At 21.3% G+C, this 1,099,493-nt stretch overlaps 316 protein-coding genes, 1 non-coding gene and 5 pseudogenes across 317 annotated transcripts, besides 5 other annotated features; 129 read left to right on the top strand and 193 right to left on the bottom strand.

Annotated features, from left to right (window-relative positions):
• Window positions 1-2,571: 2,571 nt before the first annotated feature.
• PY17X_0847701 (uncharacterized protein) lies at window positions 2,572-3,659 on the bottom strand (the record flags this gene model as incomplete). The annotated part of the gene is made up of 3 exons (XM_725912.3): window positions 2,572-2,658; window positions 2,746-3,507; window positions 3,645-3,659. 3 exons carry the CDS (start codon window positions 3,657-3,659, stop codon window positions 2,572-2,574), a joined length of 864 nt encoding a protein of 287 aa, XP_731005.3.
• Window positions 3,660-6,178: 2,519 nt separating this feature from the next.
• PY17X_0847601 (PIR protein) lies at window positions 6,179-7,259 on the bottom strand (the record flags this gene model as incomplete). The annotated part of the gene is made up of 3 exons (XM_022957922.1): window positions 6,179-6,265; window positions 6,354-7,136; window positions 7,245-7,259. The coding sequence occupies 3 exons, from the start codon at window positions 7,257-7,259 to the stop codon at window positions 6,179-6,181; spliced, it is 885 nt and encodes a 294-aa protein (XP_022810826.1).
• A 2,655-nt stretch (window positions 7,260-9,914) lies between these two features.
• Window positions 9,915-10,996, bottom strand: PY17X_0847501 (PIR protein; the record flags this gene model as incomplete). Its single annotated transcript, XM_034637523.1, has 3 exons — window positions 9,915-10,013; window positions 10,104-10,856; window positions 10,982-10,996. 3 exons carry the CDS (start codon window positions 10,994-10,996, stop codon window positions 9,915-9,917), a joined length of 867 nt encoding a protein of 288 aa, XP_034493478.1.
• A 2,871-nt stretch (window positions 10,997-13,867) lies between these two features.
• On the bottom strand, window positions 13,868-14,749 carry PY17X_0847401 (fam-b protein; the record flags this gene model as incomplete). Its single annotated transcript, XM_022957025.2, has 2 exons — window positions 13,868-14,551; window positions 14,681-14,749. 2 exons carry the CDS (start codon window positions 14,747-14,749, stop codon window positions 13,868-13,870), a joined length of 753 nt encoding a protein of 250 aa, XP_022810808.2.
• Window positions 14,750-16,954: 2,205 nt separating this feature from the next.
• On the bottom strand, window positions 16,955-18,084 carry PY17X_0847301 (PIR protein; the record flags this gene model as incomplete). Its single annotated transcript, XM_022956977.1, has 3 exons — window positions 16,955-17,017; window positions 17,104-17,961; window positions 18,070-18,084. 3 exons carry the CDS (start codon window positions 18,082-18,084, stop codon window positions 16,955-16,957), a joined length of 936 nt encoding a protein of 311 aa, XP_022811048.1.
• Window positions 18,085-20,316: 2,232 nt separating this feature from the next.
• On the bottom strand, window positions 20,317-21,387 carry PY17X_0847201 (PIR protein; the record flags this gene model as incomplete). Its single annotated transcript, XM_022956967.1, has 3 exons — window positions 20,317-20,415; window positions 20,505-21,248; window positions 21,373-21,387. The coding sequence occupies 3 exons, from the start codon at window positions 21,385-21,387 to the stop codon at window positions 20,317-20,319; spliced, it is 858 nt and encodes a 285-aa protein (XP_022811047.1).
• Window positions 21,388-24,807: 3,420 nt separating this feature from the next.
• Window positions 24,808-26,161, top strand: PY17X_0847101 (fam-a protein; the record flags this gene model as incomplete). The annotated part of the gene is made up of 6 exons (XM_034637522.1): window positions 24,808-24,944; window positions 25,065-25,311; window positions 25,402-25,471; window positions 25,592-25,701; window positions 25,782-26,022; window positions 26,157-26,161. 6 exons carry the CDS (start codon window positions 24,808-24,810, stop codon window positions 26,159-26,161), a joined length of 810 nt encoding a protein of 269 aa, XP_034493477.1.
• Window positions 26,162-27,602: 1,441 nt separating this feature from the next.
• Window positions 27,603-29,088, top strand: PY17X_0847001 (fam-a protein; the record flags this gene model as incomplete). Its single annotated transcript, XM_034637521.1, has 6 exons — window positions 27,603-27,730; window positions 27,868-28,105; window positions 28,200-28,269; window positions 28,439-28,542; window positions 28,623-28,856; window positions 29,014-29,088. 6 exons carry the CDS (start codon window positions 27,603-27,605, stop codon window positions 29,086-29,088), a joined length of 849 nt encoding a protein of 282 aa, XP_034493476.1.
• An 880-nt stretch (window positions 29,089-29,968) lies between these two features.
• Window positions 29,969-31,113, bottom strand: PY17X_0846901 (uncharacterized protein; the record flags this gene model as incomplete). The annotated part of the gene is made up of 3 exons (XM_720141.2): window positions 29,969-30,055; window positions 30,145-30,987; window positions 31,099-31,113. The coding sequence occupies 3 exons, from the start codon at window positions 31,111-31,113 to the stop codon at window positions 29,969-29,971; spliced, it is 945 nt and encodes a 314-aa protein (XP_725234.2).
• Window positions 31,114-33,502: 2,389 nt separating this feature from the next.
• Window positions 33,503-34,419, bottom strand: PY17X_0846801 (fam-b protein; the record flags this gene model as incomplete). Its single annotated transcript, XM_034637520.1, has 2 exons — window positions 33,503-34,237; window positions 34,351-34,419. The coding sequence occupies 2 exons, from the start codon at window positions 34,417-34,419 to the stop codon at window positions 33,503-33,505; spliced, it is 804 nt and encodes a 267-aa protein (XP_034493475.1).
• A 4,452-nt stretch (window positions 34,420-38,871) lies between these two features.
• Window positions 38,872-41,076, bottom strand: PY17X_0846701 (PIR protein; the record flags this gene model as incomplete). The annotated part of the gene is made up of 3 exons (XM_034637519.1): window positions 38,872-38,979; window positions 39,074-40,918; window positions 41,059-41,076. 3 exons carry the CDS (start codon window positions 41,074-41,076, stop codon window positions 38,872-38,874), a joined length of 1,971 nt encoding a protein of 656 aa, XP_034493474.1.
• A 2,809-nt stretch (window positions 41,077-43,885) lies between these two features.
• On the bottom strand, window positions 43,886-45,002 carry PY17X_0846601 (uncharacterized protein; the record flags this gene model as incomplete). Its single annotated transcript, XM_723793.1, has 3 exons — window positions 43,886-43,951; window positions 44,039-44,866; window positions 44,988-45,002. 3 exons carry the CDS (start codon window positions 45,000-45,002, stop codon window positions 43,886-43,888), a joined length of 909 nt encoding a protein of 302 aa, XP_728886.1.
• Window positions 45,003-47,218: 2,216 nt separating this feature from the next.
• Window positions 47,219-48,299, bottom strand: PY17X_0846501 (uncharacterized protein; the record flags this gene model as incomplete). Its single annotated transcript, XM_719631.2, has 3 exons — window positions 47,219-47,317; window positions 47,408-48,160; window positions 48,285-48,299. 3 exons carry the CDS (start codon window positions 48,297-48,299, stop codon window positions 47,219-47,221), a joined length of 867 nt encoding a protein of 288 aa, XP_724724.2.
• A 3,712-nt stretch (window positions 48,300-52,011) lies between these two features.
• Window positions 52,012-53,437, top strand: PY17X_0846401 (fam-a protein; the record flags this gene model as incomplete). The annotated part of the gene is made up of 6 exons (XM_022956907.1): window positions 52,012-52,166; window positions 52,311-52,545; window positions 52,642-52,711; window positions 52,832-52,941; window positions 53,035-53,244; window positions 53,414-53,437. 6 exons carry the CDS (start codon window positions 52,012-52,014, stop codon window positions 53,435-53,437), a joined length of 804 nt encoding a protein of 267 aa, XP_022811042.1.
• Window positions 53,438-55,925: 2,488 nt separating this feature from the next.
• Window positions 55,926-56,885, bottom strand: PY17X_0846301 (fam-b protein; the record flags this gene model as incomplete). Its single annotated transcript, XM_022956903.2, has 2 exons — window positions 55,926-56,651; window positions 56,817-56,885. The coding sequence occupies 2 exons, from the start codon at window positions 56,883-56,885 to the stop codon at window positions 55,926-55,928; spliced, it is 795 nt and encodes a 264-aa protein (XP_022811041.2).
• Window positions 56,886-59,821: 2,936 nt separating this feature from the next.
• On the top strand, window positions 59,822-61,209 carry PY17X_0846201 (fam-a protein; the record flags this gene model as incomplete). The annotated part of the gene is made up of 6 exons (XM_034637518.1): window positions 59,822-59,949; window positions 60,095-60,317; window positions 60,408-60,477; window positions 60,567-60,676; window positions 60,761-60,982; window positions 61,114-61,209. 6 exons carry the CDS (start codon window positions 59,822-59,824, stop codon window positions 61,207-61,209), a joined length of 849 nt encoding a protein of 282 aa, XP_034493473.1.
• Window positions 61,210-62,441: 1,232 nt separating this feature from the next.
• Window positions 62,442-63,560, bottom strand: PY17X_0846101 (PIR protein; the record flags this gene model as incomplete). Its single annotated transcript, XM_022956413.2, has 3 exons — window positions 62,442-62,534; window positions 62,623-63,414; window positions 63,546-63,560. 3 exons carry the CDS (start codon window positions 63,558-63,560, stop codon window positions 62,442-62,444), a joined length of 900 nt encoding a protein of 299 aa, XP_022810683.2.
• Window positions 63,561-66,576: 3,016 nt separating this feature from the next.
• Window positions 66,577-67,934, top strand: PY17X_0846001 (fam-a protein; the record flags this gene model as incomplete). Its single annotated transcript, XM_022956890.1, has 6 exons — window positions 66,577-66,692; window positions 66,841-67,078; window positions 67,175-67,244; window positions 67,366-67,475; window positions 67,560-67,793; window positions 67,911-67,934. 6 exons carry the CDS (start codon window positions 66,577-66,579, stop codon window positions 67,932-67,934), a joined length of 792 nt encoding a protein of 263 aa, XP_022811039.1.
• A 1,056-nt stretch (window positions 67,935-68,990) lies between these two features.
• PY17X_0845901 (fam-a protein) lies at window positions 68,991-70,443 on the top strand (the record flags this gene model as incomplete). Its single annotated transcript, XM_034637517.1, has 6 exons — window positions 68,991-69,121; window positions 69,268-69,490; window positions 69,581-69,650; window positions 69,795-69,904; window positions 69,998-70,216; window positions 70,348-70,443. 6 exons carry the CDS (start codon window positions 68,991-68,993, stop codon window positions 70,441-70,443), a joined length of 849 nt encoding a protein of 282 aa, XP_034493472.1.
• A 1,129-nt stretch (window positions 70,444-71,572) lies between these two features.
• Window positions 71,573-72,740, bottom strand: PY17X_0845801 (uncharacterized protein; the record flags this gene model as incomplete). The annotated part of the gene is made up of 3 exons (XM_724909.2): window positions 71,573-71,659; window positions 71,749-72,588; window positions 72,726-72,740. 3 exons carry the CDS (start codon window positions 72,738-72,740, stop codon window positions 71,573-71,575), a joined length of 942 nt encoding a protein of 313 aa, XP_730002.2.
• Window positions 72,741-75,119: 2,379 nt separating this feature from the next.
• PY17X_0845701 (uncharacterized protein) lies at window positions 75,120-76,178 on the bottom strand (the record flags this gene model as incomplete). Its single annotated transcript, XM_720042.3, has 3 exons — window positions 75,120-75,209; window positions 75,294-76,043; window positions 76,164-76,178. 3 exons carry the CDS (start codon window positions 76,176-76,178, stop codon window positions 75,120-75,122), a joined length of 855 nt encoding a protein of 284 aa, XP_725135.3.
• A 3,039-nt stretch (window positions 76,179-79,217) lies between these two features.
• PY17X_0845601 (fam-a protein) lies at window positions 79,218-80,624 on the top strand (the record flags this gene model as incomplete). Its single annotated transcript, XM_034637516.1, has 6 exons — window positions 79,218-79,372; window positions 79,504-79,750; window positions 79,847-79,916; window positions 80,038-80,147; window positions 80,239-80,472; window positions 80,601-80,624. The coding sequence occupies 6 exons, from the start codon at window positions 79,218-79,220 to the stop codon at window positions 80,622-80,624; spliced, it is 840 nt and encodes a 279-aa protein (XP_034493471.1).
• Window positions 80,625-81,684: 1,060 nt separating this feature from the next.
• On the bottom strand, window positions 81,685-82,802 carry PY17X_0845501 (uncharacterized protein; the record flags this gene model as incomplete). The annotated part of the gene is made up of 3 exons (XM_726263.2): window positions 81,685-81,750; window positions 81,840-82,682; window positions 82,788-82,802. The coding sequence occupies 3 exons, from the start codon at window positions 82,800-82,802 to the stop codon at window positions 81,685-81,687; spliced, it is 924 nt and encodes a 307-aa protein (XP_731356.2).
• Window positions 82,803-85,125: 2,323 nt separating this feature from the next.
• On the bottom strand, window positions 85,126-86,246 carry PY17X_0845401 (PIR protein; the record flags this gene model as incomplete). The annotated part of the gene is made up of 3 exons (XM_022956840.2): window positions 85,126-85,212; window positions 85,302-86,123; window positions 86,232-86,246. The coding sequence occupies 3 exons, from the start codon at window positions 86,244-86,246 to the stop codon at window positions 85,126-85,128; spliced, it is 924 nt and encodes a 307-aa protein (XP_022810805.2).
• Window positions 86,247-88,679: 2,433 nt separating this feature from the next.
• PY17X_0845301 (PIR protein) lies at window positions 88,680-89,755 on the bottom strand (the record flags this gene model as incomplete). The annotated part of the gene is made up of 3 exons (XM_022956854.1): window positions 88,680-88,766; window positions 88,856-89,632; window positions 89,741-89,755. The coding sequence occupies 3 exons, from the start codon at window positions 89,753-89,755 to the stop codon at window positions 88,680-88,682; spliced, it is 879 nt and encodes a 292-aa protein (XP_022811035.1).
• A 2,794-nt stretch (window positions 89,756-92,549) lies between these two features.
• Window positions 92,550-93,700, bottom strand: PY17X_0845201 (uncharacterized protein; the record flags this gene model as incomplete). The annotated part of the gene is made up of 3 exons (XM_721071.3): window positions 92,550-92,615; window positions 92,705-93,553; window positions 93,686-93,700. 3 exons carry the CDS (start codon window positions 93,698-93,700, stop codon window positions 92,550-92,552), a joined length of 930 nt encoding a protein of 309 aa, XP_726164.3.
• Window positions 93,701-96,056: 2,356 nt separating this feature from the next.
• On the bottom strand, window positions 96,057-97,189 carry PY17X_0845101 (PIR protein; the record flags this gene model as incomplete). The annotated part of the gene is made up of 3 exons (XM_022956841.1): window positions 96,057-96,143; window positions 96,233-97,036; window positions 97,175-97,189. 3 exons carry the CDS (start codon window positions 97,187-97,189, stop codon window positions 96,057-96,059), a joined length of 906 nt encoding a protein of 301 aa, XP_022811034.1.
• Window positions 97,190-99,523: 2,334 nt separating this feature from the next.
• Window positions 99,524-100,666, bottom strand: PY17X_0845001 (uncharacterized protein; the record flags this gene model as incomplete). Its single annotated transcript, XM_721827.1, has 3 exons — window positions 99,524-99,610; window positions 99,700-100,515; window positions 100,652-100,666. 3 exons carry the CDS (start codon window positions 100,664-100,666, stop codon window positions 99,524-99,526), a joined length of 918 nt encoding a protein of 305 aa, XP_726920.1.
• Window positions 100,667-103,288: 2,622 nt separating this feature from the next.
• PY17X_0844901 (PIR protein) lies at window positions 103,289-104,492 on the bottom strand (the record flags this gene model as incomplete). Its single annotated transcript, XM_022957757.1, has 3 exons — window positions 103,289-103,375; window positions 103,459-104,352; window positions 104,478-104,492. 3 exons carry the CDS (start codon window positions 104,490-104,492, stop codon window positions 103,289-103,291), a joined length of 996 nt encoding a protein of 331 aa, XP_022811149.1.
• A 2,412-nt stretch (window positions 104,493-106,904) lies between these two features.
• Window positions 106,905-107,927, bottom strand: PY17X_0844801 (uncharacterized protein; the record flags this gene model as incomplete). Its single annotated transcript, XM_723363.2, has 3 exons — window positions 106,905-106,970; window positions 107,062-107,793; window positions 107,913-107,927. The coding sequence occupies 3 exons, from the start codon at window positions 107,925-107,927 to the stop codon at window positions 106,905-106,907; spliced, it is 813 nt and encodes a 270-aa protein (XP_728456.2).
• A 2,594-nt stretch (window positions 107,928-110,521) lies between these two features.
• PY17X_0844701 (PIR protein) lies at window positions 110,522-111,719 on the bottom strand (the record flags this gene model as incomplete). The annotated part of the gene is made up of 3 exons (XM_022956132.1): window positions 110,522-110,587; window positions 110,675-111,568; window positions 111,705-111,719. 3 exons carry the CDS (start codon window positions 111,717-111,719, stop codon window positions 110,522-110,524), a joined length of 975 nt encoding a protein of 324 aa, XP_022812309.1.
• A 2,342-nt stretch (window positions 111,720-114,061) lies between these two features.
• On the bottom strand, window positions 114,062-115,075 carry PY17X_0844601 (uncharacterized protein; the record flags this gene model as incomplete). The annotated part of the gene is made up of 3 exons (XM_720881.1): window positions 114,062-114,127; window positions 114,215-114,940; window positions 115,061-115,075. The coding sequence occupies 3 exons, from the start codon at window positions 115,073-115,075 to the stop codon at window positions 114,062-114,064; spliced, it is 807 nt and encodes a 268-aa protein (XP_725974.1).
• A 2,400-nt stretch (window positions 115,076-117,475) lies between these two features.
• PY17X_0844501 (PIR protein) lies at window positions 117,476-118,555 on the bottom strand (the record flags this gene model as incomplete). Its single annotated transcript, XM_022956131.1, has 3 exons — window positions 117,476-117,562; window positions 117,644-118,408; window positions 118,541-118,555. The coding sequence occupies 3 exons, from the start codon at window positions 118,553-118,555 to the stop codon at window positions 117,476-117,478; spliced, it is 867 nt and encodes a 288-aa protein (XP_022812308.1).
• A 2,322-nt stretch (window positions 118,556-120,877) lies between these two features.
• PY17X_0844401 (uncharacterized protein) lies at window positions 120,878-122,048 on the bottom strand (the record flags this gene model as incomplete). Its single annotated transcript, XM_718852.1, has 3 exons — window positions 120,878-120,964; window positions 121,054-121,896; window positions 122,034-122,048. 3 exons carry the CDS (start codon window positions 122,046-122,048, stop codon window positions 120,878-120,880), a joined length of 945 nt encoding a protein of 314 aa, XP_723945.1.
• A 2,813-nt stretch (window positions 122,049-124,861) lies between these two features.
• On the bottom strand, window positions 124,862-126,032 carry PY17X_0844301 (uncharacterized protein; the record flags this gene model as incomplete). The annotated part of the gene is made up of 3 exons (XM_722143.2): window positions 124,862-124,927; window positions 125,014-125,892; window positions 126,018-126,032. 3 exons carry the CDS (start codon window positions 126,030-126,032, stop codon window positions 124,862-124,864), a joined length of 960 nt encoding a protein of 319 aa, XP_727236.2.
• Window positions 126,033-128,258: 2,226 nt separating this feature from the next.
• PY17X_0844201 (PIR protein) lies at window positions 128,259-129,328 on the bottom strand (the record flags this gene model as incomplete). The annotated part of the gene is made up of 3 exons (XM_034637515.1): window positions 128,259-128,357; window positions 128,448-129,191; window positions 129,314-129,328. The coding sequence occupies 3 exons, from the start codon at window positions 129,326-129,328 to the stop codon at window positions 128,259-128,261; spliced, it is 858 nt and encodes a 285-aa protein (XP_034493470.1).
• A 2,398-nt stretch (window positions 129,329-131,726) lies between these two features.
• PY17X_0844101 (PIR protein) lies at window positions 131,727-132,837 on the bottom strand (the record flags this gene model as incomplete). Its single annotated transcript, XM_022956202.2, has 3 exons — window positions 131,727-131,813; window positions 131,902-132,714; window positions 132,823-132,837. 3 exons carry the CDS (start codon window positions 132,835-132,837, stop codon window positions 131,727-131,729), a joined length of 915 nt encoding a protein of 304 aa, XP_022810962.2.
• A 2,758-nt stretch (window positions 132,838-135,595) lies between these two features.
• Window positions 135,596-136,674, bottom strand: PY17X_0844001 (PIR protein; the record flags this gene model as incomplete). Its single annotated transcript, XM_022956130.1, has 3 exons — window positions 135,596-135,682; window positions 135,771-136,550; window positions 136,660-136,674. 3 exons carry the CDS (start codon window positions 136,672-136,674, stop codon window positions 135,596-135,598), a joined length of 882 nt encoding a protein of 293 aa, XP_022812307.1.
• A 2,726-nt stretch (window positions 136,675-139,400) lies between these two features.
• On the bottom strand, window positions 139,401-140,595 carry PY17X_0843901 (PIR protein; the record flags this gene model as incomplete). The annotated part of the gene is made up of 3 exons (XM_022956128.1): window positions 139,401-139,463; window positions 139,553-140,443; window positions 140,581-140,595. The coding sequence occupies 3 exons, from the start codon at window positions 140,593-140,595 to the stop codon at window positions 139,401-139,403; spliced, it is 969 nt and encodes a 322-aa protein (XP_022812306.1).
• Window positions 140,596-142,752: 2,157 nt separating this feature from the next.
• Window positions 142,753-143,786, bottom strand: PY17X_0843801 (PIR protein; the record flags this gene model as incomplete). Its single annotated transcript, XM_022956127.1, has 3 exons — window positions 142,753-142,818; window positions 142,906-143,652; window positions 143,772-143,786. The coding sequence occupies 3 exons, from the start codon at window positions 143,784-143,786 to the stop codon at window positions 142,753-142,755; spliced, it is 828 nt and encodes a 275-aa protein (XP_022812305.1).
• Window positions 143,787-146,214: 2,428 nt separating this feature from the next.
• PY17X_0843701 (uncharacterized protein) lies at window positions 146,215-147,384 on the bottom strand (the record flags this gene model as incomplete). The annotated part of the gene is made up of 3 exons (XM_721102.2): window positions 146,215-146,280; window positions 146,369-147,241; window positions 147,367-147,384. 3 exons carry the CDS (start codon window positions 147,382-147,384, stop codon window positions 146,215-146,217), a joined length of 957 nt encoding a protein of 318 aa, XP_726195.2.
• Window positions 147,385-150,457: 3,073 nt separating this feature from the next.
• PY17X_0843601 (PIR protein) lies at window positions 150,458-151,655 on the bottom strand (the record flags this gene model as incomplete). The annotated part of the gene is made up of 3 exons (XM_022955387.1): window positions 150,458-150,523; window positions 150,614-151,504; window positions 151,641-151,655. The coding sequence occupies 3 exons, from the start codon at window positions 151,653-151,655 to the stop codon at window positions 150,458-150,460; spliced, it is 972 nt and encodes a 323-aa protein (XP_022810855.1).
• Window positions 151,656-153,919: 2,264 nt separating this feature from the next.
• PY17X_0843501 (PIR protein) lies at window positions 153,920-155,074 on the bottom strand (the record flags this gene model as incomplete). Its single annotated transcript, XM_034637513.1, has 3 exons — window positions 153,920-153,985; window positions 154,071-154,931; window positions 155,057-155,074. The coding sequence occupies 3 exons, from the start codon at window positions 155,072-155,074 to the stop codon at window positions 153,920-153,922; spliced, it is 945 nt and encodes a 314-aa protein (XP_034493469.1).
• Window positions 155,075-157,491: 2,417 nt separating this feature from the next.
• On the bottom strand, window positions 157,492-158,631 carry PY17X_0843401 (uncharacterized protein; the record flags this gene model as incomplete). Its single annotated transcript, XM_722466.1, has 3 exons — window positions 157,492-157,578; window positions 157,666-158,508; window positions 158,617-158,631. 3 exons carry the CDS (start codon window positions 158,629-158,631, stop codon window positions 157,492-157,494), a joined length of 945 nt encoding a protein of 314 aa, XP_727559.1.
• A 2,552-nt stretch (window positions 158,632-161,183) lies between these two features.
• PY17X_0843301 (uncharacterized protein) lies at window positions 161,184-162,275 on the bottom strand (the record flags this gene model as incomplete). Its single annotated transcript, XM_722586.1, has 3 exons — window positions 161,184-161,270; window positions 161,355-162,125; window positions 162,261-162,275. The coding sequence occupies 3 exons, from the start codon at window positions 162,273-162,275 to the stop codon at window positions 161,184-161,186; spliced, it is 873 nt and encodes a 290-aa protein (XP_727679.1).
• Window positions 162,276-164,706: 2,431 nt separating this feature from the next.
• Window positions 164,707-165,873, bottom strand: PY17X_0843201 (PIR protein; the record flags this gene model as incomplete). Its single annotated transcript, XM_022956505.2, has 3 exons — window positions 164,707-164,772; window positions 164,861-165,730; window positions 165,856-165,873. The coding sequence occupies 3 exons, from the start codon at window positions 165,871-165,873 to the stop codon at window positions 164,707-164,709; spliced, it is 954 nt and encodes a 317-aa protein (XP_022810772.2).
• A 2,381-nt stretch (window positions 165,874-168,254) lies between these two features.
• PY17X_0843101 (PIR protein) lies at window positions 168,255-169,403 on the bottom strand (the record flags this gene model as incomplete). The annotated part of the gene is made up of 3 exons (XM_022955368.1): window positions 168,255-168,341; window positions 168,431-169,252; window positions 169,389-169,403. The coding sequence occupies 3 exons, from the start codon at window positions 169,401-169,403 to the stop codon at window positions 168,255-168,257; spliced, it is 924 nt and encodes a 307-aa protein (XP_022810853.1).
• Window positions 169,404-172,018: 2,615 nt separating this feature from the next.
• PY17X_0843001 (PIR protein) lies at window positions 172,019-173,094 on the bottom strand (the record flags this gene model as incomplete). Its single annotated transcript, XM_022955363.1, has 3 exons — window positions 172,019-172,084; window positions 172,173-172,946; window positions 173,080-173,094. 3 exons carry the CDS (start codon window positions 173,092-173,094, stop codon window positions 172,019-172,021), a joined length of 855 nt encoding a protein of 284 aa, XP_022810852.1.
• Window positions 173,095-175,321: 2,227 nt separating this feature from the next.
• On the bottom strand, window positions 175,322-176,339 carry PY17X_0842901 (PIR protein; the record flags this gene model as incomplete). The annotated part of the gene is made up of 3 exons (XM_022955357.2): window positions 175,322-175,387; window positions 175,470-176,204; window positions 176,325-176,339. The coding sequence occupies 3 exons, from the start codon at window positions 176,337-176,339 to the stop codon at window positions 175,322-175,324; spliced, it is 816 nt and encodes a 271-aa protein (XP_022810851.2).
• A 2,311-nt stretch (window positions 176,340-178,650) lies between these two features.
• On the bottom strand, window positions 178,651-179,698 carry PY17X_0842801 (PIR protein; the record flags this gene model as incomplete). The annotated part of the gene is made up of 3 exons (XM_022955350.1): window positions 178,651-178,734; window positions 178,823-179,545; window positions 179,684-179,698. 3 exons carry the CDS (start codon window positions 179,696-179,698, stop codon window positions 178,651-178,653), a joined length of 822 nt encoding a protein of 273 aa, XP_022810850.1.
• Window positions 179,699-182,008: 2,310 nt separating this feature from the next.
• Window positions 182,009-183,101, bottom strand: PY17X_0842701 (PIR protein; the record flags this gene model as incomplete). Its single annotated transcript, XM_022955347.1, has 3 exons — window positions 182,009-182,095; window positions 182,181-182,957; window positions 183,087-183,101. 3 exons carry the CDS (start codon window positions 183,099-183,101, stop codon window positions 182,009-182,011), a joined length of 879 nt encoding a protein of 292 aa, XP_022810849.1.
• Window positions 183,102-185,644: 2,543 nt separating this feature from the next.
• Window positions 185,645-186,678, bottom strand: PY17X_0842601 (annotated as a pseudogene).
• Window positions 185,645-186,678: a sequence feature (YIR protein, pseudogene;~PIR protein, pseudogene).
• A 2,821-nt stretch (window positions 186,679-189,499) lies between these two features.
• On the bottom strand, window positions 189,500-189,988 carry PY17X_0842501 (annotated as a pseudogene).
• Window positions 189,500-189,988: a sequence feature (PIR protein, pseudogene;~YIR protein, pseudogene).
• Window positions 189,989-192,484: 2,496 nt separating this feature from the next.
• On the bottom strand, window positions 192,485-194,968 carry PY17X_0842401 (PIR protein; the record flags this gene model as incomplete). The annotated part of the gene is made up of 3 exons (XM_022958008.2): window positions 192,485-192,598; window positions 192,709-194,844; window positions 194,951-194,968. The coding sequence occupies 3 exons, from the start codon at window positions 194,966-194,968 to the stop codon at window positions 192,485-192,487; spliced, it is 2,268 nt and encodes a 755-aa protein (XP_022811406.2).
• Window positions 194,969-197,868: 2,900 nt separating this feature from the next.
• PY17X_0842301 (fam-a protein) lies at window positions 197,869-199,343 on the top strand (the record flags this gene model as incomplete). Its single annotated transcript, XM_719821.3, has 6 exons — window positions 197,869-197,999; window positions 198,143-198,380; window positions 198,476-198,545; window positions 198,716-198,819; window positions 198,900-199,130; window positions 199,287-199,343. The coding sequence occupies 6 exons, from the start codon at window positions 197,869-197,871 to the stop codon at window positions 199,341-199,343; spliced, it is 831 nt and encodes a 276-aa protein (XP_724914.3).
• Window positions 199,344-199,824: 481 nt separating this feature from the next.
• Window positions 199,825-201,717, bottom strand: PY17X_0842201 (PIR protein; the record flags this gene model as incomplete). The annotated part of the gene is made up of 3 exons (XM_022958007.2): window positions 199,825-200,328; window positions 200,417-201,580; window positions 201,703-201,717. The coding sequence occupies 3 exons, from the start codon at window positions 201,715-201,717 to the stop codon at window positions 199,825-199,827; spliced, it is 1,683 nt and encodes a 560-aa protein (XP_022811405.2).
• A 7,990-nt stretch (window positions 201,718-209,707) lies between these two features.
• On the top strand, window positions 209,708-214,663 carry PY17X_0842101 (conserved rodent malaria protein, unknown function; the record flags this gene model as incomplete). Its single annotated transcript, XM_034637511.1, has 1 exon — window positions 209,708-214,663. The coding sequence occupies one exon, from the start codon at window positions 209,708-209,710 to the stop codon at window positions 214,661-214,663; it is 4,956 nt and encodes a 1,651-aa protein (XP_034493468.1).
• A 6,105-nt stretch (window positions 214,664-220,768) lies between these two features.
• On the bottom strand, window positions 220,769-221,933 carry PY17X_0842000 (PIR protein; the record flags this gene model as incomplete). The annotated part of the gene is made up of 3 exons (XM_022955860.1): window positions 220,769-220,834; window positions 220,923-221,795; window positions 221,919-221,933. The coding sequence occupies 3 exons, from the start codon at window positions 221,931-221,933 to the stop codon at window positions 220,769-220,771; spliced, it is 954 nt and encodes a 317-aa protein (XP_022812082.1).
• A 2,415-nt stretch (window positions 221,934-224,348) lies between these two features.
• PY17X_0841900 (uncharacterized protein) lies at window positions 224,349-225,485 on the bottom strand (the record flags this gene model as incomplete). Its single annotated transcript, XM_726266.2, has 3 exons — window positions 224,349-224,435; window positions 224,540-225,337; window positions 225,471-225,485. The coding sequence occupies 3 exons, from the start codon at window positions 225,483-225,485 to the stop codon at window positions 224,349-224,351; spliced, it is 900 nt and encodes a 299-aa protein (XP_731359.2).
• Window positions 225,486-228,331: 2,846 nt separating this feature from the next.
• PY17X_0841800 (PIR protein) lies at window positions 228,332-229,410 on the bottom strand (the record flags this gene model as incomplete). Its single annotated transcript, XM_022955859.1, has 3 exons — window positions 228,332-228,418; window positions 228,509-229,258; window positions 229,396-229,410. 3 exons carry the CDS (start codon window positions 229,408-229,410, stop codon window positions 228,332-228,334), a joined length of 852 nt encoding a protein of 283 aa, XP_022812081.1.
• Window positions 229,411-232,252: 2,842 nt separating this feature from the next.
• Window positions 232,253-233,423, bottom strand: PY17X_0841700 (uncharacterized protein; the record flags this gene model as incomplete). Its single annotated transcript, XM_726351.2, has 3 exons — window positions 232,253-232,312; window positions 232,402-233,295; window positions 233,421-233,423. The coding sequence occupies 3 exons, from the start codon at window positions 233,421-233,423 to the stop codon at window positions 232,253-232,255; spliced, it is 957 nt and encodes a 318-aa protein (XP_731444.2).
• A 2,507-nt stretch (window positions 233,424-235,930) lies between these two features.
• On the bottom strand, window positions 235,931-236,933 carry PY17X_0841600 (PIR protein; the record flags this gene model as incomplete). The annotated part of the gene is made up of 3 exons (XM_022955857.1): window positions 235,931-236,017; window positions 236,107-236,799; window positions 236,919-236,933. 3 exons carry the CDS (start codon window positions 236,931-236,933, stop codon window positions 235,931-235,933), a joined length of 795 nt encoding a protein of 264 aa, XP_022812080.1.
• A 2,486-nt stretch (window positions 236,934-239,419) lies between these two features.
• On the bottom strand, window positions 239,420-240,501 carry PY17X_0841500 (PIR protein; the record flags this gene model as incomplete). Its single annotated transcript, XM_022955856.1, has 3 exons — window positions 239,420-239,506; window positions 239,596-240,378; window positions 240,487-240,501. The coding sequence occupies 3 exons, from the start codon at window positions 240,499-240,501 to the stop codon at window positions 239,420-239,422; spliced, it is 885 nt and encodes a 294-aa protein (XP_022812079.1).
• Window positions 240,502-243,298: 2,797 nt separating this feature from the next.
• Window positions 243,299-244,330, bottom strand: PY17X_0841400 (annotated as a pseudogene).
• Window positions 243,299-244,330: a sequence feature (YIR protein, pseudogene;~PIR protein, pseudogene).
• A 2,417-nt stretch (window positions 244,331-246,747) lies between these two features.
• Window positions 246,748-247,973, bottom strand: PY17X_0841300 (PIR protein; the record flags this gene model as incomplete). Its single annotated transcript, XM_022955855.1, has 3 exons — window positions 246,748-246,813; window positions 246,904-247,830; window positions 247,956-247,973. The coding sequence occupies 3 exons, from the start codon at window positions 247,971-247,973 to the stop codon at window positions 246,748-246,750; spliced, it is 1,011 nt and encodes a 336-aa protein (XP_022812078.1).
• A 3,569-nt stretch (window positions 247,974-251,542) lies between these two features.
• On the top strand, window positions 251,543-253,009 carry PY17X_0841200 (fam-a protein; the record flags this gene model as incomplete). Its single annotated transcript, XM_022955854.1, has 6 exons — window positions 251,543-251,670; window positions 251,814-252,051; window positions 252,147-252,216; window positions 252,387-252,490; window positions 252,584-252,814; window positions 252,959-253,009. 6 exons carry the CDS (start codon window positions 251,543-251,545, stop codon window positions 253,007-253,009), a joined length of 822 nt encoding a protein of 273 aa, XP_022812077.1.
• A 1,711-nt stretch (window positions 253,010-254,720) lies between these two features.
• PY17X_0841100 (uncharacterized protein) lies at window positions 254,721-256,308 on the top strand (the record flags this gene model as incomplete). The annotated part of the gene is made up of 6 exons (XM_720165.1): window positions 254,721-254,851; window positions 254,986-255,241; window positions 255,338-255,404; window positions 255,564-255,673; window positions 255,775-256,008; window positions 256,204-256,308. 6 exons carry the CDS (start codon window positions 254,721-254,723, stop codon window positions 256,306-256,308), a joined length of 903 nt encoding a protein of 300 aa, XP_725258.1.
• Window positions 256,309-257,780: 1,472 nt separating this feature from the next.
• Window positions 257,781-258,856, bottom strand: PY17X_0841000 (PIR protein; the record flags this gene model as incomplete). The annotated part of the gene is made up of 3 exons (XM_022955853.1): window positions 257,781-257,861; window positions 257,951-258,733; window positions 258,842-258,856. 3 exons carry the CDS (start codon window positions 258,854-258,856, stop codon window positions 257,781-257,783), a joined length of 879 nt encoding a protein of 292 aa, XP_022812076.1.
• A 4,082-nt stretch (window positions 258,857-262,938) lies between these two features.
• PY17X_0840900 (fam-a protein) lies at window positions 262,939-264,465 on the top strand (the record flags this gene model as incomplete). The annotated part of the gene is made up of 6 exons (XM_022955852.1): window positions 262,939-263,039; window positions 263,239-263,458; window positions 263,550-263,619; window positions 263,776-263,885; window positions 263,983-264,216; window positions 264,367-264,465. 6 exons carry the CDS (start codon window positions 262,939-262,941, stop codon window positions 264,463-264,465), a joined length of 834 nt encoding a protein of 277 aa, XP_022812075.1.
• Window positions 264,466-266,053: 1,588 nt separating this feature from the next.
• Window positions 266,054-266,887, bottom strand: PY17X_0840800 (fam-c protein; the record flags this gene model as incomplete). Its single annotated transcript, XM_022955851.1, has 2 exons — window positions 266,054-266,638; window positions 266,807-266,887. 2 exons carry the CDS (start codon window positions 266,885-266,887, stop codon window positions 266,054-266,056), a joined length of 666 nt encoding a protein of 221 aa, XP_022812074.1.
• Window positions 266,888-268,410: 1,523 nt separating this feature from the next.
• PY17X_0840700 (PIR protein) lies at window positions 268,411-270,533 on the bottom strand (the record flags this gene model as incomplete). The annotated part of the gene is made up of 3 exons (XM_022955850.1): window positions 268,411-268,527; window positions 268,624-270,375; window positions 270,516-270,533. The coding sequence occupies 3 exons, from the start codon at window positions 270,531-270,533 to the stop codon at window positions 268,411-268,413; spliced, it is 1,887 nt and encodes a 628-aa protein (XP_022812073.1).
• A 2,787-nt stretch (window positions 270,534-273,320) lies between these two features.
• PY17X_0840600 (PIR protein) lies at window positions 273,321-274,504 on the bottom strand (the record flags this gene model as incomplete). The annotated part of the gene is made up of 3 exons (XM_022955849.1): window positions 273,321-273,386; window positions 273,475-274,353; window positions 274,490-274,504. 3 exons carry the CDS (start codon window positions 274,502-274,504, stop codon window positions 273,321-273,323), a joined length of 960 nt encoding a protein of 319 aa, XP_022812072.1.
• Window positions 274,505-276,938: 2,434 nt separating this feature from the next.
• PY17X_0840500 (PIR protein) lies at window positions 276,939-278,128 on the bottom strand (the record flags this gene model as incomplete). The annotated part of the gene is made up of 3 exons (XM_022955848.1): window positions 276,939-277,004; window positions 277,095-277,976; window positions 278,114-278,128. 3 exons carry the CDS (start codon window positions 278,126-278,128, stop codon window positions 276,939-276,941), a joined length of 963 nt encoding a protein of 320 aa, XP_022812071.1.
• Window positions 278,129-281,627: 3,499 nt separating this feature from the next.
• On the top strand, window positions 281,628-282,919 carry PY17X_0840400 (fam-a protein; the record flags this gene model as incomplete). Its single annotated transcript, XM_022955847.1, has 4 exons — window positions 281,628-281,755; window positions 281,897-282,131; window positions 282,226-282,288; window positions 282,647-282,919. The coding sequence occupies 4 exons, from the start codon at window positions 281,628-281,630 to the stop codon at window positions 282,917-282,919; spliced, it is 699 nt and encodes a 232-aa protein (XP_022812070.1).
• Window positions 282,920-284,155: 1,236 nt separating this feature from the next.
• Window positions 284,156-286,065, top strand: PY17X_0840300 (uncharacterized protein; the record flags this gene model as incomplete). The annotated part of the gene is made up of 6 exons (XM_719925.2): window positions 284,156-284,592; window positions 284,794-285,031; window positions 285,136-285,205; window positions 285,364-285,473; window positions 285,575-285,805; window positions 285,961-286,065. The coding sequence occupies 6 exons, from the start codon at window positions 284,156-284,158 to the stop codon at window positions 286,063-286,065; spliced, it is 1,191 nt and encodes a 396-aa protein (XP_725018.2).
• A 1,148-nt stretch (window positions 286,066-287,213) lies between these two features.
• On the top strand, window positions 287,214-289,829 carry PY17X_0840200 (fam-a protein; the record flags this gene model as incomplete). Its single annotated transcript, XM_022955846.1, has 6 exons — window positions 287,214-288,367; window positions 288,532-288,790; window positions 288,901-288,970; window positions 289,131-289,240; window positions 289,328-289,543; window positions 289,689-289,829. The coding sequence occupies 6 exons, from the start codon at window positions 287,214-287,216 to the stop codon at window positions 289,827-289,829; spliced, it is 1,950 nt and encodes a 649-aa protein (XP_022812069.1).
• A 1,200-nt stretch (window positions 289,830-291,029) lies between these two features.
• PY17X_0840100 (fam-b protein) lies at window positions 291,030-291,742 on the bottom strand (the record flags this gene model as incomplete). Its single annotated transcript, XM_022955845.1, has 2 exons — window positions 291,030-291,515; window positions 291,668-291,742. 2 exons carry the CDS (start codon window positions 291,740-291,742, stop codon window positions 291,030-291,032), a joined length of 561 nt encoding a protein of 186 aa, XP_022812068.1.
• Window positions 291,743-293,128: 1,386 nt separating this feature from the next.
• PY17X_0840000 (PIR protein, fragment) lies at window positions 293,129-293,296 on the bottom strand (the record flags this gene model as incomplete). The annotated part of the gene is made up of 1 exon (XM_022955844.1): window positions 293,129-293,296. One exon carries the CDS (start codon window positions 293,294-293,296, stop codon window positions 293,129-293,131), a length of 168 nt encoding a protein of 55 aa, XP_022812067.1.
• A 2,278-nt stretch (window positions 293,297-295,574) lies between these two features.
• PY17X_0839900 (conserved rodent malaria protein, unknown function) lies at window positions 295,575-296,240 on the bottom strand (the record flags this gene model as incomplete). The annotated part of the gene is made up of 1 exon (XM_721984.2): window positions 295,575-296,240. One exon carries the CDS (start codon window positions 296,238-296,240, stop codon window positions 295,575-295,577), a length of 666 nt encoding a protein of 221 aa, XP_727077.2.
• Window positions 296,241-297,700: 1,460 nt separating this feature from the next.
• PY17X_0839800 (Plasmodium exported protein, unknown function) lies at window positions 297,701-298,319 on the bottom strand (the record flags this gene model as incomplete). Its single annotated transcript, XM_022955843.1, has 2 exons — window positions 297,701-297,982; window positions 298,245-298,319. 2 exons carry the CDS (start codon window positions 298,317-298,319, stop codon window positions 297,701-297,703), a joined length of 357 nt encoding a protein of 118 aa, XP_022812066.1.
• A 2,992-nt stretch (window positions 298,320-301,311) lies between these two features.
• Window positions 301,312-306,460, top strand: PY17X_0839700 (cytoadherence linked asexual protein 9; the record flags this gene model as incomplete). Its single annotated transcript, XM_022955842.1, has 9 exons — window positions 301,312-302,086; window positions 302,285-302,884; window positions 303,047-303,100; window positions 303,192-303,254; window positions 303,405-303,530; window positions 303,665-303,850; window positions 303,972-304,130; window positions 304,222-305,066; window positions 305,138-306,460. 9 exons carry the CDS (start codon window positions 301,312-301,314, stop codon window positions 306,458-306,460), a joined length of 4,131 nt encoding a protein of 1,376 aa, XP_022812065.1.
• Window positions 306,461-307,665: 1,205 nt separating this feature from the next.
• PY17X_0839600 (conserved Plasmodium protein, unknown function) lies at window positions 307,666-310,504 on the bottom strand (the record flags this gene model as incomplete). The annotated part of the gene is made up of 3 exons (XM_022955840.1): window positions 307,666-309,954; window positions 310,114-310,322; window positions 310,474-310,504. The coding sequence occupies 3 exons, from the start codon at window positions 310,502-310,504 to the stop codon at window positions 307,666-307,668; spliced, it is 2,529 nt and encodes an 842-aa protein (XP_022812064.1).
• A 1,036-nt stretch (window positions 310,505-311,540) lies between these two features.
• PY17X_0839500 (phosphatidylinositol N-acetylglucosaminyltransferase subunit P, putative) lies at window positions 311,541-312,372 on the bottom strand (the record flags this gene model as incomplete). Its single annotated transcript, XM_022955839.1, has 4 exons — window positions 311,541-311,656; window positions 311,799-311,917; window positions 312,013-312,082; window positions 312,309-312,372. 4 exons carry the CDS (start codon window positions 312,370-312,372, stop codon window positions 311,541-311,543), a joined length of 369 nt encoding a protein of 122 aa, XP_022812063.1.
• Window positions 312,373-313,260: 888 nt separating this feature from the next.
• On the top strand, window positions 313,261-316,812 carry PY17X_0839400 (vacuolar protein sorting-associated protein 33, putative; the record flags this gene model as incomplete). The annotated part of the gene is made up of 1 exon (XM_723828.2): window positions 313,261-316,812. The coding sequence occupies one exon, from the start codon at window positions 313,261-313,263 to the stop codon at window positions 316,810-316,812; it is 3,552 nt and encodes a 1,183-aa protein (XP_728921.2).
• Window positions 316,813-318,220: 1,408 nt separating this feature from the next.
• On the top strand, window positions 318,221-318,439 carry PY17X_0839300 (protein kish, putative; the record flags this gene model as incomplete). The annotated part of the gene is made up of 1 exon (XM_022955838.1): window positions 318,221-318,439. One exon carries the CDS (start codon window positions 318,221-318,223, stop codon window positions 318,437-318,439), a length of 219 nt encoding a protein of 72 aa, XP_022812062.1.
• A 117-nt stretch (window positions 318,440-318,556) lies between these two features.
• Window positions 318,557-319,135, top strand: PY17X_0839200 (U2 small nuclear ribonucleoprotein B'', putative; the record flags this gene model as incomplete). The annotated part of the gene is made up of 1 exon (XM_723827.2): window positions 318,557-319,135. One exon carries the CDS (start codon window positions 318,557-318,559, stop codon window positions 319,133-319,135), a length of 579 nt encoding a protein of 192 aa, XP_728920.2.
• Window positions 319,136-319,860: 725 nt separating this feature from the next.
• PY17X_0839100 (conserved Plasmodium protein, unknown function) lies at window positions 319,861-321,398 on the top strand (the record flags this gene model as incomplete). The annotated part of the gene is made up of 2 exons (XM_022955837.1): window positions 319,861-320,698; window positions 320,845-321,398. 2 exons carry the CDS (start codon window positions 319,861-319,863, stop codon window positions 321,396-321,398), a joined length of 1,392 nt encoding a protein of 463 aa, XP_022812061.1.
• Window positions 321,399-322,324: 926 nt separating this feature from the next.
• Window positions 322,325-323,917, bottom strand: PY17X_0839000 (uncharacterized protein; the record flags this gene model as incomplete). Its single annotated transcript, XM_720576.1, has 5 exons — window positions 322,325-322,723; window positions 322,847-323,006; window positions 323,145-323,329; window positions 323,551-323,708; window positions 323,794-323,917. The coding sequence occupies 5 exons, from the start codon at window positions 323,915-323,917 to the stop codon at window positions 322,325-322,327; spliced, it is 1,026 nt and encodes a 341-aa protein (XP_725669.1).
• Window positions 323,918-326,503: 2,586 nt separating this feature from the next.
• PY17X_0838900 (uncharacterized protein) lies at window positions 326,504-327,966 on the bottom strand (the record flags this gene model as incomplete). The annotated part of the gene is made up of 2 exons (XM_720577.2): window positions 326,504-327,790; window positions 327,877-327,966. The coding sequence occupies 2 exons, from the start codon at window positions 327,964-327,966 to the stop codon at window positions 326,504-326,506; spliced, it is 1,377 nt and encodes a 458-aa protein (XP_725670.2).
• An 815-nt stretch (window positions 327,967-328,781) lies between these two features.
• PY17X_0838800 (conserved Plasmodium protein, unknown function) lies at window positions 328,782-329,749 on the bottom strand (the record flags this gene model as incomplete). Its single annotated transcript, XM_022955836.1, has 3 exons — window positions 328,782-329,055; window positions 329,163-329,374; window positions 329,663-329,749. 3 exons carry the CDS (start codon window positions 329,747-329,749, stop codon window positions 328,782-328,784), a joined length of 573 nt encoding a protein of 190 aa, XP_022812060.1.
• Window positions 329,750-331,668: 1,919 nt separating this feature from the next.
• Window positions 331,669-332,591, top strand: PY17X_0838700 (V-type proton ATPase subunit E, putative; the record flags this gene model as incomplete). Its single annotated transcript, XM_022955835.1, has 2 exons — window positions 331,669-331,677; window positions 331,893-332,591. The coding sequence occupies 2 exons, from the start codon at window positions 331,669-331,671 to the stop codon at window positions 332,589-332,591; spliced, it is 708 nt and encodes a 235-aa protein (XP_022812059.1).
• Window positions 332,592-332,968: 377 nt separating this feature from the next.
• On the bottom strand, window positions 332,969-333,604 carry PY17X_0838600 (AP2 domain transcription factor, putative; the record flags this gene model as incomplete). The annotated part of the gene is made up of 1 exon (XM_721594.1): window positions 332,969-333,604. One exon carries the CDS (start codon window positions 333,602-333,604, stop codon window positions 332,969-332,971), a length of 636 nt encoding a protein of 211 aa, XP_726687.1.
• A 1,019-nt stretch (window positions 333,605-334,623) lies between these two features.
• Window positions 334,624-335,040, bottom strand: PY17X_0838500 (ATP synthase-associated protein, putative; the record flags this gene model as incomplete). The annotated part of the gene is made up of 1 exon (XM_721593.1): window positions 334,624-335,040. One exon carries the CDS (start codon window positions 335,038-335,040, stop codon window positions 334,624-334,626), a length of 417 nt encoding a protein of 138 aa, XP_726686.1.
• Window positions 335,041-336,117: 1,077 nt separating this feature from the next.
• PY17X_0838400 (conserved protein, unknown function) lies at window positions 336,118-336,564 on the top strand (the record flags this gene model as incomplete). The annotated part of the gene is made up of 1 exon (XM_022955834.1): window positions 336,118-336,564. The coding sequence occupies one exon, from the start codon at window positions 336,118-336,120 to the stop codon at window positions 336,562-336,564; it is 447 nt and encodes a 148-aa protein (XP_022812058.1).
• Window positions 336,565-336,854: 290 nt separating this feature from the next.
• PY17X_0838300 (RAD3-like DNA helicase) lies at window positions 336,855-339,953 on the bottom strand (the record flags this gene model as incomplete). The annotated part of the gene is made up of 1 exon (XM_721436.1): window positions 336,855-339,953. One exon carries the CDS (start codon window positions 339,951-339,953, stop codon window positions 336,855-336,857), a length of 3,099 nt encoding a protein of 1,032 aa, XP_726529.1.
• Window positions 339,954-341,037: 1,084 nt separating this feature from the next.
• On the top strand, window positions 341,038-342,684 carry PY17X_0838200 (histidine--tRNA ligase, putative; the record flags this gene model as incomplete). Its single annotated transcript, XM_022955833.1, has 1 exon — window positions 341,038-342,684. The coding sequence occupies one exon, from the start codon at window positions 341,038-341,040 to the stop codon at window positions 342,682-342,684; it is 1,647 nt and encodes a 548-aa protein (XP_022812057.1).
• A 1,062-nt stretch (window positions 342,685-343,746) lies between these two features.
• PY17X_0838100 (conserved Plasmodium protein, unknown function) lies at window positions 343,747-344,998 on the top strand (the record flags this gene model as incomplete). The annotated part of the gene is made up of 4 exons (XM_022955832.1): window positions 343,747-343,779; window positions 343,885-343,963; window positions 344,077-344,123; window positions 344,225-344,998. 4 exons carry the CDS (start codon window positions 343,747-343,749, stop codon window positions 344,996-344,998), a joined length of 933 nt encoding a protein of 310 aa, XP_022812056.1.
• Window positions 344,999-345,105: 107 nt separating this feature from the next.
• On the bottom strand, window positions 345,106-347,169 carry PY17X_0838000 (delta-tubulin; the record flags this gene model as incomplete). The annotated part of the gene is made up of 1 exon (XM_724543.2): window positions 345,106-347,169. The coding sequence occupies one exon, from the start codon at window positions 347,167-347,169 to the stop codon at window positions 345,106-345,108; it is 2,064 nt and encodes a 687-aa protein (XP_729636.2).
• Window positions 347,170-348,102: 933 nt separating this feature from the next.
• On the top strand, window positions 348,103-348,911 carry PY17X_0837900 (conserved Plasmodium protein, unknown function; the record flags this gene model as incomplete). Its single annotated transcript, XM_724544.1, has 2 exons — window positions 348,103-348,519; window positions 348,726-348,911. The coding sequence occupies 2 exons, from the start codon at window positions 348,103-348,105 to the stop codon at window positions 348,909-348,911; spliced, it is 603 nt and encodes a 200-aa protein (XP_729637.1).
• A 1,902-nt stretch (window positions 348,912-350,813) lies between these two features.
• On the top strand, window positions 350,814-352,253 carry PY17X_0837800 (mitochondrial-processing peptidase subunit beta, putative; the record flags this gene model as incomplete). The annotated part of the gene is made up of 1 exon (XM_724545.1): window positions 350,814-352,253. The coding sequence occupies one exon, from the start codon at window positions 350,814-350,816 to the stop codon at window positions 352,251-352,253; it is 1,440 nt and encodes a 479-aa protein (XP_729638.1).
• Window positions 352,254-353,657: 1,404 nt separating this feature from the next.
• On the top strand, window positions 353,658-357,398 carry PY17X_0837700 (gamma-tubulin complex component, putative; the record flags this gene model as incomplete). The annotated part of the gene is made up of 1 exon (XM_719040.2): window positions 353,658-357,398. One exon carries the CDS (start codon window positions 353,658-353,660, stop codon window positions 357,396-357,398), a length of 3,741 nt encoding a protein of 1,246 aa, XP_724133.2.
• Window positions 357,399-357,975: 577 nt separating this feature from the next.
• On the bottom strand, window positions 357,976-358,794 carry PY17X_0837600 (conserved Plasmodium protein, unknown function; the record flags this gene model as incomplete). The annotated part of the gene is made up of 1 exon (XM_022955830.1): window positions 357,976-358,794. The coding sequence occupies one exon, from the start codon at window positions 358,792-358,794 to the stop codon at window positions 357,976-357,978; it is 819 nt and encodes a 272-aa protein (XP_022812055.1).
• A 650-nt stretch (window positions 358,795-359,444) lies between these two features.
• PY17X_0837500 (conserved Plasmodium protein, unknown function) lies at window positions 359,445-362,075 on the bottom strand (the record flags this gene model as incomplete). Its single annotated transcript, XM_022955829.1, has 1 exon — window positions 359,445-362,075. One exon carries the CDS (start codon window positions 362,073-362,075, stop codon window positions 359,445-359,447), a length of 2,631 nt encoding a protein of 876 aa, XP_022812054.1.
• Window positions 362,076-362,886: 811 nt separating this feature from the next.
• PY17X_0837400 (calcyclin-binding protein, putative) lies at window positions 362,887-364,589 on the top strand (the record flags this gene model as incomplete). The annotated part of the gene is made up of 9 exons (XM_022955828.1): window positions 362,887-362,890; window positions 363,006-363,099; window positions 363,219-363,340; window positions 363,457-363,533; window positions 363,631-363,667; window positions 363,833-363,948; window positions 364,063-364,164; window positions 364,333-364,398; window positions 364,563-364,589. 9 exons carry the CDS (start codon window positions 362,887-362,889, stop codon window positions 364,587-364,589), a joined length of 645 nt encoding a protein of 214 aa, XP_022812053.1.
• A 199-nt stretch (window positions 364,590-364,788) lies between these two features.
• On the bottom strand, window positions 364,789-367,652 carry PY17X_0837300 (conserved Plasmodium protein, unknown function; the record flags this gene model as incomplete). Its single annotated transcript, XM_022955827.1, has 4 exons — window positions 364,789-365,941; window positions 366,091-366,184; window positions 366,421-366,504; window positions 366,752-367,652. 4 exons carry the CDS (start codon window positions 367,650-367,652, stop codon window positions 364,789-364,791), a joined length of 2,232 nt encoding a protein of 743 aa, XP_022812052.1.
• An 871-nt stretch (window positions 367,653-368,523) lies between these two features.
• On the bottom strand, window positions 368,524-370,692 carry PY17X_0837200 (uncharacterized protein; the record flags this gene model as incomplete). Its single annotated transcript, XM_725412.2, has 1 exon — window positions 368,524-370,692. The coding sequence occupies one exon, from the start codon at window positions 370,690-370,692 to the stop codon at window positions 368,524-368,526; it is 2,169 nt and encodes a 722-aa protein (XP_730505.2).
• A 1,513-nt stretch (window positions 370,693-372,205) lies between these two features.
• Window positions 372,206-372,955, top strand: PY17X_0837100 (annotated as a pseudogene).
• Window positions 372,206-372,955: a sequence feature (conserved Plasmodium protein, unknown function, pseudogene).
• A 1,880-nt stretch (window positions 372,956-374,835) lies between these two features.
• Window positions 374,836-378,896, top strand: PY17X_0837000 (importin alpha re-exporter, putative; the record flags this gene model as incomplete). The annotated part of the gene is made up of 3 exons (XM_022955826.1): window positions 374,836-378,283; window positions 378,386-378,690; window positions 378,780-378,896. 3 exons carry the CDS (start codon window positions 374,836-374,838, stop codon window positions 378,894-378,896), a joined length of 3,870 nt encoding a protein of 1,289 aa, XP_022812051.1.
• Window positions 378,897-379,467: 571 nt separating this feature from the next.
• On the top strand, window positions 379,468-382,632 carry PY17X_0836900 (conserved Plasmodium protein, unknown function; the record flags this gene model as incomplete). Its single annotated transcript, XM_022955825.1, has 1 exon — window positions 379,468-382,632. One exon carries the CDS (start codon window positions 379,468-379,470, stop codon window positions 382,630-382,632), a length of 3,165 nt encoding a protein of 1,054 aa, XP_022812050.1.
• Window positions 382,633-383,433: 801 nt separating this feature from the next.
• On the top strand, window positions 383,434-384,275 carry PY17X_0836800 (apicoplast ribosomal protein S6, putative; the record flags this gene model as incomplete). The annotated part of the gene is made up of 2 exons (XM_022955824.1): window positions 383,434-383,981; window positions 384,158-384,275. 2 exons carry the CDS (start codon window positions 383,434-383,436, stop codon window positions 384,273-384,275), a joined length of 666 nt encoding a protein of 221 aa, XP_022812049.1.
• An 810-nt stretch (window positions 384,276-385,085) lies between these two features.
• PY17X_0836700 (palmitoyltransferase DHHC6, putative) lies at window positions 385,086-387,352 on the top strand (the record flags this gene model as incomplete). The annotated part of the gene is made up of 6 exons (XM_022955823.1): window positions 385,086-385,252; window positions 385,416-385,606; window positions 385,749-386,338; window positions 386,427-386,623; window positions 386,766-386,865; window positions 386,966-387,352. The coding sequence occupies 6 exons, from the start codon at window positions 385,086-385,088 to the stop codon at window positions 387,350-387,352; spliced, it is 1,632 nt and encodes a 543-aa protein (XP_022812048.1).
• Window positions 387,353-387,594: 242 nt separating this feature from the next.
• PY17X_0836600 (peptide chain release factor 1, putative) lies at window positions 387,595-388,990 on the top strand (the record flags this gene model as incomplete). The annotated part of the gene is made up of 2 exons (XM_022955822.1): window positions 387,595-388,083; window positions 388,220-388,990. 2 exons carry the CDS (start codon window positions 387,595-387,597, stop codon window positions 388,988-388,990), a joined length of 1,260 nt encoding a protein of 419 aa, XP_022812047.1.
• Window positions 388,991-390,325: 1,335 nt separating this feature from the next.
• PY17X_0836500 (M18 aspartyl aminopeptidase, putative) lies at window positions 390,326-391,831 on the top strand (the record flags this gene model as incomplete). The annotated part of the gene is made up of 1 exon (XM_726101.2): window positions 390,326-391,831. One exon carries the CDS (start codon window positions 390,326-390,328, stop codon window positions 391,829-391,831), a length of 1,506 nt encoding a protein of 501 aa, XP_731194.2.
• Window positions 391,832-392,657: 826 nt separating this feature from the next.
• PY17X_0836400 (profilin, putative) lies at window positions 392,658-394,056 on the bottom strand (the record flags this gene model as incomplete). The annotated part of the gene is made up of 4 exons (XM_022955820.1): window positions 392,658-392,728; window positions 392,956-393,214; window positions 393,573-393,686; window positions 393,976-394,056. The coding sequence occupies 4 exons, from the start codon at window positions 394,054-394,056 to the stop codon at window positions 392,658-392,660; spliced, it is 525 nt and encodes a 174-aa protein (XP_022812046.1).
• Window positions 394,057-396,728: 2,672 nt separating this feature from the next.
• On the top strand, window positions 396,729-400,236 carry PY17X_0836300 (protein MAM3, putative; the record flags this gene model as incomplete). The annotated part of the gene is made up of 5 exons (XM_022955819.2): window positions 396,729-396,792; window positions 396,921-397,316; window positions 397,525-399,852; window positions 400,031-400,087; window positions 400,190-400,236. 5 exons carry the CDS (start codon window positions 396,729-396,731, stop codon window positions 400,234-400,236), a joined length of 2,892 nt encoding a protein of 963 aa, XP_022812045.2.
• A 142-nt stretch (window positions 400,237-400,378) lies between these two features.
• PY17X_0836200 (conserved Plasmodium protein, unknown function) lies at window positions 400,379-401,537 on the bottom strand (the record flags this gene model as incomplete). The annotated part of the gene is made up of 5 exons (XM_022955818.1): window positions 400,379-400,518; window positions 400,699-400,734; window positions 400,879-400,918; window positions 401,305-401,344; window positions 401,488-401,537. 5 exons carry the CDS (start codon window positions 401,535-401,537, stop codon window positions 400,379-400,381), a joined length of 306 nt encoding a protein of 101 aa, XP_022812044.1.
• A 1,905-nt stretch (window positions 401,538-403,442) lies between these two features.
• Window positions 403,443-404,695, top strand: PY17X_0836100 (adenylate kinase-like protein 2, putative; the record flags this gene model as incomplete). Its single annotated transcript, XM_022955817.1, has 4 exons — window positions 403,443-403,785; window positions 403,951-404,263; window positions 404,395-404,488; window positions 404,621-404,695. 4 exons carry the CDS (start codon window positions 403,443-403,445, stop codon window positions 404,693-404,695), a joined length of 825 nt encoding a protein of 274 aa, XP_022812043.1.
• A 1,431-nt stretch (window positions 404,696-406,126) lies between these two features.
• Window positions 406,127-406,954, top strand: PY17X_0836000 (proteasome subunit beta; the record flags this gene model as incomplete). The annotated part of the gene is made up of 1 exon (XM_726108.1): window positions 406,127-406,954. The coding sequence occupies one exon, from the start codon at window positions 406,127-406,129 to the stop codon at window positions 406,952-406,954; it is 828 nt and encodes a 275-aa protein (XP_731201.1).
• Window positions 406,955-407,412: 458 nt separating this feature from the next.
• PY17X_0835900 (PIH1 domain-containing protein, putative) lies at window positions 407,413-409,687 on the bottom strand (the record flags this gene model as incomplete). The annotated part of the gene is made up of 2 exons (XM_726109.1): window positions 407,413-409,022; window positions 409,321-409,687. The coding sequence occupies 2 exons, from the start codon at window positions 409,685-409,687 to the stop codon at window positions 407,413-407,415; spliced, it is 1,977 nt and encodes a 658-aa protein (XP_731202.1).
• Window positions 409,688-410,326: 639 nt separating this feature from the next.
• PY17X_0835800 (conserved protein, unknown function) lies at window positions 410,327-411,189 on the bottom strand (the record flags this gene model as incomplete). Its single annotated transcript, XM_022955816.1, has 2 exons — window positions 410,327-410,983; window positions 411,094-411,189. The coding sequence occupies 2 exons, from the start codon at window positions 411,187-411,189 to the stop codon at window positions 410,327-410,329; spliced, it is 753 nt and encodes a 250-aa protein (XP_022812042.1).
• Window positions 411,190-413,282: 2,093 nt separating this feature from the next.
• On the top strand, window positions 413,283-414,269 carry PY17X_0835700 (conserved Plasmodium protein, unknown function; the record flags this gene model as incomplete). Its single annotated transcript, XM_022955815.1, has 3 exons — window positions 413,283-413,520; window positions 413,718-413,848; window positions 414,012-414,269. The coding sequence occupies 3 exons, from the start codon at window positions 413,283-413,285 to the stop codon at window positions 414,267-414,269; spliced, it is 627 nt and encodes a 208-aa protein (XP_022812041.1).
• Window positions 414,270-414,665: 396 nt separating this feature from the next.
• Window positions 414,666-416,157, bottom strand: PY17X_0835600 (PUB domain-containing protein, putative; the record flags this gene model as incomplete). The annotated part of the gene is made up of 4 exons (XM_022955814.1): window positions 414,666-414,760; window positions 414,917-415,645; window positions 415,863-415,941; window positions 416,140-416,157. 4 exons carry the CDS (start codon window positions 416,155-416,157, stop codon window positions 414,666-414,668), a joined length of 921 nt encoding a protein of 306 aa, XP_022812040.1.
• Window positions 416,158-417,788: 1,631 nt separating this feature from the next.
• Window positions 417,789-418,988, bottom strand: PY17X_0835500 (conserved Plasmodium protein, unknown function; the record flags this gene model as incomplete). The annotated part of the gene is made up of 1 exon (XM_723101.3): window positions 417,789-418,988. One exon carries the CDS (start codon window positions 418,986-418,988, stop codon window positions 417,789-417,791), a length of 1,200 nt encoding a protein of 399 aa, XP_728194.3.
• Window positions 418,989-420,364: 1,376 nt separating this feature from the next.
• On the bottom strand, window positions 420,365-421,123 carry PY17X_0835400 (selenoprotein, putative; the record flags this gene model as incomplete). Its single annotated transcript, XM_022955811.1, has 1 exon — window positions 420,365-421,123. One exon carries the CDS (start codon window positions 421,121-421,123, stop codon window positions 420,365-420,367), a length of 759 nt encoding a protein of 252 aa, XP_022812039.1.
• A 540-nt stretch (window positions 421,124-421,663) lies between these two features.
• On the bottom strand, window positions 421,664-423,562 carry PY17X_0835300 (nucleolar protein Nop52, putative; the record flags this gene model as incomplete). Its single annotated transcript, XM_720938.2, has 1 exon — window positions 421,664-423,562. The coding sequence occupies one exon, from the start codon at window positions 423,560-423,562 to the stop codon at window positions 421,664-421,666; it is 1,899 nt and encodes a 632-aa protein (XP_726031.2).
• Window positions 423,563-425,358: 1,796 nt separating this feature from the next.
• Window positions 425,359-427,800, top strand: PY17X_0835200 (elongation factor Tu; the record flags this gene model as incomplete). The annotated part of the gene is made up of 1 exon (XM_723395.2): window positions 425,359-427,800. One exon carries the CDS (start codon window positions 425,359-425,361, stop codon window positions 427,798-427,800), a length of 2,442 nt encoding a protein of 813 aa, XP_728488.2.
• Window positions 427,801-428,813: 1,013 nt separating this feature from the next.
• PY17X_0835100 (NifU-like protein, putative) lies at window positions 428,814-429,503 on the top strand (the record flags this gene model as incomplete). The annotated part of the gene is made up of 2 exons (XM_022955810.1): window positions 428,814-429,240; window positions 429,355-429,503. The coding sequence occupies 2 exons, from the start codon at window positions 428,814-428,816 to the stop codon at window positions 429,501-429,503; spliced, it is 576 nt and encodes a 191-aa protein (XP_022812038.1).
• A 1,551-nt stretch (window positions 429,504-431,054) lies between these two features.
• PY17X_0835000 (conserved Plasmodium protein, unknown function) lies at window positions 431,055-432,317 on the top strand (the record flags this gene model as incomplete). The annotated part of the gene is made up of 1 exon (XM_722541.2): window positions 431,055-432,317. The coding sequence occupies one exon, from the start codon at window positions 431,055-431,057 to the stop codon at window positions 432,315-432,317; it is 1,263 nt and encodes a 420-aa protein (XP_727634.2).
• Window positions 432,318-437,044: 4,727 nt separating this feature from the next.
• On the bottom strand, window positions 437,045-449,907 carry PY17X_0834900 (conserved Plasmodium protein, unknown function; the record flags this gene model as incomplete). Its single annotated transcript, XM_022955809.1, has 3 exons — window positions 437,045-437,125; window positions 437,247-449,521; window positions 449,769-449,907. The coding sequence occupies 3 exons, from the start codon at window positions 449,905-449,907 to the stop codon at window positions 437,045-437,047; spliced, it is 12,495 nt and encodes a 4,164-aa protein (XP_022812037.1).
• Window positions 449,908-451,409: 1,502 nt separating this feature from the next.
• On the bottom strand, window positions 451,410-452,951 carry PY17X_0834800 (conserved Plasmodium protein, unknown function; the record flags this gene model as incomplete). The annotated part of the gene is made up of 3 exons (XM_726064.1): window positions 451,410-451,511; window positions 451,626-451,844; window positions 452,034-452,951. The coding sequence occupies 3 exons, from the start codon at window positions 452,949-452,951 to the stop codon at window positions 451,410-451,412; spliced, it is 1,239 nt and encodes a 412-aa protein (XP_731157.1).
• A 625-nt stretch (window positions 452,952-453,576) lies between these two features.
• PY17X_0834700 (peptidyl-prolyl cis-trans isomerase, putative) lies at window positions 453,577-455,928 on the top strand (the record flags this gene model as incomplete). Its single annotated transcript, XM_022955808.1, has 4 exons — window positions 453,577-453,698; window positions 453,998-455,274; window positions 455,443-455,504; window positions 455,617-455,928. The coding sequence occupies 4 exons, from the start codon at window positions 453,577-453,579 to the stop codon at window positions 455,926-455,928; spliced, it is 1,773 nt and encodes a 590-aa protein (XP_022812036.1).
• A 1,508-nt stretch (window positions 455,929-457,436) lies between these two features.
• On the top strand, window positions 457,437-461,422 carry PY17X_0834600 (diacylglycerol kinase, putative; the record flags this gene model as incomplete). Its single annotated transcript, XM_022955807.1, has 2 exons — window positions 457,437-461,269; window positions 461,380-461,422. 2 exons carry the CDS (start codon window positions 457,437-457,439, stop codon window positions 461,420-461,422), a joined length of 3,876 nt encoding a protein of 1,291 aa, XP_022812035.1.
• A 404-nt stretch (window positions 461,423-461,826) lies between these two features.
• Window positions 461,827-465,026, bottom strand: PY17X_0834500 (zinc finger protein, putative; the record flags this gene model as incomplete). The annotated part of the gene is made up of 8 exons (XM_022955805.1): window positions 461,827-461,925; window positions 462,033-462,191; window positions 462,284-462,476; window positions 462,578-462,686; window positions 462,779-462,854; window positions 462,973-463,085; window positions 463,212-463,285; window positions 463,384-465,026. The coding sequence occupies 8 exons, from the start codon at window positions 465,024-465,026 to the stop codon at window positions 461,827-461,829; spliced, it is 2,466 nt and encodes an 821-aa protein (XP_022812034.1).
• A 1,076-nt stretch (window positions 465,027-466,102) lies between these two features.
• On the bottom strand, window positions 466,103-471,421 carry PY17X_0834400 (merozoite surface protein 1; the record flags this gene model as incomplete). The annotated part of the gene is made up of 1 exon (XM_721164.1): window positions 466,103-471,421. One exon carries the CDS (start codon window positions 471,419-471,421, stop codon window positions 466,103-466,105), a length of 5,319 nt encoding a protein of 1,772 aa, XP_726257.1.
• A 3,011-nt stretch (window positions 471,422-474,432) lies between these two features.
• On the top strand, window positions 474,433-477,276 carry PY17X_0834300 (leucine-rich repeat protein; the record flags this gene model as incomplete). Its single annotated transcript, XM_022955804.1, has 5 exons — window positions 474,433-474,772; window positions 475,068-475,704; window positions 475,853-476,028; window positions 476,173-476,695; window positions 477,045-477,276. 5 exons carry the CDS (start codon window positions 474,433-474,435, stop codon window positions 477,274-477,276), a joined length of 1,908 nt encoding a protein of 635 aa, XP_022812033.1.
• Window positions 477,277-477,881: 605 nt separating this feature from the next.
• On the top strand, window positions 477,882-481,187 carry PY17X_0834200 (heptatricopeptide repeat-containing protein, putative; the record flags this gene model as incomplete). Its single annotated transcript, XM_719457.2, has 1 exon — window positions 477,882-481,187. The coding sequence occupies one exon, from the start codon at window positions 477,882-477,884 to the stop codon at window positions 481,185-481,187; it is 3,306 nt and encodes a 1,101-aa protein (XP_724550.2).
• A 97-nt stretch (window positions 481,188-481,284) lies between these two features.
• On the bottom strand, window positions 481,285-482,857 carry PY17X_0834100 (annotated as a pseudogene).
• Window positions 481,285-482,857: a sequence feature (procollagen lysine 5-dioxygenase, pseudogene).
• Window positions 482,858-483,442: 585 nt separating this feature from the next.
• Window positions 483,443-484,447, bottom strand: PY17X_0834000 (conserved Plasmodium protein, unknown function; the record flags this gene model as incomplete). Its single annotated transcript, XM_719455.1, has 5 exons — window positions 483,443-483,502; window positions 483,635-483,746; window positions 483,837-483,914; window positions 484,038-484,089; window positions 484,249-484,447. The coding sequence occupies 5 exons, from the start codon at window positions 484,445-484,447 to the stop codon at window positions 483,443-483,445; spliced, it is 501 nt and encodes a 166-aa protein (XP_724548.1).
• Window positions 484,448-485,244: 797 nt separating this feature from the next.
• On the top strand, window positions 485,245-485,541 carry PY17X_0833900 (conserved Plasmodium protein, unknown function; the record flags this gene model as incomplete). The annotated part of the gene is made up of 1 exon (XM_022955802.1): window positions 485,245-485,541. The coding sequence occupies one exon, from the start codon at window positions 485,245-485,247 to the stop codon at window positions 485,539-485,541; it is 297 nt and encodes a 98-aa protein (XP_022812031.1).
• Window positions 485,542-486,172: 631 nt separating this feature from the next.
• PY17X_0833800 (conserved Plasmodium protein, unknown function) lies at window positions 486,173-487,207 on the top strand (the record flags this gene model as incomplete). Its single annotated transcript, XM_720635.2, has 1 exon — window positions 486,173-487,207. The coding sequence occupies one exon, from the start codon at window positions 486,173-486,175 to the stop codon at window positions 487,205-487,207; it is 1,035 nt and encodes a 344-aa protein (XP_725728.2).
• A 1,641-nt stretch (window positions 487,208-488,848) lies between these two features.
• PY17X_0833700 (G2 protein, putative) lies at window positions 488,849-489,791 on the top strand (the record flags this gene model as incomplete). The annotated part of the gene is made up of 2 exons (XM_022955801.1): window positions 488,849-489,062; window positions 489,187-489,791. The coding sequence occupies 2 exons, from the start codon at window positions 488,849-488,851 to the stop codon at window positions 489,789-489,791; spliced, it is 819 nt and encodes a 272-aa protein (XP_022812030.1).
• A 1,087-nt stretch (window positions 489,792-490,878) lies between these two features.
• On the top strand, window positions 490,879-491,897 carry PY17X_0833600 (conserved protein, unknown function; the record flags this gene model as incomplete). The annotated part of the gene is made up of 3 exons (XM_022955800.1): window positions 490,879-491,355; window positions 491,455-491,541; window positions 491,844-491,897. The coding sequence occupies 3 exons, from the start codon at window positions 490,879-490,881 to the stop codon at window positions 491,895-491,897; spliced, it is 618 nt and encodes a 205-aa protein (XP_022812029.1).
• A 286-nt stretch (window positions 491,898-492,183) lies between these two features.
• PY17X_0833500 (high molecular weight rhoptry protein 2) lies at window positions 492,184-497,426 on the bottom strand (the record flags this gene model as incomplete). Its single annotated transcript, XM_022955798.1, has 9 exons — window positions 492,184-492,254; window positions 492,349-493,146; window positions 493,496-494,083; window positions 494,257-494,577; window positions 494,671-495,177; window positions 495,286-495,354; window positions 495,474-495,536; window positions 495,679-496,098; window positions 496,286-497,426. The coding sequence occupies 9 exons, from the start codon at window positions 497,424-497,426 to the stop codon at window positions 492,184-492,186; spliced, it is 3,978 nt and encodes a 1,325-aa protein (XP_022812028.1).
• Window positions 497,427-498,963: 1,537 nt separating this feature from the next.
• PY17X_0833400 (conserved Plasmodium protein, unknown function) lies at window positions 498,964-500,646 on the bottom strand (the record flags this gene model as incomplete). The annotated part of the gene is made up of 1 exon (XM_720640.2): window positions 498,964-500,646. The coding sequence occupies one exon, from the start codon at window positions 500,644-500,646 to the stop codon at window positions 498,964-498,966; it is 1,683 nt and encodes a 560-aa protein (XP_725733.2).
• Window positions 500,647-502,101: 1,455 nt separating this feature from the next.
• PY17X_0833300 (RNA-binding protein, putative) lies at window positions 502,102-503,788 on the bottom strand (the record flags this gene model as incomplete). The annotated part of the gene is made up of 6 exons (XM_022955797.1): window positions 502,102-502,227; window positions 502,337-502,461; window positions 502,690-502,933; window positions 503,106-503,199; window positions 503,355-503,481; window positions 503,665-503,788. 6 exons carry the CDS (start codon window positions 503,786-503,788, stop codon window positions 502,102-502,104), a joined length of 840 nt encoding a protein of 279 aa, XP_022812027.1.
• A 1,572-nt stretch (window positions 503,789-505,360) lies between these two features.
• Window positions 505,361-506,767, bottom strand: PY17X_0833200 (conserved protein, unknown function; the record flags this gene model as incomplete). Its single annotated transcript, XM_022955796.1, has 6 exons — window positions 505,361-505,430; window positions 505,532-505,572; window positions 505,704-505,749; window positions 505,877-505,977; window positions 506,070-506,648; window positions 506,726-506,767. 6 exons carry the CDS (start codon window positions 506,765-506,767, stop codon window positions 505,361-505,363), a joined length of 879 nt encoding a protein of 292 aa, XP_022812026.1.
• Window positions 506,768-508,028: 1,261 nt separating this feature from the next.
• Window positions 508,029-509,451, bottom strand: PY17X_0833100 (transcription initiation factor TFIID subunit 7, putative; the record flags this gene model as incomplete). Its single annotated transcript, XM_022955795.1, has 2 exons — window positions 508,029-509,058; window positions 509,312-509,451. 2 exons carry the CDS (start codon window positions 509,449-509,451, stop codon window positions 508,029-508,031), a joined length of 1,170 nt encoding a protein of 389 aa, XP_022812025.1.
• Window positions 509,452-510,209: 758 nt separating this feature from the next.
• PY17X_0833000 (guanylate kinase, putative) lies at window positions 510,210-510,806 on the bottom strand (the record flags this gene model as incomplete). The annotated part of the gene is made up of 1 exon (XM_719338.1): window positions 510,210-510,806. One exon carries the CDS (start codon window positions 510,804-510,806, stop codon window positions 510,210-510,212), a length of 597 nt encoding a protein of 198 aa, XP_724431.1.
• Window positions 510,807-511,805: 999 nt separating this feature from the next.
• On the bottom strand, window positions 511,806-513,635 carry PY17X_0832900 (serine/threonine protein kinase, putative; the record flags this gene model as incomplete). Its single annotated transcript, XM_719339.2, has 1 exon — window positions 511,806-513,635. The coding sequence occupies one exon, from the start codon at window positions 513,633-513,635 to the stop codon at window positions 511,806-511,808; it is 1,830 nt and encodes a 609-aa protein (XP_724432.2).
• A 1,410-nt stretch (window positions 513,636-515,045) lies between these two features.
• On the top strand, window positions 515,046-518,789 carry PY17X_0832800 (conserved Plasmodium protein, unknown function; the record flags this gene model as incomplete). The annotated part of the gene is made up of 1 exon (XM_719340.2): window positions 515,046-518,789. One exon carries the CDS (start codon window positions 515,046-515,048, stop codon window positions 518,787-518,789), a length of 3,744 nt encoding a protein of 1,247 aa, XP_724433.2.
• A 1,405-nt stretch (window positions 518,790-520,194) lies between these two features.
• PY17X_0832700 (conserved Plasmodium protein, unknown function) lies at window positions 520,195-520,536 on the top strand (the record flags this gene model as incomplete). The annotated part of the gene is made up of 1 exon (XM_022955794.1): window positions 520,195-520,536. One exon carries the CDS (start codon window positions 520,195-520,197, stop codon window positions 520,534-520,536), a length of 342 nt encoding a protein of 113 aa, XP_022812024.1.
• Window positions 520,537-521,389: 853 nt separating this feature from the next.
• On the top strand, window positions 521,390-522,215 carry PY17X_0832600 (conserved Plasmodium protein, unknown function; the record flags this gene model as incomplete). Its single annotated transcript, XM_022955793.1, has 4 exons — window positions 521,390-521,476; window positions 521,675-521,778; window positions 521,897-522,014; window positions 522,126-522,215. 4 exons carry the CDS (start codon window positions 521,390-521,392, stop codon window positions 522,213-522,215), a joined length of 399 nt encoding a protein of 132 aa, XP_022812023.1.
• Window positions 522,216-522,405: 190 nt separating this feature from the next.
• PY17X_0832500 (conserved protein, unknown function) lies at window positions 522,406-523,077 on the bottom strand (the record flags this gene model as incomplete). Its single annotated transcript, XM_022955791.1, has 1 exon — window positions 522,406-523,077. One exon carries the CDS (start codon window positions 523,075-523,077, stop codon window positions 522,406-522,408), a length of 672 nt encoding a protein of 223 aa, XP_022812022.1.
• A 1,031-nt stretch (window positions 523,078-524,108) lies between these two features.
• PY17X_0832400 (conserved Plasmodium protein, unknown function) lies at window positions 524,109-525,534 on the bottom strand (the record flags this gene model as incomplete). The annotated part of the gene is made up of 6 exons (XM_022955790.1): window positions 524,109-524,224; window positions 524,345-524,520; window positions 524,697-524,771; window positions 524,933-525,043; window positions 525,329-525,379; window positions 525,473-525,534. The coding sequence occupies 6 exons, from the start codon at window positions 525,532-525,534 to the stop codon at window positions 524,109-524,111; spliced, it is 591 nt and encodes a 196-aa protein (XP_022812021.1).
• An 809-nt stretch (window positions 525,535-526,343) lies between these two features.
• PY17X_0832300 (conserved Plasmodium protein, unknown function) lies at window positions 526,344-528,677 on the top strand (the record flags this gene model as incomplete). Its single annotated transcript, XM_022955789.1, has 3 exons — window positions 526,344-526,448; window positions 526,659-527,955; window positions 528,217-528,677. 3 exons carry the CDS (start codon window positions 526,344-526,346, stop codon window positions 528,675-528,677), a joined length of 1,863 nt encoding a protein of 620 aa, XP_022812020.1.
• A 764-nt stretch (window positions 528,678-529,441) lies between these two features.
• On the bottom strand, window positions 529,442-529,681 carry PY17X_0832250 (conserved Plasmodium protein, unknown function; the record flags this gene model as incomplete). The annotated part of the gene is made up of 1 exon (XM_034637508.1): window positions 529,442-529,681. One exon carries the CDS (start codon window positions 529,679-529,681, stop codon window positions 529,442-529,444), a length of 240 nt encoding a protein of 79 aa, XP_034493467.1.
• A 1,038-nt stretch (window positions 529,682-530,719) lies between these two features.
• Window positions 530,720-531,760, top strand: PY17X_0832200 (conserved Plasmodium protein, unknown function; the record flags this gene model as incomplete). The annotated part of the gene is made up of 1 exon (XM_022955788.1): window positions 530,720-531,760. One exon carries the CDS (start codon window positions 530,720-530,722, stop codon window positions 531,758-531,760), a length of 1,041 nt encoding a protein of 346 aa, XP_022812019.1.
• Window positions 531,761-532,261: 501 nt separating this feature from the next.
• Window positions 532,262-533,236, bottom strand: PY17X_0832100 (cytochrome c oxidase subunit 6B, putative; the record flags this gene model as incomplete). The annotated part of the gene is made up of 4 exons (XM_022955787.1): window positions 532,262-532,317; window positions 532,456-532,529; window positions 532,788-532,891; window positions 533,159-533,236. 4 exons carry the CDS (start codon window positions 533,234-533,236, stop codon window positions 532,262-532,264), a joined length of 312 nt encoding a protein of 103 aa, XP_022812018.1.
• Window positions 533,237-534,736: 1,500 nt separating this feature from the next.
• On the top strand, window positions 534,737-535,798 carry PY17X_0832000 (phosphatidylserine decarboxylase, putative; the record flags this gene model as incomplete). The annotated part of the gene is made up of 1 exon (XM_720968.1): window positions 534,737-535,798. The coding sequence occupies one exon, from the start codon at window positions 534,737-534,739 to the stop codon at window positions 535,796-535,798; it is 1,062 nt and encodes a 353-aa protein (XP_726061.1).
• Window positions 535,799-536,381: 583 nt separating this feature from the next.
• Window positions 536,382-537,393, bottom strand: PY17X_0831900 (cytochrome c oxidase subunit 5B, putative; the record flags this gene model as incomplete). The annotated part of the gene is made up of 2 exons (XM_022955786.1): window positions 536,382-536,861; window positions 537,058-537,393. 2 exons carry the CDS (start codon window positions 537,391-537,393, stop codon window positions 536,382-536,384), a joined length of 816 nt encoding a protein of 271 aa, XP_022812017.1.
• Window positions 537,394-539,038: 1,645 nt separating this feature from the next.
• PY17X_0831800 (serine/threonine protein phosphatase 4, putative) lies at window positions 539,039-539,965 on the top strand (the record flags this gene model as incomplete). The annotated part of the gene is made up of 1 exon (XM_719369.1): window positions 539,039-539,965. One exon carries the CDS (start codon window positions 539,039-539,041, stop codon window positions 539,963-539,965), a length of 927 nt encoding a protein of 308 aa, XP_724462.1.
• Window positions 539,966-540,991: 1,026 nt separating this feature from the next.
• On the bottom strand, window positions 540,992-542,911 carry PY17X_0831700 (RNA-binding protein, putative; the record flags this gene model as incomplete). The annotated part of the gene is made up of 2 exons (XM_022955785.1): window positions 540,992-542,490; window positions 542,869-542,911. 2 exons carry the CDS (start codon window positions 542,909-542,911, stop codon window positions 540,992-540,994), a joined length of 1,542 nt encoding a protein of 513 aa, XP_022812016.1.
• Window positions 542,912-545,183: 2,272 nt separating this feature from the next.
• On the top strand, window positions 545,184-546,488 carry PY17X_0831600 (dynein light chain, putative; the record flags this gene model as incomplete). Its single annotated transcript, XM_022955784.1, has 5 exons — window positions 545,184-545,207; window positions 545,481-545,522; window positions 545,688-545,811; window positions 546,048-546,125; window positions 546,418-546,488. The coding sequence occupies 5 exons, from the start codon at window positions 545,184-545,186 to the stop codon at window positions 546,486-546,488; spliced, it is 339 nt and encodes a 112-aa protein (XP_022812015.1).
• Window positions 546,489-546,930: 442 nt separating this feature from the next.
• PY17X_0831500 (conserved Plasmodium protein, unknown function) lies at window positions 546,931-550,313 on the top strand (the record flags this gene model as incomplete). The annotated part of the gene is made up of 5 exons (XM_022955782.1): window positions 546,931-547,167; window positions 547,301-547,396; window positions 547,552-547,683; window positions 547,967-548,287; window positions 548,502-550,313. 5 exons carry the CDS (start codon window positions 546,931-546,933, stop codon window positions 550,311-550,313), a joined length of 2,598 nt encoding a protein of 865 aa, XP_022812014.1.
• A 229-nt stretch (window positions 550,314-550,542) lies between these two features.
• Window positions 550,543-552,558, bottom strand: PY17X_0831400 (fumarate hydratase class I; the record flags this gene model as incomplete). Its single annotated transcript, XM_720511.2, has 1 exon — window positions 550,543-552,558. One exon carries the CDS (start codon window positions 552,556-552,558, stop codon window positions 550,543-550,545), a length of 2,016 nt encoding a protein of 671 aa, XP_725604.2.
• Window positions 552,559-553,980: 1,422 nt separating this feature from the next.
• Window positions 553,981-558,335, bottom strand: PY17X_0831300 (zinc finger protein, putative; the record flags this gene model as incomplete). The annotated part of the gene is made up of 5 exons (XM_022955781.1): window positions 553,981-556,931; window positions 557,186-557,728; window positions 557,825-557,954; window positions 558,076-558,190; window positions 558,334-558,335. Coding segments are annotated over 5 exons (3,741 nt in total).
• Window positions 558,336-565,620: 7,285 nt separating this feature from the next.
• Window positions 565,621-566,199, top strand: PY17X_0831200 (conserved protein, unknown function; the record flags this gene model as incomplete). The annotated part of the gene is made up of 1 exon (XM_725765.1): window positions 565,621-566,199. The coding sequence occupies one exon, from the start codon at window positions 565,621-565,623 to the stop codon at window positions 566,197-566,199; it is 579 nt and encodes a 192-aa protein (XP_730858.1).
• Window positions 566,200-566,779: 580 nt separating this feature from the next.
• On the bottom strand, window positions 566,780-567,439 carry PY17X_0831100 (HSP90 co-chaperone p23, putative; the record flags this gene model as incomplete). Its single annotated transcript, XM_022955780.1, has 2 exons — window positions 566,780-567,204; window positions 567,397-567,439. The coding sequence occupies 2 exons, from the start codon at window positions 567,437-567,439 to the stop codon at window positions 566,780-566,782; spliced, it is 468 nt and encodes a 155-aa protein (XP_022812012.1).
• Window positions 567,440-568,236: 797 nt separating this feature from the next.
• On the top strand, window positions 568,237-569,116 carry PY17X_0831000 (replication termination factor, putative; the record flags this gene model as incomplete). Its single annotated transcript, XM_725425.1, has 3 exons — window positions 568,237-568,419; window positions 568,515-568,820; window positions 568,958-569,116. 3 exons carry the CDS (start codon window positions 568,237-568,239, stop codon window positions 569,114-569,116), a joined length of 648 nt encoding a protein of 215 aa, XP_730518.1.
• A 1,065-nt stretch (window positions 569,117-570,181) lies between these two features.
• On the top strand, window positions 570,182-573,478 carry PY17X_0830900 (conserved Plasmodium protein, unknown function; the record flags this gene model as incomplete). Its single annotated transcript, XM_022955779.1, has 1 exon — window positions 570,182-573,478. The coding sequence occupies one exon, from the start codon at window positions 570,182-570,184 to the stop codon at window positions 573,476-573,478; it is 3,297 nt and encodes a 1,098-aa protein (XP_022812011.1).
• An 88-nt stretch (window positions 573,479-573,566) lies between these two features.
• On the bottom strand, window positions 573,567-576,140 carry PY17X_0830800 (glutamine-dependent NAD(+) synthetase; the record flags this gene model as incomplete). Its single annotated transcript, XM_725423.1, has 1 exon — window positions 573,567-576,140. One exon carries the CDS (start codon window positions 576,138-576,140, stop codon window positions 573,567-573,569), a length of 2,574 nt encoding a protein of 857 aa, XP_730516.1.
• Window positions 576,141-576,798: 658 nt separating this feature from the next.
• PY17X_0830700 (conserved Plasmodium protein, unknown function) lies at window positions 576,799-581,115 on the bottom strand (the record flags this gene model as incomplete). The annotated part of the gene is made up of 3 exons (XM_022955778.1): window positions 576,799-576,928; window positions 577,103-580,283; window positions 580,440-581,115. The coding sequence occupies 3 exons, from the start codon at window positions 581,113-581,115 to the stop codon at window positions 576,799-576,801; spliced, it is 3,987 nt and encodes a 1,328-aa protein (XP_022812010.1).
• Window positions 581,116-584,271: 3,156 nt separating this feature from the next.
• PY17X_0830600 (tetratricopeptide repeat protein, putative) lies at window positions 584,272-589,173 on the top strand (the record flags this gene model as incomplete). The annotated part of the gene is made up of 1 exon (XM_725421.3): window positions 584,272-589,173. One exon carries the CDS (start codon window positions 584,272-584,274, stop codon window positions 589,171-589,173), a length of 4,902 nt encoding a protein of 1,633 aa, XP_730514.3.
• Window positions 589,174-591,278: 2,105 nt separating this feature from the next.
• On the top strand, window positions 591,279-592,911 carry PY17X_0830500 (monocarboxylate transporter, putative; the record flags this gene model as incomplete). The annotated part of the gene is made up of 2 exons (XM_719545.1): window positions 591,279-591,351; window positions 591,443-592,911. The coding sequence occupies 2 exons, from the start codon at window positions 591,279-591,281 to the stop codon at window positions 592,909-592,911; spliced, it is 1,542 nt and encodes a 513-aa protein (XP_724638.1).
• Window positions 592,912-593,513: 602 nt separating this feature from the next.
• On the bottom strand, window positions 593,514-599,236 carry PY17X_0830400 (protein kinase, putative; the record flags this gene model as incomplete). The annotated part of the gene is made up of 15 exons (XM_034637507.1): window positions 593,514-593,586; window positions 593,771-593,850; window positions 593,975-594,220; window positions 594,303-594,387; window positions 594,611-594,683; window positions 594,819-594,905; window positions 595,010-595,089; window positions 595,218-595,406; window positions 595,572-595,722; window positions 595,814-595,913; window positions 596,034-596,946; window positions 597,105-597,627; window positions 597,725-597,998; window positions 598,155-598,325; window positions 598,748-599,236. The coding sequence occupies 15 exons, from the start codon at window positions 599,234-599,236 to the stop codon at window positions 593,514-593,516; spliced, it is 3,534 nt and encodes a 1,177-aa protein (XP_034493466.1).
• Window positions 599,237-600,675: 1,439 nt separating this feature from the next.
• PY17X_0830300 (conserved Plasmodium protein, unknown function) lies at window positions 600,676-600,831 on the bottom strand (the record flags this gene model as incomplete). Its single annotated transcript, XM_022955775.1, has 1 exon — window positions 600,676-600,831. One exon carries the CDS (start codon window positions 600,829-600,831, stop codon window positions 600,676-600,678), a length of 156 nt encoding a protein of 51 aa, XP_022812008.1.
• Window positions 600,832-605,174: 4,343 nt separating this feature from the next.
• Window positions 605,175-614,000, top strand: PY17X_0830200 (uncharacterized protein; the record flags this gene model as incomplete). The annotated part of the gene is made up of 1 exon (XM_721654.1): window positions 605,175-614,000. One exon carries the CDS (start codon window positions 605,175-605,177, stop codon window positions 613,998-614,000), a length of 8,826 nt encoding a protein of 2,941 aa, XP_726747.1.
• A 1,144-nt stretch (window positions 614,001-615,144) lies between these two features.
• On the bottom strand, window positions 615,145-619,739 carry PY17X_0830100 (protein kinase, putative; the record flags this gene model as incomplete). Its single annotated transcript, XM_022955774.2, has 4 exons — window positions 615,145-618,821; window positions 619,057-619,124; window positions 619,293-619,396; window positions 619,635-619,739. The coding sequence occupies 4 exons, from the start codon at window positions 619,737-619,739 to the stop codon at window positions 615,145-615,147; spliced, it is 3,954 nt and encodes a 1,317-aa protein (XP_022812007.2).
• A 1,505-nt stretch (window positions 619,740-621,244) lies between these two features.
• On the bottom strand, window positions 621,245-622,382 carry PY17X_0830000 (parasitophorous vacuolar protein 5, putative; the record flags this gene model as incomplete). Its single annotated transcript, XM_721656.1, has 2 exons — window positions 621,245-621,805; window positions 622,275-622,382. 2 exons carry the CDS (start codon window positions 622,380-622,382, stop codon window positions 621,245-621,247), a joined length of 669 nt encoding a protein of 222 aa, XP_726749.1.
• A 1,944-nt stretch (window positions 622,383-624,326) lies between these two features.
• PY17X_0829900 (armadillo repeat protein, putative) lies at window positions 624,327-628,751 on the bottom strand (the record flags this gene model as incomplete). The annotated part of the gene is made up of 1 exon (XM_022955773.2): window positions 624,327-628,751. The coding sequence occupies one exon, from the start codon at window positions 628,749-628,751 to the stop codon at window positions 624,327-624,329; it is 4,425 nt and encodes a 1,474-aa protein (XP_022812006.2).
• Window positions 628,752-631,544: 2,793 nt separating this feature from the next.
• Window positions 631,545-632,888, top strand: PY17X_0829800 (histone deacetylase 1, putative; the record flags this gene model as incomplete). Its single annotated transcript, XM_719000.1, has 1 exon — window positions 631,545-632,888. The coding sequence occupies one exon, from the start codon at window positions 631,545-631,547 to the stop codon at window positions 632,886-632,888; it is 1,344 nt and encodes a 447-aa protein (XP_724093.1).
• Window positions 632,889-633,923: 1,035 nt separating this feature from the next.
• PY17X_0829700 (zinc binding protein (Yippee), putative) lies at window positions 633,924-634,803 on the bottom strand (the record flags this gene model as incomplete). Its single annotated transcript, XM_022955772.1, has 2 exons — window positions 633,924-634,266; window positions 634,760-634,803. 2 exons carry the CDS (start codon window positions 634,801-634,803, stop codon window positions 633,924-633,926), a joined length of 387 nt encoding a protein of 128 aa, XP_022812005.1.
• A 1,013-nt stretch (window positions 634,804-635,816) lies between these two features.
• PY17X_0829600 (thioredoxin-like protein 2, putative) lies at window positions 635,817-636,786 on the bottom strand (the record flags this gene model as incomplete). The annotated part of the gene is made up of 5 exons (XM_022955771.1): window positions 635,817-635,869; window positions 635,983-636,063; window positions 636,202-636,268; window positions 636,479-636,586; window positions 636,712-636,786. The coding sequence occupies 5 exons, from the start codon at window positions 636,784-636,786 to the stop codon at window positions 635,817-635,819; spliced, it is 384 nt and encodes a 127-aa protein (XP_022812004.1).
• Window positions 636,787-639,035: 2,249 nt separating this feature from the next.
• Window positions 639,036-640,569, top strand: PY17X_0829500 (protein phosphatase-beta, putative; the record flags this gene model as incomplete). The annotated part of the gene is made up of 2 exons (XM_022955769.1): window positions 639,036-639,753; window positions 639,836-640,569. 2 exons carry the CDS (start codon window positions 639,036-639,038, stop codon window positions 640,567-640,569), a joined length of 1,452 nt encoding a protein of 483 aa, XP_022812003.1.
• Window positions 640,570-641,337: 768 nt separating this feature from the next.
• On the top strand, window positions 641,338-643,089 carry PY17X_0829400 (prolyl-tRNA synthetase; the record flags this gene model as incomplete). The annotated part of the gene is made up of 1 exon (XM_722693.1): window positions 641,338-643,089. The coding sequence occupies one exon, from the start codon at window positions 641,338-641,340 to the stop codon at window positions 643,087-643,089; it is 1,752 nt and encodes a 583-aa protein (XP_727786.1).
• Window positions 643,090-643,230: 141 nt separating this feature from the next.
• On the bottom strand, window positions 643,231-644,566 carry PY17X_0829300 (ribosomal RNA-processing protein 8, putative; the record flags this gene model as incomplete). Its single annotated transcript, XM_722694.1, has 3 exons — window positions 643,231-643,368; window positions 643,479-643,575; window positions 643,731-644,566. The coding sequence occupies 3 exons, from the start codon at window positions 644,564-644,566 to the stop codon at window positions 643,231-643,233; spliced, it is 1,071 nt and encodes a 356-aa protein (XP_727787.1).
• Window positions 644,567-646,984: 2,418 nt separating this feature from the next.
• Window positions 646,985-648,073, top strand: PY17X_0829200 (conserved Plasmodium protein, unknown function; the record flags this gene model as incomplete). The annotated part of the gene is made up of 1 exon (XM_022955768.1): window positions 646,985-648,073. The coding sequence occupies one exon, from the start codon at window positions 646,985-646,987 to the stop codon at window positions 648,071-648,073; it is 1,089 nt and encodes a 362-aa protein (XP_022812002.1).
• Window positions 648,074-648,738: 665 nt separating this feature from the next.
• Window positions 648,739-650,396, bottom strand: PY17X_0829100 (conserved Plasmodium protein, unknown function; the record flags this gene model as incomplete). The annotated part of the gene is made up of 9 exons (XM_022955767.1): window positions 648,739-648,797; window positions 648,947-649,054; window positions 649,193-649,274; window positions 649,389-649,442; window positions 649,611-649,664; window positions 649,788-649,840; window positions 649,941-649,992; window positions 650,101-650,223; window positions 650,319-650,396. The coding sequence occupies 9 exons, from the start codon at window positions 650,394-650,396 to the stop codon at window positions 648,739-648,741; spliced, it is 663 nt and encodes a 220-aa protein (XP_022812001.1).
• Window positions 650,397-651,104: 708 nt separating this feature from the next.
• Window positions 651,105-651,857, bottom strand: PY17X_0829000 (telomeric repeat binding factor 1, putative; the record flags this gene model as incomplete). The annotated part of the gene is made up of 5 exons (XM_022955766.1): window positions 651,105-651,162; window positions 651,279-651,337; window positions 651,457-651,522; window positions 651,597-651,673; window positions 651,854-651,857. The coding sequence occupies 5 exons, from the start codon at window positions 651,855-651,857 to the stop codon at window positions 651,105-651,107; spliced, it is 264 nt and encodes an 87-aa protein (XP_022812000.1).
• A 733-nt stretch (window positions 651,858-652,590) lies between these two features.
• Window positions 652,591-654,309, bottom strand: PY17X_0828900 (splicing factor 3A subunit 3, putative; the record flags this gene model as incomplete). The annotated part of the gene is made up of 1 exon (XM_723030.2): window positions 652,591-654,309. One exon carries the CDS (start codon window positions 654,307-654,309, stop codon window positions 652,591-652,593), a length of 1,719 nt encoding a protein of 572 aa, XP_728123.2.
• A 1,004-nt stretch (window positions 654,310-655,313) lies between these two features.
• PY17X_0828800 (conserved Plasmodium protein, unknown function) lies at window positions 655,314-660,796 on the bottom strand (the record flags this gene model as incomplete). The annotated part of the gene is made up of 2 exons (XM_022955765.2): window positions 655,314-658,655; window positions 658,847-660,796. The coding sequence occupies 2 exons, from the start codon at window positions 660,794-660,796 to the stop codon at window positions 655,314-655,316; spliced, it is 5,292 nt and encodes a 1,763-aa protein (XP_022811999.2).
• A 1,699-nt stretch (window positions 660,797-662,495) lies between these two features.
• Window positions 662,496-666,314, top strand: PY17X_0828700 (conserved Plasmodium protein, unknown function; the record flags this gene model as incomplete). The annotated part of the gene is made up of 4 exons (XM_022955764.2): window positions 662,496-663,859; window positions 663,949-665,591; window positions 665,733-666,191; window positions 666,289-666,314. 4 exons carry the CDS (start codon window positions 662,496-662,498, stop codon window positions 666,312-666,314), a joined length of 3,492 nt encoding a protein of 1,163 aa, XP_022811998.2.
• A 1,284-nt stretch (window positions 666,315-667,598) lies between these two features.
• Window positions 667,599-669,859, bottom strand: PY17X_0828600 (conserved Plasmodium protein, unknown function; the record flags this gene model as incomplete). The annotated part of the gene is made up of 2 exons (XM_720536.1): window positions 667,599-669,481; window positions 669,619-669,859. The coding sequence occupies 2 exons, from the start codon at window positions 669,857-669,859 to the stop codon at window positions 667,599-667,601; spliced, it is 2,124 nt and encodes a 707-aa protein (XP_725629.1).
• Window positions 669,860-672,106: 2,247 nt separating this feature from the next.
• Window positions 672,107-673,219, top strand: PY17X_0828500 (uncharacterized protein; the record flags this gene model as incomplete). Its single annotated transcript, XM_720535.2, has 1 exon — window positions 672,107-673,219. The coding sequence occupies one exon, from the start codon at window positions 672,107-672,109 to the stop codon at window positions 673,217-673,219; it is 1,113 nt and encodes a 370-aa protein (XP_725628.2).
• A 584-nt stretch (window positions 673,220-673,803) lies between these two features.
• PY17X_0828400 (heptatricopeptide repeat-containing protein, putative) lies at window positions 673,804-676,449 on the bottom strand (the record flags this gene model as incomplete). Its single annotated transcript, XM_720534.2, has 1 exon — window positions 673,804-676,449. The coding sequence occupies one exon, from the start codon at window positions 676,447-676,449 to the stop codon at window positions 673,804-673,806; it is 2,646 nt and encodes an 881-aa protein (XP_725627.2).
• Window positions 676,450-677,700: 1,251 nt separating this feature from the next.
• On the top strand, window positions 677,701-679,653 carry PY17X_0828300 (conserved Plasmodium protein, unknown function; the record flags this gene model as incomplete). The annotated part of the gene is made up of 1 exon (XM_022955763.1): window positions 677,701-679,653. One exon carries the CDS (start codon window positions 677,701-677,703, stop codon window positions 679,651-679,653), a length of 1,953 nt encoding a protein of 650 aa, XP_022811997.1.
• Window positions 679,654-680,804: 1,151 nt separating this feature from the next.
• PY17X_0828200 (patatin-like phospholipase, putative) lies at window positions 680,805-684,123 on the bottom strand (the record flags this gene model as incomplete). The annotated part of the gene is made up of 2 exons (XM_022955762.1): window positions 680,805-681,002; window positions 681,130-684,123. The coding sequence occupies 2 exons, from the start codon at window positions 684,121-684,123 to the stop codon at window positions 680,805-680,807; spliced, it is 3,192 nt and encodes a 1,063-aa protein (XP_022811996.1).
• Window positions 684,124-687,405: 3,282 nt separating this feature from the next.
• On the top strand, window positions 687,406-688,931 carry PY17X_0828100 (polyadenylate-binding protein 2; the record flags this gene model as incomplete). The annotated part of the gene is made up of 6 exons (XM_022955761.1): window positions 687,406-687,516; window positions 687,694-687,798; window positions 688,010-688,116; window positions 688,303-688,390; window positions 688,635-688,738; window positions 688,847-688,931. The coding sequence occupies 6 exons, from the start codon at window positions 687,406-687,408 to the stop codon at window positions 688,929-688,931; spliced, it is 600 nt and encodes a 199-aa protein (XP_022811995.1).
• Window positions 688,932-691,241: 2,310 nt separating this feature from the next.
• PY17X_0828000 (thioredoxin reductase, putative) lies at window positions 691,242-693,158 on the top strand (the record flags this gene model as incomplete). Its single annotated transcript, XM_725181.1, has 1 exon — window positions 691,242-693,158. One exon carries the CDS (start codon window positions 691,242-691,244, stop codon window positions 693,156-693,158), a length of 1,917 nt encoding a protein of 638 aa, XP_730274.1.
• A 1,146-nt stretch (window positions 693,159-694,304) lies between these two features.
• On the top strand, window positions 694,305-695,554 carry PY17X_0827900 (conserved protein, unknown function; the record flags this gene model as incomplete). The annotated part of the gene is made up of 4 exons (XM_725180.2): window positions 694,305-694,508; window positions 694,613-694,747; window positions 694,890-695,039; window positions 695,228-695,554. The coding sequence occupies 4 exons, from the start codon at window positions 694,305-694,307 to the stop codon at window positions 695,552-695,554; spliced, it is 816 nt and encodes a 271-aa protein (XP_730273.2).
• A 362-nt stretch (window positions 695,555-695,916) lies between these two features.
• PY17X_0827800 (lipoate-protein ligase) lies at window positions 695,917-697,110 on the bottom strand (the record flags this gene model as incomplete). The annotated part of the gene is made up of 1 exon (XM_725179.1): window positions 695,917-697,110. The coding sequence occupies one exon, from the start codon at window positions 697,108-697,110 to the stop codon at window positions 695,917-695,919; it is 1,194 nt and encodes a 397-aa protein (XP_730272.1).
• A 904-nt stretch (window positions 697,111-698,014) lies between these two features.
• PY17X_0827700 (cyclin-dependent kinases regulatory subunit, putative) lies at window positions 698,015-699,277 on the bottom strand (the record flags this gene model as incomplete). Its single annotated transcript, XM_725178.2, has 2 exons — window positions 698,015-698,292; window positions 698,629-699,277. The coding sequence occupies 2 exons, from the start codon at window positions 699,275-699,277 to the stop codon at window positions 698,015-698,017; spliced, it is 927 nt and encodes a 308-aa protein (XP_730271.2).
• Window positions 699,278-701,997: 2,720 nt separating this feature from the next.
• On the bottom strand, window positions 701,998-705,078 carry PY17X_0827600 (conserved Plasmodium protein, unknown function; the record flags this gene model as incomplete). The annotated part of the gene is made up of 1 exon (XM_725177.2): window positions 701,998-705,078. One exon carries the CDS (start codon window positions 705,076-705,078, stop codon window positions 701,998-702,000), a length of 3,081 nt encoding a protein of 1,026 aa, XP_730270.2.
• A 967-nt stretch (window positions 705,079-706,045) lies between these two features.
• Window positions 706,046-708,484, bottom strand: PY17X_0827500 (membrane attack ookinete protein, putative; the record flags this gene model as incomplete). Its single annotated transcript, XM_022955759.1, has 1 exon — window positions 706,046-708,484. One exon carries the CDS (start codon window positions 708,482-708,484, stop codon window positions 706,046-706,048), a length of 2,439 nt encoding a protein of 812 aa, XP_022811994.1.
• An 847-nt stretch (window positions 708,485-709,331) lies between these two features.
• PY17X_0827400 (uncharacterized protein) lies at window positions 709,332-711,581 on the bottom strand (the record flags this gene model as incomplete). The annotated part of the gene is made up of 1 exon (XM_720508.2): window positions 709,332-711,581. One exon carries the CDS (start codon window positions 711,579-711,581, stop codon window positions 709,332-709,334), a length of 2,250 nt encoding a protein of 749 aa, XP_725601.2.
• Window positions 711,582-712,963: 1,382 nt separating this feature from the next.
• On the top strand, window positions 712,964-713,662 carry PY17X_0827300 (OTU domain-containing protein, putative; the record flags this gene model as incomplete). Its single annotated transcript, XM_725199.2, has 1 exon — window positions 712,964-713,662. One exon carries the CDS (start codon window positions 712,964-712,966, stop codon window positions 713,660-713,662), a length of 699 nt encoding a protein of 232 aa, XP_730292.2.
• An 819-nt stretch (window positions 713,663-714,481) lies between these two features.
• PY17X_0827200 (DNA-directed RNA polymerase II subunit RPB3, putative) lies at window positions 714,482-715,489 on the top strand (the record flags this gene model as incomplete). Its single annotated transcript, XM_725200.1, has 1 exon — window positions 714,482-715,489. The coding sequence occupies one exon, from the start codon at window positions 714,482-714,484 to the stop codon at window positions 715,487-715,489; it is 1,008 nt and encodes a 335-aa protein (XP_730293.1).
• Window positions 715,490-716,656: 1,167 nt separating this feature from the next.
• On the top strand, window positions 716,657-718,045 carry PY17X_0827100 (3-oxoacyl-[acyl-carrier-protein] reductase; the record flags this gene model as incomplete). Its single annotated transcript, XM_022955758.1, has 5 exons — window positions 716,657-716,746; window positions 716,821-717,009; window positions 717,163-717,645; window positions 717,793-717,843; window positions 717,956-718,045. The coding sequence occupies 5 exons, from the start codon at window positions 716,657-716,659 to the stop codon at window positions 718,043-718,045; spliced, it is 903 nt and encodes a 300-aa protein (XP_022811993.1).
• A 1,319-nt stretch (window positions 718,046-719,364) lies between these two features.
• PY17X_0827000 (conserved Plasmodium protein, unknown function) lies at window positions 719,365-731,126 on the top strand (the record flags this gene model as incomplete). Its single annotated transcript, XM_022955757.1, has 3 exons — window positions 719,365-719,466; window positions 719,636-719,719; window positions 719,826-731,126. 3 exons carry the CDS (start codon window positions 719,365-719,367, stop codon window positions 731,124-731,126), a joined length of 11,487 nt encoding a protein of 3,828 aa, XP_022811992.1.
• Window positions 731,127-732,276: 1,150 nt separating this feature from the next.
• Window positions 732,277-734,496, top strand: PY17X_0826900 (pre-mRNA-splicing factor 18, putative; the record flags this gene model as incomplete). Its single annotated transcript, XM_022955756.1, has 10 exons — window positions 732,277-732,325; window positions 732,454-732,578; window positions 732,696-732,768; window positions 732,922-733,009; window positions 733,102-733,188; window positions 733,287-733,580; window positions 733,708-733,788; window positions 733,920-734,019; window positions 734,209-734,264; window positions 734,421-734,496. The coding sequence occupies 10 exons, from the start codon at window positions 732,277-732,279 to the stop codon at window positions 734,494-734,496; spliced, it is 1,029 nt and encodes a 342-aa protein (XP_022811991.1).
• Window positions 734,497-735,019: 523 nt separating this feature from the next.
• On the bottom strand, window positions 735,020-737,159 carry PY17X_0826800 (glutamine synthetase, putative; the record flags this gene model as incomplete). The annotated part of the gene is made up of 3 exons (XM_022955755.1): window positions 735,020-735,118; window positions 735,287-736,842; window positions 737,156-737,159. 3 exons carry the CDS (start codon window positions 737,157-737,159, stop codon window positions 735,020-735,022), a joined length of 1,659 nt encoding a protein of 552 aa, XP_022811990.1.
• Window positions 737,160-738,739: 1,580 nt separating this feature from the next.
• Window positions 738,740-739,990, bottom strand: PY17X_0826700 (phosphoglycerate kinase, putative; the record flags this gene model as incomplete). Its single annotated transcript, XM_719766.1, has 1 exon — window positions 738,740-739,990. One exon carries the CDS (start codon window positions 739,988-739,990, stop codon window positions 738,740-738,742), a length of 1,251 nt encoding a protein of 416 aa, XP_724859.1.
• A 1,288-nt stretch (window positions 739,991-741,278) lies between these two features.
• Window positions 741,279-744,755, bottom strand: PY17X_0826600 (para-aminobenzoic acid synthetase, putative; the record flags this gene model as incomplete). Its single annotated transcript, XM_022955754.2, has 4 exons — window positions 741,279-741,327; window positions 741,528-741,628; window positions 741,772-741,883; window positions 742,000-744,755. The coding sequence occupies 4 exons, from the start codon at window positions 744,753-744,755 to the stop codon at window positions 741,279-741,281; spliced, it is 3,018 nt and encodes a 1,005-aa protein (XP_022811989.2).
• A 519-nt stretch (window positions 744,756-745,274) lies between these two features.
• On the bottom strand, window positions 745,275-748,038 carry PY17X_0826500 (conserved protein, unknown function; the record flags this gene model as incomplete). The annotated part of the gene is made up of 12 exons (XM_022955752.1): window positions 745,275-745,321; window positions 745,543-745,651; window positions 745,745-745,795; window positions 746,075-746,232; window positions 746,454-746,610; window positions 746,708-746,753; window positions 746,867-746,901; window positions 747,043-747,131; window positions 747,227-747,273; window positions 747,381-747,384; window positions 747,528-747,577; window positions 747,905-748,038. 12 exons carry the CDS (start codon window positions 748,036-748,038, stop codon window positions 745,275-745,277), a joined length of 927 nt encoding a protein of 308 aa, XP_022811988.1.
• A 1,070-nt stretch (window positions 748,039-749,108) lies between these two features.
• On the bottom strand, window positions 749,109-750,317 carry PY17X_0826400 (S-adenosylmethionine synthetase, putative; the record flags this gene model as incomplete). Its single annotated transcript, XM_721766.1, has 1 exon — window positions 749,109-750,317. One exon carries the CDS (start codon window positions 750,315-750,317, stop codon window positions 749,109-749,111), a length of 1,209 nt encoding a protein of 402 aa, XP_726859.1.
• A 2,033-nt stretch (window positions 750,318-752,350) lies between these two features.
• PY17X_0826300 (ubiquitin-like protein, putative) lies at window positions 752,351-757,121 on the bottom strand (the record flags this gene model as incomplete). The annotated part of the gene is made up of 6 exons (XM_022955751.1): window positions 752,351-752,397; window positions 752,493-752,589; window positions 752,668-752,722; window positions 752,834-752,934; window positions 753,071-753,145; window positions 753,258-757,121. The coding sequence occupies 6 exons, from the start codon at window positions 757,119-757,121 to the stop codon at window positions 752,351-752,353; spliced, it is 4,239 nt and encodes a 1,412-aa protein (XP_022811987.1).
• A 2,093-nt stretch (window positions 757,122-759,214) lies between these two features.
• PY17X_0826200 (dynein intermediate chain, putative) lies at window positions 759,215-762,603 on the bottom strand (the record flags this gene model as incomplete). Its single annotated transcript, XM_022955750.1, has 8 exons — window positions 759,215-759,544; window positions 759,695-761,200; window positions 761,344-761,414; window positions 761,556-761,608; window positions 761,699-761,774; window positions 761,925-762,025; window positions 762,130-762,269; window positions 762,484-762,603. 8 exons carry the CDS (start codon window positions 762,601-762,603, stop codon window positions 759,215-759,217), a joined length of 2,397 nt encoding a protein of 798 aa, XP_022811986.1.
• A 607-nt stretch (window positions 762,604-763,210) lies between these two features.
• PY17X_0826100 (conserved Plasmodium protein, unknown function) lies at window positions 763,211-763,909 on the bottom strand (the record flags this gene model as incomplete). Its single annotated transcript, XM_022955749.1, has 1 exon — window positions 763,211-763,909. The coding sequence occupies one exon, from the start codon at window positions 763,907-763,909 to the stop codon at window positions 763,211-763,213; it is 699 nt and encodes a 232-aa protein (XP_022811985.1).
• A 1,340-nt stretch (window positions 763,910-765,249) lies between these two features.
• Window positions 765,250-766,583, top strand: PY17X_0826000 (ribosome production factor 1, putative; the record flags this gene model as incomplete). Its single annotated transcript, XM_022955748.1, has 3 exons — window positions 765,250-766,085; window positions 766,220-766,298; window positions 766,497-766,583. The coding sequence occupies 3 exons, from the start codon at window positions 765,250-765,252 to the stop codon at window positions 766,581-766,583; spliced, it is 1,002 nt and encodes a 333-aa protein (XP_022811984.1).
• Window positions 766,584-767,413: 830 nt separating this feature from the next.
• Window positions 767,414-769,204, top strand: PY17X_0825900 (conserved protein, unknown function; the record flags this gene model as incomplete). The annotated part of the gene is made up of 3 exons (XM_022955747.1): window positions 767,414-768,370; window positions 768,652-768,776; window positions 768,994-769,204. 3 exons carry the CDS (start codon window positions 767,414-767,416, stop codon window positions 769,202-769,204), a joined length of 1,293 nt encoding a protein of 430 aa, XP_022811983.1.
• A 359-nt stretch (window positions 769,205-769,563) lies between these two features.
• On the bottom strand, window positions 769,564-774,611 carry PY17X_0825800 (tetratricopeptide repeat protein, putative; the record flags this gene model as incomplete). The annotated part of the gene is made up of 2 exons (XM_719906.2): window positions 769,564-770,147; window positions 770,294-774,611. The coding sequence occupies 2 exons, from the start codon at window positions 774,609-774,611 to the stop codon at window positions 769,564-769,566; spliced, it is 4,902 nt and encodes a 1,633-aa protein (XP_724999.2).
• A 1,279-nt stretch (window positions 774,612-775,890) lies between these two features.
• Window positions 775,891-777,201, bottom strand: PY17X_0825700 (conserved Plasmodium protein, unknown function; the record flags this gene model as incomplete). Its single annotated transcript, XM_022955746.1, has 1 exon — window positions 775,891-777,201. The coding sequence occupies one exon, from the start codon at window positions 777,199-777,201 to the stop codon at window positions 775,891-775,893; it is 1,311 nt and encodes a 436-aa protein (XP_022811982.1).
• Window positions 777,202-777,831: 630 nt separating this feature from the next.
• Window positions 777,832-778,790, top strand: PY17X_0825600 (NifU-like scaffold protein, putative; the record flags this gene model as incomplete). The annotated part of the gene is made up of 2 exons (XM_725279.2): window positions 777,832-778,378; window positions 778,606-778,790. 2 exons carry the CDS (start codon window positions 777,832-777,834, stop codon window positions 778,788-778,790), a joined length of 732 nt encoding a protein of 243 aa, XP_730372.2.
• Window positions 778,791-779,099: 309 nt separating this feature from the next.
• On the bottom strand, window positions 779,100-780,713 carry PY17X_0825500 (conserved protein, unknown function; the record flags this gene model as incomplete). The annotated part of the gene is made up of 2 exons (XM_725278.1): window positions 779,100-780,324; window positions 780,481-780,713. 2 exons carry the CDS (start codon window positions 780,711-780,713, stop codon window positions 779,100-779,102), a joined length of 1,458 nt encoding a protein of 485 aa, XP_730371.1.
• A 1,125-nt stretch (window positions 780,714-781,838) lies between these two features.
• Window positions 781,839-789,271, top strand: PY17X_0825400 (conserved Plasmodium protein, unknown function; the record flags this gene model as incomplete). The annotated part of the gene is made up of 7 exons (XM_022955744.1): window positions 781,839-785,376; window positions 785,520-787,303; window positions 787,448-787,958; window positions 788,068-788,140; window positions 788,306-788,475; window positions 788,608-788,725; window positions 788,980-789,271. 7 exons carry the CDS (start codon window positions 781,839-781,841, stop codon window positions 789,269-789,271), a joined length of 6,486 nt encoding a protein of 2,161 aa, XP_022811981.1.
• On the bottom strand, window positions 789,268-790,591 carry PY17X_0825300 (conserved Plasmodium protein, unknown function; the record flags this gene model as incomplete). The annotated part of the gene is made up of 5 exons (XM_022955743.1): window positions 789,268-789,304; window positions 789,539-789,579; window positions 789,754-789,935; window positions 790,051-790,125; window positions 790,210-790,591. 5 exons carry the CDS (start codon window positions 790,589-790,591, stop codon window positions 789,268-789,270), a joined length of 717 nt encoding a protein of 238 aa, XP_022811980.1.
• A 1,664-nt stretch (window positions 790,592-792,255) lies between these two features.
• Window positions 792,256-793,534, top strand: PY17X_0825200 (ubiquitin-conjugating enzyme E2, putative; the record flags this gene model as incomplete). Its single annotated transcript, XM_022955742.1, has 6 exons — window positions 792,256-792,298; window positions 792,521-792,628; window positions 792,808-792,900; window positions 793,044-793,088; window positions 793,224-793,360; window positions 793,469-793,534. The coding sequence occupies 6 exons, from the start codon at window positions 792,256-792,258 to the stop codon at window positions 793,532-793,534; spliced, it is 492 nt and encodes a 163-aa protein (XP_022811979.1).
• A 177-nt stretch (window positions 793,535-793,711) lies between these two features.
• PY17X_0825100 (U4/U6 snRNA-associated-splicing factor, putative) lies at window positions 793,712-795,393 on the bottom strand (the record flags this gene model as incomplete). Its single annotated transcript, XM_718690.1, has 2 exons — window positions 793,712-794,468; window positions 794,756-795,393. The coding sequence occupies 2 exons, from the start codon at window positions 795,391-795,393 to the stop codon at window positions 793,712-793,714; spliced, it is 1,395 nt and encodes a 464-aa protein (XP_723783.1).
• Window positions 795,394-796,378: 985 nt separating this feature from the next.
• On the top strand, window positions 796,379-797,902 carry PY17X_0825000 (inosine-5'-monophosphate dehydrogenase, putative; the record flags this gene model as incomplete). The annotated part of the gene is made up of 1 exon (XM_718689.1): window positions 796,379-797,902. One exon carries the CDS (start codon window positions 796,379-796,381, stop codon window positions 797,900-797,902), a length of 1,524 nt encoding a protein of 507 aa, XP_723782.1.
• Window positions 797,903-798,744: 842 nt separating this feature from the next.
• Window positions 798,745-800,256, bottom strand: PY17X_0824900 (uncharacterized protein; the record flags this gene model as incomplete). The annotated part of the gene is made up of 1 exon (XM_718688.2): window positions 798,745-800,256. One exon carries the CDS (start codon window positions 800,254-800,256, stop codon window positions 798,745-798,747), a length of 1,512 nt encoding a protein of 503 aa, XP_723781.2.
• Window positions 800,257-801,724: 1,468 nt separating this feature from the next.
• Window positions 801,725-805,201, bottom strand: PY17X_0824800 (conserved Plasmodium protein, unknown function; the record flags this gene model as incomplete). Its single annotated transcript, XM_022955741.1, has 1 exon — window positions 801,725-805,201. The coding sequence occupies one exon, from the start codon at window positions 805,199-805,201 to the stop codon at window positions 801,725-801,727; it is 3,477 nt and encodes a 1,158-aa protein (XP_022811978.1).
• Window positions 805,202-805,794: 593 nt separating this feature from the next.
• Window positions 805,795-806,881, bottom strand: PY17X_0824700 (ADP-ribosylation factor, putative; the record flags this gene model as incomplete). Its single annotated transcript, XM_022955740.1, has 5 exons — window positions 805,795-805,906; window positions 806,045-806,192; window positions 806,287-806,362; window positions 806,519-806,595; window positions 806,719-806,881. 5 exons carry the CDS (start codon window positions 806,879-806,881, stop codon window positions 805,795-805,797), a joined length of 576 nt encoding a protein of 191 aa, XP_022811977.1.
• A 1,355-nt stretch (window positions 806,882-808,236) lies between these two features.
• Window positions 808,237-812,727, bottom strand: PY17X_0824600 (conserved Plasmodium protein, unknown function; the record flags this gene model as incomplete). Its single annotated transcript, XM_720832.2, has 1 exon — window positions 808,237-812,727. One exon carries the CDS (start codon window positions 812,725-812,727, stop codon window positions 808,237-808,239), a length of 4,491 nt encoding a protein of 1,496 aa, XP_725925.2.
• Window positions 812,728-813,559: 832 nt separating this feature from the next.
• On the bottom strand, window positions 813,560-814,522 carry PY17X_0824500 (conserved Plasmodium protein, unknown function; the record flags this gene model as incomplete). Its single annotated transcript, XM_022955738.1, has 4 exons — window positions 813,560-813,616; window positions 813,776-813,849; window positions 813,996-814,106; window positions 814,204-814,522. The coding sequence occupies 4 exons, from the start codon at window positions 814,520-814,522 to the stop codon at window positions 813,560-813,562; spliced, it is 561 nt and encodes a 186-aa protein (XP_022811976.1).
• Window positions 814,523-815,468: 946 nt separating this feature from the next.
• On the top strand, window positions 815,469-818,267 carry PY17X_0824400 (CS domain protein, putative; the record flags this gene model as incomplete). The annotated part of the gene is made up of 1 exon (XM_720591.1): window positions 815,469-818,267. The coding sequence occupies one exon, from the start codon at window positions 815,469-815,471 to the stop codon at window positions 818,265-818,267; it is 2,799 nt and encodes a 932-aa protein (XP_725684.1).
• A 604-nt stretch (window positions 818,268-818,871) lies between these two features.
• Window positions 818,872-820,704, top strand: PY17X_0824300 (chaperone, putative; the record flags this gene model as incomplete). Its single annotated transcript, XM_022955737.1, has 9 exons — window positions 818,872-818,980; window positions 819,108-819,223; window positions 819,381-819,445; window positions 819,568-819,664; window positions 819,825-819,932; window positions 820,076-820,129; window positions 820,222-820,271; window positions 820,391-820,451; window positions 820,627-820,704. The coding sequence occupies 9 exons, from the start codon at window positions 818,872-818,874 to the stop codon at window positions 820,702-820,704; spliced, it is 738 nt and encodes a 245-aa protein (XP_022811975.1).
• A 535-nt stretch (window positions 820,705-821,239) lies between these two features.
• PY17X_0824200 (long chain fatty acid elongation enzyme, putative) lies at window positions 821,240-822,889 on the bottom strand (the record flags this gene model as incomplete). The annotated part of the gene is made up of 1 exon (XM_720590.1): window positions 821,240-822,889. The coding sequence occupies one exon, from the start codon at window positions 822,887-822,889 to the stop codon at window positions 821,240-821,242; it is 1,650 nt and encodes a 549-aa protein (XP_725683.1).
• Window positions 822,890-826,317: 3,428 nt separating this feature from the next.
• PY17X_0824100 (regulator of chromosome condensation-PP1-interacting protein, putative) lies at window positions 826,318-834,378 on the top strand (the record flags this gene model as incomplete). The annotated part of the gene is made up of 1 exon (XM_022955736.2): window positions 826,318-834,378. The coding sequence occupies one exon, from the start codon at window positions 826,318-826,320 to the stop codon at window positions 834,376-834,378; it is 8,061 nt and encodes a 2,686-aa protein (XP_022811974.2).
• Window positions 834,379-836,233: 1,855 nt separating this feature from the next.
• On the top strand, window positions 836,234-839,455 carry PY17X_0824000 (TLD domain-containing protein; the record flags this gene model as incomplete). The annotated part of the gene is made up of 2 exons (XM_720736.1): window positions 836,234-836,329; window positions 836,441-839,455. 2 exons carry the CDS (start codon window positions 836,234-836,236, stop codon window positions 839,453-839,455), a joined length of 3,111 nt encoding a protein of 1,036 aa, XP_725829.1.
• Window positions 839,456-840,178: 723 nt separating this feature from the next.
• On the bottom strand, window positions 840,179-840,907 carry PY17X_0823900 (pyridoxal phosphate homeostasis protein, putative; the record flags this gene model as incomplete). Its single annotated transcript, XM_022955735.1, has 1 exon — window positions 840,179-840,907. The coding sequence occupies one exon, from the start codon at window positions 840,905-840,907 to the stop codon at window positions 840,179-840,181; it is 729 nt and encodes a 242-aa protein (XP_022811973.1).
• A 649-nt stretch (window positions 840,908-841,556) lies between these two features.
• PY17X_0823800 (dolichyl-diphosphooligosaccharide--protein glycosyltransferase subunit WBP1, putative) lies at window positions 841,557-843,119 on the bottom strand (the record flags this gene model as incomplete). The annotated part of the gene is made up of 1 exon (XM_022955734.1): window positions 841,557-843,119. One exon carries the CDS (start codon window positions 843,117-843,119, stop codon window positions 841,557-841,559), a length of 1,563 nt encoding a protein of 520 aa, XP_022811972.1.
• A 787-nt stretch (window positions 843,120-843,906) lies between these two features.
• Window positions 843,907-845,376, bottom strand: PY17X_0823700 (major facilitator superfamily domain-containing protein, putative; the record flags this gene model as incomplete). Its single annotated transcript, XM_022955733.1, has 1 exon — window positions 843,907-845,376. One exon carries the CDS (start codon window positions 845,374-845,376, stop codon window positions 843,907-843,909), a length of 1,470 nt encoding a protein of 489 aa, XP_022811971.1.
• Window positions 845,377-846,302: 926 nt separating this feature from the next.
• PY17X_0823600 (protein disulfide isomerase, putative) lies at window positions 846,303-848,127 on the bottom strand (the record flags this gene model as incomplete). Its single annotated transcript, XM_022955732.1, has 3 exons — window positions 846,303-846,412; window positions 846,604-847,114; window positions 847,222-848,127. 3 exons carry the CDS (start codon window positions 848,125-848,127, stop codon window positions 846,303-846,305), a joined length of 1,527 nt encoding a protein of 508 aa, XP_022811970.1.
• A 1,266-nt stretch (window positions 848,128-849,393) lies between these two features.
• PY17X_0823500 (uncharacterized protein) lies at window positions 849,394-850,331 on the bottom strand (the record flags this gene model as incomplete). Its single annotated transcript, XM_720686.1, has 3 exons — window positions 849,394-849,753; window positions 849,956-850,101; window positions 850,217-850,331. The coding sequence occupies 3 exons, from the start codon at window positions 850,329-850,331 to the stop codon at window positions 849,394-849,396; spliced, it is 621 nt and encodes a 206-aa protein (XP_725779.1).
• Window positions 850,332-853,169: 2,838 nt separating this feature from the next.
• On the top strand, window positions 853,170-854,023 carry PY17X_0823400 (PPPDE peptidase, putative; the record flags this gene model as incomplete). The annotated part of the gene is made up of 2 exons (XM_022955730.1): window positions 853,170-853,236; window positions 853,359-854,023. The coding sequence occupies 2 exons, from the start codon at window positions 853,170-853,172 to the stop codon at window positions 854,021-854,023; spliced, it is 732 nt and encodes a 243-aa protein (XP_022811969.1).
• A 788-nt stretch (window positions 854,024-854,811) lies between these two features.
• Window positions 854,812-856,668, bottom strand: PY17X_0823300 (DnaJ protein, putative; the record flags this gene model as incomplete). The annotated part of the gene is made up of 5 exons (XM_022955729.1): window positions 854,812-855,489; window positions 855,667-855,785; window positions 855,885-856,002; window positions 856,124-856,278; window positions 856,578-856,668. The coding sequence occupies 5 exons, from the start codon at window positions 856,666-856,668 to the stop codon at window positions 854,812-854,814; spliced, it is 1,161 nt and encodes a 386-aa protein (XP_022811968.1).
• Window positions 856,669-860,515: 3,847 nt separating this feature from the next.
• Window positions 860,516-862,120, top strand: PY17X_0823200 (nucleosome assembly protein, putative; the record flags this gene model as incomplete). Its single annotated transcript, XM_022955728.1, has 3 exons — window positions 860,516-860,571; window positions 861,104-861,156; window positions 861,426-862,120. The coding sequence occupies 3 exons, from the start codon at window positions 860,516-860,518 to the stop codon at window positions 862,118-862,120; spliced, it is 804 nt and encodes a 267-aa protein (XP_022811967.1).
• Window positions 862,121-862,800: 680 nt separating this feature from the next.
• Window positions 862,801-865,800, bottom strand: PY17X_0823100 (gamma-glutamylcysteine synthetase; the record flags this gene model as incomplete). The annotated part of the gene is made up of 1 exon (XM_724297.1): window positions 862,801-865,800. The coding sequence occupies one exon, from the start codon at window positions 865,798-865,800 to the stop codon at window positions 862,801-862,803; it is 3,000 nt and encodes a 999-aa protein (XP_729390.1).
• A 2,550-nt stretch (window positions 865,801-868,350) lies between these two features.
• Window positions 868,351-869,946, top strand: PY17X_0823000 (uncharacterized protein; the record flags this gene model as incomplete). Its single annotated transcript, XM_722431.1, has 1 exon — window positions 868,351-869,946. The coding sequence occupies one exon, from the start codon at window positions 868,351-868,353 to the stop codon at window positions 869,944-869,946; it is 1,596 nt and encodes a 531-aa protein (XP_727524.1).
• A 681-nt stretch (window positions 869,947-870,627) lies between these two features.
• Window positions 870,628-873,035, bottom strand: PY17X_0822900 (conserved Plasmodium protein, unknown function; the record flags this gene model as incomplete). Its single annotated transcript, XM_022955727.1, has 4 exons — window positions 870,628-870,685; window positions 870,783-870,862; window positions 871,015-871,123; window positions 871,525-873,035. 4 exons carry the CDS (start codon window positions 873,033-873,035, stop codon window positions 870,628-870,630), a joined length of 1,758 nt encoding a protein of 585 aa, XP_022811966.1.
• A 1,951-nt stretch (window positions 873,036-874,986) lies between these two features.
• Window positions 874,987-877,167, bottom strand: PY17X_0822800 (ATP-dependent DNA helicase; the record flags this gene model as incomplete). The annotated part of the gene is made up of 1 exon (XM_722921.3): window positions 874,987-877,167. One exon carries the CDS (start codon window positions 877,165-877,167, stop codon window positions 874,987-874,989), a length of 2,181 nt encoding a protein of 726 aa, XP_728014.3.
• Window positions 877,168-879,229: 2,062 nt separating this feature from the next.
• On the bottom strand, window positions 879,230-880,638 carry PY17X_0822750. Its single transcript, XR_004618860.1, has one exon. It is a non-coding gene; the product is annotated as a telomerase RNA (non-coding RNA).
• An 810-nt stretch (window positions 880,639-881,448) lies between these two features.
• PY17X_0822700 (conserved Plasmodium protein, unknown function) lies at window positions 881,449-887,143 on the bottom strand (the record flags this gene model as incomplete). The annotated part of the gene is made up of 5 exons (XM_022955726.1): window positions 881,449-881,901; window positions 882,084-884,303; window positions 884,443-884,541; window positions 884,684-885,260; window positions 885,504-887,143. 5 exons carry the CDS (start codon window positions 887,141-887,143, stop codon window positions 881,449-881,451), a joined length of 4,989 nt encoding a protein of 1,662 aa, XP_022811965.1.
• Window positions 887,144-888,787: 1,644 nt separating this feature from the next.
• PY17X_0822600 (uncharacterized protein) lies at window positions 888,788-889,863 on the top strand (the record flags this gene model as incomplete). The annotated part of the gene is made up of 2 exons (XM_725478.2): window positions 888,788-889,045; window positions 889,183-889,863. 2 exons carry the CDS (start codon window positions 888,788-888,790, stop codon window positions 889,861-889,863), a joined length of 939 nt encoding a protein of 312 aa, XP_730571.2.
• A 1,340-nt stretch (window positions 889,864-891,203) lies between these two features.
• PY17X_0822500 (50S ribosomal protein L3, apicoplast, putative) lies at window positions 891,204-893,201 on the top strand (the record flags this gene model as incomplete). The annotated part of the gene is made up of 5 exons (XM_722681.1): window positions 891,204-891,303; window positions 891,394-891,455; window positions 891,660-891,773; window positions 891,986-892,356; window positions 892,901-893,201. The coding sequence occupies 5 exons, from the start codon at window positions 891,204-891,206 to the stop codon at window positions 893,199-893,201; spliced, it is 948 nt and encodes a 315-aa protein (XP_727774.1).
• Window positions 893,202-893,293: 92 nt separating this feature from the next.
• PY17X_0822400 (cytochrome b5, putative) lies at window positions 893,294-894,618 on the bottom strand (the record flags this gene model as incomplete). The annotated part of the gene is made up of 6 exons (XM_034637502.1): window positions 893,294-893,310; window positions 893,624-893,728; window positions 893,821-893,911; window positions 894,028-894,110; window positions 894,205-894,274; window positions 894,538-894,618. 6 exons carry the CDS (start codon window positions 894,616-894,618, stop codon window positions 893,294-893,296), a joined length of 447 nt encoding a protein of 148 aa, XP_034493465.1.
• A 2,872-nt stretch (window positions 894,619-897,490) lies between these two features.
• Window positions 897,491-898,678, top strand: PY17X_0822300 (glideosome-associated protein 50, putative; the record flags this gene model as incomplete). The annotated part of the gene is made up of 1 exon (XM_720299.1): window positions 897,491-898,678. One exon carries the CDS (start codon window positions 897,491-897,493, stop codon window positions 898,676-898,678), a length of 1,188 nt encoding a protein of 395 aa, XP_725392.1.
• Window positions 898,679-900,397: 1,719 nt separating this feature from the next.
• On the bottom strand, window positions 900,398-902,758 carry PY17X_0822200 (endoplasmic reticulum chaperone BiP, putative; the record flags this gene model as incomplete). The annotated part of the gene is made up of 2 exons (XM_022955724.1): window positions 900,398-902,277; window positions 902,683-902,758. The coding sequence occupies 2 exons, from the start codon at window positions 902,756-902,758 to the stop codon at window positions 900,398-900,400; spliced, it is 1,956 nt and encodes a 651-aa protein (XP_022811963.1).
• A 2,042-nt stretch (window positions 902,759-904,800) lies between these two features.
• PY17X_0822100 (conserved Plasmodium protein, unknown function) lies at window positions 904,801-906,159 on the bottom strand (the record flags this gene model as incomplete). The annotated part of the gene is made up of 1 exon (XM_721570.2): window positions 904,801-906,159. The coding sequence occupies one exon, from the start codon at window positions 906,157-906,159 to the stop codon at window positions 904,801-904,803; it is 1,359 nt and encodes a 452-aa protein (XP_726663.2).
• A 1,068-nt stretch (window positions 906,160-907,227) lies between these two features.
• On the bottom strand, window positions 907,228-908,229 carry PY17X_0822000 (uncharacterized protein; the record flags this gene model as incomplete). Its single annotated transcript, XM_721571.1, has 1 exon — window positions 907,228-908,229. The coding sequence occupies one exon, from the start codon at window positions 908,227-908,229 to the stop codon at window positions 907,228-907,230; it is 1,002 nt and encodes a 333-aa protein (XP_726664.1).
• Window positions 908,230-909,754: 1,525 nt separating this feature from the next.
• Window positions 909,755-912,112, top strand: PY17X_0821900 (ATP-dependent RNA helicase protein; the record flags this gene model as incomplete). The annotated part of the gene is made up of 1 exon (XM_721572.1): window positions 909,755-912,112. One exon carries the CDS (start codon window positions 909,755-909,757, stop codon window positions 912,110-912,112), a length of 2,358 nt encoding a protein of 785 aa, XP_726665.1.
• Window positions 912,113-912,460: 348 nt separating this feature from the next.
• PY17X_0821800 (conserved protein, unknown function) lies at window positions 912,461-914,461 on the bottom strand (the record flags this gene model as incomplete). Its single annotated transcript, XM_721573.2, has 1 exon — window positions 912,461-914,461. The coding sequence occupies one exon, from the start codon at window positions 914,459-914,461 to the stop codon at window positions 912,461-912,463; it is 2,001 nt and encodes a 666-aa protein (XP_726666.2).
• A 1,655-nt stretch (window positions 914,462-916,116) lies between these two features.
• Window positions 916,117-920,523, bottom strand: PY17X_0821700 (conserved Plasmodium protein, unknown function; the record flags this gene model as incomplete). The annotated part of the gene is made up of 1 exon (XM_022955723.1): window positions 916,117-920,523. One exon carries the CDS (start codon window positions 920,521-920,523, stop codon window positions 916,117-916,119), a length of 4,407 nt encoding a protein of 1,468 aa, XP_022811962.1.
• Window positions 920,524-921,526: 1,003 nt separating this feature from the next.
• Window positions 921,527-922,540, bottom strand: PY17X_0821600 (conserved protein, unknown function; the record flags this gene model as incomplete). Its single annotated transcript, XM_722892.1, has 1 exon — window positions 921,527-922,540. The coding sequence occupies one exon, from the start codon at window positions 922,538-922,540 to the stop codon at window positions 921,527-921,529; it is 1,014 nt and encodes a 337-aa protein (XP_727985.1).
• A 991-nt stretch (window positions 922,541-923,531) lies between these two features.
• PY17X_0821500 (conserved protein, unknown function) lies at window positions 923,532-924,694 on the bottom strand (the record flags this gene model as incomplete). The annotated part of the gene is made up of 2 exons (XM_022955721.1): window positions 923,532-923,971; window positions 924,160-924,694. 2 exons carry the CDS (start codon window positions 924,692-924,694, stop codon window positions 923,532-923,534), a joined length of 975 nt encoding a protein of 324 aa, XP_022811961.1.
• Window positions 924,695-925,616: 922 nt separating this feature from the next.
• Window positions 925,617-927,401, top strand: PY17X_0821400 (uncharacterized protein; the record flags this gene model as incomplete). Its single annotated transcript, XM_722890.2, has 1 exon — window positions 925,617-927,401. The coding sequence occupies one exon, from the start codon at window positions 925,617-925,619 to the stop codon at window positions 927,399-927,401; it is 1,785 nt and encodes a 594-aa protein (XP_727983.2).
• Window positions 927,402-929,015: 1,614 nt separating this feature from the next.
• Window positions 929,016-934,391, top strand: PY17X_0821300 (reticulocyte binding protein 2; the record flags this gene model as incomplete). Its single annotated transcript, XM_726167.2, has 1 exon — window positions 929,016-934,391. The coding sequence occupies one exon, from the start codon at window positions 929,016-929,018 to the stop codon at window positions 934,389-934,391; it is 5,376 nt and encodes a 1,791-aa protein (XP_731260.2).
• A 410-nt stretch (window positions 934,392-934,801) lies between these two features.
• Window positions 934,802-935,710, bottom strand: PY17X_0821200 (zinc finger protein, putative; the record flags this gene model as incomplete). The annotated part of the gene is made up of 1 exon (XM_726168.1): window positions 934,802-935,710. One exon carries the CDS (start codon window positions 935,708-935,710, stop codon window positions 934,802-934,804), a length of 909 nt encoding a protein of 302 aa, XP_731261.1.
• A 1,616-nt stretch (window positions 935,711-937,326) lies between these two features.
• On the bottom strand, window positions 937,327-937,473 carry PY17X_0821100 (conserved Plasmodium protein, unknown function; the record flags this gene model as incomplete). Its single annotated transcript, XM_723289.1, has 1 exon — window positions 937,327-937,473. The coding sequence occupies one exon, from the start codon at window positions 937,471-937,473 to the stop codon at window positions 937,327-937,329; it is 147 nt and encodes a 48-aa protein (XP_728382.1).
• Window positions 937,474-942,527: 5,054 nt separating this feature from the next.
• Window positions 942,528-943,562, top strand: PY17X_0821000 (RNA-binding protein musashi, putative; the record flags this gene model as incomplete). The annotated part of the gene is made up of 1 exon (XM_722634.1): window positions 942,528-943,562. The coding sequence occupies one exon, from the start codon at window positions 942,528-942,530 to the stop codon at window positions 943,560-943,562; it is 1,035 nt and encodes a 344-aa protein (XP_727727.1).
• A 1,376-nt stretch (window positions 943,563-944,938) lies between these two features.
• PY17X_0820900 (uncharacterized protein) lies at window positions 944,939-945,601 on the top strand (the record flags this gene model as incomplete). The annotated part of the gene is made up of 1 exon (XM_722635.2): window positions 944,939-945,601. The coding sequence occupies one exon, from the start codon at window positions 944,939-944,941 to the stop codon at window positions 945,599-945,601; it is 663 nt and encodes a 220-aa protein (XP_727728.2).
• A 724-nt stretch (window positions 945,602-946,325) lies between these two features.
• PY17X_0820800 (ubiquitin fusion degradation protein 1, putative) lies at window positions 946,326-948,303 on the top strand (the record flags this gene model as incomplete). Its single annotated transcript, XM_022955720.1, has 9 exons — window positions 946,326-946,374; window positions 946,569-946,714; window positions 946,827-946,932; window positions 947,056-947,123; window positions 947,302-947,431; window positions 947,512-947,605; window positions 947,768-947,870; window positions 948,004-948,115; window positions 948,224-948,303. 9 exons carry the CDS (start codon window positions 946,326-946,328, stop codon window positions 948,301-948,303), a joined length of 888 nt encoding a protein of 295 aa, XP_022811960.1.
• A 587-nt stretch (window positions 948,304-948,890) lies between these two features.
• PY17X_0820700 (conserved Plasmodium protein, unknown function) lies at window positions 948,891-954,733 on the bottom strand (the record flags this gene model as incomplete). The annotated part of the gene is given in 3 exon segments (XM_034637500.1): window positions 948,891-952,145; window positions 952,159-952,251; window positions 952,268-954,733. The coding sequence occupies 3 exon segments, from the start codon at window positions 954,731-954,733 to the stop codon at window positions 948,891-948,893; spliced, it is 5,814 nt and encodes a 1,937-aa protein (XP_034493464.1).
• Window positions 954,734-956,559: 1,826 nt separating this feature from the next.
• Window positions 956,560-958,439, top strand: PY17X_0820600 (conserved Plasmodium protein, unknown function; the record flags this gene model as incomplete). Its single annotated transcript, XM_022955718.1, has 7 exons — window positions 956,560-956,658; window positions 956,799-956,909; window positions 957,085-957,180; window positions 957,347-957,543; window positions 957,765-957,854; window positions 957,961-958,088; window positions 958,321-958,439. 7 exons carry the CDS (start codon window positions 956,560-956,562, stop codon window positions 958,437-958,439), a joined length of 840 nt encoding a protein of 279 aa, XP_022811958.1.
• A 286-nt stretch (window positions 958,440-958,725) lies between these two features.
• PY17X_0820500 (conserved Plasmodium protein, unknown function) lies at window positions 958,726-962,123 on the bottom strand (the record flags this gene model as incomplete). Its single annotated transcript, XM_724908.2, has 2 exons — window positions 958,726-961,749; window positions 961,959-962,123. 2 exons carry the CDS (start codon window positions 962,121-962,123, stop codon window positions 958,726-958,728), a joined length of 3,189 nt encoding a protein of 1,062 aa, XP_730001.2.
• An 838-nt stretch (window positions 962,124-962,961) lies between these two features.
• On the bottom strand, window positions 962,962-964,065 carry PY17X_0820400 (thioredoxin 3, putative; the record flags this gene model as incomplete). The annotated part of the gene is made up of 5 exons (XM_022955717.1): window positions 962,962-963,030; window positions 963,188-963,331; window positions 963,429-963,569; window positions 963,657-963,709; window positions 963,936-964,065. The coding sequence occupies 5 exons, from the start codon at window positions 964,063-964,065 to the stop codon at window positions 962,962-962,964; spliced, it is 537 nt and encodes a 178-aa protein (XP_022811957.1).
• A 2,597-nt stretch (window positions 964,066-966,662) lies between these two features.
• PY17X_0820300 (uncharacterized protein) lies at window positions 966,663-970,695 on the top strand (the record flags this gene model as incomplete). Its single annotated transcript, XM_722858.2, has 4 exons — window positions 966,663-970,038; window positions 970,153-970,312; window positions 970,460-970,529; window positions 970,636-970,695. 4 exons carry the CDS (start codon window positions 966,663-966,665, stop codon window positions 970,693-970,695), a joined length of 3,666 nt encoding a protein of 1,221 aa, XP_727951.2.
• An 831-nt stretch (window positions 970,696-971,526) lies between these two features.
• On the bottom strand, window positions 971,527-971,997 carry PY17X_0820200 (conserved Plasmodium protein, unknown function; the record flags this gene model as incomplete). Its single annotated transcript, XM_722857.1, has 1 exon — window positions 971,527-971,997. The coding sequence occupies one exon, from the start codon at window positions 971,995-971,997 to the stop codon at window positions 971,527-971,529; it is 471 nt and encodes a 156-aa protein (XP_727950.1).
• A 1,293-nt stretch (window positions 971,998-973,290) lies between these two features.
• On the bottom strand, window positions 973,291-973,944 carry PY17X_0820100 (uncharacterized protein; the record flags this gene model as incomplete). Its single annotated transcript, XM_723298.1, has 1 exon — window positions 973,291-973,944. The coding sequence occupies one exon, from the start codon at window positions 973,942-973,944 to the stop codon at window positions 973,291-973,293; it is 654 nt and encodes a 217-aa protein (XP_728391.1).
• A 1,343-nt stretch (window positions 973,945-975,287) lies between these two features.
• On the top strand, window positions 975,288-976,095 carry PY17X_0820000 (cytochrome c oxidase subunit ApiCOX30, putative; the record flags this gene model as incomplete). The annotated part of the gene is made up of 2 exons (XM_723299.1): window positions 975,288-975,387; window positions 975,623-976,095. 2 exons carry the CDS (start codon window positions 975,288-975,290, stop codon window positions 976,093-976,095), a joined length of 573 nt encoding a protein of 190 aa, XP_728392.1.
• A 694-nt stretch (window positions 976,096-976,789) lies between these two features.
• On the bottom strand, window positions 976,790-977,545 carry PY17X_0819900 (conserved Plasmodium protein, unknown function; the record flags this gene model as incomplete). Its single annotated transcript, XM_723300.2, has 1 exon — window positions 976,790-977,545. The coding sequence occupies one exon, from the start codon at window positions 977,543-977,545 to the stop codon at window positions 976,790-976,792; it is 756 nt and encodes a 251-aa protein (XP_728393.2).
• A 621-nt stretch (window positions 977,546-978,166) lies between these two features.
• Window positions 978,167-980,248, bottom strand: PY17X_0819800 (conserved Plasmodium protein, unknown function; the record flags this gene model as incomplete). The annotated part of the gene is made up of 1 exon (XM_723961.1): window positions 978,167-980,248. The coding sequence occupies one exon, from the start codon at window positions 980,246-980,248 to the stop codon at window positions 978,167-978,169; it is 2,082 nt and encodes a 693-aa protein (XP_729054.1).
• Window positions 980,249-983,007: 2,759 nt separating this feature from the next.
• On the top strand, window positions 983,008-986,937 carry PY17X_0819700 (ATP-dependent 6-phosphofructokinase, putative; the record flags this gene model as incomplete). The annotated part of the gene is made up of 1 exon (XM_723960.1): window positions 983,008-986,937. One exon carries the CDS (start codon window positions 983,008-983,010, stop codon window positions 986,935-986,937), a length of 3,930 nt encoding a protein of 1,309 aa, XP_729053.1.
• Window positions 986,938-988,222: 1,285 nt separating this feature from the next.
• On the top strand, window positions 988,223-990,346 carry PY17X_0819600 (heptatricopeptide repeat-containing protein, putative; the record flags this gene model as incomplete). The annotated part of the gene is made up of 1 exon (XM_723959.2): window positions 988,223-990,346. One exon carries the CDS (start codon window positions 988,223-988,225, stop codon window positions 990,344-990,346), a length of 2,124 nt encoding a protein of 707 aa, XP_729052.2.
• Window positions 990,347-990,539: 193 nt separating this feature from the next.
• Window positions 990,540-991,523, bottom strand: PY17X_0819500 (ribonuclease H2 subunit C, putative; the record flags this gene model as incomplete). Its single annotated transcript, XM_022955715.1, has 1 exon — window positions 990,540-991,523. One exon carries the CDS (start codon window positions 991,521-991,523, stop codon window positions 990,540-990,542), a length of 984 nt encoding a protein of 327 aa, XP_022811956.1.
• A 1,744-nt stretch (window positions 991,524-993,267) lies between these two features.
• On the top strand, window positions 993,268-994,325 carry PY17X_0819400 (SUMO-conjugating enzyme UBC9, putative; the record flags this gene model as incomplete). The annotated part of the gene is made up of 4 exons (XM_022955714.1): window positions 993,268-993,414; window positions 993,734-993,854; window positions 994,006-994,088; window positions 994,197-994,325. 4 exons carry the CDS (start codon window positions 993,268-993,270, stop codon window positions 994,323-994,325), a joined length of 480 nt encoding a protein of 159 aa, XP_022811955.1.
• A 1,955-nt stretch (window positions 994,326-996,280) lies between these two features.
• Window positions 996,281-997,990, top strand: PY17X_0819300 (type II NADH:ubiquinone oxidoreductase, putative; the record flags this gene model as incomplete). Its single annotated transcript, XM_726330.2, has 1 exon — window positions 996,281-997,990. The coding sequence occupies one exon, from the start codon at window positions 996,281-996,283 to the stop codon at window positions 997,988-997,990; it is 1,710 nt and encodes a 569-aa protein (XP_731423.2).
• An 896-nt stretch (window positions 997,991-998,886) lies between these two features.
• On the bottom strand, window positions 998,887-1,000,581 carry PY17X_0819200 (BSD-domain protein, putative; the record flags this gene model as incomplete). Its single annotated transcript, XM_726331.1, has 1 exon — window positions 998,887-1,000,581. The coding sequence occupies one exon, from the start codon at window positions 1,000,579-1,000,581 to the stop codon at window positions 998,887-998,889; it is 1,695 nt and encodes a 564-aa protein (XP_731424.1).
• Window positions 1,000,582-1,002,082: 1,501 nt separating this feature from the next.
• On the top strand, window positions 1,002,083-1,002,706 carry PY17X_0819100 (GINS complex subunit Psf3, putative; the record flags this gene model as incomplete). The annotated part of the gene is made up of 1 exon (XM_725473.1): window positions 1,002,083-1,002,706. The coding sequence occupies one exon, from the start codon at window positions 1,002,083-1,002,085 to the stop codon at window positions 1,002,704-1,002,706; it is 624 nt and encodes a 207-aa protein (XP_730566.1).
• A 1,098-nt stretch (window positions 1,002,707-1,003,804) lies between these two features.
• Window positions 1,003,805-1,005,277, bottom strand: PY17X_0819000 (apicomplexan amino acid transporter ApiAT2, putative; the record flags this gene model as incomplete). Its single annotated transcript, XM_725472.2, has 1 exon — window positions 1,003,805-1,005,277. The coding sequence occupies one exon, from the start codon at window positions 1,005,275-1,005,277 to the stop codon at window positions 1,003,805-1,003,807; it is 1,473 nt and encodes a 490-aa protein (XP_730565.2).
• A 2,114-nt stretch (window positions 1,005,278-1,007,391) lies between these two features.
• On the bottom strand, window positions 1,007,392-1,007,898 carry PY17X_0818900 (transcription elongation factor 1, putative; the record flags this gene model as incomplete). Its single annotated transcript, XM_721921.1, has 2 exons — window positions 1,007,392-1,007,587; window positions 1,007,786-1,007,898. The coding sequence occupies 2 exons, from the start codon at window positions 1,007,896-1,007,898 to the stop codon at window positions 1,007,392-1,007,394; spliced, it is 309 nt and encodes a 102-aa protein (XP_727014.1).
• Window positions 1,007,899-1,009,673: 1,775 nt separating this feature from the next.
• On the top strand, window positions 1,009,674-1,014,422 carry PY17X_0818800 (conserved Plasmodium protein, unknown function; the record flags this gene model as incomplete). The annotated part of the gene is made up of 2 exons (XM_725174.2): window positions 1,009,674-1,011,584; window positions 1,011,756-1,014,422. The coding sequence occupies 2 exons, from the start codon at window positions 1,009,674-1,009,676 to the stop codon at window positions 1,014,420-1,014,422; spliced, it is 4,578 nt and encodes a 1,525-aa protein (XP_730267.2).
• A 659-nt stretch (window positions 1,014,423-1,015,081) lies between these two features.
• PY17X_0818700 (conserved protein, unknown function) lies at window positions 1,015,082-1,016,487 on the bottom strand (the record flags this gene model as incomplete). Its single annotated transcript, XM_725175.1, has 6 exons — window positions 1,015,082-1,015,301; window positions 1,015,422-1,015,582; window positions 1,015,709-1,015,798; window positions 1,015,960-1,016,073; window positions 1,016,191-1,016,303; window positions 1,016,436-1,016,487. 6 exons carry the CDS (start codon window positions 1,016,485-1,016,487, stop codon window positions 1,015,082-1,015,084), a joined length of 750 nt encoding a protein of 249 aa, XP_730268.1.
• A 2,567-nt stretch (window positions 1,016,488-1,019,054) lies between these two features.
• Window positions 1,019,055-1,021,478, top strand: PY17X_0818600 (uncharacterized protein; the record flags this gene model as incomplete). Its single annotated transcript, XM_719321.2, has 2 exons — window positions 1,019,055-1,021,205; window positions 1,021,407-1,021,478. The coding sequence occupies 2 exons, from the start codon at window positions 1,019,055-1,019,057 to the stop codon at window positions 1,021,476-1,021,478; spliced, it is 2,223 nt and encodes a 740-aa protein (XP_724414.2).
• Window positions 1,021,479-1,023,204: 1,726 nt separating this feature from the next.
• Window positions 1,023,205-1,024,866, top strand: PY17X_0818500 (uncharacterized protein; the record flags this gene model as incomplete). Its single annotated transcript, XM_725276.1, has 4 exons — window positions 1,023,205-1,023,573; window positions 1,023,663-1,023,720; window positions 1,023,877-1,024,454; window positions 1,024,576-1,024,866. The coding sequence occupies 4 exons, from the start codon at window positions 1,023,205-1,023,207 to the stop codon at window positions 1,024,864-1,024,866; spliced, it is 1,296 nt and encodes a 431-aa protein (XP_730369.1).
• Window positions 1,024,867-1,026,896: 2,030 nt separating this feature from the next.
• On the top strand, window positions 1,026,897-1,030,172 carry PY17X_0818400 (conserved Plasmodium protein, unknown function; the record flags this gene model as incomplete). The annotated part of the gene is made up of 1 exon (XM_725275.3): window positions 1,026,897-1,030,172. The coding sequence occupies one exon, from the start codon at window positions 1,026,897-1,026,899 to the stop codon at window positions 1,030,170-1,030,172; it is 3,276 nt and encodes a 1,091-aa protein (XP_730368.3).
• Window positions 1,030,173-1,030,443: 271 nt separating this feature from the next.
• PY17X_0818300 (pseudouridylate synthase, putative) lies at window positions 1,030,444-1,032,750 on the bottom strand (the record flags this gene model as incomplete). The annotated part of the gene is made up of 1 exon (XM_725274.2): window positions 1,030,444-1,032,750. One exon carries the CDS (start codon window positions 1,032,748-1,032,750, stop codon window positions 1,030,444-1,030,446), a length of 2,307 nt encoding a protein of 768 aa, XP_730367.2.
• Window positions 1,032,751-1,033,583: 833 nt separating this feature from the next.
• On the top strand, window positions 1,033,584-1,036,504 carry PY17X_0818200 (arginine--tRNA ligase, putative; the record flags this gene model as incomplete). Its single annotated transcript, XM_022955712.1, has 2 exons — window positions 1,033,584-1,034,855; window positions 1,034,984-1,036,504. The coding sequence occupies 2 exons, from the start codon at window positions 1,033,584-1,033,586 to the stop codon at window positions 1,036,502-1,036,504; spliced, it is 2,793 nt and encodes a 930-aa protein (XP_022811954.1).
• Window positions 1,036,505-1,037,200: 696 nt separating this feature from the next.
• Window positions 1,037,201-1,037,679, bottom strand: PY17X_0818100 (conserved Plasmodium protein, unknown function; the record flags this gene model as incomplete). The annotated part of the gene is made up of 2 exons (XM_022955711.1): window positions 1,037,201-1,037,307; window positions 1,037,571-1,037,679. The coding sequence occupies 2 exons, from the start codon at window positions 1,037,677-1,037,679 to the stop codon at window positions 1,037,201-1,037,203; spliced, it is 216 nt and encodes a 71-aa protein (XP_022811953.1).
• A 2,008-nt stretch (window positions 1,037,680-1,039,687) lies between these two features.
• Window positions 1,039,688-1,041,532, bottom strand: PY17X_0818000 (erythrocyte binding protein; the record flags this gene model as incomplete). The annotated part of the gene is made up of 1 exon (XM_725270.2): window positions 1,039,688-1,041,532. The coding sequence occupies one exon, from the start codon at window positions 1,041,530-1,041,532 to the stop codon at window positions 1,039,688-1,039,690; it is 1,845 nt and encodes a 614-aa protein (XP_730363.2).
• Window positions 1,041,533-1,042,142: 610 nt separating this feature from the next.
• PY17X_0817900 (conserved Plasmodium protein, unknown function) lies at window positions 1,042,143-1,045,349 on the bottom strand (the record flags this gene model as incomplete). The annotated part of the gene is made up of 1 exon (XM_725268.2): window positions 1,042,143-1,045,349. One exon carries the CDS (start codon window positions 1,045,347-1,045,349, stop codon window positions 1,042,143-1,042,145), a length of 3,207 nt encoding a protein of 1,068 aa, XP_730361.2.
• Window positions 1,045,350-1,045,866: 517 nt separating this feature from the next.
• Window positions 1,045,867-1,047,501, top strand: PY17X_0817800 (protease, putative; the record flags this gene model as incomplete). The annotated part of the gene is made up of 3 exons (XM_022955710.1): window positions 1,045,867-1,046,524; window positions 1,046,713-1,046,801; window positions 1,046,938-1,047,501. 3 exons carry the CDS (start codon window positions 1,045,867-1,045,869, stop codon window positions 1,047,499-1,047,501), a joined length of 1,311 nt encoding a protein of 436 aa, XP_022811952.1.
• A 695-nt stretch (window positions 1,047,502-1,048,196) lies between these two features.
• On the top strand, window positions 1,048,197-1,048,951 carry PY17X_0817700 (conserved Plasmodium protein, unknown function; the record flags this gene model as incomplete). Its single annotated transcript, XM_022955709.1, has 2 exons — window positions 1,048,197-1,048,424; window positions 1,048,652-1,048,951. 2 exons carry the CDS (start codon window positions 1,048,197-1,048,199, stop codon window positions 1,048,949-1,048,951), a joined length of 528 nt encoding a protein of 175 aa, XP_022811951.1.
• An 822-nt stretch (window positions 1,048,952-1,049,773) lies between these two features.
• On the top strand, window positions 1,049,774-1,051,836 carry PY17X_0817600 (conserved protein, unknown function; the record flags this gene model as incomplete). Its single annotated transcript, XM_022955708.1, has 2 exons — window positions 1,049,774-1,050,323; window positions 1,050,620-1,051,836. 2 exons carry the CDS (start codon window positions 1,049,774-1,049,776, stop codon window positions 1,051,834-1,051,836), a joined length of 1,767 nt encoding a protein of 588 aa, XP_022811950.1.
• Window positions 1,051,837-1,052,951: 1,115 nt separating this feature from the next.
• PY17X_0817500 (translation elongation factor 1 beta) lies at window positions 1,052,952-1,053,725 on the bottom strand (the record flags this gene model as incomplete). The annotated part of the gene is made up of 1 exon (XM_721663.2): window positions 1,052,952-1,053,725. One exon carries the CDS (start codon window positions 1,053,723-1,053,725, stop codon window positions 1,052,952-1,052,954), a length of 774 nt encoding a protein of 257 aa, XP_726756.2.
• Window positions 1,053,726-1,055,195: 1,470 nt separating this feature from the next.
• On the top strand, window positions 1,055,196-1,055,342 carry PY17X_0817450 (conserved protein, unknown function; the record flags this gene model as incomplete). Its single annotated transcript, XM_034637497.1, has 1 exon — window positions 1,055,196-1,055,342. One exon carries the CDS (start codon window positions 1,055,196-1,055,198, stop codon window positions 1,055,340-1,055,342), a length of 147 nt encoding a protein of 48 aa, XP_034493463.1.
• Window positions 1,055,343-1,055,605: 263 nt separating this feature from the next.
• On the top strand, window positions 1,055,606-1,057,975 carry PY17X_0817400 (heptatricopeptide repeat-containing protein, putative; the record flags this gene model as incomplete). The annotated part of the gene is made up of 1 exon (XM_720359.2): window positions 1,055,606-1,057,975. The coding sequence occupies one exon, from the start codon at window positions 1,055,606-1,055,608 to the stop codon at window positions 1,057,973-1,057,975; it is 2,370 nt and encodes a 789-aa protein (XP_725452.2).
• An 896-nt stretch (window positions 1,057,976-1,058,871) lies between these two features.
• PY17X_0817300 (conserved protein, unknown function) lies at window positions 1,058,872-1,059,916 on the top strand (the record flags this gene model as incomplete). The annotated part of the gene is made up of 5 exons (XM_022955707.1): window positions 1,058,872-1,058,938; window positions 1,059,223-1,059,285; window positions 1,059,389-1,059,439; window positions 1,059,525-1,059,602; window positions 1,059,738-1,059,916. The coding sequence occupies 5 exons, from the start codon at window positions 1,058,872-1,058,874 to the stop codon at window positions 1,059,914-1,059,916; spliced, it is 438 nt and encodes a 145-aa protein (XP_022811949.1).
• A 1,016-nt stretch (window positions 1,059,917-1,060,932) lies between these two features.
• Window positions 1,060,933-1,062,090, bottom strand: PY17X_0817200 (26s proteasome regulatory subunit s12; the record flags this gene model as incomplete). The annotated part of the gene is made up of 2 exons (XM_720357.2): window positions 1,060,933-1,061,366; window positions 1,061,571-1,062,090. 2 exons carry the CDS (start codon window positions 1,062,088-1,062,090, stop codon window positions 1,060,933-1,060,935), a joined length of 954 nt encoding a protein of 317 aa, XP_725450.2.
• Window positions 1,062,091-1,063,864: 1,774 nt separating this feature from the next.
• On the top strand, window positions 1,063,865-1,065,592 carry PY17X_0817100 (uncharacterized protein; the record flags this gene model as incomplete). Its single annotated transcript, XM_726354.1, has 1 exon — window positions 1,063,865-1,065,592. The coding sequence occupies one exon, from the start codon at window positions 1,063,865-1,063,867 to the stop codon at window positions 1,065,590-1,065,592; it is 1,728 nt and encodes a 575-aa protein (XP_731447.1).
• A 187-nt stretch (window positions 1,065,593-1,065,779) lies between these two features.
• Window positions 1,065,780-1,066,040, bottom strand: PY17X_0817000 (conserved Plasmodium protein, unknown function; the record flags this gene model as incomplete). The annotated part of the gene is made up of 1 exon (XM_022955706.1): window positions 1,065,780-1,066,040. One exon carries the CDS (start codon window positions 1,066,038-1,066,040, stop codon window positions 1,065,780-1,065,782), a length of 261 nt encoding a protein of 86 aa, XP_022811948.1.
• A 593-nt stretch (window positions 1,066,041-1,066,633) lies between these two features.
• On the bottom strand, window positions 1,066,634-1,069,943 carry PY17X_0816900 (conserved Plasmodium protein, unknown function; the record flags this gene model as incomplete). The annotated part of the gene is made up of 2 exons (XM_022955705.1): window positions 1,066,634-1,067,965; window positions 1,068,108-1,069,943. The coding sequence occupies 2 exons, from the start codon at window positions 1,069,941-1,069,943 to the stop codon at window positions 1,066,634-1,066,636; spliced, it is 3,168 nt and encodes a 1,055-aa protein (XP_022811947.1).
• An 898-nt stretch (window positions 1,069,944-1,070,841) lies between these two features.
• On the bottom strand, window positions 1,070,842-1,072,849 carry PY17X_0816800 (SAP domain-containing protein, putative; the record flags this gene model as incomplete). The annotated part of the gene is made up of 8 exons (XM_022955704.1): window positions 1,070,842-1,070,889; window positions 1,070,995-1,071,057; window positions 1,071,202-1,071,274; window positions 1,071,482-1,071,530; window positions 1,071,676-1,071,732; window positions 1,071,979-1,072,263; window positions 1,072,386-1,072,479; window positions 1,072,772-1,072,849. The coding sequence occupies 8 exons, from the start codon at window positions 1,072,847-1,072,849 to the stop codon at window positions 1,070,842-1,070,844; spliced, it is 747 nt and encodes a 248-aa protein (XP_022811946.1).
• Window positions 1,072,850-1,074,028: 1,179 nt separating this feature from the next.
• PY17X_0816700 (uncharacterized protein) lies at window positions 1,074,029-1,075,515 on the top strand (the record flags this gene model as incomplete). Its single annotated transcript, XM_726332.2, has 2 exons — window positions 1,074,029-1,074,757; window positions 1,074,856-1,075,515. 2 exons carry the CDS (start codon window positions 1,074,029-1,074,031, stop codon window positions 1,075,513-1,075,515), a joined length of 1,389 nt encoding a protein of 462 aa, XP_731425.2.
• Window positions 1,075,516-1,076,358: 843 nt separating this feature from the next.
• On the top strand, window positions 1,076,359-1,077,750 carry PY17X_0816600 (conserved protein, unknown function; the record flags this gene model as incomplete). The annotated part of the gene is made up of 1 exon (XM_726333.2): window positions 1,076,359-1,077,750. The coding sequence occupies one exon, from the start codon at window positions 1,076,359-1,076,361 to the stop codon at window positions 1,077,748-1,077,750; it is 1,392 nt and encodes a 463-aa protein (XP_731426.2).
• Window positions 1,077,751-1,079,019: 1,269 nt separating this feature from the next.
• Window positions 1,079,020-1,080,276, top strand: PY17X_0816500 (zinc finger protein, putative; the record flags this gene model as incomplete). The annotated part of the gene is made up of 1 exon (XM_726334.1): window positions 1,079,020-1,080,276. The coding sequence occupies one exon, from the start codon at window positions 1,079,020-1,079,022 to the stop codon at window positions 1,080,274-1,080,276; it is 1,257 nt and encodes a 418-aa protein (XP_731427.1).
• Window positions 1,080,277-1,081,283: 1,007 nt separating this feature from the next.
• On the top strand, window positions 1,081,284-1,085,864 carry PY17X_0816400 (conserved Plasmodium protein, unknown function; the record flags this gene model as incomplete). Its single annotated transcript, XM_022955703.1, has 1 exon — window positions 1,081,284-1,085,864. The coding sequence occupies one exon, from the start codon at window positions 1,081,284-1,081,286 to the stop codon at window positions 1,085,862-1,085,864; it is 4,581 nt and encodes a 1,526-aa protein (XP_022811945.1).
• A 1,181-nt stretch (window positions 1,085,865-1,087,045) lies between these two features.
• On the top strand, window positions 1,087,046-1,088,598 carry PY17X_0816300 (inhibitor of cysteine proteases; the record flags this gene model as incomplete). Its single annotated transcript, XM_022955702.1, has 2 exons — window positions 1,087,046-1,087,112; window positions 1,087,592-1,088,598. 2 exons carry the CDS (start codon window positions 1,087,046-1,087,048, stop codon window positions 1,088,596-1,088,598), a joined length of 1,074 nt encoding a protein of 357 aa, XP_022811944.1.
• Window positions 1,088,599-1,089,758: 1,160 nt separating this feature from the next.
• On the top strand, window positions 1,089,759-1,090,559 carry PY17X_0816200 (conserved Plasmodium protein, unknown function; the record flags this gene model as incomplete). Its single annotated transcript, XM_726336.2, has 1 exon — window positions 1,089,759-1,090,559. One exon carries the CDS (start codon window positions 1,089,759-1,089,761, stop codon window positions 1,090,557-1,090,559), a length of 801 nt encoding a protein of 266 aa, XP_731429.2.
• Window positions 1,090,560-1,090,717: 158 nt separating this feature from the next.
• Window positions 1,090,718-1,093,552, bottom strand: PY17X_0816100 (elongation factor Tu; the record flags this gene model as incomplete). Its single annotated transcript, XM_726337.1, has 1 exon — window positions 1,090,718-1,093,552. The coding sequence occupies one exon, from the start codon at window positions 1,093,550-1,093,552 to the stop codon at window positions 1,090,718-1,090,720; it is 2,835 nt and encodes a 944-aa protein (XP_731430.1).
• Window positions 1,093,553-1,094,086: 534 nt separating this feature from the next.
• Window positions 1,094,087-1,095,295, bottom strand: PY17X_0816000 (conserved Plasmodium protein, unknown function; the record flags this gene model as incomplete). Its single annotated transcript, XM_022955701.1, has 1 exon — window positions 1,094,087-1,095,295. The coding sequence occupies one exon, from the start codon at window positions 1,095,293-1,095,295 to the stop codon at window positions 1,094,087-1,094,089; it is 1,209 nt and encodes a 402-aa protein (XP_022811943.1).
• Window positions 1,095,296-1,097,393: 2,098 nt separating this feature from the next.
• On the top strand, window positions 1,097,394-1,098,781 carry PY17X_0815900 (conserved Plasmodium protein, unknown function; the record flags this gene model as incomplete). Its single annotated transcript, XM_022955700.1, has 5 exons — window positions 1,097,394-1,097,598; window positions 1,097,940-1,098,087; window positions 1,098,228-1,098,267; window positions 1,098,443-1,098,649; window positions 1,098,749-1,098,781. The coding sequence occupies 5 exons, from the start codon at window positions 1,097,394-1,097,396 to the stop codon at window positions 1,098,779-1,098,781; spliced, it is 633 nt and encodes a 210-aa protein (XP_022811942.1).
• Window positions 1,098,782-1,099,493: the final 712 nt, after the last annotated feature.

Below are 1,099,493 nucleotides of genomic sequence, written 5' to 3'. Positions count from 1 at the left end.
CTGAAAACCCTAAACCCTGAACCCTGAACCCTAAACCCTGAACCCTGAACCCTAAACCCTGAACCCTGAACCCTAAACCCTGAACCCTAAACCCTGAACCCTGAACCCTAAAGTATCAAACTCTTTACACTAAGAAACAATTTTAAAAAATCGAATAAAAATGTCTATTAAAATGAACGTATTATTAATTTATAGATAGTACAATATCAAATATTTTTATTCAAGAAATTGTATGTACCACTGTACTAGTTAACATATTGGAAATTTATTTTTAAACTATAAATTAAGTATATCATATTAATTTCATATATTGCATCAAAATGGGGCATAAAATTGGATTCTCTATATAACAATTATCTGTAGTTAACCATATTTTATTTTTAGTATTAATTTAAAATTAATGTAAAGTAATAATACAATAGTAATACTATAGTAAGTTTATATATATATATTATTGAAATTATCTAAATTGCCTTAAATTGGAGATATTTGTTTTGGTCATATGTATAACATAAATTATGCTTAAATTTATGATTATTAATAATATTCATTCTAATTTTATTATAAAAATTTAAGGAATTTTATAATGGTTAAAAATGGATCTCCTTATAGTATGTCTCAATATAGAAAAATACAAATTTGTTTCTCATGTTTTAATAAATAGATTTATACTCATGAACCTGTAAATATCTAAAAATTAATAAATCTATTATTAGTATATTTTTTAAAAGTATATAAATAAATATTTTCTAATATATTTTAAATATTTAATACTTGTTTCGAATGCTACATACCACTGTTTTATTAAAATTATAGTATTTTCAAATTAAGTTACATGCTACATTTTCTATGCAAATTAAATAAATTTATATTGTTTTTAATGAATGTAGATAAATTCAAAATTAATTTTAATGTGCTCAATAACTTTATTATTATTCCAATATACCTTATTGGATAATTTTATAATATATTTTCCCATCTTTTCCATTCTTTAAAACAACAATTAGCACTGAACCCGTATTTATAAGCTTAAATAAGTCTTCGAATGCATATTGTTTTTAAAATAATGCTTATTAAATATTAACAAATAAATAAATATTGATGCAAATTTTAAAATATAATAGAAAACAATATGTATTAGGTTGTTATATTGCACTTTAAGAGGAGAGAGATAAGATATATTGCTATTTTAATATATAAATTTAAATAAATATTTGCTAAACATTCTACATAGTTCATTTTTATCTTATATATTTTATTGTTATATTTATCAATGTATATACAATTAAATAATTTATTAAAAATTCTATATTTTATTAATTCTATGGTAAAATCGTGATAATATAATACGCGTTAATATGGAATAATGAAAAGAAATTTAACGTTGATTGAGTCTTTATCATTTTCTTTATTTATTCAGTTTTTTAAAATATAATACTACAAATCCCAAATTGAATTTTTAACAAATATATAACATTGATACCTTTATAATATATTATTATGTGTCTTTTCGATAATATTAATATTTAATTATATGAAGTTTCCACAATAAAACAATATTTCAATATTAGTTACTAGTAGAGTAATTTATTATATTATATTTATAGGGGTATAATAATAATGTTATTCTATATATCATATTATTTATAATTATTAGAACAAAATATGATATGAAAATTTATTAATATACTTATATTCTATTTTTTAAATCTTTTAAAATATTATTTATTTATACCTCAAAATATAAAATTTAAAAATTAATAGTGATTAATCTATTATTATACCTTATGATAATTAAATTAATATATATATATAACTATTCCTACCAATATAAATTAGAACATTAGCATAAATTAAAATTATTGAAATGAAAAAAATGAGTATTATATATATTTATAATTTATAAATTTATTATAATATATTTATAGTACATTTTTTATGTATTACTAAAAATGTTAGATGCATAAAATGCCTTTTATAGATAACGCTGTATTTTCGATTCTCGATCGATCTTTTATAAATATCTATTATTACAGTTCAGTTGGATAACATGATTTAAATCAAAATAAATATGATACATGTTATAAGTTTTACTAAATAAAATTTTCATAAAATAAAGAAACTTTGTTATATGGATAATTCAATATAGTCTCTGATAAAAAGATTTATATAATATGAATTCATATATAGCAGATATCTATATTAATATATGCAATATAGACATTTTATTTTAATCATATTAAATCGGCATGAACACTCAATTATATATATTATAACTTATAAAACAGGTTGCGCAATTCATTAAATATTAGCTTATGCCCCTTCTTGGTTGCATATTTAGACTTTTGGTTTCATCTTGTGATTAAAAATACGAGTATAGTACACATATTAAATTAGTGTTTAATTATAAAAATTAAATAAATATATAATACTTAGCCCCAACCCGAATATGGGTTCCACAATACAACCCTGACCCATAACATAAAAACTATATAAAAATTATGCAAAAATTATTTCCCAATAGACAACTTCTTAACATATATTAATCATTATTAATCTTCGAATTATATATTATTGATTCATTTTCTTCTTTATATTTTTTAGTTTTTCTCTTATTTGTTGTTTTTTAAATCGTTTCCGAAATCCAAATAATGAATACTAATATAAAATGTTAAGAAATGTACGATTTTTTTGTTAATGTTTGCATATATATAATAATATTTTTTTTAATTCCTTATTATTTACCTTATAAGAAATTCCTAAAAAAATTCCTATTGCACCAAATATAGATAAAACTAGTAATAAATTGTTTGCTATCGACGAACTTGATGTAATTTGTGTTGATTTTATCGATGGAAGGGATGAACTATCTTTATATTTATCTTTTAATTTATTATAATCAGTTGATAAACTAGACAACATTTTATTATATGAACTGTTCCCAGTAATACTATAATTTCCATTAAGCTGTTCGTATTTTTTAACAAATTCTTTAGCTTTTTCTGAACATGATGTGCAATTTGAATTTTTATCAAATTCAGTATACATTTCACATAATATTTTAAATGCATCATATAATTCAGATATAATACTTTTATTCATATCTACATTCGTCAAATCGTGTTTTTTACTTATAAGTTCCATATAACTGCTATATTCATTAATACCAGATATAGTATTTGTATACCTTTCACCACCCTTTATATATATATTATAAAAAAAAACTAGACTTTCTTTTAATTCACTTTCCATTAGGCTTAACATATAACTTAACCATATAATAATGTAATCAACAATATTGATGTTATTTTTTGCAACCTTCTCAAACAAAGAAGAATCCTTAAAAAATGCATCAAAAAAATATAAGCACCCAGCATTAATTTTTTTGAAATCATTATCACAACCACCAGTACAATAATCTTTGAAATATTCATCTTTAAATGTATACTTTCCGTCACTGTTCAATTGATCGGGGAATTTCTCCCTTACTAAAAGGAAGTTCTTACACTAAAAAAATATTTAAAAATAATTATTAGAAATGTGCATTAATGAAAATTTTATTAAAATAAAGTTTAATGAAATTTATATATAATACAATATCAAAAATTGTAAAGGAAATTTTTATTATTAAAAAATGCATATACTATTTCGGCATCCATTATAATGGGATTTTATTTTTAATTTGTAAATTGAGTAGAATCATGCTGCTTTATATACGTTGTCCCCAATATGTGACGCAAATACTTTAACCCTATATATAACAACTGTCTGTAGTTAAATGTATTATAACTTTTTAATAATTAAATTATTATATATAATAAAATAATATTATTAGTAAAGAAACGTTATATTCCTGTTTATCATAATTAGCTAAATTACCTTAAATAGAGGGTTGCTTAATACATTTTTGATTAAATATAGATATGATGCATTTTATACAAAAATGCTATTCTTACTAGCATCTGGATAACTTTATTATAAAAATGGATATACTTTTATAATGAATTTAACGTATTTTTGAACATAGAAAAGGAATATATTTATATCTTCTGTTTTAGTGATTTCAATTCTAAAACTTAAGTACTATATAAATCTAAAAAATAAAAAATAATATTATTACTATAATCCTTAAAAGTATATAAATAGTCGCTTTTTAAAATATATTAAATTTTTATATAGTTTTTTCTTATAATATATAATACTGTTTTTTCTAAAATTATAGTATTTTCAAATTAAGTTACATGTTCCTCTTTCTATGCAAATTATATAATTTATATTTTTTTTATTTATTATAAATAAATTCGTAATTTATTTTAATGAGTCTTATAACATTATTTTTATTTCTATATACTTAAATTTATAAATATTCCGTATTAGATAATTATAGAATATATTTCGCGTATCATTTCCATAGTTTAAAACACCAATTAGTACTGAATCAGTACTTATGCTATTTATAAGCTTAAATAAGTCTTTGAATATAGATTGTTTTAAAAATCATACTCAGTAAATATTAAATATTAACAAATAAATAATTATTGGCGTAAATTTTAAAGTATAATAGAAAACTATGTGTATTATATTGATATATTGCACTTTGAGAGGAGAGAGATAAGATATATTTGCAATTTTAATATATAAATTTAGATAAATATTCGTTAAATGTTCTACAATGTTCATTTTTATCTTATATACTTTATTATTATTGTTATCAATGTATATACATTCAAATAGTTTATTAAAAGATCTATATTATATTAATTTTATGATAAAACAATGCTATTTGTAATTAAAGATTATTTATTAAACAATGATAATATAATACGCGTTAATATTGAATAATAAAAAGATATTTAACGTTGAGTCTTTATACTTTTTTTTATTTATCCATATTTTATAATATAAAATTATAAACCCAAATTGGATCTTTAACAAATATATAAAAATTATGCCTTTATAATGTATTATTATGTGTATTTTCGATAATATTAATATTTAATTATATGAAGGTTTCACAATAAAATAATATTTCAATATTAGCTATTAGTATAGTATTTATTAGATCATATGTATAGGCATATAATAATAACTATATTATATATATCAAATTATTTACAATTATTATAACAAACTATAACATTATATTTTATTAATATACTTATATTTTATTTTTTAAATCTTTTGAAATATAATTTATTTATACCTCAAAACTATAAAGTTTAAAAATTAATAATGATCAATCTAATATTATACCTTTATAGTAAATAAATTAATGTATATATAACTATTTCTATTAATATTAATTAAAACTTTAACATAAAATGATACTATATATAATCGAAAAATAAAAGGATTGTATACATATATCTATAATTTAATTTTTTGTTAATATGTATATTTTTATTGATTATTAAAAATGTTAGATGCATAAAATACAGTTTATAGATAACGTTGTGTTATCGAATCTCGATATACCACGGATCTACATTTCATGAATACCTAATATATATTGGTAATATGTTTAATTAACAATAAAAATATACCCATTAACCTGAAGGTATATTATATTGTAGGTGAATATTCAAAATGAATCAATTATAATTATACTTTGATATATAAAAGTATTATACTGTTCGGTTATAAAAATACGATTTGAATCTAAATAAATATGATACAAATAATAAGTTTTGCTAAATAAAATGTTTCATAAACCAAAGAAACATTTTATTTTATACATAATTAAATATAGCCCCTGATTAACAAGTTTTATATAATAGGCAATTATGACATAGCATAATATGAATTCATATATAATCAATATAGACATTTTATTTTAATCATATTAAATTGACATGAACACTCAATTTAATATATTATAACATATGAAAAAATATTATGCGACACATTTCATATTAATGGATATGTTCCTTGGGGGGCATATTTGGACTTTTGATTTCATCTTGTGATTAAACATGCGGAATGAAACATATATTAAATTAGTGTTCAAATTATAAAAAATTAAATAAAGATATAATACTTAGCTCTAACCCGAATATGGGTTCCGCAACATAAAAACTATATAAAAATTATGCAAAAATTGCTTCCCAATAGACAGTTTCTTAAAATATTTAAATCATTAATACTATTCCTGAAATAGACATTCTCTTCGAATCATATATTAACGATTCATTTTCTTCTTTATATTTTTTATTTTTTCTCTTATTTGTTGTTTTTTAAATCGTTTCCGAAATCCAAATAACGAATACTAATATAAAATGTTAAGAAATAGATGTTTTTTTGTTAACATTTGGATATATATAATGAAAATAATTTTTTAATTCCTTATTATTTACCTTATAAGATATTCCTAAAAAAAATGCTATTGCACCAAATATCGATAAAACTGTAAATAATTTGTTTCCTGTCGACGAACTTGATGATGTAAATTCATATGTAGATGCTAATGCAGAAAATTCTGTTATCTCTGGAAGGGATTGAATATGTTTACATCTATTTTTTAAATTATTATAATCAGTTGATAAAACAGACAATATTTTACTATGCGGGGAACCTTCATCATTATATGTATTTTTTAGCTCTGTATATTTTTTAACAAACTCTTTCACATTATTTGACAGTATTTCGCCTGTTTGACTCTGTGCAACATTACCATACATACTACATATTAATTTGGATGCATCATAAAATTTAGACAGATCTTTAATATTAATATTCAATAAATCTTTTTGTTTATCTATAAAATCATTAAGACCTGTATATCTACCAGAATCATTTATAAATTTTTCATATTTATCATTATTTTTTACATGACTATTATAAAAGTCGTATATTTTTGTGGTATTGTGTTTTGTGCTTTGATTTAATTGATAACTAAACCATGAAATAATATATAGAAAAAATGCATTAGTATTATTTTCATCATAACTTTTATTTTGGAGCATAGAATAATAATGTCCAAGTAACCATAAAAATCCAACCGTAATTTTTTCGGTTTCACTATTGCAGTTATTACCAGGGCAGTAATTTTTGTAATCTGTAATTTCTTCTAATTCAAAATCTGCCGCTTTATCTAATTCATCGGATAAATATTTCCTCAAAAGATCTAATTTTCCACACTAAAAAAACATTTAAAAAAAATTGATAAAAATATGTATTAAGAAAATGTTATTAAAATAAAACTTAATGAAATTTATAGGAAATATAATATCAAAAAATGTATATACCAATTCATCATTCATTATAATGGAATATAATTTATAATCTCTAGGTTAAGGGGGTATCATATTATATATATATACTAAAATAGATAATACAATTATTTAATCCTATATACAGCAATTATTTGTAGATAAAAATATTTTTATTATTCTTAATATCAATTTAAAGATAATATGGAACAATATATACTTTTATTGTAGTTAGATAAATTGCCTTATTTTGGGGGGGTTTAATACATTTGTTATTATTGTATATATAATACAATTTTGTATAAACTGTTATCCTTAATAACAATCATATGATCATTATTATAAAAATTAAAGCAACATTGTAATAAGTTAGAATATATCTCCTTATGCATGTGATTTAATATAGAAAATAAACGTCATATCTTTTGTTTTAATAAATGTCCTTCTAAAACATAAAAACTGTATAAATATAAAAAATAAAAAATATTATTATTAGTATAATTTCTAAAAGTATATAAATATATCTTTTCTAATATATTTGTTTCTTATAATATATAATACAGTTTTTTCTAAAATTATAACATTTATAAAATAAGTTGTATTGCTCTCTTTTTTAATTGCATATAAATAATTTTAATATTATTTTATTTAATATAGATAACTTTACAATATATGTTAATGAGTCCAATAACTTTATTTTTATTCTTATATAATTAAATTTAGAAATATACCTTATTATATAATTTTATAATATATTTTGCACATATTTCCCACGGTTTAAAACGACAATTAGAACTAAAACTGTATTTATAAGCTTATATAACTATTTTAATGCATATTGTTTTTAAAATAATACTTAGTAAATATTAAATATATAACACATAAATACGTATTGATGAAAATTTTTAAGTATAATAGAAAATTATGTGTATTATATTGGTATATTGCACTTTGAGAGGAGAGATAAGGGAAGTATGATTTTTTAAGACAAGGATGTAGCCATATAAGATTTATTTATATTTTATATTTTCTACCATTAAAACTTTCAATTAATGTATACATTAAAATTATTCATTAAAAATAACTTAGAGTTATTAATTTCTAAATATATGGTTTGCTTTTGTATTTATAATAAACTATATTTTTAAGTAAACTATAGAATTATTAATATTATTTTGCTTGATAGTGTTAATTCTAATATTATCGCATTAAAGCATATTTAAATGAATGTTATAATATTTCATTTTATCCTGTATGCATACAAATTTATTCTTATTACAAGTTTAATAATATATATCAATATATTTGAATCAAATGAATTTAATGATTTGTTCGTATTTAATACTTTATTTATTGTTATTACTATTATTATGTTTACTGTTATATCACTGTATAGTACAACGAAGTAATTAATTCACTCAAGAGGAATACTTTAATTCAATTAGTATTTTTCCTTGTTTCATTGTTTTAAAGTATAACATTTTAGATCATATTATTTCGCAATAACAATATATTTAAATTATATATTTGTAAATTTGTATATATATAATATCCTAATAAAAATATTATTAATTCAAATTAAATTAATTATTACATACCATTATATTTTGCATTAATATGTAATTGTATATGTTTCACAAATTTAACATATTTCAGTTTTAGTAATTTATACAATATTATATATATTATAACAATAACGTTAATTTTATATGCCAAGTTGTTTATAAGTATTATAGCAAACTATAACATTAAATTTTATTATATACTTACATTTTATTTTTTAACTATTTTAAAATATAATTATTTATACCTCAAAACTATAAAGTTTAAAAATTAATAGTAATTAATATAATGTTATAACTTTATGATAAATTAAAGCGTATAAAGAAACTCTATTAATACTAATTAATTTTAATACAAAAAAATAATAATTACTACAATTAAAACATAAAAAATATTGTATATATAGTGCGATTTGTTGTATTACTAAAAATGTTAGATGCATAAAATATATTTTATAGGCATTGTTGTATTATCGAATCTCGATCGATATACCATACGTCTATATTTTATGATTATCTATTATACATTGGTAATATGTTTAATTAATGTTAAAAACACATGTTAATCCGAATATATATTGTAATGTAGGCAATTGTTCCAAATGAATCATCATATAATGCTATTATTACAGTTCAGTTGGCGTAATATAATTTAAATTAAAACAAATATGATACAAATAATAAGTTTACTAAATAAAATGTTTCATCAAATAAAGAAATGTATTGTATATTATGATATGGATAATTCGATGTAACCATAGATTACCAACTTTTATATAATAGGCAATTATGATATAGCATAATATGAATTAATATATGCAACATAGACATTTTTTTAATCATATTAAATCGATATGAACACTCAATTATATATATTATAACTTATGACAAAATGTTATCCAGCCCTTTTCATATTAATGGCAATGCTCCTTTGGGAGTACATATTTTTAACTTCATCTCGAAATTAAACATACGGAATGATACATATATTGAATTAGTGTTCAAATTATAAAAAATGAATACAATATAATATTTAACCTTGACCCGAATGTGGGTTCCACAACATCAAAATTATGCAAAAATTATGATAAAAACTTATATATTTCCAAATAGATAGTTTCTTAAAATACATCAATCGTCATATTCAGAATAATTTATTAATGATCAGTTTCTTCTTTATATTTTTTATTCTTTCTCTTAAACATTGTTTTTGAGATCGTTTCCGAAATCCAAGTAACGAATACTAATATAAAAATTTTAAAAAATGTATAATTTATTTATATTCACAAATTAACCAGTGCTGAATATATTGTTTAATTGACTTATTATTTACCTTATATGCAATTCCCAAGAATATTGATACGGCAACAAATATAAATCCAATTGAAATTAGTGTGCTTTTTATTACATATTTTCGTGAATATGTTGGAAGTAATGGAAAATCATAACATATACTTTTTAAATTATAATAATCATCTGATAATGTAGATAATAATTGATTATAGGGGCTGTTTATACCATTATAATAATCTTCATTAAGTTCATCATATTTTTCAACAAATTCTTCAGCTTTTCCTAAATTATTATCGCAATTTGAGTTGTTTTCATTAACCCCAGTACAAATGTCACATAATAATATAAACGCATCATAAAATCTAGACATAACTTTAATATCAATACTCATCAAATCTTCTTTTATATCTATAAGTTCATTATAAGTCTGATAACCAGTAACCTCTTTTATTTTCTGATTATACTTATTATCTTTATCATCATTATTTATATATGTTTCATAAAAAAGGCCTATAGTGCCGTTTTCATTATTTTTGATACGGTTTAACATATACCCTAACCATATCAAAATGTAATCAACAATATTGATCTTTCTTTTTGCAACAGAATTAAACTGGGTAAAACCCGCAAAGAACTCATCAAACAAATATAAACATCCAGCATTAACTTTTCCGAAAGGATCATCACATGATCCATTATCACAATATTTTTCCAAATTTTTATTAATATTTGTATTAATTCCTACAACCAATCCATCGGAAATCCACTCCCATACATTATTGAACCTTTTACACTAAGCAAGCAGTTAAAACAATTAATAAAAACGCAAATTATTAAAATAAAGTTTAATGATATTTATATGTAATACAATATAAAAAAAATGTAAAGGGAACTATTATTATTAAAAAATGCATATACCACTTCCTTATTCATTATAATGGGGTTTTATTTTTGATTTGTAAATTGAGTAGAGGCATATTCTTTTATATGTACTGCACCAAATATGTGATGCAAATGTTTTAACTCAATATATTACAGCTGTCTGTAGTTAAATATATTATAAGTTTTTCAATAAATTAATATGGAATAATAAAATAATATTATTACTAAAAAAAGGTTTTATTTGTGTTTATACTAATTAGCTAAGCTACCTTAAATAGAGGGATGCTTAATAAACTTTTTATTAAATATATGATGCATTTTATACAATAAATACTATTCTTACTAACATCTGGTATAACTTTATTATAAAAATGTATATCCTTCTATAAAGAATTTAAAGTATTTTTGAACATAGAAAAGGAATATATATATATCTTATGTTTTAATGATTCTCCTTCAAAAAATTAAATGCTGTATAAATCTAAAAAAACAAAAATTATATTATTACTATAATCCTTAAAGTATATAAATAGTCATTTTTTTAAATATATTAAATATTTAAATACTTGTTTCTAATACAATAAACCACTGTTTTATTAAAATTATAGTATTTTCAAATTAAGTTATTTTACTTACATCTATATGCAAATTGTATAAATTTATATTGTTTTTAATGAATGTATATAAATTCATAATTAATTTTAATGAGTTCTATAACTTTATTTTTATTCCTACATATTCCAATTTAGAAGTATTATTTATTTAGTAATTTTATAATGTTTTCCATATTTTTCCACCTTTAAAGCGGCAATTAGCACTGAACCCGTATTTATAAGCTTAAATAAGTTTTTATATGTAGGTCTTTTTTAAAATAGTACTTAGTAAATGTTAAATATATAACACATAAATAAGTATTGATACAAATTTTAAAGTATAATATAAAACTATGTGTATTAGGTTAGTATATTGCCGTTTGAGAGGAGAGATAAGGGACGTATGCTTTTTTAAGACAATAATGTAGCCATATAAGATTTATCTATTCTACACAGTTTAATTATTTCTTATATTTTCTACCATTAAAATTTTTAATTCATGTATACATATTAAAATTGTTCATTTAAAATGGCTTAAATTATTTTCTAAATATGCAGTTTGCCTTTATATTTTAAGGAAACTATAGAATTATTAATATTATTTTGCTTGGTATTGGTAGTCTAATGTTATCGCATTAAGGCATACTTAAATAAATGTTATAATATTTCATTTTATATTGTATACATACAATTTAATCTGATAACACCTTTAATAATATATATAATGAATTTATACCCATGGAGTGTATCAAATGGATTTAATGATTTTTTCGTATTTAATACTTTATCTATTGTTATTACTATTATTATTGTTACTGCTATATCAATGTATAGTACAACGGAACAATTAGTGCACTCAATAAAAATCCTTTAAATCAATGTAGAATATTTCCGTATTTTGTTGTTTTAAATTAACTATTTTGGAACATATTATTTCACAATAACAATTTATTTAAATTATAGATTTATATTTTGTATATATAATAACCTAATAAAAATATTATTAGTTCAAATTAATTATTACATACTTTTTCTGTATACTTTGCATTAATATATAATTGTATATGTTTCCCAAATTTAACATATTTCAGTACTTATTTATTGATACAATATTATATATATTAGAACAATAGCGATATTCTATATATCATATTATTTATAATTATTAGAACTATAACATTATATTTAATATACTTATGTTTTTTCTTTTAACTATTTTAAAATATAATATATTTATACCTCAAAATTTAAAAATTAATAGTGATTAATATAATGTTCTACCTTTATGATAAGTTAAAGCGTATGGAGCAACTTCTATTAATACAAGAAGATAATAGTAACTACAATTAAAACTTCAAAAAATCTTAGAACCATAATAATATCTATAGACAACGTTATATTGTCGATATATATCAACCTATACTTTATCACTATCTATTATATGTCCCAAGTGTCCTTAATTAACAATAATAATATGCCCATATAATGCACAGCAATATTCAAAACCAATTATCTTATAATTCATATCCACCCTCACATATAATGCTATTATTACAACATATATTCCCGTAATACAATTTAAATCAAAATAATAATGACACAAATAATAACTTTTACTAAATAAAATCTCCATAAAATTAAGAAACATATTATGATGTGCATAATTCAATATACTCCCTCATTAACAAGTTTTATTTAATAAAAATTATTATATAGCAAATATCTATATTAATATATGCAATATAGACATTTTATTTTAATCATATTAAATCGACATGAACACTCAATTGTATATATTATACTTTATGGGAATTATGGTATTGCCCCTTTCATATTAGTTTATACCCCCATTTTGATTGCATATTTAGACGACATCCCGTAATTAAGCATACGAGGTAATAAATATTGTCAAATTATAAACAAACTAATAAAAATATAGTCCTAACCCAAAACAGAGATTACATAAAACAAAACTATAACTTATAGTACAGAACCCTGACACAAAATACGAGTTTCCCAAAATGCAACTCTAAACCTCACCATAGCTTATAATTTTATTAATAAGTGCGTTTAAATTATTACATAATATATATGCATGAAAATATGGACAAATGAGATTTTGACAAACACTAAACAAAGATATATTAATTATATATTAAATTAAATATATGTTAAATTAAATGTATATAATGAAACATACTATTAAATCATATTTCATTATTCTATATAACGTAAACAAATGTAACTTTTATGCCAAAAAATATTAAATATACTATTTTTAATCATTTAAACAGGTATAATAAAACATAATAATAAAGAGTGGTTATTTTCATGTTTTTGATTTTTTGGGTTTTATATATACTTTTTTGATTAATTTAATGTATTGACAAGACCTAATAAATGTTTCAAATGAAACCACGGAACATAAAACAGTAAATGCGATAGGAACGGTTCCTGATAGTATTATCACCAAAAAAAGAAAAACCAACAATATTGACCTCAATTTTAATCCTTCGTACAATTTGTTTATCTTTCGTTTATTTTTATAATTATCAATACTACTTAAATCGAACTGTTTATATTCTGTCTCCAAGGAATTTACATCATTTTCCAATTGGTTATAATCTTCACCTTCTGATACATAATTATTTTCATCTTTTTTTCTTATTCTTTTATTTTCTATCACTTTTGTTGTTATTCCACTATCCCCCATATTATCAATCTCTTTTTTTACTTCTTTTAATTCTTCTCGAATTTTATAAATTAACTTTTTAGTTCTTTTATCTAACTTATTTAAATCGGGTAATGTACTCTTGTCTTTATGATTCTTTATATATGAATTTATAGCATTTCGAATATGTATAATTTCTTCGTTATCATCATTGTACTCATTAAGTTGTTTTGTAAGACTAAAAGTTGATTCATAAAAATCATTTAAATCGAACTTCTTTTCTACATCTCCTAATATTCTATTGCTTCTAAATTTTATTATATTCCTTTCATCCCATATTTCCTGCAAAGAAATGAAATATTTATTAACATATTTCCAATTCATTTTAATTGTTTAACTTAAATGTTTTACAAATAGATACAAACACTATAATCAAATATTAATAATAAATGAAAATAATATGTAACTTACATTTTTCCCATATTCAAAAAAACAAATAATAATTGAAAAAAGAACGTATTTTAAAATATTCACTCTCATTTTTATCTTTATTTATTAAATAATTGAAATAATAAATTAGTTTGAAATAATGATGGTAACTTCATATTTATTCACAAAATAGTAATATTTACTACTTTTTTCTTCTTAAATTTATCAATAAATATATCTATAAAAAAACTATGCAATTTATTTCATTTATTAATTTTTTCAATTTCCAACAGAATTATGCAACCGTTGTTATAAACACCGTTATATTCATTAAAAGTATTTATCGATATACATATTATTATGTTATTTTTTTCTCAAAAAATACACCATTTTTATAAACTATTTTCCCTAAAATTTATTTTTTGAAAATTTGTTATACAAATCATTTTTTAATACAATTTATAATACATTAGCATATTTAGTGATATGGTCCTAATATTTTATGAACTTATATATTTCCATTATTCCTTACATATGAGAAACTAATAAATATCAATTAAAATAATAACATATTAGATACATATATATTTTTTATATGAATAAATACAAACATATAATGAAAACATTAACAAAACATCATTCTTATTTACATTTAAATGATTTTTAATCTATTATATTTTATTGTTATATTTCTCCAATTTTAAATATTAATAATATTCTCCACTTTATTTTCCCATTTTTTTGTAAATTTTTTTTTTTCATAGATTGATATCTAATCATTTTATTTATAAATATATCTCAGAATATACAACATCAAATATATTTTTTATATTCAAATAATGTAAAATATTCATATTTCCAAGTATACCTCCTATAAATCACAATGCATATATCAAATCAGAAAATCAAATACAATTAATAAGAAATCCTTTATTTTATCCTATTCATTAAACACATATTATAGTATATTTAATAGTTAAACATTATTTTGTCTTTATCTTTATAAATATACCACATTAGTTATCATAGTACATTTCCTCATATAAAAATAGGCTAAATCAACCTCAATATTCCTCACACATATTAAACCCATAATTATTTGTACTAATAACTGAAACCCAGTTTATTTAGTATTCTTTAAATTTATACATTTTTTTAATTTGACTTAAATATAAATTAATTAAATTTATCATTCCAAAGAATCTTACTTTTATAAACAAAAAAAATCAATTAATAAATGGTACATGATCGACCTGAATAAGTTTGTATATATTAATAATCCCAGTTTCTTATCGTCTCGATTTATAATATTTTTCATCTTTCTTTCTTACTTCCCCTTCTCCTCCAACTCATAAATACTAACATAAACACTAATGTAAAAATCACAAAAATGTATAATATTTTCCAGTGGACATATTTTTTAAATATTATACTAACTCCTAAAATAATGGATCTTAAAACAAATATCCCTTTAACGTAACTTATTTCACTTATATATATTTTCTCCAAATACCACTTTATACTTTTATTCCATTTATCATTGGTTCAGGTGTTACTGAGGAAGGAAATCATAATGAATTATTTTCTTCCATTCCCTTCCATCTCCCCCATTTTATTATATTATGCATTGTTAATATTTAAATCAACGTTTACTTTTTGGATCAAATCAATACTTTGGAATAATCTTTCTATATCTATTCCAATATTCGACCGATTCACCCATAAACCATTAACACAAAATTAACAATAAAATACAAAAAGTAAATAATTCATCAGATTTATCATAAGTTATATTAACACGAAATGCAATTCTTATAGTTTGTCAAAATATATTACTTGTTCCTTTTCATAGTAATTTTCATCCTCATTTTTTCTTACATATTTAGACTTAATATAAATATTAAAAACTACAACTTATCTTATACATATTATTATATCTTATTTCCTATATATATTTAAAACAATTCTTTAAACTAATAAATGTTGTCAAATTATAAAAAAATATTCAAAATTAAATGCAATGTAACACTTAACCTGAATACGGGGCCCCCCAAAGACAAACACAACCCTGACCCACAACATAAAAACTGTTTAAAAATTATACAAAAACAATATAAAAATGTTATAACTATATATATATAACATTATATATTATTGGTTATATTATTTAATTATTATTATAGACCCAATAATTATGTTCAAAAATTATGGTAAAAAATTATTTTCAAATAGACAGTTTCTTAAAATATATTAATATTATTACTATTCCTGAAATAGTCACTATTTGAATCCCATATTAATGATCCATTTTCTTCTTTATTTTTTTAGCTTTTTTCTTAAATGTTTTTGAACTCTTTTCCGAAATCCAAATAATGAATACTAATATAAAATTTTAAAAAACGTATAATTTGTTTAATGTTTGCATATATATAATGAAAATTATTTTTTAATTCCTTATTATTTACCTTATAAGCAATTCCAAAAAAAATTGGTATTGCACCAAGTATCAATAAAACTGGAATTAATTTGCTTACTATCGATGAACTTGATGATGTAACTTCAGAACTCGATTCAGGATTCGATTCATATTCTTGTCCAGAATATAGTTCAGAATATTGTTCAGAATATTGTTCAGGAGTTAGTCCATGATTTTCTTCTGTTTCTTTCGATAGAGAGGATAAAATACTGTTACATTCCCTTTTAAAATCATTATAATCATTTGATAAAGTAGACAATATTTCACTATAATAACTATTTTTAGTAATATTAGTATCTTCATTAAGATCCTTATATTTTTTTGAAAATTCATTATCATCATTCAAATAATTCATGCAATTTTGATTGCCATCATCAAGTTCATTATACAATTTACATAATGATTTTAATGCTTCATAAAATTTAGATACAATAGTTTTATCCATATTCAAAAAACCCTTTCTTTCATCTATAAGTTCCTCATAAGTATTATAACCAATTAAGCCATTTATATGCTCCTTATACGTACCACGTTTCGTTATGTAATTATCATACAAATACTTTATACCGTTGTAATTAATAGTTGTATCCATGTTTAACATATAACTTAACCATATAAAAATGTTATCAACAATATAGGGGTTACTTTTTGAAGGAGAGGGAAACATACCATCATGCTTATAGAATTGATCCAACAAATATAAACATCCAGCATTAATTTTATCTAAATTACTATTACATTTAGTAATACAATACTTTTGTAAATCTTCAGGATGTTTAAATTGATTCTCACCATCACTGCCCAATTCATCAAGAAACCAATCCTCAACATCCTGGAACTTTTTACACTAAGAAAACATTTTAAAACAATTATTAGAAATGTATATTATTGAACATTTTATTAAAATAAAGTTTAATGATATTTAAATATAATACAATATCAAAAATGCATATACCACTTTCTTATCCATTATAATGGAATTTTATTTTTGATTTCTAAATTGAATAAAATCATGCTGTTTTATATACACTGCCCCCAATATGTAACGCTAATACTTTAACCCTATATATAACATCTGTCTGTAGTTAAATATATTATAAGTTTTTCAATAATTAAATTAATATAGAATAATAAAATAATATTATACTTATTTTATGGCAATTAGCTAAATTACCTTAAATATATGACTGATTAGTACATATTTAACTAAATATATATATGATGCATTTTATACAAAAATTATTATTAATAAAATATGGTATAACTTTATTATAAAAATAATATACTTTTATAATGAATTTAAAAAATATATACATATCCTTTAATATAGAACACAAACAACGTCATAAAACTCAAATACTGTACAATATAAAAAATTAAAAATTATATTATTACTATAATCCATTAAATATATTAAACTTTTATATATTTGCTTCTAATACTATATACAATGCTTTATTAAAATTATAATATTTTCAAATTAAGTTATGTTACTTACATCTCTATGCAAATTATATAAATTTATATTGTTTTTAATGAATGTAGATAAATTCATAATCCATTTTAATGAGTTCGATAACTTTATTTTTATTCCTATATACTTCAATTTAGAAGTATATCTTATTGTGCAATTTTATAAACTATTTTATGCATATTTTCCATTCTTTAAAACAACAATTAGCATTGAACCCGTACCTATAAGATTAAATAAGTCTTTAAATGTAAATTGATTTTAAAATAATACTTAGTAAATATTAAACATATATACCTACTGATGATATTTAAAAGTATAATAGAAAACTACGTTTAATTAGGTTGTTATATTGTCCTTTAAGAGGAGAGAGATAAGATATATTGCTATTTTAATATATAAATTTAAATAAATATTTTCTAAATGTTTTACATAGTTCATTTTTATCACATATATTTTATTGTTATAGTTATCAATGTATATACATTCAAATAATTTACTAAAAATTCTATATTTTATTAATTCTACAAAAAACAATAATAATATAATACGCATTAATATTGAATAATAAAATGATATTTAATATTAATTAAGTATTTAACCCTTTCTCCATTAATCCATATTTTTAGAATATAAAACTAAAATTTCCAAATTGGATCATTAACAAATATATAATGTATTATTATGTTTTTTCGATAAAATTAATATTTAATTATATGAAGGTTTCACAATAAAACAATATTTCAATATTAGTTACTAGTAGAGTAATTTATTATATTATATTTATAGGGGTATAATAATGCATCATATCTATAATATTAAACTTTATTAATATATTTATATTTTATTTTTTAACTATTTTAAAATATAATTATTTATACCTCAAAACTATAAAGTTTACAAATTAATAGTGATTAATCTATTATTATACCTTATAATAAATAAATTAAAGCTTATGAAGCAACTTCTATTAATACAAGAAGATAATAGTAACTACAATTAAAAATTAAAAAAATCTTAGATGCATAATAATATTTTATAGATAATGTTGTATTGTCGATTATCGATCGATATCCCATGCATCTATATTTTATGAATATCTATTATATATTGGTAATATGCTTAATTAACATTAAAAATATAATCATTAATATGAAGGTATATTATAATGTAGGCAATTGTTCTAAATGAATCGAATTATAATAATACCCAACCTCATATATAATGCTATTATTACATTTCAATTGGCACAGTATAATTTAAATTAATTGTACCACAATTTATAAGTTTCACTAAATAAAATTTTAATTAAATAAAGAAACATATTATGATATGCATAATTCATTATAATTATGATTAACAAACTTTATATAATAAATAATTACGATATAGCATAATATGAATTAATATATGTAATATAATTATTTACTTTAATCATATTAAATATATATTAACACTCAATTATATATATTATAACTTATGAAAAAATGTTATACGACCCCATTTGTATTAGCTTATCCCCATTTGGGGTTGAATATTTGGCCATCATCTCTTGATTAAACATACGAAATGATACATATATTGAATTAGTGTTCAAATTATAAAAAATTAAATGAGATATAATACTTAGCCTTAACCCGAATATGGGTTCCACAACATAAAATCTATATAAAAATTATACAAAAATTATTTCCAAATAGACAGTTTCTTAAAATACATCAATCGTCATATTCAGAATAATTTATTAATGATCAGTTTCTTCTTTATATTTTTTATTCTTTCTCTTAAACATTGCTTTTGAGATCGTTTCCGAAATCCAAGTAACGAATACTAATATAAAAATTTTAAAAAATGTATAATTTATTTATATTCACAAATTAATCAGTGCTGAATATATTGTTTAATTACTTATTATTTACCTTATAAGCAATTCCCAAGAAAATTGATACGGCAACAAATATAAATCCAATTGAAATTAGTGTGCTTTTTATTACAAATTTTCGTGAATATGTTGGAAGTAATGGAAAATCATAACATATACTTTTTAAATTATAATAATCATCTAATAATGTAGATAATAATTGATTATAGGGGCTGTTTATACCATTATAATAATCTTCATTAAGTTCATCATATTTTTCAACAAATTCTTCAGCTTTTTCTAAATAATTATCGCAATTTTTCTTTTCTTCATTAACCCCAGTACAAATGTCACATAATAATATAAATGCATCATAAAATTTAGACATATCTTTAATATCAATACTCATCAAATCTTCTTTTTTATCTACAAGTTCATTATAAGTCTTATAACCAGTAACACCATTTATTTTGATGTTATACTTCTGATCATTATTTATATATGTTTCATAAAAAAGGTCTATAGTGGCGTTTTCATTCATTTTGATAAGGTTTAACATATACCCTAACCATATCAAAATGTAATCAACAATATTGATTTTTCTTTTTGCAACAGAATTAAACTTTTCATAATCCTTAAAGAGCTCATCAAACAAATATAAACATCCAGCATTAACTTTTCCGAAAGAAGCATCACATGATCCATTATCACAATAATTTTTCAATTTTTCATTAATATTTGTATTATTTCCTACAACCACATCATAAGATAACCATTCCCTTACATTCTTGAACCTTTTACACTAAGAAAACATTTAAAAACAATTAATAAAAACGCAAATTATTAAAATAAAGTTTAATGATATTTATATGTAATAAAATATCAAAAAATGTAAAGGAAATTATTATTATTAAAAAATTATATACCATTTCAACACTCATTATAATGGGATTTTATTTTTTATTTATAAATTGAATAAACTCATGCTGTTTTATATACAATGCCACTAATATGTGACATAAATACTTTAACCCAATATATAACAGCTGTCTGTAGTTAAATATATATATGTTTTTCAATAATTAAATTAATATAGAATAATAAAATAATGTTATTACTAAAAAAAGGTTTTATTAGTGTTTATGCTAATTAGCTAAGTTACCTTAAATAGAGAATTGCTTAATACAATTTTTATTAAATATATATGTAATGAATTTTATACAAAAAATGCTATTCTTACTAACATCTGGTATAACTTTATTATAAAAATAGATGTCCTTCTATAAAGAATTTAAAGTATGTTTGAACATAGAAAAGGAATATATTTATATCTTATGTTTTGATGATTGTCCTTCAAAAAATTTAATGCTGTATAAATCTAAAAAAATAAAAATTATATTATTACTATAATCCTTAAAGTATATAAATAGTCATTTTTTTAAATATATTAAACTTTTATATACTTGTTTCTAATACAATAAACCACAGTTTTACTAAAATTATAGTATTTTCAAATTAAGTTATTTTACTTACATCTCTATGCAAATTATATAAATTTATATTGTTTTTAATGAATGTATATAAATTCATAATTCATTTTAATCAGTTCTATAACTTTATTTTTATTCCTACATATTCCAATTTAGAAGTATTCTTTATTTAGTAATTTTATAATGTTTTCCATATTTTTCCACCGTTAAACCGGCAATTAGCACAGAACCCATATTTATTATTCTATTCATAAGCTTAAATAAGTTTTTATATGTAGGTCGTTTTTAAAATAATACTTAGGAAATTTTAAATATATAACACATAAATAAGTATTGATGAAATTTAAGTGTAATAGAAAACTGTGAGTTATTATATTGTCCTTTTAGATAGGAGAGATAAGGGACGTATGCTTTTTTAAGAAAAGAATGTAGCCATATAAGATTTACCTATTCTAAACAGTTTAATTATTTCTTATATTTTCTACCATTAAAGTTTTTAATTCATGTATACATATTAAAATAACTTAGAATTATTACTTTTATAAATATATAGTTTCCTTATATATTTTATAATAAACTATATTTAGTTCTATAATGTAAAAGTATATAATTATTAATATTATTTTGCTTGGTATTGGTAGTCTAATGTTATCACATTAAAGCATACTTAAATAAATGTTATAATATTTCATTTGATCTTGTATACATACAATTTAATCTGATAACACCTTAATAATATATATAATGAATTTATATCCATATAGTGTATCAAATGGATTTAATGATTTTTCGTATTTAATACTTTATCTATTGTTATTACTATTGTTATTAATATTATTATTGTCACTGCTATGTAACTATATAGTACAACGGAACAATTAGTGCACTCAATAAAAATCCTTTAAATCAATGTAGAATATTTCCGTATTTTGTTGTTTTAAATTAACTATTTTGGAACATATTATTTCGCAATAACAATATATTTAAATTATATATTTGTGAATTTGTATGTATATAATAACCTAATAAAAATATTATTTCAAATTAATTATTACATACTTTTGCTGTATACTTTGCATTAATATATAATTGTATATGTTTCCCAAATTTAACATTTTTCAATATTAGTAATTGGTATAATATTTTACTATATTAGAACAATAGCGATATTCTATATATCATATTATTTATAATTATTAGCACAAACTATAACATTATATTTAATATACTTATGTTTTTTCAATTTATTATTTATAACATATTTCCAATTTATATATACACCATATCATGAAAACTTACAAATTAATAGTGATTAATCTATTATTATACCTTGTGATAAATAAATTAACGTATATAATGCAACTTCTATTAATACAAAAGAATAGTAGCTACAATTAAAACTTAAAAAATGTTAGAAGCATAATAATATCTATAAACAACGTTATATTGTCGATATATATCAACCTATACTTTATCACTATCTATTATATATTAGTGATATGTTTAATTAATCTTAAAAACACACGTATTAATATGAAGGTATATTATATTGTAGACAATTGTTACAAATGAATCATCTTATAATTCATACCCACCCTCACATATAATCCTATTATTACAGCATACATTCCCGTAATATAATTTAAATCAAAATAACTTTTACTAAATAAAATTTTTCATCGAACAAAAATGCATTGCATATTATAATCTCCATAATTCAATATAGCCCCTGATTAACAAGTTTTATATAATAGACAATTGTCATATATAACCAATATTTATATATCTAATATATTATTTTAATCATTTTAAATCTATATATTATCACCTATTTCATATTAATCACACTACCCCTGTTTTCCTTCAATATTTACACATCATCTCCAGATTAAACATACACAATCATACATATATTTAATTATAAAAAATTAATTATAAAAATTTAATTATAAAAAAATTAATTATAAAAAATGTAATTACAATATCCCAGAACCATAAACATAACCTTGACCCATAATACATGAACATCTCGACATTAAGAATATTATAATTAAAAATCAAATTAATTACATTATATATTTCTTGACTTTACAACTTGATGTTTCATTATTTTATTTCATATTTTACTTCATATTTTATTTGTATTTTTTTTAACTTTATAATACTATATTTTGTTATTAAAAGGAAACTTATAATTTGCATTAATTTATAAAAAACATAGCCGTCAATATTGCTACCAATAAATAATTTTTACAAAATTAACAATTTTGCTAGAAAAATGTTTAGTAAAACTTGTACTAAAAGTGATACAAAATCACAAATGTATAATTATCACACTATTATTATGATGAGGTAAAAAATGTTGTTATTATAGTAGTATTAGTAATATATAGAATCAACTGCATTTCTCATATTAAATTATTTAATATAATATTTATATTACTATGCTTTTTTATTTATTAGTGTAAGCAATATGTGATTCCATACGTAATGAGCTGTTTTGTAATTTTAAATTGAGTTTGATCAATCATAAAATATGTGTATTCATAATGCTATATTTAAAAATATCAATTATATAATTAAAGTTATTTATTTTTCATATTCATTATTTATGAAAGATTCTTTTATTGATGTCGTTTTGTGGTTGAATTATTTAAATAAAAAATATATTAGACTTATAAATCTGATAAAAGCATACAAATTTGACTTTTAAATAATAATTTGTATTTTTTAAAATAAATATTTGTTTTTTATGATTTATTTGAGAAAATTATTTGCTTCAATTTTAATTATATTTGTTCTGTTTCGAGTTAATTTTTAATTAAAAAAATACTAATATATATTTTAATAGTTTGTTTGTAAAGTCCCCAAATGAATAAGTTTTATATTCAAATTGTTTTCTTTCTTTTAATCATCCCCCTATATGTGAATAATAAAACCCTTGCAACCGAGCTTTCTCCAAAAAAAGATACAAAACACAAATCAAAAAAAAATAAAAAACGTTATACGTAAGAAAATACTACAATATATATATTACATATTTCATTATGAAAATATTAAATGTGTACGTCTTTGAAAAAATACAATACCTTTATTTTTGGACGCATTAAAAATATGTTCTTTTTTAGCTATGATAATACACAAGAAATATATGAAAAAAACAAGCACCTATTATATACCGATATCAAAGAAACTAAAAATGCATGCAAAGTTATGAAAGAAGCTTTAAGACAATTAGAATATCATGTTACAAATACAGTTGATTATGGATTATATAATATATATTATACTGACTATATGCTTTTTGATGATATAAAATATCAATATAATACAAATGTTGAAAAAAAACAATATATAGTTGATAATCCGAATAAGGTATCAATTAACGAACAACATTAAAATTTATAAACCAAATTGAAATTAAAAAATGATTATAATATATATATTTCTCTTTATTTCCATTAGTATAATAAAATAATAAACAAGTATTGGAATCCCGATCATGCCAATTTGTTCAATGATGATAATGTTAAAAGTATACAAAACATAAATAATTACCCAAATTAACATATTATTGTTACTATTTATTCTTTCCCACATATTCAAACTCATCATATTTTAATTATATATATGCAATTTTATAATATACTTTTAGGAAAAATTGTCCGTGTATACAATCCAAATTTAGTAATAATACAACAACGTTCCAAAACATGGCCATGGTCTCGTCAGAAATATTTTTATGCTATAGCTGCAAAATTTAAAGTAAGGAAAGCTTTCCTCTTCTATTTCGTTGTAAATCGAAATTCTCATATTATTCAAATACACTTTTATTAATTTTGTAGATATCAGAAAACAAAATTATAATTGTCATGAGCTCAGCAAATATAAATGATAACAACTGTAAAAATAAAAGAAATTTTGAAAACATAATAGTAAAAAATGCAAATTTATTCGAAGCTAACATTGATTCTGAAGATGATATTAGAAATGGAAAATTAAAAAAAATTTTTGTTAACTTAAGTGGACACATTATTGAAAAAAAAACGGACCGTATTTATGTCACCTATTTCGAATCTATAAGCGGTATACAAATTTTAATAATATAATAATTTATTTCAATTGTTAAAAAAATATCGTTTTAAATAAGTGTAAATATTTATAATTTGCAACAAATTTAAACATTTTATATATTCATCCATTTATCTTTTTTTTCTTAGGTTGATGAACATGGTTCCATTTAACAAAAAAATATTATTGGAAAACCTTTATACTACTTTTTCCCTTATAAATAATCATATATTTTTCACCACCGTAATATTAGAGAATTTATGTTAATAGAACGATTTATTTTCATGAATGGTATTTATTTAAATTACCATCATAACATATTTTTTTGTTTTATGATTGTTTTTTTCGTGTGTGTTATTTGTTTATCTCTTTTAATATTAGAATGTATCTATATGTATTAATTTTTTGAATACTACAAATAGAACTGCTATAACTTATGAAGATCTTTTATTTAATAATTTCACCCTTTTTTGTTTACAAACATGGACATCATCTCATTATTAAACATACGGAATGAAACATATATTTAATTAGTGTTCAAATTATAAAAAATGTAATTACAATATCCCAGAACCATAAACAATCAACCATCAATCATAAACATAATTTTCCCCCATAAAAAATTAACACTCACCCATTAAGAATATTATAATAAAAAAACAAATGAATTACATTATATATTCTTGACTTTGCAACTTTATGTTTCATTATTTTATTTCATTTTTTATTTCATATTCTATTTCATATTCTATTTCATATTCTGTTTCATATTTTACTTCATATTTTATTTGTATTTTTTCTAATTTAATATATACTTTGTTTTATTATTAAAAGGGAAATTATAATTTGTATTCATTTATAAAAAGGCATCGTGTCAACATTACTACCAATAAATAATTTTTATGAAATTAACAATTTTGCTAGAAAATGTTTAGTAAAATTTGTATTAAAAGTGATAAAAAAATCACAGATTGTTTGATTCTCATAATATAAATTTTATCATACTACTATTATGATGAGGTAAAAAATGTTGTTATTATAGTAGTATTAGTAATATAGAGAATTAAATGCATTCATCATATTAAATTAATTATTTAATATAATATTTATAGTACTATAATCTTTTATTTATTAATATAAGTATATATGCAATTCCATACGTAACGTGATGATTTATAAATTTTAGACTGAATTTAATCAATTATAAAAATATAAAACTTGCGTACTCATAATGCTATATATTAAAAATATCATTTATATAATATAATTAAAATTATTTATTTTTAGATATTATAATACTAATGATATTATGAATAATAATGTTTTTGTTATTCATTATTTATGAAAGATTCTGTTGTTAACGTTGTTTTGTGATTGAATTAATTAAATAAAAAATATATTAAACTTATAAATCTGATAAAAGCATACATTTACCGTTTAAATAATAATTTTTATTTTTTAAAATAAATATTTGTTTTTTATACTTTATTGGAGAAAATTATTTGCTTCAATTTTAATTATACTTGTACAGATTTCCGACTTGTTAATTTTTAACTAAAAAATAATAATATATATTTTGTTTGTAAACATCAAAAATGAATAAATTTTGCATTCAAATTGTTTTATTTCTTTTAATAATCTCCGTATATGTTAATATTAAAATCCTTGCAACCGAAGCTGATCTAGGAGAAGATACATCCGAATCAACACCGAATTATCTTACGTAATAAAATACAACAACATATATATATTACATATTTCATTATGAACATATTAAATGTACGTCTTTGCAACAATGTTATAAATACAATAACTTTATTTTGTACGCATAAAAAATATGTCCATTCTGATCAATGATAGTTCAGAAGAAATATATGAAAAAAATAAGCACCTATTATATACCGAACCAGAAGAAACAATAAACGCCGATGAATTTATGAAAGAAGCTGTATCACAATTAGTATATCATGCTACAAGTAAAGATGATTATGAATTATGTGGAGTAAGTCCTGATTGTTATATAGCTTTATATAAAAAAAAACATGAAGGCCATACAACAGTTAAAAAAATTTATTATTCAGTTTATGATTTCGATCAGGTATCAATTAACGAACAATATTAAAGTTATATACCAAATTAAAATAAAAAATGATTATAATTTATATACATATATTTCTCTTTGTTTCCATTAGTATAATGAAATAATAAACGAGTTATGGGATCCAGATCATGCCAGTTTTTTAAATATTGGCTCTGTTAAAAGTATACAAAACATAAATAATTAGTCAAATTAATATATTATTGTTACTATTTATTCGAAATTTCGTGATTTATTATTCTATTGTTATATCATACTATTTATTGTTTCCCATATCTTCAAATTCATAATATTTTAATTTACATAATGCAAAATTATTATTTTTTTTAAAAGTTGTCCGTGTGTATAATCCAAATTTAGTAATGATACAACAGCGTTACCAAAATTTGTATGAGTCCGATCAGAAATATTTTTATGCTTTAGCTACAAAGGTTGAAGTAAGCAAAACTTTCATCTTCTATTTCGTTATAAATCATATTTTTCGTATTATTCAAATACACTTTTATTAATTTTGTAGATATCAAAAAACAAAACTATAGTTGCCATTTCTTCAGCAAATATAAATGATCACAACCGTAAAAATAAAAAATATTTTGAAAACACAATAGTAGAAAGTGCAAATTTATTCCAAGCTGAAGTTGATTCTGAAGAAGATATTAGAAAAGGAAAATTAAAAAAAACATTTGTTAACATAGCTGGATACCTCATTGAAAATAAAGGCGATTGTGTTAATATCACCTATATCGAATCTGTAAGCGATATACACATTTTATTAACATAATAATTTATTTCAACATTTGTTAACAAAATATTGTTTTAAATAAATGTAGATATTTATAATATATTCTATAATTTCCAAAATATTTAAACATTTTATATATTCATCCATTTATGTTTTTTTTTCTTAGTTTGGTTCCCATGTTCCCATTCCGTTAAAACGCATGATTGGAAAAGCTTTAGATTACTTTTTCACTCATAAATAAACATATATTTATATATTTTTTTTAATCACCGTATATTAGAGAATTTATGTTAATAGAACGATCTATTTTAATGAATGGTATTTATTTAAATTACCATCATAAAATTTTTTTTTGTTTTATGATTGTTTTTTTCTTGTGTGCTATTTGTTTATCTTTTTTAATATTATAATGCATATATATGTATTAATTTTTTGAGTAGTACGAATAGAACTGTTATAACTTATGAAGATCTTTCATTTAATCTTATCACCTTTTTTTGTTTACAAACATGGACATCATCTATAAACTAAAATTTGGGGGGATATCCCATATATTTAAACGATTCTTTATTTGTAAGTGATATTTGATCTTAATACAATTTATTGTAATGGAATTAATGAGATGATCAAAATGATTCAATGCAAATCTTACGTTATACGTAATAACTTTTTGTATTGCCATTTAAAGTATATTGCCAATATATTTTATACACATATATATGAACATTATAATAAACCAACTAAAACATTGTTTGCTTTAAAAAAAAATTCATATACATTCATAGAAAAAATAAAATATAACATAAATGTAGAATGAAAATAAGCAGTTTCGTTAAATACAAATATTCATAACATGACCATTTTATGAAATATATATATAATTCAATATAACCCTAAACCTTTAAAACAATTCCTTAAACTAATAAATATTATAAAATTATTCAAATTAAATGCAATATAACACTTAACCCGAATATGGGTTCTATAAACACAAACTCAACCCTGACCCACAACATAAAAACTATATAAAAATTGTGCAAAAATTACTTCCTAATAGACAGTTTGTTAACATATATAAATCATTATTATTATTCCTAAATTGTCACTCTTCGAATCATATATTAATGATTCATTCTCTTCTTTATATTTTTTAGCTTTTCTCTTAAATGTTGTTTTTTATCTCTTTTCCGTAATACAAATAACGAACACTAATATAAAATGTTAAGAAGTGTACGACTTTTTTGTTAACGTTTGCATATATTTAATGAAAATAATTTTTAAATTTCTTATTATTTACCTTATAAAAAATTCCCAAAAAGATTGTTATTGCACTGAATATTGATAAAGCTAGAATTAATTTTTTTACTATCGAAAAGCTTGATGATGTAACATCAGAACTTTGTACGTGATGTTGTGTTGTTTTTATCGATGGAAGCGATGGAATATTCATACAATTAATACCATTATATTTATTTTTAAAACTATCATAATCAGTTGATAAAGTAGACCATACTTGATTATATGAAGTGTTTCCAGTAGCACTAGAATTTTCATTAAGTTTTTTAAATTTTTCAACAATGTCATTTGCATATTCCAAATATTTCGTGCATTCTAGATTGTCTTCATCATTCTCAGTAGGAATTTTACATAATAATTTAAATGCTTCATAAAATTTAGATATATCTTCATAATTAATGTTCAACAAATCCTTTCTTTCAACCATGATTTCCTTAAAATTATTATATCCCGTGTTTTCTTTTAATGTACTATTACAATCTTTACTATGACGTTTACATTTAGTATAATTCGCATCCTTTTCTATATGTTTAGTATACAAATTATTTAGGTTGGTTTTGTCATCTTTCTTTAGGTTTAACATATAATTTAACCATATCATAATGTATATAATAAACACATTAATTTTTTCTTTACTTAAATCTTTAATCCTATAAGCAATATTTTCATTGAGAAACCATAAGCATAAAGCATTTATTTTATCGAGCTCAGTCTTACATTCTGGTTTCCCTGATCCTTCATCAAAGCAGTATGCATCAATACCCGATATCCTATAAAAACGATTTCCATCAGAATTATTTAATTCATCGGGATATTCTTCAATTACTGTATTAAAATTTTCACACTAAGAAAAAATTTATAAAAGTATAATAAAAATATATGTTAATGAATTTTATAGATAATATGACATCGAAAAATATAAGGAAAAGCAAATTTTATTAAAAAATGCAGATACCAGTTCATAATCCATTGTGATTTTATTTTGTTTATAATATGTAAATTATGTAACATAATATTGTTTTATATATTTTACGCTTAATAAATGACAAAATAATTGAAGTCTAATATAAAATCGTTTGTGTTTAAATAAATTCCTATCATTTTTAATATTAATTTAAAGGTAATTTGGAACAATATAATAGTTTTATGGAACTTAAATTCCCATAAATTAAGGTTATTTGGGGCATTATAGGTTATATGTATATAATTTTACCCATAAAATTATTTCCTTAATAAAACTCATATGGACATTATTATAAAAATTAACATTGTAATGAATTTAAAATATATTTTCTTTTACATATGCTTTAACATAAAAAATAAACAACATCATATCTTTTGTTTTAACAAATGGTGTCTCAAAATTAATATACTGAAAAAATCGAAACAATTAAGAAATCCATTATTACTATAATGTTTAAAAGTATATAAATAGTAATTTTTTTAAATATATTAAATTTGTATATACTTGTTTCTTATAATATATATTATAGTTTTTTCTAAAATAATAGTATTTTCAAATTAAGTTCCATGCTCCATTTTCTATGCAAATTATATAAATTTATATTATTTTTATTTAATATAGATAAATTAAAAAGTGATTTTAATGCGTTAAATAACTTTATTTTTATTCCTACATATCCCAATTTAGAAGTATTATCTGTTGACTAATTTTATAATATATTTTCCCATCTTTTCCATTCTTTAAAACAACAATTAGCACTGAACCCGTATTTATAAGCTTAAATAAGACTTTGAATGTAGATTTATTTTAAAATAATACATAGTAAATGTTAAATATTTATTATGCCTTTCTATTAATATTAAACATTAAAATATAAATAAGTATTGCTGGGAGTTTTAAAGTATAATATAAAACTAAGTATATTACTCTTTGGTGGGAAGAGATAAGATATATTTGCTCTTTTAATATATATATTTAGATAAATATTCGTTAAATGTTCTGCACTGTTCATTATTATCTTATATATTTTATTGTTATTATTATCATTGGATATACATTAAAATAATTCGTTAAATTTTTTATATTTTATTAATTATATGGTAAAATATTGCTATTTAAGATTAAAAAATGATGATTCATTAAACAATGATAATATAATATGTATTATTGAAATGGTATTTGGCATTAATTGAGTCTTTAACCTTTTCTCCATTGCCCATATTTTTAAAATATAAAACTACAAATCCCAAATTGGATCTTTAACAAAATATATAACATTGATACGTTTATAATGTATTATTCTGTGTCTTTTCGATAAAATTAATACATAATTGTATATTTTTCCCAAAAATTAACATATTTCAATATTAGTTATTGATAGAGTATTTTATTAGATGTATAGTCATATAATAACAACGCTATTCTATCTATCAAACTATAACATTATATTTTATTAATATTATTATATTTTTCAAATAACTACTTATAGTATATTTCCTATTTATTTATACCTCAAAATATTAAGTTTACAAATTAATAGTGATTAATATAATGTTCTACCTTTATGATAAGCTAAAGCGTACAAATCAACTTCTATTAATACAAAAGAATGGTAGCTACAATTACAACTTCAAAAAATGTTAGGAGCATAATAATATTTTATAGACAATGTTATATTGTTCAACCTCGATCAATATACCATACGTCTATATTTTATGATTATATATTATCACAGTTCAGTTTGATAAAATGATTTAGATTAAAATAAATATGATACAAGTTATAAGTTTTACTAAATAAAATTTTAGTCAAATGAAGAAACATGTGTGTTATACATAATTCGATATAACCACAGATTAACAAATTCTATATAATAGGCAATTATTATATATATAATTCAATATAACCCTAAACCTTTAAAACAATTCCTTAAACTAATAAATATTATAAAATTATTCAAATTAAATGCAATATATCACTTAACCCGAATATGGGTCCTATAAACACAAACTCAACCCTGACCCACGACATAAAAACTACATAAAAATTATGCAAAAACAGTAAAAAAATATTATAACTATACATATATAACATTATATATTATGATTATCTTCAAAAATTATGGTCAAAAATAAAAACTTTCTTATATCAATCATTATTACTATTCCTGGAATAACCACTACTATTCGAACCATATATAATGGTTCATTTTCTTTACTTGTTCTCTTAAATATCCTCGTTGAATTCGTTTATCAAATCCAAATAATATATGCTCTCCATAGATAAATATATAATCACTTTATATAATATATATATCAATATGTAACATCAAATATTAAATATGTTATTTTTATTCATTTGAAAAAGTATAACAAAACATAATAATAAAGAGTCCCTATCTTGATTTTTTTTTTTTTTTGTATGATTTATATTCTTTAAAAAAGAATTTAACATATTTACAACATTCAATAATTATTTCAATTGAAAGAACTACATTCATAATAACAAATACAAAATAAATCAATCCGGGTACCAATAACGACAAAACAAGCAGCGTCAACAACACCCCCCTCACCATTAATTTTTTGGTCAATTTTGTTAACTTTCGCTTAGTTTTTGATTCATTTTCGATATTTGAATCGACCCCATAATGCTCAGTCCCCACGATATTTCTTTCATTTTTCAATTGTTTAAAGTCTTCTTCTGATACAGGATTATTTTGTATCAGTTCTATTGCTAATTTATTATTCTTTATATTATCAAGCTCTTTTTTTGTTTCTTCTATTTCTTTGTGAAGTTCATCAATTAACTTTTTAGTTCTTTTATCTAAACTATTTAAATCGGGTAATGTATTATTTTCTTTATGCTTCTTTACATGTGAATCTATAATATTTCGAAGATATTTTATTTCTTCATCATCATCATTGTACTCATTAAGTTGATTTGCAAGACTCAAAGTTGATTCATAATAATAATTTAAATCGAATCGGTTATCTGTATCCCCTAATATCCTATTATTTCTAAAATTTGTTATATTCCTTTCATGATATATGTTTCTCTCATTTATATAATATAATTCCTGAAAAGAAATGAAATATTTATTAACATGTGTGTAATTAATTTTAATTAACTTAAATGTTTTACCAATACATCAAACAATAATATAAGGTTAATGCAAAACAATAAATACGATAATTATAATGAAATATTATTAATAATAAAAGAAGATAGTGTGTAACTTACATTTTTAACATATTCAAAAAAACAAATAATAATTGAAAAAAAAACAAATTTTAAAATACTGACTCTCATTTTTAGCTTTATTTATTAAATAAATGAATATATCTATAAAAAACATGGAATATATTTCATTTATTAACTTTTTCCACTTTCTATAAAATTTATAATTGTTATAATCAATTTCGTTATATTCATTAAAACCATTCATTGATATAAATATTAACCTTTCTATAAAAGATACACAATTTTTAATATAATTTATAATGCATTAGTACATTTAGTGATACGGCTCTAATATATTGTGAACTTTTATATTTCCATTATTCCTTACATATGAAAACTAATAAATATCAATTCAAATAATAAAATATTAGATACATATATATTTTATATATTAATACATACAAACATATAATGAAAACATTAACCATCGTTGCTATTTACATTTAAATGGTTTCTAATTTATTATATTTTATTGTTGCATTCCTCCAATTTTAAATATTACTTAATAATATTCTCCATTTTACTACCACTTTTTTGTAAAAATATTTTTTTTCATAGATTCCTATATAATCATTCTGTTTATAAATATATCTCATAATATACATCATCAAATAACAAAAATAATACACATGGAACCAGTTTATTTTTACCCCAAATCGAAAAATGAAACATACTTAATCATATTTATTTAACAGATTCTTAGACACTTTTCTCATTTAAACAATATTGTGACTTTTATAATTAATAATGAAATACAAACAAATATTATAATTCCATCATATAGAAAAATTATTTTTTATTATGAAATATGAAACAAACTCTTGACATGTACCATATATATATTATAGACAAATTTACTATTTATATTCTTTAAATTTGACTTCAAATATAAGTTAATTAAATTTATCATATAAATAATTTAGTTTTCTTTTATAAACAAAAAAAAAAAAAAAAAAAAATTAATAAATGGTACAGGGTCGGTCTCCATAACTTTGTGTATATTTAATAGTGATTTTTCCCCCGTGAATGGGTTTATAACAGGGGTTTTCATTTTTTTCACATCAACTGATTTTATAATTATTGCATCGCTCTTTCTCTCCAATTTCAGCTCGGTTAAAAATTAATACACACTTTCATTACAAAACCCCATTATAGTTGAAGGGAAATCCTTCATGCCAAATAATGCCATTTATTTTCTTTCACCATTTAATCAAATACTAAAAAAGCACAAAATTTTAATATAATTCCCAAATCCCTTAAAATAAAACCAGATGAAACACAATCATTTCCGTTTACAACATTATTAAACACCATACATATGATTCGATATCCAACATCAAAACAACAATTTAAATCAAAAAAACATAAATCCCTATTCCGAATTCGCCGAAAACATTTTAATTACAAACCATACTCATAATATGATAGCTATCAATATATCCCGAAGAAATTCAATTATTAAAAGAAAAATAATTTTATACTGATTTAAAATATGTAACCAGTCTATATACAAATAAAGATTTTAAAGAAGTTTATTATAACGAGTTTTAAAAAATTCATCCAAAAAATCCATTGTATCAATTTTCTCCCCAAATAAATCCACAAGGTGTTAATTATGACCAGTTTAATCAATTAGGTGATAATATACAAACACCATCTGGATATTCATTTAATTTTAAATATAATGCATCATTGCAAAAAGTTAAACAAAAATTTAAACAAAAAGTATATCCATCATTTCTTTATTTTCACCATTATATCAACATCACTTCTTTATTTTCAACATTATATGAACATCATTTCTTTATTTTCACCATTATATGAACATCACTGCTTTATTTTCACCATTATATGAACATCAATTCTTTATTTTCACCATTATATGAACATCACTTCTTCATTTTCACCATTATATGAACATCATTTCTTTATTTTCACCATTATATGAACATCATTTCTTTATTTTACCCCTTTACAAACCAAAATTTCCATTCACCATAACAATATTAATGTACATTTATATAAACTTTATTCAAAATCTAAGAAATTAATCATAAACAACGAAGATGTGTGCAATTTTCCAACATTATTCATTTCTTCCACTATTTAATGATACAATAACATAGTTACTTTCCTATTTCATTTTAATGATCCTAATTTTTTGCTTGTTTACTTCCCCATTATTAATTAATATCCTTATTCAAATAAGATAACACTATATATCCCCCAAAATACATTTCAATTTCAATTTCTTTCATGATTTTGCTTAATTTTGTTTTAATTTATGTGATTTTATAATACTTATTAATCTATATATAATTTATTGACCACTATTATAATAAAATAAAACTTCAATAACCATTACATACATTTTTATAATATTATTTTACACATTTACCACCATTTTAAATCAAAAATAAAAAAGTATATATCTACAAAATGATCAAAATTTAATTACTCTATTAACTTTTTATTTTTCTCATTTCACAAACATATATTATAACACCTATAACATTTAAACACTATATCACCTCTATTTTTACATATCTCAATCACAGAACAAAAAATACAACAAATAATTTAAATACAAAATCCCATCATACCAAATATATTGATTAATTCCTTCCTTTTTTAATCAAAATATACAGAAATTTGAATTATAATTATATTATAATTTTCTTTATAGATATTACACCACCATATTTATAATAATGAACAAAATATATCTGACTTATTTAAAATTTATATACCTTTTAAATTGGGACCCATAAATCTGCAACATTAAATCGGGACCCTGGACATTTTTTAATTACCAAAAAAATTAAATATTCCTATCTTAATATTATTTATTGGATTTTATTTTGTATTTTATTGTTATAATAAACTTTATAATTACATTAATTCGCTTTATACATTTATTATAATCATTTTACTTAATTATGCAAAAATCAAATTAACAAAAGCATTATATTGTTGCCTTTTTGTTGGCAATAAATGTATTAACCCCAGGATCCAATAATTATGTTGAAGCAAACCCAGAAATTATAAACAAAACAAAAAAAATGCTAAGTTGTTTATTAAAAAAGTTAAAAATAACAAAACTGCAGTTATATCTACTTTATTGCAACATTAGCATTAATATTTGATACTATGTTTGGTGTAATCCATTATCAAAAGAATGGAATTACTAAAAAACAATCATCCAACAATGAAACAAAACCCTTAACTGTTCCACGCGAAAACACAAACACAATATCAGATAATAAAAGTACATCATCAACAATAAAAAGTGATACCAAACCATCACCATATAATTATACAATAACATAGTATCCACCAATATCACATTGTAGTTACTGATTCATATTATGAAAATAAACCAAAAATTCAAGTATATCACACACTCTGTAAAAATTAATTGATATAATTGATATAATTAAACAAATCAATAAAATGTCAATAATTCGCGACATTTAAATATCTTTATGTTATAAATTTCCCTTTTTTGTAACATTTTATTTTAATTTGTATATCCCATATATATATGTAACCATATATTGGATTTATTAAAATGTGTCAATATTTAATATTGCAATTCAGAACTTATATATATCCGCATCCTTCCTTTATAATGATTTAATTCCGATTCATCATTGAAAAACCTTTTTGTTTTCCGATATTTCTCCATTTGTTACCATAAAAAACATATTCCCCATATAATACTTATATGTCCTGTTATTTGTGTCCTTTATAGTAAAAATAAACCATGATTTATTCTTTATTCCCAATAATATCACGTCTTATTGTTTATTGCAAATAGTATCATGACATATATTTTTATTTGTAAGTGATATTTGATTTTAATATTATTTATAGTAATGAAATTAATAAGATGATCAGAATGATTCAATATAAATGTTACGTTGATGTAATAATTTTTTATATTGTTATTTAAACCATATAATATCAATATATTTTATCAACATCTATATGAACATTATAATAAAATAACTAAAACTATGATTGCTTTAAAAAACAATTTCATAGCTATTAATAAAAAAAATAAAATATAACGTAAATATAAACAATATAAGATAACAGTTTATTTGTTTTCTTACAATTGTAACATCCCGTTCGGAAATTATAGTATTAAATAAAACATAAATGTAGAATAAAAATAAGCGGTTTTGTTAAATAAAAATATTCATAAAATGAACATATTATGATATATATAATTCAATATAACCCTCCCTAACCCTGAACCCTTGAAATTTTGGAATATGATATGTATATATTTTTATTTTTTATAATGTATTACTATATATATTTAAATTATTTTTTCTATTATAATCACATTTAGTAAACTTTCATAGACAAATAAATATTATCAAATTATAAAAAGTTAAATAAAAATATAACTCAGAACCCTGCCATATAATCTTCCTCTATATGTTTCTATATACTTAATAATATCATTATCTTATCTTTCACCTCAATTTATAATTATCCCATTGGTTATTTTCAATGAATGTATTGCAACATTTCGGTATTATTTTCATCACACAATTTTAAAACCTTTTTCATGTTTTTTTTTTTTTTCGCCTTTTTTCTCCGCCCAAATGCGAAATACTAACATAAAAATAGTAAAAATATATAGTTATTTGTTTTTTATCCATACACAAAATATGTAGTAATACATATTTTTTAATTTTCTTTATATTACCTTATACATAAATGCTAAAATAACGAGTATTGAAATAACTGTAATTAAATATGCAACTATGTTGTATCCTTTAAATAAATTTCTTGGAAATCCTATTTCATATGTGCCTTTTTCTACATCGACTCTAATGGCTCTTGTTTCAACATCAATACTAGAAAGTATATTACTATAACCCTCTGATGATTGAAGTTGTTCCTTAGAGAGAATATCTGAATTATTTTCTTGTTCACTACTTTTTGAGCCATTTTCTGGTGGAGAAAGTGATTCTTGTAAATTATTATTTCCTTGACCATCTGATATTTGTGTTTGTGTATCTTGTGCTTTTTGTTTTTCGGAATCTGATGTTCCGTTATCTGGTAAAGGGGGGATATTTTCTTCTCCATTCTCTTTACTTGGTAGATTATCCATTAATTTTTCAATTTTTTGTGGTCCATTTGCTTCCATTTCTTTAAGATATTCCATTATATTAAAATTTTTATAATAATCTGCATAAGTACTATAAGTCTCATATAAAGGAAGCCATATATCTTCGTATAAATGTTCTTGAATATCCTTAAGTGAACTAGTAACAGAGTTTTTGTATTCTTCAATATAGGTTTTAAATAATTTCTCATATTCTTCTAAAGTTGACAAATCAAAACCATCGTGATTGCCTTTTGGGCTTTGAGACATTTGTGTCTTATCTTGATTAGTTTCTAACTCATTGCTTTGATTTATTTTACCATTATCTGGACTTTCTTGACCATTTGGACTTTCTTGACCATTTGAACTTTCTTGACCAGTTGGACTTTCTTTACCAGTTGGACTTTCTTTATCAGTTAGACTTCCTTTATCAGTTAGACTTCCTTTATCAGTTTGATTTTCTTGACCAGTTGAACTTTTCTGAATATCTGGATCATTACTGACAAGCTTTAAGGAGTGAGGTTCATCTTTTAATAAAGAATTGTCAAGTTTTGGCAATTTAATGATTTGATTCCGTTGAGATTCAGATCCTGACCCGTTTAAACTATCATCTTTATTTTTAGGGGTAATTTTTTGACTACTTTGACCCCCCCCTTGAATTTTAATGTTTGGTATGGTTGTATGTTTTACTGGTGCTTTTCGAACAGTCGGAATATTATTTGTAGTTTTTACTTTACACGCTGGAGCACTGAAGTTAAATGTTTTAAATGTTTTCATAGAATATGAATCATTTACACCAGGCACTTTAAGTTCTCGAAAGCGTTTATCGAAATTCTTAATACTAGAATTATTCTCAATAGCAGAAGTTCTAATGTCATCATATATTTTTTTTAATTTGTTCAATAGATATAGATATGAATCACATTCAGGATAAGCCTTGTAAAGGGATATATATTGATTAAAACAATAGGTAGAATTGTGAGAAAGAGTCTTACTTAGGGCACCGTTTTTTTTATAATCTACAATTGTATTACATATATAGCCAAGTAACGTATACAATTCACGCAAATGCCTAAGATTACCATCTTTCAAACCCCTTAGATTATATAAACTATTCCAATATTTAAAATTAGCCATATGTTTCTTTAAATATTTGTCATAAGCTGAACTTAAAGTAATTTTACTAGCATTGTCTTTGTCTTTCTCTTTGATTGCATCAAATAATTTATTAGCTAACCACAGCATAATATAATCAGAATACTTGTTGTCTTTATCGTAAAGCTTCATAGATAAAGCCTCGAACAAACCAGCAATACTTTCAATCTTAGTTGTACACTTTCTTTGATTAGTGCAATAATCACGGAATTCTGCGGAATTGGTAATTTGCCTATGTGTGGAAACATTACCTTTAAAAAAATTATCCGCTTCAAGAAATAACTCACACTGAGAAAAAGTATATTTAAATTAATAAAAATATGTATTAATACAAAATTTATTGAATAAAATTTAATGTGATTTGTAAACAAATTAAACACAATAAAATAAAGGATAGCCATATTTTATTTTAAAATAAAATTATTTACCATTTTTAGATCCCCCATTGTAATAGAATTTTGTTCTTAATCTATAGATTAGTATCATATTGTTTTTATATAAAATATATATACTGACAAAAGAGGTTCTGTAAATGAGCCTCTTATATTACATTTATCGTATTAAAAACATTGAAAATTTAATAATAATTTAAAATTAATATGGAATAATAATACAATAATATTAATAAAGGAATATTATATTTACTATTATTGACATTTGCTAAATTGCCTTAAATTATGGTTGATTTAATGCATATTTAATCATATGTATATATAATAAAATTTATGCATAAAATCAATATTACTAATAATATTATACATAATTAATTTTATTATAAAATATTAAGGAATTTTATAATGAATTTAAAAAATATATACTTAAACATATGTTTTAATATAGAACATAAGCAATGACCTAAAACTTAATACTGTATGAATCAAAAAATTAAAAAAGTTGTTATTAGAATCCTTAAAAATATATAAATAGTCACTTATTAAAATATATTAAATTTTTATATACTTGTTTTTAATATTATATACCACTGTTTTATTAAAATTATAGTATTTTCAAATTAAGTTCCATGCTCCATTTTCTATCCAAATTATACAATTTTAATATTATTTTTATTTAATATAAATAAATTAAAAAATAATTTTAATTTATTAAATAACTTTATTTTTATTCCTATATATTCCAATTTAAAACTATTCTTTATTGAATAATTTTATAATATATTTTGCACATCTTTCCCTCGGTTCAAAACGACAGTTAACATCGAACCCGTATTTATTAAGCTATTTATAAGTTTAAATAAGCCTTAAAATGTAAATGTTTTTTAAAATAATACTTAGTAAATATTAAATATTAATATATAAATAACTATTATGCAAATTTTAAAGTATAATAGGAAACTACGTAATTAGGTTGTTTATTGCACGCCGAGAAGAGAGAGATAAGAGAAGTATCATTTTTTAGGACAAAACTATACCCATATAAGACTCACCTATTATACATAGTTTAATTATTCCTTATAGTTTCTACCATTAAAACTTTCAATTCATGTATATATTAAAAATGGTTTATAATTATTTTCTAAATATATAGTTTGCTTTTATATTTTATAATAAACTATATTTTAAGGGAACTATAGAATTATTAATATTATTTTACTTGGTAGTGTTAATTCTAATATTAGCACATTAAAAAAATACTAACCCCAAATTATAATATTTCATTTGATGTTTTATGCATATAATTTTAATATTATTACAAGTTTAATCATATATATCAACATATTCGAATCAAATGAATTTAATGATTTTTTCCTATTTAATACTTTATCTATTATTATTACTATTGTTATTTTGCTAATATATCACTGTATAGTGAAACGGAATAATTAACCCACTTAATACAAATATTTTGAATCAAATATAATATTTCCGTGTTCCATTGTTTAAAGTATAACATTTTAGAACATATATACTATCTCGTAAAACGATATATTTATAATACATATTTATTAATTTATATATGATAACATAATAAAAATAATATTAGTTCAAATTAAATTAATTATTATTTGCCTTTTCTATAAAATTAATATTAGTATTTAATTATAAGAAGTTTCCACAATAAAACAATATTTCAATATTAGTTATTACTAGGGCATTTTATTAAATTATATGCATAGATATATAATAATAACGCTATTCTATATATCATATTATTTATAATTATTATAACAAAATATGATATTAAATATTATTAATATATTTATATTTTTTTAACTATTTTAAATATAATATATTTCTAATTTATATATACTTCAAAACTATAAATTTTAAAAATGAATACTGATTAATCTAATGTTATACCTTTATAGTAAATAAATTAATGTATATATAAGTATCTCTATTATTTAAACTTAAAACTTTAGCATAAAATGAAACTATGTATAATCGAAAGTTAAAAGGATAATATACATATATCTATAATATAATTTTTTATTAATATGTATATTTTTATTGATTATTAAAAATGTTAGATGCATAAAATGCCTTTTATAGATAACGTTGTGTTATCGAATATCGATCGATATACCATACATCTATATTTTATGATTATCTATTATACATTGGTAATATGTTTAATTAATGTTAAAAACACATATATTAATCCGAATATATATTGTAATGTAGGCAATTGTTCCAAACAAATCTAATTATAATTTATACTCTGATATATAATATTATTATACTGTTCGGTTATCAAAATATGATTTAAATTAAAACAAATGATACAAGTTATAAGTTTTACTAAATAAAATTTTCATAAAATAAAGAAACATATTATGACATGCATAATTCAATATAGTTATGATTAACAAGCTTATATAATAAATAATTATGATATATCATAATATGAATTAATATATCCAATATAAACATTTTTTTAATCATATTAAATCGATATGAACACTAAATTATATATATTATAATTTATGAAAAAATTTTATGTGACCCTTTTCATATTAATGCTAATACCCCTTTTTTGGTTGCATATTTAGGCTTTATCGCGTGATTAAACATATGTGAATGGTCATATATTTAATTAGTGTTCAAATTATAAAAAATTAAATGAGATATAATACTTAGCCCTAACCCGAATATGGGTCCCACAGCATAAAAACTATATAAAAATTATGTAAAAATTACTTCGAAATAAACAATTTCTTAAAATATATCAATCATTATTATTATTCCTAAAATAGTCACTGCTCTTCGAATTATATATTAATGATCAGTTTCTTCTTTATTTTTTTAGCTTTTCTCTTAAATGTTGTTTTTGAGATCGTTTCCGAAATCCAAATAACGAATACTAATATAAAATGTTAAGAAGTAAATGATTTATTTGTTAAAATTTGCATATATAATCAAAATAATTTTTAAATTCCTTATTATTTACCTTATAAGAAATTCCAAAAAAAAATGATGCTACAACAAATATAATTGCAATTGGAATTAATATACTTTTTGTCACTGGACATTCTTTCACTGGACATTCTGTCACTGGAATTTCTTTCACTGAACATTCTTTCACTGGACTTTTTGTCACTGAACTTCGTAAACAAGCTTCAGGGAATTTTATATCATTACATTTAGCAATATATTTCTTTTTAAATTTGTCATAATCATTTGATAAACTATACAATAGTTGAAAATAAGAACTTCCTTTATTAATATCTAAAACATTTTTAAGTTTTTCATATTGTTCATAAAATTTTCCAGCATTTTTTAAACATGTATTGCATTGGATTTCCCTTTTATCAACTTCACCATCCATCTTACATAATAATTTAAATATTTCATAAAAATTTGATATATCTTTAATATTCATATTCATCGATTTTATTTTTGCATCTATAACATCTATCTTAATATTATTATTATCACTATCACCAAATGTTTTCTGATCATAATGACTATTTTTTTTTATATGATTATTATAAAAATCGTTTAATGTGGTGGCTCCATCATCTGTTTTTTGATTCAGTTTGTGACCTAACCATAAAATAGCGTATTCAGCAATTTTATCACTCTCTAAACTTTTAATATCATCATAATCCTTACAGAAACCTAGCAATCCTATAAAAGCAGAACTAATTTTTTTGTTATCATCATTACCACACTTATTACCAGGACAATACTTATTGGTATAACTTCCTGTGAACTCATAATTTTGAGATTTTCGATCGAAGATAAGACCATTATCACATAATTCAAGTGCATCACACTACGAATATATTTTACGAATTAAAAAAAAAAATTTATTAATATAAATGTTACTAAAATGAAAATTAATATAATTTATAGTTAATGCAACATCCAAATAATGTATGAAAAAGGATATATACCAGATTAATAGGCATTATAATGAAATTCCGTTATAATTTGGAGATTATGTGGGATGATGTTATTTATATATATTGCATAAATATATGCTATATTTACTTAAGCTCTTTACATACCAATTATCTTTCGTTAGATATATTCTTAATTTTAATTTCATATAAAATAATAATATAGTAGTATTACTAAAATCATATTATACTTATTTTATGACATTTAGCTAAATTACCTTAAATAGAGGGTTGCTTAATACATTTTATACAAAAAATACTATTCTTACTAACATTTGGTATAACTTTATTAAAAAAACGGATATACTTTTATAATGAATTTAAAAAATATATACTTATACATATGTTTTAATATAGAACGTAAACAACGTCCTAAAACTTAAATACTGTATAAATTTAAAAATAAAAAAGTTTTATTATTATTATTATAATCCTTAAAACCATATAAATATTAATTTTTTAAAATATATTAAATATTTATATACTTGTTTCTTATAATATATAATATAGTTTTTTTTAATTATAGTATTTTAAAGTTATATGCTCCATTTTCTATGCAAATTACATAATTTTAATATTACTTTTAATTAATATATATACATTCCAATTATATTTTAACATTTTAAATAACTTTATTTTTATTCCTACATATTCTAATTTATAAGTATTCCTTATTGGATAATTTTATAATATATTTTGCCATCTCTTCCATTCCTTAAAACAACAATTAGCACTGAACCCGTATTTACAAGCTTAAATAATTCTTTGAATGTATATTGTTTTTAAAATAATACTTAGTAAATATTAAACATATATATCTACTGATGATATTTTAAAGTATAATATAAAACTACGTTTAATTAGGTTGTTATATTATTCTTTAAGAGGAGAGAGATAAGATATATTAGTCATTTTAATATATAAATTAAGTTGAATATTCGCTAAATGTTTTGCACTCCTCATTCTTATATTATATATTTATTGTTATGGTTATCAATGTATATACATTCAAATAATTTATTAAAAATGATATATTTTATTAATTCTACAAAAAACAATTATAATATAATACGAGTTAATATTGAATAATAAAATGATATTTAATATTAATTAAGTATTTAACCCTTTCTTCATTAATCCATATTTTTAGAATATAAAACTAAAATTTCCAAATTGAATAATTAACAAATATATAATGTATTATTATGTCTTTTCGATATAATTAATATTTAATTATATGAAGGTTTCACAATAAAACAATATTTTAATATTAAATATTTGTAATTTCTAGATTATATGTATAGGAATATAATAATGCATCATATCTATAATATTAAACTTTATTAATATACTTATATTTTATTTTTTAACTATTTTAAAATATAATATATTTATGCCTCAAAATATAAAGTTTAAAAATTAATAGTGATTAATATAATTCTACCTTTATGATAAATTAAAGCGTATGAAGCAACTTCTATTAATACAATAAGATAATAGTAACTACAATTACAACTTCAAAAAATTTTAGAAGCATAACAATAATTTATAGATTATGTTATATTGTCGATTCTCGATCGATATTCATGAATCTATATTTTATAATTATCTATTATTTTATATTAGCACTATGCTTAATTAACATTAAAAATATAATCATTAATATGAATCGAATTATAACTATACTCTGATATATAAAATTATCATACTGTTCGGTTATAAAAATACGATTTGGATCAAAATAAATATCATACAAATAATAAGTTTTACTAAATAAAATGTTCATATAATAAAGAAACATATTATGATATGCATAATTCAATATAACCACATATTAACTTTTATATAGGCAATTATGATATAGCATAATATGAATTAATATATGTAATCTAGTTATTTTACTTTAATCATATTAAATATATATTAACACTCAATTATATATATTATAACTTATGACAAAATGTTATACATCCCTTTTCATATTAATGGTAATTCTCCTATGGGAATACATATTTTTAACCTCATCTCGAAATTAAACATACGGTATGATACATATATTTAATTAGTGTTCGAATTATAAAAAATTAAATGAGATATAATACTTAGCCCTAACCCGAATATGGGTACCACAAACACAACCTGACCCACAACATAAAAACTATATAAAAATTATACAAAAATTATTTCCAAATAGACAGTTTCTTAAAATACATCAATCGTCATATTCAGAATAATTTATTAATGATCAGTTTCTTCTTTATATTTTTTATTCTTTCTCTTAAACATTGCTTTTGAGATCGTTTCCGAAATCCAAATAACGAATACTAATATAAAAATTTAAAAAAATGTATAATTTATTTATATTCACAATTTAATCAGTGCTGAATATATTGTTTAATTGACTTATTATTTACCTTATATGCAATTCCCAAGAAAATTGATACTGCAACAAATATAAATCCAATTGAAATCAGTGTGCTTTTTATTACAAATTTTCGTGAATATGTTGGAAGTAATGGAAAATCATAACATATACTTTTTAAATTATAATAATCATTTGATAATGTAGATAATAATTGATTATAGGGGCTGTATCTACCATTATAATAATCTTCATTAAGCTCATCATATTTTTTAGCAAATTCATTAGCTTTTTCTAAATAATTACCGCAATTTGTGCTGTTTTCATCAACCCCAGTACAAATGTCACATAATAATATAAATACATCATAAAATTTAGACATAGCTTTAATACCAATACTCATCAAATCTTCTTTTATATATATAAGTTCATTATAAGTCTCATAACCAGTAACACCTGTTATTATCTTATTATACTTATTATCTGTATTATCATTATTTATATATGTATTATAAAAAGTCTCTATACTGCCATTGTCTTTATCTATGATAAGGTTTAACATATACCCTAACGATATCAAAATGTAATCAACAATATTGATGTTTCTATTTGCAACAGAAGTAAACTGTTTAAAACCCGCAAAGAGCTCATCAAACAAATATAAACATCCAGCACTAATTTTATCGAAAGGATCATAACATGATCCATTATCACAATATTTTTTCAAATTTTCATCAAAATTATTATTAAATCCTTTAATCACTTCATAAGATAACCATTCCCTTACATTCTTGAACCTTATACACTAAGAAAGCAGTTAAAAACAATTAATAAAAACGAGAATTATTAAAATAAAGTTTAATGATATTTATATGTAATACAATATAAAAAATGTAAAGGAAACTATTATTATTAAAAAATGCATATACCACTTCCTTATTCATTATAATGGGGTTTTATTTTTGATTTGTAAATTGAGTATAGGCATGTTCTTTTATATGTACTGCACCAAATATATGATGCAAATGTTTTAACTCAATATATTACAGCTGTCTGTAGTTAAATATATTATAAGTTTTTCAATAAATTAATATGGAATAATAAAATAATGTTATTACTAAAGAAAGGTTTTATTTGTGTTTATGATAATTAGCTAAGCTACCTTAAATAAAGAATTGCTTAATACAATTTTTATTAAATATAGATATGATGGATATTATGCAAAAAATGTTATTCTTACTAACATCTGGTATATCTTTATTATAAAAATGGATATCTTCCTATAAAGAATTTAAAGTAAGTTTGAATATAGAAAAGGTATATATCTATATTTTATGTTTTGTTGATTGTTCTTCAAAAAATTAAATGCTGTATAAATCTAAAAAAATAAAAATTATATTATTACTATAATCCTTAAAGTACATAAATAGTCATTTTTTTAAATATATTAAATATTTACATACTTATTTCTAATACAATAAACCACTGTTTTATTAAAATTATAGTATTTTCAAATTAAGTTATTTTACTACATCTATATGCAAATTATATAAATTTATATTGTTTTTAATGAATGTAAATAAATTCATAATTCATTTTAATCATTTCTATAACTTTATTTTTATTCCTACATATTCCAATTTAGAAGTATTCTTTATTTAGTAATTTTATAATGTTTTCCATATTTTTCCACCGTTAAAGCGATAATTAGCACTGAACCCGTATTTATAAGCTTAAATAAGTTTTTATATGTAGGTTGTTTTTAAAATAATACTTAGGAAATGTTAAATATATAACACATAAATAAGTATTGATACAAATTTTAAAGTATAATATAAAACTATGTGTATTAGGTTAGTATATTGCCGTTTGAGAGGAGAGATAAGGGACGTATGCTTTTTTAAGACAAGGATGTAGCCATAAAGATTTACCTATTCTACACAGTTTAATTATTTCTTATATTTTCTACCATTAAAGTTTTTAATTCATGTATAAATTAAAAATAACTTTGAATTATTACTTTTATAAATATATAGTTTCCTTTTATATTTTATAATAAACTATATTTTAAGGAAACTATAGAATTATTAATATTATTTTCCTTGGTACTGGTAGTCTAATATTATCACATTAAAGCATACTTAAATAAATGTTATAATATTTCATTTTATATTGTATACATACAATTTAATCTGATCACACCTTTAATAATATATAATGAATTTATATCCATATAGTGTACCAAATGAACATAATATATTAATCTAATATTATTATTGTTGTTACTAATGGTATATCACTGTATAGTACAACGGAACAATTAGTGCACTCAATAAAAATCCTTTAAACCAATGTAGAATATTTCCGTATTTTGTTGTTTTAAATTAAATATTTTGGAACATATTATTTCGCAATAACAATATATTTAAATTATATATTTGTGAATTTGTATGTATATAATAACCTAATAAAAATATTATTAGTTCAAATTAATTATTACATACTTTTTCCATGTACTTTGCATTAATATATAATTGTATATGTTTCCCAAATTTAACATTTTTCAATATTAGTAATTGGTATAATATTTTACTATATTAGAACAATAGCGATATTCTATATATCATATTATTTATAATTATTAGAACTATAACATAAATTTTAATATATACTTATATTTTTTCAATTTACTATTTATAATATATTCCCAATTTATATATACCTCAAAATATAAAGTTTAAAAATTAATAGTGATTAATATGTTAGTATACCTTATGATAAATAAATTAACGTATATAATGCAACTTCTATTAATACGAAAGAATAGTAGCTACAATTAAAACTTAAAAAATATTGTATATATAGTTCGATTTTTATTTTATTATTAAAAATGTTAGATGCATAAAACGTCTTTTATAGATATCGTTGTGTTGTTGGACTTCGGTCGATATTTTATCACTACCTATTATATATTACTGATCTGTTTAATTAATCTTAAAAACACACATATTAATATGAAGGTATATTATATTGTAGACAATTGTTACAAATGAATCATCTTATAATTCATACCCACCCTCACATATAATCCTATTATTACAACATATATTCCCGTAATATAATTTAAATCAAAATAACTTTTACTAAATAAAATTTTTCATCGAACAAACAAATCCATTGTATATTATAATGTGGATAATTCAATATAGCCCCTCATTAACAAGTTTTATATAATAGACAATTGTCATATATAACCAATATTTATATATCTAATATATTATTTTAATCATTTTAAATCTATATATTATACTTTATCAAACAAATATTATCACCTATTTCATATTAACCATCTATTTCATATTGATCACCTATTTCATATTGATCACCTATTTCATATTAACCACCTATTTCATATTAACCACCTATTTCATATTAACCATCTATTTCATATTAATTACCTATTTCATATTAATCACACTACCCCTTTTTTCCTTTTATATTTACACATCATCTCCAGATTAAACATACACAATCATAAATATATTTAATTATAAAAAATGTAATTATAAAAAAATTAATTATAAAAAATGTAATTACAATATCCCAGACCACAAATAATCAACCATCAAACATCAATCACAAACATAACCTTGACCCATAATACATGAACACCTCGACATTAAGAATATTATAATTAAAAAACAAATTAATTACATTATATATTTCTTGACTTTACAACTTTATGTTTCATTATTTTATTGCACATTTTATTTCATGTTTTATTTCATGTTTTATTTCATGTTTTATTTCATATTTTATTTCATATTTTACTTCATATTTTACTTCATATTTTATTTGTATCTTTTTTAACTTTATAATACTATGTTTTGTTATTAAAAGGAAAATTATAATTTCTATTAATTTACAAAAAAACATAACCATCAATATTAATACTAATAAATAATTTTTATAAAATTAACAATTTTGCTATAAAAATATTATTTAGTAAAATTTGTAATAAAAGTGATACAAAATCACAAATGTGTAATTATCATAATATAAATTTTATCATACTATTATTATGAAGTAAAAAATATTGTTATTATAGTAGTATTAGTAATATGTAGAATTAACTGTATTTCTCATATTAAATTAATTATTTAATATAATATTTATATTACTATGTTCTTTTATTTATTAATACAAGTATGTGTATTTCGATATGTAATGAACTGTTTTATAAATTTCAAATTGAGTTTGATCAATTATAAAAATATAAAATTTATGTATTCATAATGCTATATATTAAAAATATAATTTATATAATTAAAGTTATTTATTTTTAGATATTATGATATTGTGGATCATTACATTTTTGATATCCATTATTTATGAAAGCTTCTGTTATTGATGTCGTTTTGTGGTTGAATTATTTATATTAAAAATATATTAAACTTATCAATCTGATAAAAGTATCTAAATTTGTTATTTAAATAATAATTTGTATTTTTTAAAATAAATATTCGTTTTTTATCCTTTATTGGAGAAAATTCTTTGCTTCAATTTTAATTACACATCTCTAGATTTTCGAATTATTAATTTTTAATTAAAAAAAATACTAATATATATTTTAATATTTTGTTTTACAGTTTCAAAATGAATAAATTTTATATTCAAATTGTTTTTTTTCTTTTAATCATCCCCCTATATGTGAATAATAAAACCCTTGCAACTGAGCTTGTTCCAAAAAAAGATACAAAACACAAATCAAAAAAAGATAAAAAACACAAATCAACAAAACGTTATCCTACGTAAGAAAATACAACAATATATATAATATATATTACATATTTCATTATGAAAATATTAAATGTGTACATCTTTGCAAAAATATTAAAATACAATAACTTTATTTTTGTACACATTAAAAATATGTTCATTTTTATCAATGATAGTTCAGAAGAAATATATAAAAAAAACAAACACCTATTATATACCGATACCGAAGAAACTAGAAAAGCGTGCAGATTTATGAATGACGCTTTAAAACAATTAGAACATCATGCTACAAGTAAAGGCTATAAAAGGTGTTGTGCAATTCCTTCTAAGAATATAGTTTTTTATAAAAAAAAACATCAAGGTCGTACAAAAATTCTAAAAGCTGAATATTTAATTAAGGGTCCGAATAAGGTATCAATTAACGAACAACATCAAATGTTATAAACCAAATTGAAATTAAAAAATGATTATAATTTATATACATATATTTCTCTTTGCTTCCATTAGTATAATGAAATACTAAACGAGTTATGGGATCCCGATAGTGACCAATATATAAATAATTCCTCTGTTAAAAGTATACAAAACATAAATAATTAGTCGAATTAACATATTATTGTTATTATTTATTCTTTCCCATATCTTAAACTCGTGATATTTTAATTATATCTATTCAATTTTATAATATGTTTTTTAGAAAAAATTGTCCGTGTGTACACTCCAAATTTAGTAATGATACAACAACGTTGCAAAAAAATGCCGTGGTCTCGTCGTAAATATTTTTATGCTTTAGCTGCAAAATATAAAGTAAGGAAAACTTCCCTCTCCTATTTCGTTATAAATCATATTTTTCGCATTATTCACAATAATTTATGCAATATATTTTTATTAATTTTGTAGATATCAGAAAACAAAACTATGATTGTCATGGCTTCAGCAAATATAATTGACCACAACCGTAAAAATAAAAAATATTTTGAAAACAAAATGGTAGAAAGTGCAAATTTATTCCAAGCTGAAATTGATTCTGAAGATGATATTAGAAATGGAAAAATAAAAAAAACGTTTGTTAACTTAATTGGATACATTGTTGAAAAAAGAAAGGAGGGTGTTTATATCATATATATCGAATCTATGAACAGTATACATATTTTAATAATATAATAATTTATTTCAACAATTGTTAAAAAAAATATGGTTTTAAATAAGTGTACATATTTATAATTTGAAACAAATTTTAACATTTTATATATTAATCCATTTATTTTTTTTTTCTTAGAATGATGAACATGGTTCCATTTAACAAAAAAATATTATTGGAAAAGCTTTATACTACTTTTTCCCTTATAAATAATCATATATTTTTCACCACCGTAATATTAGAAGATTTATGTTAATAAAAATATTTATTTCCATGCATAAAGTCCGCTTTAAATTACCGTCATAAAACATATTTTTCCGTTTTGAAAAAGTTTATATATTTTTTTTTGTCTTTTAATATTATAATGTATCTATATGTATTAATTTTTTGAATACTACAAATAAAAATGTTATAACTTATGAAGATCTTTTATTTAATATTTAGAACCCTTTTTTGTTTACAAACATACACATCATCTATGTGCTAAAATATCGGGGGATATCCCATATATTTAAACAATTATTTATTTCAAATACTATCATGGCATTTATTTTTATTTGTAAGTGATATTTGATCTTAATACCATTATTGTGATGGAATTAATAAGATGGTCAGAATGATTCAATATAAATGTTACGTTGATGTAATCATTTTTTATACACATATATGTGAACATTATAATAAACTAACTAAAATACTGTTTGTTTTAAAAAAAATTCATATGCATTCATAGAAAAAATAAAAAATAAAATATAACATAAATGGAGAATGAAAATATTCATAAAATGAACATATAACATATTATCAAAATTAAAATCATAATACTTGGGTTGCTCTATAACTTGTATACGTTATTTTTTATCAATTCCTTGGATACCTTTTTGTTTCTATCTTAAATTTACTTATATAACTTCTTTTTACAACTTTTAAAACATTTTACTTATCAAATCCAACAATTAATATAACTTACATTAAGACCCTTTTTTTCTTTAAGCTTACTTCTATATCCCACCAATAACACACTTCCAACTGACCCTCCTCCAAATGTTGCTAATCTCAGAACCCCTGACCAAAAAAATGATATGTATGAAAATATCGAAAAATATTTACATATAGTATACATAATCATTAAATATTCCAACTTTCATTTTATAAATTCATTTCTTTCCTTTTATGCATTAAAATAATCTCACTTTCACCAATAATGTTTCGAATCCCAAATTTGAGGAATACAGAAACTTGCTATGTTATGACATTTATGAAGGTTTATTAGCAATGAATCATGCAAAAGATGATTCAGAACTTTAATAAAACTTTCTGAGATAGGTATAGATGATTATTCGACCCATTATACAGAAAATGGAGATAAAATTATATATTCTAAGAAGATTGGAAATATGGATATTGGAAAATTTCATCACACCTTCATTTAACCTATCAAATACCAAACAATATTTAATATATAAAAATAACTTCAAATTAAATAATCATTATTATATATATCCATTTTTTTCGTTTTAAAAGTCATTATTTAGTATGTAATTTCTCATTCCTCTTCTATTCAAATATATTCAATGTATTTAATTTTGTGACGAAATCAATGCTACAATTCGATCACTTTTTTTATTGTTAAAAATTTATCTTTCCTACTTTTATTACTATCATAAAACTTAAAACTTGATAGTAATTAATTGTATATCAATATACTTATCATTTTTATCTTTATTATTTATATTTTTTCCCTTAAATTTTCTCTTTCAAACCGTTTACACAATCCAAATAATCAATATAATATGAATATAACTTAAATGTGTATCCATATTTTTATTTCAGGAAGGTGTCATATATTAAATTCAAATAACTCTCCCATAAAATAAACCAAATATCTCTATATTGTGGTATCTATACATCAATTGACCCTTAAACTCCAATTAACACTTATATAAAAGAAATTATGATACATTTAATAAGAACTCTCAAATGGATTCCCACAAATTAACAATAAAATATAAAAATACATAATTCAACACATTTACCATTGAGTTGTATTAACACAAATCCAAATCATATAATTTGTCAAAATATATTTATTACTCCTTTTCAGAGTAATATTCACCCTCATTTTTTCTTACATATTTAGACTTAATATAAATATTAAAAACTCCAACTTATCCTTTACATATTTTTAATAATTTATTTCCTATATATATTTAAAACAAATCTTTAAACTAATAAATGTTATCAAATTATAAAAAATTATGCAAAATTATTCAAAATTAAATGCAATATAACACTTAACCCGAATATGGGTTCCACAACATAAAAATTATACAAAAACAGTGTAAACATATTATAAATATACATATATAACATTATATATTATGATTATCTTTAAAAATTATAATCAAAAATTATCTTCAAAAATTATGGTCAAAAATAAAAACTTTCTTATATCAATCATTATTACTATTCCTGGAATAACCACTCCCTTCGAATCATATATAATGATTCATTTTCTTTACTTGTTCTCTTAAATATCGCCTTTGAATTCGTTTATCAAATACAAATAATATATGCTCTCCATAGATAGATATGTAATCACTTTATATAATATATCAATATGTAACATCAAATATTAAATATATTATTTTTATTCATTTGATGTTTTTTTTTTGGGGGATTCTTTTTTTTTGAGGGATCTTTTATATACTTTAAAACGTAATTTAAGGTATTGATAAAATCTATAAAATATTTCAAATGAAAGGGCTACACTCATAATAATAAGTCCAATTTCAATCCATTCGTTTACCGATAACGCAAAAACAAGCATATTCAAAAACACCACCTTCGTAATTAATCCGTTGACCATTTTTTTTAACTCTAGTTTATCATTTAATTCGTCTTCGATACTTGAATTGATCTCATAATGCTCACTCACTACGACATTTCCTTCATTTTCCAATTCTTCAAAGTCTTCTTCTTCTGATACAGAATTATTTTCTATCGGTACTATTGCTAATTTATTGTTATTTGTATTATCAATCTCTTTTTCTGTTTCTTCTATTTCTTCTATTTCTTCTATTTCTTTGTGATGTCCATGAATTAACTTTTTCCTTTTTTTATCTACATTTTTTGAATAAAGTGATTTCTTACTTTTTTTATTCTTCTTTACATGTGAATCTACAGTATTTCGAATAGATATATTTTTTTCGTCATCATTATCGTGGTCATTAACTTGATTTTCAACACTCGAAGTTGATTCATAAAATTCATGTAAATTAAATTGGCTATCTCCATCTGCTAATATCCTATTATTACTAAAATTTATTATATTCCTTTCAAAACAGATGGTTCTTTCATTTACATAGTATAATTCCTGCAAAGAAATGAAATATTTATTTACATATTTCCAATTAATTTTAATTGTTTAACTTATTTTCCTTATCAACACATCAAACAATAATATAAAGTTAATGTAAAACAATAGGTATGAAAACTATAATGAAATATTAATAATAAATGAAAATAATCTGTAACTTACATTTTTCCCATATTCAAAAGAACAAATAATAATTGAAAAAAGAACATATTTTAAAGTACTGACTCTCATTTTTAGCTTTATTTGTTAAATAAATGAACTAATATATGGAGTTTGAAATAATCTTTATAACTTGACATTTATTCCCAAAATAGTAATATTTATGAATAAATTATATGTCTATAAAAAACATAATTTATTTCATTTATTAACTTTTTCCACTTTCTATAAAATTTATAAATGTATTGGTGTAATCAATTTCGTCATATTCATTAAAACCATTTATGGATATAAATATTATTTCTTTTTTCAAATAAATAGTAACCTTTCTATAAAAAATACACCATTTTAATATAATTTATAATACATTAATATATTTAGCGATACGATTCTAATATTTTATGAACTTGTATATGACAAAATAATAAATATAAATTCAAATAATAAAATATTAGATACATATATTTTTTTTATATGAATAAATACATATAATGAAAACATTAACCATCGTTGCTATTTACATTTAAACGGTTTCGTATTGTTATACTTCTCCAATTTTAAATTTTATTTAATAATATTCTCGATTTTATTTACTACTTTTTTGTAAAAATATATTTTTTCATAGATTGGTATATAATCAGTCTGTTTATAAATATATTTCATAATATACAACATCAAATATATTATTTCTATTCAAATCATATAAAATATGATACTCCCCAAATAAATCAGACATTATAACATTAAATACAACCAATAAAAAAATGGCATAAATTGTACAAATTGTATAAAAACGTTATATTCCATGGAATTACCGATTTATCATCATCCCCAAACCTTAAATCATAATTTAATTACTCTGTTAACTTTTTATTTTTCTCATTTCACAAACATATTATCACACGTATAACATTTAAACACTATATCACCTTTATTTTTACATATCTCAATCATAGTAAAAAATACAACAAAAATTTAAATACAAAATTCCATCATATACCAAATATATTGATTAATTCCCTCCTGTTTTAATCAAAATATGCAGAAATTTGAATTATAATTATATTATAATTTTCTTTATATATATTACACCACTATATTTATAATAATGAACAAAATATATCTGATTTATTTAAAATTTATATACCTTTTAAATCGGGACCCATAAATCTGCAACATTAAATTGGGACCCATAAATCTGCAACATTAAATCGGGACCCATAAATCTGCAACATTAAACCGGGACCCTGGACATTTTTTAATTACCAAAAATATTAAATATTCCTATCTTAATATTATTTATTGGATTTTATTTTGTATTTTATTGTTATAATCAACTTTATAATTACATTAATTCGCTTTATACATTTATTATATTGTAATCATTTTACTTAATTATGCAAAAATCAAATTAACAAAAGCATTATATTGTTGCCTTTTTGTTGGCAATAAATGTATTAACCTCAGGATCCAATAATTATGTTGAAGCAAACCCAGAAATTATAAACAAAATAAAAAAAATGCTAAGTCGTTTATTAAAAATAACAAAGCTGCAGTTATATCTACTTTATTTCAACATTAGCACTAACATTTGGTGTAATCCGTTATCAAAAGAATGAAATTACTAAAAAATAATATCCAACAGTGAAACAAAACCCTCAACTGTTCCACCGAACACACAATATCATATAATAAAAGTACATCATCAACAATAAAAAGTGATACCAAACTATCACCATATAATTATACCGAAACATAGTATCCACCAATATCACATTGTAGTTACTGATTCATATTATGAAAATAAACCAAAAATTCAAGTATATCACACACTCTGTAAAAATTAATTGATATAATATAATTAAACAAATGTCAATAATTCGAGACATTTAAGTATCTTTATGTTATAAATCTCCCTTTTTTGTAACATTTTATTTTAATTTGTATATCCCATATATATATGTAATCATATATTGGATTTATTAAAATGTGTCAATCTTTAATATTGCAATTCAGAACTTATATATATCCGCATCCTTCCTTTATAATGATTTAATTCCGATTCATCATTGAAAAAACTTTTTGTTTTCCGATATTTCCCCATTTGTTACCATAAAAAACATATTCCTCATATAATACTTATATGTCCTGTTACTTGTGTCATTATAGTAAAAATAAACCGTGATTTATTCATTATTCCCAGTAGCATCACGACTTATTGTTTATTCCCAGTAGCATCACGACTTATTGTTTATTCCAAATAGTATCATGGCATATATTTTTATTTGTATGTGATATTTGATCTTAATACCATTATTGTAATTGAATTAATAAATAATCAGAATGATTCAATACAAATGTTACATTATATGTAATAATTTTTTATGTTCTTATTTAAAGCATATAATACCAATGTATTTTATGCAAATATATATACACATTATAATAAACTAACTAAAACATTGTTTGCTTTAAAAAAAAATTCATATACATTCATATAAAAAATAAAATATAACATAAATATAAACAATATAAGATAACGGCTTATTTATTTTCTTACCATTGTAACACTACATTGGGAAATTACACTATTAAATAAAACATAAATGGAGAATAAAAATAAGCAATTTCATTAAATAAAATATTAATAAAATGAACGTATTATGATAATATAATTCAATATAACCATGAGCCCTGATCCCTTAAAATCATAATATTTTGTGTGCTTTATAATTTGTGTGTGCTATTTTTCTTCCATTGCAATGAGTTAATTTAAATAATTTCCCATTTAAATAATTTCACATTTAATAATTTCACATTTAATAATTTCACATTTAATAATTTCACATTTAAATAATCTCTCGTTTAATTAATTATATAAATTTATTTTTTATTTTTAAGTATTAATTTTTTATAAATTCCGTGCACATTCTTTTCCTTCCATTTCAAACCTACTTATATAACCTATTTTTACACTTTCTAAAATTTTTTACTTATCAAATCCAAAAATGAGTAAAGGATATATTAAGATTGCTTTGGTACTTTTAAGTCTCGTAGGATATACGCAGAATGTAGCATTTGCAAGCGAACAGCCTTCAGATGTTACTAAGGCCAACCCCGAACCCCAAAAAACAGTGTATGAAAATGTCGAGAAATATATACATATAATATAAATATCCATAATCATTAAATATTCTAAATCCCATTTATAAATTCATTTCTTTCTCTTTTTTTACCCATTAAAATAATCTCACTTTCACCAATAATATTTCGAATCAAAGATTTGAGGAATCCACAAACTTGATATGCACAGACCTTGATGAAATTTTATTAGCAATAAATCATATAATGGAAGCTTCAGAACTTTTAATAAAACTTTCCAAGACTGGTATAGACGATTATTCGTCCTATTCTACAGAAAATGGAGACAAAACTATATATTCTAAGAAAATTGGAAATATGGATATTGGAAGGCTTCATCTTACGATCCCATCTACCTCTAACGTATCAAATACCAAACAATATTTAACATGTAAAAATAACTTCAAATTAAATAATCATTATTATATATATCCATATTTTTTTTTTCATTAGTACTCTAACTTATTAAAGGACCTCTGGGATTTCGATGATAACAACAACTCTGGTGGCAAGTTTATTAATGGTACATAAAAAATAATCAATCAATTTAATATCTCCTTATCACTATTTACGCATCTTTCATTTATATCTCCAAAATAATCATCTTTTTAGGAAATCCTGTTCGTGTATACTCCAAATATTTAGTCATGCTTGAAAAACTTAACACAGATCCTAATTATACACCCCTCATAAAAAAATATGCTTTAGCCGCAAATTATAAAGTAACCCAATTTTTTTTTCATTATTCATATTATTATACATTCATTTACACAATACATATATTTTTTTATCCATTCATTTTGTAGCATTCAAGTGACACAATTATAATTCTTTGTCCTTCAAGAGCTCTAAATTATCTCGGTCAAAATGATGATAAAACTGATATAAAAGAAATGTTAGTAAGTACACAACCAATCCAAACTGACATTGATGCTGAGGAAGCATTAGCCAAATTGGATACTAACATAGCTGGATTTGTAATTAAAACAGGGGACAAAGATAAAGTTGATGTTACTTATATCAATGCTGTAAGCAATATCAAAAAATAATCATTTTTTTCTCATTTTAACATTTATTGAAAATATACTTTATAATTCATATATTTTATGATATTCACACACAAAATATTCACATATTTTATTTTCCATTTTTTTCGTAGATTTATGATTCTGGCAATTCTACCGACTTTGCCAACGATAAAAAAGAGAGAGGACTTGCATATACAAATATCCTAAGCATAGCACAACGCATTTGATCGAGTAAACACCAGTATACCACAAGTATAACTCTTTCAACACTTTAATATTGTAATCGATATTTTAATCAAATTAATTTATCTTTATATGTAGTCCCTATTTAAATTACCATCACAATATTTTGACCGCTTAAAAAATTATTGTTTAGTATGTAATTTCTCCTTCCGTTTGAATTAAAATATATTCAATGTATTCAATTTTGTGAAGAAATCAATTAATCAATGCTATAATTCAACTACATTTTCTCTATGATTGCCCTTTATATTAGTTCGATCATTTTTTTTACGTTAAAAATTTATGTTTCGTACTTTATTATTGTCATAAAACTTGTTAACAATTGTATATCAATATACAAATATCATAAAATATATCGATCACCATCCTCAAATAAAAAATACTTTATATATAAATATAACTTAAATATATATTTATATTTTTTGATTGTTTATTACAATAATGTGTAATTTATTTAATTGATATTAAAAATAAACTGACACCTATTTTAAATTATAATGTAAACAATCTATTAAAACACATTTTATTATAATTTATACCTTCATATATAATAATATTATACTGCTCGGTTATTAAAATATAATTTAAATTCAAATAATAAGTTTTAATAAATACAGTTACCCATCAAATAAAACAAATGTCTGTATATTATTGTACGTAAACCTCAATTGAACCTTAAATTCCGATCAACACTTCTTATACAATAGGGAATTATGATACAGTTAATAAGAGCTCTTAAATACATTTACCACCAATTTAACAATAAAACATAAAAATACATAATTCAATTCTTATAATTTATCAAAATATATTTATTACTCCTTTTCAGAGTAATATTCATCCTCATTTTTTCTTACATATTTAGACTTAATATAAATATTAAAATAGCCAACTTATCCTATACATATTTTTAATAACTTGTTTATTATATATATTTAAAACAAATATTTAAACTAATAAATATTATCAAATTATAAAAAATTAAGTAAAATACAATACTTAATCCTAATCCCAATATGGGTCCCACAACATAAAAACTATATAAAAATTATGCAAAAACTGTACAAACATATGACATTATATTTAATTGGTTATATTATTTAATTATTCTTATAAACCACCAAATTATGGTCAAAATTACTTATTTCAAAATAGACAATTTCTTAAAATATATCAACCATTATTGCTATTTCTGAAATAGTCACTGCTCTTCGAATCATATATTAATGGTCCATTCCTTCTTCATTTTTTTTAGTTTTTTCCTTAAATATTGGTTTTTAAGTCGATTCCGAAATCCAGATAACGAATACTAATATAAAATGTTAAGAAACGTATGATTTGTTTATTAGTGTTTCCACATATATAATAAAAATATTTTTTAATTTTCTTATTATTACCTTATAATAAATTCCTATAAAAACTATTATTATACCAAAAATCAATAAAAGTATATAAAAATTGTTTTCTATCAAGAAAATTAATGATGAAAATCCATATATTGGCATATAAATCTTTGTTTTTATCGATGGCAAGGATGAACTATTGTTATTTTTCTTTTTAAAATTATCATAGTCATTTGATAAAGTATATAAAATAGATAATATTTTACGATATAAACCATTTTTAGTAATATTAGAATCACTGATAACTCCTTCATAGTTTGTAACAAACCCATTTGCAGCTTTTGCACATTGCTCGCAATTTGGGACGTGCCCAGCATCGGTAACATGAATATTACATAATGATGTTAATGCATCATATAATTTAGATATAATGCTCTTATCCATACTTAAAAAATAATTATTTCTATCTATAAGATCCTTATAATTTTTATAAGCAGTAACACCTTCTATATTCTTTTTATACCAGTTGCTATTTTCTATATATTTATTATAAAATTCATTTATATTTTTTTCTCCATTTGTGGTTTTGTTTAACGTATAACTTAACCATATCATAATGTATTCAACAATATTGATGTTACTTTTTGCATTATATTTAAAATTATCAGAATCCTTAAAGAATTCATCAAACAAAAATAAACATCCAGCATTAATTTTTCCGAGATTACTATCACAACTATTATTAGTACAATACTTATCGAAATTGTGTCCACTATTAAAATAATGGCTTCCTCCTGTGTCCAAATGATCGGAAATCGAGGTCCTTACAGTATAGAGCAATTGACACTAAGAAAAAATTTTAAAACATTATTATAAATGTGCATTATTGAAAATTTTATTAAAGTTTAATGATATTTATATATAATACAATATCAAAAAATGTAAAGGAAAACATTATTATTAAAAAATCCATATACCATATACCCATCCATTGTGATAAGATTTTATTTTTGATTTGTAAATTGAGTAAAAGCATTCTGTTTTATATACACTGCATCAAATATGTGACGCAAATGTTTTAACCCAATATATAACAACTGTCTGTAGTTAAATATATTAAAAGTTTTTCAATAATTAATATAAAATAATATTATTACTAAAGAAATCCTGCATTCCTGGTTTATGATAATTAGCTAATTCACCTTAAATACAGGGTTGTTTAATACATTTTTTATAATATGTATATAAATTTATACATAAAATTATTATTCTTAATACCTTTCGGTATAATTCTATCACAAACTTATAGTGGCATTGTAATGAGTTTAAAATATATTTTCTTATATATATCCCTTAATAAAGAAAATAAACAATATCATATTTTTTGTTTTAATAAATGGCATCCAAAAACTAATATACTGCACAAATCGGAATAATTGAGAAATATATTATTGCTATAATCCTTAAAAGCATATAAATATTATTTAATAAGATTGATTAAATTTTTATATATTTGTTTCTTATAAAATATAATATATTTTCTCAAAAATTATAGTATTTTCAAATTAATTTATGTTACTTCTCTATGCAAATTATATAAATTGATATTATTTTTAATAAATATAGATAAATTAAAAAAAAATTTAATGCATTAAATAAATTTTTTTTATTCGTATATACTTCAACTTATATGTATACCTTATTGGGAAATTTATATTTTATTTTACGCATAATTTCCATTCTTTAAAACAATTAGCACTGAAATCCTATTTATAAGCTTAAATAAGTTTTTATATGTAAATTATTTTTAAAATAATCCTGAGTAAATATATAACACATAAATACCTACTGATGGAATTTTAAAGTATAATAGAAAACTATGTTTAATTAGGCTCTTATGTTGAGCTTTAAAAGGAGAAAGATAAGATATATTTTCTCTTTTAATATATAAATTTATGTAAATATTCGCTAATTTTTATGGATTGTCCATTTTTATCTTATATATTTTATTGTTATATTTATCAGTGTATACATATTCAAATAATTTGTTAAAAATCCTATATTTTATTAATTATATGGTAAAATAATGATAATATAAAACGCGTTAATATGGAATTTAACATGAATTGAGTCTTTAGCATTTTCTTTATTTATCCAGTTTTTTATAATATAAAGCCACATATCCCAAATTGGACCTTTAACAAATGTATAAAAATGATACCTTTATAATGTATTATGTGTCTTTTTGATAAAATTAATATTTAATTGTATAAAGTTCCCGCAATAAAACAACATTTCAATATTAATTATTGGTATTTTATAGATTATATGTATAGTCATATAATAATAACACATTTTATCTATCACATTTATAATTATTAGAACTATAACATTAAATTTTATTAATATACTTATGCTTTTTCAAATAACTACTTATAATATATTCCCAATTTATATATACCTCAAAAATATAAAGCTTAAAAATTAATAGTGATTAATCCATTATTATACCTTATGATAAATAAATTATGGCGTATAAATCAATTTCTATTAATACAAATGTAAAATACAAAAGAATAGTAGCTACAATTAAAACTTCAAAAAATCTTAGAAGCATAATAATATATATAGATAATGCTATATTGTCGATATATATCAACCTATACTTTATCACTATCTATTATATGTCCCTAATGTCCTTAATTAACAATAAAAATAACAATATATCCATATAATGCACACCAATATTCAAAATAATAACTTTTACTAAATAAAATCTTTCATCAAACAAACAAATCCATTGTATATTATAATGTGGATAATTCAATATAACCCCTGATTAACAAGTTTTATATAATAGACAATTCCATATACCATAATATCACTTCATATATAACCAATATTTATATATCTAATATACTATTTTAATAATTTTAAATTTATATATTATACTTTATCAAAAAAATATTATCATCTATTTCACATTAATCACACTACCCCTTTTTCCCTTCTATATTTACACACATCTCCAGATTATCATACACAATCATAAATATATTTAATTATAAAAATTTAATTACAATATCCCAGAACCATAAACAATCAACCATCAATCATAAACATAACCTTGATCCAGAATACATGAACACCTCGACATCAAGAATATTATAATTAAAAAAAAAATTAATTATATTAAATATATTCTTGACTTTACAACTTTATGTTTCATTATTTTATTTCATGTTTTATTTCATATTTTACTTCATATTTTATTTGTATTTTTTCTAATTTAATATATACTTTGTTTTATCATTAAAAGGAAAATTATAATTGTATTAATTTATAAAAAACATAGGTGTCAATATTACTACCAATAAATCATTTTTATAAAACTAACAATTTTGCTCCAAAAATTTTATTTAGTAAAATTTGCATTAAAAGTGATACAAAATCACAAATGTGTAATTATCATAATATAAATTTTATCATACTATTATTATGAAGTAAAAATATTGTTATTGTAGTAGTATTAGTAATATATAGAATTAACTGCATTTCTCATATTAAATTATTTAACATAATATTTATATTACTATAATCTTTTATTTATTAATCCAAGTATATGTGTATTTCGATATGTAATGAACTGTTTTATAAATTTTAAATTGAGTTTGATCAATCATAAAAATATAAAATATGTGTATTCATAATGCTATATTTAAAAATATCAATTATATAATTAAAGTTATTTATTTTTGATATTCATTATTTATGAAAGATTCTTTTATTGATGTCGCTTTGTGGTTGAATTATTTATATTAAAAATATATTAAACTTATAAATTTGATAAAAGAACACATTTACCGTTTAAATAATAGTTTTTATATTTTATTGGAGAAAATGATTAGCTTCAATTTTAATTACACGTCTCCATATTTCCGAGGTGTTAATTTTTAATTAAAAAAAATACTGATATATATTTTAATAGTTTGTTTGTAATGTTCCCAAATGAATAAGTTTTATATTAAAATTGTTTTTTTTCTTTTAATCATCCCCCTATATGTGAATAATAAAACCCTTGCAACTGAGCTTGTTCCAAAAAAAGATACAAAACGTTATCCTACGTAAGAAAATACAACAATATATATAATATATGTTACATATTTCATTATGAAAATATTAAATGTATGTCTTTGCAACAATGTTATAATATAAATACAATAACTTTATTTTTGTACACATTAAAAATATGTTCATTTTTATCAATGATAGTTCAGAAAAAATATATAAAAAAAACAAACACCTACTATGTACCAATCGCAATGAATCTAGAAAAGCGTGCAAATTTATGAATGACGCTTTAAAACATTTAGAACATCATGCTACAAGTAAAGATGGTTATAAAAAGTGTTGTGGAAATCCTTCTGAGTATATGGTTTTTTATAAAAAAAAACATAAAAAGCATACAAAAATTCAAAAAGTTAAATATATAATTGATGATCCGAATAAGGTATCAATCAACGAACAACATCAAAAGTTATAAACTAAATTGAAATTAAAAAATTATTATAATTTATATACATATATTTCTCTTTGCTTCCATTAGTATAATGAAATAATAAACGAGGTGTGGGATCCAAATAGTGGCAATTATTTTTATCCAGGCTCGGTTAAAAGTATACTAAACATAAATAATTACCCAAATTAACATATTATTGTTACTGTTTATTCTTTCCCATATCTTCAAAATCATGATATTTTAATTATATCTATGCAATTTTATAATATTTTTTTTAGAAAAAATTGTCCGTATGTACACTCCAAATTTAGTAATGATACAACAACGTTGGAAAAAACATCCGTGGTCTCGTGAGAAATATTTTTATGCTATAGCTGCAAAATATAAAGTAAGCTAACCTTTCCTCTTCTATTTCGTTATAAATCATATTATTCACAATAATTTATGCAATATATTTTTATTAATTTTGTAGATATCAAAAAACAAAACTATGATTGTCATGGCTTCAGCAAATATAATTGATCACAACCGTAAAAATAGAAAATATTTTGAAAATAAAATAGTAGAAAGTGCAAATTTATTCCAAGCTGAAATTGATTCTGAAGATGATATTAGAAATGGAGAATTAAAAAAAATGTTTGTTAACTTAAGTGGATACATTGTTGAAAAAAGAAAGAACCATATTTATATCATCTATGTCAACTCTGTAAACAGTATACATATTTTAATAATATAATAATTTATTTAAATAATTGTACATATTTATAATTTGAAACAAATTTTAACATTTTATATAATCATCCATTTATCTTTTTTTTCTTAGAATGATGAACATGGTTCCATTTAACAAAAAAATATTATTGGAAAAGCTTTATACTACTTTTTCCCTTATAAATAATCATATATTTAAATATATTTTTCAGTACCGTATATTAGAGAATTTTTGTTAATAAAACGATTTATTTTCATGAATGGTATTTATTTAAATTACCATCATAACATATTTTTTTGTTTTATGATTGTTTTGTTCTTGTCTGTTATTTGTTATGTCTTTTAATAATATAATGCATCTATATGTATTAATTTTTTGAATAATACAAATAAAACTGTTATAACTTATGAAGATCTTTTATTTGTCATATTCCTTTAATACTTATCACCCTTTTTTGTTTATAAACATAGACATCATATATATGCTAAAATTTGGGGGGATATCCCATATATTTAAACTATTCTTTATTTCAAATACTATCATGACATTTATTTTTGTTTGTAAGTGATATTTGATTTTAATATTATTTATAGTAATGAAATTAATAAGATGGTCAGAATGATTCAATACAAATGTTACATTATATGTAATAATTTTATATTGTTATTTAAAGCATATAATATCAATGTATTTTATGCAAATATATATACACATTATAATAAACTAACTAAAACATTGTTTGCTTTAAAAAACTATTTCATATTCATTCATATAAAAAATAAATATAACATAAATATAACATAAATGTAAACAATATAAGATAACAGTTTATTTATTTTCCTACCATTGTAACACCACATTGGGAAATTATACTATTAAATAAAACATAAATGGAGAATAAAAATAAGCAATTTCGTTAAATAAAAATATTCATAAAATGAACGTATTATGATATATATAATTCAATATAATCATGAGCCTTGATCCCTGAACCCTTAAAATCATAATGTTTTGTGTGCGCTATTCTTCTCACCTTGCAATGAGTCCATTTAAATAATTATATAAATTTACTTTTTATTTTTAAGTATTAATTTTTTATAAATTCCGTGGGCATTCTTTTCCTTCCATTTCAAATCTACATATATAACCTATTTTTACACTTTTTAAAATATTTTACTTATCAAATCCAAAATGAATAAAGGATATATTAAGATTGCTTTGGCACTTTTAAGTCTCGCAGGATATACGCAAAATGTAGCATTTGCAAGCGAACATGATGCAGATGTTACTATTAAGGCCAACCCCGCACGCAAAAAACTATTGTATGAAAATATCGAAAAACATATACATATTCGTCGAACCCCTCCATAATCATTAAATATTCTAAATCTCATTTATAAATTCATTTCTTTCTTTTTTTTACCCATTAAAATAATCTCACTTTCACCAATAATATTTCGAATCCAAGATTTGAGGAATTCCCAGAATTGGTATGTGAAGACATTGGTGAAGCTTTAGTAGCAATGAAGCATGCAATAGATGATTCAGAACTTTTAATAAAGCTTTCTGGGACTGGTATAGACGATTATTCGGCCTATTCTACAGAAGATGGAGACAAAACTATATATTCTAAGAAAATTGGAAATATGGATATTGGAAGATTTCATCTTACGATCCCATCTGCCTCTAACGTATCAAATACCAAACAATATTTAACATATAAAAATAACTTCAAATTAAATAATCATTATTATACATATCCATATTTTTTTTTTAATTAGTACTCTAAAGTATTAAAGAAACTCTGGGATTTCAATCATAACAAAAAACCCTATAAAAAGTTTATTAATGGTACATAAAAAATAATCAATCAATTTAATATCTGCTTCTCACTATTTACGCATCTTTCAATTTTACTATTCTTTACCATTTTTATTAACATTTTCTTATATTCATAATATTTCATTTATATCTTCAAAATAATCATTTTTTTAGGAAATCTTGCTCGTGTATACTCCAAATATTTAATTCTGCTTGAAAAATTTAACACAGATCTTAATTATACACCTCTCACAAAAAATTATGCTTTAGCCGCAAAAGTTAAAGTAAGGGAATTTTTTTCCATTATTCATATTATTATATATATTATACATTAATTTACACAATACATATATGTTTTGTATTCATTAATTTTGTAGAAATCAAATGACACAACTGTAATTATTTGTCCTTCAAGACCTCTAAATTATCTTGGTCAAATCGATGATGAAACTGATATGAAAGAAATGTTAGAAAATACACAATCAATCGAAACTGACATAGATCCTGAGGAAGCATTAACCAAATTGGGTACTAATATAGCCGGATTTGTAGTTAAAAAAGGGGACGATAACGTTCAAGTTACTTATATCAACGCTGTAAGCAATCTCAAAAAATAATCATTTTTTCTCATTTTAACATTTATCGAAAATCTACTTTATAATTCATATATTTTATAATATTCACACACAAAATATTGACATATTTTATTTATCAAATTTTTTCGTAGATTTATGACAGTAGTAATTCTACCGACTTTACCAACGATAAAAAAGAGAGAGGACTTGCATATACAAATATCCTAAGCTTAGCACAACGCATTTGATCTAGTAAACAACAATATAACTCTTTCAACACTTTAATATTGTAATCGATATTTTAATCAAATTAATTTATCTTTATATGTAATCCCTACTTAAATTACCATCGCAAAATTTTGGCCAATTTAAAAATTATTGTTTAGTATGTAATTTCCTCTTCCGTTTGAATTAAAATATATTCAATGTATTAAATTTTGTGATGAAATCAATGCTATAATTCAATTACATTTTCTCTATGATTGCCTCTTAATATTCGTTCGATCATTTTTTTTACGTTAAAAATTTATGTTTCGTACTTTATTATTGTCATAAAACTTGTTAGTAATTAATTCTATATCAATATACAAATATCATAAAATATATCGATCACCATCCTCAAATTAATATACTTATCATTTACTTTTATCCACTCAAATAATCAATATAATATGAATATAACTTAAATATGTATCCATATTTTTTTTATTTATTTTTAATTATAATCCAAACAATCTATTAAAATACATTTTATTATAATTTTATACCTTCACATATAAGACATATTCTATTTAAGGTACGAATCATATATTAAATTCAAATAACTCTCCCATCAAATAAATCAAATGTCTTTATATTGTGGTATGTATACATCAATCGAACCATATAATCCGATTAACACTTCTTATATAATAATAAATTATGATACAGTTAATAAGACCTCTTAAATATATTTACCACCAATTTAACAATCAAATATAAAAAGTCCATAGTTCAACATATTTAACATTAAGTTATATTAACATGAAATTCAATTCTTATAATTTATCAAAATATATTTCTTTATTGCTCCTTTTCATCCTCATTTTTTCTTACATATTTAGACTTAATTTAAATCTTAAAAACTCCAACTTATCCTATACATATTTTTAATAACATATTTTCTATATATATTTAAAACAATTCCTTAAACTAATAAATATTATAAAATCATTCAAAATTAAATACAATACAATATTTAACCCTGACCCACAACATAAAAACTATATAAAAATTGTGCAAAAATTATGACCAAAAATAACTTCGAAATAGACAGTTTGTTAACATATATAAATCATTATTATTATTCCTAAATTGTCACTCTCTTCGAATCATATATTAATGATTCATTCTCTTCTTTATATTTTTTAGCTTTTCTCTTAAATGTTGTTTTTGAGCTCTTTTCCGTAATACAAATAACGAACCCTAATATAAAATGTTAAGAAGTGTACGATTTTTTTGTTAACGTTTGCATATATTTAATGAAAATAATTTTTAAATTTCTTATTATTTACCTTATAAAAAATTCCCAAAAAGATTGTTATTGCACTGAATATTGATAAAGCTATAATTATTTTGTTTACTATCGACAAGCTTGATGATGTAACACCAGAACTTTGTATGTGATTTTGTGTTGATTTTATCGGTGGAAGCGATGGAATATTCGTACAATTAGTATCATTATAATTCTTTTTAAAATTATTATAATCAGTTGATAAAGTAGACCATACTAGACTATATGAAGTGTTTCCAGTAACACTAGAATTTTCATTAAGTTTTTTAAATTTGTCAACAATTTTATTTGCATATCCCAAATATTCCGTGCATCCTAGATTGTCTTCATATTCAGTATGCATTTTACATAAGAATTTAAATGCATCATACAATTTAGATATATCTTCAAATTTAATGTTCAACAAATCCTTTCTTTTATCTATGATTTCCTTAAAATTATTATATCCCGTTTTTTCTTTAAATTTACTATTACAATCTTTACCATTATCTTTACAATTGATATAATTCTCATCATTTTCTATATAATTAGCATACAAATTATTTAGGTTGGTTTTGTCATCTTTATTTAGGTTTAACTTATGATTTAACCATATCATAATGTATATAATAAACGCTTCAAACTGTTCATTACTTAATTCATCAAGCCTATAAGTAATATTTTTATTGAACAACCATAAGCATGCAGCATTTATTTTATCGAGCTCAGTAATGCATGTGTTGTATGTTGAATCCCCCCTAGGGCAGTAACCCCTAATACCTGCTATATTATGCATATCATGTTCTTCAGAATCGTTTAATTCATCGGGATAATGTTCCACTAATATATGAAACCTTTCACACTAAGAAAACATTCAAAAAGGTATAATAAAAATATACATCAATGAAACTCTTATAAAATAAAGTTTAATGAATTTTATAGATTATATAATATCAACAAATACAAGGAAAAGCAAATTTTATTAAAAAATGCAAATACCAGTTCAGGATCCATTGTGATTTTATTTTGTTTATAATATGTAAATTATGTAACATAATATTATTTTATATATTTTACGCTTAATAAATGACAAAATAATTGAAGTCTAATATAAAATCGTTTGTGTTTAAATAAATTCCTATCATTTTTAATATTAATTTAAAGGTAATTTGGAACAATATAATAGTTTTATGGAACTTAAATTCCCATAAATTTTGGTTATTTGATGCATTATTTGTTATTTGTATATAAATTTGTGCATAAATTGTTATTCTTAATACCTTTCAGTATAATTCTATAATAAAATCAAAATAAGATTATAATGAATTAAAAATGTATCATCTTATACACATGCTTTAATATATAAAATAAACAACGTCATATCTTTTGTTTTAATAAATGGTGTCTCAAAGTTATATACTGAAAAAATCGAAACAATTAAGAAATCCATTATTACTATAATGTTTAAAAGTATATAAATAGTCAATTTTTAAAATATATTAAATATTTACATTATTGTTTCTTATAATATATAATATAGTTTTTTCTAAAATTATAGTATCTTCAAATTAAGTTACATGTTCCATTTTCTATGCAAATTACATAAATTCATATTATTTTTATTTAATATAAATTAATTCATAATCCATTTTAATGATTTCTATAACTTTATTTTTATTCCTATATGTATCAATTTAGAAATATACCTTATTGGGTAATTTTATAATATATTTTCCCAACTTTTTCATTCTTTAAAACAACAATTAGCACTGAACCCGTATTTATAAGCTTAAATAAGCCATTGAATCTATATTATTTTTAAAATAATACTTAGTAAATGTTAAACATTTATTATGCCTTTCTATTAATATTAAATATATAACATATAAATACCTACTGATGAAATTTTAAAGTATAATAGAAAACTATGTGTATTAGATTCTTATATTCCCCTTTAAGAGGAGAGAGATAAGATATATTTTCTCTTTTAATATATATATTTAGATAAATATTTGTTAAATGTGTTCATAGCTCATTTTTGTTTTATGTATTCTACTGCTATATTTATCAATGTATATACATTCAGATAATTTATTAAAAATTCTATATTTTATTAATTATATGGTAAAATAATGCTATTTAAGATTAAAAAATGATGATTCATTAAACAATGATAATATAATATGTATTATTGAAATGGTATTTGAGATTAATTGAGTCTTTAACCTTTTCTCCATTGCCCATATTTTTAAAATATAAAACTACATATCCCAAAGTGGATCTTTAACAAATATATAAAAAGTATATCATTATAATGTATTATTATGTGTCTTTTCGATAAAATTAATATTTAATTATATGAATTTTCCACAATAAAACAATATTTTAATATTAGTTATTGGTAGAGTATTTTATTAGATGTATAGTCATATAATAATAACGCTATTCTATCTATCAAATTATAACATTATATTTTATTAATATTATTATATTTTTCAAATAACTACTTATAGTATATTTCCTATTTATTTATACCTCAAAATATTAAGTTTAAAAATTAATAGTGATTAATATAATGTTCTACCTTTATGATAAGCTAAAGCGTACAAATCAACTTCTATTAATACAAAAGAATGGTAGCTACAATTACAACTTCAAAAAATGTTAGGACCATAATAATATTTTATAGACAATGTTATATTGTTGAACCTCGATCAATATACCATACGTCTATATTTTATGATTATCTATTATATATTAGTAGTGTGTTTAATTAACATGAAGGTATATTATAATGTAGACAATTGTTCCAAATGAATCGAATTATAATTATACTCTGATATATAATATTATTATACTATTCGGTTATTAAAATATAATTTAAATTCAAATAAATATGATACAAATAATATGTTTTACCAAATAAAATGTTTCATCAAATAAAAAACATGTTGTGTTATACATAATTTGATATAACCATAGATTAAACAAATTTATATAATAGACAAATATGATATAGCATAATATGAATTCACATATAATCAATATCTATATTAATATATACAATATAGACATTTTTTTTAATTATATTAAATCAGAATGAACACTTATTATACTTTATGGAAAAATGTAATGTGACCCTTTTCATATTAATGGAAGTACCCTTTGCGGTTGCATATTTGTACTTCTCATTATTAAACATACAGAATGAAACATATATTTAATTAGTATTCAAATTATAAAAAATTAAATGCAATATAATACTTAACCCTAAACATGGGTTCCACAACATAAAAACTATATAACAATTATGCAAAATTATTTCCAAATAAACAGCTTCTTAGCATATATCAATCATTATTAGTATTCCTGAAATAGTCATTACTCTTCGAATCATATATCAATTAACCATTTTCTTCTTAATGATTTTAGCTTTCTTCTTAAACGTTTTTTAACTTTTTTCCGAAATCCAAATAACGAATACTAATATAAAATGTTAAGAAGTAAATGATTTTTTTGTTAATGTTTGCATATATATAATGTTTTTTTTATTTCTTTATTATTTACCTTATAAGAAACTCCAAATAAAATTGATGCTGCAACAAATATAATTGCAATTTTAATTAGTGTATTTTTTGTTACTGAACTTCGTGGACAAGCTACAGGTGATGAGACATAACCACACTTAACATTATTATATTTCTCTTTAAATTTATCATAATCATTTGATAAACTATACCATAGTTGTGAATAAGAACTTCCTTTAGAAATATCCAAAGTATTTTTAACTTTTTCACATTTTTCAAAAAATTCTCCAACATTTTCTAAACATGGCATGCATTGTTTATTGTTTGCATCAAGTTCACGATACAGGTTGCATAATGATTTAAATGGATCATAAAAATTAGATATATCTTTAATATTCATATTCATCGATTTTATTTTTTTTTCTATAACAGCCTTATTAATCTTATTACTACCACTATCAGTAGTTATATGCTTATCATAATAACTATTTTTTTCTATATGTTTAGTATAAAAATCGTATAATTTGATCGTTCCATTTTCTGTTTTTTGATTTAGTTTATAACTTAACCATAAAATAGCATATTCAGCAAGTTTATCACTCTCTAAATTTTCCACATCATCCATACCATTAAATAAAGGTATCAATGCTATAAAAGCAGAAATAATTTTTTTTTCATCAGTATCACACTTACTATTAGGGCAATAATAATCAAAATGACTAATAGAATTATATCCTTTCGAGTTCTTCGGATCATCAACATAATTATCAATCGCACTAATTATATCACACTACGAATATATTTTACGAATTAAACAAAAAAATGTATTGATATAAATGTTACTAAAATTAATATTAATATAATTTGTAGAAATGCAACATACGAATAATATAATATAAAATATATATACCACTTTATAAGACATAATGAAATTCTGTTATAATTTGGAGATTATGCGGGGTGATGTTGTTTATATATATTGCATAGAATATATGGTATATTTACTCAAGATATTTACATATCAATTATCTTTCGTTAGACATATTATTCTTAATTTTAACTTCATATAAAATAATAATATATTAATATTACTAAAATATTATACTCATTTTATGGCACTTAGCTAAATTACCTTAAATAGAAGGTTGCTTATACACTTTTGCCATATATATGATGCATTTTATACAAAAAAACAATTCTTACTAACATTTGGTATAACTATATTATAAAAATGGATATACTTTTATAATGAATCTAAAAAATGTATACTTATACATATGCTTTAATACAGAACACAAACAACGTCCTAAAACTTAAATACTGCACACATATAAAAAATTAAGAAAGCTATTATTAGAATCCTTAAAGTATATAAATAGTCATTTTTTAAAATATATTAAATATTTACATGATTGTTTCTTATAATATATAATATGGTTTTTTCTAAAATAATAGCATTCTCAAATTTAGTTACATGCACCATTTTCTATGCATATTATATAAATTTATATTATTTGTATTTAATATAGATAAATTAAAAAATAATTATAATGCGTTAAATAACTTGATTTTTATTCCTAAATATCCCAATTTAGATGTATTCTCTGTTGGGTAATTTTATTATATATTTTCCCATCTTTTCCATTCTTTAAAACAACAATTAGCACTGAACCCGTATTTATAAGCCTAAATAAGTCTTTGAATGTAGATTTATTTTAAAATAATACTTAATAAATATTAAATATATAACATATAAATAATTAATGATGAAATTTTAAAGTATAATAGAAAACTATGTTTAATTGGGTTCTTATATTGCACTTTAATAGGAGAGAGATAAGATATATTTTCTCCTTTAATATATAAATTTATGTAAATATTCGTACATTTTATTGATTGTCCATTTTTATCTTATATATTATATTTTTATAGTTATTAATGCATATACATTCAAATAATTTATTGAAAATTCTATATTTTATTAATTCTATGATAACATACTGTTGCCTGTAATTAAATACGATTCACTAAACATTGACAAAATGACATTTAACATGAATTGAGTCTTTAACCTTTTCTCCATTCCTCATATTTTTATAATATAAAACCATATATCCCAAAGTGGATCTTTAACAAAATATATAACATTGATACCTTTATAATGCATTATTATGTCTTTTCGATAATATTAATGTTTAATTATATGAAGGTTTCACAATGAAATAACATTTCAATATTAGTTTATATGTATAAGCATATAATAATAATGCATTTTGTCTATCATATTATTTATAATTACTAGAACTATAACATTAAATTTTATTAATATACTTATATTTTTTCAATTTACCATTTATAATATATTTCCAATTTATATATACACCATATCATTAAAACTTACAAATTAATAGTGATTAATCTACTATTATACCTTTATGAAAATAAATTAAAGCGTACAAATAAACTTCTATTAATACAAGAAGAGAATAGTAACTACAATTAAAACTTCAAAAATGTTAGAAGCATACTAATATCTATAGACAACGTTATATTACCGATATATATCAACCTATATTTTATCACTATATATTATATGTCCATAATGTCATTAATTAACACTAACAATATGCTCATATAATGCACGGGAATATTCAAAATTATAACTTTTACTAAATAAATCTGTTCACCAAACAAAGAAATGCACTGTATATTATAATGTGGATAATTCAATATAGCCCCTGATTAACAAGTTTCATATAATAGATAATTATCATATACCGCAATATCACTTCATATATAACCAATATTTATATATCTAATATATTGTTTTAATCATTTTAAATCTATGTATTATACTTTATCAAAAAAATATTATCACCTATTCCACATTAATCGCACTACCCCTTTTTTCGTTGTATATTTACACATCATCTCCAGATTAAACATACACAATCATAAATATATTTAATTATAAAAATGTAATTACAATATCCCAGAACCATAAACAATCAACCATCAATCATAAATATAACCTTGATCCAGAATACATGAACACCTCGACATCAAGAATATTATAATTAAAAAAAAAAATAATTTTATGTATGCATATATATTTCTTGACTTTACAACCTTATGTTTCATTATTTTATTTTCATGTTTTATTTCATATTTTACTTCATATTTTATTTGTATTTTGCTTAACTTTATAATACTATGTTTTGTTATTAAAAGGGAATTTATAATTTGTATTCATTTATAAAAAGGTATGCGTGTCAATATTACTATCAGTAAATAATTTTTATAAAATTAACGATTTTGCTAGAAAAATGTTAAGTAAAATTTGTATTCAAATTGATAAAAAAATCACAGATTGTTTGATTCTCATAATATAAATTTTAGCATACTATTATTATGATGAGGTGAAAAACGTTGTTATTATAGTAGTATTAGTAATATATAGAATTAACTGCATTCCTCATATTAAATTATTTAATATAATATTTTAGTACTATGATCTTTTATTTATTAATGTAAACATATGTATTTCCATACGTAATGACTGTTCTATAAATTTTAAATTGAGCTTGATCAATTATAAAATGTGTGTATTAATAATGCTATATATTAAAAATATCACTTATATAATTAAAGTTATTTATTTTTAGATATTATGATATTGTGAATCATTACATTTCTGATATTCATTATTTATGAAAGATTCTGTTATTAATGTTGTTTTGTGGTTGAATTATTTAAATAAAAAATATATTAAACTTATCAATCTGATAAAAGTATCCAAATTTGTTGTTTAAATAATAATTTGTATTTTTTAAAATAAATATTTGTTTTTTATACTTTATTGGAAAAAATTATTAGCTTCGATTTTAATTATACTTGTACAGATTTCCGAGCTAATTTTTAATTAAAAAAATACTAATATATATTTTGTTTGTAAACTTCAAAAATGAATAATTTTTATATTAAAATTTTTTTTTTTCTTTTAAGCATCTCCCTATGTGTGAATAATAAAACCCTTGCAACGGAGCTTGCTCCCAAAACATATACAAAACACAAATCAAAAAAATATACACCATTCAATTCAAAAAAATATTATCCTGGGTAAGAAAATACTACAATATATATATATTATATATTTCATTATGAAAATATTAAATGTGTACGTCCTTGCAAACATATTATAAATACAATAACTTTATTTTTGTACACATTAAAAATATGTTCATTTTTAGCAATGATAATACAGAAGAAATATATGAAAAAAACAAACACCTGTTATATACCGATACCAAAGAAACTATAAATGCAGAAAAATTTATGAAAGAAGCTATAACACATTTAGAATATCATGCTGCAAGTAAAGATGGTTATAAATTAGATGATGAATATGGATCTTACCGTGTCTTTTTTTATAAAAAAAAATATCGAGGTCATACGGATATTGAAAAAACTGAATATATATTTGATAATCCAAATAAGGTATCAATTAACAAACAACATTAAAAGTTATAAACCAAATTGAAATTAAAAAATGATTATAATTTATATAAATATATTTCTCTTTGCTTCCATTAGTATAATAAAATAATAAACAAGTTATGGAATCCAGATAGTAACAATTTTTTAAATACTGGCTCTTTTAAAAGTATACAAAACATAAATAATTACCCAAATTAACATATTATTGTTACTATTTATTCTTTCCCATATATTCAAAATCATCATATTTTAATTATATCTATGCAATTTTATAATATATTTTTTAGGAAAAATTGTTCGTGTATACGGTCCAAATTTAGTAATGATACAACAACGTTGCAAAAAATGGCCGTGGTCTCATTATAAATATTTTTATGCTATAGCTGCAAAATTTAAAGTAAGGAAAACATTCTTTCTATTTCGTTATAAATCATAATTCTCACATTATTCACAATAATTTATGCAATATATTTTTATTAATTTTGTAGATATCAGAAAACAAAACTATATTTGTCATGGCTTCAGCAAATATAATTGATCACAACCGTAAAAATAAAAAATATTTTGAAAATAAAATAGTAGAAAATGCAAATTTATTCCAGGCTGAAATTGATTCTGAAAATGATATTAGAAATGGAAAATTAGAAAAAATGTTTGTTAACTTAAATGGATACATTGTTGAAAAAAGAAATAAACATATTTATATCACCTATATCAACTCTGTAAACGGTATAAAGATTTTAATAAATAATAATTTATTTCAACCATTCTTTTTAATAAATGAAGATATTTATAATTTGAAACAAATCTTAACATTTTGTATAATCATCCATTTGTGTTTTTTTCTTAGAATGATGAACATGGTTCCATTTAACAAAAATGTATTATTGGAAAAGCTTTATATTACTTTTTCCCTCATGAATAACCATATATTTTTCACCACTGTGATATTAGAAGATTTATGTTAATAAAATGATTTATTTCCATACATAATGATTGCTTTAAATTACCATCATAACATATTTTTTTGTTTTATGATTGTTTTTTTCTTGTCTGTTATTTGTTTATCCCTTTTAATATTATAATGCATCTATATGTATTAATTTTTTGAATAATACAAATAAAACTGTTATAACTTATGAAGATCTTTCATTTAATACTTATCACCCTGTTTTGTTTACAAACATGGACATCATCATAGACTAAAATTTGGGGGAATATCCCATATATTTAAACTATTCTGTATTCCAAATATTATCATCACCTATTCTTTATTTCAAATACTATCATGACATTTATTTTTGTTTGTAAGTGGTATTTGATCTTAATACCGCTACTGTAATGAAATTAATAAGATGGTCAGAATGATTCAATATAAATGTTACGTTGATGTAATCATTTTTTATATTGTTATTTAAGCCATATAATACCAATATATTTTATACACATATATGTGAACATTATAATAAACCAACTAAAACATTCTTTCCTTTAAAAAAAATTCATATACATTCATAGAAAAAATAAAATATAACATAAATGTAGAATGAAAATAAGCAGTTTTGTTAAATAAAAATATTCATAACATGACCATTTTATGATATATATAATTCAATATAATCCTAAACCTTTAAAACAATTCCTTAAACTAACAAATATTATAAAATTATTCAAATTAAATACAATATAATACTTAACCCTAATTCGCAACATAAAAACTATATAAAAATTATGCAAAAATTGTACAAACATACAATAACTATAAATATACAACATTATATTTAACTGGTTATATTATTCAATTATTCTTATAAACCCCAAAATTATGGTCAAAAATTACTTCCAAATAGCCATTTTATTAAATATATCAATCATTGTTACTATTCCTGAAATACTCAATACTCTTCGAATAATATATTAATGATCCATTTTCTTTATTTTTTTACCTTTTCTTTTAAATATTCTTTTTGAGCTCTTTTCCGTAATACAAATAACGAACACTAATATAAAATGTTAAGAAGTGTACGATTTTTTTGTTGACGTTTGCATATATTTAATGAAAATAATTTTTAAATTTCTTATTATTTACCTTAAAAAAAATTCCCAAAAAGATTGATATTGCACTGAATATTAATAAAGCTAGAATTAATTTTTTTACTATCGACAAGCTTGGTGTATCATTACAAATCTTTTCAGAACTTTTCATAACAATTCCTTCTGTTTCTGTCGATGTAAGGGATGGAATATCGTTACAATCACCGCCATTACTATCACAAGAACTTTTAAAATCATTATAATCATTTGATAATGTAGACAATACTTGTTTACATGAACTGTCTCCACTAATGCTAGAATCGTCATTAAGTTCATTATACTTGTCAACAAATTGTTTGGCATAATTTAAATATTCTTTATTATTTGTGTTTGCATAAAGTTTAGTATACATGTTACATAATAATTTAAATGCATCATAAAATTTAGACATATTTTGAATATTAATATTCAACAATCCCTTTCTTGCATCTATGATATTCTTATAATTTGTATATCCTGTATTACTTTTTAATGACGTACTACAATCTTGATCATCTTGTTTACAATTAATATAATGCCTATTATTTTTTATACAGTTAGTGTAAAAATCATTTAGATCATTTATTCCGGCATACGTCTTTTGATTTAGTTTATAACTTAACCATATGATAATATATCCGACATTATTGATATTACTTTTTCCATTTTTCACAAACAATTGCTCAAACAACCATAAACATCCAGCCTTAATTTGGTCGAGCTCAGTCTTACATTCTGCTTCCTCTGAGTCTTCATTAGAACAATAATTCTTAGCATTCCCTAATTTATTAATATCACTAGTTGTAGAATTGCTTGAGTCATCGGGTAAATATTTTCTCAATGTATCAAACTGTTCACACTAAGAAAACATTTAAAAAAGTATAATAAAAATATATGTTAATGAAATTTATAGATTATATAATATCGACAAATACAAGCAAATTTTATTAAAAAATGCAGATACCAGGGTTTTATCCATTGCAATTTTATTTTGTTTATAATATGTAGATTATGTAACATCATATTTTATATATTTTATGCTTAATAAATGACAAAATAATTGAAGATTAATATAAAATTATATGTAATTGATCATGTTATTATCATTTTTAATATTAATTTAAAGATAATGTGGGACAATATAATAACTTTACGGTAGTTAGATAAATTATCGTGTTTTGGGGATGTTTAATACATGTTTTACCATATGTGTATAGATACAATTTTACATCAATTGTTATCCTTAATAACACTCATATGAGCATTATTATAAAAATTAAAACAACAATGTAAAGAATTAAAAATATATAGTTTTATACACATGCTTTAATATGGAAAATAAACAACGCCATATCTTTTGTTTTAATATACTGCAAAAATCGAAACAATTAAGAAACCCATTATTACTATAATCCTTAAAGTATGTAAATAGTTATTTTTTTAAATATATTAAATACGTATATACTTGTTTCTAATACTATATACCATATTTTATTAAAATTATAGTATTTTCAAAATAAATTGCATATACTTAAATTTATATTGTTTTTATTAATATATATCCATTCCAATTATAGTTAACATTTTCAATAACTTTATTTTTATTCTTACACATTCCGTTTTAGAAATATGCTTTATTGGGTAATTTTATAATATATTTTGTCATCCTTTCCATTTTTTAAAACACCAATTAACACTGAACCCGTACTTATAAGCTTAAATAAGTCTTTGAATCCATATTATTTTTAAAATAATGCTTAGTAAATATTAAACAAATATACCTACTGATGATATTTTAAAGTATAATATAAAACTATGTTTGATTATGTCATTATTTTACCCTATAATAGGAGAGAGATAAGATATATTAGCTCTTTAATATATATATATTTATATAAATATTATTTATGTGCTCTACATTGTTCATTCTTATCTTATATATTTTATTGTTATAATTATCAATGGATATACATTAAAATAATTCGTTAAATTTTCTATATTTTATTAATTCTATAGTAAAACAACAACAATATAATATGCGTTAATATGGAATAATAAAATGATATTTAACATGAATTGAGTATTTAACAGTTTCTTTATTTATCTATTTTTTTGAATATAAAACCACATATTCAAAATTGGACCTTTAACAAAAACATAACATTAATATCCTTATAATGTATTATTATTTGCCTTCTCTATAAAATTAATATCAGTATTTAATTATATGAAGGTTTCACAATATAACAATATTTCAGTATTAGTTATTGAATAATATTTTACCAGTTTATATGTATAGATATATAACATTAACGTTATTCTATCTATCATATTATTTATAATTATTAAAACAAAATATGATAAAAAATTTATTAATATACATATATTTTATTTTTTAACTATTTTAAAATATAATTTATTTATACCTCAAAACTATAAAGTTCAAAATTAATAGTGATTAATCCAATAGTATACCTTTATAGTAAATAAATTAATGTATATATTAATAACTCTATTATTTGAATTTAAAACTTTATCATAAAATAAAACTATATATAATCGAAAATTAAAAGGATAGTATACATATATCTATAATTTAATTTTTTACTAATATGCATATTTTTATTGATTATTAAAAATGTTAGGTGCATAAAACATCTTTTATAGATAATGTTGTATTGTCGATTCTCGATCGATATTTTATGTATCTATATTTTATGAATATCTATTATTACTGTTCAGTTGGATAACATGATTTAAATTAAAATAAATATGATACAAGTTATAAGTTTTACTAAATAATATTTTCATAAAATAAAAAAACATATTATGATATGCATAATTCAATATAGTCCCTGATTAACAAGTTTAATGTAATAGTCAATTATGATATTCAATAATATGAATTCATATATAATCAATATCTATATTAATATATGCAATATAGACATTTTATTTTAATCATATTAAATCGGTATAAACACACAATTGTATATATTATACTTTATGGGAAATATGGTATGTGGCCTCTTTCATATTATATTATTCCCCTTTTGGTTGCATATTTTGACTTTTTAACTTCATCTTGTGATTAAACATACGGAATGATACATATATTAAATTAATGTTTAAATTATAAAAAATTAAATAAAGATGTAATATTTGGCCCTAACCCGAATATGGGTTCCATAAACACAATCCTGACCCACAACATAAAAACTATATAAAAATTATGCAAAAATTATTTCCCAATAGACAACTTCTTAAAATATATTAATCATTATTAATCTTCGAATCATATATTATTGATTCATTTTCTTCTTTATATTTTTTATTTTTTCTCTTAATTTTTGTTTTTGAAATCGTTTCCGAAATCCAAATAACGAATACTAATATAAAATGTTAAGAAACATATGATTTTTTTGTTAATGTTTGGATATATATAATGAAAATAATTTTTTAATTCCTTATTATTTACCTTATAAGAAATTCCTAAAAAAAATGCTATTACACCAAATATCGATAAAACTGTAAATAATCTGGTTGTTATCGACGAACTTGATGGTGTATCTTCAGAACTTTGTGCAATTTTTTGTGCAAAATTTTGATTTTTTTCTATCGTTAGAAGGTCTGGATAGTCTTTACATTTATTACCTTTACTATTACAATATTCTTTAAAATTATTATAATCATTTGATAAAGTAGACAATAGTTCATTATAGGAACCATTACTAGTAATATCAGAATTCTGATTCATTTCTTTATATTTACTAACAAATTGAATAGCATTTTTCGAACATTTTGCGCAATATTGTGTTTTATCATCAAATTCAGCATACATTTCACATAATAATTTAAATGCTTCATAAAAATTAGATATAATTTTTTTATCCATATCCAAAAAATATTTTTTTTGATCTATAAGATCCTTATAATTGCTATACTCTGTAACGTCAGTTATAATCTTTTGATACCTATCATTATTTATAGTTGTATTATAAAAAAATGGCAGATTGCTATCATTTCCTTGTTGTTCCTTTAGGTTTAACATATAACTTAACCATATCAAAATGTAATCAACAATATTGATGTTACTATTTGCAACAGACTTAAACAATTCAGAACTCCCAAATATTTTATTAAAAAGATATAAACATCCACCATTAATTTTTTCGAAAGCAGTATCACAACTATCACTAACGCAATAACTATCTAAGAAATTTTCTGTTTTAAATTGATAGTTATTACTACTGTCCAATTTATCAGGAAATTTATCCCATAGATTCTCGAACTTTTCACACTAGGAAAACATTTAAAAACATTTATTAGATATGTATATTATTGAACACTTGATTAAAATAAAGTTTAATGATATTTAAATATAATACAATATCAAAAATGCATATACCACTTGCTTATTCATTGTGATAGAATTTTATTTTTGATTTCTAAATTGAATAAAATAATCCTGCTTTATATACACTGCCCCCAATATGTGACGCAAATACTTTAACCCTATATATAAAAATTGTCTGTAGTTAAGTATATTATAAGTTTTTCAATAATTAAATTAATATAAGATAATAACACAGTACTATTACTAAAATCATATTATACTTATTTTATAACAATTAGCTGAATTACCTTAAATATAGGATTGCTTAATACATTTTTGATTAAATATAGATATGATGCATTTTATACAAAAAATTATATTCTTACTAACATCTGGTACAACTTTATTATAAAAATGGATATACGTTTATAATGAATTTAAAGTATGTTTGAACATAGGAAAAAAATATGTTTATATCTTCTATTTTAATGATTTCAATTCTAAAACTTAAATACTGTATAAATTTAAAAATAAAAAATTTTTATTAATATTATTATTATAATCCTTAAAACCATATAAATAATAATTTTTTTAAATATATTAAATTTTTATATACTCGTTTCTTATAATATATAATATAGTTTTTTCTAAAATGATAATATCTTCAAATTAAGTTACATGCTCCACTTTATATGAAATTACATAATTTATATATTTTTTATTTAATATAAATAAATTCGTAATTTATTTTAATGAATCTTATAACATTATTTTTATTTCTATATACTTCAATTTATAAATGTTCCGTATTAGATAATTATAGAATATATTTCGCGTATCATTTCCATAGTTTAAAACACCAATTAGTACTGAACCCATATTTATTATGTTATTTATAAGCTTAAATAAGTCTTTGAATGTAGATTATTTTAAAAATAATACTTAGTAAATATTAAATATAGCATATAAATAACTATTGATGCAAATTTTAAAGTATAATAGAAAACTATATGTATTAGGTTGGTATATTGCACTTTGAGAGGAGAGAGATAGATATCTTTGTTCTTTTAATATATAAATTTAGATAAACATTCGCTAATTGTTCTGTATAGTTAATTTTATCTTATATATTTTATTGTTATAGTTATCAATGTATATACATTCAAATAATTTATTAAAAGATCTATATTTTATTAATTTTATGATAAAACAATGCTATATGCAATTAAAGATTATTTATTAAACAATTATAATATAATACGTGTTAATATGAAATAATAAAAAGACTTTTGATGTTAATTGAGTTTTTAACCTTTTCTTTATTTATCCAGTTTTTTAGAATATAAAACTATATCTCCCAAATTATATTTTTAACAAATATATAAAAATTGTATTATTATAATGTATTATTATGTGTCTTTTCGATAATATTAATATTTAATTATATGAAGGTTTCACAATAAAATAATATTTCAATATTAGTTATTAGTATAGTATTTATTAGATTATATGTATAGGCATATAATAATAACGATATTATATCTATCAAATTATTTACAATTATTATAACAAACTATAAAATTATATTTTATTAATACACTTATATTTTAATTTTTAAATCTTTTGAAATATAATTTATTTATACCTCAAAACTATAAAGTTTAAAAATTAATAATGATCAATCTAATATTATATCTTTATAGTAAATAAATTAATGTATATATAACAATTTCTATCAATATTAATTAAAAAATTAACATAAAATGATACTAAATACAATTGAAAATTAAAAGGATAGTATACACATATCTATAATTTAATTTTTTATTAATATGTATATTTTTAATGTATTATTAAAAATGTTTGATGCATAAAATACCTTTTATAGATATCGTTGTATTGTCGATACTCGATCGATATTTTATGAATATCTATTATTACTGTTCGGTTGTTAAAATACAATTTAAATAAAAATAATAATGACATAAATAATAAGTTTTACTAAATAAATGTGTTCACCAAACAAAGAAATGCATTGTATAATATGATGTGGATAATTCAATATAGCCCCTGATTAACAAGTTTTATATAATAGACAATTATGATATAACACAATATGAATTCATATATAATCAATATCTATATTAATATATACAATATAGACATTTTATTTTAATCATATTAAATTGACATGAACACTCAATTTAATATATTATAACATATGAAAAAATATTATGCGACACATTTCATATTAATGGATATGTTCCTTTGGGGGGGCATATTTGACTTTTGAATTTAATATCGTGATTAAACATACGGAATTATACATATATTAAATTAGTGTTCAAATTATAAAAAATTAAATAAAGATATAACACTTAGCTCTAACCCGATTATGGGTTCCGCAACATAAAAACTATATAAAAATTATGCAAAAATTACTTCCCAATAGACAGTTTCTTATCGTATACCAATCATTATTATTATTCCTGAAATAATAATTACTCTTCTAATCATATATTAACGATTCATTTTCTTCTTTACATTTTTTAGTTTTTCTCTTAATTTTTGTTTTTGAAATCGTTTCCGAAATCCAAATAGCGAATACTAATAAAAAATGTTAAGAAACATATGATTTTCTTGTTAATGTTTGGATATATATAATGAAAACAATTTTTTAATTCCTTATTATTTACCTTGTAAGAAATTCCTAAAAAAAATGCTATTGCACCAAATATCGATAAAACTGTAAATAATCTGTTTCCTATCGACGAACTTGATGTATCTTCAGATGTTAGTGCAAAACTGTTTGGTGACGTCTCTGGAATGGATGGAAAATCATTATATTTACTTTTTAATTTATTATAGTCAGTTGATAAAGCAGACAATATTTGACTATGTGGGGTACCTTCATTATTATATTTATTGTTGAGCTCTGTATATTTTTTAACAAAATCATTCGCATTATTTGACAGTATGTCGCTTTTTTGACTCTTTGCATCATTACTATAGATAATACATAATGATTTGAATGCATCATAAAATTTATACAGATCTTCAATATTAATATTCAACAAATTTTTTTTTTCATCTATGAATTCCTTAAGATTTGTAAATTTACTGGAATCATCTCTAAATTTTTTATATTTATCATTATCATTTACATGTTTAATATAAAAATCGTATATTTTGGTGCATTTGTTCTCTGAGCTTTGCTTCAATTTGTAACTAAACCATGAAATCATATATAGAAAAAATGCATTAGTATTATTTTGATCACAACTTCTATTTTGGGATATAGTAAAATATTGTCCAAGTAACCATAAAAATCCAATTGTAATTTTTTCGAGTTTACTGTTGCAGTTTTTACCAGGGCAATACTTATCGAAATTACTAATTTTTTCTAATCCCAATTCTGCTTCTTTATTTAATTCATCGGGTAAATGCTTCCTTAAATAATCAAATTTTCCACACTAAAAACCCATTTAAAAAAAATTTATAAAAATATGTATTAAGAAAATGTTTTTAAAATAAAACGTAATGAAATTTATAGGAAATATAATATCAAAAAATGTACATACTAAACTATCATCCATTATGCTGGAATATAATTTATAATCTCTAGGTTAAGGGGGTATCATATTATATGTATATACTAAAATAGGTAATACAATTATTTAACCATATATACAGCATTTATCTGTAGATAAAAATATTTTTATTAATATCAATTTAAAGATAATGTAGCACAATATATACTTTTATGGTAGTTAGATAAATTGCATTATTTTTGGGGTTGTTTAATACATGTTTTATCATATGTATATATAATACAATTTTACATAAATTATTATCCTTAATAACATTTATATGAGCATTATTATAAAAATTAAAGTAACATTGTAATGAATTTAGAATATATCTCCTTATACATGTGATTTAATATAGAAAATAAACAACTTCCTAAAACTTAAATACTGTATAAATTTTAAAAATAAAAAATTTTATTATTACTATAATCCTTAAAAGTATATAAATAATAATTTTCTAAAATATTTTAAATATTTATATACTTGTTTCTTATAATATATAATACAGTTTTTTCTAAAATTATAACATTTATAAAATAAATTGCATTGCTCCCTTTTTTAATTACATATACATGATTTTAATATTATTTTTATTTAATATATATCCATTCCAATTATATTTAACATTTTCAATAGCTTTATTTTTATTCCTACATATTCCAATTTATAAGTATTCTTTATTGGATAATTTTATAATATATTTTGCACATCTTTCCCACGGTTTAAAACGACAATTAGCACTAAAACTGTATTTATATGCTTAAATAAGACTTTTAATTCATATTGTTTTAAAATAATACTTAGTAAATATTAAATATATAACACATAAGTAACTATTGGTGAAAATTTTAAAGTATAATAGAAAATTATGTGTATTAGGTTGGTATATTGCACTTTGAGAGGAGAGATAAGGGAAGTATGATTTTTTAAGACAAGGATGTAGCCATATAAGATTTACTTATTCCACATAGTTTAATTATATTTTTTACCATTAAACCTTTTAACTCATGTATGTATATATTAAAATTATTCATTAAAAATAACTTAGAGTTATTAATTTCTAAATATATGGTTTGCTTTTGTATTTATAATAAACTATATTTTTAAGTAAACTATAGAATTATTAATATTATTTTGCTTGACAGTGTTAATTCTAATATTATCTCATTAAAGCATATTTAAATGGATTTTATAATATTTCATTTTATCTTGTATGCATACAATTTTAATCTGATAATACCTTTAATAATATATATAATTAATTTATACCCATGTAATGTATCAAATTAACATAATGTATTTTTCGTGTTTAATACTTTATCTATTGTTATTACTATTATTATTGTTACTGCTATATCACTGTATAGTACAACGAAATAATTAATTCACTCAAGAGGAGTACTTTAATTCAATTAGTATTTTTCCTTGTTTCATCGTTTTTAAATCAAACATTCTAGAACATATTTTATTTTGTAATAGCAATATATTTAATTATATATTTGTGAATTTGTATATATATAACCTAATAAAAATATTATTAATTCAAATTAAATTAATTATTACATACTTTTTATAAATACTTTTCATTGATATATAATTGTATATGCTTCCTAAATTTAACATATTTCAGTATTATTTATTGGTATAGCATTTTACTAGTTTATATGTATAAGTATATAATAATAACGCATTATATCTATGATATTATTTATAATTATAGAATAAAATATGATATTAAATTTTATTAATATATTTATATTTTTTCTTTTAACTATTTAAAAAATAATTTATTTGTGCCTCAAAACTATAAAGTTTAAAAATTAATAGTGATTAATCTAATATTATACCTTTATAGTAAATAAATTAATGTATATAGAACGATTTCCATAATTTTAATTTAAAACCGTAATATAAATATAAAGAAAATGATATTATATATAATCGAAAGTTAAAAGGATAATATGCCTATATCTATAACGTAATTATTTATTAATATGTATATTTTTATTGTATTACTAAAAATATTAGATAAATAAAACATCTTTTATAGATATCGTTGTATTGTCGATTTTATATCGATATGTATGAATCTATATTTTATAATTATCTATTATATATTAGTACTGTGCTTGTTAATGCCCAAAACACATATATTAATCTGAATATATATTGTAATGTGGACAAATATTTCAAACGAATATAATTATAATTCATACACTCATATAATAATATTATACAGTTCGGTTATCAAAATATAATTTAAATTAAAAAAAATGATACAAATAATAAGTTTTACTAAATAAAATGTTTTATCAAACAAAGAAACATATTATGTTATGCATAATTCAATATAATTATGATTAACAAGCTTTATATAATAAATAATTATGATATATCATAATATGAATTAATATATGCAATATAGACAATTTTTTTTAATCATATTAAATCGATATGAACACTAAATTATATATATTAGAAATTATGAAAAAATGTTATACAACCCCATTCATATTAATTTATATCACTCCTTGGTTGCATATTTGGGCTTTTGGATTTCATTTTGTGATTAAACATAAGGAATGATATATATTTAATTGGTGTTCAAATTATAAAAAATTAATACAATATAATGTTTAACCCTAACCCCAATATGGGTCCCACAACATAAAAACTATATAAAAATTATGACAAAAAATTACTTATTTCCAAATAGACAGTTTCTTAAAATTTATTAATCATTATTACTATTCCTGAAATAGCACTTCTCTTCGAATCATAAATTAATGATCAATTTTCTTTATTTTTTTAACTTGTTTCTTAAATGTTGTTTTTGAGCTCTTTTCCGAAATCCAAATAACGAATACTAATATAAAATGTTAAGAAGCGTATTATTTTTTTGTTAACGTTTACATATATATAATTAAAATAATATTTAAATCCCTTATTATTTACCTTATAAGCAATTCCCAAGAAAATTGGTATTGCAGCAAATATCAATAAAACCGGAATTAATTTGCTTGCTATCGACGAACTTGATGCAGCATCAGAATTATCTACATATTCTCCATAATGTTGTCCCAAATAATCTACATCTTGTTCAGAACTATGTACAAGAGTTTGACCATGATTTTGTTTTGTTTCTTCCGGTGGAGGAGATAAAATAACGTTACATTCCGTTTTAAAATTGTTATAATCATTTAACAAAGTGGACAATAGTTGGTTATATAGTTCATTTCCAGTAATATCAGAATCATTCTTAAGCTTTTCATATTTTTTAAAAAATTCATTATCATCATTCAAATAATTCTTGCAATTTTTATTGTTACCAAGTTCATTATACAAGTTACATAATAATTTAAGTGCTTGATAAAATTTAGATACAATATTACTATCCATATCCAACAAATACTTTCTTTCATCTATAAGTTCCTTATAATTATCATAACCAGCTAAATTATTTATTTGCGTCTTATATTTATCACAACTATCTATTTGATAATTATAAAAACTCTTTATGCTGTCATCTCTTTCACTTTTGTTCAGGTTTAACATATAACTTAACCATATCAAAATGTAATCAACAATATAGCGGTTATTATTTTTTGGAGAGGGGAATATACCAGAATCGTTATAGAATTGATACAACAAATATAAACATCCAGCACTTATTCTATCGTAATCACTAATACATTTCTTACTATCACAATAATTATTTAAAATATCATCATCGTCAAATTCAGGGATTCCATTACCTTTCAATTCATCGGAAATCGAGTTCCTTACTTCCTGGAACTTTTCACACTAAAAAAACATTTAAAAACAATTAATAAAAACGTGTATTATTTAAAATTTTATTAAAATATTGATGATATTTATATATGGTCAATATCAAAAAATGTAAAGGAAATTATTATTATTAAAAAATGCATATACCACTTGCTTATCCATTGTGATTATATTTCATTTTATATTTGTAAATTGAGTAGAATCATGCTATTTTATATACATTGCTCCTAATATGTGACGCAAATACTTTAACCCTTTATATGACAATTGTCTGTAGTTAAATATATTATAAGTTTTTCAATAATTAAATTAATATAGAATAATATAATAGTAGTATTACTAAAAAAATGTTTTATTTCTGTTTATGATAATTAACTAAATTACCTTAAATAGAGGGATGCTTAATAAACTTTTGATTAAATATATGATGCATTTTATACAATAAATACTATTCTTACTAACATTTGGCATAACTTTATTATAAAAATGAATATACATTTATAATGAATTTAAAGTATGATTGAACATAGAAAAGGAATATATTTATATCTTATGTTTTAATGATTGTCTTTCAAAAACTTAAATACTGTATAAATATAAAAAATTAAAAATTATATTATTGCTATAATCCTTAAAATATATAAATAGTCATTTTTTAAAATATATTAAACTTTTATATATTTGCTTCTAATACTATATACAATGCTTTATTAAAATTAAAGTATTTTCAAATTAAGTTGCATTGTTCCCTTTCTATGCAATTATATAAATTTATATTGTTTTTAATGAATGTAGATAAATTCATTTTAATGTGCTCAATAACTTCATTATTATTCCTATACTCTTCAATTTGAAATATATCTTATTGGGCAATTTTATAATATATGTTGCCATATTTTCCATTCTTTAAAACAATTTGCACTGAACCCGTACTTATAAGCTTAAATAAGACTTTGAATGCATATTATTTTTAAAAGAATGCATAGTAAATATTAACATATAAATATATATTAATAATATTTTAAAGTATAATAGAAAACTATGTTTAATTAGGTTGTTATATTACCTTTAAGAGGAGAGAGATAAGATATATTGCTATTTTAATATATAAATTTAAATAAATATTCATTAAATGTTCTACATAATTCATTTTATCTTATATATTTTATTTTTTTAGTTATCAATGTATATACATTCAAATAATTTATTAAAAGTTCTATATTTTATTAATTCTACAAAAAACTATGATAATATAATATTGAATAATAAAATGATATTTAATATTAATTAAGTATTTAGCCCTTTCTCCATTAATCCATATTTTTAGAATATAAAACTAGAAATTCCAAATTGAATAATTAACAAATATATAATGTATTATTATGTCTTTTCGATAAAATTAATATTAAATTATATGAAGGTTTCACAATAAAACAATATTTTAATATTAATTACTAGTATAATATTTTATTATATGTATAAGCATATAATAATATTGCATTATATCTATCATATTATTTATAATTATTAGAACAAAATGTGATATGAAAATTTATTAATATACTTATGTTTTATTTTTTAACTATTTTAAATATAATATGTTTCTAATTCATATATATCTCAAACTATAAAGTTTAAAATTAATAGTGATTAATTTAATATTATACCTTTATTGGAAATAAATTAATGTATAAAGAACTATTTCTATTATTTGAATTTAATACTTTAGCATAAAATGATACTATATATAACCGAAAATAAAAAGGATTGTATACATATATTTATAATGTAATTACTTATTAATATGCATATTTTTATTGATTATTAAAACTGTTAGATGCATAAAATACCTTTTATAGATAATGTTGTATTGTCGATTCTCGATCGACATTCCATGTATTTATATTTTATGAATATTTATTATTAGAGTTCAGTTGGATAACACGATTTAAATAAAAATAAATATGATACAAGTTATAAGTTTTACTAAATAAAATTTTCATAAAATAAAGAAACATATTATGTATGCATAACTCAATATAACACTAGGTTATCAAGGCTTATATAATAGGCAATTATGATATTGCATAATATGACTTCTTATATAGTCAACATCTATATTAATATATACAATATAAACACTTTATTTTAATCATATTAAATTGGCATGAACACTCAATTATATATATTATACTTTAAGGGAAAAATGTGATGTGGTTCTTTTCATATTAATGACATTACCCCTTTAGGGGTGCATATTTGGACTTCATCTCAATATTAAACATACGGGTATAGTATATATATTTAATTAGTGTTTAAATTATAAAAAATTAAATAAAGATATAATACTTAGCCCTACCCCCAACATGGGTTCCACAAATATAACCTCAATCCTGACCCATAGCATAAAAGCTATATAAAAATTATGATCAAAAATTACTTCCCAATAGACAGATTCTTAGCATATGTAAATCATCATTACTATTCCTGAAATAGTCACTACTCTTCGAATAATATATTAATGATTCATTCTCTTCTTTATATTTTTTAGTTTTTCTCTTAATTGTTGTTTTTGGAATCGTTTCCGAAATCCAAATAACGAATACTAATATAAAATTTTAAGAAGCGTATTATTTTTTTGTTAACGTTTACATATATATAATGAAAATAATATTTTAATTCTTTATTATTTACCTTATAAGCAATACCCAAGAAAATTGATACTGAAGCAAATATAAATGCAATTGAAATTAGTGTGTTTTTTATTACTGATATTCGTGAATATGTTGGAAGGGTTGGAAAATTACTAGATTGACAATCGATACATTTGTTTATAATATTATTATAATCGTTTGATAATGTAGACAATACTTGATAATAGGGACTATCTTCAGTAATATCAGAATATCCATTAAGTTCTTTATATTTTTCAACAAATTGATTAGCTATTCTTAAATATTCCTCGGAATTTGGATTGGCTACATTAACTCCATAAAACAGATTACATAATAATTTAAATGAATCATAAACTTTAGAAGCATCTTCAAATTTAATATTCAACAAAAATTTGTTTGCTTCTATGAACTCCTTAAAATTATTATATCCCGTTTTATCTTTTAATGCACTACCACAATCAATACCATCTGTTTTACAATATTCATAATTCGTATTTTTTTCTGTATATTTAATATAAAAATCATTTAAGTTGTTGGTGTCATTAACTTTTTTTAGGTTTAACATATAATTTAACCATATCATAATGTATATAATAAACGCTTTTGTCTGTTCTTTACTTGAAATATTAATATTATTAACAATAATTTGTTCAAATAAAAATAAAAATCCAGCCTTAATTTTATCGAGATCAGTCTCACATTTATTTTCTGAACCTACATTAGGGCAATAATTCTTAATATTCCCTAAACCATGAAAATCATGTCCTGTAGGATTATCTAATTCATCGGGTAAGTATTTTCTCAATCCACTGAATGGTTCACACTAAGAAAACATTTAAAAAAGTATAATAAAAATATATGTTAATGAAACTCTTATAAAATAAAATTTAATGAATTGTATAGGTAATGTAACATCGAAAAATGTAAAGGGAAAGCATATTTTATTAAAAAAATTATATACCAGGTAATGATACATTGCAATTTTATTTTGTTTATAATATGTAGATTATGTAACATCATATTATTTTATATATTTTACGCATAATAAGTGACAAAATAATTGAAGTCTAATATAAAATAGTTTGTGGTTAAATAAATTCCTATCATTTTTAATATTAATTTAAAGATAATATGGAACAATATATACTTTTATTGAAATTTGATAAATTGTCTTAGATTAAAGTTTGTTTAATACGTATTTGATCATATGTATATATAATACAATTTATGCATAAAATCAATATGACTAATAACATTCTACATATTTATATTATAAAATTCCTTAAAATTTTATAATGTATTTAAAAAATATATAATTATATATATGCTTTAATATAGAACATAACAACGTCCTAAAACTTAAATAATGAACAAATATAAAAATTTAAGAAAGTTATTATTATTATCCTTAAAAGTATATAAATAGTTATTTAGTAAGATAGATTAAATTTTTATATATTTGTTTCTTATAATGTATAATATATTCTTTCTAAAATTATAACATTTACAAAATAAGTTCCACTATTCCCTTTTCTAATTACATATACATAAATGTATATTGTTTTAATGAATATAGATAATTAAAAAAGAAATTTAGTGCGTTAAATAACTTTAGGTTTATTACAATATACCTTATTGGGTAATTTTATAATATATTTTTCCATTTTTTCCACTGTTAAAACACCAATTAACACTGAACCCGTATTTATAAGCTTAAATAAGTTTTTATATGTAGATTGTTTTTAAAATAATACTTAGTAAATATTAACATATAAATATATATTGATGATATTTTAAAGTATAATAGAAAACTAAGTTTAATTAGGTTGTTATGTTCCCCTTTAAGAGAAGAGAGATAAGATAGATTTGCTCTTTTAATATATAAATTTAGATAAATATTCGTTAAATGTTCTGCACTGCTCATTATTATCTTATATATTTTATTGTTATAGTTATCAATGTATATACATTCAAATAATTTATTAAAAGTTCTATATTTTATTAATTATATGGTAAAATAATTCTATTTAAGATTAAAAAATGATGATTCATTAAACAATGATAATATAATATGTATTATTGAAATGTCATTTGTCATTAATCGAGTCTTTAACCTTTTCTCCATTGCCCATATTTTTATAATATAAAACCACATATACCAAATTGGATTTTTAACAAATATATAACATTGATACCTTTATAATGTATTATTATTTATCTTTTCGATAATATTAATGTTTAATTATATGAAGGTTTCACAATAAAACATTATTTCAAAATTAGTTATTAGTAGACCATTTTACTAGTTTATATTTATAGGCATATAATGATAACGCTAATTTTATATACCAAATTGTTTAAAGTATTATAACAAACTATAACATAAAATTTTATTATATACTTATATTTTATTTTTTAACTATTTTAAATATGATATGAAAATTTATTAATATACTTGTATTTTTTCTTTTAACTATTTTAAATATAATATATTTCCAATTTGTTTATACCTCAAAATATAAAGTTTAAAAATTAATATTGATTAATCTATTATTATATCTTATGATAAATAAATTAAAGCGTATAAAACAACTTCTATTATTACTAATTAGTTTTAATACAAAAAAATAATAGTAACGACAATTACAACTTCAAAAAATGTTAGAAGCATAATTATATTTTATAGACTATGTTACAATGTCGATTCTCGATCGATATTCCATGCATCTATATTTTATTAACATCTATTATTACAGTTCAGTTGTATAACATGATATAAATAAAAATAAATATGATATAAATAATAAATTTTACTAAATAAAACCTTCATGAAATAAAGAAACATATTGTGTTATGCATAATTGAATATAGTTCTGGGCTTACAAGTCTTATATAATATATAATTATGGTTCTTATATATGGTTAGCCAAAAAATAGTAACAAAATATATAATGCGAAGTTATAATATATATGAACGAATTAGACATATGTATTGTAACTTACAAAATATGTTATGCCAATCCTTTCATATTATTGGATATATCCCCTTTTTTGTTACATATTTGGATTTTGTTTCGAGATTAAACATATGGGACGGTACATATATTTAATTAGTATTCAAATTGTAAAAAATTAAATATAAATATAATACTTAGCTCTAACCCGAATATGGACTCCATAAACACAACCCTGATCCACAACATAAAAGCTATATAAAATTATGCAAAAATTACTTTCCAATAGACAGTTTATTAAAATATATAAATCATTATTATTATTCCTGAAATAGTTACTTTCTTTGAATCATATATTAATGATTCATTTTCTTCTTTATATTTTTTATTTTTTCTCTTAAATATTGTTTTTGAACTCTTTTCCGAAATCCAAATAACGAATACTAATATAATATATTAAGAAACGTATGAATTTTGTGTTAACGTTTGCATATATATAATGAAAATAATTTTTAAATTCCATATTATTTACCTTGTAAGAAATTCCTAAAAAAAATCCTATTGCACCAAATATCGATAAAACTATAAATAAGTTCTTTGATATCGACGAACTTGATGATGCAACTTCAGAAACTAGTCCAGAAATTTCTACAGAATCGTTTTCAGAACTTTGTATTATTTCTATCGATGGAAAGGATGAATTACCGTTACATTTATTTTTTAAATTATCATAATCAGTCGATAAAGTAGATAATATTTTACTAAATGAACTGTTTTTAGTATTACTATAATATTTCTTAAGTTCTTCATATTTGTTAGCAAATTCATTAGCCTTTCCCAAACATTTTGCGCAATTTGATGTGTTATCATTAAAAACAGTATACATTCCACATAATAATTTAAATGCATCATGCAATGTAGATATAATATTTTTATCCATGTCCTCTTTCGTCAAATCATGTCTTTTATCTATAATATCCTTAAAATTATGACAATCTTTAACATTGTCTACAGTACTTTCATACTTTACATCACTCTTTATAAGTGTAGTATAAAAATATTTTATACTATTATTAAATGAATTTTCCTTTAGGGTTAACATATAAATTAACCATAGGATAATATAATCAACAATATTTATATTATTTTTCCCATAATGCGATAACTCAGAACTCCCAAAAAATTGATTAAGCAAATAAAAAAATCCGGCATTAATTTTTCCGAGATCACTATCACATTTATAATTAAAACAATAACTATTTAAAAAAGTTTTATCTTTAAGTTGATACTTTCCATCATCGGTCAGTGTATTGGGAAAATCATTCCATACATTCTCGAATTTTTCACACTAAGAAAACATTTAAAAACAATTAATAAAAATGTGTATTATTGAAAATTTATTAAAATAAAGTTTAATGATATTTATATATAATACAATGTCAAAAAATGTAAAGTAAATTATTATTATTAAAAATTGCATATACCACTTTGGCATCCATTATAATGGGATATTATTTTTGATTTGTAAATTGAATAAAATCATGCTGTTTTTATATACACTGCATCAAATATGAGACGCAAATACTTTAACCCTATATATAACTGTCTGTAGTTAAATATATTATAAGTTTTTCAATAATTAAATTAATATAAGATAATAACACAGTACTATTACTAAAATCATATTATACTTATTTTATGGCAATTAGCTAAATTACCTTAAATAGAGGGTTGTTTAATACATTTTAGTTAAATATAAATACGATGCATTTTATAAAAAAAATGCTATTCTTACTAACATCTGGTAAAACTCTGTTATAAAAATATATATAATTTTATAAACAATTTAAAGTATGTTTGAACATAGAAAAGGTATATATTTATATTTTATGTTTTAATGATTTCAATTCTAAAACTTAAATACTGTATAAATTTAAAAAATAAAAAATTATATTATTATAATCCTTAAAAGTATATAAATAGTGATTTTTAAAGATATATTAAATACTTATATAATTATTTCTAATATTATATAGCTTTTATTTTTATATAATTATAACATTTACAAAATAAGTTGCATTGTTCCCTTTTTTAATTGCATATACATAATTTTAATATTATTTTATTTAATATAGATAACTTTACAATCTATGTTAATGAGTCCAATAACTTTATTTTTATTCTTATATAATTAAATTTAGAAATATATCTTATTATATAATTTTATAATATATTTTGCACATCTTTCTCACGGTTTAAAACGACAATTAGTACTGGTCCCGTATTTATAAGCTTAAATAAGTCTTTAAATGTATATTGTTTTAAAAATAATACTTAGTAGATATTAATTATTAACATATAAATAACTATTGATGCAAATTTTAAAGTACAATAAAAAAATATGTGTAATTAGGTTGGTATATTTGCATTTTAGATAGGAGAGATAAGGGAAGTATGCTTTTTTAAGACAATTATGTAGCTATATAAGATTTACCTATTCTATATAGCTAATTATGTATTGTATTCCTTTAACATTAAACTTTCAGTTCATGTATACATTAAAAATAACTTAGAATTATTACTTTTTTAAATATATAGTTTGCTTTTATATTTTATAATAAACTATATTTTTAAGAAAACTATATAATTATTAATATTATTTTGCTTGGTAATGTTAGTCTAATGTTATCACATTAAGCATACTTAAATAAATGTTATAATATTTCATTGGATGTTTTGTGCATATAATTTTAATCTTATTACAAGTTTAATAATATATATCAACGTATTCAAATCAAATGAATTTAATGATTTGTTCGTATTTAATACTTTATCTATTGTTATTACTATTATTATTGTTACTTCTATATCACTGTATAGTACAACGAAATAATTAATACGCTTAATAAAATACTTTAAATCAATGTATAATATTTCCTCGTTTCATAGTTTTTAAATCAAGTATTTTATAACATATATTATTTAGCAATAACAATATATTTGTGAATTTTATATATATAATAACCTAATAAAAATATTATTAGTTCAAATTAATTATTACATACTTTTTATATATACTTTTCATTAATATATAATTGTATATGCTTCCTAAATTTAACATATTTCAGTATTATTTATTGGTATAGCATTTTACTAGTTTATATGTATAAGTATATAATAATAACGCATTATATCTATGATATTATTTATAATTATTAGAATAAAATATGATATTAAATTTTATTAATATATTTATATTTTTTCTTTTAACTATTTAAAAAATAATTTATTTGTGCCTCAAAACTATAAAGTTTAAAAATTAATAGTGATTAATATAATATTATACCTTTATAGTAGATACATTAATGTATATAGAACTATCTCTATTATTTGAATTTAAAACATTAGCATAAAATGAAACTATATATAATCGAAAGTTAAAAGGATAATATCCCTATATATACAATGTAATTATTTATTAATATGTACATTTTTATTTTATTACTAAAAATATTAGATACATAAAACATATTTTATAGATATCGTTGTATTTTCGATACTCGATCGATATTTTATGAACATCTATTATTACAGTTCGTTTATCAAAATATAATTTAAATTAAAAAAATGATACAAATAATTTTTGCTAAATAAAATGTTTTATCAAACAAAGAAACATATTATGTTATGCATAATTCAATATAATTATGATTAACAAGCTTTATATAATGAATAATTATGATATATCATAATATGAATTAATATATGCAATATAGACATTTTTTTTTAATCAAATTAAATCGGCATGAACACTCAATTATATATATTATAACTTATAAATATGTTATATAACCCCTTTCATATTAATGACAATGCTCCTTTGGGAGTACATATTTTTAACTTCATCTTGTGATTAAACATACGGAATGATACGTATATTTAATTAGTGTTCAAATTATAAAAAATTAATACAATATAATACTTAATCCTAACCCAAATATGGATTCCGCAAGCACAACCCTGACCTACAACATAAAAACAATATAAAAATTATGATTAAAAATTACTTCCCAATAGGCAGTTTCTTAAAATAAATCAATCGTCATATTCAGAATAATTTATTAATGATTCATTCTCTTCTTTACATTTTTTAGCTTTTCTCTTAATTTTTGTTTTTGAAATCGTTTCCGAAATCCAAATAACGAATACTAATATAAAATTTTAAGAAGCGTACGGTTGTTCGTTAATGTTTATATATATATAATATTTTTTTTAATTCCTTATTATTTACCTTATAAGAAATTCCCAAAAAAAATGCTATTGCAACAAATATCGATAAAACCGGAATTAATTTGCTTGCTAGTGATGATTCTGATAATGTAACCTCAGAAGTTTCTCCAGACAATTGTTCAGATCCTGTTACATTAGTTTGTTTAGAAGTTTGTTCAGAACATTTTGCATCATTTTTTGTATTTATTTCTGGAAGGGGGTTATCATCTTTATATTTATTTTTTAAATTATTATAATCATTTGATAATGTAGGTAATGTTTGACAATAGCCGATATATTTAGCATTATTAGGATCATTAAGTTCTTCATATATTTTAACAAATTCTTTAGCTTTTTCCAAACATTTTGTGCATTTTGACGTGTTTTCATCAAATTCAGTATACATTTCACATAATAATTTAAATGCTTTATAAAATTTAGGTGCAATATTACTATCCATATTCAACACATCATTTTTTTTATCTATAAGTTCCTTATAATTCTTATAATCAGTTAATTCACTTATTTCCGTCTTATACTTATCACAATTATATATGTATGCAATATAAAAACACGTTACATTGTCTTTTTCACTTTTATTTAGGTTTAACATATAATTTAACCATATCAAAATGTAATCAACAATATTGATGTGATCTTTTGCAGGAGAGGGAGCTACACCACAATCCTTAATGAATTCATCCAACAAATATAAAAATCCAGCATTTATTTTATAGAAATCACTTTGAAAATCAATATTACAATAACTATCTGAAAAATCATTATTATTACAATAATAATTTGAAAAATTATTATTATTACACTTATTATTTAAAGAATTATTATCATTAAATTGATATTTTCCTTCAATTAATTCATCGGGAAGCCATTTCCATATATTCTTGAACTTTTCACACTATGAAAACATTTAAAAAAAAATAATCAAAACGCGAATTATTAAAATAAAGTTTAATGATATTTATATGTAATACAATATAAAAAAATGTAAAGGAAACTATTATTATTAAAAAATGCATATACCACTTCCTTATTCATTATAATGGGGTTTTATTTTTGATTTGTAAATTAAGTAGAAGCATGTTATTTTATATGTACTACGCCAAATATGAGACGCAAATACTTTAACCCTATATATAACTGTCTGTAGTTAAATATACTATAAGTTTTTCAATAATTAAATTAATATAGAATAATATAATAATGTTATCACTAACGAAAAGTTACATTATTTTTTATGATAATTAGCTAAATTACCTTAAATAGAGGGTTGTTTAATACACTTTTGATTAAATATATATATGATGCATTTTATACAAGAAATGTATTCTTACTAACATTTTGCATAACTATATTATAAAAATGAATATACATTTATAATGAATTTAAAGTATGTTTGAACATAGAAAATAAATATATTTATATCTTATGTTTTAATGGTTTCAATTCTAAAACTTAAGTACTGTATAAATTTAAAAAATAAAAAATTATATTATTACTATAATCCTTAAAGTATACGAATAAGCGCTTTTAAAATATATTAAATTTATATATACTTGTTTCTTATAATATATAATATAGTTTTTTCTAAAATTATAGTATTTTCAAATTAAGTTGCATGCTCCACATTTTATGCAAATTATATAAATTTAATATTACTTTTAATTAATATGTATACATTCACAATTCATTTTAATGAGTCTTATAACATTATTTTTATTTCTATATACTTCAATTTATAAATAGTCCGTATTAAATAATTATAGAATATATTTCGCGTATCATTTCCATAGTTTAAAACACCAATTAGTACTGAATCCGTACGTATGCTATTTATAAGCTTAAATAAGTCTTTGAATGTAAATAGTTTTTAAAATAATACTTAGTAAATATTAAATATTAACAAATAAATAAGTATTGATGCAAATTTTAAAGTATAATAGAAAACTATATGTATTAGGTTGGTATATTGCACTTTGAGAGGAGAGAGATAAGATATCTTTGCTCTTTTAATATATAAATTTAGATAAATATTCGCTAATTGTTCTGTATAGTTAATTTTATCTTATATATTTTATTGTTATAGTTATCAATGTATATACATTCAAATAGTTTATTAAAAGATCTATATTATATTAATTTTATGATAAAACAATGCCGTTTATGATTAAAGATGATTCATTAAACAATGATAATATAATACATGCTAATATAGAATAATAAAATACAATTTAACATAAATTGAACCTTTAACCATTTCTTTATTTATCCAATTTTTTATAATATAAAACTACATAGCTCAAATTGGATCTTTAACAAATATATAATATTGATACCTTTATAATGTATTATTATTTGTCTTTTCGATAATATTAATATTTAATTATATGAAGGTTTCACAATAAAATAATATTTCAATATTAGTTATTAGTATAATATTTTACCAGTTTATATATATATAGGTATATAATAATAACGATATTATATCTATCGAATTATTTACAATTATTATAACAAATTATAATATTATATTTTATTAATATAATTTTATTCTATTTTTTAAATCTTTTAAAATATTATTTATTTATACCTCAAAATATAAAGCTTAAAAATTAATAGTGATTAATCTAATATTATATCAATATGGGAACTAAATTAAAATATATAAACTATTTCTATTATTTGAATTTAAAACATTAGGATAAATGATACTATATATAATAAAAAATTAAAATAATTATATACACATATATATAAAGTAATTTTTTATTAATATGCATATTTTTATTGATTATTAAAAATGGTAGATGCATAAAATGCCTTTTATAGATAACGTTATGTTGTCGACTCTTGATCGATATTTTATGAATCTATATTTTATGACTATCCATTATTACAGTTCAGTTGGATAACATGATTTAAATTAAAATCAATATGGTACAAATAATAAGATTTACTAAATAAAATATTTCATAAAATAAAGAAACATATTATGATATGCATAATTCAATATAACCACATATTAACTTTTATATAGGCAATTATAATATATCATAATATGAATTAATATATGCAATATAGACATTTCATTTTAATCGTATTAAATCGGCATGAACACTCAATTATATATATTATAACTTATAAATATGCTATGTAACCCATTTCATATTAATGGCAGTGCCCATTTGGGGGTACATATTTTGAAAATCACCTCGTGATTAAATATACGGATATAGTATATATATTTAATTAGTGTTCGAATTATAAAAAATTAAATGCAATATAATACTTATCCCTAACCTGAATATGGATTCCACAACATAAAAACTATATAAAAATTATGCAAAAATTACTTTGAAATAGACAATTTCTTAAAATATATCAACCATTATTACTATTCCTGGAATAATCACTACTCTTCGAATAATATATTAATGATCAGTTTCTTCTTTATTTTTTTACCATTTCTCTTAAATGTTGTTTTTGAGATCGTTTCCGAAAACCAAATAACGAATACTAATATAAAATGTTAAAAAACGTATGATTTTTTTGTTAACGTTTACATATATATATAATGAAAATAATTTTTAATTTCCTTATTATTTACCTTATAAGAAACTCCCAATAAAATTGATGCTGCAATAAATATAATTGCAATTGTAATTAGTATATTTTTTGTTACTGAACTTCGTGGACAAGCTACAAGTGGTGAGCTACGGCTACATTCAAGAGTATTATATTTCTCTTTAAATTTTTTATAATCATTTGATAAACTAGACAATAGTTCATAATAAGAACTTCCTTTATTAATATCTAAAGCATTTTTAAGTTTTTCATATTTTTCAAACAATTCTCCAGCATTTTCTAAACATGTCTTGCATTCAGTATTTTCTTCTGGATCAAATTCACTATACATGTTACATAATGATTTAAATGCATCATAAAAATTAGATATATCTTTAATATCAATATCCATCGATTTTATTTTTGTATCTATAACTTCCTTTTTAATCTTACTACCACTATCAGTACCTATATCCTCATTATATTTACTATTTTCTTTTATATGTTCAGTATAAAAATTGTTTAATGTGGTGGTTCCATTTTCTGTTTTTTGATTTAGTTTATAACTTAACCATAAAATAGCATATTCAGCAAGTTGATCACTCTCTAAATTGTCATCATTAATATATTCAAAATATTTTAGTAATTCTATAAAAGTAGAACTAATTTGTTTGTCATCAGTATCACAGTTATTATTAGGGCAATTAAAACTTAAAAGACCTCCAGAAGTATGTTCTCCCGGGCTGTTCGAATCAAACGTATTAATTATAGCACACTACGAATATATTTTATGAATTAAACAAAAAATGTATTAATATAAATGTTACTAAAATTAAAATTAATATAATTTATAGGAATGCAAAATCCGAATAATATAAGAAAAAGGATACATACCACATTAGAAGACATTATAATGAAATTCTGTTATAATTTGGAGATTACGCGGGGTGATATTATTTATATATATTGTATAAAATATATGGTATATTTACTTAATCTCTTTACATAGGAATTATCTTTCGTTAGACATATTATTCTTAATTTTAACTTCATATAAAATAATAATACATTAGTATTACTAAAATCATATTATACTTATTTTATGACATTTAGCTAAATTACCTTAAAAAGAAGGTTGCTTATACACTTTGCCATATGTATATATGATGCATTTTATACAAAAAATACTATTCTTACTAACATTTGGTATAACTTTATTATAAAAATTAATATACTTTTATAATGAATTTAAAAAATATATACTTATACATATCTTTTAATATAGAACACAAACACCGTCCTAAAACTTAAATAATGCACAAATATATAAATTTAAGAAAGTTATTATTACTATAATCCTTAAAAGTATATAAATAGTCATTTTTAAAAATATATTAAATACTATATACTTGTTTCTAATAATATATAATATAGTCTTTTCTAAAATTATAATATTTACAAAGTTGTATTGTTCCATTTCCTATGCAAAATACATAAATTTATATTGTTTTTAATGAATGTAGATAAATTAAAAAATAATTTTAATGCGTTAAATAACTTTATTTTTATTCTAATATATCTTATTGGATAATTTTATAATATATTTTACGCATAATTTCCACGGTTTAAAACGACAATTAACACTGAACCCGTATTTATAACCTTAAATAAGACTTTAAGTTCATATTGTTTTTAAAATCATACTTAGTAGAAATTAAATATTAACACATAAATAAGTATTGATACTAATTTTAAAGTATAATAGAAAACTATGTTTAATTATGCTATTATTTTACCCTTTAATAGGAGAGAGATAAGATATATTAGCTCTTTAATATATATATTTATATAAATATTTGCTAAATATTATACATAATTTTATCTTATATATTATACTGTTATAGTTAATGTATATCGTTCAAATAATTTATTAAAAATTCTATATTTTATTAATTCTATGATACAGTAATGTTGTTTTGGATTATAAAATGATTATTCACTAAACACTAATGTGAATAATAAAATACCATTTAATATGAATTGAGTCTTTAACCATTTCACCATTGATTCATATTTTTAGAATATTAAACCACATATCCCAAATTGAATCTTTAACAAATATATAGCACTGATACCTTTATAATGTATTATTATGTGTCTTTTCGATAAAATTAATATTTAATTATATGAATTTTCCACAATAAAACAATATTTTAATATCAATTATTGGTATAGTATTTTATTATATTATATTTATAGGCATATAATGATAACGTTAATTTTATATACCATATTATTTATAATTGTTAGAACAAACTATAACATAAAATTGTATTAATATAATTACATTTTATTTTTTAACAATTTTAAATGTAATACATTTATACTTCAAAACTATAAAGCTTAAAAATTAATAGTGATTAATCTAAGGTTATACCTTTATGCGAAATAAATTAATGTATAGATAACTATTTATATAATTTGAATTTAAAACCTTAGCATAAAATGAAACTATATATAATCGAAAATTAAAAGGATAATATACATATATCTATAATGTAATTTTTTATTAATATGTATATTTTTATTGTATTATTAAAAATGTTAGATGCATAAAACATCTTTTATAGATATCGTTGTGTTGTCGAACCTCGATTTATATTATATGAATATCTATTATATATTGGTAATATGTTTAATTAATATTAAAAGTATACTCATTAACCTGAAGATATATTATAATGTAGATGAATATTCAAAATGAATTTTATTATAATTCATATCCAACTTCATATATAATATTATTATACTCTTCGGTTATCAAAATGCAATTTAAATTAAAACAAATGATACAAATAATAAGTTTTACAAATAAAATGTTTTATCAAATAAAGAAACATATTGTGTTATGCATAATTCAATATAGCTATGATTATCAATCTTTACATAATAAATAATTATGACATATCATAATATGAATTAATATGTGCAATATAGACATTTTTTTTAATCATATAAAATCGATATGAACACCCAATTATATATGTTATAACTTATGAAAAAATGTTATGTGGTCCTTTTCATATTAGATTATGCCCTTTGGGGCTGCATATTTTAACTTTTGAACTTTATTTCCTGATTAAACATATACGGATGATGCATATATTTAATTAGTGTTTAAATTATAAAAAATTAATACAATATAATACTTAATCCTATCCCGAATATTGGGTTCACAAACACAACCCTGACCCACAACATAAAAACTGTTTAAAAATTATACAAAAACAGTATAAAAATATTATAACTATACATATATAACATTATATATTATTGATTATATTATTTAATTATTTTTATAGACCAAATAATTATGTTCAAAAATTATGGTAAAAAATTATTTATTTTCAAATAGACAATTTCTTAACATATATTAATCATTATTACTATTCCTGAGATAGTCATTACTCTTCGAATCATATATTAATGATCCATTTTCTTCTTTATTTTTTTATCTTTTCTCTTAAATGTTGTTTTTGAGATCGTTTACGAAATCCAAATAATGAATACTAATATAAAAATGGTAAACATATATATTTTTTGATAATCACATATAAGTAATCATGTAAATAATTTATAAATTCCTTATTATTTACCTTATAAAAAATTCCCAAGAATATTGGTATTGCAACAATTATCGATAAAACTGGAATTAATTTGTTTGTTATCGACGAACTTGATGATGTATCTTCAGAACTTTGTGCAAATTTTTGTATAGTTTCTTCAGAAACTTGTGCAGAATTTTGTGTTGTTTTTATCTCTGGAAGGACTGATACATCGCTACAATCAACTTTACTTTCATTACAATAATTTTTAAAATTATTATAACAATTTGATAATGTGGACAATACTTGATAATAGTCGCTATCTTTAGTATGATTAGGATCGTTAAGTCTTTCGTATTTTTTAACAAATTCTTCAGCATTTTCCAAATATTTCTTATTGTCTGTGTCGTTTGCATCAAGTTCAGTATACATATTACATAATGGTTTAAATGCATCATAAAAATTAGACATATCATTAATACCAATATTCATCAAATACTTGTTTTTTTCTATGAACTCCTTAAAATTATTATGTCCTGTTATTCCTTTTAATGAAACACTACAATCATCATACTTATCATCATTTCGTTTTTTACAACTAGTATAATGCGTATTATTCTTTATATGCCCTTCATAAAAATCATTTAGGTTTTTGATTTTGTCATCTTTCTTTAGGTTTAACATATGACCTAACCATATCATGACGTATATAATAAACACTTTAGAGTGATCTTTACTTAAAGTACTAATCCTATTAACAATATTTTGTTCGAACAGCCATAAACATCCAGCATTAATTTTATCGGCCTCAGTATTACATTTTGTTTCCCCTGAACCTCCATTAGGGCAATATTTCTTAAGATTATCATTTTTATGAAAATCCAATGTTGCAGAATTGTTTAAGTCATCAGGTAAATAGTTTCTCAATGCATCAAACCTTCCACACTAAGAAAACATTTAAAAAGTATAATAAAAATATATGTTAATGAAATTCTTATAAAATAAAATTTAATGAATTTTATGCGTAATATAACATCGAAAAATATAAGTAAAATCAAATTTTATTAAAAAAATTATTTACCAGGCGATTATCCATTGTAATTTCATTTTGTTTATAATATGTAAATTATGTAACATTATATTATTTTACGCTTAATAAATGACAAAATAATTGAACCATAATATATAATTGTCTTTGGTTAAACATGTTATTATTATTCTTAATATCAATTTAAATATAATATAGAACAATATATATTTATGGTAGTTAGGTAAATTGCCTTATTTGGGGGGGTTGTTTAATACATTTTTTATCATATGTATATATAATACAATTTTACATAAATTATTATTCTTAATATCTTTCCGTATAATTTTATAATGAATTAAAAATATATCATCTTATATATGTGTCCTAATATAGAAAATAAGCAACGTCATATCTTTTGTTTTAATAAGTGGTGCTCCAAAAGTAATATACTGGACAAGTCGAAATAATTAAGAAATTCATTATTACTATAGCACCTAAAAGTATATAAATAGTTATTTTTTTAAATATATTAAATTTTTATATACTTTTTCTTATAATATATAATACAGTTTTTTCTAAAATTATAACATTTATAAAATAAGTTGCATTGTTTCCATTTTTAATTGCATATACATAATTTTAATATTATTTTTATTTGATATATATCCATTATAATTATATTTAACATTTTCAATAACTTTATTTTTATACCTATATACTTCAATTTATAAATATTCTTTATTGGGTAATTTTATAAAACACTTTGCATATTTTTTCACTGTTAAAACAAAAACTAGTACTGAACCCATACGTATTATGCTATTTATTAGCTTAAATAAGTCTTTGAATGTATATTATTTTTAAAATACTTAATAAATATATATAACATAAATAAGTATTGATGCAAGTTTTAAAGTATAATAGAAAACTAAGTGTAATTAGGCTGTTATCTTGTCATTTAAGAGGAGAGAGATAAGATATATTTTCATTTTTAATATATAAATTTATATAAATATTTGTTAAATTTTCTACATAGTTATTTTTTATCTTATATATTCTACTGCTATAATTATTAATGTATGTATTCAATTAATTTATTAAAAACTCTATATTTTATTCATTCTACGATAATGTAATGTCATTTTGGATTAAAAAAATGATGATTCATTAAACAATGATAATATAATATAGAATAATAAAAATAAATGTAACGTTAATTGAGCCTTTGGTATTTTCTTTATCCAATTTTTTATAATATAAACTACATATCCTAAATTGAATCTTTAACATATATACAAAAATGACACATTTATAATGTATTATTATGTGTCTTTTAGAAAATATTAATATTTAATTATATGAAGGTTTCACAATATAATAATATTTCAATATTAGTTATTAGTAGAATATTTTATTAGTTTATATGTATAGGAATATAATAATAACATTATTTTATCATATTATTTATAATTATTAGAACAAAACATTAAATTTTATTAATATATTTATATTTTTTCAAATAACTAATAATATATTTCCAATTTATATATACTTCAAAACTACGAAGTTTAAAAATTAATAGTGATTAATCTATTATTATACTTTATGATAAATAAATTATGGCACATAAATCAATTTTTATTAGTATTAATTAATTATAATACAAATATAAAATCAAAAATATAATAGTAACTACAATTTAAACTTAAAAAAATATTATATATAATTCAATTTTTTATGTATTACAAAAAATGTTAGAAGCATAATAATATTTTATAGATTATGTTACATTGTCGATTCTCGATTGATATTCCATACATCTATATTTTATGAATATCTATTGTTACAGTTTAGTTGGATAACATGATTTGAATCAAAATGAATGTGATACATGTTATAAGTTTTACTAAATAAAATTTTCATCAAATAAAGAAACATATGATATGCATAATTCAATATAGTCTCTGAATAACAAGTTTTATATAATGAAAATTATTATATAGCAAATATCTATAGTAACATATGCAATATAGACATTTTATTTTAATCACATTAAATCAGCATGAAAATTCAATTATATGTATTATAACATATAAAACATGTTACGCAATTCATTACATATTAGCTTATGCTCCTTTTTGGTTGCATATTTGGGCTTTAGAACTTCATCTGGTAATTAAAAATACGGGATGTTACATATATATAATTAGTGTTCAAATTATAAATATTTAAATAAAGATATAATACTTAGCCCTAACCCGAATATGGGTTCCATAACATAAAAAATATATAAAAATTATGCAAAAATTACTTCCAAATAGACAATTTATTAACATATATCAACCATTATTACTATTCCTGGAATAATCACTACTCTTCGAATAATATATTAATAATCAGTTTCTTCTTTATTTTTTTAGCATTTCTCTTAAATGTTGTTTTTGAGATCGTTTCCGAAATCCAAATAACGAATACTAATATAAAATGTTAAGAAGTATACGATTTATTTGTTAAAATTTGCATATATAATGAAAATAATTTTTAATTTCCTTATTATTTACCTTATAAGAAACTCCCAATAAAATTGATGCTGCGACAAATATAATTGCAATTGTAATTAGTGTATTTGTTGTTACTGAACTTCGTGGACAAGCTACAACTGATGGGACATTATTACACCAAAGACTATTATAATTACTTTCAAATTCTTTATAATCTTTTGATAAACTTAACCATAGTTGTAAATAAGAACTTCCTTTAGTAATATCAAAAACATTTTTAACTTTTTCACATTTTTCAAAAAATTCTCCAGCATTTTCTAAACATGTCTTGCATTTTCCGTTTGCACTAATTTCACTACACATGTTACATAATGATTTAAATGCATCATAAAAATTAGATATATCTTTAATATTCATATTCATCGATTTTATTTTATTTTCTATAACATCCTTATTAACCTTATTATTATTAGGTATATTCCCCTTATAACAACTATTTGTTTCTATATTTTCAGTATAAAAATCGTATATTTTGGTGGTTCCATTTTGTGTTTTTTGGTTTAGTTTATAACTTAACCATAAGATAGCGTAATCAACAAGTTTTTCACTATCTATGTTTTCATTATCAATCATATTTAGTAACATTATAAAACCAGAGATAATCCTTTGTTCATCACTACTACAGGTGTCATCAGGACAATACGTATTTAATATATTCATATAATGTTCTCCCGAACTTTTCGGATAATTATCAAAATAATTATCAATCTCATTAATTGCATCACACTACGAATATATTTTACGAATTAAACAGAAGAATGTATTGATATAAATGTTACTATAATTAAAATTAATATAATTTATAGGAATACAACATACGAATAATATAAGAAAAAAGATAAATACCTCTTTATAAGACATTATAATGAAATTCTGTTATAATTTGGAGAATATGCGGGGTGATGTTATTTATATATATTGTATAAAATATATGGTATATTTACTCAATATTTTTACATATCAATTATCTTTAGTTAGACATATTATTCTTAATTTTAACTTCATATAAAATAATAATATAGTAGTATTATTAAAATCATATTATACTTATTTTATGACATTTAGCTAAATTACCTTAAATAGAGGGTTGCTTAATACAGTTTTGATTAAATATAAATATGATGCATTTTATAAATTTTTTTTAATTTTTACTAACACTTGGTAAAATTTATTGTAAAAATGGAAATAATTTTATAAATAATTTAAAAAATATGTACTTATACATATGCTTTAATATAGAACACAAACAACGTCATAAAACTCAAATACTGCAAAAATATAAAAAATTAAGAAAGTTATTATTATTAGAATTCTTAAAGTATATAAATAGTAATTTTTTAAATATATTAAATTTGTATATACTTGTTTCTTATAATATATATTATAGTTTTTTCTAAAATAATAACATTTTCAAATTAAGTTATGTTACTTACATCTCTATACAAATTACATAAATTTATATTATTTTTATTTAATATAGATAAATTAAAAAATAATTTTAATGCGTTAAATAACTTGATTTTTATTCCTACATATTTCAATTGAGAAGTATTTTCTATTGGGTAATTTTATAATATTTTTTACGCATAATTTCCACGCTTTAAAACAACAATTAGCACTGAACCAGTATTTATAAGCTTAAATAACCCTTTGAATGTAAATAGTTTTTAAAATCATACTTAGTAAATATTAAACATATAACACATAAATAACTATTATGCAAATTTTAAAGTATAATAGAAAACTATGCGTAATTAAGTTATTATATTGTCCTTTAAGAGGAGAGAGATAAGATATATTGCTCTTTTAATATATAAATTTAGATAAATATTTGCTAAATGTTCTACATAGTTCGTTTTTATCTTATATATTTTATTATTATTTTTATCAATGCATATACATTCAAATAATTTATTAAAAAATCTATATTTCATTAATTCTATGATAACGTAATGTTGTTTTAAATTAAAAAATTATTCAATAAAAACTAATAATATAATATGCGTTAATATGGAGTAATAAAATGTCATTTAACATAAATTGAGTCTTAATCCTTTTCTCTATTATCCAGTTTTTAAAAATATAAAACTACATAGCTCAATTTAGGTCTTTAACAAATATATAAAATCGATACCTTTATAATGTATTATTTGTCTTTTCGATAATATTAATGTTTAATTATATGAAGGTTCCACAATGAAACAATATTTCAATATTAATTATTGATAGAGTATTTTATTAAATTATATGTATAGGCATATAATAATAACGTATTATATTTATCATATTATTTATAATTACTAGAACTATAACATTAAATTTTATTAATATACTTATATTTTATTTTTTAAATATTTTAAAATATTATTTATTTATATTTCAAAATATAAAATTTAAAAATTAATAGTGATTAATCTATTATTATACCTTATGATAATTAAATTAATATATATATATAACTATTCCTATCAATATAAATTAGAACATTAGCATAAATTCAAATTATTGTAATAAAAAAAATGAGTATTATATATATTTATAATTTATAAATTTATTATAATATATCTATAGTACATTTTTTATGTATTACTAAAAATGTTAGATGCATAAAATGCCTTTTATAGATAACGTTGTATTTTCGATTCTCGATCGGTATTTCATGCATCTATATTTTATGAATATCTATTATTACAGTTCAGTTGGATAACATGATTTAAATCAAAATAAATATGATACAAGTTATAAGTTTTATTAAATAAAATGTTCACTAAATAAAAAAACATATTATGATATGCATAATTAATTATAATTATGATTAACAATCTTTATATAATAAATAATTATGATATAGAATAATATGAATTGATATATGCAACATAGACATTTTATTTTAATCATATAAAATCGGCATGAACACCCAATTATATATATTATAACTTATAAAACATGTTGCGCAATTCATTATATATTAGCTTATGCCCCTTCTTGGTTGTGTTTTGGACTTTTTATTTCATCTCGAAATTAAACATACGGAATGATACATATATTAATTAATATTTAATTATAAAAATTAAATAAAGATATAATACTTATCCCTAACCCGAATATGGGGTACATAAACACAACCCTGACCCACAACATAAAAACTATATAAAAATTATGCAAAAAATGTGACCAAAAATTACTTCCAAATAGACAGTTTCTTAAAATATATAAATCATTATTACTATTACTGAATTAGTAATCAATCTTCGAATCAAATTAATGACCCATTTTCTTCTTTATATTTTTTAGCTTTTCTCTTAATTTTTGTTTTTGAAATCGTTTCCGAAATCCAAATAACGAATACTAATATAAAATTTTAAGCGTACGGTTGTTTGTTAATGTTTTCATATATATAATAATTTTTTTAAATTCCTTATTATTTACCTTATACGAAATTCCAAAAAAAATTGCTATTGCAACTAATATCGATAAGATTGGAATTAATTTGCTTGCTATCGACGAACTTGATGTAACTTCAGAAATTATTTGTGTTATATCTGGAGCGGATGGGAAAATATTACATCTATTTTTTAAATTTTCATAATATATTAATAAAGTAAAAACTACATGCAAATGGGATTTCTCGTCAGTAGTGTTATGATATATGATAATTTTTTTATATGTTTCAACAAATTGATTAGCTTTTTGGGAACATTTCTCGCAATTTGAGTCATTTGTATCAAGCTCATTATATATATCACATAATATATTAAATGCATCATATAATTTAGATATAATGCTCATATCCATACTTAAAAAATATTTATTTGTATCTATAAGATCCTTATAATCAGTATAATCATCAGTATATTTTATACTAGTAGTATAATTACTACCATTCCTTATATATGTATTATAAAAATTCTCTATAAAGTTCTCGTCTCCACTTTTGTCCAGATTTAACATATAACTTAACCATATTAAAATGTATTGAACAATATAGATGTTTTTTTTTGCAACCTCATCGAACGCAGAAGAATCACGAAAGAATTCATTAAGCAAATATAAACATCCAGCATTAATTTTATCGAGAGGATCTTTACATTTATTAGTACAATATTCATTGAAATGCTTATCATCAATTTGATGCTCTCTCTTGCTGTCCAATTGATCGGGAAGCCATTCCCTTACGTTCTTGAACCTTTTACACTAAGAAAACATTTAAAAATAATTAATAAAAACGTGTATTATTGAAAATTTTATTAAAATATTAATGATATTTATATATGGTCAATATCAAAAAATATAAAGGAAACTATTATTATTAAAAAATGCATATACCACGTCCTTATTCATTGTAATGGAATTTTATTTTTGATTTGTAAATTGAGTAGAATCATGCTATTTTATATACACTGCCCCTAATATGTGACGTAAATACTTTAACCCTATATATAACAACTGTCTGTAGTTAAATATATTATAAGTTTTTCAATAATTAAATTAATATAGAATAATATTATTACTAAAGAAACGGTCTATTCCTTTTTTTGATAACTAATAAGTTGCCTTAAATTGGAGATATTTAATACATTTTGGTCAGATGTATAATATAATTTATGCTTAAATTTATGATTATTAATAACATCCATTATAATTTTATTATAAAAATTTAAGTAGTTTAGTAATGAATTTAAAACACTCCCTCTTATATTTGTGTCTCAATATAGAAAAATACAATTTTTTTTCTCATGCTTTAATAAATCTATTATTAGTATAATTTTTATAAGTATATAAATATATATTTATATACTTGTTTCTTATAATATATACCAATATTTATTTAAATTATAACATTTACAAAGTTCCATTTTTCTATTTTCTATGGAAATTATATACATTTATATTGTTTTTAATGAATATAGATAAATTCATAATCCATTTTAATGATTACGATAACTATATTTTGATTTCTACATACTTCAATTTATAAATATACCATAGAGTAATTTTACAATATATTTTACGCATAATTTTCACGGTTTAAAACAATTAGCACTGGACCTGTATTTGTAAGCTTAAATACGTTTTTATATGTATATTGTTTTTAAAATAATACTAATTAAATACTAAATATTAACATATAAATAACTATTGATGGAAATTTTAAAGATAATAGAAAACTATGTTTAATTAAGTTATTATATTTCACTTTAAGAGGAGAGAGATAAGATATATTAGCTCTTTAATATATATATTTATATAAATATTCGCTAAATATTACACATAATTTTATCTTATATATTATACTGTTATAGTCATCAATGCATATACATTCAAATAATTTATTAAAATTCTATATTTTATTAATTCTATGATAACGTAATGTTGTTTTAGATTAAAAAATTATTATTCAATAAAAACTAATAATATAATACGAGTTAATATGGAATAATAAAATGGAATTTAACATAAATTGAGTCTTTAACACTTCCATTAATCCATATTTTAGAATATAAAATTATAAATTGCAAATTGTATATTTAACAAGAATATAACATTGATACCTTTATAATGTATTATTATGTCTTTTCGAAAAAAATAATATTTAATTATATGAAGTTTTCACAATAAAATAATATTTAATATTAGTTATTAGTAGAGTATTTTATTATATTATATGTATAGTAATATAATAATAATGCATTCTATATATCATATTATTTATAATTGTTAGAACAAACTATAACATTCAATTTTATTAATATACTTATATTTTATTTTTTAACTATTTTAAATATAATATATTTTCAATTTATATATGCTTCAAAACTAAGAAGTTTAAAAATTAATAGTGATCAATCTATTATTATGCCTTTATGATAAATAAATTAAAGCGTATAAAGCAACTTCTATCAATACTAATTAATTTTAATGCAAATGTAAAATACAAAAAATAATAGTAATTACAATTAAATCTTAAAAAATATTGTATATATAGTGTATTTTTGATGTATTACTAAAAATGTTAGAAGCATAACAATCTTTTATAGACTATGTTATATTGTTGACTCTCGATCGATATTCATGAATCTATATTTTATGAACATCTATTATACTGTTCGGTTATCAAAATACGATTTGAATCAAAATAAATATGATACAAGTTATAAGTTTTACTAAATAAAATATTCCATGAAATAAAGAAACATATTATTATATGCATAATTCAATATAGCTCTGGGTTGTCAAGACTTATATAATAGGCAATTATGATATATATAATATGAATTCATATATAGTCAATATCTATATTAATATATCTAATATAGTTATTTTAATTTAACTATATTAAATCGATATGATCACTTAATTATATATATTATAACTTATGAAAAAATGTCATACAACCCAATTCATATTAGCTTATCCCAATTTTGGGGTGCATATTTGGGCATCATCTTTTGATTAAGCATACGGGATGGTATATATATTTAATTACTGTTCAAGTTATAAAAAATTAAATTACAATATAATATGGGTCCCACAACATAATAACTATATAAAAATTATGCAAAAATTATTATAAAAATTACTTATTTCCAAATAGACAATTTCTTAAAATATATCAACTATTATTACTATTCCTGGGATTATCACTACTCTTCGAATCACATATTAATGATTCATTTTCTTCTTTATTTTTTTTATTTTTTCTCTTAATTTTTGTTTTTGAAATCGTTTCCGAAATCCAAATAACGAATACTAATATAAAATGTTAAGAAACATATTATTTTTTTGTTAATGTTTTCATATTTATAATGAACATAATTTTAAAATTCCTTATTATTTACCTTGTAAGAAATTCCTAAAAAAAATGCTATTGCACCAAATATCGATAAAACTGTAAATACTTTGTTTGTTATCGATGAGCTTGATGATGCATCTTGAGAAAATTGTTCTAATCTTTGTACAGGTTGTTCAGGATTTTGTTTAAAAATTTCTACACAATTTTTTGGTTTTGCTATCGCTGGGAAGGATAAATTGGAACATTTAACATCACTATATTTCTTTTTAAAATTATCATAATCATTTGATAAAGTACACAATAGTTTATTACAGGAACTATCATTAGTAATACTAGAATCTCCATTAAGTTTATTATATGTTTTAACAAATTCATTAGCATCATTCAAACAGTTTGTGCAATCTGATGTTCTATCATTAAATCTACTATACATGTTACATAATGATTTAAATGGAGCATAAAATTTAGACAATTTTTCATTAGTAATTTCCATCAATTCTTTTTTTGTATATATAAGATCATTATAATTTCTACAACCATCAACACCATTTATAGGATTTTTATACTTTTCTTGATTATAAATATATACATTATAAAAAGTTTTTAGAATGTTTCCTTGTTTATCCTTTAGGTTTAGCATATGACTTAACCATATGAGAATGTATTCAACAGCATTGATATTATTTTTTACATTATTATTAAACAAACCAGAACTCCCAAAGAATTTATTAATCAAATGAAAAAATACAGCATTCATTTTTTCGAGAGGACCACCACATTCATATTTAAAACAATAACTATTTAAAAAAGTTTTATCATTAAATTGATACTTTTCATCATCGGTCAATGTATCGGGAAAATCCTCCCATATACTCACAAAGCTTTCACACTAAGAAAATATTTAAAAACAATTATTAGAAATGTATATTATTGAACATTTTATTAAAATAAAGTTTAATGATATTTAAATATAATAAAATATCAAAACATGTAAAGGAAATTATTATTATTAACAAATGTATATACCACTTCCTTATTCATTATAATGGAATCTTATTTTTGATTTCTAAATTGAGTAGAATCATTCTGTTTTATATAGACTCACCCCAACATGTGATGCAAATACTTTAACCCTATATATAACAACTGTTTGTAGTTAAATATATTATAAGTTTTTCAATAATTAAATTAATATAAAATAATAATACAGTAGTATTACTAAAATCATATTATACTTATTTTATGACAATTAGCTGAATTACCTTAAATATAGGATTGCTTAATACAGTTTTGATTAAATATAAATATAATGAATTTTATACAAAAAATGCTGTTCTTACTAACATCTGGTATAACTTTATTATAAAAATTAATATAATTTTATAAATAATTTAAAGTATGTTTGAATATAGGAAATGAATATATTTATATCTTATGTTTTAATGATTGTCCTTCTAAAACTTAAATATTGTATATATCTAAAAAATAAAAAGTTCTATTATTACTATAATCATTAAAAGTATATAAATAATCATTTTTTAAATATATTAAATTTTTATATACTTGTTTCTTATAATATATAATATAGTTTTTTCTAAAATGATATTATTTTCGAATTAAGTTGCATCGTTCCCTTTTTTAATTGCATATACATAATTTTAATATTATTTTTATTTAATATATATCAATTCCAATTATATTTAACATTTTCAATAACTTTAGTTTTATTCCTATATAATTAAATTTAGAAATATACCTTATTAGATAATTTTATAATATATTTTGCACATCTTTCTCACGGTTTAAAACGACAATTAGCACTGTAACCATATATTTATATGCTTAAATAAGACTTTTAATGCATATTGTTTTTAAAATGATACTTAGTAAATATTAATACATAAATAACTATTGATGCAAACTTTAAAGTATAATATAAAACTATGCGTAATTAAATTGTTATATTTACATTTTAGATAGGAGAGATAAGGGAATTATACTTTTTTAAGACAAGGATATGGCCATATAAAATTTACCTATTCTATATAGCTAATTATGTATTGTATTCCTTTAACATTAAAGCTTTCAATTCGTGTATACATTAAAAATTCCTTAGAATTATTTTCTAAATATATAGTTTGCTTTTATATTTTATAATAAACTATATTTAGTTTTATTATGAAAAACTATAAAATTATTAATATTATTTTTCTTGGTAGTGTTAATTCTAATATTATAGCATTAAATCTTACTTTAATAAGTGTTATAATATTTCATTTGATGTTTTGTGCATATAATTTTAATCTTATTACAAGTTTAATAATATATATCAACGTATTCGAATCAAATTAATTTAATGATTTTTTCGTATTTAATATTTTATCTATTGTTATTACTATTATTATTGTTACTGCTATATCGCTGTATAGTACAACGTAATAATTAATGCGCTTAATAAAAATAATTTAAATCAATGTATGATATTCCTACGTTTCATAGTTTTTAAATCAAGTGTTTTTAAACATTTATATTATTCCGTAATGACAATATATTTGTGAATTTGTATATATATAATAACCTAATAAAAATATTATTAGTTCAAATTAAATTAATTATTACATACTTTTTATATATACTTTTCATTAATATATAATTGTATATGCTTCCTAAATTTAACATATTTCAGTATTATTTATTGGTATAGCATTTTACTAGTTTATATATATATTATAACAATAACGTTAATTTTATATACCAAGTTGATTATAAGTATAACAAACTATAATATTAAATTTTATTAATATATTTATATTTTTTCTTTTAACTATTTAAAAATTAATTTATTTGTGCCTCAAAACTATAAAGTTTAAAAATTAATAATGATTAATCTAATATTATACCTTTATAGTAAATAAATTAATGTATATAGAACGATTTCTATAATTTGAATTTAAAAAACTAGCATAAAATGAAACTATATATAATCGAAAGTTAAAAGGATAGTATGTCTATATCTATAATGTAGTTATTAATATGTATATTTTTATTGTATTACTAAAAATGTTAGATACATAAAAAATCTTTTATAGATATCGTTGTGTTGTCGAACCTCGATCGGTATTTTATACATCTATATTTTATGACTACCTATTATATATTGGTAAATGTTTAATTAACAATATAAATATACCCATTAACCTGAAGGTATATTATAATGTAGGAAACCGTTCCAAATGAATCAAATTATAATTATACTCAGATATATAAAATTATTATACTGTTCGTTTATAAAAATACGATTTGAATCAAAACAAATATGATACAAATAATAAGTTTACTAAATAAAATGTTTCATCAAATAAAGAAATATATTATGACATGCATAATTCAATATAGCTCTGGGTTAACAAGTCTTATATAATAAATAATTATCATATATCATAATATGAATTAATATATGCAATATAGACATTTTTTTTTAATCATATTAAATCGATATGAACACTAAATTATATATATTATAATTTATGAAAAAAATTTGTGACTCTTTTCATATTAATGGTAGTACCCCTTTTTTGGTTGCATATTTAGGCTTTACCGCGTAATTAAACATGTATGAATGGTCATATATTTAATTAGTGCTCAAATTATAAAAAATTAAATGCAATATAATACTTAGCCCTAACCCGAATATGGGTTCCACGAACACAACTATGACCCACAACATAAAAACAATATAAAAACTATGATCAAAAATTACTTCGAAATAGACAACTTAAAATATATCAACCATTATTACTATTCCTGGAATAATCACTACTCTTCGAATAATACATTAATGATCAGTTTCTTCTTTACTTTTTTAGCTTTTCTCTTAAATGTTGTTTTTGAACTCTTTTCCGAAATCCAAATAATGAATACTAATATAAAATTTTAAAAAACGTATATTTTGTTTAATCTTTGCATATATATAATGAAAATTATTTTTTAATTCCTTATTATTTACCTTATAAGAAATTCCCAAAAAAATTGGTATTGCACCAAATATCAATAAAACTGGAATTAATTTGCTTACTATCGATGAACTTGATGATGTAACATCCAAATTTTGTACAGTTTGTTCATAATTTTGTCCAGAAATTTCTTCAGAACCATGTAAAAGAATTTCTTCAGAACTATCTGCAGGAGTTTGTCCATGAGTTAGTCCAGGATTTTGTTTTGTTTCTTTCGGTGGAGGGGATAAAGCAACTTCACATTCCCTTTTAAGACCATCATAATCTTTTAATAAAGTAGACATGATTTGACTGTATGAATCATCTTTAGTCATATCAGAACCATTCTTAAGATTTTCATATTTTTTTAAAAATTCATTATCTTCCAAATAATTCTTGCAATTTTGTTTGTATTCATCAAATTGAGTATACAAGTTACATAATGATTTAAATGCTTCATAAAATTTAGATACATTACTACTACCCATATACAACAAATTCTTTCTTGCATCTATAAGACCCTTATAATTCTCATAACCAGGTAAATCAATTATTTGCGTCTTATACTGATCACAACTATTTATTTGATAATTATAAAAATCATTTATATTGTTATGGTCTTTACTTTTGTCCAGATTTAATATATAACTTAACCATATCAAAATGTATTCAACAATATAGGGGTTACTATTTTTTGGAGAGGGAAACATACAAGAATCGTTATAGAATTGATCCAACAAATATAAACATCCAGCACTTATTCTATCGAAATAACTTTGACATTGACTACTATCACAATAATTATTTAAAAAATGACTATCATCAAATTCAGGGATTCCTTTATCTTTCGGTTCATCGGGAATCGAGTTCCTTACTTCCTGGAACTTTTCACACTAAAAAAACATTTAAAAACAATTAATAAAAACGCGAATTATAAAAATAAAGTTTAATGGTATTTATATGTAATACAATATAAAAAAATGTAAAGGAAACTATTATTATTAAAAAATGCATATACCACTTCCTTATTCATTATAATGGGGTTTTATTTTTGATTGGTAAATTGAATAAAATCATGCTGCTTTTATATACACTCCCCCCAATATGTGACGCAATACTTTAGCCTTATATATGACAATTGTCTGTAGTTAAATATATTATAAGTTTTTCAATAATTAAATTAATATAGAATAATAAAATAATATTATTACTAAAGGAAAGTTTTATTTCTTTTTTGACAATTATTTAAATTACCTTAAATAGGGGGTTGTTTAATACATTTTTGATTAAATATAGATATGATGCATTTTATACAAAAAATGCGATTCTTACTAACATCTGGTATAACTTTATTATATAAATTAATATAATTTTATAATTAATTTAAAGTATGTTTGAACATATAAAAGGAATATATTTATATCTTATGTTTTAATGATTGTCTTTCAAAAACTTAAATACTGTATAAATCTAAAAAAATAAAAATTATATTATTACTATAATCCATAAAATATATTAAACTTTTATATATTTGCTTCTAATACTATATACAATGCTTTATTAAAATTAAAGTATTTTCGAATTAAGTTACATGCTACATTTTCTATGAAAATTAAATAAATTTATATTGTTTTTAATGAATGTAGATAAATTTAAAATTCATTTTAATGTGCTCAATAACTTTATTTTTATTCCTATATACTTCAATTTAGAAGTATATCTTATTGGGAAAATTTATAATATATTTTGCCAAATTTTCCATTCTTTAAAACAATTTGCACTGAACCCGTACCTATAAGATTAAATAAGTCTTTGAATGCATGTTATTTTTAAAATAATGCTCAGTAAATATTAAACATATATACCTACTGATGATATTTTAAAGTATAATAGAAAACTATGTTTAATTAGGTTGTTATATTACCTTTAAGAGGAGAGAGATAAGATATATTGCTATTTTAATATATAAATTTAAATAAATATTTGCTAAATGTTCTGAATTATTCATTTTTTCCTATATAGTCTACTACTATAATTATCAATGTATATACATTCAAACAATTTATTAAAATTTCTATATTTTATTAATTCTACAAAAAACAATGATAATATAATATGGAATAATAAAAGGAAATTTAACGTTGATTAAGTCTTTAACCCTTTCTCCATTAATCCATATTTTTAGAATATAAAACTACAAATTCCAAATTGAATAATTAACAAATATATAATGTATTATTATGTCTTTTCGATCAAATTAATATTTAATTATATGAAGGTTTCACAATAAAACAATATTTTAATATTAACTATTGGTAATTTACTAGATTACATGTATAGGCATATAATAATGCATTATATCTATAATATTAAACTTTATTAATATACTTATATTTTATTTTTTAACTATTTTAAAATATAATATATTTATACCTCAAAATTTAAAAATTAATAATGATTAATCTATTATTATACCTTATTATAAATAAATTAAAGCATATGAAGCAACTTCTATTAATACAATTACAACTTCAAAAAATGTTAGAAGCATAACAATAATTTATAGATTATGTTATATTGTCGATTCTCGATCGATATTGCATGTATCTATATTTTATGAATATCTATTATATATTGGTAATATGCTTAATTAACATTAAAAATATAATCATTAATATGAAGGTATATTGTAATTTAGATGAATATTCAAAACTAATCGAATTATAATATATACCTCATATATAATAATATTATACTGTTCGGTTATAAAAATACGATTTAAATTAAAATAAATATGATACAAATAATACGTTTTACTAAATAAAATTTTCATAAAATAAAGAAACATATTATGATATGCATAATTCATTATAATTATGATTAACAAACTTTATATAATAAATAATTGCGATATAGCATAATATGAATTAATATATGTAATATAGTTATTTTACTTTAATCATATTAAATATATATTAACACTCAATTATATATATTATAACTTATGAACAAATATGATGTAACTATTTTCATATTAATAGCAATGCTCCTTTGGGAGTACATATTTTTAACTTCATCTCGAAATTAAACATACGGGATGATACATATATTAAATTAGTGTTTAAATTATAAAAAAATAAATGCAATGTAATACTTAGCTCTAACCCGAATATGGGTTCCACAACATAAAAACTATATAAAAATTATACAAAAATTATTTCCAAATAGACAGTTTCTTAAAATACATCAATCGTCATATTCAGAATAATTTATTAATGATCAGTTTCTTCTTTATATTTTTTATTCTTTCTCTTAAACATTGTTTTTGAAATCGTTTCCGAAATCCAAATAATGAATACTAATATAAAAATTTTAAAAAATGTATAATTTATTTATATTCACAAATTAACCAGTGCTGAATATATTGTTTAATTGACTTATTATTTACCTTATATGCAATTACAAAGAAAATTGATACGGCAACAAATATAAATCCAATTGAAATTAGTGTGCTTTTTATTACAAATTTTCGTGAATATGTTGGAAGTAATGGAAAATCATTACATATACTTTGAAAATTATAATAATCATCTGATAATGTAGATAATAATTGATTATAGGGGCTGTCTCTACCATTATTATAATCTTCATTAAGCTCATCATATTTTTTAGCAAATTCTTTAGCTTGTTCCGAAAATTTATTGCAATTTGAGCTATCTTCATTAACCCCAATACAAATCTCACATAATAATATAAATGCATCATAAAATTTAGACATATCTTTAATATCAATACTCATCAAATCTTCTTTTATATCTACAAGTTCATTATAAGTCTTATAACCAGTAACACCATCTATTGGGGTGTTATACTTCTGACCATTATATATATATGTTTCATAAAAAAGGTCTATAGTGCCATTTTCATTAATTTTGATAAGGTTTAACATATACCCTAACCATATCAAAATGTAATCAACAATATTGATGTTTCTATTTGCAACAGAATTAAACGGGGTATAACCCGCAAAGAACTCATCAAACAAATATAAACATCCAGCATTAACTTTTCCGAAAGGAGCATCACATGATCCATTATCACAATATTTGTTCAATTTTTCATTAATATTTATATTATGTCCTACAATCACTTCATGAGATAACCATTTCCTTACATCGTCGAACCTTTTACACTAAGAAAACATTTAAAAACAATTAATAAAAACGCGAATTATTAAAATAAAGTTTAATGATATTTATGTAATAAAATATCAAAAAATGTAAAGGAAATTATTATTATTAAAAAATTATATACCACTTCAACACTCATTATAATGGGATTTTATTTTTGATTTGTAAATTGAATAAACTCATGCTGTTTTATATACAATGCCCCCAATATGTGACATAAATACTTTAACCCAATATATAACAGCTGTCTGTAGTTAAATATATTATATGTTTTTCAATAATTAAATTAATATAGAATAATAAAATAATGTTATTACTAAAGAAACATTCTATTTGTGTTTATGCTAATTAGCTAAGTTACCTTAAATAGAGAGTTGCTTAATACAATTTTTATTAAATATATATGTAATGAATTTTATACAAAAAATGATATTCTTACTAACATCTGGTATATCTTTATTATAAAAATGGATATACTTTTATAATTAATTTAATGTATTTTTGAACATAGAAAAGGAATATATTTATATCTTATGTTTTGATGATTGTCCTTCAAAAAATTAAATGCTGTATAAATCTAAAAAAACAAAAATTATATTATTACTATAATCCTTAAAGTATATAAATAGTCATTTTTTTAAATATATTAAATATTTACATACTTGTTTCTAATACAATAAACCACAGTTTTATTAAAATTATAGTATTTTCAAATTAAGTTATTTTACTTACATCTATATGCAAATTATATAAATTTATATTGTTTTTAATGATTCCGATAACTATATTTTGATTTCTACATACTTCAATTTATAAATATACCATATTGGATAATTTTACAATATATTTTACGCATAATTTTCACGGTTCAAAACAATTAGCATTGAATCTGTATTTATTAAGCTATTTATAAGTTTAAATACGTTGTTATATGTAAATATTTTTTAAAATAATACTTAGTAAATATTAAATATTAGCATATAAATAAGTATGGATGGAAATTTTAAAGTATAATAGAAAATTATGTTTAATTAAGCTATTATATTTCACTTTAAGAGGAGAGAGATAAGATATCTTTGCTCTTTTATTATTTAAATTAAGTTGAATATCCGATAAATATTCAGCATTGTTCATTTTTATCTTATATATTATATTGTTATAATTATCAATGCATATACATTCAAATAATTTATTAAAATTCTATATTTTATTAATTCTATGATAACGTAATGTTGTTTTAGATTAAAAAATTATTATTCAATATAAACTAATAATATAATATGCGTTAATATGGAATAATAAATTGGAATTTAACATGAATTAAGTATTTCGTTTTTTCTCTATTTATCCAGTTTTTTAAAATATAAAACCATATATCCCAATTTATATCATTAACAAATATATAAAAATTATATCATTACAATGTATTATTATGTCTTTTCGAAAAAATAATATTTAATTATATGAAGTTTTCGCAATAAAATAATATTTCAATATTAGTTATTGGTAGAATATTTTACTATTTTATATGTATATAATAATAACGCATTCGATCTATCATATTATTTATAATTGTTAGAATAAACTATAGCATTCAATTTTATTAATATACATATATTTTACTTTTTAAATCTTTTAAAATATACTTAATTTATACCTAAAAATATAAAATTTAAAAATTAATACTGATCAATCTATTATTATGCCTTCATGATAAATAAATTAAAGCATATAAAGCAACTTCTATCAATACTAATTAATTTTAATACAAATGTAAAATACAAAAATAATAGTAATTACAATTAAATATTAAAAAATATTATATATAGTTCAATTTTTTATGTATTACAAAAAATGTTAGAAGCATAATAATATTTTATAGATTATGTTACATTGTCGATTCTCGATCGATACCAATGAACCTATATTTTATGTTTATCTATTATTACAGTTCAGTTGGATAAAATGATTTGAATCTAAATAACTATGATACAAATCATAAGTTTTACTAAATAAAATTTTCATAAAATAAAGAAATATATTATGATATGCATAATTCCATATAACTTTGGGTTATCAAGGCTTATATAATAGGCAATTATGATAAAGCATAATATAAATTCATATATAGCCAATATCTATATTAATACATGCAATATAGACATTTTATTTTAACCATATTAAATCGGAATAAGCACACAATTGTATATATTATACTTTATGGGAAAATTGGTATTGATTCCTTTCATGTTAGATTATTCCCCTTTTGGTTGCATATTTTAACTTTTTAACTTCATCTTCTGATTAAATATACGTGATGATACATATATTAAATTAGTATTAAAATTATAAAAAATTAAATGCAATGTAATACATAGCCCTAACCCGAATGTGGGTTCCACAAACATAACTTCAACCCCACAACATAAAACTATATAAAAATTATGCAAAAATTATTTATTTCTAAATAGACACTTTCTTAACATATATAAATCAGTATTACATTCCTGAAATAGTCACTCTCTTCGAATCATGTATTAATGATTTATTCTCTTCTTTATATTTTTTATTTTTTCTCTTAATTTTTGTTTTTGAAATCGTTTCCGAAATCCAAATAATGAATACTAACATAAAATTTTAATAAAGTATGTTTTGTATGTTAACGTTTGTATATATATTATGAAAAAATATTTTCAAGTCCATATTATTTACCTTATAAGAAATTCCTAAAAAAAATGCTATTGCACCAAATATCGATAAAACTGTAAATAATTTGTTTGTTACCGATGAACTTGATGATGTATCTCCAGAAATTTGTAGAATTTGTTGTGCAGAAGTTTGTATTTCTTCTATCGTTGGAAGAGGTGAAGATTTGAAATGTTGACTATTGTTATATTTATTTATAAAATTATCATAATCTTTTGATAAAGTAGACAAAAGTTGTTTATAGGAACCATTACTAGTAATATCAGAATTTTCATTCATTTCTTCATATTTTTTAGCAAACTTTTTGGCATTTTCCGAACAGTTTGCGCAATATTGTGAGTTATCATCAAATTCAGCATGCATTTCACATAATAATTTAAATGCTTCATAAAAATTAGATATAATTTTTTTATCCATATCCAAAAAATATTTTTTTTTATCTATAAGATACTTATAATTGCTATACTCTGGAACACCATTTATAGTATTTTTATATCTATCATTATCTATAGTTGTTTTATAAAAAAAATGTATATTGCTCATAGTTCCTTCTGGTTTTAAGTTTAACATATAACTTAACCATATCAAAATGTAGTCAACAATATTGATGTTACTATTTGCAACAGACTTAAACAATTCAGAAGTCCCAAATATTTGCTTAAAAAGATATAAACATCCACCATCAATTCTTCTGAAATCAGTATCACAACTTTTATCATCACAATAACTATCTAAAAAATTTTTTTCTTTAAATTGATAGTTATTATTACTATCCAATGTATCAGGAAATTTGTCCCATATACTCCTAAACTTTTCACACTAAGAAAACATTTAAAAACAAATATTATAAATGTATATTATTGAACATTTAATTAAAATAAAGTTTAATGATATTTAAATATAATACAATATCAAAAATGCATATACCACTTGCTTATTCATTGTGATAGAATTTTATTTTTGATTTGTAAATTGAGTAGAATCATGCTGTTTTATATACACTGTCCCCAATATGTGACGCAAATACTTTGGTCCTATATATAACAACTGTCTGTAGTTAAATATATTATAAGTTTTTCAATAATGAAATTAATATAGAATAATAAAATAATATTATTACTAAAGGAACGTTTTATTTCTTTTTGTTACAATTATTTAAATTACCTTAAATAGAGGGTTGCTTAATACATTTTAGTTAAATATAAATACGATGCATTTTATAAAAAAAATGCTATTCTTACTAACATCTGGTAAAACTCTGTTATAAAAATATATATACTTTTATAAATAATTTAAAGTATGTTTAAACATAGAAAAGGAATATATTTATATTTTATGTTTTAATGGTCGCCCTTCTAAAACTTAAATACTGTATATATCTAAAAAATAAAAAATTATATTATTACTATAATCCTTAAAGTATATAAATAGTAATTTTTTTAAAAATATTAAATATGTATATACTTGTTTCTTATAATATATAATATAGTTTTTTCTAAAATTATAGTATTTTCAAATTAAGTTATATGCTCTACTTTTTATGCAAATTATATAATTTTAATATAATTTTTATTTAATATATATCCATTCCAATTATATTTAACATTTTCAATAACTTTATTTTTATCCCTATATAATTCAATTTATAAATATATCTTATTAGATAATTTTATAATATATTTTGCACATCTTTCTCACGGTTTAAAACGACAATTAGCACTGGTCCCGTATTTATAAGCTTAAATAAGTCTTTAAATGTATATTGTTTTTAAAATAATACTTAGTAGATATTAATTATTAACATATAAATAACTATTGATGCAAATTATCAAGTATAATAAAAAACTATGTGTAATTAGATTGGTATATTTGCATTTTAGATAGGAGAGATAAGGGAAGTATGTTTTTTTAAGACAATTATGTAGCCATATAAGATTTACCTATTCTATATAACTAATTATGTCTTGTATTTCTTTAAAATTAAACTTTCAGTTCATGTATACATTAAAAATAACTTAGAATTATTACTTTTCTAAATATACAGTTTGCTTTTATATTTTATAATAAACTATATTTAGTTCTATGATGAAAAACTATAAAATTATTAATATTATTTTTCTTGGTATTGTTAATTCTAATATGATCGCATTAGAACTTGATTAAACAAATGTTATAATATTATAAAGTGTTTAATAATATGTATAATGAATTTATATCCATGTAGTGTATCAAATTAACATAATATATTTGTTCGTATTTAATACTTTATCTATTGTTATTACTATTATTATTGTTACTGCTACATCACTGTATAGTACAACGTAATAATTAATTCACTCAAGAGGAATACTTTAATTCAATTAGTATTATTCCTTGTTTCATCGTTTTTAAATCAAGCATTATAGAACATATTACTTCGTAATAGCAATATATTTAATTATATATTTGTGGATTTGTATATATATAATAACCTAATAAAAATATTATTAATTCAAATTAAATTAATTATTACATACCATTATAATTTGCATTAATATGTAATTGTATATGTTTCACAAATTTAACATATTTCAGTATTATTTATTGGTATAGCATTTTACTAGTTAATATGTATAAGTATATAATAATAACGCTAATTTTATATACCAAATTGTTTAAAGTATTATAACAAACTATAACATAAAATTTTATTATATACTTATATTTTATTTTTTAAATAGTTAAAAAATAAAATTTATTTATACTTCAAAACAATAAAGTTTAAAAATTAATAGTGATTAATCTATTATAATACCTTTATGATAAATAAATTAATGTATATATAACTATTTCTATCAATATTAATTAAAAATTTAACGTAAAATGATACTAAATATAATTGAAAATTAAAAGGATAATATACATATATCTATAATTTAATTTTTTATTAATATACATATTTTTATTGATTATTAAAAATGTTAGATGCATAAAATGCCTTTTATAGATAACGTTGTGTTATCGATCTTCGATCGATATTTTATGAATACTTATTATATGTTGGTAATATGTTTAATTAACAATAAAAATATACCCATTAACCTGAAGGTACATTATAATGTAGGAAACCGTTTCAAATGAATCAAATTATAATTATACTCCGATATATAAAATTATTATACTGTTCGTTTATAAAAATACGATTTGAATCAAAATAAATATGATACAAATAATAAGTTTTGCTAAATAAAATGTTTCATCAACCAAAGAAACATATTATTTTATACATAATTCAATATATCCCCTGATTAACAAGTTTTATATAATAAGAAATTATGATATAGCATAATATGAATTCATATATAATCAATATAGACATTTTATTTTAATCATATTAAATTGAGTGTTCATGTCAATTTAATATATTATAACATATGAAAAAATATTATGCGACACATTTCATATTAATGGATATGTTCCTCTGGGGGGGCATATTTGATTTTTGAATTTAATCTCGTGATTAAACATACGGAATTATACATATATTAAATTAGTGTTCAAATTATAAAAAATTAAATAAAGATATAATACTTAGCCCTAACCCGAATGTGGGGTCCACAACATAAAAACTATATAAAAATTACTCTTCAATAGACAGTTTCTTATCGTATAACAATCATTATTACGATTCCTGAAATTATCACTCTCTTCGAATCATATATTAACGATTCATTCTCTTCTTTATATTTTTTATTTTTTCTCTTAAATATTGTTTTTGAGCTCGTTTCCGAAATCCAAATAACGAATACTAATATAAAATGTTAATAAATATACGTTTTTTTGTTAACGTTTGCATATATTTAATGAAAATAACTTTTAAATTCCTTATTATTTACCTTATAAGAAATTCCTAAAAAAAATGCTATTGCACCAAATATCGATAAAACTGCAAATAATCTTTTTCCTATCGACGAACTTGATGATGTATCTCCAGTTATTAGTGCAGAAATTTCTGCTGTTATCTCTGGAATAGTTTGGATATCTTTACATTTCTCTTTTATATTACTATAATCATCTGATAAAGCAGACAATATTTGATTATTTGAGGTACCTTCAGTATTATTGCCATCTTTGAGCTCTTTATATTTTATAACAAAATTAGTAGCATCATTTAACAGTTTTTTGTCATCTGTATTCGTTGCTTTATTAGTATACATACTACATATTAATTTGGATGCTTCATAAAATGTAGATAGATCTTTAATATTAATATTCAACAAATCATTTTTTTTTTTTAAGATTTCCTCAAGATCTGTATATGTATAGGCATCACTTATAAATTGTTTATATTTACCACTTCCAATTACTTGATTAGTATAAAAATCGTTTATTTTTGTGAAGCTGTGTTTTTTATTTTGATTTAATTTGTAACTTAACCATAAAATAATATATAGAAAAAATGGTTGAGTATTATATGTATTATCACCTATCTTTGGGTATTTAGTAAAATATTGTTCAAGTAACCATAAAAATCCAATCGTAATTTGATCGAGTTCAGCATTACAATCTCCATTAGGACAGTACTTTTTGTAATTTTGAATAGTATTAAGTTCAGTTGTTGCGGGGGTCCCTAATTCATCGGGTAAACACATCCTCAAAAAATCAATGTTTGAACACTAAGAAACCATTTAAAAAAAAATTTATAAAAATATGTATTAAGAAAATGTTATTAAAATAAAACTTAATGAATATTGTAGGAAATATAATATCAAAAAATGTACATACTAGAGTATCATCCATTATGATGGAATATAATTTATAATTTCTAGGCTAAGGGGGTATCATATTATATATATATACTAAAATAGGTAATGCAATTATTTAACCCTATATACACCAATTATATGTATATAAAAATATGTTTATTATTATTAATTTAAATTTAAAATTAATGTGTAATAATAATATTATTACTAAAAGAATATTATATTTTTGTTTATTGGTAGTTAGATAAATTGCCTTATTAGGGGTGTTGTTTAATACATGTTTTATCATATGTATATATAATACAATTCTGGATAAATTGTTATCCTTAATAACATTCATGTGAGTATTACTATAAAAATTAAAGTAACATTGTAATGAATTTAAAATATATCTTCTTATACATATGCTTTAATATAGAAAATAAACCTCATTTCTTTTGTTTTAATGATTGCTCTTCTAAAAATTAAATACTGTATAAATCTAAAAAAATACAAATTATATTATTACTATAATCCTTAAAAGTATATAAATAGTAATTTTTTAAAATATATTAAATTTATATATACTTGTTTATTATAATATATACCAATATTTTATTAAAATTATAACATTTATAAAATAAGTTGTATTGCTCTCTTTATTAATAGCATATACATGATTTTAATATTATTTTTATTTAATATATATCCATTCCAATTATATTTAACATTTTCAATAACTTTATTTTTATTCCTACATAATTAAATTAAAAATATGCCTTATTAGATAATTATATAATATATTTTGCACATATTCCCCACGGTTTAAAACGACAATTAGCATTGGACCTGTATTTATAAACTTAAATAAAACTTAAAATGCATTTTTTTTTAAATCATACTTAGAAATATAAAATATTGATACAAATTTTAAAGTATAATAGAAAACTATGTGTATTAGGTTGGTATATTGCACTTTGAGAGGAGAGATAAGGGAAGTATGATTTTTTAAGACAAGGATGTAGCCATATAAGATTTACTTATTCTACATAGTTTAATTATATTTTCTACCTTTAAAACTTTCAATTAATTTGTACATTAAAAATAACTTAGAATTATTGCTTTTCTAAATATATAGTTTGCTTTTATATTTTATAATAAACTATATTTAGTTTTATGATGAAAAACTATATAATTATTAATATTATTTTGCTTGGTAGTGTTAATTCTAATATTATCGCATTAATGCATACTTAAATAAATGTTATAATATTTCATTTGATGGTTTTTGCATATAATTTTAATCTTATTACAAATTTAATAATATATATCAACTTATTCGAATCAAATGAATTTAATGATTTTTTCGTATTTAATACTTTATCTATTGTTATTACTATTATTATTACTGTTATATCACTGTATAGTACAACGGAATAATTAATGCGCTTAATCAAAATACTTTAAATCAATTAGTAATTTTTTTGTTTCATTGTTTTAAAGTATAGTATTTAGAACATATTATTTAGCAATAACAATATATTTGTGAATTTTATATATATAATAACCTAATAAAAATATTATTAATTCAAATTAAATTAATTATTACATACCATTATACTTTGCATTAATATGTAATTGTATATGTTTCACAAAATTAACATATTTCAGTTTTAGTCATTTATACAATATTATATATATTATAACAATAACGTTAATTTTAGATACCAAGTTGTTTATAAGTATTATGGCAAACTATAACATTATATTTTATTAATATACTTATGTTTTTTCTTTTAATTATTTTAAAATATAATATATTTCCAATTTATTTATACCTCAAAACTATAAAGTTTACAAATTAATAGTGATTAATATAATGTTATAACTTTATGATAAATTAAAGCGTATAAAGAAACTCTATTAATACTAATTAATTTTAATACAAAAAGAGAATAGTTACTACAATTAAAACATAAAAAATGTTGTATATATAGTGCTATTTGTTGTATTACTAAAAATGTTAGATGCATAAAATATATTTTATAGGCATTGTTGTATTGTCGAATCTCGATCGATATACCATACGTCTATATTTTATGATTATCTATTATATATTAGTACTGTACTTATTAATGCCAAAAACACATATGTTAATCCGAATATATATTGTAATGTAGGCAATTATTCCAAATGAATCATCATATAATTAATATCCAACCTCATATATAATTCTATTATTACAGTTCAGTTGGCGTAATATAATTGAAATTAAAACAAATATGATACAAATAATAAGTTTTACTAAATAAAATGTTTTATCAACAAAGAAACATATTGTGTTATGCATAATTCAATATAGTTATGAATAACAAGCTTTATATAATAAATAATTATCATATATCATAATATGAATTATATATCCAATATAGACATTTTATTTTAATCATATTAAATCGATATGAACACTAAATTATATATATTATAAATTATGAAAAAATATTATGTGACTCTTTTCATATTAATGGTAGTACCCCTTTTTTGGTTGCATATTTAGGCTTTACCGCGTGATTAAACATATGTGAATGATCATATATTTAATTAGTGTTCAAATTATAAAAAATTAAATGCAACATAATACTTAGCCCTAACCCGAATATGGGTCCCACAACATAAAAACAATATAAAAACTATGATCAAAAATTACTTCGAAATAGACACTTTCTTAAAATAAATCAATCGTCATATTCAGAATAATTTATTAATGATCAGTTTTCTTCTTTATTTTTTTAGCTTTTCTCTTAAATGTTTTGGAGATCGTTTCCGAAATCCAAATAACGAATACTAATATAAAATGTTAAGAAATGTATGATTTTTTTGTTAACGTTTACATATATATAATGAAAATAATTTTTTAATTCCTTATTATTTACCTTATAAGAAATTCCCAAAAAAATTGGTATTGCACCAATTATCAATAAAACTGGAATTAATTTGCTTACTATCGATGAACTTGATGATGCAACATCAGAATTATCTGCATTTTGTTCAAAACTATTTGTATCTTGTCCTAAACCACCTACATCTTGTCCCAAATAATCTACATTTTGTCCCAAATAATCTACATCTTGTCCAGAACTACGTACAAGAGTTTGTCCAAGATTTTCTTTTGTTTTTTCCGGTGGAGGGGATAAAATATGTTTACATTCCTTTTTAAAATGTTCATAATCAGTTGATAAAGTAGACAACATTTCTTTATATATACTGCTATTAGTAATATCAGAATCTTTAAGATCATTATATTTTTTATCAAATTCATTATCTTCCAAATAATTCTCGCAATTTTTATTGTTACCAAGTTCATTATACAATTTACATAATGATTTTAATGCTTCATAAAATTTAGATACAATATTACTATCCATATACAACAAATCCTTTCTTTCATCTATAAGATCCTTATAATTATCATAACCGGATAATTCATTTATTTGCGTCTTATACTGATCACAACTATTTATGTATGCACTATAAAAACTCTTTATATTGTCTTCTTCACTATTGGTCAGGTTTAACATATAACTTAACCATATCAAAATGTAATCAACAATATAGCGGTTATTATTTTTTGGAGAGGGGAATATACCAGAATCGTTATAGAATTGATACAACAAATATAAACATCCAGCACTTATTCTATCGAAATAACTTTGACATTGATTACTATTACAATAATCATTTAAAAATTTATCATCTTTAAAATTATAGCTTCCATTACTCAATTTATCGGAAAGTGAGTTCCTTACCTCCTGGAACTTTTCACACTAAAAAAACATTTAAAAACGATTAATAAAAACGCGAATTATTAAAAATTTTATTAAAATAAAGTTTAATGGTATTTATATGTAATACAATATAAAAAAATGTAAAAGAAATTATTATTATTAAAAAATGCATATACCACTTCCTTATTCATTATAATGGGGTTTTATTTTTGATTTGTAAATTGAGTAGAATCATGCTACTTTATATACGATGCACCAAATATGTGGCGCAAATACTTTAACCCTATATATGACAATTGTCTGTAGTTAAATATATTATATGTTTTTCAATAATTAAATTAATATGGAATAATAAGATAATGTTATTACTAAAGAAACGTTATATTTGTGTTTATGCTAATTAGCTAAGTTACCTTAAATAGAGAGTTGCTTAATACAATTTTTATTAAATATATATGTAATGAATTTTATACAAAAAATGATATTCTTACTATAACCCTTAAAATATACAAATAGTCATTTCTTAAAACATATTAAATAATTATACACTTGTTTCTAATACTATATACCATGTTTTATTAAAATTATAGTATTTTCAAATTAAGTTGCATTGTTTCCTTTCTATGCAATTATATAAATTTATATTGTTTTTAATGAATGTAGATAAATTTAAAATTCATTGTAATGAGTCCGATAACTTTATTTTTATTCCAATATACCTTATTGGGTAATTTTATAATATATTTTTCCATCTTTTCCATTCTTTAAAACAATTTGCACTGAATCTGTATTTATAAGCTTAAATAAGTATTTGAATGTAGATTGTTTTTAAAATAATGCTTAGTAAATATTAACATATAAATATATATTAATAATATTTTAAAGTATAATAGAAAACGATGTTTAATTAGGTTGTTATATTACCTTTAAGAGGAGAGAGATAAGATATATTGCTATTTTAATATATAAATTTAAATAAATATTTGTTAAATGTTCTACATAGTTCATTTTTATCTTATATATTTTATTTGTTTAGTTATCAATGTATATACATTCAAATGATTTACTAAAAATTCTATATTTTACTAATTCTACAAAAACAATAATAATATAATACGCGTTAATATTGAATAATAAAATGATATTTAATATTAATTAAGTATTTAACCCTTTCTCCATTAATCCATATTTTTAGAATATAAAACTACAATTTCCAAATTGAATCATTAACAAATATATAATGTATTATTATGTCTTTTCGATAAAATTAATATTTAATTATATGAAGGTTTTACAATAAAACAATATTTTAATATTAACTATTTGTAATTTCTAGATTATATGTATAGGCATATAATAATGCATCATATCTATAATATTAAACTTTATTAATATACTTATATTTTATTTTTTAATTATTTTAAAATATAATATATTTATACCTAAAAATATAAAGTTTAAAAATTAATAGTAATTAATATAATGTTCTATTTTTATGATAAGTTAAAGCGCACAAATAAATTTCTATTAATACAAAAAGATAATAGTAACTACAATTACAACTTCAAAAAATGTTAGAAGCATAACAATAATTTATAGATCATGTTATATTGTCGATTCTCGATCGATATTCATGAATCCATATTTTATGATTATCTATTATTTTATATTAGCAGTGTGATTAATTAACATTAAAAATATAATCATTAATATGAAGGTATATTGTAATGTAGATGAATATTCAAAACTAATCGAATTATAATATATACCTCATATATAATAATATTATACTGTTCGGTTATCAAAATACGATTTCAATCAAAATAAATATGATACAAGTTATAAGTTTTACTAAATAAAATATTCATATAATAAAGAAACATATTATGATATGCATAATTCATTATAATTATGATTAACAAACTTTATATAATAAATAATTACGATATATCATAATATGAATTAATATATGTAATATAGTTATTTTACTTTAATCATATTAAATATATATTAACATTCAATTATATATATTATAACTTATAAAATATGTTATGTAACCCATTCCACATTAATGGTTATATCCACTTTTTGGTTGCATATTTAGACTTTATATGTGATTAAACATACGGGATGATACATATATTAAATTAGTATTTAAGTTATAAAAAATTAAATGCAATGTAATACTTAGCCCTAACCCGAATATGGGTACCACAACATAAAAACTTTATAAAAATTATGCAAAAATTGCTTCGAAATAGACAGTTTATTAAAATATATTAATCATTATTACTATTCCTGGGATTATCACTACTCTTCGAATAATATATTAATGATCAGTTTCTTCTTTATTTTTTTAGCTTTTCTCTTAAATGGTGTTTTTGAGATCGTTTCCGAAATCCAAATAACGAATACTAATATAAAATGTTAAGAAGTGTACGATTTATTTGTTAAAATTTGCATATATAATGAAAATAATTTTTAATTTCCTTATTATTTACCTTATAAGAAACTCCCAATAAAATTGATGCTGCAACAAATATAATTGCAATTGTAATTAGTATATTTCTTGTTACTGAACTTCGTGGACAAGCTACAAGTGGTGATGAATTATCACATGCCATATTATATAATTGTTCAAAATTTTTATAATCATTTGATAAACTAGACAATAGTTTATAATAAGAACTTCCTTTATTAATATCTAAAGCATTTTTAAGTTTTTCATATTTTTCAAACAATTCTCTAGCATTTTCTAAACATTTATTGAATTCGTAGTCTTCTACACTAATTTCACTATACATGTTACATAATGATTTAAATGCATCATAAAAATTAGATATATCTTTAATATCGATATCCATCGATTTTATTTTTTTACATATAACATTCTTGTTAATCTTACTATCACTATCACTATCACTATCAGCAGCTATATTCTCCTTATAACAATTATTTGTTTCTATATCTTTGATATAAAAATCGTATAATTTGGTGGTTCCATTATGTGTTTTTTGATTTAGTTTATAACTTAACCATAAAATAGCGTATTCAACAATTTTATCACCATCTATATCTTCCTCACCAAACATATTTAGTAACAATATAAAACCATAGATAATATTTTCTTCATCACTACTACAGTTACTATCAGGGAAAAAAGTATTTAATTTATTCATAAAATTATATTCTTCTGGGTTGTTCGGATCATCAACAAAATAATTATCAATCTCATTAATTAATTTACACTACGAATATATTTTGCAAATTAAACAAAAGAATGTATTAATATAAATGTTACTAAAATTAAAATTAATATAATTTATAGGAATGCAACATACAAATGATATAAAAAAAAAATATATACCACTTTAGAATTCATTATAATGAAATTCTGTTATAATTTGGAGATTATGCGGGGTGATGTTGTTTATATATATTGCATAGAATATATGGTATATTTACTCAAGATCTTTACATAGCAGTTATCTTTCGTTAGACATATTATTCTTAATTTTAATTTCATATAAAATAATAATACATTAGTATTACTAAAATATTATACTTATTTTATGCCATTTAGCTAAACTATCTTAAATAGAGGGTTGCTTACACACTTTGCCATATGTATATATGATGCATTTTATACAAAAAATACTATTCTTACTAACATTTGGTATAACTTTATTATAAAAATTAATATACTTTTATAATGAATTTAAAAAATATATACATATGATTTAATATAGAACACAAACAATGTCATAAAACTTAAATAATGCATAAATATATAAATTTAAGAAAGTTATTATTATTACAATCCTTAAATTATATAAATAATTATTTAATAAGATAGACTAAATACTTATATACTTGTTTCTTATAATATATAATACAGTCTTTTCTAAAATAACACTTACAAAATAAGTTGAATTGTTCCATTTCCTATGCAAAATACATAAATTTATATTGTTTTTAATGAATGTAGATAAATTAAAAAATAATTTTAATGCGTTAAATAAATTTATGTTTATTCCAATATACTTCAATTTAGATGTATATTTTATTGGATAATTTTATAATATATTTTACACATAATTTCCACGGTTTAGAACGACAATTAGCACTGAACCCGTATTTGTAACCTTAAATAAGTCTTTAAGTTCATATTGTTTTTAAAACCATACTTAGCAAATATTAAATATTAATACATAAATAAGTATTTATGCTAATTTTAAAGTACAATAGAAAACTATGTTTGATTAGGTTATTATTTTACCCTTTAATAGGAGAGAGATAAGATATATTACCCTTTAATATATATATTTATATAAATATTATACATAATTTTATCTTATATATTCTAATGTTATAGTTAATGTATATCATTCAAATAATTTATTAAAAATTCTATATATTATTAATTCTATGGTAAAACAGCGACAATATAATATGCGTTAATATTGAATAATAAAATGATATTTAACATTAATTAAGTATTTAACCCTTTCTTCATTAATTCATATTTTTAGAATATAAAACTACAATTTCCAAATTTAATAATTAACAAATATATAATGTATTATTGTCTTTTCGATAAAATTAATATTTAATTATATGAAGTTTCCACAATAAAATAATATTTCAATATTAGTTATTAGTTTATATGTATAGGTATATGATAATAACGATATTATATCTATCAAATTATTTACAAATATTATAACAAACTATAACATTAAACTTTATTATATACTTATATCTTATTTTTTAACTATTTTAAATATATATTTCCAATTTGTATATACTTCAAAATATAAAATTTAAAAATTAATAGTAATTAATCAAATATTATACCTTTATAGTAAATAAATTAATATATATAGAACGATTTTTATTATTTGAATTTAAAACTTTAGCATAAAATTATATTATATATATCGAAAGTTAAAAGGATAGTATGCCTATATCTATAATGTAATTTTTATGTATTACTAAAAATGTTAGATGCATAAAACATCTTTTATAGGTATTGTTGTGTTGTTGAACCTCGATCGATATTTTATGACTACCTATTGTATATTGACGATATATTTAATTAACAATAAAAAAGTTTCCATTAACGCGAAGGTATAATATAATGTAGATGAATATTCAAAATGAATTTTATTATAATAATACCCAACCTCATATATAATGCTATTATTACAGTTCAGTTGGCGTAATATAATTTAAATTAAAACAAATATGATACAAATAATAAGTTTTACTAAATAAAATTTTCATCAAATAAAGAAACATTGCGTTATGAAATATTCGATATAACCGCAGATTAACAAATTTTATATAATAGACAATTATGATGTTGAATAATACGAATTAATATATAATCAATATCTTTATTAATATATACAATATAGACATTTTATTTTAATCATATTAAATTGACATGAACACTCAATTTAATATATTATAACTTATGAAAAAATGTTATGTGGGCCTTTTCATATTAATGGCAATATTCCTTTGGGGGGTACATATTTTGAACTTCATTTCGTGATTAAACATACGGGATGGTACATATATTTAATTAGTGTTCAAACTATACAAAATTAAATAAAGACATAATATTTAACCCCATCCCCAATATGGGTTCCACAACATAATAACTTTATAAAAATTATGCAAAAATTATGACCAAAAATTGTTTATTCCCCAATAGACAGTTTCTTATCATATATCAATAATTATTACTATTCCTGAAATAGTAATTATTCTTCGAATCATATATTAATGATCCATTTTCTTCTTTATTTTTTTAGCTTCTCTCTTAAATATTGTTTTTGAGATCGTTTCCGAAATCCAAATAATGAATACTAATATAAAAATTAAAAAAAATATATAATTTATTTATATTCATAAATTACTCAGTGTGAATATATTTTTAATTGACTTATTATTTACCTTATATGCAATTCCTAATAAAATTAATGTTGCAACAAATATAATTGGAATTAAAATTAATTTATTTAATATCGATGAACTTGATGATGTTGAATTAGAATCTAATATTTCAATTTTAGAACCTGATTCCGGCATTTCACTCGAGGAGACAGTTATTGTTTCTTTAGAATCTGATATACCAACATTTTCATCTGTTTTTTCTGTTGGTAGAGAAGGAAGATTTATTGATGTATTACCAATTTTGTTTTTTCCAAACCCATTATAATCATTTGATAATGTAGACAATAATTGACTGTATGAACTGTTTTCAGTATCAGTATTATTATTATTAATGAGTTTTTGATATTCAGTAACAAATTCATCAGCATATTCTAAATATGTTTTGCTAACGTCTTTCTTACCAGCATTATTAATCACATTGCATAAGATTTTAAATAAATTATAAAATTTAGACATATCACTAATATCAATATCCATCAATTTTTGTTTTTTATTCATAAGGTCAATATAACTTGTATATTCCGTAGAATCCTCTATAGAATTATTATATTCATCGACAGTTTTTATGTGTCTACTATAAAAATCGTTAAATTTGGTGATTCCGTCTTGCGGTTTTTGATTTAACTTATAACTTATCCATGTCATAATGTATGTAACAATATTCATATTTCCATTTGCATTACTCGAAAAATTATATGGACTTCCATAAAATTGTTTAAATAACCATAAACATCCAGCATTAATCTTATCGATATCATTTCCATATTTTTTATTAGGGAAGTAGCTATTGAGTGATCCACCTTTAAAATCATATTCTCCAGAATTCTTCAATTCATCGGGAAAAACCCTCCACATAGTATCAAACTGATCACACTAAGAAACCATTTTAAAAAATCATATAAAAATATCTATTAAAATGAACTTATTATTAATTTATAGATAATAAAATATCAAAATTGTGTAATAACAAACATTTTTATTCAAGAAATTGTATGTACCATTTTACTAGTCAACATATTGGAAAATTATTTTTGAACTATAAATTAAGTACATCATATTAATTTAATATATACTGCATCAAAATAGGGACGTAAAATTGGATTCTCTATATAACAATTATCTGTAGTTAATCACATTTTATTTTTAATGTTAATTTAAAATTAATGTAAAGTAATAATACAATAGTAACATCATAGTAAGTTTATATATATTTATGAAAATTAGCTAAACTGCCTTAAATTGGAGATATCTAATACATTTTAGTAATATTTATAACATAATTTATACTTAAATTTATGATTAATAATAATATCCATTATAATTTTATTATAATAATTTAAGGAAATTTGAATGAGTTTAAAATACATCCACTTATATTTGTCTCAATATAGAAAAATACAAATTTGTTTCTCATGCTTTAACAAATATATTTATATCCATGAGCCTGTAAATATGTAAAAATTAATAAATCTATTATTACTATAATCCTTAAAAGTATATAAATAGTCATTTAATAAGATAAATTAAATTTTTATATACTTGTTTCTTATAATATATAATATAGTTTTTTCTAAAATTATAGAATTTTCAAATTAAGTTATGTTACTTATATCTCTATGCAAATTATATAAATTTATATTGTTTTTAATGAATGTATATAAATTCATAATTCATTTTAATGATTTCTATAACTTTATTTTTATTCCTATATACTTAAATTTAGAAATATTCTTTATTGAGTAATTTTATAATACACTTTGCATATTTTTCCACTGTTAAAACGACAATTAGCGCTGAATCCGTATTTATAAGCTTAAATATGTTTTTATATGTAGATTTTTTTTAAAATAATACATAGTAAATATTAAATATATAACATATAAATAAATATTGATGCAAATTTTAAAGTATAATAGAAAAATATGTTTAATTAGGTTGTTATATTACCCTTTAAGAAGAAAAAGATAATATATATCTGCTCTTTTAATATTTAAATTTATATAAATATTCGTTAAATGTTCTGAATTGTTCATTTTTACCTTATATAATCTATTGTTATAGTTATTAATGCATATACATTCAAATAATTTATTAAAAATTATATACTTTATTAATTCTATGATAAAACAATGCTGTTTGTTATTAAAGATGGTTCATTAAATAATTATAATATAATATGCGTTCATATGAAATAATAAAATGAAATTTAACATTAAATGATCCTTTAACCTTTTCTCCATTGATTCAGTTTTTTATAATATAAAACCACATATTCCGAATTGATCTTTAACAATAATATAAAATTGATATCTTTATAATGCATTATTATATGTCATTGATTTTTTATTTCATAACACAACTTTTAATATAGGAAATATCCACTTTTATATTTTTTTTACTGAATATGCATAAAAAACAATTATATTTTGCAATGTATGATAGAGACGTAGAGGGTCACTGTTTATATTTTTTAAAAATATTATTATGAATTTTTTCAATAATAAATTATTTTATAAAATATATTTTTTTTATTCATTCATTATATTATTAATTATTTTATTCTTATAATTTTAGAGAAATATTATAATGGAAATCAAATGAATTGATTAAACAACATCGTTTTATATAGATTATTAAAATACATATATTTATATTATAATATTACACATATATATTTTTTGATGATACTTATGAGTTTATTTACCTATAATAATAATAAACGAATTTACTTATTTGTTATTTTTAATATTTATATTGAATTTTAAAGTCAGAATCATAAACACCTGAGCTTTGGTTATTTAACAAAAAATATAAGACATTAATTAAATTTATAATTCTAAAGAATTGTGATTTCTTTATAAACAAAAAAAATTAAAAAAAAATAAATTAATAAATGATACAGAATAGGCCTGCATAAGTTGGTACATATTTAACTATGGAGATTTTTCCACATAAACGGAATTTATTGATTTTTTAGTCTGTTTTTTTTGATTAGATGAATTTATAATTATTTGCATTTTATTTTTTTTCATCAGTTGAGTTTATAACCTCTTTCATGTTTTTTTTTCTTCAATTCCTTTCTCCATCCAAATGGCAAATACTAAAATAAAAATAGTAAAAATATATAATATTTGATAGTGAAGAAATATTTTAAAAATTGTATACTTCATAACTTTCTTTTTATTTACCTTGTACATAATTCATAAAATAATGTGTGTAAAATAAATATACCTTTAACGTAACTTATTTCACTATATATATTTTCTCCAAATACCACTTTATACTTTTATTTCATTCAAATTCATTCCTACATCACTTACTTCATTTATCATTTTGTTCAGTTGTCACTGAGAGAGGAAATCATAATAATTATTTTCTTCCAATTCCCTCTCTCCTTAATTTTTCATATTAAATGCTATAATTATTTAAATCAACCTTTTCTTCTAGGACCAAATCGATGCTTTGGAATCATCTTTTTATATCGATTCCAATATTCGATAAATTCCCCCATAAACCAATAACCCCAAATTAACAATAAAATACAAAAAGACTTAGTTAAACACATTTACCATTAAGTTATATTAACAAAAAATCAAATTCTTATTTGCCAAAATATATTATTTTATTCATTCCTTTTCATATTCATCTTTATTCTCATTTTTTCTTACATATTTAGACTTAATATAAATATTAAAAATTACAACTTATCCCTTACATATTTTAATAATTTATTTCCTATATATATTTAAAACAATTCTTTAAACTAATAAATGTTATCAAATTATAAAAAATTAAATGCAATATAACACTTAATCCTAATCCGAATATGGGGTCCAAAAACATAATCCTGACCCACAACATAAAATCTATTTAAAAATTATACAAAAACAGTATAAAAATATTATAACTATAAATATATAACATTATATATTATTGGTTATATTATTTAATTATTCTTATGCCCCCCAAAATTATGGTGAAAAATTATTTATTTTCAAACAGACAATTTCTTAACATATATCAATCACTATTACTATTCCTGAAATAGTCACTACTATTCGAATCATATATTATAGTCCATTTTATTCTTTATTTTTTTATCTTTTCTCTTAAATGTTGTTTTTGGGTTCGTTTCCGAAATCCAAATAACGAATACTAATATAAAAATGGTAAACATAATATATATTTTTTGATAATTGCATATAAGTAATCACGAAAATAATTTATAAATTCCTTATTATTTACCTTATAAAAAATTCCCAAGAATATTGGTATTGCAACAATTATCGATAAAATTGGAATTAATTTGTTTGTTATCGATGAACTTGATGATGTAACTTCAGAAATTTGTCCAGAACTCGGTTCAGAAATTTGCATACCATTTTCTTTTGTTTTTATATCTGGAAGGACTGGGATATCGCTACAATCAATGCTACTGATTTTACAAAAATTTTTAAAATTTTTATAATCATTTGATAATGTAGACAATACTTGATAATAAGGGCTATCCTTAATATTATTAGAATCGTTGTTAAGGTTTTCGAATTTTTTAACAAATTTTTTAGCATTTTCTAAATATCTCTTATCTGCTGTGTTGTTTGCATTAAGTTCAGTATACATGTTACATAATGGTTTAAATGCATCATAAAATTTAGACATATCATTAATACCAATATTCATCAAATACTCGTTTTTTTCTATGAACTCCTTAAAATTATTATATCCAGTTTTATTTTTTAATGAACCACTACAATCATCATAATTATCATTATTATTTTTTTTTTTACAATAAGTATAATGCGTATTAATCTTTATATGCCCTTCATAAAAATCATTTAAATTTTTGATTTTGTCATCATTCTTTAGGTTTAACATATGACCTAACCATATCATGACGTATATAATAAACACTTCAGAGTGATCTTTACTTAAAGTACTAATCCTATTAACAATATTTTGCTCAAACAACCATAAACATCCAGCATTAATTTTATCGGCCTCAGTACTACATTCTGTTTTCCCTGAGCCTCCATTAGAACAATAATTATTGAAATTATTAAGTTGTTTTAGTTCAAATTGTGCGGTTTGCCCTAATTCATCGGGTAAATATTTTCTCAATGTATCAAATCTTCCACACTAAAAAAAAAATTTTTTAAGTATAATAAAAATATATGTTAATAAAATTCTTATAAAATATATTTTAATGAATTTTATAGGTAATATAACATCGAAAATATAAGTAAAAGCAAATTTTATTAAAAAAATTATTTACCAGGCGATTATCCATTGTAATTTTATTTTATTTGTAATATGCATATTATGTAACATCATATTTTATATATTCTACGCTTAATAAATGATAACATAATTGAACCATAGCATAAAATTGTCTATGGTTAAACATGTTATTATCATTTTTAATAATAATTTAAAGATGATATGGACCAATATATACTTTTATGGTAGTTAGATAAATTGCCTTATTTTGGGGGTGTTTAATACATTTTTTATCATATGTATATAAATACAATTTTACATAAATTGTTATCCTTAATAACACTCATATGAGCATTATTATAAATTAAAAATATATCATCTTATACATATGCCTTAATATAGAAAATAAACAACATCATATCTTTTGTTTTAATAAGTGGTTCCCAAAAACTAATATACTGCAAAAATCGAAACAATTAAGAAGTCCATTATTACTATAACCCTTAAAAGTATATAAATAGTAAATTTTAAAATATATTAAATACTTATCTACTTGTTTCTAATACTATATACCATGTTTTATTAAAATTATAGTGTTTTCAAATTAAGTTATGTTACATCTTTATGCAAATTATATAAATTTATATTGTTTTTAATGAATGTAGATAAATTCATAATTCATTTTAATGAATCCTATAACTTTATTTTTATTCATACATATTCCAATTTATAAATATTCTTTATTGGGCAATTTTATAAACTATTTTATGCATATTTTTCATTCCTTAAAACAAATATTAGCACTGAACCCGTATTTATAAGATTAAATAAGTCTTTAAATGTAAATTGATTTTAAAATAATACATAGTAAATATTAATACATAAATAACTATTGATGCAATTTTTAAAGTATAATAGAAAAATATGTTTAATTAGGTTGTTATATTGTCCTTTAAGAGGAGAGAGATAAGATATATTTGCTCTTTTAATATATAAATTTAAATAAATATTTGCTAAATGTTCTGAATTGTTCATTTTTATCTTATATATTCTACTGCTATAGTTATCAATGTATATACATTCAAATAATTTATTAAAAATTCTATATTTTATTAATTCTACAAAAGACAATGATAATATAATATGGAATAATAAAAGGAAATTTAACGTTGATTGAGTCTTTAACACTTTCTCTATTTATCCAGTTTTTTAGAATATAAAATTACAAATCCCAAATTGGATCTTTAACAAATATATAAAAATTATCCCTTTATATATATTATTATATGTCTTTTCGATAAAATTCATATTAATATTTAATTATATGAAGTTTCCACAATAAAACAATATTTCAATATTAATTATTGGTGTTTTACTAGATTATATGTATAGTCATATAATTTTATCTATCATATTATTTATAATTATTAGAATAAAATATAAAATTAAATTTTATTAATATACTTATATTTCATTTTTTAACTATTTTAAATATAAAATATTTCCAATTTATTTATACCTCAAAATTATAAAATTTAAAAATTAATAGTGATTAATATATTATTATCCTTATGATAAATAAAATAAAGCATTTATAGCTACTTCTGTTAATATTAATTAATTTTAATACGAATGCAAAGGGAATACAAAAAGAAAATAGTAACTACAATTAAAACTTAAAAAATATTGTATATAATTCAATTTTTTATGTATTACAAAAAATGTTAGAAGCATAATAATATTTTATAGATTATGTTACATTGTCGATTCTCGATCGATACTAATGAACCTATATTTTATGTTTATCTATTATTATAGTTCAGTTGGATAACATTATTTAAATTAAATAAATATGATACAAGTTATAAGTTTTATTAAATAAAATTTTCACTAAATAAAAAAACATATTATGACATTCATAATTCAATATAATCCCTGATTAACAAGTTTTATATAATAGGCAATTATGACATATCATAATATGAATTAATATATACAATATAGACATTATTTTTTAATCATATTAAATCGTCATGAACACTAAATTATATATATTATAATTTATGAAAAAGTGTTGTGATCCTTTTTTGGTTGCATATTTGGAATTTTGAACTCCATCTCGTGATTAAACATACGGGATGGTACATATATTTAATTAATGTTAAAATTATAAAAAATGAATACAATATAATACATATCTCTAACCCGAATATGGATTCAACAACATAAAAACAATATAAAAACTATGATAAAAAATTACTTTGAAATAGACACTTTCTTAAAATAAATCAATCGTCATATTCAGAATAATTTATTAATGATCAGTTTTCTTCTTTATTTTTTTAGTTTTCCTCTTATTTGTTGTTTTTTAGATCGTTTCCGAAATCCAAATAACGAATACTAATATAAAATGTTAAGAAGCGTACGATTGTTTGTTAATGTTTGCATATACATAATAAATTTTTGTTAATTCCTTATTATTTACCTTATAAGAAATTCCTAAAAAAAATGCTATTGCACCAAATACCGATAAAACTAGAATTATTTTGTTTACTAGCGACGATCCTGATAATGCAGTATTAGAAATCGGGGGGTCCGTTAAAATATTTGTTTTTTCTGTTTCAGTAAAGGATTCAGTTGTTTGAATTTCTTTAGAATCTTTTACATCAACTTTTTGGGATGTTTTTTCTGTTGATAATGGAGGAAATTTCATTTCTGTTATAATATTAACTCTGTATTTTTCAAAATTATTATAATAATTAGATAAAACATGTAATATTTTATTGTATGAACTATTGTCAGTATTATTATCATGATCACGAAGCTTTCCATATTCTTCAACAAATTTTTCGGCATCTTGTATAAACTCTGTACTTTTATTATTCTTATAATAAATATCCATATTGCATAATAATTTAAGTAATTCATAAAATTTAGATATCTCATTAATATCAATATCCATATATTCCTTTATTTGATCTATGATTTCCTTATAACTTTTAAATTTTTTACCAATAATTTTTTGCTCAGTGTAATCCGGGTTATCTGCTATATTATTAGAATAATAATTGGTTAATTTGCTGTTTCCATTTTCTGTTTTTTGATTTAACTTATAACTTAACCATATCATAATACATATAACCACATGCTTATAAGAATCATTATAAAATGGAATACCACCGGTACCGAAAAAAATATCAAATAACCATAAACAACCAGCATTAATCTTCTTGATATTAGTGTCACAATTATCGTTATGGCAGTATTTCTTAAAAATTAGATCTCTAAATCCAGAATTGTCCGGTTTATCGGGAAAATAATTCCACAAATTTTTAAAGTTTTTGCACTAAGAAACCATTTTAAAAAATCAAATAAAAATGTCTATTAAAATGAACGTTTTATTAATTTATAGATAATAAAATATCAAAAATGTGTAATAACAAACGTTTATATTCAAGAAATTGTATGTACCACCCCTTCAATTGTCATATTAGAAAATTATTTTTGAACTATAAATTAAGCACATCATGTTAATTTCATATATTGCATCAGAATAGGGGACATAAAATTGGATTCTCTATATAAAAATTATCTGTAGTTAACCATATTTTATTTTTAGTATTAATTTAAAATTAATGTAAAGTAATATTACAATAGTAACATCATAGTAAGTTAATAAATAATTTATATAAATTAGCTAAACCGCCTTAAATTGGAGATATTTAATACATTTTCGTTATATGTATAACATAATTTATGCTAAAATTCATGATTATTAATAATATTCATTATAAAAATTTAAGGAATTTTGTGATGAGTTTAAAATGCATCCCATTATGTTATGTCTCAATATAGAAAAATACAATTTTGTTTCTCATGTTTTAATAAATAAGTTTATGCCTTTGAATCTGCAAATATGTAAAAACTAATAAATCTATAATTAGTATAATTTTTAAAAGTATATAAATAATTATTTAATAATATGATTAAATGCTTATATACTTGTTTCTTGTAATATATAATACAGTCTTTTCTAAAATTATGACATTTACAAAATAAGTTGCATTGTTCCTCTTTTTAATTGAATATACACAATTTCAATATTGTTTTTAATAAATATAGATAAATTCATAATCTATTTTAGTAAGTCCGATAAATTTATTTTTATTCCTACATATTCCAATTTATAATTGTACCTTTTGGGTAATTTTATAATATATTTTACGGATAATTTCCACGATTTAAAGCAACAATTAGCACTGAACCCATATTTATAAGCTTAAATAAGTCTTTGAATGCATATTATTTTTAAAATCATACTTAACATATATTAAACATTACCACATAAATAAGTATTAACGCAAATTTTAAAGTATAATATAAAACTATTTGTAAATAGGTTGTTGTATTGCCCATTAAGAGGAGAGAGATAAGATATATTTGTTCTTTAAATATATAAATTTATATAAATATTTGCTAAATGTTCTGAATTGTTCATTTTTATCTTATATATTTTACTGCTATAACTATCAATGTATATACATTCAAATAATTTATTAAAAATTCTATATTTTATGAATTCTATGGTAAAACAACGACAATATAATATTCGTTAATATGGAATAATAAAATGACATTTAACACGAATTGAGTCTTTAACCCTTTCATCATTGATTCATATTTTTATAATATAAAACTACAAATTCAAATTGGATATTTAACAAAATATATAAATTGATACCTTTATAATGGGTTATTATGTGTCTTTTCGATAAAATTAATATTTAATTATATGAAGTATTCGCAATAGAACAATATTTCAATATTAATTATTGGTAGAATATTTTACTAGTTTATATGTATAGGCATATAATAATAATGCATTATGCCTGTCATTTTATTTATAGTTGTTAGAACAAAATATAATATTAAACTTTATTAATATGCTTATTTTTTTCTTTTAACTATTTTAAAATACAATTTATTTATACACCAAAACTATAAAGTTTAAAAATTAATAGTGATTAATCTAATGTTATGCCTTATGATAAATAAATTAAGGCGTATAAAGCAACTTCTATTAATACTAATTAATTTTAATACAAATGCAAAATACAAAAAAAAATAGTAACTACAATTAAAACTTAAAAAAATGTTAGAAGCATAATAATATTTTATAGATAATGTTGTATTGTCGATTCTCGATTGATATTCCATGCATCTATATTTATGACTATCTATTATATATTGGTAATATGTTTAATTAATGTTAAAAACACATATATTAATCCGAATATATATTGTAATGTAGAGAAATATTCAAAATGAATTGAATTATAATTATACTCCTATATATAAAATTATTATACTGATCGGTTATAAAAATACGATTTGAATCAAAATAAATATGATACAAATCATAAATTTTACTAAATAAAATTTTCATCAACCAAAGAAACATATTGTGTTATACATAATTCAATATAGTTATGATTATCAAGCTTTATATAATAAATAATTATGATATATCATAATATGAATTAATATATGCAACATAGACATTTTATTTTAATCATATTAAATCGGCATGAACATACAATTATATATATTATAACTTATGAAAAAATGTGATATGGCCCTTTTCATATTAATGGCAGTACCCTTTGGGTGAATATTTTGAAATTATCTCGTGATTAAGCATACGGATATAGTACATATATTAAATTAATGTTCAAATTATAAAAAATTAAATAAAGATATAACACTTAACCCTAACACGAATATGGGTTCCACAACATAAAAACTATATAAAAATTATGCAAAAATTACTTCCCAATAGACAATTTCTTAAAATATATCAACCATTATTACTATTCCTGAAATAGTCACTCTCTTCGAATAATATATTAATGATTCATTCTCTTCTTTATATTTTTTATTTTTTCTCTTAAATATTGTTTTTGAACTCGTTTCCGAAATCCAAATAGCGAATACTAATATAAAAACGGTAAATGAATTATTTTTTTGTTAACGTTTGCATATATATAATGAAAATAATTTTTAATTTCCTTATTATTTACCTTATAAGAAATTCCTAAAAAAAATGCTATTGCACCAAATATTGACAAAACTATAAATAATTTGTTTCCTATCGATGAACTTGATGGTGCATCTTCAGAAGTTTGTGTAGAAATTAGTTGAGAAGTTTGTTCAAAACTTTGTACACAATTTTTTGGTTTTTCTATCGCTGGGAAGGATAAATTGGAACATTTAACATCACTATATTTCTTTTTAAAATTATCATAATCATTTGATAAAGTACACAATACTTGTCTATAAGAAATGTTATCAATATTATTAGGACCTTCATTAAATTCATTATATTTTTTAACAAATTCTTTAGCATTTTCTAAACATTTATCACAATTTGGTTTCGTTTCGTTAAATTCATTATACATGTTACATAATGATTTAAATGGACCATACAATTTAGACAATTTTTCATTAGTAATATTCATCAATTCATTTTTTGTATATATAAGATCATTATAATTTTTACAACCATCAACACCATCTATAGTATTTTTATACTTTTCTTGGTTTTTTATATATATATCATAAAAATTTTTTAGAATGTTTCCTTCTTTATCCTTTAGGTTTAACATATGACTTAACCATATGATAATGTATTCAACAGCATTGATATTACTTTTTGCATTATTATTAAACACACCAGAACTCCCAAAGAATTTATTAAACAAAAATAAACATCCAGCATTAATTTTGTCGAGAGGGTGACCACGACCACATTTATCTTTAAAACAATAACCATTTAAAAAACTACTATCATTAAATTCATGATATTCATTACTATTGGTCAATTTATCGGGAAAATCATCCCATACACTCTGAAAGCTTTCACACTAAGAAAACATTTAAAAACAGTTATTAGAAATGTATATTATTGAACATTTTATTAAAATAAAGTTTAATGATATTTAAATATAATACAATATCAAAAATGCATATACCACTTTCTTATTCATTATAATGGAATCTTATTTTTGATTGGTAAATTTAATAAAATCATGCTGTTTTATATACACTGCTCCTAATATGTGACGCAAATAATTTAACCCTATAAATAACAACTGTTTGTAGTTAAATATATTATAAGTTTTTCAATAATTAAATTAATATAAAATAATAATACAGTAGTATTACTAAAATCATATTATACTTATTTTATGACAATTAGCTAAATTACCTTAAATTGAGGGTTGCTTAATACATTTTTGATTAAATATAGATATGATGCATTTTATACAATAAATGCTATTCTTACTAGCATCTGCTATAACTTTATTATAAAAATTAATATACTTTTATTATGAATTTAAATTATGTTTGAACATAGAAAAGGAATATATTTATATTTTATGTTTTGATGATTTCTTTTCTAAAATTTAAATACTGTATAAATCTAAAAAATAAAAAGTTCTATTATTACTATAATACTTAAAAGTATATAAATAGTAATTTTTTAAAATATATTAAATATTTATATAGTTGTTTCTAATACTATATACAAATATTTTATTAAAATTATAACATTTAGAAATTAAGTTGTATCGTTTCATTTTCTATGCAAATTATATAAATTTATATTATTTACAATTAATATAGATAAATTTAAAAATAATTTTAATGCGTTAAATAACTTTATGTTTATTCCAATATACTCAAATTTATAAATATATCTTATTATATAATTTTATAATATATTTTGCACATCTTTCTCACGGTTTAAAACGACAATTAGCACTGAAACCGTATTTATAAGCTTAAATAGGTATTTTAATGCATATTGTTTTAAAAATAATACTTAGTAAATATTAATTATTAACATATAAATAACTATTGATGCAAATTATCAAGTATAATAATAAACTATGTGTAATTAGGTTGGTATATTTGCATTTTAGATAGGAGAGATAAGGGAAGTATGCTTTTTTAAGACAATTATGTAGTCATATAAGATTTACCTATTCTATATAACTAATTATGTCTTGTATTTCTTTAACATTAAACTTTCAATTCATGTATACATTAAAAATGCCTTAGAATTATTTTCTAAATATATATGTTCTTTTATATTTTATAATAAACTATATTTTTAAGAAAACTATATAATTATTAATATTATTTTGCTTGGTAATGTTAATCTAATGTTATCGCATTAAGCATACTTAAATAAATGTTATAATATTTCATTTGATGTTTTGTGCATATAATTTTAATCTTATTACAAGTTTAATAATATATATCAACTTATTCGAATCAAATAAATTTAATGATTTGTTCGTATTTAATACTTTATCTATTGTTATTGCTATTTTTATTACTGCTATATCACTGTATAGTACAACGGAATAATTAATGCGCTTAATCAAAATACTTTAAATCAATTAGTAATTTTTTTGTTTCATAGTTTTTAAATTATTTTAGTACATATATTATTTAGCAATAACAATATATTTGTGAATTTTATATAACCTAATAAAAATATTATTAATTCAAATTAAATTAATTATTACATACCATTATACTTTGCATTAATATGTAATTGTATATGTTTCACAAATTTAACATATTTCAGTTTTGCCATTGATAAAATATTATATATATTAGAACAATAACGTTAATTTTATATACCAAGTTGTTTATAAGTATTATGGCAAACTATAACATTATATTTTATTAATATACTTATGTTTTTTCTTTTAATTATTTTAAAATATAATATATTTCCAATTTATTTATACCTCAAAACTATAAAGTTTACAAATTAATAGTGATTAATATAATGTTATACCTTTATGATAAATTAAAGCGTATAAAACGACTTCTATTAATACTAATTAATTTTAATACAAAAAGAGAATAGTTACTACAATTAAAACTTAAAAAATGTTAGAAGCGTAATAATATTTTATAGACAATGTTATATTGTCGATTCTCGGTCGATATTCCATGCATCTATATTTTATGACTATCTATTACTGTTCAGTTGGATAACATGATTTAAATTAAAATAAATATGATACAAATAATAAGTTTTACTAAATAAAATTTTCATCAAATAAAGAAACATTGCGTTATGATTTATTCGATATAATCACTGATTAACAAATTTTATATAATAGACAATTATGATGTTGAATAATGCGAATTAATATATGCAATATAGACATTTTTTTTTAATCATATTAAATCCATATGAACACTCAATTATATATATTATAACTTATAAAATATGTTATGTAACCCCTTCCACATTAATGGTTATATCCACTTTTTGGTTGCATATTTGGACTTTATATGTGATGAAACATACGGAATGATACATATATTTAATTAATGTTTAAATTATAAAAAATTAAATAAAGATATAATACTTAGCTCTAACCCGAATATGGGTTCCATAAACATAACCCTGACCCTATAACTTAAAAACAATATAAAAACTATGATCAAAAATTACTCCCCAATAGACAGTTTCTTAAAATACATCAATCTGCATACTCGGAATAATTTATTAATGATCCATTTTCTTCTTTATATTTTTGAGCTTTTCTCTTAATTTTGGTTTTTGAAATCGTTTCCGAAATCCAAATAACGAATACTAATATAAAATGTTAAGAAGTGTACGGTTATTTGTTAATGTTTGGATATATATAATAATTTTTTTTAATTCCTTATTATTTACCTTATAAGAAATTCCTAAAAAAATTGTTATTGCAACTAATATCGATAAAATTGGAATTAATTTGCTTGCTATCGATGAACTTGATGTAACTTCAGAAATTATGTTTTCTATATCTGGAATGGATGGAAAATCTTCACATTCATTTTTTAAATTACCATAATCATTTAATAAATTAATCAATACATGAAAATAGGGGTTATCTTCACCAATTTTATGATCTATGATAATTTTTTTATATTTTTTAATAAATTGACTAGCTTTTCCCGAACATTGCGTGCAATTTGAGTAGTTTGTATCAAGCTCATTATATATGTCACATAATGTATTAAATGCATCATATAATTTAGATACAATGCTCATATCCATACTTAAAAAATAATCATTTCTATCTATAAGATCCTTATAACTATTATGACTATTAATATAATCTATATTTTTAGTATACTTATTACCATCCTCTATGTATGTTTTATAAAAAGAGCCTATACTGTCGTTTTCTTCAGTTTTGGTAAGGTTTAACATATAAATTAACCATATCAAAATGTATTGAACAATATAGATGTTTTCGTTTGCAGCCGTCTCAAACGCGGAAACATCCTTATAGAATGTATCAAAAAAATATAAACATCCAGCATTAATTTTGTCGAGATCAGTATCACAACTATCACCAGTACAATACTTTTTGAAATGTGTATCATCTTTAAATTGATACATTTTCTTATCGTCCAATTGATCAGGAAACCATTTCCTTACATCCTGGAACTTTTTACACTAAGAAAACATTTAAAAATAATTAATAAAAAGTATATTATTGAAAATTTTATTAAAATAAAGTTTAATGATATTTATATATGGTCAATATCAAAAAATGTAAAGGAAATTATTATTATTAAAAAATGCATATACCACATCCTTATCCATAGTGATGGGATTTTATTTTTGATTTGTAAATTGAGTAGGATCATTCTATTTTATATACGATGCACCAAATATGTGACGCAAATACTTTAATCCTATATATAACTGTCTGTAGTTAAATATATTATAAATTTTTCAATAATTAAATTAATATAGAATAATATAATAACATTATCACTAAAGAAACGTTTTATTCCTTTTTATGATAATTAGATAAATTACCTTAAATAGAGGGTTGTTTAATACATTCTTGATTAAATATATATATGATGTATTTTATACAAGAAATGCATTCTTACTAGCATCTTGTATAACTATGTTATAAAAATGAACATACATTTATAATAAATCTAAAGTATGTTTGAACATAGAAAAGGAATATATTTATATTTTATGTTTTAATGATTGCCTTTCTAAAACTTAAATACTGTATAAATCTAAAAAATGAAAATTCTATTATTACTATAATCCTTAAAAGCATATAAATAGTCTTTTTAAAAAATATATTAAATACTATATACTTGTTCCTAATATATATAATATAGTCTTTTCTAAAATTATAATATTTACAAAGTTGTATTGTTACATTTTCTATCCCTAATACATAAATTTATATTGTTTTTAATGAATGTAGATAAATTAAAAAATAATTTTAATGCGTTAAATAACTTTATTTTTATTCCAATATACCTTATTGGATAATTTTATAATATATTTTACGCATAATTTCCAAGGTTTAAAATGGCAATTAGCACTGGACCCATATTTATAACCTTAAATAAGTCTTTGAATGCATATTATTTTTAAAATCATACTTAGTATATATTAAATATTAACATATAAATAACTATTATGTTAATTTTAAAGTATAATAGAAAACTATGTTTTATTATGTCATTATTTTACCCTTTAATAGGAGAGAGATAAGATATATTAGCCTTTAATATATATATTTATATAAATATTTGCTAAATATTATACATAATTTTATCTTATATATTCTACTGTTATAGTTAATGTATATCATTCAAATAATTTATTAAAAATGATATATTTTATTAATTCTATGATACAGTAATGTTGTTTTGGATTATAAAATGATTATTCACTAAACACTAATGTGAATAATAAAATGACATTTAACGTTGATTGAGTCTTTAACCATTTCACCATTGATTCACATTTTTAGAATATTAAACCACATATCGCAAACTGAATATTTAACATATATATAGCATTGATACCTTTATAATATATTGTTATGTGTCTTTTCGATAAAATTAATATTTAATTATATGAAGTTTCCACAATAAAATAATATTTCAATATTAGTTATTAGTTTACATGTATAGGTATATGATAATAACGATATTATATCTATCAAATTATTTACAATTATTATAACAAACTATAACATTAAACTTTATTATATACTTATATTTTGTCTTTTAACTACTTTAAATATATATTTCCAATTTGTATATACTTCAAAATATAAAATTTACAAATTAATAGTGATTAATCTAATATTATACCTTTATAGTAAATAAATTAATGTATATAGAACGATTTATATTATTTGAATTTAAAACTTTAGCATAAAATTATATTATATATATCGAAAGTTAAAAGGATAGTATGCCTATATCTATAATGTAATTTTTATATATTACTAAAAATGTTAGATGCATAAAACATCTTTTATAGGTATTGTTGTGTTGTTGAACCTCGATCGATATTTTATGAATCTATATTTTATGACTACCTATTATATATTGGTAATATGTTTAATTAACAATAAAAATATTCCCATTAACATGAAGGTATATTATAATGTAGATGAATATTCAAAATGAATTTTATTATAATAATACCCAACCTCATATATAATGCTACTATTACAGTTCAGTTGGCGTAATATAATTTAAATTAAAACAAATATGATACAAATAATAAGTTTTACTAAATAAAATTTTCATTAAATAAAGAAACATATTATGATATGCATAATTCATTATAATTATTATTAACAATCTTTATATAATAAATAATTATGATATATCATAATATGAATTCATATATAATCAATATCTATATTAATATATACAATATAGACATTTTATTTTAATCATATTAAATTGACATGAACACTCAATTTAATATATTATAACTTATGAAAAAAATTTATGTGGGCCTTTTCATATTAATGGCAATATTCCTTTGGGGGTTACATATTTTGAACTTCATCTTGTGATTTGTTCAAACTATACAAAATTAAATAAAGACATTATATTTAACTCTAACCCGAATATGGGTTCTATAACATAAAAACTATATAAAAATTATGCAAAAATTACTTCCCAATAGACAGCTTCTTAACATATATTAATCATTATTAATATTCGAATCATATATTATTGGCTCATTTTCTTCTTTATTTTTTTAGCTTCTCTCTTAAATATTGTTTTTGAGATCGTTTCCGAAATCCAAATAATGAATACTAATGTAAAAAATAAAAAAAATGTATAATTTATTTATATTCATAAATTACTCAGTGTGAATATATTTTTAATTGAGTTATTATTTACCTTATATCCAATTCCTAATAAAATTAATGTTGCAACAAATATAATTGGAATTAAAATTAATTTATTTACTTGTGATGGACTTGGTAATGTTGAATCAGAATCTGATATTTTAGCTTTAGAACTTGATTCTGGCGTTACACTCAAGGAGACAGCTTTTTCTTCTTCAGAATTTGGTATGTCAACATTTTCAACTGTTTTTTTTGTTGGTAGTGAAGGAAATTCTATTGATTTACCATCAACTTTGTTTTTTTCAAAATTATAATAATCACTTGATAACGCAGACAATATTTTATTATATGAGCTCCCTTCATTATTATCATCATCATTAAAAAGTTTTTTGTATTCATTAGCAAAATTTTTAGCATATTCTAAATATATGCCGCCCTTGTTTTTTTTACCAATATTGATATACATATTGCATAAGTTTTTAAATAAATCATAAAATTTAGACATAACACTAATATCAATGTCCATCAATTCATTTTTTTGATTTATAAGATCCATATAACTACTATAATCATCAACACCATCTATATCCTTTTTATACTCCTCGGCATTTTGTATATGCTTACTATAAAAATCGTTAAATGTGGTGATTCCGTCTTGTGATTTTTGATTTAACTTATAACTTATCAATGTCATAATGTATGTAACAATATTCATATTTCCATTTGCATTACTCGAAAAATTATATGAACTTCCATAAAATTGTTTAAATAACCATAAACATCCAGCATTAATCTTATCGATATCACTTTCACATTTTCTATTAGGGCAGTAATTATTGATCGATCCAACTTTAAAATCATATTCTCCAGAAGTTTTTAATTCATCGGGAAAAAACCTCCAAAAAGTATCAAACTCTCCACACTAAGAAACAATTTTAAAAAATTAAATAAAAATGTCTATTAAAATGAGCTTATTATTAATTTATAAATAATACATTACAAAAAATGTGTAATAACAAACATTTTTATTCAAGAAATAGTATGTACCACTTTACTAGTTAACATATTGAATTTTTATTTTTGAACTATGAATTAAGTACATCATATTAATTTCATATATACTGCATCAAAATAGGGACGTAAAATTGGATTCTCTATATAACAATTATCTGTAGTTAATCACATTTTATTTTTATATTAATTAAAAATTAATGTAAAGTAATAATACAATAATACCATCATAGTAAGTTTATATATAATTTATTGAAATTAGCTAAACTGCCTTAAATTGGAGATATTTACTTTGGTCATATGTATAAAATAATTTATTCTGAAATTCATAATTATTAATAATATACATTATAAAAATTTAAGTAATTTTGTAATGAGTTTAAAATGCATCCCATTATGTCTCAATATAGAAAAATACAAATTTGTTTCTCATATTTTAATAAATAAATTTATCCCCATGAACCTATAAATATGTAAAAATTAATAAATTTATTATTAGTATATTTTTTAAAAGTATATAAATACCCATTTTTTAAAATATATTAAATACTTATATACTTATTTCTAATATTATATATCACGTCTTATTAAAATTATAGTATTTTTAAAATAAGTTGCATTGTTCCCCTTTATAATTACATGTATATAATTTTAATATTATTTTTATTTAATATAGATAAATTCATAATCCATTTAATGAGTCCGATAAATCTGTTTTTATTCCTATATACTTCAATTTAGAACTGTACCTTAATGAGTAATTTTATAATATATTTTGCATATTTTTCCATTGTTAAAACAACAATTAGCAATGAACCCATAGTTATTATGATATTTATAAGCTTAAATAAGTTTTTATATGTAGATTGATTTTCGAATAATACTTGGTAAATATATAACGTATAAATAACTATTGATTCAAATTTTAAAGTATAATAGAAAATTATGTTTAATTAGGTTGTTATATTGCACTTTAAGAGGAGAGAGATAAGATATATTTTCTCTTTTACTATATAAATTCCGTTAAATATTCGTAAATGTTCTACGTAGTTATTTTTATCTTATATATTCTACTGTTATAGTTATCAATGTATATACATTCAAATAATTTATTAAAAGTTCTATATTTTATTAATTATATGGTAAAACAACGACAATATAATATGCGTTAATATGGAATAAAAAAAACACATTTAACGTTAATTGAGTTTTTAGCCTTTTATCTATTGATTCATATTTTTAGAATATAAAACCAAATATCCAAAATTGAATCTTTAACAAATATACAAAAATGATACATTTGTAATGTATTATTATGTGTCTTTTCGATAATATTAATATTTAATTATATGAAGGTTTCACAATATAACAATATTTCAATATTAGTTATTGGTAGAATATTTTATTATATTATATGTATAGGCATATAATAATAACGTATTATATCTATCATATTATTTATAATTATTATAACAAAATATAATTAGAAATTTTATTAATATACTTATATTTTTTTTTTAAATTTTAAATGTAATGTATTTATACCTCAAAACTATAAAGTTCAAAATTAATAGTGATTAATCTAATAGTATACCTTTATAGTAAATAAATTAATGTATATATTAATATCTCTATTATTTGAATTTAAAACATTAGGATAAAATGATACTATGCATAATTGTTATTTTAAAGGATAGTATATATATATATATAGTTTAATTTTTTATTAATATGCATATTTTTATTGATTATTAAAAATGTTAGATGCATAAAATGCCTTTTATAGATAATGTTGTATTCTCGATTCTCGATCGATATTTTATGAATATCTATTATTACAGTTCAGTTGGATAACATGATTTACATTAAAATAAACATGATACAAATCATAAGTTCTACTAAATAAAATTTTCATAAAATAAAGCAACATATTATGATATGCATAATTCAATATAGCTCTGGGTTATCAAGGCTTATATAATAGGTAATTATGATATATATAATATGAATTCATATATAATCAATATCTATATTAATATATGCAATATAGACATTTTATTTTAATCATATTAAATCGGCATGAACACATAATTGTATATATTATACTTTATGAGAAATATGGTATTGGCCCCTTTCATATTAGATTATTCTCCTTTTGTTTGCACATTTTGATTTTTGAACTTCATCTTGTGATTAAACATACGGAAATGGTACATATATTTAATTAGTGTTCAAATTATAAAAAGTTGAATGCAATATAATACTTAGCCCTAACCCGAATATGGGTTCCATAAACACAACCCTGACCCTTAACATAAAAACTATATAAAATTATGCAAAAATTGGAAAAAAATTACTCCCCAATAGACAGTTTCTTAAAATATATCAATAATTATTACTATTCCTGGAATAATCATTATTCGTCGAATCTTATATTAATGATTTATTCTCTTCTTTATATTTTTTAGCTTTTCTCTTAATTTTTGTTTTTGAAATCGTTTCCGCAATCCAAATAACGAATACTAATATAAAATGTTAAGAAATGTACGATTTGGTTGTTAACGTTTGCATATATATAATGAAAATAATTTTTAAAGTCTTTATTATTTACCTTATAAGAAACTCCTAAAAGAAATGCTATTGCACCAAATATCGATAAAACTGTAAACAATTTGTTTGTTATCGACAAGCTTGATGATGCATCTTCAGAAATTAGTCCAGAACTTAGTGCATCATTTTCTTCTGTTTTTATAGGTGGAAGGGATGGAAAATTATTACATGTACCACCTTTTTTACCACAATAAATTTTAAAGTTATCATAATCAGTTGATAAAGTAGATAATATTTTATTATATGAACTACCATTAGTATTATTAGGATATTCATTAAGTTTTTTATAATTTTCAACAAATTGAAAAGCTTTTTCCGAACATTTTGCGCAATTTGACGTGTTTTCATCAAAATCAGTATACATTTCACATAATAATTTAAATGCATTATATAATTCAGATATAATCTTATTATCCATATCATCATTCGTTAAAGTATGTCTCTTTACTATAATATCCTTAAAATTATTACAACCTTCAACATAGTCTACAGTATTTTTATAATTTAAATCACTATTTATATATGTAGTATAAAAATGTTTTAGACTGTTTTTATTTGGATTGTCCTTTAGGCTTAACATATAAATTAACCATATCATAATGTAATCAACAAAAATTATATTATTTTTTGTCTTATTCGAAAGCCCAGAACTCCCAAAGAATTTATTAAGCAAAAATAAACATCCAGCATTAATTTTTTCGAGATCACCTTTACATTCATTTTTATAACAATAACTATCTAAGAAATTATTATCTTTAAATTCATATTCTCCATTTTTCAATTCATCAGGAAATTTATCCCATAGATTCTCGAACTTTTCAGACTAGGAAAAGATTTAAAAACATTTATTAGAAATGAATATTATTGAATATTTGATTAAAATAAAGTTTAATGATATATATAATACAATATCAAAAAATGTAAAGGAAATTATTATTATTATTAAAAAATGCATATACCACGTCCTTATCCATTGTGATGAAATTTTATTTTATATTTGTAAATTGAGTAGAATCATGCTATTTTATATACGATGTCCCCAATATGTGACGCTAATACTTTAACCCTATATATAGAAACTGTCTGTAGTTAAATATATTATAACTTTTTAATAAATAAATTATTATACATAATAAAATAATATTATTAGTAAAGAAACGTTCTATTTCTATTTATCATAATTAGCTAAATTACCTTAAATAGAGAGTTGCTTAATACATTTTAGTTAAATATAAACATGATGTATTTTATAAAAAAAATGCTATTCTTACTAAAATCTGGCAAAACTCTGTTATAAAAATATATATAATTTTATAAACAATTTAAAGTATGTTTGAACATAGAAAAGGTATATATTTATATCTTCTATTTTAATTATTTAAATTCTAAAACTTAAATACTGTATAAATCTAAAAAATAAAAAAATATATTATTATTATAATCCTTAAAAGTATATAAATAGTGATTTTTAAAGATATATTAAATACTTATATAATTGTTTCTAATATTATATAGCTTTTATTTTTATAAAATTATAACATTTACAAAATAAGTTGCATTGTTCCCTTTTTTAATTGCATATACATGATTTTAATATTATTTTTATTTAATATATATCAATTCCAATTATATTTAACATTTTCAATAGCTTTATTTTTATTCCTATATAATTAAATTTATAAATATATATTATTAGATAATTTTATAATATATTTTGCACATCTTTCTCACGGTTTAAAACGACAATTATCACTGAAACCATATTTATAAGCTTAAATAAGACTGTTAATGCATATCGTTTTTATAATCATACTTATTAAATATTAAATATATGACACATAAATTAGTATTGATACAATTTTTAAATTATAATAGAAAACTATATCTATTAGATTGGTATATTGCACTTTGAGGGGAGAGATAAGGGAAGTATGTTTTTTTAAGACAAGAATGTAGTCATATAAGATTTATTTATTCTACATATTTTAATTATATTTTCTACCTTTAAAACTTTCAATTAATGTACATAATAAAATTAATCATTAATAATGACTTAGAATTATTTTCTAAATATATAATTTGCTTTTATATTTTATAATAAACTATATTTAGTTTTATGATGAAAAACTATATTTTTAAGTAAACTATAGAATTATTAATATTATTTTGCTTGGTAATGTTAATTCTAATATTATCGCATGAATACATACTTAAATAAATGTTATAATATTTCATTTGATGTTTTGTGCATATAATTTTAATCTTATTACAAGTTTAATAATATATATCAACGTATTCGAATCAAATGAATTTAATGATTTGTTCGTATTTAATACTTTATCTATTGTTATTAATATTATTATTACTGCTACATCACTGTATAGTACAACGGAATAATTAATGCGCTTAATCAAAATACTTTAAATCAATATATAATATTTCCTTGTTTCATTGTTTTAAAGTATAACATTTAGAACATATTATTTCGTAATAAAAATATATTTAAATTATAAATTTAGAGTTTTTACATACATAATAACCTAATAAAAATATTATTAATTCAAATTAAATTAATTATTACATACCATTATACTTTGCATTAATATATAATTGTATATATTTCCAAAATTAACATATTTCAGTTTTAGTCATTTATACAATATTATATATATTATAACAATAACGTTAATTCATGTAATATATTGTTTATAAGCATTATATCAAACTATAACATTAAATTTTATTATATACTTACATTTTATTTTTTAACTATTTTAAAATATAATTATTTATACCTCAAACCTATGAATTTAAAAATTTATTGTATAGCGAACCTATTGTTATACCTTATGATAAATATATTAAAGCGTATAAATAAACTTCTATTAATACAAATGTAAGATACAAGAGAATAGTAACTACAATTAAAACTTAAAAAATGTTAGAAGCGTAATAATATTTTATAGACAATGTTATATTGTCGATTCTCGGTCGATATTTCATGCATCTATATTTTATGAATATCTATTATTACAGTTATGTTGGCGTAATATAATTTAAACTAAAATAAATATGATACAAATAATAACTTATACTAAATAAAATGTTTTATCAAATAAGAAACATTGCGTTATGAAATATTCGATATAACCGCAGATTAACAAATTTTATATAATAGACAATTATGATGTTGAATAATACGAATTAATATATGCAATATAGACATTTTTTTTAATCATATTAAATCCATATGAACACTTAATTATATATATTATAACTTATAAAATATGTTATGTAACCCCTTCCACATTAATGGTTATATCCACTTTTTGGTTGCATATTTGGACTTTATATGTGATTAAACATACGGAATGATACATATATTAAATTAGTGTTTAAATTATAAAAAATTAAATAAAGATATAATACTTAGCCCTAACCCGAATATGGGTTCCATAAACATAACCCTGACCCTATAACTTAAAAACAATATAAAAACTATGATCAAAAATTACTCCCCAATAGACAGTTTCTTAAAGTACATCAATCTTCATACTCGGAATAATTTATTAATAATCCATTTTCTTCTTTATTTTTTTAGCTTTTCTCTTAAATGTTGTTTTTGAAATCGTTTCCGAAATCCAAATAACGAATACTAATATAAAATGAAGAAATATATGATTTTGTTTGTCATTGTTTGCATATATATAATGAAAATAATTTTTTAATTCCTTATTATTTACCTTATAAGCAATTCCCAAGAAAATTGGTATTGCAACTAATATCGACAAAATTGGAATTAATTTGCTTGTTATCGAACTTGATGTAGCTTCAGAAACATGTTCAGAAATTATTTTTTTTATATCTGGAGTGGATGGGAATTTTTCACATTTTTTTTTTAAATTGTCATAATCAGTTAATAAATTAATCAATACATAAAAATAGTGGATATTTTCACCAATGTTATGATCTATGATAATTTTTTTATATGTTTCAACAAATTGATTAGCTTTTTCAGAAGATTTCTCGCAATTTGAGTTGCTTCCATCAACCTCAATATATATGTTACATAATGTACTAAATACATCATATAATTTAGATATAATGCTCTTATCCATACTTAAAATATATTTATTTTTATCTATAAGATCCTTATAATTTTTATTAGTAACCTCGTTTATTTCCTTTTTATAGCTATCGCCAGTTTCTATATATTTATTATAAAATTCATTTAGACTGCCTTTTTCTTCACTTTTGATCAGGCTGAACACATAACTTAACCATATCAAAATGTATTGAACAATATAGATGTTTCCTTTTGCATCTGTTTCAAACTCAGACTTATCCTTAAATAATGCATCAAAAATATGTAAACATCTAGCATTCATTTTATCGGTATCATCATTACAATTTCCACCAGTACAGTAATCTTTGTAATCATTATCATCTGTAAATCGATAACTTATACCATCGTCCGAATTGAAAATCACGTTCCTTAAAGGAGTGAACGTTTTACACTAAGAAAGCAATTAAAAACAATTAATAAAAACGCGAATTATTAAAAGTTTTATTAAAATAAAGTTTAATGATATTTATATATGGTCAATATCAAAAAATGTAAAGGAAATTATTATTAAAAAATGCATATACTATATCGGCATCCATTATAATGGGATTTTATTTTTGATTTGTAAATTGAGTAGAATCATGCTATTTTATATACGATGCACCAAATATGAGACGCAAATACTTTAACACTATATATAACTGTCTGTAGTTAAATATATTATAAGTTTTTCAATAATTAAATTAATATAAAATAATAATACAGTAGTATTACTAAAATCATATTATACTTATTTTATGACAATTAGCTAAATTACCTTAAATAGGGGTTGTTTAATACACTTTTGATTAAATATATATATGATGCATTTTATACAAGAAATGCATTCTTACTAACATTTTCTATAACTATATTATAAAAATTAATATACATTTATAATGAATTTAAAGTATGTTTGAACATAGAAAAGAAATATATTTATATTTTATGTTTTAATGAATGTCCTTCAAAAATTTAAATACTGTATAAATCTAAAAAATAAAAATTATATTATTACTATAATCCTTAAAATATATTAAACTTTTATATATTTGCTTCTAATACTATATACAATGCTTTATTAAAATTATATTGTTTTCAAATTAAGTTATGTTACTTACATCTCTATGCAAATTATATAAATTTATATTGTTTTTAATGAATGTAGATAAATTCAAAATTCATTTTAATGCGCTCAATAACTTTATTTTTATTCCAATATACCTTATTGGGTAATTTTATAATATATTTTGCCATATTTTCCATTCTTTAAAACAACAATTAGCACTGAACCCGTATTATAAGCTTAAATAATTCTTTGAATGTATATTGTTTTTAAAATAATACTTAGTAAATATTAACATATAAATATATATTGATGATATTTTAAAGTATAATAGAAAACTATGTTTAATTAGGTTGTTATATTGTCCTTTAAGAGGAGAGAGATAAGATATATTGCTATTTTAATATATAAATTTAGATAAATATTCACTAAATGTTCTACATAATTCATTTTATTTTATACATTTTATTGTTATAGTTATCAATGTATATACATTCTAATAATTTATTAAAAATACTATATTTTATTAATTCTACAAAAAACAATAATAATATAATACGCATTAATATTGAATAATAAAATGATATTTAATATTAATTAAGTATTTAACCCTTTCTCCATTAATCCATATTTTTAGAATATAAAACTAGAAATTCCAAATTGAATAATTAACAAATATATAATGTATTATTATGTCTTTTCGATAAAATTAATATTTAATTTATAAAGGTTTCACAATAAAACAATATTTAATATTAACTATTGGTAATTTACTAGATTATATGTATAGGCATATAATAATGCATCATATCTATAATATTAAACTTTATTAATATGCTTATATTTTATTTTTTAACTGTTTTAAAATATAATATATTTATATCTCAAAATATAAAGTTTAAAAATTAATAGTGATTAATATAATGTTCTACCTTTATGATAAGTTAAATATGGAGCAACTTCTATTAATACAAGAAGATAATAGTAACTACAATTACAACTTCAAAAAATGTTAGAAGCATAACAATAATTTATAGATTATGTTATATTGTCGATTCTCGATCGAAACTCTATACATCTATATGTTATGAAAATCTATTATACATTAGTAGTGTACTTAATTAACATTAAAAATATAATCATTAATATGAATCGAGTTATAATTATATTCTGATAATAAAATTATTATACTGTTCGGTTATAAAAATACGATTTAAATAAAAATCAATATGTCACAAATAATAAGTTTTACTAAATAACATTTTCATTAAATAAAGAAACATATTATGATATGCATAATTCAATATAACCACATATTAACTTTTATATAGGCAATTATGATATAGCATAATATGAATTAATATATGTAATATAGTTATTTTACTTTAATCATATTAAATATATATTGACACTCAATTATATATATTATAACTTATGACCAAATATGATGTAACCATTTTCATATTAATAGCAATGCTCCTTTGGGAGTACATATTTTTAACTTCATCTAGAAATTAAACATACGGGATGATACATATATTAAATTAGTGTTTAAGTTATAAAAAACTAAATGCAATATAATACTTAGCCCTAACCCCAATATGGGTTCCACAACATAAAAACTATATAAAAATTATACAAAAATTATTTCCAAATAGACAGTTTCTTAAAATACATCAATCATCATATTCAGAATAATTTATTAATGATCAGTTTCTTCTTTACTTTTTTAGATTTTCTCTTAATTTTTGTTTTTGAAATCGTTTCCGAAATCCAAATAACGAATACTAATATAAAATGTTAAGAAGCGTACGGTTGTTCGTCAATGTTTACATATATATAATATTTTTTTAATTCCTTATTATTTACCTTATAAGAAACTCCCAATAAAATTGATGATGCAACAAATATAATTGCAATTATAATTAGTGTATTTTTTGTTACTGAACTTCGTAGACAAGATACAAGTGGTGGGCCATTAATACATGCTAAACTATTATAACTATTTTCAAAATTTTTATAATCTTTTGATAAACTTAACCATAGTTGTAAATAAGAACTTCCTTTAGTAATATCAAAAACATTTTTAACTTTTTCACATTTTTCAAAAAATTCTCCAGCATTTTCTAAACATTTATTGCATTCAGTATCTGTTTTTGCACCAATTTCACTATACATGTTACATAATGATTTAAATGCATCATAAAAATTAGATATATCTTTAATATCAATATCCATCAATCTTATTTTTTTTTCTATAAAATTCATATTAATATTATCATTATTATTATTATATATTTTATCCTTATAAAAATCATTTGTTTCTATATGTTTAGTATAAAAATCGTTTAATGTGGTGGTTCCATTTTCTTTTTTTTGATTTAGTTTATAACTTAACCATAAAATAGCGTATTCAAAAATTTTATCACTTTCTAAACTTTCAAGATTATTTAGTAACAATATAAAACCAGAGATAATCTTTTCTTCATCACTACTACAGTTACTACCAGGGCAATACGTACTTAAAAAACTTCCAGAAATATCTTCTCTCGGGTTGTTCAGATCATCAAAAAAATATTTATCAATATCATTAATTATACCACACTACGAATATATTTTGCAAATTAAACAAAAGAATGTATTAATATAAATATTACTAAAATGAAAATTAATATAATTTATAGGAATACAACATACGAATAATATAAGAAAAAAGATATATACCTCATTATAAGACATAATGAAATTCTGTTATAGTTTGGAGATTATGCGGGGTAATGTTATTTATATGTATTGTATAAAATATATGGTATATTTACTTAATCTCTTTACGTATCAGTTATCTTTCGTTAGACATATTATTCTTAATTTTAACTTCATATAAAATAATAATACATTAGTATTACTAAAATCATATTATACTTATTTTATGACATTTAGCTAAACTATCTTAAATGGAGGGTTGCTTACACACTTTGTCATATGTATATATGATGCATTTTATACAAAAATACTATTCTTACTAACATTTGGTATAACTTTATTATAAAAATTAATATACTTTTATAATGAATTTAAAAAATATATACTTATACATATGCTTTAATATCGAAGATAAATGACGTCATAAAACTCAAATACTGCACAAATATAAAAAATTAAGAAAGTTATTATTATTGCAATCCTTAAAGTATATAAATAATTATTTAATAAGATAGATTAAATGCTTATATACTTGTTTCTTATAATATATAATACAGTCTTTTCTAAAATAACTCTTACAAAATAAGTTGAATTGTTCCATTTCTATGCAAAATACATAATTTTATATTGTTTTTAATGAATGTAGATAAATTAAAAAATAATTTTAATGCGTTAAATAACTTTATTTTTATTCCAATATACCTTATTGGATAATTTTATAATATATTTTACGTATAATTTCCACGGTTTAAAACGACAATTAGCACTGAACCCGTATTTATAACCTTAAATAAGTCTTTAAGTTCATATTGTTTTTAAAATCATACTTAGTAGATATTAAATGTTAGCACATAAATAAGTATTATGTAAATTTTAAAGTATAATAGAAAACTATGTTTGATTATGTCATTATTTTCCCCTTTAATAGGAGAGAGATAAGATATATTAGCCTTTAATATATATATTTATATAAATATTATATATAATTTTATCTTATATATTATACTGTTATAGTTAATGTATATCATTCAAATAATTTATTAAAAATTCTATATTTTATTAATTCTATGATACAGTAATGTTGTTTTGGATTATAAAATGATTATTCACTAAACACTAATGTGAATAATAAAATACCATTTAACATGAATTTAGTCTTTAACCCTTTTTCCATTGATTCATATTTTTAGAATATTAAACCACATATCCCAAATTGAATCTTTAACATATATATAGCATTGATACCTTTATAATGTATTGTTATGTGTCTTTTCGATAAAATTAATATTTAATTATATGAAATTTCCACAATAATACAATATTTTAATATTAATTGTTGGTATAGTATTTTATTATTTTATATGTATAAGCATATAATAATAACATTATTTTGTCATATTATTTATAATTATTAGAACAAAACATGAAATTTTATTAATATACTTATATTTTGTCTTTTAACTACTTTAAATATATATTTCCAATTTTTATATACCTCAAAATATAAAATTTAAAAATGAATAGTGATTGATCTAATATTATACCTTTATAGTAAATAAATTAATGTATATAGAACGATTTATATTATTTGAATTTAAAACGTTAGCATAAAATTATACTATATATAATCGAAAGTTAAAAGGATAGTATACATATATCTATAATGTAATTTTTATGTATTACTAAAAATGTTAGATACATAAAGCATCTTTTATAGATATCATTGTGTTGTCGATTCTCGATCGATACTCGTGCATCTATATTTTATGAATATCTATTATTACATTTCAGTTGGATAACATGATTTAAATCAAAATAGATATGAAACAAATCATAAGTTTTACTAAATAAAATTTTCATCAAATAAAAAAACATATTATTTTATACATAATTCAATAAAACCACATATTAACTTTTATATAGGCAATTATGATATATCATAATATGAATTAATATATACAATATAGACATTTTATTTTAATCATATTAAATCGGCATGAACACTCAATTATATACATTATAACATATGGGAAAATGTGATATTCACTCCTTTCATATTAGCTTATGCCTATTTTTGACTGCATATTTGAACTTTTGAACTTTATCTTATGATTAAACATACGGAAATGGTACATATATTTAATTAGTGTTCAAATTATAAAAAAATAAATAAAGATATAATACTTAATCCTAACCCGAATGTGGGAACCACAAACACAACTCTGGCCCACAACATAAAAACAATATAAAAACTATGATCAAAAATTACTTCGAAATAGACAGTTTCTTAACATATATCAATAATTATTAATATTCCTGAAATAGTCAATGTTCTTCGAATTATATATTAATGAATCATTTTCTTTATATTTTTTATTTTTTCTCTTAAATATTGTTTTTGAGCTCGTTTCCGAAATCCAAATAACGAATACTAATATAAAATTTTAAGAAGTGTACGTTTGTTTGTCAACGTTTGAATATATTTAATGGAAATAATTTTTAAATTCCTTAATATTTACCTTATAAGAAATTCCAAAAAAAATTGGTATTGCAACAAATATAAATGCAATTGAAATTAGTGAATAAGTTAGAAGAGATGAAAAAATATTACATTTATTTTTTAAATTATCATAATCATTTGATAATATAGAAAATATTTGACTATATGAGTCGTCTTTATTAATATCCGAATCTTTCTTAAGTTTATCATATTTTTTAACAAAATCATTATCACCTTCCAAATATTTCTCGCATTTTGGATTGTCTTCATCAAATTCAGTATACATTTCACATAATGATTTAAATGCATCATAAAATTTAGATATATCTTTAATATTCATGTTCATCAAATAATTTTTTTTATTTATAAGATCATCATAACTATTATAAGCACCACCATCGTCTATAGATTTTTGATACTCATTGACATTTTGCATATGAACAGTATAGAAATCCATCAATTTAGTGATTCCGTTATCTGTTTTTTGATTTAACTTATAACTTAACCACACCAAAATGTATACAACAACATTGATATTACTGTTTGCATACTTCTTGAACGAAAGAGAATTTCCAAAAATTGCATTAAACAACAATAAACACCAACCGTTAATTATATCAATATCAGTATATGTTTCTTTATTAAAATACTGTTTGTATTGATTATTATCTTTAAATTTATAATTTCCATCATTGGTCAATGTATCGGGAAACCATTCTCTTACAGCAAGGAACATACCACACTATGAAAACATTTAAAAAAGTATAATAAAAATATACGTTAATGAAACTCTTATAAAATAAAGTTTTATAATATTTATATATAATAAATATCATAAAATGTAAAGGAAATTATTATTATTATTAAAAAATGTATATACCAGATCCTTATTCATTATAATGGGATTTTATTTTTGATTTGTAAATTGAGTAAAATCATGCTGTTTTATATACACTTCCCCCAATATGTGACATAAATACTTTAATCCTATATATAGCAACGGTCTGTAGTTAAATATATTATAACTTTTTCAATAATTAAATTAATATAGAATAATATTATTACTAAAGAAACGGTTTATTCCTTTTTTTTGATAATTACTAAGCTGCCTTAAATTGGAGATATTTAATACATTGTGGTCAGATGTATAATATAATTTATGATTATTAGTAACATCCATTATAATTTTATTATAAAAAATTAAGTAGTTTAGTAATGAATTTAAAATACACCCTCTTATATTTATGTCTCAATATAGAAAAATACAATTTTTTTTCTCATGCTTTAATAAATCTATTATTAGTATAATTTTTAAAAGTATATAACTATTTTATATACTTGTTTCTTATAATATATACCAATATTTTATTTAAATTATAACATTTACAAAGTAAGTTACATTGTTCCATTTTCTATGCAAATTATATACATTTATATTGCTTTTAATGAATATAGATAAATTCATAATCCATTTTAATGATTCCGATAACTATATTTTGATTTCTACATACTTCAATTTATAAATATACCATATTGAGTAATTTTACAATATATTTTACGCATAATTTTCACGGTTTAAAACAATTAGCACTGAACCTATATTTGTAAGCTTAAATACGTTTTTTTATGTATATTGTTTTTAAAATAATACTAATTAAATACTAAATATTAACATATAAATAACTATTGATGGAAATTTTAAAGTATAATAGAAAACTATGTTTAATTAAGTTATTATATTTACTTTAAGAGGAGAGAGATAAGATATATTTTATCTTTTAATATATAAATTTATATAAATATTCTCTAAATGTTCTGAATTGTTCATTTTTATCTTATATAATCTATTATTATAGTTATTAATGCATATACATTCAAATAATTTATTAAAATTCTATATTTTATTAATTCTATGATAACGTAATGTTGTTTTAGATTAAAAAATTGTTATTCAATAAAAACTAATAATATAATAAGAGTTAATACGGAATAATAAAATGACAATTAACATGAATTGAGTCATTATCATTTTCTCCATGGGTCCAAATTTTTATAATATAAAACCACATATCCCGAAGTGGATCTTTAACAAATATATAAAAATTATATCATTATAATGCATTATTATTTGTCTTTCCGATAATATTAATGTTTATTATATGAAGGTTTCACAATAATATAATATTTCAATATTAGTTATTGATAGAGTATTTTATTAAATTATATATATAAGCATATAATAATGACATATTATATTTATTATATTATTTATAATTACTAGAACTATAACATTAAATTTTATTAATATATTTATATTTTATTTTTTAAAATTTTAAATATAATATATTTATACCTCAACTATAAAATTTAAAAATTAATAGTGATTAATCTATTATTATACCTTATGATAATTAAATTAATATATATATATAACTATTCCTATCAATATAAATTAGAACATTAATATAAATGCAAATTATTGAAATGAAAAAAATGATTATTATATATATTTATAATTTATAAATTTATTATAATATATCTATAGTACATTTTTTATGCATTACTAAAAATGTTAGATGCAAAAAATGCATTTTATAGATAACGTTGTATTGACGAATATAGATCGATATTTTATGAACCTATATTATTACATTTCAGTTGGATAACATGATTTAAATTAAAATAAATATGATGCAAGTTATAAGTTTTACTAAATAAAATTTTCATAAAATAAAGAAACATTATTATATGCATAATTCAATATAGTCTCTGATAAAAAGCTTTATATAATAGGAAATTATGATATAGATGATATGAATTAATATATGCAATATAGACATTTTTTTTAATCACATTAAATCGGGATGAACACTCAATTATATATATTATAACTTATAAAATATGTTATGCGACCCCTTTCATATTAGCTTATGCCCCTTTTTGGTTGCATATTTGGGATTTCGAACTTTAGCTTGTGATTAAACATACGGAAATGGTATATATATTTAGTGTTCAAATTATAAAAAATTAAATGCAATATAATACTTAGCCCTAACCCGAATGTAGGTTCCACAAGCATAACCCTGGCCCACAACATAAAAACTATATAAAAAATATGCAAAAATTACTCCCCAATAGACAGTTTCTTAAAATATTTAAATCATTATTACTATTCCTGAAATAGTCACTCTCTTTGAATCATATACTATTTATTCATTCTCTTCTTTATATTTTTTATTTTTTCTCTTATTTGTTGTTTTTTAAATCGTTTCCGAAATCCAAATAACGAATACTAATATAAAATGTTAAGAAGCATACGTTTTCTTTGTTAATTTTTGCATATATATAATAATTTTTTTTAATTCCATATTATTTACCTTATAAGAAATTCCTAAAAAAATTGCTATTGCAACTAATATCGATAAAATTGGAATTAATTTTCTTGCTATCGACGAACTTGATGTAACTTCAGAAACATGTTCAGAAATTATGTTTGTTATATATGGAATGGATGGGAAATCTTCACATTTATTTTTTAAATTAGCATAATCAATTAATAAAGTAAGAAATACATGAACATAGGGGTTACCTTCAGTAATTTTATGATCTATGATAAGTTTTTTATATTTTTCAACAAATTGGATAGCTTTTTCCGAATATTTCTCGCAATTTGAGTTGTTTGTATAAAGCTCATTATACATGTTACATAATGTATTAAATGCATCATATAATTTAGATACAATGCTCATATCCATACTTAAAAAATATTTATTTCTATCTATAAGATCCTTATAACCATTATAACCAACAATATATTTCATATTATTAGTATACTTACCACTATCCTTTATGAATGTATTATAAAAAAGTTCTATACTGTCGTATTCGTGAGTTTTTATAAGGTTTAACATATAACTTAACCATATCAAAATGTATTCAATAATATAGATGTTACTTTTTGCAACCACATCAAACGTAGAATCGTCCTTAAAGAATTCATTAAACAAATATAAGCATCCAGCACTAATTTTATCGAGAGAACTATCACACCCACTAGTACAATATCCATCGAGATGTTTATCTTTAATTTGATACTTTCCTTTGCTGTCCAATTGATCGGGAAGCCATTCCCATACATTCTTGAACCTTTTACACTAAGAAAACATTTAAAAACAATTAATAAAAACGTGTATTATTGAAAATTTTATTAAAATATTTATGATATTTATATATTATCAATATCAAAAAATGTAAAGGAAATTATTATTAAAAAATGCATATACTATATCTGGATCCATTATAATGGGATTTTATTTTTGATTTGTAAATTGAGTAGAATCATTCTATTTTATATATGATACACCAAATATGTAACGAAAATACTCTAACCCTATATATAACAGCTGTTTGTAGTTAAATATATTATAAGTTTTTCAATAATTAAATTAATATAGAATAATATAATAATATAATAATATTATCACTAAAGAAACGTTTTATTACTTTTTATGACAATTAACTAAATTGCCTTAAATAGAAGATTGTTTAATACATTTTTGAATAAATATATATATGATGCATTTTATACAAGAAATACATTCTTACTAACATCTTGTATAACTATGTTATAAAAATGAATATACATTTATAATGAATTTAAAGTATGTTTGAACATAAAAAACCTATAGCATCTTTTTTAGTAAAATATTTTCTAAAATTTAAATACTGTATAAATATAAAAAATAAAAATTATATTATTACTATAACTCTTAAAGGCATATAAATAGTCTTTTTTAAAAATATATTAAATACTATATACTTGTTTCTAATAATATATAATATAGTTTTTTCTAAAATTATAATATTTACAAAGTTGTATTGTTCCAGTTTCTATGCCCAATACATAAATTTATATTGTTTATAATGAATGTAGATAAATTAAAAAATAATTTTAATGCGTTAAATAACTTTATTTTTATTCCCATATACTTCAATTTGTAAGTATGCCTTATTGTGTAATTTTATAATATATTTTACGTATCATTTCCAAGGTTTAAAACGACATTTAGCACTGAACCTGTATTTATAACCTTAAATAAGTCTTTAAGTTCATATTGTTTTTAAAATCATACTTAGTAGATATTAAATATTAACACATAAATAAGTATTGGTGCTAATTTTAAAGTATAATAGAAAACTGTGTTTGATTATGTCATTATTTTACCCTTTAATAGGAGAGAGATAAGATATATTAGCCTTTAATATATATATTTATATAAATATTTGCTAAATATTATACATAATTTTATCTTATATATTCTACTGTTATAGTTAATGTATATCATTCAAATAATTTATTAATGTTCTATATTTTATTAATTCTATGACAAAGTAATGTTGTTTTAGATTAAAAAATGAGTATTCAATAAACACTAATAATATAATACGCATTAATGTGAAATAATAAAATGGAAATTAACATGAATTGAGTCTTTAACCATTTCACCATTTATTCATATTTTTAAAATATTAAACCACATATCCCAAATTGAATCTTTAACATATATATAGCATTGATACCTTTATAATGTATTGTTATGTGTCTTTTCGATAAAATTAATATTTAATTATATGAAGTTTCCACAATAAAATAATATTTAAATATTAATTATTGATAGAGTATTTTATTAGATTTTATGTATAGGTATATATAATAATGCATTTTACCTACCATATTATTTATAATTATCAGAACAAAATATAACATTAAATTTTATTAATATACTTATATTTTGTCTTTTAACTACTTTAAATATATATTTCCAATTTTTATGTACCTCAAAATATAAAATTTAAAAATGAATAGTGATTGATATAATATTATACCTTTATAGTAAATAAATTAATGTATATAGAACTATTTATATCAATAAAAATTAGAACTTTAACATAAATGGAAATTGTTGAAATGAAAAAAGTGAGTATTATATATTTTTATAATTTATAAATTTATTATATATATATAATGTATTTTTTATGTATTACTAAAAATGTTAGAAGAATAAAATATATTTTATAGACATCGTTGTATTGTCGAATCCCAATCGATATATTACGCATCTATATTTTATGATTATCTATTATATATTGGTAATATGTTTAATTAACAATATACATATACTCATTAACCTGAAGGTATATTATAATGTAGAGGAATATTCAAAATGAATATAATTATAATTTATACTATGATATATAACATTATTATACTGTTCGGTTATCAAAATATAATTTAAATTAAACAAATGATACAAATAATAAGTTTTACTAAATAAAATGTTTTATCAAATAAAGAAACATATTGTGTTATGCATAATTCAATATAGTTATGATTAACAAGCTTTATATAATAAATAATTATGATATATCATAATATGAATTAATATATGCAATATAGACATTTTTTTTAATCATATTAAATCTATATGAACACCCAATTATATATATTGTAATCTATGAAAAAATGTTATGTGGTTCCTTTCATATTGATGACAGTACTCCTTTTTTGGTTGCATATTTAAACTTCATCTCTTGATTAAACATACGGGATGGTACATATATTTAATTAGTGTTCAAAGATCAAAAATATTATAAAATTATTCAAAATTAAATAAAGATATAATACTTATCCCTAACACGAATATGGATTCCACAAACATAACTTCAACCCTGACACACAACATAAAAACTATATAAAAATTTGTTATTTCCAAATAAAAAAATATCTTATAGTATAATGATCATTATTCTCTGGGTTATATATTAATGATCAATTTCTTCTTTATTTTTTTAGCTTTTCTCTTAAATGTTGTTTTTGAGATCGTTTCCGAAATCCAAATAACGAATACTAATATAAAATGTTAAGCGCAAGGTTGTTTGTTAATGTTTACATATATATAATGAAAATCATTTTTAAATTCCTTATTATTTACCTTATAAGAAACTCCCAATAAAATTGATGCTGCAACAAATGTAATTGCAATTGTAATTAGTGTATTTTTTGTTACTGAACTTCGTGGACAAGCTACAAGTGGTGAGGAATTATACATCCAAAACTTTTATATTTCTCTTTAAATTTTTCATAATCATTTGTTAAACCAGACCATAGTTGAGAATAAGTACTTCCTTCAGTAGTATTAGAAAAATTTTCAAGTTTTTCATATTTTTCAAAAAATTCTCCCGCATTTTCAAAACATTTCTTGCATTGTTTTTTTTCTGGATCAAGTTCACTATACATGTTACATAATGATTTAAATGCATCATAAAAATTAGATATAATATTAATATCCATATTCATCAAATTATTTTTTTTATTTATAAGATTCTTATAACTATTATAATCACCAACATCATGTATTTCCTCATTATACTTAGCATTATTGTTTATATATTTATCAAAAAAATCATTTAAATCGTTGATATTGTGATGTGACTTTTGATTTAGTTTGTAACTTAACCATAAAATAGCGTATTCAGCAAATTTTGCACTCTCTAAGTTTTCCTTATTAACAATACCCTTAAATAAAGTTAGCAATGTTATAAAAGCACAGCTAAGTATTTTTTCATTACTATCATAGTTTTGATCAGGACAATTAGGTTTGAATATAGGATTAAAATTATATTTTCCTGGGGTATTCATATCATTGCCAAGATAATTATCGATTACGTTAATTACACCACACTACGAATATATTTTACGAATTAAACAAAAAAATGTATTAATATAAATGTTACTAAAATTAAAAGTAATATAATTATAGGAATGTAACGTACGAATAATGTAATAAAAAATATATATACCACATTAGAAGCCATTATAATGAAATTCTGTTATAATTTGGAGATTATGCGGGGTGATGTTATTTATATATGTTGCATTTACTTAAGCTCTTTGCATAGCAATTATCTTTCGTTAGACATATTATTCTTAATTTTAACCTCATATAAAAAAATAATACATTAGTATTACTAAAATCATATTATACTTATGACATTTAGCTAAATTATCTTAAATAGAAGGTTGCTTATACACTTTTTCCATATGTATGTATGATGCATTATATACAAAAAATACTATTCTTACTAACATTTGATATAACTTTATTATAAAAATGAATATACTTTTATAATGAATTTTAAAAAATACTTATACAGATGCTTTAATATAGAACATAAACAACGTCCTAAAACTTAAATTCTGTATAAATCTAAAAATTAATAAATATATTATTACTATAATCCTTAAAAGCATATAAATAATAATTTTTTAAAATGTATTAAATATTTATATACTTGTTTCTTATAATGTATATTATAGTTTTTTCTAAAATAATAGCATTTTCAAATTTAGTTACATGCTCCATTTTCTATGCAAATTATATAAATTTATATTATTTTTATTTAATATATATAAATTAAAAAACAATTCTAATGTGTTAAATAACTTTATTTTTATTCCTACATATTCCAATTTAGAAGTATTTTCTATTGGGTAATTTTATTATATATTTTCCCATCTTTTCAATTCTTTAAAACAACAATTAGCACTGAACCCGTATTTATAAGCTTAAATAAGTCTTTAATATAGATTGTTTTTAAAATAATATTTAGAAACATTAAATATTAATATATAAATAGCTATTGACGCAAGTTTTAAAGTATATATAAAACTATGTTTAATTATGTTGTTATATTGCCCTTTTAGATGAGAGAGATAAGATATATTTGCTCTTTTAATATATATATTTAGATAAATATTCGTTAAATTTTTTACATTGTTCATTTTTATCTTATATGTTTTATGGTTATTATTATCAATGTATATACATTCAAATAATTTATTAAAAATTCTATATTTTATTAATTCTATGATAAAGAAATGCTATTTTAAATTAAAAAAATGACATTTCATTAAACACTTATAATAGAATATGCGTTAATATAGAATTATAAAAAGACATTTAACGTGAATTGATTCGTTATCATTTTCTCCATGAATCCAAATTTTTATAATATAAAACCACATATCCCAAATCGAATCTTTAACAAAATATATAACATTGATACCTATGTAATGTATTATTATGTGTCTTTTCAACGATATTAATATTTGATTATATGAATTTCCCACAATAAAGCAATATTTCAATATTGGTTATTAGTAGAATATTTTACTAGTTTATATGTATAGGTATATAATAATAACGCTATTCTATCTATCATATTATTTATAATTATTAGAACACAATATAATATGAAATTTAATTAATATACTTATATTTTTTATTTTAACTATTTTAAAATATAATTTATTTATACCTCAAAACTATAAAGTTTAAAAATGAATAGTTAATAATTTAATATTATACATTTATAGAAAATAAATTAATGTATATAAAGCAACTTTTATTAATACTAATTAATTTTAATAAAAATGTAAAGGGAATACAAAAATATAATAGTATCTACAATTAAAACTTAAAAAATATTATATATAGTGTGATTTTTGTTGTATTACAAAAAATGTTAGATGCATAACATCATGTTGTAGATAATGTTGTATCGTCGAATTTCGATCGATATTTTATGAATCTATACTTTATGATTATCTATTATACATTATTAGTGTGTTTAATTAACATTAAAAATATAATCATTAATATGAAGGTATATTATAATGTAGGTAATTGTTCCAAATGAATCGAATTATAATTTATACCATAATATATAATAATGTTATACAGTTCGGTTATCAAGATAAAATTTAAATCAAAATAATTGATACAAATTAGAAGTTTTACTAAATAAAATATTTTGTCATATAAAGAAACATATTGTTTTATTCATGATTCAATATAGCTCTGGGTTAACAAATCTTATATAATAGATAATAATGGTTCTTATGTATATTAGCCAAAAATAGTAATAAAATATATATGAACTAATTAGACATAAGTATTATAGCTTATAAATATGTTATGCGATCCCTTTCATATTAGCGTATGCCCCTTGTTTGTTGAATATTTGTAACTTTTGAAATTCACCTCGTGATTAAACATACGGGATTGTACATATATTTAATTAGTGTTCAAATTATAAAAAATTAAATGTGATATAATACTTAATCCTAACCCGAATATGGGTCCTACAAACACAATCCTGACCCACAACATAAAAACTATATAAAAATTATGCAAAAATTATGATCAAAAATTGCCTATTTCCAAATGGAGAGCTTCTTAAAATATATCAATCATTATTAATCTTCGAATAATATATTAATGATCAGCTATATTCTGTGTTTATATTCACAAATCAATGCCGAATATATTTTTTAATTGACTTATTATTTACCTTATAAGAAATTCATAAAAAATTTTCTATTGCACCAAATGTCGATAAAACTATAAATAATTTATTTGCTATCGACGAACTTGATGAAATAACTTCAGAAGTTTGTGTTTTTTCTATCGTTGGGAAGAATGAAAGCTTGGAACAATTAACACTACTGCATTTTTTTTAAAATTATTATAATCAGTTGATTAAGTAAACAATACTTGATAACATGGACTATCTTCAGTAATATTGGGATCTTTGTTAAGTTCTTCATATTTTTCAACAAATTATTTAGATTTTTTTAAATAATTTTTGCAATCTGTATTTTCTTTTTTATACTCACTATACATATTACATAAATATTAGATATAATTCTCATATCCATATTAATCAAATCTTTTTTTTTATTTATAATATCCTTATAATCAGTAGCATCTTTTATAGCCTTATTATACTTTTCATCACTATTTATAAATGTACTATAAAAATATGTTAGATTGTTGGTTCCATCATTATTCTTTAGGCTCAACATACAACCTACCAGCATCAGAATGTATCCAACATATTCCTTATTGTTATTTTTAAAATTAATGTTTCCAGGAATTTTGTATACTTCAATAAATAAATACATGTACAGAGGGTTAAGTTCATCAAAAATCCTGTTACATTTATATTTTTTTGATTCTCTACCAAAAGGGGAATACCAAATTTAAGGTCCATTTTTCGAACGTATTGTATCCAAATCAAATTTGGCTTTATTAAAAAGATGATCACCATTTTGAAATATCATACACTAAGAAAATTTATTAAAATAAAGTTTAATAATAATATACAGGCAATATATCATATAAAATTTAAGGTGATCGTTTTTATTTAAAAATAATATATTTACCACTTAGCCATTGTAATGAAATTTTGTTTTTAATATGCATATTAAATGACATCGTATCATTTTTATATAAAACCTATATACTATACCAAAATAAGTTATACAATTACGTGTCTTTCTATATAAAATTTTTAGTTAATCATATTATTAATTTTAAATTAGTATATAATACAGTAGTGTATGGGGAATAACATATTTATTTTTATGATAGTTTAGATAAACCTTCTAAATTTTTCATTTTTTTGAAAAGCTTTGATCATACCCATAAAATCATTACACATATCTATATAATCTCAGAATAATAATATATATCATTGTATTTGTAGGTTTACATATGGGAACAAGATGTATTATATATTAGTTTGAATAAAGTGATTCTAACCTTATATAACTGTAAATATATAAAAAAATAAAAATGTATTATATCTCATTATTCAATATAATTTATTGATATTCGTTATTATTTTGTAAGGAATATTATATCTTTTAGTATTAGCTCTAGTAAATATAACATACATTTTATTTAAATTATAATACTTAAATATTAACTTAGTGTTATTTATTTTTCTAAATATATTACACATGGTTTTATATCTGTTTAATTTATCCATATTAATTAAAAGCATTTTTCATAATGTGCAATAAGTTTTTTTTCACCCTAATATTCCTTTATACACAAATACATTTAATGAATAATTTCGAGTGGGGTATTTTATGTATCTTTACAGAATTTAAAAAAACAAATAATATGCAGTTAGACTAATCGAGGTGATTATAAACTTAATAAACCACAGTATATAAATTCGATTTGTAATAATAGTTTGTATATTATACTTTCCATTATTTTAACCATTAACAAATAAGAAAACTTATTATAGTCTATAAAATGAAGTTGTTTTCATATATTTTTCTTAAACCAATTATTTCTTAATTTTAGAATTTATTCATACATTACTTTAATAATCAATTCATTTGGAAAGCAATATAACATGGTTTTACTTTTTCTTGTGTAAATTTCTTAAAATGACCTAAGTAAATATTATATATTGGATATTTTCTAACAAAATTATATTTATTTAATAATAGGAAAATGTTCATTCAAAGGAAAACTATATAATTGCTAATAGAATTAATAATACATGGTTTGATAGTGTTAATACTAATATCATCACATTAAAGCTTAAATAAATGTTGCAATATTTCATGTGATATTTATGCACACAATTTTGATTTTGTCACCCGTTTAATAATATATATAATGGATTTACACCCATATAGGTATATCAAATAAACATAATGCATTTGTTCGTATTTAATAATATATTCATCTAATATTGTTGTTTTGGTTATAGCATTGTATACTACTGTGGCATAATTAATGCACTCAATATAATTAATTTAAATAAATGCAGAATATTTTCATGATCCGTTGCTTATAATATAGATTTGTGTATGTATAATAGAAAAAATATAATATTCAAACATTAATTGGAACATAATTTTCCCATAGTATTTGCATTAATATATAATTATATTATTTTCCTGAATTAAATCATATTTTTATGTTTAATCAATAATACAATATTTTATATGTGCATATATTCGAATAATAACCCTAATTCTCTATACATAATTTTTTAATTTTTATAAAAATTATTAAAAACAAAATACATTAGGAAATTTTATTAATATACTTATATACTTCATTTTATTTAATTTAAAATATGATATATTTCATAGTTATATATATAACAACAAACCTTAAATGTTGATACGTTATATAATATTAAAATTTTATGCCAAATAAACAAATAATATAAAACAACTTATATTCATGTAAATTAAAATTTAAAAGAAGCATAAAATATTTAAATACAAAAAAATGAGCATTATTTATATTAAATTTTAAAAAAGTTATTATACATACACTATAATGTATTTTTGATATGAATACATGCATTAAGTATAATAACAAATTCCACATTAGTAATATCATTTGCATAAAATATTCATGTTGTGTTTTAATCATATTTAAATTGTAAGGACAAATCAAATATGAGTATTATATTTTATGAAATATGTTTCCTTTATGGGAATCTATAATATTAATATTCATTTCCTGTTTGTGTTAAAATATTCTTCACATAGATGCTTCAAATTTTGGAATATGACATGTATATTTTTTATTTTTTATAATGTATTACTATATATATTTAAACTGTGTTTTCTATTATAATCGAATTTAGAAAACTTTCATAGACAAATAAATATTATCACATTATAAAAAATTAAATAAAAATATAACTCAAAACCCTGCCATATAATTTTCCTCTATATGTTTCTATATACTTAATAATATCATTATCTTATCACCTCAATTTATAATTATCCCATTGGTTATTTTCGATGAATGCATTTCAACTTTTCGGTATTATTTTCATCACACATTTTTCTGATCTTTTTCATTTTTTTTTTTTTTTTCTCCTTTTTTCTCCGCCCAAATCCTAAACACTAACATAAAAATAGTAAAAATATATAGTTATTTGTCTTTTATGTATACATAAAATATGTAGTAATACATATTTTTTAATTTTCTATTTAATAATTTTTTATCTATTTACCTTATACATAACTGCTAACATAACGAGTATTGCAATAACTATAAATGAATATAAAATTAATTTTCTTTCTTTAAATAAATTTACTGGAAATCCTTTTTCAAATATGCCATTTTGTACCTTGATTTCAGATATGTCTCTTTGTACGTTGATTTCCGAAGGAATTTGCCCAATTTCTTGATAATATGTTATATTGATAGAATCCTTTGAGGAATCTTTAGGAGCTAGAATTGGTGTTAATTGTTCAGTTGCAATTATTTGTCCTTTACTTTCAGTTTCACTTATTTTGCCTTTATCTTCAAGATTTGTTTCGTGGATTCCACCTTCAGAATTTATTTCTTGGCTTCTACTTTCAGGTTCTTTTTCTTGGCTTACACCTCCAGGATTTGTTTCGTGGCTTCCACCTTCATGTTGTTTTCCATGGTTTTCATCAGTTTTTTTGTCAATAGATTCTGTCGATGAAGATAAGGGCATTTCTGATGGACTATCAGATGGAGGTAAATCATCTTCCGAATCTTCTAGTTGAATGCTATTATCAACTGATGGTAATGTAACAGTTACTTTATTTGATTGAGTAATTAAATCATTAGCAACATTATTAAATACAGAATAACCCTTTGTTAAGCTAGTTGATGCACTTTCATATAAACGATTTCCATATTTAGTAAGGTTTTTATAAAAAGATGAAACATGCAGTTTATAGAAATCATATAAAACATTCGTTTGTATGATTTTTTTTATAGTTTCATAGCTCGTCAATGAGTTTTCTTGTGTAGATGCAGGTTGTTCCACATTCTCTATAGTTTGCAACCCTGGCTGTGATATTGTTTGTGGTACTGGTTGTGATTCTAGCTGAGGTTCTGGTCCTGGCTCTTGCCCCAGCTGTGATTCTATCTGTAGTTGTGATTCTAACTGTGTTGGTGATTCTGTCTGTGGTTGTGATTCTAACTGTGTTGGTGATTCTGTCTGTGGTTGTGGTTCTGGGTGTGTTGGTGGTTCTGGATGTGTTGATGATTCTGTCTGTGTTGGTGATTCTGGCCGTGGTTGTGGTAATGGTGGTGATTCTGAATGTGGTTGTGGTTGTGGTTGTGGTTGCGGTTCTGGTTCTGGTGATGGTGGCTGTAATTTCGGTTCTAATTGAGGTAGTTCTTGAGATAGTGCTTGATCTTTTGTTTTCGGTGACAAAATTTCTTTTGTTGTTTCTATAGAAATTCCTTGAAATTTTCCATTATTTTCTGGTTCATTTCCTGAAATTTTTGATGCACCTTCTGAAACTGATTGTTCCTCTCTTTGGATTGATCTTTGATCCACTGTATTTTGTAGTTTGGTGGGTTCTACAATATTCTTCTCTTCGGTTTTATGATCTTTTTGCTCCTCTTGAGTGTTGTTTTCCTCCGGAATTTCGGATATATCCTCATCTTCCAATTGATCATTTGGATCATCGAAGTCAAATATGTTTAAATTGTCCGTAGAATGTGAATCTTTTTCATTCATTTTTGTAAGTTCTAGAAGACGTTTTTCTATCTTATTTTTTTTATCAGTATCATTCTCAATAGCCAAAGTTCTAAAGTCGTCATATATTTTTTTTAATTTGTCCAATAGATGTAGCTGTGAATCATGTTTAGAAAAGGCCTTGTAAATTTTTCTATATTGATTAAGACACTTGACAGAATACGTATAAATTTTCTTATGTTTTTCATTATTATTATTATAATATGAAATTATATTGCATATATGTTTAAGTAACGTATACAATTCATTCATATACCTAAGATTAGTATCTTTCACACCTCTTACATCATTTAAAATATCCCATTGTCTAAAATTCCCCATAGATGTCTCTAAATATTTTTCATAAGCCGAACTTAAAGTAATTTTATTGACGTCGGCATTTTTTCTGTTTTTAGCTATCTTAAATAAATTATGAGCTAACCACATCATAAAATGTTCATAATAACCGCTTTCTTGATTGTAAAAATTTGTAAACAAATACATGCTCAAGGCACCAATACTTTCAGCCCTATTTGAGCATGGTTTATTATTGGGGCAATATTCACGATATTCTGGCGAGTTGTTAATTTTTGTTTGTATCCCAGTACTACCACTCAAAATTTTATCAGCTTCAAGAAATAACTCACACTAAGAAAATTATATATAAATTAATAAAAATATGTATTCATACAAAATTTGTTGAATAAAATTTAATGTTATTTGTAGACAAATCAAACACAATAAAATTACTTACCACTGTTTCGTCGTCCATTGTAATGAAATTTTGTTCTTTATATGTAGATTGACATCATATTGTTTTTATATAAAATATATATCCTGTAAATGATTCTCCTATATCACATTTATAGTATTAAACCCATTGAAATTTTTAATAATAATACAATAATATTAATAGAGCAATATTATATTTACTATTATTACCATTTACTAAATTGTCTTAAATTATGGTTGATTTAATACATATTTAACCATATGTATATATAATACAATTTATGCATAAAATCAATATTACTAATAATATTATACATAATCAATTTTATTATAAAATATTAAGGAATTTTATAATGAATTTAAAAAATATATACATAAACATAGACTTTAATATAGAACATAAACAACGTCCTAAAACTTAAATACTGTACAAATATAAAAGATTAAGAAAGTTATTAGAATCCTTAAAAATATATTAAATTTTTATATACTTGTTTCTAATATTATATATCACTGTTTTATTAAAATTATAGTATTTTCAAATTAAGTTGCTACATGTTCTATCCAAATTACATAATTTTAATAGATTTTTATTTAATATAGATAAATCCATAATCCATTTTAATGAGTCCGACAACTTTATTTTTATTACTATATACTTCAATTTAGAATTATACTTTATTGGATAATTTTACAACCAATTTTGCGTATCACATCCACTGTTAAAACAACAATTAGCACTGAACCCGTTTTATTAAACTATTTATAAGCTTAAATAAGTTTTTATATGTAGATTGTTTTTAAAATAATAATTAGTAAATATTAAATATATAAAATATAAATAACTATTGATGCTAATTTTAAAGTATAATAGAAAACTATGCATAATTAGATTGTTATATTTACATTTTAAATAGGAGAGATCAGATAAGCATGTTTTTTAAGATAAAACTGTTGTCATATAAGATTTACCTATCCTACATAGTTTAATTATGTTTTATATTTTTTACCATTAAAATTTTCAACTCATGTATACATTAAAAATAACTTAGAATTATTACTTTTCTAAATATATAGTTTGCTTTTATATTTTATAATAAACTATATTTAGTTCTATGATGAAAAAATATAAAATTATTAATATTATTTTGCTTGGTAGCGTTAATTCTAATGTTGCAACATTAAAAAAACACCAAGCCAAAATTATAACATTTCATTTGATTTTTTGTGCATATAATTTTAATCTTATTACAAGTTTAATAGTATATATTAACGTATTTGAATCATATTAATTTAATGATTTTTTCGTATTTAATACTTGATCTATTGTTATTACTATTATGATGTTGTTTGTATATCACTGTATAGTACAACGAAACAATTAGTGCACTCAATAAAAATCCTTTAAATCAATGTACAATATTTCATAGTTTCATAGTTTTTAAATAAAATATTTTATAATATATATTATTTCGCAATAACAATATATTTAAATTATAAATTTAGAGTTTTTATATATACAATAACCTAATAAAAATATTATTAGTTCAAATTAATTATTACATACTTTTTCTGTATATTTTGCATTTATATATAATTGTATATACTTCCCAAATTTAACATATTTCAGTGCTTAGTCATGGGTACAATATTATATACATATTAGAACAATAACGTCATTCTATATATCATGTTATTTACAATTAATAGAACAAATTATTATAACAAAATATTAGAACAAAATATGATATGAAATTTATTAATATACTTATATTTTTTCTTTTAATAATTTTAAAATATAATTTATTTATACCTCAAAACTATAAAGTTTAAAAATTAATAATGATTAATCTAATATTATACCTTTATAATAAATAAATTAATGTATATAGAACAATTTTTATAATTTGAATTTAAAACATTAGGATAAAATGGTACTATATATAATCAAAAATTAAAAGGATAGTATACATATATTTATAATGTAGTTTTTATGTATTACTAAAAATGTTAGATGCATAAAACATATTTTATAAATAACATTGTGATATCGATTCTCTGTCTATATTATATGAATCTATATTTTATGACTATCTATTATATATTGATAAGATGTTTAATTAGCAATAAACATATACCCATTAACATGAAGGTATATTATAATGTAGACAATTGTTTCAAATGAATATAATTATAATTTGTATTCATTTATAAAAAAACATGGGCGTCAATATTACTACCAATAAATAATTTTTATAAAATTAACTGGAATTCTCAGATTAAATTAATTATTTTAATATTTAAAAATATAATAGATATGTTTTATTTAAAAAATTATCCATTATCAAAGATATTTTGTAAAACAAATGACAAAAATAGAAAAACAATTATTTTAGTATAATTATATTAAAACAAATATATATATTTATATTATTTTCTTACTTTTATATTTTTATTTTAAATTATTATTTTCTATTAGGTAAAAATAACAATTTTTTTTCTATTATATATAAATGCAAGTATATATGTAATTCCATACGTAACGGGATGTCTTATAAATTTTAATTTGAGTTTAGTCAATTATAAAAATATAAAACTAGCGTATTCATAATGCTATATATTAAAAATATCATATATATAGTATAACTAAAATTATTTATTTTTAGACATAATATTAATGATATTTTTGATATTCATTATTTATGAAAGCTTCTGTTATTGATGTCGTTTTGTGGTTGAATTATTTAAATAAAAAATGTATTAAACCTATAAATCTGATAAAAACATACATCTTTCCGTTTAAATAATAGTTTTTTATACTTTATTGGAGAAAATCATTAGCTTCAATTTTAATTATACTTGTCCAGATTTTCAAGTTGTTAACTTTTAACTAAAAAAATGCTAATATATATTTTAATATTTTGTTTGTAAAGTTCCAAAATGAATAAGTTTTATATTCAAATTGTTTTATTTCTTTTAACCACCTCCCTATATATGAATAATAAAACCCTTGCCATTGAACCTGCTCCAGGAGAAGATGCAGCACCCGAATTAACATATCATTATCTTACGTAATACAATACAACAATATATATAATATATATTACATATTTTATTATGAAAATATTAAATATACACTTGTGCAACGATGTTATAAATACAATAACTTTATTTTTGTACGCATACAAAATATGTCCATTTTGATCAATGATAGTCCAGAAGAAATATATGAAAAAAACAAGCACTTATTATGTACCAATTCAGAAGAAATTATACAAGCAGGTGAAGTTATGAACGAAGCTGTGGAACTTTTAAAATATCATGCTACAAGTATGGATGGTTATGAATTGTTTAATAAAAATCATAATAGTAGTATGCCTTTTTATAACAAAAAACATCAAGACTATATAAATGTTGAAAAAATTCATTTTAAAGTTGATGACCCCGATGATGTATAAATTAACAAACAATATTAAAGTTATATACCAAATTAAAATTAAATAATTATTATAATTTATATACATATATTTCTCTTTGTTTCCATTAGTATAATGAAGTAATAAACATGTTATGGGATCCAAATTATGCCATTTTTTTCAATACTGACTTTGTTAAAAGTATACAAAACATAAATAATTAGTCAAATAAACATATTATTGCTACTATATATTCGACACTTCATGTTTTATTATTGCCATTGTTATATGATACTATTTATTGTTTCCCATGTCTTCAAATTTATAATATTTTAATTTACATAATGCAAAATTATTATATTTTTTTAAAGTTGCCCGTGTATACACTCCAAATTTAGTAATGATACAACAACGTTACAAAAAAAAATTTGGACGCCGTCAGAGATATTTTTATGCTTTATTTACAAAGGCTGAAGTAAGGGAAGGTTTCCTTTTCTATTTCGTTATAAATCGTAATTCTCACATTATTCAAATACACTTTTATTAATTTTGTAGATATCAGAAAACAAAACTATAGTAGTCATGAGTTCAGCAAATATAAATGATCACAACCCTTCCAATAGAGAATATAAAAACGAAATTGTAAAAAGTGCAAATTTATTCAAAACTGACATTGATTCTGAAGAAGACATTAGAAAAGGAAAATTAAAAAAAATGTTTGCTAACTTAATTGGATACCTCATCGAAAAAAAAGACAGATATATTCATATCATCTATGTCGACTCTGTAAGTGATATACAAATTTTAATAATATAATAATTTATTTCAACAATTGTTAAAAAAAATATTGTTTTAAATAAATGTGCATATTTATAATGTATACTATAATTTGCAAAAAATTAAACATTTTATATATTAATCCATTTATTTTTTTTTTCTTAGATTGAAAGACATAGTTACGGTTTCCTAAAAGCATTATTGGAAAAGCTTTATATATAAACATATATTTCATATATATTTTTCAGAACCGTAATATTAGAAGATTTATGTTAATAAAACGATGTATTTTCATGAATGATATTTATTTATTGTTTCTATTGCTTTCATTTTTCTTATAAAACTCAAAATTTAAATTCAAAATTAGTTATTTTCAAATGAATTAATACTAATATAAAATGTCAAGAAACCTATGATTTTTTCGTTACTAAATAATTTTATAAACTAATATATTTTTAAAGTTATAGAAAAGGAAGTTATAATTGAAATCAAATGAATCAGTCATGTAACACTGTTATATATAGATTAATAAAATATATATATTTATATTATAATATTACAAAAAATACATTTTTTAATTGTCTATATAAGCCAAATTACTTATATTAATATGCAGTTTAATTATTATTTTTAATACTTATATTGAATTTTAAAGTCAGATTCAAAGAATCTGAACCCAAAACAAAAACTATAATTATATTTATTATTCTAAAGAATCGCCTTTTCTTTTATAAAGATAAAAAATAAACAACAAAAATAAAATTATAAATGGTACAGGATCGGCCTTCATAAGTTTATATATATTTAATAATGGATATTTTCCCCAATAAGTGGAATTTATAAAATCCTTAGTCTGTTTTTTTTTAGATGAATTTATAATTATTTCCACTTTTTTCTTTCGATCATTTGAGTTTATAAACTGTTTATCCTGTTTTTTTTGAGTAGATGAATTTATAAATTGTTTATCCTGTTTTTTGGGAGTAGATGAATTTATAAATTGTTTATCCTGTTTTTTTGGAGTAGATGAATTGGTAAGCTTTTTATCCTGTTTGTTTTGACTAGATAAATTTATAATTATTTTCATTTGTTTTTTTCGATCATTTGGGTTTATAACTTCTTCTGGTGTTTCATTTGTATCAAACATATTTATAGCCTTTTTCATCTTTTTTTTTTTATTTGATTTCTTTCTCCATCCAAATGGCAAATACTAACATAAAATTATGAAAAACATATAATATTTTATAGTGAGGAAATATTTTAAAAATTGTATACTTCGCAATTTTCTTTTTATTTACCTTGTACATAATAGCTAAAGCAATGGGTATTAAAAGAATTAGAATTGAAATTCCCATTTTCTTGTATACGTTGAGGGGATTATCACCTATTTCTGTTGTTCCATCTCTTGCTACTTCGGATACTGGAGCTTCTGGTTTCGTCACTGGACTTGACACTGTTATCTGAGATGATGGTGGTTTATTCCCTGGGTCTTTTTCCTCAGATATACAATTATTTGGTGCATATTTTTCTATTGTTTTTTTAAGTTCTTTCACATAATTAATCGTGTTATAAGAAAAATTTTTTAACGTTGGAAACACATTTTCATATAAGTCTTTGACACTATTAGTAAACATTTTACTAAAAAATAAACTATAAAATTTAAATGCATTTTTTAAATCTATATTTCTCGAGGTATCTTTCCCATTATCTACATCAGTTTTTTTATTCGGTAAGTCTTTTAATTCCACACCTATAACTTTCGATGAACTTGTTGCTTTTTCAACTAATTGCTTACAAGTTTTTATTTTTTCTATCTCTATAATTTCTGGAAAACAACTTTTGACATTATTATCTTTTTTAAATTTCTCATAAGCATTTTTTAAAGTCACTAATACATCACAATAATATTCATCTTCAAAAACTTTAGGTTTTTTTAAAAGAAGTTGTATGTATTGTATTATCCAATTGTTAACAAAATTTGAAAAATCAGAGTAATTTGAAGAATCGTTGTTATATTTAGTAATTGCATTACATAGGTTATTAAGTAACCCATAAAGTTTACGCATTCTATCAATATTAAGTCTCATTATTTTTTTGTTTATATTGATTTTATCACGATATAAATTATACTTTTGACTATTTTTTATAAATGTGAAATAAAAATCATCCACGCTTCCGTAGCTCCCTTTTGTAATTAGTTTCATTTTATTACTTAACCATAGCATAACATACGTGATATATTCGTTATTTTTATTTTCAGATTCTAGTTTTTTATTCGCAACGAATAATTTATGAAGTAATAATATAGTAACAGCGCTAACTACTTCACCGATAGTGAAACATTCTCCTTGCCATGTTCTCTTGTTAAATCTACAATAAGTTTTTATATCACTAGTTACTTTATTTTTATCGAAAGAATAATTATCAGGCAAACGTTTATCAACATCTTTAAATGCTTCACACTAAAAAAATATTATAAAAATCAATAAAATATGTATTAATGAAATATTATGAAATTTAAGTTAATTTATAAACAATGCAAAAATAATAAAATAAAATTAATTTTATTAAAAAATGTGTATACCACTTTGAGAGTCATTATGCTGGATTTTATTTTTAATCTGTAAACAATTTGTCATAATACTATTTTGTACATAAGGAATGTATTGTAATAAAATATTTTATCCGATTAATGGTCTTCTATATAATTAATATATATTTAAAGAAATTCTATTAGTTTTAATACTAAATTAGCGTGCAATTATAACATAATAATAGTATTAAAAAGGTATTTAATTTTTATTTATGACAATCACTAAATTTCCTTAAGAGGTTATTTGTTTAACATTTTTATATCTATATATAATACATTTTACACGTAATATAATTTTTTTAAATAATATCTTGAATAACTATAATGCACAAATTCATGGAATGTCATAAAAAAAATAGATTAAATTTGTTTCATATAATAATATATTTATATTATAGGTTTACACATGAAAATAAATATATATTATCTACCTTTTTAATAAATAAGTTTCAAAACTTATGTTAATATAAATATATTATTACTATAACTGTTAAAAGTTATTTTAATTTATTTTATTATTTGAATGTCAAATATTTATATATGTTATTATTCTATATTGGATATTACATTTTTTAATATCATATCTAATAATATAAAACAAATTACTTATTTATAGAATAGGATAGCACTAGTATTTTTCTAAATAAATTATATGTAGTTTGTATTTATAATATAATTAATATATATATATTATAAAGCCATTTTATAATATGTAATAACTTTATTTATACACAAATATGCTTTATTAATTTTAGATGTATCTTTTTAAAACTTGGATAATATAAAACTAATTTTAATTTATAAAAGAATCTATATGAAATTCATTTCATGTAGTTTACTTAAATTTTATAGGTTTATAATTTTAACATTTGCTTTTTATTTAGTGACGATAATAAACTTTTAGAAACAATATAACCGATTCTCCCATTATAGTGCACATTTCTATTTATAATATAAACATATTATATACTACATATTTTATAATAAAAAATTTAATTCAATATAGAAAACCCATATTTTTAAGAAAACTATAGAATCATTAATAAAGTTAATATTATTTTTTGGTGTTGTTAATTCTAATATTATCGTATTAAAAAAATACTTAGTTAAAGGTTATAATATTCATTTGATGTTTTGTGCATACAATTTTAATCTTATCTCCCGTTTAATAATATATATGACTACTGTATATCCATGGGATAGAATTAAATAAACATAATATATTAATCTAATATTATTATTGTAGTTACTAATGATATATCACTGTTTACTACAATGAAATAATTAATGCACTCAAGAGTAACACTTTAAAACAATTAATAATTTTCCTTGTTTCAGTGTTTTAAAGTATAACATTTTAAAAAATATATATTATCTCATAAAAAAATTGTATTTAAAATATATATTTATAAGTTTGTGCATATATAATAATCTAATATAAATATTATTAGTTCAAAGAAAATTAATTATTATATATTTTTTCTACATAATTTATATTAATATTTAATTATATGAAGTTTTTACAATAAAACAATATTTCAATATTAGTTATTGTAAATTATTTTACTATTTTATATGTATATATAGTAATAACTTTAGTTCTATTTATCATATTATTTATAATTATAAGAAAAATTATTAGAACAATTATTAGTACAATTATTAGAACAATTATTAGTACAATTATTAGTACAATTATTAGCACAATTATTAATACAATTATTAGCACAATTATTAATACAATTATTAGTACAATTATTAGAACAATTATTAGTACAATTATTAGAACAATTATTAGTACAATTATTAGAACAAAATGTGATATGAAATTTTATTAATATACTTATCTTTTAACTATTTTAAAATATAATTTATTTATACCTCAAAATATAAAATTTAAAAATTAATAATGATTAATCTAATATTATACCTTTATAGTAAATAAATTAATGTATATATAACTATTTCTATCAATATTAATTAAAACTTTAACATAAAATGATACTATATATAATCGAAAAATAAAAGGATTGTATACATATATCTATAGTGTATTTTTTATGTATTACTAAAAATGTTAGAATCATAATGATATTTTATAGATAACGTTGTATTGTCGATTATTGATTGATATTCCATGCATCTATATTTTATGGTTATCTATTATACATTTCAATTGGATAACATTATTTAAATTAAATAAATATGATACAAATAATAAGTTTTACTAAATAAAATGTTTCATCAAATAAAGAAACATATTGTATTATTCATGATTAAATATAACTATAGGCTAGCATGTTTTATATAATAGATAATAAGGGTTCTTATATATTGTCAGCCCCAAATTACCAATAAATATGTAATTGAAGTTATAATATTTCCAAATTTAATATATATGAACGAATTAAACATAAGTATTATAACTTATAAAATATGTTATACTACCCCTTTCATATTAATGGTAGTATCCCTTTGGGGGTTGCATATTTAGACTTCAGCTCGAGATTAAACATACGGATAAGTACATATATTTAATTAGCGTTCAAATTATAAAAAATTAAATAAAAATATAACCCGCTTTCTGAGAAAAGGAGTAAACCTTTAAGTTTATTGTCCGACTGTGCAATTGGTTTTTGTGCATTAATAATAAAATAAAAAACATATTTCGAACAATACCTTCACTGAGTTACATAAATTGCGTTTTGGCATTTTATAATTTCCTTATAGTAATAAAATGATACAAAATATCCTAAGTATGGGCAATGAAAAAATAAATTCCAAATGTGAGAAGGAAATTAAAAGTATATATAAAAAACAAATAATTCGTATGATTATAATACTTTTATTATTATCATTAGGTAAATGCCTATAATATATACATATAAAATAATCCTTATTAAAAATAGCATATGGATAAGCATTTGCGCTGTGTGTTCACGTTAATGTGTTTTTAATTAAAAATGTTATATGCAATGTAACTTATTACATTTCAAAGTTAAATTTATTTTAATATCTTTAAGTTCCAATGAGAATAACAGGATCATGCATATATATAGGCAATGATACATATAAATGCTTACACATATATGAAAGGTATTTGTTAATTGGTAAAAATATACAGTAGTGTATTAAACGAAAAGTGGAATACCAAATAAATATAATTATAATGACCTATGTAATATGTGACAAAGTGTAATACAAAGAAAATTTGTTTTAGCCTTTTTGGTGAATTTACAAAATTTTTGTAAAAGTACACATACTTAATGAAAAAAATTAATGAAAAAATATCTACCCCCATAAAAAAAAAGCTTAAGTCCACGTTCAAAATTAAAAAATATAAATATGTCAGTTTTCTTACCAAAACCTTTTATATATTGCGAATATTTAATCACATTTAAATGAACCTTTTCATAATATCGTTAACATTTCTCAGTTAAGCAAAAAAGGATAACCTATTTATTTTACATGTTTTGCGATCTTTATGTAATAAAAGTACTTTATGGAAAAAATGTACATCCATATAAATTCTCTACATATAGAGAACTTTTATGTATCCAAGAACAAAATAATGTTTTAAAGGTTTTGTTTTTTTGTAAAATACTATTCAGTATTAAATATGTTAGGCTTATCTATGTAATATTTATTTCATATATTTTTTTTGTAATTATCAAAGTTTAAAACATTAATAATATGAAGTTATTATAATAGTAACCTTTGCGTGTTTTAAAAGAATATAACAATATTAATGGTATATAATGTATCCTTAATATATTAAATTATTGAAATTTTATTATTTCTTTATAATAAGAAATGATGTCACAATACTAATCCGCATATAATTTTATGCAAAAATATTTTTACTTTGTAACTTGAGATAATGTGTAAACATATGCATGAATATTTTACATATGTTGTAACATATTATTGTTTATTTAATATACTACATAATTTTAGGGCCCTTTTAAGAAATAAATAAAAAATATATAATGCCTTCAAATAAGTTAAATATTCTTCTTTATAAAATACAAATTTAAGCACTTTTATTTGTTTTTTATATGTACATTCTGTTATGTCTTAATATGCATATGTACATATATTATTTTGATCCTCATGTAGCTGTATGTGGCAATATTTTATATATTATTCAAAAATACTTTTTATTTATTTCATTACATATTTATAGTAAATAAAAATATGAATTTATAAAGATTTTAAAAAGATAATTAAAATCATAATAAAGGATTAATTTTATAATTGATTCTTATACATATTTTTTGTGTAATGTTTATGTAATAAAATAATAAGTAAAAAATAACAAAATTATGTTAATATCTCATTATACAAGTATTTTTAATTTATATATGTATTTTTTATTTGATTTCGTTTGATATATATTCATTTATTTACTACTAATTTTGTTATACCAAATTAAATTATTTCTTTTTTATGTTCATTAATTAAAGAAAATATAATCTGAAGTTTCACAAATTAAAAATATTTATATTGTATTTTATATAAAAACAATTAATGAGCATACAGAAAAATCATATATGTTTTTGTTGTTATACAAAATTGAACTTTTAATTTGTATTTTCCTTTTTGTATTCTACTTCTCAATGTGACTCAGTGAATATAATCGTTTTTTATGCATTAGGAGGTTTTCATTCCCATATATATCGAATAATATCTCCTTATTTTTTTATAAATAAATAACAATTATTTGTATCACTTCCTAATTTATGAATATATAATGGAAGGTAAAAATAGTCGATGTGTTTATGTATAATATATTTTTTAATATATGCATATATTATAAATATGTATATATTTGTGTATCACATTTGTCAACACATACCCATTCATAAAAAAATACATATACCAATTATATGATATGTAAAAGCGAATTACACATTTTAAACAATCACAAACATAAAAACGGGAGTCATCCCCAAAATAATATTAAAAATTGGTATGTAAAAATATAGTCATGTTATGCATTATTTCATATATATGTAACTAGTATGGGAAATCTATGTTTGCACATATATTTTGAGTTTCAAGCAAATTAATACTCAATCAAATATGCAATAAGTTCATTTTGGAAGATATAAATACTTCACGATGAAAATAATTAGAAATAACAAAGAAACGAAAAAGAAAACAATCCAGTTTTTCTCATTCTTTGGTAAAAGGAAAAATGTAAGTACACACATTTAAAGTCAAGCGCAATATGCCATCATGTTTTAAAAATAAATTAAAAATACTTGTTACTTGACGAAGAAACACTTTTATAATGAGAATTTGATAAAATAGAATATCATAAAAGCTTATTTAATGATTATAAAATAATAATATTATTGTCATTACAATTAACATTATGATTAACCATCTTATTTTTGAAGGTTTATTATCGAAAGAAATTCACCGTTTCAAGATACTTTTAAAACACCCAATTGTATTGTAATAAATTCCATAGGGAAAGTAATACTAAGTAAAACATTATATAAAAAATAAGAAACTACACCTCGTAATTAAAAATAGCCGTAAAAGGAAGAGATTCCATATATTTTACAATAAATCAGTTTTTCTATTTAAGTAAAATTATATAGGAAGAAAAATATTATTCCAATTTTATATTTCGGTAAACATAATGTAATAAGTTATAAGTTTACACAAGTTAATAAAATTTATAATCCATATTCTTTCCCATTATTAATTTGTGTGAAATATAAATATAAAATGTATAACAATTCACAAAATGTTCAACACATTATTATATTTATAAAAAAAAAGAAACTTTAAGGAAGCAATTACCATAAATAATTTACTCTCTACATTAAATAAATACATTTGGAACATACGAAAAATAAATGAAAATTCAAGTATGAATGAGAATATGTCGTTAATTAAAGGGAATACCGACGATAATTCCCTTGAAAAAGGAAGCATACATGAAAAAAAATGTAAATGTGCTTAGCCTTTATTAAATAAAATTGCAAATTTAGTAAAACCACAAATATAAATAAAAATTTATGTATAATCCAAGTGTTCATATAAGTATCAATGTTAATATACATAAAAATCCTTATATAAATCCGAATGCCCATATAAGTATCAATGTTAATATAGGTAAAAATTTATATACAAATCCGAATATCCATATAAATAACAATGTTAATATACATAAAAATCCTTATATAAATCCGAATGCCCATATAAGTATCAATGTTAATATAGGTAAAAATTTATATACAAATCCGAATATCCATATAAATAACAATGTTAATATACATAAAAATCCTTATATAAATATAGATAATGATATATACATAAGTGATAATATAAGTAAAAATACTTACATAAATTCAGAGAATTATTTAATATATAATAAATATATATCTTCAAAAATAATAAAAAAATATAAAATATTATGAAAAATTCAATAAAATTTCATGTATAAGTGTTTATTTAAGAAGTCGGCATGTAAAAGGGATACTTTATTTGTTGAGAATACATATATAATCACCAATTTCTATGCATACATGGCTGAGGTTGCGTAATTTGCGTCCATGTATTTAATTAATATTGCATGTAGAAATATAAAGCACGCTGAAAAATTCAAGAACTCGGTATATAATTGTGTATGCACGAAATTTTGTGCACATATCAATATTTGGATATATATTTTTTTTGTAAAGTACGAAATACCACACTATAAGAAGAAATTTTCATGAAAATTTTTTCATAAGATTAAAGTTAATCACGAAAATAATACTATAAATAAATGTAAATAATTAAATGATAATTATACATATGTTATAAGGGTATGCTATCTAAAAAGAATAAATCATAATATCTCAGAACATATTAGTGTTTATTTGAGAATACACATTGAAACCCATAATGGCCCCATAAAGACATTAAAAAAAATAATGAACTCACCAAAATACCAAAACATAATTAAATAAAAATAAAAAAAATGCGTAATTTTTTTTTTTAAGTTGAAAAAATAGCTAGTCTTAAACACAAAAAATAATTCTCAAATTGTTGTATGCATAAATAATATTAAAAAAACAATATCAAAAATATATTTAAATTATTTTTTTACTTATTTAAATTATTTAAATTATTATTTTAATTATTTAAATTAAAATTTATATAAAATTTAAAAAAATATATTTATATTTAAGTATTTATTTATATCTTAAAGATTATCTTAATTAATACTAATTTATACCAAAACCCCAAAAAATACTTAAAAATATTTACACAAAAAAAATATTAAAAAGCATACTTATAAAAACAAACAAATATTATATATATATATATATATATATATATATATATATATATTTTATTATATATTATTACACTAAAATTTTTTACATTAATTTTTTACATTAATTTTTTTATTTGGTTTAAATTTTTGAATACTCTCAAAAAAACCTTTATTGCATGGATATTGAATTCACCAAAATTTTTTGACTGGAATTCAAGTATTCTCATATCCTTACCCCATTTTATATTATATTATATACATAATACATATATTACACGCACAACCATTTGGTTTTTCACATACATCGACTGCTATTACATTCTACATTATTATACAATTTGTACTATAAATCTGTCGTTATACTAATAATAATTTAATTGTTTTAGTTATATTGTTTGTAAAATATAAATTAATTTTATTCATAAAACATAGCATAATACCCCTATTTTTTTATTTTATATACCCCCATAATTTTTTTTATAGCATATGCATATATGTATGCGTATTTCATAATATATATATAAGTTTAACTATTTGAATGTTTGACAGTGTGTTGCAACGTATGCTTCACAAAACAATTCTCTAGCAACTATTTATTTATTCATAAACATTTATTATAGCCATTTGTTTATAAAACATATTTAATTATTTATTAACCATTTAAAATAATACACAAAAATACCCGAGGGGTCGAGTAGCCTGTTGTTTATTTAAATGGTATCATCTTCGATGATTAACGGTGATATACCACTTGCAAAAAATGCATGTGTTATTAGGCCGAAAGTTAATGTAAATCTACATATATCCTTAAAAAATAGAAAGAATCCAAAGGACGGTGCCGCAAATGTTTCTCATAATTTACAAAGACATGTTGAAAAGCGTATTAACGAAAGATCGCTGTATTATGCTGCTAAGGAAAAATACTATAGAAACAAAGGAAAGAAATATGATAAACTTCGTCAAAGTGTTGAATGTGGGGAATCCCATATATTGAAAGAATATTATCATTCACGTAATCGAGTTAAAAGATGCTCAAGAAAGCATAAGAAGCATAATTATGAAAAATGTTCCGTGTGTAAAAGTCTTGTACAACGATATCTTGTATTAGGGGAAAATGCCAATGAAATTGTTGAAAAAATTAATGAAAAGACAAATGACAGTATGTGCAATTCGATTTGTAACACAGATCGAAATTCCAAAATGAACGAATTGATCAAAGAGGAAGTCGAAGAAAACTATAGTACAACTAAACGGATTACACCGGCGGCACCAGTTCGAAAATTTGATATTGCTGAGAATATTCAAAATGATGATATCATTAGATTGCCAAAAAATGAGTCCTTAGATTTGGATATTAACAATGAAAAAGATTTGAATTCTTATAATTTGTCAAACATGAAACATATTGTACTTTCACATGATAAGAAATTAGGGGACACTTATATTATATCGAACAAAGATATACCTGATTTAGAAAATAGAGTAGAACAAAAAGACAATAGTTATCAATTGGTTAAGTGCGAGAATCAATCTAATGACATATCAACAAAGGAATACATGTACACAATTTTTGCTGACCTTAATGTTTCTGAAATGATAGATTTGATGAATGGAAAACCATCGAATATCACACCTGTTAAGGAAGAACAATCACAACTCAATATTGCTTTAGATGAAATAGAAAAAAAAATTAGTATAAAAAAGTTGGCTAATCAATCACTTAATTCAGAAAATTGCATAGTAGATGATAAGAAATCTGTGAAATTAGAAAAAAAAAGAAAGTTGAAGAAAAAAGCTTCAAATTTGGTTAAGCTTTCTGAAGAAGGTGATGTTGATAATGAATCAAATTGCTCAAGTAAAAGTTCTGGTAGTTCATCACGCTGTTTTAAAAGAGGAAAAACTATATTAAAAAAGAAATCGTCGTCGAGTTGTTATAATAGTGATAATAATAAGTTTACTCAGGTTGAAAAAAAAGAACTGAAGGAAAAGAAATCATATAAAAATAAGTATGCCTCAAATGAATTAATTGGTTCAAAAAATCACCAGTTTACCAAAAAGACATTTGTTTCTAGAAATCTTCAAATTGCTAAAGAAATTTATAATAAAGATGAAACTTTAAAAAACAATAAGGCTATGAAAAATAATATTAATAGTAATTCTGAAACAATAACATCATATGAGAAGGTTGAGAATGGAAAAGATGTATGTGACTCATTTAAGTTATCTAATCAATCAACAGCATTAGGAAGTAGTACGGTATTAGGAAAATATATCCCTTTGGAAATATATCAAAAAGAAAAATATTGTTGCAAACAGTTAGAGAGAGAAGTTGCTAGAGAGGATGAAATTGTTATTGAGGATGAAATTATTAGTGAGAATGTAATTGTTATTGAGGATGATATTATTAGTGAGAATGTAATTGTTATTGAGGATGATATTATTAGTGAGAATGAAGTTACTAACGAAGATGAAATTACTAGTGAAAATGAAAATGTTAGTGAAAATGAAAATGTTAGTGAAAATGAAATTGTTAGTGAAAATGAAATTGTTAGTGAGAATGAAATTGTTAGTGAGAATGAAGTTGCTAGTGAGAATGAAATTGTTAGTGAGAATGAAATTGTTAGTGAGAATGAAGTTGCTAGTGAAAATGAAATTGTTAGTGAGAATGAAAATGTTAGCGAAAATGATTGCAGTAATAAATCTGACTTAGGACACCATTATAGCGATGAGAAATTATTTTATGAAAGCTATAAATTAAAAGATAGTGATGCAAAGAAAATCGATGATGAACAACCAGAGGGAGAAACACCTATAAAAATGAGTAAGAGCGACAAGATTAAAGAAACCAATCATTCTAATACAAAGAAAACTCATGTCAATAATTTAACACAAGAAGAACACCGTAGATTACTTGAATATTATGACGGAAAATTGCCATCAACATTTTATAACGAGGAAAACTTTGAAAACCCATTTAAAGCAAACGACGAAGGTTCAGAAGAACCAGATTATTCAAATTTATTTTTGGGCTCTTTTGACATTAATAAGAAAGATGAAACTGAAGAAAATTCAGCTATAGAGTCAAACAATAACAAATTTACTAGTTCCTTTTTTCCATCAAGTTTTTTTAATTCAGATGAACCTATTATTGCTAATGAAATATTTGGATTACCCAATACTGAGAATAATGATGTAGATACACCTGTAAAATTTAAGAATTCATTTGAAACTACAAAAGATAATTTAAATACAAAGAAAGATAATAATAATGCAGTAGAAAAAAAAGATAGACAAATTATTAAAGAAGAAAAAAATTATTCACGTAAAAGAAGTAAAAATATTATATTTGATGAATCATCACCACAAAGTAATAAGAAATTTAAATACTCCAATAATTATATGGACATTAATAATGTAGTAGAAAAAAATGATGATCAAGATACTCAATATGAAGAAGAAAAAAAACAAAATTTACTTAAAAACACACGTGCTAAATCATATAGTTCAATAATTAAAAAAAACTGCAAGCTTATGTCTTATGGACAAAATAAGGATTACGATAGTATGCCAAAAACAAGTATTAAAAAAAAGGTTAGATTTCAAAAAGAAGTGACAATAATACCTAACTTACCCCTCAAAAAAAATAATATCGATTTTCCTAATTTAATTAATGAAAACAATAATATGCTTATTTCTTATGAACAAAATAGAAATATTAATAATGTAATAGAAAGACAGGGTAATCAAAATGTTTCAATTAAAAAAGAAATAAAAATTAATCCATCGAAATTGGATAATGTGAATAATAATATTATGAATTTAAATATTGTAACTAAGAATAATGCCAAAAATAAATATATGAATTCGGTTAATGATACGTGCCAAAATAGAGAAATATGTACTCCTATCCATATGACCCATAAAAATAATAACGAAATATTCAAAAGTAGAGAAACAGAAAGCCTTAGTAAATCGTTACAAAAAAGAGACATGTATATAAAGCAAGGGTTGTATAAAGATATCGGAATGGATCTTATTAATGTAATACATAAACTTAGAGAAGAAAAAGCCATTAGTGAACAACATGAAGAGAAAAAAATTGAACCCACTAATGAATTATCCAAAAATACAGGGATTGATTCGAATGATGAAGCTTCAATAACAACAGAATTTAAAACTGTTGATGAAATACTTGCAGAGAACGAACGTCGAATTCTTAATTATTATGCAATGTTAGACAAAGCTGAAGCCATTAAGAAAGAACAAGAAATTAAAAATAATACTAATGAAATTTTAATAAAGAAAGAACAAGAAATTAAAAATAGTACTGATGAAATTTTAATAAAGAAAGAAAAAGAAATTAAAAATAGTGCTGATGAAATTTTAATAAAGAAAGAAAAAGAAATTAAAAATAGTACTGATAAAATTTTAATAAAGAAAGAAAAAGAAATTAAAAATAGTATTGATAAAATTTTAATAAAGAAAGAAAAAGAAATTAAAAATAGTATTGATAAAAATTTAATAAAGAAAGAAAAAGAAATTAAAAATAGTATTGATAAAAATTTAATAAAGAAAGAAAAAGAAGAACCTATTGTAGTTAACAATAATAATTTAAGCCCTTTAAATTCAAGAAAACGAGCACTTAGTGAGAAACCTACGCCACCAAAAAAATATACAAAAAAAATACTGAAAAGAAATGTAAATAAGAGTGCCTCATGTTCACCATCTCAAAGCCGCCATTCTTTATCTGATAATAAAAATATATATGCCAAAAATGACATGAAAGACATAAAAACGCTAGAAAAATCCAACAATGTAAACGACCATAACGAAAATAGTCATTATAGCGAAGGTGGTGCTACAGATTCGTCTGCCGCAGCACAGTCGTCAGTAGATAAAATGTATGAAAGATACCTTAAATATGCTGGTACCAAACGAGATTGGGAAAATAGATTTGTAGAGGGTAAATCAAATCCATTTAGTAATGGCCAACCGTACCATAACGATATATTAGAAAAGCATACTTCCTGTTTAATATCGGAACGAACACAAAGACATTTAGAAAAACGATCGTATGAATTTCAAAAACAAAAAGAAAGAGAAAGAATGAATCGAAATTCGACAAGAAGACCCGTAGTAGAAGCTCCTAAAGTTAAAGAGTATAATTGTAAAGTACTTACAGAATATTGGGATTGGGATAATGAACAAACTAAAGAATTTTGGAGTTGGGATAAGAAAGATAATTTAAATTTTTGGAACATGGATTATGACAATGCTAAAAAATTTTGGATGTGGGAAAAAGAAAAACAAGAAACATGTGAAAATATATCAAATAACACAATGAATTTAGAAAATGAAGATATATTAAATATTATAAAAGAAATTATAGAATCTCGAAATATCAACATCCCAACTACAAATACCCAAAATCTCGAAAAAAATATAGACATATCAACAAGTACCCCAATTCTAGAAAAAAATTATATGCCACAAAAAAATATTCCCAAAACACCAAAAAATACTCCAACACCACCAAAAAATATTCAAACAACACCAAAAAATATTCCAAAAACACCAAAAAATACTCCAACATCAAAAAAAAATACTCCAACACCAACAAAAAATACTTCAACACCAACAAAAAAATATTCAAACAACATCAGAAAATAATACTCCAACACAAAAAAAATATTCAAACAGCAGAAAATACTTCAACACCAAAAAAAAATACTTCAAACAACAGAAAATACTTCAACACCAACAACAGCAGAAAACACTCCAACTCCAACAGCAACAGCAGAAAACACTCCAACAACAGCAACAGCAGAAAATACTCCAACAACAATAGCAACAGCAGAAAATACTCCAACAACAACAGCGACAGCAGAAAATACTCCAACAACAACAACAGCAGAAAATACTCCAACTCCAACAACAGCAGAAAATACTCCAACAACAACAGCGACAGCAGAAAATACTCCAACTCCAACAACAGCAGAAAATACTCCAACTCCAACAACAACAGCAGAAAATACTCCAACTCCAACAACAGCAGAAAATACTCCAACTCCAACAGCAACAGCAGAAAATACTCCAACTCCAACAGCAACAGCAGAAAACACTCCAACAACAGCAACAGCAGAAAATACTCCAACAACAGCAACAGCAGAAAATACTCCAACAACAATAGCAACAGCAGAAAATACTCCAACACCAACAACAACCTCAACACAAACAACCTCGACACCAACAAAAATACATTGCGCAAAAGTCATTGGAAATAAAATACTACCATAAGGGTTCGAAAATGAAAAAAAATATTAATATCTATCACTATGAGCTATATATATGATACAAAAAATTATGGAGAATAGAGAATTACTTAATTGTGTAATTTTCAATAAAAAATAAGGAATCAGGAAAAAATGCATTAGATAATATATTAAATAATCTAATGTAATAACGATGACATTTGAATTATCTTTAGAAAGGGATGCCTTGAGAAAGGTATGGTATTTTAAAAAATTCACTGATATTAAGCAATATTTGATTTATAAGAAAAGTATTGTTGCTAAGGAGTGGAGAAAGGGAAAGGTATTGATTACAATGATTACTCATTTCACTGAGAACGTATGTAACGCATCCGAAAACAGCAAAGGGATCCATATAAAGAAGAACGACGCCAAGTTGAAGTTGTTTTAAGATCTATTGATGAGCAATATTGTCATGTTTCTAAAAATTATTATATTCTGAAGAAGGGAGCCTGTGAAATAATATGATTTTAACGATATTTGTAATTATAAAAAATTTATACTGCATTTAAACTAACATCTAATCTATTAGTGTCGTATATTTCATTTACACCTGTTTATTACATTTACATTCGTTGATGACTTTCCACTAATTAAAGCTAGCTAAAACTTCTAATCTATGTTCATCTATTGATAATGCATTTCAAAATCTACATAATAAAATAAATGTGTATTACATTTGAATCTGTGTATTATATTTAAATGTGTATTGCATTTGAATCTGTGTATTGCATTTGAATCTATGTATTACATTTGAATCTATGTATTACATTTGAATTTATGTATTATATTTGAATATGTATTACATTCAATTTGTGTATTGCATTTGAATATGTGTATTATATTTGAATATGTATTATATTTAAATGTGTATTGCATTTGAATCTGTGTATTACATTTGAATCTGTGTATTACATTCAATTTGTGTATTACATTCAATTTGTGTATTACATTCAATTTGTGTATTACATTCAATTTGTGTATTACATTCAATTTGTGTATTACATTCAATTTGTGTATTACATTCAATTTGTGTATTACATTCAATTTGTGTATTACATTCAATTTGTGTATTACATTCAATTTGTGTATTACATTTGAATATGTTGATAATGTGTCTATGTCTAAGCTAGCTAATATTTTGAATGCTTCTATAAATCTATATAATTACAAAGATCCTAAAACATATTATGAACAGCGTATTCCATCGGATGATATAATAATTTTTAAAAACATAGAACTATTGCTGATCAATAGATTACGAACAACCTATCACTTGGGTCCTATTCTTGTATGGGGAAACTTTCTTTTTTGGATAACAAGTACAATGTTGAGATGAGTACAATGGGTACTCGTTTAATCGATACCAACTCAAGTTGCACAAAAAAGCAATATATACCTACTTAAGAATATAAGATTGTGAAAATATCAGTGTCAAACAAACAAAATACCATACTAAATAATCTAATACATTCCATTTTTATCGATAACTCAAATAGCTCAAAAAATATTAAAATTTCTTATAAGAGTCCAAATTCTCATAAACAGCCAAAAAAAAGAACTAATGAAAAAAAAGAACTAATGAAAAAAAAGAACTAATGAAAAAAAAGAACTAAAGAAAAAAAAGATGTGATAAAAAAGAAATAACAGATAAGGCAGAAAAAATAGTTGAGGAAATAACAGGTAAGTCAGAAAAAATAGTTGAGGAAATAACAGATAAGGCAGAAAAAATAGTTGAGGAAATAACAGGTAAGTCAGAAAAAGTAATTGAGGATAGAGCATATAAGGCAGAAGAAATAGTTGAGTATATAACAGGTAAGGCAGAAGAAATAGTTGAGTATATAACAGGTAAGTCAGAAAAAAACGTTGAAGAAATAACAGATAAGTCAGAAAAAATAGTTGAAGAAATAACAGGTAAGTCAGAAGAAATAGTTGAGTATATAACAGGTAAGGCAGAAGAAATAGTTGAGTATATAACAGGTAAGGCAGAAGAAATAGTTGAGTATATAACAGGTAAGTCAGAAAAAATAGTTGAGTATATAACAGGTAAGTCAGAAAAAATAGTTGAGTATATAACAGGTAAGGCAGAAGAAATAGTTGAGTATATAACAGGTAAGGCAGAAAAAGTAATTGAGGAAATAGCAGGTAAGTCAGAAGAAATAGTTGAGTATATAACAGATAAGATAAAAAAGGAATATGGATACTATGTTAGGCAAAAAATAATACAGGTACGAAGTTGGACAAATGAAATATAAATACATATAAAAATATATATACAAGGCATTTGGCAAAATATATGAAATAAAGGCACATAAACAAGATGCGTATAAATATTCAAACGCACTTTCTATATGATGATGAGAGCCATGTCAAGTAGGGAAAAAATATATTACATATAATGAAAAAAAAAAAAAAAAAAAAAAAAAAATATACATGTTAAAATAATAAAAAAAATCCTAATTGCAGATGTCTCGAATCAATATAGTTGGCCATATAAATAACTCTACTTTAGAAACAATACCATAGTAATGTGGAATAATAACTGACAAAAAATATTAAGGCACTTAACGGTTATAATAACTTCCCAATTGAAGAATATCCATTGGCACTGATACATATATCAATAGAATAATATTATCTCTTCAATCTAGTATCATTAAATTTAGACAATGCTTCCTAAAAGAAAAAATGGCATAATACAAAATAGCACATACAATATTTAATTATCACAATGTTTTTTGGCAATTTCAAACAAATTGACACTAATATGTATATATACATACATTTTTTAGCATTTTATGCAACTTAATTTTATTTTATTTATATAACTTTTATAACACTTTTTACATTTTATTTTATTTATATAACTTTTATAACACTTTTTACATTTTATTTTATTTATATAACTTTTACAACACTTTTTACATTTTATTTTATTTATATAACTTTTACAACACTTTTTACATTTTATTTTATTTATATAACTTTTACAACACTTTTTACATTTTATTTTATTTATATAACTTTTACAACACTTTTTACATTTTATTTTATTTATATAACTTTTACAACACTTTTTACATTTTATTTTATTTATATAACTTTTACAACACTTTTTACATTTTATTTTATTTATATAACTTTTACAACACTTTTTACATTTTATTTTATTTATATAACTTTTACAACACTTTTTACATTAAATTTTATTTATATAACTTTTACAACATTTTTTACATTAAATTTTATTTATATATTTTTAACTACCATTATAAAAAAACTTTAATTTTTTCTCTTAAAACTTTATATTATATATATCATTTAAACTATAACATAGCATTAACATATATAGTATGTTAAAAAAAGAATGAACATATATTATTCATTTTTTCCAAAGTCCACCTTTTGATTTAAGGGTGATCTCAAAAATTGCATACAGATATGTCCACAAATGTAAAACTCGATAAAGATATTTATCTATATTTTTCAGTAATTAAATATGCATAAGAACGATATAAAAGTATAAATTAGCATAACTACAACAAAATAAAATGTTCACTTTTGTGTGTGATGAACCTTGGTGTATTTAAATTTTTTTTGTAAATTACGAAATAGGAAATGAAAGGTAACCATGTTATTCATAAAAAGGAATCGATAAGTTGTGATATATCACACATAAGTTATATTAAAAAGAAATAACCATGTTAATCAAATAAACTAAATAAATGTATATTGTGGTATATATAAGAATCATCCTTTTTAAATAAATAGACATTTATAATATAACATATTCTGAGTTACATAATTAGCAAAATATTAACATGAAAATATCAAATAATGACATTATATATTAACAATATTTAATATTTATGTTATCTTGACATATCAAATGTGTATATACAATCTTTGAAAAGCATTTTTTTATTACATTCCGTTCATATTAATATTTATCTCCATTATGTGTTCCAGATTTAGACTTCATTTAGAGATTAATAAATTAGCGGGATAACATTTTTTTTATATTTTGGTATTTGTTACATTTAGTAATTTTATGTAGACCACGAAATATATCAACCCTAAAACAGAATCACAACACTTAACTTATATATATGCAGACGTTGCATATTGTTTATAACTTTATTAATAAATATATTTAAATTGAAATTATTTTAAAAATATTACAAAGTGTAATTAAATATAATTAACCATATTTAAAAAAATAATGAATGAATAAATTAAAATTTGCATTAATATATAATTGGATATGCTTCCCAAATTTAACATATTTCCATGATTGATCATTGATACAATATTATATAAATATTAGAATAATAACGCTACTCTATCTATCATATTATTTATAATTATTAGACAAACTATTAGAACAAAATATATCATTAAATTTTATTTACTTATATTTTATTTTTTAATTGTTTTAAAATATAATTTATTTATACCTCAAATCTTTAAAATTTAAAATTAATAATGATTAATCTAATATTATACCTTTATGAGAAATAAATTAAAATATATAGAACTATTTCTATTATTTGAATTTAATACTTTAGGATAAAATGATACTATACATAATCGAAAGTTAAAAGGGTAGTATACATATATCTATAATTTAATTTTTTATTAATATGTATATTTTTATTGTATTATTAAAAATATTAGATGCACAATACATATTTTATAGATATCGTTGTGTTGTCGAACCTCGACCGATATTTCATGCATCTATATTTTATGGCTATCATTATATATTGGTAATATGTTTAATTAACGTTGAAAACACACATATTAATCCGAATATATATTGTAATGTAGATGCATATTCAAAATTAATCATCTTATAGTTAATACCCAGATTCATATATAATGCTATTATTACAGTTCAATTGGTGTAATCTAATTTAAATCAAAACAAATATGATACAAATGATAAGTTTTACTAAATAAATTTTTCATCAAATAAAGAAATATATTGTGTTATGTATAATTCGATATAACCACATATTAACAAATTTTATATAATAGACAATTATGAAATAGCATAATATGAATTCATATATAGTCAATATCTATATTAATATATACAATATAGACATTTTATTTTAATCATATTAAATCGGTATGAACACTCAATTATATATATTATACTTTATGGGAAAATGTTATGTGGTCCTTTTCATATTAATGGCGGTACCCTTTTTTGTTGCATATTTAAACATCATCTCGTGATTAAACATACGGAATAATATATATATTAATTACTGTCAAAATTATACAAAATTAAATGCAATATAATACTTAACCCTAACCAACATAAAAACTATATAAAAATTATGTAAATTATGATCTAAAAAATTTCCAAATAAACAGTTACTTAACATAAATTAATCATTATTACTACTCCTAAAATAATCACTATTCTAATCATATTTATGACCCAGTTTCTTCTTTATTTTTTTAGCTTTTCTCTTAATTTTTGTTTTTGAGATCGTTTCCGAAATCCAAATAACGAATACTAATATAAAATGTTAAGAAGCGTATTATTTTTTTGTTAACGTTTGCATATATATAATTAAAATAATATTTAAATTCGTATTATTTACCTTATAAGCAATCCCCCAAAAAATTGCTATTGCAAATAATATCAATAAAACTGGAATTAATTTATTTACTAGTGATGAACCTGACAATGTGATGTTATAACTCGGGTTTTCCGTTACATGAGTTGGTTTATCAGTTCCACTCGATGATATAGTTATTTCAGTTACTTTAGAATTTACTGTTTCTCCTTTTTTGCCTGTTTTTTCTTTTGGTAATGAAGGAAGATCTTTTGGTGGATTATTAAAAAATGTGTTATTTCCAAAATTAGTATAATATTTGGAAAAAACACTTAATACTTTATTGTATGAATTATTGTCATTATTATTATCATCATTAAGGAGTTCTTTATATTTATCAACAAATTTATTAGCACATTGTAAAATAACACTATTATTATTTTTCTTCGTACTAGCAGTATTCATATTACATAACAATTTAAGTAATTCATAAAAATTAGACATATGACTAATATTAATATTCATATAGTCATTTATTTCATCTATCATTTTCTTATAACTGGTATACTTTTCATCATTAGGTTTATTCTTAATGTACTTCTCGTTATTTTGTATATGATTAGAATAAAAATCTTTTAATGTGGTGATGTTATCCGGTAAATTTAGACTTAATTTATAACTTAACCATATCATAATACATACAACCACATCTATATATCTATTTTCATAATTTGAAGTACCAGAATTACCAAAAAATGCATTAAATAACCATAAACAACCAGCGTTAATCTTATCGATATTAGTTTCACAATTATTATTAGGGCAGTATTTATTAAATGTTCCCTTTTGAAAACTATATCCTCCAGAATCGTTCAATTCATCAGAAAAAAGCTTCCATATACTTTCAAACTCTCTACACTAAGAAACAATTAAAAAAAATCAAATAAAATGGCGTTAAAAATAAATTTATTAATAATATATAGATAATAAATTATCAAATAATGCAATAAAATTAAATATTATTAAAAAAAACAAATGTACCAAAACATCAGCCATTATAATGGAATTTCATTTTTTATTTATAGGTTAATCTGCATCATGTTATTTTTATATAGAATATATATACTGACAAAATATATCTTGTAGATGAGTCCCTATATCACATTTATCGTATTAAACACATTGTTATTTTTAATAATAATATAGAATTGATATAGAATAATAATACAATAATATTACAAAGGAATATTATATTTACTTTATTGACATTTGTTAAATTGCCTTAAATTATGGTTGATTTAATACATATTTGATCATATGTATGTATAATGCAATTTATGCATAACATAATTATTACTAATAACATTCTACATAATTTTTTATAAAATTTTAAGGAGTTTTATAATGAATTTAAAAAGTATATACTTATACATATGCTTTAATATAGAACATAAACAACATCACATCTTTTATTATAATAAACAACGTCCTAAAACTTAAATACTGCACAAATATAAAAAATTAAAAAAGTTGTTATAATAATCCTCAAAAGTATATAAATAATTATTTAATAAGATAGATAAATACTTATATACTTGTTTCTTATAATATATAATACAGTCTTTTCTAAAATTATAAAATTACAAAATAGTTGTATTGTTCAATTTTCTATGCAGATTATATAAATTTATATTGTTTTTATTTAATATAGATAAATTTATAATACATTTTAATGCGTTAAATAACTTTATTTTTATTCATATATACTTCAATTTATAAATATAACTTATTAGGTAATTTTATAATTTATTTTACGTATATTTTCCTCTGTTAAAACAACGATTAACACTGAACCCGTACTTATTAATATATTTATAAGATTAAATAAATCTTTGAATGTAGATTGATTTTAAAATCATACTTAGTAAATATTAAATATATAACATATAAATAACTACTGATGCAAATTTTAAAGTATAATAAAAAACTATGCATAATTAAGTTGGTATATTCCCCTTTAAGAGGAGAGAGATAAGATATATTTTCTCTTTTAATATATAAATTTAGATAAATGTTTGCTAAATGTTCTACATAGTTCGTTTTTATCTTATATATTTTATTTTTATAGTTATCAATGTATATACGTTCAAATAATTTATTAAAATTCTATATTTTATTAATTATATGGTAAAACGATGATAATATAATACGCGTTAATATGAAATAATAAAAAGATTTTTAACGTGAATTGAGTATTTAGCCTTTTTTCTATTTATCCAGTTTTTTAGAATATAAAATTACATATCCCAAAAATCTTCAACAAATATATATAAATTATATTATTATAATGTATCATTATACGTCCTTTCTATAAAATTAATATTAATATTTAATTATATGAAGGTTTCACAATATAACAATATTTCAATAGTAGTTATTGGTATAGTATTTTATTATATTATATGTATAGGCATATAATAATAACGCATTCTATCATATTATTTACAATTGTTAAAGCAAAATATGATATGAAATTTTATTAATATACATTTTTTTTAATTATTTTAAATATAATATATTTATACCTTAAATCTTTATAATTTTAAAACAATAGTAATTAATCTAATATTATACCTTTATAGTAAATAAATTAAAATATATAGAACTATTTCTATTATTTGATTTAAAAAATTATCGCAAAATGATACTATATATAATCGAAATATAAAAGGATAGTGTACACATATTTATAGTGTAATTTTTATGTATTACTAAAAATGTTAAAAGCATAATAATATTTTATAGACTATGTTATATTGTCGATTATCGATCAATATTTCATGCACCTATATTTTATGAATATCTATTATTACAGTTCAACTGGATAACATGATTTAAATTAAAATAAATATGATACAGATAATAAGTTTTACTATATAAAATGTTTCATGAAATAAAAAAACATATTGTGCTATGCACAATTCAATATACTCCCTGATTAACAAGTTTTATATAATATATAATAAGGGTTCTTATGTATAGTTATCCCACATTAGCAATAAAATATATAATGTGAAGTTATGATATTGTCACATTTATTACATATGAACGAATTAGACATAAGTATTATAACTTATGAAAAAATTTTATGTGACCCTTTTCATATTAATAGCGGCACCCTTTTTTGTTGCATATTTTGACTTCATCTCGATATTAAGCATATGGGGATGGTAAATATATTTGATCAACATTTACAGACCAATAAATATTATAAAACTATTCAAAATTAAATACAATATAATACTTAACCATAACCCGAATATGGGTTTTACAAACATAACTTCACCCCTGATCCACAACATAAAATCTATATGCAAATTATGCAAAAATTACTTCCCAATAGACAGTTTTTTAAAATATATAAATCATTAATACGATTCCTGAAATAGTCACTACTCTTCGAATCATATATTAATGATTCATTCTCTTCTTTATATTTTTTATTTTTTCTCTTATTTGTTGTTTTTTAAATCGTTTCCGAAATCCAAATAATGAATACTAATATAAAACGTTAAGAAGTGTATTATTTTTTTGTTAACGTTTGCATATATATAATGAAAATAACATTTAAATATTGTATTTTTTAATTCCTTATTATTTACCTTATAAGAAATTCCCAAAAAAAATGCTATTGCACCAAATATTGATAAAACTATTAATAATTTGTTTCCTATCGACGAACTTGATGATGTATCTTCAGAAATTTGTCCAAAACTTTGCATAGAATTATTTGTTGTTTCTATCGATGGAAATGATGAACTATCGCTACATTTATCTTTTAAATTATTATAATCAGTTAATAAAGTAGACAATATTTTATTATATAAACTGTTTTCAGTAATACTAGAATCTCCCTTAAGTTTTTTATAATTTTTAACAAATTCTTTAGCTTTATCAGAATATTTTTTGCAATCTGGACTATCTTCATCAAATTCAACATACATCAAACATAATGTATTAAATGCATCATAAAATTTATATATAGATTTAATATCCATATTTATCAAATCACGTTTATCTATAAGATCCTTATAATCTTTATACACCGTAACACCATTTATAGAATTTTTATACTTATCATTATCTATATATGTCTTATAAAAAAATTCTATACTGTCGTTATTGTCATTTTTGATTGGGATTAACATATGACTTAACCATATGATAATGTACTCAACAATATTTATGTTACCTTTTGCAACAGATTCAAACACAGAAGAATCCTTAAAGAACGCATCAAACAAATATAAGCATCCAGCATTAATTTTTTCGAGATTATTACTACATTTTTTACTATTACAATACCCATTTAAAATGCTTTCATTAATAATAAATTGATAGTTTCCATTATTGTCCAATTTATTGGGAAGTGAGTTCCTTATAGCATAGAACAATTTAGACTAAGAAAACATTTAAAAACAATTATTATAAATGTGAATTATTACAAATTTTATTAAAATAAAGTTTAATAATATATATAATACAATATCAAAAAATGTAAAGGAAATTATTATTATTAAAAAATGCATATACCACTTGCTTATTCATTATGATGGAGTTTTATTTTTGATTTGTAAATTGAGTAAAATCATGCTGTTTTATACACGCTGTCCCCAATATGTGACGCAAATATTTTAACCCTATATATAAAAACTGTCTGTAGTTAAATATATTATATGTTTTTCAACAATTAAATTAATATAGAATAATATAATAATATTATTACAACGAAACGCTTTATTTTTGTTTATGATAATTACCTAAATTACCTTAAATATAGGGTTGCATAATACATTTTTTATTAAATATAGATATGATGGATTTTATACAAAAACTGGTATTCTTATTAACATCTAGTATAACTTTATTATAAAAATTAATATACTTTTATAAATAATTTAAAGTATGTTTGAACATAGAAAAGAAATATATTTATATTTTATGTTTGAATGATTGCCCTTCTAAAACTTAATACTGTATAAATCTAAAAAATATAAAATTCTATTATTACTATAATCCTTAAAAGTATATAAATAGTAATTTTTTAAAATATATTAAATATTTATACAATTATTTCTAATACTATATACCAATATTTTATTAAAATTATAACATTTACAAAATAAGTTGCATTATTCACTTTTTTAATTGCATATATATAATTTTAATATTATTTTTATTTAATATGGATAAATTTATAATATATTTTAGTAAATACAATAACTTTATTTTTATTCCTATATAATTCAATTTATAAATATATATTTTATGTAATTTATAATATATTTTGCACATCTTTCCCACGGTTTAAAACGGTAATTAGCACTGAAACCGTATTTATTATGTCATTTATAAGCTTAAATAAGCTTTTTAATGCATATTTTTTTTAAAATAATACTTATTAAATATTAAATATATAACATATAAATAAGTATTGATGCAAATTTTTAAGTATAATAAAAAACTATGTGTATTAGGTTGATATATTGCACTTTGAGAGGAGAGATAAGGGAATTATACTTTTTTAAGACAAGGATGTAGCCATATAAGATTTACCTATTCTACATAGTTTAATTATTCCTTATATTTTCTACCATTAAAACTTTCAATTCATGTATGCATTATAATTCTTCATTAAAAATGGCTTAGAATTATTTTCTAAATATATAGTCTGCTTTTATATTTTAAAAAATAATATTGTATTGCATGTTTAATAATAAACTATATTTAGTTCTATGATGAAAAACTGTAGAGTTATTAATATTATTTTACTTGGTAGCGTTAATTCTAATATTGCCACATTAAAAAACACTAAGCCAAAATTATAATATTTCATTTGATGTTTTGTGCATATAATTTTAATCTTATTACAAGTTTAATAATATATATCATCGTATTCGAATCAAATAAAAATAATATATTTTTTTCGTATTTAATAGTCTATCTATTGTTATTACTATTATTATTATACTGCTATACCACTGTATAGTACAATAGAATAATTAATGCGCTTAATAAAAATGCTTTAAATCAATGTATAATATTTCCTCGTTTCATAGTTTTTTAATCAAGTACTTTAGAATATTTATATTATTTCGTAATAAAAATACATTTAAATTATATATTTTTAGTTTTTATATATATAATAACCTAATAAAAATATTATTAATTAAATTAAATATTACATACTTTTTCTATATACTTTGCTAATATATAATTGTATATGTTTCCCAATTTTAACATATTTCAGTCCTTAGTCTTTGATAAAATATTATATATATATATATATATATTAGAACAATAACGCTATTCAATTATCATATTATTTATAATTATCAGAACAAACTATAACATTCAATTTTATTAATATATTTATATCTTATTTTTTAACTATTTTAAATATATATTTCCAATTTATATATACCTCAAAACTATATATCTTAAAAATTAATAATGATTAATATATTATTATACCTTTATGGCAAATAGATTAAAGCGTAAAAACAACTTCTATTAATATTAGTTAATTTTAATACAAATATAAAATACAAAAAATGAATAGCAGCACAATTAAAACTTAAAAAAATATTGTATATATAGTGCGATTTTTATTTTATTATTAAAAATGCTCGATGCATAAAACATCTTTTATATATATCGTTGTGTTGTTGAATCTCGATCGATATTTTATGAATATCTATTATATATTGGTAATATGTTTAATTAACAATAAAAATATTCCCATTAGCCTGAAGGTATATTATATTGTAGACAATTGTTCCAAATGAATCATCTTATAATTAATACCCAACCTCATATATAATGCTATTATTACAGTTCGGTTATCAAAATACGATTTAATTTAACATAAATCATACAAATAATAAGTTTACTAAATAAAATGTTTCATCAAATAAAGAAATATATTATATGTATAATTCAATATAACTTTGGGTTAACAAGTCTTATATAATAAATAATTATTATATATCATAATATGAATTAATATATCCAATATAAACACTTTTTTTTAATCATATTAAATCGATATAACAATCAATTATATATATTATAATTTATGAACAAAATGTGATGTGGCCCTTTTCATATTAATGGAAGTACCCCTTTGGGAGGCGCATATTTAGACTTCATCTCGAGATTAAACATACATGGATGGTACATATATTTAATTAGTGTTCAATTTATAAAAAATTAATACAATATAATACTTAATCCTAACCCGAATATGGGTCCCACAAACACAATCCTGACCCATAACATAAAAACTATATAAAAATGATGCAAAAATTACTTATTTACAAATGGACAGTTTCTTAAAATATATCAATCATTATTACTATTCTTGAAATAATTACTACTCTTTGAATCATATATTAATGATTCAGTTTCTTCTTTATTTTTTTTAGCTTTTCTCTTAAATGCTGTTTTTGTGATCGTTTCCGAAATCCAAATAATGAATACTAATATAAAAAATAAAAAAAATATATAATTTATTTATATTAAAAAATTACTCAGTGCTAAATATATTGTTCAATTGACTTATTATTTACCTTATAAGCAATTCCCAAAAAAATTGATACTGCAACAAATGTAAATGAAATTGAAATTAGTGCATTTTTTATTACTGATCTTCGTGAATATGTTGGAAGGGATGGGAAATTATTGCATCCAACGCTATCATAATCCTTTTTAAAATTATTATAATCGTTTGATAATGTAGACAATATTTTATTATATGAACTGCCTTTAGTATTATTATAATCTTCATTAAGTTCATCATATTTTTTAACAAATTCTTTAGCATTTTTCAAATAATTCCGGCAATCTGGGCTGTTTTTATCAAAATTAGTATACATACCACATAATGTTGTAAATGCATCATAAAATTTAGATATAATCTTCATATCCATACTTAAAAAATAATCATATATATCTATAAGATTCTTATAATTACTATAGGAACCTACACCAGATATATGCTTATTATAATCATTATTATTCTTTATATGGGTTTCATAATAATCATTTAGATTGTTGATTTTGTCATGTGATTTTAGACTTAACATATAACTTAACCATATCATAATATATTGGACAATATTGATGTTATTATGATTCGAAAGCACAGAAGCACTCTCAAAAAATACATTAAACAACCATAAACATACAGCATTAATTTTATCGATATCCTTATCACATTTATTAGTACAATGTGTTTTCAATTCATTATTTGTCAATTTATAGTTTCCATTAGTCAACATATCTGGAAAATTCAATCTTACTAAAAGGAACTTTCTACACTAAAAAAACATTTAAAAACAATTATTATAAACGTGTATTATTAAAAAATTTATTAAAATAAAGTTTAATAACATTTATATATAATACAATATCAAAAAAGGTAAAGGAAATTATTATTATTAAAAAATGCATCTACCGTATAGTCATTCATTGTGATAAAATTTTATTTTTTATTTGTAAATTGAGTAGAATCGTGCTGTTTTATATACACTTTCCCCAATATGTGACGCAAATAGTTTAATCCTATATATAACAACTGTCTATAGTTAAATATATTATATGTTTTTCAATAACTAAATTAATATAGAATAATAATATAGTAGTATTACTAAAGTAATATTATACTTATTTTATGGCAATTAGCTAAATGACCTTAAATAGAGAGTTTATTAGTACATATTTAACTAAATATATATATGATGCATTCTATACAAAAATGCTATTCTTAATAACATATGGTATAATTTTATTATAAAAATAGATATACTTTTATAATGAATTTAAAAAATATATACTTATACATATGCTTTAATATAGAACATAAACAGCATCATATCTTTTATTATAATAAACAATGTCTTGAAACTTAAATCATGCACAAATATAAAAAATTAAAAAAGTTATTATTATTATAATCCTTAAAGTATATAAATAATTATTTAATAAGATAGATTAAATACTTATATACTTGTTTCTTATAATATATAATACAGTCTTTTCTAAAATGATAACATTTACAAAAGGAGTTGCATTGTTCAATTTTCTATGCAAATTATATAAATTGATATTGTTTTTATTTAATACTGATAAATTCATAATCCATTTTAATGAGTCCTATAACTTTATTTTTATTCCTATATACTTCAATTTATAAGTATGCCTTATTGGGTAATTTTATAATATATTTTACGCATCATTTCCAAGGTTTAAAACGACAATTAGCACTGAACCCATATTTATAAGCTTAAATAAGCCTTTGAATGTAGACTTCTTTTAAAATAATACTTAGTAAATATTAAATATATAACATATAAATAAGTAATGATGTAAATTTTAAAGTATAATAGAAAAATATGCGTAATTAGGTTGTTATATTACCCTTTTAGATGAGAGAGATAAGATATATTTGATTTTTTAATATATATATTTAGATAAATATTCGTAAGTTTTTTACATAGTTCATTTTTATCTTATATATTTTATGGTTATAGTTATCAATGTATATACACTAAAATAATTTATTAAAATTCTATATTTTGTTAATTCTATGATAAAACAACGACAATATAATATGCGTTAATATGGAATAATAAAAAATTTTTTAACATTGAGCCTTTATCCTTTTCTCTATTTATCAGTTTTTTAGAATATAAAACTACAAATCCAAAATTGGGGCTTTAACAAAATATATAAATTGACACATTTATAATGTGTTATTATGTGTCTTTTCGATAAAATTAATATTTAATTATATGAAGGTTTCACAATAAAACAATATTTCATCATTATTTATTATTATAACATTTTACTAGTTTATATGTATAGGCATATAATAATAATGCATTATATATATCATATTATTTATAATTATTAAAACAAATATGATATGAATTTAATTAATATGCTTATATTTTATGTTTTAACCATTTTATAATATAATTTATTTATACCTCAAAACTATAAAGTTTAAAAATTAATAGTGATTAATCTAATATTATACCTTTATAGTAAATAAATTAATGTATATAAAGCAAATTTTATTAATACTAATTAAGTTTAATACAAATGTAAAAAAAATACAAAAAAATAGTAAATACAATTAAAACTTAAAAAATGTTAGAAGCATAATAATGTTTTATAGACTATGTTACATTGTCGATTCTTGATCGATATACCACGGATCTATATTTTATGAATATCTATTATTACAGTTCAGTTGGATAATATGATTTAAATCAAAATAAATATGATACAAATTAGAAGTTTTACTAAATAATATTTTAATCAAATAAAGAAACATTGCGTTATGAAATATTCGATATAACCGCAGATTAACAAATTTTATATAATAAATAATTATTATATATCATAATATGAATTAATATATCCAATATAAACATTTTTTTAATCATATTAAATCAATATAACACTCAATTATATAATAACTTAAGAAAAAATGTTATGTGGCCCCTTTCATATTAATGGAAGTACGCTTTTTTTGGTTGCATATTTAGACTTAATCTCGAGATAAAACATACGAGGATAGTACATATATTTAATTAGTGTTCAAATACCAATAAATTTGATTGAATTATAAAAAATTTATAAGAATGTAACCCAAAATATGGATTCCCCCAAATGAAACCCTAAACCCTGATCCTAAATTTATAATATATGACATACATCTCTTCAAAATTGGAATATTTATTTTACTCATTTTCGTTTTTTTTCGTAGATGGATAACACATATTCTTCTCAAAAATACTCTATTAAAAAAGCTAAATAACCGAGCATGGCATTTTGAATCCTCTTAATGAAAATATTTTCGAAGGAATTAATGTATATTCCGTGTAGTAGTTTTTTAACAGTTTAATACTTCAATATATACATTGGTAAACTTAATTTATGTTCATTGGTAGTATTTATTTTAATTTACACGATAAAATATATTTTTTTCTTTTAATAAAGACGGTTTGTATATAATATATCCATCCCCTTTAATTTGAAGATGTTCTACATCTATTTATATTTGTGAATAAATAAATATAAATATTATAATTTATGAAATATATTTTTTGTATCACTTTATATTCATGTTTACCACTTTTTTTTGTTAAAAATCTACAATTTTGTGCTTTTATTATTTTGGGTATTTTAATTGTTATTATTAAGCTTAAAATTTTGATAAAAGTTTGTTATTTCCAAATATGAAAATGTCTTAAAGTATATTGATCGTCATTCTCAGGATCATATATGAATGGTTTCTTTCATCTTTATTTTTTTTTCTTTTGTATGGGCCTGTGAAAGGGTTTCCGAGACTTAAATAATGAATACTATTATAAAAATTAAAAAAAATGTATAATTTATTTATATTCGCAAATTACTCAGTGTTGAATATATTTTTAATTGATTTATTATTTACCTTATATGCAATTCCTAATAAAATTAATGTTACAACAAATATAAATGGAATTGAAATGAATTTATTTAATGTCGATGAACTTGGTGCTGTAGTATCAGAAGTTGGTTCTGTAGTATCAGAAGTCGGTTCTGTAGTATCAGAACTTGATGTTGATATTCCACTCGAAGAACTATCCATTTGCGTTTCATTAGGACATGATTCAAAAACTTGTGGTATTTTTTTTTCCGTTATAAGTTGTGGATGTAATTTTTTTACATGACTATGAATAGTATACTTTCCATATTCAGTATAATCATTTGATAATGCAGACAATATTTTATTATATGAACTATCTTCAGTATCATTATCATTAAGGAGTTTTTGATATTCAATAACGAATTCATTAGCTTTTTCTAAATATGTTTTCCCATCGTCTTTTTTATCAGCATTAATAATCATTTTGCATAAAATTTTAAATGCATCATAAAGCTTAGACATATCTTTAATATCAATATCGATATATTCCTTTTTTTTATTTATAAGATCCTTATAACTACTATAATCATCAACATCATCTATATGATTATTATACTCATCGGCATTTTCTATATGTTTATTGTAAAATTCATTTAGATTTGGAAATTTTGTATTTAACTTTTGATTTAATTTATATCCTAACCATGTCATAATGTATATAACAATATCAATCTTGCCATTTGCATTATTCGAAAATTTATCATAATCCCCATAAAATTGATTCAATAACCATAAACATCCAGCATGAATCTTATTGATATCACTGTCACAATTTTTATTAGGGCAATATTTTTTGATTGTTCCACCACTGATATAATATTCTCCAGATTCATTTAATTCATCGGGAAAAAACCTCCACAAAGTATCAAACTCTCCACACTAAGAAACAATTATAAAAAATCAAATAAAAATCCTTATTAAAATGGACGTATTATTATTTTATAGATAATACAATATCAAAAATATGTAATAACAAACATTTTTATTCAAGAAATAGTATGTACCATTTTACTAGTTAACATATTGGAAATTTTGTTTCTGAACTATAAATTAAGTACTTCATATTAATTTTATATATACTACATCAAAGAAGGAAGCGTAAATTTATATTTTCTATATAACAATTATCTGTAGTTAAACACATTTTATTTTTAGTATTAATTTAAAATTACTGTAAAGTAATAATACAATAGTAACAGCATAGTAAGTTTATATCTAATTTATGGAGATTAGCTAAATTGCCTTAAATTGGAGATATTTATTTTGGTTTATGTATAACATAATTTATGCTTAAATTCATGATTATTAATAATATCCACTATAATTTTATTATAAAAATTTAAGGAACTTTATAATGAGTTTAAAATTCATCCCTTTATGTTATGCCTCAATATAGAAAAATACATATTTGTTTCTCATGCTTTAATAAATAGATTTATATCCCTGAACCTGTAAATATGCAAAAATTAATAAATATATTATTCTATAATTTTTAAAAGTATATAAATATATATTTTACAATATATTTAAAATATTTATGTACTTGTTTCTAATACTATATACCATGTTTTATTAAAATTATAGCATTTACAAAATAAGTTACATTGTTCCCTTATTTAATTGTATATTCACAATTTTTATATTATTTTTATTTAATATAAATAAATTAAAAAATAAATTTAGTGCGTTAAATAACTTTATGTTTATTCCAATATACTTCAATTTAAAAGTATTTCTATTGGGTAATTTTATAATATATTTTGCATATCTTTTCCATTCTTTAAAATAACAATCATCACTAAGCCCCTTCTTATTATTCTATTTATAAGCTTAAATAATCCTATGAATGTAAATAGTTTTAAAAATAATACATAGTAAATATTAAACATAACAAATAAATAAGTATTGATGCAATTTTTGAAGTACAATAAAAAACTATACGTAATTAGGTTGTTATATTACCCTTTGAGAGGAGAGAGATAAGATGTATTTTCTCTTTTAATATATAAATTTCGTTAAATATTCGTACATGCTCTACATAGTTATTTTTTATCTTATATATTTTATTGTTATAGTTATCAATGGATATACATTCAATTAATTTATTAAAAATTCTATATTTTGTTAATTCTACGATAAATTAATGTTGTTTTGGATTAAAAAATGATAATTCATTAAACAATGATAATATAATATGGAATAATAAAATGAAATTTAACGTTAATTGAATATATATCCTTTTCTCTGTTTATCCATATTTTTATAATATAAAACTACAAATCCCAAATTGAATCATTAACAAAATAAATAACATTGATGCCTTTATAATGTATTATTGTGTCTTTTCGATCATATTAATATCAATATTTAATTATATGAAGTTTACACAATAAAACAATATTTCAATATTAATTATTGGTATTTTACTATATTATATGTATAGTCATATACTAATAACGCATTTTATCTATCATATTATTTACAATTTTTAGAACAAAATAAATATGAAATTTTATTAAAATATTTATATTTTATTTTTTAATTGTTTTAAAATATAATTTATTTATACCTCAAATCTTAAAAATTAAAAATTAATAGTTATTAATCTTTATTATATCTTATGATAGATAAATTAGATCGTATATAGCAACTTTTATTAATACAAATGTAAAGAAATACCAAAAGAGAATAGTAAATACAATTAAAACATAAAAAATATTGTATATATACTGCAATTTTTATTGTATTATTAAAAATATTAGAAGCATAATAATATTTTATAGACAATGTTGTATTGTCGAACCTCGATCGATATTTTATGAATCGGTATTTTATGACTACCTATTATATATTGATAATATGTTTAATTAATCTTAAAAACATCCATATTAATATGAAGGTATATTATATTGTAGAGGAATATTCAAAATTGATCGAATTATAATTTATATCCTGATATATAAAATTATTATATTGTTCGGTTATAAAAATACGACTTGAATCAATAAATATCATACAAATCATAAGTTTTACTAAATAAAATTTTCATCAAATAAAGAAACATATTTTATATTGTATTATGCACAATTTAATATACCCCATGATTAACAAGTTTTATGTAATAGGAAATTATGATATAGAATAATATGAATTAATATATAACAACATCTATATTAATATAGTCATTTTACTTTAACCATATTAAATATATATTAACACTCAATTATTTATATTATAACTTATAAAATATGTTATGTACCTCCTTTCACGTTAATGACCATGTTCCTTTTGGAGGTGCATATTTAGACTTCATTTCGAGATTAAACATACAAGGATGATATATATATTTAATTAGTATTCAAATTATAAAAAATTAATACAATGTAATATTTAACTCTAACCCGAATATGGGTCCCACGAACTAAACCCTGACCCATAACATAAAAGCTACATAAAAATTATGCAAAAATTATAATCAAAAATTACTTCCTAATAGACAGTTTCTTAAAATATATTAATGATTCATTATCTTCTTTATATTTTTTATTTTTTCTCTTAATTTTTGTTTTTGAACTTTTTTCCGAAATCCAAATAACGAATACTAATATAAAATGTTAAGAAGCGTGTGATTTGTTTGTTAACGTTTGGATATATATAATGAAAATAATTTTTAAATTCCTTATTATTTACCTTATAAGAAACTCCTAAAAAAATTCCTATTGCACCAAATATCGATAAAACTATAAATAATTTGCTTGCTATTGATGGAAATGAAGTACCGTTACATTTATTTTTTAAATTATTATAATCATTTAATAAAGTAGACAATAGTTGTCTGTATGATTCGTTTTTAGTAATATTAGAATCATTCTTAAGCTTTTCATAATTTTTATTAAATTCGTTATCGTCTTTCAAATAATTCATGCAATTATGATTGTCTTTATCAATTTGAGTATACAAGTTGCATAATGATTTAAACGCATTATAAAATTTAGATATAATGCTCTTATCCATATTCAAAAAATATTTTTTTTTCTCTATAAGATTCTTATAACTATTATAATAACTACCACCATCTATATATACTTTAAAAAAATGGTCTAGATTGCTGACGCTGTTATCATTATTTTCGATTAGGCTTAACATATAACTTAACCATATCATAATATATTCAACAATATTGATTTTATTATGATTCTTAAATGAAGAAGATTCCCCAAAGAACTCATTAAACAAATATAAAGATACAGCATTAATTTTTCCGATATTATTATTACAATTATCATAACAATACTCTTTGAAATGTACATCGTCTACAAAATTATACTTTCCATCAACCAAATTATCGGGAAATTTCGTCGTTAAATAAACGAAGTTTCTACACTAAAAAAACGTTTAAAAACAATTAATAAAAACGCGAATTATTAAAATAAAGTTTAATGATATTTATATATAATACAATATGAAAAAATGTAAAGGAAATTATTAAAAAGTGCATATACTATTTCGGTATCCATTATAATTGGATTTTATTTTTGATTTGTAAATTTAGTAGAAACATGCTATTTTACATACACTATCCCAATATGTGACGCAAATACTTTAACCCTATATATAACAACTGTCTGTAGTTAAATATATTATAAGTTTTTCAATAATTAAATTAATATAGAATAATAAAATAGTATTATTAATAAATAAACGTTATATTTATGTTTATGATAAATAGCTAAATTACCTTAAATAGAGGGTTGTTTAATACATTTTTTGATTAAATATATATATGATGCATTTTATACAAAAAATTATATTCTTACTAGAATCTGGTATAACTTTATTATAAAAATTAATATGCTTTATAAAAAATTTAAAGTATGTTTGAACATAGAAAAGGAATATATTTATATCTTCTATTTTAATAGTTTCAATTCTAAAACTTAAATACTATATAAATATAAAAAATAAAAAATTTTATTATTAATATAATCCTTAAAAGTATATAAATAGTAATTTTTTTAAATATATTAAATTTTTATATACTTGTTTCTTATAATATATAATACAGCTTTTTCTAAAATTATAGCATTTACAAAATAAGTTGCATTGTTCCCTTTTTTAATTGCATATACATAAATTTAATATTATTTTTATTTAATATATATCAATTCCAATTATATTTTAACATTTTCAATAACTCTATTTTTATTCCTACATATTACAATTTATAACTATTCCCTATTTGGTAATTTTATAATATATTTTGCACATCTTTTCCACAGTTTAAAACACCAATTAGCACTGAGACCGTATTTATTAAGCTATTTATAATCTTAAATAAGCCTTTGAATATAGATTCATTTTAAAATACTACTTAGTAAATATTAAATATTAACGCATAAATAAGTATTTATGTAAATTTTAAAGTATAATAAAAAACTATGTTTATTTAGGTTTCTATATTCCCTTTAAGAGGAGAGAGATAAGATATATTTGCTCTTTTAATATATAAATTTAGATAAATGATCGCTAAATGTCCTACATAGTTTATTTTATTGTTATAGTTATCAATGTATATACATTCAAATAATTTATTAAGAATTCTATATTTTATTAATTCTATAGTAAAATAATGATAATATAATACAAGTTAATATGGAATAATAAAAATATTTTTAACGCGAATTGAGACTTTACCCTTTTTTCTATTTATCCAGCTTTTTAGAATATAAAACTACAAATCCCAAATTAGATCTTTAACAAAATATATAACATTGATACCCTTATAATGTATTATTATTTATCTTTTCGATAATATTAATGTTTAATTATATGAAAGTTTCACAATAAAATAATATTTCAATATTAGTTATTAGTATAATATTTTACTATTTTGTATGTATAAGCATATAATAATAACGCATTATATCTATCATATTATTTACAATTATTATAACATACTATAACATTATATTTTATTAATATACTTATATTTTATTTTTTAACAATTTTAAATGTAATATATTTATACCTCAAAACTATAAAGCTAAAAATTAATAGTGATTAATATAATATTATACCTTTATGGGAAATAAATTAATGTATAGAGGACTATCTCTATTATTTGAATTTAAAACTTTACCTTAAAGTGAAACTATATATAATCGAAAGTTAAAAGGATAGTATGCCTATATCTATAATGTAATTATTATTAATATGTACATTTTTATTGTATTACTAAAAATGTTAGATACATAAAACATCTTTTATAGATATCGTTGTATTTTCGATTTTATATCGATATACCATGCATCTATATTTTATGACTACCTATTATATATTGGTATATGTTTAATTAACAATAAGAATATACACATTAACCTTAAAGTATATTATACTGTAGGAAACAGTTTCAAATGAATAAAATTATAATTATACTCCAATATATAAAATTATTATACTGTTCAGTTATAAAAATACGATTTGAATCAAAATAAATATGATACAAATAATAAGTTTTGCTAAATAAAATGCTTTATCAACCAAAGAAACATTATTTTATGTATAATTCAATATAGCCCCTGATTAACAAGTTTTATATAATAGGAAATTATGATATAGCATAATATGAATTCATATATAATCAATATAGACATTTTATTTTAATCATATTAAATCGGCATGATCACTCAATTATATATATTATAACTTATAAAACATGTTGCGCAATTCATTACATATTACCTTATTCCCCTTCTTGGTTGGATATTTGGACTTTTTAATTCAATCTCGTGATTAAACATACGGAATTATACATATATTAAATTAGTGTTCAAATTATAAAAAATTAAATAAAGATATAATACTTAGCCCTAACCCGAACGTGAGGTCCACAACATAAAAACTATATAAAATTATGCAAAAATTGCTTCCCAATAAACAGGTTCTTAAAATATATAAACCATTATTACTATTCCTGAAATAATCACTATCCTCGAATCATATATTAATGATTCATTCTCTTCTTTATTTTTTTAATTTTTTCTTTTAAATATTGTTTTTGAGCTCGTTTCCGAAATCCAAATAATGAATACTAATATAAAATGTTAAGAAACGTATGATTTGTTTGTTAATGTTTGCGTATATATAATGAAAATTATTTTAAAATTCATTATTATTTACCTTATAAGAAATTCCTAAAAAAAATGCTATTGCACCAAATATCGATAAAACTGTAAATAATTTGTTTCCTATCGACGAACTTGATGATGTATCTCTAGATCTTAGTGCAGAAATGTTTGCTGTTATCTCTGGAAGAAATGTAATATCGCTACGTTTACTTTTTAAATTAGCATAATCAGTCGATAAATCAGACAATATTTGTTTACATACACTGTCATTAGTATTATTAGAATCTCCATCAAGTTCTTGATATTTTTTAACAAATTCAATCGCATTATTTAACAATTCATCCTCGTTTATATGCTTTGCAAAATTACCATACATATTACATATTAATTTGGATGCATCATAAAATTTAGACAGATCTTTAATATTAATATTAAACAAATCTTTTTGTCTATCTATGAATTCACTAAAACCTGTAAATTTATTGGAATCTTCTTTAAATTTATTATATTTATTACTACCATTTACATATTCAGTATAAAAATCGTTTATTGTGTTGAATTTCTTCTCTGTGATTTTATTTAATTTGTAACTTAACCATAAATTAATATATCGAAAAAATGGTTCAGTATTATATTCATTTTTACCTTTAATTGGGTATTTAGTAAAATATTGTGTAAGTAACCATAAAAATCCAACCGTAATTTTATCGAGCTCACTATTACAGTTTCTATTAGGGCAGTACTTTTCGTAATCTTTAATTTTTTCAAGTTCAGATTTTGATTTATCACCTAATTCATCAGGTAAACACTCCCTCAAAAAATCAAAGTTTGAACACTAAGAAACGATTTAAAAAAAATTTATAAAAATATGTATTAAGAAAATGTTATTAAAATAAAACTTAATGAAGTTTATAGGAGATATAATATAAAAGAATGTACATACTAGATCATCATTCATTATGATGGAATATAATTTATAATTTCTAGGTTAAGGGGATATCATATTATATACTAAAATAGGTAATACATTATTTAATCCTATATACAGAAATTTTCTGTAAATAAAAATATTTTTATTATTCTTAATATCAATTTAAATTAATATGGAACAATATATACTTTTGTGGTAGTTAGATAAATTATCTTGTTTTGGGGGATGTTTAATACATGTTTTATCATATGTATATATAATACAATTTTGCATAAGTTATTATAAAAATTAATATATTTTTATAATGAATTTAAAGTATATTTGAACATATAAAAGGAATATATTTATATTTCCTGTTTTAACGATTTCTCTTCTAAAACTTAAATACAGTATAAATCTAAAAAATACAAAATCCTATTATACTATAATCTTTAAAGGTATATAAATAGTTATTTTTTTAAATATATTAAATTTTTATATACTTGTTTCTTATAATATATAATATAGTTTTTTTTAAAATTACATTATTTTCGAATTAAGTTGTATTGTTCCTTTTTTTAATTGCATATACATGATTTTAATATTATTTTTATTTAATATATATCAATTCCAATTATATTTAACATTTTCAATAGCTTTATTTTTATTCCTATATAATTAAATTTATAAATATATATTATTAGATAATTTTATAATATATTTTGCACATCTTTTCCACGGTTTAGAACGACAATTAGCACTGGACCCGTATTTATAAGCTTAAATAAGTCTTTGAATGTATATTTCTTTTAAAATAATACTTAGTAAATATTAAATATATAATACATAAATAAGTATTGATACAAATTTTAAAGTATAATAGAAAACTATATGTATTAGATTGGTATATTGCACTTTGAGGGGAGAGATAAGGGAAGTATGTTTTTTTAAGACAAAGATGTAGCCATATAAGATTTATTTATTCTACATAGTTTAATTATATTATCTACCTTTAAAACTTTCAATTAATGTATACATTAAAATTCTTAATTAAAAATGGCTTAGAATTGTTTTATAAATATATAGTTTGCTTTTATATTTTATAATAAACTATATTTAGTTTTATGATGAAAAACTATATTTTTAAGTAAACTATAGAATTATTAATTTTATTTTGCTTGATAATGTTAGTTTTAATATTATCACATTAAAGACATACTTAGTTGAAGGCTATAATATTTCATATGATGTTTTGTGCATACAATTTTATTCTTATTAAAAGTTTAATAATATATATAATTAATATATATCAACGTATTCAAATCTAATGAATTTAATGATTTGTTCGTATATAATACTTTATCTATTGTTATTACTATTATTATTGTTACTGCTATATCACTGTATAGTACAGCGGAATAATTAATGCGCTTAATAAAAATACTTTAAAGCAATTAGTAATTTTTTTGTTTCATTGTTTTAAAGTATAACATTTTAAAAAATATATATTATCTCATAAAAACATTATATTTAAAATATATATTTATAAGTTTGTGCATATATAATAATCTAATATAAATATTATTAGTTCAAATAAAATTAATTATTATATATTTTTTCTATAAACTTTGCATTAATATATAATTGTATATGTTTCCCAAATTTAACGTATTTAGCGCTTGGCAATTTATACAATATTATATATATATTAGAACAATAACGTTAATTTTATATACCTAGTTGTTTATAAGTATTATAGCAAACTATAACATTAAATTTTATTAATATATTTTATTTTTTAACTATTTTAAAATATAATTTATTTATACCTCAAAATTATAAAGCTTAAAAATAAATAATGATTAATCTATTATTATACCTTTATGATAAATAAATTAAAGCATATAAATCAACTTCTATTAATAAAAATTATTTTTAATGCAAATGTAAAGGAAATACAAAAAGAGAATAGTAACACAATTCAAACTTAAAAAATATTGTATATATAGCGCGATTTTAATTGTATTATTAAAAATGTTAGATGCATAAAATGCATTTTGTAGATAACGTTGTACTGTCGAACCTCGATTTATATTTCATGACTACCTATTATATATTAGTAATATGTTTAATTAACAATAAAAATATATCCATTAACCTGAAGGTATATTATAATGTAGACGATTGCTCCAAATGAATCATCTTTTAATTAATATCCAACCTCATACATAATGCTATTATTACAGTTTAGTTGGATAACATGATTTAAATTAAAACAAATATGATACAAATTATAAGTTTTACTAAATAAAATTTTCATCAAATAAGGAAACATATTATGATATGTATAATTCAATATAACACTGGTCTTTCAAGTCTCATATAATAGGGAAATATGATATATATAATATTAATTTATATATAGTCAATATCTATATTAATATATATAACATAGACATTTTACTTTAACCATATAAAATCGATATGAACACTTATTATATATATTATAATTTATGAAAAAATGTTATGTGATCATTTTCATATTGATGGCGATACTCCTTTTTTTGGTTACATATTTTTACTTCATCATTTGATTAAACATACGGGATGGTACTTATATTTAATTAGCGTTCAAATTATAAAAAATTAAATAAAGACATAATACTTATCCCTAACCCGAATATGGGTTCCGAAAACATAACCTCAACCCTGACACACAGCATAAAAACTATATAAAAATTATGAACAAATTTTGATAAAAGTTTGTTATTTCCAAATATAAAAATATCTTAAAGTATGGTGATCGTTATTCTCAGCGTCATATATTAATGATCAGTTTTCTTCTTTATTTTTTTAGCTTTTTTCTTAAATGTTGTTTTTGAGGTCGTTTCCGAAATCCAAATAACGAATACTAATATAAAATGTTAAGAAGCGTACAGTTGTTCGTTAATGTTTACATGTATATAATATTTTTTTTTAATTCCTTATTATTTACCTTATAAGAAACTCCCAATAAAATTGATGCTGCAACAAATATAATTGCAATTGAAATTAGTGTATTTTTTGTTATTGAACTTCGTGGACAAGCTACAAGTGGTGAGAAATTACATCCAAGAGTTTTATATTCATTTTAAAATTTTTCATAATCATTTGATAAACTAGAAAATAGTTGAGAATAAGAACCTTTTTCAGTAATATCAGAATAATTTTGAAGTTGTTCATATTTTTCAAAAAAATCTCCAGCATTTTTTAAACATTTATTGCATTGGTAGTTTTCTTCACCAATTTCACTATGCATGTTACATAATGATTTAAATGCATCATAAAAATTAGATATAATATTAATTTTCATATTCATCAAATCTTTTTTTTTATCTATAACTTCCTTATTAATCTTAGTATCATTACCATCAGTTGTTTTCTTATTATAATTCGAATGTTTTTCTATATGTTCAGTATAAAAATCGTTTAATGTGATGGTTCCATTTTGTGTTTTTTGATTTAGTATATAACTTAACCATAAAATAGCGTATTCAGCAAGTTTATCACTCTCTAAAGTTTCCTTATCAGGAATACCATTAAATAAAGTTAGCAATGTTATAAAAGCAGAACTAACTTTTTTATCATCATTATCACAGTTTAGATTAGGACAATAACCATTGATTAATTGACCATTAAGCGTATAATTTTGAGAATTTTGATCGAAGACAATAGCTTTATTGATCACATTAAATACATCGCACTAAGAATATATTTTACGAATTAAACAAAAAAATGTGTTAATATAAATGCTACTAAAATTAAAATTAATATAATTTATAGGAATGCAACATACGAATAATATAATAAAAAGGATGTATACCACTTTAGAAGGCATTATAATGAAATTCCGTTATTATTTGGGGATTATGTGATATGGTGTTATTTATATATATTGAATAAAATATATGTTATATTTACTTAAGCTTTTTACATAACAGTTATCTTTAGTTAGACATATTATTCTTAATTTTAACTTCATATAAAATAATAATACATTACTATTACTAAAATCATATTATACTTATTTTATGGCATTTATCTAAATTATCTTAAATGTAGGGTTGCATAATACATTTTATACAAAAAATATTATTCTTACTAACATTTGGTATAACTTTATTATAAAAATGGATATACTTTTATAATGAATTTAAAAAATATATACATATTCTTTAATATAGAACACAAACAACGTCCTAAAACTTAAATACTGTATAAATCTAAAAAATTAAAAATTATATTATTACTATATCCTTAAAAGTATATAAATAATCATTTTTTAAAATATATTAAATTCTTATATACTTGTTTCTTATAATATATAATACAGTTTTTTCTAAAATTATAGTATTTTCAAATTAAGTTACATGCTCCATTTTCTATCAAATTACATAAATTTATATATTGTTTTTATTTAATATAGATACATTCATAATCTATTTTAATGAGTCCAATAACTTTATCTTTATTTCAATATACTTCAATTTAGAATTATACTTTATTGGATAATTTTACAATATATTTTGCGTATCATGTCCACTGTTAAAACAACAATTAACACTAAACCCGTACTTATTAAGCTATTTATAAGTTTAAATAAGTCTTTAAATGCATGTTTTTTTTAAATCATACTTTGTAAATATTAAACATAACAAATAAATAAGTATTGATGCAATTTTTGAAGTATAATAGAAAACTATACGTAATTAGGTTGTTATATTATCCTTTGAGAGGAGAGAGATAAGATGTATTTTCTCTTTTAATATATAAATTTCGTTAAATATTCGTAAGTTTTCTACATAGTTCATTTTTATCTTATATATTTTATTGTTGTAGTTATCAATGTATATACATTTAAATAATTTATTAAAATTCTATATTTTATTAATTCTATGATAAAACAGTGATATTTGTGATTAAAGATTATTCATTAAACAATGATAATATAATACGCGTTAATATAGAATAATAAAATGGAATTTAACATGAATCGAGTCTTTAACATTTTCTTTATTTATCCAGTTTTTTAGAATATAAAACTACAAATCCTCAATTGGATCATTAACAAATATATAATGTATTATTATGTCTTTTCGACAAAATTAATATTTAATTATATGAAGGCTCACAATAAAACAACATTTCAATATTAGTAAAGTATTTTATTAGATTATGTGTATAGACGTATAATAATAACGCTATTCTATCTATCATATTATTTATAATTATTAGAACAAAATATGATATGAAAATTTATTAATATACTTATATTTTATTTTTTAACAATTTTAAATATGATCTATTTCCAATTTATATATACCTAAAAACTATAAGTCTTAAAAATTAATGTGACAATGTATTATTATATCTTTATGATAAATTAAAGCGTATAAAGCAACTTATATTAATACTAATTAATTTTAATGCAAAAATGTAATATTAAATACAATTAAAACTTAAAAAATATTGTATATATAGTGCGATTTTTATTTTATTATTAAAAATGTTATAAGCATAATAATATTTTATAGACAATGTTATTTTCTCGATTCTTAATCGATATTCCATGCATCTATATTTTATGAATATCTATTATTGCGGTTCAGTTGGATAACATGATTTGAATTAAAACAAATATGATACAAATTATAAGTTTTACTAAATAAATATTTCATCAAATAATGAAACATATTATGTTATGCATAATTCAATATAGTTATGATTAACAAGCTTTATATAATAAATAATTATTATATATCATAATATGAATTAATATATGCAATATAAACATTTTGTTTTAATCATATTAAATTGTCGCGAAACTCAATTATATATATTACAATTTATGAAAAAATATTATGTGGTCCTTTTCATATTAATGGTAGTGCCGCTTTTTTGGTTCGATATTTGGACTTCATTTATAGATTAAACATACGGGATGGTACATATATTTAGTGTTAAAATTATACAAAATAAAATGCAATATAATATTTAACCCTAACCCGAATATGAATTTCACAATTTCAGCACTGATCCACAACATAAAAACTATATAAAAATTATGCAAAAACATACAAAATACAATAAATATACATATATAACATTATATTATTTAATTATTCTAATATACCCAAAAATTATGGTCAAAATTACTTATATCCAAATAGACAGCTTATTAACATATATCAATCATTATTAATATTCCTGGAACAATCATTACTCTTCGAATCTTATATTAATGGTTCATTTTCTTTATTTTTTTAGATTTTCTCTTAAATGTTGTTTTTGAGCTCGTTTCCGAAATCCAAATAACGAATACTAATATAAAAATTAAAAAAAGTGTATAATTTATTTATATTCACAAATTACTCGGTGTTGAATGTATTTTTTAATTGACTTATTATTTACCTTATATGTAATTCCTAATAAAATTAATGTTGCAACAAATATAAATGGAATTAAAATTAATTTATTTAACATTGATAAACTTGTTGATGTTGAATCAGAATCTGATACTTCAATTTCAGGGCCTAATGTTTCAGTTTCAGAACCTAATATTTCAGTTTCAGAACCTGATATTTCATTTTCAGAGCCTGATTCTGTCGTTTCACTCGGCGAGACATCTTGTGGTCCATTAGGACTTGAAGGAATTTCCATTTTTTTTTCCGTTATAAGTTCTGGAAGTGATGTTCGTATAGTAGGGTAAATATTATAGGTTTTAAAAGAATTATAATCATTTGATAATGTAGACAATATTTTATTATATGAACTATCTTTATTATCATTATCATTAAGGAGTTTTTGATATTCAACAACAAATTTATTAGCATGTTCTAAACATGTTTTGCCACCGTCTGTTTTATCAGCATTATTAATCATATTGCATAAGGTTTTAAATGCTTCATAAAATTTATATATATTTTCATTAGAAATATCCATCACATAATTGTGCTTATTTATAAGCTCAATATAGTTTTTATACTTCGTAACACCATCTATATGATTTTGATACTCATTGGCATTTTTCATATGTTTATTGTAAAATTTATTTATATTTGGAAATTCTGTATTTAACTTTTGATTTAATTTATATCCTAACCATGTCATAATGTATATAACAATATCAATCTTGTCATTTGCATTATTCGCAAATTTATCATAATCCCCATAAAATTGATTCAATAACCATAAACATCCAGCATGGATCTTATTGATATCAGTGTTACAATCATTATTAGGGCAATAATTTTTGATTGTTTTACCACTAATATAATATTCTCCAGATCCATTTAATTCATCGGGGAAAAACTTCCACAAAGTAGCAAACTCTCCACACTAAGAAACAATTTTAAAAAATCAAATAAAAATGTCTATTAAAATGAACGTATTATTAATTTATAGATAATACAATATCAAAAATGTGTAATAACAAACATTTTTATTCAATAAATTGTATGTACCACTTTACTAGTTAACATATTGGAAATTTATTTTTGAACTATAAATTAAGGCATCATATTAATTTCATATATACTGTATCAAAAAAGGGGACGTAAATTTGGATTCTCTATATAACAATTATCTGTAGTTAAACACATTTTATTTTTAGTATTAATTTAAAATTAATGTAAATTAATAATACAATAGTAAGTTTATATATAATTTATTGAAATTAGCTAAACTGCCTTAAATTGGAGATATCTAGTACATTTTGGTCATATCTATAACATAATTTATGCTTAAATTCATGATTATTAATAATATCCATTATAATTTTATTATAAAAATTTAAGTAATTTTGCAACGAGTTTAAAATACTTCCTCTTATATTTATGTCTCAATATAGAAAAATACAAATTTGTTTCTCATGTTTTAATAAATACATTTATGCCTCTGAACCTGTAAATATGTAAAAAATAATAAATCTATTATTACTATAATCATTAAAAGTATATAAATAGTAATTTTTAAAAAAATATTAAATACTTATATACTTGTTTCAAATACTATATACCACTGTTTTATTAAAATTATAATATTTTCAAATTAAATTACATACTCTATTTTCTATGCAAATTACATAAATTTATATTGTTTTAATGAATGTATATAAATTCATAATCCATTTTAATGATTCCTATAACTTTATTTTTATTCATATATACTTCAATTTATAAATATAACTTATTAGGTAATTTTATAATTTATTTTACGTATATTTTCCTCTGTTAAAACAACGATTAACACTGAACCCGTACTTATTAATATATTTATAAGATTAAATAAATCTTTGAATGTAGATTGATTTTAAAATCATACTTAGTAAATATTAAATATATAACATATAAATAAGTATTGATACAAATTTTAAAGTATAATAGAAAACGATGTTTAATTAAGTTGTCATATTGCCCTTTAAGAGAAGAGAGATAAGATATATTTGTTCTTTTAATATATAAATTTAGATAATTATTCGTTAAATTTCTAAATAGTTCATTTTATCTTATATATTTTATTGTTATAGTTACCAATGTATATGCATTCAAATAATTTATTAAAAATTCTATATTTTGTTCATTCTACGATAAAAAAATGATAATTCATTAATCAATGATAATATAATATGAAATAATAAAATGTCATTTAACGTTAATTAAGTCTATATCCTTTTCTCTATTTATCCAGTTTTTTATAATATAAAACCACACATCTCAAATTGGATCTTTAACAAATATATAAAAATGATACATTTATAATGTATTATTATGTGTCTTTTCGATAATATTAATGTTTAATTATATTAATTTTCCACAAAAAACAATATTTCAATATTAGTTACTAGTAGAGTAATTTATTATATTATATTATATTATATTTATAGGCATATAACAATAACGTTATTCTATATATCATATTACTTATAATTATTAGAACAAAATATAATATTAAACTTTATTAATATACTTATATTTTATTTTTTAACTATTTTAAAATATAATTTATTTATACCTCAAAATTATAAAGCTTAAAAATTAATAGTGATTAATCTATTATTATACATTTATGATAAATAAATTAAAGCATATAAAGCAACTTCTATTAACACTAATTTTAATACCAATACAAAGGGAATACAAAAAGAGAATAATAACTACAATTAAAACTTAAAAAATATTGTATATATAGTTCAATTTTATGTATTACTAAAAATGTTAAATGCATAAACATCTTCTATAGATATCGTTGTGTTGTCAAACCCCGATCGATATTTTGTGAATCTATATTTTATGACTACCTATTATATATTGGTAATATGTTTAATTAACAATAAAAATATTCCCATTAACATGAAGGTATATTATAATGTAGATGAATATTCAAAATGAATTTTATTATAATAATACCCAACCTCATATATAATGCTATTATTACAGTTCAGCTGGCGTAATATAATTTAAATTAAAACAAATATGATACAAATTATAAGTTTTACTAAATAAAATTTTGATCAAATAAAGAAACATATTATGATATGCATAATTCAATATATCTATGGGTTATCAAGGCTTATATAATAGGCAATTGGGATATTGCATAATACGACTTCATATATAGCCAATATCTATATTAATATATGAAATATAGATATTTTATTTTAATCATATTAAATTAATATTAGCACGCAATTGTATATATTATGCTTTATGGAAAATATGTTATACACACCCTCTCATATTAATGGCTATATCCCCTTTTTGTTGCATATTTAGACATAATCTCGAAGTTAAGCATACGGGGATGGTACATATATTTAATTAGTATCCAAAGACCACAAATATGGTAATATTATAAACAAATCAATAAAAATATACCTTAACCCAAAACATAGATTCCATAGAACAAATCTATAATCCATAGTACAGAACCCTGACCCATATAACATGAACACCTCGACATTAAGAATATATAATTAAAAAATAAATTAATTATATATATATTTCTTGAGTTTACAACTTTATGTTTCATTATTTTATTTTTAAATTTTATTTATTTGTATTATTTTTAATTTTTTGTATATTATGTTTTATTATTAAAAGGAAATTTATAATTTATATTAATTTATAAAAAAGCCTGGGCGTCAATATTACTACCAATAAATAATTTTTATAAAATTAAAAATTCTGCTAGAAAAATGTTATTTAGTAAAATTTGTATTAAAAGTGATAAAAAAATCATAAAATGTGTGATTCTCTTAATATAAATTTTAGCATACTATTATTATGATGAGGTAAAAAATATTGTTATTATAGTAGCTTAGTGATATATAAAATTAATTACATTCCTCAGATTAAATTAATTATTTTAATATTTAAAAATATTATAGACATGTTTTATATAAAAAATTATCCATTATCAAAGAAATTTTGTAAAACAAATGGGAAAATATATAAAAACAATTATTTTAATATAATTATTAATGCAAGTATATATAATTATATTAAAACAAATATATATTTTTATATTATTTTCTTATTTTTATATTTTATTTTAAATGATTGATCTTCTATTAGGTAAAAACAGCATTGTTTTTTTTTATTATATATAAATATAAGTATATATGTAATTCCATACATAATGGGATGCTTTATAAATTTTAAATTGAATTTAATCAATTATAAAAATATAAAACTTGAGTATTCATAATGCTATATGTTAAAAATATCATTTATATAATATAATTAAAATTTTTATTTTTAAATATTATAATATTAATGATATTATGAATAATAATATTTTTGATACTCATTATTATGAAAGCTTCTGTTATTGACGTTGTTTTGTGATTGGATTAATTAAATATAAAATATATTAACTTATAAATCTGATAAAAGCATACATTTTACCATTTAAATAATAGTTTTTTATACTTTATTGGAGAAAATTATTTGCTTCAATTTTAATTATACTTGTCCAGATTTTTGAGTTGTTAATTTTTAACTAAAAAAATGCTAATATATAATTTAAAATTTGTTTGTAAAGTTCAAAAATGAATAAATTTTATATTCAAATTGTTTTATTTCTTTTAATCATTTCCATATATGTGAATAATGAAACCCTTGCAGCTGAGTCAGCTCCAAGAAAAGATACAATACCAAAACCATTACATTGTTCTACGTAAGAAAATACAACAATATATATAATATATATTACATATTTCATTATGAAAATATTAAATATATGCTTGTGCATCAATGTTATAAATGCAATAACTTTATTTTTGTACACATTAAAAATATGTTCATTTTGATCAATGATAGCCCAGAAGAAATATATGAAAAAAACAAGCACTTATTATGTACCAAACCAGAAGAAACTATACAAGCAGGCGAATTTATGAATGAGGCTGTGGCACATTTAGACTATCATGCTAAAGATCTGTGTAAGTATAAATTATGTGGACGAAATCATAATTTTCGTATGTTTTTATATAAAAAAAAACATCAATACCATATAAATATTAAAAAAATAGAATATAAAGTTTATGATTCGGATAAGGTATCAATTAATAACCAATATTAAAGTTATAAACTAAATTAAAATTAAAAAATGATTAAAATTTATATGCATATATTTCTCTTTGTTTCCATTAGTACAATGAAATAATAAACGAGTTATGGGATCCTGATCATCCTAATTTTTTAAATACTGGCTCTGTTAAAAGTATACAAAACACAAATAATTAGTCAAATTAATATATTATTGTTACTATTTGTTCGACATTTCGTGATTTATTATTTCCATTGTTATGTGATACTATTTATTGTTTCCCATGTCTTCAAATTTATAATATTTTAATTTACATAATGCAAATTTATTATTTTTTTGAAAAGTTACCCGTGTGTACACTCCAAATTTAGTAATGATACAAAATCGTTACACAAGTTGTTGTTTTGGCCGTCAGAAATATTTTTATGCTTTAGCTACAAAGGTTGAAGTAAGGAAAACTTTCCTCTTCTATTTCGTTATAAATCATACTTTTCGTATTATTCACAATACTTTATGCAATATATTTTTATTAATTCTGTAGATATCAAAAGATACAACTGTAATTGCCATATCTTCAGCAAATATAAATGATCACAACCCTTCCAATGAAAATTATCAAAACAAAATCATAAAAGAAGCAAATTTATTCAAAACTGACATTGATTCTGAAGATGATATTAGAAAAGGAAAACTAAAAAAAACGTTTGTTAACATAGCTGGATACCTCATTAAAAAATGCAGCAAATATGTTGATATCACCTATATCGAATCTGTAATCGACATACAAATTTTAATAATATAACAATTTATTTCAACATTTGTTAAAAAAAATGTTGTTTTAAATAATGTAGATATTTATAATTTGCAAACAAATCAAACATTTTATATATTCATACATTTATCTTTTCTTTCTTAGATCGATGGACATCCTTCCCTTTATAAAAAATGCATTTTTAAAAAAATTTAAGATTATTTACTACCTCATAAATAAACATATATTTATATATATTTTTCATAACCATAACACTAGAAGATTTATTTCCAAGCATAATGGTCGCTTTAAATTACCATCATAAAACATATTTTTCCATTTTGAAAAAGTTTATATATATTTTTTTATGCCTTTTAATATTAGGATACATCTATATGTATTAATTTTGTAAATACTACAAATATAACTTTTATTATTTATGATATTCCTTTCATTTAATGCTTATCACCTTTGTTTGTTTAAAAACATAGACATCATATATAGCCTAAAATTTTGGCGGATATGCCATATATTTAAACGGTTTTTTATTTATGTATACTATTTAAGAAAATGTTAAACTAATAAGTGTTTCAAAATTAAATCAAACGAAACACATAAACCTCGGAAAAATACTATTATTAATACCATCAATTATTTCTTATTTTACTCATACATAATAACTCTTTGAAACTTTCAGCATAAATACAATATTCATGCTTTCTAAAAAAACAATGTATTTATGGTTATTAAATATACCTCATAAGAATCACACACATCACCATCTTATATATATATTTATTTAATAGATTTTCAGGCAGCCAAATATTATTAAATATGAACAATTAAACCAACTTGGGCCCAGAAATAGAACCATAAACATCTTAACACCGAGAAAATTATAACTAAAAAATGAAGATGTTTTATGTTGTATTTTAAGCTTTTTATTTTATATTATGTACCTTGCTAAATAAAAAATATGTTTTATAATTCACATAAATTTGCAAAAAATATGTATCAATACTACTAGCAATGCACAATTTTTATCGTCTTATGAACTGTATTAGAATATATAATATAGTGAAATTTTGATTAATATCGATAAAAAAATAATATAAAACAGGAGCTACCATAATGGAAATTTTATTAAACTATTTTATCACGAAATGAAAAATATTATTATTGTGGCATTGCACTATAAATAACACGCATGCACAATTGTGTTATAATTTTTGGATTAAGTCAAACCCTTTTGATATTTAAAAATATAAAAACCATAATTAAATTCAAAATAAACACATGCTTATTTTTTAATATAATTATTAATTTAGTATCCTTCCTATCATAGTCGTTCATTTACTAGTGTATGCATCAATAATTATATTAAAATGATGTTTATCAAATGTTGCATTAAAATTTATAATCTATATTTTAAATTATTAGTTACTAGTTAAAACAACACAGAAAAGGCTAATATAGGATTTTCGGCATATGTGCAAATATAACCCCACATATCGCCATATATATATATATATATATATATATTTTAGTTTTAATTCAAAGAACTATAAAATAAAAAAATTGTATATTAATAATGCAACATTAAAGATGCATAATTAAATTTATTTATTTTTATCATTATAACATTTGATAAACCAAAACCCATAATATTATACACATTCGTTATTTATGAAAGCTTCGGTTATCCTCTGCCTGCAACAAACTAATTAAATATAAAATATGTTGAATTTATAAATATAATAAAGTTATAAAAAACGGACATTTAAATATATATTTTTATTATTTTTTCGAATATTTGTTGCTTCGATTTCAATTTTATTTACACAACTTTTCGAATTCCTAATTTATAGTTTTTAATCTAAAAAAAATATAAATAAATTTATTATTATTTTGTTTATTAAAATCGAAAATGAGTAAAGGATATATTAAAATCATTTTTTCCCTTTTAATCTCATCCATATATGTGACCAATAAAGCCCTTGCAAGTGAGGCCGTTTCAAATATTGAAGCTTTACAAAGATTGATTCAATTATATAAGGAGTAAGAATATATGACAGTGTATATATTCGCATCGAATATAATGTGTATTTATGAAAATGTATATCTACATAAGATTGAATAATAAACATACCACTCTATAAATCCATTTATCTTTTTTCTTTACAAATTAAAAGAACGTTTCCTCCCTACAATGATTATTTAGAAAAAACAAGTGACCAACAACCCTTCAACTTATGTATGTGTCCTAAACAAACTGAAATAGCAGAACAATTTATGGATGAAGCTGAATTGTTATTACAACAGCATGCTGCAAGTACAGATGATTACAAATTATATCATAAATACGATGATGATTCAATTGAATATTCTAAGAGACATGGAAATACAATCATTTATAAATTTAATCATAAAATCAAATATCCCAATAAGGTATGAATTAACAAAGAAACATTTTTAAGTCATGAAATTAAGTTCAAATTAAAAAATAATTACTACATATATATATACTTTTTTTCTGTTCATTAGTATAATGATATAATCGACATGATATGGAATCCACGTGTCAACTATTTTGGTGATAGAATTATTAAAGGTATTAACCAAATAATCGATTAATTTATATACGATTCCCAATATCCATTATTTCGTCTTTTTTTATTTCCAATATTCTATAATACTGTTTTTTATTTGTCAGTCGTTAATTTTCGTAATATCCTAATTTACATATATGTAAAAATATAATTTTTTTTAGAAAAAATTGTACGTGAATACTCTCCAAATTTAATGATGATCCTTCACCGTTACAAAAATGATAATATATCGTTCCATGGATATTACTATGCTTTGGCCAAAAAAGTTAAAGTAAGGAAACGATTTTTTTCGTTCATCCCTCTAAAAATGAAAAATTCCACATTATATAGTACAATTTATACAAAACATATACATTTTTAATTCATTTTTAGGTATCAGACGACACAACTATAATTGTATATGCATCATCTGATATAAAAGACTTCGACCAGCTCGATGAAAACAAATATACAAACACTATTGTAGAAAGTGCAACCTCATTCAGACCAACAATTTGTTCAGAAAAGGATATTAGAAATGAAGAGTTGAGAAAAATGTTTGTTAACTTATCTGGATTTATAATTAAAAAAAAAACTGATTGCGTTGATATCACCTATCTCAACTCTGTAAGCAATCTACAAATTTTAATAACTTAATCATTTTATTCAACAATTTAATTTGTTATTTCGTTATACTATTTTAACATTTATAAAAAATACATACCATTTATATAAATGTAAATATTTATAATATATATTCATCCACATAAAACTATAATATTTTCTTTTATATATTTATCCATTTTTCTTTTTTGTTCACAGATTAATATTCATACCCCTGTTTTTGAAGATTTATTATTTAGAATAGTTCATTCATCACAAATACTAAATATTATGAATATAACCACCATAATTTCCAATAAATAAATGTGCATTCCTCATAATGTGTTTGATCATTTTAATGCTGTAATACATTATTAATAAAATAAATATGCTTTCACATATGATTTCTATTTTAAATTATTGCCATAACCACATTTTTTAATACAGTTTGATTTCTATATAATTTCTTTACATCATTTTAATATAAGGATGCATATATTTATTTTGGTGAACACCATAAATATAACCATTATAATTTGTGAAAAATATTTCTGTATTCTACCTTTTCATATTAATATTGATAATCCTTTTATATGTAAAAATGTATAAATTAGTAATTTTATGGTACTATTTCCCTTATTTTCATTATTCTTATACAACTCCTCATTGTTATTATCAAGCTTAGAAATAATTAACTATATCAATCACAATCCTCTAAATCATATATTAATGATTTGTTTTGTCTTTCTTTTTTTCTCTCTTAAATTTTCTCTTTGGAAGTCTTTTCAAATTCCAAATAATGAATACTAATATATTTTTAGAGTTATAGAAAAGGAAATTATAATTCGAAATAAAATGAATCGACTATACAACATTGTTTTATATATATTATTAAAATTCATATATTTATATTATAATGCTACACAAAATTACTTATATTAATAAGCAGTTTACTTATCATTTTTAATGTTTATATTGAGTTTTAAATACGAAGCCATATATTTTTAACACTAAAATAAAAGTTAATTAAATTTATCATTCTAAATAATCGTCTTTTCTTTTATAAAAAAAATTAACAAACAAAATAAATTATAAATGTACAGGGTTGACCTCCATGAGCTTGTATATATTTAATAATTCCATTTTCTCATTGATGCAATTTACGATTTTATCTTTTTTTCAATTTATAACTTTTTCATGTTTTTTCCTTCTCTTCATTCTCCCCCAGATTCTTATATTATACATTGTAATTATTTAAATCAGGGTTATCTTCTAGGACCAAAACGATTCCAATATTTGATTAATTGTCCATAAATTATTAACCCCAAATTAACAATAAAATACAAAAAGTAAACAGTTCATCGGATTTACCATTAAGTTATATTAACATGCAATGCAATTCTTATAATTTTTCAAAATATTTTTCTTTATTCGTTCCTTTTCATAGTCATTTTCGTCCTCATTTTTTCTCTTACATATTTAGATTTAATATGAATCTTAAAAACTAAAATTTATTCTATACATATTTTTAATAATTAGTTTCCTACATACATTTAAAACAGTTCCTTAAATTAATAAATATTATCAAATTATTAAAAATTATTCAAAATCAAATGCAATATAATATTTAATCCGAACACAAATATGGGTTCGACAAACATAATCTCAACCCTGTTCCACAACATAAAAACTATATAAAATTATGCAAAAACTACATATTTTCAAATAGACAGCTTCTTAGAATATATCAATCATTATTACTATTCCTAGATAGTCACTACTCTTCGAATCATATATTAATGATTTATTTTCTTCGTTATTTTTTTGATTCTTAAATTGAGTTTTTGAATCCTTTTCCGAAAGTCAAATGATGAACGCTAATATAAAAATAGTAAAAAATAAATGTTAATTTTATAGTGATGATATATATTTTAAATAATATATTTTTATTTGGTTTGTTATTTACCTTATACACAATTCCTAAATATATAAGTAATGCACAAAAAATAAATGTCATTGGGACTACTGAAATTTGTATAGATGACTGTCGTAAAAATGTTTTTGTTGCTCTTTCTGTTGGAAGAATTGGAAATTTTTTAGATTGATCCAAATTTTTATCACACTTAGTTTTTAAATTATTATAATCAGTTGATAAAAAAGACAATATTTTACTATATAGGGTATTTTCAATGTTATAATAATCGTTAATCTCTGAATATTTATTGAAAAAATGAATAGCATTGCCTGATAGTGTGTTGTCATATACATTCCTTGTAACATTATCATGTATATTACATAATAATTTGAATGCATCATAAAAATTAGACATATCTTCAATATTAATATTCAAAAAATCCTTTTGTTTATCTATGATTTTCTTAAAATTTGTACATTTACTGACATCATTTATAATACTAGTATACTGTTGATTATCATTTACATGTTTAGTATAAAAATCGTTTATTGTGGTGAAATTGTACTCTGAGTTTTGATTTAATTTATAAGATAACCATGAAATAATATATAGAAAAATTGTAATCATCTTATTTTCATCAGAAGGTGTCTTTTGGAATTTAGAACAATTTTCCTCAAATAACCATAAAAATCCAGCCATAATTTTATCGAGATTAGTATTGCAGTTTCCATTAGGGCAGTATTTTTTGAGACTACTACTACTTTTAAAATCAATTTTTGCGCTTTCGCCTAATTCATCGGGTAAATACGTCCTCAAAACAACAAAGTTTCCACACTAAGAAATCATTTTAAAAAAATTGATAAAAATATGTATTAATAAAATGTTATTAAAATAAAACTTAATGAGGTTTATAGGAAATATAATATAAAAAAGTGTATATACTATATCATCATCCATTATGATCGAATATAATTTATAATCTCTAGGTAAGGGGGTACCATATATATTAAAATAGGTAATACAATTATTTACCCCTATATGCAGCACTTATATGTAGATAAAAATATTTTTATTATTATTAATTTCAATTTAAAATTAATATGGAACAATGTACAATTTTATGGTAGTTAGATAAATTCCCTTATTTTTGGGGGTGTTTAAACAATTTTTATCATATGTGTATATAATGCAATTTTGCATAAATTGTTATCCTTAATAACACTTATATGAGAATTATTATAAAAATTAAAGTAGGATTGTAATGAGCTTAGAATATATCTTCTTATACATATGTTTTAATATAGAAAATAAACAACGTCATATATTTTGCTTTAATAAATGGTGCACCAAAACTTAAATACTGTATAAATCTAAAAAATATAAAATTCTATTATTACTATAATCCTTAAAAGTATATAAATAGTTGTTTAATATGATGGATTAAATTTTTATATACTTGTTTCTTATAATATATAATACATTTTTTTCTAAAATGATAACATTTACAAAATAAGTTGCATTGTTCCCTTTTTTAATTACATATACATAATTTTAATATTATTTTTATTTAATATATATCCATTCCAATTATATTTAACATTTTCAATAACTTTATTTTTATTCCTATATACTTAAATTTAAAAATATACCTTATTGGGTAATTTTATAATATATTTTGCACATCTTTTCCACGATTTAAAACGACGGATAGTACTGAACCCGTATTTATAAGCTTAAAAGCCTTTTAATGTAGATTGATTTTAAAATATTACTTAGTAAATATTAAATATATAACATATAAGTAACTATTGATGGAAATTTTAAAGTATAATAGAAAACTGTGTAATTAAGTTGTTATATTTATATTTTAGATAGGATAGATAAGGGAAGTATGTGTTTTTAAGACAAGGTTGTAATCATATATTATTTATCTATTCTATATAGGTTAATTATGTTTTATATTTTATACCATTAAAGCTTTGAATTTATGTATATATTAAAATTATTCATTAAAAATGACTTATAATTATTACTTTTCTAAATATGTAGTTTGCTTTTATATCTCATAATAAACTATATTTAGTTCTATAACAGAAAACTATAGAATTATTAATATTATTTAGCTTGGTAATACTAATTTTAATTTAACACGTTAAAAAAATACTGTTAGAATTGTAATATTTCATTTTATGTTTTGTGTATACAATTTTAATCTTATCATACCTTTGAGAATATATATAAATACTGTATATCTATGTAATCGAATTAAATAAACATAATATTTTTTTTCGGGGTTAATAATATATCGATCTAATATTATTATTGTTGTTTCGGTCATACCACTGTATACTACAATGAAATAATTAATTCAATCAAGAATAATATTTTAAATCAATTAATAATTTTCCTTGTTTCATAGTTTTTAAATCAAGTATTTTAGAACATATATTATTTCGCAATGACAATATATTTAAGTTATATATTTCTAGCTTTTATATATATAATAACCTAATAAAAATATTATTAATTCAAATTAAATTAATTATTACATATCTGTTCTATATACTTTTCAATAATATATAATTGTATATATTTCCCAAATTTAACATATTTCAGTGCTTAGTTATTGATACAATGTTATATATATATATTAAAAAAGTAACGCTATTCTATATGTCATATTAATTATAATCATTATAAAAATTATTAAAACAAACTATAACATTATATTTTATTATATATTTATATTTTATTTTTTAACTATTTTAAAATATAATTTATTTTACCATAAAACTACAAAGCTTAAAAATTAATGCTGATTAATCTAATATTATACCTTTCTAGTAAATAAATTAATGTATAGAGAACTATTTATATCAATATAAATCATAAATTTAAAATAAATGCAAAGTAATGAAATGGAAAAAGTGGGTATTATATATTTTTGTAATTTATAAATTTATTATACATATATCTATAGTGTATTTTTATTGTATTATTAAAAACGTTAGATGCATAATAATATTTTATAGACATCGTTGTATTGCCGAATCTCAACCGATATTCTATATGTCTATATTTGATGACTACTTATTATATATTGGTAATATGTTTAATTAATCTTAAAAATATATATTAATCAGAATATATATTGTAGCGTAGAGGAATATTCAAAATGAATCTAAATATATGTTATAGACTCATATATAAGATTATTATACTATTCGGTTATAAATATACGATTTGAATCACAATAAATATGATACAAATAATAAGTTTTACTAAATAAAATGTTTCACCAAATAAAGAAATATATTGTGTTATCCATAATTCAATATAGTTCTGATTAACAAGTTTTGTACAATAGACAATTATGATATAACATAATATGAATTCATATATAGCCAATATCTATATTAATATATGTATTATAACTTATAAAATATGTTACCCAAATTATTACATATTAGCTTATGCCCCTTTTTGTTTGCATATTTAGACTACATCTCGAGATCAAACATACTGGATGGTGCATATATTTAATTAGTTTTCAAATTATTCAAAATCAAATAAATATACCCCAAAATCTAACTCAAAACGCAAATTCAGTGAACGAAACTATAACTCATAATACATAACATTAGCCAATAATACAAATACATGATCCATAAAGGATGAACACTTCGGCATCAATAATATTATAATTAAAAAATAAATTAATTTTATGTGTGTATATATATATTTCTTGACTTTACAACTTTGTTTCATTATTTTATTTTTATATTTTATTTATTTGCATTTTTTAAAATTTTATATATGCTATGTTTTACTATTAAAAGGGAATTTATAATTTTTATTCATTTATAAAAAAGCCTGGGCGTCAATATTACTGCCAATAAATAATTTTTATAAAATTAACAATTTTGCTAGAAAAATGTTTAGTAAAATTTGTATTAAATGTGACAAAAAAATCACAGATGTGTGATTCTTATAATATAAATTTTATCAAGCTATTTTTATGAAACATTAGAAATAATTGCTGTAACAGTGGGGAATGCGTATAAATATAATGTAATATTCATCTTAAAATAAATTTCTTTAATATTTAAAATTATAAAAATTTGCTTTATACTTAAAAAAAACAGGAAGAAATAACTAAACAGCTGTTTTATATAATAATTATTACAGTTTGCATTTCTAGCATGGATATTTATTCATTAATATAATTGTCTGTGTATATTAGATCAAACCTAGTCAAGCATTGCATTAAAACTATATATATTTTTTATATTATTATCCTACCTGTATATTATCAACTTTCTATTAGGTAAATAAATGTTGGTGTCATATAATATACGTTTTTTCTATGCATCCATAAATTTCACATATAATACACAATTGAATAAATTTCAGTTTTATTAAGTTGTGAACTATAAAAATAAAAAGTTTGAGTACCTATAATGTCCATATGAATAATTTTATATATAACTAAAACAATTTTTTTAGATATATATTATAATATTTTTGATATTTAATATTTATAAAAGTTGCAACAATTACCGTTCCCTTATATGCAACGGTTTAAATAAAAAAAAATTAATTTGCACATTCTTTTAAAAAATTCTTTTACTTTAATTTTTATATATTATAATATATTATATTATATTTTATATATATAATTCTATATATAATTGCAATATTATTATATAAATTTCGACAATAATAATTAAATAGCTAGCATTTAAAGAGACGAAACTTAATTAATGTAGAGAACACAAAGCCACCACCAAATTTTATATTCTATGTGCATTTATTAGTATATAATAATATTTAAAAAAATTATTATTTTAAAAATCTGATAAATGCATGAAATAAATAAATAAATTTTAAAAATTATTTATATTATTTAAATAAATATTAAGTTTTATAATTTTTTCGAAAATTGATTGGCTCCGATTTAACATACTTATACAACCTTTATATTTGTTAATTTTCAATTTCTAAAAAATATATTAATATTTTACTTATCAAGTCCAAAAATGAATAAAATATATATTAAGATTGCTTTGGCACTTTTAAGTGTAGCCGGATATATGCAAAATATAGCATTTGCAAGCGAATATGCTCCAAGCGTCAATTCGTAAGAAAATAATGGCAACATATATATTTATATCGAGTATAAATATATATTTACTGTTTATTATGAGAATATTATATATATTTTGTGAATGTGTATATGTATAACAATTGAAAAATCAAAATAACTTTTTATAAATATATATTTTTTTAAATTAAAAATGCAAATAAATTTAAAAATATATTTCTTTCTCCATTTGTAGTTCAACTGAAGTTAAAGAATACATATTTATCGAGCCTAATGAAGCTGAACAAGCAGAATATATTATGGACGAAGCGTTAGATCTTGTACAACAACATGCCAAACATACAGATGACTACGAGTTATACTATAAGGAAGATGAAGGAGCAATTATATATTTTAAGAGCGTAAACGGTACCGAAATTGGAAAACTTGAACTTACAATCCCTAACCCTGATAGTGTATGAATTAACAAGCAATAATTTTTAATTCATGAAATTATTTTAAAATAAAAAAATATAATTGTTAATATATATTTTTTGTTATTATTAGTATTCTGATATAGTAAACATGTTATGGGATCCTAATGGCGCAAAGAACTTTGATAATTCATTCGTTAATGGTATATAATTAACATATTTAATGTGGTTATCAATTTTTATGATGCATTTCATGTTTTGTTATTATCAATGTCTAATCTGTTATTTAATATTTTTCATTTTGTTAAATTTAATTATGTTTTAATTTGCATATATGCAAAATTATAATTTTTTTTTAGGAAAATTTTCTCGAATATACAATAAAAATTTAGTAATTAGACAACAACGTTACGAAGGTCTTGTTAAACTATGGCACGTATATTATTATGCATTAGCCAGCAAATATGAAGTAAGGCAATTTTTCTTTTCCTTCATCCTTCTAGATATACTTTTTTTTCATATGATTATATCCTAATTTATGAAAATATACTTTTATTAATTTATAGTTATCAGAAGACACAACCGTAATAGTCTTGGCTTCATCAAATGTGAATGATGGTGATAACAGAACCTTTGAAACATATGTAAATCCTATCGTAAAAAGTGCAAGATCATTCAATCCTGAAGTTCATTCTGAAGAAGATATTAAAATTGGAAGATTATACAAAACATATATTAACTTAGTAGGATTCATCATTAAAAAGGAAGACGATTGTGTTAAAATTACCAATATCAGCTCTGTAAGCAATATACAAAATTTAGTAACATAATTTTATTTCACCATTATCAAAAATATATACTTTCTATATAAATGTGCATATTTATAATATATCTATTCATTCACAATAATAATGGAGCATTTTATATATTTATTAATTTTTTTTTCTCAGATTGATCATTGTCTTCTTCCTGATACCCCAGAAAAGGCTATTAGAAAATTGACAGCCAAGAGAATGTTAAATATGATCAATTTAAGGGATATCTTTTAAAATTTTTATACTTATATTAATAAAATAAACTTATTTTCATGGGTTATCCTTATTTTAAATTGTTGTTACAGAACACCATTTGGTTTTTAAATAGTGTTTGATTTGCATATATTTTGTTTTTAGTTTATATTGTAAAGATAAATATATATATTTGGAAACAACCATGTAATGTTTGTGTGTATTTATGTGACTATGAAAAACTAAATAATATGCTTCATGGGCACAAAATATTAAATAATGAATTTATATATTTTATTTTAAAGAAAATTTATGGGTTCTAGAGAAATAAAAAAACATATACACATATGTGTACAAAATGAGATAACAAAATGTTTATTATATGAATTATAAGCATAATATTCATTTAAATAAAGTCTAAAACAAAATTATTATGCTAATTGAACGCAATTCACATATATATGTACTTATTTTTTATTTAATAAAAAATGTCCTTTTTGGAAAGTCTATAAATCATGTTCCCTTTGAATATTTGTAGCACATATTTAAATTTATCTTTACCTTTATAGTTTTCAAAAAAAAAAATATATCTATATTATAATAATTTCCTGATCCTAATACTGCTATATTGCAAATATATTCACGTAATAATTGTACATGTATAAAATATTGAATGTATTCCGTCTAAAGGGAGATAGTATTGTTCATATAATGATCATTGCTATCATTGATATTTTTTAAAATATGATTGCTGATAATCTTTCTATATATTTTTTTTTTAATAATTTTTATATAAACAATAAATATTTATGAATAACTATAAAGCATTTGGATAAGTGTACATATAAAATATAATAATATTTCCTATAAATTCACACTTTTTTATTATTCTTCAATTTACAGAATACATTTTTATATTTTATTTAATGAGTCTTAAATGTTACAAAGTGATATTTATAAAAGTTAATTATTATTGTGTAGTATTGCAAAAAAAGACAAAAAATGCTAAATTGGTGTTTACAAAACAATGATTCCCCAAAATATATTAATAAAACAAATACACAGTGTCATATTCAAATTGTGTGTTTAAAGCTTACATTTTATGTAAAATAATAAAACAAACGTAAAAATATGTTATAAGACAAAACATAGATTGGAAATGCATAATCATGTATTTTATGAATATGCATGTAAAATATAAACATCCATATATAATATAAAATTATATTCATACAAATAATAAATACTATTACTATAGCAAACATATCAATATTATTTCAATTATTAATTATTTTCGAAACATTCTTTCACAAATTCTATACTGTAAATAAGTATAAGTAACGCAAAAATTCATACAAATATATATATTAGTACTTTCTTCAAATATATAATCAAAATATATTACATGTATTTTAATAATTACATGATAAAATTATAAACTTAAAATATGAGGTCGTAAATGTAGAAAAAACCACCATAATACATTCGTCTAGAGGTATCACATGTCAAGCATTGTAATTTAAGTGATAATTATAAATAATTATTTTGTTCGTTTTTTAGTTCGATATCACTTGAATTAATTACTATATGAAAATTATTCACTTGGTTTATCATTTGAAGGTTGTTTTCATTATAGTTGTTTAGAATCTAATAAAAGCTTTAAATGTTCTGGATTTTTTAAATAATAGCAACGATCCGCAACCTTCATCACCGATGTTATCATAGAAAGAGATTCATTGTTATTTGAAGATTTGTTTTCAAATTTTTCTTTATTTTTTGGAATACTGTCACCTAGAACAATTCCATATCGTAATTTTATCCTAGGAATAGATTCATTGTTATTTGAGTGGCTTTTTTCTAATTTTTCTTTTATATGTAATATTGACATTAAGCCCTCTTGATCACCTTCAAACAGGCTATGCAAAAAATCATTCCACTCCAATACTTCCTCAGGAAGACATTCATTGTTATCTGAAGATTGATTTTTTTTATCTCTTTTAAATATATTAAAACATTTAAAAAAATTAAATCCTTTAGACTTTTTATCATCTGAAGATTCTTGAATCTTGGTAGAACCTAAAATGTAATTATTTTCTACGGTACATTCTGAAAGATTTCTATATCTAAATTTTTCATTGTTATTTATATCTATATTGTTTATTTTATATTCATCATCTACTTTCTTATTTTTCTTGACATATTTATTTAAATCGGCCTGAATATCAATAAACGTATTAATAAATGTATTTATTCATGTATACATAATAATATGTAAACAACTATATTTGTTATATAAGATGAAATAAAAATAAATCAATGTTCAACATATATATGTATATAACTTTTCGATATATATTTTTATTTGTTGTGTTTTTTTCCTTACATTATTTTTAAAACAGTGTATTGTTACTATCGAAATGATATAAGAAAAAACGGTAACTAAACTATATATTTTTATATTCATTTTCGTCTTATTAAAAAATATTTCTACGAAGTAACATGTTTTAAATAACTTCTATTTACAATTTTTTAAAATTCTATTACTGTTGTAAAATTATAATACTAATGTTTATTGTTAATTATGAACATGTTTTTTATATATTTTTAATAGTTATAATTTATATAAACAAATTATTTCGTATGTATGAAAGTATATTATAATCAAATTATATGTTGCTTCTATTTTAAAGGATCCACAACATTATATCCTGCAATTATAAGTTAACAGAATTAGTAATTTTTTTTTTTTTAGTATAAATAATAACAATAAATAAATAATATAATTTATTTTAAATGCATAAAAATGTATATATTTGTTCTGAATATTTTTTGTTTATTTAAACCATTTATTAAATATAACAAAATTATTTTTAATATTTAAAATATAAATAAATTAATGTATTAATTTACATGTATATATCGTCATATAAATATATAATAACTGCTATCATCAGAGACATAAATATACAATTGCTAAAATTATTATATTTATGTTTTTTTTAAAATAACACCCCATTTTCGTATATAATACATTATTTTAATTATAATCAAATAATTTTATGTAACAGATTCAACCTAAAATATATTTTTTACATATTTTTATATAAATAAGTCTTTAGAATAATTTAAAGGTTCATTTAATAACATGCTTGATATTTTATAGACTTATACTTTTATATTGACATTTGTCTACAAGCAAATTAATATATATTAATTATGGTAATAAAAAATTAGATGCATATATATTGTAAATCAATATATGCAAACATATGCAAAATAATTAACAACAGTTGTTGTTTGCATCTAAATACTTTCTTGTATGTTATACTTCTCAAGTGTTTAATATTATTTAATAATATTCCATATATTTTTTTTTTTTCGTTTTTTAAAATATACAGTCTCTATAGATAGACATGCAATCATTTTATTTATGTAATATACTTTTGAATATACAATATGAAGTATATTATTTCTATTAAAATAATGTAACATATTCATATTTTCAAATATACCTCGTATAAATCACAACGAATAATACATATGAAACCAGAAAGTCAAATACACTTAATAACCAAACGCTTTATTTTGTCGTATTCATTAAACACATGTTATAATACCTTTAATAGTTAAACATTATATTGACTTTATTTTTATAAATACTATTTAAATATAACATAAATATATCACATTAGTTAACATATAGAAAATTTATTTTATGCTTTATTATAAAATAAGAAACAAACTCTTGACATGTATCATATATACACAATACATCTTTATATTAATAGACAAATTTACTATTTATATTCTTTAAATTTGACTTCAAATATAACTTAATTAAAATTATCACTTTGGATAATTTAGTTTTCTTTTATAAACAAAAAAATTAACAAAAACAATAAATTAATAAATGATACAGGGGTTCCCTGCACAAGTATGTATATATTTAATAATCCCATTTGTTCATTAACTCAATTTATAATTATATTATTCGATACTTTCGATGGATTCATTTGTAACTTCCCCTTCGTTTTCATTTTCATCACACATTTTTACAATCTCTCTCATTCTTTTCAATCTTTTTCTTCGATCAGATGCTAAATTCTAACATAAAAATAGTAAAAATATATAATTAATTGTTTTTTTATGCATACGCAAAATATGTGTAATACATATTTTTTTAATTTTCTTTTTATTTACCTTATATATAATTGCTAAAGTAATGGGTAATATAATAGCCATAACTGAATATATAATCAATTTGTATTCTTTAAATGGATCTTTTGGTAATTGTATTTCAGATACGTCTTTTCTTACAACGATTCCAGGGTTTCCTATTTCAATTTCTGGACTAGGTTCTATATTGGTAGATCCTCCTAATGATTGATGTTGGTCCTCATGGGGAGTATTTAAAGTTTTTTCTTGTTCACTATTTGTTGAGTCAATTTCTGATGTAGAAAGTAATTGTTGTGAATAATCATTTATTTGACCAACTAACATTTGTGTTTGGGGGTCTTGTGGTTCTGATTCTTCGGCATCTGGTGGTTCGCTATCTGATAAAGGAGACATATCATCTAGTCCATTACTTGGTGGGTTATCCTCTAATATTTCAGTTTTTGGTGTTTCATTTGATTGCGTTCCTTCTTTAAAATATTCCATTATATTAAGACTTTTATAATAATCTACATAAGTATTATAACCCTCATATAAAGTAGGTAATACATTATCGTATAATTTTTTTTGAATATCATTAAATGAATTGGTAACATATGTTCTGTATTCTTCAATATAAGTTGTAATTAAATTCCCATATTCTTTTAAAGTTGACAAATCAAAAACATCGTGATTGTCTTTTGGGCTTGTAGATATATCTATTTGATCTTTATTTGTTTCTGACTCACTCCCTGGATTTATTTGACCATTATCTGAACCTTTTTGACTATCTGGACCTTTTTGATTATCTGGACCTTTTTGACTATCTGGATCTTTATGAGTATCTGGACCATTACTGACAAGCTTTAAGGCTGTTGGCACATCTTTTAATTTGCTACCACCTTTTAATGAAGAATATTCAGTTTTGGGGAATTGAATGCCTTTCTGCTGTTGAGATTCAGGCTCTGAAACTTTTAAGTTATCAGCTTTGCCTTCATGGGTCCTCTGTTGACTACCTTGATTTGTACTCTTTGGTGTGATTTGTATAGGTTTTACTGCTTTATGTTGACCACTCTGGATATTATCTTTATTTTTTGGTTTACACTCTAGACAATTGAAGTCAAATTCTTTAAAATCTTTCGCAAAATATAAATCTTTTTTATTTGGTATTGTAAGTTTTTGAAGATGATTTTCGAATATTTTATTTTTTTTTTCATTAATAACAGAATCTCTAAATTTAGTATATATTTTTTTTAAATTATCCAATAAATACAGATATGAATTACATTTAGGAATGTTATTGTAAAGGTTTCGGTATTGATTAAGACAATTCGCAGAATACAGATAAAGTTTCTTATGTTTATCATCATTTTTTTTATAATATTCAATTGTATTACATATATGACTAAGTAACGTATACAATTCACTCATATATCTAAGATTAGCATCTTTCAAAGCCCCTACATTCAATAAAAAATTCCAATATTTAAAATTCCCTATATATTTCTCTAAATATTTTTTGTAAGCCAAATTTAAAGTAATATTATTGGCTTCGTTTTTGTCTTCGTTTAAATTATATAATTTATTAGCTAACCACATCATAAAATATTCATAATTGATGCTTTCAGGATTCCATAAATTCATAAATATATGCCTGCCCAAAGCACCAATACTTTCGACCTTATTTGAGCATCGTCTATAGTGAGGGCAATATTCGCGATATGTTGGGGTTTCGTTAACTTTCTTCGTTATGTCAATATTACTCTTAATAAGCTTATCAGCTTCAAGAAATAACTCACACTACGAGAAAATATATATAAATTAATAAAAATATGCATTAATGCAAAATTTATTAAATAAAAATTAATATGATTTGTAGACAAAACAAATACAATAAAATAAAGGATAGACATGTTTTATTTTAAAATAAAATTATTTACCATTCTTTGCTCGCCCATTTTAATGGAATTTTGTTCTTAATCTGTAGATTGGAATCATATTGTTTTTATATAAAATATATATACTTCAACAAAATAAGTTAAACAAAGGCTTGATTCCTCTATATAAAATTGTCAGTAGTTAAACGCACTATTAGTATTATTCTAAATAATAATATTAATTTTAAATTAATATACAATAATATAATGAAATAAAACTTATGTCCACTTTTATTCCAACTTAGATAAGTATCATTATTTTGTGATTTGTTTGAATCATTTTTATCATATGCGAAATATCGCTATTCTTAATAATATTTGGAATAGCTTCATTGTATAATTTTGTGTAACCTTTCAACAAGTTTAAATAAAATATACCTCCTATTTATTATACGTTTACACATAGAGTATAAAGATGCATTTTTTCGTTTTTTTAATAAATTAATTTTCAAATTTTGTATTATTATAAATATTTAAAGAACCAAAAATACATTGCTGTCCGGATTTTTAAAAACATGTTTATGTTTCATCATTATATACCCTTAATGTACTACTTATATAAGTTATTATTCCTCGTGATATATTAATCTTTAATATTATTTCCAATATATGAAAAAAAAAAATCGTTTAAATTATAATATTTAATAAATAAATTAATATTATTTTTTCTAATTAAATGATACATTGTGTGCATTTATATTTAACCAATATGTAAATTAATAATTTATTTTAAAATGTGTAATAACTTTGTGTGTATCTTAACACTATATATAAATAAAATTAATGAATAGTTTTTAGTGCATATCTTATTTTATTTTTAAAATTAAAAAACATAATGTACAATTAGGTTAATTGAACTATTACAATTAAAATATATCATGAACATAAATTGGTTTGGGGGTAACAGTTAGTATATATAAAATGTGTATTTTCTTTTCATTCTGATTATTTAATATATAAATGATTAAAGAATATATTTTAAACATTAAAGAAAATATATATAATTGTTTTTGTACAATTTAATTTAAATATATTAACTTTAATTTTAAAATTGCATTCATACTTTGGTTGCAATATGAATTAATCTGAGAAACAATATAACAACATGGGTTGCGATTTTAAGTACACATTTATACTTATAACCTATACATATATTATGTATTGTACATTTTATAATAAAAAAGTATTCATTTTTAAATATAAAAACAATATATTTAGGGAAAGTTTTATAATTATTAATAAAATGTGCATTATTTTGCTTGATGGTATTAATACAACACTATCCGACTAAAAGTATAATATTCATTTTTCATTTTATCCAGTTGTCAGGCAGGTTACAAGTTTAATAATATATATAACTACCGTATATCCATGTAATCGAATTAAATAAACATAATATATTTGTTTACTTTTATAAACATATTGATATATTATTATTGTTATTCCCGCTACATCATTATATGTTACAAAAACATATGATTGTACTCAACAGAAATAGTTTAAATCTATGTAAAAAGTTTCCTTATTTCATCGTTTTAGAATAAAATATTTTAAAACATGTATATTCTCCTTCGTAAAACGAAATATTTATAATACATATTTATATATGTATAATAACAAAAAATATCACTAATTCAAAAGAAAGTAATTAAAACATGTAAGCTCTATAAATATACTTTTATACAATAGATATATGATGTTGCCATAATCTAACAATATACCAGTGCCTAGTTATTGATACAATATTTTGTTCATTTATATCTATAGCTTTTATAATAATAACAATTTTATATACATAACCTTTTGGAGTTACTAGGAAATTTAATAACGAAATGTATTATAAAATATATATATGTTCATTTTAACTATTATAAAATGTATTATGTCTTAGATAAATTATATGTTTCGTAATATATATAAATTGTGAAAATATTATTTATTGTATGAATAATATAAAATTAAACCCAAATCAAAACAAAACATTAACTAATAAAATATAAGTTAATAATAAATGTGTAGCTTCAAAACAAAAAGTTGTTAATTAAATTTATCATATAAATAATCGTCTTTTCTTTTATAAACAAAAAAAATAAATTAATAAATGTACAGGATCGACCTTCATAACTTTCTATATATTTAATAATCTCATTTTCTCATTGACGCAATTTACGACTTTACCATTTCTTCAATTTATAACTTTTTTCATGCTTTTTCCTTACTTCTCTTCATTCTCCCCCAGATTCTCATATTATACATTGTAATTATTTAAACCAGGGTTATCTTCTAGGACCAAAACGATTCCAATATTTGATCAATTGTCCCATAAATTATTAACCCCAAATTAACAATAAAATACAAAAAGACATAGTATAGTTCAACACATTTGCCATTAAGTTATATTAACATACATGCAATTCTTATAATTTGTCAAAATATATTTCTTTATTCGTTTCTTTTCATAATTATCTTCATTTTCATTTTTTCTTACATATTTAAACTTAATATAAATATTAAAAACTACAACTTATCCTATACACATTTGTGATAAAATGTTTACTATATATATATTTAAAACAATTCCTTAAAATAATAAATGTTATCAAATTATTCAAAATTATAAAAAAATAAATAAAGATGTAATATTTAACCCTAACCCGAATATGAGTCCCAAAAAATAAAAGCTATATAAAAGTATGCAAAAACTACATATTTTCAAATAAACAACTTCTTGACATATATAAATCATTATTTATATTCCTTAAATAGTCACTACTCTTCGAATCATATATGGATGATCCATTTTCTTCTTTATTTTTTTATTTTTTCTCTTAAATGTTGCTTTTGATCTCGTTTTCGAAATCCAAATAACGAATACTAATATAAAATGTTAAGAAAATTGTAATTTTTTATTAACGTTTGGATATATGTAATGAAATTATTTTTTAAATTCCTTATTATTTACCTTATAAGCAATTCCCAAGAAAATTGGTATTGCAGCAAATATCGATAAAACTGGAATTAATTTGTTTGTTATCGACGAATTTGATAATGTAGCTCCAAAGCCTTGTACAGAATTCTCTTCAGATTTTTCTACAGACTTATCTTTAGAACTTTGTACATGGCCTTGTATTGTTGTTTTCTCTGGAAGGGGTGGAAACTCGTTACATCCAAGTTCATTACATTTTTTTTTTAAACTATTATAATCATTTGATAAAGTAAGAAATATTTGACTACATGAACTGTTTTCAGTAATACTAGAACCGTCACTAAGCTCTTTATATTTTTTAGCAAATTCTTGAGCAGTTTTCAAATTTTTCGTGCAACTTGATTTGTCTGTATTACCTCCAGCATAAATTTCACATAATAATTTAAATGCATCATAATATTTAGACATTTCTATAATACTAATACTCATAATACATTCATTTTCTTTTATGAACTCCTTAAAATTATCATATCCCAGTTTATCTTTTAATGAATCACTACAATCATCACCTGATTCATTACATTTAGTATAATGACTGTTATTCTTTATATGCTTTTCATAAAAATCTTTTAGGTAGTTGATGTTATTAACATTCTTTAGATTTAACATATAACTTAACCATATCATAATATATATAATAAACGCTTTAAGCTCTTCATTAGTTAAACTATCAATATTATTAACAATAGTTTGCTTGAGCAACCATAGACATGCAGCATTTATTTTATCGAGATCAGTATTGCAGTTCTGATTAGGGCAATAATTTTTAATCTTTCCATTATCATGAAATTTTAAATTTGTAGTTTTGCCTAATTCATCGGGCAAAAAGTTTCTCAATGTACTAAATCTTCCACACTAAGAAAACATTTAAAAAATAATAATAAAAATATATGTTAATGAAACTCTTATAAAATAAAATTGAATGAATTTTATAGGTAATATAATATCAACAAATATAAGGAAAACCCAATTTTATTAAAAAATTATATACCATGCGATGATACATTGCAATTTTATTTTGTTTATAATATGTAGATTATGTAACATCATATTATTTTATATATTTTATGCTTAATAAATGACAAAATAATTGAACCATAGCATAAAATTGTCTATGGTTAAACATGTTATTATCATTTTTAATATTAATTTAAAGACAATATGGAACAAGATAATACTTTTATAGTAGTTAGATAAATTGCCTTATTTGGGGGAAGGGTTAATACATTTTTTATCATATGTATATATAATACAATTTTACATAAATTATTATCCTTAATACCTTTCGTTATAATCATATTACAAAATTAAAGTGACATAGTAATGAGCTTAGAATATATATTCTTATACATATGGTTTAATATAGAAATAAGCAATGTCATATTTTTTGTTTTAATATACTGCAAAAATCGAAATAGTTAAGAAATTCATTATTACTATAATAATTAAAAGTATATAAATCGTAATTTTTTTTAAATATATTAAATACTTATATACTTGATTCTAATACTATATACCATGTTTTATTCAAATTATAGTATTTTCAAAATAAGTATCATTATTCTCTTTTTTAATTGAATATACATAATTTTATTATTATTTTTATTTAATATATATAAATTTATAATCCATTTTAATGAGTCCTATAACTTTATTTTATTCCTATATACCTCAATTTATAAATACACCTTATTGGGTAATTTTACAATATATTTTACGCATAATTCTCACGGTTTAAAACAATTAGCACTGAACCTGTATTTATTAAGCTATTTATAAGTTTAAATAAGTTTTTATATGTAGATTGCTTTTAAAATAATACTTAGTATATATTAAACATATATACCTACTGATGATATTTTAAAGTATAATAGAAAACTGTATTTGATTAGATTGTTATATTACCCTTTAAGAGGAGAGAGATAAGATATATTTGCTCTTTTAATATATAAATTAAGTTGAATATTCTTTAATTTTTCTACATTATTCATTTTATCTTATATCTTATATTGTTATAGTTATCAATGTATATACATTCAAATAATTTATTAAAAATTCTATATTTTATAAATTCTATGGTAAAACAACGACAATATAATATGCGTTAACATGGAATAATAAAAGGAAATTTAACATTGATTGACTCTTTAACACTTTCTCTATTTATATAGCTTTTTAGAATATAAAACTATAAATTCCAAATTGGATCATTAACAAATATATAACATTGATACCTTTATATTGTATTATTATTTGCCTTCTCGATAAAATTAATATTAGTATTTAATTATATTAAGTTTCCACAAAAAAACAATATTTCAATATTAGTTATTAATATAATATTTTAATAATTTATATTTATAGGTATATAATAATAACTCTAATTATATCTATCATATTATTTATAATTACTAGAACACAATATGATATGAAATTTTATTAATATACTTATATTTTTTCAATTAACTACTTATATTATAATATATTTCCAATTTATTTATACCTCAAAATGTAAAATTTAAAAATTAATAATGATTAATATATTATTATACCTTATGATAATTGAATTAAAGTGTATAAAACAACTCCTATTAATACTAATAATTTTAATACAAATGTAAAGGAAATACAAAAAGATAATAATAACTACAATTAAAACTAAAAAAATATTATATATAGTTCAATTTTTTATGTATTACTAAAAATGTTAGATACATAAAGTGCCTTTTGTAGATATCGTTGTGTTGTCGAACCTCGATCGATATTCCATGAATCTATATTTTATGACTACCTATTATATATTGGTAATATGTTTAATTAACAATCAAAATATACCCATTAACCTGAAGTTATATTATAATGTAGAGGGATATTCAAAATGAATTGAATTATAATTCATACCCAGCCCCATATATAATGCTATTATTACGGTTCAGTTAGGTAACATTATTTAAATTAAAACAAATCTGATACAAATTATAAGTTTTACTAAATAAAATTTTCATAAAATAAAGAAACATATTATGTTATACATAATTCAATATAACCACAAATTAACAAGTTTTATATAGGCAATTATAATATAGCATAATATGAATTAATATATAGTCAATATATATATTATAACTCATGAAAAAATATTATGGGACTCATTTTTGATTGTATATTTCGACTGTTGAACATCATCTCGTGATTAAACATACAAGATGGTGCATATATTTAATTAGTGTTCAAACTATAAAAAATTAAATAAAGGTATAATACTTAACCCTAATCCGAATATGGGGAACACAACATAAAAACCATATAAAAATTATGCAAAAATTATGATTAAAAATTGCTTATTTCCAATAGACATTTTCTTAACATATATCAATCATTATTACTACTCCTGGAATAATTATTACTATTGAATCATATATTGATGTTCATTTTCTTCTTTATTTTTTTAGCTTTTCTCTTAAATGCTGTTTTTGAGGTCGTTTCCTAAATCCAAATAACGAATACTAATGTAAAAATGGTAAAAATATTATATATTTTTTGATAATAGCATATAAGTAATCACGAAAATAAATTATAAATTCCTTATTATTTACCTTATAAAAAATTCCCAAGAATATTGGTATTGCAGCAAATGTCGATAAAACTGGAATTAATTTGTTTGTTATCGACGAACTTGATGATGTAGCTTCAGAACTTTGTCCATAAATTTGTTCAGAGTTATCTTTAGAACTTTTTACATGATCTTGTGTTGTTTTTATCTCTTGAAGGAGTGGAAAATCGTTACATCCAAGTTCATTACATTTTTTTTTTAAATTATTATAATCAGTTGATAAACTAGACAATATTTGACTACATGAACTGTTTTCAGCAATACTAGAATCTTCACTAAGCTCTTTATATTTTTCAACAAATTCTTTAGCATGTTCCAAACTTTTCGTGCAACTTGATTCGTCTGTATTACCTTCAGTATACATTTCACATAATAATTTAAATGCATTATAATATTTAGACATTTCTGTAATACTAATACTCATAAAGCATTCGTTTTCTTTTATAAACTCCTTAAAATTATTATATCCAAATTTATCTTTTAATGAACTACTACAATCATTATCACCTTTTTTACAATTAGTATAATGCGTATTATTTTCTATATAGTTTGTATAAAAATCTTTTAGGTTGTTGATGCCATTAACGTTCTTTAGTTTTAACATATGACTTAACCATATCATAATGTATATAATAAATACATTAGGTTGATCTTTACTTAAATCATTAATCCTATTAACAATAGTTTGCTCGAGCAACCATAGACATGCAGCATTTATTTTATCGAGCTCAGTCTTACATTCCTTTTCCCCTGAATCTCCATTAGGGCAATAATTCTTAATATTCCCATTATTATGAAATTGAAAACTTGTATTTTTGTTTAATTCATCGGGCAAAAAGTTTCTCAATGTACTAAATCTTCCACACTAAGAAAACATTTAAAAAATAATAATAAAAATATATGTTAATGTAACTCTTATAAAATAAAATTTAATGAATTTTATAGGTAATATAACATCGAAAAATATAATAAAAAGCAAAATTTATTAAAAAAATTATATACCATGCGATGATCCATTGTAATTTTATTTTGTTTATAATATGTAGATTATGTAACATCATATTATTTTATATATTTTACGGCTAATAAATGACAAAATTATTGAAATTTAATATAAAATTGTCTGTGGTTAAACATGTTATTATCATTTTTAATATCAATTTAAAGATAATATGGAACAATATATACTTTTATGGTAGTTAGATAAATTGCCTTATTTTGGGGAATGTTTAATCCATTTTTTGCCAAATGAATATATAATACAATTTTACATAAACAATTATCCTTAATAACACTCATATGAAAATTAAATCAGCATTGTAATGAGTTAGAATGTATCTTCTTATAAATATGCTTTAATATAGAAAATAACCAGCACCATATCTTTTGTTTTAATATACTGCAAAAATTGAAACAATTAAGAAACCCATTATTACTATAATATTAAAGTATATAAATAGTAATTTTTTAAAATACATTAAATATTTATATACTTGTTTCTAATATATATACCACTGTTTTATTAAAATTATAGTATTTCAAATTAAGTTGTATGCTACATGCTCTATCCAAATTACATAATTTTAATATGATTTTTATTTAATATATATAAATTTATAATCCATTTTAATGAGTCCTATAACTTTATTTTATTTTTATATACTTCAATTTATAAATATACCTTATTGGGTAATTTTACAATATATTTTCCATATTTTTTCCATTCTTTAAAACAACAATTAGTAATGAACCCGTATTTATAAGCTTAAATAAGTCTTCAAATGTAGATTGTTTTAAAAATAATACATAGTAAATATTAAACATTTATTATGCCTGTTATTTAATATTAAATATTAACAAATTAATAAGTATTAATGCAAATTTAAAGTATAATAGAAAACTATGCGTAATTACGTTGTTATATTTACATTTTAGATAGGAGAGATAAGAGAAGTACGTTTTTTTAAGACAAGGATGTAGCCATATAATATTTACTTATTCTACATAGCTTAATTATGCCTTATATTTTCTAAAATTAAAGCTTTTAATTCATGTATACATTAAAATTCTTAATTAAAAATAACTTAGAACTATTATTTTTCTAAATATATAGTTTGCTTTTATATTTTAATAAATAATATTATACTACATATTTTATAATAAACTATATTTTAAGGAAATTGTATAAATATTAATATTATTTTGATTGGTAACGTTAATTATAATATTAACACATTAAAAAATACAAAGTCAAAATTGTAATATTTCATCTTATGTTTTTCGCATACAATTTTAATATCATCATACCTTTGAGAATAAACATAACTGCTATATATCCATGTATCTGAATCAAATAAAATAATATATTAATCTATTGTTATTACTACTACTATTATTATTGCCATATCACTGTATAGTACAACGAAATAATTAATTCACTCAAGAGGAATACTTTAATCCAATTAATATTTTTCCTTGTTTTATTGTTTTAAAGTATAACATTTTAGAACATATTTTCTCGTAATAACATTATATTTAAATTGTATATTTATAATAACCTAATATAAATATTATTAGTTCAAATAAATTAATTATTATATACTTTTTCTATATAATTATATGAAGTTTTCACAATATAGCAATATTTCAATATTAGTTATCGGTAAAGTATTTTATTAGTTTATATGTATAGACGTATAATATTAACATATTCTATATATCATTATTTATAATTATTAGAACAAAATATGAAATTTTATTAATATACCTACATTCTATTTTTTAACCATTTTAAAATATAATTTATTTATACCGCAAATCTTTAAAACTTAAAAATTAATAGCTATTAATCTAATGTTATACCTTTATAATAAATAAAACATATAAAGCATCTTCTATTAATACTAATAATTTTAATACAAATGTAAAATACAAAAAGATAATAGTAACTACAATTAAAACTTAAAAAATTTTGCATATGTAATTCAATTTTATGTATTACTAAAAATTTTGAAATATAATAATATTTTATAGACATCGTTGTGTTGTCGAATCTCGATCGATATTTATGACTACCTATTATATATTGGTATATGTTTAATTAACAATAAAAATATACCCATTAACCTTAAAGTATATTATACTGTAGGAAACAGTTTCAAATGAATAAAATTATAATTTATACTCCGATATATAAAATTATTATACTGTTCGGTTATAAAAATACGATTTGAATAAAAACAAATATGATAAATATAATAAGTTTTACTAAATAAAATGTTTCACCAAATAAAGAAACATATTATGATATACATAATTCAATATAGATCCGGGTTAGCAAGTCTTATATAATAGACAACTATGATATTCCATAATACAACTTCATATATAGTCAATATCTATATTAATATATACAGTATAGACATTTTATTTTAACCATATTAAATCGGTATGAACACTTATCTATATATTATAACTTATAAAATATATTACCCAAATTATTACATATTAGCTTATGCCCCTTTTTGTTTGCATATTTAGACTACATCTCGAGATCAAACATACTGAATGATGCATATATTTAATTAGCGTTCAAATGATTCAAAATTAAATATAATATAACCCGAACCCTAATTCAAAACATAGATTTAATGAACGAAAATATAACACATAATACATAACCTTAACCCATAGAGGATGAACCCCCCGACATCAATAATATTATAATTAAAAAATAAATTAATTTTATGTGTGTATGTATATATATTTCTTGACTTTACAACTTTGTTTCATTATTTTATTTTTATATTTTTATATTTTATATATGCTCCGCTTTACTACTAAAAGGGAATTTATAATTTGTATTCATTTATAAAAAAACATGAGCGTCAATATTACTACCAATAAGTAATTTTTATAAAACTAACTGCACTTCTCAGATTAAATTAATTATTTTAATATTTAAAAATATAATAGACACACTTTATATTAAAAACTATGCATTATCAAAGAAATTTTGTAAGACAAATGGGAAAATATATCAAAACAATTATTTAATATAATACTATGGTTATTTATTTATTAATGTAAGTATATATATATTTCGTACATAACGGGATACTCTATAAATTTTAGACTGAGTTTAATCAATTATAAAAATATAAAACTTGTGTATTCATAATGTTATATATTAAAAATGTCATTTATATAATTAAATTTATTCGTTTTTAAATATTATAATATTATGGAAATTATGGATCATAATATTTTTGATATTCATTATTGATGATAACTTCTGTTATTGACACCGTCTTATGGTTGAATTATTTAAATAAAAATGTATTAAACCTATAAATCTGATAAAAACATACATCTTACCGTTTAAATATTAGTTTTAATATTTTATTGGAGAAAATTCTTTGCTTCAATTTTAATTACACATCTCCAGATTTTCGAATTATTAATTTTTAATTAAAAAAATACTAATATATATTTTAATAGTTTGCAAAGTTCCCAAATGAATAAGTTTTATATTCAAATTGTTTTATTTCTTTTAACCATCTCCCTATATGTGAATAATAAAACCCTTGCAACTGAACCTGCTCTAGGAGAAGATACAGCACCCAAACCACTACATTGTTCTACGTAAGAAAATGCAACAACATATATGTTACATATTTCATTATGAAAATATTAAATATACGCCTGTACAGCAATGTTATAATATAAATATAATAACTTTATTTTTTTACACATAAAAAATATGTTCATTTTTATCAATGATAGTTCAGAAGAAATATATGAAAAAAACAAGCACCTATTACGTAACGATCCCAAAGAAACTATACAAGCGTACATATATATGAATAAAGCTTTAAACCATTTAGACCATCATTCTACAAGTAAAGATTATAAATTATGTAAAAAATATAATTTCCATCGTGCGTTTTTTTATAAAAAAAAATATCAAGGTCATACCGATGTTGAAAAAATTCAATATACAATCGATGATCCGAATAAGGTATCAATTAACGAACAATATTAAAGTTATTTACCAAATTAAAATTAAAAAAATGATTATAATTTATATACATATATTTCTTTGTTTCCATTAGTACAATGAAATAATAAACGAGTTATGGGATCCTGATCATCCCAATTTTTTAAATACTGGTTCTGTTAAAAGTGTACAAAACATAAATAATTAGTAAAATCAAAACATTATTTTTACTATTTATTCGACATTTCATGATTTAGCATTTCCATCGTTATATGACACTATCTATTGTTTCCCATATCTTTAAATTCATAATATTTTATTTTACATAATGCAAAATTATTATATTTTTGAATAATTGTCCGCGTGCACAATCCAAATTTAATAATGATACAACGTTACAAAAAAAAATTTGGACACCGTCAGAAATATTTTTATGCTTTATTTACAAAGGTTGAAGTAAGGGAAGCTTTCTTTTTCTATTTCGTTATAAATCATATTTTTCATATTATTCAAATACACTTTTATTAATTTTGTAGATATCAGAAAACATAACTATAATTGCTTATGGGTCAGCAAATATAAATAATCACAACCCTTCCAATAAAAAATATAAAAACGAAATTGTAAAAGAAGCAAATTTATTAAAAACTAACATTGATTCCGAAGAAGGTATTAGAAAAGGAAAATTAAAAAAAACGTTTGTTAATTGGAACCTTATTAAAAAACGCAGCAAATGTGTTAATATCACCTATATCAAATATGTAAGCGATATCCAAATTTTAATAATAATTTATTTCAACAATTGTTAAAAAAATATTGTTTTAAATAAATGTACATATTTATAATTTTCAAAAAAATTTAAACATTTTATATATTTATCCATTTATGTTTTTTTTTTATTAGATTGATAGATATACTTCCATTTAACAAAAATGTATTTTTAAAAAAATTGGAAATTATTTATTACCTTAAAAATAAACATGTATTTCATATATATATTTTTTTCAACACAGTAATATTAGAAAATTCATATTAATAAAATGATTTATTTCAATATATAATAGTTTATTTAAATTACCATCATAATTTTTTTTTTGTTTTAAGAATGTTTTCCTTATATATAATAATATATTCATATATTTAATTTTAATCAATTTCCAAACATAAGTGTTATAATTTATGAAATTCCCTTTCATATTATTGTTTACCCATTTTTGTGCTAAATACTTAAGGATTATATAGAGGTTAAAAATTATAAAGTATTATTCATATGTTTTCTCCTTTATCAAGTATTATTCATATGTTTTCTCCTTTATCAAGTTATTACTATGTATTAAATATAATTTAATATAAAAATATAATCTCGACCCATAATACAAATTACAGGTTTCCCGAAACACAACCTTGATCCCCAACCCATAATCTATATTCCTAAAATTTTAAATTACCACATCGAGAAATTATAATTAAAAAATAAATATCTATATTCTTTATAGATATATCATAAGTTATTTGCACCTCAACTTATATGTATATATATATAATCACACACATGGTATCGTTTATAAATTATAGTTTTGGTTTAATGAACTATAAAAATATAAAACATGTGCATTAATAATGCTATATATTAAAAATATTATTTATATAATTAAAATTATTTATTTTTAGATATTATAATATTAATGAAATTATGAATAATAATATTTTTGATATTCCTTATTTATAAAAGTTTCCGTTTTTGATGTCGTTTTTTGATTGAATTATTTAAATAAAAAATATATTAAACTTATAAATATGATAAAAACATACATTTTACCATTTAAATAATAATTTGTATTTTTTAAAATTAATATTTGTTTTTTTACTTTATTGGAGAAAATTATTTATTTCGATTTTAATTATATTTATGCAACTTTTTAATTTTTTATTTTTAATTTTGAATTTTTTATTTTTAATTTTTTATTTTTAATTTTAATTTTTAGTTTTTAATTTTTAAAACAATAAATATATTTTTTTTATTTTATTACTAATAAAGCCAGAAAATGACTAAAATAAATATCAAAATATTTTTTTTTGCTTTAAACTTGCTTATACACCTAAATAATAAATCTTTTGCAAAAGACCATACTTCAAGTACCGATGGTGTATACGAAGATGAAGAGGCTTTAGTTAATACTACTTTGGAAGATTCGAATCCATTCAATGATGATACCCCCGATGGTAATACATTCCCTGACGATACCCCCGCTGACGATACATTCCCTGATGATACACCAGCTGATGATACACTCCCTGATGATACCCCAGCTGATGATACCCCAGCTGATGATACCCCAGCTGATGATACACTCCCCGACGATACCCCAGCTGATGATACACTCCCTGATGATACCCCAGCTGATGATACCCCAGCTGATGATACACTCCCCGACGATACCCCAGCTGATGATACACTCCCTGATGATACACCAAAACCTACGTAAGAAAATATACATACGTACATAATATATATAACTACGCGAGATATAACTGTGGATATGTTTGTATTATATATGATAATATTATGTACATATTTTCCCAAATAAACATTTACATGCCTATCTGACCATCAATATACCATCTTATAAATATATTAATCTCTTTTTTTACAAATTAAAATTAATTTCACTTTGATAAATAGCAGTTCGAATAAAAAACGTAAAAAAAAAAAATCACTAACATCATACATTAATCCTGAAGAACTCCAAAAATCAAAGGACATTATGGACGAAGCTGTATTTCACTTAAAACGATATTCTGATTATAATAATGGTCATAATTGTTATTATCTTGTCAGTAATGAGTTATATTTATGTTTTATGGAAGAGAACGGTATAAAATTTGAAAAATTCCATCTTGTAATCCCCAATCCCTATAAGGTATGAAATAAGAAACATATTTTTTTATGTTATAAAATTAAGTTTAAATAAAAAAATATATAATTATTATATATATCCATATATTATTTTTTTGTTTCCATTAGTATGGTGAAGTAGTAGACATGTTTAACAAATTTAAAGGAATTTCCTATGTGGGTGACATCGATGTTGAAAGTATGTGAAAAATAATCAATTAAACATTTTAATATATTATTATTATTTTCATGCTATATTTATTTTTTAATTTTATATGCTATCATTTTTCATATGACATATGTTATTTTTTGTAATATATTAATTTATATGATGAAAAATTATAATTTTTTTTTTAGCAAAAACTGTTCGCCAATATTGTCCAAATTTAGAATTGATGTATATTCGTTATAAAAGCTTCGAAGTTCCATTCAGTGGATATAGTTTTGTTTTATCTGCAGATATTAAAGTAAGGAAAAATTCTTTTTTTTTGCCCCTCTATATATATATCATATTTTTCATATTTACACAATTTATTCAAATAAAAATTCATTTGTATTAATTTTGTAGGGAGAAGACACAACAATGTTTGTTCAAACAGCAATAGATTTAGATGACCAAAATACTTTTGATACCAGAAGATATAAAAACGCTATTGTAAAAAGTGCAAATTCATTAAATATTAATGTTAATGCGAACGATTATGGCCAAATGAAAAGTAAAAAAAAAATGTTTCCTAATTTAACTGGACTTATCATTCAAAAAAAAAGTGACCACGTTTGTGTTACCTACATCAACTCTGTAAGCAATATAAAAATTATAATAACATAATAATTTTATTTCATCATTATCAAAGATATATATACCTTTTCTATAATTTGCCATATTTTAATATTTCTATTCATATACAAATTGACCTGTTTTATATATTTATTCATTCTTTTATTTTTTCGTAGATTTATAGTGGTAAATCTTTGCCCAAAAGTTTTCGTATCCCACGCCTTAAAGCAAAAAAAATGGTATATTTGGCCAATTTAATAAAAGATACTATTAATCAATAAACGGTTTAACTTACATAATGGTCTGGTCTTTATCACTTTAATATTGAAATAACATATTAATAAAATAAAATTATTTTCATATATCATGTTTATTTTAAATTGTCACCATAAAACAAAAAAAGATGTTTTGTGAAAGTTGAAATCATATAATTTATTCATTCATTTTAATGTAATGGTACTTCTACATGTATTTGATTATGTTTAACACTATAAATGCATCCGTTATAACTTATGAATTTTTTTTCGATATCCCGTTCCTTTATATTAGTATGTATTCACATTTTTTATTTACGTATTTAAACTTAAAATAAAGATTAATAAATTGCGTGTATGATTCACACACCTTTTTTAATACAAAATTGTATGTACAATCAAATACACCATAAAAAATAAAACCCTTAACAACATCCTAACCCTTCATCATTTCACTACCGAGAAAATTATAATTAAAAAATAAAAATATTGTTTGTGTATAAATATCCATGACACCCTTTATAACTTTATAATTCATTATTTGTGTCTTAATCTTTTTATTTTATATTTATATAGTATTTTGATACATAAAAAATATATTTTATATTCCGTATTAATTTGAAAAAATACATATGCGTCAATACTAATAGAAATACACATTTTTATTGACTTACAAATCATATATATATCAAATTTTAAATTAAAGTTAACATATTTTTTATACTCATTTCTCTTTCTATTTTAAATGGTAATTTTTCTATTAGGTGACATACAATATGGTAGCACATAATATTGATTCAATGTGTATGTGTATATAAGCTATATTAATAATTATACATATGAAATTTTATATATTTTAGTTTTTATTTTATCTTAATCAACTATAAGATAAAAAGATTGTGTATCCATAATGCAACTTATAAAAATATTATATTAATTAAAATCACACTAATTTTGAAATTCGTTATTTGTGATAACTTTTTTTATTGCCTTGTAATGAACCCATTTAAAAAAAATTATCTAATTTAACCTGTGCCAAACATACAAATTGAACAATTAAGATTATATAACTTTATCATTTAAATAATTATTTAAATTTATTTTTAATTAATTATTTTTTATTTTTAAATAAATATTTTTATCATTTTTTTGACATTTTCTTCAATTTTAATTTAATGCAACTTTTTTGTTTTCAAATTTGTTTTCATTTTTTTTGTTTTCATTTTTTTTGTTTTCAATTTTGTTTTCATTTTTTTTGTTTTCGATTGTTTTGTTTTCAAATTTGTTTTCGATTTTTTTTTTCGATTTTTTTGTTTTTATTTATCAAGTCTAAAATGAATAAAATACATATTAAGGTATTTTTTTTTGGTTTAAGCTTGTATATGTGTGCAAGCGACAAAGTCTTTGCCAATGAACCTTCTTTAGTCAATTTTACTCCACCAAAAGATGCTCCAACAAAAGATGTTCTAACAAAAGGTATTCTAACAAAAGGTATTCTAAACCCTGATACTGCAAAAAAACCTCCTCACGGTGAAGGTAATCTAACCAAAACGACTCCGCCAGATAACCCTTTTCAGACAGATGATATGTCACCAAATAACCCTTTTAACACAGATGATCTATCAGCAGATAACCCGTTTCATGAAGATGACATATCAGCAGGTGACATAGAACCAGATAACCCGTTTCATGAAGATGACATATCAGCAGATAATCCTTTTCATACAGATGATCTATCATTAGATGATTTATCATTAGATAACCCTTTTCATACAGATGCTATATCACCAGATAACCCTTTTCATACAGATGCTATATCACCAGATAACCCTTTTCAGACAGATAATATATCAGCAGGTGACATAGAACCAGATAACCCTTTCCAAACAAATGATCTATCATCAGGTGACATAGCATCAGATAACCCTTTTCATACAGATGATCTATCATTAGATGATTTATCATCAGATAACCCTTTTCAGACAGATGATATGTTACCAAATAACTCTATTCATACAGATGATACATCATCAGATAACTCTTTTCAAACCTATAAAAAAAAAAAAAAATCAATTTTAGTTAGATTGGTTCAAAGAATGTCAGCTATATTAATAGTTATTTTACGAGCATTTGCTTGTAAACAATCTAAACCCAAAAAGTATGATTTAAACAAACATATTCGAACAAAAAATGTTCCAGAAAATGCTACTCTAGGCAAGGCTACTCCAGACAAATCTACTACAGACAAATCTACTACAGACAAATCTACTACAGACAAATCTACTACAGACAAATCTACTACAGATAGTGTTAATCTAGACAATGATGTGTAATACAACATGGAAAAAATATATACATATCCATATGCTATATGTGGGACTGTTATATATATATATATATATATATATATATATATACATATACACCTGAATACTGTTTTAATAATAAAAATTTCATTTTATAAATGCATTTTGCTTCTTTTTTTTCCCAAAGTAAAAATGATATAATGTCGATCAATGATAGCTTCGATGAAATATATGAACATAACAAGAATCTAGTATGTAACGATTCTGAAGAAACTGAAAAAGTGACGAAATTTATGAACGAAGCTGTAACACTTTTACATAAACAAATTGAAACTACAGATGGTTACCAAAATCATTTTAACTATAATAATTCAGGTATATATACTAAAAAACAAGACGATAAGGACATTGGAAAACTTAATATTACAATCGAAAATCCAGATAAGGTATAAACTAACATACATATTTTTTATCTTATAAAATTTAATTAGAATAAAAAAAATTGCTATTATATCTGTGAATATATATATTTTTTTTTTTTTTTTTTTTTCATTAGTATGATGATATAAAAAACATGTTATGGGACCCCAATAATCCCCAAAATATCGATCACAGATTTCTTAATGGTAAATAAAAAAAATCAAATAATAAATGAACCAATCAATCAATTTAATATATTGTTATCATTTTATCTATTCACAATTTTTATGTTATTACATTTTTATCTTTCACTTTGTAAATTTTATAATATTTTAATTTATATGTATAAAAATTATTATTTTTCAGGAAAACCTATTCGTGTATACAATCCAAATTTAATGATTATTCAACAATGCTATATGAGTATTTCTCATTCATCCATAAAATATTTTCATTATTTAGCCAAAAGAGTTGAAGTAAGCAAGCCATTTATTTATTCAATTCATAAATGTTATTTTTCATATATTACATCGTAATATGAACATTATATATTTATTTTCCAGATATCAAAAGACAAAACTCTAATAGTATATATTTCAACAAATATGAGTGATGTTAATAATGACGTAGAAAGCAATATATCTACTCTCTTAGAAATTGCATATTCATTAGAATCTGGTTGTAATTTTGAAGAAGAACTTAAGAAAAAATTTGTTAACTTATCCGGATATAGCATTAAAAAAAAAGACACACACATTGATGTTACCTATTTCAACTCTGTAAGCAATACAAAAAGTTTAATAGTAAATAATTTTATTTCATCATTCATCAAGCATGCACACTTTTTCTATAAGTCAACATATTTATAATACATTCATTCATCTACAAACGACTTATTCATTCATTCTTTATTTTCTTTCCCAGATTATTGATAACTATATCTTAGCTCCACTTTATGACTTTAAAAGAGTTCGATCAAAAAATTATATTCTTCTTATGAACTTAAAGGAAATTTTTTCCCCCCAAAATAAATATATTCCCAATAGTACCTTTTTATTATCGTAATGTATATTTGAATAAAATTTATTAGCTTTATATATTATGTTTATTTTAAATTATCATACAAATCTATTGTTTTTTTTTTAAGAAATTTTGTTTTGTATATAATTAGTTTATTTATTTTTAATATAAAAATGTATTTATTAAATTTTGTGAATGTACAAATGAAAGGATTTTTAGTTATTATCATCTTTTCATATTAACATTCATAATTTTTTATGTTAAAAACCAATAAGTTTGTACATGTTTTTATACATTTTTTAATACATTTTTAATACATTTTTAATACATTTTTAATACATTTTTAATACATTTTTAATACATTTTTTATACAATTTTTATAAAATTCAACATTAAATATTTAGTCTTAATATTTGCCATACTATACAATAGAATCTTTTCTACAGATTATTTCTATAATAAAAAAAAGATCCTGACTCAATGGAGTACATATAATTAACCAAATATAATAATACTCACAAAGCAATCATATATATTATGATTTTATTTATGTCATATTAATATAGATATTACATATCTGCTTTACAATTTTGTTAATAGATATTTTCAAAATAAAAAAAATTAATATTACAAAATGTAACTAAATATAGTTGGTACTAATTAAGCATAGTTGGCACTAATTAAATATAGTTGGCACTAATTAAACATAGTTGGTAGTAATTAAAAACATTGTTAAAATTTATATTAAATATATGTATATGTGTATAAAAAACAACAAAATTAGTGTTCATATCAAATACAACTAAAACAAAAATGTATCAAATATGGGTCATATTAATATTCCAAATTAATTAAAAGTTATATTATAATAAACTTTAATTATCATCAAATAATAATTATTTTATATTTGTAACATTAAAAAATTTTTATTCATTTTTACAAAATATAATAATTAGCAAATATTTTTTTATAATACAAATAAATTCGGTTCACTTCAGTTCCTCTTCTCCATTTTTTAAGTCTTATAAAACTTCTATTTGCATCAATAGAAAGTATAAATGGAAAATATGATATATAACGATACTTTTCTTATATATACTGAATGTTTTAATATAACTAATACCGTATCGTTATTATTATCATTATTATTGTTAATATATTTATAATTTCTTATAATTTGGGCTTAAACATATTTTATAATATTCTTCTTCGAATCCATTATCATTATTCTTCACATCATGTTTATCAATGCCTGCATATATAAATTTTTGATAGGATAGCTCCAAATAAACTTGTCTTTTTTTTACAGTTATTACCAGATGATTTTTTATCACTATGTTTATCACTATGTTTATCGCTATTTTTATTATCACTATTTTTATCACTATTTTTATCATCACTATTTTTATCATAATTTTTGTTCACTCTCATTGATTTCCTCGAAGTATCACTTTTTGAAATTTCTGGCTCAGTAATTATTCCCCCTAAAATGTCAAATACATTAAATTTATTTTGGTTTTCATTTGAATATGCATTTTCTATAATACCGTTTGTTTCGCCACAATCTTCATTATTTTCATATATCTTAGCTGCAATATTTATAATTGAATCATAAGAATGTAATAAATCTAAAAAATAATCTCCTTTTTTTGGTAATTTACTAATTTTAAAATTTAATGAGTCTGGTTGTGTTATGGTCGTATTATTTGCTCTGCTTAAATTACATAAAACCTGAAAAAAAATAAAACATTTATTACCATTATGTGTATATACCATATCTTTTAATCGTATTTTAACATAAATAGTTTATACATTAAATATGGTAATAGTATAAAGTCTATTCAAAATAATAACCAGATACACACAAAAAATTAATAACTTACATTTTTAGTATGTTCCAAAGAATAAATAAAAATCGAAAAAAATATAATTTTTTTTAAAATATTCAATTCTTTCATTTTTAACGTGTTTTTTTTTATTAAATAAATATCGGTTATATATAAAATATGAAACTTATGATATAACTGATATTATTACCAATATTATTAATATTTACTATTTGTTGTTCTAAATCTAGCGAACATATTAATATATATAATAAGGAACATGCATAGTTAATCTATTTTATTATTTTGTACATTATTTAACTATAATATATATTATAAAATATATGATATTCATAAAAAGTACTTATGGATATAAATTTTTTTTTTTATTTATCTTTTATTATATTTTTCAAATAATGGAAACACTTTTGTAAAAAACCCAATATTGTTGTAATTATAGAAAAATCTGTTATAACAAATTAATTCAATAAAATTTATTTATACAATTTTTTAATTTATAGTTCAAATCACAATTTATAATAGCTTTTTAATATTTTCTAAACATATATTTTTTTCTATATTGACAAGCGAAATAACTAGTCAGCATTGTTAATAACAAATTTTGACTACATACATAATATTATAAATTAAAAAATATAAAAAGCTTTAGAAAAAAAAACGACATTTCATTAATTCTAGTTATAGAATTATTCTCTAAATTTTTATGTTTAATAAAATAACGTAATATATTTTATACAAAATGTCAAAAATTTCATTTTCAGATGTAAGAATGTATTCATTTTAATTATTTCATAATATAAAATATATTATTCTTTTAAAATGTACCAAAAATCAAACATCATATACCATTAAATCATAAAAATAATACATATAGAACAAATATATTGAATGATATACCAATTTATTTTTATCTCAAATCGGAAAATTAAATATACTTACTTCTATTAACTTTTATTTTTATCTCAATCGGAAAATGAAATATACTTCTATTAACTTTTATTTTTATCTCAATCGGAAAATGAAATATACTTCTATTAACTTTTATTTTCATCATATTCATCTAACAAATGCTAGGAACATTTTTGTATTTAAACAATCCAATATTTTGACTTTTATAAATTATAATTAAAGAAAAAGAAACATTATAATTCAGTATAATATATAATTTCATCATGTAGAAAAATTATTTTATGCTTTATTATAAAATAAGAAACAACCTCTTCCTCTGTATCATAATATATACATACAACACCTTTTATGTTAATAAACAAATTTACTATTTGTATTCTTTAAATTTATACATTTTTTAAATTCGACTTCAAATATAACTTAATTAAGTTTATCATATAAATAAGCCCTTTTCCTTTCATAAAAAAAATTAAAAAAATTAAAAAAATTAAAAAAAATTATCAAAAAAATTATCAAAAAAATAAATGGTACAGGGTTTCCCTGCACAAGTCTGTATAAACTTAATAATAATATTTTTTCTTGCAGGGTTTATAAATTTTTTAGTTTTTTTTTTGAATAAATGAATTTATAATTATGTGTGTCGGTCTGTTCCCTCCAATTGAATTTATAACCTTTTTCATTTTTTTTTTTTTTCGCCAAATAAAATATGTAAATTATTAATTTTACTAAAAAAAACATTAAATATAGAATAACCATTAGGTCAGGTAATATTTCGTCATTTAAACGATTGGCAAAATCAGTAGGGGTTTCATAAAAAGATAAAATTTGTGTACCTATGATTTCTATAAAATTTGTGTACCTATGATTTCTATAAAATTTATTGTTGCATCATTTTTATCAAAATATACTTTTTTATGTAGTTATTTTTGTAAAATACAACTCTCTGAAGGAAATTGTTCTTCTCTAAATCTTTTTTTGTAACCTTTTTTTGTTTCCCAATTTTAGAATCTAATTTAATGCGTCCTATAGTATTGAAATCAAATATTTGATCATAATTTTTCACAAACTTTTTATTCCAATTTTTTGTGGTAAGATTTCCAAAAGGAATATTTGAATCATTCATTGCATATTCGAATAATCAACTTATACTGTCTTTTTTTGGAGAGATGAAATAAAAAAATTTCTAAAATTATCATATATATTTTTTAAGTACTTTAATAAATAACACTCTTTGTCATTGGTTGGAAGTTTTTCCGATTTCACTCTTGTTCATATTTTTATTGTATTCATTAATTATATTACATATACAAATATTAAATAAGCTATATAATTCACACATATATCAAATATTAACTTTCTTATAAACCCTTTTACTATCTATAATGTTCCAATATTGAAAATTTAATGTATAATTTTTTAAATGATTTTTATAAGATTCTTTCATATTTTCATTAATTACATCATAAAAATATCAATAATCCTAGTTATTATCATTTTATATTCCATTTCAATTATTAAAAAAAATTGTATTTTTTTTATAACCACTCTCCAAATGTGTTAATTCTTTCATAATTATTTTTACAATCACAATGTTTATCATTTTCATAAGGACATTTATATTCGAATAAAACGGAATTATTAAATTTGTTCTTATCGACAACTCTATTTTTAAAATATTGATCACCATCGAGAAATAATTTACACTAATAAAAATTAATGCTAATAGAAATTAATGCTAATAAAAATGTTGGTGAATATATTTTATAGCCTTAATTATAATGATTAGCCCGTTTTAATATAGCTAGCCATTTTTAATCTAATATGTAAAAGGTCTTATATATTATTAACAATATAGCCAAAAACTATTGTTACAGCTGATAAAATAAATATAGTTCTGCACATATCAATTTATTTTAATTAAATCGATCGAATAAAATATTAACAATATAACTATATTTAAATTATAAAAATCAATATATGTGATCTAATTTCTAAAATATCTGCCTATTTTAACATTTTTAATATTAATTTCTATCGCCCCATTTGGAGTTACATATTTAAAATTAGTCTAGAAAATAAAAAATTAGAGATATACACATATTTTTCCTTTTAATAAGATATTATATACATTTAAATTTATATCTCCTATTATAATACCATTATTAAATTTGGATAGACAAATAAATATGATCAAACTTTTAAAATATAAACAATTCAATCAACATAAAACAGTTGGTGGAATCATAAAAATAATTTATTCCACAAAAGTTTTCTCTCTATAAATAAAATTACAATCTTTTTATTATATTATTATTACGGAAAATAAAAAATGTAGACAAAGTTTATAAATATATATATCAATACAAGTTTATATAATCTTATAACGATATTACTATTATTATTTGAAAGCATACAAAAACATTTTGAACATTAAATATAATACTTATTATATAAAAATAAGAAAAATATATGAACAAATTAATATTTATAAAGAAAAAACAGTAAAACATTGCTTTATTTTTAAACAAATTATACATAAATATGTATATATATATATACTACACAAAAATAAAAATTATGAATAAATATATTTTAATTTTAAAAAATTAATAAAAGGAAAACAAATAAAATTATAAAAATTAATTTATTATTATTTTATACACCATTTTTTATATAAAACATTCCACGATTCAACGATAGAATCATGTAAGGGGATACATATGTACATCTGTATAAATGTAATTTCCAAGTCATTACCCCAAAATAATTATATCAATCAATTTTGTGTCCATCTAATTAGTCATTTTATCTAACATTATATTCATTTACATTTACAATATGTTTCCATTTTTTTATTTCATACACAAATTTTAAAAAGTCTACATCTGGACCCACTTAAAAATATAATAAATATTCTCATTTCTGAATAAAAGCTTCAAAAAAAGAATCACTTATTAGTTATATATTTCTTCACATATTAATAATAAATAATAAATTATCTAATTATGCATAATATTATATTTTTTTTGTAAATTTAAAAAGTATAACTTTCGAGATGAATATGACTTGCTCTTTTATTTCCAAATGTAAACTCAAATTTAAAACCTAATGGATGTGGTAGATCTCTAGATATTTTTTTTTTAATAACTAGCCCCGAAACACGAATAGTTGAATTATTTATAATTGTATTCAAACATCTATATACTTCTCTCACTGCATTACTTAACATAATTTTACTTTTTTTAAAAAATATATCTTTTAATTCATTACCAAATTTGTTCATTACAGTTCCAAAATCTGATTCTTTATAATCTAATTCACGGTTTAAATCATGATTGATTATATTTAATTCATATAAATTTATCATAGTCATCAATTTATACTGTTTTAGTGCTGCATCTAATCTAAATTGATTTTGAGGATCTAATACCCGTTGAACCGCTCTAGAACCATTATCTATACATACATGCCAATCTGTTATAATAAAAGAATATCCTTCTTTTGAAATTGGATTATCAAAATCATTTTCACCTTCTTTTGCTAAAGAATCATTAATAATATTTAAATATTCTTCATCACCTTCTTCTGGTTCATTTAAACCTACAGATATTCGAACTTTATTTGGGCGTCTATTTAGGCCTGGTTCACTACAATATACAAAAGTAGCTAACAAAGCGGTTGGCAATATAAATTTAAACATTTTTAAAATAAACAAACTGAATTATATTTAATTTAATTTAACGTGTATTTTATAAAAGTTTTAAATTCGCCAAAAGTATTTATTTTAGAAAAAAAAATAAAATATTTTATTCGCAATATTAGATTAACCAGAGTTGTTAATGTTGAAATGTATATATATATATATAATATTTTTTAAATATTATTAACAAACATATAATAAAATTAATTATGAATATTTTAGTATTTACTATATGATTTTTTTTTTTTAATTATTATGCTACATTCCATGTTAGATTTATTCAAATGCAATGAAAAAATATTAATATGTAATATAAATGCATATACAATAAAAAAAAAAACAGGATCATGCATCTATTCTATATACTTGTACAACATTAAATAAATAATTATAAATTTGTAGCCACCGTTTTTTATTTAAAATAGCTAATAAACATGCTAGAAATTAAAAAATACAAATATAAAATATTATTAAAAATTATACGGTAAAAAATAAGTAGGTAATAAATATACCATCCTTAAATTTAAAACAAGTTAAAAAAAATTTATTACTTTGAATAATTCACTATTATATATAAATACCCAAAATATATTTAAAACATTAATAAATTATAAAAAAAAAAAAAGCTGTATAATGAAAACTTATACTTATCTAAATTATATTAATGCTAGATCATTTTCTAATCAAAAAATATATTTCAAACAACTCAGTATATTATATAATATTAATTGTTCTTTAAAAATAATTCCCATAAATAAACATATAGATTTATTTTTATTTTTTTTAAATGACTAACATAATTTATTATTAATACCATTTCTTTTTATTATATATCCGCAATAAAAGATACAATTTTTATGTAACCCTTAAAATGGGCCTAAAATTAGCCTAAAATTACTTAACAAATTACTTAACAAATTACTTAACAAACTAGTACTCCGATTTTGTGTTATTATTTTATGTATCACCTTTTTAGCGACCAGTTATCTGGGATATTTGGGGGAGCTTTATAATATTCACATGCACATATATATATACATATGTATACATATGTATGCATATGTATGCATGTATGTATTACCCTTTTCTTTGTCTTACAGTATGGGTGCTACCTATGGTTTTATAACCTTTTTAATAATCGTGTAAACGTTTTGGGAATTTTATTAATAAAACAATATTATAAAAAAAACACTTATTAATAATACAGACAAAAAAAAGACATTGTAATGATCTTAAAGGGTTTTAAATCAATCCCTCTTTAAAAAAAAAAAAAAAAAAAAAAAAAAATAGCCATACATTAATAGCCATACATTAATAGCCATATATTAATAGCCATATATAAATAGCCATATATAAATAGCCATATATAAATAGCCATATATAAATAGCCATATATAAATAGCCATATATTCATACATGCCTATATAATGAAAATAATTATATTATAAGGGTTATGGAAATCAATTTGGAAATTTATTTAAAAACAAAAACATAGTGAATCCTACATTTAATAACATTAACAATGTTCCCAAAATAAGTGTTATTGCAATTAATTTGTCATGTGAAATATCAATTGTTAGTTTGATTATATTTTTTCCATCACCATTTTTTTCGTTTGATTCCTTAACTTTTTTTGCATGTTTTTTTTTTTTGCATTCTGTTTCTTCTAAAATTCGATAAAAATGTCTATTTGAAAACCTACTTGTATTCTCTATTCTATTCAACGATTTATTAAGCCCATTCTAAAGTAAAAAAATGACAATATATATATATATATATATATATATATATATATATATATATATTTATATATATATATGGGTGCACACAGATAGTTCAAAAACCAATTTGATATATAAACATCTTTTCATTTATATCACCAAATACAATTGGTGAGGGGACATGTTTGTGGAGAGAAAACAAAATCGAATTCGATAGGTGTGTATAACATAAAAAAAATAATATTTAAAAAAATATTTAAAAAAGATATATTTAATTATTTACCTCATTATTATAATATAAGCATATCCATATTGAAAAGATAAATAAACAAATTTTAAATAAATTAAAATTTACCATTTTTTATTTTATATATTTAATTATAGTACAAACAATTGGCTAGTTACCAATGTAAACTATTCTGTTACAATATATCAATAACCTAGTTATTAGCCTTACAATAATACTTTGATATATCGAATATATATTTTTTAACCCAATAAAATAAATATATTAAAAACTTAAAAAAAATAGCCAGAGTGTGTAATGTTAATAATTTATAATATATACATTTTAGTCACTATATAGATACATACATAAGATTATTTGACAATATCTTTTATTTAAAAATTATTTTTACTCGAGGTGTGAACTAGCTTTAAAAAAAAATTAATAAATATATTATTATATTCAAACATTATGAAATTCTATTAGTGTAAAAAAATATATTTAGCTAGAATAATAATAACATAGTGGCAATATTATTTTCACACAATTATATATATACACACATATATATATATACACATATATCATGTAAAATATATGAACTGGTAATATATTTTTGTGTACAATTAAAAAATAAAATACACCAAAGCTATTACTTAAAATAATTTCAGAAAAAGATAGGAGATATCTCAATAAAACTAATGATAGCATTCATAAGTTACATCTAGACGATATACTATAATTTATGCTAATTAGAAACCATATATTGCATAATTGATACATTAAATGAAATATAATATAGATGCACAAACTGACGACCAAAACTTTTCTCTTATTTACATTAGGGTTTAAATAATAAAAATATCAGAATGATCATAATTTAATATATATTATTTAATAAACCCGCTAAAGAAAGTGTGCAAAAAAAAAAAAAAAAAAATAGCACCATTATAGGAATTACACTTATCAATATATTTAAAAAAAATATAATTTGATTAAGAAATTATTACATAATAATCTGTAGTATTATTTATAAAAATATATCAATAAAATTTAAATAAAATTTAAATAATATTAAATATGTTACTAATAAATATATAAAAAAAAAAATATCCAAACTAGTCTTACACAAATATACATTCTAATTAAAACGTTAGAAACTTATTATTCTATGTTCGGGTTACTACTATGAAAAGAAACAAAATAAATAGAATCACTATTATCACAAAAAATATATTTAAATTATTTTTAAGGAATATAAAATAATAATTTAGTTTCTCATTTTTTATAATTATCATTAATGAACTTATCTCAAAATAGTTACTTTTCTTTTAAGCAGGTCATAATTAAAACATATTTATTTTTATGTAGAATTTTATTATCCTATCATTAATATATATATATATATATGTATATATATATATTTGTTTCCTTATAATAGAACAAATTTATTTATATCATAATTTAACCATTTCGCTATTTTATTATTTTTATATATACACACCAATTTGATACCATAAAACCCATGTATGAAACCCCTTTTAAATAAATGTAAATAACCAATGAAAATATAGACAATCAAAACACTTTTATTTTTTTATTATTCTTATATATTTCTTTAGTTCGAAATTTATAAGATTGGAAATTTTTATTTATAGCTAACTATTAGATTAATGTTTTATATATATTTCTAGGACATATTTTATGAACGTACATATTTTTTTGCCTTTTCACATTTTATATAAAAATAATATTTTAAAATTCGTAAAGCCTCATTATAAAATTGAGAACATACAAACAAACACATCGTGCTCAAATGAATTAATTCCATATTCCGAATAGAGAAAATGAAATGAAATGAAATGAAATGAAATAAAATGAAATAAAATAAAATAAAATAAAATGTAAACATAAATATATGTATATATATGTATATATTTCCGATCTCCCAAGAATAATACCAATATATTAATTACACACAAAAATGTATTTATATTATATAATTCATGAAACTTGTATAAATATTTTCGAACTTTTGCATCGTTATATATTTCTTCATTTTTTTTGTCGAAAATGTTTAAAAAAAAAAAAAAAATGTATTATAAAATTTGATATATCATAATGTTTTGTGAAATATTATATATACACATATAATGTATACGGCTTATTTCATATAAAAGGGTATAATTTATATACAATTTCTTAAATCTTTTTTTTTCTTATTAGCAAACAATTAAATAAAAAAATAAAATATAGAGTAATGCATTTACCATATATATATAATATATATATATATTACATTTATTTTCAATTTATAAAAACATGCATACTAAAGATAATGCACATCTCTTTTTAATTTTTAATAAATAAGAGAATAATATATTACACATGTATTGTAAACTAATTAATATTTCTAGAGTGATAGTTCACTATTATTCTGTTTTTTTTTTTTTTTTCTTTTTATTGTTTACCTTTTATTTGTTATGCACATTAATATAATATATTTATTAGATCTAATTTCTTAAAACATAATATATATTATATATATCAAAAAATATAGTATTACAAAACAAGGAAAAAAGTATTATTTTATAAATATATATATATCAATAAAAAATATATAAACCTATATAATTCATTTTAAGTAATATTCCATATATTATCCATTTCACTATTCACACTATTTATGCATTGTTCATATTTATTTTTTATTAAACATAAATCATATATTTTTCTCTCTTTATATTCTTATTAATTTTATTTTAACAAATTATATATAAATTAACAGATTTATTTTATACACAAAATATACTATTCTTATTAAAACACCCATAATAATACATTTTTTTAATTCACACACAAAAAAAATTAATAACATTTTATACATTATACATGTGTATATAAAAAATAATTGTGAAAGTAAAAATTGTGAAAGTAAAAATTGTGAAAAAAAAATTGTGAAAAATAAGTTGTGAAAAATAAGTTGTGAAAAAAATATTCATATTCATATATATATATGAAATAAAGTGAATCACATAACGTGAAATGTAACGAAACAATATTTAAATAAGTTCTATTCATTACTCTTAAATAAAATATAAGAAAATGCCATAAATATTGTAAGATGATTTATTGGCTTGTTCAATCAATATTCTATATAGTAATACTATTTTTGAAAAATTCTTATTGTTTCTATATAGAGGAAAATATAAATGAATTAAAAAAAGTTATTAACAATGAATTGCTATATAACGAATTAAATAGATTACAAGACATGCTATTATATACAATAGAGCATGATGTGTTAAAGCTACCAATAAAAACAGATGATATAAAATATGAATATATTAATGATAATTATAATGAAATATCAATACATGATAACACATCTAATAAAAATGAATCTTATCTTACATTAAAACATAATGCCACAGTAGAAGATGTAATAAATTATGAACACATTTTAAAAGAACAAGTGGCTTTAAAATATGATCCTTCTATATCAGATAAAATTAAAAATAAAATTTTACTTATAAGAACATTAAAAATTGTTAAATTTATGTTGGTACCAATTGAAGAGTATAAAAAAAATAAAGATATAAAACAAGCCTTATACAAATTAAATAAATTTTTTATTTATGATCATAAAAAAAGTAAAAATTATGATCATTTTACTTCTAAATTAAAAACTGCAATTCGTGAAAATATGTTATATTCATCAAAATTTATTAAAATAAAAAATCAAATGTCTCAAAATGATGATATCAGTGAATATGATGTTGATTACAAAGATTTATTATTTTCATATCAGCCTAATGTTGAATATATGAAAAACCAAGATGCTCTATCTAATTATTATGGCATAGGTATATATAATCAAATCGGATCCCACTATATAGGTACTCTATAGATTTGTTACGCCACCTTATCACACCGCTTTGTTACCCCATTTTGTCACGCCATTTTGTCACGTCATTTTGTTACACCGTTTTGTCACGCCATTTTGTCACGCCATTTTGTCACGCCGTTTTATTACGTCTCTTTGTCACGCCGCTTTTTCATTGTCATCACCACCTTCGCTTCTTCTCGTTTCGCAGCGCTCGGCCATTTCATCACCCTCAAAATGGCATTTAAACATTTCAACAAGTATTTTGTAAATGGAGATTTAAAGTTTTATACATGGGGAATGATATTACAATTCACACCTGAAGATCGGTTTAAGGCTTTAGATTTAATATGTGATGATACATATCCCAAAAAAAATAAAATTAATAAAAAAAATACTATTATAAAAAGCAGAATAACAGGATCATCACAAGATTGTTCAGTATTAGAATTTCTTATACATCAATATAATATATATCAAATTGAATTATTCAAAAAAGCTAGCATTCTAAATTTGAATATGCAACTATTTTTAGATACAGATTCTTTAAAACAAAATTTTTTTAACTTTATGTGTAAAAAAAATAATGAATGTAATATATACAAAGGTCCACATTTTAAACAAGAAAATGATGATAAATATGATTTTATAGATAATAATCAAAAATTTAGTGATTATTTCATAGAAAATATTGAAAAAAATAATCCATATAGTGTATATACTAATTATTATTATTTTACAAAATATTATAATGAATTTAACCAAGATCAAGTTATTTATGTACATATTTTAAATTTAATTGGAATTTTATGTAAGACACAAATTTTATTCCATTTTTATACACACTTCAAAACAGTTTGTATATACATAACTATCCTTTTTTCAAATCTTTTATAATTTAAAAATGTACATATGTATATATGTATATGTATATGTATATGTTTTTTTTTTTTTTTTTTTTTTTTTTTTTTAGCTGGCAGTCCTAGTGCATTTGTTAGTTCCTTATATTTACCAGGATATTATAATGGTAAGCATAAATTGGCCAAAATAAAACGTCCAATTTGATTAAAAAAAATGTATATACTCAAATATACATAATATTTTACACATCTTTATAGCCATTCAGCTTTCTTATATCGAAAGCCAAGAAATAGCGGAACTTTATAATAACCTAGTAAAATGTAAGTCAAAAAAATTCACTTTTCAATGAAATAAATTATGAGTATTTGCCTTCAAAATTCTATTACGATTTATTCGATTTATTCGATTCATTACGATTTATTCGATTTATTCGATTCATTTGATTCATTACGATTCATTACTGTCTATAGGTTACAAAGTTTGCTATTCTAGAAGATCGAGCGCTTTAAAAAACAAAATAAAAAATATATTCACCGTTAGATATTATGATAGTTCCCAGTGCGGTATATGTGAAGGGACAATGTTCTACATAAATAGTAATAATATAACTGATCATAAAAATTACATCAAAAATTACATCAAAATGACAATAGATGCTTCCCCACTTTTACGCAAACATTCTCATTTTTTCACCACAATAATTATTTATTAATTTTTACCCACTTAACAGATCGAACTCAAGATACCACTCCTATGTTACAAAGATATTACAATTATGTAACCCAAATTTTAAATGTGAGCATTTTAAGCAATTTAACAGATAAAATGCACATTTACGAAAGTTATGATAACTTTTTAATGCACGATTTAAATTGGTTCACCTTTCTATTCTTATTTAGAATGACAACATATCAAGGTAAATTATTAAAAAATATTTTTTTCTTTAAATGATTAAAAAATGTTAATTCAAAAGAGAGACACAATTTTTCATTTTTTATCTCCACATCTATGTTTCATAATTTACATTCCCTTTTCAGATATACATAATAATACAATATCAAATGCCATGTTTCTAAATCTACATAATGAAACTAAGCCAAAACGAACTATGGTAACATTCCATTGGTATCCATCATATTTAAAAAAATTTATAATTCATTATATTCGAAAAAATAAGTCTATATCTTTGCTAAATGGTAAGTTTTAAAAATGGAAAAATAAATTTGCCTTTCCCTTCTTCTTTTTTCACACTTATCACACTTCTCTCACCCTTTTGCCCATTCACAGAATTAGAAAGTAAAGTGAAAAAAGAAACAATCGAAAAAATGAAAAACAGTATAAGATTTGTTATGCATATAAATTCAATACTACAACTAGACTTTTTTTATTACCTAAATGAAAAACCTCTCAAAAATAATCACCCATATGGATTAACTATGTTAATAGAAAATAAATTTAAAGATTGGTTTATGAATTATCTAACAGGGTTTACTATGGTTAATTATGATGATAATAAAGGGCGTTATAAATTACCTGAAAAACGTGAAAAGAGAGAATTTTTAGCATCAAAATTAAAAATGTGGACTATATATGTAAAAAAAATTATAACTGATGCATATGTTCAAAACTTTAATCAAAAACATGTTATAAATTTATATAAATATCATGATATATTCAATATAAATAACAAAATTATGGTAATGAGAGATTCATACGAACTTTATATCAAAAATTTTGATAAGGTATTTTTTACTGGTGATATTTTGATATACAATAAATTCTTTTCCTCTACACCCAAAATACAAATATTGAAAGATAGAGCACTTTATTATGTTCATGGTTTATGGGGGAATCAACTTAATTATTATAAATTTGGTGTTTTATATGCATATACTATAAATAAAAAACTTTTAAAAGAAATCGTAGAAGAATTACATACTATTTATGTTACGAATAAAAATGTTTTTAATGAAGTCTCTTTTATGCAAACTGTTCGACTATTGTTCAAAAAAATTCAACACAGTTTTTTTTCTCACCGTCGAAACGATGCCGTGGTAAGTCAGTTTCGCCTCGTTCGCTCATCCGTTTATTCGCTCGTCCGTTTATTCGCTCGTCCGTTTATTCGCTCGTCCGTTTATTCGCTTATTCACTTCGTTCATTTCATTCACTTCATTTTTTTTTCTTTCATTTTTCTGCCCCCCAGAGTATGAACAACATCTTCTTTTTCAACGTCCGAAACAACTACTCCAAACTGCCAAAAGAGGAAAGGTATCAAGAAATCCACGAATCATTGGCATCTCGTTTTTTCGAGAAAACGCTGTTCTCAATATTTCACATCATGTTTATTATTAAAATAAGCAAACATGTAGATAGACTTGACACGATATATGGAAAAGCAAATATGCTAAGAATAATCGTACATGAAGAACCCCATTTAAGATTAGAATATTTATATAATAGTAGTATGGTAGATAGTTTATTAAATGTTTTTTTTCCTTTATATATAAAAAAACCAACAGTACAACTAAAATATGGTAAAACATTTATTTTAGCTAACATGTTTAAATTAACATCGGAATTATTTGCTATTTATAATTTAAATAATTTAAGCATGTTATGTGAATATCAAGCTATAACAGGTGCTAATTATTATTCCTTCAAAAAATTAAATGATTTTATTGATAGAAAATTTGTACCTATCATTTTATTTGGCTATTATAAAAAATTAGCTAACGAAATTAACAATCCAGGTCAAAATAGATTTGTTGCACTTAGAGAACGGGCAGTAGATGATGGAGCAATTATGCTTACACTTCTTTATAAATCTCTATATATGGCTGGTAATATCTTATATCGAAATGGGGCTTTTTTTCCAAATCATTTACCAGAAGAATTACAAAAACAAATAGATTGGATACCACTTGATAAAATAGAAAATAAACCAAGTGCATTTTATTTTGATTTTCAAGCTTTATTTGCTACTGTTCATGGGGTTTGTTTAAAATCATTTATATATACATTAAGTGTATATTTTTGTTTCTTTGATTATAGTGTATTTTTATTCAGATTAACTACACGTATATTTGATAGATTCATAACTGTTATAGATACATATATAAATGCATATATTAGATCAATGTTTAATAGATGTACAATAGATGTTTTTTTAAAAGCTTTATCAAAAATTTATGATGAAACTAAAAAAGAAGGTTATTATAGAGAAATTATTGAATCTAGAATATATTCTAAAGATTATTGTAATAATGATACAGAATGTGAATTTCCACAAGCAAATACACAAATTATTGAACCTATTGATATTTCAGGAAGCCATTATGGAACATCATTTTTTTATAAAGATTATAATATAGATTTTGAAGAGTTGGATGAAAATGAGCTATTTTTAAATGATAAGAGTATTATAAATTATGAAAGCGATTTAAATTTTTATCAAAATGATATCGATTTCACTAATAAACCATTTAATCTATGTAGTACCAATGAACAACATAAGCCTGATGGATGATTTTCAAACAGTTCAAACAGTTCAAACGCTTCAAAAATTTAAAAAATTATTAATTATCATATTTTTCCGATCTCATTTTAAAATGATCCAAAGTATTTGTTTCTGTAGATGAAAAAAAATCAATAAGCATTTAACGTTTTTTTTTTTTTTTTTTTTCCATATTTTATTTAGTATATTTATTTAGTATATATATTTAGTATATTTATTTAGTATATTTATTTAGTATATATATTTAGTATATATATTTAGTATATATATTTAGTATATTCACATCTTCAATTCAATTATCATAAATTGTTGTAACATATTTATTAATGGAATAATAAGAGTATGGATATCAAAAATTAAAGAACGAATTATTTGCTTTATGTTTTATTTATAGACATTTATTTTTTTTTTTTCATCTGTTTATTATTTATGGCCTTGATTCTTTTCATGAAATTTATATATTTTTTTTAATTTATATATGTTTGTTTGAATAACCATTTTCAAGCTCATTTATATTTTTTTGTACTTTTTTACAACATCATAATGACTAACACACAATCTTAATGTTATGAAATATATACTATCTATATTTTTACCAAATTTATTTTTCCTTTTTATATTTTCATCATCCATCCAACTCAATTCACTTACGAAATGCTAGCACTAGCACTACCACTACCACTAACACCTTGCCAATTTAAAAATGCTACTTAATTTTATTAATTTTTAATCACAATTATATAGCATTGTGAGCTTTAATTGTTTAGTAATAAATATAAAAAATGAACTAAAATAAGATAAAATAAGCGAAATAAGCGAAATGAAATATATATTCACGAATAAAAATCGGTATTAAAAAGATGTAAAAATTTACTAAAATAAGTGGGGAATAAATAAAACAATAAATACCCATTTTGGCATGTATATAAAAAATGATGAATAGACATTGCATGTATATAAAAAATGATGAATAGACATTGCATGTATATAAAAAATGATGAATAAACATTGCATGTATATAAAAAACAATAGCCAATTTCGGCATATCTTTAAGAAAACATAGACAAAAATACTACACAAATTTAATATTGACATATTTTGTTTGTCATATAAATAAATTTTTAATTATTTTTTATACATGATGTAAACACATCATGAAATCTAACCCTTCACATTTGGAAGTTTTTTTCATTTTATTTATTTTCATCAAAATTAATTTAGTGGTCAAAATGCAAAATTCCAAAATCATCATCCTCATCATCATCATATAAATAAGAAAATTTTGATTCTTCTCGGACCCGTGAATTTAATGGTTCTTCACATTTTTCTTTAACTCTAGAAGTGTTATTATCATTATTTTCATTATAGCTTTCTGCTGTTGTTGAATTTGAACAAGATGCAATGGGTTCTGAATTATTTTTAGATTCAAAATATCCAAGAGATCCAGAATAGTCTTCATCACTATTATATTCAAAATTTGAAAGAGCATCAAAATATTCTGATTCATTACTTTCATTATCAGATTCATATGAATCTCTTTTATTATATAGTAAAGGTTGTAATTCAGAATCAGATCCAATATTATCGTTATCTAAATTCATAGAATCATATCTATTCATATTAACATTTCTTATATTATCACTATTTACATCTTCATCAAATAATCTATTTATTGGTCTTAAATTTCCAAAAGAATAATCTCCTAATGAACTTCTACTAAACATACTATCATTAAATGATGTCCCATTAATTGTTGTATCATTAAATATTAATCGACCCAAATTTATATTATCCATAGGCCCATCACCCAAATCAATTTCATCAAATATATCTTCACATGCCGCCACCTCATTCAGTATTTCTATATCATCATCATCATCATCAAATACTGGATTGTTTAACGACCCGCTATTTAATATTGTACTATTTAATGGTGTACTATTTAATGGTGTACTATTTAATGGTGCATTGGTTGACGACCCCCTATTTAACGATCCGCTATTTAATGGTGTACTATATAATGGTGTACTATATAATGGTGTACTATTTAATGGTGCATTATTTGATGGTGCATTATTTGATGGTGCATTATTTGATGGTGCATTATTTAAGGGGGTAAGATTTAATGCGGGTCGAGTTAAAGAAAAGGTACTTGGAGGAGTGTCGCCAAAAGTGAACTCTTGATTTGGTGGTTGTCTCAAATTCATACTGCTTCTATAATTTGTTTGGTAATTAGAAAAAGGATCTGCTTCTAAATTATCAGATTCATTTAATTCATCATTATCATAATCTAAAGAACTATCGAATGAAATCATGCCATCACCTCTAAATGAGACATAACTAGGTCTGGAATATGTAAATTCAAAATTTCCAAACTCATAATCATAATCATCATCATCATATCCATATGTATAATTAATACTTCCATAATTTCTAACATTAGAATTATTTTGATTAATTCTTGAACCCTCACCACCAATAGCATATTCTCTATCATTATAAAAAAATATATCACCATCATAATTTTCAGAAAAATTAAAAGATATATCTTCATTTGAATCTGTCTGAAGAGTAAATCTACCAGATCTATAAATATCACTAATAGGAATACGATTTGTATTTAAGTTTCTTCTTGCTTCTAGCATTTCATATTCTCGTTCATAATCATATTCATCTGAATCAACAGAACCCGTTATACTTCCTCCTCCATCTAATAAATATTTATCAGCAAATACTGCATTATCATAATCGTCATATTGGGTTCCTGTTAATGTTAAAGAACTTATTGGTGTTAATTCTATATCGTTATTTTCTGGTGAATGTGTATATTCAAAACGATCTGTTTCATGATTATAAGAATAATCACCATCCAAAATACGGCTTAATTCTGAGAACCCATTATCATTATTATTACTCTTTTGATTAATAGGTGTACTAGATCTAGAACCTCGTAAATTACTTTCACTTGGTTGATCATATATAGAATATGTATCTCCTTCTAATAAACGTATATACTCGGTTGCTGAATTAGATATTAATTCTGCTACTTCATCTTCTACATTTCTATTATAATTATAATTATATTCATTATCAGATATATTTATAGATACATTATCAGATGCATTTATAGATTCATTCTCAGATGCATTATCAGATACATTATCAGATACATTTTCAGATGCATTCTCAGGTACATTCTCAGCCGCATTCTCAACCGCATTCTCAACCGCATTCTCAGATACATTTTCACCTGCATTCTCAGATGCATTATCATCCTCTCTCTCATTTATATAATTAGATACATCAGAGGGGGCTGATTCATTATTGTTTTGAATTTCGGAAGTAATGCTCAAGCGTGTTGTTTCATTTCCATTATTTCGATTAATTCCTAACATACGAGTTTCAGATACATTTCTTGAATTAGTTTGACTCAAATTCATATGAACGAACATATTGTTATTCAAGAGTTGATTCACTAGACCACTGCTTTGCTGCCCCGTCAGTTGCTGTTTCGAAAGTTGAAAATGGAAAAATGGAAATGGAAATGGAAATGGAAGTGGAAAATGCAAAGTTCAAAGTGGAAAATGCAAGTTCAAAAACAGATGCAGATACAGATGCAGATACAGGTGCAGATACCGATGCAGAATCATCGAATTGCTACTTACATTTGCGACTAGCCCAGTTATCATTGAAATAATTAAGAGAGCGTTAGATCGACGGCCAGTTCTAGGGGGCGTTTCTCTCGTTGCGACAGCCTCAGAAGTTCTATTTTCAGAAACTTGATCATTTACATTTGGTTCAGTAGTACGTGATTCATTGTTATTAGATGTCGCTGAATCATCTAAAGGTTCATTTAAAGTAGAGTTTATTTCACCTATGAAATGAAAATGAAAATGAAAATGAAATTATAAATATAAAACGAAACAAATATAATAATATGTATACATAGATATATAAAGTTTTTTTTTCTAAACTATTTATATCACTATATTTAAAATTTTGAATGCTACTCAATAATATATTACCATATGTATTCCCATTTGAGTTTCTATCCATTTTTTTAATATGACACTTACTATATTTATTTTTTTCTATTTTTTTCTATATTATGTCTATAGATAATTAATTATAATTATTAAAAAAAGAAAAAAAAAATTAATACCTACATTTGGCTATATATATAAATATATACTATTAGATATATATTTTTTTTTTTTTGTTATTCCAATATGATTTGTATAAATATATTTAATTAAGATGGAGAGTATCTTAGTACTAAAAAAATATATATACTAAATTAATTTATATGAAATATTATGTTTTTTGTTTTTTGTTTTTTTTTTTATTATTTTTTATTCAATTATTTTTGTATGTGATCTCATTAATTTAGTTGCCGCAATATCTTTTCAAAAACGACGTTCTAATATATCAATTTTATTTTTTTTATTTTTTTATTTTTTTTTGATATTATTATAATAAAACTGATATTTTCTTTTATATATATTTTTAATATAATAATAATATAAACAATAATTCATCAAAATTATATTTTTAAATTAAAAAAAAAATGTTAAAAAAAATAATACTAATTATTCTATATTACTCATAAAATAAGTATATTCTATTTTTTTTTATTCTAAACTTATTAACTATATACATATAGCTACCGTTGCAAAAATACAAATTGTAAAGACATTCATATATGATATATGAAATATAATACCTTATTTAATAATTATGACCGAATTATATTAACCTAATTTAGTTATTTCGAGGTTTTAAGAAAAATATAATAATCAAAAAATTTCATATTTAATTTTAGCGATTCTACCCTTTTTTCAAATAGCCATTGTATTTGTTTTTCATTTTGTTTTTCATTTTGTTATTATTTTTGCTATTATTTTTGTTTTTCATTTTGTTATTATTTTCATTTTTATTTTGTTATTATTTTTATTTTTAAAAAATGCATGATCAGGGGCATAGCCAAAACATAATTTATATTTTCAGTCGTTTTATAATAAAACAAAAAAAAGGAAAAAAAAAAGGAAAAAAAAAAGGAAAAAAAAAAAGGAAAAAAAAAAAGGAAAAAAAACTAGTCGATATACAAAGATGTATCATATAACAGTTTGTTAATTTTCTCGATCTTTATATCATTCATATAATTTGTGGATTCTTTTGTAATTTGGGTTTGAAAAACTGAATATTCATCTAAAAAAAAAAAAAAAAAAAAAAAAAATATATATATAAATATATATATAAATATGTAACATTAAATATGTAATATGAAATGTGAAGTATTAGGAATCATGCCATATCCTTTGCTTCTTAATGCATTTGCGAAAACAAGTACCTTCTACCAGGTTAATTGAATTTGATGGTTCTGTTTTTAATAATGAATGTATAACCGTAAATAAAAAAATAAACTCTATAGTAAATAAAATAGAACAAGGGATAATAGCTGCCCAATACCTACAGAATTAACAAATATATCCAAAATAATACATGTACATATAAATAGCTACCTCACTATATATATTTATCATTCTATTTTTTTTTAAATTGACTTGGATGGAAATGGAAAATACGTTATCCTCAAAATATCATCAAACACATATGCCCATACTAGATATGATGCTACAAAAGTGTATAAAATGTATAAAATGCATAAAATGCATAAAATGTATAAATTATGTAAATTGTGTAAATTATGTAAAATGTATAAATTATATTAAGTTCACAAATATATAGACAACTTCTGAATAGCATCCATCTTGTTCTTTTTTCTCTCTCTTTTTTTTTCTCTCTTTTTTTTTCCTTTTTTTTTTTTTTTTTTTTTTTTTTTTTCCTTTTATTTATTAACCCCATAAAACCTGAATTAAACATAAAATAAAAAAGGCATATCCTTCCCAAATCGATTTCATCATATAAGAAAACCAACAATTTAAAACAATACCTAATGTTAATATTAATGATATTATATAAATATCTTGTATACCCTGATATTTATTTTTGTCATATATGTGTAAGAAATGTAAAATAACTTTGTAACTAAATTATTTTATTTATAACAGCATAAATTAATTTATTAAAAAAAAAATAAAACTTAAAATTGTGAATGAAAATAAGCATACATAAAATGTATACTAATGAACGGGAATTATATTAAATTGGGAAAAATAAAAATGCACAGTTTCGCCATTCATTTTGCTATTTTTTTTTTTTTTTTTTTTTTTTTTCCAACCTTTTGATCTTCCGCAATTAATAAGAATAAGCATGCTATTTATTTTTTCCACAAATTCGCAGTTTGTTGTGACATGTTTTACTTTCATTTTTTCTTTCTTTTTTATTTCCACATTTAATTAACTACCCCTAACATTAAACAATATTATACTAAATAAAATACTGTAAATTATAACTATTTTATAACAAGCTAATGCATTCCCCTCTATAAATCATCACACAATAATAATCACTGTTTTTATTAATACATACAACTCTATATTTATCATATTTTATTTGATAATTTCTCAGTAAAAATACAAATAAATGAAGTGTCCCTCTTTTCATAAGATTGATTACTAAAGAGAATCACCAATTTCTGTCATAATATATTATACTAAAAAATGAAGTTTTTTTTTTTTTTTTTTAAATAAAAAAATATACACATTCCTAAAAAAGAGGGGATTACAAACATACCATATATTATCAAAAGTTTGTGATCTGTATGTATGTATATATGTGTAGAAATAAATTAATATAAAATCAAGTTATCAAAAAAATCAAGTTATCAAAAAAATCACGTTATCAAAAAAATGAAGATTCTAGACGAATTAAGAGAGCAGGAAAGATTACAATTGCTATATATACTAAAAAAAAATAATGGAAAAAAAACTTTATTTTTTGAAAAGTCTCTTCATATTATTATTAATTTAATATTAACAGAACAAGATATAAAAAATGAAAAAATTGATAATGTTTTTTTTTATATGACAGATGAAATAAATACAATATCAGAGAAAGCAAATGTATCTAACAATATTATATTTTTTTTACGTCCATATTTTTATGAAATAGAACAAATATTTAAAATTATTGAAAATATAGAAAAAATTAAAACAGACAATAAAAATTATATATTTATTTTTATTCCTTATATGACATATATGTGTGAACAAGAAATATATAAATATAATGTTTTAGAACTTACAATTAAGGTTATTATTTATCCTTTATATTTTTTTCCTTTATATAATGATGTATTTAGTTTAGAAATAAAAAATATCTTTAAAGATTATTATGTAGATAATGATTTTAGTAACCTTATTTTTTGTTCATATGCTTTAATGTTTCTTCAATATATATTCAATGGTGTCTTTAGAAATATTAAATCTCTAGGTCATGTTTCACATTTTATTTCTGAACAGTTAATGCAATTAAGAAAAGAAATTGTTGCTAATAATTTTAACATACAAACTCCAAATGATTCACAAGATAATTTATTTCACATTTTAAATAATATTCAAAGTTTACAAGATTTAACAAATTTCAAAAATCCCAAAGAACCTTCTGTTGTACCTATCAAATATGCTTTACATAAATTTTTTCTATCCGAAAATATAAAAAAAAAAAAAAAAAAAAAAAAAAAAAACCCTCATACCAACCATAATAACTACATATATCATGACCACAATGAACAAATTAACATTAAAAAATATGAAACACCAAAAAATTATTCATATGATGAAGATGGAAATTCAATTTTACATAGTAATGAGTCACCTAGTGACCATACCAGCACAGATACGGATAATCATAACCATAGCCATAACCATAACCATAATCAAAATCAAAATCAAAACCTTAGTCTTACATCTAATTTAGAAAATTCAGAACCCATTAAATGTATCGAACGAAATGAGCTTAGTTCAAGTACCTCCACATACAAACGAGAACATATAGAAAACGATCATTTTTCAAATACCCATGAAATAACAAACCAATATAATAATCGTTCAAAAATAGAAAATCAAAAAAAAAATAATAATGAACAAATTAATGATGATGTTGGTAAAATTAAGAAAAGTGAAACTCCATTAAATGATTCTAATAAAGACATAGAAAAAGATACAAAACAATCTGACAACTTCAAAGAACCAAATAAAATAACAAATTCTACTAAAATTATTGATACTAATATAAATGGTTATTCTAATTATATAAATAATAATTATGATTATGATTATGATCATGTTAATAAATATAATTCACAAAAAATTTTGAATTTTGAAACGGATGAAAATAGTGTTAATTCAGATGATGCACATAAAGAACCTGATAAAATAAATTCAGAAAATTATAAAAATAATGAAAATAAAAGAGAAATTATAGATACTTATCAACAAAAATATAAAATTATGAATAAAGAAGAACACATAAATAGTAATGATAACCATACTACTAATCAAAATAATATTGATGCAGATAAAATTAATCACATCTTTTCAGACGAATCTGATTTTAATATTAGTGAACCCGATTTTGGAGAAGACGAAAAAAATAATTCTAATAAATTACTTTCAAATAATTTAAGAAGCAGTCACAATCGCCCTGTAAAAAAAGAAGCGAACAAAGAAGCGAACAAAGAAGCGAACAAAGAAGCGAATTCACGCGATAAAGATAAAACAAATGAACACTATAATTCAGACAATGATGAAGATAAAAAAATTCGAAAAAAAAACAAAATAAGCAAAATAAATAAAAAAACTAAAAAAAATAAAAAAATTGCTTATGGAACGGGTATACCTAATTTCATGACCGAGTTCGATAACACTAAATTTCTTATGAAAAAAAAAGATAAAGAAGAAGCCGAAAAACAAGAAAAAAAAGAAAAAAATTATTTATTAGAAAAACTTGGAATCAATCATTTTCTATTCTTATTAAATACATGTACAAAAATAGATTCATGTATAATTATTGATCGAAGAATTGACATGGTGACACCCTTTTGCACCCCTTTCACATATGAAGGTTTAATTGATCATATATTTTGTATTGAAAATCTACAAATAGAAATACCAAGATATATTATATTTAACACCGGAACAAACAAAATAGAAGCAGAAAATTCAAAAACCACAACTCAAAAAGGATATGCATCTAACGATTTAAATAATAAAAAAATTAGAGTCAAATTAAACAGTTCAATAGATGTATTATATAATGATATAAAAAATTTAAACCAAAATGAAGTAGGCATATTTCTACACAAAAAAGCTAGTGATATACAACAAACTTATAAAGAAAAAGATTCATTAAAAGATATAAGCCAAATAAATAAATTTATGATCAAATTTAAAGAAAAACATTATGAACATAATTCTTTATCTAGACATGTAAATATTGCATCATATATTTTAAACGAAATAAAAACAGAGCACACTTTTAATAAATTAAAATTAGAAGATGAAATTATACAATTAAATACAAATACAAATAAAAATATATTATCAAGTATAATTAAAAAAATACAAACATTAATATATACTGGTGAAAATATATACGAAATCTATAGATTAGCATCTCTATTCTCTTCGATAACTAATGGGTTTAATGATACTTACATGAACGAATTAAAAAAAGATATTATTGAACAATATGGTATAAATGAATTAACTCGATTAAATAAGTTACATATTTCTAATATTTTAAAATATCAACCTAAACAAAAATTTATATGGAACAATTTAAAGAACCATTTTAATCTTCTATCGAATGATGAAAATGATATATCGTATGTGTGTAATGGTTATGCTCCTTTATCAACTAGATTAATTGAATACATTGGTTTTTTTAAAAATAATATGCAAGTATTTCCAGAAGTTTTTAGTCTTATAAATGGTCCAACCTTTGATATAATACAAAATGCTGTAGGATATGAACATGTTCAGGTAAATAACAATGAAGACCTCGATGAATCTAGCTATAAAACCCTTGAAAGTTCTACTGAAACATATAGCCAATCATTTAGCGACAACACTAGTAATATTGATAATGACAACAATCCACAAACTCATAATAATATTGATCATCATAATAATATTGATCATAATAGTAGTGTTGAAGTTAGTATGGCTAGTCATAGTAGTGACAAAGATAGTATACAAAGTAATACTAGTGAACAAACTCATGATATTAATTCCAAAAAACATAAAAAATATGTTATTCTTTTTTATGTTGGTGGTATTACATATGCCGAAATTGCATCCATTAGGAAATTAAATCAGACCAACGAAAATTATCATTATTTAATTTTTACAACTGAAATTATTAGTTCAAAAAGGATATTCGATTCAATGGGTACTTAGTTTGATGAAAAAATAAACAAATTATTATTCTCCATAAAAAAAAATATTTTTATATCCCCATTTAATTGTGAAAACAACTACAATTTATTCACAAAATTGATATATATTTAATAATTAAAAAAAAATGACAAGTATAATATTTTCATTTTTTTTTTTTATTAATTACTAGCTACCAAATTCATAAATATGTTTAAATCACCATATTATTTTAAACATGTTAATAAAATTTTTCATAACTTTATGCAAATATTCTGACATGTTCATAAAATATTTTCAATTGGTCATATTTTTTTATTGAAATTTGTTACACACTTAGCTTTATTAATTTAGTTTTTGAAAAAAAATATGAAACATACCTAGTGGAATGTTTCACAAATAAACCTTACATTTGCTAATTTTTATCGTCCATTTTTATTATTATGATCATAATTCATATATTTTTTTTTTGTCTGTTTTTCCCACACAATTCACAATTAATATAACATTTTTATATTTAACTTTTGTAAATGCATTGCCTTATCTTAAATAAAGCATAATAAATTCTTTTTAAATAATTAAAAATGTAAAACTGTTTATTTAAAACAGAATGATTGCTATTTTATACTCAATATAATCCAAGGAAATTGTAATATATCTACGCATATTTGCATGATGAAAAATATGCAATATTTTACGAAAAATTTATAAGCGTCTTTGTTTATTTCACATTTTTTACTTTAAATTATAATTAATTTACAACACATTTTTCCAATCTACAAATTTTCAGATAAATGAATTTTTTATCTTAGCCTCCCCTATACCCTGGAAAAATAAATATGTAATGTAGATATTCATAAAAATGCACAATTGGCAAATAATATAGTAATAATAGTACAAAATGAAATACAATTGTAATAGTATTTTATAAAATAATACTTTTTTACAACAAATTACCTTAGCTATTTTTTATACGTATGTACATGCATATTGAAACCGATTTTATATACTTTTATTTAGAGGGATCCGGGTTTTATCACGTTTTACAGTATTTTTTTCCCCAAATGGGTAAATTTATATACATACATATATAATACATACAATATAATACATACATATATATGTATATTTTTTTTAATAAAATAATAAATATTCAAATAAATGTTCGAATAAATGTTCAAATAAATGTTCGAATAATGTTCAAATAAATGTTCAAATAAATATTCTGATAATTTTTTTATTTTTATAAATATATATATCGTAAAGCTGATATATAATGAATAAATTGAATTTTCATCGCTTTCAAAAATATTTATTTTTGAGGTAAAAAAAGAAAAGAGCACAAGAAGAGCAACAAACAAGCGAAACACTAATAACTGATAAAACAAGAAAAATAATAATATATAAAAAATACAAAATAAAAGAAGGAAGAATGTCAGCATTATTTAATTTAAATTCTATGGTAACTGTCATAATATTATGTATATGTACATGTACTTACTTAAAGCCAAGATTCCCAAACGTGTTTGACAATAAAAAAAACGGTTTTTTGGGTACATTAGGAAAGTTTGCAATTATAGGAGATCGTTTATCAATATATGTATCAATCTCCTGTATTATATTAGCATTTTTTAACTTATTTGTACGTTAAAATTGAGAAACGGGGACATGCTATGATCATATATACATGTACAAGCAATATATGAATGCTTGTAAATTTATAATTCCTTAACCTTTTTATTATTATATTAATATTTCCTTCAAGAAAATGGACAATTTTGATATACCCCCCAACCAAACCTTATATGTAAATAATTTAGAAGATAAAATAAATGTAAATGATTTGAAATATTTACTATATGAATTTTTTTGTCCATATGGAAATGTATTGGATGTAGTTATAAAAAAATCTAATAAATTAAGAGGACAAGCATTTGTTATTTTTAGCAATATAGCATCATCAACATTAGCTTATAAAAATTTAAAAGGAAAACCCTTTTTGAATAAAAATATAAATATTAATTATGCAAAAACTAAATCAAAAATAATTGAAAAATTGGATGGAACATATAACCCAATTAAAAATTATAAATCAGCTAATAATTATGAAAATAAAATAAATCAATTTACCTTATTTGTTCAGAATTTACCTGATGAAATTAATAAAAATGCTCTAGAAATTTTATTTAACCAATATCCTGGATTTTCTGAAGTTAGATATATACCAGGAAGAAATGTAGCTTTTATTGATTTTAACTCTTATCAAAATGGTGAAGTTGCTATGAATGGTTTGCAAAGTTTTAAAATTACACCAGACCATCCTATGAAAATATCATGGTCAAATTAATTTTTTTTTTTTTTTTTTTTTTTTTTTAAAGTTGTACAGAAAAAACACACACATAAAATATGTATCTTTATATGTGTGTACTGACTTAGTATGCATGAACATATAATAACCTGTCCAATTCATATATATTTAGCTACCTTTTTAATATGTATAAATTATTCATATTTATTTGTCTATATATGTAAAAATGCACACACAAATAAACAAAATCTACATTAATTTATATATCTATATATTTATTTTTAGTTAAAAATTTACAAACTTTTGTAATTTTTTCTATATTTTTTAAGTCATTTAAATTGAGTTACATATTTTTTAAATTAATCCAATCAAAAAAGATATATAAATATATGAACAAAAAATAAAAACACGAAATAAATAGGAACCAAACAATTTTCATTCTTTTTAATATTTTTCTCATTTTTATTTTTTCTTACTTTCATTCTTTTTAATATTTTTCTCATTTTTATTTTTTCTTACTTTCAACTTTTTTCTTAATACTTTATATAGACAAAAAGAAATCCATTTAATACTATATTACATAATGACAAAAATAAAAATTTTCTGAACGTACATATTAAATTGTCCATTACATACTAATGTTAATAAATTTTACAAAATTTTATTTGTCTCTTAAATTAGTTAGGAAATATAAAGTAGTGATCAAAATATAGACAAACAAATAAATAAAACAACCATCTTTATATATATATAATAATTTATCGATGGAAAATAAAAATAATATTAATTTTATTCCTTCAAGTAATAAAGAAATTACAAACTCGTTAGATATTTCTCTTCCAAATCTTATCTTATCGAAGATCTCAAAATATGCTAAACAAATAAACTGCTATACAAATAATTCAATTTTTGGGATAAATGAAAATAACAAAATTAATAGCAATTATTTTTCATGTCGTCCCAAAAATTATTATTCTCTCATCAAAATAAAATCAAATATTTCTTATTCCTTTAAAAATGTGTGTAACCAAAATTGTTGCAAAAAAAAATATGATAATATTTATAATTTAATAAAAACTAAATCAATAAAATCGAAATTGTTCAAATTAGACAGAAACAAAATTAATTATTTTAAGAAAAAAAGAGAAAAAGAGAAAAATATCTTTTATAAAAAAAAAAAATTTTATTTTAACAAAAAACACCAAAAAAATAGTAGGAATTATAATTATTTATCTTGTATCCATTTAAAAAAAAAAAGTGATGTAGAATATTATTTTCCTTCAGAAAGCCAAAATGATTATATGATTTATGACAAAAATGACAAACGTGATAAAATAAAATACACTAACCATTTCCAACTATTTGAATATAATAAATCTGAAGAAATAGATAAACAAAAGTATATAAATTCTATATCACGTTCAATTAAAAAACAAAAAAAAAAAATGTATTTATTAGAAAAGAATGCATGCCGAATTTTAGATATCATAGAACTTTTATTATATAAAAGAATGGATGAAATATTTACTTTAAAACAAAATATGTCGAATCATGATAAATATAAAGAAATCTGTCCAGACATTTTTTATTTTGACAACAATGGTAACTCTTTTCTCACACCACGTATTCATGTAAATAATATAAATGTATATATAATATGTATATATAATGTGTATATATAATATATTTTTTTTTTTTTTTTTTTTTTTTTTACAAAATGTTATATACATTTACTTCTCTTTAATTAGATGACCTTATTGAAACGATGGATAAAAAGTTGAAATTTTTGCCAAAGATTCCAGTTATTAAAAATTTGGTACCTTATTTTGGTCCTTCTCCTGAAAATATTTTTGGGAAATATTATTCCTTATATAAATATAATTATAAAATAATTGACATAAGATTAAAAATATATAAAATTCCTAATTTATTCAACCCGTTTACGTTTTGTAATCACATTAGATTCAATACTTGTGATCAGAATAGACAGAATTGTAAAATTAATTTACAAAAATATTATTATTTTTTCACCCATACTAATTTTCGAAAAGCGTGCAAAATAAAATCAGAAAAATTGGCCACGTCAGAAAAATTGGCCAAATCGACCAAATTAGCAAAACCCAATTCTAAAACGTCCTTTTTAAATTTGATCCCAAATTCAAACAAAAGTATAATTCCAAATAGCCAAATTGATTTCATTAGAATAGATAAAATACCACCCGATTTAATACAAATTTTGAATTATAAAATTTTAGAATTATCAAAAAAAAGAGAATCAACAATACATCTAAGTGCATCATAAAATAAATACCCATGATGTCTTATATTCTCAACTTATTTTTATGATTATTATAATTTCACAATTTTGATTCAATCAAACATAAACTAATATCAAACATCGAAACCATATTTGACTCATTATTTTTTCTTATTAATTTTGTTTTAATTTGTATTATTTTTAAGGTGGAAATGCATTTATGACATCTATACATATCCATGCATATGATGAAACGAAACGAAACGAAGTGAAGTGAAATAAAACGAAGTGAAATAAAATATGATGAAGTAAAATGATGAAGTGAAATAAAATGATGAAATGAAACGAAGTGAAATAAAATATGATGTAGTGAAAATGATGTAGTGAAAATGATGTAGTGAAAATGATGAAATAATATGATGTAGTGAAAATGATGAAGTGAAAATGATGTAGTGAAAATGATGAAGTGAAATGACGAAATGGACAAATAAATTAGAAAGGAAAAACATAACAAAATAATATGCACTTATAAATACACAACATCCTTCTATTGGTTCATTTTTTTTCATCTTTTTTTCACATGACGAAAACATAAAATAATTATTTTTCATAATTTTTTTTCATTCCATACATCATATATATATTTGTATATATAGTGTAGGGCACCCTAATATTCTGTACGTCTTCCAAAATAACTCGAAAGTATAAAATCAAAGGTAATAATAAAAATATACACACGCATATATATATATGCATACAATAATTTAACTTGAAAAAAACAAAAGAAAAAAAAAACTAAGCAAAAGCTGAAGAAAGGCTAAAGCAAAGCAAAACTAAAACTGAAGCAAAACTAAAACTAAAGCAAAACTAAAGCTAAAACTAAAGCTAAAACTAAAACTAAAACAATTTTTATATATCGTTGTTATATGTCGCTTCTGTTATATTGTAAAGTATGACCAAAACTCCCCTTTTTACCAATCAAAAAACGGATCATTTTCATTAATAACTTTATCTGCTATAGATAAATCTTCTTGAACCTTTTCAAAATTAGATGCATCAAATATATTTTTATATTTAGGCTTATATGGGACATCAACTTTTTTGTTCAATAAATTGTTCCATTCTATATTGGCAAACCATGGATGCTCTTTAACACTTTGAGCTCCTTTTTTTAAATTTCCATATCTTTTTGTAAGATCATGGGATAGTAATTTTTTCATTAAGTGCTTACAATTATTATCTAAAAATTTAGGGAAATAAATTATTCCTTCTAAAATCTTCTGATATATTAATAAAGGTTCATTTGCATAAAAAGGAGGGTATCCAACTAAAATTTCGTAAATGAAGATTCCCAATGTCCACCAATCCACCTAAAAATAAAAAAAAAAAAAAAAAAAAAATAATAAAATAAAAAAAAACCGAAAAAATGTATTAACTTTTATTTATTTATTTTTTATTTATTTATTTTTTTTTTTTTTGTCCACTTTTCATACCGCTTTTCCATGCCCAGCATTTAGCAATATTTCGGGGGCTATATATTCAGGTGTCCCACATAATGTGTAAGTTCTCGTATTTACAACTTTTGCAAAACCAAAATCAGTCATTTTTATGAATCCATCTTTATCCAGAAGTAAATTCTCAGGCTTTAAGTCTCTGCATAGGAGCGCGAACAAATAAAAGTGTAAAAAATGCAAAGTGTAAAAAATGCAAAGTGTAAAGTGGAAAAAGCGGAAAGAATGTAAAACGTGCCAAACGTTACAAACGTTACAAACGCTACAAAGGTGCCCCTACCTGTATACAATGTTTAAACTCTGCAAATATTCGAATATCAAAACAATTTGTGCTGCATAAAAGCATCCCACATCATTTGGGAATCTTTTATTTCGTCTCAAAAATGTAAAAAATTCACCTCCAATTACAAATTCAAGAACCAAATATAAATAAGATTCATCCTTAAACGACCCATATAATTTAACCTACCATTAAAAAAAAAAAAAAAAAATCAAAAAAATATACAAAATCAACAAAATCAAAAAAAAAAAAAAAAGAATAATAATATACACATTTACATGTACACATTATAAGCATTCCCAAATAGAATAACAACATCTTTCTTTAAACTCTAATGTTCAAATTATGAAACAAAAGATTTATAAACAAGATCATTTTTATATTTTATCTTCTCTAATTCACTTACACAAAATGGATGATTTATATAATTTAATATTTTTCTTTCAGAAAATACATGATCAACTTGTTTTTGTTTTATTATTTTACTTTTTTCAAATCGTTTTATTGCAACTGGTGGCAAGTCTTCATTTTTATATGTTGCTAAAATTACTCTCCCAAATGACCCTTCAAATTTAAAAAAAAAAAAAAAAAAAAAAATATATATACATATACATATATACATATCAACAGATAAAAATTACACACTTACCAGTTCCAAGCGTACGAATAAAATTAAAGTCCTCATATTTCATTTTACTTTTTTTTGTATTGGGTTTTATATCGGAAGTTTCCCTCTTTTTATATAACTGTAGATTTTTAAGAAATTGAATCATTTTAACAAAATGTATTTTAAATAAAAATTAAAACTGTTATGGAAATGGGAAATGGAACATTTGAATGTGTGGGCAGACTAAAAAAATGGAGGGGAAATGTATGAAAATGGTATGAAAATGGTTGTAAAATGGTATGAAAATGGTATGAAAATGGTTGTAAAATGGTATGAAAATGGTATGAAAATGGTTGTAAAATGGTATGAAAATGGTATGAAAATGGTATGAAAATGGTTATTCAATGGTTATTCAATGGTGTACAAATGGAGGGAAAAAATAATTTCTGCCAACTTATCAATCTTGAATGATGTGTGTGTTTTTAATACATATCGAAAATATATTTCAAATGGAAAAAATATACAAAAATAATACAAAATAATACAAAATAATACAAAAATAACACAAAATAATACAAAATAATGTTTATAACACAAAATAATGTTTATAACACAAATAAATGTTTATAATACATATGCACATAAAAAGGGAATAACCACCTTTCAATTTTATATTTTCCAAATAAATATGTCTTTATTATTTTTTTACAATTTTAGAGAAAATATTAAAAACTAATATATTTATTTCAAATGCACAATAACAAAAGGTACAACACATTTTTCCGTTTGCACATTATAAAAATATAAAAATATAAAAATAATAAAAATAATAAAAATATAAAAATAATAAAAATAATAAAAATAATAAAAATATAAAAATAATAAAAATAATAAAAAATATAAAAAATGTAAAAAATGTAAAAAACTATTTTACGTATAACAAATCATAATGTGCATCTTCCATATATTATTATATATATATGTATATAATATATACTTCACAATAATAAGACAATGAAATGCTACCAATTCAAATATATAGATATGATAAATTTATAATTCATTAAAACAGCCACGCACACATGTGTATGCATATGTATGTATGCATGTGTATGTATATATCTCCATATGTACGTAGCTGTATCTATGTTGTGTATATGTATGCATGTAGTAGTTCTAAAGAAATTTGGTTATTATTTCTCTTTTATATTGAACTACTACTCCCCCAATAAATTTATACTTTTTCAAAACCCCTCGATAATCCATATATTTATGACCTTAACAACATTTTCTATTTCTAATTATTATTTATTTTTTTTTTTTATTTTTTTTTAAATCTACCTTTCCAACTATTAGGGAATCGATTTGACTCTACAATGATATTTTTCTTTAATCATAACTAAAATAAAATATGCAAAACATTTAAATAAGGTTCATATATATCCATGCTAATATGTTCTTTTCATTTATTTTTATTTTGTTTTATTTTTTTTTTTTTCACAATTCATACATAATATAATAGATCAAGTTGGGTTATTTTTTAGACACCATAAAATAAAATTGTGTACATATAAAAAGAGGTTCAAAATTTTTCTTTTTTTTTTTCTTTTTTTTTTTAATTAAATGAAGAAATGTTTATTTATTGGATTCTACTGTACTATTATTATTTTTTCTATGTATACGATTTTCACACAAGTTTTAAATCAATTTCTCTACTTCTACTTTTATGCTATTCTTTCCTACTAATTATATATATGTATATTCCAAACATTGAGAAAAATAATAATTTACAAACTAATACATATGTATGTATATATGCTGTATGACTATAGAGATGTCTATAGATGATTCTACTTCCTATTTGTATTCCTACTATATATTAAATTTTTATATATTCAATTATTTAAAATAAAAATGTTACTCAAATTCAAAAATTTATCTATATTTTATAAATAAAATTAAAAAAATATTAATTTTTATAATAAATGCAAACAAATTTATATACGTGGTCTCATGAGAATCGCAAAATACCATGTGCATAGGTGTGCATACTTCTCAAAATGTTTTATTAAAAAAAAAAAAAAAAAAAAAAAAAAGACATAAAAATATTATGCAGAACTAATTAACCAAACTAGCTTTCTACACAATATCACATCTATTATCTTCGATTATATAAAGTATAAAATTATCCTATAAATTCAAAAATATGCCACAAACAAAATATACCACAAACAAAATATACCACAAACAAAATATACCACAAACAAAATATGCCACAAATAAAATATACCACAAATAAAATACACACATATTATGTCCTACATCTTTACACTCTAAACTCGACACTATATATTAGCCCATCTTATTTCGCTTAAAAAAGCAAGCAAAAGCAATTCCATCCAGTTTACATCTCCACACAGAATCTACCCTCTTATTAAGTGAACAATTTATTATTTTATTTTTAATAAATTTAATTCAAAAATGTTTATGCATTGCAACAAAATTAATTAAAAATGGCGAAGTAAAAGGTGGAAAATGTGAAAAAGGTGGAAAATATAAAAAATGTGAAAAATGTGAAAAAGGTAGAAAAATGTAAAAATGGCGAAATAACAAATGAGGTGAGATACAATTTCACAATAATCTCGTCACGATTTTTATTTTAAGATATATACTCGAATTTCAAAACAAAATAGTTAGACATCTCATTCGAGGGTTACTAAATTAATACGATTACTCCACATTTTTGTAAAATTCACTCTTCATTATCAGATTGATCTAATGATTTCATATTAAGAACTGCATTTGGGTATAAATCAAAATCTTTAATTGGATCTGTCGAATTTTTTAAAACATATTTTGTATGCCCACATATTAACTCAAATTTATATGGAATATGAATATTTTGTTTTTTTGTTTGATCAGATTCTAATATATCACAACATTCTGCCCAATCATATATATCTCTTAATGTATGATTGTTACTAAAATGATTTTGAACTTTTATTCCATTTGGTAATCTTAATAATATTTTTGTAATTTTATCATTAGATTCAATATTTAGTGGAAATTTTTTACTTTTTTCATTTCGTTTATTTTTTATATCTTTTATATAATTTTTTTTTTTTTCAATTTTTAATAATTTTTCATTTTCTTTTTTTTTTTTTTCTTCTAAAATTGCTTTATCTTTTTTTAAAGCTTCTTGATATTCCCTATCTTGTTCCTCTCTTAATAGTCTATCCCTATAAACCGTTTCACTTACATTTCGTCCTGCTAATATATTTTTTTCTGCTTTTATTTTTTCTGCTTTTATTTTTTCCGCTTTCTTTTTTTCAGCATCTGCCTTTTCAATACATTCAATAATAGATTGTATAATATCGTTAACACTTGGTTGCCCATATATTACTGACAATTCTTTAATATTTGATGCATATGTTAATAATATACTAATTTGTGGAAACATATATATATTTATTTTATCATGTAATTCAATAAATGGATGTTTGCTAATATCTTGAGCATATAATATACAATTATTTTCAAAAAATGATATAATCTCAATGTTTGTATAAATGTTTTTACAAAAATATTCACTTTCGTCATTATCTATATGTAAATATAAAAGTAACAATTTGTCTTCTTTTTGAGATTTATTTATTGCATCTTTAAGAGTTCCATTAAAAAATTCTACATGATTTTTTCCATATTTTTCTTCAAAATATACTATAAAACTGTTTTTATTACATGAACTTAATATATAACTACTTACCAAATTAAAACATGATGCTATCATATTATATACATTTCGAAATAAAGGACATATAAACCCTCCTACATTATTTAACATTACAAAAAAATGGGATCTTACTATATTATTATTTTCATCCCTTTTATACACTTTATCATTTCCTTTTCTATCTGAACCGCTTTCTGCTTTATCATTCCCTTTTCTATCTGAACCGCTTTCTGCTTTATCATTTCCTTTTCTATCTGAACCACTTTCCGTTTTATCATTTCCTTTTCTCTTCCTCAATTCACTCTCCTAAAAAATCACAAACAAAATAAAACATGTTGTAAATAAATCCAAGTCAATACTTAATTATGCATACACTTTTATTCTTAACAAACCTCTAAATTCTCATTGCACATTTCAACCAATCTTTTTTCTTCATCTTCATTTTCGAACTTTCCCATAATCAGTTTAGTTTTATTATCCATTACAATTGTATTCTTATAAGTAATTATTTGAAAAAAAAAAAAAATAAAAATAAAAAAAATAATAAAATAAAATAAAATAACTACTGATAATATATCCTTGTTCCACTTTTATTTTTAAACATTTTTTTTTCCTTTAAAACATATATATGACATAATCAACTTTTTTGAAAAAAATCAAAATTATAAAAAAAACGAATTATATAATACCTAACTTTTGCATATTTATAATAATCCTTACATATTAACATAAGTATACTATAAATTTTTTTTTTTTTTTTTTTTTTTTTCTTTTTTCTTTTTTTTCTTTTTTTCGTTTTTCCCCTTTTACATAAAATAAATAAACAAATGTATTTACTTTATTTTAATCACAAAGCGATAAAGAAAAAAGTTAACTGAATTTGTCAAATTTGGCAGCAAATCATATCACTATAATACGTGAAAAAAATACAAAAAAATACAAAAAAAATACAAAAAAAATACAAAAAAAAATACAAAAAAAAATACAAAAAAAATACAAAATAAGCAAAACAAATAACCCATTTAAAGTGTATATTGCACATTATATGCACATATAATATAATTTAATCACAATTATGTAAATCATTTTTGTCCAAATATATATTCTTATCAAATAAAGATTATCTCCTTTCCCAATTTACAAAAATAACTACATTCCTTTTTCAAATATACATCAAAGATGATATAAATTCCGACATGTTTTTTTAAGGGTGTTCTACATCCATACTCAATATTTTTATACAATTATTATTTGTCTAAAAAATATCCCCAAAAAAAAAAAAAAAAAAAAAAAAAAATTATTCTGTAATTAACTTAACATTTATATTCCAATGAAATAAAAAATTATTTAGAGATTTTGTTAATTTTTCACGATATTCATTATTTAGTTCGGTATTTGCAAAACATATTGTTATATATCTCAAACTTTTGGAATTAAAACAATAATTTTTTAACAAAGCTATACAAATAGGCGAACTAATAACTATTTTGAAATAAATAAGTTTTGGAAATGCGAGTTGTATGCAATTAATGAAAAGGGGGCTTAAATTCCATGACTCAATTATTAATTTTCTATAAAAATAAATAAAAACCGAAAAAAAAAAATGAACAAACCAAATTAATTATAATTATTTTAATATATATCATAAATTATTTTTATTTAATGTATATATCCTTACAATACATTTGGAAAAGGAGATAATATATATCTATTTGGATACACTACTGAGGAACAATCTGTTATTTCATTACTTATATTATTATTATTGCTGTTCATATATTTTAAAATTAACAAAATATATTTCTTATTTTTTAAACAAATTATTGTTTTTTTCCTTAAAAGGTTTGTGTTTTTGACAACATCAAGTACGGCATCCCTCCACCGTTTATTCTGTATTCCGTTGAAAAAAAAAATAAAAAAATAAAAATAAAAAATAAAATAAAATAAAAATAAAATAAAATAAAAAAATATACATACATATGCACACATTGTAAACATTTCTGCACATTCAATACACATAAAATGCTTTATAAAAATCGAGTTACACTTATCCATTCTTAATTAATAATAAAAAAGAACAGAAAAACACACTACTATTCATATCATACAAATATAAAAATCCATATTTTTCAAATAATTTAGCTACTCATATATTAACATTATTTATTTTGATATTACCAAGTATAGCAATTTAAAAAAATCATCTAGAAAAGGTAAGAAATCCAACAATTTTATTACAACGATTGTTGTACATAAGTTGTTCATGTTGGAGTGCGCATTTTACTAACCAACCATTTGGTCATTTGGTCATTTAGTCATTTGTTTCTTTATTTTATTGTTTATTTTATTGTTTATTGGATTATTTCCTTGCTTGTTCATGTGTTTATTTGATTGTTTGCTTGATTGTTCCCTTGCTTGTTCATGTGTTTGCTTGATTATTTTCTTGCTTGTTCATGTAATAACAATGGTAAAATGGTTGAATTGAGCCAATTTGCATACACATAGACCATTATAATCGATATTGTTTAAACTTTTTTGACATTTTTTATATTAAAAACAATTTTGTTTCCCAATCTCAACTATTGTAAGTGTTGTATTATTTATTTTTTTTAAAATAATTTTTTTAAATAATTTGAAGCAAAATAAGAAAAGAAAGAAATGAGAGAAAACAAAATCAAAACGAGCAAAACAACAACAAACCATATTAAAAAAAAAAAAAAAAAAAAAAAAACAATCCTCAAAATTAAATTAAAAAATTGTGTGCACACTTACTACAATTGTTATACTTTTTAATTTTTTAGTTTTTAATTTTTTAGCTTTTAATTTTTTAGCTTTTAATTTTTTAGTTTTTAATTTTTTAGTTTTATATTTTTATTTTTTTTTTCATTTTTTATATTACAAAATCTATACACACATTTAAATATTATTTATGTCCTTTTCTCTGATTTCTTATATATATTTATTAATAAATGGCACAGGAAATATTTAAAAATATAACAACCCTAAGTACCTTAAAAATTTTTCTTTAAAAAAAAAAAAAGCATCCTATCTTTTTTTTATATATATACCATAATTTTAAACTTAACAAAAATCTACAAAATTCCCGATATACAATAATATGTATTCCTCTATGTTCTTAAAATGTTGTTATATTTTATTTCGCAACTTTTTTAAAAAAAGTCATAAAAAAGGCCATAAAAAAGGCCATAAAAAAAACCATAAAAAAAGCCATAAAAAAAGCCATAAAAAAAGCCATAAAAATTGTTAACATATGAAGCTAAATATATACATTTCCAAAAACACTGATTGTTTAAAATCATTACATAAAAAAAGAAAGGACAATATTAAAAATGTTTTTTTTTAAAAATAAAATAATTACAAGTTCAAACCTAGTAGACTTTTTCCCTAACATTTTTTCCATCCTCTCTTTTATTAAGATTTAAAAAACATCATTTTCTGTTTGTGTTATACACAATTGTAATAAATAAATAAATATATATATATATATATATATATATATATATATATATATATATATGTGGGAAATAGGAAATACTTCAAATTAGGAAAAAATATATTTTACACCTTTTCTTTACATATTTTAAATGTAATATAAAATATAGCTTACCAGTAAAACTATGATAAAAAAAAAAATAAAGGTACAATATCAAATGCTAACAAATAAAAGTTTCTCTTTATAATAAAAACGATGTATTGTTAAAATGATTTAACCTTTTTTCGATAATAATATTTTTTTTTTTTTTTTTTTTTAAATTTATTTTTTGGGGATATTTCCATTTAGCACGCTCAATAATACTTATCATGAATTATATATATCTTAATTTTTAAAGAACAAAAAATAATAACTTTTAAATACCTACATAAATTAATTAAACCATATAAAATGAACAAATTTATCTTATTTCCCATTTATACATATAATTAGTATTTATAATATATTTTTTTTTATTCTTATAGTTTGTTTTTTTTTTTCCTGATTTTTTTTAACTTGCTATTTTTTTTATCTTTTCCATTTTCCCACCCTTCCCCTGATAATACTTAATTTTGAAAATATAAAAAAATACAAAAAAAATAACAAAAAAATAACAAAAAAATAATTAAAAAAATAATAAAAAAAAAACATATTTTTCACTAAATTGTCATGAATTAAACTTTTGAAGAAAATGGCTCTCGTAAGTTTTAAAAAATAAAACAAATTTAATATTTAAACAAAATCTACATATCCAAGTTTTCATTATTTATATACTTACACAAATATTAAAAGTCTTTTCTTTTTTGTTACCTTTTTATTATTCATGCTTATAAAATATATGTCTCATATGTAAACACTTGCATGTTTCACACTTTTTTTTTTTTTTTCTCCTTCCTTTCTCTGCCTATTTGACAGGACGATGTGGAAGCACAAAAGCAAATCCAGCAAATGGTAAACTTCATTTTAAATGAAGCAAAAGATAAAGCACATGAAATTGAAGCAAAAGCATTAGAAGATTTTAACATAGAAAAGTTAAGAATTGTTCAAAAGATGAAAGAGAAAATAAGATTAGAATTTCAAAAAAAAGCAAAACAAATGGAAATAAAAAGATCTATAAATCATTCATCTGCTATTAATAAAGCTAGACTTAAAAAAATGTGTGCAAAAGATCAAGTTTTTAAAGAAATTTATAAAATAAGTAGTGATAAATTAGCAGAATTATATAAAGATAAAGATAAATATAAAAATTTAATTATAGATCTAATTATTCAATCTTTATATTATATACAAGAACCACATGTTATTGTTATGTGTCGAGAAATTGATAAATCAATTGTTGAGGGATGCTTAAATGAAGCAGCATATAAATATACTGAAAAAATTAAAAAACAATTTAATGTAACTAAAAATGTTAAAATAGAACTTGATAAATCAGGTAATTATTTACCCCCACCTCCATCAGAAAATAACGAAGGAACATCATGTTTGGGTGGTATTATATTAACAACACCAAATAGAAAAATTAACTGTGATAATACCCTAGATTTACGTCTTAAGCTAGCCATAGAACATTGCACACCGGAAATAAAAAGAATGTTCTTTGAAACGGATTAAAAAAAAAAATATATACATATATATATATATATATATATATATATATATATACTGATTTTTATTTTAACCTACGTTATACATAAAGTAGGTATATGATGTTATTGGACATCATCCCTTTGGATTATTTAATAACATATTATTTTTTTTTTTTTTTAATTATAATTTTTTTTCATAAATTTATTTTATTTTTATGCAATTGCAAAAAAAAAAAATTCAAATAACACCGAAATGCTTATATAATATATGGAATGTACCTTTTCCGATTTATATGTATCCCCATAAATAAACAGAAATATTAATTATATGGGCAAAAAAAAAAAAAAAAAAATATATTTATTCTTTTCTTAATAATGAAAAAAGCTTGAATAATATACAAACTAAAATTGACCCTTTGATATTTTTGAATATTTTTTCTTTCTTAGTAATCGTTCATCTTTCTTTTGTATATAATCCATTCTTAATTGTCTTTCTGATTTCCTATTATCAACTCTACCTGACTGTTCCAAATTTCTTCTGAACTGTTCAGCTGCTAATTTTGCTTGTAAAACACCAAAAGCACATCGAAATCTTCGAATTCTATGAACTCCATCTTCAACCCACTGAACCATCCATACATTTAATCGATGGTAATAAGAAACTCCTTTAACTTTTGAAATAAACCATGGTATTTCATCATATTTTACATTATATTTTCTTTTTTTCCAATATTTCCACATTGGTAATAAATTCCATGGATAGTCATCTCCTAAATATTCTCCTGACCTTAACGATTCAATCCATTTTGTACGATAATAATTATTTGGTATAAATTGTTGTAACCCACTTGTTTTTGCATTAAAGCAATCTGAAGGACCTAGATATTCTGGAGGTGTTATATGTGGATGTATTATTTCCCTTGTTTTGGGTTTATAAGGATGCTTTGATAATAAAATTTCTGACAATGTGCATAAATTTTTACTCTGCAATATTTTTTTCCTTAAAATTTCTGACTGGTTAATAATATTTCGCAACATTTCGTTAAAAAAATACACAGCTAGCTAAAATTATATTCATTGTTCATTTTTGTTAAATATTTTTTTGCTCTGATTAGGAACTGTTATTTCTTCGCAACTCATTACATTTGTTTCGTTACTTTTTACTCATTTGTTTCGTTACTTTTTATTCATTCGTTTCTTTCTTTATTTATTTATTTATATATTTATATATTTATTTTTTTTAACTAAAATACAATAATATTTTTTTCCCAAAAATATAAGTAAAATTTATTGCCTTAGTTTGTAATGCGCACATGAGTGTACTATACAATTTATTCATCACGCACATACGTATATACATATATATGTATAAGGAATAATTTATCGATATTTTTTCCAAAAAAAAATAATAGTATCAAAATAAATCACCATCTAGCTAGCCAAATAAATACAAATTTTAGGAACAATTTATAAACTTAAAAAAATTCCCTTTTGCGTCATTGTATTCATATTTTCGCGTTTAATAAATAAAACGTAGCCTATATAGGTAACAAAACAACCTGACTACATAAACATAAATATTTATAAGCATGTATAAATGTTTATAAGCATGTATAAATATTTATAAAAATGCATACACCATCGCCTTATGGTTATGCAATGAATTATTATGACCCATATATACTTAATACCAATTTTGTCGAATCGTAAAAAATATTTTATCTACAACATATACGACTCTTTATCCATTGTTTTTAATAAAAAAATAACTTTTAAATAGAAAAACTAAAAATTAAGTAATGCTATTGTAAAGTTTAAAAAAAATGAAATAAACAAATCAATAAATATAAATACATATGTACAGTCATACACTATACACACACATTTAATATTATCCATCCTACAGTGAAAAATATAAATTTATTCTTAAAATAAAAGGCATGAAAGGGTACTAAAATTGCCTGACTTGTTCAGAAAAATATAAAATTTATACAAAATATATGTATAAATTTTTTTTTTAATATATAATACATATATATTATTTCAGGAATGGCTAGCTAATCTTTTCCTAGTATATCTTTTTTTCTTAAATAATTTTTATAGTTAGGATGTCCAACATTAAACATATTATTTGAATATTTAAACTTTAATTTTTGAACTAATAAATTAATCTTGTTATCATGAGCTAATAAACTTAAATATGCAACAAAAAAAGTTAGATATAATATGGATGTACCAAATTCATTTTCAAACAATTTTTGTGTAAGAAAATCTATTGCTTTTCCAGCTAAAAAAATATGTTCAGTTTTTGGAGAATTTTCTTCTTCTTTATGTTTAACTTCAAATAAAATTGGTGACATTAATAACATAGTCCCTCTACCTACATTCGCTATTTTTTTTCGATCTGTTATATTTCTTTCATTTTTCTGAACGATATTTTTAAAAAATAGTTTCACACAGTTAAATTTATTCATCCTTTTTATTTATTTATTTAATATGACTTTATATACTATCCAATATTTGACCATTCACATATATATCGATCATATGAAATATATGTGTGTCAATATTATGTCCTTAATTATTACAATAGTTCAAATATAATATTTTCTTTTTCTCTTTCTTGCAAATTGTTTCCTTAAAATGGTTATACATATGCACACATGTACATATATTTATCCTTCTCAGTATATTCTTATATTGCTGTTGTAAAGTTATATATATGAATTATAAAAAGTGTGAAAAAAAAAAACGATTTGTCAAAGGATTTAATCAAATAATTTTTGAAAACTAAATTTGTAACTCTCTCTCAGTTTGTACTATTAAATTATAAACCCTTTTTTTAAAAGGTGATTAAAAAATTGGAGAAATACGTATGTGTATATTATGCGCTCGTTAGTTGCCTTCGTTAGTTTCCTTCGATTTTATTTATGATTTTGTTTGCTATTTTGTTTGCTATTTTTTCCATTATTTTTTTCGTGATTTTTTCGTGATTTTTTCGTGATTTTTTCGTAATTTTTTCGTGATTTTTTTCTTTTTTTATCGTATGCACGCACATATTTTTTTATCAGCGACTGTGAACATTAAATTTGTCAGCCATTCTCGGCAAGGCAAAGCACACATATGGCTTCAACGCATTCATTTAAATTTTACTATTATAATATTTACTATTATATATTTACTATTATTATATTTACTATTATTATATTTACTATTTTTTTTATTCTTTATTTTTCATTTGTACATCCTTATACACTGACAAAAAATAAAGTTCGAGCATGAGCAGTTATACATTATGTAGCCACTTTTCATACAGTTTTTTTTTTTTTTTTTTTTTTTTTTGAATTAAACCCTTGAATAGGTATCTTGTTTTTTTTCTTTTTCTTTTTTTTCTTTTTCTTTTTCTTTTTTTATTTTTATGCTAAAAAATATTGCAGGTAGTATAGCAAACGGAGAAGAAGAGATAACATAATAAGATGGGCAACACATCAATTTTGAAAAAAAAAAATGATAACTTATAGTTTTTTAAATAGTCAAGATATTTAAACAATATGCAGTACAATCTAATTTTAAACAAAATTAATACAAACTATGTCATTGATCCATATGTAAGTATGCTATATATAAAAAGAGCATATAAATATTTACATTTTCTCAAAAAAAATAATGGAAATATTGTAATATTAGGAAATAAATACAACGAGATAAAATTAGAAAATTATTTTGAAAACAAGATAGACCATAAACAGTTATGTGATTTGAATTTTTTAACCAATTCAACAAAAAAATATGATTTATTAATTTGTACTGATATACCATTATATTATAAATATATCAAAAATATATTTATACCTAAAATGTTTGTAGGCCCTGGCTCAGAATTTGTTAAAAATAAAAATTATTTACATATTTTTGATTATTTTATTCCTCTTACTAATCAAAAATTAGACATCCATTTACATTACATTCTCCAAAAGCGTTACTTATCTTCATCATAATTTCTTTGCATCCAACTTTTTTGTGGCTACACACACATTTTTCCCCATTTATTCGAACACAATGAACAGACGCTATTAGCTAGTCAGCCTCACCCATCTAACCATGTAGCGAATGGCAGTGAAAATGGCAATAACTGATGACTGTATGAGTGACAGTGAAAATGACAGCGGCGAGTCGCCGCCGCGTTTAAGGTTTCAAAAAATTCATGTAAAAAAAAAAAAAAAAAAAAAAAAAATATCGTCATAAAGATCATTAATAAAATCGCCAAATAAAAATATTTTTTTTTACGTTAAATAAAATCATCCATGTTGAGAATGGATTTAACGATTTCCCAACATTTTATGGGGTTTTGTAAAATAATTTGTGATATTTTTGTTTGATCAGTTTCTTTATATTCTTGAGACATATTAAGAAGAAATTTTTTCGAGATATTCACACCTGCCCCAATAGTTAAATTAGTATTCGATACATCCATACATTTAATAATCCATGGTGGTAATTTCCCTTTTTTATCATTTCTTGTATATCTAATATCTGAAAAAATCATAATACCATAATCTTTTTTATTTCGTATAATTCTTCCCACACATTGAGAAGCTTGCCTCATTGCATCAAAAGTTAAAAATTCATTTTCTTGTATATTATAAGTTTCTTTTAAAAAATCAAGTCTTGCTTTTAAGATTCTAGATAATGTATATTGATATGGTATCCCAAATAGAATCACACATTTTCCATAATGTTTATCAAAATCAATTCCTTCTGCTATTTTTCCTCTACAAATAGATAAAAAAACTGCACCTTTTCCTAAATCACATGCTTTTTTAAAATTATGTAATGCAATTGTTGTTGATACTATATCTTTTGTTTCTATAAATATTAATTTATATTCTAATATATTTGATATGATTCCTAATTCATACCATGTTGACATAACATGTTCCATATATATATATGATGGAAAATATGAAATGATTCCATCTGGTATATTTTTACACATCTCAACTAATAAAAAACCATAATTTTTAATCACATTTAAATCATTACGAAGTGAATATTGTGATGATAATGGAATCAAATCAGAACTTTTTGTTACAATAAGAGGGCATACACAATTCCTATCAAAAGACATAGGAAATGATGCTGTTAAAACTGTGCTAAAATTTAATAATTTAGGATACAATTCAAGAGGGGTAATAGTACCGCTTGTTAATATAATTGATTTGTATCTATTTAATACCGATTTCATTGCAATTGATGAATCTAAACATGCAAATTGTATGACTGGGTCATATATACCGGTTGCTTCTGGATATGGTTCACATATTATTATAAACCCTTTAAAATAATTACCAATTAATGTACAAAAATTACATACAATATTTAATGCAGCATAATCATCAGTATCTACTACTTGTAATGTATTCAATAAATTTTTTAATCTATCAAAACTATATTTAAAAAAAGATGTATCTAATTTTGTATCTTTTTCACATTTATATAAAAATGATAATGGTCCTTCGGATGTTACTTCATATATATTTATATATTTTTTTAAATAAACTACTACTATTCTCATCAAATTTAAAAAATGTTCTGATTTTCTTATATTTCCTGGCATTACTATATTTTTTATTATATCTTCCATTAAAAGTGGACTATAATTTATTTCCTCTAAATTAAAATTTTCTTTACTCTTTAAATCGTTTTTTTCATTATCATCACTATTGTTCATATTTAATATTTCTTTCAAATCGTCTATAATTACTTTATCGCTAATTTTTTCACCGTCATTTTTTTCGTCATTTTTTTCGTCATTTTTCCCGCCATTTTTTTCGTCATTTTTTTCGTGATTTTTCCCGCCATTTTTTTCCGCCCTGTCACTCGACGCCTCTTCCAAGAGCCCCTTAAACACTAAATTCATTTCTTCATCAAAATAAACTTCATCTTGTTTACTTCTTCTATTTTGAGATTCTAAATTTTCAAGATTTGTTCCGTTATCATTTTCACTAATTTGGTTATTGCCATCTACTTCTTCTCCATTTTGATTTAACTTAAAATTAGATGCTTCCTTTCCCGATTTTATTTTATTTAATATATTGTAACACTCTTCCTTCAATTTGTTTTCATTTACAATCCTTGATTTTTCAATTTTTTTAAATAAAGTAGTAATATTCATTGTTGCTTTGTTCAATATCGAACGATCAATATTAACACTTAATGCTTCTAAACACACACTGTCAATATTGTGAGCCTCATCAAACACAATTATATCATTTTTTTTATAATTGACTCTATTATTTATATCTTTCCCTAAAAATATAGATTTGGAAACCTTAGGATCAATAATATATTGATAATTTAATACAACCACTTTTGCTATTTCTATAATTTTTTTTGCACAAAAATATGGGCATATGGGTGTATTTATATTTTCACTATTTTTATAATTTTTGCATATTTCCTTTAGTTCTTCAATAGTATATACACCAGGTTCAATCAATTCATATACAAAATTTTTTTTATAATTTTCAAAATAACCACATAAACCCAAATCATTATATTCATTAATACTATTTTTGGAATTATAAATATTAAAATAATCTTCCATATCTATATGATGTTTATTTTTTATTATAAAATCAGATATTCTATCAATATTACTATTAGAAAAATTATTTAATTTTTTACTTATATATTTTTTTTCTCTAACAAACGTAGCTGTTAATTTACGGCATTCTTCATCAATCTTTTCTCTTTCATGTTTTAATAAAACTTTATCATTTACACACATACAACGTCTTGCGCTAATACCCATTGCTAATATTTCACTATTTTTACCAAACCTACTTGATATGTTATCATCTTCATCATTATTTTCGTTCCTTATCATATCGCTACTTTCATTCCTTATCATATCGCTACTTTCATTCCTTATCATATCGCTATTTTCATTTTTTATCGTATCGCTATTTTCATTCCTTATCGTATCGCTATTTTCATTTTTTATCGTATCGCTATTTTCATTTTTTATCGTATCGCTATCCTCTTTTATATTACTCTTTGAAATCTTTTCTGACAATTCATTACGCTTTTTTATTATATTTATTCTATAATTAATAACCTTTTTTAATTCAATTAGCGATTTTTCCATTTCTGCAACAGTACGTGTGCAAAAAATAAATTTACTATTATCATTTTTATAATACTGATATGAAGTTATAAGAGAAAAAATTGCCACAGTTTTTCCAGTCCCTGTAGGCATTTCCAAAACACAATGCCCTTCACTATCTAAGGTTTTTTTCAAATATTTCATATATGCATATTGTTCAGGATATATATAATCGTATGGAAAAAAAATTTCCAAATTATCAAGATAGAAAACAACCATGATTATATCTTCTACATTCACATTAAAAAAAATCCAAAAAACTTTATAAAAGTTACAATATTCCCTTTTTACTTTGTCTTCTTATAACTCCACAAATCAAATCCATCTATGTGTATATAAATAAATTATATATTTAACAAACGTTAATAACTTAACACTACTATTTTCCTTTTTTTTTTCTGACTGTTCAGGTATTTCATCAAAAATGCATGTACAAGTAATATTTTTTTTCCCTTAAGTTTTTATACTATTACTTTTTTCCTTAAAATTGCAATGTGTATTTGGCTAGTTTTGCCGCCTGATATATTTCTGCTCATTTTTCATCTCAATTATTCTATACTTTCATTGAAATAGCGTCAATACATAATCATCTTATATCCTTTAAACAGAAAAATAAAAAAGGAAAAAAAAATTTTAAATATATATACATGTATAATGCTTCCACAACAAACACTTTCGCTACAAACACTTTCACTACCTTATTTTTTGATTCACAAAACTTAAAAAAATTATATTTTTGAATTAAAATATATAAATTAAATTCTCTTAAGATATACAAAAAAATAAAATTAAAAAATAATTAGTTAATAAAAAAATCATAATTAAAAAAATACCATTATCAATAAAACGAAGCACAAACTATATCTTTAAACATTTAATACATGCATACATTTTTATAGATATCCAGTTCAAGCACAAATAAATTCAATTTTATGTTACTATAATAATCTGATGTGCAATATAAAATGAAGAGGATGGGTTGGCACATAAATTAATCAAAGTTAATCAAAATTAATCAAAGTTAATCAAAGTTTCCCTTGAGTTATGCGGTCATGTGACTATGAAATGTTTTTATTTATTAATTATTATTTGATTTTTTGGCTATATTTTTTTTTCCTTTCCATTTTCCAAACACTCCCATGTCACAGTATTAAACGTTTGAACAAGCAATTTGATTTTGTAAAATGTTTTAAGCAATTTCGTTAAAAAAAGGGGAAATAAACCCTCGAAATAAACCCGCGAAATAAACCCGCGAAACAAACCCTCGAAATAAACCCTCGAAACAAACCCGCGAAACGTACCCATGTGGTCATTCGCAAAGTCCAGTTTAAAATATTTCCTTTTGTTTGCGATTTTTTTAAGAACCCATTTTTTATGCAGAAATATTTCCAGCCAAAATACCCCCCAAGTTTTTTTCCTGAATAATGCAGGCAATAATAGAAAATATAAATTACGAGAAAATAAAAAAAAAAATTTAGTTAATAGCATAAAAGGGATAAGAACATTTAATCAAACACAATATAAAAAAAGAGAATATTTATTTAATATATGGAAAGACATAGCAAGAAGTTTCTCATACACTTTTTATGATTTACCAATATTAGAAAATTATGAAATTTTTCAAAAAAATAATATAAATGAATATTATGATTTTATTAAAAATAAAAGGCATTTAATATTACGTCCAGAAATAACACCACAATTAATTAATTATTTATTTTTCAAAAATGAAAGATTAAAAAAAAAGCAAGAACAAAATATATCTACATGTAAGAACAATTATAATTGTAATAATTCCCATATTTATAGACAAAATAATTTAAAAAAATTATATAGTTATCAAAAAAAATGTAGACATAAAAATGATAATCAAAAACAATATAAGCTACAGAATTTTAAAAAAATATTTAAAATGTGTACAATTGGTCAATGTTTCAGATATGAACAAATTTCTAATTATCGTAAAAGAGAACATTATCAATGGAATATGGATATAATTGGAATAAATAATATAAATGCTGAAATTGAATTATTTACTATTTTATTAACATTTTTTAAACAAGTCAAATTATATGATAAAGATATTATAATTAAAATTAATAATAAACAAATTATAAAATATATAATATTAAAAGTTTTTAAAAATTCATTATTATATTATTATTCTCAAAAACAAATAGACAAAATTATTGTAAAAAAAATATTGCATATACTTGATAAATATAATAAAATTTCAAAATATAATTTTAAATTGTTATTACAAAAAAATATTCCATTTATAAAATATAATGATATAACACATTTTAATAATATCATATATAATGTTAATACATTTGAAGACTTAGAAATATTTTCTAATTTGAATAAATATATTTCCAATGATAATTCTTTAAAAAATATATTAAGCTATTTTAAAAAAATTAATTTGCACACATATTTTAAAATAGATTTGTCAACAGTAAGAGGGTTAGATTATTATCAAAATACAATTTTTGAAATTTTTTATAAAAATAAAATTAATAGAGCAATATGTGGTGGTGGACGTTATGATTTTATATTAAATAAAATAACCATCCCAGCAGTAGGGTTTGGTATGGGAGATGTAGTTATATCTGAAATATTGTTTAATAAAGAAAATACTTGTAATCTAATTAATGAGAATATTAATATTGTATCATTTTTTCCAAATATAAAATTAAAAAATAATAAATATAAAGAATATTATGACATTTTACACACTCTTAGAATAAATAATATTAAAATTTATACATTATTACAAAATGATTTGACTCTTTCAAAGGCTTTAAAAAAAGCTAACTCTTTAAAATCAGATTATTTTTTATTTTGTCAAGAGAATGAAGAAAATAATTTTATTTTAAAAAATTTAAAAACAGGACGTCAACAGATTGTTAATTTAGAGAATATACTTTCCATTTATTCATCCATTTAGCGTCTTACATGTTTCTACTTTCCTAAATTTAGTTTGGGTAAATTTCATCGCCACCACAATGATGCATTCCACGTTGGCTTGTTAAGCGTGGCATGACTTACTATATATTGACTCGACTTACTATATATTGACTCGACTTACTATATATTGACTCGACTTACTATATATTGACTCGACTTACTATATATTGACTCGACTTACTATATATTGACTCAACTTACTATATATTGACTCAACTTACTATATATTGACTCAACTTACTATATATTGACTCAACTTACTATATATTGACTCGACTTACTATATATTGACTCGACTTACTATATATTGACTCAACTTACTATATATTGACTCAACTTACTATAGTGTTTTTTTTTTTTTTCCATACCTGTACATGTCATAAACGCTTGCTCTATCATATGCATATTTTTTTTGTAAATTTGTTTCCTTTTTGATATCCCATTTGTCAATAATATTAAAATGAAATATATATTTTTACTCAAAACTTTAAAACTAATTTAATGGGAATACAATATATTTCACCCCAAATACCTTTTAATTTGGTACAATTATGTTTTTTTTTTTCCAACAATTTTTTATGAACAGTCCATAAAAATAAAATTAAAATAGCTATATTTTTTGCCTTTCTGCATTAACGGTACATGCAATATTTTTTTTTATCAAATATATTAATATAGTAAAAAAATGAAAAATTATGTATAAATTTTAACAATGGTTCGATAAATATTCATGGGACTAAATAATAGAAAATAATTTTGTAAACATATCCCCGTATATACCATATTTATTTATTATACAAATATGTAAACATGTCAAAATAAAAAGCGAAAATATTCCACTACTAGCTTTTTATCCATTTTTTTTTGTTTCATTGTGAAGGTATAAATATAATACATATATATGAACAATGCATGTAATTAACATATGCTAAAAATATATGCTAAAAATACATGCTAGAATATATGCTAGAAATGTATGCTAGAATATATGCAAAGAAAGGCACATAATTCCCATATTTGTTAATTAATAAAAATAAAAGACATGGAAGATAGTGATGATGATGATAAAATACAGGTTTGTTTTTTCAAACACCATTGGTTACTAGTTTTGTGTTTATCTTCCTTTTATACCTGCACATGCAATATATATTTATCTATTTTTATCTTTTCACAATGAAAGGTTATCGTGTATGGAAATTCTACCGAGGCCAACTTCGATGATTTTTATAGGGAAGAAATCAAAAAGGAAGGAAATGAAAGTAAAAAAAATAAAGAACATTAATTAATTGCTATTTCGATTTTTATATCATCATAAATTTTAACGTTTTTTTTTTTTTTTTTTTTTTTTTTTTTCTTTTTTTCTCAACGTAAGATATAGCAAGCCTAGATGGCACTGATTATCCCCAAAATGAAACTGAGGTATGAAAAAAACAAATTTATAGACGAAATAATTATAAAATTATTAACAAAATATAATAACAATTCATAATGAAAATATTTTATTTTTTATGTGTGTGCAGAACATCGAACAAGAAGTTGATATGGAAGCTCAAGTACAAAAAGCAACAAAAGAAAATAAAGTTTTTATGAAATATGACTATACTAAAGAAAAACCATGGGGTCATCATCAAGATAAAAGCATGTGGTTCAATTATAATTTTAATGAACAGACTTTTAAAGAATGGATACAAAAACATATAGATAAAAGATTAGAAAAACAGAAAAATTATAAAATAGAAACTTATGATAATATTTATGATGATAATAATTTTAAAACAAATATTGACAATCAATTATTATATGAACAAGACATAAAAAATCGTAATTTAAAAAATGCACATTTTACAAATAATACCATAAAAAATAGTGACACTAATTTTGAATATATAAATCATAACAAAAATAATACTAACGTTAATTTTAATAAATATAGCAATCAAAAAAATGGGCCTAACAATAATAATAGCAATAATAGTAGCAAGAATAGCAATAATAGCAATAATAGCAAGAATAGCAATAATAGCAATAATAGCAAGAATAGCAATAATAATAGCAATATGTTACGAGGGAAAGAAAATAGCCACCGCACTAATAGTAACGTCTTAAATTATGACCAAAATTCTGTACACAAACTAGCCAATAAGCCGAAGAACACTTCTGCTAATTTTAACCGAAATACCAATCTAGAAAAAAGCCAAATTCAAAAAGAGAAAGATAATTTTGAATCAAAACAACAGGATTTATCACAGTTTCAGCAGTTTATTAACTTTTTCAAGCAAAACCAGGATGCATAGCTCGATCAAGTGCCATTAAGTGCAAAATAAAAGCAAAGCAAAGCGGATAAAAGCAAAGCAAAGCGGATAAAAGCGAATAAAATAAAAGCGAATAAATTAGCGACACTCTACTCGCAAGATAAACGCTCATATGCATTAATAATTTGGTCAACCCCCATGAGGGAATTGCGGATATTGTCATGTGTCACCCCATAATTATTATACTGATATATATAAGCGTTTGTAGAATATAACATTTTTGCATTTTGCAAAACTTTTTTTAAACCCGGTATAGGAGTTAAGCAATTAGATAACATAGACAAACTATTATTGCCAAAATATTTATTTTGATCAATATAAATTTCTATAGGATTCAAAGATATATTACTATATAACACATTATTTTTAAATAAGTTAAAATTTATATTCTCGTTAATTTCACCACGCATTATCATTTTAGAATTAAAAATAACATTATTGTGATCAAAATGTGTTGAATTTATATTATCATGTAAATTTTTCAAATTATTATTTTTATTAATTGTTTTATAAGGATGTCTTGGTTTCATTTGCTGATATTTATTTGTATTATTATTATCACTCGATAAAAAAATCGAATTAAATTTATTATCCACATATCCTTTACTTATATTTTCATTTAGATGTATTGGAATATTATTAATTTTTTGGAAAATATTATTATTTTTTAGATTTTTTTCTGATATTTTAGAAAAATAACAATCCATATAATTATTTAAATAACCACTAATTTCAGCACTATCTTTATTTGTACCTATACTATAATCTAATATATTTCCATTTATAACCATTTTATGCATTCTTTTTATTAACATATTAAAAGTGTTTTGTTCGAATTTTAAATTATCTTTATAAACTTGTGGTAAATGTCGAACTGATATTAATTTATAATTGGAATGACAGCATAAATCTGATATTATCGAATTCATAAAATTTGAATATTTATAATTATTACTATTTTTTAAATAACTATAATCAACTGGTAATCCTATTGTATGTACAAGAAACTGGCATATATATTTATTAATATTGTTTGTATCTATATTTCCAAACGAATGTAATGAATGACCTGTTACATCTCCAGAGATACTACCATTATTTATTTTTTTACACATTAATTCAAATTTATCATTTTCAAAAATCATAACACAATCTGAAACTTCATAAATAGATGATAAACATAAAATCGTATTCAAACTTTGTACACTTATTTCACCAAAAGTGTAAGGTAAAATACATATATTAAATAAATTTATTTTTGGATATTCATCTTTTAAAATATAAGATATATATGAACTTATTCCACTACCACTTCCACCTGCTAAACTATGAAATAACATTATGTTATCTATACATTCATCATTGTTATTTTTTTCTAATTCTTTATTTATTAAATTTATAAAATCTTCACATATATTTTTTGCATGTACATTAAACCCATATGACCAATTATTACCTGACCCGTTCAGGCCATAAATTACATTATTTTTGTTATATTTCCACTGATTGACGCTGTACATTTTTGAATAAGATGAAACATTAACTATGTTATTATCATCAAAATTGGAACTATTATTTTCTACTTCTTTATTTATAAAATTATCAAATTTTTTATAATTATCATCCAAATTTATATCACATTTTTTTTTAAATATTTTTGTAAAATTATTTGTTGGTTCATAATATTCATTTAATCCACACACATATTTATGACTTTTCTCAATTTCATTGTCATATTTTCCAAATTCATAATTTCTTATTTTTTCATATTTTTTATTTTTATTTTTTAAAACATAATTACTATAATCTGGAAAATTATTATCAAACTTATTCCCGTTTAGACATCTCTCAATTACTTTTGGTTCCATATCTATTAATATACATCTTGCAACATAATTATTTAAATATTTTGCATTTGAAAAATCATGATTTATTATATGTCCTTTAATATTTTTACTATTGGTAAAATCTTCATATTCTAATATGGGAAATATATTATTATCATATTTATATTCTTCATCAAAATACATATTAATTAATTTATTTTTTAAATTTACATTTTTACAACTTATAATATGTTTATATATAGCATCGTAAAATTCCATCCCTAGTTGATTCCCACATTGTCCAATTTGCACACCTAAAACCCCCATAGTTTGTATATTTTTATCTCTTTTATATTTATTTTGTATTTATTTTGTACACCATTTCGTGTTTTTTTAACTTCGCTTTCTCGAGCTGCATATATATATATCCTCTTTAACTATCCGCATATAAGCCCATGTGCTTATTTTTTCCCTCAAACTTGTCAAGCCTACCAAACTTATCAAATTTGTCAAGCCTACCAAACTTATCAAATTTGTCAAACTTATCAAACTTGTCAAACTTGCCAAACTTGTCAAATTTTAATATTTTTTGTCTTTTATTAAAATTTTTTTTTCAAGTTAATACTTCATTTTGGCTAGCTCAAAATAAAAATCACCATGGCTATATGGAGAGAGCGAAAAAATAAAATAAGGAACTAAATAAATAAAACTATAAATTTTACAAAATTAATGATACTGCTTTTCCAATGTTGTCCACCTTTAGGGACATATTCCCGAATTATTTGATGTGTGCACATGGAAATTTTTCTTATTTTTTTTTTTGCGAAATTTATATTAAGGGCTTAGAGCACCGTGGAGAAAATAAAAAAATAATGAAAATAATGAAAATAATGAAAATAATAAAAATGATAAAAATTATAAAAATGATAAAAATTATAAAAATGATAAAAATTATAAAAATTATAAAAATAATAAAAATGATAAAAATGATAAAAATGATAAAAATATAATAAAAATATAATCATTATAATAGTAATTAAATGGATTTACACAAGGCATTATTAAAATAAATCCATGACAAACTGATTGTCAGAAATTTTCCATTACGCCTTAGTATGAAAGCCATATGTATATAATACTAGCGTCATTGTTTTTTTATAGGTACACACATGATATTGTTTCTTTTTCCATTTATTAAATTTTTTTTGTTTTTTTTTAACTCTCCAAACTCGCATATAAATAATTTTAGTATTCCGTCTCATGGATGAAAAAATATTTTTTTTACAAACTTATGAAAATATACATGAAGGAACACTTCCATCACCATTAATAAAACATTCGGATGAATGTAAACGTTTAAATAATAAAAGGAAAAAAAAAAATGAGCATTTAGCCAATTCTATTGTTTCAAAAAAAGAAATAAGCAAAAGTGACCATATCCCAATAACTCATAATACTAACAATAGTGATGACAAAAATGGAGATACAAACCAATATATTTGTATAAATAGAAATAAATTTAATGGAAAATGCTATCATAAAAAAATTCCCATTATAAATGATGTTCATATGAATTTCACTATAGCAGAGTCTTTAATATATATTTTAAATTTTTATCTCCAAAAAAATATTATAAATCTTAATTTATATAATAGAATGCTTTATTCATTTCAACTGGTAATGAATAAAAAAATAAAAAACATGATAATTTTCTCCAACTCGATCTTATTAAAATAATTAGCAAACATATTTAATACTATACATGCCCACCATTATACTACATATCAAATGTTGTTTCTTTTGTAAGATCGCCAAATGGCCATTTTATAATTTTATTTACATGAACATATATTTATATATATTTTTTTTTTTTTTTTTACCAGGCAATAATCGAAACGCTAAACGAACTAAATGAAGGGAAAGACAATAAGTGGAATATTAAAGGAACATTAATAAATTATAAAAAAGAAAATAATATACAATTATTATATGTTGAAAATGCATTTCTTTCACTAAATAATATCATTATACACACTCCTCTATTAAAAATTAAGTCTATAGATACATAATTTTTTTTAACTCATAAAAATATATGTACATATTAGCTAGCTATTTTTTTTTTTATATGTGAATGTATGGGTTACACTCACAAATTGTTTTTTATTTGTATTTCATTTATTAATATATGGATAATTATTGAGAAAGAAAAGTCTTTATACTTTTATTTCCATACGATATAGCACCACTTTATAAAAAAAAAAACAAAGAGAAAATTTTTTTTTTAAATTATTGTAATTTTTAAATATGAACGTTCATAATTTTTTTTTTGTAATCCTCTTAAATACATGTATGTACATAATTTTATAAAAAAAAATACTTGTACATTCCAATATTTTCACAAAATCTACAACAATCTTTATATTATTTAAGTTATACTATATATATAGATATACGATAAACATGCACACACAACTTTTGTAAGTCTGTATTTAATTGTTTTCATTTTTCCAAAATAATAATAATAGCTATTATTATTATTATCATCATTATTATTATCATCATTATTATTATCACTATTATTATCATCATTATTATTATCACTATTATTATCATCGTTTGTATAATTTTTGCAATAATTAGCAAAATAAAATTAAGCCCAATTCTATATTCATTATATATTTCTCATTTTTTTAATTCTATATATGAATGACAAAATTGTATAATTTTATTAAAGATTGTAAATTTATTACTTTTATTAGCTTAATAAGAATTTCCTAGCTTAACTAAAATATTATTTATTTATGACATTTCACAAATTACTCATACAATACTATAAATATGTACATAATATTTATTTAATACCTTCTTATGTATATATGCACATTTTTCGCTTGTCAGTTTAAAGATATTTTTCAAACCACAAAAAATTATAAATCTAATATTAATATTTTATCATAATATAATTTAAGAGAAATATATGTTAACCAGTTAGCTAATTACATGACTTTATTATAAATAATGTGCACATATTAAAAATGGTAAAAAATATATCATTATTATTACCATTTATTATACCATTTTATTATACCATTTTATTATCACCATTTTATTATCACCATTTTATATCACTCGTATTTACATTTTGCGCATATGTAACGCTATTTAATCATTGAATTTTTTTTTCCAGTTTCCTCACTTTTTATATATATAAATTATTTTGTAAATTTATATTTTTTTTAATATATACTTGTTCTATGCTTTCCCATATTTCGTGTTGAAATATTTATTTGCATAACTTTTTTTTTAAGTTATATTTTTTTACAAATTTTACCCCCCCCCCAATTTGCACATTTTTTATTTATCATTTTTTATTTATCATTTTTTGTTTATCATTTTTTGTTATTTTTATTTTTTATCATTTTTTATTATTTTTATTTTTTTATTTTTTCCGTATATCAGGGTTCTTGAATAGTCCAAGAGCCCCAATATGGTTAGCCCACCGCGACAAAAATAAAAAACCATGCATAAAGCCATATAAGCATAAAATCGTATAGCATAGCCACATAGCATAAAATCGTATAGCATAACCATATAGCATAGCCACATAGCATAATCACATAGCATAATCACATAACATAATCACATAACATAATCACATAGCATAATCACATAGCATAACCTGTTGCGTTCCTCAATTATTAAACTGCCAACTCGACGCCCCAATAAACATCATACCATTTATCTGCTAAATGAGAGATTGTGATATTTTATATTTTATGCAAATGTTTCAATTTTTATATATATTGCCAACTTTAAAATAGTAAGAAATATATCGACCTAGAGACAGAGTTATCACATATATGAATGCTAGATAAAAACATATTTTCAATCACAATAAGATATTTAAAAATATAAAAAAAAGTCAAGATCCAATATATCTTTATACAATACTAATGTAAATTATAAACAAAATGATAGGAAAAAAAATTAATTATCTCTTGGGTAATACACTCAAGAAATCTTCTAGAAAATATAGTACATCTAATTTAATAAATGAAATAAAAAATCAACCTTTAACTAAAATTACAGAATTATCAAATAAAATGAAAGTAGCAACAATACAAAATAATTGTGAAGTTCCTACAATTGGATTATGGATAAGTAGTGGAAGCAAATATGAAAATAAAATGAATAATGGAGTAGCCCATTTTTTAGAACATATGATTTTTAAGGGAACACATAAAAGAAATAGAATCCAATTAGAAAAAGAAATTGAAAATATGGGAGCACATCTAAATGCATATACTGCTAGAGAACAAACAGGATATTATTTTAAATGTTTTAAAGATGATGTTAAATGGTGTATTGAATTATTAAGTGATATATTAACGAATAGTATATTTGATGAGCAGCTTATAGAAATGGAAAAACATGTTATTTTAAGAGAAATGGAAGAAGTTGAAAAATCAACAGATGAAATTATTTTTGATAAATTACACATGACTGCATTTAGAGATCATCCATTAGGATATACTATTTTAGGTCCAATTGAAAATATAAAAAATATGAAAAAAAATGATATATTAAATTATATTCAAAAAAATTATACATCTGATAGAATGGTTTTATGTGCCGTTGGTAATGTAAATCATGATAATATTGTCAAGTTAGCAGAACAACATTTTTCTAATATTAAACCACAAGATGAAAAGGGTCTTATTTTTAAAAAAGAATTTGATAAAATAAAACCATTTTTTTGTGGATCAGAAATTATAATGAGAGATGATGATTCAGGACCAAATGCTCATGTAGCTGTAGCTTTTGAAGGTGTTCCTTGGACTTCTTCAGATTCTATCACATTTATGTTAATGCAATGTATAATAGGAACGTACAGAAAAAATGAAGAAGGTATTGTACCTGGCAAATTATCAGCAAATAGAACTATTAATAATATATCTAATAAAATGACTGTAGGATGTGCTGATTATTTTACATCTTTTAATACATGCTATAACAATACTGGCTTATTTGGTTTTTATGTACAATGTGATGAATTAGCTGTTGAACATGCAGTTGGTGAATTAATGTTTGGAATCACATCTTTAAGTTATTCTATAACTGATGAAGAAGTTGAACTAGCCAAAATACATCTAAAAACACAACTTATTAGTATGTTTGAATCATCATCAACATTAGCAGAAGAAATATCAAGACAAATACTTGTATATGGTCGCCCAATTTCTTTAGCAGAATTTATTATTAGATTAAATGAAATAGATGCTGAAGAAGTTAAAAGAGTTGCTTGGAAATATTTACACGATCGTGATATAGCAGTTGCTGCAATGGGCGCTTTACATGGCATGCCTCAATATTTTGATCTCAGACAAAAAACATACTGGCTTCGATATTAAGTGGCCACATGCTTATTGCATTGCTTATTCACACATGCTTATTTTTCATTTTTTATTATTTTTTTTTATTATTTTTTTTATTATTTTTTTTATTCGATTTAATGCCCACTTTTTTATTCTGAACGCATTCCATGTTTGCAACATTAGTGCACCACAAACATTTCATATGCATATATGTAGTTGCTTTTACTGAAAATGTTGCAAAATAAAAACTATTTTTAAATAAAAAAACTTTAAAGTATTCTCTATTTAAATGGGACTATACCCAATAATTTTACCATCTATTTTACCTGCATAGTACATGCATATTTTATCATTCGAAAAAAGCCAAAAAAAAAATATACATAATATATACCCACATATTAATTCCCAATCTATCATACCACAAATTTTATATCCTTATAAAAATTTCCCATCATATGGGTTTGGAAAAATCAAATAAAATATCAAACCAATACAAATTTTAAATGCCTGATACAAAACGAAAGGCAATTAAACGGACCCTTGGAAAAAGGCCTCTCCAAGGAAACTGAAAAAAAGAGCATACATAAAAACTTTTTTCCTCTTAAATTTTTTACATATCTATCAATTATTCATTTCTTCTCACAAATTAAATACATATATATTTATATATATATTTATTTATCCAATTACTTTTTTTTTATTTTAAGAATGAATCATATATAATGTATTTTTGCTCCTCAGCTAAAGGGGTGTAAATGATAAGTGTGTGCAGTATATGAGGTGAGAAAAAAAAAAAAAAAAAAAAAAAAAACGAAAAAAAAAGAAAAAAAAAGAAAAAAAAAGAAAAAAAAAGATAAAAATGATAAAAATGATAATAATGATAAAAATGATAATAATGATAATAATGATAAAATAAAATAAATTAAAAAAAAAATTAAAATATAGATGAAGCATGGACAAAGAAAAATGCGACGAAAAAGAAGCATACAAAGAAGGTCATATAATGCTAAAAAATATATAGCAAAATAATTATAACACGATAAAAAAAAATTATAAAATAAATATACAAACAAATACGCTGAAATAGTTCAAGGGATATATAACAGACTACGAAGTAAATTGACTATTTTGATGAGCTATAATCAATCATAATTCATCTCATTTCGTTCATTTAAAATTTGAAAAAACATTGCTCATACATATATTATGCATATAATATGCATATAATATACATATAATCTACATGTACTGTACATAAACTTTTGCACAATCATATAATGTGCATGTACTGTACATAAACTTTTGCATAATCATATAATCTACATGTACTGTACATAAACTTTTGTATAATATTACATTCGCATACAGATACGTATGCAGATTCCTTTATCTTGCCCATATATGTCACTCTGATAAAAAGGAAACGAACTTGTGATAGCGATGAGCTTAAATCCCAATTTCAATCCAAATGCACCTGGCTCCCCAGAATATATGAACGAGTCAGGTGAAAATAAAAACACACACAATTTTAGTAATATAAATAATACATATGGATATAAAGAAAATTATTACAATAAAACTGGACCAAGCACTAGCTTGATTCGAAATAAAAATGAAATACAATATCAAAAACAAAATGGTGATCAACATATTCAAAAAAAAATAACAATAATAAATAATGGAGAAAATTATTCACTTAATGAAACAAGCGGTATTGCTAGAGACACAGAAAATATAAAAAATCCTACAATATTAACAAAAATAGCTAAAAAAGTGGATGAAAAAAATACAGAAAATTTTAAGAGTATTACTCATTTTGCTAAATATTTATTTTTTATAGCAAAAAAAATAGGTACAATACAAAATAAAAATAATTCCAAATCTCAAAATACACCACATTTTAATGATGAGATCCAAAAAATGTTAATAAAACATTTAATATATAAATTAAATAAAATATTATCATCACTTATAAATTATAATATTCTAGATTATAATGAAAATACAAATATAAAACATGATATAGAATATTATTGTTTAAAAAATAGTAACTTGACATTAAATAAAATAAGAGTCATGTTAAAAAAATTAGAAGATAGTAAAATAAATTATAAATATATACTTCATATTATTTTAAAACTTAAAATATATCAAGATGAAATAGGAGAAAAGGAAATTTCACATATTAACACAATTGCAAATTCAAATAATAGACAAATAGTATCAGAACCAGTTGAAAAAAATGAGACAAAAATAGATAATCTAAAAATATCTGATCATAATTTTAGTCAAAATAAAATAAATAATAATAATAATAATAATAATAATAATAATAATAATAATCAAATTATAAAAACAGATGTAGAAATAGAACAAAATAATAATAATACATCTAATCAATATAATGAACAAAACATAATTTCTATACATAAAAACATTAACGAAATAGAAACAACACAATCAAAAATAAAACCTATAACCACAATTATAGAAAATGATATGATTCATAAAAAAAATATCATGAATAAAAGTATATTTGCAACAATTATACTAAACAATAAATTTAATAGTTTGGATATCGATGAAAACTTATTGTTAAGAGATTTAATATATCCACTTCAAGGAATAAATGGTGAATATATAAAATTTAATAAATTAGAAAACAGCTTTTGTGTTTATAATAGAAAAGTTAGTATTGGGATGCATCATTTTATTAATAATATAAGCAAGGTAGGTATTCTATTTAAAAAATTACAAAAATATATTAATATATTCACAAATGAAATGGATAATAATGCAAATTCTACGCTTAACGTTTCAAACTATTTTGACCATTTCGAAGAAGATGTGGCATCTACAAACGCATTCCAAGAAATGGTGAAAATGGAAAAAATTAACAAAATTAACAAGGTGGGCAAGGTGGAAAAGGTGGAAAAAATGGAGAATGGGCAAGGCAGTGTTGAAGATAGCTCTAGCAGTGAAGAGAATGCAGATGAGATAACCGAAAATGAAGAAAAATATAATATGCAAATGGTAGGACGGAGAAAAGGAAGCTTAGTAATAGATGCATTGTATCAAATAGTTAGAGAATATATGAACGAATATTATAAATTGTTATCTCATATTGAAAGTGAAATAAATGAACATATACATAAAAATACAGTATATATAGGAATAAAAGTTTTATATACATTATTACAAGAATCTTATAAAATATTAAGAGTGTTAATAAATGTAATAGATGAATCACAAAGATCTACAGGATGTCAATTTTTATCTTTTTTATATTCAAAATCACAAACTTATGATTATGAAGAAGAAAAAATGTATAAAAAAATTCTACAAAAATGTATTAAACCCATAAATTTAATTTTAAAACAATGGATTGAAAATGGAATATTAAAAGATAAATATAAAGAGACATTTATTTCTTTAAATAATAATATAAATTCTGAACAAATGTGGATGTATAAATTTGTTATAAATAGTGAGAATATTCCACTTTTTATTAACACAAAAACAGCTAAAAAAATATTACTAACTGGAAAATGTGTATATCTTTTAAATTATCTTAGCTTAAACGATACGAAATCTGTAAATTGGGGAGTTTCGGATATAAAATTAGAACAAAAAAATATATTTTCACAAATAAAAGATAAAAATGAATTTTTTTATAATTTACCAAACACAGATATATTTTCTATCAATGATTTTCATACATATGTAGAAAATATAGATAATTATATAAAAGTTATATCTCAAAAAAAAAATCAAGAATTATTTTCATTACTTATAAAACAATATGGATTATATGACCATTTTAAAGCATTTAGACATTTTATATTATTAGTAGATGGTGATTTATTTGAAAATATTTTTGAAAATATGAAAATAGATTTGTATATGAATGCAGATGAATTAAAAAGACATTATTTAAATAATAAATTAGAATTATGTATAAAATCTTCTTCAATATTTACATCTAATAAAAATATAATTAAAAAATTAATTATCGAAAAATTTAATGCAAAAAGAGGAGATATAGGATGGGATATATTAGTACTCGATTTTGTAGTTGAAAAACCATTAGATATTATTTTTACAAATAAAATAAAAAATATATATAAAAGTATAAATGTTTTATTAATAAAATTAAAAAAAATACAATGTGAATTATCAAATATATGGTATCTATTTACACATCTTTTTAAAATAATTAATTTGATATATTATAATTCTGTTTTTATACATTGTAATGTAATAAGAAATGAAATGTTTCATTTTATTCAAAATATTTTATCTTATTTTTATTATGATGTTATAGATATGAATTGGTATGAATTTAAAAAAAAAATATTTACATGTAACGATTTAGACATGTTAATACATGAACATTATAATTATGTAACACAGATTCAAATAGATTTGTTTCTTGGAAATTACACAGATATGTTTAATTCAAAATCTTTTCAAAATTCACATAATATAAATGGAACCCCTTTTAGTAACATGTTTGATAATGATACAACGAACTATTTAGGATCTTCTTTTTCCAATGATATAAATAATACTACATATTCTTCCCCAATCTCACATGATAATGGAAATGATGTAAATGATGGAAAAAACAACTTTGAAAATGATGGAAAAAACAACTTTGAAAATGGAAATCCTCAAAAAAATATAGAAAATGAAACACTAATTTGTTTAAATAAAATTCTAGATATTATATCTAGATTTATAAATTTGACTAGCTCATTAATATCAACAGTTTGTGAAAATTATTCAGAAATAAAATCTTTAACTGAAAAAAAGAGGCAACAAAAAATAGATCAAAATATAGAACCCAATACAGATCCTACTATTAGTGATGTAGATATAGATTATATTAATAATTATATAAATTATAATATAATTGGTGAAAAAACAATTAAAGATATTAAGATGTTGTTAAAGTATTATAGAAACTATATCTATAAATTTATTTGTCTATTACTTAATGAAAATAAATATTTATATATCCATTCAAAAAACACAAAAAGAGATAAATTATATTCTCTTCGTCTTTTAGCTTCCCGTCTTGATTTTAATTTGTATTATGTAAACATTTCCAAAATTATGGATTCGCAAAAAAATGTCAAGCTAAACATTTCCAAGCAAATAAACATGATAAGCAAATAAGCATGATAAGCAAATAACTCGACTCTCAATCTGAACCCAAAATATTCAAACCACCTTCATTTCTTATTTGCAGCATTTTATCATTTACCCGTTATGTTTACCTATTTTTTACCTCATTTTTTTATTTTTTACTCTTTATTTTTTACTCTTTATTCTTTGAGGATTTCATGTTTAGTGCCTTTTGTCCTCCCGTGCAAAGCCCCTATAAATGTGTGTGTTTTAATTTAAACAAATTTTTAATTTTTTCGCATATTCACTTTTATCACTTATTTTTTTGTGTTATCTTCATTATACGATAACTACCCAAACTCGCCCTGACACCGAGACCGCAAATAGCTCGAAAAAAAAAAAAAAAAAAAAAAAAATACTGGCAATGTCGGAAATGTTGGCAATGTTGTAAATGCTTCCAATACTGGCAATGTCGAAAATGTTGGCAATACTTCCAATACTTCCAGTACTTCCAATACTTCCAGTACTTCCAATACTCCAGTACTTACAGTAGTGACATGGCGTGGGCATGCTAACCAAAGTATCCCCGGTTAGTGAGCATACAGAACGATTTTGAAGAATTGAAACACTACAATTTGAGGAGAGCAATTAAGTTATTTTCTTCCATCAGATTCAAGGGATATCCTTGTTCAGTCTTTTTTATAGTTGGAATATTTTTAAAAGATGTTTTATTTTTATTAAAAACTGATATATTTAAATTGTTAAAATCATAAGGATATAATATGTCTATATTTTTTTCTCGTTCTTTAGTTGTCTTTGATAATGTATATCTAGGTATATGTATAGGAAATATATTATTAAAAAAAGAAAAAAAGCTAGCCATTCCTTTATGATTTATTTGTGTATTATTTTTTTTTAAATATATTTGTATATAGTTATTAATTTTATTAATTTTATTAATTTCATGGAGAGATATAATTATTTGTTTTTTTAAATTGGCCCTTTTAAAAATCATAAAGGGATATAACAATAAACTTTTATTTTGATAATCTAATACAGCTCTTAATATTATAGAATTATAAAAAAAAAAATAAATTATATAAAAAGTTATTATTCCTATTGATATAAATAAACCAAATAAATTTGGTATTATATTTAATTCTACTAACCCTATTGTCAATGATGTTAATAACACACCTCCAATCATACTGTTATTTATTTTTTTTCGCATATATTTTTCTCCTTCTTTTTCTATATCTATCAAAACTATTTTATTGTTATTATAATTTGTTTTTTTTTCCATCACATTTTTAAAATGTAGATATTTGTTATAAGCTAAATTTTCATTAGTATACATAACATGCACATTAAATTTATTTATTTTTAAAAAATTATTACATTTTCCAACCAAAATACCAATATAATTCTTTAATTTTACACAATTCATTTTATTATTTTCTTCGTTTAGTTATCTAATTTATTTATCATACATTCTTCAGTTTTATTTATCATACATTCTTCAATTTTTTTATCATACATTCTTCAGTTTTTTTTATCACACATGTACTAAAAATAACAGTGATTACATATATAAAGTTTATACAATTCTTAAAACTGTTATCATTTCCCAATAAACATTTTTTATACATACATATCCTTGTATTTATAATATTCCTTTTCACCTTTAAACATCCCTTAATCTTATCATTTTTTTTCATATTTTATTAACATGTTCATGCAAAAATCAGTTAGTGTTCATAAATATTTTAATTTTTTTTTTTTTCTATAAATTTAGCTAGCTCAGCGGTGCAAACCAAAAACTGCGACAAACACGCATAAAAAAACAAAAAAAATATCCAATTTATAAACAAATAATAAATTATTTCCTTTTGGAAATAATCACCAAAAAAGTAAAAGCATCTATAAAATGCGTATGTATATATAATAATGTAAATGTAGTAAAACAATGATAATAAGCTTTTTTTAAAACAAAAAAAAAAAAAAAAAAAAAGCGGTATATGCATATAACCGCTATTTATTATTTTTCTTTGGACATACCAATAGAATTGCCTATTTTAGACGGTTATATAAAAAATATTATGCAAATTTGTAACATAAATAAAAAGTAAATATAATAAGAGAAATCGAAACAAATGAAGAAATGTATAAAATATAATAATAATTTGCATTTCCTCTTGGCATAGAATAAATATAAGAGATATCAGAATAATATGGCTGTTTAAAAGATATATCATAATATATTGGAATATTTATTTTTTTTAAATCATTTATTTCGATTGCATTTTTGTCAATTTTTTTATTTGAATAGATTTTATAAAAATTAAATATTTTATGTTTTTTATTTATTCCATTATTTATTCCATTATTTATTGGCCTGGCATAAATATAATTTTTTATATTTAAAACATCACTATAATCATATTTATTAATTTTATGGCTGTTCATATCTTTAGTTGTATTATAACACAAAGAAAAAAATGAAATTTCATTTATAAATATATAATAATCTAATGTGTGTGTTATTATAATGTCTTCTTTTTCATATATATACACATTTTCCACATCAGCATATATGCTAAAATTGTTATTTTTTATATTTGTTATTTTATTTTTTATATTTATCATTTTATTTTTCATTATGTTTGTATTTATTTCATTTGGGCTTATACAATCTAAAAACAATTTACCATTTGAAATTAATATAGCATCATAATTTCCGCATGAATTTATGTTCTCTTCACCATTAGTATTATTATTATATCCTGTTTTATCTGAATAACATGTTGATATATATCTAGTGTCGATAGGTATCTCATATGAAAACTTAGTGCAATAAATATCAGTGAAATATTTTTTTTTTTTTTTTTTACACCTATTATCGTGTTCAGAATTTATCCAAAATTTTTTATTTATGTTTGTATGTAATCTATAATAAATATTGTAAATAAGAATATTACTTTTATTTTTATAATCATGATTTGTTTTTTTTTCAAAACTTGTTAATAATTTGTTGTGATAATATGTAGATATAACATGTACAGATTTATTCTTATGATTTTCTGTATTCGTAAAAGTTACATTAATTTCATTATTTATTTTTTCTTTATCAATTATAATATTATTAGAAAAATTTTCAATTATTATAGATTTACATGTTTCTATATTCATTACATTATTATTTTTTAAATATGTTATATCTATATTTGTCTTAGTATTTTTATTAAACCCTTCATTTTTTATTTCTTTATATATATCAACATTTATTATCCTTGTGTTTAAATTTAATTCACATTTTTCAGATTTATACATTACATAATCATCTTTATAAAATATATTATCACGGAATATGACTGGAATATTATCAAGTTGGTTATTCAAAATGAAATTACATTTTTTTGAATTATCTCGGTGCATATCCATTTTATTTAAAGCACTCAAATTGTTAATATTTAAATATATGAATGATAATAAATAAAGCCCTTTTTCTATCCCATTTTTGTATATCCAATTAAAATAATTTATTTGATAATTCTTCTCTCCATTTATATATACATAAATATTATTATCTAAAAAACTGTTTGTAAAAAATGTTTTATTAATTTTATCTTTACATGTAAATTTTGAAAAAAAAAATGATAAACTATCAATTATTTTATAATTTGTTGTATACATATTAAAGGATACTTGAAAAATTTGTTTAATTTCATTTTGTCTATTATGATCATTTATTTTTATATTTTCCATCTTCTCAACATAACTTGATATATTTATATCTTTAAATATTTTCATTTTTATTAATAAATTAAAAAGATTGTAAGCTCTTTTATTTTTTTTTTCCAATATTTTAAAAAAATATATTTTTATATAAAAAAAAAAACGATCTTTTATTAGATCATTTTTTGACACATACAAAAATGACCATAAATCTGTTTCTTCAAAATTGTTACTCTTCATATATGTATTACTAAAGCTGTTCAATTTTTCTTCATTTTCTTTTTTGAGATATTCATCATCTATCCAATTCAATAGCATATACTTATGGGATAAACACTCTTTACGTATTTTGTGCATTTTTTTTTCGCCACTTTTTTCGCCACTTTTTTCGCCACTTTTTTCGCCACTTTTTTCACCACTATTTTCACCATTATTTTTTTTTCCGTTTCTCTTGTTCATTTCTAATTTGCTTAATTTATTGACATCAAGTTTTATAAAATTCCTACACCCCTTATACAATTCGACCAAATCTTTATCACTAATAAATAATGCATTAATATTTTTTGCTAATGTTGATATATGCATTTCTAACATCTCTGATAAAGTATTTATTTTATTATAATTTTTATAAACATTTTTGTCTTGTCTTATATCTTTTATAAAATATAATTGATAAATATAAGAATAATATATTTTTTTCAAAAAATTCAAAAAAATATTTTTCTTAATATATTCATATTTTTCTTTTTTATTTTTTATAAACATTGATAATCCATTAAAATGCTCACTTGAATTATATATTCCATCACTTTCATTTTTATATATAATGTAATAAGAATTATCAGAATTATTTTCTAAAATATTTATTTTATCATCTTTTTCTTGATTTATAAAAATGCCTTGACATTCTAACTTGTTTAATTTTACATGTTCATTTCCTATTATTCCATTCATATAAATAACAAAAAGAAAAATAAAAAACTCCCACTTCATTTTCTATTTATATTTGTCCGCACATCCTCATTTATTAATAAATAAAGAATATCAATTTTATTTCTGATATTATTTTACACTAACCATAGAAAATTAACAGATACTTCACATCCCTTTACTGTCCCTAAAATATTATTTTTTTATAAATTTCGAAATGAAAATTATAAAATTAAAGAAGTAAATAAAAAAGATGTGCAAATTATATCAAGTATATATCCTTTTCTCTTTTTATTTAAAAAAAAAAAAAAAAAAAAAAAAAAAAAAACATCTATTATTTTAAGTACATATTTTTTAACAAGCTTAAGTTTGTTTCAAATGTTATATGCACATAGTACATTCTATTATTTTATTTATTTTTCCCTATTTCATTATTTTATTTATTTTTCCCCCATTTCAATATTTTATTTATTTTCTATATATTACTATGACTATATACATGATATTTTTTCTTCACTCACTTTCTATACATACAATACAATGCAGTGTAGTATAGCGCAGTATGTATAGTTATATATTTTTCCCTGCTTTGTTCATTTTGCTACTCTTTGTTCATTTTGCTACTCTTTGTTCATTTTGCTACTCTTTGCTTATTTTTTCCCTGCTTTGTTCATTTTTCCACTGCTTCATTTTTCCACTGCTTTGCTTCTCATTTGTTTACACATTGACTTAAGCATAATTAATACAATCTTAACATTCTGAACTGAAATATTGTTTTTTTATTATATTTTTTTTATTTTTTTTTATTTTTTTTATTTTATTTTTTTTTTTTTGGCTATATTCTTACCCTTGTTAGTTTGAGTCCCAACACAAAATGGGTTACACACTAAAATTAGAAAAATAAACTTTTATAATGTAAAAAATTAAAGAACATCATATGTATTATTATTATCATATTTTTTTTTTTTTTTTTTTTTTTTTTTTTTCCTTTAGATAATAATACTATTTTGGAGACTTTTACAAATACAGATTTGGAAAAACTGAATGATCTAAAATCATCCAAAACTGTTACTGATCAAAAAATAAGGTATACATGATGCTTCCATTTATCCGACCAATTTTATTTAACACACATGAGTAAATAATATTACATATACATGCATATACATACATATATATGCATATATTTTTTTTTTCTCCATGTAGATATGATTGGTCCCAAACAAATAACTTGGTTTTTTTTACAATTTATCAAAAAAATGTCCAAAAAAATGATTTTTTATATTACATTCAATCTGATCATATATCCTTAATAATAAAAATTAGCGGTATTGCACTTGCATTTTTATTTACAAAAGAAAAATATCTTAACCGCCTAAATGGACAATCTATAACATTCTTATATCTCATTTATTTTTTTTTACAAATATTATCATCTTTATAGAAACTGAAATATATTTTATTGAAAAATCAATTTTTTCAAAAATAATTCCATCTAAAACAATTATTAATATAACTCCAGTAAAATTGAGAATAAATATTTCAAATTCAATATGACTAATTTTCAACCTTTTTAAATATACACTTTTTTTTTTTTTTTTCTTTTTTTTTTTACAAGATGAAAATTGAGCTATCCCTCGAAAAAAATATAAAAGGTAAATAATCTACTTTATTTCATCCATTTTTCATGCATTTTCCATCCATTTTTCATGCATTTTCCATCCATTTTTCATGCATTTTCCATCCATTTTTCATGCATTTTCCATCCATTTTTCATGCATTTTCCATCCATTTTTCACTCATTATGATACTGCTTGTAGAGCTAAAATGGGATATGCTTGAAAAAAAAACAAATAATGATATAACAGAAAAAGACGAAAATATTTTGAATCCATTTGCTGGTAAAAGTGTACAAGAATGGGCCAAGTTTGCACAGGTAACTCAAAATGACAAAATGACAAAATGACAAAATAACAAAATAACAAAAGAGCAAACGACCTAACACATTTATTTGCCTACCTAAATTTTGTGCCCCCCTTACTTATGATAGTCCATAGGCGAAGATGAAGATAACCAATCTATAGATCATTTTTTCCGAAAAATTTATGAAGATGGTGATGATGATTTAAAGCGTGCCATGATTAAATCATTTGTAAGTATACACATTTATATTTCAAAATGTTTGATATTCATTTTATATATTTTTTAATTATAATAAGTTATAAAAAAAAACTATGATTTCTCTATTTTCATTTTCACTATTTTTTTTTATTATCCTAAAAAATAAACCACCAAAATGGTATTTTCATTCTCATTTCAGCAAACCTCAAACGGAACTGTTTTATCAACAAATTGGAAAGATGTTCAAAATAAAAATTATGAAAAAGTAAACAAAACAACCAAATTAAATTTTTATTTATCAAAAATAAGAAAAAAAAAAAAAAAAAAAAAAAAAAAAAAATTATTTATCTATCCTAAATTTTACTACACAATTCTTACATAAAAATTGATAATTCAATAATATATAAAATCATTTTTTAATTTTGATAGGAAAAAAATAACAAATTATCAAAATAACTATGTCTAGACCTTGGATGTAATGATTTAATTTTCCAAAAAAAAAAAAACATCCATTTTGGAAAATAGAATAAATTACTTTTCCTTTGTTTCTTTACCATTATGTTTGTAAATATATGTATAACAATTATCCTCATTCATGATTTTACAAATTATAATTCAATTTTTTTTTTTTTTTTTTTACATCCAACTTGATATATTAAAATGGATAGCTTTTATGCCTTCCACTAATAAAAAATCTTTTTTCAGCATCAGAAATAGATGCATTGGCAATATTTTTTGATTCACATCTTAAATATCTCGGAATATTTTCAAACGAATTATCTTGACCATTAATCATGGATATATCTTTATTATTAATTAAATAAATATAAAAAATAATTAAAAAAATTATAATAAAAAATAAAATAATTAAAATGATTATAGAAATTTTTAATAATATTTTCATTTTTCCGAAAAATATAGATGATGATATAATAACTAATTCTTTAATATGTTCCTCATTTATTTTTTCTCCATTTTTTCCATCATTATTTTTTTTTTCATTTTCAATTTCTTCTATTAATACATATGTTCCTTTTTTTTTATCTGCTAAATTTATTTCATCCTTTTCTTTTACCTCTATATTTTTAGACATACAATTTTCAATAATTGTGTTATAACACCCTTTTATCCATTTCCCAAACCTTCTCCACAATTTCCTGCACACGCATGGTTTGCCCTTTTCGCAACCAGCACTCTCACCATTCACAGTATTCACAGCATTCACAGCATTCACAGCATTCACAGCATTCACAGCATTCTCATCATTTTCGGCATTCTCATCATTTTCGGCATTTTCAACATTATCATCATTTTCGGCACTCTCAAATTTTTCACCATTATCATCATTTTCGGCATTCTCAAATTTTTCAAATTTTTCAACATGGTCGTGGCCAAAAAATGCGAGCTTGTGCTCACAAATGTGGGTGTGCAATACATTTACTTCGGACTGAAATATGCTTTTATTTTTTTCTCGGATCTCTAACCCCTTCTTATTATTAATGGAAAAAAGGGCTCGATATATATCATCTATCATCTCATTAATTAAAAAATTAGCTTCTAGCAATTTAAAACGATTATAGATTCCTATATTTATTGGAAGTTTTATATCTGTAGAAATATAACCAAAATGCTTATATGTATTTTTTGTTGGACTAAATTTTGACATTTCTATTATATGTTTGTTTTTTTGAGAATATCCTGATTCCTTAAAATTTAATATCTCCTCAATCATTTTAGATATCATATATTCTTCTGAACTTTTCCGATTTTTGTAAAAATCAGAACACATCCAAAAAAAAGTGCTATCCCTACCTCACAAAAAAATTAACCATAATTACTATTCTCGACCATTTATCACAACAAAAATAATAGAAAATGTGTATCCACACAACGGTGCACACTTAATGAACCATATTAACGGGGCACACTTAACGGACCGTTTTTCCAAAATTGTTACCTATACTTTTGTTTGTAGGATGACTGGCATAAGTCTGTTCCATTCTTCTCCACAAAATTCAGCTTTTCTAACTGCCCAGTGTTAACCGGAATCTCTATTTCGAGAAAAAAATATGAAAAAATTGTAAAAAAATTATGAAAAAATTGTAAAAAAATTGTAAAAAAATTGTAAAAAAATTGTAACAAAATTATGAAAAAAATGCGTTAAACTACCCACGTTCAAACATATTAGAAAATGCAAATACTACAAACAATGAATAAATATGCATATCAATTACCACACAAACAAAATTCAAAATATTAAAAATTTACATTATTTATCACTATATACCTTTTCCATTCTCGTCATACAATTTAAACCAATCCAAATTTAATACATAATCATTCATAAATGGATAGACATATTTTATATTATCTAAAAATGGTGGGAAAAAAAGACAAAATGGATGGGAAAAAAAGACAAAATGGATGGGAAAAAAGACAAAATGGAAGGAAAAAACGAGGCAAGGTGGTGGGAAAAAACGAGGCAGGGTGGTGGGAAAAAACGAGGCAAGGTGGAGAAACATTTTCACTATCACAAATAAAAAAAAAAACTTGAACAATATCATAGCCTTATTTTTATTGAACCAGAACAATATGCAACGTTCAATCAACAAAATTACCTCCTATTATAATTTTCTCATCCATGTATGAACTGTAGTTATGCTCATCGGAAAAAATTTGTTTATGCTTGATTATTTTTGCAAAATAGTTACTATCCCTAATTGGGCTTGCGTATTTTTTATATATATGTATTTTTTTATTTTTTATAACGCCATTTTTAACATTAACACATGAGTTGATATCCATAGTTTGCATACATTTATTATTTTCTTCAAAATTTAGTATATCTTCTATTGTTTCATTATTTTTCAAAATTTTATAAACTATGTTACAATTTTTACAGCTTATTTTTTCATCACTTAATATTTTATAAAATTTTTTACGTCTTTTATTATTTATACCACTACCTATTTTCGTTTTTTTTTCATTGTCTAAATATGACCCTATTATGTTTTCTCCATTTTCACTGTTTTTATTATTCATAAATTTATAAATAGCTGCAATTTGTTCTTTTTTTAAATTATTTATTTTATAGCTTTTTAAAAAATTATTAACATGTTCATGTAAAATTATAGGACATTCAGTAAACTGTATTTTGCATTCTATATTATTATTATTATCATAAATAAATAAATTAATTAATCCCAAATAAATTAATATCAAAACAAACAATAAAAAAATTAAAAGACGAAAATTACAAATCACTTTTCTTTTAATTATCCTATTTTTTATGTTGTTTATTTTTTTATCTTTATCATTTGTATATGATATATGTAACTTTTTTTTAGGATATTGTAAATATTCATAATTAATTAATTCTTTATATTTTTTACACAACTTGTAAAAGTATAATATAATGCTATTATTATTCTCACTATTATTCTTATAAATACATTTTGTATATCTTCGAGCTATAACATTTTTTATTAGTATGTTATTTACCAAGTAAAATTCATTCATTTTTTTTTTTTTTTTTTTTTTTACACCTTGAGAAATTCAAAAAAATTATAAAATCTGTATAACTTATAAATACTACTTTTTTATCATTTCATTTTCTTATTCTCCATTACACCTTCACTTTCCCTCTATAATTTAATCTGGACATAGTTCCACTAATATATATTCTTAACATATATTTTTTACATTTTTATATTTACATGCATATGTCATAAAATATAAGTAAAATAAATATTTTCATAGACCTATTTGTTCATGTATTTTATACATTAATGCTCTTTTAGATTTTTTTTTTTTATGTACATGAAATAAATATTCAGTAAAAGACAGCTATTTATATAGCTCGAAATACGCAAAAAAAAAAAAAAAAAAAATAGCTTATTGAATGAATATATAAGCCACCATAAATAAATTATATATTTTATAAAATTTTTAATTAACAAAAAAGGGAAAAGTTTTTATGCAAGCATTTTAAAATTTTATGAACATATTCATGTGAAATAAGGAAAAAAGGAAAATGAAAAAATAACAGAAATAATAATGCGGTATGTAATAACATAAGGAAAATACTGAATGTCTTGAAATCCATAAAAAATAGGGAATAATAAAAAGTTAAGTGAAAGCGATAATATCACCATTTTTATTTTATAATAAATTTATTAAAAAATATAAACTTAATCATATGAATAAATAAAAGCAATATAAATTATCATGCACATGGATGGGTTTTAAAAATAACACAGCTAGCCATATGCACACACAAAAACAAAAAAAATTAAAATATAAAAAAAAAAAAAATTAAAAAATTAAAAGAAAAAAAGAAAAAAAAAGAAACCAAATTTGATGTTGCTAATTTTAGTTACTGTCTTCTCACCTATTTCAAGGAGTACCCCTTTAATTGAAGAGCCTTTTGTATTGACAATACTTGAATTCTTTGCTCATCACTCCAATTTTTCATATCTTCTATTTTTGAGCGTAAAATATTTTTTAATATGTTTGTATCTTTTATGATAACATTTACAAGTTCATCATCAGGGGTATCAACTGTGTCATAAATTGGATCTAAAATAATATTTGAATTTTGTACAGAATTTGATAAATCTTTTTCTATTTTATTATTATCATTATTATATATACCATCTATATCATTACTAACATGTGATGATACATTTCCAGAATTATTATTATACAACCCTTTAAATTTTATTTTATGTATATCATGAATTCGTAACGTATCATTTTCTGAACTTATTATTATGCCATCTTTTGTATTATTCCCTTCTATTAAATTTATATTTTTCATATTTTTTTTTTGTGATAATTCATTAAAATGTCCTCCCCCCATTTGAAAATTATTTTTATCCATATAATTAGATGATAAATTATTTCCTGTTGAAATATTTTGATAGTATCCTGAATTTGGATCTATTGCATCTTTTCCTGATGAATCCATATGTGAATAATCAGACATATAATCAGATTGATAATTATTATTATTTATAATATCATTATTCACATGTTCAGGTATTATTGAATGATTTGCCCCGTTAAGTAATGCACCCGATTGTATATTTCTCTCAAATTGATTATTCTCATAATTTAGGTCGTTATTATATTTATTCATATTAGAATTACCATATAAACTCTTTTTAGTCTGACTTTTTCCATGAATAGAAATTGAAGGACCAGAGGAATTATTATATGAATTAACATAACCACTAGTATTTGAATTATCATCATTATTATATATTCGATTTCGATTATAATTAAAATGAGTAAAATTATATTTACTTCCATATTTATTATTATGTGAATTATTTCCTTTTTTATATCCATATAATCCAGATGGTAATGTATTTCCTTTATTTTTTGAGACAATATTTCCTGAACTATTATTACTATGAGAATGTTTTTGTTTTTTATTAAAACCTAATGAAGGTGTAGAAGATAAAATATTTTTTTTATGTTTCAATATTCCATCATCTCGGTTTTTATTATATAAACCTTTATCCATTTGTGCATTATCTTCATTCATATATAAATTTGAAAAAGATGCATCAAGATAATTATTATTTTTCGAATAATTCATACTATCATACATATCATCATTTATATTTCCTTTTCTCATTTCAATATTATCATAATTTTTATTTATATTAATTTTCATATTACTTTTTTCCATTTGCAAAACTCTTTCACTTTTATTTATATATGCCTTCTCATTAACACATATATCTATATTATTATTTATCATAGTATAATCATTTATTATATTTAACAAAAATAAACAATGTAATAATGCATAAGCAACAGTTTGATTTTTTTGAAAAAATATTTTTAAATTGTTCATATTATTTTGACAATATTTTTGAAAATATGATAAAATATATATAATTTGAGATGTTGTCAATGTGTGCATAATATTTCCTATATGCTCTTTTGCTGATATCTCTTTAATTATACATAAACCATTTTCTTTATTGCCATTATAATTCAAGCTTTTTAATATATTATACTTTGGCCCTACATTTGTATATCCCTCATTTGGTATGCCATTTTTATTAGTCAAATCTATTTCCAAATTGTTAGAAAAATAAATATTATTATTATTATAGTTATTTTTATAATCTGTCATAAAATTATGATTTCCATTTTCTGGCCCTAAATCAATTGGATTTACATTTTTTTCAAACATATCATTTTTTTTATCATATTTATTTTTACCCACATTATTATTATATATACTGTTACTAAGAAAAATACTATTATTGGCCTTTTCTTTTGATTCTTCAGTAGCCCAATATAATTTTAATTTTCTTCCTCGTATTTCATAACCATTTAAATATTTCAGTGCTAACATACAAGTTTCTATATCTTTATATTCACAAAATGCAAAACCTTTACTTACATTTTTATCTATATCATATTTTATTCTAACATTTACTACTTCCCCAACTCTAGATAATATTTCGTGTAACTCATTTTCAGATAAATCAAATGGAATATTTCCAATCCATAAACTACAATTATTTTTGTTTGACATTTCGTATATAATATGTTAGACTCATTACTCCCTCACCCTTTTCGTTTTACCAAAAGTATAGAAGATTATGAAAAAAAAAAAAAAAAAAAAAAAAAAATTAATTATACTGATCTGTCGCTATAATAATAATATAAAAAATTTTCGAATAATCATCTTCTCATTTTTATTATATGTTCATCATTTGTTATTTCCAATTTCGTCTATTCCCATTTCCACTACAACATCTTTTTTCTTGTTTGTTTATTTTAAAATAAAAATAAAAATTGAATAAATATTGTTAGGCATAAATATTTTGTAAATTTCTTAAATATAACACATTAATCTTTATGCACATGCAAATTCGTGTACTTATTTATTTTTTGCAAATGAATATAAAAAAAACGAAAATCTTTAAACACTTTTTTAAAAATTATAGTAAAATTAAATTATAAATAAGTAACAAACTATAAACAGTTTTATAATTATTTTTTAAATTTACAAAATTGCTTAACTTCACAAATATATATAGATTATAATAATGAAAAAAAAAAAAAATAAAATAATAATATATATATAGCCTTACTATATATATTGCAATTGCCCTTATAAAATAAATTATCCACAGAACCGTAAGGACATAAAAATTATATGCATATCACATAATTATTATTTTATATATTTATTGTCATTTTATTATTATTGTATAATGTATATTTGTATATTTGTATATTTGTATATTTATATATTATATATTTGTATATTTATATATTATATATTTATATATTTATATATTATATATTTGTATATTTATATATTATATATTTATATATCTATAGATTTTTTTTACCCTTTTTCCGAATGACTGCGCTACATATTAACACAATTTTATTTCCATTTTAATGACTATAAATAATTTTTTTTAATTTATTTTTAATCATAAGCTTTTAAATGTTATTTTTTTATTCCAACTCACCAACTAAATATGCCTTTCTATTTTTTCAAAAATATAATCTCTCACTCTGTGTATATAGCAACTAAAAATATGCGCACATTTATATAGTTCTCATTTTTTTTACTAATTTTAAAATATTATATATTTTTCCTTTTTTTGGCCAACATTTTTACTATTGCAATTTGTTTTCTTCTAAAGAGGCTTCTCAACTTTTCCAATCTCCAAACATAAATAGGTAATAAAATGTGTTAGCCAATATGAACAGCCAATATGCGTAGGCAATAAAATCTGAACAGGCAATATGAATAGGTAATAAAATGTGTTAGCCAATATGAACAGGCAATATGAATAGGCGTTAAAATGTGTTAGCCAATATGAATAGGCGTTAAAATGTGTTAGCCAATATGAACAGGCAATAAAATGCGCTTAGGCAATATGATAGGCATGCAAGCCGCGCGCACACATGGTTCCACTGCCCCTTTCTCCACTGCCACTTTGTTCGTTAACAATTTGGCTAGTAAATATAAGCATATAAAATAGTTTTTTTTCGAAAGAAACACATTTTTAAAAAGGGTAGAAAGTATGGCATATTACTGGCATTCCTTGTTAAGGCAAACAATGTATACACATTGTATATACGTATTTATATTTGTGCATACGTATTTATATTTGTACATACGTATTTATATTTGTACATGCGTATTTATATTTGTGCATACTTATTTACGGTCATATTGCTTTACGACATGTGTGCACGCGCAAACTTTCTTTGGTAGACTGCGTTTATGTTCCTTCCCTTAAATAAAAAAAATGAACAGGCAAGGTAAATATGACATTTTTCCCCCACCCCTTGAAAAAATAAATAATAATAATAAAACCCAAGTTCCCAAAAAGTGCCCAGAAAAAACAGAAAAAACAGAAAAAACAGAAAAAACGGAAAAAACGGAATATCCTTTCTTAGTGAATGATGAACGAAGTAATATAAAACACCAAAGTGAAAATAAATGTTTTAACAAAAATGATATGGTTAATGAAAAAATAAATAAAGTTGACCCTAACATACTAAATAAATATAATAACCTAATTTTAAATACTAACGAAATAAATTTAATAATAAATGACAATGCAAATTTTAAAGAATTATTATCTAACAATCAAGTCTCAAACTTTATGAACGAATATTTAACTGCCCCTCTTGAAGCAATTGCCAAATATAAAAATGATAAAACTGTTATTAATTTTTTGGAAATATTGTTTAAATATATGAATGCAAAACAAAAGCATATACATTTAAATAATATTTCCGAAACATTCACTTTTGGCACAAAATAATTTTATATTTATTAAAGCTATAAAAATAAAAATAAAAATAAAAAAAAAAAAAAAAAAAAAACTTAAAATCAACTTACATCCATATTACCACCTCCTTATATCTTAACTTGTAGTCCTTACTTTATCCATTTTTATCATTTTATTGAATTTTATGACATACTAATGTGTATTTTCTTTGCAGACGCATAAATCGCTGGAATTTTTTTTTTTTTTTCATTTCTAGCGAAAATAGTATGCTAACTTTTGATTTATTTACAAACTTTCGAATAATGAAAAGTATGCATCCACTCTATTCGTATTTATGTGTGCAAATTTGTTTAAATTATATTTTTCCATATTATTAAACATTTTTATATGATAAAAAAATATCATCCACAAACCTTAAGATAGTAACATATATACATGGAAATATGGAAATATGGAAAATATAAAAATTAAATATGAACACATTTTAACCCAGTTATTTATAAAAACGATTCTATGCTTTTCTTTCTTCCCATTAATGCATTTGATAGTACATGGAAAGAGCCACATTCCTCACAAAAATGAGGAAAAGGTTGAAAAAAATGGCATACAACTAATTAAATATATACAATATTATATATAATCTTAAAATAGGTAAATAAAAAATCTTTGTGAAAAAAAACGAAAAAATATTGTAAAAAAAAAGGAAAAAATATTGTAAAAAAAAAACGAAAAAATTTTGTAAAAAAAAAAGGAAAAATCTTTGTGAAAAAACACATTTACGAGTTTCACAATAAGCCATATCAATATGGCAAATAAAATTGTAACACATATATGCACAAAAAAAAATAAAAATAAAGATAAACAAAATGGAAAGGAATACAAATATTGCTATCATATATATAATATATATATATTTATGTATATATAATATTACATTGCTTGATAAAAAACATATGCTTTATTTCTTTGCCAAAAAAAAAAATGAAAAGAAATGAAAAGTAGTAAGCTCGTATGCAATAATTGTATGCATATTTATTTTAGCGCTACAAACTATTTGACGTATATTCAAAATTTTTTAAATACATAAAAAAAAAAAAAAAAAAAAAAGAATAATAATAATAATAATATCATTTCATGTTATTTTGAAAAAAAAAATATATGAAAAAGCAAATTAAATATTTTCATGAAAAATACAATGTTTTATTTCCTGTTAAAAAAATATGTAAGAAAATTAGTTTACCAATAAATATATATATTTTTTTAATTTTATTTATATATGTACATTTTTTAATACTTTTGAATTATTTATTCTAATTAAATATAACCATATTTTCTTACATATATATATTATTAAATTTTATATTTTTCATATATTCAATTTTTTTTTACTTTTTCCCACCCCTTTTCAAAAAAAACTGAAAAAAAATTGAAAATAAGAAAATGGGAATATGAATAAATAACCTAACCCCTAAACACACAGGAAATATTTATTTCATCTTTTATCTATTTTTATTTTATATATTGAAACTATTGTAAAAAAAAATACATACACATACGCATTACACTCTTAAAGCATAAAACAAATCGGGAATTAATCAGCGACAGGGAATATAAACTATCAAAATATAATAGACGAACATAGTACATGTATAAATAAGTTTATAGATTTTTATTCATCAAAAAAAAAAAAAAAAAAAAAAAAAAAAAATCATAAAAAAATCATAAAAAAATCATAAAAAAATCATAAAAAAAATCATAAAAGGGTCCTTGCCAACGACTTAATGTATAAGCTTTCAAATTGTAAAAAGATTCTGAATTTTTCGAATGTGTGTAAAACTAGTTTGAGGTTGAAATTAAACAAATTTGAATAACCAATTTATTTATTAACAATTATAAAACAAACAGAAATAAAAATGGAGGAAAATGTTGAAAAAGATTTTCTTACAATATTTACACAAAGCGTATCTAACAATTTTGAAGAAATCAGATTAAGCGAACAAAAAATAAGTGCAATATATACTGATTCAAATAAAGAAAATTATATTAAGATTCTTTTTAAGTTAATTATGTATCCATATGTTGAAGAAAATGAAAAAAAAAATATATATGATAATTATTTAAATATAAATGTTAAAACAAGCATATTAATAAGTATAAAAAATTTCATAAAAAAAAATATACATAGTAATTTAGAAAACTTAAAAATAAGTAATGATTTGTGTATAATTATAAAACATTTATGTATGCATCTATTATTAGATACAAATAATAATGACATTAAACAGTTGGATAAATATCTATTCGAAATATTGGTGCATCTATTTAAATATAATATATCAGATGAATATGATTATATTCTTTTTTATATTATTATATTATATTTAAATGATGGTAGTTTCAATCATATATTGAATATAATTAATAATGATGATAAAAAAAATAATATGAATGCAATGAAAAACATAGAATGTATTATATTATATGCACAAAATAAATTTATATTACAAAATATTGATCAAAATAATTATAATGTTGAATTTGATAAAATTATGGAAAATATAAACAATATTAAAAATGTGATAAATAATAGAAACAACACAATGAATGATGATATAGTAAATTGTATTAATGACACAAAAAAAATATATAAATCTAATGATAAATATAATTTATTTATTTTAGATGATTATATGTTATATAATATATCTAAAGAAAATACTTCTATACAACCAAATATTGAAAATAATTTAGAACAATTTATTATAAATGGTTTTAATTTTATGGGAAAAGGAATCATAATTAAAGATTATAATAATAATGCAAATATTATTGATTTAGCCAAATATAATAATTATAATTCGATTTTCAATAATATGAATGTTAATAAATTTAAAAATAAATATATTGCTCTAAAAATATTACGAAAAATTATAAAAAAATATAAAGATAATGGTTATGTAGCTAAATTTGATATCAAAATAATTTTGACACATATTGAATATCCTTTAACATTATATTTTATTTATTTATATAATAAATTTAGAGAATATACAAATTATATAAATATCAAATTAAATGATCAAAAAAATGGATGTATCACAAATGTTGAAAACGAAATAAATATATGTTTTTACACACTTAATGATATAGTTATGAATTTATATATTTTGTTAAAAAATTTTTATAATATTAACACTATAGATTTACCAGAATATTATGAAGATAATTTTGATATTTTTTTTAATATATTTTACAATTTTATAACATATGATATAGATGTTTTAAGAAACTATTTTTTACATCTATCTATAACTAGAAATTATAAATTTGGACAAAATGATTCCACTAAATATATAACAAATATTCAAAATGTTGGTGGAAATTCCAATTTATTAAATTTAAATGGATCTGATCTTGCTAATAAATTAACATCTAATAATTATATGGAAAAATTAATAAATAATTTTCAACAAAATATGATAAAATGTAAAATAATAACAATAGATATTATCAAAATTATATCTGAAAGATATCAAGATGAATCTAAAACATATATTTTGAAAATGATTTATTCATTAATAGATATATTATATAAAGAAAAAGATAAAACATTATTATGTCATAATTATAATTGTTTATCTTCTACTATTAAATTAATTTATCATATGCATCTAGAAAAAAGTGATTTGAATCCATATATACAAGTTAAATTTATAGAAAAAATAATAGAACGGGTTCTTCAACATATAAAATTAAAATATAATGATATTGAAGAAATTTTAGATGCAGATTTAGACTATTTTAGAAACGATCTAAACAATTCAAATGCATTTTCAATTAAACCATCTGCTATATATTTTCTAAAAACATTATGTAGTAACTATTTTGACATTTGTTTCCCTACATTAAAATTTAAAATATTATCAAAAAACTCATTTCTTGCATCTGATTCAAAGCAAGCTAACCAATCACAACTAACCGAATCGCCAGTCTCTAATGATGACATCGATTCTAGTAACCCATTCTTTGAGCCTTGTAATATGGAATATAAGGTTCAACTCATAACATGTTTAAATCAAATAAATTTATCCACTAATTTTTATCAACAAAATATAAAAAATGACTTAAAAAATTTCGTTATTTCTATATATATGAAGTATCCAAATTTTGATTCACTTTTTTATAATGTTAATGATAACATTTTCCAAAACAATCAAATAAATAAAACAGCGCAGGTGGGTTCCACTGCCACTGCTAACACTAACACTGCTGCTTCAAATTCGGGAAGCATAGCAAACAAATCGGTTTGGCTAAAAAATGAAGAGATATTTAACCCACACAATACAATATATTTATTGTCTATTCTTAAATTTATATTAAATAACAGAAATATATGCACAACAGAAGATAATATTGTAGACATATTTTCCTTTTTATATCATTTATTATATAATGAAAGAAATATGATACATAATTATTCTTGTTTGTGCATAAATCGATTATTAAATTGTCAAATAAATAAAGAATTGTTAGATGGAATATATCAAAATTTAATTTTAAATATTTTAAATAGATTATTATTTTTACTAAAATATAATGTATATAATAAAATATTAAATGAATATATATTAATCACTATTTTAAGAATATTTATGATTTTTTCAGAAAAAATATCAAATCAATATAACATTTTAGTACTTGATCTTATTGATACTACAATAAAAATAATAATAAATGATTCCCATAATCCAATATTTAATCATTATTTATTTGAATTATTAACACTAATAATATCATTAATTTATAAAAATCAAAATCAAACATGTATAGATATGATTGAAAATATAACTATATCAAGTTTTTCGAATATTTTAGAATTATATATACATGATTTTATTCCTTATATTTTTCAAATATTATCTATTATAATAAATAATACATATCAAATTAAAAATGTACATTTAAATATACTTTCAAATTTATATCAAATGGATTTATGGAAAAGTTCTGTTGGAAATCCAAATGGGATCATATGTGTTTTGACTAGCTATTTTAAAAAACATAATTTATTTCAAGATATCATAAAAAATAATATGCAACAATTATTTAATATATATCATTATTGTATTTCTAATCAAAAATTATCAATAGATTCATTTCAAATCATTCTAATCATTTTTACTTACCTTCCTATTGAATATTATCAATCTTTTCTCAAGCCTCTCTTTGTTTTATTATTTACATTTTTACAACAATATAAAAACGACATAATTAAAATAAAAGTTATACACTCACTCTCAGTTTTTATTCTAAAAACGGACGTCACTCACTTCCTTTCGATAATCGACCAGGTCCAGCCCGGTAAGCCGCCCCACCTCACCACATCACTACACCACTACATCTTGCCACGCCACTACATCACTACATCTTGCCACCGCTTCATCACTTCCACTTCCATTTCAGGACTCATTTTCAACGTCCTCAAGAGTTTGTACATGCCCATCATGGATAAACTAATCAACATTAATGAGAAGATCATTATTTTTATTGCTCTTGCAAAAATAATAAATAATGAGCAAATAAAAAGGGACCCGATTATTGTGGAGATTCTTAATTTATTGGACAAAAATATTACAAAAAATGAACTTGTTATGAAAAAAAATAAAATACAACAAAATCTTGGTATTGAGAAAGATGAACTTGACAAAGATTTCGAGGTTACATATGTCAAATTGCAAATGATAAATAACGAAAATATAAACGAAACGGTACGTCACTTTAAACGCCAGTAGTTCCACCGCTTTACACCGCTTTAATTTTACATCGTTGCACCGCTTTAATTTTTCCACTTTTCCAGGTCTTGCGAGGCATAGACATAAACGCAGAATTGAAGAAGAATCTGTTTCATCCCGAATTTATGCAGATTTGTAGTTCGAATTCGCTCAATAATATCCTCCAACTTTTTAGCAATTAATGCTAAAACTGCGAATCTGCTGGAATGGCTCGAAAGATGAAGTGTCGCATACGCACCAATGCACATCATTTTTCATAATCTCATCCATTTTCACTTCATTTATTTTACTCCACTTCATTTATTTTACTCCACTTCATTTATTTTACTCCACTTCATTTATTTTACTCCACTTTATTTATTTATTCATTCATTCATTCATTCATTCATTCATTTATTCATTTATTCATCTATTTCACTTCATTTATTTTTGCTTACTTACCAAACCCCTTTTCAATGAGCAACGCATATAAACTTCACCATTTCGTGCATAAATTATTTTTAAACGAAAAAAAATAAAAAAAAAAAAAAAAAAAAATAAAAAAAAAATATATGCATATATAAAATAAAAAAAAATATACATATATAAAATAAAAAAAAGCATAATAAAATAGCGGCGAAAAAAATAGAAAACTGCCAGCAATGCCATGCTCGGTAAAAGTAAAACGCAATATGATAACAAAATTATGAAGCAGCAAAATTATGAAGAACAAAATTATGAAGCAAAATTATGTAACAAATTATGTAGCAAATTATGAAAAGTGTTGTGCTCAAAATTGTCAACACTATATGCAAAGAAAAGGATGAAAACAAATTAAAGCGATTTTATAATTTTATTCTTAAAAAAAAAAATATAAAATATTTCAGTTTAAATCAAGTTGCATACCCCATCTCATCTATTTGCTTATTCATAAATTTTTTGGAAAAAGAAAATGCCCAAACCGCCAATGGCAAACACTCCAAACATTGCGAAGGTGAAAATGATAAAGATAAAACAGTTTTGAAAAAACAAAATGTAAAACAGTTTCAAACACATCTATGTAATAATAATGAAAAGAATAAATATTTAGCATACTCTTATCTAGCTAGTATAACAGACAAAGAAAAAAAAATAAAAAAATTTATTTATTTTGGGAAAAAATACTCAATTTCTTTTTTCAATAATTATTTAAAATATATCTTAATTAGATATAGAAATAAAGAATGTCAAAAAAATAAAATTTTGATCAAAAAAATAACTAAGCAATCTATAATACAATCTATTCAAATTGAACATATCAACAATCTTCTTCACATTTTTAATGCTATATCTATGTTACAAAATGAAAAACACAATCAAATCGGCTCTGCTTTATTTCGTATAATATTGGGAAGGCTTACTCAAGCCCTCTATTCCCCCAATTTAGAAAAAAATAGCGAAAAAAATGGAAAAAATTGTGAAAAAAATGGAAAAAATTGTGAAAAAAATGGAAAAAATTGTGAAAACGGCATGGTTGATAGCCAAACTGTTGCCGAAGCTCTGACAATAATGAACAAACATATAAACGTCCCAACTCAGTGTGCTACCAACTCTAACTTATTTCATTTATTTTATTTTAGCTTAATTAATTATGTCATTAAAACGAATGTAATTGTAATAACTGATTCGATATTTTCTAACACATCTGGTCAAAGTGCTAACAAATCAAAAACGATACAAATAAAAATAAGTAGTAAAAATTGTGAAAATAGAAAAAATAGTAATACATGTATACATACAAACCCTGAAAACGATATAAAAAAATATTACAGGGAGTGCATATTTTTGGATATAAACAATTATGTTACAATAATAAGTTTTCTAAAAAAGTATGAATATATTTTCCAAATTTATAATTTCAAAATTGGTTATACATCTAATGAAATATCAGGTATAAAAATTAAACAATTAATTTATGAACAATTCATTCATATATTTCTGTCTGTTTTTAAATCAGATTGTAAAAATCAGAGAGTCATAAATAATATCATTATAAAAATTGTAATAATGTTTCCAGAATATTTTTATACAAATTTAAATATAAATAAAATTAGTAATCAAACTAATTTAGAGATAATGAAACAAACTAATTTAGAGATAATGAAGCAAGCTAATTTAGAGATAATGAAACAAGCTAATTTAGAGATAATGAAACAAGCTAATTTAGAGATAATGAAACAAATTAATATTTTATCATATTCTTTATTTTTTAGAAATTATAATTTTACTAACTACTTTAACCAAAATATATATAACCATATTTCATTTTTTAATATATTTAAAAAATATATAAATTCTGATCATAATTTAGGACTCAATCAAATACACATTAAAACGCAATTAAATTTGTATAACCATTTTTTTATTTTTATATTCAAATTTTATATCTCTTTCTTATATACTAACAATATAATTTATTTTATTTCCGCCATTTCTGACCAAATAAAAAGGCACCCCAAAGAGAGGAAACATTCCGAAGAGAGGAAACATTCCAAAGAGAGGAAACATTCCAAAGAGAGGAAACATTCCAAAGAGAGGAAACATTCCGAAGAGAGGAAACATTCCGAAGAAGAGAATGACCACCTATTCACAATTATACACTTAATTAATAACGAGATAATAAAACGAGTTCAGATTCATGGAATTAAAAATGCATTTCCTTCGGTATGTTACACAAATTGTACAAAAAATTTTGACCACTTCGAGCATTTTGACCACTTTGAAAATTTTGACCATTTCGAAAATTTTGACAGATTCGAAAATTTTGATTGCCTCAAAAATTTTGATTGCTTTTCCAACTTGACACAAACGAATAAAAACCTTCTTCACTTCTTCAAAATATACAAAAGACATTTATTTAACATATGTAATGGATATTCTAAGTTGAAATTTTATAGTAATTCATTTGTTAAAATAGTTAATTATTTTGTCGAAAATAATTTAGAAAATATGGACACAAAAGATATTACTGCTCTTGTTTATTATTATCATAAAATTAATTATAAAAAAAAAGATATTCTTAAAAATGTTGTGAAATATTTACAAACAAATATATATCATTATAATATTTCCCAAATTCATACTATATTATATGGATTATACAAATTAAATATTGATTTAAATTCAAAGCTAGCTGTACATATTTTTAATTATTTATTTATCTACATTTTGGCAATTCATTATATCGACACACACAATTATAATATCCCCAAAGCAAGCCATTTTAACACTGACAATGCTGATGGTGGAAATAAGAAAGATGATGATGATGATGATGATGATGATGATGATGATGGTGACGGTAGCATGCGTACAGAACTAGGGAAAAACGAAACAACCTGTGTGCAAAATTTTGTGAAATATATATCTATTTTTTTAAATTCATATAATTATAATGATTGTGTTATTTCCCAACAAAACCAAGAATTATTCAAATTTACAATTAAAGATCAGCCCACTATATTTATTTCAAATTTTGATATTTCTAAAATTATTTATTTATATAAAGAAATGGAAGAAAAAAAAAACAAAAAAATAGACAATATACATAATATTTTAAATATATTAAATTTACTTTCCAAAAATAAAATAAAAAATAATATAATACTTTATGATATATTCTATTTATGTATTTTACAAAAAAAAAAATATAATAAATTTGTAAAAATAAATGATTGGGTTAACATTATTATTGGTTATTCAAAATTAATTGGCTATAACCCAAACTACATAAATAAATATATTCAACATATTTATGAAAATATTGTCTCAAATAAATATGAAAAAATAAATAAAAAGGATATTATTCTTCTTAAATATTTGTATAATCATTTAAAAAAAAATGAATTACCAAATTATATGTTAATACAAAATGTTATATCAAAATATAATTCATATTGAATAGGGAGTCAATGTTCATTTTACTATATCCCCCTCAAAAAAAAAAAAAAAAAAAAAAAAAAAAAAATTCCTTATAATATAAATACTCATTATATTATAAAAAGGAAAAATTAAAATATCATATAAAATAATTAGCTAAACAAATATAAAAATTATTTATTTATTTCCTAACCCCAACTCATGTATATATACATATAGGGATACCACTCTTCATCCCTTTTTTTTCAAATGTGTGTTTGGCCGCACTCTGGTAAAGCAATCACAAAGAAATGGCAAAAAAATGGTAAAGCAATCGCAAGAAATGGCAAAAAAATGGTAAAGCAATCGCAAGAAATGGCAAAAAAATGGTAAAGCAATCGCAAGAAATGGCAAAAAAATGGTAAAGCAATCGCAAGAAATGGCAAAAAAATGGTAAAGCAATCGCAAGAAATGGCAAAGAAATGCCAAGAGGAATACATGGCAAGAACTGCCAAATTGCATACCAGTTTCATGCTGGCCATTATTATTGCATAATACATATTTTTACAAGTATGCACTAAAACTAGCATCATATATACAACTTTTTTTTTATTTTTTAATAAAATATTATTATAATTTTTCTTGAATCGACTTAATATAATAAAAAAAATTGTGAAAATTAAAAACTTCTTTTTCTTATTCCTATCTGTAATGCATGTATATTTTGCATTCATTTGTTCATTTATTTGTGTTTCATTTATTTGTGTATTTTTTTTTTTTTAATAACTATAAAGGAATATGTATAGAAACCATGAAGGCTTTTTATTTCTCTAATTTCCTGAAATGTACCACATTATTTTATTAATTGTTATATTTATTTTGATACCCCCATGTAAATTGTTTAGAATCAATAAAATTGAAACAAATCCATACATAAAAAACAGAGAAAATGAAAAAAGAAAAAATAATATTAGTTACTTTAAAAATGACAAAAAAAAACATAAAGAATTAATAAAACATAATAAATTATATGGATCTTTCAATGATTATATATATAAATTGTTAATAAAAAAATTTAAAAAAGTTAAAGAAAAAAAAGATATAAATATATATAAATCTTTACAATCTCCAAAAAATGCTTATAATGCTGATATATTATTTTCATGTGAATATACTATAAGTGAAATAAAAAAAAAATTATCTGAATATATTTATGAGCTTAAACTTATCCATGCTCAAAATTTTAAAATTGTATATATGGGAAAACGACGATTAGTAAGGCCTATTAAAAAACAATTTGAAGCATATTATATTCTTTTCTCATTTGAGGTATATCCCTCTATTATTAGAGAGATATCTAACAAGCTTCGTTCCCAAGACCATATACTCAGGTGCATACTACATACTACACCAATACTGCGTGCATGCTACACCAATAATGTGTCCATACTGCGTGCATGCTACACCAATAATGTGTCCATACTGTGTGCATACTGCCTACATACTTGCACACGCCCATACAGTTTCACACACAAGCCTTTTCCATGTATTGCCTTTCCTTTTTCAGGTTGATCATAACAAAGGATGACTATAAAACAAAAAATATTGAATTTAAAGAGGATGATTCTGTAACTAATGAAATGAACAAAGTTGAGCAAAGTTTTTTTTTTAAGAAATCAGCATAGTCTTACACAGACATATATCACCATAATAGTTTTAATCGCCTAAACATTTTTTTTATTATCCGCCATCTTACCACTGTTTTTTTCCCCACCTAATGTACTTATTTGCATAAATTTGCATATATTTTCTTGAATTTTCTCGAATTTGCCTTTTTTAATCACATCATATTTTTTTCTATTTCAATTACTTCCATTATTTGCCCGTACCAATGTGTATGCACATTTTTATGTTTTTTCATACCCCAAAATGTTTAATGTGAAACTTAAATCTAACTATTTATTTTTTTTTTTTTTGAATAAAAGCTAGCCATTTTCGCTAACACAAATAGCCAAAAAGAGAAAAAAAAAAAAAAAAAAAAAAATGGAAAGAAAGTCAGGACTAAAATTTTTAATGTATCAAAAAATAATGTCTTGAAAATTATTTTACAAATGTGACGAGAAATATTTTTGTGGTGTATTCTCGAAGATATTACACACATTTATACTCAAAATGTAACACCATGAAAAAAATGAAAAAAATGAAAATAAAAATAAAAATAAAGTAAAAATAAAAAGCGAAATTTTTTATGAGCATTACTATTTATTATTCCCAAATATCTCAAAGATGATGCCAAAATTTAATGTAGTATTTTCTGTTTATTAAAATGTGAAAAGATAAAAAATAATAATAAAATAATTATTTGCCTTAAAGAAAAGGCTTATTAAAAATTGGAGCTAAAGGAATATAAATTTTATATTATGCATTAAAAAAAAGTTGTCTTGTATATATATTTATTTTTTCCTTTTCCATATCCACATTCCTACTACTACATTATGGGAAATATATTTCTCTTTGGAGTGATAACATTTAGGCTTGTAGTATTAGTTACATATATTTATTTAAAAAATAATTATAATATTATATTAGCAAATATAAATACTTATTTTTTATTTTACTCCATTTCATTCCTTCTGTACTTAATATCTTCATTATGTAACCCGTATGAAAAAAAAAAAAAAAAAAAATGACAGTGACAAAATGACTGACAAAATGGCTGACAAAATGGCTGACAAATGACCGACTGAAATAAAATTCACACACACGTTTACATATCCCCAAATTTAACAAAAATATGTACATATATCTTTTCTTACATTTTTTAGTGGTTATATTACTGCGTGCCCTACAAGATATATAGCCAGAGATATATCGGATGAATTTAAAAAAAATATATATAATAAAAAAAATACAGAAAAAACACAACCTTTTTACAATTTTTCCACAAGCGATGAAGATAAGTCTACTATCTCGAATATATCTTCTTCGGCTCCATCACTAACTTTAAGCAAAAATGGTGAACATAAAAAAAGCATACGCACACACACACACATATATATATCTCCATTTAAACAGAAGTTTATAAAGTCATCAAAATTGTATTAAATTATTTTATTTTTATTTATTTTTTTATTTTTTTTCTTATTTCACATAATTAGACATATATGACGAATTAACAAGTTTGACAATTCTCCATAATCTCCCAAATGACATAGTTTTAACTGAAAAGTGTATTAAAAAAAAAGAAAAATATAAAAAGCTTAACAATTTAGCTAGCTACACTCATAAAAATTATGATAAGGAACAAATATCTATATCCCCAGTTAAGAATAAATATAATAAAAAAAATATAAATACCAAACTAAACAACATTTATTTGGAATTTTTTCTAAAACAAAAAAAGAACATTTCATTATATGCAACAAACATAAAAAAAAAAAAAAATAATAAAATAAAAAAATTATACAAATATAAACCCGTTTTCATAAACAATGTTAATAAAATTAACAACACAAAAATAAATATTTTCAATAAAATAACTCAAAAAAAAACAAATGTTATTAAAACCGAGACAAACAAATATTATGATTCTACCTTATATAAAATAAATAGTAGCAATATTATATTTTCAAAAAATATAAAATATGAAAAAAATAATTCCCTAACAAACCCTTTTTATATATATCGAGACAATATTTATCAACATAACATAAAACTTAATTATTGTATTCACTGTGACATTGTGCAGGTATATATAACCATGTATCGGTTCTAGTATTCATTTATTATATTTTGATTGAAATAACAAATATATATTTGTTTTTATTTTCACATAGATATTACGAACCAAACATTGCAAATATTGTAAACAATGTATTAAAACATATGACCACCATTGTCTTTGGATTAATAATTGTGTAGGAGAAAATAACCGATTGTTTTTCTTTTTATATTTATATTTTGAAAATATTACAATTTTTCTAACATTAAGGCATGTCACTAAAATCGTCTGTTCTTTAGTTCCTCGCCCCAGGTTTAAAAAAATAGCTATCATACATATTTGGGTATTTATGTTTGCATATTTATAGTTGCATCTTTGTGTACCCACTTTTTTGCTAAATATTTAACAATTGGTTGCCTAATTTTATATTTCTTTAATAATTCTAATTTCCAAGGTACATACTTCTTTGTTGGCTAGTTGTATTGATTTTTATTCTAGCTATTTTTTTGATAATCATTTTTTTTTTAGCATTATATCATACCTACCTTTGTATGGTAAATATAAAACCAAAAGTTGCAAAAAAAAAAAGATTGATTGGAATTATTTCTATAAAAAAAAAAAAATCTACTCTATTGTTCTCTTCTATTTTATCAGGTTAATGAAACAACTTTGGAAAATTTAAGTCGAGATATTTTAACAGACTCCAAAAATGATAAAGAAAAAGGAAAGAGAAAATATAATAACACTTGTTTTTTCATAAGCTATACTAAAAATATTTTTATTTATTTTTTTTATCTCCCTATTCGTTTTTTTATACCTACAAAAATTAAAAAGCAATTATTATTTTCCATTTTTCATAAAACCGGCATAAATTTGGGGATTGATGATGAAATTATATGGCGACCCACAAAAAATAAAAGTATGTGGAAAAAAAAAGGAAAAAAAAAAGGAAAAAAAAAGGAAAAAAAAAGGAAAAAAAAAGGAAAAAAAAAGGAAAAAAATAAAATAATATCAAAACTTTGTGTTATTTCTCAATTTTAGGAACCAAATCATCAAGTAATTTTTTCCCTAAATTATATTTCGCATCTAAGGTGAGATCACATATACAACCTGTACCCCTTTTGGGTATAATTTTTTATGATTAAAATAAATGATGATAAAATTGTATTTATATAAAACTTATATTCCATATGTATGTACACATCCCATTATCTTTGGCTACCCTTTCTTTTATAGAATAATTTTATTAAGTTTGTGAAAAAACGAATTTTATAAAATTGTAGATGTATCGATATTCTTTTTATATATTCAAAAAGAAACAGTTAAAATGGAAACAAAAAAATATATTATATCCCCTTACGACATTATCCAATTTCTCGACATGGACTGATATACATTTGACCACGGCCCAACAAAATTCATTAATAGAACTAGCAAATAAAATACCAAAAGAAAAATGTGATCATAATAATAATAATAAAATAGCGTTAAAAATAACAAAAATACAAAATATGTCTAAACAATTAAAAATTGCTTGGGAAGAATTGGATATATATAAACAGCTTCTAACAGAGAATATGAAACTAACTCTTCGAAAAGATGAAGAATCTAAAAAAATAGATACTATTAATTTTAATGACTATTCAGAAGTGAAAGAAATCATTTACAATCTAGAAAATATTTGTGATTCCATTGTCAAACAACTTTTGGATATATACACAAATTTTGTAAATTTGAACCATCATCTGGATTCTAATGAAGTCAGACTTGAGGTAAGCTCTCCCCTTTCTCGTTATGCACCTGCACCTGCACCTGCTACCCATTTGTGCCTACATCTGTTCCTACATCTGTGCCTACATCTGCCACCCATTTGTGCACCTTTCACTTCGTTCGATTCCATTTCCACAGATTGTACCCGGAGTTGGGGGACAAGAAGCCAAGATGTTTGCTAATGAATTATTTTCAATGTATGAACACTTTTGCAAATTAAAAAATTATGAATGTTTAATAAAAAATAACAAGTTAATTGAAGAAGGAAAAGGAATATATAAAAATATTGTTGCAGATATAAAAGGAGAAGGAGTATATATCGATTTTATACAAGAAATAGGAATACATAGAGTTCAAAGAATTCCAATAAATAGTAAAAAAATGCAAACATCTACTTCTATAGTTTTATTATTTGACGAAAAACAAACAAAAGAAAAACTTGAAAAAAAAATGAAAATTCCGAAAAATGAATTTTTAATTGAAACAAAAAGATCAGGTGGAGCAGGCGGACAAAGTGTTAATAAAAATGAAACTTGTGTAAAAATTATTCACAAACCTACTAATATATTTGTTGAAGTACAAAAAACATCTAGCCAAATACAAAATAAAAGTATAGCTATGGAAATGATAAAAAATAAATTATATAACTTTTATTATGAACAAGAAAAAATTAATTTTTTAAAAGATAAAAAAAATCAAAAACAAAATGGTGACAGAAGTGAAAAAATACGAACATACAACTTTTCTCATAATACAGTTATAGATCATATTGCTAATGTCCAATATACTGGCATTGATCAATTTTTTAAGGGAACACAATTAATTAATTTAATTAATAAACGGAAACAATTATTTTATCAAAATATCATTGATGAAACACTGGAATATTTGTTTTCCCATGTATCCTAAGCCTTCATATATTCCCATATTAACTTTACACCCTTTGTCATTTTTTTTTCTATTTTTTTCCATTTTTTTAGTTGGAAAAAAACTTAGTAAATTTTTTTTTTTTTTTTTTTCACTTTTAAACATGCTAATAAATTAACCACATATCACTATTTTGACAAATTTTTAATTAAAAATAATTCATTTTTATATTCTTGTGTAACAACAAAAGTGCAAAAGATAGGACTAAAAAAAAACATTTACTATGTTCAGGCGTTTTATAGATGATATGCATGTGGAAACATATAAAATAGAACACTCATAAGAAACCCCAATAATTCATAAAAAATACAAAGTATTAATATGGGTGTCCTAATTTTAACTGTTAAATTTACAGTGATGAAAATTTTCGAAATGTTTAAGGCATAATAAAACAACAACAGTTATTGGCTATTTAATATATGAAAAAAAAAAAAAAAAAAAAAAAAATATATTGCCGAAACTTTCTACAAATAATCGAACAGAAAGAGGATTTATAAATATTAACAAAATAGGTGTAGTAATAAATTGTATCGATAGTATATACACTTATTTATGAAACAACGTAAAGTAGTCTTCACTAAAATATTTAATATTTTATTATTTTTATAATTCATGGATTTATTTATAATAATTTGCCACATGATTCATAACAATTAAAATAGTTTAAAATGATTAAACTAAATTTTATTTTACTTTAGTTATTTTTTTCTATTCTTAGTATATCATACATATATATATATTATGTATGTACATTTTCGATAAGCCACTGATAAAAAAATAAAATATATCGATTTTATTTATTCTTGTTTTTTTTTATGCATTATAATATATGCTTCAAATTTTTATATTCTATTATTATTTTGTATATATATGCACATATAACATCCAAAATATAGAAAACAAAAATAATTTGAATTATCAAAAATGATAAAAAAGCATATGACTGGAAATATGTAATTTCACTAAAATACAAACTAGTTTTATACATTTTTTTATATTTACAACATAGCTATAAAAAAAAAAAATATTATAATTTTTTTTTTTTTTTATTTTAATATGATAAAATAGCTAGCTTGTTAATACGATTTGTATCATATATATTATAAGTATTTTTATTTTACAAAAATATTCGAAATATACACATACAAAATCCACAACATAGTGTAAGTGTAGTAATACTGTATGCATTACTATTCTATTGTTTCATTCTTTTTCTACATTTATTAACGTTTTTTTATTTTATTTTTTATTCTTTTTTTTTATTTTATTTTTTTTTTGTTTTTTATTTTTTATTTTTTTTTTTATAGATTTAAACAAATGGATAAAAAGGCAAGGGAATATGCTCAAGAAGCCTTAAAATTTATTCAAAGAAGTGGAAGCAATTTTATGGCATGTAAAAATTTAAGAGAAAAGCTAGAAAGCCATGGTTTGATACATATAAAAGAAGGAGATCAATGGAAATTGCAAAAAAATCAAGGATATGTTTTATGTAAAGAAAATAGAAATATATGCAGTTTTTTTATTGGAAAAAATTTTAATATTAACAATGGCTCGATTCTGATATCTATTGGTCATATAGATTCATGTACTTTAAAAATATCACCAAATAACAAAGTTACAAAAGATCAAATAAGTCAATTAAATGTTGAATGTTATGGGTCAGGCTTATGGCATACTTGGTTTGATAGGGGTCTAGGTTTATCGGGTCAAGTTGTATATAAAAAAGATAATAAATTAATTGAAAAAATTATACAAATTAATAAATCTGTTTTATTCTTACCAAGTTTAGCTATACATTTACAAAATAGAACAAGATATGATTTTTCTGTCAAAGTAAACTATGAAAATCATTTAAAACCAATTATATCTACTTTATTATATGAAAAATTAATAAAAGGCAATGAAAATATTTTAGAAAAAAATATTTCAAATATCGATGATAATAATAATGATGATGATGATATGAATAGCAAAAATCTGAACTCTTCACCACTTCTCTATCTTTTGGCAAATGAACTAAAATGTAAAGAAGAAGATATATTAGATTTTGAGTTATGTTTGATGGATACAAATAAACCTTGTTTTACTGGTGTATATGAAGAATTTATAGAAGGGGCAAGATTTGATAACTTACTTGGAACATTTGGTGTTTTTGAGGCTTATGTAGAATTAATTAAAAATTTAAAAAATGAAGATAATGAAAATTTAGGAAATAATTTATATATATGTATTGGATATGATCATGAAGAAATTGGGTCACTTAGTGAAATAGGAGCCCAATCTTATTTTACTAAAAATTTTATTGAAAGAATATTAGGAAATATATTCAAAAATGAATTAAAAAATAACGATATAACAATAGATGAAATATATGGAAGCTTATCAAATAGATCTCTTATATTAAATGTTGATATGGCTCATTGTGGACATCCAAATTATCCAGAAACTATTCAACAGAATCATCATTTACGATTTCATGAGGGTATTGCTATAAAATATAATACTAACAAAAATTATGTAACATCACCTTATTATGCTTGTTTATTAAAAAGAACATTTGAATTATATCAAAATCAAAATAACCAAAAAATTAAATATCAAAATTTTATGATTAAAAATGATACACCATGTGGTAGTACAGTTGGATCTATGGTTGCAGCTAACTTATCAATGCCTGGTATGGACATTGGAATACCCCAACTAGCCATGCATTCAATAAGAGAACTTGCAGCTATTCATGATATTTATTATTTGGTTAAAGGTATATTTGCTTTCTATGCATATTATAATCAAGTTCTTTCCTCATGTGTTCATGATTCATAATCATTTACACTCAAATTGTAAGTACAAAGAAAAATACACACATATTGGTATGATATATAAATCGAGAAAAAAATATATGCATACACACCAAAAAAAAAAAATATATTTATGTACTGACCAACTCAAGGAATTACATTCCTACGATGAAATACTTGTGATATAATAACATCATATTTCGTACATTTTTTAATATTCATTTAAATTGATCTCTATAAATGTCTATATTTCCGCAATAAGCCACATTTTTTTTTTTTTTTTTTACATATGATTTTATTATTTATACAATATTAGAATTTATATATTTTCAATAAAGCTGATAAAAATGAGCATCATTCAGCCCCTTTTTGTGTCTTTTAATATATGATACATAGAACTATAAACGAAAAAAAGAAATTTTAAATATATTTTTTCATTTTTCTTAAACAATGCGGATTAAATTTCCTTTTATTTTTTTATTCACTAAAAACGGTTTTAAAATTTTGCACATATGTATTATGTTTCATGCACAATTTTTATGGAATATCAACGTTCTTCTTTTTTAATAAATCCTCATTATACCATAATAGATAAAAATATATAATAAAAAGCTTTATACTTAGGCAATATAAAATATATGTAAAAAAATAATGTGCATATGCCCATGCATATACATATAAATGTGACCAAAAAAACATGACACCCATAAAATTGGAAAATGGCCATGGTATTGTTATATAATTGTCAATGTTTAATGCAATATTTTGCTAATTAAAGATAAAGAAAATAAAAAATACACACATATATGCCCATATTATATTATTCATACTTTTATAATGCTTTCTTTATTTTATGCGGCGCCTGCATCAGTACTTTCGGCTAGCTCTTTTGAAAAAGCCAATGCTGCATTTTTAGAATTTCCTGCAAATAAAATGAAACAAAATGAAACAAAATGAAACAAAATGAAACAAAATGAAACATAATAAAATAATTATCGAATGACCATAATATATATACCCAGATAGCCATTATACAGTTCATCATAAATGCATAAATAAATATGCACAAAACGTATTACATTATTCATATTCAAATAAAACGAATTCTTTAATTTTTTAACATTTTTAATGCTTTTAATATTTGTTTACCCCTATCTTGCTCCTTTTCTTCATCATACAAAACGATTAATATATGTCCACCACCAACTTTAATTATGTGCATTCCCCCCTTTAATTTTGCACATGTAGCAACATCAAAACTGTATCCTTCATATTCTAAACCTTTCTCCATATTTATAAATTGATATTTTGTTCCACCTAGCCAAATTCCATCAGGTGCATAGCCCTCATTAAACATTGTCAAAATTGTTTGTCCTTCTGTGATGGTTTTTGTAGTTTTATTTCCATTCTGAAAATTTTTAATTTATCCAACGAAAAAAATAAAACAAAATATGGTTAGCATAAATAGCGAAAAAAATAAAACAAAATATGGTTAGCATACATAGCGAAAAAAATAAAAACAAAATATGGTTAGCACAAATAGCGAAAAAAAATAATTTTTTTTTTTTTTTAATAAAATATAAATATTTTGGCTAGCTATTATAAAAATAAAAAATTTTCACACACACACACATAGATAGATAGATCAAATTTGAAAAGTTGATAAATATTAATACAACTTCATAATAATTCATTTAATAAAAAATAAGACATTTTTGATAAAGATATAATTTATTCTATTTAATATTCTATCTTTTATCTTTTACCTCATCTTCAATTTCTATATCATAATCTTCTTTATAAAAAAGAGACCATTTATCAAAGTCTGGATTGTTTTCATCGGGGGTTGCTACACATTCATATACAACTCCATCTTCTTCCTATAATATCATACAAAAAAAAATACATTAAAATTGGCATGTGTATACACACATAATTATATATTTTAAAAACTGTAATATGACAAATAAAACATATAAAAAATAAAAAAGGTGAATTATCGAAAATTGAGAGAGCTATATGATATTTTACACAAACTAATATCAATACACCCATTACAATATATAATAATAAAACATGTCCTAATATATTATATTGTAAATTCATATATATATATATATATATATATATATATATATATATATATATATTCCAATTGTTTTATTATACTGAAGCTAATCCAGCAGCAGAAACTTGGTTTGTTGCTAAAAGTTTGTCATTTAAAAAATTTTCCCATGAATATTCTTCCATTTTATTATCTTAAAAATTATTTATATAATGTAATTTAAAAAATAAAAAAAAAAACAATAAAATCGAAACAATAATAAAGAGGGCTTAAAAAATATTATATGAGGAAAGGGAAGCAATAATAGTTTGTTTGTTATTTTTTAAAAGAGCAAAAAATAAATAAAATGAAATGAAATAAAAAATTAAAATAAAATAAATAAAAAGTGAAAAACGGAAGAAGCCTTATGCCGATCAAATCCATAAATTTGCAAATGCATGAATAAATTACATTTACAAATGTTAAACTTAAAATATTATATTTGTGTATCTGTGTTTTGTTAGGTGCTATATAAAATATGCTGAAAAAAAAAAAAAAGTGTGCATTTCGGTCTTAATAAAAGTTGTACCCATATATACTACTTTTACACACATCGTGAATTTAAAATGTTTTATGTAAACTTATCAACAAATTTTGTCATTTTTTTCCTCGACAAAAAAATATTATTTTTAAGTAAAATAAGAAATTCAAAGAGAAAATTTATGATATTTTTAAAAGAGAAAATTGTGATATTTTTAAGAGCAGACCATCAAATGCAAAATCAAAGGCACTATCAAAAAAGGGGTTGCTTATCCATATTTATTAGCGTTATATTTAGCGTTATATTTGTTTGCTATTATGCATTATGTTCGTTTGCTTATCCTGTTAATGAGCTATATTTTTCTACTCATGCACATTTTCTATTATTTACAAAAATTGAATAAATACAACAAAAAAATAACAAATTAAAACAAGCTTGAAAAAAAAAAGTGTAGGAAATTTTATATTTTTTCTCGATACACTTTTTCAAATTAAAATAATTACTTTTTTTTTTTAACCGTTCATAGGAAAATTAAAAAATAAATAATTGTAACAATGTGTAATATCCCAATTAAATTATAAAATAATCATGTTGATATTCAATAAAATAATTTTTATATTATAATACAATAAATTTGACAAAAAAAAACAAACTTTATTTTTTGTGAGCAAATTCAAATAAATACACCCTTTATTTGTACCTCACCCCCCTCATATTTTTCTTATAATTTAATATATTAACATGAAATAAATAAATGTTAAATAAAATGTTAAATAAAAATAACAATATTTCGAAATAAACAAAAAAGAAACAAATTATAATCTAAGAATAATTCAGGAATATAAAAAATTATATAGTCTTAAAACTTTCTACAATATATATACCAAATATCCAAGCAAATTTGTTTATCTTTTTGTCTTGTCATTTCTACATGTTCATTTTAGTAAATAAAAAAAAAAAAAAATTAAGTCAAATTAAGACATGTTTAAGACAAATTTAGTCATGTTTAAGACAAATTTAGTCGTATTTATATTTTTATATAATATTGTTATATCTATAATACACGCATATGCTATTTGAACATAATGTAACTCTCTTTCGAAAATAACTGAAAATTATAGAATCTTTAACAAACAAAAAAAAAAAAAAAAACAAACTATACCAATATAAAACCAAAATAATGTAATACATCAAACTAAAAATTATAACACAATTTTAAGAAAAAAAAAAAAGGCAGAAATATTTGGAATTAAATTTTATTCAAAACAATTTTGATTTATCATTTTTTATACGAAATATAAATTTATATAAAAAAAAAATATAACTTCTCTTTTCATTTTATATTTTTTTTTATAAAATATAGATAATTTGACATTAAAATAGCACTTTTATTTTTTGTCCAAAATGTTAATCTTTATATAAATGGAAATAAAATATTTTTACCTATTTAATTATATTTTTAATTTGTAACAATTTGGGAATGTATATATATAATGTGCATATTCCTTTCTTTGATAAAAATTATATACTAACATTGTGATATAATATTAGCAACAAAATAATAATTATTATGTATACACTTTTGTAAAATGCAAATAATTTGCATATACATAAAAGATCATATGTTTATCGCATCATAGTGGTTGCTATGTATTTTACATTTCCTGATATCCTAAAATTGGATGTAAAAATAACAAAAAATTGTAAAAATTATAAAAATTTGTAAAAATTATAAAAAATTGTAAAAATTATAAAAAAATGTAAAAATTATAAAAAAATGTAAAAATTATAAAAAAAATGTAAAAATTATAAAAAAAAAATGTAAATTTATAAAAATTGCAATACTGAATGACAAACAAAAAAATCCCTCTTGGATTATTAATGCATACAACAAATATATTTCGAACGATTTTTTCTTTATTCTTTTTTTCTTATCTATAATAAATATATAAGTATATCTTTTAAAAGAGATTGTTGTAAAGTCTTTGAATTTTTCTATTAATTTTTTTTGTTAATATAAAATTAATTTTAAAATAAAAAATTAAATAAGAAATAAATATTACATACACTCTCGCATAAACTATTAAATAAATACATATTTATTATTTTTGTATATTTTGTATATTTGTATATTTGTATATTTTGCATATTTTGTATATTTGCATATTTGCATATTTTGTATATTTTCCATATTTGCATATTTTGGATATTTTGAACACTTTCATTATTGGCAGCCTTTTTCGTTGCTTCATCGATTCTCACACAATTACAAACATTTTAATTCCTGACTAACTTATTTTTATTTTTTTATTTTTTTAATTTTTACTTATCATTCAAATGCAACTATGGATAATTATAATTTGTATAATAATATGCGGGGTTTTAAGCGCTTTGTTTTCGGGTAATGAAAAGATACAGTTATTCGAACTGAATCAAATCAGAAAAATCAGAAAAATCAAAAAATCAGAAAAATCAAAAAAATTTAACATCTTCATTTTCACCATTTCAACGTTTCGCTTCCTTTATCAGGGCTATCATTGGGGATAATGATGCTTGACACGCTCCAGTTAAACTTGCTAATTTTAGTATCCGAAAAAGATAAAAAAGAATTAAACAATGCAAAAAATGCAAGAAAAATACTACCTTTAAGGAATAACACAAATCAAATTTTAGTAACATTTATAACTGCAAATGTTATGGTCAATTCAGCTTTTAGTTTATTATTAAGTGAAGTAACAGATGGCTTTACAGCCTTTATTGTATCAACATTAATTATTACAATTTTTGGTGAAATCATTCCACAATCTGTATGTTCAAAACATGGGCTAGCCATTGGAGGCTTTTTTGCTCCTCTTATTTATTTTCTTAAATTTTCTCTCTACATTTTTGCTAAGCCCATAAGTCTTGTACTGGACCATTTTGTCGGTAAGTCTCCACCACCACGTCGTAACAACTTCGTAATCTTGTAACCACTTGCAATCTTCAATCACTTCTCATTTTTGTAACCACTTGCAATCTTCAATCACTTCTCATTTTTGTAACCACTTGCAATCTTCAATCACTTCTCATTTTTGTAACCACTTGCAATCTTCAATCACTTCTCAATTTTTAACCACTTCTTAAACCATTTTAGGCAAAAATGTTCTTAACACATATAACAAAAAACAACTAAAAGCACTGGTGGATATGCACAAAAGTGCAGCAGATATTTTACATGAAGATGAAGCTAAGATAGTAGGGAGTGCCCTTGAAATGTCTCAATATAAAGTTAAACATATAATGACAGATATTGATTATGTGTTTGGTATAGATTATAATAGTTTTATAAATTATACAACTATTAAAAAAATATTGAAAAGTGGGTTCTCTAGAATTCCAGTTTTAAATAGGAATCAATCAGAATGTGTTGTAGGGCTAATACATATAAAAGATTTGATTAATATATGGTTTGGTATTAATAAAATATTGTTTGATAATAGTTATTCGTTTCAATATAAAAAAAAATCTGATAAATCGATCTATATAAATTATAGAAAAAAAAATAGACATAGTATATTTCGTGTAATTAAAAGTTCTTCAAATTTAAAAAACAAATCAATATTGCATACAAATAAAGAATATCAAAAATGTGAAAATGATATATCTATGCAAAATGATTCTGATAATGCTCATGTTAAAATAAATATAGACAATAATTTTATTGGGGAAAAATGTGACAATTCAAATGAATTAAAAAATATATATATGAACAATGTAAAGGATACAGAAAAACATGAAAAGTATGAAAATAAGAAAAATTCAATTACACAAAATGAAATTTTAAACCCTTCTAAATTATTAGAAAAAAAAAGAAAAAATAATAAAAAAATGTATAAAAACCCATATTCAGAAAAAAGTAATAAAAATATGGCATTTGTTGAATTTTTAACTGACCAAATGGTAGACAAAGAAAATAAAAATGCTAACATTTCAGAAACTGATGAAATTGTATTTGCTGATATTAAAAAAAAAATAAGAATGTATAACAATATTAATAAAAAGCCAATTCATACGAATTATTTAGAAAATATAAAAAATGCGAAAAATGCAAAAAACTCAAAAAATCACCAAAAAAATCATAAAGATAAAAATGACAAACCAAATGAACATTGTGATGAAAATGAAAATTCAAATAAAGTAAATCTCAATGATACATCCAAAAATATGAATGCCGATGTAAACGATTTTAAAAAACAATACATTTCAAGAAACGCTACAATAAAAGAAAACTTAAATAAAGAAAAAAACATAGAACATATATTTTTAGATATAAAAAATTATATAAGAATAACAAAAAATAAAGATATAGAAATACCCGTTAAATATATATTAAAACATATAGGTAGATATATATATGGAATAGATTATGATGAAAGTGTATTATCACTTTTAAGTTTTTTTAAAAATGCAAATAACCATTTTGTTGTTGTAAGAAAAGTTATATATTCTGAAGAATCAGATCCGAAATATTCACATATCGGTATTACAACTTTAGAAGATGTTATTGAAATTTTATTACAAGAAGAAATATCTGATGAATTTGATTTTATAAAATTAAAAAAAGATATAGATATACCTAATAATTTTATTTGGAAAAATTCATATGAATCTGTTAATTCTATCAATACTCGTGGTATATCAAATTGGGATAAAAATAAAATTAATCCGAAAAATAATATCATCATTGATCAAACACAACAAATATCAACATCAGGAAATATTATAATGGAAACAAATGATGTAGAACATTCTGATATAGAATCAGAAAATGATAATGGTGAACTAGATAAATATTCTCAAAAAATAAAACAAGAAAATCTTAAAGATTCAACTATAATATTAATTAATGATAAAAAAATTAAAAACAAAATAAATCCAATTTATTATAAAAAAGATATAATAACCTTTTTAAAAGATAGTATATATTTTAAATATATAGACACAGAATTAATGGATAAATATATTCATGAAACAAAAATATATACTTTAAATAAAAATGAATATCTATTAAAAGATAATACATTTTTAAACTATGCAATTATAATAATAAAAGGAAAAGTAAAAAATGTTAAATCAAATATTTGTACAAATGGAGATAAATGTTTTATTGGATTAGAAGCTTTAGGTCCTTGTAATATTATTGAACTTTTTAATAGTATTATTGAAAAAAGAATTAATGTTATAAAAAATTATCAAGAAAAAAAAAAAAAAAAAAAAAATAATAAAAATAAAATGTCTATGATTTTAAAAAAAAAAAAGTTATATGAAAATCAAAATTCCAATGAAGAAGAAACAGAAAGTAATTATATACATAGCCCTAGTAAGGACTTATCAAATTCATATGTTCAAAAAAATATAAATATTTTATTTAAAAAGTGGTATACTCAGCATGTATATTTTAATAAAATTGCTTATGTCACAGGTTAGTAAAAATATAAAGAAAATTATTAATATGAATTTAAACATAATTGAATATGTGCAAAAAATTATTTATATTCACAATTGGTTATGTTTTGTTGGACTCTTGTTTACACTCTCACTTCGTGTATATATACACACACATCTATATCTTTTCCTATCTTTCCTTCCTTTTTTTGTAGATACGGACTGTGAATATATACTTCTTTCAAAAAATGAATATATGGATATGATCATAGGTAAGATGAAACTATATATCTCTTCCAAGAAAAAACAACCTTTTGAATGTTTATTGATCCGCTTCATTTTTTTTCTTTAATTTGTTTTATATTTTTTTTCAGAGTCTTATGAAAATAATAAAGTTGACGAGATGATTGAAAATAGCTAAATTGTCACTATTTTTTTTTTTTTTTTCAAATTTAATATGTCATGGCTTGCTGCTCACTTGAGTATGCTTATTTTTTCTCAATTATTTCTTCCATCACTTAATTATTTATTCTCGTTCCATCTCTGACCTTAAACCGAACGAGTTAGATGCACTCTTCGAATAGTTCTTCATCACTTATATTACATGTATTTGCACAAAAATATAAAGAAAAAACTAAAGTTGAGGCAATAATTGTTGAACTCAAAACTGCAAGGGAAAATCCGATTGCTCCGACACCGAGACCTGCATTAAGGAATCCCAAAGAGAAGAAAAAAAAATAAAAAATAAAAAATAATAATAAAATTAACATTGTAATATATTTTCTGGCACCCCACTGAAGAATTAAGACACATTCAATCATCATATGTATACATATATATACATATATATTTTTTTTTTTAATGGATAAAATTGAATAGTTACCTGCTCCATATATAATGTTGTTAACTATACCATACTCTACAAAAATGTTGAATGTATAAATAAATAATAAAATGAAGAAAATGAAGAGAATAAAAAAAATAAATGGAATAAAATAAAACAAATAAATGGAATAAAATAATGCAGGAATGTATACACATTTTTAACTATTCGCTTTCAAACCCTTATTTTCACATTTTTTATCTTCGTTGCTTGACTCATCCTAGAAAAAAATTCAAAAATAAATACGACCAAATAATAAGCAAGTAAGCAAGCAAGCAAGCAAGTAAGTAAGTAAGTAAATAAGCAAGTAAGCAATCAAGTAAATAAATAAGTAAGTAAATAAATGATAGGAGACGAATCATAATTTAACATACACATGAATAGCATACATGCCAGTATGCTATATGCACAGCTTGCAATTTGTTTATTATGCATTTGAGATTTAAAAACGAAGAATTAATAAATGCACAATGTTTATGTAGTTTCCCATAACATGATATGTATATGTAAATCAAACTACATATACACATCCAGATATATCCATAAATGTAAGTGTTTTTCGTTATTTATTTTCTTAGTGTTTTCTTTTTTTTTTATATTCCTTACAATTGATTTTTTCGAGGAAGCGCTGGTTTCATTTGGATCGCTGTTAAAAATAATTTTTTATGTAAATTTTTTTAATACATGTGAATAAATGTTTTGTTATGTTTTATATAATATATGTATGTATATGTCATCATTTCGATTTATATATTTTGCTTTTAAGTAACTTTTTTTAAATATACACACCTCAATGACACTCTTCGAAAATGTCCATTATATAATTTCTTTAGCATCATTTTAGCTAATATATATTATGTTATTATATAAAATAAGCTTAAAAAAATTTATACTTTATATAATAAATAATAAACGATTTGTATTAGCTTTAAAGTAAATTGGAGTCTGTATATATCACTGAATTACATCTATTGAAAGTAAAAAAATAAAATTTTTTCAAAACTAATAAAGGCGATCAAAATGCTTAACCAAATTAATCAGAACAAAATTTTAACGATTTTTTTTATTAATATAATATATTATGTATAATTTTTTTTACTTGTTAACGTAAATTCAAGATAATTCGTAGACAGTTAATCGAGTGACAGCTCAACATTTAATTTAATAATTATTGGTATTTATTTATATATGTACATATTTACACTTATGTAACAATTTTTCCTTTTTTTGACATTGAAGTATTAAATTTTATATTTTTTAACGATATTTATTAAAAGGATAATTTTTTTTTTTTTTTTACAACAATTTTTCTATCACGTACATAATAAATTGCATGTGTGTAGCTATTAAAATTTTCCAAAAAAAAAAATCGACATAATTTTCTGGGAGAATTGGCCCCATAAATTATTAATTTAGCTTTATCTACACTTATTTTATGAACAATTCATATTTATATTATTCTAGCCAAACTAATTTTACCAAATATACAATTTTTATTTAAATTATTTAGAGAGTGTTCATAATTTTCCAATTAAAATTAACAATTTAAAAAAAAAAAATAAGTGTTGTGTACATTTATATATGTAATTATATTCGAAATTTTTTTAACGTTTTTTTTCTCTCTTTTTTTTTATACTATAAATTTGAATAAAATTCTTTGTTCCTATCTTTTAACAAACAACACTTTTATTTTATCTATATTAACGGAAATATAATAAACACACACACATATATATATATATATATATATATATATATTATTGTATTTGTGAACTTTTATTAAGAACATGATTTTTACTCTATCAACACTAGTTTTATTGCACCCAACTTAAAACCATTAAACTATTTTAGTTTCATTAAACTATTTTAGTTTCATAAAACTGTTTATTTTTATAAAGTTAAACGATTTTAGTTTCACTTTTTTCGCCGCTTTCGATAAATATAATTAATTAAGAATGTTATAAATACGCAATGAAATTTCCCGTAATTGTGTCAATTTTTTTTCTTAAAATAATAAAAATGCATATTATTTTTTCTTTGTAAAATAATAAAATTGTTCAAATATCTATACTTATAATTAACACAAAAATGGATATCAAAAACATAAGATTTTGTAAACATCTTTTAAGAATTTTCATAACAAAAAAATATAAGACAAATATATATGAAACGCATTATGTGCATATAAAGAAAAATAATACTCTCCATATGAATTCACGCTAAATGATACTTTTAATTTTCAATAGCTATTTGGAAAAAATAAAAAAATGTTCATCTTCAAATAGCTATTTAAAAATGCAAAATTTTATGCAAAAGTCATTTCTCTCTTTCCCATTTTCCCAATTATTCTAAAAATAAATCAGCATGCTCAAATTTGCATTATGCATATAATAAAAATAGTATATATAATTAAGAAAAATAAGAAAAATAAAAAAAATAAAAAAAGTGATGAAGTAATGAAAACAAGAAAAGTGATAAAAATAATATACAATATTTGTGCGCATGCTTATTGAAAGACTTTGCGAAATGTCCACACTTAGTTGTATTATAACTCTTTGAATTATATAACAGTTTCTCTCTCTATATATATATATCGGAATAGTTCTATATGAAAATAGATATATATACATGTATACGAATAGGTATGTTTGTTCTCCTTTTTGAATAAATCCAAAGAATGTTTATCAATATTATAAAATTTGTAAAATAAAAAAATACCTGAATATACATACAAATAAGAAAACATGGAAACACTATTAGATAGTGAAACTCTGAAAAAATACGAAGAAGAAACGAATGAATATATTAACAAAAAAAATGTTGAAAAACTGTTTGACATTATTGCAAAAAATGTTTTAATTAATAAACCGGATAATGTATACTTATATATATACAACAATATATATTCATTTCTCCTAAATAAAATATTTATAATTGGCCCACCATCATTAAAAATTACATCAACAATATCTTCCTCTATTGCTAATTCGTTCGATTATTACCACCTGGATGTGTCACATTTAGTTAGCTCATACATTTCTAGTAAAGAAAACGATACCCAAGATAAACAATCGAATCAAATATTAAGTATTTAAAAAAATTAAAACATATTTATACACACACATATATATATTTCCTCTCTATAAGCCATAATACTATGTTTAAAAAATAGTCCTATCTAATAAATATACTCTCTAATTTTTCAAAATTCTTTCAAAATTTTTTTTTTTTTTTTTTTTTTTTTTGCAATAGTAAATGATGATATAATATGCTCTGCTGTTAAAACACATATAAACAATTTAGACGCAAAAAAAAAAAGAGGTTATGTTATTCAAGATTTTCCAAAAACAAATTTACAAGCAAATAGCTGTCTTCAATATTTGCCTTCTCATGTTTTTGTACTAATTGCTGATGAGGAATATATATATAAAAAATACGAAGAAGAAAATAACGTAAAAATAATATTAGATACCAATAATCAAATTTATGATGAACAATCAAATTTATTTGAAATAAAAGAAATAAGTACACATCCTTTGGAAGAAAAAGTAAAAGAATATTTAAGGTAACTCAATTATTTTTTATCCATTTTCAATAAATAACAAAAATAACAAAAATAGCAAAAGTAATTATAATGTTACATATAATACTGAATTTCGACATATCCTCTTAATTTACATAAAAAAATTATCACAGATGTATTCCAGGAGTATTAGAAGTTATTGGAAATAATAAAAATGTAATAAATTTAAGAGATTTTGACGAAATAAATGTCGTTGATCAAGTTATGGTAACACTCACACCCATCATATAAATAAATAAATAAATATATATATATAGAGAGAGAGAGAGTTATAGTTATTTGCACATGCATATATTATCTATACCCACATTTGTATGCTTTACATATCTTTTTATCAAGAATATGGTGGCTAAAAATAAAGATGAATGGAACTCACTATTTTCGGATGATATTTCGGATAAAGATCAAAAATGAAATTACCCCTTACAATCCCTCATTTGCCGATCATAGGTTTATACATATATATATATATATTTATTTGTTTATTTATTTATTTATGTAAACACACACAAGCCTTGTAGTTTTGTAGAGAGGATGTAAGTGGGAGGTAGCTATTTTCTTTTACTAGGGATGTTAAAGATAAGAGAATGTGTTTTTCCATTTATAATATTTTTCCCATTTATAATATTTTTCCCATTTATAATATTTTTTTATATAGTAAAAATGGCATTTTTTTCAAAAAAAATAAATTGTGTGTTTAACTGTGTTACAATAGTTATAACTATAAACATTTAGGAAAATTAAAAAAAAACGAAAGAAAGCAAATGCTATAGTATATATGTATGTATATATATACATGATGTATATGTAAATAAGCATTGCATATATTCGACTGTTAAAAATATGGTGTAAATTTATTGCAAAACTATGTGAAAAAAAAAAGAAAAGTAAATTGATATAAAAATTTAATAAATATACTACAAAAATTGCTATAAACTCATCCAATAAATATAATAAAAACCTTAGAAAAAATAATATAAGGATATGCACATACATACATAATACAATATAGTGTATTTTTTTTTTTTTTATTCTTTCTTTTTTTCCAATTACCATGTATACAATATACATACATTAATGCAAATTGTGAAAATGTTATATTTCTGATCATAAAAAAAATAATTTATAAGAATATAATATTTTGTATTTAATTATTTTTCTATTATATAAAAAACTGTTAAAAAAAATATTCGAGCCAAGTAAACTTTTACATAGTAAATAAACGAATTAGCAATAAGTTATTATTTTTTTTCTTATATTTTTTTCCTTATATTTTTTTCCTTCTCTAAATAAATATTATTATTTTATTTAGAATTTTCATATAATACTATTTTCTTATAGAATATAAAACTAAAGATAACAATTTCTACATTTATATCAAAAGTTTCAAAAAGCTACTAAAATTTCTCTTTAATTTGAAAACCCTTTTAAACCATTATCTTCGCATGAAAAAGGTTACCCATTTAGAAGTACCCCAAATATCATCATAATAGTTATATTTCATACACATATCATCATAATAGTTATATATTTTTTGCTTTCATCTCATACACACTTTTCTTGCCCACTTTTATATTACAGTAAAAAGTTAAAACCCCAAAAAATTGGAAAAAATTGGAAAAAATTGGAAAAAATTGGAAAAAACTGGAAAAAACTGGAAAAAACGGGAAAAAACGAAACGCAGATTCACCCCAATATATATTAACAATATACGAAATTGTTCAAAAGCCATAAAACTTTAAAAGTATAAATTATTAGAAAATTCTCGTTATTTTTTTCTTTTATTTTATACTTACTAAAGAGTATACATCTTCATTTATTTGTAGAGTCTCAAAACGTGAAAAGATGGAGATAGAACCCATGAAAATATATAACATAAATCAAGATTCGATTAATAATGAATATAATATTAGAACCCCTATTTCTGATGGTACAACAATTATTGGAATAATTTATGAACATGGTGTTATGTTAGCTTGTGATACTCGAACATCATCTGGAACATTTGTTAGTAATAAGTGTTCAAGAAAAATAAATAGAATCAATGAAAATATTTATGTATGTAGAAGTGGTGCATCTGCACATAGCCAAAAAGTAATTGAAGTAATAAAACATTATTGTGCATCTATGAAAAGTGAAAATCGAAAAAAAGGTCGATTTCATGAAAATGAAGTTATAACAGATGATATAAATGATGAAGAAATTGATATTAACCAAATTAATAATATAAATAATAACAATGTAATAGCTAAAAATAAATATTATTATGATGATAAATTTATGGATTATAATCCCTTAGTAGAAAATGTTGCATACATAACAAAAAAACTTGTTTATGCAAATAATAACTTTTTATCATGTGGTTTAATATTTGGTGGTTATGATAAAATAAAAAAACAACAATTATATTCTGTTAATTTAAATGGTAGTATAATTCAAAAATATGATTATGCAGTTAGTGGAAGTGGAAGTATTTATATTCAATCATATTTACAAGATAAATATAAAAAAAATATGACAAAAAAAGAATGTTTTGATCTTATTTTAAATTGTGTTAAATATGCTATATATAATGATAATAGTAGTGGTGGAATTGTAAGAATTTTAAATATAACCAAAAATTATGTAGAAGAATATACTGTTACCAATACTCAAATACATTTTGATTATTAACTTGGAAATTTTAGTATATTTTAAATAAATATATAAATAAAATTATATCAACATATTTTTGGAGAATAAAACTCCACAATGTTTATTTATTAAATATTATTTTTTATCCTTTTTTATATATTTAACCTTTTTAAAAAAACGATGCATATTTATTCATGTATCTAACTTAAAATGATCAAAATACAATATCCACATTTTATTTACACAATAACTTAAATTTTTTTTATCTTATTTTTAATACATAAATAAATATATCGACCTTATTTATCCATTTTTTTTTTTTATTTCAATTATTGTCATATTTTGTATGAACTAGAAATGAAATGGTTGTATACAAAATGTTCACTATCCACAGTTAGCCATGTTCAAATGTGTAAAAAGGTGTATGCATAAATAATGTATGTGATATACATGTGCAATGTGTTAAACAAAAAAACGAACCGAGACAGCTTTATATTTCATATATATGCTGCCCATAGAATGGATGAAAGAAATGTCTCCTTGTTCATACTTTCGTACATATTATCATAATTAAATAATTCTTGTTCATTAAATTCAAAAATTAAATTTTCCATCTCTCTTTTGTCTTTATCCTTTTTCACTACATAATCAGTTTTATTATTATATTCATTTAATATAAAATTTTTATCACCTTGTTTGGAATTATAATTTTTTTTTTGATGAACCATCTCGATTTTTAAATTTTTTAAAGTACAATCATTTTTAACATCCTTTGTATTATATATACTATTTTGGTCATTTTGTAAATTAATATTACATTCATCTATATAGTTTTCATCACTTTTTATATAAATTTTTTTTTCTTTTTTACTATTTTCTTCAGATGTACATGGTTCTATATCATTAGACTTATTATTAGAATCTTTATTAAATTTTGCATCTATGTTAAAATTAAAAAAATCTTTTTTTTCATCAAAATTTAGACAATTATTTGATGAATCTTTGGGGTCATTTATTGCTACTTTATCTTTATCTCCACATCTAGAACATTCTATTGACATGTCTTGTTCATTCTCTGAACCATTCTCTGAACCCTTTTCTGAACCATTCTCTGGACCATTTTCTGCGCGTTTTCCCGATAAAGAGTTAGAATCATCTATTGATATATTTTCACTAAATTTAACAGAGTTTTGTATTTCATTTTTTTCATTTTTTGCTTCTTCGGCCTCATAACTCTTCACTAAATCATCAATATATTCAAATGAATCTGAACCTTCTTTATTGTCATCTATTTCTTTATAAACATGCTCTTTATACAATTTTTGAGTATAACTTTTGACAAATTCTTTACACAAATTTAAATATATTTCAACTATTTTTTTTTTATTTTTTAAAACACATAAATAATCTTTGGAATCACATGGATATGGTAAATCAATTATTAAATTGTCTTCAATATTGTTAAATATAACATTTATTTTTTTTTCTTTTATATCTATTTTGATATCATTTTTCTTAACATAATTATCAATGTTTATTACAATTTTTATTTTATTTGGCAAATTTAGAGAAATATGTTCATACTCTTTTAGTTTGAAAAAGGATGATGTATTTAATGAACCTTGATGATATATGAAATATTTTTGTTTTTCTTTTTTTTTCGAAACATATTCCTTTTCACATGAATTTAAATCAGTTTCGCCATTTCGTACGACGTTGTTTTCACCATTTTGAATATTATTTTTTATTTCTGTTTTTATCTTACTTTTATCCAAAAGTTTGTTAACATCATTTTCCGTTGTTATAGTTTCTTTATTTTCAAACTCTTTTTTTAATTGTTCTAGCTTTTTTTCTTCTTCTATTAAAACACTTTTTATGATAGAATTTTTATTTATACATAATAAAAAGGGTTTATCACCTTTACAAATTATATCATTTAAAATTTTTAAATCTCGACACACCTTTTCATTATCTTTCATAAAGTTTTGTTCTATACATTGACAAACATTTTCGAGCAAAAAATTTAAAACCTCATTATATGCTCTTATTGCATCTACAGTTGATGGGTTCACACAGCAATCGATTGTAAGGCAGCATATCTTTTCTCCTTAAAAGATGTGAAATTTGGCAATAACATAAATAGAAACAACATAACAATAGCAATAGCAGTAGTGAAGAAAGCCGAATATCACAATGCAATATAACTACACAACACGAGTGCATACAAAATGAAAAAAAAAAAAAAAATAAAAATAAATAAATAAATATATATATATATATATATATATATACATACTGTGGTTGTGTAACAATTGGTACATATTATTACATGTTTTGTGTGCAATAATTTTTAGGAACATTTGCATGTACAACTTTTGCCTTTTAATTAATTTTAATTTTTTTACCTTGCTTGTCAGGTCGAATTTGAGATAGTGAATAAGGTATGCTAAGTTTTCCTACTGAAATGTTCTCAAATGAAATACTATAAATACCTGGATGTGTGCATATATTTATAAATAAGTTTTGATTCATTTGATTTGAATATAAGATTTTTGTTTTAACACAAAATACTTCATTAGGCTTAATTAAAATTTGATCTTTTTTTAATTCCCCTTTAAAATATAAACTTAATAAATAATCCTCTTTTTCTTTTCTATATTTTCCGTCTGATATTTCATCAAAATATTCATCAAATAAAATTCTAAATTCATGTTGTCTAAAGGCTTTTTGAAACTTTTCTTTTTCTTCGTAACTTATTTTTATATCCTCCATGATATAAAATTCATATGTATTTCACAAGCATAGGTCAAGGAAATGTTTTATTATTTTTATTACTTTTATTTTTTTTATTTTTTATTAAATAAATAGTAAATGCTTATACAATTATTATATTATTGTTATTTTATTTAAAAGAATACCTTTATCAAAGAATTTGAGATAAAATTTTAGCTTATTTTATTTTCCCTTTTTATTATCATTTGTTAGAAATAAAAAAAATATATCTTCATAATAAAAATATATTTTTATCCCTCTTAAATTTTGTGGAGAAAATGTATTAAACGATTTCGTAATATTCCTGTCCTTTTTTTTTTCGAAACATTTTAATAGAGACAATAAAACTACTTGTTCTACAGTTATTTACTTTTAAGTATAAAATAAATATATTATGCACACACAAAAAAAAAAAATTAATAATAATGAAATAAAATAAATGGAAAAATAAGCAAAACAAAATAATTAAATGAAAATATACTAATCTTATTAAGGGGCGAACAAAATAAAGACTATCTAAAAAGTGCAATAATAGCTAACTGCTTAAGTGTAAATATATTCCTCAAAAAAAAAAATTAATAAGTAAATCGAACAATAATAAAACGAAGAATAATAGAACAGAGATAAAGGTCATAAATTTTATAAATGAATTGTGTACAGGATACACTGTAAATAATTAGGAACCTTAAGCTCGACCCTTTTAACATCTTGATATAGCTTTATTGCATGCTCTTTTTCATTGATATTTATTTTTTTAGTAGAATCTTTAGAAATGTTGTCATTTAATTTCATTATTGTTTCTTTATTAGAATTAAGAATAAAATATTTATTTGTATCAATATGGTTAAATATAAATCCAATTTTTTTATTAATTACAACTTTGAAGTTTTCACTATCATTTGTACATATATAATTATTATGCCAATTATAATAAGACAAATCTTTTTTACTTGCATATATATATTTTTTTTTATTTATTTTTTCCTGAATTTTAGTATTATTAATATCTATATAAGAACTAATTTCATATTTTTGTTTATTCAAATATCGAATAAATAAAATAGTGCCAATTTTTTTTTCCCGACAAAAATGCAAATGATAATCTATCACATAAAAAAAATCTTTTACATTACTATGTAATAAATTAATATCATATATTATGTTTTCTTTATTTTCTTCTTCTATTGTCTTTTTTTCATTTTTATTCCTTTTTTTATATGTACTATGAAAATCTTCATAACTTAATATCCCTCGACTTTTTATCCCTAATGAAAATAACTCAAATATAAGTTCTTCCTTAATAAAAAAAAAAAAAAAAAAAAAAATTGTATTAACTAAACAACTTATATTTTATATATCTTAAAAAGGCAGTATAATGTTTAATTTATTTTTATTTATATAATTACATCTTCTATATAAAATAAATCAGTGGGGGTTATTTTTGTTTTTATATACTCTTCATAGGAGTTAAATGAAAGAATATCATCTAGCTGATTTTCCATTATTTCTTCATAAAAAAAAAAAAAAAAAAAAAAAAAACAGCTATCTAGCTAAAATTTTATATAAATAAATAATAGTCTATTACATATTAAATGTAATTACTATATATTATATATCTTTATTTTTAACATTTATGGTATATTCGTTAAAATGTTGATATGGTATCCTATATATATGTGCTTACATAAGTATACTTTTTTCTAAGCCCAATTTAAAGAATTGTTAAAGATTTTTATTAATATATTTTGTTCAGGTAAAATATATAAAATTTTTATAATGTCTTTTCCTTCATTTATATTTCTTTAATGTGTAAATATATTTTTTGTAAAGAATTTGAATCTATTTTTCTTGTCTAAAATATTTCAAATATATTTTTAAAAAGAGCAAACAGAATTAGTACATATTTTACTTTTCAATTCGTATTTTTAAAACAGAAATGTCGTATATGTACTTGTAAAAAATCACCATTGAAGTAGCTATAAAGAATTAAAATATAATATTTATTTATTTGCTATACATTAATTGAATTATTTTTTATTTCCTTTATGAGCATATATATGTGCACGTATGTGTGTGCAAATAAAAAAGGCTTAATATTTTTTACTATGTTTTATTATGTTTTATTACTTTTATTATTTTTTATTATTTTTACTATTTTTACTATTTTTACTATTTTTACTATTTTTCTTTTAGTGAGAGAAAAAATTATTGCATATATGTAGATTGATGTTATAAACACACAAATTTGTTTCCTTGAAAATGTGAAAATAATATATAGAGAGAAAGAAAAAGAGAAAAAAAATATCTTGCCATGAATTATTTTTCCTATATATAATTTACAAGAAAAAGACTTTTAAAATTCCTTTGAGCGATGTTTATTTAAAAGAAAATAAAATGATAAATATTAACAATAAAATAACGAAACTTATGTGTAATAATAATTATTTTTAAAAATATGCATATAATATGTTGGCCTTATTTACACACAATAAAAATACATGTACAAGTTGGAAAAAAAGGAATAAAAAAAACTACATATCTATAACCCCCTTATGGTTTCTTTTGATATATTACTTTTTTTATTTTGTAATGTAATTATTATATCATAAAAAAAATTCAAATTCTAAGTAAATATTTTTAGTGATAATTAATTTAACAGTGTTGGTTGTGTTTATTAAGGATATCGGAAATTATTATTATACAAATTTTTTATGAATGCAAATTTGATTATATGTTTTTTATTTTGTCAACAACTAAAATTAACAAATGTACATAAATAAAATGTACATAAATAAAATGTTAATAAATAAATAAAATATTATAAATAAAATATACATAAATAAAATATACACAAATAAAAGTCTGTCCCTCCTATATATTATGTAATATATGTTGCTAAAATTTTCTATAAAAATTAAAATAAATTGACTTGAAAAAAATATTTACAATATAAACAATTATAAATTAAATATGTAATGATATATTTTCTAAAAAAATTAAAATGTCGAAGCGTTCCATTATTTATTAAATAACAAAATAATATTAAATATGTATCAATACACACTTGCTATAAATGTAATATATTTATTATTTTAAACGGGAATTTTATCTATATTTTTAATATATGTTGTGTTTCTAGGTTCATATATTTTATTATTTAACGATAAGTACATATTTTCCAAATTTGCATAAAAAATAATTCATGGAAAATTGCATAAAAAATAATTGATGAAAAATTGCATAAAAAATAATTCGTGGAAAATTGTGTAAAAAATTAATTCATGGAAATTTCCAAATACGATGTTTATTTTATTATAGCATAAACATATAACATTTTAATGGTGAAATAATTTGAAAAAAAAAAAAAAAATAATTTAAATAAACTATTTATTGCAGTTTTCATGATTATAAAATGTATAGCTTTAAAATTATATAATGTTAAATATATATAAATGTGAAAAATAATAAAATGCGCTTAACAATTAATTTGTTTATGGTATACTTAATTACCACATGTTTGTGAATAAAGTAGACAATGAGTATAATGTTAATATTTTGATTATATTATTTTCTATCTTTTTAAACAATTACAAAAATGAAGATAATTGAGTTAATAAATACATTTTATATAATTACTAAAGATATATGTTTATATATATTGTACTATCTTGTAATATGTTTTATTTTAATCGAGGCTATATATTTTTTAATATTTCTTAAAACCAGATATAAACAATTCAAGATTTATAAAATTATCCAAAATTACAAAAATACACACAATATATTTTCACAACAAAATGTTCTATACAAGTTTATTGAGTATATCCCCAAAGGTAATACAATAAAATAAACATATACACGGATATATATACTAACCTTAAAAATATATCCAGATTAATATGGGCTATGTGTGGCTATTTTACACATTATAAAACGAACTTAAAACAAACTTAATAGAACATATTGCCTGCCTCTATACAAATGTATACACACAAATATGCATGATGTATTATTTCATTTTCCTTTATAGACAAATCTGATTGTGAAGATAAACTTATACAACCCAAAAATTATATTTTTTACTATTTAAAGAAATCTATATTTTTCTTACAAAATTATAAATATTTGCATTTAAAAAGGATATTAAATTGCCTTTTCGTTGTAAGTATTACAAATATTATATCCTTTATATTTCATATGAAAATTGTTTATACATATATATATATATATATATATATATATATACATATATACATTTTGTTTAAATATGACTTAAATTTATGCACACACATTAAATCCGTTAATTATTATTTAATTTATATAGAGAAATAATATAATAGATATAAGAACGATAAAATACCTGACACAATCAAAAGTTATCCAATTTAAAAAAGACGTAAATAGTTGTCTACTAGAAGCATACAATTCCTTCAATTATAAAAATAAAAAAGAGCTTTTATATATATATTTTAAATTATATTCAAATATTTGTTTTTTTTTTCAAAGTAAAAATATTTTTTTTTTTCATTTCCTAACAAATGTTCTTATAGTTTCTTGGGTCTATGCACCCTGTTCTCTATAGAATATTGTAAATGAAAAAAAAAAAAAGAAAAAAATAATAATAATTAAAAGTATACATCATGCAAATATATTAAGCATATATTTAAGCATATATTTAAGCATATATTTAAGCATATATTTAAGCATATATTTAAGCATATATTTAAGCATATATTTAAGCATATATTTAACCATGTTGTTATTTATGTAATAATTTGGTCAAGTGTAGAAAAATTAAATATAATTAAAAAAAAAAAAAATCCATATTCTTTAATATTTTCTTTATTTAATTTTTTGAATTCATATATTTTATACACTTATTTTTTCTGTGTATTACTTTTTTTTTGTTAAATATATTTGTTACATTTATAAAAATGTATATTTTCAATATAAACTATTTTTTTTTAAAACTTACCCCTTATGAATTTAAATTTTTTATAACTAAATCAATAAATTTGATGGCAGAAGAAAGTAAATATGTATTAGGGTAATTTTTTATAACATAGAATTCGCCTGATAAAAAAAAATATCGAAGAAAAATTGTGGCTTTATATGCATAAGACATATGTATGACATGTTTATCATGTTACACACAATTTTGAAAAAACGAAAAAAAGAGAAACACATAAACATTTAAAAAAACAAGATAATATATTTTCTCTTCTCAACCTGTATCTTCAAATCCAACTAAAAGAAATATGGTAATCATTTCTTCATATATTTTTATTTTTTCAATAAACACTTTATTTTCCTTTTTAATTTTTTGGAATTTTTTTTCTAAAATATTATCTTTTATATTACTAAAATATTTTCTTAAAATATTTAATGAACTTATTAATTCAGTTTTATTATTTTTATGTTTATTTTTTAAATTGTTAAATAAAATAGCGATTTCATCCCTTTTTTGATTTTCTCCTAGATCTTCTATACTTTTTTTTTTTTGGCTATCAGGATTATAAGTCATAGAAAATTTGGCTTCATATTCCCTTTTTAGCAGTTCTAATTGTTTTTGTTTTTCTTTTTTATATTCGTTTCTTTCCCTTTCTAAATTTTCGATATATTTTTTCCTTTCATATTCTTCTAATTGTTCTTTTCTTTTTTGTATTTCCTTTGTCATAGCAATTCGTTTTTTTTCTTTTTCAATTTCTTCTTCTTTTTCTTTTTGTAATTTTTTTTCTCGAATTTTCTTTTGCAATTCAATAGCTTTTTTTTGAGCTTCTTCTGGAGTTAATTTCGGTTTCTGTTCTTTGCTACTTTCTATATTTTTGTCTACTGCTACATTTTCACTAATACTTTCCGTACTATTTCCATTTTCACCTTTATTGTCTGTATTTATTTTTGAATTTACAACATCGGGGTTTTCCTCAATGAGTTCAATCCAACTTAAAGCTTCGTCAACTGTTTAATCACATTAAAAAAGAAAAACCAATACAACAAAATCGAAAGATAAAAATTGAGGAATGCTATGTATTTGATGCATGAAATAAATGCAATAACGCAAAAATTGACCGAAAATTGGACCAAAATTGTACCAAAATTGTACCAAAAATGCACACATAATATATTATTTTTATTTCATGTTTTATTTATTATTATACCGTGTGATTTAATTTACCTGTTTTAGCTTCACTCATTTTTATAACTCTCATACTTATCTCCTTAGAATATCCCAATTCAATTAGTTGATCGATAATCTACAATTAAATAATGAACAAACAAATGATAAAAATAAATAGCCAATTTAATACTAGCCAATTTGTTCATAATTATATCAAGTTTTTATATATATAATATGACTTGTGCATGTAAATAGCTATAAAAAGCAATAGCTAACTCGTAAATGCTAATATTTTTTTTTTTTACTATCCCTCATAATAGTGTATTTTCCTTACCTTATTATTTTCCTCCATTTTTATTGATTTAATTGGCTGGATGTATTTATTTTGTTCTTTTTTTTTTTTATTCTTTGTGGGCAAGTATGATACCCTTACCATCTATTATTTACAAATTCTTTTGGGATAATTCGACAATATGACCAGCAAATATACATATATATATAATATACAATTAAATTATCCAAACTAAAAAAATTGTAAATATGTGAGGATTGTTAAAAGTGCTCACATGCACAATACATACAATTGTAGCAATAAATATAATATATTCATCGTTGGTAAAAATCGAAAAACAAAAACTTTCCACATATATCCATACTCATTGGATTGTATAATATTGCTAACTTTTCTTATTAGGAACATAAATTCATACAAATATTTTTTCTTTGTTATTCTGTTTATAGCTAAAAAAAAATATATTATAAATCAGGTCAATTGCTCTCCTTTTTTTTTCCTTAGCTTCCCAAATATATCACATTCTATTGGATGGTTATGATAAACATATACCCTTATTGAAACTTGTAAAAAATAATGATAAAGAATTGTTCATTTGAATATATATATTGTTTTAAATAAAAAAGAATAAAAATGTTCATATATTTCTAATATTTTACTAAAAGTTGGCCCACAAGTATTTTAACTACAATTAAAAAAAAACAAATAAATGGAGACAATTAGCTTAAATTGAATAGTAATTTTTTAATTGTAAAAAATGGTAACTTTTTAGAAAACCTAAAATATATTTACAATACACATGTGTATAATTGCCCTTTATTGCACATACATATGAGGATAGAAAAAGAAACTGTTCTTATTATTAAATTTAGATATATGTTTCAATTTTTTATTTCATTTTTTGTTGCAATATATTATTAGAGAAGGAGCATAGAACAACATAATCACAATATAAAACAATTAAAAAGGTGGCGAGATAATATTAACAAGATATGTATATGTCTCGTTAAGAAATAATAGTATCAAACTATTTTAATAATTGAAAAAAAATATGTGAAAATGTTTTAGTTGCATTTAAAAAGTTGTTTAAATGCTTATAACAAATTTGATAGGTTTAAGTTATATTTATTTACTAAAAAATATATAAATAAAAATAAAAAACTACATATATATGTACTATACAAAATAAAAATAATGCTACAAAACAAAATAGATCATTTAGACCATAAGTAAAAAAATAGTGATACATTTTATAAAAGATATACCAAGATCCTTGAACGTTTTGATCCAAACTTATATACTTTTTGTTTTCAAAAATATGCTATCTCATTTTATCTTCTCAATATTATCCATATCTAAGATATATATTATAGCTTTATTAAATTATATTTTTTTTTGTATGAATATATCATATTGCATCTTTACAACAAAGGCAATTTATTCAGAAAAAATTTTTAATTGTATACATATATGAATGTATAACACTTATATTTATTTGAGTTTTTACACAAATGTATAATTTTTCATTGTTTAGGATTATGTAAATATGCACACATACTATTTTTTTTATTATATTTTTTTTTTTTTCGCATGAAATAGTGCCTATTTAATTTACAATATGAATCCAAATAAATATACATGTACATTGTTTTTTTATCCATAAATGGAAGGGGATCAGTATATTTTTTCTTTTATTCTACAATTGTTTTACTTTTTTCAATAGTATTTTGTATATTTATTAATATAGAATATATATCTTTCATATATTGTTCAATTGTATTGTCTATTACATAAACTTTTGAAATAACGGATTTGGAATCAGTATTATTTGTGGTATCAATGGTAATTTGATTGTTCTCACTATTTTCTGATTCTTCTGAAATACCTTTCTTATCTCCATTATTTTCATATTTAAATGTAGATTTATTGTTTCTAAAATCAAAAATATCTTTACATAAATCGATTCCCTTTACAAAAATATTGCGTATATCTACATTTTTTTTTATTGACTCGTTTACTTCTTTATTTTCTTCAACCTCGTTTACTTCTTTGTTTTCATCAAGATCGTTTGTTACGTTCTCATCAAGATCCTTTGCTACGTTCTCATCAAGATCCTTTGCTATGTTCTCATCAAGATCCTTTGCTACGTTCTCATCAAGATCCTTTGCTATGTTCTCATCAAGATCCTTTGCTACGTTCTCATCAAGATCCTTTGCTATGTTCTCATCAAGATCCTTTGCTATGTTCTCATCAAGATCCTTTGCTATGTTCTCATCAAGATCGGGTTTATTTTCATAAACTTCATTTATTCCTTTACTTTCAGTATCGTTTACATCTATGTGTTCTGTATTGTAATTAGATTCGGAGGTATATTCATTATTTGATTCTGCATCTAAATTATCATAACCTTTTTCGGCATTTGCATTGTTGTCGTATGGAATCGGAGAGGTTTCAAAGACTTCGTTTTCTAATTTTGTATCCGAAGAAGATTCATTTTCATTTAAATTTGGAGTGACATATGTTTCATAATCAGAGGAATATTGTTGTGGATATTTTTCGTCTGTGGTTTCATATTCTGACTGTTCATGTGAAATGTTATCATTAACATCATTATGTTTGGTCATGTATTCTTCAGTATTATAATTATTTTCTTCTGAATATTCTAACGAATTTTCATTTCTCTTTTTTCTCAAATTTTGTTTAGGTTCATCGTGTTTTAAATTTATTAAAAAATTATTTTGGCTATCTAAATCATAACTGCTTAAATCAAAGGTAAAAGGGTTATATTTAATTTCGTTAGATTCATTAATATAATCTTTAGAACAATACACATTAAGGTTCAACTTGGTTGCAACTACAAGGATAAAAAATAAGCTAAATGTTACTTTCATTTTTTAGTATTTTTTCTATGTATTTTTTAGTATTTTTTTGTGTAATTTTATTTTTAAGGATAAATGGAAAATTATAAATAATAGTTGTAAAAAAATGTATACAATTTTTAAAAATAAAAAGAGACTTATAAGTTAAGGAATACTGGTGTTACAAACTTGTAAAAATAATAATATAATATAAAAAAAATAAATATTTTTAAATGTAGATTAATAAATAAAATAATAATTAAAAAAAATATAAATATTATATTTAACTAATGACATTAACAAATACATTAGACATTTTACAATTTTATAATTATTTCCTTAATATGCTTATATAATACAAGATAAGTCATACAACCTTATACTTTTCTGCATGCATGCATTCTTAAATAAATTATATCATGGAAAATAAGAACAGTGAATAATTTCTAAGTACCTTAAAGTTGTTTATTTTTAAAACCTATATGAAATGCATACTTAAAATAGCCTGATGACAATCTTATTAAAACTTTGTAATTGTATCTCTTTCAAAATTATTCATGTTTATTTTCCCATTCCAAATAAATGTTCTTAATTTTTAAGCTCCTTTACAAAAGGTAGTTAATATTTATTCGCCATATATATACATGTCAATGTAACATGCACGCACATATATATATATATATATATATATTTTTAAGCTCCATTTTTCGATTTTATAATATTTCCCCAAAAAAATTATATAGTATATATCAAAATATTTAAAATATTAATTATGTCTATAGGGTTATATAATGGCAAGTTTCATGTGTATCACTGGGAATACAATTATAAAAAAAATATGCTTGTTAAGAATATTGTTTATGCATGCTTTTTTTTTTTTAATTCATTGCAATGGGCGTATTTTCATTGTAATGTACACATTTTCATTGTAATGTACACATTTTCATTGTAATAAAAAATATCAAAATAAACAATTAAATAAGAAATGGGTATAATCCTTAAACTTATCAATATTGTTGTATAACTTTTCGCCTCATATTTTTTAAGTATTTATTTTATTCCCACTTAAAAAATGCATAAAAAAAAAAAAAGTAAAAATAAAACAAATGTATATTTAAACAAACTATATATATCCATTATACATTCTCATATTTATAAGGATAAAATTTAATTGTCAAAAAATGTCTCCCATATTAGGTTTACAACATTTTAATCATTTATAAATTTTACCACTTATTTGCACACTGGTTTGTTTTGAATGATATATTTTATTTTGAATGATATATTTTGTTTTGAAGTGATAATTTTTATTTAAGTGAATTTTTATTTTGAAGTGAATTTTATTTTGAAGTGAATTTTTATTTAAGTGAATTTTTATTTAAGTGAATTTTTATTTGAAGTGATAGTTTTTATTTTTTTATATTTATTAAATTATTTTCCAAACTTTTTATAAACAAATTATCTACATAATAATCGTTGTAAATTAGTCTTCCATTTTGATATATATGAATTATATTTGTATTACACAATAATCCATATATAACATTATATGAAAGAAACATAATAGCAAATACAGCTAATTTTTTTTTCCTCATATTCTCAAAAATATTTTTAAATTTTTCATCATTTACTATAAATACTGGTATAAGACTTTCCATATGTCTAGGAAATATTACAACTAATGAAATTAAAATATAAATCATTAAAATAAAATAACATAATAATTTATAAATAAGTGCTGGTCTAATGCTCATTAAGAATAAAACGTATTTCCTCCTATCACTACTATTATCACTATTATTATCACGATTATCATCACTATTATCATCACGATTATCATCACTATTATCATCACTATTATTATCACTATTATATATTTGATGTTCTTCTTCAAAGTAAATTTTAGTGTCTTCCCCATTTAATATATCAAAATATTTTTTTATTCTACTTAAAACATATTGAGATTGTCATGATCTACAAAAATAAATAGATATTTGATTATCTTGGTTTATATATGAAGGTAATATATCCCTTTGCACAAATAAAGCATCATAGCTTTTTCTAAAAAAATTTCCTTTCTCTACAATGGCTTCATTTTTTAAAACAATAAAATCATAACTCAAAAAAATTAATGCAAATAGCTTTAAAAAAAGCTTTAAATAGTACATTTTATATACAAATTATACTTTTTTTTTTTTTTTTTTTTTTTTTCCAAATTTATCAAAACATATTTTTTATAATACCCTAAATATTAAAACATTTTCTTATAAATATGAATTTATTTATTCTTATAAATTGTATATATATTTTTTTGATAAAATATAACTTTTTTAGTAACTTGGTATTATATATATTTTAGGTTTTATTCAGCAATAATTAAATATTATTAAATTTTGCACATGTATATATATATCGATTTTTTTGGAAAAAAATTCTAATTATATTTACAACATATTATTGTAATAACTAACAAAGTGTTTTGGTAAAGAAGTGTAAGTTTATGGGATAATTTATATAAATATGATGAATAAACAAATTAATGGGGAAATAATAAAAAAAAAAATAATAAAAAAAATGCTAAGTTCAATTAAAAAAAATATATAATAATACAAAGAAAAAGATTGACATATAGAAAAAAAAAAAAAGGGAAATGAAACAAAAAATATATTTCTTCTATTTTTGGTATTTTTCTTTATATTTTAATTTCCTTATAAAAAGGATGGAACATTAATTAAGTTTCGAAAGTTATCCAAAAAAAAGTATGAATTAACATTCTTTTTTTTAGCACATGGGATATATTCGATTGTGTTTTTATTTAAATCAAAATGAACTTTTTTAGGCGTACTAGATTTTGTCTTTTCTTTTTTTAAAATAGTTTTGTTTAAAACATTTTTATCACCTAATCGTGGCTCATGAATAAGAAGAGTTTTTTTTAAACTCTTTTTCACTTTTTTATCTTTTTTTTTTAATAATTTTTCTTTTTTATCTTTTTTTTTTAATAATTTTTCTTTTTTATCTTTTTTTTTTAGTAATTTTTCCTTTTTATCTTTTTTTTTTTCACCCTCCAATTCAAATTCAGTATTAGTTGTTTGATTCTTTGGAATAGCCATTAATTTTTTTTTTTTTTTTTTTAATTCTTTTTTTTTCATGGGTATATCGTTATTTTCAGAATCATTTATTTGTTTAAATTTATTTCTTAATGATTTTTTTTTTTTGGCATACATTTCTTTTAACATTAACTTGATAAAACTAAGTGGTATTTTTTTATTGTTTTTAGCAAAAAGACTATCATATATTTTCTTTCCCTTTTTACTTCCGTTAATTTCCTTTAAAAGCATATTAATATAATCTTTATCTTCATCAGTTATTTCTCTATTGATTTGTGTGTGTGCCTTTATCTTTTTTATTTTATTTTTTATTTTATCCTTTATTTTATCTTTTATTTTATCTTTTTTCTTATTTTTTTTTTTTGCCTTTTGACCAAAGCAATTATTCTCAGTTTCTTCATCCATAACTTCTTCTGTGTTAACTGTCTCATCATTACATTCGTCACGTTTGCCGCCACAATTATCATCGTCATTTTTACCACAATTATTATCATCGCCACTTTTATCACAATTATTATTATCGTCACTTTTGCCACCATCCTTATCGTCATTTTTATCACAATTATTTCCGTCACTTTTACCACAATTATCATCATCACTTTTATCACAATTATTATCATCGCCACTTTTGTCACAATTATTATCATCGTTATTATAATTTGCAACAAAAATCGGTGTTTTATATTTTATATTTATTTTATTCTTTTTCCTATTTGAAGTATCGAATAAATTGTAAAAATTCTTCAAAATTTTTGATCCATATTTATTTGGGCATTTTTCTATATATTTGTTAATCCTTTCCAACAAAATATGTCGTTTTATATTAACTTTTAAAACCATAAAAAATATTTTTTTTTGAATTAAATCAATAGTGTATTTTTTGTTTGTTTTACAGACAATTTTAAAAAATGGGTCAATTAGTAATAAGAATTGTTTTGTATTATATCCATGGTTTTCTTTTTTTAATTTTAAATAAACTTCATTTCCCATAAATTCTTTAAAAAATGTATCTATATAAGCATGAAAAACATCATTAGTATCATTAAATTTGTTCATAATTATTTTATTATATTTTTTAATATATATACTTTTCCATGAATAATTATGTAAGAACATTAAAAATTCAGCTTGAAAAATTCTAAATAAAAATAAAAATTTATTTAATCTATATACATCCAAATTTTCATATTTTACTGACATAGTTTGTAAAAAACATTGTAAAAATAAAAATACATGCTTTTTATCATGATCATTATCTTTCCCATCAAATATATGTATCAATCTACATATTTTTAAAGCTGATTTTTTTTGTTCATTAATAGAATAACATAACCAATAATAATAAAATAAGCCTGTACATAAATATGTTATTTCTCGTTTTTTCAATTTATTTTTGTTTTTTTCTATATAAGCATAAACTAAGTTCATTCCATTGTCTCGATTTTCTTTATTTACATGGCTTAACTGGACAAAAATATTTTTTATTTCTGAGTTGCTCATATTGTTCCCTTTTATTTAAAATTATCAATGTTATATTTGTGGGGAAAAAATGAAATATAATTTTATATATATATATATTTATTTATTGCGAAATTTTGCAAAATTTATATACAAAATTTCATATCCCATTTATGTATGAAAAACATAATAAATTAAGCCTTCCATAATATTTTCGAATAAATCTTGTTCAAATCATGTATAGAGGTATGCTATAATTTTTTTAATTCATATCATCAATGCAAATATAGTTTATACTATAAGCATGTATATTATTGTATTATATTGTATTAGCTTGTATTATATTGTATTGTATTGTATTAGCTTGGTTTGCTGTATTTTTCTTGTATTTTTTCAATTTTTTGAAGAAAACCCTACTTTTAATACTTTTTTTATTTAAAAAAATTACATAATATATATAACAGCTCAAAAAAAATGGTAAACTTATGAATTAATTTTATGTTTTTATACAAAAATTAATTATGCTATTTTTGTTACAAGGTTAAAAATTTGGTCTTCAATATATATTCAACGAATTTTGTATTTTACTATTAAAAGTAAAGTTTTATATTTTGAGAATTTCAAATTTTTTGCCTTATATTTATTATTTTATTTTTTTTAATTCATTTTGCTTTTAATTTTCAAAACATGAAAAATAACAAATATATATTTTTTTTTAATAAAATAAATAAATAATATATAGGCATATATGTATGTAGTATAAATTAAAAATAATTGCAAATTGTTTTTCGCTTGGGTAAATAGGAAAGAAACTATTTCTCAACATTCATAAATTTAAAAAAATACAATATTCAATTTGTTGCTATTTTACATTATTATATAAGTATACAATTTTTTTAAAGGAACCTAATATAATATAAGGTAAAATCATATATGTTTTTATATAGCATACATAAAATAAAACTGCTAAAAAATTAAAAAAAAAAAAAATATTTAAAATGTATAAAACATATAAAAAATAAAACAACGGCAATTTTACAAATATGTATATATATTCATATTTTATATAAATACGATATGGTAAAATATATAACATTTATTTGTATGATTAAAAAAAAGACGAAATATACATTTACATTTACCATTTCGAACAAAATTCATTTTTTCACTTTTAAAACGAAAATAATAATGTAATTCCAATTTGAAATTCGTAATAATTTATCCTTTAAGAATGTTGCAAAATATTAAAAAAACAAATATACAATAAAAAATTATTGCCTAACAAGCCATATATATATATATGCATTATATTGTAACAATATTTAAAAAGGCACAAAATGGCATAAACTATACAAATTATATAGCGACACAAATTATATGGTGACACAAATTATATAGTATATACTTTCCATTTTTGGTACACCATTTCCTTTCTACCATTTTACAAATAAAAATTTAAGACATAAATTTGTCCATCATGACTTGAAATAATATTCATAAATTTTATTTTATTATATTATATTATATTTTATTATATTGTATTATATTTTATTTTCCATTTAAATTATCACGAACAAATTGAGCTTCAATTTTCAGTGTATAATAGACATATTATATATCCCTATATAATACATTTTTTGCTTCGCAATTTTCCTCTAGTTGTAATTAAAACATTTTTGAAAATGTTTTTTTTAGTATGTTCATAAATTTGCTATATACATACTATCGAAACAAATAAATACGATAAACAAATTGACAAAGTTGTAAAAATTGACGAAGTTGTAAATAAACACATACCATTTTATACGCAAAAAAAAAAGAGACACATAATTCAAACAATGAGTAATAGAAAAGCAGGAAAAAAAATCTTGTATGACGATTACGAATATTATGATGACGAAGATTACGACGAAGAAAATTATGACGAAGAAAATTACATAGAATATGGATTCAAAGAAAATGTAAATAATGGAAAGAATAAAAATCGCAATAGTAATAAAAATGATAATAAATGCAAAAGTCAGAACAATAGTATTCCTGTAAAACATACAAAAACGAAAGAAAAAACAAACAATAAAAACGAGGTAAACATTGTGATGAAAGATGACAAAAATGAAAAAGATGAAAAAGATTCAAAATATATAATGCTTGGTACTTTGAATATTCTTGTATTGGGACATATCGACGCAGGGAAGTCTACATTAATAGGTGCGTTACTATATAATTTAAATTATGTAAATGATCAAATGCTAAAAAAATATGAAAATATTAGGGAAAGTTCCAAGTATACATATATATTAGATGAAGAAGGAGATGAAAGAGAAAGAAATATAACACTTTTTAATAAAAGAAAAGAATTTTTTATATTTTATACTAACAATGATATTAACCAATCTTTTTCTGATATAATATATAATAAAAAAAATTGTGAAAATATTTATATTAATAAAAATATATTTGAAAATTTATATAAAAAAAATGTTATACATAAAGATATAGTATGTTTTCGAAAAGTTAACATTTTTGACACACCAGGTCATAATGAATTAGTAAATAATTTGCATACTTGTAGTTTTTTTGCAGATTGTGCTATATTAGTAGTTGATGCAAATAATGTATATAATAAAAAAAATGATGAAACATACAGAAATGTATGTATATTAAAATATGTAGGTATTTCAAACATTATAATAGTAATAAATAAAATAGATCTATTTGATTATGATGAAAATATTTTTAATGATATATGCAAAACAATTAAAACATATTTTGAATGTGAAAAAAATGATAGTATATATGAATTTATTTGTGATAATAATTTTTATTTACAAGAAAAATGTTCTCAAAATAATGATGATACTACTAAAAATTTAATTCATAAAACAAAATTTTTTGAAAGAAATTTAATTTTTATACCTATTTCTGCATATAAAAATGAAAATATCGTAAAATTTGAAAAAAGTAATATACCATTATTTAACAAAAATTATTCTTTATATGATGAAATTAAATTTATAAATTTAAAAAGAGATATGTTTTTGTTAAAAGTGTGTCATGAACATTTGTCTAATTTCAAAACATGTCAACAAATGTGTTATTACAATTTTATTCATAATGATGGTATTGGTAATAATAAATTGAATAACCTTAATGAATTTCTTTTTGCAAATAACATTTTTTATAATCATAAAAAAAATAAATCTGAAATATCTTTAAACCCAGTTAAAAAATCGTTAAATGAAAATAATAACACATTTTTAGGAATTGTTCAAGATTATACAGAATCTAATAATATGATAAAAGCAAGTATTAAAATATTAAATGGGTTTTTAAAAATAAAAAATAATTATACGATTTTACCATTTAAAGAAAAAATTATTATTAAAAATATTGAAAAAAAAAAAAATCTTTTTAAATATATTAATATAAATGATTTATGTGATTATTTATTAAGTGTAAAAGATTTTAGTTATATGGAAAACATTTCATTAAATTTATCTAATTCTACAACCACTTTAAATAAAGAAACTGAAGTGAAAGAAAAAAATGTAGATGATATAAATAATTCTTTTCAAAATAACTTTTTTAATTTTATTAAGATTTTATCTGAAATTGCAAAAAATTGCACAGTTAATGAATATGTCAATATAAATGATGATATTGTAGATAATGTGCTTATAAAAATTGATGAAAATAAAATAATTAATGGTTCTTTGTTAGTTAGTAATACAACAACAGATATTCAAATGAATTCTCCATATACTATAAATAACATTTTTACTTCTACTAAATTAAAAGCTTTAATAAAAGTGAATGATATAAAAATACCTTTAATAATAGGAAGAAATTATTTGTTTTATTCCTTGAATTATTTTCATAGTGTAACAATTAAAAATGTCTACTATGTATATAAAACTAAAGACCCATCAAATAATTGTACCACATCGAATAAGTTAAAAATAGATTGTAATGAACAAATTTCTACACAAATTGGTGACTTAAAAAATTATAAGAAAAAAAAAAATATGATTTTTTATGAAAAAACAGAATGTAAAAAGTGCTGTTTACGTAGTTATGATATAGGAATTGTTGAAATACAAATTAATAACAATACATCAGTATGTACACAATATTTCAGAAATGAACTACAATATTTTATCGCTTCAGATGGCCTTTTTTTTAACGCTTATGATTTTTTGTCATTTTCAATATCTCCTTTATCTCGTTTTATTTTATCTGAAGAAAATAAAATTGTTGCTAGTGGTTTAGTACTGAAATAAGTTTTAAATGTATTTTTTTTTTGTATAATTTTTACATAAATAAACAAAATAATATACCAAGTTCATAATAACTTGTTATTTTCTTATCAACTCCGTTTTCCTTTTTGTTGTCAAAATGCTTCATCTATGTTGTGTGTACAAAATAAAATAGTGAAGTTAATTTATAAAGAAATGGAAAACATATTAATATATTGTGCTAACAATATATTCACAAAATATAAACATGTACATGGAAACTTTTACTTATAATAACAACATTCAAAAACTTTTTGTTCTATATTACACTTTTAATTTGCTTTATTTTTTAAATATTACTAACTATAAACGAATATGTATGTATATATATATAATATGTATATATACTTATTTACAAATTCCATCAACATTTTTATTTACCAAATAATATCTTATTTTAAATTATTTTTGTAATGTTACACATGTAGTATAATATATTTTTTGGATGTACATTTATAAAATTTTCTTAGTATTTTACATTAATATGAATATATGTCATAAAGCCAAAATTTTTGTTTTATTTTTTTTATATAACACTATAAAATATACCTTTTCATGTATGTTATATTCCCTTTTAAGTTCATATATTCTCTGATTAATTAACTTATCCCATTCATTTGGAGGTAGTTCAATATGACTTGGCGTGTAAGGAAACATAATAGTGAAATAATGTCGTTTTTATGTGTTTAAAATGAGATATTTTCATATAAAAAAAATTATACGTTAACTGATATATATAATTAATTATATCTTATTTTTATTGAATAAATGCACAATGTATTAAATTTTATTAAATGCAATAATATAAGCAAAATTTCCAAAAATATGAATTTCATCATTTACTTCCGAATTTTAATATTAAAAAATTTTGTTGTGCAAATTTGAAATTAAATAGAAAGCAAAATTGGAAAACAAAATTGGAAAAGAATATTTTTTTTGAGACAAATATGCTTCATAATAATTCTCTTCTTATATATTTTTTATCATGCTATTGAAAAATGATTCGCTTAAAAAATAAATGCTTTCATGGAAAGCTATGGTTAAAATGCAAAGGAGCAATTAATATATATAAAAAAACAAATATATATTTCTACAATTATGTAAATTTTATAAATAAATCTTTTCTAAGAAAAGGAATCAATTCGATGTGCTTTAGTGCATCAAACAATTTGGATTACATTAATTATATAAATGAAATAAATAATTTTATTGAGACATTTCAACAAAATTCAGATAATTCGACATCTAATGAGGGAAATATAATTCCTATATTACAAAAAATAAAAAATGAAACCAAATATCATGAAAATGAAGATACTATGGAAATTATAAGTAGTATAAAATTGTTAATAGAAAAAAGAGTTCGTCCAATTGTAGTAAATGACGGGGGTGATATAAAATTTGTCTGTTTTGACATGGATAGTGGTATGATGTCAAATACACATTCTGTTTATATTGTACGCGTATATATTTGTTATTTTATCATCTTTATATATTTATGTTTTACTAACAAATTATTTTAAACTTAAAACCCTTTAGGTATAGTTTACGTGCAACTACAAGGAGCTTGTGTTGGATGTTCACAAAGTGAAGTAACCCTACAATATATGATAAAAAATATGTTGACATATTATATTTCTGAAATTAAAGAAATTAAAAATATATCAAAAGATGGAATTATTCTTTAATTTCTGCTTTAAAAAATTATATAGTTCATATTTAATTTTGAAGAACTAGTATCCCATATAAGGAACATGTATATATTGTTACACATATTATTATACAACATTTATATTTAAAAGAGGGAAATATAAAATGTGAATATACAATACTAGGAATATAAAACTTTATAAAGATAAACATTAAAATATATATAATTATTTCTTAAGTTTGTAGTTCACACTATGTTTTAGTAAATATATTATGAAGAAAACGTTTTCATTGATAACTCAATGCATATATGTTTTTTCTAGGAAAGAGAAAATATAATTTAATCTATTTATATTAGTTTCAAAAAAAAATGAGCAAATATTTTCCAAATTGAATAAACATTAACCTTTATAATGAGTTTAACAATATTTGAATTAATGTAGAAAACTTTACAACTACATATTTTTAACTATAATACAAAAATTCCCATTATTATATATACACTAAAAAGTTACATGATATAATTCGATGTTTTTTTATATTTTTTTTTGTTTTCTATTATCTATACATTTGTTTCTTTTTCCTTTTTTTAAATATAATCATATTACTTTATATATGATATATTTTATTTTTATTCATATGAAACCGTTTATATTTTATTTATACTTATGACTATTCTTAATGATAATTTAAATTAAATTTATTTTAAAAATATATACAACTTTTCATACACACACAATATTTCACAAATTTATTGTAAGCACAATATGATTAACATGTCTTTTTTATTTTTTACTTTTAAATATAACATTTTTTATCTTGTAAGAAAAATATATTGTATATCTCATAAAATAATTCAATAACTCTTCATTTTTTTATTTATTTCTGTTTTATAATTCTATACCTTCATTTATGGGGTATTGCATAATACAGTGTATAAATATTTTAGGTACCTTTTTTAATTTTTTAATTATTGTGAATAATAGTGAAGATCATAAATTAAAAAAGATATACATTTAAATCTGTTTGTAAAATCTAACTATATAATGAATGTTGCTCTTAAAATTATCATAAGTATAAATTTAAATGTTATATTTTTTTTTTCCTGACGTATATATTTTAAAGTGTTATCAATAAAAATTAAGAAAATTGTATAATATTTTATCAAAATGTCATTGTTAAAGGTTTTATATTATGTATTAATATAAAATGATAGAAATAACAATCATTTATAAATACATTCGAAATCTATATATATTAACTATGTAATTAAGACTTATTATAAGGTTATGATCCATTAATAAACCATTCTACAAATTATCAATAAAATTTACACTATTTTTGTACATTATGTTTATATTTACATATTAAAATAAGTATAAAATAATTGTGTACGTTTGAAAATGTGATCATTGGTAAAAAACATAAACAATAATATATCCTAAATTCTTTTAATATGTTTAATTAAGGTTTATAAATATTAACCTTACATAGAGATAAACAGTACTTTTGTGTTTTATGTCTAATCGTGTATAATATAATTTTTCTTAATTTTCAAATTATTTTTTGTCTTTTTTTCTATTGTAACTATGACCATAAATCGCATACTTATAAACCATGACGACCCATTAATTGAAAAAAAAGGAAAAAAAAAAAATTCTATAAATAAATCCGAAGAGGAAGGAGGTTATATGTCTAATGAATCATATAATAGCTCGGAGTTTGTGTTTAATTTTAAGAACAATATTACAGATTGTTTTGAAGAAAAAAACAAAGGATTATTTAAACTTTCTTTTGATAAGAAATGTTATGAATCGGACAACATTAATGACAATATAATGGATGATATACATAACAAAACATATTCTAAAAATTATAAGGATAAAGACATAGATAAACCTGACTTCATAAAAGATGGAAAAAGGCAGTTATCTGAAGAAAAGGATGAAATAATAAATAACTTAAAAAGTCATATAATCCATGTGACAAAAAAATTTGAAAAAAAGTTAAATAGTCTAGAAAATATTCAAAAGGATAATTTCCAATTAGAGCAAATATATAAAAATAAATATTATTTGGATATGAAAAAAGAGAAAACGAAAATGGTACAAATTATGTTTGAAAATGATGAACTCCTTAAGAAAGTTCATTATTATGACGAGTTGTTTCAAAAATTAAAAAAAAAAATTCGATGCATTTTTAAGGATATTTATACTCTTATTGGATGCTTCGAAATTAGTGAAAATATGAACTTTATGTTGAACAACATGAAAGATATTTCATTACTCATAGAATCTATGAAACATATAAAAATTGAACACAATGAATATGATAGAGATAAAAAGGCCAAGTTACTAATTAATAATTTTGATGATATAAAAGATAAATACAAAGAAAAGGAAGAGAATCATTCTATAAAACAATCGTTTCGATCAGCAAATACATCTAATAAAAATAAAAATTATAATTCGCATTGTGAAACTAAAAAAAAAGACAAAAAACAAAATTATTGTGTTAATAAGGATATGTACCTACGAAGTGATTCATTTTTAAGATATGAAAGCCCACAAAGTAAAAATGTAAATATAGTTGACTCTGTAAATTATAAGAAACCAATTAAAGACAAATATACTATAAAAAGAAAAGGTAACAACACAAACCTGAAAAGTGGACATATCAATAATGCTATAAATGCAAAAAGAAAAGATAAAATAACAAATTTTACAATACAACTTAAAAATATTCCCCTTGAAAATTCTGACAACATATTGAGTTTGTTGAGGAAAACAAGAAAGTTTAATTATTTATTAAGAAATTCGTTTAAACATGGAATAGAAAAGGGTATATCTTAAAGGATATATGAGATGTTAATAATACTAATATAAATATGATGAACTACACAGAACTTAAAATGAAAATAATTAAATAATAGAAATATTATATAATATAAAAAATATTTTGAATCTAAAATAGTGTATTCATTATGGTAAGTCAATAGGCGATTCTATGCATATTTACAAAAAAGGAATATTTTATCAAGTGAAAAATCAGAATAATATCATATAAATCATTATACTTGATGTTCTACATTGTTTAATCAGATGCATATTTTTTAATTAGCAATGTTCTATGAAATATATTTGTCATGATTGAATAAATTAAAAAAAATATTATAATGCTTATATTTTTAAAAATAAATACTTCATAATTGAGATGTATATCTTTCTTATTTATTTTATATATTTTAATTATTAACAAAAAATGTATTTTTATAAAATATGAATATTAAACCATTATAAATTTAAACATTAATGTATTAAAAGAGTAATATGAGTATAAATGTGTATTTTTTGTTTCCATTTTCCAAGTTTATATTGATTTTTTTGATTTATTAGCATTTGGTAAAAAATATAAGTATATATTAATAAAAGTGTATATTTATTGTCTACACAATGCTTATGGTTTGTGTTAATAAAAAATTGCACAAAATGTTAAGTTAAAAACACAATATACATACATTTATAAAACAGCATTGATTAAAAGAGTGTGTCATAGTACAAAACATCTATGAGATAGATACTGGTGTGGCCATTGTATTAAATTTATAATATCATAGGAAATAAAATATGCTTATACGTTTATTGTTATGTGATTATGTTTCTTTGAATCAAAAACGAATTTTAATGTGTCTTATTTTATTATAATAAAAAATATTTAATTGATTTTATGTGACAACTGTGATATGTTTAGAGGTTATATCAATATATACAGTAAACTGGTTATGTTTGTTAAAATGAAAAAATACATACTAAAACAAGCATACATTATCATATAGATATAACTAAAATACATCGTTTGATGTTATAATTATTTTCAATAACATTTTATGATGATATATAATATGGTGATAATAAAGGTTTCTAAATTAAACTATTAAGTACCCAAATTGATGTTTATACTCTACATAAAATATTACTTTTTATATAGAAAAGTGATAATGTGTAACGGAGAACGCAAAACTAAAGAAACTAAATATTAATGAAAGAATATAAAATATATATATAGTACAAAAAATAATATGCAAAAGTTTTTATAGGAATATAATGCAATTTTATTAATCAAAGTAGTTTATCATATTCCTTTATCGGTTTCAAGTTAAAAATATGTGTTCGTAATAATTATATGAAAATAAATTATATGCATATAATTAAAAGACAATATTTAATGTATAACATGGATTCATTTATGTCTCTATATAAATATATTTAATCATTATATTTATTTAATGTCAAATTACTAATAAATCAGGAACTATATTCATGAATTCAAAAATATATATATTAAATATTCCTTCTTAATAAAAATTATATTTATCATTAATTAAGCTTATATTTATTAAATTATTATTTATTTTTATTCCAATATAAAATAATAAAATAAAATTAAAAATGTAAAATAAATATATACTAAAAATATAACTTATTTATAAATTTAATTATAATTTAAATATTAATTAAAATAAATAAAATATATTAAATAAATAATTAATTAATAGTTTAAATATAATAAAATAAATAATTAATTAATAATAATAAATAAAATTAATATATAAATAATTAATATTATTAAATATAATATAATAATTAATTAATAATAAATAAAATCAATATATAAATAATTAATATTGTTAAATATAATAAAATAATTATATAAAATTAATATTATTAAATAATAATTTAATTATTAATAATAAATAAAATTAATATTAAATATAATAATTAAATATTTAATAACAATAAATAAAATATATTAATAAATAATTAGTAATATTAAATAATTATAAATATTTAATTAATAATAATAAAATATATTAAATATAATTATAATTATTTAATTAATTAATAATAAATTATATTATATTATATTAAATAAAATCAATAATTATAAATATTAAATATAATAATTAATAAAATATATTATATAAATTCATTTTATTTATAAATAATATTATATTAGTATAATAAATAATAATTTAATTTAATAATTAATTAAATATTAAGGTTTATTACTATAAATAGTTAATAAAATAATTAAAAATTATATATTTTTAATATAATTTAATAATATTTTAATTATTTACTTATTAAAAAATATATTTTAAATTATTATAATTAAATTATTTAAATATATAATTAATATATTAATTTATTATTATTTATATATATTAAATTAATTATTTATAATATAATATTAATAATTAATGTTTATTAAAATAATATATATTTATTTTATTAATTATTTATATATAATATTTAATTATTAATTTATATAATTAAAAAATATTTAATAATTATATTTTATATTATATAGATATTAATATATTATTAATAATTAAATTTAATTATTTATTTAATATTATTATATAAAATATAAAACTATTTAATTTATTTATAAAACATAATTATTATATTAATATTATATAATTTAATTTATTTTCATAATATATTTAAATATTATATTTATTTTATTTAAATATATTAATCATTTTTATTATTTAATATTATATTTATTATATATAAATATATTAACTATTATTTTTTATTTATTTAATATTATATTTATTTTATTATATTTAAATACATAACTATTATTTTTTATTTATTTAATATTATATTTATTTTATTTAATTTAAATATATAACTATTATTTTTATTTATTTAATATTTAATTAATTTAAAAGGTTTGTTATTTATTTATATATTTTAATTATTGTATATTATTTATTTGCATATATTATATTTTATATTTATTAATTATTAATATTTTAATTTTATATTTATTCTTAAAAATATTTAAATAAATAAATATAATTATTTATATTTTTATAATTATATATTTTATACTTTCCATTTTATTTAATTATATTATGAAAAATATATATAATAAATACACATTTATATTTAAAAACATTAGACAAAATATATAATTTTACATAAAGAATTTATACTTGATAAATTATATGGCATATTTTTTATAACTATTCCCCTACAATTCATATATAAGAAATTATCGTAATTAGACATTACATATAAGTTTTATTAAGATTTTATCAATTAATTTTTTTATTTACTATTTTTGAATAATATATTTTAACCTTTATTTTTGAAAGTTTCTAGAGATATTGTAATCATGTTTTGAACCTTTAAGGTTTTCATTATTTTCATGTCTACTAAACGATATAATATATATTATGTAACACTTCTATACATACGTATTAAAAACAATGTTGATTTGTTTAATGAAGTTAATTGTTATTTATAATTCATGCTATTCTTTATATAATTAATCCACTTTGTTTAAAAATATGTATCTATTATGAATTTACGTATAAAAAACAATATAACCTCTTTCCGTATTAGGAAGTTGCTTTAGACTATATTTAAAAAAAATTTATACTGCGTAGTGTTTAAACCTTATATTTTGTAATATTTCAAATAATTACATAACTATATAAATATTATATAACTTATATATGAATAAATAACTATAGAATTTTTATGAACTACACATTATTATCTAATGATATAAACCAACACTATACAATTTTTTTCATTGTGTATTTAATGAATCAAAAAACTTTATAAATTATGTTTATACACCAAAATAATATCATAAACCTATATGGTAAAAGTGTAATTAATAAAAAACGATGATATTATTATTTCTTAATCATAGTATATGTTCTAAGCAAATACTAAAATTGTTTATAAAAAAATATTAACTCACCATTGAAAATCACGTTTTCTCATATCGTATTAATATAAAAATAATACTTTATATACACGTAATTTATTGAATGTAAGAAATTGTGTCATTTCAACAAATTAAAATGGAGCATTATGTATTATAACAAATTGACAATATGTTATACACAATATAAACCTCTTATATTTTACTTAAAATGAATCCTTTTTTTAAATAGTACGGTAAAAAATATGATATATTCTACAAACTTTAATTATACATTATACTTTCTTTGCTTTTGAAAACATATTTGTAATTTTATGATTTATTCGTGTCTTGTTTGTTTTGAAGAAAACACATTTATATATATAAAATGATGTTATATTGTCTAACCTTTCTTATATTATACAATAGTATTGTGCAATACATTATATTTCAATAAATTATATTTTTTTCATGAAATTTGTTTCAATTCATTAGCATTGTAATAAAGTGGAAGAAATTGTATTATATAAACTAATGAACTTGAAAACAAATTTAGAGTAAATCGTTTTATTATAAAAAGATATATAAAAGTTATATTTTATATTTAAAAACAATAAGAATTTTTTTTCATAACTAAAAAACATAAATCTTTTAAAATTCAAATTATAAATTGTTATATTTATGTATGAAAAATACACTTTTATTTTTCATAATAAAAAATACTTTTTCCTATATATATTAAAACCAATACAATGTAAAACAAGAAACTTAATAAAATAATATAAAAGGGGTGTGTATATGTAAACAAAAATAATATAACTTTAGAAAAAACATGAGAAACATGAAAGTTTTAAATGCTTAATTTCTTTTGATTTTTCTTCCCCTTTTTTCTTTTCATGACAAAAACAGTGCAATTGCTTCCAGTTTGTACCTACATATAAAAATATAAATATGCATAATGATTATGTGCATAATTTTGAAGTATATAACATGCATATGTATAACCATTCAGATATTACAAATGTAAACTTAAAATACATAAAGATACTTACATCTTTTACTAAAAAATCAGAATTTTGTATAGTTAAACTTTTATATGAGTGTTTTTGGTTGTGCTTATTTGTAAAAAATATAGGATGATGGTGTTTAAAGAAGTCAATATAATTATTATAACCTAATATTTTTATAGAGTGATCATCATATATCAAAAAAATATTATTTTGGTTTATAGATATATTTTTTATAGTTTTGGGGTTATTTAAATTTATTTTAACAAATGGTGATAGTCCATATGCTATATGCTGAAAATAATTCGGAAAATAATATTTCAAATCTCCAGCTATGTAAATATTATTGTGTATATCAAGTAAGCATGTTACAATATTACTACAAACAATTTTTTTTATTATTATAAATTTATTTGTGAAATTATTTTGATCCCTTGTATTTTCTTCACTTCCGTTATTACTTTCTCGAGTTGCAAATATGTTAAATTTATTTTTAAAAGACGTAAGGGGATTGTTGTGTATATAGGTAACATCATTATTATGATTAATGTGAACATTGTTTTGGTGTATATAATAAAGATAATAATTATACTTGTACATGCATAAAAAATTATTAAAATTGTAATTGAAAAAATTATTACTAATCCGAGTGAACGTATATATACTATCATTTATATTATTTAAACATAAGTTATTATTTGTGTCTCTACCACAAACATAGATACACATATAATGTGCTAATATTTCTTCTATCATTCGGTATAAACATGATGTATCAGAGCAGGAATAAGTGGAATTCATAACTTTAAATTCATCAAATGATTTATCTCCCCAACCTATAATTGCTCCTGTGTAATTTTTAATGTCAAATATATCATTTCTATAAATATTATCACATGTTTCACTTAATGAAGCAGAATGTTCTGGCAAATTTGCATTCATTTTTGATTTCAATTTTTCACTTTCCAAATGTTTGTAATTTTCTATACAAGTAATATTTTTCATTATATATTGATAATATTTATCATAAATACTTTTCTTAAAGCATGTTATTACAGTGTTTGCTTCACCGCAAGATATATTTGATACCATTAAAATTGTGTTCAAGAAAATTATCATGTATTTCTTTTTTATAAACAGAAATAGAAAAATTATTAATTTGATATTAATACATACGGTTTCTTCCTTTTCAATGTATTCATAAATTTGTGGATCAATCGTTTCATCTTCTTTCATTAATTTGATGAATTTATTGGGATCTGATGCATTAAGTATATCACCACTTTTTTCATGATTTAAAGATTCATTTTTTGTTTCATCAATTAACTTGCGATTTGAATCCTTATGCTTATAATTTTCATTTGATGAATACAAATTACTACTACTCTTATATTTTTTTTTATTTACTTTTATATCATAATAATCTTGAACATTCGTATAATTGTTATCGTAAAAATTGTAATCATAAAATTTCATTCCATAAATATATGGATTTATGTTACTATTGTTAGGAATATTTGTATAAATATTTATATCATTTCTAAAAAGATTCATATAAATATTTACAATTTCTGCCTTTATAAATGTTTCTAAGTAATCATATATTCTAATATAATTAGGTTTTTTTACATTCGTATTTTCCATATCTACATTTGTTTCCAATTTTTTTTTCATGGTCTTATCAATATTATTATTACTATCATAATTTTCAAAATCTTTGAAATTACGATTTGAGTCTATTAATTTTTGAAGATTATTTTTATTTTTAATGACATCCTTGTTAGAAAGTTTGCTATTTGAATTTCTTTCCACTTTTTTCACCCTATAGGACAAATTAAATAAGCATACTTGAATTGGAAAAAGAACTAAATTGTTGTTATGTTTTGCTCTTTTTATATTATTCATTGAATTTAAATTGGAAGATAAATATATTTTATTGTTGTTGAGAAACACTTCATTATTTGTTAAATTAAAAACGTTATGTATCGGATTATCAACATTAGAACTTAATGTTTTTTTTTTAAATGAAATATTTTTAGTAAACGAATTTTTAAAATGTTTATTTTTGTCTGTTACACTAGAATTATCAGACGAACTTGAAAATGATGATATTGTATCTTTTTGTGTTTTATTTATTTTATTATTCCTTCTGTCGTAAACATTTTGTTTACAACTATCATTTGTTTCATTATCTAAAATATCGGATTTATCAAAACAATCAAAATAAATATTTTCAAAAGGAATGGATGTTTGACCTAATTTTTGCTCCCCCCACATAAATATAGATCCATTAGAATATGCACAAACATGATTGTCACCACAAAAAATCGAACTAATAGGGACATAAATTTTATGCACACTTATAATGACATTTTTAACTTCTAGGTTCTTAAAATTAAACATATGGTTTGAAGAATAAAGATTGTTCGTTTTTAAAGTAAAAAAATCATCGTCTTTATATTTATTAGAGTTTGCAAAATTATTTGAATTCATGGACTTTTCTTCAGATTCATTAAATTTTTCATTAGGTGCTTTTAAATTATTCATTGAATCTTTATTTTTATTATAGATATATTTTTTGATCGTTTCTAGAATTAGAGAATTATATAAGATATTGTCAGAACATTTATTATTAACTTCCCCATAATTTTTAACTTTTACTTCTGTTTTGTAATTGGTATGTATTTGCAATTTTTCAAAATCATATAAAAAGAAATGACCAGGATTAATTAATGTTGGAGCATATCTATTAATATTATCACCAGTACCTAAACATCCATATTTATTATTTCCCCATGAATAAACATGTCCAAAATTATTAATGGATATGACAAAATCGGAACCATTGTAAATGTCAACAAATTTTATTCTCGTTTTTATATCATATATAAAATTATAAATGAATTTATTATTATTAATATTATTGTCTATTGTAACTTTTTTATATTTTCCTTTTTTTAATAATGAATTTCTATTAGAACTTTCTTTAATATTTTTCTTGTATTCATTATGTTTACTATTATAACTTGAAATATCTATGCTTTCGCTTGTTTTCGATTTTAATTTACTACTTATTCGTTGTTTGTAATTTTTGATGGAAATTTTATTAAAATATCTTTTCATGAATTTTATAGAATATTTCTGATCAGGTAAAACATATGCTAAATATTGGTTTGCGTATGATGAAGAGTACAATATTGTGTTATATATATTAAAATCTTCTATTGAAACTTTTTTTAAAATATCATTTTTTTTTTTTACAAAAAATGATTTATCTTTATTATTGTTTAATAAAAGATTTATGTTGATATTTTTATTTATTTCATCTAAATTATCAACTTTAACATATGTAGAATCACTATTTCCACTATCAAAGGAAGAACATATATCACTATCACATGAACTTAAATTATTATATGCATCATATAAAGATGCACAATAAGTACAGTAGTTATATTTACTGTTTTGATATTTTGTATTTTCATAATAGGCCGTTAATTCGTCACAATAACATTTTGGATTTGCATAAACCATTGTCTCACACATTGAAGCATCTTCTAATAATAAATCATCACTGTCACCTGATGAACTATTATAATCAAGTAAATTATTTTTTTGTTTTTTAATTTTTTTTAATTTTAAATTTGTGAAGAATTTGTCAAACGAAATTTTTTCTATAATATCGTTTTTTAACGAATTTTCATTTTTTTTGTGTGCTATTTTATTTTCATCTTTTAATTTCATATTTTTATCTTTAATGTATAACTTATTTTTTGTTTCAATAAGGCTATTTTTCCCACAAATATATAAATTGTGTTTATTATCAATTATTGAAATCATATTTCCATTTACACATATTTTTTTTATTTTCATTGGTAAGAATTGCAAACTATTTGTAAACCAAAAATCGGTTCCTTTTTTAATACTTGTCTTATTTTCTTCATACCCCATTTCACCAATAGTTGGTGATAACTTTAAGTAGGATGGTTTTCCAATACCAAGTGAACCATTTTCATTATTTCCAAAAGTGTATGCATAGTAATTTTCGCATAACTTGGCCTTAAAACTTTTCAATATAACTTTATTGTAATAATTATTATAATCAGATATTATTTTATTATATGTATAATATTTAAAATTAAAACATGGAAATTTACAATTATTTATTTTTCTATTCATTTTGTTTATATAAATTATGTTATATAATAATATATTACATATATCTTTTTTATCAACACTTCCATACAATATTTTATTGTATTTATATTTTACATTATCATTTTTTACAGAATTATTCAAATTTGTAAATGTAGATATACTTTTCTTTTGCCCTTTTTGTCTATTTTGCTTTTCAATATCTTCTTTTTGTTCTTTACAAATATTTTCATCTTCCTCATGTTGATATTTAATTTGGTCTATTTGTTTTTGGTCTATGCTTTTCGTTTCTTTATCCAATTTTTTATTATAATATGTTATATCTTTTTCAAAATTGTCTATATTTTCCATTGATGGGACTGATTTATTAATTTCACCCTTAATATATAATTTAGGAATATTTACATTTTCACTGTTTGGATATAATGCTATGAAATTATTATTGATATTTATAAGCATGTTTTTATCCTTTATTCTATTATTTATACTAATTTCCTTTGTGGCATATTTATCATCATTTTTTTTTTTTTTAATTGTATTGACATCTACATATTTTTTTAAATTATTATCTTTTACTTTGTCGAATATATGGTTTGCTTTTTCGTCTAAATATTTCTTCAAATTTTTTTTCAAATTTATAAAAAAGTAATTTAAAGGTACTAAGTATATATTATTGTTAAATTTTATATAATTCCTTTTAATTGTACGAATAATTTCTAAATACATCCATATTTCATATTTTTGTTTCATCCATATATTGTTAATGTATTTTTTTTCATCAATATATTTTTTTTCATCAATATTTTTTTTTTTTTTTTTCTTTTCCTTATTGTTTTCGAGTTTTTCACAATTATTATTGTCACCTACACTTTTTGTTGAACTAATGTTTATATCGTTTTCTTTTGTCCTGTCATTTTTATAGCTATTATTATCGCTACTATTATGATTCATATTTTCACGTTTAGTATTATCATAACCCGTGCTGTTATTATCAGCGGAGTAATTTTCACATGGGAATACTTTCTTAAGAATATCTTCACTAAATATTTCTGTTTCATTTTTATGGGTATCTTCAAAAAAATTCGTAAGATTTAATTTGGATAATATTGTTAATACATATAAAATATATGTAACATATATTAGAAATGGGTGTGTATTTATAGAGTTTATAGGATTCCCAAAAAAAAATACTATAAGGGCAAAAACTTTCTTGAAATTTTTGATAGCACTATTTACATTTAATAAAATTAATGATATATAACCTTTTATGAAGAAATAATATATAAATAGATAAAAATTATTTTTCATCGATAATATAATATTTTTAAAAGATGTTAAAGAAGCTAATATAATTTTTATATTATAAATAATCGTTGATTTAAGCATAACATTTTTATCTTTATCTTTTAATTTAAAAAAAGGAATAATTCTTAAAATAAGTTTAAAGAAAAATTCGATTATATAAATATTGTAATCATTATCTAATAAAACAATTTTAATAGTTTGATTGTGTTTATTTGGTATAAACTTTTCACTTTTATCAATTATATCTTCTTTTAAGTTTTTATTATTCTCTATTTCTAAATATGTTTCACTTTCTGATTGTGTTTCAATTTCACATTCAGTATGAATTTTATTTTCGCTTTCAAATTCTATTTCATTTTCTGTGTCATCAAAATTGCAGTACTCATGAATATTGTCTTTATTATTATAACTATTTATTCCATATTTATCGTTTTTATTTTTTAAAATTTCAAAATAATTTCGAGGTGAAAAATATTGTTCATTTTCTACAAACAAATCGTTTAATTTTGATTTGTTTAAAATATCATTATTTTTATCAAATTGTAGTATATTGTATTTTTGTTTCATAAGATCATGTTTATATAATTTTGAAAAATTGTCCTTATTGTTTATATCATATATTCTATATTTATCTGTAGTAACGAATATAAAAAAAAATATATTTATTAAATATATTTTAAGATCATATGTTAGCACTTTAAAGTGTTTTTTTTTAAATATCGGTAAAATATCTAACAAATGGCCATAATATGTTTCTAATATTTCTAACAAAACATTAAATATAATTTTGTCAATAAAATTATACTCATTTGCAAACAAAAAGTGGGCATTTAAACTAAACTCACTGCAATATTTCATTAGTGTGTTATTCATTTCAAAATATTTACTCGTTTTTTCAGATATATTTACCACATTATTTAAAACGTTATTATTTGTCATTTCATTTGGTATAATATTTTCTGAACTAGACATGTTATTATTTAAAACGTTATTTTCATTCCAACACATTGATATAAAATTAACAAAATGTAAATAAATTAACTGAAAAATATCATCATTGTTATTAATTAATTGAAGAGTCTGCATATTTATGTTTGTAAAATAATTTAGTATATTATTGTGGACATTTTTAAAATCACAAAAATCGAATTTATTTGAATTTGAATTAAAATTCATTTTAATAATATAATATATAATATTCCAATATTTATTTTTTCCACTTTCACCCTGAAAATGTTTATATATTGTATTTTTTACCATTTTTTTATTTTTGAACATATTTGAATAGTTGTTTGAAACATTATAACAATATTTCTCATTAATCCATTTCATATTTTCCTTTTTATTAATTTTAAAACTTCTTTCATTATAATAACTTTCTTCAAATCTATTATCATCTACTATGTTATTTAATTCATAATTCTCTCTACAAATTATATTTAGTTTTTTGTTGAATGAAAAAAAGTTTTTTAATAACCTTATTGGTATATAATGATGTTGCCAAAAAACATAAAATGGCAATTTTGTTTCACATATATAATTTAAGCATATAGCTAAAATTGTTTTATATTTTTTAACCTTGTTTATAATTTTATATAAATTTAAATACTGAACATTTAAAGGAATATATTGCAAAACATAACTAAGGGAAAAAAATATATTAAAATAAATCGATTTCTGAATATTTAAATACATATGATCATCATTTAAGTTTCTTCTATTATTATTGTCTGTGAATAATAATAAACAAATTGTACTAAATACTATTTCATAGTTAAAGTTGAAATTAGACACAAAAAATTGTATGATATGCTTACAAATCGAAGATATCAGTATACAAGCTGAAAATATTACTATCCTTTTTATATATTTTTTTTTCTTATTACAATAATTATAATTAACATTTTTTGAAAAATCAAAATTATATACTTCATTTGGATTATTATTATTAAATAATTTAACTAATTGAGCATGGGCATAATATTTATTGTAGACATTTATATAATTATCATATAATGTCCAAAAATACATGTCAATACTCATATTATATTTCTTTAATAATTGTAAAACATTTAATATGCTCAAAAAATTATTTAATTTCATTTCATTTACTAATTCTATAACTAAATTATTTAACAATAAATAAAAATAATTTATAAATAAATCATCACATGTTTCATACAAATTTTGGATATAAACTGTTTTGAATGTTACAATTTTATCCTCTTTAATTATATCACTACTACCATTTCTTCCTTTAGAGTCGTCATTAATATTTGTCTTTTCATTAAACTTATTTTTTCTTGATTCAAAAAATTTGAGAATTTTTACATACTTAAGTAAATTTTCTGAATATATATATATATCGTTAAAATATGGCATAATAATGTATTTATTATATCTAAATAGTTCTTTATTTGAAGCACTATATTTTTCATCATTATGATATGTATATATATGAAAATAATAATTAAACATAAAAACAACATTATTCCCATTTGAGTATATATCATCAGAAAAACTGTTTTTTTTATCTATTTTAAAATAAAATGTGTCATCTTTATTTAAATATAATTTTTTTAAGGTTACATTTAAATTTGTATTTTCAATAAAGTTAACAAAACTTTTGGTATGAATAAAATATGGTGAAGAAAAAGAATTTCGAATATCAATAATAATTTGTTTTTTTTTCCATTTATAGTAGCGAGATGAATTATTATTTTTTTGTATTACTTCTTTATACAATGGTATATATTTTACATATACATTTCTGTCTATTTTGTAAATATCTAATATTTTGATTAAATTGTTAATATGCAAAAAATTGTTCGTATTCGGAAGGATGAAATTTACTTTTGTGTTTTCTTCATTATTAATACTCATACTAAAACATCTTTTAAAATTAAAAAATTTTGAACAGTTAAGAAAATGGAAAAAAAAGAGATTAAAGATTAAATAAAAGTTTTTGCATACTGGTATAAACAAAAAGCAAACACCCTTAAACCTTTTAACAAATATATATGGACATAGATAATAATAATTGTTATTTTCTCTTATATAATCTATATATTCTACAATACATTCATATAATTTTATATCAATTATTTTTATATATATATTTTTGTATTTATATCCAATATCAAAAAATTTCTCATTATTTATTTGATTCAAATAACAGTTAAAGTTATTAGAATGTTCATCATTATTATTACTATGAACATTATTTGTGTTATTCATATTATTTGTATAATTATCTGAATTTAAAGTGGATGATACATTAATTATTATTGACTTTTTATCTACATTATTATCTTCTTCTGTACTCATGTATTTATCATTGTATTTTGAATAATGTTTTAAAGACACACATAAACCATTGTTTGATCTAATTTTATTATCTGACTTTTTTACGTTATTTTTTTTTTTAAAAAAAACATTTTTAATAAATAATTTTTTTTTTTTTTTTTTCTTATAAAAATTGTAATTTAATTTATTTATTTTTGTGTTAAAATAATCATAAAAACTTGTCATAAATTCATTGCATTTTTCCTCAAAGTAATATTGTGCTTTTTTTATTTTGTTGTATATTTTTATTAAATTAACTAACATAAATAAAACTATCTTAATAAAACAATTCTTATCAAAATAAATTGAACAAATATATTTATCAATTGGAAAATTTATGTTACCGCTAGCTGGTGTAATACATAAATTTTCTATAATAATATCATCATTACATAAAATTAAATTTAAAAAGAAATTATTTTCAAACTTGCTATTACTTACATTTAATAATCTATTAGGAATATATATATAATATAATCTATTGTAGTTTAAATGTAAAAATAATAAATCAATCATATATTTTAATTTGTCACTTTTATCCAATGTAATTTTATAATTAACTTTGTCTATGTTATTTCTATCTGATTGTTCATTGTTTACATATGTACTAAAAATTAGTTTTTTTCTTTTTTCTATTTTACATATTTTAAACAAATTAAAAGTTATTTCAATATCTGCATTATTTACAAAATAAGATATATTATCAATTGATTTATGTTGAATAAATATTTTTAAAGTATCAATACTATCTTTGTTATTGTTTATTTTATTTTCATCATTTTCCATATCTTTTAATTCATTATTTAAATGATATTCCTTTTTATTATTATTATTACTGTTGCTTTGTTTTTCTTCATTATCTAATCGCTTTTGTTCATCAATTACTTTTTCTTTTTTCTCGTTTTGTAACACACTTTCATTTTTTTTTATATTATTATAGTTTTCTTCTTTTTGTTCATTTTTAAGTGATTCAACTTTTTTCATAAATCTTAAATATTTATTTTTATCACTATTTTTATTATCAATTTTATGGCTGTTTTTTTTTATTATATTGTACATTTTATTTATAAATATATCAACATCAGCATCATTGGATCCTCTGTTATATTTTTTGAATATATTTTTTGCGATTATATCATCTTTAAAATTTGCTTCAATTTCTCTTAAAATATTATTGTGAACTTTGTTATTAATACACTTTTTATTCTTATAATATTCATTATTTTCTTTTTTTAAATTTATATTATCATAGTCGTCTATATTTTTTTCTGTGCATATTTTAGTATTTTTTTTTTTTTTCCGTTCATATATTTTATCATTCCCATAATGTGCACTATTAATTTTTCCATGTTTTTGTACTTGTTTATATTTTGGAGGCTTGTTCTTAATTATTTCTTCGTCTTTATTACTAAATTTTTTATATTTTGAAATAAGTTGTTCCATTTCAAAAGGAACAAATGTGTCATATACATATATAAAAAATGGCTCTCTTATTTTATTTTTTTCTTTATTATACGAAAATTTTTTTGTGTTAACATTTTTTATATTATTATCACCATTTTCTTCATTTATATAATTTAGGGGCATATTTTTCTGGTTTTTAACATAATTTATTTGATCTGAATACTCATTTTCGTTTTTAAATTCGTTATCTACATCTTTCATTTTTGTAAATATTTCTTTATTTTCTTTTTCTACAAAATTTTCATTCATAGTCATTGTAGTAGTAGTGCCATCTTTTTTGTTTTTGTTTTTGTTTTTTTTTATTTTATCGTACAAATTTTCACAACAATTTACAGGAAAAATGTAACACATCTCTTTGTTTCTCATCGTTTGCAAAGCACTTATTATATCTCCAATATTATTTTTAACATTTTGCAACAATTTATTATCAGTTTTATTATCAATTTCTTTTTTTACATAAACGTGACTACCGTCTTTTTGTTTTTGAATAGTATACAATTCAATATTACTTTCTATATGTTTATCAAAAGTTTGAATATTTTCTACATTTAAATTATATAAATTTATTTTGAATAATCCTATGTTATTTAAATTGAAATTAACATAATACATACTATTAATAATATCATCATTTATTGAATTATTTCCATCGCTATTTTTGTAATTTTTATTTTGTATCGAATTTTTATTTCGTAAAAATTTGTCCCACAATTTTTTTAATATTCTTTTTCGTTTTTTTTTTTTCCTAATCCCATTTTCGATTCCAAACATATCATTACTATTAACTTTAGAAATCAATTTGGAATTATAATAATTATCATTTTTTTTTATATTATTTGTATGAGAACTTATATAATTTATATTACCAAAAAGAATAAAACAAAATACTATCATACTGTCATTTATCAAATAATTACTGTTTCCAATATTTATAATGGTTTTTAGAAATTTATTTTGACATATAAAATGTGAATTTATTAAGCTATCATTGATTCCAACATTTTGAATTGATTTTAAAGAACAATGATATATATTTTTTTCTTTTTTTTTAATTTCATAAGAACAAAATTTATTTGATTTATTACAAGAAATTCTACATAAATCTAAAAATTCACTAATACATTTAGAAAAACATAAATTTTCTTGATTTAAATTAATATTATGATTAAATAATATATCTTCTTCAAATTTTTTATCAAAACATAGACATAAAGAAATAAACAAATAAGTCATATACACATTTCCATGTTCTAATGTGTATTTTATTTTATCTTTATTTAAACATTTGTTTTTTGATCTTTCATTTTTTATTTGCTCTTTTATTTCACTTTTTAATATTTTTTTTGTATCATCATTTATAGTAAACATATTACAATATTTATTTAAGAAATATAAAACAATAAATATATTGTATAAAATACATTTTATTTTATAATTATTACTCAAAATATATAAACATATTTCATTTGACATTTTAAATCTATCAAATACAATTGGTTGTTGTATATTATTTGTAGATATATTTTCAATTTTTTTAAAATTACTTCTTATTGATTTAATCATTTTTCTTCTTTCCACAGACATAATATTTATTGTACTTTTCTTTGAATTTAATAATTCAAATGATTTATCATTATTTTTTACTAATTCATTATTATTTAATATTTTATTTTCAAAATTGTTGTTTATTTCATAGGATTTATTGTATCTTTCATATTTTTCAAAATATACATGTAAGCATATATTTTCTAAAATATATTTTATTCTTATAAAATTATAAATTTTTTGTATTATATTAATTTGCTCTGGAAATTTTGAAAATTTTGAATTTTCATGAAGAAACCAATTATAATAATTAGTATAATTAAAATCGTTAATATTATTATAATAATCATTGTTCATTTTTTTATATAACTTTAATAGAAAATTAAAAATGTCTATATCCTTATCTTCATCTAAATTCACTAATGCGCTTTTTACTTTTTTTCTATGACTGCTATTAATGATATAATATAAATATTCATCTTTATTTTCCGACTTTTTCCGTAAAACTACAAAATTGGCAATGAAAAAGAAATATATATAAAGCTCCTTTATCAGTTATTATATATATCTGCGTATGCACAAGCACGAACACAAATACGTTATTTACAGTTATATACCTTTTCTTAATAAACAATAATTAATATAAACATATTTATATTTCACTTAATACCACACATGTAATCATAGAACAAACAAATACTGTTGCAAAACATTTACTATTTCATAATATTATTTATGCATTCTTTTTCTTACATTCATATACAACAAAAGCCTTCTGGATAAGGCTAAGTTTATCCCCCTTAACAAAATTGCATATTAAATTTTCATAATATTCATTTTTATTAGTTTTATATACATCAGAATGAGAAGAATATAATACACAGTTTCCCATTCTATCTTTAATATGTTATAACATTATAATTTTTATAAGTTAAAAATATTGTGTAAACTTGAATTATTTTATGTATATATATACATATATATACATATATGCATGCACCTTTTGGGTTTTATTAATGTTATAGTTATTTCTCTACTTATTTTTGTCCCTATTCTTTATGTCACTATTTTGTATAACTTATATTTCACTGCTGTTCACATCATAGTTAATTTATTTTCTTTATATTGTGTTATTCGTTTTTTTTTTTTAAAGGTATTTAAAAGGCCCACATGTTGGAAATTATCGGAAAAACAATAAAACAAGGTGTAATAGATATATTACACATACAGTAATTAATAATAAAATATATGTTTATTATTTTTCTTATAAAAAACAAGAAAATATTCAATACATACAAAAACAACGTAAATATAAAAATTATTTAAGAGAGAAATCATACAAATACGGTAAAAGAAACAACATACGTTATTTCTATTTATTAGGCATATATAATCTTCATTTATATAATTGGATATATACCTGTATAATATATATTATATATAAATTTGTATGCGTTTCATTTCGCTATTATAATTTATTCTCTATAATAATATATAGTTAATTCTATTAATTAAATATTTATATATATGTATAAAAATATACCATATAAATATATAGGAATAAATGAAATTTATACTATTTACATGTATTTTTAACCAAGTAAATATGTTAAAAAACAAGAAAAATATAAAATGATTTAAAAATTCACAAAAATATGATTAGGATTGTATAGTATATAATATTATGCATATAATCACATATAATATATAAACGAATTATATATATATATTGCACAATTCCTTGTGAGTGCGTATATATACCTCTTTACATCCGTTCAATGTTGTTATAAGTTTAAAAAAATTACCTTTTTTTTGAAATATAAAAATTTAATAACATTTATTAACAATGTAAATAAAAGTTTATGACTATAGTTGTGCTAAAAAATTGACAATTATTATATATTTCTAAAAATGTTATTATAATTCTTTCAAATTATTTATATTATGCATATTTTTATAACATAATGAAACAATAAAAATTGAAAGTTTTAAGTTTTTGTTTTTTACTACAAAAAAATAATAAAATAGCAGTACTCACTATTTTATATATAAAGCGTGTTATTTGTATGAAAATTATATCCACAATAATATATGTGTCCATAAATATAGCATGTGGGTAATAGAAATTATACAAATGTCACACAATTCCAAAACATGTGGTATATAATATAAGTATATATATATATATATATAAGGTTACACACACATAGTAATGTATGCATATGTAAATATAGGTATCTTAAAAGCTCGTCTATAAAATATTCATTAATTAATATAATTATATTTATGAATTATTTTTAATTATTTTATTTAATATTTGAATTATGAATTTGTAACTTTTTTCATAAAAAAATGACATATTGTGGGTTATATAAAAAGGAATTAAGCATATGTTTATAAATCTATGTCCTCATTTTTTTCATCATCATTTTTGTAAATTTTTATAGCCAGGATTTTCATTTTCCTTGCTGGATATGCATTTTTTTGAAAGGAATACTAAAAATAAAGCGAAAAAATTAAGATATTAAGGATGTATAATGATATATATATATACATGTGTGTATATGTATTATTGTATTACTTGCACAAACATATTTGTAAAAAACTTACATATAAGAAATATTCTAGGTGTTTTTGTGAGTAGCAACACAAAATATATTCCGCATTTAGTCTCATTACAATGTTGTATAAATTACTTAAATAGCAAAAAATTATGACTGTCAATTTATCAATTTTATCACAAAAAAAAAATTTCTTGGTAACTTTTAAGCAATCAATTAATAATTTTTTTTCGACCGTCGTTAAAAGAGTGTTAACGTTATGGATTTTCTAAAAAAACGAAAAATATAAATAGTATAAAAAATATAGACAAAGAAAGTCAAAAATAACATTATACATATTTATTATTTGCTAATTATTGAACATAGTTAATATTTTTAAATTTACAAACAAGTTATGCACATATAAACACACACAACAATATACACGATTTAATTTATGTTAAAATAATATTCTTACAAAAAGGGGGGTAAAAATTTCTACATGAGTATTTAAAGCTTTAACATGATCAATAGTTAATTGTGGCTTCTCAATATACTGACATACGTTTATATATTTTGTATCCATGTTATTTTTTTTTTTGATAGAAAATGTATTATAATAATTTTCACTAAGAGAATTATATTTATAAATTTCTGTAAATTTTACATTTTTAATAAATTCTTTTATAATAATATTTTTATGTATATCAAGAGAAAAATATGCATTTTCCTTAAACAAATGAATCATATCGATATAACAATTATCTTTTTTTCCACTTGTATATTGTACTGAATATTCAATACTTTCTAAACATTCACAAAAAGTTAATAAATTATTATTACTTTTTTTATATTTATGTACATTTTCATTATAATTATTTTTGGATTTCAAATATATGTTAAGATATAAATAAGAAAATGATAAATAATTATCACATAATAAACATTTTTCTTCTAAACACAAAAACTCTGAATATTTTTTAAATACATATTCCATATCTTTATAATGAAAGTTTTTTAATTTTCTATAATTTATATATTTTATAACATATTCTTTTTTCTTTTTTTTATATTCATTCTTTTTATTACTTATAAAATTTACATATTCTTGTATATTTATTTTGGGATATTCAGACACAAATTTATTACTACCATCTATCATTAAATCATTGTTGTATTTACCATTTTTGTTTTCATTATTATCAGTATTGTTCTGATTAATGCTATATAATTCCTTGTAGTTATCTTTTATATAATTTCCATTTTGTAAATTTCCGCCAATAACTGTGTTTTTTATCTCATCTTTAATTTCGCTGAATATATTCCCAATGTATAAGCTAGTACAATCATTTTGTGCGTCATAGGAATCAGTATTTAAATCATGAAGTTTAACCATCTAAATTCGCGTATACTTTACAAACATATATATATATATATATATATATATGTAATTGCTTAAAAATAGCTATTAAAAATTAAAATATCATCACAGGAATATATTTTATTTATTAGCTATGGAGAAAAATCGAAGCATTATATATATAATATTAAAGTATACATGAATAATGATTTAACATGACAATAATATACAAATACTTAATTCCGTAAGCACATTTATCAAATAAATTATGACAAAATTTTATTTCTATAAAAAAATTGTTTATTTTTTTCTCCACATAATTGGCTATGCTTTAATTCGCATCACCATATATGAAAGTGACAGTCATTAAAAAAAAAAATATATTTATGTGCATATATATATAAATATATTTTTACATAGTAATATAATTAATATCGTGACAAAAATTTTCAGTACTAAAACATAAAATACAAATCAATGATAATAAAAGAAAAATAAATAAAATATTGTAATAGTATATTTTTTTCATCTTTAAATATAATTTTTATAATATACAAAATTCAAAACATTGAGATATTTTTAGTATACTCGTATTTTTACAAGTAAAGAGTTATGAAATGAAAACAAAAATAAACGAGAAAAAAAAACAAAATACGAACCAATGGGTAAACATAAACATAGCAAAGATAAGTTATATATTCTGCAATCAGAATATAGAAGAGACGCATTAATAAAGAAACAAATCAAATCCAGAAATTCAACATATTTACCTTTTAATTATTGGTAAGAATAATTATACAACTTAAAAAGAAATATATTTTAAATTACATATTTTTAACAAGTAAAATAATTAACTACATATATGTGAACATATTTCCTCTTTATATATATGCAACCGTTTTATCGTTCATTTGTGTTATCTTTGTTTTGCTGCCGCTATGAAAAGTGACACACATATACATATATATATATATATGTATACATTGCATGTGTTATTGTATATAACCTTTTTAGATAGAAATATGCCACATTTCACATTTAATTTATTTCACATTTAATTTATTCCCCTTTTCATTACTTAGTTGTATAAGTTTGAGACCATTCAGTGACCCATATTGTGACGAAGATGGAAGACTTTACGATAAAAAAAGCGTTTTAGAAGAAATGGAAAAATCCAAAAGAAATAAAAATAAACCTGAAATTGATATAAAAAATTTAATTAAAGTTAATTTTTATAAACATGATAATGAATATATATGTCCTATAACAAGAAAATATTTTAATAAACATACAAAAATTATATTAAATAAAAAAACTGGAAATACATTCTCATCGGAAATTTTTAAATTATTTCCAAATAAAAATGAAATGTTCGATCCAATTACACATGATACCATGAATATGTTAGATCTAATTGTTTTACAAGATCCAATAAATAATAAAAATAACATGAATGATTTACATAATAAATTTGTTCAAAAAGAAAAAGAAAAAAGTCAAAATATTCAAGAAAATGGAGCAATTATGAGTATATTACAAGAAGTAAAAAAAAAACAAATGGAAAATAATAAATTAGATGCAAACAACAATACAGATGAAGATAAACATTCCAAATTTAAAGATGATTATAAAAATGAAAAAAAAAAAAAAAATATATATTTATATTCAACAAATAAAGATAATGACGATAATTATATTGAAGATGATAGTAATAGTGAAAATGAAATCAAAATAAAATGTGAAAATTATAGTGATAATAAATTAGCTCAAAGTGTTACATCAACTATATATAATGCAACATACAAAAATACTTTTGTTTATCTTTCAGAAGCTCAAGTTCATGATATGATATATACCAATGTTATAAAAAATAAAAAAAATAGTTATGTACGTTTAATAACTGATGTAGGTATGATTAATATTGAACTATATGCATATAAATCTCCAAAATTATGTCATAATTTTTTATTTTTATGTGAATACAAATATTATAATAAAACAGATATTTTTAAAAGAGACAAAGATATCGATATCGTTTTTTTGGGGGCACGTAAAAATAATATACATTCAGCAGCATCCGGATTTTATTGGAGAAAAAAATTAAAAAAATATAAATTAAGAAAAAAAATCGATGATGAAAAAATTATTAATAAGTTCAAAGAAGAAATAAATGTAAATAGTGATAATGATAGTGATATAGGAATTAAATATTTGAGATATAATGATAATAGACATGTTACAGAAACTAATTCATATGGTAATATATATATGTTTAAGTATTATAATCAAAAATATTCTAATATGTTTTATATATCTCTATCAGAGGATTATACAACTAATAATCCATGTATTGGGAAAGGTGAGTTGACACAATGTATATATATCCACAAAATGATAATCGTCTTAATTATATTATAACTATCAAACTAAAATAAATACTGCACCTATATATATGTCCGCATTATTTAAATACTATTGTTTTATTAAACTCTTATATACACCATATATTAATTTTTTCTTAATTTAGTTGTCGGAGGAAATGATACATTAGAAAAGTTAAAAAATTTGGACACGGCCTCAATGAATGATGTAATATGCACTTTTAAAATGTTTAATTTGTGTATTTGCACACATATATATATTTATTATATATATTATATTTTTTTTTTTTTTTTTTTTTTTTTTTTTTTCGCTGATTTAGGAACATTACACCTTAAACGAAACGATCATATACACAAACCCATTTAAAGATGTTATAAAAGAAATGAAAGAAGATTCAAAAAAAAAAAAAATGCCAGAGCCACCAAAGGAAAAACCCAAAACTTTCATTGATGATGATATTTTTGTGGAAAATAAAAATGACGATATAGGAAAATATATAAAATGGCAGAATTTTAAAAACAATAATAAAAATACGAATTGTGATGAATCAAATCAATCAAAATTAAACATATTAAAAAAGGAAAATGTATCAAAGCCAAAACAAGCTAAGATGGATTTTTCATGTTGGTAGAGAAAAATAAAAATATATTCACACAAAATAATATGCATATATAACTTTTTTTTATGTGTAACAAGATATTCAAGAAGAATAATTCTGATAATAGGTAATAACCATACATATGTAATATATCATCATCTTCATCATATTTTAAAAAAAATATGTCTTGATATATTTATCATTATTAACAGTAGTATAATTTTATTATTATGTTATACTTCCCCTCGTTTTAATTAATTGTAAACTTTAATTTTATTTTATTGAATTATAAATGGTTTTACTTGATTTTTTTTGTATGTATATAATTTTATTTTTTTTTTTAGTTTTCATTTTAAGTTTGTTTACATATTTTCCAATGTTAAAAAAATTGTAATTTAACGCTATTATACATATTTTACTCTAGCTGTTTTACATTTTTTTTTTTTGCCCATAAAATTTGATTTTATTATCTATATATAATGTAAAAAAAATATGCATTATAATATGCCTATAACAAAATATTTACATTTTCCCCCTTTTGATTATAATTGTATATTTAACATATATTAATAAGTTTGTAATTTACCCCATAATTAAATAAAATATTTTAAAACAAGGAATATATGGAAATTTTTTTAAGAAATGTAAATTTTCACAAGATTAAAAATTTTGTATTTTTTAGTGTTAATTTTTTGCCGTCTTAATTTGTTTTCCATATATGTTTTTTCTTTATAATACATGAACAAAAAAATTATATTAAAATGTAAATATAAAACAATTAAATTACATAATGTTATTTTATCATTCGAAAGTAACATAAATATTACTTAATACATAAAAAACAATTTTAGAAGTATAAGAAAAATAAAAAAGGAAAAGTTATATATTTGTTAATAATGTGCATGGAATATATTCCTACTTAATAAAAAAAATATTATTGCATAAATTTTATTTGAATTGTTAACAAATAATATTTGTGTAATTTTTTTTTAAGTGTTAATTGTATGTGAAAGTAAAGGAATACCAAAATAATAAGGAAAAGGGATATCTCGTTAAAAGTAAAATATACATGATATATTCCTTTTAATTTTTGCATATATATATATATATAATATATTTGTGCACTTTTTACCGTTTTAAATTATAGTTTTTCGACCAATGGAAATAATGAAAGGTTTTGGAAAATAATAAATTAAAAAAAAAGTAACAAAATAATATTATATATAATTGACAGAAGAAATTACACACACATTCGTTTTATCATTGTGGAAGTTGTTTAATAGTTATGGATATATTAGAAAAGAAAAATAACAATAAATATAAGAAAATATGCCACATTAAAGGTGTAAGGAGTAATAATATTAGAAGACGTGAAGAAGACACAAAAGGGAAAAAAATATATAATTTTATTAAGGGTGAGAAAAGCATCATATAAAAATAATAAAAAAGTTATGCTAATATAAAAGCATACTATGTAAAAGTATCTATGAATAATAAAATATATTTGGAAGGGAAAATAGTTATATTAAAATTTATAAGAAATGGAAAATTTTGCATATATTGACAAAAATGTCTATATAAATATTTTTATGTTAATTTTAAAAAAACTAAAGGAATATTTATTAGGGGTAGGCATTTTTAAATTATTTTTTTGTTTATTTATAATACTCTTAAGTATAATTTTTGCGAAACGAAGTAAAAAAAAAAAAAAAAAAATTAATGTATATCTCCAGTTAAATAGGAATAATACTAAAAATAATGAATTAGTAATAAATGATGACAAGACATTATATAACGATGAAGAAAAAACAAATAATCATAATAAAGAGGAAAAAGAAATAGAAAATGAAGCATATCACATAACCCACAGTTCACACATATTTGATCTAAAAGTTATAAGCACAACAGAATTATGTAATGTGTGCAATGATAATATATATGCATTTATTTTTAACAAAAAAAATATATTTGAATGTGTTATATGTAAAAATAAATGCCATATTGAATGTGCTCCAAATTCAAATTTAATGAGCTGTAAAAATTCCGTATTTTTTAAAAATAAGCATAAATTTATAAAAATCAAAAATACCTTATGGAACGGTAAATGTGACATTTGTAATCAAAATTTTTCTTATTTCTTATTTTCTCTATATGGAATAAAATATATATATAAATGTATGTGGTGTAATAAATATTTTCATGGAAAATGTATAAATAAAAAAATATGTAAAAAAATATATAAAAAAATAAATAATAATAATAATGACACTAACACAAAAAACGGTGACTTAATATGTGCTTATGGCAATAATCAATATATTTTATACCCCTATGAAATATCTGTTAAAGAAAATTATCTATTATATTTTTTAATTCAATCATATCAAAAAATAAATAAAGCACAAATTAAAAAGGATGATATATTACTAAGTTATAATGAAACGCAATCAGAAAATTACACATGTGAAGATGAGTTGGTAATAGAAAAGGAGATAGACAAATTTTCAATTCAAATGTTCGAAAATGATAAAAATAGGGAATTAATATATTTTAATTATCTAAATAATGCTAAAAAATATCAAAGTTTAATAAATTCACAAATCATAAAAAATGATAATAATAATAATAACAGCCCAATAATAGACAAACAAAACCATACAATACATATAAATACACTTTTGAATTTTTTACCTATACATGTACCCATATATGAAATAAATACTACAAATAAATTTCTTCTAATATTTGTAAATGTAAGAAGTGGGGGTCAAACAGGAAAAAATTTGTACAGAGAATTATTAATGCATTTTAATCCACTACAAATAATAAATATAGAAAATGAATCAAGTGTTATAAATACCCTTAATATGTATAAAGAAATGTTATATCAAAAAAAAGTTATTATTTTTTTATGTGGTGGTGATGGAACTATAAGTATTTTTATCGATACTTTGATCAAGTTTTTTTACAACAATACTCCTTTTAATATATATGAGGAAAATGAAAATTTTCCAAAAAAAAAAATACAAAAAAAAAAAATATTTCATATAACTGAAAATTCTAATAAAATATCTAATAAAGCTATTACATTTTTTAATAAATATATTATGGCAGCTTCAAAAGTTGCTCTAAAAAAAAGTGGTAATAATACTTCAAAAATTATGTTAAATAAAGAAAGGGATGAAACAAAATCTGATTTTATCAATAATTCCTCTGATACAAAAAAATCAATATCACTTTTAGAAAACGACGAAATATATTCACTCATTGAAGACAAACATAATATGAGCAATGAATGTGATGATAAGGATGATGATAATAATGTCCTATTAAATAACGGAACAAACATTTATAGTGACCTTTATAAAAATTATGATGATAATAGTTTTATTAATAGAGGCACAAAAACTGAAATTGACTCAAATGCAAGTCTAAGCAACGAAAGTATTTCACATATGAGTCCATTTCCAAATAGTGATTCTATGTGTAATAGTTTCAGAAAAAATGTTAACAAAAAAAAATATATAAATTTACTTGAAAATGTTAACATATATAAAGATAAAAAAGAAAAAGATGATATGTATATAGATCAAACTTTGAACGACTCACATATTAATAAGTCTGTCGTTGAAAATTGCAATAATAATGATAATGGTAATAATAATTATTGTGGCTATATCTCAGGATATAGTAACAACTTTATTGATATAAATAAACCATGGAATAATAACCAGTCCTATATATATTCTTGTAGCTTAAAACATAACAAAACTGATAGCAACATTATATATCATGATTATAAAGAAAATGAAATCGAATATATGCCCACAGAAACAAAATTACATAATAATAACTCATCATATTATAAAGAAAATGACATTATAAATTCTTCGATAAAATATGGAAATAATAGTTCTGATCAAGTTCATTCAAATTATTATCGAGATGATGAAAGTTCAGATACAAGTGAAAGTTTGTATGAAGAAGAAAAAATACAAAAAAAAAATAATGAAACAAAAACAAAAACAAAAACAAAAAAATGGTTGAGATATATTAGTAAAGAATCTGAAAAAATACATAATAAATTTATAAAAAAAAATATAAACAAAATTCAAGAACGATTTAATCTAAATAAATCACAACCAATTGAAAGTGACAACTCTTTATATAAATTTCATAAAAATGGAAAAAATAAATATAAAATTATCAATAAAAAAAAACATAAACAAATTGATAGTATAAATGATAATAATTCAAAAACATCAAATAATAAATACACAGTAAAATCATATATTGAAAATACTCCCATAGGTATAATGCCATTAGGAACTGGAAATGATTTGTGTATTAGTTTAGGTTGGGGAGGTTCATATATTAATAATATATCTTTATATTTAAATAAAATAAAACATAGTAAAAATAAATTAGTAGATGTATGGAATATTAAAGCATATGATTTGAGTAATAACATTGTTCTAAATAATACTTTTATTAATTATTTTGATATTGGGCTTATATCAAGATTAGCATTACATTTTGATAATATACGAAAACAATTCCCACATTTTTTTAACAGTAGATTAGGTAATAAAATATTATATGGAGAAATTGGATTCAGAGATTTTTGTTTTAATACATATAAATATAAACTTAATAAACATATCAAATTATATTGTGATGGAAAAAGAGTTAAAATAAATCATGACTTGGAAAGTATATGCTTTATAAATATACCATATATTTTAGGAGGCCATAATATATGGAAAGATGATAATTTACAATATTGCTATTATTCTGATATTGAAAAGGGATATTATGATGAAAATGAAAAAGATAAAATAAAAGACAATAAAAAATTAACAAAAAAAGTGACAAAACTGAAAAAAAAAAATATACACAATAAATCAACGAATGCACAAATACACACACACGACGAAAGTTGTGAAAATTGTGAAAACTTACATACTCAATCTTTAGAAAATATAAATAATCAAAGAGGAATATCTAAAAGCTGCTTATATAAATGCTGTGATAAAATGAAAGAAAATATAAAACATATAGACGACGAAAATAACACAACAGATTATAGTAATATATACAAACCACATAAATTATATCTTTATAAACGTAAAAAAAATTCTCAAATGTACAAAAAACAACAAATCGATGATAAACTTATTGAAGTTTTTGGAATTAAAAATATATTTCATTTAGTTCAAGTGCAATTAGGATTATCTGGCCCAGTAAAGTTATGCCAAGGGCATGAACTTTTTATTAAAATAAGTAAAAAATTTATTCAAAACAATAAAATGTATTTTCAGTATGACGGAGAACCCGTTTTTCTTAAAATTTGCAAATTGCATTTCACACACAAGTAAGCCGGAAAAATAACAAATAAAAATAATAAAATCAACAAAAAATAATAAAATCAATAGCAAATAAAAACAATAACACCTTTTTAATATTCTTCCCATTTTATCTCAGATGCCAATGTTTGTTTTTGTCTCCAAACTCACCCATTCTGTAATTTGAAAACAGCCTTATTTTTTTCTTTTTTCTGTTAGACAAATATGCATATACATACATATTTTTCATTCTTTATTTTTTTTGAGTTATTTTTAAACTAATTTGCATTTATATATAAATCATAAATAAACTCAACATAATACCCTTTCTATTTTTTTAAATACAAACTTTTAAAACTCATCATAGTTATAATTGCGTAAAGTTAAATAAATGAAAAAAATGTGGAAAAAATATAAAAAAATATTAAAAAAATTATTTTATAATGAAACAAATTATAAATACAAAGTCCGCTATAGTTATAGCAGAACAAAGCAAATGATTTAAATATTTCAAAAAAAAAAAAATAATAAATATGTTACTATTTTATTAATTAGCATTTATTGGGACAGAAAATAGGAATATTAATTACTTTTTTTTTTTTTGTACGGTTTGTCTATTTAAAAGCTTATACTTTTTCGAATCATTTTTACTTAGCGTTATTGCATTTCGGCATCCTTTACCCCCCTTTAAAAAATTAAATAGCGAAATATATAATTAGTAATGCAAACAAATAAATAAATAAATACATATATATAAACCATGCAGGTATATCCATTTTTTAGATAACAAACCTCCCAAAAGTTTCCACCCTTTTTCGGTTTTTTATCCTTTTGACATATGCACACATCATCATCGTCAAATTCCCGATAACAATATCCACATATAACTCTTCTTGCAAGAACATATTCGTGGTTACTATTTAAATTATGACATGTTGGACATGGAAATATCTTAAAAAAAATAAATAAATAATAAATATTGAAAAATTTATGTAGAATATTTATCATAAATATAATATACATATAGAGATATATAAACTTACCTTGTTACAACATGGGAATTTAAACAATTTATGTGATTTTTTATAATGCTTACAAGCACCATCTTTCACTTCGATATTATTTATTTTTACAACATTTTTTGTTTTCTCAATTTTTAAATTGTTTGATTGGGGTGTAACTATTTTTTTTTTATTAGTTTTACTCGTAAATAACTTATTTATCATATCATCAATTCTGGACATTTAAAAGAAAAAAAATGTACACAAATATATATATGTACATATATAAATATATATATATTACTAGCTATTTTAAAATATAAATGATGATTTTACTTTTTTATTGCGGCATCATTTGCAGTAAAAGTTTCATCAAATGTAAATTCTTCATATCGAAATTCCAGTTTTATAAAACAATTTTGACAATTTATACATATCTCTTTGCCTAAGTAAAAAAATAAAACAGTAAATATTAATAACATTATATACCTTTACTCAAATAAAGAAATTTATATTATACTTATTATTGTAACATACCAGATGATACATTTTTTACGAGAGTTTTTCTTCCACACCCTTCACAATTTATGCTATAGTCTCCCGCTAACAAGTCCTAAACAAGAATAATTTAAACATGTCAAAATAAATGCCAAAACAAATGCCAAAATAAATATGAAAATAATTTTATTTTATTTTATTTTATTCTATTCTATTTTCTCCTTTTTATGTACCATCAATGAACACTGATTAAATTTTAATACGCAAATGCAGCTATTTCCCAAAAAACAAATATTTCTGTAAACTTCAATAATTGCATTACTACTACAATTGGTGCAATTACACACTGACAAAATGTGTGTGCATTTTTGAAGAAAAAAAAGTGTCAATATGTATAAAAAAAATAATATAATATGTACAATATAAATAGCAAACAATATTCGATAACTAAATTAATGAAAAATATATTTACCTAATTGTGGTTGGTCTTTGCTCGTTATAGTGACATCAAATGTATTACAACATCGTGTACAAACTAATTGAAATCTGAATTGTTAATAAAATTGTATTTTATGTATAAATAAAACTTAAAAGAGTAACAATACATTAATATATAGGATAGTAAAAAATAATATATAACTTACTTTAATAAAACTGCCTTATATAATGATATATTTTTCATATAAACATTTTTCAATAATATATTTTTCCCTTTTACATTTATATTATTATTTATATCCATATCATCACTATCTATATCTTGGTCAAGTTCATCGTTTTCTTCAATTTTATTTTCCATCTTTTCTTTTTCCATCTTTTCTTTTTCCATCTTTTCCTTTTCCATCTTTTCTTTTTCCACCTTTTCCTTTTCCATCTTTTCTTTTTCCACCTTTTCCTTTTCAATTTTTTCTTTTTCTTTCATAACAACAAATCTGCAATATAGAAAACGTTTCAAACATTCGTCTGCATTTTTGGTTTTTACAATTTGACTAACTTTTTCCCATTTGTGTGGTGAATTTTTTAAATCTTTATAAATTCTTAACCCTTCTTCGAGTAAAGTTTGTTCTTCTGGTTTCCAATTCTTTACTTTTTTTTTCTCTTCTTCTCTTTTTAATTTTTTTAAATCTTCATTTGTATTACCATTCTTATCTTTATTTAAATCTGGTGATATATTTTCATTGATATTTTCTATTATTTCGTAAGATTCTTTATTTGGGGTTTTGAAAGTTTCGCTATTTTCCCTTGAAATTTGTTTAGATGATTCATTTTTATAGTTTTCGTTATTTTCAGAATTCTGATATTTTTCATAATTTTTTTGGGATGTGTCATTACATTCGTTTCTAAAATTATTATTTTGTTCCATATTATCAGGAGAATTTAATTGTATTTTATATTTATTATATTCATAATTATCACCAAAATTTATATCACTATTTTTTAAATTGAAATGTTCTTCTGATTTTATATTTTCATAATTATTTGATAATGAAAAATTGTTATTTTTTTCAAGTGTCTTATTTTTAGATCTGTTACTAAAATGGTTATCTGTATTGTCATTTTTTTTATCATTTTTATCATTCTCTTTATCATTTTTTTTATTATAATAATTACCATATTCACTATTTCTATATCGTATACTTTTACTAGCTTGCTTATCAATATCTATGTCTAGATTATGATTAAAATTATGATTAAAGTTATGATTAAAATTATGATTAAAATTATTTTGATATGAATTTCTATTATGATAATTATTTCTTCTATAGGAATTTGTTATATGCCTATTTTCTTCTTTATTTTTATTACTATAATATTTTTCCTTATTATTCATATTATAAAATCGGCTATTATAGATATACTTTTTTTTATCATTATATCCATCATTTTTATTTGTAAAACGATTATTTTCCATTCTATCCGTTTTATTTACATAATTTTTATTACTATCATTATTGTTAATATTACCCTTTTCAACATAATCATGATCTGGATAGCTTTTATATCTACCATTGCTATTATATATGTTTTTATCATTATATATGCTTTTATCATTATATATGCTTTTATTTTTATTGCTATATTCGCTAACTTTTATATTTCGTTTCTCTTTGTTAAATTTAGCATTTCTATTAACATTGTTGCTCTCCTTTTCATTGTTCATATCTTCATTGTATGGGTCACAAGATTCATAATTCATTTCTTTTATATTGTTACACATATTTTCAACATCATTGTATTTTTCTTTTTTTTCATTACTTAATTTATACTTATTTCTAACATTATTCATATTTTGATATTTATTCCATTGAATGCTTTCTTATATTATTTTATCACCTTGTTTATTTAATATATATTATTTATTTTTATTCATATTCATTTTATTACTATTTGTTTTAACATGTACAAACGTTTTTCATAACACTACTCAATTTTTTTTTTATGAAGGATACAATTTTATTGATTGGATTAGCTAATTATCACTTTATATAAATATGATAACTCATTTAATTTTTTTTTTTTTTTTTTTTCACATGTACTGTCTTTGTTTTAGTATAATTATTTTATTATTTTTTTTTTTGTAAAATATTATTAATATTCCTTTAATTAGTGATTTAATTTATTACATAATCCACGGTCTTACACAACAATATATGTTTATATATATTATTGTTATATTTTATTGTTTATTGTTTGTATTTATAATACAACAAAATGGATATTAATACATTATTATGATGTTTACTCATATAAAGCTATATAACAACAATATTTCCCCAAACTTGTTATACAGGAAAATATATACAACTTTTGCTTAAACCCTTTAAAATAATTTTAATATTTCAATTTAGTAAATTTTCACTTATGCGGATTTAAAATTCCATAAGGAAAAATAAATAATTGTAGAATGTGAATAAAATAAAATATTTCTATTCTTTAAATAAAAAAGTTACTAAAAATGTTTGAAATTAAAAAAAAAAAAAAAAAAAAAAAGATTTATTTTATATGTATTTAAAATAATAGTAAAAAAGAACACACATACATATATATTGTATAAAAAATAAAAATAAATTAATTTACTATACATTTTAAAAAAATTTCATAAGCTCATTACTTATATATACATATATATATATATGTAGTTTAAAAAAAAAATAGTATCATATTTTAAAGTCATACAAAATTTCCTAACACTATATACATATACATTTATTTAAAAATATTTATTAAAAATTATATATATTTTTTTTTTTTATATTAAAAAATATACAATTTATGCCAGAATATATATTTCAAATGTACTATACAACTTTTAAAATATATATAAGAAAAAAACAAAATCCAACAAATATTTCAATAATTTATTTAAAATATATTAAATACAATTAATGTGATAATTAATAAAATTGATAATCCCATAAAGCTGGAAGAACTACAGAATACACCTTCATAATATGCATTAGGGGTTGGTTCTTTACATGTACATATAATTTTTTTGGAATTTTCCGTACTTTCCGCATTTTGACAACTAGCAGTTGGATCACATCCACCATTGTTGATATCACAAGTAGGATTATTATTTTCTACACATGTATTACCTTCACCTTTTTTGTAACCTAATAAACATCTCCATTCTTCAGTACCATTATCATCTCTAAAACATCCAGCATTTTTAGGAATATCTCTTGTATCAACACATACATGTTTAGGGTCTACACCTAATAAATCCATACCATCCATGTTAAGCATTTTTGCTAATATTTTCTTTGATTCACCTTCTCCTACTAAACCAGATTTATTTAAGTTGTTTAAAGCTATTGAGGCTATGTGTTTATTATTTTCTGCATGTTCTACAAATTCGTCAAGTTTTTCGTCAATTTGTATGTATTTTTCTAAATTTTTTGTTAATATTTCAAATTCAGCTTTTTCATTTTTATAATTATCAAGTCTATTTTGTAATTCTTCTGAATATTCTTCTGCTTGACCTATTACGGTTTCATATAATCCTTTAAGATCTTCAAGGATTGGAATATATTTCTTTTTTTCTTCTTTATTGGTATCGTTAGTTTCAGCTTCTATGGTAGCAATTTGTTCCTTTACTGCAGCTAATTGAGTGTTGTATAATTCAACCATTTTGTTAAAGAATTTAATTCCGTCAGTAGTTGTTTCTATATCTTCATTTATACCTTTAGTAGCATATTTTAAGTTTACTATTTGTTTGTCTTTTTTATCATTATCTAATAATTGATATGGATTTCTAATAACATATTTGTTGGTACTTAAATCTTTGAATAAATCTAATTCATGGCTTAATACTTCAAGGAAATCATTTCTTTTTTGTGATTTATTATTTAATCCATTTGTCATGTCTTCTTTAATTGTTGAAAATTCTCTTAACATGTGTTTCTTTAATGATTTATATGTACTACCCAACCTTTTTGTGTATACATACAAACTTTCATTTGTAAATTCGGAAAGAATATCTTTTTCTGGTGCATCTTCGGATTGACCACTTGCAATTTGATATATATCATCGTCTTCATTATCATCAACACTGCTTCCAGCTACCCGTGTATCGGTTCCTGATCCTGGTACTGCACCTGGTACTGCTCCTGGTACTGCACCTGGTACAGCTCCTGGTACTGCTCCTGGTACTGCTCCTTCTGGTGTTGCTGGTGCGTCAGCTGCTAGTGTCGTTGTAACTGCGACTGCTGGAGTTGAAACTGTTACTCCCTTTGGAAGCAATTCTTTATATTGTTCGAATGCATTGGTAACTTCAGGGGCATTATCAGGGTTTTTTTTTCCGGTATAGTCTTTATCTTTTATAAGTTCTTTAAATTCTTCAAATACGTGGTGTAAACCTCCTGATACATATGAAATTCTTTCCTTTCCTAAATTAATATTTTTTTTTAATCTTAATTCTAATCGACTGTATGCTCTGAATTTTTCGATTTTCAAATAATTGGATTCTCTGTCAAGTGATGCTTTAGATAATGTTTTTAAAGGAACAGCTTCAGAAGTAAAATATTTAGTACGAGCTTTGTAGTATTTTAATAACATATCAGTATTTTTTAATGCATTATCTACATATTGTTTTTCAGCTTCTCTTCTCTTGTTAAAGAAATTTACATAACCATTTAATATATAAAATACGCCATTAAGAGTTTGTTTTCTTTTTAATAATCGTGCTTTCAATATACTAAGATCTCTAATTTGTCGATTGGTTAGTTGAATTTGTTCATGTTTGTTATATAATCTTTCTAATTTTAATTTATATGTAGAATAACGATCATAATAATGTTCTGATAATTCCTTTAAGTGAGCGATTTCAAGATATAATTGATTAACTTTTTCAGGTGTCAATGCTTTTATTAATTCTTTTTTAGATTTTATAAAATTTATGAATTCAGTATTATTTCCATCAATTTGTTGTAAGTAAGATTTGTATAAATTGTCTAATTCAAAATCATCGGCAGGCATATCCTCTTCACTTTCTGCTCGTGATCTAATACCTGAGTCAGGGTTTCCTGATTGAGAATTTGCTGCTGGTGGTTGTGCAGGTGCTGGTGTAGATGTTGATGGTACTGCTGCCGCTGCTGCTGGGGGTGTTACATCTGAGGTTGTACTTGCGTTAGATGCTGCTGATCCTGATGCTGATGTTCCTGCTGGTGTGGCTGCGTTAGATGCTGTTGCTCCTTCTGTTCCTGATGCTCCTGCTTCTCCTGATGGTGTACCTTCGCCAGGTGCTGATGATGATGCTTCTGTTGAGGTTGTTACCTCTGGTGTCGTGGATGTTACTGGTGTTTCTGGTTGTTGCGAGACATCTGATGGTGCTGGTGCATCTGATTGTACATCAGGTGTTGCTTGTTGTTGTTGTTGTTCTGTTGCTGCTGGAGTTACTGGTGTTGGTGCTGCTACTGGTTCTGGTTCAATGACGCCAGCTTTTACCAATAAAGATTTAATAGATGGGTTTTCATCTTTTAATTTATATATATGATACATCATTTCTTTTTCATATAATTCAGTATAAATGTTTTGTAAACCATCAACTATACTTTCATAAAGTGAATACATAGTAGGCATATTATTTTGAATAGCTAATAATACATCTAATTCACTGCATCTTTTTAATGTTCTTATTTTATCTTCTTCAGATGTAAGAGCATATTTGCTTAAAGCATCTTTGTTTATGGTAGAGTTTTGTAGTAAAACGTATTTATGGCATGAATATGAGAATACTAAAAATTTTTGTAATTTTTCAAGATAATATAATTTTGTCATAACTGGTTTTGCAGGTGTTGTGGATGATGCAGCTTGTGATGGTTGTGTTTCTTGTGTGGTAGGGGGTATTGTTGTTTCTTCTGATGCTTCTGTTGATGGGGATGCTGCTTCTGCTGGTGCGGGTGCTTCTGGTAATGTGGCTGAGGAGGATTCTGCTGCTGCTGGGGTTGAAGATGAGGATGAGGATGAGGATGTTGAAGATTGTGTTGATCTATCTGTTGATGATTCAGCACTAGGGCCAGATGGTACTTCTTCAGATTCTCCAGTAATTGCAGGTCCTTGTTCCATTCTTTCCTTCTCTTTAGCAATCATACTTTCGATTTTTGGAATAAATTGGGCAAGTCTGTCAACTTCTTTTTTTACAGCTATTAAATAGTATGGTTCTGGTTTTCCTTCATTACCGTATGTTTTTGGAACATATAGTTTGTCTTTTAATTGAGCTTTGTTTAAAGATACTTCAGTTTTATTTAATTGCTCAATTTGTTTTGTTAATAAAGATTTTTGTATTTGCAATTCTACAAGTGTTGAAAGTGGTACATCTTTTGATGCAACTAATACATTTTGTTTTGCTTGAACAGCTTCTGCTAATCTATTAATATTATATTGTAATTCTTTTTTTTTATTTGAAAAATATTCAATTTCATTACTAATTATATCTTTTCTTAATGAATAATCTTGTAAATAATTAAGTTGTTTATTTAATTTATTAATTAATTCTTTAGTATTTCCATATTCACAAGTGTTTAATTCGGTTTTCTTGGTCATATATTCATCTCTTTTTGTTTTGAATTTTTCAAAAATTTCAGAAGTCAATTTATTTCTAAATTTTGATTCATAAAATTCTTTAGCTGCTTCTTTGAATGGAGTTTTTTGTTGATTAAATTCTGTAAGTTTATTATCATAATTCGTTTTTAATGTTTCTAATTTTTTTTCTTCTGCTTTTATTTTCTTTTTAATAGCTTTTATTAGATCTTTTCTGGCTTGTTCATTTGTGGCTAAATCTCCTGTTAATGGTGTATTATCGGGATGTGTCAAATCACCATATGTTGTTTCAGCGGCATTATTGGCAATTTTATTGTAAACATCATTTTCAGGTAATGGGTAACTAATACCATTTGGATAACGTATAGTTAATGGTATTATAGTTTCGGATGCTTTATTTTTTTTACAGGATGAAGTTGATAAATTGCAACTTTCTTTTTTTTTTTCTTTTTTGAAATATTCTAATTCGATTGGATCTACAAATATTCCTTCTAAGTTGAATTTTATAGTTTTTGCAATTTCTTTAATTTGAGCATAAAGTCCGGCTATTTTTTTCTGTTTTTCTTCTAATGTAAGAGTTGGAACGGGTTGCACTTGAGCTGTTTGTGGATTAGTTGATGCTTCACCATTTTGTCCTACACTAGGTGTTACTGTAACAGATGCTACAGTGTTAGCTTGTTCTACACCTGTTCCTGCACTAGCTTGTCCTGATGAACTTGTTCCCGATGCACTTGATCCACCACTACCTGGTTCTGTACTAGATTGTCCTCCTGTAACTATTTGTGTTTCGGCAGTGACGACGGGGGCAGCATTGAGAACTTCAATTTGTTGCCATAATGGTTTGATGGCATCATTTTTCTTTAATGTAGAAACTCGTTTTTCTAAGACTTCGACAACCTTTTGTATTTCAGCTAATTGTTTTTTGTAAAATATAACATTGTACATAGCTTGGTATATTGGTTTTTTTTTATTATATTTATCGCTATCACAACTAGCGTCATTGCAATCTTCGTTACCTTCAGGTTGTATTTTTTTTGTTTCTTCAGCAATAAGAGCGTTTAAAGCTGCAACAGTTTCTTTATTTCTTTCTATGTAAATTTCTAACTTTTCAATATCGTCTTGAATATTTTCTATTGGTTTTCTATAACCTAAAATTACTTTTTTAAGCATTTCTGTTTCTTCTTCACTAATTTTAAGATGTTCAGGAATTTCACAATAATTATTTGCACACATATCATTTAATTTATCTCTAAGTACATCATAATAAAAATTTATTGCGTGCATTAATCCATTAAATTCTTCTTTACTTTCAATTAAATATTTTACTCCATATCTATTTGGGGTTAATGCTTTTATTAAATTGACTAATTCTGTTTGTTCTGTAAATCCTAATCCTTCAAATTTTGTAACAAAATCTTGTACTTGTTGTGCAAAGTTATGATTTGTAAATGGATCAATAGTTTCAGTTGGTTGTGTTGCATTTATAATTACTTGACTTTTTTGAAATAGTTCTAACCCATCCACTGACAATGATTCTAATTTTTCTAACTTTTGAATGAGATCATTATAAACTTCAATTGTTTCAGATTTGCATTTTATAGCAAAAAAAACGAAAGAAAATAAAAGTCCAATCACCTTCATTTTCAACTAAACTTAACTAATATACAGAGTGGAATATTTTATTATGCTAAAGTTAATACACACAAATGTACATTACTTTTGCATTTTATAATAGTACTAATTTGTGTAAAAATAAATATTAAAGTTTTGTTATATCATTTATAATGTTTCCAAATATATATACATATACTAATTACATATAATATATATTTTTTTTCCTTTGTTTTATTTTTATTTTTATTTTTATTTTTACTTTTTTAATTTACGTTCTGTTAAACAAAATACGTACATATAATAACACTTTATAACTTACTATAAAAATAAAAATGCAAAATTTTATATATCGTACAAAGAAAATAATTACTATTATTATGTTATTGTTTTTTTATAATTGATCATCATTTCAAAATAAAAATGTGTTAAAAAATATATATATAAAATAAAATAAACAAATGTGTATAAAAAATTAATAAAGTGTAATATACATTTTTAATGTTCCCGGTTTTCCCAAAAAAAAAAAAAAAAATGATCATAAAAATTATTATTTAAGGAGAAAAAACGCTTAGAAAATAAATATTTAACGGTACACAAATAAATAACATTGATATCTGGATAATTATTATTAAAAAAAATAAGTTGCACACACAAAGATTCGCACAAATCTATTAATATATGTATTAATTAATTTTAACATGCATATAAAAAAATATATTATCTAGACATTTGCATATTCTTAGTGCACTTATCTTATTTTACAACTTATATTTAGCTAAAGAAAAAATTATTATTTTCCAAAAAAAAAAATATTATGCAAATATATAATTTTCCTAAATCATGGTGCACTTTTCGAAAATAATTGTCTAATTTTATTAAACAGTTAAACAAAAAATATTTCCAAAACTATTTTTTTATTTGTTAAAATATACAATACATTATATATTTTATGCGCGTATATAATTATATAGCATAATATAAAATAATTAAAAACTTGTGAACAAAAAAAAAATTAAAAAAATTAAAAAAAAAATAATAGTAATATTCATACACAAATTACTCTTTTTCGCTATAAACAAATTGCACTATTTTTTAAACAAAAAAATAATATCAAGAAATGTATTAAACGAGTGGAGAAAAAAAAGGTAATTTCATTAGCATGCCAACTTAATATATCGACGTTAAGTAAAATGCGTGTATGCTATTTTATAGATTCTTACATGCAGTAATATATACACACTAATAAAATAATTAAATAATAAACTGTTTATGCAATATATTTTTTTTTTATCATATAAAATTAAATAACTATCTTTTGTGTCTATGAAATATTTTAACTATATTTTACATAATTATTTTTGAAACTATTACTACGTATTATTTCGAAAAAAAAAAAATCCCTTTTTAATTAATTTGCACTTCAACATCACTTAATAATGAATATTCTGTTTTAGTTTCCCTTTAGGAATAACAACTATTTTTTTTCACTATAAAATTTATGTTCAATATAACAAATATTAATAACATTTTTTTAATGTTATCCAAACGTTGGAAAATTATATATAGTAAGTAAAAAAAAAAAAAAAAAAAAAGATTAAAATAAAAATTATAAATGATAATAATAACATATTTAAATACAGTCATTAATTTCTATATATGTAAGTGTATTAAAAGTATAAATAAAAACAATATAATTTTATGTGAAATCGATTTTCAGTTTTCACACAACATTAATAGATATATATCCATATGTTTTACATAATTCACTCCCTCATGTGTGGGTGTGTAAAAGGCTGCCTTTTGATATATGATACCCAAAGTTTTATTTATTATTATAAATAGAACAAAGAAAATGATAATAATAATAATGATAATAATAATGATAATAGTCATATTTGAAGGTTTCGAAAAATAAAGGATACACGTTTTCTTCGTATATTTTGTCTAGATAATACAATTTATTTATTTTATTATTATAATTACATTTTTAAAGGTTGTCTAAACATTTATTTGGTCGATAATATCTTCTTTTTTTTCTTTTTTTTTCTTTTTTTTTCTTTTTTTTTTCTTTTTTTTTCACATTTTCATATGAAATATATATTTACTTCTTATCTATGGTTTCTATTCTTTCCTCATAAAGGCTCATGAGTTTATTTAAAAATATATACTATCATTTTTTTTATAATAATAACTAGTGTAAAAATTCTATATCTTTTATAGAGTTATTTTTTATGAGTGTAGTTGAAATATTTCCACAAATATGTGCATGGTATTTTGAACTAAGTTGTAATGTCATAGGACCTTTTCAATTAACATTAAATAATACAAGTATTTTTCCCATTTATTCAAAGTGTTTTAAAATATTGTAAAATTTTATTAACATCATTTTTTAGGCTGTATATAAAACTAATTTAATTTTTTTACAATAGTTAAAGCAGTATTCAATATCTATAACATATTTTTAGCATCTTCTTTTATTTTATCTTCTTTTTTTTTATTTCGCAATATCATGGAATTCACTGTCTCACCCACAATTATTTTGCCAATGCTTCATTCAGCTCGATTTAGTCAATAAATAAATATATATATATACATATTTTGTTTATATACATATTTTGTTTATATACATATTTTATTTACATACATATTTTATTTATATATATCTTTTTTTCTTAATTTCGCAAAGCTTCAGCTCAATTGTCTCCCCATCCATTTATTCATTCATTTATCTATTCATTTATTTATTATTTTACTATTTTATTCATTTTCTCTTTTGCGCAAACATTCCAGTACACATTGTCTAACATTGTTATGTAAAAAATAAGCGCCCAAAATATAATAATTCGAATATAATTTTACGATTTGTTAGGGAATAAATAAATTTACTTCCCTCAAAAGAGAAACAAATATATATGTCATAATTTTTTTTTTTTTTTTTCTCTCTCTCTTTTTCTATAACTTTTGTATGGACATTTTGGAAAACATAAAAAATCGTTTTTGTTAAAAATGCTGGAAAATATTTAAAAATAAAAATAAAAATGAGTTATGAAAGTGATAATAAAAAAAGTGAAAAAAATGGAGAAGATAATATAAATTTATGCAATAGTTCTCAAAATGACCAATCTTATGATAAAGATGAAAACATAAAAGATAATGAAAAATATTTGAATGAAGATTTGTTTGATGAAATTATACCTAAAAATGAATATATAAAAATTCGAACAAATGTAATAAATGAAAAAATGTTGTTAGAAGGAATTCAAAATAAAAAGGATGAGATCAAAAAAAATAATATCATTGACATATTTAATTGTACAAAAATATTGTTCCTGGAAAATAAAAATATAATAATAATACAAAACATTAACCTTTTTAAAAGTATGAACATAAAATTGTAATCTTCTATGTAATTTCTTATGTAATTTCTTATGTAATTTCTTATGTAATCTTCTATGTAATTTCTTATGTAATCTTCTATGTAATTTCTTATGTAATCTTCTATGCAATTTTTTATGTATTATTTATTAAAAATATTCAAATTTTCAAAAGTATACCAACTTATTGTCTATAAATTTACCATGTTCTGTACATGATATGCTACTCACCAATTTTATACTATATATATTACACACACACACTATTGCCTATAAATTTTACTCTCCTATACAAATAGATCTTGAAGAATTACACCTGGATAGTAACTTAATAGAAGAACTTGAAAATTTGGAAGAGTTGGAAAATTTAAAAATGCTAAGTTGCTCAAATAATAACATTAAAGAAATAAAAAATTTAGACAAATTAATAAACTTATCAGAATTAAATTTACATAATAATAAAATTAAAAAAATCGAAAATTTGAATAATAATAAAAAATTAAAAATATTAATACTAAGTAAAAATTATATAGAAAATATAGACGATATAATGCATTTAAAATATTTAAAAAATTTGAAAATTCTAAATTTAACTGATAATCCTATAAGTAATATAAAAAATATAGAAGAACATATTTTTTTTAGTTTTAAAAATATTAAATATTTTAACAATAAAACATTATCTACCCAAGATAAAATAAATAAATTATCCCCTCCTTGTGATCAAATCTGTATATTCGATTCAAACAATATAACTAATGATACTGAACAATATAACAAAAATATTTCAGAAGCTTACTTATGTGGAATAGTTTCTCTTCCTACTACATTGTTTGATCAAAAAGAAGAGCCTTCCGTTTTTCGAAAAATAAAAAACTATTTACAAATTAAGGATAATTTTTTAAGAGATATTCAAAATATCAATCTTAAAATTATGTATGTCAAAAATATCTGTGTGTATATATAAACAAGTATATTTTATTTCAACACTACTATATGTATCCACTCTATATAATAAAAAATAATATACCTATAAATATACACTATGCTTTCTCATATATTTATATATTCCCACATTGTACAGAAATAAAATACTGCACTTAAATGAAGAGCGAAAGAAATCGTCGAACTCTTTTGAAAAAAACATTGAAAATTTTATATCAGAAAATATTAATAGACATGCTCAAAAATATACAGAATTAAGAAAAAGGTCGAAAAAAGTTATATCCACTATTCTAAGTTATCTTAACATTCCTAAAGGTTTCACTTATATGCAATGTTAAACATATTTAAGAAAAATAGCGAAAACTTATAAGAAACTATTTTAATAGTAAATAGCCATGAAATCCAATACTTAATAAAATTTGTATGTATACATTTTTTTTTTTCAATTTTCATTTATAGGTATTAATAATATTGAACTAATGAAATGTCCAGATTTTTATAAAAATAAAGTTCAATTAAATGAAAATACAACATTAAGTGATGAGTTAGTAATAAAACTTCAAAATATTTCAAAAACATTTCATTGCAATGTTATGAACAATTCTATATTGGAAATGTCTACTAGCGCTAACAAAAGGGAATACGAAGAAAATTATGAACAAAACAATAATTCAAAAAAAGGAAATTATATATTTATAGATCATGAAAAATATAATATTATCAAAAGTTATTTAGAAAAAAATATCGAAGAAAATTATTTATTAAAAGACAAATTAATTAGTGAAGAATTAATGAATGTTGTTTCTCTTAATAATTTCATTGAAAATTTTAAATTAGACATTTCAAAAATTATAAAAGATATAAATGATAGCATTTCTGATCATTTTAAAAACTTAGAAGAATTAGATGATATTTTTAATTCAAAAATTATTAATTTCTTTTCAGAAGTTAAAAATAATGAGCATCCTTTTATTGTTTTGAGGTAATTTATGTGTGCAATTATTTATTTTTTTTATAAAATTCTGAATTAAAATGAGACAGAGAATTTTCATTTGATCGATTTATTCGTTGTGTTGTTTCATAAGAAAATATTAAAAAAAAAAAAAAAAAATACATATAAATAATGTACCATTTATGTACGAGAGGAATACTTAGTCTATGTATTGTAATAATTACACAAATATAAATAAATGCGAATAAAATATTTGCTTACAACACATATTAGTTGTTGTTCATATAAAATATAAGAAAATTGTATAAGTATTGTAAAATAACATTTTCTACAAAATATAAAAGATATGACCCTTTATTATTATTTGATAATTTCTTAGTGACGATGAAATAAACGAATATTATTCTTATAAAGGGAAACGATCAAATATCTTGAACAACCTCGAGGATTATATTTCGAGTAACTACAATAAATTAGGTAACTTTTTGATAGAGGAAAAAAAAAAATATATTTTTTTAAAGTCCAGAGAAAGAATATTAGAAATAGGTGAAATTATTGACAATTTTAATAACTTGTTTTATTCCTACTTATGCATATTACACCCTGAATAAAAGGGACTAGGTATATATGCGAACTTTTTTTTTTTTTTTTTATATTTTGGCTATCTACTCAAAATATATAATATATGTACTATATGAATATTTGGATAAATGATGTAACACATGTAAAAATCCCATAATGCTACACCTTGAAATATTCGAAATATTTTTGTCAGTTTATATTTTTATTATTCCACAAATATTATATTATATTTATTTCATTTTATTATTTTTTTTTTAATTTGAAAAAAATTTATTATTTTTATTTTTTTTTTTATTTTTCTTTCCCACCAACTAGCTATATCCCTTCAAAGGGAACTCTTAAAAAAAAAAAAATAATTTTTAGTTAAAAAAATAATTAAGAAAAGTGTGTTTCGCTTATATAATACATAAAATGACGGAAAAAGGATAAATTTCTAAAAAAATATATCTCCAAAAAAAAAAGAACTATAACAAAATGGTAATATAGCTATTAAATAAATATGCAAATCACATATATGGAAAGGGTACAAAAAATGTGGAATAAATGTTATACTTACATATATGTAAAATATAAACATATAATATTTTAGACTTTATCAAAACGAGAAATACACTCCTGACACCTTCCATATGATATGAACGTTATAAGCTATTCAAAAATTTATTTAGTTTTGATTTTTACCATAATAAACAACTTTATTTATACGAAACATATCGATAAATATTTAATTAGTAATAAAATAGCTCTTTCTCATTATGATGCTAATAAAAAATTGTATGAATATAAAAACTTAAGAAATAATTTTTTTATATCAAATAATGGATTAGCCCTAAATCACAAAAATGGAAGGAAACTTAAGAGAAATAAAGTTGTACATGCAGAAAAAATTAAAAATCTTAGTTCATTAGTAGGTGGATATGTAAAAATAAATCGAGGCCAATTTAAATTATGTAAAGGTGTTATATTAGACGTCAGAAAAACAGATAAAGAGGAATATGAACTATTAGTTGTAATTAATAGAGATCAGTCTAATCAATACCCCAAAAGCATATTAAATAAATTCGGAAAAAGTTATTGGTTTAATATTAAAGATGTAGAAATTCAAAAGCTCAAAGATTTGTTTTTTCATAATTATAATAATTTTTATGAAAAGAAGGGAAGAAATGATGATAATGAAATATTTGAAAATAACCAAAACGTTGAAACTTTAAAGGAAAGTAAAGATGAAGTTGACCAATTGGACTGGGTCCCTCAAAAATCAATTGTAGAAAACGAAAATGACGAAACAAATCAAATAAATGACATTAAATTTTTCTTAAACAACGAGTTGAGTGAAAATACGAACACCCCCATCGATTTAACCGATTTAAGCAATTTAAACGATTTAACCGATTTAACCGATTTAATATCGCCCCATGATGAAAACAAAAAAGAGGTTGTAAATTCTGAACAAGAAACTTCACCAGACCCATCTAACCAATATAACAAAGATGTTGATAAAATAGTATTTGAAACAGGAAATGTGGATGTGAACAAAAAAACGGAGGAAACAGGTGATGAAAAGGGTGAGGCAAAACAGCTGACAAAGTTAAAGGAACATTACAGCGAAGACGAAATGAGCAATCCGAAAAATATCCAAAATCAGCAAAACTTATTTTGTCATAAAGTCGTAAAAGAAATTGAAAAAAATTATTTTTATGAAGATTTGCTAAATTTATATAAAACTAAAAGACATCTTTCAAACATTGTTGTATGTTTTTATATTTTAAAACAATTACTTAAAATTTATAATTTTGAAATGAATAATATAACCTCAAGAAATAATTTTATAAAAAATGTTATTCACAATAATACATTTGAATTAATCTTATTAGATATAAATAAATTTTTGGAAAAAAAACAAATATATAGAGTAGTTGATAAAACATGGCTTTTATGGATTTTAGTAAAATTAAATATTCACAAAGAAAATAAATATAAAGAAATATTTGGAAATATATTAAATTTTATTATAAGTTATATAAATTTTAATATTTTAAATAAATTAAATACAAAAAGTATATGTGCTATTTTTTGGAGTTTAGCTAAATCTGGATATATTGGGGATGGAAAAATTTATGAAAAAATTATATATTTTTTGAGAAAATATATAGACATATTAACATGTCAAGATATTTCTAATATTTATTATTCATTGTCTCTTATAAATTATAAAGATGATTGTAATTTTTTTGAACTTTTAGAAAATGAAATTAATAAAAATATTAACAAATTTACTGTCCAAAGTCTTATAAATATATTATGGTCTATGACAAAACAAAAAAGAAATAACACAACTTTTGCATTAATTAAAGATAAATTATTATTTTATTCAAATAATTTAAATTTAAGAAATATAAGTATATTTTTATGGTGTCTACAAAAAAATAATTATTATAAAATTGATATAAATTTTCAAGGAAAAAATTTTCAAAATTTAAATATAAAACAAGCTATGCAATTATTATTTTTTTTTAATTATAATAAAGAAAAATATATTGAATATTTAAAATATGTTCTAAAATTCTTATTTCAAAATATTAATAATTTAACAAATCACGAATTATCTTTTTTTACATATTCTTTATCAAAATTACAACTATTAGACAATACTTTTTTAAAAATTAAAAAAAATATTTTACAAAAAAATTATAAAACATTCAATGTAATAGATATAAACATGATACTTTTATCACTTAATAATAGTAATATATTTGACAAACAATTACTAAAATATTTATTTAATGCATTAAAATATATTCTGAACACACATATCAAGACTAATATTTCTTTGGCAAATATTTCCTTGGCAAATAATAATGGGATATATATTCAAAGGGATGATAATAAAATATTTTTTGAAAACTTAAATTATATAATTAAAAATTTATCTGAAATGAAAATTTTTGATAAAGAAATTATTTTGAAATATGCATATTTATATTCTTCTAATTTATGTAATAATATTAGTGTAGACATTTTTGCTGATTACCTTTTTTACACAACCGCTATAATCCCTTTATCTAAAAAAAATGACAATTGCACCGAAATTGGCAATAGCTCCGAGATTATTAACTGCACTAACTTTTCTACAACAACAAAACGGTTAGACAACCTTTATACAAAATTGTTGATTAAAACTGAACCGATCAAATTAAAGATGGTAAATTTTCAAAAAATATATTCTTATTTTTTAAATCATATAATTATATTTTTAAAAAAAAAACTAAAACTGTTTGAAGCTAACTCATTCCTTTCACATTTAGATCAAAATTATAAAAATTGTAAAAATGAAACATCAGTGAAATCACAAAATAATGTAGTTGATACATTTACCTTTAATTATCAAACAGAAAATAATATGGATGTTCAAAAATTAAATGAATTAATATTAGACAATATTCCAGCTAGCGAAAATAATCCTTCCCCTTTAAAGAATAATATTTCATATTCAGAATATTCTATGTTTGTGAATAAAAGAAGAAACACAAACCGTAGTAGTGGAACCAAGTATGACACAAAATATGGAATCAAATGTGACAAATTTTGTTCTAGTTTTGGAAAAGAGCAATCTTCTGATATCTCAAGCAATGTCAATGAAAACAAAATGTCATTACATACTTCTCTAAATTCAATAATACATTTATTTTATTCATTTAGCCATTTAAACTTGTTTGATAAAACATGTATCGATTTTTATTTTGACAATTTATATAATGTGATTAACGAAAAGAAAAATGAAATAACTGCCTACCAGTGGTTACTTATCAGAGATACTATAAAAATAGTTAATATAAAAAACAAAACAGAATGGAATATTCTTTTAGATAATGTAAATACGTACACAAATTATGGAAAAGACTCAAAGGATCAAATCGAGACAATACATATTGATATTTAAAACAGCCCTCCAAAAATGAGAAAGCTGTAAAATGACGACACTACAAATGAAGGCGTCACAAATGAAGGAGCTGGAAAATGACGACACACTGAACTGCTTACATAGACTTGTTCAATGCATAGAAAACCCAAAATAAACAAGCCAACATAAACGAAACAAAACAAGACATTTCAATATCATTTAAAAAAAATAAAATATGATCAAAATATTCATTTTTTTGCATATAATTTGTTAATATATTTTTATTCATATATATATACATTTTTAATATATATTTTATATTAACTAAAAAAAAAGTAAAAAAAACTACAATTGTAGAAAATAATAAACTAAAATAATTAAAATTTAGTGTCCCTTTTAAACTATAAAATAAATACCATATATTACTATACCAATGATAATTATATATATTTTCCAAACCAATATTTAATATAATATTATCTATATTTCTAAGACAATGTATATGAAGTATACATGGTGATGTATGTGTTTCTGTATCAATTATTGAATATTTGAATGTCTTTTCTATTTGACATATTTTCCTATTTGTATTTCCCATATATGTATTATCTAAAATTGTATCTTGGTTTAAGCATTTGAATTTTTTTCAAAGTTTTTTCATTCCTTCTATTTTCACTATCGCCATTTTTTTCTGCATTTTTATTCCATATATTTTTAAAAAAATTTACAATAAAATATGAGGTGGATTTATCTTTCCTAGAGTATGCGTGTGCAGATACAGCTAATTTTTCTTTTTCATTTTTTTCTACATTTTTTTCCACATTTTTTTCCACATTTTCCTCATCATAGTATATCCTTAAAAGTGGCTTAAATGGAAAGAACTTCACACAATCATCATAGTTTAAAAGCATTATACTGTTTTGTTTTCGAAATAAGTGAAATATTATGTTATGGTTATCAAGTATTATTTTGCTATAACAGTTTTTATCGCCACCATTTTGACCACTACCATTTTTATTGCTACCATTTCCATCGCTACCGTCTTTATCGCCACCTGTGCCCTTTTTAGGAAAATTAGCCAAATATTCACAATCCAAATATAAATTGGTTAAAAATATTTGATCATTTTCAATAAAGGAAGGTATATATTTAAAAATTTTTTTAGCCAAAAATACATTACTTATCCACCCCCCATAATTTAATAAATTTAAATTTTTATAAAAATAAATAAATTCACTATATTTATCTTTAATATGATTAGAATCCCATTTTGTTTTATAATTACATTTAAATATACTATCATGAAAAATTAAATGTATATTTTCTATAAATCGTAATAAAAATATATTAGAAGAATATGTACTTTTACTTGTACATACAAATAAGTTATCATAATTTAATATCTTTCTATTATAACATTTGATGGCTGAATAAATATTGTATCAAATCCATCCACAAACAATATTATATCTTTATCATTACATTTTTTAAGATATTCTTTTACATATATTAGTTTACTTATAAACCCTTCCCCATTTATTACCCATTCCTAATACTACTAAATTTATATTTAATTTCTTACAACTTTCTTGTAACGTTTTGAAATATCCTTGTTCATGTGTAGCAAATGTTAATACATGTAATTTTATATTTTTTATTCTGCTTTGGATTTCGGTCAGATTTATTTGGGCTTGTTTGCACTTAGCCATTACGAGATGGGCTGGTGTAGAAATGTGATGGTATTTAAAATAGATTTTCAGCTTTCCCAATTTTCTCAATTTTTCCAACTTTTCAGCTTAAAAATGTTGAGAGTGTCGAGAGTGTCGAGAGTGTCGAGAGTGTTGGCTTTATTTTGGACACAATATATTTAAGCAATATTTTTATATACAACTGTTAACAAATAATTTATTTTTCAAAATGATCAGACAAGTTAGTTACATCCTTTATTCTTGCCAGTTTTCAACAAAATATAAAACAAAGTAAAATAACAATTGACAAAATAATAACTAATTAGATATAATTATAAATTAGTTTGGTAATTCATTATTCTTATTTATATCATAAAATTGAGAAATAAATATTAGAAAACCTTTAATTCAAAATTTACCAAGAGTTGTATATACACCTAAAATTCGTTTATTTTTTTTAATTGCGTTTTATATAAAATACGAAAAAAAGACAAAAAATCGAAACGGAAAAAAAAAACAAATTATATATAGAATGCAAACTAAACATATACAATCACATATTTTTGTGTTACATATATCTAACAACATTCATATATATATATATCCTTAAATTTCGATGTGCGGACTTTCAGATCTTCCTAATAACATTTCTTCTTGTTTACTTATCTATAAAAAAGTGTATATAAAAATAAATACATGACACAAACTAGTTAGCACTCTACTTTTGTTAGTTAGTTTTGTTATTTTTTTGTTATTTTTTTTTTGCTTTTTTTTTGTTTTTTTTTTTTTTTTTCTTACGTCTTTGTATTGATTATGAAAAAAGTTCCTTAGCATGATCATGGATTGCATTACAGTTATTACTGTTATACATGATGCCACAATAATTGCAACATTTTTCACAGTATTATTACTATAAAATAAATATATAAAAAAAATCAACAATTTTTTATATGCACATTTGTATAATACAAAATTTTGTAAAATTACTATATATCTTTACCTTTTGGTCGTTCGCAAACCCTTAAGTTTTCTTATAATTAAATCTTTATGAGATTTCCAACTGGAACCAAATAAAAAGCTACGATAAAGCCCAAAATAAAAAATATAAAATATAAAATAAAATAAAATAGAATAATGTTTATATGCAAACATATTTAACCATTCCAATCATAATCTTTTGTTTTTTATCTTTAATTCATACTTTGAGTCAAAAATCTTTTTGAATCCTGGGCCAATGTTCGATATATTGATATCTATCAAAACGAAGTATATATTCACATATATTTACGAAAGAGGAATAAACACATTAATAATTGTCTTGTTTTTATTATAATACACAATCAGAGTTATATATACATGTGTAAATTGTTATAATATATATATATATATTTTTTTTTTTTTTTTTTCATTACTTGAATTCAAATATTGACGTTTTGCCTTTTTGATAAATTTATTCAATAATTCTTTTTTCTCATTAAACGCATTTTTATAATTATAATTCATGATACTACCTACATTTCCTTTATTAGTGATATATGCATATGAGCCCCCCCAATAATATATAAAGGGGATTAACATAAAAACTAATTTTATAATTTTCATTTTAATCATAAAAAAATTAATCAAATAATTTTAGTATACATATTTTAATATAATAATAATTTTTTTTTTTTAATTTTAATTAATATATAAATAATAATTTTTAAAATGTTAAAAGCTTTCAATTGTATTGATAATTAAGTAAAAAATATACATTAAATCCAATGTATAATTATATTATATGATCATATTTATTTATTTATTACACATATTAATTTAGAACATAAAAAAATAAACCGACAAAAAAAAGTATCCAGAAACGGTAAAAGTATTCCTTTGCAACATTGGGAAAGAAATTGTTAAAAAAAAAATATATATATAATATTGTTCCTAAATTCAAATAACATATTTTAAGAAAAAATAACTAGTAGTATGGATTTCATTTCTCCATCCCCATAATATTATGTAATTATTTTTTTTATAAACAAATTTAATTACTAAAATAATTTAATAAAAGCAAAATTTGTGATAATCCCATATCATAAAAAATATGTTTAAATATATAAAATTCAAAAATGACCAAAATATTAAGTGAACAAAAATGTGCTATATTATATATTTTTTTTTTTTTTATTTTTATTTTTTTTTTTATTTTTTTTTAATTTCGTTGCTTTATATCAATATATATTACTAGTTAGTTGGGTATGCATAAAATATAACTAATAGTTTTTCTTTACATATTTTGTAACTTTACGCATAAATTATGTTTATAATTAAAAACGTATGGGTATATTTATATAACTATAAATCATCTTCAATATTATATACATAGTTACACAAGTGTGTGTATACATTCTGGTTATAGTAAAATGAAAAAAATAATAAATTATATTACAAATAAATATATAAGAACAAAATACAGATTAGGGGTTATTGATAGAAGATATAAATTATTTTCATGTGGTGCTCCCTTGGTTTTATTAATGTCTTTTACTATAAGCATTGGGACATTTTTAATAGATTTGCAATATAAAATTAAAAATAGTAGAGAACAGAATATAAATATAAGGGAAAATAAATTATTGGAAGAAAAAAATAAATTATTAAAAATATTAACAGATTATGATTGTAATGATTATGAAAATATTCCGATTAAAAGAGAATAAATAATAATTAAAATTAAAGGCTTATATATAATTCACTAAACATTTTGAGAAAATATGTAACAAAGGCCTAAATTATTACTACTATTGTTATTGTTGTTATTATTATTATTATTTTTATTTTATTTTTTTTTACCCTCTTACACACATTATTCTTATAACCTTATTTGATACAACTAAGTATATTAAAATTTTTTTTTTTTTCCCATTTTTTAGCTAAGACATTAAACATATTTTTATTTTATGTATTTATTTGAAAAGTTTATTATAATGAAGCGAAAAAAAAAAATAATTCTTATTGTGGCTATTATTTTTAACACACTTACTCATTTTTAATAATTTTATCAAATTATGTTTCCTTTTTATTCATCATAATTTTATTATTTTAGGTTATATTTGTTGAAAAATACGCATTTTGAAAGTAGGAAAGGAATATATATAACTTTCCTTTTAATTAAAAAGCATATATATTTGTGTTTTATATTTTCATTTTTTTGTGTGCATTTATATAAAGCACTACAGCAAACGTATTATAACACGTTATTGTTGCGGAATTAAATATCACCACAACTGTTTGTTTATATACTTTTTTTTTTTTTTTTTTTAATTTATTATTTACTTTGATTTTGGAATTATGAATTTCAAATATTTGGATATCCATGTTCAAGTAAAATGCATTTCCTTCTGTTCGTCTAACTTTGTTGCAAAATCGACAGAAGAAATCAACTATGAAAATGCAGAAATAGTGGAAAATAAAAAAGATGAACATGATATAAATAAGTTGATTGGAAATATATTTATTGGGAAAATAGTAAAGGTTGAAGGAAATTCTACGGATATAATAAAAGGGAAAAATATAATAGGCATATTTACAATTAACACCAAAATTAATAAGGATATAATTATAGTACCATATCATACCATTGTAGAATATCCATCTAACGATTTAAATAATGATCATTTATTATGTGGTATATTACGATCATTATACGAATCACATTTATGTTTAAATTCTATAAATATCAGAAATAAATTAGAATATATAGCTATATTTTCTAATTCCATTTTTGAAGTATTACCACTTTTAAAACTTTTATTAAAAAAAAAAATATTTATATTAATATTTTTACCAAATGCACATATAAATCAACATGAAATTCAAAAAAAATTCGAAGAATTTCATATCACAAATGAATCTATTAAAGAATATGTTTCAATATTTGATATAGACATAAATATTACGGACCATGTTCATACCATTACAAACAAGTGTGGAATAAAAAATATTATCGTTTATCCAAATATAAATACAAATGTTAATATTTTAAAAAAAATTATTTTTACAATAAGCGCTTTAAATTCGAATTTAATATTTACATATCAATTTGATTATTTAAATCCTTATGAATGTAAGCTACTATATGATAAGAGTATAACTATGCATTTTTTTAATATTAATTATTATATCCTTTATGACTATTTCAAAACCGCAGATTCGTTTAATTTTGCAATATTATCTCTTTTAAATAAAGATATTGATTTTCCATCTGTATGTATAACCAAAAAATGGTTTTCAGACTTAGAGGAAATATACCCTCATACTCCTTGTAGCGAAACTTATACTATTTACGTTAATAAAAATATGGATGATCAGAAGAGAGACCCATAAAAAATGGGGAGATATATTTAAAAAATCATAAATTAAACAAATATTAGAATGCAGCGTCATTCCCTATCTTTTATTTTCCTATATGTATCTCTGCATACAGAAATTGCATTATATTTTTTTATATTTATTTAACGCTTCCTCTTTTTACTTATTTCTCCCTCACACATATGCAATATGCATATATGAGATATTTAAATTATGTATATTATTATTTTTTTATATTTTTATATTTTAAAAAAGAAACTATACATACAATTTTTTTAAGTAATAAATGACTATAAAAATGAGAAAACTCGTGATAAAAAAAAAAATAAATGTGCCATCTTATATTATTATAAGCAGGCACAAATATATTAATATTAATTTTAATATTAATTTTAATTTTTATTTTAATTTTTATCTATTCATTTTCAAGTTCTTACATTCTTAAGAAACTATATCACCTTTACAACAACATTGTCTAAAAATGCGCCAATAATTTGTTTTTGCAATTAAAAGGGGGTAGAATGGAAGCACATAAAAATAAACCAAATCATAGTATTATTATCAGCTTATAGAATTTCTTTTTGTTTGGAAAATTGACTCTTAAAAATATAATGCACATTTTCTTCTTCTAGTACATGACCTTATTCCTTTTTAATTCTATATCATTATAATTGTAAAAATATACCACAAATTATCCCCTTTTTTCGTTATATAAATAAAATATAAAAAAGACAAATATTACACACATTTTATATAATATCCTTAAGTCATATTTTTTAATTTCATATATTAAATGAAACGCAAATATGTATGAATAGTGCATAAAAAAATAGGGTAAATAATAGTAAGTACCAAAAAAAAAAAAAAAAAGTAGCCAAATTGGAATATGCTGAATTTTTATTAGAGATATATTCTAATAATTTTAATATTTCATTGATATAATTGCACACATTGTTTTTTTTTTATTTACATAATATACGAAATTATATTTAAATATATGAACGGTCATTTTTATTATTCACAATATAGGTAAAATTTCTAAAATATTTTATTAACATTCCCATTTTTGGCTAGATTTTATGACTTAGCAATATTTTTTTAATGCTATTAAGTGCTAGGTACTATAATTTTAAGGAAGCTTGCTAAATTAAATAACATTTTTTATATAGATTGATCAAAAGTCTATATTTTGAATAAAAATGTGACGTATAAAAAAATATATATATGCATAAATATATTTTTTTTTATAAACAAATATAAAAATAAAACAATAAACATGCTCTCGTTTTAAGAAATACAATTTATTAATTAATAGAACATTTTTTTTATTCTTATTCTTTTAAAAAATATTTTTATTGTATCCCATATAATTTGTTTGTCTTTAAATAATTTCTTAGCATTAAGATAAATGTAAAAAAAGGAATATACAATTAATGTATATTTTTATTTATTTATTTTAAAAATAAAAAAATATTATTTATGAAATTCATCATAAAATATTGTAAATCAAAAAAGTGCATATGTTGTTTTATATATTACATGCATATAAATACCTTCCTTTTTTAATTTCATACATTTGTATATATCTGTATATTTATTTTTCCTATTTGTAGTAACACATTTAAATTATTTTTATATTCTTCATAATTTGACACAATGGGACAAAATATATCAAAATCTGAAGAAATTGAAAAGCAAAATATTTATGCTAATTATCCTGGGCTTGAGCAACAATTAGACATGGTTTTTGCATGTCATGATATTTCCAAGGATGGGAAATTACCATATGCAACTGTCGAAATGATCTTACGACATTTTTTGATGCAATGTGGTTTTATGGAATATGTTTGCAGATTTGTTAATGAAGAAGGTAAGTTTTTTTTTTTATAAAATTAAAAATATTTCATTATATCAACTTGGTATATATAAAAACTTATTTGCTTTATTTTCCACACCTTCATAAACAAAATTTACATAATGTTTTATTAAATCAGGTAAACTAGATTTGAAACATGTTGAGAGTTATTTAAAATGTAAGAAGCTATCATACAAACTACAATGTTGTGGAAGTTGCATGCTTACACTTGATGAAATGAAAAATTTAGTCTTAGTGTTTTTAAAAAAAATATCCGATACATATATAGAAGATCAATCTAAGTGGATGGAAAAAATGAAATCATCACAAGAAGAACAAGGTAAAGCCTTAGAAGAAGCAATGTATGAATATGAAAAAAATATTTTGTTTAACCATTCTATAAAAGAACAGCAACTCCTTCAAAATAATAAAAAATTAGATGAATGGAATGAGTGCATAGAAAATGCATATGAAGTACAACAAGAGGTATTACGACAATTTGAAGCGAAAAAAAGAGAAAAGGCAAATCAAGTAGCAAATAAAAATAATGAACTTTTAATAGCTCAAAATTATATTGAAAAAATAAAAGAAGCAGCAACTAATAAAAAACAAGACAGTTCAAAATGTTTTGTTTACCCAGCTTCATCAGCACCATGTGGTGCTTGCACATCTGCAGGAGCTGTTACACCACATCGAAGATATAAAGAGCCTAGGCAAAAAAAAGAATATTCATTATGTATATAATGTGATGTCTTTCATATGATACTCTATAATATGCATATATTTTAAGAGCACTGAATATAAATATAATATATTCACAAAATCGGACATATTTCTACTAATGAAATTACAAAAGAATCAATTTATACACATATGTATAATATTTGTTATTATATATTTTATTCACCATATGATTCATGGTTTATTAACCCTTTTATTTTTGTTACACTTTTTGTATATATTGCGTTTTTTTTTTAAATATATCTTTTCTATGGATACCACACAAAAGAGCACCTTGTTTGTGCATATAAATTGAATGAATATATTTGTTTATATTATTTATTCACACCAAATATTTTATCTAACGATACTTATACAATTGTTTTTGTGACTGTTTTCCTTTATTAAGACATAAACCTATGTAGATATAATCCATTTCTGAACAATATCATCAAAAAAAATGAAATAAATATTAAGTTACTATAATATTTTTTCCTTTATAATTTTATCAAATTTGTTATATTAAATTGTATGTATAAAAAGTTATTAATTTAAAATAATATTCGAGCTATATTTTCATTCTGTTATTATTTATGAAAAAAAAGACTGTAGTGGTATTTAGGTATATTTACAATTTTATATGTTATATAAAATGTATAGTTTATTCTTAATATAAAATATAGTAAATTAAATATTTCTATTTAAAATGATATATTAATCGTTTTTTTTTTTTTTTTTAAATTTACACATTTTCATAATATCATATAGCTTTTATATTTATTGATTGCATTTTTTTTTATTTTGCTTTTTCTCTTAATTATAATAATGTCGATTTCAATTTAGGAAATAATAATTTTTATAAAAAAAAATTATATAAAAAAAAAATTATAAAAAAAAAATTATATAAAAATTGCTATTTTGGGAATATTTATTTAACTGTCTTTTTATTTTGAAGGAACAAATAAATTATGTATGGATTTGTTTTTTTTTCCCCATTTTCGCATATTTTTTGTCTCCTTAAGTTTTAGGCTGAAATATTTATAATGTTATTTGTACTTTTATATTTAAAAAACATGATAACTATTAATTGTTGAAAATAATATAAAAAAAAATGAGCAAAAATGAACTAGTGAAAGTCCCGTCTAAGGTTAGAGAAGAAGAATTAAATGATTTACATGATTGGATAAATAGTTTTACTTTGTCAAGAAAAATTAAAAATATTAATAGAGATTTTTCAGATGGAGTATTAATGGCAGAACTAGTTAATATCTGCTTACCCAAATTTGTAGAAATACATAATTATAGTAAAGCCAATTCTATAAATCAAAAAACATATAATTGGAATACTTTAAATGAAAAAGTGTTTAAAAGATTGTCTTTTAAAATTGATAAAAAAAATGTAGAAGAAATAGTAAATTGCAAATACATGGGTGTGGAAAAAGTCCTTATCACATTTAAAGATCAATTACAAAAATACAAAAGTGAAATAAAAGATCAAAATAATAATTTGTTAAATAAGGAATTGAATAAATTGATAAGTCATGAAACGGAAATCCCAGACGAAGAAAATCAGAATCTCAACGAAAGCGTAACAAAAAAAAGAAAATTTGTCCATTTTTTCAATTGTCCATTTTTTCAATTTTTTCAATTTTTTCAATTTTTTCAATTTTGCCCATTTCCGCCTTAGCAGAACCCCGACCCTTTAAATAACAACGAAATTGTCGAGATATTGAGGGAAAAGATATTTAACCTAGAAAAGCTCTTAAAAATTAAGGTAATGTAAAAAGGTGGCTAAAACATGTGGAAACAAAAATAGTGCACAATTTAAATGAGTAATAATATGCTAATGCATTTGAAAATATATTTATTTTTGTCATATGCCTCAATATGGACAATACTATTAATAAAGACGGAGTATTGTTTGTGTTTTGTTTGTATGGAAAAAATATATGCCATTAAATTTGAAATGTGTAATGCGCATGTACTTGTAAACTCACATATACATGAAACGCATAAATTATACAAAAATATTTTAAAATTTCATAAAACGGATATTAAAAATTTTAAAATTCGCAGGAAAATAAAATTGATATATTAAATAAGAAAATTGAGGCATTAAATAAAATTTAAAAATCGCCATTAAAAAACGGAATTTTAAAAAAAAAGGAATAAATTTTTGCAATAATCTATTGAATATCTTTATATTTCGTACTTTTCTATATTTATCCCTTTTTATTTATTTATTGTTTACATACATTCGATGCAAACAAGTTAAAAAAATTTTGAAAAATTTCATCTCGGATATATATCTCTTGAAATTTTATACATGTACATACATACATACATATATACATACAATAGGTTGCAGCATGCATTTTATACTTCTGAAAAAATCAAGTTCAACTTTTTAAAAATTTTATTTACTCTCTAAAAGCTCTATGTTTGTAATTAAATCTTTGCCGATTTCACGGTATGGATCAGGAATGTCTGCGAAAAAATGAGAAAAAATGAAAAAAAATGAAATAACCAAATCCTGGGCATGTATACATTTTCAACCTTTTAATTGTCTTGTTTCATTTACCAGTATTCAAAACAGAAAGTTCATAATGGACAAAACATTGGCTTTCTGGATTCTTGGCAATTTTATTAATATTTTTTTTTAAGAAAACTCTATAGTTGCTATTTTCTGGGAAATTAAATTGTGGTTTGTGGGTTAAATCGAAATGTTGATCAGTCAAAATGTTTTCAGTATAGTATGTATCTGAACCCATACATACATGTACATCTCCATTTTGGATATCTTGTGTTCTTATTAATTCACCAGTTAAATAGTCTTTAGTTAAATTATGTATAAAAGATGAATGTATAAATACTTTCATTTCTTTTCTTATTTTAGATTTACATTTTTCAGGTATTAATTCATTATAAATTATAGTATCATGTGGTTTTGCATTTGCTGTTGTTAATAAAACCTTATTAAAATGTTCTATTGTACATCTACCAAGACATTCAGGTATTTGAATATCATCAAGTAATAAATATTGTAATGTTGATTCAGTTATAAATAATCTTAATAATTGTTTTTTATTTTTATCATCTATATTGCTTAATAAATAATATGGTTGTTTAAATACGTAAACTCTTCTTTCCAAAAAGTCACGAGAATATATTTTATGAACTGGATCAGAATGATTATTTTTATAATAATCTAATTTACATTGGAAATATTTAGATTTAATTTCATCAGGAATTTCTATACGACTCTTTTCTCCACTGTCTCTCATTGAAATAAATAATTTTTGAGTTACATTTCGGCAATATTCCTCTGATTTTAATAATGGTGAATAGTAATCAATTAGGGTTCCGCTAATAAGGTTAGCTAAAAAAAAAAAAAAAAAAAAAAAAAATACACATTTCGTAAGATAACCCAATAAAGTATGTATCTATATATTGCGGGGTTGTATTTTTTGGTGATTTTTTTTGATTTTTTTTTTTTTTTTTTTCGGCTAGCTTACTGTTAAAGTATTCGACGTCCCTGACTTTAGATTGCTTTTTGAATAAGATGCCCATGTTGTTCCATATTTCGGAAAAGAAATTTCTCAAATAAGCTCCTGGACCCAAATTGCCTATAAAAGAAAAAGGGTGGAAATAAATTAAGTGAATATCATAAACAATACACATAATATTTAATTCAAATAAAAATCATGAAATAAAATAAATCAACTTACTTGCTGCATGCATCCATAAGGATTTAAAATTTTCATAAGACTTGAACCAATAACATTCATAATTTTTAAATAATATTTCTGTAACATTTTCATCTAATTCACTATTTTTGATAATTTCTTCTCTTTGTTTTCTTTGATATTCTTTTTTATTTTGTAAAAACAATTCAAAAGCTTCTCTTGGATTTGCTGATAAAATTCTTGTTACATAGAAAAATTCATAAACATCTACAGCATCTTCAACTTTAAATTTAACAAAATTCTTTTTCAAAATTAATGATTCTAATAATCTTTCTGCTTGTCTTCCTAATAAGAAACAATGATATGTTTTTACCATATCTGGAGAAACTGCTAATTTATAATAATTTTTTGCATCAACTTTTTGAACATCAAAAGGTTTGTACATCATGTTGTGCATTTTACAAGTCAATGTAAATGCTGTAGCTAGCTTTTCTAAAATATCTGGATTCCATTGATGGACACTTAAATTCACATTTACGAAATCTTCAATGTTTGAATTATTTAATCCATATTGCTCCATATTACAAGATTCTTTAATACTTTTTATAACTTTTTCTTGGACGGTTTTACCTGAAAATTATGAAAATTATAAAAATTATAAAAATCAGGAAAATCAGGAAAATCAGGAAAATCAGGAAAATCAGAAAAATCAGGAAAATCAGAAAAATCAGGAAAATCAGAAAAATTATAAAACGGGTAAAAGTTAGCAAAACCAGGCAGAATCAACCATTTCGACGCATTACCTCCATTGAAGACACAGGCAACCATCAATTTCTTGTATAAGGATACGTTGTTATCGTAATATAATGACTTATTGCTTTCTTTACCCCATAAAAGAATTGTAACTAAACTAAGAATTTTTATATATTCTTCCACACGTGAATGCTCATTTTTTGCCTTATTTCTATTTATTTCAATAAACTCAGTTAATAATGAACATCTTTTTTTCAATATGTTAAAATCGTCACGATTTATAGGGGCTAGTAAAGGCATGGATCTTTTCATGAAATGCATGTCGTTTGGTCGGTATCTCGATATGTCGATTTGGGACTCGATAAAGAACACTGCAAGTGGAGAAGCGGGAATGAAAATGAGGACGGAAGAAGTTGAAGTGAGGACTAGCGAAGTGAACTTTCATTTTCACAAATTTAAATTACCTAATGTTAGCATGTATGCAGCAAATATCAAACGAGGACCCCTTGAATAAATATCATGGTTTGGACCAATCAAATTCAACATAGTAAAATAAGCATAGTTCGATTTATTCTTTAATTTTTTCTTTAGTGGTGTATTTGAAATGTTCATGTTAATGGCTAGCTCATTAAATAACTGATAAGCTAAACTGTATACATTTGGAAAACTTGTGTATAATTTGCTACTATAATCTGTTTTAAAAACTGGATATTTTTTTTCCGAAAAATAATAATAGTTATTTGCTATGGAATCTACATAATCGTATGTGTGTATCAATTTTACATTTTCATCTTTCTTAAACATATGATATTCATTTACATATAAAAATAAATAATTAGATAATGATAAATCTAAAACATAATCTGATTTATCAGCTAAAAATGATAAATTTATCATATCCATTAATCTTGATATTTGTGTATCCAAATATATTAGAGGTTCCATGTTCTTCAAAATGAAATTTCTTGACACTGAGGGGGAAGCGAAAGGGAAAAGAAAAAATTAAATGAAATGAAAACAAAACCGAAAGCAAAACAAAACCGAAAACAAAATGACAGGTTGCAAACTTATTCCCTTACCTAATACGTGCCTAATAAAATTCGACTTTGAAATACTCGACATTATCTTATTTGGGTTAAAGTAAAACCCTGAAAAAAAATACCAAACAAATGATAAGTAAAATGCAAGCGAAATGCCGAAAACGGGTTGCGCTCAAATCTATCGACTCAAAATGCAGATAAAAAATATGATGAAAATATTTCCTTACATCCAAAATGATCAAATGTATAAATAAGTTCGGTCCACAAACTGCTTGCAAGAGGCGTATAATCTAAAAGAAGAAAATGAAGAAATATAATAACGGGGCGAAGTAACAGGGTGCAATAATAGGGAGTAATAACGGGGCAAAATAACAGGGTGCAATGATAGGGTAGAATAACAGGGTGCAATACAAATGAGTTGTCTCTAATTACTTTGATTTATGTTGCAATCCTTAAAGGCCATAGTAAAATAAAATTGATATTTATTAATGTTTTGGTTTATTGGGGACATTGTATGAGTGGCCTTATTAATTATTTTAGAAAAATAATCATTTATTACATTGTCTGTCAATTTTGGTAATTGAGTAACATTATCAATTTCATTTATTAAAGAATATGTTTCCTTATCTTTATTAGAAGTTTCAAATTTATATTTTTCATATTTATTGGAAATATCTGGATTGGGTTCATCCTCTGATTCAAATTTTATGTCCATGAGTTGTAATAGAAGTACTTCATTTGCTCTATACAAGTTTGTGTATGTAGGTATCAAATCAGAGAAATATACCATGTGCTTATCTTCCGTTACTAGCAAGAATCCGTAGTGAATGAAGAAGATCAATTGCGCCACAACTACAAAAAAGTGCGGAAAAAATGGAAAGAATGGAAAAAATGGAAAGAATGCAAAGAATGGAAAGAATGGAAAAAATGGAAAGAATGGAAAAAATGGAAAGAATGCAAAGAATGGAAAGAATGGAAAAAATGGAAAGAATGTGGGAAAAAACACAGTATAAGTTTAGACAGAATCAATTTAACGTACACTGGTCGATGTCTTCTTTTCCTAATTTCTTAACCATGCTCAATATTTCCTTATTATTTTCAGTGACTTGAATAAGATAATTTTTTATTATATCCATAATTAAGTTATATTTTTTAGAATCGTCTATAGCTTTTTCCAAATTTTTAGTAACAACTATATATCGTCCATTTCCATTTTTAACCTGTTCTTCTATATTTCCATCTTCAGGTACTACTTCATGAATTAGTTGATTGTACTTAATGTAATTTGACTTATTCATATCATAAATTAACGATTCATCAGTAAGCATATTATTTGAATGTTGTGATACTTGACTTATAGAATCCTCTAAACTAAATAATTTGATTATATCATTTACATCAAGTGAATAATTGTCTTTTGTATATTTAACTATCTCATTAAATATTACTTCTATTTTATAATATATAGCTACTTGTTCATAATATTTTTGACATAAATGAATATAAGTTTGACATAATTTTTCATTTTTTATATTTACAAATGATTTAGATGGTTGGTTTTTTAATAATGTAGGGTTTTCAGATTCTAAATCAAAATATAATCCATATATGTGAAAATCTTTTAATATATTTCCTATAAGATCTCTTTTTGATCGTCTCATTCCTTCATGACTACTTACTCTTAAAACTAAAGATTCACCAATATTTTTATAACTTAATTTACCAGCTAAATATTTATTAAATCGTATTATATGTTTTACTCTGTTTATAATTTCAGGTTCTGACATTGATTTATCCAAACTTACTATTATATTTTTTAATGCCTTATTATTATTAACACTTGAGGTTATTGTATGTTTCGAACGCATGTGCATTAAACTTAAAGCAAATTCATTTGTGGCGTCTGGTGTGTCATTTCCATTTTCTTTATTTTTTATACTTTCAACGAAGTTCTCACATTTTTCCATAAATGATGATTTATTTTTTTCTGTTAATATATCATCGGCATGTAAGAATGTTAAAATATTATTACATATTTTTGTTTTACTTTCTTCTACATTAATTTTTAATATATCATCATCTTGATTCTTTTTCTTTGGAATTCTTTCTCTTATTTCATAAGAATTATTCAATTTCAACCAAAATAATGAAAGCAAAATTACCCCTGATAGTTTTACCATTGTATAGGTCGTAAACAATAATTAAGGTATATAATTTGTAAAAAAAAAAAAAAAAAGAGAGAAATTGACAAAAAAGAATAATTGACAATTTAGTTTTGAGTCATATTAGTATTTTTATAATTAAATCCCATGTGTATAAATTAATCTGTGCACAAGCATAGATGAAAGGTCTAAAAAAAAAAAAAAAAAAAAAAATTTTATATTATTTTTTTTTGTGTGTGTATTCACACAGCTTTTTCACTTTTTTGGTTTGGCTTTATAATATCACTATAAAAAAAAAAAGTGTCATTTAGTAGCTATTTCGTTTTTTTTTTTTTTTTTTTTTTTTTTCTCTCTTATATTTTTTATTATTTTCTTTCAATTATATCTTATTATATATACACATATACTTACAAGTATGTGTTATATTTTTATTAATACCCTCACACTAATTTATGAAATCAATTGTTATCATATACATAATTAGGGCATACATTTTTTATATTCCTTTTAAAAAACTAGCGAAATTGATATACAACAAAAAAAAAAAAAAGCTAATTAAAAAAATATGATAAGTTAATATAAAACAGTACAAGCCATATATTATATCATATAAATAAAAAAAAAAATATATATATATATATAATACTATATATATATTATAATAAAATTAATTTTAGTGTTTAGATATTTTATTTTTGTATTACACATTTGTCATATATTTTATATTTCTAAATAAAGCCCCTTATTAATTTATTTTTTTTATTTTATTTTTTTTTTATACAATATTTGGATAGAGTCTCTTAATGTGTATAGCACATGTGTATTATTATTATTGCCGAATAATTTAATCTTTAAAACAATCTATACAATTTATACATTTTTAGTATAATTGCATCATATATTTATTTGTTTGTGTATTAAATTATGATTAAAACTAGTGTATATAATTTTAGATATATATAGTTAATGCAGTCTTATTTTTTCTATTTTTATACACTCTCTTATTTATGCACTTTAAAAAAAAAAAAAAAAAAAATATATTATGCACATATTAAAAATATATTTATAACAATGAGTTTTTTTTTTTTTTTTTTAATCCGAAATTTATATGTATAACAAAGATTAGAAACTTTCCATTAATAAATATATTATTCATATTTTTAAAAATAAAAAATCCTTTTGAAAACGAGAAGATACTATTATTTTGGATATATATTTTAGATATATATTTTATTTTTATATTTTATTTTTACATTTTATTTTTACATTTTATTATATTTTATTTAAAAGAGAGTTGTAAATAACCAATGCCCCGAAAATAATCATATTGTGAACTTGACATTTTGTGTAATAAAATTAATGTGAGAAGAGTTGGGGTAATATAAATCATTTTTATAAAATTGTGAGAATACGTAAAAAATGAACAATAAAATAAGCAAACAAATAATAAATAATAAATAATAAACAGATGAACAAACAAATAAAAAAGTGTGAAATGACTCCACAATTTTTTTAAAATAATCATAATTGTAAATGTTTACACTATATGATTATTTTAAAAAAATTTGTGGAAAATATTTTTATAACTTTCAAATAAAGATATATTATTATTTTTGATCGTATCCTCTTCTCTAGATTTAACACAATCATTATTTTTCATTTTTTTTAAATTATATGTATTTTCAAAAAAATTACAAATATGCTCTTTTATGTAACTTTTATAAAATTTTATATTTTCTTTATTTTCCTCATCAATATTTAATGCCATATTAACACAATCACATTCTTCCTCATCATTTAATATTATATGATTAATTGTTTTTTCAATCATATCTTTATTTTTAATAGGCTTGCTACTATTCATTAGTTTTATAATGCTCAACATATCGTGAGCATACCTCGTACATTTAAACGAATTTTCACCATTTTCATCATTTTCATCATGTTCACCATTTTCATCATGTTCACCATTTTCAATACGTTCATTGTCATTAATTTTGGCATAGGCATGCATCAAATTAAAATAAAACTTATTTAGATCATTGAAAAAGTATTTTTTTCCCTTTTCCAATTTGATATCAAATAAGTTAGTGTTATCCCATTCCGTCTTTTTCCCAAAATATGGAAACCTATACACATTAGTTCCATTGCTAAGTATGTTTTTTTTTATAGCATTAGAAAATAAAAAAAAAATTGTATATATATTTTTGTTTTCAATAATAGTTTTTGATAGTAATGAAAATTTATTCCTAAACTTGTTAATTATCATAATAAATATATTGATATAATATATAAATTGTTTATTTATACATTTTGAAATAAATAAAAAATAAGAAGTAAATATATCTATCAAATTAAAATACATCATTATTTTTATTAATTTAATATCACTATCAATTATATATAATAAATTATTATCCATTTTTTTAATTAATAAATTGTTGTTATTACACAAATTATTTTCTGTTTTTCCAACAAGTCCAATACTATTTTTTAAAATTAATTCTAAAATTCCAACATTCATAAATTCATTATTTTTATCTTTTATTTCTTCATTATCAGTTTTAAAACTTTTTATTTTATTATTCTTTACCGATACATATTTTTTTTTATTTTTATTTTTTCGATTATTTATCAAGCCCATTTTAAATTGTCTATTATTTATATCCATGCTTTCTTCAAAATTATTATCATTAATTATGTTACATATAGAAATTGTAAATTTGTAAATTTCTAAAATTAAATTATTAAAAATTATATTTTTCTCAATGTTAATTAGTATTTTTTTCCTTTTTTTTTCCCCTTTTTTCCCCCCTTTTGTTTCCCCTTTTCTATATGAAATATAAACTCGTTTTGTCATATTTTTAAAAGTGTTAATTGATTTGTTCATTCTTATAACCTTTTTTATTTCATCTTTATATTTATAATGTATTAATTTTTTTCTTTCCATTTTCATTTCCTTCCTTTGTGGTTTCCATATCCATTGTTGATTTTCGTTATCAAATTTGTCAGAAAATTCATTTTTTTTTAAATCAAAAAATATTTTTTTTTTTTTTTTCCTTTCAAAATAGTTAATTAAATCATAATAATTCTTAATAATATTGTATAAATTATTTAAAATTTTTTTATTTTCTATATAATGTTTATATAACCAAAGGTTGGGTGTGTCTTTTCCTCCCAAACCATTTCTTTCCTTTTCTTTTTCTATACACTTTAATTCATATAATATTTTTTTCATTTTTTATTAACTATCAAATTACGGATAATGTAATATAAGAAAAGGACACTAGAAAAAAAAAGCCACTTTTGTAAAAAAAATTCAGACGAAATATACTATGCCATTCACGTTTCTATAAAATGTTACAACAATTTCGCCATACACATATACATATGTAGAATTTATTTTGGCATAAAAATTTCGTAATTAAAAGAAACTAAGATATGCCTTTCGCTAGTTACGAAATATTTATCAATTATTATTGTTCAATTATTTTTTTTTTTTTTTTTATTTAATGTCGATATACTAACCGACTTATTTTAGTTCATTTCAATTTTGAAGAAAGATAGAAACAATCCAGCTATCCTAATCTATTTTATTTAAAAAAAAATAAAATAATAATGAATAAAATAATGAATAAAATAATGAATAAACTAATGAATAAAATAATGAATAAAATAATGAATAAACTAATGAATAAAATAATGAATAAAATAATAAATATATATATACATACATATACATATACATATAATATACAATTTTTACAAATACAAACTAAAACATGTACATAAGAAAATGATCAAATTTTGCTAGAGTCAGCAAATTTTATAGGAAATTATTTTTTCGAAAAACATAAATAGTTAAAAAAAAAAAATGAAGAATGCTTTATATTCTTTACATTTTTTTAACAGAAAAAAACTATTGTGAAAAGTCTATATATTATGGGAAAATAATAAAACATCTTTTCCTCCTTTTCCATTTTGAAATAAATTATATATTACTTTTTTTTTTCTTCTTACATTTATCAGAAATAAAATTTAATTGTTTATTTATACCGTAATGTTATACATATATTTGTTAATTAATTAATTAATAATATATATATTTATTTATATATATATAAAGCATAAAAAAATATAACACAACACATTAAAAATATGAATAATAATTAAAAAACGATAAGCATAGAAAAATAAAAACATAGGAAATAATAAAAAAAAAAAAAAAAAAAAATATATATATATATTGCTTAAATAATATGCAATTGTTTTGACCTTCTCTGGATTAAAATGAGAAAAAAGTGTAATTTATTTTGAGTAATATAAAAAAAATATGAGTACAAAAATCATATATTGTTTATTGTGCTTAATTAATATTGTTTTTTACTTGGATACACATGATTATTAATAAGAAATTAAAGACTGTGCAACATCATATAAAATAACATGTCTCTTATATGTTATATTACAGATTGTTGTATATTTACACACATACACACATGCAATATAAAAGTCAAATATTTTTATTCTTTTACATATTTAACTAATGTTTTTTTTGTTTTTTTGTTTTTTAAACCAAACTATATTTATTAACTATACTACTAACAACACTACTTTATTATTTGATTACATAGATTCATTATCTATTTAGTATTTTTATTTGTTTTTCATTTTTACTATAATAATAATTAATCTATCGACAGTCCAAAAAAACTCGAATTCTGTTGTCATTTAAAAAGCCACCATCATACATTCGAACTGCATCTGAAGCAGATTCATTTTTTTCATATTCTATACTAACTATACCAGTTAATTTTCTCTGTTAAAAAAAAATCACAAAAATTGTACACATAAACATCATATGCATAAACATCATGTGTAAACATCATATGCATAAACATCATATGTATAAACACATTTTATACTACCTTTTCGTTCATAAGTATTTGCACATCGACAATTTTCCCAGTTTCTTGAAAAGCCGAAAATATATCTTCTGCGTTCAGATATGTAGGAACATTTGTCACTATTATTGTGTTGTTCTTAGTCGTATCTAAAGAAATGGGGAAAAATGGGAAAAAAATGGAAAAAATGTGGAAAAAATGGGAAAAAAATGGAAAAAATGTGGAAAAAATGGGAAAAAAATGGAAAAAATGTGGAAAAAATGGAAAAAATGCGGAAAAAAATGGACAAAATGTGGGCAAAAGGAAGAGGGTTTATTGCCACCATAAAATGCACACACAAATCGATAAAATAAATAATATTTTTTTGTATCGTATACCATATATATTTTTATGATTATTAAATGGTTGGATGTTTTTGTCATAGAAATTATTTTGAAATGTATTAGGGTAAGGAATATTATTATTATATGGGACATTAAAATTATTGTTGTTCATATAATAAGGAAATGGGTTTGTATTATACATTGGGGCTTTATAAGGAGGAATTATTTTATTATTATTAACAATATTGGGATTTTGAATTAAATTTTTGTTATTCTTTTTATCCAAAATTTTTTTACCCTATAATAAATAAGAAAATAAATAAGAAAATAGATAAGAAAATAAATAAATAAATAAATAAATAAATAAGAAAATAAATAAATAAATAAATAAATATATATGTATATATATTAATTCAAATATTTCAGTTAACATTTTATTATATGTGTAGAAATATATTTTTTATACATACCAATACAATTGTTATTGTGTCCCCATCTAAAGTTGAATTATTCATTGCGCTTATAGCATTATCACAGGAATTTTTATTATCATATTTTACATATCTGAAAATGTTTAAAAATTATTAACAGTCATAAAATTATGTACATGCAAGCTAAATAAAAAAAAAAAACAACAGACAGAGTAGCTATCAAATAAATGCAATAACATAAAGGAGTAACTAGACTTTTTATTTTTCATATGCAATCGAAAAACTTACGTAATTTTCTTCTCATTATCATGATATATATTAAATATTTTTCCAAATTTACTGAATTCTTTTTTATATAATTCTAACTTGTTGCTGTTAACATTGGATATGATTATACTGTATAAGTATTTTTGACCTAAAAAAAAATATACAATAAGCATGCACAAATATACAATAAGCATGTACAAATATAAAATCATGCATTTCCATGAACATTTTTCGCATTCCATGAACATTTTTCGCATTTCCATAAACATTTTTCGCACACTTCCATAGTATACTACTCCTATATATATAATATAAATTATTTAATTAATACCTCCATTTTTTTCAATAGTTTTATTAATTGCCTTTTTGTCTATGGATATTTTCTTGTTGGCCTTTGCATTCTCCTTTTCTATGAGTTCATCTAAACTCATATCTAATTTACTTTTTATACTCATTCTGTACAAATATTTGCATACCTTTTTTAACTTAAATTTTTTTTTTTTATATCAAAATAACACAATTACTCTTAAATCGTTCAAAATTACTTTTGTTTCAAAAAAAATACAACCCCAAAAATATTGTTCATGCATACATATAATATATATATATATATATATGTGGTAAATAAAAAAGAAAAAAACGCTTGTTTTTTCTTTTCCTTTTTCTTCTTAATTTTTAACCAGTAGATATATGTCAGCATAAGCCGTGATATATCATTCCCCTTTTTTCTTTTTCATACAAAGTGTATCTTTTTTGGGCTCTTAAAAAAATTTATTTTCCTTAAATAGTCATAATACTGTTATTATAACTTTATTTTTAATAAAAAAAAAAAAAAATGAAAAAATTATGAACGTTCATAAATTATAAACATATATAATTTTTATATACGATGAAAATAAGCATAATACATAATATGCAAATTTTTATTCAAACAATGAATCATTTTTTTTTTTCTTTTTTTTTAAGCATAAATAATAATGCGAAACTCTATAATATTATATGATTAGGTTTACGTACTTATTTTTTTAAATTGCACGTATTAATTTTATATACAAATTTAAATCCATATATATGGGCATATATGCTGCTGCTACTCTAATATACCAACATTTAAATATACAAAAATATATTATTATAATAATGATAACAATGTATAATATATAAAATATACTTTTAAATATATCGCATTTTTATTATAAAAAATACATCATAAAAGATTTACTCTTTTATGTAAAAAGGAATAAATAAAAAAACCTAAAAAATATAATAATATTATTTATTAACAAAGCTGTTCAAAAGTTTTTTTTTTTTTTTTTTTTTTTTTTTTTTTTTCTGAACGTTCATATTTTTATTTACATAAAATTTCCTGTTTTTCATATATAGTTTTATGGTATGTTCAATTTTGTTTAAGCTATATATAAAATTATGGTTTTTACATTCTTAGGAAAAATAACTATTCTTTTATATATATGGTGTGTATCTTTATATGATCATAAAATACAAATCCACACCGCATTTGTTTGGTGTTTTTTTTTTTTTTTTCAAAAATATTATAAACAGTTTTCATTTAAAGACGAATGAATAAAAAAGTTGTTGAAAAAAAGAATAAATTAACAAAAAAAAAGTATTGAAAAAAAATTAAAACAAATAAAAAAAATATATGATAAAACCAGTTATAAAATTGGAAAAAAAAAAAAAAAAAAAAAAAATAGTAATATTATCTAAATAGTTGAATATATAACTTTTAGCACTAAAAAGGTTGTATTTACTATAATTGGACACTTCATATAATAAGTATGTATTTTTATTTCGCCTCAAATATTAAATCTCTTGTTCCTTATAAATGCACACATACATATATAAGTATTTACTAGTTTCCTATTAAAGATATCAAAACTATTACCCACTTAATTTTCTATTTCGTTATCTGAATATTGTTAAGTTGAAAATGGACTCTCTTTTATTCTACCTTTATATACTTAATAATATTTGCAAACTTATGTTTGAATATGTTTAACTCGAACTTATTATTGCATTCCATTCGATTTTAAAATATTATTATATCTCTCTCTTAATTCGTTTAACTCCTTATTAAGTCTGGATATAATATAACCAAAAGGAAATAATAAATAATATTAGCAAAATGGGTAATGTATAAAATGTTATTATTTTTATAAATTCTTTTAATTCGATTTTACCTTATTTTTTCGACGCCTTCATATGCCTGATTTATTCGATACTGTAAAAAAGCACGAGAATTTATTTTAAAATGTAAATAAACATGTCACTAAACATGTCACTAAACATGTCACTAAACATATGCTACTACATCTTTTTGCCTAATATTAAATTATAATTTATTTCCTATACCTCATGATAACTCAAATTTGTAGAAAATTCGCTTAGGTAACTTGATCTGAAAAATAGATAAACATAAAGGGGAATATATATTTTCTGTTCATATTTAAAAAGAGAAAAAACATTAAAACTCAAAATGAAGAATATATATATATATGTGTATGTTTGCATGCATGTGTTGATACTTGTTTTGGGGGCTAAGTGCGTTGTAATAGTCTAATTCCATTTTTTTAATTTCCTTCATAATTTTTTTGTCTCTAAATTTTACACAACGGGAGAATAAAATCTATAAATATTAAAAAAGTTATATTTTATTTTTTATATAAATATAGGGAAATTGGAATATACATAATAGTGATATATTTTTTTGGCTCTTACATAATGTGGCTTGCACGTGTGCAAACGGGTAAATTTATATTTTTTATTTTGAACATTTTTTTGATATTTTTTGGTTACACATGTATCTATATTATTATAATAATTTAAACATAAATTTAAATAAGTTTTTTTTATATCAAAATTATTTTTTTCGTCCATTTTTTGTTCAGAAATATATTTTGAAATATTATCCTCTGTATATATATTATTTTTATTTTTATCAAATATATAATTTTTATTATATCCCAAATGGACATATTTATCATCATGTTTTTTATTATCTTCTACATTATTTATTATTAATTTATTTTTATAAATATTATTAGAATTATTAATATTATCTTTATCATACTTATTATATATATCTACTGTATTATTTAAATCGTTTACAGTTTTGTTATCATTATTTTTGTCATTGAAAATTTCCATGGACTCATTTTTTTCCTTTTTTTCTTGAAACACATAATTTATATATGGTGGTTTTAGGGGGAGATTAATTTGGTATATATAACTGTGTAGATCATTCAGATTATAGCCATATCTTTTTTCAAATATACTTATGTTTGTCTTATTAGGATTCTATAAATATAAAAAATGGTCAAAATGAAATATTATTCACATATACATATACATGCATACTACTTTTATATCCTTACTGTTTCTTTATTCCCTATTATGCTTCCCAGTATGTTTCCCATTATAACATTTATAATTCTTTAATATGGCAACAAATTTGGATAAATCGGATGTGCATATATTATTAATCTATATATACACAATTTTCCGTACTATATTAAATTATTCTTTCTTATATATATATATATATATATATATAATTTCATATTCATTTGTAATATTTATATGATAAAAACATTTTAGAAATTTTTAAGGGAAGACTAAGTTATTCCTTCCACTTTGGACGCATTTCAAGTTAATGTAATTAAAAAAAAAAAAAAAAAAAAAAATATATATATATATATATATATATATAACAAGCTCGTTCCTTACATTTCGATTTCACCTTTTCTATTATATGGTATATATTTTTCCCGATTTTTATAAAAAACAAAAATAAAAAATGAAAAATGAAAAATAATACTACACCACTTGGAATTGTACATTGACAAGCTAATAAAAAAATGTATAAAATTAAAAAAAAAAAAAAAAAAAAAATTATTTTCCACTTATGGTAGGATAAGAAAAACGTGTAAATGTTATCAACCCCTATCAAATTAACATATAATATATTTGTAGAAATAAAAAAAATACCAAATAAGAATAAATCGGGTTTTATCACCATTGACTTTGTATATGTTTTTTTTTCAAAATATCATTAAAATGTTTCATAGTAAAAAAATATTATTATTCCCTTAATTTGTTCATTCATTTTTTTATTTTTCCTTAATTTGTTCATTCATTTTTTTATTTTTCCTTAATTCGCTTATTTTTTATTACGAGATAATATAGTATGTGCCATTTTCGTATGGGGGTTATATACACACTTGCCCACAAAAAATAGTAAAAACAAAAAATAGTAAAAGCAAAAAATAGTAAAAACAAAATAAGAAAGCAAATATGGGGGATAAACTATATTTGGTATGTATAATGTATATGAATATTCTCCGACAAAAAATTGAAGCTTTATGTGTTATCAACATTTTTATGTATGCATTTATTCCACAAATAATTATTGTCAAAAAAAAAAAAAAAATGTTACACACATGTATAAATATGGACATAAATAAAATTAACAAAATATAAAGATAAAATCAACGTAAAAATAAAATATGCTATATAAAGCAAAACTATATTGTATGTACATAATCACATTTTTATTTCCGATAAATTATTATATTTTTATAGCTATAAATTCACATGAACATATGACTGTACAGGTAATAAAATTTTGGTTAAATATATAATATAGCTAGCTATTATAATAAATTTGCACACACTTGTTCATTTTTTTTTTCTCAAATAATAATTTCCTCCTAATAGTAAATCTGAGACGTCTGATTCATAATTATCATGACTTATATCATAATTTAATAATGTTTCTAAATTTATTTCTGAATTATCTTTTTCAATTTTGTTCATAATATTATAAGTATTGTCTAAAGAACTTAAAATTTTACTTATATCTGTACCCTCATCAACAATATCATTTTGTTTGTTACAATCTCCTTGTTCAATCTCAATATGGTTATACATTTCATTATATGTTTTAACATATATATCATAATAATCGTAAAAATTAGCATTTAAATAATCATTTAATAATTTTTCTGCAAAATAAATATCATGATATTTATATAATTTTGCCCAATTTTGAAAATTAAAATTATTAACTTTATTACTAATTCCACTATTTAATTGAAAATTATTATTTATCATTTTTTTTATAAGTTTTTTATTTTTTTTATCTTGAGGATCATATACATAAATTATTTGAGACACATCATTTGTTTTGTATAAATTGTTTCTATCCAATGTTTTATGAATTTCGATATGTGTAGAAAGTTCAAGTAATATTCCATAATATTTTTTATTTATATTTTTAAAATTAATTATAAAAAATCGAGAATTTAACAAATTAGTTGGTTTTATTTCTAAATCCAAATCTTTTTCTATTAAATGTTTTTTTATTATTATCGAAGCTTTAGGAGGAAATCTAATAATACATACTTTTCCTACTTGGCTATTATCCATCATAAATATTTTACCATTTTTCATTTCATTATTAATATATTCATTTCCATTTTTATTATTTTCTATAACTTCTCTATTATTGTCCCCATAATTGTTATTAACATTTATTTCCTCTAAAACATCATTATTTTTTATAGGACTTTTATTTTGTGTGTTTTTTAATTTTTCTTCTGATTTTCCTTCATTTATTATTTTTAATAAATCTGTATCATTCATAAAATAAACCTCCTGCAAATTTTTGTAGTTAAATGTTCCATTTCGGATATTTTCAATTAACTCTCTATAATTGCAAAAAAAAAAAAAAAAAAAAAAAAAAAAATATGTAATTATTTGGATAGCTAAAAATGGAGATTTTTTAAGTGGCGATTGAAAAGCATATGTTATAAAGTTCACAAAAGTAAGACATGAAATATTAGCATGGAACTCAAACTATCCTTAATCGTTCATATATAAACATATAATATTTTTCGGCTATTTCCGCTTATTTTTCGCATATTTTCCGCCCATTTTTCGCTTTTTCTTTCTTATCATACATAGCTTGAAGGACATCCTTTGAATTTGGCTTAAGTTTTGAGTCAATGCCTTCTGGGAGATTTTCATCAAAATAATCATCCACTTTTATATTGGCATTTATATTTAGTGATATTTTTATATCCCTCTCTTTTTTTTCCATTCTTATTTTATTTCACAAAAAAAAAGAAAAAATAATAAACCCCTTTTACAAAACATTTAAATCGCCATGATTTAATATATTTTATTCGAACATTTACAATGATAATTTTTTTTTTTTTTTTTTTTTTTTTTTTTAAATTCGCTACAATCAATTTGTTATAAACAATTTACAAAATTTACAAATTTTACATATGCAGTGTGACCTTTACCCGTTGTTTCGTTTTGCCATTTTGCAATTTTGCAATTTTGCAATTTTACATTTTATAATTTTACATTTTATAATTTTACATTTTATAGCTTTACATTTTATAACTTTACAATTTTACAATTTTTCGTTTGGCATATACTCGAAATATATATTTTTTTACATTTTTTTACATTTTTTCATAGCATTCAAAATGAATAAAATTATATGATGTTTATTCTTTTAATTTAATAATTATGTATTGCACATAATTTTTAGTATAAATAAAAATTCAAAAAAAGTCTTAGTAATATATTATACAAATATTATTATTATTAACATTCATTATAAACGCAAACAAAATAATTTAATTAATGCCATTATGAAACCAAATTTATAAGATTAATAAAATAAAGTGAACTAAACTAATATTCAAAATGTATAAACAAACATGTGGAATTTTTATGGAGATACATAAGAATTCCTTCTATATTTTATATATTCCCAATTATGCCAAAAATTTCAAAAAGATAAAGAAAGGATATACATATTTATCAAAATATTTATTTGGTCTATTACTCTGCTTCATTTCTTAAATGTGAATAAGACTCTATTAAATAATTTTTTAAATCATTATATGCTTTTTCAAAATCATCATTTATTAAAAAGAAATCAAATCCTAATGTATTGGCTTCTTCAATTTCTCGAGTCAACTCAAGCATTCGTGTTTTGATTTGTTCTTCTGTTTCTGTGTTTCTTTTTTTTAATCGATTTAAAATAGCATCAGTATTAGGTTGTTTTATAAAAATATATATAGCATGGTTTATATATTCTGATTTTTTAATTTGTTTAACTCCATTTATATTCATTTCAAATAAACATATTTTATTTTCTTTTTCTGCTTGATCATATTCTGTTTTTAATGTCCCATATAAATTATTTGCATATTTATCATATTCTAAAAATTGATTATTTTTTAATTTTTCTTCAAATTCTTCTTTATTTATAAAATAATAATCTACTCCATCTTTTTCATATTCTCTTTTATTTCTAGTTGTGCAACTAATGGAAAATCGAAAATGATTTGAAAATTCATCAAACAGTTTTTTAATTAGGGTTCCTTTCCCTACACCTGATGGCCCACAAATAACTAAAGGACTAAATTTTTTCATTTATTAAAAATAAAACAAAAATATTGTTCATTACTTTTTTTTTTTTTTTTTTTTTTTTTTTTATCACTTTTTAATTATATGCAAAGTTTTCTTTCTATATAGATATATATTGCATACGTTTGAAAGTTATATATATAAATTTAAAAAAAAAAAAATTAATATAGCTATTTTAAATATTATATATTTTCCGCCATTTATACATGATACTATAAATATGTACCTTGCTTTCTATCAGCTAATTCAATTATGTTATAAAATATGTTTATCCTTACTTTGACGTATTTATATGCATTCATCAAGTTATAAGTTTATATTTTAAAAAATATAATTTTTTTAAAAATGACAAAAAAAAGAAGAAAAATACGGAAGATAATACGTGAATCGTAAATCGTAAATCGTAAATCGTAAATATGCATACCCCGTTATTTTTTGCATATACAAAAATATTTTTATTTTTTACGTCCTTTCATGAGAAGTGTGATGCCGTTTTATGCCGTTATTTATTTCGTTTTTGTTTTTGTTTTACTTTCTCTTATTTTTGTTTATTTTTGTTTTTGTTTTACTTTCTCTTATTTTTGTTTATTTTTCTTTCATTTTTCTTTCATTTTTCTTTCATTTTTCTTTCATTTTTCTTTCATTTTTCTTTCATTTTTCCTTCACTTTTGAGCATTCCGCAAAGTATGTCGATTTTTACGCAAACAAGTATTATAATCGATTTCGACATAAAATAAGTTTTAATTCGTATTATTATAAATATGTTAAAAAACAAAACTTAAATAATGCACAAAAAAATAATATCACAAAAAGTGAGTGAATAAATGTCTAAAGATAGTAATGTAAATATATGTTAAAATAATTTATATATCTATAAAATTTTATTAATATATCATGTTGTTTTATTAGTCATGTCAGTATACTTGCATTCTATCTTTTCCTTATTTATTTTTTATGGAAAATACACAGAATTTATTTCTCTTCCTTTTTTTTTTTTTTTTTTAATCACCCCCCAAAAAGAACAAAAGGATGAAAAAATAAATCAAAAAAAGAAATTCTTTGAGTATATTCTACTTTTAACATTTTTTCAAGTAAATCTTTAAAAGAGTGTGAAAAGTAGGTATATTTATTAAAACTATTTTTTATATCAAAATTTTTATTTTGAATTAAAAATAAAATATGCATATCATTATTTATAGAACTAAAAGGATGTGTTCCTGTTGATAATATAAAAAGTGTTATTCCAATAATCCAAACCATTTTTGAAAAAATATTAATTTTATTTTTTTCAAAATTTTCTAATGGCTTAAATAATGAAGTTGTACCTCCTACATTAGCTTTTTCTCCATAACATTTTTGTGAATATTCAAAATCTATTATTTTAATTAAAAATTTATTTTTTTTTATTTTTCCATATTTTTTTATATACCATTTTTTCTCTTTTTTACAAAAAATAATTTTATTTAAATTTTTCTTTTTTATGTTTTTTGAAACAATATTTGATGGTTTAATATCACTATGATATATTTGGTTTTCATATAAATAAATACATGCTTTTAACAGTTGCCTTAAAATTTCTGCAATCATATATTCAGGGTAAACATATGTCTTTTCTCTTTTATTTCGTCTATTAGTAATATTGTTACTGTTATTGTTGCTACTAATTCTAGGGTTCCATATTTGACCATACCCATTATATTCCTTTTTATTTCCCTCCATTTTCTTATCAAATATATTTTTTTTTTTTTTTTTTTCATTAATTGTGTATACTTTTTTTTTGTACTGAAACATGTTTGTTTCTTTATCCCACTGCATAAGTGAATTACCACCATATTTATAAAAAGTCATAATTTTCTCATTGTGATAATAATAAGATTCTATGTTTATAATATTTTCATGTTTTAAATGCATAGTTAGCCATTTTTCTAATTTTATAGAGTTTTCAAAACAAATATAGCGATTATAAAATGGATTAAAAGTATCTTCTTTTGGATATTTATAAATTTTTATTATTTTGGTTTTCAACTTGTTAGTATTATCATCTTCTTCCCTATCCCCAATATAACAAATATTCTGATTTTTTATTTTTTTCCAATCTTTTACAAAAGCAATATGAATATTTTTATATTTTTTTTCATACAATATATACTCTTTTTCAATACTAATTGATGATGTACTAAGATCTGGAATTTTTTCTTTTTCGATATTTTTTAATATACTCATTTTTTTTTCCTCTTCATTTTCATAATGCAATAAATAATCATGCCTCCGAGAGATTAGTTCAATATTTTTATTTTTTATTTCTTTTTGTGTGTGTATCATTTTAATATTTTTTGTCTTTTTTATAATTCCTATAAAATCATAATTAACAATGGTAAATACTTTATTTTGAATGTACCCCTTTTTTCGAATTATTTCGTCCATATTTTTATCACTTTTCCCATTTTTACCGCTTTTACCATTTTTACCACCTTTATATTTATCGCTGGATTTACTTTTTGTGCTTAAACATTTTCTACAGCTATTTTCATTCGAAGGATGGTCAGAATTACTCTTCAAATTATACAAATAGTTACTATCATATTTTTTTTCTAAAAAAATTGTTCGATTTTGATTTTGATTTTTTGTCTTAAAGTGAAAACAATTTATATAACCAAAACTGTTGTTTAATATTTTCTCATTATCACTAAACGAATTTATGTTTTTATTTCCATTATTTTTTTTTGTCCCCTCTTTTTTATTCGTTTTTTTCTTTTTTTTTTCTTTATGACATTCAATCGATGATTCTAACGAATAACTATACATGTTATCGTCCCTTTTTAAAAAAACGTTCATTTTTTAATGCATTAAATTATAATATTTGTCGACCAAGAAAAAAGGGAAAAATATGAAAAACCAAAACAAACTAATTATAGACAGCTATTCAAGTACGAAAATGTTTAATTGCATAATTTTATAAAGAGAATATCATATTTTTCTAAAATAAAAATTATATGCCTACATTGGGGTACATAAATTTTATAAAATTGCTAAATGAATTACAATAATAATGATAATTACTATCAATATCATAAATATGGCAATAATAATTATTATGATAGTATATTTATTTTAATATTATTTTCTGAACGGCAAGGTAAAATAATATATTTTTTATTAACATTCATGCAGACAGCTATTTTTATGTTTTTTTTAATATAATTTTTACAAAATTTACACTAAATTTTTATTTTATTTTATTTAAATTTGTACTACATTTTCTATGATATGTTATTATTACACCAGCTAATACATTGTACAAATAAAAGAGAAGGAGAAAGAGAAAGAGAAAATATAATTATGACTATAAAAGTACACTAAAATTAACTTAAAATGATTTCACACACATATATCTATATAAAAAACTGATTAACCATAATGCTGTAAAAGTGTTTTATTCATATATAATATCTTTATATTTACACATATACCAATATGCGCATTCCTATGTTAATTATATTTACATCACATAGACCTATTAATTCCATTTCAATGTTTCAAATTTATATAGATCAAAAATAAATAAAATCTATATCAATTTAAAAAAAATTTCCATATAACCATTTTGTGATAATTTGGAAATTATCACCATTTTAAAGTAATACCCCATAATGATATATATAATTACGAAAAAAAAAAAATATATATTTACTACAAAAATATATTACATATTTTATACTGCCCAATGAAAAAAAATTTAATGGAAAATATTCGCTAAAAATTAGTACAGTGATATAGGGGGAATATGATATTATATATATAATAGCATAAATAAAAAAGGAGAGAAAAAAATAAAGATATATATAATAGAATAAATAAAAATCAGAAAGAGAAAAATGCATGTTGCATATATAATAGCTAAATAAAAATAGGAAAGTAGAAAAAAAACGACGTAGCTTGTAGCCAATTAGCATATAATTCCTATGAAAATGATATTGCAGAAGTATTATGTATATATATGAGGAAAATAAAGCACATAAAAAATTATGAAAAAAAAAAATAATAAACAAATAAATGAATGAATAAATAATAAACAAATAAATGAATGAATAAATAATAAACAAATAAATGGATGAATAAATGATGTGGCTACACTCATATTTAAAAGAAAGTTGAAAAGGGCCAAAACTTGAGAATATTTAGAAAGTGAGTTATAGAATTGGTAAACACATTAACAAAATCGTCGTTAAAAAAAATGTGGGTAAAATGAATTTCCGCCCAAATAAACTTTTGCTTTTAGTAACAAAAGGAACAAAAAATGAAATTAAAAAATTTGTTAGCAGTTTTTCTGGAAATGTAGAAGAGGTCTTAAGTGACAATGGGAATAACAAAAAATGGAAAAAGGAAATTGAAAATTTAAGAAAAAATGAAAATAATAAAGAAAAAAAAATGTGTGATGTTGACATTAAGGAGCTTAATTATATTATTCAAAAAGAGAAAAGAAAAAAAATCCAAGATAGAATAAAACAAGAAAAGAATAAAGAAGAAAATTTTGATGATATAAACGAATTACATGGTAGTGAAGAAACTAGCTTATGTAACAAAGGAAATGAAGAAAACATAAATTTATTTCAAATAAATACTTTTATGAAAAATATTAACTTAAACAAAAATAAAATGCTCGAACTTGAAGAATGCATAAATTATTATGATAAATGGAACACTGAGCAAATTAATTATATAAATATGAAAACAGCCGAAAAAAAAACGGTTGTGATAAATAAAAACGATAATGATAGCAATGGTTATAGTTTTAGCAATTTGGATAAAAATATGGATAAACATGTGGATAGTATAAATAATTATTATGATTTATTTTTTGAAAACGATGAACATTCAGAAAAATTAAAAAACAAAAATTATTATAATAGTTTGTTTAACGAAAATGACCCACGCTTAACATGGAGTGTCCAAGATGATATATTTTTTTCAAATCTAGATATAGAATTTTTTAATAATTATTCAGATCATAATTATTCACAATTTTTAGAAACCCTTGACCATAAAAAAAATGTCTACTTGGATTATATTGACAAAAGAAAGCCAATTAAATTTTTAAATAAATATCAAGTGATTGAAGTTTTAAATGATCATGCTAAGAATTTGTTTTTATCGGATACCGCTCAAAGTAAGGAATACGATATTTTTATAAATCAAGGTAATGCCACTAGCAACCCATTTATTAATGAAAGTGCTAGCCAAAATAGTAGTAAAAATAATAGTAAAAATAATAGTAAAAATGCAACTAGCCAAAATAATGCCAAAATGGACATGCCATCCCATATGAGCAATTCTATAATATTTAGCAAAGAATGTATATTACATACCATTTTAAAAATAAACTATACAGAAAATAACCATTTTGAAAATTATATATCTCAAATCGAAGAAATTAACACTAATGATTTAATAAATGAGGTTAGTTCGACACAAAATGATACTACTAGTAACGAATTTTTTGAGAACTTTGACAAAGGAAATAACGAATTATACTTTAACCTTATTAAACGAATAGAATTTATTGCTATGTCTTTTAGTGTGCAGGAAATTATTTTTATAATTTCTTTTTTTTATATAAAAAAAATTCCACAATTTGATATCCTCAACAAATTTATTCAAAATTTTTTGATTAATTTGTATCTTTTAAAAGTTGAAGATGTTTTAATTTTATTAAAAATTTATGGAACTTGGAAAAATGCTTATGACGATTTTATTCACGTCCTCTTAATTTATTTTTTTAACATAAAAATGATGATACCAAATCAAAAAAAAACAACAACATCCCATTTAAAACAACCCATTAATTCGAAACTAAATAGGAAAGAAATAGAGAGTAAAGAAAATTCTTATATTGACTCAAAAAATGGTGAAATATTTTGTTCATATAACGATAGTATTTTTTTAGAAATTTGCCTGAACAACAATATAAAAATAAATAATTCATTACAAATTTTTTATTCAAAAAATAATTTAAAATTTTATGATAAAAAATATTTTTTATTATTATTCCAATCTTTTTATAAGTTAACTGACCATAAAAATCAGGAATTATTTTTTAATTCAATACAAAATTTTCCATTTTTTTTTGGAAATTTTAAATTATTAAACAAAATATCATATTTACGAAATATATTATATGAGCTAAAAAATGGAGACCAAAATGTAAAGTTGTCTCTTAGTGAGTTGGAAAAAATTTTAGGTTCAATAATTCACATGAACAGTTCAGAATTTGTTGAAAATTTAAAAAATTGTTTAGCTAGCTATTATTACGATAAAGATAGAAAGTTTTTATTGGGAAATATTTCTAATGACATACAAAAATATAAAATTAAAAAAAATAATGATGAAAAATTTAGTGAACTAATTTTAAACGCAAATGTGTGTGTAATTAATTTTGTTATTTTTTATAATTTATTAATAAAAAACTTAAAAGAATTAATGTTTTTTTCTTTTTTTAAAACTACACATTTATTTGATGCAATAAAAAATGCAAATTTTTCAGAAAATCAAATTTCAGTTTTAAAAAATGATATTTATTTCCCTTGCTTGGTTAAGACAAAATTTAGTACAAAATCAGAAAAAGAAGAAATAAGTAACCGATTGAAAATTGAGAATTATTCCAAAGAAATAGAGACAACATTTATTGAAAATAATTTAGATATTTTTAATGATATTACAAAATTAAAATATATTTTTACATGTGAAAAGGAAGATATAAACAATTTTTTATATCATTACAAAAAAATAAGTGTGCAAAATATTCCTATAAGTTTTATAGTAAATTCGATATATTTTATTAATGAATATTTGTCTAATTTTAAAAATATATTTGAAACAATACAAAAATTTAAAACAGATATTCTTTATATTCTTTCATTTTTATATTCAAAATATTTGGTTATTTTAAACGGTTTAAATGAAAATAAAAAAAAAAAAAAATTATTATTTTCATTTTTGGAAAAAATTATACCATCACCATTTGGCAATTTTGATCAAAATGAAACAATAGACAAAATAAAGGAACTAAATAATTTTATTCCATTTTGTGAATTTTACAAATATAGAAAATTAAATCAAATAAAAGAAGAAATTATAGAAAAAAATAATCCAATTGTAGATTTGCAATTTTGTAAAAATAATGTTATAATAAGTCAAAATATTATTAATACTATGTTTTTAATATTTATTAATTATTTTAATTACATAAAAGAAAATTATATTTCTAATAACTTTCCAAATATATTAAAAATAATATTAACAATTTCTTTATATATTCATATTTCCAAAGGAGGAAATAATATTAAATATGAAAATCATTTTATTCATGAATTTATGTTTTTAAAAAAAAAAAAAAATATTTCGAGCAATGTAAATAATATATCTAAAGTAACTGAAAAATTGGTACATAATTTATTAGACACAATTATTTCTTTTTTTTTAATTTATAAATCTAAATATTATTGTATGCGATTATATGATAGTCAACTTATTCAAATGGTTAGTTCATTTTCTTATTTTTATTTTTCATTATCTTTATATGAAAATAAAAATATAAAATATCAAAATGAAAGCAAACAAAATAAAGCACACATTTTTTATAACGATATTTTCAGCTTGTTTATTGAAGATTTATGTAAATTAAATTTTGAACAAATTTCGGAAATAAATAAATTAAAAATATTTGAAGCAACAAATATAATATTTATTTTAAACACATTAAATAATATTTCAAAAAATCAAAATGAAATTATTTTTTTATTGAATAAGACAATTAAATATATTGTAGAAAATTATATTTATATTAGTACAGAAAATTATAAATATATTATAAAGCCATGTCAAATTTTAAAACAAAACCAACACATTTTATTAACATATGACATCTTTGATTTGGTGCATTACCAAAAGCTGATGACTATTCTCGAAATAGAAGACAAAGAAAATAAATAAAATAAACTCTAGAGACACTTTAAAAACAGTTTTACAAAAAAATATAACAAATTTCAAGAAACATTATCTTACTTTTGATATGCATAATTGACAACATTTCGCTCAATTAGGCGAGACATTTTACATTGGAGGGGGACCTCCATGTTGTATAATTTTTTATATTTTTTCATTCATCTTTCATTTTTTTTTTCATTTTTTTTTCATTTTTTTTTCATTTTTTTTTCATTTTTTTTTCATTCATTTTTTCATAAAAAGACAAATTATAATCATGTTAACAAAATTGACATAAATTGTTTGTTTTATAATAAAAGCAAAAAATATAATATATTCTAATATTTGATATTTTGAAGAAATTTGAGAAAAATTACCAACACGTACATACATATGCATGAGTAAAAAAGAAAAAGATTTTTTTCATATAGGAATATAAAAAATTATTACTAATCTTTATCATGTACATTTTTGAAAAATAAATAACAATAATAGCAATTTATAATAATAGCAATTTATAATAATAACAATTTATAATAGCAATATATAATACAACGGTAAAATAGTCCGACCTATGTTTGCAATTATTAATATTGTACATATAAAGTTAAATATTTTTATACCAAATCTAAATAATTCTATATAGGTAGACGTTTTGATATTTCGAAATTTTTATTATAAAAAAATAAATAATAAATAATAATACATAATAAATAATAATACATAATAAATAATAATACATAATAAATAATAATACATAATAAATAATAATACATAATAAATAATAATACATAATAAATAATAATATTTTTTTTAGTTTTTGAAAAATCGTAAAGCTTTTTTTATATATATAATTTTATTTTATATTTTAATTTTTTATGTAAAATTTAAGTTCCTATTATTCTTATAAAGGTTACATTTATATATACGTCATTTTTTTTGAATTAACTTTATATACTAATTATTATAATGTTTTATATTCACTTATTTTTTTATTAATAATAACATAAAATAATATTTTTCAACATTCTCAAATTTTTCAAATTTTTCAACATTCTCAAATTTTTCAAATTTTTCAACATTCTCAAAATTTCCAAATTTTTCAACTTCCAAATTTTTCAAAATATTTTTACTAACCTTTTTTTTCATACAAATTTATGAAATAACATTTCATAATATGAAAATAATAAATCAAGGTTTTAGTAAGTTTTGTTATATATATTTTAAGTGCTTATATAAATATTAGTTTTTTTTTTTTTTTTTTTTTTTTGTTATTATATTTTCCACCCTTAGTAAGGAATATATAAAACTAGCCAAATGTGTAAACATAAAAAGTGACAAATTGTTTAGGATATTTATTAATTTAGTTAAATTATTATTTGTTTTATGTTTTAAAAATACGAGAATTTTCATAATGCCTACATTTCCATATACATCATACCCAGCACTTGAAAAACAAATAAATGATATTATATTTCAAGCAAATTTAGAAAAAATTTTTAATATATACCCAAAAGATTTATATAATAAATTATTTAATAAATCTTCAGAAAATGGACAAAATGGAAATGTAAAAAATGCTATTAATATTGATAGAAAGATACATGAATTAAAGAAATCCAAACTTATAAATAAAAAATATACTTTTGTTTCTGTATCAATTTTATTAGCATGTTCAGCTGTTTATTTTACTTTCAAAACATTGGCAAATAAAATAATCAAATCTCCACATATAAATTCTATAAAATATATTTAAGTTATATAGGGAAATAATAAAAAGAACATATTTATATTTTTATTAAAAGCAAGATAAAATAACATGATATATATATCCTATGTATATGTTATTTGTGACATTCCAATTATTATTATTTTTTTTTTTTAAATTGTCTTTTATGTTTTCGATCATTTTTTTTTTGTACGCTAATAAATAAAATATATGTATTTGCTGAATTTATCGCCTTATAATTTGTTTTTTTGTACATGCGATTTTGGTATCATATTTTAAATTTTGTATGTACTGTTATTAAAGCTACGTATATTATCTTATATTATCTTATTTTATTTTATATTATATTTTTTTTTCACTTTTTTTTTTACACAATTGCAAACATGTTCGCATATCCCAAATTGTGACTCTTTAATGTGTTAAAAATTGAAAAAACTGTAATATATTTTTTTAATAATAATGTAAATTTATATGTATTATGCGCATTTATTTGGTTTTAAGAAATTATAAAAAATAAACATAATGAATTAAGAATGTAATTAACAACATTTTGTAAATAGCTATATATTGCATATATCAACAAAAAAACGGAAAAAAACTTCAAATTATTTTATTATATTTATTTATCCTTTTACCCGTTTATCATTACTACTACTATTACTACTACTACTACTACTACTACTATTATTTTTATTTTTGTTTTTTTTAATAAAAAAATAATAAAACAAATCAAATAAATATTAAGTAAAAATAAAACCTAAACTTAAAAATTAAATTATTAGTTTGTGTTAGCTTTTATTCTGAACAGTTCATAATTTTTTAAATAAATTGGCTATTTTCATTTTTTTTTCATTTTTTTTTCATTTTTTTTAAATAAAATATGTCTATTAAAAAAAATAAAATAACATCAAATGATAAGTCTACTAAGGAGAATAAGAAAAGGATAGGAGCAAACAACAACGATGAGGTTGGCAGGGAAAAAAACAACAAAATAACGAAACAACAAAATAATACATATTTATGCGTATTATTTTTATTAACAAAAGAATACATATTTATGCGCATTATTTTTATTAACAAAAGAATACATATTTATGCGCATTATTTTTATTAACAAAAGAATACATATTTATGCGCATTATTTTTATTTTTTAAAAATATATAGAACGATAGCTTCGATGATTTGGTTATAGGAAATATACCAAATGCAAATGGAAACATGAACAAAAAACACATTCCTAGAATGGCTCAAATATCAAAAAGTTACAAGTAAACTTAATATTGATTATTAAAATATGATAAATAGTGAATTTATGAAAACATATATATTTGCTTGTTTTTTTTTCATACATAAGCATATCCATTTTTATTTTATTGCTTTTTTCAGAAAATTGGAAAAAGAAAAAAAACTATTAAACAGTCTCGAATCGAAAGAAAAGGAAAAAACAAAACATCTTCTGAACGTTCAGAAAGCTATACTTAAATCTAAAGGAGAAAAAGTTTATGTAAGTTGAAAATATTATAGTCATAATATATATAATACATATTATGCCCTAAAAATAATGATGTATAATATTGTTGATTTTGCAAATTTATTTTTAACTTGCACATTTTAGGATGAAAAAAGTCTCAAAAATCGAAAAAAAAACATTTTAAAAAAAAAAGAAAAATCAAGAAAAAGATGGAACAATAAAAATGATGAATAGTCCCACAAAATATATGCTATATTTAGTGTAAACACATTGTTAACAAAATGAGGAAATATAATAATTGAGTGAAGATAAAAAACGGATATATATACTTATTACACTGGAGTATGTATATATATATATATTTCATAGGAAAATTCACACTTTTGGGGATATTTTAATTTTATACACAATTTGAAAATAAGATTTAGAGGCCAAACGAATGAAGATAATTATTTACGTAAACAAAATATCCAACATCGTTAGTTACTGGTTTATATAAATGTGGGGGTAAGAAAATTCGTTTTCTTGAAATAATGCCAAAAAACACAATTGTCCACCATAAAATATGAACAATAAATAATATGAACCGGACAGGAAAAGAATTACATTCTGGTAATATCATCATATCAAGAGTTATAACATATAATTGAAATAAATTGAAAATATGAATAATTCTTATAACAGTTGGTATCGTTTTGCACAATAATCCTAACATATAAATAAATAACGGCGAATTACCTGGATATATTTTATTATTTTCGATATCTACCGCTAATGAATATCCAATACATTTTATTAAATATATAATTCCAATCAAAATCCATAAAATTGAAAAAACATAAACATTTGATGACGCTGCACACACTATTTCTTCTTGTATTCTTAATGAAAAATTAATATATCCTGATATAAATATTATTCCTCCTATTATGTAGCAAACAAATGTCCAAAAATAGTACGATATTACACTTAAATTAAATATTTCATTGAAGAAATTATAATAGCAGTCTTCTGAACTTATTTCAAATTGAGGGGGTTTTGTGCTTATATCACTACCATTGCTACTAGCGCTTTCGTAAGATTCGTCACTTTCCATTTAAAAAAATATATATAATAATAATAAAGCCTTTATAACATATACGTATATTCGTGTATAAATGCTTTTACTCGTACAAGAATTATCAATTTTAAAGTGCTACTTCCATTTGTAATTTTAGCTATCCCTTCAAATAATTATGCACTGTTCATACAAAACTTGCCAAAAAAGTGACCAAAATGTGTGCAAAGGTATTGAAAAGGGGGAAAAGCTAGCTATTTTAAAAAATCGCAAAAAAAAAGAAAAAAACGTATGAACAAAATCTTTAAATAATGAACAGGAATTAATTGTTTTGTCAATATATATCTTTTGAATATTAAAGTAAATTTTTATTGTTTACTTTTTTTGTATCTCATATTTGGTTTATTATTTTTACATTTTTAATTTCGTCTTTTTTTAACTTATTGGCATTTTTTTTGTTACTTTTTTCGTCTTAATCTGGATTTCGAAAATCAAGAATTTTTGCATAAATTTTTAAAACAAAAAATATTATTATTACATTTTTTTTTTTATTATTTAAAAATGAGAAAAATAAACACTTTTATTAATAGTATATAATTATTTTTCTCCGAGTTCACTTAAAAAAAATATCTACAAATACACATGGTACATTTTTTTCAAAAAAAAATAAAAAGGGAAAATCATACACACAAAATGAGCAAGTAATGAATAAGTAGTGAATATGTAATGAATAAATAAATGAATAAATAAATAAATAAATAAATGAATAAATAATGAATAAATAAATGAATAAATAAATGAATAAATAAATAAAGGGTAAAAAAGCAAACAAATTTTAAAGTATTTAAATTTTCACAAGGGTATTCACGTAGTTATATTTATAAGCCATATATATGACAAATAATTCGGTTATTTAAAAAAAAAAAAAAAAAAAGAGACAAAACAATACATGAAATAATATAAATTATTTTTTTTTATAAGAAATTATAATAAAAATATTTGTATATATATTAAATATTTTAATTTCATTATATCAAATTTTCTATACATTTTGTTTTGTTCTAATTATCCTATATGTTATTTTTTTTTATTGATTTTCTAATTTTTTTTTTTTCTTTTCTTGATAAGTTTTTGCCATAATATTTCCCTTTTACCTTTTCGACTTTAAATTTGGTATTGATATATTCTAATAAAAAAAAAAAAAAAAAAAAAAAAAAATTATTAAATATTGGAAATTGGTAAACATTGGATGTATATATTTGGACATATAACTTATTATTGTTTTTATTATTTTTTATAAGTATACTTGTATTATTAAATAAGTATGGAATATTTATGGGTGTATAATAAGAGTTTATTAATTTTGTTAAATTATTTATTTGTTCATGTAAATTAGACAATTCATTATTTTTATTTTCCGTTTTTTTTATCCCAATTAAACTAGGATTATTTAAACAATTAAATCCGCTTGATTCAATATATCTATTAAAAAAAATATTAATACAAAAAGGTTATATATTTATATAAGTATACTATTGAATATGATTTTTGCCAAATAAGACATGGAGATAATAAATATATTTTAATTTATATAAGCATGCATAAATGCTTAAAATGGATTTTTTTTTTTTTTTTTTTTTTTTTTTTTTTTTTATTACTCTTTTTCGATCAAAACAAAATGTACATTCTTTAATGAGGCTATTATGGGAATATGCTTATAAAACTTTTCATACCTACGAAAAGAGAGCAATAATAAATGAATAGTAACAAGCGCATTCTATGGGTTTTATTTTTCATTTTATTAGGGTAAGCAAAGAACTATATATACACATTTGTGCCCTTTTTTATTTTTATCGATTTTTTTAATTTTATCTATTTTTTTAATTTTTATTACTGAACAGTTTTAATCAATATGATGGCCTCGATCTTATCATCGTCTAAGCCATCTTTTATTTCGTCATGCTTTAGAAACAGGCTTGCTAATGATTTATCTTTGCTAATAACTCTATAACAATATAAAAAGGTGAAAAGTGTAAAAAGGTGGAGTGTAAAAAGGTGGAGTGTAAAAAGGTGGAGTGTAAAAAGGTGGAGTGTAAAAAGGTGGAGTGTAAAAAGGTGGAGTGTAAAAAGGTGGAGTGTAAAAAGGTGGAGTGTAAAAAGGTGGAATGTAAAAAGGTGAACAATAGAAAGGGAAGCGGTTGCTTTATAATATTATATATGAAAATGTTATGTAAACAATATTTAAGAAATAATACATTTTAATTTGGAAAATATTTTTTTTTTTTTTTACTCGAATAACAATTTAAGTATTTTGCTACTTTTATCTTGATCTAATGGAGTTCTGTAAAAATAAGTAAATAATTTTCTATTGCTTTCTATTATGAAAATAAAAAAATTATATATATTTTTTTTTATTCTCTTTTTTTGGTAATACATATTAACGTTGTATGGCGACTCCATTACTCTTTTTATTCTCGTTTTTGTTCGTTCTTCCATTTTTTATTTTTTTCGATAAAAATATGTAGAATTTAATTAAAAAAAAAAAATAATAATTAAAAAAAAATATAATTAAAAAAAAATATAATTAAAAAAAATATAATTAAAAAAAAATATAATTAAAAAAAAATATAATTAAAAAAAAATATAATTAAAAAAAAAACAGTGTGTGTGTAGGGTGGAAAACAGCCATATATCAAAATTATAACTTTTTATATGTTTCAACGTTTTGTTCTTAAATTCATGTATATATATATATAACTATATCATTTTAATTTTTTCATTGTTCTATCTTTTTTATATCTATTTCATTTTCCACTATTTTATATGTTAACAATACATATATATTGTTATATTTTTTTTTTTACTTATTTTCACTTTCTATGGAATGGTGTCATTTTTTTTCCATAATTTTTTTTTTTAATTTTATTTTTAAGTATTTATGTCATCACTTATTCAATCTTTCACCTTTCCATCACAATATCAATACAAGAATATTTTAATTATATGCATAAATCGTAATAAATAAATAAACAAATAAATAAATAAGTATGAACTTTTTTTGACTATATGCACTTGCTCTTTTAACATTCCAACATTTATTAAAAAAAAATAATATAAAAAAAAAAAAAAAAAAAGGGAAAAATATAAAAATAAACATATAAAGAACAAACAAAGGAGGCAAAATAAAATTAACTAATTTATAATATATATATATTATATTTTTATATACTGTTTGTATATTTTTGAATTTTTCAAAATTATTATTCCCATTTCACAAATTTGTCTCTCCTTTTTTAAAAAAAAAAATGCCTGAAAAAAAAAATGGAGAAATTATACTTACAAACACTTTTTGTGCAACAGATAATGAAAAAATAATTTCAGTGTTGGAATTTAACAATGTAAAAATTCAGGTATTATATATAAAAATATATATTTTATGTATATCCTTCTATATGTCTGTTACTGTTGTATTGATATGTTAGAAATAGAAAAAAAAAAAAAAAAAAAAATCAATATATTTCCATAAATGTATATATAATTAGTAAATGTGAACTGAGCTGAAATAGGCTTGAAATATGGTAAATTATGATCGCAAATAAAATATGTATATTTTTTTTTAGGGATATATAAGAAATATAAGAATAGAAGATTTAAAATATCTGAGAAGTATCGAAACATTAAATTTAGCAAACTTTTATTTATTATATTTTTATTTAAAAGATATATATTACATTTTTTTTCATTTTATTTGTGACGTAAATAAAGACAATATAGTTATCCTAAAAAAAAAAGACGAAATAAAAAACTACTTCATATTTAATACCAAAATTGAAAATTATGATATTTTCATAAATTCACTAAAACTTTTATTTGAAAAAAATTGGGAAACAAATAAAAGGCCTATCATATTGGATGGCCAAAAAGGTTCACCACAATGTGCAGATACAAATGATGCAAATAATAAAAATGGAAAAAATGGAAAAAATGGAAAAAATGAACCAAATGAAAAAGTAGTTCCTCCCCCATACATAAACCATCTTTTAGACACAATGTATACAAAAGATAAAATGGAAATAAATAATATAGATAAATTAATAAATGATAAAATAAAAAAAGAAAATATATTTGAAAGTAATTTTGTTAAATTGAACAATAATTTTTCTATCTATAAGTTATCATATCTATATTTTAATGACAAATTAAAACGAATAAGATTGGATTATAACTTTCATTTAATATTATCAAATAAAATTCGATATAAAAAACAAAATAAAAAAAATTTAGAAAAAAAAAACAAACAAAATATGTCAATACTTGAAGATACCGAACAAAATTTTTTTCATATATATGAGCGGCTATTTTTATTGTATGTCTCACATTTTAAGTATTATATTTTTTCCTTTTTTCTGTATTTTTATATAAAATATACAAATACCAGTTATCTGGTTGATTCTAACAAGAATGAACCATATTACCATAATAATAGAAACAGTACCAATAAAAGTAGAAGCAATAGAAGCAGTAACAGTTTCGAATTTCTGTACAATCATGATGATAATTTAAAAAATCTTAGCAGCGTTATATCTCACATTTTAACATTTATAAACAATGTTTTAAATAATCTAAATAATTTATTAAATGAAAAAAAAATATCTATTGATAAGGACAAATCATTACAAGGAGAAAATTCAGAACATAAAATATATACTATTAAAATAATTAATAAAATGTTAAAAACAAAATTATTTTTTAAATATATAAAAATAGAACATATTGACCTTACATTGTCATGTATTGTTTTGGTTAATATATATAGCCAAGATTATGCACATTCATATTTTTATTTAAATAACATTTATACTAACTTGATGCATGCCTTTCCAAAATATAACGCATCAATATCTCTATGGAAACATTGTAAGGATTGTTTTTAAATTTAAACATATATTCCAATTTACTATTTATACTTTTTTTTTGTCTACACACTTTAAATCTATATTTCTTTACCATTTTTCCAATAATTGAGAAATTATGTCCATTTCCTCGAAAAATTCACATAGTTATTTATTTTTCAAATTCGCATAGTTATTTATTTTTCAAATTCACATAGTTATTTATTTTTCAAATTCGCATAGTTGTTTATTTTTCAAATTCGCATTTCTTCTTCCTTTTTGACAGTGCGGCGAGCAAACTACTTCCGTTTCTTTACGGAGATGGAGAAGATATCTTTAATAGAACGATTCTCACTTTTTTTTAACATAAAAAATATTCGATTAGATTATTTATATAGTATTTTAAAATCAGCAAATAACAGGAATAAATATTCTATCAATATAAAATTAATTGACGAATGTTTATATTTCCACAACATAGAAAGGACAAGACATTTTTTAAATTGTTTACAAATTCAAATAAAAAATGAGAAAATGTCTTTTAATATGTCTAATCGGGAAGCTATAGAAAGTAGTGATAGGTGTTTTTTATTAGATAATAAAAATGAATGCATTCAAAATTTTTTTAAAACATATAAAGAGTCCATTGAAGATTATACTTATATTATATATCAGGAAAAAAAATTTGATCATCAAAAATGTTTTTCTAAATTTGACATATCCAATATCATTTGCTTTGGATTGTAATAGCTCGAAAATATAGCGATTTGGCTCTTTTACATTATTTTTTACATTATTTTGTGCATTATTTTTACATTATTTTTTTTTTTTTTTGACTAGTTTAATTTAACATTGTCTTTTTATTTTTAAGTAAACCGCATTGATGCTCCACCCCTCCGCTTACCTGTTTAAATAACTTATTTGTCTATATAACCATATTAATTATTTTTTCATTCTTGTTTTTTTTTTGTACAAATTGTCGTAAAACACGATATAACCATATTTTTATTTATTTATTTATTTAATTATTTATTTATTTAATTACTTATTTATTTAATTATTTATTTATTTAATTATTTAATTTTGCTTGCGGACAAAATACAGTCATGAAAATACCTTTTGCTAGTACATGTCTTATTCATTTTAACAACCACACAAAATGGGTTTATATTAAATAGTTATAATAATAGTAAACATGTAAATATAGGACAAACATTCAAAATGTATGTAACAATTTAAGCAAAAAATGGAAAAAATATATTATGTGTGTAATAAGTAGGTATATAATTATCATTCCTATATGTTGTTATAATAGTTTTAAAAAGAAAAATAATATATTCGCTAGCTAAAATAATATATTTGCTAGCTAAAATAATATATTTTCTAGCTAAAATAATATTTTTTCTAGCTAAAATAATATTTTTTCTAGCTAAAATAGTATATTTACTAGCTAAAATAATATACATACATATATTCATTTTTTATAAAATAAATCTATAGTATCCTAAATATTATATGTCTTCTCTCTTGTAATTTATATTTAAGTCTTGATTTGGTTTTTTTCCTATTTCCACACAATAACTTGGCCCATTGTTATTTCTGGAATTATATATACATCGAGAGCTTTTTAATTGCATATTTTTATTTCTTTCAATTTCGCTGTTATTAATATTATTTCCATATAGCCACATATAATTAACAACATAAGGATCGTTTACACTGTTATAAAACAAAGCCTCTTTATTTCCCATTTTTTTTATATTCTACGAAGAAAAAAACGTCTAAAAATATTATTACAATTAATATGAAAAAATATATGCATGTACACAATGCCAATAAAAATATAGGGAAAAATATAAACTCTTTGATTTGAATTTTTTAGGAAAAATTAAGAAAAATGTCACAATGACAATAATAATAAAATATTAATGATAAATATTTTTAAAGGTATTTAATTTATATATTTTTATAATATTTGTCTATTTTTATAATATTTATGAACAAATCAATTTATATATCTAATTAAATGAGCGAAAAGGAGAAAAAAATATATATTTTATTTAGTAATCCTGAAAAGAGATAACTAAATGTGTGCATATGATATAAATAATTAAAAAAAAAGTTATACATAATTATGGGTTCTCTCTATATACATACATACATACATAAAATTAGGGTATAATACTTATAAAAAAAATGTCTAATAATATAGAAAAAAATTTTCTTTATTATTTTTTTAATACAAAAATAATATAAATTATATCTATATATTTTCTTTTAAATGTGATACATCCATATAGTCTTACTATTTCTCATATATATCTGTCTATAGACATATATATCCCTTTATATGTATTTTTTTTTTTTTCATTATCAAAGAGAAATATATAATTTTTTTGTTTGTTAAATGTTTAAAATAAAGAATAAAAAAACATAATAATAATATACATTGTCAAGGAAAAAATATAACCAACCAAATAATGAAAAGACAAATTTATGTTTTTTTTTTATTTTTATAAAATATTATTAATCGAAAAAAAGGGAATACAATAGAATCCAAAGGTTAGATTGTTCATAAGAAAAATAGTAAAAAAAAAAAAAAAAAAAAATTGCATCCCATTACATACATTCTTATCTTGGATATTTCCTTTATCTCATTGGGTTACATTTTTTATTTCATATATAAAGGATATCTATCATATTTTATTTTAAAATGTGAATAAAACAAGATAAGTGCTTTATTTATATATGTTGTTTTATATTTATTTTTTTTTAAAATTCTTCTATAGATGAATAAAGAAAATTTGAGCGAAAATGTCAAGAGGGTTTTAGCGAAAAAAGAAAGAAAAAAACTTAAGGAAGAAAGAGAATTATATAATGCCACTAAAATTATTAGTTCACAAAATAATGCTATGAGAAAAATCATAGCTCAAAAGCAATTAGCTTCTACTAGTTTTGTTAGCAAAATAAAAGACATAAATAAATCATTCCCACATATAAGAGCTAAAGATGATAAAAATTATATGAAAGAAAATCGAGTAAAGATTCAGGAAAAAGCTGTACTTCATAAAAAATTCCAGGAAGAAAAAGAGGAGCTTAAAAAAAAAAAACCATTCAAAATGAAGAGGTTTGAAAAAATTACTTCAAAAGTAGCTGAACATTTAAGGAAAAACGAAGCGAAAAATGAGGCGAAAAAGGAAATCGAGTCTTCGAGTGTCGTAGAAGAGGAAGAAGAGGAAGAAGTGGAAGAAGAGGCAGAAGTGGAAGAAGAGGAAGAAGTGGAAGAAGAGGAAGAAATAGAGGAAGAGGCAGAGGAAGAAGTGGAGGAAGTAGAGGAAGAGGCAGAGGAAGAAGTGGAAGAGGAAGAAGTGGAGGAAGTAGAAGCATATGAGGAGGAAGAGGTAGAGGAAGAGGCAGAAGAAGGAGAGGAGGAAGAGGAAGAAAAATACAAAAGGGAAGATGGATATGGGAAAAGTGAAGAAACTATAATAGATAAATTTCAAAAAAATGAGCGTTCTAAAAAAAATGAAAAAGGGGGAAAAGATAAATTTCATAAAAATTATGGGAAGTTGCCAAGTTATATTTTAAAAAAAAAAAAAAATATACCAGACGAATCGATGGATGCACCCCCAGGATATCGTGTTTTAAAAAACGATGAAAGAAATTATGTCTTAAAAGAATTGCATTCTCAATTAAAACAAATTAATGAAGAATATAAAAACAATAAAGATAAAGAAAAAAAAATCGACCTCGGAAAACAATTAAAAGAAATAAAGGAGTCCATCGAATTATTTAGTACCCCTTATGTTGTTGTAGACGAAAATTTCTAGTAAACAAATGAAAAAAAAAAATGGCAATTTTTTTAGTAAGCTAATTTTCACATTAGCAAAAGAGATGCATCCATAAAACAAATTATGTCCAAATTATGGCCAAATTATGTCCAAATTATGTCCAAATTATGGCCAAATTATGTCCAAATTATGTCCAAATTATGGCCAAAATTATGATTAAATTGTGTATAGATATACATAGCTATTTTTAAATGTTATAAAATTGGATGAATTATATATGATTGAAAATTATTAAAGCTTGCCCAATAAAATGATACCCTTATTTTATCACGTTATTTCAGCTATTACTTCGCCATTATCTTATGCTTGCTTTTATTAATTTTTATTACCGATTTTTTCTTGGCGATTTATTTTTTTAATAATGCATTTTACATGCAAATTACAAATTGAAAAAACGTAAAAAACGTTGTAAAAAAAGTTGTAAACATTTTTATACTAAAAATAATCAAAAAGTTCTTAAACAAAAAAAAAAATAATAATTTACTGCCTTAAATGAGCAGTTAGACGGTCAGGTAAAGTGTCCATAACACATGTTCCTAAAAAGAAAGAAAAAATATATCAAAATAATATATATATATAAAAGGTAGCATGATAAATAATGGCCATTCTTTCTTCATATCTTTCTTCATATTTCCTTCTCCGTTTTTCACTTTTTAAACATTTTTTAAATTTACCTTTTTGTCTTTGATCATCCCATTCTTCAAGCTGCTCGACAGTACAAGCAATTTGTGCTCGATAGTATTGAAATCTGAAAAAAAAAACGAAAAAATATGAACAATTCAGAAAAAGTCGGTATAATACAAAAAAAAATATGACAGTTCAGAAAAAGTCGGTATAATGCAAAAAAAAATATGACAGTTCAGAAAAAGTCGGTATAATGCAAAAAAAAATATGACAGTTCAGAAAAAGTCGGTATAATGCAAAAAAAAATATGACAGTTCAGAAAAAATAGGTACAATGTTGCACACACATATATAAACACAAATGCTACTTCACATGTTCTCACTTGCAACGTGGATCATCATCTCCAAGTTCTTTTGCACAACGACAAAACATTGTATATCTATATGCACAATGATTAAATTGATTCATTTGCAAAAATCTTGGATCCTGTTAAAAATAAAGAAAATTATAATAGTATATGTATAGAATTAATTTTTTTTTTTTACACTCCATTTTTAGAGTGTTTGATTTTGACAAAATTATATAATAGCGAGACATTATTATGTTAAAAGATAAAGAATACTATGTCAAGAAGATATACAGATTTAAAAATAAAAGTGAATATATATACACACATATATAACACATTTTCAATAAAATATTTCCATGTATAGACAAACAATGTATATTAATTTTTAATGATTTAATAATTACACTGCTGTGAGGATTTTGGGAAGTTATTTCATCATAATTTTTCATAAATTTGTGATTTAAACTATTTGACTCAGCCATTTTTAATAACTATACATTTATTATACATACATATATAATATATGCATATATAATACATACATATATATATATATTATATTTTTATTTTATACACACGCATTTATTTCTCATCGTAAATCTTTAATATAAAAATTTATATATTGGTAATACAATATTAATATAATTGCAAATTTAAAGATTATCGATAAATATATTATTTCATTATTTTTTGATGATATTTTATAAGTATATTATTTTTATCCAATTTGTGTACAGTATATTTTTGGATTTTTTTTTTCAATTTTTCGGGTTTTGATAAAAATAAAAATTTTCTATACAGCATATATCATGATTATTTTTGCTATAATTTCTTTTTATTTCTGTTATATTATTTTGTATGTAATTAATATATATATTGTTTCATTTATTTCTTTTTTTTTTTCCCCACTTTGTTAATCGAACTTTGCAATTGACCAATTTGAAACACTTCCTAAGCACTTTTATTTGTTTGCATTTTCAAAGTTTATATGAAAAGTCTATCTCGACCTACATACACAAATATGCCCATGTAAATATTTCTTATTTGTTTCATACATAATATTTATAAATAAGTATGTTTAATTTAGTATTTAATAAAGTTTTATTTATCACCATTTTGTGTGTTTTTTTTTTTTTTTTTTTTTTTTTTTTTTTATTCATGTTAAAATATCACTATGAAATATTCGACTTTGTAGCTGGCTTGTTATGATATATTTTTTTTTTCCTCAAACAGATTAGTTACATTATTTTATTTTTTGGGGTAATTTTTATTGTGATTTAATTTAATGTTTATAATAATTATTTCCTTTAACATATTATATGCATATAATTTAGTTCCAGTTTCATACACAATAATAACATATCATCCATTTTTTTTTTTTTTTTTTTTATTCAAATATTTTCCAATTCGTATTTCCATTACACAGTTAAAATATTACCCCAGTTATATTTATACTGTTTTAGTCCCATTTTAAAAATATCACCAACTTGTTTGATTTTGTTTTTAAATAGAATTTTCACATAAACCTAAAGAACAATACTACAGCATTCCATTAATGAAGGTGTATATCCATGAAAATTCAAATATTTATACAAAAAAAAAAAAAAAAAAAAATTCCAATAAATAAACAATAATACTATATAATTAATTTTATTTTTTAAGTACCACTTTGAAATTATTTTGTTAAGGGGAAAGTGTGTATATATTTATTTAAAACCGCATTTTATTAACACATTTTTAATAATTTTTTAAAAATATATGGATAAATAAATAAATATATATACATGCCGATATTTTTGTATACACATTTTATATTAAATTAGTTTTGACTTTTAAGGAAGATGTAGTATAAGCAGAAAGAGAAATAAAATATATTAATTTTCACAATTTGCTTACTCAAAAAGTGTATAGATATTTAAATTTGTAAACTTGATAGGAATAGTTGAATATATAAATAATTATAAAAATAGGTATTTAATAAAATGAAGGAAAATAAAAACAAAAGTAGATTTTCACTTTTGTACAGAAACAAATATATGATAACAAGTATAACATTATTATCTATAATTATAATGTTCCAATATAAATATCATGAAGTTTTATCAGTTTATAACAATGATATAACAGTACATCAAAGTAGTAAATTATATTTGGCTCGTTTATTATTTGGTAGAACCCGAAGTAGAATAACTGGAAAATTGTTAGAAATAGAAATTCCGCATAATTATCGTTTATTTATTTATAATTTGTTAATAAAATATATGAACATTAATAAAAATGAAATAAAATATCCAATCGAATCATATAAATCAATAAGTGAATTATTTTCAAGATATATTAGAGAAGAAACAAGGCCTATTGAAGATATTAGTGATTATTCTATAATTAGTCCATGTGATAGTGAAATAGTCGATTTTGGTGAATTGACTCAAAATATAAATAATGTTAAAGGACTAAATTTTAATGTTGAAACATTTTTAGGAGTAAATTTACAAAAAAAATATAATGATGATACAACGAAATTTTATTATGCTATTTTTTATTTAAGCCCAAAAAAATATCATCATTTTCATGCCCCATTTGATTTTACATATAATATGAGAAGACATATATCTGGTGAAGTTTTTCCATTATTTAAAGGAATGTTTAAATTTATAAATAATATATTTAATATTAATGAACGTGTTATATTAGGTGGTGAATGGAAAGGTGGGAAAGTTTACTATGCAGCAATTAGTGCATATAATGTTGGTAATATAAAAATCGTAAATGATAATGAATTGCTTACTAACAATTTAAGATCTCAACTAACATACATAGGGGGAGATATTGATACGAAGTTTTATGAAAATCACAAAAAAGTTGAAATAGGCGATGAAATTGGTGAGTTTAAGTTGGGGTCATCTATAATAATTATATTTGAGAATAAAAATAATTTTATATGGAATGTCAAGGAAAACCAAACTGTCTCCGTGGGCCAGAGAATTGGGGGCATTACTCGCCCAACCCCCCCCCAAAACAAAGTAATTAAAATTAAGAGCTAAAATCGAGAGGCGAAAAATTAAGAAGTGAAAAATTAAGAAGCGAAAAATTAAGAGCTAAAATTAAGAGGCGAAAAATTAAGAGCTAAAATTAAGAGCTAAAATTAAGAGCTAAAATTGAGGATGTCGAATCTCGAAAGTGACATTGCAATGTTCACTATACCCCTTTTAGTCATTTTTTTTCAAATTGCATTAAATACATAATTAACACAAACATAAAAATATATTAATATATTTGCATATATATACTTTGTTTCTATATACATAACTTTTTTTATACAACACTTTTCAAACTGTTAAATATATTCATCTATTTGATTACAATTTTTGTGAAGAAATGAGAGACAACACACAAATCCCGTTTCTTCAGGGATGCAATGCCACGCATAAGGTTTTTGCTAAAATGTTTGGCAGAATGTTCAAATTGTCTTTGGAGTGAAAAAAAAGCGAAAAAAATGGAAAGCGAAAAAAAATGGAAAAAAATGGAAAATGAAAAAAAAGCGAAAAAAAATGGAAAATGTAGCGAAATCGCGCCATTGCACGCCCCATTTTTACGGAACCCCATCTAGCCATTCTGTTCTTTCTCTTATTTATCTTCCTTTCCTGAATTTATGTAAACAGATTGTTTAGGTTTTTCATTTCCCCATTTTCCTTCAAGAAACATTTGGCGATAAGTAACATTTCCTACTGGCCATCGTACATATTGGTCGTCATTATATATTTTCATATTTTCTTCTATTAAATTTAAATCAAAAACATCATCTACATCTTGATCATTAGGAAATGGATCATTCCCATCTTCTAATGAATATAAAACTCTAACATGCATAAAAATCTGATCACACTCACCACAACGATATAAAAACCCTTCTCGACATCGAAAAAATAATGGGACATGCTCATTTTCACCTGTTCCCCCTGTACAACATACTACTCTCTCGGTATGTACACTAGGCACTATCACTGGATTTTCTATTGTTCCAAAAGGTCCAATAAATGGTGATGATTTTAAATATTCATAAAATTCAAGTAAAGCTAGCATATGCTCGTTGTCAGGGTTAGCTATCTGCAAAAAAAAAAAAAAAAAAAAAAAAAAAAAAAAAATATGAGACAAATATAAATGAATTAAAATAAATAGAAATTATTTAAGGGTATGCAAAATAAAGAATAAAAAAAAAAAAAATATGACGAGACGTACGAAATGAATTAAAATATATCGGAATTATTAAGGGTATGCAAAATAAAGAATAAAAAAAATGTACCTGCATCCCTAGATCAATAGCTAGCTGCTTATATGATTTTTTAACAAGTTTTTCATAATTTAACAAATTACTTTCACTTCTTATTTTCCAATACCAATAACTTTGAATAAAATCATGATTTTTTTTATTACTTGTTAATATTTCATTTATATTTTCAGGAAAAGTATCTAATGGTAATTCATAATCCTCTGGTAATGTTCGAGTGAAATGTAAATATGTTCTTTTTTGTGTGTAATTAAATATTTCATTTTTTCCAAATTTATTTACTATGTTATATATATTTCTTTTCCCAAACTTATTTAATGATACACTTTTAAATATTTTACTTAAACTCATATTGATCTATCTTTACTTTACCTTAGCATATAGAGAAAAATGTTTTGTCAAAAAAATAATATATATTATATTTGCAACTGTTTTTGATAAATTGTTACACATGTATGTATACATATATATGTATATGATTTGCAAAACATATTGTCTCATATGTTTGTTTTAAAAAAAAATAATATTAATTTTGATATACTACCAAATAAACATTGCACTAAACTAAATAGCTAAAAAAAAATTATAATTCATTTTATATTAACATATTTTTACATGTAAAAATGAAAATGAAAATAAAAATGAAAATAAAAATGAAAATGAAAATGAAAATGAAAATACAGATTGTGTAACTAACAAGCGAAAATGTATATATAAGTACACCTACAAAAATATAATTGATAAATATAATTGATAAATATAATTGATAAATATAATTTATAATGCTACATTTTTCATGATTTTAAAACGGAAACAAATGTAAATATGTTAAAGTATTACACTAGTTTAACCAACATGTATATGTATATGTATAATATATATATATAGCGCTATTTTTTTTTTTTCATTTTAGCACAAAAATAAAATAATGTACATAATTTTCAAGTAAAATGGAAATAAATATGAAAGGAATTGAAATAAAGTGACGTGATATAATGTATATATTTTAAGAAAGAAAAATATAATTTTTATTATACATATAAAATTATCAAGCAATATATATTCTCTTTAAAAATTTAGCCAATTTAATATATTACAAATGAAAAATAAACTACAGGTTTATGGCATAATTATTGTGTATAATTTATTTTATCATTTTTTTTTTTTTTTTTTTTTTTTTATGTGTATCGTGTATATAATTTTATTAAATGAGCTTCACATTTTTTTTAAATAAATTGATGATAGTTGATATAAAACTATTTTATCATAAAAATAATAAAAAAAAATGAAAATATTTTTTTTGTGAAGAAAATATAAATCCATAGCATATTTGTATGCCCATCCTGTGCTTTATGGTGTTTATGGTATTATGGTATTATGGTATTATGGTATTATGGTATTATAGTTTTTTTTTTTTTTTTTTTTTTTTTTTCTTTTTTTTTTTCGCATTTGTTTTTTTCACCCATTTCATTCATCTAATAATTAAATAAACAAAAATAGACGAACATTATAACTTCAAAATAGTTATCTCAATTTAATAAATTATAATTTTTTTCCGTTTTTACAACATATAGCACTTGGAAATCAACTAACACATTTTCTTAACCATTTCTGTGAAAATAAAAATGAAAAAAATGAAAAAAAAATGAAAAAAATGAAAAAAATGAAAAAAATGAAAATAATTTTGTCTACTTGCATCATTAAAACTTATATATAATATGAATATTTTCCTTAATAGAAGAGTTGTAATTTATTCATTAATATATTTTTTTTTTAATTATTTGTTTTATTTATTTTTTTTTTGTAACCATATTTATATACAACTTTTTTTCAGACATATATTTATCACATGTATGCACACTTGCAAAGTTTGAAATAGTCAAAAATGTGGATATCATAAATATTTACACTAAATATGTGGATATAAAAAATGTTTACACTAAACATATATGGATGTAGAAATTGATTTACCAAATTGTTTACCACCTTTTATAAAATGACTAATACAAAAAATTTGGATAAACAAATAGATATTTTAAAAAAATGTCAACTTCTTGCGGAAAGTGAAGTAAAAAATTTATGTAACGAAGCAAAATTATTATTAGTTAGCCAAGAAAATATAAGATATGTATCATTACCAGTTATCATATGTGGTGATATACATGGACAGTTTTATGATTTAAAAGAATTATTTAATATTGGTAATGAATTGCCAGAAACTAATTATATATTTTTAGGAGATTATGTCGATAGAGGAAAATATAGTGTTGAAACATTTTTATTATTATTAGCTCTAAAGTTAAAATATCCAAATCAAATCACTTTAATTCGAGGTAATCATGAAAGCCGACAAATAACTGAAGTATATGGTTTTTATGATGAATGCATAAAAAAATATGGTTCAGTAAATGTATGGAAATATTGTACAGAAGTTTTTGACTATTTACCTATAAGTGCAATTATTAATGAATATTATTTTTGTATACATGGTGGTTTATCACCTTCTTTTGCAAAAATTGATGATTTAAAAAAAATAAAAAGAATACAAGAAATTCCAAGATATGGAACTTTATGTGATATAATGTGGTCAGATCCATCTGATATAATTGGATGGGAAAAAAGTCCAAGAGGTGCAGGTCATTTATTTGGTTCTGACATTGTTCATAAATTTTGTTATATTAATAATATACAACTTATAGCTAGAGCTCACCAATTAATAATGGAAGGATATAAATGGTGGTTTGATAAAAAACTTGTTACTATTTGGTCTGCTCCTAATTATTGTTATCGTTGTGGAAATATTGCTAGTATTATGCAGATTGATGAAAATTCAAATTTCACTTTTAAATGTTTTGGTCCATCATCTGTTGAGGATACTTCTCCAATTTTTTTAAAAAAACAGCCACCGATCTATTTCTCATGAACTGTTCAGAAAATTTTATCTTCATTAATAACAATTATCATATTATTATTAACTGTTCAGAAAATTTTATCTTCATTAATAACAATTATCATATTATTATTAACTGTTCATATTCTACATCTTCATATTTGTCACTTTTACTTAATAATTTATCTTTACTAACCATAATTTTTATGAACATTTTTTTTTTTTTTTTTTTTTTTACATTACATGAAAACTGTACATACATGTGTATCGTACCTATTTGAAATCACTCTTTGAATAATATACGCGAAACGTATTTCTCCCATTTTAGCAACTTAAAACGAATTTTTCATTCTATTTATCCTATTTTTTATCCTATTTTTTATCCCATTTTTTATCCCATTTTTCATTCTATTTATCCTATTTTTTATCTTTAACCGAGTGAAAGCATTGAGGAATGGTAAAAAAAAAACTGTTGATATGTTTATTTTTATAATTTAAAAAATGAAGGGGTGTTTTGATAAAATTGTGCAATATTGAGTGTTGTACACACAAAAAAGAAATAAATGAATGCAATGAAAAAAGAGTGCAAAAGTGCAAAAAATTAAAAAAAAATGAAGAAAAGAAGAAAAGAAGAAAATGAATAAAATTAAGAAAATACTTTTAAAACATAAAAAATGGTTTAAAATGGAAATATTCCCTTTTTCGGTTAGCTATCCATTTAATACACCAATTATATAGCGAATTTAATAGAATGATACTCAAAATTAATAAATAAAATGAGAATTTAAGTAAAAAAAAAAAATGCACACAAAATGTATGTATCATGTGTGTGCATAAATAAATAAATATATATATACATAGCGAAGGCTTTCTGAGAATATTTTACTTCAAAGAAAGCTTATTTTTCGCAATTAGATTTTTTATTTCTTCTTCTGAAATTTATTTTAATATTTCATAAAAAAACAAAAAATATATGTTTGAACAGAAAGGGGTCAAGAGTCATATGAAATATATGACAGCTACTGCTCAATTAGAAATACAAAAAAAAACAGAAGGAAATTAATTTATTGTATCAAATTTATGTAATTTTTTTCGCCACAAATTATATTTAGCTTGAAATTTTGCATTGGTTATATTTTCATATGCATTAGGAGTTGCTGGATCATCATCCATTCTATCTTCATATTTAACAAGCTTAACATAATTTTTATATTCTTTTGTTGATTTTCCAACAGCTATTTCTTTAAGTCTACTATTTACTCTATTATTATTGACACTATGCATAGAATCAATTGGATTGTTTCGTATATCTCCTAAATAATTAATAAAATTATTATTAAAATTATTGAATTTTTCTAAATTAATATTTTCTTTATTTATTTTTGTTAAATAGTTAATTTCTGTTAGTCCTTTTAAATTCATTTTATTATAAATAGTTGGAGTAGCATTTTCATTTCCAAAATTATTTTCATTATTTATTTTATTTTTTTGTTTATTTTTAACTTTTTTAGTTGGGTTTAATGGAATATTATTATCATCATCTATTTCTATATCATGAGATATTGTACAATTTATTTTTGACATACTTGTATGATCATCTATATTTCTTTCTTTTCTTTTTTTTCCTTTGGATAATGTTCCTATTAAATTGTTAGCAGGCATTGTTAAAAGGTTACTAAATTTTTTATTTCCATTTGCTGATAATTCATTCATGTTAGTTTTTTCGTTTAAATTGGGATCATTTTTAGCATTTTCAGCATTTTCGTCATTTTCGTCATTTTCGTCATTTTCGTCATTTTCGTCATTTTCAGCATTTTTGTTAGTTTGTTCAGTCTGCTCTGCATTTTGCTCTCCATTTTTTTCATTATTGTTTTTTTTTTCAACTATATATTTTGAAAAGTAGGAATTTTTTACATCTTTTTTGTTATTATTTTTTTTGCTTTTTTGAGCATTATATGAATTTCTTTTCATCGATGAATTAGATGTTGCACGAGATACAGAACAAGAATGTCCTGATTTGACTGAATTTCCAATTGATGTTTTTCTTAATTTAGTTAAAGATTGTCTTTTTCCTTTTACATTATTTTTATCATCATTTTCACTATTAATTAAATTTTCTTTTTCATTATATTTTATATTTTTATCATTTATTTTTTTTCCTATTTTTCCATCTCCTTTAGTTGTATTATTCTTCTGAATTTTTTTATTATTATTCTCTTCAACATTACTAGATATATCATTTTGTTTTTTTATTCCAGATTCTAAATTGGTTATTAAATTTGGTTTGTTACTATTTTTATTTATTTCTGAACTTATATTTTTTTCATTACAATTTACATTTTTCACATCATTATCATTGCAATTATCTTTTTTACTTTTATCTACTTTTTCAGAAACTTCATTTTTTGAATCATCAATTAAAATTTTTTTTTCTGTCTCATCATTTTCTACCTTTTCAGAATTATCTGAAAGCTTTAAATTTTTTATTTTTAAATTAATACCAACATTACTATTATCCAAATCTGCATTATATGAATTTAAGAAACTGTTATTTAGATCTCCTTCCTTTTCATATGGTAGTTTTTTATTTTTCAAATTTTCATTTATGTTATCATTCTTTGTAGATGATTGTAGAAAATCTGCGAATGGGAAATGGGGAAAAAAAAAAGGAAAAAAATGAGGGAAAAAATGAGGAAAAAATGAGGGGAAAAAAATGGGGAAAAATGCCCACTCGGGAGTCAGACGCAGATACATACAAACTTATATATCATCATAAAAATGATAAACTTTTATATCATATAAAAATGATAAACTGTTATATCTTTAAAAAGGCTTGATATATACGTATGCATGGGCATTCATTATTATGCTCGTAATATTTCATTTCATTATTTCATTATTTCATTATTTCATTATTTCATTTCGTTATTTATTACTTGATTCACTAGATAACAGATCTACCCATCTAATTGTAAACATTTTTATTGGTTAAAAAAAAAAAAAAAAAAAAATATTGAGAATTGATATATATTACAATTGTTTGTATCAATACTACTATTGGCTTATTTCGAATTCCTTCGAATGTTTTTAAAAACTATGATTAATTTGTTTTTCTTTTCTTTCCAAAATATTTTTAATTTGGGGATTATATGTGTTTAACATTTAAATGCATGCACATGTACATACATAATACATAATACACTATACATACATGTATACGCTATACATACATGTATACGCTATACATACATATGTATACACAATACATACATATGTATACACAATACATACATATGTATACACTATACATACATATGTATTTATAAAAAAAACGCAACAAGAATACACACTAATATTGTACAGTTAAAATGGGATACTAATAAAATGGAATTGTATTTTTGATTTTTTACACCCTTTATATTTAATGTTTGTTTGTAAAATGTTAATAAAAATATAATTATAAATTTATTAAAATATAAAATATTATTAACTAATAAATGAAATATATATAAAGAAAAAAATACCCAATATATATAAAAAGAGAATACTATAATATAAATCCAAAGATTGAACATATAAAAGTTGTATATTACATAAGAAGTATAAAATAGAAACGAAAAGAAGATGAAAAAGAAAATGAAAAACAAGATGAAAAATTAAACAAGTATTAAATACATATATAATATTTCTACATATGTACATACATATGTAAATGTTAATAGTTTTTTTTTTGTTAATTAATAAAATAATATTGAAACGATATATTTTTGTGTATTTATAGTATTTTCATTGTTTAAAATAAAAAAAATCTAAAAATTACGATATAATCATATATATTGTGTGTGTCAAATTAATGGAAAAATATCTAACGTATATAAAAAAGAATTGTCTTTGAAATTAAGATATTTATAAATATGCATATAATAATTAAAATTAATTATTAAAAAAAAAAAAAATAAGGGAAAAAAATATTTATTTGACTTGTTATTATTAATAAAAGTCAACATATAAAAAATATATATTGCCATATATATATATAGGTGTGTTACATTATTTTATTTTTTTTTGAAAATCCAACTTGGAATTTTAATCAAATTTTTTTAAATATATTATGAAATAAATTAAAATTATGATGAAAAATATTTTAATGTGTTTATGTATTTTTATTCAATCGCTTTTTTTTTTTTTATTTCCTATTTTAAATATTTTGTTATTACTCATTTATTATTTTGTAGTATTATATACCACTATTATTTTGTGTGTGTGTATTTAATATTTTTTTTTATTTCTCCATCTTATAAGTTTGCAATTTTTTGTATATATTTGCACAATTCTATGCTAAAAAAGGTAGGAATATGCATATAATACATATAATACATATACATACATATACATATATACATGTACATTTGTGACAATCATTAAAAGGGTGTATATATTACATAATTCACTTTAATTCCAACTTAAGATTAGTAACTAACAAAAATTAAAATATTAGACAATATTCAATAGCAACCCCCTTTCTCCTTTTAGTTAATTAATAACATTCACATTTTTTAAATCAACATTTTTTAAAATCAACATGTCCGTTTTATACTTGTAGATTTGTGTGCATATGTGTGTAAGTATATTACCAAACATTTGTTACCCATTCTTCATTATTTTTTCATTATTTTTTCATTATTTTTCATTATTTTTCATTATTTTTTTATAAAGCGAAATAAAAAGTATCTATAGATTTCCTTCTATATACATAATGTATGTAGCAAAGTGAAATATATAACTAATTTTAATAATTTCCATGTACTCCTATTCGAATATAATATTTTTAATTATTACTTTTTTAATATGTACGAAAAATTAAATATCTAAATTTTTTTATCTTTTTTTTATTCTTATATATGTACATATCAATTCTGTCGATTTAAAGAATGTGTATAAAAAAAAAAAAAAAAATAATATAAAGACATAGTATAGTCTATATAATTTAGGTCAATTTTTCTCTTATTATTTTATTTTTCATAATGAATATTATATAATAAAAAAAAAAAAATTCATAAAAATATAGAGGAAGCATACATGAATAGCTTATCACCATAATTATAAATTCAATAATAACAAAATATTTTAATAACTTAGTTTTCATTTTTTTTATAAATATATATAAAAGGTTTTTTTTTTTGAAAAAAATTCAAATTAGACGTTTTTTTTTTAACTATTTTTTGGATTATAATAAAATATTTATGAAATAATGAATGAAACAGATAAATTTAAGGTAATTTACAATAACATATATATTTTGAGATATTATAAATGGTTATGTAATATATATATGTATATATTCACATGATAATCCTTTTTATTTCGTACAAGAAATGTGTATCCTTACATTTTTATAATATCACCCATGAATAAAAAATAAATAATTATGTATGTACTATTTAATAATTTATTTGTTCGATTATTTATAAGATTTTCACATTAAATCGTTTTCATTGCAATTTTCTCAATTTGAGTATATATGAAATGTCGTTATATATTTATGTAGGATGAATTTGACATTGAACTGATGGAGGAAATAGGAAAAGAAGTAATTATTCTTAACAATAAAATTGCTTTCTACTATTTTTATTTTTTATTTTTCGTGAAATATTCTATGCAATCATTTGTAATACATGCACAAAAAATATGTCGCCACAAAATACAATTCTTATAAAGCACTTTTATCGCTACCTAAATTTTTTTATTTTTAAAGACCATATCTCAATTTCTTGAAAAAATGTATTATAATGAAGAAAAAACAAAAATCTGGGTGTCGCAAATTTTAGACACTACTTTAAAAGAGTTATCGAAATTAAACAAGCCATTTAAATATGTTGGTAATTTTTTTTATTTTTTTTATTTTTTATTTATTTTATTTTTTCTTTTTTTTCTTATTTTTCGTATTTTTTATGAACATGTCATAATAAAAAGCCAAAATTATATAATAATAACATGGATGTTCATAAAAAATTATGCAACAGTAAAATAAATAAAAAGTACATAATAATGTAGTGAATTTCAAAAATTCAATTCTTATTTAACATAAGTTTATTTTATTCATTTTTCAATTTAGCTACTTGCACATTGATGGAAAAAAACGGGTCTCCCCTAACAGCCTCAAATATTTGCCTTTGGGACGAAAATTCAGATGGTTATTAATGCAAAATATAAGAACATTACATAATAAAAAAAACAAAAAATTATATAATAAATATATATTAAAATAAAGAAATTTTTGGAAATAAATGGCTAAAAAAGAAAATAATAATAATGTATACACTTTTTCTTTGCGTGCTTTTCATTTTACTAGCTTTAAAAACCAACTCATGTTTATATTGACCACAATGAACATAATAATGAACATGATAATGAACATGAAAATATATACCTCACTTTTGATGTGCTAATTTAACAATGTTTTTTATGTTATTTCATTTCTACAGGTATGTGCAGCGTTCAAATGGGAAATGAAACCTTGGATTGTATTCTCTGCATATATGCCATAAGAACATGAATTTATTGTTTTAGGAATATCATATTTTATCTTTATCATATTTTATCTTTATTATATTATATCTTTATTATATTATATCTTTATAATATTTTTCATATGCACATATAAGTATATATTATGTTAAATATGACATTGTGTATTTTCTTTTTTTATTTAAAAAAATTATGTCTACACGCATATATGAGCTTTGAATTTTTATTAAGCAAAAGGACTTCGTTAAACAAAAAAAAATAAAAATAAATAAAAAATAAAAATAAATAAAAAATAAAAAATAAATAATTAAAACTATTTAACGGTACAAAGAATATAAAAGTTTTGGGAGTGTTAAAAATGTGTATATATGTACATATATTTTTTTAGTTTTTACTTATCAATTTAATATATATATATATATATACATGAATATGTAGGAAAAATATATTTATGGCAAATTGTTATAAAAATGGAGGAGCTTTATGAAAATTTAAAAATAATTGATTATAGTTTAATATGCTTTGTGAATAAATATAAAATTATAGACAAATATATAAAACATATATTAGATATTTTTGGAAAAATAATAGATGAATATAATACATTAATACATAAAGTTATAAATGTCTATAAACAAAATGTCTACAATTCTGTTCATAACAGCTTCCTTGAATTCAAAACAAATGAGGAAAACCAAAATAAAAAAGTAAAAAAATAAATACACCTTATATTTTTCATAAAAAAAGTATATAAAGTAGCTAGCTATTTATTTTTTTAATACCAAAAAAAAAAAAAAAAAAAAAATATTCATAACATTTTATGCATAACATTTTATAAAGAATAAGGAGATACATGAAATAAAGAATACTCTTAAAAAAGCAATAAAACTCACTAAAACGAACATAAATTTTAATGATAACAACCAAGATAACCAGGTTAAAATAAAAAAAAATAGGAAAAAAAATAGGAAAAAAAATAGGAAAAAAAATTATTCTTTGTATAATATAGTTATACACATATTAACAATTGGACTGTATATTTTAGACATATTTCAATATTTTTTCATTTATTATTTATTTAATTTTTTTAGGATGCTTTAGAATTTAATACAAATATAAAAATTAGTTTTCCTTATAATACATTAGCTTTATACAAACTCAGATATTATCGAAATTTATTTTTCAAAAAATATTCCACTATAACAAAAAATGACAATTATTTGGTATGAACATTCTGAACAATCTGTCTATATATATATGCACGTTCATATATTTTTTATTTGTTTTATAAAAAACATTAAGTAGAAAGGTCAACTGTCCAATTAAAGTTAGCTCAGTATATGACCATATTAAAATGAAAATAACAAATAATAAATAATAAATAACAAATAATAAATAACAAATAATAATTAATAATTAATAAGCTTTAAGTTTTACGTTTAAATTGCCAAGTGTTATGACATGATGTGTGAAATATAATTTATCTCGATTTCAAATTTGATGCAGAATGCTAATTATCAAAGAAAACGATTTCTAGAAAAATTAAAATTATCAGCAAAAAATAGACAAAACCAAAAAAATGATATTTTTAAAGATGATTATAAAAATATGCAAAGAATATTAAAAGAAAATTATTTTTTTAAGGAATCAAATAATTTAAAGGATATATTAGTTATAACTAAATATTTAAATAAGGCTAAAAATATTATTAACAATATTCCTTATTTTTTGTATACTATAATGGAAGAATTTGAAACAAGTGGTTCTACATTCCAAGAAAACATGTATTTATTCGTTCTCCTTGCGTTAAATATGTGGCTTAAAAAGGTTTGGACTGTTCGCTATTACATTGTGTTTCTATTTTTTGTTATTTTTTTTCTATTTTTTGTTATTTTTTTTCTATTTTTTGTTTCGTTTTGTTTGTATTTCTGACCCCGTTGTTCTCTGGTTTTATATTCTGTATACGCTAGTTCAAATATCAATTTTATGACATTTTCACATATATATTGTATGTGTGTAAAAACGGGTTCTATCTTTGTAGATTACCCAAGAATGTGAACGATTCATCTCGGATCCTAAAACTAAAGGAAAGAAATGCAAAAAAGAAAAAGAAAATGAGAAATATAAAATATATAAAGAATATCTTTATGATATAATACAAAGAGGAGCCGAACAAACAGAGATGTTTAACGACGATAAAGTTTTATTTTATTATCCTTCAAATATGAAATTTAATGTTAATACCTCATTTCTGACTTATCATTTTTTATATATAAATAAAAATTTATTTAATTTTATAAAAAAAAAAAAAAAAATAAAAAAAGGACAAAAAGAAATACAATATAATACAATTACAAAGATTATTGAGAAAATAAATTATAAGGAAAAAGATGATAGTGCATACATGAAAAATGATATATATAATTATAATTTATATAATGAATATGTAGATTTATACAGTCTTATTAATTTAAGTTTCAAAATAGATAATGAAAATATATATCCAAATATATTTTTAATAAAAAATTACATGCATGAAGAAGCTAAAAATATAATAGACATAATATATAAATTACAAAATAAATATTTAAATTTAATCATCTATCAAGATGTTTCAATAATTATACAATTAATTTTATATATTTTAGACAATTTAAAAATATTAAGCAAAAAAGAATGTCAACAAAATTTTGATGATTATAGTAGTGAGTCAAAAAAATATATTTCAAATATAAAATGTAATTATTTAAATATGTATAGTAAGATATTATTTCCTATACGTTTAACATTTTTAAATATCCTTAAATTTGTGCATAATATATTGAAAACACATAAATGGAATTATATATGCACATTTTGGTCTAAAATTAAAGAAAATAAATTTGACAGTCATACAGATACTAATGATACAACTAAACACAACGTAATAGATGAAAATAAAAAAGGTCTTGGAATAAAAAACGAAGAAAATTGTTCCGAAAACGGTTCCGAAAACGGTTCCGAAAATTGTTCCAAAAATTGTTCCAAAAATAGTAAATTTAATTATTTACCTTTGTTATTAGACGAGTGTAATGAAGATAATTGTTATAATTTTAATAAAAAAAAAAAAAAAAAAAATACTTACAATAATTCTGAACAAGCAAAATTTGAGCTAGCTGAACAAGCAAAATTTGAGCTAGCTGAACAAGCAAAATTTGAGCTAGCTGAACAAAGAATGTTATGTTTTGATTTTTACAAAATCGTTAATGATAATTTGAAAAATGTAAAAATCGAAATAGAGAATAAAAATAATAGAGATATATATACAGGAATATCACTAAAAAAAAAAAATAAATATAAAATAGATAAAAGCCCCAAAGCTAATAATTATATGTCTAGTTCTAAGCAAACAAAAACAAAATCCACAAATTTGAAAGAAATACAAATAAAGACGACAAAATTGAAAGAAACAAAATTGAAAGAAACCCAAATAAAAACGACAAAATTGAAAGAAGCACAAATAAAAACGACAAAAACGATTAACCTCGCTAATAATTATGATAAAAATAATACTTGTTCTATTTTGAAAAAAATAAAAACCCAAACAACCCTTACTAAAAAAGGGGATAATTTTTCTGTTCAAAATAAAGCTCTGTCTAAAACATTAAAAAGTAACAATCCATGTCTCTCAAAAATTAAAACAGATAATCAAAAAAGAATAAACCAAATAGATGTACAAAATAAACCAAGTATAAATTATTTAAATAACAAAATTGTTATAGAAAAACAAATTAATTTCATTCCAAAAAAAATTGAAAAAGTGGGAAATGGGTCATGGGTCAACACCAAAAAAAAAGTGGCCACACCAAAGTAGCCACGTCAAGCACAATAATTGTTATAAAAATTTTGGAAAATTGAAAAATAAAAAAATTGAAAATTCGAACATATGAATATTGCAAATTTGACGTTGTTTCAGATTGGTAAAGATAAGGAATAAAAAAGTTTGTCTCAATTTGATTTGTTAAAAACATATGTGATAAAGCTTGTTAAAACTTAGTGTTTTTTTTTTCCCGCTTTCCGAGGATGTATACATTTTGGAGGAACTAAGAAGGTATCCACTTATTATAAAAATCGTTTCCTTTATTATCAATGATAATAAAAGCTGGAAAATCAACAACCTCAATTAGATGTACTGCTTCCATACCAAGCTCATGAAAATCTATAACCTTAACATTACGTATATTATTTTTAGCTAATATTGCACCTGGCCCACCAATACTTCCCAAATAAAAACCGTTATATTTTTTGCATGCATTTTTAACAACTATAGATCTATTACCTTTTGCTAAAGAAATTAGAGATGCATTATTTTTCATAAGAATTTCTGCATATGCATCCATTCTTCCAGCAGTTGTAGGTCCAAAAGAACCACTTGCATAATTGTATGGAGTTTTTGCTGGGCCTGCATAATATATAGGATGTTTTTTAAAATAGTCTGGTATTGGTATATTTTTGTTAATAAAATTATCAACAATTTTTTTATGTGCAGTATCTCTAGCTACTATTAACTTCCCTGTTAAAATTAATAATGTTGAAACAGGATAGTTCGAAATTATTTTTAATATATTTTCTATGGGCTGGTTTAAGTCGATTGCTACGCCGTTATTCTGTTCGCATTTTTTTTCACCACTTTCGAAATTTTCGCTTTTTTCACTTTTTTCGGTTTTTCGAAATTTCCCACTTTTCAAATTATCGTATGTCACTTCGGGGAGGTACTTTATTGGGTCATGCTCTAAATCTTCAATGAATACCCCATTTTTATTTATAACAGATTTGATTTGCCTATCAGCAGAACATGATACGCCTATTCCAATTGGACATGATGCAGAATGCCGTGGAAGCCTTATAACTCGAACATCATGTACAAAATACTTTCCTCCAAATTGTGCACCGATTCCTAAATTTTGTGATTTATCTAAAATTATTTTTTCACTTTCCAAATCTCTAAAAGCTTTACCATATATACCTCCTTCTTTTGGCAAATCATCTAAATATCTACAAGATGCTAATTTAACTGTTTTTAAATTCATTTCTGGTGATAACCCACCTATAACTATAGCTAAATGATATGGTGGACATGCAGATGTTCCAATTTCTTTTATTTTATCTAATAAAAAATCATATAATTTATCTTTATTTAATATGCTTTTTGTTTGTTGGAATAGAAAAGTTTTGTTCGCACTTCCCCCTCCTTTTGCAATAAAAGTTAATTCATATTTTGGATCTTTTTTAATTTTATCATTTAAATTTTCTTTCTTTTTTATATTACTATATATTTCTATTTGACATGGTAAATTGTTTTTAGTATTGATCTCATCAAACATATTAATAGGAGATAATTGACTATATCTAAAATTATTTTTTTTATAAGCATTATATACACCTAAAGTAATATATTTATGTTCATATGTTACCAAAATTTCTTCATCTTTTTTTCCTAAAATAATTGCAGTTCCTGTATCTTGACAACCTGGTAAATTTTGATTAGAACTTATTATGGCATTTTTAATTAACGTCATAGCAACAAATTTATCATTTTCACTTGAATTTTTATCTATTAATATATTTTGTAATTGTTTTAAATGATTTTTATTTAAAAAAAATAAAATTTCTTTTAATGCATATTCACATAATTTTGTTAAAACAAATGGAGGAACATGTATATATTCTTTTATTACATTTTTTTTACTTTCTTTTTCATAATTATTTTTTATTTTCAAATTTCCATTATCATCAAAAAATTCATTTTCATCTTCATAATTTATATCATAATATTTATTATCATCATTTATTTTATTATTGAATTTTATAACTTCTATATATTTACTTAGATCATCAAGCCGTCTATATTCTATACCATCATTTCCTTTTCCTTCAAATTCAAAAGTATCTAAGAAATTATTTATTGTATTTATATTTAATTTGTTTATATTGTTAATATTGTTAATATTGTTAATATTATTTTTTCCACTAATTTCCACTAAATTATTGGTACATATTGTATATGGAAATAGTTTGTGAATCCTTTTAAACTTTCTAGCTTGTTGATATCCTACCATTATTAAGTTTAAAATTTTACAAATTTATCAAATGACTCTCACACAAAATTTATGTGATGTTAATTCTACAAAAATATTTTTTTATTCACAAAGTGCAAACTTTAGCTATCCACTATTTAGCTATCTGCTATTTAACTGTTTTTTGCCTTTATTAATTTTGACTTTTTTTTTCTTTTTTTTTTTCACATTATATTTTTTACTATTTTATGCAAAAATCGCAGAACGATGTAGGACAAGAAATGTATATGTGTAAGAAAGAGCTCTTATATCCTGTTCCGTTATCTTGTTATATTTTGTTAATCTTGTTAATTTTGTTAATCTTGTTAATCTTGTTAATCTTGTTAATTTTGTTAATTTTGTTAATTTTGTTATATTTTATATTTTTTCCCTATTTTTTCATCTCACCCTTCACGGATTTAAACAACTTCAAATAAAAAATTAACGATTTTTAAATAGCCGTTATATGTGCAAAAAAAACAAAATAATATATAACAATAAAATAAAAATAATATTTTACGCATTTTTTTTTTTTCCTGCGCAATATTTACAACGTATTTCAACTATCACTAAAACATACTTTTATACATACATTAATGATACATTTATTTTCAATTTCGTAAAAATACTAACCATATTCTGCATGCACATTAAGAATCATATCAATATTATATTTGATGCTAAGATCAAAATATTTGATTTTTTAATTATTGTATCATACACACAAATATATTTGTGTTATTATAAATATATACATATTATACACTTTTGATGTACTAACATATTATTACTGCTTTTCTCTTTCCCTCTTTTTTTAGTGTTTAAAGTTAATAAAAAATCTATTATATATCAAACAAAAAAACAAAAATTAATTAACAAACCGAAAAAATAAAAGAACATATTAATGTCAATTCCTTTATAAAAATAAACAAAAATAAATAGACGGAACAAAAAAAAAATAAAAATCCATAAATTGTGTATATACATATGTATAGCATATTATTAAAAAATAAATTATTAATTTGTCAAAAAAAGTGTGTGTGTGTGTGTGTGTGTGTATGTATGTATGTATGTATAAAGCAGCAATACTATCATATATAAAATAAAAGGTTCATATTTATGTTAATAATATTATTGTATGGGCATATGTGTGGGGCTATTACACGTCTTATATAATAATAGAGTTTAAGGCTCTGTATCAAATTTGTTGATCCTAAATAATTTATTCTATGTACCGTTTTAAAATGTGTGCAGAAAAGAAAAAAGAATAATGAACGAAGGAAAAGCTAAAGGGAAATTTTGCTTATTACTATTTATTTAATAACAATATTTGAAATAGTTTATCGTAAATATAATATGGATATATTTGCATGTTGTATATACATATATTAGATATATACTAATTTAAATATAGAGAGTTTGAAATTATTCGGTTGTTTTAATTTTATCATTTTTGTTGAGACATTCATACAATCCGTTGAAATTGTAAGTAAGGGGTGTGCAATTATTTAAAACATTTTTTCCATTCTTATTATTTAAAGATAAATTATCATTATTATCATCAATGTTAGTAGATTGGCTATTTTTTTTTGTACTTAATATATCGATTTTGGTATGTTCATTATTTACGCTATTTACGCTATTTCCGTTATTTACGTTATTTACGTTATTTACGTTATTATTACCATGTCCATAATTTGAAAAACCGCCATTAGTCTTATATGCCATTTCATAAAAATTTAAATTAGCCATACTTGAATTATTTTCACTACTATCTAAAAAATAATTGGAATAGCTATTTTTAGAAATCTGAGATAAATCATTTTTTTTATGTTCATTTATATAATAATTTTGATCAGCACCATTTAATGAGTCATTTAACATACCATTTGTTATATTATTTTCTACATTTGTAAAAAAATGATTATTATTAATTATATCATCATTGTCTTTATTATTAACACAACCATTTTTAACATTGTTCATATTATTTTTGTTAAAATAATTATAGCTAAATACCTGTCCGTTCATATTATTATTTACACTACTAATCATATTGCTATTTTTTATTTCTCTATTTGACTCACTAATATTATTAGTATTAATATTGCCATAACCATTTTGGAAAATACTTAATAAATTTCCATTTTCATTATATCCATTTTTATTTTTGTTCATAATATTTCTTCTATTTTGGTAATCTATTAAATCGTTCATGCTGTTTGTGTCAGTTTCCACCTGACTGTTCATATTTTCTCCGATTTTTTTTTTATTTGAAAATATTTTTTCAAAATCATAGCTCGAAACATTGTTATTATTTCCTAATAAAAATTTGTTAATATCTTCATATTTCATACTATTCTCATTTATATTACCAAACTTGTTTTTTATATAGTCATAATTTCGACTATTATTATTATTATTGTTATTTCTGTTCATACAATTTCCATTGTTTTCATTAAACATGCACATATTCCATTTATATTCTGAAATGTTTAAAATATTGTCATTATTTCTCATATCATGATGACTGTTCATGCGATTTTCATTCATTTTATCATTTCCTTTCCCATTTAATAATATAGTACTTTCATCAGATAAATTTTCATTTATTTCATGTTCTTCATTTAATATATCTTTCTTTATGTTATTTCCTTTTTTATTTAAAATCATATTTTTTTTCATTTTTTTATTTCCTTTTTTTAAATCATAATCATTAGAAGAAGATATATCAGATGATAATGAACTGTAACCTTCATCAAATCTTTCTCCTCCTTGTCCAACTTTTTCACTTGAAGAAATTATTTCTTTTTCTATATAACTTTTATCCATTACAGCTTCATTAATAAAATTATTTATTTCATCATTTCGTATATCTTTTAAATCATTTAATTTGGCACTCGAATTCGTTTTTCTATTTTCATATTCTACATTACAATTACCATTATCTTTTATTATTCCATTGTTCATATTATTAATTCCATTCTTTTTATAATTATCATAATTATTATAATAATTTACTTTAACTCCATTCATATTTCCTTTCTTACCTATATCATCTACATTACAATAACCATTACTCATATTGCTAATACTATTCACATTGCTAATGCTATTTACATTGCTAATACTATTTACATTACTAAAATTTGTCATCGAATTCATACTATTACATAAATCATTTGAACTCAATACTGTATAGTTGCTCATGATATGTTCATTATTATTATTATTATTATTGTTTGAACTTTTAGGAATTATAAACTGGTCATTAAATTCATTATATTTGTTAGTTCCATTACTTCCATTATTATTGTCTAATAAAAATTCATTATCCATAATAATTTTTTTAAATTGATAATCAACATTATTTGTATAATATTCAAAAGATTCATGATTTATTTTATTTTCATCATTTCGTTTTATTTCTTCATTTCCATTTTGAACATTTTTTTCAGATGGAATTTTGATACTACTATTATCATTACTTGATTTCATAAATGCTTGCATTAAAATTCTATTTTTAGATTCCTTTTCATTTTTATTTCCATCACATAAATTTATGTTGTTCATATTATATATCAAGTTTTCTAAATTCATGTTCATTTGATGCATTTCATTTATATTCTTTTCATTTTTTTCATCAAGCCCAACTTTATTCATATCAGAAACATCAACGGAATCATTTATTTTGTTCATTAAATTAAGGCTTGTCATATTATTACCATATCGGTCTGTTCTAGATCTATTTTTATAATTATATCCCATCGCCATATTTTTGAAATTTTCTATATTCTCAACATTTTCGTCGTTTTCTTTTCTTTTATGTATCCCATTTTCATTAAAATAATTTGAACAATTTTTTGAATCATTCATATTTATCTCATTCTTATCATTATAACCATTTTTTGGTGAATTAAAGTTTATATCATAATTCATATTTAATAATAAACTTTGTTTATCCATTTTTCGTAAAATAGACATCCTATCAAAATTATTAATATCCTCATATACACCATTCATATTACTATTATTATTTCCTCTACTATTTTCATCATTTTGTGTATTATGTTCTAATGCAAAATTATTTTTATAATATTCATTTAGTAACATTGTTTTATTTCCCATATTATAATTTTTCATATTTCCATAATTATTGCTAAAAATATCTGTATTTTCTCCATTATTTACATTCTTATATTTGTATATTTTCCCATTTGAAATTTCTCTTTCATCCATTATTCCATCGTAATTATAATGATATCCATTCGATGTTATGTTCTCAAATTTATTGTTTATCAAATTTTCTTTTGTGGAATTTTTTCTTCTCATATAATCCCCATTCATCAAAAGGTCGTTATACAATATGTCTTCATCTGCAAAGGGACAAGGTAAAAAAAAAAAATAAAAAAAAAAAATAAAAATAATAAAAAAAAATAATAAAAAAAAATAATAAAAAAAAATAATAAAAAAAAATATATATTTTTAATTGAAAAAAACTACGACGATGATCTCACAAAAGTGTGCTCATTTATTAGCTCATGTTAAAATAATATAAAACTTGTTATAGCATTTCCAAAGACAAGAATGAATAAAACATTTCACATATTTTCGTTTAAATTGTCAGTACCTTTATCTATGTTTCCAATGCAGCCATTCACCTGATTTGTATCAAGCAAATATTCTTTGTATGTTTTTCTCTCATTATTCCGATAAAAGTTAAAAGGAGATTTTTTTGAGTCCTTCATATTTTCATTATTACGAAAACGATTCATATTATATTTATCTTTTTCTTTATTCCCATCATCTTCACTATCTCCTAAACCTTTACGCAATTCATATTCGTTATTTTGATTGTTTTTATTAATCTTGTTATTTCTACTATTATCTCTTTGTCCATTTTTATTGCCGTTATTATTTTTAGAATTATTTTCATTATTATCCTTTTCATTGTCACCATTATTCATATTATCATTATAATCCTCATGATTACCTTTTACTTCATCTGTTTGCTTATTTTCGTTATTATTTATATCCATTCTATTTTTATAGTTTTCAAGATCTTCATTATTATATACTCTACTCATAAGTTCTGTTGACGAAAATTTTACAGATGGGTCCAACTGATTTATGCTATGTGCCATAGGGCATTTATCTGCCTTACTACAATAGCCTGAGAAAATAAAGAAATGAAAAAGAGATATAATATGCCACTTTAGTACTATAAAATATTTTTTTTTTTTTTTTTTTTTTTTTTTTTATTGCTAACCATCTAAAAAATATTTTGTACACAATCTCAGGGCTTTTCCAGAACCTCTTAATTCTTCTTCTGTATGAGCAAATGTACATTTAGATGCTTCACAATAACTTCCCGATAAAAATGTATAGCACATTCGAGTCTGGTAATGAGAAAATATAAAAAAAAAATCAAAAACATAAATATGGATACATTCATATTTATAAAAATTTAAGTTAAAATAAAAAAATATATATCATAATAAACGTAGTAAAAAAACTTACTTTGTAAAATTTAGGCATCGGTCTAACATCTAACTCGCCATGAGCCCAACTACATTTGTTACCACGAGCGCAAATTCCTTTTGCGTAAAAAGAGCAAAGCTGTGTTTTATATAACCTACAAAATTAATTAAACAAATAAATAATATATGCATATTTATTCACTGAATAAGATTAAATTATATCCTCAGATCTACATCTATATGATCCACTATGTAAAGAGTCTATATTCATTAAAAGCTAAAAATTTTGTAGACTTACATTTTTTCCGGAATATATAAATATTTTTTGATTAAAAATATTATTGAACGTACTTCCAATGGTTTGATATATTAATTTATTTAAACGATTTATTCTAAGCTCTTCCCAAAAACACACACAATAATAAGTACACACACAAATATGATATAATGAATACCTAATTTATTGCGGATATTTTAGTAAATACTAAACTACTATATATATAAAACTGCATATACATATATTTAGTCACATAAAAGTATAATATACACATTTACATATAAATATAGATATTATATAGATAATAGAATGAATTAATTTAATTTTTTAATGCAAAAAAAAAAAAAAAAAAAATACAGGATTTAATTGGTAAAAACATACATAAAAATTAAAATAAACTGAATATTTAGATCTGATATAATATATATATATGTATATATATTTAAAAGACATTAAAAATATGATTTTAAAAACAAAAATTATAATTTATAAAGATAAAAATTTCAACATAAAAAAAAATACACATGCATAGATATAATATACAGGTTGTGGTAAAATATATAGGAAGTATAAAATATAAACTGCGAATAAATTAAAGATTGGAAATTTAATTGGTATAAAAAAACGAATGTAAAGAAAAATAATGAAATAAATCTAAAAAAAATGATATGTATTATTTAAGCAAAATAATAAAACATAACATTTATAAATTTATTTGTCTACTTAAACCCATGCTATATATATATATATATATATATTTGATGCTGGATATATTTCATATCTTGCTTTTGCGTATTGAGCAAAAAATACGAAAACATATACACATACAACTTGTTGTACTGTAATTATTTGAACGTATCTATATTGTATGTTTTGTTTCTTTGTTTTTTTTACATATTTATTATATTTCTATTTCTTTCTGATATTGTGGAAATTGATATTTGCTTGGGGTTTTAACTACTATTTATATTTATTACTATTTTTGAGATTGGTAGATTTTTATAATCTTAACAATTTATTTAACATAAAATGTATATCACCTTATCGGACATGCATTTATGAATTAAACAAAATATGAAAAGGAATTATGCATACTTATTATGTATTTTATTAAAAACTTCAAAAAAATAACATATGCTACAAAAAACATGTACACATATATATCTCTCTCTCTATATATATATTACAGTAATTGAAAAACTTAATTTAAAGTATGTTATAAATTAATATAAAATGTAAATATACATGAAAACTCGTAATCATCAAATAAATTTAATTGGGGGATATGTTATTTATAGTGTATAATAAAATGCAGGAATGGGAGCCTACAAGGATATAACTTAACAATGTATGAAGAAATAAATGTATCAATAAAGCATAATAATAATAATAATACATAGAAATGTAATATAACAAAAAATTATTATAATAACTTATAGAAAAGCAGTGTAGAGTTTCGATATATTTTGAGGGAATGTGTGGTAGTAAGGGGTAAGCTATCAATTAACTGATATATATAATATATATATATATATATATATATAGATATACATAAAATATTATATAAAGCATTTAAACAAATATATGTACGTGTAAGCATGTATTTACACTACTTGATATTTGCTGATGTTCAAATATTATTAAAAATTAAAAATAACATAAACATATAAAATGTAAATAAAGTTATTTTAAAAAATACATAAAAAGTTATATAAAGTATTTAAAAAAAGGACCGGAAATTATAAATTTCAATTATTACGATAAAAGTATTACTTCCTATGATAAAAATATAATTTTATAAAAAAATGATATTCTTGTATATATGAAAAATATATAATAATTATGAAAAATGTACACATAATAATATTTAATGGGATGTACGTAAATATGTACATAATACAAGCATTCTATGTAGCACAACGGCTATTCCTTGAAATATAGAAACGATAGAAGAAAAAAAAAAAATATATAGGAAAACAAATGCAATATTACATGTATGCTCATACAAAAATAGCTAATACTACTATTTTGTTAGCTAGTTATATGAATATATATGTACGTACATGCACATTTGCAATAATATATATATAATATATATATATATATACATTTAGTGCATTTGTGCTTATTTTTAGTAGTTTTTTAATTTTTCCATATATAGGAAAGAAAAACTTAATTAAAAAACTCAGATATTTAAGAATGTGTATAGAATATAAAAACAAAACAAATTATGCACGAAGGAAAAAATATATGTATATGTATGGCATACGTATGTATGCATATGTTTGTTTATGTAATGTATTGTATTTATTCATATATAGATATAACTATCTCATACCATATGAAATATTCTTCATAAAACACAATTATTATGCATTTAATAAATAGGTTTCTTATTTTATGTTGATACTCTTCTTATATAGTGTACCCCTATGTATATACAATAAATATATTTTACTGTGTGCGTTTATATATGCATATATATTAATTATGTACTATTCCTTTATAATATAACGGGAAAGAATATTTTTTTTATGTACGTTCATATATTTTTTCCCTCTAAATAGCTAGCTTTCTAAAATTATGTACACTTACAAATTGCACACACATATATATATATGATATATTCATATAAACGCACAAAATATACAATATAGGAAGTTATAGAACAACTGGTTATTAAAACAAAACAACGTTTCATTAAAATATTACCACAAAAAACGTATGTATTGTTTAAACTTTATTTGTGAAATATACATAAAGTAAAATTTACTTATATGGCTATTTATTCAATAAAGCGTTTAATGCACATTAGAAAAAATATAAAAATGAATATATATATTATTTAAAATGTTATGACTTTTCGATTTCGTACTATTATATATATTAAGAAATAAATTAATATTACAAAATAAATGCATAAATTATTCATAAAAGTTCAGAAAATAATACTTGTACATATATTTAAGCTCTAAAAAACACAATAAAAAATACTTCAAAGTAGTTCACAATTTTATGCAACCTTTTTAATAATTGTACATAAATGTATAAAATTATAACAAAATGGGCAATACCACTAGATAAACGCACACATATATAGTTCTGCTTTTGTGCGAACTCATATATTTGTATAAAATACACTGTCTATATATATGTATATACATGTGTAACGATTAAAAAAAAATAATAATATAATAATATACTTTTTTGGTATCTTCTTATTACTGGATTATATATAAGAAATAAATTGAAAAAGTATATTTAAAATATAATTGAAAAGAATTAAAAAAAAAATATATATATATATATATTTATTATTTTAAAAGATTATTACATATATTTTCTATTTCTCTACATAATATGCATTTATAAAACGGTCGTTGCATATCCGAGGTGTATCCATGCATATATTTATTTATTTGTATAATTTTCTTGCGCAAAAAAATTATATTAATAAATATATAGGAAAAATTCTTCAAAATACGCTATAAGGGTTAAAAAAATTTAACTTAGACATAAATTAAAAAAAAAATACGATGAGATCATAAAGTATACAATTTATTTCCATATAAATATAATTTGGATATTACTGTATATATCCATATATTGTGTATTGATACCATATATATGTATATGTATATGTATATGTATATGCATATGCATGTGAAAACATATATGTGTATCTATAAATGCATATATCTAAGATTTATTGTATGGGTACAATAGAATAATGCATTCTTATACATGTATAGGTGCAATATTTCTAATTATAAAAAATAATATCTTAGTAAAATATATATAAAGAATATTGTATAGGTGCATAAAAATATATTAAAACTTTAAAATGAAGGCTTAAATATATATATGTTATAAATCAAACATAAGTATATATACAAAACTCTATTTATAACTATACGCATATAGACACTTTCGCAGTAAATACGATATCGTTCAAAATTTATATCAACATGTATGTATATATGAACCATTAAAAAATTAGTGTAGCAAGTATTTAAATAATAATTAAGAATTACTGGTAGTAAAATATCGGTACATAAAAAGAAGAGTTGTCTTTATGTTAATATCAATATAATCACATGTATACATATGAACTCTTTTATGCATTTATATTTTCTACATACATATATATATATATATATAATGCATATTCACGCAATATTTGTATGTACATTAAATTATGCTCATACATGGATATTATATTCATATGTTATCTTCTTCTCTTTACATGTGTAGAGAAAGATGTATATGACTGTACATAAGAATCACATGAAATCACATAAGGTGTAATGGAAAAATACTATACCAAAGAAATCGAGGATACATATAGGCGCAAATAAATAAGAAACTGTTTAAAATGTATGTATCAAAAATATGGGGGAGGATGATCGTTCTCTCTCTCTTTCTCTCTCTCTTTCTATATGTATATATACTAATACAACACAATTATTTTTTTTTGTACGTTTATTAGCGGATTAATATAAGCTACTTGAAAAAAAGGAATGTAAGGTGGGTTATAAAATAAAAGGTTCAAAAAAGGTGAATGCCCAAATTTATTGATAAAGGAACCTGACAATGATTTGTATTTTCACTGTATGCTCGCTATGCAAAGTGTAATAAATAAATATATATATATTATGTAATATTTAAGTGAAATAAATAGATATGCAGATATGGTAATATATGGGGATGATACTTCTTGTTCTATACCAGTGTTAAATTAATAAGAAAATATAAAATTTAAATATATATATATATTTATATATATAAATGTGTCATAATTTGATTATTATAAAAATCAAGACCTTTATCATATATAGTTTTGAAATTTTGTAGATATGTATATTTATGGAAATTTTAAAAAAACAGATAAATTTTACAAAAATTGTTTGATAAGCTAAATAACGTATGTTTATTAATTATTATTATTGTTATTTTTGTTAGTATTCCATATTTTATTTTATTATTTTTTTTATTTTTTTTTATAATTAAAATTAGGCTTAAAAAATGGCTAACACGACATGTGTGTAAATATAGAGGGATGAACATGAAGATATAAAAATATATTAAGTAGAAATTATATATCATATTTAAAAAAAAAAAAAAAAAAAAATATATAGTATGTACTATTCATGTGTATACATTTTTCATTCTTCTATCTGCGCTTTTTTGGTGTACGTATTTTATTTTCAGATTTTATAATTTTTTTTTTTTAAATAATAATACTTAATTTTTGATGTTACGATAAAAATTATATTTTTTATAGGTCTATATATATATTTTTTCTATTTAAAAAGGATGTACATACACATTATTTTTTAATAATATACCGAAGATAAGGCACTATATGTTATTCACGCATTTAGTTTTCCACATTTAGTTTTTCACACTTAGTTATTCACACTTAGTTATTCACACTTAGTTATTCACACTTAGTTATTCACACATTTAGTTACTCTTTTTATTTTATTCATTGATTTATTTTTACTATTTTTATAAAAGTACATTTTACAATTAAGTACACTGATCTTTTGGCCAAAAAGACACAACCTATTTTGGTAAAATTGAAAACAAAATAATATTAAAACCCATTAGTAATAAAAATAAATAAATAAAAAGGATAAAAATTGGAATACCAGTAAAAAACATGTAAAATATAAAATAGTGCATTAAATACGTACACTATGAAATTTATCGTCTTTTTTTTATTACGACATTTTTCATAGGTATATCCTATAAAAGTACTCATTTTATATTCAAAAAAAATAAAAAATATTATTGCTTATATTAATAATAAAAAAATTGAACTTTATTTAATCCGTTTTACATTTGTATTTCAAATAACCTTTAAAGAAATAAATGCATAAGCAAATTAAATATTTTTCCTTTTATATTTTATTCGTATGCATTTGGCTTTTTATTTTGAAATGTATATTATAGGGTTATGAAAAAAAACCATTACTACTATTGATAATTGTAGTAGTAATAGTAGTAATAGTAGTAGTAATAGTAATAGTAGTAATAATAGTAGTAATAGTAGTAATAGTAATAATATACTATTCAGAAGAAGTTATTATTATTTTATTTTTTGGGGGGGGGAAGTTACACACCGTTTGGTACTTGTTTTTCTTTTTACTATAAATTAAAAGTCATTAAACTTTTTTCTAATTTCAAAATTACGGTGATATAAAAATAAAACACAATCTTGTTATAATATACACATGCATATACATATATATATATATATAATATATTTATTTATTTGTTCATTTGATAATTTGTTTGATCTTAGGAAACTGGCAAGGTGTTTCTCCCTTTGCTTATGTATGCTCACGTTCTCCTTATATTATAATATTCGTGAATAATTTAAAACTACCAACTAATTATTAAACTACTATTTTATAACATTTTTATGATCATATATTTTTTTTAAAGTATTATAAAATTTGTAGAGACCAACTATTTAAACACACTTATAGCTATATTTGTAGGAACTGGTTTATAAAAAAAAAAAAAAAAAAAAAAAAAATTACAAAATAATTGATAGAATATTATATATAAATAATTTTTGTGAAATAAAAAAAAAAATTACAAAATAATTGATAGAATATTATATATAAATAATTTTTGTGAAATAAAATGGTTGATAAATCTCATAAGCATATGCATTTTTTTTCAGTACAACTTTCTCTAATAAAAAAGGGTAATATATAAAAATATCAAATTGTGTAAATGTGTTTAAATAACAAAAAAAATACAAGGCTTAATGTTTTAAGATAAATATATTTTTTTTCGCATTACATATATATGCATATGTTTTAGAAAAATTATTTCTTCACAATATTGTACCTTTTTATTTTTTAATTTGTTCACATTTTATTATTTCGTTAAATTAAATTTAATATTTTTTTCAAACAAAGGTATATTGTTCTTTTTTCCCATATGCATACTTTATGTACTCATATATTTATAATTATGTATTACATATATTTATAGTTATTACGTACGTACATTTATAATTATTATGTCACATATTTATAATTATTATGTCATATATTTACAATTATTATGTCATATATTTACAATTATTATGTCATATATTCATAATTATTATGACATTTTTATGTTCATTTAACTAATTTGAACGAAATACATCAAAAGATCATATTTCAAATTTTCTGCACACACATATACATACATAACACAAATTGATACATACACATACATACATATATATACATACATATACATAACACAAATTGATCATATACACATTTTGGAGAGCTCAAAATGAGTATCGATATCGAAGAGTTTAGAGAGGAAAATGTGGAGGAGTTTAAAATAAAAAGTGAAATTAAATCAATAGAAAATGAACTAAAAAATTGGTTTATAAAAAGACGATTAAATATGGAATTAAATTATTCATTAAAAAAGCTTTTTGATAATTATAATTTTGTTGGTTTGTCAATAAATAGAAATATAGATATGAAAGATAAAATGATGTGGTATGACATGGTTAATGGTAAACCAGAATTAGAAGATACTTTATCTATTGATGCTAAGGAATATAAATGTGATCAATATATCGACTTATGGAATTCAAGCACAACTATTGATAATCCTTGTAAACTTGTAGGTTCAATTTATTTTAGATGCTTAAAAAATAATTATACTTTAAATCAAACAGATAGAGAAAATAAATGTTTACACAGTTTTATGAATTTTAGTAATTGTAGAAAAGCATTAAAACTACAACAAGCTAATAATATCAAAAATTCTATGATTAAACAAAATACTGAAGATAATATTGCCAAAGCTTTATTCGAAAGACGAAGTAAGCTCCTTGAAATGGTCAAGGCTGATCACTAAAAAATTGAGAATATATATTAAATTTGGTCATAAAAAATAATTTCACTAACTTATTTACATCTTAAGATGGGCAGAAAATTGGCCAAATGGTTGAACCAATAATACGCCAGTCCGTGTAAGATAAAAAAAAATAAAAGATAAAAAATAAAAATAATTTTTTTAATAAAAAAACGTTGGAAAAGTCCCACCAAGCAACAAACTTGCAAAAGGTCTATTTTTAAAATACATGAAAAAAATACGCAAATAATTAATATAGAATAACCCACTTGTATTATAATCCTTTTTTTTTTATTTTCCCCGTGGACAAACATATATGTATATAATCTAATAGAAACAAATGTAACCATGCATGTATTCACACTTTTTTTACAATTTTTTTAAACTTTTTTACATTTTTTTGTTTACTCTGCTTAAAAATATTTCTACCAATTAAGCATCAGTCTTTAATAACTATCCATGCATGAATAGGGAAAGAAAATATTTCATCGGGGGATTCTATAATTTTTGTGATTCAAAATAAAGGACATAAATAGGAATAGTATCTTTTTATAATTTTTATTTTCTTCAGTTTTTAATATAATTAATATTTAACTCCACCCATAAAAGTTCGAGCATCTGGTACTTGACCATTAAAAGAAGCAGATGAAAAATCAAAATTTGGATGTTCCATTTGAAATCTTTCTAAAAGCATTTTTTTTTTTGTATTATTCTCATCAACAGGATTTAAATTTTTATGTCCTTTAAAAACACAATTCCATACTTCTGCTTTTTTAACTTTTGTTAATAATATATGCAAAATATTATCATCTATATACCAATATGAACATTCCTCATCAATCAAGCTAAATAATTCTCCTTCTAAAAAGCTTTCTGCTCCTTTTAATCCAATACTAACTCTTTTACTTTTTATATTTATGTTTAAATCATTTTTATTTATATTTGAGTTCATATTTATATAAATGTTTATTTCATCTATTGTTTGTTCCCATTCATAAATTAGGGCGCCTACATAAAAAAAAAAAAAAAAAAAAAAAAAAAAAAAAAAAAAAACTATGATGATACATTTTTCAAAATACTCAAATTAAACATTAAAGAATTTTTTTCCTTTTTCTTCCTTTTTTTTTCATGTATGAAATGTCTTATTTTTTTATACAGTAAGGTATTTGTTTTAATACGAATAAACTATTTTGATCTTACCATTATTCATATATTTATGTCTTTTGTTGTATATTTCCCCCATATTTATACATACACATACAGGTAAATATTATATTTTTTATTTTACTTTCTATTTTAAATTGGAAAAAACGTTTAGTTAATAAAAAAGGAAAACAAACAAATATGGATCATGAGTAGTGTTACCTAAAAATATTTTTTTAGTATTTATTCAAAGTCGCTTTAACTCATTTATTTGACCATTTGGTTTATGTTATAATGTGAAATATAGCCATATTTTTCATTTCGAAAAAAACAAAAAAAAATAATAAAATACACAGTTGGCAAAATTAATGTGATAAAATAAAATACCCAAAATAATAAATTACTGGGGATAACTCATTACCTTAACAATTGCATGAATAAAAAAAAATTCATTCTTTTCATATATTAAAAAATATATTAAAATATATATATGTATATATTTTTTTTTTTTTTTTTTTTTTTTAAATGATGGTAAAAAAACATATACATATAAGCAACATTAAATAGCGAAATACACTTTTTAAATGTCATAAAATAGTTGATTTATTTATTTCTTAATCCTATGTCATCAATACATTATTATTAATAATATATTTCCCCTCCAAATATTATTGTACTATTATTGTTATAGGGGAATAATATACAAATATGTAAAAATAAAAAATAAGAAAAATAAAAAATATGATTACCAAATACTGGATAACAAAATTTCCAGTTTGACTATTTGCAGCGATAGAAAAGGTAAGGACAATAATTATCTCACCATTCAAATTATAAAAAAAAAAAAAAAAAAACTTTAAATTCATCAAAAAGTGTATACAGATATTTTTTAATATAATGGGAGGAGATGGAGGAAGTTTACCTCAAAGAGTCGATTTAGTTCGTATGAAAAATAAAAGATTAAGAGAAAATACGGGAAGTTTAGGATACGAAAAGAATACACTTGTTACTATTAGTCATAATAAGTTTAATAAAAAAGAATTGAAGGAATATTATTTTAGTCATTGTGTTATATCTCAAGTAAATTAAATAAATTTATCAATCTACAAATAACATATATATATGTATCCATAAATCTATTTTGTCTACCCTATTATTCATTTTGTTATTTTCAGGAAATTCTCACAGAACCATTTTTCTGTTGCCGTCTTGGATACTTATATAATAAAGAAAACGTTTTTAAATTAATTTTATTTAAGAAACAAAATAAAAAAAAAAAAAAAAAAAATTTGTATGAAAAATTTGAACATATAGATTCCCTTAAAGATTTGGTTCTATGTAAAAATAAATTAAATGAAGATAATAAATTAGTTTGTTTGATTTCAAACGAAATAATTAATTCAACTTGTGGTGCTATATGTCTATTTTCCTGTGGATGTATTTTTTCAAAAAAAGTTTTCAATAAAGTTAATGTATCAAAGGTAATCTTAATAGATATACATACACATATCCAAATTATATATATGTACATATTTTTATAAGACATTAATAAAATATATCTTAATATCCTCAATAATATATTGACATTATTTTTTTTCTCATTTTTCACTGTTTTCAGGAAAATGTTTGTATAGCTTGTAACAAAAAATTTAAGCAAAGTGATATCATTGAAATTGGCTTAGATGATGAAGATGCCCTTGACGAAAAAAGAAAAATAATAAAAAAACGAAAACTTGATAAAGAAAAAAAGGAAATAACTCATCATGAAAACAAATAAAGAAAATACCACAATATATTTTTCCATTTTTTTTTGTAATAATTTATATCATACAAAAAGTCTGAATTATAGAAATTATCACCTCTACACCAATTCGAAAAAAGATTAAGAAAAAAAAAAACACTGCTCCTATTCTCATGTTATATATATTTGTGCGAAACTTCTATAATAATATATGACCAGAGAAATAGAAGCATATTATCAATTTATATAATAATCGGTGAATGATATGAAGAAAATAAATTAGTCACACATTCATTTACATACTTATTTAGTATATTTTAGTCGTTTTCGTAAAAATAAAAAATATATATAACCATCTTCTTAAAGTATATTAAAAATATTTATTTTAATTTATATATATATATAATATTAATTATATGCATTTTAATTCATTTTTGTCTTATTTTGAATCAACTCGTCATTTTTAGTATTCTCAATTATAGCTTAAATATATATCCATACAAATATGTGTGTTTAGAATATATTTTATTTATTGTTCATTTATAAAATAGTTGGAAACAAATAAAATACACAAAGGGGGGGATATTCTTTTAAATAAAATATACAAAGGGGGGAATATTCTTTTGGGTTTTTGACTAAAATTTGTATAACCTTTACGTATTTTATAAAATATGAATGAACTGTATTATAAATTTTTTGGCTTTAATTTCATTAACTCAAAGATAAAAAATAATGATTAATAAAAATCATATTAAGAGAAAAAAAATTATGAACATAATATAATAACAGTAATAAAGGATAAAAGAACGAAAAAATTATTAACAGATATAAATTTTTAAAAAAAATAATAAAAAAAATATGAACATTCATACAAAATAACTATTATTATTTATTTATTTTTTTTTTTTCTAGCCATTTATAAGAAATAAATAAAATTTAGCTTATTTTTTTTTAATTTTTAAAAAAGGCTATTTAATTAAAATGAATAGGAATACATACACACACACATGTATATAATATAGCATATGTACTTATGGACACACAATAGAGAAGGAATATTTGCTATGTTTATGTTTTTTTTTGTATTCTTGTAAAACAAAAATGGAAGCATTTAGTGAAAGTGACTATAGTGATATTGCAATTGGTATTATAAAGAACTATGAGAATAATGTAATTGAAAAAAAGAAAAAGCTAAATGAAAAAGAAACGATTTTAAAATATAATAATGATTATAATACGGAAGCTGATATACATGCTAACCATAATAACTTAATAGATCATGTCAAACTTTTAGAAAATGATAAAAGTGATGATAGTAGTTACGATTCGCTAGTTGATGATTTTTATAATAAAGCAGTAACAAATTATAGGGAAAATTGCAAAAAAAAAGATAATATAACTAATTTAAGTAATGGAGAAAATGATACAAACAACCTTATCACAGATGATAAGGAATTAAAAGAAATGGGGGGTAATAAAGATCCAAAGAAATTATATCTCAAAAAAAAAGTGATACAACGAAATACGGAAATATTGAAAAAAAATCATAACAAACCATTAATACCTTTGTTAAAAAATAATAATAAAAAAAAAAAAAATGATGTTATAAAAGGTGCCAAAATAAAACCAGTGAAACATGCGAATGAATGGGATGGCAATCAAAATGATTTAAACAAATTTAAATTATCTAAAGAAGAGGTAGAACAAAAACGAAATAGTTTTAAGTCAAGGAATTTAGACAAAGTCAAAATAGAATATCAAGAAAGATTAAAAAAAATGAGAGAACGAGAAAAGAAAATATATTCACTTGGTAATTCTAACCCCAAGGAAAATGTAAAAAATGATGATACAATAGAAAACGAAAAAAAAGCAAAAAAAAATAAAACTCAACCTATTCAAGAATTAAAAAAAAATGGGGAAAAATCAAAATATGCGTATAAAAAAAGTTTGACCAAATATGCCAAGGATATTATTGCACGGAAAAAAGGGAATAATCAAGCAAATCCAATTAATTGTAGCACTGAGAAAATCAAAGAGGAGGAAATAGATGAGAACAATGATGTAATAACAGATAGTGATATTCCATCTAGACATTTAAATAAGTATAGTTTTCATAAACATTCACACATTTATAACGAAACAGATCATATAAACGATGGGTATTTTAGTTCAAGTGTAAATTTCATTAGAAATAATTCCTTTTGTAATCATGTCAATAAAAGAAAAAAAAAATATAAAAAAAGAGGTGATAAAAATTACTCTGATTATGATGAAGTTTATGTTTATAAATATAGACGAAATAATCGAAAGCATAATGGATATTTATCAAATATATCTAAAGAAGGAAGTAATATGGATTTAAATTATCTTAGTGAAATTGATTGGTATGATAATCGAACAGATTGCAGTAATTCAATAGATGATAGATGTGATAAAAATAATTGTATTTTAGAATCACGACATTTAAGATGCAGAAGTGAATATCCAAGAAAAAATAAAAATTATAAAAAAAAATTACAAAGAAGAAATGAAATAAGAAATAAAGATGATCATTATTTTGGAAAATGTATGCACAAAAATAAGTATAAACATACTTCAAATAGATCAATGCATAATTGTTCTGAATATGGTTATATGACTGAATCAACTGATGTCTCCTCTTTTAGTAATGATACAACTATAAATAATTTTACAAAGGAGGTTGAAAAATATACTGACCCGTTATGTATTGATATAGATAGTTTTAATACTAAAACTTGTAATATAGATTGTTACAAAATCGAAATAACCAAACCAAAAGAGTTTGATGAAAAAAATATATACCCAAATGAAGAATTAAAATTTTGGAAAAAATGGTTACATGATGGTAATAATAGTGATGTGGAATCATATGATTTGTCAGAAGGATCATCTAGTTGTACAGGTGATTATGATAATCATATATTTGATTCTGATTATTCTGAACAAATAAGAAAACTAAATTTAGACACTATACAAAATAATAATTTATTAAATTTAAAAAAAGTTAAACTAGAAACATTTAATCATATTAAAAAAATGATTAACAAAATTAAAAATTTAAATTATAATGAATTAAAGAATGGACACAATTTTACAAATTCTATAAATATATTTTCAGATCCCTTTAAGGACAATCGAAATATTCCAGAAAATTCCAATATTGATTATGATAAAGAAAATGAAAATATATCTCAAAAAAATAACAAATTTTATAAATATAATAATATAAAAGAAGGAATAGAAAGAACTGGAGGAACTGCACCTTTAATGGAATATCTGTTCAATGATGATGCTGATGGAGATATTAAAAATTATATTTCTTCAAAAAGTGAAGTATGTGAATATTATAATAAAGAAGATAATTCGTCATTAAATGAAAGTAATAAAAATATTATTAATATAAATAATAATTTAACAAGTAGTGATGTTGTTCCTTTTTCTTTTTCTTATTCTAATAATAAAGAATGTTCTTTTGTTAATAATATATATGATCATAAAGATGATGAACGAAGTTATCGAAATAGTAGTAGTGAGATAATTCGGGGAAATAAAAATAGTCAGGTTATATTAGCTAGCCAAAATGAAGACATACCAAATTCTAATGAATATATTACATCATCAAACAATTATAAAACTTTATCTATTAATAATAGTTTGGATGTAGATATTCAAAATTCTGAAAAAAGTTCATCTAAAACTGCAGATTGGGGAGAAATAAAATCAAATAATCGTATAACTATCAAAGGGAAAGAAAAAAATCAAAAATATTCCACCATTTTGAAGAAAACTGAAATAAAAAATGACAATGATTATCATACTACTTCAAATAAATCAAAACTTAGTGTCCCAAAAATAGTGATGAAAAATATAGCTAATAAAACGAGAAATAAAGTAGCTGATAAAGTGGGAAACAGTAATCGCATAGGTAGCTCATTAAATGGAGAAAACATAAATAAATGTTCAGAAAAAAATAAAAAATCAAATACATATAACAAACGGGAAGCAAAAGAAAGTTCAAAGTATGGAAATAATGGTAGAGCAGATATTATAAGCAGTAAAAAAAAGAATAACAATGTTAAAAGTGTTAATGATAAACTAAAAATGATAAACGAAAGGAAAAAGAAATGTGAGAGTAAAATTGATAGTAATATTGGAAATGGGAAAAAGAAAACAGAACCAAGCTCAAATAAAGAAGATAGATTAATAAGTCAGAAAATTATGAACACATCCATTAATTTTGATGATGTACATAACCTAAGTGAAGATGATAATTTTATTTTTGAAAAATATTTAAATGAAGAAAGTTCTCACGAAAATGGAAATTTACAAGATATAATAAATGATCAAGTTATGGCATTTGAACGAAAATTTTTATAAAAATATGCAATGAAATATGCATAAATTAAGAAAAGAAAATGTAGTGTGTAAGGAGATAAACTTTTTATGCAATTGCAAATTAGTTTATTTATTTGGTCGTTTTTGATGGGTTAATGCTGTTTTCCAATGGGATATCATAACGTTGTTTGATTTGATCAAAATCGATTGTGGCAAAGTTTGAAAAATTATTCATATTAATAGCACATGATTCATTTTGCAAAGAAGGTGGAAGAATAAAAAGTTTGTGAATATTTTTATATATTTTTGTGAAAAATATTTGAATTTTATTAAATATATCTGATTTAGACATATTTGGCCAAAAATATTGTGAAAGATAATAATACATAGAAGATGGACCTAAAGAAAATTTATTTTTTAAAATAGTTAATAATTTAATTTCAACAAATTTTAAATTTAATTCGTTTTCATCATTTTGTTTATTATCTAATGGTTTTAATTCTGCACTTGGAGAATATGAATTTATTTTATTTAAAATTTGAAGATCAAAAACAGGACTATTAGCTATATAACACATAGTTTCTTTTATTAATATTTTACTGACATTTCCAATAATATCAATATCACCAGATGAACAATCATATTTTGTAAAATAACCCATTATAGATTCATCTAAATTTCCAGTAGCTAATGTTATTAAAAATTCGTTATACATATTATATTGTGCATATTTTTTTTGACAAATTAATGTATTAAAAAAATATAACATAATCATTCTTGATCTTGATTGTATATTTTGTAAACATAAATCATGATAATTTGTTCCATTTTCAGTTTTAAATTTTAGTTTTTCATTTAAAAAATTTTCTCCAACATTTTTAAAAAAAATATATATATCATCTATATTATAAATATTATGATAAGAATTTATAGCTTTACTTAATTCTTCACAAAAATATTTTGTCTCTTGACTATTATTTTTTGATGGCATTGATAATGTATTTAATAATTTGTTACAAATATCTTTTTTACATGCTTTATTTATTAAAACATTTTTTAATTTATTTGAAAATATTTTTTTATTTATATCATCATTTTCTATTCCTTTTTTTTCATCTTTATTATTTTTTTCATTTTCAATAAGTTCATTCATTTCTTTCATCTGTATTTCCAACATGGTTGCTAGCACATATACCATACATGCACAAAAGGCTGAATCAATTCCTCCTGATAATGCTAAAGTAAAACCTTTTGCTTTTGATAAATGTAAAATATGCCATAAAAACATAGAACAGTTGAAACTTAGTTCTTCATAAATATTGTGTAATCTTTCTACTTGCCCGTTGAAAATATAATAAGAGCGAGATTCTGCGCCATGTTCTGTGCTATTATCACAATGGTGGCTACTAAACAATTCTGCTAAATTTTTATTATTTTTTGAGTACTTATTTATGTTAAAAATATCGGGAAGGTTTTTCGATAACGTATCTTTAGAACATTCTATAGATAAAGGTATATCTTTGTTGTATGAAAAAATGGGTTCTTTATTATCTTTTCCATGTTTATTAATTGATAATAATGATATTTGTTTTCCAATTTTGTTTTTATAATTTTTTAAATTAATTTTTGTTTTTAGATCCTCTTGTTTTTTCTCAATTTCTGCCTTAACAGATGCAACTTGAATCTCATAAAATGAATACCTTCCATTTTTTGTTAAAATTTGTTCATTTTTTCCAATAAATGAAAATCCATCAAACATATATAAATAATTATCACAACCAAAATTATTACTAAAACATAAAATCAAATGTGGATATTTTTTTGTTAGATTCATTAATGTTGAAAAATATTTTTTAAATAATTCAAGTTCATTAGTTATGTACCCATTTACTAATAATACATCTATACATTCTAAATTTATCTTATTTGTAGTAGTTAATTTTATATACTCTTTTTCAAAAGGAGACATATTTTCATTATTTTCATTATTTTCACTAACATTATAATGATTACAATCAGGATCCCATTTATTAAATATTTCAATTCTAGCATCAACAGTTTCATTTCGTTCTATACTAATTAAATCGTCTAAGAAAGTGTGTGCTATTGATACCCCTTCATATTCTATTATACATTTTCCTATATATGTTTCTTTTTGTTGTGTTACATTTTGGATACATTTAGGCAATGGAAATATTTCAAAATGGTTAGAAATTATATTAACATTGCTGTTTGAAAAAATAATTGTATTTTTTTTTTCATTTTTTTTTTCAATATCTTCTTCATGGCCTAATCCAAGATATGGCGAAAAATACATCGACTGTTCATTATTTTCAACATTTTCCTTAGGAGATATATAAATAATTTGATTGTTATATATAATTATTTCAGAACTATATAATTTTTTTTTAAAATAAATAGGCATACTAATAAAACATAATATATTTTCCGTTATATTACTATCTTCATGTTTTTCCTTTAATATATTACTTAATGTTAACCAACAATTTTCATGGATGTCTTCAATTCCTTTAAAACTATTTTTACAATTTACTCCAGTTATTTCTAATTCACCTCCTATTCTTATATTACAATTTAATTTTTTACATTGTTTTATGCTTTCTATTATTTTTATTTTATTTCCTTCATAATCTAAAGGCTTCGAATATATTGAACAGCAACTCAATCCTACACTATTTTTCATCCTTAATTTTTTTTAGAAAATAATAACTACTCACTCACTATTTTTTAAATATATAAACATACTCAGTGTAAATATAACAAAATAATTTTTAATATTTTTTTTTATCTAAATTTATGTGATTATTGTTAAAATGATAAATATCAAGCTCATAAATATTTTTTTTATCCTTTCAAATAAATTATATATATATATATATATATATATTAATATATTGCAATAAATTAGGAAAAAAAAATAATCCGCCATATAATTTTCCATTTCACGTACTGTGCTATAGTATATTTTTATATTCACGAGTCTAAGCAAACCGAAAAAAGAAATGCCAAAGAAATGGCAAAAAAAAATGTAAGTAAGCGGAAACATGCACAGCACTACAAAACAAAACGGATGCAAACTATCCGGAAATATCAAACATACAAAATATCAAACTATCCGGAAATATCAAACTATCCGGAAATATCAAACTATCCGGAAATATCAAACCATCCTAATTCCAGAAGAAAGGAATTCAAAAAATATATAAAAATAAACATAGTTATAATAACTGCCACAAAACAATAAAATCGGGAAACGACTTAAATAAAAATGACAAAAAAAAAAAATTTTAAATAATATCGCATATTCTCATACTTTATAATAAAACAAAAATAATGAACCCTTAGGTTTGTTCTCTTTTCCCCTCTTGAATCTCTCTGTGAATGTTCATGCTTGTGCTTAAAAATGTCAAATAGATGAAATAGGGTAACACATATTTAACGAACAGCATTTTCCGAGATTTAGCTACCAATCTAGGGTAAAAAAAAATGGAAAAAATAAACAAAATGAAAAAAAATGAAAAAAATGAACAAAATGAACAGAATGAAAATAATGAACAAAATGAAAAGTAATGAACAGAATGAACAGATGTGTAAGGGCATATATAGACTGCCTTATTCTATTCTATTTCTTTTTTCCAATTTTACCTAGTGAAATAAATTGTTATCATGGAAATTACAATTAGGAGAATGAAATTTGTTATAAACATTAGCTTGATTGAAAATGAGAGTGGACTAAAAGAATAATAAAAAGTAGATATATACGAAAAGCAACTAAAACAAACTAAGAAACGAGTTTGTGTTTCACTAAAGTTTGTAATAAATGGAATTATAAATATACTGGTTATTAATTTGCCAATTAAATATATATCAAAAACATTAAAATGATTTAATATCTTATATATTTGTTGGGTATTATATATTTTGTTATTTAACGAATAAGTTATATCCATCATCCCAAAAAATATATTAACTATACAATTTAAAATTGAACATATATGTAATATTTTTATACTTCTACTATTTTTTATTATAAAAGATGGAATCGCAAGTAATATATTAATACCAAGCTGAATTAATATTCTTATATATGTATATTTTTTAAAAATATCTTCATTAACAATATTGTCTATATTTTCTATATCTCCTATATTTATCTTAGTTTTCATTCCAAACATTTTTTCATTATAAAATCGAATAAATGCATCGATTCTACTTAATATATTAAAATTAACACTATCATTAATTTTCTCATTTTTGAATAGAAAATAAAATATATGCATTTGTATATAAACTATTAATACATTTAATATTAACAAGATCAAAATTAATAATCGAGTTTTTTTAAAATAATTAAATAAAATATTTTTAACCCAATAATCATACCAACTTTTAAAATTCTTGTAATTTAAAATATATTCTAATTCATTGTCTTGCATACTATATTTCCATTCTGATTTATAAAAAATGTCATTATAATTTTCCCAGTATTTTTTCTTAGTTCCATTTTTATCATAATATAATTTTATTTTTTCAAAAATATGACTAATACATTTTAAAGATAAAAAAAACATTTTTATATAATCAAAAATATTCTTATTCTTACTTCCTACAACATTATCTGGATTTTTCATATAATCTAGAGATATAAAATCATAAAATTTGAAAAATTGTTTTTTTTTAGTTAATATATCTGATTCGGTGCGTTTGCTAAGTAATGTCTGGTAACATTTTGATTGCACATTTACTTTTTTATCATTTTTACTTAAACATCTTCCCCATGTATTTGGTGATATTTTATCTCGACATTGCTTGACTTCCTTCTTACTCATTTCTTCATTCTCTTTTGAGTTTTTATAAAATTCATCTTTATCATGATTCACCAAACTCTCATTATTTTTTTCGCTACTTTCAATATTATCATCTTTATTTACATCCTCATTAAAAAAATGGCTACTTTTTGAGTGTTCACCAAAATAGAAACTTTTTTCCTTTTTTCGAATCCAACATTTACTCACATTTCTACTCATTTTTTCATTTTTTATGTTCATATTATTATCCCCTTCTTGTGTAATTGGATTCATTTCGTTTTTTCCATGACCCATTTGTTCATATATTTTATTTTCAAAATTTTTACGATTTTTTTTTTTTTTTTTCTCTCCCCTTAAAATGCACCTTTTGCCTCTACAACATGTTTTAATAGTTGGGCTTGTATCCAAACTATTGGAACTATTTTCTTCAGTTTTGTTATTTTCATCACTTTCTATATGATCTTCTTCAATTGAATTATTTATTACGTCATCAACAAAAAAACCATAGTTACACGAAGATGCATAGTAACTTGACTCTTCTGAATATAATGTATTTTTTTTTGAGTATGATTTATTTATATAAAATTTATGATTACTTTTTATCAAAAAATTATTTCCAATATTATTAGATAAAAGACTGTGAAATTTATTTATATTTTTTTTCCCGTCTATAAAATCAGAGCATTCATATTCATTTTCGTTTTTCTCTTCTGATTCATCTTGATTGATAAGATAAAACACTCTCGTACTTTTTTTATTTGTTTTCATAATTTCTTTGGACCCAATATTTGCATTATTATTCTGATCATTATAATAGATACCCTTATTATATTCAATACTCCCACTTTTTGAAGTTGTCTTCAATTTATAGCTAGATAATTTTTTTTTTTCAAGTGCTCTCATCAAATCTGAGTTAAAAATATTTATTACTTTTGAATTATTATTGCCCTTTTCTTTTATATCTGAATCTTGTTTCCGATTATTATTATTACTATTATTATTATTATTATTATACTTATGGTGGCTGTTTTCTATACCGATGTTCATGTCTTGACTACTATCAACACTTTTTATATTACTTACCAAATTTAAGTTCGTATATTGTTTAACTTTAGGATTGGGAAATAATTTATTGTTTTCATTAAGAATCGTAAATAATTGATAATAATAATTATTTTCTTCACTATTTTTTGATTTTTCGCTTTTTAAGTATTTTGAAATATCATTCAAATTATGTCTTTCTAAAACATATAAGGGTATTATTTTAGACTGTTTTATATTCCCATTTTTATCAAAATAAATATAATTTATTTTTTTTTTTAATTCCTCTGAAAGTAATATATTTCTTTTTCTATTAAACTTTACTAGACCATTACGTAAAAGAGAAAAATTTTTATGTACAACTGTATTATTATATATATCATACTTTGTGCTATTTATTTTTTCTATATTTTTATTTATCTGATCAGTTTCTAATTCATTTATATTGGATAATTTAATATTATTCAGCTCTTTTTTATTTTTTCCAATAGATTCATTACTTTTCTCAGACCCATGTTTATTTAGAAATGAGTATTTTCTATCATCAGTTTTATCCACTGCACATTCATGATCCCAGTTTTTGTTTTCCTTTTTGTCAATTTTCTTTTCATTACTTTTTGTTTTTTTTTTACCCTTAGCTCTTATTTTATCATTTTCAGCACTATATTCCTTTTTTCTACTCACATTTATTTCATTATTAATAATTTTATCCATAAATATACTGGATGATCCCGTGTTTGATATCCTTGTATTTTTTTTTGTATTCATAGATCTATCTTCATTTTGGAAAATGTCTTTTTCTATTTCAATATTAAATGAATTAAAACTTGAATAATTTACATCACTAACATCAAAAGGGGTTTCACATTGAATTTTATTTAAACTATATTCAGATTCATATGAATATAATCCGATTTTGTTTACTGTCTTTATTTTTTTTACTCCGTCATTTACTTCATATTCAAATAAATTGTTTCCTGAAGTGTATAAAAATGGAAAAAAGAAAAAAAAAATGTTAGTTTTTAATTATATACTTACATTAATCTATACATAAACAAAATTTATGTGATATGAATTTTGAAAAGATGCTTTCTTGATTTTTTTAAGCCTTGTATATGTATCTCTTTTTTAACCTAATATGTCTACACTGATGTTATTCTGCTGGCAGTATATCAAATTGTTTCTTATCAAAATGGCTCGCTTCTCTAACTCATGAAAATATGATTCAATATTGTCAAAAGCTCGTAGTGGCTTTTGCTTAATATAAGCTATTTGTTTAGCCAAAAAAAATAATACAATATGAGATATAATAGGTATAGAAAGATGTACTGCTAATAGTGTAATGAAACACAAAATAACAGTATAATCAGAGAAACTATAATAAAAACGTATAAATCCAGCAGAAAACGTAATTAAACAAATAAACAATAATTCTCTTATTCTAATAGAGGTTATTAATCCTAAAGAGTATATAAAATAAATAGATTTTATCCATGATAAAGCAGAAGTAAATAAAAGTGATGATGATAATGGTGCCAAAAATACATATGCAATTAGCATATAATTAATATAAATAATTTGTTTTTTATTTGGACTGTTTGCAAAAACTTCTGCTATTTTTAATAGTCCTATTTGTAAAACAAAAAAAGAGCACCATATCATTTGGGTTATCCTTTCTTGAATATTTATAAATTCAAATGTGTTTATTCCATCCAATAAAAAAAAAAAAATAGACATAAATATTAGCAAAATTAACGAATTAATAGAATTTATGAAAAACATATTTATATAATCAATTGACTTCTTCATTTTTTATACTATAATATTACAAAAAAAGGAACAAATATACAAATGTAGACAAAAGAATAAAACGATGTCATTTAAAAGCACACAACAAAATAACACAAAATCAACAAGAAGTCAACACAAAATCAACAAAAAATCAACACGAAGTCAACACAAAATCAACACAAAAAATATATTTTTTCAATTATATAAATAGTGACATGAGGAAAGCAAACATTTTTATTTAAATAAATGACATGACAAAATGTAGGTAGAATATACAAATAAAAAATAACAAATCACTATAAACAAGAGTTATTACAAATTAATATTCTATAGAACAAGTAGCCAATTAAAGTGTATTCAAAATATAGACATAAATATATGTATTTCTTGTTTTATTATAAAATAAATAAATAATAATGATAAATAAAAATATAAAGCAGCATAATACAAAATAAAGATTTTCAATTTTTCAATGCGAATTAAATCAAAAAGTTTTATTTTAATTACGAAATTTTATTTAAATTTGAAATAAATTAATAATAAATACAAGCACTTTTAAAAGATAATGGTAATTGAATAATATAAGATTGTTTATTTGTTTTATCATTTGGATGATAGAATAAAGAAATTTCATACAACATATAATAGTTATTTTATACACTACTTTTATACTGCTCTATATGTAAAATATATATTATATAATTGTTATTTTTTTAAACTGTTTTAATCATTTAAAATGTGAAACGCCAAATATCTATACACATTTACAGTGTGTGTGTACAATTTTATGCTATTCATTTAAAACATATTATTGAGGATAATATAAAATGTTTACATACATAGTATGAAATATGAACATATGAATTTATTGGTTATATGTTTTTTTTTGAATATAAAACAGCTATATTAACATGCATAAATTAGCTTTTTTTTTTTATACTTCAAAATTAATTTATATTATTATAGAAGAAAAATAGCTAGTTGAGGTTGGAAAAAAAAAAAAAGAAAAAAAAAATATGAACAGGAATACATTTCAAAAATCATGGTATGATATTTTAGGTTGATAGGTTTGAAGTGAATAAACATATTTATATCTATAGATATTCTATAAATGAGCCATTACAACACCTATTTTGTATTACAAACACAATTAAGTGTTCTATGTAAATAAGAGAGGTGATAAAAATAAAAAAATATTTCTTCAGTTAAACAGGCATTTTATTTTGCCTTTTTTCTTTCCTGGATTTCGAAATTAATAGGTTAGGTTACTATTGCTTACCCATAATTTTATATAATAGTTTTCACCATATTATATATAAAAAATAATCGTCAAAAGGTCGAAATTGAAATCAAGAAATCTAAAAATACAGGACACTTTTATATGTACAACTAATGTTTTTTTAATTGTAAAAAAAAAATTATATTTTTATATGCGCATATATATTATGTGCACACATAGTAAGGTTGTACTTAAAATAGCCTTTTGAAAATAACAACATATACAATGTTGATATAATATCATAAATAATATACAAAGTTATTAATATTATGAATAATTTAGCTATATATTTATATATATATATATATATATATATATATATATATATATATAATAATACTCTTTGAAATTAAATACAAATAAAATAAAGCGATATAAAATAATAGCTTGCTGCAATAAAATATAGTAAATAAAAGTTAGCTATAAAAAAAACATACAAGGATACATATATAATAAAAGAGTTAATATTTCGGTATACTTATATTATAATTTTATGGGTATAATACGTTATTATAAAAGTTGAAAATGGGGGATAGTTTGATCTTTACATAAAAAAAAAAAAATATATATATATATAATAAATGGAAATTAAGATATATTTATAGACAGTGGAATAATATAATTGTTTAAAATATTGAAAAAGAATATTTTATTAAAATATTTTAATTTCAATTTATATTTTTAAAGTTGTTTTTTGGGTGTTTGTTTCTAATTATTTTTTCTATATATTTATGTTTATTTCGAGAGAAAAAAAATACATTATATCGCCTTTTCCCACAAACCTACCTTTTTGTTAACAATATTTTATATATTTTATTTTTTAATTTAATTTTGTTATTAAAGTCTTTGTAAAGAAAATAAAAATTTGTAGAAAATATTTTTATATTAAAAAGTATAAAAAAAAATTATATATATATTTATATTATACATTATGTGCAATTATTCAAAAGGAGTCCAAAAAAGTACTCGTTTGGCTGCGCACAAAAATGTATTTTTCTGTTATGGAAATATATAATAAGCCTTGCTAAAAAAAAACAGAAAAAAAAATTACACTGCTAATTTTATATATCATTGAAAATACATATATTGTGTATATAAATTAGTAATATGTAAGAGAATAATTCAAGTAATATTCCAATTTTATGAATTATATCTATGTATGAATGTATATGCTGTATTTTGAAACAATTCATAGAAAACATAATTAAATAATGATATAAATAAATATATTAAAAAAACTAAATATATAGAAATACTTTTACATTATATTTTAAAATAATTAATTTTTAGTCTACAAAATTTGTATTTATTTATGATATTAAATAGCATATAATTAATTTGGAAGATCGACCAAATTATTAAATGTCTCACTAATATACTCCTATAGCGCTATATCTATTCTAGCATATTTTATTATGCTAAATTTTGTTTTGAAAATTATTAAAAAAATAATAATAATATTTTAAATATATTTTTGAACAATTATAAAATAAAAATTTTCGAATAATACATTCGTGCGCATATATTTGTGTATTTGAGTCACTCCAAAAAAGTACACTACAAAAAAAATATTTTTTATTCATTAAAGAAGAGGAATATTCTATGATACGTCAAAAAGTATCTATATCAGAAGTTTCTATAATATAATATAGTAGTAGAAATGTGTATAAATCAAAAAAAAAAAAAATAGTATTTTTTAAAGGGCATATATACACATATATCAAAAAAAGTGCAACATAAGCAAAAATTGGAATACGAAGATAAATATATTCACGTATATATAGAAATTTCACTGCACCTAGATGAGCATTTGGATAGGTGCTTTAGCTACTTTTATAAGAAAATATTCAATATATGGTTGTTTTTCCTAATTATAGATCTATATAAATTTAATAATGAAGAGAAAAGATAATAAAATGTGTGAAACTAATATGTCAGAGAATGATCGAATAATTCTAAAAAAAAAAGAGGATACTCTTTTTAAAATGTTAAGAAATAATGATATAGAATCCAAATCTTCGTTGAACTCCATATGGATAGAAAATTTTTATAATGATATAAAAAATATAGCAAACAAAATTGAAAATTTTTCAAATCAAAGTAACAAAAAAGAAGCTTATAAAAAATACATGTTAGCATTCAATATAAACGTTAATGATGCTTGTATATATTTCAAAGACATTTTAATTAATATATTTAAAATATATGATGAAAGAAAATTAGATTACATATTATACATAAAGAAACATGCCAAAAAAACGAACAATATTTTATTTTTGAAATATCTATATAATATAAATGTGCTTCAAGAAGACATAAGCATTTGCCCATTTAGTTGCGATAATTATACTAATAATGTTATAGATAAATTTTATAAAATATATAATAAGTATGATGAAAGTAAAGAAATTAAACGATTACATATCAATTTAGAAATATGTAGAAAATGTATATGTAATATATTTAAATTTCTTGGGGATTTGTTTAGATATAAATATAAAATATTTAATGGAGATGAGAAGGAAAATGAATTTAATTCATATATAAATTATTATAGATCTTTATACTATTCCAGATCTAATGGCTATTTATTTACTCAGTTATCATTATTATATACAAATATAAATCCTATAAAAGCTTTGTATTTTCATTTTTTATCACTAATATCATATCAGCCATCTAAAAGTAGGGATACTATTATTATTTATATGGAAAAAATATTAGATAAAAGAAATACAGAAGAAGCGATTTTGCAATTCGTTAAGGATGTCTATCAGTTTAATGACGAACATGACGAACGGGACGAAAGTGATGAGGAGGAGACAGACAACAATAGTGATCATACTTGTGTGAATAATAAGAAAATAAAAAGGATCATAAAAAAAAGGTCTAAATCAATTGAGCATCGAAGAAAATCTAGAAAAAGCAAACATTCACATAAGAGAAGAGAATATAATAATAGTAGTATAGAACATGATATTGAAACATGTAGTAGTATTGAAATACATAGTCATAGAAAAAATGTTACTGGGACATATAGTAGTAGCAGTAGTAGTAGTAGTGGCAGGAGTTGTAGCGAAAATGGTAATGATACTTGTAGTAGCACTAAATCTTTTAGGAGTAATACAAATAAAAAGACTAAGCATGATTATATAGATGATGAGAAAAATGGAAAAAACCGAAAAAATGAGCATAGAAGAAATAGAAGAAATGGAAGGAATGGAAAGAATGGAAAGAATGGAAGCTCTGGGGACGAACTAACAAAAAAAGAATATTTACGAAAAAATCGTAATAAGAAAAAAATGTATATTTCTAAAAAAAAAAATAAAAGAAAAAGTGATACATACAAAGAATTAAAAGAAACAATTGTAAAATTTTATATTAGTTATTTTAAGATTATGAAATTATTATTTTCAAAAATTGATATGAATAAATTTGAAAAAAAAAAAAATAAATTTATGTATTATACAAATAAATATGTAAAAATTCAATACTATAATAAAATAGATAACGATCTAATATTTAAAAATATTATTGTTATTGTTTTTACTTTGTTAAGTATGATCATATATATTATTACTAATCAATATGAGATAAAAAGAAATAGAATAGACAAATTTTTTTACGGAAAAGTTGATATAAATAAATATATATATAAAAATGAGCAAATATATTTTTCATTTATTTTAATTCATGAAATTTTATTATCATGTAAATCTTTTTATAACAATTTTGATTCAAAATATTTATCTATATTTATATATATAATGTATTGGATTCATAATGAACCAAGTTTAAACAACACACACATAACTAAACTAGATGAGGAAGACAATGAAGAAAAAAATAATTTAATTAAGCAATATCATGAATATTATAAGAAAAAAGCAACAGTTGGTTTTGGTTATAATAATTATAAGAAGAAATATAGTGAAAAACAAAAATGTTGTAAAAATACCGATCACGAATATTTAAAAAATAGTGACATTATAAATAGTATTAAAAATTTGATATATAGTATAAAAATTAAAGAAGATGTAAAATTTGATATTCGTTTGTTGTATTATATACTTGATGAAGATTCATGTGTTCATCCATTTTTGAATGATTTAGAATTTTTAGTAGAAAATATTCAATTACCAAAATATCAGGATAATAGAAATAGTCAAATTAATACTTATTCTATTCAAGAGTTGAGTGATTTTGATGATTCTGATGAAGAAGATATTATATTTTTAAAAAAAACAATTTTTGGAAAACCATCTTCATTTTCTACAGATAAAAAATTAAAAAAAGAAAAGAATAAGTTAAGTAAATATAATGAGTTGTACGAAAATTATGAATTGTGTAGTAACTATGAAAGTACATCAAATGACAGTTGTAGTGGTTATTCGAATATTCTAAGTAATGATAAAAAAAAAAAAAAAAAAAAAAAAGTGAAACAATATGAAAATTTTCAAAAAATAAATAATACAAATTTGATGGTAAACAAAAATAAACACAAAAAAAATGACGAAGAAATATATCAGATGGATCAATTAGAAAATAAAATAAGAATAATACGATTTTATTCTATTTTGAATAGCAAAAATAAAATTGACACCAAAAATAAAATGTCTGAAGAAAATAAATCTACAATTTTAAAACAAACCAATACTGAATATTTAAAAACAAATATTAAGAAAAATAATTCAAAACGAATTAAAATGATCAAAAATATCGAAATATTTTCTAAAGATGTTAAATACAAGCAAGCTGATAATGACCCATTAGTATCCTGCATAATTGCAAATAAAAAATTAAAAAAAAAATCAGAAAATACAGATTCGCCATCTGATGATATGAATAATAAAAGTGATACTTCTGATGTTTATCACAGTGATGCTAATCACTTAAAATCTGAATCGGAGAATTCGAAAATCGCAATGATAACCAATTCTAATCATTCAGACGAAGATACTGAGGATAAAAGTTTATACCAAATTAAGGCTCATAAAAATCGTAGAAAAAGTGGTTCCAGAAATAGCAGCTCTGGAGATAGTGACACAAGGAAAAGCGATACAAGGAAAAGTGACACAAGGAAAAGTGATACACGAAAAATTGGTTCTAGAAGTAGCGGTTCTCGAAATAGCGGTTCTAGAAATAGCGGTTCTAGAAGTAGCGGTTCTAGAAATAGCAGCTCTGGAGATAGTGACACAAGAAAAAGCGATACAAGGAAAAGCGATACACGAAAAATTGGTTCTAGAAGTAGCGGTTCTCGAAATAGCGGTTCTCGAAATACCGGTTCCAGAAATAGCAGCTCTGGAGATAGTGACACAAGAAAAAGCGATACAAGGAAAAGCGATACACGAAAAAGTGATACAAGAAAAACCGGTTCTAGAAATAGCGGTTCTAGAAATAGCGGTTCTAGAAATAGCGGTTCCAGAAATAGCAGCTCTAGAGATGGCGGTTCTAGAGATAGCGGGTCGAGAAATAGCAGCTCTAGGAATAGTACATCGGGGTATGTTAGCAATGATGCAACTTCTGAAGATTATGAGGATAACGACAGTAAAATCAATAAAACAATTTTAAACAAATTGTGTGATTCCAAAAAACTCACAAAAAGACAGGATTCATTAAATAATAATACTGATATAATAAAAACATATCATGAAAATATTATTCCAAAAAATGAAGAGACACCCAAAAGGGGAATAGATGTATGTCATATCTCTGTTAAAAATAATAATGAAGATTTATACAATAATAGAAAAAATATTTTAAATGATATTTATGTTCAGAAAAATTCAAATTTTGGAGAATCTACAAAATGCACCAAATTGGAATATCTACCTTTTTCCCCAACACAAAAAGATAGCTTATATGATTGCTTACAAACGTCAATCATTAATAATGGCAATAATAATAATGGCAATAATAATAATGGCAATAATAATAATGGCAATAATAATAATGGCAATAATAATGGAAATAATAATAATGGCAATAGTAGTAGTGGCAATAATAGCAGTGGCAATAATAGCAGTGTCAATAATGAAATAAAGAAAGGGACATATGAAGAAATCGTCAATGATGTGATAAGAAATTACCGAAATAAAAAGGAAGGTGATATAAGTTTAAATATATTGAATAGTAATTTATATTTTAATGAGAGAAATAAAAAGGTAGTTTTATTAGATGGAAAAAATATTGGGACACGATATCAAAGTAATTATATAAAATATTTTGATATATTTAGAATTAAAACTGTATTAGATTATTATAAATTAAATGAATATAAAGTTAAGATAATTATACCACAAGAATATGTTATACAACATTCCGACACACTTAATATTCGTCAATTAATTCAAAACAAATCTCAAAAAGAATCAACACATTATACTTCTAACGGAATAGACGAAAAAAATTATCATATTAATGCTAACTATTATAGTAATAACCATATATATAAAAATAATGGATATGATATAAATAATAAAATTGTAGAGAATAATGAGAATATTGAATTTTCTCTTAATACAAAAGATTTATTATTTTTTAAACATTTGAATATGTTAGGATGTTTAATAACACATCCTTTAGAAAATTATTATCAGTTTTGTATATATATAATACAAAAATTTAATTCAGGGTTTGTTACAAATATCACTATATCTGAATTAGCTAGTAAATTGCATAAATATGAACAAGCAATACAACCTATATTTCCACATCTAATTTCTTATACATTTCTTGGTGATGAATTTTTACCCAACCCAGATTTTAAATGGCCAATATCGAACAATATGGGATAAATAATAATCCAAAAATGTTCATGTAAAAATATATACATATATATATACATATCCTTATGCTATTAAAATTAGAACATCATCATTTTGTTACTTTTATTATCTCAATGAGTAGGGGTATGGGAAATATAAAAGATACGAATGTTTGTAGAAGTGAATATCATTGCGTTAATTTATTTTTTAGAAGAAACAAACATGAAAGGTTGTTTGAAAAATGGACGGAAATCCTGTCAAATGGTTGCAGATGGACGATAAAGACGCACAAAAAATAGCACATACACATATTCGTTGTTTTCAATCATACTGTTTTTTCCTCATTTTTTCCTCATTTTTCCCATTTTTCCCATTTTTCCCATTTTTCCCATTTTTCCTCATTTTTCCTCATTTTTTATTGGGATTGTCCAAAATTGAAGGAAATATTTTATAATGGACGGATAAAACAGAGATACTGTGCGAAGAGAAATAGATTATTCACCAATTTAATAAAAAATATGATACACATGGAGATATATTTACATATGTGGGAATATGGAAGTCTGTAAGCTTTGTTTGGCAATTTAAAGTCATACATGCATGCCCTGGCAAAAGGTTGCAATGTGTGGTGATATTGTATAGACAGATAAATTTACAAGTGCTAACAAAATATAATATCATAATGAAATTAAATATATTTTCTTGTTTATATTGTTATTTTATCCATCTATAAATATATAATAGTATGGAAAATTTTGATAAAAAGTGTAAAAAAAATTTGAGAAAAAAAAAACATCACATATCCACACACTTTTTATTTAATTAAATTATCATGACAATTTTTTATTAATAATTCGAAACTTCATGAGACCCAGATTATTTCTAATATGAATTTCCTTAATATGTTTATACTTTTTTTTTAATTTTTTTCTTTTTTTTATTTAGCAACCTTTTGAACACTTTTTAATATGTATATATATTTGTTTATTTTTAATTTTTAAAAAATATCTAAAACCTATGCTTATATTTATAATAAATATATATTATACACATATAGTGGTTATATAATAATATTATTAAATATAGGTTTCCTTTTTTTTTAATTTTATTCTTAGAGATAAAATAAAATATATAATCGTATTTATATAGTAACAAATTTGTTATAACCCTTACACAGCATGTCAAATATATGATAAGTATTTTATTTGTGATATTAATTAGTTACAATGTATACACACATGTGTATATAATATACAACCATTTTAATAAAAAATATATATTTGATGTATTGCAAAGAGATTGTGTATTTTTCTAGTGCAATTCGGTTTAAGTGGATAGAGTTACATAATTATTTTTTTCATATTTTTCATATTTTTCATTTTTTCATATTTTTCATATTTTTCATATTTTGCATATTTTTTCATTTTTATCTTCAATCTTATAAATTGAAAGCTTGCGAAATGTGTTATGCTTAACTGTATTAAATATATGTGGTTATTTTATTTTTTCTCTTATTTGTGTTTCTCAAAAAAAAAAAAAAAAAAGCATATAAAACCCCTAGTTTTATGTAACTATGTAGTTTTGTGTATGTATACACATATATATAGAGAGAACAAAATAAAAGAATTATTTTATTTATCTTAAATTATTTCCATTTATTTTTTATACACAAAATTTAGGAAATTACGTGAGTATATATATCACACATTATCAGGGTACATACTAAAAAGATAAAATAATAAATGATAGTAAAATTTATTAATAGTATAATATTTAGATATATATATATTAATTGTGCTTATATGTTTATTACTTTTGACACATTTGGATGAAAATGTTTCCATTCAAGTGTTTGTAAGTTTGTATATATGAATATAAATATTTCTTTAGCTTTTTTTGGCTTTTTTTAGCTTTTTTTTTAGCTTTTTTTGGCTTTTTTTAGCTTTTTTTTTAGCTTTTTTTAGCTTTTTTTTAGCTTTTTTTTGTTTTTGTATTCTTTGGATATTAATCTGATAAGAATATAGCCATATGTTTAAATAAGAGTTAATTCATTGCTCCTCCTTCAATGGTATTTTTTAACCAAAAGGAGATAAGCAACCTGCGAAATTATTATTTTATTGGGAATAAAACATAAAATGAACATAATACCGCAACGCGCCATTCCATATATTGTTTTAGTAGGCGCTTTTTTGTACAATCTTAATATTGGTAAGTTTAAAAAATAATAAGCATTGCTTGCTCTCCTGTGTACCACCAACTTTGCAACAATTTTATTTTTACCTAATTTACCAATTTGTAGGAATACTCAATTCTTATGGAAATCTAAACATTTATTTAACATCCTATTTGAGATATAAGGGAAACAATGTGACATACAGAAGTGTATCATTTATTTATGAATTAACTGTCATAACATTAGGATTATCTATGTTATTAGGAAATTATGTACAAAAAAAGTTAGGAGAAAGATTAACTATATTTATATCATGTATTGGAATATTTTTATCATTTTATTTATCCTCAATATATACACATTCTTATTATTTATTATGTATATTTATGGGTGTCACATATGCAATAGGATATGGAATATCTTTTACTATTCCTTTATCATGTGCATATAAACATTTTACAAAAAATCGAGGATTAATTAGTGGAATTGTTATATCAGCAATTTCTTTAAGCCCATTTTTATATTGTCCATTACAAACCTTAATCATAAATAAAGATAATATATTACCAATTCAATCTGGAAATGATTCAAAAGAAATGTATTTTAAAGATCTTAATGTTTTAAATAGAGTACCATATGTTCTTTTTATTCAGTCAATTATATTTTTAATTTTAGCTACCCTTGGAGGGTTAATGGCAACAATTCATACTGTAAATGATTCTATTGATAGTGAAAATGTTGCAATTTTAGAAAAAACAAATAAAAATGGAAATTTTGGAGATAATGATACTTGTTTGGATATAGAAAAAGGAAATAATTCTAAAAATTTGGGAGAAAATAATGAATCTGGTTTATTTAAATCATTAAAAAAAAAAAAAAAAAAAAAAAAAGGATCTGATATTTTAAATATGGATGATTATTATAGTGACCTATATAAAGATAAAAAATTTATTTTTTTTATATTTTATGCTCCTTTAAATTTTTTTAATAATTTAATAAACAAATTAAAACAAAGAAAAGGATATTATCTTAATAAAAAATGTACAGAAGATATATTATTTTTTGTTTTATGGTTATCTATTGTTTTATATAATGGTTATATTAATTACATAATTATGTATTGGAAAATTATAGGAGTAACATACACACAAATTGAAGATACAATAATAACACTTAATGGAAGTTTAATAAATAGTATGACAAATATAGCAGGCCGATTAATATGGGGTATAATATATGATAAAATAAATATGAATACAACTATATTACTACTTGGACTTTTTATTTCACTTGCATGTTTTACATTACCAGCAATTGCTCATATATATCCTTTATATGCAATTTGTTGTGGAGTCTTTTATTTTTGCATTGGTGGAAGTTTAGTTACTATACCAGTAATCACTTTAAAAAAATATGGCGAAAAATATTTTTCTTTAAATATGTCTATTTTATATACTTCAAGAATAGCTAACACATTTTTGTGTAGTTTAATTGTTAAATATTTTTATCATTGGCTTAAGCTTCGTTGTTTAAGTTCAATTTTTGGCATCCTCTCTATTATTTCGACTATCATTCTCTTTGGAATTACAGTCTAGTTATTAGTCATGCAAAGCGAGTGCCTAAGACCAGTCATATGACCAACAAAATAAAACAAAATAAAACAAAATAAAACAAAATAAAACAAAACAAAACAAAAGAAACATTATATATTTATGTCATGTCTATCCCTTTATTAATTACGAGAAAATTACAAACTTGTCAACAAATGTCATCAATTTACTAATAAGACAAAATACAATGGAACAAAAAAATGAATGAAACTCTGTATAGTATTATTATTGTGAAAAAGTTGGGGACATTTATCTTTTTTTTTTTTTTTAAATATTATTAATTTTTCTGATTTTATATATTCTATCATTTTTTTTAATATTTATTTTTCATAGTTATACATTCATGTGTATCAATATAAAAATGTATTAATTTATTAGCAATACGATTGCGTATGCTATTCTATTTTTATATTTATTATATTTATTTTATTTTTTATTTCTTTTATTTTTTTAAATAGCTATTTATAAAAAATTAAAAAAGCGCATATACATACATGCACACATATGTATAACCCAATTTATATTCATTTCAATATCAAACAATTTTATGTAATTTAATTTTGTAATTTTTTCAATAAAAAAAATATTTAAAAATCGTGCAACGCTCTTTCTCTATAATATTCTTCAAGTTCATTTCGGACAATCTCGTCGAATAGCAGCCTGAGGAATTGCCAAATTTGGAATTAAAAAATGGAGAGCTTAAAATGGAGAGCTTAAAATGGAGAGCTTAAAATGGGGAGCTTAAAATGGGGAGCTTAAAATGGGGAGCTTAAACATGGCGAATGGGTGGAGACACGAATAAATGTTGACATGTGTAATTGATTTGTGAAAATATTGTACGTACCTAAATATATCCGAAAAGGAGGGCCTCATAAACGGACTTTCATCTACACACACGAGCAACAGGTTGATCAGGAATTTGTCCTATTCAAAATGGAAGAAAATGAGGAGAAAATGGGGAAAAATTAAAAAAAATTAAAAAAAATTAGAAAAAATTAGAAAAAAATTAGAAAAAAATGAGGAAAAATTCAGAAAACGAAATAGATACTTGAATCTCAAAGTGCTTTAAATCGACTTTATAGTTGTCATGAGAAAAGTAATTAAAATTTTTATGCTTTAAAAATTTTGCTATAATAATAGAAAATGCCCATATATCAATTTTTTGATCATAAACAAGACTTTTTTGTTCAGGAGCCAAATGACCTTTAGTTCCACAACACTGACTCATTAAATATTCGAAATCTTCATCGATTTTTCTAGATAAGTTAAAGTCTGTTAATAGTATTTTTTTATTCTGTTAAAAAAAATATATATATAAGTTATAAAGTTGAGGAAGAACAATTTGAAAAATAATATATCCAATGTAATTTATAGACCTTTATTAAAATATTATCCGGTTTTAAATCTCGATAAATATAAAACTCATGATTTGGTGTTTGCTTATGGATATAAGACATGATACTAAAAAATGAAAATAAAAAAAAATAATAATAAGAAATAATATTTTTTACAATTTTTTACAATTTTTCGCACTTTTTTACAATTTTTCGCACTTTTTTACACTTTTCGCACTATTTTTACACATGTTCACTATACCCATACTTTATGTCTGTTTGCATTTTTAATTATCTTTTAAATGAAAATAATTGAAATTATAAAATTTATTAACATAAAATATTTATACTTGGCTATTTCCATAAGAGTTAGTCGAACAAAATTCAAATTATATGCCACCTTTTGATCAGAAAAAACTTTCTCTGTTAAAATCAAAAACAACGATAAAAAAAAATATATATTCTGATATATAGCTAATATATTTTTTTTTTTTTTTTGAAAAAAATCCATATTTTATCAATCAGTTTTAGGGATAATATACAATTTATTTTGAATACCTAATGATGTATCTGCTAATTCCAAAAGAAAACAAAAAGATTCTTTTCTCTCTTTTTCATGTTGTCTATTTGTTAATAGTTGATAGCCTGATGTAATAAAAGGAAACAATTATCGAAATAAAAAATATTTCAAAATATGTAGTATAAATTTGTATATATGAGGGTTTATAATTTTTTAAAACAAATATAACCTTTAAATACACAATAAAAATTAATCACATTTGTATGTGCCTTTTCTCTCATAATAATAGATTCATTCAAATTAAATTCGCTGAAAAAAAAAGGAGTGATATATTCAGGGTTTATTGACATTTCTACTTTTGTTAATTTTGTTCGTTTTGCCCATTTTTTCCATTTTTTCCATTTTTTCCATTTTTTCCACTTTTTCCACTTTTATACTTTATATCCATAATTTTTAAAGCTAAATGAGAAGTTTTTTTTATACTAAAAAAAAAAAAAGAACTATTGTCTTCAATTTCGTTCTTTAATGATACACTCCATACTTCGCCAAAACCACCTATTCCGAGTTTTTTGTTTAGTGTAAAATAATCATCTATATTTATAAATTCAGTGCTATTTTCCCAGGTTCTATTAAATATAAAAAATAAAATATGTCAACCCAATTATCATATAATATGTTAGAATAAAATATAATTGCCACGAAAGAAAATGGAGAAAAAATGGGAAAAAATGAAAAAAAAATGGAGAAAAAATGGGAAAAATGTGCGGAATAAACTATTAAATTGTGTTTACCTCAGAAAAAAGTTATCTATATTGCTAAATTTCATTTTTATATTGTTTAAAAAACTTGAAATAGATATTTTGTTGTATCCACTAATATTTGATTTGGTTTTTATTCTTTTATCCCAAAAAATTGGAATAATAATTTCAACGATATTTTGAGCTGTTTGAAAAAAAAAAAAAAAAAAAAAAAAAAATTAAATAAAAATAACTAAGAATATGGAATTATGTTATTGAATATGTATATATATTACCAGGAATAGACGGAATTAGTACAAGGTTGTAATATTGAACTTGTCCATTTTTAACATAACGAATAAATCTACAGGGAATTCCCACAGCGTCACATAGAACCTGATAATTTTGGAAGTGTGGACAAAAAAATTAAAAATAGCGATAAAATTAAAAATATTAATCTTGGCGAAACCATATGCATATTGTTTATAATTTATTTATTTCCTTTTCGAGGAGTACTTTAAAAAGAAGGGATTTGTGTCTACATGTACCTTTTTTTATACTTCCCAAAAAAACACAATTAAAATCGAGATTTTCCCAATAATATGTTTTTATGCTTTCATCACTTCCATTATCATTATCATTATCATTATCATTATCGCAACTGTCTATTGTTTTTTGTTTTTTCATTTGTTTTTTTTCTTCGGAAGAATATATTTCAGAAAAGGTCCTTTTAAGAGTGTCGTTATATTTATTTAAACACTGTTTGGTACTTTCATTTTTTATGCAACAATTTATTAGGTTATTTTCTTTTTCTTTTAAATTTATTTTATCAAAATCTTCAACCTCTTTATCTGTATCATTATTCTCTATTTTAAGATTCTCACCACATATTTCTCTACAAATTTTGACAACTTCATTATTATCATTTTCATCTCTTATTCTTTTTTCTTTATGCATCTCTTGATTAGGTTCCATTATTTTACTGTATTTATCTAATGTGTTGTCATCATTCAAATCTGTTTCTACCATTACATCCTCATCATTTTTTTCTTCAAATTTTTCATGGACACTGATTTTATTGTTACTAAAATTGAAATTGTCAGATTTTTCAAAATCAAAAATGTCTCCCTTCGATTTTATATCCCCATGTTCGTCGTTCGGTTTTTCCGATTTTTCCGATTTTTCTGATTTTTCTGATTTCTCCGATTTTTCCGATTTTTCCGATTTTTCTGATTTTTCTGATTTCTCCGATTTTTCCGATTTCTCCGATTCCGATTTTTCTGATTCCTCTTCCTCGTCAGGGCTATATATAATTTGGTTTTCATGGTCATATTTAATTATTCTATCCACCAAATTTTCAATTTTCCTTATTTTAATTAAAATATTTTTAATATTTTTTGTTTCATTTTTTGCTGCACTAACATGGTTCCTACAAAAACAATTTTTCATAATGAAATGTTTACACACAATAATATGCTTAATCTAATTTTTTTTATTAACTTTCAAATTGTTATGTTTTTTAAATGAATACATAAAATATATATATTTATAGGCATTTACAATATTTCATACATTTATGTATATTACCGAAGTTTTGCATCATTGTCTATACTTACAATAATATTGGTAATGCAATTGCAAATATTATTTTCATTTTGGGTACATTTTGTTTTGTTTTTTATATATTTCCTAATATATTTATTTATATCATTAGGGTGTTTATTTTTTTTTGAAAAATTGTCAAAATTGTCAAAATTATCAAAATTATCAAAATTATCAAAATAATCAAAATCAAATATGGATTTTTCATTAAAATATTCATTTATACCTATATATATATTTGGTGTTGGTATTTCACCAGTTAATATATGTTTTTTTTTTTTTAAATATTTATTATAATTTAATTTATTTTCATTATTTTTTATAACAAAATCATGAATATTTCTATCTTTGTCTATAAAATAATTATTTAATAATATATCTTCTTCATTATCATTTATATCTATACTTTTCTTTTTAATAAAACTTTTTTCTTTTTTGATTTTTATATCATGCTTGTAAAAATAAATAAGCCTCAGATCTTTTAGATTAATAGCCTCACTCTTTATTCCTGCGATTTTGTTTGTAGTTAATTTTGGGGGCAGTTTTTTTGTTCGTTTTTTTGTTCGTTTTTTTGTAGTTTTTTTTTTATTTTTAATGTGCAATACCAGATTCAAAAAAGGACGTCCCAGGACACATCAAATTATCGTAAAAGTCTAAAATATTTGTTTTACTGTACTTATAGTTTATGTTTTTCTCACAGAGTTTGTTTAGTATAAAATCAATTAAATGTGTAATAACTTGATTATTTATTATTTTTTTTTTTTTTTTTAATTTATTTAAAATGTTTACTATCAAAAAATTTATTTTATCAAAATAATCAATCAAATATTTCAGGGAAATTAAAACGTCATCGACATCGCCATTTAACAGAGACAAAACCTCAAGAATAGAAAATGTAAATGGTGTGCATACGGGCATATATATATATCAATACATATATATATTTATACGAAATAAAATTCAAAAATATTAATAAATATAATACAAATTTTTCAAATAACATTTTTAGCTAGTTAATATATTTTCTTAAGTTACCATAGGCATTTGGTTGTAGATATTTGAGCTTTTTGGAAAATATAAATTGAAGGCATTTATAGACAATTTTTTTATAAGTTTTTGCACTTTCTCATTTTTTTTTTTTAATATTAAATTGTCATAAATGAATAAACATGGATTTTTGCTTATTTCATCTCCTCTTTTCAAATTCTATTAGCAGAAAAAAATAAAATAAAGAAAAATTAAATATATGATGCATGTAACAAAATCATAGACACAACTTTTTCACTTTTATAATTTTGTTCAGTTCCGTTTTATAGTTTAATTATTGTTTCCCTTATTTATTTGCTAAATTTGCATATTCCTTTATTCCCCTATATTTATTCTATTGCCATTTCTTTGCTATTGCTATTGCTATTGCTATTACTATTGCTATTATTTTTTTAATATATTTTTGTGAGTTTTACTATTTCAGGGTTTGATTTTAGCTTTCTTAAAGCTTCGATGTAATTTTTTTGAGCATTTTCACTTTTTTCAGTTGGGTTAATTTCGGGCTCAGAATTGTCTAAGTTCGTTTCTTTTAGTTGACCTAATTTCTCATTATCTCCACTATTATTATTACGTATATCGACGATGTTATTGCTACTACTACCCTTTTTATTGCCGTTCAGGCTGATATTGTTACTATTGTCATTGCTACTACTACTTTTTTTATTGCCGTTCAGGTTGATATTGTTACTATTGCCATTGCTACTACTTTTTTTATTGCCGTTCAGGTTGATATTGTTACTATTGCCATTGCTACTACTTTTTTTATTGCCGTTCAGGTTGATATTGTTACTATTGCCATTGCTACTACTTTTTTTATTGCCGTTCAGGTTGATATTGTTACTATTGCCATTGCTACTACTTTTTTTATTGCCGTTCAGGCTGATATTGTTACTATTGTCATTGCTACTATTGCTATTATTGCAAATGACATTATCCTGGCTAATAGGGGTGGAAACACCTGTAGACGTATTACTAATATTATGGCTGGTGCCGTTTTTTATTATATGGTTGGTATCATTATTATTTAAACATATAAAATTGTCTTTTTCTATATAACTATTGTTGTGCATTTTGGAAAATTATTTTGTATATGCACACTAATTTATACAATTTTTCTCTTTGTGCGTCAGTTTTATATTATTGCATATTTACATACAAATGTTATTATTCTAATTATATTTTTTTTGTATTAAAAACCTTTAATTTCCTTTTTATTCAAACAAAATTGTATGGAACAAAATATGACGAATTGAACAATATCAAATAGTTATAACTCCAAATAAATGGATTAGTATATAAATTAACAAGCCATTAAAAGTTGGAATAGCTTATCAATTATTAACCTTTTCATTAGCTATTTTTTAAAGCTCGAATATAATGCACACATATAATTGCATATTTGTGTATTAAAATAAATTTTATATAGATTAAGAAAGTAGGAGAAATTCAAAAAAAAAATTATAAATTTATATATTATTTGATAAAGAGTAGTTATTTTAATATGAAAAAATATTCATTCATTCGTTTATTTATTCATTCGTTTATTCATTTATTCATTCATTCATTTATTTATTCATATTACCATTTTGTAGCATATTTAATAGGATTTAAATATGCGTATTTTGTATTTATTATACAAATAAATATTTTATTACAAAAAAAATAAATAAGACAAAGTTTTTGTGTTTATGCAATAATCAAACATTTTCTTATTTCTTCCCAAAACGCATACATATATCACTCGTTAATGTTTTTTACTTATGAAGATAATATTTAAAAAATTATAAAAAAACAAAAAAGCAAAATAAAAATGAAAATTCATACTCGTTATATCATGTGTGTCGGCATAATTATTATCACTATTTTGTTTCATTTTCTTTCTATATATATAAATAGGTAAATATTTAATTATGGATTATTATAAATATATAAACATTATATATATAGAATACACATATCACTTTATTGTAACATAAAAAAAAAGTTTTAAATGCTCAGAAAAGTAAAGAAAAAAAATAATAATAAAAGGCATGAAAATAAGAAAAAAAATTGGATAATTTTAGTCTCATTTGTTTGAATTTTTACAAAGTGAAATATATTCGTATTTTTTTTAATATCTCCTATATTTCATTTATTCCTAATCTATCAAATATGTTTTTCTATATATTTTATTACATTGGTATTTATTCCTTACTTGTTTTATTATCCCGTAATTTGGTTGTCATTTCGTATTATATATTGATTTTTGTTTGTTTTTTTTCTTGACATGTTAAGGAAAAAAATTGTGGATAATGTGAAGATCTATCTATATAGCTAATTGTTTATCTCTTCTAATATATATAAAAAAAATTAATAAAAGGGTGTATACATTTCCAATGTTAGCTAATTTTCTCAAGGTTCTGTTTATTTCTGTATATATGCTTTACACATTTATCATCTCTTCTTTATTCATATATGAATTTTTTCCTAAAATATTTATCATTTTAGTGAGTTAATTAAAATTATTTTTTTAATCTACTTCAAAATAAAAATCAGTTTTTTTTTTTTGATCCTCTGGAACATTATTTTTATTAAGCAAAAATATTAACACAATGCATATTATAGGGGAAGTAGCAAAACATAGTTTTAGGATTGTAAATAAAACTGAAAATATAGTTCCTATCATTTTTCTTTAAACTTATAGAGTAGCTATTATAAAAAAAAAATGTTTAAAGGGTTACCATATAGTATATATTATATATATATTATTAAGCTGTTGTATAATATTACTATTTTACAAAAGAAAATGTAAAGAAATTTCAAAAAATGGTCAAGTAAAAAGTTATTTAATTTGCTTTTTTTATTTTTTACACACAAAAATAAATAAAAAAATAGAATTATAAAATTAAATAATAAAAAAAATAGCAATGAATAAAATTTGACAACATGGATATATAAACCGTTTTTTTTTTTTTTTTTTTTTTTTTAAACTCTTTATTTTTAAAATTATAAATTTTTTTATTTATGAAAAAATTCTTTGCAATTTAATCTTTGATATTTGTTTTTCCTTTTTTCTCTTTCCTTTTTGTAACAAATTATATAAAATAAAAAATATCGAATGCTCCTAAATATAAAAATTGTTAATGCAGCAAATATATAGTATATGAAAAATACCATATTTAATACGTCATAATAAAAGTGATTTAAATTGAAATAAACTTCAAAAAAAAACGACAAATATATTTTATAAAATATTTTGTAAAATATATTACTACATTTGTACAATAATTACTACATTTGTACAATATATTACTAATTTTATGCTACATTTTGTACAATATTATATCCATATAAATCTAAACTACAAGTAAAACACTTTCATATATACTACATATATGTATGTAATTTTTTTAAGGTATTATAAATATATAGGGAGGTAACATTTCACACTTTTAATTTTTATTTTTTTGAAAAATATAGTATAATTCAAATTAGGCATATAATTGTACATTCCCATTTTTATTTTATGGAGGGGCAATTAACATTATATATGACATTTTAAAATGGTTAAAAAAAATAAAGCAATATTTACACGCAAATGTAATTTGATTAGCTTACAATTATTTATTTTTTTTATTTTATTCTTATAAATCTAGAAAAGTTTTTTATTTCAAAATGATGATAAAAAAGTACTTTTTTAATATATATAATTGGCTCTGATAATATCAAATTATATTATAAAAAAACAAAAGGGGTGAACAACAAAAGTCTTATGTGTTTGCTTAATGCCAAGTAGTATGTAAAATGGGGGAATATATTATTAAGTTTTTTATGTCGCACCAATAATAAATACGCACATGCATACATACACATATAGCTATATAGTTATACATACATATATGTAGTTATGCCATTCTTTAATACGAAATGGTTAACTTGGCGTGGTTTCCATTTTATACACTTTTTTGTAAACAATGTTATTCATAAAAAAATCGTTCGATTAAATGTCACGTACAGGTAATGTTAAGTTTGTGTTGGTTTCCATTAAGGAATTATACATTGCTAATTTAGACGATGAAAAAAAAGAAAAAAAAAAGAAAAAAAAAATGTACATATTCTGTATATTTAAAATTATAATATTCTACATATATGGACGTTATTTTGCCCAATATAAATGTATAAAAAAAAATATTTTCTGAAAAAGTATCCGTTTAAATTTATATACAAAAATCTTTTTAATATCTTATGTTAAAGTAGGATATTATTTTTATCTATATTGTGGTGCATAGTAAAAACTTTGATAATTTCATAATTTGGGAAAAAGAAGAAAACGAAAAATATTACATAATATGTTCTATACATAATCCCAGATCTTTAAAGCTATACAAATAATAAATTTGTTAAAAAAATTTAATTTAAATATTCGATGGCTATATAATTCGAATGCTTATAAAAAAAAAAATTTATAATAGTATAATAATAATTTGGTCAATAAATTATTAAATGAAATGATACAAATATGAAAATATTAATAATGCCATTTTGTTGTTTATATAAATAAAGGAATGTTTTTTAATTTTTTCCAAAACATGGCAAAAATGGCAAAATGTGGCAAAGCATGTTTAATAATAAAGAATGAAATATTATTATTTGTTATCAGCTCATATTATCCTACTAAACATATTTAGTTTTTTCTTATCACTTAATTGTATATTAAAAAATATATAATTTAGCAATTTAATAATAATAATAATAGCATGTAGATAGTATATAAAATAATAGCATATGCTAAAAAGCCATGAAATTATAACTGATAAAATTTTGAATGGAAGGAAAAATGAAAAATGACAAATAAGGTGATAAATAATTTTTTCCGTATTTTTAATAGTTATGATTTATAGGTTGGTTATCAATAAAATATATATTAGAAAAGGATTTTAATCATTTTTATATTTTTTATATTTTTTATACTTTTTATACTTTATATTTTTTTATTTTTTATTTTTTATTTTTTATTTTTTTATTTTTTATTTTTTATTTTTATATTTTTTTATTTTTTATTGGTATATTTTTTCCCCATATATTCTCCCTCAAATAAATAAAATACATACGTGACTCCATATGCGTTATAAAAAAAAATATAAATGCATAAATAAGAAGAAATTGCAATATATATAATCCATAAATAATTTTTAATACGTTTTAATTAATAACTGTATATATATATATTATATATATATGTATGTATTATGATAAAACACGGCAATGTTTCCTTTTATTAGTTGCTTTTTCCCATATTATATGGAAGACGTTTTTTTAATACCTCGCCTTTATTTAACTCCCTTTTTTATTTCTTTATTTTATTTCATGTTTTATTTCATGTTTTATTTCATGTTTTATTTCATGTTTTATTTCATGTTTTATTCCTTATTTTATAAAATTAATTTTTTTATTTTTTTTTAATACATTTTTAATGTTTTTTATATATGACAAAATTATTAAAATAAAAAAAAAAAAAAAAAAAAAAAAGTGACAATAAGACTGTTACTAAAAAAAATAAAAAGAATTATTATTTTTTAAATTTTTACATACTTGGCTTATGTATTTTATTACATGCGCACAAATATAAATAAATAAATATAGCATTATATATATAAAAAATATAGTATTATATATATAAATAAATATAGTATTATATATATATGTGTATGCATGTATGTATGTATAAATTTTCTACATATTTCAATTCATAGTTTTCCATATTCATATATAATAATAATAATGTACACAATAACTTAATAAAAGCATATATTAATTAATGTAAAAAAAAGGAAACGATCCGTAAATTTTATATATTATTTCCCATATGTTTTATATTATATATATATATTTCATTTTGTTATATAAAAATGCTGTTTTGATAAGGGGCTATTTATGATCTATAAAAATGTATTACATTACTCTTATCAAAAAAAAAAAAATATATATAAATTAAATGGCAAGCAAATGAGTAAAATGTGAAAAAAAAATTAAATAAAAATAAATTATGTAAAAATGATAAGAAATAAATTAGAAAAAATATATATATTACATGATAAATCTCTAGTGTGTTTATTTCACATACTACAAAAAAGTACATTATGTAAAAGCCGTGTATAACTGCATATCTATATACAAGTATATATACACGTACATACATATGTACTATATATTTCAGTGGTATAGATATATATAATATATGGGAATTTTTATAGTAAATTTTTTGTTTATCATAAGTTATATCTTTTATATATTTGATATATTATTATTATCGTTTTTTTAAGTTAGTATTCATATGTTTATGTAATAAAAATGAAAAGGCTAAGTTTTAAAAATAATTTTTTGTTTTATATATATACAAATATATTTTAATAAATGTTTTTATTCACATGCGTATTATATATGCGCGAGTTGAATAATTAAATGAGTTACGAAGAAAATATATAGTTGTGTCATTTATTTTTTTTATTATTATTGTGAACTTAGTTTTTATATTTATGTAAATGCAGAATGTGTGTAAGTTTAAATATACGTAGGTGCCTATAATACACATTTTATAATTTTTACAAACAATGCCCATGTGGATAGTATATGATGGTGTGTATGTATGTAGTATTATATATATATATTATACATAAATATCAATATTTTATAGTTACATTTTTTTTAGCTTTATTCATATAATAATCAGATTGATATACGTCTGCATATATTTTTTATGTACACCTTTTATGTGTGCATATACCATATTTATATATGCGATTAATGTAAAGTAATATTGTAACATATTAAAATAATTAGCTAAAACAGCTTATAAACAACATATATTTATAGACATATTAATATAGAATTATTCTGTAATATAATTTTTTATATATTTACATGTAAATAATATTTGTATGCATTTTATTTATCCTTTAATTAGCTTTTTTTTTTTTTTTTTTTTAAAATAGCTAGCACTTTTTTTCTTAATCCATTTCATTGAAAACAATGGATGAATTAGGGGAAAATTGTGCAGAAAAAGAAAAAAATAATAAATTATACTTTTATTATGAAAATAAATTAAATTTATATAATGATAATTTGTTTGAAAATATAATTAATAATACAAACAAAGATTTTGATTTTAGTGATAAAAATTCGAGAAAGCTAATGACTAATATAAGTTTAACAAAAAGTAGTAATGATTTATTCAACATTCGCTTATTAGAGGGTGAAAAAAATGATATAGTATATAAAATGAAAAATAACAACAGTAATATTAGTAACAATAATAATAATAATAATAATATATATTTAAAAGAGAGCAAGGGCAGCGATAAACCAAATTTGCAAAATAACCCTGATAATTTATTAAAAAATAGCAACAATAATAATAATGAGTATATGTTCAACTATTTAAATGTATATATAAATAAAAAAATAAAAAACAAGCCAGGCGATAATAATACTAACAATATCAACCCAAGTGTTAATAATACCAACTCAGTTACTGAGGCAAACAATATAATGAACAATAAAGACGTTCCCAAAATAATACACACCAAGATTAACGATGTTAGTAATTTTGGAAATGTTAAAAATACAATTTTTGATGAAAATAATACTGTTAAAGAGACAGGCACATTAGTATCGGGGATATATAAAGTTAATTCTTACCAAAAAGATAAAAGCAATAATAATAATGCAAATGATAGCAACACAAATAATGGCAACACAAATAATGGCAACACAAATAATGGCAATGTGAATACACTTTTAAATGTGCGCGCTGTTCCCAGCACTTGTGATAGTAGCGTTAATTTTGATTGTAATAAAATATGCCCATTTGATGATATAGAGAAAAATCATGAAATGAGAGAAAATAATAATGAACAAACTATAAAATGTTTTAATAGCGATACATATTTTACTAATGAAATGGATATAAATAAAATGGCAAATATTAAAAATAGTGATAAAATTTGCAATTTTATAAATTGCTCAAATGATGTAAAAAAAAATGTAATGATAAATCCTGATCTTCAGGAAAAAATAAATTTAATTACTACTGATAAAAAAAATGGTGATAAAATATTATGCCAAGATGAAAATAAAATATATAAAAATTTTCGTTTTCCTCAATCTGCTAATATTAATATAGATGGAAAAAATGTAACAAAACAAAGTCAAAACATTAATTCACAAGATTGTGAAAATAATGTTATAACATTAAAAAAAAATAATGTAAACAATATAAATAATATAAATATAAATATAAATGATATAAATGATAATCCAACAAAGTTTGTAAGTAGTGACCATACCAGTGATAATAACCTTACCAATAATACAGACAAAAAAATACAAAATAATAATATCAGCTCTTATTTTACGAACACAGGTATTAACAACCCCCCTCCTTTAACACAAAAAGATAAACTTCAAAGAATAGAAGATAAGGAAAATTACAAAAGTTTTCTCAATGTTATAAATAAAAGAATGGAAAATTTTGCTAGAGCTAAAAATATGACTAATGCAGAAAATTTATACAAAAAACCTGACTGTTCAGAAAAAGATGGAAATATTTCTACTCGCCATGAAGAAATTGATAAGGAAAAAATAGAAAATACAAATAAACATAATAACAATGAAATAAATAAAAATAACTGCACATTAAATGGTAGTAAAAAGGGTAGTTGTAATAATAGTCGTAGTAGTAGTATTGAGAATGATAATAATGGGAAGAATACAAATTTAGATGGCTCTAAAATTATTTATGATCAACACAAATTGAACAATATTCAATCAGAAAATTCTTCTATGAAATCATTAGAAAGATATACACAAATCTATCCATATTCAGAAGGTGTCGAAACAAATATATCCAATAATAATAATTCTACCTCAAATATGGAAGCATTAAATAATACATATATTTTCTCATCTCCAAAATCAGCTAATTATAATAATAGTCAATTTAAAAGAATTCATGATAACAATAGATTCAATAATAACACATGTAATCAAATATTATCAAATATTAATTATAAAGATAATATGTATAATAGTAATTTAAATATGATTGAAGAGGAAATGAAAAGAGAAAAACCATTATCTAATAAAAACCAAATAAATATAATTCATCAAAATAATTTAACCAATTATATAGCATGTTCTGATATTAATATGAGTAATGACAATAATATTGGCCCAACAAATAGCCAAAATAAAAAAATTATATATAAAGATGAATTTAATGTAAATAAAGGTAATCTTATTGACAGTATTAATAATGGAGCAATTTTTAACAATTCTGATAATTATGGAAATGGAGAAAATTGCTATAACTCTAGTAAAGAATATTTTATCAATGAAAATATTAACAACGCAATGTTTAATGATGATTATTTAATGACTTGTTCAGGAAAAAAAGATCCTCTTGATATTGAAGATGGAATAAGAGATGAAAATAATTTTGTAAATTCTGATGAATTTTTTACTAATCCTCATGGTGGAGAAATTCGAATAAAAGATTCTCAATTATTTGGAAATAAAATATATCCAATTATGAACAGTACATATCGATATAATAATACCCCAACTTCTAAAGAAAATGTTATTGGAATTCATAATAGTACCAATGATAATTTATTTTGCCTGAACAGCAATAAACAATGTGGTCAAATAAAAAACTATAATAATAATAGTACAACCATGGAAACAACTGATTCGTTTAATAATATTTCATCCGTTGGTTCTAAATATAATTTTTTAACTGAATTATCCAAACAGCCAAACAATAGCAATAGTAATAATAATAATAACGACACAAATATAAATTCAACATTAAGTGCATTTAACGATTGTGGGAAGGACGGAAAAGGCAATCGGAGTAATAGCGGGAATTGTGCATTTGGTGATCGATATTATTCACAGCCAAATTATGATAATAATAAGAGTGCATTAAAAAATGTTAAACATTGCGATAAAAGCGTTTTAAAAAGTGTCGATAAAAATGTGCAACACAAAAATTATCATCATAAAAATTTTCATAAAAAATTTCATGAAGATTTACCACATTCGGATCATTATAATTTAGTTAATTCAATTTCAAGTCCTAATATTTTCAGTAATGTAATAAATACAAATTATTTCGGAACCCAAATTGGAGAATTAAAAAAAGAAAAGCTTAGTGATATAACGACCGAATATAATAAAATACCTAATAATATAATTTCTACATCAGATGAAATGTCTATATATACCCAAAGCGATCGAATTATAAATGAGTTTGCTATAGACAACAATAATAATATTGAAAAAAATACAAACACAAATGAACAAATTTTACAAAAAAAAACTAAAAAAAAATACTTATTTAATGTTAACGGGGCAGAAAATAATAGTAGTGTTCGAGGATGTAGCAATAAAAGATGTTTTAGTAATAGTGTTGATGGGGGTAGTATGAAAAGTGTTGATAGTGGTAGAAGCATTTGTAGCAAATTAGAAGGAGGAATAGCCACAATATCATCAAGAAACGATTATAATAATAATAACAACATAATAGATGATAAAATAAATGGATATCATCATATTACATCTTTTACAACACACAATAATATATTGAGCAATATATCTGAAGAGCAAGGTACAGGATGCTCTACTACATGTAACAGTGATATTGGCAATTCTATACACATTTTTAATAATAATAATGCTATAGATAAAAATTCTGGAGGTAATAAAGGTCACTATATTTCAAACATATATTATGATCAAAATTTAAAATCAGAAGAAGATGGTACATATCCAAAATGTAATAAAGATATAAATACGATATTTTGCAATACTAGAGAAAATAATAATTCGATGAAAAAAAATATAAAAAGTAATGTTAAAACATATTTTATTTTAGACAAAAAAGAAGAAAATATAAATTTAACTCAAAATAGTAGATCTAATATAATTCATATTGAAAATAATAATGATACATCTAGAACTGCTATAAAAAAAGAGACACCCTTTAATGAATTAACTTCTTCAAGTGTTCACACATATAATGAAATGCATACTAGAAATCTTGAATACATACCACCTGATAATAGGCTCAGAATAAATAATAATAATAGTAGCAATAATAGTAGCAATAATAGTAGCAATAACAATAATAGTAGTAGCAATAGTAACAATACTAAACAAGTTAATCTAACAATTGATGCTAATTCGACTGCAAATTTTTCAAATGTGAACCATATTAATAATCCGGGCTGTGGTCAAGATGCTCTTCAATATCCTTCCAATATGTTTATAACAAATAGCAATGCATCTAATAATAATGTAAATGAAAATAACAAACATTGTGTGAACCCTACTAGAATAGGAATTAACAGAATCGATGAGATAAATTATTCAAATTGGGGGGAAAAGGGTAGTGGAATTGTAAAAGGAATGGAAATGAATAAATATCCATTTAAAAATTCGATACATATAGATGATGATAATAATAATAATAAAAATAACCAAATTAATTATATGAACATATTACATGAATCAATTAAATATTCAACTAACAATAAACAAGATGCATATACAAATAAATATGTAGATATGAAAATAAAAAATATGGACGAAAATATGAATGTGGATTATATCAACAGACAGTTTGTTAATAATAACACTACTTTAAAAAATACATTATGTAATAATAATGAATCTAATTTAGTTATTAATACAAATTATTTATTTCAAGGAAATGGAAATATAATTAAAAATATACATCTTGGAACAAATGAATATAACATTGAAATGCCAGGAAAGGTAGACCATCATCCTGTTACAGTTTCAGGAATGAATACCAAAATTGCTAATACTATAAAAGAAAACAAAAATATTATATCAAATAAAAATGTCGGTGCAGCCAAAAATGTCGGGGCAAATAAACTAATGCACAACTTTAATTTTAACCTAATAGAAGGAAATAACATTGATAACAACAATTCTAAAGTAAACAATTTGGTGACATTCAAACGGAATAATGATTCTAACAATTTATTGGAAAATAATGAAAAACAAAATATCAAAATAAGTCATCCTAATCAAGATACTAACAATTCTGAAACACATATTAATAATCAAAATAAAATATATTTAGAAACAAATTTGAAAGGAATAAATATGAATACTAATGGGACTGTTAATCGAAACACAGTAGCAAATTATAAAGTTAATAATATTCTTATAAATGATAAATTAAAGAATATATTATTAAGCAAAAATTTTGATCATTTTTTAATAGAAAATGAGAATAAAATTGGTATTCGAAACTCTATTAATAATTCTTATTCCAACACTGGAAATGTTAATCATAATAATAATGCGGGACGAACTGTTGGTGCAAATGGAAATTGTACATCTAATGAAAATTGTACACCAAATGGTACTAACATTGGTGTTCTAAAAGATTCTAATATATTATCTGGAAATATGATTCCAAAGTTAAAGGAATCATATAATTATTATTCACATTTTAAATCTCAGATTCCTTCTAATAATAATGTAATAAATAAAAAAATAACAGAAAATACAGAAATTTCAGAAAATACCGAAAATAATAAAATACAAGGTATAAATCGAATTTATAATAACTATATTGGGCAAGGAAATACAAAAGAAAATATTCCAATGAATGTTAATAAAGAATATAGTAATAAACATATATCAGATATAAATAAATCTATATTTTTTTCTCAAAATGCTAATAATAGTTTAAATTATATAGAATCTGTATATAATATATATCCTTCATCCCTTTTAAATTCAAAAAATAAAATAAGAAGAGATGGAAAAACATGTGGTACTAACTTGAACGATAATCTTATTAATATGCATAATCAACAACGTCAAATTTATCAAATTGAAAATGAAAATAAATATTATAATAATATTAATATTCAAGAAGGAATTAATAAAAAGATAGCTAATCTTAATTTTCAAGATATTCTAATATATAAGCAAAATAATTTAAATATAGATCAAATTAATAAAAAAAAATATGATTCAAATTTTAATAATTATCTAAATTCTACTGCTATAACATCTATAAGTAATAAAAATATTCCTAGACAATTTACAAACGCCAAAATATCAAACACACTTATTAATGATATAAATAATAATAGAAACATAATTAACAAATCTCACAATAATTTACAAACTGTAGAAAATACAAATAAAACTAGAATTAAAGAAAATGAATTATTTTCATCAATTAATGTATCTCCAAAAACTTCATGTAATGATATCCATATTTCACATCAAGGAAATTTTCAAGAAAAAAGACCAATAATATATGGAGATACTAGAATCCAAAAAGAAAAAAAAAATACTTTATTAGGAACTGGAAATAAAAATTCTGTTCATATTTCATGTGTTAGTGGAGTTATAGAAAATAATAATATGTCACCAATGTATTCAAATTTACCAAACTCAAATTCGTATTTTCAAAATAGAGGAGAACCCACTAAAGGTACCATTTCGTATACCCCCCTCCACAATAATAACAATAGTAATAGTAACAATAGTAATAGCAATAGCAATGGCAATGGCAATAGCAATGGCAATAGCAATAATGACATGAACAGTCAGGCAGTTGTGGGAATAAAAAATGAAAATAAGCTAATTAATAATGGAAAGGGACTAGCCGTTTCGAGTAATCATAATAAAAGAATAGATCAAACTGATGATAAAAAAATCGAAAATATTTGTAATAACAAAAAAGAAGGAGTAATAATGCATGATATAAATAAAAATAAAGTTTATGATATATTTTTGTGTAATAAAAAAAATTATATTTCAAACAATAACAATAATTTATATACCAGTTTAAATAACAATAATAATAACATGCGAAGTACCATTCAAAATGCAGAATATTTTTATTCTAAAATGATACAAAATAATAATTTGGCTAAATATAATGGCGAATTAATAAAAGCTACTGATAGAAATGATGTTATAAATGGAGGCGATGCGAATGCTATTTCCCCACCTGGAACATCACTACCCAATAATTCTCCAAATTTAACAAAAAAAGAAATGGAAATTTTTAATAATAATTGTATAAATGAAAAAGATTTAAACTATTATAAAAATATTAATTATAAAAATATGGATGTTGATAATTATGTTTTATATCATCAACAAGAAAAAGAAATTTCAGAAAAATACCACAAAAATAGAAATTATATATCTAACGATAATAATATAAAAATCGAATCCACACAAAAACAGACTAATGATCATAATTCTCATATCCTTCGAAATATCAATATGAATGCAAATATCACAAATAACAATAATCTTATAATGAATAAAGGAGTTATAAAAAATTTGGGAAATATTACAGATAAATCAGTGAATTATTTTAGTGGAAATCGGTATTATTATATGAATGAAATTCAACCACAACCAATTATCGGTAATAAATATGAACAACATAATAATGAAAATAATTCTAATATAGGAGGTGGAACTGTTTTAAATACAATTGGAAATAATAATAAAAAAGAAGAATGTGATGAAAATGTTTTTAGAATATCTAAAAGTCAATTTATTAGTCTTGAAAAAGATATAAAATATCTACAATCATTAACATTACATAATATCAATTCAAAAGATTTATATTTTGAAGCATATGAAGAAAAAGAAATATTTCCATATGACCATAACGGAATTGAATCAAATACAAATTATTATTTTAAAAACAGCGAAAATAATAATAATAATAATAATGATTATATTTTTATAAATGACCATGGAATGAATGAGTCCAAACTATTTAATAATAAATCTGGTAATGATATTTCTAATAATGAATCTGGAGGGTGTGTAAAAAAAGAAATGAAAAAAACCAAGGTATATACAAATAAATTAAATACCTCATTAAAATATAATGTTATAGAAGAAGGCTCATTTGGTGTTGTATATAAAGGATGGTATAAAAATATGCATGTAGCAGTAAAAGTTCCAGTTGAAAAAATGGTAAAACAAGATCCTTATGGATTAACAAAAAGATCAATAAATGAATGGAAAATATTATCAAAATGTGAACATCCCAATATTATAAAATTATATGGTGGTATTATACATAGTTATTTTGATATTTGGCTAGTTACAAAATTAATAAATGGTTCTGATTTACATACAATAAAAAATAATATGAATAAAGAAGAAAAAGTACTAAGTGTAGATATATCACTAAAAATGTGTAGACAACTAGCTGCTGTTATTAATTTTTTACATACACCAATTAAAAATAAAAAAAATGTTATAATACATAGAGATATAAAACCTGAAAATCTAATTATAGATAGTGATTGGAATATACATTTATGTGATTTTGGGGATTCAGAAGAAACAGAAGATGGAAATGTATCAAATGTATCCGGAGCTACTTGGATATATGCCCCTCCAGAATTATTAACATGTCATCCATTAAAACAAAGTAATGATTATAATTTTTTAGATTATGCTCAACTATCATATAAATGGGATATATGGTCAATGGGTTGTGTTTTTCAAGAAATGATGAATTTACCATCCCCTTTTCAACATTATATTATTTCTTTTGATGAGTCAGATCAAATATATGAAAAACTTGTTGATGTTTTTACAAAGAAATTACCACCTTGTATCCATTCAAAAATTGATAATTCACCATTCGCTGATATTATTAAGTTATGTTTAAATTACGACCCAAATTTAAGACCAACAGCTAAAGAAATCGTTGATTTACTCAATCAGCCAAATGAGTATTTGCTCCTTAAGAGAAGGTAGCTATTCAACGACATTAAAAATTATTTCCTTACTATTTTTGGCTAGAAAAAAAAAAAAAATGCACACATAGCTATGTATATACATTATACCAAATTAGCTAGCTATAGTTTTTTTTTTTTTTTTGAGCTATTTCCTTAGCTTTTTTAGGGATTTCGAAATATATATATGTATGTATTTGTGTGTGCATTTTTACCGTTCGCGTTGCTTTGCTTATTAAAAGTTTAATGCATTATATATAATATGCGCATGCTCTTTTTAATTTATGTCACTAACCATTGTTTTGTATATTTTAATTTCATTTTATGTATGCATATAACTATATTTACATGTATTATTATTATTATTATTATATATATATATATTTTTTTTTTTTATTTATATGCATATTTATGGGTGCATGTATTTTTTTTGGCCACCCAACCATTTCTTTTATTAGTAATGTTTGTTCCTTTTAAAGAAATTCACATATTTACTCATGAAGAATTATATAGGAATTGAATTTGAAGCTTTATGAATATGCGTGTGTTTTTTTTTTTTTATTTTTATATCTACATAAAAATACCAACTTATATATATTCTATGCGTGTTTATGTATACATTAACTTGTCCGCTCATATGCCTCTATCATTGATGATAAATAGCGGTTTAATATCATGAACAAACGAAAGGAATATAATAAAAATCCCCGAATATTTGTTTTCAAATAAATTTTTCCAATTTAAATTTTGTCCATATAATACGGATTACATAAAATAATGCACTTATATTATACCCAGCCATCCGAAAACATATTTTTTTATCTCTTTTATATGAAAACATAATTTATTCCATTTTTCAGATTAAGGAATAATATACAAATAGCAAAAATCGACTGCAGCAGCCATTACATCGTTGCTCAAATCGGAGACGCATGTATGGTAAGCTGGTATTTAACTAATTTTAAAAATGGCTAGTTAGTTTTTAAGGAATAATAAAACAAAAAAATGAACGAAATGAACGAAATGAACAAAGTAGGCAAAATAAACAAAATAAACAAAATAAACGATCACATAAACAAATAATGGTGAGAAAATGTCCCCATAAATCTACAAATTTTTTAACAAAACGGAAACATACCCAAGGGTAGAATTAGAATGTGGTTTGTTTATATGTAGAGAATTTCTTGAGTACATTTTTTCATAATTTTTAAAATGTCAAGTATATTCTTAAAATAGTCATATAAATATTTTGAGGTAGGCCTATTTGATGGGTCTGGGTTTAGACAAGATTTTATAAGAATCGTAATATTTATAAAAATATGAGACATTAAATTGTTATTATTATTATCATCATTAATTTTGTTATTATCATTATTACTATCATTATTAATTTTGCTAATTAATTGATTCATATCAAAGTAAATATAATTTTGAAAATGACATGTAGATATTAAAATAGAAAGAAAAAAGTTAAAGTAGTTATTATTATCATATTTATTCTTAAATGGTAATGTTTCAAATATAAGTTCATACATTAATATACCAAATGAATATATATCACTTTTATTTGTATATTCTTCACCTCTTAATACTTCTGGTGCTGTATATACATTTATATGATTATTCATAAGTTTCAAATTAAATATGTTTGTATATAAAAAAAATGGTGTTGATGTTATTTCATCAATATATTTTGTGTTTTGTTTTGTATAATTAATATATGTAATATATGGAAATGGTATAAAATTATTTGCTTTCAAATTGTAATAAATGTTATTTTTTTTTTCTGAACATTCAGGTCGATTTTGAATATCAGCTTTATAATCATAATAATTTTGAATGTGTGCATTTTTAAAATTCCATATTTTTACATTTCCATTTTTTGTTATAAACAAATTTTTGCTGTTTATATTTCCATGATATATATTTTTTTCATGTAAGTAATGTAGGGTAACACATATTTTGTATAACACTTTTAAAATAAATTTATTGTTTAATTCCCATTTTGTATATCCATCATATAAATTATCTTTACTGTCATTTTTATGTGCATATTTTTTTTCATTTTCTCTAACATTTTCTCTAGCATTTTCTCTAGCATTTTCTCTAACATTTTCTCTAACATTTTCTCTAACATTTTCTCTAGCATTTTCTCTAGCATTTTCTCTAGCATTTTCTCTGATATTTTTTTTGTTATTTTTATTATATAAAATATCATATAAACGTTTTCCCTTTATATGTTCAAAAACCAAGCCAAAATGTTCTCGTATTTTTTTATTGTTTTTATTTTTTTTCCAAGTAACTATATTACCAATGTATTCCACAATATTTGGATGTCTTACATTAGACATAATAAAATGTTCTTTTATAAAACATATTCTTTTACTTATTTGTTTCATATATTTATGCACATTTTTACATTCGCAAATCATTTTAAAACATTTACAATTGTTATCATGATTTTCAACATTCTTTAAAAAAACGTTTTTTGTTATATTTACCTCGTTTTTTTCTTCTTCAATTTGTTCTTTTTCTTTTTCATCATAGAATAATTCAAATTTTCTATAGCTTTGATCAGAATTATCTTTTGTATTATTTTGAGGCATATTTAAATTGTTCATATTATTTTGAGGCATATTTAAATTTTTCATATTATTATAATTTAATAAATTGTTTTTTATATTTTCAAATGTTTGGAAAATATTTTCTTTTGCCCCATTGTCAAATAACAAATTTTGTGCATTGCTAAATAAATTGGTTCCTATAAAAGAACCTCTATTATTTTGAATATATTGTCTATCATCATTTTTACTTTTACCTATATTTTCTTTTCTTTCCATTTCAACATTTTCTTGAATACATGTAACTTTACCATGTTTCTCAATATAAGACTGAATAATATCATTATCCTTTTTTTTATTTTTTATTTTTTCGCTACTTAATATTTTTCCGATTTTTATATTTTTTTTTTCTTTCTCTTTTATTTTCAAATTAGACATAAAATTTATACTTTTGATAGTATATAAGGATACAAAACAATTTCCATAATAACCCAAATATAAGTTTTTAGATTTTTTTATTTTTTTTAAAATAATTAAATCTTTGTTTCTTATTAAATTATATTTCAAGGATAATAAACTTTTATTTATTTGTTCCCATCTTAGAAAAATTTGTAAATATATATTATGTATATTATTAAATATGTTAATAAAATTCATAAAAAAATATATATGTTCATTTTTATAAATTCCTAATTTATTTAATATTTTTCTATTAATAATAAAAAAATGGAACCCTTCAATATTGTTAGAAATAAATGATGGAATATATTCATCTAATTCGAAAAGGTATAACAAAATAGAAACATGTTCTATTTTCCATTGATAAATGCATTCGATTTTGTTTTTTTTGTTTATTTCTTTTAAATATTTTAATAAATAAATGTATTTTAATAATTCATTTTCTTTTTTTATTTTATGTTTTTCCAATTTTCCCATAATTTGTTTATCTATACATTCAGTTGTTTCACTACTACGAGATATAAAATAACCCCCCTCTAACTTATCGATACTTTGCACACTACCCGTTTTAAAACCGTTATAATAATTTAATTCATTTATTTTATCATTTAATATGTCTCTATTTTCTCTACAAAAATACTTCATAATATATTTATTAACAAATAACGTGTATTTTATTTTATTATTATTTTTTTTTTTTTTTGGTATGCTCATTTTACCATTATTCAAATTTGAGCTAGCCAAAAGACAAGCCATACCCTCCTTTTTTTTTATTATCAGTTTTGCAATTATTTTTTTTTTTTTTTTTAACTTTTCGCTATCTGAACAGTTATCAGGATTTCTTGTCATATTTTCAGAAAAATAATTTGAACTATTTGAGTCCAATTCATGAAATAAATAATTCTCATTATTTAATATTTTGTCTTTTACACGTTTTAAATAGGAATTTTTTTTTTTTTTTTTTTTTACTCTCTTATTTTTTTCATATTCCATTCCTACTTCCCCCAATGTATTTGGCTTGTCAATCTTATCATCAAATTTGTCAAATCTGTCAAATCTGTCAAATTCGAATGGCAACACATCATTTTCGCTTTTATTTATATAATCAGTTGTAGGTACAGAATTCCTATAAAATTTGTTTGGAAACTTGGAAGGGTTTGTATTGTTACTATTTATTAAAGGATTCTCGTAAAGTGAATTAGAATAATTATTAATTTTTTGATTAATTTTTTGATTAATTTTTTGATTTATTTTTTGATTTGGTAGAGAGTAACAATAATTATAATAAGGTGTGCAAAAGCTATTTGATTTATTAACATTACAATCATCTTTTTTTAGATTTTTGAATTTTTTTGATTTAATTTCTAAAAAATGCTTTAAATTAAAATTATCATTTCTATTTCTAGCTAATTTAGTTATATCTTCTTCGCATATTAATGATGTAGCTTTATTTTTTTTACAATCTTCATTATATAATATTTCATTGTCAATTGCTGACTTATCTATATTTAATATTTTATAAAAAATTTCAGTTTGAATATTTTGAGATATATTATTGTCTTTATAATAAGGAAAATATTTGGCTAATTCATTCTTAAAATATATTTTATTATCTTTATACAGACATATATTTATTTCCATATTTTTGGAAATTTTAATTCCTACTTTTTTTTCATTTGACTTGAATAAGCATAAATTTAAACTTTTATTTTTCTTTACTATTCCTACACCGTTCATTAAACCATATTTATAACAACCAAAATATATTTTTTTCTTTTTATAACTACATCCAAAACCATGTGAAATGTTATTCAGCCATTCGCCTGAACAAGTCATAAAATTTTGATCATATAATATCCGATTTCTATTATTCATTTTTTTCAAATTTTTATGAAATAAAATAAAAAAGCAAGTATGATGAAAAAAAAATATACACCCACATAATAACAACTATAAAATTAATAGTTCATTTCCCATTATAAATATTATATATTTATAGTTTTAATAAATTTTATATAAATCACATTGTTACAATATTTTGGCTGTTTAATAATTTACCTGAATAAATCACGTCATTTTTGTTATATAAAATTCCATACCCATTTTTTAAATTCTTCGTCCATTGTCTATGAGGGGAATCAAAATAAACAATTAAAAGGTGTATAAATAAGTAGTTATATGTATCTAATCTTATTTTTATTATTTTAATCTTATTTTTAATCTTATTTTTATTTATTTTTAATCTTATTTTTATTTATTTTTTTATTAAAATGGTAAAACACAATGTCCCTTACCCCTGATATATTGCCTTAATATCCGCATATATATAAAAGCCATAGCCATGTCTTTTTTCATTTTCAGTTTCTCCAATATAAATATTTCCATCTGCATATTCAAACTTTGCGATTTAAACAGAATGCAAAATAAAATAAAATAAAATAAAATAAAATAAATATAATAAAGATAAAAAAGATAAAAATAAATATGAACATACAATGTATAATTTTTTAAACAAACATATGAAAGCAATGTATGTGGAGTTGTGATTTGCTAAAATATCGAAAGACATTTATGCTTGTATTACACAAAAATATGTTTTTTCTTTATTCTTTATTTTATTCTTTTTTTTTTGTTACTATTTCATTAAACGGGTATTCCACAATATTCAACAGTTGGTTAAAAATAAAATCATCCTTATCTTTATATTTCAAAAGTAAATCGTGTTTACTAATTTTGTTCATGACGCTATAAAAAAATACGAACGGAACTTTATCTATATAATATAATAAAATCTAATAAAATAGTAACATGTTTTTTTTTTATATATGTGTAATGGTATATAGAATAAAAATAAACAAGTTTGCCACATGTCTGTATACGTATGTAGCAACAGCACATACGTGAAGGAGTTATAATTTTAAGTTTATCATTTAAAAAAAAATAAAGATATTTAAAATAAAGATGTTTAAAATAAAGATGTTTAAAATAAAGATGTTTAAAATAAAGATATTTATTTAATTTACTTTTTAACAATTAAAAGTTAAAAAAATAAAATTATACATATTTATGAAATAATCATTTTGTATACCCTTCATTTAATGCACATTTTTTTCTGAACGTTCATGTGTTCATAATTTAACGCATGTTTATTTTATTATTATCATTATTATTTTTTTTTTTCGCTTAATAATTTTAAAGCTAAATTGACCAAGTATTCAATATTCAATATAAAATATATATTTTTTTAAATTAAATATTTATATAAGCGTAACTAAAGCTAATTTTCGATTAACACCTTTTTAAGGCATACATATTGAATATTCAAAATAACGAATTTTATATATAGAAAAATATATATATCGAATTAAAATAGCTATCTTTGACATTTCTATAGATATGTATACATTAAGCATGACCAGTCAGGTTTTATTATTTAAACTTTTTACTAACTAAAAGTTATTTAATTAATTCATATTCTTTAAAGTGTGGTAAAACAGCCAAATAAGATAAAAAAATGATTTAAGAAATTTTCCTTTTTTTAACAACTCTTATATTGACAGTTTTTATATATTTTTATTATTTTTATTATTTTTATTTTTATTATTTTTATTTTTTTATTTTTATTTTTTTATTTTTATTTTTATTATTTTTTTCGTAATGAATTCAAAAGCAAGGTAATTAAATTTCATAAGTACAACTCCGTCGTTTTATTAGTTTAACAGCAATTAAAAATTTATTTCCATATATGTATACTTTATTCAAATATAAATAATACATTAATTATTTAACACACATATATATATATATATATATATATATATAACATATGCAAATAATATATATAATGTATAAAAAATATCATTTAAACTTGTATTAACACACACACAAAATTATTCCTTTTTGTTTATTTCATGGTTATTTATCAAGTTGAAAAATAAAAAAAAGGATTACATATATACATATATATGTATACATATGTATATATATTATTTACGGACATTCATCATTTATATAAAACATTATATTATTATTTTTTGCAAAGTTATTTAGTTAATTTGAATTAGATATAATACCATTTACAAAGAAAATGATATTATTATAATTCATATGAATTTTTGATTGTGTATAGAATCTTTTCTTTATATGGAAATTATTTTTACACATGGATTATTATAAATAAATTTTGTTGTTATGCAAGGCATTGTATAAATCACTACTTTTTTTGCACTCTTCATAATTCACCAATTTAATCACAAAATGTTTGATCAGTTTGAAGAATAAATGGCCAGTTCAAAAGAGATGGGTCATAACCAGCAACATAAAGAGCATTTAATAATTTATTATATGTTTCTAAAAGTATGGTTCTATATTTAGATAAAATAATCATGGGTTCAATTGATTTAGTTCCTGCAATAATTAAATGTTCATATTCATTTTGTTCATTCATTTCAGCATATATAATATTTAAATTACTATTTAATAATATTTGCTGATTTCCTTGGACAACATATATACTTGAATTGAACTCATCAACAACAGTAGTATTTTCATCAACAGGTTTATTTAAAATTAATTTAAATAACATTTCTGATTTTTTTTCTCCAAAAATAAAGTTTCTATCACATGCAAAGTTAACTAATATGTATGCTGAGTTTCCATCTCTTCTTAAACCGGAAAAATCATATTTAGTACATCTACATAATAATCCTGGGAATATTTTATCAGATGCATTTGTTGCAATTTCGTAGTAGGTTCCTTGTAATTGTTTTAAGTCGATGTCTTTTGTTAAAATGTGGACATTTCCATCCTGCCAAAAAAAAAAAAAAAAAAAAAAATATATATATATATAATTGGCTAGCCAACATAATTATACATGCTCAGTGCATAATTTTGTTTTATTCGAACTGCCTATCGCGACACTAATAAATTATTTATGACAATCGTTATACACAATTTTACTACAATTATGTAAATATATTCCCATATCAATATGACTTAATAATATGATCGATTTATATACGCCCAAGTCATAAAAATGTTTAGAATAAGTTACGAGTCATATTAGCAATAAGGGAATTATATTATTTTTGTTCATTATTTTTGGTCATTATTTTTTGTTCATTATTTATGTTCATTATTTTTTGTCATAATTTTTTGTCATTATTTTTTGTCATTATTTTTTGTCATTATTTTTTGTCATTATTTTTTGTCATTATTTTTTGTCATTATTTTTTGTCATTATTTTTTGTCATTATTTTTCGATTTTCCATTCTTACATTGTTTGGGTTATCGGGAGTAGGGTCTGTGGCGGGGCCTTTGTTATCGTTTGAGGCGCCAATGAAAGATAAAGATAAAACAATTGCGAGAATATTAAAAAATTTCATTTTGATATATAAAAAAAAATAAATAAGGAACTAAAAGATAATCTAATAAAATAAAAATTAAAAAATTCCTATATTAAAAGATATTTATAATAAATACTTTTATTTAATTAGGTATTATTTAGGAAATATCAACAAATAAATTAAAAAAATAAAAAAGCAAATTATAAATTTTATAAAAAATAAAAATCGTAAAAATAATAATTATTATTATTGGAAAAATGTTGTTATAGTATTATTATTAATAATAATATATTTTTTTAAAAAAAAATGTAAATTCGGAATTTAAATACAAAGTTAAAAAATTATGATCTTTTTATTTAATTATATTTTAAAATATAATAATAAAAAAAAAAAAATGATACTAATTTTAGATTTTTTTTATATATTTTTTTTAATAAAGCCCTAAAAAATATATAATGTTACAAAAATTATTATAAATATGACACTTCAAAAAAGAATATTTCCTAAATTAAAAAAATACAAATAACGACCCATTCATATTTTACTATTTCCATTGTCATTGCCATTACTATTTATATCTACACAAATTAGTTTTTATTATAGAGGAAAATTCATTTATTTATATTATTCTCCCTTTATTTTTATTATTTTTTTTTACAATTTTGTATGCTTTTCTTTACCCCCCTTCAATTTGTCATAAATAAAGAAAAAACCAAAAGGAAAAACTATTTATACTTTTGTTATAATTTAAACAAAATGTACATAAAAAAATATAGTAACTATATTGTAGTATAGTATATAGAAATATGCATGCAGAAAAATAAAATAGAGCAAACTATTTTGTATACTACATACATATACATATATATACTGTATTGTCATTTTATTATTATCCATTTCTTTCATTTTAATAATGGAAAGGTCCAAAAAAAGTACACAATATAGTCATAGGAAAATTAATTTATTATAGAAAAAAAAATAGATCCCATAAAAGCCGTTTCCCATAAATATGGGATGATATGCTTATTTTCCATTTTTATATTTCTTTAAAAATAAAAATTGAAAGTTTATGGATAATTATATATTAATGATTTTATAACAATATATTTTCTATCTTTTTATTTTCTATCTTTTTATTTTCATTTATTTTTTTGTAAATATATTAAAATGAAAACACAAAATTTAATATAATTCCTTTGCCTTATTTTTGACTTGGCTTTTTATTTTTATTTCTCCGCTTTTCCCACCAAAATAAAAAAAAAAAAAAAAAAAAAAAAAAAAAAAAAAAAAAAAAAAAAAAAAAAAAAAAAAAAAAAAAAAAAAAAAAAAAAAAAAAAGAAAAAGAATTCAAAATTAATATATAATTAATATATAATTAATATGTAATTAATTTTTCAGATTTATATTTCCTATTTTATTATATGCATTAAGAGAATAAAAAAAAAAAAAATAGTTTTTAACTTTTTGTGAGTCCTCTTTTCCTCTATTTTATTAGTTTTAATTTTTGCTTATTTGTTATTTTCCGAAAATTCATAAAAAATAAAAAATAACTAAAGATGAAAATGGAATAAAACAAATGGCATCATTCTATATGCAGAGACTTATGCTCAACGAATTGAAATGTAAAAAAGTGAAAAAAAGTGAAAAAAAATATAAAAAAAGTGAAAAAACGTGAAAAAACGTGAAAAAAAAACTACGAAATATTGTATCCTTTTTCTACAATATAGAATAAATAAAATACAATGCCCCATAATATTGAAAAGTTGTTAAAAATAAAATTAATTATAATATTCAAGTTTTAACAAAAACAAAAAAAAAGAAAAAGAAAAAGAAAAATATGTATATATTCCTATACACATTTTTTACAAAGATATATTTTATTATAATATTTATGTCTAACATTATAATATATAACCCTTTTTGTTATTTATCAAATAACTAATATTTGGCAATGGCTAATCATTTTTTTTTTTTTTTTTTTTTTCAACACAATTTAACAATCCCTTTTTTAATAAAAGGTTGTAAATAAAATTTTTTTTTAAAATTAACTGATGTGTGTGTCATATTTTTTGGTAATCTATTTTCATCTATGGACTCTTTTATTATTTGTTTAATTTCGTTATCCATTTCTTCTATTTCAATTTTATTATACTTTGAAAAATTGTTACTTTTATTTGGCTTATCTAAATTTGGCTTATTATTTACCCGATTTTGTCTTATGCATTTTGCCGAATTGGTAGCTAATTTTGCGTTATCACCATTTTCAACATTTTCAACATTTTCCAATTTAAAATTTAGATCTGAGTCAAAGAAGAAAAGGTGATCATTATTTTTGTCATACTCTTTTATCTCATTATGAAATATTTTATATTCATAATTTAAAATCACAAATAAAATGTTATCAACATCTTTTATTGTTTTAAAATAGGAAATGCTTAAACCACTTTGCTTTAGTAAATTGTCTATTGTGGTTCTAATATATATGGGTAATGATTCAAAGATTAGCAAAAAACGAATAAAAAATAAAAAAAATATATTTAATTTATATTTTAACAATGGAATGTTACTAAAATATTTAAAACAGTTTTCTATAATTATACATATCATTCTAATGTTAATAAAACTGTTATTGTCTTGGTCATTTAACATGTTATTTAAAATCGGGTTCTTATTATTTATGAACAAAAATTTAGAGAAATTTCCCATCTCCCCACCATCACCATCACCACCATCATCATCATCATCATAATAAAACACTCCCCCGTTATCTTTTCCGCCTCCATCTTTTCTGCCTCCATCTTTCCCGCCTCCATCATTTCCGCTTTTCACTTCGCCCTCCTTAAACGGGATGCTGCTAAACGAAGCAGATACAGTTTGTAGATTATTTTGTTTATTTTCCTCATTTGGTATTAATTTTTTTTTTATTAATATTTTATTTTTAACAATTCTAGTAAATTTCAAATTTTGAGAAAAAAGTTTATACATCTCAAAAATATTTGAAGCATTAGACATACTAGAATCTGAAAATGAAAGTAAAAAATATAAAATATCAAAAACGTTTGATGAATTTAAAATTTTGTAAATATATAAACCCGAAAATAAATGAGCATATTGTATAAGATATGGGAATTTTTTATAATCATTATCTTCAAAATTTTTTATAATTTTTTCATTCAATTCATCAATAATATGTATTACAAATTGAGGTTTATATATAGCTATATAATATAATAAAGATGGTATTTTATTTATTTGATAAATACTCATATATTTTAAATATTTATATATATATTTATTTAAAAAATAACTTATAAATTTATCATCCCAATTGAATTTTCTTATATATTTGGATATAAGATATATATTTTCATCACTATCACTAGAATTCATATCTTGAAATAATAATTTTTTTAAAAAATATTTTTTTTTTTTTTTATCATAATTAAATAAATTATTATAAATATTATCATCTTTATAATTAATTTTATTTAAATTAATATCTTCATTTTTATTTGAAATAGACATATTTTTTTTGGTTTTTTCTGTTAAATATTTTTTGACTCTAATACAAGATTCTTCAAATATATTTTCTAATGATGATGATATATTTTTAGTATTTTTTATTTTTTTTAATTTTTCTAATATATATAAAAAACGTATGTGTGTTTTTGAATTGCTTACTAGTAATATAGCAGAATTTTCTAAAATATAAAAACATAATTCTGCATGATCATGTGTAAAATTTTTGATTAACAAATTTAAAACATCTAATATATAAGACATATCTAATAATTTAAATTTAACTAATTCACAAATATATTTTATACATTTCATTTTTTTATTTTGACATGGTAATTTATTTTTTATATCTTTTTCAATAATTCGTTTTAATTCATCTATTACTATTAAACATATATCTTTATTATATTTATTTACAATAGCTATATATCTACAATAAAATGGTATCAAATTTATTGTTATTTTATTTAAATATGTAATTTTTGTTGCTATTATTTTTCTTTTTTTCTTTGTATTATAATTCAATAAAAATATCATAACCATATTTTCAAGATCTTTTTCATTATTAATATTAATTATTTTGTTAGTGTAACTAAGAAATTCATTATGTTTGTTGGTTTTTTTTTTTAAAACATCGTCATTTTTGTCATCTTCGCCATCTTCGCCATTTTTCCCATCTTCGCCATTTTTCCCATCTTCGCCATTTTTCCCATCTTCGCCATTTTTCCCATCTTCGCCATTTTTCCCATCTTCGCCATTTTTCCCATCTTCGCCATTTTTCCCATCTTCGCCATTTTTCCCATCTTCGCCATTTTTCCCATCTTCGCCATTTTTCCCATCTTCGCCATTTTTCCCATCTTCGCCATTTTTCCCATCTTCGCCATTTTTCCCATCTTCATCATTTTCGTCATCATTTAAATTTATATTGATATTAGAGTATTCCGGAAAAACTGTGTAAAATTTTTTTTCTTCGAGACTATTCCAATCGTAACATATTTCGCTATCTTCAATATCTGCATAATTATTATCATTTATATTGTTGTGGTTGCTTTGGCTATTATAAAATTGTAAACATGTCTGTGTTTTATTTTTTTGTTTTTTTATAAAATCTGAATTTATTATATAATTGTAACTATTTTTATCAAGCCCTAATAATTGTATACCTTCTATTTGAATTTGATTTAAATTATATTTATTTAAGTGTGTAAAAAAAAGACAAAATTTTTTACTTTTGTTATATATTTTAAAAAAATAATCTTTTTCTCTTAATATTAATTTTTTACTGTTATCTCTATATTCGTTATCTACATGTTCTGCATATAAATATATCAATATTTTATACACAGCAAATTTGTAAAAAATGTTAAAAAATTCTATTACATATTTTTTCACATCTTTCATATGGTCTAAGTCAAGCTTGTTTTGAGATCCCTCCCTTTCGCTCTCCATTTCTCTGCTTGCTTCCACTTCTATGCTTGCTTCCACTTCTATGCTTGCTTTCATTTCTCTGTTTTTTTCGCTCTCCATTTTATCCACATCTGCCTTACACGAATCCGATAAATGTTTTATATCACTAAATAAATTCGTCGTATTTGTAAAAAAATATTCATATACAACTATTGCATTAACACTCAGACAACTTTTAATCATATTCAATATATCTGCTTCATTTAATTTGTCATTATTTTTTTTTTCAATATTATAAGGATGTATCCCTAATTTTGATGATGACCCTTTTATTCCTTTCCCCACTTCGTTTCGTATTTCTTTCCCCGTTTCATTTCGTGGTTCTTTCCCCGTTTCGTTTCCTGAAATATTTGCATCTATATTTAAAGGCGAATAAAATGTTAGATTTATAAACATATATATTAGCATATCTTTATTATTACAGATTTTAAGTAAGATCAATTCAAAGTATAGACATAATAATATTTTTCTTAATTTATTTTGTTTTTCTATCTTTTTAAAAATATTAGAATCGTTTATCATTTCTTGAATATATATATTTTTTTCAAAATTATTTTTATAATATATTTTATCTTTATTATTTATATCATTTCCTAAACTGGTTCTAATAGGAAAAGAAATAGAATCCATTTTGTTATTATTATAATTTTGTATTTCATTTAGTGAACTAAAAAATAAATTATTATGAAATAAAAAATTCTGATTTTCAATATTTTCATGATTTTCTTTATAAATATATGATGTCATATTTTTAAAAACTTCATTTTTAATTTTATTTATTTTTTTTGTCCAAATACAAGTTTGTTCTATTTTTAAATCTTCATTTTTTTTATTATAATTTTCTTGAATCTCTAAATTATCAAAATCAGAGATTTCACATTTTGTATTAGTCCTTGTATCTATTTTAGAAACATTTTTATCATAATACATGTGAATATCTTCATCTATATTATTATATATATCATGAAAAATAATAAAAAAATAATTTTTATCTTTTTCATCTAATTTAAAAAATTTAATAAATATTAACTTTTCAATTAAATAATCTACATTGTTATAATTTAGACAAATATATTTTAAAATATTTAACAAAATAAATATATCGGAATATTTATTTATATATAAACTTAAATTTAAAATATAACTAACTATTTCACTTAAATATTTACTTATATTTAATGTTTTTATATCATTTTCTAATTTTATTAAATAATTTTTTTCTAAACTTTTTATATTTGTATTTTTTAATCTATTAATAAATTTATGTATTTCAATAATGCTCATTTTTTTTTTTATCTCTTGATCACTTTTTTCATCATTTTTTTTGTCTATTTTTTTTCCAATTTTATTTCGTAATATATCATTTTCTGTTTCATCATTTGGCCACCCAATATCTTCTTCCAAAATGGTATCACTATCCATTCCAATTTATTTTAAAAAAAAAAAAAAAATAAAATAAAAAAAAGCTAGTAAAAAAAAAAAAAAAAAAGCTAGTAAAAAAATCAACTACCAAACAAGATCTCAATAATAAGCACACACTAAATATAGAGGCTACTTGGAATAACATTAAATATATAATGTAAAAACTACGTTATAAAAACTATGTTATAATAAAAATGTGTAACTTTGGAATGTTACACACATTATTAAAAAAAGAAAAAGAAAAAAAAGGGATAGAGTATAATAACTAAAATAAATATAAAACTAAGAATAGTGTAAAAATAAAATCGTTTTATATTATATGACCAGATCATAATTTTTCTTACTTTCTACTTTTTGTTGTTGTATTTTTTTTTTTTTTAATTAAAATCGCATATGAAAGTTTTATGCAAAAAAATATCTATAAGCATATTTTAATATTGCAATAAAAAGTGAGAAATTTTAAACAAAAAAACAAAATATATATTAAGTTTATTTATTTATATTATATACAAATGTTTATGCACATTTTTATTTATCTATTATATTTCCATACTAAATGAATATATCCATATAATTTATGTGTACACTATATCGTTATAAAATCTTTTGAAAATATCTCAACAAATATAATAATAAAAAAAAGAGAAATATTTATTTTTGTTATTTTTATTACTTTTATTATTTTTATTATTTTTATAAATATTGTACACATACATATTTTTTTATAATTTTTAAGTGTTAAACTATATGTGATTGAAAAGAGGAAAAAAAGGAAAACAAAACTATTCCTACATTTTTATAGACCTTATAAATTCCATTCTTTTTCCGAGATATATAATTTTTTTTTTTTTTTTCCACCGCATTTAGCTCATCAATATTCGTTGAAACGAGAAAATCAATTCCAACCCTTTGAACGCATATATAATCGTTCGTTCGTTCGTTCGTTCGTTCGTTCATTTATTTCTTATTCATCCATTTTCTTATTCATCCATTTTCTTATTCATTTCTTGTTTGCCCATAACAAATTGCTATATCTACCCCAATAGGCTAGTTAAGCATGTACATATTCGTTAGCTTATTTCAATGAAATATAAACGTGAATAAATTAAAAAAATAGTTAATATTATTTGTATACCTTACGTAGGATGCAAATAAAAGTGACATTCCCAAATTATATATAAACAACATGTGTGCTATATAGAGGAATATTTTTCACTTCCCTTTTTTTAATATACTATATTTGATTATATTCCATTGTAAGATCAACATAACGGTTATAATTCTCTGCTATGGATACACACATATAAGGACAGTACTTATGCACATGTACATGTTTAAATAAATGAATTATAACAAATATATTTTGTAACAATTCTCAATTTCTTAAGTGGAAATAACAAAAGAGTATATGGATAATTTTAATTTTATTTATTCTTGAAATCTTATTTATATTCTCATAATAAATTTTTTTACAATACCAACAAGTATATAAATATATTAACCTATTGTAACTATTTGAATTATTTTTATTTAAATAAAATAATAACATTTTAAATTCCATTCTTATAATCATAAAAAAAATATATTTATACATTGTTTATGCGCGCATACAACTATATACATATATTGTTCGCTATAGTAGTACATAAACAAAATAATAGTAGTATAAAAATATAAGCTTATAAACTAAATATTTTTATAAAAAAATATAAATATATCGACATAAATAAAAAGACAATTTAGTCTACAAATATTTATTAAAATTTCAAACCCGTTTTTTTTTTTTTTTTTTTTTTTTTTAGTAGCATGTTATAAAAATATGGTGATAGCTAGCTAATATTAAATAAACCAAAAATTGTATTTAGCTATAATTATATATATATATATACACATAATTTTAAATCAATGTTATTTTGGTATTATCCTTTTTGATTTAAAATATAATAAATGTTTAACACAATCTAAAATTATTTATGAGTTTTCGTTTTATTGTATGCATGTGCGCTTAGCACATATATGATGCCACTTTTAAAAATATTTCATTTTTTTCTTTTTTAAAAAAAAAAAAAATAAAGCTATGTTATTAGAATGCATAATTCAATATTTCTTTAAAAATTTTACTTACATAATTTTTATTATATTGTGTAGTTATAAATTTCTTATAATATTACATATATATTTTATATGTATACGTGCATACATTTACACTGTTTTAGTTATATGCATAAATGAGGCATATTTTTATACATATTTTATATGTACTAGCTAAACATGTTTTTTTTTTTTTTTTTTTTTTTTTTTTTTAATTTATATATATTTTTAAACTAATCACTTGGGTGAATAATAAAAATATGTATAATTGGCCCCTATTATAAATACATATATTATGTATGTTCATGCAAATCTTTTTGTGTCCCTTATAATTATTTTTTCAAATAATAAAAAAATAACTAAATAGCTCTTCCTATAATTTCATTGAAATGTAATAGCTTTTTTTTTTCTTTTTAAAGAGCTAAAGGACATAGTCTCATTGTTACAACAAAAATTGTGAATAAATATATATGCATATTATTTTTTATAGGTGTAAAAAATATATTATAGGGGTATACTATTATTACACAATTTTTAACGAAGAACATCCCATTTAATTATTTATTAATTTCCAAACTTAGTATTACGTCAGTAACTCTTTTTATAGTTTCCCTCACTCGACGTATTTATTTTTCTTTATTTAAAAATTTTGCCCATTGTAGGGATGGTCCAAGTATATAACCAACTCGCATATGTATAAAAATGTCGAATAGAAAAAAAGTAGCATATTTTCATGACCCTGATATAGGTAGCTATTATTATGGAGCGGGTCATCCTATGAAGCCTCAAAGAATTCGAATGACACATTCTTTAATTGTATCATACAATTTATATAAATATATGGAAGTATATAGGCCTCATAAAAGTGATGTAAATGAGTTAACTTTATTTCATGATTATGAATATGTTGATTTTTTATCATCGATATCTATGGAAAATTATCGAGATTTTACATATCAATTAAAAAGATTTAATGTTGGAGAAGCTACTGATTGCCCAGTTTTTGATGGCCTTTTTCAATTTCAGCAATCATGCGCAGGTGCATCGATTGATGGAGCAGCTAAATTAAATCACCATTGTGCCGATATTTGCGTGAACTGGTCAGGTGGTTTACATCACGCAAAAATGTCAGAAGCTAGTGGATTTTGTTATATTAATGACATTGTTTTAGGCATATTAGAATTGCTAAAATATCATGCACGTGTTATGTATATTGACATTGATGTTCATCATGGAGATGGAGTTGAGGAAGCTTTTTATGTTACTCATAGAGTTATGACTGTTTCATTTCATAAATTTGGTGATTATTTTCCTGGTACAGGTGATATAACAGATGTAGGTGTTAATCATGGAAAGTATTATAGTGTTAATGTGCCATTAAATGATGGAATAACTGATGAAGCATTTGTAGATTTATTTAAAGTTGTTATAGATAAATGTGTCCAGTCTTATAAACCTGGTGCTATTATACTTCAATGTGGTGCAGATAGTTTAACGGGTGATAGATTAGGTCGATTTAATTTAACTATAAAAGGTCATGCAAGATGTGTTGAACATGTCCGTTCATATAATTTACCATTATTAGTTTTAGGTGGTGGGGGATATACAATACGAAATGTATCAAGATGTTGGGCATATGAAACTGGAGTTGTTTTAAATAAACATCATGAAATGTCTGATCAAATTAGTTTAAATGATTATTATGATTATTATGCACCTGATTTTCAATTGCATTTACAACCATCTAGTATACCAAATTATAATTCACCTGAACATTTAAATAAAATTAAAATGAAAATAACAGAAAACTTAAGAAATATTGAACATGCTCCAGGAGTTCAATTTTCTTATGTACCCCCTGATTTTTTTGATTCAGATATAGATGATAAAAGTGATAAAAATCAATATGAACTTAAAGATGATAGTGGAGGTGGTAGAGCAGCAGGAACGCGAGGAAAAGAACATTCTTCTACTCATCATTTAAGAAGAAAAAATTATGAAGATGATTTTTTCGATATGTCAGATAGAGATCAAGGAATTATTTAGTGTGAATTCCAATCGTATTTATTGGAGTGTAATTTGTGTGTATGAAGCTTTGTATGTATACATAATTGCTAATATATGCATATTCCCCTAACTCGATTTATATCATACTATCTAAATAAAACCCCCTTTCTGTTTTTGAGAAAAAAAAAATATAGATAGAAATAAAATAAAAATAATTTTATTTGTTTAAACATTTTTTTGTCTTAATTGTTTAATTTTGAATTATAATATTTTTTAATAATTGATGTGCATATATTTTTTTTCACGCACCTACACTTTTAAAGACTTAACATTATTTAAAATAATCACTAATATATTTATTCATATTACCCCCATATTGTTATGAACAGTTAATAATTATTATTTTATCGACACGACATTTTATAAAATATGAACATTATTGCTATGCTTTTTGGCTAGCTCTTTTTTATTTTAAACAACTTAAGGAATTTTTTTTTTTATTTAATTTATTCTGGCATCAAATGAAAGTATATTTTCATGAAAAATGGAAAATTAATTTAGTTCGGTAGGTATATTTATTTTATCGTAGAATTAATTTGAGTAATAAAACATTGAAAATGGCGAATGAATTAATATTAAGTATGTGTATTTTTAATAAGGGGAAAAAAATTTATGACATGAACAGCACAGTAAAAATATGTAGTGTACATGTAATTTGTGTATGCACACACATTTTTTTTCTACACATTAATGCATAATAAAATAAATAAATAATAAAATAAATAAATAAATAAAAAAAAAAAATAAAAAAATAATAAAATAATAAAATAAAATAAAATAAAAAAATAAAAAAAACGGTGAAAAAATTGTTAAAATATAGGGAATAAATGAAATGGGGCAAACATAAATGTCATTTATTTGTATACAATGCAATTATATATGTACAGCATATGCTTTATTTTTTTTTATTTTTTATTTTATATTTTTTTTTTTTTTCTTATTTTTCTTATTTTTCTTCTTTTTTTTGGATATATCTTATATGTCCTAGGAAGAAAGGCCTCCTAAGTATCGGTATCAAAAATCACAATCAGATGATTTAAGTTCGAATTTGTGTTCTTTTCCACATTTATCAATAACTAAAAAAGAGAGTAAAGCTTTTTCTAAAATATATTTTCCTTTTTTATATTTCTGAGATTCTTCAGATGAATCTTCATATTTCCATCCTACATTATTTTGACAATTACTACAATAAATATCAACTATTGTATGTTGACCAGTTGTCATCATTCTATCTTCATATTCTCCTTCACATATATTTATAACTTTTGAAAAAAGCCATGCTGGTCCTGTTCTACCTCTAAATGAAGTAGAAACAAGTTCACTCGGATCGGATAGATGATTTCCACATTCTGAACAACTATTATAGAAAAATTCGAAATTAAAAATAAAAATATATTATATTATATACTAGGCAGATGCAAAAGGGAAAACATGGAACACACTACATTTTATTAGTGGAACGTCTTTAATTCAAATTTCACAAGCTTATTTAAACATAAGATCATTTAAACATAAGATTATTTAAATATAAGATTATTTATTTAAACATAAGATTATTTATTTAAACATAAGATTATTTATTTAAATATAAGATCATTCATTTTTTGTGGTTTATTTAAGTTGGTATGTAGTTATATATGGTCTCTTAGTTTAGCACAACTGTAGTGAATCAATTTGTTTACACTTATTTGTCGTTAATAATGTATATATGTATGTATGTATATATTTATGATGTGTAGACTCATTTTCCATCCAAGAAATGTACAATATATGATTGTCTCAAGCATATTTTTACAAAATAACTATAAATGTATGCTAAACAAAATATATAATTTTTTTGACAGTATTACCTGTATGCGTAGTTGCTCAAAAAAACCTTGAATGATCTACCCATATATTTTATGAAATTTTTAAAATTAAAAAAAAATTAAGAATTTGAAATTATTTATGTTTTAATAGAAAATTAATGTACGCATGTACACTCAATCAAGCCTTGAATATATTTGTGGGATTTGTTTAAACTTATTTAAAAGGAAAAAAAGGCAGGACAAAATTGTCATAAATATGTATGTATATATATATATGTGATGTTTTTTCCTTTTTTAAGTTTTTATTTTTTAATAAATTATTGTGTAAAAAAAAAAAAAACACATTATTTTTTATGCATACATAAAATGTATATATAAATAGTTTTTATATATGCTATATTTTATTTTTTTATATTGCTATATTTATTTTTTTATATTGCTATATTTTATTTTTTTTTATTTGACCACGATTTAAAAAAATAAATTTCACCGCAAAAAAATAATTAATAAAATAGTGAGAAATAAAATAGTGAGAAATAAAACAGTGAGAAATAAAACAGTGAGAAATAAAACAGTGAGAAAATGAAAAGGCTAAATAAAAATAGGATTATACTTAAATGGAAAAATGTGTATTTATAGGAAGGACAAAATAAGGGTTATAAAAATTAAATAATAAACGAATGAGTTGAAAAAAAGAAAATAAAATAATATAAAAAGGTAAAGAAATAAACGAAAAAACGAAATAAGCGAAAAAACGAAATGAACGAAAAAACGAAATGAACGAAAAAACGAAATGAACGAAAAAACGAAATGAACGAAATAAATAACACTTGTAGTTATACATAAATTATGACATTGTTCTTCCAAAATTTATAATTGCTATTTATCATTAGTGTTAATTATGTTTTATATGAAATATCTGATACCCACTAATATATCTTAAAGTATTTTGAAATAATCCATTTTATAATTATATATTTCAATAAATATATTTTTTATGTCCTCAAATATTTGCACACTTTTTCTATAGCTACATACATCCCAATATATATGTAGATTTATAAAAAGATAGTTTTATGATATTATCATTATCATCATTTTAGTTGCTTTGATGTTTCTCGATACATTTTATTAATTCGTTTTCATTCATTCCTACAAATAAAAATAATAAAAGAAGTGAAAATAATTCTCCACATTTTTGCACAATTTTCTAATTTAAAAATATTTATTCCATATCATATCTTTGTGTTCATATTAAAACCTACCAACTATTTTGTCCAAATATTTTCCTTTTTTTCTAAACAAAACTGTGGGAAGCTCACTTATGTCTTCATTTTCGCCCAGTTCTTAAAAAAATAAGAAAAAATAAACATAATACATACAAATAAGCATATACATACAAATATGCATGTACATACAAATATGCATAATACGTAAAAATATGTACAAACATACTAGCCAATAATTAAAAAAAAAAATGTTACCCGGAAGTTCATCAATGTCTACATATAAAAATTCGATATTTTCTTTTTCTTCTCCGAGCTTTTTAATCTATAATTGGATATATAATAATATAAATAAAGATCAAAAAAAAAGTTACACACATTTATATATTAGTAAAAATATAACCAACTTTTTATATAATTTTTATGAATAATATACTTTCAAAAAATTGAAATATAATAAAATGATAATAGTTTTAGGATTGAAAAAAAAAACAATAAAAAGCTACATAAATATATTCATTTTTTAAGTACTTACAATTGGTTTCAATTTTTTACATGGCGCACACCATGAAGCCCCAAACTGAGCTACCACTAAATTATCAGAATTAACTTTTTGTAAATATTGATCAACTTTTGTTATTTCCTATAATATATTACCATTAATATTTTATAAATTATATATATTTTTTAAATTAAAATGGGAAAAAAAATATATATATATATATATATATATTAACTGTATTAGTTGTAATTATTTTTATCTTTTACCGTAAAAATATTTCGTCTATGCATTTTTAAAATTGCAGGATGTTTGAGTTCTTTTAACAATTTGAATGAATTCATTTTGAAAAGCTACCAAAATTTTAGTATTATTATTATTATTATTATTTTTTTTTTTTTTTTTTTTTTTTTTTTTTTTTTAATGGCTAGTGTCTGATAAAAATATGAACATACATATAATATTCTACAATATAAACTATTGATATATATAATGATGTTTCATTTTTTGTTTGTTGATAATTATGTTTATAAATTTGTGTATCCTTTTTTATTCTAATTTTAGTTGTAAAATATAAATAAAACATCAATCTATTTCTATAAAAAATATTTAATATAATAAAATGGTATATCATATATTAATATGTAATAAAAATGTGTTATTCCTTTAGTTGAAAAAAAAAAAAAAAAAAAAAAAAAAAACCTATGTGTACAAATTTGTAAACAATTGTTTAAGTATGCTTGTTTATGTTATTCCAATAAAAGTAGTAGAAACAATGAAAATTAAAAAAAATAATATTTCTGTAAAATTATTAATATAGTAGTTTTTTAAAAGCTTGTTTATATATATCCACAAATAATATATTTTATTTATGTTTTTTTTTTTTTTTTTACATAAAAAATCTACATTTGCACTAAACTCTCAATTTATCCAAAAATTCAAAATTTTGTTTTTGAAAAAAAAAAAAAAAATATAACCTATATTTTACACAATATTTTTGTTTTTTAGTTCTACGCATAATATATTTTTAAAAGTCGAAAAGGGAAAAAAAAAAAAATATACAAACATTGTATACTTAGTACACAAAGATATATCTATACACATGCGCAAATTTTTAAGCATTTATACTAAACAAGTACAAAGATATTTGGCCAATTTTCAATTCGTACACAAACACATTTATAATTTTAACACGCAATACATATAAAAAATATATAATTTTTCTACTTTTTTTATATCTTTTTTCCAACAATTTAAATATGTTATTTTTTTTAAGAACTTAAAATTTTATATATAGTTATATATATATATATTTTTTTTTTTTTTTTTTTTTTCCACACTCCTACCAATCAATTTTATTCTATTCTTATTTCTCCAAATGCCCTATATTTCTAGCTATTTATTCAAAACCTTTTAATATTATATTCTTGTAAATAATTTACCAAAAAACAAAAAAGATAATTTGTAAAATGTGTAAATTTATTAATTTATATTTTATGAATAATATTTATATTGGCAAATGCATATATCTATACACTTTTTTGCACATGATAATTTTACATTATAACCTATATTATTCAGATGTTTTTTCATAATAAATTACACAAGAAAATATACATAAGAATAGTCCAATATGTGTATTATATTTTTATATCATTATTGTTATTACATTAATTAATTATATATATACAAATATATATTTTTATGTCTACTGTTTTTTGACTTTTATTTTAATTGAGGTTTTATTCTGTTATGTTATGTTATGTTATTTTATTTTATTTTATTTTATTTTACTATTTCACATTTTTTTTTTTTTTTGCTCTCTTTCTCAAATTATTATTATTATTATTATTATTTTTTTTTTTTTATTACTTCACCTTTTTTGTTAATATATATTTGTATATCACCTTAACAAGACATATTTTTATTTATCCTTTTATATGCTCACCATTTTGAAAACAAATTAATAATTTATATATTAGCTATTGTAAATTTCCGCACATATTATTGTATATTTGTAATGTTATATTTCTCTATATGTACCATATACATGTAAAGGATATACATAATTGAGACATTTATATTCTGTAATATATTCCTTATATTTTATAAAGTTAAATTTAGTTAACAATAATTAATAAATACTATATACAACACATTACGGTGAGAAATATCACAATTTTTTCAAAATTAAAAAATATGCTAAAAATGACATTATAAAAATATTATTATATGTTTTATAATAAAACAACCAAAGAATATTATTACACAGTTCACGAATTTTATTACACAGCTCACGAATTTTACAAAAGTATGGTAAGCCTATTATATTTTGTCACATATGCACACTTTGAAAAGTTTAAAAATATTATAAATACTATTTTTTTATGAACATGGTCAGGTAAAAATACATAAAATTATGTACACTTTTTTTTTTTATACTTTCAGGCAATTGGGCCGATTTATATAAGTGGCCTTTTAAAGTAATTCCATAAATTAATTTCGTATACCTACAAGTTTTAGGTTGTTCAAATTTATTACACATCATATATATATATATGTGTGTGTGTGTGTATGCATGTGTTAAAAAAAAATGAACGACTTTGAATTATCGAGTAGGAATATGATATTTAGTGATACAGTAAACTCAAAAGAAAATCTTAAAGAATTAAAGAAAAATATAAAAAGAGATAATATATATATGGAGACGAAAAAAAAGGAAAATAATAATGAAATTGAAAAAAAAGAAGAATATGAGAAAAATAAAGATGATTATAAACAATTGGAAAAAAAATATAAAATACCAAACGATAATGAAGATAATTTTTATAATTATCAAAATTTTACATTAGATCATGAAAATAGTACAACTTATGAAAATTTGTCTGTTAAAGAATTTAGTGATGAAGAAGTAAGTTCTGAAAATGAATATAATAAAAAAATAAAAATAAATAAAAATAATTCTATCAAATATAATAAGGATATAATTAATTATGATAAAAATTATTATGATCAAAAAGGACAAAAAAACATAACTCAAAATTCATTTTTTCAATATCAACAAACTAATGAAAATATTCAAAATAATTATTCTACTCAACCTGTATCAAAAATAACACATAATGTTGATGAATGGATAAATAAATTATTAAAATGCCAATTATTAACTATTGAAGAAGTTAAATTAATGTGTACACTTTTGATTGATATATTAAAAAATGAACCCAATTGTGTGCAAGTTCCTGTCCCAGTTACAGTTGCTGGTGATATACATGGCCAGTTTTACGACCTTTTAGAGCTATTCCACATAGGTACATAAAATATGCACAGTACATATAGCCACCCGTTTCTGCTTCTACACTGCTCCCACACTCTCCCTTTTCATATGTACAGGAGGCCTCCCCCCCGATGTCAGTTATCTCTTTTTAGGCGATTATGTGGATAGAGGATATTATTCATGTGAATGTTTTTGTTTAGTAGCTTGTTTCAAAATTAAGCATCCAAGTAAAATTACAATATTAAGAGGTAATCATGAAAGTCGACAAATAACAAAAGTATATGGGTTCTATGATGAGTGTATAAGAAAATATAATAATGATTCAAGTGTTTGGAAATATTTAACAGATGCATTTGATTATTTACCATTAACGGCAATAATAAATAATCAGATTTTTTGTGACCATGGTGGTATATCACCATATTTACAAACAATTGAAGATATAAATAAATTAGATAGATATAAGGAAATACCACAAGATGGTGCAATTTGTGATTTATTATGGAGTGATCCTGCATCATCTGAAGATGAAGTTATTGATGGATGGAAACCTTCTCCTAGAGGTGCAGGTGTTTTATTTAATGAAAAAAAAACTAATACATTTTTACATATAAATAATCTTAGTTGTATATGTCGAGCTCATCAATTAGTTCAAGAAGGTTTTCAATGGATGCATAATGATAAGGTCGTTACAATTTTTAGTGCACCTAATTATTGTTATCGGTGCGGAAATGCAGCATCCTTAATGTTGGTCGACGAATTTATGGAAAAAGATTTTGTCACATTTAACACTGCCCCGTTAAGGGCAAATCCACACACTTTAAGAAACAACATTGACTATATGTTATGACTCAACATATCGACCCCTATTCATTTAACCAGTATAATTTATTGCTACTATTGTTGCTACTATTATTGCTACTACCAAATTGTGATATTAACAAGTTTAGTGGTATTAACAAGTTTAGTGATATTTATTCGTGAGCTTTTGCTAACCATGTAGGAAATATCTGAGATACCTGATTTAAGCCCTATTAACTAATTCACATGATATTTCATAATACTTGAAGTTTATCTTTTTATTTATTTATCTTTTTATTTATTTATTCGTTTTGTTTTTTTTATTTCTCATTATTTTCACTTTAATTTTTTTGTTTTATATATACAAGTTATAATTAACTATACACACAGCGAAGCATATTTTTTTTTTTGTGAACTTGGTTATTATACATTAAGCAAACTATTCATAAAATTCGTAAATTCGTAAATTCGTAAATTCGTAAATTAACTTTTACCATTTCGTTCTCATTTTTCTCTATTTTTTCTTTATTTTTTCTCTATTTTTCTCTATTTTTTCTTTATTTTTTCTCTATTTTTTTCCATTTTTAATTATTTACTAAAACGGGGATGGCATAATTATAAAAACGGCAATGAGTAATTAGCATGGGCATAGGCGCTTATTCGTCAGATATTTTGTTGGGCTATTTTTTCGCATATTTTTTAACCTTTTTATTTATTGAGATAGTTATTTTGTGAGGTACTCAAACATACAATGCGATCTTTGCATGTAAAATAATAATTATGTATAAAAAAAATGAAAACGTGAAACTTATTTATAATGTTATTTAAAATATTTGTTTTTGTGAGTTATATTTTCTTTTCAGCGAATTGCATAAAAATCGAAAAAAAAAAAAAAAACTTGTTTATAAGCCCTGTATGGGAAATAGGAAAAATAAAATTCGCAAAATTCAAGATAAACAAAAGAGGAATCGCCATTCTTAAAATTGGTCACGATAACAAAATCGTTCAAAATGGAAGTGATAACAAAATGGTTGAAAATGGAAGTGATAATAAAATGGTTGAAAATGGAAGTGATAACAAAATAGATGACGATGGTGATGATGAGGATGGTGAGCATTGGAAATGTCGAAGTAATCAAGTCAAATGCTTTCGAAATAAGTCATACGAAGGAACGAAATATATATTTAACAAAATATTTAATGACAATATAAAACAAAATGGAGATAAAGCAAGTGAATTATTGTTTCGAGCAAATTATATTAAAGAAATAAATGGGCTATATAATATGTTACCCTTAGGAATGAGAGTAATAAATAAAATTAAAGATTTCATAAATAATTATTTAGAAAAAATTAATTCTCATTCAGTATTTTTAAGTATATTACAACCAAAAAGATTATGGAATATTTCAGATAGATCTAAATTATATAGTGAAGAATTTTTATATGTTTATAAACAAAAACAACAAAAAGTAGATACAGATTTGGGAGAAATTATAAAAAAAAAATATGAAGATGATGGTAATATATTAAGCCCAACATGTGAAGAAATTGCATTAACACTTATTAATGAAGTATATAATTTAAATGCAACTGAAAAAAATTTTCCTTTATTAATACATCAATATAATTATAAATTTCGAAATGAAAAAAGATTAGAAAAAAGTTTATTTAAAAGTAAAGAATTTTTAATGAAAGATGGTTATTCGTTTCATGCAAATAAAAAATGTATGGATGAAATATATGAAATATATAAAGAATGTTATAAAAATATATTTAATAAATTAGGATTAACATATCGAATTATTAAAAAACGAAAAAAAGATAAAATGAATGCATTGGAAAGTCATGAATATCAAATTTTATGTCGAGATGGAAAATTTAAAGAAGGGGCTCATATATTTAAGTTAGGTGATTATTACTCAAAAAAATTAAATATAAATTATTTAAATAAAAAAAATGAAAAAAAAAATATTTATATGGGATCATATGGTATTGGAATAAATAGACTTCTTTATTTTTTAATTGACAATTTTTATGATGAAAATGGAATCAAACTTCCAAATCAAATTGCACCATTTTCTATTTATTTAATACAAACTAATCAAAAAAGTAAATATTCTTCAGAAAAAGTTAATAAAATTGTAAATGAACTAAGAAAAGAAATAATTAATGACAATAACACAACACTTTATAATTCCTTAAATAGTAATGATATAGAATATATTTTAACAATTTGGTTATATACTATACTTAAAGAAAATGATATCGATACTTATTATGATAATACAGATTTACATTTATCAAGAAAATTAAAAAATTGTGATTTAATTGGAGCTTCAAATAGAGTTATAATAAATTTAAAAAGTGATGAAAAAAAAAAAATTAAATTACCTCCAGATTTTTATAATTATTTAAATGATGATAATAATAATAATAGACATAATATATTTCATAATAAATTATATCAAACTTTTAAAGATATACGAATAGAATATAAAAATAGATTTTTTAATGAAACCAAAAATATCACAATTCATGAATTGCTGAATTATTTTCACTTGGTGTGAAATGGTCCTACTCACCATTTTACAATTTTTCTATCCATTAAATATTTCTCAAAAAAAAAGAAAAAAAAAAAAAGCTAGAATATATTACTATTCCATTTGCTAAGCTATGAATTACACACTTAGTTAGATTGAAAAAAAATATTATCTTCTTTTGTAAATACATGGGGATAACAATTTTGAAGTATTGTTAATAATTTTATCAGTTACAATAAATGGTACTTTATCTTTTTTTTTAACATTTTCAAAAAATAATACATGAAAAAAATCATCCATATTTATCTGTAAATAGAGAAAATAATAACATAAATGAAAATTAAAGAAATAAACAGTGTGCAAAAAAAAAAAAGACAACAAATTATGAACTGTACATGCAAAATTAAATATATTACTTTATTATGAAGTGAAAATCCAACACCATGCATAAAATTTAAGAATCCTTTGTAGTTTGTAAATCTGCTAACGACATCTGCAATTATTAGAGTTGCCCTAAAAAAAAAAAAAAAAAAAAAAAAAAAAATGAAAGAGAAGGAGAAGGAGAATGCAAACCAAACTAACAAGGGTAGGTATACACACAATTGAATACAAAATATATATTCTCAAATAAACAGACAAAAGTTCAATTTATAAAATCATGAAATTACCCTTTTTTTAAACAACGAACAGATTCATATATAACTTTAGGCCAGTCAGTGTTCATAAGACTTAAACACAAAACAAAACAATCATATGAATCATTTTCAAGAGGCAATTGTGTTATATTACAAACTGTTACATATTCATTATATTGAATTAAATCAAAAGATGTTATTGACCAATCTGTAAATGTTTTAGCTATTTGTGCTTCTCCACATCCTAAATCTGCTATCTTTGAATCTTTTGTATAATTTTTTTTTAAATATTTTATAATTATATCTACAGGGTTTTTAGGCCATTTTTTTTTTTGTTTATTATATCCAGAATGATATATATTAAAAATATTTTTCGTTTCACTTAATTTTTTTTTTACAATTTCACTACTATTTGTATACATATATTCATTTATGTATCGAAATAACGATGCATTAGCTATATCTTCTGGTGTACCTTCAATTTTTTTTTTTTTTTTATATTTTTGTTTATTTTTTTCTAAATTGATATTTTCATCATCATAGTATTTCCCATGGTGATGTATTATACCAAATGAACTATTCTCATTTTTATTTTTTTTTAAATAATTACTATTTTTATTGGAAACATTTGCAATTAATTTTTGGTTTTTTGAAAATTGTCTAATTTCCTCTTTCTTTACATTATCATTTTTATTTTCCTTTTCATTTCGTATACCGTAACCCCTATTTCCACTCTCATTTCCACTCTTATGTTCACTCTTATTTCCACTCTTATTTTTATTCTTTTTGTGTATTTTTTTTTTACTAATTTGTCCACCCTTTTTATTTATATTTGACAACTCTTTTTTCTTCGTATTTCCCTTTGTCATGTTTTACTGTAGGTGAATTATGCGTTGTTTTTCTGTATTTTTTGCTATACTTTTTTCTAGCTATTTTCTAGCTATTTCTAGCTATTTATAGCTGTTTCTAGCTGTTTCTAGCTATTTTTCTAACTGTTTTGCTATTTAGTTCGACTTTTTTTATTAAGCGTATTCTATGTTTACTATCACCATGGTTAATATTATCTTCGCCTTTGTATTTTGTTCTAATGTTATAACAAAGCGTTGTATTTTATCTCTTTTAATTTCGATGGCATCAGGAAATATATTATACAAATTAAATACAATCGATAATAGTTCCTGCCTTTATATACAAAGGATATATTTACTCTAAAAATGTTTTTTTTTTCGATTATTTATATTTTTTTAATTATTTTAAAATGATATAATTTTTTATGTACTGCTTTTGTTTTGAATAAATGATATTTTAACCATCAATCGGAAAAAAAAAAAAAAAAATATAAAGAAATCCGATATATTTCAACAAAATTATAACATACTCAAATCTTTCAAATATTTATTCATACATATAAATATCTCTTTACATATTTTTGTTTATTTATATTTATAAATTTTGTCATAATAAAATTGGAATTAAGAATAACTCTTAAGTGCTTATATTAATTTCTGTAATTCTTTAAAATAATTATTTTTATTCATTATATTGTGTTATATTTATTTTAGAATAAAAAACATCATACTTATATTTTTAAAAGAATAATTCTATTTTTTATAAAAATACATTTTCTCCACCCACAAAATTGGTATAATTGACTTTTTCGCTAGCTTGTTCATTTTTTTTTTTTTTTTTTTCTTAAAGTGAGTTGAATAAAAAAATTAATACATGTAAATATTATATCAATGCTAATTTTTTGAGGTATTAATATGACAATTTGCACAAATAAATATATAAAACGTATGAATTGTTAATGACAATTTTCCCTTTATTTCTCCAAATATCTACAATATATTAACATGTCATACATATTATAATTATATACACATGCTTAATATATAACACATTGTTTCATAATTATACCATTAATAAAATAGTAAACTTATTACATTTATTTGTTCTTATAAATAATGTTGTAATTTGATAAAAAAAAATAACAACACAATATAACAATTTAAATTTAGAGATTTTATTCTTCTCTTTTATATACAAAATAATATACGCACAAAATTTTTAAAAAAAAAAATTTTTATTTGGTGATATAATAACATACTCAATCGAATTAAGATCAAATAAAGAGACAAAAAAAATTAATATTTATATGTGCATAATCTTCACAATTCTATGTCTTGTGTATAATATATATACTTCGACATTTGAGCTTTTCGAGGGGGAAAAACAATTAAAAATTATAAAACAAAATAAGGAAACAATACAACCATTTATAATTCAACCTCAAAAGCATATATACATTCATCCTTTATTATACATTCACAAATATGTATGTGAGTACCTATAAGGATAATATCAAATAGAAATAAAAATATTTTATTCTGTGATAATTTTCATTTTATACATAGTGTTTTTTTTTATTTCATGAAAAATAAGTTATTCACCTTAAATGTTCATATATATAGTTACTCATTTGTTTAGTATGCAAAACATGTAAAATATGTCTTTACAGAAAAACAAAAAAAATTACGATATATTTTTACTGTCGAATCCTTCAGTTTGACTAAATATATGTCCATATAAATTGTATTATGGTAAATCTTAAAGTTTTTTTTCAAACAAAATTTTAAAGCATTGGTAATATATTTAATGGTCATTTCGATTTTTTTTTTTTTTTTTTTATGAATTGTTCATATATTCGTAGACAATTTTATGAACATGCATGCTTATAAGACAAACATTAAAGGCTCAAAAAAAAAAAAAAAATAATAAAATAAATAACCATGAAAAAATCATATATCGTTATTAATTTATTTATTTTTAAATAATTGTTATTTTTTTAGTAAATAAAAATAAGCTAAAAAAATAAAAAATGATATAATTTATTTTTAGCAGCAGCTTTTTGTTTTATTTATTCAGTTGTACGCCCATATATATATTATATATATATGTGTGAATAACGTGTTTTAACGAAATTATAAAAAAATTATAAACATTTTTTTTCCTTCCTCTCTTTTTTGTATGTTGTGTAATTGCAAGCTGTAAATTGTTACTGTGTCAAAATTGTTAATAAAATACCAATGTATGTATATATTTACTTGTTTGGATATCTACAATTTTAAATAATATAGTATCTCAAATCGATTTACGAGTTTGTATTATACCCGCATACACACGCATACATGCATATACATATGTATACATACCTATACATATACATATATAAAACGGTGTAGAATCTTTATAACATATATAAATTTGTCGATATCATTGTAATAAAAATGGAGGAAAATAAATCTAAGAATTCGCAAATATTTGTTGGGATAGCCTTTTATTTGTTTTATTTATTTTATACCTTCACATATATTTTTGAAGTACTTTTTATTTTTTATACGAAACTGAGCTATATGATGTTATGCGCTATATTCATATTTACACTTTTTTCTATTTTATTTATTTCGTATAGTTTAATGTATGTTTCTTGTTTTTTCGTAATTATTATGTCTTTAACAGAAATATCTGAATTTACAAAATATGCACACATATATTTTTTGGATGAGGACTTTAATAAAATATTTTTAATGGTCAGATTATTTGGAGCTTTAAATTTTATAATTTTTTATTCTATGCATATGGGTAATTTAAAAAAAGCTAAATATGAAAACCAAAATAATGAGAATATGGAAAATGAAATAAATGAATCTATAAGATCAAGAACAATGCCAGTTGCCCAAATTATCCCCCTACCAACTATTAATAATAATCACAACAATCACAACAATCACAACAATCACAACAATCACAACAATCACAATCATCACAATCATCATAATCATCATCAGGAAATGCCAAGAAATGAGATGAATAGACACGATACAGATATTGGAAAAGATAAAGCAATTTTTGTGAATCCCCAAAAAACAGAAGTTATAGAAGGATATGTTTTAAAAAAAATGATAATTCCAGTTATACATAAAGAAGATATAAAAATTATTCCTGAACAGCATAATATAGTTGATACACAAAAGGTCCCATTTAGTCATTATAAAATAATTCCAGCAGAAAATTTAAATACCCCAAGAAATGTAAATTATAAAATGAACCATGCTGAAATGAATAGTGTGCACCCTTCCGTAAATAATGATGTAATTGAAAATAATTCATCTCTGCCAACAAACTATACTTTATATAATCACAATATTGAAAGTGATAGAAATAAATATACTGAACAAGATATTTATATACCATATGAACATCAAAACATAAATAAAAATAGATACCCAAATGAGCCTAATAATAATTATAAAATATCTCCAGAAAATATATTATATAAACAATCTTCGAGTCGTAAAGACATATACAAAAATTAGTTAGTAAAAATTTATTTCAATAAAATAGAGAGACTATAATAGGTTGTATTTTAAAATGGTTAGAATAAAAAATTATGAACTAGTAATTTTTTAATGGATGATTTAAACTATATTTAATAAATAATATTAGTTTTATTTTATAATTTGTTTTTTTTTTTTAAGTCTAATAAATATGGAAAATAAATTTATGTAATTTTACGTAATTTTATTTATTTATCAAAATGTCCAAATATGTAAACAAATGTATATGCCACATATATACTTAATTTTTGTCTCCTCGATATTATAGGAAATAATATGTGATCTTAGATTTATTTTAAGATCTATAATTTAAATGTTTTTTTAAGTGTATCTTAATTTATAAAGGTAGCATATGTATATGCACATTTGTATGATGTTATATTATATTATATTTTGATGTATTTTGTTGTTATATTTTGATGTATTTTGTTGATATATTTTGATATTAACTTGAATTTCTTTTATAAACCATCTTCGTTATTACTTAAAAAAATATGTTAATAAATTTTAGCCACTAAAAAATGTTCAATATTGAAAACAACACATTTGGGGTTTACATAAATATAATAAACAAATTTATTTAATATTAGGAATGTATTTTAAATATTGTTTGTATTCTTTTTTTATAAAATCCTTAAAATGAATTAGTCGTTAGTTTCATGAGCTAATATGTTTCCATTCTTATCATTTTGTTTTTCCAATGCTAAAGAAGTCAAATGTATCATAAGGGAGTTAAGAATCGCATACATGAGTGCAATATGTATATACATACTTTTATTTTGTTGTTTATTTTGTTCTATTTTTTGTTTTATTTTTTTTCTATTTTTTTTCTATTTTTTTTTCTATCTTTACCTCCTTGCCTTTCTTTTCGTCTCTTGTCAGTTATCTCCTTTTTATTTTTCATCTCATTATATTTATCTTTATATAATACCGTATTTTCATTATATATTGAATCAACACCTTTTTGAAATAGCACAAATTGTTTTATAATAATGAATAATAAAATAATAGAATAAGTTTGTACATAAAAAATATGCAATACTCAACAGTGGTATATATATATATATATTTTTTTTTTTTTTTTTTTTTTTTTAAAACCAACTATTCCTCTAGGATAATGTGATTTAATTACGCGTGCGAGTTTGATATCATTTTTTATGTCTCTTGACAATTTTATAGTCTGACATTTTCAAAAAAAAAAAATGAATAAATGGAAAATAAATATTTTTATCCAGGACATTTACTATTTTTAAGTGTTTTTTTTTGTCTTTCGGCCTTTTCTGCCTTTTTTTACTTCGATATATTTTTCTTGCATATGCTCGTGATCTAATCTTCGTTCATTTGGTTTCTTGTTAAGGTGAAAATAGCGAAAATATCGAAAATATCGAAAATGGAAATTGAATTGCATATGTGGTAGTTTGTGGTGATGTGACAGTTTGTGGTGATGTGACACAAGGGAGTCTTAAAAATGTTTTAGCAATTTTATGCATATAGTAATATTTCGCCATTTTTTTACCATAAGCTTTTCGGTTTTAAGCCAATGCATATATGATTCCTTTAACTCGTTTCTCTAAAATTAGTTAAAAATATAATTTTTTATTCACATTTAAATTGTACTATAAATATTAGTAGCATTTTCTTTTTCCTTTTCCTTTTTCTGTTTCTTTTTCTTTTTCCCTTTTTTGGCATTTACCCTTTCAATTTTAGGAAGAGGGTTAACAATTTTTACTGTTCCGAATTTGGGTTCTAATATAGAAAAAAATAAACAGCAATTATTAAAAAGGAAACAACAAAAAAACTATTATTTATCAAAAGTTAGAAGTAAAAAAAAAAAAAAAATATAAACCATTATCCACCAAATCACAGAAATTAGGAGGTTCATCATTTTCATCTAGTCTCTGAATATTGATCATAAAAAATGTTGTAAAATAAAAATTAAATTATAAGTATATATATAATTATTTTTAGATTCATTTTTAAAATATTTGAAAAATAATTATGATTACTGCATAGTCAATTCCACTTCTCTCCACAGATTTAAAAATATGATCCCCCTTTTTATAAACGGTCTTTTCTTTTATTTCTTTTTCATCTTTTAGATCCGAATAGTATTCATCAATTATTTTATCCTTTATTTTCCAAAAAAATAATATACTATAAATAGGTACATAATTTTAGAAATTTTTTTTTTTTTTTTTTATTTTTTTTTTTTTTTTTTTTTTACAAATTTTTGATGCATTGAAATATTATCATCCTTTTTGTTCTCGAGTGTCTTTTTTTTTTTTTTTTCTTTTTCCCCCATTTTTTAAACAAAAAATTTATTTTAATTCACTAACTATAGTTTTGTAAAACATTAATATAAATGTGTGCTTATTATATATATGATAGATGCAGGAAAAAAGTGATCGAAATAAATTCAAGACCTTAAATATCGTTTGTCATATTTATTTTCAACTTATCATGCACATCTATATAATATTGAGATATAGGAAAAACTATAAACATTTAATAAAATTATTTTTACATTCAAAATTGTATATAATAAAAAAAATTATAAACATGAAAATATGCACACGCGGATAACCCCATCTGTTTCTTTTTTTTTCAAACATATATGCACAAAGCTTAAATGAGAAAATATTAATTGATAATTTCTATAATTTCTATGCTTTTTAAATATAAAAATATGTCTAATAAAATTAGGAGAAAAATATAAATCCCCCAAAATTATAATTTATAGGATATGTCACCATATCTAGTTTGTTGTCTTAAAAAAAAAATAAAACAACAAAAAATATAATATCCACAATTATAATAAATATATTTAATTTTGAATATTTCTATAAGTATATATATATATATATGTATATATTTTTTATGAGGTAATATAAAATGTTTGGTTGAAATATTTCTCTTTTTTTTTGTAAAAAAAAAAAACAAAAATGATAATTGTATAAACTAGTATAAATTATTTACAAAATTATAAAATAAATTATTATGATTATTTTTTTTATATAAAAAAAACTTTTTTAAAGTTCCGATATTTGTCTTTCAAACTTGTACTTGTTCTAAAAAAAAAGCAAAAGGCTGACATTTTACATTCTCATTTTGGCTCTATTTTTTCAGCTATTTTTCAGCTATTTTTTCAGCTATTTTTTCAGCTTTTTTCAGCTTTTTTTGGAACCTGTATTTTGGGAAATCGTAAGATTGTAGAATTGCAGTCCAGTTTGATAACCCATATTTCTAAAAATTTAAGAAAAAAAAAAAAAAAAGACAATATATTATGACAATTTGCACACACAATACATAGAAATAAACAAAGCATTTTCAAAATAATATACATGTACATATTTATTTTGAACCTTTATTCCATTAACAAGAAGTTCAACTTCTCTTTTCTCCCATCTAACATAGCTCCTGTATATTTTCTGTAAATTTAAAAATGTAAAAAGCTTAATATGGCAACTTAAAAATCTCAATCAATAATTTTGAATATTCATACTTCTTTTTTCTTTTTCTTAATATATGTTCCTTTTATGGTTTCCTTTTTCTCAGTTAACACACACGGGGATTTTTCACCTTAAAAAAAAAAAAAAAAAAAAAAAAAAAATAATATCCATAACACTTGACAAATATACCTATATTCATAAAATTGCTTATTTTTGTGAATTTTAAAAAATTTATATTTCTCAGGCATACTGCATATGCACAGTAACACCTATTTTTGAATGGAAACAAATGGTGAAATAGTCGTATTACCCATTTTGTGAGATAAAAGAGCAAAATGGTAATTACAACGAAAAAAAAAGCAAGTTAATTTGTCTATTTAACATAAATACTTTTGATTTTGTTCATATAATTCCTTGCTTATTCACCATAAAATATGACTTATTCATACACTTTTGTAATATTACTACAATGGCAATAATAATAATTTGTTCGCTTTTTTCGAATATTAGTTTTATACATTAATGTGCACAAAAGTAATACAGTTTTATTTTAAAAACTTATACAAAATCAGTTTAGACTTTATGTTAAAATAAATTAAAAGGCGAATATACCTTATTTTTAATCCTCAAACGAAATAGATTAAAAAAAAAAAAAAAAAAAAAAAAGCTAAATAGAGATGTTAATTTTTTACATGAACGTTCAGGTGAATAAACAATTATAATGTTCTGAAAATTTCAGAAAAATGCACACATCCTAATGTGTGGGAATGCGTATAATGTGCATTTTAAGAACGTAGAAAAATTAGAAAAAAATAGAAAAATTAGAAAAAATTCGAAAAAGTAAAAAAATTAAAAAATAGAAACCCTTGAATGTAATTAAGGGAAATAATAAACTGTAAAGGACGTAAGAATTTGGCTCGCTCCACTTCACAAATGAGCGAAAATGTATAATGTGTAAAGTGATGTTTAACTAAAAATGAATAAGTGAATAAATGAATAAGTGAATAAATATATATGTATGTATAGTGTAAGGAAACACGTTTTGTGTTACAATAAGCCTTGCCTTTTTAAATCATCATAAGCCTTAGCGTTCATAACATTTCCCTTCGAATCTTCACATTCTATTTCATGATCTGGTTTAAATTGAATTGTTTGTGTTTCTTTTTTTAATTTTTCATACAGATTTAAAGCATCCTCAATTTTTGTAATTTCTTTAAAATGTAATGTATTGGGTATATTTAAGCATTTCATACCAAATGAATGTCTCCACTCATAAAAATGTTTTTCAAAAGCTGATCGACCAAAATATGAATAATTTCCACATATTTCACATTTATATTCTTTGGATAATCCATGTAATTTATATAACCAATATGGTATAGGTTTATTATCATGTCCTAATGGTAAATTTAATGGATTATAAATTGTTTTATTTTCATCTTTATCAGTTTCTTCATTATCTTGTTCTTCGTTTTCATCTATTTCTGAGCCAAGATCAGATGTATCATAACTTGATGAAGATACAACCGAATTCGGATTAAAAATATTTTCAACATTTTCAACATGTTGAATATCATTTACCAGATTATCAGATATACTTAATAAATGATCATTAGATATTTTATTTTTTTCATTTTTTTTTTCATTTATTTTTTCATTTTTTTGTCTTTTTTCTATCTCTTCAATTGTAAATGCTTGTTTTCTTTGCATATTTTGTATCGTTTTTTGAAATATTTTATTTAAAAGTATTTTATAATTTTCAATTAAATATTCATATTTTGCAATTAGTTCATCTTCTTTTTCTATATTTTCTTTAATTAGTTGCAATTCATCAATAGTATATTTTTTTTTCATATATTTTTTAAACTCTTCATCATATTTTTTGCTTTTTAAATATCCTTGATATGTTCCATCAGATGCATATAATTTATCATTAATTTTACAATAATAATTTAAATCATAAGTAAATTTTTCCCAAGATTTGATTTGTTTATTTTGAAACAATTCTTTAAATTTGTTTTCATATTGTTCATATGTTTTTTCACAATTTACCAATATATTTATTTTTGAAAAAAATGATATTAAATAATTTAGTAAATTTTTTAAATAATTTTTATATTCTTCATTTTTATATTTACAATATCTAGGAATATAATAGAATCGTGTAAAATTATTAAGGTATGTTATTAGACTTATTTCTTTAAAGCTGTTTAAAAAAATTGTATTATTATTTTTTTTTTCTACACCAGGGTTTTTTAAATTATATTTTTTTTTAAACATATTTATACGAAATTCTTTAATTTTTTTAATATTAATAAATTCATTATAATGTTTAATCATGTCTACATATTTTCCTTTTTTTTCTAGAGGAGAAAAAGCATATTTTAGTTTATTATTTTTTAATGCTTCATTTTTATATAATTTATAATTTGTTATTTCTATTTTTTTTATATTTGTTTTTTTATGATAATCTTTTATATATTTAATTCTTTCATAATAATTTTTCCAAACATCATTTTCTTCATTGGTTTTTCCTGAAATAAATTGGATCTCTTCTTTTTTTAAATTATCATCATCTTTATAAATTTCTACAAGTTGTTTAGATTTATTTTGAATCTTTTCAACTAAATAATTTATACAATAATCATAAAAAATATGTTTTTTATTATTTTTTACTTTATCATTAATTAGTTCTGCAATTGCTTTTTCTATAAGCTCAATTTCTTCATGCAAATATCTAATTTGTTCTATCAAAAATTGAGACATTTTTTTTTTCACTATTTAATTAAATTATTGTTTTAAACGGGTTTATTTTTTTTATCACTTATATAGCATCTATTTTAAAACATATGAAATTACATCTCTTTCAATTCGTTTTCTTTATCGTCAAATCTGTGTATGCAATTTGAACAATTTCAGTTAACCATATGGAATCAATATAATTACATATATATGCTCATATTTATTAAATATCTTTAATTTGTTAAGGCAATATTCCAGATATATAATATAAGCAAATTTTGTAGTATCTATGTTTTTTTTAATTTATAATAGTTTCAAAAACACATAAAAGGAAAATAAAAATGGCATCATGCAAAGCGTATATACACGATTAGGAAGGCAATCATGTATAAGTAAAAATATAAGCAAAGAATAAAGAATAAATATATGCATAAACATAAACATATACCCACAATTAGCTAATTTACAATTTTTTCGCTAAAAAAATAAAAAAAAGTACAATTAGCTTTAAAATGAGATACTACTCTCACTGTTTGATTTTAATTTCGTAAAAATAAATCGCCAATTTTATGTTGATACTAATTGGGGATTTTTTTTTTTTTTTTATCATTTTTGTTACTCTTATAAATATGTATCTTTATTCAAAAAAAAAAAAAAAAAAAAAAAAAAAAAAAAAAAAGTTCAATAATGTTAAAGAAAAGAATACAATATATGAAGTTATGATAAACTAAAGCAACATTTTTTTTTTTCCACAAAATTGTATTTTCATCTCTATATAGATAATATTATAATAATTAATGGTGAAAAATTTACTTAATGTGTTTCATTATTATAAAGTTAATACAATATGATATACATACAAAATGGGGATATCTTATATTTTTTTATTTTTTATATTTTATTTTTTATATTTTATTTTATATATTTTTTTTTTTTTTTTTTTTTTTTTTTTTTGTTTTATTAAAATGTGGTAGAATCGATAGTGTAACACCATTTATACGAGTGTAGTAATATAGTTGTTAAATAAATTAAGTGAGAAATTTATCTTGAACTTTTTTTTTGATTTTATACAATTGGTTAAACGAATTATCAAGATTTTTATTTATAGTATCTAAAATATATGTTTCCTTATTTTGATTATTTATATTTTTAGGTATATGAATAAAATTACAATTTGACAAATTTGATATTTTTCGTGAATTTAAAATGTTATCATTTTCTATATCATTCAAATCGTTTTCTTTATTTATATTTATTAGATTATTTATTTTATTATTTTTTTCAGTTTGTGTTGTTAAATTTGAGTCAATTATTTTTATGATAGCTTTTATATCAGGACATTGATTTTTTTCTTTTGTTTGTATTTCAGATATAATATTTATTTTTTTATTATTAGAATAATTAGAATTTATTATTTTATTTTTTTTTATTTCATTTGGTATATAATTATTATAAGATGATATTAAATTTTCAATATATTTTTTTTTATAATTTACATTGTTTATATCTTCATTTTTTAATACATTTACTTCTTTGTATATATTATTACAATTTTTATCTTCTTTATTTTTATTAACATTTTTTATATTTGAAAAATTATTAATTCCTTTTTCAATACACATGCCTTTTAAATTTGGAATCTTTGCACACATTTTGGTTATATTATTATTTTTTTTTTTATTTTCATCAATCTTTTTGTTTGGTTTTAATATGATATTCCTTTTAGAAATATATCTTGTGTTACTATTTTGAAAATATTCTTTTTTTAGAATTTCGCTAGTATCATTATTTTTTATTTTTGCAAACAGATTGCAATTTATTTCATTTTTTTTTTTATTTGAAATATTTAATGTTACTATTTTTTTTATTTGGTCAGAATAAAGATATTTATTTTTATCTTGATTATTAGGACAATTATAATTTTCTTTTTTTTGTGTATCTATGTTATTTAAAGAATTTATAAAAGATTTATTTCTAGAATTATCAACATTTTTTTTGCTAACCATTTTTTTATTTGTTTGATTGTTTGACGATTCAGATAAAACACATTGATTAGTTAAATTGCTAGATAAAAATATTTCATTTTTTTTTGCTTTTTTTAACATGTATAATTTATTTTTTATTTCTACATTATCATGAGATATAGAACTATGGGGCGTCATATTATTTGTGCCCATATCGCCTTTGCCCATATCGCTTTTTCCAAAATTTGTTTTGCTGACATTATTTTTGCTTAGGCCTGCTTTGCTTAAGCTCGTTTTTTTTTCCTTTTTTAAACACCCTTTTTGGTCATATTTAGATGCATTAGATTGTTCTTCGATGGAATTATGATCTTTTTTTGAATCACAGTTGATTATGGTTTTATTTTTTATATTGTCTTTGCCAATTAAAACACATTTTTTATTTTTAAAAGAGTTAAAATTATTATCATTAATATTATTTTGAGTCATTTCGTTTTGTATTCGTTTATTTAGTTCTTTATCATATTTATAATTTATATGAATTTTATTCGAATTATATAATAATTTATTTTTTTCAGATTTTGAAAAAGTGGGAAAATCATATTTTGTAGAATCATCACAACAACCTATTGTATTTCTACAATATCTATCTCTCTTATTAATAGATTCAAAATTATAATTTGAATTTTTTTCTTTTTTATTTGAAAAATTAAATAAAGATATTTTTTCACAATTTGAGATTTTTGTCTGAACTTGTTCTATATTAGTATTTTTTTTGTGAATTTTAGAAACAGATCGAAACGGGTTCATATTATTATATTTTTCTTTTTCTACACCTTTTCCATTTTCCTTAATTTTCGATTCTGAACTGTGTTTGTAAAACCCGTTTGAATTACATGGTTTATCACAATCTTTGTTAATAATTTTATTGTTATCACCTTTTGTAATATTTTTAAAGAATGAATTTTGTTCGATTAAATTTGTACATATATTAATATTTTTGTCTAAATTATTATTTGTTTTTTCTTTATTATATAAAATATTTATTGTCTTATTACTATGTTTTAATTTTGATATTTCATTATAAGTATGAATTATATTTTCAACAAAAAAAATATTTGATTCTTTTATATATTTTTTTAATTTTTTATTTTCATCATATATATTATATATTTTATTATTAGATTTAGAAAGCTCAATAAAATCAAAATAATTATTTATTCCATCAGTATATTTAAGAATTATATTTTTTAATTTTTTTATTATTTTTATATTTTCCTTATTATTTTTATACAAGTTTAGATACATTTCTTTTATATAATCTAACTCGTTTTTTTTATCTATTAATTTTTTTTTATCTGTTAGATTTTTTTTATCTGTTTCACTTATTGCTAAACAATTATTTTCTGTGAAACTTTTTTCTTTAATAAAATTTGAGTCATTATCAAACTGTATGACATTGCAAATTTTAGACAAATTCATTTTATCTTGTTCACTATTATAAGTATGATAAAATAAAGAATTATTAAAACTATTAGAATTGTTATAAGATTTTCTTAAACATATTTGATAATATAATTTTAGTAATTCTTTTATATTTTTCTTATTATATTTACAAGTTGGATTATTTTTGTTTTTTTCCAAAATCTGAAATATTTTTTTAAATCCATAATCTATATTATCTATTTCGTTTTTCTTACTTGACCTATTACTTTGGATATTTTGCGAGTTTTGCAAGTTTTGCGAAATATGCGAAATTTGCGAATTTTCTAAATTTTCTAAATTTTCTAAATTTTCTTCCGTTTTTTTTTTCCACACTTTATTAAATTCAATTTTTCTAAAATTCGTATTCTGATCATCCATTACACCTCTAGAATTATCATCTTTTATTTTTTCAAAATTATATTTTATAAATATTTTAGGACTAATAATATTCAAACTATGATTAAATAATGTTTTAAAAACAAACCCTATCCTTTCTACGTAAGTTAAATTACTAGAATAGCTTTTATTATTTATTTTACAATTTAACATATATGAATCTTCTTCATAATTTTCATCAACATTTTGAGATAATTCGTCACTTTTTTTCTCAGATATATTCAAATGAAGAAACCCTTCTTCTTGAATTTGAAGTATATACTTAAGATGCAAAATTGTAAATCCTATGTACAAACTTTTTTCGCCATGCCCACTTAGCTTGCCTTTTTCACATTTTTCGCCTTTTTCGCCTTGCCCACTTAGCTTGCCTTTTTCACATTTTTCGCCTTTTTCGCCTTGCCCACTTAGCTTGCCTTTTTCACATTTTTCGCCTTTTTCGCCTTTTTCGCCCTTTTCGCCCTTAGATTGGACCGCCGTTTTTGTTCCTGCGTCAATTTTCTCGATTCCGTAAAAGCTTAGTCTGTAAAACTGAAGGGAAGGAAGCAGCAAATGTATACATACATATACATACATATATACATATATATATAGATGAACAAGTAAAGGTGTGGGTTGCATCCAGAGCGTTTTAAAAGTATATGTACACAGATTTTTTTTTTTTTTTTTTTTTTTTTTTTTTTTTTTTTTTTTTTTTTTTTTTTTTTTTTTTTCTTTATTACAGTCGATTCAGATATAATGAATTTTTCATCACATAATTTTGCATCAAATAAAAGTTCAAAAGTTATATCTGTAGACACCATATTTTGTAACTCTTCTAATAAGATATGTATATCTTCTGATTTTAATAAATTTTCATTTAATTTATTTTTGTTACATATTTTTATAAAACAATTTTCTTGATCTAATTTGATTTGGTTTTTATAAAAATCAAATGTGTTGATTATGACTCCTGAATTATTTGTTACAACACATTTGATATGTTTATATTTTGTAAAATAAATATTTTTTATATTTATAACAATTTTCATTTTAATATCTTTTTCTTTTTCTTTTTCATTTTCTTGATCAATATCTAAAATATTTAGTACATTCATTTTATTTTCATTATTCATTTCTGTCTCTTTATTGTCAAAATATTCGATTTTATGACTTTTATTTTTATTCGAAAAATTTAATAAATTTTCATAATTTAAGGATAAATCTTCATTACTTCTTAATAACCCTGGTTCATATTTATTAAATCCAGCAATCATTTCAGAATTACTATCTTTAGATATATTCCTTTCTTTTTTTATTACATTTTTATTCCATAAATTATCGCTTTCTTTTCTATAAGTATTATTACTTACATTACTTTCACTTATTTGATCGATTTCTTTTATTATATAACAATTTTGTTCATCTTGTAAAGATATATTTTCGCTTTCCATTGACATATTACTATAAACATCAATTAGTTGATCTTTATATTTTAGAATTTTATTAAATAAGACTAAATTTTGTTTATATTTTTTTTTATTTTTTTTATCACATTTATATAAATCGTCATCTGTTTTATTAGACAAATTTAATTTATTTTTTTTTATTTTTTCAGTTTTATTTATAATTTCGTCTTTTTCATTTGTTGGCACACTATCATGACTCAAAATGCTATGATTGCAATTTTTGTTATAATTCAATTTTAGCGATTTATTTATTCCTTCATCACTTTTTTCACATATGTATTTAGATTTGATATTATTTTCTGAATGATCTAGCTGTATGTTTGTATTTAAAGAGTCGTCTAAACTATATATTATAGTAGATGGTTTTTTATCAGTCTTATCTGAAATTTCTCCATTTTTAAATGATGAAAATTCTTTATGTGTTAAGGAATTTTCTCTATTATATGAACAGTTAATATCACAACTATAATTTCTGTTACTACTTTGACTGCTACTATAGCTCGAATCTCTTACATTATGAAATGATGAACTTTTATTTTCACTTACTATAAAATAATTTTCTTTTTCTTTTAATTTATTTGGGGTTTTATTATCCGAAAGTTGTATGCTTCGATTTGATACATTGTCATCATTTATTTCTAGTACATTTTTTAATTCTTCAAAATGCCCATATTCTTCATTTTTTTTATTGTTAAAATTTTCCTTTGAGTGATTGTTCTCTTCTATTATTAAGTAAGAATGTTCATTTTCGCAACCCCGATCTGATTTACACACACCCATGTCATCACTATTTTCGCTATGGCCCTCATCATTGTCACTATTTTCGCTACGGCCCTCATCATTGTCACTATTTTCGCTACGGCCCTCATCATTGTCACTATTTTCGCTATGACCCTCATCATTGTCACTATTTTCGCTATGACCCTCATCATTGTCATCATTTTCATCATTATCATTATCATTATTTTCCCTTATTATTTTTTTTTTTTTTTCAAAATATTCTGGCATTTGGCTAGCTGGTTCATAATTTATCGGAAGTATTTTTTTTTGTGGGGATATATTAATTTGATTTTCATAACAGCTAGCTATATCAGATTTACATTCAATTAACGACACATCATTACTTAATTTTAATAAATGAGAATGTCTAAATAAAATATCTGCGTTTTCAATTGGCTCATCGTCTAGGGTTTTAGTATGCTCAATTGTTGCCTCAAAATGCATTTTTCAATTGACAAAAATAAAAAAATTTTGTAGACAATTAAACAATATGAACAGCAATAAATATATAAATTATTTTACAAAATTTTCTTACAATGTAATAAATATAGCGGTATATGTGTACAGGTAAAAAATGCAAAAAAAAAAATACCACGTTTTCAAACGAAAAAAAATTATATGCAGACATACATATTATTTTATGTTTGAAAAATAAGCTAATTATTGTTGTAAAGTAAAAGTATGAATATAAACCAAATGCAAAGAAATGAAGTAATAATATAAACAACCAAATTTAATTAGTAAAGAAACAAAAAAAAATCACAAATAAATCATAAATAAATAAATCATGAATAAATCACAAATAATAGGACAACGAATTAGTATTAAATTATTAGGATAAAATAAAATAATAAAAAAAATATTAGAACAAATGTGATACAATTTTTCATATCTTGCCCTTTTTGTCTATTTAAAAAAAATGTTAACATTTAAAATAACATTTTTTTCACAATTATTTTAACAAATTTATAAAAGAGTTTTTATTAAATTGCGTTGTTTTAATATCGAATAAATAAAGTATATATACATGAGAGTATTATATATGTGCATATATATTATAGAAAATGTAAACATATTAAAACATTTTGCAAATAAAAAGGTAGCAAACAAAATTATACAAATTATTAGAACAAATTTCATTTCCATATATCTCAAGTGAATTGCTGACATGTACCTACAGAACTATAAGCACAAATAATGGAAGTTCATAAATAAATAAAATAAAAAATTGCCATAAGAAGATAATGAAAATATTAATAAGAATAGCAAGAATAAAATGGCCATATAAATTGAAGGGAATGAGAAAATTATAAGAAAAAAAAAAAAAAATAATAATAAAATATATATCGAAATATATGTTTGTATAATTTATGCAATATTCAAGTTATTTAAAATGTCAGCAAATTAATAATACCTATTATATAAAAGGAAAAAAAAAATGTTACAAATATTTTGAAAAATTGCGTGTCCAATTAATTCTGAAAAAATAAAATATACAATTTTTTTCATTTTATAAAGCTTTTCGTTTTGTTAATTTTTTATTTAATTATTACACATTTTTTCGTATATTTTTTATTTTATTTTACATTTTTTTTAAATTTTTTTTTAATTTTTTTTGTACACTCCTAAAAGGAAAATTTCATTGTCTTCTTTACTTTTTTAATTTGTTTATTTTAATATTTTTCTTACACATTTGTGAGGAAACAATATTAAACGAATAAATATTCTCCTTGTATTTTCGTTTAATATAGTTTAAATTATTTTCTCACATTTTTTTATGAACTGTGTGTGTAAGTGTGTAATTATATTGGGGCTATTTCCATTTGTTAGTATCGTCATACATACATGCATACATACAATACATATTATGTGTATGATATAAATTTGTATTCCTTATTTTTCTTATATTGTAGTGAATTTTCCAATGATAGGTGGCGTTTAAATACAATTTAATATTTTCTTTTTTTTACACACTTTTAATTGTACTCTATTTTGTGCATATTTTTTTTTGTAAACATTTATAAAAGAGTCATGTTCAGGAAAAGGGAATTGCCAAATGCAGAAATTCTGTACAATCGTTAAGAATTGAAGAAAATATAATATATATATATATATGCATATTGAAGATATTTGAAATTTCAAGATGAGAAAAATAAAAAAAGACGAAATAGTGAACGTGCTGTTCACAATATTTTTGGTGATGATCCAACAACTTTCATTATTATATATCATATTAAATAATACAAATAATTATTTATATTTAACTTTTTTAGCAATAGATATATATTTATGTATATACATGCTATGGAGCTTATATGATTATAATAATGCAGGAGTGAAAATATCGATAGAATGGATGCTTTATATGATAACATTAAGTTTGAAAATGATTATATTTTGTTTTGTAATAATTCAAATAGAAAAAGCAAAAAAAGGTGATAATCCTTTTTTTATATATTTAGGAAATGATGTATTAGTATATAATTTAATATATATGACCCCATTTATTTATTTATTATTTTCATTAAGAAGTAGAAATATATTAGAATATATATTAAGTAATCAAATAATTATTGAAAATATATTAAGTATTGATGTAAATATAATTAATTTATTAGATATAATTGATTTGACATTTATGTATTCACATTTAACAACCATTTATAAAATTTTATCAGACACAGAACAGTATAATATACAAAAAGTATATTTTATGTTAGTTATAGTTATAGTATCTATGTTACTATTTTCTTTTTATTTTCCCATTTATACTAACATAGAAAAATCATATTCCTATGATGATATAGATATAAATTTTGTTGTTAAAAATAAAAATATTCGAAAAAAAAGACCAGATATAAATTATCAAGACAATTTTTTAAAAACAGAAAATAAGTTTATTTCTAAAAAACCAATGTTATTAGATGCAAAAGGAGGTCAAACAAATGGGAATGAAACAGGTATTAATAATATTAGTCGATATGTTAATCATGCGAAGACTTTTTTAAATATATATGATTCAAATAAAAAATTATTAAAAATGACAAATACAATTAAATATAAGAATAATGATAGATCCAAAATATCAGAAAAAAAAATATTATTTTCATCATCAGAATCTATATATTCACAAAAATCTATTTCAACAACACCATCTTCTTTTTATTCTTCAAACAATTCAAATGACATATTAAGTGAAAATATATTTTCATCTACAACATCTTCAAATACTTCTGCTTTTTCATTTGAATTATCTGATTATTCAAAATCTAATTCTAATGATTTGTCTATCACTTCCTCTTCTTCACAAACATCATCATCTGATTCTTCGAATTCTCCAATTTATGCATATTTACCTTCTTTTTTTTCTTTTGCCTCTAAAAACCGTAAAAACAATAATTCATATAACAAAAAATATAGAGATGTATATACTGATGTATATATAACAGCCAAATTTCATTTTATTGTTGGTTTTTTTTTAATTGATGTTCCTTTCCTTATATATAGGTAATTTAATCATCATTTATATAGTCATATGTTATTTTTTCCATTTTTACTACCATTTTTACTACCACTTTTTTCCATTTTTTTTCAAGACTTTATTTCTGTATCAAATACAAAGTTGTCCTGACCCTGGTCATAAAAAATGTCCTATTCCTTCTATTCCGATCGTTCAAACTTAATGAATACAGACTTGTTGAAAAAGAGAAGCATAAGAAAAATAAAAGCAATTTTGATTTTCATTTTTATAATACTGAGAATGGTGATAATGAAAATAATGATTATGGACAATATGGTGATCTAAATAGTTCCGAAATATCTCAATTTGTTTATAAAAATAAAAAAAGTGTAATATTAGATGATCGAAATAACTATAAAAGATGGAAATATCGAAATTCTATGCGAACTTTTAAAAATAAAGCAATTAATGAAATGAGCAAAATGAAAAGTAAAAAAGAATATGCATTTTTGAAAAAAAAAAATAATAAAAAATATTTAAAAAAAAAAAAAAAAAAAATAGACATTTTAGATATATTTAAAGAAGAATTTCAAGAAAATAAACAAAAAATTATTTTAGAAAAAATTGCAATGAAGAATAAAGAACAAATAAATATGAATACTGTCTATTTTGATAAATTAGGAAATAGTGTAAGTAGTGTTGTTTATGAAAAAGGAACAAATAATTCTATTAGTGGACAAATTAATAATAGTAATTTATATAATTATGATAATGATAGTTATGATAAAATTGGAAAAAATGGAGAAAATAAAGAATCCAAAAATAGTACAAAAGTGAAATTTAGTTGGAGAGAAAAAATCAAATTAAGAAAAAAATACAAAACTTTTATAAATTTAATTTATAAATTAAAATATAAAAGAGAAATTCCAATTTATAGATTTACAATAAAAGATCATATTACAGAATTATATAATTTTATATTTAAAAAAATTAATTGTTCAAATTATGTATTTTTTGATGATAAATTAGTTTTTTCCTATTTTACAAATATGAAATTTATGTTAATAATATTTTTAGACTATTTATTAAAAATTGGGGTGACTATATTTTTTTTATTTATTTTATTAAATAATCATACATTTATAAATAAGCAAAATATAAATTATTTCCATGATATACCAATAAAACATAATACAAGTCATCCATTATTATTTCCTCAAAATTTTGATTTTTCGAAATATCCAAATATAAAATTACCAAGAAATCCAATACATATTAAATATATAAACAAAGATATTGGGAATACATATAGTAGTACTATAACAGAAACAATACCTGGGATTATTCCAAATGGGTATCTAAATTTAAATATCCGAGATAATATTTTTACATTAAAATGGAGTGAAATTTTTATATACGATAAAATATATATATATGCTTGTATAGCATATTTCTTTTTATATTTTATATTGCTTATTAAAGCGTCTACATTTTTTGATGTCTTATTTGGAGCTATATTTAATACTATAAGGAATTTATCTTATTATTTTTCCTTAAAACAATTTATTTTGTTTTTTTATACTTTCAATGGAAATATATATAACAAAAATTATATATATCAAGATAGGACCATAAGAAAATTAAACTCTCATCTTGAGTATTATTTTCTTCTCTTTTTTAATATACATTATTTTATATCATTTATTAAGCACATTTCTTTATATCTTCGCATTTTGTTCAATTTTAAGTACGTCTATTATTATAGGAATTTACCAACGGGTGAGTAAAAAAGGATGAGAAATGATAAGAAATGATGAGAAATGATGAAAAAATATAAGAAATGATGAGAAATGATGAAAAAATATAACAAAACAAAACAAAACAAAACAAACTTCGATCTGTTCCTGCCCCAATTTTCAGGTGAAGACAAAAAGAAGAACGAATTAAGATATTCTATAAGTGCCCATATCCTATTTTTGTTGTGTAAATATTCCTATGCACCAGTAAATTTAAATACGTTATTACTTGGAGAAAATATATTAAGCAATATTATATTAATTGATAACATAAACGGTTTTACTTGGGTAAATATAATAGTAGTTATATTATTTAAAGGGATACAAATATTAATGACAAAAGTAAATTATTTTTTAATTGGACTTTTTCTTTTACACATTATTTTATATATTACTTATGCAATTCATGCACAAATATTAAGATATATAATTCTTAGAAAAATTGAAATTCTTTTTACATTTAAAAAAATATTAATATCAAACTATGAAGAAATACCTCTTGTTCCTGATGATAATTCTTCTTATATTACGTGTAGAGATATTTTAAAATATTATTCCGAAGAGGGTTTTTTTTCTTCAGAAGGTAAATTTATATGACCATTTTCATACCCTCATTGAGGAAAATGTTTAAATGAATTTGCACACACATTCTTCATTTTTTTATTTTTTTTTCTGTACAGGCAATATTATACCAAATTTTATATGACTGGTCAGGCAATACTACACCAAATTTTGTGTGACTGATTATACCAAATTTTATGACTGGTCAGGCAATACTACACCAAATTTTGTGTGACTGATTATACCAAATTTTATGACTGGTCAGGCAATACTACACCAAATTTTGTGTGACTTATTATACCAAATTTTATGACTGCTCAGGCAATATTACGCCAAATTTTATGACTGCTCAGGCAATATTACGCCAAATTTTATGACTGCTCAGGCAATATTACGCCAAATTTTATGACTGCTCAGGCAATATTACGCCAAATTTTATGACTGATTGTACCAAATTTTGTGTGACCGGACAGGACAATTCTTTTTAACTTCACATATGTTTGTATAACAATTTAGTCAGTTTGTTTTATTTGCTCATTATTACATATTCATCCTTTATTATTTATTTTTAATCTTAACTTATCAAATCCAAAATTGTGTTGAAAATATAATCAAGTATATAAATCATATACTTGATAAAACAAATTAAATACCAAAATGAAAAGTGTGTATACAAAGGAATTTGTTAGCATAATATGTGTATGCTTACAACATAAAAAATAATAATAAATAAATACAAAAGAAAAAACATATTTTTATCATTGAATATTATATTACCATGTATATACATATAGGAATTATACATTCCTCATATTGAAAACATCATTTTAATTCACAAACTAAAAAAGTATTAACTCTTAAAAAAATTAAAATAATGTAACACATGTTTATATGTATTACAGGTAAAAAAATGAAAAAAATCTACAAACATAATGAATACTTTTTTTTTTTTTTTTTTTCGAAAACTGTATATATAGTAATCCTATCTTTGTATAGGTAATATATATACTTACGAATGTATTTGCATAAGTTTGTTTAAATTGGTTTTTCATTTTATTCACTCAATGTGAAAATCCATAATTTTCGAAATATGTTAAACTATTGATAATAGCTTGCTGGACATTAAATTTTGCATTGTTTTAATTTTTGCCAATATATAGTAGAGATATAAAGACTTTTATTATGTAGAGATATAAAAACTTTTATTATGTAGAGGTATAAAAACTTTTATTATGTAGAGGTATAAAGACTTTTATTATATGCCCAGTGGTTATATAATATGCATAGGTACTAAATTTTGTTTTATTTTTAATTTCGTTTGTTAGGTTGATCATTTTTATAATTATCTTTGTCTAAGACATAAACATATGATAACTATCACTTTTATAATAATTTTTGGAGATTTCTCTACCAGTTTTCATATTATTTATCAGCTTATATAATATTTATATATATCCTCAGTATGACTATTATTTAAATTATTATTATGGTCATTTGTATTGTTATTAAAAATTAATACATCATCATTTTTATTTGAAGAAAAAGAATAATCGAAATTGATATCTTTTACAAAGTGTGTTTCACAGCTTTCTGAATTATTTTTGTAATTTCGATTTTTAAGACTATCTTTTATGTTACTAGTATTGTTATCATCATATACAGCATCGTTTTCTTCATATACAGCATCGTTTTCTTCATATACAGCATTGTTTTTTTCATATACAGCTTTGTTTTCATCTCCATTATAAGTCGAATTATCTAAACAATTTTCATTCATATCAAAAGTGAAATCTTTTTCAGTTAAATAATGGCCTCTCAAATTAATATTCGCAATTTTATGGAAATCATATTCATCTTTATATTTATTTAAACAATTTATATTTTTTACTGTATTGATATGTTTGCTTAAACTTTTTTCATAATTATTTTTTGCATTTTCTGCATTTTCCACATTTTCCACATTTTCGACATTATCATTGTATTCCTCACTTAATATGTTTTGAGTTTCATTCAGTAAGTAATTACCACCATTGGGATGTGTATATATTTGTTCGTTTTTGTTAGTTTTAAAGGAATATATAGAAGATGAATGATATGCATTAACTGCATCTGGAATTTCTCTTTTACTACTTTTTTTAGGTTTTTTTTCTGAAATATTTTCATATTTGTCTTCACTTAAATTGTATACATTGGATATGTATTCAAAACTATTTTCTGCATTTTCTGCATTTTCTGCATTTTCCACATTATCTATAATGGTAAAATTTTGGTGAATTAAATTGTCGTTAGAATAATTTTTTTCTTCGCCATTACAGTCATTTTGTCTTATGTTAAAATATTCATTATTAATCTCATATATATTTTTTTTTTGAGATTTTTTTTTTCTATTATTTTCATTTTCGTTTAGATTTTTATATGAATATTCATCATCTCCTTCATTATCTTTTCTCTTTCTATTATTAATTGGATAAATTTTATCTCGATCACCATTACATTCATTTTCACAAATATATATAACATCATTATTAGTTTTATTTTCATCTCTTGTATTTTTGACATTGTGTTTAAAATTATTATGTTTTGGTGTTGAGGATAGTGGAGCATTATCATCTGTTATATAAATAAAATCAACATCATTTACATTTTCGTTTATATATTTTGAATCTTCATTTTTAAAACTATTTTTTTTTTTATTTTCCACATTCATATTATCTTCATCAGAATTAGAAGAAATTATGTTATAATCAACATTATCGTTTCGAAAATTTATCAAATTATTAGTACAACAGTTAAAATCATCATCATTTACATCTATACCATTTACATCTATGCCATTTACATCTATGCCATTTACATCTATGCCGTTTACATCTATGCCGTTTACATCTATGCCGTTTACATCTATGCCGTTTACATCTATGCCGTTTACATCTACGCCGTTTACATCTATGCCATTTACATCTATGCCGTTTCTGACAGTTCTAACATTTCTACGGTTTCTACTATTTCTAGTATTATATTGACGCACTACTGTTGTGTTATTAAATAAATTAAGATTCGAATTTGAATTCAAATTTGAAATGAAATTATTATAATTGTAATCCATATAATATGGATGTGTATCATTATCATCTAAAAGACATTCTACATAAAAATCGTCTGGGACACGAATTTCATCATCTTTATTTGTTTCTTCATTATTTAATTTATTTACATCATTAATTATTTTATCATATTTTGACTTTATTGATTTGTCACTCACTCCATTTAATGCCTCATTTAATTTCAAGGCGTATAAATAGTCCGTGTCAACTGAAAATGGAAAAAAAAATGAAGAAAAAGTGAAAAAAAATGAAGAAAAAGTGAAAAAAAATGAAGAAAAAATGAAGAAAAAATGAGAAAAAAGTGAGAAAAATGAACAAAATGAAGAGGATTATCTCTTGACATACCTTGGTCGAGGTGCTTTTCATCTGAATTCGAAAAATTTTCAGTTTTCGGTTCTGGAATTGTTTTATCTTTAATTTTATTCAGAATTGTAACATCACTAGCCTGTTTAGTCGGTTCATTTATTTGGTTCTCTTTATTTTCCGAATCTTTTGAATTTTCTTGATTGCTTTGTTCTTTTTTTAATCGTTCTTCATAAGCTTTTCGATGTTTATTTATATAAAAATCTAAATTTAAGCTACTCATATTTATTTTTAAATATTATAAATTTGAATTTTTCACAAATTTATCTTTATTTTATATTGCTACCAATGCAAAATTATACACATGTATATATGTTGGTATATTTTTTAAAAACACAAATTAAATTATAAAATAAAAGTACCAAAATTCGGATATTATATACATACAAAATAGTATAATAAATAATCAAAATTTTCAATCAAAATGTTAACAAAGATTTAAAATAAATCATAATAACAATCGTTTATACATGCATACATTAATTTGATTATAAAGCATACAAATAGTAATAGTTTGTAAAAAATTGTTTTTTTTTTAAATTTATGATACCATAATAAAATAACACAAAACAGAATGAAAATGAACTAGGCTCCTTTATACATGCATATACATACATATATATCATTCTACATTCATATTTTTTTAAAAATAATTCACTTATTATGGCAAGGGCATAATATATATACACTTGTAAATATATTGGGAATAAATCTGATGATTATAAAGCATATTTTTTTTTAGAATAATTAACAAATTTTTCAGTTATATAATGAAAAGAAATCTTTAAAAGATTAAAAAAAAAAAACAATGACATGTCGGTATTATCATGTATACTTATTAATGGTACAGAAAATAAACAAGTACAAAAAAAAGTGCAGAATAAAATTATGAAAATGAAAAAAAGTACAGAACAGAAATGTAAAAAAATGAAACTATGTTTATTCTTATGTACTCATATTTATTTTAGCGTCATATAAATAGAAAAGCATAAATATGTTGCAAAAATATATATTGTTTTGTGATAATATTGGAAGAACAGAAAAAATGTATACTATAAAAATTTATATACATATAAATATATATACATATAAATATAATACATATATATAGTACTCTTTTTTCATTCATTTTTTTGTTACATATTTTCATTTCCCAAGTGTACAATTTATAAACGATTTCCAAACACTTGTACATAAAAATTAAATCAAACAAATCAAACGAAAAAAAGGAAGAAAGGGAAGAAAAAATAAATAAAACGGTAAACAAATAATAAATGGATAAATAGCCAATGTCATCAAAAATGGCATATGCATTTCAGTAAAAAAAAAAAAAAGGGCGAAAGAAGCCAATATATACTATTTAAAAAAATAAAAAAAACATATAAATAAAAAAATTGAATAAGTGGGTAAACACATAAAAAATTTTAGCCATCTTTTAATTTTCCTATAATCATAGAATTATACTATTAAAAAACGATAAAAAAATGATAAAAAACGATAAAAAAATGATAAAAAAAAATGATAAAAAAAAATGATAAAAAAAAATGATAAAAAAAAAATGATAAAAATATATATATAATTTTTTATTTTATCATAAATAATTTTACTTTAAAATAACACAAGTTTTAAACAATGTTAAGAATATTTAAGAAATAAAATAAAAACATACACACAACCATTCTCAATATACATATACACATAATATGAATATTTAAACTTATCATTCACGATTCATTGTTTTATATATATTTAATTTAAGTAGTTATAAGGGTCTCTTTTTTATGTAATGTTGCTATAGCAGTTTATATGCACACACACACACACATATATATATATAAATAAATATATAAATATATACATATCAATTCGCACAAATAGTAATAAAAAAAAGAAACCAACTTTCATCTATACATATGGTGTTAATCACTTGAAATAAACGTTTGTATAAAATTTAAAACACCTTTCTTATATCTAAATACCATGAATAAAAATTGTTCCAATAAAAATTGTATGTATATATATATATATTGTTCATATAAATATATTACTGTTTTTTTTGCTGTTCTACACATTGTCATAGTTTCTATCATAAGCTTATAAACAAATATGGATCTAGAATGTTTATCCTTGTTAATTTAAAAAAGATATTGAAGATGTTTCTTAGTTTAAGATATCACAAAACTCATGCTACTTATTTTATAATTTCTTAAATAAAACAATTTGTAAAACTAAAGGGGAAAAAATATATGAACACGACATAATAAATTGGGACATTTCATATAGCTATATATTTATCCCTCCCCCCCAAAAAAAAAAAAAATACAATGTTTTATATTTACTATAACTTGAATTATCATAAATATAATATACATAAATAAAAGGAAATGTAAATAATCATTATATTTACGACTTTATATGTATTATTTCTTTTTATAACAAAAATATTCCTCTCAAATTGCATATCTCCCAAATGAAGAAAAATTATTTAAATTTGTTAAAACACGCTTTTGTTAAGGATAGGAGAAATCTGGTTGGAGTTGGAAATAAGAATAACTTAATCTTAAATGAAAAAGTTTATATGACACCCCCCCGTTTTAGTAAAAATTATTGTAATGATATAGGAGGAAAAGATGAATATTTTATTCATGATTTTGATTTTATGGAATATTTTTTATCAAATTATGAAGATCAATCAAGCCAAATATTCAAAAGAAAATATGCATGTAGTGAGAATACTAATGATAATGGTAAATTTATAACGATCATTTTAAATAATGTTTTATGTAAAAATTCCTCGAAAATTCTTAACAAATCAGATATATTAATATGCGCTGATGGGGGTGCCAACCGGTTATATAATTTATACAAAGATATAGACAAACTTGAAAATATAAATAACGATAAAAATGAATATTTAAATTGTGAAAATATAAAAAAAAATGAAACAGAAACAAAATTATCAAATTTATTTAATAAGACAATTGAAAGAGATCAAGAATTTGAAAATGATGTATCTCAAGTAGGAAAAAAAAAAAAAAAATTTAAACATTATCCTAAAATATTACCAGATTTAATTTGTGGAGATTTTGATAGTATAAATATAAATGTTTATAATTTTTATAAAAAAAATAATGTTTTATTTGAAAAATGTACTGATCAAAATAATACTGATTTGGATAAATGTATTGATAAAATAAAACATTATGTTAAAAAAAATGATAAAATATTTATATTAGGAGCTACAGGAAATCGATTTGACCAAACTTGTGCTAATATTTCATCCTTATATAAAAAAACATTAAAAAATAATATATATTTAATAGGTGAAAATAATTTTTTATTTTTATTAAAAGAGGGTAAACATATAATAAATATTAACCCAAATGTTTTTGAAAAAACATGTGCATTATTACCTATTGGAAACAAATGTAAAATTAAAACAGAAGGATTAAAATATAACTTGAATTATGAATATTTAAGTTTTGATAAATTAATTAGCTCATCAAATGAAATCATACAAACTTGTATAAAAATTTCCACCGATTTTCCTATCTTATATAATTGTTATTTGAAAGACTTATGATGAGCTATATTTTATTTTGTGTGCAATTTGGAAATGTAATTAATTTATCAGAATTCCCATTTTTACTATTTTTTCGATACACAAGTAAATTTAAATATCATGTGATATGTTCAATGGGCTCATTTAAAAATGACACATCAATAATAATCAAAATTTTTAATATGATAAATAGAAGGTAAATATTTTTAGGGCTAATATTAATAGTTGAGCATGCAAAGCTAACATTAAAAGAACTAGCCAATATTAAAAAGAGCTAGCTAAATTAATAAAAAAAAAAAAAAAAAAAGTAATAAATAAAATAAAAATATGAATGCTAAACGAATTATAGAACAAATATGGAAAATTAATTAATTAGTGAATAGGGTATTGTGAGAGAATACTGGGATAATGATGCCGGTCAATGTTAATTCATAATATTGAACAATTAAAAAGGAATTGAAAATTTGCATTTTAAACATAAAATGAATGATAATTTGCTAGTTAACAGCTAGCTATTAATTTTTTTTTTTTTTTTTTTTAATTATTCACAAGGTACATAATTTTTTGTTGTTGTATAGACAAACAATTTTGCATGTAAGTTTGTCTTACACAAATGGAACATCCGTATATACTTCATTTTTGTTTTTGTTTTTATTTTTAGCTTTTTTATTTTCAAATGTGTGCTCAAAATTTGTATCATCATCATATACTAATTTATTAGATTTTTTTATTGAATTAATTTTGTTAAAAGTATTATGAACACTCTCCGTTTGTTCATATATTTCTTTTGTTTTATTTTTGTCAAAATATTGGGGTGTGTTAATAAAAATATCAATGGTAAATGGATATATATTAACTTCTTTTTTATGAGGTATATCTAATGATAATAAAGCATTTGAAACTTCAATATGAAAAGTTGAACTATCTGGAACAAACACCTTTTCTTTTGAATTATCTTTTTTACTTTTACAAATAAAACATAATTTATTTATAGTATCTTTTGAAAAATATTTTTTTGGAATAATATCAGTTTCGATTGTGTGTAATAATATACTATGTCTTCTAATAAGTAATGATAATAATTTGGGTGATTGTGTTTTTTTAAAAGCATTATAAATTAAATCTATATATATAGGAATAAAATAAAATATATTTTCAATACATAAAAAACTTGTAATAGCAATTGGCATCCATAATATTCCTCTTATATCAATACCTTCATTTTGTATACTTTCTTTCAAGTGAATAAATAATTTGTCAAGTTGGTTAAAATAATCTAATTTTCCTGCTGCAATTAATGCATAAGCACATAAATATTTATTTAAAATATAATTTTTTCTTTTGTTTATTTTGTTATTATCAAATTGAGACATTTTACAATGTGATGTAGATATAGATTCTTTTTCAGTCATATATTTCAATGTTTTATCTACATTATATTGTTTTTCTCGATTATCCAAATAATTATTAATTTTTTTATAAGATTCTTTAATTAATTCTTCGTCTCGTATTCTTACTTTAGAAAATGCATGTAATGTTTTAATAATATCAAAAGATGAAAATTTTTTAAGATTAGATTTTATGTAGTTACAAATTGTCTCATAAAAATTAACATCTTCTAATGCAGCATCTGCATATGTATTTACTATTATAACAATTTCATTGGGATTATATAAATTTATATTATTTTGTACATATTTAGCTAACATAAACATGCAAAATTCATCAATATATTTACATGTTCCAATAGTAAATATAAAATTAGTTATCATATAATGAGGAATTAATTCTAAATTTTCACATATTAAATCTGAATGACTATATAATAAATTGTTATCTATATGATTATATACATATTTTGTAATATATAATAAAAGTAGCTTATTTATTATTTTTTTTTTTATTTTTACCAAATTTTTTTTTATATATATATAATGTTCTTTGTTTAATATAGGATAATTGCAATCAGTTTCTTCATTCGATAAATTTATTTCAGTAAATATATCATTAGAATTTTCATTTATTTCACTAGTTGAATCAGTATAATTTGTAAAATGTTTTTCATCTTTATAAGATATAATGTCATTATCATTCCCTAAGATGTTTGTTACGCTAGTTTCGCCTTGAGTTTTGTTACTTATTTTATTTATTAGATTCATATAATTCGATAATACATTTACAATATTTGTGTATGCCTCTCCATTTTTTACTTCATTTATACACATCAATAAAATATAATCATATAAATAATAAAATGATATTTTATTAACTTTTGAAAAAATATATTTATTATATATATTGTTAAATATGTCAATAAATATCTTTTTATTTATATATTCTTTATTTTTATATATCACATTCATTCCATTATTATTGTGATTGTTATTTTTTATGATATTTTCTTTATTATTTGAAAGAGATATATTATTATGATGTAATATAGATAACAATATCAAAATATTTTTGATGTCATGTGGGGTTAATAAATTATAATTAACCTTTTTAATGATATCTATAAATTCATTTTTGTTTTTTTTACTTATATAATATGAAAATATATTACAATCTAAGAGATAAATATTTTTATCATTATGTAAATTATCAGTTTGTTCATATTTTTTTAAATCTTGATATACTATTGGGAATAACATATGATAATTCATATATCGTTTGTTAATACATTTTTCCTTATAATTCCATATATCATATTTTTTTAATTTTGAAATAAATTTATATAGATTATTTGAAAAAAAATAGTTAGAATTCAAGTTATTCTTTTCATCTATTTTTATCATATGTTCTTCTTTATATTTATTTGTCTTTTCAATATTGTGTATATAATATGGTTGTGTTTCATTATATCTAGAAAACCCATTACTATTTCCACTATTTAAATAATTTTTCTTTGAGCTAATAAATTGTATCAATGTTATAGAATTTGCTACATATTTCAAAATGGCTGTACATTCCTTTACTTCATTTTCATCACATGTATTTTTAAATTGGCTATTTATTAAAAAAATATAATCACTATATATATCGCTTAACTTTTTTTTGTTGTAAAATAAATAAAATTTTTTTAAAGCTTCTTTGTTTTTAATACTCTTTATGTCTATAAAACTAACATCATTTGGTTGCACATCAATGTAACTCTTCTCTTTTGTTGTGGAATATCTTTTTATATTTTTCAAACAAATTCGTAATGCATAATTGGTCTTAATTTTTTTTAGACACTGATTTCTTATCATCATAATATTTTATCACAATATAAAGAATTAGCATATATGGGTAACATGAAACAAAAAAAAAAAAAAAAAAAAAAAAATATACAAAGCCAAACAAATTTTAAATAAATAAAAAATATATATTGCATAAACTTTACAATATAATGGAAAATTATTAAATATATATTTATAAATTTATGAAAATAAAATAAAAAATTATTAAAAAATATAAGTTAATGTGTACATATATATTGCCGTCATTTTCCTTATCTCTTTATAGAGTGACAAACACATAATAATGTATTTCTCTTATGTATAATACTTTAACTTAACATTATACAAAAAAAATCAATAAAAAAATATAAATAATTATTATTATCACCTTTTTTAATAGTCAACATTATTTTATTTTTTTATTGTAAATAGGTTAAAATTTTATAAATATATTTATGTTGCTTTTTTTATGATATATAATATATATGATGTTCTATCTTTTGTATTAACAGTTAATATTACTGTGCTTTTCCATATTCTATTTATATATTTTATTATATTTATTCGATTTTGTTAAATCTTTACTTAAATGTATATATAGAATAACATGATACCAAAAATGTAAATGAAAAAGAGAGTCAAAATTCAAGGGTAATACTAAAAACGAAACGAGGCGCCAACTATACATAAATTTAGTACTGCATATAAATATATGACATTTTCGCTTTTTTTTTTTTTTTTTTTTTTTTTATGACTAAATAGCTATTTGGTCATATTTTTTTTAACAATTTTACAATTTATTTTATTTTTTTAAGGTTATGAATTTATGCATCTCCAAGAGAGCATAATTATTGTATGGAGTAATTATTTATAATGAGAAAAAAAAAAGGGAAAATTCTGTATCCATATGTATGTATGTATATATATGTATATGTATGTATATATAGTTAAACGAAGAATACACAAATTTGGACTCCATTTTGAAGTTTGTGTATAATATTTATTCCCTTTCCAATATAAAATGAAACTAACAATTATTTTACAATAATATATTTTTAAATTCGTGAATAAAATTGTCGTATATATGTTCTATAACAATATTTGGTCACTAAACTGTTATATTTATTTGTAGAATAATAAATAATGTAATTACTATTTAATTTTTTTTTTTATTTTTCTATTGTTATACACACACATATATATATATATATATATATATATATATATATATACATATAAGGGCTGGGAAAATATAGTACTAACAGTTTTGAGATAAATAGCTATATGAAGATGGAGAAAATAAAATGTAGTATAAAAATAAGAAAAAATGAAAAAAGTAAAGAAAATAAAAAGGAACCAAAAGTGAATATATTTGATGAAATTTGCAAAAGTGATGAAAATGAAGAAGAGGAGGATGATGATAAACAAAAAAAAAAAATTCAAAAAGTGGAAAAAATAAAAAGCATGAAAGATGGAAATATATTCATTGAGGAAACAGAAAAAGATATTAAAAACATGAATGATAGAGAAAAAGCAAACTTGAAATTTATAAATAATTTAAAAAAAAAATTAGATCGTGTAAATAATAAAAATAATATTAAATATTTAAATTATTTTCCAAATGGGGATAATCAAAACCTCAATAAAAATCTCAATAAAAAATTGCTATTAAATTTGGAAGGTTCAGATGGAGATGAGTCAAGTCAAAATTTGTCTGATGTTGAAATGAAAGATATACATAATTTTATAATTAAAAAAGATGAAATAAAAAATGGTGAAGATTATGATATGTCAAGAAAAGAGGAGGAGACAAATAAAAATGATACCATTTTAAATGGTAAAAAAAGAAAAGAAATTGACGAAATTGGCAAAGTTGGCAAAATTGACGAAATTGGCGAAGTTGGCAAAGTTGGCAAAATTGACGAAATTGGCGAAGTTGGCAAAATTGACGAAATTGACAAGTTGGGTAATAAAAATGATATAAATAATTATAAGATATCTGAAAATAGTTTAACTTTTAAAAGAAAACAAATATTAGATAAGTTTAATAAAAAAGATAAAGAATATAATCTTAAAAATGAATTAAATTTTTATCAAGATTTTGAAGAACATAATATTAAAATAGAAAATTACGGATTAAGAATTTTGAAAAAAATGGGATATAATGAGGATATATATAATCAATATATTAATACATATTATAATACAAATGATGAACAAAATAAGTCAGAAAAAAATAATACAAATGGAAATTATTATGATAAAATATACGAATATTTTTCGTCTAGGCAGTTTCGATTTACTGGTGTTGGGGCAGAAGATGAGATGAAAGAAAACATGGAAAAAATAAAACACAATGACAAAAATGAAAAAGAAGAAAAGGAAGAAAAGGAAGAAAAGGAAGAAAAAGAAGAAAACTCGAATGATAGTCAACATAGCAATGATGAGAATAACCAACATAGTAGACAAAAAAAAGATGGTAAAGAAAAAAAAAAAAAAAAAATTGATAAGTTTTATAATTCTGATAACCAATTTGAGAATAAAAATAGAGAAAAAAATAGAGAAAAAAATAGAGAAGAAGATAGAGAACAAAATAGAGAAAACACAATTTTGAATGATGATGAAAAAGAAGAAGAAAATTATATAAATAATTGTAACAATTTTTTTGAAGGGCTTTTAGTAAAAATTAATTTGAAAGACCATGAATTTTATAAAAGAAAGGGAATAATTATATATAAAAAAAAAAAAAAAAAAAAAAAAAAAAAACAATACTACTATGGCTTATTGATATTTAAAACCTACAAACATATTAGTACATATAAAAAATATATTATTGGGAAAATTGAAGAATTTTTAGAGAAAACAGAAAAACAAAATGAAAAAAATATAAAGGATTATAAAGAAAATAATGATGAACAAACAGAATATGCCAAAAATTATTGGCGTCCTATTATTAAAAAATTAAATGACTATATTGAATCAAATAGCAAAAAATTGGAATTTTATATTACTGAAATTAAATCATATTATTTAGAAACAGTAATAAATGATGAATGCTTAAAATGTAAAGTTGTAAATAAAAATATTTATGATCCATCAAAAAAAAATGAAACACTATATAAACAAACTGTTGAATTAAAAAAAATAAAACAAGATCATGCATATGTACAAGTTCATAAAAAATACAACTTAAAAGTTTCGCTCGATGATATTTGTCAATACATTGGGCATATATGAACTAAATTTGCTATTTATGTATTTACTTTTACCGCCATTTTTTTTTTTTTTTTTACTTTTATCAAGTTATATTGTTTATATTTCCTATATTATTCTTTTTTTTTTTTTGAAAATTAAATACCTACGATATGTAGACACATATTTTATATTATTGCTAAGCTGCGAATTTGATTTTTACCGTATTCTATTATTATTACATTTTTAGTAAATAACATTTTATGTATTTTTTTTTTTTATAATGAAAAACATGTGATAATAAAATTTGGAATTTTAAAATTAAGTGTAATGCTCTTATACTGGTATGCAAGTTGTTCCCCGAAATTTGTGAAAAAAGAAAAAAGAAGGAAAAAAAAAGAACGAAAAAAAATGAAGAAAAAAAAAGAACGAAAAAAAAAGAAGGAAAAAAAATGAAGTAAAAGATAAACCAAGACGATGCATAGTTTAGCAATGTGTCGATAATTTGACCAAATAAATTAATCCCAATAAAATGGGATGACTCGAATATGCATGTGCAAATGCAATAATATATAATTCATATCTTTCAATTTATTCAAGTTTAATACGATAAAAAAAACAGTTATAGAAAACGGAAAATATTAAAGAACAAAAGGGAAATGAAAAAGATCCCTTGAAAAAATAGACATATAACCTAATAAAATAATGACAATACTAATGAATATATTGAAAATAATTATAAGAATATGCGTTTTAATGATAGAATGCGGATATATACAAACTTAAAATATAAGAAAGACCTTGCAGAAAAAAGCAAGATTAATAATGCACGCCATTAGCATATTAATGATAAATATTAAACGAAAAACTAAAAAATATTAAGATAAAAAAGAAAAAAAAAAAAAAAAAAAACATAAAATACATACCCCTATGCATACATATATTATACAAACATATATATATATGTGTAAACAAAAAAAATAAGATTACTTTTTCTTTTCCTTTTTTATATAACACAAACAATGAAGCATAAGGGAATTTCAATATGCATATACATGTATACTAAAAAAAATGAAAAAAAATTTTGTGTATTATTTCAAAGCTAGATTGTTCATAATTTTTTTTACAAAATTTTAATAAATTTTATGACCAGCAATAATTTTTTTTTTCTTTTGGTCAGAATATATATTTTATTTTTAAAAAAAACATTTTTTCACTTTTATCAATTTCTTTTCAATTTTCATTCTGTTCATAATTAATGGTAATTTTTGAAAAGTCATTTGTCTTCCTTCCTGTATATACCACTCTACATCATCATAGCTCGACACACTTATCAATTTAAAATGTTTCAAAAACAGCCGGTTGGGGTGTAAGGTTATATCGCCATGGTACCTCTGCAATGGGAAAAATAATCGCCCAAAAATGATAAAAATAATGAAAAAATAATGAAAAAATTATGATAAATTATGATAAAAATTATGATAAAAATTATGACAAAATTATGATAAAATATGGTCATACCTGCATTGCTATAGAGCCCGCATTCAAACCCCTAATTGTTGGGGATATGTCTAACAAAGCCATTAGCCTAAGAATATATCTAACATTTTCCTTAAATAATATTTCCATAGATGACATTAAAAATCCAGCTCGCCATCGCCCAGAACTACCTCGCCATTTAACGGGTTTTCCAGCTTCCCCATGTACTCTAATTCCAGTAAAAGGAAAAATATGAGGGTTTACTTGTGATACAATTTTATATTTAACTGACAATATTTGATTTAGATTTCTAGCTGGAATATCACTTTTTAATGAGCCATCATGAAAATACATATTTTTAAATTGCACACTATTTATTATTGTATATTCTTCATTTAATAAATCGATATTTTTATATTCATTCAAATCTATTAATTCACTATTGCATTTTTTTAAGTTTTCATTTTTTTCATCTTTATTTATATTTAAACTCCCTGATTTTAACATTATCATTTTGTTACGAATATTGTTAAATTTAAAACTTAAAGTTTCTTTAATTTGAGAATTTGATAATTTATTATCATTTTTTATTTGTTCAGAATTTATGTCTGATTCGTATTCCTTTTGATAATCTGATAATTTACTTTTTTCTGTAATAGAATTAAAAACAGAAGTTCCAATATTGTCTTGGTTATTTTCTAAAGAATTCCTTTTTTTTATATTCCTTTTTTTAATATTTTTTTTTTTTAAATCTGAATTTTCTTTATTTTTCATATATGTATTGTCAAACATTAAGAGATTCTCATCATCCAATTTTATATTGGCATTTGCATTTTCTTTATAATATAAATTATTATAACAATCTTGATCATTTTTATTAATCATATTTTCTAAATTTTTATTATCTTTATTATGATATGTATCTATTTTATCGTCTTCCACATTTTCAGTACTATTTATAAGATCAATATCATTATCCGATTTGTTACTTCCCATAATATCATGGCTTTCTTGACTTCCCTTTATTGATATTTTTTTATTATATGCACTATTACTATTTAATATATATTTTAAATTATATACTTGTTTAATTGATATAAATTTATATACATTTTCTTTAATATATTTTTTTTCTAATAATTTAAATGGTTGTAATAAATATGGAAAAGAGCAGCTAGCTAAAACGGCAGTATAAATCAAAACATTTGGTGAGTTCATATAATTTAATACTAAACAGCCATCTTCATCACATGTAAAAATATCATTACCTGATTCAGCTCTAGTTACAGTAATATTTAATACTAAATTGGTTTTCATAAAAGCTTCTAAAAATGTCATATCACCATATAAACCATATACTAATTTTATTATTTTATCTATATCATAAAAATTACCTTTTTTAAAAATATTAAAAAATGAATAAAATAATTTTTCTGATGAAAAACATGAAACAATTTTATAAATAAATTCGATGTTAAATTCTTCGAGTAGCTCTTTATTTGTTCTTGAGCAAATCCATGCAGCAATTATACTGCCAGCGGATGTTCCACATATTATTTGTGGCAATATATTATTATCATTGTCATCTATAAAGCTGTTTTTGTCAATTATGTGTCGCTTCGACTTGTCATTTTGGCCATTTCCACCACTTTGGCCACTTTGTCCATTTTTACTTCGCCTGGATTTGGCATGTGCGCCACTTTCTTGCTTAATATTTATTTCACTTTGGCTTTTAACATACCTATAATCATTTTTATCATGTATTCCACACTTTTCTGTATAGCTCCCCGAGCTTATAAAACTGTTTCCATGCTTATTTGGTAATTCATATTTTCCATTATTGCTTGATACACTATTATCTGAATCATCACAATTGCATGAATCGTAATCAAAATGATCCACTTCTTGATCTTCACAGTTTAAATTGTTTAAAAGGAAATTTTTGATTTTTAAAAATTTATTTGTGTTTATTTTTTTTTTTTTTTTTTTTTTTTTTTTATCAATTTCATTCAAATCGCAGGCATCTCTATATAGAGCAGTGTTTGCTTTGTCGTCCATTTCGTCAATTTTTTCCCCTTTTTCTTCCCTTTTTTCTTCCCCTTTTCCACTTTTAAAACCCGCATTAGTATGCTCATTAAAATAATCGATATTTATTGATGATTTTAAAAAAACTTCCAAAACCCCAAAATGATGGAGTCCTAAAATTGCCCCGCCACTTAAGAATAAAGCAGTATTACCCCATTGTCTAAAAATGTCTTTAAAAATGTTTTTAATTATTAAATATTCATCAGAATATAAATAATTTTCATTTTGTTCTTTATGTTCTTTTACATAATTTTCTATATAATTTAATCCATCCATAACATTATTTACAAAAGTAGTTATAATAATATGAGGTGTTGAATATGTTTTACAATAATATTTTTCTTGAAATATAGCTTTTATTCTTGGAGATGTTGCTATTTTTATATCTTCTAAAAGTAACAATATATTATTATTTAATAAATTAGTTTCTATACTTTTTGATGTTTTTTTTAATAAATTTACATCATATGTATTTATATAATCATCATTTTCATTTATATGAATAAATTTTCCAGTTAGAACATCCATTTGATAAGCATATTTTATATAATCAGAATAATTATTACATTTTTTCATTAAGTTTTCAATTTTTAAAACACTTTCAAAATCTGTGTTAACTTCTTCATTATCATTATTTATTTCATTTTGATCTGAATAATTTAATTTTCTTACTTTTCCAAATATTTCATAAATTTTTCTTTTTTTATTTGAGATATATCGACGCAAATCTATACATGTTGTTACAATAAAAAATGAAGTATTCTCAAAAATATAAATAAAAAAACGAATTAATAAATATATAAAAGCATTTAAACCAAATGCTATTATTAAAATAATAAAAATTGGTATTTTTAAAAAATGATGAGCACTAAAATTTTCGTAATTTGAATTATTTTTATTTTTTTTTCGGTTCTTTTTTAACGAATCTAAGCTAAACTCCGGCCTTTTCATTTTATCAGAATCATGTATTATTATTTATATTTTTTATGATATATAATTCTGCATTATTGAATGTACACATTATCAAAATGGGAATAAGAATTTCAAAAAGGTGCATATAAATTTGTAAACAAACTATTGTGCCACAGTTCGAAGTGTGCATGTATCGATATGACGCAGTGTGTAGATATGCATTCAATTTGTAGATATACATTCAATGTGTAGATATCATTCAATGTGTATATATCATTCAATGTGTATATATCATTCAATGTGTATATATCATTCAATGTGTAGATATGACGCAATGTATGTATGACAAACAGACTGTTAAGACGTTGTAAAAGTCAATAGGCCCCGAAAAAAGAGGGAAAAATAAATTTATCAGCTATATTGAAAATGAAGATTATGATAGCAATGTAAATAGTCTCAACACATGTGGAAAATGATATGCAAATATTTATAAAAATTTACAAATTTATAAAATAACAGAGTTGAAATAAATTAATATATATATTATATATACTATTACTTTATGCGCTTACAATAATAATTCGACTTATTAATAAAAATTATGAAATTATGAAATTATAACATTTTTAATAACACTATTGAAATAAATATAACTAATTAATAAATTCTTAAATAAAATGTACAAAAATTAAATATCATATCTTAATTGTATGATAAAAAAAATAAAAAAAAAATAATGCAGTGATTAGTATAAACTTCAAGGATACACAATGACGTAATTTCGATCTTAAAAAAATATATATATATTATAAATATTATTAAATTTTAAGAAAAAAATAAAACAATTAGTATGCATATGTATATGTATGTATATATTTCCCACTAATTTATTAAGGCTAAATATATTTAATCACAAATGCTGAAAGAGTGTGTTCCTTTTTTGTTTATTTTATTTCTTCACTAGCCATAATGTCATTTTTTTTTTAACTTAAAAAATTATATTCTTACTATTTGTGCATTATTAGAAATTGCTCTATATACAAACACTTGCAAAATTGGTAAACTTGCAAAATTGGGAACATATTTATAATACACTTTTGAAGTTATACGAAATGGCAAATGAATGCATAATACATTTTGTTGTAGACTAGATAAATATATATTTTTATTTTTTTTTTATTTAATCGAAAAAATTAAAAATTCAAAAAAAATAAAGATCGAAAAAATTTATAAATTCTACAATAACATAACACATGGACAGTTGTAAAATACGCATAAAATAAATATCGAAAAAAAAAATAAAAAAAAAAATAAAAAGAAAAATAAAAAGAAAAATAAAAAGAAAAATAAAAAGAAAAATAAAAAGAAAAATAAAAAGAAAATAAAAAGAAAAATAAAAAGAAAAATTAGAATTTTCCAAAGTCAATAAAATAATAAAAAAAAAAAAAAAAAACAATGAAAGGTAAATAAATTTATATATTTAATCAATTAAAAAAAAAATATAATAACAATTTTATGTTAAAAATAAACAAATGAAAAGCTTTTATTTTAATATAATAAATATATTATTTTATAACGAAAAAAATATAATTTTTGAAACAGAGGAGAAATAAAATGTTGTGCATATATATACACCAAATTGTTTAAACTACAAATAAAAATATACACATATTTTTTTGTATATATATATATATATATATATAGATAGATAGATAATAAATAAAATGATGGGTATACTTTTTTTTAATGTCTATAAGGTTAAATAATACAAATAACCACATTTTTTTTATAATAAAATAAATATAACTATTTTAAATAGATCATAAAATAAAAAAAAAAATAAAAAATATATATATATATATATATTGTGTATATTGTGTAGTGTATATTTTAAAGGTAACAGACCAATTGAAAAAAATTAAATTTTGACATTTTTATATTAAAAAAATATAACACACAGAACATGCCACATGACACATTTTTATTTATCGATTGGAAAATTGTATTATTAACATTTTTCTTTATATAGGAAATTATTTTGGTGTTATATGTTTTTTTTTTGTTTTTTTTTTTGTATTAATATGATTAAATTGGTAGAACTATTTATGATGGTGTGTTCGAACGATTTTAGCATTTTGGTTATTTGAAAAAAGGATAATTAGCAAAAAGATAAAAAAAAGAATATTGGTTTTATAAATTTTGTATACTAAAAAAATATCATACAAATCATGTTTATAAATCAATTTTTCAAATAAAACATTCTTGTATATATATATATATAATTATCATATTTTCTTTAATATAATGTAAGAAGAATTATGCCACTTATTAACATAGGGAAAAAATGTTTAAGCCGGAAAAACAAATAAACAAAAAAATTGAAAAAAGATAAATAACTTATTATCATGATATAATAAATTTGGTGGCAAATATAAGGACCTATTTATAATTCCATATATTGTAATCAAATTATTTTTATTTCTTCTTATGTATTTTTTTCTACATTTTTTTCTACATTTTTTTTTGATTATTTAATAATTATATAAAACTTTATTAAAAAGTGAAAAAAAATACATTTTTAATAATGCCATTTTATTTATTAATCTATATAATTAATTATAGTAAGTGCGTATAATAAATTTATTTTTACAATTTTTTTCAGTGATTTATTTAAAAAAAAAAAAAAAAAAAAGAAAAGAAATTAGGATAAATAGCAATAAAGTATCCCCATTTTAATTTTTTTGTTTAAATCATTTTATTTTATTTGTTATAAAATTTCATATTTTATAAATATATGTATATGTATATAAGCTCCATTTATTTTATATTTTATTCCATATTGTCGTGATATGTTAAAGTATATATAAATGAGATTGCATATGTACCTATTTTTACATAATAAATCGTTTTACATAAAAAACCGTTTTACATATAAAACCGTTTTACATATATAAACCGTTTTACATATATTTTAATTATAATATAATTTTTATAATATATTATTTTTTATGATTATAAATTAAATATATAAGGGGGGATAACTATTTATAATTGAATTGTAGGATTTTTATATAGCTTATGGAATTAATATTTTTTTTTCACAAAATTTTAAATAAATCTTTCTATCTTTGATATATTTTTATTTATTCGTGTTTTTTTTTTTTTTTTTTTTTTTTTTTTTTCCTACATTTAAGACATTTATTTAAATTATTATCATCACTATATCATCATTATTATTATCACTATTATTACCATTATTATTACCATTATTATTATCACTATTATTGTCAGTATTATTGTCAGTATTACTATCTAATTAAAATGGACCAAATAAATCAAGAGCCAGGAAAGAATGAGGAGGAAAATTTTAGAGCTCATGTTGATGATATAAATAATATTGATAAAGAATTTAGTGACTTACAAAAATTAAAAGTAACAATAAAAATACATTAACATTGTGTATATCATTATATATTTTTTTTCTATCTATCTATAGATTATAAATTATGATATATGTGTGACCATAAATACTTTGTTAATAATTTAAGTGCATTTTTTTTCAAAAAATTATGACTTTTTTTTTTTTTTTTTTTTTACAACCTAATTTAGATGATGAATGATGGAGCTGAAATGCAAATGAATCAAAGTGGTGCTCCCGATTCTCATGAAATGGAACAAGAAGAAATAAATAACAGATCGATATTTGTTGGAAATGTAATTATGAAAAGAAAAATAAAAAATAAAATGAATAGAAATAATAATAATATTAACACATTTTAATGACATAATATATCAACTTGAAAAAAAAACCCTTTCGAACTATTAATTTGGTTTATATATGTCTGACAAAATATATTTTTTTATTTTTATTTTTATATTTTTATTTTTTTATTTTTTTATTTTTTCCCACATTTTTGTAATATAGGTTGATTATTCAACACAACCCGAAGAACTTCAATCTCTCTTTTCAGAATGTGGAATAATAAATAGAGTCACAATTTTAGTAAATAAAAATACTGGACACTCAAAAGGGTATTTTTATATATTTTTTTTTTTTTTTTTTTTTTTTATTTTATTTTATTTTTCGATGTGTGCATACATATACGGATTATACTATATGCATATTATTTTTTTTTATGTCAAATTTCTTCATGTTTGTACGCTTAATACATATTATATTATATTTTTTTTTTTTTTTTTTTTTTTTTTTTGTTACAGATATGCATATATAGAGTTTGCAGATCCGTCTTCCGTTCGAACAGCCCTATCATTATCTGAATCATTTTTCAAAAAAAGACAAATTAAAGTATGTTTAAATTAGGAACATGAATGTTATGCGAATGTTGTGCGAATGTTGATGCTGATGCGGATGAGTGATGGGGTGACAACTCCGATCGTATATCTCTGCATGCGTCCCTTCGTGTTTTATATCATTTCAATGTGTGTTGTATAGACTGAGCGAAGTGTGTATTTTTTACCTGCACAGTGCAGAATATTATGACCACATTTGTATACTTATAATTTTGTATAATTTTGTAAAATTAAAATAGGTTTGTAGCAAAAGAAGAAATATTCCAGGGTTTAATAGACCGAGAATGAGTGCATTCAGAGGAAGAGTTATGAAATCACCTTTAAGTTCAAGGGGACGATTTGGGTAAATAGAAAATATTAAAAAAAAATAATGAAATAAATTTTAGAAATTATAGCAATTTTAGAAATTATAAAAATGCATAATTTACTATCGACCTTTTTTCCATTTCAGACTTCGACAACCAAGTTTTAGACCATTTTACAGAGGAAGAGGAACATATAAAAAAGTTGTTACTAACCCATACGAAAGAACATAAATTTATTACATATATAAATTATATGTATATGAATATTTTTTTTTTTTTTTTTTGCTATAGTATTGTATTTCTTTTAATATTTATATTAATATTTGAAAGAAAAGGAATAAAAAAAAAATGAAAATATAATACAAAATTATTTATCTTATATATGTGTATAGAATATTTATCATAAAATATTTTATATATTTGCACACATATTTATACCTTTAAATATTATACTATATTTGGGTTTATTCATTTTCACTATTGTGATTATATATGAATTATGCATACATTCTTTTAATATACATAAATATGTATACAATAATTTTATTTTATCGAGAGGGGGTATTTATATATAAAATGGTAATATATATATATATATCCATATTTTCAATTTTTTTATTTATGTTTAGTGCATATTATTTATATATTTTTTTTTTTCTAATTATTTTTATAGAAAAATTCAAACTGTGTGTATATGTTTATTTTGTATATAAATATGTAATATCTGAATTTTAAAGTAATACACAAATTACTATTTCATTCATATATTATCTTTTATTATTATTATTAATAATGTATATATATTTTTTTTTTTTTTTATACCTATTTATATAATATATGGATTTTTATACAATCAACATCCATAGCATATATATCTATATTTCATTTATATCATATGTTATTATCTTATTAAAGTGAAAAAAAATGTGTGCATTTTTATTTTTATGCTTATTATTTTTTTATTTATCCAGTGTGATTAAAGAAAAAAAAATTTATATATCTCATTTATTAAATTAAAAAAAAAAAAAAAAAAAAGGAAAAATAAGAAAATAATAAAATAAGAAAAAGGAAAAATAAGAAAAGAGAAAAGAGAAAAAAGAAAAAGGAAAAAGGAAAAATAAAAGAATAAAGCTCTTTTAATAAATTAAAAAAATACTTGTTAAAATAATAAAAGAAATATTCACAACCATATATTGTATTTTTTGTGTTCCTTTTGTTTTAAGCATTGCGTCTACATTTGTGAAAATATTGATGGTGCAATAATTTTGATTATTATTTATTTTTTTACATTTGTACCTTTTTATTATTTCTTATATTTATAAACTGGTATTATATTGTTTAATATATTTAAAATTATATAATTCAATTTTCATCTTAATTCTTTTTTTGTATTTTTATTTGCTACTAATGGTATTATTTTATAGTGCTCACATTCAAACATGTTAATAATACAACTCTAAATATATATTTTTATGTAACTATATGTATTAGTTTATTAAAATTAATATGAATAAATAAGGTTGTATGATATAAATACACAACTTATGGTTATTCACAAATAATATGATCAGCTATTATATAACTAAAGAATATTTATAAAATTCTCAAAAAATTGCACACACATATTTTAGTATAGACTCATGATATGATCAAAATATGCTTTACTTTTAGTCTACCCATTATATATTAATTTTAATAAAGTTGAAAAAAAAAAAAAAAAAAAAAAAAAAAGTCTCCAATTTTTTTTTTCCTTCTATATATTTGTAACATGGTGGACTTATTATAATGGTTCTCAATTATTAAAATAAATTTATAATTTTTCATAAAAATTGTTAAATTTATTAAGATTATGAAAAAGAATAAAGGGACATATTTTGTGTGCATAATATCATAAGGAATTTTGAATTAAAATTATGTAATTTTTATTAAAAGTGTAAAATCATAAAATATTGTTATAGCATTATTTATTATGTGTTGAATTATTTTTAAAGTTTATAAAGTTATTCATATTTTTACACAACTTAAAATTTGATAATATTCCGATAATAACAATAAAAAAGATATATATCTTAAGTGACATTCAAAGTAGTTATATAAAATAACAAAAGTAAAGGTAAATTGTAAGGGGCGGGATGTACTGATTTTGTATAGAAAGCCTAAATACTATACAGCTAATTTGAGGAGAAAAATATGATACATGCACCTTCATATGTATGCGTAAAATAAAAGTGATAAATTATATATAGGGAAAAAATAGTATAAAAAATAAAATATGTAAAATAAGAATAAGTAAACGAATAGATAAACGAATAGATAAACGAATAAATAAACGAATAAACAAACGAATAAATAAACGAATAAACAAACGAATAAATAAACGAATAAATATATATATATATAATAGAGTTATATTTTCTTGTAATAAGAATATGTGAAGAAAACAAACATACATGAATTTCTCTTTTTCAAGCGTGTCCTCATTTTTTATGCACAAAATAGCTTTTTATTCGAATTAAAAAAAAAAAAAAAAAAAAAAAAATTATGAACTCTGTATTAGTTAGCTATACATTTATTCCGAAAAAATATTTGAAAATCTCAAAACGATATATTACAAGAGATAGTAAGATATATGGACACTTTAATACTAATAAAAATATTTATTTTCAAAGAACTTATAAATTTTTAAATAATATAAATAGTATTCATAGTAATTGCGCAATATTTTTTTGTAATTGTCGTTTATTATTTTCACGCCGCTTTACTATATTACCCTCTTATAGCAATACTATAACGTGTGAAAAAAATATTTTAAAAAATAAATCAATAAAAACAATGTGTAACGATAATAAAAGAAATCCTATCAATGATAATTTTAATGTAAATGATAAAAAAAATAATACACAGACAAATAATATTGCAATTAAGGAAGAAAATATGGATAATTCTAATTATGACTATGATTATATAGTTATTGGTGGGGGACCCGGAGGTATGGCATCAGCTAAAGAAGCTGCTTCACATGGAGCTAAAGTTTTATTATTTGATTTTGTTAAGCCAAGTAGCCAAGGAACAAAATGGGGTATTGGTGGTACATGTGTAAATGTCGGATGTGTACCGAAAAAGTTAATGCACTATGCAGGAAATATGGGAACATTATTTAAAAGTGATTCAGATAAATATGGATGGGAATGTGATAATTTAAAACATGATTGGAATAAATTAGTTAGTACTGTTCAATCTCATATACGTTCATTAAATTTTAGTTATATGGTAGGGCTAAAGTCTTCAAAAGTTAAATATATTAATGGGTTAGCAAAATTAAAAGATAAAAATACAGTATCATATTATTTAAAAGGTGATACATCTAAAGAAGATTGTGTAACAGGAAAATATATTTTAATTGCAACAGGATGTCGACCAAATATACCAGATGATGTTATAGGTGCTAAAGAATTAAGCATAACTTCGGATGATATATTTTCTTTAAAAAAAAATCCAGGAAAAACATTAGTTGTTGGGGCTTCATATGTAGCTTTAGAATGTGCTGGATTTTTAAATTCGTTAGGATGTGATACAACTATATCTGTACGTTCAATAATATTAAGAGGGTTTGATCAGCAATGTGCAAATAAAATAAAATTATATATGGAAGAACAAGGTGTAACATTTATGTGTGGTGTATTACCTAAAAAATTAACTAAAGAGAATGATAAAATTCTAGTACATTTTAATAATAATACTACAGAATTATTTGATACTGTTTTATATGCAATAGGTAGAAAAGGAGATATTGATGGATTAAATTTAGAAAAATTAAATATAAATATAAATAATAATAATAATAAAATAATAACAGATAAATTTAGTTGTACAAATATTCCTAACATTTTTGCAGTTGGTGATATTGCTGAAAATGTGCCTGAACTAGCCCCAGTAGCTATAAAGGCAGGTGAAATTTTAGCTAGAAGATTATTCAAAAATTCAAACGAAATTATGAAATATAATTTAATACCAACATCTATTTATACACCTATTGAATATGGATCATGTGGATATTCTGAAGAACAAGCATATGAACAATTTGGAAAAAATAATATCGAAATATTTTTACAAGAATTTAACAATTTAGAAATATCAGCAGTGCATAGAACAAAACATCTTAAAGTACAAAAAGATGAATATGATGTTGATATATCAAGTACTTGTTTATCTAAACTTGTTTGTTTAAAAAATGAAGATAATCGAGTTATTGGTTTTCATTATGTTGGGCCTAATGCAGGTGAAGTGACTCAAGGAATGGCATTAGCTTTAAAATTAAATGCAAAGAAATCTGATTTTGATAACTGTATTGGAATTCATCCAACAGATGCAGAATCATTTATGAATCTATCAATTACTTTATCATCTGGTTTGTCTTATGCAGCAAAAGGTGGATGTGGTGGAGGGAAATGTGGATAAATAAAGTTTTATGTAAATAGGGTACTAGATTTTTTTACCCAATTTATGTATTATTGCTCTAATTTTTTTACATCTAAAATAGCTTTAAAAAAGTGAAACAATTGATTTACATATATTTAAGTATTATTATATTTTCTTAAAATATATGTCATTATATATTAAATTAATATAAATATTTATATAGTTTGTATTTTTTTATTTTTTTATTTTTTATAAAACAAGCTTAACTATGCCTTCATAATAAAAAATTTTTATAAGACTATTTTATTCTTGGATTTTCCAAAAAAATAATAAGTAAATTGGAATGGAAAATAATAGGTAAATTGAAATGGAAAGTGTCAATTTTAATCTAATACATTTAATAAATGGATAAAGAGACTCTTTATACGTGCTAATAATACATCTAGTATAGATGCAAATGTGAATTACTTTGCATATTTTGCATATTTTGTTTGTTTTCTAACTCTTTAAATAACTCTCAATATGTACATGTGCATGTGTCCTTGTAATGTCACAAAAAAATATTCTTATATAAATAGTAATTTTTTAGTACACATTACAAAGGTTAAGAAATAATTGAAAAAAATATAGAATCATGTAAATGAAACATGAATTTTATAAGCTTAATAAAAACTTTTTTTAACAAAATTGGAAAATAAAGAATGCATATTGTGGTCTTTTTATTATTTTCTAAATTTTGTGACATTCATAAATATATATTTATTATTAATTTATTTGTTCACATTATTGACAATTTTTTCACCTATTTTTCCACCTTTTTTCCACCTTTTTTCCCCCCCTTTTTTTCCCCCTTTTTTTTCATCTATTTTTTCCCCTTTTTTTTCCCCTTTTTTTTCCCCCTTTTTTCCACCTTTTTTCCCCCCCTTTTTTTCCCCCTTTTTTTTCATCTATTTTTTCCCCTTTTTTTTCCCCTTTTTTTTCCCCCTTTTTTCCACCTATTTTCCACCTATTTTTCCACCTTTTTTCCACCTATTTTTCCACCTTTTTTCCACCTATTTTTCCACCTTTTTTCCACCTATTTTTCCACCTTTTTTCCACCTATTTTTCCACCTTTTTTCCACCTTTTTTCCACCTATTTTTCCACCTTTTTTTTCCCCCTTTTTTTTTCCCCTTTTTTTGGCTAAAATGGTTCTAATATATGTGAAAATGTCCGAAGAAAGCCACAGCTTTTTGTACGAAACAAATGTGAATAATTTGATAAAGAATTTAAAAGAGGAACTAATAAGTATTTACAATCTTAGATGCAAAATATTGAAGCTGTTAGATGCATCATTAGAATTAGCAAAACATGGTCCTTTGCGACCCGAAGAATTTAGAGGCTTGTCCGAGGTAATATAAAAACAATAACATAAGCAGATCAAATGTTAATATGATTTCACAAAAAATTTATTTATTATATTCTTTTTATAAATATTTAAACTAAAATTATACAGTGTGATTCCTATAATTCAAATGAAGTAACTTGCCCAGATGCAAACAATTTTCGAACCGGAATTCCCCCACCAAAAGATGCTGCAATTAACTTAATAAATTTGGTGGATAAAATGAAAAGACAATTAGTAGAACATGTAAATAAAAATTGGTCATAATTCTTTTAATCACTTTTAGAACATGTTTTAAAACGTGCATTTATATATCATATTAATATGTGCATATTTTATATTATCTATGTTATGTACATGTACATGTATTTGGCTTCCCATATGATAGGGACAAACAAATGGAATATCTTTAACCAATTTAAACAAAGAATTAGATTTGATTGTTCAAAATTTAAAAATGTGCTATCCTGTAATTGAAACTCTCCCAAGTTACGAACCCACAAGATTAATTTTGGAAAAGGAAAACTATTTTAATGATGTAAAAACGGAATAAGCAAAGGCAGGCATGGCTGTGATATACTACTTTCATTTCGGTCATCTTCATTTTATCTTCATTTTATCCTCATTTTATCTTCATTTTATCTTCATTTTATCTTCATTTTATCCTCATTTTATCTTCATTTTATCTTCATTTTATCTTCATTTTCACTTCTTCCCTTTTTGAAGGAGCTCTTCCCTGATGATACGTCGATGTGGTGGGCAGGGAAAGAGTTGGGAGAAAATTTATATTTAAAAAATATAATTGGAAAAAATGAAAAAACTAAAATTATAGTAAAATTGAATCCTAAAAAAATGGGACCTCCGGAAAGAGAACCAAGAATAGATAATGAAACTTACAAAGCTATGTTAGCATATTATCATAAAAAAAAAAAAGAGGAAAAAGAATTTGAAGAAGATGATGATGATTCATACTTAAATTCTGAGTGGGCTAGTCCATTAAGTTTGCAAAAACAACTACTTGGAAATTTACAAGATTTAAAATGGAAACCTTAATATTGCCAAAAATATTTTATTTATAATTATTCAAGCTAAGAAATGACCACAAACAAGCATTCGTATATATATTCGGTTTAAAACAAATAAAAGTTAAAAGGCCAAATAAAAGTTAAAAGGCCAAATAAAAGATAAAAGACCAAATAAAAGATAAAAGACCAAATAAAAGATAAAAGACCAAATAAAAGAGCATGCAAAAAAGTACTATAATTTTTGCGCTTTGTTTTGCATGTGCGGTGATACTTTGCTGCTTTGTGTAATATCTTTTGTTGCATATTTTTATAAAAAAAAAAAAAAAAAATTGCAAAATTGTAAAAAAGCTAATAATATATGCGATATTTATTATATGGACAATCATGATATTAGTTAATAATAAAAGAGTTAAAATTGTAAAAGGATTCTGAAACTTTATTTCCATAAATATCCAAAAAATAAGTGGATCTTAAATTTTTTAAATCATTATTATTAATATAAAAATGAACAATTTCTTTCAATAATCTTAAATCAACTGCATATATCTGATCAAATACATCACCTGTAATAAGTGGTAAATTATCTTCGTTATTAAATTGTATATTATTGAAAAACCATATTTCGTTTTTATTTAATTTATTTTTTTTATTTAAAACATATTTCATATTTTCAACTAAATGTTGTATAAATTTATCAGGTGTATCTATACTTTTGTGTAAACATGAATCTATAGATGTAATAAAATCTTTATGATTTCTTTTATTTCGATAAGATGGTTGTTTTAAAGGGTTTGATAATACTTTTTCGATTTCTTCAAATTTATTCAAATTCCAAATAAAAGATGTATGATGAACAAAATAATCTTTTGAAAATGCTTGTGCATTACCTCCGACTTTTTTAATAATATCATTTTTATCATTTATTTTGCAAACGAAATCTTGTTCATAATATTGAAACGTTTTGTTAAAAGTATACTCATTATTATTGTTATTATTATTATTATTGTTTTTGTTATCATTTTCTTTTTGTATAAATGGTTTAAAAAAGTAGTTAAACGTCCAGTTGCTTATATTAGATGGATACAGTTTAGTTTCTTTTTCAAAATCATTGGGAAGTATAAATGAAGCTAATATACAATTCCTATTGATATATACTGTACCCCCCCCTGTATACCTTTTTATCAATAATATATTATTTTTCTTTATATAATTAGTATCATTTATATGTTCTTTTGCTTTTCTACTCATTCCAAATATAACGCATTTATCACTGCCACTGCCACTGCCACTGCCACTATTATTATTGTTATCACAATTTTCTACACCTTTTGTCGTATCGTTAATTATAAAAAAACCAATTTTATTCAGTCTGTTACTTAAGGAACTACTAAGCCTGTACAAACTTTCCTCGATTAATAATTGTTCATATATATGTAAATTTGTTAAATTAATAAAATATAAAACATTTTTTTGTATTTTACTATTACTATTATTATTAATATTATTAATAATATTTGGGTGTGTAAAGATTGGCTGAAATATATCAGCCATTCTAACTATCTTTTTCATCACACTTATCACCATGCTGTATTTTGTTCATACAATTTTTAACGCGCTTTATTTTGTTCATACAATTTTTAACGCGCTTTATTTTGTTCATACAATTTTCAACATGCTTTATTTTGTTCATACAATTTTCAACATGCTTTATTTTGTTCATACAATTTTCAACATGCTTTATTTTGTTCATACAATTTTCAACATGCTTTATTTTGTTCATACAATTTTCAACATGCTTTATTTTGTTCATACAATTTTCAACATGCTTTATTTTTTGATAGGCTATCCCACAAAAATAAAACTAAAAAAACGGAAAAAATTTAAGTTAAAAAAAACGGAAAAAAACAAAGTTAAAAAAAGTTTAAATTTCTCTACGTGTATGTATGTAGCATTATAAGTTTAAAATGGGAATGGAAAATTCTAAAATATATTTCACCCCAAATCTTTAATTGTAAATTTGTTCACTAATGTAGCCAACCATATATGCAGCCCTATGTTATTTCATCTTATTTCATCTTATTTCATCTTATTTCAATTTATTTCATTTTATTTTTTATTTTTTATTTTATTCCATTCCATTTTTTATTCTTAATTTTTTCAAAATTTAAAAAAAATAAACACACACAAAGCAGCATTCTCTTTATAAAAGAACGAACCAGGCGGACTGATCATTTTTACCATTTTAAGTATAAACCCTTATAACATTAAAAAAAAATTGAAAATTTTGTGATAAGAATAAAACTGAATAATAGTGGTAAAATAAATTGATACAATAATGTGAGTCATATAATAATCAGATTGTTAATAATAAAAATAATTTGTTTATAAAAAAAAATAAGAATATAGAGAAAATTAAAAAAAAAATAAGAATATAGAAAAATTTAAAAAAAAAAAAAAAAAAAAAAAAATTGTATTTGTAAAAAATAATTTAATTAAATCTTTGCATTTGAACAGCCATTCTTAATTTATCTTCTGCAGTTAAAACTTTTCTTAAAATAAGTTCTCTTATTTTTCCATCATATATCATAAAATGTTTCCATCCCTTTCCTATATCTATTTGAAGTTCATTAATAATACAATGTTCTGTTAAAAATGCATTAGTTCTCCTTACCTTTTTTTCAGCATATTGTCTAACATTGTCACTTAAAATAATGTGTCGATAAATATATTTGTCATCTCTGTATGTAGATGAGTAGCAAACAGGTCCTTTAAAAAGGCACAAAAAGAAATGCAAAATGTGAAAGTAAAATGTGAAAGTAAAATGTGAAAGTAAAATGTGAAAGTAAAATGTGAAAGTAAAATGTGAAAGTAAAATGTGAAAGTAAAATGTAAAATGCAAAATGTGAAAGTAAAAATATCTACAAATGTTGCACACACAAACATAACGATACGTAGCTAATAACCAATCAGTATAAAGAACACAGTAAATAAAATCTCTATATTGTAAATACTAAAAATGAATATGTAGGAAGGATGCATATTATTATTTATTTTATTATTTTTTATTATTTTTTTATTTTTTTTTATTTTTTTTTTGTATACCTCTTGATGTAACCTTGTAAATATAATTTTCACTTGTTGATCGTAAAAATTCTAGATTTAAATTTTCATCCATACTATCTTTAACAGATTTAAAAATTTCTTTTTCTGATTTTCCTAACTCATCAAGTATCGAATAATAATTTTCATTCATATTGTCATAAGTGTTTTTTTCATTCATATTGTCATAAGTGTTTTTTTCTTTCACATTGTCATAAGTGTTTTTTTCTTTCACATTGTCATAAGTATTTTTTTCTTTCACATTGTCATAAGCGTTTTTTTCTTTGACATTATCATAATCATTTTTTTCATTTTTGTCATTTATATATTCTTTATTTTTTTCTGTCTCTCTTCTTTTATTAGTATTGAACTCGTTATTGTATGAGGTTTGGCAGTTATCTATATTTTTTCTTTTTCCATTTCTATTATTATTTTTTTTATCATCATTTTGAATATTTTCACAGACATTTTTTTTAATAATATTGTTATCTTTATTATTTAATTTATAATTATTATTCACATTTTTATTAATAGTAGTATGTGAAGCATTGGTAAAATTGCTACTTTTATTATTTCTATGATCTGTACTAATTTGACTATATTTAATTCGTGTCTTTAAATTGTTTGACACTTCTCTACTTGAATTGTTCATATTTTAATTATTTTATTTAATAAATTTTATTCATAGATATATATATTTTATGGCTTATCTCTCCAGGAATTATCACAATTTTCACTTTCAAATTTTTTTTTTAAACTTTACCAAATGCCATAAATATTTTTATTATGGAAATACATTATAAAATAAACGACGTTTTTCTTATTTACATATATAATCATAATAATTAATTTAAAAAAAAGTCCATTAAAATAAATAATATCCTTGATTATTATTTTTTTTTTTTCCAATTGTGTATTTTCGTGTCTTATTTATAAGATCAACTATTACTCAGCATAATATATAGCGTTAAAAATTTCATTTTATTTATAAACCCATTAATATAAGCTAATATATAATATGGAATATACAATTAAATAAAACAATGTAATAATGGAAAATACATTATAAAATACAAACAATAATATTGCATTTAAAATAAGTCACGTATTAGGTTATATGTATAAACATATTACACACGTAGCTATTAAAAAGGCATAAATGTTTATAAAAATTAAATTTTCAATATTACATTTTTTATAACGTCAAAAATGTTTTTCTTGAATTTCTCTTTCATATAATATATACCATATCCTTTACCTTTTTTTATTTTTTTTTTTTCCCTTATGTGTCTTTATAAATTATTAGAAGAAAAGATATATCATATATCATATACATATATCATATACATATATACATAATATATATACATAATATATATACATAATTATACGTTTGCATACCTTGTTAGAATCGTATTAACACAAAGAAGTAACTTCGAAACTTCGCAAATATACAAACGCTAAATTAGAAAATACACAAGCTCAAATTTCACAATACACAAACAGTAAGTTAACAAATGCAAATACAATAAGTTAACAAATGAAAATACAATAAGTTAACAAATGCAAATACAGTAACAAATGCAAATACAGTAACAAATGAAAATACAGTAAAAAAATTATAAATAAATTACAAATACAGTAAAAAAATTATAAATAAATTACAAAGTTCTAACACACAGCATAATTTCAAACAAACATATCGCCACGTTCTTTCGATATTGTGGTTAAGAATATTCAATAAAAAAAAAATAAAAAATAATTGAACAGTTTATAATTAATACAAATAAAAATGCATTTGTTATGTTATTATTTTTTTATTTATTTATTAGTTGTTTTTGTCTTTCTTTTTACTATAAAATATTTTTTAATTTATTATTACACAACAACCTTTACCTAATTATTGTAAAATGGTGGAGAGAAAATGTGAAGCAAAAACGTGTGGGGATATGAAAAAAATACATACATTTTTATTACACACATATTTTCAAAAATTCATATATTTTAAAATAAATAAATTTAATATTTTTTTTTAAAGTGATATGTGCTTGTGAAAAACAAATTGATCAAGTGCATTAACAAATGAAAAAACTAAGACATAAATAAAAATGAAAATATAATTAAAATAATATACATCCTTTAATAAATATTCGATTTATCAATAATTCTAAAATACTATTTGAAATATTTCATTATAATATTTAGTTTAAGGATATGAATAGTATTATAAAAATCTGTCAAACTAATTAAATAATATGAATATTTTTTTTTTTTCTATTTTTAGTGGTTTATACTTGTAAAGACAAAAAAATAAAATTCTTAAAAATCAAAAAATATATAAATAAGTTTAATGTCAAGAAAATTATATATTACTATTCTTCGGTTTTCATACTTTTAGAAAAATTGGTAAATAATTCATTGATCATATTCATTATTATATTCGATTTATTTAAAACTTAAAAATATTATTACTTGTGTGTATATTGTAAATATAATTGTGATAATTGTTCGTAGCTTGTTTTTCCAATTTCTATAGACATTATATATACAATTAATCAGGAACATAATTCGCTAAATAAATTAATAAAATGTTTAATCATAATGTAGAGTTATATATATATATATATATATTAAATATATAATTATGAATTGTACATACATAAAATGAATGTAAAAATTAATTAAAAATATACTCACCAACAAAATACAATATTCATCCCATTCATGTAATTTATATTTTAAACTCAACTTTGGTGTGAACATAGTAAAAAACAATAATATCGTGTTACATTTTTAACATTTAAATAAAACTATTTTATATTATAAACAACTAAATATGTTAGTCTTATGCTTTTATCACGCATTCAAATAATTTATAAACATGTTCATGCATACAATTTATCAAGTAAAATGTAGTAGCGTATTTTATACAAGTGTAGTTACAAGCTAAATTTAACGTTGCAATTAACGTGTGCAATTAACGTGTGCAATTTAGCGTGTGTCATTCTATACTATTGTTATTATCATTTTTTATGCACAAGCAAGGTTTTTTTTAATTAATGAAACAAAAAAAAATGGCATATTTTTAATAGCTATTTTAGAGCGTTAAGGGAATACAACATGAAACATAAATGGAATAGTTCTATAGAACTAGCTTTATTGGTATTAAATAAAAATATTTTGGTCAGGCGAAAATTGCAAGATATGCACAAAAATATATTAATCGCTCATAAATAAATGTATATGAGTCATAAAATAGCTATAATGTATGTATTATAAAAAAAAAAAATAAATAAAATAAAAAATATCAAAATATAATATAATATAATATGATAAAAAAACAGCTAAATGTGATAACAAGACAGAAACATACTACATAGTCGCAAGAGAGCTACTTAAATAGTTAAGTTTCGCTTCGTTAACTTGGTAATTTATTGAATTAAATAAAATTTGGAATTCTTCTTGCAATATATTTTTTGCAATCATTTTCCATTTTTTTTTGGCTTGTCGTTTTTTTCTTAAAAATTCTAAGAATTTGTGAGTACTATTAATTTCATTAATTGTATTAAAATCTTTAGGTATTTCAAACGATTTTACTCCATTTAAATTTAATAAATCAACACTCCCTTTTATTTCGTATGAACTGTTCATATCATTTATTATGTTAATTATATGATTTGGTACACTTTTTAAATCAGAATGTTCATCTTTTTCTTTATTTATTATGCCACTATGATTAGAATCATAATGTTGTTGTACATTTTTTAAATCAAAATAATTTTCATCACTACTTTGTTTTTTAGCTAGATTATTTTTTTTAGTATTATAATTTCTTTCTCTCCATTCGTCTATGTCATTATCATCATTTGAGGGATGTTTATATTGATCTTGAGAATATCTATAATCACGATTTCTTTCATATTTTCGTGAATAATATTTGTTATTTTTATCATAACTATCATGTTTATTATAATAAGTATAATGTGATTCATCATTATTTATGCTATTATATTTTTTTGTCTTTGTATTGGTTTCTGAGTTTATTGAAGTATCACATCGCATAAAATTATTATCACTAGTGTAACGATTATTGTTATTATAATATTTAGAACAATCCCTCTTATTTTCGTAACCTTCTCTGTAATCTATTTTATTATTTTCGTATCCTTCTTTATTCGAATATCTACTTATAGAAGAATATCTGGCTTCATCATTGCTACTACCACGTATGTTTCCTTTTTCATTATCATCATAATTTTTCCTACCATATTCATATTCATATTTATTATCCCATTTATAGTAATTTTTATCATCATACTCATCATTTTTTTTTTTTCTTTCATATTGCATAGCACTTTCATTATAATATGAATCTTTTTTATAATTTACTTCTATGTTTCTATAATTATGTGATACATTAGTATGACTATTTTCTCTCCTATATCTTTCTTCAATTTTCCTTTTTTTATTTTCCATACCTCTGAATCCTAAGTTTGTATATTCATCATTATCATTGTCATTGTCATCATTATAATCATTATAATTATGATTATGATTATTATTATTTTTTTCATTATATTTTTTTGAGTCATAGGAAATATGTATATCACTATATTTTTTATTATATCCATTTTTATTTTCTTTGTTGATATCTTTATCATTTATATATTTAGTATCTTCGTATTCATCATGATGTAATATTTTATATGTTTTAACATAATTTCTCAATGAGAAGTTTCTAAATTTGATATGAATACAATCACTTTCATCAGTTTTATCATTTTCATCAAAATCAATCCAATTTGTTAAATCTGCATCATTATCTAAATTAATTTTTACTTCACTTTTGATATAAACATATTCTATATTTTTTTTATTTTCATGTATAGTATCTGAATTATCACTAAAATATTCATACTCATCTTGATCATATTCTACATAACTATCATTACTTCCTTTTCTACTACCTTTATCACTAGTATGATTGTTATATTTCTTATCATTTTCAAAATGTATGTCTTCATCATATATGCTATAATCTTTATTTATCAATTTTCTTCCATCATGATATTCTTTATCCATATAATAATTATTATTATGATCCTGCTTATAGTTATTATGATTAGTAGTTTCCCCTTTTCCTGAATCATTAAAATGGTCACTATTTTTTTTCTTTTCATCATTCTCTACACTTTGAGTTTCGTATTTTTTTTTCTTTTCGTCATTCTCTACACTTTGAGTTTCGTACTTTTCTTTTTTTTCGTCATTCTCTTTACAAAATTCATTACCATTTTGGCTAAAATTAGATGAGTTTGATCGTTCATTTTTTCGATATTCTTTTTTACTCCTGTCTTCACTTTCATTTTTTCGATATTCTTTTTTACTCCTATCTTCACTTTCATTTTTTCGATATTCTTTTTTACTCCTATCTTCACTTTCATTTTTTCGATATTCTTTTTTACTCATATCTTCACTTTCATTTTTTCGATATTCTTTTTTACTCCTATCTTCACTTTCATTTTTTCGGTATTCTTTTTTACTCCTATCCTCACTTTCATTTTTATCTCTTTTCCTTTTTTTTGAATCAAATTTATTTTCATCATTATATGATTCATGATGAGATAAAGAACGATAAAAATATTTTTCTTTTGTTTTTTCTGTGTTATAATAATAAGAATTATTATTTTTATTATTATTTTTTTTATAATCATAAAAATATTTTGAATCATTTCTTTCTCTTTGATAATAATTATTTTTATAAGTTTTATTTGGGTATTGATAATAATAATCGTATTCTTTTTTTTCAAAAAATTGTTTATTATAATTATTTGGTTTATTATATTTATTTTTTGGTATATGAACAAATTTATTATCTATACTATCATTACTCAATTTTCTCATAATTGTTACATCACTATCTTTATTTTTAAATTTATATTCTCCTCTTCTTTTACACATTTCACTATCCTTAACATATTTATATTCATTGTATTTTGTATTGTTTTCATTTTTTCGCATTTTCCAATCATTATAATTATGTTCATTACTATATCCTGAATTTTTTCTTTTTCTATATTTATAACTATTTAAACTAGAATTATTTGAGTCATCTCTATTTCTTAACTTATTTTGTATTAAAGATGATTCATTATCTGTACTAGAGTTACTATGATATTTTCTTTCATATCGATCAGAAGAATTTCGATTTTTATATTTTTCAACTTTTGTCAATAAATTATTTTGATCAGAATTATATATATTACTATTTTCACTACAACTTTTATTATTATAGGATGTTTTTTTTTCATTTTTTTTTAAATATATTTCTTTTTCCTCATTATTTATGTTCATCTCTGATTCGTCATTTATATATCCATTATTTTTGTTATTACATTTTTCTGTTTCATCCTTATTATCTTCATTGTTATTATCTCGTCTTTTAAAAGGCATCATTAAATTTTGGGGAAAGAGGGGTAAGCGAAAAGTTTTAATTATAACATTATATTTTTATATAAAAAAATATACATCACATTTATGCTTATGAAAACAATATATATTAAAATAAATAAATAAGTTATTTTTCAAAATTGTATCCCTCTATACGAATTCTGTATCCTATTTTGTATTAGAGTTTTTTTTTTTTTTTTTTTTTTTTTGTAAAATTAAATATTTTCCCATAAAATGGGTACAAAATAAGATTAATAAGCCCTCTTATATTTTTATTGAATTTAAATTATATTTCTTAAAAAGTATCATATATTTATTCACTATCCCATATCAATCATTTATATTTTTTGTTTTTTTTAATTTATAAAAATTGGCAAATAAATAAATTGATTAAAAAAAATAATGCAGGGCCGAAATAAAAAACCTCTTCTATCGGAAACTCCAAAAAGCTTTTTATATAAAATTTGTAATACTGTATACTAAATAAATAGTTGTATTATATTTGTGATAAATTATATATTTATTATTTTGTAGGTGTTAAAAAGAAAAATCTTTAAATAAATATTTTAATTTTTTATCACATAAAAATAATGAATTTCAAAATGACGTTTCAAAAAAAAAAAAAAAAAAAAAAAAAAAAAAAAAAAACATGTCCAATATCCATTAATATTGTCATACAAATGTTTATAACGCTAGTTGAAATAATATCTTTTAATCAGTTACATATTTCAAAACATCAAAAAAATATAATAATTAAAAAAAAAATGATAATTATTATTACCATTTTATAAAATAACAAAATTCAAAACAAATAAAAAAAAAAACAAACAACTGTAAATATTATATGCACACTCCTCTCCTAAATCATGTACATATAAAACCTATATTTATATTGCATCATTTTATTAACAAATTTCAAAATAATTTAAAAACAAAAAATGGATGATACTTCTAATATATCTCGACTCCATTCCTAATAAACCGACACAGAATAATAATTAAACGATTTTATTCCTTTCTTGTCTGAACAGACATGGAAATCTTTTGGGCATATATCGTTAACAGTAAAACATTTACCATTTCGTTTATTAGTTGGTGTTCTAGTAAATTCAAAGATTAAATTAAACAACACCGCGGTAGGGCATATATCAATTTTTTTTTTCTTTTTTCCTGATACATTATCTTTCTCTAATTTTCTAACATAAACTGAAAAGTTTGAATTTAGAGATTCTTCATGCCCACAAACTATCCACAAACCAACAGCAGACTGATCTGTTGACCCTTGCATAGAACATGATGTTTTTCCATTTTTACATGGATATATAGCTATTGATATCGGATCATTTGAATTTAATACACTAATTCCAAATCCAAATAATATAATTTGATTTTTTTCTGAACATTCAAGGGTTAATAAACCTGTTCCAGATTTTGCTTTTTGTTCAAGATATGGTATACGATCATCATTACACATAGCAAATATATAACTATATGCATTATCACTCATTTTTGAATAACATTTATCGGATTCTTCATCACATGTATTCATATAAAAATCTTTTAAGTTTGATAAATCATTAGGAATAGATAATGAAAATCCTAATATAAAATTTTGCTTATCTTCACATTCTAACACAACTAATCCGCTACCACTACCATATATCATTTTAGATTTCATTAATTGATCTTTTATATTATAATTTTTTATTTCTCCATCTGTTTTTGAACCTATATTTATAGGAACATTTAATGATACATAAAAACTTAATGCTTCATCATATATTTTGTTTAATCGCTCTGGTAAAATCCGAGATAAAGGCTCGTATTGTCCTTTTATTGGCATTGGATTATTTTTTATGCTATCTGCCCATTTTTCAAAATTTGATGGATCATTAGGATCATATATTGTTGTCCCTCCGATTATAACTGTTTCTTTTTCTATACTCGAATTTGATGATTCTTCGTGACTTGATTCTTTTGAATCTGTACTTGTTGATGCTTTTGCTTTAAATAAACCGAATCCAACAGATGCAGACACAGAAGTGGATAATCCACTTTCACTTAAGGATTTATATTCATTTTTTGATATTTTAACTTGCTGTGTTATTTTTCCACCTAAATGTATAAGAGTTGATACATGGGTTCCAAAATTTTTAAAAAAAAACAACCACGATTCAACACTTTTTCCACAATTTTCCATTCCTGTTTTATTATCTCTTAACTCTTCAGCATTACAATATTTTCCATCATGCTCTAATGAATTAAAATATGATGGGAGTAAATCTATTGCTCTCAAAAATTGATCACTTAATTTCCATTGAGAATATTGAGAAAGAGATGCCACATATTTAAAACAGTAACTTTTTAATATAAACATTCTAAACTTTTTTTTAGATATGGTATTAGATGCACTTGTATAACCAACAGATGCTGAAAATGAACCAAATAACCCATAAGATGCTCCTAATGAAGCATCAACAGAAAGCTCCTTACTATATTCGCTCATTGTACTTATTTCAGTTTCATTCTCTGATCTATTACAAGATATCTCATTTCTCACATACGATCCATTTGGGTTTATATTTATATAATTATCTGGATAATCCCCATCAGATTTAGGATATGTTAATTTTATTACAGAATCTCTATAACCAGGATCTACTTTAAGAAATGGGTCTCCTATCGGATTTCCAAATAAAAAATCATATCCAACTCCTAAATATTCTGTTCCTTGTATTACTCTTGTATCCATATTATTTTCTCTTTCAATTTTATATTTATTATACAAATCTTTGTTTTCATCTAAACCATCATATATTACAACAGTATGATGCTCATCATTGTAAACATTTTCTTTATTTGGATTATGACTTTCTTTTTCCTTTTCGCTTTCCATATTATCATTAATATCTTTCATTAGCTTAACAAAATTATTTACTTTACTCTTTACATTACTCGTTTTTTTATTATGTGTTGATGACTCTAAAGCTGAATATGTTTCATGTGTTGTACTGGGTTTATTTATTTCAAGATTTGCATCATTGTTTTGCTTCATTTCATTAAAGTTTATTTTACGTATGTTTTGCATTCTGTCTACTATATTGTTCGGTAATTTAAATGTTACATTTTTTATTCTCCGACCATGTTTACTATTTGCATCATTCGATACAAATTTTATAATTCTGTCGTCTTCTATATTATGCTCATGTTGTAAGCCCAATAAAATTTCATTATTAGAAATCTTCACTTTATTATTATATAACTCTTGTGTATCATTTTTATTCATGCTTAAAATTCGAATGTGAAAATATAAAAGGGATTCATCTGTACCTAAATTGTCAAATTTGTGTAAAATATTTACAATTATCAAGAAAAAACAAGGAAAAAATAAATACTTTCTTTTAAACATCATTTTTTTTTTATAATACTAATATCCAATATTCTATATGTAACAAAAATTATGAACTTTTGCTAAACCGTAGTTTGTTTGTATAGTACTACGTATGCACAGACATGTATACTTATGAGCTTTCATAAAATATTTGTGATTACTTTTATAAATGGTAGATATATTCCATTCGAAAGAGAAAATTAAATTCTATCCTTAACGGAAAAGAACATGATTTAAAAGTAAAAACAATTTATAAAACACATATAGCACATAACATGTTTTGTATTAGACAAATTTTATTGCAATAGTAATAATTTACATATAAAATTGTGTATAATTATTTATATCTATATGTATGCATGAATAATTCTAAAAATAAAACAACTGATATAGTGTATATTTTATATGAATGTAAGCATAAAACACAAAAATAACATAAGAATATGCCTATTCTTTTAATTAAATTTAATAAAAAAAAATTAACATATTACAATTTAAAACTTAAAATGAACATTAAAATTATGGTAAAATATTAAAAATAGCTAAGTAAATAGACAAGTTAATTTTTTTTATTTATTCAATAAGATACACATTTTCATAACAAAATTTAAATACAAATTAAAAGGGTTTATAAATAAATAAAATAGTCAAAATAAAAATATAATAAAACAAATTATTGTTTTCTTTAACTAGCCAATGTAGAAAAAAAAAAGTTAATAATAAATTAATAATATAGAACAAAAAAAATAATATTAATGGGGAAAATAGCCATAATGACAATAAAATTATGAACATGTCATAAAAAAAGCGAAAATAAAAAAAAATTAATTAAAGCTATTTTAACTATAACTTGCAAACTAATTTGGTATTACCATGTTTCCTCAAAAAATCGTCCTGATTTCTTTAATTTTTTTATAATCTTTTTATCATTTTGCTTATTATTTTCATATAAATTAATAATTGTTTGTTTCACATCCTTACCCATTTCGGTATTTCCACATATGTATACGTATGCACCGTTTTGTATCAAGTTACACACACGTTCCTTTTGTTCACGAATTAAATCTTGTACATAAATTTTATTGCTTTGGTCCCTTGAAAATGCTAAATAAACTTCATCAATATATTTGTTTTCCAAAGAGTCCATAATTTCTTTTTCATATAAAAAATCTATTCCTTTTTTTCTGCAACCATAGAATAATATTCTTTGGGATTTTTTATTTAATATTTCATTTTTTTCACGTTTTTGGTCAAAAAGTTTAAATTCTGTAAGAAAAGCTTTAAAAGGAGCTATTCCTGTTCCGGTAGCAATCATTATAATGCTGGCGTCTCCTAAATTTTCGGGAAGTGTAAATATTGATGTTTTAACATTAAATTTGATTATATCATTTGGATATAATTCTTCTGTTAAATAATAAGAAGATGAGCCTTTATACCATCTTCTTTCACACAAATTTCGTAATTTTTGTTCAGTAATATTTGGTAACATATTATTATTTTTAAAACTTTTTAATGCTTTCCTAAGAGAATGAATAGGATATTGTTTTTTTTTTACAGTCAGTGTAATAATGTCTGGATCATCTTTTGGAGAAGAAGATATTGTATAGCTTTTGGGCGCAATTTTTGGAATTAATTGTAAAAATGGCGTCAATTCAAATATGGCACTTTGCATGAATATATCTACAAATTCAATAAATGTCATTTCAAATTCTTTGCATATATTAAAAAATGTATTCCTTTTATTATTTGATAAAATATAGTTAAACATTTTAAGTTCTTCTATGTCTTTAATAAAACATTTAAAATTCTTTAAAACATTTACTCGAGGTATAGTTGATAAATCGCAATAACATTGTAAGGCTTCTTCAATTGTACATGGTGTTGGAAACGGAATATGCATGGAATTGTTATTGCCATTATTGCCATTATTTTCATTACTATTTTTATTTATTAATATGTCATTTTTCTCATCATTAGTACCATTTAAATATGGGGTATTATCATATTTTGGTGAATTTTGACCATTTCGTTCCACAAAGGTAAATTTTTTATTTTTGTCAGTTTCATTTATATTTAATCGTTTTAACCACCAATCTGTGGTTTGTTTTGAATTTTTTGTTAAAACAACTAAAGTATCAGCAGACTTGTATTTAATATTTTTTGCCGATATAATTATATGATTAACTTTATCAGAATTAGTAGAATCATCTACATTTTTTAACAAATTTGTGTTAGATATTACAGTACCAATATTGTGGTTAAAATAAAATTTTCCAGTAAGACTTGTGGATATATGCTTATTAAATTGAGCTTCTTTAGAATTATCATTATCTTTTAACAAATTAGTAGTATGGTGTTTCGTTTCGCTTTTCTTATCATCTTCTTCGATATCTTCAAATTTTAAATCGAATTTGATGTCAGGAAGATTTTTCCAATCCACTAATTTAATAACTTCTTCTTTGATAAAATTAATTGGAATATGGTTCATATTTAAAATTTTCGATAATTCTTTAAAAAATTTATTTTTCCATATTTCAAAATCATGATAAATATTATCATCATCATCACCATATATAGTTTCACTAATTTGTTCTGCTTTAAAATTTTTAAGATAAGTTGTAAGTTTTTTGGCTATTTTGTTAAAATGGCTATATTGTTTACTTCCTAAACCCATTATAGAATATTTTGTATTCCTAAAATATGTGTTATTTATATCTAGTTCTTTTAGCCATTTAAAGAATTCGATGGCATTATCTGGTGGGTCACCATTTCCATATGTTGAAACAATGAATATACGAATGCCAAATGTTTTTATTTCTTCTTTATTAAAGTATTCTAAATCAACAATATCCGCTTTTATATCAAATATTTCCTGTAAATTGTAACACAACTCTTTTGCAAACTGTTCCCCTGTTCCACTTTGGCTACCAAAATATATTTTTACATTTTGAGCAATTGCATTATTTGCAAATTTTTTTTTTTTACTATAATTTAAACATTTTCTTATACAGGCTACTATACTTTTAAAAGAATATGCATTTTGAATTTTCCAAAGAAAGTATATGTTACCTGTAAAAAATATAGAGTATGATAAAATCGTTTTCCAATCACTATTCATTTTGCTGTCCGTTTACTTTCATTATTTTTTTGTTATATTATATATTTTTATCATTTAAATTTTATTTCTTTTCTATTCAAACTCATAAAATATAAATCATCATATATATATAAGGATAAATATATTATATATCGATTGGAAAAAAACGACATATTCCGAATGCACTAATTTGAAGTGTGCCAAAATAAATAAAAATACTTTTATATAAAATTATTTAATAAAAAAAAAAAATAATAATAATAATAATAATAATAAAATAAAACAAAATAAAACAAAATAAAACAAAACAAAAAAAAATAATAAAATATGATAACAATAATGAAATTATCAATACATTATAATATCGCAGGTGTATTTTAAATATAACTATTGGTTTACCATTTGGATAAATTCAAAAAAAAATATATAGGCAACATATATTTTCATATTAACAGCAAGCGATTAATATTGGCTAGCTATATTTTCCAATAATTTTTTTTTTTTTTTTTTTTTTTTTTTTTTTTTATAAAGGGAATTCTAGTTGTTAGGTTAAATTTTGAGTTTCACTCTTAAATAATACATTGAAATTTTTAATATGTATTGGTAAATAAATTCTTTTTCTTTATCTGTTTAGAATACATGTATCATATAAAATTTAGGATATTGTAAAAAATTAAAAAAAAGGAAATTAATATGATTAAAACTTTTGATTTTTAATATTTTTAAATTATAAAATAAAATAAAGAGGAAACAGTTGTAAACTACATATGTGAATAACATTTGTTACTAATTTAACGAAATAAAAGAATGAAGTTGCATATAAATGCATGCATTTATATACGGACCTTGTTAATTAATTTAGACGAGGTAGTCTAAAATTGTCTTTATATTTAAAATCATAAAAAAAAACTAAAACAATGAGAATATATTTTCATATAATCATTACAAAGTACATGTAAAAAAGGTTTTTGTTTTTGCACACTCTGGGCACATGATAAAATAGTCTATTTGAAAATGACCACAAATACATTATTAATGTATGTATATATTTATTTGAAATTAATAAACCCTCATTTTTTAGGATATATGTGTCGCCATATTTTATTTGCTGAAAAATATAAACATATATTTTTATTTAATTTTGTAGACAATGTGGTATTTCATAGTTTAAATTTTTGTTCATAAAATGTGGAATGAAAATATTATCAAATAAATGGGAAATTTATATAGAGTTGTGAAATTGTTTAGGAAACTTGGGGTGAATAAGTATATATGCACACAAAATATAAACAAGCTTTTATATAGCCACTATTTTTTTATAACCTGAGCATAATTATGTATGTATATATACATATATATATATATATATATGTGTGTGTGTGTAAACAGTAGGATATATAAATATGACAAACTTCTTGATAATAAAATGGAAAAAAATAAAATACAAGTATATGACAACGAAATTGAAAATTGCAAAACGGAATGAAAATGATGATAAAATAGAACAAAAAATAAATAATAATTTAAACATAAATAATTTTGAATATATATTAAAATCTATACAAGAATCAAAACAAATAGATAGCATAAAAAAATGTAGCACTCTAGATAGATATATATCATTTTTATTAAAAAAAAATAAATTAAATAAAGAAAATTATAAATATAAAAGGAATATATTACAAGTTCATTTGTTAGCTATAGGTTGCGAATTGGTTAAAATAATAGGGGATGGAAATTGTTTATTTCGATCTATTTCATATAATTTATTTGGAAAGCAAATATATCATATGTATATTCGTCAAGCATGTGTTGATTATATGTTAAACTATAAAGATGAATATTCTATATATTTTGAAGAAGGCAAATTTACTAGATATATAAAAAATATGTTAAATGATGGGTATTGGGGTGATGAACTATGTATTAAAGCTATAGCTGATACTTTTGATTGTGTTGTATATATAATAACATCAAATCCCGATAAATGGCTTTTAAAATATGAACCGAAATGTAAAAATAATAATCAACTAAAGAAATGTATTTTTTTGGCTTATTCGAGTCCTATTCATTATGACTCACTCAAATTAATAAAAATGTGAACAAATTTAATAAAAAGAATAAATTATAAATATTTTCGATATATTTCATAAATGAGAAAAACTTATTTATCTGTAATAGTTTTGTATTATTATGCATTTGCATATGTATGTATATTTCTCATTGTTAATAAACATTATTTTTCTGAACATATACTCTATTTTTATCTATGTTTCAAGTTAACTCATATTATGTAAATCATCTTAATCTACAACTCTATACGTGTAAAATAATCATCATATATAATATTTGTTTCCTATTCAAAAACATAATTGAGAAAATAATTTTTTACTAATTAAAATTTTCATATATCCCACTATTAATAAAAAAATTTAACTCCTTAAAAAAAATTATATATTTATGAAATTTTTTTTTTTTTTTATTATATAAATACATATTTTATATATGCCTATATAAGGTCATGCCTGAGTAGGAATAAAGTCCTTTGCATTATTGAAGTTAATGGTGGAAAAATTATCACTAAAAAAAAAAAAATAAAAAAAAAAAATATTACTGTTAATAAATTTGTTTTAAACAGAAATTAATTGTAAACATAAATAAATATAATGATTTCTTAGTTGTTTTTTTTTTTTAAATAATTTGGTGATATTGGAAATATTAACGCATCAACGGCAGCAGTATCATTCTGAAAAAAAACATAGGACATGATAAAAAAAAAAATACTTATAAAATAATTATAGCTAGCTAGAGTAGTACATAACTTAAAAGGGTATTGGAATAAAAGCATAAAACAAAATTCTACTCTTAGCAAAATTATTGAGCTTTGATAAAACTTTTTTTTTGAAATCCCCAAAATAATAATGATGATGATGATAAATGGAGATAATTCAAAAAAACATGAAATTGAAATAAAAAGTATATCAAAAAATGAAATGGAATTTACATTATATAATAGTAACTCTGCATTAGCAAATGCTCTTAGAAGAATTATGTTATCAGAAGTGCCAACATTAGCAATTGATATAGTTAATGTTTATGAGAATACAAGTCCATTTCATGATGAATTTATAGCCCATAGGATAGGTTTAATACCTATAGATAGTAGAAATATAAAAAATTATGAATTTAGAGAACGATGCAAATGTAAAGAAACGTGTTCTAGATGTACTGTCCAATATATTATTGAAGTAAAATGTAATAACGCTAATAAAATAGATGTATCACATTATGATATAGAAGCATTAGATCACGAACCCAATATCCCTATGCCTATACCTAATGATAATAAAAATAATAATATTGAAAAAATGGAAAATGCTATACCTATTCTCACATTATCTAAAAACCAAACCATACATATGAAATTAACAGCCACAAAAGGAATTGGAAAAATGCACGCAAAATGGATACCAGCTAATGTATCATATATAATTGATCACAAAATAATAATTAATAATCATGAAGTAGATAAAATGTCAAAAGAACATAAATTATTAATAGCTAATAATTTAAATTCTGATTGTTATATATTAAAAGAATTGGATGATGATAGAGATGTCGAATTACGATTAAGTGAAAATATGTCCGTTGTTATGGCAGAAAGTTGTAGAGATACATTAAATGAATTAGGATATAATAAAGATATTGTTAAAATTATTTATGATGAAACTAAATTTCATTTTAAAATTGAATCTGTTGGTTCAATGCCTCCTGAACAAATTGTTGAAATGGCTATAGAAATTTTAGAAAATAAGTTAAAAGATTTAGAACCACAAATTAAAGCCTCATTTTATTCTATTGAAGAAGTTGCAAAACAACTAAAAGAGCAGGGAGTATCCTTATATGGAATTCAATTGGATCTAGAATAATTCATATAAAACAATAAATCATCATAAAGCGATAAAATTAACCCAAATTATATTCATATAATTTATTTTATTTCACAAATATTTCAATTGTATCCGATAAATTAATTCCTCTTATAATATTATAATTTTTTATGTGCAGTGATTTTGCATATCTCTGGATATTTTTTTAAATTTTTAATGCAATCATTTGACATTTCCATAACATGCATATCTACATGAGTAGTAGGCTTATTTATGTTTTATGTTTGTTATGTTTTATTTTATTCATTATATTGAACGTTTTTATTTATTGTTAATGTCCCACATTGGGTAACTATCGAAAAGGCAAACAAAACAGTAACTGTTGTTTTAGAAAACACAAACTTGTTTTAGAAAAACACAAACTTGTTTTAGAAAACACAAACTCGCTGTTTTAGAAAAACACAAACTCGTTGTTTTAGAGAAACAGTTAAAATATATAAGTATAATATCAAATTTGAGAAAATAGAGAAAAATTATGCGACTTATATATTCGCCCACATTTTATTTCATATATATATATATATACATTTCCAGTTAACCAATTTAAATATGATAAAAATTGAGCTTTAAAAAGACGAAAAAATATAGTTGTGTATTAATAAAATATGTTAATTTTATAAAAAATTTTAAATAATAAATTATATGTAGAATGGAGATAGAACAATTGTGTGTGTCAATTGTAAGGGACACAAAAATACACATTTTTTTCCATTTATCGTGTGAAATTTTTAAAATATACCTAATCTTGCCATGTCGAGATACATAATATATGATTTTTTATTTATTAAAAATACGTGGTTGTATTTTATTTTATAAACATTTATACGCTCTCAAAAATCAAAATATTTTTTTTACTATCGTGTTGCATAAAAATATATTAAAAAAATAAACTACAAACAAAATAACATAATGTTGTGTAAAAATAAACAAATAAATCATGTGTATTATTTTTCATTTTTAAAAATTGTTATTTACACATAAACCCCATATATAATAAATTGCAATAGAAACAAAAAAGAGTCACAATATATAGAGAGAATTATTCTTCGGATAAAGCGTAGTTATATGTAGTTGCCAAAAAATTATTTTAAAATAGGGTGTAAACAAATTTCATTAATTTTTAAGTAATATTTATATATGGATAAAATGAATATGTTGTATAAATTATTATTATTTTTTTTTTTTATGCGAGCATTGGAATGCTATAGGATACCAAATATCCAAAATCTGAATAAGGTATTTAGTTGAAACTTTTTGTATTTCACTATCATTATATTGTTACACATTATTTTCCCATTCCTTTATTTTAGGTTAATACAAATAAGTACCTACGATCAAACCGTGATTTAAATTTATCGGGACATAATAAAGAAAACAACTATTATTGTGGGGAAAATAAAGTAGCTTTAGTAACAGGAGCAGGAAGGGGTATAGGACGATCCATTGCGAAAACGTTAGCTAAATCTGTTTCACATGTTCTATGTATAAGTAAGACACAGGTACGTTAATTTATTATGTCAAATATTCCAAAATAGCTAAAGTATTAATAGCTAGTTTTTTTTTTTAAGAAATATTGTAATAGCTAGTTTTTTTTTTTAAGAAATATTATAATGGCTAGTTTTTTTTTTTTTTTTTTTTTTTTTTTTTTGCAGAAATCGTGTGACAGTGTTTCCGATGAAATAAATTCCCTTGGGTATAAAGCAACTGGATATGCTGCTGATGTTTCAAATAAAGAAGAAATAACCGAATTAATTAATAAATTATTAACAGATCATAAAAGTATAGATATACTAGTTAATAATGCAGGAATAACGAGAGATAATGTGTTTTTGCGTATGAAAAATGAAGAATGGGAAGACGTAATAAAAACGAATTTAAATTCACTATTTTATGTAACACACCCTATAACTAAAAAAATGATTAGCAATAAATATGGAAGAATTATTAATATGTCTAGTATAGTAGGAATTACAGGAAATTTTGGACAAACAAATTATTCTGCATCCAAAGCAGGGGTAATCGGATTTACAAAAAGTTTAGCCAAAGAATTAGCATCGAGAAATATAACTGTTAATGCAATAGCTCCTGGTTTTATATCAAGTGATATGACTGATAAAATAAGTGATGATATAAAAGTAATATTTTAAAAAAAAAAAAACACACACACAAATTAATGATTAATAAAAAGGCTTATTATTTACATTTTTTTATAAGTATGCTTTTTTCATTCATTTATTTGGTTCGTGCAATATACATACATACTACCCACAATTTATTTTCAGCAAAATATTATTTCGAATATTCCGGCTGGAAGAATGGGAACACCCGAAGAGGTAAGTAACAAAAATTAATATAAAAATCAGGTTATATTTATTTTAAGTTTTTTGTGATATCCGATAAAAATATACCCATGGATTATTAAACCCTTGATGACTTTTTTTACAGATTGCAAATATGGTAGGATATCTATCTTCAGAAATTGCAGGATATATAAATGGAAAAGTATTTATAATTGATGGTGGATTATCAAGTTAAAAAAATTTTATATTTATTTTTAATATGTAATTAGGTGTCATATATAATTACATATACACACATGTTTATATATGCATATAATATACATGCATGTGTTTTTTAAAGTCTGTACTTTTTTTTTATCTTTTAAATAGTATAAATAAAATTTAACAAATAAACAACCAAAAAAAAGTATATATCATAACCGATTTTTAATAAAATAAGATGAATTCATTAAGTATAAACGTTTTGAGACAATTACGATATTTTATAGAACAATTTTTTATCTTTATTTTAGTCTATTTTATATATATAAAATTTGTATGTCATATGCATATATAAATATGTACATATAAATTTAATATATAGGATTATGAATATAATATTTTTAAAAATATGTTTTTACCAAAAAGTTTATTCCTTATAATTTAGGTATTTTATTTAACATAATTACTATTTTTAGTTTATTTTATTTTTATTGTGATTAAGAATTTTCCATTCATATTTTTTTTTTTTTTTTACACGGGTTTATTATTTTTCCAATAAGCACACTATTATAAAATTTATTATACCTTTTATATTTTACTCAACAAAAATATATGTATATAATATTTTATAGTTATTACTTTAAGTATTCTTATATATACTCATTCGTTTACTTATGCGTTTATTTATTCGTTTATTTATTCGTTTACTTATTCGTTTACTTATTTATTAAATATAGGAGTAGGTATATGCTAACATACCGCTATAATATTTATGCCTTTCCAAATTGAATTATTTAGTATACGGGAAATATGGAAAGAATACTTATAAGAATATATAATTTTTCCAAAAAACATATTGAATATTACTTTTGTTAAATTGTAGAATATTATACGTTGTTATAATACATTATATATATTTAAACACATAATATAGTATCGTTTTGTTTTTTAAAAAAAATCAAAAAGTAAAATAAAGGAAAAAAAAACGTACTTAAAATTCAACATTGATTTATATATATTATAGATATTAGCCCATTTATTTATTTTTTGTTTTTTTGTTTTTTTATTAATGAAGCATTGTGACAATTTTGAATTGTAATTGACTATTTTATCATTATTAAAAAAAAACACAAGAATACTTATGTTGGAATATTTGTGTTTTTGAGTTACATCATTATTTTAATATTCTCTATAAACACAATACACAGTTGAAGAATAATTAAAGATTGAATATATAATTTTTTTTCTATTTTTTCTCTAACTTTTTTGCTATTTTTTATATTATATTTTGTTTTTTAGTATTTCCATTTTTCACATATATTATATAAATATGTATTCTATTTTTTTTTTAAAATGATTACAATTCAAACTACACAAAGTACTAATGAAGTCAATTTCATAATAAAAGGGAAATTCATAAAATATCAAAAAAAATATTTTATCCTCACAGCAAAGGTAGACACTTGTGTATGCATATATCTATTGCTTTTATTTTTTACTATTTTATTATTTTTTTTTACTATTTTATTATTTTTTTTCACTATTTTATTATTTTTTTCACTATTTTACTTTGTCTTGCTTTATTATTTTACTTTGATTTACCTTTTTTATGTTCCCCTAACAGGATAGTTACCTAGAATTATTGTCATGCGATTTTAAGGAAACAATATATGTGCAAAATACATTTTTGAAAATAATATTTTTACAAGTAAACTTTAAATAGCCAATATAAATATTTTATTTTTTTTAGCTAGCTATTAATATATATATATATACATAAAAATGTGTGCATTTTATTATTCTCTTTTTAACAGTTACTTGAAGGGAAAGATCATGATAAATTTATTATTGTTGATGATAAATTAAATTTTCGAATTTTAAAATTTGATCAAACTTTTGTTGAATGTTGTTTTATTGGAAATTTATATTCAAAAAAATTAAAACTATATTCAAAAATAATTAAATTAAAAAAAAATGAACAAATTGACAAAATCCAAGATGAATATCATAAATATATTAACATTTGTAAATCAGCTAGCTCTTTTTTAATTTCGATTGAAAATTTTTTATATGTGAAAAAAATAAATGAAAATGAAAATTATAAAAATAAATGTGACTTAAAATATTTCAGTGAAAATCGTAAAATATGTTGCGATCATATTCAAAAAAAAAATATATCTGGATTTATTAAAAGAAAAAATAAACATTTTAAACAAAAAGACAATAAAAAATGTTTACATACTATAGTGAAAGAAGATAATAGTTCACATATTTATAAAATAAAAAAAAATAAAAATAACTTTTTAGATCCAAATATTAATAATAAACATAGTACATATGAATATAAAAATATAATTAATAATATAGACAATGAAAGTATATTTTATAAAATAATTAAAAATGAAGAAAATGAATTTACTTTTTTTAAATTCTCGAAAAATATAGTTTTTATCACATATATAGAATGGAAACATAATGATTTTAGCTATTTAAAATGGTGGAATAAAATTAAAAAAAAAAAAAAAACTTCAATTGATTATAGAATGTATGAAACAGATATTAATTATAACAACACAGATATATGTAGAAAAATCCAAAAGAATTCAAAAAATAAATATGATAAAAATAATGAAAATATTATGAATTTTTATCATTATACTTATGAAAGTCAAGTTGAAAATGGCAATCATAACTGTATGTTTGCAAAGAGGATGAATAAAATTATAAAAAATAAACACGTGTGTAGAGTTTATAACAATATATTATACATACCAACTAAACAAGTTCTTAAAAAAGAAATAAAATGGAATTTAATTCCTATTCGAAGGGTAAATATTAAAAATAGTGTTAAAAAAAAAGGAAATTGGAATGATAGCAAATTTAAAATGTGCAATATTTTTGAAAAACCTAACAAAAAATTATCATACAAAATTAATGAAGAATTAGAATATTATCATGATGAATATATATATTGTACAAATTTTAAAATAATTTTTTTAGTACATTTTTTAAAAAATAATTGTACTTATTATAGATTTATCAAAAATGTTATATTTTATTCTATGAGAATAAATAATGAAATTTTAAGTTTAAAAAAACGGCTTTTTTTTAGTAACAGAATTAATAATTCTTTTTTCAAAAAGAAAGACATATATATTGTAAAAAAATATAAAAAAGAATATTACAAAGATATAAATTATTTAAATATATGGAATAAACAAATTCAAAAAATTAAAATAATTGATTTTATAAATATTCATAATGTTATTAATAGTTATAATTATACTCACGATTTTAACACATGTTTAGTTTGCCAATACTTTTTTAATAAATTTATTTATCTTATGAAAAAATATAACATATATAATGATAGTAAAAATAATATGCACAAATTTATTACTTTTAAAAATGCTTCTTTTTATTATGAACAGCAAGAAATAAATATTTTTTTTTTATTCAATATTATGATAAGAATAAAATTATTATTATTTTATTTCATTATATTATTTTATTCTGATAGCAAAACATTTAATACAGAAACTATATCTTCATTTCATATTTTAAGAAGAAAAACCAAAAACCCTAAAATATTATATGAGATATTAATTCATTTATATTTTTTAAATATATTTTTTTTTCACATTTTAAATTTTTTATTTATTTCCGATGATCCAAATTATGATAAATATGACAATATTCATAAAAGCGAGAATATATATTTATCAAAAATAAGAAATGATGAGAATAGACATGAACATATACATAATATAACTAGTGAACAAGTCAGTAATGGTATAAAAATAAATTATTGCGACGATTTGAAAAATGAAACCAATACACACGATAATAATAATGATAATAATAATAATGATAATAATAATAATGATAATAATAATAATGATAATAATAATAATAATAGTGATAATAACGATGAAGTATTCTTAGTACACGATAGACTGTCTTTACTGACAAAGTTTCTGAAATATGATTCGCGAGATGCACATTTAGATACTCAAACTAGCGAAATAAAATATTCTACTTGTTTTGGACAAACATTTGAAGAAAATATTGAACAATGTACCAAAAATTCAAAAAAAGAAATGTCTTTATATTATGAACAATTAAAAATTATTATAATAAATACAATACATCTTCATTTTATATCTCTTAAGTTACTAGATATAATGAAATTTAATTATTTTAAAATTTATAAAAAGTTATATTCAAAAGCTTCTGAGAAATGTAAAAATAATAAAAAAATAAAAAAAAATAAAAAAGATCGAAAAAAAAAAAATCACACTCAATTAAGTAACGATGTTGATAAAATCATAGTGATAGCTTACAACGAAAATAATGAAGCAAATATTATGTTTTTAAAAATTCAAGATAAAATTGGAAAAAATAAAGGATTAAATTTTGAGGATAATAATAATGATATATTAAAATATCATATAATACCAAAAGCCAAGTTAAAAGTTCCTCTAAATCTTGTTAAGATTGAAAAATTAATGAACAATATTTTTGTTTTATTTACAAAAAAAGGAATATTTTTATTTTCATTTTCTGATATATATGGTGCAAACATAACCTTAACAAATTATTACATTTACAATTCTAATGATATAAAATATATTTATAAATTTGAATTTTTTAAAATTATAAAGAAAAAAAATTATTATAAAGAAGTTAAAGCAAATATATTATTTTCTGATTTTTATTCCGAAACAAATAATTTGAATCATTTTATAAATATGAAAAATAATAATAGTGATCAAGTTATTAAAAGTTGTTATGAATTATTTTATATTTTAAAAAAAAAAAAATTGATGTATTATGATAAAGAATCTCTAAATAACACTCAGTTTAAATTTCGAAATATTTTTTTTAAATCTTTTAAATATTTAAAAAATGTGAATAATATACCATATTTAGACAGTTTTTATTTGTCTACATTTGAATATAATTATAAATTTAATCTTTTTGAAAAAAAGTTTAAAAGAAATTTTTCGATGTATTATTCTTCCATGATGTCTATTTCTTTTATATTAGATATTGAAGAAAATGGAAAAGTTGAAAAAAATATTAATAATATTGATAAAGATATAGATTACACTAATTTTTTTTATAAAGCTCGAATATTGAAGAACAAGAAAAGAATATCTTTGCAAAATAAATCGGTCGAATTTTTTGAAAAAAAAAAAAAAAAAAATGAAAAATATATACCAAATGATAATAAATTTTATATATCTCTCGAAATTAGTAAAAACGATTTTACAAAACTGTATGAAACTAACGGGCGACATGATAGCGGGAATGAAAAAATGGTGAGGGAAAACGAAAAAATGGTGAGCGAAAATGAAAAAATGGTGAGCGAAAAATATGCCTATACAAGCTCAGACCATACTAGCCATTTTAGAAATACCAACATAAAAGATAGAAAAGAAAAATATTTGAAAAAACAAAATTTATCCCAATTATTTACATTACCAAACATAACAATTACTCAATTGGATACAATAGAAATGGATAATAAAATTTTTGCACACACTTTATTTAATATACGATACTTAGTAATTGATCATGAAAAAAAAACAATATATTTAATTTTTATACTTTATAATTACAAGAATAATCGAATTTTAATATATAGAAATAATTTCGAAGGATATAATTTTTATCAAAATGAAAAAAACTTTTTTAAAAATATTTTTTTACAAGCTAAAAGTGTATTTTGTTTGACAAGTAGAAACAATGTAATATATAAAAAGACTAAAAAAAAACAATTTTATAAAAAAAATATAAATGAGTTGGATAATTATGACAATTTTGATATAGATAGATCTTATAAGAATAAACATGAAATGAAAGAAAATATTTTATTGATTTTAAAACAAGAAAAATCTGATCTTGCAATTGTAGTAAAATCTTTTGTTTTATTTAATAAAAATAACCAATTATATATTTTTAAAAGCTTTTTAAATTTATTTTATACTTATAATAAAATAAAATCAATTAAGGATTATAAATATAAGCCCAAAATAATTAACAATAATTCGAATATATTTCAACATGATACTTTTAGTGAATTACAAAAAATTCAAAACATAAAAAATGAATCAAATGAATATTTAAAAAATAAAGATAATAATTCTATATTTGAAATAAAAAAAGTGAAAAGAAATTTAGGATATAAACTATTTATAGCTGATAAAAATAACAATTTGTACAAAATAATGGCTGGATATAGTCTATTATTAGGGAAAGATAAAAAAAAAATAAATTGCGGTCTACAATCTTGCTTAAATACTGCCTATAAAAATTCAAATTTATACAATAGCAGTTTTTTTTTTATCAGTATTAATAAATATTTTAATATTTTATGTATATCTAATTATTTTAAAACAATTTTTTCTTTCATTTTATGTGATAATATATGCAGTTATTTCGAGGATTCAATTTTACTGTCTAAAAGGTTTAGTGAAAAATTGGCTAGCCAGGAAAAAAAAAAAAAAAAAATAAATAAAAATAAAAATAAAAATAACAAAATAAACGAAATAAACGAGAATACTAATAAGTTTTATATACTTACAAACGAGGAAATAAAAAAGCTAAATTTTTTGCCTTGTAAAATATTGTTTACAAAAAGTATACATACGAATGGAGATATTATATATATAATTTTTTTAAATCATATAAGTATACGTATAAATAAGTATAGAATGTGTGCAAATAGTGATCAAATTATAAGCTTTATTGATTTTTTTGAAATCGAATTTGAAAATAAAAGTATAGTTAATCATTATTATCAAGACAATTTTCTATGTCTATCTTATACCAATAATACTGTTGATTTATTTTACATTGATTTTGTAAATAACCAGTTTTTTCTTTTAAAATCTGTTAACTCAAACTCTCCAATTTATTCGATCTACCTACTGATACGCCCAAAAGGTAACAAAAAAACTGACAAAAAAACTGACAAAAAAACTGACAAAAAAACTGACAAAAATGGGGACAAAGCTGAGATAAATTTCTTGGATATGGAAGAGTCTCAAACCGACAAACATGTAATAGTCTGTTTAGGAAAGAAAAGAGAATGTGAAATCTTTGTATATTATTTAGGTAAAAAATATAGTAGCAACATAGATCAAGTTCTTTCTATACATTCATATTCTAATTATAATAAAATTGATAGAGAAGGGAATATAATAAAATATAAATACGATAATTTAAATGGAAAAAATAGTTACTATATGTTTCGGGAAAATAAAGAAATAAATATTAAAATGAAGAAAGAAAAATATAATGACATTATTATATATATAAAAAATGAACATAATTTTATTATAGACACTTTAAATGATCAAATAAAAATTGTTAATATAATTAAATTAAATAGTTTTATTCTGATTGGTACAAATGTTGGTGTAGTAAAAGTTTATGATATATTTAATGATATGGAGTTTGAAAAAAATAATAAATTATATTTGAATAATTTTTTATTTTGTAAAACTCAAAAAATAATAACAAAAATATATGACGAATTTTTATTAGGTAATGGATGTGTAAATTTTATTAACATTGAAAAAATCGTTAAAAATAAAATTCAATATAATGATAAAAAAAATCATAATTTTGATTACCCTTATAAAAAAAATGCATATGTTCCAGTATTTTGTGAAAATAATTTATACATTTTTTTATCGAGTATAATTAAATCCTATAAATCAAATGATAATCACAAATTTCATAAAAACGACTACACTACAAAGTTGGCAAAAAAACTTAATTCGAACATTGCTAGCTTATTAAATATAAAAAAAAAATATATTAATAATAAATTTTTTAAATTAAAAAATATTGGATCTAACATAATAAAAAATAAAAACATTTTTCTTATTCCTTTAAAAATATGTATAAATAATAAAAAATATACAAAGAAAAATTACACACATAATAGAAATGAAAACAATTTAACAGGGTTAACTACAATTGATGGGAATTTATTTTGTAATTTTCTTAAACAAAACGGAAAAAAATATGATGAAAATTATTATGAAAATGAAATGACTGCAATATCAAAAGTAAAAACAACTAATTGTGAAACAAACAGTTTTAAGAATTATATTAACAATAAAGTAGTGAAGGCAAAAAATTATATGAGTCCTAATAATATAATACTAATAAAAAATAATAATAAAAATAATTTTATTTTTTTAATTATAATATCTATTAATAATGAATTAAAAATAGGGCTAGTTAAAAAAAGTATCTTATGTTTCCCTGAAAGTTGTTCTTTAGACAATTTAAAAATCCATAAATTTGTTGAAGGAAATACAACAAATGAATTTAGTTATTATTTTAAAAATGGAATAATATATTCAAAACAATCACATGAACAAAATGATATTAAAATTTCAAAAAGCTTAAAAAATATGAACAAGTCAGGTAAAAAAAAAAGTGTGTGCAATTATAAATATATTGGATGTGATTTAGGAAAAAAGGGAAATCAATTAAAATTTGGAAAATCTATTATAAATATAAACACAAATCAAAATATAAAAAATATATTTCATTTAAACTTGGATAGAAATTATATATTAAAAGAAGCTTTTCAAATTTGTACATGTAAAGAAAGAGAAGATATTATAAATTGGATAAATAAAAAAATAAAAGATGATGAAAAAGACAAAAGTATATTACATTTATTTAATAATTTAAAAGATAATAAAAAAAATAAATATATTAATAATAAAGAAAAAAATGATAAAAAACAAAATGATTTATTATATATTTATAATAATATATTTTTAAAGGATAACAATATTTTTGTAAAAAATAAACATATATTATATCTTCTTCGAGATAAATATATAAATTTTAAAAACAATATTTATTCTTTTTTATTTTTTATTATAATAATTTTAAAATATAAATTAACTAGCTTTTTTCAAAATGAATTAATTCAGTTTAATTTATTTATAAAGGGTTGTTATTATCCATATGATATTGAAGAATTAAATATTTCAAAAGAGTTTGAAAAAAAAGAAAATATATATAAATCTACAAATAAAATTTGTAAAATGTTAAATGTCTTATTTTTTCGTAAAGAAAAAAAGGAAAACATAATAAATAATACAGAATATGATCTAACTTATTTGGAAAATAATTATTCAACTCATAAAAAAAGAAATAATGTTGACAACTTTTTATATTTGAATGAAGACAGATTTGGAAAAAATTCAGATAAAAATATTTTTGTAAAAAGACAAAAAATGTTAAAAGATCAAAATTGTGATAATTATTTTGAAAATTCTCCTATTTTTAATAAGCCATACAAAAAAATGAATAAACAAAATTGTTTGCAATATAAAAATAGTAATGATAATAATGATGATAATAATAATGATAATAATAATAATGATATCGAATTGAATAAAATTAGCTACGACCCTATAAATAACGAATATAATAATGAAAATCACAAAAAACTATGTAAACTTATAATTAAAGAAATGAATTTTGTTCGAAATTTCGAAAAAATGAATATCCATTTTAGAGACATAAAAAATCAAGATAAAAATAATTACCAATTAACAAACATCGAAAATAACCAATTTTGTTTATCTAATAAAAAACAATATGATGAAGAAAATAAACGAACATTGGTTCAAAATTTAAACTTTGTTATTTTGCACATAATAGGAACTAAATATAATTTTAGTAATATAATTGAATACTATAAAATAATTAATTGTAAAAATAAAATATTTCACACAAAAATTGATGTAAAATTTGAGGAAGAAAAATTGTCTGTACTATCTAACTTTGATGAGAATAACAAATTTTGGAAAAATAGAAAAAAAGGATATATAAAAATTAGGAATAAAATGATTGAAAAAAAAAAATATATATACAAAATTTTTAAAAATTTAAATAAAATTAACAAAAATATGAAAAAAAAAAATAATGAGTCAGGTAATAAAAAATGGAGAATGAAAAGACATTTTTATCGTTATAGAAATATATTTAAAAAAAGTTTGAAAAAGTTAAATCAATATAAAGAAGAGTGTGTTATAAAATATGGGGATAAAATAAAAAATTATAATAAATATAAAAATTTAGAAAAAAAAAAAAAAATGAATAAAAATAATATAAACAATTGTGAAACATATGATTGTCTTTTTGTATATATTAATAGCATAAGTTACAAAGTTAAGAATATTGCTTTTTGTAATTTAAAAAATAATTTTAATAAAAAATTTAATTTATTAAATAAAGAAATATATTGTATTATGCAATTAATAGGTAACTATGCTTATTTGATTAACTTTCGAACTAAGGTATCTTTTTGGATAAATATAAAATACCTGAATAAAAATATATATATTCTTAAATTATCAAAAAAAAATGATGAAAAAAAAAAAGAAATATATACAAATTTATTGGAAAATACATCAAAAAAAACAAATAATTTTATGTTTAAAAAAATAAGACGAGAAAATATTGTTAATTTATTTTATAAAAATGTTTCGACAAATCCAATTATATATATAAATAGAAATATGAAAAATATAGGCACATTTTTACATAAATATATTATATATACACAAAAAAATAAAATTATTCTTTTAAAAATTATTATATCAGAAGATAACAGAAATATAGTTAATCATAAAAATAAGGATATAGAAAATATTTTTAAAAATTACCATTTTTTTGAAAATAAGTACATAAATAATGCTGAAAATTTAAGAGAGTTAAATTTTTCAGATTTATATAAAAATTTTATTAAAAATGATAAAATAATTAACAGAGATTTAGAGGATAGTGGAAACAATGAAATGACTGAAAATGAATATTTAAGAAGTTTAATTATTAAAAAAAAACAAAGACTTATTGAAAATGCTAGAAGAAATATGTTTATTAGTAATGACAATGAAAATAATAGAAGGCAACAGGGATATTATGATGATGATGATGATGGTGATGGAAATGGAGATGATGACGAGGGTGGTGGCGATGGTGATGGTGGTTATGATGATATGCTAAATCGAAATGTAAATAACAATTCGAATAATAATAGACCAGATTTTACATTTCCAACATATAATGATCAGTTTTATGAAAATTATCAAAGTAATATTGTTAAAAGTAGAATAGATGGTATTATGGAAAAAGACAAAAATAATAATAAAGAAGAATATAATTTTGAAGATATAAATAATTATATATTTAATAATTTTTATAATTATAATGATTTAAAATTTTTAAAAAAATTTAAATATGGGCTAATAGAATTTTGTAATAGTACAGATAATTTTGAAGATATAGTTAATATGAAAACTTTTGAAAATAAAATAATAATAATTACAAAAAATTATATAAAAATATATGAATATAATGAATTAAAAAATATATTTTTATTACGTGGTATAAAATCAATATATGGAACTATATTATGTATAAAAGATGATAACATTTATAATAGTTTTATTAAAAATAAAATTAGTTTATTCACATTTAACAATATAATTGATTATCTAAATGTTGTGTATAAAAATTATTTATTTTTTTATAAAATTACACAAAATAATATAATAAATATAGCTACCATAAAATTTAAAAATAATATACATATTTTATGTAAAAATAAATTGTTTTATAATATTGTAGGTTTTAATTTAAATATAAATAAAAAAGAATGTATTACAGAAAGTTTTAGGAAATATATCAATTTTTATGAAAATTTTTATTTAGTAGACAAAAAATGTAACATATATAATATGTATATATACCCATTAAAACAGAATAATCGAAATTGTTATTTTAACGAAAATCGAAATATAGAAATTTGTTATGATTTAATGATTTTTTTACAAATATTGATTGAAGGGAAAAAATGTAAAAAAAATTCAAAAAATTGGAAAATTGCAGATTTTATAATAAAAAGGCAACAAAAAGGTGTAAGCAAAAAAAACAGCCAATTCGAAAAAAAAAAACATTTCGAAAAAAACAGCCAATTTGAAAAAAACAGCCAATTCGAAAAAAACAGCCAATTCGAAAAAAACAGCCAATTTGAAAAAAATATATATTATTATAAATATGTCATGAAAAATAAGCATAAAAAATTCTTGTCTATATTTATAGATAGAGTATTATTTTATATAAATAAAAAAATTATATTTTTTCGAAAATTATTTGAAAAAAAATCAAAAGACATATTCAAATTTGAATTGAAATTAAAAATATTTAATAGATTGTTAAAATTATGTTCTTACGAATTTTATGATAAAAAAAATGGAATAGAATTATTAAATAATATATATGATCAAAAAAGAAATAAAAATATTACATCCTTTTCTATAATAAATAGAAAAAATGACTATATTGATATTATACATAGTCAATTAAGTGATATTTCCATTTCTTCTTTACAAAATACAAAATTAAATAATTGTATCCCCAATTCTAATATGACAACTATTTCAAATAATTTGAATATATCACAACCAATTAAAAATAGTTATTTAAAATCAATAAATAATTTATTGAATTTTCGAATTTGTCCAAAAAAATGGAAAGGAGAAAATATATGGATAGAAAAATTAACTATGGAAAAAATAAACGAAATGAATAAATATCGTATATATGATATAAATAGTTATAATGATGTTATAATAAATAATATAAAAGACAATACATATTATGATGCTGATTATTATTATTTATTAGGTGATATATCAAATTATGTTAATATATTAAATTTTAATAATGGAATAGAAGAAAATGAGAATAATAATAATATACGAAAAAGAAATATATTAAATAAATCTATCGATTTTATTTATTTACATTTTTTAATTAACATTTCTTATAATCCTAATATATTTTATCATATTAAAAAATATTTACATTTACATTCTTATTCTTCAAAAATATTTGAAAAGAAAAATTATTATATAAATATCGATTTGTTAAATATTATTTTTAATTTTGATAAAAAAGGGTTGAAACAATTAAAAACTGCTTTAACTATATTTCCAACTAATCCAACTATTGACGAATTGTTCGATGCCGTATCTTCATTATCCATGCCGTTTGACACTTCCTAATGTTAATATACGATTTGTTATGTCATATATATTTTTTTTATTTTTATTTTTATTTTTTTATTTATTTATTTTTTTTTTATTTTTTATTTTTTATTTTTTCGGCTTATCTGCTGATTATATAATAATAAATATACACACATCATGCCTTTCCATTTCTCACTTTTTATAGTCAAGAGATGGATATATACTACCCATTTTGTTTGTTATATTGTATTATGTGATGATTTTTTATTCTGTTTTTAAAAATTTAGTAGTATAATATTTATTACATATTAAAAAACATAATTAAATTATTTTGTTTTATTTTTTTTACAAGTGTGTAAATTAAAAACGGAATTATAATTAGTAGAAAAATTGTCATATTATTATGATATCTATATATTCACACACATTATTATTATATGTATAGAATGAAATGTTTAAAAATAAACTGTTGTTTTAAATATTGTTATAAAACATTTTATTATTAAGAGATTGTATATAGTACCCAATTTTATTTCGAATCATTTTTTCTTATAAATATGGTTAATAATAAAAAAAATCAAAATAAAATAAGTTTCAAGTCTGTATTTTTTACCCACCTGTTATTCCATATTTACCTTTATATATAATATACAATTTTATATGTTTAATTCATATTTAAAACAATAGAATAAAATCATAATAAATTATTATTGAATTAATTTTTAGTTAAAACAAAAAAAATAGTTCTTTTATTTTTATCATATAACATTAATAAATAGGAAGGTAAATATATATATTTATTTAATGTATATATTAAAAAAAAAAAAAAAAAAAAAAAAAAATAGCTTTTATATTTATGTATACTTTAATCTAAAATAAAACTCTCTTAAATATTTTTACTATTTTAATATATTTGAAATGAAATAATAATATGTAACTATATTATTTTATATTATATATAATAGATAAATGTATAACATATCATAATTAACTTAAGATGAATATTTTGTCTGGATGGGATTCTTTATTCGAAAAATATAATTTTTGTAAAAAAAAAAAAAAAATAATTGGATATATGGGGGTAATTAGTATTTTTTCATTTTAAAAAAAATAAAGAAATATATTATTTTTATTCCTTAAAAAAGTGGGTGTAGGAACAAAATAAATCAAATAAAAATACATAAATATGGATTTGTTGGATAATCTTATAAAGAAAAAAAAAGAAGAAATAAAAGGTTAATAGAGAATTATTATAATATCATATATCTATCTAAAATTATTTACACATATGTTCACGAAAAAAAATGTACTAAAATATATTTTTATTTATTATATTTTTTTTTCATCATAATTTGTGATATAGAAATTAAAGGAAATAAGAGATGGCTTAAGCAGGCAGATTTGGAAAATCACAAAAAAAAAGAACTTAATAAATTTTATGAGAATGAATATAAAAAAAAAAAAACAGAGGAATACGAAAGATTAAAAGTAAGCATATTTTTGCATATATGTTGTATAATGCATAAGTTGACTCAAAAAAATTCTTTTAATTTTTAACACATAATTGGCTTATTTATATCTTGTTCTGTCTTTTTTTTTTCAAAGAAATTAAATGATGAGTTAGATTCAAAACATAAAAAAGCTAGTGTAGATATAGAAAATGAAGACGAAAATACAGGTAACAAAAAATAAAGCTATTTTATATAATATGTTATAGTCACAAACTTGTACATAAAGTTAATTGATAAAAAAATATTTATTGCAATATAAAATTTGGGAATATAAATATTACTATATATACTAATTATATTTCTTATTTTTGTTCATATAGGAATTGCATTAAGTAATAAGCAGATAATTATTTTTCTTAGACAATTAAAAGAGCCAATAAGATTATTTGGTGAAACAGATTTGCAAAGGTACGAAATATAAAATGTAAAAGTATAACATTTCCAATGCTAATTTTTATTTCTATATATAATAAAATTATCGCTTTATTCCCTTAACACAGATATAATAGATTAAAAGAGTTAAAAATAAACAAAAACGAACTAAAAGGAAATGAACAAAACATTTTTGGAGATGTTTTAAGAGGAAGGTTAGCTATATATGTGTATAATCCTCAAATGCTTATATTTTTGTGCCATTCCTATTATTTTTACTATTTACACCGTTTCTCACGTTTTACTATTCTAGATTGAAGGAAAATGCTATAGAGCTAATTGAAGATAACTTAGAGGATAAAATAGAAGACACAAAAAATTCTAAAAGTGTGGAAAAAATAAATAGTTCAACAAATGGGGAAGCAAATAATGAAAAAGGAAATATAGATAAAGAAAAGGTTATATTTAACTGGATAAAAAATACTATGAAAGAATGGAATGAAGAAATCGAAAGCAACATTGACGATAAAAAGAAAATAAAACAAGCTACATATTTACAAACTCACAAAGATTTAAAACCTCTTGAAAAAAAATTAAAACAAAAAACGTAATACTAAATAAGATCAATTATTTATTAACAAATCAGAATATTAAAACATTAACAAATATTATTTCGCACCAATATATATACACCTATATTTTTATTATTATATTTTTTTTTTGTTTATACTTAGTTTGGATCATGATATATTGGAAAAAATATATAATATAGTTTCTCATTGTGAGCAAAAGAATTTTAAAGCAGCACATGATGCGTAGGAAAAAAAACTAAACTGAATTATTACAATATTATGATTTTTACATTCCATGTTAATATTATTTGCTAATTTTTGTTTATTTTTTATGAACGTACATAAATATTTTATATATTTTTTTTTTTTTTTAGCTATATGCTGCTAGCTATTGGTAATGCAGCATGGCCTATGGGGGTTACTATGGTTGGAATACATGAAAGAGCAGGTCGATCTAAAATTTTTGCCTCAGAAGTAAGAATTTTATTAGTATATTTAAACTAATAAATTTTGTCTTAAGATATATATGGTTTATGTGTAAAATATTTTTTTTTAAAATATGTTATATGTTGTTACAATTAGTATATTTGTTGAAAAATAATATATTAGTCTTATATATATTCACATTTTTCAAATTAACAATTCCTCTTAAAATGTAAATAGGTAGCACATATTTTAAACGATGAAACAACAAGGAAATATATTCAAATGATTAAGAGGTGAAATTTAATAAATGATAAACTTATGCATATATATCTACATTTTCATATATATGCATGCTTGTGTCTTTAAAAGAATTTTACATTGTTTTATTATATTTAATTAATCTTTATTTCGTTTTTTTTTTTTTTTTTTTTTTTTTTTCCATTTTCAAGATTATTATCCTTTTGTCAAAGAAAATATTGTACAAACCCTTCCGAAGCTGTTAATTTGTCAACAATTCATATCTGACTTATTTGCACTAATGATGAAATTAAGCCAAATTTATTATATTTTTATTATTTTATATGCATTATTTTTTTTTACTTTTTTTTACGTTTTTATTTGTTTGTTTTGAAAATTAAAAAAGACTTGCTATTATATTTAAGTTTGTATTTTTTTGTATTAATTTTTTTATAAGTTGAAAATAAGACATAATCAATATGATATCTAATAGTTACATTATTAGCAAAAAAAAAAAAAAACGGATAAGTCGGATAAAATTAAAACGGATACTCAAAATTAATTGGCATTCAAATTACTACTAGTATAAATAATGCCATGCATTTGATAGCACATTACAATTAAATGTACATGATAATTTCTATAGATCAAATTAATAATAAATAATACACATATTGTTCACAATTTTCAATTAAAATAAATAATTAAAAATGGAATATAATAAGATATAAAGAGTAGAAATTACGGTATATGTGCTTTTGAAAAATGAAAAAAAAAAAAAAAAAAAAAAAGACAAATTTTATTAAAATGTTTAAGATCCATAATACATGATAAATTCGGAAGGATGCACGATTTTGTCAAAAGATGCAATTTCTTCCCTCTTAAATTGTATATATTCTTTGATCATTTCCTGTGAAAAAAAAAAAAAAAAAAAAAAAAAAAAAAAAAAATAAAAAAAAAAAATAAAAAAAAAAATAATAAAAAATGATAAAAAATAGCAAACTATGCATAGTGGATATACAAAAGCATGCTCAATTTTATGAAAGTGTGAAAGTAGAAACGTGGCAGTTTTACAAACCTCGGTAAATACGTTGTTGTAAGTTAAAAAGTCATGGTCCTGCTCAAGAGCATCTAAGCTTTCCTTTAGTGAAAAGGCAATGTCATTTGGTTCCTCACATTTAAAGAAGTCTCTAAATTCTGGATTTTCTTTAACATCATGTACATCTGTATAATCTTTTAATGCGTTGGTAAGAGTTCTAAAGTTATTATTGTTGCTAACATATTTTTCAAAAACATTTGAAACAAAAAATTCATTATTTTTGGATTCTAAAGGTACTAATGGTTTTTCTTTAGATCGTATACCATCATAACCAGCTAAAATTATAGCAGCTAAAATAAGATGTGGTGAGTTTGCATAATCTGGTAATCTAAATTCAATTCTTTTTTCCAGAGGACTATTATAATTAATTAAAGATAATCTTATAACAGCATTTCTTGATCCAAAAGAATAAAATAATTTTTGACATGTTTCAAAACCTGGCATTAATCTTTTATATGAATTAATAGTTGAATTACATAAAGCTTGTAATGCTTTTGTATGTTTTATAATTCCATTCATAAAATAAAAACATTCTTTTGATATAAAAAATGTAGATGGGTCATCACTATAAAAAATATTTTTATTATTTTTCCATAATGATATATTACAATGTAATCCATTACCATTATCATTTACTAAGGGTTTTGGCATAAATGTTGCAGTTCTATTAAAATTATGTACATTTTTTTTAATAATTTGTTTAGCTATTAATAAATTATCAGCGTTTTTTAATGCATTAAAATATTTTAAAGAAATTTCATGTTGGCTAGTTGAAACTTCATGATGATATTTCTGTACATTGATACACAAATTATTTAAATCACGACATATTTGAACTTTTATTAATTCAGAAGTATCATAAGGACTTGTTGAAAAATATCCACATTTTTTTTTTATTTTTTTTGTATCATCATTAATAAAAACACTATTTAAACTTTGTAAGCTATATCGTTCATCATTTGTATTACTATTATTATTATTACAATTTTCGATTGTATTTATTGGATTACTATTATACACTTCTGGTATATAATTTTTACATGAAAAAGATTCTCTATCATATATTTTTAAGTACGTATTATAATCATCAGATAAAAAATTTACTTTATCAAAAATAAAAAATTCGATTTCATTTCCTATATATATATTATCTGCTATATTATCATTTTTAATAAGATCACAAGCTTTTTTTAAAATAGTTCTAGGGCATTTATAATAATCTAATCCATTATATCTTTTTATATCACATAAAACATTTAACATTTGTTTTCCATGAAATTCTTCAGTATAACATGTTGAATAATCAGCTCTTAAATAAAAATCACTAACTTCAGCATCAGAACATAATTTTATTGAAGATGCATCAAATGGAAACCCTTTTTCCAACTTATTAAGAGATATATCATTTACATAAAAAAAGCATTTAAAAAAGCTTCCGAGCAAGTTTGTAAAAATACATGCTACAACTTCAATGTCATTCTCTTTTTTATTTATATAATCAAAGAGTTCGGTTGGGCTAGAAAAACTGATAAATTCTGAACAAAAAAAAAAAAAAAAAAAAAAAAAAAAAAAAAAAAAAAATATATATATAAATTATGACACATTTATTATGCACACATTTATTATGGGCGTATAAAATAACGGATGGACAGAAATACACATGCGCAGGTAAGTCATCATTTCAAAGAAAACAAAAATTATATCATTTGTTTGTTATATCATTTGTTTGTTATATAAAATTATGTAGATATGTTAGAAATTCACAGAAAAAGTATAAACTTGATTATATTTGGAAACATGCACAATGTAGACATTATTGTTTTGATAAATTTTGTTTTATTTTTTTACTCATTTTGGAAAATAGGAAAAGTGAATAATATCTTATGTGTTTTAGTTTATATTAAAAAGGTATAACATCAAGTTATTATAAAAACATAAAAGTGTGAATTTTTATGCTTAATATAAATCAGGAATAAAATGTTATATATGCATGTGACTACACATGTATATGAAATATAAATATATGAATATAGATATATGCGTATGTAGGTATATGCATATATAGATATAACTACACATTTAATGGCAACACAATGTGCAAGTGGCACATATTTGCTAATTTAAATAAAAAAAAACATAAATTTAAGATAAGGATATAATTTTTACCCATGTAAAAACTATGTGAAAAAATAACGACAATACTATAATATTGAATTTGTATATAAACATATATATATTATAAAAATAGTTATATATCTTTGATAACAGTAGCAGAAGTTATAAAAAACGAAGAACACTTGAATAATTTAAAAGTATATACTTTATGTTATAAAATTGGAATAAATATGCAATGGTAAATGCAATTTTGAAAAAAAAAAAAAAAAAAAAAAAAAATAATATTTGCATGTTAAGCCCTAACTATTATTAATAATTATTATTAATAATAATGTTACTCAATAGTGTTACTCAATAATTACTCAATAATTACTCAATAATTACTCAATAATTACTCAATAATTACTCAATAATTACTCAATAATTACTCAATAATGTTACTCAATAATATTGTTCAATAATATTGTTCAATAATATTGTTCGATTTATTATAAAAAAAGCGTTTTTTTTTACTTATTTTTTTTATCGCTTATTTTTTTTATAGTAAAAATACATGCAGCATATATCAATTTCGGAGCATGGAAAATATATAAACATATGTAGAAGATTTAATTATATTTAAATAAAATTGACATTTTTTTTATCACTTATTTTTTTCACTTTTGTTTTATCACTTATTTTTTTTCACCTATTTTTTATAGCAAAAATACATGCAGAATCGCCAATTTCGGAGCATGCAAAATATATAAATAAATATAGAAATATTCAATAATAATCCCATATTTTTTTTATAAATTATTTATTTTTTTACTTTTATATATATACATGAGAGTGTAAAATAGCTAAAAATAAGATAAAGTTACGACCATAAATTATTTTAATTCGACTATATATATTTAATTATTATAAAATTCTTGAAATTATGATTTATATATTTTACAAATATTCGCATATAGAACTTAAATTAGCCAATTGAATATTATTACCTTTTATATGCAAACAAAATAATGTAAGCTCAAAAAAAATACAAGAAAATATGTATAGTATCAAAATTAGTGCACTAAAATAATATTACACATTATTATGATATTAGTGTAAAAATTATGAACATATTTTTTGTAAGATCATCCATACGAATGCACTATAAAATTTGCATAAACAAATGTATAGTGAGTCGAAAATTGAGTGCTTTCATTTTTCTAGTTATATAGATTGATGCTAATATATTAGGCTGTATATAAGTGGGGGGGTAGTAAATCGTGAAAAATTTCTTGATTTTTTCATTTTTTCATTTTTTTACTTTTTTACTTTTTTATTTTATTTGTTTGATAAAGCTACAACACCAGGTAACTCCTTTCCTTCTAATAATTCGAGAGATGCTCCACCACCAGTTGAAACGTGGCTAATTTGATCTTTCTTTTTTTGTTGTTCTACTAAAGAAGCTGTATCGCCTCCTCCTACAATTGTAATAGCTCCATTTTGTGTTGCTTGAATAACTAATTCAAGACATTGTATACTTCCTTTAGCAAAATTTTCCATTTCAAAAACACCTTGTGGACCATTCCATATAATAGTTTTAGAGCCTAAAATAACATCTTTATAACTTTCAATACTTTTAGGTCCAGCATCTAATCCCATCCATTTATCAGGTATTCCTTCTTCATCTGTTACAAATTTTGTATTTGCATTATTATCAAATTTATCAGCAATTTTAAAATCTATTGGTAAACAAATTTGTACATTTTTACTTTTTGCTTTCTCCATAATTTCATTTACAATTTTACTTCCTGCCTCATCAAACAAAGAATCTCCAATTTCCATATTTTTTAAAACACGTTTAAAAGTATATGCCATACCACCACCAATAATCATTCTATCAACTTTATCTAATAAATTTTTGATTAATTGAATTTTATCTGATACTTTTGCACCACCTAAAATAGCTAATACAGGTCTTTGTGGGTTTTCTAAAGCTTTACTAAAATATTCTAATTCTTTTTTCATTAAAAATCCAGATGCTTTAACATTTAATTTGATTCCAACCATACTACTATGTGCACGATGTGCTGTTCCAAATGCATCATTAATAAATACATCTCCTAATTTTGTAAGTTGATTTTGAAATTTTTCAACATCTTCTTTATTTGCTTTTATTTTATTCCCTGCAGCATCAACACCCTTACCTTCTTCTTCAATATGAAATCTTAAGTTTTCTAATAAAATAATAGATTGTTCTTTAGCATTATTTATTTCTTTTTCTATATCATCTCCAACACAATCATTTAAAAATAATACATTCTCTCCTAATAATTTTGATAAAACATCAGCTACTGGCTTTAATGTATATTTTAAATTTTTGATTCCATCTGGTCTACCACAATGTGAAATTAAAATTATTTTTGAAGCACCTTCTTTTTTTAAATAATTAATAGTTGGTAATGTTGCAACAATTCTTGTGTTATCTTTTACTTCCCCATTTTCAATAGGTACATTATAATCTGCTCTTACTAAAACCTTTTTGTTTTTGACACTGGGGATATCAGATATTGTAAGTTTGTTTCCTAACATTTTTATTGATCTATTTAGTTCCAAAAAAAAATAACAATAAATATGTGTTTATGATAAAAAAGGGGAAATAATCATATATTGCACACTACATTCGTATGATTAAAAAAATGTAGAACACAATTACAAAAGTTATGGTAGTAAAATATAAAGAGAATATAATTGTAGTTTTATTTATGGTAATATATATGTAATATTTTATTTTTTTACCTGAGTTAGTCTCTTTTTTTAAGTTTTTTTTTTTTTTTTTTAATATTATAATAAATATTAGTTATATAATATCTATATATCAATTTTAAGATTAATTTTAATTTGCTTAAAAGGTATAAAGAAATAGCTTTAATTTTTTTAAAAAAAATAAAATAAAATAAATTAAAATAAAATAAATTAAAAATAAAAGAAAATAAATTAAAATAATTTTTTAACAATTATAAGAAATGGTACGAGAAAAATATTTAAAAACACAATAATATTTATAGCATATTATAAAATGTGTTATTATATGCATATAATTCTATACTTTTTTTATTTTAATCACTTATATTTTCTATAAATAGTTATTCATTATTATATAAAAAATTATGCTACTCATATATATTTTAGTAGCCAATTTAGCCAGGCATTGTACTATATTTTACATATTGTGCTAGTACTATTTGTGTTATTTTACTATATTGTGCTAGTACTATATTGTGTTATATTTTACTATTTGTGTTATATTTTACTATATTGTGTTATATTTTACTATATTGTGTTATATTTTACTATTTGTGCTATTGTATTCACTTAGTAAATATATCCGACAAAAATAGTAAAATAAAAATAATTGGGATAGGGGGAGTATTATTTTTATGCCCTTAATATTTTTATAGCATATCATGTGTGCCATATATGCATGCAATATAGCAATTATCATAGGAATGTTGAAAAAAAAAAAGCAAAAAAAAGCAAAAAAATCACAAAAAAATACTAATATATAATAACTAAAGTTTTATTTGCTCTATATCCAATAAGGTAATTATTTTTTTTAAATAATAATTTTTTTAAAAAAGGATAGAAAGCCTAAAATTCGTTCTTTATAATTTTTTTTTATTTTTTACAAAAAAAATATCCATATTTATGGAAAATTGAATTTATCCTCATTTTATTGTCATGCATATAAATTATCAAAATCCAAGTGTGCAATATTTTTATTCATTTTTTTCGATGAATTATTATGGAAAATCATGAGAAGGGATGTGGAGAGATGTTCCAAATTTGCTTCCATGTATTTCTAAAAAGAAAAGGGTTCCTAAATAATATACTGCACATTGGCATTATATCGTTCCTTAAAATATGAGCTTTAAAAAGGAAATAATAAACATGGTAATATATGGCTAAATAATTAAATATCTCAATTTGCAACAACAAAAAGAGTGAAATATAACATATAGGGAAGCATAATGTATGCATGTATGTAGTACGTATGTATGCATGTATGTAGTACGTATGTATGCATGTATGTAGTATGTATGCATGCATGTAGGTAGGTAGGAAATACCAAATTGGGGTTGATATGCTCTTAAATTTTAACACCATTTCATCGTATTCTGCATTTTCGTCACTCTTAACTGTAATAGCTCCTCCAGCTCCAATTGAAATCTAAAATATAATAAAAAAAATAATCATAAAAATAGTAAAAATTAAAAATGATCATTTATTTTACAAAATATTGCATCCAAGCATATCGCTTTAACTTTTCTTGGATGTCTTTTCTCTCGTATATGTTCCTATTTTTTACATACAATATTGTTTTGTATTATTGCAGTTCTTATAATTATGTTAAAAATAAAATTTCCCTCTATAGATATGAACCCAACAGATCCTGAATATATCCCTCTTGGCAACTCCTCAATTCTGAAAAAAAATAAACAAATAAAAAAATAGTGAAAAAATGGTGAAAAATAATTGTTTTGAAAAAAATAACAATTTTTATTTAGACAAAATTTGGTTCAATGTGTATTTATTATTACTCCTGTAAAATGGCCATTGATATAAGTTTAGGAGAACCTGTCATAGATCCACCGGGGAAAATATTTATAATAGCATCTGAAAAATCTTTTGAATTATTACTTTCCCCAATAATTTCTGATACCATTTGATGGAGAAAAGTATAAGATTCTATGTCAAATAATTTGGTTACTTTAACTGTATCCATTTTACATAATCTATGAAAATCATTAGTTGTTAAATCTACAATCATTAAATTTTCTGATATTTCTTTTTTATTATTTTTTAATTCTTTTATTAATTTTAGATCTTCTTCATATGTTTTTCCTCTTTTTATTGTACCTTTAATTGGCTTACTTCTGATAATATTGTTTTTATTTTTTCGTAAGAATTCTTCAGGACTTAAACATAATATATTAAACTCTAATTTTTCACTAAAATATTTATTTTTTCCATTTTCATATTTATTTTTATTAATAATAAGTTTTCTATTATAATTAATAAAACAACTATATGATACTTTATTTATTTTTCTCAAATATTTATATAAATCAAGCATATCTATAGAATTTTTATCAGAGATGTAATATTTTCCTTTAAATGATGTTGTTAAGCAAAGCTCATATGAATAACCATTTGTTATTTTATCTTTACACTTTTTAACATTTTCAATATATTTATCTTTGCTCAAAGATGAGGAAAATACTATTTTATTTTTTTCGTCTCCAAAGTTGCCATTTTTTTCGTCCCCAAAGTTGCCATTTTTTTCGTCCCCAAAGTTGCCATTTTTTTCGCCAATCTGATCAGACCGCTTATTCACTATGCTCACAATTTTATTGAGCGTTTCTTGGACCCACTGTTCATTTTCTTTTTTAATGGATGCACATATTTTATCACAAGGTTTATTTATTTTATTTGCAAATTTGGGGATTCTTTCATTTTCCATTTCATGGGAACAGTCCGACGGTCTCGCTTTCGTCGTTTCGCCCTTTTCGTCCTTTTCGTCCTTTTCGTCCTTTTCGCCATTTTCTTCTTTTTCCTCCTTTGTCGGTTCTAAGCATATCAAATATAAACAATTTGTTACCAAATCTAGTGCAATAAAATTTTGAGGGAAAATAAAAAAAGACACTGGAAGATATTCATTGTCTTTATTTTTTGCATGTTCGAAATTTTTACCATATAAAAATTTTATAGTTTCATATTTATATTCGTAATTAAAAAGACCAATATATCCTAACAAACATGTATCTTTGTTATTAAAAATAAAATCATCTTTATCAAAAGGAGAATAAGAATAATTAGAATCATTATTTTTGATATTTTCATTTATGTCAAATGTAGATAAATTTATATTAAAATTATTTTTATATTTTTCCAATTTTTTATTTAAATATTTAACTAAGCAATTGTTAGGTTTTATAATTTCTTGATATTCATATGTATTATTTTCCTCGTCAAAATTGAGGCAATTATTTTTTTCAGATATATTATTTTGTGTTTGGTGTGAAAAATGGCTAGTTGTTTTGTTTCTGTCTTTTCTTTTTAAATTTATTATAGCGCCATATTCATTTTTGCCACCTTTTTCACCATCATTTCCCGGAGTTACAAAATAATATTCAACAACATCACTGAGTGTTCCTCTAGCATTCCCCATGTAAGAAAACCTTGAACTATTGACTATATCATTAAATATGCCATTTTTTTCACCTTGTTTTTTTTCACCTTGATTTTTTTCACCTTGATTTTTTTCGCCTTGATTTTTTTCGCCTTGATTTTTTTCGCCTTGATTTTTTTCGCCTTGATTTTTTTCGCCTTGATTTTTTTCGCCTTGATTTTTTTCGCCTTGATTTTTTTCACCTTGATTTTGTTCATATAATATTTCGTTATTGCTGTCTAACCAAAAACATATATCATCTTTATTGTAAAAAACATTTTGAAATATATCATAAGAAATATTGCAAAGATTTTCAATTCCAATAACTTTGACTATTTTTAATTCATACATTTTTTCACTTGCATTATTAAGACAGTTATTAAAAGATATATCTTTGACATTATTAATATCAGAAATTTGTTTATTTTTAATATAAGTTTGAAATAAATCGTTTTCTAATTGTCTGAAACGAATTGTTTTATTTTTTTTATGATAATCTATAGTAATATTTTTAAAATTCTCAAAAAACTGATAACTATATTCGCTAACTACAGATTCAGGATGATATTGAACAGAATAATAAGGAAGCTGTTTATGTTTTATTCCCATTAATATATATTCATTTAAATATATAGAATAACAAATTATATCCAATATTGATGTATTAATATGTTTGCTCACTTTTAATGAATTATAACAAGTTGCTTTAAAATCATTTTTTATATTATTAAATAAATTACAATATTTTCCATTTTCATCTTTATTTATATGTATAATATTTATATTACCATGGAACATATTTTTAACTTTTTTTATTTTTCCTCCATAAAAATTACATATTAATTGATGCCCATAACATATTCCCAATATTGGAATATTTAAATTATTTTTTAATATGTTAATTATTAAATTATTATATTTATTTTCTTCTGGGTTTCCATAACCAGGTGATATTATTATATTATCAATTTTGTTGTTATATTTTTCTAGAAATTCATCATAATTTATTTCATCTGGATATATAACAATCGGTTTTATTCCATTTATTTTTTGCAAAAAATATATAATATTGTATGAATAAGAATCAAAGTTATCAATAAATAAGCTAATGACTGGTTTTATCATTTTTGTATAATTTTGAATAAGATATAAATATTGTAGAACCGTAGGAATTTACAAACAAATAAATTGTTCTCACTTCTATATAGACACTATTAAAATATTGGGTATGTGAATAAATAATTTCCTTATAAATATACTATAAAAATTTCATACTAAAATTGTTAGAAATTATTTTATTAAAACAGTATACATATTCGATATATAGCATTTTACTTTTCACACTCGACACACATATTTCCAAATATATCACATTTAAAAAAAAAAATAAAAATAATAAATATAAAATAGTGATAGAATTTATTACACTTTTACATATATACTTGATTTGTATAAGTTATAAAAATAACAAGGTAAAAAAATTAAAAAAAGTTAAAAACATAGAGCATGATAAAATTACTGTATATCCACATAAATGTTATGATAGCATTTATTACATCAGCTTCTGGATGTAAATAAGTTTAGGGAAAATTGCTAATCTCATAAATCGATGTTCTAATATGTTCTATTATATTGAATAATCTCTCATTCATATTTATTGTTAGAACATAAAGAAGCCATAGGACACCAATCTGTAAAAAGCGAATTCGAGAGTTTATTATTTCTTAACAAAAAAAAAAAAAAAAAAAAAAAAAAAAATCTAGCTAAATAAATAAAAAACTATAACCAATGTAATAATAATTATACAACCTTTTTCATGTTAAAATAAGTATAAAGAAATAAAAAAGGAAATTATTATTTTTTAATTTATTTATGTAAATATATGGATAAAAAAATAAACAAGTATAACTACCTTTAGTATTTTCATACAAAGCTTCAATTTCTTCGAGGTCATATAATAAATCTCCTTTTGAAAATTTTAATTTTTCATATTCAGTACTCCATTTCTTACCTCGAAATATCTACAAAAATAATATGCATAATTCATTATCTATTTAAAGAATTAAATGAATAAAAAAAAAAACACCTCTTTGATATATATCAAGAACCCTTACTATGTTTCGAAATTTGCAATTTCCTTCATTTGCGAATAAACCCACTGCTCCCTAAGTAAGCCAAAATAAAAACCGTAAAAATAAAAATCGTAAAAATGGGAAATATATGATATGCTATACACACACACAAAAGTGCATTAAACCTGTCCACCCATACATCATACATCGTAATCATACATCGTAATCATACATCGTACATCATATTCAACATCATACATCATATGCTCATTTAACAAACTGGCTCAAATAAATGTGTAGTAAAATTGAAACACACACAAATTAAGTAGCTATATAATTGGAGAATGTCAAGTTTTATATATTTTTTTGTACCTGTTTGTTTTTATCATCTTCTAATTCATCATCATTTTTTCGAAGATAATCAATAGAAATATTTCCATACTCTCCTGCCTTAACTTTTATATCAGTAATAATTTCTTGTACAAATAAAACATACCATTTGGTATTCTGGATTTTGAGTTCTTTGAATTCTACAATGGGATCATTGTATTTTTGTAAGAATAAAAAGATAAATATAAATATGCATAAATTTTATATAAAAATTGTTTATTTAATATATATAAGATTAACTATTATTAAAAAAATGATCAAAATAATTCTGACACATCATAATATATATATATATATATATATATATAGACAATAAGTTAAATGTAATATGAAACATTTTGAAATATACAATTTCTTATACCCTTTAAAATTATTAACTCTCCATCTTTAACTTGTATTAGTTTTAATATTTTTTTGTCAATTATTAATCCCCAATAATTTCTTTCTCCAATTATTCGAAAAATAAATCCACATGATTTTGCATCGTTTATCTGAACTTCTAATTGAGCTATAGTTTTCTGAAAAAGGATAAAAATAAATATATATATTAATAAAATAATAAAAAATTTTAATTATTTTTTTTGTTTTTATATTTTGGAGCATATTGCTAATTACCTTGCAAAAAAAATCTCTTTTTATTAAAGATGTCCTAGTAGTCATTCTATATAATTATTAATTATGCGTAAAAATTGTATGCACAAATTGTTAAAAAAGTTAATTTTATATATCAAATATCATAGTTTTATATATCAAAATATCATAATTTTATATAACCTATTGTCTAACCATCCAAATGGAAAGGGATGATTCTACAAATGTATTAAAAATTGTTATATAAAGCATGATTGGAATTTTTTATTTTTTATTCAAATTGTAATTTGTGAATATATTTTGTGTATACTTATATATATGTAACTAATGCATCACACATTCTTTTAATAAATTCTTACTGATTCTCTACAACTTTCCTTTCCTGAATATTCTATGATTGCATCTTCATTGTTAGCTTTCCAATTATTTGTTTGTAACCATTGTTTATCTATAACATTGTATAATATAAATACAAAAAAATACCTATATATATATATTTGCTTGAAATCAAGAAGAGTTGAAATAAATTATTTTTATTATTACTTAAATCTATTGGGTCATATGATGGTTTTAAGAAATATTCTCGACAACTTTCATATATCAAAAATAGAAGATAAATATTCCACATATGTATATATGGGCATATATTATTTTTATTTTTAAGACATAGATTTTATATTTGTTGTTATTTAATTACCCCTCTATTAATTTAAAAAAAAATATACAAAAATTTTAAGCAAATAATAAAATAATGCTAAAGTGAACTATGTTATGATCATGTACATATATATATTTTATGCATATTTTAATATGATTGCTAATATTTATTTATTTTAATTTTTACTATAATCCAAGTATTTTTTGAAATATTTTGGGGTTTCAGATGGATATATCCTGAGAGTAAAAAATTATGATAGCTAAATTATTTTTTCATTTTATCAAATTTGTGTTATATTATTATGCCATTTATTATGCTATTTTATTATGCTATTTGTTATGCTATTTTGAGTTCATCATTTAAGGTTATACAAATATAGACATAATGAGGTGCCCAAATGACACCAGTTTGTCTAATGGAGTATTAATAAAAAATGTATAAATAACAGGAAATATATTTATATTCTCTCTTTTAAAAAATATTATTATAAATCAGGGAATGTCAATAATTTGTTATTTAAAAATTAATGTGTTTTTTTTTATTTATTTTTTTATTTTTTTTACACATTAGTTAGCCATGTAAGGACATTTATTTTGCTTTGCAAAAATCTGCTATTGGCAGGATCGTGGATTCCATTAAATTTTTCACAACTAATAAAATGCAGGAAAGAAAATATAATTAAAAACTTTATTATCATGATTTTTAAATATTTTAAGACTTTAAATGTTTTAGATTATTGAATGAGTTTCTCCCTTTTTTGAGCTAGCCAAAATATTTTTTTATAGACAATTTAAAAAAAAAAAAAAAAAAAAATATGATCACACGCAAACATACAACAAAAATACAAGAAATAAATATTTTTAAAACCAAAAATAATTGTTTTTCTCAATCTATGTTTCATTGTAATTTTTATTTTTTCCGTAAATTTATCATGTAATAATAAAAGAAAAATTGTCTTTAATATTTGTAAAATGGAGATATATAGCTCCCCGTATGTACACACAATTCAATGTCCCACAAAAAATATACAAAAATATATCCATATGCATATAACATATTTGAATATATAATTAACATAGCCTTATTCCTATTTAATCATATTTTTATCCACTATATTTCTATAATTTTTTAAGTGCGTTTTTTCAAATGCTTGTATATATGTGCCTATATAAGATCATAGCGTCTTACACACAACAAAAGATGGAATTTGTTAAAATTGTTTTTTTAAATACAACAATATATAAATAATAAGTTTATATATTTATTAATATATAATTCCATGCAATAAGAACATAACTTTTTGTGCTCATTGCTAAAAATATAATTTCTACATATTTATTTAATCATTTATGAATTCATAATTGAGATAGATTAAAATAATAAACACAATACATATTTAAATTATTATTATGATTTATATAAATATGCACAAAATATAGAAAATGTTTAATTTTTACAAATTTCAAAATAATGGTGGTATAGCGTTTTAAAAGTATAATACGGTCGTAAAATGCATACCCTTATATTTTTTATAAAAATAATAAAAAAAAAAATAAAACATGCATACAAAAAAACATAACGTTGTTTTAATTATATTACGAAACTGTTATTATTTTTTAATTATTTTAATTAGCTCAATTTAAATATTTTTATTTCGGCTTTTTAATTATTTCCTCTTTGAAATATGGTGAGCACATATATATCCTCAAAAAAATTGTTTCGCTTATCATTTCCAAAAAATTAGCCACTTTTTTTTCATGAATTCAATTAATTTTTTAAAACATTTTTTTCGTGAGTTAAATCTTTTACTTTTTCCCAAGTAAATGATTTATCGTCTCTTCCAAAATGTCCATAAGCTGATGTTTTGGAAAAAATGGGTTCCTTTAATTTTAATTCATCAATAATAAATCCAGGTCTAAGATCAAAATTTCTTAGAATTATTTGTTCTAAATCATAATCAGTATATCCAGTGCTAACTGTACCATATGAATTGACATTTAATGATACTGGATTTGCAATACCAATAGAATAAGAAGCTTGTACTAAAACCCTTCTACAAAATTTATTAGCAACTAGTGATTTAGCAATATAACGTAAATAATAAGCTGCTGAACGATCAACTTTTGATGCATCTTTTCCTGAAAAAGCACCTCCACCATGTGCTCCCCATCCACCATAAGTGTCGCAAATAATTTTTCTTCCAGTCAATCCAGCATCTGCTGCTGGTCCTCCAAGTACAAACTTTCCTGATGGGTTTAAATAATATAAAGTATCTTTATCTAATAATTTTTCTGGAATAACATATTTAACAACATTTTCCATTAAATCTGATTTTAATTGTTCATATTTGACATTTTCAGAGTGTTGTGTAGATATTAAAACTGTATGTACACGTATTGGTTCCATATGATAAACACCACTAGCTTTATTTTTATATTCTATAGTTATTTGTGTTTTTCCATCAGGTCCTAAATACGGTAATATTCCTAATTTTCGAACTTCTGTTAATCTTTTTCCTAATAAAGTTGCATAATGGTGTGTTAGAGGCATATAATTTTCAGTTTCATCTGTGGCATACCCAAACATTATACCTTGATCTCCAGCACCAATTAATTCAGGTTGTTTATTTTCATGTACACATTGTGCTATATCTGGGGATTGCTCATCAATAAATACCTTTATTTCAGCATTTTTATAATCTAAACCTTTTTTTTCATCATCATATCCTATATGTTTTAAAACATTTCTTGTGACTTGGTCATAATTTACCTTTGCTTTTGTTGTTATTTCTCCAAAAATAAAAATAAAATTTTTCTTTGCACATACTTCACAAGCAACTTTGCTTTCAGGATCCTCTTTTAAACATGCATCTAAAATTGCATCAGATATTTGATCACAAACTTTATCTGGGTGTCCTTCATTAACGGATTCCGAAGTAAATAAAAAATTTCCTCTTTTTATTTTTAATTGGTCCATTTTTTTTTTTTTTTTTTTTTAAATAATGTTTATTTATTTATCACTATAGCTTATTTACGTTATTTACTTAATAACTTCGTATGCTGTATATAGTTTAAATTATGAATTTGAGAAACAATTTATAAGGACATATTATATGTATGTACTCCAGTGTGAAACAGCCAAAAACGCCTTTTCGGTATATATTTCGGCTTGAAATAAAAAATTTATTTTGTCACACAAAATAAAATTCCTATTTTTTTTATAAATAAAAAATGGGAGAATCCTTGTAAATTCCAAATATAATAAATATAATTATATTTAAATAATTAGTTTTTATATATTTTTTAAATATTTTTTAAATATTTTTCGTACAAGGGCATTTATTAATTTTGTTATACTAATGTATGTATATATCATGCATATATATATATATATATATGTAGGTAAAATAGGCGTTAAATAATTTTTATATAGCTTATAAACAACTACTTTATTATTTATGTTAATACAATGTTCAAAAATAATTATCATCAAAAATTATAAAAAAAAATGCAAATTTAACTATATATATTTGAATAACAATATGATATTTTTTTATAAAAAGTATACTCAAATTAAAATATTTTTTTTTCTCTATTTGTTAAAAAACAACATTGGAATATAAAAAATGAAGAGTTAAATTGTATTTATATATGTATGTATGTAAATATTATTATGTATGTATGTAAATATTATTATGTATGTATGTAAATATTATTATGTATATATGTAAATATTATTATGTAAATATTATATGCGTATAATATATTTTTTTTTATTTCTACATATATATTTTTTCACGTTGATTTGTTTCGATTTCTCAACCCTTATTTAAATACGTAAATGACAATATATATGCATACATTAATTTACATATATAATATGAGGAATGGTTTGTTTTATTTTTTATAATTTATTATATAATGTAGTGTGAATGCTTATTTTTTCTTTAGCTCTTTTAAATTACCTAGGCTTTTTATTTGCATGCTAATAAAATATATATATAGGTGTTTTCTTTTATAAGTATATCCAGTTTGTATGTATCTTTGTATACATATTTTTTTTTCAATCTATCATTACATTTTTTTTTTTTTTATGATCAAAATTAACTTACAATGTAACACGTTTTTTATCCTTTTTCTTGACTTACAAAATATAACAAAAAAATTTAATTCATATATTTATTCCCTGCATATTATAGTAACCATATATTTTACATATTCCATCAATATATATATATAATATGAAAAAGGGTTAACTAATTTGTTTATATATATATATATATATATATATATATATTTATTTATTTATTTATTTATTTATTTGCTTATTTGGTTATTGTCACGATGGTCTCAAAATGCATAATATACAAAAAAAAACACATAAGATATAAATATATGTTTTAAAATTTATACAGACAAATAAAATTATATACATTTTTTGCTTATATAATGATTATAAAAAATATATTATTTTCTCAACATATATATGCATGTTTTAACCAACTTAAATTATATTATTTTTTATTTTTTATTTTTTATTTTTCGCATGTTTTAACAAAAAAATTTAAATAATAAATTTGCATAACTTGAATTATTTTAATCTACCCATGTTTATTTGTTTGTGTTCCCCCTAAAAGTGTTATAACATTTATAGTCTACTATTTTGAAATAAATATAAATATACATAGTTTATATCATTTTTTTTCTCGCATAAAATTAGTTATAATAAATTCAGTGTAATATTTGAACTAGCACATTATATCTTATGATATGCTTATTGTATAGCTTATTATATACCTTTTTAACAAATGTATAAGATTTGTTTTCATTTAACAATGCACACAACATATAAATAAAATGAAACCATATTTATGCAATAGTAGCAAAATTAATATGCAAACTTTGATGTATATGTTTTCGATAAAATAAATATAATCATGTTGAAAATTAAAAAAAAATTATTCTAGCTTTTGTTATACATATTTAATTTACATATGAAATAAGGGGTTGCTAATTTTTGTCAGCTTCCTCAAAAAGCTCTTCGCATTTTGAAAGGTCTGAAAAAAAAGGAAAAAAAAAGGAAAAAATGTAGGCCAAAATAAAGCGTGGAAGTATAAGGTAGCGAGTTTATTCCTAATGTTTTATTTCTTACTTGGATATTTAAATTTTTCTAATTTATAGTCCTCGTTATTTTTAATTGATTTTTTCACATGTTCCAAAATGTGCATATCAAATGCTTCCACCAATTCCTGTTTAAATAAAAAAATAAAAATATGTTTAGTATAGATCAATAAAAACTAGAATCTATTTTTTATATCAATTCTTACATCTGGGATTTCTAGGTCAAAGCTGGCATTTATGTTGCTCATGTTTTTTTTCCACCTATCAAAGTAGCAGTGATAATAATAATATAAGTATATGTATATGTATATGTGAAGCAATATGATGTGTGAACACTTTTAGAGGCTTTATTATTCTTTTCATATTTATTACAAAAAAGGTAATGGGTTGTTGTAGGAAATATCGTCGTTTAGTGAATTTTCACCGAGGTATACATAACTTAGTGGTCTTTTGTTTCTGCATATTTTTATCATCTAAACATTAAAAAATAGTAATATGTTTATGTGATAAAATATATTTTTATGCCTAGCATATTTAAGTTTTTTATTTTGGGTTTTTTATTTTGAGTTTTTTATTTTGAGTTTTTTATTTTGGGTTTTTTTTTCTTACTTGTCCAGAAAATATTTGGCTATTTTCTGTCCAGTTTGCATATCTTTCTTTGACTTTATCGGGTACTCCGTCAAACTGTTTGAAAAAATGGGAAAAAGTGGGGAAAAATGAGATGGGAATGAGATGTAAGCGAGATGGAGACGAAATTGGGACAAGATGGAGACGAAATTGGGACGAAATGGAATACCTTATCGCGGTGAGGTGCCTCTGGTGCCTTATGAGTAGCTAGCTGATTTTGAACGTCATTTAAAATATTTGCAAAATTAATATTTGGGATCGGTAAATTATTAACTACTGCCTTGTCATTTTTTTGAGTATCTACATTACTACTATTGTGTTTTTCATCATTTGATTTACCATCATTTGATTTGCCATCATTTGATTTGCCATCATTTTTTTGTATGTTTTCATTTTGTTCAAAAGATAAAGGATTATTAGTAGAATCTTTTTGTTCCGTTATTTTGTATTCATTATTGATATTTTTATTTGTTTGTTCTTTTTCCTCATCAGAAGTTCCATACATATCATCCATATTATTATCATAACATACTAAAGCTGTGTTAGGAACAGTATTATTTGTTTTTTCATTAATTTTCAAACAATTTTTATCATTAATATTATTTTTTGTTGTTTTTTCTTCGGATTCATTTTTCAAGATATTTTTAAAAATATCCATCATAAAATTTCCTTTATCTTTTGTATTTTGAGTAGTAGAATCTGCAACATTGGGTTCAGGAAAAGTTTTAATTTCAGGTTCATTATTATTGTTGCCAAATTGGCTACTACTATTATTGCCAAGTTTGCTACTATCATTGTGACTATTTTTAGAACTGCATATACTAGGGTTTTTGCTAATATCTTTGTCATTTTTTTTTTGTTTTTCTGCATTTTTTTTATTTTTTTTTTTTTTTGTCTTACTTATATATAAAAGAGGGTTATGATTTTTGTTATAATTTTGAAGTGTGGAAAAAGGATTATTTGTATTCCAATCTCTATCTGTTTTTAAACGACTTTTTAAATCAGTAGATTTATTATTATTATATTTATTTTTTTTTGAATCTATAAAATTATTTGATAATTTATGTTCATTTTTAAATTTATAATTATTAATATTATCATCGAAATTTTTTGTCTTAAAATTTGGATGATCTCTTCGTAATAAAACATTATTATTTACATCTATATCAATACCATTTAAATAATTTTTATAATAATCTTCAAATTCTTGTTGTAAATTTGTTTTATTTGGATGTGTTCTATAATTATTAAAATGGTTATTTTGATCATAATTCAAATTAGAAATATTTGAATTACGAATGTTATAATTTCTATTAGTAGAATAATATAAATTTCTTAACTCTCTTAAATGCTCATGATTAATTGGTTCTGAATATCTATAACTTCTTCCATAATTATTGTAATAAAAATTATCATAGAATACAAAAAAAAAGTTAGATAATCTTGATAGAATAACAGAAGCTAAAGATAAAATTATACTTATTCTTGAAAAAGATGACATAGATATATCATTATTTAAAAAATTTGAATGATTAAATTGAATTATAATACTATTTATTATATTATTAATATGAACAAATAAATTAAAGAATACATAAATCGAATTAGTATTGTAATAAGAATTAATATATGATGATAAATTAGGTCTTTTATATCCTGTCTCTTCTTCTAATAAAACTAATAATTGATCCATTATTCTCCATGGAATATTTAATTCGATATTTTTATATTCAAAATCATTTTCATCATTTAACAATTTTGATGTGCTTCTTAAATGTCTTCTATTATTACTAGCCATTTGAATAGATCTCATCTGTTCATCTATTAAATTATTTTCAGATAATTCTTCTTCCTCTTGGCTTAATGCACTTCTTGAATTTGATCCGATTGAATTATTTCTAACGACTTCGATATCGCTAAAAGGTATTATATTTGCATAACTGCTTCTGTTATTGTTGCCACCATTGCCATTATTGTTGCCATTATTTCCATTATTTCCATTATTTCCACTATTATTAGTGGTAGTAGCTGTGTTGTTACTATTTTGTGCAGCTATACCGCTTAACATTCCTCCCGTAAAACCCTCGTTTGAATTTTTGATAAAATTTTGTGCATCATTTATATTTCTATTTTCTGTCTTATTACAAAAGTTACTTCCAAAAAGAACCTCATTATTATTATTATTATTTGCATCTGAAATGTTTTTATTCATATTTATCATTCTTTTTTTGTCATTATTATTTAATTCTTCTCTTTTATAAATTTTTTTATTTACAAATCTTTTCATGTTTTCATATTCATATGGTATATCTTCTTTAAAATTTATATAATTTTCATTTTCACTTATATTTCCATATTTTTGATCATAATAAAACATTGACTTATTAATATCATTTTCATTCATATATGGATAAGGAACATTTCGGAGAACACTACTACTATTATTATTATTATTATTGTTAAAAATGTGATTGAATTTTGTATTTTGTCTTAAATAATTTCCTTTGTTAATATCTGTTATATAGGGAGTATTATATTGTACAGGATTGCACATACCTCTATATATGTTACGCATATAATTTGGGTTATATAAAAGATTTGGGTCAAACATAAATTTGCCTTTATTTCTTAGTTTTTTTTTTTTCTTTTCATTTTTTTTATCATAATCTGATGATGAATTAGTAGAATAATAATATTTTTTTTTTTTTTTTTCTTTTTTTTTTCTCAATTTTTCTAAAATTTTATTTTTGTGTCTTTTTTTCTTTTCATCATCTAGTTCTCTTTCTTTTCTATCAGAAATTTCTGAATAAGATGATTCATAATCGCTACTGTAAGAAGAACTATATATATCATTAATATTCTCACTATATTTATTTCTTATTTTTTCCATATATTTTTTTTTTAATTTTTTTTTTAATTTTTTTTTTTTTTCTTCATCACTTTCTTTCTTATTTTTATTATATTCATAACTGCTATTCTCACTACTACTACTGCTGCTGCTACTATTATTTCTTTTCCCTTTATTTCTTCCTTCTCTCGAGTGTTTATTATTGCCATTGCCATTGCCATTGCCATTAGCATCATTATTATTGCCACTGCCATTATCATCATTATTATCATTATTATCATTACTGGCTCCTTTTTCGCCCCCCGTTTTCACATCATTACAATTTATCTCGCTACTTACATTTTCATTCTCTTTTTCAATCTCATCTTTATCCATGTCCTTTTGTTTGTTACCAACATTTGCACAATTTTGGTCTTTTTCTTTACTAGCTCGAAATTCGTTAATATTGATATTCGCATCATTAGGTCTAAGATTGGCAGTAAAAAAGTTTTCTCCAGATCCAACAGAATTAACTGCTGATGCTGCTGCGCCATAAATAAAGTTCGGGTTTATATTTACTTGACTCATGATATCATTTAATAATGAACACATGTTAGTTTGACTCATTAGATCATTTTCTAAATTATCATTTCTTGTTAATCTCATGTGTGTAAAATAAAGAGGTGTTGCACCTCCAATATTAGCTGTAGGTATATTTGTGTTACCAAATGGTCTACTATTATTATTGCTACTATTATTATTGCTACTATTACTATTATTATTATTGCTACTATTATTATTACTATTGCTATCTGTAGTATTAAAATTTATGCTGGATGCAAAACCATATTGTAGAGGGTCATTAATGGGTGTGGTACTACTAGCATAGTTATTATTATTATTATTACTATCATGATCTATATTTTTGAATTTATTATTTTTTTCATATGTACTATTATTTATATTTTCTTTTTTTCTTATTACTACATGAATTATATGATCGTTTTGGATATTATATTCAGCTATTGTTTTTGTATTCGATAAGCATTGACCTTGATATATTAATCTTATATCATTTACATCTACATTTTTTTTTTCTGATATCATATTCTTTAATTCTTCTGCAGTTGTGTTTTTTTTTACACAAAATTCACATTCTTGGTTATCTATACTCTTTACCTTTATTTTAATATTTTCTTCCTCCATTTTACTACACTTTTTTACTACACTTTTTTACTACACTTTTTTACTACACTTTTTTACTACACTGCCTCTTAAATTTGTATGATATATTTACACACCAACCAAAAAAAAAAAAAAAAAAAAAAAAAATATATATGTATATGCAATTATTTCGAGTGGCGTTGTGCTTCCCCTTTTTGTTTCCCCTTTTTTTTCCCAAATTTTGAAATTTTTGTAAAATGTTGGGGACAATTATTCCCTTATCACGTTGCGCTTTCGCAATAAGCTCAGTATATTTGGATATCGTATGGGAGTAGTGTATTTTTTTTTTAAATGAATATATATGCACATGAAAAACACACCAAACTATATTTCTTCTTTATTTAATTTTAAAAATTTTTAAATGATAAAGTATATATATAATTATAACGTCATTTAATTATGTATATTCTATGAGTACTTGTGGATTTGATTTTTATTATTTTCATATCACACTTTTAATAAAAATATATACATAAATATATATATGTATATATGTATATATAAATATATATATGTATATATGTATATATTATGTGGGTGAGATTTATTAGTTACTCGGCTTTTCCACTTTTTATTAGCTTTAACTTTTTTTCTTTTTTTTTATCGTTATTTTTAAGTTTCAACAAAATATATTTATACATTCAGTCATTTATTTTATTATTATTTTGTACATTTAACAATTTCTCTTTTATCGGATTTTTTGAAATTTTGCAAATAATTTCATTTATAACTTAAAATTAATATATTTTTCACAACCTGAGAAAACTTATTTGAAATATATATTTCGCAATCTTGCACGTAAATAAATATTAATACTATTTTATAAATATATAATACTATTTATATATAACACTACTTTATATATAACACTACTTTATATATAATACTATTTATATATAACACTATTTATATATAATACTACTTTATATATATAGGCATTGTGCTCTCTTACATTTTTTTTTATCTCGTTTCCAATGTTTAAGAGAATTATTATTTTCGTTTTTAAAAAAATGAGATTTTTATTATAATGCCTCACTTCATCATCCTTCATTTTGCTAATTTATATTTAAAAACAAAATTATTGCTTGATGAAAATTAAATACATTTTTAATTCATATAAAAAGCAAAAAAAAAAAAGAAAATGAGGGAACAAATGAGGGAACAAATGAGGGAACAAATGAGGGAACAAATGAGGGAACAAATGAGGGAACAAATGAGGGAACATAAAATGGGAGGCTATTAAAAAAATACTTCCATTAATATAGTACTATGTATCCAATTAACCAAAGTAAATAAAAATAAAGTAAAGCAAAATAAAATAAGGCAAAATAAATATGCATTAAATATTAAAGGTCCCAATTAGTTAAAAGTTCTATATACGCTTATTAAGTCAATACTATTATATACCTAAGTAGGAATATGTCACTTAACTAATATACAATATGCATGAGTATGCAATGAGCATGAGTATGCAATGAGCATGGGTGGATATATACAGGCCCTTCCCTTACTTTGTGTATCCACTATTTATATGTTTACACTTAATATTATACATCCCAATATTAATAATTATATAAAAACAATAATTTGAATTAACATATTTTAGAAAATATGGATATCTCTATACACATAAAAAGGGACTATATAGTTTAATAATTCAATAGAGAAAAAAGAAGCCAAATTGTTATTTAAAATAAAAGGAATAAACAACGTATAAATTATTTATTAAATTTATATTTTTATTCAAACGGTAAAAAAAAAGAGACTATAAATGTTAGACATTATATGTTACCAATTATGTTCATTTGTTTGTTTCCCTATCATTACAATTGCTTAATTTTTTTTTTATGATTTTATAAAATAAAAAAATTTCACCTTTAAAAAAAGTGAAATAAAAAATGTGAAATAAAAAATGTGAAATAAAAAATGAATGGACATGTAAATATAGTTTATGTATAAAAAGAGAAAGAGATCAATTCACATTCTTCACATAACCAAAAATAAATTTGAAAGTGTTCTTTTTTTTCTTTTCAAAAAAAAAGTAATAAAATTTTTGGTAATATTATGGTAGGACATCATTTTACTTTCCCTAAAAATATGTCCATAAGTTCATTTTGAAAAGAATAACTAATTTTTCCTTTTAAATAATCCATATATGTTTGATTAAATTTATAAGATACTTTATATGTATATACTACTCCATTTTCTTCTCCTATTAATATAACCTCATTAAAATTATTAACAGATAATTTTCTTAATTTTTTTTTTTTTGTAATTATTTCGCTAGCTATTGCTTTATTAATATCAATACTCAAATCGTAAATATGAAGATGTCCACAATTATTTGCACTAATTACAAAAAAACATGTTGATAAAAAGGGGGACCATTTGACATCATATATACACTGAAAAAAAAAAAAAAAAAAAAAAAAAAAAATTATTTTATCAAACATTGAAATGAACAAAAATAGGCACATCCAAGGTGAGCATTATTAGTTTGTCTATTTTTTCGATTTTTCTCATTTTTCTCATTTTTTCGAATTTTTCGCAATTACCTCTTTTGTGTCAAATACAATCAGAGAGGTGGTCTGGTTTTGGTCCCAAATTCGGATCGTCCAATCATAAGATGAGGAAATAAAAACATTCCTCTTAAATTTGTTGTAAGAAATACAATTGATAGACATAGTATGTTCATTATAAAGTCTTAAATAATTATCAGAATATGCAGAAGAATATAAATAAATAGTTCCGTTATTTGTTCCTATTAAAAACATATTTATTTTAAAGGGGTTGAAGTCAATACATGTAATAGATTGTGTTTGTGTAGTATTTAATGCACCATCAAAATCATTTATATTTTTTTTTAATGTTAATAATTTTTCTCCAGTTGTAAATTTACTATTGTATTTCCAATAATATATATTTCCATCATATGAGACAGAATAGAATGTTTTATTTTGTTTGTGAAAATAAATTTGTGAAATAATATCTCTATTATATATATTTTTTAAATTACTTTCAAATATTAATCTTTCATTTTTTTTTTTATTTAAATCATATATACATATACTACCATTAGACAAGCCAATAATTATTATCGAATTATTTGTGTTTGACCATTCTATAGAATATATATGAAAATTTGTCTTTATTACATGTTCAGGATTTTTTGTATTTTTAAATGTAAAACAGCATAATATTCCCATATTTGTTTTTATATCATTACTTTTAAATGATATAGCAAATAAATCTTCATAAAATGGATGAAATTTTATATCAGTGACTGTAAATTGACATGCATTTAATGTAAATGCCCATAATTTTGTTAAAATATTTTTATTATTTTTATTTTTATAACATAAATATATGTCTTCTTCATTATTTTTATTATATATTCTATCCATTATTTTTAATGTTTTTAAAAATCTTTTTTTATATATTATTTTATTATCACTCTTTTTTATTTTATTATCACAATAAATAAAATTTAGATCTTTGTGTGTTTTTTCATTTAAATCTTTATAATTGATAAAATATAGATCATGTTTTCCATTTGAAGGTTCATCTATTTTTTTTTTTATATATTTTTTTTTTTTTTTTTTATTATCTATATAAAATTGGTTATCTGTTTTTTTTTCACACTCTCCATCCTTATCAATTTGTTCATTATTTTTAGATATCATATCCTTTGAATTATCATCTATACTATCTTTTCCTTCTTCAATATTACCATTTTCATCTATTTCATTTTCGTCTTTATCAGATAATTCCCCTTCTTTTTCTTCATGTTCTGTTTCATAGGCTTTATCACTTTTATCCTGACTACTATATTTTATACTATCATTATAATCATCTTCATTACTAATAAATGAATTATTCTCACTTTCGCTACTCGAATAAAAAATAGCTCCTTCTATTTCATCATTATCAGAATAGTTTGTTGAACTCTCATTAAATTTTATTTCTTCTCCTCTACATCCTTCAAAACCTATTTCATTATTGAATTTGCTCTTTTTCTCATTTTCTTCATCTTCCTTTTTATCATTATATGATTCCTTTTCCTAAAAATGTTCCAGCGTGTGCTCACATGTGTGTGTATATCATCCGTTTGTGTATTTTCAGGTGCATATCATCTGTTTGTAAATTTTCAGGTGCATATCATCTGTTTGTATATTTTCAGGCGCATATTCATTTTATTTCTTACCGCTTTGTTTTTTTCATTAGTTAGACGTTGGAATTCTTCCAGATAAGCGTCGTAAATTATCGATTGACAGGCTATAAAAATAGCACAAATAAACAAATAGGGATGATATAAAACATATTAATTTTAACAAAATATGTTTAATTTCATGAGTAAATATATGTATATATAAAAAAATAAATTATTCTTTTATAATTCGTTTGTTATAAACTAACCAGTGTCACATATCTCATTTATTTTTTGAGGTTCCGTTTTAGTGGATGCATCCCTTAAAAAAAAAAAAATTGTAAATTTTAGCTAGCTATTTTTTTTTTTTCGCTTTATTTAAATAACTTTTATGATGTGATAAATTACAAACTTAAATGATATTGGAACAGTTTGGGTATATCTATTAATATAATCGAAACAATTTTGTGGTTTGTGGTATATACAATCTGTATTGAAGAAATAAAAAAAGTGTATATATATATGAACAATTGTGTAAATGATGTATCTGAATTATTTATAAATAAATAAAAAAGATACAAAAAATATGGATATAAAAAACTCGTTTTTATAGCACATTGCAGAAAGAAATAATTTACCATTGTCTTTTAGTATTGTAAATTTATTTGAATTTTTAATTTTGTTTCTTATTAGTTCTATTTGTCTTTTCCCTTCTTCACTTTCTTTGAGTACTATATGGCTAGTAACATTAATTTAAAAAATAATAAACAAAATGAAGAGTAAGAAAAAGCCAAATAAATAAACTAAGAATAACAAAATAATTTTTTTCATATTTTAAGTTACGATTTAATATCCAAATGAAATATGGTATGGTCAATATTTTCAATGGGGACAAATTTCTCATTTTGGAAAGAAAACTCAACTAAATTTTTGAATGCTCTTGGGTTTTTAGGGAATAAAAGCCTTGTAACTGTGTCATTTTTCTAATTTATAAAATGAGAGAGAAGTAAATATGTGTCTAATTATTTATCCATTTTAAACTTATCCACATAGATAAAGAGCGAACAAAAAAATATTGGCATGCCAACATAGCATATACCAGCATATGTATATATATACCAGCATATGTATATATATACCAGCATATGTATATATATACCAGCATATGTATATATATTTTTTTTGTTTTATGCATACATCATTTAGAGCGGCTGTTTTTTTTTCACTGCTTTCTGTGGCCTTGGATTCATCGCCCTTTACTTCACTTAACCCTTGTATTTTTTTTTTCTTTTTTTTTTCTAACAAATTTGATTTCATCGTTTTTTTTATATTTTTTAAACAAATTAATATTTATTAAGTTTCATAGATAATGAAAAGAGATTGTTTTGTGTACTCTTTTGGATATTCTACTTCTATCGTAGCGTATTTTATTATCTCTTTATTTTTCTCTTTCTATTTTCTATCTATTTTTATTATATATTCGTCAATATAAGCATATAAAATAAATGCTTATGAAAATATAATTAAAATTTAATCAATCTCAATTAGTATTTTTTAAAGAAAAAGGAATAATGTCTTTTTTTAAATATTGAATTTATAATTCCAATGTATATATGTAATCATTAATGTGCATAATATTTGTATGGTCGAATATTATATACACACAAAATTTGGAGGATAAAAAAAAAATTAAAATTTAAAAGGGTATATAAAAAGTAGTTTGAAGTGAAAAAATAAAAAGGGAATACGCAAATTAAAAAAAATATATTACTATATAGTATATTAAACAAAACAAAATAATGACATATAATTAAACAATATATCAAATGAAATATATAATTATAGTCTTATTTAGTCTAAAATATATATTTATATATGAATTGTTCATAATTTTCTTGCTGTGCACACAAAAATAGAATAAGTTTTAATTACATAAAATCATAGTATTATCAAATTTTTTTTTATTTTTATATTTAAGTGAAACTTTATCAATATCTCTAACAATACGTTCGTATTCATTTTTTATATCTACGACATCAAAAATGTTAAAATTAATTTTTTTGATTTCTTCGATGGGTGGGAATTGATTTTCTTCTTCTTTTGTTTTATTACTAGCTTTTTCTTTTTTTTTTTTTTTTTGAGGGGCATTTTTTTTTTCTTCTTTTTCAATTTTAGCTGTTTTTTTAGCTTGAAGTAAATTAGGAAATAATTCTTCTTTTTCGTTTTCTTTCTTTACAACTGCTTTTTGTTTAATTATAGATGGTACAAATATTTTTTTAGCGGGTTCCTTTTTTTCTTCCTTTTTTTCTTCTTTTTTTTCTTCTTTTTTTTCGTCATTTTTTTTATTTTCATCAGTTGGCTTATCTTTTTGTTTCTCTTTTTTTTTTTCACTTTTGTTGCTTTTTTTATTATTAGTACTGGGAGCCCATGCTTTAACATTCTTTCGTTCATCTAAAAGTTTTTTAGTTTTATAATCTTTCATATTTATAAGCTTTATTTTCACACTGTCATTATTATCAATTATATTATTTTCCCCATTTTCCTTATTAGCTTTATCTGCTGAATTTATTTCATCCGCTGCATTAGGTTTTTTTTTTATGAGCAAACTAGCTAAGTTCAACATTTTTATCTTAGCCTGTTAATATATTTCTATGTTAATATATGCCTATGTTAGTATATGCCTATGTTAATATGTCTATGTTAATATATGCCTATGTTAATATTTTTTATTCCTACAAGATAATGTGGAAAAATGGACAGCTTATAGGGCGAGCTATATTAGCACACAGTTATATAAAGTTTTGTTGTGAAATAATTTTCTGTATATTTGGATAATATAATATTATTGGTTTATTTTTATTTGTATTCCTACTTGTTTCTAAATTAATTGCTTATTTTTTCTTTTTTTACTTTCCTATATTTTATAATCGTAAAAGTTGCTATTACTACAAGCGTTATGCTGTTTTACTTATTTTTTTTTTCTGAACAGTTTTTCAAATTTTTAGCTAGCTGTTTTTAAAGATATAGTATATTTTACTTATATATTTTTAAGTCAAATTTTCACTTATATATTTATCTTTTCCTAATACTTCTAAAAAATAATGTTTACATAAATATTTGAATTTTTAAGATTGATTATGTCATTATTTATATGTAAAGATTTATCCTTATTTACTAATTTTATTCAAGGGTGTTTAAACATAAAAATAAAAAATATTGCTTATTCAATAATAATTATGTTTTATAATCCCTTTAATTACATTTTAACATTAATTTATGCTTATTTATAATACAGTTATATTTATATTTTTTTCTGTATATTATATTTATATAATCATATACCCCAAAATATACAATTTTTAAATTATAGCAATAAATATATTTTTTTCTTTTTTTTTTATATATATTATGGTATGTACATAATAAATGTGCATATATATATATATCATGATATAATACCTGGAACCAGATAAATAAAAAATTATTCTATTATTATTTTTTTTATTATTTTTTCAACTAAAATTATAAATATTGTTTAAAAAAAGGTTCTACTATATTTAATTTAAAAGTAGATAAAAAAAAATAAATAAATCATTTTTTTGTGCAGCTATGAAAATAACATATGTTATTATATATTTTTTTTTACAGTATTTTCTCATAGAAAAAAAAATATATGATATAAATAAAAAGGCATGAACTATTTTAAATGTAATGGCAAACTAAACAGTTATTTTTCCTTTTTTTTTATAATATTTTGTAAATATATGTATAGAAAAATTATAGAAGAACCAACGTTGTTTATGTTAATTGCTAAAAAAACCCTCCGATCTCAAAAGTTGTTGTGGTTTTGGCATAAACCATATATTTTTCTGAATTTTTTTATTTTTATTAATTGTTGATTTTGTATATACATACATATACATATACATACTTTTTTGGTTGTATCTTTTAAATATTGTTATAATGAAGGGGAAAATAAATAAGAAGGAAAAAAAGAAACTTCGATATATGACCAAAGATAAACAGTTAACAATTGGGGAAATTGAAAAAATTGATATAAATAAATATAATGAAATATCACGATTTTCTGTTAAAAATAAAAATAAGAGAAATGCTTTAAAGGGAAAAGCATATTTAAAAAAGTTAATTTTAAGAAAACAAAAAAAAGAAGATATAAAAAATAAAAAATCATTAAATATTCCAGTAGAAAAAAAAATTCCAAGAAGTATAGAACAGTTAGCATTGTTTGACGAAAGCAAAATTAATAATGAAAATGAAAATTTTTTATTAAGTGAAAAATATATAGATGAATTTAGTGATTATTTTAAAAATAATAAAGAACCAAATATTATTATAACATCAATAAAAAGACCATCTAAAAATACAATATTATTTATGAAAGAATTAACATTAACATTTCCTCACATTTTTTATGAACCAAGATTAGATCACACTTTAGATTTTTTATATAAAAATGCTATAGAAAATAATTTTTCTACATTTATATTAATAGAAGAAGGAATAGATAAACATCCTAAACATATGTTTATATCTACTTTACCTAATGGACCAACATCTAAATATTCTTTAACAAATATTTTTTATGGTTATAAAAAAAATACAGACATTGAAATAACAACATTACCCCCCGAAGTGTATATAACAAATTTTAATACTTTTATTGGAGAACGAATAAAAAGACAATTACATACTCTTGTACCTTTTACCCCAAACTATAAAGGTCAAAAGGTTGTAGTTTTTTATAATCAGAGAGATTTTATTTTTTTCAGGCATTTTAAGTAAGTATTATAAAATTCGTTTTAGCCATTTTAGCCATTTTAACTCTTTGTATTTACTACATTATAAAGTTACACACATTTTTTTTTTTTTTTTTTTTTTTTTTTTTTTTTTTTTTTTTTTAATACCCATTTAGATACAATTTTGTGAACAAAAAGAAATGCTCATTATATGAGATAGGACCTGGCTTTACATTGCAACTACTTAGTCTCAAGGTATTTTTTTTTATGTTTATATTTTTAGTGAAATTTTTTTAATGCTAATTTTATTTTCTACAAGCTTTTAATTAGTTTCGCGATCTACCATCATTACAACACATTCGTGGCGATTTATAATAATTGCATATTTATAATGCATATTTTTTATGATGCATATTTTTTATAATGTATTTTTATTTTTTTTTTTTTTTTTAGGATGGATTAATTAACGATAAGGAAAAAATGTATGAATTTATTTTGAGGCCAGATATGAAAGTTAATAGAAAGAGAATGTATTTGTAATGTTTTTTTTAATAATGAATTTTTATACTATACATATATAGTGATTTTTATTTTTTAATTTTAAAATAATTTGTTTTTCGTTTCTTTCGTTTCTTTCGTTTCTTTCGTTTTTTTTCTTTTTTTTCTTTTATTTCTTTTTTTCTTTTTTATTATAATAACCTTTTAATATAACCCAACAGTATTTGAAATTTGTAATTGCTTTATACATATTTATTTTTTTTTAAATATTTTTTTTCCCTAAAATTGTTTAAATAAAAAAACGATACGAAATAAAATATCAAAATTAAGCATAGAAATTGTCAAATAAAATAAAAGAATTATTGAAAGAAAAGATGCGAAAAATTATTTGTGTATAAAATATTTTATAAATTGTTATAAACATGTTATAAATAAGTAGGGAAGAAACACACTGACTTTAAATGTGATAAAATGTAAAAGTTATAAGAATACATAAATGGCAATTATCATAATAATAATAATGTAACATATTTACATTAAAAAGATAAATGGATTTTATGAGATGTTTTGTTTTTTTGTTTTTCTTAATTTATTTGAAAAAGGGTGTATGCTATTATTTTGAAAATAAAACTACTACTACTTTTCCTATATTTGGAAATAAAAGTTATACAGAAAATTTTTATAAGTCAATTAAAAAAAGCAAACACACAAAATTTCAAGTTGGGTTAATTTTTAGAAAACAAAAAGATCAATCCATGGTTAGAAGTATACCTAGCCATGTGAAAAAGAAAAAGAAGAAAAAAAAAAAAAAAAAAAAAAAAGATGGTGATGAAAAAGATGACAAAAACAAAAAAAAAGTTAATAAAAAATTGATGAGAAGAAGATTATTGAAATTTTATAAATTGAAAAAAAAAAATGAAGAAACGAAAGAAAATATATTTGATCAAGACAAAAAATATTCAGTCTTTGATTATATTGAAAGCAAGTTAACAAATAATAGCTCTATGTTTGTAGATAAGGTTATTCAAAATGATGATAAAATCAAAATAGATCCAATTAGTAATATGGCTAATACTGAGGAATTGCTATTATGTAACGAAGAAAAAAAAAGCAACATATTAAATGATAAAGTTGGCATAAATGAAATTCCCGAAAATTCCAGTGACTTATTTGAAAAGTATAAAGATATAGATGAGAATATAAGCGAGGGTGAAAGGAAAGAGAATAGAGAAAATGATAATTTAAAGGAAGATGAAAAAAAAAAAAAAAAAAAAAAATTAAAAAAATTAAAAAAAAATATGCATATAGGAAAATATCATAGAAAAGTATTTACATATAAAAAAAAAATACCAGTAGATAATGTCCATGAATATGTTGAAAATAAACAACTGAAAGACAAATATATATTAAAAAAAGATACCCTCAAAAATGTTTTTGTAAATAGACCCCTTTTTAATTTTTATAATTTTTATAACTTTTTCCAAATAGATCATATAGAAAAATATAATAAATCAAAAATATTAAATTTAATATATTATTATATTTATAAATATAAAAATAATGTAGGAAGTGAAATAAAATATGATCATTTAAACGAAGATGATATAAAGAAATTTGAAGGAATTTCCGATGATAAAAAAAAAATGATGCATTATCTAGAATTTTATATTAACATGAATAATAATAAATATCAATACATAAATATTGATAAAAATTACACTTTAAAAAAAAAAAAAACGGATGCATTTACTGTTAGTAATATAAATAAAGTTGATTCTCTTCATATACACAACTACAAGATAGTATGGACTATTAGAAATGTTAAAGAGGTACAAAAAAAAAAATATATATTTCCATTAAACATGTAGGAGTACTTGCAGGATGCATGTACTATATATTTCACTGTATACGTATGCATATATATATATATATATATATATATATATATATATATATTTATTTATTTATTTAAAAATACATGAACAAATATTCTATCGATTTTAAACATTTACACAACAAATAAAAATGTAAGCCTGTACAAAGGCCTCTCTCTATTTTTTCTCATTAATTAATTACAAAAATATGTATTATTTTTTTTATTATGTTATAGAAATTATTTTGGAGATATAGGGAAATGGGAAATATCCCACTTACTACTTCCGCCTTCTCATTTGCAGGAAAAAAATCGTTCAAATTAAAAATTTGGCTAGACGGGCATAAATCCGCAAAAAAAAAGTAAGAACGAAAACAGTTTATACTACATACCATTTCTTTTTATAATACACAAATATTCATATTGATATATATTACTTGCGTGATATTGTATCCTTTTGGAAACAATAATAGTATATATTCTTGTGTTGGGTAATTATTTAATTGTTATTTATATGACTTGTTCATATTTTTTTTTTTTTTTTTTTTTTTTGTCTTCTATCATTTACACACATATTAGCTATGTAAGTATTGGGCTAAAGCAATTGGAAAATTATGGCGCACTAGATGAATATATATGTTTTTCACTCAACGGAATAACCCGAGGACCTTTTACATATTTATCAAAAGAATATTATCAAAATACATATAATTTCTGTAAATTTGATAATTTGGACTTAAAAAATGATGAATTACAGTTAAGTTTATTTGTTTATGATAGCATTTTTTAAGCTAAACAAAAGTATGCGTATATATATATATTTATTTATTTATTTATTTAACTTATATAGTATATTTTTGTTAATCATTTTTTTTCTTAAATAACGAAATATTGTTTTATTAGCATTTTTCTTATTTTGTTTAATAAATTTTACAAATATGTTTATACATTTTTTTATTTTTTTTTTTTCTGAATTGTTCATAAATATTTCCCTTTGTGTATAATATTTATAAAAATAAAATTAAGTTCCAAACCTTTAAACCTTTATTACCCTTTTAAATATAATCACATATTTATATTAATAGCTTTCTTTTATCCAAGTCAAAATTATGCACAAAATGTACACCTTTTATTTCGTTTTTTTTCGAATTATTTGTCTATGATAATTTTTCTTTTTTTTGTTTTTGTTTCCTCAAATAAATCTGAGCTGTCAGAAGACGACGAACTATGAGGTTCAACATCATTATAATATTTTTTGTCATTTGGAACATTTTCCATTAGGTTTTTTTCTACTAGGCTTTTTTCTACTAGGCTTTTTTCCACTATATTTTTTTCCACATTAGGCTCATTATTGCTAAATTCAATGTTAGCTAGCTTATTATCTTCATCTTCTTTATTATTTTCTACCTGACCAGACAGGTGATAATTCAAGTCATTTACATCATTTAACAATTCTTCTTGTAGAGATTCCTGGCGTTTTGTTTTATTAATTAAGTTCATTTGCTTCCTTTTTTTTTCTTCATATATTTTTTTGTGGATATTTATTTTTCTCAAATGTAGCATTTTTTTTTGTTTTAACATACTTGGTAGGCTGCTTTCGATATAAGGATTTATTTTTTCTTCAAATTTTTTATAAGCCATTATTAAATATTTTCGACTTGCTATATTTTCTAAATCCTTCTTTTTTATTTCAATGATGTAGTCCTCTTCTTTGTAATAGTTAAATTTGTTATCTGTGGAAAGGTTAAGCATATAAATGGAAATGAGAATAAATATGGGGAAAAGAACATAAATATGGGGGAATGCATAGAAGAATGTGGCCCTAAACATTTACAACCACCGACACAGATATGTGAATATATAGATACACTAAACTTACCAGATAAAACAAGTGTCGAGTGCATTGCGAAATGCTTGAAATGTAATAATGTGTATATTATGTGAAAAGAAAAATAAATTAAATCTTTCATAAATAATATATTTTTTAATTCAACATAATCTAAACTTAAATATTTTGAAACACACGAATCGATACATATTATAAGGGTATTTAATAAGGATATATCATATGGCCATTTTTGATAAGCTTCATATAATAAATTTATAGATTCTTCATATCTATCTAATATATGTAAAAAATTTGAATAACATAAATAAATTTTTTTATCGCTAACCCCATTTTTGATAGTTAAATTAAAAAATAAATTTAGCTTATTTACAAATAATTTATTATTTATTATATTATTATTTCTAATAATATGATTAAACATATGTAAAACTAAATTTTTTAAACTTGAAATATAAAAATATGATAATTTTTGATATGAATCTATTAAGCATTGAAAAGATTCACATGCTATTTCATAATTGTTATTTATACTTAACAAGACAGATATTAAATTTGCTATAAAAAAATTATTCTTATTATTTTCTATTAATATATTTATTAAATTATATATTTCATTTAATAAATAATTTTTTTCTGATTTATTTTTACATTCCTTTATTTTGTAAAATTTAATTATAGCTAAATATGTATTTATTAATATATCTGTTGAAGAATTTTCACTTTGAAGATGATCATCGTTTTCGTTTTCATTTCTGTTAAAATTATTTGTTTTATTTGTTTCATTTGTTTCATTTGCTTGGTTTTTTTTAAATTTATTTAAGGAATATATGCTATAATCATAGTGCTTTCTTTTAATATGTAGATATACTTTTAATAAATTTAATTGGACAGAATTATTATTATATTTTAGCCCTTTAGTTATTACATCTTTAGCTTTTGCATAATTTTTATTCCTTATATAAATATTTGCAAGTCTAATATAAGCACTTTCATAATTTACATATATTTTTGTAAATATCTTATAAATACTTGTTGATACATAAGAATATCCATTATATTCCAACAGAACAGAATTGTTAAAATTTATTGTGATATATATCTTTTTTAAATAATTAATTATATTTCGGCATCTTTCTTTCTTCGATTGTTTCTCGTATACATTTATTTTACTAATATTGTTAACATGTGTACTATTTTGACAGATTCCATTAATAAATTTCATATTGTTTAGCAATTTTTCCCGTATTTTATATACTCTTTCACATTTTAGCATCTCTTTAATATATTTCAATTTTATTTTATTTTCCTCAATAATTTTTTTTTTTTCCAAATTTTTTACCATCTCATTTGGTATATTACTATCCTTATCATTTTTATATTTTGTAGTGACACTCTCAATAAGTATATCATCATTTCCTTCCTCAATATTTATTTTCCTATTTTTGTTAATGTTATATACAGAATGATGTTTTACCTTTTCATTTTCTGTAATTTTATTCCAATATTTATCTATTTTGGTCATTTTTTTGTGTGCGTTTTCATTATTGGATATCAAATTTGAGGAGGTGAAAACATTCAAATCGTCTTTGCAAAAAACATAGACATAATATGTATAGAATTTTTTTATTTTAAAAAAAATTTCCCTTTTTAATAATTCCATTAGCTCTAAACTTTTTTCTTTATAACCACAATAAAATAATGCAACGATATAATTATTAATTAATTCATAAGATATTTTATATGTTTTATTTTTTTTGAAAAAAAAATTTTTAATATCTGGAATTTCTTTTAATAAATTAAAATAACTTTTCATATTTTCATCATTATATTTTGTTAATAATAGTTCATAAATTTTGGCTTTCATTAAATTTATGTCTATATCATTAATAAATAAGTTGTTATATTTATTTAGAATAGTTAATACATCTTCTAACATTTTTATTGTTATTTTGATATTTTCATTATATATATCGCTTTTTATAAATTTGCTATATATATGTGAATTATCTACAATAGGTTTATTCTGATGATATGATAGGCCTTCTCCTTTTTTCATGATAGGATTGCCATCTTTTAAATTTGTATCATTTTGTTTATTAATAATAACATTATAGTTTAAATAAATATTGGCTGTGTGTATATAAAAATATGCATATAATTTTATAAAATATACATTTTTATACTTATTATAAGCATATAATATATATTTTTTGGCTTTATTATATTTTTTTAAATATATATACGAAATAGTGTAATAATATAAATTTAAATAATTTTTATAAATAATAAAACTTTTACGATAATATTTTAATGCTCTTTTCATATTTTTTATTATATGAAAATAAATACCAATAAGTAAATAATACTTACTTAGCTGTTTTTTATTTACATAATTAAAATTTATTTTTTCTTTTATTATTTTTAATAAAATTATAGTTTTTTTATTTCCTTGAGCTAGCCAAAATTCACATAAATCTAAATACATTGAAATCATATTATTATTTAAAAATACTTGTGTGTATTTATTTTTTAAACATTCTTTATTTGTATTATCAATTTGATCTATTATTTCATTACATTCATAAATATCATTTTTATTAATTTCATAATTTTCTTCAAAATTCCATATATTTTTATTTATTTTGGAATAAAATACAATTACTACCTTAATGTAATTAAAATAATAAAATAATGTTAAATTTATTATATCTTTTACATTTACACTACTTAAATTATTTACACTATTTACACTATTTACAGTATTAGCTATTTTATATTCTTTCCATTTATTAACATTTTTTTGCACACACTTTTCTTTTTTGGAATTTTGTTTTATCATTGGATTTGCATATTCTTCTTTTTCATTTCCATTAATAGTATAAGCTTGAGATAAAATAACATCATTTTCATTAGCCTTAGTATTTACATTTCCTTTTTTAAAATCAATTTGTTTATTATCAAAAAATATTCTACATTTGTTTTCATTTATTTGTTTACATTGTACATAATTTTCAAAATTTAGACAGCCATTTTTTAATTTTTTTTTTTTATTTAATTTTTTTAAATATTCTACATAGTCATTATAAGGATTATTTTGTGGAGAATAGCTATTTGATAAAAAATTAAATTTGTCTTTTATATTAATAAAATTATTATTTTGTACAATTTTATTTATATAATTTGTTAATAATAACCATGAATTTAACAAATAAGATGGACAAAAATTGTATAATTGTAAGGATGTTGTAAAACAATAAGAAGCTATATTGAAATTTTTTTTTTTCATATAACAAATTCCAATTATGCATTTTATTATTGATTTAAATGTTTTTAATAAGTTTAATAAATTTTTATATTTTATACATTTTTGTAAATATTCCTTTACATTTCCAATATCTTGAGTGTTTTTATTTGTAGCCATTAAGGAAATATGTGTATTTTTATTTCCAGCAAATTTGGAAAACCATCCTTTTTGTTCTTTTTCTGTATTCAAATTATTTACGTTTTCATTTTGATTATATTGGTCGATAAAATTTTTGTATTTATTTCTATAATTTTCCAATATTTTATTTAAAAATATTTCAAAATTAATAATTTTTAATAATACATGAGATGAAAATTCTATACAATGATCTAATTTATATATTAAGCATAGTGCAAAAGATAAATAAATCGAAGAAATAAAATCATAATTATTTTTTTGTATTAAATATTTAAATATATTTATACTATCAATTAAATAATTTAATGGGTTGATATATTCATTATTTAATTTATCTGTTAAAAAAATACTCTTATTATTATATGTATCATTAGGTTTTATTTGTATAGAAGATGAAATAGAAAATTTTTTAAGCAATTTATTATCATATTTATTTATTAAATATAAGTATATATTAAAATTGTATATTCCTTTAGTTAAATAATGGGTCAAGTAATCGCAATTTGTTCGCTTTTGTCCTATATTGGCATGTTCTCGTTCCTGTGTATTATTTATTTTTTTATTTTTTTCAACATGATTTATTAAATTTTCTAATTTAATTTTCAACTCATTTTCTTTATTCAAATTTTTAGCATTTATTATTTTTTCAGAGTTATATAATAATAACAATATATTTAATTTTATGTTTCCTTCTTTATTATTGCAAAAAAATTTATCACCTTCTTTTATTAAATTCAAGAATAATTTATAATTGTTTTTTTTGTAAAATGCGATACATATATCAACCCAACTATTTATATTTGCATTATATTTTTTTAAAATATTTGTAATTATCCCATAATTTTCATCATTTATTTCACTCTCTTTTATGCTAATTAGTTCATTCTCACTATTTATGTATATCATCTTTTATTTTTTTTTTTCAAATAAAATAGACATAATTACCTGTATATTTATTAGTTTATATGATAGCTGGAATTGTATGTAATATCTTTTCTATTAATCTCTTTATTTAACTTATGAAATTATTCAAAATGTCACAATAAAGTTAGTGTAAAGCGACGAATATGCATATACATCCATACATACATATACATACATATATATTTATATATTTTTTTTTATAATTGTATATCCATGCTATTGTCGAATCCTCCCCCCTTTGCGTCTCTTTAGAGGATGCTTTGCTTGGCTTGCTCTCTTACTCTTTCTTTATTTCGTATCTGTTCTTTTTTTTCAATAATATAGCAAAAAGAAATGGCTATTTTGTTCATACTATTTTATATATCTCTCATTTTATTAAAAATGTTAAAAAATTCATAAAGAGGTAACTTAACAAAGCTATATATTAACAATATCTATAAAATAGGCTTATAAAAGTTCAAAAAAAAAAAAAAAAAAAAATATATAAAAATATAAAAATAACGCAATAATAGCTACATATCTTCATATACTTAATTATTTATGTAAAAAAATTTTAATTTCATTTTATGATAATATATGCAATAGAATAAAATATATTTAACATTTTATTAATTATTTTTTTTTAAATAAAGAAAGATTGAAAAAGTAAAAAAAATGAAAAAAATAAAAAAAACAATAAAATAGCATATCTATCATTGAGAGTGGTAAAATTAAGCCATAACAGTTATGCCACTATATATACATTTTCTATATCCAGAAAAAAATAAATTTTAAAAAATATACATTAACCATTTATATTTAAAAATTATATTTAAAAATTATATTTATATTTAAAAATCATTTTAAATGATAAGAAAGATTATAAGTTTAAAAAAAAAAAAACTATTAACTATCTCAAGTTTCCACATTTCCCATCATATAATAAAAACACATGTTTTAATCACAACACAATAGCAAAGTGTGAATACTATGTATTATTACACAGTTTGTTTTAATGTATATATATATATATATATATATATATATATATTTATTTATTTATTTATCGTATATTTTAAATTTTGAAAATGTTTTAGAATCATGTTTAATTTAAAAATGGCGTAACAAAATTGTTCATTTTATAAAAAAAAAAAAAAAAAAAAAAAAATTTTAAATTAAAAAAAAATAATAATATATATACAACACAGAAAACAATTTGGCTTGCATGAATGCCATATTTGATAAACAGATTAAAGAATGTACAAATTTAACAAAATAAATATTAATTATAAAACTTTCGAAATTTAATATTTTCTAATCCTGAATAAAATAACATTTTTTGGTTATTATTCCATATGTGTATGTTAATATATTTTTGAATTTCTTTAATTATTTTTTTTTTATTATATTTATATATGCTATTTATTGGAATTGATAAAGATATCAAATTTTGTTTTTTTGGAAATTCAGAAATTTTTTCAAGTGCTTCCAAATATTTTATATATAAACTAACACCATCCTTAAGATCCAAATATATTATTTGTTTAGGAAAATTAAAAAATATATTCGAATTTAATAAAACATTTTTATATTTTAAAAAAAGACGTAATGTGTTTGTATGTTTATTTTTTTTCGAAAATATTTTTTGTTTTTTATTTAATTTTTCAAAATGTGTGTTTATAATATTCTTAAATATAGACATTCTATAATTAAGAAAACTAAGATATGCTTTGGAATAAAATTCATAAAAAGAATAATGATTTATCCAGTGTATTTTTGAATTTATGTTTTCTATTATGTTATTATATTTTATAAATGAATTAAATATATTTTTTCTTCGAATAATTCTAATATTATTTTGTTCAAAACTGTTATTAGAAATGTAAGAGACATATAAAAAGTTATTACAAAATTTGTTTATTTCATTTTGATTGGAAAATGGTAAATTGTTAATTTTGTTATTTTTACAAATGTGTTCTTTCCTTTTTAGAGGAAATATATTTTTTTTTTTTTTTTTTTTTTTTTCTACATGATGTCTAGTATTATAATTATCCTGATTCTTGTTCTCATTTCTTTGCTCATTATTGAGATATATTTCTTTATTATATAAATTTATAAAAAATTGATTTTCCAAAAATAATGTCAAATTATTAATATAGTCATATTTTGTTTGTGGTAAAATATGAGTACAAAAAATGATGTTAAAATTTTCCACCTTTATTTTATTATATATATGACTGTTTGTAGTATCGTTTATGTTATTACTAATTAGATAAATGTTATCAATTATTTTTTTTTTTTCATAATTATTTAAAAAAGTAAATTGTGGTAATAAAATATATAAAAAATAATGATAATAAAAATAGCAAATTTCATTAGTAGGAAAATGAACAACGATATTTTTTTTCTTGTTCTCATTTATATTTCTTTTTTTTTTCAACCCCAAACTATTTTTGTAATTACTAAATACATCATATTTAATTGTTCGTTTTTTAAAAAAATTATTTTTATTATAAATATATGATATTATATATGAAAATATTTTGCTAAAATAATAATTCCCCCCCAAATGTTCCTTATAAAATATTGTCATGCTTAAATCAAAATTTCATTTTTTCCAAAACTGTGTGTATAATGCTTTATCTGTAAAATAAGAGCTTATTCCATTTTTCGAAATAAATAACAAGTTCTTTATTTTTAAGTAAAAAATAAAAAAAAACACAAAGAGTACAAAATAGAGTACAAAAATAAAAGTTATTTATTTTTTATTTTATGTGGTAAAAAATAATAATAAAATTAGCCATGTGACGAATAAAACTAAAGATAACGGAGAGTTGGCAATTAAGCAAAAGAAAATTTATAAAGATAACAGAATAGCTCCATTATTGAAAAATGGTACTTAAAAAAAATATATTTTTAAAAACATAAAAAAATAATAAAAAAATAATAAAAAAATAATAAAAAATAATAAAAAATAATAAAAAATAATAAAAAATAATAAAAAAATATAAGTGAACAATATAAGTGAACAATATAAGTGAACAAATTTGTACATTAGTAAGCACTTTTAAAATGAATGAACATTTTCATATAAAGACCAATTACATTAATTATTCCATTTTCAATATATAAATAATATATAGCATGTGTTTAGATATTTATTATTAAATTTAAAAAAAAAAACAAAATTGAAAACTATCATGTGCTTATTTTTGTGAGTAAAATGAAATACAGTATTGCTTCCATGAAGCTTACTTTATTCTTCTATTTTTTGTGTGCAAAAAATATAGTTAGTTTGAAATATACAAAATCAAATTTCTCATTTTTATATAATGGATGTGATAATAACAATAGTGGGGTGATTAACACACACCGAAATAAAACAACTATACAAAATAAAAATAAATATTATAAATCTAAAATATTATTATCAAATGAAAAACAAGATGAAGAATTATATTACGAATTAAATTCAGAAAATACTGAAAAAGTTTTGAATCTAATACGTCCCAAATTACAAATAGATAATGGTGGTGTTGAATTAGTAGACATTAAGGGTAATAATTTATATATACGCTTATTAGGAAATTGTATCACATGTAGCTCAAATAGTGTAACTGTATCCCAGGTTATAAAAAAAACTTTAAAAATGTATATTCGAGGTCCTGGAAATAAAGAACCAAATGTAATAATTATAAATTTTGATGAAATTAACGAAGAAAATATTCTAAATTGTTTAATTGATCTGAAGCCATATTTTGATTTTCTCAGTAAGTCATAAAAAAAAAAAAAAAAAAAAAAATAAAAAATAGCTATCTAGCTAAAATAAAAAAAAAAATTATAAATAGATAGAAATATTTTGAAATGATTGAAAATAAAAGTGAAATAAACGTTTTATTGTTATCACTATATATGCACACATACATTTGTATTACACATTTTGATATATACATATTATATATTTTTTTTACTTTTATTTGTAATTATTTGTTCTCAGAAATTGAATTAGTAATTAAAGAGCTAATAAACAACAAAGAAAATATTAATAATAGCGTTATGCTCATGTTTAAAAATATAGAAAATGAAGATAAGGAGGTAAATATACCTCATAATATTAAAACTGAAATTAGTGGAAGATTAAAACAAAATTTTCCAACATTGACTGTTAATTTTGAAAATTAAAAATATGGTGGTTAAACAATATAATCTCACCATTTGTCGACTTGGTCATTTTTTGAGTAAATTGTACAAATTTAATTAAAAAAAAATAAAATAAGAAGATAAAAAGTGTACAAAAAAAAATGGTCACGTCAAACGAGCAAAACTAACATTGGATAATGTACCCAAAAAAATAACGAGATTGTGCAAAAATATCAATTATTATTAATATTATTTTTTTTGCTGTTTAGTGACATATGGAAGGATAAAACGATAAAAGAGATTTAGACAATGTACTACATATATAATGGAATATGTTGATAAAATATTGACTTAAATTGTAATATGTTCAGGAGGCCAATTATGAAATTTAACTCGTTTGTGTTTTAAGTGAACCATATTTGAATCAAATTTTTGTTCTTTATATAATTCTGTCTCTGAATTATTTTCTTTATTATGTTTAGTTTGAAATGCTTCAATTATTTTAATTAATTGCTGTTCTTTTTGTTCATCTTTTAAAAGATCCCAATAACATTTATGTATATTAACAACATTCAAATTCATTTTTTTAAAAATACGGTTTTTTAATGTTAATGCACCATTAATTAAGGGTCTATTTATTCCAATTGGATGGAAATAGTCATATTCGATACATAAATTTAAAGGTTTGTAAAAATGTGAAGTAAAAAAACAATGTTGTTCATCTATTGATCTCCCAACTGATAAATTAATAAAAAAATTTTTTAATTGTAATTTTTGTATAATATTTTCTACTTCTAATTGCATTTTTTCTGAACCCTGATTTTGAGATGTAATAAGTATATTATCTAGCCATTTTAGATGAAGATATTCTTGTATAAAATATGGAATGCTTTGTTTTATTTCTGATTCATTTGAAGGTTTTTCAACATCACAACAATATAAAGTTATGTAAAGAAAATATTGAACCCATCCAGTTTCTGAAATATTTTCTTTTGTTAACCCATTACAAGCATTTTGCAAAATTTCGGGTAAAAAACTTAAACGATTTTTAGGAAATTCATATAAATTATTTATTACTATAACATATCCTAACAAAGCCCAACAAAAATTAGTAGTATCATTTAAGGCCTCATTTTTTCGTTCATATATATTTTCTAAAATTTGCATAATAGTATTATAACTTCTCGATAAATGGTTTTCAGGACCAAATTGAATATCTTTATTTATTAATCCTAAATAAGATAAACAAAAGCTTATCATACATAATGTCGGAACTCTATATTTATAAATATTATTTTCTATAATTTCTAAAATAGTTGGAAGTAAAAAATAACATCGATAATCTAAACAACACATAGCATATAATAATCTGGGGCAATGTCTGTCTTTTATATTTTCTTTCCCATCGATTAAATCATATATTAGATATTTAAATAATTTTAACTCATGTAAGGCTTGTTTATCTTTTGTACTCCAAAAAGAATTAAAGCCAAACACATTTGCAAGTTGACAAAAACATCGGACTATCCAATTATAGTTTGGATAATCTTCTCTTTCGATATAGTCTTTATATAGTCTACATTTGTGTGATATAGTTTAAAAAAAAATAAAAAAAAATGAAAAAATAAAAAAAAATGAAAAAAAAAAAAAATGAAAAAAAAAAAAAAAAAAAAAAAAAAAAAAAAAAAATGAAAAAAAAAATAAATGAAAAAAAAAATAAATAAATTTTTACCGTAATATGGACCTCGGGTTTGAATAGCATTTATCTAATTTCTGAAAATATGAGGACAAGAAATCTTGAGGGGGAACAAAATCAAAGAGATCAACTTTTTTTTTTTTTTTGTCATCATAATATTCTTTTGTTAAAAAGCTATTTTTTACTATGGATTCAGTTGCTATATATTTCTTTGATAAATGGAATATCTTATATCTCCTTTTTATATTTTTTGCCAATTTGATTCTCATGTTATTATAATTTATTCAAATAAATTATTATTTACACCAATTGTGGAATATGAAATGGCAAACAAACAAAAAAACGTTATAAATAAGAATCCAATTTATTAATGTTCCTACATGTATTCATTAACAAAATGTGATATATTATTGATATAAATGGATGTACACATAAATTTGGATTTTATATTTAACCTAAATATACTAAAAAAAAACAAAGGGATGAAATTTCTTCATATTCTACTATTTTAACGTTTTATTTAATAAAAAATATAATTTTTTCACAATCTTTTGATATATTTCATCAAAATATCCACATTGTAATGCTTAATAATATTATTGTCATTTTTTTTTTTTTTTAAATCATATATAAAATGGGAATATATATTTTTTCCCATATACTCCATATAGCAATTTTTCCCCGTGTTTTATCAAAAAAAAAAAACGGATTATTATTGAGGGAAAAAAGAAAAAAAAAAAAAAACGGATTATTATTGAGGGAAAAAAGAAAAAAAAAAAACGGATTATTATTGAGGGAAAAAGAAAAAAAAAATTAACTCTTTGTGGTTACTATGCAAGTAATTTTTTTCAACTTTTTCAACTTTTTCAACTTTGCCAACTTTGCCAATTTTTTGAGGATAAAAATGAATTTCGTTTTTGCTGATTTGTGATACAATCTTTGTATTTTGTTAGCAACTATTTTAAGAATATTTTAAATTTAATTTTTGCATACTATTAAATAAATAATGAATTTTACATTATAAACGCAAACATAATGATAGTTTCATTTGATATAATTAATTATAATATAGCTTTCATTTTGTTTATGTTATATATTTTCTTAATTTGTTTATTAACATAACTCTTTAAAATGTAGATATAATATATTATGTACATTAATATATACATATATGTATATATATTTAAGATATATTGATTTGATAACCATACTACATCTTTTTTTTAAACCCAAAATTGGGGAATAAACATACATATAATAATGTTAAGCCCATATTTGTGTTATGCTTTTCTTATTTATTACCAAATTTTTTATTAATTAAATTTATTATTTTAATATTTAAGAAACTTTTTTTTTTTTTTTTTTTTTTTTTTTTTCACATAACATTAAATAAAATGTATGGGGTAAGAACAGAAACTTTACGAGCGGAAAGCTCCAGTAAATATTTGGTAGAAAAATTAAAAGGGTTAAAAAAATCAGAAATAAGAAAAGAAATTATAAATAACATCCAATATTATATAGGAATATTATCAAATATGAATTTAAAAGATATCCAAAATGAAAATTACAAACTAATATATATAATTTTAGAATCCATATCAGAAAATGAACTAACTGTTGAAGTTATGATTTTAGATAAAATTTTTAATTCTCTAAATTTGAAAATTATATTAGAAAAAAATAATAATATAAAATTGAAAAATATAAATAATATATTATATTTGATTAATAAATATGACCATGTTCATATAAATCCAACCAATTTATTCAATTGTATGTTTGAATCCGTAATTATATTAATAGAAACTTTTTATAATAACAAAATTAATGTTAATTATAAGAAAACAAATTATACATTGGCCAAGGAACCAAATCGGGAACACATCGAAACGGGTGAAGATGATGCAGAATATGAAGAAGATGATGAAGAATATGAAGAAGATGAAGAAGACGATACAGAAGATGATACAGAAGATGATACAGAAGATGAAGACGATGAAGACGATGAAGACGATGCAGAAGATTATGAAAACGATGCAGAGTGTGACGATGAGCAGTTGGTGGGGAAAAAGCGAAAAGAACGAAACATGAGTTACAAAAATGCAGCGTCGATAAAATTTTCAAAAGAAGCATCATTTTGTAAAAAAAGAAAAATTGAAAATGAAAAAGGATATGAAAGAAATCAGAACATACCATATAATTTATATAATGTTAAAAAAATATATGAATATATTATTTATGTTAATAATATTTTTAGTTTATATTTAAAAAGCACAAAATTAATAACAAACGATATAAAAATATACGCATTTTATAATAATTTATTTGGATTGTATAGTTGTATATATGATTATATAGAAGAATTGTCTATTATGAAAAAAAAATATAATAATAAAAAAATGTGTAATATTGTTATTAACAATTTATATATATTAAAAGATAATATTAAAAAAATGATTATTATAAATTTTGAAAATATAAATTATAATTATTTTAAAAATCAATACACAGAATATTTAAATAAAAAATATAAACTAAATATAAATTATAAATATTTTAATTTTGGAGAAAGTGAAAAAATATTTGAAATTATTTATTTAATAATAAATAAAATATCAAATAATAAACCTTGTTTTTTATATGATGGTCAGAATAAAAAAATTAATTGTTCTATAAATTTAAATAAAAATAAAAAAGAAAAAATACAATATTTTTTTGAAAATGATTATGATTTAAATCAAAAACATAAATTTCTTAATATTCATAAAATTAAAGGATGTATAAAAATTTTAATTTATATAATCAAAATTTTGATTGCAAAGTCAGAAAATTTCCACTCTTTATATATTCAAAATTTTTTTTTATTATTTATTTTAATTCCACATTTTCAACAAAATATATATACTAATAAAATTGTTAAGAATGAATATTTTAAATTATTTAACACTGACAAGATAAATCTAAATGATCAGAAAGATAATAACCCATCTCCTACAAAATTGGAAAATTGTAAAAATGGTGATAATTGTAAAAATTGCAAAAATTGTAAAAATGGTGAAAAATGCAAAAATTGTAAAAATTGTAAAAATGGTGAAAATTGCAAAAAGTTGGAAGATCAACAAGCAGATGATACTACATTGCGAAGAAAAGAGAATAGAATAATTTTGAGCAAAAAGGAAGATGAATATTTTGAAAATATAAAAATAAAAATACCTAAAGCTTATTACGATTTTGATAATACAATTTATTATATTTCTGATAAGGAAGTATATAGTAATATTATAATTATTATAGAATATTCTAAACTAATATTTAAATTTTTATATTACCTAAACAAAAAAGTAGACATAAAAAAAGACACATATTTATCATATAATTTGTTATATTTTGTAAAATATATTTTTGAGTCTGCATTAAATAGTTTAATGGATGCAAATAAAAGTAACAACATTGGATCTCTTCGAGAAATTGACCCTACAAATAAAACCGATCACGACCCTACAAGTAAAACCGATCACGACCCTACAAATAAAACCGATCACGACTCTACACATTTTAATAAAAAATATGGTAAAATATATATAAAGGGAAAACCACATGTAATATTTTACAATAACAATTTAAAGGAAATATTTTCTACATGTACATCCTTGACAAATAAATATTACAAAAGTGACGAAAAAAAAAATGACAAAAATAATACTAATAACATTGTAGCTAAAATTTTTACACTAAAATTAAATGAAAAAAAAAAAATACAAATAAAAAATATAGCACATATAAATTATTTAATATATTTATGTCAAACTAATTTATTCAATATAATATATATTAATATAAAAACACACAAAGTTGTATTTTTTACTTTGTTTTCATTTATTAAACAAGTTAATACATGTAATAAATATTCAAATATAAATAAAAATAATATAATAAGCGGATTAATAACTATTAACAAACACCAAAATGCTCAAAATTTTCAAAATTCTCAAAATGCTCAAAATTCTCAAAATATAGTTTACTGCTTTAATGATTATATTATTAAAAATATTTTAAATATATATATTAACGTTTTTAAGTTTGAAGACTTTTTTAAATTTGTTTATATTTATTCGGGTGGACACTATAATAGTAAAAAAAATAAATATAGAATAATAAACTTTTTTCTAAATCCTATATTTATAAATGTAATAAAAAATAATATGAATAAATTAATAGATCAATCAGTTGATTTATTTCAGTATTTTATTAAGATATATGAATCTTATATAAATGAATTTAATATATTATTGGAAAGAATTATTTCTTTGATAAAAAGTAATAACATAACTTCCAATAATACTATTTTTCAAGTACACACACACACACACACACACACACAAAATATGAAAAGTTTAGAAGAAAATGAGAATGGATCTATAAAAAAACATGAATGGACATATCAATCAATGTTTATTAATATTGAAACATTAGAATATATTATTTGTTGTTATATGAAATCAATAAATAAAGGAAATATAAGTGATATTTTTTTAAATTTTATTGAAAAAATTTTAGCTTTATATTTAAAAAAAAAAAATAATATAGTTATTTTTTATGAACAAGTCAGGGGAAATTTAATTGACAAGCGAATATATAATTATGAATATAGTATATATATATATATTTTTTTTTTATATAATATATCAAGATTAACAACATTTTCTTTGTTAAATAACAAATCAAAAGATAGTAAAAAAATGCAAGAAAATCAAAATGTGAAAAATAAATTATGCGCAATTATATCTTTATTACAAAATTGTTTTACTAACATTGAAGCTATATATAACCATTCTGTGAATGAAGGAAATATTCGAAATTTTTTTGATATATTACACCTTATTCTCGAAACCTTATTTTTTTACATCCATTTTGCTGAGTTTGGATTGTTGGGTATAGCACAAATAAGTCTACATTGTGTGCAGTTGCCATGTTTATACATACTATGCATATGATACATATTATTTATACACATTATGCATATGATACATATTATTTATACACATTATGCATATTATTTACACCCCCCTTGGCAGATAAGAAAAGGCTCCTGGACAATCTCGTGATAGTCACAAACATTTTAAAAAAAAATGCGTTGGAAAATTATAAATACATAATGAAGAAAAGAATATGCAATGTTATTTGTTACTTTTTTATTTATAACTATCCTTATTTATGTAAAATATTTCAAGGGGACAAAGATTTTGAAGAGCTATACATGAATTTTATTCGAATATTATATATTGACATAAATATAATAAAAACACATTATAATTATAAAATTTTTATATATTTTATTAACAACATTCAAGAAAATAGGAAATTATATGAATTATTTTCTGAACTATTTATTCTACATTCTATTTTAATTATAAAAAATTGTAACTCTAATTTTAATTTGAATAGTATTGTGGATAAAGAAAATGATAATAACAATATTAATGAAGCAAATTATATTTTTTATGCAAAAATGTTAATAAAAAAAAATGAACAATTTATTTATCAAAATGATTGGTATGAACAATTTAATTTGAAAAAAAAAATAATGTTAGCTATAAATAAAAAGTTAGACGAAACAGAAAATAGTAGTAATAATAATAATAATGAAAATGAAAATGAGAATTATAAAGAATATAATAATTATACAAATTTTAAAAACAACATGATGAAAATATTCTATAATAATATGAAAAATGATATTAAAACGGAAATAAAAATATTTTCTGATCAATTAATAAGAAAAAGTATAAATAAATCTATAGATCAAAAAAGCTTAATTTTTTTAACTGGCATATTTACCGCTTTTAATGATATAAAAGGAATGGAAAGAAATATATATACACTATTATCAACAATATTAGAAAATTATAATTATTATAATATTTATTATGAACAAATCTTAATAAATATATTAAATTGTTATATAAAACATTTACACAAAATAAACTTGCAAGAACAAAATCAATTATCAAATTCGATTTTTATAAAATTATCTTTTTATGTATTTATAATTGAAAAACAGCGTATTATAGCGAATAAAAAAAATAGTTTCAGAAATAATAATTTACTAGCTATGAAGCTATTTTTTCACATATTTTTTATAAATATAGCAAAAAATAATAAAATACGCTTAAGCGATGATAAAGAAACAGATATAAATTTAGAAGAAAAAAAAAATAATACTGATAAAACATCCGAAATAAATGTGTCTTGTAATTCCATTGATATTTCAAAAAATGAGGAAGAAAATAAAACAGATAAACACAAAAATGTTGATAAAATACTTATAAAAAATGAAAACATAAAAATATATTTTATTTTTTTTATTAATTATTTTATATTAATATATGATAAAATTAGTAAAGAAAACGAAGAGAATGATGTACCAAACATTAATGATGAAGATATTGCACATTTGACTAATTTAATGTTTGAAATTATTCCTAAAGAAAAAATAGAAGAAAATAAAATATGCAATAATAATAATCAAAATTTTGAAATAGATGAACTAATAACTAAATTAAAAGAATTTATCATAAAATTGCTAAATGATAATAGAAAGGAAATGTTAAAATTAAATGGATTTTTTTTAGAACTTATCGAATTTATATTTTTATCATTTATTATAGATCATGGTGTATTGAAATATAATACTAATGAAAATGTTCATAAAATTATTAACATGTTCAAAAGTTTTAACATAAAAGAAATTTTTTGCTCAGTTCAGGCAGAATATAAAACATTTGTTTCTACAATATTTGTATTTAATTTGTTTAATTTTGAAAATACCAAAATAAAGGAAATAATAGATATTGAAAATGTGCTAAATGAGGAAAAAAAAAAAAAAAAAAAAAAAAAAAATATAAAAAATATAAAAAATAACATACTTAATATGCCTAATTTGATCATATTTTTTAAACTATTATTATCACACAATTTAAATAATTCTATTTATAATTTTGAGGAAGAACAAAATAAAAAAGAATGTATAATTGTGTATGATTTTTTATTTAATTATAATAAAATATTAGTAGAATGCCAAGAAATAAATTCAGTTTTAGTTTGCTTAAAATTTAATGACATAATTAAAAATATTTTTAATCTTATAAATTTTACAAATGATGATGTCAAAAATATATTAGAATATATTTATCAGAAAATTAATGATCTTTATATAAAAGAAAAAGAAATTAAAAAAATTTTATATTTTTCAAATATACATATAATAGCATTAATATTTATTTATACAAATAACCCACAGTTTGTATCACATGTTATATCTCTTGAAAAAAAATTAGACAGTCTTATATCTTTTACAAATATATATTTTTCTTTCTTAAAATATATAAATCATATACTTGATTCTAAACAAATTTTTCATAACCCTCATATATTTTTTCTATTATCTCATCTTATTTATAAATTGTCACAACTTTTTGTTTTTTTTTTCATTAAAATGAAAGTATCCTCAAAGAGTAAGAAATGCTTATTACATATTTTCAATTTATTTGTATCCAAAATATATCTTAATATATTATCATGTTTTATTAAAACATAATCTATATATTCCTTTCATTTTTTCAGATAACAGATATTCTTCCCTATTTGTATTCGTAACTAATTATTGTAGCCTCATCATTAGAGCCCTGGGCTTGTTGTAAGAAATAAAGAAAAGGAAAAAGAAAAATGAAAAAATAGAAAAAATTAAGATGCCATTTTGTCAGTGTATTTTTTTGGGCTATTGTGTGCATATACAAATAGCGAAATTTCTCACTTATTTTATCATTTATTTTATCATTTATTTTATCATTTATTTTTGTAGAAAAAAGCAGATATCCCAAATCAATGATAAAGAAAATGATAAACTGGAAAACGTTTTTATGACGCATTTTTATATTATAAACAATTCCAACATGTTCGAAAAAAACAAGTTTTATTTGTATTTAATTAGTCACCAACTTTTTACAATATTATATGAATTTTTTAATATACGTAAGCAGAAAATAAAAATGAATATATGCACATTTTATTCCAATACTCCCCAAAAAAAAAAAAAAAAAAATATATATGATACATATTTAAACCCAAATTTACACACTTATTTTTTTCTTTTTATATTTTTAGAAATTAACGAGAAAATGAAAAATTCTCATAAGACAATTATTGAAATAGTAAAGAAAAGTGGATATGGTATAAACTTTTTTTGCTCATATATCGATTCAGTCTTATATCTTGACAGCAGGTTTGTTTTATAAAAATGGATAAAGCATAAAAATTAAGTGTAAAAATTAAGTGTAAAAATTAAGTGTAAAAATTAAGCATAAAAATTAAGTGTAAAAATTAAGCATAAAAATTAAGTGTAAAAATTAAGTGTAAAAATTAAGTGTAAATTGCGAATTTGTGAATACATAATGCATGACGAAAAAAAAAAAATATTATAACTGCTTAAATTTAAAATAATAAAATTATTTTTATTTATTATTTATTTCATTATAGGGTAAACAAATTGCTACTTCGCAATGCTAATAGTTTTGTTCAATTGTTGAAAAAAAATAAAGAAATAATAAATTTGTCAAAAATTGTATATCCAATATTAATTAAAATTATAGACATTTATGATATACTTGTTAAAAAAAATACAATGGATGAAGATAAATATGAAGAAAAAAAAGCTCTTAAAAATATATTTCAAATTATTTTCTCATTGCTTGATGAAAGCTCGACTCAGTTATGTTATTCATGCTTGAATGAAAATAAAAGAAATATTTTTAATTTTCTTTCTAATTAATCCAATTTCTTTAAAAGTAAAATGCTACCTGACCTGTTCATAAAAATGTTCATAATGTTCATAAAAATGTCATATTGTTCATAAAAATGTTCATAATGTTCATAAAAATGTCATATTGTTATGCACGTGCATATATATATGATATATGTTTTTAATTATTTTTGTCTTTTTTAGACGTTTGTTTTTTCTTTTATCATTTTAATTCGTTGTCATTTTAACTCTTTATTTTTTTAACTCTTTATTTTTTTACTATTTTGCTATTATTACTGAATAAATATCCAGGGAATGTGCTGAGGCTTTCCACCACTCTATAAAAAAAAAGCAAAGCGCAATTCCATATAAAGAACGATATTAAATAAAATTATAAATTAGTTATAAAAATATAATAAACAATAATGAGAATTAGTAATTTTTCATGTATTTATATAAAATATATTCACAACTTAATACATGATAAATAATTATATATTTTTTATTCATACAATATATGTAACGTCTTCAAGTAAAATATTTATTAAACAATCAAAAAAAACAATATTTCCAATTGCTATGTCAAAATAAGTTTTGTTATATTTTCCATTTTTTAAATATATTTCAATTCTAGAATTTTTATTGTATAACTTGGAAACTTCTTTATGTAAAATATTATCACTTTTAATTTTTCCTATTAAAAAAATTATTATTATTAAATATTTAACAATTTTTAAAAATGTGGAATAAAAAATATTGCCTAATTTAAAAAAAAAAAAAAAAAAAATGAAAAAGATAAGCAGTGCTACCTGTATATTTTTTAATAAATTCGATAATCCTATATTGAGTTAATTTCTTCTTTATATTAACTTCTCTTAAAATGTCTGAAAAAAAAAATGCAATCAATGTGTGTGTGAAAATGTCTATGCATACATAAAAATGTGCAGATATAAAGATATGGTGTATACTTTGCTTTTTTGTATATTTTTGGAAATCTTTCTTTGGCGAACAGATATCAGTGTTGTTTGTTTTAGGTTGTATACAGTAAGGTAAATAATATTTAACATAATTTATATTGGCTAATTTATTATAATTATATTTTGTATGTAATATAATATTAGTTTGATTATGTATTAAGTTATCTTGATATTTATTTAATTTGTTTTTTATTCTTTGTGAATTTAATATTTTATTATTAATATCACACAAAAGATGTTTTTTTGCATCAAATTTGTTAAATAATTGTTCTAAAACATAGTCCATACTAAAATGTTCACTAAATAAATTTATTTTTTCGATCTTTATATTGTTATCATTTTTTTTATCCCATTTCAAAGAACTTTGATTCATTTTTTCACCATTTTATTATCATAATTTATATTATTTATTTTATTTCCTGCATAAGGGCCTTAATTGATATGGTACAAAAATGTATAAATAAAAATCTTGTAAAATAGTATAAAATAGTATAAAATAATGTCAATAAATTAATTACATAAAAATAAATATACACACGAAAATGTTGAAATGGTGAAATGTTGAAAATGGTGAAATGTTGAAAATGGTGAAAATTATAAAAACAAAACAAAGGGTCGATTATCAAAAAAAGCAAATTTTTTGAGTAAAATTTTGCATAGAAAAAATAATAATTTTTACAAAAAAATATTATAGCCTTATAAATTTGCTGTTATTTTTATATTTGTAAAAAAAATGTTTTAACACATAAAATAAGCAATTGCATTGAATAAGCAATTGCATTGTTCTTAATTTATTTTTATACACTAGATCTTTGTGAAATATAAAATAAATGAAAACACATTTTTACCAACATTCAAATTTGCATACACAATATTATATTAAATGTTTGTATTTTTTTTTTAATGGTAAAAAAATAAAAAAATAAATCCTTATATACCCTTTTTTTATTTTTTTATTTTTTTATTTTTTTATTTTTTTATTTTTTAAATCACAAGTTTAATAGAATTTATTGAATTATTTATTATCGTCTGTTCTTTCATATACAAAAAAAAATGTTTGTAAAATAACAAAATGTTTATTTTTTATTTTCAATTCTAAATTAATATAATATATAACCCATTCATCCTTCATCAAAATTTGAATTTTTCCTATTCTTATTTTTCTATATGAACAAATATTATTACAATTAGTAAAATTTTCCACATATTTTGTATCCATGGAGCCTTTTTACAAAGCGAAGAAAAACACGGCGAAAAACACGGAGAAAAAATATATAATTGCAAAATGCGTCCATATATTTATTTGGCACAATTATTAGATATATCGATAAGTTAATATGTACATATTTTTATTAAGATTGCAAAATAATTATAATACATATTTGGCCTAAATTTAATCAAATTCCTTTTCCTTTTTATTAAACATAAATACTATCTAAATTATCTGAATGGTGATAAATAACTTATGGTCACTATTTAGTTATATAAAAAAAAATGTATGCATTGTAAATTCAAATTCGTTATATATAAATATGTATATATATTATGTATATATGTATATATACAAGATAAGGATGTAGAAAAATACATCACACATATTAAAGAAATAAAAAAAATGATATTTTAAGTACAATAGGTAAAAAAAATTAGAGAAAAATAAAAAAAAAGATAGACTTAATTATTTTATTATAAAAAAAATATTATTTTTCTTTATAAAAGTACAATTTTTTTTCGGAGAAATAAATATAATATGTACATATTTAACATGTACATACATATAATTTTATATACAACCATATATAAAATTTATGTACAATTTTATTGGTCTCGAAAAAAAAAAAAAACATATATTTTATATTTAGTCTATATATATAAGTATACACAATCAATGGATAATAAAATTATGATATGTTACCAAAATATTTTATAAGGAAAAGAAAACTATTAAGTTTATCTATTTTTTTTAAATAACCTTATATAGAAAAATACCAATTATATTTTTTTTTCTTTATAAATATTATTTTGTAAAAAAAAAAAATGGCAAACATAGCTAAAGAGCTTTTGAAAAAACAATTTATAGGTATGAATAATATTTTTATAAATATTTGACATATATAAATATTTGCACATATATAAATCTATGTATATCTAAATGTTGTACATATTTTCCTTTTTTTTTTTTTCTACCCAAACCCTAAAAAAATACCATATTTTTAAAACAATTACATGTACGTACATGCATATTATATATATATATATATGAATTAATTTTTTATATAATAAAACTTTTATGCAATTGCAGAACTTTCAAGAGATCATAATGTTGGCTTTTCAGTTGGTCTTGTAGATGATTCGAATTTTTTTGAATGGAATGTTTGTTTTGAGGGTCCTAAAAATACTTTATATGAAGGTTAAAAAGGAGGGAAATAATAAAAAAAATACATATATGCATACATACATGCATACATCTTCATATGTCTAGTTCGCTCCATAATACAACATATATTTACACACGATACAAATTAATAAATCATAATTTAGTTTTAAAACAAGTTACATATATTTATTTTTTATGTTTCCATTATATAGGAGGAATATATAATGCCACTTTGTCATTCCCTTCGAATTTTCCAAATCAACCACCTCAAATGAAATTCAACCAAGAAATGTGGCATCCAAATGGTTAGCTATAATTTTTTTTTTTTTTTTTTTTTTTTTATACTAACTAATATAGTTATTTCTTTTATATATTCATTTAATATATTTTGTTTTTTGTCATATTTCGTCTCATATATTTTTAATGATTTTTATTTTCCTTTAAATAGTTTATCCTGATGGAAGAGTTTGCATAAGCATATTGCACCCCCCAGGTATGGCAATAAAATGAAAAGCTAAAAATGACGATAAAGCATAAATAGGAGTAAAACGTGTTAGATGTGTAGCAACACATGAGACTTCCGATTTCTCTAATTTATTAACTTTTACAATTTTGGATAAATGTTCAGGCATTGACATTTATAATGAACAAGAAAAACCAGAAGAAAGGTGGAGACCAATCTGGTCTGTTGAGGGAATTTTAGTTAGTGTGATTTCCATGTTAAATGAACCCAATTTAGAATCACCTGCCAATGTAGATGCAGCGGTATTCTTTCAAAAAAAATATAAATATATAATTTGCACATTTATATCATTCCATATATATGCATACGAACATATTTACCATTTTTGTGAATTTATTGTAATTATTTAGGTACAAATAAAAAATAATCTTAACGAGTACAAAAAAAAAGTTAGGGCATTAGCAAGAATGTGTTAACAAAAAAAAAAAAAAAAAAAAGCTAGCAAAATAACAAAGTAAAAAAATAACAAGAAAAGATAAATAAGGTAAAGGAAGACTTTTCTAACTTCTTCGACATTTTCAATTTTTTCCTACATGGTCATGGGGAACATATATGAATATCAAATTCTTGTAAATTTGAATAATATCAAAAAATTATTTAAAAAATAGTTTTCTAAAATCATCATTTGACATAGGACATGATGGTTCGTTAGCTTTTTTTTCTATAATTAAATTAATATTGTTATCTTCGTCTTTTAAGTTTATTCGTTTTTTTTCTATAAATTTGTGTCTTTCATGATGTATATGTTTTATTTTTTGCGTTGGATTATTCCATCGTTTGGAATCATTAAGATGTGCTAATGAATTTCTCTGATCATTTTGTTCATTAAAAACATCTTCATGTTCATAATTAATCTTTTTTTTTTTATCTCCTTTTTGATTATCTTTTATATTATCAATAAACTTTGATATTAATATATTTCGTCCGTCAATAATAGAATCATTTAATATTAATGCTGCTGTAGCATCATCTTTATTTTTAAAAGTTACAAAAGCATAACCTTTATTTCTTTTATTATTTTTTTCGGATGTTTTTTTACTTAAATTTATACTTTCAATTTCTCCAATTTGTTGAAAAAATTGTTCAAGTTTATATTTTCTTGTATTATAATGTAAATTTTTTACAACAATAATTGCACTATTTTCTTCTTTTCTTTTTTCATCTTTCATTTGCTTATTTTTTTCTTTTTTTATTTTAATTTTTTCTATATCTGGTATTATCTTTTTTTTTATTATTGGGATGGAATAATTCATAATGCACTCGGTTATTCCGTCTTCTAAAATGCACCGTTTTATTTCTTCAACACATTTTACCACATCTTCATTTTTTTCCACCTCGACATACCCATGCCTTCCAAAAAAGAAAATGGAAAAAAATGGCGAACAGATACGAAGCAGATGACGAAACAGATACGAAGCAGATGACGAAACAGATACGAAGCAGATGAAAAAACAATGACGAAACAGATACGAAGCAGATGACAAAACAGATACGAAGCAGATGACAAAACAGATACGAAGCAGATGAAAAAACAATGACGAAACAGATACGAAGCAGATGACAAAACAGATGACGAAATGTATGACGAAATGCATGACGATACAATGACGAAACATGCGGCTGTGCCGATTTCTTACTTTGAGGCAGGATCTCCAAGAAGCCTTATGTCAAAGACAGATATAGAATGAGAGATTAGAAATTGTTTAATTTGGTTAATTATATCTTCATCTGTTTGAGTAACTAGATTAATAAATTTAATAAAAATTATATTTTGTTCATAAATATTTTTTTGAGGATCAGATATACATGCATAAAGAATATTATTTTGAATAAAAAATTTTTTAAATTTTTCTACATGACTATCTTCTAACGTATTTAAAAAATTTAATGCATTTTCTTTAGTATCAAATTCTATGTATGCAAATTTTTTTGACTTTTTTGATGACTTAAAAATAATTCGTGTATCTACATAACCTATAATATTTGAAAAAAATATATCAAAATCTGTTTTTGTTAAATTTTCATTAACATTTTTTACATATAATTTGTTCTCTTCTAATGTTTTTAATTTATTTAATAATAAACTTTGATCGCTTAAATTTTCGATTAAAAAATGTTTAGATATTTTTTTATCATTTTCGCCATAATCCTCATCATACTGGCTCATATTAACAGATAAGCAATCATTTAGACTTTCTTTATTCTCATTCCCATCTATATCATTTTCATTGGTTAAATATACCCTTCTTCTTTTGTTATCTTGATTGTTACTCATGATTTAAAACATATAAAGGGCTCACTTCATTAACATTTGCAGAAAAATATAAAATAAAAGAAAATAAATATATCTCTTTGCCTTATTCCAATCTTTCACACATACATCCACATAACATAATTGCAATAGCATAATTGTAATAGCATAATTGCAATAACATAATTGTAATAGCATACTTGTATATATATTCCCTTCTTGATTCAAATAAATGTTAATGTAAAAAAAAACAAAAATCATAAAAATAGTTATTCATATCTATAATTAATTGTGCATATATTCGGTTATTTATGGAAATATGTGTTCAGAATTATATCATTAAGTTTGCTATATTTTGTAAGGAGTGGCTTAAAAAGTGAAAATGTGAAAAATGAAATAAAAAATGAAAATGTGAAAATGTGAAAAAATAAACATTTTCAAATTTCTTTAGCCATATATATAGTTGCACTACCATTTAGGTATATATCCACCTAATTTTTTATAAGCATAAATATTATTATATTTTTATTTATGTAAAATAAAAAAATAGAATATATATTTTAACTTAGAATAATTCAAATAAAATATTATCTAACTCATGTATTATTATCATCATATACATATTATATATTTATCAGATATCCGACATATATATTTTAAGTACACTTGTATTATTATAAATAGTATAAAAATATTTTTTTTACAAATAAATTAATATATAATATATGCACGTATTTTTACCTGACTGTTCAGGCAATTTCTACATAACATCACTAAAAAAAAAAAAAAAAAAAAAAAAAAAAAAAAAAAAAAAATATACAAATAAAATATACAAATAAAATATACAAATAAAATATACAAATAAAATATACAAATAAAATATACAAATAAAATATACAAATAAAAATATACAAATAAAAAAAAAACTATACAAGTCGTAAAAGTATATAAAATATCAAAATTTCAAAACATCAAAACATACAGCCGTAAAAATACCGAGCTATACAAAATGGCAAATGGGTGGGACGCTGAGAAAATATTTGGGAGCACGATTTCGTATACATATGATGATATAATATGTATGCCTGGATATATAGATTTCCCACTAAGTGAAATAGATTTATCCAATAATCTGACAAAAGATATATCCTTAAAAACGCCCATAATATCATCCCCTATGGATACTGTAACTGAACATAAGATGGCAATTTCAATGGCCTTATGTGGTGGGTTAGGTATTATACATAATAATATGAGCATAGAAAATCAAATTGAAGAAGTAAAAAAAGTAAAAAGATTTGAAAACGGGTTCATATTTGATCCTTATACATTTTCACCTGAACATACAGTTGCAGATGTATTATGTGTCAAAAATAAAGTTGGATATAAATCATATCCTATAACATCAGATGGTAAAGTAGGTTCTAAATTGGTGGGAATAATTACTGGAATCGATTATTTATATTTAACTAACCCTGATGTGAAAATAAAAGAAATTATGACTACTGAATTAGTAACAGGAAAATATCCAATATCTCTATCAGATGCAAATAAAGTATTATGTGATGAAAAAAAAAGTATTTTACCAATTGTTAATGATAATTATGAACTTATAGCATTAGTATGTCGAAATGATATGCATAAAAATAGAATCTTTCCTCATGCATCTAAAAGAGAAAATAAACAATTGATTGTCGGTGCATCTATATCAACTAGAGAATCAGATTTAGAAAAGGTTAATAAATTAGCACAGAATATGATAGATATTATATGTATAGATTCATCACAAGGTAATAGTATTTATCAAATTGATATGATTAAAAAAATAAAATCCGCATATCCAGATATGCCAATTATTGCTGGTAATGTAGTTACAAGTAACCAAGCTAAAAATTTAATAGATGCAGGAGCAGATGTATTAAGAATTGGAATGGGAAGTGGTTCTATATGTACTACACAAGATGTATGTGCTGTTGGGAGAGCACAAGGAACAGCAGTATATCATGTAAGCAACTATGCACATACTAGAAATATAAAAACAATAGCAGATGGTGGAATTAAAAATTCAGGAAATATAGTAAAAGCATTATCATTGGGTGCTGATTTTGTTATGTTAGGAAATTTATTAGCAGCTACAGAAGAAAGTTGTAGTGAATACTATTTTGAAAATAATGTAAGATTAAAAATGTATAGAGGTATGGGTAGTATGGAAGCAATGTATAATAAACAATTTAATTCCAAAAGTAGATATTTAGTAGAAGACAAAATATTTGGTACTGTATATGATCCTACAAATGATATAAAAATATCACAAGGTGTTTCAGCAAGTTTGGTTGATAAGGGTTCTGTACTTAATTTGATTCCACATCTAGTTAAGGCAGTTAAACATGGATTCCAAAGTATAGGTATTAGAAATATACAACAATTACACTCAAAATTATATTCTGGCGATTTGAAATTTGATATAAGATCTATTAACAGCATAAAAGAGGGAAAAGTCAGCGATAACCTCATATTTAACACCAAGAAGTGATTCAAGGCGTTGCTCATCTAGGCCACTATCATTGCCACTACAATCGGCACTGCCATTTCTGACACTACAATCGGCACTGCCATTTTCGACTTGTGCACAAACTTAACGAAAAAAGTAGGGCATAATATAGATGGTCATATCAAATTTCAAATTTTTTTTATTTTTAAAATGTTATAATAAAATTTGGGGTCGATACATATATGAGCTCATAAAAAAACTGATACAGATTATGACATACTTTTGCAATTGTTCGGACAAAAGATACAGTTAATTATATAGTAGCCAACTTATTTTGACAGAAATATATTCAATACAATTGTACTAAATTAGTTAGACTTTATTTAGCTAGCCCCTATTTAGCTAGCCCTTATTTAGTTAGCCCTTATTTAGCTTTTAAATTTTTGCAATTTTTGTAATTTTTGCAATTTTTTGTTTTTGCTTATTTGACAACGAAACCAGGTGCGTATACCACCGTGCATATATATAGACACATACATACACTATTAAAAATGATGATAAAAAAATGATGAAATGATGAAATGATGAAATGATAAAATGATGAAATGATAAAATGATAAAATGGTAAAATGATGAAATAAAACATAGTCATGATCAATAGCAGTAATGGTGGGTCTACAACATTAGTGATAAATTTTATTCGGAGACAATCCGATTTTATGAAACATTTAAAAAAAAAAAATATATAATATGTAAGAATAAAAATGGTAAATAATGAATGACAATAACAAATATAATAATAAAGTAGCATTAAAATGAAGATAAATTTTTTTTTTTTTTTTTTTTTTTTTATCCTCATTTTGTATAAATTTATAGTGTCTACTTTAAAATAAATGGTTAAGAGTTATCATGCTATCAACCCATATATTAACGTAGCTAAAAAGATTTTTGAAATAATTTTCATCATATTTATAATACAAAGAATTTGAAGGAAAAAAAATTAAAGACTCATGTTCGGAAGGGTGATTTTCGTAATTTTTGTTAAAATTATTCATAACATTAGTATCAATATGTTCATACATTAAATTTATATTTTTTTTATTTATAAAAATGATTTTTTTAAGAGTATGATTATCTATGAACATATTAAATAAGGACCATACTTTTTTAAAAAATGTCGGGATGTTAATAATATATATTCTATATAAAATGTCAGTATAAAATTCGTTAAATATATTTATTATTTTTTTTATACAATCTATACTTATCATATTATTTAATTCAAATTTAAGACAGTCAACTACAATAACAAGTTGCAAAATGCTTTGATCAAATTCGTTTCCATTATTATTATCATTATTATTATCATTATTATTATTATTATTATCTTTAGATTTATCTGACATGTCGGGCTTATAGTATTTTTTACAGTCCATGCTATTTATACACATATCTACATGATATACTAACAATAAAAACAATTCATCTTCTTTCATATTTAATTTTTCTTGTATTTTGATATATAAAATTGGTCTTGATTTTTGATCAAAACCACAACGAAAAATATTTGTTTTTAATAAAATATCTTTAATATTAATTGGATTAATAAAAACACTATTATCATAATTATTATTAGATATGATATTATTTTTTTCAATTTTTTTTGACATTTTACTAAGTTTTTTTTGACTAGCCATTGAGAAATTTGCACCTTTATGAATATTATTATTATTAAAACTTGTAATTGTTAATTGTCTCCATAAAATAAATTTAATTAATTTATTTAATGTTTTTATTATATTATAATTATATGTATTTAAAAATCGTAAAATAGTTATATCATTTAAGAAATATAAATCACTATAAAAAATATTTATTTTATCTTTTTCATTATTTTGATCAGAATTTGAAAAAAAATTGCCTAACCAATTAACACTATTTTTTATATCATTATAAGTATCTTCAATTTTATTACTAAATACACTGCTAAAATCGTTATTTAATATATCATATTCTTTTTTATTTTTATCTTTTATTTGGCTAATATCATCAGATGGTGTATTCCCTTTAATTTTATTGCAATGATTTTTATATGCTATACTAAATAATTCTTTTTTTATTTTTATAAATATATCAGCTTCATTATGTTTATTATTTAATAAGATATTGTAATATTTAACATTTTTTTGATTTATAAATTTAATCTCTCCAAGATTAATTTGAAACACATCTTCTCTTTGTATTACACCAGGTCCTATGTATTTATATTTTTCATTTTCCTTTATACAATTTATATCATAATCTAAAAATTGATCCAAATTATCATTATTTTGTATTCCTCTAAAATGATCATCATTTACAATTTCTATAGATTCAAAACTTTCATTGTCACTCATTTTGATACGAAATAGACGAAAAATATTTTTAAAAAATAAAAATGGTAGCTCAAAATGGCATAACTTTATAATTCTTTTCTCAAATAACAAATTACTATAATGTACTATATATATATATATTGTATAAAATACTTTTTCTTTTTTGCAGTTTTGTTTGTACTTGTTTAAGTTGATTTTGCAAAACGTTAATGTCAAAATGTCCCTTTCCAATTTGATAACTTTTTTGCTTTTTTTTTATTTTTTATTTTTTTGGTATTTTTTATTTTTGCCTTTTTAATGTATATTCACAAAACAATTTTTGACTTAAAAATTTTATTCATGGTCATTTTATAAACATTCGAAGAAAATGTAAATATAATAATATTTTTTTTTCTAACATAAATTGTGATAATAATAATAATAAAAATGCAAATTTAATATTTATAAATAAATAATAAGCATGGACTTTTTTATACAATTTCCCCTTTTTTTTCTTTTTTTACAAAAAAATCATAAAAAAAGAAAAACACAAGAAAAAAAAAAAAAAAAATAATTATACAATAAATTTGAAATAAATAATTAGAACAAATTGAAAATATAAGGACTGAAATATTTTGTACATATGTATGTGTGTATTAATAATGTATGAATTTTTTAACAAGTATTGAGAAAAAAATGAATGAAAATGAATGAAAATAAATGAAAATGAAAATGAATGAAAATGAAAATGAATGAAAATGAAAATAAATGAAAATAAAATTGAAATAAAATAAAATAAAACAAATTAAAATTAAATTTTTTATATAATCGTTCTCTAGTATATTTATATACACATTTTCAAAGGCCAACAAATGTAATTATTTTTTTTTAAGTTTTAAAAATTTACATACACAAATAAATAAATTAAATATCGAATAAATGCAAAATTAGTAAAAAAAATCACATACCCATTAGCCGTGTGTATGTATATAAATGTGTATGTATATAAATGTGTATAGTATATATATATGGTATGTATGAAAGAACCCCGCTATTTTAATAAAGGGAAAATCTTATGTTTATAAGTCTGGCAAATATTTTTCATATTTTTCATATTTTTCACCGTTTTGTTTGTACAAAAAAGTGTAAAAGAAATGAACAAAATTGTAAAATAATATAAAAAACCGGTACATACATTAAGATCGATTTTTTTTTTTTTTTTTTTAAATAATTTTGTTTATATATAGTTTAATTATGAAAATTAACAAACTTATTGCCATTTAAGTTTATTTCTGAACATTGTTATTTCTAAAAATGGTTTTTTATTCCCCTTCTTTTTTCAACTAAATAATTTATAAAATCAACATCTTCTATCACAAACCTCGAAAAATAAAATTATACAATTGCCACACGTGGCAGACAAAAAATTAGACAGTTAAAAAATGGTAAAAAAAAAAAAAAAAAAAAAAAAAAAAAAATATGTTTAACGATATAGGATATATAAACATTTTTATGAATCACGATAAAAGTTATTTCGTATAAATTTCCAAATATTAATGTCATTTATTTCAGAATATTTTGAAACAAACTGTTTATAAACACTTTCATTTGTTAAATTTGAATTATCATTATGATACTCTTGAATAAATAATATATTTTTAAATATGTTAATATATCTTCTCATGCTTATAGAATTATATATTTTTTTTTTTATGAGAATATGTAAAAATGATATATATTCATTTATTTCGTTTCCAAATATATAATTATTATGATAAAAATTTTTATTTTTGTTCATTTTTGAAAAAAATATTTCAGAATTCCATAGTATAAAATCAACGATAGAATTATTAAAACCTTCTTGGTTTTCTTTAAAACATAATAAAAAATATTTTATAAATAATCTTATATCCTTAAAATTGTAGACATAATTATTTACCCCTTTATAAACATCATGTAACTTGCCATCCGCAATTTTTCCGTCATTGATCTCACTATTTTTTTGCTCACTATTTTTTTGCTCACTATTTTTTTGCTCATTTTTTTTTTGCTCGATTTTTTTATAAATAGAATAAAAGAAAAAATGAACAAAAGATGTAAAATCTTGATTTGCGTGATCTGTTACCAAATTTAATATATTTAAAATATAAGTGTGTGGATGTGTATTTAAATTTTTTATGTCTAAATTAAAAACTTGGTGAATTATTTCTTTCATTCTATTTGTTAATAATTTAACAACATCATAATTTTCTGATTTTAGATTTGTTAATTTAGATATATTTATAAAAAAAAATATATCATAAATATTCTCAAGATTTAATGAATTAATAAAATGGTTCAATAAAAAAAAAAACTTTTTCCAAATATCAATTAAATTTATATCAAAAAAAGATATATATTTTAAAGATTTTATAATAATATATATATCTTCATACATATAATAAGAATATTGATCAATAAATGAAAATATATTAGTCTCTGTCATGTCATATATAAGATCTGAAACTATTCGAATAACATCTTGATTTTTATAAAACAATAAACTTAATATATACATATTATATATAAATCTTAACAAATTAATATTTTGAAACTGTACAAACATATTAATATTGTTTGTAAAATCATATACAAATTGAGAATCTTCAAAATTGTTTTTATATGTTATATATAGCCTTTTAAAACTTTTGAGTTCTTTTCTTTTTTTAATTAAATTAGAATAAGAAACTATATTAGTTTGTTTTATATCACTTTTATTTCTACATAGTGTGTATTTTCTATTTACAAAAATATGTCTATGGTAATCTTTGAAAATTTTTGATTTTTTATAATTATAAATTATATATGATAATATTTTATTAATTTGAGAATCTTTTAATGTACTTTTTCTATGTAATATTTCTTGTTTGCAACGAAAAATAAAATTATTTCCAAATTTATTAAATATATGAAAATTAAAATATATATTTAATATATCATTTAAATTAAAAATCTGAAAATTATTAATAAATATGTTAACCAAATCTGTTATTAATCTGTCTTTATCATTATAAAATTTTGATATTATTATATAATGTAAAAATTGTGATAAAAAATGTAAATTTTTCTTTTTCTCAATTAAATGTTCATATTTTAAATAAGAAAAATAATTCTCTTTATTTTTTTTCTGATCTTTAGTTTTTGCATTATAAAATAATATATCACACTCTTCTTTTGGATCTACAATATTTTTATCATTAAATAAAATTTTCTTTATATTTTCTTCAAACATAGAATATAATAAAGAAATTCCAATTTTGTCTACATATTTATATTTCAACAATATAGGAATTAATAATTTAAAATATGAAAAACTTATTAACTTTTGGTCAGTTTTATTAAATTTCTCATTTTCTTTATTAATAAAAGTTGGCGTAAAATCTTTTTTTATTTTTTTAAAAAAATTTCTCAAAATTGTCAAATTAATTTTTCTATGTATTTCACTATCATAATATGAATATTCATTTATATATGCTAATAAAGAAATCATAGATTCTAAAGTAAATAATTCCAAAGATTTTGATAAAATTAAAAATATCATATTATATATATTTAAATTTATATAAAATAATTTTAAACGGTTCATATATTTTATTAACATTATTATATTTACATCATTCAATATTATTGTTTTTTTTTCAAGTTTTATACAACCACTATTATTAATAATATATAAATAATGTTTTAATAATTCTTCTAACCCATCTGTAATATATCTTAACCTTTTATCATATAGATATTCATTTATATTTATATTTTTATATCTATACATATATATAAATATATACATAATATTAATTATATTTAATCGTTTTTCTTTTGAAAATATGTCTAAAATTTCATTAATATTTTTACTAGTTTTTATTTTCTCATTTATTTTTTTAACTTCATCATCTACACTAAACATTTTCACAAATTTTATTCCCAGCATTTTATTTATAACATCTTTATTTTCATAATTCCGTATTCGATAACTAATGCACTCTTTAGCCTCGCCCTCTTTAGCCCCTTCCTCTTTAGCCCCTTCCTCTTTAGCCTCTTCTTTTTCCTCTATCTCTCTTTTATTTCCATGCCTTATTTCACCCCCATTTTCATATATGTTTCCATTTCCATCTTTAACATAGCTTTCTTCGATTTGTTTTATTGAAGCTTGTATATATTCATCCCTTTCAAAATGAAAATCACTTTTTATCTTCCTCAAAAAATTAACGCTTTCTAAATCGTCTACTAAATAATTTTCCTTTACATCTTCCCCACAATTCGGCTCATCTTCTCTTCCAAAATATTTATCTCTTCTTCCTTTATAAAAAGGAATTTCCGAATCATTTTGATGATTGTTCAAAATTTCATTCATAATATTAACATTGTAAGTGTCAATTAATTTAGTTTTATCATCCTTTAGAGAAAATTTATCTTTATAATGAATTTTTTCTTGTAGAAATTTTTTATTTTTAAAAATACGATCATAGTCATAACTATAAGGTAATGTATTATTTGTTGTTTCTTTATTGTCTTTTAAATTTTGTTTTTCCTCTAATTTTTCCCTTTCAATCTCTTCTTTACTTTTGTTCTTAACAAGATTTGATAAACTTCTAGGATCATTTTCATAATTACAAAAATTAATATTAAGTAAATCTTGTTCATAAGCTAGATCAATTTTGTCTTCATTATCTTTTTCTTCTTTTTCAACCTGTTCTTCATCATATTCACATTCATTAAAAATTTTATCTAATTTTTTAAAATATTCATCATAATTTTCCTTTTCTGTTTTTTTTCGTCCATAACATATATTTATTGTTTTATATCTTTGTTTAACATTATTTTTCACTAATAATACGTTTATGTAATTATAAAACTCTTTTTTATTTAATTTAATACAAAAAACATATAGCCACAAAAAAGGGAAAATACAGAGTACCAATTTAACGCATTTTATTTCCTTTTTCATTTCCAATTATTATTTTATATATTCATCTCTTTGTATTATTAGGTACATATACATATGTATGATTGTACGTGAATGTTTTAAGCACATGCCTAAACACTCCTTTCCATGTTATACTATTTTATCAACATATTTACTTAAATATCAATAAAAAATATATATTTTCCCTTTTAAATATTTCTGTTCATATTTTATTTTTTAATTATACACTTTTTTGCCTGCATTGCAATAATTTTTTTTTTTTTTTTTTTTTCTCTTTTTTTTTGGCTAGATAATATGATCATACTTGTCATTTTTATTCCTACAAAATTATTAATCATGTATTTTATTAAATTTCTTTAAAAGTGTAGCACACATATTTGTTGAATTCATAAACAGTTCCATTATATTACTATCATTAGTTAATTTTTTTTAACACAAAGTTTAATATTAAAAAGGTAAAACAAATAGGTAGCAATAACTATATAACAACTTTCCCAAGTAAAATATTTTTTTAAAATGAAAGTATTATATAACGGGATGATGCCATTAAAAAAAAAAAAAAAAGTATTAATGAATAAAATAAATAATAAAAAAAAAAAATAAGAATATATACATTATTTTACAAAACATGTATTTCTTTTCCTTTTAATCATAAGTTGGTTAAAAAGCCAATTCATACTGGACTCAATTTCATAGCCAGTTTTTGATGAACAAGCAACTAAATGGCTAACAAAAAAAAAAAAAAAATAAATATATTTAAGATAAATGTGTATACATATATCATCATTATATATATCATCATTATATGTGTCATCATTATATGTGTCATCATTATATATGTCATTATTTTTAGTTAAATAATACCAATTCCTATCGACAATATGATCTAATTTTAATTCATCTCTGACATGTTCGAGCAACATACATTGCTTTTTGTCATGCTTACTGGCAACGATTAAAAAATGCTCTACATTATTATAATCTTGTAGTGCTTTAAAAAATTTTTTTTTTGCTGTGAAAAAAAATAACAATAAATGATTTCGCATGATAAATAACAATTTTATTTGAAATTTTGTTAAGTGTGTATTATTTTTATTATTTTTTACCAATTTTTAATCTTCCATGATCTGACAAATCAACAAAGTAAATCAAAGCGTCTATATCTAGTCTATTAATAGACTCCTGTAAATTGCACACACAAGATTATAATATGATAAAAATTATAAAAAAATAAATCTTAATTTTGTGTGCAAACAAAAATGGAGAACATATAAAATTGTTATTTTATTATTATTATTATTATTATTTTATTTTTTTTTTTTTTTTTTTTAAATTTACATTATCTTCTATTGCATGTCTCGAATCCCATATAATAACTGTAAATTCTTCAAAGTCGATCTTTTCAACAGATAGACCTATTAAAATAAAAATGGAAAATATAGTATATTTATATTATATAATTTTATTGGTTTAGAATAGGGTATATATAAAAATATATACATATATATATATGTATGGCTAAGATAAAATAAACGAACCTTCTGTTGGCTTTACTTTCAAAAATTTATTGTGTAATAAATGTTTTACAAATGTTGTTTTTCCGCTTTGTGCTGGCCCACATACTCTTATTTGAAAAATAATTTTTTTTTTAAAATATTTATTACAGCAATCTCGAGCGAAATCCACTATTATATTCCCCATTTGACACATTTGTGTGTGCATATATAGGTGGGAAAATTTGTTATTTTTATTCTATAATTTATTCTATAATTTATCTATAATTTATTTTTTTAATTATACTTGCTTATTATATATATAAAGAATATGCACTAAATTGTTGTATATATCGACAAAAGGTGTTGCATTATAACCATGCAATACTAATAAGGACAGAAATTGAAAAAAACTAAAATTTTCACAAATTAGTCAATGTGGCAAATTTATGCTATACAAAAATAATATATATATATACATACATACATATATATATAAAGTTGTCTTAAGAAGCTATAACCTTACACATTATTATGTTTGTCTATAAAATAATTTTATATATGTTATGTGCTATATACAGAGAATAATATCATAGTTTTATTTTTTATTTTTTATTCTTCTATATTTTTAATTCATAAAACTGTGCTTAAAACAAGCCAATGAAATATACATTTTTTTTAAAACAAAAATATTTATAAGAATATAAATATCATATTGTAAATATTAAATAATATGTTCTATATAGTATCAGGATATATAGGCTTAAATATCTGTGTGCATATATACACATGTGCACAAATATTTGTCTATCTGTTTATTTGTAAATTTATTCGATTTATCTGAGGAGGAATGAATAATTTAAATAAAAAAAAATTGTTTGTATTTTTCAAAGCTTTTAAGCAATAAAAAACGAAAGAATAAGAATACAAAAAAATAAAAAAAAATATATATATATATATATGCTTATGAAAAAATGTTAATATTATACACATGTACATTATAAATATGCATGCACACAAATCTTCACTTTCAGTGATATATAAAAATTGTAAAAGTTGAAATTCCATTCAAATTGTACATGATATATTTTTTAAAATAACAAAACAAATTGTAACAAATGAATAGAAATAATTACATAATCTGATCATTTAAAAATAACATACATTTTTTTTTTTATAGATTAGCTATTATGTACATATTTTTTTTTTATGAAATATATTAGTGAATATAACATATTTGTTTGGGGTATTAATTATTAAAATTAGGTAAAAAAATAAAATGATAATAAAAAAAAAAACATTTATAATATTTTGCAGGGGTTTAAAATAAATACTAACTTTTTTGTATCTATCCGAACTTTATTTGACTAAAAAAATGTATATGCAATATGTTTAGTGAATACAATGTTGTACTAATATGTTATGACCTTGTTCATGTTTTTGTCTTCTCTCTTTTTGTATTGCTTTGTGATTCATACTGGTAAATAATAATGTTCCATTTTTTTCGAGTTTTGTAAAAAATGTTACACAGATATTATTATGTGTATCTCCAAATTGGTTTTCTTAAAGTTGAATGTTTGAGAAAAGAAAATTAACTAAATTAGAAAGATCGTTATCACAAAAATTATATTTTTTTAAATTTTTTTGAAAAAAATTTGAAATTGTATTTTTTAAATGACCTTTTGATATATCTAAAAATAGATTAGACTGAAAAAAATAATTTAAAAAATCTTGTCGTGTCATAATTACTAAATTTATATTTTGATTAGAATAATTTTCTTTAACAATAGTTAGATTATTTATTTTGTTGGTCTCAAAAAAAAATGAATTAAATATTGAAAAAATTAAATTTTTAAAAAAAATTGAATATTTATCATCTATCTTTAAATCGTTATATATTTTATTATAAAAATCAGAAAATTCCGATTCATTTGTTAAATTAATGATATTATTTTTAATTAAAAATATGATAGAGAAAATAAACATATGAGGATATTGTTTAAAAAAAATTGTATAGACTTTATAAAGATGTGATAATATTTTTAAATTGGCACTGTCGCTATTTTCGCTATTTTCGCTATTTTCGCTATTTTCACTATTTTCACTATTTTCACCATCATTATGATTACCTATGCTTGCTTCTTTAATTATCTTTTTTAAATATATCAAAATTATAAACGACTCGTTTAGTATTTTTACATATATATAATTATTGCATAATGTATATAAATATTTATCACTAAAAAAATTTGTGTAAAAATCAATAATAACCCTTTTTTGTATAGAAAATGTGTAATTCTTTAAAATATAAAATAGAGAATACGAAATTAAGGACGATATTAATATTGGAAAATATATTTTGGGCTTATTGTTATAGTAAACATTTCCATCGCCCATCACATTCTCATCGCCCATCACATTCTCATCGCCTATCACATTATCATCACCTATCACGTTTTTATCGCCCATCACATTTTTTACCCCCGCTTCTCCGCCATTTTTTTTGTCCGAATTTCCCTTTCCATTTATTTTTACAATTTTTTTAAAAATTTTTTCATACTTATATATTTCATACCTTTTTGCAAGTAAAGAAAATTCATTATTTAAATAAATAAAAAAATTAAACATATTTAAAATGTCTTTTTTTAATTGTAGATCATTCAAAATGTCTAAAAAGCTATCAGGAAAAATATTAATTATGTCAAGATATATAAAAATTGAAATTACTTTATTCTCATCATTTTCCATCTCCATTTCATTTTCATCATGTTCATCATTCCCACCATTTTCCATCCTAATAACAGATCTACTATATGCGTTTAAATAACTTAATAATATATTTAAAGTATATTGCAATTTAATATGAAGCTTACTATAAAACATTTTCATGATAATTTCTATAAGTTCTTTTGATGTGATATTCCTCAATATAGATTGTAAAAAAAATAAATAATTTTTTCCATTTTGATTTAAAACTGTTTGATTTTTTAAAAATAAATATAAAAAATATTGCTTACTGGTAGATTTGGGTATATTTTCAAATGTGTCTACTATATCAATATTTTTTTTGTCTAATATTAAATAAAAAAAAATATTTATTATCGATAATAAAGATATATGATCTATATTTAAATTTATATGATTTGCTAATATTTCCCATATATGTTTAGATATTTTAAAAAAATAAGGGTTTATTGTAGAGCTAATATAAAAAATAAATTCAATAACAATAGTACATATTTTATAATTATTTAATATCTTGTTCATAAAAAGTTTTAATTGGAAATTTATTAATAATGTTAATAATTCATAAGGAAAGCAAAAATAATAATTATAATTTTTTTTTTCTTTAAACTTATTATTATATATTTTGTTAAAACCATTTATATCTTTATCAAATTCATTTATCATAACAGTTTTTAATTTTTTTAAAAATTCAACATGAATTATACTATTTTTAAAATAAATAAATTTATATTTATTTTCATATATTTCTTCTAATATATTTGCATAAATTATTCCAAAAATATTTAAGAGAATAATTTCGTATAAACTATGATAGTTATTTATTTGTTCGAATTTCTTTTTGTCTTTTTTTATACACAACATTGGAGTTTTATATTTTGTTGATTGTAAAATTTGAGAATTATTTTCATGGTTATTATTATCTGCATCTGTATCTGTATCTACATCTACATCTGCATCTGCATCTATTTCATGTTTGTAGTTATCACTTTTTTCATAATTATTTATTTTTTTTTTATCCAAATTGTTGTTATTTTTTGCCTGATCATATTCATATATATTTTTGTTAAATTTAATAAAATCTTGTATTTTTCCTGATAATTTTTTTTCACATATTTTATGTAAACACTTTGTATATTTTTCTAATTTATTTATAATTTTATTAGGACAATTTGGAAAAATCAAAAATATTAATTTTTCTACAGATTTCATATATAACATAAATTCTCCAAAAAAAATTCCTACTTCATCATTTGTATTATTAATATAAGGAATAAAATAATATTTATATATTATTAATAATTTTGTATATTTTATAAACATGTCTAATAAAATATATTTTATTTTTTTAAAAATATTTTCGAAATTTTTTTGAATTTTAAATTGTTTTTTTTTATCTTCTTTTGATTGTGTCTCTTCAATTTTCTCTAATTTTGTTATAGAATATTGTTCCCAGACATAACAAAATATAAATTTAAAATAAGAAAAAAAATTAAGAATTTTTTTTTCTAAAAATAAGAAAATAGTTATCATTCGATTTATATTTTTTTCTTTCATTTTTTCTTTACAACTGTTTATAAAATCACTGTTTAAATATATTTCTTTTAAATCAAAAAATGGTATATCATCTTGTTCTTTTTCACATTTATAGTTAATTATACAAATAAAAAATAAAAATATATTATTGTTTATTTCATTTGCTAATTCAATAATAACATAAAATAAATAAAATAACATATAGTATGTTTCATCAAAATGGTACAAATATATTTCAACATTTTTATAAATATTTAAATTTTTATTATCATAATATATATTTTTAAAGCATATTTTATTGTGTAAAAATATGGATATTTGATCTATTATTTTATTAAAACATTTATAAAATAACATAGTTTGTTTAGGAGACTGTTCTATTTGTTCATTATAAAAATTAACTAATTTCCCAACTGTTTTTAATATATTGGTAAAAAAAATATCCAAAAATAATAAATTTTCATTTTTTTTATAAAAAATTTTTATTATATCTGTTATCACATTGTTAAAGACGTATAATATTTTTTTACATATTTCTTCATTTAAATGTTGAGATATTTTTAATCCTTTAAATAATGTACATATTATTTTATTTAACATTCTTAAATTAATATATTTTAGTTTTATTTCGTGACAATATTTGTATTTTATGTTTACTGTCTTTCCCTCTATATTATCATTTATATCATTTTTCATTAGCAAAATATTATCATCATATTCACAAATAAAAAAACAATTATTCATTTTGTTATTTTCTATTTTTATATGATCAACTTTTCCCTTATTATAACTTTCTTTTTCCACACTAAAACAATTTTCAAAAAAATCATTGTAAACTTTACTTTTTTCATTTTCAGTATAATAAATGTTATTTATAAGCAAGCCATTACTTTCTATAAATTCATTTTCTTTTTTTTGACAATATATGTTGCTACTATTGTCTTGTATAATATTATTATTATTGCTATTGCTATATTCTACTTTGCACACATTGTTGTATATTTCCTTTTTTACAACTACGAGTTGGTCTATAAGGCTAGCAGGTTTAACACTTTCGTCACCAAAAAAATGGTTGATATTTTCGTCACAAAAAAAATGGTTAATATTTTCTATCAAATTTAGACAAAAATCAAGCAAAGAAAGTAAAATTTTTATATAATTTTCATTATTTTTTTTTAAAAATTCATATATTTCATGTATTTGAACATTAGAAATATATTTTAATTCATAATTTAAAATAAATTTATCAAATAATTCAAAACTGTTTAAATTATTATTATATATATCATATCTATCTATTAAAAAATCTGTTAATTCAAATAAAACATTGTATATATTTTTTATTTCAACCAAATTAAGTTCCTTATAAACTAATAATAATGTATTGTATAAATAACTATGATATGAAGGGAAAGACAATAATATATTAATTATATCTATTGAATTAATTTTATCTATTATATTGTTTTTAAAATTATTATACTCATTTGTTGTATCATATTTTCCATACAAATTATTATTTGAAAAAATTAAATTATAATATTTATTTTCCCTTTTTAAATTGTTCAAGTATAAACTTACTTTTTTAATTATTTCTGTAAATGCTGTTTTATCCTTATATATTTTTTCAAATAAATCACATATGTTTTCAATTAAAATTTTATCATCTTCATTTTCTCTTTTATATAAAACACAAATGTTATTTTTATCATTAGGGGATTCAAAATCCTTGTTCGAAAGGCCTTCGCTAATATCATCTTTATCGTCAAACATTGTTATTCTATCTATCGTGCATCGTTTTTTTTTTTTATAATTTCGATTAACAAATTGATAAGTCAGTTAACATTGGTTATTTTAATATTTTCACTTAAGCGTTTTCAAAATTAAGAACAAACAGCATGGCTATGAATACATATGATATTTTTTTAATCCAAAGATATTTCGCTAGCTACATGCTTATAGTGAAAAATGAAAAGCAATCAATATACAAAATAATAAACATGCGCAATGTGTTTTTTCTATACAATGTTCTTTAGTTTATTCGAGAGTGTAGAATAAGCACACACAACAAATTTATTATTACTAGATCTTATTAATTTTGATTTTTGTATAAAATGCATAATATGACAAAAAAAAAAAAAAAAAAAAATTATTTTATTTCATATACATAAATATAACATGCACTTTTCTGAACGTTCAGAATTTTTTTTAAAAAATTTATTTAATTTTCATATATAGCTAAAATTTTGACGACAATTTTTTTATAAAAAAAATAAGCATTATATACTATTAAGAATTCTATACACAATAAAAATAAACTATATTTTACATAGATTTATAAAAAATACAAAATTATTTTAAAATATTAATTGTTGCATTATTATTACAGCTTTAGTATTTCTTTTATTTTTTGAAAAAATTGTTCATAATTTGTTAACAAATCTTAGCCAAGGTAAATACAAAAACAGGAACAAATGAAAAAGGTTAATGAACAAACGAGCAAATGTCACAAAATTATTATTTTTTTCTCTTTAATTATTTATTTAAAATAAAAAATGATAGACAAAAAAAAAAAAAAGGAAACATAAAATAATTTTATCAAATATTAATAGAATAACTCTTCATTATCTAGATCTATTAATTTTCCTATTTCATGCTCCATCTATGGAAATGAATTCGTATAAAAAATATACATGTATGTGTGTAAAATAAAAACACATTAACAATATATATATATATAAACAAATAAATAATAAAATATTGTTCGATTTAAAATAACTTAGACAAAATTAATATAATACGTTTCAAAATATTTACTAACTTCAATTTGATCATATAAATTTATCCATGGTACTTTAATAACAATTATTGGCTCGCTCAGTGTATTAGCAGATACTATATAAAATAAGGAAAATTATGGTTTTATAAAAATATTCATACGCATATTACTGGTATGTATATATATATATGTACATGTTGAACCGATCGCTAAATGAATGAGCATAGAAAATGAAACATATTTGCATTTAAAAATTAGTAACCATCAATTTCAGTATCGACATCAAATACATTTTTTTCCTTTTCCATATTTTTCTCTGTATCCGAATTTATTTTTTTGGTATCATGATTATATTTTATGGACATTTTTTCACCTATCAAAAAAATGTAGTTTAATAAGTATTATCATTGTATTCATATTATTTTATTGATATTTTTTTCGTTTTCTTTTCTATGTTATTAAAAAAATACTTCTTTTATTATATCCCTTTAACTCATTTCTTATTTTATTTGATAGTTCTTTCTGTTTTTTCAATAACGTGTCTAGCCCTTTTTCATTTTCCTCAATTTTTTTTATATCGATAGAATTAAACATATCAAAATTTGTTTCATTTTCGGGACTGTGTAAAAGTATATCCATTAATTTATCTCTTTGATTATTTGTCAAATGGTCAGAATAATTTTTATAATATACATTTATAGGGCTGTGTGTTATTTTCCCTTTATTAAAAAAGTTATCATTAAATGAAATTAAAAGAAAAAACAAATACAAAATACAAAAGGTAGCCATATTGATGGTTTATATATTTTTCAGATAACTAATCAAAACAATAGTGAAAAAAAAAAAAAAAAAAAAAGTAGAAATTCCAATATGTATATATGCTATAAGAAATGCCTTTTTTTAGACGTCTTTTTAGAGAGTTATTTGGAATATTATATGTATAGAGTTTAATAAAATATCCCCATTTTATATATTATATATGGTTTTAAGAAACATTAAGCATATTATTATAATATTATTTTTTACACCCTTATAATTTGTGTATGTACAAAAGAACGACATATATGAAGGAAAACAACTTTTAATGGTTCTTATGAGACAGTTAAAAAATATTAATTTTTAATATTTTTAATATTTTTAATTTTTTTAATTTTTTTAATTTTTGGAAAATATTAAAAATGATCAATTGTGGTCCCTTTTTCCGCTGCTCTCATGTTCATCTTTCCCGCATATCCAAATTTTTGAATTTAAAAACGGGGAATAAAATACTGCGCATTGGAAAAGAATTGAGCACAAAAATAGTCATATATATAGTATATAGTTTATATATGTATATATATGCATATAGTTATATATAGTTATATATAGTTATATTATGCATATAGTTATATATAGTTATATGCATATGCCATTTTTACCAATTTATATTCGGGCCAAACTCACACTTTTAAAGGATAATACAAAAAAAATAAAAAAATGCAAAATAAACGATTTAAAATTATATGCAATAATAATAATAATAAAATAAAAATATATACATACGATATGACAAGAAGGGAATCATGATTTAGTAAATAATGAACAAAAAGAGAGGACCACAATGTATGCATATATATATTCTGTATGAATAAACTTCAATAAATGAAGATCATACACACGAAAAGAAGTTAAAGGAAATAAAAAAAAAAAAAAAAAAAAAACGTGAAACCAGCTAGCTAAAAGTACAAAAATTAAAATGAGAAAATGGCTATCTATAATAATATTAATCGTGATACAAATTTGTACTAAGTATATAAAAACAATTAAGATTCGAAAAAGTAATACAATAATAATTAATCAAAGAAATGGAAATGTAATAAAAAAACGATATTATCCAAATTATTTTATAAATAATACATTAGGAATAAAAAAAAAAAGAAAAAAAAAATTATACGATTTTAAATTGTATAGAGGATGTGGAACAACATGTTCATATGAATGGGTAGAAAATGATGACAATATAGAAATAAAAATTAGACTATCTCCAAATGTGTGTTCTAATGATATACAATATAGATTAACAGATAATTATATTTATGCAAAAATAAAAGAAAAACCCCAAAGCTTAATAGAAGGCAAACTAAAAGGGTTTGTTGATATAAATTATTCTACTTGGTTTTTAGAAAAATATCAAAATTATAGTATATTAAATATATTTTTAAAAAAAAAATATAGAGGTATTAATGAATGGGTAGGGGTAGTAGAAAAAGAAAATATATTACACATATCATATGACAATTTAACATCTAAACAAAATAATTTGGATTCTAATTGTTATAAAAGTACAGAACCAAATGAATTATTATATAGTCAGATTTTTGAAGGAGCAAAAATTGATGATATATATAATTTTTTAATTAATTGGGTAAATAAAAAATCTAATAATCAAAATGAATTTGGTATACCTATACTGAAATTAAAAACTACTATTAATACTAATGACTATGATATAGAAATATTAATCTCGGGGTATGATATAAAATGGCTAGCTCAAGATAGCTTGGTATTAAAATTATGTTCAGGTAAAAATCAAACCGAATTATTTATACATAGAGGTAAAATAGCTACAGGTATAAGTGGACAATTTGGAAATATGATAAGTCATCTTATTAAAGATTGTGAAGAACAAATTATAAAAAAATTACAACATGATATAAAAGGTGTTTTTTATTTAAATCCAACTTCTAAAAAAATAAATCAATTAATGCATGAACATTCTCCTCAAAATAGCTATGATTATGTAATAGGAGAAACAGGAGAAAAAAAACATATTTCCACAAATGAAGAAAATACATTGAGCAAAAAATGTGATGACCATGGTCATAATAATATGAACAAGCTAGAAAAAAATGAAAATTGTGATTACACACACAATAAAGAAATACGAAAAGATAGTCCAGAAGAAGAACTTATAGTAAAAGAATTGCAGTTGAATTCGAAAGTAAAACTTAGTTGTGATGATAAATCAAAAGAACCTGAATTCATGAAAGATTGGTCAGAAGAAAAAAAAATAGAATTTAGAAGAAATTCAATATTGGAACTAAAAAAAAATTTAGAATTATCTCAAGAAAATAAATTAACACTAAAATTAGAAGATTATATTAATTATATGAAAATGTCTTTTGATTTAACAGAAGATGAATCAAAATTAATTTGGAAAAAAGCAAGTCGTAAATCTAACGAACAAAAAAATAGAGAAAAATATTATCGATTTATTGAAATAGAAAATTTAACAGATAAAATTAGTATGTATAACAATGAAAATATTGATTCATTTTCAAATTCGTATATGCCAGTGGATTCAGAAAAAGATATCCACACATTTGATGATTCAAATTTTACAGATGATAGTAATGAAAACAGTGATAAAAAAGAAAAAAAATATGGAGAAAAATATATGAATTTAACACCAAATATGGAAAGTAGCGAAAATAAAGTTGACCAAGATATGAATAAACGATTTTATAATTGTTTAGAAGAAGAATTATTTGATTCTGGAAATAAATCAGAAGTAACAATATATGATACATATATAAATAGCAATGATAAGGAGAAAAAAGAAATGAGAAAAAAATGGAAAAAAAATGAACTAAGATTAAATACACTAATAAATGAACTAAAATATGCAGATGAAGAAATGGTTAGTGTTATTTGTAATAACTATCGAGATGTTTTACTTAGTGACGAATATGCATGTTTAATGAAAATAAGATTAAAAGAATATCCACCTCAAGATATTGATGATAAAAAAATTTTACAAATTATTAACAGTTTTGTTATGAGCTTATATGATGATATTAAAATAGTTATGGAACATGAAGAAAAAGAACATTTAAAAAAAATTCATCTTATTTGTGAAAAAGCTATACATGATGAAAAAGGGTTAAATGATTTTATCGAATCAATGAAACCTTTATTAGATTATTCTTTTCTTGGTTATATTAAACATGCTATAAAAATTGAAAAAGAAAATATAAAAGCACAAAATTTAGATTTTAGAGAACATCCTTCTGACTGGTTAATAATTTTAATGATTATACAAAAAGGTATATATTCAATTTTAGAAAAAGATATTTGGCAAGATGTTATTAATATTAGTGTAATAATTGGTCATGAACAACCAAGTGTAAGAAAAACAATTTTAACAACTATGGTGGGTTCTATGCCTAAAGCAGATTGGATATTTTTTAAAGACATTATTAAAACTTTATTTAAAAGTGTTCAGGAAAAAAAATTAACAGCTAACCATTTTCCAAATTTCCCACATATTATAGAAGCTATTTTTCAATTAAATTATGACATTGAACAAATTTTACCTGACTGGTTCATAAAAGAAATGCTCGATGAATATGACAAATCAGTTGTAGAATTAATGATATCAAAAAAACCTCTCTTTTGGAAAATGAAGGAAACGAAATGGGACAAGAATTTTGTCCAGAATTTTAAAAAAATGCAAATACAAAAATACAAAGAATATGAAAGCCATCGAATTTAAAACATTATTTTTATTTACACACATAATAATTTCGCTATCAATGGAATATTTTATTATTGCAAAATTAAGCTAGCTAAAAAAATTTTACTAAAAAAATAATAATCCAATTTTCCTCTTTAATAGTTCACACTATTAACACCTACAAGCATGTATATATATGCTAACATATTCTTACATATTTATTTATTGTTTATTTTAGATTACCCTGTGTATAAACTTTAAAATATATAACATCAAGGGTATAGTAAATAGCTAGCCCTTATAATGCATACTATTTATATATGTAATTATTAATTTTTTGTGACAAAATTGGCATAAATATAGCTTAAAAATTTGTTTATAAAATTGTGGGGAATTTTTACTTATTTTTTTTTTTTAATGTTATTTAAATTTTAATTATTTTTTTATGTTTTAATTTTTTTAACTTAATATGTGCAATACATGCTACTAATATAATATTTAAAATCATTTACATTTTTTTTAAATAAAATTAAAACAATGAATATGATTAGAAAGGAATAAATATATATATATATATTGTTTGCGTTAAATTATTTATATATTTTTAAAACATATATATTAAATTATAGTTCAATATTAAGGGATGAATAAAATTAAATATGCATTTCCCTTATTGTGGAAACACAACATAATAGGAAATACGATAAAAATAAATCCTATGTCTTCAAAAATAATTGATAGGGTTTTCATAAGTAAGAAATGTCATAAAAAAATGAGGCATATATTAATTATTTATCATTTTTCATATTTTTACAATCGATATATATTTTTATTTCATATATATATCTATGCTTATTTTTTATTCAACCCAATTTATAGATAGTAATAAAACTAATATCTTAAATTTTAGTAACAGAACAAAAATTAAAAAAGTAAAATGCTATAGTTGTAATTGTGATATAAATATCGAAACTCTAGTACCTTTGTGTTGTCAGGTTTGTTTTTTTTTTGTCAACATGCTCATTTAAATTAAATAAAAAATGGTATACACTTATAAATGTAAAAGACGAAAATAATTATTATTTTTATTTTTTTTTTTATTTTTTTTTTCTTTTTATTTTTTTTTTCTTTTTATTTTTTTCACGTGTTTAGAGTTGTAAGGCATTGATTAGTGTAGACGTGTTTAAAATCTTTAACTTTTTCGAGCTTTTTGACATGTATAAAAATAGACAAAAAATATCTGATTAAATAAAATACCTTTAATATGAATAATCACACAGTTATACATTTTGATATAATACACCATCTTCATCATTTATTATTGTTACTTCATTTTTAGAGAACCGACCTATGATATAGACAAAAATATTTTAAAAAAAAAATTTAATGATATTCAAAAAATATACCATCCTGACCGAAACTCTCAAAATCCTGAAGTAGAAACCATTATTTTACTAACACATTTTACTGGCACACTTTATTATAATATAACATAAAATTGTGTGCAAAAATATATGCGTTTTTGCTTATTATATTATGAAACTATTAAATATAATTTACAAATAAAACTTTTTTTTCTTATATTCACTATTTCAGATGGAAAAGGTAAATGAAGTATCAAGTTACATAAACAATGCTTATAAAACTCTCTTAAATGATATAGATCGAGCTATATATATCATGGATAAGAAATATAATTACAAGGTGTGCCACTTAGTTGCCCAGCAATTCATGCATATCATATACATACACACTGCATACACATACATACACACTGCATGCATATGCGCGTGCGAATTAGCAGCTTTGCACAGTTTTGATAAATTATATTGTTGCTAACTTCTTAGATACATGAAGAAGAAAACTTAGAGGATGAACAATTTTTATTTGAAATTGTTGAGGTATGTCAAACATCTTAATGATGATATATAAATTTGGCAATCTTAATTATGTTAATATGAATTTGTATGTGCTTTCATTTATTTTTTTTAAGATAAACGAGGAAATTAACAATCCTGATGCGAACATTGTCGAATTGGCAAAGTAATACCCCCCCCCAAATTGGATAGCATATTTATTTTAATGCATAATGTATAATGCTTAGTATATTTATTTTTGCATTCTCAAGTTTTATAAATATTTTATTTTTAATATAACATTAGGAAATATAAAGACAAATATCAAGACCATGTAGAAAAAATAAAACTTTATTTCAAACAAAAAGTAATAACATAAATTGTCTATTTTTGATAACTTGAGTAGCAATACTATTGTTGAATTGGTTCTTGCTTTTTTACTCTTAATGTTTTATAAAAAATGTTTATTCATCTTATTTTATTCATCTTATTTTATTTTTTACTTTATTTTTTTTTTTTATTTTTTTTTTATTTTTTTTTAGGATTTTGACAATGTTATAAATGCTTTAAAAAGGTTAAAATTTATAAATAGAATTTTGGATAGGTTGCAAAATATATAACATAACAAAATGGTAATATATTGAAATTTATTTTGTTAATGTTATTTTTTACTTTTTTTTTTTACACACACTTTTGTATTGTTTTTGTACTATTTTATGAACAAATATTTATAATTTAATTTGTGCATATGTTTTTTTTTATATTCATGAAAATATTTTTGTAAAAAAAAAAAAATAACAAAAGACTTATTCTTTTATTTCTAAAACAATTAAGATAATTAGTCTTGTAATTTTCAAGATCAATGTAAAAAGCATTTTTAAAAAAATAACTACATGATGTAGACATGTATGTATATATAAAAAAATGCGGTAACGCTTTAAAATAGTATATGTTGCTAAGTTTTTGCAAAACAATTTTAACATTTAAATAAAACAATAAGAAAGCTGTTAACATCAGCGAACCACGGAAAATAAATGAGAGTGTTTTATTTTATTATTTTTTTTTTTTTTTTTCTTTTTTTTCTTTTTTTTTATATAATTAAATGGCTTGTGTATGCAAATCGGTTAATAAGTAGTTACTGATTAATATAACAATTTAATAAACTTTTTTTTTGTTTGATTTTTTAAATATTTTAGTTGAATATATTTCAATAATCCATCTAAATGCCCCATGAACACATAATCCTAATATTGCATTGTTGTAAACTTTGAGGCCATAATATATTGGTATAATTAAACAAATAAGATATAATAAATAAGATTTGATGATTTTTTTAATTATATAAAACAAATTATAATTTTGATATACATGGGGTTGTACTGATATATCTTCATTTTTTTGATTTTCTTTTCTCGAAATATTATCTATAGGTGGTTTTGATATTATATAGGATATAATAGATGTATTATATATATATTTTATTAAATTGTAAAAATTTTGAAATTGTAAAGAATTTTTTAAGGATTTTATATTTGTCTTCTCCACACGTTCATCTTCATTCTCTACATTTTTATCGTTATTATATTTTTGTGTTACATTGTCTGAAAAATTATTTTTTTCCTTTTTACTTTTAGTAGCAATAATCTTATCATTGTCTGTTTCTTGTTTTCCTAAAAAGGTTTCGTCATTTTGAATCTCTTTAATTTTTTTTGAATAAAAATTTACAAAAATAAAAATATTATCATGGGCATATGTTGCAAACCCATTAAAACATAATAAAAATGTTTTTATCATATTAATAATAATTTTTTTTAATAAAGCCATATTTGAATAATAAATATTTTTATATTTTTTAAACATATGCATCTGATCATTAAAATTAGTTTCTGGTATTTTATTTTTATAAGAATAATAATAATTTTCATTAAAATAAAATGAAAATTTTAGTAAAGATAATGTAAATATAGATCCAATTAATACTTCAGCAAATAATTTAAAAATATCTTTACTTTTACACAACATTATGAATCCAATAAATCCTAATACATGTATGCTTATCATATGTGTTGCAACATCTCCTTTTATATTTCTATAATAATTATTAAAATAAAAATTTAAAAATAAAAATGCATATGTTAAATATAGAATAAAACTTGCAATTGCATTTTGTATATAAATATTATTGTCTACATTTTGAATAGCATAATATGATATAAATATTCCTATAAACATTTGAAATATTTGTAAACATGTTATAATTTTACGAAATTTATATACTATTTTTGGTATAATATATATACAACCAAAATAACAATACATAATACTATGTACTATTAAATTTAAAAATACAAAATAATGTGCATGTGATACTAACTCTTTTTGAGAATATAAACAATATATTACAACAGTTAAATGATGATAACTATGCAAAAAAGTTAATTTTTTTTTTTTTAAAATTAAAAATATTGTATCTCCATATTCAATTACTTTTGTTAATGTAAATATACATATGACTGCTCTGGTTATAGCACTATATTCTTTTTCTTCTAAAATTATATATTTTAAAACATTTTTATCATATAATATAATAAATAAAACTCCTAAAAATGAAAAAAAAGATAGACTCAAATTCCATAATATTTTTATATATTTTGCTTCAATTTCTTTTCTTTTTTTCATTATTTTTTGGAAAATAAGAATTATTGGAATATATAAAAAAGATATTGTTAAAATTATTGGTTCATATTTTATCGCTAGTTCTCTCCCCTTTCCTGGGGCCCAATACTCTTCGTTTATAATTTTCATTTTTTCAATTTTGTGAAAAATATATAAAATATATAAAATAATAATTATAGATCTTTATTCAATTTTATTCTCTCTTTCTTCAAATCAATACATGTGTATTTATTTTATTTATTTATTATATTGTCTGTGTGTATGATTTTTTTTTTTTTTTTTTTTTTAAAATTATTCTCCCCTTTGGCTAGTTCTTAAAAGTATATAGATATATGTTTATTTAATTTGTTTATATATATTGATACAAATTTAAATATTTGTATAATTATTATTGTAAAATTGAGAGAAAAATAAATAAACAAATATATTGTATATGATGGTCATTCCATGCATGTAAAAAAATACATGGTGTTGTAAGTTACATCATTTACACAATTGTTTATATAATTTTTTTTTTTAAAATGTACATATATTATACATATAATAATATATTATATATATATAATATATTTAATTATTTGAATGCAAATCTTAATTTAAAAATTTGGGTAAACATAAATTAAAAAACGTGTATATGTATATGTACATGTACATGTATACGCACTTATACATATTAAGTGTTGTACATTTGTTTATCTATAAAAATATGTAACAAAAATAAAGCTTGGTTTCATTAAAATTAGAAAATAAAAAAATATTTTTTTTTCTACAAAAATAATAACCATTTAAATTATAGCATATATGCATACACATAAATATATGTTAATAAAATTAAGGAATAATATTTTCTCCAATATCTGTTTGTTACACAATATTCTATAAGACTGTTTTAATTTATTTAAAATTTTATATTAGCTGACAATGCATAATATGTATGATAATGCATAATATGTATGATAATGCATAATATGTATGATAATGCATAATAATAATATTATGTTTATTCATAAATTTTGCCAAAATTTAACAAAGGTTGCATAAAAAAAAAAAATATAATCCCACAACTTGTCGAACTATTAGCATAAATTAATGTCTTTCATCATTTCGTGTAATAATAAGAGTTATAAAAAAAATAAAAAAAAATCAAAAATAATAAAAAATAATAAAAAAAAATCAAAAATAATAAAAAAATAGCAAACATTTTATGTGGTTTTTTTTGGATACAGGAATGTATTAGATATATAGTTCTTTTTTTAAATACAATTTATTATTTGTCGAATTAAAAAAAAAAAAATTTAATACCTTTTTTAAATCGATGAGTTCAAACATAATTTTTTACATTGAAATAAATGACAATAATAATAATGACAATAATGACAATAATAATGAAAAATTGCAAAGCCAAAAAAAAGAATTGATAGTGCTCAAAACTATATGACAATAACTCGCCTTATTCTACATTTGCAATAAACAAAACAAACCAAACTTGATAAAATAAAACAAAACAAAACCAAATCCCCGTTTCCTCTCACTTTCCCCCCTAAAAAAAAAGTACAAAATAAATACGCATAAGACATATTATATAATATAAATAATTGCACACATACATGGATGAATATATCCAATAACATTGTAAATATGCTAATATATTTATATTATATAATTAAAGAGATATATATATATATGCAGAATTATTTATATGGTTATGCTTTATTTTTCTAGGAATGCTGTATAGAAAATAGAACATTTTGATATGTTCGAACTGGTTTAGTGGCTACAATGTAAGAGTGTGGAAATATAGGTTTGTTTTGTATTGTCATAATTTATATACTTTTTTAAAACTAGATACATATTAATATGTATTAGTATTATAATTCTGTAAAAATTGAAGGCATTATTTTATCAATAAAAAAACCAAAAAAAAACCAAAAAAAAACCAAAAAAAAACCAAAAAAATATTATATATATGGTTGTACTAAATAAAAAATCTTAAACATAGAGAAAAAAAATGATATTTCATATTATATATTTCAACTATGAAAATATCATATATATTTGCCCATCTTAAATGTCTTTATTTTATTTTTTTTTAAATATTTTTTACAACCTATTTTTGTATATACATATATATTTATGATAGTAATGACACAAAATACAGAATAAAAAATAAAAAAGCAATTTGTTATCGTTTTATTAAATATTTGTTTTTTTTTTCTAATTTAAAATAATTTACTAGTGTGTAATAATATACAAAAATTATGATAACATTTTTGTTCTTCCTCTTACAACCATTACAACAAAATACGTAAATTCAAATTTATGTGAAAATAAAATTAAAAATATATAACATAAACAAGTTGTATTCCAAGTGCATACGAATATATAACATTTTATTTTATAATGCTAAATTTTTTATATATATAAATAAATTTTTTTTATTTTTCTTCACACAATTGCAATATTATATATATATTTAACATTTTAGTTTCTCGGTAACTTATCTATTTCCATATATTTAAATTACAAAAAAAGAACAGAGTATTTCACTTTTGTTGCCTTTGCATTTATTTGCTTCATTATTTATATATTTTTTTTTTTTTTTTTTATTTTATATTTTATATTTTATATCTTTCCTTTTTATATCTTTTCCTTTTTGTCCCAATTTAATACTAAATATATAACCACAAAATGTCTAATATATAAATATGGATGCACATATAAATATATATTGATATATGCATGGTTTATTATTCCTCTTTGTTTTTTTGTTATTTTCGTTATTTTTGTTATCTTTGTTTTTTTCGTTATTTCTCTTTTTTTTTTTTTTTTTTTATTTCAACCTTTAGGTATACCTTTTCCATATAACTAATTTTTTTACAATAAAAAATATGTCTTTTATATATGCTTACAATATATTTTGAACATAATACTATTGTTTATTTTTTATTTTATTTTTACTTTATTTTATTTTATTTATTTTATTTATTTTATTTTATTTTATTTTATTTATTTTTTTTATTTTTTTAGTTACGTTTGTTAAAAAATTTAATAGATATATGTGCAGATTTCTGTTAAATATATGCAGCATACACATTTCATGATTTTACAATTTTCACTACTTGATTATATCATGGAAAATATAAAGATAATTTTTTTTTCATTTTGATATTTTATTTTTTTATATAATTGTATAATATTTGTTTATATATTAAGTACAATTTTGTAACTTTTCTGTTTTTTTTTTCTTTTAATTTTATTTGTTTCTCCGATTATTAGTTAGTATTATAATATTGATTTATTAAAGACATTATTTGTTTAGTTTGGTATTTTCAAATTATATATTTTCGACATAGTTGTATATTTTTTTTTATTGTTAATAAATGCATGTGCTATTTTTTTCATCGCTTTTATCATGATATGTTGTGATATATCATGATATATTGTGATACGTTTTGATACATTTTTACACAGTTTGGTCTATTTTTCCCTAAATCGAAATAGTAGATATGTTTATGCAAAAAAAACAAATTAAATGTGACGAAAATAACAATAATAAAATGTCTAATGATATTCGAGGTAGTAAAATAAATTTATTTATTATAAATGATGTTAATAATAATGATGATGATTGTAAAGATGAGGATAAGACAGAGTCTACAGATAATGTAAACAAAAAAGATGAAACAGATAATGTAAACAAAAAAGATGAAACAGATAATGTAAACAAAAAAGATGAAACAGATAATGTAAAAACAAAAAATTCTCAAAATTTTGATAATATTAATGAAAAGAAAAAGGAAATAATAACACACAAAATATATTATCCTCAAGTTAAAATAGTAAAAGTGAGTTGTGGAAAATCTATAATTGCATTTTTGTCACAAATTGGTAAAATTTATTGTTGGCATCTAGATAATACAGAAGATTGTGATAAAAATGTTCCATATTTATTAATAGATAATATTCTAAAAAATAAAATAATTCATGATGTTAGTAGTGGTTCAAATCATATTGCTTTTGTTTCAAAAGATGGCGATTTATTCACATATGGAAATAATTCACATGGCCAGTTGGGCAATAACATGATAGATCATTGCGAAAAAAAGTGTGATCATTGTGATAATTGCGAAAAAAAGTGCGAGATGTGTGATAATTGCGAGGGTGGGCAAAATGAAAACAAGCACAGACCCCTAAAGAATCATAAAACATATAAAGTATATAAAGTAAATTTAGAAAATAATATAATAAAAAATGTATATTGTTCTAATAAATATACATTATATTTAACAATAGATGGTCTTCTATATGGTTTTGGATATATAAATGAACATTTTCTTAAATCTAAATTAAATAAAAATAAAATAAATAAAACATTATTAAACCCTCATCTTATTGATACAAATAATATAGGTTTTAAAAAAATAACAATTGGAAATGATTTTATATTGGGTATTAGTTTTAATAATAATATTTATTCTTGGGGTAGTAATATTAATGGTTCTTTAGGACATGGAAATTTTTTAGATTATCACGAACCAACTAAAATCGAAAATTTGAAAAATATAAATTTTATAAATGCAGGTAAAATAAGTTTATGTAAAACAATAGATGGTGATATATATATATGGGGTGGTACATATGGAAATAAACCAAATATCATAAAAAATAGATTTGATAGTTTGCATATAAATAACAATTATATTATCGGATTATGCTCACAAAAAAATATGTGGATAAAAAATATCAATACATCTTCTCATGGTTATTATATTAATAATTTAAAAATTAATTTAATAAGTTCATATGACAATTTAATTATTGGAGTAGACAATTTTTTACACACTGACAACGTCGTAGATGCAAAAATGGGTTCAACTTCTAACAAAAGTTCTAACTCATCACTAGAAACCAACTCTGAGTCTGTTTCAGGAGACGCAAAAGAAGAAAAAGAAGAAAAAGACGATGCAAAGGATGTAAAAGACGATGCGAAAGATGTAAAAGACGATGCAAAGGATGTAACAGACGATGCTTATGATCCTAAACATTCTAAAGAAAATGGTGAGGCTCACAATTTTAAGGATCAAAAAGATGAAGACAAAATAAAAAATGGCGAAGAAACTAATCAAAACGATATAGCATCATCTAACAGTGATAATAATAACAATAGAGATGAAAATAGCAGAGATGAAAATAGCAGAGATGAAAATAGCAGAGATGAAAATAGCAGAGATGAAAATAGCAGAGATGAAAATAGCAGAGATGAAAATAGCAGAGATGAAAATAGCAGAGATGAAAATAGCAGAGATGAAAATAGCAGAGATGAAAATAGCAGAGATGAAAATAGCAGAGATGAAAATAGCAGAGATGAAAATAGCAGAGATGAAAATAGCAGAGATGAAGATAATAGAGATGACAATAATAGAGATGAAGATAACAGAGATGACGATAATAGCATTAGCAATAATTCAAATATCTGTTTTAACGAAAAAGCTTATGATAAAGCCCCAAATTCGATTTCTGTGAATCCGATAATTGATAGTTCCTTTTCTGCCAAGGGTTTCGAAACGAACGAGTCGAATAATGGTGATTTAATAAATTTTTCTTTTTCTGAACATAATGAAAGAGAAACAAAAGAAAGCATTCCACCAAATTTCAATTCAATTCGCAAAATTCAAAATGATTCCAATTATATCGATAATATAAATAACAATTATGAAATGAATAACAATTATGAAATGAATAACAATTATGAAATGAATAACAATTATGAAATGAATAACAATTATGAAATGAATAACAATTATGAAATGAATAACAATTATGAAATGAATAACAATTATGATGATAAAAAAGAAATACGGAATATCCAAGTTAGTATGGAAAATGAAAATTTTGGCAATGTAGACAATATCATATATGATAGTAGAAACATTGTTAATAATAATAATAATGTCGAAATAAATAATGATTGTGATATGAATGAAGAATTAAACAGATATTATGATGAAGAAGATGATTTTTTTTCAACCGATTTTTATGGACTTTCAGAATCCGATTATTTAGATGCAAAAAATATTATTATTATTAATAATAATGATAAAAATAAACTGAATTTAAAATCAGCTTTAAAAAAAACAACAAGTACATCTAATGTAAAAAAAACAGTATCATTTTCGAAATATACATATGATTTAGAAAGAAATAATTATGAACCAATTAACATTAATGTAGATTATGATGAAAATAATGTCGAATCTGATAATGATGAAAATGATGTCGAATCTGATAATGATGAAAATAATATCGAATCTGATAATGATGAAAATAGTGAATATAGTGATAATTCATATCAAGAAGATAAAAATGATCAATTAAACGAATCGAATATTATGGATTTTGAAACAAATAATATTAACAATACATGTCGAGAATATTTTAATTTTCCAAATAATCAGGTTTATAATAAAATAGAAAACGAACAACCAAATAAAATAGATGTATATGATGTTAATAAAAATAATGAAAATAATTTTAAAAATTATTATAAAGAACAATTAGACGAATCTACAATTTATAATACTGATTCAATTCTGAACAATTCAACAAATATAGATATCACTTTTTTAAATAATAATAATAACAATGTAAATATAAATAAACATGATACAATATATAATCAAGAAAAAAACCTAAATAATATTCATTTAATTAAAAATGAAAATATAAAAATGGAAATACATCATGAAAAATATTGTCAAAATAATGAACTAGATATGAATAATACTGGCTTATCTATAAAAGATGCTAATATAGAAACATTTGAAGATACAAAATTATCATCACCATATTTTAGAGATCACGAAATAAAAATGAACAATTCACAACCCAACATGAATCTAAGTTATAACGACATATATGAAAATAAAACAAATAATAAAAATTGCATAAATAATAATATTACAGATATAGATACATTAAATAAATATAAAGATTATAATATAAATGTTTGTACTAATCAAAATACAGAAAATGCTAAATTAAATACCATTTGCACAAATAATGAAGAAGAAGAAGAAGAAGACGATATTTACATATTTAATATTAACAACTTTCTATATAGTGGTAACACAAATTTTGATATGCTTAAAGAATTTATAAAAAAAATTAGGAAAAAAGCAAAATATAATAAAAAAATGCTTAATTATGAAAAAAAAAGAAAAAATGGAAAATATAGATTACACATTTTATTATCAAATGATATAATATTTAGTATTAAAAAAAAAATAAAAATTCGATACAATATAAGTAAAAAAAATATTAAAAAAATATATTTAATAAAATCTATGAAAAATTATTATCAAAATATGATTTTAAAAAATCAAAAAATTGAAATTGAAAATGAAATAAAAAATTTTCCTATGTTAAGAACAAATAATAAAAAAAGAATAAACACTATTGATATGTCTAATTATAACAAACATGATCATTTAACAAATTTAAATACCACCATTTTGCAAAATGAACAATCAAATCTCATAAAAAATAAACCAAGTACAATTATTAATAATAATGTTTTTTGTAAAATTGTAACAAATAATAAAAATAAAACTTCAGAGGTTGCCACAAAAAATGCAAAAAATGAAAAAAATGCAAATAAGTTATTAACAAATCAGAACATTTTGGAAAATCCAAATAAATTATTAACAAATCAGAACATTTTGGGAAATCCAAATAAATTATTAACAAATCAGAACATTTTGGGAAATTCAAATAAATTATTAACAAGTCAGAACAGTTTGGAAAATCCAAATAAATTATTAACAAGTCAGAACAATTTGGGAAACGGAAAAAAAAGTCATGTATTAATTAACACCAAAAATAAAGCGCTTTCTTCTGGAAATAATTTTATTCAAAAAAAAAAAATATCAAATTTAAAGAGTGAGCAATTATTTGTATCATCTATAGGAGTTACCAACTTTTGTAATAAGCAAGTAGAACCCGAAATTGTTAATATTAATAATGATGATATAAATAGTAGAGGACATATTATGAATAATCAAAAAATAATTAACATAAAAGAAGGAGAAGATTATAAAGAAAATGATAAAGATATAGAAATTTCTAACAATTTTTCTATTTCTACTCAAAATGGTATATCTATGTTAGAGCCAACTAATAATTATAATTATAATTATATGCATTTATCTACTTATAAAAAGGGAAATAAAAAAGATTGTCAAGTTTCACAATTAAGTAAAGCTACCCATATTATTTATAATACCGAAAATGGAAATTTAATTCAAAAATCACAAATAAAAAGTCCACAAAATGGAAAAAAATGTATTTCTAAAACTAGTGGCAAATTTGGAAAAATAATATTTAATATGAATTCTGAAAAAGCAATATCTAACAATATAAATGAAGATGAACAAAATTCAAATGATGATAGTTTAGGAAATAATGTTATTGTGAAAGATGTTGTTTGTGTAAATGATGAGATTGTAGAAAATACTTATTCAACTAATATAAATGGAAAAATGTTAAAAAAAAAAATAATTAAAAAAGGATCAACCGGGTTATATAATATGAATATAAAAAAAACAGAAACAGGTGTTTCTAATTTTATAAATAAAAATAAAGAAACATTTGATTTAAATAATATTGTTCAAAATAAACCATCTATTGTTACTAAAATAGATAATAAAAAAATAAATAAAAAAAAAAAAGATGAACAAGATTTAATTATTTATAATAACCCAATAAATAATGAATTAACAAATGTTAAGAGTAAAAATAAAATGTCTACAAAAAATGAAATATCTCAAGATAGTATTGTTTTATTAAGTAAAAAAAAAAAAGGAATAAATAGTATACTTTTAAATAAAAACAAAAAGATAAAACCACAAAAAATGTGCATAACAGATGCAGACAATTATAATTATAGTGAAGAAGAGAAAGATCGCTCAAAATCTGTTTCTTTATTATTATTAAAAGGGAATGAAACTAAAAAAAGGATTGTTAATGAAACTAAAAAAAAGATTGCTAATGAAACTAAAACGAAGAGTGCTAATGAAAATGAAACGAAAAATTTAAAAAATTTAAAAAATTTAAAAAGTTTAAAAAATTTAAAAAAAGAAATAAAATATATGAAAAAATATATTTCAGAAGAAAATAGCAAACAAAATAAGACACAAAACATAGAAGAAGTTTTAGATGAAAAAAAAAAAAAAAAAAAAAAAAATATAATAAACAAAATTGGTAATAATATAAATGATGAAGAAGAGGAAGAGGAAGAAGAGGAAGAGGAAGAAGAGGAAGAGGAAGAAGAGGAATATTATATTAATTGTGACAATTATTATAAAAATATAAAAAACAAATTAGAAACAAATTTAAATAAAAAAAATATATATATAAAATATGCCAAACGTATGTTAAAAGATATAAAATATATTATGATAGAATATAATAATATAAAAAATGAAAAAGAAGAAATGTGTAAACAAAACAATTATCTCAGATTTTTATTAGAAAGCACTGTTGTAAAAACTAACGAAATTATTAGAATAAATAAAAATTCAATTCAAACATATATAGAAAAAATACAAAATGAAAATAAAATTTTGAAAAATGAACTTGATGAAGAATCACATCAACATCATTATGATTTACAACAATTAGTAAATAAAATATTAAGTATTGAAAAAATTAAAGAAAACGTAATAAAACAAAATGGAGAATATAATAATAAATTATCTTTATTATCAAAACAATGTGAACAATATAAATTAAAAGAAAAAAAATTACTAAAAAATTTAGATAAGTGTAAATTAAATTTAGAAAAAGAAAAAAAAAAAAAAAAAAAAAAAATTAATGATTTAAAAAATTCTATAAAAATATTCGAAAATAATTATAATCAATTACAAGAAAATTACAATTCTATAAAAAATTATAATCATGAATTATTAACAAAAAATGATCAACTAAAAGATGAAACTATAGATTTAAAAACACAACTTAAAGAAAAGGATATTATAATTTCTCAATATAGTGAACAAATCAATACTTCAAACATAAATAATATTATGTATTCTAGACATAAACAAAAAAATACATCTATCTTAGATGTTATAAAACATAATCCTGATGATGTCTTACATTCTTCAAAAGAGTTATCCATAAATGACCATTTAGAACTTGATTCAAAGACAGATGCAAACATCGAATTTGAAAAAAGAGAATCTCTGAACATGTTTAACACGCTATATGAGGATAGAAAAGTAAAACAAAACGATACTCACAAAGAAGTAAAGCCAAGCGACGCTCACAAAGAAGTGAAATTTTTAGCAAACCCGTCACTAGACAATTTAATTAAAACAACTTTAAAAAATATGGATTCTAACAAAGATAAAGAAATGGACAAATTACAGGAAAAACTAATTGATATTTTAAATGAATTTGCAAAAAATAATAAAAAGGAAACAGATTATAATATTAATAAAGATGAAAAAGATAAATTTATGTTTTTAGACATTACAGATAGTTGTACTGAAGAATATAAAAAAATCATAAAAAATGATGATACAGAAAAAGTTATATCATCACTTGAAAGTATAAAAGAAAACGATTCAAATTTAAACAAAAATATTAACAAATTAAATGAACATATAAATGATAAAAAAAAAAAAAAAAAAAAAAAAATTCTTAATTCAAAAACAGATAAAATTGAACAAGAAATACAAAAAGATAAGAAAAAAAAAGAAAGTAATGATACGTCTCAATTTTTTAGCACAGTAAATGAAGTAGTATATAATTCCAAAAAAGATGTTATTCACAATAATCAAGAAAATATATGTGATAAAGAAAGTGTAGAAATTTCAGAATTAAGCGATGAAAATAATTATAATTTAAACGAAAAAAAAAACGAAGATTTATGTGGGATGATAGAAAATTTGTTAAATAAAAAAAGAGAGAAAAAAAAAAAAAAAATAACAACTGAAAAGTCCGAACCCCCAATTCGAAACTTAAAAAAGGCGGATGACAAAATGGAGGGCTTAAAAAAGGCGGGTGACAAAATGGAGAACTTAAAAAAAGCGGATGACAAAATGGAGAACTTAAAAAAGGCGGGTGACCAAATGGCGGGTTTTAAAAAAGCAAGTGACCAAATGGAGGGTTTTAAAAAAGCAAGTGACCAAATGGCGGGTTTTAAAAAAGCAAGTGAAAAAATGGAGGGCTTAAAAATTCAATCGATTGAAACAATAAATGAAAACATTTCCGAATTGAGTGATGATAATTTAGATAATGAAAAAAAAAAAAAAAAAAATTTGAAAAAAGAAACAAGATTAAAAGGAATCGAAAATAATAAAAAAAATTCAATAACAAGTAATGATTTATCAAATAAAATTAATAATGATACTATAAATAAAGACATAAAAATTTCAACATATTTAAATAAAAACCAAAATGAAACAAATAAAAATCTAAAAAAAACAAATAAATTAATAAATAAAATAATTGATAATGTTTTAGACAAATCAATGGATAATAAATCGGTAAATAAAAATATGTTAAATATTCAAAATATGATTGAGAATAATATTAAACATATTTTTTCATCATAAAATTGTTATTATTTTAATTTGTAAAATAATAAACACTAAACTATATTACAATTCATAATGTATAATACTTTGATACATATATTTGTTTAGCATAAAAAATAAGTTATTTTGTTTTATCATTTTTTTTCACCTATTCATTAGTTCTACCTATTTATTCACCATTTCTTCCTATTCATCATTTCTTCCTATTCATCATTTCTTCCTATTCACCATTTCTTCTACCTATTCATTTTGAATTTTCCCATTTTCAGTAACGAAATAAACATCGCAGCATGTTTTAAAGTATGTGCATGCTGCTGGTTTTTTTAAAACTTCCCATCTTTTTTTTTGTTAAATTTATATAATCGCATTTTTTTAATATTTCCCTTTAAAAAAAATGAAACTACGTATAAATGGGCAAAAATGGAAACTGCCATATTTCCTACATTGTCGGAGGTTTACAATAATTTATTATTCTATACAAATTAATATGCTCATTGTAGCACACTATAATTTTTAACAAAAAAATTAAATTTTTTTAAACTTGAAATGTCTATATATTATGAGATTAAAAAATAAAAAAAAAAAGAGTATATATATACATACATACATATAAATGGTCTTATAAACCCTAACTTTTGGGGCATTTTATAGTTAAAATGAAAAGGTTTTAAATGGTTAATTTTGCTTATTTTATATTTTTTTTTTATTTAAATGGAATATTTAATAAATAAAAAAAATGTGTATAACTATTTTTATTTTTTATTTTCCGCTATGCAAATAAATTTATAATTATGCGAAGCTTTAGCCTCTTTTATTTGATACATATTTCATCGTTTTTTTTTCATCGTTTTTTTTTCATCGTTTTTTTTTCATCATTTTTTATTTCATCATTTTTTATTACAATGTTAAAAATATAGTGTAAGATATATTTATTTTTTTTATTAAATTATTTCATTTTATGATTTAAACTATTTTATTTATAAAATGTATTGCGCACATGATATTGTGAATGTGTTTAAGTTTATTAAGGAAATAATTACACCTAATTTTTGTTCACATTTTTTTTTACATTTTTTTTTACATTTTTTTTTACATTTTTTTTTACATTTTTTTTACATTTTTTTTTACATTTTTTTTTTATTTTTAGCATAATTTTATTTATTATAAAATTCTTTACCTAATAATATCTTCCTTCTTTTCTATTACTTTTATTTTTTCTATACATATATATATATGTATGTATACTGTCCTGATAAATAAAATAGCACAAATAAAATAGTATAACTTAATATAACTTAACAATTTATTAAGTTTTATTTTTTAATATATATTTTATTTTTTTTTCATTTTGTTTGCAATTTTAAAGCTAGTAATTTCCCAATTAAATAAGACAAATTAGGATAAAAAAAATATATAATTGAATAATTGTGGCAAAATAAAAAAAAAAAAAGTTATATTATTTATATATACACATTTATATTTCAAATTTTATAATATCACCGCATTTATTTCATCCCATATTATTACATTTTATTTTTAACATTTTATAATAGTTCCTTAATAAAACTACAAACCTTTGTAATCGTTTTCGTGTGAAAACTTAAATATTTATATATTTGCATATATGCATATATAATATTTATATTTCCATAGCATTTCCTCTAAGCTTTGTTTTTACTAAATTCGTAAATAAAAATAACAAATAAAAATAGGAACATAAAATAGGAACATAAAATAGGAACATAAAAATAACAAATAAAAATAGGAACATAAAATAGGAACATAAAAATAGGAACATAAAAATAGGAACATAAAAATACTGCTAACCTTACAAATGTATTTTAAAAAAATGTCTTAAAAAAGATTAAATATAATGGATGAGCGTCAAATAAGCGATAAAATAAAAGTCTTAAATGTTTTCCAAAATGAAGAAATAACAAACAAATCACAAGTTCCCAACAAATTCGAGGTAAAAAAATAAAACGTCTATTCTGCATTCTACACAATATCAAATTGGTCTCTAATATTTTTTATTTTATTTTATTTTTTTTTTTTTTTTTTTTTTTTTTTTATTTCCAAGTTTGAAAAGGGAGTGATAAGGAATGCAATTATTTCGCCAACTTCAAGTAAATCTATAAAAAATGAAAAAATGAAAAAAAACTGTATAATATTTAGAGAACAATGTGAATATTGTTTAACAGACTTTTCTATAAGTGGCTATTTAATATTAACAAAAGAATCATTGTTATTTGAACCCGATTTAAGAGATAAACATGTTATTAAAAATGGAATAGGAACATATCAAATTTTTATTGATCTATATGATATATATGAATGTGCTCACATTGTCATTCCAACAAAATATACTTATTTATATAACAATGATGATACATGTGGTTTTATTCAAATATTATTAAAAAGCATATATATAGAAGAAACCAAAATTTTAGCAAATAAAAAAAGTAACAGTAATGGTTATTTTTATACAAATGTAAATAACAAAGAAAGCAGCAATAGTAGCTTATCTAGCCCTACATTGAACATTTTTAACAATAATAACAATATTTATGATTCAAATAATAATAATAATAATAATAATTATGATGATAATAATAAACAAAAAGGAATGTCTTATTATAAATATATAAGTAAAAGCTTATCATATGTTTTAAATTTAGCACAACCATTAGTTCAAAATGCACCATTTAAAGGCTACAAAATTAACCAACCAAACTTGGCAAACCCAACAAACTTGGCAAATAACCAAGCAAATTTTGCAAACCCAACAAACTTGGCAAATAACCAAACAAATTTTGCAAACCAAACAAACTTGGCAAACTTGAGTAGACATATAATTCATGAAGAAATAGAAAATGAACCATTTCAAGAAACTAACAATCAAACTGAATTAACATCCAAATCAAAAAGAAACAGTTTTATTCATTTTGATATATCATCACCAAAAAATAATATAATTGAGCATATGCATGATAGTGATTTAAAAATATATCAAAATATAAATGAAATTAATTATAGCCAAGCTATTTCATCTCATCCAAACATTACATATAAAAATAATTATAATTCAGTTAATTATTCTAGCTATAATTTAAAAAGTGATAATAATAATAATAATTCAAACGTTTTTAATAAATCAAAAAAAAATTCATATCCTATTATAAAAAAAAATAATTTTTCCCCAAAAAATGGAAATATTTATCCAGCACGAAAAACGGTTCCGAGTGAAAAAATTATTAAAAATAATATACTTACATATTTGAATCTACAAAATTATAATAAAATAAATACTAAATTAAATGATGAAAATAGAGAAAAATATGAATTAGACACTGATAATAATACTAATATAGAAAAAGAAAAAACAAATACAACTATTCAAAATTGTGAATTTAACAATTTCGATGAATCTAGTTATGTGCACATAGATCAAATAAAAAGAGAAGATGTCAACAATTTAATAAGTGGCAATAATGATGGCAATAGCAGTAGTGGCAATAATAACGATGCATGCACAAGGCAATCCCAAAATTTGATCGAAATGGGCCCAAACCAATCCATATCTAAAACCACAGAAGAAATTGAATATAATAATGAACAAGAAAATAAAATTATAAAAATAAAATCATTACAAGGGAATATAGAAAATGATGAATCACATAAAAAAGGAAATAAAAAATATGAAGAAAAATGTTTTATTTTATTTCGTTTTTTTAATAATAATACAGCATATGAAACAACAACTAAAATAATAACAGAAATTGATAATGTAAAAAAATCAGAAAATAAAATTAAAAAAACAATATCATCTGTACCATTTACATCTAATAAGTTATTAAAACATATAATTAAACAATCCTTAATATATCAAGAATCAACAAATTTAAAACAGGAAAGTTTAACATCAAATCCAATGAATGATATTAAAGATTTTAGATCTTTAGCATTGGAACCTAAATTAGATTATGTTAATGATGCTGTCAAATTATTAACAAAAGATATCTCTAAACAAATTAATTATTATTTACCACCCACATTAAGTATTAAAGTTTGGAAACTAGCTTTTTGTTCAAGTATACATGGTGTATCATTTAAAACATTATATAGAAGTGTTGCTAATAAAGGTAGCATTATTTTATTAATATCGGATATGAACAATGTTTTATTTGGATGTTTTCTTGATAAATTACAATGTGATACATGTTATTATGGTTCCGGAGAAAATTTCCTTTTTACTTTCAAAAATAAATCACATAACTCAAATTCTGAAAATAGTAAAAAAAATGTCGAAAAAAAAACTAACAGAAATTATTACGATTCAAACATTTGTGAAACAGACACAGAGAATTTGATAATGTCAACTGAATCATCCAAAAAAGAAGATGAAAAAAGTGAAAGAGAAGATGAAAAAACAATGTCAATAACAAAAGAGGATGAACAAAATAAAGATCCTATAAAAAGTGATTATATAATTGATCCAAATTGTCCTGAACATGAAAAAATGACATTAATTAATAAACTAAATACACGATATGAAGGAAATTTCGAAAAATTAACTAAAAATAATTTGAGTCAAGAAATACAACAAGATGATATTATTGAATATGATAATAAATCAAAAAATCAAACACATTATTATGATTTTAAAATAAACAATGATAATGATAATAATAAAAATGACACTACTAATAGTAGTAACAGTTCTAGCGATAGTTATGGAACTAGTAATTTCTTCCCGAAAAATGAAAAAAATGCCAACAAAATCAGCAAAAATAGCAACAACAATAATAGCAAAAACAAAAACAAAAACAAATTTGGAATAAACGAAAGAGAAAACAAAGCCAATGACACACCATCTATTCAAGTCTATAATTGGACTACACGAAATAATTATTATGTCTATTCAGACGAAAGGTCGATAACAATAGGAGGTGGTGATAATTATGCATTAGTTATTAATGATGATTTATGTAAAGGTCAAACAAACAAAAGTACCACATATGATAATGATTTATTAACATATGATGAAGAATTTGAGATACAATTTTTACAATTATGGATTTTTGATGACACATAAAATGAAAAAATAACATTAACATTCTATGATGAAATAATAGAATAATAAAAATTATATACTATTTTTTCTTATATCATAAATTTATATGCGAAGGGAAACACGCATATATAATAAATATGTATTTATTTATAAGACATATATACAATTTTATTTCGATATATCATTATAATTTTTCTCCGTTATACTTCTAAAAATATTGTTATTTGTATATCCATTTTTAAATATAACTTTTTTTTATATATTTTTTTCTCTCCTCTTTTGCATTCTGAAATATATTTTCAAATTGTTTACGATAATGCAAAAGAAAAATATTTTTTTTGTATAAATCACAAATTTTTTCATTTAAATGAATATATTTGTTATTTGGTTCGTTTTTTTTAACTTCAATGAAAAGCAAACATAAAAAACTGTTTTATAAAAGAACATTCTTAATGCGAAAAATATATTTTAATAATGGTATAGTAATTTTAAAAAATTATGACATGTTAATAATAAAGTGTAGAGGAAAAGCAAAAAAAAAAAAAAAAATACTAAATAACCAATTAGAAAAAATATAAAATAGTATAAACTGTCTTACAACAACAAACAATTGGAATTGTAGAATGAATAATATTTTTTTGTTAAGGTAAATTTACCTTATGTGTGCATATTTTAAAGCGGAAAATGGCTAGTCATACAAAAAAAAAACATTAACATGACAGGCAAAATGTGATGAAAATAAAACTATCCAAAAATTGCTCTTCCAATCCTTAATTGTGTTGTATTATTTTTGATTGCAAGTTCTAAATCATCTGACATACCCATACTCATATGGAATTTCTTATTTTGAAAATAGTTACTAATAGTTTGATTATTTAAAAGTTTATTTTTTATGTCATTTAAAATAATAAATGAATTTTCCCTATTATTTATGTCCAATGATGATATAGTCATTAAACCTTTAAATATTAAAAAGTTGCAATTGTTAATAATATATAAAACAGTATTTTCAATATCTTCATAATTATCATGCATCATTCCTGTTTTGTTTGGATCATCAGTGGTTTTAATTTGTACTAATACACGAAGTTTTTTTAAATTATCATTATTATTTTGTTCATTTTCATTTATAGTATTTAAATAGCTATTTAGAAGATTTGCTTTTTTTTGTTTATCTAATGACTCAATCATATATAAATTTGGAACTTTTAATATATTTTTACATTTATTAGATTGTATATTTCCTATAAAATGCCATTTTATAGTATTAGGTAATTTTTGTGATTTTTCTATTAGACTATCAAAATTATTTTCTCCAAAATGATATTTTTTTTCATAAGAATGAATATTATTTATTTCTTCATGCCCTACATATTTTGACACAATTAATATTTTTGGGGGAATTCGACAAGTGTCTTGACAAATCTTTTCGATTTTATTTTCAATATTTTTTATATTATTTATGTGTTTCATTTTTGTTCAATTTCTGGCTCGAAAAAATTAATATAAATTTCGTATGCACCTATAATAAATTTACTATGCTTAAAAGAAACAATTCTGATGTTATTTTATTTGGTATCAATATGTATTGTAATTTTATATAACTCCTGTGTCTCCAAATAGCTTAATATAATTAATTGTTTATATTAAGCTATCCAGCTAGCTATTACAAAAATAATGTAAAATTATATTTTTTAATTTACAATATATTTAAGCTATTAAATTTTAGTATAATTTTTAAGGTGTATTTATTATTTTAATTTGCGCCCAATTATTCCCTTAAAATGAGGAGATATATTATTATTCGATTTGTATGTTGGATTTGTATGTGGATTTATGGTGGGTTATATATTTTACGTTTTTATTCTTTGCTTAAAACGGGAAATGAAAAAATTATATGACATTGTTTAAAAAATAAAATACGCTTTTCATAATAAAAATAATTTTGTATATTAAAAATAATGTTTCCACAAAAACAAAGGATAAAAAAAAAAAAAATAATTAAAAGTAAATATATACATATTATAGGAATGTAAATGAAATCCGAGAAAAAAAATGAGATTATACAAAAAAGTGGAAAAATATAATAAAACACATGTTATTTCACAGTTAAATGAAATAATTATTTATTTTTTTTATCGTTTGTTATTTCTTCATATTCTGAATTGTCAAATAACATTATTAACACAAATAAAAAAAAACAAAATAAAGATATATATATATATAAATAAAACGGATAATTTTTAAATTTCATTTTTTTGTTTTTATCATAGTGTAATAATGTTCGAACTGGTATAAAAAATTCCAAGTCTAAAATATTGTAACCTTTTCTTAAATAATATATTTGTAATTTATATATTCCATTTTTATTTGGTAATTTAAATTTTTTATAATAAGTTGGATTATCATCACAATTATATTTATCTAAAAAATTTCTATATATAATATCAAATTTAATTAAATTAAATTGGATGTCGTTTTTTTTAAATGGTACCCAATAATTATTTATTAGCTCATAAAAATCAATAGTCATATAAAAATAATCATTTATAAAAAATGTGTGTTTTTTTTTTAATTTATTAGTATTATTTTCATAATATTTATCATAAAAAATTTTTAAATTATTGTATCGAATTATACCACTCATTTTAAAATTCCACATAACCAAATTTTTAGTAAATGTCTTATTTTCTTTATTTAAAAAAAAAAATATATCTGAGAACATTTCTGAAGAAGAGGAAAAAATTAATCTCGAATTATTTTCTAATTGAATTGATGATACTAATGATAATTCTTCTCCTTGTTTTTTTTTTTTTAAAATATTATGACTATGATCATATAATAAGCATGTTTTTGTACATTCTAATATATTTAGATAATATTTATTTTCTAACAATATTATATGACCTGTTCCTTTAAATAAAATATTATTTATTTCATCATTTTTTATAATTGGTGTATCTTTTATTATTTTATTAGTATAAAATGTGTGTAATTGTTTATAAATATTTATATCTGTTTTTAACTTTTTTATTTTATTTTTTAATAATATATTATTAAAATGATCATTAATATATGAATAATTACCATACACTTGTATGTTTAACTCTCTTAAAAAATTTATTGCTTTTTTTCCTATAACAGTATTTAGACTTAAAAATATATCTTTTTTTTTTTCTATAAATAATTTTATATAATTTATATCTACATTTTGAACAAAATTATCGTTTAAAATATCTAATAATATAACTAATCCATCATATAAAGAATAATCAAATAAATTTAACAAATTTTTATAACTCGTTTTATTATCAGATATGTTATAAATTAATAAATTATTCTCATTATTTTTGTCTTGTTTATAAATCTCAGATTCTTTTTCATTTTTATTTTTACCATCAATATATATTACCTTTTTAATAAAGTTTGTATTATTTTCTCCCTTAAATATTCTTAAAAAATTACTATATGTTTGTTCATAATTTTTTATATTCGTTATAAGTACTAATTTTTTATCATAAAAATATTCTATCTTATTTTTAATTGGCCCATTTGGTACGTCGTTTGGTACGTCGTTTGGTACATAAATTGTCTTTAGTTTTATTTTTTCAAACAAATATAATTTTGTATTTATAAAAAGGGAAACAGCTAAAAAATAAAATGCATTCCCTAATACTCTCTTCATTATTTATTTTGCAAAAAAAAAACAAAAAAAAAGCAAAAAAAAAAGCAAAAAAAAAACAAAAAAAATATTGTTAAATTGAATAGAAGAAGTTACACTATGAATTGAGTGCGAGAGTAGAAACAATTCCCAGCCGTTTTAATTTTTTCCCTTTTTTCGACTTTTTTAATTTTTTCCCACATTTTATTATAAAAAAAAGGCGTATTATCACTTTGGAAAAAAAATAAAATTTATGCCAAATAAACAAAATTCGTGTTAAAAAAAAAAATACGATGTCGTATCATAAATAATATTTTAATAGAGCATTCAAATTAGATATTCCAATTTGCATATAATAATACATCATGTACAAACACATCACTGGGTATGCAAAAATAATCAGTAATAATAAGCTGATAATAATAATCAGCAATATGTCAATAATAATAATCAGCAATAATAATCAGTAATATCCCAAGCTTTGTGCTTCGGCAGGTATGCCATATACGATAATTTTTTATTTTAATTAATTTGCAAAATGTTCGATAATATATTTTTTATTACATCAAGTTGAGTAACAAATAAAAATTATATAACCATGTATTACTAAGCGCACAAAAAATGGGCAAATCTACACATGATGAAATGGGGGACAATTTGAAAATTTCACAAAATGAATAAGTGTGAAATGCATATGTGGAAATGCATAAGTGGAAATGCATATGTGGAAATGCATAAGTGTGAAATGCATATGTGGAAATGCATATGTGGAAATGCATATGTGGAAATGCATAAATTGGTTACGAGACGGTCATATTTCTGCTTCTTGTACTTTTGATGCATCATCGATTGCCTCTGAAATGTCAATTGAATTATGAGATTCTGTGATTTGTTCCTGTTTTGGGGGATCTTCAGTATTATTAATGTATATAGATTTAAAAAATAATATTGAAACAATTAAAAATATAATGAATATAATAAATAAATATGAATGTTTATTTATATTTGAAAATTCTAAAAATATAGACATAATAAATGTTCCAATAAAAATTGCATAATATGAACAAAAAGCCCCAACAACTTTATATTCTTCTGAAAAAATATGGAAAATATGTGTCCATATAATATGTCCAAATCCAAAAGAAAATCCAATAATATATAAAATAATATCAATAGATATAATAATTTTATTTAAAACTTGAGGTAAATTGCAAAGTGAACATATCATCATTATAAAAGATGATATTAATTGTAAAACAAACCCTAAAATTATTAATTTATTTTTATTATTATAATAATTTGCTAATTTAGTAGTTATTATAGTAAATAAAAAATATATAAAAATAAATATCATGCTAATTATTGAGCTCTCCCTTTTTGTTTCAAATATATTATAAAATAAAAATAAATTATTAAAAATTATAATACAACCACTAAAACAAAATAAATAACATAAAATTGATCCTATAATACAATTTGTTCTTAATTTTTTATTTCTAAAAAAATCAATAATAGTCAAATCGTTCAATATAATATTTATTTCATTATTTTTCTCATTTGAATGATATTCATGTTTTTCGTCTATTCCAACTTTACTTATTTTTTTTTTTATTTCTTCAAATTTATCATATTTTTGAGATTTGTATAAATGTAAAGGGGTATCCATAGTAAATACAAAATTTAATAATAGAATTGATATGATACTAAAAATAAGTGGCATTAACATATGTAGTTTTTGTAATATCATAAGAATCCAATAGGATGATGTAATTTTATTAAATTTCATATGTTCATATATAACACCAAATAAATAACTAATTAATAAACCAATTGAAAAAAATGTCTGTATTGTAAATCCATAATAATTTTGATGTTCTTTTGGGGAATATTCAAAAACATAAAAACCAACTATAACTATTGTACATCCAATTGCTAATCCAAAAAAAGCTTGAGAAAATAAAAATAATATCACATGTGGTTCATAATATATTGTAAATAAACTTCCAATTATATATAAATAATGTATTACTTGCATAAATTTTTTTCTATTTATATTTCTGAAAAAAAGTGAAATAAAACATCCTAAAAAAGCACTCATATATAATGTAAAATAAAAAGTGCTAAAATACCATTTCTCTTTATCACATCCTCTATATCCATCTGGGCATATATCATATCCTTTTATTAACATTCTTCTTGATAAGCTTGTTAAGGATAGGCATAATCCAAAATTTATTATTGCCAGACAGGCATTACTGACTATTTTTGTAAGGTACATCATTTTGTATAAAAAGAGAGAGAAAAAAAGAGAAAAAAAGGAGGGAAAAAAAAGGAGAGAAAAAAAAAGAGAAAAAAAAAACGATAAATCAATTTCTCAACCAAATTTAGACTCAAATTTATTCAAATGTGTATGTTTATATGAGATTGGTATATGTAGTAAAAATTGTTTCGAAAATTGTTTTATGCAATTTTATAAATTTTTGATAAAGCTTGTTTAATGTTGTCTTCAACCGAGTTCAGTTAAAAATAATTTCTCCAATTTTCATGACAATAATTTATTTATAAAACGTTTTATGATATATATTATTTACACAATTAAAAATGGAGAGTGTAAAATAAAATGTGACAAAATGGTGGAAATATAAAACGGCATCAACCATATACTCATTAATATGTGTTTACAAGTTATATAAATAAATATGTATGTATATGAACAAAATAGACAACGGGCTTTTATCAAAATGGGATACTTATAGTTATATATACTGGTCATATAAAAAAGTAACAAAACATATAATAATTGTACACCAAAAAATAAGCAACCAAAGTAGATGGAGAAAGAGAACAAATATATCAAAAATCTGCTAATAATTATTTTTTTCATAAAATGCATGCATATTGAGTTTTTTTAATTCATAAAAAAAAAATTAATTTAATCATATAAAATTTTAATTAAATAAAAATAAGCTCATATATGTTTTGTCTTATTAATTGTGTCATTTACACGATACATATTTACTTTTTTTCGAAATTGCCATGTTTCAAAAAAAAAAAAAAAAAAAAAAATAGTAATAATAATAATAATAATAACAACAATAGTAACAATAACAATAGCTAGATTACTATTCAAAGACTGCACACACAAATATGCATTATATATGTATGTAAATTATTTTCTTAAATATCCTATGAATTAATTGAAAAAAATTATAAATCAGAATTTTCTTCTCCTTCTAATATTTCTTCAGTCACATCAATTAATGTTTCTAATTTGGTGGGAAACATGATGTGTGTTCTTCTCTTTATTTTGTCTACTCCTATAATGTTCACAATAAAAAGTACGAGAATGAAATGAGAAAGCAAGATAAGAGAGTAAAGGATGAAAGATATGGCAGCCCATTTCAGGCTCTAAACTTATTGAGAGAGGTAACTCAAACTATGCAATAACAATTATATAGTCATAAGCACTCTCTTAATTTTTCATATTTATTCATGTTAAATTTTTTACCTTTTGGATAAATTCCAATACTAGGGTATATCTTAATAGATGTGTCAATCATGTCATTTAATTTTGCATCCATAGCTGCAACTAAAATATCTTCTTTTGGATATTCTAAATGAAAATAATTAGAAACTTTTTCCCAAAAAGAGAACAAAGGTTTACATTCTTTACAACCATGAAGATGATAAAATACTAAAACTAATTTATTTGGATCTAAAACATAAGATTCAAAATTATTTGAACATAATATTTGATAATTTTGTTTATGTAATCTTTTAACTTCTTTTTCAGATTTTCGAAATTGAGTAAGTTTATTATTATAAAAATTTTCGATAAAATTTTCTACTATTTCTGATTTTATATTTTCAACTTTTTGTACAAATTTACGAGGCCTTAATAATACATAAGCACTATCAATATTTGCATCAGTATAATCCATTATACAAATATATTTGTTTGTTTCTTCAAGTGCAAACATTTCACTGAATTCTTCTTTCCTTGGGAAGACAAATTTTATCTGGTAATGAAGAAACAAAATAAAATTATGTGAAAAAAAAAAAAAAAAAAAAAAAAAAAACAAAAATAAAATCGCGAATCATCTACTATTTGATTTGAAATAAATACCTTGTTATACTTTTGAATAACTCCATAAACTTCAACATAAGTACTATCTGAATATTCACCAAATTCGTTGTAAAGATAAAGATATATTTCATCTTTTATTGGATGCATTAATTTTCTAGTATAATTAATGATAATAGGAAATTGATTCATGTAACTATTAGTAAAATTCCAAATAGAATCAGATGTCCATATATTATTTGTAGGTTTATAAATATCTTTATATTTAATAGAATCATTTGGTATTGTAGAACCTGGTCCATTTAAAATTTCAACTCGAGGTTCTTCATTATTATCTATATATGTTAGCCCGATTGCTAAATTTGGTATTTTATTTGTTTCACCAAAATGAACAAATTTATCACAATTTTTTGATCCTTTAGTACAATATGCAATAATAGATGCAAATCCCTTTTTCTTGTTAATTTCTACATATTTATTGACATCTCCAAGATCCATAACCTCTACTGATGGCATAGGAAGTGTATTTAACCATTCAATTATATTTTCTTTTGTATATTTTTTATGAAATGTATATCCTTTTTCAGGATCATAATCTCGAAAAATTAATATTTTAGGCACATTTTTAATTTCAAAATTATCAGCAGTTTTTGCTAATTTTACAGTATCGATATAAACAAAAACCACATCCCCTTTATCGATTGCATTTGCAGCGCTAACAAATTCTTTATATACATCTTTACATTTTATTTCATTATGATTACAAAATAATGCAACACAATATTGTGTATGCTGACTATATATTTGTAATTCCATCTCATGGGTTAAATGATTTACTTTTTTTGCAAAATCATCACTTACACCCTCCCATATTGAACATTTAAAAAGTTCAGGGGTGAAAAAAAAAACAATTATGAAAAAAAAATATATAAAAGTATAGTTTCCCATTCTTTAGTTTGTAACATAAGAGTCAGATTTTAGTACATCATTATATCTATATTCGGTATTGATAACTTCGATTACAATAATTATCTAAAAATATTATTGCATGTGTGTAATCAATTTATTTATTTTTTATTCCTTTTTTATCTTATTAAGATATCCATAAATAAATTTTAAGAATTATCATTTATTATATATTCTTGCATTTATTTTTGTGTACACTTTATATCGAAAATTCTAAGCAGCCATCAAATTAAAAACTAACACTTGATTTTTTTTTAAATATTGCAATAAAAAAATGTAGAAAAAAAAAAATTACTTCAAAATACCCAATACAATCGCACATGTACGTATTCGGAAATTCTCTTATGCGAAAAAACGTATACACATATTCATGCATATCATTATTCTTATTTTTTTACTCTTATTCATTTTATTTTTTATTTTTATGTTTCCTTTTTTATTATATGTATACTATATCTCACTTGTTTTCAAATCATCCTATTCTTTTTTTTAATAACCATCTATAAAATGGGGTTTTTGTTTTAATCATATCTTTTTAATATTTTATTATTCAAATATTTCTTTCAAACATCATATCTTAATATTATTTGGCTAACAAATAAAATACATAAGTAATTAAAACCTTAGACTTTATTTTATACCCCTTATTTTGAATGACCATATAAAGAAAGCATAACTATCAAATTCTATTTTATCATATTATTTTTTACATTAGTTATTCATAATATATGCATCATTTATGTATTCTTTCAGCATTAGTTTATATTTTCTAATGCTCTTTTTTTTTGTCTTTGATTAATTAACATCTTATATATCAAACGATGGGTTTTGTATAAGTTTTAATTAGAAAGATTTTAATATAATACTGACATCCCTCCCAAAAAAAAATAGAATAATATAAGGATAAAATAGAATTAAAAATTAATATTAGTAAAGTATAAAATAAAAACGTTCTCCACATTGGCAAATATGTAAAAAGTTATATACAAAATAAGTAACCATATTTGAAATATTACATATATACCATGTGTAATATATTTTCTTAATCATTATGATATAAACAAGTAGAAATAAATATCATTTTTTTTATCAATTCGTAAAGAATATATATTTTATCATTATTTTTTTTTATTATATTTTGTGAAATAGAAAAATTATGAACAAAATTATGAACAAAATCATGAACAAAATTATGAACGGAATTATGAACAAAATCATGAACAAAATTATGAACGGAATTATGTCTGATTATAAACCTTTTTTATTTAAAGAATAAATATTATTTCTGAAATCCCATCTTAGTACACCCTTTTCTCCTTCTTCTCGTCCACTGCAAACATGTAAAAGTTGTGCCTCTCTTCCATCACTTCCGATAACGACTAAGCATGGAACATCGCTTCTTGGCCCTGATCCATAAAAAGGAACTTCATATGCATTCATAACTCTAAAGTGTTTTTTTAATATATCTGTTAAAGGGTCAGCAACATCAATATATAACCAAGGCATATGCTTTTTGTGGTCTTCAAATGATGCTCTATCAGTGTCAACACTTACAAATATAATTTCTATTTTTTGACTAGATCCTGCTTCGTTTATTGTTTTATAATACTATAGATAAAAAAAAAAATATGTTTATATATTAGTATGTAAGCATAATATGCATACATGCATGAGCATGCGTATTGTGAATAAATACATGCAAATGTTTTTTCGCTTAATTTTAATTGGGAATATTAAAAATGTGTATTTATGTTAATGCGTATTTATGTTAATGCGCAAATATATTGAATATAGAACAATGAGGTATAACCTGTTGCAAAAATGGTAAAAATGCTCTACATTTTGGATCACTTCCATTTGAAAAAAATAAAGCAACTGATTTACCAACTAAATGTTTCTCATTTACAACTGTATTATTTATATTTTTTAATGATCCCTCAGGAAAAAGAATAAGGTCTGTATATCAAAAGAAATTATATATATGTATAATTACTCAAAAAAGGCACAAACAATTATACATATATAATTAATATGTAAAAGAAATAAATATTGTTATACAAATGTTATTTACCCATATCTGAATAATCAACAGGTTTTTTTATAGACTCCAAATTTTGATTGTCTACATTTTCAGCTGTTCTTCGCTTTTCTGCTTGATAGGGGGAATTAAAATTAGCACAAGACATTTTGTATACACACAAAAAATAAATATATAATAATTAAATTTAAAAGAGAAAAAAATTAACTTTTGTTGAAAAAATCGAAAAAAATAAAAAAAGCAAAAAAAGCAAAAAAAGTGTGATTATTATTAAAGCAATATTTAACAAAGAGTTACAACGGAATAATTTTTTGAAGGAAAAAAAAGTTAAAAGATCAATATAAATTTTAAGATTAATAACATAATTTATCGTTCCATTATTTATTTTATTTTTTAAATATATTTTTTAAATATAATATAAATATAATTTTTTTTACTAATTTATTAACTTTTTTTTTCTCTTAAGTGTCTATTAAAAAAATACTGATTTGTTAACCATTTAAACTATTATGTTCATAAATAATTTATTTAAATTGCATTATTTGCTGTATTTATAGATATATAAAAGGTTGTTATTTTATTTGGTTATCTGTCTACTAGCCATATTAACCTATTGTATGTTACAACAACCAATTTGTTAATAATTTTTTACTAAAAAATATATAAAGAGAATAATAAATTATGAACAAATCAGGTTAAATAACTTTATATTATGACAAAATAATTATATTTATCCATATAAATTATTTAGCTAAAAAAAGCTATCTCGTACAGAATTAAAAAATTTATTATTATAAGATTTAAGTAGCCAGCTATAATACACTTAGCACATATCTCTAATATTTATTGATAATAATACAACATGTATATAATAAGTACAATTGTGTGCATAAAAATTTATATATATAAATATTTTTTTATATAGGTCTGCTCAAAAAAAATTAGCAAATTTATTTTTTAATATATCTATATGTGAATTTTAAGACAACAAACCTTTTAAAGAATTTTAAAATTTATTCATTCTTTAGTTGTAATTATAAGGAATTGTGTGTTTTTTTCTCTTGATAAAGCAATAATTTATATATTTCTGGAAAATATTATATGATATAAGAATTATTTGTAGTTAACAAATTTATATTACAAATTAAATGTTTGTCATATACATATAATAATTGCATATTAATTACTCACTATATATAAGTGTATTACCAAAATTATCTCTTTTTTCAAAAAAAAAATTATAATGGAAATATTAAAAAATTATGCATTCTAAAGAGAAATATATCAAAAGTTCGGTTTGTATGTTGTTTTATAGGTTTATCAAATTTAATAAGTCACGTTGGTCTTTTTGCTCATAATATATATTTACTAATTATTAGAGCATCCTCACTTTTAAGTATAATTGAAGGATCTGAAATTGCCATATCAAAATATGCCATATAAAAATATACCCTATAATAATGTTTAACAATAAAGGGGGAAATTGGTATAAGCAATTATAAATATATATTATATGAAAACCAAAAAATTGAAAAATGTTAGACCATACATATATTATCCAATAAAATTGGGAAGACCAAACTAATTATTTGTTATATTTTTTTTTTTTTTTTTCCTTCATTATAATTTTTCTATAGCTAATAATGCAGTGGAAATTTTAATTTCTAGGAAATATATAGTTTCACATATTTTTTGTTCACATTTTATTATTATAATATTTTTTTGTGTATTAATTCTAAGAATTATAAATTAAAAATATAGATAAGGTATGTATATATATATGGACATTATAAGTTATATTAGTTGCTATTATTATAATTGGTATAAATATTTTTGATAAATTTTAATTTAAAGAATTGGCTAATGCGCGCTTATAAAACATGTATATATATAATATCCGAAACAGCTTCATAACGTAAGGATAAAAAAAAAAGTTCATGAAATCTTCCATAAACAGTTAATATTTAAATAAAAAACTAGTTTTATCCCTAGAAATTTAAAATTAATCGTTTTTATTTTTACAACATATTTAATGCAACTTTTAATTCCCCTTATTCTAATTTTTATCTTGTTTTTAAATTGTATAGTTAAAGGTTTTTGTGTAAATGGAAAAATTTCCAAAATTAATGTTATATTATAGTGATTCACAAAAAAAAAGAAAAAAATTATTTTGTACATTATGTGTGTGTGTAAATTTTTTTGGAAGTAAGATCGGTTTTCACAAGGCTATATATTCGATTTAATTTAAAAAAACATGTATAATGATATAAAATATATTATTTTTATTTAGTTAATTTAGTTAATTTTTTTTAATTGTAAATATTTTATATAAATAGAGAAATTAAAACTAAATAGATTAGTTCTTTTTATTTTTTTCGATAACCATATATTATGCATGTAACATTATTACGAATGTATTATATTTTATAGAAGCGTTATCTCTATCTTTGTTTGTAATATATATGTTATATGTAAATACAATTATAGCTTCTTTTTTGTTTATATTTAATTTTCTTTTTTCCATCGTCTTAAATATTTTTAACGGGGAAAAAAATGCACACCTAATAAAAAAAATATTAGTTAACGTTAACCATTAGGGGGAAAGCAACACATAGGTGAGATAAAAGTTGATAAGAAATTAATTAATTAAGAAATTAATTAATTAAGAAATTAATTAATTAAGAAATTAATTAAGGAATTAACCAACTAACCAATTAACCAACTAACCAATTAAACATTACCCAATTAAACAGCTAAAGATATACGAACATGCCGGTTTCATGTGTCTAGCTACATATTTTGCCGGTATAGTATATATCACGAAATGCAGTATTATTCAAAAACAATAATATTTTAGTGTGTCATTTGATTAGTAATAAAACAGATATTTTTCCTTAAAAATTGTCAAGGTTGAAAAAATATTATATAAAATTAGTGACTATAACAATATAGTGGAGAATATTCAGTTTATATATCAGAATAATAAATGAGTATCTATTTACATACATATATTTTGGATGTCCCTTTTTTCTTGAAAAATGTTCGTCACACAGGTAAATATAATATAAAACTATGAATCATTTGTGTGTATATAAAAGCTTTAAAATTAAAATTAATTTTTAGTATATATATATATATATGTGTGTGTGTATATATTTCTATATTTCTATGAAAGGAATTGAGGTGTTTGGAAACGAATATACATTTTCAATGGATGGTATAATAACAAGCAAACCGAAAAGATCAGGAATAGGACGGTATAGTAAAAGTTATGAATTAGAATCTATGAAGTTAACATATTATGAATTTTCCGAAATTTTAAATGTTCTTGGAAAAATATATAGACCTAATACATATAATTTTATATACAAAAATTGTAATCATTTTTGTGATGATTTATTTGAATTATTATGCGGGAAAAGGTTATTACATAGTTTTATGATTTATTCAAGATTAGGTAAGTTTTTTGGGAACTTTAAAAATGTAGCAATGTGTGGATCTATTAATACTATGGATATAACAAAAGATGATAAAAATATGTATGTATGTGCTTTAAGATTATCAAAATCAATACTTAAAAAAAATAAAAATATAAATAAAAAAAAAACAATATTATATCAAAATAAAATAAATGAAGATATAAATCACAATTTCATTCAACAACCTTCATATATTATTCCATATAATTCTACCATATCACCAAATATGTATTGTAACCCAAACATATTAACTGGATCAACAGAAAGTTCAAAATATGAAAAATGTTTCAACGATTTTAGCACAAACACATATAATACATTATATTCATTAAGCACGACTGACGGGTTTTCTTTTCCATAAATAAAATAAAAATAAAAATAAAAATTAAAATTAAAATTAAAATAATATTTGAATTGGTATACACAATAAATCGTAAGTTCTTAATGAACGAAGGCATGCAATCAAATTTTTTTTGTTTTTTTGTTTTTTTGTTTTTTTGTTTTTTTGTCACCTTGTCACTTTGCCATTTTGTCATTTTTCCATTTTATCACTTTGTCATTTTGCCATTTTTTTTCCATTTTTTTTGCCATTTTTTGTCATTTTTTTAAAGAAAAATATATTTATACAGAATTAACTTTCAACACATTTTTATATTCATAAAGATTTTCAAATTGTTCATAAAAGATAATACAGTTTGGGGTTTGCCTACGAATATTTCATCATTGCCGATAAAAAGCTGATCTCCTTTTCATAAGCAATGTTGTTTATATATTTCCTTGCCCATTTTAGAGCGATAAATTGTGTGGAACCAAAGTAAAAATATAAAAGATAAAATTGAAAAAATAGTTAAATTAGTTATTACTAAGCAAACATTAACAATGAAAAAAAAATAAACATTACATATTTTGATTACAAATATGTATAAATAATATGCATGTGAGTGTTTTAAAACAGACACCCATAAAATTCGGTATACCGATTTGTGTAATGTCGGTTTTGAAATAATTTCGGTTGAATTTTTCAAAAAAAAAAAAATATGAAAATGTATATGCCATTATCAATTAATTTTTCTTTTTTCTCTCGTTCGTTCGTTCGTTCGTTCTTTCTTTTTTCTCTCTTTCTTTTCTCTTCCTTTCTGTTTTTGAATTTTACTTTGAAGTAAACCACATATAAATAAATATAACTCCAAATACCATTTGTAAAGAGAAAAATTCAAACCATGATTTCTTTTTTCCTTTCTTATTATCTGTTTTTTTATTTTTCATTATTTCAAAACATTTTTCTAATAAATTCATTTGTTGAGAATCAAGAGTTAATGAGAATTCTTTAACATTTTCAAGTAGTCTTTTATTTTCATCCTCTGGATTTTTATTTTCATCTTTTGAATTTTTATTTTCATCCTTTGCGTTATTATTATCAGAATCGAAGGAATCTAAACTATCATTTTCACTATTTTTGTTATTAGTTTGAAACATAGGATTGTCAGATTTTCTTGTTTGTTGTAATTTAGAAACTAGTTGATCTCCATTTTTTTTTAAATAGTTAGTTGACTCAACTACATCATTTGACCTTTCTACAATTATTCTATTTGTTGATAATATTGAACGCATAAGATAAATTAAGCTCGCATTTCTATCTGTATATGCATAAGCAGATATACATATACTAATAAAAAAAACAATAGGAAATATCATTCTTAATAATTTGATTTTTTCATATGGTAATAGATATCCTATAACAGGAAGCCAATCAAAGGTTGTGTCATCTTCAATAAATCGAAATTGTAATTCGAAGCAGAAACTTGCTATATTATATACTAGGAAAATCTAAAAAATAAACACACACACAAACGGGTTCATATATCTAATATATATCTACATATATATCTATATACATGCATACATACATACATACATACATACCCATTCAAACAAACACAGCTACTTAAAACAAAACAAAGTTAGTGCTTTTGTTCTATATATTTGAATAATATTAAAATGTACCTGTCTGGAAAATTCTAATTGTTTACGATATGACAAAAAATACCCAATAATAAAAAACATAGCATGTTGAACTAGAGAAAGGCATATCAACAGGGTCGCGGTGTTGTCGTCTACTTCTCCTGCGAGTCGAAAAAAAAAATAAAAAAAATAAAAAATAACAAAAATTACAACAGTAAAAAATAACAAAAATTACAACTGGGTATGCCCCATTTCCGTACCATTTTTATAATCCCCAAATCGATTGTAATTACTTCTTCTTACATCATCTGATAAAACATCATAAGCATGTTTCAATTTTATAAAAGATGAATCCGCAGATTCGTCTGAATTTTTGTCCTAAATATTCAATAAAAAATAGCATTTCATAATTGGGATAAATTTATAAAAAAAGATCAAATAAATGTAATAATATAAAGTGTAAAAAATATTTCCATATTTTATATGTTTCAAAACTTACTGGATGATATATTTTAGCAGCTTGCCTATAAGCTGTTTGTATTTCTTGTTTTGTGGCATTGGGGGTAATATTTAAATAAATGTAATAATTTTCTCTATTCCATGGTATTCCCTTATATATCAAAAAAGAAAAGATTAAGGCATATACTGCATATTCTGAAATAAATAAAAAAATATATGCATTATATATACTTATTTGTGTGAGAATCAGTTTTATATTTCAATAAATTATAATAAATATAAAAGAGACATCCAGAAGAGTGTAAGTAGGATATACGTATTAATAAGCATATCCATTAATGCATTATTTATCAGCACATATGCACACGGGTGTTTTTAAATATGCATGTGAAAATGGTAGGAAAAATGGTAGGAAAAATAGTAGGAAAAATAACATAAAATAGGAAAGTATAAATTCGTTAAAAATTTATGCGAAATGCATTTTCAGATCTTACTAAATTTATGAAGAAATTTAATTTTATCACTATTGACTATAGTAACTCCTATAGAAGCTATAACAACCTGTATTATGATATCGTTTAACATTTCTAAAATTGATATTTATTTATTTTTATTATATAATATTAATATTTTCTTTTATATATTTTGATTGCAATATGCATTCATACTAATCAAATTTGAATATATAAATATATATACATATATATATATTATATATACAATTTCATAACTAAATTTTTTATTATAAATTCAAATCATTAAATATCAGGAGAATAAAATAAATTAGTTCTTAAAGATTAATAAATATAAAAAAGAAAGAAAAAAAAAAAAAAAAGAGATTTTATATATCCCTTCACATTGCATTTTATATTATGTCCCTTATATTATATAACAAACAGATCATATTTTTTATATACATTTTTTTTTTTTTTTTTTTTAAATTATAAAAATATACTTACTCTCATTGAAAATAAAATAAGGTGATGCCCACAATTTTATTTTGTTGTAAAAATTTGTGTGATTTTTTTTTTTTATTACATTATTTTATATATTAATTTTTTTTTAATTCATAATATATTTATAAAACATATTTTCTTCATTATAATATTAAAAAAATAATAAATGAAAAAATATTTAAAATAATAATTACCCCATTTTAAGGATATATATATTTATAATATATAATATATGTAACTGTTACATTTAATAAAATGCCCTTATAAAAAAAAATAAACTAAATTCACTAATATAAAAAATGTGTAAAAAATGCAAAGTAAAAAAAAATATATATATATATACAACAAATTATAATAAAACTATATTACATATTTATTAAACTTTCTTATAACAAGTAAAGGTAAAAGTGATACAATCATGAATAAATGCATATACATATATATGCATATATATACAAATATATACATATGTATGTATAACGAACTTAAATTTGTATACCTTAATTAATAATAATTGGGGGATAAATGTATCATAGCAAAATAAAGAAAGCTATATTAGAATAAAGGCAATAATAACCCATTTTAAAATATATATAAAATAAAAAGATAGAAAATAATGGATAATAGGCTTAAACGCGTTTTTCCATTTTGTGCTAAAACTATATAAAAAATATTTAGTCTTTTTTTTTTTTTTATATAATGCAATTTTAAACTTTCAATATATTTTATATGATACAAATATTTCTTATAACATTTGCTAAGATTGTTATTAAAAAATAATTAAATAAAAAAAGTGTGATCAACACATATTTATATACATTTATTTTTTATTATTTTTTATTATTTTTTATTATTTTTTATTATGTTTTAAAATCTTTAACTTATTATAAAGATTGTTTCCCAATAAATAAGGATTAAACATAATTAAACCTTATTATTTTGGAAACAAATAATATAAAAAATTAATTATTATATTATTTTTATAAAATATTTTGTGTGTCATTTAAATTATATTAAAATTAAATGTTACTTCCGACCTACATTCCTATAAAACAACAAACAGGGATAGACTTATAAAATGAATTAACATTGAAAATGGTAAAAACAAATCTTAAAACGTAAACAATATATATACATATGTATAGAGAGAAAGAGAGAGAGATAAAGATTTATTACCAGAAAGGTATCCTTTATATATATCAATATTTAAGAGAAATAATGAAGAAAAATAATGAAGAAAAAAATTATTTTTCTAAAAAAAAAAAAAAAAAAAAAATTATATACCGTCATACATACATTAAGTCTACATATTTATATAAATTGAAGCATTTAAAATGATAAATTATTAAAATAAATATATCGAAAGATTATAATGTGTTTGATTTTTCAAAACTTTTAATTTAAAAAAAAAGACAAGATTCAATAAGATATTCATTCCATTGTAATTTTTATTTTGAGTTAACTATTTCAATTTTTTTTATAAAAAATAAAGGGACGAAATTATAAAACTATAAAATTATAAATTATGAAATTATAAAATTATAAAATTACTTAATTTGCACAGTTTGCATTTTACTAGGTATGCATTTTTTATTTTTACGAAATATCGTATTTATAAGAAAAGAGATATGTGCATAAATGGAAGTAAATAAGCAAATGCTAAACTAAAATTTGCACACACACATGTATGTATATCTATAAATGTTTGCTTATGCAATATATAGACAATTAGCATAATATTTGCAATAATTTTTGTGAAATGAGCAAAATAAATATATTTAGTTTATACATAATCTCTATAGGGATATTTTCCTATAGTTTGTTTAACTTGATGTATTTAAAAAATAATTTATAGTAATGGTACTTATTAAATATGATCCAAAATATATTTACACATATATAAATATAATAAAAGGATGAAAAAAAAAGGATGAAAAAAAAAAGAATGAAAATAAAAAATGAAAGGCAATATAGTATTATAAACGCTGCAAACTTTTGTAATTTTTTCTCCACATTTTTTAACATAACTATATTGAAAAAAAAAAAAATAAATAAATAAATAAATAAAGTTAAAAAAATAAAATAATTTTTTATTATATTTTTAGCTATAATTAAAAGACTATATATAATATGCTCAGCTAATATAATGTTGATGTGTTTTATTCATTTTAATTAATTAGTAGTATTTCATAAAAAATATATAATTTTCCTGAAAATTTGCATTAAGAGATATTCCATAAATTGTAAATTTATTTCGAATTAAAATATATAACATAGAATCCTGTTTATTTTTATTATACATTATAAAATAAGTTTAAGGTCTAGTTGCCATTATTATATTTATCATATAAAAATTTTATTTTAATTTTATATAATTATATTAAATAAATTTACATATAAATAATAGTCTTATAATATTCCCCATTTAGAGACGCTTAAAACGCACAGGTAATTTTGAAATTTATCGAAAAAATAAAAATAATTATATACTCTCCTCACATTTCAAAAAAAATATAAATTAACAAATTTGTGTTAAGGCATTATGTTACATAAATATATGTATAAAACCCGTATTTACATATAATAAAAAAAAAAGTGGTGTTATAAAGAAATTATGTATTACAAATATATGGTCATTTAATTATAGTTAGCTATTATATATGGTACATAGTATTTATTATATACATATATACATGTACATATACTATTATTATATGGTTTTATCAAGGATTTTTCTTTAAAATTATTTTTTTTTTTTTTTTATCGTTAACACAATCATATTTTAATATATACATATGCAATTAATATATATAATATTAAAAAAGAGGGAGAAAAAAAATTATGTATTATTTTAATTTATGACTAAATATTTGTATTGCCCAAGTTTTATCATATTATATATTTATTTATATATTATGTATGTATGTATATATATATATGTATACATACTTGGTTCATTTTTAATATAATGCATTAAAAATAAAAATTATTTAATTTCGGCATTTAAAAAATATGGGATATATGCAAAAAATAATATACCCAATATTGCATAGGCATTTTAATATATATGTATGTAGGATCTGCAGTATTATCATTTTTTATATACAAAACAATTTAAAATATATTATATATAATATATTATATATATATATGCAATACGCATAGCATATACATTATTTGATTTTTCATTACATGCATACTAGTATATATAAAAATCCATTCGAAGTGTTATACAATAATCTATTTTAGTTTTAATGCTTTTTTTTTTTTTTTTTCAAAAATAAAATTTTTTATTCAGAGAAAATACCCTTATGTTTTTTTTTTTATTCTACTACAAGGCTGAATTTAAAATAAAAAAAAAATCCCAAAAAAGTTGTATTTTAAATTTTAAATATAGTATTAAAAATTTACAGTTATAGAGAATTATTTATATATTTTGATAATTTTTTATATTTCTATTTTATAATTTAAGAAAAATGAAGAGAGATCGTTCAGAAAATTCTGTTGAAAATACAACAGACCCTAAACACTCGTAAGTTATTTAAATAATATATACATATAAATAGATATATATAAATAGATATATATACACTTACATATCCACATATATTTGGTTGGGAGTATAGAAATTGTATTATACATCCCAAATGGGTTATATAATAATACATTATCAAAGATGCAAGCACAAAACAAACGAATATTAATGCAAGTATATTACTATAATTTATATGAACACAACCCTTAATCATATTATATTTGCATAGAAAAAGAGACATAATAAAAAAAAGTGATAGAAACATGAATTATTATAATACTTGCAAAAAAAATAAGAACCAAATAAAAAACATTCTTTAAAAATATATGTGCATTTAAATTATATAAATAGTGTGGATAAATCAGGATATATGTATATTTAGCATGATAAATTTACACTATTATATATCCGTATTTTGCAACCAAATAACAAGATGCCGATATGTATACACATTATTTTTATCCCCAAAATTATGCACCTTTTTTATCCCCAAAATTATACACTTTTTTTTTCGCTTTTTCTTTTACAGAAAAATTGACAACGATGATCCTTTGATACCATTTATAAAAGACTTTGAAGACAGTAAGAAATGAAAAAAAAAAAAAAAAAATGAAAAAAAAATGAAAAAAAAATGAAAAAAAAAAATGAAAAAAAAAAAATGAAAAAAAAATGAAAAAAAAATGAAAAAAAAATGAAAAAAAAATGAAAAAAAAATGAAAAAAAAATGAAAAAAAAATGAAAAAAAATATGGTTTGACCCGATTGTGCGCCGTGTTCATTATGCATCTTATGATCCATGTTCTTTTTAATTTTAAAAAATTCAAATGAATGTGTCTAACTTTCTATTTGCAGTTCAAAAGGATATCGAACAATTAGACATAAAATGTGCACATGAGCAAATGAATATACAGAAACAATATGATGAAAAGAAAAAACCACTTTTTGATAAAAGAGATGTAATAATTCAAAAGGTTCCATGCTTTTGGGCAAATACCTTAAGAAAACATCCAGCATTAAGTGATATCGTACCAGAAGATATCGATATTTTAAATCATTTAACAACAGTAGATTTAAAAGATAATATGGATAATAATGGATCCTATAAAATAACGTTTACATTTAGTGAAAAAGCAAAGGAATATATGGAACCTTTAGTTTTAGTTAAACATGTAACATTTGATAATAATCAAGAAAAAGTAGTTGAATGTACAAGAATTAAATGGAAAGATGGAAAAAATCCAATAGCAGCTGTATCTAATAGTAGAATAGATATCGATAATGAAATGCCAAAATGGTCTGTTTTCGAATGGTTTACAACTGATGAATTACAAGATAAACCAGATCTTGGAGAAATAATTAGAAGAGAAATTTGGCATAATCCTTTATCTTATTATCTTGGTTTAGAAGATTTTGACGATTTTGATGAAGATTTTGATGATGAAGATGATGAAGATGAAGATGATGAAAATGAAGATGAAGATGAGGATGAGGATGAAGAAAATGAAGAAGATGAAGATGATGAAGATGGAAAAGATAATGATGATTAATTAATAAGTTCACCATAAAAATGATAAAAAAAAACATAACTATTTATATCTTACTTAAAATAATCAATACACTAATGCATAAACCAAGAAACTTAATCATGTATGTGCGTTACGATTCTATGTATGCACTCTTTATATTGTGTGTGTACTTTTTTTTCCCCCGATATATCTTTATCTTATTATATAGCTTATTTACATAATTTGTGTATTTTTTTTATGCCATTTAAGATCTATATATATGTAGCATATATAATATGTTACGTATATGTGTGTATTTATGCTATTTTATTTTTTATTTATAAACAAAAAGACCATTTAAAACTATCAATAAAGAAATTACAATTTCATAAATTCACACATTTGAAAGATCGTTCTCCACTTAACGTTTTCAGGGGAAGCGACATATCCTACATAATGTGCATGTATATGCTGCATACATACCCAATCGTTTCAAATAACAAAATTCTACTTAGAGGAACGTCCTCACGATTTAAAGTAAAAGCGTTTGCGGCGAGGTTTGGAAGGGTGGAAAAGGTGGAAAAATAAAAAAAGTGGAAAAAATAAAAAAAGTGGAAAAGGTGGAAAAATTTTGAAAAACGTGGAAAAAATTTGAAAAAATTTGAAAAACGTGGAAATGGTGGAAAAAAATTGAAAAAAATGAAGGCGTGAAAAAGGGATGACTATGCACTGAATTGGTACAACTTTTTCCCAAATTCAAGCATGTTATTATCAATGTATTCATCGGATTCCTCATAATTTGTGTTTTTGTTTTGAATAAAAAAATCTTTATCATGTTTTAGATCTTCATTGAGAAGAAGATACTGAGTATAATCTTCACCAGATATAAATTTATAAGCTAATGATTTTAAATATTGTCTTTTACTAATTTGTCTTAAATTATTTTTGATTCTTTCTTTATGTGGGTCAACAAAACCACCTAATAATTCATGAGGAGAGATTTCACCTTTTCCTATATCAGATATTAATTTACAAAGATCATAATTAATTTGATTATTTATATATGAATTTTGTTCATATGCTGGATGATTTAAAATAAATTTTCTTAAAAATGAAGCTCCAGTATGTATTTCACCTTTACATCTTAATTTAACAAATTGTATATATTCATTTATTTTATTTTTAGCTGATAAACTAATTAAACCTTGCTCAAATTGTTCTTCTATATATAAAGAACATAAATATAAAATACCATTATTTTTATTAAAAAATATATCATATATACTTTTTTCTTCAATTTCATTATTAGATGTATCATAATTTATATCGTTTCTGAAATAAAATTTTTCTTTTAATATTGCATCACGTTTTGATGATCTAAATAAATTCTCTTCTAACTTAGACATTGGTATATATAAATTTAATTTTTTGTTTAATATAAATTTAGATAATGTCATAATTAAAGCAACAACAGATGCATTTTCAAAATCAGTAATTTGAATATCGGGGGTTCTAAATTCTACTCTCCATCCAATTGAGCTCGGACCATTTAAATAATTATTATCTAATATTGGTGGTGGTTTAAATCTAACACTATTCCAATTAGTGCTTTGGAAATTTTCAAAATGTTGATGTGAAGATAATACCTTTTCTTTATAATCTTCTAAAAATTCAAAATTGTCACTCAAATATATTTTATTCATTTCCTCTTCGCTCCACATTTTTGAATTGCTCACATTTTCATCATTTTCAGCATTTTCATTTTTTTCAGCGTTTTCATCTTTTTCAGCGTTTCCATCCTTTTCAGCGTTTTCTTTTATAATATCTTGTATTGTGGTGATATCTTTTTCACTAAATGAGCCTTCAAATACTACAATTGGGTCTCGAACAAAGAGTGACGAAATATGTCTAGCTAAATATTCATCTACATTTTCTTTTATTAATTTATCATAAACATTTTTATTTAATACAATATCAATATCATTATAATAATAGTAATTTTTTTTTAATGGCAATTCATCTGATATATAAAGAGATATTCCTGAATATCTTGGTTTTGAAATATAAGACAATTCATCTTCTGTTCTACAATCAACACTATTTGATATGACTCTCCATCTTGCATCTGTTTCTGTTAAGAACCCACCTAAATATGGTGTACATGCAGTTATAGCTAAAAATAATGGTGCAATTACAGCTAGCTGATCATATACATATTTTGCATCATTAATTGTTTGAAAAGACATTGTAATTTGTTGACAACACATACTCATTCCAAAAAACATTGCATCTAAATATACATAATTTTTAATTGGATTTTTACATTTTTTTGAATATTCTTCTATAAATTCACGATTATAAGAATATATATAATCTTGATCATCATCTATATTACTAAATAAACTATGTTTTATCACTTTATCTAATAATTCAGTTTCATCATTTATTATTTTTTTTTTTTTTTCATTTATTTTTTTTTTATTTGTCATTGATTTATTCCAAATAAGATGACCATCTAAAGTTGTTTTTTTTAATTTTTTTTTAAAAATTCTTTTGTCATTTTTATCTAAAGATAATTTCCATATATCCATATTCTCTGTATTTACATCTTTATATATTTCATTAAATGATATAACCTTAGTTCCTCTTCTCTTTCTTATATTTTTAGTTAGTGTTACATATCTAGAATGTGGGCTTATAACCATATCTGTAACTAAGCAACTATTACTATATTCATGTGTTATATCTGGTTTAAATAATTCACATTTAAATATTGAATTTTCTTTTATTGTTGAAATAAACATATTATCTTCTACTTCGATGTCTACCGTTTCGTTTGCAGCATCACACTGAGCTTCAATTTCTTTATCATCACCTTTATTGGCAGCTTCTTTTTCGGCACATTCCTCATTTTTTGAGTCCTTTCTATTATTAATATCAACATCATCCATAGATACATCAGGAACTAAAAGATCGTCATATTTTTGTTGGGTAAAATCTGAACTAACAAAATTAGTTGATTTATTTTCTTCAACGTCTTCTAATATAATATCATTACTAATAGTTTTATTTTTATTTTCATTTTTTTGAGAAATATGTTTTCGTGATTCATTTTCATCACAATTTTCTGAATCTTGAATTGTTTTATTAATTTTTATGGGACTCAAATTTATAGGAGATGAATCTAATAATTCTTGTTTATTTTTTTTTTGTTTTTTATTTTCACAATTTATTTTTTTTGCCATAATAAGACTGTTATTTAAAAAAACATTAGGATAACATGGTAATGTTATAGCTTGAACACCTCCCAAACCACTTAAAACATTATTTAATTTATTTCTTCTTATTTTCATACAATGTTCAATAAAATATGATGAATTTAGTTCAAATTTAAATGGAACAGATGGTGTTCCTTCAATTGTAAAAGATGAATATTCCGGAGTCCAATGAGATCCATATTGACAATCATTTCCACTTTCTAAATTCATCATTTCATCAATTAGATCTGTTGCACATAACAATGCAGATGATTCTTTTATTTTATCATCATTTCTTATAATTATATATTCGATTTCATCTCCAAACATTATATGTTCATCTTTTCTATCTTTATTACATTTATAGGAATGAACAAATTGCAATATTCCATATAGCCTGATTAACGATTTCACATTCTGTACATCTTCCCAACTTAATGGAGTTCCAATTTTTAGAAAACCCATACTACACGCTCTTATTTATTTGGTTATTATTTCGTTTAGTTTTATTATTTTTTTTTTTTTTTTTTTGCATATACGTATATATGACTGTCTAATATAATACAACTCAGCTAATTAAAAGAATGTGTTGATTTTGAGTTTAGAAGCATCTAAATTTTTTTTTGAACTTATTAAATGTTTTCAGCCCAAATAAGGATATGCCCTTTTTTCTGACCTGTAATATATATTTTTTTTTTTTTTTTTTTTTTTTTTATATTTTTTTTAAATGATTATACAATAGCTTCAAATTGAACAACGGATATACAAGTGCATTTACAGAAAACCGTTAAACAAATATGAAAAAGAGAAACAAAAAAATAAAACAAAAAAATATATTTCACTATATATAAGATGAAAAAAAAGACACTCTCTTTAATTTCAACTTGATATATATAAATAAAAGCAAAGATAAAAATTTTATATATTAATAAGCTTTTCATAAGCGTCTTTTTAATGTTGTATTAGTATATATATATATAATTTTAAATACATACATTATATTATGCATTTTATATCTTTAATTTTGTATAATATATATGTGTGCATGTACGGATAAATATATTTATTTTTTATGAATTTTTTTTGTTTCAATTTTTAAATTATATAAACAAATATTCAGAAAAAACGACTTTTGTTTATGTACATATTATAACGTATATTTTCTTCAAGTGCTATTAAAAGTTATATACATTTTTTTTATGATAATACAAAAGATTGTTTTTTTTCCTTATTAAAATAAATATATGATAGATAAATAAATATTATATACATATATATATATATATATATAATATAAAATAAAAGTAGGATGATGTTTTTTGGGAATTATAATTTTTTTTTAAGTATATACATTTTTATAATCGATAATATAACATTGAAAAAATAAAGAAATTATAAAAATCGAAAAATAACTTTATGAAAATTAGCAAAAAAAATATAATTCAAAAAATAAATATTTATACTTTGATATTTATATTAAAATAAAAAAAAATATATACGCCTTTTTCTTTTTTATTTTTTATGTAGAAAACTAAATTCGCAATATTTTTTTTCACAAGCTATGATTGGAAATCGTCTAAAAAACATTCTGTACAAAAAAAAAAAAAAAAAAAAAAAAAAAAAATAAGTTTAATGTAACTTTTAATTTTAATAATTTATAAAAATGGAAATATAAATTAGTTTATTATTCCTTTTTATTTATCCATTTATTAATTTTCAACTATATTTAATTATATTTTTCTAATATATTTATATCTATTTAATATGCATACCGCCAACAGCACAGTCAATATATATATAGCACATACTCTTATATATAATAATTAACTAAAACGATAAATAATAATAAATGGAAAAATGGTTAAACACTGAAATATTTGCGATATATATATAGTATGTGTATAAGTTTGTAGATAAAATTTATATACTACACAGTAAAAAAATAATGGAGAATATATTTTTTTTATTTATGTTCAAATATTTTTTTAATAAATAAAATAACTATTTTGTGAAATTTATATTTTTTTAATTTATTTCCATCAAAAGTTGTGTACATTTTTTACATGTTTAGAAATATTCAGATAACAAATAATAAATGTATATACAAAAATAGGGTGTAATTTTGTTTCCTCAAAATGTATATACATTCCCAAAGTTATCCATGTATATTGTATGTATGTATGTATAAACGGATGTATAAACGGGTGTTTGCTGGAATGTTACATTTGTCAACATATCTACACTAAGAGAAAATTACATGAACAGTTAAAGTGATGAATATATGAAGGTGTTTATAATATTCGAATTAAAAAAAAAGAATTTTTTTGGTGTACTGTTTATATTTATATGTAAAAATGGCTAGTTCCATTTTTAAGGTAAAATAAAAAAATATCGAAACATCTTTATATACTCAATATAGAAATACACAAAATGTTGTTGATATATTTCAAGTTATAAAAATATAATAACAAATATATCATTCAATTTTTTATGAACAAATTTGCATATTAGTATATGCATATATTATTACATTAAAGGGATATAAATGGCACCCCAATATTACCAAAATCGTTCCCACATGTTTTTCCCTACCTTTCAAATATGAACATAGTTGAAAAAAATGGAAAAAATGGAAAAATTATAAAAATGGAAAAATTATAAAAATAATAAAAATATGTAACTCATAAATGATCTATCATCGTCATACTCGATCCCACATTTTTTAAAATATTATCCAACGGTGTTTTATTATTTTTTTAATTTTTTCATATTGGTATTTTATGCATAATTTAAAAAAAAAATATATATATATATATATATATATATATATATATATATATACAAGTACAATAATAATAAATAAAGCGGAAATAATTATATAAAAATGGGAATATACAAATGAATAAAAATAAATAACCCAAGAACATTTAAGAGAATACCCAAATTAATAAGCGAAAGGACAAACTAGTTCTTCCAGCATAGCTAGCTAAAAAAAAAAAAAAAAAAAAAAAGTTAATGCGAATTATATTAGTAAAAGGTTTGATATTATATATGTATTTTACATATTTAAAAAATCATGGTAATGCAAAACTAAATGAGAATAAATATACTCTTATAAGAGTATATTATAAAGATAATTTTAAATTATATAAAAAAAAAAAAATAGAATATAAGAAAGATCATATTAACAGTAAAATAAATTATAGTAGACATACAAAAATAAATACTGACATAAACTTATTCAAAAGTTGTATACCCTTTATAAAAAACAATAAGGGTGTCTTCTTCATTGGAAGCAATATTAATATTAAAAACAAAATAACAAATTTAAAAAAAAAAAATATGTCGATTTTATCGTGTAATAATATAGATGAGACATTGGGAGGGGGTGATCAAAATATTTTTGAGTTAGAAAATATATCACAATCATTAAATAATATATATAGAAAAAGAAAAAATGAAATCGAACCTTTAATACAAGTTGCCCCTATGATAAATGTGACAAATCGTCATTTTAGAGCTTTGGTTCGAATTATTAGTAAAAAGGTACAATTATGGACAGAAATGATTGTTGATAATACTTTATTATATAATATAAATAATTTAGAAGAACATTTAGGTTTCAATAAAAATGAGCATCCAATAGTTTGTCAATTAGGGGGTTCTGATCCTACATCATTATCAGAAGCAGCTATATTAGTAGAACAAGCTGGATATGATGAAATAAATATTAATGTTGGATGTCCAAGTACAAAAGTAGCTAATAAAGGAGCATTTGGTGCATACTTAATGAAAAATCCTCAACTTGTTAAAAATATTGTTTATGAAATAAAAAAAAAAGTCCAAATTCCTGTAACTGTTAAAATAAGAACAGGTGTTGATAATCTTGATTCATTTTCTTTTTTAAGATCTTTTATTGAAACTGTTTCATCAGCTGGTTGTGATCATTTTATTATACATTCAAGAAAAGCATGGTTAAAAGGGTTAGATCCAAAACAAAATAGAAGTATACCACCATTAGAATATAATAAAGTTTTCGATTTATGTAAATTATATCCACATATAAAATTCACTTTAAATGGTGGGATAAAATCTATTGAACAAGGAGTAGCGTTATTAAATGGATATGCACCAATAAATAACATGTCGGGTAAACATAATAATAGTACTGATAATAATTATATAAAGATTGAAGATTATGATATAAACCCATTATATGGTGTTATGATTGGAAGAGCATGTATGGAAAATATTACTGTATTGGCAAAAACAGATAAGCTTGTATATAACTATGATAGCCCAAGTACAGCACATAGTAGAAGAACTGTGTTAGATGCATATAAATTTTATTTAGAACAAAATTCATCTTTTTATACTCTAGTAAATGCTTTTGAATTATTGAAACCAATACTTGGTATACTTAAGGGCATGCCTGGTCATAGATTATTCAGAAACAAGATAGATTCATATATAAGAAAATATGCATCTACTTTAAATTGTGCTCAAATACTAGACAAAGCTATGGAAGATGTTGATAATATTGCTCCTGGGTGTTTGGATTTAATTCTCGATGATTATAAAGCGCAACAGGAATACATAAAAAATTATTAATAAATTGGGAATATTTATTTTATTTTTATTTCTAAGAAATTACTATTGAGCACGCACGTGAATAGTATCAATTCCATGATTGACATTAACACGTTTTCATTTTAATTTTACAAAATTGGAATTAACACGTTTTCATTTTAATTTTACAAAATTGGCATTAACATCTTTTCATTTCTAATTTTACAAAATTGGCATTAACATGTTTTTATTTTTAATTTTACAAAATTGACATTAACATGTTTTTATTTTTAATTTTACAAAATTGACATTAACATGTTTTTTTGAAGTTTTCTCATTTATTTATTTGGTTATTATTATTATTTTTTTTTTTTTATATTTGTTATACATTAAAATTTGCTTATTTAAAAAAGGGATAACAAAAACTAAATAGTCTCATATGTATAAATAAAAATACACAGACATACATCTATTCAGTTTAATGATAATATTATATCCCATTATCACGAATTTTATATTTATCTATTTATTTTTCTGTTGTCTATACATGATATAAATTCTTCGTAATTGCGAGGCTTGTTTATCTTTTATATTCCTTGCACACAATTTATCAATATTAAATATGTTACATCATTTATTTGTGTTGAATTTATTTATATAGTTTATCCATTATAATGGTGTTCTAACTATCATTTGAATAATTTAAAACTTTTTTTTTTAATCTCAACTTATTGATTCCACAATATCATATGCCTCCTTTAAATTTTGCTTTTGCAATTCCCTATAAAAATAATAACAATTTCGATAATAATATATACCTCAATTTTATAATACTTATAAAGATAAGGAAAGATGAACAAATCTACTATTTTTATTACCCCCGTTTGTTCAAATTAGAAATAACTGATTCATCTTCTCCCTCCAAGGCGCCTAGGGAAAGCATTAAAGTACTCGATATCTAGCGAAGGGGCAAAAAAGATCGAAGTAAAAATGTCAAGTAAAAATGCCCAAGTAAAAATATCGAAGTAAAAATATCGAAGTAAAAAAATCTCAACAAATTAAGAATAAAAAGAACAAACTGCTCATATAATGAAAGAGCATATTATGTACCTTTTGATTATTTTCTTTGCAGTCATTCAGCTTTTTAATTGATTCATCTTTATTTTTTTCACAAATAGAATATATCATTTCAATTACGTCACTAATAGGCGTCACAGGGCTGCGTTAAATATGTATAAAAATGTATATATAGTTTTAATAATTCATAATTTTGATACATACATATATATATATGTATATGTGTGTGTGTGTTAAACTGTACACTGTGGATGTATACCAAAATTGCACAAAAAAAAAAACATTATATATAAAATGTATCTTATTGAATTGGAAATATGAAGTCAATAAATAAAAATAAAAAAATAGTATAACCAAATGTCTCTTGTGAATATTCATTCATATATCACTTAAATAATTAACATGTCAGTCTATTGTTTAATAAATTTTATCCAAAAAAAATATACACACATCTACATCCTCAATATACTATCTCTAAAAAATTTAATATATGCAATCTCACTTTTATTATCATTTTATAACAACAGTAATGTATAGTAATACCATAAAGCGAATGAATTCTCAATAAAAAGTAAAGGAGGATCTACGTTGAACAATATTTGTTTGTTTACTATATGGTTAGTATGTCGGTTTCCTACATATAAATCATCATTTGTATTATTTAAATCTCTAGATATTTTAACTTGATTATTTTCAATTTTATTAGCTCTTTCTATAAGGCTATTTTTCTTTTCCTTTATTCCAGAAATCATAGTTGTTGATGTTGAGTGTTGTATACTGTTTGTGCTTGGTTCTCTATTTAATAAATTTGTATTATTACTACTTTTTTTTTTTATGATAGATTTTGGATCGTTTTTATTAAGACCTGCTTTTTTTTTCATAAAAAAATTCTTATTTTTTTCATTTTTTTTTTTATTTAAAAAATTAAAGATTTCAATTTTTTTAAGTATCCCATTTTCACTATGATCCTCTGTGCTTTTACTAGATGAACTATTAATAGATTTTTTTGAGGCTATTTTTTTATCAAATATACTTTTTGCATGCTTAAATTTTTCTTTTAAATCTGTTATTTCATTTATATCATTATATTCTGTGGAGTTTTTACTTGTATTATTAAATGGTGATTTAAATATTTTTTTTAAGGTTAATTTTTCCTTAATTGTAGAATTTTTTTTGTCATTTTTATTTAATTCTTTGCTATTTATTTTTGAATTTTTTGAATCCAACGAATTTAATATTATACCATTTTCGTCCTTTGGCTGAGTCTCTATTTTTTCATTTCCCGAAGAAGCCACTTTGTCTGAATTTAAAGACAGGGATGCTTTTGAGATAATGCTTTCAGATTTTTCATTTTTTAAACCATCATTTTTTAAGCTTCCACTTTTTATACCATCACTTTTTGATTTCTCATTTTTTAAAGCTTCACTTTTTAAATCGCCACTTTTTGATTTCTCATTTTTTAATTCTTCATTTTTTGATTTCTCACTTTTTAAGCCTTCACTTTTTAAATCTCCACTTTTTGATTTATCACTTTTTAAATCTCCGCTTTTTGATTTATCACTTTTTAAATCTCCACTTTTTAAGCCTTCACTTTTTAGTTTCGCATTTTTTAAACCTCCATTTTTTGGTTTCTCACCTTTTAAACCTCCACTTCTTGGTTTCGTAATTTTTAAAATTGCACTTTTTGATTTCTCACTGTTTGTGCTTGATTTATTAGTTGGACTTTCTTGGAAAATTGAACTATCCCTGTGTAATATATAGGGGACAGACTCTTCTTCAATAAGTGTCGAATTTGTATTGCTATTTGATTTGCTACCATTTATACTATTATTTTGTTTATTACCTGTTGTTACATCTTTATTTTTAAATCTAGAAAATATTTTTAATTTTTTAATATTAAAAAATTTCTTATCTTTTGAACTATTTTCAGAGCCTTTAGGTGTTTTTTTATCTAATTTTTTTTCTAAACCATTTTTTGCATTTGAGCCTGGATTTAGTTTTTTATTTGATTGCGCTTTGGATTTGTCTATATTCTTTTTCTTAAACATAAACATTTTTTTGTGTAATTGCTTTATAACGTGTTTGATTTATTAATTAATGATTTTGTTGTTTAATTAAAAATACAATTTGAGCTAATATAAAAATTATTTGCTATTAGCTGAAAATTATTTTATTTCTTTTAATGGATTTTCTTCAATATGAGTTTTTCATGTTTAATTACGGGGGTAGGGAAAAAAAACGAATTTTCTGTAAAATTCGAAATGATGTTTTAAAATATATATCTATATATAGATTAGAGAAACACAAATAATGAGTAAAATAATTATTATGAAAATTAAAAAAATAATAATAAATAAAAATAAATAGTTGTAATTTTATACACAACATTTACACCACCTGTAATAAAACAACATTTTATAGAATATTATTAAATAGTTTAATTATTCCTTTTGCATAATTAAGCAAAAAATTTGAAGAACATCAGTTTCTCATGTTTATTAATTTAAGCATTGTTTATAATGTTGTTGTTATTATTATTTTTTTTTTTTTTATTATTATTTATTGCGCCATCATTTGGTTTTATACTGATATGGTAACAAAACAATAAAAAAGCTATAAGAGAAATTACTATAATATTTTACACTAGAAACACTAAATAATTTATTTTAATTTAAATTTTCTTTTTTTTTATATAATTTTATTGATTTATAAATTTGTATAATTAATAATATATCATATTCTTTATAATAAAATTACAATTTTTTTTTTTTTACTATTTATAATATTATGAACAATTCAGAATAATTCTAAGGATTTACAATTAATTTACAACAATTTATTAACAATTCATATTTTTTATTAATAAATATTAATAATTCATAAAACTTAAAAAAGTGTGTGTATGAAGAAAAGAGACAAAAAATTAACTAGGTACAATTAATAACATTAATGATCTAATTATAAAATCATAAATTCATTAAAAACATTGAATGTCGATATAGCATCTATGCAAATCCCATCTTTATAATTTAGTTAGTAATTAAAAAATATAGATAAATAAAATATACATATTATATACGTGTGTGTATTGAATATTTTACTTATATTATTGTTGTTCATACACCGTTTGTCGATTAGTCTCGAAGTTTCAATTTGTATATTACTATAATTACAAACATTATCTAACCATTATTATTCCCTTTCTTGTTTTTTACATTGAAACAAAAAAATGGAAAATATCAAAATAATTTCGTTATAATTTTTGGTTTTTACGCAATTAAAAAAAAATAACAAAAAAATAACCAAAAAATAACAAAAAATTATATTTTTTTATACAAGCTTTATCCATTTTTTCATAGTTAAAATAACCAAAGTATAAATTGTAGAACATTTTGCAACGATCAGTTTTATGCTTAGTGTGGTTGAATCTGTATCAACTGAGTTAAACTTAAATTTTAGTACTTGTTTTTGTTTATGAATAGAAAATATAAAAAAACTATATTCTATTATATTTTATTCATTCTTTTACAAAATTGTTAATTTGTAAAATTGTTTACATATTAATTTTGTGTTAATATTTATTTAGTTTATAAGTGTGGTGAAAGGAATTTGCGTATTAAAAGGCATAAACATTTATCACAAAAATAAAAAAAATCTATAATACTAAAAAAATAACCAAAATTTAAGCACAAAAAATGTAATAAAAAAAATTTTAATAGCAAATATGCATTTAACATTGAATATTTAAAAGCGGAAGTTATGGAAAAAATAAATTTATTTTTAAGAAAAAAAAATGTTCCATTTTCATGGAAAAACTAAACATAAATAACTGGTTATATATAAGGAGCGTTGTTATTTCGAAACAAATCGTGGGTATATATTTCATAAATAATATTAATATCCCCATGGATGTACACACATATCATATGAATATGGGGGGTGATGAAAATATGAATTAGGATCAGTCAAATGTTTTCAAATTTGTTTATAAATATATGAATTATTTTATAGCTTTCGAGGAACTTTGAAAGATGATATTATATTTTTCTTTTTTATATTAACACATGTAGGTATTAATCTGCTTACTTTAGGAATTTTATCATTTTTTTCTTGCAATTTAATTTCTGCCATTTCTTCACGTCTTTCTAATTCTTTCATGACTTCAACTATTCCTTTTTCTCGTATATCTTTTGATATAATTGAGGATGCTTTTTGAAAAGGTACAAATCCTTTAATCCTATTATTACTTAATTTATAATCATTAAATCCGATTTCTTCGTATTGATTAGAATCAGAATCATTTTCACTTAATTTATGTTTTTTCCCTTTATGAGAATATTGATAAGATGTTACATTATTATAGTCATTTGTTTTTCTTTGAAATTTTGGGTTCCAATTTTCTTGTTGATATAAATTGTGTATTTGCCTTATTTTATCTGCGGAGCCTTTAATATCAAAACAATATGAACAGCAATAATTAATATCAGATTTTCCATCTTTGTTATTATGATTATCTTTTTGATAAGTTTCTCCAAAATAATTTAAAATTTGAGTTCGTATACATTTCTGAGTAATACATAAATTGTGAACACACTCTAAATTATGCATTTCTTTTTCGAATTTTTTTTCCATATTTGGATTATATGCATCTAAGTTTGAATAACATCCTTTTATTATAAATGCTAACTTTTCTACATCTTCCTTAGAATAATATAAATAACAAAATGCTATATTACCGTTTCTACCAGCTCTACCCGATTCTTGATAATAATTTTCTATAGATTTTGGTAAATTAAAATGTATAATATATGAAACATCTTTTCTATCTATTCCCATACCAAATGCTATTGTAGCTACTAATATTTTTATAGTTCCATTTATCCATTTTTCTTGAATTTGTTTTCTTGCATTATTAGTTAAACCTGCATGATAGCTTAATGATTGTATCCCATTTTCTCTTAAATATTTTGAAATCATATCGCACGTTTTTCTTTTAAAGCAATAAATAATTCCTGTTTTTCCTTCATTTCGTTTTTCTCTGACTATATCACATATACTTTCCTTTTTATCAATTTTTAGTAAGTCACTATAAATTATTATATATTTAATGTTTGGTCTATTGAAAGATGTTCTTACAATTTTCAGTCCCTTATACATATTTGTCGTTTCTTTGTCATTTTTCTTACCATCATTTTTATTATCACCATTTTTATTATCACCATTTTTATTATCACCATTTTTATTATCACCATTTTTATTATCACCATTTTTATTATCACCATTTTTATTATCACCATTTTTATTATCACCATTTTTATTATCACCATTTTTATTATCACCATTTTTATTATCACCATTTTTATTATCACCATTTTTATTATCACCATTTTTATTATCACCATTTTTATTATCACCATTTTTATTATCACCATTTTTATTATCACCATTTTTATTATCATCATTTTTTTTACCATCTGAATCATGGAATCCTAAGTTAGTAATTATATCTCTTTCCACATGCTTTGTCGCAGTAGCGGTGCAACTATATATCCTAACATATGGGCAAGTATTTATTAACTTGCTTAAATGTCTATAACTTTTTCTAAAATCACAACCCCATGTACTAATACAATGTACTTCATCTATTGATATTAAAGATATTTTTCCATTTAAATATAGTTCTTCTAAAATTGATATAAATTGTGGGCTTGTAGCTGTTTCAGGAGTAATATATAAAACTTTTATATTACAATCGTTGAAGCTTTTTAACATAGCTAATATATTTTGATTTTCTTTTTTATTTAAAGAACTATTAATTGTTTCTGAAAATATATTTTTATTTCTTAAAGATTTTACTTGATCTTGTATTAATGAAATTAAAGGACTAATTACAATACTTATACCATCAATAATTAATGGCATAATTTGATATATTAAAGATTTTCCACCTCCTGTTGGCATAATATTTAAAATATGTTCAAAATTTTTAATTCCATTTAAACATTCTATTTGTTTTTCTTTAAGATTTGGATAATTAAAATAATCATTTAAAACACTTTTAGCTTTATTTATGTCTATCTTTTGATATTTTTTTTTATATAAATCCAATAAGTCAAATTTGGTATTATTTTCATCATTTTTTCTTGGAAATTCCAGTTTACCATTTTTTACTTTTATTTCTCCCATATTCACTATTTTTACTTTATTTGTTATTTTTTCCAACTATTGTTTATTATATTGTTTTTTTTTTATGACATACCTCTTTGCTTTTTTTTATGGCGTACCTCTTTGCCTTTTTTGTGGCTTATTATCCATTTCTTAAAAACTTTCCCCTTTTCTCAAATTACATTAAAATATATGATTATTTCCCCCCTTTTTTTTCACAATTTTTGTCCACGTAATTTATGTTTTAAACTACGAAATTTTAATGTTAATAAAAAAAATGGATAACAATAAAATTGTTTTTTCTAATTTTTCCTGTACAATTTATAAAAATTGGAATGAACAAAATATAATAAAACAAATAAACAAACTACTTTATAATGCACATATTTATTTTTTTTTTTTTCTCTTGTCCTCCTGTGTAAAAGTTGTTACATTTTTATGACATAATATAGCATAGGATTTTTTCGAATTTAACGTAAAAATAAAATAATAATAAAAAGGAAAAATTATGGAAATTAAAACTTTAATGCATTTAAAATTTTGGCAATTCTTAAAAATTGCTAAATCGTTTTTATGTGTATTCTTATTTAGGCCCATTTGTTTATGTATGTGTTTTATTTACATGACAAGAATATTTTAGGGTCCCAATTTTATATTTTTGTTTTTTCAGATAGGCTCATAAATTTTATAAAGTTGTGAACATTTTTTTGTCTTATAAAATTTGTTCTTTTTTTAAACCTTGTATATAATATATTCACAGAATATGAAAAACTATAACCAATCATTAAAAACTAATGGTCAAGCTTAAGAAAGCGAAAAAAGAGCAAATTAGGACAATACCACCTTTAAGAAAAATACAAAATTATATAGTTTTTAATAAATTTACAAATTTATAAAAGCAATATATTATTATTTTATCTAGTAAATAGTTTTATAATAAAAATAAATTTATATTTTTGTTTATTTTAAAAAGGTTCTTCATAGGCTAATGAATATCCTCAAAACAAAAATGCAAATGAAAAGCAAAACATATAAACAATGTTTATAATGACAAAATAAAAATAGAGTCCACTTTAAGTGATACTATACTTAACCAATCATATGAAAAAAAATGGTAAAACATAAAACCAAATACGGAAATATATATGACAATAGTAATACAATATACCATGTGCATAAAATAAAAAAAATAAAAAAAATTTCAATAACTTTGATAATTTATAAAAATACTAAAATGTTCGCAGATTAATAGAAAATAGGATATACACACGATTTAAGGAATCATACAAATCTATAAATATGCATATACTGTTCTTCATTTGTCATATAATATGACTTTCTATACATAAACTTGGAATTTCCTTGTGTTTTTATCATGTTTCGGTATTAAGAGTGAAATTTTATTTTATTTTGTTTTATTTTGTTTTATTTTATTTTATTTTGTTTTGTTTTTTTTTGCATTTTTCGGCATGCGAGAAAAATCAAGATACAATCCTTTGCCCATTCAATCCGGTATCAAATTTAATTAACTCACCCAGAGTTACATCTTCTGAAAGAAAAAAAAAGTTACGTATTATAATGTTCTTAATTTAGGGATCCATTCCAAATAGATTATGTGGATAGCTATTTTAAAAGTTAAGGAATTCATGTTAATTTATTTTTTGTGAAAAAATGAGAAATAAACAATTGGCGAATAATTACATAAACACACATATATGTACATAATCCATATAAACATAATGATTTAAGAATAAAACTATATACAAGATACAATCTTTATATTATAAAGACAAGTTTTGAGAATAACCCAATTATTATATTCTCAAAATAAAAATGAAAATATACTCTCTGTTTATGCTGGCCTAAGAAAAAATTCTCCTAAAATATTATGCTCAAGTATCGAAAATTTATCAAAAATTGCCCATTGCATATATATATGTTTATACATTATGCGTGTGCATTTTTTGGAAAATTCGCTACTCGCATTATACCCCATCTTCCTCCTTTTAAAATGTGCGATCTATTTCAATGAAATACACAAAAATGTGCAAATATATATTATGTATATATTTTGCAATTTTATGTATTTCTCTTTTGTAATCTTTATAGAGGCAGTTCGAATTTACGTAACACTCCATAATTGGGATGCTACCAAGCCTTTGTTTTTCTATCGAATTCATGATTGTGATGTAACAACCTGTTATTGTATACACGCAGAGCTAACTGCTTCATGAAACTAAAACATTTTTCTTCATTCTTTTTTTACTGGAAAATTATGAATATACATAATTTTCATAGCTATAAAAAAGAGAAGAAAAATGCCGATAGATACCAACCATATATAAGGAGTAATTTAGTAAAAAATTAATTTTACGTATTATTCCTTCTTGCTTTGAAAAAATACAACAATATATGCTCACACATTAATAATATTAATATGTGATTATATAAAGATAAATATATCTTAATTATGTATACATATATGTACGTTGTATTAATTCTCCACGTTTTTTTATTATATTTAATTTACATTAATTTTTTACGCCATAATAATGAAAAATATTTATGTATAACATTCTTCTTATACATTTGTGGATATATAAAAAGAAGCTTTAAATAAATGTTTTTCATTCTTACAACGATATAATAAAAAAATATATATATCTCCTGGTTGACTTGAGAGATAAAATAGCGCAGCATTTAAGTATACTGATTGAAGCATATGGCTCTTTTTGATTTTTTTTGAAAAAAAAAAGACAAATATAAAATGAGACCATTTTAATTTACTTTAATTTTATTTCAAAAATACAAAAAGTTTATGAGCTTTAAATAACAACGCGACATTATGGGTCCTTCCGCTCTAAACCAATATGCAACCCCATGTTCGTTTTTAATTGCTACACAAAAAAAAAAATAAAGAGTCAAACCATAAGCTATTGTTTTATTTTCTTTAAATTTTTTATTATCACAATTAAAATTTAACTACTAATGAGAACAAAATCAGCTACTAGGAGGGTTCAGGGTGAGAATCTCTTCCCATGCCAGTTTGGGTTTATATATTCATTTTTTCTTTTTTCTTTTTTTTCATCCCCAATTAAAAGGTATTTTATTAAGAATACCTGTTAATAAGGGATGGCAACAAAAAAAAATAGAACAGAAAAATAGAATTACACCCAAATACATAAACAAAAAGAATAAAAAAAATTAATTAAAATATATGCAATAATGAAACTAGTAGCAAAGAGACGAAAAATACATGCATACATATAAATTTTTAAAGATACAATCTGTTATGGAAATGCAGATAAAATTGACACTACATAAAAATGTAAAAAACATGAAACGGCAGCAATGAAATTTATATATATAAACAAACTCATGAAAAAAGAAAAAACAAAAAAAAGAAAAAAACAAAGAAAAGAAAGAAAAGAAAAAACAAAGAAAAGAAAAAAACATAACAAATAAAACACAAAATAAATGAATTAAATAAATATGGATATTATAGTATTTAAATATTATTTAAATTATTAAAATAAAAAAAAATAATAAAATATAATTTAATTGTGCTTATTCTTATGCTTGTCGTTTTTTATTATTTTATTTTTTTATGGAGCCATAATAAATAACCGTTCCATTACAATGTTGTGAAATATTTACATTCGCATGCATATATAAAAGGATGCATATATTACGTTTATATAGCTATTTATATATATTTATTTAAAGGCGGTGAATTAAGCAGTTTATGCATTAACAAGTCATAATTTTGTTCTTATATTATTAACGTGGTAGTGGTTATAAATAGCTATAAAAAAAAAAAATAATACGTTTTTTTTTTTTTTTTATTTTATTTTATTTTTTATTCGTGGTGTGTATGTGTGTATCATTTGTTTTAATAATTACAATATATTTATAAGTATTTTATGTATTCTGGTAATTTTTATGAAAGAATAATATATTTCTAATTTATTGAAAACATAGCAAGTCTCTATATATTTTTATTTTAATACATAAAAATTAATGATACTATAAGGAATGGGCTCCATCAAAATATTATGCTTGTAGTGAAGCGTTTCATAGCAAAAAAAAAAAAATATCCAAATAAAATAAAAAATAATGTAATAGCTATAAAAATAATAATAATTATAATGACGGCAATTACGATAAAAATGGAAAAAATATAAAATGAGAGTGAATATATGATCCTTCCATTTGTGGCAGCATATGTATACCTACATATACTCTACAATAGTTAATAATAATTGCATTTATTTATTATATGATTTTCCTTAATTTTTATTTTCAAAATGTGTTTATTCGACCGTTTCGTATAAACATATTTTTCACGCATGAATATATAAAATAAAAAAACAACATAAATATAACAATAATTAGTATCATAAAATTTATACACACAAAGATAGAGGTTTCGTTAAATAAATCAACTTTAAAATTATTAATTAAAAAATTTGGCAAATATTTTATGAAACTTTCATAAAAAGAAGAAATATGTTCATTTGTTGAAAAAGCATGTACATACTCGATATATGTAAATCGGGCAAAATATGAATAAAACCCATTATTTAAAGCTGATCGAGAATCACTTAATTGGTTTAAAAAAATATTAAATACTTCAATAGGAGTTGGTTCGTTTGGGTCAGTCCTTTGATTTATAATTACCGTTGTCTTTATTCCATGCTTAAATTTTTTTATCGGTTTAACGTAAATTCGATATCGTAGATCGGTTTTAATTATCTGAAAGAAAAAAAAAAAAAATATATATATATATAGTGCACTACATAACTCCTTTTATGCATATAAAAGATAGTTGGTTTATTATTGAAGTGGTAGTATATCTTGTAAACACTTCGTAAAGAGTAAATAATTTTCGTAGTTTCTCTTTGTACGTATGTTATTTTTACAAGAGGATATCTTACACTATTGATGGCCTCCTTAATATATTGAGGCATAGATCCAAAGACATTTATGTAGAAATTTTCTTTTTTGAAAGCATCATTTTCATCGTTTGAAAAATCGTTTTTAAAATTGCTAAAAATTATAAGCTTCATTTTGATTGCAGTCATTGGGTGTAAGCAATCTTTGAATACTCGAACATATGGAAATGGACATAAACAAACATAACGATTATCTGCAAGTACACACATTCCTGGATCTTTACATACATCTTTTGAATTTAAAACACATTCGTTATTTTTTTCACATAAAGAACTCATAGGATTTCTTGAATATCCATCAATACAAACACATTTCCCATCTACACATTTTTCATTTAGATAACAAAATTGTTTGCTTTGTTCACAAAATGGATATATGCAATTTTTATAAGTATGATGATCTTTAATATGTTCACTATTTTCATTATTTTTCTGATTTGATAATATATTACAAAAACACATAGGTTTTCCATCTAACTCAAACATATGACCAGTTGAGCAACCAGCTTTTGTATCATAATTTTCAGTAATATTATGATAAGTAACAAAATTTTTATCATTTTGTTTTATAAAAGCTCCTAAAATAGTAACATGAGAATTTTTTTTAATTTTATCATATTCTTTATAAGTATATGAAATAATATTTATAGGAGTGTATGGGTTACCTAATATAAAATATTCATTTAATATTTCTTCTTTAATATCATATTCATTATTTTGAGAATAATCTAATATATCAACTCGCTTACTCATAGGAAGAAGTAATAATAAATTGCTTGCATTTATATTTACCATAGTTCCACTAAGTTTTGCTGTAATGACTAAGTTTTTTGTTTGATCACCTATTGATATAAAATGTGCAAATGCATAATTTATACAAATTTTTGAACTTTTTTTATAAAAATTTCTATTTTTTAGCATATGATTTAAAACTAATGGTATATCATATTTATCACAATATTTTTGTGGCTTAATAAAAACTAATGGACTTATTACATAAAATATAAAATCTGGTTGTGATGATAATAAATATAAATATGTTAATATAATTCTTGATTTATGAAATAAGCATAAATTATTTTTTTGAAATTTGATATCTTTACATATGTCTATTAATTGTTCATTTTCAAAATGTTTTGTTTTATATGATATATCTAAAGGATCATTAAAAAAATTATAATTTAACATTTTTTCATATAATTTTGTATTAGTTTTTTTTATTTTATTCATAAATTTGTATCGAAGTTCTAAATATTCACTTACAACATATTCCCCTTTCGATTTATTAATCATATTTTTATCACATAGACAGCTGTTTTTTTTTTGAGAAAAATATTTTATAAGTTCTTCATTTTGGTAAAGCATACTTTTTTTATTTTGGCTAGTTAGAGAAGAGGGAGTGTCTTGCTCATGTTCAAAATCGGGATTTTTTTGTCCATTTTGTTCATTTTGTCCATTTTGCCCATTTTGCCCATTTTGTTCATTTTGTTCATTTTTTTTCTCTACTATTTTGCCCATTTTTTTGTCCAGTATTTTTTTTTTTAAACTGGCTATATTTTGAGAGCTTAATGAGTCAGTAATAAGTGTAGAAGTAGTATTGTAATATTTTTCATATAAATTATATTTATTAAATAGTAACATACATTCAGGTTCATATTGTGAAAATCCATATATTTTCGTGTTCCAAAATGTATAATATTTTGTTATATTATATGCATAATTTTGTATAAATATATTTTTAAATATTCTATAAATATAAATTCTTTTCAAATCTTTTACAAGTTCTCCAGCAATTAAAACAACACTTGCCATAAAAGATACTAAAAATATGCTTACCACATATTTATTTGTATTTTCTATTATTAGATGTATATCCCCAAAATATATATTATTAAATCTTTTTAAAAACATAGATGTTGATGCTATAATATTTGAACTATCAATCCCAACTTTTTTCAAATATATATTAGAATCTGGGAATGTAGTATATTTCATTTCAAGAATATTTGGAACATCATAAATATTTTTTTTATATTCTACTATTTCATTTTTTTCTTCATTTTTTTCTGTTTCCCACAAACACAGAGTTCCAATCTTATCTCCAGATAAATATGCAATCATTATTGCATGTGATATATTTAAATATCTCAATTCATGTATAAGTTGTATGTATGTTGAGTTTTCTTTATCCAGGCAGAACATCTTAATCAAAAAAAATTCAGATGCAATGAAAAAGGTGTATGTATGTGTATATACGTATGTATGTGTATGCATTATTATTATAAGACATGCTACGAACACATATAATTAGTTCCTCTATATTTTCTCGTTTTTTTATTACATCATTTCCAAAGTAAAGAATAATAATGAAATATTTTATAAGATTTTTATCATGATTGAAAGGAATCAAATTGACCATTTCATCCAGAGAAAGGTTGATCTAAATGGAATTGTTCGTAAGTTCCAAACATATAGTATTAAAAATAGCGCATTAAAAAATGGGGGAAAAATGGGGGAAAAAACGGGGGAAAAAAGGGGAAAAATTCAAACTTTATATTTCTGTCAACATTTTATTATCTTACCAATTGTTTGAGAATATTGTGACTCTCTTTGAATAAATTGTCTACATCAGCATGCTCATAATAATAGTTATGAAGATCGAGAAGATTAACTAAAAAACTATGTAATTGATAGTTGTAACAATTAAAACTATATAACATATCATAATGTGCTCGTGGTATTGCAATTTGCAATATTTTTGAAACATGTTTACCTCCACAATCAAATATAGCTTTAAATAAATTTGATAAAATTTTTTGAAAATTAATATAATTATTAGATGGTACAATTATAATTTCAAAAATATCCATTCTTTTTATTTTTTTTAAATTAATTATATTATTTGTTTCTTTTTTTGTAATCTTTTCAAAATATTTTTTATAATTTGTTAATTCATCTAATTTAAATGTACTTATCATATTTAATAAAATTGATTCAAAACTTATAGACTTATATAATGAATAATCTTTTATCGGATTATATCGTCCAAATATCACAAACTTAAAGATTGAATGGCATAAATCTAATAAAAATATATTTGATATTATTTTGTTTTCGATTGAAATAACATCATACTTTTTTTTGCTATAAATGGTACTTCTGTTCGACAAAAAAAAATAAAAATGTGTGGAATAGAAAGTTGGTAACAATATGAAACGAGACAAATTGTGGGCACATACGAAGATGGCGCGAAAAATGGTGCGAAAAATTGTGCGAAAAATGGTATTGATGCTAGTCTTTTTTTTCTTTTTTTTCTTTTTTTTTCTTTTTTTTCTTTTTTTTCTTTTTTTTTCTTTTTTTTTTCTTTTTTTTTCTTTTTTTTTCTTTTTTTTCTTTCCTTACTCAAACAGGTATGATATAATTTTTTTTATCGACGTTAAGTATAGAACCTTGCTTTTCTGAATCCAACCTATCAAATTGTCTTTTATAAAAAAATGAACAAACTGTGAAAAAAAAGAATGAGTAGAAAAAAAAAAGAATGGAATAGCTAATTTCATAGGGTCAGTAACACCTCTTATATAATCAACTAAAATTAATTTAATTTTTTTTTTAAAAAATAAAACTTTGATCAAAAAAACATAATTGTTTCCATTAGTAGACATATATTTATTTTTAATATTTTCATATTCTATAGATATATTTTTATTATTAATATAAAATAAAGGAGAATAATTATTTTTATCTTTTGAGCAAAATATAATTTCATCTAATTGTTTAACATCATCATTTGCTAATAAAATAAAGAGATTATTATTTATTAGATATTCTTTATTATTTAAATCGAGTATATTTTTTATATATTCATTAATTTTAGAATTTTTATTAAAAAAATTGTAATTATTATTTATATTTCCTTTTTTATCAGAATTTATTCTTCCCAATGACATATCTTTAAGTTGTCTATATGTTCCACTATATCTTTTAATATGTGATAAAATATTTAAATTTTTTGTAAAATTAATAAAAATTATATTAGACCATATTTTTTGTTTATTTATATCTTTCATATATTTTTTACATTCATTTTTTTTATATACAATATTAGTTAATGTATCAATAAATGATATATCTTTGTTATTATTAAGTAATGATTTTCCATTTGTATATTCAGATATTTTTGATTTTTCTTTAAAATTCATAAAAAAATCATTTATAATTTTTTTATTTAAAGAATAATCATAAGAATTTGATGTATTTTCATTTTCTTTATTTATTTCATCATTTGTATAATGTATCGTATTATCTTTTAAAAATTTATCTAACTTTTCTATTTCAATATTATGCAACCCATTTATTGAGTTTATTTCTAACTTGGTTTTATTTTTCTCACCCCATATATAAGGAATAACACCACTTTCTCTTTCCCCATCAACTGGGTTCGCTTCACTCTGCTTTGGAAAAGTGCCACTCCCACTACTATCACTACTATCACTACTGCCACTGCCACTACTACCACTCCCACTACTCCCACTACTATCACTACTATCACTACTGCCACTACTGCCACTGCCACTGCCACTGCCAACCTCGGCGTCGTGATACAAATCGAGGATGCCCTTGTAATAAGTTTTATAATAGTAATCGTCTGAATTGTTATAAATAAATGTATATCCGTATAGACTTAATAAATTTATTTCATCCAAAAATAAACAATTTATACATGAGCCTATAGCCATATATGGGCTTATTTCAGTTTCAATAAAAGAATTTTTGTTATTTTTATAATAGATATAAAATTCTTCATCAAAATTAAATGTAGAGTTAAAGGAAAAACTAAAAGTATTGTGAGGATCACATTCATTATTGTGTGTATAATAAATTAGATTATTATATTCTTTTTCAACACATATTAATTTATTATTATTTTTAGATATGTCTACTAAATATTTATATGTTTTATCATAAGAAATATATTCATTATGATTATTACAATATGTTAATTTAAAAATAAATAATAACACAATTCCAATAATTATTTTCATTTTTATATCCCCCTTATATCATCTATTTATCTACAATTTGATTCTCATGGGGAAATACACAAAAAAAAAGAAAAAAAAAAAAAAAAAAAAAAAAAAAAAAAAAAAGAAAAAAAAAAAGATATATTTATTTTCCATTTAATAAAAGGTAATAGAAATGTTTACAAACATTACATCATTTTGAAGCGAAAACTAGTGACCATTTATTAATAATATTTTTTTTTTTTTTTTTTTTTTTTAAATGTAAAAAATATTATCTTTATATAGAGGGAATAAAATATTAAAGAATGTACAAAAAAATGTATATATAGATATGCACATGATTTGGTGTTTATTCACATATTTTTAACCTCGTCTAATCATTTTGAAAAAATTGGACCAAAAAAAAGCATACTTACAAATGTTTGTAAATACTACGATATATATATATATACATATACATTTCTTAATTCAGCAAAAATTAAAATGGCATTCTACTAATGATACCGTTGGGCTGTTTCACATTGAGGGTTTACAAATAAGTACACATGGCTTAGTGTACATAATTATTATTTACCTACCCCGTTATATATATTACAATATATATATATTGTGTATGTATATATTTTATAATAGACATATAATAGTATATATTAGAATTATATTATTATATATGCTAACCAGGATATAATAATTATTTTTTTCTTTATTTATGGTAAGTGGAAAAAAATAAATACCACTAATATAATAATTACCTTTATCTCAATTTAAAAAAAAAAAGAAAAAAAAGAAAGAGAACAAGTTCATATATATATATACCTAAGGTAGTGATACAATAAATTTATATTTTTGAAAAAAAGTTGGTTTTATATTTTCCTAATCTTGATATTTATTCTATATACAAAATGTTAGTAGTATAATAAAGTAGCATGTTTTAATTATGGAAAAATAAAGTGAGGTTAATTTTTTTATTTTTTTTAACTTGAAAAAAAAAAAATATATTTTTTCTTGAATTTATAAATATAGTATTATATGCTTAAAATAAAAAATAAGAACAATTTTTTTCACCATTGTAAAGTTTATAAATTTTATGGCGGGGAAATTTATAATACGCATAAGAATATGCATAAAATGAATATATTATTATATATTATTATATATTATTATATATATTATTATATGTATTGTTATATATACATTGTTATATAGTTGAGTGGAAAAATGAAATTAAAAATTTAGCCATAGTTTGTTTTTGTTTTATCACATTGTACTGATAAAAAAAAATAATACATAAACGTATTATATATATTCCATAATTTTTCTTATAAAATAATTTCAACTATTTGAATTGTTATTATATTTATAGGAATATATAATAGCAGGAATAATTAAAAAAGGAAAAAAATAAAAATGATAAAAATGGTAAAAATAATATAAATATAATATAAATAATATAAATAATACAAATAAAGATTGTACAATAAAATATATAACATCATTATAAATAGCAACTGCGGAAAATACCATCCACATTATATTAAAAAAAAAAATAAAAAAAAATAATTTCAAATTTTAAGGAGTATATATATATACTTAAAAAATAGATAATTTAAAAAATATATCATTTAAAAAGTAAAAAAATAAGTGGAAATAAAAAAGTATACGAAAATGAGTATAAATAGATATAGTTTTAAAACAATGAGTAGTATGCTGAAAGATAAAACACCTCAGTATTTTGATATACAACCACATACAAATATAAAATGTATTGTACATCCTTCTGTAATATTTACAATTTTAGATTCATATTTAAGAAGAGATGAAGATCAAACTCATGTGATTGGAACATTGATGGGATCTATTATTGATACTAATTTGGTTGAAATATCTGATTGCTTTGTTGATAAGCATTCGTTAAATGAGGGCGTAAGTCAAAAAAAAAAAAAAAAAAAAAAAAATAAAAAAAAAAATACATATAATGCATATAATACATATAGTGCACATTACAATGCGCATGTGTAGGCATAGTAAATATATGAATAACAATTTTATGATTTGTTCAGGGTTTTTTGCAAATAATAAAAGATCATCATGAAACCATGTATGAATTAAAACAAAAAATTCGTCCAAGAGATCAAGTTGTTGGGTGGTTTTGTTCAGGATCAGAATTATCAGAATTATCATGTGCGGTTCATGGATGGTTTAAAGAACATAATTCTATTTCTAAATTTTATCCACATTCTCCATTAAATGAACCTATACATTTATTAGTAGATGCATCATTAGAAAGTGGGTTCTTAAATGTTAAAGCATATGTACAATTACCTATTAATTTAGTTAAAGAATATTTTGTTCATTTTCATGAAATTCAAATTGAATTATTACCATGCAATATTGAAAGAGCTGATGTTGCCAAAATAACTGAAAAAATAACAAAAGGTGGAGATAAAGAAAAATTATTAAATAATGAAATTGATGAAAATTCATTAAAAAAATTATTAATTATGTTAAAAAATTGTAAATCATATGTACAAGATATTGTTGATAAAAAAAAAAAAGGAAATGTAGCTATAGGAAGATATTTACATAAAGTTTTTTCAAATGATCCTTTTATATCAGTAGAAAAATTTGATTCTATAAATGAAAGTATTTTACAAGATAATTTAATGATTTCATATTTATCAAATTTAGCACACTTACAATTTTTAATTGCTGAAAAATTAAATACCTCTTCTATGCAATAATTTATAAAAATATAACTATTTATTTTTATAATCTTACAAAGATTACCATCAGAAATTATGCATATCATTAATTGTTAGAAATAAATAATACACTCTGTACATATTCAATTGCACACACCTTTAAGACCTATTTATATATATGTTGATCTTTTATCAGTTTTTTTTTTACATATTTTTCCTTTTTTTTAAAACTATAATGAATTAAAATTATAAATTTTTTAATATAAATAATTAACTTCAATTTCGACTTCTTTTGAGTTTACGCATAGGCCCAATACTTTCCATTTTAGGGCCCCCCAAAAAAAAAAAAAAAAAAAAAAAATAAAAAAAAAATAAAAAAAAAAATAAAAAAAAAATAAAAAAAAAATAACAATAATAATATTGATAATACTAATTGACGAGATGTGGAACCTTTTCGCCGGCCTTATGCGAATGCTGCTTAAACATGTGGAGTCTTTCCGAACTGTCCAATGCCGAAAATGAGGAAAATATGAGGGGTAATAGAATAATAAATAAATGGGTAATATATAAGGATAGTATTGTAATTGTTATTCGAATGTTTGCCATGAAATTGTTATATTTCTTTACACGTTTAAATATGTAACTATTTAAAAATTTAGTGTTTTATATTGTTTAAATATTTTGTATTAAAAAAAAGAGAACAAAAAGTATATAATTAACCATTTTAAATAGGAATTAAATTTTATTTTTCCAAAAAAAATAAATATATAACATAATTTTTAATAAATATTTTTGGTTGTGTTTAAATAATAATAAAGATAATGTTCTATAAATTAATAATTCCATTTCAAAAAAAAAAATAAAATAAAACTAATCATCATATATGTATCCATATTTTAGTACATATAATATATATATATATATATATATATATTTTTTAGGGAGTTACTTGTATTGTTCAATTGCTACGCACAGTTAGTATGTCAATATATAAAAATTGGTATATATATATTTTTTTTTTTTTTTTTTTTTTTTTTTTTTTTTTTTATAAGTTATGATTTCAATTGCCCTTGAAATTATTAAGTTCATAAATAATTTTTATAAAAATATGTATATGTACATGTAAATGATAAAATATAAATTATCGTATTTATATTGTAGAATGGGAATAAAAGATCTTATGAAATTATAAGCTTATTTAATTTATTAAACAATTTAATGTTTTTTTATTCTTGTCATTTATTTTGGAAAAACTGAATATACATATTTAAACACATGTGTGTATATATGATATATATTTTCGTTTGAACTTTATGTTAATTCATGTATCTCTACACAAATATGTAAATAAAATAATTATTCCGAGATGAAAAAATAGAATGCATTTATATTTCATATATAAAATCCTGATTTTCCCCATAATATGTCAATGTGTATATAACTATAAGATTAAAAACGCTTTTAACTTTTTTGAAACAAGTAATAAGTTGCTTAAAAATGTTATTAATTTGTCATATTATTTTTTATCGTATACACAAGGTCATTCATTTTATTTATATATTTTTCCAGAATTCTTTGACAACGATGGTAGCATACTGAATAATCAAGACATTGCATATCCATCAAAATGGGTAAGAATATTTTTTTCAATAATATTATTAAATATGGAAAAAAAAATATAAGACATCTTGTTTATATGTTAACTATTCCTATTCCTATTCCTATTCCTATTTCTATTCCTATTTCTATTCCTATTTCTATTCCTATTTCTATTCCTATTCCTATTCCTATTCCTATTCATATTCATATATATTTATGCTTTCTTCCAACTATAGATGAATAAAAGAAAATTCCAAACTCACATGATCAAAAAATTCATAAACGCTAGAGTCCCATTCGACCCCCAAACGCATTTAAATGACATTCCGTACAAGGACGAATTGGATAGGGTAAAAAAAAAAAAAATAAAAAAAAATAAAAAAATAAAATAATAAAATAATGATAAAATAATGACAAAATAATGACAAAATAATGATAAAATAATGACAAAATAATGACAAAATAATGACAAAATAATGACAAAATAAACGACTGGGTGCGTGTCTGACAGTTTCGCCGTTTTCGCCATTTCATTTGATTCTCTTTTCATTCCTATTATTAGATACAAATACGAGGAAAAAAAATCGAAATGCGCTCAATTTTTTCCCCTAATGGAAAATTAATACCTGCAACCTTAATAAAAATAATGCCAAATATAATATATCGGTTTCTTGATTTTGGAAAAGTTGGAATTGCATATGGAAAACCATTGAATGAAAGCAGATGGATACTAAAACCAGAAATCGGACAAATATCTAAAATAAATTCTAATTTAAAAAATACTTGTAGTTTAACATTAACACCACCTCAAAATTTTGTACTAGGTCAAATAATAGATGTTTCATATTTATATAATTATAAATATGTAAATGTTAGGGGTTTATCAAAAGGAAAAGGATTTTCGGGGGTTATCAAAAGATGGGGATTTCATAGGTAATTAAAAAAAAATAAAAAAAATAAAAAAATAAAAAAATAAAAAAATAAAAAAAATAATAATGATGATAATGACAATAATAATGATGATAATGACAATAATAATGATGATAATGACAATAATAATGATAATTTTTTATCTGAACTCAAAAATGTTTCTATATATTGGAAGGGAAGCTATTTATCATGATGTGTATTAAAAATATTGAATATTTTTTTGTTTTTGTTATGATCATGTTGTACTTTTTTGCAATGAAAGCAAGCATTCACATTGTGACGTGAATACTTTGGGGTGTTGTAAATAAAATGCTAATATATATATGAGATAACAAAATAAAGAAATTTAAAAAAAAAAGTAAAACATAACCATATAAATAGTGAGAAAAGGGAACAATGTTTAGCCCAAGACGATAGAAAATATGAAAGAATATGTCGTTTATACTGCATGTATACGACATCTATATTGTATTACATTGCATCTATATTGCGCATTATACACATTTATATGCACAATTGTATGACATTTCTTGGACTCATTTTGTAGAGGGCCGATGACACATGGAAGTGGACACCATCGAAAACCAGGATCAATTGGGGCGTCGACACATATTGGAAGAGTTTTAAAAGGAAAAAAAATGCCAGGTAAAGATGGAAATAAATATCGAACTATGATAAACCTAAAATTATTAGGATTAAATTTAGAAAGAAATGAAATATTAGTAAGTGGTTGTATACCTGGGAATAGAAATTCTGATGTAACAGTAACAGCAACACGAGACAACAAAATTAATAAATATAAATATATTTTAGATATGTTATATGAACAAGAAAAAAATATAAAATAATACAAAAAAAGTTTGTTTCTATTAATTATATTACTATTTTGTACATACAGTTTTCAAATGGTAAATCGGCCTGATTGGCTGTGTTTTAGTGTTTATTCGACAAGGTCCCCTATGAATTTCAAAAAAAAATTGTGAAAATAAATGAGAACCAATTTGATACGTAAAAATAAATGAGAACCAATTTGATACGTAGAAATAAATAATTTAAAATATTGATAAGTGTATTTTTTTTAACAAAAATTATAAGCTTTATTAATGCTTTTATATTATTTTAAATTTATTCATGTATTTTCGTTTAAATTTTTTTTGTTAAAACTAAAGATTATTTCATCATTTCATCAACATTTGTATTTTTTTATTTTTTTTTATTTTTTTTTATTTTTTTATTTTTTCTTTTTTAAATTACATATTTATGTGCTTACCAAGATAAGTATTTTCTAATATCTTTTCAACATTCACCCAACTATGATACATAAAAACCAAATCGGTAACATCACTTCCTGCTCGTTCCAACAATATCTCTTCTCCTGTATAAGATTAGAAAAATATGATGATAAAAATTAAAATACGAAGTTCACATATTGTATCCTATATATTAATATATACATATTTATCTAACCTCCTGGGTGAAACTTAAGATAATAAGTTACATCATAAACTTTATTTTTATAAATAACCCAAGCATCAGTTGCCTTATTGTGTTTTGCCACCTATATAATTTACGAAACAAAAAAAAAAAAAAAAAATATATATATATATAGAAAAAATTAAGATCCTATTTATCACTATACATGTGCTATTTTTTATATATATAATTTCAAAGTACCTCTTCTATTGTATATTTTTTTCCAGATTCAATATCTTCCTTTAATCCTTCGGAAATGATATTATATACCATTTGATTTGCTCCTAAAAAAAAAAAAAAAAAAAAAAAAAAAAAAATTCAATATTACTGATTATGTGCTATATTGAAATAAAGAATATTTATTAAATTTTATAGTACCATGTGATTTGGATAATTCTTCTTTTACTTTCTTAGGAGTTACGGGTTGCAATGTGTTATTTTGTTTTTCCTGATTAGTATTATCAAAAAAAAAATAAAATAACGTCAAAGGAACAAATGTATGTGTATATTCTTGTAAGAGTATAATACACACATACAAGCACATGGATATATGGATAAGAATATGTTAATTTTTTTATATTTCACCAAATGGTGCGATGTGTTTCATTTATAGTAATAATATGTGTATATAAAATAAAAAAAATTAATTATAAAAAAAAAAATATTTACGCACAGTTATAGTATATATTCTACAATAATTTTATGCTTTACCTCCATTCTCACAAAGGTTATAACTAAGACTATAACCACAAGGAGATATTTTATATTTATAAAATTGTGTTTTTTATACATTTCTTTTAAGTAAGTATATATATATATATATTAATATACTATTTGAAAATATTCGGAAAAAAAATTTCAAAGAATGTTCTTTGATAAATTTATTTATCCAAATAAGTTATAAAAAATATATATTATGATTTTTATTTAAATATCTGCAAATTAGTGCCTATTATGTTTATTATATATTTTATTTGAATTAGTATATTAAAAATTTATAGGTTCAACAATTACCATTAATAATTTGGATATATATTTTTTTTTAAAATAACATTAAATTAGCTTGTTTTATTTTATGAAAATAAAAATACTATAACTTTATATTATTTTTTTTTTTTATCTTTTATATTCTATAGAATATAAATTATACAGTTATTTATTATTTTTAACAAGTAATATAACTTATTTGCATATGTATACTTATTTCAATGCTACAATATAGAGCACATCATTTTAAAATATTATCACTTTTGCATACATTATTAAAAGTACATTTTAATAAAAAAATAAAGAATGCATATTTTTCTGATTTAATAATGCTACTATTAAGCATTTGATTTTCCTATCAATTATTAATTTTTTTTTTAATTCCATTGTATATTAATTATTTTTCTAGATGGTATAGGGTATATATAATAAATAATTTTAAGAGAATATAATTAAAAAAATGTATTTTTTATTTATTTCTAAGGAATTACTGGAAACTATACATATATGTATTTGAAAATACATATTTTTTTTTAATTAAAATGGGCTAATATCGAAAAAATAATAGTTTATTCCTTTTATACAACTCTATAAATGTTTAGAATTGGTTATCTATATTTGTTGAAATAAAATACAATTCCTTATTTTCGTTCAAACATTGAATTACTAATATTTTTATTTCCCCTTTTCCTTTAGTAATAAGCTCAAAGGGGAAATAGTAAAAAAAAATGTATAAATATAAAAAATTAGAAAATAATATGAACAGCTAATTGAGCTAGCGAATAGTGCACATATTACATGTACATGCAATATATTTATAAACAATATTATCAAAGCCCTTTATTTAGATTGTTTTGGACTTATTTTTAATAGGTTTACGAAATAGATAATAAAAATATATCTATGGGCAATTAATGAATTCAGTATTATAATACTATACTTTTATATGTATCCTTTTTCTTTTTTATGTGTTCTTCCTTTCTATGTGTATTTCTATAGAATAAAAGTTTTTATTATTGATGGGTTGTGCAGACTATAATTACCTGCACAAGCAGGTATTTTTATTCTAATATATTTTTATTTTAATATATTTTTATTCTAATATATTTTTATTGTAATATACTTTCATTTTAATACATTTTTATTGTAATATATTCCCATTTTAATACATTTTTATTAATACTTAACGTATATCTATTTACACGGTTTAAAACTATATAAAAAAAGAACAGATCTAGCCATTAATTTGAAAATAGTAATATAATAATAGCAAAGTTGCAAGAATATACTAAGGAGGAAAACACCCTGTTATAGATTTTTATTTGATATTTCCCCTTAATAATTGTACATTATTTTGGTAATACATTTTCAGAAATATATAATGATACAATTTTTTAGGCTAAAAATATTCAGCAAAATACATATGTTTTTATACAAACATCAATAATTTATTCTTAACATTATTAAAGTGGTATGACTTGTATGTATATATGTAGTCAATATATATATTGTGTTTAATATATGTGTGTACATGTGAAAAAGGAGAAATAACATATTTGTGACAATTTTTGTGTGTAAAATAAATTATTGTCTAAAATAAATTCATAATAAAAATATTAATATATGGATATGTTTTATCAATAAAAAAAACAATATATATATGAAAATATAATTTTCGAAAAAAATATAAAAATATAAAAATGTTTTCCCCTAAATGACAAGGATTTTACAAAAGAATAAAAAAAATATGTCATTAATGCGTTAACAATGCGAAAAACATAAAAATGTTACAATGCTATGTTAAAGTTGCTAAAAATAAATATTTATGCAATATACATTTTTTATACACAATATATGTAATATTTTTTTTTTTATTTATTTCTTTTTTTTTTTTTTTTTTCCCTAATTTTTGTGTGTACAATATTAGTTATATATATTTTGTGAATTCCTAAAATATTATTGTACGAATTGGGATTTTTTTTTCAAGTATAAAATAGTTATATGTGTATTTGTAAAATATGAAAATAAATTATATATGTGTAACAATAATTTACTGTATATTCCTCTTTTTTGACAATATTAATTTTATTTCACGTATTTTTTGCATTTAAATTAATTTACTTACTAGACTTTTGTTTTTTCCATGTATGTATGTAATATATATACACACAAAGATAATAATAATATTTCAGAATATACACTATTGACACATTTTATTATTTCTTCACCATTTTTTCATTTTTTTTTATGATTATTGTTTAGCCGCGGCGTTGTTAATAAAAATTTTGTATAACATATAATTTTCCAAGTTTTTATTTTCCTTTTGTCCCCGTAATTTATTTTTATTACATGTGCTGCTCATTATTTATATCCAATTTATTGTTATTATTATTATAATAATAATAATATTATTATTATTATTACATTATTATATTTTTCGAAATAAATTTACATACAATATTAGATAATATGCATAATTACACACACAATATTACATCAATTATATATTAATTTTTATTTTATTATATTTTTTTTTTCTGTTTTATTTCTAATTTTCCAAACATTTTCATTGTGTCATTATAATACACTTTTTAGCCATTTTTCTTTCCCGTGGCTATTTTTTTTTTTTTATTTTTTTATTTTATTATATTTTTTTTTTAATATATATTTAGTGAATATGAATATTTCTAAAACATTGTTTAGCGTATTTTTTGTCTTGTTTTTTATAAGCAGTTATAATGTAAAATGCCAACTGCGTTTTGCTTCATTAGGAAATTGGGGTAAAGAAAGTAAATCCCAATTGTTGAATGCAAAATATTTGAAACAATTTATAAAAAGTGAAAGAGTAACATTTATAGTTAGTCCAGGATCAAATTTTATGGATGGAGTAAAAGGATTAAATGACCCATCATGGAAAAGTTTATATGAAGATGTATATGAAGAAGAGAAAGGAGATATGTACATGCCATTTTTTACAGTATTAGGTACAGGTGATTGGACAGGTAATTATAATTCCGAAGTTTTAAAAGGTCAAGGTATATATGTTGAAAAAGATGGTGTAACAACGATTGAAAGTGATGATGAAAAAACTAAATATCCTAAATGGATTATGCCAAATTATTGGTATCATTATTTTACACATTTTACTGTATCAAGTGGACCATCAATAGTTACAACTGGACATAAAGATATGGCAGCCGCATTTATATTTATTGATACATGGATATTATCATCAAACTTTCCATATAAAGATATACATGATAAAGCATGGGATGATTTAAAATTACAATTAAATGTTGCTAAAAAAGTTACAGATTTTATAGTTGTAGTTGGAGATAAACCAATTTATTCATCAGGTATATCCAGAGGTAGTTCATATTTATCATATTATTTATTACCATTATTAAAAGAAGCACAAGTTGATTTATATATATCTGGTCATGATAATAATATGGAAGTAATAGAAGACAATGATATAGCATTTATTAATTGTGGGTCTGGGGCTATATCAAATGGAAAATCATCTATAAAAAATTCTAAATCTCTTTTTTTTAGTAGTGATATAGGGTTTTGTATTCATGAATTAACTAATAATGGAATAGTTACTAAATTTATAAGTAGCAAAAATGGAGATATTGTATATACCCATAAATTAGGATTAAAAAAAAGAAAAACATTAGATAAAGTTAATTCTTTACAATATTTTGCTACATTACCTAAAGTTGAATTAATTGATATACCTGCTGTTGGACCTATGGGAAATAAAGATACATTTGTCAGAATTGTAGGAACTATTGGAATACTTATAGGTTCAGTAATAGCTTTTATGGGTTTCTCCTCTTTTTTATCAAAGAATATGAAATAATTTTATATTTTTTTCTTTTATAAATTTTTCTCTTAAAAGAGAAAATATAAGTGTATCAGTTTAGACATGTAGGGGTGCTAAGTAGCACATAGTGGGAATACATTAATGAATTGTAATATTTTTATATCCCCTTTTCCCTTCATATTGTGGATCACATAATGTGTCAACTTTGATATTTGCGTTTGTGATGGTATATAGTTTTTTTTTTTTTTTATATACCTTTTCACTGTTTTTTATTTTTATAATTTGCAAAAATAGCTAAAATTGCAAAAAAAAAAAAAAAAAAAAAAAGGAAGAAAGTAATTACCCCATATAAAAATACGTACTTTATTATTTCAGAAAAATTATAAATTATATCTCATTACTACTCAGACAGATTATGTGCATACGTGTACATATATGCACGTATGCATATACTATATGTGTACGTATGTGTGCAAATTCATATTGTTTTTATTATGAATATATTAAAAAATATGGCTTTCTTTTCCTGATTATAAAACAAAATGGGGTATAGAAATATATTTCATTTATTTCATACATTTTATTATTTATAAGTTGTTTTTATTTTATAATTCTTATAAACAAATTGTTCATTCACAGATTGTACCTGTTGTATATTTATATTTCATTAATAATTATATTTTTATCGTTTCATATGTTTTTTTTTTTATTATTATTTTTTTTTTTTTTTTTTTTTTAATATTTAGAATTATAATCAAAGAAAAAAATTATTCAAAGTTTTATTTTTTTTTAATACCAAAAAAATAGTGATATGATCATAACTCATATAGATTAAAAATATCTTTATGTCATATATATGGAAATGTGATATTAAAAATGTAGAAATTATGCAATATCTTTAGTTACGTTATTTTAATTTATGTTCACAATTTTATCAGTTTCTTTTAACCCGATTAAAGGTTGTAATAAAAATGGTCATAACAAATATACAATTTTTTTTTAAATGGTAATATTTAATCATATTTAGTAGGTTTAGTGGAAACGATAAGGTTTCGAAAAGTTAGTGTTATTTACAATATCTTATAAATGAAATAATGTATCAAAATAATTGACATGTTGGAAAGATAAACACAGGATTGTATAGAAAATATATAATCCCGGGAAATGAATTTTTATATAATTTTCTATTAATTTTTTTGTGGCAATTTTATGCTAATTTGTATCAATGAAAATGTTAAGTTTGCATGTATATATATACACAATTCAACCATAGTTCATTGAAATGGCCTATTTTTTTTCAAGTAAAAAAATAAAATGAAATAAAAAAGAAAAAATGATAGCATACAATATGCACCATATATATTATTATTATTATTATTAATTCAAGTAAAGAATATTACTCAAAAATAAATGACGTGAATCCATAAAAAAATATAAATAGATGTAATGCAATATATATCATATGTGTGTGTACATAAAATGCACGTAAATTTATGTGCCCAAAAAAAAAAAAAAAAAAAAAAAGCAAAAACATTGTTACATACATACATACATACACATGTATGTATAAATATACGTCGTTCATTTATTTCATGTAAGCATTTTGCTAGACTATTAAAATAATTAAACTTATATAAAATGTCAATTAATTTTCCATAAACTTGTAAATAGTATTAACAGGTATGCATGTATATACAACATATTTATATACAACATGCATTTATGTAATAAGAATTTCTTTTGAACGGATAATGTTTATAATTCATCACTATCTACATCTTCGTCACCTGGTGGTGGGGAGGCGGCTCCTGGTTGGCCATATAATTTAACAATAATAGGCTGACATATGGCTTCAACATCTTTCAATTTTTGTTTCAATGCTTCTGAATCAGCATTTGAATTATTGTTTAACCAATCTTCAGCTTCTTTAATAGCATTTAAAATAGTGTCTTTATCTTCTTTTTCAATTTTATCAGCTAATTTATCTTTATCTTCTACAGTAGCTTTCATACTTTGGATATAATTATCTAAATTATTTTTTGATTCAACTTTTTCTCTTAAATTTTTATCTTCATCAGCAAATTTTTCAGCATCATTAATCATTTTTTCTATTTGTTCTTTTGATAATCTACCTTTATCATTAGTAATAGTTATACCTTTGCTTTTTCCAGTTCCTTTATCTTCTGCTTCTACATGTAAGATACCATTTTTATCAACAGTAAATGTGACTTCGATTTTAGGTACACCTCTTTGTGCTGGTGGTATTCCAGATAATTCGAATTTTCCTAATAAATGATTATCTTTTGTTAATGCTCTTTCTCCTTCAAATACTTGAATTAAAACAGCTGGTTGATTATCTTGATATGTTGAAAATGTTTGTGATTTTTTTGTTGGAATAACTGTATTTCTTTTAATTAATTGAGTCATAATACCTCCAACAGTTTCAATACCTAAAGTTAATGGAGTAACATCTAATAATACAACATCTTGTAATTCTTCTCCTAAAATTATACCTGCTTGAATAGCAGCACCATATGCTACTGCTTCATCAGGATTAATACCTCTATTTGGTTCTTTACCATTAAAAAAGTCTTTAATAATTTGTTGAATTTTAGGTATACGAGTTGAACCTCCTACTAAAACAATTTCATCAATTTTACTTTTTTCATATTTTGCATCATCTAATACTTTTTTAACGGGTTCTAAAGTTTCTCTAAATAAATCATCATTTAATTCTTCAAATTTAGCTCTTGTTAATGTTTCTGAAAAATTATGTCCTTCAATTATATCTTCAATTTCGATTTGTGTTGAGTGAACAACTGATAAGTTTCTTTTTGCAATTTCAACTTCTTTTCTTAATTTTTGAATAGCTCTTTTATCTGATCTAAGATCTATATTATTTTTTTTTTTAAACATTTTTATAAAATAATCCATAACTCTTTGATCGAAATCTTCACCTCCTAAATGGGTATTTCCTGCTGTTGCATATACCTCAAATACACCATTATCTATAACTAAAATAGAAACATCAAATGTACCACCTCCTAAATCATATACTAATATACTTGTTTCTTCTTTTTTATCTAAACCATATGCTAAAGCAGCAGCAGTAGGTTCATTAATAATACGTACTATATTTAAACCAGCAATTGCACCAGCATCTTTTGTAGCTTGTCTTTGTGCATCATTAAAATAAGCAGGTACAGTAACAACAGCATTTTTTACTGGTTTACCCAAAAATGATTGAGCAATTTCTTTCATTTTTTCTAAAACCATAGCACTAATTTGTTCAGGTGCAAATGTAGTGGGTTTGTCTTTAATTTGAACTTTGATATTTGGTTTACCTTCATTATTTACTATTTCATATGGTAATAATGTTCTATCTTTTGCTACTTCTTTATCATCAAATTTTCTACCAATAAGTCTTTTAACATCAAATACAGTTTGAGTTGGATGTAAAGTAGCTTCTAATTTAGCTGCCTCACCAACTTTTCTCTCTCCATCAACAAACGAAACATATGATGGTGTAATACGATTTCCTAAATCATTATTTAATATTTCAACTCTTCCATTTTTAAATACACCAACACAACTATAAGTAGTACCTAAATCGATACCGATAATTGGACCCTCAACTAAGAAAATAGGAAAATGAGAAAATATAGAAAATAGGAAAATGAAAAAATATAGAAAATAGGAAAATGAAAAATATGTGGAAAATATAGAAAATAGGAAAACATATTTGCACATATATATTGAGCTGGAAATGTTCAAGCCAAACCCGCACCAAATATATATGTATGTATACTCTTACAAAAATTAAACAACTATAATATGCATAAAAGATGAGGTACACAAAACATGAGGTACACAAAACGTGAGGTACACAAAACGTAGCTACATCAAAATGAATAAATAAATGCGAATATGCTACTAATTATAAATAATACATATAATTATATATGTTATTTCCTTTAACAGGAACATATATTATTTAGAAAAATGGTGAAAAAAAAAAAAAAGTAAAAAAGGCTACTTACTAGCTGAGTCAACGGCACTTACAAACTTCAACAGGGAAACAAGCAATACTAAAACAAATGCCTTTGTATTTCCCATTTGCTTTAATTTTTATGCATACAAAATTAATTAATAAAAATAATAATGTAATTAATTCTTGTTCAAAACTAAGGTAAAAATTATTCAAAATGTATATTTCCAATAAAAGTTCCCTTTTTTTTTTTTTTTTTTTAACAATAGCTTTAATATTAATTTCAAAAAAAAAATATATAATATATATATTTTTTTTAATATTTACATATACATATTTTATATATAATATACAAAAATATATATTTATCCGTTTTTTTTAGAATAGCTTCACAAAAACTTAAATATTTCTTTTTAAGCACAATGTATGAATTCTTCTATGCATATATATTATTTTTTTTTGGGTTATTATTAATTTTTTTTAATGTTATATAAAATATCTATATTTTAAGCAATATCAAAATAATTGTATTTTTTTTTACCTCTCACTAATCCCTTACTTTTGAACACATATTAAAATATTTGTATGAACAAGCAATAAATATTATGCACATTCATAAAATATGTGATATAATATGCAATATATTTTTTTTTTTTTTTGAGGTTTGAAATAATTTATTATTTATAAATAAATTGGAAGCGCAACAAATTAAAAAAAAAAAAAATTACGACCAAATTACTTTTTTTTTATTTCTCTGTTTTGTATGCATATATATTTTTAGTTATTTTGTAATCAGGTTAGAGAGATACGTTTCTCAAACCTGTTTCAATATATTTTTTATAGAATAAAATAAAAAAACTTAATATATATGTGCGGGGAATATATTTTAAACTAATATTACAATCGTAGAAATTGGCTTTGTAACAAAAAAATAAATAAAAGTATATATTCTTACTATATTAATAAAAATTTAAAATTGTAATACACAAGCCAAATAAACTACATTTGATAAAAATATTTTTCAATGTTTTTTTTTTTTTATTAATTTTTGAGAATTATACAAATTTGTGATATTTCATAAGGTGCAAATAATTTTGATCTACACAAAAAATAATAAAATATGAATGGTATATATTTTTATGTTATATTATTACGTCGATATATAATGGTATTATTTATGTTATTCAACCTTTATACAAAATAAAAGAATTGATGTTATCCTTAAGGTTATAAAAACCAATTAGAACTATTAATTTCGTTTATTTAGTATGAAAACTAAAATTCCACTTAAGAATATAACCTAATCAATTTTTAAAATAAAGGAACTTTTAACCACATTCTAAAAATGTGCAAAAAAGGAATGATTATCATATGACGAAAGTTAAAAAGTAATATAAAAAATAGCTATTTAATTATAATTTTTTTTTTTTTTTCTCTTTGAAACCCCTTTATTTTATCACCTTTAAGTCATATAAAATTAATATCTCTTACATAAGGGTACACATTTGAGAATGGCTTCTCTAAATAATATACATAGATTTATATTATAGTGTGTATTTTGTAAACCTATTTAAAGCTCTTAATTATTTACATTAATAATAAAGCTTATTGTAATAATACTTATATTGTGTATACAGAAAAGTTAATTTATCATTTTACACTTCATATATTTTATTTGTCAAATATATTTTATACATTAAAAAATGCAATGATAAATTCATAACAAATTATAAATTAACACACAAAAAAAAAATGAATTAGAGTTACTAAAAAAAAATGTTAAAATGTGTGTATAATAAAAATATTATAACTCACAATGTGTAAAAAAAAAAAAGAGAAAAATTATGATAAATAAAAAATATATCTCTACTTATGCATTATAATGTGTATATTTGAGTTATTGAATTATTATGCAAATTAAATATTATATAGCTTTTTTTATTAATATGGGATAATGGGAAAATTAATAAATATATAATACAATTAAAATTTATGAACAAGTCAGGAAAAAATGAATATAAAATAGCTATTCTATATCAATATTTTTAATGTGTGTAAATTATTTCCTTGATTAGTAATTTTTAGAATAAGGTTGTATAATACATATGATACATCAAATTTCAGGTATCATGTGTGCACATAAAAAATATATATTTTTTGCCATATGTTATTAATGATTTAATTCAATAATTAAATATTGGTAAAAAAAATTTTTTTTTTTATCATTTAAATTCATATACCAACAATTTTGTGCATTTATTTTATCAATATCCATTTCGTTATCATTATAACTATATGTCGATTGTGAGGATATATCTATAGAGTCCAAATTTTTCGATATTTTGTTTGGTAATATTTCATCATCTATTTCAGAATTAATGTGGTGAAATAAATTATGTTCGATTTCATTATGTAAGGTAGAATTTTCTATAGTTTTATTAATTTGTTCATTTTTTTCAGCTGCATTTTTTTCAGTTACATTTTTTTCAGTTACATTTTCTGTTTCTACACATTCCGAATTTAATTTTGGTGGTTTCAATTTTGAAATATTTGAGTTAATATTAAAAAAGTCAAAATCATTCCCTATTATATTTTTATTATTAAATAGGTAGTAATATTTTTCTTGTTTTAAAAGGGTTTTATAAATATAAAGGTAAAAATTATGACTTATTAATGATTCTTGAATATATATAATATTATAACAATTATATGATATATTATTAGTGTCATCATCTTCTATATTTATATAATATCTTACATTAGTATTTAGAACAATTAGATCATTATAAATAGTTAGATCACAAGGTGAAATAAATGATGTGTCTGGAATTATAAAAGAAAAATTATTATTTTTATAATAATATTCTAATATATATAATATATCAACACTATTATTTGTTCTACTCATTATACTAAATAAAAAAAATGTTAATAAAAAATTTTTAAATTTACATTTGAAATTTTTATTTAATAATTTATATAATAAATAAGTTATTCTCTCAAATCCTAAACTTCCATTATATATAATACTGTTAAATGTAAATATATCTCTAGTTACATCCTTTATTATTTGTTTTATATCTGGATATAAATGTTTATTTTTAATTTTTCTTATAATTTTTAAAATAACAAATTTATTTTTTAATAAATATTCTTTATATATATATAAAACTGTTTCATCTGAGATATTTTTTATCATATCATTTTTACTCTCAAAACTTATATATAAGCATTCAAAAATATGTTTTATAATTTCCCAACTTGTTCTTTTATTTTTATATAATTTTAATAAAAAAATTAATCTTTTTATTATATCTATTTGAATCTTTTCTGCATTTATTTCAACATTTTTATATTCGTTTTTTATATTAAAAATCGAGTAATAATTAGTACCTTTATTCGCTACATTTGAATCTTTTTCACTGTCCAGTTTTATATTTGCTGAAGAAAAAAAATCATCTAAATTATTCTCCTCATTAAAACTGTCATCTAATTCATTCAAATCGGATACTAGCTTATCAATATTCATTTTGTTTTGGAATTAAAAAATATAATATGGGTATCACACTAGGAGATATCTACAGTACGCTGTATATGTATGACTATCCCATAAGTGTTATCTGCATGCGCATTGTTTCGCATATACACAAGCTCATAAATTAATTCCAAATATCGTTAAAACTGTTCTGTTTGTTTTGAAATCATTCAATATTATGTTGACATGCAATTGGGTTTGCTTGGCATATATCATAAAGTGAAAAAAACAAAAATAAAAGGAATAATAATATTATATATAGAATTAAAACTACCCGCCAAATTGTTTGTATATATGGGGACTTATTTATAAGCATTCATTGATACTTGTGTTTGCTTTTGTTTTGCTAGTAATTAATAGTGGGAATTTATTTAAAACAATTTTCTAAAATGCAAATAACAATGCTGATAATGACAATAATAATGATAGTAATGATAATGACAATAATAATGATAGTAATAATGATAATAATAATGATAATAATAATGATAGTAATAATGATAGTAATATTAATAAACTCAAGTATTTGCATAAATTTGTGGTAAATGCTTTAGTACGTAAAATATATATGCGTTGGCATTGCACATTAAAAAAAATGTAATTTCCTCTTTTATGTATTTTATTATTTTCACAATTTTTATAATTTTTTATTTGAATTGTTCCATTCCTTTATCATTGTTCTACCGAACTTAGTGCCTTTATGCTTTCTTTATATTTGAAGCACATAAATAGTTTGCACATTCATATATTGCATATGATATATTCATTCTTAATAATTAAAAAAAAATATGAATACACAAGTTATTGGATGTAGTGCTTATCAATGGTATTTGGATAAAAAAACAAAAAAATAAACAAATAAAAAAAAAAAAATAATAATCTTTATAAAGTGCACAAAAATAATCTTTATAAAGTCACAAAAATAATCTTTATAAAGTCACAAAAATAATCTTTATAAAGTCACAAAAATAATCTTTATAAAATGCACAAAAATATTACTAAAAAAAAAAGTTGAAAAAAATACAAAAACGTATCTGTAACCTAGGCTAGATATTCTTCATATTAGGCTGTGGGTTGAGGTTGAAAATCATCATCAGAAACGTCAATAAACTTTTCTTGAATTTCATCACAATCATATTCAATAGATTCAACATATTTATCAAATAAAGAATATTCTGAATAGATAGAACTAAATCTGAACCCGTTAGCTCCATCTATTATTTTTAATAATTTGAGAACACTATATTTATCTTGAATATCTAATAAAGCAAAATTAATTAAATTGTAATCTTCAACTGTTTCACATATATATTCATTTAATTTTATATATTTATTAGAAAATTTACTGTAATTTTTTTTAGCATTTTTTATATGCCCATCATTAATATCTTTTTTTACATTATCCATAAGATCTATACTTTTTTCAGAATCTGAAGAAGACAAATTTTGATATTTTGCATAAAGCATAAGTTGATTTAAATTTTGAACTTCGACATAATAATTAAGAGGAAAATTTAAGTCATTCTTAAAATGTTTTAATAAATCAATTTTTGAAAAAACATTAACATGTGGTAATTCTAAATGTATTTGACTACATAAAGATAATAATAGTGCACTAATATATTTATAGTTATCGGAGCATAATGTACTATCAACAATATGAACCGATGTTAATCTACAATTAAGTTTTACTAATTTTAAAATTATATTTCTTAATGCATCATTATGTGTATATAATTCTACTTGCCCAGGTGTATCAATAATTAAATAACAATCTGGTTGTTTATTTAACTTTTCTTCTAACCAATCAAAATTAGCTAATAAATATTCCATACAATAAATTAATGTACCATTTGGTCCTAATTCTAATTCATTAAATATTTTATTAATATCAATTAGCTCCGTTATATTTATATCGGCTTTATATATATTATCTTCTATAAATGGATCCAAATTTATTATTAACAATTTTCTATTTATTTGTTTTAATATATGTTGTATTCCTGCAACATATGTTGATTTCCCTGACCCAGGTGGACCAATTACAATCTGTCCGAACCACATAATAAAAAAAACGAAATTTATAATTTTTTTTTTATTTTATCTTGATTTTATTTTTTAACCAATCTTTACTTGACTATGCAAGAATTATTCTCCTCTTTTTTAAAAAAATAAAAAAATACAAAATAAAAAAATACAAAATAAAAAAATACAAAATAAAAAGGTCCAAAATAAAAAGGTCCAAAATAAAAAGGTCCAAAATAAAATATGGTATAACTCAAATAAAACACATCTATCTATTCAGTGCTTATGATTCTATAATAGTTAATAACTTGATATATTTGTAATGGGTTCAAAGTTATTCTCTGTTAATATTAATTTTGTAATTTTTGAGCACTTCTCTTAATTTTTTTTAACAAATAACAATTCTTATTGCATGGAAAAGTAAGTTATGAATTCATGTCCATAATAATAATACATTATAAATATATAAAAACTTTGATAAATTAAAAAAAATATATATATATCGAAAATATTAATGGTTATTTGATGTATTTCCTCAATCTTTCTGAATTAGATAAACATTAATTATTGTTTCTTTTGTGGCTAAAAAAAAAATGAATAACATAATATCCTGACATATTATAAAGTTGATTAAATAGATATTTATATTTTGTTTGCTACTTAATTGATATTTAAAAAAAAAAAAAAAAAAAATCAGTAACCAACATTCAAAACAAAATATATTTCAGATAAAAATATATTACATTATTTTTTTGACAAAAGATAAGATTTATTTATGCCACTATGATGTTATAAATATGTATAGGGAAATCTATAAGAAATTATTTTTCCGAAAAAAAAAAAAAAAAAAAAAAAAAAAAATATTAGCATATTCCGATCATATATAATGCAAACTATATAATAAGAAAATACACGTACTTGACATATTTATAAATAATGTGAAAAAAAAAAAAAATATACATTTATAGTTTTTGTTAGTTCAATATTTAAGCAATTATAATAAAATTTATATTTTTTATTTAAAAAAAATATATTTTTTTTTTCCTACAAAAATATCTTATGCTTTATAAATATTTGGAGAATTTTTTTTTTTTTTTTAAAGAACTTATAGAAGATTGTTTTGGTCATATAATTTATTTGGTTATGATATAATCGTAGAAATGGAGAAAAAGAAAGACAAATATTAAGCAAACAAATATTAAGCAAACAAATATTAAGCAAACAAATATATTTATAAATATACAGTCCTCAATATATAAAATATGCAATGTTATTTATGTACATGAATAAGAGATAAAAATAATCTTATTAGATATGAAGGTAATCAAATTTGTGGTTTCTTTTTAAAAAGATTTGTGCTGAATTTTTGTGCATCTAAGAATATATCAGTAATTAGCCACTTGTTGGACATAAATATTTGCAATTGCAAAACATGCACATATACATACATATGCATATACATATACATACATACATATATGTATTTATTTAATTTGGGCTTATATGTATGTATTGCATTGTGTTCATTTTTAATAAGAAGTAAATATTTACAAGATAATATAAAATGGAAAATACCGTAGAATGTATAGAGCAAAAAAGTTCAGAAGAAAATGATGAAACAAAACAGAATCAAGAAATAACTCATAAAAGAAAAAAAGAAGAATCTCAAACTGATGAGAAAGAAAATATTGATATGAACAGTAATATAAAAAGGCATAAAATAATTGATTCAGATAATAATGAAGAATGTAAAAATAGTGGACCTAATAATAATGTTAACAATTTTAAAGAAAACGAAGAACTTAATATGGGTTCTACAACAGATTTTGTAAATAAAGAAATTAGTAATGATAAAAATAATACATCTGAAAAAGATGTAGATGAAAATAATCTTATAAATAAATTAACAAATAAAAGATATAGTGATAGATATTTAGAATTACTTGAATCAAAAAAAAAATTGCCTGCATGGGCAGCTAAAAAAAACTTTTTAAAATTATTTAAAAAAAATAATGTAATAATAATTGTTGGGGATACAGGAAGTGGTAAAACAACACAAATATCTCAGTTTGTTTTAGAATCCAAATTTTCAGAAAAAAAATCTATAGCTGTTACTCAGCCAAGAAGAGTTGCAGCAATGAGTGTCGCTGCACGTGTAGCAGAAGAATTAGATGTAGAATTAGGAACCTATGTAGGATATACTATAAGATTTGAAGACAAATCTTGTCATAAAACAATTATAAAATATTTAACAGATGGAATGCTTTTAAGAGAATCTATGTTTGATCCTTTATTAAAAAGATATAATGTAATAATTTTAGATGAAGCACATGAAAGAACATTATCTACAGATATATTATTCGGAGTAATCAAAAATATTCAAGAAAAAAGAGATGATTTGAAATTAGTTGTTATGTCTGCTACTTTAGATGCAGAAAAATTTCAAAATTTTTTTAACAATTCAAAGATATTAAATATTCCAGGTCGATTATATCCTGTTGAAATATTTTATACAATGCAACCCGAAAAATGTTATATAAAAGTTGTGATTAAAACTGTATATAATATACATACTAGTGAAGAAGAAGGTGATATATTAGTATTTTTAACAGGGGAGGATGAAATTGAAATGACAAAAAAAGAAATAGAAAAATTAGTATCTAAAAAACCTGGTATACCTCAATTAGTATGTTTACCATTATATTCGTCATTGCCACCAGCACAACAACAAAAAATTTTTGAACCCGCCCCACCTCCAAGATATAAAGGAGATAAAAAAGGAAGAAAATGTATATTAGCAACTAATATTGCTGAAACATCTATAACTATTGATGGAATTGTTTATGTAATTGATCCTGGTTTTTCAAAACAAAAAGTTTATAATCCAAGAGCAAGAATAGAATCATTACTTATAGCTCCGATTTCTAAAGCATCAGCTCAACAAAGAGCTGGAAGAGCTGGTAGGACAAAACCAGGAAAATGTTTTCGTTTATATACAGAAAAATGTTTTAATGAAACATTACCTGAACAAACATATCCAGAAATTTTAAGATCAAATTTAGGATCTGTTGTATTAAATTTAAAAAAATTAGGTATTGATGATTTAGTACATTTCGATTTTATGGATCCTCCTGCACCTGAAACATTAATGAGAGCTTTAGAACAATTAAATTATTTAGAAGCATTAGATGATGAAGGAGAGTTAACAAAAAAAGGACATATAATGAGTGAATTTCCTGTAGACCCACAGCTAGCTAAAGTATTATTAGAATCATCTAATTATTCATGTTCTAGTGAAATATTATCTATTGCAGCTATGTTATCTGTTCCACAATGTTTTTTAAGACCAAAAATAAAAGGAAAAGAAGCTGATGAAATGAAAGCTAGATTTTCACATTTAGATGGAGATCATTTAACATTACTTAATGTTTTTCATGCATTTATTAAACATTCATTAGTTGATCAAAATGAATCTAGAAAATTTTGTTATGATCATTTTTTAAATCATAGAACCATGACATCTGCTCAAAATGTTAGATTACAATTATTAAAAACTATGGAAAGATTGGGATTAAAAATTACATCTATCAATCCATCGAACCCAAATTATTATATTAATATAAGAAAAGCACTATTAAGTGGGTTCTATCAACAAGTAGCTTATAAAACAAATAAAGGATATTATATTACTGTAAAGGATATACAAATTGTTACTTTACATCCATCTACTGTTTTTCAAATTAATCCAGAATGGGTTCTATATCATGAACTTATATTAACATCAAAAAATTTTATAAGAACCGTTACAAAAATAGATGGATCTTGGCTTCTCGAGGTTGCAAAAAATTATTACGCCTTAGAAGATTTACCTAATAGTGAAGCCAAAAATGAACTTAAATTGATGGCAAAATCAATTAGATGATATCGAATCAAATATTTGGCATAAATTTATGATCCCAATAAAAAGATTAATTTAGTTGTAAACTAGTAATTGGTCTGTTCATGCAGCCAAAAATGTGTACGTATATATAATCATTTTTTTTTTTTTTTTTCAATTTTTTAATTTTACTTTTCTTTATTTTGTGCATGCATAATTTTCAAAAAGCATTTTACGTGTTCTACACAAAGATGCAAAAATTCTAAAAATTTAGATAACACTTTAATGTATAATTCGGTTTGGCAAATATTTCAAAAAAAAAAAAAAAAAAAAAAAAAATATAAAACATGATAAATAATTTTTAAAAGATTTAATAATTTTATGGATATCTAATTAAACTGTTTGAGCCCATGATTTTGCTTTAGCAATACAATCATTCAAAAATGTGGTCATATCATCTTTATTTTCATTTGAGAGTATAACATTTAATTGAGGTTGATTAATAAATGAAGCATTTTTAAATGATAATAATAGTTTCTTGATAATATTTTTGTTACTAAACTTATGTAATGTTATATTTATCGAATTCCAATTTATCATTGTAGTTCCTCTTTCTGCTATTAACTGTATCCCAATATAATATTTTGTAGATGTAGCAATTTCTAAAGGTTGAACATAATCAATTCTAGCTTCGATATTTTGGTTAAAATTTTTTATATTTACATCTATTTCATTTTTACATGATATATAAATATCTTCTGGAATTAAACTGATAGGTTCAGTTCCATATATTGGTCTATGTGCATATACTATTACTTTTTTTATTACCCCTAATTGAACTGGACACTTAATATCAATAAGAATTGTTCCAATTTTTTGATCTACACATTTTAAATCAAATTTAGGATAATATGCATGTGTAGGATAATATTGAGGAAGGGTTGTATTAGAAGAAGGTGACGAATTTTGTTGCGAATTTTGTTGAGATTCAGGAATTTGAGAATTATTTTCGATACCAATTAGAGATAGATATGGAGCTGAAGGTCCTGGCTCAAGTGTTTTTAATATTTTTGTTCTAAATTCTTTTTGACAACCTAATATAGCTAATGATGCTTCTTTAAATGCTGATTCAGCTTTTTGTTTCCATTCAGGATTTGGTTCTTTATCTGGATGTAAAATATGTTTTAATCTTTTACCAAAATATTTTAATTGATCTTCTGTTATATTTCTTGGGTTAATACCTAAAATATAAAATGAATGTTTTTTAGGAGAATTTTTATCAAACCAAGTATATTCATCATATCTATCAATAATAAATTGTACTGCTTTTCTTTTATCTTCTAATTTTTTAAGCATTTCCATTTCTTGTTGTTGTTTTCTCTGTATTTCAGCATCATAACTTATTTTAATTCTCTCTAATTTATTTTTAGCACCTAAAATATCTTTATTAGTAGTCATTTTATTTCCTAATAAGTTTATTACTTCATCATATGTTTCTTCAGTTTTTTCATTTGGTGCATCAATATCTAAATTTAAAACTGAATTTAAACTGTCATATTCTGATTTGTTCATAATTTGTTTGTACCAAAAATTTTGTTTAAATATTATAGATGTAATAGTAGGTTCAATTTGTTCTAATTTTTTTATCATTTCATCAATATAATCATAAATACGTACTTTTTTTTCATCACTTCCATTAGTGTTATTATTATTAATCTCTATATATTCTTCTTGATTAAATATATGTTTTGCTATATTTAAAGTATTTTTTATTTTATCTATTCGATTTTTAGCATGATCTACGATTATATTATTTTTCATTTTAAGTATATTATTTATAATAAATAAAAAATCTTCACATTTTGTTGAACTAAATTCTTGACTAATATTGTTTATATCTTTAAGTAGTTCTTCAATATATCTTTTTGACATTAATGTAATGAAATTATTATTCTCTATATTATTTTTTAAATCAGAATTATCATCATTACTTCCAGTTTGGTTATTATTTACATTGTCTATTTTATATATATTTTCAGAATCTATTTTTCTTTTTTTTTTATTTTGAAAATTATTATCTTCTTTATTTATGTAATTTATATTTAAATTATTAAATCCTTGATCAAAAATATTTGGATTACTAATAAAAAGTTCATCAATAAAACTTACCAATGATTTTAAAAACATATCAAAACTTTCCTTATTTAATAATAAATTTGCTTTTTTAATTATTGAATAAATAAAACCAAAAGATTTGTATATATAAAACAAATCTTCAACTGTTTTTTTATACATTAATTCTTCATCATTAAGGTCATCAATAAAATTCTCATAATATATTTTTTTTAATTCCTCATTTCCTAGGGCACATGCTTCTTCACTGTTTGTTGCCATCTTGACTGCATAATACTGACAGACTCTGTTGTATTCAAAATGTGTAAGAAAATATATAATACAATAATATTATTGCAATTTTATTGCAATTCCAGTTTCCACTTTTCGGGATTCAAATTTTAGAATTGAATATTTCAAATATCTATATAATAGAAGATGTAAGAAAATACCAGAGACGTATAATAAAACTAATACAAAAGAAAAATACTGACTGTTATGCTAGTGGAGAAAAAAAAAAAAAAATTAAAGAAATTACATTATTAACGAAAGAGCAAATTCATGTATAAAATAATATATTTTGTCATATGCACAACTTATTTTTAATATACACACTCTTATGTATGTAGCTATATATTGATTGAAAAAAAATAATATACTATTTTTTTTTATGTAATTAAATACCTTTCTTAAAACAAAACTAAACAAAAAATAATATATTACTGATTTTATTATTATATATTCATTTACATAAAAAAAATTACACACATTAATTTTTGTTTTTTTCTTCCCAAATATTTATTTTTCTCGTTTTTTGTACATAATTATTATATATTAATTTCACAGCATATTTTTGTATTATTTTTTGGAAAAAATATACACTTTATATCTTTTTTTTTCGTTTTTTTTATCTTGGCTTTTTTTTTTTTATTTCTCTGTGAATATACTTTACATATATCCCAGTAAATTATTTCACGCTAATATTATCACATTAAATATATACATGCATTATATATATATGATGAAATTACTATGATGTGTATAAATTTACCTAACCTCTTCATGATAATATAAATTTTTTTTTTACCCTTTTTTGTATATATGGATTTTTCTCTTTTAAATTTTTTTTTTTTTTTTTTTTTTTTTTTTAAGATCTCTAATCCTTAAGACCTAATTATTTCACTAAAATGGAAATATGTTTGCATTATACTTATAAATCCTTTCCCAAAAAATAAACATAAATAAAATACACAATATAATAAAATACACATATAAATAAAATAAACATATAAATAAAATACACAATATAATAAAAATACAATATAATAAAATACACAATATAATAAAATGATGCAATCGTTACTTATAGGTGCATCTGTATCGCAAAGTCTCACACACGAAATACTGTAAATGTTTTGTGTGAAAAATAAATTTATTAGTGAATTATAAAGGAAAATATCATAATGGAAAATACGGGATAAAATATTTTCTTAAATTAATAAATAAAAATTTATAATATATAAATTACTAACATAAGTATGAACCCTTTCGAATATCTCGAAAAATAATATTTCGCATTTTTAAATAGTTGTAGATAAACCCATTACATATAGCTAGTTTATTATTTTCTGCTAATTAAAAGAAAATGCCATCAAAAAAATACTTACATAGACCACGACTCAAATGTAAAAAAGTGATGGAAAAAAAAAAAAAAAAATAATAAATAAAGTAATATATAAGGCAGAAATAACTCATGATAATATCGTGTGTACCAATTAGTATGAAATAGGCATATACTTATTCAGATTATACTAATTTTAGGAAATATTAATTAATGAAATCATATTTTGAAATATATTCTCGATCGATAATATAACATATATCACACACACATTTGAATATATCATTAACATTTGTTACATTGTATTTCTATAGTATTAATACATTTTAAAATATTTGATGGCATGATTTCCCTTTTTATTTAATTCGATTGATTCTGATGAAAATGATTTCAATTTATTTTTTTTTTGCATCAAAGTTTTCTTATACTTCTTTATATCAAAAATATCCTCTTTTAATTTGCTGGTATTGTTAATATTTTCATAAGCTGAATTTTTTGGGTTCCATTCCATAGAATATATATTTTCGGGAATAGTGTTAAATATATTATTTTTAAAATTTAATAAAGAATGTTGATCTTGCATATATAACTCTCTTAAATATTTTGGTAGATCATCATTTTTGTTCATATATTTTTTATTACATCTACTTGTATTTACATAATATTTTAAAAGGTTCGAAAAATCAGAAATATTTATGTTATCAATAGGATCATTAATTAAAAGTTTATCATTTCTTTGCAATTCATTTAATAAAGACAACTCTTGATTATACTTTTTCATAACATTAAAATGTTTATTAGAAACCTGTAACGTTCCTAAATTTTTATTTTCCAAATTAATAATACTATTTAAACGAGCATTTATTTTGTCGAATTCCTCTGTTTCATCTATGTAGCTATATTTATCATTTTTTTCTTTTAAAAAAAATATATTTTTTCCCATGCTATTATCACATTTTGTTACTTCGATTGCACTACTAGTTGACTTAGACATAAAATTGCTTTCGTAATTTCCATCATTCGATATCTCACTCAAATGGTTAATCAAATTTGTTAATCTTTTCATAACACTTTTTATGCGACTTGTCATTTTTTTATTTAAAATTATTTCTTTATTATTTTCAAAGAATAAACATTTTTGTACGTTAATATTTTTTATTATTTTATTAATCTTATTATTACTACTTATATGATCTTCGAAATTATTTAGAGGTTTACAAATATAACTTAGTTTGTCTAAATATTGTAAAATTAACCGAATGTTATAAAGCCTATCTATCCCATTCCTTACTAACTCTTTTAAATCAATCTTTAGTCTTTTTATTAAAAAATAATAACTATTATAATTATTTATTTCATCATTCTTATTATAATATTTAGTATCTAGGCATTCTTTTTTATAACTATATATACACATTTTTTTTTTAAATAAAATATTATTATTGTTACTGCAATTAGTATCAATAGTATTCTTATCATGTTCTTCATTATGCATTACTTGACCATTTTGTTCCTTTTTCTTTACATCATCATTAGTATATGTTATATCACTAGTTCCACTGCTATTCTTACATTTTATATTTATCGATGATTTGATCAAATTATTCATTTTTGAAGAAAATAATTCAATATCTTTCGATGCTAATGAAGAAGATAAACAATTTGTATTCGATGTGGTTATATTATCTAGAGAATATAACAGATTAGACATTTTACATAATTCTATAAAATATATTTTTATAATAACAGATTCAAATTTTGTAACTTCGGTTTTATTTGTAAGATTCAATATCATTGGCTTAAGACTTTCAATAATTTCTTTTATTAAAATTATAACTTGTTTCAAATAAAAAAAATCACAAAAAAAACAATCCTCTTTAACCTTTTTAATTAAAAATATCAAACTAAGCATAAAAATTTTTATCTTTAATGCATGTCCATTGGGATATCTTCCTTTTTTAATAGAAATATTTAGCATATTTTTTAATTTATTTGAGTAAAAAATTATAGAATTTAAAACATAAATTATTTTATTTTCAGAGTTTTCGTGTTTCTGAAAGAGTGAACGTTGTTGTATTAAATTCGATTTAAATAACTTATTCCCATTTGTGTCCTTCCAAATTTTATATTTTATGGAAGAACCATTTTTTAAAAATGTGTTAATCAATTTTATGCGTTTCTCTTCTTCTTTCATATATTTACTGTCAAAAAATGAATCATTGCTTTTACTTCTTCTCATATTAATTTCCCTTTTTATTGGAAAAAAATAATTATCATGATCTACCATATCATTACGTATTTTTTCCATATCTTCAGAAAAATCCCCCATCTGGCTATATTTAATTCGATTTTTATTTGCACTGCTGATCATATTTGTATTTATTTTTTCCCTTTTATCTTTTTCTTCCTTAATATTAAATTCACCTCCTTCCATATTCCCAATATTTAATATAGCATTAATCCTTTTTAGAAAATTTAATGTTGTATCGCTATCATTTTTATCAGACCCTTCAAATAACAATTCTTGGATATTTCCATTGTCTATGGAAAAGCTATTACTAAATGGTCTTTTAAATTTTTTTTTAATTAATTTTATTACTAGAATATTCAGTAATTCATAAAATAATTTTTTTTCATCATAATCCTTTAAATTATTTGAAGATGTGTCATTTTTATTATCATCCACTACAATAACATCATGTTTGTTTTCCAATTGTAGATCACAACAATTTTGTTTTTTACAGTTATTTTCATTGTTATCTGCAACATCAGCATTCTTGTTATCTTTTAAATACTTAGAATCACCCCTTTTTAGTGTAGAAGGCTCAGATGATAGAGTGGAAAAATTAGGGCTTAAATTTGGGGTATCCTTATTATTATTAACACAACCATTATCACTACATTGAATAATTGTATTATTAATAGGTGCGGAATGCACTGTTTTTGAATTATTTTCCTCGTGAATTCCATTAATATCTTTTTTATTAATAGAATTCAGTTTAAAATTTTTTTCATCTTTTTCATCTTTTTCATTTTCCACATGTCTTATCGGTTTTAAATATTGGTCTTTATTAATTGTTTCATCATATGTAACATTTTTCTTTTTTTTTATATAATTTATACTATTTTTTGAATCATCTTTTTTGTTAAAATTCGAACGTACAATGTCTTTTCCATTATATATATTATTTATTTTTATTTTTTTTTCTATACTGATTTTATTGTGTCGAAATTTATTACGTTTTTCTGTATTCTTAATTAGGATACCATTTATCATTTTGTTATTCGTTACATGTGGGATTATTTTTCCTCTAAATTTAATCTGTCTTTTTTTTAGTTGACTATTCTTTCTTTTATATACTAATATACGTTTTGATCGGGTATTAATTTTTTTTCTTGAACTATTAATATTAGTACTAATTTTAAATTTCTTGGCATGGCTCTTCTTAATATTATTCATATTCTTAATTTTTTTTGTTTTATTTTCTTTTTTAATTGTCATTTTTTTCTTCTTATTAGAACTTCTTAATTTCAACTTAGGGTTTTTTGTTTTCCCTTTTTTTGTTGTAATTTTTTTTTGTTTCTTTTTGTTTTTTACTAAAGCTGGCGATCTTCTTTTAATTTTTCTAACTCGTTTTTTCTTTCTTTTATTAATAGTTTGATTGGAATTGTTCACAAATTTCGGTTTAGATTTTTCGTCTAAATCCAATAAACCAGGTACACTATTAGAGAAGTTTTTTGGTTGTTCATTTGCAGGAATAATAATTGTTTCATTAATAGTATTGCATGATTGATTATATTTGCTTAACCCTCCTTCTATTCCATCGAATTTTTCGTTTTCTTTTTCATTGCCTTCACTTTTTATATCAATATATAAATGATCCATTAAAGGCCCTACCGTTTTATCTTTCTTATTATCATTGTGTGTATTGATAGTTGATGTATTCTGATTAAATTTTATTGGTTGAAAATATATTTGATTATTTTCAAAATTGGGATTGTCATAAATATACATTTTCTGATTATTTATATACTCATTCTTATATACAATATTGTCATAATTCACACTTGTATATACTTTTTGTGTGGGATCATAATTGTTATTTTTACCAAAATCATTTTTATAGTTAAGCTTATTTCCATTTCTATATATTTTATACTTTATAATATTATTTTTGTGTTGTGTGTAATTTATGTTTTTATTGTCATTTCTTTTATTAATTATTATACCTTTATTCTTCTCTTCTGTTAAAGTTTCTCCTCGTGGTGTATTATCTATATTTATATGTGAAATATCCTGAAAAAAATATTTATCTTTTGTATTATCATAGTCTAAATTTTCATATAAATGTGGTAATCTATCAGTTTCATGCATATAAATTTCACTACTTACATTTGTATTTTTTTCTTTATAATGTTTATTTAATGAAGAAAATGTACTATTATCTATATAATCTCCATATGTACTATTAATGTTATCATTATTCAAGCTTGCTTTAGATAATGTATTGTTTTGATGATAGCCACGATTTATATTATTTTCATGTTTAATGCTAGCTTCATTTTTATAATCCCTAATATTATTTAATATAATGGAATTATTACTAAAAATTAATGAATTAGCATCACTTGTATTACAACAGTATTTTTTCAAGTTAGACAATATGTTGCAAAACTTAGTCTGATTATGATCGGTGTAACCCATATTTGTATTTTCTTTCATATTAATTTATGTATTTTTTAGATGAAATGTATATCATGAAAATTTTTTTCGTGTCTATTAAAATTTTATGCATTTATTTTTGGGTTAAGCATCCTGTAAATAAATTATAGTAAATTTTTTGTTAATAAAGTTGCTTATAATGCAATACAATTAATAAAAAAAGACACATGTGAACATGCTTTGGAAGAATATCATAATTCATATATAGTATTATTAAATGATAATCTCTTACGCAATATTATTTTTTAAAGTTGTTTTATTTATTCATTTAATAATGTGGATATAAATATTACAATTTTTCATTAATGCTTAAAATAGTTAAATGGTGCAATGTTGACTTTAGAAAATCTTTAAAATTAAAAATTGTTTATTATATAACAGTTCTCAAAAGAATAATTATATATAATAAATAGGTTGGAAATAATATAATTTCTTCAAATATGCATACATAAAAATATTTTTTTTAATTTAATTATACATATAAATATGTAGAAATCTGTTTGGTGTTGTGTATAAACATGTACAAATAATAAAAATATTCAATTAATATAAAAAAAAAATTAATGTGGTTCATATTTTTTTTTAGGTTTGCCATATTTTTATGAACAATTCAGATAAAATAGCTTTTTTTTTTAAATATAGCTATAAAGTGAAAAAAAAATTATACAATAAATGGAGAAAATAAGAATATATATTTTTTTTTTGTGAGATATAAAAAACATTTCATTGCACACACATATAACAAAAAAAAAGACAACGATAAATTGACAAAATAAAATAACAAATGTAATTATAAAAATTATTTATATATTATTTCATTTGTTATTTATATCGTGTTCTATATTTAAATTTGATTTAACAACGTTTTCTTCATCCATATTTATGTTTCCATGTTTTAGTTAATATATAATAACATTAACAACATAATTAGTAGCTAAAAATAATTAAATAAATAGATATATCCAAAATACGATAACAAATATACATATGTTTGATTTTTGTTTCACGACCATGGAGTAAAATGCCGAAGTATACGCAAAATAAATATATCTGAACTATCTATTGATTGATAAAAGAGTCCATCGAATTGTGTTGTACGTTTGATAAAAAAGAAAAAAGAGATCATAATAAAAAATATAACGTTGCTTCCAATTGTAAATATTTCCGAATATTTATATAAATCGCTTTTGTGTATATTTTTGTCATAAAAATCTTCGATTTCTATTGGAGTATTATTTAAGCATCCTGATAATTTTAAACCCTTATATTTCTCTAATAACTGCTGATTATTTCTCAATGATTTGTATAAAGTGCAAATGTTAATATTATTAAAAGTACATTGTGCATAGTTTTTATCATTAAGATCTGGAACAAATGCAAAATAATTATTATTTTTAAGATAATCTAAACTATTGCATCTTTTAATGAAATTTAGTGATTTACTATTTGATACATCATCAGTATTTGAGCATGTTGCTGTTTTACTTTCATATAATCTACAATTATTCACTATATATGTAGCTACTGTATTAATACGAGGTTTACACCATAAATTTGGTGTAGCATATAATGTAATTAAATTAAATATGTTTATTGAAAACCAAAATACAATAAAAATTGCCAATGCCCATGGGAACCATTTAACAGTACATCCTATTCTTTCCATCCATTTTCCTAATGACATGAAATCATTTATAGTAAAATTAGAAAATATTGAGGTAATTCGTGATAAAAAAAATGAAAAAATGCTTATAAAGCTAAGTAAAATAAGAAAAATTAATAAACCGTTTAATACAAAATTAATATGCTCAAGTTCACAAGAATAATTTATAAAAAAATCGAAAGATTTTATAAGATGTTGAAATATTAAAGTAAATATAACATTTAAAGCAGTAATTATTGTTAAGCAATTATAATAAAAACTAACTCTCCAATTTTGTCTTCTATGGTTCCAATTTATATAAAATGTATTTATTATTTTAGCTAGACCTTTCTTGTTATGTGTTGTATCATCCATCTTTTCCGTTGACGTTTTAATTTGTATCGTTTTTATGTTTATGTATGAATATATATCTACATACTACATTCTAATATCTATTAACTTTCAAGGGTTTATCTCTTCATTATATATATATGCATACATACACACTTGCATATATGGGTATGTGCGCTATTATGTATATTTATTTCTTCCTTTTCAAACCTTCTCATCATTTAATAAAGTTATTTTTGTGTTTTTCGATAACCAATTTTTTTGATTTTCATTTTTTTATATATGTCTTTTGGATCGTTATTATATGCGCATTTTACTTCGATTTAATTGAGGAAAAAAGAAACTAAATAGTGCAGTTTAGTGCAATATATAAAATATGGGAAAACAACCAAAAAAAAAGTGTCGTTTATTCAAAATTAATATTCCCAGAAAGCATACATTTGATTATGATACATAGCTAGGGAAAAATATAAAATAAGAAAATTATAAAGATAAGACCCTATTTCGTTAAAATTGTATATATATATACATATATATATATATACATATTGTATAACAATTTAATTAATGCGTATTTAATAAATATGGTGTCGAGTAAATCAAAACTGTTGGTTGTGAAATATTAAAAAAATACAATTTTTTATTAATATGGGATGAAAAAATGGTTAAAGTTTAATAGCATATTTTTTAAAACAAAAATTGATATATAATAAGGAGGAAAACATGTATGTTTAACATAATAACAAAAAAAACATGTCGAATTAAGTGAAATAATAATAGAATACAAATTCTAGCATAATTTGTATTATTGAAAATGTTCATTAATATTGTTTTATGGGGGTGGTGAGCATATTATAAATTATTTACTTGTAGAAGGAATAATACTCACTTTTATAGTCAAAAAGGTAATAATAAAATAAATACATATAAAAATAATAATTGTAATATGATATTTATGTGAAATATAGGATCTGATTTTTTTATGAGAATCTTGTACTGTAAAGAAAATGTAACATTATTTCCATACATCAAAAATACGAGTAAATCTAAAAAAAATGTTTAGCCTTTCACTATTGATTTTAAATGAAGAATCAATTGGTGTATTTACTCTTATAAGAATAAAAATAGCAAATAATATAATAGTTGTGAAAAAAAAAAAAAATATGAGAGATAATGAAAGCAAATAAATATCACTTTTATTATAAGTATTTTCTAAAAAATAATCGTCTGGAGCATCTCCGGAATATTTTGAACAATTTGAAAAGGGATCCAATGTTATTGGTTTATTTTTTAAAAAATCAAGAAAAGTGTTACATAATTTTTTGTCTTTTAATGTGCATGATGTATCAGATGATGAACGAACTAGATACAAAAATTTGTGCACTTTTAAATAATTTAAATCACTACAATATTCTTTTGATTTAATGTTTATTACATCGTTCGGAATTTCGCAACCTACCAAATTGTGAAGCAAACATATATAAAAAAAAAAAAAAAGTAAAAAAAAAAAAAAAAAAAAAAAATAAAATAAAATAAAAATAAAATAAAATAAAATAAAATAAATAAAAATATGGATATATTCCATCATATATTATATATATATATGCATATATAGAGACATAGTGTATGGAATGAGAACTTACCTGCAACGTCATTCTTGACCAAAAGGCAATTTGTCAAAGCGTCCATCCCATAATTGTTATATTTGGGACTACACCATTTATTAGGATAAAAAATAATACTAAGTATTGTTATTAATAAAAACCCAATCCAAGAAATATATATTAATGATAAAATCCAAGAAATATATTTAATTAAAAACCCTATGATAGAATAATAAATTCCTAAATTAAAGAATTCACTATTTGTAAATTTCGAATATATATATGTTAAACGTGAAAAAATAAAATTTAAAAATCCCATTAAAGATATAAATACTAATACAATCACATATGTGTTTTGTATTGATGCTATATTTGCAACACTACATGAATGATTAACAAATTTTTCTTGAGATATTAAAACTTTAATTATTAATGTATATATTATACCAAATATTAGTAATACATAAAAAATATTAAAAAATAAACTATATCTCCAAATATACTTTTTTTTATTCCAATTGGACATTGCATATTTGTTTTCTATAAAAGAGTTCAACTTTTCAAGGTAAAACATTTTATTGGCTAGTTGTGTGCGCTTTATTTTTTTGTGATTATATATTATTTATTTCAAAAAAAAAATTAAATATGTCTACTAAGTGACATTTATAAGATATATTCAATAATTTTACTACATTATATATAGCAAATGAGGAAAAAAGGGAAAATATGTGATATTATCGAATATATGAGAAATTATTTTCAAAGCATAATCAAGAAGATGAAATTGCTTAATAAAACATTATGGCAAATAATATATTTCTATGCTAATTTTTCAAGCTGCAATATTATGTGAATTTCACAAAAAAAAATATGCCGTTACATTTATTTTGCTTTTTATTTCGTTTTTTATTTTGCTTTTTATTTTGTTATTTTTTTTTTTATTTCGTATTTTTTTAATATACTTATATTCTTCAAAAATTGCATTTTTGGAAAATGAAGACAATAATAGTTTTTTTTTTATTTAGTAAGGATAAGTCATAATAAAAAAGCACACACATATGTATGTATATGTGTTATATAGAAAGAGAAATATGTTATTCTACCCGTTTATGTTTAAATATTTTTACGATAATTGTATTATTCTCAAAAAAAAAAAAAAAAAAAAAAAAATTATTACCTAAAGTTGCTAAAATGAAAAGCCCTCTTATGTTATTAACTCCTATAGAAAGAAATAAATGTTTGATATTTGGCAATATAATATTCGTATAATTTTTTTTGAAAAAATATACACAAAATTAACATACAATTGGTATACAAATAAATGTCAAACACTTATATATGTGTAGTATTATTTATATATTCTTTTCATCTTTTTAAATAAGAATTATTTCCCTGTTTCCATGCGAAAAAAAACTGAAAAAACTGAAAAAATTTACTAAGTTGTGAAAATCATCAAAAATGTTGAGAAGATTTAAGGATATGTCATAACAAATTTGATGAATGTTTATTGTATTTTTTTAATTTTGATAATAAAAAAAATATATGCTTATAGATCTTATATATTGAAAAAGGAGGGGGGGATAAAAATGGGGTATAGAGTAAAAATCGATAGAGAGACAAAATTAAGTCGAAGAAATAAAAAATGTTCAAATATTGCTAGTTCAAATATTATGAAAAATAAAACCGCGGCTGCAAATAGAATGATAAGCCAACCCATTGAGGAAGAAAATGATTTAAGAAGAAAAAAAAATAAGATAAATAAGATGAATAAGATGAATAAGACGAATAATACGAATAATACGAATAATACGAATAATACGAATAATACGAATAATACGAATAATACGAATAAGATAACGAATAAAATAGAAATAAAAAAGGAAGTACAATATGATACCCCTCCTAAATTGATAAACAATTATAATTCTAAAAATTTGAATAGTGATAAAATAAGTAAATCTTTTACTAATTTAATAAAAAATTACAAAAATAATTGGAGGATATTAAATGTTACACCAAATGATCTACAGTTAAAATATTGTTTATTGATTGGCCAAGAATTTCATTTTAAACAAGTAGAAAATGATTCTTATATTGGAATGGTAAATAAAAAAATATATTTATTTAAAGAAACTTGTGATAAAATATTATATCAATGTATACTCGATACAAATAGGAAAGCAAATAATGCAAATATGGAACATTGTAATGATTCAAAAAAGGAAAATAATGATATAGATATTTATGAATTTTTTAATTTATCTTTTCCTTTAGAAGATCAAATAAAGGAATGGATAAAAAAAGACAAAAGAATGGAAGAAGTATCAAATAAAATAAAAGGTTTAAGAATATTAAAAAATGATTCTGTTGAATCATTTTTTTCATTTTTATGTTCTACTAATAATAACATACCAAGGATAACATTAATGATTGATTGTTTAAGACGAAGATATGGTAAATTTATTGCAACTGTGATATTTACAAATGATGATATAATAATATTTAACGAAAAAAATGAACAAGATAATAAAAATGATGTATCTAAGATTAAGACAGAAATAAAACATGAAGATGCTGTTTTAGATAATTGTTTAAAAAATTCAAATATACAAAACATATCTAAAGATAGATTCAGTGAAAATAAAATGTTTTATGAAAATATAAAAACAGAAGTAAAAGAAGAAGGGAAAAATAAAATATTCCATTTTTATAAATTCCCAAGTATAGAAACAATATCAAATTTAAATGAATCTGATTTAAGAAATTTAGGATTTGGTTATAGAAGTGGATATGTTATAGAAAGCGCAAAAATGTTAAAACGTTTAGGAGGTGAAGAATGGATAGAAAATTTAAAAAAAGAAAAAAAAACAAAAGAATGTATAGATAAATTAATAAAATTCCCAGGAATTGGGTTAAAAGTGGCTAATTGCATTTGCTTATTCGGTTTAAACAGATATGATTGTATCCCCATAGATACACATATTTATGATATTATATATAAATATTATAGAGATATAATAGATGCCGATATTGGAAAGGATAAAAGTGAGAAAAAATCGAATACTCGAGCTAAATTGATTACCAACAATGATAATGTTAAAAAAAAAAATAAAAATTTGAAACATACTAGACTCAGCGTAAAGCCTCAAAAAAAGGCATTAACTACAGCATTATATATAAAATTATTTACAAAATTAAAAGATATTTTTGGACCAAATTGTGGATGGGCACAAACTATTTTGTTTGCTTCTGAACTCAAAAAATTTACACATTTATTTTAGATTCTATTTCATTGCCTATATATGCATACAAGTGAAGATTGGCAAATTATAAGGATTAATAATTAAATAAAATTGTAATAAATTATAAATACCTGTCAAAAATATAATATCCTATTTATTTGTTTTCGTTTATTTTTAGTAGAAGTAGAATACGTACATATATATATACATACATATATATATACATACATATACATACATATATACATACATATATACACATACATATATATACATACATATATATATATACGTGTGCAATCGTCTTATTTTCAGTCTGAGTATAAATATTTTCTCAGAAAAAAAAAAAAAAAAAATTTTAAAGAAACATGTCTTTTTATATTTATTATAAAATGGGTTTTAATTAAATAAATTATTTGGATAAGATGTAACGTTGACTATGTGTATGCATATAATAGGTTCTCTTTGAAGGGGGTGTATATTTTTTTTAAGCTTTAAGATTTTTTTGAATTTTCTTTTTCATAAAGTGTAATATATTTTGTAATTCTTATCAATTTTATCAATTTATAGTTATATATATATTTTTTTTTAATTATAGTTATATTTTTTTTTTTAATTTTAACAAAAATGCACATGAACTAATATTACTTGGTAATTTCCACTTGTTATTGTATACAATATTTTTTTATTATTTTGATACAGCTTTTTTAATTGATAACAAATATAAGTAGTTTGTTTTATGTTTTTAATATATAGATGGATTATACAATTTTATAATAATTTTTTTTTTTAAATTAAAACACATTATGATAATTATAAGTTATGTCATTTACACATTTCATATTTACGCAAATCATAAAAAGGTATATCCTTATCAATAAAAATATATATTTAAGAATATTTTTTGGAAGTATTTTATTGATATAATTCAAAAAAAAATATAAATATGTTTTTTTTTTTTTTTAATTATCAATTTGAGGTAATATTAAAAGAGTAAAAGTGTAAATCAGGAAAAAAAAAATTAAGTCTTGGCAAAATTTTTATACGTTTAATATAAATTATGAAATAGCTATAAAAAAAAAAAAAAAAAAAAAAAAAAAAAATGTCACGAAATGAAGAGGGTTAAAATGGATTAATGAAAGCATATATTAAATTGTAGTTAAAAAAGGGGCATACAAAATTTGTATTTTTTAAATGATTGCATTTGATACTTTTTTCTCTTTTACTCCTTTGTTAGACGAATACCATTCCGTTCTCATTTCTCTTATAAGAAAAGAAAACGAGAAAAAAAAAAAAAAGAGAAAAAACATACCCAGATAAATATTTATATGTTTAATTGTTTATTATTTTTTGTTCTTATTTCACAAACTTAAAGAGCAAATTGTGTTAGTCAATTTAAAAAAACTTCATAATTCTTTATGTATGTGTGTGAATCATGCACACTTAGAAGCTTTATTAAACTAAACAAGAATATTGAATCGGATATATAAAACCAAAGGCCTTAGATAGACATATATTTGTGTATATATTTGATAAGAAAGTAAATACACATAATATGTACATAAAATAGAACCATTTATATAGCTACATATGTAATGCATATTTTGAAATGTAAAAAAAACAAAAGATATAGAAAATTCCCAGACAGGCAAAATGATGAATTATCACAAATTAAAAAAAAACTATGGTGATAAAAAAAACACCAATAAAAATAATAATGATAATTTATCAAATTTAACAGATTTAAAAATAAAAAATGATAATATACATATCCAAAATATTGTAAGAACTATATATTATGTATATACAAATAAATATGATGGAGAAACTTGTTTTTCATATATAAAAGACGTATTAAAAAATATAATAAAAGGGGATGTATATGATGTTAAAAGAAAAAAATATATTAATGAATATTGTATATATGAATTGTGTTCAAGAATAATTTTAAATATAATTAAAGGAAGTGAAAAAGATGATAATTTAAATAAAATTATGGAATTTTTATTTGATATATTATATTATTGTGATATATTACAAAGTGAAAAAAAAAATAAACAAAAAAAACGAATGAACAATGGTGGGTTAGATAATTCTGATGATGTTATACAAGAATATGAACTGATAACAAAATTATGGAATAGATTATTAAATAATATATTTCTAAAAGATAAAAAACAAAGAATAAATTTATGTAAAGTTATAAAATGTTTAGTTAAAAAAGCGTGTGCATTACAAATAGATGTATCAAATAAATTATGTAAAAAACATGTTAATATATTTTTATCACTTCTTAATGATAAAGATCATAATATTCGAATTTTATGTTTAAATATTTTAGAACCGTTTCAAGATTTCAATACCAGAGCTAGCTATTTAAAATGTCTTGATGATATAAATAATAATGTTAGAATAAATGCAATAAAAAATATATCAATCAATGTTGATGATGTTACAAATGCTGGTGATACAACAACTGGTGGAAATAATTATGAACTGTTAATAATTTTAAAAATTTTTCTTGTTAGAATTAATGATATAAATCACAATGTTCGTATAGCTATTTATGAGAAATTAAAAAATTATTATTTTTATATTCCATCTGATATGAAATTTGAGTTATTATTATCTGGTCTTAATGATAAGGATAAATCAGTTAGAGATAGTTGTTATAATATGATTCTACATTGGGTTCAACTATTTGATGATAAAGTAGAGAATCTGTTATTACATCTAATTAGTAGTGATATAGATAATGATATTATTGTTGAGCAAATATGTAAGATGCATCTACATAATGTAAAAAAAGGATCTATAAAAACCATGAGTATGGATTTTAGCGATGTTAAACAAGGCTATAGATCTACTTGTGAATATTTTAAAACTATTAATGATAGTTTAGAAGAAAAAGAAAATAATAAAAATGATAAAATTAATACAAATAGTAATGAAGTTGAAGATATTGAAAAAGACAATATCGAAAATACAGGACCATTTAATGAAGAGTGGTTCAATTATTGTATAAATAATTTGTTTTCTCTAAACACAGCAGAATTATATATGTTTAGAATTTATGTACAACATTTTTCTACAGATCAAGAAAAAGAAAAAATAGATGCTTTAAATGTAGTTAACACTATTTATTATTATTTAAATTTAAGCAAATTTAATGAAAAATTATATTATAGTCGAAAAAATTACATAAATTGTGTTGAGAATGATAAAAGAGATCAAGAAGAAAATGTTAATATGATTTGTACATGTGGAAAAAATAAAATAAATATTAAAATGTTAGAAGAAAATAGAAAACAAAATTTTATTCAGACTTTGAAATTTGATGATAATTATTGTGATAAATGTATTTATTATAGAGCTGTAAAAATGATGAATCAAGAATGTGATGAAAATGAAATAAATTCTGATTCAAATGGAAAAAAACAAAATGATAATAATAATTCCTGTCCATATGAATATGTACTAATAAATGAAGATAATATTAATGAAAATTATCAATATATTTGTAATATTAAAAATTTACTATTATTATGTAAATATCTAGATATAATCGAAATATATCAAGTAGAAAAAATTTTACAATGTTGTTCTACTATATTATTAAAAGGTCCATTAAGAGAAGTTATAATCAAATGTATGTTAAATAATACTGGTGTAAATTATTATAAACTCCAAAAAGGGCATATAACATGTGCTTATTGGTTAAGTAACAGTTATATATATTCATGTTTAGAATTGCTAAAACAAATGATATATATTAAATATAAAAATTTAAATTATAATGAAATAGAAATAAATTTTACTAATCATATTTTAACAATTATATCAGAAATTAAAGAACCATTTGAAAATACTGATAATGATTCAGCATTTATGGATAATAAAATTAACATTACCAAACATTCTGGTGAAGAAGAAGATATGGATCTTAGTCCTTTCGAAAGAAGACGGAAACAAAATGAAGAAGAAATGAATCTTAATGAATTAGAAAAAAAACAAAATAAAAAAAAAAGAAATAGTACTGATATGATTCAAGGTGTTAATAAAGATACAGAAAAAAAAAATTCACTTAGTATAACATTTAGTAGTATTATGAATGTAGAAAATGATATTATATTTGATATTATTCGTAAAAAAAATTTGAATACATTGTCTATAGAACATTTATTATTATTGTGTAAAAAAATGCAACACAAACTTGATGTGACCGAAGCCAAGATAAAAGATTTGACTGAAATGGAACGGGAAAGAAATAATGAAAATGTCCAAAAAAGTAATGAAGAAAATAATAATAGCACCATTTTAAAGGAGAGCGATGGAAATGTGATTTCAGTTTTTCATGAACAAATTATCATGAATACTCAAATATTTTTAAAACAAATAACAATGTTAGGATTGTTAAGATTAGAATTAAAAAGAAGATGGTTACGTATTTTATTTATTTTAGAATGTTTTTTATGCAAAAGTAAATCTCATTGTTCATTTGATTCAGGATTAAGAGAATTTCCAAATGAGCTTTTATTACCAGCTTTAAATTTTTGTTGTTCTATAATGCCAGAATGGGATGATAAAGAAATTGAAGATCAATTTTATGATATAATTGTATCTAAATGTTTAGGCAATTGGTGTATGTTTATTAATAATGATGATGAATTAAAAAAACAAATTTATGCATATAAAACTGCTATTGTAGATACATGTGAGGTTTTAAATAATTGTTTATTAAATATTGAAAAGGTACATGAAGATATTTATCCTAATATATACAAAAAAGCTAGTATAGATATAATGAATCAACTTGATGGACGAATAGGAAATGGTGGTAATTATTTTATTGATGAAGATAATCAAATAGGAGGAAAAAAAAAATTAGATAATGAAGAAAATAAAATAGGAAATAATATTTTTTATGAATATAATCCACCTAATGAAGGGTTGTTAAATTATTTTGCAACAAATCAAAATGCATGGTATGATTATAAAGAATTATTAGAAAAATTAGAAATAAATACATTAAGATGTGAAATATATATATGTGTATTAGGAGATTTATTAATGACACATCCACATTTAGGTAATGATAAATTAATTATAGAAGCAATAGAAAATTTATGGGATTATTTATTTGGTTCTATAAATACAAGTAAATATATTCAATCTATTTCATTACGTGTTTGTTGTAAATTATTATTAACAGAATATTTAGGTAATTATATTTATCAGTTAAATAATGATGCTTTATATTTATTAATAAGAAATTCATCTGGTAAATTAAGAGCACTTTTTGAAATGTGTTTTTTATTATCTCCATCAACTTATAATTGTGTTCAAGATTTTAAAAAAATAAGTACATATAATATTACTAATATTAATTGTCATGATAAAATGTTTTTATTATCAATTTTTTCAATGTATCCATCAATGAGTAACACAAATATGTTAGTTTTTCATTACACACTTGAAGATATAATTATAAAAACAAGTGAAGGTGTTTTAAAATATAAACTGAAAACAACAAATTTTACAAATATATTAACATTTATGATATTTACAATTTTACATAAAGCTAATATCGAATTTTTATGTCTAAATTTTCCAAAATATATTAAATGGATATTATTAATTATTATTGAAAAAGGAATAGAATTAACAAGCAGATCAAATATTATACAACTTTTATATAAAATTATTCAAATATATCTTTTCCACAATATAAAAGAAATGAAAAATATTACTAAAACAAATGGTTATCAAAATAAAGAAGCTAAAAAAAGAGGACGTAAAAAAAAACAAATAAATAATAACACAGGAAATGATGATAGTGATTCAGAAAATGGAGAAACAGATTTACTTGCAGATTCTATAGATGGAATTGAAGGTGAACATAATAAAGTAGAAAATGATAAAGAAAATTCAACTATTTTTTTTAAAAATGCACAAAAAAATGTAAATGATGCTTTAAAAGACTTAAGGACATTTTATGTGTTAATAAATTTTTGTATGCATTCATCTGATATTTTAAAATCAAAAAATGAAATTAAATATTGTGAAATATTAAAGGAAATAATAGATAAAAAAATAGAACAAACAAAAAATTATTTTATAAAAAAAAAGTTAACAACTAATAATGTTGAAAATGGTGATACTGTAGATACAGATGAAAAAGGAGAAAAAAATGAAGAAAATATTACAAATGGAAATATTTTAAATTTAACCGAATTAAATTCATTAAAAGATGAAAATATTTATGAAGAAATTATTATAAATTATTCTAACTATATTGAAAATGTTACATCAAGAACATTTTCTTATCCGATTGTTCCAAGAACATCTTTTCATAATAATGAAAGAATGACAATAGATGACATTTTGAATCAAATTAATTCGTGTAGTATCAAAAGTGGTGCAAATAAAATAAACAAAATAAACAAAATAAACAGTACAAATAGCATAAATAAAGATCCGTTTGAAACGCCTCGAACTACTATCAGAACGAATAATGAAATTGGTAAACAAAAAAGAAATAGACAAGATATACACGCAGATATAAAAAATGATCATGATCGTGATAATTATCAAGAATTAGAGGAACATAATTTTAAGGATACCGAATTTGAAGTAAATAATGACGAAAATGAGAATGAAAATGAGAATGATGAAGAAACAAAAAGTGGGAATAGAACAAATTCAATACAAACAAATGGAGATAAAGTATATAATACAAGACGTAGTAGTTTGAGAACATCTGTTCAGAAAAAAAATAATGATTTATCTACTATAGATAAAGAAATAAAAAATAATAAATTATATGATCTTAATTTAACATCTAGTGAAGATACACCTATTAAAAATGAAAACTCAAGTTCTATCGAATATAATAGTGATAAAGATGATTCTGATATAAATGATAATAATAGTTACATTAGTTCTAATAGTAATGATTCAACAGCTATGACATTTAGGCGTCTTAATAAGCTCAGAAGAACAAGTTATACAGATGTGATTTCAAAATAAAACATATATAAATTTAATTTATCTTATTATTTGAAAAATATTCATAAATCAGGGAGACTATTTTATTTCCATTCCAGACATTCCTATTGCAAAAACGTCTACTTATAACTTTGTATATTTTTCACATTTTTCACATTCACATCATTTATGATGCGTTTTTTTTTATGTATGCTTTAAGTGTTTAAAACTGGCTTAAAATAGGTTATTTAAAACAAAAAAAAAAAAAAATCAATAAATTAGTAAAACAGTAAAATGATAAAAAAAAATTATATAAAAATGTAACATTATGCACATGAATGTGTCTCCATAGTTTAATAAAAATGATAAATTTTGCAATATCATTGATATATGTGCATGTTTTGACGAATATCTTATCACCTAGCTTTGTTTATCATTTTTCCATTCCTATTTTAACAGTCTATAGTTTTCATGATATGATCAATAACTTGAACAATTGTTGGGTCATTTATGTAATGTGATAAATATGTAATTTTATCTTTGGATATAGTAAATTGTTTAAAAATGGAACGAACATAATTATTTTTGAGTAATAATCGTAATGCTAAATCTTCTTTTAATCTAGTTTTTTGTTTTTCTGATAATAAAACGGGTTCTGTGTTGTCTGTATCATATGTTTGTCGGATTTGGTGACATTCAGAATTAGATGTAGAATTTTGATTTGGATGTTGATTTGGATGATGATTGGAATTTTTATCCAAATTTATATTTTTTTCATTGAAATTTTTTTTATTTTTTTCAAAACATTCTTTTGTGTTATGTGTTCTATAACATACTAATGAGCAATAATATTCATAACAACATGTAAATTTATATTTGGTACTATTTTTTGAGCATATTATACAACAATTTCTTCGTTTATGTTTTTTATTATTATTTTCATCATTTTGACCTTTCCTCTTTCTGTTTTGGTTAATATCATTATTAGAATTACCATAAGTTAGTTTTCCATCCAATCCAATGGACCCTGAATTGATGGGCATGCTACTATTGTTTATATCCATAGTATTGTTTATATCCATAGTATTGATATCGTTGATATTGTTTATATTATTGATATTGTTGATATTGCTGATATTATTGATATTGTTGATATTGCTGATATTATTGATATTATTGGTATTATTGTTTGTATTAGTTAAAGGGGAAGCATAGGCATTATTATCTTCTTCAACATTTTCTTTATACATATGAATTTCATTTTCATAATTTCCATTAGCATTAATATATGAATTTTCAGTAAAATTATTTACATAACTATCTATGTTGTTATAATAGTTGTAACAAAAGTTGCTATCCATTTTGTGGTTTTTGTATTATCCGGTGTTATATATATAACAATGTATCATATAATTGCCCCAATAAAATTTATTATTATTATTATTTTTTTTTTTGAGCGTAATGGTTGATTCCTCCTCATTCCTAACATATACAATTTATACATTCATATGTACAAAATTTCTTTTACAATAATTTATGAGGATATATTTGCAAAGATGCTATGTATATATTAGCAAGCTCAAGTTTGTGTTTTTATATTTTCTATCTTTGCTTCTTATGATACAGATTAACCTTAGGTTATTTTTTTTTTAGTTTTCAAATATTATTTTTTCTCATTTTAAATTCGCATTTTATATCACATTTTCAACCAATACATGAATAAATCTGTTAACCAATAAGAAACTTTGGAATACGTAAATATAAAATATTTATTTTTTATCCCTATGGCTTTTAAGCAAAAATAACATAAATTATAATCATGATTTTTGCTAAAATTAAATAATTTTTTTAATTTGTTTACAAATTAAGTAATTCTTTTAAATAAAATATAAAAAACCGAAAAATAATTACCCCTTTTAAATTTTATACGCATATTTTTTATAATAATAAATTCATTTCCAAAAAAAAAAAAAAAAAAAAAAAAATAATAATAAAATCGATAAAAATAAAAATTTGTTATATATAAAAAAAAATGCAAAATGCAACAGGCATTTAGCTTATTCACAATTTTAAATATATATAATATTGATATATTAATTTATATAAATATAACATTATATTTATAATTTATATATATTGGTTTTTATTATTTTTTGGTTGTGTTAAAAAAAATATATATGTAAAATATATGTAAAATATTAGTAAGAATTTTAAAAAAGGTGGTAATAGTTGTTTGTGCAACTATTATGAAAAAAATGGGGACAACAGATTGAACAAATAAATATATATAAAAAATTAAAATAATAAGACTATAGGCATGTTTACCAAAAAATGTATACTCTTTTTCGAAGGTATTTTAAAATAAAAAAAGAATATAATTAAAAAAAAAAAAATTTTAAATTAAATATAAGGATGTATATATACAATATATCCGTTGCAACTTAATATTCTTGCAAAATCACAACAGTCTAATAATTTATTCTAAATTTTATAATTTTTATTCATATTTGTATTAATTTTAGGTTAAATATATATAGTAATTTGAAAAAAATTATAACAATAATTCTCATATTTTAACATATTTAGCACATGCTTATATGTATAAACATTTGTATTGTAGTATATATTGTGTAAATGTTAGATTGTATTGTTCCTACTAATTATTGTTTTAAAAAACTTATATAATTTTCTAGGGCTATTTTTCCATATTCCATAGTTGGTTCTCCATTGTTGCATATTTCGCGCTTTGGGTGTTATTCCCTTTTATTTTGTTCCATTTTATTCTATTTTGTTCCATTTTATTCTATTTTGTTCATATTTTATTCTATTTTGTTCATATTTTCTTATACTTTCTTCCTATTTTGTTCATATTTTCTTATACTTTCTTCCTATTTTGTTCATATTTTCTTATATTTTCTTCTATTTTGTTCATATTTTCTTATATTTTCTTCTATTTTGTTCATATTTTCTTCCCATTTTATTCCTTTTGGTTAAATAAATTTAACACTGTTGGTATGGCCCTTATAACAAAAACAATTCCCGACAAAATGCGGATTTTATATTTCAATTCATTTATTAGTATTTCCTTTGGGGATTCTTCGGTTTCGTTTTTTAGTAAAAACATTTTCAAAAAAAGTTGAAAAGATTGAAAAATAGTAACAAATTATAGCAATTAAAATATGGTAAATGTTCAATTTTGTAGTAGTAAATCTTCAGTCAGTATGTATTACATTAATTTATTGCCGCTTTTATTTTAATATGAGTTTATTTGTGTATATATAAATATATGCACTTGTTATGTGTTTGTTTCATAAAATTGTACATATCATATAATTTAAAATTAAAAGATGATATATTTTTATTTATTCTCATAAAAATTATGTTATATTCTTTTAATTTACGAAAATTGTGCTATAATTTTTTTTCTTAAATAAAATCTTACTGTTTAATAAACCCAATTATTAAGGATATATATATATATGTCATAAAAATAGTACCTTTTTTTGTAAATGCATATTGTATACAAAAAGTACACGCAAATGCACCTAAGCCTTGGCTTTATGAATTAAGCACAGCCTTTTTCATAATCCTATATTATATATATATATATATATATATATATATATATACATATACATATGTGAATGTCACAAATAAATAAATATATATATCATAAATAAATAATTTATGCGTGTCGTACAATCATTATATAAAGCGTAACTTCTCTTTATACATTTTTTTTAATAGTCTCATGAAAAAAAAATAACAGAAAATTATTTTTTTTTTTTAAATACATAATTAAGCTACTTTTCCTTTTGTATAATTTCCTTTATAATTTGTTCTAAAATAAATAGTAAACATTTTGTTATATATTTTTTGTGATCATTTCATCGTTTTTATTTTTTTTAAATAAAAAAAAAAAAAAATGATAGCTTTTTATATAAAAAAAATTAGCCTATACATCGCATAAATTCCATATGTAAAGCATGTATAGTATGCAATATTACCATTTTGTTTAACCATATTATAAATACTATTATAAAACGAAAATGTTTTATTTTATTTTATTTTATTTTATTTCATTATTTCCCCCTTTTATTTATTTGGGGATATAACAAATTTATAGATAAATAAGGCAAAGCTGTATTATGCCCAATATTCAGCAAAGACACACACACACATATATATAATAATATATATATGTATAAGATCTGTATTTGTTTTTTAGTACACACTACAAACAACGAAGAATTAATAATTTTTGAAAAAAACTTATAAACAATTTTTATTCAACGATAAATTTGTTGAAATGTTTTCAAATATTATTATTTCCATGTAATTACAATTTGTGTGTCCCACATTTTAATAAGCATGCTTTTATTTTTTTTTTTAAATAAATAACATGAGCTTTACACGTGATAAAATTTAAGTATGTATTCAGCTATATATGTATATATATAGGAAGCCATTTTATTTATTATTTAAAAAAAAAAATAAAAAAAACATTCATGTGCGCAAATTTAAACATTTGACCTACCAAAACATAAATTTACGAAAAAAAATATATAAAATAATTAGGGTACAATATAGGAATATATTATTATTTGTTAAATATCCTCTTTGCTTTATTACAAATATCTATATATTATTATCAAAACATTTAATAGTCATAATAAAGTGTTGCTATTATATCGTTTGCATAGTTTTATAATAATGTGAAACAAATATTATATATAGAGAAATGCACAAAAAAATATGTACATCCTTATGAAAATGGAGCATTGTTATTATGTGTGAATTTCTTTATATTTTTCTTTTTCCTAACATTTATCTAATTAAATTGCACAAGGAATGTTGTTAAATAACACTCAAATTGTTTATATATGAGGGATGATATTTAGCTTTTCCTCTTATAAATAATTCAAAAGTGTATAAATATTTTGATTTGTTTATATTTTGTTTAACAATATTAATGAATACCATAAGGTGTAATACGGATACTTTGGGGCGAATTGTATTTATTTGGGAATTTGTATCAAGAAAAATATCAATTTTCATTTTTAATTATTATTTTCACAAAATTTGCATAAATGCAAAGGTTGTATAGAAATATTTTAATTCAAAAAAAGAAAAAAAAATATATATATAAAAACAATTACAATCATGATGCAGTCAAAAAGAAGAGTAGAAGAAACAGTAAAAAAAAAAAAAATAAAGAGGTAGAGAATTAATACATATATTACACATATAGTGATCATATATAGCACATTTTATATTAAATTTATATGTTTATGATTATTTTATTAGCTTATATTCTTTTTTTTTAGTTAATATGATAGTTTAGTTTGTACTTTAATGTTTTATATGATATTAAAGATCTATTATTTAATAAATTATATATATATATATATATATATATATACTATATAATATACATATAGTATATAATATATATATAGTATATAATATATATATGTATATATATGTATATAATATGTATATAATATGTATATAATATGTATATAATATATATATAGTATATAATATACATATAGTACATAATATATAAGTGATAATATATATAGTATAATATAATATATAGTATATAATATATATATAGTATATATCACTAATAAAAATATATATATATACGTATGTATAGTATATATATATTATATATATTATTATATATATATATACATAATTTACGTATATTTTTTTGTATTATATATTTAAAAAAACATGCAAATGTATTTTTAAAAGATAAATAAAAAACATGCACGGTTGTATTAATTAACATATATATTTTACCTATAATTATATATTAAAAAAAAGAAATGCGTATTTTAAAAGATAAAAAAAGATAAAAAAAATATATATATTTTTTTTTATATATAAGTATTATTTCATGTAAAAAATATATTTCATTTTATATTTTTAAATATATTTTGTTTTCCATTTTTTATTTCTTTGAGCATTTTTTTGTTAAATATAGAAAAGCACGTTGCTTGTACTTTTATGAGTTTTGTATAAAAAGATATATCATGTTGTTTGCTATGTAAAAAGGCAATGGAAATTGTAAGTAATTGTATATTTTTTTGTTTTATATGAATTTTTAAAAAGAATTATATCTCTTTCCTTCTTTATTCTTTCCTCATTACATCCTACGTTTTTTACTTTATATTTTTTTGAGAGGGACCACACTTTAACGAATACAAAATTTTATACCTGATTTTAATACTATATATTTATGTTGTATATATATTATATTTATGCTATATATGTATAATATAAAAATATATATATGGATATATGTAACTGTATAATTGATCTTATAGAAAATTAAAAAGACGAAAAAAAAAAAAAAAAATATATAAATATATGCATGTATATATATAAATATATGTATGTATATGTATAAATATATGTATGTATATATATAAATATATGCTATACTTGTTACTAAGAACGTTAGCTATACATTATTTTAATCATTGTAAATTTAGAGACTTTTTGCCTATGAGTGGACGGGCCGACTTTATATATTTATGTATAATATTTTTGCCGACTTCTTTCCACAGTTTTTTAATTTATTTCATACTTATTTTTGATTTCATATTTACCTTATAAAAAAGATACATAATAATTATAATAATAATAATGCACATGTTATTAATGTACCCTAAAACATATATATATAAATAAATAATACATTTTGTTCGTTGCCAAAAGTGATACAATTTATATACATATATTGATTGTTGGTATATACTTTATATGTGAATTCATCGTATTTTCTCATACTAATATATATATTTTTTTTATTTTTATTTTACTTAAAATATGTAAGTATAATTTATTGTGTGATCATACTGTATAATTTATTTAATAGTTTTTTTTAAAAACAAGAAAGGTCTAATTTGTAATAGTGTTAATTTATGATGATGTTTTGTTGTAAATTGTGATTATATTAGTTATGTGTGTGATTATATAATATAATATTTACATGTTTGTGTATATATATATATATATGATAGTTTTATGAATAAATTGAGAATATTTTCACGATTGTGTTAATTAGTTTTCTTTGCTGTTTTTCGCTCTATTGTTATTGTTATTGCGAATATTTTTGTGATTATTTTTGTGATAATTTTTGCGAATATTTTGTGATAATTTTTGCGAATATTTTGTGATAATTTTTGCGAATATTTTGTGATAATTTTCGTGATAATTTCGTGATAATTTTCGTGATAATTTCGTGATTATTTTCTGTTACTTTTTTTGATTAATTTATGTTATCACTTTGTATTTTTTTTTAATTTTGTTATTTCTGTTATCACTTTGTATTTTTTTTAATTTTGTTATTTTTTTTATTTCTGTTATTTCTGTTATTTTTTTATTAATTTTTTCTATTTTTGTTACAATTTCTTTTATTTTTGTTATGTATACGTACAACATTTTGAATGTAGTTATCAATTAGTTTTATCATTTTATTTGATAGTCTATTATAAAAAAATATATATATATATAGTATACTTATTTATATATACAACCCCAATACATATTATTATAATTTAAGAGAGTACTACATTTTTATAAACATAGCAAATTATTACATACGTAAAGTACACAAAATATGTTCCTATTTTCTGCATATATTATGATCTGTTAATAGATTCGTTATAAAATATTAGAATACATATATTAATAAATACATGCAAATCGTTATAGTATATGTATTATTTATAATATAATTAGATTGATTTAAGAAGCAAAACAAATTATAAAAATATATATAATTGAAAAAAAAAAAAATATATATAATTGCAAATATATATATGTGTATGTCATTTAAAAGGTCTCTCATTCGAAACAATACAAATTAAAGACAAAAATTATATTGATAAATTAATTTATTTTCATTATATACATTTAAGCACTTATTTGATATATTTATAAAAGAGATTGTAACAATATATTATAACATATAGACGATATATTTATGTGCATGTCTATCATAAAAAAAAAAAAAAAAAAAAAAAAAAAAAATATATACATATTTATTTAAATTAAAAATAACACCCTAAATTGTATAAAATAATTTAAAGATATATACTAAATAACACAGACTGGTAAAATATTAAACTAATTTAAAAGTAGATTAAAAATAAATGCAAAATGGAAGAAGAAAATGTTAGTGTAAATAATACCACCATCAATGATGGTAATCAATATGAACAGATATCAAATTTAAATACATCACAAGATAATAATGATAATATTTTAGAAGATCAAGATTTGAATGATAAGAAAATAAAAGATGAAGAATCAGAAATTGAGCAACTTAGACGTTTAATAGCACCTTTATCTAAAGAACAATTAATTGATATACTTGCAACTGCTGCATCTATACATGAAGATATACGTGATAGATGTAACGAAGCTGTTACTTCTTCTCCATCTACAAGAAGACTTATGGTTCGTAATATTCCATTTAGTACAAAAGATGAACAATTTTTAAAATATTTTGAAACATTTGGTGAAATAGAAGATGGTATTATTGTTAGAGAAAAAGAAGGTCGATCTAAAGGTTATGGATTCGTTACATTTAAATATATAGAATCTGTTCAGAAGTGTTTAAAAACAACACATACATTAGATAACAAAGATTTACAAGTAAGATTAGTAGCTGACCCATTTACAGATCATTATCAAAATAAATTATTTGTAAGAAATTTATCACAAAAAACAAATGTAACAACTTTAAGAAATATTTTTGAAAAATATGGAAAATTAGAAGAATGTGTTATAATACATGATAATGAAGGAAAATCAAAAGGATATGGATTTTTAACATTTTCATCACCTAAAGAAGCTTTTAAGGTTATGCAGCAACCAGAAAGAATAATTGATAATAGGGTTGTGTTCTTACATTTTGCGGTTTCACAGAATTATAAAAAATATCAAAATAATCATGCATATATAAAAAAAAATCAAAATTTTAACTATTATCAAAAAAATAATGCAAATAATCGAAATAATTTCATTAGAAGACCACCAGTTTATTATAGAGAAAATGAATCACCTAATACTTTTAATTACCCCGTTTCTTTTGTTCCGAATGTATATTCCAATATACCACATGGATATCAATTTAACTATCCTGGTAATTTAGATTCATTTAATGCATTTTACAATAATCCAAGATATTAAAAAATATTATAAATAATAAAACCCCGCCATAAATATTATTTTTTTTTTTATTTATAAAATGATGGTGGGACAAATAAAATATAAACGCGCCTTAAATGTTTTATTACAAAATATATTGTGCATATATGCACACACATGCAGGTATAATTATGTATATGTATATATTTACGTATAAAAAAAGTCTATATGTGAGTATTTATTATATAAATATAATAAGTTCTTTTTTTTTTTTTTTTTTTTAAGAGTTTTCCGATGTATATGTATATATATATATATATATTAATTTTTAAATTTTACATAATTTTTTTAACCATATTCACTAGATTATGATAACCTTATTTTTTTTTATTATTATTATCTTTTTTTTTTTTTTTTTTTTTTTTTTTAATTTTATTATTTTTTTTTGTAATTTGGTTATATGATGAATATGTGCATAATTTGGTTATAGAGGTATTATTTTATAATCATATATATGTTTATGTTCTATAAAGTGATGTCAGAAAAAAAAAATTATTTGTAAACTGCATGTTATAACTAAATATATTTTGTAATAAAATAAAACTAAAAGCCACGTCGAAAATCACTGCGAATAATTCATACAATTCTCTGTGTAGTAGGTATTATATTTTTTTTTTTTTTGAAAACAAAGAAATATCTAAGTTATAGATATAAAATTGTCATAATAATTTATTTGAAAAAATTTATAACTCTCTCATCATTATATAAATTATTTGTTCTTTACTATTATACTATGTTAAAAGATAATGGTATTATTTTTCACTATTTTCCAAAAAATAAATAATCTTTAAATATGTGAAATTGGTTTATAACTCTGAGTGAAAATCTCCAAGTATTTATTTTCCATTTCAATGTTGTAACAATATAAAAATGGTGAACATATAACTCTTTTTTACTCATTTATACCATATGTCATTGGTGTTAAATGTGAAGAAATAATGAATATATAAATAGATAGGTATGTTGAAAAAAAGTGGGGAAAAAAAATGGGAAAAAAAAATGGGAAAAAAAATGGGAAAAAAAATGGGAAAAAAAGTGGGAAAAAAAAATGGGAAAAAAAAATGAGAAAAAAAATGGGAAAAAAAAATGGGAAAAAAAAATGGGAAAAATTCCTATTTATTATTAGGGCAAAAATGGGGCAACGGATTTATGCACGCTTGTAAAATAGAACGCGATTTGTTAGTGCATACATATTATTATATATTTTTATTGGTTTAAGTATTTTTTTATGAATAAAATAAAAAAATGGAGACAAAATGTTTCAAATAAAAAAATAAATAAGTTTGTAATTATTAGTTAAATAATAATTATTATAAAATACAAAATTGAAAATATTTAAAATATGTATAAAAAACAAAATGGCGTCTGAATTGCATAAATTAAGCTACTGGGAAAAAATATACACAAATGAAAAAGATAACTACAAGGAATTAAATATAGAATTAGAAGAATGGTTTGAAGAAAATTGTGATAAAATAGTTAATTGGATTAATAATAATTTTAAAGAAAATAAAAATATATCTATACTTGATATAGGATGTGGTAATGGATTATTTTTACATAAATTATATAAAAAAGGGTTTGTAAATTTATATGGATTTGATTTTTCAAAAACAGCTATTGATTTAGCTAGATCATTTTTTGAAGATAATAACATGAACAATATTTATGTACAGGTTTTAGATATATGTGATATTAGATTGAAATTAAATTTAGCTAGCTCAAAGTTAGCAAGAAATTATGATCTATTAAATGATAAAGGAACATTTGATATATTTTTTATGAACAATAAACAAAATGAATATTTTAAACAAGTCTCTTTTTTTTTTACAAAGAACACACTTTTTTCAATAACCTCATGTAATTGCTGTAAAGAAGAATTAATAGAAATTGTTAACTTATTTAATAAAAATAACTCAAAAATTCAATTATCTCTTATTGATGAAATTTTATATGAGACCATAACATTTGGGGGAAAAACTGGCCAAACAATTACTACTCTAATATTTAAATGTTTATAGAAAAAAAGAGAAAAAAAAAAAAATACAAGTACCCTTATATAGCATACATAAATGCATACTCATGATTGTTTGATGTTCTTTTTTTTTTTTTTTTTTTTATATATAAAATGAAATGAAAAATATAAATCTTTGTATATGTGTATTGCACAAACTTATTTTGCATTTATTTTTAATTTTTTTTAAAGAAAACTAAAAATATAAAAAAATATAAAAAAAAATATAAAAATATATAAACAATATAAACAATATAAACAGTATAAACAGTATAAACAGTATAAACAGTATAAACAGTATAAACAGTATAAGTGAAACATTCTTATGAGAACCCTAAACTTGCACATGCCAATATTCATTTGTTTATGTTTACATTATAAATATTATTTTTTATTTGGAGAATAAAACTTAAAAAAATAATAAATAAAGCGAAATGTAGTGTTCCGTTAAGATAAGATACTATTTATTTTGTGTATATTTTTTTTTCTGACTTATTTTATGTGTTAAATTTTAGTGGGTTTTCTTCTTATATTTATTAATTATGTCTCATGGTACAGCTTTTAATTTAAAGAATATATCTAAAATTTTTTTGGTTATATATTTCGTTGAACTGTTTATATATATTACATTCTTTATTATGAAATATATTCAATTGTAGAAAAATAAATTACATAAATCTAATGATAGATATGAAAAAAAGTATGGGCATTTTTTTTATAAGTACACTAAGATGTTTAAACTTGTTTTAAAACTTCTTTTGGCGTTTTTATTAACTATAAGTATGTAATCAAATTAAAAAAATATTCACATATTATGTTGAAAAAAAATTATATAACCATAAGCATCCTAACTATTTGATTGCATTTTCAATCTACACATTTATTTATAATTATTATTGTTATATTCAAACCATAATTATATAAATACTAACATACTAGTTGTGCTTTTATTTTTAATATATTTTTTTAATTAGGTGTTTTTCTGGACACAAAACATGTTAATAAAAATAAGCTTTCTTATACCCTAACAAATAGTAGTAACTTTTATAAATATAAACCATATTCAAATATATTAACAAAAATAAAAAATTATACATTTAAAGCTATTTACAAGACAAAGGTTAGTTTTCCCTAATATGTATGAACTATTACATCCATGCATATAAATCAATTTTTATGTTTCACTTTTTATTTTAATATATTTTTTTTTTTTTTTTTTTTTTTTCAACTAGCTATTAACCTATGTGAATGATATAAATAACTTAAATTTGGGAAAAGAGAAAAATGAATTTTATTTAATTACACTTCCCTTAAGCGAAAAATTTAATCCATTTTCTGGTAAGCGTTACATGGATTCATTTATTTGTCTACTCACATTTCAGACAAAATAAGCAATATGTATGTATATTTCATAATTTCTTTTATTTTTACAAAATTTGTATAAAAAACAAAAAAACACAGGGACATTTTGCCATGACAATATTCAATATAGCGACAAAGCATCCTTACCAATATTTATATATGACATCGTAAAAAAAAACAAAAAGTGTTAATAATTTTTATATTTTAATACCACGATATTTTCAACTGTTTTAATACCACGATATTTTCAACTGTTTTAATACCACGATATTTTCGACTGTTTTAATACCACGATATTTTCGACTATTTTAAATAACCACTAATTGTATTTTTATTTGCACACAGTTACTAAACAAGCATATTGAAGTACCTTGGAATTTTGTGATAGAAAAAGTTGACATAAAAAAAAATGAAATTTATAATAAAATTACAATGCCAGAAATAAATATGCCCAATAATTATAAAAATATTAATAGTAAGTTTGAAAAATTAAGTTTGCATATATTTTTTTTTTTTTTTTTTTTCAAACACATGTTTATATACACATTTTTTTAGAGGTGGATAGAATATTTATTAACGTACTAGATTTTAAATCTAAAAAAAATTTTATATTTCTCCCAAATTATATTATGAAGTCATTACAATTAAAGTATGTTTAACAAAATAACAAAATGATGTTGTATGTATAAAAATAATGTGATATCTTTCCTATTTTTTCCGCCTTTTTTCCCACTTTTTTTTCCACTTTTTTTCCACTTTTTTTTCCACTTTTTTTCCACTTTTTTTCCACTTTTTTTCCACTTTTGAATAGCTGTTTTGATGTAGTTCGACTTAAATTTGTTAAGCTTGAAACAGCTAGTAGCGTAATTCTACAACCCCATGATAAAAGGTTTTTTCAACTAAATGAGCCAAAGGTAAGATGATGAAAAATAAGTTACTGTTTTATTTATAGCATAAAATATTGTACATATATTACTTATTTTGTGCATTCTGCACATTTTGTACATTTTTTCCATTTTTTCCATTTTTTCCATTTTAATTTGGTAGAAAATTTTGGAAGAAAAACTTCGATATTATTCATCTTTAACTAAGAATAGCACAATATGCATATTCCATAATCATTTTAATTATTATTTTGATGTTGTTAAAATAGATTCAGGTATTTAAAAAAATCATATATGAAATAATGTCTTGTATTATATTATTAAATAAAATTGCTTTCTCTTTTTTTTTTTTTTTTTTTTTTTTTTTTTATTTATATGTGTAGAAAAAAAAAAGGATGTCGAAGTAGCATCGATCCAAGACGCTGATGTTATTTTCGATTTTGTCAAAGAAAAATATCCATAATTTTTTAAATTAAAAAAAGATAGACATTTATATTCAATTATATCAATGGAAATTTGTCAAGGTTTAGTTATAACTTTATTTTTAAAACTGATAAATATATGAAAAAAGATGAAACTCCAATAAATGTCTTTCGGCATTTATTTAGTCGGATATTACTCATCAACATATTTTATTTTTTAAGAAAAAAAATTTTATTAATTTTTATTTAGTGCGTAGTTAACAAAAAATAAAATAAATAAATAAGTAAATATAATAAAATAAAATAAATAAGTAAAATATAATAAAAGGTGTGAGGACAAAGCGGATGAAGAATAGCATTTTCCATGCTAAATGAAAAAAAAAAATTAAAAATGGTTAAAATAAATATAAATAAACAATTATATGAATTGTAGACAAATTTATGGTTAATTGAATTAATTTAACAGATCAAAAATATAAATATATAAAAAATTGAAAAATGATTTATAATAAATGGAATACAAAAAATGCATTCAAAATGGTATAAAGGAATAACTGTTATAAGAAATAAAGATAAGCATACAGGCTTGAATTTTTTATAAAAAAATATCGGATTAATTAATAAAACTTTATGAACATATTTCACATACAAATTCATTGTCCTTTAAACATCTTAAATGATAAATATGATTACAAAAAAAAAAGACAATATTATTTTTAATTTTGTGACCACTTTTCAATTCCATATTTTTTTTATTTTTTTTTGAAAATAAACCTGGATCATGATATATATTATTTAAGCATGCAACACAAAAAGAAGATAATTCTGAAATATTCGTTTTTTTTTTTATTTCATTGTAAAAATAATAATTTGGTGGTATATTTTGTTGTGTGCTATAAGTTTTTTCATTATTTATATCTAAAGTATTATTTTTATTTAAATTTTGTGGTATATATTCGTTAAATATCATATTTTTTTGGTTATTTTCATAATCATTATTACTAAAAAGATAATCTTCATTTATATTTATTAACTTTAATTCATTTTTTTTTATTTCTTTTCTTATTTTACCATTATATATAATATACCCTTTTTTTTTTACTTTATTAACCATGTTAAATATATTTATTTTATCGTTGCTTAGTATAGAATTATAATTTACTAAAATTATATTCTTATAATATATATCTTGAAGCATATTAACTAATGTACTATAATTCATTTCTTTACACATATGATCGAGTAAAAATTGTTTTAAAATTTTGTCACGAATTTTTTTCATTTTTTTTTTATCATTATTCCATAATATATCAATTTGGTTATTCTTACATTTTTTTTTTTTTTTTTTTTTTTTTTTTATATTTTCTTCGGAATATAAATCATGCATAATTTCTTTGTCCATATGATCACAATCGATACTATTGCTAATATAATACTCAATGACATTTGTTTTGTTTTTAATACTTTTAATTTTTTTTTTTAATTCAATTTTTTTTTCATTTTTTATTATATCTCTTTTTTTGTTTTTTTTTATTTCTTCTTCTTCATGAAAAATATGATCCCCATTTTTTTTTGAATTAAAAGTTGTAAGATCACGAGTACAGTCATTTGTGTTTTCATTAAAATTGTTTAATTCTTTTTGGGAATTATATATTCTCTTTATATTTCCATTTATATAATCATTATCCATTTTATTTTCTATAGAATTATAACTATTCAATAGTAGAAATTTCTCGACCTCTTTTTTTATATTTTCTTGCACCGATATATTATAGTGCTTAATAAGATAATAAACTTCTTCATAATTACACAATTTTCTATATATATCTATAGCTTTATTTATGTAACCAAGTTTTATATATATATATCCTTCTACATGCATAAAAAGGTTTATTTTTTTTGGACATTTTTTTATAAAATTAAATAAATCTACTAATTTATTTTTTTCTACATGATTGTTAAGTAAATAGTTGTATAACAAACTTATATGTTCATTTTTAAAATATTTTTTTAATTTTTTTTTGTTTTTTATTCTCATCCATTTTTCTTTTATTTTCCAACTATTTAATCTTTCCCCCATTTGATCTCCTTGATCTATATCTTTAAATTCAATAATAGTATCTTCTTTTTTTTTCAATATTAATGGTTGTTTTATATCGTTTTCTTCTTTTGACAATTTATGAATATTTTCAGAATCATCTTTTATGGTTATCTGTTCAGTGTGTATTTGAAATGAGTCAAATTTTGAGAGCTTATCAGGATAATTTGTATTATTATCATAATTAAGATTTATTTTTTCTTTTTCGAGAGTAAGATAAAAATAATTAAAAAAAGACGCAAAAAAATGTACCCTCTTAAAATTTATATACTTATAATATTTATTCAGAAATTTAATTAATAATAACGGATCAAAAATAAATATTAAAAAAATAAATAAATCTATATATATTCTTAAATATTCAACATTTTGAAGTTTTTTTAAATATCTATATAAAAAATAAGGATTTTTTTTTAATTTTTTTATAATAATATTAGGATTAAAAAAATATTCACATTTTTCTGTTTCCTTTCCTTTTATATTTTTAATGAGTAATAAAGGAATAGTTTTTTTTATATTAATTTGACATAATTTATTGGCATTTTTATTTATTATTTTTTTTAAACATTGACAATTACATTGATTGAGATAATAAAATACATTTTCATCTCTTTTTTCTATTAACATATTAATAATTTTTTCCTTTTTTATATCATTATATTTGTTTAGATTTTTTTTTTTATCACATTCATCATGTTCATCATGTTCGTCATATTTTGTGTGTATCTCTGTTTTTTTAATTTCATTTATTTTAACAATTTGAGGTTTCCTTTTTTTCCCTACATTTTCTCTTTTATAATATTCTTCGCTAGATTTTGTGTAGTTCATATTTATGATAATACTACTATTGTTTTTGTTTTTATTATTTTTATCATCATGCCCAGATTTATTATATGGATGTGATATTTTTTCTGTGTGTGTAATAAAAATATCCCTAGGAAGTGAAAAATCGTTCGATAGTATATTACTATTTGAGTTTGTTATAACAGTATTTTGATTTTTATTATAAATATTATTTATTTTTTTTTTCTTTATCCGATCTTTGAATATTTCATGCATATATTCTCTTGTTGAATTATGTTCATTCCTTTGTTTTTTTTGATAAAGATGATTGTTTGTATCTTTTTCAGTCTTATGCCCACAGTTTATTTTACTAAATTTATGACTCAGAAATGTATTTTTACCATTAATTTTGCATATTTCTTTTTTATTTTTTTCTTGAGTTTTATATAATAATAATAATTCGATTGGATAAGAATAATTACATTTAAAAAGAATATTTAGAAGAATATCTAAAAGTATTTTTTTTTCAGATTTTTTTTTTTTTTTCCAAGACAGTAAAGAAAATTTTTCAGAATTGAGATTTTGGCTTATGGGCTTATAGTTGTGATATTGATCTAGTTTACTATTATTTTTATTTTTATCATAAAACTTGTTATTATTATTAGTAGTAGTAGCAGCAGCAGTATAATATACGGTATCGTTATTTTTTATTTTCGTATTCTTTATTTGGTTATTTTTCTCCTTTTCAGTTTGTATATTGTACCTACTTAACAATGATGCAAGATCAAACAAATTAAATCGTCTTAATATATTTTTTTTTAAATAACTTAAATTATTTCTAAGATAGGATATAATATATTTACTCAATTTAAAAATATTTAAATAATGGCTAGGGGAACATTTATATATTTTATTAAACTCATAAACATCATTTAATAATAATAGAATTAAAAATTTATTAAATATATTTTTTGTATTAAAAAAATAATATTTTTTTTTTTTTTTTTTTTTTTTTTTTTTCTCTCTTATCTTCTTTTTCATTTTCCCTTTTCAATTTATTTTTTTTAATAATACCCATTACACGATAAATAACGTACACTATACTCTTAATTTTTTTTTTTTTTTTTTTTTTTTTTTTTATAATTATTTCTACACTTATTCCCCAATAAGTTTGGTAATTGTGTAATAGTATAATTATTTTCTGTTCTACATAAATGAATATATTTATATTGTTTTTTTTGATTTTTTTGATTTTTTTTATTATTTTGATTTTTTACCTTTTCTCTTTCGTGACACATAAGTTTGATATAAAACCTTGACAAAATGTGCAATTTATTAAAAAAAAAAAAAAGCACAATAATATCATAAATTACTTTTTGTTTATTATAAAAATGTTCATTTAATTTAATAAATATTTTTGCAGCCAAATAACATTTTCCATATTTTAAACACAAATAAATTATTTGCACGATAAAATTAGTTAATTCATTATTGGATCTTTTTATTTTTTCTTTTTTAAGTTTATTTAAAATTGTAAATATATTTTTTCTTTTTTCTACTAATAAATATGTGAATATTTCCTTGATATTTTTTTCTCTAAAACTTATTAAAAAATTCCACATTTCATTTTTACTATTTTTATTATTTTCATCTAAATCAAAATTATTTGAAATTATATTATTATTGTGATAAATATATAGCCAGAAATTTCCTTCCTTATTTCCCCCTTTTTTTTTATCCTCTATTTTGTGATAATTTCGATATTTACAATATTGAAAAATTGAAAATGTTTCACAGTTATTAACAGTAACGCTATTTACAGAGTCAGTATCAATGGAACTATGATCTTTTATATGTTGTAATTTATTATGATAAGGATCTACACATTTTTCGTCATTTATTTGTGTGTTCTCATCTAGTTTAACATTTCCATGGTGCTTACTACATATATATTTTTCTCGATTATTATTGATCTTATTTTTAATCATATGCACACATTTATTATTCCCACTTTTAATATTTATATTATTTTTATAGACTATATAATTATTGCTTGTTAATATAATATGACCAAATGAAGTATTATTACACATTTTTTTATTTTTTGATTTTATTAAATTTTTATTTATATCTGTTATTATAGATATATAATATTTTTGATCACCTAATAATATGTCCATATTTTTATTGTAAAAAATATACATATTAATTATATAATTAGTCAGAAAAAAATCATATATAACTTTTACTTCTTCTGTTTGATTTTTTTTTTCCAATTTAAAAATTTTAACATTTTTTTCTCGTCCTATTACATACATTTCTTTTTCTGCTTCACAAATAAAAATAGGATAATTAAAACGTTCTTTTTCAATTTTTTCAATTTTTTCAACTTTTTCAACTTTTTCAACTTTTTCAACTTTTCCAATTTTTCCAATTTTTTCAACCTTTTCAACTTTTGCATTCTCAATAAATGGGGGTACAGTCCTTATACCCTCGAAAGAAGATGAGGGATATGACAAAATCATATGCACAATTTTAGTTTTAAAAAAAAAGTTAATAATATATACTGAATCATGCTTACAAATAAAAATATACGAATTATACCAATAAATATTATAAATATTTTTATCTTTAAATAAAACAGTGTTATTTATATAAAACCCATAGATATATAAAATCGATACAGTTGTATTTGAGGATAATATGCATAAATTATTATTATCATAATTATCAAAATGAGGGTTAATTACACAATTATTTAACTTGTTTATATTATATCTAACTATATTATTATGGATAAAGCTATCTACAAATATTTTTTCCTTTTTATTTAAATTTTGATAAAGTTGTTTATTGAATTGTATGACAGTATTATCAAATTCTGTGTCAAATTTAGAAATTGTTGTATTGTCTATATATTCTATATTAACCATGGAAATATTATTTTTTATTTTTCTATCCAAAAAATTTATGTCATTTTCCTCTTTTAGATTGCTTATTTCATCTAAATAAAGAATGTATATATCATCCGAACTCCCAACAAAGCATATTGTGTTTTCTTTTTTATTTGCTGATATATTTTTAATGTTAAAATTATCTAATTTCTTTTGCAAAATCAAATTAGAATTTTTATCAAAAATGTTAATAATTCCACCTGACAAAGCAAGGAAAAGTAGACTTTCAAAAATGTATATATTTGTTACAGAATAATCATTAAATAAAGGTTCTATTTTTTTTTTAATATTTCTTTGTTCTATATGTATCTCATCGTTGTTATTTTCTTTACTTGAAAAATTTGAATCACTTTCATTTTCTTCACTCTTATTTGAATCACTTTCATTTTCTTCACTCTTATTTGAATCACTTTCATTTTCTTCATTCTTATAACAACCTTTCAATAAAATCTGTTCATATAAATTTATGTATGTGTAATAATTCTCCAACTTTTTTGATTCATAATATTTTTCTATTTTCCTTATATCTATACATTTGTGAATATATTTTTTTCCTGTTTTACAATTTTTTATTTTGACATTCTTATACCACTTTTTATCTGGTAAACAAAATACGTCATTTTTCAATTTTGTCATTTTATTAACCCAAGCTAGCTTTTTTTCTTTTTTTTTATAAATCGAGGAGAGAAAAAAAAAAAAAAAAAAAATTTTCTCTTTCCCCTTTTCTTTCGTTTCTTTTCGCCTAGGTATAAATTAAAATATTTTTTTCTATAATATTATCAACGATTTTGTAAAAATATATTTTTTAATTATCATTATTATCATTTTTTTTCTGTCATACTGTATTTATTTTTTTAAATTTTTCTCTCAAAAAAATATATAAAAACATAAATCTATACATATGTATGAATTATACAATATTTTTGCTCTATATATGTGCAACATTTTTTCCCCTTGAATTATATCCTTTTATATTAAAAAAAAAGTTTATTTTAAATATACAAAATAACAATAATATTTCATATTTTTTTTTTATATATACTAACTTTGTAAGTTTTAATTACAATCATTTTTTTTCACAACACAATGATTATGGTAACATTACAACGTGTGCATGTGCATACATAAAATTATATTTGTAAAATAAATCATAAAAAAAATAATAATTAAAATGATGTTGTCTTATTGTTTTTTTTTTTTTTGGAGAGAAAAAATAATATTAACAAAGTTTTATGAATAATTGCAAGGAAAGTTATTACCCTTGTATATTATATAATAAAATTATTAACATATTATATAAAATTCTTTATTTTCTTATATATCCATTTTTTTACATACATAAGAACATGTACAAACATAGCTAGCATATACAAATATGCATATTGTATGTGTGTATATATTCCTTTTTTTTATAACAAGTTTAATTATTGATATATATTAAAAATAAGTGATGATTATTAACCATTATAGTTATAACTTAATATTTTTTTTATAGTAACAGTAAATTATGTCTTATAACCACCAAATAAAATATAAAATATTCATACTGTTGTTGCAATAATTTTTTCGAAGTTTTCTTTTTTCATTTATTGAACATATGAATAATTAATTGTCTATATGTCCATAAATTAGGAATAAATATAATATGATATTTGTTAAAATTTCCATAAGTTTTATATTTTATTGGGAATGATATTGTAACTATATGTAAAGGTATAAAAACATAATGAAAAAAAACATAATGAAAAAAAACATAATGAAAAAAAACATAATGAAAAAAATAATTTCGAAATTATTCTTATTATCATTGTATTTGATTTTTATATCTTTTGTTTCCTTTATTTTTTTAATATTCACCATAAAAATATATAAAATAATAAAAGTGTAATTTAGCAAAATAAATATTATATATTATAAATATTAGGGTTTCCGAAAACATTATATATCTTTTATGTTTGTCTATATATATTCTCCTTTTAATATAAAGAGTAAAAAAAAAAAATAAATGTGTACACATGTAGTTATATCTATTAATTTTGAACAATTCCAACGTCGTGCATTTTTGTTGTATAAACAACGTGGTTATTTTGCAAATGAAAAAAATATGTCCAGAAATGTTCTGTTTTTTATTTAATAATTATTTGTCTATTTTAATTAAAATATTCATGTTGTAAAATAAAAAATAAAACAATTATATAATTATGGAATAATATAATTTTTTAGGAAGCATCATATATTGTTAAATATATAAAAAAAAAATTTTGTTCATTTTTTTTTTATCCCAAATAATTTTTTTTACACATACAAAAATGTTTAATATGGGTGTACATGCAAATGTATATTTATATTTATACTTATATTTATAGTTATAGTTGTAGTTATAGTTATAGTTGTAGTTATTTATTTATTAATTTATGCGAAACCCCATAAATGTAAGTGGTGTGTAAAAAGTATGTAAAACAATGGATCCATATAAGTTTAATAGCTGGATACGAATTTTGATATCCTTATGTTCTCTCGGTGCATATATACTAATTTCATTGATGATGCCCTTATATATTGTAATTAGATTTTTAGAATATATATAATAAACTATTGTGATAATATAACAATTCATATTTAAATTAATATGCTTAACTATATTTTTATAGACATCATATTATAATACATATATTTCTTTTTTTTCTTTCGAAATTTTAAGGGGAAATCCAATTTTGAAACTATGTATGGAATACATTTTGTTTCTCCATATAACAAAGGAAAATATATAACATGGAACAAATACGAGACTCAAATATGTGACAATAAAAGGGTAGAGAAAATACTTTTCAAATAAAAACTAACAATGTATATTATGCATAGGTGTATATATGTGTAGAGAGTTGTATGTGCGTTTTCATAAATGTTAAACGAAATAAAGATTTGGATTTTTTTGAGAATTTTTTATATCTTCCCCTCATTATCAAAATTTTTATTTACCCATATAGGCATACGGGGTTCCAAAAAAAGGAAACCCCTTTCAAGAAAATACAGCAGCAATGTTATGTGACTCCGTTTTCTTTTTGAAAAATTATTTATTAATAGTAATATATACAGTAAAGAAATAAAAAATAACGAAATAAAAAATAACGAAATAAAAAATAACGAAATAAAGGTCTTATTATCCTAATATATGATACGTTTTACTATACACTAGTATATCCATATATGTATGAATATACATATGCATGTACATTCATTGTTTATTAGGTTTTCATAATAACTATTATAAATATGCTGTTAGTTAAGGGTGTACTAATATATACTCATTTTAAAGAACATCCAGAAACCTTTCCATTAAAATATGTCAAGTATTGCAACAAATTGATTATCTTTATAATGTGTCTAACAATTATCAACTTTATGTTATTTACGTCCCCCTTTTTCTTTTTCAATTATCACAATGAGTAACAAAAAAGATTATACAAATAAAATTGCACACGCATATATATATTATAAATATGTGTATAATATTATAAATATGTGTATAATATTATAAATATGTGTATAATATTATAAATATGTGTATAATATTATAAATATGTGTATAATATTATAAATATGTGTATATATATTATAAATATGTGTATATATATTATAAATATGTTATTTTTTTTCCATTTTGAAGGTTTGGAAAGACCACCTTTGCATATCCAGGATATTACATTTTGATGGGTGATTTCTTTTCACATTTTATTATAATTTTATTTATAAAACGGTAAAAGAAATTATGAAATATATTTTATGTGACAAACATGTATATACATATCCATTTTTTTAACATTTTCTCTATATCTTGTTTTTTTATTTAATTTTTTTTGTAGGGATAAAACTATTTTAAAATGTGTGTGCGAATTGGAAGTATTGCCTTGGGAAAGAAAGCAAAAAGCCACATTCCACAACGTCGTATTTAACGATACATTGATAAGCCCCGCCGAAATAACAAACTATCGTACTAAAAAACAAACAAAAACAAAGAAAAAAAAAGAAAAAACAAAGAAAAAACAAAGAAAAAACAAAGAAAAAACAAAGAAAACCATTTTTGCATTTACATATGCACACACAACATTTGTCACACTTGATTTTTATTTTCTCATTACCAATATTTACTATACATATATATACATATACAATATATGGTGTAATTTTTTTTTTTTTTTTTTTTCTCTCCACTATTTTTATAGTCCACAATATGTTTCACGAAGATAACATAAATGAAGATCAACTTAAAAATTTATTTGGAACAAATAATTATGAAGATATTTATTATATGATTATGAATAACATAAAGATGAATAATTAGATAGTGGAATTTTTTAAAATAAAAATATTTTATACAATAATAAAAAGTAAAAGAGTAAAAAAAAAAAATACAATAAGCATGAATTTTGGTAATTTACAAAAATACACAATGTGTGTGTAAAAGAAAAGAAGAAAATGTATATAAATTAAAAAAATTATAATTAAAAAAAAATATATAATAATTATCCGTATAATATTGTAAATTATGTAAAACATAATAATATATAGAAAATATTTTAAGGATATATTATAATAGTTACAAAATATCAACAAATGTAAAATTTTTCCTAAATTCTGGAAAGATCTATACAAAGATATTTAACTACATTAGAGTTATAATGAATAAATGGTATATTTTCATTTTGATAAGATAAGAATGTTTTTCCAGGAGAATTAATTTTAACATGATATATTTTTTGATTTTTGTAAGAAATAATATCATCAATATATAATTTGGAATTTTCTAAATTTATATATGGTAATTTATAATTATGAATAATATCATTTATATTAATATCACCATTTTCTGTTTGGCTTTTTAAATCGTCTAGTGATATTGGCTGTTTAAAGTAAAAAGATACAAAACTTTTTTTTTTCCATTTTTTTAATATAAAATTTGTATATTCATTAAAATAATGGTTTTTCATTTTATCATTTGTGTATATATATATTGGTTTTTGCGTACTATGTGAATTTTTTACGCATTTTATATATATATTACTGTAATTAAGCCCGTTTTTTTCGCCATTTTTTTCGCCATTTTTTTCGCCATTTTTTTCGCCATTTTTTCCCCCATTTTTTTCGCCACTTTTTTCGTCATTTTTTCCCTCATTTTTTTCGGGGAATTGTTTTTCCGCTTTTGTCTCATATCGGGTTTCCAACAATAGATGGTCACCTGTATCAGCATCATAGCGGTATGTTTCCATAAATATATTTTTTTCATAATTTATTTCATCTTTGTTTTTAAACTTTAGATTTTTTTTGTATTTCTCAAACTCTTTAAAGGTGCTATTGTTTCCACCGTAACTCTTCTTATCATTATTATTATCATTGTTATTATCATTATTATTATCATTATTATTATCATTGTTATTATCATAATTGTTGTTTTGATATCTTTTCCTAATTTTATCATTATAATATTGCTCGTTCATAGAAATATATTTACTCTCCATTTTTATATTTTCATCACTAACTAATACCATTATATTTGTATTTTTATCATAAATTAAATTATTATGAACATGCAGAATTTCTCTATGGCTATATGATAAAGTATTATCATCATTAGGAGTATAATAATCTATAATTATATTATGATTTAAATTTTCGCAAGTAAAATAATGTTTTGATAACATGTCTATATAATAATATATATTAAATAAATTATTTCCTTTTGCTAAACTTCCTAATATATAATAATAATCATCATACATATTATAATTACATATATATAGACACTTTTCTTTTTCCCATTTTTTTATTATATTAACATCTGTATTGTCTAATTTATTAAAAATTTTTTTTATATATGAAAGAGCATCGTTTTGTTTATTATCATTCTTACTGTCATTTTTTCTGTCATTCTTACTGTCGTTTTTTCCTTGACTCATTATATTTTTTTTTTTTATTTTTATTGTTTTGTTTGGTATAAAAATATCTGAATTATTTTCTTCTTCATTTTCTCGTTCCCCTTGTAAATATTTTAACGAATTTTTATAATGATATATTTTTGGTAATATTATTAAAGGTGTTTCATTTTTTTTTTTTTTTATTATTTCTTTTAATACTTCTATTTGTAAAAAACTAAACCGTCCATTTTCAACATTCTGTTTATTATATCCAATATTTGCTCCATCCAATAAACATGTATATGTTCCAACATTAAAATGTTTGTTTATATCTCCAGTGTTTTGAAAATTTTCTTTTATTTCATTCTTGCTACCTTTTTTACAATCTTGATGTTTTTCAACCTGTTCATTGATGAGGTTTGCGTTTTCAACCTGTTCATTGATGAGGTTTGCGTTTCCATTTTGTACGTAGGCTGTTTGTGTGCAGGGAGTTTGTGTGCATGAGGCTTGCGTGCCAGCATTTCCGTTGAGTATTGAAAAAAAATGCTTAATTTTAAAAATTTCTTTGGAATTAAAAAGGTGAGTAATAAGTATGATATTAATAATGGCTATTATAACTTGTTTAAGTGTAAGGAAATATGTATTTATATTTTCATCACAATTTTTACAATTATAAGTATTTTTAATATTTTCTGTTAATTTAATAAATGGAATTTTTTTAACTATTTTATTAACACAATAATATAAATTTCGTTTTTCCTCTTCGTCTAAATTTTCTTGAATTTTTTTTATATTTATATTCATTGATTCATAATTATTTTTATACAATTCTAAAATAGTTTGTATTTGTTCCATAAGTATATTTTTAAGAATATTTATTTTATTATTATTTTTTAAATTGTCTTTTTTTATATCATTAAAAATAAAATTACCATCAATTTTTTTTATAACATGTTGTATATTTTCATACACATAATGAATAAGTTTCAAAACATAAATAAGTTTAATTTTTATTTTATTTAAATTCATATGATTAAATATATCGATTATTAAATAATTATTTAAAATATATTTTTTATCTTCTTCTTCTAAATTTATATTATATTTATTTAATTTTATGCCATATTCTTTAAAATTATCATAGTCTATATTATTTACTAAATGACATCGTTTGCTTTTTACATTTATCTGTTCCATGTTATTATTACATTTTTCATTATTGTTATTTATTTTTCTAAAATTTTTTATTCGGTTATTTCCTTCATATTCATTAATATTCCCATTTAAGCTATTATTTAAATTTGTTATCTTTTCATAGGTTGGTTCGTCTAATGGGAGATCTATAATTCGAACCAAAATATATTTATAAAAGCGTTCCCTAATTGTTATATTTTTTTCTATCATTTTATTAATTGTTAATAAATATTCATATATATAATTATTTGAGATATAATAATTACAAATAGCTAGATATGAATTTTCAAGCATTTCTATCTTCTTTTCTTTCATACTTTCAATAATTTTTACCATATTATTAATATCATTAAATCTGCTACATAAATTCAAAACATTACCACAAAGCATACTCATGCTTTTTGAAAATTTTTTATCATGTTCATAATTATTTAGTAAATTGTCAAGATGTATAAGTGATTTTTGTACATCATTTTCTTTAAGACTGTTTCCGATATCCAGCAGAAGTTTCTTGTTCTCATTTATTTTTTTTTTTTTAACATGTGCCTATAAGGAATGAGCAAAAAGGAATGAACAAAAAGGAATGAATAAAAAGAAATGAGCAAAAAGGAATGAGCAAAAAGGAATGAACAAAAAGGAATGAGCAAAAAGGAATGAATAAAAAGGAATGAATAAAAAAAAATGAACAAACATAGGCACGTATATGTGTACATTTGCACGTGTATTGGTTGTTTCGAGCTGTTCATAAAACATACCCCTCCATTTTTGTCTCCTAAAGAATTTAATACTAATGATCTTCTACTAATAGCAAATGAATAAACAAATTTAAACAAACATTGTTCATAAATTAAAAATAAAAAAAGTAATAATAAAATTTTTTTTTTTTTTTTTATTTCATTTTCTTTAATGTTAAAAAGCATTTTATATTTCTATGTTCACTTCATTTTTATTTTCGTTTGCGCTTTTTCTCTTTTCTTTTATGATGGTATAGAATTAACAAAGAGTTACCAAAAAAAAAAAAAAAAATTAAAAATACCAACGCGATAAATTAATATTTTATTTATTCTGTTCGATAAGGTTAGAGGCCTTTTATTATATGCCCTAACTCGTGTGAATATATTTCTAATATATATGCATATATATGTATGTATAAGAATATGTAGGAATAAAATACATTGTGCTTTCTAATTTGCACATAGGATTTTTTTTTTTTTTTTTTTTTAATAGCTAGCTTTTATTAAATGTGAAAAAAAAAAAAAAAAAAATGGAGGTACATATTCGTTCATTTGTTCGCCTATTTATTTTGGAAAAAATAATTATACAATTGTTAAGTTTAAAATGTTAAGTTTAAATGTTAAGTTTAAATGTCAAGTTTAAAATGATAAGTTTATATTGTCAAGTTTGAATGTTTTAAATTTGTTAATAACGGAAAAATATTGGAGAAAAATTGTAAAACCAGCAGTAGGTTGAAATATGCACACATTATATACATATATGAATAAAGTTGTTTCTCATCACTTTCTTTTTATTTCATATTGTATAAGAAATATATAAATAATAACCTATTATAAATATAAGTGTAAAGTTATTTTTTTACTTTTTTATTTTTTTACTTTTTTATTTTTTTACTTTTTTATTTTTTTACTTTTTTATTTTTTTACTTTTTATTTTTTTACTTTTTTATTTTTTTTCATGTATATATTTGTCAAAGATAGACATCAGAATTTATGCAATGTTTCATAAATGTATTTCCTTGAATTAGTCCAGTATTGGTAGGGAATATTTTTGAAATGCTTTTTCAAGTTCCTTTTCATTAGCACCTTCAATCTATGTTAAAAGAAAAATAAGGAAAACATATGTATATTTGATATTAACACAGTTTGGTAATTTATGTAATTATTCATAAAGATATAGTTATCTTGATTAGTTTTATGTTTTTTTTTAATATTTTTTTATGCAAAATAAATTAACAATTTGTTCATACCCTTTCTGCTAATATCCATTTATCATTTAAAAAAAAATAAAATTCAAATGTTGGCAAAGCATTAATATTATGTTCCTTTTTCAATTCTTTATGAGTATCAACATCAATAGAAACTAATGTAACAACATAATAATTTGTTTGATCCTAAATAAAAGCAGAAAAAAAAAAATATGAGATATATTAAAATTATAAGTATTATTTATTTATATCAAAAAATATTTATATTTATTTTTTTTTTTACTCGAAAATAATCTTCAATATTAACACACGGCTTACACCAAGTTGCTCCAAATTTCAAAACAACAGTCATACATTTATTGGACTGAAATATATCTTTTATATTTGAATTCTCTGATAGTTTTATAAATGAACTTTTTCCATACTTTAAAAAAACAAAAATGTGTATATATAAAATAAAAGATATAATAATTTTTTTTTTTTTTTTTTTTTTTTTTTTTTTTTTTTTTACCTCTCTATTTTTCTTTTTTAATTGTAGAGCATTTTGTATTTGATTTATTTTATCTAAAAGGTGAAGAGCATTTTAATTTAAGTATATATCATTGTTAGTTGGAAAATAGATGAATAAATAAGGATATATTATATGTGTAGGTGTGTGCAAATGTATATAGCTGTATGTAGCTGTAAGTAGCTGTATGTAGCTATATGCATGTGTATGTAGCTATATGTAGCTATATGGATGTGTATGGAAAAAACAAAGTATGTAAAGAGAGTGTAAAAGCAAAGTTACCATTATTGGAATTGAAGCATTGAGGTAATCTTTTCTTTATATGTGAATAAAAAAAATTAATAATAACTAAAATTAGAATGCCAACATGGAATAATGAAAAGCAAACTGAGCCAATGCAAATAAGTGCCATGTTCTTTTTCTCTTTACATTATTCTTTAACATTATTCTTTAACATTATTTTTAACATTATTCTTTAACATTATTTTTAACATTATTCTTTAACATTATTTTTAACATTCGTTTTAAAAAATTTTAAAACATATATTAATATGGTAATAAATATTTTATATATGAACAATCATTATACTATATTTCATTTGTGAATAAAATTATTTAAAAAAAAAATATCAACTCACCAAACTATTTTTTTTAATTATAAGTTAACACAATTTTCCATAATTATAATAACATTTATTCTGCTATTTTATTCTGCTATTTTATTCTGTTATTTTATTCTGCTATTTTATTCTGTTATTTTATTCTGTTATTTTATTATATCATTTTTTTAATTTATTATTTGCTTATATTGTTATACTATTACAATTTTTATGTTTAAGGATTTTTTTTTTTTTACAAAATAATACCCCAAAATTATTATTCCCTAATTTTTTATTTCTTTTAACAAAGACATGTATAATAATATAAGAGACCCATAACAAACTTCTTGGATGATTGTATAATCGTTTATGTTTTTAAAAATAAAATTTTTGTTCTATTGTTACATACATATATGTCTGTATATTTCTACTGAATTTTATTTATTCGTTTTTATATTTATTGTGCACATAAGTATGTTTGAATAAATTATAACATGGCTACAAATGTAGCTATTAGTTTCAGTGTTTTCGATTATAAAATAAAGAAATAAATATATTAAGTTAAAAAAAAAAAAAAAGTATCTCTAATTTTGCATAAGATATATAACGATATCTTTTGTTCTATTCTTATAATCATAGTATTTTTTTTTTTTTTATAAATGTTTGTTAAACACTAAAAATATTTTTGTATTTAAAAATAAATATATAATAACATGGGAAGGGGATGGATATTAAGATATATAGGAAAGAAAACACAAAAATTTGAATAGATAGAATATTAAAAAGAAAAAAGACAAATGAATAAAGGAAAATATTAATATCATATATAATATATGATTATATGTATGATCTTGAACAAAATATGACAACAATATATTTAATAGGTACTAATACATATATGTCTAATATATGTACATACTCGTATAATTGTATTATATGCTTATGTTTATTTGTTTTCATTTATAATTTTTTATATTAATTTTTTATATTAGTTTTTATATTAGTTTTTTATATTAGTTTTTTATATTAATTTTTTTTTTTTGTATGTGCATAAGTATTTTTTTTTTCTTCGTTCTTTTTGTGTAATGCTGGTTTAAAAGGGAGGAAAACAAAAATAGAAATATAACGAAAAAAAAAAAATAAAAATAATAAACTCAAAAAAAAGAAAGAAAATTAAATGAATATAAAACCATTAGAAATATAATTAAATTTAAAAAAATATTATTATTATTATTATTATTATTATTATCATCATGTATTTTATTATTTAATAAATGCTGTTTTCCGTGCAACCGTACGCGTGTGCGATTAAAAAAAAACACGCAGGCAATAAGTTAATTATATATACATATTTATTTATATATATATAGATAGATATGCATATTTTTTTATATTAAATAAATAGATACGCATATTTTTTTTTATAATATTTGGGTGTATGTATATATGTGTAAGTACTTAGGAAAAATATGTACATGAATATAAAGTATGAGTCTTTATATTTTATTTAAATACATATACATGTATATATTTTTATATACATATAATTATTATTGTAAACAATAATTAGTATTTTTTTTGCAGATGTATATAATATAAAACATATTTAAATTTAATAGAATAAAATAGAGCACAAACAGACACATAACAGTGCTTAGGAAAATATATGTCTAGAAAAATTCGATTAAATAAATTTGAAAAAAAATAAAAAAAAATAAAAAAAAATAAAAAAAAATACTTTATTCATTGATATGCTTGAACTGTATTTTTAAAATATGTATAAAAAAATTTAATACAATTCTATTAATTTGTGGAATGAAAATATATTCTTTATTTCCCAGTTGTATATAAATATACATATTAAATTTTTTTGATACACATATATAATGTTGTGGAACTAGAGACAACAATTAGCAAACTAATATAGAATTTTTAAATATTAATATATATCATAATTCGAAGATTTTTTTTTTGTTTTCAAAACAGAAAAATACAATAGTATTTATTATTTTGTTATTTCATTATATTGTGTGTGTAAATATATATATACTACACACATATATTCATACCATATTTGTGTGCATTGTTATTTTCTTAATTTATTATAAGATAAAAAATAACTTATTTTAAATCTACATTTCAAGACATATAAAGAAAAGTGTTAATTTATGCACATAAGATATAAAATATATTTTTACTTATATTTTTTTTGAAGAGTAGTATACAATTAAATTTACGTTAATAAAAATTAAAAATAGGAATAAATAGTATGAGGGCAAAAGCCCTAAAAAAAAATACATATATATATATATATGTGTGCATTGTAATTGAGCTGATTCTAGAGATATAGGAAAAGTGATATTTCGATTTTTTTTTTTTTTTTTTTTTTGATAAATATTGGAAAAAAAAAATGGAAGATGTTTTAGAAAATAAAAAATATGTCTACAAGTATAATAAGGAAAATAGCTATATTGATATGCAAAGAAATGAAACATTCAGAAGTAATAAAAGTGGTAATATGGATGAAACTGAAAAAGACATAAATGAAACTAATTCTATATATATAGAAAATTTACAAGACGAAAATAATAATATCAATTTTTATGACAATAATAATATCAATTTTTATGACAATAATAATAACAATTTTTATGATAATAATAATAACAATTTTTATGATAACAATAATAACAATTTTTATGATAACAATATTGAAGCTATAAAACAAGCAAATGGAGAGATACAAGAAAAATATCAAGCAAACAATAAATATAATAATGGAAATAATAAAACCCCTTTTGCACATCACACAAATGTTAGCATAAATAATAAAGGTGACCATTTTTATGAAATAGACAATAAAATAGCTCTCCAAAAACAAACGGCTCAACATACCAATCACAATGTTGGCAATCACAATGTTGGCAATGCCAGTGATGGCAATTGCAATGTGCTGCTGCTGAATGATAAAAGTAATTTTGAAAGGAATGAAAAATTTCTTAATTTTGAAAAAAGCCAAAAATTGCCTAATTTTGAAAAGAATGAAAAATTGCCTAATTTTGAGATAAAAGAAAATGAGGTTATTTATAATAGTAACAAGACTAATGAAAGTAATAATTTGTATTCGCCATATTATAATACTGAGGAAAAGGAAAAGAAACAAAACTCTATTGGCATATATCAGCTAAATTATGTTAACAACATAAATAATGTACAATTTTTAAATAGTGCAAACAGTACGAACTGTACTAGTAATAATAACAATGCAAATGGAAAAAACGAATTAATTTATAAAAATAGTCTAAAAAAATTAAATGAGAACAAGGCACACATATATAATAACATTATGGATACTCAACATAATAACAATTTTTATGAACAAAATAAATTCAATATTTCCAGTATGCAAAATAATAATAGAAAGAGAGCATGGATAGCCCAAAATGAAAATGGACAAAATTATCTATACCACAATAAAGAAACTTATGAAAATAATGTAAATAACAGATATAATGAATTTGGTGGCCATATTCATTTATATGACAACACCGAAGGAAATAGCGGAAAAAATAACGAAGAAAACTTGTGTAATTATTATAAAAAAAATGATCGAAATGAGCAGAATGAACAAAATGAGCGAAAATGTGGCAGGTATTATGAAGAGAGTAAAACCCCATTAGTGAGCCATGCATACATTTACGGTGAAAATTCTGAACAATTAATAAAAGACTATAACTTAAAAATAATGAATAAGAAAATACGAAATGTCTCACCTTTGCACCATAGAGCATATAGTAATATATCGCATAAGAAGGAAACAAAAAATAAAATAATTTCTAACATAAAAAGAGAGCATTTATTTAGTGATCAAACTGGTAGTAATATAAAATACCAGTATAATAATTCGCCATATCAAAAAAAAATAAAAGGGAATAAAAATATATCTCTCTCAGAAATAGAACAAAAAAAAAACATCAATGAAATAAATAAATTTTTAAATATAGTAAATTATTATGAAAATGATAAAAACAAAATTAAAGATAGTGAGGATGTATCTGTTAATCTTGATCTTGTAAAAACGTTTTCTCCAAATTTTGATAAAAATTCAACAAAATTGAGTGAAAATAATTATACTGATAAACTAAATAAATGGAATGATAATAATAAAATAAGTTATAATGAATTAGGAAAATTAGAAAATTATACAAAATGTAAAATGATGAATAGTTATGAAAATAGTGAATTAGAAAATTTTGAAAAAAGAACAAGTTTTAGTTATAGTGGAATTTTAACGTCAATGATATCTTCGATATTAACACAACAAAACGATAGAAAAATAGAAAAAAATAATTGTCTATATAATAATTTTAGAGGTAATAATAATATTAGCAAAAATAAAGAAAATTATGAATATAATTTATTATATAATATTAAAGATGGAGAAGAAATAAAAAATAAATATATATTTTCAAAAAAAGTATCAAATAAAATCAATTTAAAAAATAAAAAAAATAATAATATATTATTATTAACATTAACATTAATGATTGGTTTATCAGTTTTATGTAATTTTGATCATGGAGCAATACCAGTTACTTTAGAAGAAATACAAAAAGATTTTCCACTTAGTTATATTGAACAATCATTATTAGGTAGTTTAGTATATTGTGGTTTAATTTTTGGAACAATAATAGCTAGTATTCTTTTTGAGTTAATTTCAGCAAAATGGTTAGTAACTATTAGTATCATTTTATTATCTATATCATTATATATATTTAGTAATGCTAATGGAATCATTGTTATGTATATATCTAGATTTGTTAATGGATTATGTCAAGCTATACCTGTTGTTTATTTACCAGTTTGGGTTGATATATTTTCTCCTGAAGAAAAAGCAACACAATGGATGTCTTATATACAATTAGCATCAATTGGTGGAACTGTTTTTGGCTATTTTTTAGGAGGGATATTATCTAATAATTATAATCAAAATAATATTTTATTTAATAATATGTCTTTTGTAACAACATGGAGATCACCATTTTTAATGCAAGCTTTTTTATTATTACCTATTTTTTTAATCATGATTTTTATTCCATCTAGTATGATAAATATAAGTTCTAAATATTCAGATATTGAAACAGAAGAAATCGAAAATAATAATAAAATAAATGAAAAAGAATTTGGAAACTCAAATTTTGATAATTTAGGAATGGATGAATATAATGAAATGACATTAAATAGCCAATCTAACATATTAACTAATTTAAATAAAAAAAAAAAATATATATTACCATATCAAAATCAACAAAATAATATCAATCGTAAAAATTATAATAGATCAGCTACATATATTATGGAACAAAAAACAAATATTTTAAGAAAAACGTTTAAAGAAGTTAAAAAATTATTAAATAATAAATTATATATAATAATAACATTAGGTATGAGTAATTTATATTTTGTTGTTACCGGTATTCAATTTTGGATTACCGAATATATGTCTGTTGTTTTATTAACTGAAAAAATGAAAATCGTTACAGTTTCAACATTATGTTTTTTAACATCTCCTACATCTGGTGTATGGTTTGGTGGATTTATTTGTGATCTATTTGGTGGATATAAAAATACAAATTATTCAAAAACAATTAAAGTGGCCACTGCCTTTGCAATATCTGCTTGTATATTTGGAATTTTATCTGCTCATTTAACAAATTTTATATTTTTCTCAATTTCTTTGTGGCTCTGTTTGTTTACTGGTTCTGCTCTTGTCCCCGTCGCAGTAGGTATGTACCAAAAAAAAAAAAAAAAAAAAAAAAAAATATCTACAAATTTTACGCTTGACTTTGATAAAGCTCATGTATATATTATGATTTTCCATTTATTCTCTTCATTTTTAGGAATGTTATTGTCATGTGTAAGTAACCATCAGAAAAGTTTATCCTCCGCTGTGTCTCAAGTTATATACAATGTATTTGGTTGGTTTTCTGCACCGTTATTATCCGGAATTATCATGGACATAATGCACAAATATACCAACAATAACCGATTGGCTTTAAAGTATATTATTATTAAAAAATAGTTGTTCATAAAGCCAATTTTGTCAAACTTTTTTATCCAATTTTGCCAAACCCTTTTTTTATCCAATTTTGTCAAACTTTTTTTAGTCATAATTTTATGTTCCATTCACATTTCAATATTTTTTAGGGCCGGTTTTACCATGATCCTTTATTCCAGTTGTATCGGTTTCTTCCTATTATTATATGCGAACTTTTTGGTAATAATATCAAATATCCGATAAAAATATAGTGCACCTATATATTTTGCCTTAACAAAATATGGCTTCATTTTATTATCCATTTTTACGTTTTTATTTTAATTAGGATTTTTCTGATAAAAAAGGAAATGAAGAATCTCATGAATTAGAGGAACCTCTGATGTAAAATTCAGGATATGCTTTATTAAGATAAAGAAATTATTTTTAAAAAAAAAAAAAAAAAGGTGTATATATTCTGAGAACAATTATGTTTGTGTCTATATATTATTATTTTTTACTATTGACATTTTTTTTTTGTATACATTAAATTGGTAACAATATATAATTGGTTAATTATTTCAATTAATTCTTAATTTTTGTTATTATTTTTAGTTTTTTATTTTTTTGCATATATTCGTAATAAAATTATATTTGCACACAACACTTATATTTTTTTTTTTTTTCGTCTTTTTTTTATAATCCTACTAACTAATACATTTCAAGCATTTGTTATTCATAATCAAAAAAATATATTTTTATGTAAAATACATAAAAAAGAAAAACAAGGAATTTATATGTCCATAAAATAAATAAAAACAAACGAGTTGTATACTCAAATCTTATGGGCTCTATACATTTCCTTGTTTATAACTTTATGCTTTATCTGTTTATTTATCTGTTTATTTATTTCCTTTTCAATCATAAATATTTTTATGAATAAGCATTTAAAATTTAATTAAAAACAATTTATGTCTTTAAACTTCAAATAATATATTTTCTCCCTTCATCATGTAAACGTATATACACACATGCATGTATGATATATTTTGCATTTTTAAAATAGGGGAAAACATAAATATTTGTGAAAAATAAAAACATGGTATACTAAAAATTTGCTCTAAAAAATTGTTAGAGAAAGGTTAAAACAGGCAAGTGAATAAATTTAAAACGAAATGAATAATTATATAAATAATAAGTAAAATATAATAAAACATAATATAGTAAAATATTTATATCCCTATTTCTTTAAATCCAACATGGATAAGCAAACTAAAACTTCTCCTATCGATGTAGTTTCCATTTTACTTTTGTCTTTGTCGTCATTCACTAATTCAGATGAAATATTTTCATTATTTTTCTCTTCATTATTTACAACATTGTCCTTTTTATTATTACCAAAATTAATATCTGTATGTCTTTTTTCCATATAACTTAAATTATTACTTCTTTGCTGATAAGGCTGGCATAAATTCCTTCTATGGTTTTTATACATAATTTCTCCTTTTTCTGTTATTTTTTTATTTAAATTTTTTCTTCGAGGTTCATAATTAAACTCTTCATTTTCCTCCTCTTCATTTATTAATGTTATCAATGCTAAAAGAGCAGAATTTTTATCTATATCTTTTTTACTTGGAATTTTTGATAAAAATAATGGATGATATTCCCAGTCGTCATTATCTTTCCCATCCTGCTCATTATTAGGTACCATTTTTTCTAATTAAATAATATATTATTTACCTTTAAAAAATTATATATTAATATTCATCTTGATAGTGTGAATATATACTATTTTTTTTTCTATTTTTATAGCTATTTTTTTTGCTAATTTTTTTGCTATATTTTTTGCTATATTTTTTGCTATTTTTTTTGCTATTTTTTTTGCTATTTTTATTATTATTATTTATATTGAATTGAGTAAAATATGCAAAGTTTTTATTCTTTATTTTTTATTTATTTATTTTTATTTATTTTTTATTTATTATTTTTACCATTTTCAAATGCATACATATAAATATGCCCACATATTAAGTATACCTTTTTTATACTCGCAAAATTTGTGCCCAATTTAATTTCCTCTTACCTTATATTTTACAATCAATAATAAATTATTTTATCCTTAATAATCAAGTTACTAAATTTAAGAATTAACTTTACTGTTTTAAAATAAAATTAGGGGAACAATATAAAACGATATTTATAACTAGAGAAAGACTTAAGCATATATTAATTACATGAATAAAATAGTATGCTCAATTTTTAGGTTACATACAGATTTGTTTTAAAAATTATTTTGTTAAAATTATTACTTGTTAATGCAATTATTTGCCAACCTATTACTTGCCAACCTATTACTTGTCAACCTATTACTTGCCAACCTATTTGCACTATATTATCTTAAACGTATGTGAAAAAGAGCATGTTACAAAAATGGAAAAATATTAAATTGTATATCTTTGCGATTATTTTAATTTCTTCATTTATAATAAAAAGGGGGAAAATATAATAATATATATTGAAGTATATTTTACACAATTATTTTTGTTAGAGTTAAAAAAAGGATGAGACAAGAAAAGCAACAATCGTGTAATTTTTTTCTAATTGTGCATACAATTGTATTTCGTCCTTTCTTCTCTTTTCCTTTTTTCAAAAAATGTATTATATCCATATTTAGATACATACATTTTTTGCTATTTATATATAAAAAGGATAATTTTAATTAATGAGGTTATCATATATAATGTTGTTAAACAAAAAAATATTAGTATATACAAAATCATATTAACACATGCATAATATAGCCACTATTTAAGTATAAGTAACAAAATTATATGATATGTTCAGGTAATAATGTGCAAACTATTTTTTTTCTATATTAAAAGAGTTTATAGAATTCTGAACATAAAGGGGAAAATGGTGCATATATTTTTTTTCTAGCTATTTTTTTTCTAGCTATTTTTTGGGGGAAGGTGAATGTCTATTTTATTTTTCTTCGTTTTTTATTTCAAACTTTGTCCATAAAATTACAATTATTTAACTCAATTGTCCTTGAAAGGTCATTAACTATTGATTTAGCTATTAAAAGATATTTATGCAAAATCATTTGTGCCCTTTCATTTGATCCTAATCCCAGCCTTTCTGTGAGTTTATCCCTGGATGGTGATAATTTCAATGCCAATTTAACAATATTACTTGTTATACAGCCATGATATTTTTTTAAAACTTCATCATATGCTTGCATTGCACATATATTTAATTTAGATGAATAATTTGTTACATAACATTTTTCAAGAAAAACAACAATAAATTCTATAGTTCTTTTCATCCATAAAAAATTTATTATTCCATTATCAGCATCGGTTTTTAATTTGTCTATACTTTCATATTTGTTTAAATTATAAGTATATAACATAGACACATATTTAGTTTCTTCTGGGAATCTTTCAACTGCTTTTTGAACTTTACAAGTTAAATTTTTTAAGTCTTTTATTAGTAGATCTGCCACAAACCCATCTCCAAATATTTTTTTATAAATCGGGCAAATAGTATTACATAATTCACATAATTTTAACACAACTATTTCATCCCCTTCTCTACACTCCAAAAATTTTTTATGTATGTTTGTTATTATTGTATTTTCTTCCATTGTATCTGTCATTTTATTAATTTGTATTTATTCGGCATATCATTAATTATTTCTCGTGATATATAATGGACAAAACAAAAGAAAAAGCAAAAACAAAAGCAAAATAAATGATCAATGAAATCAGATTATTAATTATAAGAATGTAATAACGAAAAAATGTTAAAAAAAATTGCTTTAATTATTTAAATGCAAAACATGTTAGGGAACCCTTTACAACTAACGAATTACATATATGTATGTGTAAATCACACATAAAATATATACAATAAAACAAAAAAAAAGTGATATTAATTGTTACTAAATTATGATGGACTCATAATTTTCATTATTTTATATGGTTCTATAAAATATATACAATTACAAAACAAAGTGGAAAATCAAAAAATAAAAAATTCCTATACGTATATAGAAAAAAAATTCAAAAGCACAACATTGAGGAAACGCACATATTATGCTACACATGAATGCATATAATATAGATATGCTTACACCTCTACATAATAAAACATGTATATATATATATTATATATTTTTTTTTAAGTTTTTTTTAACATATGTATAAATATGTAGGATAAAAGAAATATATTATGGGTACATACAAATTTATGCATGAATAGTTGAAAGTTGTTGGAAGGTGTGATTTTACAATTTCACAAAATATACCAAATATTAATGCAAGAAAAAGGAAAAACAAAAAGGAAAAAATAAAAACGAAAAAACAAAAAGGAAAAAACAAAAAGGAAAAACAAAAGGAAAAAATAAAAACGAAAAAATAAAAACGAAAAAACAAAAAAAGGCAAAAAACATATATTTAATTATATTCGGTTAAATACCCTTCTTTGGGAGTTTAATAAATGATAAAAAAAAAAAAAATTGGAAATTATTTAGGAAATATTTTTAAATTTTAAAAAGAATATATATTATTACCAACTTTTTATCCACATATATGCAATATTCTTTTTCGCCCAAATATATTTTTCACAAAATTGCTATGCCAATATTTTCCATAATTATATATTAAATTTTTCACAAATATATTAGTATAAAAAATTTATGAATTATATTTTTTTAGTGTAAAAATGTTAGTATATATTAATACTGAGATTATCATATTTTGAGCAATCCTTAGCACTGTATATATTTATAATCATAACATTTTTTGAATTAAATAGGAAAAAAATAAAACAGATATACATCACTCCATCGCATTCACCACATTCACCACATTCACCACATTTTATTTCTTGTTTCATTTCTCGTTTCACTTCTCGTTTTGCATTTTGTCCATGCATTAACGTAACACATTATGTGATGATATATTTTTTTTTTTCTGTATTTATATAATTTAATAAAAAATGGCATTTAGAATATCTCAGGTAGTATATAACAAAGTTTGTGATGTTTTAGTATCATTTGGAGTTCGCCAAAATAAAACAACTTTTATTTCACACCCTGGTATATATTTATTAAAAAGGAATATAGGAATGTGTTATATATTTTTACCACATTTTTAATACGATTTTAAATTGGAATTATTTATTTTATTGATAAAAAAAATAAACATGAATTCAGACATATTATATATGCTATGGATAATTGATATATTTTTTCACACATTATCATATTTTTTCACATATTATCATATTTTTTTTTTTATTTATTTTTTTTTTTTTTTTTTTTTTTTTTTTAGGAGTTATGGCGGTTTCTCAACTTTTAGAAATGAAATTAATAACAAGACCTAGAGCTACATTAACACAAGAAAATGTAAATGCTATGGTTGAATTTGATTATGATTTGGCCAAAAAAGCACAAATAGCTGTTGATAATAATTTACCTATAAATTTTTTTGACCTTGAATATATCGATCGGCCAGAATATTTAAAACAACTTTTAGAAGAAAAGGAAATTTTAGAAAAAGCTAGAGAACAAGTATTAAAAAGAGAAAAAGGAAATTATGAAATTCCAGATATAATTAAAAATTATAAAAGAGTTGAAGTTCCTAGAAAATGGAGACAAGAATTAGAAATTGATAATAAAATTTTAAATGCTCAACCTGGTTTAAAAGAAAATATAGAATTACAAAAAATTATGCATGATTATATTCAAAATAAATCTAAAAATAAAGATACACAAATAAACAAAAAACAAGAGATCAAAAATTAAGACAATTTTATTACTACTATTATTATTTTAAATATTTTTCTCTTCAATTCTTTGGCTTTGAAGTAAAAAATAAAACACTAAAAAAATGCTAAAAAAATGCTAAAAAAATGCTAAAAAAATGCTAAAAAAAGCTAAAAAATTACTTCAATTTTTTATACATTGTTTCCCTTATCACCATTTGGAACCATACTTGTATATTAGCCCCACAATAAAATGCTTATCTTTACATAAATATATACAAAGTGTGTACTCATTTTTTTGTAACAATAAATTATTAACTAATATTAAAAAAAAAGTATACTCATAGTTAATGTCTATGTATGTATCAAAGTATAATAAAACAAAAAAATATCGAAATTTAAAAAAAAATTTTTAATTTATTTATATTTTCAAAAATCAAATATAAAAATAATTAAAAATAAATCAACGAAAATAAATTTCATCCGTTAGAAAAATAAGCCATAATAATGTTCAACTATGGGGAGGTGTAAAATATCCATAATAAATTATTGAATATATGTATATACTTCCTTTTATGTGTATGCACACACATATATAACCCTTACATTAACACATGGTTGTATCATCACAAATAGACTATCATTATAAAATTAAAGGGCATTACACTTATTTAAAATTAGTAAGAATTGTTCATAATTTATAGCATTAGTTTTGCATTCTTGATATGTAAATTTTAACATAATATTTTTTTTTTTTTTTGGTCTAAAGCATTCTTTGCAAATTCAAGAGGGTTTTGCAAAAATTTATTTGAGTTCACTATTTCGTCATATTTATTTATGATCTCAATTCGATTTTTTTTATTTTTATTATTATTGGTTGTTTGGGTATTATTTTGCTGTGTTAGATTATTTGTTTTTATGTCATTATTTGATTTTGTAATAAGTTTTTGTATTTTTTTACTATTTTCATTAAATATTATTGATGGTGTTTTATTATAATCGTCTGTATCGTTTGTATTGTTTTTTTTTGTTTTTTTTGTTTTTTTTGCTTTTTTTGTTTTTTTTGTTTTTTTTGCTTTTTCTTTTTCTTTGGACCCAATTGATATTCGGTCTTTAGCTACCATAAAGGCTTTATTTTTTATTAATTTTTCGATTAAGTTATTTTTTCTGAGTTTTATATTAAGTTTTTTAATTTTTTTTCTCCTAACTGTCTTATCTTTTGTTTCTTTAATATATTCATTTTCTTTTTGAACTTTTTCAAAATCATTATTTTGTTCTATATATCGTTTGTATATTTTCATAAATTGTTCTGCTTTATTAATTTGTGTTTCATTATTTTTGTTATGATTATCTTCTTTATTTTTAATTTTTATTTTTTTTATATTTTCTTGTATTTTATCATTTTTTTCACTAAGAATTTCCAACTTAACTTTTTCGTCATATGGATTTTCTATTCTATACTTTTTTCTTTCTCTTGTAAATTTCATCATTTTGTTTAAAACGGTTTTTATTATTTTATTTTTATGATATTATTTTTATGATATTATTTTTATGATATTATTTTTATGATATTATTTTTATTATTTTATTTTTATTTTTATCATTTTATTTTATATATTCTATGAATTTACATTTTTTTCAGTTATCCAATTTTGTTAATATTGCCAATTTATAATGTACAACGTATTCCATATTTTTTTTTTTTTTTTTTCAACATTTTGAATATTTTCAATTTTTATAAAAATATGCACGTTAAAAATGAAGCTTCAAAGGGTAGGGGAAATTAAATTTATTAGTTAATATTTATCACAAACTTAAAAAATAAATTTCAAAATATAATTAAATAAAAAAAACGACAAAATTAGAGATAAAGAATGTTTAAACAAATAATAAAAAAAGCACAAAAATCGATTTAAAAAGCTTGTAAAATGTTGTAAAATGTAAAAAAAAAAAAAAAAAAAAAAAATTGAAATAAGATTAAAAAACAAATAAATAAAGGGGGTATATACTATTGTTTATTGTTTATTATTGAATATGTAAAATAAATAATATAATAACATATGGTATGATAAAATGTAAAATATTTTTCATAATTTTAGAAATAAATTAAATTATAGCCAAGAACTGGGTAATGAATTTTCAATAATTATATGATCATTGTTAATAGGATCAATAAATTGTAATTGATATAATTCTAAACAAAGATTATTATTTTTTTTAATATTTATTGAAATGTGTGATTCTTCTTTTTTGTTACATTTTTGTCTACTTTGGTCAGTACAATTTACAATATTTTCTTCATTTATAAAATAGTTGTTTAATTTTATTTTATTTTCGTCATTAGTTTTAATAGTTTTTTTTTTTTCAAATGGAATGGTAAATGAATCAAACAAATTAGGGGTTTTCATATAAATATATTTATTGATTGTTTTATCCTCATTTTTTATCGAATTATTATATATATATTCAGTATTATTGGAATATTTATCATATAATATATCTTTTAAATTTTTTTTAGAAACATTTTTATCTATAGCTTTGTCTATATGTTGTGTAATAATTTCATTTATTATATCTATTTTAAAAAAATTTTTATAAAATATGTTATCATATATTATTGGTGTTTTCATTTCACTAAAAAAAAAACGAATAAGATCTGTCTTTATATTATCTAATAATACAAAATCGATTATATATATATTATTAATATTATATTCTATATTTCTATTTTTATTTATATAATTTTGTTTGTTCATTTTTTGTTCATATAATGATGATATAATATTTTTATTTTTTTTTAAATAATCTTTATAATTTTCTATACTATAAATCATTGAAAATTGTTTAGAATCTTTTCCAACTTTTTTCTCTAAAAAATATAAATTACCTGAGTTTAAAAAAAAAGAAACAGGAAAATCTATTTCTTTATCTATTATCTGTTTTGTGAAATTATTTTTTAATTCAACACCACAATCAACATTTGGTTCTTTCGTTTTATTTGAGGGTTCAGGGTTTAATTCATTTTCATGAAAACACATTATTCTTTGTGTTCCTTGGCTAAAATCGTCTTTTTTTAAATTAACATGTTCAGAAATATTTTCCAAATGAATATTGTTATCATAATTAGTTGTATTGACATTATTATTATTTAGAAGAAAAGAAGTTAAATTATTTAAACTTGTGATTGGTGAACTTTTAGCTAAATTTGTAGAAATAAAATATTTTTCAGTCATCATTTTTTTATTATTTTGAGATTTTTTTTTATCCTTTAAATTATTGTTTTGGTCTTTTAATTTGTCTATTTCAAGATCTATTAAATTATAAAGATATTTTGTGGAATATATATTTTCATCAAAAAAATTATAAAAAGGAAAAATAATACTTGCCTCTTTTTGTGCTTGTAAAGACGATATATTTTGAAATACCTTTTCAGTAAAAATATTTTTTTCATCTTTATCATTTTCACATTTTATTTTATTTTTTATGTTTGTCTCATATTTATGGTTAGATGATACATTCACATTTTTAGTAATAAATTGTTTATTTTCTTTTGAAAAAAATGTCGTATTATTTTTTTTGAAGCTACCTACATCATTACTTTTCGTGTCAACAAATGAAAATGGGCTGGATATTAAACATCGATACTTTCGTATTAACTTATTTTCATTTATCATTTGAATAAATTTTTTATATATCAAATAATTATTACAACATATAACTAGCCCACTTATATATATAGGGAGCTTATAAGGATAATATATTTGTGTATTAGATTCATGATTTAGTATAGATTCAACATAATTTTTTTCTACAAAAATATTGTTATATATATTCGAAGTATTTTTTATTTTATTTGTATTATAAAACAAGTTTGAATTTAAATTGTTATAAAGATATAGTGGCGAGTTTGTGTATAAAAACGCGTTTTTTTCAGAAATGCTTAAGTTTGTTAAATTGGTAATATAATCGTAATTTTCTCTTATTTCGTTTTTTTCCCTTATTTCGTTTTTTTCTCTTATTTCGTTTTTTAAACTACCGATGTAGTCACTTAAAAAATAACTGTTCCCATCATTTTTTTGTTCGTCTATTTTTCGCCTTTTTCCTAATACCCAATTGACAGGCTTATTTATGATAAAAAAATTGTCATTTAATTTTCTGTAGATCAGTTTAACTTCCTTATTACCGTTTTTCATTTAAAACAAAAATGAATATTTAACAAAATAGTATTTACAAATTAAACCTTTTAAGTTATAATAGACAAATCTTGAAAAAAAAATAATCCAAACAATACACAAAAGTGTATATATAACAATACACAAAAGTGTATATATAACAATACACAAAAGTGTATATATAACAATACACAAAAGTGCATATATAACAATACACAAAAGTGTATATATGAGTTTGTTTACCTGTTTAACAAGTCAAACATATAAATTTGTATTTCCTCATCATACATTTATTCATTTTTTATATACCATTTGGTTTTATATTATTTATTTATATTTTATTATAAATATATTTGTTGATAATATTTCAAATGTATTAATACATATTACAATTATAATAAAATTTATCAACTTTTTTTTTCTAAATAGCTATAAAAAGCTATTTTAAAAAAAAAAAAAAAAAAAAAAAAAATGTGTGTGCGTTTTTTTTATTTTATAAAAAAAATATTATAATAGACCCTATGGATTGTCATAAAAAATATCTATATACAATAATAACTGTATTATGTTGTTTCAAATTGGAGAAAAGCATATAATATTAAAGTAGTCTAAATATTCCTGGTTAGCTCTATGACTATACGGAGTATATAAGGTCAAAATAAATCACACAAAAAAAAAATATATACATATATACATATATATATATATATATATATATATATATATATATATATAGGAAAATATGTTTATTTAAATATCTTCCCTTTTCCACTTTGCGCGTATACTATATGTTTATGTACTTATTTATATTCTTTATAATATTTTCTACAAACAAATAATGCCATTTTTTTACATACTAAAAAAAATTAAAAATTTATAACGATTTAGAAGAACTATAAACAATTTCCCACATATTTCTATATATGGAACACATATATAATATATTTTATTATTTCACTATGCTACATATTACTAAGTAATAATAATATTAACAAAAAAAAAAAAATAAGCCACTTTTCTAAATAAATAATGTGCTATTTTAGCTAGTTGCTTAAAAAAAATAAACCCCCATAAATGCGCGAATGGGCCATATACTTCCCGCATAAATAGTATTTACTACAATCACGAACTGTTTTATTTTGCACCAAGTGCTTTATACATATATATCATATATATACATATATATCATTATATACATATAATATAATATATACATATATTTACATATAATATAATATATACATTTAACATATGCTAACAATATATAGTACTGAGAAAGGTATGCTGGTAGTAGTACACAAAAGAGGCGCGTATTAAAGTTAATTAAAAATAGTATTATTTATGTTTGTTAAATATATTTATTTTGACGTTATCTTTTCCATGGATAATATATGATGAGTTTTTTTAAAATAAAAAAATCAAATTATATATCAACAATGATAACATAAATTAAATTTAAACATTCAATTTTCATTTTTCTTTGACTTTTCCATTTAGCTATTTTTATTATGAAAATTATGATCATGTCATATTTTTTATCATTTCTCCCACAACTTGATTAATTAATTCGAATTAATATATTTGTATGAATATATATATATATAGTTTAATCAATATTGTTATATATACATGCATACATATATACATACATACTTGAATTAGCATGTTCTTTTGATTTATATAAGGATATTTAAATATCCTTTTTGCGTATAGTTATTATATGACTATATACTATATGTATATATATTAATTTATTAATTTTCCAACCACAAGCCTTTTTAATTCACCTGATTTTCCCTTTTAAACATTTAAGTTGAAAATAGTTATAATATGTAGACCTTATTATTTCACTAAAAATATATATATATTTCGCTAAACAGTTTATTGTCATATATATTGCATAAATCTTCTATAAACATTTACAAAATATGCATATGCAAAATATGCATATACAAAATATGCATATACAATATATACATATACAATATATACATTTACAAAAAATTTATGACTTGTGCAGGAAATAATGTTAGTTTAAATGGTAAATTTATAAAATGTTTGAATAAATGATTAAATAAAAATATGTATATAATATAATCCGAAAATATAATTCATTTGCTTTTTTATGGAAATGTAGAAATATTTAAGTTTTTAAAAATTTTGCATTTACAGTATACTTTTTATTTTTTATATATATTTATCGACATTTTGTTATTTTTAACTGACACTATATCAATATATATTATATAACATGTACATTTATCCTCAATATATTAAAGACCTGTAATATAGAAAAAGTTAAACATTGCAACACAAAAAAAGATAAGCAAGTGGATCATGTATATATCTACATATACTAATGAGTAAAGAGTAATTTTTTTTTAAAAAAAAATAATTACAACAATATATTTGTAACATTTTAGAAAAATTAATTGCTATATTAATAAATAAAATTATATTTTCATACATGCACAAATAAAAATATATGAACATAAAAAAAATAAGTGTACTAATTGTGAATAAAAATATATAAAAAACAAATCAATAATTTATATTATTTTTCAATATATTGTAAAATATATATATTTATTAAAAGAGAAGAAGACATTTTATCAAAAATAATAATCATAAAACAAAATTGTCAAATAAATCTTAAAAATAAGTAAAATATATTCAACTAATTAGTTAAGATAGTCTTACAACATTTGAAATTAACAGTAGAGAAGAAAAAAAAAAAAAAAAATATATACACATACATACATACTACACATTTATGCAAAATGGAAAAGCATAAAGAGAAAGAAGGTAACCCTGTTCAAGGTAAAGACACAGAAATGTTAAATTGTTTGATGCAAAAATTAACTTCTAAAAATTTTTTAGAAGAAAAAGAAGGAAAAAATCGATTTTATTTAGTAGAAAATAAAGATGTAAAAATAAAAAAATTAAAAGAACATGGACATTCAGCATCCTTAAATGATAATTTAAGCCCATTACAATATGAAAGAATAAAATATAAACCAACTTTACCTAAAGCTTTAGCAAATGAGTATCAAATATTAGATGAAGATTTTGGAGATGAATTTATAAATAAAAATGATTATGAAGAAATAAAAAAATTCTTTAAAAGTATCGATAATTTACCAATGATAAATGTAAAAGAAACAAATAATAATGAATTATTTAAAGGTGGAAATGTATTAAAAATTGGTATTATATTATCTGGTGGTCCAGCACCAGGAGGCCATAATGTTATATCAGGTATTTATGATTATGCAAAAAGATATAATGAAGAATCCCAAGTTATTGGATTTTTAGGAGGCATAGATGGTTTATATAGTAAAAATTATGTAACAATAACAGATAATTTAATGAACAAATTTCGAAATTTAGGTGGTTTTAATATGTTATGGTCAGGTAGAGGTAAAGTTCGAAATAAAGATGATTTATTAGCTATTGAAAATATTGTTATAAAGTTAAAATTAAATGGTTTGGTAATTATTGGAGGTGATGGTTCAAATAGTAATGCAGCTTTAATTGCAGAATATCTTAAAGAACGAAATATTCCTATTTCAGTTATAGGTGTTCCTAAAACAATTGATGGTGATTTAAAAAGTGAATCTATTGAAATAAGTTTTGGATTTGATACCGCAACTAGAACCTATTCAGAAATAATAGGAAATTTATGTACAGATGTAAAAACAGGAAATAATGTATATCATGTTGTTAGAGTTATGGGAAGATCTGCTTCACATGTTGTTTTAGAATGTGCATTACAAACAAGACCAAATATTGTTTTAATTGGTGAAGAAGTTGAAAAAGATAAAGTGCCATTAAAAAAAATTATAAATAACATTGTTGACGTTATATTAAAAAGACATGATTTGAATAAAAATTATGGTGTTATTTTGTTACCAGAAGGTTTAATTGAATTTATTCCCGAAATAAAAATATTAATAGAAGAATTAAATATTATTTTAAAAACATCAAATCCATCTGAACCATTTGATGCATCTAAGTTAAAAGAATCTCGAGATCTTTGGAATTTTTTACCACAAATAATTAAGGATCAATTATTATTAGATAGAGAATCAACTGGTTATATACAAGTTGGAAAAGTAGCAACTGAAAGATTAATAATAAATTTAGTTGAATCTGAATTAGCTAAATTAAAAAATGTTAATTTAAATATACATTTTATGGCTCATTATTTAGGATATGAAGGTAGATGTGCATTACCATCAAATTTTGATAGTAACTATTGTTATTCATTAGGATATAATGCTGCATTATTAATTGATCATAAAAAAACTGGTTATATGTCAATAATTCGAAATTTAAAAAATTCATATGAAGACTGGATACCTGCTGGTATTCCATTTTTAAGAATCATGCATGTATGTAAAGACAATTTTGGAAAAGAATATCCAGCTGTAAAAAAATATTTAGTAGATTTAAACAGTCCATTATTTAATGTTTTAAAACAAGTTAGAAGCTTATGGTCTTTATATGATTTATATAGATCTCCCGGGCCAATACAATTTAATGGCTACTTAAGCAATTCAAGATGTTATACTGTTAAGATACCTGAAAAAGATGAATTATTATGTCAAAATTCTGATGAATTAAATATAATTATTGAATCTACAACTAAAGGAAATAGTGGCCAAACTGAGGATACTGTAATTTCTGGAAAGCCAAGCAAAGAAAATGGCGACAAAAATGGAGAAAAAAATGGAGAAAAAAATAAAGAAGTACAGCACCAGTCAGGTTATAAATCATTAGGCTGTATGTCTGAATTGCAAACATCACGTTTGTATAATAAATTAGAATTACCTGAATTATGTTCCGATTTAAAAGCAAAAGTTAGAGCAGGGAAACAATATATATCAAATGATCCCTATACACAAAAACAAATATTATCAAACTATCCAAACATGTCATATGAAAATAAATTTCAAATACAAGAAATCTTTCATGATAAATATGCAACGCCTATATCTTTTGAAATAAAAATCGGAATTGTATTTTTATCTAGGCAATCTCCAGGTGCAATGAATGTATTATGTGGTTTATATAGAAGACTAAAATTATTAAAAGGTGTATGTATAGCATTTTATGGATTATATGGATTATTAAGTAATAAATATGTAATAATAAATGATGAAAATATAGCCAAACATTTAAATCAAGGTGGTTTAGAATTAACAGGAAATTCTCCAGAACATTCATTATTTGATGAAGAGAATAGAAATAAAGTTTGTGAAACAGTATCTAAATTACAATTAAATGGTTTAGTAATGCCAGGTTCAAATGTAACAATAACAGAAGCAGCATTATTAGCTGAATACTTTTTAGAAAAAAAAATTCATACATCTGTTGTTGGAATACCATTAACGGGTTCTAATAATTTGATTCATGAATTAATTGAAACATGTGTTGGTTTTGATAGTAGTACTAAAGTTTATGCATCTTTAATTGGTAATGTTCTTACAGATGCTGTTAGTATGCCAAAGTATTGGCATTTTATTAGATTAATGGGTCGTTCACCATCTCATGAAGTTTTAGAATGTGCATTACAAACACATCCAAATATGGTAATAATTGCAGAAGAATATGGAGCAGCTGATAAAACATTATGGAGAGTTGTTCAAGATATAGCTGATGTAGTATGTGCTAGAGCAGAATTAGGAAAAAATTATGGAACGGTTCTAATTCCAGATGCATTATTAATGCATTTACCACATATGAAAATATTATTAACAGAAATAAGTGATATATTAAATGAAGCATCTGAAAAAGGAGAATTAATACAAGCACGAAATGATTTGGTTAATCTATCAAATGAAAAAATTGAAAAAGAATCACCATGGATATCAAAATTAACACCATGGAGTTTAGCATTAATTAAAACATTCCCACAATTTATAATTAAAGAATTATTACATGTTGATTTAAGATCTATGCGTTTTGAAAAATTAGAAACAGAACAATTATTATTACAAATGGTTAAAGAAGAATTACATCAAAGAAAAGCAAAAGGAAAATATTCAGGAGTATTCATGGGATTAACTCATTTTTTTGGTTATCAAGGAAGATCATCATTACCATCAGAATTTGATTGTAAATTAGCATATGCATATGGTCATGCAGCTTCGATAGTTATTGAAAGTGGGTTAACTGGTTATATTGTATCAATTAGAGGTTTATGTGGTAATGTAAAAGATTGGAAATTATTTGCAATTCCATTTATTTCACTTATGAAAATATTATTAAGAGGCCAAGGAAGTAAATCTTTAAAAAGTGCATCTAAAGGAGATCTACCAGTTATACCTAGTGCTCCTGTTGATTTAAATGGAAAAGCATATAGAAGTTTAAAAATAGCTTTGCAAAAATGGCAGATGGAAGATAGTTCTTGTAATCCTGGTCCTATACAATTTGAAGGAAATGCATCTAATTATTATAGTAGAACCTTATTTGAAGAACAATCTGAATATTTTGAAATGTTAAGATATGTAGAATGTTATGCAAACATATTAAAAGATACATGTCGATTTGGTGTATCTGCAGATTACCTAAAAAATGTCTTTGTTCAATTATCTGGTATGCTTGTTTTAGCATATAAACCCAATGAGATAATGCAAAACATGCCTTCTATAGGAAGTATTGAGGATTACTATGATTGGGAGAATCAACGAAAAACTGACAAATAAATAAAAAATAAAAAAAAATAAAAAAATAAAAAATATTCAAAAAAAAAAAATAAAAAAAAAATATTCAAAATTTATGTCTCTACTTACTATATCTGAATTAAATATATTAACATTTCCTTTTCATTGTTTATTTAACACATTATAAAAAAACATTACATAAATTTTATTATATTTTTATACTATTATTATAATAAGGTAATAGTCCCTATGCATGTATATATAGATATACCTATGCATGTATTACATACATGTGTGATGCTAAAATCATTTTCCATTTATAATTATACATAGTTCAAATAAACATTTTCATATTTTTTTATTACTTTCCCACTTTGTATATATTATTATTTCATGGCTTATATGACATTTTGATTTGTGATGATTACATCTCCTTTGGAAAGAGAGAGATTATGAAAAAACTTTAAAACGTTGAAATATTGAAACCTATTAAAAATTAAACAATTTAAAAATACCTGAACAGATTGTATGACCGTCCTTCACACATGCAATATAATGTAGCATGACATAATGTGGTATGATATGTGATATGATATATTTGGTTTTATTTTTTTGGGAAAATCGAGTCATTAAAAATGTTAATATATTTCTTTAAAACTAATATGTAGAGGCACATGTGCAGCATACAAACATTTTTTCATTCTCAAAATTGGCTATTTTTTCATTCTCAAAATTGGCTATTTTTTCATTCTCAAAATTGGCTATTTTTTATATTCGCAAAATTGGCCATTTTTTATATTCTCAAAATTGGCTATTTTTTCATTCTCAAAATTGGCCATTTTTTATATTCTCAAAATTGGCCATTTTTTATATTCGCAAAATTGGCCATTTTTTCATTCTCAAAATTGGCCACTTTTTGCGTGTTCATTAGATGGTTAAATGGGAAGAGTTCGTGCTTAAAATATTTTTTCATTTTTTTTTTCAAACTTGGCAAAAAAAAAACTGCAACGTCATGCTGAATAATGAGCGCCGTTGGCCAATCAAGATACGCAATCTTTGCTACACTATTTTGGTACATTATTTTGGATATACTATTTTGGATACACTATTTTGGATACACTATTTTGGCTTTGCTTTTATTTTTCTCATTATTTTTTCGTTATATTTTTCGTTATTTTTCTCATTATATTTTTCTTTTTATTTTTCGTTTTCTTTTTATTTTTCGTTTTCTTTTTCTTTTTCGTCATTTTTATTTTCCACGTTTTTGGGAAATGAGAAAATAGCTGCCTCCCCCTGCTCAAAAAAGAGGAACAAAGTTTCCTTAACAATGATACGATATAATAGTATAAGATTAATAAAATTCCTAAAAAGAGATAAAAATATATATTTATCCTTTTTTGAAAGTAAGAGATATGTTTCCTATGATACCTTAGCAGGTATCCCATGGATGGGTCATAGTAGAATTACAAACATTTTTGAAAGGGTTTCAAATGAAGGACCATTTGATAAAATAACATGGGAAAGATTAAGTGAAAGAGCTGATAAAATTTATAATAGTTTTAATTCAAAAGAAATTGGAAGAATACTTTATTCATATTCTAAAGTACGATATAGAGATATAAAAATAATTTACAAATTTATAGAAAAAATAAAATATAAAGAAATAAATAAAACAGATTTATTATCTTTTGCACACATATGTCAAGCCTTAAATAATTTAAATTATTTTGATAAACATTTTTTTGAAATTGCATTATCTCGTATATTAAAAATTCAAATTAATAATAATTCATTTCCAATCATTGTTATTTTAAATGCATATACAAAACATTGTAATGATAAAACATATCGTTATATGAGCTTAAAGCTGTTAATATATTTTATACAAAATTTTGATAACTATAAAGATACATGTTCTTCTCAAGGTTTAGTAATGTTATTAAATTCATTATCTCAAATAATTAAACCGTCTCCAGATTTCTTAAAACCTGACGACCCCAACTTAAACAAAATATTCATATCAAACAATAATAAAAATTATTTATCAAAACAAATTTGTAATTTCAAAAAGACAGGAAAAATAACAAACATTATACATGATGACGATATATCAGTGACAAATGATATGAACCAAATTTCTGTTAATCTTAAAATCGATAATGAAAATTATAAAAAAAATACTTTGCAAAACGAGGAACCAGAAAATAGTCAAAATAGACCAACTAGCCAAACTAGTCAAACTAGCCAAACTAGTCAAACTAGCCAAACTAGCCAAAATAGCCCAACTAGCCAAAATAACCATATATCGACTAATATAAATATTGATGAAAAAAATGAACACACTAATTGGATGAATGACATAGAAAATGAAGCAGACAAATATTATGATAACGAACATATAGAAAATGAAATGGATAAGTGTTATGATAATATAATAGAAAAAAGTGAAAATAAAGAAATTTTGAAACAATTTTTTGATACACTATTATTAGAAATAAGCAAAAAAATTGAAAATATGAATCCACAATCTTTATCATTGATAGTTAATTCATGTTGTAGAATTCCTTTTCATGTGTCTACAGAATTTTTAAAAATAATTTGTGAACAAATAGATAAAAATATAAATTTCTTAACAATTCGACATTTATCACTGGTAATTAATGGATATATGAAATTAAAAATAAAAAATATAGATTATATTTCAAACATATTTAAAGAAATAGAAAAAAAAATACTTTCATGTGATGACCAACAACTTTGTTTTATATTAAGTGGAATCTCAAAATTAAGAAATGATAATTTTAATTATTGTAAAGATAATAAAAATTTAATGGACAAAATAAATTCTAAAATTATTTTGAGCATACGAAAAATGAACATATCAACTTTGTGTAATATAATGTATTACTATGCCAAACTAAATATTTATAATGAGGATATATTTAATTTATTTCAAATTTATTTAAAAAATTTATTAGACAATGCAAATATGCATCATCTTTCTCTTTCTGCATATGTTTTTGGAAAATATAAAAAAAAAAATAATTTAATTGAATTAGTATTAAAAAAAAGCGAAGAAATAATGCTAAAAAAAATCGAAAGTAAAAACAAGACTAATTCAATGAATATAGAAAATTATTTTCTTATCTACGACATGAAAGATGCGCTAATTTTAATAAATAGTTTTAGCGAATTGAATATAAAATCGGATATATTAGGATCCTACCTGTGTGACATTATACATATAAACCAAAAAAAAATAAATTTATTTAATGAAAATTATGACCATGGTCATAATATAATTTCAAAAAAAATGCACACATTTAAGCATAACATTGAATTTTTAAATGAACATGTTCAGGATAAAATTTTAAAAAAAAACATTTATTTATCCCCCAAAACGCTAGCTCTGTATACAGATTGGATTTGTTCCCCCCAAAATAATGATTGATTTTATAAATTAATGCATATACGAAAATATTGAAATAAATTGAATCGCCATAAAAAAAGTGAAAAAAAAAACGATTGGGTGGAATACCTTCAAAGATGACATTATAAATTTGTATATATATGTGGATTGCATATGGTTGTTTTTTTTTTTTTTTTTTTTTTTTTTTCTTGACTTTTTGAGAATTAATTTGGAGTTAAAATATGAGTTCACCCTCATGTGCCTTAAGTTGGGATTCTTTGTCATAATTAACTATCGATTGAGAAATAAAAAACATTTGAAGTTTTTGGATATTTGAATCAGATATATCGGGATATTCATCTTGCTTCCAATAAGTAGCATTAGGTATATTATTATAAGTTTTTATTTTTTTATTAACATAGCATAAATTATTTTGTGTTTCGCTAGTTGTATGATCCTCATTGCTTAAAGTTGCTAAAAATGTTTGGATATTAAAAAAAGAATAATTTATATTACTTCCAATAAACAATCGTCCTCTAAAATGTACCAAAAATTTTTGGAAATTGCTTTTTTCATTTTCATTTTCATTTTCATTTTCATTTCCATTTTTATTTCCATTTTTATTTCCATTTTCATCTTCTTTATCTAGATGCTCCTTTTTGCATTTTACCAAAGTGGCATGACTTGATGAATCGACATCTTTTCTTTTATTTGCATGAAAATTTTTATTAGTTAGCTCAACATTTTGTGGATATATATCATAATAGTCATAATTATATGTATATTTTGTTATGACATCTTTATTATCTTCACTTATATATGGTATAAAAAATATATCTGAATTTATTTTTCCATTTTTTTTTATATGAAATGGGAAAATATTTGTATTTAGTTTAACTTTTAATATATATTCATTATTATATCTTATTTCATTTCCCAAATTAGTATTATTATCATATGATTTGTTTGGGTTATTAAATTCTGTACAATTATTTATATTTTTTTTATTATTTTCTACATCCCCTTGTTCATTTTTTATTGCACATTCATCCTTTAAAGCTGTTTTTATTCCCACTCCCATATTTTTTTTCCCATTTGAACTTAATTCAGAACATGCTATTTCTTTAATAATATATGGAATTTCATCACTTTTTTCTTTTATGATTTCTTGAAGAAGTTTTTCTTCTTCTTGTGTATCATCTTCAAAGAAAGAGTTCATTGTCGTCTACTGTTTTTTTTTTTTTTTTTTTTTTTTTTTTTTTTTTTTTCTCCTTTTGGCTAGCCAAGTAGCTAAACTGTGTTATTCAATTGGCGACTTACGCAACTAACTTATGTCTCTATTTCTTCAATCAAAAGACAAAAATATTATTATCTGAATTATCTTTTGAATATAAATTATATTTTTTGGAATTCCAAATTAATTAAGACATGTGTTGCCATCATAAAAAATGCAAATTCTTTTTTTAAATTTAAAAAAAAAAAAAAAAAAAAAATTCTTTAAATATGGGTAAAATGTATTTTTAAAATCGCTGAATATATACTATTTTAATATTATAATATTATAATATTATAATAATATTTTTTTATGTGTGTATTATATAAATATATTGCATATGCGCATATAGTATGTCTTCTTTTTAATGTATACTATTTTCTATATTATTTTCTCTCATATGGATTATGTATAGTTGTCGGATTTTTTTTAATTTTTTTTTTATTCATAAATAGTATTACCAAAATATATAGGCACACATACATACATACATATGTATAAATCCCCTTTTCTTGTTTAATATTGTCTATAATTTTTACATAATGAAGGTAATATTTTTTATTTTAATTCTGCTTTAGTGAAAAAGTTAAATATTATATAAAGCTATATCACCAATAGGAATGTTCATATATATGCATTGCAATATTAGTTAATATCTATATGTACATAAATGTCATACACATTTATTTAAATATAATTAATTAACATATGCAACAATCCCAAATTATTCCCTAAAGTATTATTCTCTATTTTATGGAAAATCAAGAAAAAAATAAAATCATTATTGGTAGTATTTTACAAGTATTTAAATATATTAAGCATATGCAAATTAATTCGAATTGTACATAATATATATATTATTCATAAAAATTATAATAATATGATAAGGAATTAATAATTTTTGACAAAAAGATATTCAAGTTCAATAGAGAATAAATAAGGTTCTTATAATTCTTATTACATTTCACTATTTATTATAATACTTTAAATATTTTTTTATAATTTTTTTTTTATGGAAAAAATAAGATAGCTAGACATGTATTTTGAATTTACACTTAATATTTGTATATTTATTTAAACATCTGATTTAAACTGTTTACTTTGGATAATATACATATACATATTTTTAAAAGGTTAAGGAATGCACTTTTTTCTTATAAAAAAAAAAAAAAAAAAGAGAAAAAAGTATTGGCGATTCATATCATTATGATTAATTAATAAATACATGTATTTTTTACTTTTTTTTTTTTTTTTTTTTTTTTTTTCGTAAAATTTCCATTTGATTATTTTAAAATAAACTGAATGAATAATATCTTTTGAAATATTTTACAAATTATTATGTTTTTAATAATAATTGTATAAATATAAGTAATATCTATAGATTCGTTGAAAAAACCAAAAGTAGTACATGTGAAATACATTACCGCTTTAATATATATATATACTACATACATACTTTTTTTTTTTTTTTTTTTTTTTTTTTATTTATATTTTACTTGAATAGGTAAAATTATTTTGTACAAAATAACATATTATAAACGAAAAATAAATTCATAAAAAAAATAATTATAAAAAAAATAATACAAGAAATAGGCTTTAAATTAAATTTTTAAGAACATTTAAGTTAATATTATATTATTATTTTATATTATTATTATTATTAATTTTTTTTATATAATTAAATGAAAAAATGTCTATTGCTAAAAAAAGGTTAGCACAAGAAAGAGCAGAATGGAGAAAAGACCACCCTGCTGGATTTTCAGCAAAATATAGTCCCATGAGTGATGGTAAGGGGCTAGATATTATGAAATGGATATGTAAAATACCAGGAAAAAAGGTATAAATATTATTTTATCTATATATTATTAATATATTTTTTTTTTTTAATTATTTTTATATATTATATGGACAAAGAAATAAAATAAATGAATATAATACAACAATACAAAATATTGTACTGTCATACATTACCACCAATTGCTTTCCTATTTTATGTCTTTTTGTTAACTGGTGTTTTATCATTTTGTTGTTTATTATTTTGTTTATTATTTTGTTTATTATTTTGTTTATTATTTTGTTTATTATTTTGTTTATTATTTTGTTTATTATTTTGTTGTTTATTATTTTGTTGTTATTTTGCTGTTTATTGCTTGTAGGGAGGTTTATGGGAAGGTGGGGAGTTTCCAATTATCATGGAATTTACGGATGATTATCCAAGTAAACCCCCTAAGTGTAAATTTACTACAGTTTTATTTCATCCTAATATTTATCCATCAGGTATTTATTCAAAAAATAAATAAGTAAATAAATAAGTAAAATCGATGTCATACATTCAAGTATGGATATATGCACAGCTAGCTATTTTTTCGTTTTTTCATTAGCTATTTTTTTTTTTTTTTTCTTCCAATTTTGTGTATACCCTCCTTAGGAACTGTGTGCTTATCAATCTTAAATGAGGATGAAGATTGGAAGCCTTCAATCACTATTAAACAAATTCTTTTGGGAATACAAGTATAAATTTTTTTTTTTTTTTTTGTATTTATTGATAAGTATATGGTAAAAAATATATACATTTATATAGCTACATATTTTTTTTCGACTTTTTATAACCTTAATTAGGATTTGCTTGATAACCCTAATCCAAATTCTCCTGCACAAGCAGAGCCATTTTTATTATATCAACAAGATAGAGATTCGTATGAAAAAAAAGTAAAAAAACAAGCATTAGAATTTAGACCAAAGGATTGAATAACCAATACTAATATATATATGTATGTGCATGTAAAATATATGGCTGATTAAATAATGTGAATGAAAATTATAAATCAATAATAATGCAAAAGAAAGATACACACAATTATTCACATATATATTTGCATGTCTTTGTGTATGTTATTTTATTTTTAATTAATAATGATATTTATATTTATAAATTATAATACGAAAAAAAAAAAAAAAAAAAAAAAAAAAAACATTTTTAAGTTATCCTATATTTTAAGTAGTAACTGTAGTAATATTTCCTATAAACAAATGGGAAATAATTTACACCAACATATATATGTGTCATCATATATATATATTGTATATGTTTATATTTATTTAATTATTTAATTATTTATTTATTTATTTATTTAATTATTTATATGTCCACGTATATCCGTAGATATGTTTTCATGTATTTGAATTTTATAAAAAAAAATAAAGGGACTTAAAAATTAAATTAATATTTTTTTTAAAAAAACAAAAAATTAATAATCACATAAATTATACTTTAAATAAAATATTTCCAAATTTTAAAAAGGGTATAACATTCTTGTCAATAACATTGAAAGGGATAGATGGGTATGTCCATCACTTTTGTGTGTATATTTATATATGTATGTATATGTATATATATATATATATATATATATGTATGTATATATGTATGTATATATAATTTGTTCAGGTTATTATTGGCCCTTTTTAGTTGTAGTTAAATTATATTTGAAAAAAATAATAAATGGAGTGTAAGTAAGGCATAGGATAAAGTTGTTTCGAATTGGTAAAATAAATCGGTGTATATTTGAAATAAGGAAAAAAAAAAATCAAAGTAAAAAATGTTAATATGTTTAGATATTTATATAAATAAGTATATTTCCAAATATATACATTTTATGTATGTCTGGTCAGAAATAAAAATATATATAATTATTTTATAAAATAAAAACAAAAAAGATAAAATATAGTTTTTTCAACATTTGGAAAATAGTTTATTATATTATCTTCTGTGCATTTTAACATTATTTTTATTCCTGTTAACTATATTTGAAATTTAATAAATATTTCCTTTATATATTTTCAAAAAAAAATTAATAATATTTAATACATAATTGAATTAATAAGTCATCTCGTGTGTTTTATATAAGCGCATATCAAACATACATTCCAATTCTGAGTGGTATACAAAAATCATCTTTTCAATTTTATTATTACTATTACTATTATTATTACTATTATATTACTATTATTACTATTATTATTATTATTATTATATATATACATACCATTTTTATAATTATTGTTATATATGTTAGATTTATTTTTGTGTAATATACATATAAATATTTTATGTAACGAATTAAAAATGTTTTATCTTTTTCCTATATCAGATTATTTAACTTGATTTGATATAAATTTGTTTTTCCTTTTTATTTTTTTTTTTACTAAAATATATTTTTATTTTATTAATCACATATTCACACACACACATGTATGTATAACCCATAAGTACAGGTTATATTTGTAATATCATTTATTTATATTAACAAATTAGTATATACAATTTATAAGATTCTGTATAGTTATCTATGCGATTATATTCAAATGTGTGTGTATATAAATAAGCATTATGTCCATGGGCATAGCAATGAATAGATCAATTTTTGTATAATATTTTTAAATGTGCTATTGAGACAATAACTTAGCATTTTAATTTTACCATTTATCATTTACCATTTATTATTTATTATTTTTTTTATAAAACATGTACATCTACTATATATATAATCTATTGTACGCCTTGCCTAGCGTTTCCACAAAATACATACACAATTATAAGTGTATATAACAAATAGTAGGCAATACGTTTTTATTATTTTTTTTATTTTTTTATTTATTCGTATCATTTATTATTTTTAGCTCTCTTTTTATATCGCCAAACAATGATATTGAGTGTGAAAAATTCAAAAATCAAGGGAATATATAGATCCGTGTCAAATTTTTGCAATTTAAATAAAATAAAAAATGTAAATTATATAAATAAAAAAAGAGAAAAAGTTGTTATTTTAGGATCCGGATGGGGTGGTATTCATTTTTTATTAAATATTGATTTTCAAAAATATGATGTAACATTAATATCACCAAGAAATTATTTTACTTTCACTCCTTTATTACCTTGCTTATGTAGTGGAACGTTAAATGTAGATGCATGTTCAGAAAATATTGAAACATTATTAAAAAAAAATAAAATATCTGGAAAATATTTAAAACTAGAATGTACAGATATAGTATATAAAGATAAATATATAAAATGTAAAGACAATGTAAATAATAATGAAATTAAAATAAATTATGATTATTTAGTTATTTCAGTTGGAGCCAAAACAAATTCTTTTAATATTAAAGGGGTAGATAAATATGCATTTTATATTAAAGATATAATTGATGCTTTAAAAATACGGACAAAATTTATTTCAAATTTAGAAGCATGTATAAAGGGGATAAAAGCAGGCGCAGTCACAAACACAATCACTAATGATAGTAGCAGTAGCATAAGCGATAGTAGCAGTAGCATAGGCGATAGTAGCAGTAGCATAGGCGATAGTAGCAGTAGCATAAGCGACGATTTGGCAAAAAAGATGCTACATATAGTTGTTGTTGGGGGTGGACCAACCGGAGTTGAGGTTGCAGCTGAATTGGCAGATTTTGTAAATAAAGATATTAAAAATAAATATAAAGAAATATATAAATATATATCTATTAGTATTATTGAAGGAGGAAATAATTTACTTCCAACATTTACACAGAATATATCAAAATTTACAGAAAAAATTTTTAAAAACAAATTAAATATAAATGTGTATACAAATTATCATGTAATTGAAATAGATGAAAATAATTTTTATATAAAATCAAGTATAAATAAAAATGAAGAACATAAAAAAATACCATATGGAATAATAATATGGGCTAGTGGTTTGGCTCAAACACCATTAATAAATAATTTTATAAAAAAAATACCTGAACAAGAAAATAACAAAAATTTAAAAGTTAATCAATATTTACAAATAATTGGAATCAAACCAAATAACATTTATGCAATAGGAGATTGTAAACAAATTAGTCCTATTAATTCTCATGAGCATGTTAATGAAATTATTAATTGTTTAGGAAATTCAAAAATTACATCAGATGTGTTAAAACAAAAATCGAAAGAGTTATCAAATATATTTCCTCAACTTAGTGACACAAAATGGGATTATAATAAAAATAAAAAATCAGAAATGTCAATAAAAGAATTACAAGAATATTTATTTATGATTGATAAAAATTATAAATCACCTCCACCAACAGCTCAAAATGCTAAACAAGAAGCTTTTTATTTATCAAATATATTCAACAATTATTTATACAATAGCAATAGCAATGGCAATACAATACCACCATTTATTGAAAAGTGGAAAGGTTCGTTAGCATATGTAGGAAATCACCAAGTGGTTGCTCATTTACCATTTTATGAAATTAAAGGGGGTCCCTTTTCTTTTACATTTTGGAAAATTGTTTATATGCAAATGCTATTAACTTGGAAATCACGTATTAACTTTATCTTTAGCTTTTTACGAACAAAAATTTATGGTAGGCCATTTATCTGATTCTAACACATGTTTAATCATTTCCCCAATTTTTTATTTTCTTCCTTTTGTGCATGCTTTGTTTATGTTCATCCATTTTTCATCCATTTCATCCATTTTTCCTTTTCAAATTTGCCAATTTAAGTTACACCCTCCAATGGGAATGTTATTATTCCAATTATAAAAATGAAAAGGGGGGGGTATAGTCGTTTATTAATGCACACAGATATATATGTATATGTATTTGCAAATAAATATGGAATGTTTCTTTAAGTTCTGTAAAAACATCTTAAAAAATTTTGAAACAAATTATTATGTACTTATTCATATAGAAACTTTATTTTGGTATTCTATATTTTTTTATACAAAATATTAGACAGTTATTATGTCGTAAAAATTGGTATTCTCTATTTTATTTAAATAAAAATGGTCGATATATGTGAACTACGGAGTGGTGGCATTTACGAAACAAAGAATTTCTTTTTTTGAATTTTAGAATCCGATATAAAGTCATGGAATTGGTTAAAAAGTTAATTAAGTAGGCAATAAAAATAAAAATAAAAAATAAAAAATAAAAATAAAAAAATGAAAATAAAAAAATGAAAAATTAACAAATGAGGGAAAGCTCGAATTTGTGCCCTTTTACACACAACAAAAAAATAGCAAAAATAGCAAAAATAGCAAAAAATAGCAAAAATAGCAAAAATAGCAAAAATAGCAAAAATAGCAAAAATAGCAAAAAAAATAGCCAAAAATACTTGCGAAATAGCCAAAAATACTTGCGAAATAAATTTAAAAGATAAACAAATGAGGAAAGAACATTATACAAAAATAAGACGATATGTGTATATCCTTTCCTAAATACAAATCAGTAAAAATGAAACGGATATGTATTTTTATTTCCCTTTAATAAATTATTAAAAATTCAAGAGATCTTTTTCAAATTGTTCCAACTCTTTGGCATCAAATTTATTTATATCATCACCAAAATTTAAGTCAACAAAATTTATGTCATCTATATTTATTTCTTTGTATTTTTCAATAATCTTATCTGAATCTTTTGGGAAATTTAAAATCGGATCTGTTTCGTTTTTTGTTTTTAAGTCAGGACTGTCATAATTGTCAAACTTGTCAAACTTGTCAAACTTGTCATAATTGTCAAACTTGTCATAATTGTCAAACTTGTCAAACTTGTCAAACTTGTCATAATTGTCAAACTTGTCATAATTGTCAAACTTGTCATAATTGTCAAACTTGTCAAACTTGTCAAACTTGTCATAATTGTCAAACTTGGCAGGACTGTGATTTTTGTGTGGTTGATTAAAATGAAAAAGAACTTCTTCACTATCACTATTTATCGGCATTTTGTTTATTTTATCATTAAAAGATGCATTATTTTCACCATCACTATTGATCGGCATTTTACTTGGTTGATCATTAAAAGATGCATTATTTTCATCAATCATATCATCATGTTTAGTTAATTTTTCTTGAGAGTTTGAGAATTCAGTTGGTTCAATACTATAATCATGTTTAGAATCTAAAGTTACACATTCATTATTCTCCACTTCATTTAATTTTATATTCATTAATTCTGTAGAATCAGATTTTTCCGAAATTCTTTTACTTTCAGCATATGCCTCATCAAAGCCTCTAATAAAGGAGGAAGATGCAGAATAAGAAAAAGTTACTAAATTATTTTTATTTGGAAAATTATTTCGTTGGTCCTCTACATTATCACATCTAATGCCAAAATGAGACGCGTCGTAACTGTTTTTTTGTTCGCTACATTTTGGAGGATAAACAAATTCTTCCTCTTGAATATACTCTTCAAAAATAGTTTGCTTATTTTGATAAATATAATCTGCTAATTCATTATATATAATATCTATATTAAAATAATAAGATTTCCAAAATGCTAGTTCATTCATATATGCAGGAACAATATAATTTTTTGTTTCTAATAAATTTATATCTTGTTTAAGAATTTCTTCACTTTGTATTTTTTTTTTTTCCCAATTAAAATTATAATTCTGTAATATGTTAGTATAAATAATTTTATTTTTATCTTTATTTAATTTTGATACTTGTTCATAAATTATTTGGTTAATTTTATTATCAGGTAGTTTTATAGGGCAAGACTCACAATATTTTTTTCTGTAAATTTTAGAGACCATAATATCTCCTTTTTTCCATGGAACAACTCTGGATAAATATATTTTGCAATCATTTAAGATCGAATTTGAACTGTGAGAATGTATATTATCCGAATTGATATTATGCGAATTTACATTTTCACTTCCATCGGTAGTTGTATTTATTTTTTCATGATATATATCACTAACTATTTTTTTAAAATTATTAATACCATTTACTATTTTATTATTATAATAAATAAATTCTGGAGATTCAGTTGCATTCAATATATATTTATTATTTATCTCATTTAGTTTATTATTAATGCTTGTTTTTAAACTTATAGAATCTGTATTATTATTCCCATCGTTCAAATCGATATCCACATTGTTTATATTTATTTCATTTATAATTGTGCTTATATTTTCTGCTTTTTTTTTTACCTGACTGCTTAATTCTTTCCACAACGAATACATCTTCAGTCAGCATATGGAAGCAGTTAAAAAATATAAAAATAAACAAATAAAAATAAACTGATAAAAATAAACTGATAAAAATAAACTAATAAAAATAAAAAGATATATAATATCTTTCACCCTTTTTAGCGTTATATAATTATTTCCAAACAGTACTGCCGTTGATTTACCTCCAATTTTCACACAACATTACTCAATAAAATTAAAATTATGGGGAAATTATTTTTTTCGAATTTATAAAAAAAAAAAGTTGTATATATAAATTACAGATTAAATACTATCTTTGCATATATTTTGTACAGTCTCTTATATATACAATTTTTTTTTTTTTTTTTTTTTTTTTTTTTTTTTTTTATGGTATATTAATTCTGATACTTGTGTTTTATTGAAATGGAAAAATATAATCTAACAAATAATGCATAAAAAAAAATAAGAGAAAATAAAATAAAAGTATAAAATAAGAAAAAATGTTGGAAAAATGGTAAAAAAATGCTGAAAAAAAAGACAATTATTTTTATTTATTTTATTTCTCTTCAAAAAAATAAAATAAAATATATGCACATATATTCTTATGTGTAAATAAATTAATGCGCATCATGTGGTATTAAAAAAAAAAAATAAAGATTATACTTATATATTCAATATTTATATGTATCCACTTTTTAAACCTTAAAAAAATAGCAATGCTAGATATATTTAATAGATATACCCTATATTTCAAAGTTCAAACTTTTATTTTTTTTTTTAATTCGATTTATAATAATACGAAATACAAGCTTATATTTCGTTCATTCACCAATTTATTTATATTTTTAATTGTTTATATATAATAATATAATTATATGTGTGTATATATATATATATAATAATTATGTATTATATGTACATATGTAATATGCAACTCCTTACGTTTTAATAATTTGCTAAATATTCGTTAATAATTGTTACACACAAAAAAATTATTTTTATGTGAATAAAAAATAGTCATGAGTATATAAAATAAGTTATTATTTTATTTGTGTGCACTCACAAACTTAGTGCAAGGCGTAGTTATATATTATTGTTGTATATACATCTCTTGTGGGAGATAATGGCATACGTGTATTTTTAAACTTATACATACATACAACGCAGTATAAATAAAATTTGTTATTAATATTATGTATTAATTTATTCCAAGTGGAATGAAGGCATGCATGTATCTACCTACGTATCCAGCTATATACGCATGTATGTATGCATTAATTAATTGCATATACATTTTTATACATTTAATTTGGGTGCCCATACACAGTTATTTCAAAACGATCTAACTATAATCACGACCATTTCGTAGGTATTTTTTGACGAATTTTACATTTTTTGAGATTAGAACATATTATAGTGAAACAGATAAATTACAAATACATGCATACATAAATATTTATATAATATATATAAAAATATATGAATGTATAACTGGGAATATATACATGTTTACGCACCTGTTTGATGTGCCAAAATGAATGAAGACGTATTGAAAAATATAAAAATCAATAATAATTTTTTAGAGTTTGAAGAAATAATAAAAGATATAAATACCCCTTTTAGTTTTATTGATTTAGTTGAAATTCCATGTGTACCTTTAGCTGATATATATGGATTATCATTACTTAGTAATGAAGCATATTTAGAATATAAAAATGGAATACGAGAAGATAAGTTAAAGACAGATGATGAAATCGTATTATCATTATTTTTTGCTGTAAAATTATATAAAAAAAATATTATAAAAATTAAATTTCCTTCTTATTATGATATAATCGAAACCTTAAAATTTGATCCAGTTTCAGTAACAATTGGATTGTTTAACCAATTTTATTTTGAAACGGCATATGAACTATGTAATATATTACCTACTAATGAATGGCCATCAACTAATTTTTATGATATATTAAGAAAAGCGGAAAAAACAAGAATACATTTTTTAATAAATAATAAAAAAAAATTAAATGCTTATTTCTTAGAAGGCCTTACAAACAAAGAAAAAAAAATTTATAAATATTTTATTGAAGGTACTTCCAAAGAAAGGGAAAGAATGAATAAAGAAACAACACTTTTTTATTTTTATGAAAAAGAAAAATGATAAAAGTGATGTCTAAAATTACATATACCAATGAAATATATTTATTTTATTTTTTTTGTTGTGTTTATAAAGATACATTTTACATGTATTATTTTTAATTATTAATCTACTTATGTATAAGTATGCATGTTGTAGCTATTATTTTATCGTTTTTTTTTTTTTTTATTTTTTTTATTTTTTCTTTCTCTCCTTTGTTTTAAAAATATTATTTGTTAATACAACATAAAATTAGCTAACTATTTGATAATATATTTTCACCATATTATGTCCATCATATGTGTGTGAAGTTTGGTTAACTTTTTTTTATGACAAAAATTCTGAACATGTCATAAAAATAAAGAAAAAAAAAACTTATATTTATGAACAGGCAATAAAAAATAGTTAAACATTTTTTTGGTTCATATTTTTTTTTTAAAATAAGTTGATAACTAAGCGTTATATATCACTTGTAAAGTTCTATAAAACAATCATGTCATAAATATAATAAAAAAAATGCAAGTATTATAACTTGAAATAATTGTATAAATGATAAAATATATAACTATTTATATGGACAATGTTAAAAATTTAAATTTAAATTAGTACCAAGTCGTATACAAACATTGGTTCAATAAAAAATGTGAATAAATTTATAAAAAATTAACAAAATAGTATGAACATATTAACATGTATTTAAATGTTTAAAATAATGAGAGATGGTGTATTATATAATAAAAATATGCAACTAAATAAATATTTCGTTTTAGAGCAAAACATTAACAAATATTAATAAAGGATGTGCATATATAATTCATAGTCACCTGACTTTTTATATATATGTATTTCTTGTGTGTGAATACGATAAAAACACCAATTAATGTCAACATTTAAAAACAAATTAATATAAATACACAAAACACAACTGTAGAAGTGTATCTACATACATATGTATGCAAATACATGCGTATATATAAGTAAGGAAGACATTTTTTAAAATGTATCAACACATCATAGCATGTTTTCAAAGAAGTGTAAATTAATGTAAATAAAGAATAAAAAATTTATAACAAGCTGTACTACTATATTATATACATATACATGTACATGTGGGTGGTCCAGTTAAGCTTCATTTGATGCCCTCTTTTCTCGTATTTCTGAAACCTTTAAGTATATACAAGATAATAAGGCAATAATTCCAAGGACGTTTAAGCCATAAGCAACTGGAAAATATTTTTTTTCTCCCATATTAATATATACAACATTTGTTAAATATGTCAGATAAAAATTCAAAAATAAAAATAGTGCACTAACTGCAAACATAATTCCACATAATTTTCCAAAATGTTCTTTTGAATATTTTTCATCAACATAACAATAAAAGCATGAAAATAAAAATGATATATACAAAAAGAATAAAAATATTGCAGCCATTCGACAATATACTGAATCAAATAATATTAACAAATAAGCTAATGATCCAAATGTGTTATTAGTTATAATACTATATACTGATCCAAACTTTCCTGCTAAATATCCAAATAATGGAGTCGGTATAAATGATAAAATTGTGGCTATAGAAAATATTGTTGTTAAATCATTATTATTCCATATAAATATTGATCTGTTTGTTTTCATAAAATAATCAAATTTGATCATACTACTACTGCAAATAAATGTTGTTATTAAATATTCCCATTTTTTTTTATGACCCCATAAAAGTTTGATTTTTTCAAATAAACCATCTTTATTACTGTTACTTAAATTATTATTTTTGTTACCCATTTCAATTTTATCTATATCATTTATCATATCTACTTTTGGTTTCTTATCTGTATGAGATGATCCAGTAGCAATTTCGCTACCTATTTTTGAAACTTTATTATATTTTTTTGGTACAATAAATAACCCAACCATAAATGAAAATAAACTACAAGTAAGTAAATAAAATATACATAAAATATAAAAATCATTAGTTTTAAAATTAAAAGTATAAAAAAATGCAATTTTTAATAATAGTCCAATTCCAAATCCAGTAGATCTAGCAGATCCTAATATTCCAAATACTAATGATTCTTTTTTGTTAAAATATTTAGATATTTTTAATAATGGAATAAATGATAAATCAGCTGATATACCCAAACATACAAAAAAAGCATACCAAGCATATGAATGTTTAATTATGCTTAATAATATAAACCCTAATGCTAATATGGATTGTCCCCATAAAAAACATACTCTTTCTCCAAATGTATCTAATACATATCCACTAATTGATGATAAAAAAAAATGAACAAAAAATGATATTGTGAATAAATTATTTACAGCTGCATCTCGATTACCACATGTTTCATAAATATTATTCTCATCAACTTTAAATGATTCTATTACATCTCCTTGTTTACATAATTCACTAAATGCTCCACTTTTGTAAATAATTGGTTGCCATCCACTAAAACCCCCATGTACAAAAGTTCCTATTGAAGCAACAATCGAATATATTACTAAAACAATCCATCTATTAATTTTCAAATCATTCATTTGCTCATTTTCATATTTCATTTCTGAAATTTCTTCATCCGCTTTATTTGTCATTATATATATGCATAGAAAAATTAATATATTATTATATAGATATCTTGAAAAAATAAAAATAAAATTTGGGGCTTTTATTTCTTCCTGTTATTTATGATATAAAAATATTTGCCTATTTTTGAAACAAGTCTATATATCCTTGAATTATTATTCTGACTTGTACATATATTGTGTGTAAATCGTTTTAAAATATCTGGACAATATATACTACATGTATAATAAAATGGAAGAAGTGTGACGAAATTTATATTTCCTTTTCTATATACTTATACATAAAAAATAAATATATAAGCATATAGAAAAATTTACAGTTACTTAATTATTTTTATAAGTCTTATTATATATTTTTTAAAAATTCAAAACGCGCTTTTAAACACAACTGAGACTGTTTAAAAAAATATATTATTTTGAAGAAGGCATTAAAAAAATATAAAATAAATATATATATTCCAAATAAATACATATATTCCAAATAAAAATAAAATGGAAACAAATAACAAACACAGTAAATTTGTTCAAAACAAAATAAATTTAAACATTCACCACATTGTGGGAATAAAAAATAACAAAATAATTAAATACGCCACTTATTTAAAATATATTTATGTATGTACATGCACAATGGCGTTTTAAATAAACTTAAATTATTTTTAATTATCTTTAATTATTTTTAATTATCTTTTATTATCTTTAATTATCTTTAATTATTTTTAATTATCTTTTATTATCTTTTATTATCTTTTATTATCTTTTATTATCTTTTATTATATATATATCAGAATTATAAAAAAATATATATGTAATATTATATTGTGGTTTCCCTTTAATTTGTAAAAAATAAACATGTAATTAAAATAGATTCTCAGTTTTATTCATATGTCAATAATACAAATAAACATATTTTTTTTTTTTTTTTATTCTAATAATTCGAAATATAAATTCAAAGATTTTTTTTATTCTCATTATTTAATTTGATTAATTTTGGTTAATTTTGATTAATTTTGGTTAATTTTATTAATTTTTATTAATTTTCTTCTTTTTTTTATTGAGAATTTTTAATAAACAAAATGTGTAATAATAAGTTAGGTTAACTTTTAATAATTACATGAAATATATTATGCTAATTATGTCACAATTATAGAACAAATATCATATATATTCTGATGGTACATATAACTTTTGCATATATGGACAATAAAAAAACAAATTTGTACTATCTTATATTTATACCAACTTTTTTAGTTAATAATTTTATCACTACCTTAAATATATTATCGATTTCATATTTATATTACGATAAAAATAACGAATTAGAACAAAAAAAAAAAAAAAAAAAAGTTAATTCATTATAACTTATTATGTTTAAAAAAAGCAACAAAAAAAATGTTTCAAAGAATGCAAAATATATTATCACTATCACTTACACATGTTATAATTTTTTTATATTTATGCAAATAAATAAACATACTATATGCATATGTATATATTATTGGGAAGCTAAATATTTTCTTTATCTTCCTCATTAAGGAAACATAAAAATATATTAACAATGGTTTTATTATAAAAAGGGATGATAACATTTAAATTATTAAGAATAAGGAAACAAATATAACTAATTTTTTTTTACTTATTTTGTATTATTTAATATTTGTTCATAAATCGGATGGAATTCTTATATTATTACAAAACGGATTTAATAAACAAACCAAATAATAATTAAATGTGTGTATTTTTTTTTTTTTATTCATTTGTGTGTGCAAATCATAATAGCTGAATATGGTCAGGTGAATATGGTCAGGTGAATATGGTCAGGTGAATATGGTCAGGTTAATATGGACAGGTGAATATGGTCAGGTGAATATGGTCAGGTGAATATGGTCAGGTGAATATGAACAGGTTAATATGGTCAGGTTAATGTGAACAGCTTTATTTGTGATTGTTTTGAAAAAAAATTTGTGTGCATATATATATTCACCCTTTTTTATGTATATAAATAAGGATTAAAAACATTTTTCTTAATTTTATTTTTTTCCATAATAAGGGAATTGTAGAATATTACTGTCTCATATATACAAATATATTTATAGTTTACTAAAATATGTTGTATTTTTTTTTTATTCTGCAAAATTATTTAATAAGCTTATATCATCATTATACAAAAGTTCAGCACATCCTTTTTTGTTTGCGTCTAAACACTTATCTACCCATTCACTATATACATCAATACATTCATCTAAATTTGTAATTTGACTAACATATTTTACTCCACATTTCAAACAATTCAATTCTCCTATTCCTCTAGATCTATACCTATAAGGTTTATAATTGAATATAAAAAGGGTTGTAAATATTATTGCTTGTTCAGAAAAAAAAATGATAAATATATAATAACCGAAAAAAAGATGACAAATATATAATAACCATGTATAATAAAGTGTAGGTAATAAATTAGGAATAAATGTATGGACAATATTCATTTGTTTTTTTTGTTTTTTTTGTAACTTTTACATTTTAATATCCACTGATTTTTTATAACTGCAAAAAGGGCAATTGAATTGTTTATCAAGTTTTATTGGTTTTTTTTTTCGTGGTTTTACTTTTTTAACTTTGCTTCGAGCCATTTTTTTCCATCAAAATTTTTTTATTTTATGTATTTGTTTGTAATTTGGTACTCTTTAAATATTCTCTATATAATACTAAATTTTATTGTTTATTTGTAAGTTCGGTTTAAATTAAAACCTACAATATATATATATGGCACGTATTTTACACGATAATTAAAAAAAATGATGAAAAAAATGATAAAAAAAATGATAAAAAAAAATGATGAAAAATAAATAACCTCTCCAATGTTATATAAAATTGTATTTTGAAATTAAAGGCAAATTAATAATAAGTAAATAACTTAAATATAAGGAATCGAGAAAATTCAAAATAGGCCCCATAAATATATTACCCAATCTTATATATATAAAATGTAAATATATAATATGTAAAATGTAAATAATGTACATGTATAATATATAAATATACAAAATATATTAACTAATTGAATGTCCAGGAATTTTCTAATTTAATTAATGTTGTTTGAAAAATGGGGAGAAAATAAAAAATTAAAGACGAAATGTTAAGAGGGGTGTTAAAATTAAAGATGGTAAATAATATTTTTTGTTCTATATAATATGTACATAAATATAAACTTTTTGTGATTTTATTTTGTTCTTTTGTTTTATTTATTTTTATTTATTTATTTTATTATTTATTTTATTATTTATTTTATTTATTTATTTTATTTATTTTTTATTTTTCCACCTATTCCTAACTCTTCCTCCCTTTTTAACTATAAAAAAAATGTCAAGTTAAAATATTCAATTAGCTATTAAAAAAAAGTAAAATACACAATATATATAATAATTTTCTTATTTAAATAATAATAACAAGGTAGTTTTTTTTTCAAACAATAAATTTTTATTCAATAAGCCGAGTATATATTTAAAGCGCCGGTAAAAGTCGTATACACTGTTATTTGACATAATGGTATTGAATATTTTGGATAAATTTCACAAAACTGTAATTTACTAAATTACAGACAAAGGTTATACATAAATGGATGTACTATTTAAATAAAAAATTCACAAAAAAAAATGTGAAATAAAATTAAGTAAAATTGATACATATTTATATTATTACTATTATTATTATCATTATTATTATCATTATTACCATTATTATCATCATGTAGGATACACACACATATATACATATACATAAAATGTAGAAAATATAATTTCGCATATTTTTCGTTTCCTACATTTGAAATTATTATTTTTAATGTTGAAAAAAAAAAAAAAATTAAGGAAAAATCAATTTAATAAAATGGTAAAAATAGTTATATAAAATTAACAGACATATGTATTTACACACTACTCTTTAAATAAGCATATATATTTTTCTCTCTTTTTCGGTTAGTATATTTATTTGTATATAAGCTTTCCTCTTATTAATCATATTCTATATCCTCATTCCCATCTTTAATTTATGTTAATATATTTGTCTATTGCACACAACTTTTCAAATTAAAAATTAAATAGAAAAAAAAAAAGTTAATCCTTTTTGGTGAAAGGTTATTAATTAATTTGTCTTAAATTTTATTTTCCTTAAATATGTTACAGCTTTTATTCCGTAATTATTGTTATAGTGGTTAAATTTTATTTATATATTATTAAATTGTTTGATAAATAAAAAAAAAAAAAAAAAAAAAAAATAGGATACAATTTATATATCATACATTATTTGTTGTTATTTTGAAAATAAAAAATATTTTTATTGGCAAACTTGATTAACCTCTAATGGAGGCCATTCAAATTGTTAAATAGAATAAAAAGAAAAAAATATAATGTCAGATAATTTAAAAATAGATGAAGATAACAATTTAACATTCCAAAATATCGAAACTAATAACATCACGGAAGAGGTAATATCAGAAAAAGGTAAAATATATCACGAAAAAAATGAACAGAATGACAATATTGGTAATAGCGGAAAAAATGTAAAAGAAGCATCAATTGGTATAAATACAGAGATAACAGAAAACGAGGTTACCAAAGTAGTAATAGATAATGAAGAAAAAAATATAAAATTGTTAAATAAAGATGTTGATTGTTCTTTAAGTTTAAGGGTTAATAAAGCTCCCGAATTAAATAAAACTCAAAATGAAACAATAAATAGTGATAGACAAAATAATGTCGAATATAATGAACATAATTATAATGGCATTAATACAACATGTGATGAAAAAGAATGGTCATATAATATTTCCAAAGAAATAAATAAAAGATTAGTAAATTTAGAAAATGAAATTAACGGAATAGATAAAAGTGTGGAAAAAACAAATTATGTTCTACAAAATATTCAAGGTGAAAATTTTGAAAATAATAATGATAAAGAGAAAGATCTTGAAGTGTTTTCACTTATAAATACAGTTAATAATTTTAAAAATGAAATCGAAAATGATAATAATAATATTTTTGAAACAATTAGTAAAAAAGGGCTACTATTTATACTAACTATACAAGAAATATTTATAAATAAAACACAACAAATATTATGTACAAAATGTTGTAATGAGATGCATTGTATAGATAATATTAATACAATTTTTAAAGATATTCTTAAATTGAAAATAGAAAAACAAACAAATGAAATATATATGGTTCGATTTTTAGAAAAATTAAAAACGGATTCTACAAAATCGAATAGAATACTAAAAGACAAAATAAATGAACAATATATTTTAATAAATAAATTAATTAAAGAAAAAGAAGTTCTTAACAATACAATAAATAAATTAAAACAAAATTTATTATTAATGCAAACTGAAAATAATGTTTCATCGTCAAATATCAAAATAAAAATACATAACCATTTTCTTATTTTCACAGATTATGTATATCAATTGTTATTAAAAATTTATTCTGAATTTTCAGAAAAAAATGATAAATTAGCTTGTCTAATTGATAAATTAAAATCGGTCATGTTAGAAGATCGAGAACATTTTCCCAATATTGAAAAAAAAAAAAAAAAAAAAAAAATACTTGGTCTTTTAGAAAATATTAATGAGACTGATAAAAAAAAATGCAAATCAGAAAAAACAAAGAAAAATAAAAGACCGAACAAAAAAAATAACACTAAGAATATCAAAAATAGTGATAATAAGGCAATTTCAAAAAGTAAACGTAAAAAAAATATTCAAAAAAATTCAGATAGTGAATATACAGAGAATATCAGTTCAACTTCATTATTTAATAAATCCAAATTATCAACTTGTTCAGGAAAAAATATGACTTGTTCAGAAAAAAATATGACTTGTTCAGAAAAAAATATGGCTTGTTCAGAAAAAAATATGGCTTATTCAGAAAAAAACGTGACTTGTTCAGAAATTCTTGATTCAGATAATTATGCTGAACAATTATCAAGCGAAATGTGTTTATCCGATTTAACAAATATGAATACAAAAATTTGGGGAGTTAATAAAAAAAAAAAGAAAAAAAAAAATAGTAATGACAATCGTAATGATAATAATAGTTTAGTTATTTGCAAAAACACAAAGGAAAATAGTTATCTATTAAAAAAGAAAAAAAAAATAAAATCACGACCCTTTGTTTATAATGAAAAAGAATTTGATAAAAACATAAATTCGAAAAGTTTTAAAAGTAGACAAATAAAAAAGGAATTAAATAAATATAAAAAACGTTATATAGAAGAGATAAAAAGAAATAAAACATTAAAATTTCTTCTAAAAAACAAGGTAATGATATAAAAAATATAGAGTCAATTAAATAAAACTAAATTATTCTGATATTCCTATAAATATATAATATTATAAATACAACATTTTTAATAAAATAAGTGATATAATTGAAAAAAGAGTAATAATTTACATCTTTTTTCGGAAAATTTCGATACTTTTTTTCTGTAGGATGAAGAAATAGAACAAATAAAAAAAGGACATCGTAGTGAAATGGAAAGACAACAAATAATGTATGAACAAAATGAAGAAAATCAAATAAAAAAAATAAATGAAATGAAAATATTATTGGATAATCATAAAATTAACAACGAACAGTTAGCAAATAGAAACAATGAATTTAATGAGCAAAATGATGAATTAAAAAAAAAAGTAGATATGTACATGTATTCAGAAAAAATATTAAATATATCACTTTCAAAAGAAAAAGAAATAAATAATAATTTATTATCAGAAAATATAAAATTAAAAAATATAATTCTACAAATTAATAATAAACAATATGAAAATCATATGGAAAATTTTACAAATAATCAAAATTTAAATTATATGAATAAAAATGAAATAAATGATCCAAATAATTATCAAGTATTTTACAGAAATTATCCTGATTCTTATATTAATGAAATAGACAAAAAATATTTTGATATACATAATTATATATCTACAAAATTTCCGAGACAAGATATGGGAAATTGCATAGATTGTATGCATGAAAATAATGGAACTAGAAATTTGAATTATAAATTAATAAATCACAAAAAAAAAAATAGAGATAAAAAAGATATAGACAGATGTAGATTCAATGATTCAAGTGATAGTTATGTAAATGTTAATAAACATAGTGATCACGAAAAATATTATAATAAATCTTTTAAAAAAAAATATTATCAAAATAATTGTAAATTTGGTGATATAGGTTCTTCATGTTATAGTGACAATTATATTGATGCAAAAAAAACAAGGAAAAATTATAAATTCGAAAAAAAAATAGATAGAAAAATTGAAAGAAAAATTGAAAAAAAAAACGAAAAAAAAAACGAAAAAAAAAACGAAAAACAAAATGAAAAACAAAATGAAAAACAAAATGAAAAACAAAATGAAAAAGCACAAAGATTGAAAAAACGAAACAACAGCATATCATCAGAAAGTATAAATAATAATTCAGATCAAAAAATCACAAATGAAATAAAAAAAGATCTTTTAAATTTCAATGAAACAAATTATAAAAATATGATAAAAAATATAACTAAAGAAAAAAATGAAATAGAAAAAATAAAAGAAGATGATTTATATTCTATATTTATGCAAAATTGGGGCGATTCAAATATGTTAAGTAATGAAAACATAGGAACACTAAATTTTAGTTCCTCTTTTTTAAATGATAATGAAATATCTATTAATGAAGAAATAAAAGACAAAGGTTTTAAAAGTGAAATAAATCTCAACAATTCTATTGATCTATCTTCACAAAATAATAAAATGTCTACAAAAATAAATCAGGAACAAAATTCAAGTCTATATTATAATAATGAAGTAAATAATTTAGAAACTGTTACACAAAATAAGGAAGAAAAAAATATAGAACAACAAACTTGGTCCAACCCATCAAATTCACTATATAATAATAAAAAAGATAAACAAAATTTAGAAATTTATAATTCAATGGGATTTATTCAAAGTTCTGAAAATAAAAATATCGATCTAAATAAAGATGAGAATAAAAATATCGATCTAAATAAAGATGAGAATAGTCATACTAATTTAGCAGAAACAATTGTTAATAAAATTTCTGATAAAGAAAATAATGAAGGGAATGATATTTTAATAAATTATGAATGGTACAAAAAAAATAAAGAAAAATATATGCACATAAGTTTAAAAAATAAAATAGATAATTCAAATGAATCCGAAATAACAAGAAAAGATGCGAAAAATGTTTTAATAGCTCATACATTAAATAAATTGGATCCTAGAATAGATAATAAAAATGTTCCAGAAAATACACCATCAAATATGTGGAACAATAATGATTTAAATTATATAACTAATAAAAAAAGTATTGACAGTCTCCATTACAATAGTAATTATTCTGACAATATTTCCAGAAATTTAAATGGCATTAGTTTAAATAATAGTGAAGCTCATGAAATTTGTAAATCCTTAAATCAGGAGTGCGATAATCAAAACGAGACATTTTTCCAGCCAATAAAAATCGACACCGATTTGGGGTCGAGAAAAGGTGCACTAAATGAAGTGGAAGACATACTAAAAAATAAATCGCCTGAAATTTCTATATCCACAGAATCACAAAAATTAGTTGATCAAACAGTTAGCGGTCAAACGAAGAATAAAAATACGATTTTGTGTAATGATGCAGTAAAATATATATGCACAACTAACAATAATAAAAATAATAACAATAATAAAAATAATAGTAACAGCATGGATAACACACAAAAAATAGTGAATCAAATCTATATTAACAATAATTCTTCCCTTTTAAATGCACCAAACCTTGCAAATAATATTTTGACTTATAGTTCCACTGGAAATTATAAAACGATTTCAAACAATACCATAAATTTAGATAGTATCAAACATGTTGATCAAATAAAACAAGAGAATATAAAAATTCACATGGAACCATCTCATATTTCAAATATAATAAATGAATATAACAATGATAATAAAAATAATTATGCTTTATTAAAAGAAAATGAACAATATAATATAAATTTAATTTCCCAAACAAATGATGTGTGCAAAAGTCCAACAAATCAAAATAAAAATACAAAAAATAGGGGTGTTCTTAGTAGAATATTACGAAAAAAATAATTTTTATGTCTTTTCTTCTTATAACCCCACATCGAAATATACATTCTATTTTTTATTATTCCATATTAAATATAAATAAATTTAAACCTTATCAATACAAGAATTGAGAAAAAAAAAAAAAAAAAAAAAAATAGCGTGAATTGGTGTGAAACTACAACATCGGAAATATAAGAAGAAAAGAAATGGGGATATAATATTATATATTTATTTAAAATTAAAAGAGACAAATTATTTATAAAAAAATTGGTTTCTAATTTTATGGTATATTACAATACTTGTAATACTATGTTTTGAAAATTCTAAAAAATTATGACTAAGCAATAATATATATGAATTGTTCATAATATTTTTTTTTTTTGGATATTATTGGTTGAATTTCGCTATTTATAAATCGGTATTACAAATTGTTTGTTACTCTTGATTTTTTATAAAATAATACAAAAATTAAAGACATGTTTAATTTATTAATACATAAGAGATAAAATATTAACGTAAACATCACACAAAGCATAACAAAATGAAACAAAAAAAAAAAAAACATAAAACAAAACAAAAAATATAAAATAAAAACAAAAACAAAAATCATACTATATTAATATGTATTATTTGTGTAACTATAATATTATGAACTTATTTAACATAATATATTTATAATTTTTTTATGAATGTTTTGATATTAATACTTTAAATTCTTCATATAAATCTGCATTAGTTTCCCCAAATATGATTTGAGCTTTTTTCAAGGTTTCATCTCGTTTTTGCTGATGATTGTTTAATTTTTTTATGTTGCTTAAAAATTGATTAAACTGTTCATATGTTAATCGACTTCGTGCATTACGAAAAAATGCTTTTCCGTCTGTATTTTTCTCAATCACGGGTCTGTTATAAAAATGTGCAAGAAGAAGAAAAATAAAATAAAGCGAAAATAAGCGATAATAAAATAGACAAAAAATAGACAAAAGAATTCAAGCAAAATTGTATTTTTTTTTCATAAATTACGTATTTCCCAAATAAGGAGAATTAAAATTTCCATTAATAATACTATGGGCATCAGAATTTACAATTTTGTTTATTAAGTTTTGGCATGTATCATCATTTCCATTAATTTCAAGCATCGTTCTTGGGGCAGTTGTTTGAAGCATATCATCAGCTGAATAATACTGCGTAAAAAAAAAAAAAAAAATGAACAATAATAATAGTAGTAATAGTAGTAGTAGTGGTAGCAGTAGTGGTAGTGGCAGCACTGCTTAAGCATGGGGACACATTTTCAAACTATTTTTATTTACCTTATGAGCATCTTCAACATCATGTTCTTCTTGAATTGAGTTAAGAACAGCTTTCTTTAAATTTTCCAATCGATCAATATCTCGATTTAGCTGAAAAAAAAAAAAAAAAAAAAAAAAAAAAAAAAAATATATATTATATATATATATATATATATATATATATACTTTTAGTTTTCCTACACAATTGTGAACATTTTGATTGATACAAATTTATATCGATTTTTTTTTTATGATATTTATAATTTATTTACTTTTTTAATTGTAAAGATTAGTTGTTTATTTTCTTCAGATAATTGATTTCCTCTTTGAGTTGATTCAATTAGTTGAACTTCCAAATTGCTGTATTTTTTTTGAATAGATGATAACTAAAAAAGTGGAAAGAAGGGAAACACATTCACGTGTATATATACGCACATATATACGCACATATATATGCAGATATTAAGGTATATGCACATATTTATATGGATATATAAAAGAACCTGTTCCAGTTTTTCAGTAAGCTGTCCTTTTAAAGATCGTATTTCTGCTTCTTGTGATGTTACTCTTGTTTTATATGCATTAGTCACAATTTTAAATCCTAAAGCTAGTTGCTCTGAAATTTTATTATTTTAATTAATAATGAAAAAAAAAAAAAAAATAATATGTGCACATTAGTGATGAGGATAAGACAATGTTATAAAAATATTTATAATTTCATGATTGGTTCAATAATATATGAATTTACCATCTGCATCAGAAGGTAGCCAACTTAAATCTGTAGTTCCGGTGTTTGCCATCTTTAAATTTGATTTTTCAAATAATTTGAAAACAAACACTTATACAAAAAAAATATTAAAAAATTATAAACTTTTGAATATAATAAAAAATTACATAAAAATTAAACCATAAAAAAAGTTTGACAACATTTATATATATTGTTACAAATTACTATAAAAAATTTTCATATAGAAAACTTATTCTACATATGTATATATATAATTAAGGAAAAACGTAGCTGTTTTTTTTTTTTTTTTTTTTAATTTCAAATATTTTTATAAGGTAAAATATAGAATGTTTAAAAATAAATTTATTATATATTTCCTAAAAAATTTACACAAATTTGTACATACATACGTACATATATTATGTGGTAGTTCTTATATAATTTGTCTAACCCGCACACAATAATATTTAGTGATTTTGCATAAAGTAAAAAAACAAATAAAAAAAGAAATAAAATATGAAATAAAATATGAAAGAAAATATACACAATATTGTTTAGAAGAAATGTGCACATAACTATTTATAATGATGATATACAAAAAAGTGAAAGAAAAAAAAAAATGTATTATATATGTATTATATTTGTATTATATATGTATTATGTATGTATTATGTATGTATTATGTATGTATTATATATGTATTATATATGTATTATATATACACATACATGCTAAGTGAATAAACAAAGGATGTGGCATTAATTAAATATATCAAAATAAATAAAAATATGAAATTTATTAAATAATATAAAACAACTACATTGCCAATTTCCCACGAAAATTTAATATGCTTTATTAGTGCTTCCAAATTTATAGAAAAGTTATAATATAAATTATTCCCATATATATATGGATACATACATATTTACATAATTCCTATATGTATGCACGCATTATATTTTTAAATATATATAATAATTTTTATAAAAATAGAATTAATATAGAGTATAAATACTATATAATAATAGATCATATAGGAAAATGTGTAATGATAAAGAAATTGGAAATTTTGAAAAAAATATATCTACTTAAAAAAAAAAAAAAAAATTAACACCTTCATAATGTAGTATATAAATAATAACTTTTGATAAAAAATGTTATATCAATGAGGATATATAATTTGTATAAAAATAAGTTTTTCCTTTGATATATACTTAACATATTAATTATAATAAAAAAATAGACGAAGAAACAAATTTATATTTATTATCTTTTTGTATATATACAAAAGTTTAATTTGAGAATTGTTAATAATAAAAATATGACAATCTATATAAAAGAATAATATTATATGTCCAGACAAATTTATTACTTTAATATATTGTAGAAAATATTTCATATAAAATGTTTGTATTTTATTTTTTTTTTTTATGTTATAATTTGTGTGCACTTACTATGCAGAATTTCTCTATATATTTCATTTATGTTAATAATAAATATGTTCATAAATATAATGTTTATTTATTTGTGAAATAATTATTATATAAGTATTGGTTGGCAATACATAATTTAAAATAGTTATATAATACCTATATTTATATTCATTCTTAAAAAAGTGAAATATTTTCTCCTTTTTTATGGAAAATATAAAATCCAAAATGACATAACAATGTCTACTTGTAATTATAATAACCCCCCAAAAAAAAAAATTATTTTATTTTTTAAATATTTTTATTTATTGCTTGTATTTAAAACAAGTGAGAAAATGACTAAACATATTTATTGGTTATAAATTATTTTTCTCAAAAATTAAATTGGCTTATCATTACTCTTTTCTTATAAATCTGAAAAAATGTCATGTACACATATCTATATAAGCATATACAAATATATGCAAAATAAAACACATACAGATAATATGGTTAAAAATGAAAATATAACAAATAATATGGTTCAAAATCAAAAGCAAGTTTTATCATTATTATACTAAAAACAAATAACTTTAAATAATAATATTTGAAATGGGCTTACAAATGTTAGAAATTAAGTCTCCAAAATAAAAATTGGAAAATATAATTTATAAAAAAAAAATTAAAAATATGTAATTTTTTTTTTTTTTTTAATTATGGCTAGCTATGTACAGGCAATATATAACAAAATGAAATTTATTTATTTTATAACCACAGGTATGAAATGTATAGATAATACTATATATATGAATTTGATTAAATTTTTATTCTTAATCTCTTTAGATGGAATTGTTTAAGTAACGGGGTTCAATAGTGTATTATTCTTAATTGGGGAAATAAATAAGGAATTTTTATTTTCATTTCACCATTTTTTTTTTCATTTCAACAATTGTTTTTTTTTTTTCATTTCAACATTTTTTTTCTCCGCCACAAAATTCATAGCCATTCTAAAATAAATTTTTTAAAAATTGTAATTAAGATATCAAAATAAATGATATAAAAAAAGAAGAAGAAAATAAGTAAATATATATATATATATATTGTATTTTACGCAAAATATCGTTGTAGTATATACATATGTATGCGCGTAAGTGTAGCAACAAGCTCTATGGTAACTTGATGAGAGATTCCTACTTTTACGGTATGAAATTTATTTAAACAAACATGTTTAATGCTTTTCAAAATTGCATTAATAGTTTATTTTTTGTTCTTTAATTATGTTTATCTATTAAAAAAAAAGCAAAGGAAATTTTATAATTTTCAAATCATGGATACCAAAAATATAAAAAGTTTGAATGATGTTAAGGAGAAACTAAGATATAAAAAAGAAGCATATTGTTTATTATTGAATAAATATAAAGTAAGTGATATTTTAAAAAATAAATATGTCAAATTTTGGTTATTAAATATATACAAATTTCCATCTGTTTTAATTTATAACGATTATAAAAATTTAACAGAAGATCGAGATGGTGAAAATATACTAAAATGCATGTATAACTATTTTGAAAAAAATAAAAAAAGTGAAATATTTGATAAAAATTCAGAAACAGTACATGAAAAGTTAATTGAAAATTATAAAGATTCTGATATTGCATTAAATAATAATATTGTTCAAAATTCTGATGAGGATATCTTTAGATTAGTGCCTCTGAACAATTATTTTGATAAGGTTGTAAATGATTTATTTAAGACAGAAGAAAATATTCATGTTGGCAATATAAATAATGAAAGAAGAGATGATGATAATGATGGTAACGATAATGACAATGATGGTAACGATAATGACAATGACGGTAACGATAATGACAACAACTTTCTATCGGAGCATGAATCCCACTTAGGCCTTAATAATGTCGAAATAAATGATGATAAAAAAAAAAATAGCATAAAGAGAAAACGAAATATATACGAAATGGACCATATTGGTGAACATGATATTTGTGGGTTTAATGATGAAAATAAATATATAGATATGGAAAATATATACAAAAAAAATAAGATTGATTATGCTAAAGAATTATTTAATGAGATAAAAAAGAATAATATAAAAATAAAAGTAGTAACTTTAAATTTTGGATATGAAAATATGAATACATCGGAAGTTTTAAGACATATTTTTCCATCAATTAATGAAATAATACATAAATTTGAAATTATTGGACATATTGCACATTTAAATTTTTGTAATAAATTAGAAGATTGTAAAAAAATTATTGCGGAAGTTATTTTAGATAAAAATAAAAGTATAAAAACAGTTATTAATAAAAAAGATATATTAAATAATGTTCATAGAACATTTAATATTGAACTTTTAGCTGGAGAAAAAAATTATATTACGGAACTAAAAGAGAATAATATAAAAATTAAAGTAAATTATGAATTGATGTATTGGAATTCCAAATTAAAAAAAGAAAGAGATCGTATTTATAATATTGTTCAAAACAATTCAATTATTTTAGATGTTTTTGGTGGGGTAGGTATATTTAGTTTATTGTTAAGCTCAAAAAGTTGTTTATGTTTTTCTAATGATATTAACACACATGCATATGATTATATGAATATAAATATAAATGTTAATAAAAAAAAAAATATTTTAACATATAATTTGGATGGAAGAAAATTTATTGAAAAAATGATCGAATTAAATATTTTTTCAATAAATGATTCAAATATATTAACTATGTATATAGACGAACAAAATAAAAAAAATGTATCCATGGAAATTATAAATAGCAAAGATCATGCGCTTACAGCAAAGAAACTAAAAGAGAATAAAAATAATAATTATAGAAAAAAAAAACAGCAAATTATTTTGGAAAATGAAAAAAATAACCTAACAAATTATGAACACAACACTACTAACTATACTTTGGAGGTGGATACAAAAAATGAACTGAATAAAAACATTCAAAGTGAAAACATTCAAAGTGAAAAATGCAATTTAGATAATAATCAGAAAAATGTCATAAATAGTACTAATAGCGATAATGATATATATGTCAATACTAAGCAAGACCCATTATGTACTACTAAAAAAGAAGATATAAATAAAAATATAGATAACGAAAAAAATCAATCAAAAATCGAAATAAATCTGAACAATTACAATGATATACATGTATTAATGAATTTACCACAACTTGCTTTAGACTTTTTGGATGTTTTTAAAAAAATAAAAAAAAAAAAAGAAAATGACAAAATAAGAAATATATTCATACATTGTTATTATTTTTCTAACCCAGAATCTTTTTATGAACATGCAGAAAAAAATATTATGTCACATTTTAAGAAATTACCTAAAGAAATGAAAGTTACAGAGGTAAATGCAAAAATAAATGACATTATAACTACACTATTTTATATTATAATCTTAATTAGCTCTATTGTTTTTTTTTTTTTTTTTTTTTTTTTGGTTGTATTTTATTATGGAAACATATTTTCATATAAATGTAGTGAATATAGTAGTTGTACAAATATATATTCATATTATGTCATTTTATCAATTAATTTTTTTATTTAGATCCGGAAAGTAGCTCCCAATAAATTAATGTACGTTGTGGAATTTAATTTAAAGGAATTATTGGAATCATAACATCGATTATTTATGTGTGTATAATATATAGAGAATGTATAAACAGACAAATTTGCATTCAATTATTCATCCCAAAGATATTTTATTTTGAAAATTAAAAAACTAAGAAATATGTATATTGAGAAAGATTTCTTTTTAATTCATATACACAAGTATGCAAAAAAAAAAAAATATTAAAAAAAATTATGAACATACATAACAAATATGGCTTTTTTCCCAAATATATTATTCTGTATTTAAAAAATTTTTAATTTTAGATATTATTCGTTTTTTTTTTTTTTTTTTGTATTTGTTAAAAACATGATAATTCTACCACATTTTTGATAAAGACATTTTATATAAATACTTTATAACCACTATATACTTATTTATATGTTGTATGAGTTTAAGAATTTTACACATTTTTTTAAAATGAAATAGTGTAATAAAAAATATGAACAACTAGCCATTTTTTAAACAAATATCTAGCTAAAAAGTGATATTTTGGCTATATAAAAAAAAGGAAACTAATAAATTTGTTCTGAACAATGAAAACATATTATATAATAAAAAAAATAATAATTTCAATTTACAGAAAATTAATGTTTCTATGTTTAGGGTTGTATTTTTTAGCTTAGGAAAATATTTATATAAATTAAATAGTGATGTTAACTTTTATTTTTTGCCCTAACAAATTTTTAATACATTTAGACTAATTGCTTTTATGTGCTATATAAGGAAAATTATAAAAAATAAGAAAAAAAAGGATTAAATTAGAATAATATTTTACAAAGTATACACTTAAGCAAACTTTTTTTTTCACAATTTTTTTTTATCATTAGTCTGTAATAATTCATAAAAAAATACCTGACATATAAATTTCAAATTATAATTAATTAAATATGAAATGTATCTTTTTTTTTATTATATGTATTTGTTCATTATTTATTAAGCCAAATTCCTACAATGTAATCATGGTACTATATATTAACCAAAATAAGTAATGTATGAGATTGGTTATATAATTATATTTCCATAAAAAAATATATATATTAGTAGTAAAAACAAAGGAATATATTTTCCATTATGCAAATATATCTTTATTTGCTTAAAAACAAGTTTACAATTGTTACAAAAGTGTTTGATATTAATATATTTTTCTTCGTTTTAAAAAAAATGCGCGTATTATTGTGATTAAGTAAAAATCCGAATGTATACATATATATATATAATAAAATTATTAAATAAATATAATCATCATTTTTATAATTATTTTTTACAAATTTGGGAAAACACCCAACTTGACATTTGAATGGTTAATAAAAATACATAAAAAGCGCACAAATATATGCATACATATATATAATACATACATATACATACATGCATACATAATACATTTTTTATAGATTACAATCAATATATCAGCATATTTTGTGAACATTTTTTGCGATATATTTGTGTTTTTTTTATATATTTTTATAACAAATAAGTAAGTTTATTAGTTGGTATTAAATTTACTTATTAATAAATTTACAATATTTAAGTTTCCGCTTTAGTGAATATCATATATTTATTAGTCTAATTATAATTTAACATATTTAAAATAAAACATAAATTGCTGAAAGCCATTTGGTACATTAAACTATACTATATATATAAACCCAGAAATACATATATACATATATATGTCTATTTTTCACAAGACTATTTATGACCTTTATAGCATTAAAAAGAAGTTAATACAATGGAAAAGATAAAGAAGAAAAAAGTTGGATATATGATGAAGAGATTAGAATATCATATGATAACACATATTTTATTTGGTTTTCATTTAAGACTATTTTTAAATACAATTTATAATAAAAAATGGGAATGGGATAAATATCATATATATTTTTGCATCCTTATCACATATATAATTTTAGTAGTTTCATATGCTCTTAATGTATATTTTTTATTACATAAATTAGATTTAAAGAATTATCCTCCTGAACAAATTGAAACATATAAGCAATACAAAAATAGTAAAAATTTACATCCTTATGTTGCTTTTGAGCGTCTCGATTTAGTTAATATGCCTATTTACAAGCTTATTTATGGAGCCATTTTTGTAGTAATTATAAAAAATATAATAAATATTACCATACACAAATTTATCCGCATTATCATACATACTTTATAATTTTTTTTTTTTATTAACAGGCACCTTGGAAATCTGCCATATTGTTGTGTATGGGCATTGTTAATTTATCAATATGCAGTAAGTCCCCAAAATGGTATCTGCATGTGCATAAAATGGTATCTGCATGTGCATAAAATGTTATGTACATGTGAATATACTTATATTCCACCTCCAACCGTTTTACACTTGATTTTTTTATTTTTTATTTTTTTTTTTTTCTTCTTTTTTTGAAAGTGATTTTTTCACTATTCAGTAATAAGAGAAACGAAAATGAAGAAGGCAGTACTATAGTAAAAATATATTTAATAATTTTGAAAGTAGTATGTAGATTTCTTTTATGGGTAATGGGAGTAAATAGGATAGAAAGCCATTATTTATGTGATAATGAATGGCCAAAAAATATAGTATCAAATCATACATCAGGTTTAGATCCGATTTATTTTATTAGAGAACATGCATGTAGTTTTGTTGCAAAAAAATCATTACGCAAAGATTTTTTTATTGGATTAAGTATTAGGGTTTTAAAATGTGTGTGTGTGCATAGAGAAAAACCAGAAGATAGAAAAATAGCATTGGATAGTATACGAGAAAGACAGCTAGCTATTAATAAAAAAAATTCGAATTATCCATCATTTGTTATTTTTTCAGAAGGGACTACAACTAATGGTATACAAATTGTGGAACAAAAAAAAGGTGCATTTTATTCATTACTTCCAATAACCCCTGTTTTACTTATATTTAAATATGATTTTTTAAATCCATCTTATGATATCATACCATATGATTGGTGGGTTATCTTGATGATATGCAATGTAAGAAAGAAAAAAAAAAAAAAAAAAAAAAAAATTTAATAAATAATTCTTTTATGTTTCAATATATGGTTATATTTTGTTATTACATCATTTCTACATTTATCTTATTTTATTAATTCAGTATCAATCAATCGGGTTAAATGCATATTGGCTTCCAACTGTATATCCACCAAGTAAAGAAAAATATCCAAATTTATCTACAGAAGAACGAATAGATATGTTCCATGATGAAGTATCAAAAATAATGTTTCAAAATATGAAAAAATATAATCCTAGGGCACCTCAAGATATAGATGATTATAATGATTGGCCAGGATCTTTACGAATAAAATCTGATTTTTTTGGAAGAGCTTTAGGAAAAATAGCAGATAAATATTTCAAAAATGAAACAGAACAAAGTAAAAACGCTTGAAATTTATATACACATATACTTTTAGTATATAATTTAATAAAAACTTCATATACTATGATTTTTATTCCGTTTGAACAATTGTTTTTCGAGTCTCATTTTTGATATTTATACAAACAACTTTATTATTTTTATCTATATTATCTTCATTAATAATTCTATAGATATTATTATTATTATTATTTTTTTTTTTAATTGTTTTTATATACAATTTTGATTGTCATAACTAATCATAACATTTTTTATTTAGTTAAATTTAAACCAATTAAAAAAATAAAAACAAAAAAAGAGGGAATATTATAAAATTATGCATTTTTTATTTGTCTATATCGAATGAAAACACTTGCACATTTTATGTATAATTATGCTTTAATTTTTTTTTTTTTTTTTAATTTTGTACGTTTTTATAGTTATATATATTGAAACTTTTTCTTAAATTTTACCTTTTCGCATACTCACGATATTTATTTATTTTTATTTTTTGGGAGAAATATTTTTATGTAACTATAACATATACACTCGTTGTTGATGTGGGCATTGGCCACAAGAATAAAAAGTGTACACACTCTCATAAAGGAAAATATAAATTAGTAATAAAACGAATATGTACAATAATATGTACAATAATATGTACAATAATATGTACAATAATATGTACTATAAATATGTACAATAAATATGTACAATAAATATGTACAATAAATATATATAATGCATAATTATTATTTATAATAAACAAAATTATAAACCGTTGTAACGAATTGGGTATATTTTTTCCCTCTCATTTTAAATTAAATTTATAATATAAAAAAGTTAACAAGTTGGGGAACGGGAAATTTTAAAATAGCATGACTTTGTAATATATTTAATTTGGACTGACTTGTTCATAATATAATTAATTTTGATGACTTGTTCATAATATAATTAATTTTGATGACTTGTTCATAATATAATTAATTTGGATGACTTGTTCATAATATAATTAATTTTGATGACTTGTTCATAATTTTAATTATCTTAATTTTCCTTTTAAGTTTTTCCTCTATTTAAAAAAAATTACAGTGTAAAAAAAATAGAAAAGTACAACATGTTACACAAAAAATTTATAATGTAAAATTAAGGAACACATACATGTGTGTAAAATAACTCACAAAATTAAGCTTATCAGAAACTTGTTGAACATTGAATTTTTTTTTTTTTTTCACAATTTTGCAATAACAATGAGAAAAAAGTATATTTTAACATTTTAAGAAAGATATATATAGGAGAGCCAAAAATATTTTGTTAGATATAATATAATTGTATTATGTGTAAATATATTATATAAACATTTTAAGAAACATTCAATTTATAAAGGAAAAAAAAAAAATATATATACACTATATTTACAATTATTTGATTTAATCCGAATTTTCGTACACTTTTAAAGAGTATGATTTATTTTTATAATTTATATTTTACTTTGTAAAATTTTATCTCCTTTTCATATATCATAATTTAATTATTTAATAAAATAATGGCATTTTAATATAAATTTATTTTTATTAAAATTATTTATAATTAATTTGGACACCATATACAATAACACTTTTTTTATCTAACTATTATTAATGTGTTATTTTTGATAAAATAAAAAAGTATGTGTGTGCACATTCCTTAGGCAGTGTATAATTTTAAATGCCTTTTTTTTATTATTTATTTTGTTACGTATTTTATTACGTATTTTATTACTTCTTCATTTTTGACTTGTTTAAATTCGCTCACCATTTTGTCTATGTTTAAAGATGTTGTTTTGTTAATTAATGTGTGTAATTGTAAATGTCATATTATATAACATTATAAAAGATTAAAACAATTTATTGAATATAGCTATAATAATTTGTGTTGTAAGCCACTGATTTTATAAATAGGCAAATGTAGATAAAGAAAAAGATAGATACAATGAAGTAACATCATAATAGCATAGTTACTCTATGATTTTTGTTTTTTTTTGTTTTTTTTTGTTTTTTTTCTCTTTTTAATAAATAAAAAAAATGGAAAAAGAGATACTTCTGTCTTTAGCTCATAATGCTAATGCACAGATAAAAAATGAAATATCAGAATTAAATGATGAAATATTTTTTTTGAATACAAAATTAAATATAAATAAAAATAATAAACTATCCAACATTGTAAAAACAAGATGTAATAAAAGAAAAGAAAAAAAATCGGAAGAGTTAAATAATTTTTTTTTTAAATATGTAATGTTTTTATTATCTAACAAAAGTAATGACAATATAGAAGACATAGAAGAGACCCATTTTTATAACATGATACAAAAAAGTGGAGAAAAAAGTGTAGAAAAAAGTGTGGAAAAAAGTGGAGAAAAAAGTGAAGAAAAGAGTGAAGACAAAAGTGGAGATGAACACTTTTTAAAATGTATGTATGAAAAAAAAGATGAACTTGAACAAATTTTAGATTTAATTAAATTGAACGATCTTGAAAATTTGAGTAATAAAAAATCAGAAGAAATTTTTTCAAACTTAATGTTAAAATTTAAGAATATGGAAAATATTGTCGAAAATGAAAATATTTTAAATTGTGGAGGTATAGATAAAGAAACGAATGAATTAAATGTATCCGAAAATATGATACAAAAACTTTTGGAATATTTAATGGAAAATATTAGCGACACAAAATTTAAAACTTGTGATTTATCTACTGCACCATCAACGGTTTCATTAGTCGAAACGAGTGAAAAAGAAAGTGATTTCGAAGAATTTATAAAATATGACAATAATAATATTCAAACAAAAATTAGTGAAATGTATAAAAATGGCAATAAAAATGGCAATATCAGAAATAGTGTTTATTACAATAAAAAGTCCCCATCATTTGGTTCTATCTTTTTAAAAAAAGATAGTCAAAATATATTATTAAATAAATTTAATGCAAGTAGAAAAAGTTTCAGTGAGTCACGTCAGAATACAAATAAGTCACTCTCAACCAATGAAGTATTAATAAGAAAAAAAGAAAAAAAAGAAAAAGAAAAAAAAGAAAAAGAAAAAAAAAAAGAAAAAGAAAAAAAAGAAAAAAAAAAAAATGACAGGGGTGGGAGTACACACAGGGTTAATGTGAAATTACCAAGTTTGAAGAAACAAACAAAAAAAGGCATTATTAATAAAATAGGTGATAATAAAATAGGTGACAATAAAATAGGTGATAATAAAATAGGTGATAATAAAATAGGTGACAATAAAATAGATGATAATAAAAATTTGATACAAATTAACAAATGTGAAAATAATAAAAATTGTAATAATAAAGAAAAGTTATCTTTATTGAATAAAAACAGTCCTATTAAATCTGAAAATAAAAATAATAAAAATAAAAAAATGAAAGAAGATAACATATCATTATCTGATTCGTCTTTATCTGAATCGTCGTTATCTGATTCGAATTCAATACATAATTTATCAGAAAATGAAAAAAACGAAAAAAATGTTGGGTTAAAAAAGTTATGTTTAAAAATTAATAAAGAAGGTAAAGGAAAATTTATTGTTAATAAAAAAAAAGGGATTAATTGTTCGAAATATATTTATGATTTTGAGATTGTATATGAAAATAGTGAGACGTCAAAACTAAATGAATGCGAAGAAAGTACGAACCAAAAAGGTGGAGACAGAGGCAGAGGCAAACACATATTTCACTTATCGTTTCTTACCAATGGGAAAAAGGTATACCAAGTTAACAATTTAGACATAGAAAATTATAATATAATTAACAATTTAAAAAATATAAATAATAGACAGAATCGCAAAATAAATACAAGCGTTTATCAAAATAACAAAATAAAAGAAAGAAATGAAAAAGAATCATCTGAATCTTTAAATAGTAGTAATAAGGAAGATGAATATAAAAATGATTTTTCTGAGTTAGATGTAAAAGATGTTGGAAAGATAAATATATGTAATAAATATGAATCAAAAAAAATAGAAAAAAAATATAGACAAAGAAAAAAATTAAATTTAAAAAAAAAAGAAAATAATTTTGAATTTAAAGAAACAAATAAAATTAGAGGATTATATATACATATGTTAGATCGACAAAACCAATTAGAAATTGAAAAAGATTTTTATAAAAATGAATTTGAAAAATTACAAGAAGATGTTAAAAATAATACAGCACCAATAAATGAATATTTAAAAGAAGAAAAATTAAAACATTTTGAAAGAGAAAAATTGTTTTATAAAAAAGAAAAACAATTTATTAAAAAAAAAAATTTATTAAAAAAAAAAATGCTAGAATTAGAAAATCAATTAGAAATAGCAGAAAAAAAATTAATTATGGAAAAAGAAAAAAATGAAGATTTATTTTTAAAAATACAAGATGAAAAAAAAGAAATTGAAAAGAGAGAAAGTGTAAATGAATCTAAAATAAAAAATTTAAATTCAGAACTTGAAAAATTAAATAAATCTATATTATTAGAACAAAAAGAAAAAGATGGTTTATTAAATGAATTAAATATATTAAAAAATGAAGATATTGAATTTGGAAATTTTAGAAAAAATATTTTAGACAAAATTAATAAAACAAATGGTGATATAAAATATTTAGCAGAAATATTAGAGCTACTAACTAAAGAGTTAGAAAAAAAAAATATTCTCCAAAATTTAAATCAAAAAAAAATTAAAGAATTAGAGGAAAATTCACAAAAAACAGAAAATGTTTTAAGAATAACAAAAGATAAATTACTTTTAGAAAAAAAAAAAAAAAAAAATTTATTTAAAGAAATTACACATCTAAACAGAAAAAATAAAGATTTAGGAAAATGTATTAAAGATCTTATGTTTAGACAAAATTCTGAAATTAATTTTAAAGAAAATACAATGCATCTAACTTCTCTTTCTTCTGATTATGAAAGAAATAAAAACAAAAAAAGTACTTTATTGTATGACAGTACCTCAAAAACAAATCTAACTATTAATAGTGATAGTTATAATAATATGCTTCATTATAAAATTAAATACAATTGCAATAGTAACAATGATGATAATGATGATAATAATGATAATAACATGAAGAAAAAGAGGAAAAAGAAAAAGAAAAATTCTGAGATAGGACTCATAAATAATACAAAAAGAGAATACTATCCTCCCAGTGATAAAAATGATACAACAATATCTGGTGACTCTTCTTTATTTTTATTTAATCAAAATTCAAAAAGTAAAATTTCGTTTAACAATTTGATAGAAAGTATGGATGATTTATCTGGGGATTCTACTCCTGTTTTAAAACATAACATTGTTTGTAATTTTAAAGCACGATAAAAATTGGAAAGGTTGAAAAAAATATTATTCACCTTGTTAATTTTGAAGGGTCAATATATTTTCCTTTCTCCATTTATTTAGATGTGAAGATTTTAAAATGTCTATTTGTGCCGAATGGAATATTTGTGCTTGAATTTTTTGTGATTTTTTTGTGATTTTTTTGACTCTAATTTTTTTGCAATTTTTTGACTCTTAATTTTGTTGATTTGTTGATTTTGTTGATTTTGTTGATTTTTTTGCATTTTTTGACTCTAATTTTTTTGCAATTTTTTTAATTTTGACGAGCCGCTGACAAACATCCGTATAACAAAAATATCAAAATAGATTTGGGGATATAAAATAAATTACACCATTTTGGAAAAAGAGTAAAAATATCGAAAACTTGATCCCAAGTGTATCTAAATGAATGTAGAAAAATGCCTGAACTATGATAAGTAGAACTATTAAGATTTTTAAAAAAATAATTATTTAAATTTTCTTCATTATCTATATTATTTAAATCAATACTATCATTATATAGCCAATTAAATGAGGTATTCAAAAAAGGAATAAGTGGAAAATGTGAATATTTTTCTATACTATTATTCTTAACATTTTGTTGATCTTCAAAATGTAATTTTTCTGTTTTTGTCATGTATTCTTTTTCAAAGTTTGGATTATAATGTGAATCATTTGATATAGGAAAAGACAAACTTTTGAGATGGGTTCTAATTTGATGGGTTCTACCAGTCATTGGTTGACATAATAGAAGTGACTCATTAAGTTTGTAATTATATGATAAAAACATAAATTTAGTTACACTAGGTTTTATAGAATATTGATTAGAAATTTGATAATTTTTTTTATTATATTTTGTAAAAACATATTTTAACAATTTTTTATCTTCACAATACATATATCCAAAATCTATAACAAAATATTTATGATACATTTCAAAATCTTCTTCCATTTTTTTTTGATTTTGAGTATCTAATTCACCATTTTGAACATGGTTATTCTGAACATCTTCAAATTTTGACATATCAAAAAGTTCGTCTACATATTTATTATTTTTATTTATAGAATTAATTAAGTTTTTAAATTCAGCTTCTTTATTTTTATCGTTATATCTTTCATTTTTATATTTGTTACGATACAAAAATATATCATTTTTAAATGAGGCACCAGGATAATCACCATTAAATTGATATATATCATCATTTTTTATTTTATTATTTTTACAATATTCATCATATAGTTTATTTATTTCATCATCTTCGTTAAAATTATTATCATCACTTTTTAATATTTTATTTTCAATAATCAATTTTTTAATTAAATTTCTAAAATCACCTTCTACACGTGCTATATATGATTTTGTTATTTTATTATCACACACATATTCTGAAAATATTGTCGAAAATTTTTTATTTTTCCCAAATAACACAATTCCTGATGTTAACTTATCTAATCTGTGTAATGTATAAATATAAGAATCATCTTTGTTATTATCTTTTTCTATTTCATTATTTTTATATTTATTTAATTTCGTATTTATTTGTTTACATTCTTCTTTATAAATTTTATTATTATCATGTAAATTTAAAAAATCTTTTTCATTTACAAGATTTATATTTTTTTCTCTCTTCAAAATGTCAGATTTAACATTTGTTCTTAATTCATTATTAAGTATAGATGATTCATTATTTATTTCATTTGTATTTATTATATTGAGAGAGTTAGATAATTGTTCTGTTTTATTTTCGTTATCATTTGTAGCCAATTTTTTATTAAAATTACCTGACTCGTTCAGGCAATTTTGGTCATTATGATAATTTTTTCTTTTTTTTTTTTTTTTTTCGCTATTTCCTTGATTTATATCTTCATAATTATCATTATTAAAAATACATTTTGATGATTTCAATTTCAATTTCAATTTTTCTTTGGTTTCTTTCCATTGTGTATATATTGTATCCAAAACATTAAATTTATTTTTTTTAAATTTAAGATCAATTTTAACAACATCATCATTTATTTCATTGTCATGTTTATTTTGAGTATCATTTTTTCCAGATTGGCTAATATAATTTTGTAAAATTCTTAGAAGAGAGTTATATTGATATGAACCAACTGGATGAGTAGGCATACTAGCCACTTTATTTACACAAATAAAATTTTCATCTTCATATAAAATTATTATTTTATTATATAAAACTGGTTTTTCAAATAATAACAATTTATGTTCAATAAAATCATTACTCTTAATTATATAATCATTAGTAATATTTTTATTATTAACTTTTATATATCCTTTTTTTATTGATTCTAAAAAATAATCTGTATTATATGCACAAAATTCAAAAGCTAAAACATCTACTATATTTTTTCCAAACCATCTTTTTTTGGCAAACAATTTATATGTATAAACATATGGAGAAACAAATCTTAATTTATTTTTAATAAAATATTTTGGCTTAAATTTTTTATCCACAACATTTAATCCGCTTGTCTTTTCTACAACAATCTTCATGATTTTAAATGATTGAACAATTTCTATTAATATAAATATTATTGTCAAGAATGAAATAAAAAAGTGCATTATCAGCTTTTTATTTTATTCTCTCCATGTGTTGAACTATGATAATGCTTTTTTTTCTCTTTTCGTTTTATTCACACCAATAATACAATTATCATATATTACTGTAACCACCTTATAGGGGCGTATGTATGTATGCATACTAAGGGCTCAATCTTTTGTGTTTGAAACAAAACTGTGATAGATAAATAGATAGATAAATAAATATGCAGATATAGAGAAAGCAAATGTAGAAATGCTTATAAAACTTCGTATCAAAATAAATGACTTAATTTTTTGTTTAACATTCGATGCATGGTTTTGAAAAATTTGGCAGCTAAATTGAATTTCCAGCAATTTCATAAATATGTACATACAAGCATACACTTTATTTGGTTAGTTATTTGGTTAGATATTTGGTTAGATATTTGGTTAGTTATTTAGCTAATTATTTAGTTATTTGTTTTGCTTGTTTATTTATTTAGTTAGTTATTTGTTTGCTTGCTTATTTGCTGAGCCTTTTGTGCTATATTGAGGACTATAATATTTATTTTTTTAAACTTGATCATTACATATATTTAATTTGCTCTCGTAAATAAGTTATTGGTAGCATGCTATATTTTATTTTTCACATTTTTTACATGAACGTTCATGCTAATTTTTTTTTTTTTTTTTTTTTTTTTTTTATATTTGTAAGGTTGGCTAAGGATAAGTATATGATTATATTAATTAAAAATTATGATAAACAAATTTATAATTGAGTAAAATGTCACATATTAATTACATTATTTTAATAGATAGTATGGATTATATATAAATTGAATAAATATTAAAAATTGTGAAATGTATGATGGATAATGAATAGGTGGGTGTTTATGGTGTGGGTTGTTTTTTTTTTTTTGGAAGGGTTTGAATTTAAAAAAGTGAGTCATATTTTAAATGATTATAGTTATTTATATAACCATACTAACAACAAAACTGGATATATAAATGGATATTTAGAAAGAAATAAAATAATATCATTGAAAAAAATAAAAAATAAGCAGAATATACAGAATAAGCAGAATAAAATAAACACACATTTATATTCCTCTCTATATAGTAATCCACATAATGATATAAAAAAGGAAGTACACATATATGAAATATTAAATAATGCAATTAAAAATGTCGCAAAAAAAATAAAAAAAAATGAAAATCTATTGATACCAAAACAATACTTATTAGAAGATAATAAACTTTATGATGATTATACATATCAGACTGGAATAATTATGTTTATTGAAAGAGACATAAATGATGGTATTTTTATTAATAAAAATGAAAATGAAGATAAAAATGTTCGACAAAAAATAATTGAATCCTTGAAAAATGAGTGTTCTGATATTATTGATGATATATTATTATCTCAAAATGGGATATTAAATATAAGGATAAAAGATGAATATGTAAAAACAAAGTTTTGCAAGTTTCATGCTCAATTAATTGAACATATACAAAGTAAGCAAGACAAAAAAAATAGGAAAAATTGTGAACCAAAAAGGGATGATAAAAAAAAAGTGGTTGTACTTGATTATTGTGGAGTTAATATGGCAAAGCATATGCATGTTGGTCATTTAAAATCATTATTTATAGGATATGCATTAAATAATATTTATGATTATTTTAGTTTTAATGTAAAAAGTCGTAACCATATTGGAAATTGGAATGCTAATATAGCAATGGTCATAACTTTTTATATTTTTTTTTTGTCTGAAAATTGTTGTAATTTATTTTTTGGTAATTCATCTTCTTTATTACAAAATTCAGAAAATACTAAAATGAGTAATAATTATTCTTCTGATATTTTTGTAGAAAAAAATGAAAATTTTCAAATTGTTAAAAGATATTTAGATATTTTAAATAATTTAAAAGAAGACAATTTTTATAATAATTATGAACATTTTAACATAAACAAATTAAAAAATATAAATTTAGATAATATTGATAATGCATATAAAATATCTAAACAACTATATTCTGTTAATACTTTATTTCAAAATTGTACTAAATATATTTTATCTTTAATGTATAAATATGATGATAAAACTTTACAATTATGGAACATTATTTGTGATAAAACAAAAAAGGTAAATAATTTATAGACACATTTTTTAACATTTTTTAACATTTTTTGCTATTTTGGTAAAGCTCAGTTATTTTCTACAAGCCATTTAACAGTTTTCTTTTTTTGCTTCATTTGGTTCTTCATTTTTAGGAGAATGATGAAATCCTTCGAAGATTCAAGATTCACAAATTAGTCGAAAAAGGGGAAAACTTTTATGTGAAGTATGTTCCTAAAGTTTTAGAAGAAATGGAAAAGAAAAATATTCTCTTTAAATTTGGAAATAAATTATGTGTACTTTTTAAAAAAAAAAAAAAAAATTTAGAAATTGAAAAAAGTGAAAAAAGTGAAAAAAGTGAAAAAAGTGAAAAAAGCGAAATAAATATCAATGATAAAGATTATTATGAAGTTGTGCAAATACAAGATAAAATTTATGATGATTTAAAAAATGGAGATATAAATATTTTGAAAAATAATTATCATATTTTAACTATAAAAAATGATATATCTTATACATATGCAGGTATAGATTTGGCTGCTATTTATTATAGAGTATATTTTGAAAAAGCTGATAAAATAATTTATATTGTTGATGAGAACCAAAAACATCATTTTATGCAAATCTTTTCAATATACAAAAATATGAACATATTTTCTAAAGATGTAGAATATAAATGTATATGTTATGGTTTTGTCTTAAATAATGAAAAAAAAAAAATAAAAACAAAAAATTTGACTAACAACATTTTAGTTAAAGATGTAATACAAAATTTAGAAAATTTTGACGAAATAAAAAAAAACAATGAAAATGAATATAATGAAAATGAATATAATGAAAATGAATGTAATGAAAATGAATGTAATGAAAATGAATGTAACGAAAACTGGGGTAATAATAATGAAAGGAAATTTATATATAACAAGAAATATTACACAAAAAAAAATTATAAAAATTTATTATTATCTTCTATAGTTTATTCTTATATTAGTGTTAAAAATTGTAAAAGACAAACAATAAATAATTTAATTAACTCTTATAATTTTGAATATATATATATTATTAATAATTATAATGATATATACTTTATTTTGAGAAATTTACAAAATTCTGGTTATTCATTTATATATCAAGACAAATATTATATTAACATGGATTCCCGATTAAAAAAATTGTTATTAGATATTATGAATTTTAAAAATATTTTAAAAAATGTAATTTATAATTATAATGTTGATAAATTATGTTCTTACTTATTTAGTTTGTCACAAAAAATTCATCATTTTGCTCATGATAGTTTTAATAAAAATTTTCTTCACAATTTTGAAGAAAAAAATATTCATAAATTTTTAAATTTTATTAAAAATATCAGCAAAGAAAAAATAACTAATACTACTACTAATCCAGAAAAAAAAAAATACGATATATTGGATGATGAAAAAACAACATATTTAAATTTATTTATAAATTTTATTAATAGTGATAAAAATCACAATCCTACAATTAGTAAAATTAATACCTTTTCCAAAGATGAGTTAAACAAAATTATGTCCTTTTTTTTAAATAAAACATTTGAAATAATTGTTATGCAATCATATTTATTTATTGTTTCAGAAATATTTGATATTCTGAATCTTTATTTAGTTAAGTTTGATACACAAGAAATTATTAAATAGTGTAGTTTAATATCAAATTTTTGATTTTTACACATTTTTTTTGAAAATATATATTTGTCTATATACATATTTATATTTTTTTTGATGCAACATTTAATACACGTTGCACCCTTATGGTCTCCTTTTCGAAGAGCATAATAATAAGTAACTTTGAGATAATATTATACAAATTTAATAAAATGTTTTAATTAGTTTCAATTTAAAAAAAAAATGACATCAAAAAAAGCATAAATATAAGCATAAATAAAAGCATAAGCAAAAGCATAAGCAAAAGCATAAGCAAAAGCAAAAGCATAAGCAAAAGCATAAGCAAAAGCATAAACAAAAACATAAACAAAAACAAAAGCATATAAAATAAAGCGGAAAAAATAAAGCGGAAAAATAAAGCGGAAAATGTGTATGCACGCATGTATTTATATATATCAAAAATAATGTCAAAATTGTAAAAAAAAAATATATATTAATGAAATTAATAACATATTCATTGAATATAACTTAAAAATCAGGAATTGTATAGTTATTCTCTTTTAATAGTGAGTATAACTTTTTAATTTATACATTTCTTCTTAAATACACATATATATTGTTTTGTATTTTAGGAAATGGTGCCAATGAAAATATTTATAAATTATTATAATACTTGGAATCATAAAATACACAAAAAAAATGAATTCCTTAAAATGTTTTTTCAAATTTTTATGAGAATTTTTTTGAGCTTCCTTTTCTTTGCGCATATTTTGGTGCAATTTTGGGAACTGCCTTAACGGGTGGTGGTTTTACATCCAATGGGGTTTTTTTCTCCGCTATAATTAGAAAAAGTATTGAGGAGAAAAAATATATTTTAATTTGTATAAATATTGTTAATATACACAGAATGAATACCAGAACCATTTGTATATTCCAGTATATAAAAGAAACAATAACTGTATATGTATGTGTATATGTATGTGTATATGTATGTGCATGTGTATGTGCATGTGTATGTACTATCTCAGTTTTACATGTGGATATTATTCACTCGTTTGTTTTATATATATGCAACGCTATATTTTCCTAGTTCAATTACGTTTCAATTTATATGGAGCATCATTTGTTTCTTCACCCTCGTTTTTTTGCGCAATATTACTTTGGCGCGCTGTTACAGACTCTTTTGCTTTAGATTGTTTGCATCCCATTTTCTGTATAAATAAAAAAGGTATTACATATATATCTATATATACATATCTTGGCAAGCTCACAAAAGTGGGCATAAAAAGGTATAACATAAAGTTGTATAACACAGCATAATTTAGTTGGCTTATAATTTAATAACACAATGAAAGTACAATCATATTAATAAAAAACAAAATAGAGAAAAAGTAATACCCTTAACGGATTTAATGTGTTTTTAGAAAGATTAATAAAAAAAACAAATATATTTTTGAGGCTCTACAACGTTAATAAAATAATCAAATAAAAATTATATAAAAATCATATAAAAATTATATAAAAATTAATATTTTTATTACAAATGTGTGTAATACATATTTTTGTTATGTATTTATATAAAAATATTTATTTATTATTATTTTTTAAAATTATTTTTTTTAAATATATTTTTTTAATTTAATATATATCCATACTTTTTTTTTTCTTTTTTGGGATTGTACAACAACTAAATATTATCCAAATAATGCCTTTTGAATTTTGTAGATTATAACAATATTATTGCATAAAAAAAAAAATACACATTATAATTACATCAAAAATATGAATCGGCAATAAAAAAAACAACAATTACTTCATAATTATATGAACAGTCATAAAAAATAAATAAATATTTTTTAGAGCTTTTTTGTCTCCTTCACTTTCTCGCCTATATACAACATTTTACACACACTTTTGTTTTTTTTTATCTTTCTCTTTTTTTTTGGTGAATTTGGTTCATGTAAATTAAATATTAATTTTTATTTTATAAAAAAGCTAGCATTTTCTCTTTTTCTCTTTTTCTCTTTTTTTTATAATTTTTTTCTTTTTCTCTTTCTCTCTTTTTTTTATAATTTTTCTCTTTTTTATAATTTTTCTCTTTTTTTCTCTTTTTTTCTCTTTTTTTATAATTTTTCACAACATTAAATGTTAGTTTTTATAAATGCTTCCCCTTATTTGCATTTGATTTTGTTCGTAAAAACGTATTTTATAAAAAACATCTTTTGTTGCGTTTTTATTAAACCCAAAAAAAGAAATAAATGAAATTGATCTGCTTTTCATTTTGTGGTGGTGTTATTAAAATGTTGCAACGACAATTATAATTTGTTCATAGTGTTTTACTAAAATATTTATTTATAAAATGCGTTATGCATGTATAATATAATTTTTATTGATTGCTAATTTGTTAATACAACAAATTAACTAATTTTCCTAGCAAACTTGCTAACCCATATATATTTATATTTATTTATATATATTTGTTTATATATTTATATATATTTATTTATATATATTTGTTTATACTTGTTTATACTTGTTTGTATTTATAAGAATAGTTGAAGAAAATGACCAAATGGGGGAAAAAGGTTGTTTTCCCCTTATTCCGAATAATTTAAAAAAATGATGAGAAAAAATATAAATAAATATATGCATATTCATAGGATGAAACTATATTTTATAGAGTATGTAGTTGCACCGGTTTCATAGTTACTTTCGTGTCTTGTTTTATTTCGTTTTTTTTGATAATACATATATACATTAAATTAAAAAAGAGATTAATTTGGTGATAATTTTAGAAAAGTTTTTAAATATTTTCAAGTACAATAAATTAAAAAAAGTGTTTTGTAAACATATGAAACAAATTTAGTTTAATTTAATTTAATTTAGTTTAGTTTAGTTTAATTTAGTTTAATTTATTTAATAATATGGGTAATTTTTTTCAGGGTATACTTTTTTAAAATTATTTATATTTAACCCTGAAAAAATGTATACACACATAAATTTATTTTATTGTGTACATTACGTTTATGTAATGGCCCATGTAGTATAAAATGAACAAAAAAAAAGAAAGATGCGAAAAAGAGGAGAAAAAGAGAAAAAAAAAGAAAAAAAAAGAAAAACACGATATTGACCGTTTTTTTTATTTTTTATTTTTTATTTTTGATTTTTGATTTTATTTCATGCAACAACTTTTATACACACTTTGTCCATGTTATTTTATTTGCCTTTCGTTTCTTTCAGTAATTTTTTCATAATTTTCTTGGATTTTTTTTTGTTAACTTCCTCAAACTTCGTTTCTGTAAGATTTAATTTAACATTTCTGTTTAAAAAGTTATAATCTGTGTCTTGATCATAATTAAAGTTATGCCAAAAAAAAGACCAAGCATTATCTCCATTTTGTTTATATCCATTAAAATCAAGTAAATCATCAGTATGTTTATTAATAGGAACAAAAAATGGGTATACATCATTTTTATATTTTCTATGAGATAATTTCATTTTTATTTGTAATAAATTATTTTTATATATACATGAAATATCACTCAAATCAATGTAAGAGAATGGTCTAAAGGCTCTTTGAATTCTTGTATATTCATGAGATTTATTTCTTTTTTGTCTATTTTTAAAATTTCGACTTTCCCATTCTTGAACCATATGATTTTTTTTGGTATTAATTATAATTATTGGTGGCATAGGTTCATTTTTATTAAATTTTGTATCCATATTATCATTAGTAGTATATGTATATGAATATTTTTTAAGGTTATAATTATTTAGTTTATTATATGTATTATTATATGATTGTACATGTTCATGTTCTATTTCAGTATCATCATTTATGTTATTTGGAATATTTTCAAGTTGATAATTTTGTAAATTTGATAAATTATCATAAATATTTTTATTTGAATCAGAAGATTTATTTGCTTCTTTAAATTTTTCATAATATTTTGAAATATCAAAAGTATTATAATTTTTTTCAATATTATCAATAATAATAAGAGTGTCATCAATTTTTATATCAGGTAGCCATGATTGTATAACAAAATAAATATCTTCTTCTAAATATTTATCAGTTTTTTTATTAATCATATATAATTTTTTAAGTACTTCATTTTTTTCATCTTCATCCATATCTGAGTTTGTGAAATTATTATCTTCTTGACCATCTTCTTTTCCTTTATGTTTATTACTAACCTCTGATTTTACTATATTACCTTTTATATCCATTATTTCATTTGTTTCTTGATATTTTTTTATATCTTCTCTTACTTTTTCTATAACCTTTTTATTTATAGCTTTTTCTTTATCATCTATATTTTTTATATCTTTTAATAGTTGTATATTTACTTCATTAATGTTTTCAAAAATTTTATTTAATTTATTTTCGTCTGCTTTATATTTTCTTTCATAAACATTTACTTGTGGGGAGTTTCCCACTTGGCTAACATAATCTCGTTCAACATTTATATAATTAAAAACTTGGTTTTTATTATTATCGCTATTTATATCTTCGGTCGTGTTGCCACAATTTGTTGCTTTATCACAATTTTCTGCTTTATCACAATTTTCTGCCTTACCAAACTGTGCCGATTCAGAATCTTGGAGTTCTTCTATATACTCACTATTTATCTCATTTGGCATTAAGTTATTTTTATTTTTATCATATATGCTTTTTCTTATATAGTAAAAATTTGTTTTTCCAAACATCGCCACATCAGCTGGTACATTTATTCCATTTCTTTCGAAATAAAGTTGTTTTGTTTTGTTATCAAATTTATTATATATATATTTATCTCCATATTTAAAAGTATTATCATTATTTCCAATATGATAAAAATTATTTATATTTTTATTTTTTAATTTATTTCCATTATGAGAGTAGAGGAAACATAAATTGTCATAATTTAATCGACTAGCTGTTTTCGTTTTTTTTTGAAATGTCCCCCAATTTAGATAGTTCCCTTTTTGCTTTTTTTTTAAGTTAACATTTATTACATTATATTTATTTCTGTTAAATATTAATAGAAAAAATATGCAAAAAATAAAATAGTATATCATATTTTCATTGTATGCCTCCCAAAGAGAAGATAGGGGAAAAAAATATCAGAGCAAGGCTTATTTATATAAATATATATAAAATGAGGGTATCAAAAAAATACGTAAAACTTTAAATTAGTATTCTATCTTTCCATATATTAATTATTTTCTACTAATGCATATGCATATTTATGGGCGCGTGCATGTATTGAGGATGTGGGTCGTATACACATATAGTGCAAACTACGGCCCAGCAATATGTCACTAAATCTAGCTACTAATATCGCTAAATATTACTACTTAATATGCGTTCGAGAATTTTTCCACGAACTGCCTCAGATTTGGGCTCAGCTCGCCTTTGGTTGTTAAATGGCATAAAATGGAAAAATAAAAAAAAATAAAAAAAAATAAGAAAAAATAAGAAAAAATAAGGAAAAAATAGGGGAAAAAATAAGCAAAAAATAGAGAAAAAATAAGGAAAAAATAGAGAAAAAATAGAGAAAAAATAGGGAAAAAATAGGGAAAAAAATACGGATGTAGGAAGTATGGGGGGGGCAAATATGTAAAAAGTCGGCTTAATAAAATATAAAAACATTCAAAAAATACAAAAAAATTATAAAATTATATTAAATTAAAGCGATGATTGGTCTTTAAAAATATGGATCATATTAGTTGTAGTTCGTGAAATATCATCACAAGTTATTTCCAAATCGATAAATTTTTCCTTTTCTGTTTTTTCATTTACATAAGATTGAAAAGATGTGTATATATCAATGTTGTCAAAATTGTTATTACCAATTACAGAAAAATAAAAGGAAAAAAAAAGATTGAGTAAAAAAAGAAATTTATAATTTTTTATTTTAAATTTTATACACACATTAATTAAATAATTAAGATCTGCTTGTATTTGCAAAATAATATTTTTATTTATAATCTTAATTTTATTTATAAGTAAAAAATATTTTTCTGATAAATTTGAAAACAATTCTTGTAATAAATTTGTATTTTTATTTTCATAATATATTTCAACAAATGAAAAAATAACTTCTCCTAATAAACATATATTTTCATGAGGGTCAAAAAAATGTATAGTTTCATCATATTGTATGTAACAAATTTGTTCTATATATTTATTTAAATAATCATATAAAGGAATTAAAGAGAAATGAATTATATTTTTTTTAATTGTATTTTTTATTTCTTTTAATTTAGATATAGATGATTTGAATAAATATGTTCCATATTCTTCTAGTTCATTATCTTCAAAAATTACAGATTTATAATTTTGGTCACCATTTATTGACAATTTATTTTCTTCATATACCCAACTGGAAGAAGAGTTGTCATTTTCCATAGACATTATATTTTCTTTTTCTAACTTATTTTGATCGTTTAGAGATGTAGATTCGTCATTATTGTTATGGGAATCGCTCTTATTTTTTTCTGCTTTTTTTTCTGCTTTTTTTTTCGAAAAATCGGCGTGAAAAAAAAAATTGTGTAGGTGGGCTATGTTGGCATATATTTCTGTGGGATAAATTTTTTCTCTGGAAATGTAAAATTTGGATAAAATATTTATATAACTATTATTATTATAGTTGTAATATGTTCTTTCGAAAATATAAGAAGATAAATTAATATAATCGTTAAAAATAATATCAAATATATTTATCAAATTAAAAAAAATAGAGATAATACTTTTTATATATTCAATAACCATATTTGATGTATTATAATATTCTTGTGTTTGTAATGATTTGTCGATAATAATTTGGCTATTTTCTTTGTTTGGTTTATTATCAACATTGTAATTATCAGCATTGTAATTATCAACATTATAAGTATCAACACGATAATTTTGTTGGTTTAGACCAAATATAGTATGATCATTAATATTTTTTTTTCTGTGTGTATGTCTCATTTCTTTAGTTTTTATTTCATCTTTAAAATTATAAATGATCTCATATAAAAAGTTGTATATGTTTATAAAAAGGAAAAGAAATTGAGTATCAATATAATGAATATATGAAAAAAATATTAAAAATCTAAAAAAATGTAAATTAAATATAGTATTATTATTAATTTCATTTATTTTATTATCTATAATATTTTTTATATCATTTTGTAAATCTGTAAAAAATATTAATAGTTTATTTTGGAACAATAAATTATGTCTATCAAAATCTCGAACTTTTAAATTTATATCTTCAAAACTATTATTATAAAATTTAGAAACATTTGTAATATTAATTATATATTCATTTATTATTTCTTTGTTAATAAAAATTGTTTCTTTTAGTATTTTTTCCAATACATTTTTTTTATTTATAAAAAAAGGAATATTTACTAAAATATTTATGCTTGTATTTATTGACTCCATAATTTTAAATACCATATTACTTTTGTTTGTATTATCATCAATGCTTTTAAAAATTTTTAAATCTTCTATATACACACACACAACATTTATGCTTTCTTTAAAAAGGTTAGCGAAGAATGTGTCAATGTGTGTTTGGTCATCTCTTTTACCGATTGCCTGCTTCTCGGATTCTGAAACGGTTCGTTTTTTTCTAAATTCTTCACTTAATTTATCTATAAAAATGTGAAGCAGATTTATCATCGATTCTTTTTTCTCTTCTATAAATGATGTAAAATATTCGTAATAAATAATTATAATATTATATATTAATATATTTTGTTTAGATTGAACAAATTTAAAAAATGTTTTTGAGAAACAATTTTCAACAATATAATGTATTAACTTGTTAGTTATATAATTTATTTGATATTCATAATCATATTCTTTTATATTTAAATAATTAAAAAATATATTTAATAAATAGATATATATTTTTACAATCTCATTAATATTAATATTAACATTGTTTATCATATATTCAAATATAATATTATTTAATAAAAAATATAAATCTTCAAAAAAATTATTTGAATATATAGAATAAAAATTATCAAAAAAATATTTTTTTTTTAAATCTTTTATAATTTCTTCATGTTCATTAATATATATTAAATTTTCATATATTTTTAACACATTTTTTATTTTTTCATTTATATCTATATTTGATTGTCCTCTCGATAATAATAATAATTCTTTTATGTTCTTTTCTATAGATGGGTAGCATTTCAAAAATAACAAACTTTTTTTAATTTTATCCAGAATTTCTTTAAGCTCAATACTTCTTTCTAACAACTCCGCCACATTTTCGCCACCTCCATCACTTCCATCTTTTTCGCCATTTTCATCATTTTCGCCATTTTCGCCATCTTCACCATCTCCATCTTTTTCACCATTTTCACTTTCCATTTTTATTGACATTCTATACCCTTTCCAATCGCTATCAACATGTTTGGGATGTTCAGATTTTCCGTTTTGATCATAATTGTGTGTATTATATTCTAGATCTTTTAATTGAGTATAAATATTTTGAGATTTTTTTTTGGATATAGTTTTAAGACAGATATTAGTAGACTGATCATGTTCATTTATGTTTTTATGATAAATTTGATTAACATTAAGATGTGTATTTATATTTGAGATTATTATGTTATCAATATATTTTTTAACATAAAAATTTTTTTCTTTAAAATGTGTTGTTTCTTCATTTATTTTATTATTTAATTTAATTTTTTCCTCATTAATATAATTTTTTAAATTTTTTATTTTTTTTTCAATTATATTATATTCTTTATCGTTTTCAAAATTTACAGAATCATTATTATTATCATCATCATTTATGTAAATGTCAAAATATTTGTTAAGAACATCTTTTGAGTTATACCCATTTTGTTCGATTGTTTCTAAGATATCGCTTTCACCCATTTATGAAGTTTAAGAATTAAAAATTAAGAATTAAGAAGTTAAAATGGTACAATTTTTTACTATTTTGTTATGACCAAAATTATTCTATAGTTGAAAGTTTACTAGCCAATTATAATATATGTGAGCATATTTTTTCTACTATATTATTCCCTTTTTATTATTTTTTTTTTTTTTTTTTTTTTTTTAACATATACACCAATATGTGATAGAGAAATTCAATTTTTTCAAACTCAATATATTAGTACACATGTTAATAATAATATATCTTGGCATATATAAATAAGAAATATATTATATATGCCCTATATGTATTCCCTTTTTTTTTTTTTTCCATATTTTTTTTCCATATTTTTGTGGATATATATTGAGTGACAGTATGTGAAATAATTTACAATGTTCTAACATTTTTTGTTTTAAAAATTTGAACATTTGAATATATTTAAAAATTATTTTTTTAGTTTTATTTTTGAATAGTTAACAAAAAAAAAAAAAGGAGACAATATGATAAAGGGTAAAAATGATGTATAGGGTTTTGATTTTTTTGTATTTTAGCATAATGTGTTATATATTAATTGAAGGGTTTAAAATAAACAAAAATAATATAATTTTATATAAATATAAAAAAGTAGAGAGACATAAAAAAGTAAATTTATTTGTTTTAAGAAAAATAAAACAAACATACAGATATAAAAAATTTACAATTAATTTAAAATCAGATGATAAATCATTAAATAATATTAAAGAGAAAAAAAATATAATAAAAGAAAATATATTTAATTTTTATAAAAAAAATATATATTTATTTTCAAAAATATTATTATATATAAAAAATGGTACAAATTTTATAACAGAAAAGTTTCCAATTTCAGTAATTTACCAAATTTTTATTTCTATATCTTTTTTTTTTTTACATTTTTATTTATTGTCTAAAAATTTTATTATTTTATTACCTTATCAATTAATACCTAATTATTCAAATAATCTTATGAGCTTAGATTTGAATAGTGCATTTTTTATTTTCTCATCTTTATTTTTTTTAAAAAATTTTATATCAAATTTTCAAAAATTTAAAACAAGATTATTATCAAACAAATTTACAATACCTTTGAAAGAAACCAAGAAAAAAAACATTTTAACAATATCCGTTTTATTTCTGGCTTCATATATATTATCAGGTTATATATATAAAATAAAAATATAATACACAATATATAAAACGTTATAATATATTCTTTGTCTAGGATAAAGGAGCTGTATCTTTTCTGTAGACCGAACGATATAAATAAAGTTATTTTTATTAACATGGCAAACTTATTAACATGGCAAACTATTAACATGGCAATTTTATTAACATTTTTTGCAGGCTACGTTTCGATATATGCTGAGCAGATATTGTATTATTCGAAATCTTTTAACTTTCGCATTTCAGACGCCACCATAAAATCTTTGCAAGTAAGGCCACCCCATTTTCGCTACATTTTCACCCCATTTTCACCCTATTTTCACCCCATTTTCACCCTATTTTCACCCCATTTTCGCTTATTTTCGCTTATTTTCGCTTATTTTACGCTTCGTTTACGCTGAGCAGATACTGATTGGGCACTTGATGTGGGTAGGATGTAGTATTCAAATTTTCAGAACATTTTTATATCCTTATTTCAAAAATAATGTAAGCAATTTAAATTTTCGATACAAAGATAGCTGGTGTTTTAAAGTCATTTATGGATATGTCTGTTCACATTACATTTTCAATCTAATAGATTTATTAAATAATACAATAATAAATTATTTACATAACGATGATGAAATATATATAGAAAATAATATAGATAATATTATTAATGAAAAAAAATTTCTTTCTACATTTATATGTATAATTAGTCCATGTTTTAGTGCCCCTTTTTTTGAAGAATTTATATATAGATTTTTTGTTCTTAAAAGTTTATGCTTATTTATGAATATACATTATGCTGTTATATTTTCATCATTATTTTTTGCTATTCATCATTTAAATATTTTTAATATAATACCTTTATTTTTTTTATCTTTTTTTTGGTCTTATATATATATTTATACTGACAATATACTTGTTACTATGCTTATTCACTCTTTTTGGAATATTTATGTTTTTTTATCATCTTTATATAACTAATATTTTCTGACCTTACCATTTTTTATCATTTTTAAGTCAAATTAATTTACTATTTTTATTCTAAGTACATATGCACATAACGATTTTCCACAAATGTGTATACCAATTTAGACGATTTTTTTTTTTTTTAAATATTATTATAAATATTTTTCACGATATATATTTGTAGCTATTTAAAAGGTTAAAATGTGATTGATTTGGTGGGAAAAAAATATTGCATTATATTAACACATTGCATTAACATATTATATATATAAATGGGCTATATTTCCACTCTATGTGAAAACAAATTTGCATAAAATAGTTGACTGTACTGTATGGTGTTTATATGGCCCCGAAAAAAAAAAAAAATAAATAATGAATGAGTAAATAATGAATAAATAATGAATGAATGAATAAATATGTACATATGTACGCATGTATAAATAATAAAAAAGGGAGAATAAAACATCTAATATATATTTTTTTATTTTGAGGATACAATTTATGTAATTTTTGTTAGTAGTATAAGCTTGATAATATGCATGTTGAGATATGTATGTATAGTATGCTTGTATGGGAATCGATTTTTTGCAATTTTCCAAATTTTTAGTAGCCTTATTTATTTGGCATTTTTACTATATTTGAGATAAATGTGAATTAAAAATATAATATAGAATAGCAATTTTTTTTTCTTAATCTTTTAAGTTAACAAAATGATGAATATATATAATAATATGACTAAATCGTTAAAAGCCAATTGTTGGTCATCTTTTATTTCACTAAAAATAGTTGATAATAATTGCTTTATAACACACAGAAAATATATATCTGTTTTAGCAAATGAATTAAGAAGTGGAAACATTTTTTTGCATAACGATAAATATTGTGAAGTAACAGAGCAAAGGCAAATTAAGCAAGGCAGGTTGGCGACTACAAACATGGTGAGTAAAATTATGGCTGTATTGGAAATGCCAAAAATAGAGAGAAAAATAGAGAGAAAATGGGCCAAAATGGGCCAAAATAGAGAAAAAATCGTTTTTAAAAATGTTCGTATTTCACTACATCGATAACATAATTGGAAAATCATTTTTATGAAACATAGAAATAGCCATGCTCTCATTTTATGCACACACACATAATGCAATATTTTTCTTTAATACATGTATAGATATCTTTTATAGATTTAAGCACCCTAAAAAGCTCCTCTGTGAAATTTGCATGTCAAGCTAAGGTTGATAAAATAGAACCCATTAAAGTAAATGTGCGAATACAATATACTGATAAACAAAAAAATATAGTTGTTTGTTTAGATCAAAATTATGAAGATGTTGAAATTCCAATGCATATTTTTGGAATTTCCGAAGAACATTTAGAACCAGGTATGGAAATTAGTGTTTTCAAACATGAAGATAAAATTATAAAAGTTAATTTACCCTCATCATTATTAGCAACTTTAAGAAAAAAATGATTTTGTAATATATTTTTTTTTATACTAAAACTTTTTATTATTAATTTATATTTTTATTTTCAACTAGCTTTTTTTTTCAATATCCATTTTTTTTTTTTTTTTTTTAAATAAATAGTTGTTTTATTTTACTATATATATATTTAAAATTTTGAAAAAATATTATTAGAGAACTTGGGTATAATTATTACCTTCTTTTTTTTAAGACATAAAATAAGAGAAATGATCACAAATTTTATACGCTATTTATAATTTCTGAAATACTATATAATCTAATTTTATTTACATACCATTTGTGTAAATACATATATGACCATTATATGTTTGTAGATTTTTTAATGAACAATATTATCTCTTATTTGGGTATGATATATAATAATATGAAATAAAAAAGGGAACACAGGAATTGATAGAAAATAATGTAACCATTTCTTACATTTTCTTTTTCTTACATTTTCTTTTTCTTACATTTTCTATTGCTCATTTTTTGAGATATTTAAATTTTTTTTTTTTTTTCCGTTGTGCTTTAAAAGTTGACAAAAAAAAAAACATTGAGAATACGACCGAATATAAGCTGCTCAAATAATCATAATAAATTATGTTAGAGGTATGAGGCTAGTATTTAAGAAAAGTAAAATAGTCCAATTTTTGTGGAAATAAAAATGTTATCAAATATTTAAACGTGTTTTTAATTTAAATGAATATAAATAAATTTATTCCACATCAAACCAAATTAAATAAAACATAAAATTGAGTGTAATATAGAAAATATTTATGATTATGTGGAAATAAAAAAAAAAAAAAAAAAAAAAAAAAAAAACAATTATGCCATGCCACAGGATTAAATATATTTCTAATATTATTATTGTAAATTGTAAGCGAAATAACAGAATTAAAAATATTAATGTGATACCATATGCTGATCAAGATAATATATGGAAAAGAAAATTTAGTGTTTATTCAGATAATTCTATAAATAATTTGGGAATAAATCAAATGGTAGAAAAAAAAGATAAAGATATTAAAAATGCAGGAAGCAAAGATATAGACATCGAAAATAATACAAATAGTAGTTTTAATGAAGAAAAAAATAAAACTGATGAAATAAAATATAAAAGAATATTATTAATAGAAAAATATACTAAATATGACAATTTAAGAAAACAAGGATATAAAGATGATTATATTTTAAAAAATTTTTTTTCATCATATTTATCTCATTTTACTCATACTCTTATTGTTAATAATATAATTAATATATTGAGAATAAAATACAAATCTCATGTTTCAATAATTAAAGCATATAAAAGAAATATAGAAACTATTTCTATAAATAGTTCTAGTATTTTTTCTCCGGATGCAATATTTAGTGTCGGTAAGTTATGAGCTAGCGAAAATTTAAAAAAAAAAATTATTTTGTTGCATAATTTTTAGTGAGTTGTAGATACTATATCATTTTCAACTAATTTTACCATCATGAATATGCTCGTTTTACTGTATATACTTTGGTTTCCACAAAGGTGGAATGTGGCATATAATTCACTTCGCTCTTTCGCTCTCTCTTTTTTCTTTTTTTTTCTTTTTTTTTCTTTTTTTTTCTTTTTTTTTTTTCTTTTTTTCCCCATATTATACACGTGTGTGCTGAACATATTGGGCTTGAATTATACGCAGGAGGAGATGGGACCTATCTTGAGTCTGCACATATAATTGCAAACAAATATATTATTGATGAAGATTCGAATAATGAAAATAAACCGATCGAACTAGTTGGGATAAATAGTGATCCTAATTCTTCGGAAGGAAAATTGTGTCTAGATTATTGTCGAGAAGAATCAAATGATGATATGAATTATTCTTATACATCTTTTATGGAATTTGAAAAAACATACAATAATAAAAATACAAAAAAAAATTTCATATTTACAGATGTTTCGAATTTTATTGATGACCTTAAAGAAAGGGAACTGAAAATACGAACCGATAATAATAATTGTGAAAAGGTAAATATGAAAGAAACAGAAAATGATCTAAAAATGGAAGAAACAGAAAATGATCTAAAAATGGAAGAAAATAATGAGTCTAAACAAATATCTAATGATCTAAATGCACTTGAAAAAATTATGAAAAATAATTTGATGTTTTATGGTGATTCAAGAGAAAAAAATAATTTATCAAAAAAAGAAATAAATTCTAAGAATATTCCAATACAAGATTTTTTGACAAATTGGTGTGAAAGTGCCCCCAAAATCAATATTAGAATTGAAGAATATGTAAAAAAAATATTACATGATTTTTTTGAAAAAAAAAAATATAAAAAAATATACAGAAAATATATAACTGTATATATTAAAAAATCAGAAGAAGATCAAATTAAAACTTATAAAAGTATTAATGAAGTATACATACATGAAGCAGTAAAAAATAATATATGTACATATGTAAATATAGATAATAAAATAATTAAAAAATTAAAAAGCACTGCTTTATTAATTACAAGCGGAACAGGATCTACTGCATGGGCATATAATGTACACAAAATTGATAAGAAAAAAATAAAAAATATAATTGAAGAATATTTAAATGTACATAATGATGTAGATAAAAAGAATTTCCAAAATATTAATTATGATGCATTTTCGGAATATATTAATAATTCTATTTGTTTTCATCCTAATAGTGAATATATGAAATGTATAATAAAAGAACCTGTTGAAAACAACGTATATGATGCAACAGATCATATATACAATTGTAAATATATTGATATAAAGACATATACTAATAATACTATTGTTTATATTGATGGGATATATAATATTAAAATTCAACCGAATGATTCAGTTATTTTGCATATAAAAGACGATGATTCTATTGTAAGCTATAAATAATATATTTCTCTTGTTTTGTCCTATTTTTATCCTATTTTTTATCCTATTTTTATCCTATTTTTTTACGCACATACTGAACTGTCCATTAAATGATCATATTTATATTTATTTCATTGTATCAACACCTACACATTTATGTTTTATTTATTTACTAATTAAATATATATCACCTTTGTCAATTATTTTTCTATAAATGTGTCCATTTTTTTAATCATTTTTTTTAATCATTTTTTTTAACCATTTTTTTTAACAATTTTTTTTTTTTTTTTTTTATTGGATAACCCTTCAAATGGGCACTTTTTCGTTTTAACTCTTTATCATATTTTTTTATAACCTATTTATTTGTAATAATTTGTTATTCATATTTCGATTTATAAAAAGTTCATAAAAATAGTAATTATGTTTTATAATAAAAAAAATTATAGGACCTTTTTAGTGTTTTAATTACTATTGTTAAGAAAGATTTTATTTTAGTTTGTTTTACCTCATTATTTCATAAAGCTGATAATATTAGTTTCCTTTAAACGGGATTTATTTATGAAAGGCTTTATAAATATAGCTTTCTATTTTATAAGTGCGAAAATGCACACATAATATTAGATATATTCAATTTGTGTTTCAAATTATTTGTGTTTCAAATTATTTGTGTTTTTTTTTGTCATTATTCTTAAAAATGGTTAAGTTAAAAGGGTAACTAAAATTCTAGTAATAAATATATAAAGATATACAATCACTAGGATTTTATAAACACATAACATAAAATTCTACGATATCTATAAAATAATGGGATGTTATTATTTTTCTTAAATTATTAATTTTTTTTCATTTATCAATTTATGTATGCATAATAAAATGTAATTTCATGTGTGTATGCATAATAAAATGTAGTTTCATGTTTGTATGTAGAATAAAATGTAATTTCATGTGTGTATGCATAATAAAATGTAATTTCACGTTTGTATGCATAATAAAAGGTACACATTTGGACTAAATATATACATTGTAATGTCATTATATTGGTCATATATATATATAATAAAGATACAGTGTAATGTCATTATATTGGTACATATACATAATAAAGATAGGTTAAGATATTGTATAATTGAGTTATTTTATAACTTATTAAAAGTAATAATTTCAGCTGATTGAATTAAAAAGTCTAAATCATCTTCAACTTCTGGACTATCTTCATCATATTCTTCATCATCTAATCCTAATATTAATGTTCTCTTTTTTTTATCTTCTTCGCTATCCAAATCAATATTTTCGATTTTTTCTATTAATTCATTTGTATTAACAAAATCATCATATATTATACAAGACATATGTAATTTATATAATCCAAAAGCAACTGGTAATTTCTTAACTTCTTCTCCCCATTTAATATTTTCATCAACAATTTTTTCTTTTACAAGTTTTGGTATTTTTGATATATCTGTATCAATAGATTTTGGCTTGATTTCAATAATTAATATAGATCTATTTTTTTCCTTTTCTTTTTGTTTTTTTTTTTTCAATTCTTCTTCTTTTTCTTGTTTTTTCTTTTCTAAAATACTCTTATCATCATTATTACTATCTCCAAAAAGATCTATATCATTATCGTCATCATCATTGGTAGCTTTTTTGGGACAATTTTTTTTACAATTTTTATTATCCATATATTTATCTAAAACATAATTTGGTAAAGAACTAATATGGTTATACCAACGATATAAATGAGGATAACTATCTTTATTAATTACACATTTTATTTGATTGTAAATTTTTATATCATTTCCACTTAACATATAATTTTCAAAGTAAGAGTTTTCAGCGAAAAATGAATTTAATTTTCCATAGTCACTTTCTCCCTTAACTGTTAATAAATTTGCGTTATTGCTAGCCATTTTGGAAAAAAAAAAAAAAAATAAAAAAAAATAAAAAAAAATAAAAAAAAATAAAATTAATTAAATTAAATTAAAATAATAAGAGATTAAAAAAGGAATAAAATTGAAGGAACTTGTTAAATTTTCAAAGTTTTTATTTGTAAATTATTTAATCTACAACTAAATATTGAAATAAATATGATGAAAATGTTTTTTATTAATTAATTTGTAAATATAGAAAAGAAATATAAGAAATATAAGAAAAATAATTCCATATATTTTTATAAAGATTTAATATTATTTGTTATATATTGCTAACACAATAATTATTATTTTTTTTACTTGAAGGCACGTATGCATATATCACATATATATAACTAACTTGTTATCGTTTCACAAAACAATTATTACAGCAGCTTAATTTAAATATCTATATATATTATATATATGTATGTAATATATTTTTAATATTGCATTGCGCAAAAATAAATACACGCTTTGTTTGAGCTTCCTTAGAATGTAAGCATATATATAAATATGAGATTATGGTTTTCTACGAAAATAATTTTATTACAAATAAGTTGCAGTTATATTTTTCCTCATAATTTGAATTTTTTTTATTGCAATTTCGTTATTTATAAAAAAATTTCTTTTTTTTTTTTGGTGAATATGTAAGGGTATAAAGAAGATCCAAAGTGGGTATATAAAAATGCATATAATGTTATAGGTGTGGTTTAAAGCGATGTGTTTTTTATATGTAAGGTTTTCTCTATATAAGCATACAATATTATGTATGAAAATATTTAAGGTAATAAAATGGTTATGAAATTAGGAAAATAATAAAAATATAAATTAATGAATAAATATATAATAAGTGTATATAACACCACCTCTTTTGGAAAACCTAATAAAAATGTAGTTAATTTTTATCACATTGGAAAAGTTAAAGATGAAATTTTCTTCAATATTGTTTCTATTAATGCGTTTAAAAAATTGTATGCATTTTTTATAAGAAAAAGTGTGTTTCCATTTTTCGCCAAAAAGAATAAGGAAGTTTAATATATACATTATATATATATATATTGTATATATATTATATTTTTTTTTTTTTTCCTTTCTATAAAAATTAATTATATATGCATAGCACTATCTTTAATATTCCTTCAAATCTTAATCGTGGCATTTTGTTCGAATGCTAAGATTATATAAAAAAATAAATTATAAAATTTAAAGACAAAACACATTTGTGTATTCCTATGCCAAATCTTTAATAGCATTTTATTTGGGTAGTATTAATTTATACATGTATATATGGATTTAATAAAGTGGGGAAATTATATTTGTTTTGTTTAAATAATTCCGACATATTTATAGGAATATTTCCTTATGTAGAATTTTTTTATTTTTATTATTTTTTATATATTTTGTTTGATAACTGTGACGAAGATATAATTTTATAAATTATGCTATATTTAAATAGTTATAATAAAAATGAAAAGAAGAACAGATATTAAGAGCATATGTGTAGCAGTTATTATAGGAGTATGCAGTGGATATTACATTTTTAGTCCCATAATTGATAATATGAAGGATAATATAAATAGCATAAATAACAAAACTGAAAAGGAAAATAAATAGATGACCTTTTGCACATTTTGTAATTCATACATACATGCATACATATATGCGTAATTAATTTCAGTTTTTTATTTATATATGTCATTATTTTTAAAATGTAAATATTATTTACCCTCCGTTTTGTTTATGCATATACCATGTATGGTGCAGCATATTATTTGTTTCGCATCCTTTCTTTTCCTTTCTCTTCTTTTTTTCCCTTTCTCTTTTCCTTTATTTGTTATGTTTTGGTGACTTTATATTTTATGTAACGATTGAGGAAAATGTTTCATATTTGCCTTAACGAGTCACCAAAATTTTGGCACCCCCCCATAAATTATATACGAAATTTGACTCGAATAAATGGATATATAAAAGAAAAAAGCAAATCCGTTTTTCATTACAATAAGTATAGAAACATAACATATAGTAATTATAATAAAAATGAAACAATTGACCAAAAAATATTTGATAAAACCCCAAAACAGTGTCCACCTTGTTTTATTTTTCGAAAATATGGTTATATTTGTGAAGGAGAAAATATAAAAATATGGGGAAGAATTGCAAAAAAAAAAAAAAATATAAGTTCTAGGAAACATTCATATTTATTAAATTCAAAAGGTAGAAAAAGAGCATCAACAAAGAGTAACAATCGTTATGTAGATAATATAAAATGTGAAGATAATGAAAATAATGAAAATGATGAAAATGATGAAAATAATGAAGATAATGAAGATAATGAAGATAATGAAAATATATTTGAAGCCTCAATTTTACGAAAAAATAAAGAAATAAAGAATATAATAAAAACAAAATTGGAAAACACAAAAAAAGAAGAAAAATATGATAACCCTATTGGTGATATAAAAAATGGTAAAGAGAATAACATAGAAAAAGAATGTAGTAAAGATGGAGTTAAATTTTTAAATGTTTTATATAGACTTATAAAAATATCAAAAAAAAAAAAAAATATTATGAATGAAAATATAGAAAATGGATTAAATAGAAGAATGTTATATTTTATAAAAAATGAAAAAGATATGAGAATAATATTTTTATTATTACACACATTAAATAAATTAGTGTGTATAAATAATTTAATAAAAGATAATTTAAATGATGATATATATAAAATAACAGACTCAGAATTATTATCAATAATACTTCGAATATTAGTAAATTCTTTTTATCAAGACAATAAAATGTTATCAAATATTATGAACAAATTAAAAGAAAATATTATATTAGGTACATGTAGTACCTTAACTATTAGTAACAGTTTTTATTCTTATTCAATATTATATAAAAGAAATATAATCGAATTTGAAAATATGCCTTTGCAAGAAATTATTCAAATTATATCAAATTATTATACATGTTTTTCAAATATAGAATTATGCGAAATTTTGGAATCTTTTGGAATTATATTAGCTTCAAAAAAAAGTAAAAAAATTAATGATAATATAAAATCTGATCAATTAAGAGAAACTATTAAAAAAGATAAAAATTTTTATAAAAATTATAGTAAATTATTTTTGAATGTAGGAAATTATATTATAAATATGGATATAAAAAAAAATATAAGTTTTCATAATTTAATAAAATTAATATATTCTTATGCTAAGTGTAAAATATATCATGAAAAATTATTTCTTTATTTATATCCAGTTTTATTGAAAAATATAAAATACTATAATGAAGATATTATGAGAAAAAAAGTGTTTGAAAATTACAAAATAAATAATAATTGTAAAACAAGTTTAGATAAAAATCAGACAGAAAATGATATAAATATAGACGAGGGAAAAAATGATAAATTTCTATCATTATATTTTTTAATAAATAATAATGAACAAAATGAAATAATAATGAATATGACAAAAAATGTAACTAAGATTTTATATTCATATAGTAAATTTAATATGCATATTGATGAATTAAATAATGAGATATTATTATTTTTACAAAATATGTACAATTATATGGATTATGCAGATTTGTCTCAATGTCTAATTTCTTTAACAAAAATAAATTGTAATATAAATATATTATTATCAAAAATAGATCACAGCCATTTTAATGTTAATTCAAATTATATATATCTTTTTAGAAATTGTACATCCATAGATTTAATGAATTATTTATTAAGTTTTAGTCGAAATTTATATATGAAAAAAGATGTCTATAATATATTAGCCGAATTATTTATTAATAATAATAAAATATATACATTAGAAAATATTGATTTAATTAATATAATTTATGCATATAGTAAAATATATTATATTCATAATAAATTATTTACAATTGTTGATAATATTCTTATTTCAAGACTTGATATAAATCAAAATTATTTATCACCTCAACTTGCAATTAAATATATAAATTCATGTGCAAAAATATTATATAAAAATGATAATATTATATATAAAATTGTAGAAATTGCACACAAAAATAATTTTCAAGATATCCAAATTTTTGATTTATTCAAACTTTTATCAAATTCAAAAAAATTAAATTTAAATTTCAAAACTTTAGAAAACCATATAAAAATTATATCTCCAAATTTTACCCTGGACTCACCAACTTATCAAAACTTTTATTACAAAGCCTCAAAAGATATTCATGTTCGAAAAAAAAAATGGATATGGTAATCTATATACCATGTTAATTTGTAAGCAAGCTAAAAGCGCGGTGTTATAACTACGCATGTGCTAAGCATGTGCATACAAATTGTTCATACAAATTGTTGCATACAAATTGTTGCATACAAACTGTTGCATACAAACTGTTGCGTAGCTTTTCGTTTTTGGCTTTTAAAATTTATTCAAATTATATTAATATTTACCCCCATTTTAAGTGATATATTTGTTTTTTTATTCACATTTTTTTTTATAACTCACCAACACGATTTATTTAGCCACATTGGAATTAAAATTTATTTTAAAAATAATAGTAATTAGTATATTTGGAAAGAAAAGGGAATGTACAAGCATGTTATAATGCGCATAAATGTAGTAGCGTTTATTTGACAGTTTTATTTTGTTTTACTTCCGCTTTATTTTGCTTACGCTTTATTTATATGCTTGCTTTTTAATGAAAATCGCTGTAAAAACTTTATTTGCATAAAGGAAATTTTTACAGCGTGCCCTATTAAATTGGCTAAGAAATAGAGTATGCATATATTTCGTTACATATATGTATGTATATATATATATATATATGTATATATTTTTATATGTACATATTTTATATGTATGTTGCTTATTATATATATATTTTTCTTTTTTTTTCTTTTTTTTTCTTTTTTTTTTTCTTTTTTTTTTCTTTTTTTTTCCCTTTTTTTTGATTGCTTAACTGAGCTTGATATTTAAAGTCAATTTAAAATTTAAAAAAAAATAGTACCATTGGTTATTTTGAAAAATCATTATAAATTATGCAATATTAGCAATTTATTAAAAATTATATTTTTATAATAACAATAATTATACTACAACGGTATAAGTAAAATAATACAATTTAATTATAACAAAACAATTATTTTTGAAAAATGGCAAAAGGATTGAGATCTAAAGTTAAGAGAAGATTCAGAACGGTCAAAAGAGTTCATGTTCATGGTACATATAAATAAAAATAAATAAATAAAAATGAATAAAAATAAATAAATAAAAATAAAAATAAATAATGAATAACATATTTTAGTAAATACATATAATATAAAATAGCATTGAAATATATTATATGCTATAACAATTTTATTTTATTTTATTTTTACTAAATCGAAAGCATATGCATATGCATATGCATATACATATTACTAGTTGATATCTTTTATTGTGTAATATTCTATACACAATTCAAATTTATTTTCTTTCACTTTTTTTTTTGTTTGGAAATGCAGAAACGATAGAGAAACAAAATATCGCAAATCTCAATAAAAGAATAAAGGACATGTTACAAAATAGTAAGAATTATATATTCAATTCCCCATACTACATATAATAAAATTAATTGAGATATTTTATATTATTATTTTTTTTTTTTTTTTTTGTCCCCCTTTTGCGTAGAAAATGTCTATAAAGACTTCATTAAGCCACCAAACAAGTTTCTACATCCAGGTAAATATCCACATAATTTAAACAAAATGAGTGAAAATATAAGTAAAAGGCGAAATACCGAATAACCTGTTTTTCCCTTTTTTAGACGACGAAAATGCAGTTATACCTCAACACAAAATTGCAAAAAGTATCGACTTTAGATCGGAAGCATTACCATTATCAGGTTAGTTTAATATGAATTTTTATTTTTGATAATTTACAACAAAATATATAGCTATAAATACAATATGCATATTATCACTATCATTATCATATTGTTTTTTTTTTTTTTTTTTTTTTTTTTTTTTTCACAATTTAGGATTTGCAATGATTGGAAATAGAAGGAAATACGATTTAGAAGAAAAAATGGAAATAAAAAATCAGTATGGAAATAATTTAGGTTTATATGACAATGCAGAAATTAGTAAATTAATTGAAGATATGCATAAAAGGTCAAAAGAAGTTATGAAAACCCTCCAAACAAACAAAGCAGAATAGATATAATTATATATATCTTTTTTTTTCGTAACAATTATATAATAAATTTGCATTACATATTTAATAAAAACAGAAAAACAAATTTGAGTTGCTTTAAAAATATACACAAAATATTTATGCATATATATATGTGCATGGGAAGATATTATACACTAACAACATTGTTTGCTGTATTTTTTGGTATGGAAAATTATTATATTTAAGATTTTTAAATTTGCTAATTTATCAAGTTTATTTTTTTTTCTAAATATTGTTTCATATACATCATGAAATGTTCTATATTAAACTTATTTATTGTTTTTATTTTAGTTTTCAAAATGATTAAATATTATAAATTAAAAAAAAAAAAAAATATAAAAAAAAATATATATATATATAGAAAAGCACACATATGCATTTCACTTTATTTAATATATATATTTCCTTTTGCTTCTTTATGAAAACAAAATTTTTAATTCGTCTTTTAAAAAAACGACAATTTTTTTAAACAATTTAGTAACATAAAGGCAATAAAAATATGTATATAATTATGCACATATAATAAGCATATTATATAATAAGTTAATTTGTTTATAATATGGTGGTATATAAAGCTGGGCATATAAAATTATATGATCTCATATATTTGGATGTTTTTTCATGTTTCATTTTAAAAAAACCAAGATTATATTATATTTTTTATGTGATATGAATAATTCGAATTTTATAAATAAATATGGTTGGATCCTATTGTCTCAACATTATTTTTATCATTATTTTTATCATTATTTTATCATTATTTTTATCATTATTTTATCATTATTTTATCATTATTTTTATCATTATTTTATCATTATTTTTATCATTATTTTATCATTATTTTATCATTATTTTTCTAAGTAATCTGCATTAAAATATATTACGATAATACCAACACATTTTTGATAGCTTTTATTTTATATGTTTCTATTTCGGTGCAAGTTTTTGATTTTTTAAATTTTATTTTATTTAAGATCCGAAAATGGTATCATTGTTAATTATTTTTCCTTGGCTTTTTCTTTTTCTTTAATATTTTGATCCTCTAAAAGTTGTTTTTTTTCTGTATTTATTTTATTTTCTATTTTATTATTAATAAGATTGTGAAGAGCTATAACAGATCTTGTAATACTACCTATAAATATGTTTAACATAATATCATTGTTCTTAACCATAAAGGCTTCGACAAGTTCTGGGTTATCTGTATCAGGCAACAAACTAAAAACATTTTGTAAATTATATAATATTTTTATATTCATTTCTATATTTCCTTGTAATATATCATTTAAATATTCAGAAATTTCGTATAATTTAGATATTAATGTTTTTAGTGCCGATAATTTATCACCAACTTTTGTTGCTAGGGTTGAGGTTGATACGCTTTTTAATTCCTTTAGCAAAAATTCTACACCAACATCTTCTGCTTCAAATGCGCCTAAAATAGGGTTGGAATGGAAACGAAAATTAGTGTACAAAATGTGTGGGGAAAAGGTATAACACTGGAATGGTAATGGCATCGATTTATTTCATATTTTTTTTCAATTTATTTCTTATTTTTTTTTATTTTTATTTTTTTTTTTTTTTTTTACAATTGTGAAACAAAATTGGCAAAATGTAAACTTATAGCGATTTTTCTTACCTATCCTAACTGGGATATGAATAAATGTCTTTCTAAATTTATTATTCGAAATAGCCTTTTCTATAGCTACATACGCATTAACTGGGAAAATTGTTTGATTTGTGTGCACATTTACAAGTAAAAATATAGGAGCATGGTGATATTTATAAAATATTTCGTTAATAAATATATCATTGGGTTTTATATTAGATCCAGTAGTATACCATCCAAGAATTTTTTCACGTGTATTAATTTTTCTTATCATATTAAACAAATTTTCATTATAATTATCATCTATAAAAAATATATTTATATCTTTAATATCTTCATCAAATGGTAATGCATAGCTATTTGTTATATGCACAACACCATCAATTTTTTCTCCTAAAATTGTACCTAAAACTCTTTTTTTTGTATTACTTGCAATACGATTATAATGATCTACTACTGATAATAATACTATAGGATGTACTACGACATGTTTGCTTAAATATATTCTTTCAAGCACATTTATATTTTTCTCAAATATATCATTTTCCATTTTTATTATATATTTTTATGAACTGTTCATAAATTTTTACTTTTTTATTTTAATAAAATTATTATGTACTAACTAGCCAATCTTGTGTTACTAAATGTGTGCGAAATTTACCACAAAAAAAAAAATATATATATATATATATATATATTTTTTTTATGCGTTTCTTGCTTATTTACACTATTTTGTAACACTCGTCTTTGTTTTATCAATACTATGTTCGTTTCCGGGTTTATTCATGTATATATATATATATTCAACTATTTTTGTGCATATACATATGTATACGTTTATATTATCCGTGTATAAGTTTTATTTAACGGTCTTTAATTCGTTATAAGTATATTATTTTAATAAGATTATAATAAAGGTACATAAAAGGGAAGGAAAAGAAAAAAAATAATAAGATTGATCAAAATGTGTTCCTCACATTCCCTTTACAAAATAGTAAATACGATACCAGGTTAATCGTAAAAAAAAAAAAAAAAAAATAGTATATAATTCGAATGTATACTATATATGTATTATTTTTTCACATTTATGTACAAAAAAAGAATGAAGTTGAAAAAATTCTTAAAATAGAAATAAGATATATTCACAAAGGAAATATTAAAAAAAAAAAAATTAGATTAAAATGCTAAGAAAAATCAAAAAGCTAATAGATTTTTCTCTTATGAAAATAGTATAATAAAAAAAATAAATAAAAATAAAAAAGAATATATAAGCAATATACCAAAATATATTACACAAAAAAAATTATTCCACCTATATATACTAATAAAATTTTAGTTCATGTTATTTTTATAGTACATTTAAGAATGGGTTGCTTTTATAAAATTATAATATAATTAACACATTTGTGAAAAAATATAATTTTAAATGTTTATTATATAAAAACTGATATATTTGTTAGAGAATTTTTTTTTTTTTAATTATCGAATTCTTAATAAATATGTATATGCATATAAGCGAATATCCACGATGCTGATAAATTTCTCTATCAATTTGTTATAATTTTTATAATATTTTTTTTTTTTTTTCCAAATTTTTAATTGTTATTGGAAATACTACATGGAAAATATATAATATATTTTTATCGTTTAAAATTATTTGAATAATTATAAATCTATAGTCTATATATGAATTGCTATTTTATATTTTCCCCCAATATATATAGGGACATTTCTATTTACCTTTGTTTTGTTTATATATAATTTGGAAAACAAAAGTGACATAATACTTGGTTATAAAACTAACCTGTAATATATATATCGACAAAAATTGTTTGGATTGTAGAGATATTACAATTTTGTTAGAAACACAATTTCATGTTGCTCTCTTTTTCTACATTTATTCGTTTTGATTGAAAAAAATACAATTTGTTTATTTTTTATTATTTTATTTTTATATTAAAAGGAAAAATACAAAGCAACCACGAATCAGAACAACTTTCATAGGCACTCATTTTACTGCTACGTATATTGTACAGAATGTCAAAATAGGGTGAAAAGTGAAAAAAAAAAAAAAAAAAATTGCTATTCAAATTAATATATTCCCATTTTCGGAAGCAAATAACTCAATTTGTTAATTTTATGAACAGAGGTGGAATCTCATATATTATATAGTGAAAGAATAGTCATAAATTTTATATTGGATTTTCCTTGAAATTGTAAAAGGTGATCCATTTTTTTTTTTTTTTTGAAATGGAAACAAGTATAATTTAATTAACGTGTATAAAATTATTTATCATATTTCTAATTATAACCAATTGAAAAAAATGAAGATTAAAAAACATGATTTTGTTTTGATTGATGATGAACTAAAATGTAGATTGCATAAAGTTGCGGATATGAAAATAAGAATAAAAAAAAATTATATAAATTTATTGTTTCTTGTAAATAAAAAATATGGATCAACATTTTCTTTTATAAATAATAAATGGGTAAGAATAAAAAAACAAAAACACAAACTTGATATAGATTATGATGAAGATATTGCAGGAACAAATAAAGATATATATCATAATAATAATTCCCAAAAATTAACAGAAGAAAATATTGCAGAAATAAAAGAAATGAACTATGAAAACCCATATGAAATTGTCCAAAAGCTTGTAGATAATTCAGCTACATATAATGAAAAAACTGTAATATCACAATTTAAATATATCCAAAAAAAATTAAAAAGACATTTATGTCAATTTACAGTATATGAATGTAATATATTTAATTTAGTCAATTTTTATTATAAATATTTTCCTGAAAAAATTTCATATATCCGTGTAGATTATTTGGCAAACTTGCTTTTTCATTTGAATCGAAGTGTGCTTATAAAGGGTGAGAATAAACAGATGCTTGTTCAGAATAATAATGGAACGACTAGCATAGGGCCAGGGTCAGAAGCAGAGCCAGAAGCAGGGCCAGAAGCAGGGCCAGAAGCAGAAGCTGCTATTGGTATTACTCCATATGATAAACATAATGTAATAATTTATGATGATTCACATGGTTTGTTAACTAGTGTTATAAATATTACTTATGAATATAATGTAAATATATTATCATTAGTATATAAAAATACATGTGGATCTATTATACCTAGTTTTGGAATAAAAAAAAATACAAGTATTGTAAAAGTGAAAATATTAGATATTCCGAATGAAACGAGATCAAATAAAAATATTTATTTTGATGAAAATTTAAATATTATTTTCCCAAATGTGATAGAAGAAAATGAACTTATAAATAAACCAGACAAAGATATTACAATAAAAAAAAATGATTATATAGAAACAAATATTGGTGAATCTAAAGAAAAGACACAGGAACTTATTGTAACAACATTAAGTAGCGAACTGAATAAGTCAAATAAAGATGTTCATGAAAATGTTGATAATTATAAAAATGAAGAAAAAATAGAAATTAGAGATGATACAAAGAAAGAAGAAACAGATGATGTAATTAAAAATAATATAAAAGAAAATTCCCAAAAAAGAAAAATAGAACAAATATATAATAATGATACCAGTATAAATGAAGCAGTGAAAAAAGTACACAATAATAATAATAATGATGATCATATAAATAAAAAAATAATTGAAGATGAAGTAAAGGAAAAAAATAATACATGGATAGAAATAAATAAAATAAAAAAAAGTATCATAGATGATATAAATATGAGAAAAGCTGAATCTTTTGTTATAATTATATCTAGTGAATTTATTTATAATACAAATACAGATATAAATTTATTAGCAAAAACATTAGTATCTATTTCTTTAAAATATTTAAATAATGATAATAAAATAATTATACATACAGATGATTTGAATATATCAAACTTATTTATCCAATTATTAATAAATTCAAAATCATTTATAAATATTAAATTAAATGAATTTATTTTAAGAGAACATCAAGTTATTAAGAGACGAACACACCCAACTATAAAAAATGCCAAGTTGGGTGATGGCTTTTTGCTAACTGCTTTGAAAGTGGAAAGTTGGTAATATTTATTTGGTGGAAAATAAAAACAAAATTAGTATAGCATAAATGTATTTCAATGTTATATTATATTATATGTATTTACTAAATGTGTTATTCTTTACTTATTTATTTATTTATTTATTTATTTTTTATTTTTTATTTTTTTTTTTTTAAATTGTGTAAAATGTCCTAAAAAATAAACACTATTAATTAATATATGTTATGTTGGCCCTTCGATGATTTGAATTTATTTTTTCTTTCCTTTGATATTTGCACTTTATCCATTTTTTTTTTCCTTTCTTCTAGTTTTTTTTTTTTTAATTCCAATTCTTCTTTTTTTTTCTCGTAAAAAGGTTTTAAGCTTTCTGGAATTTTAACAGTTCCAAAATTTTTAAAGACAAATAATTTATTAACATTATTTAAATAAAAATATGTTTGAGTTGTTCTCACTAATATTGATTGGCTTATCATTTTATGTCTGTTCAGAAAAGTTACAAATTGTTTAAAATTTAAAAAAAGTTTAAATCGCTTTTGTTGAAAAATATAAAATGAATAAATCGACAAGCCTTTTTATAGAAGATACTAGATAGGTGATATAATATGGCTTATTGATCTGGGTGTGGAAAATAAGTAAAAACAATAATGTATAACTTATTGGTCTGTGTGAAAAATAAGTAAAAACAATAATGTATAAGTTATACTACATGTTTGTATATACACTTGCATATGTGATGATTTTTTTTATGTGAAAATATTTCGCATTGTTGCTGGGTCCCTTTTAATTATAATGTCACTAAAAGTTTGTTACAAAAAAAAAAAAAAGGAATATTATAAATATAAAAAAAACACAAAATATTGTTAGTAAAAATAAAAAATATATAAAATGATAGGAAACAAATTAAAGAATGTTTCACGGAAATTATCAAAAAAGAAAAAAGAAAAGGAAAAGGAAAAGGAAAAAGAAACAAATGAAAGCAAATTAAAATAGTGCACGCACATTGAGTATTATCATAACTTATTCAAAGAGAAGACGAATAAAAAAAAAATGTACAATTTCTACATATTTATTTTGTAACATTTTGAGAAAAATTATTTATTAAAGCCATATCTGATTCTGTTAAAAAGTTTAAACTATTTAAAAATGGATCATTATGAATATTATTTATTTTTTTTTTTTTTTTTCCTGATTTATATGATTTTTGATTATTTTTTAAAATACCAATTGTGCTATTTAAGCCACTTATATCTAAACCTGATATATTTTTTGTATTAGTATGTAAAATTTCTCTGTAATTTATTTTAAGTTTTTTTTTAATGTTTTTAAAAAATTCTATACATTCTTTATCATTTAAATTGGTGTTTTTTGAGGTATTATATGCATTTTCATTAATTTTCCCAAAATTTTTATTAATATTTTTTTTATCAATTAATTCAATTTTTTTACTGCTATGAAATTCGTAATCATAAATTGGGGTAAGAGATATGTTATTGTTTTTTTCAATTTTATAAGGTTTTGTATTTTTCCTATCTTTTTGATTATTAATGTAACAAAAATCAGTACCCATGTTAATATGGTTATTTTTTATTTCCTGATCACTATCATTATTTTTATTTTTGTGTGTGTAACTACTAAACATAGTAGAATAGTTCATTATATTTTTATAACAAGAAAAGTCTAATTGGCTTTTATATTCGTCTCTTGTTATATTATCAGTGCTTAATTTATATGTTGCAGTAAAAAATTGTTCAAAATTTGAAGGGCTTTTATTAATAGAACTATTTATACTTTCTGCCATATTTTCAATTATTAGACTATTTGAAAATTTATACATTTTTGATCTTTTTAAAAAGTCTACTAATGTATCTGATTTAGATCTTAATAAGCATTCGTGATATGTTTTATTTTTTTCATTTATAAATTTTTTATTATAAAATATTGCGTAATCATCAGTTCTGTATATTTTAGGTTTCCCAAAACATGCGCTTGGGCTTGTTTCCTTCTTTCGATCTGTATTGCTATTGCTATTTCTATTGCTATTGCTATTTCTATTGCTATTTCTATTGCTATTGCTATTAGTATCTTCGTTTTTTTCATCGTTTTCATCGTTTTCATCTTTTTCATTTTCTTTTAACTTCGATTTATCATTTATTTCGCCGATTGAATCAAAATTATTTTTTAATTTTTCCTCTTTTTTTTCTTCTTCAAAACTTGTTTGTTTGTCCAGATTTTTTTTCATTTTGTTATTTGAATAGCTTTCAATTGATAGACTATTTTTGATTAATTTTTGAAAAAATATTTTCATCATTTTTTTTTCTTGAGTCTTTAAAATTTTATCCACCAATTTTAAGAAATAGACTCTTGAATTTAAGAAGTTTCTTAATGCTCTTTTTTCTTTCTAAAATGTAAAAAATAAAAAAAAAATAAAAAAAAATAAATATATACATACATATATGTATGAAACTAGCTTGGATAAATATGCATTATATATACTTGTTGAAATATTATAAGATTCTATAATTGAGAATAATAATACTTACCTGTTTTGGGGGTATGAAACCCATTAGAAAAAATGGAATTAATAATTGTCTATATGTGTATTTCTTTAAAAAAAGAGATAATAAGATACAAAAAAATTTCAAATTATGTTCCTTCCTATTTTTATCATTTATATTTATTTCACTAAAGTTATCAATTAAAGTGCTATTTAATGTTTTTATTTTAAGCATCGATATATCTTCACTTTTTTTACAATTTTTTTTTTTTTTTAATGAGCATAGTTTTTCATTTTGTAGAACAGTATATGTATTTTGGTGGTTATAGCTTTGGTCAATCTGATAAAGCTGGTCAAGCTGGTCATTATTTTCATCCATTTTTGGGTCATTATTTTCACCCATTTTGGGGTCGTTATTTTCGCCTATTTTGTGGCCGTCCAATTCTTCCCTCTTTTCTATAAACCCTCGATCAAAGGTATTGGTTGAAAACCCTTGGTTAGACTGTATAAACATTTGGGGTTTTAAAGTTTCTAACTTTTGTGTATTGCTTTTTTTAACATGAACAAAGTTGTGATTATTTGATGACAATATTTTTTGCATATTCTCTAGTTTTGTATATTTCTTATATATTGGTTTGTTAATATTACGGTTTAATAATTGTTTAATAAAAAAATAAAAATATTTTTTAATTTTTTTTAAAAAAATATTATTTAACAAATCTAAGGATATAATAGCATTTTTAATTTTATCTTGTTTTTTATTAATATATATTTTTTTTTTATAAATTTCAGGACTAGATTGATAAGTTTGTCTTATTTCATTTTGGATAATATAATCATTGGAATTTATATTATGTTCATGTTTTATATCTTTATATATATTTGAGTCATATTTAATATATGTATTATTTTTATTTCGATTTTTTACCTGATCAGTAATTTTATTTTTGTTTTGTTCTATTTTGTCTATGTCTCCAAATTGATGTTGTTTTTTTTTTCTTTCATTTTGGATATTATATGAATAACTGTTATTATATGGTATATATTTAACATAGTTTTCCTTTTTGTTATTTTTTGCATCTTCATCATTATTATGTTTTATATAATTATTATATTTTATATAATTATTATGTTTTATATAATTATTATATTCATCTTTGTCAGGTATTAAAATTTCCTTGTCTTTATAATTTGGCTCATAATCTTTTTTTATACCATTTTCTTCAAAATATTTATTATATTCGTTTTTTTTCGAATAAGATTTATTATTTGATCGAATATTACTATCAAATAGAACTTGCTTATCTTTGAATTTTTTATTATTATTTTGATCATATTTTATTTTGTCATTTTTTATTATTTTTATATCATAATTATCTGTGTTTGTTTCATTTTCAAAAGTCTTTTTTTCTGTTTTATCCCATTGAATATTAATATCTAGATTTATATTTATACGATCATTTTTTATTATTCCTACATTTTTATTTATTTCATGAATTTGTTTGTTTGTGTATTTTTTCTCATTATCATGTAAATTACCAAAGCGATCTTCGCTCAAATTTTGATGATTTTTTTTATGGGTTTCTAAAAAGATAGGATTTTTATTAATATCTTTATTACCATTTTCTACATTATAATTTCCTTTTTTTATTAAATTTTTTTTATCATCAGAATAGACATTTGTATCATGTTCACAAATATCATTTTGAATTTTTACAATTTTGTTTCCTCTTTTTTCATAGAATGTAATATATTTTTTTTTTTTTTTTTGTGGTTTTTGGCTAGTACAATCAGCTAAATATCTTTCTTTTATTTCATTTAATGTTATTATTTTTTTTCCTGTTTTTTTCTCTTTTCTATGCATCCATCTAATAGTTGACATGGTATAAAAAAAAGGCGAATAATAAAAAGAGAAAGATAGAAGCCCATAAATAAGTATAGTATATATAAAATTATTCACACAAAGTTATATCTTTGTCTATTTTATTAAAAAAAACATGAAAAAAAAATAAACAGACAAGAAAATACAAATAAATTAATGAATATAGAATAATGGTATGTTTAGATTTTTGTCATACATTATTTCTCCTTTTCTTTTTCCCATTGAAAAGAGAGCAAAAATTAATATGAATATTTCTTTATTATTTTCCTCCCTTATTTTACATTCATAATTTATTATTTAATTACATAGACCAATGAAAAATTATGTGGATTTTACATAATCTCATATTATTTCTACTATTAGTTTTTTAAATATTCGAAAAATTTGAATAATATAAATGTCTTTTTTTTTTTTTTTTTTATTTCAAATATAGTAAAAAAAATTATGTGCTCTAATTGTTTGTAATTTCATAACAAAAATATATTTTTATATAAAAAATGAATCTCAATTTTTGTAAAAAAATACATAAAAAAAAAAAATTTTCTCTTTATAGATTGCATAAAATGATTGAAAATTATATATATGTATATATATATATATATCTTAGCATATTTATTTAGTATTAAAAATATTTATCACGAAATGTAATGTTTTTTTAATGATAAAACATGTGTAGAAATAAGTATATCATTTCTACCAGAAAAGAATAATATAAATAAAAATTCTCTAACATGAAAAATTGAATATATAAAAGATAAAATAAATATAAAAACAAAATCGAAGGAATGATGGAATATATCCATATATAATTAAAAATAGAAACTTTATTTTATCCTTCTAATTTTGTTTCTCCTAGTTATTTGGGGTAATATTATATTCTTATCATTTTTGGTGATATTTATTGTGTTATTCCAAATCTAAGGGCTCTTGCCTTTAATTTATCATGCTAAAAAAGAAAAGTTCACAATAATATGAATGTACATATATATATGAGCATATGTTTAAATACATGCACATAATATTTATTTGTTTGTTTTATTATTTTCATTACATCATTTATGACACCAAATCTTTCGGCTCTTTTTTTTTTCATTTCAATGTCGTTTAAATTGCCCTAATACAAAGAAAATAATACGATTCACAATTATTTTTTTTTTTTTTTTTTAAATAAATTCACAAAATGATAATGGTCTAAATTAAATAAATATATTGAATAAGAAACAAAAAAATATGCATATATGAATAATCATCTACTAACCCCATTCAATCCAAATCTTTCTGCTCTTTTTTTCTTATTTTCTTCTTCCATTTGTTTAGTAACAATACAAAATCTGCAAAATGGAAAATAGCGTACAATGTAAAGGTTGTGGATAATAAGAAATGGTGGAAATAAAAAGCATCGCCTCTACAATGGTGGTTTTATATGAACACACTTCCAGGTGTTAACTATTTTATTTTCATATTCATTTTATTTCATATTCATTTTATTTCATATTCATTTTCATATTCGTTTTATTTTCATTTCCATTTTTGGCTACCTTTTTGCCCTAGACTCAAGAGCTGCTGGTGTGGAAACAGAATCGGTTCCTATAAAAATAAAATAATTAGACCATAAGAAAATAATTGTATGGTAATATAAATAGATAGAATGAAAAAGAATATTTTATGAATTTCAATAGCTTTCAAACAATAATAAATTCCAAAAAAATTTAAGAGGAATTATGAAATTTACCAAATCGTTTTCTTCTCATCTCTCGTTTTTTTTCCTCACTTAAATGAAGATTATCCTCTACAAAAATAAAAAAAACGAAATATATAAATTTAATATACATAGAATTGTTCATAAAGAAATGGGGGCATAATTTTGATGAGAAAAAACAATAGATACTTAAAAATACACATAAATATAGACATAAAAATTTATATCATATATTTCAGTAATATATAAAAATAAAAAAAATAAGCTTTGAATAAAAAAGATAAACAAATATATTATATATATTTAAATGTATATATATATTATTTTTAGCTATACCTGTTCGAGAAATTATATTTTTTTGTAATGTATTTTGAGTTGATAAATTTGATTCTGAAAAAGTTATTTGGGGTATTACTTTTTTTTTCTCTTCATATGTATTATTTTTATTTTCATTTCCATTCATATTATTTTTTGAATTGTTATTTTCATAATATTTTGAACCATCAGTAGATGTATTATTAGAACTTAATATATTTTTAAAATAATTTGTCATTTTACTTAATCCACCTTTATTATACTCTTCTTTTGTGTTTACTGAAATATTTTTTTTATTTTTTCCACCTAAAAAAAATTATAATTTCAAAATTATATTATCTATTTGTGAGAAACATACTCGATATAATCTATATATGTATTATAATATTATTTATTTTTTTTTTCATTTAATTTAATATATGTCTTACTGTCCTTAGAATCGACATTATCATCTATCGCGTTCGAATTAGATCCATCTCCTCCCTCTTGTTCATGTTTTAATAGCCTTTCTAACAATTCGTTCTAAGTATAATATAAAAAAAAAAAATGATAAGATTGGTCAAAAAAAAATGATAAGATTGGTCAAAAAAAAATGATAAGATTGGTCAAAAAAAAATGAGAAAAAAACTTTCAAATCCACACAATGATACATGATTAGTTAGCCAAATTGTATATATAAATGTGGGTATAGGAAGGAACATGAAATTATATTTGTATATGTACAAAAGGTATACATATATGTATGTAGCTTATTGAATAGACGTATTTTTCTTATTTTAAAATGTATAGATAAGTATATATAGCAATTACATACTTTTTTTCCATGAGACGGTAGCCCTTTTTTAGCTAACAAATCCTTTAATTCTGAACATTTCAAATTTTGATAATTCATCTTTAATTTTATTTTATTTGTTACTGTTTATTTGTATATTTATAGTATTGTAATATTTTTTTACCTTTGCTTTTTTAATTGTTTTTATTTTTTTCAGATTAATCTTTCAGTATAACATTTTATAAATTAAAACATTTAATTAAATTTTTATTTATTTCAATATATAAATATTAGAAACTTGACAAAAAATGTATTACTATGTTGTAAAAATCATTTAATTACTTTTATTAATTTAATATATGATTATGAAATTATACATAATACATATATATTTATTTTCCATAATAATATATAAATTATTTTGTGGTATCAAAAAGAATGAGTATCAATATATACAAATATTTTTATATGTATTTTTTTTTTTATTTATTTCGAATTATCGAAATATATATCATTTTAAAATGAAAACCCCCAAAAATAAAGTTGGTTTGAAAATGTATTATTTTTTTTTAAAGTGTTTATTTTATTATATATTTTGTGAAAAATATATATACTCAATATATTTGTCCCGTTGGGATACAAATTAAATATATAGTATATACATACATACTACATATTTATTATAAAGGCATTTCAAATTTTATTAGTGATATAAAAAATTGTTATTAATATAATGATATATTTTACAAACATATACACAATTTTGAATCTTTAAAATGTTATTTATTTTTTTTGATTTATATCAGGAAATTTGGATTTAATTAAATATTTCAAAGGTTATGAAAATTATGATTTTTATCCAGTTTGTAAATATTTTTTTTTTTTTTTCCTTCATATGATAGTCTTATTTATATAGTATAAATTTTTGTGTAGAAACAAAAGAAAAAAGTATTAGTTTAATAATATTATATACATTTATATGTTTATTAGGCATGGTTCATATAATTTTGATGAATATATATTTGCATGTAACATGAATTTATTAGGAATCAACACTAGCTTTAAAATGATGTAACATATTCCCATTTTTATTTTATTTTAATTCTCATTCTTTTCTTTTTTTTTTCCTCCTTTGGAATTAATTATATAAGATTACTTGATTTATTATGAGATTATTATATAATATATACATGTGTGTATTTTCGTGTGTGCATATTTATTATTTGTAGCACACATATATACAAATATAGTTATATATGTATTTCTTTTTTTTTTTTTTTAATACATTTTAAATTAATGATGAACAAGTATATGAATATAATTTTTTTTTTTTTTTTTGTGTGTGCAACATATGTGAGTTCCCAGGCCGATCAAATAATTAACGAAAGATTAGACAAATTCGTTTTCTTAAGTTGTAATAATCATAAAAAGAAACCTAATTTTAATTTAATAAAATCAATTGAAAAAAAAAAACCCCAATTGATGCTATGGATAGGAGATTATTTTTATTCAGAATGCAGAGAACTTAAATGTCTAAAAGAAGCATATGAATATATTAAAAATGATAAATATTATATAAATATAAAAAAAAAATTTACAATTGATGGAATATATGATGATCATGATTATAATTGTAACAATGGAGATCGTTTATATAAATATAAAAAAGAAAGTAAAACTATGTATTTAGATTATTTAGGTGTAGATAAAAATGATATAAGATATAAAAGAAATGGAGCATATTTTTCTAAATTATATATAGATCCAAATGATGAAAATAATCAAGTTAAAATTATTATTTTAGATACACGATATAATAAAGATCCATATCCATATTATTCTCTTGAATCACATACTGATGGTTTTATTAGTTTGGTTTTATCTTTATTATCTCGTATGCATGCATCATTATTTGGACTGTATTGTAACAGTCCCAATGATATACTAGGAAATGAACAATGGAAATGGTTAGAAAAGGAATTTACTAATTCTAAAGCTCGTGCTCACATAGTTATATCATCTATACAGGTATATTACAACTTTTAATTTTTCACAAATTCTAAAATTGTATTTCCGTATTTACAATAAGTCTTAATGTTACTATTTTATTTTTATCACATTTTTAGGTTTTTGCCAATTTTATAATAAATGAAAATTGGGGATTAATGCCCGCGGCCTTAAAGAGACTAAAAGCATTAATAAAAAAAACAAAACCAAAAGGGTTAGTATTTTTAAGTGGTGATGTACATTATGGTAGTATAATTGGAAATGAGGAAGATATTGTTGAAGTAACAAGTAGTAATATAAATCAGGAAAATGAATTTAGTCCTATTATTAATTATTTTGCTTATTATATTTCATATTTATTAAATAAAAAAACGCCTTTTAAATTCGATAAAATATACGGATTTAGTAATTACGGTGAAATTAATATTAATTATTTAGATAAAAATAAAATAAATCTTAAAATTTCGATAAATAATTCAAATGGTGAAGAAGTTATGTCAGCTAATCAATATTTTAATAATCAAAAAGATATATATATCAAAACAAAAGATATTCATTTAATAAATGATGATTTTGCATGTTTATCATGTAAAAGCAAATCAAAAGTATTTATGATTTTTATTGCTTATATATTATATATATTATGGTGTCTTCAAATCTGTTTCATTATTTTAAAAATTATTTTAAAAATCATTTTAAAAATCATTTTCTATAAAAAAGGTGCAAAAGACATACATAGTAGTAATAAGGAAGATGAAGTACACAAAAAAAATAAATAAATTGAAAAAATTTAAGCTATTTAATTTTTTTTTTTTTTTTTATCATTTAATTTATATGCACACACATATATACTATGTTAGTATATGTTGTTAAAATATTTTTACAACTGTGTATTTACTATGTTTCTCGTCCTATACAAAAAGGTAAATAAAAAATAAAATACATATTATTCATGCTAATATATAAGAAAATGTTACTCATTTGGTAATTATTTTTTTTAAGAAAATGTAATACATGATCTTGTTATCATTTAACTTTGTTTTAAACATTTATTATTAGTATTATTGCAATTATAAGAACTTAAAATTTTAATAAAAATAATAATGTGGCTATATATTTTATATATAGCTATTATTATAATGTGAACTTAACAATAACACTCTTCCTTTCCCATTTAACGAAAATATGCATAAAATTAAGTAAATATATTGGTATATTTTAAAAAATATATATATATATTATATTATAAATAAAGAACATATATAGAAAAATAAGGATAGTAAGTAAAACATAATAAATGGAAATTGTGCTATATAAATTTAATTATTTTCGGTATTTTATTTTTCATTTCAATGCGCATGTACCTATATTAATTTTTTTTTTTTTTTTTTTTTTTTTTTTTTTCGTTTTATAATTCATAAAGCGAGCAATTTTTTATTCTACATTACCCAATTAGACATTAAAAGTTTATTATATTGTATACAAGAATGAGGAGATATGTATAAATTTATAATGTAGATTTTGTTCTTTTTCTAATTTGTTAATATTTTGTTGTATTTTTTGGGAATTTTTTTTATACGTTATTTTAGTTTGTGCTTTTTTTGTCAAATATTGATAACTTTATGAAAAAAAAAAACAAAAACAAAATGATTAGTAATTTATTTCAAAGTAAAAAATTGATTATTTCCATAATCATTTTAATTCTCAGGATTAGTCTATTTTCGTGTGCAGAGCATTTATTTTTTAATAATAATTTTAATTTTTTTAATTTCTCAAAAAATAATCACGTTAAAATAAATGAGTTAAATATAGACACGAAATATTTATATCAAGGGTTGAGAAATATAAATATCGATTTAGCTTTGTCAGCATTAAATGGAATAACAAAAGAAAAGATAAATAATTTTTCAGAATGGAATGGGTATAAAAATAGAAATAACGATGAGACAAATATTTCAAATGTAGTAGTAAAAGAATGGAAACAGTTAAATAAAAAATCATTTTTTTTAAAAAATAATAATATTTCAAATAATGATGATTTAATTAAAGGTATGCCTAAGCCATATTTTATAAATAGTCTAACTGAAGATATAAATAATATAAATTTATATTTTAATATTGGGAATGATATTAAATATGGAGAAATAATTTACAAAGGAACATATATACCATATATATACAATAACATCTTTTTGATTTTTTTAATATCTTATATGTATTTGTTTTGTATTAAGATATTATTTAATGGATATATTAAAGGAAAATATGTAGCTAAAGAATATATACTTAAGATTTCTACATTGTTCATTTTTTTTGTCATATTAAAAATATCATTACTATTTTTACCAGCAATTTTAAGTTGTATTGTTTCTTTAATATTGACATTTTATTTTTATTCTATATCAATGAGCCCGTGTAAAGACATTTTTTATCTTTTCGAAAATACCCGAATTAAAAAAGAGCCTATTGGTTGGATAATTATTGTTTATGCAGAATCGATATTAATTGGAAATGTGATATATAATTTTTTATGTCCCCCCAAAATTATAATAATATTTATGAGATATATACAAAATGATTTCTTAGTAAAAATAATATGTTTAACTATCTTATTATTTATATCATTTCTTATTTTTTTTTTAATGATAAGTAATATATTCCCAGCAAAAAAAGCTCAAAATTTTGTCTTTTCTTTCACCTCATCATATTTAATTGTATCATGTTTTACTTATTTTTGGAATATTTTTTTATTAAGGATTTTAAACAATACCAATATATTTCAAATTGAGCCAATCATGTTTTTTTCGTATACCCCCAAATTTGTATTTAACAAGCAAAACATATTTGCACTTTTTATGCTTTTTGCAATGTCGATATTATCTATCATTCTCCCAAGGCTTAAAAAAATTAAACAAAATATATTCAATATGAAGGAAAATATATATGATAGTGACATTGATGTAGGGAAAGCATCCAAGAACAGATATAATATAATCTTAAATTATTTCACATAGATTTTTTAATATTTTTTCACTAGTGTGTGCAATATGCTTTTTTGTGGTTCATAAATTTGTAAAATAATTTTTTTTTTTTTAACTTTTCCTGCCTTTGCAAATTAGATAGTTGCTATTCTCGAGTTTGTATTGTACATATTCCCTAAAGATATTTATATATTGGGATAAAATGTGAAATTTCTTAAGCAACTATTATTTATAGTCTCTCTTAAGTTAGACTGTTTTTTTTTTTCATAACTTCATCTTCATATAATTGCACAAAATTAACAAATGTCCATTTTAATTGTGTTAAAAAATAATGTACTTATACTTATACTTAAGTTATAAAAAAAATAAGGAAACAGTAAATTAATAATTTAATATTTTTATAAAAAAATGTAATTTATATTATATTTATAGCGTTCATAAACATTATTTAATTTGGATTTCTCCATGTTGTATTTTTTTATATAATATACTTATATATTTTATAATATTTGTAAATGAATTAATAATTTTGAAAATTACAACGAAAAATAAAAGGACATTATTTTAAAAAAATGATATGACACTCTCATTATTATAAAAAAAAAATAGGAACATATTAGGTATATATTGATGGCAATACTATTTTATTTGTATACTTAATTTGTCGTTCTACCCCTCAAAAAAAAAAAAAAAAAAAAAAAAAATCCACGACAAATATTATTCATGTTATATTATAAAAATAATTTAAGAATATATATGTAGTTATTTATATTGTTAGAGTCTATTATTTCGCTTTTATTTTTTATTATATATTTTTTCATTTTTCTCTTTTTTTTATATGGAGATTATAAAGAAACAAACTTGATAAATTTCTACATATTTTTTTCAAATACAAAATAGGTTTTCAATTTATATTAGCAAATGAAAATACGATTAGGGTAGTATATTAATTAAAATAAAGAACTAAAATAATAAACACATGTATATATCTTTGTATAGGTAAATTGTATATACTATTAAAGAGAACAACATTTAATTTGTAGAATAACAATCCAATTTTGTCGTAGTCTATTATATTTTTTCAAGGGATAGTATATCTCCCCTTTTTTTTTTGCAACATAATTCAAATTAAATAAAAAAATGTATAAAAAAAGTAATATTTTATTTGGTACTATTATGCACAGCCCCATGAAGTAGTAGTTTGATAATATACACAAATTAGATAAAAATACATGCGTGTATAGATATATTCAGATATCCAAAATAAGATATAAACATAATTTAAATGAAAAACTTATAACGATGAAAAAAACATGTGAAGTATGCAAAAAAAAAACATTTCAATATGTTTGCCCATCTTGTGAAATAGTTTATTGTAGTCTTGAATGTTACAAAGGGCATAATAATAAATGTGTTAGTAATTTTTTAGAAAATCAAGTCAATGAAAAAATAAAAAATAATATAGTTAGAGAACATGATATAAAAGAATTTAAATTTAAATTGAAAAAATTTTATGATGAAAATATTGAAGAAAATTTTCCATGTGATAAAAATAATGATAATGAACATATTGATGGTAAAAATAATTTGAATATAGATGAAGAAGCTATTTTAGGGAATGAGTCTAGCCAATTTAAAGATGAAAAAATAAAAAATGATAAGGAAAAAACTCAAAGAGATAGTAGTGAAAATGAATATGAGAATATGGAACATAGCGGAACTGATGATAGTGAAACTGATAAGATTAATGGATATTCAAAAAAATGGTGTATAAGCAATAAGCGATATAAAGTGCTTACTGATTTAGCATTAAAAGATAAATTAACTCTAGAAGATTTAAATCAAACTGAAAAAAAACAATTTTTATCATTTTTAAAAAATAATGATATGAACTTATATTTAGGAACATTTGATCCATGGTGGCTTAATTGTGTTATAAAAAAAATGGAAATACCTGAACATATATGTTGTAATAAAAATGTAAATAAAAATGTTATTTTTATAATTATTGAAATAATATATTCTTATTGTTATTTATTACGAATATATAATAAGTCTATATATAATAAAGAGTTTTGTTATTTACTATTAGAATTAGCTAGCTCATTAAACCGATCTAATATGCCAGAATCAAACGTATTAAACACTATTAATAACTTATTTCAAAGAATACTTGAAAATAATGAAATTGCAAGAGAAAAAAATATTTTATACAATGTTATAACTGATGTAACAAAAATATTAGATTTAAAAGATCTGGTTCTTAGGTGTTTATATAAAACAAAAAAAATATTTAAAAAAGAAATTGGAAAAATAAATAAAAAAAAAGATCAATTATACAATAAAGGAAATAATGCTTCAGAAATTATTATGACTTTTCAAGATCAAAAACTTTTTAAATATATCAATAAAAAAATTAAATTTCTCTATAGTTATGCAAATTATCATTTTGATGATTTTACAAAACCAAAAGAACAACTATCAATGTTTTACAAACAACAAGCCAATTTCATAAAATCAAATGAAAAAAGGGAAATTGTTTTATCGGCCAAAAATTAAATCTAAAATGGGGATGAATTAATAAGGAGAACAAAAGGAGTTATAAATATGCATACGTTGTATATATATACATATATATAATATATATATATGTGGAGTTGTTAGCTAATAAAAGAAATTTACATAAACAATTTTGTATTGGCCTCAAGGAATATATAATAAAAAATGGTTTGACCAAAGTAAATCGAGAATAAGCCTTAACAGTATGCTATATGTGCATAAATAATAATATGAGGTTATATATTTTTTACATATTTGGATTTAAATAATTTTATTCGTTGTAGCATTTTAAAAGTTTGAGATTACATTAATTTAAATTAATTTTTTAGCATAATTTTTTAATTATGTACAATATTATTTCATTTTCTTAATTATGTTGTATTGTTTTTATTACACTTTACCATCTTATTTTTTCATTAGGTAATATTTTGTTTTATCATTTATTTTTTTTTTTTTTTTTGTTCTTAAAATTAATATGACATAAATAAAAGTTACTCATAATGTGTATTATGTGTGCTCATGCATATACACAATAATTTGCCAAATTTTAAAATCGTCGCATTCAATATATTTATACCCAATATATTATATAGATAAAAATATGCATAATATATATAATCATATATTATGTATGAAAAAAGTTATATTAAATATGTAAAATATTTATATTCTTAAATTTAATTTGGTTGTAATATTATATATTTTTTTTTTTGTTTATGGCTAGCTATTCTTTTGAGTTTGAGGGGGTGCATATGCGCAATTTTTTTCAATATTATTTTTAAGCATATTTTTATTTTTTTTACACCCAACTTTATATGTTTTGATTGGTCGCCTTACATTTTTTAATATTCTTATTTTATTATCCTTTTTGCCATTTATTGTTCTTATTATTGTGTTATCTATATTTTAAACGTCTTCCCTTTTTTTTGAGGATATGCACACATGATGTGTAATTAAAAACATAAAAAAAAAAAGAAAAGGTAAACTAGTTTCTTGTGATCTCTAAAATGATAACTGAAGAATATGAAGATAGAATTCAAGTAACCTCTAGTTGCTGGTTAAGCAAATATAAAGGCAATAATAATAACATAAAGAGTAAGAATATAAATAAGGGTAATAATTTGGTTATTCCCAATTTTAATGTTTGCTTGGAATCGCTAGCTTTACCAATAATAAAATCAAGAAATGATTTGGAATGCATAAATGAAAATAAACAATTAAATAGATTAAGAAGAGAACGAAAAAAAAAAAAAATCGATGATACAAATATAATAAATGATGATGAAGTTTGTTCTATTTTATTAAGAAGTAAAGCACTTAATGAAACATGGAATAATATGAATAAATATTTGAACTGTTATATATATAATTATGTAAATAATATAATAGATAAAGAAATAATTTTTTTGAACAAACATTTATGTCTAAAAAATGACAAGGTATCTTTATTAATTATAAAAACACAAACATGCCCATTTGTAAATTTAATGCAATATAGAATATTAGTAGAACATTTGAAAAAAATCAACAGCCCTGACGAAGACAAAGAAAAAGATGATACAATATATATAAGGAATGAGCATACAAAATCTGATAAAGAAAATAATATTAATTATGATAATAACAATGGAAGTAGCTATCCTTATAGTAACAATGATAAAATGGTAACACCAGTTTATACAATTTTAACTAAAAAAAAAAATATTATGGCATGCATAATAAATGTGTATCATAATGATACAGTGGAAAATATAATTATTCGAATTGTAAAAAGAATAAATAGTATCATTAATAATAAGCGAATACAAATAGATAAAAATAATGTTGATGAATTATTTCATAAAGTAATTAAAAAACAACAAAAAAATGGGGTTCTAGTTATATTTATTAAGAATTATTTAAAATTAAAATCGTCTACATTTAGTGCATTTTTATTATATTTAACTCATTTAAAAGAAATTAATAATATAAATATAAGTGTGATTATAACAAATTGTTGTATATTATCAGGTTTAAGCAATTTAGATAATATCATAACAAAACATTTGCATGTTAATATTTATAATATGTATATAAATTATTATAATTTAATGGAAAATATTATGTTCAATCCAATTTTTAATAATATACTTTTTAAATTAAAAGATTATAACACATTAATTGATTATATATTTTTTTGTAATCATAGTATTAGCTTTTTAAAATTAAAATATATTATTTATATGTATATACGAGATTTTTTTGATAAAAAACTTTTATCTTTTCTAAACATACCATTGGAATATTTTAATAAAAAAGACATTACTGAAGAAAATAATGAGGGGTGTGTCAAAAAAAGGGGTAGCGAACGTCATAACAATAAAAATGAAAAACAGTTGGAATACACCAAAAAAACATTTTCTATTTATAAAGGTGAACTAATTAAATCTTTAAATTGCATTGATGTAAAGAATATACATATAAAATATGCACTTTTATTACATGCAAGTAATTTTTATAAAATTCATATTAACTACTTTAAAAATCTGGGAAGATCAAACATGTTATATATTATTGATATGGAAAAAAAAAAAAAAATTACAGATCAAGCAAAAATGATAATGCTGAATAACAAATCTGTTCCCATATCCAAACATTTTCATGGAAAAAACGATGCAAATAAAGAAACGTCTCAAAATAACAGACATAATAATGACTTCTTACAAGATAACATAAATGCTTTCAAAAAGGGAAACAAAGAAAATAGCACAGTGAATAAATATGATATGAACTTTCAAAATAGCTTAGAAAATGAAAAAAAATCATCAAACGAACATAATAATATTAAAAAGTGTAATAATAAACGAATAGAAAGAAATGGAATATTTAAATATGAAGATGATACTAATTTGATAAATGGTCATATGAACAAAAAAGCAAAAATTAAACATGAATCTTTTCATATATGTATAGAAAATTTTAGCTTTATATATAATGAAAAAGAAAATAACGAAGTAAAAAATATGAAAAATGTTATTGTTCAAAAATTAGAGGGTAATGAAACTACCGAATTTGTAAAAGAAATTAATAAAATAGATAAATATAATACCAGTGGTAATATAAATGAAATAGACAATTCAGATAATAATGAAATAACTTTTTTTTCCAATAAAAATGAATTAAATAAAGGAAAAAATATAACATATTCATTTTTATTAAACAGAGATCTTATTAAACATAAATTAAAAAATAATGGAAATTTTCAAAGTTATTATTATCAAAATTATAGTATACATAATTTGTCTGAAAATTTATCACCAATCAACAGAAATCAAAATAATGATTTTATGAACAATTGTGATTATATAAAACAGTATGTTATAAATAATTTATTTAGTCATATGAAATCTGAACATAATATTGATGGATTCCAAATGTTACAAAAAGAATGGGAAAACAATGAATATTTAAAAATATATAAATATGAAGAAAATGTTTTTTCAAAAAAAGAGACATATAATACTGATGTTAATGATAAAATAAGTAAAAATAAAAATATTAAAAAGAGTAATAATGATGGGGGAAAATATATTTACACTAAGGAAGATAATGAAAATACAAAAAAAATGGAACTATTATATTTAAATAAATGTCTAGTTAAATCGATATGTATAAGAATGATTGAACTTGTTTATAAAAAAACTAAATATAACATATGTTTATCTATAATTAATATTATTTTAAAAAATATTCCAATATATACATCATTAAGAAAAAGAGTAAAATTTATAAAAGACTCATTTAAAAAATTTGAAAAAAAATATATTATACAAAATTTAGAAAATTTAAAAACAGCAAGTGATGAAATAGACAAAGAACTAAAACAAATCTTAAACACAATTTGTGATTTATTTATAAATCTTTATGTTACTAAAAAAAATATACTAAAAAAAATTATTAATGATATTTTTTCCTTTTTAAAAGATACTTCTTACGTTTTTAGGTTGGAAGAATATATAAACAGCTATAGAGAAAACAAAACAAATTCATCTCCCTCTTTAAGTATGTCATTTTTTTTGAATAAAATAAATTTTTTGATTATTTTTTTAAATGTATCAATTTTTGTGAAAAAAAAAAATGAATACAACAATAAGTTTACCCCAAGTGAAACTGATTATAATAATCAAAGTGAAATGAATAGAACACCAAAAAAAGAAATATTCGAAGAAATAATTAATAACCATATAAATTGGCATCAAACTTCAGTTGGTGGTACGAATAAAAAAATACCGCATACTGATTTATCTCCAATTAATATAAATATAGATTATGAAAATACAGCTGAGATTAGCAAAAATAAAGATACGAATAATAATAATTCCAAAAATAATGATAACAATTTTGATGACATGGATAATAATGAAAAATTGAATATAGTAATAGAAAACTATTTGAGTAATATGAGCAATGAAGATATAGATACAATATGTATTGAATTCATTTTGATACTTTTCTGCGAATATTTATACTTTCTTTTAATACCATGTGTATATTTACTTCCATTGGCAAATTTATGTATAACACATGAACATTCAGTCGAATTTTATGATATATTTAAACCTAATTTGCAAATGAAATTATTAAATGTCCTATATTATAACAAACTAGAATTAAAAGATATAAACTCAGTTAATTTTGATTTTTCTTTGAATTATAAACCAGTTGAATTATTAAAAAATGTGAGAAACTGGAATCAAGAAATGAATAAACAATCGCCTATATTGGATAACTGCCGAAGAAGAAGGAATGATTTGGAAATTCAAGACAATAAGATAATTTCCAAAAAGGATCAGGAAAATCGTAAATTAGATGATATGAATGATGAAATAAAATATTTTTCTTTTGAGCATATTGGAAAAATTTGTGAAATTGAAGACCTTGTGATTATATTTAAAATAATTCAAGGAATGAATATGAAATATATGAACATTTTCAATATGTTTGTTGAATATATTAATGTAAAGTTATATATAGATACACATGAAAATAGCGAAAATAATATTAACAATATAGGTCGTGATACTCGTTCTGGAATAAATAAAAATAATAATGGAAGTAAACTATCTTCATATTGTTATAGTAAAACATTTCAAGAATTATTTTATAAATTTATGATAGGAATTATGTCTCTTTTTTATTTTTTGAAAATAATTCATATTCCATCAATTTTTTTACGAGGCGACAATGAAACGAATTTCGATTCAACGTCATTCATTAGTTATGATAATCAAACTAATCAGAATAGTCAAAATGGTCAAAATAGTCAAAATAGTCAGAATATTTATGATGGTCATAATAACCAATATAGTACCAAAAATGGGTTTGCAGTAAAAGAACATATATCTAAAAATACACAATTTAATGAACAAGATCAGCAAGAAATTGGAGATGATCAAAATATATTATCAAATGATAAAAATGGACAATTTTCGGCTTTAATTGAAACAGATAATGATGCAGATTATAGGTATAAAAATTATGTTTTCAATATGCTTAGTAACATTAATTTGAGAAAGCTTGTCTATGGACATAGTTACTATATTAATTGATTTGATTTGTGTCTATACAAAAAAAAAACACCCTTTTCTTTTTTTCACTTAACATTTTTTTTGCATTTATAATCATTATTTTTTAATGATGGGCTTTCGTTTATTGTAATTGTATACTCCACAATTGTTTCTACACTATATAATACATATATATAGTTTGATTTTTTTTTTAATTTATATTTTTAATTTTATCACATTATACCAATATATTCATAAAATAATCAAACACATAAAAATATACACATATAATAGTTTTTTCCTTCATATTCATTATAAAAAATTAAAAGTCCATCCAAAAAATGATCTCAATTTTATGCAATGGGCATTTAAGTGGTAAAAAAATGTGGTTTATATTTTTTACAAGAAAAAAACATATAATATAGAGATAGACTATGATGCATTAAGTATTAATGTCTGCTAACACCATAATGCACATTATTAGTTATATATACACTTGCCTTATTCATATTTAATGTTTATTTAAAAATATTTATAATTCCGAAAGCATTGATAAGCATATAAATAAATATGTTCAACAATTTTTTTTCATATATCTTGTAATAAATAGTATAAAATTTTTCATGAATAAAAACAAATCAAAACCAATATATGCATGCACATATAATTATGTATATTAATCTATATAAAAGCCTTTATATTTGAATAGTATATAATGGCTTAACTGGGTAACATACATTTTTTTTAGCTTTTACTAAAATTGTTTATATACATAATTTTTTTTTAATATATAATTAACAGCATTATGTATAAAAATATATATAATAACACATAGTATATGCATTATATATCCAAAATTAACTTACATTTATATTGAATGCTATTTCCTTTTGCTCAAATGTTATATATTAAATACTACTATGTAAGAATTTAAAAATTTAATTGAAAAAAATTAAAGGCACGTTTATGTAAGCAAGTAAATAAATAAATAAATATATATATATATATATATATATAATTAACAATTTTATGCAGTTTTATATTTTATAACTTCTATAACTATATCCAAAATTAACTTTATATATAATATAATATTTTTTCCTTATATTTATATATAATTTTTGTATATATACACTTATATTTTTTTATTTTATAATTGCCTTATTTAACAGTTTTCTTAAAAAAAAGGAAAAATATATAAATATAGCTAATAGTTTTTCAATATGAAAAGTATAACTTTTTTCGTGTTTAATATATGTTCAATCCTAGCCCTTTTATCACATTGTGAAGGTAATATAATAATTAAAACATAGTAATTTTTTAAATTTGAAAGAATTATGTATAAAATATAATAAGTAAAAGTACATATATATAGAATATGCTTATATATATTCTACATGTAAATGAAACTATTTTTTATGTTAATTAAAAATTATGCTTATATGAAAAAAATAAACAAAAAAGCAACGAATAATGCAACAATGCGCACATAAATATGTAGAGTGTCTGTGTGCATGAGAACATATAATTCACTATGTTATAAGTCGATTGCTTAATACATTTATATATAAAATTTATAGCTTTATTAGCTATATATTATAAATAAATTTATTTTTTATTTTAGCTTTTGTATAGAAATATGAATAGTTAAAATGTGTGTGCATATATAGTTCTGTTAATAATATTGCACATATTGTGTGTATTTATGTATATCAATTGTTATATATACTATATAAAATATTTATATATATTCTTCAATTTATGGTTAGATCGCGACCTATACTCTTTTGACATTGTAAACGAGACCAGTTGGCTAAAAATCGCAAAGAAAATTTTTAAAGGAAAATCTCCTTCAAATTTTACAATCATACCTTTTAATAATACGGGAAGTTCAGACAATAACGAAGGTGATAAAGAAGAATCAGTATTATTAATTAGAAAAAAAATAAAATCAAATACAAAGCATGGTAGTAATATAATATCTGACGATAGTGTTAATGACGATATCAGTAATTTAAGCCTAAATTCTACAGCAAGTAATTTTTCTGATAATAACGAAGAAATAGAAGATAATCAAAAATATCCAACTACTTCATACAACTCATTTAACGACCCTAACTCTAATATATCATTTAACGAAGAATCTGAATTCAGCGAAATAGATTCGGAATCAAATTTAGAAAATAATATTAAAGATATAAATATTAAAAACAATTTAGAAGAAAACAACACAATGAATGAAATTGATAATAAAGTTGATAGTAAATATGAATTGACTGGAGATGAAAAATGTGGTAATTCATTAAAATTAGGAAATATTTCAAATCAAACAAGTCAAGAAACTATTAACCAATCATTATCTGTTGGTGAAACATTCTGTATTGACTTCGAAGCAAATGCTGGTACTGGATATATATGGGCATTATTAGGAGTACACAAGAATGAACCAATTATAAATCCTGAGAATTTCCCCACAAAATTAACCAAAAAACCATATTTTTCAGAAGAAATTTCTGTTACTCAACCAAAAAGATATAAAATCGATGAGCATGATAGTTCAAAAAATGTAGATAAAGAAAATGAATCACAAGACCAAAAAGAAAGTGATTCTAAACCCAAGAAACCCCAAATGCATTTACTTGGAGGCCCAGATAATATGCGAAGTGTAATTAAAGGACATAAAGCAGGAAAATATTATATTGTTTATTCATATTATAGACCATTTTCACCAACTTCCGGAGCAAACACTAAAATTTTATACGTAACTGTCCAATAATGATTATAAATAATTAAAATTTTGTGAAAAGGGGTTTATACGCTCTCCCATGATTTAATATGCATCGTCGCATACGAACTTGCATATATGTAATAATAATTTTTTTTTATGCACCTACATAGCTTTAGGGTACTATTTTATCTATTTTTTTCAAATTAATAATATTTAAGTATCTTTTTTTAATATTAATCATTGTATATATGTCTTTAATTTTATTATGGCGATGCTATAATTTTTATCGACAAAAATGTGTTTATTTGTAATTGTATATAATTATCCAATTGATTTATTTAGATAAGTTCCGTCAATAATATACTACATAAGTGTATGTGCATACATACAATTATATTTACAATTCAATTATTTATGAATTTTTTTAATAGATCATAAATTATAAAAAAATGTGATTAATAATAATTAAAGAAATTTTATTTTGGTGAAAAAATATTATAATTTCAAAACGAAAATTAGTAAAATATACAGAATGGATATAAAAACATCCAAAAAAAAAATTTTTTTTTTTAAAATAAGTTCTACAGGAATGTTTTTTTTCATTTGATAAAAATGAACAAATTAGCAAAATAATTATTTTATTTCATTTGATAAAATGAACAAATTAGCAAAATAATTATTTTATTTCATTTTTTACTTGGTTAGCAATTTATTTGAATAGCTCTTCATTATATGTTATACTATTGTTGCGGTTTTATTTAAAATTTTTTATATACTTTTCAAGAATACCTAATAGGTGTGATGGTATTATGTTCATTTTATGGATATAGCGAATTATAAGAAAAAAACATATTTATTTTGTGCCATATTTTTTATTGTAAAAAAATTTATATAACAAATACACCCCGTTTTCATTGCCTTCCACAATTTCATAATTACGGGATTTCGTGTATAATAATATATATATATATGGTTGGATAAGAAAAATATTTGTATACAATATATAAAAAAGGAGGTACAACTAAAAAGCGGAAGGGTAATTTAAAGACTTACCAAATGGGAAAAGTAAAATAACCAAGTGATGAAATAAAGTGGAAATAATAAACAACGTGATATTATAAGGACGTTTTAAAAAGTGGCTTAATAAGATAGCTTTATTATCTTGTTGAATATTATTAAATATACTATGGGTTGAATTATTTAATTAAATGGAAAAGGTAAAAACAGGCATACCACTTATAGTTGGTTCATATGGACTAACATTAAGTTGCTATTTAATGTACGAGAATAGAACGAAAAAAAAATGGGCAAAAATAAATGGGTGTATTGATAATGTTACATTAAAATATTCAAAACATTTTCAAGGTGGATCATTTCACTTAAATATAAAATATTTTTTTTTTATAAATAATGAAAGGATTGAAAATGATAAAGAATATAAAATATACATGAATTTATTTAAAAACCCCAAAGATGATCAAAATATAGAAACAAATATTTATACAAAAAACATTTTTGACCAAGTATCGAGAGAAAAGGATATTTGTATTTTGTATAATCCACAAAATTATAATCAATCAGAGCCCTTAATATATATTTATAATAATGAAATTTTAGAAGAATATAAGTTAATTAATAAATTAAAAAAGAAAATTCATAAAATACAAAATATTTTGTATAGTTATATCGATATTAGCAAAATTACCGCAAAATTATCCCTTTTTAATAAAACTGAAACAAATAAGAATAAATGTGTAGAAGATGTTCACACAGAGAAAGGGTCGAGCGACAATCATAGTGATACTGGAAATAATAATAATGACAATAATAATGATAACAATAATAATGATAAACTTTTAAAAGATAATGCAAAATTAATAAACGCATATGACATAAATAGTTTATTTCCTATTTATATGTTCTCATGCAGTATGTTTTTATGTTTGTCTTTTTTTTTGAAGAAAAGAATTCATACAGTGAGAAATGAATTGTTACAAAAAAAAATTTAAAAAATAAAAAAAAACAATGATATATATACATCCATTTTGTCACTTTTTATGTTTGTTCTTTTTTCGATAAACCAACAGTTAGCAATAGTAATATATGTTATAATTGTAATAAATAATTAATTTTTATCTTTTTCACGTTTTTTTTTTTTTGCGTCGTGTTATTTGTCTTTTATGTTAAATAACTTCGTGAAAATGCCGGGAGGTAATTTTACCTTACCTATGGTAAACATTTTTTTTTTTCCCTCATTTTGTTTTTCGAGTAATTTTCTACGTCGTGTTATATCACCACCATAACATTTGGCAGTTACATTTTTTTTTAATGGCTTAATTTTTTCAGAAACAAAAACATTTGATCCAATAGCAGCTTGAATAACAATCAAAAACTGATGAGGATTAATAAGACTTTTTAATTTTGAGACAAGGGTTTTAGATTTTTCTTGATAGTTTAATTTATGTGCAATAAATGTCAAGGATTCAATACATTTATTGTTTATATATATATGAATTTTGTATAAATCACTTTGTTTATATATAATATAATTTTCATAACTCATTGACCCAAAACCTTTAGTTGATGATTTTATTTCATCTAAAAAATTAATCAAAATTTCTGATAATGGCATATCAAAAGTAAAAATTATTTGATCATTTATATGTTCCTTTTTTATAAAAATTCCTCTTCTTTTAAAACACTCATTCATTATATGTTTTTGATATTCTTCAGGTGTAATAATATTTGTTTTAACATAAGGTTCATATATATGTTCAATATAATTTTTCTGAGGTATATCATTTGAATTACTGGTCATAAAAAACATCCCATTTTGTGTTTTAGTTTCATTTGCTTCTTTTTTCACAGATTCAGAATTTCCAACATCTATATTAATACTATTTATATCAAAGTTTTTTTCTATTAACTTTGCTTTTAACTTTTTATCTATATATTTTTCTTTTACCTTTACTAAATAATTTACTGAAGGGGCTGTAATAATAGTTTCTACATTATATTCTCTTTTGATTCTTTCTTGGATTATATTTAAATGTAATAATCCATTAAACCCGCATTTAAAACCCTTTCCTAATGTTTCACATATATCTGTTTTAAATGAAAAGGATGTATCATTTAGTTTCAATTTATTTAATGCAACTTCTAGTTCTTTGCATTTTTTATCATTCATACTATATATATTGCAATAAACAGATGGATAAGCAATGTCTATTTTATCCGCCGCAATATCTTTTATATTTATTTCGTCGAATTCTTCATTTTTTTCATGCATTTTATCTGTACCAATATTTGAATTTTCGATTTGGCTCATTTCTTTTATTGTGTTTGTTTCCATAACTACATCCTTTTTATCAGAATAGTGTAAATCATATTCTGGATTACATCGAGTTTCTTTTATATTTATTAAGTTTTCATTTTCTTTATTATCAAAATTTATGCTGACAGGATTATCCATATCACTATTAATAGCATTAGAAATGTGTTGATCAGTATTTGTCAGTGTGTTATAAAAATCGCTTTTTTTAATATTTATGTGTATTTTTTTTTTTTGTTCATTTATTTGAACCACATCATGATTGATTATAGTTTCACTAATTTCAATATCATCAAAATTTCTAATGTTTGAAGAAATATATGCAATATCCCCTTGATATATTATATCAGTTGGTTTCATGCTAGGGGTTAAATAACCCACTTCTTGTATAATATATGATTTTTTACTATTTATAAAATAAATTTTTTGTTTTTTTTTTAGAAATCCATTTAATACTTTAATGATTAATATTACTCCTTTATATTGATCATAAAAAGAATCAAAAACAACACCTCTGAAAAATGTATTTGATTTTATAGGAGGATAAGGTATATCCGTTATGATTCTTTGAAACACATTTTCTACATTATTTCCATATTTTGCTGATATTTTTAAAATTTCTTCTTTTTTAAAATCAAATTTGTTTACCAAATCATCACAAATTTTATCATATATACATGTATTTAAATCGATTTTATTTATTACTGGAATTATTTTTATATTGTGTTTTTTTATTTCTAAAAATATATTAAGAGTTTGTGCTTGGATACCTTTACCTCCATCTATTAGCAAAATTGCACCTTCGCAAACATTTAGTGATCTTTTAACTTCATGATAAAAATCAAAATGACCAGGTGTGTCGATTAAATTAAAAATATAATTTTTATAATTCATACGAACTGCCTTTAATTTAATAGTTATCCCTCTTTCCCTTTCAAGTGCCATCATATCTAAAAACTGATCTTGCATTCTTTTTTTTTTTATCGTATTTGTTAATTCTAAAAATCTATCAGCTAAAGTCGATTTACCACTATCAATATGTGCTAGGATACAAAAATTACGAACATTTTTTTGCTCAATGTTATATTTATGCAACATCTCATTATTTAAATTGGAATTTGCAATTGACACAATGTCTTTGTTGAGGGTATCATCATTTTTATTATCATTGTATTGGTTTTTATTATATTCTTCGTCCTTATAAATATTGCTATCGTTCTCTTTAGTATAATCATTTATATCTCCCTTTCCTGATAGATGCCAGTTTGAATTTATATTTCTCGTTATTTTATTATGTGCTATCTCATAAAAGTTGTGATTATTTTTTTTTTTTTTTATGAGTCCTTCCCATTTTTTTAATAATAATAGGAGATTAAAACTTGGAATATAATTCAACGAACAAATTGATTTTTTGAAATGGCCTATATTATTCTGTTCTTTATCACAACATTTTATTATCCTACTAAAACTATGCCTTTTTAAAAAAGAGGGTGTTTTCCATAACCACCATTTTTGTCGCTTTTCTCGACAAATTAGTGTATCACTGACCAAGGATACATTTTTTTTGTTTATTACATTATATTTAATATTGCATACATATGTAAAATTAAATAGGAATATTATAAATATAGAAATGCGTAATATCCTCCAAAAGCTCAAATTGTAAATCATTAAAACGAGTCAAACAAGGCCCAAATTGTACATACATGTAGTACATATATATATATATACTTAATCAAATAAAATTATAAAAACACATATTTACTATATGCTACGCATATATAAATGCTCATATGATAGTATTTTCGAAGATTTAAAAATTAAAACTTTTGATAATTTTCCTAACATTTTTCTAAGTATAGCACAGTATTAATAGTTTACATAAAAGCGATAATGTAAGGCATTATATAGCCATTTTGTTTTTGTAACATTATTTAAATTACATAGTTAGCAAAAAAAAAATTTTTTAATGTGTTATTTAATAAATATAAAAATGGTAAATAGCTATTTAAAAAAATAAAATAATATCAATATTAATAAAAAAAAATATAAGCCCATTTTTGTTAAAAAAAATATATTAAATAATTAAAGGGCAATTGAATAAATGAATGGATAAACGATTATGGGCATACACACATTCGAAAAAAGAAAAAAAAATAATATAATGCACAAAAAACAGTATAAAGCGGATTTGACCTGCTTCAATTAGCCAAGAGCGGCTTGTAAATTAATCGACAGATTGTGATGAAATGTTTGATAATTATTAAAATCATTTACATTTTTATTCAAAATAATTGAATATATATTTTCCCAAACTTTTTTTTGTTTTTTTTTTTTTATTATAGATTGTAAATTGTTAGGTTGTGATGGTTTATATTTATTTTTATTTTGCCAATAGAGTTTCATAGATCTTGATATTTTTTCTCGGGTTTTGCTTGAAATAGCGTTATTATTTTTACATTTTTTTATAAAATATTTTCGCTGGCCTTCTAGTGTTTTTAATTTATAATCTTTATCATTTTTCCATTTATTTTTTATGGTGTCTGATATTTTTTTATTATGGTGGGCACCTCTCTTCTTAAAGGATTTTATCATTTTTTTTCGAAAATCAGCATCTTTCCATTTTTTAATCATAATTGATCGAAGCTTCTCCTTCATGCTTTTTTTAGATTCTTCGGACAAAACTCTTTTTGTGGAATTTTTTTTTTTTTTTTCATCTTGATTTGTTTTTATTTTTTGATCATCATCATCATTGCTTTTTAATTTATTTGATGTATTATTTTCTACAGCTTTTATACAAATTTTTCTGGTTCTGTCTGTTTCTATATGAGAAGAAATATCAGGTGATACATTTATATCCATTATTGTAGCATCTGTACTTGTCATTAAATATATAGGTATATTGGTATTTTTTTTCCTTAGCTGACATTTTTTTATAATTAAATTTGTATCATTTTTTCCCCATAAAATTGGTGCAATATTTATATTATTAACTGAATAATTTAACACTGATATTTTTTGCACTTTCCAATTTTTATAAGCTATGTTATTTTTATGTTTTTTAACTATGCTATGTTGATTTGAAAGGAAATTATATTTGTGCTTTTTAGTTTTTCCATTTTTTTGGGTTCCATCTGTATAATCTTCTATTGTTAAAACATGGTTCAACTTTCGGTTTCTTATTCCATTATTATTATTATTGTTTGAAGGTTTACAAATATATTTTATATACTCTCTTTTTATTATGCCATTATTACATACTTGTTCTTTCCTACCTTCATAATTTAAATGCTTTGCAACACCTATTGATGAATTACAAAATTGGGAATGACTTTCATTCAAATTGATTTTAAATATTAAAAAAAATAGCAAAGCAATATAATATAATGACGTTCTCTTCTTTTCAATATACATATACGAAAAAAAAAGAAAAAAAAAGAACAGAAAGGAAAGGAAAGACCATATAAAACAAAAATAAAGGACACAGGTGTCAAATAGTGGGTATTTAAAAAATTCACATTATTGTCATACAAAACAAGTTTTGGCTATCTGAAAACATGTATATATTATATATAATACAAATAATATAATTTATTAAAAAATATATTTAAATTTTGCTAAAATTATATATCATAGTTGATGTGCTTATTTTGTTTATTCAAACAATTTATCAATGTTAAACTATTTTATTATTGCTCTATTTTTTTTTGAGATATATCTTTTCTCAATATATTTATAGCTTTTTACCACCACATAGTTTATTGTTTTGTGATAATAAACTTCATTTGTCATTGAGGTCTACTTGATACACATGTATATAATTTATGTGTGTTTCCCACTTCTTAGTTTGCCATAAAATAAAATATTCTTAGTTATATTATTTCTTCTGCCTTTTTTGTTTTTTTTTAAGTTATAAACTAATTCATTTCAAAATATGCTTGTATATGCAAACATGTATAAATATATATACCATTATTACGAAATCACATTTTTCGTTTTAATAAAATATCGTATCTACAGTTTGTAAACAAAATTTACTTATATTTACATATATATTAATACCCCAAAATAAAGTTATTATTAATAAAAAATATATATGTTTTTTTTATTTTCCTTTAATAGAAATATAATTGAAGAATATCATTGCTCTAATATTTTTTTTTTTTTATTTTCTTCGTGTTGTGTACTGTTTATTTTATAGTGACATAAAATCGTTTAAAAAATTCATAAAAAAGTTACACTTAATTGTATTTGTGAGAGAAAGGTAAGGTATTTGATTATTCAAATGAGTTTTATTTAATTTTATTTTTTTTGTAAATAAAATTCAAAAAATTAAGAAAAAAGCCAATATATATACACATTGTGTACCTTAAATTTAATTTATAATATTTATTTTTATTAACAAATAAGGGGAAATTATTCTTTTTTTATAATTAAATGTGTTTAATTTTTTTTGTTTTATAATATTATTGATCTAGCACATTTTGTGCCATCCCTTCCTTGTATATAATTATTTCGTTGGAAATAAATTTTTCTTTTATATCGACCTAATGAGGAATTTAAATATATTAATACATATAAATAAACATTTGAAAAAAAGTAATATTAAAATTCATAGCACAGTAAAAGAGCTAATACATGGATAATAAGCTTGTATATATAGTTAAAATTATTTTTAAAATATAGATTTTACCTTATCATTCTTTGTGTATTAATTGGTATCAGACATTTTTAATGGCTAGTTGTATATATTATAAAATATTATTATTAGAGATTAATGTGTGGGTTTATTTTCTCATATATATAGCTTTTAACATATATTTGAATGGAAATATTTTTAATAGCTATAAAAACATAAAATAAAATCATACTAAAAATGCGAATATATCTTATTAAAATTAATATGTTAATCATTCAAACAAAAAATATATTTTTTTATTTTCTTATTAATATTTATTAATATCGTCTTCTAACGAAATACATTTGTTCGCTATAATTAGCTCAAAAAAAAATAAAAGAAGTAAAAAATATGAATTAAAGCAAACGATACAGACAAAATTTTTGTTATTAACTAAACAAGTAAATATTTCTTTCATTGTCTTCATTAAAAAAAATTATTTAAAAGAAAAAAAATATTATAGGCAATAAAACATAACTTTTTAAAAGACACAATTTTATGAATTAAAAAAACATAATAATATATATATATGTATTTACAGAGCATACACGACATGCGTGAAATAACAAATAAAACGAATTTTAATTCGATGTTTTTATTTACCCTAGTCTTAGAACTTTATATTTATATACACATGAATATGTCTATATATGAACCGTGTTTTTGTAATTGTAACAATATGTATATGTAGAAATATGGTTATTTCAAATTGCTGTATTTTATTATTATCGATTTTGTCTATTTTTTAATATTTTTAAAAAATATTTTTTGTTGTTTATAATAAAACACAATAAATTATATGTTATATCGCAATATTTAAGGAATATCTAAAAAATGGAAAATATGGCTTCTTGTAGTTTATCTATAGAAAAAAGATATGACCATTTGAAAGCGTTTTCAAATAATATTGGGGGGTTAGTACTCGAATTAAAAGATTTAATAAAAGTTCATGAAATATTAATTTATAAAGAGAAACTAAAAAATTCGGAAAAGGATAAAATTAAAAAACAACAAGACGATTTGCTAGTCCTTAAGCAAGGTAATATTCATAATTTATACAATATGTATATATATGTGTGTGTGTATATATATTACTTTCCATGACTGTATAATTGATTAAAATGAGGTTAATGGAGGAAAATATTTTAGAGAATATTTTCCTATATTGAAAAAATAAAAAAATGCATATTTTTAAGATAGTTTTACTACTATGACTTATAAAATTTTATATACTCCATAAAAACAGATCAACATATATATATATACCACTTAAATTCGAAATTTAGAATAATGTGTATATAAAAATGTTTATTTTACACAACTATACATAAGCTAAGCTTGATATATATAAGCATAAATCCTTTTAAAAATATATCTTAGAACTAGAAATAATAAAAAAAGAGAATATAAAAATGGATGAACAGTTAAAATATTATAAAAGAATTGATGGTTCCATTAATAGTCAAATAAGTAATGTATCAGAAAATATCCAAAAAGTGAAATTAAATATAAATATGGAACATAAAAAGTAACATAATAATTCTTAACACAACGTTGAACGTGTATATGTTTTTACATTTGTCTATTTATTTAAAAAATAAAATGAAAAAAAAAAAATATATGTAAGTTGGTGAACTAAATAAATATTCAAATTTTAACTTTTCCAAGGAAAATGGAAATGACAAAAAATATTAACGAAATAAAAAATGTAAGGAATAAAAAAAATAATAATAATTCAAAAAAACGAATATTGTAATGAATAACTCAAAACAATAAACTTTAATTGATATGTTTGTTCGATTTTATCGAAATTTTGTAAATGAACATGTATAAATATGTCTAAACACATGCCCATCTCTATATATGATATTCCATTTTTTTAGAAATATAGTAAAACTTTAAAACAAAAGCAATTGATGAATGATAAGTTCACACATCTTTCAAAAAATACTATTGGAAAAACAGAACTTTCTAAAGAAGTTAATAAAGAAAAATGTAAGGAAGTTTCTAGGGATAACCGATATAAGACTACCAGCCAAATATTCAATACCAACAAAACTGAGGACAATAACACGAAAAAAAACAATGAGGTATATACAAAAGAGTATAATTATATTTTTACATATCAATTTTACGTGCATATTTTATGTAGTAATATATTATAAATACAGATTTATTTTCTTTTTTAGGCTGTTCAAATGTCTAAAGAAACAAAGGTATAGTTAATATACATATTCGAAAAAAGAAAAACAAAAAAGAAGAAAAGAAATATATGTATCTCCATGCATACTCTTTTTAAGCATAATTTTTAATAATTTAAGAAACAAATATTAGGAAAGTAATATAAAAAGAACCCCTACTCATTTAATTACCCCAATATGTTATACATATATAATGATTTACACGACATCTAACCTTCGGAGGATAATACCTCCGTTTTCTTCCATTTTTACATCATTATTAATTAAAATTTGTAAAAAACAAAGAAAATTTTATTATATCATAATTTTCTGTGTTACAAATGTCACTATAAAAATGGTGACAATTTTTTTGCAAGGCTTAACCAATTTTTATATAAATACAAAATGTGCAAAACTTTTATTGTGTTATAGTCTATATTTCAATATTAATTTGTGTTTTAAAAAAATAAATAAAAAAATAAATAAAAAAATATATTTGTGTAATAATTTAATGCATTCCCTCTTTTCCTATAGAACATACTGTATGTTCAATTATTTGTTCATGTATATTCTTTATAAAAAGAAAAATATAAAAAATACCAACCTATAAAATATAATGCTAAGGAAATGGTAATTAAAATGTGATTGAAAAAAAAAACAAGATGAAACACTTTCCAATAAAAATAATTTACTCCTAATATTAGGGAAATAATAAGAATAATACGAAAGACATTACAATAGTAGTAATTATTAT

Source organism: Plasmodium yoelii (assembly GCF_900002385.2).
Source record: "Plasmodium yoelii strain 17X genome assembly, chromosome: 8".
Lineage (NCBI taxonomy): Eukaryota > Apicomplexa > Aconoidasida > Haemosporida > Plasmodiidae > Plasmodium > Plasmodium yoelii.
This window is presented reverse-complemented; position numbering and strand designations above follow the sequence as displayed.